Here is a 916,087-nt window from a genome sequence, read left to right as displayed (position 1 = left end):
ACACCTGGAATATTAAGGGAATTTCTTTTTATGTTAAAATTTGATTTGTTGGTCTTCAACGCATTTAGGGGAAGTCTGTTGGCAAAAAACCAATCATGAATATTATATTATTGCTATCACATATCATGTCTAACACAGGATCAGAAGCAAAGTACTGGATAACATTACTAGTATCATCTGTAAAAATGATAGGATTTAAATGTTGTGAACAATTGGAAGATCATTAATGTATGTTATTGTGGTACACCATGATTTATTTTTCTATTAATTGACACATTGTTCATAAAACCAACATATTGACTGCATTCCTGAAGGTATGACTCAATTAGTCTCACAGCATTAACATCATGATAGTATAGTTTTGATTTCTGGATAAGAATAACTCAAAAATAATTTGAAATAGTAAAGAACCCTGTACAAAAAATATTGGACACAGGTTACATATTTAAAAAATCCTTACAATTCCCAGGCAGTCTACTGTAAAAAATACTTATTTTTTATGTTAGTAAATCATTAAACTTATGCTGCAATATTTCCTCAAATAAATAAAAATACCTTAGATTTTAGGTGTACATTATTGAGAGTTGTATTCCTTAACGAGTACGAAATAAATAAAGATGGCAACGTTAGTATACGCTAATTTAGGTAATTCTCCATACAGTTTTCCTTGTAGCCTTGTCTACAACTTGTAATCTACATTTTCGTTGTATAATAATATAAATTGCATAAGAAATTATACTTTGGAAATACGTTTTTTATAAATTATATAGCAAGTAATAGTTGTTCAGTGTGTTTTTCCCAGAATAGCTTGGGATCAATATACAGATACCAGACTACCAGATATCTGAGAGTCCCAAGATTGAGTACATCTATAGGGTTTAGGGAAAATAAATTCTTTTCGTTTGGTGAATGTATGTTCCGCTACCCCTGAGAAAGGTGGAAACAGTTTGTGGGGTTCCACAGGGAAGTGTTCTTGGACCACTGTTGTTTGCCAATGACATAACATCACACTTGACACCTTGCCAAATACATCAATTTGCTAATGACACTGTCATCTTTTTTACCTCTAAGTCACATGAATTGTTAGCTTATTTATGGCTGTGTGGCCTGTGTGTCAAAAAATTTAAATTTAATTTGTTAAAATCAAAAGGCATGGTAATTGGAAAATTTAAAACAGACAAAGAAAACTTCACTAGAAATTTTAGTATAATGCAAATATTGAATTTTTTGACGGAATGACATACCTTGGATTTATATTGAATAGTCGGTTAAATTGAAATGATTATTTTGAGTATGTCATTATTAAGGTGGGCAAAAAAATGTTGTTTTTGTCTTGTTTAAGGTCTATCTATCTTTACAAACAATGAAGTTAAGTTCACTACTTTCTTAAAACATTGAAAGGCCTTTCAATGTTCTAAGACTACTTTATTTCGAAAACAAAACAGATATACATAAGTTACAAGTACTGCAGAACAGAGCTATGCCAACCATTTTAAATTATAATAAATATGAATCAAAAATAAATATGTTAAAATCTTTAAATTGGCTGGATATAGAACAATGTTTTAAATATCAACTTCTTTTATATAAACACTATAAGAATGTCTTTAACCGCTTTTGATCTGTTTGACAAGGGTCTGTTGTACAACATGCTGCCAAATGACGTAAAATTTGGATTGTTGAAAATACATATCAATTACAAAAAAAGGATTTATTGAATTTGCGATAGTCATTATTTCAGTTATAATACAGATCTGTGTGGCCTTTTGATTGTGGTATGATGATTAAGATGCTGTAGTTCTTGTGTGTAGGTTTTGTTGCATTAAGTTAATCTTTATTAAGAAAGATCATTAAGAAAATCTTTAAAATCCATACTGTATAACAATTTATCTAGACCTAGACAATATTACAGTACTAAAATTAAAATTGATTTGGGGTAGTAACCTTTAAATATTTTCTTGTAAATGATTTATAGGGTAAAATTTTACATTAATGGTATTTTTCCAAATAAACGATTACTACTACCTCGCGTTGATGCTGCTATGTGGCCCTAGTTAGTTGCTGAATCAGAATCATACATGTTTAGATCAGTCAAACCATACAGCATTTATCAAATTGAAATCTAGAAAATCTGGGATAACTAAAGTGTTAATACATTTAAAATATATAGTTCACACACCTTTTAATGTTTTTCTTCTTCTTCTTCTTCTACACACTTGTGGTAGGAAAACCGTAGTTGAACCCCAAGCTTAGTTTTATATAGTAGAAATATCTTTCACAGTCATATTTATCACTTAGATAGAGGAGATAGTTTAATGATGTATATTTTGTAAATCCTGAAAATTATAATAAAAAATCCATCGCATATTCTTTTTGTCAAGTGACTTACATTTATTACATCTCATGACTATTAGCAATATTTAACTGATTACCCAACTTTAATTAATTAACTAACTTAAATATCCTTTACAAAATTGCGCAGAAACAAATAGCCGCTTACCAAAAAGTTGTGTCTCACGTTTGGGACATAGTGAACAAAGCCAGAGAAGAATGGGAAGTTGAGGGCACCAACAGAGGTGGAGCACAACAAAACTCCAGCGTATCCGATACTCATATGCTAGTTGCTGCGGTGGGAATGGGAAAAGGACTAAAGGTACTTAGTCAATATCAAGTTTATATTTAATCAGGAATTTAACGCCGTTTAAATTCTATTGTTTCAATTTTCTTTTGAAGATGGGTCCTGGTAATGGTCAACCAAATCCCACTTCGGGAGGAATGATGGTAGCACCTCCTGGAAGGCCGGGAGGGCCTCCCGGTCAGGGTCAGTTGCCTCCCAGCACTCAGTCTATGAGCATGAATAAGGCGCCCTCTGCCATTAAGACTAATATTAAAAGTGCTGGACAGATGCATCCTTATGGACGATAAGTTTTTTTTTTAGTTGAATGTAAATAATGTGTTTAATTGTGTGAGGCAATTGGCTGGGATATATTTTAAGAGGCTGGTAATAGAAAATACTCGTATTTGGTATGTTTGTTTGTGTACAAGGAACAATATAGTTTAATAAAAATAAATTGTTGACTCTATATGTGCGGACTGTACGACCGAATGAGAAGCAAATTTGCAGTGGAACTAAACGCGCGTATATATCATAAAGCTGTAAAACCTCTTACCTTCCTTTTGTGCTTTACGGCTTTACTTTTCTAATTACTTACAATAAGGAACCAATAGCCTCTGATATGTCCAATTAATATACAGGATGTTTAGCACAGTATTAACGTTGTATTTTGATATATCAAACGAAATTTTAAAAAAAAATAGGAAAAACATGATTTTTTAAGTAATATTTTTTTGTAATTCGAAAATAAGCTGAAACATCATAGATTTTCTTGGAAATTAATATTATTAACCTACAACTATGCCGAAATACATGGTCATAACACGCGATCGAGAAATAATTTTTATATAGATACCTCTCAAGAACGTGCTCAAAATTCATTATTTTTTAATGGTCTAAACAAATACAATATGTCGCCAATAGACATCAAAACAATCGGAAGTGTAAATTTTTTTAAAAGGGCTTGTAAACATCATTTCATCATATATTTTGTATAAACCACTTTGTTATATCTAAAAAAATGTTCATGTTTTCTGGTTTGTGTCTCGTTTTTTGTTTGTATAATATACATATGTTTGTAGTTGTATAGTGTTTGTTAGTTATTTAATCCTTTTTTAAAAATAGTAATACGGTAATTATTAAGTAGCCTTATATAACTTGTATTAGTTTTTGACCAAATAAACGATATAAACAAACTACCCCCAGAATTCACCCCTCGATAATATTTATGCATCCATTTTCCCAAAGATGCTGGCCATACGTTTTTATAAAAGGGAAAAACACAAAATCTTCAGCATCACAGAATCATTTGATAAAACGACGAAGGTTACATGTTTCGCCCGACTATAGTATCATCAGACCTATAATAAATAAAATGATGTAACCCGAAGAAAGGAAATCAACACAAACTCACCATAACCATAAGATACACAAAACACCTAATATACAGGGTGTCCCAAAATTAGTGGACGAAACGCGAACCCTGTATTCTTTGGTCAAAAATAACCTCACTTTTTCCCATAAACATATATCGGCAAACGCCCCTCAAGGGAGCTACGCCCCTTTTAAAGGGGGCACCTGAAGATGGTTTTTTCCACTTATTTTCGAAACGGGTAAATATAAAAATTTTAAATTTTGGTATTCTCCCAATTTTGATATGCTGAATTTAGTTGTCATTTCATAATTTTCATTATTTAGTCAGGTGCGTATCATTTAGGGGGTGAGCCTAAAAAAATACCTAAAAAAAAATTGTGTGCAAAGTTTTTGTCTTTTTTTCTTTCAATTTTAATAATTTGAAGCTTTTTACGTAAAAAAGTATTTCTTGGTCAATAACTCTACGAGTTACCATTTTCGAGAAAAACGCATTTAAAAATAACGCTGCATAGTATTATTTTCACTACCAATTTTTATGAAAACTTAGTAGCAGGCTTTGGGAAAAATTGACACACTAAATAATGACATTAACATTTGTTGTAATTGATTAGTTGACATTTTGCATTCAAATTGTTAATATCGTTTTAACTATGGAAGACTTTTCGACCCGTGAAAAAGTAGATATTCATTTTATGTATGGGTTTTGCCATGGAAACGCACATGCCGCTGCACGAGAGTATCGGCGGATTTGTCCTGCAAGAAGGCTTCCACATTGGAAAGTTTTTGTTAGAATTCATAGAAATTTACTTGAATATGGATCCTTCGAACGTGCTCGAGGGCAAGGAAGACCAATTGCAAATGATGGTTATGGGGAAGTACTGAATTTAATTGAAGAAAACCCTCAAATATCATTGATAACCTTAGAAGAGATTACCAATATCCCAAAGTCAAATGTAAGTAAAATTAAATATGATAAATAAATAATTAAGTACCTATTTTGTTATCCAAAAAATTAAATTTAAAGTACTTATAACTAAAAATTGAGATTGGTATAAATAGTGTTGTTATTAATTATTATCGTCGGATCGCATTAAATTCATTTCAAAATACTCTAATTACTATTATTATTATTATTTACTTTATTTACTTGGATAAGTCTTATCACAAACATCAAACACCCCAAAACAAATCCTTTTGACGACTAACTGGAATGTTTAGTGGCTTACTAAGGTTTAGGCTTATTTCCTATGCAATTTAAAATATTTAAAAATAATTTCAGATTGGAAGAATGACTAAGATTTTAGGATACCATCCTTTCCATTATAAAAGGGTTCAGGAGTTAGAAGAAGAAGATATTCCAGCTCGAGTAGACTTTTGTCATTGAATTTTAAATCACCCAAATCTTCGTCAAAAAATTTTGTGGTCAGATAAGGCAACTTTTTCTAGTAAGGCCTTTAACAACCGTAATACTCATTTTTGGAGCATCGAGAATCCGAGAGTAGTTCGACGAACTAACTTTCAGCATAGATTTTCCTTTAACGTATGGACGGGTTTGATAGGAGATAAATTGATAGGCCCAATTATTTTGCCACACAGGTTAACTGGTCGTCATTATTTAAATTTTCTTCAAAACAATCTCAGAGATTTACTGGACGATGTTCCCATAGAAACTCGGCTGGAAATGATTTTTCAGCACGATGGGGCACCAGCTCACTACAGCCGACAGGTGAGAAACTGGCTGGATAATCATTTTACAGGCAGATGGATAGGCCGAGGTGGTCCAATAAACTGGCCTGCACGATCGCCCGACCTTAATCCTCTGGATTATGATCTTTGGGGTAATATGTGCAATATTATTTATGCCACCGAAATTGATACTCCAGAAGAGCTTCAGAGGCGAATTCTCGCAGCTGCAGGCCAAATAAGAGAAAACCGATTTGAAATTCTTAGATCGACCTAAAACATTCAAAAAAGATACAGGTTATGCATTCAGGAAATCGGAAACTTGTTTGAACATTTGCCTCAAATAAATTAGTATTTTTATTTGTTTGCAATTTTATTTGTCAATTTACTTTTGAAGCGTGCTATTGAGTTTTAATAAAAATTGTTATTAATAATACCGTTGATTGAATATTTGGGAAGATACGCAACCTTATGGGCTAAAACGTGACCGCAAATATGCGTGAAAAATAGATGGCGATTCTCTCCAGTATGCGCGAAAATAATTTCGTCCGTCGCTTCTCATTAGTAATCGGCCGATCATCCGAGTCGTGTGGGAGAGTTTTTGCACAGGTTCGTGTTTGCCGTATTGCAATTTGGTAGTTGTTAAAAATTTTTCTTGGATATCATAATCACAAATAGATAGATATATGTAAATGTGTTTAGTTTGTGAGACGATGGCTTCTTTAGGCAAAATTAATCAGTGTGCGTATATTAATTAAGACTTTGATTTATAACAACCTAATATGGGAATCTCAAAATCTTATTAGAAAATCTTTAAAAAAATCTAATTATAAACCTCACAGAAAATTATCTTAAATTATTTTATCTACAAAAATCAATCCGAACTCTTAAAAATACTGTCTCTTCATGTCTATGAGAGCCATTTTCTCTTTTTCTTTTTTTTACTTTAAGAAAATTTTAAATCAATATATTATGTTTATGGTCTTTAGTGTTTTAAGTATTTTCAATAATTGTTTTCATGATGAAATTCATTCATGAGAAAGATAAAAATAAAGCCTAAAAAGCCTTTAAAGTTATTGAGAAACTGGTTATAGTACGAATGGTAGCTTTCCTAATTAAAAAAAATAACATATTAAATGAATGTCGAGTAATGTTTTCATTCCTGGAGAGATTATATTTGAGCTTGAAGAAGGTCACTTTGCTGCAGCGGTATTCTGCGACTTCTCTAAACACTTTGACTGTGTCAACCATGGAATATTGCTCGGTAAGCTTTCTAGATATGGGTTTAGGGGAGTTGCTCTAGAATGGTTAAAATTTTGTTTTGTTAGACAGAAAAAAGTTTGTTTGGCCAAATGGCAGTTTGTCTGAACTTTGTGTAGTAAGCAGGGTTCGTTTCTCGGTCCTATTTTATTTCTATTGTATATAAATGACCTGGGGTCGCTCCAGATAAGAGGATTCTTCACTATTTTTGCAGATGACACCACTATCTTATGGACAATAATAAAAGCACATTAACCTAGAACAATTTCTAAAGATTTATTAATGATTAAACAGTGGTTTGATGCTAATTTGATGTCTTTAAACATAGATAAGACTAAATTGTTAAGTTTTTATGCTCAGAGCAGTTCATGATTCACAACAAAGAATTGGAAGTGAATAATTTTAACAGATTTCTTGGAATTGTTATCGATCATAAACCTAAGTTTTAATGAGATATGTCAGGAGGCAAAAACTGGCTAGACGATGTTATGCTGTTACAATGGTTTTAAATGAACTGAGATTGATATTTTTTTTGTCGAAAGTTGGAACTTACTCTTATACAAAAATACCTACAGTATGGAATAACATTTTGGAGTTGCATTAGTAAACGGCTTTTTGACTCGATGTTTGTTTTTAAAAAACAAGCCATTAAATATATGTGTCATTTATCTCCACAGGACATGCAGACCCCTATTTAAAGATACTTTCCTTGTGTTGCTTGTTTATTGTTGAGTCTGCTTGACTAATATACAAAAAATATAAATTGTATCTTCAAAATAATGGCTCCTTAAAACATTATAATATCAGAAAAAAATACAATATTCCAATGCCCATCCCGAAAAGTGAACTAAGAATTCTCTTATTTACTTGAGCATAAAAATTTTTAATCATTTTCCAAATGTCATAAAAGTCTCCTCGTTTTAAAAAGTCCTTAACGAAACTTCTTAAAAGCAAATATTTTTATAGCATTAGAATTTTTTGAAGATAGTTAGGAATAGGCCAATAGTATATAATTAGTTTTTAGTAAAGATGTAAAGGTTAGAATTTGTGATGTTACTCTAAAAAAATTTTAAGTCGTCTTGCTTTGAAATTGAAAATACATTTTGTGTTTATACTAGTATGTTGAACCCACTATTGTGTATTGTTTTTAAATTATGTGTTAGTAATATGTCGATTAATGTGCCTATTTTATATCATAAAAGTACCATGTCAACAAGTAGGTACCATGTATTTATGAATAAAGTATGTTTTGAATTTTTTGAAATTCTAAATTGTATTTAAAAGAGAGAGAGGTATATAATATTTAATAGGGATGATTCCAACTACTAGCTAGAAATTACCTCGTTGATAAAGTAATTAAAAGGGTTATTCAAAACTGCAAGTGGCCAACATGGCGTCGACAAGAAGAAACAAAGTTGATTATGACTCTCTAAAGAAGGAACGTCGTATTTAAAAGTTAAAGATGTTAACTTGTAAATGAGAGAAAGTGTTTACAACAATGTATAAATGATTTTATTTTATATTTTCAAATAACGCCAGAAAAAAATAAAAAAACCATTTTGCCAAATTTCACCTTTTTCCTGAATATTAGGAAGTATTTGGCATTTTTCCAATTTTTAGATTGCATTTATTCAATCATTGCATTTATATTGCGCAACTTTCGCCTAATTAAACCATTTACTGCTCATCCTTATTTTGGACATCCTGTATAATCGCGATGAGACCCTTCATACTGTTAAACAAAATATTTGTTTTTTTTTCTTATTAACTTTTTCTAGTTTTAAGAATTAGTAATTAAGTGTTTGCCTGTATTGCAAATTAAAATGTGGCCTATTTTCTATATTTTATAGTGTTGTTACACCCTTATTCAAAACCTTTTAAATTTTGCGATTTTATTTTTATATTAATTTCAGTTAAAGGTATCTATTTTTCAGTATTTTTGTCCAAAAAAAGTGTACTTCACAGATCTCACTACCCTACACAGTTTTTGAGATATTGGCTGGTTTCACAAACCCGTATTGTCAAAAATCACATTACGGGCTACTTTTTGCAATAAATTATTCACTCTAAAAAACTATAGTATCGTATATAGATATTAAATCTTTAATTATTTAATTTACTCTTTATATTTACGTGAAACCTACCTATATCATCACCTTTATTTAATATTTTTGTTAATTTTCTAATTAATAAATAAAAGCTTATTGAATTTTTCTTTTGTTTTTATTTATTTATTTTTGTCTCAAAAAAGGATTTTGGTAAGTAATTTATTATCTGTTAATAAAATTTAAGTTGTAAGAGATAGCACCTTCCAATACATTACTTAACCACCACATTTATCTAGTTATTTATGCGAGATCACAGCGCATTTAAATATCGGCAATAACAAAATAAATAAAAGCGCTGTTATCATCATCGCCCTTGTCTTAAAAAAATAACAAAACGGCCGGGCGCCCAAAGATTCCCGCGTCGTTAAACTGCAAATGGTCAATATAGCGCCGACAAAGAAAAACATAGTTGATGATGGCTCTTTAAAGACAGAACGTCGTATTTTAAATTTAAAGGTGTCATCGTATAGGCGAGAAAAAGTGGTCACAATAATTTATTCATTTAATAAATACTTTTGTCATATATTTTGAAATAACGCCAGAAAAAAAATAAAATGATTTTGCCAAATTTCAGTTTTTTGCAAAATTTAGGAAGTATTTAGATTTTATTATAAAAGGACACTATATTGCTCAACTTTCCTCTAATTGACCACCTCTATTGACGTCCTGTATAACCGTGATGCGGGATCTTTAAACAAAATGTTTTTTTTTGTTACTAGGTATCTTTTTATAGTTTTAAGTATAGTTCTAACAACTGGTAATTGAGAATTTTCCTGTGTCGCTTAAAACTTAAAATGTGGCCTATTTTCTATTTCTATTAACATCCTCACTCACAACCCCTTACTTTACAGATCTCACTAGGCTGCACAATTTTTCAGATATTGAATCACATGACAAAATGGGTTACTTTTTACAAAAAATTATTGATCAAGAAGTTATATTACCATCGGTATTAAGTCTTATGAATTATTTAAATTATTCTTTATAATATTTACGTGAAACCTACTTATATCTTAAAATTTGTTCCACATATTTTTTGTATATTAGTTTTTAGTTAATTAAGTGCAACGGGCTTTTTATTTAAAAACTTGACCCTCTTGAACACAAAATGAAGGAAACATAATGTTTGTTGGAATTATAACTTGTATTAAACTTTTTTGGTAATTTTGTAAAAATAGCTTTTTATATATATTTTTGTATTAATTTTTGTCTCAAAAACATATTTTGGTAAGTAATTATTTGTTTATAAAATTTAACTTTTAAGAAATTTCAATATGCCTCCACCCTTAAGTATATCACTTATCACTTGACCACTACATAAATGACACCGTGTTGTATGTTTAAAAAAAAATAATAAAAACATAGTTGGCAGCATCATCCCATATCTTAAAAAAATATCCAACACGGCCGCGTAACCGGAGATTCCATCGTCGTTGAAAACCTGACTCAAAGAAGCCAAAAAGCCAGGTCCACGCAGCTAAAATAAATCGTTCCTAGATTTGACGCTTTGCGGCAGCACCACACGGTGCACGAAACTGAACGGCAATCCGATAGTCGACCGGGTACACTTTTTAACACAGGATTGCGTATCTTCCCAAATATTCAATCAACGATAATACTATGCAGCGTTATTTTTAAATGCGTTTTTCTCGAAAATGGTAATTCCTAGCGTTATTGACCAAGAGGTACTTTTTTACGTAAAAAGCTTTATCTTTTTAAAATTTAAAGAAAAAAAAACAAAAACTTTGCAAACAATTTTTTTTAAAATATTTTTTTAGGCTCACCCCCTAAATGATACGCACCTGACTAAATAAAGAAAATTATGAAATGACAACTAAATTCAGCATATTAAAATTGGGAGAATACCAAAATTTAAAATTTTTATATTTACCCGTTTCGAAAATAAGTGGAAAAAACCATCTTCAGGTGCCCCCTTTAAAAGGGGCGTAGCTCCCTTGGGGAGCGTTTGCCGATATATGTTTATAGGAAAAAGTGAGGTTATTTTTGACCAAAGAATACAGGGTTCGCGTTTCGTCCACTAATTTTGGGACACCCTGTATAAATCGATATTCTTGCAAGGGATAGTGCGCTAACTTTTAAAAACTACTGCGCTAGATATAAGTTCTCTGCGCTAGCATTTTGAGAAAAAAAATCCAACTGGGAGGGGCGGATAGGTCCAACTTAATTGACCTCCGCTTCTGCGTGCATCTTGGTCAGAGATTTATGTAAATATTTGTATTTTTTAGTTTGGTTCTGCTGGTATAACAAGCTGATGTGTTTCCTCTTGCTTTTGTCGCAATATTAAACACCCTGTAGAGTAGTTTTGTTTAAGATAATTTTTTGCAAACCCTTGTTATTGAGAATATTTAACGAAATACTAGGAATATTCGTCAAAGAAAAAAATCTTACTCGGAGGCAGATTTGTCAACCAGGGTCCAGTAACTGCGAAAATAATGATAATAAACGGCTTTTTATTAAACTCAGCGAAGGGCAGCCAGGGCTGTTTGCTTAACCGAGCATATAGAAATCAGCAATACATAACATTATAAATTACATGGTATAAAGTCCTAATTAGTAACAATAATTATGATAATAAGAAATCTTGAGTTTAGTTGTGGGATGGGATCGAAGGAATAAAAACAAACGTCACTTTATGTACTGGCCAACGTTTCGCAATAATTTTATTGCTTCATCAGGGCCCTAAGGTAACAAAAAGACACAATAAAAAAGGATTATTATATATAAACAAAATTTAACTTTTTGGGGTTATGTTGATACCACCAAAAAAGAAAAAAACAGAAAAACAAAAAAAAAAAAACAACAAAATCTTAGATTTGAAATAAAAAAATTACACAACAAAAAAAAAATTATAAAATTGCTTACATAACAGTGTGATTTTGCTTGTCATAAAAAATCATGTTTACAGGACACACAGGTAACATAGATATAAAATATTGTTTTTTTAACAAAAACGGTTTAAATTGATGGGTTGTATCACAGACAGTTGCTTTAAAATTGATTCTACGGTGTACAATAATAATTTAGCATCTAGCCAGAAAAACCGGGTATGCGAGAACACAATAGACGCATTCTTTTTAGTGATAAGAACCAAAACAGTCACCAAAAGTTTACATTTTGATTTGATCTATTAGATTAAAATAAGAGGAACTTAGATTGTCTATATCCGTTCTTTTATTTACCGCATTATTATGTTTTTTTATGTTTATCATTTCGGCTAGAAGTCTCTTTTTAAAAAGCTGCTGTTGGCCCATAATTGTAGTCTTGCCAAAATTAAAATTGTGTCCTGTATTCATTTTGTGCTCAGCTAAAGCAGTAGGGTTTTTTTTAAGGGTTAAATTCCTACAATCATACTCATGTTCGTATAGGCGCTGCCTCAAATATCTACCCGTCTGACCAATGTAACACACATCACACCCAGAGCAAGGTATTTTATAAATAATGTTAGAATGTAAATCAAAGGCGTCTTTAGTTTTAAGCTTCGTAAAGAAATGTTTTCTTACCGAGTTTTCACTTCTTTCTGAGATTTTAATAACATCAGATTTTGATTGTATGGTCTTTTTAATTTTATGAGAAAGTGTGTTAATGTAAGGAATCTTGAAATAAGCCAATTGATTATTTTCATTGTTTCGTGTAATATTTTGAGTAATGTTCTCGGTGTCGTTAATTATTTTTTTAATAATTGATAGGGGGTAGTTGTTTTTCTTTAAAATTGTCTGAACATAATGAAGGTTTTTTTTATGATATTCTGGACTAGAAAGTCTCAAGCACCGATGTTTTAAGTTTTTTATTACATTTATTTTGTGTGTCATAGGAATTTAAAATGCGTTCTGAAAAAGTTGGTTTTTGATACCAATCTGTTTTTATGGTACCATCTGTGGATCTTATGACTTTAACATCCAAAAATGGAAGACTACAGTTAATTTCTTGTTCGATAGTGAATTGTAAACGTGGATGGAAACTATTGAAGACTGATAGAATTTCGTTTTATTTTTTATTTGGAATTGCCGTGATTATGTCATCAACGTACCTACAGAAAAAAGGTACATTAAAAGATAGTTCAGAAATACACTGATCTTGTAGTTGTGCCATTACAATGTCTGAGCATATTGGGGACATGCAGTTTCCCATTCCTAGGCCAAAAATTTGGGTATAGAAATTTTCACCATGTTGGAAATAATTATTCTCAATACAAAAATTAAAAAGAAAAACAACTGTTTCAAGGTCTAGCGATGTATTAGGCCGGATAAGATGCCACTTTTGGGTGATTATATCAGTTACTAGGTCCACCGGTATATTAGTAAATAAAGAAACAACATCCAACGATACAAGAATATAACCTTCAGGGACTGTTTGCTCTTTAATGTAATTAGCGAAATCAAAAGAATTTTTCACATATCGTTCATCTTTTATAAAAAAATGTTGTAAAATGTTGGACAAAAGTTTTGTTAAATTGTAAAGAGGGGAACCAGTAAAAGAGACTATGGGTCGTAGTGGTGTCCCCAATTTATGAATTTTTGGTAAAAAATAGATTTTGGGAGCGACACCATTATTAATTTTTAACCATTTTTGTTGTTCAATCGATATCATTTTTTATCAAAAAGTTGTGATATAATTTTGTTAGTTTTACTTTGAATGTTCATGGTAGGATTTTTATTTAATTTTTTATAAGTTTCAGTATCATTGAGAGCATTAACTTCCTTTGGTCAAAGTCATACTTGTTTCGTGATTACAAGCTCTTTATGGTTACGTATAAATTGTATAGTTTTACTTGTACTTTTGTTGAAATTATTGTTAGTATTTTTGCAAAATTTGTTTGACTTAATATGGTTTGTAATAATATTTATACACGTATTACGTAAGTCAATCCTAGTTGGTTCATCAAATTTTTCAAAAATGTATTCAATGTCTATGATCAGCTGTTCGATTGGCACTTTGTTAGTGGGGTAAGGAAGATTAAATTTATCTCCTAAACTTAATAGGTATTTTACATCATTCGGAATGTCTATATTTGTTAAATTGATAATCCATTTATCATTAACATTGTAACTGGACATGCAACTATCATTACGTTGTTTGCTAAGTAAAGATTTGAACTTTTTTATTTGATTATTTTTTAATTTATTGCAAGTGATATTAAAAAAACGATCTTGAAAATTGCAGAAAGTTTGGAACATTTCATTAGAAATATTACCATGCACTGTATTTTTTAAAGTATTAATTGATTGTTTAATTTTATTGCATTTCCAGTGCCTATTCACCTATCACTAAAAAGAATGCGTCTATTGTGTTCTCGCATACCCGGTTTTTCTGGCTAGATGCTAAATTATTATTGTACACCGTAGAATCAATTTTAAAGCAACTGTCTGTGATACAACCCATCAATTTAAACCGTTTTTGTTAAAAAAACAATATTTTATATATTCTATGTTACCTGTGTGTCCTGTAAACATGATTTTTTATGACAAGCAAAATCACACTGTTATGTAAGCAATTTTATCATTTTTTTTTTGTTGTGTAATTTTTTTATTTCAAATCTAAGATTTTGTTGTTTTTTTTTTTTGTTTTTCTGTTTTTTTCTTTTTTGGTGGTATCAACATAACCCCAAAAAGTTAAATTTTGTTTATATATAATAATCCTTTTTTATTGTGTCTTTTTGTTACCTTAGGGCCCTGATGAAGCAATAAAATTATTGCGAAACGTTGGCCAGTACATAAAGTGACGTTTGTTTTTATTCCTTCGATCCCATCCCACAACTAAACTCAAGATTTCAAACCTATAGGATCGCAACTAGAAATTATTGATGAGAAATATATATTTACCCAACATACACTCTTTTATGTTCTTCTTAAAACTTGACAAACAACAATTTTTAAAGTTGAAGAAGTAGTCCATACTTGCAGTGGAGTTAATATGAGGTAACTAAAAATGCTTCGGACATCGTCCACTAAATTTATTTAAAAATGATTAATCCTACATGTTTCGGACATATAACATGTCCATCATCAAGGATACAACTTGAGGGTTTTTGTCAATACATATTTAAGCTATAGTGCCTCCGGCAAGGTTAAAAACAACTAACAAAGAATAAAAATGGCATCTACAATAATGATAAAAAAGATTAAGATGCATGATAAAGGGACTAAAACTGGATCTACACAAACATTAAACATCACATGATTACAACACTACGATAATTGTAGTGTTGTAATCATGTGATTTTAATTGAAATTAGGGTATTTTGACGTGTTATACGATCGTGAGTGGAGAATCTAAAAGTTAAAAGTAGTTTAAGTTTGAGTACGTCAACGAACGGCAACGCTGCAACATGTTTGTTTACAAGTGTCGTAAATATTAGTGATTTTATAAGTGAAAAGTGATTAAAAAATTAATAAAAGAACAGTGACCAGAACAATAAGTCATCATATTGTGTTTACAACTAAAGGTGACGAGTTACGTTCAAATAAACTCCCATAATTACAGTCACAACAGCTGCCTGCTGCTGGAAGTAGTGTGCGGGCAAGCCGCGACGTTGCCGGCTTGGAGCGCATATTATTCTTGAGTAAGTAGAAAAGTCAGAGGAGATGGCGGAAGACTGCGGAATTTGTAAAAAATTAGTAGGGGATAGTGAACAAGCTCTTTGCTGTGATGCATGTGAAAAATGGAGTCACAGAACTTGTTTAAACATGTCAAAAACTACATATAAGCGATTTGAAAAAAATCCTGATACCGAGTGGATATGCGAAAATTGTAAAAAAAAAAGCAAAATACTACGAAAAAAGATGATTACACAATCAGTGATATTATGGCAAAACTAAACGAAATGGACCAAAAATACAATAAATTATTCAAAAAATATGAGGAACAGATAATGATAAACGAAAAGCTTCAAGAGGAGATTCAGGACATTAAAAAGCAACTTAATAATACTGAACAACGAGAATTAAATAACAATATTATAATTCAAGGTATTCCTTACAAAGAAAATGAAGATTTAGATGCAATAGTTGACAAGTTGGAAACGAAACTAAAAATTATAAAAATACCAAATACCATACATAAAATATACAGGTTGGGAGTTCGTAAGGATAACAAAATATTACCAATAAGAGTAAATTTTCGCACTGAAGAGGACAAAAAGAGATGGATGACGGCAAAAAAACAAAAAACACTTACAACTGATGATATTGGAGGATATGGAGATAAATGTGAAACTATATATGTAAACCATGACTTAACAAAATATAATCTGGATCTTTTTCAAAAGGCGAGGCAATACAAACAAGATAATAACTACAAGTACTTGTGGATAAATAATGGTAAAATTCTTTTACGTAAGGATGATAATAGCAAGGTTGTATTGTTGGAAAGTCTTAAGGATCTAAAAAACTAAATAAACCTCTAAATAGTCTTAAAATAATTTATTACAATGTTCAAAGTTTACGAAATAAGTTTGACGAGTTTCAAGCTCACATGAAGAGTGTTTCTAGTGATATAGTGGTTCTTGTGGAAACGTGGCTGTACCCTAATGAGACACAGTTCTTTGATGTGAATGGATACAATGCAGTGCACTCCTGTAGAGAAACCAGGGGTGGTGGTGCAAGTATTTATATAAAGGAAAATTTGCAGTTTAATAAAATCGACTGTAGTAATTTAAGTGACCCCTATAACTGGATTTGTATAGAGTTAGGTAAACTACTAAAAATAAGTGCAGTATATAGACCGCCGTGTCTTCCAGGTAATGAGTTCCTAAATAAGCTTGAATCTGTGATAACTAAACACAAAGTAAACCACATTATATTAGGCGATATGAATATTAATCTCTTAGAACAAGAATCTTTAAACACAAAAAATTATAAAAATTTGTTAGCGTTAAATAATTTTTGCATTGTCAATAAAATTAGTTTTGTGAATGCTACCCGAATATCACACACTAAAACTATAATAGATCATGTGATTTGCTCTACCAATAAAAAAAATGAATGTGATATTAAAGTTGAGGAAAATTCTCTATCCGATCATAGGTTAATTAGTTTAGAAGTAACAGAATCTATAACAAGGTTTAAACCAAAAATATATATTCAACATCCTATTCTAAATATACAGAAATATAAACAAAATATACAAAATAAAATTGCAAGTGTAAATATTGACTGTTTTCAAGACTTGATTAAGTTTATTTCAAATTGTAAACAAGAATCAACTACTATTAAAAATATTAAATGTCATAAAAGTAATGAATGGATTACACCAGACCTATTAATCCTATTAAAAGAAAAAGAAAGACTCTATAAAAAACACAAAAAATATCCAAAGGATGACTTATTTAAAATTGAATTTATAAGACAGAAAAATTTTGTAAATAATAAAATAAAAGTATTAAAAAATCTTTATTTTAAGAATAAATGGGCTCAGGCTGGAAAAAATCCAAAAAAACAATGGAATCTAATAAATAAATTTATAAATAAGTCAGGCGAAAATATAAATATTAATCAAATCGAAATAAATGGAGTACTGATAAGTGATAGTAAAGGTATCGCAAATAGCTTAAATAAATATTTTACAGAGATAGGTACGACTATAGTCAGGGATGTACAGAACCAAACGGGGCACTTAAATAATATTCAAGAATTTTATGAAGTTGAGTGTGGTCATAATGCATTTTTAGAACCTACAGATCATAACGAATTAAATGGCATAATACTAAACCTGAACAAAAATGCAGCACCAGGCCATGATAATATCGGAGTGCTTGATTTAATCAATATAAAAGATCATGTGATGTATATATTGGTAAAACTTGTAAATAGGGCTCTTGTTACTGGTGAATTTCCATCAGAACTAAAAATATCCAAAGTCTGTCCAATATATAAATCAGGATCTAAAACTCAACAAACTAACTATAGACCAATTTCCATAATTAGTGTATTTTCCAAAATTCTAGAAACAGTTATGAAAAAGCGAATAACATCATTTGTTGAAAAATATATCTCATATGATTGTTATCAGTATGGCTTTCTTAAAAATAGTAGTACTCTGAGTGCCACCGTTGATCTGCTCAACTATATCTCAACCAATCTGGACAATGGTAAAATTGTATTAGCAATTTTTGTAGATTTGAGAAAAGCCTTTGATGTAGTAAATCATACTATTTTATTAGATAAATTAGAAAAAATGGGGTTTAGGGGGGTTGTACTTGCCTTGATTAGGTCGTACCTATTAAACAGAAAGCAATATGTGCATCTAAACGAACAGAAAAGTGAAATTCTGACATGTAACTGTGGCGTACCCCAAGGATCTGTTCTGGGGCCATTGCTATATGCACTATTTGTCCTTAGTTTGAGGTTAGCAGGTTTGGTTGCCCAGTATTTTACATTTGCAGATGACACTGCTCATTTGTATTCAGACAATGACTTAGATGTTTTAGCTAATCAGGCAAATAACGATCTATTTAAATATAGTCAATGGCTGCTCCAAAATAACTTAAAAATTAATTTAGATAAAACGAAGTACATATTGTTTAAACAAAAAAATAAAAAAATAAATCAAATAAATATATCTCTAAATAATGTTACACTAGAACAAGTAAGTAGTATAAAGTACTTGGGTCTCATACTGGACGAAAAACTTGGCTGGAATCCTCATATTGAACATGTTTATGACAAACTTATACCTTTTATGGGAGCACTCTACCGCTGTAAGGATTTTCTCAGTATTTCAGCTAAGTATCAAATATATAATGCGTATATTTTGTCTGTACTAAGATATCTTATTCCGGTGTGGGGCACATGTCCAAATACTAACTTTCAAAAAATTAAAATCTTGCAAAATAAAATACTTAAAATCCTTTTCGATCTTGACTACTTTATGCACACGAATGATTTATATAAAAAGCTAAAAATATTGCCCATTGGAAAAATTTGCGAGTTGGAGCAGGCCAAATTAATTTTTAAGATTTTACATAGACTACAAAAGTCCAATCACACGATTGTATACTCAAATGACATACATTCATATGAATTAAGAAATAATAATGTTAGACTAAATAATGCGAGAACCAATATAGCTCTGAGAAATCCTATTGATGAAGCTTCACAGGTATTTAATTCTTTGCCTTCTGAAATTAAGCAAGAGACCTCTTACTACAGATTTATTAAGAAGCTCAAGATCATTGTTAGTCAATATGAGGATTGATTTTTGAATGTTTAGGTGTTATCAAAATTAATGTAATGGTTGTAAACAAAGCTACACGTGTTGCGGTTTAGTTATTAATGAAACTCTGGTACCAATGCTATAAATGCATTGTTTAAGATTTTATCATTTATATTAGCTTTTAAAATCTGTATTAATTTTTATATAAATTCGTGTATTAATTTTTAATTTTTATATAAAATTGTAATATCTTGTATGTAACTGATGGCTAATAAATGACGTTTTCAAAAAAAAAAAAAAAAACGCAAACGCTCTCTAAGATACTAAGGCGTTCCACTACAAAAGATTTCGTGAAAAAAGCATGCAAAGTGCCACTGTCTCTTGATCCTGCATAATTAACCACTTCAGTATAGGTAACTTGTATCTGACGTGATCACGGGCCCTTAAATTGTAAATAAAACTTATACATGAATTCTGCAAGCATTGTAATCTTTTTTTTTGATGTTACATCCAGAGCACAAAATTACAATATGCAGTATGAGAGAGAACCAAGGTTTCGCATTAAACCTTTCTAAACGGTAGTTCGAGTATATCTTTACTCTTGTACAGATTCCGCAATGACATATATGATCCTTGCCAACTGGCTGTGAAATCGTAACTTAGAATCAATAATAATGCCGAGATTCTTACATTTACTTACGATCGGAATTGGAATTTGGGATACATGAATAGCCAAATTATTCGTTGCTCACCCATGATCCGGATCAAAGTATATTACGACTGACTTCGACGGATTCTGTCGCAACCCACCATTTTTTAATCCAACCGAGTCCCTCATTAGTTCACATGTCATGTTGTGTATGACATTGACCTTCAAAAAGTCGGTGTGTGTGGTGCGGTATAGTGGAAGGAAGAGTTTTAGGACCTTACTTTTATGATGACACTCTCAATGGGACTTTCTTTAAAATGATCTTATCCCCGCTCTGATAACTTTGATCCGGATTTTGAAGAAACCGACATGCACCAACGTGATCTTTTTTTTTCAGCAAGATGGAGCCCCGCCACACTATGCTTTACCCGTTCGCAATTATCTAGGTGAAGCTTTTCCAAATCGTTGGATAGGTACACCAGGGTTCATTGTATGGCCGCATCCAAATCGCCAGATTTAACTCTCCTCGATTACTTTTTATGGGAATATTTAAAAAGTATGAAAAGTATAAAGTGTATGTCACTAAATCAGCGAGTTTAGAAGATTTAAAAGAACAAATACGCCAGGACATTAGAAATATTACTCCAGATGTCGCTGACAACGTTCAAAAAGAATTTTTAAATCGCCTTGGTTATTGTCACCGTTAACATAATTAACGGTGCTCAATTCGAACATTTAATTTAGATAGGTATTTCTTTAATTTTACATTTTATCATCATTTTTCTTCAGAATTAAAAAATGGTGGTTTCCATTTAAAAAAGATACTGATAACGTCATATCTTTTTTTGAATCACCCTGTATATTTAATTTCCACGTAGAAAAACCCTAAACCCAATATTAAAATCGACGGGTTCGGGCATTTTTTTCAGAAACGGTCCATTTCATTTTTATTCAATTTATCCGCTACTTTACGGATGTACTGTATATTTCGGTGTCATCCGCGTGTCGTTGAACCATACAATCGACAATAGAATCCATATCACAAGTGTAAACCCAATAAACACATATTCGTTTTTAAAACGTTTAAAATGACGAAACACCAAAATTTAAAAGCGTTAATAATAACGTACAATCAACCCAAAAATGTCGCGCATATAAACGTTGTACGAAACGTGTAAAGTGAAACGTTGAGAATAAGTGTACATTGATGATATATTGTAACTATCTTTTGGTTTAAATAAACGTAAAAAAGACGTTTATATTGGATTATAAATAACGTGTAAAATGATCAATAAGAACACGTTTTTCTAACGTAATTTCTATTTTGTAATTATTCCTAAAAAAAAACGTTTCAGCAACTTAATTGAAAAACCTCAGTTAGACGTTTTTAGCTATTGTTTGAAATACGTATGCATAATTGCTGCCAGACATAATTAGTTTTGGTCACCTGTTAAAAAAACTGCTTTCCACCTGACGAAAAGTAAATAGCAGGTAGGCACATAGTTGTAACTAGTAGAAAGCAGGTTTTTTGACAGGTTACCAAAACCAATAATGTCTGATGATGACTATACATATACATAATATATACACGACACGTAGATACTGATGGTAATACTTTTGATAAAAAAAACATATGACAGTAGTTAGTATAATATATAACTTATCAGAAATGGTAATGGTGGTCTTTTGAAGTATAGGTATACAAAAAGAATATAATGATTTAAACTTTAGACACCTACCCATAAATGAAAATAAAAATAATATAATTTTTACTTTATATTCTGTTAACTAGTGTATTTTATTGGATTTGAATTTTAGAAATTAATATAGTGTTAGTGTTAAAAAATCAACTTCTGAAATCTTAAGATTGGAGGGGTAGTGGTAAGATGAAATTAAAAACATTAGTTTTAATTTTATTAACAAAAACTTTATTTAAAAATCAAAAATATTAACATTCTTTAAATAAGTCGCAACTAAACCAATTTATACCAAAAGAAATGGTAAATATTTTAATGTATATCTACACAAACGTAAACATTAATCTAAGAATAAAAAAATATTAACATTACTCAAATTAAGTTCAACTGAAATAATGTTTAACAAAAAACTGTTAGAATAACGTATTTTATATTATAAAATATTTAATTTTTCTGGAAGGAAGCAAAATTTGGATGCCTATACCTATATAAAAAACATTGTTTACAACATAAAATCCAATAGAAATATTATACAGGGTATCCGATTTAAAATAATATATTTTGATATGCCTGCCGACCAGATGAGACCCTGTAAATTCAAAAATAAGATCAAGATCACTTTTGTGTATTTTTTAGTCTTAGAATTAAATCTACTTTCCGCTCCCAAAATTTAGATTAAGAGGTGTAAAATCTCTCTATTGACTAATTTTGGCATGCACTAATAATAACTTACCTTTATTGGCAAACGAAGAACTGCTAGTAGAAACACAATAATTGCACAAATAATACAAACTCCAGAAAATATAATATGAACAAAACACTCACCCTGTGTCGTTTCTTTGACGATTTGCTTACTTATAGTTATGATGCAATGCGTCAGCATCGTAAACATCCTCTTTACCCAAATTTTCTTAGACCAATCAAAGCGAAGGGTTTATGTTTGTAAAGCGTAGTGTTTTATATACGTGTAAAAGACGTTTAATGTTGTCGTTATTTAAACGCATTAAAAAAACGTTATTATAACAGTAATAATATAATACCCATGGTCATTTCGATACAATGCAAATAATTTCTACTAAAGTTTTGTTTTGTTTATATCTTTTTAGGCAAATATCTACTTTTAAATTTTTTTCGACAATTTGTTATGCAATGGATAGTAAAAATTTTCTTTATTCCAATTTTCTAGAGTATCTGTTTTTAAAGCGTAGTTTTTTTTATTCGTGTAAAAGACGTTTAATTTGGTTGTTATTTAAACTGATGAAATAAGGTTATTTTTTAGTGTCTTTTATACATGTAAAAGACATTTAAATTGGCTGTTATTTAAACCAATAAAATAACGTTATTTTAACAGTATATAATATCCATGGTTATTCAGATAGGTTACAATGCAAATAAATACTCTTTCATTCGTTTGTTTACAAATTTTTAAGCAAATAAAATAATTTTTAGATTTTTTTAATATTCATTTAAAACTTATACAATTATTGCACTTAAAGAATGTTCAGCTTTGCAGGCAGCTTAGAGTTTAAAGTAGAATTGATAGGTAATATATATGAGTTAGCATTATTAACATCTTTATTAACACATTTTTTTCGTCGAACTTTATCTACATATTATTTAAACGCAATTTATAGTCACCAAAAAAGAAGAAACATAAGTACCAAGATAATATAATGAATTTCCTATTTTACAATAATGTTTATAGAATAAAAAATATCTCAATTAATAAAATTCTTTAACGTTTAAAAAACATTTAAGATGATAGAAGAAATAAAGTTATAAAAATCTGTTATTAAAACGTTATAAAAATATTAAATTTTATTTTGGTGTGTATTCAACGCCCTTTTAACGTTAACTTATACCGTTTTATTTTACACCAAAATTCAATGGTTAAACTTTCAACCTAAAATGTCCTAACACCAATTATCAACGTATGACACGTTGAAAAAATGTTAAATAAACGTGTATGTGTTTACTGGGAATAACAAAGAGCAAGGATGCGAAAATTGATCCCTGTGGCACGCCTTTAGTCAAAGGCCTCAAAGATGAGTCCCCATCCTCAAAACCCACTGACTGAGTTCTACCTAATAGGTAGCTCCTAGAAAAACGAATGGACGAAAGGAAAAATTCCAAAGAACTCCACTTAGCGCACAGAAGCTTGTGATCTAGCGTGTCAAAACCCTTGCTGTAATCAAGCAGATGCAACATAAAGATAAATTAGCAAGGAAGAACTTCTTTAAATATTTTTAATAATAAACTTAATAACAAAGTCAAGGGAATCCTGAGGATGAATTTCAGTGTAAAAACGTGGTCGCACATTAAATATTTTTAGATACGTTAGCGATTTAATTCCGAACATTCCCCAAAAACTTGAATAAATGTGAATCAGTCAAGCATGTCATTGTCATTTTTTTTTTCCCATAAAAAACATTAATTTAATGTATTCAATTCCTATTAAGTTCTGATGCAATTTATTAACAATATAATGACCACTTATTTCTTAAGACCAACGCTAAACCGAGACCGGGACTCGAAAGAAATTGTAAAAAAACTCGATGATCAACAAAAATCGGTCAGCGGAGCCGGAGATTTCGACTGCAACGCGTGTTTAGAACCAGATGGATCCCCGATAGACTCGTCGAATGAACGAACTCTACGCAAACAAGAATTAAACAACAAGACACTTTTCAAATCGTTGGATGCTGAAATAGCCGAGTCCAAACAGGACATACGGTATCTGCAAGGTCACATTTACAGTGCGGAAGAGGTACTACCGCGACGCTGGGAAACTTGCGAAAAACTGAAGAATATTTGCAAAAAACAAACGGAAAAGATTGTATCGGAAATCACCAAATGCGAGAAGCGAAACGACTGGTTCGACAAGGAAATCGAAGCGTTGGACGCTCGGTTGAAATCGTGGCAGGAGGTGATCGATCGAGCCAAGGCGGTGCAGATTGTCGAAACCGATTTTGATGAATGACACGCGTATCTCGAGCTTTCTTTTAAAATTTCTTGTGACTATTGTTATATGAAAGAAATATAGTCTTAAATTACTTTTAACACCAATTTATTCACACAAAAAAAAAATCAAATTTATACAAGATAAAAATTAACTTATTACTACATAGGTACCGGGTGTCCCATTAATAGATACGTTTAACGTTAAGAACGTAATAACGTTTTCTAAAAATGACAAAAAGTTCATGTGAATTTTGCCAAATAAGGTTCAAAAAATATCCATTCATGGGACACCTGGTCTGTAAAAATCAAATAAACAATGACATGCATAAACTATCGGACATAAGTAGATAAACTTTTTAAAATTCCTTATATTGTAAAAACCTTCAGTATTTAAATTACTATTTCCTAAAAATATTGTCGCTCTAGTTAGATCGCCCAGTAGTACTTAGTCAGTGGCATTAATAGTATTATATATTATATTGTAGTATTGTATATTAATAGTCCTATGGTTGGAACCTTTGGCGTGACACTCAAATTACGAGACAGTTTTACCACTAACCAAAACTCTTTATTTTTACTCTCGAGACGTGTTTCGCTAACAATGTTTGCATCTTCGGGAGAAGATTAAAACTATAATATAAAACTAAGTTTTAATCTTCTCCTGAAAAAAACGCAACAGATAAAACAAAGTAATCTAATCTAAAACATTAGCAATTCTAAATTTATTAATAAAAATAATCAATGTAATATAAAAGATGGTATAAGAACTCGAAAGAAAAAAAACAAATTTTAAAATTATGTCAAGAATAATTATTAAAAGATAGAAGCGTTGTCCTTTGAGGAATTTCTCGCCAAATATCGGGACCTGTTGGATAAAAGTGCTTATAACTTAGGTTCTCTATAAGGTAGAGAAACGACGTTTACCTTTTTATAATCTGGAAATATGTTGTTACAATTTGATTATTTTCAAATTTTCAGTAGTGTTTTCTTTTTAGGACAAAAAAAACTTTAAAAGTTTTTTTCTTGTACGATTCTTGTAATGGGAACTTGATCAACGATTCTTTGGATGTCATGAAATATAATGGGTCGATTCGAGTTCAGGTGTGTTCAGGTTAAAATTAAAGAAACCTGTTGTATTCCAGGCTCCCTGATGGCTTAACGGTATCTTTGCGAATATAATGATCCAAAGAAAAATAAACCCTATTAAGGTTTTATTTAAAAAAAATTTTTTCTTTGGGAGAAAAATAAAAAACACCTTAAAAAAGCACTTTTTTAATTTTATCTGTGTAAAAACTCTAAGGTACAAAATTTAGAAAAATTCATTTGTATTAAATAAACCTGCATTCTTTCTACAGTTATGGTCATATAAATAGCACACTTTTCTAAATTGCGATAAAAAATATTAAATACCATTTTCTATTTTTTTTATAATATATTTAGCTTAGATGTTCTACAAAGAGTTGTATTTAATTAAAATTAAAAGAGTATTTTAAATATATAAGAAACATAACAAAAAAACTAAAAAAATTCTGGCCATTTAAATAGCACACTTAAAAAATATTTACTTTCACCAAAACCAATTTAATATTTTGTTGGGTATCCTTTATTTTTTATAACTTCACTTAATCGCTTGAGTATTGACTCCACCAATTTTGCACACACGCTTGCCGAAATACTGTTCCAAGCCTTTTGGAAGTTTTGCCATAGTTCATCCAGATTTGAGGGATTTAATACCTTAATTTTGGTTTTAACGTGATCCCACAAATTTTCCAGATGGTTCAGGTCTGGGCTTTGTGGCGGCCATTCCAAAACATCTACCACATTTTTAGTAAACCATCGTTTTATTAATTTTGCAGAATGTTTTGGATCATTATCGTGCATGAACTTACATGTAATTGGCATAAAATGCTCCATGTATGGTTCCATAACATTCTGCAAAATCTCCCTATACTTGTATTGGTCCATTATTCCCTCTATACGATGAATAGGTCCAACACCATGCCATGACATTGCTCCCCATATCATAATCGATCCTCCTCCATGCTTAACAGTTTTAATTGTGTACCTAGGGTTTAAGGCACGATTGGGAGGACGTCTAACATAGCATTTTCCATCATTTCCAAATCTATTAATCTTAGTTTCATCGCTCCATAATATGGTTTTCCAAAAATTAATGTCCTTATTTATATGTTGTTTAGCAAATGCCAATCTTTTTTTAATATTTCTTTTTGAAACAAGTGGTTTTCTCCTAGCTACACAACCTTTGAGATCTTTTTCACATAATCTTCTTCTTATTGTTCTTGCAGAAATATTGACGCCATATTGGTCTGCTATTTCACGTTTTATTTGGGCGGAACTTAAAAATGGATTACCCTTGCTTATTCTAATAATAATTTTATCCATGTTATACGTGGTTTTTCGAGGCCTTGTTAATCTTTTCTTGTTCATTGTGCTTTGAGTGGTCTCATAGAGAGCCAGAGCATTATAAACCATTTTCCTAGAGCAATTTAAATCTTTTGCTATAGCAGAAATAGAAAAGCCTTGATTTTTCTTTTCTATAATAAGAGCTCTCCTCTCTGGTCCACAATGTTTCTTTCTACCCACTAAAAACAAAACTACTCTTGACAATATTCAAAAATTTAAAAGTTAAAATAATACTTACTAATTAACACTCGATATATTTAATAAGAATGAAAGGTGTGCTATTTATGTGTCCAGCCTTAAAACGTTAATATTGGAATGAAATTCTGTATGTGCATATATTTTTAAAATAAACATAAAGTCTTGCATATTAGGAGGAGATTAACTGCTTAAATATTTTCTTATCAGTCAGGAATTTGTTTTTTGTAAGTAATATATGAAAAGGCTAAGTGTGCTATTTATGTGACCACAACTGTAAATAAAACAATGTATCAACCTTAACGCTATCATTTATACAGGGTGACTAATGTTCATTTAAAATTACCTATTTTTTTACCTTTTTTTAACTACTCTTAATAACTCTTTAGTGGTGCGACCTAGGACCAAAAGGCTTATGAATGATTTGAAGCCCATAATAAAGAAAATATTTTCCTATATTAACCGTTCTTGTAAGTATAACAATTTTTGAGCTATGAATTTTTAAACATTTTCTCATTTTGAAAATTAATTGTGTGCACCCTGCATGTAATAGACGAACCAAAACTGATTGAACAAATGCGTCATTTAATTTACTACAACATACAAAAGCCTTATTTTTTCAGCTTTTTTTTTCAAGCTCAATTTTTCAAATTTTGAAATAGAGTACCATGAATTTCATGCGTTGAAAGTTTATATTTTTATTCAAGTAATGCAATGTAAATCAAATTTTTTTTTATAAAAATGTACCTATATAGCTATTAGGCTCTATAAAAAAATTATATGTACTAGGTAGTAGTTAGAATTAATATGGAATTAAAAGACCCTATCTATCAAGCGTCAAAAATGCATAATACAATTTCCCCAAAATATAAGATGTACTCATAAATTAAAAAAGCTGCTTTGAATAAAGGTGTAATAAATTAAAAAAATTGTACTAAATTATAATTTTTTAAACTTATTTTGAATTTAATTTCTAATTTTACTGGACTAAGAAATGCGCACGAAAAGTGAAAGTAAACGCGCGCACGCCCCTGTCTACCCCCACGCTGTCTACTGACAGCGTGGAGTCTTTCTGGGGTGGGGGAAAGGGGTTCGCTGCACTTGGAAGGTACTTCATTCTACTACAGTCAGTCTTGTTCCGGCATCGGTAGAAGTAGGTTAGAAGAAAGTGGTTCGTCATTAGTTGTTGTTTTTTATGTGGTTCCTGCCAAGTTGGAGTTAAAGGTAAGTACTGACTTTTTTTTACAATTGCATGCAATTTATTTTGAATTATGGTTGCTAAATACAGAGGCAAAAACGTTTTATTAGTAGCAATTTAACATGTTTATTTACGATTGGATTTGCACGAAGAAATAAGACAAATTATGTGAATTTATTCGCTAAATTCACGTTTACTAAGGGGTTAGAATACAAATACGGAATTTAATAAAGTCTAATATTTTTTTCAAAATGTTCTTAAAAGCTAAGGAAATTTATTCGCTAAATTTCCACCTTTTAAAAATAGTCAAACATATTTTGATATTGTTTCTTGTGGATTTATTCGCTAAATTCACATTTAAATAAAATCAATAAGGGGTTAAATACAAATGCGGATTCTAATACACTCTAATTTTTTTTAAATTTTCTAAAAACTTAATAAGGAAATTTATTCGTTAAATTTCCATTTTTTAAAACAGTAAAACATTTTCCTGAAAACACTTTAATATTTTTTCTCAAAAACGTCTTGTGTGCATTTATTCGTTAAATTCATATTTAAATAAAATTAATTAGGGGGTTAACGTACAAACATTTGTGGTTCTTATGGTGGTACAGTGTCAGTGTTTTGTGAGTGTGTGTTTTTTATGTGGTTCCTGCAATGTTGGAGTAAACGGTAAGTACTGATTTTTTTTACAATTGCATGCAATTTATTTTGAATTATAGATGCTTTTGAATGAATTAATTAATATTAAATTTAATTATTGGCTAAATTCATATTTAAAGAACAAAACTGAAGTGAATTACTATTTTATTTTTATTAGTGCATATCCAATTCTGGGTAATTCTTGTTAGTGATGATTTTTTTAGCATGCTTATTTACGATTGGATATTGGATTCGCGTTAGTTTGCATGAAAAAATAAAACAAATTATGTGAATTTATTCGCTAAATTCACATTTACATGAAATCACTAAGGGGTTATAATCCAAATACGGAGTTTAATAAATTCTAATATTTTTGCTCAAAAGTGTCTTGTGAATTTATTCGCTAAATTCACATCCACACTAAATTACTAAGGGGTTATATACAAATAAGGATTTTAATACACTAATATTTTTTCAAAATTTTCTGAAAACTTAAGGAAATTTATTCGTTAAATTTCCACCTTTTAAAACAGTCAAACACTCTCTTTGAAACACTTTAATATTTTTTCTCAAAAATGTCTTGTGTGAATTTATTCGCTAAATTCACATCTACACTAAATCACTAAGGGGTTATATACAAATAAAGATTTTAATACACTCTAATATTTTTTCAAAATTTTCTGAAAACTTAAGGAAATTTATTCGTTAAATTTCCACCTTTTAAAACAGTCAAACACTCTCTTTGAAACACTTTAATATTTTTTCTCAAAAATGTCTTGTGTGAATTTATTCGCTAAATTCACATCTACACTAAATCACTAAGGGGTTATATACAAATAGGGATTTTAATACACACCAATATTTTTTCAAAATTTTCTGAAAACTTAAGGAAATTTATTCGTTAAATTTCCACCTTTTAAAACAGTCAAACACTCTCTTTGAAACACTTTAATATTTTTTCTCAAAAATGTCTTGTGTGAATTTATTCGCTAAATTCACATCTACACTAAATCACTAAGGGGTTACATACAAATAGGGATTTTAATACACTCTAATATTTTTTCAAAATTTTCTGAAAACTTAAGGAAATTTATTCGTTAAATTTCCACCTTTAAAACAGTGAAACATTTTCTTTGAAACACTTTAATATTTTTTCTCAAAAACGTCTTGTGTGAATTTATTCGCTAAATTCACATCTACACTAAATCACTAAGGGGTTATATACAAATAGGGATTTTAATACACACCAATATTTTTTCAAAATTTTCTGAAAACTTAAGGAAATTTATTCGTTAAATTTCCACCTTTAAAACAGTCAAACACTCTCTTTAAAACACTTTCATATTTTTTCTCAAAAATGTCTTGTGTGAATTTATTCGCTAAATTCACATCTACATTAAATCACTAAGGGGTTACATACAAATAGGGATTTTAATACACTCTAATATTTTTTCAAAATTTTCTGAAAACTTAAGGAAATTTATTAACTAAATCACTAAGGGGTTACATACAAATAGGGATTTTAATACACTCTAATATTTTTTCAAAATTTTCTGAAAACTTAAGGAAATTTATTCGTTAAATTTCCACCTTTAAAACAGTCAAACACTCTCTTTAAAACACTTTCATATTTTTTCTCAAAAATGTCTTGTGTGAATTTATTCGCTAAATTCACATCTACACTAAATCACTAAAGGGTTATATACAAATAAGGATTTTAATACACTAATATTTTTTCAAAATTTTCTGAAAACTTAAGGAAATTTATTCGTTAAATTTCCACCTTTAAAACAGTCAAACACTCTCTTTAAAACACTTTCATATTTTTTCTCAAAAATGTCTTGTGTGAATTTATTCGCTAAATTCACATCTACATTAAATCACTAAGGGGTTACATACAAATAGGGATTTTAATACACTCTAATATTTTTTCAAAATTTTCTGAAAACTTAAGGAAATTTATTCGTTAAATTTCCACCTTTAAAACAGTCAAACACTCTCTTTAAAACACTTTAATATTTTTTCTCAAAAATGTCATGTGTGAATTTATTCGCTAAATTCACATCTACACTAAATGACTAAGGGGTTATATACAAATAAAGATTTTAATACACTCTAATATTTTTTCAAAATTTTCTGAAAACTTAAGGAAATTTATTCGTTAAATTTCCACCTTTAAAACAGTCAAACACTCTCTTTAAAACACTTTAATATTTTGTCTCAAAAATGTCTTGTGTGAATTTATTCGCTAAATTCACTTCTACACTAAATCACTAAGGGGTTATATACAAATAGGGATTTTAATACACTCTAATATTTTTTCAAAATTTTCTGAAAACTTAAGGAAATTTATTCGTTAAATTTCCACCTTTAAAACAGTCAAACACTCTCTTTAAAACACTTTAATATTTTGTCTCAAAAACGTCTTGTGTGAATTTATTCGCTAAATTCACATCTACACTAAATCACTAAGGGGTTATATACAAATAAAGATTTTAATACACTCTAATATTTTTTCAAAAATTTCTGAAAACTTAAGGAAATTTATTCGTTAAATTTCCACCTTTAAAACAGTCAAACACTCTCTTTAAAACACTTTAATATTTTGTCTCAAAAATGTCTTGTGTGAATTTATTCGCTAAATTCACTTCTACACTAAATCACTAAGGGGTTATATACAAATAGGGATTTTAATACACTCTAATATTTTTTCAAAATTTTCTGAAAACTTAAGGAAATTTATTCGTTAAATTTCCACCTTTAAAACAGTCAAACACTCTCTTTAAAACACTTTAATATTTTGTCTCAAAAATGTCTTGTGTGAATTTATTCGCTAAATTCACATCTACACTAAATCACTAAGGGGTTATATACAAATAAGGATTTTAATACACTCTAATATTTTTTCAAAATTTTCTGAAAACTTAAGGAAATTTATTCGTTAAATTTCCACCTTTTAAGACAGTGAAACATTTTCTTTAAAACACTTTAATATTTTTTCTCAAAAATGTCTTGTGTGGATTTATTCGCTAAATTCACATCTACATTAAATCACTAAGGGGTTATATACAAATAGGGATTTTAATACACTCTAATATTTTTTCAAAATTTTCTGAAAACTTAAGGAAATTTATTCGTTAAATTTCCACCTTTAAAACAGTCAAACACTCTCTTTAAAACACTTTCATATTTTTTCTCAAAAATGTCTTGTGTGGATTTATTCGCTAAATTCACATCTACATTAAATCACTAAGGGGTTACATACAAATAGGGATTTTAATACACTCTAATATTTTTTCAAAATTTTCTGAAAACTTAAGGAAATTTATTCGTTAAATTTCCACCTTTAAAACAGTGAAACATTTTCTTTAAAACACTTTCATATTGTTTCTCAAAAATGTCTTGTGTGAATTTATTCGCTAAATTCACATCTACACTAAATCACTAAGGGGTTACATACAAATAGGGATTTTAATACACTCTAATATTTTTTCAAAATTTTCTGAAAACTTAAGGAAATTTATTCGTTAAATTTCCACCTTTAAAACAGTCAAACACTCTCTTTAAAACACTTTCATATTTTTTCTCAAAAATGTCTTGTGTGAATTTATTCGCTAAATTCACATCTACACTAAATCACTAAAGGGTTATATACAAATAAGGATTTTAATACACTAATATTTTTTCAAAATTTTCTGAAAACTTAAGGAAATTTATTCGTTAAATTTCCACCTTTAAAACAGTCAAACACTCTCTTTAAAACACTTTCATATTTTTTCTCAAAAATGTCTTGTGTGAATTTATTCGCTAAATTCACATCTACATTAAATCACTAAGGGGTTACATACAAATAGGGATTTTAATACACTCTAATATTTTTTCAAAATTTTCTGAAAACTTAAGGAAATTTATTCGTTAAATTTCCACCTTTAAAACAGTCAAACACTCTCTTTAAAACACTTTAATATTTTGTCTCAAAAATGTCTTGTGTGAATTTATTCGCTAAATTCACATCTACACTAAATGACTAAGGGGTTATATACAAATAAAGATTTTAATACACTCTAATATTTTTTCAAAATTTTCTGAAAACTTAAGGAAATTTATTCGTTAAATTTCCACCTTTAAAACAGTCAAACACTCTCTTTAAAACACTTTAATATTTTGTCTCAAAAATGTCTTGTGTGAATTTATTCGCTAAATTCACATCTACACTAAATCACTAAGGGGTTATATACAAATAAGGATTTTAATACACTCTAATATTTTTTCTCAAAAACGTCTTGTGTGAATTTATTCGCTAAATTCACATCTACACTAAATCACTAAGGGGTTATATACAAATAAGGATTTTAATACACTCTAATATTTTTTCAAAATTTTCTGAAAACTTAAGGAAATTTATTCGTTAAATTTCCACCTTTAAAACAGTCAAACACTCTCTTTAAAACACTTTCATATTTTTTCTCAAAAACGTCTTGTGTGAATTTATTCGCTAAATTCACATCTACACTAAATCACTAAGGGGTTATATACAAATAAGGATTTTAATACACTCTAATATTTTTTCAAAATTTTCTGAAAACTTAAGGAAATTTATTCGTTAAATTTCCACCTTTTAAGACAGTGAAACATTTTCTTTAAAACACTTTAATATTTTGTCTCAAAAATGTCTTGTGTGAATTTATTCGCTAAATTCACTTCTACACTAAATCACTAAGGGGTTATATACAAATAGGGATTTTAATACACTCTAATATTTTTTCAAAATTTTCTGAAAACTTAAGGAAATTTATTCGTTAAATTTCCACCTTTAAAACAGTCAAACACTCTCTTTAAAACACTTTAATATTTTGTCTCAAAAACGTCTTGTGTGAATTTATTCGCTAAATTCACATCTACACTAAATCACTAAGGGGTTATATACAAATAAAGATTTTAATACACTCTAATATTTTTTCAAAATTTTCTGAAAACTTAAGGAAATTTATTCGTTAAATTTCCACCTTTAAAACAGTCAAACACTCTCTTTAAAACACTTTAATATTTTGTCTCAAAAATGTCTTGTGTGAATTTATTCGCTAAATTCACTTCTACACTAAATCACTAAGGGGTTATATACAAATAGGGATTTTAATACACTCTAATATTTTTTCAAAATTTTCTGAAAACTTAAGGAAATTTATTCGTTAAATTTCCACCTTTAAAACAGTCAAACACTCTCTTTAAAACACTTTAATATTTTGTCTCAAAAATGTCTTGTGTGAATTTATTCGCTAAATTCACATCTACACTAAATCACTAAGGGGTTATATACAAATAAGGATTTTAATACACTCTAATATTTTTTCTCAAAAACGTCTTGTGTGAATTTATTCGCTAAATTCACATCTACACTAAATCACTAAGGGGTTATATACAAATAAGGATTTTAATACACTCTAATATTTTTTCAAAATTTTCTGAAAACTTAAGGAAATTTATTCGTTAAATTTCCACCTTTTAAGACAGTGAAACATTTTCTTTAAAACACTTTAATATTTTTTCTCAAAAATGTCTTGTGTGGATTTATTCGCTAAATTCACATCTACATTAAATCACTAAGGGGTTATATACAAATAGGGATTTTAATACACTCTAATATTTTTTCAAAATTTTCTGAAAACTTAAGGAAATTTATTCGTTAAATTTCCACCTTTAAAACAGTCAAACACTCTCTTTAAAACACTTTAATATTTTGTCTCAAAAACGTCTTGTGTGAATTTATTCGCTAAATTCACATCTACACTAAATCACTAAGGGGTTATATACAAATAAAGATTTTAATACACTCTAATATTTTTTCAAAATTTTCTGAAAACTTAAGGAAATTTATTCGTTAAATTTCCACCTTTAAAACAGTCAAACACTCTCTTTAAAACACTTTAATATTTTGTCTCAAAAATGTCTTGTGTGAATTTATTCGCTAAATTCACTTCTACACTAAATCACTAAGGGGTTATATACAAATAGGGATTTTAATACACTCTAATATTTTTTCAAAATTTTCTGAAAACTTAAGGAAATTTATTCGTTAAATTTCCACCTTTAAAACAGTCAAACACTCTCTTTAAAACACTTTAATATTTTGTCTCAAAAACGTCTTGTGTGAATTTATTCGCTAAATTCACATCTACACTAAATCACTAAGGGGTTATATACAAATAAAGATTTTAATACACTCTAATATTTTTTCAAAATTTTCTGAAAACTTAAGGAAATTTATTCGTTAAATTTCCACCTTTAAAACAGTCAAACACTCTCTTTAAAACACTTTAATATTTTGTCTCAAAAATGTCTTGTGTGAATTTATTCGCTAAATTCACTTCTACACTAAATCACTAAGGGGTTATATACAAATAGGGATTTTAATACACTCTAATATTTTTTCAAAATTTTCTGAAAACTTAAGGAAATTTATTCGTTAAATTTCCACCTTTAAAACAGTCAAACACTCTCTTTAAAACACTTTAATATTTTGTCTCAAAAATGTCTTGTGTGAATTTATTCGCTAAATTCACATCTACACTAAATCACTAAGGGGTTATATACAAATAAGGATTTTAATACACTCTAATATTTTTTCTCAAAAACGTCTTGTGTGAATTTATTCGCTAAATTCACATCTACACTAAATCACTAAGGGGTTATATACAAATAAGGATTTTAATACACTCTAATATTTTTTCAAAATTTTCTGAAAACTTAAGGAAATTTATTCGTTAAATTTCCACCTTTTAAGACAGTGAAACATTTTCTTTAAAACACTTTAATATTTTTTCTCAAAAATGTCTTGTGTGGATTTATTCGCTAAATTCACATCTACACTAAATCACTAAGGGGTTATATACAAATAAGGATTTTAATACACTCTAATATTTTTTCAAAATTTTCTGAAAACTTAAGGAAATTTATTCGTTAAATTTCCACCTTTTAAGACAGTGAAACATTTTCTTTAAAACACTTTAATATTTTGTCTCAAAAATGTCTTGTGTGAATTTATTCGCTAAATTCACTTCTACACTAAATCACTAAGGGGTTATATACAAATAGGGATTTTAATACACTCTAATATTTTTTCAAAATTTTCTGAAAACTTAAGGAAATTTATTCGTTAAATTTCCACCTTTAAAACAGTCAAACACTCTCTTTAAAACACTTTAATATTTTGTCTCAAAAACGTCTTGTGTGAATTTATTCGCTAAATTCACATCTACACTAAATCACTAAGGGGTTATATACAAATAAAGATTTTAATACACTCTAATATTTTTTCAAAATTTTCTGAAAACTTAAGGAAATTTATTCGTTAAATTTCCACCTTTAAAACAGTCAAACACTCTCTTTAAAACACTTTAATATTTTGTCTCAAAAATGTCTTGTGTGAATTTATTCGCTAAATTCACTTCTACACTAAATCACTAAGGGGTTATATACAAATAGGGATTTTAATACACTCTAATATTTTTTCAAAATTTTCTGAAAACTTAAGGAAATTTATTCGTTAAATTTCCACCTTTAAAACAGTCAAACACTCTCTTTAAAACACTTTAATATTTTGTCTCAAAAATGTCTTGTGTGAATTTATTCGCTAAATTCACATCTACACTAAATCACTAAGGGGTTATATACAAATAAGGATTTTAATACACTCTAATATTTTTTCTCAAAAACGTCTTGTGTGAATTTATTCGCTAAATTCACATCTACACTAAATCACTAAGGGGTTATATACAAATAAGGATTTTAATACACTCTAATATTTTTTCAAAATTTTCTGAAAACTTAAGGAAATTTATTCGTTAAATTTCCACCTTTTAAGACAGTGAAACATTTTCTTTAAAACACTTTAATATTTTTTCTCAAAAATGTCTTGTGTGGATTTATTCGCTAAATTCACATCTACATTAAATCACTAAGGGGTTATATACAAATAGGGATTTTAATACACTCTAATATTTTTTCAAAATTTTCTGAAAACTTAAGGAAATTTATTCGTTAAATTTCCACCTTTAAAACAGTCAAACACTCTCTTTAAAACACTTTAATATTTTGTCTCAAAAACGTCTTGTGTGAATTTATTCGCTAAATTCACATCTACACTAAATCACTAAGGGGTTATATACAAATAAAGATTTTAATACACTCTAATATTTTTTCAAAATTTTCTGAAAACTTAAGGAAATTTATTCGTTAAATTTCCACCTTTAAAACAGTCAAACACTCTCTTTAAAACACTTTAATATTTTGTCTCAAAAATGTCTTGTGTGAATTTATTCGCTAAATTCACTTCTACACTAAATCACTAAGGGGTTATATACAAATAGGGATTTTAATACACTCTAATATTTTTTCAAAATTTTCTGAAAACTTAAGGAAATTTATTCGTTAAATTTCCACCTTTAAAACAGTCAAACACTCTCTTTAAAACACTTTAATATTTTGTCTCAAAAACGTCTTGTGTGAATTTATTCGCTAAATTCACATCTACACTAAATCACTAAGGGGTTATATACAAATAAAGATTTTAATACACTCTAATATTTTTTCAAAATTTTCTGAAAACTTAAGGAAATTTATTCGTTAAATTTCCACCTTTAAAACAGTCAAACACTCTCTTTAAAACACTTTAATATTTTGTCTCAAAAATGTCTTGTGTGAATTTATTCGCTAAATTCACTTCTACACTAAATCACTAAGGGGTTATATACAAATAGGGATTTTAATACACTCTAATATTTTTTCAAAATTTTCTGAAAACTTAAGGAAATTTATTCGTTAAATTTCCACCTTTAAAACAGTCAAACACTCTCTTTAAAACACTTTAATATTTTGTCTCAAAAATGTCTTGTGTGAATTTATTCGCTAAATTCACATCTACACTAAATCACTAAGGGGTTATATACAAATAAGGATTTTAATACACTCTAATATTTTTTCTCAAAAACGTCTTGTGTGAATTTATTCGCTAAATTCACATCTACACTAAATCACTAAGGGGTTATATACAAATAAGGATTTTAATACACTCTAATATTTTTTCAAAATTTTCTGAAAACTTAAGGAAATTTATTCGTTAAATTTCCACCTTTTAAGACAGTGAAACATTTTCTTTAAAACACTTTAATATTTTTTCTCAAAAATGTCTTGTGTGGATTTATTCGCTAAATTCACATCTACATTAAATCACTAAGGGGTTATATACAAATAGGGATTTTAATACACTCTAATATTTTTTCAAAATTTTCTGAAAACTTAAGGAAATTTATTCGTTAAATTTCCACCTTTTAAGACAGTGAAACATTTTCTTTAAAACACTTTAATATTTTTTCTCAAGAATGTCTTGTGTGAATTTATTCGCTAAATTCACATCTACATTAAATCACTAAGGGGTTACATACAAATAGGGATTTTAATACACTCTAATATTTTTTCAAAATTTTCTGAAAACTTAAGGAAATTTATTCGTTAAATTTCCACCTTTAAAACACTTTCATATTTTTTCTCAAAAATGTCTTGTGTGAATTTATTCGCTAAATTCACTTCTACACTAAATCACTAAGGGGTTATATACAAATAAGGATTTTAATACACTCTAATATTTTTTCAAAATTTTCTGAAAAAGGGAAATTTATTCGCTAAATTTCCTCTTTATTAAAATTTACCTCACTTACTAGCCAAACTGACATAAAGATCATGATCAAAACATCAATCACATCAAAACATTATTATGAGGGGTTCTAAAAAACAACGAACAAAATATTTATTGGCAGATTTATTCGCTAAATTTGCACAAACTAATTTTATAAAAAAGGGATTTAGAATTTATTAAACTCTTGGAGGTTTTCTGTAAGGAATTTATTCGTTAAATTTCCTTATTAAAATTGCTTTCTTTTTATAATATAATTGAAATAAAAGTTTTTATAACTACAACTACATGGGATCTAAATAAACTAATATCCAATCGTAGATAAGCAGCATATGCATTTATAATGTATCAATTTTGTCTCAAACGTTCATTTTTGTAATTTTAAGTTTAATTAAAATTACAAAAATGAACAAAGTCCTGACTTGACTGTACTTAACTAATAATATTGACAAAGCATGTAACCAGTGTGCTATTTTTTCCCTTGAAAAAGTGACAACGCATATATCAGTGTGCTTCCCTGAATAAAATTGACAAATCATGTATCAGTGTGCTATTTTCCCTTGAAAAAGTGACAAAGCATATATCAGTGTGCTTCCCTGAAAAAATTGACAAATCATGTATCAGTGTGCTATTTTCCCTTGAAAAATTGACAAAACATGTATTAGTGTGCTTCCCTGAATAAAATTGACAAATCATGTATCAGTGTGCTAGTTTCCCTTGAAAAATTGACAAAACATGTATTAGTGTGCTTCCCTGAATAAAATTGACAAATCATGTATCAGTGTGCTATTTTCCCTTGAAAAATTGACAAAACATGTATTAGTGTGCTTCCCTGAATAAAATTGACAAATCATGTATCAGTGTGCTATTTTCCCTTGAAAAATTGACCAAGCATGTATCAGTGTGCTTCCCTGAATAAAATTGACAAATCATGTATCAGTGTGCTATTTTCCCTTGAAAAATTGACAAAACATGTATCAGTGTGCTTCCCTGAATAAAATTGACAAAACATGTATCAGTGTGCTATTTTCCCTTGAAAAAGTGACAAAGCATATATCAGTGTGCTTCCCTGAAAAAAATTGACAAATCATGTATCAGTGTGCTATTTTCCCTTGAAAAATTGACAAAACATGTATCAGTGTGCTATTTTCCCTTGAAAAAGTGACAAAGCATATATCAGTGTGCTTCCCTGAAAAAAATTGACAAATCATGTATCAGTGTGCTATTTTCCCTTGAAAAATTGACCAAGCATGTATCAGTGTGCTTCCCTGAAAAAAATTGACAAATCATGTATCAGTGTGCTATTTTCCCTTGAAAAAGTGACAAAGCATATATCAGTGTGCTTCCCTGAAAAAAATTGACAAATCATGTATCAGTGTGCTATTTTCCCTTGAAAAATTGACCAAGCATGTATCAGTGTGCTTCCCTGAATAAAATTGACAAATCATGTATCAGTGTGCTATTTTCCCTTGAAAAATTGACTAAGCATGTATCAGTGTGCTTCCCTGAATAAAATTGACAAATCATGTATCAGTGTGCTATTTTCCCTTGAAAAATTGACCAAGCATGTATCAGTGTGCCATTTTTCCCTTGAAAAATTGACCAAGCATGTATCAGTGTGCTATTTTCCCTTGAAAAATTGACTAAGCATGTATCAGTGTGCTTCCCTGAATAAAATTGACAAATCATGTATCAGTGTGCTATTTTCCCTTGAAAAATTGACCAAGCATGTATCAGTGTGCTTCCCTGAATAAAATTGACAAATCATGTATCAGTGTGCTATTTTCCCTTGAAAAATTGACTAAGCATGTATCAGTGTGCTTCCCTGAATAAAATTGACAAAACATGTATCAGTGTGCTATTTTCCCTTGAAAAAGTGACAAAGCATATATCAGTGTGCTTCCCTGAATAAAATTGACAAATCATGTATCAGTGTGCTTCCCTGAATAAAATTGACAAATCATGTATCAGTGTGCTATTTTCCCTTGAAAAAGTGACAAAGCATATATCAGTGTGCTTCCCTGAATAAAATTGACAAATCATGTATCAGTGTGCTATTTTCCCTTGAAAAAGTGACAAAGCATATATCAGTGTGCTTCCCTGAATAAAATTGACAAATCATGTATCAGTGTGCTTCCCTGAATAAAATTGACAAAACATGTATCAGTGTGCTATTTTCCCTTAAAAAATTGACCAAGCATGTATCAGTGTGCTTCCCTGAATAAAATTGACAAATCATGTATCAGTGTGCTATTTTCCCTTGAAAAAGTGACAAAGCATATATCAGTGTGCTTCCCTGAAAAAAATTGACAAATCATGTATCAGTGTGCTATTTTCCCTTGAAAAATTGACTAAGCATGTATCAGTGTGCTTCCCTGAATAAAATTGACAAATCATGTATCAGTGTGCTATTTTCCCTTGAAAAATTGACAAATCATGTATCAGTGTGCTATTTTCCCTTGAAAAATTGACCAAGCATGTATCAGTGTGCTTCCCTGAATAAAATTGACAAATCATGTATCAGTGTGCTATTTTCCCTTGAAAAATTGACTAAGCATGTATCAGTGTGCTTCCCTGAATAAAATTGACAAAACATGTATCAGTGTGCTATTTTCCCTTAAAAAATTGACCAAGCATGTATCAGTGTGCTTCCCTGAATAAAATTGACAAATCATGTATCAGTGTGCTATTTTCCCTTGAAAAAGTGACAAAGCATATATCAGTGTGCTTCCCTGAATAAAATTGACAAATCATGTATCAGTGTGCTTCCCTGAATAAAATTGACAAAACATGTATCAGTGTGCTATTTTCCCTTAAAAAATTGACCAAGCATGTATCAGTGTGCTTCCCTGAATAAAATTGACAAATCATGTATCAGTGTGCTATTTTCCCTTGAAAAAGTGACAAAGCATATATCAGTGTGCTTCCCTGAAAAAAATTGACAAATCATGTATCAGTGTGCTATTTTCCCTTGAAAAATTGACCAAGCATGTATCAGTGTGCTTCCCTGAATAAAATTGACAAATCATGTATCAGTGTGCTATTTTCCCTTGAAAAATTGACTAAGCATGTATCAGTGTGCTTCCCTGAATAAAATTGACAAATCATGTATCAGTGTGCTATTTTCCCTTGAAAAATTGACTAAGCATGTATCAGTGTGCTTCCCTGAATAAAATTGACAAATCATGTATCAGTGTGCTATTTTCCCTTGAAAAATTGACCAAGCATGTATCAGTGTGCCATTTTTCCCTTGAAAAATTGACCAAGCATGTATCAGTGTGCTATTTTCCCTTTAAAAATTGACTAAGCATGTATCAGTGTGCTTCCCTGAATAAAATTGACAAATCATGTATCAGTGTGCTATTTTCCCTTGAAAAATTGACAAATCATGTATCAGTGTGCTATTTTCCCTTGAAAAATTGACCAAGCATGTATCAGTGTGCTTCCCTGAATAAAATTGACAAATCATGTATCAGTGTGCTATTTTCCCTTGAAAAATTGACTAAGCATGTATCAGTGTGCTTCCCTGAATAAAATTGACAAAACATGTATCAGTGTGCTATTTTCCCTTAAAAAATTGACCAAGCATGTATCAGTGTGCTTCCCTGAATAAAATTGACAAATCATGTATCAGTGTGCTATTTTCCCTTGAAAAAGTGACAAAGCATATATCAGTGTGCTTCCCTGAATAAAATTGACAAATCATGTATCAGTGTGCTTCCCTGAATAAAATTGACAAAACATGTATCAGTGTGCTATTTTCCCTTAAAAAATTGACCAAGCATGTATCAGTGTGCTTCCCTGAATAAAATTGACAAATCATGTATCAGTGTGCTATTTTCCCTTGAAAAAGTGACAAAGCATATATCAGTGTGCTTCCCTGAAAAAAATTGACAAATCATGTATCAGTGTGCTATTTTCCCTTGAAAAATTGACCAAGCATGTATCAGTGTGCTTCCCTGAATAAAATTGACAAATCATGTATCAGTGTGCTATTTTCCCTTGAAAAATTGACTAAGCATGTATCAGTGTGCTTCCCTGAATAAAATTGACAAATCATGTATCAGTGTGCTATTTTCCCTTGAAAAATTGACCAAGCATGTATCAGTGTGCCATTTTTCCCTTGAAAAATTGACCAAGCATGTATCAGTGTGCTATTTTCCCTTGAAAAATTGACTAAGCATGTATCAGTGTGCTTCCCTGAATAAAATTGACAAATCATGTATCAGTGTGCTATTTTCCCTTGAAAAATTGACAAATCATGTATCAGTGTGCTATTTTCCCTTGAAAAATTGACCAAGCATGTATCAGTGTGCTTCCCTGAATAAAATTGACAAATCATGTATCAGTGTGCTATTTTCCCTTGAAAAATTGACTAAGCATGTATCAGTGTGCTTCCCTGAATAAAATTGACAAAACATGTATCAGTGTGCTATTTTCCCTTAAAAAATTGACCAAGCATGTATCAGTGTGCTTCCCTGAATAAAATTGACAAATCATGTATCAGTGTGCTATTTTCCCTTGAAAAAGTGACAAAGCATATATCAGTGTGCTTCCCTGAATAAAATTGACAAATCATGTATCAGTGTGCTTCCCTGAATAAAATTGACAAAACATGTATCAGTGTGCTATTTTCCCTTAAAAAATTGACCAAGCATGTATCAGTGTGCTTCCCTGAATAAAATTGACAAATCATGTATCAGTGTGCTATTTTCCCTTGAAAAAGTGACAAAGCATATATCAGTGTGCTTCCCTGAAAAAAATTGACAAATCATGTATCAGTGTGCTATTTTCCCTTGAAAAATTGACCAAGCATGTATCAGTGTGCTTCCCTGAATAAAATTGACAAATCATGTATCAGTGTGCTATTTTCCCTTGAAAAATTGATTAAGCATGTATCAGTGTGCTTCCCTGAATAAAATTGACAAATCATGTATCAGTGTGCTATTTTCCCTTGAAAAATTGACCAAGCATGTATCAGTGTACTTCCTTGAATAAAATTGACAAATCATGTATGAGTGTGCTATTTATTCCCTTGAAAATTTATTCCCTTGAAAAATTGACAAAGCGTGTAATCAGCGTGCTATTTATTCCCTTGAAAACTCATTCCCTTGAAAAATTTAACAAGCGTGTAACCAGCGTGCTATTTATTCCCTTGAAAGTTTATTCCCTTGAAAAATTGACAAAGCGTGTAATCAGCGTGCTATTTATTCCTTTGAAAACTTATTCCCTTAAAAAATTGACCAAACGTGTAACCAGCGTGCTATTTATTCCCTTGAAAAATTGACAAAGCGTGTAACCAGCGTGCTATTTATTCCCTTGAAAACTCATTCCCTTGAAAAATTTAACAAGCGTGTAACCAGCGTGCTATTTATTCCCTTGAAAGTTTATTCCCTTGAAAAATTGACAAAGCGTGTAATCAGCGTGCTATTTATTCCCTTGAAAACTCATTCCCTTGAAAAATTTAACAAGCGTGTAACCAGCGTGCTATTTATTCCCTTGAAAGTTTATTCCCTTGAAAAATTGACAAAGCGTGTAATCAGCGTGCTATTTATTCCCTTGAAAACTCATTCCCTTGAAAAATTTAACAAGCGTGTAACCAGCGTGCTATTTATTCCCTTGAAAGTTTATTCCCTTGAAAAATTGACAAAGCGTGTAATCAGCGTGCTATTTATTCCCTTGAAAACTCATTCCCTTGAAAAATTTAACAAGCGTGTAACCAGCGTGCTATTTATTCCCTTGAAAGTTTATTCCCTTGAAAAATTGACCAAGCGTGTAACCAGCGTGCTATTTATTCCTTTGAAAACTTATTCCCTTAAAAAATTGACCAAACGTGTAACCAGCGTGCTATTTATTCCCTTGAAAAATTGACAAAGCGTGTAACCAGCGTGCTATTTATTCCCTTGAAAAATTGACTTAGAGGAATGGTTTTTAGTGGGTCGGGGCTGAAAAAGGCCTTAACCCCACACTACCCCGGGCCGGCCCGGGGTGTCTGTTAGCAGATTTTTTTAACCTCTCTAAAAAATAAAAAAAAAAAAAAAACGATGGTAAGTATGTTTCAGGCAATTCCTAGACATAGAGGAATCTGCATTAGAAGATCATGAAGTTGAAAAAGACGATACCTGGCAAACTAGTTGGAGACATTTACAATTTAAACACTTTTGCTCGTTGCATTAGGAATTCTTCTTTCATGGGTCGTTGAGGAACCTTTAACTGCCTGGATTAGAACTACTTAGATAATTCCAAGCAATTAACGATTAGAATATAAAAAATACATAAGTTCTAAACAAAAAAAAAGTATTTAATGTGTAAATAATATTTATATAAAATTTTCGTTATTTTAATTGATAGTGTGTACTGTCACAGTTTTAATTGTGCTTATTTTCAGACATTGCTAAAGTTTAAACTTTACATTTTAAAAGTAATATATGTATTTTAAATTTTGAGCTAAAATTATGTTTTTTAATCTTTAAGGCATAATTGAAATGGATATGAATGACAATTTTTTATTTTTACATGATGTACGATTTCCAGATGAAAAACCATATGGGGATCGTTTGCTTTGATTCCACTAAATTCTATATTAATCCAGATACTAAAAAATATTATCATAAATAATCATATAGGGAACTCAAGAGGGGTTAGGAAAGCCTGCATGATTGGGCTATTAAGTAAGATGTATACCATAAACAGAGTATTTTAAAGTATAAACACTTACCATGTAAATTTGCCACTGCCTTTTTTTCAACTTTAATATTTGTTGTTTCATTAAGCATAAACAATTAATATTTTAAAAAAAATGTATCACCCTGTAACTTGAAAACTGTGCATTTCCGGACCCATGTTTAAAGAAACTTTTTCTCATATTTTTTTACAAGGAATCACCCATTGAAATATCTCCGTCTATTTTTCGAACACCCTGTATATATATCTATACATTCAATCCTAATTTTAACAAGCATTTTTGAAAGTCAATAATTACATTATAAAATTATATGGTAGCAATGAAAATTCATAGTACGTGTTGAAAAAATCAAAATACTGATACTTTATAAACTATATCTGTATATATCTCTAAGTATTTATTATTTTCAAAATGGCGTCCCGTCGCCATTTTACAAAATGAGCTAGGCACCAAAAAGTAGTACTAAGGTTGCTATATGTATATGTTCTTTCTATATGTTATATTTTAGGCATCTAAGTCCTATTTATGTACAGTAGTAGAAAAAAGTAGAGCAACATTTGAAAATACTTTATTTTTTCAAGCAGTGAATGTAAACCAGAAGTAAAATTAATTCCAGTAATTTATTATTACACAAGCAATTCAATATTAAGAAAAAAAAACATATTTCCTTGTCCTTAGTATTTTTGTATTAAAAAATTATTTTTTAGGTGGAAAAAAGTAAAGCAACATTTTTTAATATTCGTTTTTATTTCATTTCTAATAAAAAAAAAATATAAGGTAATATTTTGTAAAGCACCCGTTATTCTTAATTACATCTTCACAACGTTTTGGCATAGATCTTATTAGCTTAGAAATAATCCCTGGATCCATATTCACCCATGTTTTCTTCAATGCTTCAAACAATTCTTGCTGATTTTTATAAGATTTTCCTCTGATTTTGGAATCTAAAATGTCCCACAGATTCTCAATTGGATTGAGATCAGGGGAACTTTTACGAACCGAGAAGAATGCTTGGGATTGTTGTCCTGTTGAAATAAATGTCTTAAAGACATAGTATCATCAGCATATGGAATCATTTGGCTCTCTAATATGTCCTTATATTGAAACCGGTCCATTATACCTTCTATTTTATACAGGGGGCCCATACCCTAGCCCGAAAAGCATCTCTAAACCATTACTGCTCCACCACCATGTTTCACTGTTGGACAGGTATACTTGGGGTTGAGTCCAGTGGCGGCTGGTGACAGTTCAGGGAGGTAGGGCCAAACCTTGATCTAATTTTATCATGACCGAACGAGTGATCGAAATTATTACATTTTATTATCAAAATTGTAACGCAATTAGTTTCCTATTTTTTTTGTAGATAAAAATATACATTTTAAAAATTTTGAAATTTAAGGAAATGAACTTTTAAAAACTACGTGAAAATGTTAATACTTCAGGTCACAGGCAACATACAGTTTTCCATATTTACAGTAAGGTACACAAATAAGTAATTTTATTGTTTTTATTCACTGAAAAAAAAATTTCTATATTTAAATCGGGCAACGGTCGCCCTAACTCCTTTATTTCTACTTTTTGTTCCAATGATAAAGGGGAAAATGGATTTGCTTTTAAAAAACTAATTTTATTCATTGTTTTTAATATTCAATAAAAATAAAAAAACACCAACAAAGCCGAAAACGCCAGCCAAATTACCTTGTTATTGTTACAAATTATAATAATTACCTTGTTACCAAAAAATACAGATGAGATACCTGTACATACAAAATCCTATAGATATCCACAAGTTCATAAACAAGAAGTACAAGAACAAATTAATGAGATGCTAAAAAAAGGAATTATTTGTCCATCATCCAGCCCTTGGAGCTTTTCAATATGGATAATGCCTAAAAAACTATATGCTTTTAATCAACAAAAATGGAGATCAGTAATTGATTATAGAAAAATCAGTGAAACAACTATTGATTATAGATGGGCCCATTCCTAATATAACCGATATTTTGGACAAGCTAGGACTATACCAATATTTTACATTGGATCTTGCTAGCGGATTTCATCAAATTTAAATCACAGAAAAAGCAATACCAAAGTCAGCGTTTACAGTAGAAAACGGTCATTTTGAATATCTAATGCTTGAAGGGTTGCTATCACAAATTAATTTAAATTGCCAAAACTTAATTACTTTCCTTGATAATTTAGAAGAGGCCCTATTATTTGCCAAATGAAACTCGCTAAATAATTTGATTATTTCAGTATCTGAGCTAAATCAAACACTAAATTATTTAGAAACAATTTATGACGATAATACTATACCAAAATTTAAAAATATTCCATCTTACTATTAATTTATTGGAACTCAAGTGTCATTTTCAAATAATAGAATAATATTTTCAATTCAAATACATTTCTTTTTGAAACCTGAAAAATATTCCTTTTATCATATATATCCTACTCCTGAAAACCACACTTTTGTTATTTCTAAATACCCTTGTGTGGCACAAACCAAAAGCAATATGAAAGTCTCAAATATGGAAAGAATAGTTGTCCCGAAATTGAAAGATATTATTGTCAAGAAGCCTTCCACAAAGAAGATGATTGTACCACTCAGTTAGAAAATTTACGTGCAGCATCTTGCCAAATAAGCAAATTGCACCTTAAAGAATAATTGGTTAAGGAAGTGACTCAAGTAGAACTCCTAGTAATTCCAGAACAAGCAGTCCAAATCGCTATAAAATGTGATTTAGAAAGATATAGATCAATATACTCACCAACCCTTATATCAATTCCACATTTGTGTGCAATATCTATTGGATCAAGAAAATGTATCAACGATATTAGAATAAAACAAGGAAAACCACTGATTCTTCCAGAACTTCAAATAAACCATGCAGTCCTACCACTACATCAACCAACACTCAACATGAGTACTATAGAATTTAGTGCGGTCTATCGATTGAAATATCTTGTTAACCACTTAAATCTAGTAAATGAAGTTTACCACGATTATTCATGATTTTGCTTCGGTTTTTCAAATCCAAGATGCCATCCATATTAAAACTACGAAGTCATAAGAAGAAGATGACACCCATTGAAGCCACCCCTTCTGAAGTTGAACTTAAAGACTTCAAACAAACCAGCCACTCCATTATTTTTGCTTCTTAAGGAGAGAGGAGTTAGATGAGCACATATCGCCCAGTAGTACTTAGTCATAGCAACCTTCCGCTTTAAAGCATGGTGATGGAACCATTACATATTATTAAGATTATTGTGGATCTATTTGTGTATTTAGATAATGTATGTAATGCTACTATTTGCTGAGGATAATTTACTATTGACTTGGATATATCAGCAGCATAATATCATACCGATCCTAAACATAAATCAAAGGTAGTTCAAGAATAGTTTTTATAAAAAAAATTTTGGACTATGGACTTTCCTGCACAAAGTTCCGATCTTAGCTATATTGAAAACCTCTAGGAGGAACTAGACCTGCCTATAAAACAACATCGGATCAGCATTAAAAATGATCTAATTAAATTTCTTCAAGAATCCTGGAATTCTATTGGAGAAGGAACCATTTGAAACTTTTTGAATCCATGCCAAACCGATGTTGCGGGGTTATTGCCAAAAAGGGATATTCTACCCACTATTAATTTTATTAATAGTGGGTAGATAGAGAGAGAAATAACTATTATGTTGAAATATTTTGTAAGAAAATTGTTGGTTTCTCTACTTTTGTCCGATAGTGTAGATAAATATCGATGGACTAACTGCAATACCCCGTATTTGACAATTTTGAGATTTTTATTACATAAGGTTTGTTGGCACGTTGTGTCAAAACCCTGTATCGTACAAAATTAAGGAAGCCTTGGAAATTGCTTTTATTATTTATCGTCATTTTAATATCGTATCTCAAAATATACCTATATTGAAATATGAGGTGTACCGTGATTAGAAATCCATATTTTATCGATTTTAAAACCCAGTAGCTCCATTAATGAATAAAGAGCATGCGCTGCGCTAAATTTAAATTCCTCGTATATTACGAAAAATTGAGGGATCAAGGACGTTTAGATTGTTTGTTTTTATGTATTTTGACAAAAATTATTGTTAATAGTTAATTATTCGTAAGTAATCATGTTCTAAATAATATTGTGAGCGTTAAGAATACGCTGTTTTACAGGTTTTATAATTTTATGATTCGAAGAGAGAGAAGAGAGAAGAATTTTATTTTTTTATATCGTCTAAGAAATAGGGCAATAATTCTTATTTTATTTTGAAAGACTAGCTTATAAGAGAACGCTTATAAAGCTTTAAAAGCTTAAAAGAAAACGAAATTCAAAAGCTTTTATCACCTCAGAATTACACGATATTGTAAAAACGGCGAGATACCATAACCCATTTGAAGTCATAGATATGGATTCAGTCTGGCACTTTTTTGAAATTCAGCAAACAACTGATACACTTGTAAATACTAAAAATATGAACATTTTAAAATAAAGAATTAATATAGAAATAAAGTTTTTTAGTTTTGTTCACAATCCGTTGTTTAAAATACCCAATAATAATAACACGGTACTTAGGCCCTCCAATTTAAAACCTTCTCAGCACGTCAAAGCTAGGCGACCTAAGTACCACAAATTAAAACACGCTCTCCTGTAAAATTATGTTTTTGGCACTTAGGCTCTCTAGCTTTTCCACCCTTCAATTATTAAAAGATAGAAGCGTTGTCCTTTGAGGAATTTCTCGCCAAATATCGGGACCTGTTGGATAAAAGTGCTTATAACTTAGGTTCTATATAAGGTAGAGAAACGACGTTTACCTTTTTATAATCTGCTTATATAAATAATATAGTTTGCCAGGTATCGTCTTTTTGAACTTCATGATCTTCTAATGCAGATTCCTCTATGTCTAGGAATTGCCTGAAACATACTTACCATCGTTTTTTTTTTTTTTATTTTTTAGAGAGGTTAAAAAAATCTGCTAACAGACACCCCGGGCCGGCCCGGGGTAGTGTGGGGTTAAGGCCTTTTTCAGCCCCGACCCACTAAAAACCATTCCTCTAAGTCAATTTTTCAAGGGAATAAATAGCACGCTGGTTACACGCTTTGTCAATTTTTCAAGGGAATAAACTTTCAAGGGAATAAATAGCACGCTGGTTACACGTTTGGTCAATTTTTCAAGGGAATAAACTTTCAAGGGAATAAATAGCACGCTGGTTACACGCTTGTTAAATTTTTCAAGGGAATAAACTTTCAAGGGAATAAATAGCACGCTGGTTACACGCTTTGTCAATTTTTCAAGGGAATAAACTTTCAAGGGAATAAATAGCACGCTGGTTACACGTTTGGTCAATTTTTTAAGGGAATAAGTTTTCAAAGGAATAAATAGCACGCTGGTTACACGCTTGTTAAATTTTTCAAGGGAATAAACTTTCAAGGGAATAAATAGCACGCTGGTTACACGCTTGTTAAATTTTTCAAGGGAATAAACTTTCAAGGGAATAAATAGCACGCTGGTTACACGTTTGGTCAATTTTTTAAGGGAATAAGTTTTCAAAGGAATAAATAGCACGCTGGTTACACGCTTGTTAAATTTTTCAAGGGAATAAACTTTCAAGGGAATAAATAGCACGCTGGTTACACGCTTTGTCAATTTTTCAAGGGAATAAACTTTCAAGGGAATAAATAGCACGCTGGTTACACGCTTTGTCAATTTTTCAAGGGAATAAACTTTCAAGGGAATAAATAGCACGCTGGTTACACGTTTGGTCAATTTTTTAAGGGAATAAGTTTTCAAAGGAATAAATAGCACGCTGGTTACACGCTTGTTAAATTTTTCAAGGGAATAAACTTTCAAGGGAATAAATAGCACACTCATACATGATTTGTCAATTTTATTCAAGGAAATACACTGATACATGCTTGGTCAATTTTTCAAGGGAAAATAGCACACTGATACATGATTTGTCAATTTTATTCAGGGAAGCACACTAATACATGTTTTGTCAATTTTTCAAGGGAAAATAGCACACTGATACATGATTTGTCAATTTTATTTAGGGAAGCACACTGATACATGCTTGGTCAATTTTTCAAGGGAAAATAGCACACTGATACATGTTTTGTCAATTTTTTTCAGGGAAGCACACTGATATATGCTTTGTCACTTTTTCAAGGGAAAATAGCACACTGATACATGATTTGTCAATTTTATTCAGGGAAGCACACTGATACATGTTTTGTCAATTTTTCAAGGGAAAATAGCACACTGATACATGATTTGTCAATTTTATTTAGGGAAGCACACTGATACATGCTTGGTCAATTTTTCAAGGGAAAATAGCACACTGATACATGTTTTGTCAATTTTATTCAGGGAAGCACACTGATACATGTTTTGTCAATTTTTTTCAGGGAAGCACACTGATATATGCTTTGTCACTTTTTCAAGGGAAAATAGCACACTGATACATGATTTGTCAATTTTATTCAGGGAAGCACACTAATACATGTTTTGTCAATTTTTCAAGGGAAAATAGCACACTGATACATGATTTGTCAATTTTTTTCAGGGAAGCACACTGATACATGTTTTGTCAATTTTTCAAGGGAAAATAGCACACTGATACATGATTTGTCAATTTTATTCAGGGAAGCACACTGATACATGTTTTGTCAATTTTTCAAGGGAAAATAGCACACTGATACATGATTTGTCAATTTTATTTAGGGAAGCACACTGATACATGCTTGGTCAATTTTTCAAGGGAAAATAGCACACTGATACATGTTTTGTCAATTTTATTCAGGGAAGCACACTGATACATGTTTTGTCAATTTTTCAAGGGAAAATAGCACACTGATACATGATTTGTCAATTTTTTTCAGGGAAGCACACTGATACATGTTTTGTCAATTTTTCAAGGGAAAATAGCACACTGATACATGATTTGTCAATTTTATTCAGGGAAGCACACTGATACATGATTTGTCAATTTTATTTAGGGAAGCACACTGATACATGCTTGGTCAATTTTTCAAGGGAAAATAGCACACTGATACATGATTTGTCAATTTTATTCAGGGAAGCACACTGATACATGTTTTGTCAATTTTTCAAGGGAAAATAGCACACTGATACATGATTTGTCAATTTTTTTCAGGGAAGCACACTGATGCATGCTTGGTCAATTTTTCAAGGGAACATAGCACACTGATACATGATTTGTCAATTTTATTCAGGGAAGCACACTGATACATGCTTGGTCAATTTTTCAAGGGAAAAAATAGCACACTGGTTACATGCTTTGTCAATATTATTAGTTAAGTACAGTCAAGTCAGGTCTTTGTTCATTTTTGTAATTTTAATTAAACTTAAAATTACAAAAATGAACGTTTGAGACAAAATTGATACATTATAAATGCATATGCTGCTTATCTACGATTGGATATTAGTTTATTTAGATCCCATGTAGTTGTAGTTATAAAAACTTTTATTTCAATTATATTATAAAAAGAAAACAATTTTAATAAGGAAATTTAACGAATAAATTCCTTACAGAAAACCTCCAAGAGTTTAATAAATTCTAAATCCCTTTTTTATAAAATTAGTTTGTGCAAATTTAGCGAATAAATCTGCCAATAAATATTTTGTTCGTTGTTTTTTAGAACCCCTCATAACAATGTTTTGATGTGATTGATGTTTTGATCATGATCTTTATGTCAGTTTGGCTAGTAAGTGAGGTAAATTTTAATAAAGAGGAAATTTAGCGAATAAATTTCCCTTTTTCAGAAAATTTTGAAAAAATATTAGAGTGTATTAAAATCCTTATTTGTATATAACCCCTTACTGATTTAGTGTAGAAGTGAATTTAGCGAATAAACTCACACAAGACATTTTTGAGAAAAAATATTAAAGTGTTTTAAAGAGAGTGTTTGACTGTTTTAAAGGTGGAAATTTAACGAATAAATTTCCTTAAGGTTTCAGAAAATTTTGAAAAAATATTAGAGTGTATTAAAATCCCTATTTGTATATAACCCCTTAGTGATTTAGTGTAGAAGTGAATTTAGCGAATAAATTCACACAAGACATTTTTGAGAAAAAATATTAAAGTGTTTTAAAGAGAGTGTTTGACTGTTTTAAAGGTGGAAATTTAACGAATAAATTTCCTTAAGGTTTCAGAAAATTTTGAAAAAATATTAGAGTGTATTAAAATCCCTATTTGTATATAACCCCTTAGTGATTTAGTGTAGAAGTGAATTTAGCGAATAAATTCACACAAGACATTTTTGAGAAAAAATATTAAAGTGTTTTAAAGAGAGTGTTTGACTGTTTTAAAGGTGGAAATTTAACGAATAAATTTCCTTAAGTTTTCAGAAAATTTTGAAAAAATATTAGAGTGTATTAAAATCCCTATCTGTATGTAACCCCTTAGTGATTTAATGTAGATGTGAATTTAGCGAATAAATTCACACAAGACATTTTTGAGAAAAAATATGAAAGTGTTTTAAAGAAAATGTTTCACTGTTTTAAAGGTGGAAATTTAACGAATAAATTTCCTTAAGTTTTCAGAAAATTTTGAAAAAATATTAGAGTGTATTAAAATCCCTATCTGTATGTAACCCCTTAGTGATTTAATGTAGATGTGAATTTAGCGAATAAATTCACACAAGACATTTTTGAGAAAAAATATGAAAGTGGTTTAAAGAAAATGTTTCACTGTTTTAAAGGTGGAAATTTAACGAATAAATTTCCTTAAGTTTTCAGAAAATTTTGAAAAAATATTAGAGTGTATTAAAATCCCTATTTGTATGTAACCCCTTAGTGATTTAATGTAGATGTGAATTTAGCGAATAAATTCACACAAGACATTTTTGAGAAAAAATATGAAAGTGTTTTAAAGAAAATGTTTTACTGTTTTAAAGGTGGAAATTTAACGAATAAATTTCCTTAAGTTTTCAGAAAATTTTGAAAAAATATTAGAGTGTATTAAAATCCCTATTTGTATGTAACCCCTTAGTGATTTAATGTAGAAGTGAATTTAGCGAATAAATTCACACAAGACATTTTTGAGAAAAAGTATGAAAGTGTTTTAAAGAAAATGTTTCACTGTTTTAAAGGTGGAAATTTAACGAATAAATTTCCTTAAGTTTTCAGAAAATTTTGAAAAAATATTAGAGTGTATTAAAATCCCTATTTGTATATAACCCTTTAGTGATTTAGTGTAAAAGTGAATTTAGCGAATAAATTCACACAAGACATTTTTAAGAAAAAAACATTAAAGTGTTTTAAAGAGAGTGTTTCACTGTTTTACAAGGTAAAAATTTAACGAATAAATTTCCTTAAGTTTTCAGAAATTTTTGAAAAAATATTAGAGTGTATTAAAATCCTTATTTGTATGTAACCCCTTAGTGATTTAATGTAGATGTGAATTTAGCGAATAAATTCACGCAAGACATTCTTGAGAAAAAATATTAAAGTGTTTTAAAGAAAATGTTTCACTGTTTTAAAGGTGGAAATTTAACGAATAAATTTCCTTAAGTTTTCAAAAAATTTTGAAAAAATATTAGAGTGTATTAAAATCCTTATTTGTATATAACCCCTTAGTGATTTAATGTAGATGTGAATTTAGCGAATAAATTCACACAAGACATTTTTGAGAAAAAATATTAAAGTGTTTTAAAGAGAGTGTTTGACTGTTTTAAAGGTGGAAATTTAACGAATAAATTTCCTTAAGTTTTCAGAAAATTTTGAAAAAATATTAGAGTGTATTAAAATCCCTATTTGTATGTAACCCCTTAGTGATTTAATGTAGATGTGAATTTAGCGAATAAATTCACACAAGACATTTTTGAGAAAAAATATGAAAGTGTTTTAAAGAAAATGTTTTACTGTTTTAAAGGTGGAAATTTAACGAATAAATTTCCTTAAGTTTTCAGAAAATTTTGAAAAAATATTAGAGTGTATTAAAATCCCTATTTGTATGTAACCCCTTAGTGATTTAATGTAGAAGTGAATTTAGCGAATAAATTCACACAAGACATTTTTGAGAAAAAGTATGAATGTGTTTTAAAGAAAATGTTTCACTGTTTTAAAGGTGGAAATTTAACGAATAAATTTCCTTAAGTTTTCAGAAAATTTTGAAAAAATATTAGAGTGTATTAAAATCCCTATTTGTATATAACCCTTTAGTGATTTAGTGTAAAAGTGAATTTAGCGAATAAATTCACACAAGACATTTTTAAGAAAAAAACATTAAAGTGTTTTAAAGAGAGTGTTTCACTGTTTTACAAGGTAAAAATTTAACGAATAAATTTCCTTAAGTTTTCAGAAATTTTTGAAAAAATATTAGAGTGTATTAAAATCCTTATTTGTATGTAACCCCTTAGTGATTTAATGTAGATGTGAATTTAGCGAATAAATTCACGCAAGACATTCTTGAGAAAAAATATTAAAGTGTTTTAAAGAAAATGTTTCACTGTTTTAAAGGTGGAAATTTAACGAATAAATTTCCTTAAGTTTTCAAAAAATTTTGAAAAAATATTAGAGTGTATTAAAATCCTTATTTGTATATAACCCCTTAGTGATTTAATGTAGATGTGAATTTAGCGAATAAATTCACACAAGACATTTTTGAGAAAAAATATTAAAGTGTTTTAAAGAGAGTGTTTGACTGTTTTAAAGGTGGAAATTTAACGAATAAATTTCCTTAAGTTTTCAGAAAATTTTGAAAAAATATTAGAGTGTATTAAAATCCTTATTTGTATATAACCCCTTAGTGATTTTATGTAAATGTGAATTTAGCGAATAAATTCACATAATTTGTTTTATTTTTTCATGCAAACTAACGCGAATCCAATATCCAATCGTAAATAAGCATGCTAAAAAAATCATCACTAACAAGAATTACCCAGAATTGGATATGCACTAATAAAAATAAAATAGTAATTCACTTCAGTTTTGTTCTTTAAATATGAATTTAGCCAATAATTAAATTTAATATTAATTAATTCATTCAAATGCATCTATAATTCAAAATAAATTGCATGCAATTGTAAAAAAAATCAGTACTTACCGTTTACTCCAACATTGCAGGAACCACATAAAAAACACACACTCACAAAACACTGACACTGTACCACCATAAGAACCACAAATGTTTGTACGTTAACCCCCTAATTAATTTTATTTAAATATGAATTTAACGAATAAATGCACACAAGACGTTTTTGAGAAAAAATATTAAAGTGTTTTCAGGAAAATGTTTTACTGTTTTAAAAAATGGAAATTTAACGAATAAATTTCCTTATTAAGTTTTTAGAAAATTTAAAAAAAATTAGAGTGTATTAGAATCCGCATTTGTATTTAACCCCTTATTGATTTTATTTAAATGTGAATTTAGCGAATAAATCCACAAGAAACAATATCAAAATATGTTTGACTATTTTTAAAAGGTGGAAATTTAGCGAATAAATTTCCTTAGCTTTTAAGAAAATTTTGAAAAAAATATTAGACTTTATTAAATTCCGTATTTGTATTCTAACCCCTTAGTAAACGTGAATTTAGCGAATAAATTCACATAATTTGTCTTATTTCTTCGTGCAAATCCAATCGTAAATAAACATGTTAAATTGCTACTAATAAAACGTTTTTGCCTCTGTATTTAGCAACCATAATTCAAAATAAATTGCATGCAATTGTAAAAAAAAGTCAGTACTTACCTTTAACTCCAACTTGGCAGGAACCACATAAAAAACAACAACTACTAACGAACCACTTTCTTCTAACCTACTTCTACCGATGCCGGAACAAGACTGACTGTAGTAGAATGAAGTACCTTCCAAGTGCAGCGAACCCCTTCCCCCCACCCCAGAAAGACTCCACGCTGTCAGTAGACAGCGTGGGGGTAGACAGGGGCGTGCGCGCGTTTACTTTCACTTTTCGTGCGCATTTCTTAGTCCAGTAAAATTAGAAATTAAATTCAAAATAAGTTTAAAAAATTATAATTTAGTACAATTTTTTTAAATTATTACACCTTTATTCAAAGCAGCTTTTTTAATTTATGAGTACATCTTATATTTTGGGGAAATTGTATTATGCATTTTTGACGCTTGATAGATAGGGTCATTTAATTCCATATTAATTCTAACTACTACCTAGTACATATAATTTTTTTATAGAGCCTAATAGCTATATAGGTACATTTTTATTAAAAAAATTTTTATTTACATTGCATTACTTGAATAAAAATTTAAACTTTTCAACGCATGAAATTCATGGTACTCTATTTCAAAATTTGAAAAATTGAGCTTGAAAAAAAAAAGCTGAAAAAATAAGGCTTTAGTATGTTGTAGTAAATTAAATGACGCATTTGTTCAATCAGTTTTGGTTCGTCTATTACATGCAGGGTGCACACAATTAATTTTCAAAATGAGAAAATGTTTAAAAATTCATAGCTCAAAAATTGTTATACTTACAAGAACGGTTAATATAGGAAAATATTCTCTTTATTATGGGCTTCAAATCATTCATAAGCCTTTTGGTCCTAGGTCGCACCACTAAAGAGTTATTAAGAGTAGTTAAAAAAAGGTAAAAAAATAGGTAATTTTAAATGAACATTAGTCACCCTGTATAAATGATAGCGTTAAGGTTGATACATTGTTTTATTTACAGTTGTGGTCACATAAATAGCACACTTAGCCTTTTCATATATTACTTACAAAAAACAAATTCCTGACTGATAAGAAAATATTTAAGCAGTTAATCTCCTCCTAATATGCAAGACTTTATGTTTATTTTAAAAATATATGCACATACAGAATTTCATTCCAATATTAACGTTTTAAGGCTGGACACATAAATAGCACACCTTTCATTCTTATTAAATATATCGAGTGTTAATTAGTAAGTATTATTTTAACTTTTAAATTTTTGAATATTGTCAAGAGTAGTTTTGTTTTTAGTGGGTAGAAAGAAACATTGTGGACCAGAGAGGAGAGCTCTTATTATAGAAAAGAAAAATCAAGGCTTTTCTATTTCTGCTATAGCAAAAGATTTAAATTGCTCTAGGAAAATGGTTTATAATGCTCTGGCTCTCTATGAGACCACTCAAAGCACAATGAACAAGAAAAGATTAACAAGGCCTCGAAAAACCACGTATAACATGGATAAAATTATTATTAGAATAAGCAAGGGTAATCCATTTTTAAGTTCCGCCCAAATAAAACGTGAAATAGCAGACCAATATGGCGTCAATATTTCTGCAAGAACAATAAGAAGAAGATTATGTGAAAAAGATCTCAAAGGTTGTGTAGCTAGGAGAAAACCACTTGTTTCAAAAAGAAATATTAAAAAAAGATTGGCATTTGCTAAACAACATATAAATAAGGACATTAATTTTTGGAAAACCATATTATGGAGCGATGAAACCAAGATTAATAGATTTGGAAATGATGGAAAATGCTATGTTAGACGTCCTTCCAATCGTGCCTTAAACCCTAGGTACACAATTAAAACTGTTAAGCATGGAGGAGGATCAATTATGATATGGGGAGCAATGTCATGGCATGGTGTTGGACCTATTCATCGTATAGAGGGAATAATGGACCAATACAAGTATAGGGAGATTTTGCAGAATGTTATGGAACCATACATTGAGCATTTTATGCCAATTACATGTAAGTTCATGCACGATAATGATCCAAAACATTCTGCAAAATCAATAAAACGATGGTTTACTAAAAATGTGGTAGATGTTTTGGAATGGCCGCCACAAAGCCCAGACCTGAACCCTCTGGAAAATTTGTGGGATCACGTTAAAACCAAAATTAAGGTATTAAATCCCTCAAATCTGGATGAACTATGGCAAAACTTCCAAGAGGCTTGGAACAGTATTCCGGCAAGCGTGTGTGCAAAATTGGTGGAGTCAATACCCAAGCGATTAAGTGAAGTTATAAAAAATAAAGGATACCCAACAAAATATTAAATTGGTTTTGGTGAAAGTAAATATTTTTTAAGTGTGCTATTTAAATGGCCAGAATTTCTTTAGTTTTTTTGTTATGTTTCTTATATATTTAAAATACTCTTTTAATTTTAATTAAATACAACTCTTTGTAGAACATCTAAGCTAAATATATTATAAAAAAAATAGAAAATGGTATTTAATATTTTTTATCGCAATTTAGAAAAGTGTGCTATTTATATGACCATAACTGTAACTCGTCTCTACACAAAAAAAAACGCAAAATCCTGCAAAATTAATTTTTTATTTACTAAAAAATTAAATTATTCATTCTAAGGTCAAGTAAAAATCCACGTGTTCATTCATTTCTTTGTTTAAAATCGTATTTTATCTCTCTAAAGTTCAATTAATTTAGACACGGGATATTACAATTAGGCCATCGATATAGTATATTTATGAATAAAAAGCATAAGGAGAATGAGGCTTAAAAGAGTTAGTTTGGCATTACAAACGCAGATCAACGTTTTTATTTCGTTTATATGGACTTTTAAATAGCGCCTTTATTATGGACAATGAGCAATTCGAGGATTACTCATAAATAAGGCTTAACTATTTACGATTTTATAAATATGGAGATCGCTCTATAGCATTTTTAACCGCACTAAAGTATATTGGATATAAAATGCTATTTCTTATTGAAAAAAAGGTTTTCGTGAGATATAGTGTTATTTTCAAACTTATCCGCGTCCAAGATAATTTAAAAAGTGCATAAAAATTGTAAATTTATGTTTCTTTCTTGAAAAAGGGAATTTTGCCAAACAATTTCTAAAAAAGAGCGTAAATATATCCACCAACTTAATTATATATTGGAAAAAATCACGTTTTTCCCGAACTAGCGCTGTCTAATAAGAAGGTTTATACGTGTAATATAACGATTACTATGTCAATGAATCAATCACATTTTGAACAATTGTTCCTAACTTTAAGTACCACATTAATCAGTATTCTGCTTCTAAAATTATTCATAAACTTAATTAATAGAGTAGTTACTAAAATGAAGTACCATCTTCGAAATTGAATTAACTGTAATAAATGCCCTTTCAGATGGACGCATATGATAGGAGCGCATATCATACGGGTGAAGTCAAGTATTATAATTTAAATAAATTAATTTATTTAGTTTATCATGCCAAGACATCCAAAATATTACCAACAAATTACAGTCGTGGTAATTTCAAAAATGCACTTTTTGCAGAAGAGAATATGGCATTGCGGTGGATTTTTCAACGGTTTAATCAGCACAACGATCTAAAGTATTCTTTCAAGATAGTAAAAGATTCGTTTCATGAGAAAAGCATAATTGTACTTAAATGGCCATCTCAATCCCCAGACTTAAGTCCCGTTGAACATTTTTGAGACGACTTAGATCACCGGAGTCGGACTCATTTTGATACTAGAAATCAACAGCATATGTTTAATATCATAAAATTAGAATGGCCATAAATTTCTCTACAAAAATTGATTGACTTTATGCTTAGAAAATGCGAGGCAGTCCTAGATGCTAAAGGATAGCTACAAAATACTTAAAAAAAAAGGTCATTATGTTTACAACTTGTTTTTAATAAAATAATAAAAGTTTCCATATACGAGGGCGGGTCAATAAGTCCGTGACTTTTTGAATTTCCCGCCCTTTAATGGAAATGGCAACTCTGCTCCCGTCAACAGAGAACTGTCAGTTGACGCCTATCAAAATTTGAACAAGCTGCGTCATTTAGTTTGTGTTTGACAGCTGTTGATGGCAGAATTGTTTTGAGAAGAAAATGGAAAAAAAGTGAATTTCGTGTGCTCATTAAGCATTATTTTTTACGGAAAAAAACCATAACTCAAACCAAGACTAAGCTTAATAAATATTATGGGGACTCTGCACCATCCATTTCCATGGTAAAGAAGTGGTTTACTGAATTTCGATGTGGCCGTACAAGCACGGAAGATGCCGAACGTTCTGGACGCCCAGTCGAGGTCTCTACATCCAAAACAATCGAAAAAATTCACGATATGGTTTTAGCCGATCGGAGATTGAAAGTGAGAGAGATTGTGGAAGCCATAGGCATCTCACATGATTCAGTAGTTTCAATTTTGAATGAACATTTGGGTATGAGAAAGCGTTCCGCAAGATGGGTGCCGCGTTTGCTCACAATCGACCACAAACGCAACCGTGTGACAATTTCCCAGGAGTGTTTGGCGTTATTCAACCGCAATATTGTCAAACGAAGATAATTCATTAAAAAACATTTTAAATTTTATTTTATTAATATAAAAATCACTTAAAAATATTCGTTCGGTATACCAGGTCATTTACCGACAAATTGTGTAAGTAACAATTTCCTGATTGCATGATGAAATAACCAAGTCATTTCCATCGTAAAAAGATTGCAAAAGTACTTTGTCGACAGAACGATGGTTTGGAAAAAACCGGAAATTGTGCTGACAAAGAAAATAAACACCAGGGTACGACGAACGAAATTTGGCAGAGTTACGACTGGGTCTTGGGCAAGAAGAGGTAACCGAAAGCAGTGCGGAAAAGCTTTGTGAAATGTTTGCTCCAAGAATAATAATAATGTAAGTACAACATTTTATCATATCGAAGAAGATCACAATTATTGTCACTTTATTAAGTTACGTAACATTACTTTCACTTTAATTATAGAATTCGCTACATATTCCCATGTACTTAAATTATTAATCCTGTTATGTCGATCTTAGTTTATCTCTTGTCAAATTAGCTCTTTTATTTGGGTAACTCTACTTAAATCGTGTAATTATATTTTGCTGTCAATACAAGATATTTAGTAAACTATATTTTGTTTCAATGCTAAAGCGTACCTTAAGGTTCCAGTTACATACAATGTATGTAACCGTCACACGGCTTTATCCTAGACCGGGCCAACCCCCGGTGTGACAATATGGACGAATGTTTGCGTCGTTTCGTCACCGTAGACGAAACGTGGATCTACCACAACACGCCGGAGACCAAACAGCAGTCAAAACAGTGGATTTCTCGGAGTGAATCGTCGCCCAAGAAGGCAAAGGTGGGTTTGTCAGCCAATAAAGTCATGGCGGCCGTTTTTTGGTATGCACGCAGTATAATACACATTGACTATCTTCAAAAGGGGAAAACAATCAATGGAGAATATTATACCAACTTATTGGATAGATTCAATGAGGAACTGAAAGAAAAAAGACCACATTTGGCCAAAAAAAAAGTTCTTTTCCACCAGGACAATGCAAATCCACATATGTGCAGTTTCCATGGCAAAAATCCATGAATTAGGTTACGAACTACTTACAACCTCATCCGCCCTATTCTCCAGATTTAGCCCCCAATGACTATTTCCTATTCCCAAACCTAAAGAAATGGCTCGGCGGAAAGAGATTTGACTCGAACAACGAAATCATCTCTCAAACAAATGCCTCTTTTGATGACCTCGACAAATCATATTTTTCCGAAGGGATAAAAAAATTGGAGAAACGTTGGACTTAGTGTATAGAACTCAAAGGAGACTATGTTGAAAAATAAAATAACTTTTTATATAAAAACCTGTCTTTTATCCAAAAAGTCACGGACTTATTGACCCGCCCTCGTATCTTGAAAAAGGTAAAACTATCAACGGCGAATCGAATTATGCGAACTTATTGCAACGTTTAAGCAAAGAAATCAAGCAAAAACGGCCGCATTTGGTTAAGAAGAAAGTGTTGTTTCATCAAGACAATGCATCAGCTCACAAATCCGTTATTGCAATGGCCAAAATGAATGAATTAAAGTTTGAATTGCTACCTCATGCACCCTATTCGCCAGATTTAGCCCCCTGGGTCATTCTCATTTAACTTTGATATTTGATGTCTTCAAGACTTTTTTCTTCAGGTTTCGTTTGTTAGTGTCGATCAGATGTTTTAAAATAAAAACTAAACACGGATTAATCACATGTTTAGGAAATAATATATCTTGATTTTATCAATGTAATTTTATTTCATTTTAAAGTCACAAAATGTCAAGGTTCGTCACGGTCTCTTTCTTAGTTGCTTTCATACTATCATGATTTTTCGTTAAGGAATTGTTTTTTACTTAGGCTTTACTTAGATAACTAAAAAATATTGATTTAATTTTTAACTTTTCGCCTATAGGAAACACGTCTTTGCTTTTCGTATTTATTAAATTCTTTCAAAGTATTGTCTCTAAAAAATATGTCAGGTTCGTCACTACTATTAAGAAAGCGTAAAATTCTTATATGGACCAATTTACTATTTCCAGTTAACCACCTGCTTGCTAAATGAAACCATAGTGTCGCTACGCAGTGTAAAGAAAGTGTTTTTTTAGTTAAATACTGTGTTTAAAAAAGTGTTTTCTTGTGACTTTAAGGTGAGTATGTTTATTGCTTGTCAGTTACGTCACGCAAATAACTTTAAATTTCTTTATATTTTCTTAAAACTAATTATTGTATTTTGTTAACCAAAGCAAACTAAAAGTTAGGTAATGTTTACAATAAAATACCGGTCGCCGGTCATAGTCAAATAGTCTTATTTTTAATAAAATGTCAGGTTCGTCACGGTCAGCTACGTCACTATTCTTTCGTAACGCAGCTGACAAGTTCGTGACGAACCTGACGTTAAAAGTAGTAAAGTAGACATTATTTTCAGCAATGCCGTTAACACCGGCTGAACGTGCAAGGCGTTATAGAGAAAAACTAAAAGAAAACCCCGAAAAAAGACAAAAATATTTGGAAAAAAGCCGAAAGAGGGCAAAGAAGTCCAAAAAGTCTATAGAAGAACTTTCCGATAGGGAGCAGCGTTACCAAAGAAAAAAATGGAGATTGTACCAACAGAAAAGTCGGCAGATAAAAAAACATGAACGTGAACAGGACCAATTTCTTCAGCAAAATACTCCACCGGGAAGTCCGATACCCCTGCCCGATCATATTCCTATGGAAGATGTTGGAATAGTAAATGAACCTCCAAGAAATCAATCTTACTTAGAGGCTAACAGGTCTTCCGGAAGAAAGAGACTTCGCAAGGACAGAACTGCTGCATACAGGAAAATCAAGCGTTTGGAAAAGGACTTGGAAAAAACAAAGCAGTCTTTACGAAAGTATAAGAAACGTTGCCAGCGATACCAGAAAAAGAATGTTGTGGCAGGGAGTCAGAAAAGTGAAACAGCTAGTCCTTACAGTAAAGCCATCCAAGATACCAAAGGATATAATGTTCCTGAAACTGTAAAAAAAACTCTAGTTTTTCATAATGCACTAGTTGCACAAATAAAAGACAATTACTCAAAAACAAACAACGAAAAAGAAAAGCAAATTATTTCTAGAGCCACTAGTGGAACCATTGTCAAAAAATATAAATTTTTAACAAGAACTAAAAAGGTACTTCAATGTCATTCTTCAACCACAATGTCAAAAGGGAAAGGAAGATGTCGACTTACTTTACATCCACTTCATAAAAAAATACGAGACTTTTTTAATAGAGATGACATAACTACGTTAACACCGGAAAAAAAACAAACAGTAACACGAGGCAAGATCAAATATCAGAAAAGATTGCTAAAGGAAACCCTTAAAAATCTTTATGAAAAGTTTTGCAAAGAGTTTCCTTGTAGTAAAATTAGTTTTGCGACATTTTGCAGGCATAGACCTTGTTGGGTTGTGAAACCAAAACTTTCCGATAGAGATTCTTGCTTGTGCAAAAAACATTCCAATATACAGCATAAACTGGATACTTTAGTAAAAGAAAAAATATGCACAGAACGCAACATCGAAAACGTATGTAAGCTGGTTACGTGTGATGTAAAATCAAAAGATTGCATGAAAAATATCTGCCCAAAATGCCAAGATCAGGCCGCTATAATCCTCGCGGATATTAAAGATCCAAATAAATTAGTTAATTGGAACTTTTGGAAACTTGAAAAAGAGGAAAGGAGCAAATCAGGCAAAACATTTTTTGTTAATAAAACAAAGCTTATCCGTGAATCTGGAATGCTAAAGAACCTATGCACAAATTTTAATGCAGAACTAAAAACAATGTTCTGTTGGCATGTCTTTAAAAAAAATCATCAAGCCAGTCAAAGGCAAAAATGTATTTCTGAACTAACTTATGAAGAGGCTGCTGTACATATAGATTTTTCTGAAAATTACTCATGCAAAATGAGTTCAGAAATACAGGCAATGCATTTCGGTTCCTCACACAACCAGGCCAGTCTCCATACCGTTGTAGTTTACTATGACAATAAACCTCCTGAAAGTATATGTACCATTTCTTCCTGTACTCGGCATGACCCTCCTGCTATTTGGGCCCACTTACGTCCTGTTTTAGAAGAACTAAAACAAAATGGTGTGCAAACTGTTAACTTCTTTAGTGATGGCCCAACATCACAATACCGCAACAAGGACAATTTTTTTTATTTGAATACATATTTTAGAGATTATGGATTTTCAAATGCTTCATGGAACTTTTCAGAGGCTTCGCATGGTAAGGGTGCTCCGGATGGTGTTGGGGCTGCAGTCAAAAGAGTAGCTGATGGACTTGTCTGTAAAGGGAATGACATTCCAGATGCAGAAGCGTTATTTAGGATTCTTCAAGGAAAAGTAAATGTGAAACTTTATTGGATCGATTTAGAAGATGTCATTAACTTTGATTCCAAAAAAGAAATAAATAATCGTTACAAAATGACTAAAGGCATTATGAAAGTAGGTCAAATTATTTTGAAAGATTCTGAGTCCGATTTATATGGACGCGAATTATCGTGTTTTTGCAAGAAATTGCCTACAACATGTGATTTATTTTGTTATGTTTGGTTAAATTTAGAATTTACATTTTTGGTTAAACGTTTTTGTAATTGGAGCCATTTAATAAAAAAAAAACAATTATTATTTAAATGTGTTTGTTTTCTATCAATTTTTAGCATCATTGTCAGGTTTGTTACATCAGTGTCAGGTTCATCACTATTTAGAAAAACACATAAAATATGGTATTGCTTTTTATAGAAAAATAGAAACTAAAAAAAAATAAATTACCCATCGGCTTCTTGCAATAATTAATGTTTTAAAAAGAATTCTTAACCTGGGTCTAAGGCTAATTTTCTGACTTTTAAGAAATAGTGACGAACCTGACAAAGTTCAGTAAGCAGAATCACTCAAAAATGGGTAAAATAAAAAAAAAATTTGCACTGCTTTTGCCAAATTGTGTTATAAAACATGATTAGAAAATGATTTGTTTGTTTTTTTGCATAATATTAAATATTTTGTAATGAACGATTTTCACTATTGGTTTGACGACTTTAAATGAGAATGACCCCCTCAGATTATTTTCTCTTTCCAAACTTAAAAAACTGGCTCAGTGGTCAAAGATTTTCCAACGATGAAGAAGTGATGTATGTCTGCAGTTAATGGCCATTTCGAGGCGAGATAGTTCTTATTATAAAAAGGGTATCGAACTTATAAAAGATCGCTGGGAAAAGTGTATAGAGCTGAAAGGAGATTATGTTGAAAAATAAACAATTTTTTTTCCAAAATTTTCGTGTTTTCTTTTTTGGATCGGGTACTTCTCGTACAATGCCTCGCTAAAGGAAACACTTTAAAGAGTAATTCAGCTGCTAAGAACTAAGAAAATATATTTATTACGAGAATTTAAAATTTCTGCAGAAAGGTTTGGATCTAAGCGAGTAACTCTGTAAAAGTTTAAGGACTTAAATAAATTTAGAAAATCATGACATATGGAGCCAAATGAAGTTGAGAATGAAGGAATGTCCGAGAAGACGTGAAAGATGACCAACGGTCAGGACGCCCCTCCCCATCGACTTCTAAGGAAAACGTTGCACGAATTCGTGGTTGTGTCCTTAATGACCGTCGATTGACAGTTGACGATGGATGGATGATGGCTGAGGAACTGTCAATACCTAAAACAATCGTCCACGAAATCCTGACAGAATGAAAAAATTGTGTGCAAAAATCGTTTTGAAGATCTTGACTTCAGACAGATATTTTAAAGATACTTTTTTTTTTTAAGTGATAATATGTAGCAGTGGCAATAACGCTAGATATTTTCTCTTGCATGTTTGTTTCTCTACTGCCGTCACCGGCAATCATACGCGTGAACTTCATACGCATCCATCTGAAAGGCCACTTACTGTTTTACATGTTTTGCCACTCAAAATAATGGCAACACTAACTATGCCACATACGAGGGATGTCTTTTAAGTTTTGCATATAGAAACATAGAGGGCGTCACTAATCAAATGTCATTAGTCAAACTTAACTTCAAACTTTACTTTTCTTAAATTCAAAACGTCAGTGCGATACATATAGTTTTACAGCTACAGTGAATTTTTAAAGGTAGCAAATTGCGCATACCATGGAATTAAACAGAGAACATTTTCGGGCCATCATTTTTTACAATTTTCGAAGGCAATTATCTCAACAAGACTGCTGTGCTGAGTTGATTTCTGTTTTCGGTGATGAAGCACCACATCAGTCGACAGTTTCTCGTTGGTATGCAGAATTCAAGCGTGGACGGGTTAGTTTTAGCGACGATCCAAGGTCAGGTGCACCAAAAACGGCTGTCACCCAAGAAAACATTGATGCTGTGCGTATGCTTATCACGGAAGATCGACATGTGACATATCGTGAGATTGAGGCTTCATTGGCGATTTCAAAGACCTCAATTCAAAAAATTTTGCATGAAGAATTACGGGTAAGAAAATTAGTTTCCCGCTGGATACCGCATCTGTTAACTGAAGAACAGAAAGAAGCTAGGGTGATGTGGTGTCGAACAACTCTAGACCGCTTTGAGGCAGGAAACTCTAAAAATGTGTACAGCATTGTCAGTGGTGATGAATCATGGATTTACTCATATGAACCTGAAAATAAACGTCAGTCGTCTGTATGGGTATTTTAAGATGAAGAAAAGCCAACAAAAGTCATTCGTTCTCGAAGTGTATTTAAAAAGATGGTTGCAACATTTGTCTCAAAAGCAGGTCATGTTGCAACAATTCCTCTGGAAAATCAACGAACTGTTACTGCCGATTGGTACATTACCATTTGTTGCCGAAAGTCATCGCTGAGCTTCGAAAAGCGAACCCACAACGACGAATCATCCTCCACCAAGACAATGCAAGTTCGCACACAGCCCGGAAAACTATTGAATTTTTAACTTATCAAAACGTCGAATTATTGGATCATCCTCCGTACAGTCCCGACCTAAGTCCCAACGATTTCTATACTTTTCCAAAAATCAAGAATGAACTGCGTGGTCAGAGGTTTCAGACGCCAGAGGAAGCAGTTAACGCCTTTAAAAATGCAATTTTGACAGTACCCACAAACGAGTGGAATAACAGCTTTGACAACTGGTTTGAGCGCATGCAAAAGTGCATTAAATTTCGTGGAGAATACTTTGAAAAACAATAAAGTCGTTAAAAGTTATTTTTTGTTTTATTCCAGCTGCATATGCAAAACTTAAAAGTCAACCCTCTTACACAAAAATGGTTTACTACGAAACAACACTAATGCCCTGTTAAAGTTTGGACATTGCAATTAGGATACTCTGAATATCATAATTGATCAACTTTTAAAACACTTATCCCTTATTGCATAAATTAAGAATATCTGATGTAAATTCTCAAGTTTTCTAAAAACCGAGCTGAGAAAAAACATTAATATTCCTCGTCGTTCGGAATATCAAAATCGTACTCCGAATCTAACTCAGAAACGTCATAGTAATATTCGTCATCTCCAGCCGAACTGGAGTCCGAAAGGCCCAAATCCAAAAATTTCCTTGGTTTCCCTTCATCCACTTTAATTGCACCGGTATCGTAAGTTATCTTACGCATCTTTTCGCTCGTTCTCAACAGTCTCGGCCATTCGCCTTCCGTACGTTTTTTTAGCGTGACTCGAATTTGAGATCCGAGGATCGTGTGCTGACAGGTCGATTCTACAGAAGAATAAAGCAAAAGTTTCAGAGCATACTCCTTTTCTCCCTTTGACGCACTAGAAACAAAAATAATATTCTATTAGGGTTTAAAAAATAAAGAGAGAAATTAATAAATAAATATTTCATAGTATTTGCAAGAATAATGTATAAACAAAACATTGGAGCAAACACTTAATAAATGATACAGAAGTATACTTTTAAATAGCTGATAATATGTTTTTGGAACCTCTTAAATTTGGGGTTAATTTTGTTTATTTTTGGATTTTTTTTGATAATAACTTTGTTTTTTTTTTTTAGTTACACAAAAGCATGAAAGAAATATGTATCTGCTAAGAAGTGTAAATTATTATTGACTTTTGAGTTCAAACAATCTATATAAAATTTAGTTTTTTATAAGGAATCGTAATAAACATACCAGCTCTGCTGCCTTATGATTTAGTGTATGTGTACCAGGTATCTATTAGATAAATTCTTTTTTTTTGTTTTTGTTTAAACAACTGCCTACATATAGAAGAACTGTAACTCTATAATTTGTAGCACAAATAAATATTATTATTGTTATTATTATTAATATTATTATAAGAGCCTTAAATTTTTCAAAATGAACAGAAATTGATATGGTAAAATCTAATAAAACAAATAACACAAGTGGCATGAAAGTCATGTTTGAAAAACAGCCAATAAATAAATAAAATATTCATATCGACCTCAAAAATGCAACTTAAAAAGAATTCAAATTAGTATATACAGGATATCCCATAAATAATGGTAAATAATTTAACAAAGATTCATTTAAAAAAATAAATGACTTAAATTTTCCCAGTCTGAAAGTCAAAGACAACCAAGAAACTGGGTAATAAACTTAATGTATTTTTTTTTTAATTTTGGCTATAAATTTAGCATTTATTCTTAGTTTTTAACAAAATTTGGACAATACATTTTTTTATATGGCAAATCTTAAAATTAACCTTTTTTTTTAAATTTTGTCATAGAGTTGCCACCAACAACATTTTGATTTTTTTTAAACTCCCTAACTTTTTTAGGCTTGGCATAATTTAATTTGCTATTTAAAATATGCATTATGCAAACAGTTTTGCTTAAAAAAAGTAAATTTCAAAAATATCGCTACGATTGACCCTTTTCGACATATTTACATTTAAAGTTTTCAATGTGCTCAAAATAAAATTTTATTCTTCTACTTTAGGTTAAAATATTTTTTAAGTGCCTGACAAGATGAATTATTATATACGTCCAAATATGTGATTTATTGAAAATATAGTCATTTATGACCACAGTGTGCCATTACTTTTACAGAACACAGATTATGTCTATTCCTCCTGTTATGGTCATGTTTGTACTTCAAATTTGAGTTCTTGTGATTAGGCTTTACCCTAAGACTTACAAGTTTTTAAAATGTCAGTTAAATAGTGGAAGTATTTCAGTTAAGGCATGACAGAAAGCGCTAGAAAGGATCTTTTTTTGGTTCTTCTAATCTTGTGTAATTACAGCCAATGTCCTTCATTTTTGCTGAATTTAGCCTATATTGTGTGCTCCTTAGTAAATTTTTCAGTTACTTCGAATTTTCATACTAGGAATCATTTAAAATTAATTAATAAAAGCATTTACCAAGAAAACTAGGTTAACGTAGAATTTTAAAATTTTAAAATAATTAATTGCGAAGTATCCTAGCGATATTTATTAGTTCAAGTTTTCGCCAATGACCGCACAACTTTTTAAACACGTGCATCCTAGAGATACGACCCTCTAATATATCTAACTCACCATGTTAGCTTTATTCTCGCGATGTTAGCAGTATTGAGTTTATAAATAAAAGAGAGTTTATAAGTCAGAGCCTCTATTTTAAAAAATAAAACTAGTTTTTACTTGAATAAGGAAAATTTTGTTTTTTTTTTCAGATTATCAACTTATTCAGGATGATTTTTTGGTTTGAATATTCCCTTTTAAGACGTAAGCATTGACAGGTGTTTGCAACCAATTTTCGTCTAATATACAGGAGGTTTCTTATCCTTTACCATCAAGACCCACCTGAACAACAACAACGAAGTCCTTTGCAGCATTTTAAAATAACAACATTAACAAATCACATCACTACTTTTACCTTGAATCCCGTTGTTATTATAGTTTTTTATGTATTGCATTGCAACAAATTAACCTTTCTCGAATTGATAAAGGTCATATGTTATTTTTTAATATTTTGATGTGATTATTTCCAACATAAATTTAGCATTAGCATGTGGTGTGGAATGTTAGATGGTTATTTAATTGGCCCATTTATAATACGGGTATTATATTTATAAGACGGTAGATTTACAGGAAAAGTATTTAGACTTTCTTGAAAATCACTTGGGAAATTATTAGAAAATGTTCTTCTTAATGTAAGATAAAATATGTATTTGTAGCATGATGGAGCCCCTGCACACTACAGTTTACCTATAAGAGATTTTTTAAACCAAAACTTTCTAAATTGATGGATCGGTCGGGGTGGTCCGTATAATTGGCCACCTAGATCGCCAGACCTTAAACCGTTGGATTGCCTTTGCGGGTGGTTCAAATCACTGGTATATTCCACTAAAGGAAATACAGGAGAAGCATTACTGGATCGGATAACAAACATAGCACAAGCTTTAAGAAATTTGTCCGAAACTGACCATAGAACAACCCGAGCTATTCAGCACAAAGCTGACATGCGCTTAGAAGTAAATGGTGGAATTTTTGAAAATTGCTTATGTTTTTTTGAATATAATTGGACAATAATTTTATATAAAACTAAATCAACAATATGTATTTTCTAGAAAAATCTCAAAAACGGTTGCTCATATCAACTATTAACAGATTTTAACATCTTTTTGATGTAAAAATGGCAAAAGACTTATTTAATTTACTTAAAAATATAATACAGGGCAGTACCAAAAAGTTGTGATCGTCCACAATAGTAAACAGACGTGTAGATGGCGCTCTTTATAATTAACACCGATATTAAGATAAGATTCGAATTCGTGTTTCGATTTCATTTAAAAAATAGAAAAATTAAATAAAAACTTAACACCATGTATTTGGGAAGTTTGTATAGACTTTTATGTTTATTTTTGGGCTCTTAATACTTAACTGAAGTATTGACATTTTGCCCAAGAATCACCAATAATATATAGAGTTACGACTTACCTAAAGCAGAAGAGTCTCGACTTTTTGACGGTCATTTCGGGATGGTTTACTTCGGAAACTTGAATGTTTAGTTTTAGGTATTCGCCCGTTTGGGACCAAACAACTGCGGGAGTCAAGTAATTGACTTCGGGGGCGGCTTTTATCGCAGGTAAATCACGAGGTGCTTCGGTTTCGGTTCGATTATCTTTGGTTGATTTTGCTGCTTTGGTATCGATAAGGAATTGGCTGGGGTCGAATATCACGCAGTCGAAACCGTCAATGTCAAACTGTAATATATCTGGAAAACATTGATATATAATAATAATAGTTTATTAACGGTGATAAGATTATAACAACCATTGAAATGTAAAAATATTTAGCAAATATATAAAAAAGAGTCAACGCGAAGCACCCTTTAAGGTACAAAGAATCCAACAACTCCTAAAAGCTCTGGCGTATCAGTCAAGGAATTTATGATTTTATAGAGCAGAAGTAACTTCAGTGCTCAGTTAATAACTTCATGTGCTCATTTATAAAATTCAATGGAGAATCAAGCTTTAAAGCAACAGAAGAATAATTTAAAGAATACCAAAATTTGCAACCATTAAAATAACTTTAATTATTTTTGGTTTGTCCGTTTAAGAATAACAACCAAATATTTTTACGAAAATTTCTTTTTTTTATTGCCTCGTATTCACAGGTATGCCAGCCAAAATGTATTACCTTGACTGGTGATGAACGTCAAATAAGTTGTCCATGTTCACTGCATCATAATTTCTACATTAAAAAACTCAGCTATGAGTTACACTACTGAACAAAAAGTACTAATGGTTAAATGGTTTTACCAAAGGAATAGTTACCAAGACTTTTCAGACTTTTATTTCCAATATAATAATGAATTTTATTAACAAAACTTTGGTATGGCTGTGGGTTCTCTTCACCAATTTTAAGTAATATAAAAATTTTGAATCTAAAATTATTAATAAATTAGATCGAGAGCCTTTTAATATACAGTGAAAGCTCTCCTTGCGAACAGCACCTATAAGCGGACATCTCTTTTAACCGGACAAAGTTCCTGGAACCGAATTTCAGCATATCATTTTCAATGTTAAATGCATTCCGATAAGCGGACGCTCTTATAAACGGACGCGGACACTAGATTTTTCTGTATGTGATCAATAAATCTCCCATGAGCGGACGCGAAACTCTAATACCCGGACGATTCTTAGTTCCGCTTATTGCAATGCACATATCTACATAAAATTCGGTAATTCCCCGATTTCAGGCAAATTCGTACTTGATTGAGATATTTTATTATTGTAACTGTAAAATGGCACCAAAAAAAAGGATGCTCTCGTTAAAGGAAAAGATGGAAGTTGTTAACGTATTAGACAGAGAAAGTGTTTCAGTTCGTCATTTGGCAAAGAGGTTTAATATTGGGAAAACGCAAGCAGCTGAAATTGCCAAAAATAAGGAAGATATCAGGAGTAATCGGCAATCAGGAACTAATATAAATCAAAAGAAGGATTTTTTAAAAAAGGAAGGTTTTGCTATAGACAAAACATGTTTTGAGGGATTGTGAAAGCTAGAAGTCAGAACATTCCAATCTCAGGGCCGTTAGTGAAAATGAAAGCTAAAGAAATCGCCATTACTTTGGGCTATAATAATTTCAGTGCGTCCGACGGGTGGCTGCAAAAGTGGCGCAAAAGGAATAGTGTTAGTTTCAAATGCATATCTGGCGAAGCTGCTGCAGTAAATCAAGTTGATAAGTCACAATTTTTGAAGAAACTTCCGTCCATGTTGCTCGGCTACAAACCAGAAGACGTGTACAACGCAGATGAAAGTGGACTTTTTTTTTCGCGCATTGCCCGACAAAACTCTGTCCCTTAAAGGAGAAACATGTGTGGGTGGAAAGTTGTCTAAAGATAGACTAACCATTTTATTCTGTGCAAATATGGCCGGAGAAAAATGCGATTTGATTGTGATCGGGAAAGCGGCTCGTCCCCGTGCTTTAAAAAACGTTGCTATTAAGGATCTACCAGCGACTTGGAAATCCAACAATAAGGCATGGATAACCCGAGAAATCCTGTCTGAGTGGTTACTGGAATTCGACCGAAAAATGGGAATCCAAAAAAGGCAAGTTCTTTTATTTTTAAACAATGCTCTCATCCTCGTGATCTGAAAATGAAAAATGTGAAAGTTATATTTTTACCGCCAAACACAACTTCAGTTTGTCAGCCCTTGGATCAAGATATAATACAGAACTTTAATTTTTATTATCGGCATTTGATTTTAAAACATATTTTAACAAAAATTGACAATGTTCAAAGCTTATCTGAGCTTACAAAGTCTATTAATGTGTTAGAAGCTTTATATTTTATAAAAACATCATGGAATAAAGTAAATTCCTCTACAATTAAGAACTGTTTTGGCAAAGCTGGATTCAGAAGAAGTGGCTGTAGCTCAGAATTTGCTGAGCAAAATTATTGCGATGCTGAAGACGATCTGCCCTTAGCGACACTTGCTCAGTTACTGCGACATGCCAAACATTTAGGAGTAGCAGACCCCTAGAAAGTAGATGATTTCCTGGCTTTAAACAATAACATAACAACAGAAGAAAATGCCATTGACAACTTTTCGAATTTGGATGTAGAAAGCCCAGGCCAACTTGAATATGGTAGTCCAAACGACTCAGAAGAAGAAGTGGAACTGGTGGACTCACTAAGAGGTTCAAAAACTATAAATTCATATGAGGAAGCTCTAAATCATATTTCTATATTGAAAAAATTTGCTAAAGATGATTTCACTGCATTTCAACATTTAAAAAATTTAGAAAGTTATCACGAAAATTGTCTCCTTCAGCAAAAGATGGTGAAATTTCGTCAGACAAACATTTTAAACTTTTTTCAAAAAGCTAAAGAATAATGTTTTTTTTTTTTAATTCTCGTACCATGTATTGAAGCATTTATGTTTTTGTATGCGTATACATACATATAGATATATAGCATAAATACATATTTTAAAAATGTGGCGAGTTTCTGTTTTATTTTCCTCATGATTATGTATTACCTCATTCCTCATGATTATATACCCCGTTATTTATACTCTTCACATACTCTCTGTTAAACGGACACCTCCCATAAGCGGACAAAAGTTACGGAACCGTGAGTGTCCGCTTATGGGAGCTTTCACTGTAGTGGGGTTATATTGATGATGTTTTTTTGATGTGGACCTTGACAATTTTTTAAATTACAATTACTCTGAAGTAGGGATGGCTGATCCAACAAATTTTACGGATCAGTTCCGAACTGATCCAGTCCAAGCAAATACCTGTTCCACGGATCAGTTTCAAGTTTGTGTCCGAACTCCGAACGGAATCCAAATACATTGCGGCCTATGGAACTAAAATGACGCCGATTAATGTTTATAAAAAAAAGCCAACACTTAAAACCGAATCGAAAATCAAAAAAAAACGTATTAAGAAAAATTATTTAACTCTTTGTGATATTATTTAAATAAAAAAAGCGTAATAGCCATATAACTAAATGTTAACAAAAATAATATACAAATATGTACCATGTTCTGTTAGAATTATGCCATTCGTGTAAATAATGCCATTCATTTAAAATATCTGAATTGTTTTTAAAACATCGATTATTTGTCGGTATTGATATTATATTACCTTACTATTCTTGGAAGCACAGCAACTTGTCGTCCTCCGTCCGTCGGTCGTTAAAATTATAGAAAATTAGTTTTGTTTTGTACTTTTTGCAGTTCCTAAAATGTACATTTTGTTTCCTATGTAGGTATTATATTTTTTATAAGAACGTTTTATTTTTGTTTGCATTTTTTCGCAGTTTACTACTAGAATATGTTCTTTGTTATATTTCTTTGGTAAAAGAATTAAATATCATTTTTGTTTTGTATTTTTCTGCTGTTTACTACTAGAGTATGTTTTTTGTTATATTTTTTTGGTATAAGAAATAAATACCATTTTTGTTTTGTGTTTTTTTATTACAAGGAATACATTTTATTTTCAAAAGTCTTATCTGTGTTCTATGTTTAATACTTAAAAATAAATAGCTACCTACTGTGTTTATTATAACATAGTGTAAATCCCCATCAGTTGTAATTTAAAACCCAAACTAGAATAATAATAATAAGGTAAGAGTATTTTGACTATTTCGGAATATCAACAAAACAGTGCCAGTCCGTCCGCATCACACCAAACAAAATTAGTTCGGACTTGAACCATCAATACGACATAATTAAACACCGATCTAAGGGCGGTGGCGCTTCGCGCTACTTGTACGGTCTAAACGTAAACCAGTCCGGACTCGAACTTGGACTCGTAAAATTTCTAGTGGATCAGTTAGTCCACTGTTCCAACCGTAAGGATCAGTTCCGCGGGATCAGTTCCAGTATTAGGCAGCCATCCCTACTCTGAAGACTCTACTTAAAAATGTACTCTCGAAAAGGAGGTTGATGGTCAACTTCCTTTTCTTCGTATTTTAATAAAAAAAGATTACAAAATTTGGAACTAGGATTTACCGTAAACCAAATTCAAATTTTAATTCTAATTATCAGTAAAGAGAGGTGTGGGAAAAAGTTTATACGATCGTGCAAACATTATTTATAATAATAAAAATTTATCAGAATTTTTACAAAATTGCTTTAAGGAGTTTGCTTATCCACATATAAAATTAAATCAATCGCTATTTACAACAAATCTTATTTTACCATTTATTAACCAAAACTAAACCTTAATGACAATGAATTAAATAAAAATGGAATATATACAGGGTCCTGCAACAGTGCGTCGGTCTTCCATAAAGCCTAAAAAAATTAGGTTAAAATTTTCTTAAAAAAAAAATAGAAATTAAAAAAAAAAATTTAGGACCTGATAGCGCATATCTGGAAAATATTTTAAAGTATACAGGGTGCTTCAAAAAAGTAGGGCGATATAAGCAGCATTTTTTTAAAATGGAATGCCATTCTTTTTTTTTTTCTCTAAAAAATCTTGGAAAGAATAGTACATAGTCAACTAATGGATAACCTTTGTGAGACTACTATTCTGCTAGCTCAACAATCCGGATTTAGAAAAGAGCATAGCACTACTACTGCTCTTCTAAATATTACAGATAATATCATTACAGCCTTAGACAAAAAGTTGGCTGTGATTTTGGTGACACTGGATTATTCAAAGGCATTTGACTTGATTGATCATGACTTGCTCGTTGCCAAGTTGTCTTATTTTGGTTGTGATGACTCCATCCTATCGTTTTTTAAATCGTATTTATGGAGACGGTCGCAGCGAGTACGGGTACAAAATGAATATTCTGAATCAAAAGTAATAGTTTCCGGGATACAGCAGGGATCTATATTGGGGCCACTTTTGTTCCTAATCTATACCTCTGATCTACCTAACGTAGCCTTAAACTCGGACGTCTACCTGTATGCGGACGATACTCAGGTTCTTCACCTAATTAATCCACATAACGTTCAGCTTGCAGCAGACTCCATTAATTTTGATTTGGAGCAGATAATGAATTTCTCCAGTAAACATAATTTGCAGATTAACCCTATTAAAACTAAAGTTCTATTGTTTGCGGGTCGCAATCAACGGCATAACATAGAAAATACACTTAATATTACGCTTAATAATACTACTCTCACTTTTTCAAATCACGTAAAAATTTTGGGTCTCATTGTTAACACATCTCTCAAATTTAGGGATCACTGCAATATGTTGTTACAAAAATGTTATTTACACTTGCGAATGCTTTATGCAAATAAAAGTATTTTAAATTACAAAACAAGAAAAAAGCTTTCTGAATCCTTGGTTATGTCTATCATTAATTATTGTATAATTGTGTATTACCCATGTCTAGATAGAATAACGCAAAAGCGCTTGCAGCGTATTCAAAACACATGTTGTCGTTTTATTAATAATCTTAGGAAATACGACCATGTATCACAAGCTATACTACAACTTAAATGGCTGAAAATTGTGAATATATTTAAGTTGAATAAATACAACAAGTATGTAAGTAAATAATAATACAAGTATTTTTATATCGCCTATTTAAAACACGCACACCTGTGTCTTTGTGTGAAAAGATGATTTACAGAACTGAGGTTCATAGTCGTAATATAAGGTATATATAAGGTACTTTCAATGCCACGTCATACTACATCAATGTTTGAACGTTCTTTCACCCATCAAGCTGTCATTCTATTTAATCGTTTCAGGCCAAATTTTCATTTTATCATTTATTTTTATTGAAGATCCTATAAAGATCTATTCTTGGAACATCAATGATGGGTTGTTCTTGGTTAATTTATTTAATTGTTACTTAGCTCATGGAACAAATGTTTTACTTTAAAGTAGTATTAATTTTAGTTTATTTATTTATTTTTTTTAAAGTGGATAGGTTAAGAGATAAAGAGTAGCTTATAGCTAATCTTCGCCTGTTCAGGCAAATACTGTAATTTGCAGGGTTTGTTAAATAAAGACGATTTATTATTATTATTATTATAATAACTAATAAAAATGGGTCATACCAGGGTTGGGCGCGCTAGGGAACTCCTCGTCAACTTGTTCAACTTCTTCCATAAATTCAGGCTGATCTTCCTCGATGATATCGTCATCGACTTCCTCTTGGACTTCCGGCAAATCAAAGTCCATAATCTCTTCATCGGTCCGCATAGCAAAACCGCAGTCCAATAATAATTTATTTATCAGGACGCGCCTGTTTAGGCCCTCTTTTACCGTGACAGAGTAGCAAAATTGACCCCTCACTTGCGGATTGTCTTGTTTCGAGTTCACTTTTACATAAAGCAAACGTAGTTTAGTACAAAGATCTATGAAAAGAAAACATAACGTTTTATATAACTTTCTATGAGAAAAATGAACTTTGATGCATCGTATCCGTTTAAACAGAGACATTACTACAAATTTCATCTTTGCCTCAATCCTTACCATCTTCATATGCCATCTTATACAAAAGATCCACCGCCTCAAAACTCCACTCTTCGTCAATACTTTTAACGCCAATCAGCGAACATCTTACGGCTTGAAACGGCAATTTTAATATGACCTCGTTGGAAATATGTTTTAAATTAGCCGTTTGGTCCCAGCAGATGTCGCCGTAATCCACTGACATAATTTTAGCTTCGTTATTCTCGATTTCTAATACGAGTCCTCTGCCGTATTCTTTCGACACTTCGTCTTGGTAAAGGCAACACTGGCCCACTTTTACCTCTTTTAAGGTGGGATAAAATGGTTTGCGGATTTCTTGTTGGATTAAATGTTCAAGGTCTTCTAATCTAAAATGTTAATAACAATTAGAAAGTTGTACGATAATGTAAATTAATTTCAAGCGTAAACTGGATAGACTCACAAATTTACATTAAACTAAATCAAACACGTATTTTACCAATGGTAGAATATTTGTTTTGGTAGAAATGGTAGAAATTTAATATTAGACGAAAACATTTGATTTCAAGACATACATTGTGTTTATTATTTGTCGGACATTCTTTATTACATTAATCTTATTAAGTTGATATTAAAAAAATTTATTCAAGTCGATTTTTGCTGCCAATGTACCGAGAATTTGTTTTAATTGTGCATGCAACTTAATATGCAAAGGCCTACTGTCTAAGTTAAGAACAGCGAGCGAACTCTCTAACTCGAAAGAAGAAAAACCTTCGGAATAGAAATATAGAATAAGGTTGTTTGGTCTTGCTATTGCTTTCGTCTCTTTTTAGTACATTGAAAAAAAGATGTATTTATCTTTGTTGTGGGGATGTTTTTGTAGCAGATTTGAAAATCAACGAATTTTCATATTCTCGTATTAGATCATTAAGCCCCATTGTGCAAGGACCAACGTTTTTAAGAAGTGATAAAGGGAATAGGGTCGGCTTGAAAGTGATTCTAAATGAAACTTAATAATTAAATAAAGAATAGTATTTAATTAGAAAATGTTAAACCATAAAAGTCCACAAAAAAATAACTTACTTAAATCACTTGATTACAACAAATAATTAGGGTTTTATTACTCCTCACAAATTTTGAAAATACTATATATATATATAATCCTTTTATCCTTAATTCAATCGTTTGTTCTTTCTCTTCCATTTCTAAGGCAAAATTAATAATATTATTATCTTAAATCTATATTTTAAGACAAATATTAAAATATTAATTTAATAGTAAATATATTTAAATAAAAAAACAAAAATATTTATTAAGCTATTATAAATACACACTAGGAAAGAGATAAGATAAAATTAGAAGGATCCATCATAAAATTCGCCGTCTTATTGATACCTAAAATTACTTCAAAAATTGATAAGAAAACTTTTCCCTTATCGGCATCCCTTATGGATATAGGATGAAAACAGAAACAATAACAAAGCATACTTATTACTTAAAAGATCGATAATGTCGAATGACATTTCAATAATTGACATTGTGGGCTGTGAAAAATCCCATTAGCTATAAAAATAGGCTAATGTTTGTAGATTGGGTAGTATAAGAATGTCTAAAGCCGAACGATGCTGAGTGACATAGAGAAAATTTAGCGAGTGCTAATCGCGCATAGAAAGATATTTTCTTTCTATATTTTTTCTTGTCTATTTCTATGTTTATCGAGTTAGAGAGTACCGCTGCAGTTAAATGAACAAACTGTTAAAATATTGAATAATTTGAAGTAGTTACAAAAAAAGTAGCAGTTCTAAAATTTCATATATATATTATATATATAGCATATCTCAGGACCTAAGGAAATGCCACTATAATTATATTATTTATTATATTAAATTTTATTATTAGTTTTTAAACTTTCTTTATTAACGTAAAAAAAAGTTGATGATAGTTACTATTTGAGCTATGTAACAAAAATACTTGCAATGACAATGTAAATTTAATGGGCAAGTGAACATCTTAGATCCTAGTAGTCAAAATTGTGGTACTATTGGTTTAAAGACTACTCTAAAGACTTTTTGAAGAAATGATTAAAATCTAATCATTAAAAGTCAAGAAATTTGAACTTTTATCCAAAAAGTGTCTGTAAAAAACAAAATAATTTGTCTCTTAAAGGCACGTCAATGACGTGGACTCTAGGAGTCAACATTTTACAATTATTGATTTATGGATTACTCTGAAGACATATTCAGACTTTTTTTTTAAATTGGCATTTTTTATTTTAGGAGTGCCTATAAAAGATAAAATAATTTATATCTTATTGGCAAGTTTCTTAACTTCTTAGGCTTCTAGTAAACAAAATATTGCAATTATTAATTAACAGATACTCTGAAGATTCTCTTTTTTTTATCAGTAAAATTAAAGAAATTTAAATTATTTTATTTTAAAAGTGCCAGTAAGAAAAAATTAATTTGTCCCTTACTGGTAAGTGAATATCTTGAGGAACATTTAGTTTTAAGGAATATAACCAAATCAGTAAAAGTAAATAAATTGAAATTGTTATTCCAAAAGTGCATTGAAGGAAAAATTAATTTGTCTCTTATTGGCAAGTGAATATCTTGAGTCTATCAGGTGTAGAACTCCTAATGAACTAAATACAATAGGAGTAAACGGGAGTGAAGAACTGGAGAAAGTTTCAGTGAACCTTACACACGGAAGCAAGCACCGAATCTACATGGACTCCATCTGATGTGACTGTGGTGATGAATGGGTTTGTACCATTTTCTATTGCTAATGAAGTAGTAGACTTTATAACTCTGAAACCTGCAAGTATAGACCCCAATAGTACCAATGAACTGAATTCAATGAGAGCAAATAAAAGTGAAGAACAGTCCATACCTTCAGTGGATCTTACACAAGAACCAACCACCTAATCTGCATTGAATCAATCTAATTAGGCTACAGAATCATTTTCTCTTGCTAGTGAATCAAAAGAGATGACAACAGTGTCTTCTGTAGACTTTACAGTGAGACCTAGAGGTGTACACTCCAATAGCACCAACGAGTTTGACTCATTTGGGGCAAATCACCACTTCTAAAGCCTTGGTATAAGAATTAACCAACAAATATATATTCTTAAGCACCATCGAACTTGATGTGACTACAGAAGCAACCGGAGAGATGAAGACTTTTGTAGACTTTACTGAGGCAACACACCATACAGTCTACTGAACATAAGGTACTAACTGAAAACCGTAGTAGTAAAGTATTGACGAGGAAGTAACCACAGTAATTTAACAACTCATAGAAGAAGACTCTACTAATGCTTTAATATTTGTGACAACTGTGTCACCAAGTTAAGATATTGACGCTACAGAATCATCACTAATTCAATCTGATGAAATACTTACTACAATGAACTTCAGGGGAAAAGCCGTTAATTGAATCATCAACTGTAAAAAATGTTGACTTAGTTACAATTCCTGAAGATGTTCAATCGCCACTTGAAGAAACTGTGACAGAAACAGTTGAAGAATTTTCTGAAGAATAAACCATCCTAAAGCCTCTAACCAAAGTAGAACCTTCCGAGGTGGCTTCGTTGTTCAAAAAGGAATTAGAAGCGATTGCAAAAAGTGAAAAAATATTACAATTATTATATCCTAGAAAAGTCTAAAGGCTATTTTAGTCTTTTTTAAAGTAATAACTAAAATCCATTAACTAAAAGTCCGAAAATTGGAATTTTTCTCTAAGAGTGTCAGAAAAGAACAAAATAACTTGTCCATTATCGGCACGTCAATGACTTGGACTCTAGGAGTCAAAATTTAACAATTTTTGATTTATGGACTACTCTGAAGAGATATTCAGTCTTTTTTTGAAAAAAAATTGAATTTTTTATTCTAGGAGTGCCTATAAAAGATAAAATAATTTGGGTCTAATTGGCAAGTGAATAGCTTAGGTTCTAGTAGCCAAAACATTGCAATTATTGATTAATGACTGCTCTGAAGACTCCCTTTTAGTATTTTTTGAGCAAATAGCTACAATCAAAGCAATAAAAGTAAAGAAATTGAAATTTTTATTCCAAGAATGCCAGTAAGAAAAAATTAATTTGTCTTTTATTGGCAAGTGAATATCTTGGGTCTTGTAGCCAAAATAGTGCAATATGGAATGCTCTAAAGGATATTTTAGTTTTTATAAAAGAAACACTTAAAATTCAATCATAAACACAGTCAAGAAATTGCAATTTTATTCCGGATTGCCTGTAAGGAACAAAATAATTTGTGTCTAATTAACTAGTGAATATCTTCTGTTCTATTAGTCAGATTTGTGTAATTATTTATTTTATGGACTATTCTAAAGACTCTTTTAGTTTTTTTCCTTTAAGAAATAACTAAAATCCATTTATTAAAAATCCGGAAACTGGAAGTTTTCTCCAAGAATGTCAGTATAGAAGAAATTAATTTGTCTTGTGTGTAAAATTTATTTTGTGATATTGAGTCAATTAGTCTTAAAGGAAAAATGAATTTGTATTGGCAAGTAAACAAAATATCTAAGGTCCTTGTAGTCAAAATTGTGGTATTTTTGGTTTAAAGACTACTCTAAAGACATTTTTTGTTCTTTTTTTGAAAAAATGACTAAAATCCAATCATTAAGTCATGAAATTTGAATTTTTATTCCAAGAGTATCAGTAAGAGACAAAACAATGTGCATGCACGTCAATGACTTGGACTCTAGCAATTAAAATTTTACAATTATTGATTTATGGATTACTCTGGAAAAATTGGAATTTTTTATTCCAGGAGTTCCTATAAAAAATAAACATTTGTGTCTTATTAGCAAGTGAATAGCTTGGGTCTCGTCTTGTAGTCAAAATAGTTCAGTATAGAATAGTATAAAAGCTAATTAAGTCTTTTTTAAAGAATCGCCTAAAATTCATTTACCAGCAGCCAAGAAATTGCAATTTTTTATTCCAGGATTGCCTATAAGAAACAAAATAAGTTGTATCTTATTGGCAAGTGAATATCTTGTATCTAAGGCATGCAGGTCTAGACCCTAGTGAACTGAATACAATAGAGGGTAAAGAGTAGAAGAAAGCTTCAGTAAACCTTATACATGGAAGCAAGCACTGAATCTGCATGGACTCCAAGTGATGTGATTACAAAACCATTTTCTCCTGCTAAGGAAGTAGTAGCACCTTGTGTAGACTTGAACTGAATGAAGTGAATCCAATGAGAGCAAATGGAAGTAACGAACTCTCCACACCTTCAGCGGATCTTATACAAGAAGTAACCACCGAATCTACATTGAATCAATCTAATAGGCTACAGAAACATTTTCTCTTAGAAATGCTAGTGAATCAAAAAGAGATGACAACAGTATCTTTTGTAGACTTTACAGTGAAACCTACAGGTGTGCACTATAATAGCACCAACAAGTTTGACTCATTGGGGATAGATGGAAGTGAAGAGTTTACCGTCTTTTCTAAAGGCTTGCTACAAGAATTAACCAACAAATTTGTATTCTTAAGCACCATTGAACCTGATGTGACTACAGAAATAACTGGAAAAATGAGCACATTCTCTTCTGTAGCTTTACCAAGGCACAAACCATATTGTCTACTAAACTTAGGGTACTAACTGCACACCCAAGTATCCGCGAGGAAGAAACATTATTAATTCAAGAACTCATAGAAGGAGACTCTACTAATGCTTCAATATTTGTGACAACTGTGTCATCAAGTTTAGATATTGACGCTACAAAATCATCACTAATTCAATCTGATGAATTACTTACTACAGTGAACATCCAGAGAGAAAGCCTCTGGTTGATTGATCAAATATAAAAAAATGTTGACTTAGTTACAATTCCTGAACATGTTCAATCGCCACTTAAAGAAACTGTGACAGAAAAAGTTGAAGAATTTTCTAATGAATCAACCATCCTAAAACCTCTAAAGAAAGTAGAACCTGCCGAAGTGGCTTCGTTGTTAAAAAATCTAAAGGCTATTTTAGTCTTTTTTAAAGAAACGCCTAAAATTAATACACAAACAGTCAAGAAATTGCCATTTTTTATTTAAGGAGTGCCTGTAAGAAACAAAATGTTTTGTGTCTTATTGGAAAGTAAATATCTTGGGTTCTAATAGTCAGAATAGTTTAATTATTGATTTATAGACTACTCTAAAGACTCTTTTAGTCTTTTTTAAAGAAATAACTAACAGTCCGAAAATTGGAATTTTTCTCCAAGAGTGTCAAGAAGAAACAAAATAACTTATCCATTATCGCCACGTCAATGACTTGGACTCTAGGAGTCAAAATTTTAGAATTTATGGCCTACTCTGAATAATACAACCGCTAGCTAAGATCCTGTGTTTTTGAGAGCTCCCCGCAATATTACCATTGATAATGTTTTTGTAGTCCATTCTAAACATGTTTTGGTTTGTTACCTCTCAAGATTCTGGCACATCAAGTTTTTCCAAATTTTCAATGCATTTTATATGGACGTTTTTAATCTGATGCATTAAAATTGCATGTTATGTGCTTTAAATTTAATTGGGGCCGTAGTTTAAATTCTAAATAAGTTTGTAATTAGTGCCAGTAAGAAACGAAATAATTTGTCTATTGCACGTGAATGATTTGAACTCTAGTAGTCAAGATATTACAATTATTGATTTATGGATTACTCTGAAGACTCTTTTAGCCATTTTTGAGGAAACAACTACAATCAAATGAATAAAAGTAAAGAAATTTTATTTCAATAGTTCCTTTAAAAAAAAAAATTGTCTCTTAGGTATAATCAATATTTTGGGTCTAAAGCATGCAGGTATAGACCCCTAAGAACTGAATCCAAGGAGAGCAAATGAAAGTGAAAAACTGCCACACCTTTAGTGGATCTTATACAAGCAACCGCCGAATCTGCATTAAACAAATCTAATGTAGCTACAGAATCATTTTCTCTTGCTAGTGAATCAAAAGAGAAGACAACAGTGTCTTCTATAGACTTTACAGAGAAACCTACAAGTGTACACTGCAATAGCACCAACGAGTTTGACTATGAAGGTAAATGGAAGTGAAGAGTTTACCACCTCTTCTAAAGGCTTGCTACAATAATTAACCAAGAAATATAAAATCTTAAGCACAATTGAAGCTGAGGTGACTACAGAAGCAACTGGAGAGATGAGCACATTATCTTCTGTAGACTTTACTGAAGCACAAACCATACAGTCTACTGAACATAAGGTATTAACTGAAGACCCAAGTATTGAAGACGAAGTAACCGCACAACTCTACTAGACAACTGTATCATCAAATTTAGATATTGATTGCTGCAGAATTATCACTAATTCAATCTGATGAGTTACTTACTACACTGAACATTCAGGAATCCACTGAGAACAGTTCAGGTGAAGAGCCTTCGGTTGAATCAACAACTGTAAAACATGTTGACCTAGTTACAATTAAACAAAACAAAAGTAAAAAACTCCAAATCAGGGTCTCATATATTTTTAGCATATTTTATAAGCGTTCTTTTTGTACTAATTTTATTTATTTTTAGGCCTGATGATGCTCCGATAGGAACGAAACACATGTAGCTTTTTAAGAAATTATATATAAATATGTTTAATGAGCCCCTGACTTGGAATTTTGATTTATTTTTTTGTGTGGTCTCTTGGAAAAATAATGGATGATATGTTTCAAGTAGTTCCAATTCCTGAAGATGTTCAATCGCCACTTGAATAAACAGTAACAGACACAGTTGAAGAATCTTCTGAAGAATGAACCATATCAACCATCTTAAAGCTTTTAACGAAAGTAGAACCGTAGAAAATAATTTGTCTCTTAATGACACGTCACTGACTTGGACTCTAGTAGTCGAAATTTTACAATTATTGATTTATAAACTTACTCTTAAGACACTCTTAGTCTTGACATTTTTTATTCCAGGAATGCCTGTAGGAAACAAAATAGTTTGTGTCTTATTGGCAAGCCAATAACTTGGGTTCTAATAGTCAAAATTGTGTAATTATTTATTTATGGACTAATCTAGAGACTCTTTTAACAAATAACAGTCTTTTTTTTAACAAATAACTAAAATCCATATACTAAAAGTCCGTAAACTGGAAGTTTACTTCAGTAAATAAAAAATTAATTTGTCTATTATCGGCACGTCAATGAATTGGACTCTTGTAGTCAACATTTTAAAATAATTGATTATAGATTACTCTGAAGACACTTTTAGTCTTTTTTGAAAAAATAGATAAAGTCCAATTATAAAAAGTCAAGAAATTTAAATTTTTATTCTATCTATATTATTAATTATTAAGTGCCTGTAAGAAAAAAATTATTTCTGCCTATTATTAGCAACTGAACATATTGGATTCAAGTACATGGTCAAAATTGTGCACTAATTTATTTATAAATTATTCTGAAGACTTCTAAAAAAAATAAACCTAAATACTTACTGTCTGGTAAACTTATTTTGCCTAACATAAAAATTCTCTGGACTTTCTGCAAACGTAAAAGTAACCTCATGTAACTCCTCAATATTTAAAAAGGCCCAATTCGGTATCGCCTGTTTTTCCTCCATAACATTCCTCACTACTCGTTTAGACACTTTATATTCAGGCAAATCTATTCCACATTCTTTGCACAACTTATAAAGGTTCTTCAAAGGTTTAGGGCTTTTAACTGCCAACCCTTCTTTAACCTAAAATGGTACAAGAGCAGTTTAAAATTGAATTATTGATATTTCCTAGTAATTAACTTACGAGCTCTCTGCTGAGCTGAAATCCCATAGTTGGAAACGTTTTATCGTGCATCTCCCTTATTTCATAGACATCGTCCAGCCACAAGACGTTTCCTAATTGAAGTACAATTGTGCCGATCATAACGGAGTCGGGACAATTGCTATCTTTTAGAAATTGCGCTTTAATACCCGCTAGTCGTGAAAATGTGGCGTCCTCGAATGGGGGTATGAGATTGGCAAAATGGATTTCGAAACCTAAAAGAGAATTTCATTCAGTTTCATGAAACCCACTATAAATTAAACTATTTATAATAGGCTTGGGTCCTACACGGATCCTTGATATACAAAAGAAGTTATACTGACCACCAGCTGCTTCCTTTAAAAAAAAAATAAGATCTAAAGAAATTTAATAAATTCTCGTTCTCAAGATAAGCAGCATTTAAAATACATAATGTTTGTTTTTAATATATTAAGATATGGTTTATTTGAGTCACACCAGTACTTCATTGAATTTAAGTCAAGGTTAATAATCTCACTCGTTCGCTCACGAAAAACTACAAGTTTGGTCAAAGTATCGAACTTATATTACGATTAGAGATTACTTGGTTACACGTGTTAAGCCCCTAAATGCATCACCAGATCTAAATAAAAATAATGGTGACAATTTGAAAACGACCAGCACTTAATATTGCCTCTACCAATGATAGTATGAAAATTAGGCGAAACACGTCAATTTACATATCAAGGGGGACAATTTTTGAGGCATTTGTTGTCGTGTTACTTTCAACTCCCAGAGCACCTACCCCCAAAATTTTGAATGGCAACCCCTATTTCTTTTACCATTTTCTAGTGTTCATTATTTATTTCATGTTCTTTTAGAATCAGTGAAAAAAATCTGTGAAAGTTAACTTCCTAAATAATTTCAATAGTTTTCAATTATTAGTGTCGTTTCTTAAAATGGTTTTCACTATTGCTGAACGCCTAGAAATGATTTTCATTTATGGAGCATAAAATCGTTGCTTTGCAAGAACGGCGGCAATATTCAACGAAAGACCTCCTGAAAGAAATGTTGGTCACAAGTACATCCGTGAGTTAGTAGCTAAATTTGAAGAAACAGGATTTGTTAGCAATAAGAAAAGGAATGAGCCAAGACTGCTTAATGAGACCGCTCAGATTGAGGTGCTTGGTGAAGTTGCTATAACTCCCACTATGTCCCTTCGTAAAATTGCAGATCAAACTGGACTGAACAAATGCGACGAATTCATATGTATTCCGGTATATCACAAGTTGTAGTTCAATCATGTTTTACACCTTGTTTAAACAGTATTAAATATTTTCGATGCCTTAGAAGATAGTAGTCATAGAGTGTTTGAGGTTTGACATTAATTTATGAATTAGTTCACTATAAACTTTACATATTTCAATTTTTGTAAAAATGTTTTCGAATGAAGAAAAATTTGATATGCTCGCTTGTTACAATTTAAGTTATGGAAATTTTTATAACCCGGAGCAAATGTATTTGACTTAATATCCCGAAAGACGGCAATCTTAAGTAAGTTAGAACGCAATCTGAAAGATTTTCCTAACCAGATCAACTGGTCTGATGAGAACATGGTAATGAAAAATGGTATTTTTAATAGAATAAATCATCATTATTGACATTATTAAATCCTCGTTTGGTGAAACAAGTACGACACCAGGTGCATTTTGGTTTAAATATGTGGCTGGTATTGTGGGAAGAATTTTAGGCCCTCAATTACCACCATAATTTGAATTCTGAGCATTACCTGCAAAACGATTTAGAGGAAGCTTTAGATAATTTGTCCTTGTAGAAATTCGAAATCATTGGTTTCAACAAGATGGAGCACCTGCTCATTATGCCCTGGGTAGTTAGAGAATATCTATCAACTAGAAGACATATCAGCATATATTCCAGAATGCCATGGCCAGCACGTTCCCTCGACATTATTCCCTTAGATTTATTTGGGGGTATGTTGAAAATTACGTTTACAAAAACAATTTTGAAACCGAAGGACTTCGAAGATTGGTGTTCGAGGCTTTTGAGAGTATAATATAAATGATGCTCAATAATTTATTGGAATTCACGATAAGGAGTTGTATTTATGCTTAGAAAATGAAGGACATTTTTTTGAACATCTACTACCGACGTAGATACTTATATTTTGTACTTTTTTATTGTTACTGTTTATACTCATGCTATGTATTGTTATTGTTTGTTAACGTTGTTGAATTGATTTATTAGCCAGCATTAAATTAGTTGTATTGAGTAGGCCTTAGATTGATTTTTCTCAATAATATTATTATTCTAAATATTTTAGGCACAAAAACATGAAAAAGCAAGTCTCATGGAAAACCTACTTTCTTCTGAGACATCGAAGATAGATAAGATAAGATTTAATAATATTTAATAAAGATATTTAAACAAGGTCTAAAACATGAGTGAACTGCAACTTGATATACACCGCTGAATTCGGAATTAAAAGCACTTTTAATATCTGATATCAAAAAATCAGGTCCGTATTTGCAAAAAAAAAGTTGATGGTGGCCCGAAGACGACGCTAAATTCTTCCCATTTAACCAACTTTCTATCTCTCATTATTACGGAGATACGGTACTGGCCCTCCTTATCTTGGGCATGTTGTATATTTATTTTATGCAAAAAATGAACATTATTTTCAAATTTAGCGACTTAGAAACGTAAATAAAAGTTGATTTAGCAACAAAACACTACTTTTTTATGCAAGTCGCCTGCCATTTTGTTCCCATGGTGAATTTTTAAAAATACATCAAATTTTTGAGCTTGAATTTTTTCAGCGACTTCGAAAACTTAAAGGAAAGTTGATTCTAATTCTACACGCTATTTTTGTATACAAGTCAGTGGCCACTTTAAATTTTGAGAAATAATTATCATTCGATAATCAGAAACGATTATCATACGTTTAGGAGTTTTATCCGGAAATACGGAATATCTCACACCACTGTGCGCCGCTTAGAATTTTGTGGTATCACGATGCAAAAATGTGAAGAAAATCAATTTTTCATGTTTAGAAAAACATGTTTTTTTTTATGAGTCGATATTTATGCTGAATCGACATATGTGCAGATATTGGTCGTATGAAAATCCGAACTAGATGCGTGAAATACATACTCAGTATCCGAAAAAGGTAATATGATGAAACTATTTTTTATTGAGGATAATTTAAATGCTACTCGATATCTGCATTTGCTCAAAAAGCAAATAGTACCAGATATAAGAAGACATGCTAATGCTAATTTTCTTCAAATATTGTTTCAATAAGATGACGCCTCTCATTTTGGAGTTAATGTAAATCGTTGGATTGGGAGAAGAGGTGAAATTGAATAGCCAGCAAGAAGCCCTGATCTTACACCCCTAGATTACTTTCTCTGGGGGCATTTAAAAAATAAAGTTTATGCGACAAAGCCGGAAAATATTTACTTATTACAACACAGAATAAGAGAAGAATGTAAATTGAAAACTCCCGATGTTTAGAAAACTTAGCAAATGCTTTTTACTACAATTTGGCACAATGTCAAATCGTTCAAAGAGGCCATTTTCAATATTTAATTAAATAGATTTATTGTTTAAATACTTTTTTTGTATCGTTTCCTTTTTTTATGGTTATTTGCATGTTTTATTTATAATAAATTTTAAATAATAATTTTTTAAACCATCTTTTAATCTGTTGAAGTTAGGTATAGCACAGGTTACATAAAGTTGTGTTAAAATTTTGCGTAGAATCGAAAACTCATCGAAATGCATAACTCTTAACATAAAGATTGGCATTTCATTTGTGGAGAAAAGTCTTTTCAAAAAAGGCCCTTCCCAACCCGCTATATTATAGCCACTCCACTCCAAGAATGGACTTCTACTTACAAAAAAAAGTATATTTTTTTATGCATTTTTCGATTCTACGCAAAATTTTAACACAACTTTATATAACATATACTATAGACTATGCTATATATAACTGAGCCCTGAGGTACTTCAGTCTCTACAACCATTCGACTTGATACAGTCCCGTTGTAAGTTACAGACTGAACCCTGCTAGTCAAATAAGACTCAAACCAACTTAGTGCTTTGCCCCTAAATCCATAGATCTTCAACTTGCACGACAGTATCCTGTGACACACACAATCAGAAACTTTAGTTAAGTCACAGAATACCGCAGCTGCAATTAATCACAGAACTGCAGTTTTTAAAGATTTGCTAATAAGGTTTTGAGTTTCCCATTTTAGGTAATTAGAAATCAGAATTTTAAATCATAACTGTAAATCTTTAGTATATTTGTTTTTGTTTTATCTAATAATATTTTACAAATTATAAATACTTTTAGGGTATGATAAAGTTCATTAAACGCTTTTATTGTTTTGACCTAAATTTACAAAAAAGGTCTGATGGCTCTGGTTTTTACACTTTGGTTTCTCTATTAGGATTTTTCGCGAAATATCTAGAAACATTATATTGGACCACGTTTCCAAACTTATTAAACGGTTTTGTTTGAATTATTCGATATTTTTAGATCGGAAGAAGTGGAACTACTTATATTGGTTGATGCATTTTCGGAATAACAATAAGTTACATTTTTATAGGCTTTAATATCTGAAATTTAAACTTCACTGGTTTAACTATCACCTTATTGCAAAAAGTTTTGGAAATCTTCACAAATTAAAAAGCTATACATATTTCCACGGGTTTGAATCAACTCAAAAAGAATTTGATTTAGATCCTAGAATTTAAAGAGACTTACATTATTGTTTTTATTTATTATTATTATAGCGTCCCCTATAAACAAAAATTATTTTGATTTGTTGTCAGCATAACTGTGTATATTATGCAAGAGAAGCAGCGTTTAACTACGCTACTAAAGATAATAAATTAATGTTTATTTCCCAAAATGTCCAAAAAATTTAAATAACCTTTTGAAATACACTTGTTAAAACCATTAATAGATATTAACTCAAAGCGCCCCAGTTTTCAGGGCGAATGATGCAAAGCAGGCAAGACAGTAACTGTTGGCACACACCCTTAGGGCCAAATTATGGACCGGCTGGTAAAGTGTTTGGAAAAGTTATCCTGCAGGTAACATTAAATTAAATTATGAACTTGTTGTTTGTCTTACCAGCAGGATAATTCTTGCTTAGCAGTAGAATAAGTTAACAACAGGAAAAAACAGCGTATCCTCAAAATTTTCAAATCAAGTTGGAGCTTGCATAGTTTTGCAAGAAGTTTGTGTATAAAATTTTGTTCTCAATCTGTATGAGTATTTTGTGATTTTTCATCTAGTTTATTCTCTCTTTATTTAATATGATAATTCCCGACGTAAGGTTACACCCTTCCCTCACCTGCCCCTCTTTGCTGGCTATGCCACTGTTATATGACTGAGAAATGAAAAGAAAACATACATCTAAGAGATCCCATATAGGTGTCAAATTTGAGCCACTATATTCTGTCACTGACGATCATCATGATATCTTAAAGGCAGTCCCTACATTCAATGTTATTAAATTATAAATTATTTCCTCATAGGTGGTAAGAGGTGTTATGGTTGCACCACCGCTACCATTTGAAGACCACAGGGAAAAAAGAGGGAGTGTCACAATATATCAAAAACAGAGTTAGCGTCGCCATCTACTAGAGAAACGTCTATATTTTATTATAAACACATATACTGTAGAAGATCACGGCATAGTCCGTTAGTAGCCGCGTCTAAAATACCAGATACAGGGGAAAAACAAGAAATGTCCACTGGAAAAATGATAACAACAAGGAATGTCCACAGATCGCTACGATGCAGATTACCGGTTTTAATTTTAGTTATGTTTTGTTTTCTAAAAATATTCACTTGTAAACAAGTGAATATTTTTTATGCATATTTTTGCGGTTTACAGCATTAAGGTTATGTTTTAATGTACAAAATATAAAAGTAAAAAGTGAATCATGGAAGAAAATGAAAATAGTGAGCTGCAAGAGAAGCAGCAACACAGTGAAAAGTTTAAGAAAAGAAAGATACATGGACGGATTACGGATGCAAACAAGAAAATAAAGGAAGCAGTCATGAACTAGGAAATGACTGTAAGTGTAAAAGACTGAGATGTTTCGAGAAAACCAGTAGTGAAGAAAGGCAGACACTTTTGAAGAACTTTAATCTATTAGCATCAAACAATGAAAAAAATTTTCATTTATGTGGTTTGATGTAACATGTAAATCTATTAAAAGAAGACGTCCTCGAAAAGTTGAAAATGTAGCTCTATTACATGGTAATTCATATACATATAGTGTCAAAGTGGTAAGAGAAAATGCAATTTTAGAAGTCGATGTGTTCTACAAGGCATTTTTGGCAATACATGGGATTACAAAAACCAAATTAGAATATTTGCAAAAATCCCTAAAAACATCAAGTAAGGCCCCTGCTGATTTGAGAGGTAAGCATTTAAATCGACCTAGAAAAATTTCTGACCAGACGAATGAAAATGTGGTTATGGCCATTATGGCCTCAAAAAATCAGATCGTCTTTATTTAAGCGAAGATGTTAATATTGCAAAAATGTATAAACTTTATCAAAACAAATTTCCTAATCATCCTGTTTCATACGAGTTCTATAGAAATGTTTTTAATACAAAATTCAACATATCGTTCGGGTACCCTCGTAAAGACACCTGTAGTGTTTGTGATTAATATACTGCAACAAAAAAAGATTTAACATTAAAACTTGAAAATAATAAGAATATGCCAACTTTTACATCAGTTCTTGCCGAAATACAGAAATCTTTGCTAACACTGGAAAATGAAAATAAGCTCCACAAAATAAAGGCCCAAGTATTTTACGACCGAAAAAAATCTTCAAGAATCAGGTGCCAGAAAGATAAAGATCGTGAAGCTATCTGTCTCGATTTCCAAAAGAATGTACCCGTTCCAAACATCACAACGAATGATCTTTACTACCAGAGACAATTATCTGTGTACCTGTTCAACATTCACATCTTAGCAAGTGGTGAGTCCGTCTTTTACGTATATCCAGAAACAGTGGCTGCAAAAGGAAGTAACGAAGTTCTTTCAATGCTAAATCATTTTGTTGAAAATTACCTTGACTCCCAGATAAAACACCTTGAAGAATTTTGCGACTCGTGTGGGGGTCAAAATAAAAACTATAACATGATCAAATACATGCATTATATTATATTGTTCATATCAAAAAAACACTGGAGTCTTTCAAAATAACTTTTCCAATTAGGGGGCACTCTTACTTGGAGTGCGACCAAAACATGGCCCTTCTGAACCAAAAACACCCTGCTGAGCTGCCGAGCCACTGGCTCGAAGAAATAGAAAGGTCCAGAGTTAAGCCAGCACCATTTCATGTCGAAAACCTGGAAGAGGGCCACGATATAATAAGAAACTGGGATTTTGTTTTTGTGAAGCTGAATTATAAGATAAATTGTCCGTTCGCAATACGCCCTGTGAGGGAAAAGGAAGTCACAATTAGGCACCCCCGACTTGTTTCACATAGATGTTCCTATAATGGGTGTTGGGAACAAAACTCAGTACCACTACCTATACAGACAAAAATTTATCCCGTATTGCGAAATAATGAATTTTTATATCCTGACCGAAAGTATGAAGCTTTTTTTTTGTAAATATAATACATATTACTCATATAATACAAAATACTAATATAAAATATATATTACTCATAGAATACGATTTTCAGGTCTAATCCCAATAAGCCAGGAAAAATTTAAAGATTTGCAAGCTCTGAAAGCGTTCTGTTCTCAAGAAGCTCAAAACTATTATGATAAGTTACCTCATGCCGCTAAAAATAAAAGGAAAAAGCAGCAATAAAACTACGGAGGTAAGATATTTCCTTTGATTAGTTTATTGCTATTACTCATAGAAAATTATCTACTTTTACGTCTTAAATCAATATGGAACAAATACTATAACTATGATAGATGAAACCTCGAAATATTGGACCTTACCCCTTTTTACTTTGGAAATTGATTTTTTTTTGGACATTCCTCATTTTTGCTATGGAGAATTGCAAGTTTTTTAGTTTTTTGTATTGAAATGTGTTTTGAAATACAATGCTTTTGAATACGTGTAGCAGACAGTTAAATAAATAATATTTGACATATCTCAACCATTTCATTTTTAAGTCAAAGAATCTTACAAGTTCCAGACTTTAAAATCGATATATCTCAGTATTTTTATTTTGTGACATTCCCTCTTTTTCCCCTGTGGTCTTCATTTTATTATTATTTGTTCTTGGCTACTTTTTTTTCTTAGATCTCTTTTTATACCCTCATACTTTGTTTGAAGATTATTCAGGGTTCGAACCACCCCTGACACAGGGTTTTTTACATTAAATTCTGCTGTCAAATTTTTCCAGGCCTCATTTTTTTCTTTCCAAGATGTTGCATCAGTCTTTTTTAATTCAATTGTACCCGCATATTGACTTACTAAATTACAGAGCAAAATAATTTATTATTCTTTTTCAGAAAAGTTTACCGATCTCTTTTTTTTATCAGGTTGTTGAGACACCCTCCAAAAAAATAATATAAAAAATTGATTAAAACTCCAAATTTACTGCACAGTATACAGTTTCTAAAAAGCTGTGTACTGTGATTCACCGGCAAATGTCTGGTGGGATATTTACAAACAATTAGCGAAAATGCAAATACCTATTAATACTAGTACTAACAGAAAGATTATCGGATTTGGCACAAAACAAGTATGCAAGTACCTGTAACTATTATCACAAATTAAAAACCAAACACTTCCATTGTTTTTGTTTATTTCATTTGTTTTCTCGTGACCGGAGATTCATAGCCCTAATCTTTCTTTTTTTCTTAAGATTATTGTACCGACTAGAACAATTACTTTGTTGCCAAACTGTAAACCTTCTGTTACTTAATAACAGGTTAGAATTTGGTTCATAATTCCTCCTACTAGAATTTATCTGCCTGAACACACAGGAACTTTACCAGCTGGTCCGTAATTTGGCCCTTAGTTAAATTCTCAGGCTCATCGAGAGCGACGCGACGGTGTGGCCATCCCATTGTCGGGTACATTATACCTTCAATTTTCGTCCATAAGATTGCGCATCGTCCCAAATATTCAATCAACAATATTACTTTACATTTCTCGGTATTAAAAATTAATTTATTTTTATTGCACAACACCAATTAATTAATCCAGTCACAAATATCATTTTGCAGCAACTTACAATCCGAAGGTAACTTTATGATCCTAAACATTTTTATACATACCGCAGCTATCGATCATTTAGTCTGAGGTTAAGACTCTCCAGCAAATTAAAAATAGAAGAACAATAGTGGATTTATTATCAGCGGTAAATTAAAATTATTAATAATAAATAGGAATTCTGGGAGTCGAGAGTTTTTCTTTGAAAACTTTCACCCCTTAATGATCTTTTATTAAAATTTCTTAAATATTGATAGCTTACAAGATATCAGTGATAAACTTTATACCTTGTAATGTTCATGATTAATTGTTTATACTTTTTTCAATTTTTCATGAATTTATCCATTCTTATGGGACAATGTTCCAAACGCCATTCTGGATCCGGATATTTTCTGTATTGCAAAATAAATAATAAAACTATTTTAATTTTTTCTTACTTACACTGTGGTGGTATTTTCTTAAGCTCCTCCGGCATCTTAAATAGACTGTCCAAGCTGCCTTTCAGGTATATCCCTTTATCGATGCAAAACAGTAAAGGAAACCCGTCATTTTCCACCAGTTTGCTTCTATAAAACTCTCCGTTATGTTTGATTAAATACTGATGCGTCACGGTCGGTTTACTAACTGAGCGATAGTTACACTTCTTGCTTAATATAGCGGCGATTTCACTGTTTCGGTCATGATACTTCTGGACACTGTTACCATTTAGGTCAAAAGCTTCTAATATTTTAACGGAACAGCTACCGGAGTCGAGCATTTTGAGGATTTTGAAATGAATTGATCCGTTTTTGGGAACCAGATCTGATTGGTCCAGAGTTTTGTCCGCAAAATGTCGCTTTTTACAGTTCAGTTCCGCACATTGCCCGAATACCCTTAAAGTGTGACAAAGATCGGTTTTCTTCATGATTCGGGTTTTTTCATCTCGAATTTTAATTTGCTAAAAATTAGAATAATTAGTGTAAATGTAAAATTGAGTAATTAAAAGTACCTTAAAGAACGTCTTTACATTATCAGGTACGTCTTTTTCCAGACCGGCAATTTTAATGAAATTACTAAACCTCGACATTCGTTCCTCGCACTTTTCGTCGATTAATACGTGGCTGGATATTTGAATTTTTTTCTGAAAGTCAATAAAATTCAATCAATAACAAATACATAAACTGGTTAATATGTGCAACGTACTTGTGCGGAATCGGTTAATGGACTATGGATGTTTTCCAGGAAACAGCTGAATCTTCTGATGAACTGGGCCCAGGAGTACGGCAGAGAGAAGTGGACGAGAAGGTGAGCGCTAGTCAGGCTCATTGTGTTATAGATTTCGTCGGTACAAATTAAAACTAAAGAAAAAAATACAGTAATAAAAAATTAATAAGAGTAAAAAAAATGGATATGCGTTTAATTATTTTAATTTAGGAATTTTTAAGAGTTTAACTCTAGGTTTTTGACTTATGGACTTGGAACATTGAATACACTAGAAAAACATGGTTGTTTTGGATTGAGCGATCCATCTATATAGGGGATATTTTGTTGATAAATGTGCTTAGTATTCAATGTTGCTAGTGATTACTTAATTTTAACAAAAGAAAAAATATATTGAAATAAAATATTAACATAAATTGAAGCATTATTTATTATAAGGCAAGAGAAAGGGTAAAATGTTTTTATTTATTTATTTATTAGAAATTCAGGTTGCATACAGTACACAAGTACAAAAACGCATCCACTATACATATACAGTGATTGATGGTACCTTAGACGTATACGGAGAACGGAAAATTGATTTTTTTTTTGAAAATTTGGCATCATGGATTTTAGCTGGTGTTCTAACGATTAAAAATATTTTTAGTGATACAGCGTTGCCGCTTATACCAAAAAATAGTACCAACTTTGTTATTTTAAATGGAATACCCTGCATATTATTTTATTTTCTGAGCCGCTATCGCTTCATGATTGTTTTTGTATAAATTGTTTCTATACCTATCTTTAGTGGTTTTCGAGAAATTAATTATTTTCTTTATTTTATGACCAAAACATAGCTCCAAATAAATTTTTATTACTAGGGCACTGGAACGCGCAGAAAATTGAAATTATAAACGTAATTTACGGAAGTATTGTACATTAGTTTTCACTATAAAAATTTGTTCTACGTTACACAGGGTTGCTCAAAATTAGTGATTTTACCGCTAGATACAAAAATTGTGATACGTGCATTCTTTTGAATGGAACACACTGTATATTATAACAAATTCTTAAAGGAAATTGAAATTCCTTTCTAATGAGGTATCATGTTCCTTCCTATATGTAAGTTTTCCTATATTATGACATATTTGCTTTAGGTGTACAATAAATAAACTGTATAATAAACTATAGGTTTACTAAAAATTCTTTTGCAACTACATTTATAATATTATGTAAAGATTCTGAAAATGAAATGAAAGATACTAAAGAATATTGATTAGAACGTAATATAGAAAACTATGATATATAAATAACAATCATGAATAAAACGAAATTAACAGATTGATAAAAAAGAAAACAAGGGAAGATTTAAGCCAATACAACACAGAAATGATAACAACGACCATCGAAAACAACAAAAACATGAAAGTACTTAAAACACGTAACAATAATGGACGCAAGCGGAAACATCAAAGAGGACAGTAAAGATTTAATGGATATCGTGGAAAAGTTCTACAGCACACTGTACACAGGAGACAACCCAGAACAAGCAATCGGAGTTGATGAAACGGTTCTCAATGTAGGCTCCGAAGATCTTCCTGACATCACCAGAGAAGAAGTAGAACTAGCATTGTCTCAAATGAAAAACGGTAAAGCACCAGGGGAAGATGGAATTACAGCTGAAATGATAAAACTTGGGGGAAGAACTACTGTAGAAGCAATGACAATTCTTTTTCATAAATGTATGACAGAAGGTGTGAACCCCAAGCATGGCAAAAGGCCCAGGTGATTTTACAGTACAAAAAAGGAGATAGGTTGAGAATCGACAACTACTATCGACCTATTAGCTTACTCCCCCACCCGTACAAACTTCTGACAAAGATAGTAACAAATAAGCTTACATCTAAGCTAGATGCCTATCAGCCCCCTGAACAAGCTGGCTTCCGAAAAGGTCATAGCACAATAGAACACATACAATCCGTTCGCACTATAATTGAAAAATGCAACGAGTACAATGAACCACTACACCTCGCATTTGTTGACTATAACAAAGCTTTTGACTCCGTAGAGTTGTGGGATATTTTTAAGGCCATGAACAATGCAAGAATCGACTCTCGATACAAGCAGCTTCTCAAACACATATACGAAAATGCGACAATCACCGTTAAAATCTCGGAAGAGATAGAAACGAACAAAATTCAAATAAAAAGAGAAGTGAGACAAGGAGACACCATCTCCCCAAAGCTGTTTACACTGGCACTGGAAGACGTTTTTAAAACTCTGGACTGGAACGAGAGAGGCATCAAAATCGACGGCAAACATCTGAGCCATTTACGCTTTGCGGATGATATAGTACTCTTTAGCCAGAATATAATAGAATTACAGGAGATGTTGGCAGAACTTTAAAGAGAATCGAAAAGAATAGGTTTAACCATAAATTTAAATAAAACAAAAGGCATGTCACCTGACAATATAATATTATTATTATTAAGTACATATAGAAGACCGAATTATTGACAACGTCGAAGAATATGTATATTTGGGACATTGCATCAAATTGGGCAAAGAAAATCAAACTGCCGAAATAAACAGACGTGTTCGTTTGACATGGGCAGCCACGGGTAAACTGTCACGCGTCTTGAGAAATGAAACTATTCCAATTAATTTGAAAAGAAAGGTCTTCAATGCCTGCTTACTGCCGTGATGACTTACGGAATGGAAACCATGACACTCACTGTTAAATCAGCTAACAAGCTTAGGACCGCCCAAAAAACCATAGAGCGGATGATGCTAGGAATAAGCCTGAGAGACCATATCACAAATGAGAGTATTAGACAAAGAACTAAAGTTGAAGACGTCATAACACGCATAGCCCACCTGAAATGGAGCTGGGTAGGACACGTCGCCCGACAGGACGACTTGAGATGGTCAAGACACATCGTTCAATGGAGACCTCGCATACATAAACGCAGCGTTGGCAGACCACAGTTACGCTGGCTCGATGATGTCAAAAACAAAGTGGGCAACAGATAGCACCAACTGGCACAGAACAAAGAAACATGGAAGAATATAGGGGAGACCTATGTCCAGGACTGTGAAGGGTTGCTGAAAGAAGAAGAAGATATAAATAACTATGATACAATACAAGATTGGAGTTGCATAAACAATGATAAAATTATTAAATTTTTTTCAAAAAGTAGTGCTTTAATTGGCATTTATAAGATCCTATTGGCGCATAAAAAATATGTGATTTAAAAAAATTGTGAGGATACAAATTGGAGAGTTCTGTCCCATGTTGGTTCGATGGAAATTAGCTGCAAACAAGTCTTTGGCCCTTGCATTTTGTCTTGGTATCCGTATATATTGATATCAGATTGGAGAGAATGTGAATCGACATGAGTATTAATTATTTTATAGACTATAAAGAGATCGGTAACATTTCTTCTGTTTTTAATTAAGAGTTAAAAAGTTAAATTTAGATCGTATTGTGGAATAAATATGGTTATTTATTGATGTATTTGTTTTAAATCGCAGGTACTTTAGAAATCTATTTTGACCTGCTCTAGGTGCACAATATCAATCGCCACAATTTTCAATGTGTGATTTAAAAGTCCATTTTTCATCCACGATTACTCCCAAATCTCTGACTTCTACGACTCCTTTCAAATTACTGTTATTTGTAGAGTAGATCGATGTTATTTTATTAATATTCTTAGTAAAAAAAAGAACAAAAACACTTCTCGGAACTTAGAAAGAGTCCATTTTTCTGGCAGTAATGCTCCAAGCGCGAGAGGTCTTGTCGGATTTTAATGCAGTCATCCAGAGTCTCGATATTTAAGTATATTTTCAGAGCATCTACAAAAAGTAGTATTTTACAGTATTTAAAACATGTTTTTATAGTATTAATATCATAAATTATAATAAAGAATAATTGAACCCAGATGACTGCCTTGTGGCACATCTGTTGTTATGTCAAACCATTCAGATTTATGGTCATCAATTGTTACTCTTCCTTTTCTACCTGTATGATAGGAACAAGATAATCTGATCATAGAGATCCTGCTAACGATTTCTTCAAGCCTTTGAATTAATATTTCAGGATCAATTTTGTCGAATGCTTTACTAAAGTCTGTGTATATCGCATTCACCTGACCTTTATTATCTATTGTCTTAGAGACGAATTCTAAAAAACATAATAAATTTGTTTCAAGAGATCCTTTCGAGTAAAAACTATGTTGTTCTTGAATAATTTTGTGTTTAACACGCGGAAAAATAATATCGTACATAATTCTTTCCAATATTTTACCAAAAATGCATAATTTACTGTTGGGCCGATAGTTTGACACGTCATCTCTACCACCGTTTTTAAAAATTGCCGGGAGGTTATAGTTCGTTAAGTATTAGAATATTACCTAGTTTTAATGCCTATGAAATAGATTGTTTTTTCTCTTAGTGCCAACAAAGCCCCAAAATTTCTTTTTATTTTCCATGATATTAGACTCAATACTATTAATATATTCCTTATATGTTTAGATATTGATCTAAGCTTCCAGAATTGAACGGTATATTTTATATTTTTTGTGAAGATTGTTTTTTTTTGCTTTTAATCCAAAAATAGTTTCAAAACGAAAGTAGATTTTAAAATTGCCTTTAATTTTATGTACTGGAACAAATTTTTCTAGGGTATTTCAAAGTCGAGCAAAATAATTCCCAGAAATCGTCAGTATTAAAATTGACCCACGTCAACCCCAAGATTTTATTAACAAAAAAAAAAGATTTTTCCCAAAGTTACAAATAAAAGCCTAAATAAATATGATATTGCACCTTATACAACAGGATATGGATGAATTTGCGGGCCTTTTGTTTGATTTAGGCCTGAATAAATTTTTATATAACATGATTAATCTAATAATAACTTGTGATTTCTTGAATACGTGATTTCTGTTACATTTTCAATATTAGTTTAAGAAAATAGGTCCACCATAAATTAATTTAATAAAAATTAACGAAATTGCTGAAAATAATATGTAGGTATGCTTTGTATTTTTTTAAATGTGTGAACATATTTTCACGATAGATTCTTATCCTCGAGATGTAACATATTTTAAAGTTTGTTTGTATAATCGTGGTATAAGATATAGGCATTTGAAGTGTAATATATTCAAAATTTGGACAGTAGTTATTTTATTATATTTGACAGATTCATGAACCAACATTAATTTTTATTTTTATTGTAATGAAAGGGGATGTCATGATATGCGCATCTGAGTTGGTGCCGTGACTATACATCTGATTTCTATTTGGCTGTAATTACCTTATAAGTGTAGGGAATAAAACTAGATGAATTTAGACATACATCGGTGTATCATTTAATAAATAAAAACCAAAATTAAATAAAGGAAAAGCCGAAATAAGTAAATTGAAAATAAAAGAACGACTTTTACATCTAAATATATGGCAACCAGAGTTAGAATTCCTTTTGTTTTAAAGTTTTTATAAATTTAATTACTTTGTTTTCTTTTACCATAATAAACAACAATTTTTAAACTTTTATTCCTAAAATTACTTACTAAGGATCCACCCTCCTGTAGAAATCAAATTTTAAGTAAAACTTACCAGAATACTTTCCAGGATGTGCATTATTCCACACTTGCTCATTATAATAGATGTCTTCTTGCTGAGTAACGTTCAAGAACGATACGTAATCGATACCGTTTAACATTAAACCATTTTGAACGCCTTCGATCTCGTTCTCATTGCAAATCACTATCGATTTCATAAATTTGAATTTGTCTTGGAGGATACCTAAAAAAATGGGCGTTATAATGGCAAACATCTCGCCTCGCGAAATATCCAGTCATACCAAGCAAATATTCCTCTTTACACCTGGAATTCAAAAATTTCAACGAAAATTTCATTTTTCCATACAAGGCGGACTCCAAGTGATTCCCGATACAAACGGTGGGTATTTTATCCAATATCGTCAATAAGTTTTCCAGTTGGGGAGTCCAGTGTTGGGCGCACGCGATCAATTGCACCGCCTTTGGACAATTTCTGTTCCCCAGGACCGAATCGGCGTAATTCAGAAATTTTAGGATTAACTCGTTGTTTTGTTTGAGGAGAACGTCCGCATCCTCCAAAACCAAATGGCAGAGACGCTTAAAATTTGTAGCTCTTGAGGATATTAAAGTTTGTAGGACCGTCGGCATCGTAATGAGAATGTCAACGTTACTCTAAAAATAACATCAATTAGTCCTAAATATTTCGGTCGTGTTAAATTAAAATCGTTATGTGAGTTTTTAAGATGTTAAGGTTTTTGTAAAGCCTCTGACAATGTCAAGAATTTTTCCAATTTTCTAAAAAAATATTCAAAAACTCCAAAACTGTTGCATCTATATAGAAACTTGTAAGGACCTTTTTGGTAAAGAAACTCATCAGCTTTCATATGAAACTGAAATCAATAGATTCTTTATAGGAGTTAAAATATTTCAATTTTTTTAAGACCTTTCGCAATATCAAGATGTTTTTCAATTTTCTAAAAAACTACTCAACAATTCCAAAACTGTTGTATCTAAAAGAAAACTTGTAAGGACCTTTTTGGTAAGGAAACTCGTCAGCTTGTAAATAGAAGTAAAATCAATAAAATTGTTAAATAGTTTTTAAAATATTCAGAATTTTGTAAGACCTTTGCCAGTATCAAGATTATTTCCATCCTCTGAAAAACTACTCAATAACTCCAAAACTGTCGGTAAAGAAACTCATCAGCGTTCCTAGGAAACTAAAATCAATAAAATAGTTACTGGAGTTTTTAAAATATTTAGATTTGATTAATGCATTTGTTAGTATCAATATTATTTTAATCCATTGAAAATTACCAAACTCCAAAAGTTTTGACATTTGACATTGACAAGGAAGGTTTGTAAGTAAGTCTATTAAGTGTAAAAATCATCTTGTCTCTACATCTCTCAAAATCATTAAATGGCTCTTCATCATTAACTGGCTATTGCAATATGAACTCTTTATATAAAGTCGTGTTCAATCATATTTTTTTTGGACTCCAAGTGCCTCTCGCCTTTTTTCCAACTTAATTTGACCAAAAATTTTGTGTGCAAATAAATGCAAACATTTTAACAAAAAAATTAAAATTTTTCCAGAAAAAAATCCTTAAATGAGATCCTTCTTAAAGAAGAGTTTTGCAAATCTCAAATTACACAATGAATTTTTAAAAACTCCCTATCTGCATAATTCTCATTTTAATTGCTAAATGCTATAAAACATGTTAAAATAAGAAAATTTTAAAGAGATGCTTGATAAAAGTACTGTTTTAATAGAATAGAAGTGGTCATGTGACCTCCTCACTCCAGTTGATCATCCAATAAAGGCTCTTCAAAAAGGTGTCCGTTTTGATTTTAAACATTCAATTAGAATTTCTAAAAATCTGGCTGATTCTTATTAGCTCTTTATCATTTTAACGAATCCAACCTCAGCAGAAAACTTAAAGACATTTAGTTGAATGTCTTTAAGTCTACATGTTAGAATAAAAAAATATAGGACCTCCTATATTTTTTTATTCTAACAAAATAACTGAAATATAAATTTTTATGGAAAACATTTAAGGGCATCTGTGGTCCCAGTTTTTCCCAATTTACTCAAAAACTATGCGATTTCAGAAGAAAGCTCACAAGACATGTTTTGAAGAAAATTTAATTCCCTTTCATTTGAAATATATTACGACTCTATATGAGGCGTCCGGTTTCTAAACTCTCTAAATCCATTTTATACAAAAAATGAGGTAAGGGCCCTGCTGCCATCTATAATTACTTTTTTATCTTTCTCTAAATAATATCTGTACTAAAACTTCTTCAATCCAATAAAAATTATATGTAATATTCCGGCCACAGTAGCAGAACTCTCTCACTCCGTCGTAGATGCTATTTCAAAACTCTTTAGGTCCTTTATCAAACTTATCGTTATCAAAACTGCTTACATCCCATAATAAAATATTATATTATTGTCGTACAGTTTCAAAACTGTCTTAATTTTGCAAGTTGTTTTGATTTTGTTTGCCCGCGTTTAGTAAACATCCGACTGCAATACAGGGTGAGTTTTTCAAAGCGCGGAGTAGTATTATGCATTGATGATATTATTTATCGATGACGTGCTCCTGGACTATTATTTGGTTAAGCATTCTTCACATTTTAAAAATATTTTGGACTATACAGAGTGCTTCGAAAAAGCAGGGCACTACAAAAGTTAATTTTTTTAAATAGAACACCCTGTATTGCAAAACATTTTTGAATTCTTTGCGTAATTACCAATCTTTTTTGATAATGGTTTAATATGTCAAAAACTAATAGTTTAGGAGATAAATCAAATTTTGTTAAAAATTTAGAATTTGCACGCATCTCTTTAATATTAAAATTTAGCACCTAAATTTTGAATACAGACTTAATTTTTATCATCAGAAGTAAAATAAAGTTACTTTGATATGCGTGCTATGTAAAATTATTCATTTTGTTATACAGGGTGTTTTTTTTGAAAGGCCAAACTTGCCCAACTTTAAATATAAAAATCTCTCTTATTTTAAATGAAACACCCTGTATATTTTCATGTCATCTAATAGCTTACTTAAGAGCCTATAAATTTTATTAATAATGTCCTATCTCTATATCTAACAGTTTTTGAGATATCATGGATTTTTCTGTTTTTCTCCTGTAAAAACTGACAATGCCGACTTAGGTTTTGAAGCACCTCGTATTTTTTATGTATCCATCAAGGCGCCGTGGAAACAAATGAAAAAAATCTCAATAACAAAAAGACAGTTACATTAGTTAATTAGAGATTAATAGTTAGATTTGTTTTAAGGTGTTTTTTAGATATTTGTTTTCAATATTAAAAATGAATTATTCAAGAAATTAATTTATTGATATGATTTTTGTTTTGGGTGAAGCAAATAAAAATTATCTGCTAGCTCAAAGGCTATATAGAGAAAAATATCCTCAACGGCGCACACCCGAATCCCGCAGTTTTCGCGTTGTTATGGACCGATTTATGACGACTGGTAGCGTGGATCTGCCAAAACGTAATGTTTCTAATAGGGTGGCAAATGAAGGTAAAGAACTTGAAATTCTTTTGCAAATTGAGGAGGATCCCCACATTGGTAGCCGTAGGTTAGCCTTACTTTCTGATGTTTCGCAGACAACGGTAAACCGGACAACACGGAAATATAAATACCACCCATATCACATTAAGTTGCATCAAGAACTTCACAATCAAGATTTTCAGCTACGTGTAACTTTTTGTGAATGGTTACTTCGCAAAATTGAAATTAATCCAAATTTTGTTAACTATATTATGTATTCCGACGAGGCGACATTTAAAAGCAATGGTGCTGTCAATAGGCATAATATGCACTATTATGCAACAGAGAACCCTCATTGGGTACGTGAGGTTCAGCACCAGAATCATTGGTCCCTTAATGTATGGTGCGGCATCCATAATAACCGTATAATTGGACCATATTTTTTTAATGAACCTTTGAATGGGCATTCATATCGAGTATTTTTACAGCAGCAATTGCCTGAATTATTAGAAGAAGTCAATCTCCAGGAACGGCAAAGTATGTGGTTTCAACAAGATGGTGCGCCTCCCCATTTTCATCGTGCAGTAAGGGAATATTTGGATCAAGAATATCCTCAAAGATGGATTGGTCGCGGAGGATTTGTTGCATGGCCGCCAAGGTCTTGCGATCTTACGCCGCTAGATTTCTTTCTGTGGGGTTATCTCAAAGATAAAGTCTATGCAACAAAACCAACTACAAGGGAGGATATGATTATTAGAATTAGGGATGCCTGTCAAACCGTAACACCAGGAATGTTATACCATGTTCGACAAAATATAATTAAAAGAATTAATATTTGTATCGAACAAGGAGGACATATCTTTGAACATTTGTTGAACAGAAATTAACTTTTATTATATAAAAATAAGTGAATTTAATAAAAAGAAACGTCCATAAATTTGTTTCATTTTATAAGAAAAAAATAACACGAAATGAAGAAATATAAGTATATTTCAAAAACTATTAGAGATAGGGATAGAATATTATTAATAAAATTTATAGGCTCTTAAGTAAGCTATTAGATGACATGAAAATATACAGGGTGTTTCATTTAAAATAAGAGAGATTTTTATATTTAAAGTTGGGCAAGTTTGGCCTTTCAAAAAAAACACCCTGTATAACAAAATGAATAATTTTACATAGCACGCATATCAAAGTAACTTTATTTTACTTCTGATGATAAAAATTAAGTCTGTATTCAAAATTTAGGTGCTAAATTTTAATATTAAAGAGATGCGTGCAAATTCTAAATTTTTAACAAAATTTGATTTATCTCCTAAACTATTAGTTTTTGGCTTATTAAACCATTATCAAAAAAGATTGGTAATTACGCAAAGAATTCAAAAATTTTTTGTAATACAGGGTGTTCCATTTAAAAAAATTAACTTTTGTAGTGCCCTGCTTTTTCGGAGCACTCTGTATAGTCCAAAATATTTTTAAAATGTGAAGAATGCTTAAGCAAATAATAGTCCAGGAGCACGTCATCGATAAATAATATCATCAATGCATAATACTACTCCGCGCTTTGAAAAACTCACCCTGTACAATAACGATTTCATTTTCGTTTTGTTATTTTCCACGTTTTTTTTAATAACACAACTTATAACAATAATTATTAATTTACTGTGAGTAAAGCGTTATGAAGAATTATTCTATTATGGTTATAACACCAGACCTGATAAAGGTAGAAAAAAAATAGCAGATCCCTCGAAATGGACATCTACACAAGCAAAGAAAGCAAGGTCAGTACTCATGTATTTATGTAATTAGTTAGGTACATAAAAGTACGTTTTTTTTGTAGATACAGACCCAAATCACTTCCAAGTCTACCAAAATGCAGCCATAAGAAGACCTTTGGTTGTGCTGATCTGACTATGCAGGAAATTAGGAAATTTCATGCTTGCTTTTATCAAAATAAAACAAAGATTGAACAGGACAATTTTATTCTGAAGCATACTTCCCAAAATGTTCCGAAGAGACGCCGTCCAGTTAAAGGTACACGCAGCAATTCAATTTCTTTATCTTATTTTATTAAAACAAAAAAAGGAACACTGTCGGTTTACAGCAATGCATTTTTATCAATTCTTGGAATCTCAAGATTTAGAGTTCAGAATTTGAGCAAAAAATTCTTATCAGATGGTTGTCCTCCCAAAGAAAATCGGGGTGGTGACCGAAAAAGCAGGCATTATGTTCAAAAAAAGCAATGGGTCACAAATTTTATTAAAAGATTAAACTGTGTAGAGTCTCATTACACGAGAAATAAGTCCGAAAGTCGATATATGGCAAGTAATCTGAGTATTATAGGAAACTTTGGAAAATACATTGTAGTGAAAATAAAGATCTAATAGTGAAATATGATTACTTCAGGGACATTCTTGCAAAAGATTTTAATATAAGCTTTCAAACCCCAGCTACATATGCATGTTCTGAATTCATTAGCTTAAAATGTCAAATTACAGCTGCTTCGAATCCTGAACCCAAGGCAGAATTAATGTGCAAAACACGAGTTCACAAACTTAAGGCCAAAGCATTTTATGAGCTTCTTAAACAGCCAGAAGATAATACCATTAAACTTAGTTTTGATTGTCAAAAAAACTTGGTGCTGCCGCGCGTTCCAGACCAGTCAGCCTATTATTCAAGAGAATTTTATTGGTATAACTTTGCCATATGTGAAGGTCATTCTAAGGCAACACAAACAAAAGATACTGTAACTTCTTACAATTGGACCGAGAACATAGGAGGAAAGGGATCTAATGAAATAGTTCCAATGGTTAATCACAAATTGTCCACACTTAATCTGACAGAAACTAAGTGGATTAAGCTATTTTGCGATGGTTGTCCTGGGCAAAATAAAAACTCCATCATGATTGGCATGCTTATGCATTGGCTTTACTTTACAGAAACTTCAGTTCAAGAGATTCACGTAATATTTCCCATTGTAGGGCATTCGTTTTTGCCACCTGATAGAGTCTTTGGAAGAGCTGAAAAAAAAGTTAAAAAGAAGGAAGTTATCCTTCATCCACGAGAATATCGAGAAATATTATCTGATGGTGTGACCGTACTTGATCTTGAATAAGATTTTGATATCTTTGACTGGAAAAGAGCAATTGAGGTCTGTATTAAGCCACCTAATCAATGGCATTTCCAATTTTCAACTGCAAAGAGAATATCTATAAAGAAACAAAAACAACAAACAGGTAAAAGTATTGTTATTAAAGGAGAAGTAAACTTTAGATCGGATCTTGGTACCTATAAATCAGTGCTAAAAAAAGGGAAAGGCCTTACTTTAATAAAGCCTGAGCCGTTGCCAAAAGTTCATTCTATTAAAGAAGCTAAAATTAAAAATGTTGATGCTCTTTTGAAAAAACATTTTGGATTGGACTGGAGATATACACCAAACGAAGATTTGACTTTCTACAAGAATATTATTGACTATAATAGTGCGATAGAACAGGAAGACAATGCGAATACTGAAGATGTCATCTATAATATTGAAGAAGACGATGGGCTTTAAATTTTATTTTATTTTGTACATTAATGAATATATAACTTTGCAGGTTACACTTTCAAAATATTTTGCATTATTTCATAAACTAGACGGATCGTTTATCACTTTCGGGTTTTCATAACTCTGCCACTGTTTGTTAACAAAACTCGTTACATCCAAACTTTTTTATCAAATTGTTTTTCTAGTTACACCTAAAAATATGTTTTTTTGTCAAAAAACCTTATTAGAAGGGTCCTATTTTAACATATATAATAAATTTTATAAATATATTTTTAATAGTTTTGATACTACAGGTTTTTTACATTTTCTGTAAAACTGCTTATCTTGGATCTAGAGACTTTTGAAACCGGATGCCTCATATATTTTTTTATACTGGAGAAATGAGCCAAATAAAATTTTTATGGAAAACAACTAGGGGCATCTGTGGTCCCAGTTTTACATAATTTACACAAAAAGTATCCATTTTCTGAAGATAACTCAGAAGACAAATTTAGAAGGAAATTTAATTTCCTTCTCGTTTAAGATGAGGGTCGTAGGACCCTCTACATTTGTTATACTGAAGAAATTAGCCAAATAACATTTTTATGGAAAATAACTAGGGGATTTCTATGGTCCTGGGAATATATGTTATTAATTGAGAATCCATGGCTCAACTACCTGGAATTAACAATAAAAAATATGCTAATCAGACGAAATTTACGATTTAATTCCTATAAATTCCACAACAACATTATGGTTCAACTATCTGGAAAAAGGAAATTAAATTCATGATTTAACTGCCTGGGATCTAATGAAGAATAACCTGAGCCCAAGTAATCCAATTACTCTAAGTTAGATCATTTAAAAATTTTGTCTGCACCTGGATTGGAATATTTAGATTTCTGTAACCCCTTTGACAGTATCAGAATTTTTCATTCCATTGAAAAATAAACCCTGATAACTCAAGACTTTCGCAATGCTCATATTTCATATGAAACTAAAATCGGTAAAATCGTTACAGGAGTCTTTAAAATATTTAGACATTTGTAAACCCTTTGACAGTATCAAGAATTTTTCAATTCTTTGAAAAACTACTCAATAACTTCAAAACAGTTGTATCTATAAGGCAACTTGTAAAAATTTTTTTAGTAAAGAAACGCATTAGCTTTCATATGAAAGTAAAATCAATAAAATTGTTTCAGAAGTTTTTAAAATAATTAGATTTCTGTAAGGCCTTTGATAGTACCAAGATTTTTTCAAACCCTTGAAAACTTCTCAATAACTCCAAAACTGTTGTATATACAAGAAACTTTGTAAGGACTTTGTCGGTAAAGAAAGTCTTTAGCTTTCATGTGAAACTGAAATCAATAAAATCGTTACAAGAGATTTCAAGATATTAAGATTTTTATAATTATATCTAACAATTATTTCAGGTACTTTACATAAAACCTTAATGAGAATTCCAGAAATGGTTGGCTAATTTTTACATTGCAAATGTATTTAATATGCAAGTGCAATACATTAATAAAACGATTTTTTTAAAAGCCTTATGATCGCTAAAATGCCACTTTTAAATAACTCCAAGTCTTTAACTTTCTTTAACTGAGTATTGCAAAACAAACTATTTATAAGGAAAAAATCTATTATGTTACTCACAATGTTGCCATATCGAGGATAAGTAACCAAGTGGCACTTCTTATTCTGTCTGCTTAAGACCATGTTTGCCAAATCATAAACTTCCTCGCACTTGTTCGAATTACTGCACAATACGACGACTATGGGCCCTCCGCCCATTTTGAACAGTTGATTGTACCGTTCCTCCTTCTCCAGGATAAACGACAACACGATGGGCAAATAGGCCATCGTTTTGCCTGAATTTTTTTCGTTCACCATAAATACGTTCTGGTTCCTCGTGATGGCGGGAAACGCGTAATATTGGATCCTTTTCGATTCTATATAATTCATCCGGCTGAGGTTGGCGTGAATGTTTTTATGGAGCATCACTTGGGCCACACGTTTGATTGCCGTTGGAATGGATTCACTGAATTCAAAAAAAATCAAAGACAGTTTTATTACCATTAAGAAATAGCATACAAATACATCGTCAAAATTATTATTCAAATTCAAATTTATTTATTGTCTAACAGGAATCTAATCCTAATCAAATTCAAAATTCAAAAAACACTTATTTGCCAAAGAAAAAAAATACAAAATGTCAATTACTGAATTTGCAATTTTAATTTCCTAGCAAGAACCGATACAAAAAAACCTTTAAAAAAAAACTAATGCGATGCACCCTTAGATAATATATTTTAATTTGAACACAAATATTGACTTCTTCCAATTAAAAAAAAACGCAATGTGGATGCTAAAGGCAAGGGCATGCGACGAACAGAAGAGGAAGACGCAGGAAGAAGCGAAAAAAATTAAATTAAATTATCCACAACCATTGAAAAAACACAAAACACATAAAAAGAGTAATTTTTTGCGTATATGGGCTAAGAAGCTGTTATTAGCAATTAATCCTAAATTTTTGGCTTCATCCACTACTGGTATATTTGTATTTTGGGTTTTTTTGAGTATAGTTATTCCTGGCTACTTCAAGTTGAATTTTATTGGATCCTATAAAAAGAGCACATGATTTATTAGCATTCAGTTTTAGATTGTGATTTTCAGCAAATTTAGAAATGTTATCCAGATCATTATTAAATTGTGTTCGGGTAAGAATTAAGGATTTGTGACAAAACATCGTATACATTTGTGAATCATCAGCATACTGCTTAAGTCTCGTATAATTCAATTTTGTTTCGATATCAGGAAAATAATAAAGGTTCTAGAATAGAGCCTTGTGGTACTCCTGTTTTTAAATGTACATAGGTCGATTTTGAAATTGAGTGTTGATTGGGCAATTATAACACAATGGAATCTATCAGAAAGATAAGACTTTAATAAATTTAGTGAATTATCCGAAAAACCAAAATAGTGCAATTTTGCAAGTAACATCTTATGATTAAGCATATCAAGTGCTTTACTAAAGTCTAGGAGACACAGGCAAGTTGTTAGTTTCTTATCTTCATTATATCATTAATAAGCTTTAACAAGACAAGTAATTGTACTGAACTGTTTACGAAAACCGGACTGACAGCTTGGAATGATATTATGAGTCACAAAATTCTATTATCTGATTATAAATATGTCTTTCCAAGATTTTGGAAACAACTGGTAAAATACTAATAGGTCTTAAGTCTCTAAGCTCCGTAGGATCGGAAACTTTAGCTAGTGGTTTGATCATAGCTTTTTTACTAGACAATATGTGAAAATATAAGTATTAACAATGCATAGGTAATGAAAAATAATAATAATCATAGCTAAAAACATAATAAATATTATATATTAATTAATAATCATAAAATACGTAAAAAAAGTACAAGAGGTACATTAACTAAATAGGTTTATTCAGACGGATATTCCAGATTCGAATTGACAAAGTCAAGCCAATGGTCTGTATAAAGGCTCTTCCTTTGCCAAATTTGTGCTATATGTTTGTAAGTAAAAAATGTTTTGTCATCTAGTATTAATGTAAGACACAAAGTGTAGAGCTGCTAGTAGTTCCGGGCAGTTGACCATTACATAATTTGAAAAGAAAAAGCAAAGCAGCACAAATGGTTTCCTGATAAAGGGAAAGCATATATTTTTCATAAGATTTTATTAGGGAATTAAACAAGATGATTCTACTTGATTTATATTAGTGAAGTCTCTTATAATAAAGCCAAGAGATTTAAAAATGACTTTATGATGTTATCTCTATGATTGCAAAAATTAAGTCTCTTGTCAATAGTGACACCCAAATCACGAACATAATCACAGTTAGAAAGAATTATACCATCGAATGTATAGTCAAAGCTAATTTCCTTAGACTTTAGAGCATTAAAAGACTAGAATAACTTTGAGTTCAACATGTGCTCATTCTCTGTTGTCAAGCTGGGCACACATTTTCAAAAGAGGAAATTTCCAGCTAAAACAAAATTCGTAATCTATTACTAATCAAGTTGATCCTTAAGTGAGTTTAAGTTTAACTGATCAACTGTTACTTGCCTATCAAAATTTTGCAGTGGAATAGCCAACTTATAAGCACAGAATTTTAAAAACTGATTTTGGACCTTCTTAAGTTAAACAATATATTGATCATATAAAGGATATCATACACAGTCTTCACTACATCAATTGGATAGTCACTGCAATTTCTAAAAATAAACTCCACACTCAAATATCTTTAAACTTTGTATTTGATATTTTATATTTGAGACTTGTTACTTGACGTTTAATTTTTCCCAATTTATAATATAATCCCCTCGGTTGAATTTGGAAGATGTGAAATCAGTGCCAAGATCTTTAACTTGGTATTTATACAATTTAGTTTTATTCAAGGGTATCAAGGTCCCTCTACAGTAAAAGAATGTCATTCGAACTCTGCATACTTCTATACAATTGTAGGTCATCCGCAAAGAGCAAAACTTTAGATAAAAGTAAAAAATATGTAAGAAAACAGATTGTGTGTGCTTTTTATTGCTCTATCTACAGAAGCAACCAAAGTTACAGTCGATTTTGTAGAGGAAGTTTAAGTGGAAGTCAATAGTAGAGCAGAGAAGTCAAGCAGATTTGGAAATTTCTCAAAAACTGTTTTTATGCCAGAAAATATGGAAAAGAAACAAATAACAGCAACTCTCGTTTCCTAGCGAAGAACATTTAAATAAATGCCGTATCTACAGTAGCAACCAATTTAAAGTCGATTTTGTAGAAGGAATTGAAGTGTAAGTCAATAGTTGAGTAGAGAAGTCAGTTTTTTGGAAATTTTTCAAAAACTATTTGCTTTTTAGAAAATATGTAAGAAAACAAATGGTAGCAAGTCTTGTTTATTACATAAGACCTTTTAAATGAATGCTCACTCTATAGTAGCAACCAAGTTACAGCAAATTTTGTAAGGAGAGTCTAAATGCAAGTCGATAGTAAAGTAGAGGAGTCAGTTTTTTGGAAAATTCTTACTATTTGTTTGTCAAAAAATATGTAGGAAAACAAATGGTTGCAACTATTGTTTAATATATAAGACGTTTTAAATAAATGCTCTTTCTATAGAAGGAAACAAGTTACAGTACATTTTGAGGGAGAGTCTAAAGGCAAGTTGATATAGTGAAGTAGAGGACTCAGTTTTCTGAAAAAGACTTTTTCAAAGAGAAACTATTTGTCAGAAAAAATGTAAAAAAAACGAGTGGTAGCAACTCTCGTTTACTAGACAAAACTGTTTAAACGAACGCTCTGTCTATAGTAGCAACCAAGTTACAGTAAATTTGGAGGGGGGATTGTAAGTGCAAGTCTATAGTGAAGTAGAGGAGTCACTTTTTTGGAAAATTCTCACAAACTATTAGTTTGTCAGAAAATATGTAGGAAAACAAATGGTAGAAACTCTTATTGACTAGACAAGACTGTCATGAGTTAGTGATTCGGTCAGCAAGCCATGTGAATTTACCTTTTGTATCGTACGCTTGATACTCGATTATATGTAATGACAAGTGTCAATTATTATGGAAGGTTTGGTGGAATTGACATTTGTGTCGATTATCACGCATTATGTTAAAATGAGAAGTTTACAGCTATTAAACTGTCTTAGCTACTAATGTTTATTTACTTAAAGACTAAAACACGACATGACACAAGACCATTTAAACGAGTGCGCTATCTACAGTAGCAAACAATTTTAAGATGGATTTTTTTTTCATACAAAAAATGTATGAAAAACCAATAGAGAACAACTCTCTTTTATTGTGTATTTATATTAGAAACCAAAATACCACCGATTTAGAGGTGGAATTTCTCCTCTTCTCATTAAGTATTCAGTACTCCTAATATTTCGAAAAAACTAATTCGACCAACGCCTTTTTAGATAATTAAAAAGCTTTACTCTTTGCGCATGATTCTTTAAAAAACTTGACATCCACTACACAGCCTTCCCGGTAAATCCCAAAATGCTGAAGAGAAATATATCGAAGCTAACTCTGTCAAAGGCTTTGGAGAAATCAGTATAGATGGAATCCACTTGTTCTTTTCTTGTCAAAGCGTCGAGGAAATCCACTTTATAACAAATTATAGTAACTGCGAATCCGTGTTAGACAATAACCTTCCACACTGCATTTAAAACCTGAATTTTTAATATTGTTTTCAGTTTCGACTTGTACCTCATTACGTAGTGATATTTATGGGTTAAAAATCATGTTTTTGACAAAAAAACGTCGGTTCAAACATTGAAATTGTCAAATTCTTTTGTTTTTGTAACCCACCTATTTTTGGCTCCCAAAAACATTTTTTTGAAACTTAATGGAACTTAAGAAATGAGATACTTAGGAAACTTACCCATGAACCAAAACTTTTGACGTTAAATTTTTGTCCATCGAAGACATTTCCCCATAATTCACGGATAAAATCTCGGATTGCTTCGAAGGTTTTTTCTCCGAATTCACCTTTAACAACCTGGGAGCCTTTATAATAATACCTAAATTAAAAGTGTAGATTAATATATGACCTTATAAACATAAATAATAAGCTCGATTTATTACCTGGAACCTTGGCGTTGTCGTCTTTTTTTTCCGATTCAAACTGAATAGGGGAATCCCAATCGTCGTCCTCCAACGTAATTCGGCAGGTAACGCAAGTGCAGCCTTGCACCAACTGACAAAAATCCTGTTTGGTAAAAACTTTTTTCGGCACAGTTTCGGATTCAGAGGATTCCTCAGGTATCACATCAGATTTAACCTCCTGATTAGACTCCTGATCGGTATCCGGAACATTTGGATCCTGAATGATTGCAGGAGAGTCTTCTTCTGCTTCTGATTTTTGCACTTCCGGATTCTTATTATGCAGTGCTGCGATTTTTTTTCGCTGGGATTTTTGTGATGAACCTGATGTGGATATTGAGGATTTCGCGTGGCAGAAGTTTCTCTCCATTCCAGCAGGGAAAAATTTGCCTTTGAGCAGGGATTTTCTTTGGCAGATCATGGACTGAAAACTGACGTCTGGAATGAAAGCGGCACATTTAGAAATTCTTATTGAAATACATTAAATGTTTTTAATTTTCATAATTCATAATTTTCAAAATTATTTTGTAACTTTTTACAAACTTTGGCCGATCCATTTATAGGAGATCTGAATACATTTCATTACATTTTCTAAATGTTCTTGCTATTATTTGAACACATTATCCATGGAAAATAAATAACCTCATCAAAACCTCATTTCAGTAGTTAATCTTCTATTTTAGAGTTTTTAATTAAATTGACCATAAAACACAATGTTAATATTTTAACTCAATATGTCACTGTCATTTATTAAACCATTGTGACATCAAATTTCACGAAAATAAGTATTTATTTCTAAAACGCGGCTACTTAGGTATAGGAATATGTTATATTAAATTACAGGTATTATAACAGTCTATTAGAATAAAAAATAAAATACAGAGAATCCGTATAAAAAAAATGACTTTTTGCCATTTAAGTAAATGGAAGATAATAATTTAATTTTCGACATCCCTGTAAAATGCGGATTAACTCAGTATTATATTATGAAAAGTTAATGAAGATGGTCTCTTAAAATGATGGTTAAAATTTGAGCTCTTTAGGAACTTAAATGGCTAAGAAATAAACAAAGAGTTATCCCCTGGTCTTTAACAAAAAACACGCAAATTTTATTTTTCTCGAAAACCGCTAGAGATATGTATAAGGGAGTATAAATAAAAAAGACTCAAAACAAAACAGGGAATCGAAAAATCAATATGTACCCAAATTGGGTACCTTGGAAACTTATAGAGATAGAAAATTGGTCAAATGGGGAAAGTTGTAGGCAATTTAATTGCCAATCCAATGCCGCTTCGAGAATGATTTTATCTTTTTTGAAATATTTTGAAAACCACAAAGTTGCATTTTCGAAAAAAGTGCTGTATTTTTTTTATTTTAAAATATTTGTAAAATCCGTAAAAGTATTATTGGGACCACTTTTTAAAAGCAATGCATCCCTTCATTCCCTCCCCATGCATTCAGTTTTTATTTTTGACGTTTCCGTTGTGAGATACCTTCATCAACTTTGCCTAAATAAAAAGATTTTTTTTCCTTTTAAATGATCTATGACATTTCATAAAAATATTTTATTTTTATGTCAAAAAATGACCAAGTGCATTTTTCGCTAAGTTGACCATGACTATAGAAACCATGACTGAAGTCGAAATTATACCCATTTGTAATGACGTCATTTTTGTTTATCTTTGTTTAGCATATTTCAAACAGCGACGACAACAAACTTTTGAAAAAAATTGGTGTCTGATGATTATTCATCTTTTATATACTAGGTTATGTGAAATATCCGTCACTGTCAATCAAAAATATTGGTTTGTCAACTTGTTCTTGAAAGTTATTTCGAAAAGTGTTAGATAATGCCTAAAAAAAGATATAATAGGTATAATGAACAATCGCAGCTGATGATTTGAAATATATTGTATGTAATGTAACACCAATAATATAATTGAAGATATATGGGTCAGTGTCGTCTTAAATGGAGGTAATAAATTGTTAATTTGTACTGTCATGTCCCCCCTCACGCATCTTCGAATAACTATAAACATTTGATGTCAAAAGTAGAGTCTGTACTAAGTAACAAAATTAATGGGAAAGTTTTATTGCTAGGTGATTTTAACTTGCCTAATTTATCCTGGTCGCGTAATAACAAACTAAATTCTGATAACGCCACTGACCCATGTAACAAATGCTTTACTGATTTTTACTTCCTTAATGGTTTAAAACAATTTAATTATATTTTGAATTCAAGGAATAGAATTTTAGATTTAGTTGTAGGTACTAATTCTTTAATAACCGAGGTACTTAAATGTAATTACCCATTAGTGCCTGAGGACAGTCATCATATGTCGTTGGAGGTAAATATTAAGTTAAATTATGAAAAAAAAGTCGTGTGTAATTCTTATCAAAAGGTAAATTTCATTAGGGCAAATTATGCAGTTATTAATGAGAAAATTCGTTCTCTTCAGTGGAAGGATTTATTTTTATCTCGTGATGTAGATAACAACATCGAATGTTTTTACGCAGAACTGAGTAATATTGTGAATTCTGAAATATCAAAAATAAAAATTAAAAAGCGCCAATATCCTTTATGGTTTTCTAAGCACACTATTAATTTAATAAAGAATAAAGTGCAGGTGCACAGAGACTGGAAAAAATACAAGCTACAGTCTGACTACGATATTTTCTCAAATTTACGTAAAACTGTAAAACTAAATATTAGTAAAGACCATAAAGTTTACATTACTAAAACAGAGGAAAATATTAAGCATGACACAAAGTACTTTTGGTCGTTTATTAATAATAAAAGGAATACACAAAATTTGCCGTTAAAAATGACATTTAATGATCAATATGCTACGAATAACTCTGACATTTGTGAACTTTTCTCAAAGTTTTTTAGCAGTGTTTTTGAACCATCTAATACTCCATCATTAATTGATGTTGTCCAATCAAAAGAATGTTTTACTGTTGATCATGTTCGAGAAGACGATATTAGAGAAGCATTATGCTCTATGAATCCCAAAAAGGGTCCTGGGCCAGACGGATTTCCCTCAATATTTCTGAAATCATCAAACTCATAATCTTTGTGAGCCTCTATATTTATTGTATAATCAATGTATTTCAACTGGTAAATACCCTAAGCTTTGGAAAGTGGCCCAAATTGTGCCTATGTTTAAATCAGGAGATAAAAGCGCTATCAATAACTATAGACCGATTTCTCTCTCTGGAGCCATTTTGGGAAACTGTTTGAGTCTCTTATTTTGGATCAATTATTTTTTATTGTTAGGGGATCGATTGACTTAAACCAACACGGCTTTTTTAAAAAAAGATCGGCACTGACTAACCTTGTGCCTTACGTTCAACTCATATCTGAGAATATAGAGCGAGGTTCTGAGACATGTACAGTGTACACCGATTTCTCTAAAGCTTTCGATAAGGTCCACCACCCAACTCTTTTAATAAAGCTTGAGAATTTCGGGGTACATGGGGCTTTGTTTGAAATTTTTAAAAGTTACTTAAGTGAAAGATCTCAGTATGTTGTTGTAAATGGCGAAAAATCGAAGAGTACAGCTGTGACTTCAGGTGTGCCTCAGGGGTCACACTTGGGTACTCTGCTGTTTATCATTTTCCTATATGATATAGAGCAATGTTTTTCACATAGTAGCTATGCTTTATATGCAGATGATCTTAAAATCTCAAAAACTATTAATTCGGCTGCTGATTACTTTACTTTACAGTACGATTTATCTAATTTTATGAATTACTGTACTTTGAATAGACTTTTTGTCAATTTGGATAAATGTAATTGTATTTTGTTCTCTAAAAGGCCTGTTCCTCTGCAAGTTAAATGTGATCTTTACCTAAATAATGTTAAGCTTAAATATTTGGATTATATTAAGGATCTTGGGGTGACATTGGATCCTAGGCTTTTGTTTGAAAAGCATCTTGAAAATATTGTACAAAAGGCTCTTAAAAATCTTGGATTTGTTTTTCGAGCAACAAAAGGATTTAGCAACATAAATTCCTTAACAATTTTATTCAATAGTATAGTAAGACCTGTACTGGAATACGCAACAACAGTTTGGAATCCAATGTACGCCAATTATATTGGCCGACTAGAGAGTGTGCAGCGCAAATTTGTTAACACTTTAAATTATAGGTTTAACAGACGACGGCATTTCTTTAGTTATGATGATAATTTAAAATTTTATAATATGCAATCGTTGGAGGTCCGAAGAAGAAATTTTGATTTAATATTTATATACAAGGCCGTAAACAACTTTATTGATTCTTCATCTGTTTTAGAAAAACTCAATTTTAACATCAATTTTTCCAATTACTTATCGAATTCTCCAATTATTAGATGTACCCGTATGTATAATAGTTTGGAGTTAAACCATCCTAATATTGACTTATTTTTTTTGAGTTTTGATGCCTTTAAACGACACCTAAGACGGCTTCCTGATTAAACTACATAAGTAATTCTTTCTAGATTATGATGTAATTTTAAGAATTAATTCTCTGTAGTTGTAATTATTATTATATAGAAAAAAAAAAAAAAAACTTTTATTACCATTCAAAATTATTAAACATTATTACAGAATATACAAAACTAAATTCCATGAATATACAAATAATTCAAAATTACAACAATTTGTTTGGTAATCGGAGTGCAACGCGATTTTTATAAAAAAAAAACCGATACACATGCAAGTACATAGATTACTTGTACATGTGCTGTACAACCCGTGTTCCTAAATAAACTATTTTCTAAAAAACGTAATATTATGTATTTACAATAAGGTCCATACCAAAATCAAAAGGGACAATATATGCATTTTACAATGAACTAGCGAGTGGCTATGAAGCTGGGCAAAAAGAAAAACAAAAAAATAAATAAAAGAATCCAAAGACGAGCGAGAACGGTATAGGGGCGAGCACGAAGGGTAGATAACAGGCGAGTGAGAATTTAATTTTAATGTAAATATTTGCAATTAGCAAGATCAGGTGTGCAGAACATTAATTAAAACAAAAATACCATTTTATAAAATACGGTCACATTAGGTTACCATAATTTGCGTGTTTAAGAGATATTTTTTTAAGTTTATAATAAATTTTTTTTTAGGCAAACATTCCTTTATATAAATAGGTAGTTCATTCCACATCCGAATGCCCATATATAAAAAAGATTTTTTAAAGGTTGCTGTTCTATGTAAAGGAATTCTAAGCAAATGGGGATTTCTTGTATTATAAGGAATATCTTGATTAAAAAATAAATTTCTTAAATTTGCAGGCTGTCCGGTTTTCATTATTTTATAAATTAAATTAAACATATGGACTTTCCTTCTATTGCTCATATTCAGAATTAAATTAGAATTTAAATATGGAGTTATGCGGTTTCTAGAGGCAATATTAAATGAATATCTCATGCAACTATTCTGAAGTTTTTGTATTTTGTTCGATAAGTATTTAGTTAAAGAATCGCCGTATACAATATCCCCACAGTCAAGTAATGAAAGAACTAGTGTATCACACAGCCAATATTTTATTTTTGAAGGCAACATTTTCCTATACCGATAAAGGCCCTTTAATCTGATGTAGGCGGCTTGAAGTTTGACTTTAATATGGGAAGTAAAGTTAAGATTTGAATCAATAACTACACCTAAATTACGTTTTTCAGTTACAACTGGAAGAGACTCGCCTTTAACAACTGTTGAAATCTGTTTGAAACCTCTTGCAGCTGACTCTTGTTATGTGTTACAAACATTACACACGATTTTGATGCGTTAAGTTTTAAGTTATGATTCTCAGTCAAGCTCTGTAGATCAGTATTTATTTTATTTTGCGCCTCATGCAGACCTGGAGTATCAAAAGCAATATATACCTGGGAATCGTCAGCATACTGTTGGAGTTTTGAATTTTGAAGACACTTTTCCATATCAGCCACATAGAGAGAAAACAGCAACGGTCCTAATATGGATCCTTGTGGAACACCCATGGTAAGAGGCAAGAAGTTGGAGAACTCATAATTTGACTTTTTGATTACCCGAACGCAGTGAGACCGACCCTCAAGATAAGATTGGAAAAATATAATGGCATTTGTAGACAACCCAAAATAGTGTAATTTAGCTAGTAGTAATTTATGATCAATGATGTCGAATGCTTTACTAAAATCAAGTAGGGTTAAGCAAGTTATCTGTTTTTTGTCTTCTTTAATTCTAATATAATTAATAAGGCTTATGAGACTTGTTGTAGTACTAAAAGATTTTCGAAATCCCGACTGACAATCAGGAATTATTTTAAACTTATATAAATATTTAAAGAGTTCATTATAAATGTGACGTTCTAATATTTTTGATATAACTGGTAAAATGCTTATTGGTCTTATGTCTTTAAATTCTTCAGGGGAGGAAATTTTAGGTAAAGGAATAAGAATAGCTTGTTTCCATTCACTAGGATAAATTTTCTGCAAAATACAACTATTAATAATATTAACTAAAGCCTCTAAACAATAAGGAAGACATATATTTAAATCTTTAATACAAATTTCATCAACTCCCATTGCATTACTTCCAATGTTTTTTATAATATTCGCAGTTTTTTCCTCATCAATTAAATTGATATAAAACTCTTCCTGATTAACATTTAGTTTATTATTTTTGTAGAAGTCAATTTTTTCATTTGAGGTTGATTTTGTAAAAGCCACGGAGTTAGAAAAAAATGAGTTTAGGTCTACTGCATTATTTAGTGTTTCTGGTAAAGGATTGGTTTTAGTTTTTGTAAAAAAGTTTTTTAGCGGTATTCCAAAAATCTTTACCTTTTTTTAAGGAAAATTGTTTGAAATATGCCGCTTTCTCTCTACTTATGGCATGTTTAGTGAAATTTCGAAGCTGTCTGTAGTAATTTAAATTCCCAGGAGTTTTCTGTTTTAAATATTTGTGACGTGCCTTATCTCTAAGTTTCATTAAAAATTTTATATTGCTCGTGATCCAGGGAGTAAAAGGTTTTTCTTGTAATATTTTAGTTTTAAAAGGTGCATATTTATTAATTAAGTAAGTAATATTATTTTTTAGTATTGCAATTTTTTCACTAATATTATAAGTATAATATATATCATGCGACGGGAGTTGTTCTGCCTCATTTTTAAAAGCTATGGTATTAGTTTTTGCATAGTCACGATATTTTATAACTTTTTTGTATGCTTGATATTTAGGAATATTTAGCTCTATATATGTTAGGTTATGATCAGTTACACTCTCTGGCATGTATACAGATTTGGCATTCATGTATTCAAGGTTATCACTAACTTGTTTACTAATTTGTATTTGTGATATAACGTGCTTTCTTATTATTGGACAGCTGTGCCTGTCTGTTAGAAAGCCTTGACTGTAAATAAATAAATAAATAAATATTGGCTTTTTTTCAACTGGAAAAGGAACAAGTCCGAAACGGAATTGCACTTCAAATTGAGAATGTGATACAGCGAGCCGCAGATGCAACAAAATTGAGCACAACAACGATCGCAAGTATAAAGAAGAATGGGATAAAATTAGATCAGGATTACGCAGCCCGTATATCTTCCAAGCAAAAGACAGCAAAAACCAAAATTACAACATATTTGAAACATAGAATTCGGGACACAATTTATTCTATGTACGCCAGAAAAGAACATGTAATATTGGCAACAATAAGAGAAAAGTTCAGGGAAGAAATTGAATATTTTGAGTTTTCCATCGACTCCTTAAGAAGATGGATCAATAGTATAGGCTTCAAGTGGAAAAAATCAAATAACAGAAACTATTTGATGGACTTGCCAAATATTGTTCATAAAAGAATCAATTTTTTAAGGGAGTATATCAAAAATAGAAATGTAGGTCCGGAAGGTTTTACTCCAGTTTTCATTAACGAGACGTGGATTTTTAGCAAAGGGATCATTTCGTAGTAGCTGGCAAGATGACACCAAGCACACGGATTCAAGGAAAAACAATGAAGGTAAAAATTATCTGGTTATCTTTTTAGATTTTTTTTCGAATAAAAACTATTGCTCTTGTAAGGGCCCTCTAACTTCATAATTTCATCTGTTTCATATAATTTCTCTCTAAGACAATATGAGGGAATTTAACTCTATACACTACTCGTATGTGCATGGAACATTACTTATTAATTATATTAAATTTATGTTCTGGAAGAATGATTTCTAAAAGAAGAGAATTGAATTATCTTTTATTTTTAAGGTCGTCGTTATATCGTGGTCCACGCCGGAACCAAAGATGGCTTCATCAAGGGTGCAAATTTAATATTCAAGAGTGGATTAAAGACGGGAGATTATCATGACAATATGAACAGGAAAAACTTCGAAAACTGGTTTAAAACTCAGCTGGTTCCAAATCTTCCCCCAAAGTCATTTATAATCATGGACAATGCAAGTTACCATTCTGATTTATTAGAAGAAATCCCGAGAAAATCTTGGACAAAGCAGATACTGACCGAACGGTTGAAGAAAAAGAATATTGGCTTTCCAGAAAAAGCCATGAAAGATAAAATATTGAGTATTGCACACAGAAACTGCCCTAGTGAAAAAACGTACTTCCTTGATGAATATGTTAAACCTTTAGGACACAAAATTTTGCGACTGCCACCATATCATTGCCAGTTTAATGCAATTGAAATGAAATGGTATGGTCGGAATGTAAACGAAAATATGATTCCAATTTTAAGGGGTCACCTTCAGAAGTTTTGACTACATGGGAAATGGTAATAAACGAAATTTCTATAGATCATTGGCAAAAATATGTTTTTCATACAGAAAAGGTAATTGAAAAGGCTTGGGAGGCAATACAAGTGTGTGATGCCTATGACATTCTGCCACTTGTGATTACGACTGACGAAGACGACGATGACGAAGATAATATCTCTGATTTCAGTTCTGACTCTGACAATACTGACGAGATTGATTAAGCTTTTTTTGTTCTAGCAAATTTTATTTTATGATCGTCGTTTAAGTTATTTTTTGGAATGGTATTTTCATTTAAATGTGTTAACATATTCCTTCAAGCAGCATTTTTTTCATGAACAAGTAAATTAAATTGTCAGTATTTAAATTCTTCCCAGTGAGTTAAAATAATGGTAAAGTTCCTAACCTAATATTGATTGGCAAAAATATCTACGCCATACGTTTTTTCTCATCTGGATGACGTAACTACAAATGGGTATAATTTCGACTTTAGTTAGGGTTCTACTATGTTTATTATTTTCTTCTATAGTTTTTAGTAGTTCATCTTGTTTGAGGGTCCAAATTTATGTTAATTAGGTAACATAAATTATTTATCTTATTGTAAATCCCCGTAATCTAAGTTTTATAGAATTTGTCTACTTGTTTGCTTTGACTTTCAATGCAAAAACAAAGCGGAAAATTCTTAAGATTTCTTTATTAAATGGGTCTTTAAAATAGGATCGCCTTCCGTGACATTTTAATCAGTTTAATTAGTTTCGTTTTTCAGTTTTTTTTGACCTTAGAAGCAATTAAACGACAATGTTCTAGAATTCAGTTACAGTACATTACCTGATTCTGATGATTGTTCTTTGCTTTTATTAAATTTATTTCCTAAAAAAAAAATGTTAAATTAGCAATGCAATGCAGCAAACAATCCACTTTACAGATTAAACCATTGCAAGAATAAGATAATAGTCAAAAAAACGTTTTACCTTGAATTTCAATGATTGAATCATCATTTGAAACATTTTCTAACAAACTGCTAGAACTGCCCGAAATAACCAAGTCACCTGGAATTCAAAAAAAAATTAGTGGAAGGTTTGTTATATAAATAACATTATACTTATCTCCACTATTGATGAGTAACTTTACAGAGTAAATAAGACGTCTACTTATTAATAACTCAAAACAATTTTATTTTAAAATGAAAAAAATTACATTAAATCGAATATGTTATGTGTGTTTAACACTAAAAATAAGAAATATTTCCTGCATTTGTATACAAATATACACAACTAAATTAGGCAACCTATATTTAATAGTGTAATTTTTTTATACCTTCTGAACTTTCGGACATCCTCATACTTGTTTTTTGACACTCGACGGAATCTTTCGGCTCATATTTTTCTTTGTTAGATTCAATTTCCTGCTGCCTCTTTTTCAGGAGCATTCTTAGTTTGGCGTGTCTTTGAGGTGTCGGTTTCATCTTGGTATCGGGAGGGAAAATTCCATTTTCTTTATCACTTTCAGGTTTAGGCGTTACAAGTTTATTTTTGCGACGTCGTCCGTTCTCTAAGGGAGGCTATAAGAACAGAAGAGAAATTGTAATATGTCTTTTAAATGAATTAAACAAATATGAGGACGAATAATAATTAAATAATCTTAATTGGAATATGCATATGAACTCAATAATTAAAAACATAATTTCAATGGTGGGCGCAATCAAAAGGTGTATGGAAAGTTTAAATAAAAAGTCAAGACTTTTACTTTACAATAAGTTTATCCTGCACTATATTAGATCCATAATTCCATCATGGGGGAACCTTCCAGGATACCAATTAAATGAACTTCAAAGAACTCATGACAAAACTGTTAAGATCATATTTAAATTAGATTATTAGACACCAACTGAAGAAGTGTACAGTTTTGTTGTAAAATTTTGGCCCTAAGTAATCTATAAAATTAAGATTGAGTTTTTGGGATTAAATGGTGAAAGCAGGTGATGTACAATATTGCTGGGTCCCTGAGAATGAGAAAGAAAGAAAGAAAATGTGCTATATTACGTAAGACAAAACAAAATCTCGTGTACAAGCATCCTAAAAACTAAAAAATTCAAAATTCACTTTAAATTTCAAATTTGAAACAAACATAACGTTTAAATTTTAACAAACAGAATTTAGAGGAAGTAAATTAAAATATTTAATAGAAAACAAAACTAAATCACTAAAATGATGTCAGAGCACAGGTCAAAAGTTCTAAAATTTATCTGATACATAGAGGAACATGGTTGTAAATTTTTTTGCTAAGGTATATAAGTGAGTTCTTGGTGAGGGAGGATGTAGGGATTGGTAAGGGAAAATCCTTAACCTGGCGCGTCATATTACCAGTGTTAGAGGGAGGTTTAGAACATTTATGAATAAGAGTAGCTGTTTCTAAGATAAAAAGAGAAAAACGAGTTAGGATTTTTTGAGATATAAAGAGAGGTTTACAAGAATCTCTTAACCCAGCGGAACATAGGTATCTAACTGCCCTTTTTTGAATCACAAAAATTATGTTTAATAATCCCTTGTTGCTTAAACCCCAAAAAGGTAAGCCATAACGAAGATGGGACTCAATAAGAGAAAAGTACACGGAACGTGCAACTACCCCTCCCAGCTCATGCCCCGCCATTCTTACTGCAAAGCATTCAGAGGATAATTTTGATGCAAGATGTAGGATATAATCTTCGAAGCGAAGGCGACCATCAATGGTAATACCAAGGAACTTACACCTTTCTTTGTATTGCAAGGGGGAGTTTTCACTAAGCATAAAGCCCTGAACGTCACACTTAGCAAAGCAAAATAATATTCATCTCTTCACCTTTCCAGCACACACGAAGTAACTTAATTCAAGGAAAATAGGTAAAAATCAATTCATTCTACATAAATTCCCTTTGTAGACATAGATTAAAGTTCATTTGGAACAAACTATTCAGTGTGATGAGTTCTAATCTACTTCAGCAAAGCTAAAGTCAGAAAAACATGGTTCTTAGGCATTTTTTTGTATGGAGAGAACTATTCTGAACTTTAGATAAGCTAATTTTAGTTTAAGTATTGTAAAATGGACACAGCTAACGCCGATTTTATAGTGCATCTGGTTCATTAATCTAATTATGTTTTTTATAATTAAAAGTATAGGATAAGATGGCTTTTCTTTCTGTCATTCGTTACCTGCATATTTAACACCTGCTTCCATTTTTGTACTTAAGATATGTAATAATTTAAGATCGTATAATATTCTTTCTTCTATGTAAGGGATTATAAATTCCATCGTCGGCATCTTATTATCAACTACCCACCAGATTCTTCTTGTCTCTTCTTCAAGAGAACAACAAGAAAAGCAAGAAAAAAAAATCCGTGTGAATTTTGTCCACTCGAGCGCTCTGCCCTGCAGTTTTAATGAACCCAAATCATTTACATAGAGCAAAAATAATAGTGGTCCTAACACTGAACCCTGAGGTACTCCAGTTTTAAGGGATCTGGAATCGGATAAACATCCAGATACTGTAACTCGTTGAGTACGATTAGACAGATAGGTTCCAGTCATTGCAATGCCACACCTCTAAAGCCATAATTATTGAGCTTGACAGCAGTATTCCATGATCTACACAATCAAATGCCTTGGATAAATCGCAAAACACTGCCGCCGCGGACTCTCCAGAATTTAAGGACACATAGACACTCTCCAAAAAGCCGAAAACAGCGTCATGAGTCCCTTTTCCCTTTTGAAATCCAAACTGATTTGCAGATGCAATTATGTTGCAAAAAAAGACAAAATTCTGATTTTTGCAAGTTTTTCAACTATCTTGGAGAGGGTAGATAATATAGAAATTGAACGGAAATTACAAGGCTCACTCAAATCTCCACCCTTATAAAGAGGGATAACTACTGCCTCTTTCAAACATGCTGGAAAGATGCCAATATGAAAGGAATTGTTTATGGCAAAAGCTAAGGCACTCAATGCTGAGTCAGGCAAAAGGAGTAGTAATTTTGATGATATTCCATCAGCTCCAGCTGATTTATGGTTTTTTAAGCTTTTAATTGCATCTTTAACGTCAGTAAGGCTATCAGGATAAAAGAAAAAAGAATTTTGAACTGACACTTGTTGAATATAATGCAAAGCATCAATATTAGTATTCACATCCTTGAGCAATAAATGAGGAATATTACAGTTATAATCATTTAAAATATTTGGTCTTACTTCTGGTTTTGAAACTTTCTTGTGAGAATGCCTGAAGTCATTTATAATTGACCAACAATCCCTCTGCCTATTTGAGGACACATTCAAGCAGTCACTATAATATTTAACCTTTGCTGCTTTTATCGTCTTTCTGTATAGACTACGATATTTCTGATGATAAAGAATAATGTTTGCATTAGTTGTATACTTGCACAACTTGATCTTGTCACATAGCACATGAAATAACAAAGTAAACGGGTCAGGAGCCATTTCAACTGCATTCCAATTAACCAAAGCTGTAGTAGAAGAAAAAGCATTAAAATTTGCTCTGCTGAAAATTCTTCCTATGTAATGAGATGAAGGAAATACAGTGTTGCATGGAATCCTAGCGAGAATGGTTTCATGGTCAGAAATACCAGATAAGAGTACTCTAAATAACACATAATTTAAATTTGTACACAAATAATCAATAGTAGTTGCAGATGAGGATGTTATATGTGTGGGTTAAAGAACATGCATCTTTAAGTCATAAGATTCCAATATACTTAAAAGGGATGTAAAATATGATAGCAAGCTTACATCAGTGAAGTTAGTATTAAAGTCACCAGCCAATATAACTATTGAGTGTAGAGACAATTGGGATAATAGAGAACCAAGTTTGTCCAGGAACATACCAATATCTCCTGTGGGTAGTCTATAAACACAAAAAAAATATAAATTAAATCGCTTACAAAAACAAAGGGAGAATTCAAAAACCTTCTCCAACAGAAAGTTATCATACTTATTAATTTTACGGAAAAAAGCTTCAATTGTTTGTTTAACTAAAATAGCTGTTCCTCCATGTATGGAGTGTTGCCGACAAAACATTGATATAGGAATATAATCAGATATTAAGAAACATTCGTTAGGCTTTAACCACTGCTCAGTTAGTAATACAATATCAGGAAAATCACATGAATCAAGTAAAAGATGAAGCTCATCCATTTTATTTCTTAGAGACTGTAAATTTAAAATAAAACTAAAACTGAAACTTTTCGCATGCTTATTTTCAATGTTATTTATAGAATGTGAGTGAGCTTCATCTTCTGTGTAATTATCTATAAAAAAGAATCCCTATAACAGTCAGTATCTAGAAGTCCAGGTTGATTACTTGGTTTTATTATGGACACATTTTTTGATGAAATGCTACTTTTGAAATGTTTTAAAATATGGGTATACAGTAATGATGCCAAATCTGATCCAAAATTGCTGGCATGATTAGACTCTAAAATGCTATTTAGATTAATATTATTTGCGTGAAATATTCTATAGAGAGCCTTATTGCTATTATAAAGTACGTTATTATATTTTGGATACATGTAAGGGCTTGTCATCACTAAACTATTGCTATGTAAATGTATAAAATTTTTTTAAATATCTAATGATGAGCAAATACCATTTCCAGAGAAATTTATCTTTGAGATATGAGAGTTTTATATTAAAACGAGCAAACCTTTTTTATGTAAAGTCAATTTATATTACTCTACTATCACAGAATTATATAACCATTCCGTTGAGTATAGCTTCTTCTTTTTCTAAATTACTGTGAGAATATAATTTTGGACTACTTTCAAAGATTGAAGATTTGATTTGTATGTCCCACCCCATACTAAAATGCAATACGATTTTATCAAAGATTTATATATAAGTAAATTATATAATTTATTCAATATCTCTTAAGGCATATAAAATGTGTATAAAACAAACTACGAATTTTATAGCAAAGGTAATCAATACGATTACTCCGTTTTAAGTTTACTTAAGATACTTAAGAGTTTTATTAGGTTGTAGTCAGAAATTTCTTCCTTACTTAAATAGCTTAATAGGATTTTATTAAAGGGTGGTCTATTTTTATATATTGGTGAAACAGTTACAGTATTGCCCATAAAAGTTGGAACTTTTAAAGGAAAATTTAAAATTTTTCCAATGTTTTAAATTTATATATTTTTTTGTACAACCAATCAATAAACATATTTATAAGTAAACAAAAAAGCATACCAGAATTTCAACCTTATCTTGTTTCAGACAATAAGAAATACTTTAAATTTTTTTGCTGGACAAAATGCTTGGAACTTTTTATAAAAGATGTATTTTACAGGCAATCTTTGACACACCAGTGTGCAAGTGGGTTCTTTTTATTTATTTTATTTTGTGTTACCATGGCAAAAGGCAAGGCCTATTCCAGCGACATTCGCCAAAGAATTTTAAATTTTTACAATCAGGGTATTAAGCAGCATAATATTGCTCAAAGACTAAACGTTCCTAAGAACACCGTGTCACGGATAATTAAGAAATATCGTATATTTGGAAATGTAGTACCAGGTAAAAGCACTGGAAGACCTAAAGCCACCACTGCCCGTGTAGATAGGCGAATTTTAAATATTTCCCAGAATGGCCCATTTTTGTCATCCTCCAAAATTTTACAAACATTAAATGAAGGTGAGCCTTCCAATATCTCTGCAAGAACGGTAAGAAGGCGATTGTGTTCTGGTGGACTTAACAGCTACAGACCTGCTAAAAAATCTTTGCTGCGGAAGAAAAATGTCAAGTTACGCCTATAATTTGCAATGGATCATCTTAACTGGACTGTACAAGATTGGAAAAAAGTGCTATTCAGTGACGAATCTAAGTTCAATCTGTTTTCTAGTGATGGAATAGTTCATGTAAAACGACCGAAAGGTGAAAGACTCAAGAAAAAGTTTATCCGATCTACGGTTAAACATGGAGGTGGTAATGTGATAGTATGGGGATGCTTTTCTTGGTATGGTACTGGGCCAATACATAAAATTGTGGGGAAAATTCATCGATTTATGTATCGGGATATTTTGCGAAATATAATGGAGCCTTACACATTTGAGTCTATGCCAGTAAATGTTGTATTCCAGCATGATAACGATCCAAAACATTCGTCAAAATTGGTAAAAGAATGGTTGGACCAAGAAAAGATCACAGTTTTAAGTGGCCGGCCCAGAGTCCAGACTTAAACCCGATTGAAAATTTATGGGAACATCTGGATCGCAAAATTTGGGCATCTGGAACAGTCAAAAATGCTGATGAACTATTTCATAATTTGTTGAAGCCTGGACTCACGTTGACAGACAAATAATTGAAAATTTGATTGAATCAATGCCCAGAAGAATGCAGGCAGTAATTAATGCTAAGGGTTACCATACCAAATATTAATCATAATATTATGGTTTCAATAAGTTATGTTTTATGTCGTTTTTGAATAAAAATCATTTAGTTCCAAGTATTTTGTCCAGCTTTTATTAAATTTTTATTCCGAACTGCTACTGGTGCTGAATTTTTGTCAACATTTAAATTAATTAACACTAGTTTTTCGTGTACAACAACTTTATAAAAGAAAATAAAATGCTAATTAAAAGGCACACAAAATATAATAAATTTTCAACAGTTCCAACTATTATGGCCAATACTGTATATAGTTAGTTTTATCCATATTAGTTGTAAGTTTGTGGGAGCATATAGCCAATTTTTCAGTTGTCCAAAAGACAACAAACTTTTTACTTCCTCCCATGTATTTCCTCTGAATAATAGTCATATTGTCTGCAAAACTAATTATTTGTCTAGATATAACAAGGTTAAGCATTGAGTTAATATAAATAAGGAAAAGAATTGGACTTAATACTGTTCCTTGTGGTAAATTTTTTACCATTATTTAAGTTCTTAGTGATTTCATGTTAGTTAGTATACTACGTGTGTTGTGCTAAAACCCTCTGAGAAACCAAATCGATTCTGTGATAATAATACCCCAAGAAATTCTAAAATTATTGCAATTTCAATGGCTCGTGTTGGGATTTGATCTATGCCCGGTACGGATTTACTCTTTAAACTTGAAATATATTTAATGATTTCATTCTTGTTAACAAGAGTCAAAAATATTGAATTATTGGATGCATCCTTTATAATTTGGTAGAATTCCTTTATGTTTTTACTATTTTTTAAAATTTTGTCTTCATAATATTCACATTTCGTTTTTTTTATTAAGTCATTTACTTAATTTCCAAGTTGTTTATATTCACTATGTACTAAAATTTTGAATAAATTTTTTTCTCAGTTTGTCCCTTTGACCACTGGATATTCATTCTTTAATTCTTATTGTTTTGTTTTTATTCTATTTTTGACTTAACACCAGTTAATAAGTAGTAGTAGTAGTAGAAATTGTTTATTTGGAAAAAAGTTGTTCCTCAAACTCGAATATAAAAGTTTCTGGTCAACAATCCAACCAAAAATGCAACAAATGAAATTTATTTTTTCTATCAATAATATTAGCTGAAAAACGAATTCAAATACATGAATGAAGAACTACTTAGAAATAAATACTCACGGACTGTTACATCACAAAGACCTCCCTTATATAGTGATATTCAAAAATAAAATAGTGTAAGAAAGATAGTAATGGAAACATAAACAATGAAGCAAGTTTGTCATAATCTTAAAATCTATTTGCAAAATATAATCATTGTTATATCGATTTATGTACATAACTTATTATTATATATTTATATTAAAAAAATATATATATTTATAAAATTAAATTATTGCAATTGCCAGAGGCAGTATTACCAGTAAATATTACTGCTAATAGCTTTTAAAGATGTATAGCTCAAAAAAATTATTATTAGTATTATTATTATACACCAGATCTACAAGAGTACACACAAGGAAACTAGTTAAATTCATGTGAAACCACAAGTTTTATAATGAAACTAAATTTATTTAGTTATACACTTCATAATAATCCTTAAGTTTCTTAATACTAATGTGAATAATTTTTTTATATTAACTCTCTTGTTATCTCATTCTTATTTAAAAACTAATTATTTAAAATAGGCTTACCGTAGTTAAAACATCAATCTCCTCAATGTCATCCTGTATACTATAAATGACTTTACTTAATGAATCATTATTTTTAGAATTTTTATTACTAACAGAAGATGTTTCTACATTCCGGTAAATGGATCCAATGTGGGACATAAGAAATTCTCTTGTGCTACATTTTAACCCTAAAATATTTGTTGTTTTTTTTCAATAACACAATAAACTGATTAAATAAATGACATACCAGTGAACATCACCTCATTAATGGCAATTAGTTCTCTCTTGAGAAGTTCTTGGGTCAAAAACAGAGTCTTGCCTTCTTTGTAAATAATTAGTTCTCCAATTAAAGTATTTCCAAACTTTTCGGCTACTTTTATTTGCATTTTTTCACTGTTTGATAGCAAGTCTAAGGCACACTGAATGGTTCCGGCAGAAGGTAGTATACTAGGGATCAATTTTTTTGTGCCCATTACACCTAATTCAAGTTTCTGGAAAAAATATCATATTTATTTATAAATAATGTATACAAATAATGTGGTGGTAAACAAATCAGAGGATACCAAAAATTTTCACAAGCTGGTAACTGAAAATCCTTTATATTGTTATAAAGGGTTTTTATTGATTTTTTTTTAAATTCAATGTTCTGATTTGCAGATGATGTCATATTTTTTACTAAGTATTGAGTCTTTCAATGATGTTGCTTTTCTACAAGAGGATCTGCAATCATTTTTAATTGGTGATTTTAACAGCATGTCATTTAATTTAAATGCCATAAAATTACTTTTTCTAGACATCAATCTATAAATCATAAACAAAATCTATAAATGTTATTTACTCAATAAATAATCTTCTAATTGGTTCTAAAACAAAGATTCAAACTTGGGAATCTGGATGGATTTAAAATTATCTTTAAGGGTCACATCAATCATGTAGAGCACAAATAGGGCAAAGAAGGTGATTGGTTTCATTGGAGGTCAAGTGTTGACTCGTCTATATTTACTCTCAGAATGATTTATTGCTCCCTTGTTAGATCAATTTTGTAGTATGGGTCAGTTGTTAATTGTTAAATTAAGCTGTTTGAAAAAGCTTAGAATACATTTTTGAGAATTACCGCATTTAGAAGAGGATATCATAAGGGCCAATATAACTATCAATGGGGGAAAATAAGTGTCAAAAGGTGTGAAGGAATTCATTGTTTTCCTGTGTTTATATAAAAGTGACTTTTTTACTAGTGCAGATCTTGATAGAGGTAGAGGTGATGTTGCTGCGAATGACAGGACCCATGAGTGCAAAATTATTTTAAAAAATAAGGGTCTAATATGAATAAAGATGTAAGAGTTAAGATTTTTAGGTCAATAAAATGTGGTCTACAAGACTCTCTTTAATTTATTCCAGTAGTAACAGTCTTTTATTGGCCAACACCATCTCAGGTATTCCATTAATTCCAATACCTGAGGACAATACCTGAGGTGGAAACTGTGATTCTTATGACAAAAACATCATCTGAATGGTATATTATTAATTTTAGTTAAGGCTTATACACTACCACTCAAAAGTATTTGCCCACATATGACTGTTTTAAAGTTATAACTAAAAATAATAAACCCATCAGTTATTCTTATGAAACAGTTTATTTATAACAAAATGAATATAAACAATACATTTTTCAATTAATTAAATTTAAGAAAATAAAATTTTGGATTCATCTACATGTCCGCCTCGATTTTTAATAACAGCTTCACAGAGTTTCGGTAGTCTTCTAATTAATTTGTCCAAAGTTTCCTGAGGTATCTTGTGCCACTCTTCTTGGATGATCCTCCACAAGTCTTCTTTTGAGGTGGGGCATGATTGTCGCACTTGTCTATCCAGTTCATCCCACAGTAATTCGATAGGATTGAGGTTCGGTGATTGTGGGGGCCATACCATAACTTTCAGAAGATGTTGCCTTTGTAATTGACCTAAATATTGCTTGCACAATTTCCACGTGTGCTTGAGGTAATTGTCATGTTGAAAGATGAAGTTTTCCCCAATTATTCGAGTACCAGAAGGAAGTACATTGTCACTTAAAATTGTTTTGTAACCCTCTTTTCGAAGAATTCCCTCTATTCTAATTAGATCGCCCACTGCAGATCCTCCGAAACAACCCCACACCATCACCGAACCACCACCGTGTTTAACTGAGGCTACCGTACAGTTTTCGGCGACCCTTTCATTGGCATAATGGCGAACAAAAACTCGCCTCTTCGTTCCAACAACCTCGAATTTCGACTCGTCACTCCAGTGAACTTTCTTCCAGTCATCAATGGTCCATTCTTTGTGTGATTGGGCCCACTCAAGTCTTTTCTTCTTATTAACATCATTCAGTAGTGGTTTTGATACAGCTAAACGTCCTTTAAGACCAGCATTATAAAGTCGCCGTTTTACTGTCGAAACACTGACCGCTTTTTTTACGCTCCTTGTTGATTTTTACTGTGATTTCAGGGGCGGTAAGGCGTCTATTGCGTTTGCTTGTAATTATAATATTTAAATCCTCTTTTGAACTTGTTGCCTTTGGCCTTCCCGATCGAGGTTTGTTGCTAATAGTCCGTTCTCTGGTGAATTTCTTAACATTATAATCGACAGTCCTCCTTGGAATTCCCAAATCCGTCGAAATTTGACGGTTAGTCTTTCCAGCCTTATGAAGTCCAATGATAATACCTTTTGTTTCTACCGATAACTCTTTTGTTTTAGCCATTTTAAAAAATGTTGAAAAACCAGCAAAGAAAGCAAAAATATTTACCAATGTTACACAAAATCAATTCTTGAAGACTAAACACCTTTAAATGTTTCAAATTTCATCGGAAACGAGCTGTAAACAGATTAGTTTTTTAGAAGGAGTGCATATTATCACTACATTGTTTGTTATTTGCAAGACTATTTTTAAATACTCAGTGTTTTTCAATGAACCATAGTTGATAGGTATGCTGTTTAAGCATGCATGCAATTTACAAAAGATATACAATCTAAATATAGGTATAAAGACAAGATTTTTGTATCTAATATTTTATTTATTTTTTATTTATTTTCTTAAGGATACAAACAGGTAAACCCACTACAGTATCCACTCATAAATATAGAAGCAAATATAAACTTGCAAACACTAAAGTTAAATACACTTAACAATTGCTAAACCAGAAAAGACTATTAAATTTTAAATACTAATCCGTAAATACTAATTCCTACACAAAAGACAAAGTCTGGGACATGAATTATAGTAGCTCTCTCTTTAATACACCTCTCAGGTTTTTCTGGGTTTCAAAAAAGAGATCTATGTTATTATAAAGATTTGATAATCTCATCATTCTACACAGTGGAGATGACTGACAACTGTTAGTATTTCTGAAAGGTAAATTAAAAAGATCACTAAATCTTAACTGCCGTGATGGAACATTAAACCTCAACCCCTGCATCAAACATGGACAATCCACTTTATTATTCAACAGTTTATGCAAAAATAAAAGGTCTGAAATTTTTCTTCTGTTGTCAAGAGTAAGTATACCAAAATGTTTTCTTATATCACCTAAGTCATTGATAACAATATTTCAATTATCCCTATAATAAAGACACATTAAAAATTTGTTCTGCAAAGATTCCAATCTATCTTTATAAATTGAGTAAATCGGATTCCAAACAACACACCCAAAATTAAGCTTGCTATAAACAAATGCATAATACAAAAAAATATAGGATCTAGAGGATTTCAAAATTTTAGCCTGCCTATTTATAAACCCTAACCTTTTACAAGCACTAAGGTATTAATATGTTTATCAAAAAGTAGCTTCTTGTCAAAAATGATTCCCAAATCCTTCACATCTTAAGCCCTTTTAAGATCAACATTATTTATATTATAATTAAATTGGATTTTTAATTTATTTTTAGTTAATGAAATAAACTGACATTTTTCAATATTTAAAAAAAGGCAATTGATCCGACAGTATTCAACAAGGCTTTCTATATCCTCTTGCAGGAGCTGGCAGTCTTCGTGATTTTATAGGTCTATAGAATTTAAGATCATCTGCATAAAGCCAAAACTCCGAGTGTTTAAAACATTTAAATATATCATTTATAAATATTATGAAAAAAAGGGGGCCCAAATGAGATCCTTGGGGCACCCCCGACGTTACATTAACTATTTCGGAGTTTACGCCGTTTATGCAGACTGTGAACCTTCGATTTGAGAGGTAAGATTCAACCCATTTTAAAAGAAAACAACCACCCACCCCTACCAAAGCTAGCTTTTTTAGCAAAATTGAAATGCTAATTTTATCGAAGGCCTTGCTGAACTCCGTGTAGACACTATCAACCTGAATACATTTGTCCATATTTTTCTTTAAAAATTCAAGATAGGTGAGAAGATTGCTGTCTACAGAAAGGTTTGCAAGAAACCCATGTTGTTCAAAAATCAATTGTCCTTTCACCAACTTAAAAAAATATGTATATAAAAGTTTTTCAAATAATTTTGCAAATATACTGAGCTTACTTATTGGACGGTAGTTGTAGATAATATTTTTTTGTCTGTTCTTATAGATAGGAATTACATTGGAAACCTTCCACACATCCGGAAATTGACCTTGTAAAAGCGATTGATTATATAATTTATATAAAGGATATGAGAGCCCTCTAGAACAATTTTTGACAAATAATGAAGGTATGCCATCAGGGTCTGCACCCATTTTAGGATGCAGATCATTAATTCCTGCTACAACCTCATCCAGTTGAAATTGAATTAAACCTAGATTATCATGTGTCATGTTACTGTTATGGTGATTATTTGATACACTTGGTGCTACAAAAACTGATTTAAAATACTCTGAGAATAAATCTCTAATTTCTTTTGAGGTGAAGGCTTCAATATTATTATATTTCATAACTGAAGGTAAGCCAGAAATTCCCCTCTTAACAGATACAAGTTTCCAGAAAATTTTATTATTTGTTGATATTTTGTCCTCTAAAAAGGATATATAATTGTTGAAATCACATTTTATTAGCCCCTTAGATCGACTTCTTAAGAGTAATATAAAATATTAAAAAGAATACATGGTGGGCAAATACTTTTGAGTGGTAGTGTATGCGTATGAACAATGCTACTTTTTAAGCTATTTAATTTATTTCTAAGACAAAGAGTTTTCCCCATTTTTGGAGAAATTTTTTTACCCCTATTTTTAAAGCAGGTGACTAATATACTGTATCAAACTATTAAGTAGACTCCTGTCTACTCAATTTTATTCTACTACAACTTTTAATATTTATTGAAAATGTTCGTAACAAAAATAATTGGACACATAGCAAACCACTTTCTCTAAAGAAAACATTTTTGATTTTATACAGTTTATTTATTCTGGAAACTGCAATTCTTGTGTTTAAAAACCAGTTAGAATAATATAGCATCCATATCATACATATATACCTAACACATAAAATACCTCAGAATTAATCCCTTTAATTCAACACACTTTTTTAGTAAAACAATCTGTAATTTATGTAGGTAAGTATTAAAATATATAACCATTACTTCACTAAAAAGGGCAAATTGACAAGTTATTGATTATAATAGCTTAAATGAATTTTATGTTATCATTTTTAACCGGGTCTGTTCTATTTTATGCATGTAGAATAAAGTAAAATTTATTTGTAATTTTTTTATTTTTAGTTTTTTCTTATAGCTGTATACATTTTTTATTTTACTTTTATGGTTTGTCCACAAGGAATTATGTCTTTTGATAATAAATCTTTAATTGATTTATATCTGTTATTTTTAAACCAAAATATTTAAGCTTTTTGATGTATACCTACTAATTATTTTTTATGAAGAAGATTAAATTTATCATACTCAATCTAAGGCCTAATGATAATTGAAGTTCATTGTATGTTTCTACATAGATGTTCCCCTTTAAGTATTTTCTAATCATTGCACATATTTGTCGTATATTAGGTACCAAATTTTTTTCTTAAGATGTCTGTAGTAGCTTATTGAGGTTTGTAGTATTAAATAAATAAAACTTACCTCATGCAAATAACAAATATTATTCAAACTGGCTTGTTTACACCCAGGAGCAATATTTTGCAGCTCCTTTGAGATTTCAAAAATTTGATCAGTTTTTATTGTTAAAGCTTTATCCACTAGCCAACAATTAAAAAGTTTCCCCCCAGAGTCGTTTAAATTAATTTTCTCAAGAACAGTTGCTCTAAGAAACTTTCCTTCATGCTGAACCGCTATAATCTAAAAAATTATAAAACAAAATGATTTTTTTCGACAAATTATATTAAGCTATAATTACTTGATCAGCTGGTAAGGTGCTAGCATCAGCATTTGGCACTAAATTTGAGCTCTTAATACGATCAGAAATGTGCTTCAGCTGAGAAGCCCTATGCTGCTTATCCAAATCAGTTGTTACAAAGAAGATATGAGGATTAACGAATTTTAATATTTGAATATCCAAAATTTCAGAGGAGTTCATGGTGTATGTGTGCCTAAAACGGTTTGTTTTTATACTTTATGTTTCCACTGTTAAAAGAAAGTTGCTTACCTCAGCAGATTATCACAACACTAACAAAAAAAATTTAGTAATATTGAGAAGATAGATAAGAATTCACAGTGAAAAATCTTTTAAGTAACGGTCATATCTGCACGTTGTTTATTATGACTAAATGTAAATGAAAATTGAAAAGATGTTTGTGATGCTAGCGTCCTATGGATATCCAGCAATCAAAATCGAGAACGCAGCATATGTCGTTGACCTATTTATAGTCCGCGTCCGCTATTATTTAAATAATAATTAATAAATAAATTTGACTTTTATTTGACCAATTATTATCCCTCATATTATACCCCATATTTTAATAAAATTTGAAGAAAGAAGAAATATACAAGCTGTGCTATTTATATATTTTATTGTCAACAACCTTAAATATAAAAATTGTTTGCTGATTAATCACAATAACTTTAATATTCCTAAAGTGTATTTAAGACATTTAAACCAAAACTTAATCCTGGAAGCATTTCTCCTATTAACAGAATGATGGATAATTGTAATAGTATCTAAATAAAGTGTTTAGGGCACAGTTAAGGCTGTTACTGACTAAAAACTAGCAATTTAGGTTGTAAATAGTGATTTTTTTTGTTTCTTTTTGATCATTGATTTTCAATGATTATTTGTCTTTGTATTAATTTTATTGTTTCCTTTCTCCTTTACGTGTAATTACCAATCTAGTGTCTTTGGTGTTTGTAAAGCGTATCATTAAATAAATAAATAAACAAATGAAAATATCCTTGTATATCATCAGAAATACCGTAGTCTGTACAGAAAGACAATTAAAGCAGCAAAATCTAATTATTATAGGGATCGCTTAAATATGTCATCAAATAGGCAAAGAGAGTGTTGGTCGATTATTAATGATTTTAGACATTGCCATAGAAAAGTATCGGAACCGGAGTTAAGACCTGACATTTTAAACGACTAAGTATTATTGTGATATACCTAATATCTTGCTCAAGGGCATTCGTAGTAACATTGATCCCTTACACTATCTTCAACAAGTGTCGGTTGAGCATTCATTTTTCTTTCATCCTGTCGAACTTACCGAAGTAAAAAATGAAATCAAACGCCTAAAAAACCATAAATCATCTGGAGCTGATGGGATATCTTCGAGGTTGTTTGACTCTTTTTGCCTGATTCAGCCTTAAATGCTTTAGTTTCTGCCATAAACAATTCTTTACATAATGGCATTTTTCCTTCATGTTTAAAAGAGGCAGTGGTTCTCCCTCTTCATAAGGGTGGAGATTTGCATCAGCCTTGTAATTTCCGTCCCATTTCTATTTTGTCTACCCTCTCTAAGATAGTTGAAAAACTTGCAAAAAGCAGAATTTTGTCCTTTTTACATCATAATGGCATTTTGTCTGCAAATCAGTTTGGATTTCAAGCCGGTAAAGGGACTCATGATGCTGTTTTTAACTTTTTGGAGAGCGTTTATGTGTCCTTGAATTCTGGAGAGTCATCGGCGGCAGTGTTTTGTGATCTATCCAAAGCATTTGACTGTGGTGGATCATGGAATACTGTTATCTAAGCTCGATAAATATGGTTTTAGAGGCGTAGCGTTGCGATGGCTTGAGTCCTATCTATCAAATCGTACTCAGAAGGTTTCAGTGTCTGGGCGTTTGTCTGCTTCTAGATCCCTAAAATGCGGCGTTCCCCAGGGTTCAGTGTTGGGACCACTGTTATTTTTACTGTATGTGGATGACTTGAGTTCATTGAAACTGCAGGGCAAGGTGGTTCAGTTTGCTGATGATACCACCATACTATGGAGCCATAAAAATTCTGACTATATTAAGACTTGTATCCTTGAAGACCTTCAGATTTTATCAGGGTGGTGTGCTTCCAACAGGCTCGTGTTTAATGTAAGAAAGACGTCTATTATGGGGTTTAAGTGCGATGTTCAGGGTCTAATGTTTGACGAAAATTCCCTCTTGCAGAATAAAGAGTGCTGCAAGTTCCTAGGAATTACCATTGATGGTCGCCTTCGGTTTGAAGATCATATTTTACATTTAGCTGGGAAATTATCTTCTGGATGTTTCGCAGTAAGAATGGCAAAACAAGAGCTGGGAGGGGTGGTTGCACGTTCAGTGTACTTTTTACTTATTGAATCTCATATTTGGTATGGCTTGCCTTTTTGGGGTTTAACCAATACTTAACATTATCTTTGTTATTCAAAAAAAAGCAGTTAGATACCTGTGTTCTGCTAAGCTAAGAGATTCTTGCAAACCCCTCATCATTTCTGAAAAAATCCTAACTCTTTTTTCACTCTTTATCTTAGAAACAGCTGCTCTTATTAACAAAATTCCCAAACTACCCTCTGACACTGGCCATTTGACTCGTCGTGTAAATGATGTTCTCCTACCTATTCCTACGTCTTCCCTTACCAAAAACTCATTAATTTACATAAGTAAAAAAATTTACAATCATGTTCCTTTGTGTGTAAGACATATATCGGATGTTAAGAAATTTAAAAGAGAATTAAAGTCGCTTTTATTGGCTAAGGCATTTTATAACCTGGATGACTTTTTTAATGATAGGTTTTAACCTTGGACATGTTGGAAAGTTTTCTTTTTTTCCTTTTTTCTTCTCTAGTTTTGTCAACAAGTTTACCTTTATTTAGAAAATTGATTGTTTTATTTAGTTATCTTTAATTTAAGTATGTTCAAAAAGTTGTGTCTTCTTGTGTTTAATTTTGTTCATTGTTTTGTCAATTTTTGAAATTGTATTTGTGTTTTGTTTTTTTAGCTTGTAGGATGCTTGTACACAAGATTGTTCTTACGTAATATAGCCCATTTTCTTTCTTTCTTTCTTTCTAATATAATAGGTCCTCAAACTTGGAGCAATCTAGCTTTCAATAGCTGAATACACTGAATCCTAGCTATAAAAGCAAAGAAAAAAGAACTAAAAAAAACTAGGAGTAAGAAGTCTCAAATGAAAGCTCATTAAAAAAAAATTAAATTCCAAAGGATAACTAACTCTACCAGTCGTCACTGTTTTACAATTATAAAAAAAAGTTAAGCACAGAAAAAAAAGTAATTGTACTACTAACCAAAATCTAATTTGCTTAAGTAATAAATATTTTTTAAAAATAATCCTAAATTTAATTGCATCAAGGTTCAAGAGTTCCGAAGGGATCTTACTATAAACATATACAGCGATGTACGAAAAACTACGTTGGAATATGCTGGTGTGGTAGTTAATTTAGTTAGTGTCCTAATTGTAAAAAACACAGTTATTCAAAAAAACATGAGAAAAATCTGAAAGCAATGGTAACTTTCAACAGTGCCCATAGAAGCTGAGATATCGACCTCTAAAATTTGGGAGTTTTCATTTTTTGAGTATACGCCCCTGTATCGAATTTTTTCATCAAAAATATTTTTTTTTCGAAATTGAACTAACTATATCAGCGGCTTATTCCGATTATCTACATCACGAAAACACTGGGTTATAATAGGAACCAAGCAGAACTAAGGGAATAAGAGCATTTTGATAATTCATAAAATGGTAATTTTTCGACTTCGTTTTTCAGCCCAAAAAGAGCCTCTAAAAATGCAAGATCTTGGTTAATAAGAGAGCTACGACCTTGCGGATGGTCTATGAACTTGAGGAAGGACTATTTGCTTTATCTTTACCCGTTCCAAAATGGCGGCTTATTAAAAATGTGATTTTTTATGTTAGCATTTTTTATTTTAAAACGATTTTTTCATTATTTAAAATTGAGTGTTCAAAAATTACTGATGAAGTTAACCTGTCTTGACATGATTCGGGCTCCCGAAAGTTAGATTCTTCTTTGGCGATTTATGTGGTCCTATTTTTTACAGCAAAGCTTGAAAGTCTGTTAGTGACATTGGTGTAAAATTTTTACACTGTCCGGTGATCTGCTGAAACTTTAAATCTTGCATAAGGTCTAAGCCAGAACGTTCTTTATATAAATCAGTATGTACGCCACCATCGCCATCGGCGAGAATTTCGCTTTTTTTTTGTAATTACTACGCAATTACTACGCAATTTAGGCCGCCGGAATTTATATACCATATTTAAGCCGGCCCCAGACGATGTGTGTATGTGGCGAACGTTCGGCATTCGCGGTATTTCGCGGAGCGTGTGGGAGGTCAAGTGCGTGTATTATTCGACATTCGGCATTCGGCCGCTATCCGAACTGCTGTCGGTTTTAGGGCACGCATCAAAGGAGGTCGCGCTCATTCGCGTTAGCTCTCAAACGGTGTGCTTAGCTACGCACACTTATTTGCCTATTTTGTCTTCAGTTCAGTCAGAGTCGCGACAAGCTTAGCGGCGGGAGTTTTTGTATAATATTTTTGGTGAGTTGCTTTTTTAAGTTTTGAAAATTAAAATTAATATTATTTTTAATATTTATTGGTGTTACTTATTTAAATTATCATGGAATGGTCTAATGATCTGTCTATGTTTAGAACCCTGCTTAACAAAATTAAAGCAAGCAACAAATCTGGTGCTGGCACAAATGACATTTTTAAACCAAACTGGTTTGCATTTGAAAAAATGCAAAATTTTCTTCTACCAGTATACCAGATAGGAAGAACCCTAAACTCAGAGGTAAGTACAAATAATTTTGTTTTTAAAATTTGTAAAAAAAATATTTTTCCGTAATTTTTTTAGAAAATTTTTTATAAATATTTTTTTAACGTGTGTGTGTGTGTAGATTTGTGTATTATAGTGGTTTGAATTTTCGACATTTTGTAGAAAATTTTGGTTATTTTAGGAAGCAGCTCGCTAAAATAACCATATAGGCCACAACCGCAGCCGCTTGCTCATCGTCATTATTCACATTTTTATTAAAAAAAACCACTACTACTCGTCTCCGCTACTGTTCTATAACTGAGGCCCTGGCCCTGTGGCGAACGTTTGCCAACAAAGATGCGATGTGGAATATATCCCGAATGCCGCAGCGTGTGGGAGGGTAGCCGAAGCCGCAATACGAAGGTACATTCGCCGAATACACACATCGGGTGGGGCCGGCTTTATACCTAATGCGAACGTAATTCTCTTTGGTCTCTAGGGGCACAGACCTCTGAAGCAAAGGATAAAAAGGCAAGAAAACCGTTTTCAAGAACCACGAGGCTTGAAATATGTATAACGAGAACTCTATGTAACTGCTACAGATAATAAATATTTTGGGATAGTAACAAATGATCTTTTTGCATTTCATTATTTTATATCACAAAATCTTAACATTACCTACTTTGTGATAAATTAAAACTATTATAACTGTTATAAAGAATAAATGTACATGTTTCCTAAATAATATATTTTATGTATTTGTAATCTACCGAATATGTATTGATAGTTGCGGTGTAATAGTAGGTATTCTTTATCTCACCCCCCTGTGTTTTGTTACAACAACATAGGTGGTCACCTGGGTTGATTACCAATGATAAGAATAGCTGCTTTAATTGTCCATAATTACCAACGATATTATAAAAAAAATCAAAATAATAGCATTTACTCGAAATATTTTTTTGAAAAATGTACCCTAGTACTATGTAGTTTTTAGTGGTATTTAATTTTGTGTTATATTAGAAAATATTTTAAGTTTGGTTATTTTTTTCGTAATTAATTTACTGTTCTTGAATAAAACACTGAAAAAAAAACATTATTTACTTCTTTTTAAAAACTGGTACTTAATACATATATCAAGTTTATACGGGCTATTAAACCACTTTAACGACTAAGCCGGTTTAGAAATAATTTAGTTTGGCTAGTTTTTCTTTTTTTTTATGGTAAACACAAGCACAAGAGGAAAGTCCTATGTCACTCTTGGAGTGGTGCTTGCGCGAAGATATTTGTGGGCATTTATCTTGAATCGCTGTAGGTTGTATGCGTCGGGAAATACGTGAGGTGGAAGCCCTTTCCTCAAAGATGATGTTCTCCAGATGAATGAGTCCCGATACAGAGACGTCTTTGGGGTAGGCAGGTGGACTCGATGTTGATGAGCCGCACCTGCTAGACGCGTCCTTCTTGCCGGAACAGCCCTGGATGGAATCAGACCTGCCAGCTCAGAGGAGCACTTACCGTGATAATAACGGTAGAATAAACAGAGATCAGCCACCTTTCTCCTGTGCTCCAGACTATCCAGACTCTTTGTCAGTTCTGGTTTGTCGATAAGACGAATAGCCCTCTTCTGTATAGAATCCAGCAGGTTTAAACTATGCTTGGGTGCAGAGCTCCAGACATGCGAGCAATACTCGAGGGAAGGGCGTATTTGAGCCTTATAAAGAGTCAGCAGCTGTTCTGGTGTATACAGTTTTTTCGTTTTGAAAAGCACTCCGAGTTTTTTGGAAGCCTAGTGATTTAGCTTTATTTATAATATTATTTTACTTGATTATTTTTAGCCTTTTGGTGACCTCGACTCCTAGAAGATGTAAAGATGATTTCATTGGCAATGTTTTCCCTGTCATAACCAGCTCCGGGCCACCAAGGTTAGTCTTCATCGTAAATACTGCAGCCTGCGTTTTTTTAGCGTTAAAATTGACCAAATTGTTATCGCCCCACTCCAAGATTGTTCTAATATCGTTGTTGGTTGAAGCTACTTGTTGCTGCCTAAGATGCGGCCTGAGAACTTGCGGCTATCGTTGGTTTGGCGGACTTAAATGTGGAAATAAGTATGCTATCGTCCGCAAAGCTGTAGATTGGATTGACAGTGGTTCCTAGCAAATCGTTGATATATATCAAGAAAAGGATGGGGGATAGAATGCATCCTTGAGGGACTCCAGCGTTAATATTAAATTTGTCGGAGAGGTATCCATCCAGTGTTACATGAGAAGGAGTTCCACCTTAAGATTATACAGCTGTTTACCATTGACAACCTAGGATTTAAAAAAATTCTTAAGCTGCCTAAGTTTATTATTTGACTGGTTTAACAAGTGACAACAAAATGACTTGGCAAAAAATTAACATCTAACATTAAAATATCGGTTTATTTATTTTTCTAAAGCATTTGCACATTTGTGTTGGTAGCACTGGGAATTAAATTGTTTGAGTGGTGACAGGTGTTTACACGGTAGTTTAAAGCGATTTAAGACCGGATCATTCACTTATTTAAATCGATCTAAGCTAAATCGGTTTACGATCGCTAAAGCGTTTTACGGGTGTTTATACGTGCGATTTATGTTAAACCGATTTCCACTAAACCACTTTAAAGTGCTCGTATAAACTTCGTAATTGTCGGTTTAGTGGCACCGAATGCTGTGTGCACACCTGCATGAAATTAGAGAGGCGTTGCGTTGGCCACGTGAGCTGCCGTTACCATTAAAAAATATTATTATACAATTTTTTTTTAATAAACTGTGAATTGCTATACTGAGTTTTAGTTTGGTTAGGTTTGAATTTAGTAACTAGTTAGGTTAGGATTTGTACGTACATCAGCTGTTAACCGAAAGGCTTGTAAACAGCACGAGGCACACACACAATAAACAATTTGCGGCGCGCGTGATGCTGTCTGCACTTTCTTTTTATGGTAAAAAATTACGAATTTGACGCAAAGAAAAGACTGGGACAGGTGTTAGTACGGTAGTTTAAAACCGGATCATCCACTTATTTAAATCGATTAAAGCTAAACCTTAAACCAGTTTATGATCCCTAGGGCAGTTAACGGGTGTTTACGGGTGTACCCCAGGGTTCTGTTCTTGGACCAATATTGTTCCTGCTGTATGTCAATGATATCTCTGAAATTCCAATTAGGGACAAATTTACTATCTTTGCGGATGATACAACATTACTTTGGCATAACACTGACACCAAGAGGTTAAAGAATATCGTTGATGAAGATTTAATTCTTGTAAAGTCATGGTGTGAATCTAATAGATTAACTTTTAATATTTCTAAAACTAATATTTTAACTTTTAAATGTAACCTTGGAACTGTCACTTTGCAAAATGAAACAATAAGTCCTTCTGAAACATGCAAATTTTTGGGCCTGACGATTGATAAGCAATTAAAATTTGAAAATCATATCTCCTCTTTATTAGGGAAGTTATCATCCAACTGTTATGCTATTAGAGTAATAACACATTCTCTGGGACGTGATGTGGCCAAAATTGCCTACCATGCTCTTATAGAGTCTTATCTGAGATACGGTATTGTGTTTTGGGGTGTGTGCTCTCAGTATTTGTTCAGTTCTCTATTTATTTTGCAAAAAAGAGCCATACGCTATATGTGTGCAGCTCCCTTTCGTAGGCCATTGTTTTTAAAACACTCTGTCCTGACATTGCCATGCCTTTTTATTTTAGAGACTGTTTGTCTTATCCACAAAAAATATCGCCATCAACTTGGCCCCCCCTCCTCGGGTTACAATCACCGAACAACCTTCTCTTTACCTCTACCTATCCCAAAAAGTGAGCAGATTAAGTCCTCTTTTGTATATGGGGGCAGAAAGCTTTTTAACCACCTACCCCTTTATATAAGGCTAATAAATTGTGAAAAACGTTTTAGGAAAAATATAAAGAAACTCTTGCTTGCTAAAGCATTTTATTCTGTAGACGAGTTTTTAAATACAATCTTTTGACAGTGAAGAATTTTGCGCAGCGTAATGTGAATTCTTACTACCCTTTCTTTGGGTGTGTTCTATATTCTATGTATGTAAGAATTGTTAAAATTTTTATATTTTTGTAAAAGATTATGTTGTCAACTATCTTTAAGATTTTATATAATGCTTTGTTAACAACAGATGATGTTATGTAACAATAAAGCTATTTTTGACTTTGACTTTGACTATACATGCGAATTATGTTAAACCGATTTCCACTAAACCACTTTAAGGTGCTCGTATAAACTTGGTAATAGACTAGGTATACCCGGTAGGTAAAAATCTAAATCTAGTGATTTTTTTAATTCAGTCTAGTGACTTTTTACTAAAATTTCTAGGGACTTTTACATCTTAAACCTGGCAACATTGAGTTTGTCAACAAATAAATACAAACAAAATTCTAAACTGTTAAACATTTAATTAAATGGCCTTTCTGGATGTTACCCAGAAAGTGAATCGCGACGTACAAAAGAAATTGTTCAAGCTTAAGCCAATCAATTTTGAAGGGTAATATAACTTCTCAATTATTACCTTTTATCATAAATCCAAATTGATTGTTTCAGTTTGCTAGTGAATATCCGACAAACCTGTCCCAAAAAAAACCTCAGATTTACCCACATAGATTTCCAACCCAATGGAAGTCTTTTAGCCCTAGTAAACAATGACCACCATATATACATAATTGATTTTCCCAATGAAAAACTTTGGAAACTCCAAACTGTGGGCTTCTGTACTTATATTAAATTCTCAGAATATACCGAGACTCAACTTCTAGCTGGAAAAACCAATGGGGTGATCGAAATTTTAAATGTCGACACTGGGGAGGTTATTGCTAAACTTTTGGGGCACCTGCATCCCATTGTATCGGTGTCATTTTGTAAGAGCAGTGTGTGTTTATCGGCTTCTAGGTATGATGCAATTATCTGGGATTTGGAGAGTTTTAATAAGATGCAGGTGTTGTCTTTGGAGAAGGAATGTGCCTTAAAGTTTGTAAGTAGAACTCCTTAGATTAGATAGCAAATAATGTTTCTGAAATGCCTCATAATTTGTGATTTAAATTCATTGCACTATTTGATTACATATTATTCAGATGCAGATGATATTTAATTTGTGGCAAAACAGAAATAGATGTGCAAACAATACTAAAACATATTTTTTTATTTGAAAATGGGTTGTAAAGATTTTAATAATATAATTTAACTTGATACGGATACAAATGATAAGGTAAACTGCTTTAATAGTCAACTGAGTGACATTTTCGATAGGCATGCTCCTTTAAAAATATGCTCAATAAAACACAAATTTAAGCTCTATATCATAAGTATTATTACAGAGATAATTATATTAAAAATCAAAGCTTTAAACAAATATAACAAAACCTGAAATTGTGCTCATAAGCAATACTATTTAGACTTAAAGAATTGTGTTTCATTTGCAATTCAAAGTGACAAGAAGGCTTACATGGCATTTGAATTAAAGAAAGTAAATAAAGACACCAAAAGAACATGGTTATGTATAAGCAAGTGGACTATACATTTTAAAAGTCAACATGAAATTCCTGGGCATTTAAAACATTTGCAATAAAAATGTGCATCACTTTGCGAGTATCAATCACAGTTGACAATGAGGCAGTGGACTTTTATAGACCAAATAAATTGCATGACATTTGTAAAACATTTAAAATAAAATCATGTTGTACTGGTTTGGATAATCCTTTCTCTGTCACCAATTATTGCAAAAAATTTTGAAATTTTAATTTATGAGATGATCAGGGATTTCATTATTGATAAAAATATATTGCCATTAATATTTACCAACAAACTCTTCTGCTGTATGGGCAAAATTACAAATTACACTTTGCAGCATTTGTAGCTAGCATGTGCAACTCTTCAAACCTTTTGATATTTTTCTCAATTCTGATAATTTTCACTTAATCGATAGTAACTCTGTACTGGTCTTTAAGAGAAAATATAAATCCCTATTAGTTACTGGTGGCATGTAGGTTAAGAATCTTGATACTATTAACACACAGTTATAATATATTTTGATGTTTGATTTTGTATATATGTATACTAAGTTGTAGTATGCTGACCCTTTATGGAATCTGTAAAATATTGCACAATAAAAGTTTTTTTTTTAATTTTATTAATTTTTATAATGTGGAACCCAATGGTTATTAACAAATCATTTGATACTCTCTATCTTTGTTTCAATTTAAGCAGAACCCATGTTGTTGGTTTTCAGTATGATGTAGCAGCTTTACTTTTAGAAAATATTTATCTTTCTGATACCAACAACTTGCAAGGAATTGAAGTTACATTTTAAAAATCAAATAATAATAGTAAATTTTTTATTGACTCATATACAAAAGACAGTCCTTAAAACTAGATTTAAAATTTTTTGTATTGTGTCTGGGAATATTGATGTTATTTGTTTGTCTAATACTAACTTCATGTTGGTTTATAAGAAATTTAATAAAGTCAGCTAAATATTCATGCTTGTCATATCATACTAAGCAAAAAGCTTTCATCTAAATGTCAAGGCTATAAGGGAGAAATTACCACAACAACTAAACAGTCAGTGTATTTGTTCTTAAATCTTACCTAAGAGTAGCAAAATCAAGGACTCCTACAGACCACACTTTAAGATTCAGCAAATATTAACAGTTTTTCCATGTATATTTTGGAGGCATCTTGCCTTATATTTAAAACCTTAACATATCTTACACAGGAACTTAAAATATTGCTAATATTTTTGCTACCTACTTCGGTGATGTCTTTTCTAATCCTAAATATCTTGGTTTTGACTAGTTTTGTTATTTACAAATAAAGGGAAATAGGGCTATTGTTCCAGGATATATTCTAAAAGGCTGTGGTGACCTACTTAGCCATTCACCTTATGCTTAATTTCCATTTTTAAGGATAGTTCTAAACAGCAGGTGCTGATGAAGTATTTCTAAGATGCTCAACATTAATCTCTGATTTTCTCTCAGTAAATCTATAATTCACTAAACAAAGGATCCCAAGTTGGTGTGGTATTTACCAGTTTCAAAAATGCTTTTGATCATGTTAAATAAACTGTCATAATTAATGCCCTATTCAACAATAAATGTGGCACCTTCTCTTATTATGTAGTTGATGGCTTATACTTATCAGAAAGGTAAAATATGTCAAAAAATTGATGGACTTGGCAGCAAATTCAATTTCTTACAGGATGGTTTTAATAGAGTGGCGTGCGGGAAATAATTTTTCCCTTAATACACAGAAACATGCCTACATGACTTTTACATTGGAAAAAAATGTTCATAGACGTGTGTACAAGATCGATGATTTACCACTACCTGCTGCCTCTGGCCAGAAAGACTTCAACCAAAGTTAAAGAAACTTATAAGATTTTGGAGTATGGTATTAGAACCGCTAAGAATTCAAAAAGTTTATATTTTATGGTCTACATTATGCAATACTTGGATTAACTGTATCAAAAAAAAAGTTTCTTAAATACCATAAAGAAGCTTTGATAATTGGATGTTTCTTTATATTTTTGACTGTTTATCTATGGAAAACAGAAGGATAAAAACATCAATTTCCTTTTTAAAACTGTTAGAAATGAGGTGGATTGTTCCAGGATTTTTTATGAAATTAACTTTTAATGCCAAAAGTACTAGATCAAAAAACAGTGTGTACCTAGATTTCCCTTGTATTAATAGTTTTAAGGGTTCACCAATGCTATGTTGCAATGTTACTTTAGGACTGTGATTTAATGATTGTCATGTTGTTATCTTGTTGTGTTATTGACTTAGAAGCTTTTTAGGTGTATATTATTATTATATAATGCATGTATAATTTTGGTGTTTTTTTAATGTATTAAAATCATATCATATCATATCATATTTTAAGCTTGGTATCCGCAATTGGCATAATTGCTGTTGATCCTGTAATAAATAAATAAATAAAAACCGGCTTAGTCTCCCAGGGCCCATCTCTCATTGAGACTCAATAAACTCTCAATTTGCCTTTATTTATACCTTAATCTTCCTAGTTTAAAGACCACTGATTTATGAGGGTCGCAAAATGTTTCATCATTGATCATCTGGTTTAAAGTAGGTTGAATCTTTGAAGATCTTTCCCTTGATAGAATTGCTTTTGGAAATAACCTTCTATAGTCTAAATGAGTTCTATTAGGTTACTCTTGATGAGTACGTATCAGTTGTTATGCAGTTCCTTTATGTTTTTTAATTTGTACAAAAGTGTATTTAGCGAATTTCTCTATGTAATGAATATCTATTTTTTTATGGCTTTATATAAGTTTATATGTATGTGTCCAGTTTTTTTTGGTTGCTTATATTTGTCTAGTATAGTTTTTCTTTTATTGTATGTATGATAAATGATGAAATCTCTTCTTTTTAGGTAGTTTTTATACCGATTTCCAATAATATTTTAGTCTGTTATAATGATGATATAATCCAAATATGGCAGGCAGGCAGTTTTAAGCACTTAAAGCAATTTCATCCATCTAATTGGAAGAATTATTATGTGAGATCCATAAGTTTTTCAAGGTAGGTATTAATTGTTAATGATAGAACCCTGAGGGGATGTTCCTAGAATATTTCGTAAGTCAATGATTTTTTTAACATAATTTGTTTCGATTGTAAGGTAATTTTCTCAAGGGTCACTAAACGATAGATGAAAATTAAAATATTTTCATAGTTTTTTTATGACTAGAGTTTTAATTTGGATAATCAGGATTTCTTTTAAATTTTCACTTTTAATGATATTTTGATAAAAAGGTATATGTGAAAGTTAGTAAAATGTTTCTTGCCATAAAAACTTACTAAGTTAGAGTGAATTTTGTCAATCAGTGTTTATGATCCAGAAATTTGAGGCTTTGAAGCTTTTTTATTGGAGCAAGCATTTTTTTGTTCATTTACCTGATATATAACTTGGGACTAACTATATTTTAATATTTTCATATTATTTTTATATGAACATTAACGAATTCTGGAGTATAGATTTAGGGTATAACATGATTTTAGGTTAAGATTTTGCAGCATTATTTGAAACATGTTTGTTCCCTATTTTGTTTGCAACTTTCACCATTTTTAAGAATATTTCAATGAAATAATAGCAATGTTCTTATAAAGTTTTCAGTCAAAGGATAAGTAGGTCTTACTCAATAATTTCATATTAGAACATTCTCAAATAATATGCTACTGATATTCCAATTGCTAACACATATTGAATGTTATATGCACTAAGTGCTGACCACACCTACTTTTGTAATAAATACTTTTTTTTATGTTGTAGTAATGGAAAAATAATGGCCGTTAGTGGCTACCTGCCTGTCTTAGCAATTTTCCAGCTAAACATATGGAAACTTTTAAAAATAATTAGCTTACCAGAATATATAAACACGATAAAGCAAATGCAATTCATTCCTGAGAATTTCGATGGTGGATGCAATAAACTGTTGGCCATACTGTCAGGCAATGGCACCATATATTTTTATAACATACAAGACAATATTTTATTGTCAGAACTGAAGTCTAACTGTGAAATAAGCAGTTTTACTTTGCCATCCTATAACGTACAGTATATTGCCTGTTTGCTTTGTAGTGGTGAAGTGGAGGTCTATGATATTGCCTTTTTTACTTTAAGAAATGAAAACACTATTACTATTAAAGCTCAAGATGCCTCGGGGCATAAAAACAAGTTGAAGAACTATGCCAAGAAGATTGATTTGTGTACTAAAGTACAGGTATGTTTTACTTTTATATACTAATTTACAAAATAGGCTCTTAAGTAATATAATTCCTATATGTTATAAAAATATAACCTATATGTGATTGACTTCTTACTATTTTTAAAAGCACCTAAACGAACAAGAAATTTCCAAAGGTTAACTCAATTTTCGCATAAATTAAAGTTAGATAACGTTCTTGAAGTCGACAAACTGAAGTCAATCATTAAAGAGTACCAAGAGTTCCCTGAAGCATTTCGTGCAACAATCTGGGAGAAAATCTTAAAATTGCCCAACAATGTGAGGCAATATAACAGCATAGTTAATCATATGGGTGTAGCGGCTTTTGAGGACTTACAAAAAACCTTTCCGCTTGAAGATAAAGGCAGTATAAGGTGTGGCACATTAGGTGGGCAATATTTATGGTTTTTTCTTCATAATTGTTTTTTAGGTGCTTGAGGCAGATTTTAAGTAATCTGGCTGCGTGGTGTCCATTCTTTGCTCAAGTGGATTATTTGCCGTGTTTTCTGTATCCGTTTATCAAGGTTTTTCATAAAAAGCCTGTTGCATGCTTTGAACTCTGTTGTACTATTATTGGTAAGATCTTTGGAGTTTTTTTGTCACCTTTGGGGTCAATTATAATATATGGTAATTATATTAAAAAAAAGTCCAAAATTGAAATGTTGATATCTTTGATGTAAATTTAATTCTATCATACTCATTATGTTGGATGCCAAGAATTGAAGTTTATTATATTATCACAAAGTTGTGGGAAAATCAATTTAAACATACAAATACTAATTTTTATTTTTTTGAAAACCACTGATACATGAAAGCTACTTTTTTCATTAGGGCACATCTTAGTCTTTGAGTCATACCTCTATAATATTTAAGGAAAGAAATGAAAATGAAAATCAATTTTTTATTTTTCTCAAAAATTTGGGTTTTTTTATTGATATATAAAAGCTACTTTCTAGGTATGATCTGCATCAAATCGTAACAAAAAAAATGCAAAAAAAAAAATGTGCAATAGTTTAGGACTATTATAAATGTGTTGGTCGTACAAAATAGGCTAAAACGTTCCGTTGGTTAGCAAAAGAATCAAATCAAAATAAGAGTCATGTGTTCAATTTAGAATACTGGTTTCCTTTGGTTTTGAACCGCAAGTTCTCTAAATTGGACCACATCTATGTTTCTTTATTTGATGAAAGAAGGCTTATTAAACTTGTTTAAACACAGTATAAAACATAATATGTAATTCTGAGATTAATTTAGTAATAAATTTAATCAAATGAAATATATTACATAAAGTATTCAATATAAGGCTAATTATTAGTAGTCTTATATTGGCATTAAGCACCTAGGCAACCTAATACCTGTGTGTGTACTTTTAATTAAATTATATGAAATATTTTATTATATACAATCACAAGTCAAAAAAGCACTACTCAAATATGAATCTAGATTAACACCCGTGTAATTAAATAATAATAGTAATTACAAGTAAACAAATAAATATTTTTTAGAAAATGAAAGATATTTACCCATGAAATTATTTTCCTAAATCAGTTTAATATGCACGATTGGATTTTTTAAATATTTTTAAAGATATATTCTTTCGCCATTTTATTCATATATCTTTTGTTTTTATTATTTTAATTTCCTTACGCAACAAATTATAGAATTTGGGTTTCAAGCAGTGCATAAACTTTTTAAATTTATTCTTCTCTGACTAATTATGAATTGAGTCATTCTTTTAGATATTTCAGAGGTATGAACATACAGGCGTTCTACATTGCTTATATTTTTATTTATAAAACTTCAGTGCGATGCATTTAATTTTTTTATAAATGGCCTTTAAAAAACATAATTTTGCACTACATTTAAAGGCTGCAATGTAATTTTGTAGGTACCGCCCCATGCTATCATGAATCAGTATGTTATTGGAAATTCTACTAACGATTTATAATGAGAATACGAAGTTTGGTTCAAATGACAATGAAAATGAAATGAAATTGTAGATCAATTTTTTGAACAAGATAATTTATGTGTTTTGGCCATTTGAGGTGTTGATAAATTATGACTCCTAAATCTTTAGTTTTCCTTACTTCAAGTGTCTCTTCTTTATTAATATTATCCGATAAAATTTTGTTAAAAGATAAAAGATGGTCTATTTGAAGTGGTCAAAGGAAGAAAAGGCTATGTCATTAGTTTTTTCCATATTCAAAGTTTGAGTATACAATATATTTTTATATGGTTCTTGCAATGTTTCTGGAAGTTGAAAATCTTTTTGAGGGGCTTTAATTTTATCTTATTCTTCATTTGTATATCTATATTTATAAAATAATCATTGCAAAAATTGACCATATCTTTGTTTCAAAAATTCATCTTTATTGTTATTAATGTTAGCAGTAGACGCGCTCTTTTCCCCTTTGCTAGTAACCTCACTGATGATTTTTTTACATATTCCTATTATTTAAAACTTGAGTTTTATACTAGTCAAATTTACATTAATTCTTAATTAAATCGTTCACATAAGTTCTGTATTGTTTGTAGTTCTTGCTTATTGTTCTCTTTTTAATTTCGTTTCATTTTGCCCTTTTTCGTATTGCAGTGATTAATTTTATTGAAATCCGTTCTTTTATTTTATGGACTTCCTGGGGTTCCGCCTCTTAATTCTAGATGAATTCAAGTGTGTGAAATCATTCGTAATTCAATACTGTTTTCAAGAATAACAACCAATATTCGTATCTGACCGATTTTACGACCACCTCGTATAAAATTTATAAACCTTTCATAATTTTTGAGTTCAAAAAAGTAATATTTAAACATAAAATTTTTCTAATTGACTACAATATTAATATTTAAAAAAAAACTATAATATTCTAATTTTGAAACAGCTGATCAACATTCAAGTCTATTTACACCCTTCACAACACAGCACGGTTTTCTACAAACCAAAAATCAAAGCATTCAATAAAATAAAACTAATTCCCAAAATTTTATTTCCTGGTCTGGTTACCCGCAGTCTCTAGTAGCGCTACAGCCAAGGGTGGTCTTTTACGAAACTAAGCCGGAACTGGGTGATTAACCTGTGACAGGCAATTTCCACATCATTTGATTGTTATATAGGCGGCCAGTTGGTAATTTTCATTTTATTGAATAACTTTTCATAATCTATTATGTGATGTATTGTTAACGTGATTGCTTTTTTATTGTTTCACTAGTTCAAAATTTAGCATAATTGTATAGTGATCAGTTATTTGGGTGTCTAATAGCAACAATTTTATTGAAATATTATTATAATTTTTATAGATACTATTATAATTCACCCAACTGTTCTTGTGTATCTTCTGCAATCTTTTCCAGAACTTCTGCTTCGTTATTTGGCACCATTGTGGATTTGGATATACAGGGTGTTCGGAAAGTCAACGATAATACTGAAGGGGCTGATGGAGCAACTCGTAAGCACCCAGAAAACATAAAATGACCTTAGTAAAAAATCGATGGTTTTCGAGATATTGGCACTTTTGTGGAAGTCACCAAGATCCTACTCTTGGATCAGATTTTCGATTGTCACGCCTTAAAAATAGATATTTTTTAGAATCTCTTTTTAGCTATGCAACACTGAATAGCTATTTTACTGATCAAAGACAAACGTTAAACTAAACGGCCAAAAAATTTAATAAGAAATCTATTCTAAAATAAAGTATTACTTATTTTTATTTTTTTAACTTTGAATTTGACCGCTCATACTGGACCGAAAATAAAAGTTACTACTAGTTTTGTTTTATTTAATTTTGTATATATAAAGTTATAATAATATATGAGATTAATGAAAAAAAAGCAAAGAAAACAAGAATTAAGAACCAAATTTTGAAGAAATGCCGACTAAACTTGTTTCAGAAAGTGTCTTTTATTTTTTAACAAATCTAAAGCTGGAACAAAGAAAAAAAGCTTCCCCGAAAGCTTCGAACATACCTCGTAGTCCATAAAAAAATGAAATATTTCCAATGATCAATTATATTAAGCCTACCCTGAGATTATACATATACAAGGGTCAGGGGGGAAAAGCAGGTAAGTCAATTGTTCAGGAAACTGAGAAAAACACAATTTAATGTTAAAAACGGTACAAAATCAGTATGAGAGCTTATCAAAAGACTGTTTATAAAAAAAACTACAGTATTATGTTCTAAGAAAGTAAACAGCGAGTTTCCATGATGTCGGTTGCATCCACATTGATCCAGACCTGAAAAAAAAACCACATCAATGTAAGGTGATTGTAATAAATTATATTTTAACTTGCATTAAATTAGTCACGTGGGGTAGATTGAGAAAGAACTTGACAGCAGAGGGGCTACAAAACTTAAAACTTTAAACTTTGCAAATCGTTGAATTTGGCTCTGGATATTGGCAGGAGCCCCAAAAAATAAGATTTTGTTAAAACTAAGTAATATTTATTTATCTAGCTAGTTTAAAAAGTAATATTTTTCCACGCGATGCTTGTAAAAAAATACCTTTGGCAATGATTGACTAAGCCGCGGTGCTCTAATAATGCCTGTTAGCATTTCTCCAAAGTACGTCGTGCTATATTGTAACAAACGGCTATGGCTAGAAGAAGCTTGTATGACTTTGATAGGCTGCGTTTTAAAAGGGCATTTAGCGGCATACTTTGATAGCAGCATTGTCTTCCAATCCAATACAATTCTTTTAGTAACACTGACCACAGTAAAAGGGGATGGTTTCAATCGTGATAATTTCACCATTTCTTCGAAATCTTTTGGTATTTCCATTCATCACACTCCAAGTATGATTGTCCACGTATAGGAAATGTAATTTTAATGTCTGTGGGGCCATGGATGCAATTGTTCGTTAAGTAATGAATGAATCTAAATATCGTGTAGTTTTTGTTCTGCCCTCCTGCAGAATCACAGAAAATTTCCAATTCCTGAACTTCGTCATGTAAATAGTTCATAATAAAATTGTACGGCAACCCGGCTAATACCTTAAAAAGTTTGCTCATTTAATTTAATTTTAAAATTACCCAATATGTTTTAAAAAAAGCTTTACTATTACTTTACTGTAATCTACCTTATGAAAAAAATAAAACAAATTTATAATTATGTTATGTTCAAAAAATATTTTTATTTAACTTAAAAAAAAACTTAAAAATCAAATAATATGTTCGAACTGTCTACCACCAACGCGAATGCAGGCGTGGCATCTTTTAATAAATGACCGATTGATCCATCTTGTATTCCTGGCAGCGTTAAGATCTTGGGCTGCATCATTTATTCGCTGCCGTAATTCAGCAATATTATTTATTGGTCTTGCATAAACCTTTTCTTTTATGCAACCCCAGTAAAAAAATCGAGGGGGTTTAGGTCTGGAGACCTGGGTGGCCATAAAATTGGACCAAGTCGACCGATCCATCTGTTGGGGTATGTTTGGTTTAAATACCGACGAACTTCATGGGCATAATGTGCCGGACAACCATCATTTTGGAACCACATTATTCGGCGACTGGCCCAAGGAACATCTTCTAAAAGAATTGGTAGATTGTTTCGACAAAAATCTAAATAAGCCTGCCAGTTCAAATTTTCTGGTAATTCGAATGGTCCACAAGTTTACTTTACACGTCCGTTCAAGATACCGGTCCACAAGTTTACTTTAAATCGGTACTGTGACCTTTTCTCGAATAGAGTGGGGATTTTCCAACGCATAAGTGTGCAAATTGTGCATGTTCATAAAGCCATCCTTTTTGAATGTACTCTCATCCGACCACAGTATATTATTTAAAAAATTCGGATCCTCTTGATTTTTTTGCAACATTCTGCGGCAAAATTGTAGGCGTGGTTCGTAGTCTCGAGGCAGTAGGCCTTGCACTCGTTGAACATGATAAGGGTGATATTGAAATCTCCTAGTGATGTCGTTTACTACCGATTTCGGTATCCCTGTTCTTCTTTCGATTGCTCGTGCCGAAATAGTCGGATCGTTTTCAATTTCTTCTAATACTTGATCAACATAATCAATACGAGGTCTTCCCTCTCGAACAGGAGCATGAGGCATTCTGCCTTCGGAATATGAGCGGTGAACATTAATAAATACACGATAATCAGGATATCGGGCCAAATTCGGATATCTTTCTTGATAAAGATTAGATGCTGTTAGAGTATTTCCTCTGCATTCACCATAAATGAGATGCATGTTTGCATATTCTTGGGCGGTATACGACAAGAGCATAATAAATGATTAACCAATAAACAAACAGCTCAAAGAACACAGTCCACAGGAAAATGAACTCAAAAACAAATCCAAAGCAAAAGGTAACAGAAACGTTAGGATACAAGCAAAAAAGTAGTTAGTTCACGGAATACTGTAAACAAACTAAATTCCAAAAATGTTTGTTGTTTATTGCTATGGTGATAAGAATTACCTTCGCTCTTGATTTTTTTAATTTTTAACTTAAATAAAAACATTTTAAACATAACTTAAAAATTTGTTTAATTTTTTTTCAATGATATCATAAGGTGAATTAGGGTTATTTTTTACTATAACACAATAATAGTAAGCTGTTAAAAAAACATTTAGGTAATTTTAAAAAGTAGATTAAATGAGCAAAGTTTTTTAAGGTATTAACCAGGTTGCCGTACAATTTTTTTGGTCCAGTATGAGCGGTCAAATTCAAAGTTTAAAAAATAAAAATAAGTAATACTTTATTTTAGAATAGATTTCTTATTAAATTTTTTGGCCGTTTAGTTTAATGTTTGTCTTTGATCAGTAAAATGGCTATTCAGTGTTGCATAGCTAAAAAGAGATTCTAAAAAATATGTATTTTTAAGGCGTGACAATCGAAAATCTGATCCAAGAGTAGGATTTTGGTGACTTCAACTGAAGTGCCAATATCTCGAAAACCATCGATTATTTTATAAGGTCATCTTATGTTTTTCTGGGTGCTTATGAGTTGCTCCATCAGCCCCTTCACTATTATCGTTGACTTTCCGGACACCCTGTATATTTACGAGTATTAAATACTATTTTGGCTGTTATCAGTTTTTGAAGACTTGTGAAAAGTCAGTTTCTAATCATATCCGGACTGGTTGGCTTGTACTATATATATTTACATATATAAATTTTATATTGAAAATATATACAGAATAAAAATTCTACAGAATAAAATCGTTTGTATTTCTTAGCCCTTTTATAAATTATATTTACAGTTCTGTTTTATGGTCTGTAAATAGCTTTCTGAATCTTGAGTCCAGCATAGACTTTGCTTTTTGGTTTAGTTTTAAATTGTGTTTTAGTTGTGTTAAAAAGGATATTTATAAATTTAGATGTTATTATTTTCATACTTGATAGTTGGTTTATACATTTATGCTTGGCCGCAATGTTCATGTTTGTGTGAGTTCAGTAAATAAAAAACATTTATTATTATTATAATTGTTCTAATTTTTTTTAGTAAATTGGTGTCAACATTGGTTTGAATATTACCCCCTGCCACCAGTAAACGTGCTGGCCATAATAGACAATATGCTCATAGAACACGATTCCAGCCTTCTACAGCATTTCTCCCATTACAACATCAAACCAGTAATTTACTCTTGGTCTTTATTAGAATCCGCATTTTCAGAAGTGCTTACGACTAAAGAATGGTTAATGTTTTGGGACCATGTGTTTATAAACGAACCCGGTTTCCTCCTATGCGCCGTAGTCGCCTTCCTTATAGTCCAAAAGAAGTTCATCGTAATGCTAAACAAACTGGAAGACTTCCTTGACTTTTTCCATTGCCAAAGACCCTTAGAAATACGGAAGTTAATAGCGAAAACGTACTGGATCTTAAAACATACCAGCGATATGAATCATCCTAGTCAATATTTAAATGCTTTTACTTGCCTAAAGTGCGGAATATACCCTACTTTTCTGGAATATCCTAAAGATATTATCAACTTTCAAGTTGAACACCTGAAGATTTTAGAAGGACAATTGAAGGATATTGAATATATGAAAGAGAACATGCTGAAAGAGCAAAAGAGGCAACAGATCATAAACGAAGATGAGGTGAGGAACGAGGAAGATAGACGGAGGCTCGGTGAGTAACCAGTCTTTGTTGGATTATAAACATTTTTATTAGAAATTTATTAATAAAAGATCTAGGGGTCCTATTTGACTCGAAAATTACTTTTTCTTTACATACTAACAAGCTAGTTAATGATTATAAAAAAACAATCTGCACACTTTCAGAATTATAAAGCAATGACACTAATTTATTATACGTATGTTTTTAGTAAGCTAACATTTGCATCAGTTATATGGAACCTTAAATAAAAAAACAACTTTAACGGACTTGAGAAGAAATAAATAAGTTTTAAAATGTTTTAAAACTCGTTTCCGAATATGGCTACACATTAGCCCGATCTCATTTTAGCGTCTGACATTTTAGCATTATTTAAGATTATTAACACCTTGTCAAACTCTCCAAATATTCTGTCTAAAATTATGTTCAATGAATCAGTACGTAGACATGGAAATGATCATGATTTTGTATTTCATGCTGTAGAACGAATTATCAGAACTTCCCTTTGATAAGAATGGTAAAATGGTTGTTAATTTGCATGGTAATGATTTTAACCTTAATTTTTTTACGACAAATTTGTTACAATTTAAATATACAGGGTGTTTCAAAATTCACTAAATATATTTTAAGAGCGTATTCCTGAGGCCAAAATAAGACTTTTTTTCTATAAACATGGGTCCTAAAATGCACCCCCTTTAAGCTACAGCCATCGCAAGAAGTGTAAAAAAATCGATTTTTTAAAACTGTGTCATTTGTACAGTTTTGCATCAAATTTAACGAAATTTGGAATATCCCCGTTATTTTAGGCGGTCTATTTACTCTTTATCTTAGAAAAGGCGTAAAACTAATTTTAAGGGGTAAACTTAGAAGTGCACACTTTTGACGGCCAAAATTTTATGTGTACATAATTTTTTTTTTAAATTAAGCTACACCAAAAAATAGACCATACAAAAATCAAAATTTTTGGTCTCTTGCATTTTTTTCATACGACTATTAATTTTTGAGAAAATCGCCGGTGAATAAAAGGATAGCAATATCGTAAATTAAAAATCAAAGAAAAAATTTAGGAAGTGGCTGTGTTTCGCAATTGTTGACATTTTTATTTTTGAGGTTTTAGTAATAGGCTGTGAGTATTTGTTTTAGACATTTTTTAACTTGCTTGACATTTGGTGTAAAACAAATTTACTGTCATTGTTGACTTTGTTTAATTCCAGTAGTTTACTTCCCGTTTTAGATTTAAAGTGTAGTTTTTATTCCCATGTTTTATTTCTAAACGCTAACATTGCTAAAATAGAAAATGAACGTTATTCATTCGAACATCTTGCAGACATCCATTTTGTTTATGGTCTTGCTGATGGTAACGCGTATGAAGCTCAAAGATTGTATCAGTTAAGGTTTCCTAATCGCCGACTCCCGAATGTACGAACATTTTCAGAGTCACATAGGCATCTTAGGGAATACGGTAGTTTTCGGATCCCCAGGAACAATGCAGGCAGACCGCAACAAGCACGAAACCCAGTGACAGAGGAGCAAATTTTGAATGCCATCGACGACGATCCTGGCCTAAGCGCCCGACAAATAGCTCAGAATTTGGATGTTTCTCATGCAACTGTCTGGCGGGTTTTGCACGAAAATAGCTTGTATCCATACCATATTTAAAGAGTTCAAGCTTTGCTACCTCAAGATTTCCCAAGGCGAGAGATAATAATTTTTTATCAAGTATTCTATTCACAGACGAAGCTCATTTTTCGCGGGAAGGGGTGGTGAATTTTCACAATGTGCATGTTTCGGCAGCAGAGAATCCGCACGAAATTAGGCAATCTCACCACCAGGAGCACTTTAGCCTTAATGTATGGGCAGGTTTAGTGGGAGATGAGTTAATTGGTCCTTTCTTTTTTCCTAGAATGTTAGTTGGCGACACTTATTTAGACTTTCTACAGCACCATTTAAATGGTTTACTAGACAATGTACCTTTAAATGTGCGAGCGAACATGTGGTTTATGCGTGACGGTGCCCCCCCTCATTTCCGTATAACAGTGCGTGACTATTTGAACTTTGTGTTTCCTGAGAGATGGATTGGTAGAGCAGGCCCAATACCATGGCCTCCACGCTCCCCGGACTGCAATCCTCTGGATTTTTTTTTCTGGGGATATGTCTCGTCTATAATCGTGGTCAAGTGCCTTGGCTCGAGGTCCTAAGGCAAAGAATTATTGATGCCTTTGAAACAATAAGAAATACTCCCGGAATTTTAGAGCGAGTAAGACAATCTATGAGAAGACGAATGGAGGCTTGTATTGCAGCGGGGGGTGCGCATTTCGAGCACTTTTTATTAAAAAAAATATTTGTTTCTCAGAAGTTTATTGTTTATTTAAAAAATAATTAATTATTATGTTAGTAAATGTTAAATAATTTTTTAACCAATTTTTGTATTTTTATAAACCGTCATTCTTTAATGTAAATAATTGTTCATCAATTTATTGAAAAAACCTCAATAACAAAGTTTCAACAATAGCAAAACCAGTCTACCTATTTATTGTTAAATGTCGTGCCACTTAAAAAATGTCCTAAAACAAATAGTCATAGCCTACTACTTAATATTATCTGTTTAAATTTTAATTATTACGTTATTGGTAGCCTTTTATTAATCGGTGATTTTCTCAAAAACTATTCGTATTATCAAAAAAATGCAAGAGACATAAAATTTAGATTTTTGTATGTCCCATATTCTGGTGTAGCTTAATTTTTAAAAAAATGTATGCGTACATAAAATTTTGGCCCCCCTCAGTTTACCCCTTAAAATTAGTTTTACGCCTTTTCTAAGATAAAAAGTAAATAGACCGCCTAAAATAACGGGGGTATTCCAAATTTTGCTAAATTTGATGCAAAACTGTAGACACAGTTTTAAAAAATCGATTTTTTTTACACTTTTTGCGATGGCTGTAGCTTGAAGGGGGTGCATTTTAGGACCTATGTTTATAGGAAAAAAAGTCTTATTTTCACCTCAGGAATACGTTCTTAAAATATATGTAGTGAATTTTGAAACAGCCTGTAGAGTAAAACTTAAGTTCCTAGAACTAGATAAGTCAGGTAATTGTTTTACGATACGGTAACCTAATGCTATGTAAAATTAAATTTGATTACTTATTGGTTAATTTATAGTAGGTTTAAATTATTATTATATCATCCGTATACTATTTTTGGATTCTATCTAATTCCATCTATCTAAAGACTTAATAAATAAATATATAAATAAACATTATAATTTATACTAATGTTTTTCTCAGCGAGTTCCTCTAAAGTTATTTTTATTGGAAAAGCTTTTTTTTTGAACTAGAAAGAACTCAAAATGTTCGTTTCCCATATGATTTGATTGGAAATGAAACGCGTCAAAACATTCACGCACACTCTCACATTCACATACACATCATACAGCTCTGGCAAACTCAATTCTTGCCTACGGAAATCAATCCATTAATATGCAATAACAAATCTCCCCGTTTTTGTTGACACGAAATTTTGAGTGAATATTGCATTTCAGAGGTGGAAAAGGCCTGTATAGAAAAAATTAAATTATATCAGCAAAACTTGAAGGCTCAGCAGGATGAGTTAAGGAAACTCAGGGAGGATCTCTTGGACGAGGAAAGGGCCATTTTAATTTCTACACAACATAAATTAAGAAATCAACAAGCTTCCGCGGATTCTAATATAATGAAGTTGCTTGGTGAAGGGCTTGATATGAGTGGGAATTTTAACGAGGTAAGAAGGCAAAATATTTTATGAAAATTTAATGTTCACATAGAACTTAACAAACATTCTATGAATATTTTGAAATAATTGTAGAGAGTCTAGGAATGTTTTGGGAAATGATCTGTGTCACCTATTCCTAGAACATTCATTGCAACTTTTATCCTTACACTGTCGTCAGGAATCTCTGGTGAAACGATGACAATATTTTAAGTATATTTTAGGCCTGCCCAATTTATTCTTTTAATGAATAAACATGTTCATTTTACAATAAAAGTTTCAAGTTTGAAGGCTCTTTTGGTTTTTAATTGACAATATTTCCTCTAACGCAAAAGCTTTTCGGGGTACAAGAAACTTGCTTCTATAAAATAATTGAGAAAGACAAGCTGTTTCTTTACTTCCTAAAATTTAACTAAAAACATCCCAAAGTTCCATGAACATGACAAACCCTGATAGAACTGGCATGCTATCTATACCCGTTCTGGTGCTAAGAAACGCCCCTTGAAGCAACTTTTCAACATTTCAGATAGAGTTGAAAAACATGGAAGAGGCTTATGAGTTAGAAAAATTAGGATTGGCCAGAAAAGGGCGATTTCTAAATAGTATGAGCAGAAAAGCTGGTCCAAGCTCAGCATTAACTAGTCAGCTCGCCTCAGCTCATCGACATACTGTCAATTTAAAGCGAGAACTAAAAAAGGTAAACGGATCCCTCCTATTCATGTTTATGCATTACCAATTTATTGTTTATTCCCCTTACTTTTCGACAAATATGTGTACATTTAAATAAATACTTTTTAAGGCCAGGATGGAACTGGAGTCGCCGAAAAAAGCCGATATTGCTCTAACTCTGTCTGCCATGGACAGTTTAATTCGAAAGATTAAAGAAGAGTTGAACCAGGATGACCTCAGTCTTATGACTAAGAGTGATTTTGTCAAAGAAAATTTAAAAGTAAATGCAACGATTTGGCCTTTTGCCTTTTTTAATTTTAATTTTTAGATTTATGGCTTGGAAAAGGAAGTGAAGCACTTACAGAAAGAAACTTCCAAACTACTGGGCACTTTAAATGAAAATAACGGCAATTCCTCCTCGTGTTCTATTGGTTCCTGCAGGAATCCTCAACAGAGCTGCTCTAATAAGACTGTTAGATTTAGTACCAGTGACTATTAACTCTTTTTTTAGATTGTTTTTTGTTTCTTTTTTAATTTATTTTTACAAATTTATTATTTTTATTAAATATTTATAAAAAAAAATGAGTTTTTTTTTTAAATTTCCTTTATAATTTAAATTTCGAAGATGACCAAACGGTAGGTATAATCAAGCTTCTTTTAACTCATAAAAATGAGAAACGCACATTTAGTCGAAATATAAGACAACCTAGTATATTAAGATTTCGGGAGTGAAGTGAACTAATCCAAGTATCTGAAAATGAGTCAAATATAAACAAAATATAAAAACAGTAAAAATAATATCGAAATTCTTCAAATAATAAAGCAGACAGATGTTTAAAAAAAAATCGTGCAATTTATTGTATGATGAGGAGTTTGGAAAAATGAAAAATCAACTTAATAATGAAATTCAGACATTACAAATCAAAAAAACCAATGGAAATTAATCAACAATATTTTTAAAGGTAAACACAAAAATTATTAAAGAACAAAAAGAGATAATTGATAACTTAAATCTACATTTTTTACAGGTTGATGAGAAGACGGTCAATAAGTTAATCAATGAAATAAAAGTTATAAACGATGATGAAACTTCTGACTAAATTATTTGTAGGAACTCTCTGATGAATTTTGAATCAACCAACCCAAAGGAGGTCTGTGAAATTATATTAAACTTAAAACGTAACTTTTTCCCAAGTGGCAATGAAGAAAAAGTAATAGGTTTAATTAATTTAAAAGATTACAGGTATTATTTCAGATTTAATAAATAACACTTTTACTACTGGCAAGATTTCTAAGAGTTAGAAAAATTAATAACAAAAGTTATTCAAATTTTTAAATCTGGTGACAACATATACATTGAAGATTATGAATAAGATCTGGTAGAAACTATTTATAATTATTTAGGTTGATATTATAGACGGTTATAAATAAATACTTACTGAAAAAAACAAATTTTTGTTTTTTAAACAAAAAAAAACATGTAGGTAAAATAGATATTAAAATTAATAACTTTTATTTGGAAAAAGCCCCTATGTAGAATACCTTGAATTGGTAATAATTTTTTTTTGAAAAATCTTTTAATTTAACAAAATTTGATAAGTTGAAAATTTGTTGAAAAAACAAGAATATAAAGTTCTTTAAGATACTATGCATAACTCTAAAACTAGTAATTAATATTAATTGATTTTCATTTTCTAACAGAACCATTATATTTATTTATTTCTTTTATAGAATTTGGTAATTTATTAAACGTTTTAATTGCATCCGTAATTGGATTACTAAAAACCTATATTACTCCTAATACTGACTTGATTGATGTACTACAACGATTTGTTGGAATTATTAATTTATTGGTCATCTCTCGTTTGACAACCCACAACAAGAAGACATTGGTCCCCAAACACTCGATTTCCGCAAATTGCAGATGTAATGACCGTAAACCGCTTCGAAAGGCTAAAAAAAATATCCACTTTGCAGATAATTTGACAAGTGATAAAAGTATTGATAAAATTATGCCAGTTCTGGATGAAATAAAAATTGCCTGTAAAAAATTGCCTCTGGAAGAAAATTTGTCGTGCGACGAACAAATAATACCGTTCAAAGGAAGGATTAGTCTAAAAACCTATAACCCGAAGAAACCTCATAAATGGGGCTACATAATGTGGGTACTTTCTGGAGTTTCAGGAATTTCATATAACTTTGAGCTTTATGGAGATAAGGATGCAACGCAGATCATACAAGTAGAGCCAAATTTAGGAGCAGCAAGTAATGTTATTGTTCGATTATGCAGAGATGTTCCTCCAAACATAAATCATAAAATTTATTATGATAACTATTTTTGTTCACTACCTCTTATAGCTTACTTAGCGGATAAAAGTATCTAAAGTGTCGGCACTATTAGACAGAACCGCCTTAAAAATTTCAATCCCAAAACCGAAAAACAAAACGGAAGAGCGACAATAGAAGAAAAGTCAGTAACTTTGGGAAAATCTGAAATAAGAGTAGTTCAGTGGTATGACAATAAAATTGTTACCTTGGCTTCGTCCTATTGCGGTACGGAACCTGTTAGAAAAGTAAAAAGATTTTTCAAAACCGAGAATACTAAAAAGGAAATTGATTGTCCCGATATTGTTCGAGTTTATAATAAACACATGGGGGGAGTGGATCTCCAGGATTCGTTACTTGGCCTTTACCCTATAAAAATGAAGAGTCGCAAATGGTACCATAGAATATTTTATCATATGCTTGACGTGGTTGCCGTAAATGCCTGGATATTAGATAAAAAAATTAAAAAACAACTTGGACAAGAAAGCAATATTATATCACTTTTGACTTTCAAAACTGAACTTGCTATGCAGTTGTGCAATAGAGGCTTTCCAAATAGTCATAAAAGGGGACGACCAAGTAATGAAATTCTACCTATACCAAAAAGAAGATGCCAAGAAGCTGGACCATCCAGGACAATTCAATTAGATAGTGTTGGCCATTGGCCAAACTGGACAGTGGAAAGGGAGAGATGTAAATTTCCACAATGTAACGGCAAATCAAGAGTTAAATGTTTAAAATGTAAGGTTCATCTTTGTTGTAATTCAAAACAAAACTGTTTCGTTAAATTCCATACTTCCTAAAATATTATACTTACATAATCAATCAATCAATCAATCAATCAATCGGATATATTACATATAAGCTTTTACAAAGTATGTGTAATAAAATCCAATAATTATAATCTATCTCAGTACATTTTAAGGTGCACCTAGGTAACCAAATACCTGTATGTGCAAAAAAAATCAAAAACAATTTTATAAAAATAAATATTTAAACAAAATATGTCCCATCCACTAACTATTGCAAAGTTTCCATTTAACACCCAATAAATAATTAAACATTAGAAAACAAAAATCCTTCACGATCACGTATGAATGCCTAAAGCTATGAAATATGAAAATTAATTAACAGTAAGTAGTTTTTTAAATACATGTAAATGATCATAAATGTAATCCCCAGATATTTTACAAAATTTTTTGACAGCTTTTGTATGTCTAATATATGGTGGTAATAAGTTGTACAGTTTGGGTGCGTGGTAAAAAATTGATTTTAATTTCATAGTAGTGGCAACAGTTGGAATTGATAAGTGTCTATTTACATTTAATCTAGTCTGATACTGATGATTAACAAAGTTCTTAAATTTATTCGACTTGTGAATATATATACAGAGCGACCAACAGTATAATGTGCGTACATCAAAAATATTTCTGGAATAAAGTAATGCAGTAGAAAATCTTTTGTTTTTTTTGAAAATAACTTTTAAAATGTAGTTTTGGGTTACATTTAAAGAAGTCAATGTGTTTTGGTATATCCCACCCCAAAGAATTAGACCATACCTTAGTAGTGATTCCACAATTGCTTTATAAATCGAAATCAAAAGTTGTTTATTTAATATTTCCCTGAGCACATAAAACTTGTATATTAGTTTTCGAATATTTTTTGATAGTCTAAGGATGTGGTGGTCCCACTTTAAGTGTTTGTCAATATAGATTCCAAGATACTTTGTAGAGTGAACTTCATGAAGTTTATCCATAAGACTATCTATGTAAATACTATTAAATGATGGACGGTTTGCAGCTGTGAGGGAAAATGCTATATAAATAGTTTTAGTGATATTTAATGATAATTTAAATGAGTCTAGCCAGTGTTTTATTTTCTTTATACCGTTTATGGCATGTTCCTTCACCAAATCCCATGTTTCCCCATAGAAAGTTACTGCTGTGTCGTCAGCATAAGAGATAGTACTACCGTTTTGTATTGACATATTGGTTAAGGAATTTACATATGCCACAAATAAAATTGGACCCAGAACAGGAGGGATCCCAGGAAGGATGCCCAATTTAATTTGAAGGGGTTCACTTATAGTATTTTCAACTTTGACGGATTGCTCTCGATCCATCAAATAATCATCAAAAACGTCTAACACGGTTCTCCTTATCCCATAGGATTCTAGGACTTGGAGCAATTTGTTATGAGGGACCGTGTCAAATGCCTTGGCTAGGTCTAGGAAGACCGTAAGACACTTTCTTCTCACCATCCAAATGGTCTGTTATTTGCTCACAAAGCACACAAACTGTATCGGTTGTGCTGAGGCCACTCTGGAAACCAAATTGGTTCTTAGAAATTATATTGTTTTGATTAAAAAATTCCACCAGGCGGTCCTTAAGGCATTTCTCAAAGACTTTAGAAAAAATGTTCATTATACTTATGGGTCTATAATTATTTATATTTGATTTATCACCTGCCTTGTGAATAGGTTTTACTATGGCTTGTTTAAATTTTTTTGGGACCTTTGCAGTTTGAAAAATTAAATTTATAATGTGTGCGAGAGGGGAAGAAATATAGATATGAATATGTTTTATAATATCGGTTGTAATACCATCAATTCCGGGTGCAGAGTTCCATAATGTTCCCTTTCGGGAACATTTCTTTTTTTGGCTAAGAATAAAAAAATAAAACAAAAAAAATGTTTTTAATACGTATACGTCGAAAAATAAGATATACAGCATAAAAATATATTTTTTCCAGAAAAAAAATTTTTTTTTGGAAAATTCATGCAGTAGAGGGTTAAAAACGAATTTTTTCCTACAAATTACATAAAAATTGTTTCACTTAAAGTAAATAAATTCCTAATCAATAATGTTCTAATAACTTTGCACTTAAAAATTATTAAATTAATTTTTTAAACGTTTTTTTTTCCTCCTGTAAAATTCTGGTTTTTGCATATAGGAGGTATTGGTAGTAAGCAGTCTTAAGGATAACCGCGGTAATTACCAATAAATTGTGGTTATCCGCCTAAAATCTCAATCACAAAACTCCCGTGGTAAGGTCTGGCAACACCGCAAGCGTGCCGGCAGAATGTCAGCTGATTGTCAATTAAGATGTCAGGTCAGGATGTCATCAAATTTTTTGTTGTGTGGAATTCCACACTGATCAATTGACGATCTGTTATCTCAGGTTATACATGGGTAAAAACATTAATTGATGAAATAAAAACGTCCAGGTACCATTAAAGTGCCAGCGTGGAATCCAATTGAAAAAACGATATGTAAAAAGATAAGGCAATCACGAACATGTTTTCAAGGGTAAGAAGCCTTTTGAAATTAATATACATATTTGTTATTAACTATTATTACCCGTTTTTAGCATCGCTGCTTTCTTAATTAACGTAACATGCGTCTAAAACGCACTGTTTTTGTATTTATCAGTATTATAATAGCCTGGTTCACTGTGGTGTTCCTGTATTTCTCTCAAGGTTTCGGAGAGCAGCACAGAAAACTTCTGTTCAACCAAATATCCCACTTGGAAAATGGCATACAGGAACAGTTTAAGTCAAACAATGAAATTATTAAGGAAACCCGTAAGTTTCTTGAGCAAAAAAAGCAACTCAATAAAATAGAAGAAACTGGAGCCAATCTATTTACACAGCCCTTAGTCTCCTTGCTTCCGAAAGTGAATTTTGACTTTCAAGAGAATAAATTGCCTGTACTTGTGTTTGCTTGCAATAGGGTGAGCGTTAGTAGATGTTTGGATAAACTGTTGGAATACAGGCCTGATCCAGATAAATTTCCTATTATAGTTAGTCAGGTAAGTGAGCATGAACGATACTTTAAAAAAATTTTACTATTTATTTTTATTTCTAAATATTAATAAAATCCTGCATGCCTTTTATTAATTTCTGACTTAGCATTGGTAGTTTTGAGGGCAATAAGTTACAAGAGAACTATACAAAGTCCTAAAATTATAAGACAATTTAGATAGTGTGGCATCATAATTCAAAAGTTAAATAAATCACATGCCACAGCTTCCTACTAATTGATTCTCACAATATAACAGGAAATACATTTTTCCTTATTTACTTTATTATAACCAGGCATTACTACATAATTATATAAAGAGGCAATGAACCTAATTTATGTTGTGTAAATAATTTATTTATTTCAATGGCACAGCCAATTTACAAGAATATAATAAAACACATAATAACAATAAGTGGCAATTGTACGTGGATACGCTAAGTAAAACATTCTGCAATTACGAGAATTTAATCTGTTAATGGCAAAGGGAAGATGACGAAGAATGTCAGGCCAATCAATATTGTTTTTCAATATTTTATAAGTGGTTAACAAGAATATCTTAATTCTCCTCTTAATCAAAGAGGGCTTGTCAAACACCGACAATAAGTGTTCATTGTCGCAACCTCTAGAGGGATAAACACCAAATTTCCTGTAACACATACACTTTAGAAACCTCCTTTGCACCCCCTCAATCAGAGCCATCCAAATGTTATATAAGGGAGACCATAGAAAGAAAGAAAGAAAATGTGCTATATTACGTAAGAATAATCTTGTGTACAACCATCCTACAAGCTAAAAAAACAAAACACAAATACAATTTCAAAAATTGACAAAACAATGAACAAAATTAAACACAAGAAGACAAAACTTTTTGAACATACTTAAATTAAAGATAACTAAATAAAACAATCAATTACTAAATAAAGGTAAACTTGTTGACAAAACTAGAGAAGAAAAAAGGAAAAAAAAAAAGAAAACTTTCCAACATGTCCAAGATTAAAACCTATCATTAAAAAAGTCATCCAGGTTATAATATGCCTTAGCCAATAAAAGCGACTTTAACTCTCTTTTAAATTTTTTAACATCCGATATATGTCTAACACACAGAGGAACATGATTGTAAATTTTTTTACTTATGTAAATTAATGAGTTTTTGGTAAGGGAAGACATAGGAATAGGTAGGGGAACATCATTTACACGACGAGTCAAATGGCCAGTGTCAGAGGGTAGTTTGGGAATTTTGTGAATAAGAGCAGCTGTTTCTAAGATAAAGAGTGAAAAAAGAGTTAGGATTTGATATGATGGAGTTATACTCCAAGATTGGCAACACCAAGCTATCAAAAATGATGGAGGCTGACATCAGTGCTAAGCTCCTTGGTGGTTCTAACAATAAAGCCGGAAATCTTTTGGGCACTGCTAAACTTGGACAAAATGTGGGAAGAAAAAGATAAATTACTATCAAAAAGAACCCCTAAGGACTTGTTCGGTTACTCTTTCTAGTTCCACATCATTTACTACATAACTGAAAGCTATAGGTCTACTATTGAGAGTAAATGACATGCAAGCACACTTACTGACATTTAATTTAAAGCTATGAATGTTACACCAGTTAGGAACATTAGAGAAATCATTTTGTAAGTTGTGACAGTCTTCAATGCAGTCAATCTGTAAGAAACACTTGAAATCATCAGCAAGTAGAAGACCTTTTGCTTTTTTAATGTTGCATATTAAGCCGTTAATGGCCGCCAAAAATAAAAGAGAACCAAGATTGGAACCCTGAGGAATCCCAGCGGTGCTCATAAAGATAAATGACCTAGATTCCTTAAGCTCAACATATTGGAACCTCTTACGCAAGTATGACCTAATCAATTCGATATATTTTTTCATGGCTAATGCTATGTTTTTCGATGCAGAAAAATGTAAATTTATGAGATTTTGTCATCTAATAAGTAAGCGGGCAGTACAATATTCAATCATTGATGTTATTTTTGAAGAGGTTAATGTAATGACGGATTTGGGAGTTTATCTGGAGACTTCATTGACCTTCCATTCTCACTTTGATGAAATGATTAATAGGGCTAATCATATGTTAGGATTCATTAAGAGGACATGTAAGAATTTTAATAATGTGTTTGCACTTAAAACATTATATGTCGCCTTTGTTAGGCCTGTGCTGGAGTTTCGAAGTGTTATTTGGTGTCCTTACAACCAAATACATATTGAGAGAATTAATAAGATTGAAAATACATTTCTGAAATATATTCTATCGAAATCTGTATAAATCTTTCTAATGAGTCTTATCTTGGCTTAAATTCTTTAACTGACAAAAGGGAATATTATGAAGTGTGTTTTGCATACAAGACTTTGAATAACGATATTAGGAGTCCAGAATGCCACGCCACTTTTGAAATACCGGCTCGTCACACTCGAAATCAAATCTTCTTGCATGTTCCGCACTCTGGAACATCTTATTTAGTTCATTGCCCAGTCAACAGAATCTCGTCCACTATATGAAGTATGGTGCAGACCTTGATTTTTTTAATTTATGTCATTGAATTAGCAGCCAATAAAATTGTACTTTCCTAGACTTTAATTTATTAAATCTAAGCTTAACTCTGTACAATCTATCCTATGTTAATAAATAAAAGAATAATGCTAATTTTAATTCAAAGTTCATCTCTTTTAGGATTGTGACCATGAGGATACAGCGGATACAATCCGGAGCTACGGAAATCAGTTAACCCTTATCCAACAACCGGACCAATCAGACATACAAGTACCACCGAAAGAAAAGAAGTTCAAGGGATATTTTAAAATAGCCCGGCACTACGGTTGGGCTCTAAACCAAATGTTTTTTAACTTTAATTTTAGTACTGTAATTATCGTTGAAGGTACTGTTTTATAAACGATTTTAAACTCCCAGTTTCACACTTTATTTTATAGATGATCTGGAGATTTCTCCTGACTTTTACGAGTATTTCTTAGGAACTTATCCGGTGTTAAAGAGGGATCCGACGCTCTGGTGCGTTAGCGCTTGGAATGATAACGGAAAAGAAGGTTTGGTGAATAGTGAGCGGCCGGATTTACTTTATAGAACCGACTTTTTCCCTGGATTAGGCTGGATGTTGACTAGGAATTTGTGGTTGGAATTGTACACAAAATGGCCTAGATCGTAAGTGATTTATTTTATCTAACACGGTAAATAAAATTTTAATAATATTAGATCGTAGATTAACTATTATGGGTTCGTAGTATATGGACATAAAATTCTTGCTCCGGCATTAAACCTAAATAGCGCGAGTAAATTTAGTCTATTTTGCACCATTACATTGTTGGAAAAGATTGGGTCTATGATATAAACCCGGTTAAGTAATTAATTAAGATTTAGTTTTGTGTGTGTGTTGTGAAAAAAAAAAACATACCAACCGTTAAAACCAACAAATTCCAGTTCCTTGTGTTTAGAGAGGCCTAGCGTTTCATCTATCTGTAAGGAGATTTCGCATAACATAATAACCTTAGGGACCAAAAAAAAAATGACCGGGAAACCGATTATTTGTCCTTGTTGCGCTAAAAGCATACTCACAACGCATTACAGCATGTAATGTAGAATGTAGGAAATATTATCATAAAAATATATACTTAAGATAATGTTAAACATAACAAAGAGATTTTCCAAAGCAGAATTATTTAAAGAGGCTAAAGTGTTGCTTTTGAAATTACATCGAAGCAGTTGTGAGCTGATTTGTAAAAATCCAAGCTTTAAAGCAATAGGAACACTGCAAAAATATTAGGTTAGTTAAAAGTAGCTGTGCTTTAATACCAAATATTAACGAAACGGCCTATCAAAGAAATGTAATTCACTCTGCTAATATGCTTCCTACAAATTTAAAAAAAGTAAATTCGAAAACTTATTGTACAACTGAATTTTGCATTATAATATAACTTGGTATTTAAATTAGTGAAAACATAAAAGTAATTCATTGTTTATGATTTTGTTGCTTATTGATTGGGTTTCTTTTTTTTTTATTTTATTTATTTAGTACAAACTTAACAGTTAGGCCCCTTGTCCACGGAGCAACTGGTTTCTGACTGTTTCAATACTTTCGTCACTTGCCAGTTTCTTGTGCGTCCCTGCGTGTTGATTCAAATTGCATCTCGTACACGGACGTACCAGTCACGGATCGGTAGCGTACTTGCGAATGATTAGTCGTCAAGAGACTACACTGTCGGTCGCCGAGTGATAGTTTGTTTGGATATTTAACGCGAAAATATGAATGAACAAAGTTTGAACATAAAATTTGTCCAGGAAGTGGAAAAATTTCCTTGTTTGTACAATTATAAATTATCGCAATACTCCAGAAAAGACATAACAGAAGCGGCATGAAATAAAATAGGAAAAGAAATGAATATGACAGGTAAGTATATTATATTATATTAATTTACATCTTCTTTGTATTTTTATTATATCTGTAGTTGCCTATATACAAAGCCCGTCTTGAAAAAATAAAAAAAGAAACATTTAAGTAACAAGAAACTAAAGAATTTGGACATGTCAGGTTTTACGCTCGAATTTTGCTTTTGGTTGAGCAAAAAAACTCATGGTTAACGAAAATAAGTTTTATTTTTGTCAAAATAGGTAACAAATATCAAATATTAGGAAATTTTGATTTTTAAGTTATAAATTTCCATTGCCATGGAAGTTAGGCGCGCGGGGTCAAAAAGTAATTCGCTAAATAATCTCTTAAATTATATGCTGTTGAACGATTATCGATATCAAACAGTGCATTTTCTTGCTGCATTTGTTGAATTATGACAACATTTAGGTTATCTTGTTCCTCTTGCACATTCCATGCGTATGGAATATGCCTTCGAATAAAATTGTGGAGAATACATACACATTTTATTATATAAATGACTGTCTGTAGTTTGAGACACCGTATAGGAGTATCTAATACTTGACATTTTTGCGACGCCATGCAATAACACCTCTACAAAAGGACAAAGCGCTCCAAAAAATTTTGCTCGTGACGTCACACGTTTGGGCCATGCACTTCGGGTTGATTTTCGCGTGAATTCAGCTGTTGACGCTGCCGGTGTTCGTCCACGGAAGGCTGCCTGCAACGCTGCCAAACTTTGCAGATTGTCGTGAACGTTAGGATGATCTATTACTATCTTAAAATAATTAAATCTATATCTTTAACTGCTCTTACTTTACAATTTAGTTAAAAAAAAGAGTGCATCCTTACTTCTCTTTTTATAATTTAAACTTCCATTTTTTCAAATTTTATCATTTATCTAATACCTTGTTACTTGCCAATAGGAGTTCTTTCTATATAAATCTGACAATGGCGCATCTACTAGTTGTGCGACCTGATGAAACGAGAGGTTAGGTTGTTTATATTTATGTTCTGTGGTTGCCGGGATTTCTGACGAGATCCGCAGTAAATATTAGCCCATTTTTGTGTTTTTTTCTAAAATCGGAACTGTTTATTTCCGCGAAACGTGTATGTTATATTTATGTAAACTCTTCGCATACTTTTAAATCGCAAAATCGTAATTTCGGACTAGAAAGATCCTCGGAAAAACCGGTTCTCGGTCGCGGTTTTATTTGTTTATATCAGACTTTAATACTTAAGTTCGTGTTTAATTTCATGTTTTTCTCCTAGTTCGGCTTGTAGTTTATACCAGAGTGTAAATATGCCTCAAAAGTGTTGTGTTCCGGGCTGTAACGGAAACTATAAAAACGGATCTAAAGTGCATGTCTTCGGTTTTCCTAAGGATATACCTAAATCTAAGGGGAAAATGGGTAAAAGACTTTGAGCCCACAAAAAACACCAAAGTATGTGAAGCTCATTTTTCTGAAGGTAGTATAATAAAAAGTACTTTATTATACGTTTTATTATACATATTAAGTTCAAGATTCCAACACAGGTAAAATTTTTACAATAGAATTACATTACTAAAACCATGACTGAAACTTTTGAAACTTTTTTATATAGCGAGCCAGTTTGTGCAACATCAAAATTTAAAACTCCATATACTTCCCATAGTTTAGATGATTTATATGCAATACTTGAAGCAATAGACCTTACTATTATTACCCTGCCTTTGGAGGAAAATGTTACCAATAATGACAACCCCGACTGTGACTTAAATCTGCCACCTACAAATACTGCTACCGAGACTGCTACCAATACCCTTGGCAATACTATTCTCGATCATGCCAAACCATTAAAACACATAAATAAAATGAAACATGTGTTCGATTTTGTGTCAAACATACTAAAAAGTTTTAAAAACATTGAAGACAACAAAATAGTGCATTCTTTAGATTTTATTTGTGAACAATTAGCTTTGCTTACAATTGCAAAGGAAAGGTACAGATATTTAAGTAGTACAATAATTTTGACTTCTATAATCTATACTATTAGTCCTCATGCATACAAGTATTTAAGAGATTATGGATCCCTAATTTTACCACATCCTCAAACTATAATGGGTATTTGTAACAAACACATGACCGATCCCCACATAGATGAAAAAAAATGTTTTTAACTTATGCCCGAAATGTGTTTAGTTTACTAAAGGATCATGGGAGATTTGTGGCACTACTTTTTGATGAAATTCATATTGACCCTTACATGGACTATAAAGGCGGTAATATCACTGGAATATCAGTCAATAATAAGTCTCTAACTTCCTCATCATTTACTTTTATGATTACAAGTGTGTGTTCCAGCTTTAAGGAAGTAGTTCACATAGCTCCCATCTCCAAAATTACATCAGACATACTTTATAATTTTATTAAGACAATTATTGAAAATTTAGAGGAGATTGGGTACATAGTTTTTTAATAGTGTGATAATAATTCCATTAGTCATTTTTCAACTGCAGTCCAACTTAGCATTGTTTATCCTCATCCCATAGATAATCAGAGACCATTATTTTACCTATTTGACACAGTTCACTTACTTAAATGTGTATTTAATAATTGGCTTAACTCTAAACCCGACCAAAAATTTTATTTTTCTGATTTTGACACCTCGAAGAAAAAATGTGCTTCTTTTTCTGCAATTAAAAAATTACATGAACTGGAGTATACCTAAGCTTTTTAAGCTTTTAAAGTCAATATATGTATTTATGTGTATATAATAACATTTTTTACTACTTAATGGTATAAAAAAAATAAAAAAATACCTAAATATGTATGTTGAATTTTGGCGCAGATGTAGGGGAGTTGGGAGTCTGCATTTAATATTACACCATAATATTTAACCTGACATTCAACCAGAACTAAAACATACCTTTGAATGTTTCCTGAACTCTATTCTATTCCTAGCATTTTTTAAAATAAGCCAAATATTGAGATATTAGCATATGAAATCCCTTGGTTTTTAAAAATCGGTGGCCCACATCGATGACGTCACGCGCCAAGCACTACGGCCTTGTCTTTGAGTGGGTGTTGCGCCATGCCGAATGCACATTTAACGGTTTTCCTACCATGACTTAATCTATAATTAAAAATGCGTTTTTTGTTGTCTAAGGAACGTTGTGGGTCTCATTACATTTTTTAAAAGCGGAAATGCTTCGTCTGCAACGCGGTAAAAAGGAAAATAATTTTCCTGTGGATCGTGAGGTAAGCGTGAAGCTGGAGGAATGTTTCCATTCGTTTGTATCCATTGTTTCATTCGACCAGCTCTAAATATGCCGCCATCACTGTTTCTACCAGCAAATCCTGTTTCGATCATCGTAAAAAGTCCATCGGCGTCGCTACAAGCCATCAAAATTACAGAATAGTATTGTTTGTAATTATAATTAGTAGATCCGGAATTCGGAAATTTTTTAATTCTGATATTCAATATTATTATGATTATAATTCAGCAAATTTTTATTTAATTAATGAACTTCTTGGACAGGTTAATTGGAATTATGTACTTCAACAGGATTCCCTAGATATTATGTTAAATATTTTTTATGATATACTTTATTCAGTTATACATATTGCTGTACCTTTAAAACGGGTGTCTCGCGGGCACTTTCCAAAGTGGTTTTCTCCAGCTCTTAAAAATTTGGTAATTTCAAAGAAACAGGCACATAAAGTTTTCAAAGATTCGGGTTCCAGAGATGATTATATTACCTTCTCAAGCTTAAGATCAGAGTGTAAATTACTTGCAAAAGTCTGTTTTGAACAATATGTTTCCGAATCAGAAAGAAATTTAGTTGATCACAGTAACATAAAGAAGTTCTGGTCTTATGTAAACTCTAGAAGACTAGGAAATGATCTACCTTCAGAAATGTTCTATAATGATAAGCATTGCCTTCTTGGTCCTGCCCTACCTGATCTCTTTGCTGATTACTTCAAAACAGTTTATTCAACCAAAAACTACCCTGTACCTGAATCTTTATCCTTCAATAATATCAACATAAGCAATTTTCACATAAATATTTCTACAATATACAATGAAATTTGCAGCTTGAACACCAATAAGGGTCCAGGGCCAGATGGCATACCACCCTCCATCCTTAAATCATGCAGTTTTGTTCTGTCTCATCCACTTTTTATTTTATTCAATAAATCATTAGAATTGGGAGTCTTCCCTGATTTTTGGAAGACAAGCTACTTGACCCCTATACATAAAGCAGGAAACAAGGGCGACGTAAGCAACTATAGACCAGTGTGCAACTTAAACGCTATTCCAAAACTATTCGAGAAAATTGTAACACAACATCTTACATCATTTTTGGGTCCTACCATTATATCAGAGCAGTTTGGCTTTAAGACCAGGAGATCAACAGAGCTTAATCTATTGACTTATGCAGACTATCTGGCGAGCGTCTTGGATAGGGGTGGCGAGGTTCACACTATCTATACCGACTTTTCGAAGGCGTTCGACAGAGTCAATCATGAGATACTTTTGAGTAAGCTTGGAGCCGCGGGTGTAGGGGGAAATTTCTTGAGATGGTTTCGCAGCTACCTATCAGATAGGTCCCAAATTGTAAGGGTCAATGGCTTCATGTCCTATGAGCTAAGCGTTCCCTCAGGTGTTCCTCAAGGATCACATTTGGGGCCGCTTCTTTTTAATGTTTTTATGAACGACATCCACTCATGTTTTAAATATTCCAGATTCTTATGTTTTGCAGACGACCTGAAATGTTTTCTAGCTATCTCCTCTCTTAATGACTGTGTCAATCTACAGTCAGATCTTTCCAGACTGGAAGAGTGGTGTGTTCAGAACTGCATGGATTTGAATCCAGCCAAGTGCTATAGTATTTGCTTCTCCAAGCGTAGAAATACCACAACATTCGCATATTCCTTGTGCAATAGACCCTTGTCGAATGTGACAACAATTAGGGACCTTGGAGTCATATTCGACTCATCTCTTACATTTAGCTTTCATATATCTGAGATAGTAACAAAAGCCCTTAAAATAATAGGTTTTGTCAAGAGATGCACAAGAGATTTTACAAATACCCCTGCTATCCGCATGCTCTACTGTACATTGATCAGACCTTTGTTGGAGTATGCCTCCTCAGTCTGGAGTCCTCATTATGCCTGCTATATTCACAGGTTGGAACAGGTGCAACGGAGAATGCTGAAATACCTGGCATTTAAATCCAAAATTGATCCTGTTGACAACTACCATTATGATTACAGGGTTCTGTATGAGCTGTTTTGTCTTCCTCCTCTTGTTGTTCGTCGGGAACAACGGGATTTAAAAAATTTGTATAACCTTCTGACTGCTTCTGTAGATTCACCAGACCTGCTATATTCAATAGGTCTAGCAATACCTACGAGAAATACAAGGTCAAACAGCCTTTTCTACCAACCTTTCTGTAGAACAAACATCAAGTACAATAGCTTTATTGCTAGATCAGCCAGGCTTGCAAATAATAGTACATCTCTGAACATAGATTTCAATATAAGTCCAAGGCGCTTTGCTAAGTTCGTTGAGGATTTTCATGTGTGACTTTGTATATTGTTGTGGGGTTTTTGCTATTCTGTTTAATTGTGTGTACATACTATTCATACTTCATACTATTGTGTGCTGGTTTAAACCAATTTTGGAGGTGATAATTGGGTTCAAGGGAGTGAAAACTGAATTTAATTAATTTTATTGTGTTCTTTTGTTGTATATTTTTTAAGTTCTCCTGTTGCCATTATTTATTAATCCTGTTTTATTCTATGACTGTGATAGTGATGGGTTGTGAATATCAAATGATAATTATATAAAATAATACTAAGTATAAATTGTTTGAGGTTATAAATTATTGTTATTGTAAATTATGCTATTTCTGTAAAAATTGGTAATGCCCGTAAATAAATAAAATAAATAAAAAAAAATAAAATATGCTTCCCGTCGATTGCACCTAAACAGTTGGGAATATTCCATAATTCATAGAAGCGATCAGCAGTATTTTTCCAAGCTTGAATAGAAGGAATTGGCATATAGTCTTCTTTAAGGACCTCCCAAATGATAGAGGTTGTTTCTGCAACAATTTTTGAGATCGCGCAATCTCCTCTTGCTAAATTTAGGCCAAGTGTCACAAAACTGCACCCCGTTGCCAAGTATCTAAAAAAAAGAATTATCTAAAAATTCTTAATAAAATACTTATTAAATTTTTTATTATATTATTAAACATTAATAAGCCTTGCGTTCTTTTATTTTAGACAAGTTTATAGAAAAAAATTTTACATTGCTTCACGGATGGTTTTTCTTGTTTCAGGTGCTGCCTGTTAAGAGAAATGGAAGAATCTTAGGGCAGTGTTTGTAAGGCATATAAAATATGCTCCGAGTGGTTCTGGTGCAAAAAAAAAAATATTACTTAACATACCTTATGCAGTTTGTATTGCCATTTGTGAAAACCGGAAAATACCTTCACGAGCTATTAATTTACCAGAAAGAAATACAATTCTTTTGGAAGAAGAAACTGAAACTGTTGGTGAACCAACGTTACAAGTAGATACTGAAGTTGCATCAACTGAGGCATCAGATTACCAACCGAACAACCCCTTGTTCCACTCAGAGCGAACCAGTATCGAAGCAACAGAAACAAATCCAGTTTCAGCTGAGATACCCCAGCCAAAATGCAGTTCAACACCTCATACTAGAGCAAACAAGCGTAAAAGGCCTCTAAATGAGGTGGATAAAACTTTTGTGAATTTTCTTAAGGAAAGGCAAATGCAAGAAGGCAGGGCCGAAAATACACGAAAAATGTTCCTTCTAAGTTTATTAGATGAAGTGACCAGCATGTCAGATGAACAATGGAAATTATTTAAAAGAAGAACACTGAATGTAATAGACGAAATCATGACTCCAGCAAAAACGTATATAAATCAGTTTGAAGGAGATTTGCGGACATCCTGTGATCTTTCAAGAGAATCTATATTTACAATGACATCTCCATCTTATTCAAATAATTCTCAGCATTCCTTTCTTTCCAACACTATTCAAATTGATACATACTCCACAAGCACAGAAATCACTTCTGTTTCATCGTTCCAAAATACTTCTTGTACTGGGCAGAATGTATTTACCATGTCAATGTGAAAAAATGAATAAATAAATATTCCTTAGAACGAATAAATACATTTTTTTCACTTACCTTAAAGTAATCATTATCCTTTCTTCAGGACTTACGCATTCCCTCATATTTTCATTCCTCTTAACTATTTCAGGATGAACTTTATTCAGAAGGAGTCTATATGTTTCTTTAGTCATTCTGTAGAACATATGAAACTTTGCATCATCTAGTTGCAATTCTGAGGCGGCTACAAACAATCTACAGTTTAAATTTCTTTCTAAGTAGGGATAGACCCAGAATCGCCTTCTTCTATGTCTATATCTTCGATTGTAATAGTACAAAATAGCCATCTGATCCAAATCATCCATAATTTATGACAATACCCAGCCAAATACTTCGCCTTTCAATAAACTATCGGATACTGATATTTTTCTAATAACGTTTGTGTCGCTACCGTGTACGAGAAATGAGTATCCAACTGGTTTGTTACTACGGTATGAAAACAGTTTCATCAGAAACCAGTGGCTCCGTGGACAAGGGGCCTTATACATCCATTTACAGAGTAGGTGGAACTTAACTAACACTCAAAACTCTTGTATACTAACATACAATTTGGAAAGAAAAGAATACAATGCAAATCAATGATTTTTATATACCTGGTAATTTTAGATTTATAGATTCTTTTTATTAAATTCCATTTAGAGAGTATTGTCTTAAGCCTGGCTATTGACTCCATATTCCACAAATCACAATGACACCGAATTTGATTATATAATTTGCACATAACAATAAGTGGTGAATTTTTATAATAATTGGTACTAGCACTTGGTTCATATAAAAAGTCATAGGATTATGTGTGTGTATACATGTGCAGACCTAAGTGCATACAAGTTAATTTGGTATACTAAATCCGGAGCATTTATAAAATTATTTATTTTTTTTAATAGAACATTTTTGTAAATTGTACAAGATTTAGTGCAGAAAACATAAAGGAATATTCTCGTGAATATTATGCTGTTTGTTTCATGAGAATATCTTAATTAGTTTTCGAGATATTGCATCTTAAAGTGGGTAGTCACCTTGAAGGTTGGACTCTGATATTACTACTTAAAATACCCTATAGTTTAGAAATTTTCACTTTTACTGGTTTGAAGTCTTAACAATATTTTTAGGGAATATTTCCTTGAATATTATTATTTTTGTTTCAAGAGAATATTTGGACTTAAAGAGTGAGACCAGAAAATCCTAAAAGCTTTATTTGGTTTCCTCTTGAAATATTGTACAATTTTAATCAGACATTTGGACAAAATATATTGTATGGTTGCCATTATTAGTACAATTGTTTACAAGAACTAATACAAGTTTAGTTTAACTTTTAAAACTAATACAAAAACTACATTAATTTTTTCGTTAGTAATGGAGTATTGTATGTACATTTTTAAGGGAATATTTGTACAAAAACTTTTTGTTCAACAACATTTTATTAATATTACAAGGATTTACATAAAAATCGATTAGATAGTATCATTATTAATTCAATTGAAAGGCTTGTTAGGTTTTCTTTTCAAAAATTGTACAATTTATAATACAACGTTATGTTTTAAAATGTTATAGAATCAGTACAAAAACTCCGAATATCAACATGCTTGCAATCAAAGGTTTTAAAAGCTTTTCACGTATTTTTTAGAAGAAAAAAGTAAGAAAGAAAAGATAAAAACTGTTTAATGTACGCATAATTGAATGGAAACGTAAACAAATATTTTAAACCCAAACAGATTAACCACCCAAGTTTGATGTAATCCGGTTATAATTACTAGTATATTTTCAAATATTTATATTGATTGACTAGAAGAATAAATTAGTTTTAATATATAAAATTTAATTTAAGTTTTATACGCTTTCAAATTTATTGTTAAATTATTATTGTATTATGAAATAAAAACTAACTCGCTTATGACTTAGGGCACAAACACTAACTTTGTAACAATACTGTGCAATTTATTTGAATTTGAAAAATAATTTTTAAGGTATTGGGACGATTGGATCAGAGAACCGGCTCAGAGGAAGGAACGGTCCTGTATAAGGCCAGAAATATCGAGAACTAAGACTTTTGGTAAAATAGGGGTTTCGAAGTAAGTTCTTTTTATTTGAGACGATTAATTTTTATGGTAAAACTATGCTGATTTTAGCGGAATGTATTTCGAGAAACACTTGAAATACATCAAATTGAACGAAGAATTTGTGTCCTTCTCTAAAATGAACTTGACGTATTTGTTAAAGGTGCGTTGGAAGTTTGAACCTTTTAAGTTTAATAGAAGTGTTTTCTTTTTTATTTTTTAGGAGAACTACGACCGAGACTTCGTAGGTGCAGTCTATAAAACGCCAGTAGTAAAATTAGAAGATCTCAAGAATAATAATATAAGTGTTGACGGACCAGTACGCCTGATGTATAGAAAACTAAATGAATACAAATTTATTACCAAAAAGTTGGGACTCATGGATGATTTTAGGGTAAGTTCCAAGCCAGATAAAAGATTTTCTTGTGTGTTTCAATAGTAGTTGTGTTGTTAATGTTGACACACAAATTGCTGCTAATTGTTTTTTTAATAATTTGAAACTTGAAAGGAAAGACGCGTATAATATATGTTTCCTCGCCGTGTATTTTATTAATTGAATAGTTTTAGAATAAGAAATGTAACTTTTCATGGATGGATATCCTCAAAAATCTCATTTAATCATTTTGGACCTTGTGAAAATTTTGTAGAGAAAAGTTGCCTTAATTCATTACTGTTTATGTTAGTGTTTCCAATTCATGTTAAAATTTTCCAAGAAATTTCAGTTTTTATGGAACCAGGAGCTTTAAGCTGAGAAGAAACTTAACAATTACAAAATAAAAATAAAGCACTCAAGTAGCATAATATAACAACAAAAATTTAAGATTAATATGCCTGAGAGAACTTTTAAATGTACAGTATGAAACATGTAGGTCCTATCCATACAAATCAAAAGAATGGTGCATTCTGATAACTGGTCCATACTGGCCCTCAGTATTTCTTTAAAAATGAACATAAAAAAGATGTTAAAGTCTTGTCCCTTTATTTGCACGAAATTTAAGCCTACTCAATAAATAATTACAATCAATAGTTCCGTTCAGTAATTTAAGAGGCCATTGCTTGCATTCGATGCGGGCAGCGTTTTTTGGGGGGGTCGGGCGGTATACAAATTCAATCTATTAGTGGGCGGTGGCCCTAACTAGTGTCACGTGTTTTCAATGCCAATCGGAAGATGATTTCGCTTCGTCGACGCTTGACCTTGATGTTGCCGGACTCAGGAATATTTTGTGGCCCTGTGATTATTTAAAATAGGTTTGAGCAATATTCAGTTTATGCATTCGGGGTGATTTAGATTTTAGTCAATGTTTGTAGGATTGCCGCGTGTCGGTTATACCTAGTTCTTATATTTTTGTTTTTCGGCTTTAGCATAATATTTTTAATTTTAATAATAAATTAGTAATTGGCGTACCAAGGTTTTAAGGTTAGGTATTACGTATTTAATATTACATGGGTTGTTAAAACATCCAAGAGTTGCTATGAGTTGTGGTAGATGTTAATTTAGAACAATTTTTTTTAAGGTTTTAGGTGCTGTAAAGTGCAATGTACATTGCAATATTTTAAGATTCTTTTTCTAGATTTGCTAGATTTTTTTACGGAATAATATTTAGATTATAGCAAGCTAGAGTTTCCGTATACAGGCCGCGGTTCTTACGTCTTAAATTAATTATACAAGAAAAATTAATAAAGATTAAACTGAAAAAGGTGAGCAGCATTAAATATTAATTATTAGTACTTTTTAAAACGTATTACTTTTTGATTGAGATAATAAAAATATCGAAATCGAATATGCCTTAATTAAAGGTAAAATAAACAATATACAGTATGAGCATTAAAAAAAGTTAAAAGTTTAAAAAAAATATGAAAAAAGGTTTAGTTTGTTACCGTTTTGTTTTCATCAATTTGCTTTTTATGTTATAAATCCTTTATAACGAAATAGTACGGAGTGTTTTTTATTAAAAAAATACATATACCTACCCATTTCTAATCATTTATTTGAAACAATTAAAAAAAAAACAAAAGCCTATATGTTGTTAATATTATAGTGATGAAAATAGGCAAAAAAGTTTTTACTAATATGTGTCTTAAACGTCTTAGATTTTGAACTACAGGGTGGTAAAGCTGTAGGAAAAAGACTTTTTTTAGTAAGTTTGATATTCATTTACTCCTAAAAATGTTAAATTAAAAAGAATAATTTTTTCACTAAAATAAAAAATAGAATGATAACTATATTAATACATTACATAGTAGAAATAGGGCAATGCAGACAAAATAATTTAGTTTACCGCGTACCGTTTTCTTTTCCAAAAATAGTCAGTTAAAAGCTCAGAAGGAAAAACTTTCAGTAAAGAAATACAAGGAATATGTCACGGAATTCTGTCGCAATATTAAAAAACCACGCAGTATTAAAAATGATAAAAACCAATTTTTTTTACTTATAGAATATATAATATATTATTAACAAATATATTAAAAAAGATATAAATATATATAGTTTTTTTTTTCTACTTTTAACACAGCTCTGCGTTTTTTTTCTATATCTTAAATTAGATAAAAATTATATCCTAATTAATAAAATATTATGCTATAATAATAAAAATAATATCAATATTTACAACCATTTTTTACCAGTAGGGCGTTATATCAAATAAGTTTTAAAATAATGAAAAAGTTCCGGATAAATAACTAATTTTTTTAGAAAGAGTTATAGTTTGGTCTCACGACGACAGTACCTTTTTGACCTAATGTCTGGCGTTTGACCTGACGAGTTGCGTAAATAATTTTTAAATTTCTTCAGTTGGAACTGGAATGATGAAAAATGAAAGTAAACAAATTGTTATATCTTCTAAAAAGTTACTTTCTATATATTATTTTTGAATGATATTAATAAATTCTGTAATGGATATAGATTCAGGAACATTTTTCCATATAGTGTTTATAGCATTTACAAATTGTAATAAATAATGCTTGTCCATTCATTGGAACTTGCCTCAATATCATTGTGATATAAAAAAACTTTTAGGTTGTAAATAATAAAATAGTTTTGGGGGCTCTTGTCATGTCAAAAGTCAATAACTTAAGTATAAGATCGATTTTTTGAAATTTTTAAATTAACTTTTGAATTCTTTAATTCAGTCAAAATCCGAAATGTAAGTGCGTCATGGTGGGCCCCTAGCGCGGGATACGGATCTGCATAGGTTTTATGAAATTTTACGAAATAATTTATTCAATCTGAAAAATGTTGTCTTAGATTAATAAAACAAAAAAAGCGAAAATATGACTTTTTAGAGTTAATGGTTAATAATAATTTTTTATTTGCCAAAAGAAAATGCTGAATATGTAACGTAGAAAATTATTTATTTTTAAGATCTTTTTTTTGTGTTTCCAATTTCTTACAATTCAAATTCTTTAACTATATAGTCTGGATCCTTAATTTTTAATTCTCTGGTATGCCTAGGATCAATAATTTCTGGTAGCAAACAATTTAAATAGAATTTTTCCAGATGAGGCAACGTTTTATTTAAAAAAAAAACCATTTTAAATTTTTACCTCTATACATATAACTTCTTTTAAAGTCCAGACCGCAAAGTAACATATTTCCTTTTTTGCTATATTCAGTTGACCTTAAACCTGATAAAAATAATTATGATTTTCTTTTAAACTGTATATTCCACCTTCGATTTTTATATAAGTTATTAAGTTTTTTTCTATTGTGTCATTAATAAAAAAGTTCCGAGCAGAGTAGGGACATTTAATCTCTAGTAGAAAACCAGTTTTTTTTTCAAATCCATCTGGTGAAGCACCAAGATAAATGGAAAATCGCTATTAATTATAAGCCCACAATTTGCAATTTGAAAATTAAACTTTGCTTCTAACTCTTGTTTTGCACGTTATTCATTATTCTTGCCCCAAGAAGTTGCTTTAGAACATATCTCTTTGTATAAAATACCTTTAACTGTGCACGAACAACTTGTGGAAAGTCGCATTTTGCATATTTTTCCGAAGTTAGAGGCTGTTAACAGTCTTCTCCTTTGTTGCTGCCACTCTACAGAATCTGACTGAAGTCTAGTGCGCTGTTCTATTTTTTGAAAGTCTGACTCAGATTTGCTTAAAGAAAGCAGGAATTCTTTTTTTAAATCGTGGAATAACTTGTCATATAAATCAGGCTTCTGACAAGATTCTCCGTAGTGAGGATCGGGCTGAGTTAGTTCACGAACTGTAAAGTCTAGCAGTCTTTTTGGTGTGATTTTTTTTCCCGCTTATTTTTCCTCTGCTTCTCTATCTCAAGTCTTTTAATATTTTGTCCAGGGCTGTAACCTCCACTTAAATGCTTGTGTATGCAATATAAGGGTCTTTTTAAATTTGTCGAAACAACCGCGGAATAACACCGGTCCTGGTAAATTTGCCTCATGGTGTAATTGATTCTTTTACCCCGAAGTCTTTGAGCAATGATTGAGTTAAATTGCTCCACGATGTTGGTGGGTACATTTTCCAGTAAACTTCTGGAATGTCGTACAAGATATCTGGCTGCCTCCATTAATTTTTCATCGATACCCAATAGATGAAAATCAGCCATATAATTATTGACATCACTTTCAGTTTTTGTGCAAAAATACTTAATTTTTGAGCAATATTTATGTTCACCAAATATATGACTTGCACTATTACAAATATCATCCCTAAGGTTTTTAATTTTGTCTTCAGCAGAAATATTATTTTCGTTTCGTCTATATTGTACAGCCTTAACAATAGCCATTCTGCAACGTAGTATATTGTTGCTGAAAACAATTTTCAAGCTTCCAGGAATACCTCTTGATTTAGAAATATCCTTTAGTTTGTTACAATAGTGCCGGAGCAAATGATTTGTACATTCTATTTTCTGTACAGTACATGTTTCATAAGATCTACTATCCAGAATTTTTTTATAGTAGCTACTATCGCCATCTGCAATCATTTTATTATATATAAGGTTATATATTTTAATGCTGGCACAAAATCCTTCAGCAATAACGCTTGCTTCCATCGCAGTTGACGTAGAACTCCAGTTTTTATAACAAGTATTTCAATTATAAACAATATTATTTATGTATTTCAATTTATAACAAGCAGTTCGCGACCTAATAGCATATTAGGCAAATGGGGATACAGCTATTTTTTCCAGTTCAGCGCCGCATGCTTTGAGGCTTACAATAAAATATAAATTCATTGATATTAAAATTAGATATACGCGACAGTAAACAAAAAACTTCCACAAAAAAACACTTACCAAATAAATACTAATAACTAAATGAAAATAGTATACCAAATTATATAAAATACATAATATAAAGAAGAAAATACAGCCAGATCGAAAGCCGGCTCTGGTCGCCCCACCATAAGGCAAGGAGGCGGGCGCCGAGAAAATGCACGTGGATCGGCGACACTAAATTCCAAATATATTCGAATTAAATAATTTCAGGAAGGGCTCAGTAGTTCCGTAATTTCATTGTCTAAATTTCATAAAAATAGGTAATGTTTGGTACCAATGTAAAGATAAAACATAAAGCTATGTCTCTATTGAAGCCGTTTTTGGATTTAGGCCTTCAACATTACAGAATTAATTTTTGAAAATAGGGTTCAAATTTAATTATTTTACCAGCCGATTTCTCAAATTCAAAAACAAAAATCAAAATTCTGATTCAACAGAGACATGACAAATATGTCTTTTTATTGAATAGTTTTTAAATTATACTTTTAGCTTAAACCGTGCAGAAAATATGCCGGATATTCAAAGCATTATAAAGCCCATATATATTTTGGCGAGTGGTGGCCTCTTAAAAATAAAACATAAATCAGCTTTTAGTCGCCTTCACTCGAGCGTGTCCATCGATAACATAGTTTAAATTGATTTAATCAGTATTTCCATTAATTTTAGGAGATTTAAGTTTAAAGGAACAAGTGGTAATATAAATAAAAAAATATAACTAAGTTATATTTTTTTCTTAATCTTTCTTTTATACTAAATTATTATTATGCACATTAATTTATAACTTCATTCATATAATTATTAAATAATTACTGCTTATGACATATATGTTAACTGTAGTGGGTTTTAGCCGTTTGTATCCTTAATATTAATAAATAAATATTATAGGGCGGTGTACCACGGATGGCTTACAGAGGCATAGTGACTTTCTTTTACAACGGCCGCACGGTTCATCTTGCCCCAAGTGCAAACTGGCAGGGATACGAACTCAGTTGGAGTTAACACGCATCTTAGACCATTCCTTTTTTCATAGAGGACTGACTTAGGCCGGTATTAGACTATAAAAGATATTTGACAAAGATCTTTTATAAAACATTTTGTTTGATTCTAGTTCTTTTAAGAAAAGTTTTTGAGCAGTATTACACTATCAAAGAACTTTGTAAAATTTAAAGAGAATCGCGACGTTATTTTTATTTAAAAATGGATGAAAGACGTGCATTAGCTTGCGCTGTTGCTATGAGTGCTGCTGTTGTTACAATGTGTTATGTGTTTAGTGTAAAAAGAAAAAAAGAAAAAAACCGTCGACTTTGGGAAAGACCCTGGGTAGCGAGGCGTAATTTAAGAGGAATCCATCATAATCTGCTAAGAGAGTTACTATCTGAAGATAGTAGGAGTTATGAAAACTATTTAAGAATGGATCACGAAACATTTACGTTTATTGCTTCAAAAATAGCACCAATTATATCCCGACAAAATACACACTTAAGGAATCCTATCAGCGTTGAGGAACGCCTTATGGTGACCCTTCGATTTCTGGCAACTGAAGAGAGTTATTCCAGTCTTCAATACAGCAGTCGTATACCTCAATGTACCCTATCAGGCATAATCCCGGAAACGTCCAAGGCCATATATCAGGCATTGAAAAATGAATATCTGAAGGTATGTAGTAAAATTACTTTGTAAAAAATAATAAAAATGATTCTTTATTTCTATTTATAACAAAACTAGAACTTAAATAGGAACAAAAAAAATGAAATAATACAAATCAATATTTCTTCAAATATTTTCTTGCTGAAAATCTGTGCTTGTCACGTTAGCCATTCTAAGTGCATCGCTAATCAAATTATCGGAATTGGTTAGCCCATTCTCTTCATTGAAATTATTATTAAAATTATACTCCAACGGAGTATAACTATGATGGGGTGGCTGTGGTAATGACCTTCATGATTCTTGGGATGAGGCTGGACTTAATAGCCTGGTCGGTTGATCAAGAGTATCCCAAGTATCCATTAATATTAGTTGAATTTTGCGTTTTGTTTGCCTTAGTACAAACTCATTACTGGCTCCCTGTATCCCACGTAATTCAGATACTACAAATTTCCCGAAAGTATCTAGGGCATCATCCTGTGTTTGATTATGCACTGAAGTTTGTTTCACAATTTTACCCATTTCTGACATGGTTGCAGAAGCTTTAACTAGTAGGTCATCGTAAGGAATAGATTTTCTTTTTTTATTTATGGAAACCGCTGGTTTTATGCCATCTGTAGCAGATTTGGAAGCTAAAGTTGTAGTTTCTGCCTTTTCACTGGTGTCATCCTGTAAATAAAAAAATGTGTTAGATAAACTTTTAAAATATTTATTTTTCTTACAGACACCAACAACTAGAGAGGAATGGGAAAATATTGCCAAGGAGTTTGAAAACAAATGGAATGTGGTCAATACAATTGGAGCAATGGATGGAAAACACATTCGAATTAATTGTCCGGAAATGGGCGGCTCTCATTTCTTTAACTATAAGTCTTATCATAGTATCATATTATTTGCTCTCACTGACGCCGACTATAAATTTGTGTATGTAGATGTTGGAACGAATGGCAGAATCGGTGACAGTGGGGTGTTCGCTAAAAGCCAACTAAGAAGATGCTTACTAGACAGAACAATATTAAACATTCCCGACTGCAAAAATCTTCCGAACACAAATATTACCATGCCCTATGTTGTTCTAGCTGATGACGCGTTTCCTCTGAGCTACAATGTTATGAAACCGTATTCTTTAAAAAATATAACTAAGGAAGAAAAAATATTTAATTACAGACTATCTCGTGGAAGACGAATGGTCGAAAGTAGCTTCGGAATATTAGCAACCCGATTCAGAGTTTTTTTAACTGCAATTAATTTAGCACTTGAAAAAGTTACATGCATCACACTTGCTGCTTGCACATTACATAATCTGTTAACTGAAAGACGAAAACATCTATATACACGCCATGACGTTTTTACTCGAACTGAAAATGGTTTTCAATACCAAGACGTTCATATCGATGAAGATCTTCAGGAAATGCAAGTTCTTACAAGACAGGTTCATATTGGAGGGAACCGCCATGGTCGAGAAATAAGAGATGCATTTAAATCATATTATAACGGTTCTGGAAAAGTTCCATGGCAAGAAAATTATATACAGGGTGATTCATTAATATTGCACGAAAATGAAATGCCGGTTTTTTTGGGTTAAATTATGACGAAAAGTTCCTATAAACATATGTCCGAAAGTGCTTCGTTTTCGAGATACAGGGTGTTCAAATTTTCTTAAAAAATCGATTTTTTATTAATATCTAAGAAATGCCTTTGCTGTTTGCAATGTCATTCACACCATTTCTGGATATCTTAATGATGTATCTTTTTGACATATGACAGTTGATTTGTTATTCCAGGGACGTGCCCACGGGGTAAGCGGGTTAGGTTTTTTGTACAAAAAATAGCACCTAGTAGATTTTTTGAACCTCCTGTACATTTTTTGGATGACGCAACTAAAGATGGAATTGTTTCAACTCTTGGGTGTTTTTCGTATCTCCCTCCGTTTTCGATAAAAAAATTAGTTTAATGCAAACGTTTGAAAAAAGAATATTTGAACACCCTGTATCTCGGAAACGAAGCACTTTCGGACATATGTTTATAGGAACTTTTCGTCATAATTTAACCCAAAAAAACCGGCATTTCATTTTCGTGCAATATTAATGAATCACCCTGTATAATCATATAACTTACATTATTTTGATTTATGGCATTATAAATGTCACTTCCCGCTTGGGATTGTTCAGACTGGATTTCTAAATTGGATTCTGATGTATCAGCTTCTGTTGACTTGTCCAAAAATTTTAATAAAGGAAACCAATACACCTTAGGCTTATAAACATCATGCTCTTCGGCTCCACTTTTTTTGGACTGAATTACCTGGAGCATTAAATAAAATAATAAATAATTAACTTTTAATTGTATTATATGTCAATAAACCAAAAAGTAAAATGTTATAAAAAAATAAAATATTTACCTTCATTTTCTCTGATAAATATTGGCTTCTTAACCCATTTAGTTTTTTTTTAATATCCTCCACCTTGCAACCTTTGCTTACTGTATTTATTATTTCAGCACTTCGTTTATATGTATCTAGTCTTTTATTTCGATTTTTGTAATCCGGATGTTGATGATTATATAACATTTCGTAACTCTCATATTCGGAAATTAATAATTTGGTCGCCGCAACGCACCAAACAAACTTATTATCCGCCATATTGCTTTGAAATGGTCAAATATTTTATCAAATGTAATCATATGTTATTAAATGCTATAAAAGATAGTTTATAAAACATATTTTTTTTTAAAAGAAGTAACATTACACTGTAAAATATTTTATAAAATTTCTTTTATAGAAGATCTTTGTCAAATATCTTTTATAGTCTAATACCGGCCTTAGCTAGGAAAAATCCAAGGCCAAAAAAAAACTGTAAATTAAGCATTTAGTGTGAAATTAATCTCTTAAGTTATTTCAACGATGGTATTATAAATGGCAACTGTTGTGTGGTTGTGTGACAGTTAAATGTACTTAAATGTTTGTTGTTGTTATCGTATTTTTAATAGTAATTTTGTACCCTATCGAAACAATTTAACTCAGTAAAACATGCAATTTTATTGGCACACACTGGTGTGCATATAAGTTAAACGTGTTGCCAATAATGTTTAGAAGCCTTGTTATAAATATGTTGTGCCAAGGTGCACCCGAGATCATTGTCAAAATTGTAAGACTTAAGGTTTGTTCTCACTGCAAATTTCTTACAAGTTTGAAACTGTTTTCAAACCATTTTTGATGCGCATGCGTAAAATATTACAACTTCTGATCGATTTGAAACCGTCTGTGCGAACATCAAATACGGGTTGAGTTGAGAAGAAAAATAACCTCACTTTTTTATGCCAGTGGGAAAAGGGCAATAAAATAAAACATAAACAAACAAAAAATTACAGTACAACCTTAAAATAGCTGTATATTATTATTAGAGTTTAAGATTGTGTGATTATTTGCTACTTCAGGGCTTACTCTAAAATGGTCGAGAAATTCTATTCTATTAAATTGGGACACAGTTTCATCAAAATAGTTTTGATTTTCGGGCCTTATCCGTTCTTTAAGTAAATCTTCTTTAAAAGTCTGTGTCGGAATCAACATAACTCAGATTCAAGAAAATTCTGATCAGATTCTTCCGACGATTCAAAATCACTTATTTCCTTAATGTGTATTTTTAGACTAATCCAACAATTTAAAATACAATTTTTCAAAACGAATATCAGGGACTATACAAAACGACAAAATACAAACAACAATTTAGAGGTTATGTTCATATTCCGAAGATCGGCGTTGACTGGCTACACGAATTCTCTGACACTTTACTTGAAATAAATCCGAAAACAAGTCTGACTATCAGATGACAATCAGAAATTTGTGTAAGAACATCAAACTTTTGATTTGAAATCGATCAGAAGTTTCTGTGCGAACGCATTTTACTCTATTGCGCATGTGTATTTGTCGAAAACTTGTTTCTTACTGCTGTGAGAACAAACCTTTAATCTAATGTAAATATTGTAAGAATATATTATATAAAACATTGTAAATATACACTATTTATTTTACAAGTTTTATTTGTTATTATTATGCAATTAAATTATTTATGCAGTAAAGGCGGTGTAAAAAATGTCACCACAGTTCTTTAACAGAAGAAAAATCCTAAATAAACAGGGTGACAACCATAGAGAAAGTAAACAGAGAGACGTCAAATGATAGCACAATTCGTATACCTTGTTTTTTGACACTTGAGAGTTAGTAGTTCCAATGGCTAGGAAAGGCGACGCCACCGACACTGGAACTCGATGTTGACATTGTCGTATTTGACAGTCAATGTTGTCACTCTTTTGCTCGAACTTTTTTCATGATTTAGCAGTTTACATTTCAGAGACAACCAAAGTCTTGTTCAGAAGAAAGTGAGTACTGTGATTATAAAATGTGTAAAAAAATAATATATTTTTTTATTTAGATAATATCCTTCAGAAGAATGAAAATTATAATTCTGGACGATGAAGATATGGCCAATGAGCAAGAAGCCGATTACCCATATACCGAATTCAGTGTGAGATCTAAGAAACAATTACACGATGATTGTTGTAAAAAAGGCTGTTCCATATATTTTATTAGAAAATATTATTGTCTTAACTAATCAGGAGCTTTAGCCTAACATTAAAATGAAACGATATACCCCTAACATGTAAATAAATTAACTTAATAATAAATATTTGTTTTTTTAATAAGACAACTATGGAAAGAAAAACTTACTAAACAATCCTCGTAAAATAACTTAAAATCCTCAAGTTACCCCCCAAATCAATGTTTTTTGTAAATGCCTTATTGACCCATCAAATGAGTTAATTATTGACCTTTGCTAAATTATTATCTAAATATCAGGCATTTGAAAGGCAATTTAGAATGAAGAAAGGGCTACAATATAATACAGAATGTAATGTCTTCATAAATATTTTGAATATTAGTCAAGTCTATGCAGTTTAAGCTTGTTTATTTTAAATGTAAGCCTGATGTTTTTTTTACACAATTATTAATTTTTAGTACATTTTCTCCACTTCCATAAATTTTGCTCTCTAGTTTTAAGTTCTTTTGTTCTTTAAAAATTTAATAAACTGTAATTTAATCAGTCTTATATAACGAATTACTTGTTAAGTTGTATTAATAACTTTTATTATATTTAACTAGTATTAGTAGTTTTAGTAACTTATTTAATCAAAAATGTAGTAATTTCTTTTCCGTGGAAAACTGGAGAAAATCTTCAAGAAAAATCTACAGGTAATAGTCCGGGAGCCAGCGGACTTTTTGACCTCATCATTTCATGCCGGCTGCTTTTAATACTGGAAGCAGATGTCATCTAGGAAATGACGAAAGTGAACGTCAGCTGGTCCAGGATGCTGCGAAACGTGTAAGAAATTTTTGGTTACAAAACCATTTTATGCCGAATGAAATTTATATCGAGTATTATGGGCATTTATAAGGATAAGAAAAAAATAGTCAGCTGCGCGGTAGAGAGGAGAAAATACGTCAGCTGAACGGATAAAGTTGTTAAAAAAATAAAGAAATCAAATTAATTTATAATTTTACATATACCTATGGCAATGTAGTAATAATAATAACAAGCTTTATTTCCAACAGGTTACAAATACCCAGTTACAGGAAAATCAATTAAATATATAAATGTACAAGTACAAATGCATGAACTATATTAGATCCATGCAAGTAAACTATAAAAGAATTGCTATATAATCGAAAAAGTAGTGAGTTTGAGAAAATAAATATTAAAAAATCAACACTAAATTAGGATAAGAATCACGAATTAATTTAAATCAAATATATGAAATATATTTGATTTATATGAATGATGAAATGATGATATGAAAGCAAATCCTTTGCAAAAGGGATGGACAGTCAATTTTATGGTTAAGTAAATTAAACAAGAATTTCACCGAATGTATTTCTCTCCTCTTCGCAAGTGACCGTTCAGTATATCTAGAGAGCAGCAGGTTATGGTCAAAACCCCTTGGAGGATAGACTTCATCATCCTTAAATGCCAAACATTTAAGGAATCGCCGTTGAACTGATTTTAATAGGTGAATGTGCTGGTTGTAAATGGGAGACCAAATGAGGGAGCTGTAGTCCATCCTGGATCTGACAAATGCATAGTAGAGAGTTTTCGCAGTATTCGAAAAAAGTTTCCAACTTCTAATAATAAAGCCCAGCATCCGAGTAGCTCTAGATACAGTATCTTCGATATGAGGGATAAAAGAAAATTTTTGGTCAAATGTGACTCCAAGATCCTTAAAACAGGTAGACCTTGCCAGAGAGTCTCCATTGACTGAGTAATTAAAGGCAACTGGAATTTTGATTCGAAAGTACCTGGCCACATTAAACTTGGAAACATTAAGGTTAAGCCTGTTCAAAGTCCACCAATGGTAAGGTAAAGTATTAAAGTAATGATAATCAGCTGCATTTATAGTGGTGGGAAGGCGGCCAACCGAAGCATAAATGATAAATGCGTATATAAATATAATATCATTGGCGCGTTTACAAATCTCGGTGACGCGTGGAATTCTCAGTGGTCCGACTAACGACTTTTCCCCCAACGGATAATCAGCTGACTAATATTTTTTCCTTTTGATTCATTAATATTATAAGACCTGTAAATTTCAAACGCTCTTTCATCAATTTACCAGAGATATCGTGAAGTAAAGCGGTAAAATTATAACATATTTTATATTAATATAGAAAATTAGAATTTATTGTCAAAAGAGTCATATGTATTTATTATTAATCAATTTATTTTATTTATTGATAAATTTAATTAATTTATTTATTATTAACATAACACAGAAGAAAATACAGGTGAACATTTTCGTTAGTCTTTATAATCATGGTTTGTATAATTTGTAGACGCCATCCTCCTTACTTTCGTTGTCGTCTGTAAAAATAGAAATCAATTAAGCAAATCATGTAGTCCAAAGTTATTTGTGATATTTGTCAAAAATGAAAAACAATAAATTTGTTCTTACCCTCAGGGCTCGTATCGATCTTTGGATTTTTATTGTAGGGTTGCATTTCAAACGCTATCCCATTAAATGTTCGACGTCTTGTTCTCGCACTTGTTGACGGTACTGTCTCATCTACATTCTCGATAGGTCTTGAGATATTCGGTGGACAGTCGACGATATTTTGAAACATTAATATTCCCACGGTGTCATTTAATATACCATCTTTTCCTGTTGAAGTGTCCACAAACCGATCAAAATTAATAAATGCTAAGCCTGTGCATAAATTATTCGATGTAATTATATCTTTGGGGCAAAGGTCAGATCGACAAGCAGCAGCAAATTACTGCAAAGTACTGTAGCTACAGCAATGTCCATAATTATTGAGAATATTAAGAATTTTTTTATTGTTTATCAGACTTTTCATAGCCAGTCCGAGAGTTATGTGCTTCAACGTTTTAATATTACCACTCGTGATAGCGTAAATTAAATCTTCCGAAAATGATTTAGCGGTTCTCGCAACATTTTTCCTTAATAGTATGTTAATACTATTAAGGAAAAAAAGTTGTACTTCGAATTATTGCACCTTTAGTAGAGGGCCGAAATCTTTTCGCGTTAACACGGCAATCCGCACTTCTCTATACATATTTGTATATATATTTGTGTATATTTATACAGGGTGTCCCGAAATTACATCGCAATATTTTACCAGCCGCATCTTTGTCTAAAAATAAGACAAAAAGTTCATATACAGTATGGTTCAAAAGTGCATTGTTTTTAAGTTACAGGGTGTTTTATGAATAATGTTAAAGATGGTTTTTTGGTAATATACCCGGAACGCCTAGTTGTAATCTTTTGAAATTTTCAACATTTACTATTGGTTTTATTAAAAACTGATTTTGCAACCATTTTTGCCAAAATGTATACAGGGTCGTGTAAAATAAGTGGTCGGTAAAGTTTAAATTGTTAAAACTTTTTTTCTAGCAACTCCGTAATAATTTTGGTATTAGAATTGAAAAGAACAAACATTTTTACATAAAAAAGGTGCTCTTGTCTAATTTCGATAGGACCTTCCGTTTTCGAAAAAATCAATTATTAATAAATCATGAATTGGTATTTCAAAAAGTAACTACAAATAACATTTTGTAAAATAATAGTTTGCTGTGTTTGTTGACAATTAGTTTATTTGTTAAATTTTGTTTAACGTTTTGTTGACATTTCACATTTTTTAAATTTGCTTTGGCAAAGTAAATTAGTTCTTTTTTGTGATTCATTTTTCAAAAATTATGGATAGATTTACAAATCAAGAGTTAGCTGACATGCATTTTGTTTATGGTTTGTGTAATGGCAGTTCTTTAGCGGCTGTCCGTGAGTATCGCCGAAGATTTCCCCTAAGACATGTTCCAGATCGTCAAGTTTTTATAAACACTCACCGAAATTTATGCAATAACGGAAGTTTTCAAAGAGCTCGTGGACAAGGCAGACCACAAAAAGATTATAATTTAGAAAATGTTTTAAATGTTTTTGAAGAAAATCCGGGGGCAAGTATAAGAAATGTGTCGAGCCACACATATCCCTCGCTCTATAGTAAGTAATTAAAAAAATTACTTATTGCTACGATAGTAATTTAATTTTTATTAGATTGGAAGATCCCAAGAGTTACATCCGTTTCATTACCAGCGGGTCCAAGATTTAGAGCTAGACGATTTTCCGTTGAGGATCCAATTTTGTCAATGGGTAATTAATATTCCAAACTTAATTCCTTCCATTTTATGGACGGACGAAGCCACTTTCACACGAAATGGTTCATTTAACATGCATAATATGCATTTTTGGGCAGATCAAAATCCAAGAGCCATAAGGCGTAGTAATTTTCAAAGAAGGTTTTCGGTAAATTTGTGGGCGGGATTAATCGGGGACCAACTTATTGGCCAGACAGAATTACCCAATCGGCTAACTTCGGAGAATTATCTTCATATGCTGGAAAATAATCTTGTGCAGCTTCTGAAAGAAGTTCCTCTTATCTTACGCCAAAACATGATTTTTCAACAAGACTGCTCATTTTGGTCGCAATGTGCGTGAGTGGATGAATAACCATTTTTCTGAACGTTGGATTGGTCGAGGTGGTCCTATAAATTGGCCTCCTCGATCTCCAGATCTAACTTCGTTAGATTATTATCTATGGGGACATTTAAATGAGTTGGTATATGCCGTGGAGATAAATACCCGTGAACAACTGATGCAAAGGATTAATTGGGCTGTTAATGAAATAAAGAGAAATCCATTTTTTGTTTTAAGGGCTACTCGCGCAATAACGCGTAGGGCAAGATTGTGTCTTCAGCAAAATGGAAACCACTTTGAACATTTGTTGTAATTTGTGCTTTTTTGTTTGGTGTTTTTATGTTTTTTTTTTTACGTAATAAATTAATTGTTCCTTTTTTTTACCTATTCAATTACATTAAAAAAAAAACAATTTTTGATCTTAAATAAAGTATTTGTGATAGTCTTAGGTCATGTTTATCCCCAACGGATTTTTAAGATGCTTTTTAATTTTATTAACTGTTACCAAAATAACTTACGCCTTCTCTTTGCAAAACATTTATATCTAATTTTTTCGAAAACGAAAGCTCCTATCGAAATTAGACAAGAGCACCTTTTTTATGTAAAAATGTTTGTTCTTTTCAATTCTAATACCAAAATGATCACGGAGTTGCTAGAAAACAAGTTTTAACAATTTAAACTTTACCGACCACTTATTTTACACGACCCTGTATACATTTTGGCAAAAATGGTTGCAATATCAGTTTTTAATAAAACCAATAGTAAATGTTGAAAATTTCAAAAGATTACAACTAGGCGTTCCGGATATATTAACAAAAAAACATCTTTAACATGATTCATAAAACACCGTGTAACTTAAAAACGATGCACTTTTGAACCATACTGTATATGGACTTTTTGTCTTATTTTTAGACAAAGATGCGGCTGGTAAAATATTGCGATGTAATTTCGGGACACCCTGTATACACAATATATATTATATATTTATATACTCTGTATATATTTGTGTTCTGTGCTTCATACCCATGGCACAGCGTAGAGAAACGTTTCTTTATGCTGTGCCCATGGCTTCCTACAGCCATGATACTAATACTCGAGAAGATAAACCCACGCGCATGAGATGAGCCCATATATGTATAAATTACCTAATTATTAATTAAATTATTAGGTATTTATACATATATCATGAATATAAATACCTATGAATTAGCAATGGTACGATATTTCTAAGAAAGAATAACACATCGAAAGTCATACTTGTTCACTCCGAAAAGGAATTGGAAAACTAATAAGGCCTCAAACGAAAATAAAGGTAGTGTATATGAATATTCAAAGCATTCGAAATAAAATCGATGAAATTAAATGTGACCTGATCAACAATCCCTGTGATATTCTAGCTTTCTCAGAAACTTGGATAAATGAAAATGAGACATTTTTTTTATGATTTAAACAACTACACCGCTATACATTCATGCAGAGATGGCAGAGGGGGCGGAGCAACAGTGTATATAAAAAACACATTCAAGTGTCGTGAAGTGGAAAAGTCAAAACCGAATGAAAGTGTTAACTGGGTTTGTGTATGTGTTGGCGAGTCTAATTTAAAGGTTAGTGTAATATATAAGCCACCCTCTTATAATAACTTAGAGTTCCTAAAAGATTTAGAGAAAATTTTAATAAAGTATCCCAAAAAGCATGTTATTGTTGGTGATATTAATATTGACTTGTTAAAAAGTTCTGCATTGGTCACTAATTATAAAAATTTGTTAATTGAAAATAATTTTAAAATAAATAATGAAATTATGTATGAAAACGCTACAAGAGTCGCAGAGCGAAGTCATACTATTATAGATCATGTTTTGTCAGAGGGCAGCTCGAATTTAATCGAAAACCTAAATGTTAGTTCTTGTTCTTTTTCTGATCATAAGAAATTGTTATTTTATATAAATTATGCCACCAAAGAATATAAACCAAAGATAAAATATATGATTAGCAGCATTGATTATAAAAAATGTGTGTATAAATTTAAACAAAATATTCAAAATGTAAGCATATCATCATTTCAGGAACTGACCGATTTGATCCAGAAATCAAAAAATGAAGCTCAACGCATTAAATCACTTAGGATAAGAGAAAATAATACATGGATCAATGAGGAGGTGCTAGAAATGATGAAAAAACGCGACTTTATATACAAACGAAAAATAAAAAACCCTGGTAGTGCGTTATATGATCAAGAATTTCGTACAATTAAAAACAAAATAACAAATAAAATAAAAGCATTAAAAAATCAGTATTTTCGCAAAGAATGGGAACATGCAGGCGGCAGTCAAAAAAAACAGTGGCAATTTATAAACAAGTTTTTTAAAAATAAATCAAACACTACTCAAATAAATTCTCTTACCTTAAATGGAACAATTATAAAAGAAAAAAAGATATTGTTAATTGTTTAAACAAACATTTTTCCCAAGTCGGAGAGAGTATTGTTAATAAACTTGTAAACCAGACTCAACATATTGATGACGAAAATATATTTGATGAAGTTAACTGTGATAGTATGTTGAATGTTTCACCAACAAATTGTGATGAGGTTTGTGAAATCATCATGGGATTAAGGCGGAATTGTTCTCCAGGCGAGGATGGCATAACAGTGTTGGACATAATTAATTTAAAAGATTATGTTATAAATATATTAGCGAAATTAATAAATAATGTCTTTAACACTGGTGTGTATCCCAATGAATTAAAAAAAAATAAAATTACTCCCATATTTAAATCTGGCGATAAGGATCAAATGAATAACTATAGACCCATTACTGTTGTTAATACTTTATCAAAAATAATAGAAAAAATTATTAAAAAAAGAGTAATGTCTTTTGTACATAAAAATACATTGCTGGATAGTCATCAGTATGGTTTTATTTAAAATAGCAGTACTCTTTCGGCAACATTTGACTTTATTAGTTGTATTTCAAAGTCCCTAGATAGCAAAAAAATTGTAGTTGTGGTATTCATTGATTTACAGAAAGCCTTTGATGTAGTAAGTTTTGATATTTTATTAAAAAAGCTTAGGCTCATGGGATTTGGAAAACTCTTTTTGAAACTGATTCAAACCTACTTACAAGATAGAAGTCAATATGTTTACTGGGAGGGAGTAGCTAGTGAATTGTTTTCGAATAAATATGGAGTGCCTTAAGGCTCTGTATTGGGACCCTTATTATATCTTTTATACGTATTAAGTCTAAAATTTGCCAGGTTACGTGCTCGATATTTTACTTTTGCAGATGATACGGCCCTTGTATATGAAGGTGAAAATGAAGAGGAGTTAGCGCAATTTATCAATGCTGATCTGAGCTTGTACTTTAAATGGCTAGTTTACAACAGGTTAAAAATAAATGTCGACAAAACCAAATATATGCTGTTTAAACAAAAAAACAAACAAGTAAATAATATTCAACTAAACATAAATGGAATTAGCCTAGAGAAAGTTGCCTCCATTAAATATCTTGGTTTAAATATTGATCAAGCATTGACTTGGCAAACTCACATAAACAAAATTACATCCAAAATAAATTCTATGATACCCTGTATATATAAAAGCCGAAGCTACCTAACAAATAATACAAAAATGAATATCTATAATGCTTTCTTTTTGTCCCACTTTAGATATTTGATGCCTATATGGGGAACATGTTCTAAAACAAAATTTGACAATATCCAAATTTTACAAAATAAGGTCCTTAAAATATTGTTTCAATATAATATACTTACAAATACAGATTTTCTATATAGGGAGCTTAAAGTTTTTAAATTGAATCAGTTAATGGAGTTCGAAAAATGTAAACTCATATATAAAATTATAAACAAAAAAATTAAATGCAATATAAATTTTACATTCTCAAACGACGTTCATAGACGCAATACCAGAGGTCAATTAAATTTATATATTAGTTACAATAGAACAATGATTGGAATGAATAGCCCAATGTATTCTGCATCTAAAGCATTTAATAGGCTACCTAAGGATTTAAGAAATATTCAAATATTTAAAACATTTGTTACAAAACTCAACGAATATTTTTCTATTTAATCAGTCAAGTTGTAAAATTAGTATAAATTAGTTATGTAATGAGATACCTTATTTATAATTTACTTTACATTATAATTAATTAATATAACTTACCTATGATTATTGTGTACACTAGTTTCATATGTGAATTTTTGTATTAATCTCGAGGCCAGAGCTACAAGCACTGTTTAGAGACTTATTATAAATAGAATAATATGTATATTATTGAGTAATATAAAATTGTTTTCAAAAAAAAAAAAATGGATGAGCCTATCTCTCTCGCACGCCTGACGTCAGTCGATGACAAATTTCCCCAGGAACAGCTTTTAATACACGAACAGAGTTTTAATACATTTTAATATGACGTTTCGTTTTTGCTTTAGATGTTCGATGGATTTAGGGTTAGGGCATGGTTTATTTGTTTTGTGTGTATTTTGTGTTTGTTTTTAGTGACAAATGTGGCAGAGTTTATTAAATTATAATAATTAAACATTTTTTATCATGGTGTACTGTGCAGTGGTGGGTTGTTCAAGCAACAACAACAAAAAAAGTAAAGTAGTTTCAGATTGCCGATTCTTTAGTTTTCCAAAGGACAAACAAGTTTGCCGACAATGGATTACAAAACCATTTTAATAACACGTCTACCCATAAGCAATTTAAAAAAATATAGATTATAGATACTTAAGAAAGTGAAATTAATTGATTGTATGTCATCAATGGCATCATGCGTTTTCTTTTGGCATTTACTGGTAACACTATTATTACCAACAACCAATGGGTACTCATATGTATACTTAGCGCACACAATTTTATGAAAGTTAATTGTCACAATAGGCTGTATATCAATCCTCTATTTTTGTTTTATTTTTTTTACAACATAATAAAATATGTACATATTATATCGCTGATATTTTTCTGCAGAGGCATTCGTTTAAAGTAAAAAAGGTAAATAAAAACCATAAATCCTTTTGGCTATAAAGTATTATTAATTTATTATTAATTAACAAGCCTTCAGACGTTTCATATTGTGTATATTTATTTTCAAATTAAAATACCTTAAATAATAAAAATCGTTTTTTAAGCCTTATCCAAAACCAAAATAGGCATTTATATTATATAAGGCTTTACTATCCTTGCACGGATCCACGAATCCTACATACTATTAAGGAAGTATTTTACATACTATTATAATAATCATAGCATATTTCATATAACAAAATATAATAATACTTAATAAGTAATGTTAAATAAAAAAGGCTTTAAAATACTGCTTTTCCAACCGACAAACAGAATTTTTGTCATCGAGTGACGTCATGCGCAAAGTCACACGAAATTGCATCGCCAAGTGGGTTTATCTTTCCAGTAATAGTATCATGTCCTACACCCACGAACTTAAAAATATAGGTATATTTATAAGTTCGTGCCTACACCCCACTAACCGTTGAATGTCCTGAGATTCTAGGGCTTATGGTTGTAAACATTAGGATATTTGCGGCGTTGCCAAGTGATTGTAGAAGGGAGTAGCTCCGGTGCTATTTTAAGTTAGGTTTTTAGTTTTCGACTAACAATATTAGTATAAAGGTCAAAACTATTTTACAGGCTTTTAAGTAGGCGAGCAAAAAATTGCAAATTTTGTTAACGAAACTCCTACACATCCCAAATTTCGAAATAAATGCACCCGGGGTTCAATGTGCTGCTTTTAAGCAAACCTGGGCGATTTGCCGATCTGGCAACTACGCCAAAATTTAACCTAAAAAAATTTAAATAAAAACCATAACAAACGAACCGTTATAACTATAAAACTTGATATCCTGGTACAGGAAAAAATGGAACAAAGCATTTACACTCTGAATATACCAAAAACGAAATTAACTAGATTACATTCATTGGGAACGTACTATGTAAATGATATGACGAAACCCATTATAGAAACTTTGCAGCAAAATATCGCGGAGGTGTCCCAATCGAAAACAGCATTGGATCTTCTTGAAGAAGAACTGACTAATCAGTATATTTTAAGCTTCAATATTGAACTTGACAAGATTTTAACAGGTGAAATTACACCTCATAGGATTGTCGAGCTTGCTGGACCCCCTGGTAGTGGAAAAACACAAATTTGGTATGACTTATTTGAATTCAATAACCACTCATAACACCCTTAGATTATACCCACATAATTATCTTCTCTAGTTGATCCTCTTCATCTAATCTAAGTCAAGATTAACCCAAACCATCAATAATTGTTTTTTTTTAACAAAACTACTTCATTATAAGATTCCTAATTTCATGATTTTCCTGATGATTCCTGAACATTTAAACGTACCCCTCAAGAAAATTGTGTTTTTTCCCATACAGTTTTCAGCTAAGTGTGACCACTCAGCTCCCAATAAGCTTAGGAGGTCTTAACGGTCAAGTGGCATATTTATGCACCAATAAAAACTTCTCACCCACAAGGGTTCAAGAACTTTCCCAAAAACTTTTAAACCAGTTTAATAAAGTGAACATCAAAACCGGACTGACTTGTAAAGATTTTTTAAGGAATATTTTTGTTTTTAATCTGAATAATCCTGCTGATCTTTCTACTGCTGTAAAATACTTGGACTATTTTTTAAGAGACAAGAAGGTATTTTTGGTGTATTTTCTATTATTGTGAATGCAATTGCAACTATTTCAGATTAAATTGGTAATAATTGATAACATCTCGAACCCTTTAAGAAAATTAAAGGGAGTGGAGAGGACTGCTTATGCATATACTTTGCTAAATGAATTACAAATGTTAAGTAGAACTTTTGGGTTTGCAGTAAGTAAGCATTTTTATGGATGATAATTAGTTTTTAAAACACCTCATTTGTAGATACTTATCACCAATGACTTTACTACTAAGATTAAAGATAATGAAGTAATTTCTGCCCCATCATTTGGTGACAGTTTCTTAGACAGAGTTAATACCAGAATATGTTTATATAAACAGCCTGAATGCGAAGTTTATACAGCGGAATTGCTTAAAAGTTCATGTAAATCTATGAGGAATCATTTAGGAAACAGTTTTTGTATGTTTTGAGGTGAGTCCTAATTAAGTTACACTAAGGGATTTAGGTCAATAAATCTTTTTGATTTATTTTTAAGCTAAAACCTGCCTTCAAGACACTATTTATGTTTGCTAATAAATAAAAATGTTGATTGATGTTGCAATATGGTTTTAAAGATTTCCAATTTGTTAGTATTGGACCTTGGTTGAAGTACAAACAATTTTCATAAGAAACCTGCTGAAAAAATGCCTCAACCAAAATTATATAATAATGTAAAAGAATTTTGAAAATATTTTAAGTGACATCAAAGTTATAGCCAAAAATGTCTGTTAATAAATACAAATATTGATGTTTTTTTTTTGACAAAACTTTGATTTACAAAATCGGCGCTTTTTGAATCGTATACTTTTTGAGTTACAAGAAACGTTCTTATAGGTCTTTATTCGGTAAGAAATTCTGTTTCTTTGACTAAAATTCGTTTAAGAATATTCCAACTATTTATGAAAATAGCCTAAGGGCGTTTGTCCACCACCGCCGTCACCGAAAACGGGATGACGGGCCGAACTAGCGATACATGCATTTACTATGGCCACCTGTCCCATGCATTCTAGCGCCGTCATCCCGGCCGTCGAAATTTCGAGTAGTTCGGCGCGACCGCTAAAACGGGTACCGAGATTTTGGCGGGCCGATGTGCCAGCAATACAAACTGGCGTCTAGCCCCGGGTATGCAACTATTGATCCTGACGCTAATTTTATTGTTGACGGACGGTGGACAGTCATTTTTTTATGTTTTTACGTAAAAAATAGTTAAACTTATTTGTTTTTCTTAGTTATGCTTATTTATAAAAATAATTAAAAAAAATTTAATTAAAAAAAAATAATTAAATAAATAGATCAAAGTTGAAAATATATCATTTATTGATAAAAAAACATAACAAAAAAAAGTTGGGCATCAAGATTTTCACCCTTCATGTCCTTGACAAGAAAATCTGCAAATAAATTAAATTTCAATGCATTAAGCAAAAAACAATTTTTGGTAATTTTGTTTGTTATAGCGTATTTCGCCAATTTTAGAGTGTTTACACTCGAGTTTATAGAATACTTTTGTAAAGGATTTTTTTTTAATATCTCTAATATTGGAAAAAACCCGTACAAAAAAAACTATTACAGATTTTTATTTTAAAAAATCTTACCTGCTTATTAAAGGCAAATTAAGTGTAGTGCTGTTTCATTTGAAGCTGTCTCAAGTCTCACTTTTCTATTTTTGGGCTTATGCTTTTTTCGTGTCGAGAAAAATCGTTGCTTCCTGATATTTTTGTTGTGTGGTTCCTGTGGTTTTTTGTTTTTAGCTCTTGGAATGCATTTGCTGTTTTTCAGGGCTCTTAACGTGTGCTTGATTGGAACTAGTGCTTTTTCTATAGCATCAAGCTCTTCATTTTCATCTGATATAGTAAAAGAAACAACGTGTTGCAGTTTTGCCAATAAACTTGCTACCCTTCGTTTTTTAGATTCAAAGGATGTAGTTTTTAACTTTGTGCTTATTGACAGTTGGCGTTTTTGTGATGTTGACAATGCGCTTTTGCTTCTAATGTATGCAGTTCCTCTTCCACTATGATTAGATTACTCTCGCCGACATCTTTATCTACTGATACATTAAAACAAGGTCAAACTAAATTTATTCTTGCATTTATAGCGAAAAAACTGTGCCCTTAGTCAAAATAATAATAGGTATATCCCAACTACCTAATTCAATAGAAACCCAATTAAAATAATACAAACATTACTTTCACCATTAATATTAAGCCACACACATTTAAAGACCATTACCTATGTTTTTTTATTTAAAATGTATACATATTTTTTTCCTAATTCTCGTCATTTAAGGATATGAAGCATAATGCTATACAAAAAAAAATCATGTTTATGTCGCATAAAATATTATTAATAAATTGATGGAAAATAATCATAAAAATTACTTACCAAGTTCTTGAGGATGCTCCAGTGAGTCAGTTACATATTGAGAAATATATCTGATCAGAAGATGAATATGTTTGCACATGTTGTATTTAACTGACGAGTCAAGACAAGAACAGCAAAACTGATGGATGCAAGTTTTACATTCATTGCACAGTAGTTGGCATTTACAATCTCGTTGAACCTTCTGGATAACATATAATTCTGCTGTTGTTTCTGAGGCAATGTTCCATCCATTTTTACACTCGTATACTAAATCTTCCCTCAATTTTAAACATTGTTTGTGCCTGGACCGAATTATTTGCAGCTTACTGGACAGCTTCCCCTTGTTAAGAACTATTAACCTGTCAATGCATTTGTCTCTTACAAATTGCATTATTGCGTTGATTGCCTTGTCCAATCGCTTGACTTTCTTCCCTTTTAAATAAGTATATTTTCGTGTTTTGTGCATACGTTCTAAGTGCATGTTTGTATTTAAACCCGCACCAAGTCGGTGGAAGTGTGCCCAACATTCTACACAGCACATGTAATACTTATTAAAATAGTTGGCAAATTCCATTGTATCAGGGTCTTCAAGTAACATAGTATATAACTTGTTAATTAAAATATTAAAAGTTGTGACATCCCTTTCTTCTAAGACAGCTCTTAAATTCTTATAAATAAAAACCTAGAAATTAAAACAATGTTAATAATGTTATGATTTTTTAAGTTTGGCAAAACATACTTGCTTTTCTTTGGTGTTTGATTTTTGATAAATTCTTACGCCACACCTGGTCAACGTGCCATGAACATTATAATCTAAAATTATTGGTACTATTAAAAACTGACCCAACTCGTGACACAATTATAATAAATTTTTGGCTTACCTGAATTTTGGTGGAGACATTATTTCAATCCATGCATTGAAGAAAGCTTCTGCCATATCTGACATAAAGACATTTGGGCAAAGTGCAGTACCAAGGCGAGATTTTACAATGTGAAAAAATATTTTTAAAACTTATTTATCAGACCTATTTGACATAAGAAAACTGCAAGGAAATCCCTGACGAATATCATCAGCAACAAGGAGAGTTATAAGTTCGAAGTCATAGTTATTCATCCCATGAGTTCCATCTATACAGATGAAATCGGTCTCATAAATTTTAAGCATTTCACATTGTGCAGCAGTCATGATAATCAAAACAAAATCCTCAATTTTTAGCATTGGCCATTCTTCACTTTCAGAACCTTAGGGCTTATAAAACAGAACTGCATCTCCATTACTTTGCATATCATTGATCCAGGACTTTACACTTATGATGTCGTTTTTATATCTAACTGATGAGGAGCACAAATTGAAACAGGCTTCTATGCTATATAGATCTTTCTTTGTGAGCAGATGCAGATGTTTTAGTTCTGAGTCAGTGATTGAATCTCTAATTTCGTCTAAAATATCTTCAAATGGGACTTTAGAAGAAATTTTTAATGCTAAATTATTTCTTTCTATTTTAGACAAATTCAAGTGGCCGATGTCATTCTGATGTCCCACATGTTTGTCCATAATGGTCACTTTTCAAGTGCTATTATTAAGCTTTTTTATTTTTATGCTTGCTGGGCAGAGTGCATTTTTTTTCTTACTTCCTAGTATCTTTAAGTGCCGAATATTTCTGCCTTCTGGAACATATCTTCCTAAACGATGGCATATAAAACTTGCAGCTACATGTGATTCAAAACATTTCTGATAGTTAACCACGTATTTACAGTTTGTGTCATTTTCAAAGGTAAGCTTCCAAGTAATAAATTCTTCCTCACTTTAAAACGTCAATTTTTTATGTTCAATAGGAATGTTATGAAAGTCTCTATAATGTTCTATAACGGTCTTCCTATCAGCATAAAAGTCACTGCACAAAGCACACTGATTTGCATTGGTAGTGGTCGAGGTATTGGGGTGTGTAATATCTGGAGCTAAAGTGTTATTTGAGCTTCTATGTGTTCTGATGCGGAATTTTAAATTCTGAAATCTGAAATGCGTAAAACGTTTTTTACACTGGTCACAAGCAAAATTATAATGTTTATTTTGTCGTATTTGCAGGTAAGCTAGATAATCATCATTACTGATGATGAAACTTGATGACATGCTTTCTTAGATTGCTAATGTTACTGTATTTTTTGCTGCACTGCACACACGTATTTGCCCTGTCATGCCCCTTCATTTTTTTATTGTCTTAAATGCACTTCCATATAATAGCAAATAAATTAACAAAAGGTGGATTTATACAGACAAATAAAAGTAAAAATAAACATAAAAGTTAAAATTTGACCAACTTGAAAGGTATTACCGGTATTTCTTATTTTATATTATCTATTACATTTAACTTTTAGTTTTATTTAATTTAGTTGTATAATTTCACCCAAAATTAATAAAGTTTTACAATACTAATGAAAAAACGACACTTTAAAACAACACACAACTTGCCGAACAGTGTTCCAACCCAACTAACTTATGACTAACTTCACCAAGGGCATGTCAAAAAAGAAGGATCAATAGTTGCATACCCGGGGCTAGACGCCAGTGCAATACAAATCATGTGTGATGACATCATTGTCCATATACTTCAGTCATACCGTGCCGTTCGACCGGGTATTGTTTTATTTGTCGTTTAGCCTAGCATACCATAAAACAATCGATTAAAAATGGCCGAAAAATTTAAATACGACATTTATTCTTTAATAGAAGTTGTAGAAAGTAAAGAATGCTTGTGGGATATATCCAAGGATGTGTCCAAAGATAAAATTATGCGAATGCATGGCACGATGTGTGCGTTTTTTTAGAGCCGAACTTTGAAAGTATGGATCCGAAAACCAAAGACGAAATTAGTAAGTACAAGTTAGTTTTATTATTTATGCTACAAGTTTAGATCTTATTCATCTGCCAAGGCAAAGAGCTTTCTGGGCTAACAAAATATTCAGAAAAGGTATTTCTTATGTCATTTGCGATACGCCCACCGTGCTGTATATTTCCTGCCCTAGGTAATTCACGAACAATATTATGTAACACGATGCATGCCTTAACTATGGATTTGCAAAGTTTTTTTCCCACATTTAAAGAACGATGAAATATTCGCCATTTGTTGGCCATCATGCCGAATGCACATTCCACGTATCTTCGTGCACGACAATGTCGATAGTTATATATCCGTTTTTTTACGTGTAGATGGTTACCGCCAAAAGGACATAATAAATGTTCGGTGAGCTAAAAAGCTTCATCACCTACTGAAACATGTGGCATTCTTCAATTCTGAGACGGGTGCAGTAAAACAGGTGGAGGTATATTCAAGCTGCCTACAGTGAGTAGTTGATAAAAATGTGTGCGCTGAAAAATTGCGGAGTCACAGTCTTTACCATAGGAACCGATATCAACATACACGAATCTGTAATCGGAATCAACTACTGCTAGAAGTACAATTGAAAAATATCCTTTATAAATAAAGTTCATTATGCATTGTGCAGATTTAGGGAAATTTTCAATTCGAATAGGCTTTCCATCGACAGAACCGATGCAGTTTGGGAAATTAGCCTTTTGTTTAAATCCTTCTGCTATTAATAACCACCGCTCAATAGTGGGAGTTGCTAAGTATTCACCACTTAAAATAATCCACATTTGGTCACATTCTTGAGTCACTATTCTGCTTATTGTCTTTATACCTAGTTGGTAGGTGTAGGCCATATCGGTGAATGTATTTCCACTAGCCAGGTACCTGTAATGAAAATTGATTGTTAAATTTTGTTTCAGCAAGTGCTGTGATGAGCAAATGGAGTAACATTCATAAAATCGCTGAAAACTAAGGCAGGACAAGCCGCCAAAAAGAATACATTTACAGTGATAACCTACAATTTCTACTCAACACCCGACGAAACTGAATCAAGTATACCAAATCAAAATGATCCCGAAAGCCAACAGTCACTCACGAGTAACCTAGACCAATACCTTCATCATCCAGTACATTTACATCCACAAATCGAAGGGGAACAAAAAGACTAAATACGGTCGATGAAGAAATACTGAAAGCTATACAGGCAAAATCCGTGGAGTCCGAATTAATTGACGACGACCGTGCATTCATTCCTTGCCAACCGTGAAACAATTGAACGAAGATGATAAGTTTGAATTTAGAATTGAAGTTATGCAACTACTTCGCAAATGTAAAAACCGTAGGCTTTCGTCTTCGTCAAATACTATCGCTTCTACAGATATTGATGACCTCCAAGCTTTTTCACCTCAGAAAGATACTCAGCAGTTTTCACCCCCGCAATTCATCCAACTCACTTCACCCCAGCAAGAAACCTCGAAGTTTTTATTCCAGCAAGTAGCCCCACAGTGTTCATCCCAGGAAGATGGTAACGTTGTTGTGCAATCTTTCACCGAATTACTTTCGCAAGATTTTTCTACCACATAACGAGATAATCACTTTCAATTAATATTTATAGATGACTTAACTGCCCTCCATAAGCTAATGGGCGTATCTGCAAAAACAGTGTTTTGAGATAATGAAGGTTTTGTATTTTTTAACGTGCCACCTATTAAACTTCACTAAAATGAAAGATATGGAGTTTATAGTAATTTTTTCTTAAAAAATCAGTGGCATTAATAAAAATTGCAACTTGTTTTTAGATTTTGAGTTATGGCAGATACGCCTATTTTCCTTAGTATCGTTTTACCATTTGCTGATTAAATTAAAAGATGTCTGAACTATGAAATTTAATACATATAGAATAATGTTTGAATATTTTTATCAACTTATAAAAAGTGATTAAGTAATAAAAATACATTCGTTAAAATACAGTTTTATTGCCTCAAATTCAAAAAAATCCTACAAGATTCTAAATGATTCAACAAAAAAAACTCATATGTCTTCTTCGTTTTCTTCTACCATTTCAGATTCTTCAGAAAGAACCGGTAACTTTTCCCAAAACGCAAGCCTATTTCTCTGGAAATCTTTTTTTTTTCACTTTGGCGTTTAGAAAATTTAACTCGACATATAATCGTCACAAAAGCTATATTTGTAAGTCAAAGTAAACTCCCCTCGTGAAAACTGGATGTGCACCATGTTATTTAGGTATGGTCGACTTGGTTTAATAATTTTATTTTTATATTGAGAGCTGTGGTCTAACCAATTGTAGAAATTATTATGTTGCATATTTATTACCAAAACTTTACCACTGTTTGCATTTTGTACACAGTCTTCAAAATCAGGAAAATCATAAACTTTTCCTTTTTTTTTTTTAAGGGACATCTCAACCTGGTGGTGGAATGAATCCGCCGACATGAAAGTGTGGCCGCGCTCAAAATATTTAATTTCCAGTTTTTCAAGGCTAATTTCATCTGAATTTATTATGCTGACGAAAAATGATAAAAGTGCCCAATTTTTATTTCGTACTGAGCAATTATCAAGCCACAGAATTATTATGTTTGTCATCCCTATGTCGTAAAAAAAATGAATAAAATGTGCTAATGATATCACTTTTTGAGCGTCCGGCTCCACCTTCATGCCAAATAACTGCTATGGGCTTCCTGTTCTGTTGTTTAGTCCCCACTGGTACAAAAGATTCATTGAATGCTATGATTCTCCCCGTAAATATTACTTCCTTCAAGGATTCATATCTTGGAAGAACCAACTCAATTAACGCCACCAAAATGATTTGACTGTGACAGACGTATACAAGAGCCTTACTGACAGCCGTTAATAGTAACACATTTAATACTTTATAGTATCAGAGGCGGAGCATTTATGCCACATTTAAAGTATTTGCATTTTCGTAACTACAAAAGGCTTGCTAAATGCTACGCTAAAAGGGCGAATGTGACAAAATGCACGTAGATATGCCCTTTTAGCGTAAAAATTGTTGGATACGACCATTTGGCATAGTAGTATGTGTATGTATTGCAGATAGCTAATATTTTATTAAGATTTTTAAGTTAAGATGGACAGCAGATACGCCTTTTAGCATTACAAATAAGGTGATATATATTATGGGCTATCCAACAAGCCTTTAACCCAATTTTCGATAAAATGTCAGATACGCCCTTTACGTTAAGTAGTCTACCTGTCTTACTACATAGGTACACTAATATTAAAGCAAGTATATGAAAATACACAAAGCCTTTGCTTACTAACTATACCACCGCAACTAGAAGGCATATTTTAGATTTGACGTTTCGCAATTTGGCGTTTCTTCAGCCAATCATTATACCAAGCTTTACTATATAGAGTGATTTAAAAGTAAGCGGTATCCTTTCGGGGACATTATTCTTGCATAAAAATAAGACACAAAGTTCCTTTTACCATGGGTCCGTAAATGCTTCGTTTCTGAGATTGTTGTCTGTAGGGTGTTGAGTGAAAAATTCCATATTTCAATTGGACTAAAAAAAAATTAGCCAATAATTTTTTCCAAAATAAAAATTATTTCCGTAATCTCCAGTTTAGTTCTAATAAAAATGATCTCGTGACTTTTTTCTGTCCGACAAACGGTTTTTGAGTAAAAAATTATAACGAATTTATCTGAATTTCCTTAAGTTCTAAAGAAAATAGATCCAAAAAAAGAGAGAACAGAACTCTTAATATTTTACTAAGTGTAGAAAAATAAAATAAAATACAATAACTTTTTTTAAAAAAATAAAGAATTATATAAAAACATCAATTAATCAAATGTTCAAACAACCCCCCATTAACAGCTAAATAATATCCTAATCGATCATAAAATTCATTTGTAACGTTACTAAGTTGATATTGGGAAATTTTATTACATTCTAACGAAATAGCGTTTTGTAAGACTCTCAAATTTCTTTAATTAATTATTTTAATTAATCTCAAATTTTACACTTTTATAAATGACACTTTTTAAATGACCCCACAAAAAGAAGTCATTCGGTGAAAGATCAGGTAACCTACAAAAAATTTTGTATTATGTACTAACCTACCTCAACGTTACAGCCAGCAGCCAGCATTTCAGTTGATGGTATGCATGCCCTATAGTTTGTGTTTTGGAGTGTGATGCTATCTTTCATATGATACAGGATATAATCAAACGTAGTCGTAGACATTCTATAGTAGTTAAAGAATTTCTCATCATGCTGCCGCAATTACCGTTCACGAATAAGCGGATGAATCAAAAATGCTTTGCATCGCCTACGCCTTCTAACGTACAAAAGCAAAAGAAGTTGTCGTCGGTTCAATCTAGCCATTCTCCTAGCTGGTTTGTTTTATTATTTAAAAACCGCAACGTCCACGCACGACAGCTACAGTGCTGAAACTGAACTAGGGATGGCTGCCTAATACTGGAACTGATCCCGCGGAACTGATCCTTAGAGTTGGAACAGTGGACTAACTGATCCACTAGAAATTTTACGAGTCCAAGTTCGAGTCCGGACTGATTTACATTTAAACGATAATGCCAAGTACAAGTAGCGCCAAAGTTTACTGAATAAAATACTATTAAATTAAATAAAATAGTATTTGATTCAGTAAACTTTTGATTCAGTAACCCTCGGATCGGTGTTTGTTTATGTCGTATTGATGGTTCGAGTCCGAACTAATTTTGTTTGGTGCGATGCGGACGGACTGGCACTGTTTTGGGCAAAAATGATATTTAATTCTTTTACCAAAGAAATATAACAAAAAACATATTCTAGTAGTAAACTGCGAAAAAATGCAAACAAAAATAAAACGTTCTTATAAAAAATATAATACCTACATAGGAAACAAAAAGTACATTTTAGGAACTGCAAAAAGTACAAAACAAAACTAATTTTCTATAATTTTAACGACAGACGGACGGACGGAAGACGACAAGTTGCTGTGCTTCCAAGAATAGTAAGGTAATATAATGTCAATACCGACAAATAATCGATGTTTTAAAAACAATTCAGATATTTTAAACGAATGGCATAATTCTAACAGAACAAGGTACATCTTTGTATATTATTTTTGTTAACATTTAGTTATTTGGTTATTTTGCTTTTTTTGTTTAAATAATATCGCAAAGAGTTAATTCATTTGTCTTAATACATTTTTTTTTCAATTTTCGATTCGTTTTTAAGTTTTGGCTTTTTTTTATAAACATTAATCGGCGTCATTTTAGTTCCATAGGCCGCAATGTACTTGGATTCCGTTCGGAGTTCGGACTCGAACTGGAAACTGATCCGTGGAACAGGTATTTGCTTGGACTGGATCAGTTCGGAACTGATCCGTAAAATTTGTTGGGTTAGCCATCCCTAAACTGAACCCGCGAGATTGGTTGCGGTGGCCAGACGTTAGCCGTCACGTTAATTTAAAATCGGCCCGAAATTATGTCGTTCTCGTTGACGGCGGTGGTGGACAAAGGCCCCTAAGAGTAGTGATAATTCATTAACAAAGGTGTAGGAAAAAGAAAGCCTCCATCAAAACTGCCCTAAACCCTTAACATTTTTACCCTGAAATACATCCTCTATTTAGGTATGCCTATTAATGAATAAAAATCTTGATGTTAATAATCCGCATAATACAGAAACTTTTTGAGGTGCCAGAATTTTTTTTATAGAAAATTATTGAATGAGAAGTACTCCTACTCTTGCTGAAGATGATTTTATTAATCATTTTAAGAATACTGCAATTATTTAAAGAAAATATTCTCTAGTATAAGAAACATTTCATGGGAAAACAAAAAAAATCACCAATCCAGAATCCATCCTCAGGATATCTTCTATATTTCTGCTAATATAACTCTTATTTCAAAACACAATCCTTCATGTAAGAAAGGTAGAGTACGAATCAATCTAGTTTGGTACACCTACGTCAGCGCTGCAGCGAGACGTATTTCGCATATCAAGCGGTAAAAGAGAGAGAACGGGTTTTATTCGGGCTGTTCCAGTGGTATAGTTGATTTTATAAATATGGATTTTATAAAATGTTGAGATTTAATTGTTATATTTTTATAATAGTCAGGCAGATTCTAATAATTTCTTAAATGTTGCATTTGTATTTACAATTTACAAAGTAGGTAGATAAGTACAAAAAAGTTTAGTGAAATATGAGGTGAAATATTTACAAAAATAAACAAGTTTACAAAGTATCTACATAAGTAGGAAAAATTATAGTGAAATATTTATTAAAATATTACATATTTACACCAAATCGTCATTCTGTTCAGAGCTGTCCGATTCAAGGATTGAACACCCTAGTTCATCCTCTGATGCCGTCTCATCGTCATCCCAACCCTCTTCACTCTCCTCAGATGAGCCTGTATTAACAGAGTGAACACTAAATTTTCCACTGCTTCATCTAAAACTTGTTCTTTTTCTATGAGTTCATTCTCAAACTTTCTTACATGCTGGCAAATATTGAAACACTCTTGTTCTGTCACCTCCTCAAATTTTTGTCTTGCCAGCGCCTCAGTATCAGGCAATCTAAACGTGGTATTCCGCGCTGCAACCCAATTCTTTACCAAAGCCCATATTTTTTCAATGGGATTTAGTTCGGGATGGTACGGAGGTAAACGGAGCACACAATAACCATCTTTTTCTAAAAGCTCATCTAACCTATATTTTATGGAAAAACGAAATTTATTTTCAGAAATTATTTTGTATAACTCTGGCCTGTTTAATTTTGAACGAAGAAAAAATTTTAACCATCTACCTTTACTTTCGGTAGAAAAGTTAATAATAATAATTACTTAGATTTGGGACACCCTGTACGTATCATGTAAATAAAAGAATTCTACGTCGTATAATTCTTCTAAAAAATTGTTTTCTAAGTAATTCGTACCTATGAAGATAATTTAATAGATACAATAATTTTGTTTTATTTAAAGTGGGTTTCTGCTCTAAATAACATACCTATACCTAATATTAAATAAAATAAGAAATATAATATGAAAGTTCAGTGTGTGTTCTCCTTATGGTATAATTTATGCACCAAATTAAAATAGGAAATAAAACAAAAGTTGGTTGAAAAGACTTTTAACTTTTTGACTTATTTTATGTGAAAATCGATTTGAGAATCAATTTAATCAATTTCAGCCTATAACCCTTCTCTTTTTTTAAACAGGTTTTTGTTTTCTTCTTTTTCTTGAAAATTTTCAAAATACTGGAATTGTGTGTTCTTATTGATTTACCGTAGATACCTGTAATTTGTTAAAGGAGTGGTAATCCCTTCTTCAGCCTCCCTTTTCATGAACTGAATAATATTGTTCACAATTTCACAGCTTTGGCTGTGTAAAACACGACCCCGTCCAAGTTTTTTAGGTGCCATATCAATATTATCAATATAAACACACACACACACAATAATATCTTAAATGAATAGTCACAAATAATTTCAAATTAATACCAAAAAATAAACAGATAAAACGCCGGCGATCTTTCGTGAACAAAACAACTGGCAACGCTTAAAATAACGGAAGCAATATCCTTATGGATGTTGACCGAACGATTTCTCACGCAGTTCTCCGGAGAGCGTTGAATATTATGATATTTGAGCCTCGGCGTTGTCAGCTCCATTCGACCTTTATTTGCGTGACAATATTAATACAAAACAGCAGTGCACGCCTGTGGAGCTATTTCGCATCCAGCTTAGCACAACTAAACAAACATCGCGCTATATTTTCTCTTTGTTGCGTGTGACGTAGATGTACCAAACTAGGATGGTTTTTACTCTACACTGAAACAACAATTAGGTCCTCAAACAGTGCTTTATTATTCATTTTATTATCGTTATATTTCACATATATAAAATGATTATTAATATAATAAATCTTAACATATTAGGCCCTACAGTATATAGAAGAAGGTAAAAATCGATCAATAAGAAGTAAAAAATGTAACAAATCCATCAAAACACTTAATAATTACAATAATTTCAAAATAATATTGTGAAAACTGGAAGGCAATAGGTGCAGTCTTGGATAATAACATGATTATCTGTACTAGTAGGTTCTACTGAATATTTGATTTTGTTAAGCGCATAGAAGTACAAAGGAGCCAGAATTAAAATATATTTTTTATTATACATTAGAAATAGTTAAAGGCATGTTTCTTAGCAGAGATGCTGAAACTTTGGTTAATTTACGTCATAGAAGTCATCATATTCTTCTTTTTTGTTTGGTTTTAAATGATCAACTATCAAACTACTAAATTCTTCTAATATCACATGTTGTTTGTGACCATAGTTGAAATTTTTAACAATCTTATAGTCATGAAGTATTCGATATTTTAACTGGAAAATGGTAATTTAACCTTTAACCGCTACCTAGCGGTATCTCATACCGTCACTGTTGAATTTGTCCCCCTCGTCGCGTCGATGGGTATATCACTCTGGAAACATTGGATCCGGACGATCCAATGTTTGAGGAATAATGCTTGAATCAACTAAAGAAGGACGAAGAATTAGAGTGGTGAGTGTAACTGGATTGCGAGGTCCTGCAAAAATGTTGGGAGAAAAAAACAAACCTTCATTTGGCGAAGACATGCTGGCTGAAGTTAGGCGTTGAACAAATCGTATCGAGTTTTTTTTGAGGGTTTTTTTGCAACTGAGAGCACTGGAAGGGAGGTATTCAGGTGTACAATGTCAAGAAGAACATTTGAAAATTAGCAGTAAGATTCGATAATGAGATAGATGGAGCGCAGAGAGAATGAAACAATAGAGCTGCAGCTATTTCTGGTAATTTTATAATTCGGCTCATTGGAAATTTTATTGATAATTTTTAGAAAAACTTTTGTTTGCAAAGGTGAGAGCCTAGTGGGTTTTAAAGGTAGATGCGGATTCGTAATGTATATGCCGAAACAGGCTGCAAAATATGGTGAAACAGATCTGTGCCTCACAGATGCAAGGAATAATTATTTGTATAATTGCTTACCGTAAAGTCGGGGGACTTTGACTCACGGGGGTGACTTTGTCTCAAAACAAGGAAAAAGAATAAAATTGTGTTTTTTTTTTGTAAAAATAAATATAACAAAATTAACTCAAAAAATTCTTAAATGTATACATAAACCTACATATATGACGAAGTAACACATTCTTCTTCCATTTCACACATATTTAAAAAAAAAATTTCTATGACGAGCGAAATATTAAAATTTTTGAAGGTCATATAATTTGTCCTGCAGCGTAAGTTCATAAATGTATTTCGAGTTGCCTATAGACCAAGTCTACTCTTGGCTCTATTTTTATGATCGAAAAGCATCAAAAAAAGCATTTGAATAACACGCGGGTTTTAGCGTACCGTTTAGTACAATTTTCGGGTGACTTTGGCTCAATTTAAAGAATACCTGTTTATTGTGTTTAATAACAAATAGGTGAGTTTCTAATATTTTAAACTAAGTTAGTCGTAGGTAAAGCCTATCTAGAGCTTAAATTTTCTTTAAATACCTACCTATCTGATAACAATATTAATTTTACGTTTTCTTTCTAATGTTTTAATCAACGGTTTTGAAAATGGCTTTTTTTCAGTAAATTATGCCTTCGACCTACAAACGCACAGCCAGTGCTAGGAGTTATGTTAACTACACCCAAGAGACTTTAAATAGAGCCGTAGAAGCAGTAAAAAACCGAGAACTCTCTCAGAGAAAGACTGCCCTACAATTTAAAGTTCCAGTTGGGACAATAAAAAACAAAATTAAAAATAGACACACAAAATCAATAGGTGGTCAGCCGGTTTTTACAAAAATTGAAGAAGATGCATTTACTTCACGTATTTGCACTTTTTCTCATTATGAGTTCGCCATCGACCAAACCGACCTTAAATATTTAGTTAAAAACTACTTAGACCGCAAGGGCAGAACGGTGAAGCAGTTTCCAGAAAACTTCCCTGGAAAAGATTGGATTAAGTCTTTTCTTCTAAGAAACCCAACACTAACGCAACGGTTTGCGAGTAACATAAAAAGATCACGGGCCGATATAAATGAAGAAACCATAACTGAATATTTTAATAATTTGGAGGAAGAACTTAAGGACGTTCCGTCAAATTGTATTTGGAACTATGACGAAACGAATCTAAGTGACGATCCGGATCGTAAAAGAGTTCTGACCAAACGCAGGACCAAATATATAGAGAGGGTCTTAAATACTAGCAAATCTGCGGTGTCCATTATGTTTTGCGGTAACGCTGCTGGCGACGTGCTTCCTCCCTACGTTGTATATAAATCAGACAAGGTATGGTCAACCTGGATAGAGAATGGTCCAGATAATTCGCGATATAACAGATCCAAGAGCGGTTGGTTTGATTCGTTGTGTTTTGAAGACTGGTTTATTTCTCTGGTTCTGCCCAAATTAAAAAAGATTTCTGGAAAAAAAGTGATTATAGGCGACAACTTATCCTCCCATATTTCACCCACAGTTATTCAGAATTGCGAACGAGAAAATATCTCATTTTAGTGTCTTCCTGCCAAGTCCACCCATTTAACGCGACCCCTAGACGTAGCCTATTTTCATCCCATGAAGGTAGCTTGGCGGAAAATTCTACTCGATTTCAAGACCCACGACATCAATACTGGCTCCATCCCCAAAATCATTTTTCGTCAACTCCTTAAAAAGCTAGTGGAGGCTGTAAGTAAACAGGGTGGAAAAAATCTTGAAAACGGCTTCCGAAAATGCGGAATTTTCCCACTCGACAAACAAATATTAGAAAGAATTCCAAGTTACAACAGAAATCAGTAGAATCCCGTCGAAATAGCAGCGAGGGTAAGTGATGTGGTTATTAATTTTTTGGAAAAAAATAGAGGAATAAACTCTGAACCAAAACAAAAACGCAGACGGAAAATCGATGTAACTGCTGGAAAAAGTATCAGCTCGGATGATCTTCAAAATCGCAAGATAGCAGAAAGCCTTAATAAAACTGAAAAAACTAAAAAAAAAATGGTCACTAAGAAAACACAATCCAAGAAAGCAGAAACAAATGAAAATAAAAATAAAAAAAAGGAAAAAAACAAACACAAATAACAATAAGAAAAATAACATACAGACACTGAATTCTAGGGAAAATATAGATGAGATGACCTTGGAGGCTGCTGAAGAAGAAATTGATAATTTTCTTCCAGAAATAGATAATATGCCTGAACCGATTGAAGTTGTAAATGCTAATGAGCCTGGAACCAGCGGCTTATCGAAAATCTAAAAAAAGAAGAAAACAAAATATGAATCGGATTCAGACACAAATATTTCTAGTTCCAGTTTAGTTTACATTTACATTTATCGGTGACTACGTAATTGTTACCGAACCCAATTCTCTAGATTCTTTTCCTGGCAAATTTGATGGGTATGCCAAGGACATTCGGTTTGGCTGGGTTTTAGAAATGGTCCATGTTAAAAAAAATATTTGAAAGTGGCCTGAACAGCCCTTACGAAATTCCTACCATGTGGCATATTTTGATGTCTGTGGAGATCCATCTATCATAGACAGGGATAAATTCGTTCGTTTAAAACTTCGTTTAAATATAGAAATTTGTTGGCTCTCATATTTTTTTATTTTTTTGCCATAATTATGTTTTACCAAACATACCTTCTCTGAAAATCTAAAAAAATCAAATTGTATTTTTTAAATGAGTCAAATATATACATCCGAATGGGTGTCTTTGTCCCAGTCTTTAAAATAAACCTAAATAAGCACAAAATATTGTATGGAACAAAGTCACCCGATCCTTGAGGGTGACATTGCACACCCACTTTTTTTTTGAAATAGTTACATACTGTTAGGTAGGTAGTTAAATTCATTAAGACTCAAAACTAATAAAAATTTTGCATTTTTTGTGATATTATATATAAAAAAATTTAGACAAACTTTAAAACTGGGTCAAAGTCACCCGACTTTACGGTACATTTACTGTGGAAAAAAAACTGCAGGTTTCTACTCAGTCTGTGGTGAGGTTAGTAAAACCCATAGAAAGGAACAATGGAAACGTGAAAGAATTAAGTTCATATTTCTCCTAAATACGTGAATAAGTCCATTTTCTTCTTTTCAATAGTTGAGCATGTGAGATAGTAATTTCTAAATTGATTTTTACTATAACAGTGACGTAATACCCAACAAATTAAGTAAGTCATTATGAATTCGTCACAACAATACCGATTTTACTTAAAGCATAGATGAAATGCAATGAAGCTGTTGGGACTAAAAATATCAGAAAGTATATGTTTATCTAGTGTAGAGGGAAAAGCTGCAAGATCGTCGTTTCCTAGAAATAAAAATCGCACAAAAATGATTGGCGAGCTGGTGTGTACATAGCGACATATCGTCGACAATATTCTCAAACCTCGTAAGTCAATTTTGGTTCAAATTCGTTTTTTTACAGCAAACCAATCCTCATATGTTTCTACGTTATATTACCGAACCTCACATAAAAATAAAAATATTTTAACCTTCATAATACAAACAAACCAAACCTCGTAAATTTTATTGTCCAAAAATAACAATCCAAACCTCATAATATATGGACATTCGCGTGCTAGAGGCGGTTTTCGCGCGCTTTAAAACGATATTCTTAGACCTCGTATGTCCGTTTGTTTACATTTAAAAAATACGTTTATAATTGCGTTGTTCTTAGTAGTCTCAGTTTTTACGTGCTAAACTTTAAAATAAATTGTGGTAACATGTCTGGAAGAGGATTAAGAATGTTAGCACTCTTTCGAAATAATCAACAAAGTGAAATTCCTAAAGTGGACAGGGTATTACCTCCAGAACATTCAATGCCTGAATCTAACCTTCAAACAGGTATGGATTTTATATAAATAGTATTGTATTTTTTTTAATATTATTATTTTGAAAATTACTTACTTTCGTTAGAAATAATCTGAAGAAATCACGTCACCCCTACTTGTCCTAACAGAATGTACACCCAATACCTGTAAGTTTAACTATTTGATATTATAATTTTTTTTGATAGAATTAGATGATTGTGTGTTTGTTTATTGGGTTTCAACTCGGTATTTTAGTAATGCTTGGGAACATTTTTTTGAAAATAACTGTATTATGTTTTTAGTACTGGATATAACTGACTCTCAGATAAGTGCAACAAAAACTGATAATATAATAATTAAATGTCCTGAAGATATTGCTCATGAGCTTGGCATCTCAGTCGATGATGGCGAACCAAAATCAAACCAAGCAGAGCCTTCCACCTCAACTGCGAAAAGTACTCAGCATTTCGACAATATCCTTAAAGATTCTGATAGTTTTTGTGTTCAAAATCAGCATGCAAATAATAATTCTGATGATGAAAATTCTTCACACTCGAATGAGAGTTATGAATCTGACATGCCTTATGAGCCATCCAGTGATAAAAATGGCTCAAGCACTGACGACGAAGTTTTCATAAATGACGAAAACAAACAAGAAGCTGCAAATCTTGCAATTCCCAAAAAAAAAGCGAAAGCGAAAGCGTTCTTTAAAGGGTCAAAGTGACTGCTCCTTACGGCAAAAAAATATAAATATTGCTAAAAGAAGAAAAGGAGAAGAGTACCAAGGTAGGCAGTTAAGTGAAGGGAAAATGATTCCAGTATTAAAGAAAAAAAGACAGCTTGGTGAAGCCTTGTTCTCGCGCGTCGTGTTTCAAGACTCAAAATAGAAACTGTAATCAGTTTACTCACGAGGATCGTTTAAAAATATTTAATAACTTTTGGGACAACATGGATTGGGGCCAAAAAAAAGTATTTGTTTCAGGACTAATAGATGTTTGTCCACCAAAATCAAGAAAAAGTGATCAGCAAAAAAAATCTGTTACTTTAGTTTATCACTTAAAAAAAAGATAACCAAAGGTTAAACGTATGCAAACAGATGTTTTTAAATGCATTGGGCATCGGAGAATGGACTGCTGAAGAATGGTCTTTAAAAGGACACCATAAGTCTTCTCTTAACATAGAAAAATCGAAAGTTCAGCTAAAACCCAAACAAAATCAACATTTGGAATCATTTCTAAGCTGAAGCCAAAGTAAACCATTATCCCTTACTCAAAAAAAAATTGCATAAATGAACATTGGGTTATTTCAACCTAAAAAAGATCAATGCGATCTGTGTTGCATGCACGAAGTAAATAACCTAAGTGAGGAAAAATGGCTGGAACACCAACAAAGGAAGGAATATGCAAGAAGACACTAATAAAGCTAAATTAGATCAAAGCACACTGGTGATCACAATGGACTTACAGGCGGTTCTTTTCTGTCCACTTTTGAAAGCATCAGCCATATACTACAAAAAAAACTAATATTTCACAACTTTATGTTGTTTAATAATGTTACACACGCAGTTACCTGTTACGTCTGGCATGAGGGCGAGGGAAATGTTACAGCTAATGAGTTTTCCTCGTGCATTGTAGACTATATTGAGGAAAATCATAATGAACAATTAAAAGAAATAATTCTATGGAGTGATGGTTGCACATATCAAAATAGGAACTCTATTTTATCAAATGCACTTCTGCAATGTTCAGCACTAAAAAATGTGAGTATTATACAAAAGATTTTAGAGAAAGGCCATACACAAATGAGTTGCGATAGAACGCAAAATTAAGAATAGAATTATCAGTGTTCCTGCTGATTACGTGAATATAATTGAAACGGCACGAAAACATCCTATGCCTTATAATGTGATTTATTTAGAACACACATTTTTTAAAGCATATTCTAATTTAAAATATTATAGTTCTATTCGTCCCGGAAAAAAGGCAGGTGATCCAGTTGTTACAGACATAAGAGCCTTGAAGTATAATGGATCAAACCTTACTATTGAATACAAATTGAAAATGACAGATATTTGGCTGTGTATACCTCAAAGACCAGGGAAATTTTTAACTAGAAAGCCTGCGGATTTTTATACCACTGCTCCTGGAATTCAAAAGGACAAGTATGACCACTTGCAAGAGCTAACCAAAGTTCTTAAAGCAGACTACCATCTGTTTTACAAAAATTTAAATTATTATTAATTTATAAATATTATAAGTTTTTGTTAAATATTTCACAAAGTTTGTAAGTTTCAAAATAAAATGCCCTGATTACTTGTTTTCTTTTTTTTAGTTCCCTCACAAACCTCGTAAGTCATATTTTTTTATATAATTCGGTAATATTATTCCAAAAACAAAAAATGTATACCATGTCATTTTTATAAACAAAATAAATACAGTATACAATCAGTATATTTTTGTTTAAAAAAAAAAAAAAAAAAAAAAAAAAAAAAAAAAAATACTTTTATTACCATTCAAAATTATTAAACATTATTACAGAATATACGAAACTAAATTCCATGAATATACAAATTATTCAAAATTACAACAATTTGTTTGGTAATCGGAGTGCAACGCGATTTTTATAAAAAAAAACCGATACACATGCAAGTACATAGATTACTTGTACATGTGCTGTACACCCCGTGTTCCTAAATAAACTATTTTCTAAAAAACGTAATATTATGTATTTACAATAAGGTCCATACCAAAATCAAAAGGGACAATATATGCATTTTACAATGAACTAGCGAGTGGCTATGAAGCTGGGCAAAAAGAAAAACAAAAAAAAAAAAATAAAAGAATCCAAAGACGAGCGAGAACGGTATAGGGGCGAGCACGAAGGGTAGATAACAGGCAAGTGAGAATTTAATTTTAATGTAAATATTTGCAATTAGCAAGATCAGGTGTGCAGAACATTAATTAAAACAAAAATACCATTTTATAAAATACGGTCACATTAGGTTACCATAATTTGCGTGTTTAAAAGAGATTTTTTTAAGTTTATAATAAATTTTTTAGGCGAACATTCCTTTATATAAATAGGTAGTTCATTCCACATCCGAATGCCCATATATAAAAAAGATTTTTTAAAGGTTGCTGTTCTATGTAAAGGAATTCTAAGCAAATGGGGATTTCTTGTATTATAAGGAATATCTTGATTAAAAAATAAATTTCTTAAATTTGCAGGCTGTCCGGTTTTTATTATTTTATAAATTAAATTAAACATATGGACTTTCCTTCTATTGCTCATATTCAGAATTAAATTAGAATTAAATAATACACATTGTAAATAATACCGTTTTTGAGATCTCCTGAAAAGTTCCTGTTTCATACTTACGAGGTTTGAGAATATTGTCGACGATATGCGGTCCTATAACACCAACTAATTTTGATGAGGGAAAATGTTGGTCATAGATGATTTCTCATATTTCCTAGTTAAATATTACATACTAAAAATGAACCAGAAGAAAATTTAAAGGAATATGTTAAGTACACCTTGCAAGACAGTTTATTAATAAAGTTCAGAGATTTACGCTAGATAATGGAGGAGAGTTTTCATCTAACAAGAATACTGTAGGCAAGAAGAAAATATAGAATATACTGTACCCTAACGCCCTCAATCAAACTAAAACTGTGAAAAAATAAATAAGACATTACTTATCCTTATTGTTGGCGTTTCGTTATCTCTGACTGTGCATCTACAGAGAATTCATGAATTTATTTTCTTTAAGATTTTTGTCTTAATTTTTTGTATTATTTTTACAATTATTAATACAGAAAGAACCGAACAAACGAGAGACATTTTATTTTCCGAAAGAAAAAATTATATTACATATTATAATCGCGGTACTGACAATGCAAGATTTTTTCATAGTAACGGTTAAAGGTTAAATTCGATAAGATAAAGTCGTTTAATGAAAATGGGACATAAACGTTGGAAATTAAGGCGAAATACTTATTCATATATTAGGCCAATAATAACGTTCTGATTGAAAAAAGCATAAAGCCCCTTAAAATTGAAATATTTGATTAAATTTCTTTTGTAATATGTAGGTACGTATAATTCTTTAACACCACAAGCCAAAAGTACTAAAAAAATAGATGCTTTGAGCCCTGTGGTATGGTATATATGTATATCTTCAAACGACCCTATTTCTAACATTATACTTACAACAATAAATATCTTTGGACAAGATACAACAATAGAGAAAGTGTGTTATGTGCGTTAGAAATACTGAAATATTCGATTTTAAATCGGCGTTAGAGTCCAGCTTACCATCACTAACGCAATTTTATGGCGAATTCAACAAGATTTTTCTCATTTTATTGAAATTACGTGGCTGGTTTGTAGAATCTCTGAACGAATTGCGTTAAATTAAGGACTTGCCCGGGTCCTTTATCGTGGTCCATTTGGATATAGTCTTCTAAATTATGTTCGGAGTCTATGTAAAAAGAAACTTTTAAAAATACGTACAATAAAAAACAATAATAATTCTTACTTGCACTGCTAATAGCCGGATATGTTGGTGGTGGTTTAATCCATGTCCCATCGGGTCGTTTCATATGACGTCTATCGGAAGCGAATTCTTTAAGGAACTCGTTTGCCGGAACCACTCGAAAATACCTTAAAATATCAACATGAACATATCAGTCAATATTCGAAATTCCTTAAGTAATTTTAGCTTTAATTTCTTACCTGAAATAGTCAGGTTTCAATATATGATCGGTCCTAAAAGTTTCAGTGACATATTTGTGTACGTATGTAGGAAACGGTAATTCGGAATCCAAGTCGTAAACCAAGCACTTGTCGGGTTCTGGGTGGTACAAAAAAATCCCATGGTAGTCCTAAAAGGTCATTAACTAAAGTATTTCACCTGACGAGTAAAAGGATATTACTACCCAAATGATTAGTTTATCCTCATCTTTACCAGCTCTTTGTTTCCACAACGGAACTGTTCTGCTTTGGTTGGATATGATCACTACAAAACACTTGCTGAGTTCATTTGGGTATTTTTTAGCCACATCTTCTGCTAGTTTATATACATTTTCTTCACTAAAAACGACGTAAGATTAGTTTTAAGGCCTTTGAAGCACATTGGTTTTTCTGGTGCCCCACTTTATTGTTACCTGAATTCCTTAATCTAGTGTATTTAAAACATTAATTAAAAAAAATCAATCTGACACGCACGTAATTTATACAAAATTGCATGTGTGTATGTGCTGTATTTAAAAAAAACGATAATTAGGGGGTAGCCACAAAGGATTATTTTGTCGCGTGAACATTTTTTAGTATATGGTTGCAAGTTTTTATGTTTTCTTTGATCAGGGTTCAAGGACGGTTTTTGTGTACTTTTTTTTTCTAAAATTGTACATAAACCAAACGTCACCACCAAGAGGTTTTGGAGTTTTTTATATTCTCCACTATCATTCAGTCTTAAACTAACACCAAATAACAGGTTTTATACAGACTTTAAATCAGATAACAATAACATAGGTTATGATTTATTCTTGAAATGTGAATATGATTTGATAATCATTTCCTAAGAAGTATTGTATTAATGCATACATTTTTTGTATGAACTTAATACCTGAATTGTAAAGAAAAAACTATGGCGGAGAGTGGACTGTATTTATTTTATGGTTTTTAATTACGGACTCGATAATGCGTAATATGATTTATTTGGTAACATAAACTTATTATTATACAGACAAAAGAAAATGTGTGCGACCGGTCTCCCTTTTTTTTCTTGACAGACCTTCACAGAGACGTTCGAAACTCCCAGTAGAGCTGGGCCGAACGAGCGGCAAGTAGGAATGTGCCCGCTTGGTCTGTTATTTCTCCATACTCCCCCGCGTTGAACTAGTAAGTTCAACTTTAGCCTGGTCCGGAACTTCATCAGGAACTGGCAAGGGACAAATCTTTGTTATTGCCCGCTTCACATCTCCTTTGCTGGTTCGAATAGTCACCACTCGAACAACGTCATCGGAACCTGGATGGGTGGCTGTAACTCGTCCCAGCAACCACTTGCATGGGGGCAGATGGTCGTCCTTGAGTAGAACAAGCGCATCCTTCTTGATGTTGGCAAACGTCTGTTTCCATTTGCCCTTTTCTTGCAGCTGGTTCAAGTAACATTTGGACCAGCGCTTCCAAAAGTCCTGGTTGATTTTCTGCAGCAGCTGATATCTTGACAAGCTGCTAACTTTGACATCTTCCAAACTAGGGTCTGGAGCGGCAATGATCGGCCTCCCAATTAAAAAATGAGAAGGGGTAAGGGATTCGAAATCAGAGGGATCAGATGATAAGGGATATAAAGGACGAGAGTTGAGAATTGACTCTATCTGAACTAGAATCGTCGTAAACTCTTCATATGTTAAAATGGTGTTTTGAATAACCCTCTTTAAGTGGTATTTAACTCCTTTAATATTTGATTCCCATAATCCACCAAACGTGGGCGATCGTGGCGGAATAAAATGCCATTCTGTACGATAATCACTCAGACTAACTGAAATCTCGTTACTAGTATTCGCCAGAAATTCATACAGATTTGACAATTCCCTGTTTGCCCCGATAAAATTTGACCCATTATCGGAATATAAATGTGCTGGTTTGCCGCGTCTGGCGGCAAATCGCCGAAAAGTGGCAATAAATGCCTCAGTGCTCAGATCGGTGACAAGCTCGAGGTGTACTGCTTTAGTACTAAAACAAATAAACAAACAAATGTAAGCCTTAAATTGCTTAGCACCTCGACCTTTCCGATCTTTTAACATAAAAGGACCGGCGTAATCCACACCGGTCACGGTAAATGGAGCTGACACCGTCACTCGTGCACTGGGTAAGTTTGACATAATAGTACTGCAGTCTTGAGGTTTAGCTTTAAAACATGTAACACATTTGTGTACAACACCCTTTGCAACATTCATGCCGTTAGTAGCCCAATACTTTTCCCTAACAGAAAACAATAATAATTGTGGCCCTGCATGTTTCAGTTGAACATGCTCGTGTTCAAAGATTAACTTGCTGAAATAATGCTTTCCATCTAACAAGAATGGATGTTTCTTATTATAACTCACTGGTGCATGTTTTAAGCGACCCCCAACCCTTAAAAGCCCCTCTTTATCTATAAAAGGAGTAAGTGCTAAAAGTGTATGTTTTGGTTTTAAATTCTCACCCTTAGTCAGAATTTTTATTTCAGCGCTGAATGATTCAGCCTGTGCTAACTTTATTAAAACAGTCATAGCTTGTTCAAGCTCTTTAGGTGACAAAGGACCAAATAATCGTTTTTCCTTTTCAATACCTTTTAATTTGCTATTGAATATGAAACGACAGCAATATGCTTGAACTCTTAATAGTTTATTTAAGGTTGAAAAACGATTAAAAGGTAAACAATTTTCGATTTCATTTATCTTTAAAACACATACATTTTTTACTAAATCTGGTAAATCAAGTTTTTCCGAAAATATCATCTTTTCTGGCCATTTTTTTTCGTTCCTCAAGAAATCAGGACCTTGCCACCAACATTTTGAATGCACCAATTCATTAGGAGATATGCCACGAGTCGCAAGGTCTGCAGGATTATCTTTGGTATTAACATACCTCCAGGAATCTAACTCAGTTGAATTTCTAATTTCTGAAACTCGATTACGAACAAAAACTTGCAATTTATCCAAAGGGGTATGTAACCAATGCAACACGATTTGTGAGTCACACCACAAAAAACATTTATACTCCTTGAATTGTAAAGCCTCATTTACAACCTTTATTAAACGGGTTAACAGCAACGCACCACACAATTCGAGCCTAGGCACTGTAATTGACTTTAACGGCGCAACCTTAGTTTTCGAACATAACAAAGAAAGCTGCGGTTTTCCTTGCTCATCAAACCAGCTCATATAAATTACCGCGCAATACGCTTTCTGTGACGCATCACTAAACCCATGTATCACAACATTAGAATTCTCTGACGAACCTAAGACATATCTAGGAATCCTAAGGGAATTAAACACCTCTAAATTCGTACGAAACTGATTCCAAGAAATTTCCAAATCATCTGGGATCTTGTCATCCCAATCTAACTTAAGAGACCATAGCTCTTGAATTAGAATCTTCACCACGACTATAGCTGGACCTAACAGTCCCAAAGGGTCAAAAATCTTTGCTATGCTTGATAGCACATTTCTCTTTGTAGCAGGAAGTGCGGTATCTAAATTCTCTATACGAAAAGTCAAAAAATCAGAAGAACTGATCCACTGAACTCCCAAAGTTTTAATGTGTTGGTCATCTCCAAAATTTAAAACACTTAAAGGCTCCGAAGAATCTTTCAATGCAGCTAATACCTCCGGTATGTTTGAGGACCATTTTCGCAGAGGGAAACACCCTGATGCCAAAATGCTAGAAACTTCAGAACAAGTTTCAATAGCCTCAGATACACTGTCAAAACTTGAAATATAATCATCCACGTAAAAATCATTTAGAATGACATTTGAAGCTTTAGAAAACTTGTCTTTACTCTCAAATGCAAGCTGCTTAATACATCTTATCGCTAAATAAGGAGAACTAACCATCCCATACGTTACGGTATTTAAAATGAAGGTAGACAAAGGTTTGTCTGGATCATCCCTCCAAACTATCTTTTGCAGACATCGATCCGCAGGATCCACTAAAATTTGTCTGTACATTTTTGTGATGTCTGCAGTCACTACAACCTTTCGTACCCTAAATCTCAGTAAAATGTGAAAAATATTGTTCTGAATGGGAGGACCTTTATATTGAATTTGATTCAAGGATTTGCCACTGCTTGGAACTGCCGAACCGTCAAACACTACTCTCAATTTCGTACTCACACTTTCCTCACGCATAACACCATGGTGAGGTAGAAAACATGAAACATCTAACGTACGATGTTCATTCAGATCCTCCAGTTCCATATGACCTAACCTCTTATACTCCTCCATGAAATCCTTGTACATAATTTTGAACTTTTCATTAAGAGCAAATTTGCGCTCTAAATTCACAAATCGTTTGACAGCTAGAGTTTTTGTTGCTCCCACTTCAGTAGGTTTACACTTTAGAGGAATTCTAACAACGAATCTACCATCAGCATCCCTATAATGCTCCTTAACAAATTGAATTTCACAAATCTCATCATCCTCTAATGCATCACTCCTGTCATTTACTTCTTCCACTGCCCAAAATTTCATCATATCCTCATGAATTTTCTCGTTGGTTACCAACAACGAATTAACTCTCTCAGTCTGATCAAAGGACTCTAAAGAATCATGCTGACATAGCAATCCCAATTGCTTTGAAGGCAGGCAAACTGTTCCTGAAATAATGTATCCAAACTCGCTGTTTTGTAAAATAGGCAAATTGTTACCTAATGATATTTTACCCTCCTTTAGAATACTCCAAAAATGCTTAGCCCCAATTAAAAGATCAACTTTGCTAGAAACAAAATACCTTGGGTCGGCAAGAACAATATTACCTGGAATATTCCAAGACGAAACATCGATATTAAATATGGGCAAGTTTTCAGTAATCTTTGGCAACACTAAACAAGACATCTCAAAACCAAATTCACTTTGCTTGGACCTTAAGGAAATATTACATCTTTTATTTAAACCCAAAATTTCACTGTTGATACCCACAACAGACACATTTGCACTACAAACTGGCAAATCCATTTCCTTATAGAACGCTTCTGAAATAAAACAAGATTGGCTACCGCAATCCAAAACTGCACGAGCAGTACAAAACCTGCCATGCTTATTCTTAACTAAAACTTCAGCAGTTGACAGTAAAACATGTTCCTTCCTGGAACTCCGACTGGATAGGGCAACAGCAATCTCTGAATTCTTAACCTCCTGAGTCACCACCAATGTCTGTTCAACCTCAGACACCTCTTGGTGTTTACTTGACACACCACCTAGCACCTCTGACTTTTCCGAGCTAGGTCTCGACTGAAAATTCGTGTGCAACAAAGTATGATGCCTAAACTTACACTTCTTGCAAGGGTAAAACCTACATGTCTTGGAAAAGTGTCCCTTACATAAACAATTCGAACACAACTTCAAATCTTTAACCTTGTCCCATCTTTCAGAGACTGAAAACCCAAGAAAAATTTTACAATTATAAATTGCATGACTCTGATCACACAAAAAACACTTTACTTTCTCATTTTCCTTGGTAAAAAACGAATAACTCTGAGACTTACTACCCTTACTTTCAAATTTAACAGTATGTTTAACTTCCAGTGATTCGAGGAAATCAGCACGGTTGCTCAAAAAATTTAAAAAATCTTGAAACGAAGGCAAATTTTTATCATTCTCCTGCTCCCAACTACGAGCAGTACTCTTATCTAACTTTATGGAAATAAAATAAACAAGCCAAGCATCCCAATGCTCGATAGGTAATCCCAAACTTTTAAGTGCCCGTAAATGCTTGTTAAGGGAGTCAATCAAGTTCCTTAAACCCAACACTGATTCTTTCAAAAGAGGTTCTAAGTCAAAAATGGCCTTAAGATGGTTATTTACCAATAAACGAGAATTGTCAAACCTCTTACATATCAAATCCCAAGCTTCAGTGTAATTGTTAGAGGAAAACTCTAAACTTTGAATCACTTTAATTGCCCCCTCTCCTAAAGACGCTCTCAAATAATGAAACTTTTGAATTTCTCTCAAAGAACTGTTATGGTGAATAAGTGATTCAAAAGTTTCTCGATATTCAAGCCACTTACTATGTTCCCCATTAAAATTTGGCAATTTAATTGGAGGTAAATTCATATTAGAAATAGTAGGCACTATATTCTGCGACATAAACTGGGGTGGAATTACCGGAGCAGGCATTTGAACAGGAATTTCATCTTTTTTAGTTAACTTATCTAAAGCCAATTGTGCCGTTACCAATGTGTCAGTATGAATTGCAGTAAAGCTTTCTCTGTCTGCGTAATGCTCTTCTACCCTTGCAATTGCACAATTTAACTCGATAGTAGACTGAACTTCTTCATACTCATTAAAAACTGCAACTAACTTTTCTATTCGAATTTGCAACTCACGGATTGTTTTTTCACCCACATTTAATTCCTGTTCAATCGCTGCCTTTATAGGAGCAAAAAAATTAATAAACCCTGTTAATTTTTGTTTGATATTACCCCTTTTTCTTAAAAACACCTTTAAATCGATATTGTCAACATTATCACCTTCTGTTTCGTTGGGCATCTTGTTACAATTTTAAACCTAAACCCCAAGAAATAATTAAATTTCAAAATACCAAAAAAAAATTATTATTTTTTTATTGGTATGAAAATCAATACTTACCAGAACCAGGTCAAATCTTATCAAACAAATAAATGTTTATCAACATCTAATAGTAAAAAAAAATGTTTCACATCAAATTCTACTTAAAATTCTAAAATAAAACGCAAAAACCTATTTCTTTGTAAAACCTTGTCAAAACTTAGCATCTGACGAATACTCTCTAAGTAATTACCGTACGCTACACAAATATAACGTTAGCGGCGAGAGCCACCTAAACTTCAAACAACACGTCGGGCTTGTACCACAGTTTTGTACGGGACCCTAAAATCCTAAAATCTGGAAGTCCGCTGTGTCGAAAATCATAAATTTTAAAAATCCCTTCCCTTTGCTCTCTGCTCTACTACAAAACGTGCGAGACCTCGTGTTCTCGTTGAAAAAATGTTAAAACTACCGGTTCCCAATGCAATAAAAACACCAATAAAAAACCAAACCCCTTGAAAAGAATGTCTCAAAACACCATTATTTTCTCAAAATATAAAAATTACAAGACTTAGTTTCTTGTTAAAATATTGACAAATCTCTTTTCTCGGGTAAATATATGGGAACAAATTACAAGGTTGGAAGGAAATAAAAGGACTCACTCAGATTGCTCGGCCGGCCGCCATGACCATCTTCACTTTGCACGACAACACCAACACCAAATATTTCTTAATTTATCGGGCTCGTGGGACCAAAATGGCGGAGAGTGGACTGTATTTATTTTATGGTTTTTAATTACGGACTCGATAATGCGTAATATGATTTATTTGGTAACATAAACTTATTATTATACAGACAAAAGAAAATGTGTGCGACCGGTCTCCCTTTTTTTTCTTGACAGACCTTCACAGAGACGTTCGAAACTCCCAGTAGAGCTGGGCCGAACGAGCGGCAAGTAGGAATGTGCCCGCTTGGTCTGTTATTTCTCCAAACTACATAAGGAACATAATTATATCTTTAGATATTTTATGAAAGATATAAATGTTCAATCATTTTTCTTTTTTTTTACCTAACTAACGTTTATGAAATTAAGGAAAAGACAAAGTTAAACAAAAACAAAAAGCCTGTATAGCATGGTTTTGCTTAAACTTCCTGATATGGCTCATACATTTATCTTTTGAAACTGGTATTTTCTCAGATAGTTTAAAGTTGTTCCTCTCTATAAGGATTGCGATCAGGATAGCTCTACCATCTACAGGCTCTGTTGCTAGTGCTATCCAAGATTATAAGAAAGATTGGTTGATAAACAGATCATTATTTATGCAGAGAGTAATAGAATACTCAATTCACCACAATATGGCTTCTGAATCCAGATCTACAAATGATAGCTGAAGAGCTGGATTTAAACATTGTTGAACAAGAAACTTCAGCAGCTGTGTTTTGTGAGTTGGTAAAAGCTTTTTCTGTAAAGGAAGACTGAGGTGTAAGGCCCTCAAGGGGCAAAGTTACATTGCTTCAGTTTACCGAGATATCATTATTTATCAGTAAATTTCTGGAAGTCTGTCCAATCCTAATGAATATTCTTATAAGGGTCCTCTGGAGGAAAAATGGTTGGTCTATTTGCTGAATACCTTTCAGAAATGTATAGCAATGAATATTGGCATATACCCAATAAAATGATCTTTAATAATTCAAATCTGAATAGCTTCACTTATCTGACATATACAATAAACTGTCTTGGATAGACAAAAGTACTAAACTAATTTAAGATAAGTTATATGAAACAGTAGATAACTCTCAGATGATCAATTAAAGACTTAATAGAATTTTAAGTACCTCTCCTTTTAATGCCACAATGCTTTTAAGATCTAAAAGCATTGTGGGTAATTCTCTGACTTCAAACTCTACTGATTGATGAGTAGTTTGGTTTATTTCACAGAACTAAATGTTCTGACAAGCACAGAATTTTTTTGGTGGAGGAGTCTCAAGTGTACAGTGACTTTTTTAAAGGCCATCGATAGAGTCAATCATCAGTGGCTAATCTGTGGATTGAGAATAGCCAGGGGTTGACGGGCCTTTATTTTATGTCTTCACTATTGTGGTATTTTTTAAAAAGGTTGAATATTTACATTTTAGGATTGTATTGCAGCCCATCTGGAAATTATGAGACCTTCTTGGAGTCTTTTGAGGGCTTTTTAGGTAGTCTGGATAATCAGTGATGGTTGCAGGCGACTTTAATGTTCGCTTTGAACATTTTCTAACCAGCATGAAATGACGAATATTTAAACGATATCCTTGTGAGTGCTGTCATAGATGTATGTTGTGTGGGTGTTGCTAGCATAATTGTATATGATCATAAATCACAAATAATAGATTGTATGATCCCAATGGCTGTTGGTGGTTTTAATAAGTCTTGAAAGCTATTTAGACCAAAACAGAGGCTTAATAAATTTTATAAAATTGAAATGATGCCAGTTAAAGCTTTCAATATTTAATATCACTGCTTAGCAATCAACATTTCCAGAAAAATCCTATATAGTTTATTCTGACCACTCATATATCCATTAAACACATACACAAGCTTAAATCCAATGTGCATAGTTTGTAAGGTCAGTAAAGTTATCATTGCTAAATTATCAATGCTAAGAAACTCTTAGACACAAGATATTTTTTTAACACTACCTACTTTAAACTTATTGAGAGGCAATATACTCATTTGTAGTGGCAACTCATTATGAAATATGGAGCCATAAAAAGATATCTGTATAATATATATAAAAAGATCCTCTGTTTTTATGAGTGATGAATTCTATGAATGTCTGTATATTAGTGTTGTTTCTAGTGAAATGTAAATGTACATCTTCAAAAGTACAAGTGTATATATACAAACAAGGCAGAGTTAAAACATTCAGTCTCGGGAATTGCATTCTATACTCTTCCCTATAGTCCAAGTTTTCAAGGATCCTGATGGTCTTTCTCTGAAGGGAGAAAATATGGAAAAGATTCGCATAAGAGATTCTTGATACGCGCAAAATAAGCAGACAGTGCAACTTTAGGACACACATCATGCTGCATAAAGCTCCAAAGTGCAAAAACTTCAGATGCAATTCCATGGGCATAATATTTAGTTGGTTAAGCCAATCTGTAATCTTCTATTGTGTCTGTAAACTCATGATGCACATCAACAAGTGCCTATGCGTTTTATTAAGATTATATATCAGTAAAGAGAATAAGATTAGCACTAGGACCACTGCTCTTAAGATCATTTATCTATATTAAAAAAGCAGAGGTCCCAGCACTGATTCTTGGGAGACACAAAATTTTAATTCTGTAAAATCAGATTGTGAGCCATTCAAATTAATCGCTTAAGATCTGCTAGAGTTAGGATTCTATTAATTTTATGCTACAGCTCAAAAATCATAAAATTTTAATTTCATTGCAAGAGTTCTAAAGAATATACAAAAGATCACAAAATGTGGTTCCAATGAATTCCTCTTTTTTTAAAACAATCATTTACTATTTCTATAAAGTGATGAATTGCCACGGTTGTTGATTTAGCACTTCTGAAACTAAACTGCTTATCACTAAAAAACTATTAGAGATTCCAAGAAAATGTAATTCTAGATTTTAGGGCTTTTTTATAGATTTTTGGGAAAATAGGGACTATTGATACAAATTTATAGTTCGTCAGGTCATTGCCAGGGTCTTTTTTATAAATAGGTGCAAGTCTAGAGATTTTAAGGACAGTGGGAAAAACAGAGGCCCTTATACATAAATTAATAAACTTTCCAATGAATATATAATGATATTCACCATGCATATGCTTAATCCACTTCTTCAGTATTCATTCTATAATAATCACAACTGTTTTTGTTTTTTAATAATTTGATTAGGTCACCACGCACCTCAATGATAGATATTTTGGTAAATGTGAATTTATTATGTGGGAAGTGAAGATAAGCTGGTATTTTTTAACATAATCTTCTGGAGTGTCCTGAGAAGGTGGTGAGTACACCACCTTATCATAAATAGTAATTTATGATATTGGGTTGCACTTTTTAGTATTTAGGCAAGTTTCATATGCTTCAGATTTAGCATTCTTTAAAGTTTAAGTTATTGTGATCAGTATGCTTTGAGTTTTTTTTTAAGTCGCCAATAAAATTGCAAACTCTTTGTTTAGCTAACTAAGACATGAGATTTAAAGGCTTTCTTTATTCCCTTAAATTATTTTTAAACCAATTAAGGTTTAACCATCGTTTTTTTTTGTTTTTACATTTAATAATAAGAACAGCCTTTAATGTTATTCTAGAGTTTATGAAATCCCAGTTCATACTACTTACAAGGTTAAAAATCTAAAATTATTATAATTTAAATTAAAAATAAAAATATGCCTCTTATATATGGTTGTATGTTATCATCACAAGGGTTCTTTTTTAATAAAGTAAAATGATATTCAAATAGTAAAGCCAGGTGATCTGAAATATTGTAATCATAGTTAAATGCTGAAGAAGGTATATTCACAAAAATGTTGTCCATGAGTTGGAGAAAAGACCTTTTGAGAAAAAATGCAACTAAATCAGCAGTATCTGTTTTTTTAACAAAAAATTAATATTATAATCATCATCTAGTATAAGATTATAAGCGTGTCCAAAATCTGTAATGCATTTTCTAGTGTATTCATAAATTGGTCAAAGTACTGGGGTATATATTTTGCGACATTATACACCTACCAGAGCAATGGTGAGGTTTAACTTATGGTTACTCCTTCACTTAGAACATTGAAAAGCCTTTCAATGTTCTAAGCTCCTTTACCTAACCACTGCCTGTATTACTTCATTAATTAGTATTAAAATAATTGGGAAACATAATATTTTTTTCAAAAACTTTATGATTCCACAATAACAATAAATTTAACTTAGACAATATAGAGCCCATTCTATTAGGATGACAAGAATTGGTTTTTCAGTCTGCTGTGCATAGAACCAATGTCAGATCTTTTTAAATTTTGGTGTAAGGAATTATAAGTAACTTACTACATTATAAGTAAAACTTCTTTGAGAAAGGATAAGTCTGTAATTAAGCATAGTCAAAAGATCTCTGTCTTACATTAAGATTGTGTATTGTCTTACAAAAGACTAGTTTCTTTCTTAAACAAACTGATGTGGATGCCCTAATAATTTTGATAAATATTAAAGTATATAACTTTACTGTACATATTACTAATAATTTAAAACTAATACTTGGTGTAGTACCCTGTCTAACCTAATAACTTCTGCATACCTTCGTGGCATAGAGTCAATTAATTTCTGAATATAAGCCATATCTATATTTTCCCAGGTGTTCTGAGAAAAGTTCGTTGAAGTTGGAGTAGGTTTTATGCCTTATTTTATGATCCACATAATCCCAGAGGTTCTCAATGGGATTTAAATCTGGCGACTGCGAAGGCTATGGCACATTTTATTATCCCTTAACTATTCAGTGATAAGTTTGGATTTATGTTTTGGGTTGATTTGGATTATTTATATTTCTTAAGTAGGTATTACTTCATCAGGAATGTTCTGTTCTTGTCGTCACCTCAATTTCACTTTATTGATTAGTTTAATACTTAGTTTGATTTAGTTTAGTTCTATAAGTTATATTCTTAAGTGCATTCAAAGTATCGCTTCTTGCTGCTAATATTTTGTTGTTTTACATAATGAATGTTGAGATTTGCCTTATTTCCTCGCCTCTCCCTATAATATTTCCTTACTTGCTATTCTTTACTTTTACTACAAACCTGGTACATACCCAAATAATACGTCACACGCAAGTACCGAAAAGACTGACGCGGGGAATCGAGGTGAAAAACACTCGGTACTAGATCGTCTTACTGTTAATAACCATTTTTTACGACCAGTGCTCGCGCGGCCTTCCGCAAAATCCTCCTGTGTTATCCTGATCCTGACTGACCCCTAGGTAAGTCTTTTTACTTTTAATTTAAATCAATCACTTTTATATTTTTCGTGCTAAGTCAGCAGGCTGTGGTGTAAAACCGTCCAAAGGTACATGAACCATCGCAACCTATAAATTTTACAGTCTATAGGGTCTCAATTGATTAGAATCCTTTGCTAATCAATGGCACCCTATTAAACATGGTTGGTAGATCTCAATATGTTGAATATGAGGGCTTTAAATCGAAACTTTAAACGTAACGTCGGGTGTGCCACAGGGCTCGAACTTGGGTCCGCTCCTGTTTAGTTTTTTTACAAATGACTTGATTGAGTCACTTACTTGTCATAGGCTGGCTTTTGCCGATGATTTGAAGCTATATTTAAATGTATATGGTTTGGAGGATTGTGTTTTTCTTCAGAACTGTCTAAATACATTGGAGGTACGGTGCGCTGTTAACAGGTTAGGCTTGAATGTGGCTAAATGTAGTGTGGTCAGTTACTCTAGATCAAAAACACCCTTAAATTTTAATTACTTTATTAATGATACTATTAGTTGAGTAGATTAGAGCAAATTACTGATCTTGGTATAACTTTTGACTCTGAATTTACATTCGTTCCACACTTCAACAACATAGTCAAGTCAGCCCTGAGAAGGCTTGGGTTCATAATTAGAAGTTCTCAGAGTTTTACTTTGGAATCTACATTAGGACTGCTTTTCTGTTGCTTTGTGAGACAAAACTGGAGTTTGGCTGCATTATATGGAACCCGCTCTATCAGAATCATGTTGGTCTCCTTGAATCTGTTCAGAGTAGATTTGCTAAGTTTTTGGCCTTCAGGCAGAATGGAGTATATCCGGTAAGAGGGTTTGATCATCGGCAACTATTGGAACACTTCAATCTACATCCATTACATCTCAGAAGAATGATCTTCTCTGTAAAATTCCTGCATGGGTTACTGAATCGATTCATTGATAGTCCTGTACTTCTTTCTGGTGTGCCTAGGCTTAATGCTAGACATCCCCTAACATTCTTTCTGCCAAGGCCTCATACTAACATTCTGTTGAAATCGCCACTATATACAATATGCGCTATATTTAATCAGATCTGTCACATGTGCAATATAAATTTCTCTCTGGTTCATGAGATTGTCGATATCTTGGTGGATCATTACTCTTGGGCTTGGGATTAAAGACCCATGTGTTTAAGTTATAGTTAGTAGGTATATTGCAGTTAATTTAATTTAATTTTGTTGAATATGTGATTATCTTGTTAAACTTTTATAACTAGGTTTTTATATCATATTAATCAATCAATCAATCAATCAATCAATCGGATATATTACATATAAGCTTTTACAAAGTATGTGTAATAAAATCCAATAATTATAATCTATCTCAGTACATTTTAAGGTGCACCTAGGTAACCAAATACCTGTATGTGCAAAAAAATCAAAAACAATTTTATAAAAATAAATATTTAAACAAAATATGTCCCATCCACTAACTATTGTAAAGTTTCCATTTAACACCCAATAAATAATTAAACATTAGAAAACAAAAATCCTTCACGATCACGTATGAATGCCTAAAGCTATGAAATATGAAAATTAATTAACAGTAAGTAGTTTTTTAAATACATGTAAATGATCATAAATGTAATCCCCAGATATTTTACAAAATTTTTTGACAGCTTTTGTATGTCTAATATATGGTGGTAATAAGTTGTACAGTTTGGGTGCGTGGTAAAAAATTGATTTTAATATCATAGTGGTGGCAACAGTTGGAATTGATAAGTGTCTATTTACATTTAATCTAGTCTGATACTGATGATTAACAAAGTTCTTAAATTTATTCGACTTGTGAATATATATATAGAGCGACCAACAGTATAATGTGCGTACATCAAAGATATTTCTGGAATAAAGTAATGCAATAGAAAATCTTTTGTTTTTTTTGAAAATAACTTTTAAAATGTAGTTTTGGGTTACATTTAAAGAAGTCAATGTGTTTTGGTATATCCCACCCCAAAGAATTAGACCATACCTTAGTAGTGATTCCACAATTGCTTTATAAATCGAAATCAAAAGTTGTTTATTTAATATTTCCCTGAGCACATAAAACTTGTATATTAGTTTTCGAATATTTTTTGATAGTCTAAGGATGTGGTGGTCCCACTTTAAGTGTTTGTCAATATAGATTCCAAGATATTTTGTAGAGTGAACTTTATGAAGTTTATCCATAAGACTATCTATGTAAATACTATTAAATGATGGACGGTTTGCAGCTGTGAGGGAAAATGCTATATAAATAGTTTTAGTGATATTTAATGATAATTTAAATGAGTCTAGCCAGTGTTTTATTTTCTTTATACCGTTTATAGCATGTTCCTTCACCAAATCCCATGTTTCCCCATAGAAAGTTACTGCTGTGTCGTCAGCATAAGAGATAGTACTACCGTTTTGTATTGACATATTGGTTAAGGAATTTACATATGCTACAAATAAAATTGGACCCAGAACAGTCCCCTGAGGGATGCCCATTTTAATTTGAAGGGGTTCACTTATAGTATTTTCAACTTTGACGGATTGCTCTCGATCCATCAAATAATCAGCAAAAACGTCTAACACGGTTCCCCTTATCCCATAGGATTCTAGGACTTGGAGCAATTTGTTATGAGGGACCGTGTCAAATGCCTTGGCTAGGTCTAGGAAGACCGTAAGACACTTTCTTCTCACCATCCAAATGGTCTGTTATTTGCTCACAAAGCACACAAACTGTATCGGTTGTGCTGAGGCCACTCTGGAAACCAAATTGGTTCTTAGAAATTATGTTGTTTTGATTAAAAAATTCCACCAGGCGGTCCTTAAGGCATTTCTCAAAGACTTTAGAAAAAATGTTCATTATACTTATGGGTCTATAATTATTTATATTTGATTTATCACCTGCCTTGTGAATAGGTTTTACTATGGCTTGTTTAAATTTTTTTGGGACCTTTGCAGTTTGAAAAATTAAATTTATAATGTGTGCGAGAGGGGAAGAAATATAGATATGAATATGTTTTATAATATCGGTTGTAATACCATCAATTCCGGGTGCAGAGGAATTTTTTAAAGAAGCAATTTGTTTGATAATTTCATTCTTATTAGTAGGTCTTAGAAACATTGAAACCTGTGTGGATGGTTTTATTTGCAGGGAATCTGGAGGATTTTTAATTTTATTATACATATTGTAACCGACATCAACAAAATATTTGTTGCAAAAATTTGCCATATCCAACTTATTATTAAAACTAGAATTATTGTTGGTTACGTTAAACTTAAAATCTTGGTTACTGTTTGAATCTGTTACTTCATTTATTATCTTATATATTTTTTTTAGGTCAGTACCACTAGACTCGATTTTGGCTTTGTAATAATCCTGTTTACATTTCTTGATTAACGTGCACAAGGTATTACGGTAACTATTAAAGGCAGTTTTGTTTTCTAAATTGTTATGAATTAGTAGTGTTTTTTTCATTTTGTCCCTCTTTTTGATACTATTAATTATACCATTAATAGTTATTTGTTCTAATTTTTTGGATAATTTTTGAGAATGTGACTTTACTTTACTTTTTTTCTTTTCTTTTCATTCTTTTAGGTTTGTTTGTGTGTGTTTTTTTTAAACTATATTTTTCATTGTTTTGCAACTGTTTCCTGTTATTGGGCAAGTTGCCTGTTGGAAATAAAGGCTTATTATTATATGGGACCAATTTGCAAAAAATGCCGCCCTAGGCACTGTGAAAAATGCCGCTCTTTTTTTTTTAGGTGATTTTAGCTTGCGAAGTTAGGGTAGGTGAAATTGTATGCTGAGGTTTGTTATTTGTTGTTGGTCAACTGATTTATTTTGTACATTTACATTAATATCACAGATGTACATATTATTGTGTTTTCTGCAAAAAAGGAATAGCAAAATAAACAGTAAAAGGCGACAATATTATATTTGTGGCCTGTGAACTGTGCCTTATCAATAACAATCTAGAAGTAGCAAATTCTATTCAAGTTTCTACAGATAAAAATACTTGTATGTAAATAAACTTATATTTTATCGTATTTTATCGTCTTGCTTCATATGATCTGTAATAAGCTAGATGAATAATTTTTTTATTCCAACTTTTTTTTGTAACTGTTAAGAGGGTGGTGTGTAATTTGCTGACCAAGAATAAAAACGTGCTACCAAAGCTATTTACAAACAGAAACTGTTCAAACTTAATATTTAATAGCAGTATATGTATGACAGCCTGCTACCAAAAAACAATTTGAAGTATCACCCCTCTAAGGGGTAGTTTATTCTTGACAATTTCTGATAAAAACGTGCTACCAAAACTATTTACCGTCGAAAACTATTCAAAATCGATAACTGATGTTACTATACATATAAGTGCTTGCTACCAAAAAATAATTGAAATAGCAACTATTAAAGCATACTCAAATATAGGAAACTACTGCCTGAATGACAACTTTAATCATCTATATCGAGATCCAAAAGATATAGTTTTTCCGAAGCAACATTTACCTACCTACCATAGATAAAATACCATATATTTTTCAAAATAAAGATTTCATACCAAAACCATCTTTGGAAGACAATAGTGAATTTCTCAATACTAAATATACAGCTGCCAAAATGATAATTCTACAAGGCAGCGTAACTCTCGTACCCGAAGAGCAAGTTTTTGTAATTTCCACAATAAACAATAAGAAACATATAGTGACTTTGTTTCCCCAAGAAACTTGTACCTGTAAGGGAAAGAGAAACTGCCACCACATTGAGGCAGCCCGTCTGTTGGTAACATAACTAATTCTCAGAAAAATGTAAAATTATCTACAATCATCAGGAGGAACAGAGGACACAAGTACGTACCTATAATAAGAAATTATCTCTTAACACTTAACTTTGTTTATTGTTCCAGGTCAGGAAGAAAAAGAGCTCCCCAAAAGGTGACAGTGGTTGAAGCTGCTAAAGATGCTGACATAAACTATGCAAATTCAGACAGTACTCTTGACACTACCATCCTCATTCCAACGGTAACACTAACGGGTGTTTCTAAAAAACGTTTTCTGGCTCCTTTCTCGTCGACTCCTTCAAAATTTGTAAAACGTTTTGATGAGAACAAAATGAATATATTTAGAGAAGCTTCTTCCATCAGTCCCATCCCAGAAGAACGATCGATGGAGAGGCAAACATCTTTTCTCAGCGACGGTGACGAGTCAGATTTTGAGGAAATGGCTTCAGATTTGAATGTTACAAAAACATTTAAATTTGAGAATTATAAACAGTGCATCATCTATGGTAGACAGAGATATCCTAAGGATTGTCTTGTGAAAGATGAAGGAGGTGTAAACTTCAAAGACCTTTATTTATCAGATGTGATAATTGATGTTTATTTAGTTTTCTAGTAAACGAAAAAAAGATAAAAGCATCGGTTGATATCTTTCCAGTGGAAGGATATTAAGTTAATTTCTTAGAATCAGATAATAATAGTTTCAAGACTGCTGCAAATTATTTTCTAAAATTTGGACTTTACGAGAAGGATATTTTATTAATTCCGAATTGTAAAAATGAACATTTCCGTACCTTTGCTTATGATAAAAATATAGTAGAGAAAGGTACAGCAGGCTTTAAAGGAAACATTATCATAAAGGAAAACAACCAACTACCTCACCTAAGCAGAAAATCTCTGACGACATCATTACAATTTCTACAGTGTGTATCAGTTAATTATTGGGATGAGGATACGGCCGGTTTCTGTCATATTGGTGCAGCCAAGTGTTCCAATATTTTTGAAGAGATGATCTTGTGTATGAAATGCTATAATTGGTACCACCACAACTGCATAGGTCTTCAACAAAAGCCCAAACAACTTATCTGTTCAACATGCCAGGATTCATAAATATAATTAGTTAGTTTTAATACTCGCATAACGAATAAAATACATGTTATACCAGGAAATGTTAATACATTATAAATTATGTACCAGAAAGTTTATATTGCATTTATTTTATTTCTTCAAATTATTTAATGCCCAACAACAACAACAAAAATTAAAAATCATGATTAAATAGCCCCTTAGGGTAAATAGGAAGCAAGTTTATAGTTTTTTTTTTTTTTTTTTTTTTTTTTTTTTTTTGGGTCGGTGGAGAAATTCTTTATGAACACTGGTTACGCGGCGCCGCCCCCAGTAGTGTGGGACTCAGTGTCGAGTCTGTCTCGTCCTATACCCACTAAAACTCCACCGCTGGGTGGTGCCTTGTGGCTCCCTACACTGCGGTCTGCTAAGAAGCAGTCCTATTGTGTCCCAAGTTTATAGTTTAGGTAGCTAATGAAAATTATCAAAGATAAACCATTCCCTGGTGGCATGCAACTCCTATTATGATGATATTCCGGTAGAGAGCATTTATACATATTATAACAGATACCCAGTTTGAATAGTTTCCGACTGTAGGTTACTTTAGTACCACGTTTTTAGTAATAACTGTCAAGAACAAACTACCCCTTAGAGAGGTGCTACTTCAATTATTTTTTGGTACCAGGCTGTCATACATATACTGATTTCAGATATTAAGTTTGAACAGTTTCTGTCGGTAAATAGCTTTGGTAGCATGTTTTTATTAGAAACTGACAAATACAAACTACCCCTTAGAGGGGTGCTATTTCGATTATTTTTTGGTAGCAAGCACTAATATGTATAGTAACATCAGTTATCAATTTTGAATAGTTTCCGGCGGTAAATAGCTTTGGTAGCACATTTTTATTAGAAATTGACAAATACAAACTACCCCTTAGAGGGTGCTATCTTGATTATTTTCTGGTAGCAAGCACTAATATGTATAGTAACATCATTTATCGATTTCGCATAGTTTTTGATGATAAATAGCTTTGGTAGCACATTTTGATTTTTGGTCAGCAAATTATTTTTACCCTGTTAAGAGTCAAATGTTCCTTTTTTAACCTAAGTTAATTTTGAGAAAAAACTAACATAACTTTTGAAGAACTTGAAAGAAGCCTTCGATTTACTTCATTAAAGCAAATTTTACTCTTAATATTTTACATATAAACATTCCACATGGTAATTTATAAGTATAACCTTTGAAAGTATTTTCTTTTCTTTCTTGAGATTTGCCGCCCTGGGCACTTGCCCCGACTGCCCCTAGTGTAAATCCAGAAGTGCCAATTTGTCAAAACCAAGTTGGACCATGGTGTTATAATTGAAAAAATGATATACATTGAATACCAATTGTGTATTCAATTCTAAGAGTTTAAGATATTTAGTGTTTCAAATGTTGCCATTTACAGTGGAAAATGTCTATTATTTTGCCTGTTTACTTGATGCTCTCGATTGTGTCATAAATGTAGTTTACCACCCAAAAAAATTTTAATATATTTTCAAAACAATAAGTAAGGTTAGGCTAAATATATGGGTAGGTAAGTACAAAAGCTTTAAAGCAACAAATTATTATTAAATGTAAAAAAACTTCACTTATATTCTTAATTTTTTTTAAACAATTTCCCTTAAAAAACCCATAAAATTTCAATAAACTTACCAATAACAGGAAACATAGGAACATTCTCCCTGTTTCGGAAACAAGTTCGTAACTGATTTTTTCCCATTATTATCGCCGCCGTTCCCACGAATGATTTTCCCGTTAGATTCGCTCGCCATGATACACCAGGCAACAATTCGAAAAACGACCTAAATTCCTACGGTCTCTCCTGCAGATTTTCGCTCTTTTGTCTCCTGTAAACAGAATGAATCACACACACACAGACACACACTTAGAGCAGCCGCAGCTGAACCAAAGCAACAGTCGATTTTTCAAGAAAATAAAAAACAACTTTAATGCAGTCGGTCGTCTGGCCGGGGGGGGCTTTCACGGTCCCAGGGTCTGGCTGGGGAAATCGGATCTCCGCAATTTCTTTAGACGACGGCGACGTCCTTGGAAGGCTGCGGATATTTCGACCGTTCAATAACCCGAATATTTTCAGCGGTTCCGAGAACACGTTCCGTCTCTGTCAGGCGAATGCGAAATAAAAAAAGTGGGAGATATGAACCGGCTGGAATTTAATGCGGGCCCCACTTTTTTGACCAATAAATTGGTGCAACGTTGCCGTTGTGCTCTATGGGTATTTAAGAGGCAAATTTTATTGTCGGATGTTTACCAAAATCATTCAAATTGGAAAGTTGGTTTTTAACTAGCGAGATCTGACACATAAACCGATTCCAAGCGATCTATCGGTTAAGCCCTTGGTTGACCTTGAACAATCCCTTTATAACATAACCAATCGTGTCCGCTTGGATGTGTTTGGTTGAAGAAACTTCGTAATTTGTCAGCTGTCGCTGTCATCATTTTGTTTGTTTGTAAATAATACCCCAGACGCCAGTAATGTTATATGTAATTAGTTCTTAAACATAAATATCAAAAAAGAAAACTTATTAGCCATAATAAATTTTCTGATCTTTAAAAAGGAAATCATTTGTTGTTTGTTTTTATTTTTTCCCGCACTTATTTCAATATCTTTGACATTTGACGTTTAGAAAACAGCTTCGGACGTGGGTAATTACTGTTCCAAATTGATGACGTATAAAGGGCTAATTGGTGACGTCACGTATCTCAAGCGGTTTTAACTATAACCGCTTGGACGTGTTTGGTTAATACCATTTAGGAACGGTAATTACCGATAGACCGCTTAGAATCGGTTATATAGCCTGTCCAAGCGTTAGTCTGGTAAGAACCAACTGTCAAATGACGTCACGGTTAAGGCTATCGCCGTTGATTGAATATTTGGGAAGATACGCAATCCTGGGTTAAAAAATGTACCCGGTCGACTGTCGATTACCGTTCAGTACATATTCTCAATCAACGCTATCGCTTAGATGGGGCGCTTTTCAGAGTTCACCGGTGGATACACCGGGTTGCACCAGCAGTAACCGAGGCATTTCAGAATTAACCCGGTACAAAAAACCCTACGTTTCAAAATTAACCGGTGAAATCAGCTGATTGCGACCGACGAGGCATTGGATTAACCGGAATTTTAAGATGGAATCTCGGTCAAATAGATTCTTCTTAACCTGATTTCGAATTTTTTGCGCTTTAGTTTTTGTAAATTTGTCGTTGCTCATTTTTCATTTTGATTTGTTGTAGATATTTTAATTTGGTAATTGTATTTTGATGGTCTAGTGAGAATAGTAACAGCATAAGACTTTAATACAATTTTTTTTAAAAAAATTTAAATTTTTGTTTATGACAAACTGATTGCAATAAAAACTGAGACCTTTACAATGGAACCGAGTTGCTTTTGTTTCATTTTTAGTTTCTTAAACATCAAAACAGTGACAACCTTTCTAGCATTTTCCACAATTTGTTTGATTTGCTTTGAAAAATTAAAAATATAAACATAAACATCATAAAAATAACAAAGAAACATAAACATAGCAAATCTATTAAACTGCTAACTGTCAAAAAAATTGTAAGAAAGTCAATCCAAGCGTTTCTTAATGTTTTAAGTAACCGAGCGACAACCTGAGATTTACCGAAAAGTTTTTGATTAACCGGTTAATTCAACCGGTGAATTAATGGTGAATTTTGAAAAGTGCCCGTGGGATGTTTTAATATCGCGGTAAATCGGTTCGCTGTATTGTGGAGATGGACGTTGTTAAAACTTCATTATTCTTTTGGATGGAAATTGAACAAAACCCACTTGTGGTTTTACAGTTCTTAAAAAATATTGGGCATATTACATTTTTGTATATTTTGACAAATATATATATTATTATAAATATATATATATATATTTTGACGGCCGGTCCATTTATATAATCGGTTTTCGATTTTTTTTGTCAGCTGCCAACCTCTATAACTTTCCTCCTAAGCAGGGTTACTGGCGGTTAAACCGATGACTGACAGTATCTGATATTGTCAGTATTTCATCAATATTTTGAAATTCACATCACAATATCAATATTTTTATCAGTAACCTATACAATATTTAGTTTTGTTGTGATCGTTCTTTCTCGTATTCCTCTTCTTCAAAAAAATGGGCAATAAACAAAAAGCTTGTGTTGCCATTATATTGTACTATACAAGTTTTAAACGCAAGAAGCAAAAGAGACGTTGGATGAAAGAATAGATAGGTCAGCGTCAAAAATACACTTATTTAAATTTGTTAAATTTTATAAATAACACGGATCCAGATGATTATCGAAACTATTTCCGAATGAATAGTGATGTGTACAATGAACTTCTCAATCTCCTAAGGTCTTCTATTACCAAACAGGACACAAACATGAGGCAAGCAATATCAGCAAACGAAAGGCTAGCGTTGACGCTACGATTTTTAGCTACTGGGAGATCGTGTCACACACTATCATTTCTCCTACAACCATAAGTGAAATTGTGAGCTTTGCAACGCCATAATTGCATTATTAGCAGACTACATCAAAGTAAGTAAACATTATTTTTACAGATAACAAATATGTTTTTTTATTATTTTATTTTACATTAGAAGCTATTACAATTTATTTAAATGAACTTAAATATGTCTGTATAGTAGGAAGGTCTGTTGGTGATTGTGGTGTGTGTTCTGTTTGAAGGGCTTGTTGATGATTTTGGGATACATTTTGAAGCTCTAAATATTGTCGATTATGACTAACATTGTCTGCTTCATCCAATGGCATTGGTGGAGAGAACATGGGCGTTGAAGTGTAACTATAGTTGCAACTTGCGGATGATAAACTTTGAACTGATGGTGCTCTTGACTATACATCAACAAAATTTGCTTCGTCACAATTTATTTTGACGGAGCTTTTGGTTAAGGTGCCCTGTTCGCCTCGAAAAGAATATCATTTATATATTTCTCCGCCAACCTTCGTTGTTGTGGGTCAATAAGACTTTTCAACTTTGCTTCCCAAATTTTTCCAATGGGATATTCATCGTCTTTAGTTAGATATTCACGCGCCATGGATAATAGCTGCTGACGATCTTGGTTATCCTGGTTTCCAGTAGCTTTTCTTTTTGTTGCTTTCTCAGTTCTATCAGTGCCTTCTTTTTGTTGCATGTCTTCAGAACGCTGAAACAATAGGAAACAGATCAATAAATTAAATGCTCTGTTTTTTTTAGATACCATTAACCGGACACGAATGGGAGAAAATAGGAAATGACTTTGGGGCAAAGTGGCAATTTTGGAACTGCCTTGGGGCAATAGACGTTCACATTATTAAACCAGCGAATTCCGGATCAAGGTACTATAATTACAAGGGCACTCACAGCATCGTTTTGATGGCGATTGTAGATGCTAATTATAATTTTATAACGGTTGATGTTGGCACTAACGGACGGGTATCGGATGGAGGAGTTCTTTACAATACCGATTTTTGGGAAATGTTCCAAAACAATCGGTTGAATATTCCTGATGCCTCAAAACTGCCAAATACCGACGAAAAATTTCCTTACGTTTTTATAGGGGATGATGCCTTTGCGCTGAGCGAACATTTATTGAAGCCATTTAGCCAAGAGGATTTTTCAGTGACAAACCGAATTTTTAATTACCGATTGTCACGGGCTCGCCGAGTAGTTGAAAACGCATTTGGCATACTTGTTACTCGATTTGGTGTATTTCAAAAAGCTATAAATTTATCACCTGAAAAGGCCACCGTTGTTGTTTTAGCCTGCTGTGTTCTACACAATTTTTTAATGAAAACAGCAAATACAAATAATTATTATAATAACATATTAAATGTAGAAAACAAGGAAACAGGGGACGTCGTTATTGGCACAGACAGATCCGAACATACATTGAATGGGCTTCATTTAGGATCATATCGAAATGCATCAAAAAACGGTAAGCAAGTTAGGAAACGCCTTAGGAACTACTTAAGTAAAGAGGGGCAAGTGGATTGGCAAAGAAAAATATTGAATTTAACTTAATCAAAATAGGTATTTTGGTTTGTTTAAATAATGTAAAATGTAACTTTCCTGTTCCAATAAAACACTATTTACTTACCTCATTTTGTTTTATTGAGCTTCTTCCTTTCTCCGGAATTTGAACATCTGCTAAAAACTGAAGTTCATAAAATATCCACAAACTGGGTTCATACACACTTTCAGCACTACTACCAGTGCGCTTAGAGTCTTTTATTTTCTTCAATTGCTTCCTGTAATTACTACGTAGTGTATTAATTTGCTTTTTTATATATTCAATAGTGGCTTGTGCCTTTAAACGTACATAAATTTGAAGCAAAGCTTCGTATCCGCGTCTTTTTTTGTCTCGATCGGAATACTGTCTCAATGTGATATTCCACAACTCTGGCATTGACTTATAAGCTGCAATAAACCTCTTTAATATTGATTTTCTTGTTTCTTCTTCTTCAGAAGATATGCTGGATGAAGGTGACCCTACTGGAGACTGCATCGATTCCATGATGCTGAAAGTATACTAAAAGTCCATCCGTATTTGCCCTCACACGATCAGAACTATTGTCAGTATTTCGAAATACTGTCAGTAATACTGATCGTGTGAGGGCCACTTTAAAGCAAAATAATAGTTGTGAAAGGTCCTGTTTACTTCACAATCTTTATTTCAAAAATCCCGACGCGTTTCGGTTGTTAAAACATTGTCAAGTGAAAACTAAGTAAGTAAAAATATAAAAGGGTGTAATTAAACTAAAAAAAAAACAAAGTATTAAAAACATAGTAAATTTAGCATTAAAAACACTTATGAACTTAAAACAATTTCTTTGCCAGACAATTATCTTCTTGTCTCCTTTGACATAGTAATTTAGATTTCTTTAGGTTTAATGATAGATATTATAGAATGTTGGATGTTCAAATTAAGAATTAAAGAACATTTGAACTCTCAGAAGTCGCCTAATGATAAAAGATCCGCCTTTGGAATGCACTTATAAGAGAAACAGGTCATTCATTTAATACAGACGACAATTTCAAAGTTTTACATAACCTAAATAAAAGCAAAAAATTAAATATGTTGGAAAATCTAGAAATAGCAAAACTAGAAATAAATACACAAGTTAATAATTGTGTGAACGAACCTATTAACGCCCACTACCGAGAAGCGGCCAAGATTGAAAATGTATTTTAATAGTTACACCAGTACCACATTCCTGCAAGTTTATCGTTATTTAAAATGTTCTCTTAGTCGCTGTTATTCTATTCTGTTATCCTAGAAGTCTCTATTCATACTCGTATACGTACTACATTCTACATTATACACAGGTTAATATCTGTGTATAATGTAGTACCCATATGGAATTTAAAAAAACCGAAATCCGTTATTGTTTGTAAATATACGGTGTGATGAGATTTTTTTTTAGATTAATGTATTGTAGTATGTGTGTGCCGTTGTTCTTAACCTTTTTATGGACAATTTCTGATAATATCATGTAAGTTTTACTACGTTTTTAATATTTTTTTTTAGTTTAATAACACCCTTTTATATTTTTACTTTCATAGTTTTCCCTTGACAATAATTTAACAACCAACACCTATTATTTTGCTTTGCATAATGGTACTTTACCCTGGAGAAATCTATGGTACCGTAAAATGGGGTGAATAGAAACAGTTTCGGACCTTTCCTACTCTGTTGCTAACATGGTAGTCACCTTTTTGACAACAAAAAATAAGGAATCTACAGGTCTCGACTTGTAGATCAAAAAGCGTATAATAGATTTTTTTAAAATAGAGGTTTTTCTACAAAAAAAAAATAAAAACGCTCTTTTTCTATTCACCCTTAATGTGGGGTGAATAGAAACACCCATTTAAATTGGTCAAATTTGCTATTCTACCCACATGAGGGCGATTAGGAACACCTGAAAAAAAATTTAAATTGATAAAAAAATATAAATACACAAAAAAACTGACAAAAACACCAATTTTACAAAAAAAAAACATTTATTTCTATAGAAATGTAACAAGTTTAAACATATTATTTAAATTAAACAACTTTGATGCAAATTAATTTTAAAATGTCTATTCTTGACGTAGATGCTTCTCAGAGATCATATCTCGTCATGAACTGGGAAAACTTCTCCAACGACCTGGCTAAAATGAAAGGTGGAAACATCCGGAACTTCTGGAAATCCATAAATATATCCTGACGAGTGTTTGGTGGGGCGACTTCTTAAGAAAGTGGCTTCAATGCCATGTTCTGTAATATTAGAGGCTTGTCCGATAAAATATTTATTTCTTTGTCTATTTCGATATTTTGTTGGAAAACACACCAGAAGCCAAGTTCCTTTATCTATTAAATCAAGCGAAATAGGAGAAACACATCGGAACAATTTACCCTCAATGCAGACTGATGCTGATGAATTATTTGTATCCAACTTATTCTCGGACTTATCGGTGAAACTTGGTAGTGAAGTGTCCATTTCTGAGTCTGCATCTGAATAATGATCTTGATCTTTTTCCATTTCAGAGTCTTCACTTGAAGAATGATCTTGAGCTTTTGCCATTATTGGCATGAAATTACTAACAGGCAAATTCATTTCCGGGTCTGAATCTTCATCTAAGGTTTCTATACGTCTTTCCAAATCATTATCCTCTTGATCGTCTTTATCCAACGTGCTTTCAAATTTTGTTCTTAGAAGGTTTACCAAAGAGTTATTAAGTCCTTCTTCAATGTTCTGATTCTCATCATTTGTCTCGTCAAGATTTTGCTGCGCAAGGTGTCCCAAGACTTGATTCCTATAATAGCCTTTGACAAGTCATTTAGCAAGAAAGGGAATTTGTCCTATGGAACCGTGCAATGCTTTGAACCATGCCCCCCATTTTCCATTTTTCAAGGATCTGTCGCCAAGCTGTTTTAAGAGGCCGGAAAAATGCCACGTCCAGAGGCTGGGTCAGATGAGTTAGCCGGGAGGAAGATAAATGAAATATTATTTTCTTCGCAAAGAGATACCGTACTTGCAGAAAAATGTGAACTCAGATTGTCGCCAATTAAGTACTTCTTTCCCGGTATATCTTTTACTCCAGGTATGACAGTTCTCTCTACCCAATCTGAGAAGGAAATCGCATCAAACCAACCTGATGGACTTCTATTAAATCTGACGTCCTTTGGTCGTCCAACTGTCCAAGATGTATACAAATTTTTAGTTTTGTAAACCACGTATGGTGGTAACAATTTTCCATTAGCTGAAGCAGCGTACATAATATAGAAACGACAACGGCTGACTTCGACGTATTGCAAATACGTTCTGGATAGCGATAGCCCCTTTCTTTCTACCTGGATCTTCAGTTAAATTTGTTTCGTCCTAATTTATTATGTTTGATGGCGGTACATTTTTCAACTCCGTGGCTAAATTGTTAAAATAAGCATTGATAGTATTGGGAGAAACAGCAGCTCTTGAGCGCTTAATGTTTTGGCAGATTCTAGATCTTAATTCATTTTTGTGACGTTTTAAAAAAGAATAGACAAAGTCTCTGCCAGGGATATTATCTTTAAATCTTGTTATTGTTTTACCTCTACTGTCTAGGTAATTTTTTATCATCATCCTGACGTCCAAATGGTCAAGTGGATACCCCCAATCGGGACAAACTATTAGTTGATGGACTAAAATATCTTCTTCTTGTTTGGTTAGGGCTGTTTGTCCTCCATGACGCTTCAGATTTCGGTTTTTGTGGTGCCGATAAAGCACAGAATAATGAATGTTGTATGTTTCGTGAGCCACTCTATAATTCATCCCGTTGTCAATTGAAGCAAGGGCTATTTTTAGAGTTTTTTCATCAATTTTCTTATATGTTTTACCTCGAGGGTCTGGTTTATAAACGCGAAGCATTTTCCTGCAAAAGAAAAAACAATTATGGGGTGGATATAAACAGCGGGTGAATGGAAACAGCGTGTTTCTATTAACCCCAAAATTACTTAAAAGTGACGTTATGTATTATATTACATCATAGCAAAAAAAAAGCAAGACAGGCAATTTCTGAAATAGACAATGTAAACCAGACACCTTACAGCTACTTTAACCAAAAACTCAATATCTTACTTGTTTTTAGCTAACCACTGTGAATAGTTTTGCTAGTGATGAAAAAAGCACATGTGTTCACTCCGACGGGTGGTTGGTTTGAGAACAAATTTGAAGCGTTGGGAGGTTTAGTTCCGATGTTGATTTTTTTTTTAAAGAAGTTTCCCGTTTTTGTTGCTATTCACCCAGCAGTTTCTATTCAACCCATTTCACGGTATATAAGAAATGCGCCATTTACTTAAGACCCCCTAAAATCAAAAAGAACACAAAAAAGCTTCTTACAAGCAACTATTATTATCAATAATACAAGAGCAGAACATTCTCCTAAAAAAATCGAAAAGCGACAACACGGCAAACCCACCTCCGATCCAACCAATAACATCGCTAGAAAATCGGGTGAATGAAATTTGAAGGTGTGATTCACATGTTAAGATATTTAATCCCAGGGCTCTCCCCCCTTTTGTTTTATTAATTTGATATTTCCCAACTATTTTAAATTGTCAGTTGTGTTTCAACCGTTTAGTGTATCGCTCGTTATCGCTGCCGCAATAGTTCGCGTTCAGGGAAATTCCAAAATATTTTCGAAACCGGTAAACAGTTAGATAGTTACGGCCACTTGTTGAGACTTGTTGTTGTTCCCTTGATTATTTAGTGATAATTTGAAATATGGGGAGAGAAGTGCTGCGAATGGTGGACGCACAATTAAAAAGCGATCATAAACTAGTGCAAGAAGTTAAAAATCATAGAAATATTTTTGATAAGAATCATAAACATTTCTTTGATAGGGAAGTTCAATTGGATACATGGAAAGTGATCGCACTGAAGCTAGGCAGATCAGGTATACCTTAAAATAAATTTTCTCAATCATCAGTGGTTCACATAAGTGTTTTTTCTCTTATCTTTTCACTAAACTTAGGCGACGTGCAGTCTAGCCATTTTGTTGTGAAAGATAACACAAAAATAATATTATTATCACTTGATTTTATCTTAATATTTCTTGGTATTGCGTCAGGGTATAATAAAAATCAACCTGGTTTTTCTGCAGACTATAGACAAACAGATTATTATTTATATATGCATGACTCATCAATAATTTAGGTTAAACTAACTCTTATTTTTCCTTGTTTGCAGAAATGGAGTGCGAAAAGCGATGGATTTATATAATTAATCGGTTCTATGATGAGCTGCTGTGGATGATGAAATATGAAAGTCAATCGCCTTGGTTGCTCTATCCACAACTTCATTTTCTTTGTGAATACATCGATTGGGATGATATACAAGCAATTTGTCAGGTAAGTATTAATAGTAGCATCTTCTTTCTATTTAAATTTTTAGTTCAGTAGAGGTCATTTGGGTCAAGGGGTTGTTGACCATCAGAGTTTAGTCACTAGAACCAGTTTAGATATTTATTTATTTAATTAACAAATTGCTCAATATTAAAAAAAAATACTGAATAATATTATAATGTAGATATGAAATTTAGAAAATATTCAAATTCAAATTTATTGCTTACATTCCTCACAATAATAATAATAATAATAATACCGTAAACCGGGGTAACTTTGGTACAGTTTTTCATGTTTTTATTAAATTATACCATATTTTACGAAATTAACACCCTTATACTTGTTAATTATAAAATTTCAAAGCATTTACCAACTATAACTTACAAAAAACGACTTCTGTTTATTGTTTAGGCTGAGATATTGGACTTAGACAGTGGCGGCTCGTGGGTCAATCTTCAGAGGGGTCATTTTGGTTTGAAAACTTATAGTTTACTCTAATAGAAAAAAAAACAAATCAAACTATTGATTTTTTAAAGTATTTGAAAGATCTTTTAGCATTTATATTTTAGATTAAAAAATACAGACTTAGATAAAACTCAATAATATTTACCGAGATATTTATCCTATTAAGCGGGTAAAAATAACTTTAAATGCTTAAATCGTTTTCCGAATATTAACTTTGCCTTTTTATTAGAGTAAATATTTTAAATAAAAATATAGGAAAAAGGGTATAAACAGGTTATCGAAACCACTCTATCCAGAACCATCGTACGTTTTGGAGATCGGCCGAAAAAGGACGAAAAAGCGTGTAAATTTGCAAAAAATATTTTTATCGGTTTATGTTGACTCGCCGCTTTTTGCAGGATAAGATTAAGTTGATGGGCATAGCAGTAAATAAAGTGTGCATTTGGGTATATTTCTTTAATTTTTGTTTGTACTCCTCCCAGTTTACCGCTCATGACTGATGCAACATCGTAACTTTGGGCAATTAATTTTTCAGGTGCTTCATTAATTTTTGATAATTGAAGTTCTTCCAATATTACATTAGTTAAGTGTTGTGCTGTGGCACCTGGAGGGTTAACAAATTTCCAAAATCTTTCATGTACAATATCAGTTAATACATATCACAATATGACAATCATCTGCGTTTTATTGGAGCTGTCTGTGGTCTCATCTACTTGAATTGCCACAAAATTTGTCTGGCCAATCTCCTTAATTATATGAGTATGTACAATGGCTAACATTGATTCTAAAATATCGTTCTGAATTGTTTTTCATGTGCCTTTAAATACTGTACTTTTTTCAATATGTTCTTTAAACATTAAATCCAGTTCAGAAACAAAATCGATAAGGCCCAGAAAAATTCCAGGATTATTGGAGCCGATACTTTCGTCATGACCGCGCAATGCAATTTCGAAAACTCCGCAAAATTTTACACAGTCGATTAGTTTGTTTAAAATATACCTATTTTTAGAAACTGATTCATTAAAGTCATGTACAGATTTACGATATACACTATCAAGTTGCTGTCTTATGTTAACACGTCCTAAACTTGCGTAACTCATTGATGAATTTATATGAGTAGTGGAAGAAGCATGCTTTGTAATTTTCACTTTTAAATGCTTAATGTCAGTTACTCCATTTTTCGCCCATACAGCGTCATTCGAAAACAATAAATACGGGTAGCAAAAAAATACATTTCTCACACTGCAGCCACAAATCCAATCACACAAATTGTACATTAATTCTTTAAAATATCTTTGAATATCTTTACCCCTATCCTTTGTTGTTTGTTTTAAATTCATATTTGGTTTTGGTCGACCACTTTCCTTTTTCTCAAGCCGCCGTTCATAATTTAATGATCCAGCAGATTTTAAGGCAATTATTTCGTGCGGGCGGCAAACAGTAACTAACTAAAACAAAACAATAAAACATTCATCCAGTCGGGCCGTCGACTACGTTAGCGATATAGGACTGAAAGGTGACTCTCACTCCCGCTCACGAAATGCTAATCTGCCTTCTTTGTTTTATTTTACATGCATTTCTCCATAAGCCATAAGAACTGTATAGGGACAATTTAAAATACGGCCCAGCCGAGGGGCTTGTGATGCGCGCGAGGCGCGATAATATATTTATTTGTTTTGCCAATGCAGACTGCTTAGAGAATTTTATAATTCACAATGAAGTTTTAGATAAAAGATATTTATAATAAAATTGGTATTTTTATGAGATTATTTAAGGGGGGTCATTGACCAATTGACCCTAAGAAGGAGCCGCCACTGGACTTAGAGGGTGTTTTAAAGTTACCCGGATTTTGGGGTAACTTTGGTACACAAATATTTTCTTTGATTATTTTGCCTGCTAAAAGCTACGTCCTAAAGATAGACGTTGCACTGATTTTACAATTTATTAAAAAAAAGGAAATACGTAGTTTATTAAATATTTGATGTATGCAAAAGATGTAAAAGGAGAAAAAAAAACAAAAAAATTTTAAAAATGAGGCCTATTTTATAATTTATTGTTTCAAAACATTGATTACACAAGATAAGTAAATATATCGCTCGTGCGCGGGTAAAGGGGTATAAGTCAGAATATTTATAAAATGAGGTTAACGCAAAATTCGACACCACTTTTCAAGATCTTGAATTGTGTAAAAGGGTATAACTCTAGCCGCGTTTAAAATCCGTATTTTCAATTGTGTAAAACAGGTTTAAAATATGTATATATAGGGAGTATGGATATATATCATTATATATCCGTTTTCACAAGAAGCTGGTTTGGCGTAAAGCGATTTAACATGACTTATACCTCTTTACCCTAATCACAGAACAACCCACGTTATTTTGTGCCGTACGAATATGTCACTATTATTTTTGTTTACATATTTTTAATGACGCATGGCGTGTTGAATGCTTAGCAAAATAATCGACATAATTTGGTTGCTTAAATAAGTTCTAGAACCCTGCCAGAACAGGCAAAGAAGACTATAGAACGTCCTGTTTGGGTTAAAGTGCATAGTTTTGTCATTAGTTTAAGTGAGGTTATGGCTTCAAAAAGAACAAAATTAATGATTGATATGTGCAAAGAAAATGGATTTGATAATCTTTGTGCCGTTGAGGATGGTAAGTTCAGCTCAAATATTAAATTATGCTTTTATGTTTAATACGCAATTATTGTTCTTTCACTAATAATACTGTACCGTTTCTGGGATTTGGGACTTGTACTTCTTTACCCGCGCACAGATCTAAAATTTAAAATTGCTTTAAATTAATACTATTATTTCAGTATATTGTTGTCGATTATAAAAGATGTTAAATTATTTTAAATTTTTTACTAGGTTTAGTCTGTATTTTTTTAGCTACATACCTACTATTTTTTTATCCATATACTAAAAGTCAAATACAGCGTGCCAAGTCACTAAAATTTAAGGTACTGTATTTTATATCGAATTAATTTCTGTTATTAATATTTTTATAGGTAAGCAGACTTGGCAAGAGATTTGTTGTACAAGCACCAATGTCATAGACCAGATACCATCTACTTCACAGGATGTTTTAACAGAGATGTCAGAGCAATCTAATAAGAAGGAATTCGTTACTTTGCATAATGTTCCTTTATCTACAACACCGTATTTTGAGGATGATGTGTCATCTATACACGGTAAATATGATTAAATTTGCTTTCAATTTATAGATATTCTTTGGTGTCAAATAGAATTTGAAATTATTTCAGGAATTTGAGACGAGTTAGGTAAATGTTTGATACAGCATTTTGAACTGTGGAAACTATTTTACGTATCAAAAAATAAAATGTTACTTCCCCATTCTACTTTTTTGAATGATGTTTTGTTCAAGCCGGTTAGTTTATACCATTTACTAGCTATTTGAAAACTAGAATAAAGAAGTAAAATTCATGATAATATGGCAATAAAAAAATTAATTGTAGGTCATTGTTTAATTTCAGAGGTTCTGCCATCACCAGGTAACGAACAATTAGGTGATGATCCTGGCGATTGTGACGACAGCGATAAGGATAAAGACTACGCCCCAGAGTCAGAAAGTTCAGATTCTGATATGGTTAATCTACAGCAACTTGCAGATAAAATAAAAAAGAAAAACAACAATTCGGCGGGTCAAGTGGAAAATGTTATTAAAGAAAATAGGCGAGGTCGGAAAACAGTAAAGGAAGAAACCAGGGAGAAAAGAAAGTTAAGAAAAACAAACAGAAATTTGGGTAGGGAATATACTACCAGCAAGGGGAAACTTATCAGAAAAAGAGAGAGAACACCTTTATGCTCTTGTAGGAATGGATGTTGTAGTAAAGTAGATGATGTTCAGTTGGACATGCTTTTTGATTATTTCTGGTCAATTGGCGACTTTGACGAGAGGGTTGCCTATACCGCAAGTCTTATTACGAAACAAAGAAAGAAAACAGCAATAACGTCAGAAAGGAAGAAAAAGCGAGACTGTGTTAACGTTTTTCATTTGAAAGTTAATGGCGAGTTGATTCAAGTTTGTAAAGGGTGCTTTGAAAAAACCTTCGATATTTCTAATAAATTTATAACGACTGTATTATTAAAAATGAACTCAACAGGAATATGTGAAAAAGATAAAAGAGGTCGTAAAGAGCCTCCAAACAAAATAAGTGAAAACAGTTTGCAGCTAGTAAAAGATCACATAGCTTTCATTCCAACCTACGAAAGCCATTATTGTAGGAGGAATTCCGAAAAACGATTTTTACCTTCATTTTACACGTTGATACGTCTTTATGAAGAATATAAAATTTGGGTCCCGCCAAATAATAAGCCCGTAAGTCGTAAGATTTATGAACATGTTTTTCACGAAATGGGCATTAAAATAAAAAAGTTCCAGAAAGACACATGCGCTACGTGTGAAAAATTGAACATTTTGATTCGCAATGAGAAAAACAGTGAAACCTTGAGTAGGTTAAAAACTGAACTGCAGTCACATCTAGATGAAGCTCAGGCGGCTTTTGATTCGAAAAGACAAGACAAAGACCTTGCAAAACAGGATGAGACTAAACTTGTATACGTGTTTGATCTTCAACAGTGCCTACCAACCCCAGATCTAACTGCCTCTGTTGCCTTTTATAAAAGAAAACTGTGGACCTACAACCTGACCATGCACGAATGTAAAAAAAAACAAGCGATCTGTTGCATGTGGTACGAGACCATTTCTGGACGGGGTGCAAATCAGGTAGCGTCTTGCGTATTTCGAGAACTTTTATCTTTGCCTCCTGAAATAAAGCATGTTACACTTTATTCTGACACTTGCGGAGGTCAGAATAAAAATTCCCATGTTGTAGCAATGTTTCTAGTTCTTATGCAGCTGACTCATCTGGAAAGTGTGGATCATAAATTTTTGGTTCCCGGTCACACTCATATGGAGTGTGACTCCGATCATTCTGTCATTGAGAGAAAGAAAAAGAAGTATGAATATCCAATAAATCATCCGCGTGATTGGTTTCAACTAGTGCGGTTATGTGGACAGGCAAATAATAAGTTCCAAGTTATTGAGATGAACAGGGAACATTTCTATAGTTTCTCAGACCTGCTCAAGAAAGTATTTCAAGTAAAGAAAAAGGATGAGGAAGGAAACCATTTTGTTTGGAAAAATGTGAAATGGCTAAGATTTGAAAAAAAGAAATGGACATTTTATTATAAAACTTCTTTGAGTTACATAGCTCCCTTTCATGAAATGGACTTTTCAAGACGTGGACAAACTAAGGAGATACCAGTCTCAGCAATCCCTAAGTGTCAATTTCCAAACCCCATTACAGAGGAGAAAAAGAAAAACCTTATAGATCTATTGCCCTATATAGACAACGTGTTCCACGAATTCTACAAAGGCCTTCCCACCCAGAAGGATCTTCATGAAATTTTGCCTGATATAGAAGAAATTGACGAAGATAATATAGAGTAAAGAGAAACATCTTATGTTTTTTTGTGTAAAGAGGTATAATTAGTTTTTTTTTTCTGCGAAATGGATATTTTTTTCTTTGTAATATTATCCGAACATTAACCCTATTAAAATAAATAGCTCTGGAAAAAAAATCATTTTTGTATTATTTATTTTAAGGAAGTTATCCCAAAAATTGAACCGGACAATACTTACCAAGCTAATTTTCTCAAAACTAATACTTTTGACATTATACCCCTTTACCCGCGCACGAGCGATATAAGCTTAGGTTTTACTAAAAAAAAACTTTAACATTTTTATAGAAGATCCTTTATTTCAGGAACATCAAAAACTTCTCGATTTCCTCTGCGTATCGGTTTATCTATGGACTTTAGTATCTCGTCATTACGATAATAGATTTCATCTTTACGACTTGGCCATTTCCACTGCTTTCCATATGATTCCATTACATTTATGATGGCCCCATTTTTAAGAACCTTTGTAATTTGCCCAGGGTAGTATTTGCCATCAAAAATAACCAACACGTAATTCCCGACCATTTTATTAATTTCAGAACAGGCAGTTTCTTTGCCCGTTTCTTCCTCTGCCTTAGAATCCTCTGAGAGTTCAGATCAATGGCAAATTATCGGAGTCTGAACTATCAGAAGCTATTTCTGGAATATTAATACTATTGGGAGCTTTGGAGGTGGAGGGTTGAGGCTGAGAATAGTTAATAGGTACGGGAGAGACCGAGTTTTGTATGTCGGAGACTGTTATACCTTTCCCAGGAGGTACTTGGGAGTTTCTTCTTTCTTCCAATCCGTGATGTCGTTGCTTGTTCACGCTTTTCATTGAGATGATCAAGAAAACTTTGTCCCACAACCGTTTTAATTAAAGGATCGTCTGCAGCGCCGTAGCAACAACATAATGGGCCTGGGTTCGAGACTATATCCGTGGGCCCCTAAAGAGATACTAACCTTCGTCTCTCCCTAAATCGACGGCTTAAGGAAAGAAAAAATTAAAAGGCATTTATTACATGTTAACTAAACTTTTATGAAATTAATATTAAGACACAAATACTAATAACAGTAGTTACGGAAAAATATTAAAAACATATGTACATAATTATAAAAAACATTTACAAAAGGATACAAATACAAAGTTAATATAGAAGAAATACACCCATTAAAAAGTTACTTTTTGAGATTTAGCAGTCGCAAATGATTTAATAATTTGCTTTAAATCTATAGAGCGAGCAACTTTATTTTCAATGGACAGCATTGCCAAAGAAGATAATCGATTTTGATTCATCGAATTCCTTAAATTTTTGATTAATTTTAATTTTGAGAACGATCGTTCTGCCGATGCAACCGTTACAGGAATTGTCAGATATAAGAAGCATAATGTTATTATTTCAGTAAAGCTACTACTAGACGAATAATTGTTAACCAGGATAAATTTAAGCAAATCTTTAACTGACCTAATATTTTTAAGTTTTTCAGAAAAACATGTTCGAAATGCTAATAATTGATTAGAAAGTATATCTGATATATCATCTTGATATATTTCACGAATATTTTCAGCCATTTGGTATATTACTGTGTCACTAGAATTTAATAGAACTTCTGTATCCAAAATATTGAAGTTAGTAGATATTTGTTGTAAACTAACTGTTCTACATTGTAACTGACAGATTTAAATAACGCTAGCGTTTTTTAAATCTGTCATTTTTTAGTCTGTGCTAAAGGCTAGAAAAGATTTGCTTCGGCTGCGGATAGGCACATCGATGTAAAAATTAATAGCTGAGTCTTGGATTTTTATGTGGTTTGTTAGATTATATAAGTTCACAATATATTATTGACTTTTAGTTTAAATTTACATCCTCTGTTTATTTATTTATTATTATGTTTATTAGCTGGCTACGGGCCCTTAAGAGTGGCGGGCCTGGTTCCACCGAACTCGTGGAACCATTGTAGCTACGGCGCTGATCGTCTGCAACAACATTACCGCACAACCTACTTAACACAACTTCCCTATTTAAAGGGTAAATGCCGCATTTTTTAAATCCTTCTTTGAGACTCTCAACACCGCGTTCTTCTAATAAGTGTCTTTAATAGTCCAGGAAACGTGTCCTTCGGTATTCCATTAAAGCGGCTTCCTTCTGCCGTATTTTTCCAGGCATTAAGAATTTGCCGCCAGTTACTTTTCATTGGGCGAAAATAGGCAACATCCAAAGGCTGAAGGAGATGAGTGCTATTAGGAGGCAATGCAATGAACCTAATATTATTCAATTCGCACAATCTGATGACTTCCTGATTAAGGTGGAGTTAAGGTTGTCCCGTAATCAATATTTTACGACCCTCCTGTCGTTTTATTAAGTTTACAAACCAATCTTCAAATATTTGGAAATCAAACCACCCACTGCTAGTACTATTGTAACGAGTATTTAAGGGGCCACCTTCTGTCCAAGTTGACCAAAGCCTTTGGGCCTTGTAGTTGACATACACGGGAGCAACCTGTCCAGCAGCATTTCCACAAATCATAAGGGAAGTACAGGCTTTTGAAGAATTTCGAATTCTTTCCGGGTATTTGGTCCCTTTCCTGGTAATTACTTTTGATCGGCCTGGATCGTCAACGAGATTTGTCTCGTCATAATTGTAAATATTAGCTGGGGGTACTCCTTCCAGCTCAGTTTGTAGATTATCAAAATATTCATTGATAATTGCGTCACTAATAGCCGCTCGAGCGCGACTAATATTTTGAGAAAACCGTTGACTGAGTTCAGGCCTACGTTTTAAAAATAAGCTTATCCAATCGGGTCCTGGATAGTTATCCTTAAAACATTGCACTTTTCTGCCTCGCTTTTCTAAATAAGACTTGACAATGGTTTTTAAGTCCTCACGTGTCACAGGAAACCCAAAATTTGATAAAGCAATTAGGTGTCCAGAAAATGACTCTTCTTCCTGGTCTGTAAAAACCCTTGGTTTGCCAGGCATTCGCGAATGTTTTCCGTGAAGCTTATTCCATAACGTATTTTTGGAAATTTGGTTTTTTTTTGCTGCATTTCGAAGAGAAATTGACTTATTTTTAATCTCTTCAAGAGCTTGCTAAAGTTTCTCTTGGCTATAATTTTTGTAATTGCGTGCACCGAGGATACGCTGCTGCTGTCGAGGCATGACTTATCTGAAAAAAGAAATAAAAAACATAGAAACATACACTGCATCAACGGTGTAACTTTGGTACACTATATTTTTTAAATTTGTCCCCTACTTAGACATTTGCCTTCTAACTTTGGGACATGTACCAAAGTAACCTCCATATGTTATGGTTTTTAGAACAAATTCAAATATTTCTTTTTTAATAAAAATTACAATTTTATATATGTTGTTAAAACTATCCTAGAATATGACTAGCTAACATGTACTTACCAGAAATTAAGTAGTTATGCTAGATTTGGATACACAATAGTAAGTTTACAGAAAATAATTTAAAAAAACAGCTGTTGTCCCAAAGTTACAAGCCAAGTCACAAAGTAACCCCGGTTTACGGTAATAATAATAATAATAATATTCTTTATATGAAAATGCACAATAATTGTTTTTAATTTTTGGGTCTTAAACATTAACTTTTGCACACAGTGGATTTTGAAGAAAATTTAAATACCGCTCTGAAGTTAATGTACCTTTGTATAAGTACGGTCCAATAAAATGTCTATTAAATACACCGACCTACACGTTTTATGCCAATTAGTTTGAAAACACGTTTCCATTATCCATCGGGGCTTGTTTTCAGACCAATAATGTGCATTATGTCTATTAACTATCCCATTATTACGGAATCTACTTTCATCAGTCCAACAGATTTGTGACAAAATTTCGGGATTGTCATGAAAGGTCACGTGGAAGAGTTGTCATCCAAATTCTGTACCTTGGTAGAAAAAGGGCCAATGTCCAAATTTCCCATATTTGAGTTATAGGCATAGCAAGTTAGTTTATTAATGACTTAATATTATTGAAAAGGCCAAAGTCCAAAATACTTGTGTTTTAGCGAAATAAACAAAATACACAAAGGCCTATGTCCAATTCTAGTTAATAGAAAAAAGGCCAATCTCTGGACTTAGGCCTTTTCAATATATTAGAGGAATAAATTAAATGGCCAAAGTCCATAATATGGACATTGGCCCTTTTGTATTATTTTATTTAGGAGATTGGCCTTAAGATTTTAATGCGTACCTAGTTTTTATAACCTCAAATTTTTAGTGTAATTTATTATATTATTAGTAAACTGTGTTCTGTGTTTGAATAACGTTAAATTATCAAAATGAGCAAAGGGATCCTGGAAATTTTGCAAAGATGACTGAGAAAAAACTAAAAAACGTGTAAGGAATGAAAAAAGTTGGATGGAAAATGAAAGAAAGGATCGCAAAGAAAAAGGAAAAGAATATAAGACAAAAAAAGGAATCCTACAAAGGGCAAAAGAGCTAAAGGAGCCATGCGAATGTAAACTAAAATATTGGCAAAAAATTTGAAGATGTCCAAGGCATGGTCAAGATCAGTTTATAGCGGAAACTGTTAAGGAATGTGCAAAATTTAGAGAACGACAAAAAAAATCAGCTGATAAGCAAATTAAACCTATGAAGATCACAAGAATTTGGAGGTTTGTCAGAAAATCTACCTAAATACTTTTGATTTGACCCTTAAAAAAGTCAGAGTAATTGTCGGAAAAAAAAGATTAAATGATTCAAATATTTGCTCTTCAGACGGTCGGGGAAAACATTAAAATCATTAAAAAGTTACCGAGGAAAAAAGAGATTTTAATAAAATCACATATTAATAGTTTTCCTACATACAGCAGTCATTACTCTAGAGAGAGGACATCAACAAAATATTTAAGTCCCGATCTTTCAATTGCCCAAATGTATCGACTTGACATTCAGTATTGCGAGGAACAAAACATAAGCCCCGAAAAAGAGTCACTTTACAGACAGATTTTTAATGAAGAATTCAACTTTTCATTTCATGCCCCTGCGAACGACACTTGCTCTAAATGTGACAGTTTAAATGTAAAATTAAAGACATTTGATGGTAAAAATCTTAGAGAAGAAGAAGAAAAAACTAAAATTGAAGTTTTGGAACAAAGAAACGCTCACTTAAACCTCTCTGAAATGGCTTACAAACTTAAGTTACTAGATAAAGAAAACAGCAAGAAAGACATCAAATTTGTTGTTGCATCATTCGACCTACAAAAGTGCTTACCTACACCATATTTGCGTAATGGCGTTTCTTTTTATAAAAGACAACTCTAGACTTATAATTTAACTGTTCATCAGACTTCAACTGCCGGCAATTTGGGAATTTGCTTTTTATGGGATGAGACAATTACTGCTCGTGGAGGTCAAGAAATTGCTTCATGTGTCCGAAAATACATCTTGTCATTACCAAAGGCAACGGAAGTTTTAAATCTTTATAGGGATTCATGTTCGGGGCAAAACGGAAATTCGGATGAGCTATGTCTTGAAAAAATGTCAAGATCTAGGACATAATTTGCAAGAAATCAACCACAAATTTATGGAGCCTGGTCATACTCATATGAAGGCCGACAAAATCCATGCAGCAATCGAAATATTGCTGAAGTTGTTCCGTGGATTAAATGGATGAAGTTCTGTACGAAACCGGCCTGCGATTCTGGATATTGATGTGCCTAAACCTATAAATCAAGAACCTTTACCATTGGCAGATCTTAAAATCAAAGATTTGTTAGATTTGCTGCCTTAGCGATTATAACAAACCATTTTATGAGAACTTATAAAGATCTTCCGACTTAAATGTTGAAGATATACAAGACCCTGAGCATGAAGAAAATAACTAACTTTCTCTGTTATATCTTAGTGTAGGTATCATAAGCAGTAAAGATTTATGGCCACAGAAAATTAATTTTCTAATGCTAAAAAATACGAATTTCGTGTATAAATAAAGATTATTTTCGTAATTGGGATTGTTTTATTGTAGCAAAAAGGCCCATGTCCATTAGCTCTTTAATACCGCCTTGGCCAATATCTTAGCTTAGGGGCCAATGTCCGTACTGCTTTTCGATTCTTGGGGCCAATGTTCATTTTTTTGCAATTTAGAAGACTAACAATACATTTTCAAAAATAATTCCTTAATATTTAAAATCCCAAAAATAAGTAAAGTAGGAAAAAAGGGTCACAATTTATAAAAATATAAAGTCAAACCATCTCATTAACCCTGTTTTTCTCAAAACAGCTGAAATGGATATTGGCCTTTATTCTACCAAAGTACAGAATTATCAAGATGTATATTCCTTTTCCGTAATTTATCGGGCTCTGTCTCAATGGACACACTCATCAGGATTACTTATTTTAGTTATTTTCATTCTATAATGACATATTGTCTTATCAGTTGGAGGCACATGTCTAAGATATTTGCATTGCAAAGAAGATGTGTGAAAGTGATTGCTCGTTTGGGCTACAGAGAGTGTTGTAAATCCCACTTCAAAAAATTTAAAATTCTCACTCTACCCTGTGCATTTATTCTGGTGTGCCTATTATATATTAGGCAGAATGTGACGGAATATGCAACATATGCCGGCACTTTACCAGAAATAATGACTCCTTAATTTCACTTTTCCATCAGACTCTCCAGATCAAGAACTGGGGTTTCTCCACTTTGTATTTTCAAAAATAAAGTTTTAATTAAGTTAATTTCTTAATTACAAACCCTTTTTACTCATTTGAGGAATTTCTTCACTCCACTGTGACTTTGTTTTTTTGTTAAAGATGCTATTTGTATTTGTTAGTTTTACTTAATGATTATCGCTTAATCCTTGACGTATTTTTCCTTTAATTGTGGATTATCTTATCATATTATATAGTTACTGCTTGGGTTTTATTATTGCAATTTTAATTGTAATTTTTCTTTTATATATTTTGACTTGTGTAAGAGTTTGTACTTTTTGGCATGAATAAATTAAAAAAAAAAAAAAAACGAAAGGAGGCAATAACAAGCATAAAACCAATAAAACCTTCGTTGGTAATCAGTAGGGCAAAGTCCTTGTACTAAGTGGATTTTAAAAGGGCGATGTTAGTGTTGTCGAGGAATTCGCTGAATGGTACTCCTTGCAATACTACATTCTCCTGCGATAGTGGAAACATCTAGATTTACTGCAACATAAGCCAACACAGATATAATATTTTCCTCGTTGCTGCCATTTGATGATGGGAATGTTTTAAATATGGAAATAATCCGGTGCGCATTTAGTCCTTCACTCTTGAAAACGACTTATGTGGGGGTGTAGGGCGATCAGAAAAACGTTCTCGATAAACCATTTCTGCTTCAGGACAATTTTTTCTATATACTCTCCGTAAATAAGAAGCATATCGACATATTAATTTGGAGTAAAAAGTTGAGGCATTAAGCAAGATTATAGCAAAAGTAAATAGCCGAATCTATGGAATTAAAATGCATATGACCTATACAAAAAGGCAACAAAACTGAATATTAAAAATAACAGAATACCAAAACGGATATTGCCAATTTAAAGAATGCATGTATTTGGCCACAAATTTTTTTTTTTATAGAATTTAAAAATACCTTTTACCTAAATATTTTATATTGAAGACCAAGTTAAATTATTTGTTTACAGATTCAAAAATACGCTACGCCGCTGACAATTTTTAACTAGTTAGTGTCAATAGTGTTTGGAGCGTTATTGGCAAATACTGTTGTTCTTTTTAACTTGCTTGAATGGCTTAAATAAAATACTAATAAGTTTCAATAATAAAATCGGTCAATAAAAAATATTCGGTGCCTTACGTTGATGTGATTTTTTTTATGAAATGGAATTAATAATTTTACAAGCATTTCAAACAGAAGAAATAATGGTGGTGCCATTCGAAAAAAAAATGTTGGGTGGTTATTTGGGGGTAGGTTTTAAGTGATTTTGGGTAGTGGTCCTATAACTATTAAAAATACATTTTCTCAAAAATTTTTATATTTAAAAATAAAAAAGTTATAGCCTGTGACGTTAATTGTGGGACATCCTGTATTTAGAATTTTTTTGATCATACCATTCTTTGATTAAAGATAGATCATGGTTATTGATGCCTGCCAGATCTCGTTCAGAATCAAGTAGCATCCTTGGCAAACAGTATTATTTTTCCGGCAATATCACTTCATCAACACAATGCAAGAAATCACTGAAAAATTAGATCAACTAAAAGGGCCCGGGAATGGATGGAACTTCTGTTGTTTAAAATTTGAAGAAACGTTCACATATATACTAGCCGGACCTCGTAAAATATTCCATTTAATGATGGGACTTTCCTGGGGCATGGAAGGAATCGGTAATTTTTCCTGTATATCTATGTCGTGCAACAGAGTCGTGGAATTTCTCTGATCTCTGCCATTCCTAATGTCTTTGAATTGATACTGACTTTTTAAAACATTTAGCAGTTATAACGCAGAACAATGGCCACAGCTTCTTCAAAGAACCACATCCAACATCCAGTGTTCCATAATTTTAATTCAAAATATGGAGGATAGCGTACAAGTGGATGTGATACAAGTGCATTTGATAAAGTGCCTGATAAACGTTATCTAAAAGCTCAAGCGTATCGGACTTGAAAGAAAGGAGGACTTGAAACTCGTGAGAATATACCTTCTTGAATTGACATAGAAAAATGTAAATTTATGACTTTTCATAAGAAAAAAATCTCAATTTATTTATTTACCAAACATTTTCTAACAGGAAATTCAACATTCCGAAATCCTAGGCTTACAACTTCAAAGTACATTACAGGCAAAAGAAAATTAAGTAAAGGGTTTATATAGAAAGAGAGATTAGATGGTTACAACTTCATCATCATTGAAGTAGTTTTGTTTTTAAATGTAGCTTTAGTGCCATAAAACAGATCAATATCATTGATGCTTTGTAAAATATTAAACCATGAGCCAGTTCAATATGAAGGTGTATTTCTTGTTATGTTAGAACGTCTATTTTCTAAATAATAGAAAATGTATTTTCTAGTATGGATGAGGAAAGAAACAAATTTAAGTTTCTTAAAAGATGAGGTGCATCAATTTTATAATTGCAATTGTTCAAACAAAGAAAAACTGACTTAGAAATGCACAATGCCTTAGAGGTAAAAAATGAAATCTTTGTAAAAGTAACTCATGACCATACCCCCTCACAAGGTATATTTCATCAGTTTTGAAACACAGATATTTCAAAAACCTGTGCTGCACATATTCGAGTCTATCTACATATATGGACATTATAGTTAAGTGACCATAATCATTGCTAGTCAAAGTCAAAATATACTTTATTTGCTAACTTTACAAACTTGTGCTAAACGCTTCCTAATCCTAGAATTTATAATAGAAGTATTTATTTGGTTATACAGGATAAAAACAGAATACAGAATCAATTTTGATTGTACATAGAAGCATATTTTATATAAAGAAAGAAAAAACCAAAAAAGAAGAAAAGAAAAGGCGAGAACCAACATAAAACAAGAATAATAAAAAAATAAATCTGATCAACAGATCTATAAATAATTTTAAATATTAAAATGAATCGTTAAAATACTCTTCAATGCTGTAGTAAACTTTTGGTAAGATTAATTTCTTTGGTTCTCTGCTAAACTTTTTAAGGTCTGTAACAGTCCTAATCGAAAAAGGAACATGATTAAATATTTTACAACTAATAAATATAAGAGAGTTTCTCGTAAGTAAGGAGGTGGGGGTTAGAAGAGATAAGTTGCCCACTTGACGAGTATTATGACTGGTGCAGGATGGTGGACTTACGGACTTATGTATGAGTGTTGCAGTCTCCAATATAAAGAGTGAGAAAACTGTTAAAATTCTTTCAGCTACAAAAAGAGGTTTACAAGAGACTCTCAGACCAACACCACACAGATACCTTAATGCTTTTTTCTGAATAGTAAAAATTATGTTAAGGAGTCCCTTGGAGCACAAACCCCAAAAATGGCAATCCATAACGGATATGAGAGTGTATTAAGGCGAAATAAACGGAACGAACAAACAACCCCCCCAACTCATGCCTGGCAACCCTGACTGCAAAACAACCAGAAGAAAGTTTAGCAGCGAGGCCCAAAACGTGGTTGTCAAACCTTAAACTCTCATCAATGAAGAGGCCGAGAAATCGACAATAATCCCTACCATGTAGTGGGCTCTGCTCATCAAACAAAAAACCCTCTACATTACACTTAAAGCCCAGAAGAAAAGTCTTATCAACATTGAATACAAGCTGATTGCAGATGCACCACTCTTTAATTTTGTGAAGGTCCTCTACTATGAGAAATCTGACTACTTTTTGATTTTTGTTATGCCACAGAATTGTAGTATCATCGGCAAACTGAACCACTAGTCCATGCAGTGATAGAGAGCTCAAGTCATTAACGTATAATAAAAATAAAATAGGACCCAACACTGACCCTTGAGGTACACCACATTTAAGATGTGCTATCCCTGACGAAAATCTAGATGCAACCAGTGAATAAAGTAATTTATCTACGTAAAGTATCATTTGAGTAAACATTTAATGATTTGTGGTCTGACTTTCAAATTTCACTTGGAAAACATAGCCATAAGAGGCTACAGATTGTTGGGTTTTTTTGGAAAGGACTTGTTCATATATTAGTGATACTAAAGAGATAAAATGTCTACAAAAGTTTAATCGGTAGCATCTTAGAGTATAAATCTATTGTATGATCTATTTTCTCATGATAGTTTAATTATTTTTAAGATTAAAACTTATTGATTATTGACCTTTCAATTTGCTCTTGAGTGCTTTTTAAGTTGGAAATGTTTGGCATTTTATTTCTGTAGGGTACTTTATACAATAATATTAAAAAATATATATTTACATAATTTCAATGTTAATTCAAATCAAATTTATCCATTGTCTCTGGAATTTCCAGTTCTCCCTTTAAATAAAATTTAGTAATTACATTATTATCTAAAATACACAAAAGCTTATTATCCAGTAAATAACACAAATACATTAATTATTTTTTATTAAGATTCAGATTACGGATCCGTATAATCTGGTGTAGATTACTCATCTATTTTAATTTTACTTATATTGCAATTATTTTTGTGACACTTAAAGGTTTGCACTTACATTTTTGATACAGAGATTGGCTTACCATGTCGACATCTTGAGATAAACCATTCTGACTATTGCATATCTACCAGATTCCCTTTTCCAGAATGTAGATTCCTTTTTTAATTTTACTTTTATATTATTAGTTCAGAATTTTTCTCCAATACAATTGAATATACACATATCTTTTATGTTAGTCAATATAATCTCAAAGTACTGAACTAAAACAGCTCATCTCCATTGTGATGATTCATTAGTATATTTTTAGTTGAAATTCTTTGTAGTCTAAAGTAGATTTTATTAATTTCCCTTTTCTAATCTTCATATGTTTTTTTGCAGGAATTTATAGAGCAGTTAGAAACAGATCTGGCATTTGAACAAACATGACAATGAGTATGGTGGAATTAATGCAATTTGCATACATTTTTGTATGCCAAGTACCTGTGATACAAATGCAGCAATGCTGTTAAAGACTATTTATTTGTATACATATAAGTTATGTAAACGTGATTTAGACTATAAGAAGTTAATTTTGCAGGTTAACTGAACCTATTTTAGAATGTAGACATATCAACTTTGTTTCTTTCGTAGTCTTAATTTGTGTACCTACTAAACCAAAATGTTATACATAAGCAATTTATATGTTACTAAACAAATTGTCCATTTAGTCATTGACTGTTCCTATTGCAGTTTCATGTATGTACTTTAGTTTTTGTAATTAATATTATTTGTTAGGTTTAATACATAACTTTTTTACCTTTGTAATTGATAAACCGTAAATAAAAGACTTTTTTTTGTAAAATAGAATACTGGTTTTATTGCACAGGCCTATGGCCAGATTCAACCAACAACGATTTTAACACAAAATTAACCTTATCAGTGATATTGAGTTGGTGTGTCCAGTAGGCGGCAAGGAACATGACATCATTGGTAGTTCTTGTATAGGCAATATTCTCTAAAATATATTGTTTGGCCTAAAAATACATGACTCATTTTTAATGTGTTCTTTGTAAACTAAATTAATTTTTAATAGTATTTATATATTGTAATCAGTACAACATTAAATGATAATCAGCTATCAGCAAGGTTAGCACTAAGGATTAACAATGACCCATTTATAATTGTTAATGATAAATAAGACGGTTGCAAACTTTTATTTTGTTAAACCTATGGCTAAAATTCTGTTAGTCCTATGATCCTTATACTTCAGCTTAGTACAGGAGCAAAGATGTTTAATGTTAGCACAGATATCACTAGCTAACGCAGTTGCGTTAGCTAGTTATATCTGTGATGTTAGTCTTAAAATTGGCAAAGTAAAAGTAAGTAGCAAGCTATTCACTTGAGCCAATATGAGGAATTGCAACCGATAGTTGCTTTCTAGGAGGACCAGTGCACATCAAATCTTTTCTTTCTTGTCTGCTATTTACGTTTAAATAGGTTTGATTAGGAGGATTGATTGATATATCTTCACCTTAACCAGGGCCAATAATTGGGGGGCAGTCAATGATAGCATTGGCAACCAGATGCAAGAAACATGTCAATCAGGGTTCTCCTTTCTTCCGAAGAATGTAAATTTAGACTTGATCTAACCCCCTCATATTCATATTCCTCTCTCTGATAGTAACAGCTCTTAAAAATGTATTCTGCACTCTTTCTATTTGATGGACATAACAGTGATATAAAGGAGACCATACAACTGAACAGTATTCCAAAATGGAATGTACAAGAGAACAGCATAACCTGGTAAATGTAAATATTGATGAATCAGTCAAAAAATCTCAATACCTTCATTGCCCTTAAAGCAATTTGGTTTATGTGACCAGAAAAAATAATCTTAGAATGCATCAGGACTCCAAGATCAGAGGTCTCCATTCTAACATTTAGTAAAGTATCATCCACAGAGTACACAAAATTGATTGGATTTCTTTGTCTTGAAAATGTGATTTTGTGACACTTTCCAACATTTAAAGTCATATTTTACTTTCCACACACCATTCAAAAAATACTTTAAGGTCTTCCTTGAGGCCAATCGCATCATTGAGGGACCTAACCTCGAAGGCTTGAAAATGTTCAGAGCAAGTTCATCAGGTTTCCCAGATATGATCTTATGAAGTCAGGTGTGTCAATTTATGTTTGCTTTGCATTTTAATTTCTGAATACTATTGTTAGAAGTCCAGAATGGCTGTACCTTTTTTCTTTACATGTATCCTCTTATACAACATGAAGTTTAGCAATCTACATATTCCCTTTTGTAGAATTAACATAACAGCTTCTATAGTGAAAAATATAGTAAACTTTCAAGAGATTTTTTAAAGTCTTTAGCTAGGAATGTTTAGGCAGCTATTTGGAAAGATTACTTTCAATTAGTAATATGTACTTCCAATATTAAATACATTGATAAATAAATAAATAAAAACAACCATCATTAAGTTAAGCCAAGAATTATTCTTTAACAGACTGAAATTAATATTTGCCAAAATGCATTATATGCTACAACAACTATATAAACATCCAAATTTTAATGCATGTTTAACTAAACTGCGAAATATTACACAAAAAACATTAATATTACCTGAAATTCTTTCTTGTAAGCTTCACAGACTTCAACACACCTCTCGGCAATATTCGATGCACTTAATGAAAAAAATACTGTATCATCAATATTTGGTAGCCTACCAAATGCATACACTTGAGTAACGAGTTTGCTAAACACATCATTGTTGATTTTCAAACCTTCAACCACAGCATATAAAGAGGTGATACATTCTTCTAATCTAGTCGAGTAAGTTTTTGGGGTATCAGCTTTTACTGATGCTATCTCCTTAACTATACTGCAGCCTTTTATATGTAAAGAATTCCATCTCTGGATATTATTGTATAGATCAGCTATAATGTCTCGGATCACCCGAGGGGGTCCTGTGAGGTTTTTTTGGGGAGATTGTGCGGCAGGGCTCTTGTGTACTAAAACGATTGTGCCATAAACATTATAATTTAATTATTGAGGTGGTTAAGGGGGAATTACATGTTACTGATGAAAAGCCTGTATTAAGGTTTAAGTCTAGTGAAGGTCTTTTTGGTGTTTTTTTACTCATTTAGTTTTTTTTTTTAATGGATTATTTACAAATTAGTGTGTGAGGTTATGTTGGACTCAAATTATTTTGACATTTGTGACAGTACTCTGACGTTTGGAGCAACGTTGCCACATTTAGGAGTTTCTTCCTAGAACTGGGAAACACGAGTTATTTTAAAAAAACATTCAACAAAATTTGGGGAATTTATGCTAGCTTAGATCCTGATATTTAAATGAATAAACAAAATGTTAAAGTCTGGGGAATTATAATCACCACTTGGCAACTTCTGAAATTAATTTTGGGAAAAAACAAATTCTAGGCCTGGCAACGTGGTAATACTTGCGACATCAATTTTGAGGTTAGAATTTTCTGTCAGTCATCCTGTTCTCTGTATTTGTTGTTCAATTTCATCAACTACTTTTTTTCCGAAAATTTACTAGATTAATTATTTCTATAAGAATACATAAACTTCAATTTAATAATTCTAATAATGGGTTCGGTTAAAGCGATAACAGACGAGCCCCATTTCCAAGGGGAATTATCTAATGCCGGTACCAAACTCGTAGTCGTCGATTTTACTGCCACTTGGTATGTCTTTGTTTTAGATAAAAATATACAATTTTTTTGTAATTTGAGGCTTATTTAGGTGCGGGCCTTGCCAGAGAATGGCCCCAGTCTTCGAACAATATGCTGCCAAATATCCCAGAGCGGTTTTCTTAAAAGTTGATGTGGACCAATGTCAGGATACCGCAGCTGCTCAGGGGGTCTCTGCAATGCCTACATTCATATTTTATAGAAACAAGGTGAGAAATTAAAATAATTAGAAAAAAATAGCATCATTATTAATAGTGTTTTTGTTAAATGGGGTATTGTTTTTTTTTTACTTAAAAAAATAGTCCTTCTCAAACGGACTGGCTTAAATTAGTACTTATTAGAAATCATCAGATCTTCTGTAAGAAAGAAACAGGAATACATATTAATGAATATACATATTAATTAAACATAATTCACACTAAAATTATAAATGAATAACTTCATGCTATGTGTAGTCACTAATAAAATTGAAAAAAGCAAAGAAACAACACTACATGATACAAATCAAGGGTGGAAATTAAAAGTAAACATTGATAAAATGTTCATGTGTTAATATGTGGTAACTAGTCTCCGTCCTATTTTATTAATTTTACCTTTTAATTTCTACTCTTGGCTTGTATCATGTAGCTTTGCTTCTTTGCTTTTTTTCTTTTTTTTTAGTGAATGCTCTTTAGAATTTTAGTGTAAATGAGATTTAATGAGTGTTCATAAAGCTTATTATTCCTGTTTCTTTCTTACAGAAGATCTGATGATACCTGGTTCAGGCGAAACACTTCGCCTTATATTCCAATATATTTGATACCTGTCACTTGCAGTTTATTTTATTACTATTCATTTTTTTGTAGACAAAAGTTGACAGGCTTCAAGGTGCCGATCCGGTGGCTCTTGAGAGTAAAATTCAGCAATATTATGGAGGAGAAGAGGGTGATGATTGCGAAGGCACTTCAGGGCATGTAAGTGCTATTCATGAAAGGAATGACATTTATTAAAGTAGTCATATATAATGTATTCATCACTAATTTTTTAAATTGTTTCTTTCAAGTTTGTTGCATGTGTTGGTAGTTTGATACAACCTCTTCAAACTACAATTTTGCTTGAATTCTAAAACTTACCTTTTTCCCCAGATGGATCTTTCACCATTTATTATGAAAGCTCAATGTGAGTGCCTAAATGAGAGCGACGAACACCCCTTCGTCCACGCTTTGACCTCTGCAGGAGGATTTTTGCAATCAGATTGTGACGAACAGCTGATTATCTCTATTACATTCAATCAATCTGTGAAAATTCACAGCATAAAGGTGAAAGGACCCCAAGACAAAGGCCCAAAACACATTAGGATATTCATTAATCAGCCTAGAACTATTGATTTCGATTTGGCAGATAGTTATACTAGTGTACAAGACTTGGAATTGACTCCGGACGATCTGGAAGGGAATCCGGTCAATTTAAGATATGTGAAGTTCCAGAATGTGCAAAATATTCAATTGTTTATTAAGGATAATCAATCCGGAGGGGAAGTTACACAGATTGATCATTTAGCGATCATCGGATCCCCAATTAGTACTACCAACATGGGAGACTTTAAAAGAGTCGCCGGAAAGAAAGGAGAAAGTCACTAGAACTGTTGTTGCATGGCAGGATGTTGATATTTTTTCTTTTTAATACACTAGGGCATTTATATTTTTATTGTTTATACATTCATTAATAATAAATGTTTTCTAGCTCTTACCATTTAATAAACAAAATGATTATTTAAATTTTAGTTTTACTCTAAAATTGCTTTGAATTCCTAGAGCATTCTTTAGTCAACATTCACAACATTAATTTACAAAGAATCCTAATGTTCTGAAAGCCTTTACAAGAGTCTAAGTAGTCTGAAAATTTCTGTAATGATTTTCATTTCCTACGAAAACTGAAGAGTTTACCAAAAAAGTCCGTACAAGTTTCCTTGTAGATCCAACAATTTTAACCAACAACAGTCTTGAGTCCATACATTTATACATTAACTTTCAATAACAACAAGTCGAGTTACAAGAGAACGATAGCGTGTCTACAGTTCAATGTTCGCACGTTTTTTATTTAAAAGGGGCATTTTCTATCCAAACTTAGGTAAATCTCCAAATTTAAGCTGTCTTTATCTCTTAACATCTTAGCATAACTAACAAATTTTCCAGATAAGCAGCATCAATTTTTATCTGGGAGAGATAATCTTTATATCCAGAAGAGTATGAAGAACATTCTTTCTCAGTGTTTCGCAAAAAATATACCTGCTGATGTGATTAATAGCCAAAGATCTAGACCAACTAATTCTGACATTTAGCTACTCGATCGCACTTTATAATTTTCTCTACTATTACTTGCATTGACAATTTAGGTTTATTCGAGGTTTATCCACTGTATATTTCTTTCCAAACTTTGCCTCAATCTGGGCTTTAAGTTTCTCAGCAATACTACCCAACTATAGAGAAAGGCAATAACTACTAATCACCAAATTTGCTGGAAATAGGCTTCAACTTTGATGGCGTTCGCCAAGGGTTCTCTAAGAGAGATTACTCATAAAACCTAGCTTTGACATTGGGAAAAAGCTTTGAATTTAGTTTCAATGTCCAAAAAAAGAAAAAGTTTGCAAACGAATTATTAAATACACATACTGCTTTTTTGTGTTCATTCGGGTACTTTTTTATTGATACCTAAAAACAGTAAGTAGCATATGCTGCTTTATTCTGTTTGTTTTAGATTAACTGCTTTTTTCCATTGCAGGATTTTATATTTATAGATAGAAATAAAACGCAGTAGGAAACTAACATTTTATTTAGATTTCTTTCTATTATAAGTTTTTGTAACAATCTGAGTGTTCATAGTAACTGACAAGTTTAACCAAAAGTCCTTTCTGTTTTCTTCCATGAGTCCCAATACATTTTTTATTATACCGTCTTTTTTTTCTTGAGAGATCCCACATGGAAAACTGTGGCAGGCTGGATCTGGAATGTCCTTCATCTTACATATGTTCCCTCGTAAAAAAATCAGTGTCTTGAATACACTAGAATTAAGGTCTGGCATAATTTCCAAATGAAAAGAACCTCGAGAGACCTTAACTTGGTTAATATTGCACAAAAGTATTTTTTCCTTCTTGATAGTGTTTTTTTTTGTGGAAAATCTTAAAAATCATAGAAATCTTCCATATGCATATTTTTTGTTGTTCGACTTTAGTATTGCTTGAACAAAGTCATTAAAACCTTGAGTCTTTTTTTTTGACGTTTCAACGATAATTCTATTTGGTGATGTAGGGAATTAGCCGACATAAACGTATGTCCAGGCTCGAAATAGTTCACTAAGAGTATCTCAGCAGCTACCTTCGATGAATTGACAATATAAACGAGAAACTTTATTTTGTTGTCCAGCGAAAATATAAAATACTCGGCGTCACGATTATGAAGCATGAACTGGGAAAAGGTGCTGATCAGTTCCTCTTTTCCTTGACCACGAATGGCTTCGTGCCAAACAACTGCAACCGTTAGAATCTTTTTATTTTTTGTTCCAAGGGGTACAAATGTTTCGTTGTACAAAACAAGTCGTTGTAAAAAAAACTTTTTTGAAGTTCTCCATTCTGGGCAGCATTATTATTTTTTCCAAATCTGCTGAAACGCAGATAGATTTTGAATCATACTCAAAAGCTGCATCTTTCTGATATAAATGTCGCGCTGTTTTTGTACGGTTTATGTATGACCATTTTTTTACATGTGTCTCATTCTGGATCTTCACGCTTATGGGGATGTAAGTCCATTATTTAACAGTGCTCGCACTCTTCGTTTCCAAGTTTAGTGAACCTGATATTTTCACTAAATAGTATTTTCCGATAAGCTTCGTACCCGCATTTATATTGCGGACATTTTTCCAAAAAATCATTATGCATAATAGTTACTATAATAGTTAATTATGCATGTTCTCGACAGTAGTGTAATATTGATGGATTAAATGAATGAACATGCGCTAATATCACTTGTCTATCAAGTTTGTTCGGAGGTGAATTTTTACCCCGTTGGCCTTTGTTTGGAAGTTAAATTTTAAATCAGCTGGCGCAACACAAAAAGGCAGCATCCAACAGTCTGCATGACAAAATACTCCTTTCTTGCATTGTATATTACACTTGCAAAGGCAGTAAAAGTTTTCTCGAATTTTTAGACAAAGTTAAATAGTTTGCTGCTTTTTTGTGTTGAATTTGGGTACAAGACAACAAATCAATCATTGGTGCTCAAAAACGAATTTCGAATTTTTTGCTACTGCCTTTCTCCATAGTTGGGCAGAATACTTTGTTTCAATAACAACATCATTAACTGCCCTCAGGGCCGGATTTACACAAAGGCTGAGTACGCTAAAGCCTAGGGCGGCAAAATTATCGGAAATTAATTTAAAAAATCCGGCTGAACTCATCATCACCGCCGTCGGTTTACATTTTTCACATTCGTTAAATAAGTACCGCAGATATATCCGTGAGAGCCGCTGACTCTTCACTATAGACTTTTTCAATGGCGTAGTGAATCAGTTAATCAAGTGATCATCGTGAGAACTGCTCAATCTCCACAACGTCGTTGGCTACATCAACATATTTTTACTATATAAACCCTTAGTTTCAAGATGATATAAGATTATTGTGAGATATTATTGTAGGAGTACCGTAGATATTATACAATATTATTAACCTGTTGCTTCATGTCACTTTGTCAGTTGTACTTTTTAAAAAGCCATAGTGTTGCATAACCTTCGTAATTCCGGTGTTTTTTCTAATGAACTTGTAGTATTTTTAACAGTTTGGTTTGCGGATTTTACTTACTCGATGTTTACAAGTTAGAAGTTAGGGTTAGGTAGACTAGATAGAGCAGACTAAAGCTGAATTGTAAACAATAAAAAATTAGGTTTCTTTTTTTTTAATTCTTTGTTTTCAAGTTTAAGAAGAATTTTAAATTCATATCATATTGTCAATAAATAGAACATAGGGTGAATTAAGGGACTGAGCGCTAATCAATTTATTTTAAATAAATGTTTTTAAATTGTTTTTTGTGCATATTTTTATTAAGAGGTATAGCGATTTAGGTAAATTTTGACAAGTTTGTTTAAATACAAAGTGGCGCATTGAAATCGAAACAGAAGCAATTTTAGGCAATACATTAGTTTTTCTTAGAGTCTTTGACTCTATTTTATAAGTGAGTTAAAAAAAGGTCATTTAGCATTTTTGACATGTGGTAAAACCAAACATTTTAGTTAGGAAAGAAATGTTTGTACCTTTCTATTTCAAATTAGTTATACACAAATTGTATTTTTTTAAAACTTAGATATATCAGGATTGGTGCCACCTCCTCTTAGGAGATTGTAAATAAAATCGACGGGTTTCAGAGTCTTAAAAAAAGCTAATGGCGGGAAATTGCCTCTGTTTTATTGCAGATATGCTTTGGCTTAATAATTTTAAATTAAATTGAATGGTTTTAAAGTCCTAGTGACAAATAGGTATAAAACAGCTTCATATTTTATTAGGTCAGATAAACAGCAAAAATGAATAATGGACGTAAACGAATGTTTGAAAACCAATACAAATATTTAAGAGAGGCAAAAAAAAGGAAACGGAAGAAGTTCTTAAAAAGACCTCTAAATTAAAAGATATGTTGAAGAAACTAACCAACTCGGATACACAGAGGCAGGACTACCCGTCCATCCTAAGTCCATCTGGAACCACCGACTACATTTTCATGTCATGGTCCATATTCACACAAAAAAGATACTCAGAGCAAACCTTCTGTCAACATATCAGAAGATCCTAGTAATTGGACAATAGCCAATCAGAATTTCAAAGAGAATATCAAAAAATTGAAACATGTCTATTCAGATCAGACACGATACTGCCCGATATTAGTATTCCGAAGAAAATGACCCAATAGTGAAGAAACTAGCCGATACTGAACTGTTTATTCAGAAAAAATTAGGTCAAGTGTGTTGTACTGCTACCTTGCTTTTAAAAAATATTCATTCTCAGTTTGGCTTGGGTGGCTTTTATGGCTGAAAAAATGTGGTTAAATTCAACCAGCCATAAAATATGTGCTTACAATTTCTTATTCCGGCAAAATAAAACTTGAAAGTATTGATTTGTTACTTGGTAAAGAGGCACAAAGTGAAATTCCCTATTGGAGAAGTGCCCTGGAGCGAGTACTAGTAGTTGTAAAGACTTTATATTCACGAGGTTTATGTTTAAGAGGCAAAGAGGAAAAGCTTGGAACGATTAATAATGGAAATTTCCTTATGTGCAAAGAATTTTTGCCCAGTTCGACCCCTTTTTACCTGACCACATTGCTCGTTATGGTGGAAAAGGTTCGTGTACCACACACAAACTACCTCTCAAAAACAACGCATGAGTAGTTTATTGAAATCATTGCGAAGAGGGTGCAAGATATTATAGTAGAAAACTCAAAACAGACTAAAGATTTTTCTATCGTTGTAGATTCCACCACAGATATAGCCTATACAAACCCATACAACTTGCATTCATTGTTAGATATGTATGCCAAGACGGTGTTCCAGTGGAAAATTTCTTTCAAATGTTGGACATATGTATACTTTCATAAAAAATTTTAAAAACCTAAATTATCAAATAGTCGACTGTCTTATGACAATGCCGCAACCATGTCAGGAATATAAAAGGGCCTACAAGCGATAATTAAGGATGTATGTTCAGAAGCTTATTATGTTTCTTGTTCTGCACACTCCCTCAATTTAGTTGGAAATGTAGCGGCTGCATGTTGCTTAGAAACAATTTTTTTTTCAGTTTTACAAGAATTGTATAATTTATTGGTGCATCGACTATGAGATGGAGTCACTTACAATCAAAGTGCAACAAGACTTTAAAAAGCTTATCCACAACTAGATAGTCTGCTAGAGATGACGCCTGTAAAACTTTAAACATGTGTCTAAAAGATATCTATGAATAAGGTTGGTTTGAGGAAGATACTGCACAAAAACCAAGTAACTCGTAATGATGCAGAGTCGCTTCGACAAAAACTTGAGTGCTTTGAAACCACATTTATGATAGTATTTTGGGGATTTTTTTAGAAAGGATAAATGTGGTAAATACATCATTACAAAAAGTAGAGACAATTATAATTCAAACCATTACATTATATGATTCTATAATTTGTATTGTTCAAATCAGCTCGAGACTAATTTGACGTACTATATGAAAACGATGCGAAGAAAATTTGTGTACTAAGTGAAATAACGTACCAAAAAGGCCACAAGAGAAAGAGAATAGCTAAACTACGTCCAGGTGAAACTAGAGATAACGAGGTACTTTTGACTGGAAGAGATGAATTTAGAGTTTCAACGTTTTTACCTGTAATTGATTTTCTTTCCTAGATATTACTCAACTGAGGAATATGAGTAATGGTGAATTAAAAAGAACTGTTGTGTTCCTACAGGAGAGCTATCCCAGCCACCTGGAAATCAACTTTGTGATGATAGAGCATCAGATTTTCTGGAGCATGTGTTACATTCTAATAAAGATACCCAGTGTTAGAATTATATAAGTGGTTTAACACAATGAACTTAAAAAATATATATCCGAATATTGACATTGTATTTAAATTGTGTATTTGTTTACCAGCCTCAAATTGTTCTGAAAGAAGATTGTCTTGTTTGAAACGCATTAAAACTTACTAAGATCCAGACTTTTGTTAAATTTTGTATTTTACTTTTGATTATTAAATATTTATAAGCAGTTCTAGTGCAGTTTACATAAATAATATAATGCCAGATTTCTGGGTCCGATATAAATATCGGTTTTAAAATATTAAATTAGGGCGGCAAAAAGTTAAATCCCGCCCTGACTGCCTTTTACTTTTTTCTGGTTGTAAATGTCACTTTCGTAAATTAATTTTTAATTTGGTCCCTGGATAGTGTAGGTCAAACTGAAATTAAACTTTATCCATGTTCCCTTCGGGGTAATCCCAAAAACCCATCAGTCATTAACGCTTCCAGAAAATTCTGTATACCAAATTGTCTGGAAAAGCCCTTAAGAATTATCTTATTTATTTGCTCCTTTATCACCTTTTCCAAGAGAATATTATTTTATTTAATCACATCACATTATAAATAAAATAAATTAATAAAATCATCATAATATCAAAAACATTCGAAGATTTTTGTTGATTGAACAAGGATCCTCTTTTAAGACTTCCTATAAGCATTTGTGTGACAAATTATCTGTTCTCTCAGGTTCATTATTCCTGCAAGGTATTTATTATTCATTATAACCCAAGTAAACAAGTACATTGATACAGTTTCCAGTTTCATTATTAAACTTATTTTGCAGTTATTATGCATTATAATGGCACTATTTGGTAATTAGTAAATCCACTAGAACCACTGATTGTTCAGCATTATAATAGTATAGTATTAAAAATGACTGTTTGCAGGAAAATCTCAAAAATTGTAAAGCGACACCTACCCAGATGGCACCCAATATCCGTGAAATATGCCACCTATATCTCATTTGATAAAAATAATGCAATATGCCTGGAATATCCCACGGATATGCCAAATATCGTATATACAAAAGCAATATTCTTGGCATATAATTAACAGATATGCAGAGATTCTAGCGACACACGTGATTCCTATTTTTTAATAACGTATATCTTTAATTTTTAAAATTTGTGAAGGGTAGTACCTGTATTTAATATGTAGTTCATTTTTGCAGTTAAAATACCATTTTAAAAATTATTATTGTTATATCTATAGTTGTTATCATCTCGTTTATTTCTTTAAAAAATTTAAATAACCATTCTATCAACAGGCTTTATATTGTGTAAACAAATCCTGTAGTGGTACTACTAATGCGACTATATATTATGATAATCGTTAAGCTAAAATTACTTTTAGATCTATCATTAATCAGGAGGTGATGGCACCATGTTTTCATACGGTATGCTGTAACACTTAATGTGTAACAAAAGTCGGGTTAACACACAAAACAGAAATTAAAAAAAAAACAACACAAATTAAACAAAAATATAATATAATAAACGCATAAATTGTTTAAATAATAATAATGGATTACACGTGATTCATATGCCTAGGCCTAGCAAACTAAAAAAATAATCTCAAAAAATAAATTTCTGGAACTTAAACCTTTCAATAAACGTGGTTTCTGCTACTTAATTAAAGAAGTAATTAAACCGCTTATTTATTTTCCATCATAATGCTTCAGCAGCACCTAATTTAAAATATATTCAAAAAAATATATTAAAAAGGTACTTTCCTATCACAGAGTAACTTAGTAAAAAAGGTAAATTAGTTAGTAGGTACATAAAAAATAATACGTTTTTTTGCACTTAAAAAATTAAATTATAAAAAAGGTGAAAAAACTTTGGAACATATGGGGTAACTCGAATGTATAAAGAATGTAACACCGGCCGTCTTCACTCATCCCCTCACAAATGGGTCTAAAAATAAACATAATATGGTTAAAATTTCAGTTCTACCAACTAACGAAATAAGGGTGGTGCAAAGAAATTACAAGAAAAGAACATTGAATCAAAACGTTTATATTTCCAAAGCTATGAAGCGGAGCAATATAGTTTTTATTTTAAAAATTTGCCTAATATCCATCATATATATACATAACAATTGCCTTACGTAATATAAAAAAGAAACCATATGGTTGTTTAAGCGACGCATACTGTGAGAGGAAAATCCACATTTTTACAATTTTTTTGAAGAATTTCAGTCTCACTACGTCAATAGGCATTTACAATAATAATTTATTCCTACCAACTACAAAAAACATTTACAACTTTTTAACAATAGGTTATTTATGAACAAATATACAGGAGAGAAGGTGGGAGGCGGTTGATTTTTTTCAAGTTATATGATGTGTTCCTTCCTCCCTCCCCGTATATCGCAATTTTTACATTTAGAAATTGGAAAACATTTTTCATATCCTATCTAAGGGCCCAAAATTTTTTTTTTGGGGAAATGCATGAATTATCCGGTAAATATTTAGGAGATACAGGATGTTTTATTGTTATTATTCAGTTATTTATAGTTAGTTTGAAATGTACAGGGGGATTAAAATAAGAAAGTTAGCTGACCAGTATAAAAAATAATTATTCAAAAAATAGGTATTAAATTTGGCAACATGGTTGATACTAATATCGCATCATTATAGGGCGCAAAAATGCTCTTTTTTTATCAAATTTGCTGTGCCTCTTATAGACTTAGGTAAAATATTTTTTACATAAAACTGACAGTTTCAAAAGGGCGGATGGGCGACATCTTAGGTCCAAATAATGAAGCAATATTCGAGAAATGTAAACAACAGTAATGATATGACGAATGGTAGTAGGTAAAGTAAACTGCTTACGTAAGAAATAAATAGAGGATAAAGATAGCAATAAGCGACTTATGAGGATTTTAAAACGACTAAGCGTTAAATGAAATATATTTAGATTCTTGTAATTTTCAACGTAATTCCTGCTTTTCTTTATTTTTTGGTATCATAGGGCAATGGGCATAGGGCATGTGGTAGGCAAAACAGGGTAGTAGGCACCTAAAACGGGAATTTTGACCGACAGACAGTCTACATACATACTCTTGCAACGCGTGGTTGTTGCTATTTGGCATATCATGATGTAATTTATAGCGTTCAAAATAATTCAATGCAAGTACGTTAATGCATTATTATTAGTACAAATATTTGACATGAGTAGACCTCTTTCTAATATTTTTTTTAATGTTTCTATTACGAAAAAACTTGGATTGTGAAAGTAAACAACATAACTTGAAATATTACCAGTAAAATGGGGTAGGTACCTACTTGTTGCACCTCGTTTTGTTCTACCTTAGGTTTTATTATTCTTTAGTAATAAAATAATATTTTTGTTATATAGAGATGGTGTTTAAGTACAAAAGAAAAGCCAATAGGCAAAGCTGTAGTTCGGAAACTATAGAATTGGTAGTCAATGGTGAGATGGGGTGTTTACGAACAACAAGAAGTTTTGGTGTCCCTCGAACCACTTTAGAGCGACGTAAAAAACGAAGTAAGGTAAACTAAACCAGAAAAAAAAATCTTATATAGATTATTTTTTTTACCCAAGAAAAATTTAAAAGCAATATTTGAAATTCCCGCCTAATTAAATAATCATTAAATCCTGTAGTCAAACGTACACACGCATTCTCATTGATGTTTATTAACAAAATAGCCGATTTCATCGTGACAACGCAAGCAAAAAAAAGTGCAATTTTTGTTAAACCAAACAATTAGAAGCTGAAAACGTAAGTAGTAAATACTGAATCTTCATGTGTTTATATTTGTTAATATATGAATACCTTTTTTGCGAATACACTGTAGAATCATGTAAAAATACATAAAAGATAACCTTGAATAGTTTTTGGGCTTTGATTTGGTTTGTCAAATACTGGGATTGGAATGTTCTCTTATTTAAAAAAAAAGAGATTTTTTTCTGTATGATAGATTCCGCTATATCGACTTATATATCCTTTATGCAGGGATCGTATGGGAATTATTTTTTTTATACACCAGTAATGGCTAAAGATATTGTGTGTCTCTTAGAACATTGAAAGGCTAGAATTAGTAAACAACAACTTTGTTTGAATTCAACATGTGCACAGGGGCAAGGAGGGTGGTTTGTTTACAAACATATTCATTGATTCTCTGTTGTCAAGTTTACACACATTTTCAAAAAGGAAAATTTCAGCTATATATTGATGTTACATTTCTTATTAAAAATAAAAAGTAGAAATAGGTATATGTTATTCTAGGCGCAATAATAACACCTTCAAAGCAAAAAAAATTATTAACAATGCATATATATTGCAAAATGTCATCTTGACAAACGGCTTTGTGTTTAAATTCGGCATTTCTGATGTTCAGAGATTTTTTTTTTAGTTTTTGGTTAAAAAAGAAAAAAGTTGAGTCATTTCAGTGTTTTTGTGAATGGTTCCGTTTGTGCTGCACCATGGGAAAAATGCGATTTAGGCCGATCTTTTCACAAGTGAAAACCGATATTAACATAACATCATATCAAAGGACAACCGTTGACATAAACGTAGAATAAAAACGGCAAATATAGAGCAATAATTGTACCAACGCTATTATATGGCTGCGAATCATGATTCCCATACAGACGACATATAAAGGCTCTTGAACAATTTCAGCAACGGCAACTGCGACAAATGATGAGAATCAGATGGTTTCATAAAGTTTCTAATAATGAGGTTTTGCAAAGATCAAACTGTATAAATATTGACACTATGGTACGAAGGGCAAGAATGAGATGGCTGGGTCTTGTATACAGAATGGACGAACGGCGCTTACCAAAATCTCTTTTGTATGGAGAACTAACAGAAGGTGCAATACAAACGCTTCAAAGATGTCGTCCACGATGATTTAAAGCTATTGGGAATTGAAAACAACTGGGAAGAGATAGTCAACAATCGTGCCCAATGGAGAAGAGCAACGTCCGTTGCTCCTCAACCGACTAGAAGAACCCAAAGACCGGCTCTGCAGGAATTTCCGTGTGATGTTTGTGGCCGGATTTGCAAATCTCGCATAGGATTGTTTAGCCATGGTAAAACTCACCAAAGACTAGCTTTATCTTTAGTTTAGATTTATCTTTTATAATGTAATTATTTTTTACTCGGTGTAAAATATTTTTTGACGACGTCACTGGTAAATATTACTTCTGTCGGTGGAATCAACAATGCGATCAGCATTGCGATGTTTTTGCCTTTTTCTCTAATATAGGGATGTTATCTACATTCATTTAATCTTGAATGTTGGCTTCTTTATAGAGTATCTTATCATATGTTATGAAAAAAATGCTTCATATTTTATTAAAGAGGAATAGTATTATTTTGCGCCTGTTCAAATAAGTGACAAATTTTTATGATATTATAAAGTGTGTTTTTTTTGCCATTTCTACATAAGCATTTGGCATCATTTCATCAGAGATATTACAAGCAAACAAACTGCTCATAGTTCCACGGTAATGCTAATACTAGCCTTTCAATGTTCTAAGGTGGATGTTTTAAGAGAAATTATAAATAGGGACTCTGCAGGTTGGGATGACATTTCAATTAGAGTTTTAGCTAATTTTTCTCAACCAGCTTTATCTGCCCTGACACATTGCATAAACACATCAGTTTTAAGAGGTGAATTTCCAGACCTGTCAAAACGAGCAGTAGTGATTCCAATTTTTAGACAAGGGGATCAAATTGCAGCTGATTATAGACTAATATGCAAAGTGCACAGAAAAAATTTAAAAATACCTAAAAAATGCAAAGCAAAAAAAACCTGTATTCGATGTAATGTAATCTCCTAATAATAAGTATTTATACAGTATTTTAGATGGAGCAAGGCGTGAGAAGATGAAACTTATTCTAAAAGAGATCATAAAAGTAATTATAGAAAGAATTTTACCTGCGCGGTAAATATTAAAAACCAAATTAAAAAAATGATGCTGGTCATTTGGAATCCCAGAGCCATTCCAGAAAGAAAAAAAATAGACCAATATCTTTGCTACCATTACCTAAAGTTACAGAAATACTACTTAAGAAAAGGATAATTGATTTTCTGCCGTGTAATAATATAATAAATAGGTGTCAGTTATGTTTTCAATTTTCAAAAAATACTGATGATACTCTTTTTCATATGCTTAAGCCTTAACAATGGTGACCGAGCGGTAGTGGTGTTTTGTGATCTGGCAAAAGCCATTGATTGCGTCTCACACAGAAAAATACTGCGAAAACTTGAATTTTATAACTTCAGGGGCCCCAATATTAAAATGGTTGGGCTCATTTTTATCAGGTAGATGTCAGAGGGTTCGTTTTGCTCATTGTGAGTTAGAGGAATTGAGTGTTGCAGCAGGAGTGCCTCACGGCTCGGTAATTTTATTTTTTATGTAAATGACTATATTTACATAAGAAATATGATAATATAATGCCTTCGGTGTTGAAACTTAGCCAGTGTACATCTTTTGCTGATGACACTGTTCTTCTGTGGAGTGGCACTGATTCCCACTATCTTGGCAAAATAATTAACCATGATTTGGCCAGGGTTAAAACATGGTGTGACGGTAACTCTTTATCAGTTAATGGTTTAAAGACCCATATTTTAAATTTAAAATGTGATATAAATAATGTCTGCATGGGTATAACAGAATATTACAGTGACCGTTTTTAATAAATTTTCAGGCTTGGTTATTGACAAAAGGTTAAGGTTTAATAAATAAATTGAACATCTATGCTATATGTTGGCATGTAATCAGAACAGTTCGGAGTAATTGAAATATGACAGTAGCCAAAGAGGCTTGTTATGAACTTATTGACTCTTTTTGGGGCAATGCTCCTGCTTACTTGCTTGACTCGTTGTTCGTTTTGCAGAAGCGAGCGCTAAGACATTTGTGTTGACTTAACTTTAGGGAGTGCAGGACTATAACCATATTTTATTAAAGAAAAAATTCTTACTCTTCCGACAATTTTCTTTGTCGGAACTGTTATATTCGCACAGTTCTTAACATATATTTGTTACGTCATGCGACCACCAGCGAAGCCGAATCACAGTTCTGATAATCGTTATCTCGCGGTCTTAAAATTGTTATATGCTGCAGTTTTGGTATATTTATAAATTAAGCTTAATATAGTTTATAGAATTGATTGTACCGCCGCAGAGTAAAGTCATTCGTTTTGTTTTTTAACTTTGATTTTTTTTTAATAAAATTTAGAAATACATTTTTTTTTAAATGTATTTGTGATGCTGTAGATGTCGTGTTTTTACCTTTTATAAAAGTGTATGACCAGCATCTTTGGGATAATGGATGAATTTTTCGAGTTTCCATTTTTTGTTACATCGAAACTTATTTACTAATACCCTCACCACCTTAACCCAAAATTCTATTATTTATAATGGTAAAAAAATATTTAACCACCTTCCACAGTCACTTTGGAAGATTGCTCTTATAAATTATTTAGAAAGGTGAAGATAATGTTGCAAACTAGAGCATATTATAGTGTGGAGGAGTATTTTGCAGACGTTTAAGAAATTTGTTGCCTTGACTCTTTAACTTGTATGTTTCATTGTTTCTCTTTTATTTCATCTACAATGATCTTGTTTTGTATGTAAATGTAAAATTGGGAAAAAGTGCTCCGCCATTGGTAACACCAACTACACATTTCCATAATAAAATTAACGAACAGATTAATTTAAAAGAGTTCATAAAAAACTTACAGGCGCGTATTTCTAAGGAAACTATGGAAATGTTTGAAGTTTGCTTTTAAAAAAAGGGCCAACATTGGAGTCAAAACACCTCATTTGAGATAACATTTGGAAAGGTTTGAAGATAGAACTGTCTGAGAAGAATAAAGAAAACAATAAATCAGAAATTAACGAAAGGACTGCTACAAAATAAAAACCCTCTATTTCAAATTATGAGTCTCAAAGGGAAAATGAGCAGACGTCAATTAAGGAAAATATAAAAGAGCATCAGGAAAACCATCAGCAAAAACTCAGACGGCATGAGTAAAAAATATGCTTTAAAAAAATTGCCCACTCCTTTTAAAAAAGTCATTTTTTGGCCAGAGGCATCCACATCAACTAAGAAGAAGAAGTGTAAGGAAAAAATACCATCTGTTATTACCCACAAGCATGGAAATATTACAGCTGGAAAAAGGAAAGTGAAAAAAGAAAAAAAGAGGAAGAAAAAGAACAGAGAAAATTAAAAAGAGACCAAATGCAGAAAATTAATACAAACAAAAAAACGAGTAAACCAGAAACATTATCAGAGGACGAGGAAGGAAGTGGTAGTAGTTCTGCTGATGTTGACCTTTTTGGAAAAAATGAGTTTTGTGATCTAGAAAGTTTTGAAAATCCATCAATTGGGGATCATGTTTTGTTAAAATTTTATAGGAGGAAAAAGGAATGTAACTTCGTTTTGATATGTATGCATAATACAAGCAATATTTTGAAAACAATGCAGCTATTAGTCTAAATAAAAATATACTATAGTATATTTTTTTAACTTCTTGTTAACCTATTTTTTTCTCGTTATTGGTTTTGTAGTGTGATTTGGAAAAATGTGTGCTTTGCAGAGCAGGAAATTGAAAATTACATGAATTTTCTTAAGAATTGGTACGAATAAAACTGAACGCTTCAGCAGAAGAAAACAAAGAAAAGTTCTTCAATATACAGTATAAAAAAGAGAAAGAGGCTTATGGTATTGATTTCTGTAATTCTAATAAAAAAAATAATACTAAGTATTGATATTTACACTTGTCGTATATAAAAACCATATATGGAAATGACAATAAATCCTCCCCATTTTAAAAAAAAAACCTTATCGTCGGGTTAAGGGATTTGAAATATGCTCGGCGCATTCGCCAATTTATAAATTGAAAAAAGAAAGTGAGTTTTCTATGGAAGTTTGTTTTTCAAATAAGTCATTCCACTCTTGAATTTTCTATCGGATGAACCACAAATAGAGGGGTCACATGTAAAAAATCACTAACTCCTGTCAAACTCGAACTGATAAGAGTGCTTTTAATGCAGTTCAGAGTCTTATGCTATGTTGCCATATTTATTTTTTTTTAATAAAATCTTTTGTAAAAAAATAAAATTGAGCTTTTAATGATTTACTGGACACTAAGGTAAATTTAATAATATTTTATATCAAGAGTCTAAAAAATGCTTAGTTTATTATTATAACTTTTAAAAATCTATAGTATTTACTAGTGTTTTACCACAATTATTCAAATTACTAAAAACCACAAAAAAAATAACATTTTAAAACATCCTGTCATAGCATTAATAACAAAACTCTCAACCGTTAAAAAACTTTAGTTTAAAAAAAATAAATAAATACACCTTATTGACTAAGATCGAATAACCGTCACTTAAATTCTACAAGTTATTGCCACATCCTTGACATATTTTTCTAATCGTAATAATTCTTAAGTTACTGCATAACAAAAATCTGGTAAACATCCCCTTTAGGGCAGGAGTGTCTCGAGGAGAACCTCGAAACACACCCCCAAAATCAGTAGGAATAACGCTAAAGCGGTACGCGCGGCAACGTCGCGCACGCTCGATCCGCCCTGTCCTCTTCTCGCTTCTCGGATATTCGCCACTTTTTTGTTACACAGTAGACGAACGTCACATTTCTGTGAAACGAAGGAGATTTTTTGGTTGTCATTCGTATATATATACGCCATTCGGTGGTTAGAATGTGCCAATTGGTGGGGAATGGTATATTATAGATCTGATTTTTTCTTTTTTAGAAAAATTCATATATACCGGGTGTTTCTTCTTTTTTTTTAAGTAGATTTGGCAACCGTATATGCTAGGTTAAAAGTAATTAATAAAAGGCGAGTATAATTGGTTTTTTTTTGGGAACTACCTGTATATTCTTACTTATTTCGATGGAAAATAACGTTTTGAATGCATCGTATCTGTCAACTGTTGATATTTTTTGCTGTATTTTAAATATAAATCTAACGTGCCATGACTATATATTAATTAAGGCTCGGAATCAAACTCGGTTTATTTGAATATTGAGTTTTTGCATAAAAATTTATGCATTTCAACAAATATTCGAATATTTGAATACTCGAATATTCGCATATTCGATAATTTGAATATTCAAGAATTCAAATATTTGAGTATTTAAATACTTGAATATTTAAATATTGCAGGCCCGATCTTTTCTTCTCTTTGCATACAAGCTACGGGCGGTTATCGTTCTTGGGAACATTTAATATTTCCTCTTTCCAGATTTCCACGTGGCACGGCACGGCGAGGTTGTACTAGTTGTATTTGACTCTGGTTGTGTATAAAAGCGAACGATTAAGTACTGTAAAAGGGTTAATTTTAAATTAATTGACTTAATTAACAGTAAGTCTAGTAGTAAGTCAATATGAGTTCGAAAAGCAAAATTTGGCAATATTTTAATAGAACGGATGATCGCGATGAATACAAATTTTGTTTGTATACTGTCAAGAACAAGACAGGAACAAGCAATTTATGGAATCACTTAAGAAATAAGCATCATTCACAAATCATTATGTAAGTATCTCTTGCTCGATTTGAGGGGTTTGACCACTAAAATGTATTAGTAATTAGTATTACTGTAATTAGTATATTAAAAAAGCTGGACGGAAGGCGACTGAAAAAAATCCATTCGCACCGCACTAAAAAGTTTCAATGTCTCTATTTTTTCTATAAGTTTACACAAAAGCTTGGAATTAATCGTATTTTTATCAATACACATTAGACAAAACAAAATTAACTTTGAAACTCCGATACTAATTGTAACTTGCGCTCTATTACCGTTTAAGTGTGAAATTTTGGTATTTCTTGAGAAAAATGCAAAAATTCCCATAAAAAATTTATAAACAAATTTCGACCTACACATATTTAGCTTAAAATGTTTGAAATTAAGTCAGCTATCACCCTCTTAAAGGATTGCATCTAGCTTCCGGACACCCTGTATAATTCTCCCCATACTAAAATTCTGTATCTTTGAATTGACTGAATTAATATATGATGTCACTTTTATCTAAAATTTATAAAATAGACATTAAGTATGTATATGCGAATTAAAATTTCGCCAAGGTATATCCCAAGATATTTTGTATGAGAGGTTTCCTTTATTCAAATATATCTATTAATTACTCAAGTATTCAAATATTTGAATATTCAAACATATTCGAATATTTGTATGATTATTCGAATAGTGAATAATTAAAATATACAAAAAAAAACGAAGTGAGTATTCGAATACATAATTTTCCAAAATCCGAGGCCTAATATTAATAAACTAAAAATTTAAAGTCAAGGAAAAATTTACAGTAATGACTAAGTTAAAACAGTCAAGGAGAAAGCCTTGAAAAATAGAGAGTAATAGCATGACATATTTAAATTTTAATCTAGCATGCCATGATTTAATTTGAAGTAGCCAAGGAGGCCTGGATCACGAACTCAATAAATATTGTTAAATAGACCGGACTATAATATTTAAGATTTGGCCTATTTTTAAACCGAAAACGTTTACGTTGCGTCTCGCCGCTTCCTGGTAATGTTTTTGTTCCGTATCTTTATTTTCTTGCATGTTAGTTCTTTTAAGTCGGTCCAACTGTAAACTTGCCGCTAATAAATATTTTCTTTTACTGATCATCGGGTTTTTATTGAACAGGTTCTGGGCCCAGGCACGTTTTAATTTTTGACTTCAAGGGCAACCTATTGATCGGTAGGTTTTCGGGTCGCGTTTGAGTCGTGGCTTATGTTACAGTTTTTATTGTTTTTACGTTCGAGTCGTATATAAACAAACAATAAAAATACAGTGATGGCGGTAAAATTAGATTGTGGAAATATTCCGAAATTTGACGGGTCAAATTTCCAACTGTGGAAGTTTAGCATTCGGATTGTGTTGAAAGCTGAGAATATACTCTCCATTGTCGATGGTTCGACACCTGAGCCGTCTGAGACGACGACTGCAGAGTGGAAAACCTGGGATAAAGGTAATTCGAAGGCCCAAGTTATTTTATTGTCCACAATAGCACAAGATCAGATCCAGCATTTGATAAACTGCGAAAATGCAGCACAAATGTGGACAAGGTTAATGTCCATTCATGAGCAGAAAACCGAAATTTCAAGAGAACTCCTATGGCAGAAGTTTTATGAATATAGGATGTCTGACCATGCAAAAATTGCCGATCACATTTCTTCGATTGAATTGCTTGTACGACAGCTTAAGAATGTAAAAGAAGAAATTAGTTCCAGTGCAATATGCTCCAAGGTAATCAATAGTTTACCCTCAAAGTATAATGCATTCCGTACTGCATGGGATTTAGTTAGCAGTGATCAGCAAACTTTTGAAAATCTAGCTGCCAGGTTGCTGAAAGAAGAGACCAGAATGTCAAGTGAGGATTCAGAAGTGTCCCGCCTTGCTTGTCAGGTAGAGGCTCTACAAGCTAAACTAGAAGCTAACAAAAATAAGGTCAAGCCGAGTATTCAAGAGCTAAAGAAGAATACTAGCTGCAAGTATTGTAAACGCAAAGGTCACTGGGTTAGAGAATGTAGAAAGAGAATACAGGACTTGAAAAATGAGCAAGGTAAGGTCTCAGGATCAGAAAGTGCTTCTACATCCAGTTCGGCCTATATATGTGATATAACATCTATGTATCTGTCAAGCTCCAATGTCAAGAAAACCGAATGGATATGTGACTCTGGTGCGAGTCTACACATGACTGGAGAGAAAGGTTGGTTTGCAAAGTTAGAAGCATTGAACGAACCTATGTTTGTTCGAATAGCAAACAATAAGTTAATTTCTGCAGAAGGTAAAGGTGTTATACAAGTTCAGGCATGTGTTCAAGGTCAGTGGTATGATCGCACAATAAATAATGTCCTCTACATTCCAGAACTCAGCAACAGCTTATTTTCAGTGGGAGCTATGACTGATAAGAATTTTACTTACCGCTCTCATAAAAATAGATGTGAGTTTCTCGATCCAAATGGAAGTGTGTCATGTGTGGGTATACGTAGAGACAATTTATGGATTATGCAGTTTCGAGTAAAGCCAATCCCAGAGTGTAATTTGGCTCACAAGACTTCGCTGAAGTTATGGCATGACCGCTTAGGACATATCAACCCTACTACTATAAAGAAAACAGCACCTTTGGTCAATCATTTAACCATAGCTGATAATCAAGAACAATTCTTCTGTGAAGCATGTCAGTTTGGTAAGCAGTCCAGAAAGTCTCATAGAAGTTTGGAGAAACGGAGATCAGAGAAACCGGGAGAGATGATTCACACTGATGTTTGTGGTCCTATAAACATTATGTCTCCGAGTGGATCAAAATATTTCGTCTTGTTTAAGGATGATTTTAGTGGATATTCTATTGTTTATTTTCTTAAACATAAATCCGATGTCTTAAGCAAATTTAAAGAATTTAAATTGCTTGTAGAAAACCAGACTTGTAACAAGATTAAAATCTTAAGAAGTGACCAAGGTAAAGGTGAATATGTTAACAGTGGTTTTCAAGAATTTCTCAAAAATAATGGAATAATACACGAGTGCTCAGCCCCATACACCCCTCAACAAAATGGCCGAAGTGAGAGGCAGCTAAGGACCATTGTGGAAAGTGCCAGAAGTATGCTTATTAGCAAGAATGTGCCACAGGAATTATGGAGTGAGGCAGTGAATACAGCTGTGTATGTACTTAACAGAACAGCTTCAACTCAGGTACAAAACATGACTCCATATGAACAATGGTTTAGACGAAAGCCGGATTTAAAGCATATCAAAGTTTTTGGCAGTGTAGCTTACATGTTAATACCATCACAGTTTCGTAAAAAGTTTGACCCGAAATCGAGAAAGTTATTATTTGTGGGTTATGATGGATATTCTTCGAACTACAGGCTTTGGGATGCGGAGAAGAGACGAATTGAGGTAAGCTGCAATGTAAATTTTAATGAAATGGAGGGGGTAGAAAAGAAAGAGGAAACTTTTTCATTAAAATTTGATACCCTAGAAACTGAGGAAGATGTAGGCCTAGAAGATCTTCAAGAAAGTGACAGTGATGAAAGCTTAGACATGTCACAAACCAGCACTTACCAAACATTGGATTCTGATGATGAAGTTTTTGAGTTGAATATTCCAGAGTCAGCAGATGATGAAAATGCTGATAGAAGGCAGCTACGTGACAGGAATACACTATCTAAGCCGGACTATTATGGTGTAGCAAATTATTGTGAGATTTTAGAACCTACAAACTATGAGAATGCCATTAAGTGTCAAGATTCAAGTAAGTGGCAGCGAGCCATGGAGGAGGAGATGGATGCACTTAAGGACAATAACACATGGGACTTGGTAAAGTTACCTGATGGTGCAAAAGTGATAGACAATAAGTGGGTTTATCGTGTTAAGTTTGACTCTGATGGTAATCCATTTCGTTATAAGGCTCGTCTTGTCGCGCGCGGATTTATGCAAATTAAAGGCATAGACTATGAAGACACTTTCGCGCCGGTTGTGCGGTATGACTCTGTGCGAATTTTGCTAGCCTTAGCAGCCGAAAAAGACTTGAAAATTGCAAACTTCGATGTACAGACTGCCTTTTTGTACGGTGAGTTGCCAGATTGTGTTTATATGAAACAGCCTATTGGCTTTGAAAATAGAAAGGCGCCGAACTTGGTTTGCAAACTTAATAAGAGTTTGTATGGATTGAAGCAATCACCAAGATGTTGGAACCGTAAGTTTGTTGATTTTCTTAATAAATTTGACTTTAGACAATTGAAAAGTGATCAATGTGTTTTTTCTTGGTTCTATTGCAAACGCAGAAATATATTTAGCAATTTATGTTGACGACGGATTGCTAATGTCAAAATCTGAAAGTGCCATTAATCAACTTATAGAGACTTTGCAGCAAATGTTTAAAATTACTGTACATTTAAACAATAATAAATTAAATTTTGTTGGTCTTGAAATCGAACAAGATCTTGCTGCGGGTACTATTGCTATTCATCAAAAGCTTTACATTAATAAATTGCTAACAAAATTTAATATGACTAATGCCAAGCCTCTAAGAATTCCCGCAGAACCTAGTGCGCCTTTGTCCAAGGGCAATAATTTAAATTGTAATACGTCATTGCCGTATCGTGAGGCTGTTGGATCATTAATTTTCTTAGCCACAACCAGTCGCCCAGATATAACCTATGCGGTAAATCAGGTGAGCAGATTCTTTAATCACTGGAGTGATGAACATTGGCGGGCAGTGAAACGAATTTTTAGATATTTGAACCTTACTGTTCACTATAAAATCGTTTACAATAAGACGTCACAAATTGAGGCTATAGGTTACACTGATGCCGATTACGCTGGATGTTTGGACACAAGAAAATCGACCAGTGGTTATGTTTTTATTCTTGGTAATGCACCAATCACTTGGAAAAGCCAGAAGCAGAATGTGGTAGCTCAATCAACCACCGAAGCAGAGTATTTGGCTTTGTCTCTTGGAGTTAGAGAAAGCTTCTCTCTTATGGTTGAAACATTTTCTAAAAGAACTTGGCATTAACGTCTCGACTATAAAACTTCATGTTGATAACCAATCAGCTATTAAACTTACACAAGCTCAGCAACTTCATAGTAGAACGAAACATATAGACATTAAGGTACATTTTGTTCGAGATGAGTGTGAAAAGAAAAATATATCGGTCAGTTATGTGAACTCAAGTAACCAATTGGCAGATCTATTTACAAAAGCTCTTTCTAAAACTGTTTTTAACAATTTACTGGAAAAGTTGAATTTGTCAATGTGAATTATGATTAGCTTAGAAACAGTCGGTATTAGTTGTATTTTTAATGCTTTGTTTATGTTTATTTTGATTAGGTGTAAGTTGTTTTTTTTTAAATCACTCTGATGTTGTTAAATCTTAAATAAGTGGGAGTGTTAAATAGACCGGACTATACTATTTAAGATTTGGCCTATTTTTAAACCGAAAACGTTTACGTTGCGTCTCGCCGCTTCCTGGTAATGTTTTTGTTCCGTATCTTTATTTTCTTGCATGTTAGTTCTTTTAAGTCGGTCCAACTGTAAACTTGCCGCTAATAAATATTTTCTTTTACTGATCATCGGGTTTTTATTGAACAAATATATTTGGACTGTCAATTCAATAAAAAGTAAATGACCACTACTAGGGGGCCGCCATTTTGCGTGATTGTGTTCTTTCGATGTTGGTCACTCTGAAAAATTTCAGTTGTGCCAATTGTAGGGCAACAAAACAATTAAATGGGTAACTAACAATGCTTCGGTAATCCTCGACTAAATTTATTTAAAAATTACTAATCCTACATGTTTCGGACATATAAAATGTCCATCATCAGGGATACAAATTGAGGGTTTTCGTCAATACATATAACAGCTATAGTGCCTATGGCAAGGTCAAAAGGTTAAAACAACTAACAATGAATAAAAATGGGATATTAAGATGCCTGAGAAAGGCACTAAAACTGGATCTACACAAACATTAAAATCACATGATTACAAGACATATATATGTATTGACGAAAACCTTCAATTTGTATCTCTGATGATGGACATGTTATATGTCCGAAACATGTAGGATTAATAATTTTAAATCAATTTAGTTAAGGATGACCGACGCATTTTTAGTTAACCATTGACATATTAACTCCACTGCAAGTATGGACTACTTCTTCAAAACAGTTAAAGTTTTTGGTAGGTTATGTTTACGTAAACAAAATAGAAAGTTAAATTCAGTTAATATAAATTTTAATCTATATACAGGGTGCCTCTGATTAAGTCGGCACTATTGGTATCTTTGTTAATATTTAAGATACAGGGTCGGTTAAAATAGCAAACTGGTAGGATTTTTTCTGTTGATTAAAATGGTGAAAACAGAAAAAAAATGAACATCGCGTTTTCGAGAAAATGTGAAAAATGTACTTTTGTTAAATGGAATCCCCTGTATATTTTTACATAAATCAAAAGATAATAATTTTCTTAATAAAAAAGTTTATTTACACTAATAGCCTAAATCTAAAAATAACAAAGTTATAGTGGTATTAACAATTTTGTCAAATGTAGGCAAGTTGGCCTTGAACTTTTTGAGAGCAAAACAAATAAATCATTGTTTGAATAATAAAATGACAGTAGCCGTAGAGATTTTATTAAATAAAGAAATACTGACAGTTACATGTTAGCAAGGTTTGTGATTTTTGTAAAATCTAAATTATAAAAATGCCTTTTACGCATATTGAAAAATGTGATATGTTAGAATCTTACCTTGTATGTCGAAAAAAATAGTGACAGAGCGCTAGAAAAGTACCGCCAGAGATTCCAGACTCGTAACTTGCCAAACCGTAGATACTTTTTAATTTTCTACAGAAAATTTAGAAGTAACGAAAACGTGTTTAAAAGAACTAGAAGAAGGAACCAATTTATAGTAAGCGAGGATGTTGAAATTTCTATTTTGGAATATTTTGAAGCTCATATGGAAAACTCAACTAGAGATTTAGCAAGAACTTACGGTATGAGTTTAGTAACAATTAGGCGGGTCTTAAAGAAACACAAATTTGTGCCATATGAGTATCGACCAGTACAAACATTGTTGCCTGGCGATAACGAAAGAAGACTTGCTTTTTGCAACTGGTTACGTAATGCATATGAAGCTAATGATAATATTTTAAACCGTAAAATTTGGAGCGATGAAGCTAATTTTTTAACAACACAAGTACACTATTGTTCCTAAGAAAATATTTTTCCGAAAATCGATAAGAAATAATAACATTTTTGACAACATATTTGAAAGAAAAAGTCAATATTTCCTCCAACTTGATTGTTGCCTGGCAACCGAAAATAACAGTAAGGAAATATTCATTTCTGTACACTGTGTCCCATTTTGGATGAGACTGCAGGGTATCTCTGTCATTTTTTAAGATAGAGCTTTGCGGTTTTCGCGACCCTGTATCACTTTTTTGTAAAACTTTTAAAGCCACAAACAGAAATATTCTAACTACTTTTGTTCCTGAAATACAGGGCGAAAACGAAAATGTTCACTTTTGGAGATGTTATTATTTCTCAGGCCCTGTATAAGATAGAATAAAAATGAAAACTGCTTATAATAGATATTTTTACATAAAAGTCAGTGGCGTATTTAATTTTTTTTCCCAATGCACTGTTTTTAAGATTGGGCACAAACTTGGTATTTTTTAAATGAAACACCCTGTATATTTTAACGTCAAATTTTTGCATTTTTTTTTCTGAATACATTGATGTATCACAACCTAATCTTTGATAAATTTTAGCTCAAAGAATTAGAAAAATCCATATTTATGTTTATTTTTTTAATAGTAGGCCATTAAATTCTTTGACACATGCATAAAAAAATGTTTTGTTTATTGCATTCATGGAAACTAAGTCACAAACAGACTCAATACATATTAATAATGATGGCTGACGGTGAAAATATGGAATTCCAAAATTTTGAAAAGTATGATATTATAAAATGTTTAAACCTTTCTAACGAAAATGTCGAAGCGGCGCAGCAATTATATTTAAATAGGTAAAGCTCTAGCTTATTTTATTTTGTTACAAAATTCAAAAAATAAAAAAGATCTTATTAGGTTTCCAGAAAGACGTCAGCCATCTCGGGCTACGGTATTCCGGTTAAAATCTAATCTTTTAAATTATGGCTGCTATTCAAAACCTAGGCAACCCCATGTTGATAGAAATGAAGCTGGCGAAATTAATGTTTTAGCGTGTGTGGAAGCAAGACCCCAAATTTCCTGTAGAAAGATAGAGGAAGAGATAGGAGTTTCCAAAACAAAAGTGCAAACAATTTTAAAAAAGCATAAATTTAAACCGTATAAGATAAATATTATTCAAGAATTGCATCCTGACGATCCGTTTAAACGACTGGAATTTTCTAATTGGTTTTTAACCAAAACTAATGAAGATCCGGATTTTGTAAAAAAGGTAATATGGTCTGACGAATCCCATATAAGCAGTAGTGGCATATTTAATAGGCAAAACCAGACATTGGTATCAAGAAAACCAACATATTACTTTTGAACGACAGCAACAAGGCCGATTTGGTTTTAGTGTTTCCTGTTTTGTATTGGGCACTAAAATTGTATATACAATTTTTAAGGGTAGCTTAACTGCCCAACGATATCTAAATATATTGCAAAATAATTTGCCAGAGTTGCTGGAGGACATACCTTTAGCCCAGCGACTTCAAATATATTTCCAGCAAGATGGAGCGCCCGCTCATAATTCAAGGGTAGTTAGAGAATATTTAAGTGCCCACTTTGATAGACGTTGGATTGGCACACACGGGCCAATCAGATGGCCCCCGAGGTCACCGGACTTAAGTGTTTTGGACTTTTTTGTATGGTCGTACTTAAAAAATAAAATTTATGCAAATCGGCATAATAATATAAATGAACTCCGAGCGACAACTGAAGAAGCATTCATAAACTTACAAAGGCAACCCTTTATAATTTTAAATGCCTTAAGACGAATACAGACTGTATGTGGTTTTTGTATAAGACAAAATGGACAACAGTTTTATTAAATTTATATTTGTTGTTTTTTTTTGGTTTTTGTAATTACTAATTAGTTTTTAATGTTAAACCTGGTCCGATATATTTTTTTTGTTTTTAACATTTTTATGTTTATATTAATATTTTAAGTTAATGTTTAAAATATAGTTAAATAAACAGGTTTAAATCACATGGCGTTTTAAAAAAGTAATAATTAAATGCATGTGTATAAGAATTCATGGCCTACTATTAAAAACAAAAATAAATATGGATTTTTCTGATTTTTGAAGCTAAAATTTACTAAAGAATAGGTTGTGATACATCAATGTATTCAGAAAAAAAAATGCAAAAATTTGACGTTAAAATATACAGGGTGTTCCATCTAAAAAATACCAAGTTTGTGCCCAATCTTAAAAACAGTGCATTGGGAAAAAAAATTAAATACGCCACTGACTTTTATGTAAAAATATCTATTATAAGCAGTTTTCATTTTTATTCTATCTTATACAGGGCCTGAGAAATAATAACATCTCCAAAAGTGAACATTTTCGTTTTTACCCTGTATTTCAGGAACAAAAGTAGTTAGAATATTTCTGTTTGTGGCTTTAAAAGTTTTACAAAAAAGTGATACAGGGTCGCGAAAACCGCAAAGCTCTATCTTAAAAAATGACAGAGATACCCTGCAGTCTCATCCAAAATGGGACACAGTGTACTGTAAGGAAATGTTATTTCCATACAGTAAACTTTAGAACATAAATGCGAACAGGCTTTTTCCTAAACAATTTTATTTTTAAAACTTTCAGCACAAACAAGGTTAACATTATATTTTAAAATTATTACTTATTATTTATTATATTTACTGTTATTTGACAATTAGTACAAGTATTGAAAACTGGAAGAACTTGGGAACTAATAGCATTATTTTGTTGAATATTTTCCAAACTAATAATTTTATTTGTATGACAATAACTATTACTATAAATGATCTTGATGTATTGGTTTTTGAATCCGGTATGGTAACTAAAAGTTTAGATAGTAGGTCTTGTATATCTTGTACAGTCATTTTAACCAGCTCGTCCATTCTGCAAGCTCCGGAAATTCCAAATATTACAGCTACCTACAACAATAAATAAGCATGTAAAGAATCCAAATATAATTTGAAGTTTTGTAAGTTACCTTAATCATTAAATATTCCTTGTCTGGAGCTTCCTGAATAAATTTGTTTATTTCTTCTTTAGTTAAAATCTTGGATTTTTTTGGCTTATAGGCATGTGCTTGTTGTTTCAGGAATGCCCGAAGTTTTGAATATTCAGATATATCCACATCATCTCTAATTGCAAGGGTTGCCTTCAGCATTGAATAATTGGCCCATAAAGTTGAAGAATTCATCTTGGAACCAAGTTCCAAGAAGTATGCCATTACAACATTTTCCGAGAAAGAAGTTACATTTTTATTCGTACGGTAGTCCATGAAGCGGTTGTATGCATAGTTATACTTATTTCTAGATTTTATTGGTAACAATTCCAATGATGCAGCATTCATTGCCTCCGTAAGTTCTGGGAGGGTTTCAGAAATGGAACAGTCATTATCACTCATCATTTTACACGTTACTTTGGCTTTTTAAAACGTTTAAAAATCAACACTTTGGAAAGACGCCACAAATAAACTTTTCACTCGTCAAGTTTGACAATTTAAAATTATGTACTTCGTTTCCGTAGTTACAAAACAATGTTTCATGGCTTCTTTTATTTAAGGGAAAAATAATAATGTTGATTTAAAATTTTTAACATGATTAGTAATAATTTACCGTAATTTTAATGATTCCCGATTTTCGGAAAAATAGTATGTAGACCTCGTAGGAAAAGCCACATTCCCGGTTTCCGTATTGCCAGTCTCAGCTTGCGCCTCGACTGGCAATTTTTACGATCGCCCGGGAATGTTAAGCTTTTCCTACTAGGTATACAATATACTATTCCTTACTGATCCCAGAAATCCTCAAAATCAATTTAGTATAAACGTTTGGTGCGGCTTAATAGGAAGCCAATTAATAGGACCTATGTTGATCTCATATTATCTGGAGCGCTGGAAAATTATTTGGATAATGTTAACTTGGAGAGACGGCAACAAATCTATTTTCAACAGGATGGAGCACCTCCCCATCAACTAAATGATGTAAGATTATTACTTAATAGACTGTTTGACGATAAATGGATTGCAACACGTGGCCCGATTCGATGGCCACCTAGGTCACCAGACCTAACCCCTCTAGATTTTTATTTTTGGGGTTACATAAAAAATTAAGTGTATAAAAAAATACAGAACCGTTGATGAACTTCAAACACATATTAGGCAAATAATTGGATCAATAGATCGAATATCAATCTTAAAAGCTACAAGACGTGTGCTTAAGTGTGCTCAGAAATTTATTGAACGAGATGGCGATGTTTTTGCTCATTTATTGTAAATTAGCAGTTTTACTTGATGTTATTTATTTCAAAGCCAACTTGCCTAAATTTGACAAAATTATTAGTATCGCTATAACTTTGTTATTTTTAGGTTTAGGCTATTAGTGTAAATAAGCTTTTTTATTAAGAAAATTATTATATTTAGATTTATGTAAAAATATACAGGGGATTCCATTTAACAAAAGAAAACGCGATGTTCAATTTTTTTTCTGTTCTCACCATTTTAATCAACAGAAAAAATCCTACTAGTTTGCTAATTTAACCGACCCTGTATCTTAAATATTAACAAAGATACCAATAGTGCCGACTTAATCGGAGGCACCCTGTATAGTTATAGCTTGCCTTGACTAAGTTAAAACAGTTAATGAGGCCTCGGAAAATAAACGGTACTAATATTAAAATGTGAATCTAGCGTGCCCAGACTATATTAAAATAATCAAGGAGGCTTGGAAATATTGAAAGTAATGGCTTGACGTATTTAAGTGCCAATCTAATGTGCCACGGCTAGAGTAAATTTTCTAATTTTTAATCAAGGACACTTAGAACTATGATGATAGTCATGCCGCATTCAAATTTAAATATTTTAAAATAACAAATGTCAAAAGTCGTCACGTGAGCTTTTATTCCATTCAGAATGTGAATTTCCATCGAAATATGTAAAAATTTATCGGAGACATATTGAATGTGTTGCCAAATATGTTTTTTTTTAAATAAAAAAACATCCGGTATAAACGAGGACCCTGACCTAATACATAGGAACTTCATCAGGTTTTGTGATAAAATTTGTGACAGTAAGTGCCTTAAAAATTCCCCCTTCCCAACTGTAGATTCGTTGTTTTTTTTTTTCAATGGGCGTGGCTAAGGCAAGAGTTTGCAACTGGACGCCATCTTTTGGCATACATGTCATAGTTGCCAAATTCAAAATGCCGGACGGTAAAAAAAGAACCGGTAAAATAGAATAATTTAGAACATGCCTGTTGTTCACTTTACTTATGCAATTTCCAAGGAGACTACATACATGTAAAGAGACTGACCGGTATGCAAAGCGTGCAACTAAAACTAGTTTCAGAAAGTAGGCACATTGGCGCTGTTACCCAGAAGTGTCCAACTCTGACAAAAAACCTCACTCTGAATGGCTCAACCCACCTTTTGACCGTTGATAGTGTTGTTGTTATATAAAACAGTAATACGGCCTCATACAGAGTAGCCAATCAGAGCAAGGTACACTTCTGACCAACAGCGCCGAGGTGGCTACTTTGCGAACCCAGTTATCATTCAATTACGCGCATTTGGGTTTCTCTAATTGTCCTTTCTACGTTAAAAGCCACGACCAAAACTAAAAAAAAAAACACGTCAACATATAGGATTTTAGGTCAAGTTCTGATTCTATTAAAATGATTTCCTAATGCCAAAATAATAATATAACATTTTTTTACAATAAAACATAAACGTTAGTAATAATTACTATGGCTTACATATGGAATGTCAAATAATAGTTAGAATTATACATATTTTTTTCAGTTAACAGGGCAGTTTTAATTAGCTCATCTCGTACAAAACAATGAAAATTAGTAGTTTACCCTTTACCGAAATACTGTACAATCACGGAAAACTTGGTTTCAAAACTTCCTTAAGATCACAACGGATCGTTTCTCGTACTAAAAAAAAAAATAAAAAAAATATTTAATATTGACTTCAAAAAAAAAAAAAACAAAAAACACACAAAACAAACGTGCAACAAAACCAAGTTTCTTGTGTAATTATTTCCGAACAGGAAAGTTTACAAAAATATATCGTTTTTATGTTTACAAGAGATTCTATACATAGAGACTTATTGAACCTTTCCTGTTATAACCAATTTTGAAAAGCATAGATATGGAGTATTGTTGTATTGTTATCATTTTTAAATTGTAAACAGGGAATTGTAGCAGATACAGAGTTGCAAGCTTTACCTATACTGTTTATTAATTTATATAAAATGAAGAAGAAATATTGTGAAAATAAACAAAAAAAAAGTTTTTGATTGTTTTCTTAAAATAATCGTTAAAGCAAACCCTGATTCTTTGACAATCTCTTAATAAGTGTCCAACTAAAACAACTAAAAATCTGTATACACATTTTCAAAAAACTGCGTAATTTGTATTGAGAGTTACAGTTATTTTGTATAAAATAAATATTTTGAAATATTAAAAAAAATCACAATTCGTCAAAATTTAGAAAAATTTCAAAATAGGGGTTTCATCAAATCCATTACGAAATCTATGTGCAACCTTTAAAACATGTAATCTGCGTTATGACTTATGGCTTAGTCTGATTCTGTCTTTCTATTTTTTTTGCTGTTAATATTTGTTAATAAAGATTATGATTATTAATTTTTAACAACATTTCATGAAAAAATTAATTTATTAACAATTTTTGAAAGTTTATCAATATTTTAAAAAATAGTGAAACAGCTGTCGAATCGAATGAAGTAAAGAATATGTACAGAAATTTTTGTTAAACCGTGTCCCTTTAATCTCGGGTTACGGACACCTTTTGAAATTAATAAAAAAATTTCATATTTTTTCAATTTCAATTTTTTATAATTCATAGCAAAAATTCTGACAATTGTGGCAATTTATGGGAAAAAAACATGATAATTTTTCGTGAATTGTCAAATGCCGAACGCATCAAAATGCACCCATTAATTAAATAATTTGAATAGAACGAATGAAATCGAATAAAAGAACGAATTTGAAAAGAAAGAGAAACTTGTATCAAAATTTTGTGTGAATTAAATTTTTTAACAATTATTCAGATATTTGTCATTTTGAAAAATATCCTCGACTTAGTACGTTTTGTGACAATTTTTTGAACAAAAAAACTACTAAAAAACGTAATTTTTAACAACCATTTAGTAATTTCCAAAAAAATGCTAAAATAGGCGTCTAATCGTTTAACAATTTTCCAAAATTTGTTAATCCTAAAAATTAATTTGTACACACATTTTAAAAACTTTTAGCTCTCAACTTTTTGAATTATTGCATTTTAAAAAGTTTTGGGATAAAAAATTCTCATAAAAAATTAATTTTTTTTAACAATTTTCCAGATATTTTCAAAAATACTAAAACAGATGTCCAATCAAATCACTTGAAAAATCTGCATGCCATTTTTCAACTGTTTGTTTTAGCTTGATTGAGTTATGAACACTATGATAATTAATCGGAAAAAATATATTGATTCACAAATTGTCAATATTTTGTAAAATGCTGAAATAGGCTTCAAATTAAATCAAGTAAAAAACCTGTGTGCAAATTTTCAAAGTTTTCTGTCATTTATTTTCTGAGATATGAGCATTTTGTAAAACTCTTAAGGAAAAAAATTGTTAGAAAAATTTAATTTTTTAACAATTTCTTGGTATTTGTAATATTTTCTGGAAACCCTGAAATAGGTGTTGAATTAAATCAATTGAAGAATATATAAATTCTCAAACGTTTGTGTCATCTGTTTTTTGAATTATGGACATTTTGTGGGAAAAAACATCTTCAATTCTATATTCTACCCACTTCCTTGCGGCATATTATTAAAACTCGATAAAAAATAATTTTTTTCCTTGTTTCCTGATTCTTTACAACCACAATAATTCCTTACAAAAAAGTAACAACCTCATATCTGCCGCAATATCCGATTTTGTACTACTTGATCATTTAATAACAATTCTACCATCTATGCTTTTGCAATATAAACGACTATCCTAAAACGTACACAATTCTCCTTATTATTAAAACAATAATTATTTAACACTGTGTTGGGTGTGAGAGATGATGCAAGCGATCAGTTTGCTATTACATCGTCTTTGAAACGTATCTGTCATTTCACAGATACTTCTGTCATTGTCAATCGTAATCCTGCTCAACGCGATGCTTCAACTGTTCCTGATTGGTTTAAAACATATTTGAATGTTAACTAGAATTTATTGCTTAAATGGGTCGGTGTACACAGATTAAATGATATAATTACAGTTTTGGAAGATTAGATTAGGGGATAGGGTTGAAATTTAAAATTAGAACTTAATTAAGTTAATGTGGGTTGTAGATTTTTTAAGATTTTTTTGTTGGGAAACAGTTTTATGATCTGAATGTGGTTTAAGGGCTTTCTAAATGAGTTAGTTAAATTCAGATTATTAAAAGGGTTTAACAAATAACTAAAGAAAATTTACATTTTTTTAGATGGTCTAATGTTGAATGCCGATTTACTGAGTTTTAATTAAAATTAATACAATTGACATATTGACAAATTAATTAATCAAAAAATGTGTATGCAAGTTTATACGTCTGGTTCTTCTGGTTTTACATTTTGAAAATATTTTTAACAATTTTTCAGAAATTGTAAATGTTTTTTTGAAAAATCATGAAACATGTAATTCTTTAACAATTTTCCAGAATTTGTAACTTTTTTGGAAAATTCTGAAATAGGTGTCCAATCAATTCAATTAAAGAGCCCATATACAAATTTTTAATAGGTGTCTAATTAAAGAATTCGTATACAAATTGTTAAACGTCTGTGTCAGCTAGTTTTTGAGTTAAAGATTTTTTGAGAAAACATTCTGGTAATATGCTAAATTAATCGATATTTGGTGAGCTTTGGGGAGTAAAAAATGTTTTCATAAATTTTAAGCTTTTGTGTGCATATATTTTAAAATTGTGAATATATAGAATAAAATTACCATACTGGGCGAGCAATACTAAACTATTCCTAAGAAGATACGACCCAAAAGTCTTATTTTCTTTAATAACTCTTTGCTGTATGTTTTATATTTTAGGTAATAAATTCTTTAATAGGCTGATTTAATATACAGACAATAACCTTTTCATTACACAGGTTCGAAATAAATGCCAGTTATTTAATTGGCAAGTAATGATGTAAGGCACTAAAGAAGGACATACCGATAGCCAAGAATTATTTTTAATTTTTAATAGTAATAGTGGACTCTCGTGAATATTTTGAAAAATACTGAAATAGGTGTCTAAATGAATTGATTAAAGATTTTGTATAGAAATTTTCAAAATTCAATGTTCTGTCGCTTTTGAGTTATATAAATTTTGTGAGTTTTTGGGCAATAAAAAAATCATTTTTTTAAATAAATCTTAAGCATTTTTTATTAATATATTTTGAAATTGTAGATATATCCAATTAAATTACTTTCAAAAAACTATAAATTTTGAAATATCTGGGTCATTTGGTGTTTTGAGTTATGAACATTTTGTGAAATAAAAAAAAAATAATTTGTAGCCTCAAAATTTCACAAAATGTCAATAATTAAATGACTAAAAACTAAATGACACAGACGTCTTAAAATTGGTATATAGATCCTTTAATTGATTTAATTGGACACCTACAGTATCGGACAAAAATTAAGCGACGCTATAATATTCCTAACAAACTTTGTGACTGTATACCTCGTATAATTAGGAACAATTTTGTAGTATCAGTACATACCTTTGTTAATCGTATTTAAACATTTTTTGCCTCTTGTGATGAATAGCAAGAGATTAGTAAATTGTTGTATGTTTTTATGCATTTTTTCATGGACAAAAATAAAGCGACTTGATCGATATTGTTCATACCATTAGTACATAAAGATGGGTTTTGGTCGATATCAAATCTATATTTTGTTTAAAAATGCCTCGTGGTAAAAGTTTTTCTATTGATCTTAAAGAAAGAATTATTGCATGGTATAAGGTGGGAGCACCACAATACGTAATAAAATAAGAACTAAGGGTTTCAAAATCTGTTGTGTCGAGGACCATTCAAAACTATCGAATTAGAGGAAAAGTAGTTAACCGAAAACAGACGGGTAGACCGAGAAAAACTTCAAAGAAACTGGATAGAAAAATTAAAAGGATCTCCCAGGCAAATCCTTTTCTGTTAGCAAAGCAAATTCTGGCTGAAGCTGGGGGCTCTAATGTTCTCTCTCGAACGATACAGCGCAGACTAGTTGAAGCAAGCTTAAAAGCATGCAAACCTGCCAAAAAACCGCTTCTTAGTAAGAAGAGTATTAAAGCACGTCTTCTGTATGCAGAACAACATGCTCACTGGACACCAGAGCAATGGAAAAAAGTACTTTTTAGTGATGAGTCAAAGTTTAATTTGTATAAAAGTGATGGTGTTCAATATGTTCGTTGTATTGTAGGTAAAAGACTTGACCCAAAGATGTCCAAGGTACTGTAAAACATAGAGGTGGCAACGTGTTAGTGTGGGGTTGTTTCTCTGGCTATGAAATGGGACCAATTTACCAAATTGAGGGCATTATGGATAGGTTTAAGTATAAATATATCCTTGAAAATGTTATGCTACCTTATGCGGAATGGAATATGCCACTACGTTTTGTTTTCCAACACGACAATGATCCAAAACATACAGCAAAATGTATAAAAGAATGGTAGCCATTCTTAAATGACCAGCCCAATCGCCCGATCGAAAACCTGTTCGAAATTGTGGATAGGCAGAAGTAAAACCTATAAAACAAAGAGTACATTTGTGAAGAAATTAAAAATATATGGAAAAATATTGATCAAGATATAATGGATAATTTAATTTCTTCCATGCCTCAAAGGTGCCGCCAGGTAATCGCAAATAAAGGCTTGTGGACTAAATATTAAGGGCGCAATCTGATAATGTTTTCTTTTATTTTTATTGTAAGCGTCGCTTAATTTTTGTCGTATAGAAATATTTAACTTTTCTTTTTATGATCTTGTTTATACGGAAGAATTTTGGTATGTTATGTAATAAATATATGTTTATTAATGAGTGAATTTGTTTTATTAAGAGTTTTAATTCTTCTTGCATTTTTGCTTTTTTAATAAAAGAAAAAAACTGTATCGTCGCTCTATTTTTGTCCGATACTGTATTTCAGGATTTTTTTTTTTTAAAGTACAAATTCTGAAAAATTGTTAAAAAGTTAAATTTTTCAACGGAATTTTATTTTATTACAAAAATTTTGCAATGTCCATAACTCAAAAACCCGATAATACAGACGTTTGACAATATGTATAGTGATTCTTCAATTAATTTAATTAAACTCGTAATTTAGTTTTTGAAAAAAAAATGGAAATTTTAAAAATCGTTAAACAAAATAATTTTTTATGAATTTCTATTTCCAAAAGTGTAATATAATGTTCATAATTTAAAAATCAGATCAGACGCAGACGTTTGAAAATCCGTCTAAAAATTATTAAACTGATTTGGTTGGACACCTGTTTCAGCATTTTCCAAAACATTCTAAGAAATTGTTAAAAAAGTTCAAAAAATGTCCATAAATCAAATAGGAGACGACACACAACTTTAAAATTTGTATAAAAATTCCTTACTTGTTGAAATTTTTTCTAAAAATATCCGTGTAAACTTAAACGCGTAAGATCGTAGAACTTTGAAAATTCGCATACAAATTCTTCAATTGGACACCAATTTCAGCGTTTCCCTAAATATTTACAAATTATGAAAAAAATAAAAAAAAAAGTTTCTTTTATCAGAAATTTTTTAATTCCCAAAGTTAATATACCCAAAAACAAAATACCCATAACTTAAAAATCAGATGACACAGACGTTTGCGAATTCGTATACTATTCTTTAATTGGACAAGTATTTTATTTTTTCGAAAAAAAATGCAAATAGTATAAAATTGGTAAAAAATTAAATTTCCCATCATCAAGTGTCCAGAACCCAAAAACGAGGGGATATAGAACTCTAAAAATCCGTATATAAACCGTACTTAATTCGATTGAACACCTGTTTTAGCATTTTTTTTAAATATTTTAAAAATCAGAATTGTGAAAATAATTTTTCTTTATCGCAAAAATTTCACAAAACTCAAAAAACCAAATGACCCAGATCTTTCAAAATTTTTAATTTCTGAACAATAATTTGATTGGATATTTTCACAATTTCAAGATATATTTACCAAAAATGTATTAAAAAAAAAATTGTATTCCATAAAAACTCAAAAATGTGAATAACTCAAAAGCTACAGAACACAGAACTTAAAAAGTTCGTATACAAATTCTTTAATTAATTTCATTCGACACCTGTTTGGGCATTTTTGAAAGTAGTTATAGACTCCGAAAAATTGTTAATAAATTAAATTTTTTATTCAACAAAAATTTACAAAATGTGGACTCAATTTCAAAAGTCAGAGGTGATAGAACTTTGAAACTTCATGTACAAATTCTTTAATTAATTCGACCAGACACCTATTTCAGCATTTTCCAAAATACTTGTAAATTTTGAAGATAAAAAATTAAGTTTCTTATCAGAATTTTTTTTACTTAAAAATTGTACAAAAAATTTGCAAAAAAAAACTCGAAAACTAGATGACAAAGACATTTAAAAATTCCTATTAAAGAATCCGTCTTTAATTGATAAAAGAAAATATATTTTTTTAGCAATTTTTCAGAATTTGATAAATCCTGAACATCAAATTAACTCTCTACGTTTCAAATACGAATTTTCAAAAGTTGTCTATTCTGTCGCTTTTAAGGCATCGACATATTGTGAGTTTTTGGGGAATAACAAATTTAAATTTTTAATAATTTTGTATGTTTTATAAATATTTTGAAAAATGCTGAAACAGGAATCAAATCATATTTCTTAAAGAAACTGTATATAAATGGTCAATGATTTCGGTCCTATGCTACTAACATTTTGTGAAAACTTTTGGAAAAATATAAATGTTTTTCAAAATCTGCTATTTTTTTTGAAAATCGTGAAATAGGTGTCCAATCAAATCATTTAAAGAATTCGTACATAAATTATCAAACGTCTGTGTCAGATAGTGTTTGAGAAAACATTCTGGTAACATGCTAAATTGATGGATATTTGGTGAGCTTTGGGGAGACATTTTTTTTAATAAATTTTAAGCTTTTTTGTGAGTATATTTTGAAATTGTGAATACCTATATAGAATAAAATTACCATACTGAACTATTCCCAAGAAGATACCACCCAAAAGTCTTATTTTCTTTAATAATTCTTTGCTGTATGTTTTATATTTTCAGGTATTAAATTCTTTAATAGGCTGATTATTTACTTATTATTCATTATGCAGTTTTAATATACGAACAATAACTTCTTCATTATACAGGGTCCTGCAACAGTGCGTTGGTCTTCCATAAAGCCTAAAAAAATTAGGTTAAAATTTTCTAACCTCTTAAAAAATTTTTGGGACCTGCTAGCGCATATCTGGAAAATATTTTGAAGTATACAGGGCGCTTCAAAAAAGTAGGGCGATATAAGCAGCATTTTTTGAAAATGGAATGCCATTCTTTTTATTTTATTTTTAAGACCGCCTTAGTATACGCGCTAAATATGGCTGCATTGTCATGCGCAGTTTGACTGCAATAATTTTTTTTATAAAAAAAATCTAAAAATCAATGTCAATATTAGACTTAATTGGGATTCTAGAAGAATGGAGAATTACTTTGACTTAAATTGTTTCCTTCTGCCATATACAGGGTGTTCGTAGTTAGCAATTTCTCGCTTTTTTTAAATGGAACACCCTGTATATTTTTTATCCATTTAATGAAGATTTAATACATGAAAATTTTTTATTATGTTAACATATTAGCTAACTTTAGTCGTTTTTAAAATATTCACGATAATTATCCGTAGATAATAAAATGTTTAAACAAGAACCAGGAAATCTGCATTCTTAACAAAATAGGTATTTTAATACCTTTTTTGTTGCCAAGCAAAATATTTCACCTGTTTCTCTAAATAAATGTTTGACATTTTGGTGAGAATATCATTTTTGTATGTGTATTATCAGCTTAAGTATTCAGTTATTTGAATTATCGTAACTTTGTTTGTAAAAGAAATTTGGAGTTTTGTTTCAGAAATCTAATCTGAACGAAAATTGCATACTTATAAAATGCATTTTAGCAAAGACGAACTTGTTGACATGATATTTGTGTTGGGGGAATCTGAAAAGAATTGACTCTTAGCCTCTCGAATGTATGGGGCGCGCTATCCTGATAGAAGATGTCCAGAAGAAAAATCTTTTAGAAGGTTACTAGCAAGATTTGTGGAGACAGGGAGTGTTTATTACCCCAAGCAAGATAGAATGAGGCCTGTTACTAATCAGGAGCAAGAATTAGATGTGTTATTAACGGTAACCGAAGATCCTCACCTAAGTCAGTCAAATATCGGAGCAGCAGTTGGAATAAGTGAAAGATCAGTGCAACGAATTTTAAAAAGAAATCATTTTCATCCATACCACATCCATGAACATCAAGCACTTTTTGATAGGGATATACAAAACCGACTTGAATTTTGTACTTGGAGCAGAAATAAATTACGAAACGACCCCACGTTTTTTAATAATGTCCTATTTACGGATGAGGCAACATTTCATAAAAACGGATCAGTAAAAAGACATAACTTTCATTATTATTCATCCAAAAACCCCCATTTTATGCGGCAGATCGACTACCAGCATAGGTGGTCATTAAATGTGTGGGGTGGAATTATTGGAAGCACCATTATAGGTCCCTATTTTTTTAATGGTCATCTCAATGGAGAAATGTACCTTCAATTTTTACAAAATGAACTGCCTAGATTACTTGCAAATGTTCCATTAATTACTAGAAACCGAATGTGGTTTCAACAGGACGGAGCTCCTCCACATTTTTCTCGAAATGTCACTGAATATTTAAATGTAACCTTTGAAGAAAAATGGATTGGAAGGAATGGACCTATTAATTGGCCAGCCAGATCACCTGACCTAACAAAACTAGATTTTTTTATGGGGTTTTGTAAAAGAAGTTGTTTATAGTAGAAATCCACCTACAACGGCAGTAGATATGGAGCAGAGAATACGGGATGCGTTTGCTCAAGTAACTCCACAAATGCTACCTGAAGTAGAAAGAAGTTTTCAGGAACGTATTAATTTATGTTTTGAACAAAACGGAGGACATATTGAACACTTAATGTAATAATAATAAATATTTTTAATATGCTTGTTTAATTATTATCGTGAATATTTAAAAAACGACTAAAGATAGCTAATATGTTTACATAATAAAAAATGTTGCATGTATTAAATCTTCATTAAATGGATAAAAAATATACAGGGTGTTCCATTTAAAAAAAGCGAGAAATGGAGCTTTGAAATTCGTAAAATATGATGGCTAACTACGAACACCCTGTATATGACAGAAGGAAACAATTCAAGTCAAAGTAATTCTCCATTCTTCTAGAATTTCAATTAAGTCCAATATTGACATTGAATTAACATTTCTAGTATCAAGATGAAATTAAATGATGTAATGATTTTTAGATTTTTTTAATAAAAAAAATTATTGCAGTCAAACTGCGCATGACAAAGCAGCCATATTTAGCGCATATACTAGGTAGCCTAAGGCGGTCTTAAAAATAACATAAAAAGAATGGCATTCCATTTAAAAAAAATGCTGCTTATATCACCCTACTTTTTTGAAGCACCCTGTATACTTCAAAATATTTTCCAGATATGCGCTATCAGGTCCCAACATTTTTTTAAGAGGTTAGAAATTTTTAACCTTATTTTTTTTAGGCTTTATGGAAGACCGACGCACTGTTGCAGGACCCTGTATAGGTTCGAAATAAGTGTCAGTTATTTATTTGGCAAGTAATGATGTGAGACACTAAAGAAGGAAGTAGCGATAGCCAAGAATAATTTTTATTTTTAATAGTAATATTTGAGATACAAAAATTTAGAAAAAAAAAACAATTTTTTAACAATTTTTCAGAATTTGTAAATATTTTGGAAATGCTGAAATAGGTGTCTAAATGAATTGATTAAAAACATTCTATAGGCAATTTTGGGTAATATAAATTTAATTTATTAACAATTTTTTAAAATTTGTAAAGATCAATCAAATTTTAACATTTTTCTAAAAAACAAATACATGAGTCGAATTAAATCAATTAAAGAATCTGTATATAAATTTTGAAACGTCAGTGTCTTCTGGTTTTTGAGTTATGGACAATTTGTATAATTTTTGAGAAAAAGAATTTCTGATCAATGAGACTAATTTTTTTTTTAATTTTCAGAATTTGTAGATTTTTGGGAAAATGCTAAAATAGAGGTCTAACCGAATTAATTAATTAAGAATTTGTATACGAATTTTGTAAGATCTGCGTCGTCTTGATTGGACTTTTTAAGAAATTTAAATAAAAATTAAATTTTATAATCGAAATAGAGTAAACCCAACCAATTCAGACCAATTTTCCAACATAAAAGGGCACTCAATATTAAAAAATCTACAATTAAAGGATAAATCAAAACTAAACTCTGAAAGGAAATTCATGCACAGTATCAATTTAATCAAGAGTTAAATTAGGAAAACTAAACGCTTTTTTTAAACTAAAGCTACAAATAAAATAATAACTCTTAGTCTACAAGTGATATAAGGGCGTTAGCAAATTTCTATAAAAAACTAAACGAAATGCTCCATAAAAAAGACTTTTTGAAACACTTTTTTTAATTCAATTTTCAAAAAGCTTTTTTTTTCAAATTTGGAAATACAAAACTAAAAAAGAAAAGCATGCGAAGCAAAAAATAAATTATTGTATACTGTGTACACGGACTGTGAACTATTCTTCATGTTTCAGGTGATTACTCCAAACATGCAACAATATTTTTTTAAAATTAAAGCTCTGCCTATTAATTTTGTTTAATTTACGACTAGCAAACGTGTAATAACAACTGATAAGTCCAGAAAACAAAACACGTGAGTTGTGCTGTGTGAAGTGTATATTAAGATGATAAATTTGACTTAGTCAAGCCATTTTCCAACATTTTAATTTGAAAGGGGAATTTTGTAAGACGTTTTGATTGTCTTAGTCATCTTCAGGACACCAAAAATAAAAGAAACCATTTGATAATGTTGGCCTCTACCATAAGGAGAAAAATGTGCTGCAATTATTGTGCTAAAGGTTAGCATCTTGATGATGACCAAACTTGAAGGATAAGGAGAATTAAAACTTCTAAATTGGTAAATGGCTTGGATAAATCGGGATTACAACTCGTAGCATTGTTGTAAGTCAAATTTTCACAAAATTAAACCTAGCGTTTGTTGGAACTTACCATTTCTGTTGTAAGGCAATTGATGGCGTGCTCCACAGTTTTCTTATGGTGTTTGCTGGACGATCCAGTGCCTTGCCTTAGAGGCGTCGTGGGACAGCCTGGATCATAAAGAAATTTTATACTTTTACTGTAAATTATTGTTGTAATTTTTTTAAGTTGAATTCCCTGTATTTTTATGTAAATATGACAAAAGCAGAAGCATTAAAGCGAGAAAGCTGCGTACATTTACTGTCTAACTTTGTTGCCACATGAGCTATTTTCTGGAAAACTCAGCAATGGGCAAGATTATATAACGTCAAGAGAACCATAACAATATACTTATTTCTCAATTAATTTTGTTATTCGCCACCTAATCCAGAATAAATTAATTTGTTGTCAACAAATTAGCCACTTTCGCGAAATGCTGGCAGATGATCTTTTGGAAATTGATGAATGAAAATGAACTACCAATACGTAAATACTACCAAAAAATACGTAGAAAATGTGCAAGGTGTTACTCAAAATATCAACTGGAAAAAGGTTGTGAAGAGGCTAAGAAACATTTTAAAATAGTTTCTACTTATTGCGACGAATGCGCAACTAAACCACAGTTGTGTTTGGACTGTTTTACCATTTAGATACTATCTTGATTTTTAGAAACAACACTGCTTAGATTATATTAAAAAAAAAGCTTAAATATATTACACTCACATAAATTTGTTCGTTTTTAGTCAAAATTCGATAACTCTGGTCCCTGTTTGAATTTGGCTAGGCCACATAAATTTTTAAATTCCCTACAGGCCACAGTATAAAACCCCAATGCAAATCTCCGTTAATGTCACTCACAAGTAAACGAGGTGACCCATCATATAAAATCACTGTCGCTCATACATTACATACTACCATAGTACACACCACTTAATCGAAAGAACTGGCCCTATTTTGTATGACGTGGCGTAGGTACCGCAGGGATTTATGTTCGGACCTTTGCTCTTTCTTATTTATACATGTGATAATATGGATTCTATTATCGATGATTGTATGGTTTAATGACACCCAAATCTATACCAGTTGTTCTTCGATTGACCGAGTGTTAAGTCCAAGTCAGTTGTATAATATATTTTGGTCCTTATCCTAAGTGAGTATCGAATAATTTGGCTATAGAGCTAGCCCCTCTGAATCCTTCCCTAAAATTGGGGGTACACCATTTTTGGGACTGAAGAAAATGTCAAGAGGATCTAAAACAATGCGGACATGCAAATTTTCAAAAGATTTGATGCATAACTGTATTCAGTGTTCCAAATAATCGGTTTTGCACGGGCTGTAGCCATCATGGGGTGCTCTTTAGGATACATGGTTATAGGAAAAAAAGACTTATTTTACCTCCAACAATACACTTTTAAAATATTTGCACCGAATTTTGTAACACACTGTAGTAGAAAAATCAAGGTAATTTAAAAAGTCACTGTCTCTTACATTGCAGCTTACAATTTATTTGATATTTTTGATAATTACTACAATTCATTTATGCTATAAAAACTTTTTTTTATCCGGTAGATTTTACATTTTTTTAAACACAATAGTGGTAGTACTCTTATTCCGAGGGGTAACTTGTTGAAAAATACTGGTGCATAGTGAAGAGTTGCCCTCCATGACTGTCTCAGTCGAAGAAACCTAACTCTAAAGTCAATTCGAGCCTTTGTTTCTTGCTCATGGATCGGCCATATATCTGCGCATTTTTATGAGCATACAAGAGGCACTCAAGAATATACTGAGAAGGCAAGGTAAGTATACAGAGCTCTGCGTAGCACTCCCTGACATCATCCCCGATATCTAAGACCAGAGAGAACTCTAACAGCTCTGCAACACGAAGACTCCATACTGAGTGACCCCATACAAGGCAATATATACAGACTGAATGGTTAAGAGAGTGGTATGCACACAGACCTGCTTATCAACAATTTTGATTAGATTTCTCAAAACAAATATTCCAGTTGTATTTTTTTTAGGGATAGAGTTCACATGTTGTTCGAAAGTCATGAAAATTTCCCAGGAACTTAATTTTTTCTGGATTTCTAGTGCTCTGAGACTTTCTCAGGGAGAAGTTTAGTTTTTGCCACATTCAAATTCAACATATTAGCTCTCAGCCAGTAATTCATTACTATGGAGTCTTCTTGCTCGGTGTTCAAGGTCAAAGTCCCTCTTGTCATTTGACCCTCCAGATTTTTAAATTGAATGAGCCATTTTAAAGCAGCACGGTCAGCTTGCAGCCGAAACTTCCTGTCATAGAATAAGCGCTCCATCCTGATTGACGCAATATTAGCGTTCTGGCTTGGGCAGTCTTACTAAAATAGCCCATGATTTTCTATTGAGATAGAAGTGCTCCTATGTCCACATTGCTAGCGTCGGTCTCCAGTACAAATTTTATTCCAGGTAGGGGATAGCAATAGATATACAATTTTATTCGAGGTAGGTGCGCTTGCTAGGGCCTCTTTAAGGTTATCGACAGCTTTCTGACAGTCTTGGGACCACTGGTATTTTTATTTTCCTTCTGTCAGACTGGTCAATGGTTTTGCGATGTGGGGAAATCCCTTTAAATAACGTCAGTAATAAGTTCATAGCCCAAAGAAGCTGCGTAGCTCAAGCTTGTGTTTAAGAACTGGCCAATTTTTTACAGTCTAGAACTTTGCCAATAGCAACTCTCTGACTGGAAACGACGTGATCCAGATACGGTACTGCCCTTTAAAAAAAATTACATTCCTTTGGGTTCAAAGGCTTAATCCAAAATCTCAGAACATATGTAAACATCACTTGAATGTCATCGAGGTAAACCAGACATGTCTTCCACGACAGTCGTCTTAAAATCGTTTGGATCAAAAGTGACAGAGCAATTCATTTTCCATACCTTGCAACATTTGATCGATGTCTAATAACAGTTTCGTTAATAATGATTATATTGATAATAAATTTCCAAAAGTTCTTGATTCGTTTAAATGTTACCAGTACTGCAAATATTGAAAAAATTATTTCTAAAATGAAAAAGCGCAGACCTAGAATTATATCTAACATATTACATAAAGTTAATAGTCAATGCCAATACCATTAAGTTACTGAAAATCCCAAACTATTGAAAGTTGAGCTGATGTTATTCCTATACCAAAAATAAAAAAATCCTAGAGAATTGATGGATATTCTCCCATCATTATCCAATGTTATTAAGAGACTTATATCTGATCCGATAACGCTTTATGTTGAGCAAGTAAAATTATTCCCAACCTACCCAGTTAGGATCCCAAACTGACCATAGCACCACCACTGCTCTTCTGCATGAATGTGATAATATTTTGAGGGTCATGGGTGACCGTCGTCTAACAGTATTACTGCTGGTAGATTACAGTAAGGCTTTCGATACTTTGGGCTATTCTTTGCAAGAAGATGAAATATTTTGGTTTTGATGTGAAACAAAGGGTTTGTATGCGATCAAAGATTTCTAATTATTTAAGCGTTAACTTTGGTGTACCCCAAGGGTCAATTTTGGGTCCACTTTTATTATCTCTGTACACGTGCAGTTTTATAGCCATTTAGAAAAAATGTCGTTCCCATCAATATACGGATGATACCCAAAAGACGAGTATTAAACATTATTCTCTGATTTAAAATTTAAAAAAAAAGCAGCTAAGCAAGATTGAATGTTCAAAGCAGCACGACTGGCGCTAGGGATATATATATCACACCAGGACATCAACACAAAACATTTACAACAAGCAACATCAACAAGAAGGAGAGACGACATTCGGCACTGCGCAGGCTGCAGGTCTCACTCACCCATATCCCCGCTACTTGACGATTCGGTAAATGATGGTGTACCTTCGGTCCAGGTGGGCGTCGATCCCTCGACGGAGGTGGGCGGGGTCCAGGCGAGACCCGTGCGCGATGAGGAAGAGTGACCGGCGCCGCTCGAACTTCCTCCCGACGACTCCACGCTCAACGAGGACTTCGTCTCCGCCCGGGACTCCATCAACTTTATGTCCGTTATACTGAAAAAGGGAGGCGGTGAGGGTCACATTTCAATCGATCTACTCACTCTCGTGAATCAATCGTGCAACGTAGTACTTGAACCTGATAAGGAATCTGTTCTGACAGCTAACATGTCACACAATGTTTCAGTAGAGAATTTCGTTTCAAATGACCATCCTGGTCTCTATTATAAGCATAATAAAACACTACAGTTCAACCTTCTAGAAACTGGGACAATACCATCCAAACTCCAAACCATCCTCTTTTAAAATGATCAATCAAATCTTTACAATATAGAGAACTTAGCTATTGTACCCTATTTATTTAGGACACCTAAATGATTACGTAAATTAAAAACTATTAGAATGTACAGCGTGTCCCAAATCAATTCTTCTTCCTATTACTAAATTTAAACAGAACAATGTGTGAAGTCAATGGCGCTCACATCACTTCCACATCAGACTACAACTATTGCCGTTGAAACCATATGTCCAATCATCCAATTAAGACCAAGAGAAGTAGTTGGTAGTCATCGACCTATAGCGCTTGCCTGGCCAACGACATCCTTAAAGAAATATATACCGTTGATGTCACCAGCCCAAAATCTACAGCAAAATCAACGGTGATTTTTTTTGGGATGCATTAGACACTATTGGATTGTTTTAAAGTGGTTTGGTATTGTCCCATAATCAACAATTTTGTTTCCTAAGTTATTGAGGAGTTCCTAATACTGTCAATGGCTTTACAAAAGTCTAAACATTTTGAAAACTCTTAAAACGATTTTAGTGATTTTTGTATCATTTGAAAGCTGACGAGTTTCTTTACAAAACCAGCCTTTACAAATTTCCTTGTATATACAATAGTTTTGGAGTTGTTGAAAAGTTTTTCAATGGATTGAAAAAATCCTGATACTATCAAAGGCTTTACAAAATTCTAAATATTTTGGAAACTCCTGTAACGATTTTTTAAATTTTAGCTTTATATGAAACAAAAAGGTTCTTACAAGTTTCCTTGTAGACGCAACAGTTTTGGAGTTATTGAGTAGTTTTTTAGTATTGAAAATAACGTTCATATTGTCAAAGACTTTAAAAAAGTCTAAATATTTTTTGAACTCCTGTAACGATTTTAGTGATTTTCGTTTAATTTGAAAGCTGATGAGTTTCTTTACCAAAAGGGCATTTAAAAATTTCCTCGTATATCCAACAGTTTTGGAGTTATTGAACAGTTTTTCAAAAAATTGAAAAAATCTTGATCCTGTCAAAGGCTTTACAAAAGTATAAATATTTTGAAAACTCCTGTAACGATTTTATGATTATCATTTGATTTGAAACGCTATAGGTTTCTTTACTAAAAAGGTGTTTATAAAATTCCTTGTAGATGCAACAGTTTTGGAGTTATTGAGTAGTTTTTCAAAATATTAAAAGAATCTTGATATTGTCAAACGCTTTACAAGAGTCCAAATATTTTGAAAACTTTTGTGAATATTTTTTTGATTTTAGTTTCATATGAAAGCTGATGAGTTTCTCCACCAAAAAGATAGGATATAAGTTTCATTGCTTTAGAAGTATTAGGAGTTTAGCAGTTTTGGAATTATTAAGATTAAGATTTTTTCAATGGATTGAAGAAATCCTGATAATATCAAAAGTTTCACAAAAATCTAAATATTTTGCAAATTTTATTAACGATTTTAAGTTCACGAAAAATGGCCGGGTTTCTCTAAATTTTAAAAATGTCATTTTAATACGCAAATTCCATCTAACTCTTCGTATCTTTTTACGTTTTTAAGAATCCAATGACCACCTCTGAATTTGAATCTCTTGTAAAGGGTCTTTCCCCATATATTGACTCTCCCTTTGAGTGAAAAGAAAAAAAATATTCAAAACATTTAGGGTTTGATTCTGAATTCGATGTCAATTTTTTTTTCTTCTAGAAATGTCAAATTTTGACAGTTTTTTTCTTATAGAACACCATATATATGATCTCATAGTTTAGCTACTTTTAATTAAACTGTTTTGAAAATATCGGGCTCCAAACTTTAAAAAAATAACATATTGGAGATCTTGGTAGGCTGTCCATCGTTAGTGTTTGACATTTATTAGAAAACAAAATGATTCAGAATACATTATCATTTTGCCGTTTTGTGAGATAAAAATGAATTAAGTAGAAACAATAAAACCTTCAGATTTAATATTTATTAAGCGATATTTACTGTTTTTTTGATAAAAATACATCATTTTAATAATTGTTTTACTTTAAATTAAATCCAAATAATTCTAGATGCTTTATATGACCACTACTATTATTAATAGAATTTATATAATACTGTACAATTTTTTGTGTCGTATTAATTATAAATTGTCTATGATTTTGGTTAAAATAATTTATAATAGAATTATTTGTTCCCTAGTAAATGCCAAACAATAACAATGCACCGCCTACCAAGATCTTCAATATTTAATTAAAAATAGTTAAACCATATAACATGTATATTTGAAATCAGAAAATTCGTCTCTCTATGAAGTCATACACTGGCTACTATGAGCTTATATACCATAAGAAAAACTATCCATGTGCCAAAATTTGACATTTCTAAAGGAGACAAAAAAATTGACATTGAGGTAGAAGTTCTTAAGTAAAACTTCAGAAAGCCAGTCCTATGGTTGGAACCTATGGTATGACACTCAAATTACGAGACAGTTTTACCACTAACTAAAACTCTTCATTTTATTCTCAATGCGTGTTTCGCTAATGATGTTAGCATCTTCGGTTGGAGATTAACTCGTCAGTTTTAGTCGTTAATCTTCTCCCGAAGATGCTAACATCGTTAGCGAAACACGCGTCGAAAGTAAAAATAAAGAGTTTTGGTTGGTGGTAAAACTGTCTCGTCATTTGAAAACTCGCAGATGTTTTTTTATAACTTTTCACCTAACTCCTTTAAAAAGGAGTCAATATACGGATACGGGAAAAGATCCTGTACACCTTAGATTAACATCATTAACCCATTCGGGACGCACGTCGAAATCAATAGTTACTTCCTCTGTTACAGAAACGGAAATGAATCGGATTTTTCTAAGGAATTTGGCATTTTACGTGCAAGGTTTGTAATGTTGCTCTTTGTTTTTATATATGCTTCAAAAATTTTCACATAAACAAAAAATACGATAGCAAACTGGAAAATGCTAAACGTGCCTGTACGGCGCACATCCTGAATGGGTTAATTATAAATTCCTTCATTACATTAAGGCAATTTCACTATCAGGTTCAAGTGCTACCAGTTCCGAATAAAACCAGAAAAATACAAATCAAGAACCTCCCGTACCTGACAGAATCATCTTTATAATTCTTCATGACCACATGATGGTGGTGGTGATGGTGTCCATGATGATGTCTGGACCCTCTGGCGGAAGAAGCGTGTCCGGAAACGGAACCCGAAGTAGAACCCGCCTCGCTTCTATCCAGACCCTCGTACATGGGCGGCGGGGTACTGCAGCAGCTCGGCACTACACCTAAACAGGAAGCGGGCGAGCTACAGTCACTAGCAAAACTAATGGTGGATTGGTTGGTTGGTTATGAAGGACTCGTGTGCAAAATTAGACAAAGAGATGATGAGGATGATGATGAATGTTGATGATAACACATATAGCTTAGAAACAAGGGAAAAGCTGGTGGTGTTTTTAGTTTAATCATCAGCAATTTGTGATGTAACGGTAACGTTATTAGTCGTTCGATGGGGTTGGGGCGAATGGTTTAAGCTACCATCAGAATAACTAGACTAGTCTAAGCTATTATGCAAGCTAGGTGGGAAAGTCTTTTTTGGGGGTAAGCTCTATTCGTGAGGAGCCCTATGAACAAAAAAGAGAAAAGAAAAATAGCTTCTACAAAAGTAAAATGTGCCAAAAAGCGTCAGATGTTATATTTTTGATCTAGAGACACGTACACTAAAAAAATCATTGTTTAGAATATACAGGGTTGTTTAATGTAGATTGATAACTTATCTTAGGTGCGAGTATTGAGGAGGATCTTAATAAAATGAGGATTTTTGTAAGTAATGGACTCTATTGACCTGAATTGACCAGGTTAAAATACAGAAATGAAATGCATGAAAGTGGTGAAAATGAGAAACTGATAAGATGTTTCGAGGCATTTAACCAACTCAGAATTGGGCAATCGTTTTTTTTTAATAAAAAATATTCACAAAAAATCCCTTACGGTCGCTTCTTGTGTGGCGTTAAAAAATGCTCCATGATGCATAAAACACATTTATAAATTTAAAAAAAAATATCTTCATTGGTAGTAACGTTATTTGAAAAAAAACTTTTTTAAATTAAAGCTATGGAGAAAGTATAGTTCAGTTCAGAGATCTATTAGAATCTTTGATGTGCCGCGAATAGTCCGTGTGCCGGTGTTGCTTGTATTGTCACATGACATGCATGTTTAAATCGCAAAATTTTATGTGGAAAGAGTCATAAATTAATATTCTAAGCGATATTTAATAATTTTATTAAATAAATAAATGTTTTAAGCAATTTTTTAAGAATTTATACATTTGATTCGTAAAATTTGACTACATGCGCCCACGTACTATTTTGTTAGAAGTCTGACCTGAGTCACAGGCACTCAAGCGTGAAAAGTTGCACAGGTCCGGCCTTCAAATTTATTATTCGGGATTCTTGGGATTAGTTTTATTAAGTTAGAAATTCAGGATAGTTGAAAGGTAGATAATATTTAATTTAAATATAAGTAAGATTTAATTACGTAAAATGAGTTTAACCAAAAATTTTAATTTAATAAGTTTAGTTTTTAGCACCATCAGTGGGGTGTTTATAACAAGTGATGAAAGAATAGGTGGTACGAATTACTTAGGCCCATTTATTCTGTGTATTAAGGCATTAAATATTTACTGTTTGACACAAAAGGGTAAAATGTTTTGGTTTGTCTTCAAATTTTATATATTCCCTTTTTTTGGGTATTGAGATTTATTTTTACTTGGTGGTGATTATTAATGGGGATTTTGGCTGCCATATTCAATGTCACTACATTTTAAGTATACTGAATCCTTAAACTACAGCGAGGATACTAAATACTTTTATAAATTTAACCAGTCTTTTGAATCTGGCCCAAAGAGTTAATACAATTTTCTAAATTCTGTTTTTTTGCCTTTGTTGCTGCTATGGATTTCAACTTCATCTCGCACATCAGCATATGGATATTAAAGCATTACATTATAATTATATTCTTTATTGTGTCGCTTAAGGACAAACAGGGGCAGTAAGCTGAAAAAAACAAAACTTTAAACTTGTTTAATTAATAAAAATAGGGTTTTCTTACTATAGCAAAAAAAGGGCCTTTTTTCCAGAGAATGAAGGAAGAAGCAGTCTTTATTGTGTCGCTGAAGGGCATATATTGCTGCATGTTGTCAATGAGCCAAAAGATAAGATTGGAACGAAATTCGTGATAGGGACTAATTTTTGATCAGTTGACTGTCGTTTTCTATAAACCTATTCAATTTTTTTACCCATAAACACTCTATTATCTAAATGTTATTTATGAAAAAACGTTTGAATATTAAAATGTATCAATATCTTTTTGACACATAAGTTTATCTCTATCTAGCTCATAAAGGAATGAGATAAGTATATTTTTATCTCATATAAATGTTGACAAATTATTATGTTTTTACGGGCACTCCTGAAATAAAAATTCTAATTACTTGACTTTTATGAAATGGATTTTAGTAAGTTCTTTAACAAAAACTAAAAAAGCCTTCAGATTAGTCATAACTCATTCATTTCAAAATTAAATCAATAGAACCCTAAGAAACTAGGGTACTAACCAGAAGCAAATTATTTTGTCTTTTACAGCCACCCCTGGAATAAAAATGCAATTTTCTTGGCTCTTAATAAATCGATTCTAGTCATTTCTTCAAAAAAGAATAAAAAAACCTTTAAAGTAGTTCATAAATCAATAACGGGAAAATTTTGACTGTTAGAACTCAAGGTATAAGGAAGATAAGAGCCAATAAGAGACAAATTTTTTCCTTCTGGAATAAAATGTCCATTTTCTTCCGACTTTTAGTTATTAAATTTTAGTTATTTTTATAGAAAAGACTAGGAAAGTCTTCAAAGTAGTCAATAAATCAATAATAACGAAATTTTTACTACTAGAATTCAAGATATTGGCGGGCCGATAAGAAAGTAAATTATTTTTTTTCTTACAGGCACTCCTGGAACAAAAAATCCAATTTTTTGACTTTTAGTAAATGAATTTCAAGCGTTTCTTCAGAAAAGACTAAAAAAGCCTTCAGAGTAGTCCATAAATGAATAATTTCAAAATCTTGACTACTAGAACTCAAGATATTATTGTGTCAATAAGGGACAAATTATCTTATTTTTTACAGGCACTCGTGGAATGAGAAATTCAATTGTCTTGACATTTAATGAATAAATTCCAACCATTTCTTCAGAAAAGAGATGGCCATAAACCAATAATTGAAAAAATGTTGATTTTAAAAAATTTAAAATATTGGGGTGCCAATAAGGGACAAATGTTTTTTTCCGCACAGGCATTCCTGGGATGAAATTTCAATGTTCTGGGCTTTTAGCTAGTGGATTTTAGTCATTTCTTTAAAAAAGACTAAAAAAATCTTCAGAATAATCCATAAATCAATAATTGCAAAATTTTGACATTTTTCTTCTTGAAAAAATTACAGTGGTTATTATTAAGTAAGAAAAAAATGTGACTTTTGTTGTAAATTTCTTCGTCAAAAAAATTTCTAGACAAACACGAAATTTGATCCTCAACTGCGACAACAGAGGGAGTAAGGAGTAAGCTGTAAAAAACAAAATTTTAGACTAATTTTCTTAATAAAAACAGTGTTTTTCTTACTATAGCAAAAAAGGGTTTTTCCCAGAGAATGGTGAAAGAAGTAGTCTTTATTGTGTCATTGAAGGGCAAACAGGGGCAGTTATAATACTAAGACAAATCCACAAACACAAATAAAAAACACACTTCCTCACAGTAAAAACTGCAAAAAATTTAGACGAATACAGGCCAAATTCTAAATTCACCAATTTCATAAAAGGGGAAAAAGGAAAACCAGCAAAACCCATCAAATAATAATGACCTCACCTGACCTCCCTCCCAACTATTAAAGGTGATAGACCCCTTAAAGATTTTTTTTAAAAATACGTCAAAAGTAATACAAAAATAGCCCATAAATTTATTTGGGTACGGCCCCGTAATTCTCAAAATCAGTGGGATAGAGAGAGATACACAATCACTTGCACAGCCTAAAGTAGGAATCGTCAGAACGCAGATGTTTTATCTTTGTTTAATAGACTGGCTAAAAAGAGGTGACAAGTCTGTGAGTGCTGGGAGTGTTTAAAATATTTTGTAAGATGCTTGGATTTTAGTCCGCGGTCAATTTTTTGATATTATTTTCTTGTGATATTATTTTCTTTCTAAAAATGGACATTTTCGAAAGAAAAATAAAAAATAGTATAAAACATGCGGTTTTACGTATATTTAAAATGATTTCATAGATAAACTATATAAAATCTTACCATTTAAACATGTATATCATGCGACAATAAATACGACATAGGCGCACGGACTAGTTAGTGCGGCATCTGCGACACATCAAAGATTCTAATAGATCTCTGAATTAGACTTTAACACGTTTAGTACATATAAATGTTTTTTCCTATTTATCACCCTGTAAAGTTTGTCGATAGAGTTCCTGGGCATCTGGTATAATATACCACAATGTAAGCTTAAATAGAAACCTTTATTATAATTTCCAAATCAACAATTATTTAACGGTTTTATACTGGTGTCCTATAAATAAAAATTCAACGTTTTGTTGCTGGTAAGTATGTTCGTTTAGAAGCTCATTCTATTAAACGCATTTTGTAAAGGTCTTTAAATACTATACAATATACCATACTTATAAACGTTTAACTTTTACGACATAATAATTATGTATTCTTGACATGTATTAAACCTTCTTGTTAAACGTGAATAACATAAATATAATATTAATTTCCTCAACGTGTATCACGCGGACATTTTATCCGATATTCATCGTTAAATTTTAACTAAAAATGCACACCTGGTATAAACCAGGTTAAAATACAGAAATGAAATGCAAGTGGTGAAAATGAGAAACTGATAAGATGTTTCGAGGCATTTAACCATCTCAGAATTGGGCGATCGTAATGAAATCGCGATGATCTTCGTATGTAATGAACCTCATTACGTAAGAAAATTAAATTTGTAGGTTGGTTCACACCGTAATGGAGATACGAAATGAGGTAGAAATAAAATAAAAATCTGAGAGATAAGAAATGTGGTAGAAATAAAATAAAAATGTGAAAAATTTATAGGCATATAAAACCAACTTAGACCTAGTGAAGTAATTTCCAGTTGATTCAAGTCAATATAGAGAAATGAAAGGGAGGCAGAAATAAAGTAATTGACAACAGTTCAATAAGTAAAATCTATATTGTTGTGACGAATTCATAACTATTTGCTTATTTTATTGGGTATTACGTGACTGTTTCAGTAAAAGTCAATTTAAAAATTACTATCTCATACGCCGAACTATTCAAAAGAAGAAGACACGTATTTAGAGGAAGAATGAACTTTAATTTTTAACAGTATCTTTTGTTACATTTAATCCAATCTATGTCCAATAATTTACTTGAGGTATAATAGATTTTTAAAAATTTTTATATACCTAGGAGCTGAGGGTTTATCTATCAATCTCTGAGCTGGTTTCCTTTTTTTAATATCCTACCTAACTTTATTTTTTTAATTGAAATTGAAGAGAACGAAAAACCTGTTTATTGAATAAAAAAAGACCGAATTTTAACCTTTTCGGTAGTTACATTTACTACCGTTATCAAGCTAAATAAAATAAGTTAAAAATATATACAGTAGTGGCCAAAAGCAGATAGACAAAGTATTATTTTCATATAATTGGGAACAATTGTTTAAGTGTTTGGGTGTCAACGAAGCCTGTGACCATTTATATAACTCTCTTAACGTTATGTTTCAGAACACTGTACCTTTGAGGAAGGATCGAAGGCGTCGGTATCCTCCCTGGTTTACCTCAGAGATCATACAGTTAATTAAAAGTAAAGAATCAGCCCACAAGAATTATAAAAGATATAATACAATCTACCATTATGATAAATTTAAAAACATACGAACTACTCTCAAAATAGTAAAAACAAACGCATATAATAACTATTTACGTAATATAGAAACGAATATTTGCAGGGATAGTTCTGAGTTTTGGAGGTACATTCAAATGAGGAAGGGCGATTCTAGAATACCGGGTATTATAAGGGATGGTGCCGATGAGTTTTCGAATCCACAATCGATAGTTGATGCTTTCGCCAATTTTTTTCAGAGTGTTTACATTGAGTCTGACGCTAACAACTTTACTTCATCTACACTAAAACATTGTCAAAGTGATGTAACTTTAAATTATTTAAATGAGTCTGATATTATTGAAGCCTCCAAAAAACTTAAAAACAAGTCAACTTGCGGTACAGACTTTATTCCGAGCTTCATAGTGAAAAACTGTATTGCGGCATTGGCGAAACCATTGACTTACATTTTTAACCTCTGCATACGCACAGGTATATTTCCTTCTTGCTGGAAGATAGCGCGAGTCATACCAATCTTTAAAAAGGGCGATAAGTCGGAGCTTCGAAATTATAGACCTATATCTATTTTATGCAATTTTTCCAAGCTCTTTGAAATTTGTATTCATAAACAACTGTACAATCAAGTTAAATCTTTCATCTCTATCGATCAGCACGGGTTTGTGGAGCAGAGATCATGTGTCACAAACCTGAGCTGTCTTTCTGAATATGTGTGTCAGGCGCTTAATGCTAGAGGTCAGGTAGATGTCCTTTACATGGACTTTCAGAAGGCGTTTGATCAGGTAGATCTCAGAATTTTATTAAAAAAACTGGATTATCTGGGCTGTTCCACAGGTCTGTTAAGTTTTCTTTCCTCGTATCTCAATGGGCGTAGGCAGTTTGTCGAGATCGACGGCTTTCGTTCTTCTCAATATATAGTGAAATCTGGAGTTCCCCAGGGAGCAAATTTGGGTCCTTTGTTGTTTATATTGTTTATTAACGATCTCGCATCAATCATCTCTTGTTATAAATTGCTTTTTGCCGACGATCTGAAAATTTACACTAAAATTAACTGTTTAGCCGACTGCCAAGATCTTCAAGAAGTATTAAATAGTATTATTAGCTGGTGTCAGAATAACAGACTTTTTCTTAATGTATCAAAATGTTTTCTTGTTTCCTATTGTAGAAATAAAACTTCTATACAATATGATTACCATATACAGAATCTTCCTTTAACAAGATGCCATGAAATCAAGGATTTGGGTGTAACGTTTGATGAAAATTTTGACTTTAAAAGCCACATTCAGAATATTGTACTATCATCATCCAGGTCTTTGGGGTTTATTATTAGAAATTGTCGTAATTTTAACGATACCAGCGTGGTACTATTATTATATCAATCTTTTGTACGCTCAAGACTCGAGTATGCGTCACTTATATGGCATCCAATATATGAAACTGAAATCAAAAACGTTGAATATATACAACGCAGGTTTATAAAGTATTTGCACTATAGGGAAGATGGCGTTTATCCAGCCAGAGGCACTTGCCAAAATGTCATGCTTGGACGGTTCAATATGAAAACCTTACTCGATCGTCGTGTGATAACGGCTATAACTTTCTTATATAAGCTAGTAAACAACAAAATAGACTGCATTTCACTCTTAAATCAGATTCGGTACATTGTCCCAAGGATAAACTCCAGAAATTCTCGCACTTTTTATTGCAACAGAGCATTAAATAATATTTTCAAGAGAGCTCCGATTTTTTACATATGTAATTTGTTTAATACGCTTTGTAACTACAACATAGATCTATTTGTTGATACGCTATCTTCTGTGCTGAGGCTACTCAATCAATAACCTAGTATTACAACCTGTACCTGTCTAATGCTGTTTGTTATTTAGAAGTGTGGCATAAAGGTTTGTTGAGTTCTTTTTTTTATTTTTCTTTTCTTTTTGTTTATTCTTTAAATTAGTTTTAACTGTTTTACTTTACTACTTTGTTTTTTTGCATTTAATTTTTATTCTGTTATTATTGTTTTGATTTGTATTTTTTTTTCTGCATTTCCTGTAAGTGGGTGACCGTTGGAAATAAAGACTTATTTATTTATATTTATTTATAATTGTTTAAAGATTTACCCACAGGTCCCCTAGATTTTAAATTATTGTTATTTGCAAGGCGGTCTATAAAAAGATACCAATAAATTTCAGTTAAATATTTTGCTTGCTATCATATAGCTGGTCAAAAGTAGATAGACAAAAACAATTTTGGAATATTTTTTTTTGTCTAGATATTTATAAAATAAAATTAGTATAGTGTTGCTTCTCTTTAACTCAAGGTGCAACATGCCACGCAGAATTAGATTCTCTCTTGATTTAAGACAACGCATTATTAATGCATATCGCGCGGGTAAGCGTCAAATTGATATTGCTCGTAGATTTGATGTTAAAAGAAAAGCTGTTTGGGCAATTATCAAAAGATATGAACGGACAGGATCATAAGAGCCAAAAAATAAATCTGGTCGACCAAAAAAAAATGGACGTTAGAGCTGTACGCAAATTAAAACCAATTAGCCAGAATAACCCTTTCATGACTTCTCGTCAAATTCTGATAGAATTACAGGCTCTAGGGATTTGCAGTGTCCTCAAGGACTGTAAGACGAAGGTTGGTAGAAGAGAATCTATTTGCACGTAGGCCAGCAAAAAAACCATTGCTTTCAAAAAAGAATCGCTTAGCCCGATTGGAATTTGCCCGTCAGCATATACACTGGACAAAGCATGAATGGAAACGTGTTTGCTGGAGCGACCAATCGAAGTTTAATTTGTTTAATTCCGATGGAATTCAATATGTTAGACGTCCTTCTGGCCAGCGTTTGAATCCCAAGTACACAAAACCCACAGTTAAGCATGGAGGTGGATCAGTGATGGCCCGTTACATCTCATAGATGGCATAATGGACAGGTTTATGTACAGGGATATTCTCAGAGATGTTATGTTGCCCTATGTCGAAGACAATTTACCATTGAGATTCCAATTTCAGCAAGATAATGACCCAAAGCATTCCTCCAAAATTATGAAGCAATTTTTCGAAGAAGAAAAAATACCAGTTTTAAAATGGCCATCCCAGTCACCCGATCTTAATCTCATCGAAAATATATGGAAAGTTGTAGATCGTGATATTAGGAATACAAACTATTCAAATAAAGGTGAATTATTCGAACGGTTGCAACAAAAATGGAAAAATATTGGTTTTAAACTCATAGACAATCTTATTGAATCAATGCCACGTAGATCTCAGGCTGTAATAGACAATCAGGGGTATTTTACAAAATACTAATATTGTAGATGGTTTAGTTTGTAATTAAAAAAAAATACTTTTGAGAAAAAGAGTATTGGTTATTTTTTAAATTTGTCTATCTACTTTTGTCCAGCGTATATTTAGTTATTTCTTCTTATTAACCAAATTAGGTGATTGTTTCTAAAGAATGTTTTATTATTTTTATACATTTATGTTGCCCATAATATACTTTAATATCTTTATTATAGAATTTTTATTTCCTTTGATTTTTTTAAAAAACCATTTGTCTATCTACTTTTGGCCATTACTGTATATAAAATTACTTACCTTTTTTGTTCTTTGCTACCTTTTATCACAGTTTATAAACTACTTTTTTATTTAAATTTGACGTTTGACTTTGATAAACTGTTTCAAAAAGTACATTTTCAGAAAAATACAAAGCTTACTTTTTTAAAAGTTAAAGGGTGTGAAATATAATTTAATAAACAAATACATGAATAAAATATGTTTCCAATTATCAATTAATTTTAAGAATGTCCTGTTCCACCTCTCTATTTAGCAAAAGGATACATGTATTATTAAAATCAACCCAACAAGTAGCTATGCATTTATCTTTATTTAACATTAGAAATGCACTTTCTTTTAATTTGCGTAATTTTGAAATTGGTTCCTTTTTTAAAATTAAATAAGCAGTCCAGCTTATTCTATGGTTATTGTCGAATTCATGTTATGTAATTTTTGATTTTTGAAAATTAGTGTTTTATAAGATTTATGTTTATTAATTCTTTTTGATAATGATGTACAGGTTTCATCTATGTAAAATTTATCACAAGTACAAGGAATTTTATTTACCAAATTTCCATTAAGTGGTTTAATTTTTGTTAATAGATGCCGTAATGTATTCTGTGATTTAAAAATAGTTCTGGTAATAAATGGTAAAATAAGATTTGTTGTTGATTTATTTTTATGCGTTTTTATTTTTTATTTTCTAAAAATTTTTTTGGATAATTGTTTTAAAGTGTTGTTAATAAAATCTATTGCAGTTGTTAAAAAACTGTCCAGGTCTACCTCGTTATTTTCTATTTCCCAACTTTTGTTGATAAAATTCATTATTATATTGGAAATGAGTAGTTTTTATACAACTAAACTTGTACAAACATCTAGTGTTGTGCGTTCTACCAAATTATTATCATTCTCTAATTTATTTTTAACAATATTTAAAGTTTTGTCAACTGGGGCATTAGTAAAAAAACTTACAACGTTAAAACTTACCAAAAGATCAGGTGAGTTAAAAGAACTTGTAGAATTTTTTTTTCTAAAAACTGTAGTTTTTATTGTATAAGTCAGAATTATTAGCGGAGATAAATATTTAAGAGATATTTTGCAAGAGGGTGAATTAATGCTACTAACTATAGGTCTTACGGGAACATTAATTTTATGTATTTTTGGTAAACTACCTTGATAAAGGTTAATTAGATCTTTTTCTTCAATTAATGAATTTTTCGTTCTTTTCAATTTCAGTAAAAAAGAAGTTAGGTAGGAAGTTGAAAAAAAGAAACGAGCTCAGAGGTCGATAGGTAAAACCTCAGCTCCTGGGTATACAGCGTGTCCATTCAGTCTACTCCCTTCCTCGATTGTACTCATATAAAATTTCTTCCTCCATATAGCTGTATTTTTGAAGAAAAAAACTAATTTTTGTTATATAGAGGGAATGAAATAAGCTACATTTTAAAATTGTTTTGACATATAGCTACAGGGTGTTCACAAAAGGCGTGGCAGAAGAATTTTATAATTTTTTAAATGGAACATCCTATATAATATTTGATTTTGTGATTGTGCCAAAATTTCAACTTATGTTTAATAATTTTGTACTTTAAAAAAGTAGTTTTTGAATTAGAGACAAATTGAAAATCGCCTTTTTTCAGCTTTAAGAGGCTATAGATATCCATAACAATTTGTTATAGGAAAAATTGATTTTCACACTTCTATCTTAGCTTTTTAAGACACATTTTTAGCTATGTTGTAACGCGTAACTTGGTTCAAACCAATTTATTTCCAACCCGTGTGAGTCATACCTACTATCCAACCACAAAAAAAATTACTAAGTCCAGACAAGCAAATGTTGTTTTAAAAAATTCAGAGAATTGGTGGCCGCCAGCTTTTAGACAGTGGAGAAGGTAGTGGGAGAAATTTTAATAAGAGCGCTACTTGATTTAAATATTTTACACCAAACTTTGATATATTATGATGGTAATATAAGCCCCCCTTAATCAAGAAAATGATGACCTATATTTATGCTTGTACCTAGATCCTAAAAGCTGAAAATAATTTGGAAAAAACTCAAATAACAATCCATAGGTCCACCAGATTGATATAATCATCCAAGAATTTACATAGTCACTTCCATTTATATAAAAAAAATAAATTCCACTGAGATATTTAAATTTAGATAATTATTCAAAATGTAATACTGTAGTAATTTTAAGTAAATAAAAAAAAATTGATAAAAGAATTAAGAGTTACTTGAGGTATGCTTAAGGCGAGGAATTAGTAAAAAAAAACAAATCCGCATTGAACTACTGTTCAAGGGGAAAATCCAAAACGTGATCACGTGTTGTTTACAAGAAGTATATGTTTGGAGCCTAATTCACAATACCTCACTGGCCCTAAATACCTTTTACAAACTCTAGTCAAGTCACATTAATCTAAAGAAAACTTCTAAATAGTAAGGTTCGAATTTAAAAGCCTATTAATGGTATGTTGGTGCAATAAAACCTATTAACCAACAACCAACACTATGACTAAATACGTTATTTGTAGCAAATAGCCAATCCCTTACAAGGTGATCCAGGCTCAATGTCAAAATCAATTATGTCGATGCTAGACTCAAATGAGAACCCTTAGGTTAATATTAATAGACTTAGCAAGAACCCCTTAACGTTTTTGTTTTACATAAAAGAAAATAAACCCATAAAATTCAAATTAATAAATCAACCCCCAACCCTAAATCAAACCGTTCAATAAAAGGAAAATAAAATAAAATGTGCAAAAACTTGCGTGTCCTCTAATCTCTTGTGTATTTTGGCTAAGGTAGCTTAACTCGACAGCTCTGGAACCAGTCAGCTACAACCACATGGGCAAGTCGATTTCAGGCAAGTTCCAATCCAAAATCGCATAGCCACAGTACAATGCTCAGTCCAGGCTGTGTTGAGGCTCACTTCAGCCGGTTACCAACAGTGTTGGGATGACCAGAAGAAACCAGAGAATAGGAAGAGACCAATAGAGGAGAGAATGAGAAAAAGGAGAGGCCTCTAAAATAGAGGACAAAAAAAATCAGTAAAATAAACACACAATCAATTCTATGGCAATTACCAACATGTTGCTACATACGTAAGGTGGTGAGCGAGGCCTAGAGTCTCGTTTTGTGGTTAGAAAATTTTAAAATCCCATAAATGGTGTGGGAGCAGCCGACCGAATCCAAAAATATCAGGTCAATCCGAAATCCTCTCGGCTACAACTTTCCACTAGACGTTCATCAAATTAAACCCCAAAACTTGGGAGGAATATTTTTCCATTCAACCGAATTCCCGGCAAGATGAACTTAAATTTTCCTTAAAACCACAAAATGTCGACTGTTCTTTCTGATAACGGGACGGCTACCGGCTGGACAAGGAACTGACAACTGTGACAGGTGACACTGGCAGTGAACTTGTCACTCTCTCTCTTCGACACGATCTGACCCTGCCTCTTGGTGCAAACTACGCGGAGCCTCACTCTATCAAAATAGAAACTCCGCAATACCACAGCAAAATGATACTGCTCGGATACTAAAACATGGAAAACTAACAAAATTCTCCCAACGGGGCTACGAAATTACAATTTTCCTCTTACGTCGCTCTGCCTGATTTATGACGCTCCGTCATCCGCCAAATGGAAACCAAACTTTAATGGGAAACAGCAACGCTGCCAAACCTCCACAACAACAAGTGTGTCAATAGTCATTACACGTTTATTTAACTAAAACCTAACTTGAAGAATTGAAGGGAAATATAGCAAGCAAAACTGGGGAGGCCAATTTCAAATCAATTAGGATACCTTGCCCAACATGATTCCGCTATAGAAGAAAGTATTTGTAAGTTTTCCTACACTAACGGATCACCATCTAAAAGATCTTATTTACTCATAGCGCAATCTGTGGCACAACAGCACCCTCTAGAAGTCCCTCCATACCCCAGACATATACCGGCCTCATAGAAACTCTTGACAACCAAATCAAAGGTCAGAAAGTTCCCAACACCAGGCACATGAATAGGGACTAAGGAAACATAATACGACTAACTCCACAGAGGTGTGCTGACAGGATAGGGTAGGTAAATACATTCCTAAAAATAATCAAACCCCAAAAGCCTTAAAAAAAAAATAAATTGCATTTCTATCAAACCCCAAATTCCATTTATAAAACTGTAAATCACACAACCCTTTCAAGCCGATACCAAAACCTATAAACTTTTGCCCCGAATTTATATGAAATCCTGTTAAAAAATGTTACATGTTTAGGGCAAAATCTGCATGTAACAATGTTAACCATGAAATTTTTTTGACATTTTAAGGAAAAACGAAGGCACGTGACAGTGGATTTTTTTTATTAAACACATCTTAAAAAGTTAAGATAGGAAAGAAAAAATCATTTTATCCTATATGCCAAGTAGTTATGGCTCTGTACATGTTCTCGCTATTAGATCCCATTATCCATGGAAAATAAATAGCCTCATCAAAAACTCATATGATAGTTAATGTTTTCCATTTTGGATTTTTAATTAAGTTATATGAAATAAAATATAGGTGCTATTAATGACGACAAGTTCATTTAAAAAAATGGACATTGCGCCATTTAAATTAATATTAATGAATATTAATTTAATTTTCGATGACCTTGTATAATGCTGATTAAATTAGGCTATGGGAAGTTAATCAAGAGGGTCTCTTAAAGTGATGTTGAAAATTTGAGCTTTTTAGGAACTTACTAAATAAACAATTAGTTATCCCTGGGTTATTAACAAAAAACACGCAAATTTTTTTTTCTCGAAAACTGCTAGTGATAGGGATAGGGAAGTATGATTAAAAAAGACTCAAAATGAAGAAAGGAATCAAAATATCTAACAATATATAGGGTGTTACATTTAAAAAATCAAAGATGTTGCCATTTTTCTATATAAGGGGTCGTCAATCACCCTGTAGATTTAAGTTCATACATCTTCTAAATACGTGAACAAATCTATTTTCTTCTTTTAAATAATTGAGCCTATGAGGTATAGAGTAATTTTTAAATTGATTTTTACTGAAATAGTGATATAATATCAATAAAATAAATAACAAGTCAACATTTTCATACCTTATTAGCACCATAGTTTGAAATAATGCCTGAAATTGGCAAAGTTTTGATTGCCTACGCCCCTGTCCATTTCAGTTGCACGCTATCACATTATTTCGCACCCTGTATATTCTAAATGGAGACAAAAATAACTTTTATTGACGCTATTGTCTCCGAATCACTCCAGCACCTAAAACTACTCTTGGGGAAAGCAAAAACCCCCAAAAAAAAAATAAAACACACACACTTCAAACGAACTTCTCAAACTTGCTTTTAACTGCACCAAAACTATTTTAAGTCCCTATATTTCAACAGCCTGGGCGAACTGTCAATCTCCACTGTCATACTGGTGCCCCTAGGTGACAAACATACCGTACTCTTGGCATTTCTGTCTACAGTGGAACTTTTATTATTAAACTTCGCCACCAATCTGGTGACGTAACCCTTATAGGGAGCCTTAGGGCTCGTTCTGATATAAGCGAAACCCTTAACAGTTGCATCAAAACTACCCTTAGAGCCATGCAAACTATCAAAGCTACTTTTAGGGATCGCGGTGACACTCTTATCGCCTTTCGAGGAGCTACAAGGTGAAGCATGCGACCAAACTCTACCGCGGTTCTTCAGCTGTTGCTGCTGCTGCACACCTTTTCCATTAAGATCGACCCGTTGCTTATTTTTGGGGGTTCCCCGGGGTGGGACGGGCGGCGGGACCTTCTGCTTCGGCCCCACCAACACCGCGGGGAAAATCGCAGGCGGGGATGTCAGAGGGGCGGAAGAATTTGGCGGGGACGTGGCGGTTATTACCGTACCGGGGGTGGTGGAGGCGGTGATCGTCTGGGGCGGTTGATGGTGGTGGTGGTGGTGATGGGTGGAAGAGGGCGGGGCCGATTTTGTGGTTGTGGTGGTGACTTCAGTTGGACTGACTGGTAAAGGATGGGTCATGGGAGGGGGAATTCGGTGGGGGTAGTCCGAGAAGAGCGGCGTGAAAAGAAGAGAAAAGAATGTGAGCTTATGTTTTTTTTTGCTTAAGTATGTTCAAAAGTAATGTGAGGTTTGTTTGTAATGATTGCTGTGTTCTGTGTTAAGAGTGATGGGTAATAGAATAATTACATTATTTTTAGTTCCAAGTAGTTGATCCTCTTTAATTTAAATGATTTTTTATGCCTGTACTTGCCGAACAAACTGAAAATATCTTAAAAAGGGTCTATACTAGAAAAGTGGGCAATGGCAAAATTGCTTTGAAAGAGATATTTGGAAAGATATGCCATAATTTATTTTTTTAGAAAACCAGTTATTATAATGAAATATATAGTAAGTCCAATAGAAGGATATCTGTCGTGGGGATCGCGGAAAAAAAAAGAGATGCGAAGATGGTAAAATGAGAGAACAGTTGCGAATTTTCAAGCCTAACAAAATGCCGTTTATCCATTGTTAATATCTAGACAAAAAAATATTAAAACTCCTTTAGAATTCCAGGAGATACGGATTATATTGATTAAATAACAGTGGGCCCGGACTATAAATATATTGCTGGCAAACGAAAAATGCTTAATTTTGGTATCCAATACTCAATAGATACTTTACAAATATGCGGTCTTTCATAATATTATAACCTAGAAGGATGGCACCATTGACACCTAACTCGCCTGTGAAAGGAACGATTTGAATTTCCTTTTTCCCAATATATTGAACCCACTTCAAACTTCTTTATCATTTTTCAGTAAAAAGGGAGTTTTTAGTTTTAATATTAATTAAAAAAACCCACTGAAACCACTCAAAATATTCTTTTAATACTAATAATATTTTACGACAGGTGTACCATGCAAAAGTAAACAACGAGCGCAGTTGCCAAATACCTTTATCGCGATAATATTTCTGAGCGAAATTCACAGCGTTGCCGTTCTGTGTGGAAATTTGGCGATTTAAAGAATCCAATTAAAAAATACGATTAGTGTAAATATAGTACAAAATAATTTTGGTTATTAAACGAATTTCACTCTTTCTTTTGCTTTATAACAAGATTGCAAATCAGTTTCTGCTAATTATAATAATTTATTAATTATATCACTTGTATACAGGGTTACTGGTAATTCGATACATTCCTTTGGAGATGTGATAGGGGAGGGGGTAAGAAGTAAATTGAACCCTAATATGTATTATGCAAAAGTTGATAGTTTTCGACATATTTAATTTTTTCTGTTTTTCTTCAAAATGTAGACCTTAGTGGTTTAAAAGGCAGTTTCCAGAAAATTCGCTGTATATTTTTTTAACTTTTTAGGCAAAATACATGCTCAACACAATAGTGTTACGTTTGTAATGGCAAAAGTCCCGCAAATAGTTGTAACCATAGGTAAATTCTCGATGCAAAGTGTAATTTTTTTTTTCTTAAATAAAATACTACACTTTCTAGTGGATATTTTTTGAAAAAAAATTATGCTACATTCTTCATAATTTCCTTAAAACTTCCTTATTACCTAAGCTAGCTCACAGGATACGAATGCTTAAAAGTTAGGTGACATGGTTTTGTATTTTTATTATAAATTGTAAAGTAACGCATTTATCAGTATTTACCTTCACAAATCTTGTTCAAAATGAGAGCCTCTATTGCGAATACAGGCTCGGCAGCGCCTTCTCATTTCAGTCTTTGTTGTTCTAGTTGTTATGGTATTCCTGATCTGCTGGGCAGCGTTGGTTATTCTTTGGATAAGATCTTCCCGGGTAATTATTGGGGTTGCATAAACCAGTGCTTTCATTTGACCCCATATGCTATAATCAAGCGGGGTTAAGTCAGGGCTTCGTGCTGGCCAAGCTATTGGACCTGACCTACCAATCCAACGATTCGGGAAACGTTCATCCAGGAACTGCCGAACTGACCGCCGAAAATGAGCTGGACTGCCGTCATGTTGAAATATCATTCGTCCTCTAACGGCGAGAGGAATATCGTCAAAAAGATCTTGTAGGTCATATCGTACAAAATTTTCATAAATATCCAAATCCAGGAAAAAATGTGGTCTTATTACATCCCGGCCAATAAGTCCCATCCACACATTTACAGAAAACTTTCTTTGAAAACTGGTTTCTCTTTTTAAACGGGGATTTTCTTCGGCCCAAAAATGAAGGTTATGAAAATTTGTAATGCCCTCATGACTAAACTTTGACTCGTCCGTCCACAAAATGTCGGTTAAAAAAGTTCTATTGTCTGCTTCAGAATTTATAATAAATCTGCAGAATTCTACCCTTCTTCCAATCCTTGGACAGGCGTATAATGTAAGGATGGCTTCCCATTTGCCGAATCGTGGACCAAACTTTCATTTGCGATGATCCTGTTTGCTGCGCTACGGCATTAGTGGATGTGGTTGGATCGTCTTCAAAATGTCTTAATATTTCCTCCTCATCTTCTACTCGATATACGCGAGGAGCGCCAGCGTCACCTCTTCTTGGTTTTACGGATCCAGTTTCGATACCGACCAGTTTCGATATCGACTTCGACGAAGTCGAAGCGAAAACACGGACATTTGGAATGCGGCGGTTCGGAAAGCGACGTTGGTATTCTCGGCGAGACTCCGCGGCATTACCATTGCAAAACCCATAAACAAACATAATATCTGCATATTCAGCGTTAGTAAACGTGACCATAGCGCAGAAACCAATAGAATACCTTCTTTGAAAACACGAGAAAAATAAACTCGAAACTCGTAATTTAACTACTTTCCACAACAATTATTGCTGTCAGACTATCTACACATCAAATGTTTAACAATAAAATTAAAAAAACAAATTGTTGCTATAGTACTTAAATACCATAGAAGTAAATACCACTTGGCATTTTTCAAGTGCGTTCTTACTATTAATAATAAAAATACAAAATTCTGTTAAAATTTTTGGTAGCATTTATAGCCTATGAGTTAGCTTAGATAATAAGAAAGTTTTACGTAAATTTTGAAGAATGTAGCATATTTTTTTTTCAAAAAATATCCACTAGAAAGTGTAGTATTTTATTTAAGAAAAAAAAAATTACACTTTGCATCGAGAATTTACCTATGGTTACAACTATTTGCGGGACTTTTGCCATTACAAACGTAACACTATTGTGTTGAGCATGTATTTTGCCTAAAAAGTTAAAAAAATATACAGCGGATATTCTGGAAACTGCCTTTTAAACCACTAAGGTCTACATTTTGAAGAAAAACAGAAAAATTTAAATATGTCGAAAACTATCAACTTTTACATAATACATATTAGGGTTCAATTTACTTCTTACCCCCTCCCCTATCACATCTCTAAAGGAATGTATCGAATTACCAGTAACCCTGTATATTCCAAATGTTTTGGGGTAGTAGGCGGTGAAAAGATGGCGCTGTGTATGATGTAGTAGGCTATTACTACTCGTGTTTCGAAACATTCAATTAAAATCACTTTATTAACGATTTAAAAACTTTATTCATATATGTAGGTAAGTCACGTCATATGTTAATTAACTAAACAAATTAGTTAAAAAGTACTTACTAGAAACCCAAAAAAAAACTAATTTAGATTATAGATAATGTTCAAACAAATTACCATAGATAAAACCTTTTAATTGTCGAATTTAAAACACTGTAATGCTGTCGAACATTTGAAGAACTATTCTACTCAGCTGATCCTTAGCTTCAAAAACACGGCGGTAAACAGAATTTTAGCCTTATTCCCCGAGAAAAAATCAAACGGAGTTAGGTCCGCCAGATGAGGAGGCCACGGAACTGTTGAATGTGTACCTATCTATTTTCCCGGAAATATGTTCGATAGATACTCGCACACGATAGGGCATTATGTGCGGGCAAACCATCCTGCTGAAACCAATAGCAACTACAGTTATGTGTCCCTAGTCAAATATGAATAACAAATAGATATCTGTATGGTCTAACAATTAACGTCCATGCAAGGGTATCTTAATGGTTTTGCTCATGACTGGCAGCAGGCCACTTAGTCTGAATGCTCAGGTCAGCGAGATGCCAGGCTTTAAAACATCTAAGAGGATAATTGAAGCAGTAGATAGCATCCAGTTGTGGCACTATCGAAGGAGAGGAATGCAGATTCTGGCAGCTAGATGTTTCAAGGGTTGAGTTGATGATAAGGTGGAAGATGGTGGTGAAAAGAAGCAGAAAAAGCCAGTCCAAAACTGGAGAGAATTTTTTTATCTTATTGTTATTGTTCTATATTCTGTATTATTTAGATACCAAAGATAGTTTCCTTACAGAGAAGTATTTATATATCATATAGTTTAGTACATATTAAACATCATATTAGTGATTACTCCACATACAAAATTGTACAATTTTCATTTTACGAGAAATAGAGAACATATATATACAAATTTTTATAGGATACACAAGGTTAAGTGTTGGGTTTCCTTCTATGTTCCCAAACTCTATAATGCTCTCCCTGCTACCATTAAACTGTTACCTACCAAGTGTTTCTAAACTTTGTAAGCGGCAAATTCTCCAAGAATTCATCCAAATCGTCTTCCAATAAGTTTTGATAATGCTCTGAGGTAACTCACATATTAAAACCAAAACGCTGCAAATGTAGCTATTCGGTATACTCGAAGATTAATGATAATAAAATTTTCTCATCGCACGCACTCGCATTTCACCTCCTACTACACCAAACAATTTTTTTAAACACCGTCCTTGCCACAGGTACCCCAAACCACTTGTAGCAATATCTGTGAATCTTTTATTATGAACTTCTCCAAAAAAAATATACCGCTTTAAGCTAGGCACACCTGGTCAATATCAAAAATAAGAATAAAAGCAATATTAGAGTAATGCGATGCCACCCTATAACCCAATCCGCCTAGTGAGCGGACTTTCGACACTCACTCGTTTGAAGATTAGTACTACCTGAAAATCATATGAATTTGTTAATAGCGGCGAGTGGCTACTCCTAGGACTTGTTGATCCATGTATGTATTTCGTTATCGTAGACTCTTAGACGAAAATTACACTCATCCATCCAACCCCTCCATCTATCGAAAAGCAACATGGAAAACCACCCGTCAAGTTTTCATTGTTGATTGACAGAAACAATACAAATTCTTGACGTTTAAAAAATATATCTGATTTGCCAGTAGTAACTCCTAACAACACCCTTTATTTAAATATTATGTCAGTTTCACAATCTTATTATGTCAAATATTTTTTTAAGAAAGAAATATGTCGCGCTTTAGAACAGAATCCATAAAATTAATAATAATTACTATAATTTTTTTGTTTATATAAGAAATTTGTTAATATAAATTTTTTTTAATCGTTATTTCAATAATTTTCTCCCTAAATTACACTCATGCCTAAAAATGTTAAAATAATTTTGCATTCAAGCGCCTCCTCCTTCGGAGTCGGACTATTTCGCTAAAATATGAAAATGAACTCATATTGTTTTCAAAAAATATGCTTTCAATCAAAATTATCGAAAATTTTTAAAGACTTGTGTAATTACTTCCGAAAAGAACATGCAAAAATGTCCCACTTTCCTAGTGTAAGAATTTCTTAAGATATTTCTACTTTTGTACAGAAAAAAATCTCAATTTTCGAATTTCTTTTAAGATACGTAACACATAATAAGAAAAGCAATTAAAGATGTTGAGTGAGTTCTTAAATGTTGTATGTATGTATACATGTGCGGTCAATAAAACAACACTCCAAATAAAAACAAACACTATGATATAATTTTGCAAAATTTTACCCCAATAAACTCACCAGCTTTCGCTCCATTTTGTTGATGAACAGCTTGAGCTTGTGAGTTTGCTAAACGATCCAAAAACCAAATTGATTTTAGCAAAGAGACAGTGAAAAGCGGGAGTTTTTGGTGATTTTTTTTTCTTAAAACGAATTTATGGTAAAATGTTCACGCATACTCACTATTTTCTAAAAGTTCCTCGTGCCTGAGCGGCTTCGATAACGATTTTCGTTTCGACGGTGAATGTTTTAGAGCTGCAACAAAATATAAAATTTTTATTTACGTTAAGTCGAAACTGATACAGGTAGGAAAATATTGGAACCCATTGTGGCACCAATATTTTAGTACCACAAGCTAAAAATCATAAAACTGCACTATAAGTAAGAAATGTTGTCGCATTGAAAAACAATAGAAGCGCAAATTAAATAGTTTTACATAGGGGGGGAGGGCCAACACATTTAGCTAAACAGTAAACACAAATCAAGAAAATTACCTTGGCCGTTGTCATTGAACAGTTCGTATAAGCAATTAACAACAATAAAAGAATCTGAAGCGTTTTGGAGGGGGAAGGGGATAAAAGCCTTGAATACATTCGGTTGAGTTAATTGTGTAAATATACGACAAGGTTATGTTTTTGTTTCATTGAGCACAACACGGATTAAAAACAGTTGCTCTATTATTAGAGGCTAATTGATTAATCCTGATAAACCAGCCTCTCCATCAATTATATGAAAATATTTAGCACATATTATAATAAAATGAACTTTTATGTATAAACTTCTCAAAAAAGGACGACTCAAAATAAAAATAAAGTAAGAAAAACTAAACAAATTTAAATTATCTTGAGTGGATCTCATAAAAACTATGAGGGTAAGAAAGAAAGGTATATAATCAACTATAATATATGCACAAAAAAAAAACGTTTGAATGAAAAAAAAACGTGTTTAAACTTTATATACAGTGTGACCCATTTGTTTTCGGGTCACCCCGATAAAAAGTTTATTTTTGGTGCGATTTTGCTCGGGTTTTTTTTAAATGTTAGGTCCAGAACAAATAAAAATTCTGCCATGCAAATTCCAAGGCCTACTAATGTCAGTTTTTAAGGGCCAAATTTTAAGAAACCATGCTAGGCATTTTTTTAGCAAAAAATTGTGCACACCACTGGATTCGGCATCCCCCAAAACGGCCTTATACCAAATTTCACCAAAAAATATTAAATAATAACAATTTTATGATAAAAAAAAAAGAAATGCGCTTTACTTCTAAATTGTCTCTAAAAATGATTGAAATATTGAACTCTATTGTGTCTAAAAATGATTGAAATATTGAATTGTCACATTTGACATCTAAATGTCAAATGTGGTAATAGAACGTGTTTAGATAGTATTAGTAATCATGGAACATTTAAATTTAAGTGAAAAAATTGAAATTGTTCGTCTTGTTGGTGGTAACACGCGTTCGATGAGAGAAGCTGCCAGAGAATTTAATATTAGGCATCCTGATAGACCAGTAAGTCTAAGTACTGTGCAACGTGTTAATAACATTTTCAATGAAACAGGATCTGTTTCGAAAAATCTACTTAAAAATAGGGTAATTCTGCAGTTTAGCGGCTTTTGTCAAAACTAACGAAAAATGGTCGGGTTTTTTGCAAGTGGGTAGATTTTGATATATATTTTTCACAAAGAGTGGCGGAAAGCCAAATTTTATCACGAAGAGGGTGTTATCACTAGGCTTGAGCTAAGTCGTGAATTTGAATTCACTGGTATAACTGTTAACGCGATTTTCTATTCACTGTGAATATAACCTGTGAACGTGAATTCACGATTGAGCGCCGGTTGGCGAGTTTGCTTATCGTTTAGTTTAATACCATGGCAGTGAATTCGCATAATAATAAGAGAAGTATTACTATTCTGTGTTTATTGTGTTAAGGATAGTTCCTACCCAGATACAAATATTAAGGGTATATTTAGGGTACAAATATTAAAAGTAAATAAAAATTAAAGAAAATATCATTGACAATAACAACAATGATTCATTGTTGTCGTATTTGGAAAAATATATATTTTCATAGACATTTTTAAAGCTAATATCACGATGTCCTAATAAAAAATAATTGTCTTTAAAAGTTTAAAATAATGATAAAAACAAACATCTTTAATACTCGACCTTCCTCAGAAATACATTAATTAAGATATTCTATCATAATAAAAATGCAGTAAAAAAAACTAAATAAGCATGTACAATAAAAATAATTTATAAAAAATAATTCTTCTCTCGTTTTACCCCACAAACGAGAGAGACGGATAGACGATGGCAGTGAGATAGTCTGTTTAACGACGGCCAATCACTGATAAATGAATTACTTCTTTCGGCTAATTTCAACGCGCATTCGTTTATCTTTATGTGAACGCGCCTTTCTCATTCACATTTTGACATTTCACAGTTTATTTGCAAGTTGTCATTAAGTCGTGAATGTGATTTTTTATTCACAGTGAATGATTCACAGGTAGTGAAATTTTGCTCAACCCTAGTTATCACGCACTAAATCACTCACATATAGGACGCGATTAATCATTAGAATAACCTTGTATACCATTAGTTTTGTCAACAAATAGGTGACAACTGAGTTTAGGTTAGGTGTGGTGTTGCCAGTTTTGTTGCGTTTTGTCACTCTGCAGCTGAAGACTTGTCTCCAGTCTGGCTTTCTCTAAAGTGGAGAATTCACTCTGTATTTTTTTAGTCATTCATTATCATAACATATAAAACATGATGAATGAAACTAGTGTATAATCATAAAATTATAAACTAGTTTAATAACACATCACTTAAAATGTCAATTACATGTAATAAACACAAATTTGTTTGAATTGAAAATTTATTTTTAGAAGTACATCATTTTTAAAATTTCTTTTTTTTAAGTTCTATCAAAATTCACATACTTGCGGCGAATTATATCGTATCATTCCGCCACTTTTAATTTTTTTTGGGTAAAATTAGGCCATTTAAAAAAAATTGTAAAAATACGCAAAATTTGATGAGCGGTGCTTGAGCAATTTAAGAACCAACACCCAACGGGGAGCGTAAGCTCCCCGTTTGGTGTTGATGAACTCTTGGGTGTTAATGAACCTCCCAAGGTTGGTTTGGTTTGGATTGGGTTGGATTGAGTTGGGTTGGGTTGGTTTTAAAAATTAGGCTATTTAAAAAAGAAAACCGGTGAAAATATCCCAAATTTGACAAAAGCCGCTAAACTGCGAAATCATATTATTTTTAATTCGGACCAAAATCTAGTCTTCGGTATGTTTGTTGCACGAAAATAACAGATTTAGTTACAAGAAAAGGTAAAAACAGTTTTTGTGAATTTATTTTACGCATAATACCTATCACCCTCACGTGACTAAAAAATATAGAGTGAATTCTCCACTTTAGAGAAGGCACTCATGAGTCAGCCACACTGGGGACAAGGCTGAACCTGCAGAGTGACAAAACGCAGTAGACGACAGAACTGGCAACACCACACCTAACCTCACCTTAGTTGTAACCTATTTGTTGTCAAAACTAATCGAATACAGGGTTATTCTAATGACGTTATTCTATTCATGTCCCATAGTGAGCTAAACTGCAGAATTATCAAAAATAGACATAATGGACGGCGTGGGCTCAGAAGAAATGAAAATTACATTTTGGATTATTTTAACGGCAATCCTCGAAGTAGTGTCAGAACGGCTAGTTTGATCCTTAACATCCCCAGAGAAAATATAAGAAGATGTTTGCAAAAAAATAACATAAAAGCATTTAAGCCAAAATTTTTGCACACCTTAGAGGATGGTGACCAGGCAAGAAGATTAGAATTTTGCTATTGGCTTCAGGGAGAATATTTAAACAACAGAACCTTTCTAGATGAAATCCTTTTTAGCGATGAAGCCACTTTTACCACAAATGGCTTACTTAGTCTCCAGTCAAAATTGCCGCCACTGGTCCGCGCAGAATCCAGAATTTATAATAAATGCAAGGAGACAGTATTCGCAAAAAATGAACGTTTGGTGTGGAGTACTAAGCGACAAAATTATTGGCCCTTTTTTCTTTAATGGTAATTTGAATACAATTGAATTTTTGAATCTTCTTGAGAATGAATTTTCGAACGCATTAGAAGATTTACCCTTAAGATATCACCTTAATCTGAAGTTTCAATTAGATGGTTGTCCTGTCCATAATGCTCGTTTAGTAAGAGAGTGGTTAAATCAATATTTTGAAAACTGTTGGATAGGACGAAACAGTCCTTTCGTTGAGTGGCCACCGAGATCCCCTGACTTAACGCCACTCGATTTTTTTCTCTGGGGCTTACTTAAAGAAAAAGTGTACAAATCAAGACCTCAAAATTTAGAAGATCTACAAGTCAGAATAATCCAGGTTTGTTCAGAAATTACTCCAGAGCAAGTCCGTAAAGTTATTTTAAATGTAGGCAAAAGGAATGTAAAATGCATAGAAAACAATGGTGGATTAGTAGAAATTTCAAAAATTTTGTAGCGGTTAATTTTTAATTTTTTTGTTTGTTGTTTTTATTTTATTTGTATTTAGTTTGGAATTGTTATTTGCTTGTATTATCTTTGTTCAATTTGTTTTTTTCATGGCTATCTACACATTTTTAAATGTAAATAAATGCATAATTTCCCTTTTTATTTTTTGTTATAAAATTGTTATTACTTAATATTTTTTGGTGAAATTTGGTATAAGGCCGTTTTGGGGGATGCCGAATCCAGTGGTGTGCACAATTTTTTGCTAAAAAAATGCCTAGCATGGTTTCTTAAAATTGGGCCCGTAAAAACTGACATTAGTAGGCCTTGGAATTTGCATGGCACAATTTTTTTTTGTTATAATGATGCAGTTTTTATGGACCTAACATTTAAAAAAAACTCGAGCAAAATCGCACCAAAAATAAACTTTTTATCAAGGTGACCCGAAAACAAATGGGTCACACTGTATATAGGTACTACTCAATATAAAAATGAAGTAAATAAAAAGGTATTAAGTTTAGGAAAAATTTTGATTAGCTTTTTATAGAGTATTAAATTGTGTACTTGTATTAATAAGAACTTTATAAGTAGCAAGAGAGAAAGGCATATAATAAACAATAATAATAAAATATTAGATACATTTATTATAAGAAAACAATTATGTCTTCACGAGAAAATGTTGATGGCGACTAACCAAAACCTGAAATTTTTCATTGGGGTAAAAATTGCGTCATTTATTTTGAAACGGTTTGTACTTTTTTAAAATGTATATTCGTATTAGAACTACTCAATATATGTTTTGCAGCCCAATTAATTATTAAAATAATTGGATTTTTGTTAGTGATGCATAGTCCTAGAAACGTATAAGTTGATTTCAGTACAATTTTATTAAAGATTTGTACAAATATTTATTTACAAAAATTGTACCAAAAGGTCTTCCCTTATGCGTGGTTAAAAAACTCCTTAGTAAACCACACATAAGGAACATTTTTGTACCTTCTTTTAATAAATATTTGCACAAACTTTTATAAGATAGTACTGGACTGAAGTTATGCGTGGCCAGAAACAACGCATCCCTAAGAATTTTTTTATCATTAACACTTTTTTACTATAACTCTTATATTCAAACATGGACACTAAAGAAGTTTTTAGTTTCCTCTGACCACGTATAAGGGACATTTTTGTACAATTTTTTAAATAAACTTTTATAGAATGTACTGGGATCAACTTATGCGTGACAAGAGGCTATGCATCGCTAAAAATTTTTAATTATTCAACTCTTATATTCCTTCAGATAATTTCTTAGTAATGCGTATTTTCTGACCACGCATATAAGATATTTTTGAATAATTTTTTAAAATAAATATTTGTATAAAATTTTGTAAAAGATTGTACTAGAATCACTCGAAAAATTCACCCATTTTCCCAAAAATGCTGATAACCTAATATATAAATTTTTTTATATATGTGTATGTTATGGTCTGATGATGCTCTAGTCGGGCGAAACATGTAACCGAGTAATCCGAAAAAATATATTGAGCAGTTTTATGCTCAATATATTTTTTATATTTTATTTAAGTATGAATAAAAAAAAATACTAATTTCATAGCCTCTGTACAATGGAAAATTTCAAATCCGAAGTTTCGTTTTTTTTTAAATTCATCATCATCGACTACTTCTTTATTGTGCACTTCTGGCCACGCATAATAAGTTGATTCCAGCACAATTTTATAAGAAATTGGTACAAATATTTAATTTTAAAAAATCGGTGACCACGCCTAATTATAGTATAAAGTGACGAAATGCTTGTACAATTATTTATTTAAAAAAAAAATGAAGACCAAACAAACATATTTTAATCATTTGTGAGCCCATTTTATAGCGCTGCTAAATTTCGCTTGATTATTCCCATAAAATGTCAAGCTAAAGCAGGTTTCTATGTTGACTGCAATCAAAAATTGCAGCTGTAATTTATTATACAAATAAATCCTTGTATAATTTTTTTCTCAAAAACATACCCTTGTCGTGCCTGCGCCAATACCTTATTTGCACTCCTTAAAACCAAAATAAAAATAACAAAAACAATAAAAAAAAAAAAAAGAAGCAAATGAATAAACAGGAACGTGTGTGATCAACTTTACCTATGTAGCTCGTAACCAGTGTGCGGAATTTGCGATGGTTGCCCTTAATTTCAGGCATGTCCACTACAACGAAGCATTGAGAAAACACACACATTGATAAATTAACTACCCATGTAGCACATCATAATATTTATATATAAACTACTAGTTTTACATAAAAAACATTTAAAGAAGGGCATAGGTAGGGAGGAAGAGGCTTATTACTCTTTTTGAACAGAATGCGATGTGAAAAAAGTATCCGTACCTTCGCAGGGTGTCCAAAGTTAAATGTAAATATGGTTTGTACAGAGAAAGTATTTTCACTAACATATTTTTTAATTAAGGTACCACCACGCACCAAAGTTATGGAATTAAATAGTCCGAGAACGGTTACATGTTTTCCTCAAAAAGTTGAGCATTATCGGACCTGAGCATCAGGTCCGATGATGCTCAACTCTTTAAAGGAAACATGTAACCGTTTTGTATTTTGAAACACAGCATGTACCGTAGTTTTATTATATGACTCTTGAGACCGAGACTTTGATTTTCGCCTATTTAAAATAAATATTTTAATTAAAACTGATATTATTTTAAGGTTTTCTATCTGCCATTTAGGTTTTCGCTTTCGAAACTTGACCACTCTGTATACTAAAAGAAGATAGGTTTTATTTAAGGAAAAAGTGCGTCCTATAACCAATGGGTGGTCAAATGTAAATAGGGATTTCGTGGTGATGAAGATTCAGGATGATCAGCCCAAGTAACAATTTAGGTTCTAAAAAGGTTATAAATAACTCCTAGAACCTGTTTAAGAAAAATGATTGATTATGCCATTAAGCACAAACAACGTTATTTATTAGCCCGCATAACCTCCTGTAGTAAAAAAAGGCCCAGCCCTAAAGAGGTTGTCGTTGCCAATAGGCCCTGGCCAATTTGAAACCAGATCGCATATCACAGAACCTATGTTATTAATAATAGAAATAACCTTTATCAAACCCGAAGATGCCTAAAAGTAACCTGTGTAGAACCTGAAAGCTTTTACGCCTACCTGTTTACAACCCTTTAGCAAAGTCCTTTTAGACTTTTAGGTGGTTATATAGTTTGGCCTGTTCGCCGGCTTTTGGCATTTCAGATACATATTAAAGTATTAAAATTTTGCCATTTAGTTTTAAATATGATATTTCAGAGGTACCAAAGTATAAAAATCTGACCTTTTAGTTTTAAATATGATACAGCCAGGGTAAAAATAAGACAACGCCAAAATAAAAAGCAATGGCGACATTTTCAGTAAGTATGACTTTATTTTAGAAAAAAATATATTTCACTGGAATAGATGACCGATTTTCATTGCGCACACCAGTTTCTTGAAAAAGTTGGGTGTAATTTAACTGTAAAACACGCGCGCCTTTGATATCTTGCAAATTAAACATTATTCAGTGCCAATAAAAAAAAAACAAAAAATTATATATTTTTATTTCTGAGATGCTTTAGTGATAATATGTACTTAAATGCTCCAGTGTCTTTATATATTATCTAAATTGTTTACATATTACATTATTTTTGCCTGTATTTGAATAGCTTATAAAAATGGAAGAATTACATTTTTTCTTCAAAATGGACGCCTAGCAGGGTATGCTTTTAAGCTGCTATAATAACTTAAGTAAGTATCAAAAGCTATGTCGTAGGACAAAAGGCTTAAAAAAATGCCAGTGGGTTTTAAAAAAAAGCTAAAACAGGGCTAACTAGCATCTTTCAAGACTTATAGGCCACTTTTAATAACCAATTAGCTGGCAAAGTCTGGGCGAATTTCAATAAATTGCTTTTAGGCATTTAGTGGGATCTATTAGCATTATTTATTACTACGCGGGATTTCTTGAGTCTTCTTTATTGCAATTCAGTTTGCGTTTGGTTTTGGTGGTTCCAGTTACTGTGAAAATAAAAGTGTGTTTTTTAATCGTTCAAATTGCATACAGGGCTGTATTTAGGTACATAAAAAGGTAAGTTCATTTTAGTTCATATAATAAAGATAGGCAAAGCGATTTTGATAAAGATAAATACAGATTGTTGCAAGTTTAGAGGTTATGAGTACCAAATCATTTTTCTCGTAACACACCCATGCAATATTTCAATTCAAAGTATATTAGCACCACGAAAAAATTGAAGAAATATAATGATTGTAAGATTATATGTATTTCCAATAAATTAATAAGATGTGAATCCCCGAAAATCAACACTGTCAGATGTTATTTGCTGCCAACAATCAACGACAACCAACCTAATGCGAGGCGATCCGGTGTTGCCATGTCTTGTTGCTAAACCTCCCCCGTATTTTTATTTAAAATTTTTAAAAGATCTTTAATGGCAACGTGTCTAAGTTATATTTCAGTGCCCAATCTTTTAAATCTTGACTAAAATCAAATTTCTTAAAGTCATCAATTTCATCATCTTCATTCCAATCCATTGATGAACTTGGTTGTTCTGAAGCCAGTTTTTCTGTTAAGCCACTGGTACTGGCATCGTGAATATCTGATTCTAGAGGATCAGGTTCAATGCCAAGACCGCCATCAGTTAAATTACGAGAATTATCTTCTTCCGGTATATCTATTGCAAACTAATTTTTTTTTACGTTATAATCTACCAAAATTGTCAATATTTTATTTGTCATATTTACCTGACCAGTTGTAATTCGTTGGAAATTTCGCTTCACTTTTCTTTTAAAGTTACCACTTCTTACAATTTTGTGTCAAGACATCCCTGTATTCTAAGAATAAATGACGTAGGATTTAATAGTCGCGACCGTCCCCAAACTGTGTTTTATTGTGACTAGTTGGTTAAACCTTATCCCAAAAAAGTTATCTTATTATCCATATGACTTTTAGCAAGTCCTTTAGGTGTTAAAAAATGCTATATTTTCCGGAATAGGCCGTATAAAGTGCCAAATAGTTAGGCAATTGATTCAAGACCATATGGTTCTGAATAGGTAATTTTAATGCTAAAATCGTTCTATATTGGAATTTTGATTGCCAAATTAATGCTGAAATATAACCTCTCCAAAACCTTATTATCTCAAAACCATCAAGCCCTCGTTTATGGCCATAACAACGTTATTGTTGACACTTGACTAGAACTAATTAGATTTTTAATTTGCCTAAGGTTCCTAGTTCCTATTAGCACAAAATTTAACCTAAATAGTTCCATCAAGCAAGCCAATGACTATTGCAGAACCTTGGTGCGGCTAAAAGGCAACTTTAAAAACCAACTGCTTGAGAAAATGTTACTTGGGCAGAGGATGTTTTGCAGATGCCATCTACATTTTAAAATATATATGCACACATCAAAATGGTCTAAGGAATACTTAGAAAAATGGTTTTTTTCGCCTTATAAATTTTTATATATTTATATTTTCATACGGAATAGATACTACCTTTAATATTAAGATACCAACGAAGTAAAATAAATATTTACAAAAAATCATGCCAGAACAGCGTTTGTTACTTGCACATTTTGTCGAAATAACGCAGATTATAATTTTTAAATTCTAACGCAATATCGCATTTTCTGTGGTTCCAACCGAACAATTGTGATTTAGTTTTTATTCAATAAAAATGGAAAGACGACATTTAACTCGAGAGGAAATGCTAAGAGCAGTCGGAATGCTTGAGGCAGGAACAAGTCAAAGAGACGTTGCAAGAGCTTTGGATACATCTCCCAGTGTAATTAACCGTTTGTGGACAAGATATAGAGAGACAAATGATGTTAGAGAACGACATCAAGGCCCGTCGCGAGTTACCACACCTGCCCAAGACCGTTTTATAACTTTGCAAGCTCAAAGAAAACCCACGGTAACAGCCTCTGTTTTGGTTCAGCAGCTCTCACGAGTGCATAACGTCGAGGTTTCAGGTCAAACTATTAGAAACCGTTTGCATGAGAGAGGACTTCATGCCAGAAGACCCCTAAGGGTTCCTCGGTTAACTTTAGGAAATCGAGGTGCAAGATTAACGTGGTGCCAAGAACATGTTAATTGGAATCAAGAAAGATGGGCCACAGTTCTTTTTACGGATGAGTCTCGATTTTCATTTTATCCTGATTCTGGTAGAATTCGTGTCTGGAGAGACGAAGGAAATGAAAGTCGTTTGCGTCATGCCCGGGAAGTAGTAAGGCAACGTGGTGGATCACTAATGTTTTGGGGTGGCATTAGACTTGACGGAAAAATGAACCTCATTTTTGTGGAAAATACAATGACTGGAATAAGTTATAGGGATAATATACTACTGCCTGTAATTGTTCCATTTTTACGCGAAATGGGCCCAAATTCGTTGTTGGAATGATATGTTGGAAAAAGACACTTTATCGCTATTCTTTCCCATTCTTATAACCCATCCCTATTAGCGGTGTGGAACTGTCAGCGGCCGCGTCGAAAGTCATCGAGTGACAGTGTATCATCGCGGTCGGTGCTTCCCTGATGTATTGGTTTTTTTGTTGACCGATCCGCGTTTATGTTATTGTAAAATACAGTCCATTTTTTATTGGTTGTCAAAATTTATACGTAGTAAAGGATATGTTATAATTTATTGGTGGTTTAATTTGCCTTTACTAAAACTAAAAACTTACGTAATCAGGAATCTCCTGTACATTCGTTGTTGCAACAAGATAATGCCCCACCACATCGAGCACGGCTTGTACGAATCGCTATTGAGGAAAATCAAATTAATCTTCTACCCTGGCCCTCTACCTCACCGGACCTTAATCCAATTGAGCATGTTTAAGATTGGTTAAAAAGGCAACTGCTTCAACGATTTGACTTTTTTCAAAGCCCTCTGGAGCTTCGTCTTGCTGTGACACATGTTTGGGAGGATTCGCCCCAAGAATTAATTAATAATTTAATTTTAAGTATGCCTAGGCAATGCCAAAGTGTTATTAATAATAGAGGTGGACCATCTGGCTACTAGTTTAATTTGTATTTGGTAAATTTTTATTTTTATAATTTTTTTTAATAAACGGTAATAAATGGGATTTTGTTATTTATTTTTATTTGGGCCCTAAATTATAATCTACAAAAAAAAGTTAATAATTATATTGTTATTTTATTCGAATCATTTAAAAAAATTGCAATAATTAACTTTTTTCTTCAATCTTCTCAAAAATATTAACATATTTGTATGTGTTCCCTAGACCATTTTGATGTGTATATGTATGTATCTACAGAATGATCACAATTATTTCAAGGGGAAGATTTACAACACATTTTTTATGAGCTTCAAAAAGTTACAATATAGTAATGGAACGCCACCGATAGAATGAATATCAGGATATTTTACTCAAAATATATCACAAAAATAAAAAAAAACTTATTTTTGAGTATTGAACTAAATTATAGTTTATGTTAATAATATAAATATGCAATTACAAAATTCTTTTGCAAATTTATTTGCCGACGAAACCTTCTAGCTGGGAACATTTTTCGGGATGTGATACAATGAGACTAGAACTAAATATAATTTATGATTGGCTTGGTAAAAACTTAAATAAAACAAAGAGTATGATTTTAGGTTCAACCACAAATGGTAAATGATTTGCTGAATCAAATTGTGAATAAACGGAACTAAAATTTAAAGTGAAAATATTTTTGGCCGCAGATTTTGTAATTGGATTGATCATAATGTATGCTTTTAATGTATTTTCGTTATAGAGTCCGTTTAATAAATTGAAATTAAAAAAATATTGCACAATATACATCCTGCTAAAAATCTCTCATATTTGGAAAAATAAACGAAAATAATTCAAAAATATTTCAAGGGGCACCCTGTATATAGCTACTTTTTTCACCGTATTAATGACAAATAGCTTACATATTAATATAAAAAAAAGACTAGCAAGGAGCCACGTATCTTTAGGAGGACGGAGTAATAACATTTTAAAATATAAAACATCGAAGAACAACTTTTCCATCTACTTGAATACTGAATTTAAAGTAGTGACAAGAAAAGTAAAAAAAACTCTCTTGGCATCACTTTAAAAAAAAAAGGAGGGGGACAATAATAAGACATGGTTCTCTTAAAATCGCGACTTAATAAAAAATGATTTAATACTTACGAGAGGGAATCTTCTTAAACACCTTTTCGGCCATGAATTTTTGAAAACGATGAGCATAAAAACTTGGTCTGTGAACCGAAACGGTGTCCTAAAAACGACCATATGAACAAATCTATTCCCCATAAAGTGGCCAACTTACCCCATCGTGGATCATAGACTTCCAAGTATGCTCCAACTTTTTCTTTAGCCGGTAACTTTGTAAAATATCGATAATACCTATAAATAAAAGCAGTCTCTCTCCTTTATCGTTTCTTGCTGGTATTCCTCCCGGTCTATAAAGAGTAAAATATAGTGAAATCCAGATTCTACTTTTATTAATTATGTTTATATCGTAACCAAGGATGGACTCAACATGTTGGCTTAATGGAAAAGCATACACACATATAAACTATCCACACATTTATTCACACCCAAAATAAATAAAATACAACAATTATAAGTTGTAGAGGAAATTTAAATAAAAATTTATATTTGTCAGACATTGAATATGTCTATATTCGCTGTAAGTATTCCTCGCTGTTTTGATGTTTCTGACGAGCCTCTTTGTACCGCCCAATCAATCGTTCGTTAAGCTCAGAAGATTTTTAACCACGAAACAAAAAAGCCTCCAAGTGGGCCTAGAAGCAACCCCAACGTGTTCGCTTATAACAGCTTTTATTTCCAAGACAATCCTCCAACCCAACCCAGTTACATGAAAATTACAAAAAAATTGGACTATCTACGGGAAAATCATCAAAACAAACAAGAACAAAAACTGTTGCCAAATATTCCAAAACAGACTGTTGTTATTATGGACAACGCTCCCTATCACTCTGTATTAGCAAGTAAAGTTCCCACAAAATCCCCGACAAAAGGTGCAATAGTAAATTGACTTGAAGACAACAAAATTAAATTTAACGAATCAAAAAGAAAATTTGAGCTTTACGATTTATTATGAGGCACATAAGCCTAATACAACAAATAAAAATGATAAAATAGACAACTTATTGAACATGGACATGTTCCACTAAATTCCACCATCCTTCATGTGCGAGTTAAACCCTATAGAATTATCTAAATAGATCTAGAATTATATTAATTATTAAGCGATATATAAGAATTCATATTACTGGTGATTTAACAGCTACCAAATTATTAGATTTACTATATAAGAGTATCGAATCTGTCAGTTCCAATTGGAAGAATTCCAAGTCACACATGTTACAGATATAGAGAATAAGTGATGGGGCACGAGTCTACTACTGTCTAGTTTCTTGTCTTTCCCAATGTCTTTCGCTCCAATATATCTTTTGCAAAAGAACTCGCCTTTTCTCACTTTCCCAACAGTCTCTCCTACTCACTTATTCATTATCACGATTTTCAAGTCTCTTAAAAGTTACTTCTTTTCAATCCAAATCACCATTTTCTCAAGAATCTTTCGGCACTTCTTTAAGCAGGTGTACATTCAATCTTTGTCTACCTTCTTCAATTTCATGTATCCCCTGCTAAAGAACTGAAGTCTTTTTAAGCTCCTAAGAGCCTCTCCTTCTCAATTATTTATTGCCATAAGTCTTCTGATCTCTGAAGAGTCACTTATTCTCAAAAATGTGTATATTCTTTTATAGAAACCATCCTTGAAACAGCTAAGCTTCTCTTCATTTTCCCATCTCTCATGTTTTTTCATTGCTATCAATGGGAACAAATAATAAGTTTTTCCATTCTCACAGAAGTCCTTGCTAAAGAAGATATTCTGTGTAAAACTTCTGGAATGCATTTATCTCTGCCTGTAGATTCTTTTGTTATTCTTCAGACCGGAACATCATATACTCAAGAAACAACATTATCATCCATTCAATTAAAGGCATCATTTGAAGCATTCAATTTATATATGTTATCATTGTTTTTTCATTTTAACTTCTCGTACCCTTCTTTATTGTCATTTGTGTTTTAAGAGTTGCTTCTTCCCAATACCATCTTCTCATTTCTTTTGCTCCAACATATCCTTTGAAAAATAAACTGGCTTCTTCTCTTTATATCTAGCAAGAATCTCTGATAAATAGTATTCAATTTATTTTTATTTAAGATAGGAAACCCTAATACAAAAGAAACAAATTAAATTCATTACATTTAAAAACGTAATTTTAGCAAAATTATTTTAAATAATGCTTCAAGCATTAAAGTTTATATTACAATAAAATAATAATAAATAAAAAAGAAAACAAGACCAAAATCAGAACAAAAAATCACACAATAAACTACATATCGATACAAGAATTTGAAGTGTTTTGTTAGGTTTCATATTTATACAACAGTCTAATTCATTTAGTATTGTTTAAAGTTTGCAAAGACTTTTAATGTTATTAGGCAATTCATTTACGTGTAAGCTTTTAAAAAATAATGTTTTCATAGTAGATGCTTACCTCGTTCTAACTATATGATCATTATTTTTAATTCTTGTAAAGTAATTATGAATCTCATTTCGAAGGGTGACGAATTCATTAAAATATTCAGGAAACAAGAAAAAATTGAATTCTAATTGAAATTCTACATGCATATATAATACTTGTATTACGTAATACTTGAATTTTTGTAATTTCTATGCATAGGTATTGTCAGAGGGTAAATATTTCTAGTATTATATGAAACTTCCCAAGTAAAACATGTCTTAGAATGGCGGGTGGTCCAGTTTTGATAACCTTATAATTATATTATTAAAATATACATACCAACTTTTCTTCTATTGCTCATATTTAAAATTGAGTATTTCTAAAGGGTATGTTAGATGAATACCTCATTCAGTTATTTTGTACTAAAAAAATAAAAATACACACCTATTGAAGCAATAATCTAGCTAGCAAGTATCTTGCCATTTTGAAATCTATATTAGATACGCCAACAGTTGTGTTTGAATTTAGTTTTGTAATTTATCGAAATGTTATTTAGGGTTACATAAAAAAAATTGTTAAGAAATTCGAAACTTTTTAAAAGTACTCAACATAGATTTCTTTAGATTTTTTTTTGAATCCCTGAGCACCTGGTCTATTGCCCTTTATCGGCTTATCGTTGACTGTTGGGACACCCTGTATACATCTTACCATGCCAGTTGCTGAGGTTTATTTTTAAATGCTAAGATATCAGTATTGTCTTAATGGGGATATTTTATAGTTTTAATATATGGCTTGCATTTAAGCATATTTAGATATCTTAAATTATGATCAGTGACGCAAAAGAGTCGCCATATTTGAACAGCTCTTATTTATTGATGACGTTCGAAAGTTTTCAAAAAGCTTTTAAGTTTTTGACTTCAACTTAGTTGTCTTAAAAGATCTATGTTTATAAATTTTAAATATATCGTCCCTACAATGTCCAACTATCGAATGTGAAAAAAGGGTTTTTTAAATTCGATACATTGCTGTTATACTAGACGTAATACGTCTTGTGGCAAATTATTGAATCCGTAGCTCCTTTAGAACGCGTTTTAGAAGTAGCGAATATATATGTATTTCTATATTTTACAGAATCAAAGTATCGAATATTCACATTCGTTTTTTTGTACCGAGATTACATAAAACTTGTTATATTTGTAAATCTACACACTATCGAATATGACACATTTGTTAGTTAGACAGTGCATATATCAAAAAATCTTCAAAATCTTGAATATCATAGTATTGAATGTGCCATATTCGATAGTTGAATATGGGAAAAATCATGTAGGGTTTGCAATTAATACAAAGCATAATATCGAATGTGGCACATTCTATAGTTACGCTTTGGAGAAAATGCAAATTCTTTGAAATTAACGGATGTCATTTTATACAATATTTCATATTCGATAGTTGGAGTTCGTAAGTATTAGCAGAGTATACGAAAGTGGCTTCATTAATTTATCGAATGTGCCACATTTCTTATTTTGAAATTGTTTATATTTTCTGAGTTGGCGCTGAATCCGCAGCTAGTTTAGTTGGCACTGGTCCAGGGAACCACGAGTGGCTATACTTAGATTTTCTTTAGCACGTGTTGTTTGCCGCCTTTATTGCAGAAAAAATGTCAAAACACTAAGAACTAAGAAAAAAAAGCTAAGAAAAAGCAAAAAAATGAAATGAAATGGAACCAGTTATTGACGATCATTTTACTTTCATTGATATTGTATGGTTTCAATATAAAAGAATGAAAACAAACACATTTTAATGAAACAAAACTATAACGAGGACTTTTTAAAATTAGTGGCTACAAAAAAAAGAGGATATTTTCAAACAACTCCTTCTACTCCTTATAATAATAGACTTCCCATAACCGATGTAAAAAAAATAGATCTTTTGTCAATATGCTCACAAAATTAGATCCCAAAACCCTACCACCAATACTACTACTCCCTACCAACATCAACCGAAGTAAGGGACTGTCTACCAGAGCCAGATGCTAATGAAGATTAAGATGAGCCCGAAGAGATTTAAAAAATATTTCTAATTGTAATTTAATGTCATGTTTAAATTTCCCTGAGAATGATGATTCTTCTATCATTTAATTCCACTTAACCATATTTTTATTTTGTTCTTGGTTTTGTTTTCTAATGTGTTTTAGTGCTTATAATAAATAATTTATATGTCAATTTTTGTTTTATTACTTGACTTTTATTAAAAACAAAAAAATTAAATTTTTATAACACAAACAATCGAATATGTCACATTCGATTCTTTGAAGTAAAATTTTTGACAAAGCCGTAAATTGGTACAAATTTTTAATAAGATGCAAAGTGACGAAAATAGATTTTTAGCCTATAATAAGAAAAAAAAACTATAGGTGTTATCTCTATCACAAAAAGAATGAAAAACTGCATAGCAGTAATATAAAAAAAACAAGTTGGCATATGCGATAATTTTTAAATGACAATTAAATATGTTTTTTAGCTCTCCTGAAAAGTAGGCATTTCCACATTCGACATTTGGTCATTGTAGGGACGATATAAGATATTAAAATTTTTAAACATTAAACACAAAAAATATTACACTGTCATAAAATAGTACTGACATACTTAATATAACCTCCAAAAAAATCAAGAAAGCTAGATGTATTAGTTGTAAGAGGTTTATATAAGTTTGTAACAAGTATCTAAATTAAATTTAAAACTAAAATATTCAAAGTCTTCTGTGGCGTTTGTCAAATATCACTAATGTATATTTTTTTATATAAATACCAAGGCATGAAAAAACACACCTGTTTCGATTTCTTCTTATAAATTAATATCCAGGAATATTAAAAAGCAAGGTATCATCCTGTGAAGTGACCCCAAGTATTTCAAAAAATACATCCAGTATTCTCAAAGAGACTTTAATAATATGTAACAAAGAGAAAAATAAACTCAAAGTCTCACAAATGTAGCGTCTATTAACGCGTTAATAAACATAGAAAAAGAAACGCGTAATCTAACTAATAGACGCTACATTTGTGAGATTTTGACTTTGGGTTTGTTTTCCTCTTTGCTACAACCCCAAGCATGTCAAAATTAAAATCAGATACCTAATTTATGAATTCGTCAATATAAAATCCCGTTTTAATAACGCATTTGATGATTGAACATTCTCTTGAACTTGACTAACACACGCCCAAACTGCCTGCGTCTGCTAAAGAACCAATGATCGAATACTTCAGTACAATAATAACAGAATTAAAATCACGTGATTTTTTTGTGACTGGACCTCGACTCAAAAGGAACATGAAAAAGTAAATTCAAAAAAAAATTCGTTATGTCTGTCTTGTGACAGTGACAAGATATAAAAATCAATGAACTTTCCTGGCTTACAGCCATGTTGCTCAGGCAGGACAAATCAAATTCCAATCACATATTACTAGTGATGTAACCAAAAAAAAACAGAACGTTTTTTTTTTTAAAAAAAAAACGTTTTTTATTGTAAAAAAAACGAAGCCTTCGGTTTTTTTTGTTTTAATTGTTTTTTTTTAAATCTGGGTTTTTATGTCGGAACTGTTTACTTATTGCCAAAAATATTATAAAAGGTAGGTATAATATCTAGTTTCTTTGTTTCTTAAATAATTTATTTAAACAAACAACCTATTATTAATTAAAAACATTTATTTTTATTCAAAGCCTTTAAATGAATCATCACTGGATTCGCTATCCATATCTTCAAGCTCTGAAGGTTCACCCTCTTCATTATTTATTTCTGAATCCGACTCTGCCTCAGAACTGGATATGATCATTGCTTCTGGTTCAGAAACTACTGCAGGATTGATTGTTAAGCTAGAGCCAGCAGTAGGCTCTGAACTGGATGATTCCTCAAGTTGACTCATTAATTTTAGGTTATGCGCTACATATACGATTTTTGAGGCTCTGTTGTTGGTGAGCCTATTTCAATGCAATTCAGGACACCCTGTATATTTTCTTTATTATAATTTATATTCTTTCTTGAGTTTTCAGAGTTTTAATACTAACTAAGTAACTAATACATACCTTTTGCCTCGATTTTTTCTTGTATTGTTTGTAATGGTCCAATTTTTTGCTGCTTTCCGTCAGTCAGCCCATATTTTAATTTAATTTCTTCTGGGCATTTTTGGCACTTTTTAATGTGCCCTACCATACGTGTCCCATTTTTAGACAATTGAAGAGCACAAAACATGCACTCTACTTGAGGAGTTTTGCTCTGAGTTTTTATCATTTTAAAGAGGGAATACACTTTACAATTTTTCCTTCCCCGGGAATCACACGAACTCGAAGACATTGTAAATATTTAATGTTTGTCAATATACAGCAGGTATCAAATAATTAAATAACATAAGACGCAGGAAAAATGCGTTTGATTGTAAACCTATTTACTAAATCAGACTTACTTAAATAAGCACGAAACGCAAACAATTTTGCAGTAAGACTGGTAAATCACAAAATAAAACCAGAACACCTGCAAAAGTAGATCGGTAATTCCCCCGGTTTTTAATTTTCAACGAAGACGAACGACGAATGACGAGCGAAATTTCGGTGATTTCCCGAAGGCAAGGCAATGATGCTAACGTTAAAGAAATAATTGGTAAGTAGGGATGTCATTTTTTGGTGAAACACCGGTTTTTTAGTAACCGGTTATTTTATTATGAAATAAAACTATCCGGTTATAACTGACATAAAACACCGGTTATTGCAAATATCCGGTTCTTAAAAAAAATATTATTTTCTCTAAGGTTTACTTGGTAATATATATGGTGATTTTTCTTTTTTTTCTCTTCTGCTCTTTTTTGTTGTGGATTAATATCCATTTCCATCAGGCACATTGTATAGTTAAGTTAAGTGTGACTTAAGCTAAGCCGAGCTTAAAGATAGAAAATTTACATTGCATTCGATACTTAACTTTTAAGTAAACTTAAAATCTGTTTGGTGAAAATGGCGAAAGGTTACGTTCAGACAGAGGCGAATGCGATTTTTTTTAGCAATTTTTTTTTAATTGGTCGGATTTGAATGGATTATAATGGAAATAGTGATATCTCGGGTCTATAACCGTATACCCGGTTATAAACAAAGTGAAAAAATAACCGGTTATAATCGGAGTTAAAAAATAATCGGTTTTAACCTTTATTATTTATTTTATTGACATCCCTTTTGGTAAGGCAGTAAAAGTTTTATTTTTAAATTTTTGCTAAAAACTACGTAAAACTGCTAGTTTTTTAATATTTTGTCAAAATAATATTGGAATGGGCGTTTTTAACCATAAACAATTTCAAAATATTAATCCTCTGCATATCACTAACGGAAGCTAATAAAAAACAATAAAAAACAAAAAAAACGCGTTTTTAATTGGTTTTTTTTAACGTTTTTTTTTTATTTAAAAAAAACGTGTTTTTTTACATCACTACATATTACTGAAAATTAAATGTGTGAATGAGTAGTTTGGTCTATCCTTGGTTATATATAAACGTAATGGTTTCTAAAAGCTTATTGTGTAAATCACTTACGGTGTATCGTCGTCCTCGTCGATCGGTTCAGACTCGGCCTGTATACTCTCCATGGCGGTAGAGTGAGCCACTAAACGCTGCCGATTAATCGATCTGCTCCTATTTAAAGCTGCCGCTCCTATCCTGTCCTCCCTCTCCCTCTCTCTCTCCTCTTGGAGGAGGAGCGAGCTCGGACCCACGTCACCGTCCTGCGGCACGTGCTCGAGGTTCGTCTGAGATTTCTTCTGCAAATTACAATTTTTAGGGAACGACGCAAGAAATGTACGTTATAATTTATACTTTTTCACTTAAAAATCGTGATTTTGCATGAATTTATATAGTTAAATAAATATAGCTTTTACTTCATAAGACCAATACAGTAAGTGATATGGAAAACGTAAGAAGAAGAGAGAAAAAATAATGAAACATACTTCGTCCCTATCAAGTCGAATCTCAAAATACTTAGTTCTGAGGAAAGTGAGTTTTAAAAAAATTATAAGTTTTAAAATTGTAGTAAAAATTAAAGATGCGTATTAATATCTTATACTCCCTACATAAAGTAGAATATGTGCTTACAAAATTTTTATTATAAGTTACAGACCTTTAACCTTTATATGTTAGGATTAAATCATCCCTTAAAAGAGATACGCATATTAGTCGTATGCTAAAATTTTGTATCTTAATGAAAATACATATTTACGCCCTATAAAAAATACAAATAATTTGCTTTAAACAACTTAAACTTTACTTATAACAAAAGGGAAAAATAATTTCAATTAAAACATATAAATGGAATACTCATTTTTAGATATAACCAATAACATAAACACTCAAGAACAAAAACTAAATTCAACTTTGTTTATGAAAATCGTATTAGGTTGACATTTAAAATTGAGTGAACTTATATTTCATGAAAAAGAAATAAATATATTACATAAAAAACTTTAATTAAACTTATTTTGCACTACCCAACTTAAACTTTATTCTTAAAAAAAAAGAAAAGTCAATGAATTTATACTCAAGAAAACGGTGGTTTTTAAAAGCTACTAAAACTTTAAAACAGACCTAAACCAAAGAAAACGTTAGGTATAGTAAGAAGTTGCTATATGGCTAATATGGTAAATTTTTAAATAAATCAGAATGTTCTTTGAGTTTTATTATTGGCGTAGAGCCACTACATAACAGCCATCAAATCTTTATATTTGTCAGATGATATTTTTGGGCCAATAGCATGGTTTAACATATTTTGTAAAGTCGAGATTTTAAGGGCTGTTCGTTTTAAAGTAATAAACCTATAATCTTCTTGCATGTGGCAAGGGGCTTCTTCGGTGCTATCTTTTTTTACCACTACTTCACGTATATTTTTCCAGTCAATATTGTTTCATACATGATCCTTTCTTACCAAAAGGAACATAAGATCATTTGTTTAAAATACCTAAAATCGTCAGATTTTAACATATGGATAATGAATGGATTCTCTTTCTAGCAAGTTTTACAATTGGAGCCAACTGGGATGGTAAAAATAAATCGCCCAATCTTTTAACACAATTATCAATTGCACTATGAGCAGAATTACCTTAATTTTGACCGTGATATGTAAAAAAATAATAGAAATAGTGTCTATATTTTTAGCCAAACTTACCACATGCAAGAACATTGATATTACTATTGAATTTTTATTTTGACCACCACAGCCCTCTGAAAATAAGTTATGTAATATTTGTAATGGCGTTGTCATCAAGAAATTTAGGTATTTAAATAAGCAAGTGGCAATTTCATTGGAACCTCGCTTACTTAAACCTTCATGCCACAAAAAACAATGGCACTCTTTAGTTTTAATGTTATATACAGTCAAGTTATAATTTGCTAATCTGCGTCGATAAAATAACTTACTCTCATTAGTGGTTGGTAAAAAAATTACTTATGCTGAAGGTCGAACACAGCGCAAACTTCTAAATGATTAGGATCACTTTTTTTGAGTTGTTTTTTTTCGCTGTTTTTTTTCTGCTGGTAGGTTTCTTAGAGTGCCAGCTTTTTGGTAGGATCACCTTTTCGATATGTGAAACACAATCCGCATTAATAATTTTTTCGATGATGGAAAAATTAACGGAGTAATTACTTAGGGTAGAGTGCATAACTAACTTGCTCAATATTGTCAATAGATAAATCACGCCATGGTTCAGTAAAGTAATTGTCATCGGGTATAACTTAACATTATTTAATTTATAAGTCTAAGGGACGTAAGTCGAAATACGCCTGTTCGTCGTATTTCAAACTTCAATATTTTCGTTTGCAGTATAAGACGTAAGTCGACTTACGCCAGTTCATAAAATCTTCAAATTTATTATTAGGAGTTACGCCCAGATCTATTTTGTTTATGTGAACACCAAGAGATACGCCAGTATGTCGTAATAAAATATATAAAAAATAGAATGTTAGAGAGGCTTATCTTAAAATTTTTATTTTTTGAGATAGCCCCTTTGACTTAATAGGGACGATTTATCAGCATTATACATATGACTTTTCAATTTAAAGCTTTTAAAATAATCAATACCATGCAAGTGGGAAAAAATACATACATAATGCTTCAAACGCAAATATTAAAGACAAATGATCAGGTCCAATCCATTCTTAGGAATTCCTGGAAGTTATATGGCGCCAAAGATAACAGAGACCCAAAATATTATTTTTAAACAAAGAAAAATTCATCTTCGTTATGTGAATAGATAATTTATTGAACAGTCTTACGCCCAGTCAACGAGGTTTCTTTTCAAACAGTGCTAGATTGTCATCAGGCATATGCAATTTGATATTAAATCTTGTGTTATATTAGTGAATGTCTCCCAAACATGAATCAATATTTCTAGTATCTAGAGGGCGAGAAGAGTGAGAATATTATATTTCTCAAATAAGTTTCTACAAGAAAGCCCAATACCTACGCCAGCAACATTTCTCAAGGATTCCTTTTGCATTTGTGAGTTTGATTGGAAGTGTTCCTTAAAAAATATTGAATAAGTTGATATTCAGTTTGGGTAAATATCATGATTATACCATTAAGCAAGTGATAAAGATTAAATATGTATTTTATAGTTTTAGGTTTAATAATAATAATATTTTTATTTCAAATCACATAACAATTACAAACACTGTACATGAAATGAAGTAATGTCAACAAAAACATGCATTAGGATTAGGTACAATAGTCTCTTGAAGAGTAGGGAAATCCTTAATTGCAGCCTTAAACCTTTCAACTGACACAATTCTTTTTATGTGTTCTGGTAGGAAGTTAATTAGTTTTATACATGCATAATGTGGAGATTTTTCTGTTAGTGAAAGTTTATGAACTGGATACATAAAGTTTAATGTCCCTCTGTTATATTTATGCTCCGTTTTTGATTGGAAAAGATGTTTGTTTTTGAAAAGAAACATCAAACATTCAAATATATTAAGGTGAAATGAAAATCCTTCAGTCTCCCTCCCTTATTTATTAAACACTTATTTAACTTAAAATTCCCTACATGTTTCCGACACAATGGTGTCCATCATCAGGGGGTACTAAAAGGAAATAGTTCCGAACAAAAGACAGACACAGAAAAAACTTAAAAAATTAATATAAGGTACACTTACAAAGGTTTAAAATTAGTATCAATTTTTTAAGTTTTTTCTGTGTCTGTTTGTCTTTTGTTCGGAACTATTTCCTTTTAGTACCCCCTGATGATGGACACCACTGTGTCCGAAACATGTAGGGAATTTTAAGTTAACTAAATGTTTAATAAATAAGTGGAGGGAGACTGAAGGATTTTCATTTCACCTTAACCTACGACTCTACTGCAAGTATGGACTATTTCTTCACTATTCAAATAAATGTAAGACATATACCGTCATAATACCCAAATATCTAAAAACTGACCTACAACTTTGAAGAAAACCCATTTTTTTTATAATTTTTATCAATCTTTGTTGAACAATAAAAACATTTTGTAACACGCTATCTTTTCCCCAAAAAATTATTCTATATTTAACAATAGATTCAAAGTTAGCAAATTAAGCGAAAAGAATGTTTCATTCATGCATTTTCCAACTATTCTAATACCATAACAAACAGAATTTAAATTTTTTATTAGCTGGTTTATACGGTATGACCAGGTGTTCATTGATATATAAACCTAACATATTGGCATTTTTGTTTACATTTAAATCATTATTGCCAAATTCCATTTGCAAAGGCTTTTGTATTTGTATTAAACCAGTATGTGATCATGTCAAAGAATTCTTCTGTTTGATTTAATAAATCTTTTAATGATTTAACAGTAATAATAATGTTAGTGTCATCAGCATATTTAACAATCTTCTGGCTAGGTGAATTTATTAGATCACGATCATTAATAAATATTATGAACAATACCGAACCAAGTATGCTGCCTTGTGCAATTCCTATATCAATAAATACACATTTAGAATAACCTGTTTTCCCAACCTTTGATATTTTTACTATTTGTTTTCTGTTATTAATATTGGACCTAAACCACTCTATTACATTTCCCCTTATGCCATATTTCTCTAAAGGGTCTCTCTCAACAGGTCCCTATTCAAACAATCGTATGCTTTGGTTAGATCTAAAATCATTCAAGAGCAACTTCACATTTTCCAAATGTTCTACAATGTTTTTAATGAATGCAAATATAGCAGTTTGTGTTGATTTGCCTTTTAAGAAACCGTGTTGATTTTCACTAAACAGGTTATTGGAAGTAAAGAAATTAATCAATCTTTTGCTCGCAGCTGCTTCGAAAATTTTTGAAAACCCCGGTAATAGACTTATGGACCTATAATTATTAAAATTATCAGAATCCCCTTTTTTTAAAGCATTGATTTATTTGGGCAATTTTCCGGAAATATTCCATATTTAAAAGAGTTGTTAATGACATAGCACAGGACATTATTGATTTCAGGAATTGCTATTTTAAAAATACTTGTAGGAATTTCCTCTATTCCACTGCTGTTTTTATTTTTTAACCTATGCGCTATGTCACTAATTTCCTCTGGTGTAACGGGACTTAAAAACATTGACCTAGAATTTTTTTCAATTAAAGAATTAAATGGAATTTTAGTTAGGGAACTTAATAGATCTGGAATAACAGAAATTAAAAATGTATTATACATATTTGCAATTTTTTCTGGTTCACTCTCTAATTTGACAATATTGTCTCCCACACTGTTATTAATTTTCTTGCAAATAGACCACATACATTTTGATTTGTTGTCCGAGTTCCTAATTCGGGTTTCATATTGCTTGGCACGTGCGTTAACTAATAAGCTGTCATATTTAAGTTTTTCGACTCTATACGCCTAATCCTTAAAAATATCATTCTGGTTTTTTAACACTAATAAAATATCTACATCTTTATATATATCTTTTTTCTTTTGACCACCTAGTTGCCTAAGAGGAAAACTTTGGTTAAACAGGCTCTTAAAATTATTCATAAATGTGTTCCATTGAATATTTACATCTTGCACATTACAACTCATGTGTGCCCAATCCTGCTCCTTTAAACTACTCAAAAAATCAGCCTTGTTTTCTTGTGAAAAGATACGTTTATATTGTAAAGGGTTTTTACTTAAACAATCTATTTCAAAGCTTATTTTCTGAGCTGTATGATCCGACACAAAATTTTCCAATACCAATGTTTCAATATATTCTGCATTGGTGAAAATATTGTCTATACAACTTGTTTGTGTATTTTTGTATATGGTTTGAACTAAATTGAATACTTTAACAATGACAATAAATTCCCTCCATTTTCATTATCAATTAATAATTCAATGTTAAAATCTCCTAGAATTTGTTTAATAAATTTCATTAAATATTTTCACCAGCAAACCTTGAAATTGTAGTGTAAAAACATTAAAATTGCCTGATGGTGGCCTATATAAAGAAATTATAATTAATTTGTTTTTTGAAAAAATACATTCCACTGCAGCACATTCAAATATTCCATTGACTGATAAATTATTCATTTTAATTCTAGGCTTACACTTATTATTTTCTTTTGCAAAATATGGTTTGAATGCTCTCTAATATTATTAATGTAGGTATGTTGTATGTCTGATTCAAATTTGTAATTTAAATCCCGTAAATAAATAAATAATGTTAATATACTTCTAAGAAATCAGTTTTAACAAAATTTCCTACCATTTTTTCTTTTTGTGCTTGATCTAAATTGTGTATGGCCAACAGTAAGCTGTAATCCATAATTTTAAAACTTTCCAACACCCTACAGTCTCGTTGTATCGTTTTCATTAAGGCATTATACGTGTCCGATTCCATGAAAATGCCCTCCTTATGATGTTCCATAAAGTCCAAGTCTTTATAAGTCGGCGACCTCTTCTGTCTCTCGGCTTTAGATGCCTGAGAACAATAAAGAAATATAGACACAAGTCAAAAGTATTACGGGGATTGTTGTTACCTTTCTTTTATAGGTGCTGCCTTTCAAATCGTACTTTTGGTGCATCGCAACGTTGCTAGGAAGCAAATTGTTCATGATGACCAAACGGACATTTTTGCTGTTGCACTGGTAGCAATACAAACCGAAGAACTTTGGTAATAGGGTCCTAGGATTTTGGTTTAAGTTCATATAGTAACCTTAAAAAGAACAGCAGAAGTTATATGGATCAGAGTTGTTTTATTAGACGAATTACCTGGTAACAATTTTTGAAGAAACTCCCCCTCCTTATGCTGTACAGTCTTAATAATAAATTCATCATCTTCAGTCAAATAAAATATGGACCCGCTGGCTCCAGGGTTCGATAATTCTCTTAAAGGAGAATCGCACATTGACATCTAAAAAAGTACATATAAAATAAATCAGGAAAAAACTTATGGGGGAAGCGAACTGCCTACCAGAAAATCGTCTGGTTGTATACCAAATAGATCCCTAAAGTACCTAAATGCTATCGGGGCATAGTTTTTATATTTAAAATCGGAAAAATGGTGGGCCGGAGTGTGATTTGACCCCTCGTTCGGAAAGTTCGTCGTCTCGACGGTCATAAAATCTTGCATGAGCAGATCTCTTTCGGGTTTGGAGGCCAGACCGCCCACTGCATGTTGAATCCCTGAAATTTTAAAGAAATTAGTCAATTTTAACCAAATATGAGATTTTTTAGTATTACTTAAAAGTAGTGATGTAAAATATATGTATACCGGGTGGTGAATCGCCTATTGGCTCCCCTGTATGTTCTACATAAAATCTGTATTGTACTTTTTTAAAAGTGCGAGTAAGATAAGCCACCATAGCAAAATTCATACATACTAAATAAGCGATTTAGAATTTATTTAAAAAGCTAAAAAGTAAAATATGAAACCACTAGCTAAATTATCAAAATGTTATGTCAAAGTGTTGTCATCTATTTATTTAGTGGTCAGTATGAATATTAATTACACTCTCCGAAACGTTCTCAGTGAATTTCCCTGAAAGGCATTTTCCAAGTAAAACAACAGTGCAAAAAATTGTTAATAACTTTGAGACTAAGGGTACAGTAATTAGTAAATGCAAATGCTTAGAGCAAAACAATAATGATGGCAGAACTAGAGAAAATAATTCAGATTTCGAAATGTTACTTAATGGTGAAGAAAATAAAGGAATTAGCAGCAGAATTTTTGAAGAAGTTGTAGGAAAAATCATAGTACAGTATTGTGCACACTAAAAAAATACAAATACCATTCCTTTACATATGAAAAACATCATGAAGTGAGGAAAAGTGATGAAATTTGAAGAACAGATTTCTATTTTGAAGTTAAAATACAGTGCTACAACTGAAAGAACCCTCGCGGAAAGAATGCGGCAAAAAAATATTTTCGTTTTTGCAACGTTGCCACTTCTTCTCATAATTTATTATACTAATATGTCTTATATATTTATTATTACTTTTTTCTCACTTAAAATTACATATTTTATAACACTTCACCAAAACACGCAGTCTGTATTAAAAATTATACTTAATACACATACGTAATCTGCATGATTTATGTAGCCAAGGCGAAAATCACCAACATCATAATTCTTTCATTACCCGAAAAAGTGTCTTAGCTGGCAACAGACCGCACAGATGATCTTGCAGGTGCTCAGTGGAGGCGGGCCCCGAGCGGCGACGTTTCGTATCTGTCTCCTGATTCGTCCAGCCATACACGTGACCTACAATGGTTGTTTGGCACGCGATACATTTCTATATTTTAGGTTTATTTCTCCTTGTCTGGTTATCTTGCCATAGGCGCGCGTAGAGATTTTGGACGATTTTGCAATTTCGGCGTTTATTAATTTGCGAATAGCGTTATTTGTTGTTGTTGCTCTTGTTATTGTTCTTGTTATTTGCGATTTTTTTTTCTATTATTGGTTATTGTGGGTTGTTTTTTTTTTTGTTAAAGACATTAGATATTTTATTTTCCTTGATTACGAATTTAGCGGAAAATAAAGTAAGTATAGATTAAGCTACCAAATACGATTTTTATAAGTAAAATGGTATATTTATTTCTAGAGTTTTGAAGTAATTTTTATTTTACTTTCAATTATTCATTATGGAAAGAAACCAATTCTTACATAGACAGGCATTAAGCGGTCAATCTAGGGAGATAATAGCAAATGTTTATAGGGTTTGCGATGAAGAAGCTCTAGCCAACGCATTTAAATTGCCTCTTAAAAGAAAGATTGATCGAGTTGCTCTGTATACTGGAGTCTCTAAAGATAGAGTAAGTCAAATTCATAAAGAAGATATGAAACGACAGGCAGAACATCCAGATCAGATGCTTTCTTCCCCACCTAATAAAAAATCTCGAATCTGTCTCTTTAGGGATTTTGACGACTTTTCAATTATAAGACGCACAATCAACAATTTTTATTTAGAGCTTAATATGGTTCCCACTGTTAATAAATTACTTATTAAGTTACGAGAAATTATGAATTTCCCGTATAGCAGAGAAACCTTGAGAAAGCTTTTGAAGGCTAACGGATTTTACTTTAGAAAGTGTCAAAATAAAAGAAAAATCTTGGTGGAGCGACCTGCTATTCTTCATTGGCGCTATAAATATATAAGAGCAATTAGAAAATATAGGGAAGAAGGAAGAAATATTGTGTACCTTGACGAAACATGGGTGGATAATGACTTAACTTTCGGAAAATGTTGGCAAAGCAATGAAGTTTTTGGGGTTGTTAGCAACATTAGAGCAAATGGTAAGCATATTTGTGTGCTCATTTTGAAAATTGTACTGAAACGTATTCAGAATACTGTTAATTTTTTTTTATTTCTACATAATTTTCAAAGTAACATAAAATTTTTAAAAAGAATATTTTTTAATTCTCCCTATTTACTACTTCTTATCACAACTTACGATATAAAGTTAAATTTGAATAAATATGAATCAGCGGCAAATAATTTTATTTAAAAGTTAGATGTTTTTCTCCTTCTTACTTCTATTTTCAGGTCGATTAGTAATTGTTCACGCCGGATCTCAAAGTGGCTTTATACACAACGCTGGTCTTGTTTTTAAAGCGGGTCAAGCTAGTGGCGACTATCATGGCCAAATGAATAAAGCCAATTTTACTAAGTGGTTAGAAGAAAAATTGTTGCCGAATATTCCTCAAAATTCGGTAATTATACTGGACAACGCACCCTACCACTCAGTTCAAGAAAACAAAGTACCAACCAAATCATCTATTAAAAAGGACATGACAGAATGGCTCACCAAGAATGGTAATTTTTAAATTCCACAAATATTATATTTTTTTATAAGTGCTGAAATTATATACGACTTTTTTTGTAAATTAATTATTATTCATTTAAGGAATTTTATTTTAAGGAATTCAACACGACCCAGCTGCACGAAAATGGGAATTATTTGAAATAATTCAACGAAACAAGCCCCTCAGTGATGAAAAAAACTATGTTGTGGACCGAATAATTCGGACCCATGGGCATGTTGCTCTTCGCACACCTCCATACATGTGCGAATTAAATCCGATCGAATTGGTTTGGGCGCAACTAAAAAATTATATTCGATCTCACAATACAACAGGTAATTTGGCAATGAAAAATTTGGCACAGTTAGTCCAGGACGGAATTGAGTCTATAACTCCTTTACACTGGGCAAACTGTTGCAAACATGTCATGGAGATTGAAAATAAATTCTGGGAGACCGATCAAATAATGGAGGAAGTCGAACAACTTATTATTACGAATGCTGGTGGTAACGATGATAGTGATAACGAATCTGCTGACAGCGACGAAGAAAGCGACAAAGAAAATTATATACAAGCCTTAGGTATTTATTTGCATTATTATTTATTTAATTTTTGTTTAATATATGATTTTATTTAATTTTTTAGAAAACGTCGACCAAGAACCGGGTTAAAACCTATTGCTAATACATATGGGATGTGTGGTGGACAGAGTTAATCTTTATTAATCTGGCACACACATGTCAGGGTTCTAGATTGACTTGGCAAAACTAGAAAACTAGTCAAGAGTGACAAAAATAGGACAGCTAATTTTTACTTTAAAAAATAAAATCCATAGGGAAAAAATGGCTAGTTCTTTTTTATATTACGGTCTGGTAATTTGTTTATTTAAAATGTTAATTGTTACAAGTCAGTGAATAGGCCAAATACTGCCTTAAATATTCTCTTTTTATGACTGAAAATGGTAAAGGAAACACAGTGAAATTTTACTTAAATTATTTAATTCGGATAGAAATTCAAATTTAAATTTATCAGCAAAAATTATTAATCCGAAACCAAATTCGTCACAAATTTACAAATATTAAATATTTTCAGGAGGTATGTTTTATTTAATTGACGTTATCGCGATTGGACTGTATTTTTTACCGCTCTTTCGAATGGAATCAGTCATTTTTACCTAAAACCACACAGGAAAAAGTTTTTTTCGAAGCCTTTCTTCAAATCTGCCAAAAAGACACTATAAAACTTTATGGAATAAATCGACAAAATACGTCAACTGAGTAATTAATTGAAGTTTCCAAATGCACTATTAGTTCTTTGGTAATGGATGAACTATTAATTTTGTTTGCAATTTTAGGGTGTTGCTCTACTTATGGGCGATAGTGTACAATTGTATATGATATATCCTTTAATATAAATATAATTTTACTAGATACAATTTTTGACTCCTAATATGCGATTTAAACTTTATAAATATCTAATTTTAAAACGAACTTCTTGTATAACCTTATTATAAGTTTCATATTATTTTTACTTAATCATTGTGTAAATTATTAGTCCATTTTTAACTGTTTTACATGAATTTATCATATTTATTCTAATTAAAAAAATAATATTATTAAATTAAAAATAAAATCGCCCGCCACTGAGGCAGCCGAATTTCTTACACAATTCGCCTCTGTCCCCTCAGCCGTTGTTACGGTTCTCTCGGTTGTAGGACTGTAGAAATCTGTTCCGAAGGGCGAATAACCACAGGATTTTTTTCGAAATGTTTGTTTTATAGACAAATGCATCTTTACCTTAAATAATGAGCCAAATGTGCAAAATTTTCGATACCGGAGTAAAGAAAACGAACACTGACATGTCCTTACAAGGACCCAGTACCCTCAAAAGGTAAAGCTTTGGGCCGGTATTTTTGATCATAAAATTATTGGATCTTTTTTTTTCGGAAAAAATACACTGGCCCGCAAAATTAACCGGACAGCAAAAATTTGGTTCAAATTCAATCCTTAATAACTTTTTCAGTATTGCATCGATTTTGATAATTTTTTTGCGGAGTTTTAGACCATTTTCTTGTCATAATTTTTTTTATATTAAAGCTAAAATTTGACTGTAGCTTGATACTATTTTGTTATTTCAATTTCTATTCTATTCTAAACTTTTAAATACCCCGTGGAAAAAATTCACAACAGAATAGTGATTCTTTTGAAACAACCTGTTTTTTTATTCATTCGGATATATGTATTCTCAAAGACAAAGCACTGACTTAAAGAAAACAATGCAATAACGCTTTAGTAGCAAGAGTTTCTTTTTAAAAATATTGCAACACCACGGTGTCATGGCATGTCAAAAGGATTGTTATCAACGAATTCCAGATTTCATTTTGCTGTACATTTTTGAGTTATTGAAGCGTTTTTTAAGTTATTTTTGAAAGTGTGTTTTGGAGCTGTTGCGTAAGCGATACGTTGAGCGATGAGCCTAGAAGAAGTGGCAGAAGCCGTTGCTCTACGAAACGATAGTCGTCCGATTAGGTATATTGCGGAAAGGCTTGGCTTATTCATTCGCTTACGGCTCAAGCGACAAGTTTCCCATTCATCAAAAAAGGCTCTTTTTACGCACTAGTGCATAAGGGAGGAGTTAATTCTATTCTGTGCCAACTGAATGTCTTGACATTTTAAAAGAAGTATAAATTTGTGAATCGTTAGCAAATTGATGTAACTTGGATTTTGTATGCACTGATTAATGTCATAAGCAACATACAGAGAGAAAAGTACGGGAGTCCAGTATAGAACCCTGGGGTACCCCTACTTTAAATGGTAAAAACTTATACAATTCAAATTCGCCGTAATGTACAGTTCGAATACATATTTGAAGTGTCTTTAAGTACTCAGAAACATTTTCCAGGCATTTGGAGCTAATTTAACTTAGTTTAGAACTTTATTCTTTAATTGTAGGCCATCTAAAGTAATTTCGGGATTTTATTCCCGGCTTTTGAATTGGGTTACGTGCCTCGAATAATCCTTAAAGTACTCAAAATCATCTTCCAGGCATTTAAAAGCAATCTGATTGAGTTTCACACTTTGTTTTTGAATTCTAGACAATGTAAAGTAATTTTAGGGTCCTATTTCAGGCATTTCAGTTGCTTTAAGTGCCTAGAATGATCCTTGTACTAAGTACTCAAGAGCTTCTTCCGGGCATTTAAAAGGAATCTTATTGACTTGAAGATTTCGTTTTTGAATTCTGGACAATCTAAAGTAATTTCAGGATCTTATTCAGACATTCGAATGACTCAGATGCCTGGAATAATCCTCTAAGTACTTAAAACTTCCAGGCGTTTTGAGTTCAGCACTGTATTTTTAGATGCTAGACAATTTAAATTAATTTCAGGATTTTATTCCAGTCATTTGAATGACTTAGGTGTCTGGGATAATTTTTGAAGTACCGAAAAGTCGTTTTCTTCTGGCCTACCAATCACATGCAGAGACATATATTACGCCTCAGCATTCAAGCTGGTGATCTGAAACTAGAATGAAGGCTGAAACTTACAGTCAGAGCCTTTGTATCATTTTGTTTATTTTATTATTCGTACAATACAGGGTGTCCGGAAAAGGATGCCAATCCGTCCGCCACATATAGGGTGCACCAAAATAATGCGACTTTCTCTATGTCATTTTTTAATTGGGCGCTCGGTATTCAATATGCAGGGCGTCGCAATGAGAAATATAAAATCTTTTTTTGAAGTAAGTCGAGTGTTTCATAAGATATTGGTTTTTTACGACGAGAAATTGAAATCCGTTCACGGATTCGCTATACCTTGCAGAGGGCGTCACCCTCAGTATATTGCATGTGTTAAAAATACCAAAACTTTTTTGTACCCCTGCATATTAAAGTTCTAGTAAAAAATTCTAATTATCCAATCTTTTCTTGAAAAAAAAGTATTCTTAGTAAATGTCGGCCTGAGAATTCGTTTATTAGATATCTTAATTTTAAAATCTAGATATTTCTTTCTAAACAAAATGCTGACCTCGGGATCCCATAACTTGTTACGTGCTGTCAAACTGATGCTCTTAACAAGCTTCTCAATTAGTCCTAAAATAAATATGCATTTTTTTAATTACATATTTGAGGCTATGAGTGCAAAAACGGACTAACCCTAATACAGGGTGTCCATTTATAAACTGACACATTTTAACTGCTTATAAGTCGAGAACGAAAAATGACAACAATGTGCGGTTTTCACAGAACTTCATCAATATTTTTAAAGTTTTTTTTGACAGTATTGCCAAGTTTCAAAATTTACCTGAAATAGGAGGAAAAAAAATTATGATTTTCAAAGACCGATTTCTCAAAAATTTTAAATGTAACACCCTGTACTTTTTATTTTCACATTAAAGCCTGTTAAATCCCCTTTCCGAAAATGTATAAATTGTCTTAAATTCATTATTTTTTTTTATAATTAAGTTTAAACCCTACAAAATTCAAACTTTCCAAAAAATAGAAAATCGCGCCCTTGAAAAAAGATGTTTAATGTGCAAAACACTACTAGATCTTTTTAGAAATTAGCCGGATACCAATTTAATAATGTCTGATGAGGCAACATTTCAGTGGTCGAGTAAATAAGCATAACTGCCGAATTTGGGGAAATGAAAATCCTCGAGTGTATAACAAATTTGAAAGAGATTCTCCTAAGCTGAACGTTTGGTGTGCAGTATCGAAATTTAAAATTTATTCAGACATAATTAAAGTGAGACAAGTTTCGAAAACAAAAAATCCAAAATATGTGTTGCCGTTTAATATTCAATATTGGAAAATATGATAGCATATCTTATAAAATTAATGAAACTAAATGGTTAAATATGACAAATCGAAGGCTATTACATCTTGGAATCTTTTTTCATGAACTTATAAATAAACGCAAATATATTTCAACGTGCTTCATAGAAAAAATCAAGACCAATGACAGTGTACACTCTAGAAATACTAGAAATAAAACAAAGTTCGTGATTCCTAAACATAAAACAGCATTTTTTCAAAAAAGTTCTTTGTATACCTCTGTTCATCTTTATAATTCTTTGCCCGATTATATGAAAGTATTTACAACAAAAAAATTTTATCTGTGTTAAAGTCTATAATAATGAGTAAGCAAGTACAGGACTATAATTTGACCCACCGCTAGTCTGTCGCCTGCTGCCCGAAGCGTAAAATTTTCTCAGTAAAGTGACCATTTCTTTTTGATGTTTTTGTTTATTTATTTATTTTTTGTTGGGTGTATTACGGAAACATTTTCAGGTTCCTTTATATTTGCTTTTTTGTGCATTTTTTTTTCTTTAATTACTGTTAACTATAAGTTAAGACTACATTATTTAAAGTGCGTTTCAAGTGCATAATTATTTGGCACATGTGTGTTATTTATTGAAATCTGTTAGAGGGTTGAGTTTGAATAGCCCTAGGCTAGACTTCGCCAACTGATAGGTTAAGAAACATATTATAATACAAATATTATGTAATGAATTTTTGCAAATAAAAGTCTTTAATATTATTATTAACTTCAGCAGGATGGAATTTTAGACACGGTCTACTTCCAGCAAGACGGTGCACCACCACACTTCTCCAGGGTCGCAAGGGATTCCTTAGATATTACTTTTGGAAACAGATGGATAGGGCGAGCAGGTCCAATCGAGTGGGCACCTTATTCTCCCGATCTAACCATTCCAGATTCTTGTATATGGGGATATGTAAAAGACGTTGCTACAATCGAACCTCAAGAAATTTGGATGAACTGCGCAACAACATAGTAAACGTTTTTAACCAAATTACACCGCGAATGCTACAAAACGCCTTCGGCAACTTATTTCTCCGTCTACATTTGTATTCCGAGCAAAATGGGGGTCATATTCAGCAGCTAATTTATTAGTTATAAATTAAAATTAATTTCTTTAAAATTAATTTCTTCAATTGTTTGTTGTTAAAATTGTTATAAATAGTTGTAATTTAATACATAGAATAAATACTTTTATAGACATGGCAATAGCGCAAATTATTTAATTATGATCATGCTAAAGCGATACATAGGCAATTACCAGAAAATGTTCGCCAATCGACAATCACCGAATATGTATTTTAGGAAAATTTTCAAAAAGGTGTCATTTACTAAAATTAGCTCTGTAAAAAAAAATAATAAATTTAAGACAATTTATATATTTTCGGAAAGGGGATTTAACAGGCTTTCATGTGAAATTAAAAAGTACAGGGTGTTACATTTAAAATTTTTGAGAAATCGGCCTTTGAAAATCTTCAATTTTTTCCTCGTATCTCAGGTAAATTTTGAAACTTGGCAACACTGTCAAAAAAAACTTTAAAAATATTGATGAAGTTCTGTGAAAACCGCACATTGTTGTCATTTTTCGTTCTCGACTTATAAGCAGTTAAAATGTGTCAGTTTATAAATGGACACCCTGTATTATTAAGTGCTAAATAATAGGCTTAAAAAAATACGAAAATGTAAGTGCGCAAAACCCTTTTAAAAGGACATTTTTGTAGTTCGAATTAATTCAATGTTCTTAAGAGTGTTACTTAAATTTGCGGAATTTGTTTTAAATTTTTGGATATGGCTAATATTCGATTTTTCTATGTGGGTTAGTCCACTTTGCATTTAAAATAGATTGGGTTTTTTAATGGGTTACTATAACTTAAGCTATAATAAGTTTTACGTCAAAAATTAGTAGGTAGTTATTAAATAAGTAAAGTTTCTTCTTCCTCAATTGGGCCAATTACTTCACCTCCAGTTGCTTGAGCGGATGACCTCAGATTTTTATAAAAATCTCGGTATATAGGAGGGATGAATTCCATTAACTCAAGGAGATATTTCTTTTTACCTTCATTAATGGCATTACTATTTGGGTATGAAAAAGGCAGATCCTTAATTTCCTTGGAAACAGATTTCCTTTTATTAAGATCTACTGTGTTAAAATAAACCTCTTCATTATTTGAGTACTTATACTGAATAGTATTGGGAAAATCTTTTCTAAACCTTAACCATTGGATTTTGAGCCACTCCACCTTTGTTTTTGTTTAAGATACTTTTCTGTTTGTTATGTTACTTTCAAGTTACTTAGTAGAAAAAATCTTGACTTTCTAGCATGTCTTATGACTGTATGCCAGTCTTAAGGTATAAATATATGTGGATGGAATTCCTTTTCTTTTTCTAAGATTCCAAAATCTTGGTCGCATGGTAAATAGGAATGACATAAATAATGGAGACGCAGCAATATAGTTACATATCAATGACATTTTTGTATTACCATTCTGACCACCACATTGGTCAGAATACATAATAAGTCCCTTCGATGTAACAAAGTTTTTTATGTAATATAACAAGATCCCACCTCTTGCAGCTCCCTGGAAGTAATACTTTCATCCCATACAAACATGAACGAATTATTGGTTGCCATTTCATGTATATTAAAGCAGTAAGTCCATAACTTGAAATGCCTGTGGTAAGTACAGATGTAGGAAGAGTCTTCATTAGATTAAAACATAATATGTCTGCTGCGTTTCCACTTTATGCCAGTTCAGTGTCTTTTCTTAGGGTGTCTCTAGAACATTGAGCCTTCCTTTGGTGAAGTTCCTTCTCAACTTCTTAGTGCTGCCTCTATCTCGTAAGGAAAAGAAATAAGTCGTTTGGTCCACTGTGCAGTAAATAGATTTCAACTTGACGGATAATATTCTACAATAAAGCCGATTTTGAATTTTTGTGGGTTAGTCCGATATTGCACTCATAGCCTCATTTGTAATTGATGTGTTTTCTTACAACTTATAAAACTATAATGGCTCATAGACCAAGAAATGTACCCTTTACCGAAATGGCGGATATGTTTTTGATGTTTGGCAAGTTTTAAATATTATTGTAAACAGTAAATACCTGTCAATTCTCAACTAGAAAAATGTGATTCCAATGCTAGTTTAGCCGCTAGACGCTATACCCAGACATTCCCAAACCGATTTCATCCCAAAAGAAAATATTTTTTTAATTTGATTAACTGCCTAAGGGAGACTGGAAGTTTCAGCGAAATACGGAAGGGTAATTGCGGCCGACCTCGTGCGGTTCAACCAGAACAAGAGACAGAAGTTTTAAGAATTGTCGAAGAATCATCAAACATTAGTACTAGGGTTTTGGCTGAAACTGGGTGAGAATTGAGAAAACCGAGACACATAATATTTTACGGAGTCATCAACTTTACCCATTTCATCTTCAAAAAGTACAGGGTCTTTTACCCGACGATCCCGAGGCAAGATTTGCTTTTTGTAGATGGTTATGTGAAATGAATAATAGAAATGTGGATTTTATAAGGGCGATTCTGTTTACTGACGAAGCCACGTTCACGAGAAACGGCATGACAAATATCCATAACCCACACTCATAGGGTGAAGAGAAGTCCTAGATTTTAAAGTCAATGTGGGGGCAGGTGTTGTGGATAACTTTCTTTTAGGACCTGTCATTTTACCAGGTAATTTGACTGGTGATTCATTTCTGTTGTTTCTACAGGAAATACTGCCCGATTTGCTTGATGATTTGCCTCTAAATTTAAGACAAAATCTTTGGTTTAAACTCGACGGTGCTCCAGCTCATTTTGCTATAAATGTTAGGAACTATTTACACCAAGTATTTCCTAATCGCTGGATTGGTAGGGGTCGAGATGCTCCTGGTCCGTGGCCACCCCGTTTGCCCGACCTTTGCATTTTTCAGTCTGGGGATGTATGAAAGACTATGTACATATAAGGGTTCCGATTTTAAACGAGGATCATTTAAGGGAAAGAATCATTGCAGCTAGAGAGCATTTCAGGTTGAAACAAAATATTTTTCAAAGCCTTAGATTTTCTTTAATAAAGAGGGCTTGTATGTGTATACAAATGAATGGAGGTCACATAGAACAAATAATTTAGGGTCATTAGTCTATGATTTTTATTATAATAAGTAAATTGGCATTAATTTAGAAAAAATAATTTACGTTTATTTTGTAAACTTGCTAAAATGTATCTAGATTTTAAAATTAAGATATCTAATAAACGAATTCTCAGGCCGACATTTACTAAGAATACTTTTTTTACAAGAAAAGATTGGATAATTAGATTTTTTTACTACAACTTTATTATACAGGGGTACAAAAAAGTTTTGGCATTTTTAACACATCCCTGAACGGATTTCAATTTCTCGTTTCAAAAAATCCCCTCACACCAAATTTTAATTTAATATCTTATGAAACTATTTTTTAAATTATATTTCTCATTTTGACGCCCTGTATATTAAATACCGCGCGCCCAATTAAAAAATGGCATAACGAAAGTCGCATTATTTTGGTTTACCCTATATGCGGCCGGCGGATTGGCCTCCCTTTTCCGGACACCCTGAATAACTCGTGAACGGTTGTTTTAAGTACCACTATATCAATAGTAGAGAACAGTTATTGGCCGCAGTTTTTTAAGTTTATGTAAGTTATATATTGGGATTATATATTGGGGTTAAGAGCAAATTTAACAATTAAACTGATTAGAAGCAAAAGAACTTTAGACCAGGAAGTCGATTTTTTTCATTCACTATTGTCGTAGGAATAAAAAAAAAACAAAAAGCCTATTTTGGCACTTTTTGCAAAAGTGTTTATTTATAATTTGTTTTAAAAATCCGTTGCATAAAATGCTCATATCTTTAAAAATAAAAAAGTTACAAATTTAAAATTTCAACCACAGGTTCTTCTCATAAAATCATAGGACATCTAATTCAGCATTTTCTTCAAAAATGTTTAAAAATAAAGTAATTAGCCTTGAAAGTTGACAAAATTGAAAAAACAATCAGAAGAAGAAAATACTCACATATCTGAAAATAGAAAAGTCGAAGATCTGAAAATTGCAACAGATTGCACAGATTGTTCCAATAACATCATTAATTAGTAATAACATTTCAATTCTCAAGATATTGTAACTTTTTTAAGTAAAATCATGCAAATCAAAAATCTAAATCCTTTCATTAAGAATCCATAAGAGAAAATTATTTAGATTGCATCGCATCGACAGAGAAAGCGTAGAGCGAATCTTACATAAAGTTTCAAGGCATAACCACAGCATAAAGAAACCAGCAGTCTCACTCCGCTCGAAAATGTAAGCGAACTAATAGCATCCTTAGCCATGCCGCAGCCATGTTCTCCGGATGCCGAGCTCACTGTTTATCGAACTGTGTTCATAGGTGTATCGCCTAGTTCAGCGCCGTACTTAGTGACTATTTTAATAGCATTTTTACAAAGCATAGCGTTTTTTTATAAAAACTTTTGTATTAAAAGAGGGGTATATCAAAAATTATTAATGAAGCAAAATAATTGACTTTGCCAAAGTTTTTAATAGCTGCAAATTTGGCTGTATGGCTTAAATAACATAATTAAGCATCAATTAAAGTTGCAGCAATGTAATTTTTTTTTTTTGATTTTTAAGGACATAATTTATATTTCTGCCATTTTAACAGTGTTGCCATATTTAAAAGAGTTGCAAAATTGTATACTTTTACTTTAGTTGGTACTTAATAATATAACAAAAATTCGCAGTTGTTAGAATTGTTTTGAATTGTTGCCAACTATTTGTCTTTATTTATTGGCCTAAGAGTTTCTATTTGAAATATTACTTTATTTGTATAATTAGTTATCCTTAAACTACTATGTAGTCAGATGTTAATCTAAAAGCGTTACTATACAGGGTGTTAATTAAGTATGTACCATAAATTATTTAACAGGCGATCGTTTGAGTAATTTTAAGACAAAAAGTTCATATGAACATAGGTCCGCAAGTTCTCTGGCGGTGTTATTTATAACATTAAGGAGCTAATTTACCCCTAATATGATTAAATTTATTAGGTTCAGTGTAATCTCGAACGAGACCTGAAGAAATATTTGTGGCAAAAAAATTAGGGCACCTGAATTTTGTGCCATTTTTAATATGTTATTTGATTTACTCAAATACAAATACAACTTTTTCGTATCTCGCTTATTTTTCGAGAAAAAAAAGTCCACTTAATTGCATATCCCTGGATCACACAAGGAATTTGGGGAAAAGTTTCATTTGAAATTTATTATTAACTAAGCAAGATACGAAAAAAATTCAAGAGACAGAAAAGTTTTATTTGTATAATCCACAGAACATAATAAAAATTGCACAAAAGTCAGTGGCATATATTTTAGTTGTTGTTAAATTTTAACACCCTGTATATTGAGAACGAAGAATTTCTGGACATATGTTTATATGAACCTTTTGTTTTAAAATTACTCAAAGAATGGTCTCTTAAAGTTATGGTTCATACCTAATTAACTTCCTGCACGTATTCTTCTATATCGTCGTTGTTAGATGTAGAAATGCGATGTTTATTTTTGTTTAAATATTTTGTTAATGTATGAACTTTATTTATATTAAAAAATCAATATTTGTACTATGTAGGTATTTTTATTTTACAAGATAATAAAATCTAAAAAAATGTTTAAGTCCGGCTCTAGCCAAGGCAAAAGCCGCGTGGACCGTAGCGAGTGTCAGCGGCATCCCTACTATAAGCAAAAATGCCTCGCATGCGTTAGTACACATGCACCGAACTCGCTTATTCAAGCCAATGTATTTTTATTGAAGTGCGACTGCTGGTTTCTTTATGCTGTGGCATAACCGAAGATCACCGCGCCACTTAAATATAACGAGGCCGGTTGAACATAATTCAAAAACCGTTTTGAGAATTTCTATCCGATTTTAACAGAAATTTGAGACATTTCATTTCAAACATTTTCATATTTATGAACGAATTCTATGGCTCAAACAGTTCTTGAGTTAGAGTTGAAAATACACCCTGAGATTATAAAATCCAGTGGATTTGGGTAATTTTAATTTAAAATATGAGAACTGTTTGGGCACCATTTTAAGAATGTCAATGTGATTTTTACAGAAAGCTAAGGCATCTCTAAGGCCCATTATTATTTTTTATATATACTTCAGATTTACCCAGTCTATAGTTGAAGATTCTGAAATACATCAGTATGCTGATGACACTCAATACATACATTATTTTGACTTTGCTAATTTTGATAACGTGGCTGGTACTATTAAGGCTGATCTGAACGTAATAAATCAATTTTCAAAAGAGCATAACCTTATCATTAATCCTAATAAAACAAAAATTGTTTTGTTTTCAAACCGAGGATCACATAAAAATATAATGGAAACTGTTCACATTAAATTGGATAACGAAACTATTTTGTTCTCTGATACTGTGAAGGTTCTGAGACTTACAATAGACAATTCTTTAAGGTTTAAGGAACATGTTAATACTCTTCTGCAGAGGTGTTATTTACGCATGCGTATGCTTTATACCAATAAACACATTTTAAATTTTAAAACTAGGAAAAAACTCGTAGTGGCTCTTGTTTTATCTATTTTAAATTACTGCCTTATAGTTTATTATCCTTGCTTAGACCAAATAAATCGTTGCAACGCGTGCAGAATACTTGCTGTAGATTTATTTTTAACCTCGGAAAGTTTGATCATGTATCAGACTCTATATTTCAGTTGAGGTGGTTAACGCTACCTTACCTATTCAAATTCTTCACTTCTACTTTTCTTTATCGATTATATGTTAGTCAAAGACCTGAATATCTTTTTGAAAAGTTAATACCAAGAAACCAGGTTCACACTCGAAATATTAGATACAATATCTTGACCATGCCGCACCATTCAACGGCTCTGTTCGAGCGATCTTTTACTTATAATGCCGTTAAGTTCTTTAATACTTATAAACCAATATTTAATACTTCGTTAAATGTGTATAGGAAATATTATAAACTTTTGTTTTTAAATCAATCCAAAATATAGTCTAGCGTTCTAGAAGATAAATACTTTATATATACTTGTTTCTTTCTTTGTTTTTTTTTTCTCGTTTTCTCCATTTAAACTGTGAATGTTAGGAATGTTAGGAAGGTTAAGAGTTAAAGAGTAGCTTTAAGCTAATCTTCGCCTTCTTTGGCAATATAGTATTAAGTAATATTGTAAGATTAATATTGCTTTTTTTTTAATAAAGACATATTATTATTATTATCTCTTTCCAAATATTTTCATATATGAACGTATTTTGTGGCTCAAGTAGTTTTGGACTTACAGTTGAAAACTAACATGGGAGTAATATATTACTTTATTATGAAATGGAAAGGTTAAGCACGATTCAAAAACAATCAGGAATTTCAATCTGATATTTACAGAAAGTTGAGGCATTTCTTTTATAGGTCAACTAGCTTTAGTGTTACAGTTGAATAATTTCAGTATAAAAATAATTGTCTAATCTTTGTCATAATATTACACTATTCTGTATCTATCTTACCCCTTTGTATCTTTTTACTCAAATGACTTTGCTGCTTAACAAAACTTATGCAAGACAAACTCCCTTTAAAATAATCTATTTCCGAATGCATCGTATCCACACGCCACGATTTCTAAAATACACTACTCTCCACTAATGCAAGTATTTGTTAATGAGCACTTGATGTTATGATGACTAAACCTCATTAAAAGATTATGAACCAACTGAACAATTTTTACAATACGTGATTACCGAATATTAACCGAATTTCAGACGAGAACTATACAAGGCTCCACTTAAAGTGCTAAATGTTAGAACAAATAAAACTCTATGCGTGATCGTAAATGCCAATAGCATTATTTTAATCTTATATCTTACCAGCACAATCTCGAAAAAAATTATGAAGATAAGAACGGTAGTATTCAGCGGGGAGAAATTAGTAATTGTACACACACCATAGGGAACCTAATTAATTTATTATCAGTTTTTTTTTTGGGTGAAAATTAATAAATAATTTTGATGTCAATGTCATGACGTCAACGTTCAAACCAAATTAAATATACAATCGTATGGCGTTTGTTGTGAAACTTAGGGTCAAAAGGGTAAGTGAGAATGTCAAAATTATAATTATACTGAACTCCTTTACAGGCATGTTTCTCTTATAACAACCACCTATAGGGCCTTATATACTATTAATTAGAGCATCAATCAGTCCATGCATTTATTATTTATATTCTTAACTATAATAGATAACGGTGTGATAAAAAACCCACACAAAATTATCATTAAAAATGATGGTGTAAGAGAACATGTGTGTTTCTATTATCATTTTATGTAGTTTCCTCAAAACACTGATAAATATTCAGAAGTTAAGCATTTTTATTACTATTTCTTATCTTTCGCAGACTACTAGCACTAGTGATTAAATTAAATCTGGTTTAAATGAAATTATTTGCATATTTTAAATAAATCTTACCCAGTTGAATGGATCCCATGATCTGGGTGGTCTGGATCTTCTTGTAAGTAATCTCGCCACCCACTCCAACCCTTCGATGTCCGATCTTTCTCTCCCTGTCCTTTTCCTTTTCGGCTTTTGATCTTGCCGCATTTGAAAGAGTTTTGTCACCAGCCTATTCGAGATTTTAAATATTAGCTTGGATATTTCGATAAATTAATGGAAAGTGGATACATTCTTACATAATTTCTTAGTTATATTTTAAATAAAATGAATTCTTAATTTAAAGATATACACTACTGCAATTGTGATTGATAACTTTTTTATAAACTTTGATATAGATTTAAGTACAAAAATTTACAATGCGGGATTACCAGATCATGAATGTATTGATTTGACCCTTTTTGTTATTGGACATTGTGAGAATAGCGATAGAAAAGGGAGAGGAAGAGGGAATTCAGATATTTTTTACCAGGAAATGCGGAATATTTCTACTCCTTACTAACTAAAGAATCCTGCAATGACATTCTTAGCTATACCAGCACAAATGACATTTTTACATCATTTTTTGATACCTTTATCAATTATTTTAACTTCCTATCCTAAATAATAAGAAAATTTTGTAAGACTCTCAAATCAAAAACTCACATACATAAAACCTCACACATAAACGTAAGTGGCCAACAAATCATTGACGCCGGTGACCTATGTGAGTTGTTTAATGGGCACTTTTGTGACCTTCCTACACCAGAAAAAATTAAGAACCCTGTACAAACTCCTTTCACTAAAAACAAACCAAATTTTATCATAGAACCAGTAGATGTGTATGAAGTTTATAATATAATTAATAAGACTTGTTCCAAGGAATCAGCAGGATTTGATGAGATACCATGCAACATTTTAAAGAAGTTGCTTCTGCAATTTGTCTACCAATCTGTATATTAATTAATCAGTCTTTTCAAGAAGGAATATTTCCACCTATACTAAAAAAAAAACTGGGGTTGTGCTAATATATAAAAATGGAAATAGAAATAATATGAGTAATTATAGAACACCAGCTGTTCCAGTGGTATTTTCCAAAATCTTTTAAAGAGCATTCTACAAAGAGACAATATTTAAATAAACTCTCTTTTTTTTAATTAAATGCAAAATAGCATCCTAAATAATAGGTCGATTGAAACTGCACTGTTTAAGTCATATAAATGCGCTGACTGAGGCCTTGGATGCAGGTCTGACAACCGTGGGAATATATTTTGACTTATTTGAATAAACTAGTGCTTAATTCAACTAAAACAAAATGTATTCATTTCCGAAACAAAAGGCAGGTTTTGAAAGTAATTGATAATGATAGGTTCCTAAACATAGATGGAATCATTGTATATGAATCGGAAAAAACTAAGTTTTTGGGTCTAACCTTACAGAAAAATTTAGATTGGCAAAGCCATGGTAATGAAATATGTAATATGATAACGTCGGCAAACTTCGCTATTTACAACTTATAAAACATTGTCAGTAGGTATCAATAATCAGTTTTATTATGCATATGTACATTCACACATAATGTTGTGGGGCTCTCATGCAGAGACAATAAAAAGAATATTTGTTATTCAAAAAAGAATCGTACGAACAGAGTGTGGATCCGCTTTTTGAGAGAATTGTGCTCATTTGCTTAAAAAATTAAAAATTATGTCTATATACTCTCTTTACTTGTACAAAGTATGCTGTCTATCTATCTCTTTCAAAAAAATTGTGATGTAAATATTAATAGTAATAAGAGAAGACATAGATTCGATTTTACTGTGCCTAGACATAAGACAACCATGTATGAAATAAGTTCCTATTATATGTGTGTTAAAATATACAATGCATTACCCGATTAAATTAAGCATATAGAGGGGTACAGGTTGTTCAAGCCAATATCAAAAAGGTTTTTTGTTCAGTACCCTTTTTATTCAGTGGGTGAATACATAACTCACTCAGGTAAGATAAATCTGTTTGGCTTTAACTGTACATATTGCTAGCAAACTATTTTTTATATATTATTTAAAAAAGGAGAAATTGATGATCCTGAGAAATATAGGCCAGTTTCATTGTTCCCAAGTATCTCTAAAATAGTAGAAAAGGCCATGGCTTTGCAAATTACAAATTTCTTTGGAAGTAACAACTATTTCTCTGGATCACAGTTTGGTTTGAGAAAGAACAGGACCTTGACAACTGTTGGCATTCTTGACCCGGTGTCCCGCATTTTGGAATCCTTTCATGGTATGCAATTCAGCACTGTTATGTTTTGTGACATGAGTAAGGCGTTTGATTGTGTGGACCATGGGATACTCCTGAAAAAACTACAAAGGTACAACTTCTGTCCACATACTGTCAAGTTGATCCAGTCATACCTCAGGAACAGGCTACAATCTGTGAGGGTGTCTGGGGTTTTGTCGGGGGAGAGTGTTGTTAATATTGGTGTTCCTCAGGGCTCGCTCTGTCCTTGGACCCATACTATTTCTAATTTATATTAACGACCTTGCAAGTATTGAATTAAATGCAATATACACACTCTTCGCCGATGACACCACAGTCTCCTTTGCAGCTGACACACTTGCAGACTCTCTTCGGGGTTCCAGGTCTGCACAGTCGACCACCAAAGAGTGGTCCTGTGCCAACAGGCTCCTGCTCAACGAGACAAAGACTGGCAGGACTGTTTTTGCTCTTAGAGACACCCAGGCTGAAAACGCGGATGTTACTAGTGTGAATTTTCTAGGGGTACACCTGGACCCCAAGTTCCAGTGGGGTCAACATATTGACTATCTGAGTAAAAACCTGTCAAAAAGCCTACATGTGCTCAGAAACCTAGCATCAAGCGTTTAACACGACATCTTGAGAACAGCCTATTATGCCATTCTTTACTCTCGTCTGACATATGCAATCTTGGTCTGGGGGCATTCGGCAGGAATGTCAAGAGTATTTGTGTGCAACATAAGGCTGTGAGAGTTCTTGCAGGCCTTAGGTTTAGGGACGACTGTAGATTCGCCTATGGGACTCTGGGAATTCTTACTGTACCCTCATTGTATATCCTTGAGAACCTTATGTTTGTTAAGAGGCATGGGGAGCACTTTGAGACCCATAGAGGTGTGCCCAGTCATAACACTAAACACAGGTGTGATCTTGTTCCGGCCTATTGGAGGCTAAGGAGGTATCAGACTGGACCAGGGTATTGCGCAATTAAATTTTACAATAAATTGCCATGTAACATAAAAGATCTTCCCACAACTCAATTTAAAAGTAAAGTTAAGGAAATTTTAGTAAGAAATGTATTTTATAGTAGTGAAGAATATCTGAAATCTCAACAAGAACTATTGTTCATCTCTTATCTTTGACGTGTGTTAGGCTATTGGCAAGTTTATATCAATAAATGAATTTGAGTAAATGAGTTTGATAACTCTGTTGGTAAAGTTAGTGTTAAGTGGTGTCTTACTTTTTATCTTTATTTTATTTAGTTCTAACTTTTTTAATTTTAAACTTTTTAACTATCTTAATTTTAGTGCTATTCTTAAATCGACGACCTACTTTATGTAATCAAAAGAGCAATAAATGAATTCGAATATAAAATATTGGAATCAGAATATGGACCCAATAATAATTCAATACTTGAATCCAAAGTTTCTACTATATTTGTTAAGGAATTCAAGGTTTATGCTCCCTATTTACTTTCAGAGGTTTAAATTCCAATTTTTTAGGACAAGTGATTTGTTAATATTCTTTTACCAATACATGAAGACATTCTTGACAGTGAAAAAGATTGTGCTGCCTTAAAAACTCTATTAATGGAAGAGATTTTTTAAACTTAAAGAATATAGGACCTCAAAAACAAGGACTGAAGAGGAGCAATCATCCACCAAAATAAGAGACAAGTCATGACTGTACAAGATATGCTCGATAATCTGCCTTGCAATATGCATGCATCACCAAGCACTGGAAGACTAGAGAATGCATTTTACACTATAACTTATGAGGCTTCAAAGTCGCTTCATCTTATTGCAGAGAAAATGGTAATGGGAGAACAGTCATCTATGTCAAGGATGAAGTTGAATTCAAGGTAAGGGAGGATATCAACTGTTATACATGTACTGCTATAGAAATAAGGCTGTGGAAGAGGAAATTATTAGTAGTAACTATTCTTTATCAAGCACAAGTTGTTATGTTTAATATTTTTTTAAATAAATTAAAATCTGTTTTAAATATAAATTTTAATGAATAATGTATGTGTTTTATAGCAGGAGATTTTAATATTAACATTTTAAACAAGCAGGATAATTCTGTACATCATCTTTTAAGTCTAGTAAATTTTTTAGTTAATTTAATTTTATCCCTTCAATTTTGAAGAAAAACTTGAGTAGGATACACCAGCTAGAGTTGTATTGACAAGCAGTATATGTGATTCCTGAACACCAGGTACATACCCAGTGAAACACATTTCCTAACACTGTCCACCACAGTTTAAAAAAAAAAATTTCAAACAAAATTCCAAAGCCTAGTAGAAAATCTTCCAGAGCTATTAGGCCTACTCCACATCTTACTTTGTGTAAAAATGAGATATGAGATATAATATAAACAGATATCTGAGGTATACAAAGGAAAAAAAGGAAATATTAAAAACAACCTCTTAAAAGGGACACATGGAAATCAGTATACCTGTAGAATAAATAATAGTGAACTATTATTTCAATATCAACAAATCTAAGTGTGCCTGACAAATTGTAAAAGAGATTAAGGATTTAGATTATGCACAGAAAAAAATGTAGAAATAGGTACCAGGTGATCCAACTGAAGTATCCAATATTATTAATGAATACATAATAAACACAACTCCTAATTTAATAAAAAAATTGTCCCAAGTTCCTTTCTCTTGCAATATACCAATACACAATAAGTCATTCTTTCTATCCCCAGTACCACCATTTGAAGTTGCTAGGATTATTTCTAGACTAAAAAATAAGAAAAGTTCAGGTTTTGATGAAATATCAGCATTATATGGGCACAGCAGTTTTCAAAAAAGGAGACAATGCTTAAGTAGAAAACTATAGACCTATTAGCTCACTGTCAACCTTTTCTAAAATCTTTGAGATATCAATGTTAAGTGCCTTATACATTTTTTTTATACAAAAAAGCTTAACACAACATGGTTACCTTAAAGGAAGGTCAGTAAAGACTTTGATTGGGTGGGAAAAAAATTCAAAATCAGCCTGGTTGGAGGGAACTTTTCTTTGGGCATATTTTTAGACATATCAAAGACCTTTGATCGACAGGATCATTTTGATAAAAAAGAGCTAGAAGTGTTATGATATATGAGGACCAGGCTTAGAGTGGATAAATTCATATCTATTGAAAAGAATACAAAGGGTAGTAGTTGATACTAATAAACAGCGACATTTATTTGATAAATGGGAACTTCCTCTAGGGATACCAAATGTCATAGGTCTTCTACTTTTTATTTTTTATATAAATAACATAGCACATAGAATTCTAAATAACAACTCCTTCCTTTACAATTTTGCAGATGACACTAATTTGCTTATAGCTGGATCAGCACTATCAGACCTTCTTGACATCTCCTGTGAGCGACTGAAGGTAACACAATACTGATTCACAAAAAACAAACTCAAAATTTTCTCTGGTTCAGAATCAAACAAAGAAACAGGGATATTCCAGAGAATCTCCCTCTCAATAGATCAACACAAACTCTGTCAGAATTTACAAAATGTGCAAGAACTTATATAAATAAAAATCTAGACTGGACACAACAAGTTTTAATTTTTTGCAGCAGAGCAAATGCTGATGATTGTTACACTTTAAGAATTGTTTCAAAATACTCAAACCTGAACAACCTGCATGGTACACAGTTAAAACCGTGCTATGCAAACATAATATACTCAATTTTAAAATATGGAATCATGTTTTGGGGAGGAAGTGTGACAGAGCTTTCATAGCAGAAAAAAGAGCAGTCTGAATGTAAAGATGGATCCATGTACATGCCATTTTAGAAAGCTGGAGAGAAACACTTTAAGGGCTTTATATTTATGAAGTCTTTTGTTCATGTTTAAGAACAGGAAAAAGGTTGGTGAGTACGAGTCCTACAGTCAGTTTTCTCCAAAAGATTTGTTGGTTTAACTATCCCAACATAGACTCAGTGCTACTGAAAAAGATTCTGCCTAATCATCTATTAAATTTTTCAATAATATTCCAAAAAATATCAAACAGCAACAAACTCTTCCTGTCTTTAAAAGGTTAACAAACAAATTGCTTGTAGAAATTGAACCATATTCTGTACAGGAATTTCTTAATTATAGTCCTGCTAATTCCTAATATGTATTTTGATTAGATACCTGCTTGTAAATATTTTTACATTTAATATTGTTTGTTTGTTTTAGCATTTTAATCCATAACCATTTATTATTAGCTTTGTATTTTAACTATTTTAAGGATTTTAACATAAGTTTTTTTAAAAGTCAAGACATTTCATTAAAAACATTTTCATACATGAAAATTTTGGAGTTAATGTTAAACATGCATGTGAAAGACCAAGGAGATTTAGATGATTTCAATATAAAATAAGAATTCTTATCATATGAATACACTTGAGTATAATTTGACAACTAAGAATTATTTCAACCAAGACTAGGCAAGATGTATTTCATGTAGCTTTATTTAAAGTTTATATAAAAAATCATTGTTATCCAACCTTGTTTCTATTTGACACTTGTTTCAAATTTACCACCTGAAATTGTGTATTTTGATGAAGACAATTTTCCTCCCCGGTGACTCTGTTTTATAGGTACCTAACTAAAAAACAGATTCAACTGCCTAGACTTTATCTTTTGGAAAAATCGGTAATTTAATATTTATAATAAGTCATAAGAATGGAGTTCTGTATTATCTTTTATCCTGTTAATAGGTGGTCATTCTCTGTCCTTTGCTTTAAAGCCCATTCCCTCTCCTAGCCAATGCTTAGATGAACCAACACCTGCCAGTAAGGCAGGTCATGGTCATGGGTGAAGAATATTTTAAGGAAACCTATCTTAGTATACATATAATAGAGAAAATGGTACAGAGATTGGTTCAAATAGACCATAACCACCCACCTTCCTGAGGGAACTCAGGAAAAGAGATTGAATAAGAATGTAAATAAATAAAAATGTATGATCCCATAAAATATATCTAAAAAATGAATATAGCTTTTCATTTAAAATGCCTCACAAGTTGCAAAACCATTGTAATTGACAAAACTGGTTCTAATTGCGATTACACTTGCTAACAAGTCTCGGTTAAAGGTTATAATAAAATTATGTAATTATACCATCTCCCCACTAACCAAGCCTTACAGGACAAGTAACATTAAAATGCTATAAAATGATGAGTAGTAGCAATAAATTGAATGCAATTATAACTCATTTTAATTAAAATTGCCTGGTAATGACTGTTTAAACAAGCATTCACATCAATTCTTAACAGTAAAACAATGAATTTATTTAAATAAAAGCACACATAATCACTATGTTAATACTTACATCTTGAAGGCTTTTGTTGAGCACAGATATATTATCCTTGTCTGAAAAAATACATTGTTATTAAAGGCAAGGTGTCTTATTCATAAGTTATATATATTTAAGATGGGTTTTCCTGTGAGACTGCTGTAAATAAACTACTTTTACGTCGAATCAAAAAGTGAAACTGCAAAATTCGACGATTTTTCTGATGAAACAGGAAATAAGAAATCAATTTTCTACAGCAGCTTCAAGGTGCCAAATATGACCTCAAATGGGATTGCAAAAAAATGGGTGTTGGTTGAGGCCAAATGTTTTATAGGGAAATTTAAAAGGATGAACTTACCGTCTGCCTCGCCCGCCCCCCCGGACTCATAAATACCGGAGGCTTCTTTTGTGTTATTCATATCCAAGGCCTGATTGGAGCTTAGGACTTGGATGGTCTCTAATTCTAAGGTATCGCCAGAGGCCATTTTTGACGCTTTAGCTGAACATAGGCGCTCCCAAATGTTACTCGGCTCTAGTCCAACAGCTTTTATGCGATTTTAATACCATATTCACCTGGGAAAACAGGAAATTATGTACGAATACTGAGGCAAACCATAAAACCCTCCCAACAAACTACAGTCTACACTTTTGACATAAACATTCCTGGTTCCTGTTCATTGACATATTTATCCCCACTCCTTAACCGATTTCATTGACACTTTTGGTCACGTGATCGTGGTGGTTGTTATCACCGTTAGATGGCAACATGGTCATATGTCTAAAGTAATATTGGATCACTTGTTATCCTTGTCTGTTGCATTATGGTAAAAAGAGACAGTCCTGACCGCGACATTTACCTAAAAACAAACTAATATTAGTATAAAAAACTGACACCCAACCTAACCTCAAAGTAGTGTGTTTTTAAATGTTTTTTTTAGGATTTTATATTTTACATTTTCCATGTATTTAAACACTTATTATAAGTAATATTAGCATTCAAATATAAACATTTTAATGATAAATCACTTTTTAAGCAATGGTGTCATTTTGTAGATATGGAATGAACTTAATAAAGTTGGGCCAAAATGCCCATTGCCCCTCTATAAGAAGAAGTTCCAATGCCTTAAAGACACTAAGGCCTTATTGCTCTCAAGGTAATTTTCTACTAAATTTTACATTTAAGAAAAAATTAATATTTTACTTTATTAGTAGAGAATGACCAAGAAACATTCATACCATTTATGGATATGATAAGACTGAAACGAGAGCAAGCCTCTAGAAGTGTTTTAGTTCAAGTTCAATCTGCCCAGTCACATAAACAACTTTTTACTTATTGCAACTCATTGGGGAAGGTGGATAATATGTTTCATTATTCTGAAGGCCCAGAACCTTTGGTAAGTACAGCCATACTTAATATACCTATTTTATATCCAATTTGGTTTAGTACAAATTGTATTTGTTCCTCGAGGTATCTTTTAATCATTCCTGATAGTGAAGTTTACTCTTATGGTAGGTAATAAAATTATTTTTATATTCGCTACACATTCAAGTGCTTTGAGTGGTAATTAAAATTTATTCTCTTGATAAAAAAATATCTTGCTGGGCTGATGTAACACAAATTGCTCTACTTTCAATATTAAGCACTGTGCAATGTCTTACTGTGAATAGGAATAGTATAGACTGTTTACTATCAATACCTCCTATATGCAAAAACCAGAATTGAAGATAGAAGGTATTGGTAGTAGACAGTCGGTATACCAAATATATATATAGCATTAATGGTTGTGAATTCAGACAAAGATGACTTGTTTTTGCTAATGGACTGTAAATGATGAATTTATAAAAAATCTAGTAAGGTATGTAGAAGCTTATCAATAAAAACAACAGAAAAATATACCCAAATTCAAAACTTGATGAAAATATTTTTAATAACCATTTTTGTTCCACCACTGGAGATATGATGAATAAACTTGAAAATTCTCACCACACATTTACAGACTACTTAAATTCTAATTCAATAAAATGCATACCATCTTTTAAGTTTCATTCTTTTACCTTTAGTGACGTTGTTATAGCTATCTCAGAGATAAAAAATAACAGCAGCAAAGATCCAGATGGTATTAACACAAGGATCATCAAAGCAATAAAAAATATAATAGTTCAACCTCTAACTGTATTTATAAATCAGTCTATAGCTTGCAATACTATATATAAAATATTAATAAATCTGTTTAATTTCTTAAAGCTTTCAACTCTGCAAAGGTGGTACATCTGTTCAAGAATAAAGGCTCAATTGATGATTGCAACAATTATCATCCCATATCTCTATTGCCAATATTGTCTAAAGTTTAATAATAATAATAGTTCTTTATTTGCTCATATACATCCAGCAGCTTAGCATCATCAAAAAGTATAGACTGTCAAATGCCAATAATACAGTGCATAAAGGGAGACATTAATGTATCAGAGTTTTACCTACATAACATAGCAAATAAAAAACTTACATTTTGTTCACAATATAAAACAAAATACAATTTTGATTCACATCAGAAATACTCACTAAGTATATATGAAACATTTGTTATACAGGTATGAAAGTATAATATTCGATAAATTTTGATAGACTAGGTTAAAGACTATTGTAGAATTTGTCCAATGAGTATGGACAGATCTACAAAATCAGGTTTTTCGCTACTTGGTTAAATCTATTTAAATGTAGTTGTTTTGTGGTTTCGGGCATTGCATTAAAAAGTTTTATGGCATTAGTCATATAGCCCTTATGGGTCAGACTAAGCCTGTGTTGTGGAAGTAAGAGATTTCCCCCATGTCTGGTGTCATATAGGTGCCTACTATTTACTGTGCTAAATCTAAAAAAGTGTGTTTTAGCAAACATCAGACATTGGTGGATGTATAGGCCAGGCATTGTCATGATTTTTAAATTTTTAAATAAAGGTCTACAACTATCTGTTGGTTTTTTGTTTTCTGTTTTCTAGAATTCTGAGTGCCGATTTTTGCAACTTCAATGCTCTCTGCCAGTCAGCCGAGTTACCCCAAAATAACAGTCCATATGACACTTTGAGTGCAACAAACTGTTTGCCATAAATCAATTAGGATTCCACAAAAACAAGTCAACAACATTGACCACTTTACTAGTAATATCTTGGAAGGTTTTAAAAAATATCTTGATGCTCTTACATCATTTTTAGACCTCACAAAGGCATTTGATTGCATCACGAATACCATCCTCTTACAAAATCTATCTTTTTACAATTTTCAAGATGATGCCATACAGCTCCTTAAATCCTATCTCACTGATCAAGATCAATATGTTCATTTCAACCAATGCATTCCAAAAAACAGTCTCTGAAGTTTGGGGTACCACAAGAATCAGTGTTTGGCCTTACATTGTTTCTCATTTTTATAAAGGACCTAACTTACTCTCAGGGTGAAGAGGTCAACACCATATTATTTACTGATGACACCTCTCAGAAATTGATAATCTAAATTACAAAACTTCAGAACAAATCTGTTTCAATGGTTTTTAGTAAATCACTTATCTTTAAACAATTCAAAATTTGTGAAGTATTAACTTAGGAACAACACTGAAATTGTACATCGTTCCTTGCCTGAATGTGGAATAAAAGCTAAATTTCTGGGCGTTCATTTGGATGCAGGATTAACCTAGGAGTAACACCTTGTAAGTCTCCTTATTAGGACATCTGGTCCAAGTGACTTCAAGAGATAGAAGTGAATTAAATTGTTTGAACTATTACTATTTTAAATTGTGCTATTCTTGTCTGGGGTCATTTTTGTCATATTGAGAAGACATTTGGGCAACAAAGAAAATGCATCCATATAATCTCTGGTCTTGACTATAGAGAGGACTGTTGTAATTTCCCACCAGAAACTTGTACCTGTACTGTTACTTGTAGTAATCTTGTACCTGACATTGGTTGTCTGGGAAGATCCAGAAGTGGTTCAAGATATTTAGCATTAAAATTGTTTAATTGAGTACCACCAAAGCAATTAAAGCTCTTAACTTTAATCAGTTCAAAGAAGTTCTTCCTAGAATGAATATGTATAAGAATTCACCACTTTATAAAATGTGTAAACATTTTAATACTTTTGCTAATTTTAATAGTTTGTTTAAAATTTTATTAGTATGTAACTTTGTTTTTATTATTATCATAGTTTAATCTATTTTGTTCTTATGTTTAGTTAATTGTATTAAAGATGTAATTGGCCTCTGGCTGTTGATACTGGTAAATAAATAAATAAATAAATAAAAATTGGACATTAAAGATCTTGCTTCTTTTCAGCATTTCATCTTAGTAGAATTTGCTACTGAGGAAGATGTTCAAAATGTCCTTGCTTCCAGCACACACTTACAAGAATCCCAATTGATCCCTACGAGTTCACACTTTTTATGGTTTAGGGCAGCAAGTAAAAAGCTGAATAAACTGAAAACGACCAAAACTGCGAATTTAATGGTCGAAGATGGAACACGGATCTTAAGCAATGAAGATGTAGAAAAAGAATTAAGGAAATGTGGAACAGTAAGCATACAGGGAATGTTATTTTAGTAGTCAGTTAAGGAATGTAAACTTATTATGACAGTTATGATATTGTGGTTTAACTGTTAGTGTCGCCAGTATTTTTTTACAATGTTGAGAAAAACTTAACCAGAATATTTCTTATGAAAAATACAAGTTTCTTTAAATAATATTAATACTCAACTTTATGTAGATTTCAGAACAAATTACACAACTTTATAAATTGACTAGACTAAATGATATCAGCCAAAGATTACGCTTTTTGACAGCAAAACAAGTGGAAAGCACCTTATCAGGGATGTTTCCAAATGTTTGTGCTTATCCATTTGGTTCTTCAGTCAACGGATATGGGAAAATGGGCTGTGATTTGGATATAGTACTCAGATTATCAGACCAACAGGTAAAAGTTTATGAAGCAAAAATGCCTGAAACGGCAAGAAAATGTGTTTTTCATCAGAAGTATTTAATTTTTTTTTAGGAAAATTTAAATAGTAGACTAATTTATCATTGTAAAGCCCCAACAGGATCAGAAAGATCGACGAGTCAAAGAAATATGGAAACCATAGGAGACCTAATAAATTTATTTCTGCCTGGCTGTTCACAAGTAAGAAGAATACTTCAAGCCAGAGTACCGATCATTAAATACCATCAGCAGCTCACTAATGTGGAGTGCGACTTGTCTATGGCTAATATGTGGGGCGCATTAATTTTTAATGTTAACATTAAATTGAATTGACATTTTTGTAGGAGCGGCGTTTACATGTCTGATTTCCTCTATCTGATGGGAGAAATCGATCCTAGAGTCCGCCCGTTAATATTTACCATAAGGAAATGGGCTAAAGATGTGTTATTAACGAACGTCTCGCCGGGACGATGGATTACCAATTTCTCGCTCACTTTATTGGCGTTGGCCTTTTTGCAACGACCGCTACGCTCTCCCCCAGTATTACCGACGCTCAATCAACTGATCAAATTCGCTGGTAAGGTTTTAAATTTACCCTTGAAATTTCTTTAATAGCAATTTTTAACTCATACCAAAGATAATTATACTAACGAATAGATAACCCACGTAAATGGAAAGCTGTGAACCGACAAGGAGACATCAATGCTTCCTTAAATAAGAATATTTTATGCGCTAACCGTGTAAGAATCGAAGCGACGTTGCCATTACTGATAACATCTTACACCTACCATATTATTGCATTGAAAAAATTTGTAAAAATCGCGAAAAATTGTTGAGTTATCATTTTGGTTTTGTTCGCATTAAAATTTCTCCATTATTATTTCAAACGCTAAAATTTAAAAAAAAATGCACGTGCCTAGACAAATAAAATGATTCCAAATCTATAAAGACTTAATTTTTGGCATTTTTTGCATTGATTTGTCTTTGTACCGCATCGCAAAATTATTATTGATAAGGCCTTAATCTTTAAAGTTGACATTTGAAGTTAATTAGGAACAAAGTGGAGGAACATGTTTTAATATGTTTTAATAGAAAATAATTCTCACAAACATTTTAAATAATAAAATCAAAGAAACATTACTAGTACCTATATTATTTTTATGAAAAAGCTTAAAATTATGGTTTAAAGCTAATTAAACAGGACAAAATGCCGGGTTGAATTTTGGTGCATAATTGCCTATATTTTATAACAAAGAAGATTATTCTAATACTTATACTTATATGTACATCACATACATATAATCTATATAATTTAATATACCTGTACACCCTGTATATATAATCTAATACAATAGAAATACGAATTATTTTATTTTACAGCTATATAATTGATACAGTTAAGTGTTCAAACTCAAATTGTAGGATTTTTCATAAATATGAGAATACAGGGTGTCTCAGATTAAAAAAAACATAAATTTTGATGCAATTAATGGGTATTGGTTTTTTAATTTTCTCCCTAAAAAATCCACAAACTAGTTAAAAAAATAAGCGGTTGATAAAAAAATTGCAAATAAAATATGCACATTTTTAATACAGCGTGTCCCTGGATGAAGGTAGTCGAAAACCATTAACAAAAGAATTGTTTTCGAAAACAAGAAATTATAAAATCTCGCAATTTGATAGGGTTGATAGGGATAGGGAGGCATACGACTTAAATATTTTTATGCTGGTGGCACTTCCGGTTATACAGGAAGTTAATGCTCATTAGCTTATATTAAATTATGTCTATACAGTGTGTCCCACTTAAAGGTTAGCCACCCCTCTAAAATTTTTGTTTCTTGACCAATTTTCAAAAGCTTTTTTTTGTTGGATAGGGAGGTCAAATGGTCAAAAATGGCAAGTTTGACATTTAGAGAAAGCAGGTGATGGCCTACTGTATTCAAGTTTGAAGTGCGAAAAATCGAGAAGTAGTATTAGCGATATTCATTTTTGAAAAATGCTACTGGATTATTGTTCAGGACCACTTAAAACATAAGTGTACCAAATTTGGTACAGGGTGTTGAAATAAATTGGAGTCAAATTTTTAACAGGCGCAATAACATTCTTAATCAAATACGAATATTTTTTAAATATTTTGGCTAATTGGCATGCGTCTTGAGAACACAAAGTTTGGAAATATCCTTCAATAGTAAAAAACATTCATTCATGAATGTTTTTCGTAGATCAAATTTAACGTAGAATCAAAAAATTAAATGAAGTGTAGAGCGTGCCTTTTAAAATAAGGCAGTTAGCAACAACTTATGGTATAACCGGAAATGCCATCATCATGAACATATTTTAGTCATATGTCTCCATTAGCCTTATCATGTTACCAACTGAAAAAATTGTTTTCGATATATCGATCGCGTCAGTTCGTGGGACACCCTGTATAATGAAGAAAGCTTGATAATAACAAATAGTACGAAAAACTACTTATTTTTTAAATTTTTTAGTTTTTGTTTTTGTTCTTTTTTTAAAGGCTCGTCCCATTTGCAAAATTTAAATATATTAGTGATAACCAAATGATGCACTAAAAAAAAATTGTGTGAGTAACAAGAATCGTCCTTACTTCCTAGCCAAGTAGAAATCTCTTTTTGAGCAATAATTTTGTTCTTTATATTTTACTAACTACCAACTCTATTTACTACCAATACAGTAGTCATGTATAAAATGACAAACTTATTTAACGGTCCACTAGTCAAGATAAAAAAATGTTGGTTGTTACATTGCAATAAAAAAAGATATTTTTTTAATTTTTATATAGATTTTTGGCTATAAAGCTTAATATAAGCTCACAGAATCGGCGTGAATTGATATATATGTCAAAGGTATTTTGACTATCAAAGTAACAAGTGGTAGAGATTTAAGCTATTTAAATAAGTAAAAAATATTTGTGCGTGACGTGCTATTTTATAGGCTGTAGATTTTAGTGCTCTTTAATAAATTGTAATACTTTTTTCTCTAAGTTAAAGAGGAAAGCCAATCCCTATAAAAAATAACATAGGATTTCCTGTGTCCCACTTAGCAATGGCACACTAAGTATACAAAACTGCATGAGCACAAAAAAACGATGGCGCGCAAAAGAGAAATTCTATCAAAAATATTTATAACGATCCCATCCTCAAACTTCCCCAAAATCGGTATCATATAAATACCTACCTATTTAAAAAGAAAAGCGTAACTTATATTTTTTGTCAACCTGATGATCTAAATTCGACGATTCGCTAATTTTTGAGTTTATATACTTTAAAGTTGGTCAAGATTAGAAGATTCAGTATAATAAAATAAAATAATATATTTTTCGCCTTCACTCAAAAAGTTCACTTTATTGACTTTTACAGATGAGGCAGTAAAATGATTATTAGGGAGTAAAATGATGAAGTTTACTACACGAGCTTTAGCGAAGGCAGTAATTTTAAAACCCCTATTTTACTCTAATAAATAACTATTATTATTTGTTATGGTACTATTTTTAAGGTTTTATCTCAAAGTAATTATTGTTTAGTAATTTGACTATTTAAATCGGTATTATATATTTTTATTCTTTAAATTTAATTTTCAGTATTCAAAAATTAACTTTGTACATCACCTCATAGTTTTACCGATACGACATTTTTCATTTACCTAAAAGTCAGAAAATTATAGTTTTTGGTTAACTGTAATTTTCATTGCCGAATAGTTCCCAATTAAAAGTTGAGATAGATATAGATTGTAGGTGATGTTCATTTCATAGGTATTCAGCTGTAACTTTGCGTAAAAATACACGTATTTATACCTGGCTCTTCTAGGAGCCACAGTTAAAGACCCATGAAACTAACTTTAGGTACAAGGTGTTCCATTTAAGAGGAAAAATGGCATATTTTTTACTTTTTCCGTATATTTACAAAATTGAAGATATCCAAACGACGTATTTTAACTCGGAGAATTTAAAAATCTTAATAAGAAAACAATGTCGTCAGTCTTTTTTGTTTTTTATGAAATTGTTTTCTTATTACGATTTTCAAATTCTTCGAGTTAAAATACGTCGATTGGCTATCTTCAATTTTTTTAAATATACCGGGAAAGTCAAAAAATATGCCGTTTTTCCTCTTAAATGGAACACCCTGTACTTACTTACTAAGGCACTGTTAAGGTTGAATATGTTTATAGAACTCTAGGACTTACCGCAATTTAAAATCCAACGTTCGCAAATACTTGGATTTTTATAAGGAAATTTAAACATCTTTAACGTAGGATTCTCTCTTCTAGTTCGCCTACAGTCATAATATTGGCATACATTGCCCGACATTATGTATTACAGAACCAATGACAAAATTTAAAAAAAATAACAGAATTACGTCCGTCACAAGAGCGAATAACAAAAATAATATTGTGTTGCTCAGCCGAGTCGCAGCCGCCAAATTAAATTTTGCAACACAGCCAAGTGATCGGCCAGATTTCAACGCGTAATTTCACCGATGGATCCTCGCTCGAAAAGCGGGGATCCTTTTAGGTGGTCAAAAAATTTACACGGGATGGATTTTCTATAGTTTACTATTATTTTCTTTGCTCATACTCATACTCATATATTACCAAAATTAAATTATTACATTATGTATGTGTTTATATTGTACAAAAACTTTTATGTTTACTTTTGTAATTATATTAGGTACCTAGAAAACCTAATTTCTGTATGTATCATAATAACTATAATACTAAGAGTTTAACAATAAAAACTAACTGGATAAATATTAAAATAAGATATAGTTGTGCACCATTTGCTCAAACTCATAACAAAACTTAGCTTGATAATTATTGAATTAAAAAAAAAATGACATGTGATACATTTCTTATTAAAAGCTTTTCTGTTCCCTGTCATCCTTACTGTTATCGGCAAAATATTTTATATTTTTACTTTAAGAGCGCGCTCCACCCGGTGATCAAATCAGTTTTGCAGCCCTGTCGTATTTTTGTGTCGCTTTAGCTCGAAGTCGCAATGTCGCCGGCGCATCGTTTCAAGCATACATTAAAATACAAATATGCCTAGCCAATGAGAGCGCTTCGGCATCCGCGAGGGCGTGGTATGCGAACCGCCAAATTCAAAATAGGAAATTTTCAATGTATGTAGAGTTTTTCTATTCATATTTATATTTAATTAGGTTTTTATGATGCGTATATTATTTTAGATAAAAAAAAGTGCAATATGCATTAAAAACATTTAATAAGAAGATATTTTAGCTATTATTAGTAAATGGATTATTGATTTTTTTTAATATTTACAGCGTGTGATCAATTATTATTTTAAAAATATTTTATAAATACTTGGCAAATTTGGTTTTTATAGCAAATTATCTCGTTTATTGACGAAATTTGTTAATCATTTGGTATAGCGGTACGTGTAAGCGCGATGTATGAATTATTTAATTATTATTGTTAGTTAAATATTAAAAATGGGGTCATACGGATTGAATTGGTGTGTAAAACTGATAAATTAATTGGTTAATAGGTGGATGAGTGGATAAATAAAAATTACAAAATAAAAATAAATGGCAATTAAATTTTTTAACAATATATGGTGAACATTTTAAAGTTCGCATTTTTACATACCTCTGTGTCATAATTCTAATATGCACCTTAGTAATATAATAATTGTCAATAGTTATTTGAAAGTATAATATTATTTTAATTATTTTAAATTGTCCACTACCACTATACATATTCTATACATTATACTTTAGTGGTTGATATAAAGTATATATATGGTTGGAAAAGCTGGATAAAGGGTAAATATAACTAAAAAGTCAAAGTATAAGAACAGAAAACAAAAAAAAAACGTAGAAATTATATTTTAACTTTGTTTATTTCAAATAAAAAATATAAATTTATTTATTTAAATATAATAATTTATGGTATTTTTAATATCAACAACCTCAAAATTAAATGCAAAGAGGCTAAATGTATTAATCTGGTATATAGTATGTAGTATGTAGACTCGCACTTCTTTAGCTTATTTGTCATCTCTGCTGGTCATGTATATACAGCCCAAACCATTCAAATTTCCATACAATAGTAACATGGAAGAAAATTACTGCTCTGTAAACATTTTAATTAATAAATATATACTCACAGAGGATCTTCCCCCTCGTTCAATGTCAATTTCAAGTTAGCTTTTCTGCACCCTAAAAAATATTAAAAACATAGCAAACAAAATGTAATAGAAAATGATTAGTTGAATATTAACATACAAAATAAGCTAACATTTTAGTCTTAAAATAAAAGATATAAAAATAGTTATACAGAAACCAACACCTATGACGTCTTAAAATTTTGTTTTTACAATTTGAAACCTACACCAAATTAAGCCTTACAAAAACTATACCTAGTTATGTATGTGACCTCTTACATAAAATTTGTATTTACAATTTGAAACCTGCACCAAAACCTTACAAAAAATATACTTAGTTATATTATACTGATGAACACAAAATACCGTATAAAATACCACATCCTATTTTTGTTAACTTCACAGCTATACAAACATAAAAAAATAGCTACAATTCAAATATTATCTAGCCATTAAATACACAAAGAAATCTAGCTTATTTTTTATTTGGATAGTACATTTGTTTTTCAATTTTTCTTTTCTTTTCAATGCCCTGAGAATTTTCTTCCTCCGCTTCTTTTTTAAAAAAGTGAAATTTTTTTATTTCTTCCAGGCATTTGGGATAAAAATTTTGCTTATTTTTCAGACGTTTTGTGTAACAGTTAAAAAATTATTAATTTTTTTTTGAGAATTTAGATAGTTCATTTCATTTTTTTTTTTTAATTTTCCAGGTATTCATATAAAAATACTGAAAAAACATTTTTTTTCAGGCTCAATATTCATGGAAGAATTTTAAAAATAATTAAATTTCCATTAATGCTAATTTTTCAATTACTATACTTAAAAAGATTTAAAAATTTTCAGACATTTGGGATGAAACTTCATTCAAATAATATCTAAAAATCAAAAATTAAAAAAAATATATTTAGGCATTTAAATATTTTCCACCTTAGTCATTTGTCTGAGTTACCAAAATATCCAATTTTTGTCGCCTCTGTATAATAAAACTTCCATTACTCTCTATTACTTCCTTTACATAAGACTTACTCGTAGTACAGTGCCTTTCGCATACAATAATTCCTGATTATTGTATCTTCCTTTTGTAACAAAATTTGTATTAGCTGTACGTAAATAAAAAAAAGAAAACTTTGTTATTTAGTTTTAAATTTGTTGATTACAGCCATAAATCTGGCAAATGCATTTTTATCTAAACTTCTACCATAGCTACAAATTTCTTGCAATGCAATCTTAAAATAAGTATAATCAATGTAACTTATATTTTACTCAAACTACTTCTCGATTTTCTTCAAAGTCCATTGCAGAACTATTGGCTTTCATTTTTGAACTCTCCTGAATAAAATGGTTTACATCCTCCTGATAATTGATTTGGCTAGTTGTGGGTTGATCAACAAATAAAACATTATCCTCTTCCTCTTCACTCACAGTTGGGGAACCTACAACAAACTTGCTCCTCTGGCTTCTATTACAATTTTATGCTGATAGCTATTTGAGTTTGGTCTTGTTGACATGTTCCTTGAATGCGAACGCTTTCCCCAGACCTCTCACTTTGCACGCGTTTATTAAATCCTAAAAGTAAACACAACAAAACATACTTATGTATGTTTGATAATGATAACTAAGACGTTTTACAACCTCTGATTTCGCTCCTGTTGCAATTGTAAAATATGTGTTCTTCCCCATTTTTAAACTTGTTTCGGGTCTGACAAGCATAATCTACTTCCCTATTATCTTGTGCCCTCCAAGATGTGAATTCTTCAAAATTCTTAAAATTTAAAATTGATTCTTTGACAGTTATATGGTGAATATCAAGCAAATGTTTGTTTAAACAGTTAAAATATGAAAATGTCTGGATATCATTAGTACACATTGGACATATAATGTGTTTTATTTGTTCCTTCCCAACAAATTCAGGGTGAAACTTTTTCCAATGCCTGTTTCTGGTAGATGTGCTTGAAAATTCCTTCTCACAAACTTTACAAATTGCATTTTGTTGACTGCAAAATAAATAATTATTCAAATTAGAACTAAAAAAAGTATATGTATCTTACCTTAGTGATGCCATAATTGTCTAACAGACAGCAACAGATAAGTGCAAATATTGGTTTAAGTGGAAGGAAATTATGCACTAAGAAACACTGGCAAGTTTATTGATAGGTAATGAAACTCGTACACTAAATTGTTTGTTTTTGAGCCCAAAACCAGCACAGATATGGATTGTATAGATAATGGAGTAAAGACTCAACACTCTACACTATGAATTTTCACTCAAATAGTCGCAAAGTTGATATAATTGTTGATAATTAAATCAATTATTAGGAAGCAAGCAAAGCAAATAAAATCTGCGATATAGGTTAAGTTAAACAAAACCAATGCCTTGATGGAAAACAGGCAAATAACACAATGGACATTCGACACACTCCCGAAGCTTCCCCCGAAGCGACTCCGCGAGCGCCCGAACAGGGTGACCTCGACACATAACACACCGCTCGGAAATACTCGATTATGTTGAGATGAGAGAGACAACAAATCGGAAATCACTTACCAGAATACGTACCGAAAAAACCTTTCGAGACACTGAATTATCGAGGTTGGCAGCGCCACCGTCTATAGATTACAAGTTGTAATCTATAGACGGTGGCAGCGCTATTATTTTACAGATAATAGACTATTTTTTTAGGTGATCGAATAGTGATACCATTCGATAAATCGTTAAAAAAAATAATTAAAAAACAAAACTAATTTCAATAGCTGTCTTATTACTCTTTTTAGTATATGTTTCCTATTTAATGGTTGGGTTGAGTTGTATTGGGCTGGGTTGGGTTGGTTGGAGCTGAGTTGGGTTGGTAGTGATTTTTTTTATATAAAAGGCGCTGGGTGCAAAAAGGACCTGTTGGGTGAATATTAATTTTTCATAAGAAAAACTGATTGCGCAAAAAAAAACGAACAGGGGTAAAATTATAATATTTTTTATTTTCTTTTTTCAAATGATTGAGTCTCCGACAACGAATTTATAATAAATACGACATACATTAACTTTTGTAACTGTTTAATTTTTTAAATTCGTACAAAAAAACGGCGTTCGATAGGATAGTAAACTGTTACCGTAATTTGTATACATTCCAGCCCTGACAAAACTCAACAATATGAATGAAAACTTGGCTCAATCTAAATAAGGCTGTAATATATGATATTCTCTAAGAACCTGTTTCTTCTCCTACATATAAATATTATTTTAAATTTAATTTTTATTAAATACACTTTTTTACAACACCAATTCAGAAATAATGTTAGTCACAAATTACTTGATAGCAATAAGTGTGTGTATAAGTAAATTAAAAACTGTATAGTGTATTACAGTCCTTTTGGTTATTCAGTATGTTATATTTAAGCTGACACACTATAGTTTATAATCCAAATATCCTCGGAGGCATAGGACTTCATCAAAATCATCCAGTTTCTCCAGCATATTATCCTAAATTGCACTTTTTCAAGTTTATTAATCAAAAGTACCTAGTAAATATAAACACTATCACCACACCTTGGCAAGTCAAATGGAACTTTGTTTGCCACAATTTTACACAAAAAAAACTTGCACTTTCCCAAGTAATGGTATGTTTTTTTGGCGTCAAATTCCTCTTCACTTCGCAATAAGTATAATGCAGGTATTTAATGTTCTAAGAAGAAGAATCACAGGATAGGAGGCCAAGTAGTAAATTACACAAAGTTAGTTATAGTGTTTCTTAATCAGTATCAGGAAGTTCATCCCAGGTCCTTTGTAGTTATATCTTAAAGCTTCAAATATACTGAAAAACTCACAACTCACAAATTAATAACTTTTGGCAAACTATCGATAAATATAAATTAATTATTGTAAGCACGACTCGAATGTAAACAAAATAATATACCTATACCTAACCTTATTTTATGTTAGATGACAACACTACAGCTATTCGAATAAAAATTGGCTGACGTGTAAAAGACCCAACCGATCATACTCGAACGTTTAAAATATTTCGCGGGTATTGTGTCGAATGTCCATTATGTCGAATGACGATTGTGTCGAATGCACCCGTCTCTTTTTTATATTTTACCTGTGATTTTACGTGTTTACTTGTAACTATTAGCATAATAAGTTCATTTTTTTTATGTTATGCGAGTCATACTATAAAGCGTTTAGAAAAAAATCAAACATTGTTTTACATTTAACAAACAACTTTTAATTTCATTAAATGAATGAAAATGAAGAAAATGAATTGATGGGATAAACAACTAAAATTTTAAGTATACAGGGTGTTTCAGATTTGACCATTGGGACCTGAGTAACAACAACTTGCAAAATTTTTTAAGCCTTTCAGCCTTTCCATAGCTTTCAAAACGACTTACTCGCTGTGTTTAAAAAAAAAATGCATGCAAAACAAGCATTTTTTTTTTTTTTTTAAAAGTTCATGCAAAAAACTGTGCATTCTAAAATTAATTAAAATTACTAGTAGAAGTTAACGTAAATATTAGCTAAATTCAAATAAGTCAGTATATTGTGATGGTCGATTGGTTAGAAGCGATACGTAGAGATGTCTGGTTTCAGGTTAGGTGCATGTTGCTAAACTACATCAAAGATCAAACAAAAACATATAAAAGTAAAATAAATCTAAATTTCGATATATTTATGATATAATTTCTTTGTTTATTCTAAATCGTGTGTCCTCGATAGAGAAAGGTAACCCTTTCTTCCCTTATCTGACGTCTCTCCCAATTTGCTGCTCTTAAGTCCGCCAACCGCTCCTCTTCTTCAGCAGCTAATATGGTATCTACATTTATGGGCAACAAATCGCCAAAGTCACAAAAACTGGAAGAAAAATACAATATAAAAATAAGCACTGCATATAATATACAAGCAAGGTTCTCTCTCTATACAAGCAAAAACAAATGAACGAAATAATAAAATATAGTCATAAGGTTTACCTACCTAAGTTTAATTAATTTTTAAAGAAAACAGATAGAAATAAACCCCGGAACTCAAAACATCTATGAATATAAACACGAAGATAAATAAAAATACTTTTTAATTTTTTGGTGTTGCTATGATATCTAGTGAAATTACCAAAATAAAAGTGAAATTGCCCTAGAAATCACCAATTCTTAGTCGAATATCTGAATACATCCGATTCCCTGTCGATCCGATTCCCGATGCTCTTTTGTCTCTTGCATCACGGGCATATTTGGAAAGCTTTTGATTCTCCATGGTCAAATCTTCGTTCAGGTAAAAAGGACTCTGTCCTGTAGCCCACAGGATTATGCGGTAATCTTAACAGTATCTTTGTGTTTTTTAAATAACAAGGTTTTTTTCCCGTTTAGTGCTTAGTTTAATCAAAATAGGAGAGTTCATATTTTGATTTAGTGCATTGCACTGCTTTATTTATAGAGATTCCAAATTCATACTCTTGAAAAAAGCCTTAACATCAGGCACATTTGCCGAGTTTTGGAATTTGATACGAGAGATAATTACATTGTTCTGTTTTTATTTTTGTTCAGAGTGTCCTATTTTGTTTTCTGGTGCCTTAATTTTTTGCTTTAATGCCCTATTTTCTGTGCTGTAAGTTTCAACAAGTCTGTAAATGCTGCCAGATTCTTTTTTTGGTCCTCAAACCACTGGGAGATAAACTCTAAAGATTTTTTTATATCAGATATCTGTTTATTAATTGTATTGGTTGTGCTAAGCAGTTCTAGTGCACTCTAGGTGCCTCGTCCACCTTGTACACAAGTTTCACCACATTCTGTTAAATAATTTTGATGTCCTTTTCCAGGTTGCCATACTTTTACTGAAGGTCCTTGGAATCTTTTCGTAAACTGCCCATTTGCTTTATATTGTACAAGCAGTCCTCAGAGAGGAACATTACTATACGAGTGTGTGTCAACAGTGCTCGTATATCGCTGGAGGTTAGTTTGAGCACTTCCTACAAACCATATTTTTGCAGAGGTCGCATGGTCTACCAAAAAGGTCTTTGATAATCCTGTCTTTATAGTGACGTCTACATAAATGCAATTTTTCCTGCACTTAAACACGCACTCATATATGAAGGTAAACTTGGTTGGTCTGTCCAACAGCACCAAAAAAATATGATATTCCAATTGTTCTATGACCTCTCCAATCAACAATTATGCAAGAATCGCGACTTGTGTATTTGTTTAATTCAAAATATCTTTAAAAAAATAATTTGAAAAACAAAACAAGTGTTGTGATATACAGTGTGTCCCAGGATGAGCGAATTTATACGTAAAAATTACAAAAAAGTTTTGGGTTGAAATTTGACCGTTTGGCATCCAGCCCTGCTTGATTAAAAAATAAAATTTAGCATATTTTTATTTTTTTTAAATCAAGCATGCATTGATGCGAGCATTTTTTAAATTTTATAAGTAGGTAAAGTAGTATTTCTAGGCAAGACATAAGAAAAAGTTGTTTAGAATGCAAAATTATGCCCGAATACCGAATTTCATAACCATAGGCCTACACTCTAAATGTGTCCGTCAATCTTACAGCAGTATTAACTGTTATAATTAAAGCAAATTTACCATGTCAGAATGTGAATTTACTATATTTATTAAATTAACCTAAATGATACTAGATTTAGGAAAATCACAGCTTTTTTACTGTCGATATAGTCATTTTGCATAAAAATTAATCCATATGGTTAAAAAACGTCACGAAAATTACAGAGCCCGTAAAACTGATTGAAATACGGTTAAAATTTCCTGCTTACATTATTATAACATCACAGGTGCTTGCATCTTAGTAAGCCAAATGCAAGATCGAAATTGGTATATGAATAGAGGTACCAAGAGAATAGGTTATTTTATTAGACCAAACGTTTCTGCAAAAAAAATTCACAAAAAGAAACTTATTAATAGAAATGCTGGGTGCTCTGCATTAACGTAGAAACCACTAATAAAAAATGATGCTAGTAATTCGAAAGTAATTATTAATAGTATTGGACCACACCAAGCTTAAAGATTTGTTAGAAGAAACAAACAAAGACATTTCTTAACAAATACTAATCCGCCTATAATTGGGAGTATTAAAAAAATGGCCTGTGCTTTTTACTAAAAAAGCTATATTTTGGCATTTTTCAAAGCTGACCCAAAAAGCTAAGTATAAGAAGTTTACAATTTTTGACGAAGATCAGGACGAAATCGTGCTGCAGTCACTGAGGATACTGGCACATTGCTTTAAAGAAGATTTGTCGACCTTTTGTTATCAATTTGACGTAAGTGCAGGCTGTAAATATATAATTTTTTAATAGCTTACGGTTTTTTCTTTTTTTAAGAACATCAAACCTGAAAGTCAAGAAATATGAAATCCCATAAGTTTTGGAATTATATTAAAATTTTTATTAATATGGATGTTAACATTGTTTTGTTTACATTCGTTTAGTATATGTACCATTAAAAATAAACTTAGTGAAATTAAGCTTTTAAGCATTACTTTAACAAAACATGTAGTTCAAAAAGCAAACAAAATAAGGGGCCCATATTGTTTTTCCTGCATGTAAGCATGTTAAATGTTTATAGCTTAATAAGTCCTAATTTTTTAAGGTTAATTGCATTAAGTTTATCTTTTATCCTTTGTTTCACTACAAAATAAATTTGTTATGTTAAGATATGTTTAAATAAATGTATAAGGAAATATATTTTTATTTTTTCGTAAAGCTTTTAGTTTTGGATAATCCCACAATTTTTAAACAAATCTTATTTAAGAAATATTACAGCAAAAATATATTATATCTAAATATAAAACAAAAACACAGAAAACATACCAGCATTTTTTAACCAAAAATATTATAGTAAATTTACAGGGTTTCTGAAAAATGCTTAACCTTTTTTACAGGATTTTTACCTATATAATCATTGAATTTGCATTAAAACCATTGTAAAAGTACAAGACTACAGTAAATCTTTAGTAATATTGCTTAAAAATTACTATAATTATTGCTTACATTTTACAGAAGACCGCAGTAAAATTACAAAAAAAAACAGACAATTCACATTTTTACAGATATTTTAAATTTACAGTACTAAAAAAAGTTTACCACTTCTTTTGCAGGCAACATAATATGACCTACTAAATTTGCTGTAAAATTACCACATTTTGATTTTCAGTGTACTTTGATTTTTACGTTTAAATTATTTATTATTTATTTAATTATTTATTCTCACTTTTTTAAAAGTTTGAACAAAAACTAAATAATCCATTAATAAATAGAAAGAAAGAAAGAAAGAAAATGTGCTATATTACGTAAGACAACAAAATCTTGTGTACAAGCATCCTAAAAACTAAAAAATTCCAAATTCACTTTAAATTTCAAACAAACATAACATCTAAAACACTTTACCATAACATTTACACACATTACCAAAATTAATCATAACAAAACAGATTGAGAAAAAAAAAAGCATCTTTTTGATAAATTTCATTAAAAAATAAGTAAAGCTGTCAATAAAATAGAATTTAGAAGAAGTAAATTAAATTATTTAACAGGAAACAAAACTAAAACACTAAAATGATGTCAGAGCACAGGTTAAAAGGTATCATTAAAAAAATCGTCAAGGCTATAATATGCCCTGGATAATAAAAGGGATTTTAATTCCTTTTTGAATCTCTTAACTTCTAAAATTTCTCTGATACATAGAGGAACATGGTTGTAAATTTTTTTGCTAAGGTATATAAGTGAGTTCTTGGTGAGGGAGGATGTAGGGATTGGTACGGGAAAATAGTAAAAATTATTTTAAAAATTATTGCCCTTGGACTAATTCTTTTTACGATCGGTAGAAATTTTTTGCTCGTGGAATGCTTGCCGCTTATTATATTGGGTTTTTTTTTGCTGCATTTACGAGTTTTTGTCGAACTTTTTCAAATGTAAACATTTTCAATTAAATGTGGCAGCTACTATAAAACAGTCACCGTCAAAGTTATGTACAAAAAACGTACTTATGTCATTATCTTATTGTAAAGTTATTAACAATCATTAAATTTTGGAAAGAGTTTTTGAAGAATACTTAGAATCTTTACCAGTTGATCAAAGATTAAATCTTTAATATTAACACGACGGCTGTCCAGCGCACTCCACTATTCGAGTAGCAGAATGGTTGAATAGAACTTTTCCGAATCAATGGATTGGAAGACGCGGCCTAATTGAGTGGCTGCCAAGGTCACCTGATTTAACTATTTATTCCTATTTATGGGACCGGCTCAAGCAGATTGTTTATTCCGAGCCATTACCAAATGACAGGGAATTACTAAAACAAAGAATTAGAAATGCTTGTAATTCAATTTCCATTGCAGAAATTAGAAATTCTTTTAAAATGTTTAGGCAAGTAATTGAAAAATGTTTCGATAATGAAGGTAGCTATATTGAATAAATTTAAAATAAGTAAATAAAATAAATTTTCTTGTTAATCTATGTACATTTTATTACATTTACAAACATATTTTGAGGATGGTTTCTAACTCTTAGATCAGTGATTTAACAACTGTTAGAAAATATATTAGTTAATTTTTCTCTAATAATTAAATATTAATAAAAAAATTAATTAATAATATTTTACCATAATGTTGCATTTTAAACAACTTTTTCTTATAAATTTTGTTTGTATCTTGCCTAGAAATACTACTGTACCTACTCATAAAATTTTAAAATGCTCGTATTAACGCATGCTTGATCTAAAAAAATATATAAATATGCTAAATTTTATTTTTTAATCAAGCAGGGCTGGATGTTCAAAGTTCACACATGGACGGTCAAATTTCAACTATAAAATTTTTTGTCATTTTTACGTATAAATTTGTTCATTCTGGGACACACTGTATATATGTATATACACATGTATATAGCCTTACTTTTTATGTTACTGTCTTAACTTAATTAATTTTACTGTCTTATTTCAGGGCCAACAGACAATTATGTGACAGAAGACGGAATACATGGCACTTTTCTACGGGACATAACGAAACTGAACTTTAAAACTGAAAACGAGTGCTCGCTCGAGTCTCTGCTGTTAGAGTTCTTCGAATTTTATTCTCAGTTTGATTTCGTCAATAAGGCGGTGTGTCTTAACGAAGCTGTAGCACTGACAAAACCTGAACACAGTCCCCTGTACATAATAAACCCGTTAGAAAGGGGATTGAACGTTAGCAAAAACGTCAGTATAGAAGAATTGGAACGGATGAAGATCGAACTGAGAAACGCCGCCTGGATATTGGAGTCCAGAGAAAGTTCACTTGAAAATCCCGGTCTTTTGGCGATGTTCGATAGCAGGAAAGACATGAAACAAAAAATTAATTTCACTTTTGCCCAAAAGAATCATAGACTGATGGAAGTGAGTACGTTATTTCAAGAGGGGGAGAATGTGTCGTTTAAGAACGCTGAGGTCCAGAGGGAAGTAGAAAATATCAAAAAAGAAACGGCACAAAACATATTAAGGCACACGAGACAAAAGTCGCGTAGGTAGCAAATGGTGTATTTAGGAAAAGCGAGTTATTATTGTGATTGGACATAAATGAATTTTTACTATTAAATATTTAGTTTTGTTTTAACATCATGAAGTTTCAATTTTTAGAGTTTTGTAAAGCTTTTGACTGTATCAGAGTTTTTTTTAATCCACAACTCCTAGACTATTAGATCTTGTAAGCATTTTCGGTGTAGAAACTCATTAGCTTTCATATTAAACTAACGTCAATAAAATCTTATGTAAAAAATTTATGCAGAATCTGGAGTATTAAATAAACCTAAAAATATGAAAATCTGTTTTTCAAAAAAAAACAATAGTAAGTCAAAGACAAAAAGTATTCAAGGGTATTGAGGGCAGTTTTCAATTATAGAAATTATAAAATCTGAAGTGAGTTTGAATAAGAGTGGAAACATCATTGTGAGTTAAGAGTTTTGCGAGAAATCTTTATGACTTTTTCACCTCCAATAATATTATTCCACATAAGCAATCTGGGTTTAGAAAACAACATAACACATCTGTCTTACTAAACTTTTACCTATACCTATCTGAAATGATTTTGCTTACCTTTGTTAAAATAGGTTAAATAGATTAGTTTTTGGCTAGACTTTCGCCTATACACTAGAAAAGTACAAATAAAGTCATTATTTAATTATTATTTATAAAAAACAAAAAAATTTGAAAACTTTAACATTTAGGATAGATAAAGCCTAGTAAAATGTACCTTTGTTTACGATGTAGAATCCAAAAATCAAATAATATATATGGTATTCCATTTAAAAAAGCATAAATTTATTATTGATTATTGGAAAACATCGACGAACCTTGTTGCTGAAAAGTTCGTTCAGTCGAGCCAAAATGTGCGACAAAGACGATTTTTACTCGCATGGTGCACGTTTTTATTAATGAAAATTAAAAAATCGCGTAACTGCAGAAAGCAGAAGAAGTTTTTACCAGAACTAAGAATGGAAGACCAAATACTGTTCAAAAACTTTACTCGAGTTAATGCAACCGCATTTGAAAGTCTCATCGTTATGGTTGGACCTAAAATTGCAAAAAAAAATACAAACTTTCGGGAAGCCATGTGCGTGAAAACAAGATTAATGATAACTTTAAGGTTTTTAGCCACTGGAGATTCATATGTCAGTCTAATGTATCTATTTCAAATTTCTAAACAGCTAATTGGTACTATAGTTCCTGAAACTTGCGAAGCCCTTATAGATTCATTGGCAGATCATATTCAGGTAAGAAAAGAAATCAAATTCTTTTTTCTTTATTTAATCAAATAAAAACATATAAGAACGTAATAGTTTTTATGAAATGTCCGTAGAGTTATCCGCTTGGGATCCAATTAGGGCGTCAATAAAGCTATGTTGATTTGGACTATCTTGATCAGAAGGATGTTGAATCTTGTTGATGTATGATAAGGAGATGGAGCTGGTGCGTAAGAGAGCGAACTTGAGACAGGTGATACAGTTGGCAGTGGCAAATTCGTTGTTCTTGGAGTAAACTGCCAGTGTGAATGATAAAGTATTCACATATCAGCATCATGGAGAACGCAATTAATTTTATGTTCTACATCAGCTCGAACAAATGCATCATATGTTCTTAATTTATTTGCCACGTATTCCCTTAAAAGCTATCCCTTACTCTTCGATTTTCTGTAAGTGTTTTTATTGATTTAAAAGCTTCATCCATTGATGATCAGACAAATTTGGGCGCTTTCCCGAGGTTTTTTTTCCTACTGGAACCAACTGCCTTACGGTGTCTCGTTGTGACGGTTCTGATTCTATTCCAATATTATGAGGATCCGAAGGGTTTAACTGCTTTCCAGAACTGTTCTTTCTTATTGTTGCCAACTGCTTCACTGTGTCATGAGAATGAAGAATGCTTGAGGAACCTTCAGTAAGGATGGTTTCTGATGAATCCTCGTATTGCGTGTTTTCCAAGTCCTGAAACAAAATATACATGCCTATAGTATGGGTATAATAATAATATGCAGAGTACATATTTAGATGTTGGGAGGTCATAGGGCACTTAATGAACAATTGCGGCCTTAGTTGGATATCCTTTTTTTAAATAATGTTTTTTTTTCAGTTACCAGATTCACCTGAAGAGTGGCTCAAAATTTCCGATGACTATGAAAACTTATGGAATTTTCCTCAATGCTTAGGAGCCATTTACGGTAAACACGTCGTACTACAATGCCACTTTAGAAGTGGAAGCGAATGTTATAATTACAAGGGCACTTTCAGTATTGCCCTTATGGCAGTAGTAGATGCAAAGTATCGATTTTTATACGTAAACGTGGGATGTCGAGGACGAATTTCAGATGGTGATGTTTTTAAAAATACACTTTTCGCGAGAAAACTAAATGATGGGACTTTAAATTTACCAGCTGAAAAACTCCTGCCAGGACAACAGGACGGAACAACACCTTTTGTATTTGTTTGCGACGATGCGTTTTCTCTACAGGAGAACCTGATGAAACCATTTCCCGGCGAACATTTGACGGGGACGTTCCAACGCTCATTTAATTACAGATTATCGCGAGCAAGACGAGTAGTGGAAAATGCTTTTGGCGTTATGTCGTCTGTATTTCAAGTTTTGCGAAAGCCCTTGCTTTTGCAATCTACTACTGCTGAAATAAATGTTCTTACATGTTGCTACTTACATAATTTTTTACAAAATACTAAAACAATCATGGGCTGTTATGCTCCCCCTGGAACCTATGACAATGAAGATGTTTCATCGGGCATTTTGGTTCATGGATCTTGGCGAAACGAACCAGAACCTTGATCTACATTTATGAAGTTAAATAGAATTGGTAGAAAATCAACCAGAGTAGCACAGGAAGTTCGAGAACAATTTGCACATTATTTTTCAGGCCATTGAAGAGTGCCTTGGCAAGACAGAATGGAATAAAATAATATGTTTCATTATAAAGAAATAAAAAAGATTACTTACTTGTTCTTGAGTATCTCTTGTATGTTTTGGTGTATTCTTGTCTTTTAAAAACATATACAGACACGTATAATTCATTTGTTCCTTGGCCAGATTTTGTGACGCTTTTTGCACATTCCCGTCCAAACTGGGTTTGCAGCACTTTCCATTTCCTCTCAATTTCTTCTCGGGATAGTTCTAGAACGGTCGCTATAATATTGAATGCGTCAGTTCGTTTATTTTTGTTTTTATAAGCTTCATTTTCGGGATTCCATATATTTGAATGTTCCCTTATAAGCTCTATCAAATTTAGAACTTGGTCTTCTGACCAATCGTGCGACATTTTCAAATGAATTGAACGTTACTCTGCCGATGTACCGCTCTCGAATGCCTGAATTAAACTAAACGCATATTGACAAGCTTGCACACGTATACACCGGCGAAACTGTTGACGCACTGTTGGTCAACATTTCCTTTGATGTACCGCCTCGGGAGCGAACATCATGCAACAGTTTGTCAACACTTGAGCAACACGTATAAATTGAGCCAACTCACGAGTTGATTAACTGTGCTCAACAATGTTTGCTTAGTCTGTTTCCGCCTTTAGGTTGCCGTTCGGTTACTTAAACATACGGAAATGCTTTGGTTATTTTCTTAGAATTTGTTCGACAGTTGGCAGCTTTGATAATATAATAATAATAATTGACAGTTTATATTTCCTCATAAGATATTAGATAACACCGCCCAAGAGCATGTATGTTGCATGGAATATTTTTATGATTCTAGGCTTATTTTTAATGCTGATATTAAATAATGTCATCAGTTTATATGTGTCAGCTCTAGTTTTTGAGTTAAAAGGAGGGAGTATTTTTTGGGAATTAAAAATACACTCAACGTACAAACATTTTTAATTACAAGAACTATACACTCAGGAATTTTCTTTTATATGATTTTCTACTAGTTTTGAATGAACTGCTACTCTGAATACTCCAGCAAAAATCGGCCAACATATGTGCATCCCAGCGACCCTGAAATCGTTCCTCCAAGGTTCGAAGATCTTGGTAGAATCGTTCACCCTGTTCTTCACTCATGTCACCGAGATTTTCAGGAAAATGGTGTAAATGGCTGTGTAGGAAGTGCACTTTGATGCTCATGTTACATCCAAGTCGCTGGAAGTGTGACAACATCTCTTCGACGTGCGCAATGTAATCATCACCCTTCCTATTACCTAAGAAATTTTGGATAACCCAAACAAAGGAATCCCATGCATTCTTCTCAATTTCTGACATTGAGCTTGTGAAATTAGGATCGTTTACCAACTTGCGAATTTGTGGACCATCAAATATACCTGCCTTGAGTTTTTCTGAACTTAGACTTGGAAATTTCCTTGAAATATATTTGAAACATTCACCATCTTTATTTAATGCCTTAACATATTGCTTCATTAAACCTAGTTTAATGTGCAGGGGTGGCAATATGATACGATCTCATGGCACTAGAGGTTCATTTATAACATTAAGACTACCTGGAAGTAGTGCTTTCCTAGAGGGCCATTCTTTTTTTGACCAATGTTCTGATTTTGCTCTACTATCCCATAAACACATAAAACAAGGATATTTAGTGTAGCCTCCTTGTTGTCCTAAAAGGAAGTTCACCATCTTAAGATCAACGCAAATCACCCATTTATGATTGTTATATTTGATTTTGTTCATGACCAGTGCTATTGTGGGGTATTCTTCCTTAACTTTAGTTGAATGTGCTATTGGTATGGAGCCTAGTTTATTTCCGTTGTGCAATAGTACACACTTCAAACTCCGTTTTGACGAGTCAATAAATAAACGCCAATCGATTGGTTCATATTTCTGCAAGCCCATGGCAGTCATTAAACCAGAAATATTAGTACAAAATACAAAATTATCCTCCTCAGCGAAAAAGGGAAGTAAGTCTTTTTCTCGAGTGCGGTAATAAGAAACTTTAGTTTCTTTAGTTAAAAGATTTCTCTCTTTTAATCTGGAGGCCAATAATTCAGACGAAGTTTTGGATAGTCCAAGGTCTCTAATTAAATTATCAAGTGCACTTTGATCGAATGGTTTTGGTTCAAAGAGATTTTCTGGAACAAACTCGTCATCGCTCATGCTACTCAGTTCATTCAATTCATCAGAACTTTCTGTAGATGTAGATGGTAATGGTAAAGATGTATCTTTTGAGCTTCTTACAGGCCTCACAGCTGATGTTGATGTGAGGTAAATCCATTTGGAGCGGTTCGTCTTGTTGATTCCTTTTATATTAACAACGTAAAAATAGCAGTCATCGTGATGATTTAAAGGTTCACGCTAAATCATTGGGGATTGGAATTTAAAAGAGAGTCTCTTCTTAGTGGCCCATAAACGTAATTCTTCAACACAATATTGGGCACCCAGCACTTGTTATCTGTTTCCAAAGGAAAACCAAAACACTCTAAATACGCTCGTTTCACAAAGTCTGACATATTCAATCGAAATTTTTGAAAAACATATTCACCACATATATAACAAAAACAATTCGGATCGTTAATGAAGACCCTTCTTAGCGAAGTCATGATGAAAATTACAATAAATTATCTAAAACGCGACTATAATAGATAAAAAACCAAAAATAAAGATAGAAAATATAAACTATATGAATAGCATGCCATAACTTATATCCATAACTAACCGAAAAGAAAAAAATCTAAATTATCCTAGTTTAGTAAATAATAAATTGGAGGCAGGAGAGAAGGAACGATATCAGTTTATGTTTATATTTTTTAATTTTTCAAAGCAAGCAAACCAAACTATGGAAAATGCTAGAAAAGGTTGCCACTGTTTTGATGTTTACTTAACAATCTAAAAACGACCCGGATCCATTGTAAGGGTCTCAGTTTTTGTTGCAATCAGTTTGTCATACGTGGTGTAGTCGGTACCTAAAAACAAACAAAATTTTAAAAAATTGTATTCAGAATTAACCCGGTACAAAAAAACCCTACGTTTCAAAATTAAGCGCCGAAATCAGCTGGTTGCGACCAACGAGACATCGGATTAACCGGGATTTAAAGGTGGAGGATTTAAATGAGCAGCAGTAAATTTACAAAAACTAAACCGCAAAAAATACAAAATTAGGCTAGGAATCTTAGGAAACATCTATTTGACCGAGATTCCACTTTTAAATCCCGGTTAATCGTTAATCAGATGTCTCGTCGCACACAGGCGAATTCTAGGAAAATCCTGGCCAAAATACAAAAATACCAAGTTGGGTTTTTCTTGGAAATTTTGTCACTAATCAACTTTTAAGGAATGTCAAAAGTCCTAATACCCATTTTAGTGCAGGTAGTTTTGACAAATACCTGGGAAAATTAGTTTGAATTTAACGTTTGTTGGGAGCAGTTGGTATTTTTATAAAGTGCTATTTAAAATTCCAGTATCTTTGTGCCCTATTTACAGACAATTGAAGTGTTAAATTTTTTTAGTGAAATATGGAGGCAACTACTAGTGGTAAGTAGATAATTTTATTCTTGTAAACATGGTTATAAATCATTAGAGAAATTAGATATACGTTAATATACCAGGTGCACCCCAAAAAACTACTAAATAAATATAAATATTTATTTCACTAAGAGAAAAAGTAGGACGGAATGTCTTCGCACCTAAAAACAATGGTAGATTATTATAGATCAAAGTGTGTAGATTCTTGCCCAGTTAACAAACATTTGCCACTTTTTGCCCCTTTGTGAAAAAATAATTTTTTTATATTTTATGACACTTAAAAATTAATAAAACCACATATTGTCGGGTGTGCTATTTTTTACACTATTCTTTTGTTAATAAATATTTCTAATTTTTGTGTAAGATAGAGGACAAGGACACTTACAAAAACAATTGGGAATAATTAGGGATTTGTTAGGAATAATTTTTTCAGGTATATTCTATACAGTGTCACAAAAAAATGAAAAAATAATTTTAAAACATTGCAAAAGCAATGAAACATGGCAAAAGCAAATAGAATAAATAAAAAAACAATATTTTTTTACTTATCAATTTTTTTTCGTTGCAGGGTCTCAGACAAAAGTTAAATCTTTAACAAGGAGGCAACTGGTTGACTTCATTCAAAGTGGTCCCTCGCGCGATATTAAGATAAGATATGACTCTTTACGTCAGCAAGTGAAAATGGTAATTGGATGCGAGTCATTATCAGCAGAGGATGTAGACACGATAGATAATTTTATCAAAGTCTATAAAGTAAAATAGGAAAAGTGCGCATTTTCCTTCGATATATGTCCAGATTTGAGAAACAAAATGAAAACTGGCTAACAGGAAGCATCAATTTTTCTTCCAAGGCAGAAATATCGACAGCAGCGACACCTAGTACTAGTGGAAGAAAAAACGTTGACTTTGCAGCCTCAAGTGACCGCTCAAAAAGAAGAAAGACCGAAACTTTACGAAGCACCTTTACGGCACAAGAGTTGAGTTTTGCTGCTCCAATGCAACATCGAGCAAAAGGATAATTGGATGTCTCAAACGTCATTAAAGAAGTGGTTTTTTAAACACCGGCTCGTGCTAAAAAATATAAGAAAGAAAGCCTATTATTCTAAAGAAAAACCTATTCCGCTTTCTTCTGACGAGGCATTGTCACTTGTGGTTGAAGCAAAATTAACTAGGTTTCAGTATAATACAATTAGAAACTCGTCAAAAGAGCATAGTGCTAATATCTACCCAAATTATGAAGCAGTAACCCAAGCAATAAAGCGGTGTTATCCTTCGGATTTAAATATTACTGAAAGTTTGGCTGAAGTTCCGTTGCAGAATTTGCTTGACCACAAAATCATTCGTTTGAGTGAAAAGAAGTGTTGCAAGCATGCAACCATTTAGATAATCTTTGTTTCATTTCAAAATGGGGTTGTGATGGAAGCTCAGGTCTAAGTGAATACAAGCAAAGATTTACCGATCCTTCGGTATCCGATGCAAGTATTTTTCTTTCATGGTTGGTGCCCATTCAGCTAATATCAGGAGATCCAGACAGTGATGATAAAGTAGTTATAATAATATAATAATTCAGTAAGTGAAAATTCTTCCTCGCAAAAATGTTATTTATGTTGGTTTATCCTCTAAGAATTTTAATAACATTGATCTCGCTTCAACTAAAGATATTCACAAATCTAAATTGCGTTTCGGATTGTCGTCACTTCATGCCTGGATAAGGTTTTTTAAAAGTCGAAAACATGGAAGACGTTTTCCATAATTTACTAATTTTATCTGATCCGTACATTAGCAGTTTTAGAAAAAACGAAACAAAGAAACTCACGATGTTTCCCCAGGAGGTAATTATATTTTTTTAAGAGCCCCACTTGCCGATTAAGGTAGTAGAAGAAGAAAGAAATGAAGAAAAAACAGATTCAGAAAGTGACAGTGACTGAATGTATTCTTGAGTGTACTTTTGAGACTTTTATTGTATTATAAGTATGTATATATTGTTTTTGTATTAAACCCTGTATATTAAAAAAAAAGGTGAAATTACAAGAAATACTAGAACCCAAATATTTGTATAATTTTTCCTTAAATTAAAAAAATCAATAATTTTTTAATTTATTTTTAATTTTTAGAGACACTCTGTATAATATTGTAAAATTTTGGGTATTTAAATAAGATACCAAAATCTCTGGAATTAGTTATAATTACTTAAAATTAATGTTTTTTGCGTTTATAGTTTTATGGTTATTAAGCGAACAGTTTTTTGGTACACCCTGTATATTTTAACAAAATTCATCTGTTTAATAAATTTTTTATTTTTTGTCGAGGTTATAAACATTTTAAAGCTATTTTCGCCCCAAAAAATCTCATAATACATTTTGGCCAGGAATTTGCTGAAATTCGCCTGTGTGCGTCGGTCGCAACTAGCTGATTTCGGCGCTTAATTTTGAAACGTAGGGTTTTTTTGTACCGGGTTAATTCTGAAACGCCTCGGGTACTGCCGGTGTAACCTGGTGTATCTACCGGTGAATTCTGAAAAGCACCCATATGTTCCTGCACTTTGAAACACCCTGTATATCAGTAAAAATAATTTTTGACTTCTGGAACGTTTCTGAAATTTCCAATTTTTTAAATCTTTTCTTACCCCGTAGTTTAGTCAAAAGATTTCGTGTCGTATGTCGTGAATAACCCTGGATAAACGACGCATAATTTATCATCAAAATCGAAACAATATAAAATGATTGCACAATGGAATTTGAGACACCTACACTACTATACTGATTTGCATTTTATTTTATTTTCAAATCCGCGCCGTACCAAAAGTTATGGCAAAACTCCCACGCGAGGCACTATTGCCACAAAAATTCCTTTTTCTTTCATATAATCATTCGAATTTTATTTATACTGAGGACGATTCCCTCAAGTTATTTTAGGTCGTCTAAGTGTTGTCTTTTTGACGTCTTTGATACCTACTTGTATAATCTTTTTTCAAATTTTTAAGACATTTTTGAGAGATCTCATTGAATACTTTAGTTGACTTAAGGAATTTGATCGGGTATGACAACAATGTCCCGCCTTCAAGAACCCGATGGTCGCGCAGCTCTTGCTTTCAACCTTCCTGGGGCCCCATAATCGACCCCAACACCAGCGAGCAGACAGTCGAAGTAAAAACGAACGAAAAGCGAGTCGACTGTGGCGTAGTGCGGCGGCGTTGCCTTTCGATTTTTTTCCATTTTTTTTTCTAATAATAATTAATCGGGATTAACTTTTGTCAATATTATTGACGTCACGGGAATAATGAGACAAAAGTCTTATAGTTCGTGCGTTTCGGGGTAAATACGCGTGTTCAATCGGTGAGTGCGAATTAGTGCGTCTACTTTTGCTGTGATATAATTTGGTTTTAATTGTGCGTTTGGCACTTTTAAGGGAATATATTTTTTTAAGGATTATTTATTTAACTATGAAGGTAAGGGCGAGAGAAACCATGCTTCTATTGCACCCTATTTTTTAAAATTTCACTGCCCAGTAAAATAAACCTGATTTTTTTATGCAAGGTCGTCAGTTGATCGGACGTGATATTTGTAATTTTTTTATAAACCGGACTTTACTTTGAAGGTTTTTAGCTTACATCCCAGGCAGCCTTCCAATACGTTATTTGTTGTCCTTTTTTGGTTTAATATAATAAATTCTAGTGACGTCGCGAAGACCTTAAAGTGACATACAAATTCACATCCAAATCAAGGGCGTCGCCAGAGAGGGGCAAGGGGGGGCAGCTGCCCTCCCCTAGAGGCCTAGAGGTTAACGCTAAACCAGTCATCCGGCTAATTGAAACTTTACTTTTGAAAACGTATATTTCGTAACTTATCACTTATTAATTTCTAATTTCACTTAATAATTAGGCTATTAGGTAACTTCAATCTAAGATAAGGCTTTACTATACCTATACATATTTACATTTCGGGGGCTCGAAGCACTCGCATGTGAAAAGCGAAAAGCGAATCCTGGTTAGCATACTCCCGCCAACAAAAAGGAGCCTTCTGTAAATTCTGTACAATATTTCCACCCAATCTGAGCTCCGTTAGAGGTGTTTTAGGTTCGTTCATTATAAGGCCGTTTTGTAAGTTCAAAGATGTTCATGAATACTGCAGAAAACACGCAGATACTCACTTTCATAAGACGGCATTGGAAGCAGCTAAATCTTTTCTTGATAATGTGCCAGTAGATGTGCAAATTAACAAATACTCTCAGGAAAGTCTTGAAAAATACAGGAAAATTATAAGATCGATTATTTCCTGCATTGCGTTTTGCGGATCCCACGACCTAGCATTAAGGGGGGCAAGCTATGGTGATGGAATTCTGGAAGGGCTGTATAAGACGCGAATTGACGCAGGAGACACTATTTTAAAAAACCATCTTGAGCATGGAAAGAAAAATGCAAGTTATCGATCGGTTGACATCCAGAATGAGATTATCAGTATTTGTGGAGATGTTATTAAGGCCGATTGCATCAAAAATGTGAAGATATCGCAAGCATTTTAGCAGACGAAACAGCGGATATCTCTGGAAAGGAACAACTCTCAGTTGGCATAAGATATTTTGATGAGGAAACCAGCAACACTGAAGAAGTATTTCTCGGATTTACTGAGCTTACAGTCTTGGATGCTAAATCGATTGCCACGGCAATAAACGAATTCCTGACGAAAGAGGATCTCGATCCAGATAAATGCGTTGGTTTGGGATTCGATGGTTGTTCCACGATGTCTGGAAAAGAAGGTGGCGTTCAGGCTATTTTGCGTAAAAAATACAAGAAAGCACTATTTTTTCATTGCTCGTCACATAAACTCAACCTGGTAATCAATGATCTGAATGCTCTGCCGGAGATCCGAAATACAGTTGGGGCCATCAAAGATATAATTACATTTTTTCGTGAATCGGTTCTAAGAAGAAAATTAATACCCAATATTCCCAAGCTGTGCGAAACAAGGTGGAGCGAGAAATACAAGAGCATCAGAGTTTTTAAAGAGAACTTTTGTGATATAATGGAGGCACTAGAAACCCTGTCTCGAGATGGCAATATTACGACAAGGAAACATGCATATCAGTTCCATGCTGCAGCTTCCAAAGTTTCGTTTATTTTTAGCCTTGGATTGATAACCAAACAATCCGCTCTTTTAGAACCAACAGTAAACGTGCTCCAATCAGTCTCCTTGGATGCAGTTCAGGCATCACAGCATATTGGTCGTATTTTAAAACTGATCAAAAACCACCGTGAAAATCCCGAAAAAATAACAGAAGAAATATTCAAAGATGCTTGTTATTGCGGAAAAAAATGGATTGGATATGAAATCAATACCGCGTACTGCTGAAAGACAACGCGTACAACACCGTAGCAACCACCCATCAAAAAGCCCCTCAGAATTTTGGCACAGGTCCATACCAATTCCTTATTTGGACTCAATTATAAATTCCCTAGAAATAAGGTTTTCTGAAGAAAATAGACCATCATTTACTTTGTCAAAACTACATCCTGCGCAAATGAAAAACATTTCTTTGGAAGAACTTGAAGAGGCTTGCGAGGAATTTAAAAATTTTTACGGTGTTACAAATATCCAAAATGAGATCGAGCTTTGGAAAAAAATATGGGAGGAAAAACCAGAATCGGTCAAAATGAGTGTTGTGGACATCCTCAAGGAAACTGATGATGATTTCTTTCCTGAAATTAAAAAGGCTTTACAGATCCTTGTTGCATTACCTTGTACGACTTGTACAGTTAAAAGGTCATTTAGTAGCCTTAGGAGAATCAAAACCTGGTCGAGGAGCACCATGTCTGAAACTCGACTCAATGGCCTCGCTATGATGAGTGTACACGGGCAACACATTTTTAAAAACTTGGACGATTTCGTTAACAATGTGACTAACGAATTCGCTAAGAACCCTATACTCTATTTCAGAAGTGTATAGAGCAATAAACTGGGGAATTCCGTTCTGTTTGGCTACATTTCGTGGTAGTTCATAGGCGCAGGTACTTATAATATTTATGAATTTAATTTTCACGGATTAAATGCCTTTATTTTGAAAGAGATTAAATACTAAATAAATACTTTTAATCCTTTTGTATAGGTACCTATCTTTTAACGCTTTGTAACATGTAAAAATGGGGTCAGGTAATATATACAGACTATAAATACTTTTAAATCATATTTTAAACGTTAGTAGTCACTGCTACGCTGTAGTGTAATCACAATATTATTATCCCAATATTTAAAAAATGGAGGTATTCAGTCCAACGAAAAGATGTACTAAAAATTCTCCACTATCGCTGAGTGAAAAAGTTATTATTTTAAATGTACATGATTGCATAAAACACGATTACCCTAGTTTTACTGTGCAAGAAATTGTTGAAAAATGTTCTCGAATGAGTGGAATTGGAAAGTCCACCATTTTCAAATTGTTGCGGGAAAGAAAAGTAGCAGGTCAAGTGGAATCTCCCAAGCAAAAGCCAGGACGACCTACAAAAGTCCTTGATGAAAATGCTAAATGTATAATTCGAAGAAAAGTTCACTCTTTTTATTTTAAAAAGGAAATACCCACCCTAGACAAAATTTTAATGGAGCTTGGCCGAGATGACAGTATTCCGTTGATAAGTAGAAAACTTTTATGGAAAACTTTAAAAAATATGGATTTTGCCTGGGAAAAGCATAACCGCAAAGCACTTTTACTGGAAAGCGACGAAATTGTTTGTTGGAGACGACAATACTTGAGAAGTATCAAGCAGTACCGCAGGGAGCAAAAGAAAGTTTTTTATCTTGATGAGACGTGGATTAACGAAGGTTATATAGTTTAAAAAATGTGGCAAGACAAAAATATAACCAGTGCTCGCCAAGCTTTCATAGAAGGCCTGTCTACGGGTATTAAAGTACCTTCGGGAAAAGGAAAAAGACTTAATAATCACACATATTGGAAGCGAAGAGGGATTTTTAAAAGAAGGTCTGCTAACCTTTGAGTCGACTCGCACAGGAGATTACCATGAAGACATGAACTCAGACGTTTTCGAGGACTATTTTGGTGAAATGATAAAATTTCTTCCGGCTAATTCGGTGGTGGTTATGGATAACGCAAGCTATCATTCACGGCGAATAGAGAAGACGCCAACTTCAAGTTGGAGAAAGCAAGAAATTATCGATTGGCTGATTGCAAAAGGTATTGCGTTTGAAGCAAATTTGATAAAAAAAGAACTGCTGGCAATAGCAAACTTACACAAAACTCGTTTCATGAAATACGCCGTGGAAGATAGCCGAAAAATATAATATAACTGTACTGCGCTTACCGCCATATCATTGCGAACTAAATCCTATAGAACTGATATGGGCGCAGGTAAAAGGATTTGTAGCAAGACAAAACACGACTTTTAAAATGAAAGATGTTAAGCTACTGTTTGATCAAGCCATTACGGAAGCGACACCAGAGAATTGGCGAAAAGCAGTCCAGCATGTAATTAAGCAAGAGGATAAAATGTAGGATCTTGACAACCTCATCGATCAGACAGTCGATCCTTTAATTATAATGTCAAGAGGTGATGACAGTTCGTCAGATGACGAAGAAGACTACAATCTATTATAATTTAAAATTGTTATACACTGTTCAAAAAGTGCCAGATCCAAAAGTGACATTTTCAACTGTTTTACTCTACATATTATATTCAATAAATTTGTGAAAAAAATATATTATTCCATTTAAACAAAAGTAACTTTCTAAAATAAAATAGCATTTAAGTACATTAATTATAAGGTAAAAAACAAGTCCCAGTTGCACGCCTTTGGCGAACCGTTTTCAATGTTTATCAGTGGGTAACAATGGGCAAAACTCATAAATTGACCCAAAACCGGGTGGCACTACCTGCAATCAACGAAAAGAAAGAATTTTACATTGAAACTAATACCCAACTAAGGTAGTGGCATAAAATATTGGTGGATCACCAGGTACCACTTTTGCATACCTAATGAGGTTTTATTGCTCTACACACTTCTGAAAATTATGTTTCAATTGATTTTCATGTAAATATTTTGTTCGGTTTTTATTTTTTTTTTGTTTTTTTGTCTTTAGTTCTTTCATGCTGCCCCTCCCTAGCTTACCGGCTGGCGACGCCCTTGATCCAATTTGATGTTTTAATAGGAATATACATAAAGACGCCTTAACTTAAAAGAAGTTGATAAAAAGTCCATATAATAGGAACTGTCAAAACATGAACTACTTTTTTATCAAGTTACTGCACGAATCGGATGTTGATATCTTGACTATATTATATGTAGTCAAATCTCAGAAACAACATCAACATGCAAATATTCCGGTAACCTCACGCGAACTTTAAATTTTAATTTACCAAATTGCATAAGACTTTTAACCCAAAAAGAAATATGCGATTACTCAACGAAAAACAAAAGAACATCAACAGTATCGCAAAAACAAAAGAAGAACGTTTTGATATTTCAATTGTTTTGTCATCTACTGAAGCAACCATCATTAAGTATATGCTACTCTTGATAAAGGATTTCAAAATTTACTATTGGTATTCTTATGACGCTTATTAAGCAAAGTTACGGTTTCTCGGATATTATTAAAGGGCAGCAAATTTTGAAAACTCAAACAAACCATAAGTCTCAAGTACAAAATTATGATGCTTCTTATTTCAGGGTACTGTAAGACTGACTCAATTCCTTCCTAACATAGATGTAATGGCACCGCTGCAATTAAGTTTAGCCTTAATATTATTGGTAAGTCCTAACTTATTAAGTAATTATTACAATATGGAAAGTACATAAATCTCTTCCTCGTAAAACCACACGCAATAAGTAAAAATTGAAAAAAACAACTCAAGTTTTAAGCTCTCGTAGGCGTGTCCTAAAAGTCTTGTATGGATCACTTATATAGCGAGCGCCTACTAAGAGTTATTATAATCGGTGACTTAACCTCAAGGTAACCCAGGGTTACGTCACGAACCAACCGTCTGCAGAATAATATTATTATATGGGCATACTGAAGGCTGCCTCCATATGGGGTTTCGCCCGATTAAATTGTACAGAAAAGGTTTAAAAATAAATAGGTATTTATTTATTTAATTTGTTTAATTGATTCGTAATTATTGTTTATTTGGGCACTGACTCAGTTTTCAACTCTCTCGTAACCTTGAAGCTTGGTCTAATTTTATTATTATGCTCCAAAAAGTTTGCTAGCTCTGTGTCGCTTTTGTCCCAAATAATCAATATGTTATCGATATACAGTGCTTTTCTTTGAAGTCCCCCCCCCCATTTATTTTTTGAACGGGTCAAAAAAAATTTTTGAAACTTGGCATAAGTAAATTGGTCTATAGATACTATTTTTCACTGTAAACTAGGTAGTCGTAAATTCCAATATGGCGGCTGGGCGACATCTTGAGGAAAAATTTTAAATAGAAAGGGGGGTCGTGTGGTACCTCATTTTAAAGGTCTCAATGAGTACTTTATAACCCTGAAATATTAGACCTATATCTTAACTCGTTTCAAAATGGTGGCCTAATAAAAAAGTATTTTTTTTTATTTTAACGTTTTACATTTTTATGATTTTTGAATAGGTAAAAATCAGTGTACGAAAATAAATGCGTCACCTTTTTATTTTGACATAAAAACGACAGTTCTAAATGTCAAAATAACACATAAGCGCCATCTTGAATAAATGCATTAAATAGAAATCTTGTGTTACCTCATTTAAAAGGTTTTATTGAGTACTTTTAATATTTATTACATGGACAATTTTTAAATCCAAAATTCAAAAATTATAAATTATTTGTACATTATTATTAAAAACGTTAAAAAATTTGCAACAGTGTATTTTTTTGGCTGTTACTTTTAGACAGGTCAAAACGGAGTCCACTGAGTCCATGTAATAAATATTAAAAGTACTCAATAAAACCTTTTAAATGAGGTAACACAAGATTTCTATTTAATGCATTTATTCAAGATGGCGCTTATGTTCGCGATTATTTTGACATTTAGAACTGTCGTTTTTATGTCAAAATAAAATAGTGACGCATTTATTTTCGTACACTGATTTCTACCTATTCAAAAATCATAAAAATGTAAAACGTGAAAATAAAAAAAAATACTTTTTTATTAGGCCGCCATTTTGAAACGAGTTAAGATATGGGTCTAATATTTCAGAGTTATAAAGTACTCATTGAGACCTTTAAAATGAGGTACCACACGACTCCTCTTTTTATTTAAAATTTTTCCTCAAGATGTCGCCCAGCCGCCATCTTGGAATTTACAACTACCTAGTTTACAGTGAAAAATAGTATCTATAGACCAATTTACTTATGCCAAGTTTCAAAAATTTTTTTTGACCCGTTCAAAAAATAAATGGGGGGGGGGGACTTCAAAGAAAAGCCCTGTATAGAGGCCACACCTTGAGGTTGGATTGAGATAATCTTATAGCATGCTTCTTGAACCACTCGATGTATATGTCGGCCACCACTGGAGATAACAGCGAAACCATTGGGAGTCCTGTCTATGTCTTTTTCTGATTATGTTAAGAGATTCTCTGATGGGCACATTTAAGTATAAAAACTCTCAACGTCAAAGCTTACTGGCTTATAGATGAGTCTAATGTACGAACTTAATAAATATACCTGGACTACTAATGCAAATGGCCACCATGAACAAGAATAACCTCTGCCTGCTGGCCGTAATTTTTATAGTGGTTGTATCCTTTTGATGTTGGTCACTCTGAACATTTTCAGTGTTGCCAACAAAAGATATATTAAATAAAGATAATGACGGCACCGATAAGGCGCTTTAAGCATTTCTTAGCGGTCTAATAAATTCCATATGTCTGAAGGGAAGCTATACAAACATTAATAAATAATCAATTGATTTCAAATTTTTAGAAGCATTACATTTTTTTAGTATTAGTTTATTTAGTTTCAAAGTAAACACAAGGAAAAATTTTAATTAAGACCATCATTTTCATGGTATTAGGATTCGTAGGATTGAAGTTTATGACAAGAGTAAAACAAGTTACAAGTAAAACAAATAAGTTACTATCAGATTACAGTTTTTCTTATTTTTTCCATCAGGATCTCAAATGCCTGGATGAGATTATTGATTTTCCTTTTAAAGGCAATTTATGACTTTTATTCCATATTTGTTCTTATTTTTCTTCTCCTTCTTTAAGTACCTGAAAAAAATATTACCTATGAGAATTATTAAGAATTATTGATTCTTTTACAGGCAGCTTATTAATTTCATCCTGAATTTCTTCTTATTCTTGTGGTTCTTATTCTTTAAGTACATGAAAGATATTAACGAATTTTCTATAGGCAGTTGAATTAATATAGACTTCAGCTTTTCTTGTCTTTCAGAAGAAATTATTAATTTTTCTTTTACAGGTAGATCATTTATGTCCAATATCCCACTTTTTGTTTTTCTTTCTTTTGTTTAAGTTCTTAAAAAAAATTCACGAATTTCTTATAGGCAGTTAAGATACTACAGGCCTCAGTTTTTCTTGTCTTTCTCCTTCATAACCCCAACTGCCTCAAAGAAATAATTGACGTTTCTTTTACAGACAGTTCAATAATTTATTCCTGCATGTCTTCTTATTCTTCTTTATATTGAAGTGCCTGGAAGAAATTAACGAATTTTGTACATGCAGTTGAGTTATTATAGATCTCAGTTCTTCTTATCTTTTTCCTTCAGAACCTTAACTGCATTGAAGAAATTATTGATTTTTTTGTTACAGGCAGATTAATAATTTAATCCTGCATGACTTGTTCTTTCTCTTGTTCTTCTTCTTTAAGTGCATGGAAAAAATTAATTAATTTTTACATTCAGTTAAATTATTTTAGTCCGCAGTTCTTCTTGCCTTTCTCCTTCATAACCTCAACTGCCTGGAAGAAATGATTGACGTTTCCTTTATAGATAGTTCATTAATTTTTTCCTGCATGTCTTCTTCATTTTGAAGTGGCTGGAAGAAATTAACGAATTTTGTACATGCAGTTGAGTTAATATAGATCTCAGTTCTTCTTATCTTTTTCCTTCAGAACCTTAACTGCATTGAAGAAATTATTGACGTTTCCTTTATAGATATTTCATTAATTTTTTCCTGCATGTCTTCTTCATTTTGAAGTGGCTGGAAGAAATTAACGAATTTTGTACATGCAGTTGAGTTAATATAGATCTCAGTTCTTCTTATCTTTTTCCTTCAGAACCTTAACTGCATTGAAGAAATTATTGATTTTTTGTTACAGGCAGATCAATAATTTAATCCTGCATGACTTGTTCTTTCTCTTGTTCTTCTTCTTTAAGTGCATGGAAAAAATTAATTAATTTTTACATTCAGTTAAATTATTTTAGTCCACAGTTCTTGCCTTTCTCCTTCATAACCTCAACTGCCTGGAAGAAATGATTGACGTTTCCTTTATAGATAGTTCATTAATTTTTTCCTGCATGTCTTCTTCATTTTGAAGTGCCTGGAAGAAATTAACGAATTTTTTGCATGCAGTTGAGTTATTATAGATCTCAGTTCTTCTTATCTTTTTCCTTCAGAACCTTAACTGCATTGAAGAAATTATTGATTTGTTTGTTACAGGCAGATCAATAATTTAATCCTGCATGACTTGTTCTTCTTCTTTAAGTGCATGGAAAAAATTAATTAATTTTTACATTCAGTTAAATTATTTTAGTCCACAGTCCTTCTTGCCTTTCTCCTTCATAACCTCAACTGCCTGGAAGAAATGATTGACGTTTCCTTTATAGATAGTTCATTAATTTTTTCCTGCATGTTTTCTTCATTTTGAAGTGGCTGGAAGAAATTAACGAATTTTTTGCATGCAGTTGAGTTATTATAGATCTCAGTTCTTCTTATCTTTTTCCTTCAGAACCTTAACTGCATTAAAGAAATTATTGATTTTTTTGTATCGGCTTCTTCTTCTTACTCTTGTTCGTCTTCTTTAAGTGCGTGGAAGAAATTAAAGAATTTTTACATGCAGCTAAATTATTTCATTCCACAGTTTTTCTTGCCTTTCTGATTTATAACCTCAACTGCCTGGAAGAAATTTTTGGTTTTTCTTTTACAGACAGTTCATTAATTTTTTCCTGCATGTCTTCTTCTTCTTATTTTAAGTGTCTAGAAGAAATTAACGAAGTTTTTATAGGTATCACTTCAAATACTACAGACACAGAGAGTTCTTCTTGTCTTTCTCCTTCAAGACCTCATCTACCTGGACGAAACTAATTTTTTTTCTTTTATACGCAGTTCATTTATTTTGTCCGTCTTATGTTCTTCTTTTTTAATTTTTCTAACGGTCTGGAAGAAATTAATCTTTCTATTAATAAAACACAAATTAATCTAACTCACCTTATCTACTTAACAAAAATCAAATCAAAAGCAATAACAACCTAATCAATCCCCCATTCCATTCTGGAGTTTCCCAGCCATTTTTAGTTTCCAAGCTAGAGGACGCCTTATAATGGGATGGGAGGGATAATGTTATTTAATAAACCGCTAAATTATGAAGTTATGTCGCTACAAAATCCGTTGTCCGCTAAAATAAGTTTTAACCCGCTAAGTTACAAATTCTTCCGCTAAATCTGCTGTATTGGCAACACTGAACATAACCTTCCAAAAACTTTAATTGTCTTGTTTCCCTACAATTGGCACCACTGAAATTTATCAGGGTGATCAACATCGGAAGGACACAATCACACAAGATGGCGGCCACTTCATAGTGGTCATTTATTTTTCCATAAATTGGCGGGTTAGGTATATTAATTAAGTTCGCGATCTAACGTTAGTGGCCTGAAGGAGTTCGACGAAATGAGCCGAGCTTCGTACAAGGGAGTACGAATTGCCTTATACGAAACTCGGAACGAAACAAGGGAACACGGTCTGGTAGTGATTGGATAATGCTCATCATAAATTTGGCAAGTTCCGATGTTGCTGAGCTGATGATAGATCGCAACGGCACCTCTTCTTTGTCTATTTAAGAAACCCCGAATTTGATGGCTTAGATGGAAGAAGGGAGCTAATATTATGAATGACTTCAGGGCTATGGTCTGGCTCTACTACCATTTCTTCGCTTTTTGTCCCTCTCTTTGCTGTGGAATATCTGGGAATATTGATGGTTGACTTAAAACCGTTGGTATTTCTTAGCTGTCTCTTGTTGTGATTAATGAACGTTGGATTTCAGGTAGTGCTGGGAAGTTAGTGTTGCACTTTACTTGGTAAAACGTCATTGCCTTTAGCCTAAGCCTTCTAATCAAAGGTTTTGGAGGCCTTATAGAATGAGCACCACTGTTTTGACATCATTTCCATAATTTTTTTCTATTCTTCAGAGTTCTTCTTATGCGATCCTAAAGGGTGTAAGTTACAATTGCAGCATTGGAACATCTTACAGTCTAGTCACTAGGTCATGTTCACCTCCAACTTTGGGACATCTTGCTCTCCCTCTACATTGTACTTTGACATGCCCAAAACAGTACCAAATAAAGTAATCAGTGATGGGCATGTGGGATGTGATCCTAAACAAATAAACGTCATTAGGTATAATTGAGGCTATGAGTGCAAAAACGGACTAACCCTAATATTATTAAGTGCTAAATAATAGGCTTAAAAAAATACGAAAATGTAAGTGCGCAAAACCCTTTTAAAAGAACATTTTTGTAGTTCGAATTAATTCAATGTTCTTAAGAGTGTTACTTAAATTTGCGGAATTTGTTTTAAATTTTTGGATATGGCTAATATTCGATTTTTCTATGTGGGTTAGTCCACTTTGCATTTAAAATAGATTGGGTTTTTTAATGGGTTACTATAACTTAAGTTATAATAAGTTTTACGTCAAAAATTAGTAGGTAGTTATTAAATAAGTAAAGTTTCTTCTTCCTCAATTGGGCCAATTACTTCACCTCCAGTTGCTTGAGCGGATGACCTCAGATTTTTATAAAAATCTCGGTATATAGGAGGGATGAATTCCATTAACTCAAGGAGATATTTCTTTTTACCTTCATTAATGGCATTACTATTTGGGTATGAAAGGGGCAGATCCTTAATTTCCTTGGAAACAGATTTCCTTTTATTAAGATCTACTGTGTTAAAATAAACCTCTTCATTATTTGAGTACTTATACTGAATAGTATTGGGAAAATCTTTTCTAAACCTTAACCATTGGATTTTGAGCCACTCCACCTTTGTTTTTGTTTAAGATACTTTTCTGTTTGCTATGTTTCTTTCAAGTTACTTAGTAGAAAAAATCTTGACTTTCTAGCATGTCTTATGACTGTATGCCAGTCTTAAGGTATAAATATATGTGGATGGAATTCCTTTTCTTTTTCTAAGATTCCGAAATCTTGGTCGCATGGTAAATAGGAATGACATAAATAATGGAGATGCAGTAATATAGTTATATATCAATGACATTTTTGTATTACCATTCTGATTACCACATTGGTCAGAATACATAATAAGTCCCTTCGATGTAACAAAGTTTTTTATGTAATATAACAAGATCCCACCTCTTGCAGCTCCCTGGAAGTAATACTTTCATCCCATACAAACATGAACGAATTATTGGTTGCCATTTCATGTATATTAAAGCAGTAAGTCCATAACTTGAAATGCCTGTGGTAAGTACAGATGTAGGAAGAGTCTTCATTAGATTAAAACATAATATGACTGCTGCGTTTCCACTTTATGCCAGTTCAGTGTCTTTTCTTAGGGTGTCTCTAGAACATTGAGCCTTCCTTTAGTGAAGTTCCTTCTCAACTTCTTAGTGCTGCCTCTATCTCGTAAGCAAAAGGAATAAGTCGTTTGGTTCACTGTGCAGTAAATAGATTTCAACTTGACGGATAATATTCTACAATAAAGCCGATTTTGAATTTTTGTGGGTTAGTCCGATATTGCACTCATAGCCTCAATTTTCCCTTAAAGCTTAACAGCATAGTAAATGTGAACTCTAACATAGTTATGTGGTCTTTACTCCTCCTTGTAAGGCTCTGGGCATTCAGAATATGCACCTTTCTTTGGCCGCTCATTGAACATAAAAGAGGTTCACCAAATTAAATAATGTCCTATGGAAAATTCCTCAACCCTATGTCCCTAATAACAGCGAAACACATTAACATACTTTAAGGTATATATGCTATAAGATTTTGGTCTGAATTTTAAACTCAGTGGTTAGGATTTCATTGGCTTGCTTGTACATATATTCTCCTTTTGCGTTCAACTTTTCTGATCCCTTTTACTCTTGAATAGCCACTTTGCAAGATTTAAAAGGATGTAAACCTCCCATATTCCCTTCCTGGCCTTTCAGTACTTAGAAGGCCAGACAAACTTTGTATATTTTAGTTTTGTAGCTTAATTTGGAGCTTCTAATGCTTTACATCTTAGTTTGGAGCTTATGGATTTCTGTGGTAACTTCTGAAACTTCTTGGAATATTTTTAACAGTTCTCGAAGTTCAATTTCTAGGTTTATTATTTTTTTCCTTGGTCAAATATGGAGACTTGATAGAGGTTTTCCTCAAGGAATATCGAACCATTAGATGACATGAGAATAAAAGCCTTTTTATTTACATAGTTGTGGTCATGTTGTCCCTCAAATTAAAGTTAGATTATGTCAAATCGAATCAAATCGAGAAAAAAAATAGCACATAAATTTATGTAAAGTGCTCATTTGTTATCCATACAATATTTATTGCATGACAGCCAAAAGTTGCATGCAGATTTATAAGTTCTACGGATCTCGATTTCTATACTTTGCCACCCAAACCATCCGAAGCTACCTGGAGAAAAAAAAATATAACGGTTCTTCTTCTGCTCTTCTTTCTTATTTTTCATGAAATGAGATGTTGCAACTAGCATAACCAATAATTCAAGCATTCTCTTATATTCACTTGCGTTGCAATTTTTTTCCCTAATTGTGTATTTCGTATTATGGAACCATGGTTTTTTTAGGGGTTTTGGTTCAAGTCTTGCATAGTCCAGTTTGTTCCTATTTCTTCCATATGGCTGCTTTTCCATCATTCAGTTGGGTTGACCAATTTGTTCCAACTGTCTTCCTGTTTGTGCCAATTCATCTGCTTTGTCATTTCTTCTAATTCCGGTGTGGCTTGTGGTCCACAGAAGTCTGATGCCCATTTCCCCATTGTTGAGAATTTCTTGCTTTGTTGAGAGTGTTATGAAGTATCTTTGTTTATTCCTAGTGTTGTAATTAATTGAAGTTCACTGAGGGAATCCGAGCAAATGAGCAGTACAAACAAATAATTTGTCCACTTAAACTTCTTAGAGCTTCTCTGATTGCTAAAGTTTATGCTGCGCTTATTGGAGTATAGTCACTTAGTCTTCTTTTAATTTACATAAGCAGTAAATTCCTATTCCACATATTTTGCTCATAGGTTTTACAGATGCTATTGTGAATTCTCGGAATTGCGACACAAGTAGAAGGAATTTTGATTTGTTAAGTCTCTTTTCTTAAATTGAATTTATTGGAGTTAACAGTTTTGGTTTGCTGGCAATACGGAAATTTAGAGCATAGGAGTAATCTTGACTTTTGTATTTTTGGGATAAATTGAAGCATCATGTTTAGACTTTCAATAATGGCTAGTGTTTGGTATTTTCTCCAACACGGTGATCTCATGTTGGCACTCGCTTGAATATTAAATAGATTCTTGAAGTGGTGTTGATTGTATGAAGCCTAAAGCCACTCCAATGCTTGTAATGTGTTCTATTTAAATTGTTCCAATTGTCCTTGGAGGTTTTAAACATGCATTAGGCATGCATTTTATAATCTAAATCAGTTCCTACTATTCCTTACAATATATTGTTATTAGGATTTTAGATTCACTGCCCCACCAAACCCTTGCTAAACTTTTCATTATGTGTATTCCCTTTATAACTTTTTCTGTTTGGTTTTCTATGTGTTTTATCCAGGTTATAAGTGGTTGTCAAAAGTTACTCCTTTAATATGGACACCCATTAAATTTTTTTTATTGATTATTAGGTTAGGTATTTATTCCACTTGTTATAGGTCCTGAAGAAAATATGCCTTGGGTTTTGTTGTGCAATATTCACTCCATGATTTCGCAGCCATATGTTGACTCTGTTTAGGTGGTTTTTAATTATTACTCTATCTCTATTTATATTCTTGGTTCTTGTTATTAATAAATACTAAGTCGTCTGCAAATTGAAAGATTTTTACTTTATCTGTGTTAAAATCGTTTAGTGTAGCCATGTATACCAGTGGTTTTTCCTGTTGTTGGTGATCTTAACACAATTTGCCTGTTTAGTAGAAGACTTTCTGTTAGTTGGATTAATTTTTTGGTAACTCGAAGCTAATCCAGAGAGTTGAGTAAACTATTTATGGAAACATTGTCGAATGCCGCCGATACGTCTAAGAAAACTGCAATTACTTCTATTATTGAAAGCTTGGTATATCTTGGTTGCTAGGTATAAACAACTGTCCAAGGTTCTTTTCCCTTCCTGAAACCATTTTCTAATGCGCCAAATGTGTTGCTTTTTTTCAGTTTATAATCCAGCCTGGCTTGTATTATGGATTCCATTGCTTTTGATATACAGGAGCTTAATGTTATCGGTTTATAGCTGTTGAATTCCTTTGGGTCCTTTCCCTCTTTTAGAAGTGGCATGACTTGATTGATGATTGTTTTTTTCAGTTTGTTGGAACGGTCTTGTCTCCCTCTACTATTCTGTTAAGTATAAAGGTCCATTTTGTTTCCAGATCTGGTCTTAGCCTGGAGCTGTGTCTTTGATCTTTTTTCCTTGTATTATTTTGAGTTCATTTTAGTACTATGTTCTGGACTAACGGTTGCTTACTTTCTTAGAATGTTGACAGTTGACACATAACCTTAAAGTGACGTACTTTTTATAATTCGACAAACGACATCAAATTTATGACAACGAAAACAGTAGAGACGTATGGCGTACTATGTATGGTCTTAGGCAATGAAAGGTGGGACTTGAATCATAACCAGGTAGACAAGGTTATAGTCCTGTTTGTTGTCTCTTTTCTTGGCAAGGTGAATCAAACTTGTGTGACAAGGACAAATACTTTGTCCTAGTAAAGTGTTAATTTTTTCTCAATTTCATTTTATTTCCATGATGGTGCCCTTTACTTCTTAACTGTTTGACGGTTGACAAACAACAAACCACTGAACTTTTTCACTATAACACTAGCTACACACGTTCTGATAAAGTTTCTTTTTTTTTTCAGGTTTCCTCAGTACATTCTGCCAATCTACCCACCCAATATGGTAAGTAAATATTATCTCATTCCCACAGCATATCTCCAAAATCGGTAACTTGTTATGCTATAACGGGCGTCATACAAAAAGAAAGTGAACCATCAGGGTCATCACACTACACTAGAATCTTCAAGCAGTTAAACACGAACGAAATAAACATGTATAATATTATGGCTAATTGTTACTTAAAACGTGTTTGATGCGGTAATTTCACTTTTTATTCGCTTAAGCATTCGTGATCTTTGTAGATCACGCCGATTATCTACTTTTACAGATCAGTTTGTTTAATATGTAGAAACCCTAGCCACGTTAAAAGACGAATAAAACCGGTCATAAATAAAAAATCGGGTGTTGAAGGTGTTGAAGTATAATAATTTACACGCGTCAGTCTGTGCCATGAACTATCCAAAAAACCGTGAACTAGTGCGAAAAACCGCGATCTAACCTAAAATTCGAGCGAAAATCGTTATTTAGAATATGGGTCAATTACCATGATATAAATGTGACACAGGCTGTCGTCACAAGGATGTTACTTAAAATGACGCAATTAAAGACCTCTTTGGTTGTCCTTACGATTTCTACAGAAACTGCTTCATTGATTATGATCCAATCTAGAATAAACATATTCGCTTACCCCGAATGCGCTATTTTGGTCAAAAGAGACATACCCACCTTAAAAAACCAAGTGGACCAAACAAAACAAGAAGTGATCAAAATCAAGGGGCAATTAAATACCAGTGAAACGACTAGGCGAACCTATGCGAATATGGTGGCTGAGACACAAACGCTAAAAGAACAGGTCATCAAAGTAAAAGAAAAGTTGAGAGCAAACCCCTTGAACCACGTCTACAGGTAACCAATAAAACAAAGGAGACTGATCTTATTGAATCGACTTTGCAGGAGCTCAAAGAAACGGAGAGAAAGGCTTATAATGTTTTGGTTTTTTTGGTTCGAGGAACACCAGAGGCCAAAACTAAAGAAGATGAAAGAGTAAGCCGAATTTGTATGCAGAAACTATTAAAACCTTCAGGCTAAAACACCAAGATAGAAACAAAAGTAGACCAATCAGAGTGGTGTTTCGCAACAATATTGGAGCCAGTGAAATTACTTTATGTTATGAACCAATAAGAGATAAAAATGTGTACATTAAATATGAACAAAGCGAAGAGCAGAGAGCCTATATCTTAAAACCGTAATAAAGAAACTTGAAAGGCGTAAAAACGATGGTGAGAGTGACCTGAAAATAAAATACATTTAAAGTAAGCCACTATTATGTAACTATTACTAAAGCAGTCAAAAACAGCCAAAAACACTCAGGCAACCGCTCACAGAGCTAAGCCTAATGTACTGTGACGATATTGGAAACACCGAGAAACCAGCTGATTCTCCGTCATTCCGAAATGACACAAGTGGTACTCTGCACGACATCTTGAAGGTTAAGCGGGAATCTTCCGGGACAGCGTTCTGCCTAGTACCACAGATTTAACTAGCTACGCTCCAGATAAACACTCGCATAGGCAGAAACGTCACCCGAAATGTCGCCCGACTTTTCAAGCCGGTTGACCAACAGCACGTTTTGTTGCGCTCTGTTGCCAAACGTAATAAGACCCGGGCGCCCATACCGATCACCTCGGGCGACCATAAATTTATTACGGCGTACGGCGGTAGGGGTTAAGGATTTAAAGGGGTAGCGGTGAGCCTCTTGTATCGCAGATTTAATTTGAATCATTAATTTAATTTAATTTAATCATTATTGATTAATTTAATCCAGTAATACTTCATTTAAATTGATTTTCACTATTATTTTGTAAATTGCAGTGTTACTTTTTGTTTTGTGGCTTTACTTACGGGTATAGATGAAAATATTAAATTTTTTTATAAAACAAAAATGTGCTGTTATGACCCAAAACGAAAAAAAATGCCTAGTGGCATTTGATGAAATGAGTTTGAAGGAAAACTTAGAGTTTAACAAAAAGTTAGATTTTATAGAGGGTTTTGAGGATTTAGGTCCTTTAGGGAGGAGCAAAAAAATAGCAAACCATGCTCTTGTGTTTTGCATTAAGGGTATTTATTCCAATTGGAAGTTTCCTCTGGCCTATTTTTTTCTCAAAATTTGGTTGTAAAAGATAATTTGAAAGAATTACTTATATATGTAATAACCAGATTAAATGCCATGGGATTTTTTCCTCTTGCCTCAGTTTGTGACCAGGGCAGTAACAACAGAGGATATGTGTAACAAAACGTTTGATTAATGATGAAATGGGTACTAATACTACAGATTTTATTGAAAACATGAACAATTTATTTGATTCTTTGAATAGTAAACGACTCTATTCTAAAAATCCCTTTAACTGCGGTATTAGTACTCAAAACATGCAGGTTTTAAGTACATTGCAAAGGGGCAAATATCTTTTTGAAGCGTTAGAAAAATTGAGTATAGTGAAAAAGAAAAAACAAAGTTAATGATGGTCGACCAAAGTCATATTGAAAATCTAAAAATACCACCATGTAGCACGGAAAAAAGGGGCAATGCAAAACTGTAAATTATTTTAAAATCGAATAAAAATAGGCTCAAAAAAAAGTAAAATAGATTTTTCAAAGATTCGGTTTTTTTCGATTATCCTCACAATCGTTCGAATTAAAAAAAAAATTTTAATGGCATGTTATTGAGCTAAAAATTGCGCAACTTTTTCCCCGATTTTGTCTTTCTCTCTGTCTCTTTTTCCCTCCGTTTAGAAAGTTCTCCGTTGGTGAATGGTGAGCAATTGTCCAATGGTGAGCATGTCTGATGCGCTACACTCAATTTACTTTCTAACGTATCAAAAATGTAATGCAAAATTTTTCTATAGCAAAAATCATATAACTTTTGATGTACATTATCAATAACACCGTGCACATTTTAATGGTATTTGCTGGTAACAGTGTTATTTCGTACAACAAAAGTTTTATTGTTTCCTATACAGCGTGTCTCACGACAACGTTAACAGCGTAGAACTTGGACATTTTTGAAGAAAAAAACCCAAAATGCGGTTTTTATGGGAGACAATGCTATTTCTAAAAATTTATTCAAAACTACCCCTGCGTATTTTACCCCCGAGAAACTACCACAATTTTTTATTTCAAATGGCACCCTCAATTTTTTTTTAATATTTTGACAGCATTTTTCTTTCGAGTATAATGAAAAAAAATCATTACAAAAATGAAGGAAAAAGCATATTTTCATTATATTTTTGAATTAAATTTTTATTTATTTGGGCACTTATTTGATAATAATTAAAAATAACTTATTAAAAAAAAATTGTCAAAAAATTTTGAAGAAAATCTTGAACAAAAAGTCGCTATTTTGATTTTTTTGAGAAATACCTACTGGGGGCAGGAGGAATCAAATAATACAATTTTTCCTCTTCGTTGAAAGATCTTGTATAATGATAATAGTAGTTGTAAAATTAAATTTTATTATAGCTATATATTTGTGTTGGAACAGTTTTATAAGAATTTTCAATTTTATATTATTATCGACCACAAATTTATTATTTAGGATTAGGTATGTACATATACGATATTCTAAAAATTTTTACTTATTTTATAATAGGTGTACGAAGCCATCAATTATTATAATGTAACTGCTTGCAAAAATATAATTATATAAGCTTTAAGTTACATTTTGGTACGGTGTTTTAATTTGTATTTTAACAATGAAATTAAGATAAAAAATAACATAAAAAATTACCATCATCCTTTAGTTTCAGCCATTGCCATCCTCTCCTAAATTTGCTACATAAGGTAAAAACTTAAAAATACCATTGACTTGTTTTGCCGTTTTTTAAAATAGCGAATACTTTTTGAAATAAAAACTAATTACGAAAATTAAATAATTGAGGCGTTTATTTTAAAAACAACTAAGTCCAAAATTTTCGAAAACGCGATTATGGCCTTATCATATAAAAGACACTGAACTCTATCACCCCAAATATTCATTCCTCCTAAAAACATTACTATTATATGTGTCCCAATATTTAGTACTAAAATATTTTTTTCCCGAGAGCATTTTTTTCGTTTTCTATAAAAACAACATTTTGGACTTTATTTTAAGTATATAGTTTAAAGATTATCTTACCTCAGACTAATAATTTATTTTATTAACTATTAAAAAAAAAGTACTACTATCTATATAGGTATATAATGTATCAATCTATATATCTTATCAACCTATAGATTAAAAACAAAAACGAAAAAAAAGTTTTTTTTATTTTCGAATTTATCGTTTAAAAAATGTTAATTATCTTTAATATACCATAAAACTTAAATTATTATAGTTTAAATATTTCGGATATATCCTTTATTGTTTACATAAAAAAATGTCTTATATAAAAAAAATCTTTTTATTAATTATACAGTAAAGAAGCAAAAAAATAAACGAACAGCTTTTTCGCTCGTTTTTATACTTTTCATTTAATTTTTTTTATATTTGTTGCAAAATATAAAACTATCGAATAAAAAAATCGCAAAAAAATTTTCAAGTAAAACAAACCTCTTTAAAAATTCGTCAATTATTATTGTCACAGTACCACAGATTTAAAATGTAAGATCTGTGACAGTACCTACTTAGTCAATAAAATTAATCCCGTCGCGTCGGCGTCGCATCGAGGAAAAAAAAGTGCGTCAGTGGCCGACGAAAGCGATGCTACGATGCGATGATTGAAGCGAAGACCCGGAAGCATACCTACCGACAAAAATTAAAATTTGCAACGCAGGGCCACAATCGGAGCGAAATATCCGTTTTCGGCTGAATCGCGAGCAAGCGGCTGCTTTCTCAGTGGGGACAAATGAAATACATTGGAGTGGTTATCTGGAGCGTAGCTACTTAAATCTGTGCTAGTACCTATATAAGGAGCCCCATCGCCGATAGTAGTCAGTTGTCAGTTCAGTGAAGATTAGTAAAGTTCGGAATATTCGTGCGAAATTTATATAGTTTTAAATAAATACAGTTAAAATAAATATCTCTAGTAGTCGTGAGTGATCGTGTTTTCGTAGTGAATTGTGGAAATAAATTAGTTGACCAATTTCGATTGTTTTAATTTAAACCTAACGAATGAGAAAAACCCTACAGTATGCAAATGCAGGTTCCCTCATGAACAAATCACATGAATTACAGGCCTCTGTGTACCCAAGAATGCTATCTTTTATTTTTGTCACTGAAACTTGGTTACGTAGCAAAATTTCTGATTTAATAGTACTACCACATGACTATATTCTCTCTACAGAGATGTGCATGCACAATACATACACAATGACCTGCATATTTATTAAAAATCACATTAATATTGAAAATGTAAGTGTTTATGCAATTGCGAAAGTGAATATACCAACAACTGTATGCCACAGTTTTAAAATTAAGAATAAGTTGCCAGATATTTACTCTATGGTGCATATTTAAGCCGAAAATAACTTACCAGGAAAACTTAAAACTGATAATTGTGCTAGGTGATATTTTTAATAACAGCAACAACTGCGTAATATTTGGTGACTTTAATTATCCAGAGATACTACAAGTCTTTCTATAGCAAAAACATGCCGAGTAGCAGAGGAATCCCTTGACACATATAAAGGATGGAATTGCAAACAACTACTTACTAACTTACTACCTACCATTCGGTACAGGGGCACACAGGTTTCGCTTCTTGACTTACTTTTCGGCGCAGTTAAAAAACTTATCAGCGAAATCATGTTTGAACCCACCATTCATAAAGTTATCGTGCAGTAATTATGGCAACGATACAGATACAGACATTAAGACTTTGCAAAGTAAAGAGCAATTCTTTAAAGCAACCTATGAGACTATCAAACGCCATATTACATCACACTTCTCAGGGATAGACACAAAATTAATAACAGTGGAAAATGTAGAAGAAGCACTTACAAAAGTCATAGAAAATTGCATATCTTTGGGAGAAATAAACTAAAATCACAAATGAATAAATCACGCAGTCGGTATGAAGATGGCTTGCTGAAAAGAGAGGAGAAAAACTGCTATAAATACATTAACAGAACTTTAATAAGTCACTTGTCTAATATTCATCTAAAAGAATCTTGTCACAGATATTAGTATGGTACCTGAACTCCTCGCAAACCAATACACTACTGAAATTCTACAAAACTTTCCAATGAATTTAGAAGCATTACCAGAATTTAACTCTATGCATATTACTGAAGAATTAGTAGACAAGGCAGTGAATGACATGAAAATTGGCTGACTGCACATGTAACACCAATATACAAGAAAGGCAACAAATTTGAACCACTAAATTATAGGCCAATAAACCTAACATGCTCGCTTAGCGAAATCCTAGAAAAAATCATTACAAACGCTTTAACGTCTTTTGTTCTAGAAAAGCAAATCATCATTGAGAACCAAGTTGTCGTCCTCATTGCTCAACAACAACAAACTTATACTTGCCTGAATGACTGGATACAAGCAATAGGCAAATGACACCCAATAGATATGCTTTATTTAGACCACAGATGTAAATAGCTCCGCACTTTACCGTGCTCCGTGCGTGTGAATGTCATTATTTTCACTTTTATTCCAGCAAAATGGTTCAACTTTTAAAAGAGGTGGTCATGAGGTATCTTGTCAAAAGCTTTTTCGTAGTCTAATTCACAGATGTAAATAGCTCCGCACGGAGCACGGTAAAGTGCGTTTTGAAGAAAAATTGCTTTGCTGGAATAAAAGTGAAAATAATGACATTCACACACATCTAGAACCCTCAGAGTGAAGCTGATTGGATAGCTTTCAGCAGTACTCAGTGGCATTGTTCAGGTTTTAGTACCTTGGACGCGTGCTATTCACATGCTAATGCGGATCTAGATAAAAACTTGAAAACTAATAGCCCAAGTCTTTGCAGATGACATAAAAGTTTACTACAATCCATTGACTGATTTTGACAAATTCGTAGCCGACTTACGAACCGTAGAATCCTGGATGCAAGACTGGCTTATGAAACTCAACACCGACAAATACACTATTCTGCATTTAGGAAAAGGCAATCCACAAATTATTTATAACATTAACAATACGGACATATCAGTTGAAAATTGTGCAAAGAGACTTGGCGGTTGGTGACGGGAAACACATATAGCTTAAATGATGAAAAAAGCTAATTCTCTAATCTACCTTACGTGAAGAGCATTTTGCAATAAATTTGTGGCTTTCATAAGAAAAATGTATGTAATATTTATCAGACCAAAACTTGAATACCTACTGCTATATAATTTGAAATCCTTACTTTGTCAAAGACATAGAGCTCTTGGAAAGAATCCAAAGAAGAGCGACCAGAATTCCTGCTGAGACCAGAAAGATGCCATGAGGATAGATTGAAGCTATTCAATTTAACAACTGTGAAAGAAAGAAAGAAAGAAGACAAAGAGGGGACTTCATAGAAACTTATAAAATCATCCTGGCAGCTATGATGAAACTCTAAAAGTGACATTTAACTTACTAAGCACAGACAGGAACAAAGGGTACTCCACAAAACTCTAAACAGAAAAATGTGCAATCCTGCAAACAAAACACTTCAGAATTTTCAATATAATACTGGTTTAAGATTATTTAAGATTATTTATTTATGGTTTAAGTTATTTTTCTAGTAAAAGCTATAGCAGAACTTTTTGGTTTAATGCCATTTTACTATTATCAAATCATGTCTTATACCTGTCCAAATCCTACTATACTCGAACACAATCTTCTTGTGTTTTGACAAACTCTACACTAAGTTTAAAATAAGCTGCAAAAAGAAGCCCAGCAGAGTTAGAGAGGCAATCTGGCAGGGAGTCAAGGAAGTGCAAAAACAGCAGAGGATCCCATATAACCTCCTTGAAATCTGTCTTATCTTGAAAAGACGAATTCTAAGTTGCTGGACTCTGTCTGTCATATAGGACTTCAAAACACAGTAAGCATGCTCTGCTATTCCAAAAATGATCAGCTTTACGAGCAGCAGTTCATGGTTGACTTTATCAAGTGCTTCTCACAGTTGGTATAAACTACGTCCAATTGATGTTTATTGGAAATAGCTTCAGATCTACCCTTTAGGAATCCATGCCGAAAATTTGCAATTTTGGGCATTAAGAATTCAGTCGGTTCACTACAAAGTAAGGTTTCAAAAATTTGTGCTTATACTTAGGCTTATGGGTCTATAACTTTTAATTTAATTTTTACTTTCATTCTTAAAGACAAGATATCTGGAATTTCTAAAGTTTTAGGAAATTGTCAATGTTTAATATTTAAATTAAATATTTGCCTTATGGGAGCAGTTATAGCAGCAACAGCGCTTAAGTATATATAAGCTATAATGTTATCAGGTCCAGTTGATTTTTTTAATAGTTTTAATGATTTAAGGCTCAGTTGGTAATGAAAAATTAAATGTGCACCACCTAAATCAGAACTTTGTTTGTTTTCAAAAGTAGGAATCTGAACTCCGATTGAAAAAACTTTGAGAAAGCATTTGCTACGTTTACTGGACGTGAGAAGGTACATGTTTCATTCTTCATTTCCCTCGATATTCCATTATTCTTAGATTTCAAATGTATAAATTGCCAAAATGAGATAGGATCAGAGTTTAAATTATTTTCAATATTTTGATTGCTTTGATATTGCTTGATGAAGTTATTTTTTTGCTTTATTTTGTAAATAAGATCAGTAGAATACCAAACAAAAGTCTTGTCAAAAAAAGGATAAATCTGGTCATAAAAACAGTGTAGACTATCATTTACCTCTATTCTTGAGCAGACTTCAAACCAATCACAATCCCTCCCAAGCTGATACAACAGAAGGAAATCACCCTTGGCAAAGTCATATACATAACTTTTTGATATGTATGACTTATGTTTTTCTTTGACTAGTAGCTCAAACGTTAACGCTGTATGATATTGATCCTTCTTTACTAATTGGTCAAGTTATTTACGAATGATTTCCTATTATTCTAAGATGGCGTCTGGCTGCAATTTTGAAAGTTCAAATGCCACGCTCAAACAAACATTGAATCAAGCTAGGAGCGAAAGGAAGGAGACAAAAGAAGAGGACGTTGGATTTCTTATTATTACACATTAGAATATCTTGATGGGAAAACTGCATTTTCCTTTCATAATTTTTGGCTTGTATAACTCTAATTTTTTATCTTTTTTCAGTGGAAGATGACGGTTCTGCGGCAAACGAAATTTTGGACGCGGACGTCCGGGTCGACTGTAACAGTGACGAAATCGTCGTGAATGTCGGCACGAAAACGGGAAGATTTAACGGGATGATTTATCCCAGAGGACTGAGCAAAAACACCCATTGTCTTAGCGAATGGGTGCAACGGAAAGCCCCGATTACATATACCTTACCATTGAGGGGGTGTAATACCATGAGTACTGAACTGGTAAGTTTTTTTATATTTAACAACCTGTATCTCAAATGTTTTACTCTAAAGTTTACACTCTTAGATAGAAACACCATGTATATTATGTGGAGGATAAAATGTTTATTATTCCATGATCAAGTTTGTGATGGTACTATAATATAATTCATAATTATGATGATAATTATAAATAACTGAAAATAACTCGTTAAAAATATATGGGACTTAGTATAACTGAACAGAAAACAAGAAACGCCTGGAGTAGCACGTTGGCTGGAAGCATTGCCAAATTATTAGTGAATTAATTCCGGGGTTGCCAGATTTTTAGTAACATATAGGTGGAGTATCCAATAATGGCAATATCTCAGTTCAATGTGATTCTAAGGTTCGAGATCTCCAGCTCTCATTGCTTATGCATCAACACCTCCTTAAAAACTATTGACTCAATAAGGTCTCTTTTTTACCTTTTTGATAATATTCACTTACTTAAGGGTATTTTTAATAACTGGCCTAATTTAAAACCTGGACAAACATTTTCTTATGCCGACTTTTTGAGACAGGTGAAACAAAATATGCTTGCTCGAGAGTAATTGAAAAAACTTGATAAACTGGAAAAAGATAAACTATTAAAACATGACTACTCTCTTAGTTTAAAAGCCTTATATCCATCTTACAAAACAAACATCAATCATTTTATCAAGACTAAATATTAAACTGGCTGCTCTTAAGAACTTAAATCCCTTTTTTATAAAAGCTCTAAAAGGTTTTGTTAACAATCTGTCATTCTCACAAGACACTGCTGAATTTATTAATATAATATGGACTTGTTGGTAAATTGTTAATGTAAAAAGTTTTCTTAAGGCCAAACACTTACTAGATAAATATCAAGAGCCTTTTACCAAAGAGGTATTAACATCCTTTAATAATGATTCTAAGTTTATTTCCTACATAAAATATTAAATTGGTTAGATACTGGATTTTCTTATAGGTGTCCAAAAAGGGTATCAGCAATGTGGTGTTTGCATAAACCAAATACACCATATTTCTATGATCATCTATTTATGGCAAATTTATGTACAGTCAATGGAAATTTATGAACCAAAAACAATGTTGTCTAAATGGTGTCCGTTGCGCTGTATGCACTCTTCAATCAAATCGAGAACGAAGATTATTGATAACCCGTCCACACATTTCCCTTGATATTAATCTTATTTGCTCCTGGATATTTTGTTTAAATTGATTTGTATCAGCTGGATTATTCTCGTACACCTTACTTTTGAGGTAACCCCATAAGAAATAATCAAGTGGCGACAGGTCCGGGCTCCTAGGAGGCCAGTTAATATTGCCTCTTCTTGAAATGACTTTATTGGGGAATAATTGTTGAACAGCTGCAATTGCCCGATTTGACGTATGGCATGTCGCACCATCCTGCTGAAACCAGGTTTCTAAGTTAAAACCTTGAAACTGTCGGAGAGATAGTGCAAGAAAATCTTGTAACATTGCACAATACCGCTCGGTATTAACGGTAAGTGCCCGTTCATTTTCAAAAAAAAAAACGGCCCAATTATGCCATCAGCAGACCACTACGACCACTTTGAGGTTATGCCGTGGACGTTCGTGTTTTCTGCGAGGATTAACGTTAGACCTGTACCTGCAATTTTGCTTATTTACGTGGCCATTTACATGAAAATTAGCCTCATCACTGAATAAAATGTTATTGAAATCGACGAATCGTTCCATCATTTCATTGACAAATTCTAACCGTGTATTGTAATCCCTCGGTTTTAATTCTTGCACTAACTGTATCTCATATGCATGCAGATGCAAGTCTTTGGTCAAAATGTTATGTAAAGATGATCTTTTGAGAGTAGTCGTCTGACTTCGCTTCGGTACAGATAAGGTTGGATTCTCTCTGACTGATTGACGTACTTAATCGATGTTTTCTGCACTTCTTACGATTAGTGGGCGGCTTGGATTATGAATTTTCACTGTGGATCCAGTAGCTTCAAACATTCTGATCCATTTTCTAATAACATCAGGGCTAGGTGATAATTGAATATCATGTAATTCCAATGATTAATTCTAAATGTAATTCCATGTAATCACAAACCACCAAACGGTGGTTTGTTTTTCTCTGTTTTGACTCCCACCGTAAGTGGCGGCGTTGCCACGTCTGAGATTAAATGCACAAATAAAGTGCTGATACCCTATTTGGACACCTTGTACATACACTGAGTCACAATTAGCTGATTAGCATTACCATATGTCAGTACGCCAGATCTATGAATCAGAAAAAAGGCTAAGGATTCAATTAAATTCTGTCTCTAAGATCTCAATATTATGGGGACATTAATATAAATAGATTCTTTAAATTTTCTGAACATGAACCACAGTCACAAGCTTAGAACAAATTAATCATGTATTGAACAAAATATTAATAGAAGAGTATGATGCTAAAGCTACTACATGAGAATCTCCAGTAGTAACATATTTGACAGGATATTGTTGCTATAAACATCTAAATCCCGATACAAGTATGAACGAATTTGTACAAGTCTTAAATAGGCATATTCAAATGTCTATGAAAGTAAGAACTCACAACAGGACAAAGAAAAGAACCCCTTGGATAACAGATGCAATAATAAAATCAATTGAAACGCGGGACAAATTTTACAAACTTTCCAAAGAACACCCCCAATGGTAAAAACGTTAAACAGCGGTACAGGAGATATAGGAACATAATTCACATATTATTACAAAAATCAAAAAATAAAAAGAACAGCTATTGGAAAATAAAAACAACCCTCGTACATTTTGGAAAACGATAAGAAATGCACTAAATATAGAAAAGAATGAAAATCAAATAGGAGAAATAAAAAATAGCAATGGGAATACTCATAATAAATAATCAAGACAAATCTGAATATTTTAATGAGTTTTTTGTCAACTTGGTAAAAACTCTGGTTGAAAAAATAAAAATTCCAGAACAGAAAACATACTTTTAAAATTTTAATGTAAAATATAGAATACAAAATTCTGCTTTTCTAAAACCCATAGATAAAACTGAATTAAAAAGCAATATACTTAGCTTAAATACTAATAAAGCCCTAGTATTTGACAAGATAACCCCTTTATTAATAATAAAACATTGTTGATTTTCTTCTGAGTCCGTTATTACATATTATTAACCTCTGTTTTACAACCGGTTTATGCCCAATTTATTTTAAAGTTTGTAATGTTAAACCAATTTTTTAAAGCGGAGATAAAAGTAGTTGTACAAACTATCGCCCAATTTCCTTAATTTCACTATTTTCTAAAATGTTTGAAAAACTTCTTCTTAAGTCAAAAATGGTAAACTTTATAAATAAAAACAAAATTTTACTTGAAAATCAATTCGGATTTCGGCAAAATCTAGGAATTGAAGAGGCACTCACCTATGACACAACAACAATTTACTCAAATTTAAACGCATCAAAACCATCTACAGGCATTTTTCTCGATCTGCGAAAAGCCTTTGATACCGTCCATCAGAATTTATTACTCTTTAAAATGAAAGTGTACGGTTTTCGAGGAGTAGTATTACAGTTGCTAAAGAGTTTAACAGTCTAACAGAAACCAAGAAATCGATATACTTTGCCTTAAAGGTCGTATCCAAAGAGTTACTATTGGTACTAGTGAAAGCTCACAAAGAATTGTGGAATATGGAGTCCCCCAAGGAACTGTTTTAGGTCCGGTGCTGTTCATTCTGTACTTAAAAAATTTTCTGGATCATCAGAAGAATTTTGAAATTGTCTCTTTTGCAGACGATAGTGTGTGTCTCATAAATGGTAACACTTGGGAAGAAATAAAGATTAAATGCTTAAAATGGGTTAAAAATTGGCTACACCTAAATGTCTTAAGTTTTAACTGAGAAAAAACAAAAGTCCTATTCTACATAGATTCTCGATCAAAACCACAGTTGGGAAACTTAATAATAGTACACGAAGATGATTGTACAAAAACGCTACCATGCAAATGCGTTAATAACGTTGAAATGGTCCAGAAAATAAAATATCTTGGTATAATTTTGGATGGCCAAATGCCTTTCAAATATCACGCAGAAAATATTATAAGGTCTTATATGAATAAAAGTAATTTAAAGACTATATACTATAGCTTATTTGAGTCTATTCTTCAACATGGCATAATAGCATGGGGAAGCAGTTATGAAACTGCATTAAGTAGCATAGAAAAAGCACAGAAATGGTGTATAAAAACCATTTTATATAAAAACCGCATGTACCCAACAGATTTATTATTTCAAGAGTTTAGTGTTCTTAGGGTAATGCAACCAGACTCTTATTCTATTATGTTTCAAAGTACCCTAAAAAAATAAAATTGCTTAACAAAGAGAATACCAAAAAAATCTAATAGGGTCTCTCAAAAGTGCATTTCTTATATGGCACCTAAAATATTTGATGTAAAGAAAATAATGCACTTCAAAGCAAAGTTTAAAAAAGCCGTAAAAGCCTTTATTTTGAACTTTGATTATAGAAAATTGAAATCGAGTTTTGCATAGAAACCTGTTTTGCCTGTATCCATACCAAATATTTTAGTCGCGTTATGTATTTGTGTCATATTATCTTAGTCGTTTTATGTTCATCAAGATTTTATGTTGCTCTTTAATAAGTACCACCTTAATGGTGTACATATGTTCTTTTTGTAGTTATTTTATTTATACTTGTTATAGTTTAGTTTTTGTTGATTTTAAATTTTTTATTTTTAAAATTATTATTATAGGTTAATTAATAGAATTACTTAAGATAAAAGTTACATAGCACTAATTATTAGAGCAAGAGCGAAGGACGAAGAAACGCTACGCGTTGGCGCACTAGTTGTGTTAGTAGATGTCTTCTTTTCCATAGTTAAGCAATGTCGCAAAACTGTGAACTGTTTATTCATTAAATAATTTGTTTTTTTACTTAGTTGTATTTTCAGCAATTATTGAATGTACTTAAAAAAAATGGATTATGCCTGTAAAAAAAAATAACTTTGGATAAACCTCGTATTGTAGAGGATACTTATAATTTAATAGAATCCTTAAATCGTGGTTCTCTTTTATATCCCTATGAAATAGTAGTAAATGTAGTTCCAACAGCTTACATTACATTTAAGAAACTTATTGACAAACATGAAGATACCTTTCTGGATATATACAATAAAAAATCGTTTTTTTGTGAGTTGTTTTTGAGATACTTCATTAAAAACAAATATTCAGCTTCATTTAAAAATTATCAGACACATTTAAAACATTATATTTTTCTCAACAATTATTGTTCGAAAAGTAATCATAAGTAACCTAGAAAAACTAAGAAAAGGAAACTGCAAACTTTTAATACTTAAGGAAGTTTTTTGAGAGATGAGTAAAAAGAGCATGAGGGCACTAAACACTACATTTAAAGATAATGCATAATCCTCCACTGAGTCTTGCAACACAAAAATTTAAAAAAATATCACGTTAATTTAATTTTTTACACACTTTATAATATCATAAAAATTTGTCACTTATTTTGACAGGCGCAAAACAATACTATTCCTCTTTAATAAAATATGAAGCATTTTTTTCTCATAAAATATGATAAGATACCCTATAAAGAAGTCAACATTTAAAGTTAAATAAATGTAGATAACGTAGGATATTAGAGAAAAAGGCAACAACATCGCAACGCCGCTTCTGGCAAGGTCAAAGGATAAAATTACTAACAATAAATAAAAAGGGCATATTAAGATGCACGAGAAAGTGACTAAACAGGGTCTACACAAACATTAAAATCACATTGCCAGAAGCACTGTGGCTTTTTATGTGTTGTGATGAAAACCCTCTTTGTATATCCCTGATGATGGACATCTTATATGTTCGAAACATGTAGGATAACTGGTTTTTCAAATAAATTTAGTGGAGGATGACCGAAACTATTTTAGTTACCCTTTAAACAAGTTGATTTTTTTAACAATATCCTAAATAAACTTTTAAATTATAAAGTCACAGTTCTCAAAAATGTTTAAAAAAGACAAATTTGGTGTACTATTTAATTTGACAAAAATATATCCTAAATTTTTGTATAAATATGATCGTTTCAACATAAAAATATTATTCTTTAGAAAAGTTGATTTTTTGGTTTGAAATTTCGTTTTCCTGGGAAAAAATTGAACGGGGCGCGACTAAGGGTTCAGTTCATATCTGGCAGCCCTGTTTATACCAGAAACCCTTTATACCTATTAAATATCCCATATCAAACTTCTTTTATTATAAATATTATCATAGTCCTCATATATGGGATATACTGGATATTTTTGAGTCTTATGGTCTGCAACAGCTTATAAATGAGCCTACTAGAGTGACGGAGACCTCAAGCACTCTTATTGATCCTATATTTATCAATAATTTTGACATAGTAAAACAATGTGGAACGATATCTTCAAATGGAATTTCTGACCATAATTTAGTATATGTTAATATGTCTCTTAATATTAAAAAAGCACCTCCTAGAATATTCTCTTTTAGATCATTTAGAAATTTTAATCAACTAAATTTTGAAAATGATCTTTTAAATATGTCGTGGCATCAAATTTTATGGGAAGAGAATTTAGAAAGTAAACTAGAACTTTTCAACCATTTCATTATAGAACTTTTTGATAAACATGCTCCCATAATAGAGGTCCGAGCAACAAAACCAAAAGCTCCCTGGTTAAATGATGACATTCGTCACCTAAAAGTATTGAGAGATAAAAGTTGGCAAAAGTATAGAAAGACTAGATCGGACGCTGACCATTTACTCTATAAAAATATTCGTAACCAGACATTATCTGCCACTAGAGCTGCAAAAAAGAGATATATTATAAATACTTCTCAATTAAATAATACAGCTAAACTCTGGAAAACTCTTCAAGCTTTAAATGTTCGCTCACAAAAAAAACACATTATACCAAGTAACCTCTCAAATCCTAATGAAATTAATAGTTATTTTACATCCTTTTTGCAATCCATATCAAATCCTTCAAATAATCAAATTTTATATTATAACACCCATATATTCAACCCAGAAATAAACTTCAAATTTTCTTTAGCTACAATAGATGAAATACACTCCGCTCTACATAACATCCGAACTAACGCTGTTGGTACAGATCAAATTAATGCAAAAATGCTAAAAATATGTAGCCCTTTAATAGATCATATAATTTTACACATTATTAACACGGCCATAGAGAAGAAACAAGTCCCAACAATCTGGAAAACTGCTCTGGGAATCCCACTACCAAAGACTAGTCAACCCTCCCATTTTTCTGAGTTAAGGATCATAAGTATTCTTCCCACCCTGTCAAAAATTTTTGAGCGAATCCTTTATAACCAAATATTCACTTATTTCACTGTTAATAAAATCCTGCCTGATAATCAATGTGGATTTCGAGAGAATTTTAGTACAGTATCTGCTTTAGCATCTGTGCTTGATGATATATTCAGGGCCTGCGATGAATGCTACATAAATATTTTGGTACTTCTAGACTTCTCCAAGACCTTTGATACTCTGGATCACCGTCTCCTATTAGCTAAGCTAAAATATTATGGGTTCGACGCGGACTCTGTTCAATTAATTAATTCATTTCTAAGCAAACGGTCGCAAAAGGTGGTCTATAACAATATTACGTCGAATGCATTGGATATTCTGTCGGGTGTGCCACAAGGAGCTATTTTATCACCCCTTCTATTTATTATTTACGCTATTGATATACTTCTCGCACCTAAATACTGTAAAACACAAGCATACGCGGATGACACACAAATCTATGTCTCTTTTGATTATAACAAATCGCAAGAAATGGTCGATAAAATAAACGCTGATCTTCAGGTAATTAAAGAATTATCTGCCGAACATAACCTAAATTTAAATTCTGACAAAACTAAACTATTATGTATTGGCAGCAAAATCAAAAGAAACTCTATTAAAAATAACTTAAAATTAAAAATAAATGATACTACATTAAAATTTGTATCCAGCGCAAAAAATCTTGGCTTAATTATCGACGAAGATCTCAGATTTAGTGCACACGTTCAGAATATAACAAGAAAAAGCTTCTGTGCGCTGAAATTATTATATAATAATCGGCACATTCTTAACTACTCGTTGAAAAAAAGTTTATGCGACACATTAGTACTCTCACATTTCAACTATGGTGACTTTATATACGGTCCATGTCTTACTGCTCTCGATAAACAAAAGATACAAAGGGTACAGAACGCATGCTGTCGATTGATATACGGAATTAGGAAGCATGACCATATTACTCATAAAATTGTAGAATCTAACTGGCTAAATATGGAAAGCCGTAGAAAACTACATCTTTCAAATTTTGTGCATAAGCTTCTCAATACCACTAACACCTCGAATACTCTTAAAAATAAATTTCTGCCAAGGACAAGCATGCATGGACAAAATATTAGAAACAAAAACAAATTCTCCATCCCGTTACATAAAACATCTATGTATAAAAGATCCTTTTCATATAATGCAATCACCTTATATAATTCCATACCTGATAATTTAAAATATTTAATATTAACAAATTTAAATACAAAATGCGTTTGTTATTATTTAATCAACAAACTCACCATGAATAAGAAAGGATTTTTTTTTCTTTCTTACTAAAGACAAAAAGACACCTAAAATGAGCATGTTGAGGCAATATTTAATAAAAAAAATAAAGGGGTAAATTAGAAAAAATGGGAGAATAACCAGGAAAAGTGTATCAGACTTGTGTAATAAACCAACCTTATAATATATTTGAAGAATTTATAAACAGGTATTGGCATTGTATGCTGAACTGGACTAGGCTTTGAAATTATTTCAAAATATAACTATCTACTTTTTAAAGAAAATCTCTACCTGCTACTGGATAAAGCTATATTACGGTCTTTTGTATCGCACAGTTTGTCGTTGTGTATAATAATTCTTTAAGTAACTTTTCTTTTCTTTCTACAATATGTGCGTACATTTAAAGAGCTATTCGCTAATAAGTTGCATGATATTGTTTTATTTTCACTTCAAAGGGATTAGGTAGGTTAAGTAAGAGTAGCCACATGGCTAGACTTCGCCTCTCTTATATCTCTATAGAAATGTATGTATAATAATCACAACTGTAAACTATTTGTTTGTTAAATAAAAGACGTTTATTATTATTATATAATGCTTAATAATACCAGCCTACATTGAATGACGTCACGCGCAAGCCCTTTGTTCTTTAAAAGGTGTTGGCTGTACACCCCTTCATTGTTTTATTTGTCGTCTTTTTTATGTCGAGTAATCGAAGGAAGAAAGTCTGTCATTATGAAGATATCTAGTTGTAAATTATAGGGAAATACTAATTTATTGCCATAGTAACAGTATGTAATTAACTGATGAGGGGGTGTCTGGGTAACGACCAACGAGATCTAGATTCTGAGGCTTCCGAGTTTATGCTATATCTGTTTGTGATCGTTCTTTGATAACAGAAGTCATATATCAATAAAAAAACAGTTGTTTACTGCAGTATGGACGCTATTTAAAAAAAAAAGAAAAAATTAAAAGGTAGGTCTTGCGACATATTCTTAAGAGAGTTATTAAGTGTACAAACAAATTTGTACCGATCCTAAGTAAACTTTAAACCTAAAGAGTGAACCTCCCGGCCCACCGATGGTGGTTCATGGGACAATTCGAGCGTGGTGATTGCGGCCTCGGCGCGGCGTTGTTAAACGGGAGAGGAATTTCAAAAAATGTTAAAACTCGTCTGCCTGAAACCGGTCCGAAGTTCAGTGCATTGTGCTTCGAATGCACCGAAGCGCATAGCACAAGAGCTTTTCAGTGTTTTCTTTTTAGTTTGTTTTTTTTTAGTTTAACTTTTAAGGTATCCGTGCGTGGAAACAATTCTCGACGTGGCGTTGTGGTTCTGCCCTATTCAATTTGTTTTTTTCTTTTAAACAATAAGAGGTTTTGAAACGAACGAATGGAAACGTGAAGCAAACCGCACTTAGGGCACAGAAGTTCTGTGACTGATATTTGCAGAATAGTTTGATTTGTACCGGGTGGCCAACTAAGAATGGACGTCGACGATATCTCAGGCCCTAATAATCGGAACGCATTGAAAAAAAAACTGGCCCAAAAAAAAAGCTGGAAATTAATTTGAAAAAATCCTATTCTATATTTAAAACTAAAGTCACTCTTGAAAAAATTATCTTGAAATAACTGTAATTATTTTTATTTAAATCTAATGTAACAACATTGAGATATGAACACCTTAATCTTATTTTCAAATGTATGCTTGTCTTAAAATTTAAAGTAAATCTTATTTTAAATCAAAATAAATTTGTAATGGTTCAAGAACAAGCTATATTTAACATTAGGGAAAATATTGCAGTTAAATCAACTGTAAGTTCCTGTTATTATAATTACATATATTGTTCTCACAAATGTATTTTCAGTGCCTTCACACAAATATTTATTTTTCTTAAATCAAGAATTAAATTTTTTCAAGCGGGAATAATTTACCTTTCTTGAAATGCACAACAGATTAATTAAATTATATCTTCATTATCTGCAAGATGCCAAATTATTTCACCCGATATTTGCTATACTTGGATCCAGTTAAAGGATTATTAGAAACATCACGTGGTAGCACTTGCTTCGAACTTCGACCAAAGGCAGAAGCGAGTAAATTTCATTTAGGCTCGATTCGATAGCTTCTCATTTTTTTCTTCAAATTGTTTTTTTTTAATGATATGCCTTAAACGTAGTTTGTGATTTCCACGAGTGTTATTATTTTGATCCCATCAATGCAATTTCTCCGTTTACATTATTCTGGTTCTCTGTTCAAAGTGCTTAGTGATCCATACATCGGTGTCGGGTACACGTTGCATGGCTGCGATTGCTATCAATTAAAATGGAGGATATTTTAATTGTGTTTTATATACAGGGTGTCCCGAAATTACATGGCAATATTTTACCAGCCGCATCTTTGCCTAAAAATAAGACAAAAACTTTATATACAGGAAGCTTGAAAAGTGAATCGTTTTCATAGTACAGGGTGTTTTATACTTCCTATTGAAGATGGTTTTTTGTTAATATTTTCGAAACGCCTGGTCGTTATTTTTCTAAATTTTTATCGTATACTACTGTTACTGTTACTAACTGATTTTATACCATTTTATGCTAAAATGTATACAGGGTCGATTAAAATTGATGGTCACCAAAGATAAAAATGTCATAACTTTTTTTCTAGTTACTTTGTAATTAATTGGATAGTAAAATTAAAAAGAACCGACATTTTTACATAAAAAAGGTGCTCTTGTCCTATTTCGATAGGAAAAGTAACGACCAGGCGTTTCGAAAATATTAATAAAAAACCATCTTCAATAGGAAATATAAAACACCCTGTAACATGAAAACAATTCACTTTTCAATATTCCTGTATATAAAGTTGTTGTCTTATTTTTAGGCAAAGATGCAGCTAGTAAAATATTGCGATATAATTTCGGGACACCCTGTATGTAAGTCCATTATTTAATAGCAAGTATGTAGGTACTATTATTTTGATAAAATCAGTTTGTTGGAAAAATACTGGGTGTTCTGGAATTTTAAATATTTTTTGTTTTGGAATTTAAATTCTTTCTTAATTGAGTGTCACCAATTAATAAATTGCTGGTATAGTCTGCATTGGTTCGGATCAAAAAATTGAAGATGTAAAAGCTAGCAAGTTGTGTACATGAAACAATAAAAGACAGAACAGTAAAAGACACTATATATGTATAATGTTCAACTAGTTGTTATACAACAATATTATATGAGTAATATAGTACTAATATAATAATAAATTGCCCATTAACAACATGATATAGAGTTGGCTTGTTTTCAGTGTACGCATGTCCAACTTATTAACCCTCGTGAAATGTTGGTAACCAACATTTGGTTCAGTGATGAATGTACCTTTTTCCTAAATGGCCATGTCAATAAACAGAATTGCCAATACTGGAGTGACGACAATGGCTACAAAAAATGAATGTTTCTACCGGTATTCTCGGAAATACTGTTATAGGACCGTTGTTTATTAAAGAAAACGTATTTGGAGAACTCTACTTACACCTACTTGAAGATGTAATGAATCCTTTAATAATAACTGAAGTAGAAAATCGAGTTGGTGGTAACATTTTGCAAGAAAACTAACCACACTTTCAGCAAGATGGAGCTCCGCCGCATTTTTGGCCAGTGCAAGAGTGGTTGAATAACAGATTCCCTAATTAATGGATTGGTAAAAGGGAACCGATAGAATGGCCTGCTAGGTCACCAGACTTAATGCCATTAATTTTTTTTATGGGGGTATATAAAAACGGTTGTTTACAAAACTCAGCCTGATAATATCGACGATTTAAACAGAAGAAATATAGGGGCATGTAGGGCTCTTTCAGAAGTGGTATTTCAAAATGTTTGGGAAGAATTTGAGAACACTTTGAACACCTCATCAACTACACGTGTTAATAAAATAAATTTTAAGCGTGCTTTCGTAAAGACCATTAATAAAACATTTTATTCAGCCATAATTATAACGACTATGCAAAAGTTTAATAAAAATAATATTAATAATATAGTAAGTAGTAATAAATAATAAAAAGACATGTTTGGGTAAATAGTTTTACCTTTAACCTAATTAAAACACATACAGAAATAAAGTCTTATAATAAGTAATTTACAATGTTTAAATAACCCTAACCTGGCAATACAAAAATAAGATGCCAAAATGTAGAGAATAAAAAGTTCATTTAAATCACTCAAGCCCTATTGCTATTTAAGATAAACGAGAGGGAGATTCTGGAGGTTAGGGGAATAAAAGAGCCAATAATAATAAAATTGACGAGTCCTAGTGATTTTATAAAAACCCAACCCGTTTCTAGATAATAGGGATGGGAAGTTTTCAAATTGATTCCCTGTATATTATGAAGGACAGCACAACTAATAAAATATAGATGCAACTCTGTCTAATTTTACCCTAACCATATATTGCAAAATTGGAAACCTTCCCTTTAGAGTTCTTTCGTAAAGAGTGTGTTAAACGCAGTTGCTCCACGAGTTTTGGGATTTCTGTAGGAGTTATTAGCCAACGTCTTATTCTATAACCAGAATGACCTAATAACACCATATTATTATGCCACACATTATTCGTTTGGATATAAATTGCAGAATTCTTTTGTATGCGACTGTCGTGTACTGACCCAGGCTAGTGAGCGCCTATGGAAGTGAATTCTTCTTTTGCATTACATGCTACCTATACATTTACGCTAAAGTAACCTTTTCTATTATAGTAATCGTCTTCATACTCAGATGGCTTTGGAATTTTTATGTGTACAATTAATAGCACCAAATGGACAAGGAAACTGATACTTACTACCTGATACGAGCACTGTTGTTTAAAGGAAAATGTAGCCAAATAGGTGATTTTTTAATTATTTTAGTCAAAACAAATTTCACAGTTTTACTCACTGTTCGAAATACGTTCAAATCCAAAATCACTTAAAAATTAAAGATATATCTGCATTTTTTATCTGGATTTGAATGCTTCTACCCTTGTTTCTCCAATGCCTTCAAGGAAATTTTCTGCCACTACACATTAATTCTAGAAAATGGATTTAAATTATGATAGTCCTCATCCCGACACTCAGTTCGTTGAAAATAATATTTTCGACGTTTGATGTTCATAAATTGAACCATTTTCGAAAGTGTTCGATTGGTGATAAGACTATTTTTTAAGCTGCACAAGTGCACATTAGCTGGCATAAAAAATTTAAAGTTATTACTTAAAAATTGCAGTGAATGCTGTATTTTATTCACATCCAAATCAGATTCTACTACAAAAAAGCCGAACATACTATAATTTTATTGACACTTGATTGATCACTATCTCCTTTATTGTGCAACTCCTTCTGAAGAGTCCTACAAATGACTCTGAATTTTGAAAACACCCTGTATATTACATAGGGCGTTTTAGGTTATCGGCGTTTGAGCCTTGATTGACTACCAATGATCTCATAAATTTTCTATGGGATTAAGATTCGGTAACTGTAAGGCCATTTAAGGTTGTTTGTCTTGTTCAAACAATAACACCTCAACATCAATTTCTCTTCAAAATCAGGCAACATGGCATCAATTCCTTCTATAGGAAACCATCCATTATTAATTAATTTTTAAAGGGAGAAACGACCTTGCATCACCATCACATTCCAACCAACACGTTTTACGTGGGTATCTGATTTTTTTGGTCTCCAAACATAACGATTGAGATAAGAGCGATTTCTTCACAGCAGTTCTTCCCAAATAAAATCCACATTTGATTTCACTTTTTTTTTTAATATGTGATCATCGGATCAATCTTCTCATTGCCTTGTGACGGGAAATTCTTGCTTCACTATTTCATCTCCCTGTGTTAATACTAATATCTGAATGTGGTGTGGGTCGATTCTATTAAAAAAAATCACACACTTCCATTAAAAAAGGAAACTTGATTTTAATTATGTAAAAACTCAACATGCGAAAAAAACCATCTAACGTGGGCTATGGCTTTTTAACATTATGAATCAACCGAGCGAACTTTCCAACGATATGTTTCTCGAGGTCATATTTAAGGTTAAACGTATTAAAATACAATGATCGTTTCCTTGTTTAAGAACTCCCAAATCTTCTTTAATCCGAAATAAAAAAAAATACATTTAATTGCCTTGAGGTATAAGGTTGTTCGAGCATCATGCGATGATATCATCAAGGATGTATACCAAAGTAAACAACATAAATATAAATGGGCAAATTACGTTTACAACGGTGTAGCATCATCTTGGTATATCAAGCGTGTATAATTTTTTTTCATAGCACGCCCATTGAACGTTTTTAGTCATATGGGCGAAAATGACGAATTTTTACCCGGATGATAAATAAAAGTCAGTTGTAGCTTTATTTAATACAGGTTTTTTTTAATTTGAGGCTTTTAGGAACTCAACTATGTACTCTAAATAATTTTTGTATGTTTATTTGAATACATTTATATCCAATTAAATGACTTTCCATATAAGCCACTGCCGTTCTCTTTAGGATGACATTTTCAAAATCCGACGTTTCGTCTCCCGGAAGTCATTATCAACGTTTCAGTACAGTCCTGTGATTTTCCTCCAACTATTTATAATATATCAATCATAAAGAACAAAATATTAGTTTGTCTATGAAAAATAACACGTTTTAAATTAAAAGTATACCTTTCTCTGCCTTGAATATTATTTTCAGCGTTAATGTATCTTTGTCTAACTCATTATAATGATTGTTATTCATTGATTATGTATTCAAAAAAATATAAAAAAAAGTCACAGAATTAAAGAAAATATTAATTGATTAGGAGTTTCGAATTGAAATTTAATTTTACCCGTTTTTTTTAAGCACAATGAGCGTAACAGAGATGGGTAGATGATTATATTTTAAATAAAGATTTAACTATATCTGTCTTACATATCACTTTAGCCATAAGAAAAAGTAACAGAACTAAAGGCACAAAATTAATGTTTGTTAATTCGTTATGAGTTTCTAATTGAAACTTAATTTTACCCCATTTTTTTAAGCACAATGAGCGTGACAGAGATGGGTAGATGATTATGTTTTAAATAAGATTTAACAATCTCTGTCTTACATATCACTTTTCCCATAAGTTTGCCTTTGTCTGTTGATTATGTATTAAAAATGTTAACAAAAAATTACATGATTAATAGACTAGTATTTAGCACTAGTTTTTTTTTAATTTAAAATGAACGTCAAATTAAATAAAATTGTATTTTACCTAATTTTTTCAGGAGAATAAGTTTGACAGAAATAAACTTATGGCAATAATCTCGTGCCAGCCAGAGATGGATACACAATTATATTTTAAATACAGAAACGACTGCCATAAGTTTATCTTTGCTTGCCAAAATTAAAGTCTTACTTTGGGGTTTTAATTCAAAATAAACTTCGAATTAAAATTCCATTTTAGTTCATATAATTTTAGCACAATAAGTTTGACAGTAACAGACTTATGTCGAAATACATATATTAGACAAAAATGGATATGTACCTAGATAAAACATATACAGAGTGTTCATTTGAAAACTTCCCACCATGGATTTATCGAAAACCACTGTTTGTAGAAAAAAGTCTAACGGCGTTATATCAGGAGATCTAGCAGGCCATTTTATAGGCCCCCTTCGCCTTATCCATTTATCTGGAAACTCGTCGTCTGAAATATATTTCCAGCAAGACGGCGCTCCTCCTCACTATGTTCTTCCCGTTCGGCAATGGCTAGACGCCGTTAGACTTTTTTCTATGGGGTCATTTGAAATCTATTGTGTTTACTCCCCAACCTGAAAGTTTGGATGCACTTCGTCAACGCATCATCGACAGCTGCCATGATTCCCACAACATGTTTTTGAAAATGTCCGTCAGGAATTTGAACATCGCCTATATCATTTTTTGACCAAAAATGGGCAACATTTTGAACACTTATTGAAATAAAAACTGATATTTTCATGTTTTTGTTTTCTATCTGAACAAATTAAGATAAACAAACATTTTTCTAATTTTCTCGAAAACGAATCGACCGATTTAAAAAAATCAAACACCAAAATAAAAGACTTCGAAAGACCTTTTAAAAAAGCTATTACTCGATACCCCTTGCCATTTAAAATTTTTAACGGGATGACCCTGGGGGGCATAGGGTGAAAGGGGCTGAAGTAATTTTAGCTTAGATAGTTGTCCCCCTTGACAAACCTTTTGCCGTATTTCGGCGTTTTTTTTTAAACAGTGGTTTTCGATAAATCCGTGGTGGGAAGTTTTCAAATGAACACCCTGTATATTTAGATATGTTAGTACACAAATGAAAAATCCGTAGTCTTAAAATGTCAAACTGTATCATTTCTCATGGTTGTGCTGTTAAAAGTGCGTCATTTTAATCATTTATTGTTTAGAGTTTTGCTTCTAAGCTGAAAATAATAAATGCTATAGCCTTCAATTTAGTTTAATGAGAATACCATAATAAGTATATAATATAATGACGAAATCTAATCGTAACTAATTGTAATTATTATACAATTCAATAGGCTAGTTTTTGTATCAGAATATAATATAAACAGGCTTATTTATTTAAAACAGTTTTTTTTTTAATATCAACATTTATATAACAATTTTCCATTTGTAACTACCGCAGCATAATTATTTTATGCAATAAGAGGATGACCTCCTTATACATAATATAACAACCATATGTTCGGTAATCTTTAAATTAGTAAATTAAATTTAGAGTGGGTTAAATAATTTATATATAGCGGTTGATATTATAAAATAGTCCCTCGTTTTTCATACGTTAGTATAATTTTATTTGCTACCGTGCAAATGCCTAATAAAATAATTGTTATTCTTCTTGACAATTAGGTGCAAAAGAACCATTTTGTAAAGTTAGAAATTTAGTGTATTATGTGTCTGTTAATGATTATGTAAATTATGTTAACGGTTTGACATAACTCCTTTAAGTAATAAGTGTTTTGGTGCCCATTTAATTGTAGTATTCTCATTCGTCCAGATTATTTTTACTGTTATTATACTCAAATCAGTTACATAAGATCTGTTTAATTAATATTGACTTTCTTGATTTGTCTAATAAATTTAAATCTAGAGTTACTAACCTAATTTACGTAAACTCTGATTTAATCGGTTATCCGAACGCCTCTGATACGACTCTCTTTTTTTCTCAAAATTCGGTAATTGGTTGTTTACATTATACTAGTATAAACATAAATTTTTTATATAGTTTTGGATTTCCTTTATTAGATATCCATGAAGTAAACTGCTAAAAAAACGGACGTTTCTTTATTTACATATACCCACAAGAATTACATCTCAATCACAGGTACTAAAAATTATTTTTGCGTAAATTTTAACTCAGAACAGGTTTGCGATATACTTCTAAAGCGGAGAACATACATAAGCGATCGCGACTACGATGGCGATGGCGATGCAAATCGTGATCGCTGGTGTAAGTGAACAGACATATTGCGATTGCGATCCAGTTTATACTAAAAGTGAAAAATGTGTAGTTTAGAGGAAGAGGCACTCATTCTTGCTATATTATTAGAGGAAGAAAATTGTACTAATGAAACAAGAAAGTAAGTAAATAACCTTATCTTTTATTTGTTTTTTTTTTGAAGTAGTGCATATTTTATAACCGTTTAAAATAGACATCACACGCTAAATAATATAATTTAAATTATAGAAGAAAGAGAAGGGATGTTTGGGTACATGATATAAATAAAAAGCGGAACGAAGAAGGAGAATTTCATAACCTATATCCTGAACTCCGTAAGGATGAAAATCGGTTCTATACCTATTTCAGGATGAATTTTAATAGTTTTGATAAAATACTAGATTTTATTAGAAAAGATATTACTAAAATCAAACTACATTTAGGGAACCTATTGGACCAACAGAACGGCTAGCAGTTACATTAAGGTAATTGAATGAACATTTATATTTTGTTCTTATTTTTTATTAAAGTGTTTTACAACAGCTAGATTATATAGTAATAAAAAAATACTTAATAATTAATTAGTCAATATTGTTCGTACAGAATTCCTCATTCCAGGTTGTTGTAGAACTTTTTTCAGAGACTTCCTAAGCAGTTTGTCAAATATGAACGCTGTGGGGGGAGTTTGGCATGTTTGATACTTCCATAGAATTAAAAGAGCAACTATTGCTTGGTTGGTTTTGTCTTATTATTCCATCCATTATTATTTTGGCAATTTTGTATTTGACCATTATCTGTCCTTCCGTCGACAACTTTTTTACACTTGCTGCGTACCCTTGAAATGTTATATCAATTTCATCTGTAATGTTAGTTTTCTGATTTGCAAGGTGTCTCTCGTCTAGGAATTTGATAACTTTATCAACAGATGAAGCTTGTGGGTTGGATGTCGAGTCTTCCATTGATTTTCTCTTTTTTTCTTGATTTCGTTTAAATGAATTTTTGGATATTTTTCGATGATTAGCTTCACTTCCTAGTATACTTTCACTTTGTAAATCTTCGTTTGTATCACTACGTTCTTCGCATTCTTCGCTTGCAAACTCATGAATTTCTGTTTCGTCAGTTACATTAGTATCAGTCTGAGCAAATTGTAAAAAAGGTCTGAAAACTTCCATCTTTTGCGCCCAAGGCCAGGTTTTATAGCGGCAGATAGATTTAGCAGCTTATCCAGTTTTTGTCTTTTCGGTGCGGAGATATTTTGAGTAACAATCTGTTAGGTATTTCCACCGTTTTTTTAGATCGTTACCTAAATAAAAAAATATGTTTTAATAATACCTACAGAAAAAAAAGTTGCAGAAAACGGTGAACAGTTTATGATTACTGCGAAATCGTTGATGGTAATATGTGACCTTTTGTGGACCTCAATGTCCATTTTCAGGAGGAAAATCCAACAGAATTACATTTGTTTTCTACTAGCTACATTTATTTCTGAGCAAAAGAAACTTTATAACTTTGAATAGAACATGTTATTTTTTATATTCATTATTTTAAAATATTTTAATTTTAGATTTTTGGCGACAGGCGATTCATATAAAACAATTGGTCATAGTTTTCGGATGGGATTCTCAACAGTTGCTTCAATTGTTAAAGAAGTTTGTGAAGCAATTTGGAAGAGAGTGCAACCAATTTATATGCCAGAGCCTATAGCAGAAATATGGAAAAAATCAAATTTGGGTTATAAAAATTTATGGCAATTTCCTAATTGTTTGGGTAGTATAGACGGGAAGCATATAACTATTAATTAAGTATCCACAAAACAGTGAATCAAATTACTTTTCTTATTTGAAAAAGAAAATCAATTGTTCTAGAATCTTCAGAATTTCAATTGTTCTAATGGCGACTGTTGATTCTGAATACAAATTTATTACCATAGATGTAGGTGGATATGGTAAAAACAGTGACGGAGGTATATTTCAAGTATCGGCTATGGGTAGAAAATTTGCAAATGGCACTTTTAATGTACCACCGAATAGATCTATATCAGATGAAGATCATGATGAAATTCCGTGTGTTTTAATAGGCGATGAAGCTTTTACATTAAGTACTTATTTAATGAGAACATTTCCATACAGACAATCCCGATTTGATCGAAATAAAGAAACATTTAATTATCGCTTGTGTAGAGCACATCGGGTTGTCGAAAATGCATTTGGCATATTGGCACACAAATGGAGACTGTTTTTTAGGCCATTAGAAGTTAAAGTAGATACAGCTAAAAAACTGGTCAAAGTAGCTTGCGTATTGCACAACCTTCTATGAGTAAAAAATGTTGATCAACAGTTTGTATACTTACAAGAGAATATTGATAGACCCCTAGTTTTATCTAACAACTTGCCGGTTGATGGAAGAAGAGCAGTAAATTTCGCTTTTGACATACGTGAGAAATTTGTCACTTATTTTAGTACTTTATAATAATTTGATTAAACTTTTCATTACTTAACTAATTATATAATAAACAAAATGCTTACCTGTGTGTTTTAATCCCATATTCTTTGCGATTTCGTCCCATATTTTGTTCCTTATACGCACATTTTTGTAATCTGGATGGGATAAATCAAATAAAACATGATACGTTTTTACGTTTTCAATCAATAATTCCGTAAAATAAGTCATTTTATCTAACCTCAACTCAGTGCGACCTGCGATTAACGTAACTTGTTGCGTCTGATCGCGAATGTTCTTGTATCGCGTTGGACACTGCGATCGGTCGCTGCACAAACGCGAACAGGTCGCAGCATGTATGTGCTGATGTATTGGTTTACGTTTGCTAAATCGGATCGCTATCGCTATCGCGATCGTGGTCGCGATCGCGTATGTGTGTTCTCCGCTTTATTCCCCCTGGGTTATTTGATGACGTGGCAGTTTTAACTAGGATCAATCTTCCCAAAATCAGTTTTAACTAGGCAGTTTTAACTAGGATCAATCCCTATTTGAAAGAGTTCGTGTATTACTATAGAGCAGTAAATACTCGCGAAGAACCTTCGAGTTCGAGTTAATCGAACGAGTGGGGACAATTTTAAACAATTTTTAAGACTATTTAATTTAATAAACTTTTTTCAATAATGTGAAGTAACTCTCTTATTATGCAACTTTTTTATATAGGTGATTTTTGGTATATTAAGTACTTTTGACGAGTTCTATACAAGGTGTTAAAATAAATGATTCAAAAACCTTTGAAAACACTATGTATAATAACGGACCATTATAAAAATCCTCTTTTTGCATAAGGAAACAATGTTAAAACTTTACTTTTACCTGTGCAATCTAATTACGAAAAGTACCTTTTACTTTCTTACAATAATATTCTTAAATAAATGCCGTAGTAATTGTTCTACTCTAAGTACTCGTGCCTATTGAAATTTATTACTATTTGACAGTTACTCGGATAGCAAACAGAAAAAAAGCAAAAATAATAATAAACATATAAAATATAACGAGTATAACTTAGCGGGTTACGTAACCACGGTTGACCTTATAGGAAAGTGAAATTGGCTCTTTATCGCCTTATTATTTTATGTATTTTGTCTGCATTAAAGTAGGTTAAAGTCTTTTTTCAGTGCATGACATTTTTAAACGCAATTTATGGCAAAAAGTGATTTTAGCAGTATTTTAAGGAGAGTATTTAGTGAGACAGGTGACATAAACTAGCAGTTTATTAAATTTCCCAGGCATACAGAGAAAAAAATAAAAAAGAGTTAACGTCAATAGGAATCGAACCGAGACCTGTTGGGCCATCAAATATCTGACTTAAGATCAACAAAACTTTTTTCCAAAGTCAAAAGTGCTTTATTAGTCGAAAAATTGAAAATTTTGTTGACAAAGCAAGACTGGTATACAAGTAAAGAGAAACCATTAAACACAAAACCACAAAAATTAAATAAAACTAATCTTAATATAATGAATACAAAAATAGATACATATTGATATCAGGCATAATCTTACATTAATAGAAAAATATTACAATAAAAGCAAAATAAAGTGCATCTTGCTGTAGATTTCTTTCGTACTATAATACGCCCTACCCAATAGTAAAATATTAAGTAATTATCGAAACGTCGTCTATAAGGAATTCAATGTTATCAAATTTGTTGGTAAATGATTAATCACTTTCCTACTTTTATATACCAGCGACTTTTTTACCAGTGCAGATCTTGGAAACAGTAGAGCCAGAAGGTGATTTTGCCGTGTATTATGATGAGTGACAGTTCCCAAGAGTGCAAAACGATTTGTAAAACCTCCACCGCCTTATCTTGCCATAATATCGATGTAACGTCCGCAAACAGGGTGAGTTCTCCAAAGATATTGTAACGAAATTCAGGAATATCCTCCTTCCTGGATTACACTTACTCCAGGAGAACACACACTTATAATATTCTACATTATTTTTGCCGATGGAGACCAATAATTTAAAAGAAAATACTGATAGTCAATGCAAGCAAGTATACAACTTCTAGAAAATTTAAAATACAGGGATTTATAATAATATAACCTAAATTGGAGCTCAAATGGGATCCTCAAACGAGATGAACTTTTTAAAAACTAGACACTTAAAAATTAAACTTGACGTAAGTAGAACCCTAAATAAACTTAACTAATCCGCTTAAACTACAAAATACGGGCAAAACAGTACAAAAACTATGAGAATAATTAACGTATTTATATTTTCATAACAATTATAAATACGTAGTCACACTCCGGGTCAGCAACTGAGTGATCCTCGTACTGACTTTTTTCTTGAATTGTTTATTGTACTTGTTTTCCAGGCATACACATAGGCTACAATCCTCGGAAATCCATGATTAGTGTTCCAGTCTATCAACACTCGATAAAAGCAGCTGAAAGTATTAATGCTGGGATCAAACCCTTGAAAGAAATCGCCAGTAATCTGGGCAATCCGTCATCGAATTATAATAGAAGTTGCATTAATAATGACTACAATTTTTAATTTCAATCAATATTTTTATGAAAACGTAGGGTTGGTAATTTACTGACATGTTGTAAGTTGGGAGTATATAAAAGATGTCGACTCACCGAGCTTACGTGGGAAAGTCAAATTTATTCCTTGACCTGTGTTACTAAAATTGTCTTTTAAATCGACAGTTCTTAGTTCTAAAGCTTAATCTACATTATTTTGCTAGGTTGCGATGTGTTTTGGTCATATAAACTTTACAAGTCTTGTAACATATCTATAGTACTGCTCTACTTTATTGTACAACTTATCACAATTTGCTGAATGGAGCAATAAGGCTGATCTTAAATCGTAATCGTTACACTCCTGCTTTATCCAAGTTTCGTGTCCTACGTATGATGTGTGTACGCTCAAAAATTAATATAATGTCCATTTTTTTAATTTTTAAATTGAATTAAATCATCAAATGCTGCAGGAATATATGCAGTGCTTTCATTCCAAAACGGGCCACCCTTAATAACTTAAAAAAAAAGGTCAATTTAGATATACAAGTGGACGTTTAATTTTATATTTGACAAAGTTCTGTCATTACCTCCTCATCTCCGGCTAACCTCACTTCTATATGTTAAATGGGGATCTTCATCGAGCGACACAGCATTGTAAGCAGCATTAAAATGCCTATTCAACAATGCTAAAAAAAACGAAATCGGCTGACGCACCAGCGAATAGTGACCAAAAATGTCTGGGAATAATGGATATTTAATCGAACTCAAACTTTTGTAATTCAAATGACTACTATACGTGTTATACATCATTTTAAAGGGCATTCAATCTACCACCCAAATTTATAAACTTATAAACAGTAAGGGTGTTAAAATTACACAATTTAATCAATTCACGGAATTTATTTTATTAAGTGCTCAAAATATGCTCCGTTATTCGCGAGACAATAATAAAGTCTGTTTCGAAATTCCTCACGAACACTGGCAATCTCTCTTCATTCGGAATTCGGAAGACTATATTATGAACGTCACGTAGACCTCGCGCGACCGCGTTTTTTGGGATAAAAAAATTCATAACTTTGGCTGTATAACTAGTGAAACGATCAAATTTGGCATGTGGCCTCTCAATACATTGGGAATGATGAATCCGTAAACAATTTTTTTTTTCCGACACCCGCGACGGAAACGGTTGCGAGTTGAAGTCAAAAAATGGTAAAAAATCGGATCAAAATCGAGTCAGACGCGATAACTCAAATTTAAAGCCTTTAATCGACCTGAAATTTTTAGGACATAAGGGGTCTTTGGTGGTTCATATCTGTATACTTTTTGAGCCAGATCCGTATACAGGGTGATTTATTATAAGCGATCAAAGTTGAGTAAAAAAAAAGTTCAAAATGATCCAGAGGCTAAAAGAAAATTTTTATGAAATAAGTTTTTTGGCGAAAAGACTTAGTTTTATGATAGAAATAACATATTTAGAGCTTTTTTTTCAAAAAATTTTTTTTAACGAGTTCTGGCATTTTTAGTTTTTTTGAATTTACTACCAAACGAAACTTATTTCCGAAAAAAAAAAAATTTCAAAAAATAGGTTCATCTTTTATCTTTCAAATGCCATATAAACAAAATTTTTGTGAACCATACAGGGCGAGCAATAATAAATTTTCTCCATGAAGGTCCGAAAAATTGACAAAAAAAAATCACATTTTATTTAATAACTTTTTAAGGGTGGCACTTGGAAATTTCAAACTTTCAACATTTATAATACTTTTTAAGGGCTTTTTTCTAATGTAATCTACAGTCATCTACGTAGAGTAGTTTTTGCTCTACACCTTTTTTTAACTTTGACGCTTAATACTGGCATACCTATGTAACGTACGAAGACCATTTTTGCCTTTAGACACGCGGAATTTATCTGGCTATAATCCACTAAATACCGTTTTGTTTCAAATATCACCATTTTTTGAGAAAAGGCAATTTTCCATAAAAAGTCCAAATAATCGGTCAGCTGAATATTGGTACCCCCCGGGCGTGGCTCACAAGGTACAATAATTCGGGTGGTCTAGCACCCAACAAGCACGTCACCCAGGCAATGAAACCTGCGCTGTTCGCTTGTGTCCGCTTAAAATAAGACCCTTTTTATAATCGAAATTTAACTACTAAAACCAATTGGAATCGGTCCAGAATTGATGTTAAACTGTTCCTAAGGCTTTATACTATTTTTCCATGTACAAATCATAAGGTAAAAACCTTTTTTTATATCCTAAAACATCGTCTGAAAATGGTCGATTTTGACGTTTACGGGCGATTTTAATGCAGACATTAATATTTTCAGGTGGTGTTTTATAAATTTTGCTTTTTAAATACCCCTAAAGGAAAAAATCTAGTGATGTTAAATCTGGCGGCCATGCGGGCCATTGAATTGCACCACGCCTGCCGATCCACATTCTGGAAACTGGTCATTAAGCCATTCTTCAAAAAATGGTCCAATGATTTCATTACCATAAATTTTGTTTGAATAAAATTTGTTGATACTTTTTGTTTTGCTATATATTTTTTGCTATTTAAAATAATATGTGACACTATAAGGCAACCATTGAACCTACCAAAGTTTAAGTTGATAAAATATCTTTTATTACCACACATTTTTGATTACTATTCGCTTATACTTCAACTGATTTTGCTTTTTTCGATTATATGCCCTTTAAAATGATGTATCACACTTAGGGTAGCCATTTATAATATAAAAGTTTAAGGTCAATTAAATATCCCAGATATTTTTGGTCATTATTCGCTGGTACGTCAACCGATTTAGTTTTTTTAGCACCGTTGAATAGACATTTTTATAATAATAATAATAATAATAATAAAAACGTTTATTAGTCACTCAAAAAGCAAAAAGTACAAACAGAGGTACACAGACAGTGAACAACACTATGTTATTTCAATGTAAATAAAAAAAATAAAAATATTATTCGTTACCCTTAACAATATAATTTTGTACACACAAAGGGTGATTCAAATTGAGTTTCCATATTACAATTTTTTTTTTTTTTGAAACGCTACTGAATTTGTCAACGGCAACGTGACATTTCTAACGTCAAAATATAAACAAAACAGTCATGGAGCAATATACGACCGAACAACGTGTTAAAATTATCCAAGCCTATTATGAAAACGGCCGATCAAGGAAAAATACATTTCGTGCTTTACGTGAATTTTTTGGCGCACAAAATCGGCCTTGTGAGAAGACAATTTGGAATTTGGTACAAAAATTTGAGCAGACTGGATCCGTCGCTAACATCAAAACTCCTAGGCATGCTCGTAGAGGTCGGTCGGAACACAATATTGCTATTGTTGCCGAAAGTGTGAACGAAAATCCAAGAACATCGATTCGTCATCGATCGCAGCAACTGGACCTTACATATTCCACTACACAGCGGATTTTAACAAAAGATTTGCAGTTACACCCATACAGAGTCCAAATAACGCAGGAATTGAAGCCTAGGGACCATCAACAGCGCCGTGTATTTGCTGAATGGATAAGAGAACAAGGGGCAAATTTTCCAATGAAAATAATCTTTAGCGATGAGGCACATTTTCACCTTGGGGGCTTCGTAAATACTCACAATTGCCGTATTTGGGGATTAGAAAATCCAAGACAGATTGTTGAAGTGAAAATGCATCCTCAAAAGGTGACTGTTTGGTGTGCCTTTTGGTCCGGAGGCATAATTGGTCCATTTTTCTTCGAGGATCATGCGGAGAACGCTGTTACGGTTAATGGCGTTCGCTATCGGAACATCATAACAGAATTTTTCTGGGAACAGTTGGAAGATATGGACATCGAAGATCTCTGGTTTCAACAGGACGGTGCCACCTGTCACACATCAGGAGAAACGATCCAAGTACTGCGCGGCAAGTTTCCAGGTCGCGTTATTTCACGTAACGGTGATATCAATTGGCCGCCGCGATCCTGTGATTTAACTCCCTTAGATTAATTTCTATGGGGGTATCTTAAGAGCAAAGTCTACAAGAATAACGCGAACACCATTGCGGAGCTGAAACAAGAGATTAGACGCGAAATTACCAACATAGGTCCTGATTTGTGCCACAGAGTAGTCGAAAATTTCTCCAAACGGATTACGTCATGCCACATGAGCCGCGGCGGTCATTTACATGATGTCATCTTTCATACATAATTGTAATTAACTACCTTCAAGGGGAAAATAAATATTTTTCTATAATTTTCAATTTCTTCTTTTTTTTTTAATATTTTTAATGTGGAAGCTCAATTTGAATCACCCTTTAGTAATAATTTATACCTACATACAATTATGATTAAAAATCGTATACAAAAAAAATAAACAGGAACATATACCTTAAAAAGGAATGGGATAGAAAGAGGAGAGGGGAAGGTTAAACTACACACAACCGCAATGTCTAGGGATAATTTAGAATTTTCTTAATTTTTTTTTTAATTTGTTAAAATTTTATTTACTTGCTATAAATATAAAAATATCTAGACTTTATCCTTATTTTAGACTGCTTAAACCACACTGTACATTTTTCTACTTAATTTATTTATCTCAAATAAATAAACAAATACACATATCGTTATTTATTGTCTTGAATTCTTTTACCAAAAAAAAGTGTTTGCGTTTTTTTGGAAAAAAGTTTGTTCATAGAGCTCAGTATAGTTCTTGCTAACCATGCAGCGCAGACATTTAACGAGAGAAGAAATGATACGAGCGGTGGGCCTTTTAGATGGTGGTATGACGCAAGCACAGGTTGCAGTGAACATGGGCACTACTCAAAGCGTAATTTCACGCTTATATGCACGGTATCGAGAAGAAGGCGATGTGGCGGAAAGGCATAGAGGTCGCTTACGTATTACAACCCCTCTACAGGACCGCTTTTTACACTTAAATGCTCGAAGACGCCCCACTGTAACAGCACCAGAATTGCAAATCATGCTACAGCAAGTGCATAACGTTGAGGTTTCAGCCGATACTGTACGCCGACGTTTGCATGAAAACAACCTACGTAGTCGTCGGCCTTTAAGGGTGCAACCGTTGTCCTGGGGTAATCGAGGAGTACGACTTTTGTGGGCGGAAGAACATTTGTTGTGGCAAAATGAAAGTTGGGCAAATGTGCTGTTCACTGATGAGTCTCGGTTTGGAATTTACCCCGACTCAAGAAGAGTTCGCATGTGGAGAGAGCCTGGAAACGCAAACCGCCTGTGCAATGTCCAGGAAGTGCATTCTTTTCGTGGCGGAACCATCATGGTTTGGGGAGGCATTAGTATTGGAGGAAGAACAGACCTCATTTTATTAGAAAACTTTTTAACTGGCAGATTATACGTGGATCAGATACTGGCACCTGTTGTTATTCCGTATGCAGCAGCAATTGGTCAAACCTTTGTTTACATGCACGACAATGCCAGACCACACACTTCAAGGGTTGCTAGAGAGTTTCTAGAAATGAATAATATCGATGTCTTACCATGGCCACCTCAATCCCCGGACCTAAACCCCATTGAACACATGTGGGATATGCTTCAAAGAAGAGTTCTTCGTATGGAAAGACCAAGAGACAATAGAAGAACTTTGTTTCTGACACTTCAAGAAGCCTGGAATGAGATACCCCAAGATGATATTGATCATTTAATTCTAAGCATGCCCAGACGATGTCAAGCAGTTGTGAACAGTCGTGGAGGTCATACAAGTTATTGAATATTGTTTTTGTTTATTTTTTGTTAATTTAAAATTAAGAATTAAATTTTTGTAAAACCTAGTTTCTCAACAACTTTAATTTTTTTGCATTTTTTTAGAAAAAATATAAATTATTTAAAATTTTTTGGGTTTTTTTATTACCTTATAAACTACTCTTAAACTTGCAAATAAATTTAAAAAAAAAGATCATATTAAAAAATATATATACAAATTTATTCAAAATATCCCTAGACATTGCGGTTGTGTGTATAATATCTATATATATACATATATTTTTTTTAAGTTAGTTTAGAAAGAGAAAATGTATGCGTTGAACAAATGCCGCTTAAATTTGGCTTTAAATGCGTTTTCGGACATCGAAAAGTTTAATATTTTAAATTTATTTACAAGGTGCACTATTACATACGAAAATGACTTTTTCAAAATTTCTTTATTGTGAGAGGGAACAGTTAATAAATTTTTTCTTCTTATAATTAAATTGTGTACATCTGTTTGATAGGTCACCCTTTTAACTAGATATGGTGGAGTTTCCCATTTAAGCACCTTATGAAAAAAAAACAAACAGAATGCAGCAATCGTCGATTTTTCATATTTAGCCATGCTGCGTCCTTCAGCTTATGATATGTATGCTCTCTTCTTGTTATGCCAAATATAAGCCTAAGCAAGAATTTTGCATTTAAAACGTGCCTTTGGAAAAAAATAGATCTTAAAGCAGAATATCCAGTTTTCAATTTGAGCGTAATATGCTCTTTAAATGATAATTTATGATTACCAGACCACGATTCTTGGCACTGTTTTTAAAAATAATTTCATCGTTATTAAGTTCAATTTTTAAATTTCTCAAAAGGGCAGCTCTATGGCTATCGCTACAGAAAAGAATAGCTGTTGATTTAGCAGAGTTATTTTTTAAATGTAGCTTTTGAATTTACGCTAAAATATTTATGCTAAGATCAGCATTCATTTTTTGATTGGCTTGAGCAACATCAATGTGTTTAAACGAAAAATAAATTTGAGTGTCACCAGCGTAGTTATGGTGTTTACAATATTTTATTATTTTTGCTATCTATGATATATAAAGTGTATAGAGCAATGGGCTAAGAATACTACCTTGGGGAACGCCAATAATCACATCCAGGGCTTTCGAAATTTCGCCATTTAATGTTACCTTTTGATTCCGGCCAGACAGATAAGAATATATTAAAGAAACGGCCGACTCGCAAAAGCCGAAATAATATAGTAATGCTAAAAGAATTTTTTGATTTACCAAATATCGTCAGTTACTTGAGTTAGTTCAGTAGTACAGCTGTAACCTTTACGAAAACCAGACTGATATTCTGGTATTAGCTTATGAACATTCAAGTAATTCAGAATTTGTTGTTCCATAACTTTTGAAAGAACAGGAAGAATACTTACAGAACGAAGATTATTAAATTCAGTGGGGTTTTTTATTTTAGGCAAAGGAATGACATTAGCCCGCTTCCATAATTTAGGAAAAATATTTTTTTCCAGGCAGACATTTATAATGTGGGTAAGCGGATTAATTATCTAGGTACAACAGAGCAAAACAATAGATATATTCAAATTATCCACACCAAATGCTTTGCTTTTTTATATTTTGTAGAACTTTAGCAACCACGTCCTGAGTAATCAAATTAAATTCAAATTCATTAGGAGAAATTCTGTGTTGTTAAAATAAATTGACAAATTCATCATCAGTTTTATTATTCCCACTATTTATGCTGGTAAAAAAGGAAAAAAAATTTCGACGTCTTGTAAGTGCAAAGGGAGGTGAGCATTCGATTTTTTAGAAAGATCAATATTTTTTAATTCACACCAAAGTTCTTTATTATTACAATTTGCAAATTTGAAATTTAAATATACATCTTTTTCAGCTCTTATTGCACTTAAAGTAACATTTCTAATTTGTTACTACACAAATTGATTCTGTACCATTTCCAGAATCAAATTGTTTGTAAAATCTATACAATTGTTGAATTTTTATTCACCTATTTTTAAGAGTGCTCCATCAAAGTCAAACGCTTGCTAACGTTATACTGAAAAATAACAAATGCGTGCATGCGCGTTGTCTATTATCTTTAAACACCTCTCTATGCGTAATGATCGATTCCCCAACCTGTATACTTATGAAATGCAGATGGTAATAAAAACTGAATATGGTCTAAAAATTGTATTTTGCTTGTATAATTTATGTAGTTGCAATGAAAAAATACAATTTTAAGATACCTTAGACTTAATGCATAAAAAAACCTATAATTTTCAAGCTCGCTAACTGAAAAAATTTTAATTGAACATAATATTTTAGCAAACGTTTTCGCTTTATTTGTTTATTTATTTATTTATTAACGGAGCCTTATTGTAAATTAAGGCCCGAAAAAGTGTAAATAAATGATACACTCGCACAAATAATTTATTTAAATCGCCGAAACAAAACTAATTGATTAAACCGGAAATGTTTGCCCGTGCGTATTAATAATGCAAAATGTATTTACTAGTTTTGAGTAGTCGCCCACAGACAGAACACAGAAACGATTTAATTTTCTAAAGTTCTAGAAAGTTTATAAGTTTGATATGGAGAAAGTAATAAATATTAACTGGAAAAGTTTCCGGAAGGGACTTAATTAAGTATTAGGGACTCGGGGTATAAATAGTATGACAGGATGCGATGATAATTACGAAACGTCCGTATAATAATTAAAATTTATTATAAGAATCCGATCTAAAAGCACTTCAATATCGAGTTTTTCAACTTTTCAGCATCTCGACCGAATTTCGTGACTTAAGTTCTAGACGGAAAGCTCGTGACTAAAAAAACCTTCATACTTCAGATCGATTGGGAATTTTTCTGAGTTTAGTTTCATATTAATTAAATGAGTCTGGCTGAGCAACAACGTTTTGTTTTATGCAATATATTTTTTAAATTAGCAAAAAAATCAGTGCTAGTCATCATACTTCAGATCACTTTTTTGTAAAAAGTAAACTTTAAAGACTTTATTGTAAAAAATTAATACAAATAAATGTATTGTATAAGAAATTTTTACAAACGGCGAAGTTGAGGGAGGCTTGCCTATCTTAATATACAGATTGGCGAATGGATCACTGCACATCACCGCCGGAACGGTACACTGGTTTTCTAGGTTCGAGCTCGATTATTTTAAATTTTATTTTAGTAAGCGTCTGACGTCGGTGGGAGCTGCACACATGTATGAAGCTTTTATGGGAAAATCGGAATCGTATATCGGCCATCTTGCTTGGCAAAATTGACAGAAATGACGTTGTTGACATTGACTGATTGAATATCATTTATCATATTATTTGAGTTTGTTTTTCATTTTAATATATGCTAGAAGATATGCTTTTATATTGTCAATTTTACGCGTCCTGCTTACGATGATGTATGGTGGGGGGTTCCCATTTGACATATCTGGGTGAGGTTAGCTGGAGGTGAGGAGGTGATTGACTAATAACTTATGTTATGTAAATAATAACTTTATTAAATATAAAATTCAGTTTCCCTGTATACCTAAATTAACGTGTTTTTTTTTTTTGTTAAGAAGTTATTGAGGGTGGTTCGTTTATGCATGTAAGAGTTTTCTTGGATGTACATGATTATTATACAAGAAATCATGTAAAATTTATCCCGGCCAACACTGTTAACAGATGTAATGCGACCCAAATCCTCGATTCAATTCTTAACAGAAGCTTCATAGAATTCAACAATTTGCCACACGACCCTACCATGCGATGTCCTCAGTAGTACAAAGAAATTTGGCACATCTGCATATTTTTTTTTTAAATTTTTAAGAATCATGTTGACCACGAAGTGTCAAATAAAGCGTTGCATAGTTAATTTGAATGCCATTCGTAGTCAAGTAGGTCCCAAAAACAGGATTCATGACTGAATTTTCGCTTCGCTTGCAGTATATAAAACCAGATAATATACCCATAGTTCATAATTAGATAGGAAAGTGAATGGCGTTGTTCGACTTGACAAAGTAACCGGACAGGGGCTGGTGTACCACTTTAAATAAGAAACGGTGTTAGTTCTTAATAAGTTTGTTATGTAATAATAATAATAATAATTTAGATATTGGATAACGCCTGTGTTGCTCTTGAGTTTAAAAGTAGGGTGTGGTCTAAAATTTATGAATTTTATCTGCATATATAAAACACCGATTTCATCACACCAACTGGATCAAAAAACGTTGACAAGTTTGACAGAACTTAACATTGTTTATTAATTTATAGTATTGTTGTTAATTACTAAGTTTATAGTATAATAGGTGGGAAATTCAAATTTCAATTATTTAAGCTTTATTTTGTAAGCCACACTTTATATCCTAAGTTAAGTTTCACCTGGTTCTCCTTTTCTTGCATTCATTTCTCTATCCTCTTTAATTCTAGGAAGTAAATAAATACCTGATTAAAATAAATACTTGTTGCTAGGAATGTTGGGCTAGAATTTTGGGAATATTACTACAGGTATTAAAAATCGAATTTGTTGGAAAAAAAGTAGTCATGTCATGTCAATGGGTTTATTCTAACTTTTACCAAAAAATTGCGATTTTGGGAAAACCGCTACTAGGTATCAAAAAACAAATTTAACCATTAGATTAGTGGGAAAAAGGGAGTCAAAAATAAAATTTTTTAGATTGGTATTAATATTTTGATTTGCAGATTATTAGCGTTAAAGTGAAAATAAAGACGATTATCGTCGGCGTATACAAATGATAATACAAAATTTTAAGTCTTTAAATCGGCAAGTATAAATTGCATAAAGAAGTGGTCCTAATATACCTCCTTAAGGGACACCTACAAATAGAAGTACCCTAAATAGAAATGGAACTTTCTAAAACTCTTTGCTGTCGATGATTACTCAAAAAGGAACTAAAAAACTTAGGTACTCAGGATTGTTGATGCTTATTTGACCGCCGTGTTAATATACTGTTTCAATCATTTGTAAGGGTACAACAGGCCATCGAGAAAAAAAATAATTTTACAATTGTAAGTATAATTGCGATGTTTGGTACGTAAAAAAGCAAGAAAAATAAGCTTTTAGGACATAATAAGAAGTTCAATGTAAACAATTTGAAAAAATATTGTAAAAAATATTAAAAAGTATTATGAAAATGTAAATACGTTAATTATTCTCCTGGTTTTTGTACTATTTCATTCGTATTTTGTAGTTAGGGTCGATTAGTAAGGTTTATTTAGTATTCTACTTACGTTGAGTTTAATATTTGCATCTATAGTGTCTAGTTTTAAGACTTTATTTTCACAACTTAAGTTAGATTTACAAATAATTATATCCTAAACATAATTGTACTATTGTGAAAAGAGGCGAATTCCAGCTGTAGAAAACCTATATAAATAGGTTTATTTACCCTCCTCTACCTAACCTTAGATATCCATAGTACGTTAATTCAAGAGAGAAATCTTACAAAACATAACTATTATATATTATCAATTATCAATAGGGCATACATTTTAAAATAGCAAATAGAAAGGAGACAGATTTAAAAAGTTTGAAGAAAAAAGTGCTTGAAGTTGTATTATAGGCATATTTTTTTTACTCAACTGTCCTGCTGGAAATAATTAAAGATTTTATATGTTTAAAGACTCGTGGTTCCAAAATCCTGAAACAATCGGGAATAGGGTTGTGAAGCTTTGAAATAGGAAAAACTCATAAATAGATGTTCGATGTAGAGGAGGTGTTATCAAACCTTTAAATCTAACATTTATATTATGTACAAGCGATCTATAGATAATTTTATTGTAAAGATATATAGGTGTCTTATAAAATAATAACCTGTTATAAAAAATATGCACAATGCACTGTACGCCTGGTTTCCATTTTAAGCCAGTTTGTTTCAGAGAGTTTATAAGAAATTCTTTCACATTTACGGACTCCATAGATCCATAGCAAATAGGAATTTTGCACTCCTTGTATACGTTTTTTTTTTGAATTTGTGTCAAGCAGTTTCCATAAACGACATCACCATAGTCAAACATATATAGAACGAAAGCGTTACATAAAATTGTTTTTAATCTTTGTGATGGAATGTGTCGATTGCTGTATAATAATTTAAGTCTAAGATAAGCTTTTTGGATACAATGAGATACGTGCTGGTCAAATCGCATTTGACCAAGTCTTTAAAAGGGACGCGTTTCGTGACATTTTATTTAGTTTTCATTGTTTGACGTTGCCAATTGGAATGTTGCTGCTTATTCGACCGCCCTCTGCTACTATTATTTAAGAGTGTAATTTTGCTTACCCGATAAAACTATCGCTTGTTGTAAAAAAAATAATTTTAAGTGTATAAGAAAATAAGTAGTGGAGCACTCAGTATTGTTGTTGTTTATTCGACCGCCGTTTTCATGTACCTTTTAAACCATTTGTAGCTGTAATTTAATCGGAAAAAAATTATTTCTACAAATATAATTATAATTGATGATATCGGTTTTCTCAAAATCGCAAATTTTCTTTAAAAATTAAAATAAACCCATCGACATGGTACTCGCCTTTGACTACTTTCTTTTAGTAAATGCAATGGTAAAATTCGATTTTTGATACCTATAGCGATATTAGCAAAATAGCATTTTTTGGTAAAAATTTGAATAAACCTATCGACCTGATACTCGTCTTCAACTACTTTTTTACCATTGAATTTGTGGGTAAAAAGTAATCGAAAATGAATACCATGTCTATCTGTTTCCAATTTTCCAATTCCAATTTTTATCAAAAAATGCTATTTTGGGAATATTACTACAGATATCAAAAATCGAATTTTACCAATAAATTTATTTGCAAAAAGTAGTCGAAGACTATAAGTACCATATCTATCGATTCATTTTATTCTCTAAGCAAAGGAATACTCCAGGAACTCAGTTAAAAACAATAGGGTTAAATTACAAACTAAATTCGAATATCAGCAATATAGAGCAAAGCATGCACGTTGATCGTGAAAGTTTCTGGATCTTTTTTAGGACCAAGACTATGTGTGGCATATCAAAAGTTATGCAAGGCAAGCCGCAAGGTAAGGAATGCGGTGATTAAAATAACATTGCAAATTAGTTTGTGTCTCTACTGAAGAACTCAGTGCATATTGAGAATAATTATCAGAATGTCAACTATAATCGACTTGACTCTGATTAGTGAGAACCAAAATAGTGGTCAAAAAAGGTATCAAAAACTTAAAACCAAAAAATTTACGGGTTTTATCAAGCCTTTTTTATATATAAGGGGTGCATGGACCTCCCAGCCTTGAATTTGGCCATCCAGCATTCCACTTTTCCAGAAAATCTAAAAAGGCATAATTGTCCCTGTTTTTAAAAATTGTTCTTAAAAAGATTTTAGAAATTATAGATCAATAATACAAAAAATAGTTAATTCTTTGATTAAAAGATTTGAAAATATTTTTCATGAAGATCTTTTAAAAAATATCAATGATACAATTTCTGATGAAGCAAGCTTCAGCTTATGATGCCGTAAATAATCAAACACAACTTGACACGATATATACAGACTGTGCTAAAGCATTTGACCTGGTTGTATGTTTTTTGTCACATACTTTTCATTTCAGATCATACACATCAAGTTAAAATTGGTAAATCATTATCAAAACCATACATTGCAACCTCTGGAGTTCCTCAGGAAAGTAATGTTGGTCCCTTACTCTTCATTATCTTTATTAATACGATAGTAAAATTCATAAAAAATTTTTCTTGTTTAGTTTTTGCGGATAATTTTAAGCTTTTCAAAAAATTGTATCTTTATCCGATTGTTTGGTGTGGCCAATTGGTTTTTGCAAAACAAAATGTGCCTTCAGCTGGTAAATAAACTTTGACTACTCCATCTACAAAATAAAGTGATACATGCAGAGTAACTTAAAATTTACATCTTATTATGAATTTGTTATCAATAACGGATATAAAAAATTTGCTTTTATTATTCGTAATTCTAAAAAATGTAAGGACTGTTGTAAAACTTTACAATTCTATTGTTAAGCCTCACCTAGAATATGTGGCAATAATATTGAATGTGTACAGAAAAAATATTGAGATTTTTATGCCTAAAAGATGATAATGCATATCCTTACCTTGTTTCTTATAAAAGCATGTTACAAAGCTATAGGGTTCAAAACTCTATGATTGCAGGAAACAACATTCTGTGATTTTTATTTATTATATATGTATTATTAAACAACATAAAATATCAAAGATGCACCCTTATTAACTCAATAAATGTTCCTAAGGTCAGTCTTAGATGTAGGCATGACGGGCTGTTTAGTATTAGATCCTCATCTGGCAGTCCTTTAAACGAAATTTTAGAACATTGTAATAGTGTGTGTAACTGTAATAATATTCACTTTTTTAACACATCTGTAAGTGAAATGAGAAATTTAATAATATATTAATGTAACTTTTTAATTTGCCATGAACTATTACTTTTAATTATTTAAATATTTGTGTCTACTTCAAATTATTGGCATGCAATTATCTCTGCGATAGGTTTTAGTATATAACCATTTTTTTTTGTTTTATGTTCGTTATTCTTTAAGTATGTTGTTATAGTGTAATTACCAATAAAATAAAAAATAATCAAAGTTTTATTATTTCACAACAAGACAAGGTTAATGGGCGCTATACTACTAAGATATTTAAATAGTTTTGACATTTTCTCTCATACCGAAATTGACAGAACAAAACCTTCTTTTTATATAAAGTTACCGTGCTAATCGGATGTTGATGTCTATCAAAGTTTGCTTCGTAGCCGACTGTTGATATTCTTAAATTAATAAATTAAGAGCGTTTTTTCTAAGTTGTTCTTAGTTTTATCAACAAAATTACATACTTTGCTGATATGTAGCATTCATAATTTAAAAAAAATAAATTTTGAGTTGAATTCTGGTTCTCTGGAAAGGGGTTATCCTAAGACAGTTGTTCTAAATATCTTAAGTATATATTCCTCGAATATCTTACAATCGTCCTTGTAATATGGTCATCCTAAGGAACATCTCACTTAAACTGAATACAAAGTTCGTTACACCCAATAAACCGTTATATACCTTAACTGCCTTTAAATTATTTGCATCATACTCATACATGCTGTAAGTACATATATGCATAATTTATATTACATTCTTCTTATGCGGTATTCCAGTAATATTGGGCTATTAATATTGGTATACTACGTATGCACGTTATTGATCGAATATATACATACATGCATATGGAGGGGTTACTTCTATATTTCCAGCTTGTCATAATTATTTTTTTTTACTTTTATATCTTTATAAATGTATCTAAATGCGGTATGCTAAATAAATAAATATTTTTTTGCTTTTAAATTAAATTAGTTTTATTGTTTGATAAAAAATATAACGAAAACAGTGATTTGCTTATCACGAACTTACAAACAGATTATAGGAATGCTAATGCATTATATTCAATATATGATGAATGCAGGTAGAATTGCTATTCGAATTTAACTGTACCAAGAAACTAATTAGTGATAGTTAAATTCTATACTTATGTGGGAACCTCGCTATTTGCTTCTTATTTATAGACGATACCGGTTTTGGTTCATAAATCCATCATATTATGGGAAATATTGGACAGTTTTTTTTTTAAACTCTTGGGAATATTTCCTTGAAACAGAAAGCAGAGTATTTAGGAGATTGTTCTCTAGAAATGCTCTTCAAAAAATTGTTACTGAGGAGGATTTGGATGCACTTTTAAAAAATTTTGACTATGAGATAGATAAACAGGAAACATATAATAACGAAAAGAACCTAAATAATGTTCCCCAAGTACTAGAGTAATTTTAGAAATAACAAGTGAAGCATCACAAAATCTTCTACAGCAAGCACATTAAATGCTTAAGACATCCAATTCAAAATATTTGCCATGTTTAGTAGGTACTAATGTAACTATTCCTATTCCGGATGTCGACCGTGCTCGTGGATCTTTCCGCAATATAATTGCTGTTGTGATGGAAGTAGATGAAGGTAATGGAAATTATATACTTGGAACAAAGGATGGGATATTACAGCATTTATATGTGCGTTCTCTTAACCTTACTTAAATTCGGACTTCCTTTATATAGCCCTAATCACTACTAGTTATATTTTCTGAAATATCAGTTTTATTTTGCCAAAGGCACATGACTGGTCTTCAAGGTGACCACTAACTTCTGAGTCAAACTATACCATTTCCATTTGGAATATTTTAATGAAACAAAAATCATAGTATTTAGAATAGTATGCTCTACAAATATTGTTTAGGGTCAAAATCAGGCTAACTTATATATATTTTCAGATTTATAAAATACATACAATGTTTTTTTTTTCTTACATAAGGACGACGGCGGAATTGAATACTTCAATACCATAGTAGTCCAGCCCCACCTAAAATTAGTAACGAACCAAGGCAAAGGTTTCCACATCAGATGCCGCTACACGACCCGAAACAACACCGCATTCAATGAGGCCCTCAAAATGGAGTAAGTCCCAGCAATCATCTCTTAACCAAATGAACCAAATGTTTTTCATTCAATTATACAAAAATTTAGTCCAACCCTTACACCTGACGATCCAGTAACCGCGATGGCGGCCATGCCCGGGTGCAGCATGAAAATCTACTCCGGAGAACCGTCCAACCATTTGGTAGCTGAAAATGTTAAAATTGGTGACCCCCTGAGCCTGGTAGTCTCCATAGATAATCAGGATTTGTATGGGATTAGAGTGACGGACTGTGTTGTAAAAGGTAAGGACTTTATATTTTGCCCTGGTATGTTACTTTCGGCGGTCATCTTGGATAATTGCGTCACATTGTGGGAGGAGTCATTCGTATAGACAGAATTGTCACATGATCATTAAGTTATTCGTAAGTAATGGATCACGTGGCCGTGTGTCAAGTGATAAGGGGTGTGGCTTTGGCTTGTTTGATGCCAGTGGAAGTCGACAAGTAGTTTTCTTAAAAGTCATTATTGTGTTATTTTTTCAATGTGTCTGGAAGAAAATTAAATATATAACATAAGAAATTACAAGATTTAAAAAAAAATCTTAATAGAGTTTTTGATCCTATATTTTTCTGACGTGAACACTTTTAACGAATTCTTTATAAAATCATGTAAAAGCAACTTTGTTCCTAGTGATGACTATTAAATAATTATAAAAGTAAAACAAGAGATGGAATAAAAGTGAAATTGACTTTTTCGATTGTTACTGAATATGAAGTTATTGACATTTTACAAAAGCTTAAAACTAGGTCAACGGGGTCTGACCCGATTAATATTTACACTATTATCTTGTTCTGTCTTAAAATTATTCCTTAACAAACACACTATAAATTCTTGGGTTTTAAACTCGTGCATTCCAGCAGCTTGGAAACAGAGTTTTATGCCGATACTTAAAATGTCTTCACCTTTTTTGTATGCAGACCTAAGGTCGATAAGTCCACTCTTTCTAAGGTTTTAGAGAAGGTGATGGAATCTCAAGTGCAACTACAAAGGTTTAACATATTTCCTACAAATCAGTCAGGTTTTCGATCGGGTTTTTTATGTTCAGCAGCAATGGCAGCGGTACTTGACGATTTACTAGTCATTGGACCAGAGTAAAGTCTCAATACTTGTGCTACTTGATTACACAAAAGCATTTGATCTTATAAATCATAAAATCCTAATTTCAATACTTACAATTTCATTTTTTTGGGTTTTCAAAAATGTCATGTGCTTTTGTGTCTTCTCACCTCTCTGGCAGAACACAGCAGGCTGGATGGTGTAACTGCTTTTCATGCCAACTTCCAGTTGAATGGGATATATCTTTCACAGAATAATATTCTGACACCTGTCTTCTTCCTGTATATTCTTCATACTTCCGGATTTTATTCTTGCATAGCTTTGGAAACATAATTTTTATGCCGACGATATGCCGCTTTATTATTTATTTAATGGATCTGATTACAATACAACAGATAATATAAATTTTGATTTGAATAATATTTTCCTATATATTTTCCTAATATTTTCTAGATACAAAATCAAGGCTTCAAAATCGGTTTTTATGATATTCGGCATAGAGTATCTTCCTCATAATAATCCTAATATTATCATTGGGTATCATTTGATTCCAGCAAAGAGAACTTGCAAATGCATAGGTGTGTTTTTAAATGAAAAGTTGCGTTTTAAGGAACATATAATATCATTATATTAAGAAAAGCTTACTTAAAATAATTTATACACGTCGAGAATCTACGTCCTAATCTTGAAAGGAAACTAAAGCCAATGTTATGTGGATCGCTAGTGCTGTCTCATTATTATACATGATATAGTTAGTACACTGTATAATATATTTATTCTGCCTATGTTCCTACTGTAAACTTAGATGAAAATATGTGATGATGGGGTGTCTCATATATGGGTGAGTACCCTATGTTTAAGAGACCCCAACATGTATCTCAATGTTGACTTAAACAAGGCAATAAATATAAAAAGAAATCTAATTCTACACTAGGTAAAGTACATAACATAATAATTTACTGAAGCTGAAAAACCGAGAGAGATAGATAGAGAGAGACCCCAGATAAAAAGCACAAAGAAGAAAAAAAAAGTAGGAAAAGAACGTTCCAGTAGGGAGAAGTAAAGATGATCTATATAAAATTAACCTAGTAAAAGAACTATGACAGCACAGAGTGAAAATCTTGATAATTTGTATAAATATATTGTTTAATAAAAGAAAGGATATTATCGAACTTGAAACGGTGCAAAAAAGCATATATTTGTTTGAAGATGAGATTTTTTGAATAAAGGAATTCTAGCATTTTCATTTGTAACAGATCTTGTTTTGTGATAGTTATTCTTACCGTTAAGCGGTGTTTGTTTAATTTTTGTAAAATGAGCTATAAATATATAGGCTACAATTCTTGGGAATTTTTATCTCTTTATAAAGTAAATCAGTAGTGTATCTGAATGCTTTTTTATACGTAGCCTTATTTTGACATATTTAAACGATTGAAATGACATTATTGTCCAAATTTTTTGTTGAATATATTTCTCAGTTGATAAAACTTATGATACATTTTCGAATCTTTTTAGCACCTTCCGTAATGTGTTCTATCCAGCTTAAAGATTGATCTAATATTAAACCTAAATATTTCAATGAACTGACCTTTTAAATATGTCATGAACAGAGGCAATTTGGGCATACGTCTTCACATTTTATATCATTTATTTTGATTAAGTTTTCTGATGGTTGATCAGCAGAAGTTAATGAGAAAGTAATACATTTTGTTTTATCAATATTAATTTTAGTAATTTAACTTAATAAACTTTAATTTAGCCATTTTGGAATAATACGAAGAACAGTTTCTGCCTCATTATACACAATTGTTTACTAAAAAATATGATTAACCTATCGTTCGCGTAGGATATAACTATTTAATTATTGAAAGGTATTGATATCTTTAATGTTAATCAAGAAAACGAGAGGGCCTAATACGGTTCCCTGAGGGATATCTGTCTCTACAGTTTTACTGGAACTAATTCTGAGTTCTGTTATTTAGGTATGATTGAAATAGTTCTAAAGCTACTCCTCTTATGCCTATATTATACAGGGTGTTCAAAAAATAGACGGAGATATTTCAATGGGTGATTTCTTGTAAAAAAATATGAGAAAAAGTTTTTATAACCATGGTTTGGGAAATGCACAGTTTTCAAGATACAGGGTGATAATTTTTTTTTAAATATTAATTTTTTATCCCGGATTTTATAAGATATCCCGGGGGACATCTTAGCAAATATTATTGGCAGGAAAATGTACGCCACTACCATTTTTCCAACTTTAATATTTGTTGTTTGATTAAGCATTTAAAAATACAACTTTTTCGCCTCTTGTATTTTTTTCATATCTCACTTCGTTTTCGACAAAAAAAATAAATACCGTTTTATTGCATGCCACTGGACAAAATTGGTTTATTAATTTTTTGTAAAAAAATCACAGGTGCCTTGGAAAATAAAAAATCAAAAAAATTTCTAGGAGCTTTTTATTGCAACAACAACTACAAGAAATGTTGGAAATGTCCACCATCCATTTCTGTACACCTTCTCACTTGACGAATCATTAAACGATGCACTGGAGCTAAAATTCGAGGTCTATTTCTCACTTCTTCGCAAGCATTTACAATTTTATTTCTTAACCCTTCTATTGTTTGTATGGGACTAGTCTAAACCAGACTTTTAAAGTGTCCTCATAAATAAAAATCTATTGGATTTAAGTCAGGGGAGCGAGGTGGCCATTGAATTGGTCCACCTCTTCCAACCCAATTTTCCCCAAAGCTATACAAAAATGAGGAGGAGCTTCATCCTGCATAAAAGTTATTTGATTACGTACATTTAGAGGAACTTCTTCCAGCAGTACGGGCAATTCTTGTTGAAGTAAGATTCGCCGTTTAATCTTAAGGGTAAAAAGAAAGGCCCAATTAAATTGTCACCAACACCCATCCACACATTTAAGCAAAGAAAACTGGTTGCTTCCTTGGCAAAACTGCCAACATGGCAGAAAATCTCTTGGCAGTAATGCCTGCATACGTTGAACATGATACGGATACAAAAGTTGCCACACAATACTGTTGGAATGATTATCCCCTAATCGAGCTGCTATAGTCCTGGTACTTATACCAGGATTTTCTTCCACGGCACGTAAAACTGCCTCCTCAAGCGCAGGCGTTCTTACGGACCTCGGCCGGCCTCTATCATTGGTGGGAATGGCAAAACTTCCTAAGTAATTTTATTGTCAAAAACATCACGAAAAATAAATAAGAAAATTTACCTCTTTCCCGCAATCTACGGTCTACGCTTTCAAAGGTTTTACTATCTGGAAGTTGCCGTTATGAATACGCATCTGCGTACAGGCATCTCTCTGCATAACAATTACTCTAAGCATGTGCATACATTACATGCATGTCTGTCATTTCCCCAAAACTGTATTTTTCCATCACAAAAACCGAGATAAAAACTTTTTAGAGAAATTTCACCAAGAAAATTAGGTAAATATGATTTTCTAGGAGAACTGACGCTTGTCAATGTCAAACCTCTATGCAGGAATGATTTTTTACTTTCCAAGGCACCTGTAATTTTTTTTACCAAAAAATTAATAAACCAATTTTGTCCAGTGGCATGCAATAAAACGGTATTTATTTTTTTTGTCGAAAACGAAGTGAGATACGAAAAAAATACAAGAGGCAATAAAGTTGTATTTTTAAATGGTTAATCAAACAGAAAATATTAAAGCTGGAAAAAAGGCAGAGGCGTACATTTTTTTGCCAACAATATTTGCTAAGGTGTCCCCCGGGACGCCACTGGACCTTATAATTTTACTCTAATTAGGGCTAAATTAGCCTCGTAACAACAAGTAATACTGTCAAATTTCAAAAGAATCGAGTAAATATTTTTTTAAAAATGTATCACCCTGTATCTTGAAAACTGTGCATTTCCGGACCCATGTTTATAGAAACTTTTTCTCATATTTTTTTACAAGGAATCACCCATTGAAATATCTCCGTCTATTTTTCGAACACCCTGTATAACTTTTTTGGAACAATTTTATGAGAAACCTTATCGAACGCTTTAGCAACATCCATAAATACACAACCGCTCTTCTTGTTATGGTTCATTGAATTTAAAATTGCACTGTTAGTTCAAACGTAGCATCCTCTGTATTTTTATTTTGTAGAAAGTGGAATTGATAGTTACTGAAAGAACATTATTAGACTCGAAAAAAGACAGACATTAACTTTTAGATATTTCTCCTATATTTTTGAGATATTGCTAATCAGCGATATAGGTCAATAATTATTAACATCTATTCGATCACCTTTTTTGAACAAAAACTTAACCTAAACTTAAATGGTATGAATGAATATACAAAATAGATTTTTATTAGAAAAAAGTTGTTTTTCTACTACCGTACCTAAAGTACTCGTAATCACTTTAACACGTTTCCCAGGATTTATAAAGTTTCACTTTTTACGCACTTGTGCCTAAAAAAGTCCTTTCATGTATTAGTGCATAAAAAGGAATTTGACGTTTACTCGACATTTAATTTATGATTTGCCAAAAAAATTTTTTACGTTTTTTTTTTCACTAATGCGTAAAGTAATTTTTTTTTAATTTTCTTCGGTATCTAGTAAAAAAAATTTGTATGTTACACGTGTGTAAAATCGCCTTTTTTTAGTCATGGGAATTGAACCTTAGGCGAATGCAAACATTTTCCATTCATAAAAAAAGGATCATTTTACACGCTTGGTACATAAATAGCTATTTCATTTCCAAAAAAAATACCAGAATATCTTAAAAATAGGCTTTTTTTCACGACGTCCGTAACTTAAACTGAAGGCGGCAAAAGAACAAAATTTTCAAATGGTCTTCTACTTATAATGCGACCACGGCTATGAATGAAGTGGACTTTGATATATTTTTAATACTCTCTATCTGAATCAAAGTCGGCAGGTGTGATCAACGTACTTGGTAAGCTTGTTATTTGCGGATGAAAAACACCATTTGATGATATAGGTATACTTCTTGTTTTTATCTGATCGCTAAATTACTTTTTAGGTGTTATTGCACTCTTGGCTTGTCTTTTTATACTCTTCATTTAGCAATCTATTTCACAATATAATACGCGATACTAAAAACTATAAACTGCAAATATTTACCTTGAAATGATAGACTTTTTGTGTAGTTAATTTTTAGTTTATAATGTATTTTTTATATCTGTTTTTTTTTATATGTATATTTACTCTTTTAAGGATGTTTAACAGATAATTTGCAAGAATATTTAGATTAGATTCATATTTCGTAATTTTGGTAAATAAAAATTCTTTATTATTGTTATATTTTAGATGGTCTGGGCTGGGGAGAACAAAAACTAATCGACTCAGAGGGGTGTCCCACCGATCAAGAAATAATGGGGATGTTCCAGTATTCCGAGGACGCCAGTAGAGCGGAAGTCCATTTTAAGGCCCATAAGTTCCCTTATATCGCTTCGGTTTATTACCAGTGCAACGTCAAGTTGTGTCTGAAGGCCAACAATGGTTGTGACCTTACGGTAAGCTATAATACTTAAGTAATTTGTCCCTCCATTAATGACCAGGCTAATGGAAAAATTATCTTTAATTACCACTCTGTGTAAGAGTCGAATAATAGACTTATGATCTCTATGGGGGTCATAACGCGACGTCCGAGACCGTCGTTAACACATGAAAAACCCGTTAATGGGAGATCAGAGGTTAATCGAAATATTTATGAGTCCAAGTGACTTTCAAGGAGTGCTTATGACGTTGTAAATTGTAAATTAAACTTTCCGCGGTAGATTAGCGATATAAAAAGGGTTTGGGAGGAGTGTCGAGGGGGAAAATGGGGCTTGTCTGATGTATCGGCAAATTATATTAAAACTAAACAAAATGCCGGTGCTCATTTTTTATTGATTGATTTTTAGTTAAAATGACTTAAGTGACAAGCCAACACTTTTTTGATTCATACAATCTAGATGATTGTGACAGTTTGACATTTTTTCTAAGTGACATATCATTTATATAGGGTGTTTCAAAGTCATCCCTCAGTGTTCGATCGATTTTATTATTTTTTTAAACTTATTTCTTATGCTATTTGTAATACGACGTTTCAATAATTATTTATATTTATTGAAATATTATTATACTTTTTCAGTAATATTTATTATTTTTAAACACTCGAATTTTTGGAAAGAACTAAATATGCCGTAGTAGGCTGTGATACTGACAAGACAATATGAAAATAGAATGGATAAAGAAGCTAAAGAAAACTTATGTAATAAGGTATGAATTAGCGATTTTTGTACTTCTTCTACATCAGGGTGTTTTTTTAAGAGGTTTGGATTTTAAGTTGTCATAACTGTTTCTGGTGATCGTCAATTTGACAGTTGGTGGTGTATTCGTGGTCAGTACAGTTTGTCATTTCACAATGAATAGACTTACTCCAGAACAACGCTTTCAAATTGTGCAAATATATTTTGAAAATCATAGTTCAATTCGCGAAACTTACCGTGCGCTGCGTCCATTTTACGGTCGACATAATCGGCCATCCGAGCAAGTTATTCGAAAAACCATGGATCGTTTTCGTACCACGCATACTCTAGTTGATAATACGCATCCACAAAGACACCATACAGTGCGCACAGAAAAAGTTATTGCTGCTGTGGAGCATAGTGTTGAAGAGGACCCGAATGAGTCGATTCGCCATCGTGCACAACAATTGGTGCTGTGCCCATCCACTTTGCGGAAGATTTTGCAGCAACTTGTGCAAGAACTGAAACCGCGTGACCATTATGCGCGCCGTACGTTCGGTGAATGGGCGGAAAACAGTATTCAGCTTGACCCATTTTTTCAATCCAAAATTTTGTTCAGCGAACCGCTTCGTCAATAAGCAAAATTGCCGAATTTGGAGTGGAGAAAATCCAGAAGCTTTTGTTGAGACGCCCTTACATCCATTAAAAGTCACAGTTTGGTGCGCTTTATGGTCAGGAGGAATCATTGGCCCATATTTTTTTAAACATGATAACGACATTGACTGTAACAGAATGATAACAACATTCTGTTACAGTCAATGGATAACGTTCTAGAGCCATGATTGCCGACTTTTTTGTTCCTCAGTTGAACCGACTTGATGTGGCAGAGCTTTGGTTTCAACAAGATGGTGCAACATGCCACACAGCGCGTGATACTATCAATTTATTGCGGGAAACATTCCATGATCGCATAATTTCACGCAATGGACCTGTGAACTGGCCTCCACGATCGTGTGATCGCACACCCCTGGATTACTTTCTTTGGGGATAAGTCACATGTCTTCAAAGATAAACCACAGACGTTGGATCACTTGGAAGCAAACATTCGCCGCGTTATTGCCGAGATACGGTCCCAGATGCTTGAAAAAGTGGTCGAAAATTGGACTTCCCGATTACGCTACATTCGAACCAGCCGTGGCGCTCATATGCCCGAAATCATTTTTAAGCACAATTGGCATAACAATATCTTTTAAATAAAACCAATACCATGTCAATAATTTTTTTTTATAGTTTTATTTCACTTCAAATTTGTATACCTCTCAAAAAAACACCCTTTACTAAAAAAATTCTAGTAGATAAATACAATGTCGGTACAGTAACTTGTAATAAATTCAGTAGTTCATATAATTTTTTTCTCAAAAAAATTCTCGGACCCGTTGATCAGTATTTTTAGTTGCGCTCTTTTTTGTTGAAAGCAAAGTTATACAGTGTGTCCCAAAAATAAGATATGACAATTTTTTTAAATAGCAACCTTAATTTTTTTATTGCGTATTTTTAAAGACCGTATCAATTTGTACATAGCTGCAAAATTTCAAGTTTATGTGATTAACCGTTTTTAAGATAATTAACATAATTTTTTTTATTTAATATAAATTATAAAATCTGAATTAATTTCATTAATCATTTAATATTATCATAAATAATCTTGAAAATCGTTTTGAACATTTTTAACGATTTATGTAGAAATTAATATACAGTGTATCCCAAAATTGAAATAGATAATATAATGTTATCAATGATTTTTTTTCAAATCGCTTTATTTAAAAACGCTTTTATTGCTTATTTCTAAAGGGCATATTCAAAATTTGCAAAATTTCAGAATTTTTATGATTTACATCTACCAAGATAATCGAAAACACTTTGTTTTCAAGAAAAACCAAAATTTACTAATTTTTTTCCTTTTATAAGTGTTTAAAATGTACCCCATTTACTGTTTGTCAATGCCCAAAACGTACTTGAAATTCGCTTTGAACGTTTCTTATAACTTCTGGAGAAATTAATCTACACTCATGCCTTATTCTGTTTTTCAACTCATCAATGTTTGCGGGCTTGTAGACATAAACTTTGGATTTCAAATATCCCCATAGAAAAAAATCTTAAGAAGTTAGATCGGGAATCTTGATGGCCATTCAAAAGGTTCTCTTCTACCAATCCATCTGCCTGGAGTCTGGAGATATAGTATCCATGAAGTTTCAAACAGGATGTGCAAAATGGGGAGTTGTACCATCTTGTTGAAACCAGATGTTTCTTTTTGGTATATAAGCTTCTTTTTGATCACGAAACAGATCAGCTAGATTTGGAATTAATCCTTCTTGTCAAAATTATACATATCTCCATTGAGATTTTCTTCAAAGAAAATTGGGCCTATAAGCCTATTGGCCTGCCCCAAACATTAATTTTCTGTGGATGTTGAGTATAACCTTGCCTCATCCTTGTTCTCCATAAAGGCAATTTTGTCGATTTACTTCTCCGTTCGGTATAAAAAGTTGACTCATCAGCAAATACAATATTTTCTGCTTTAACAGTATTATTCTGCAGTAGTTCCATAAATTGTTTGCAAAATTCGATTCTTCTATCTGCATTTTCTTCATGGAGCTCCTGAATAATTGTTAGTTTAAAGGAATGAAATTTCTGTGCCTTCAGAACCCTTACTACTAAGGACTGGCTCAGTTCCAGTTCGCGCACTACTTGTCTAGCAGAAATGTTAGGATTTTCTTGAACGGATAATAACACATGAATTTTTGGGATTTTCATTGAGCGTAGATTCATGAGAAATAGTTGTTCTTCTAACGTTGCCATTTTTCCGAAATTGATTTTCAATTTTGCTTACAGTATCTTGCGATATACATATGGTATATCCGGATATGTATAATATGTATATGGTAAATCCGGATACATGTTTCTGAATAAAACCATAACCTTCTTTTCGGTTCCTGTTCTATCTCCATATCCAATCATCATTAAGACTTCAATCTTGTGGCTTTCAGTTAAATAGAGCATTGCGTTTAAATTAAAAAGAAGTACTTAAATTAGATTATTCGATTTATGATCAATAAAAAAAGACTGCACTCAAGACAAGTCTCTTAACAATAATAAAATTTACTACTTTTACTGATGAACGAATATAGAATGCCATATTTTTTCCAAATTTTTGAAATTCCTTACGGGACAAAAAAATTACAAAAAAGCAACACACGTAAAATTTAGGTAGTTCTAAAACCTATTCACAATAACCTATTTTACAGTATTATTTCGTGAAACCAAGTGGTTTAAGAATTTTAGATAAAAAGTAATAAATTACATATCTTGGAAACTACAGGTCACAAAAAATTGAAATCTTGCAGTATTGTATAAATCGATATGATCTTTAGAAATAAGCAATAAAAGCCATTAATAAAAAAATCATCGGTAACATTATAGCAGTTAAAAACGATTTTCAAATTATTTTTGATAATATTAAATGAACTACATTTTAAATATTTGTTAAAAAACTTTTTGAATAAAACAGATTTTATAATTTATATTAAATTTAAAAAAATTAATTAATTATCTTGAAAAATCAAATAAACTTGAAATTTTGCCGCTATGTATAATTTTATACGCTCTTTAAAAAAAACGCAATAAAAAATTGGGGTTGCTACTTAAAAAAATCATGTCTTATTTTTGGGACACACTGTATAACTTAATTTTCTACAAAAAAGAAAAGTTAAAAGAACTAAAAATACTGATATGACCGAGGTTCGGGGCTTTTTTTAGAAAAAAAAAAGTGTATGAGCTACTGAATTTATTCCAACTTACAGACTCACCCTGTATGACCCCAAAGAACTCTAAAATATGATTGCCTCTGATATAAGTGTTTGAAGACAACTTTAAAAAGTGGATTCAAGTCATCTAAAATTTTAGCTCAAAAACTGCATTCCGGTGATGCTGAAAGTGATGCTGAAAGAAAGGTATTTTTTTGTAACTGGCTAGAGCAAGGACTTATTGATTACCCCAATTTGTTAAGTGTGATATGGACCAATGAAAATAAATTTATAAACTGTGCCATTTTTAACAGAAATAATAAATTTGGATCCAAAATAATCCACGACAATTTCGGGAACTTTATAAAAATCAAATTTTCGGTTCTTATTTTATTAATGTAACTCTTTTATTAACGGAGATTCTTATTACTAGTTTCTAAGATCGGATTTTGAAGACTATTTGGATAACATAAATACTAATACAGTTTGTTTTCATCAAGACCGTGCTTCCCACGTAATACATGATAAGTTTCAAATTATCTTACAGAAAGGTTTGGTGACAGGTGGATGGGAAATAATGGTTTTGTAAGATGGCTGGCAAGGTCATATATTGAATATTTTAGATATATTTTTATGGGGAACACTAGAAAATTGAGTTTATGTGAAGGGGGAATTTTAAAATATTGAGAAGATAGGGTTAACTATTATTGGGGAGCTTAACAGATTTAGAAGAAGAGAAATAAACTGCGCGGTGCTCAATATTTGTAAGAGAGCGCAATTATGTCTTGGTCACAGGGACGACCATTTGAGTATTTTTTTGTTGTTAATTCATTGTTTATTTTTTTACCAATGCGTATTAAACCGAATATAAAATTCAATTATTAATAGAGTTTCCCTAGTTTTCTTTTTAAGTAAATAGATTAATTTAGCCCCTTTTGAAATATTTACAGGTGTTTCGAAATTAATAAGGGTGTAACCGTGAAATAATGTGTGGGCACTATTTCGGTATTGCAGCGTTGATTGAAAGAGTTCAGTTCTCAAACTCTTTCAGTCAACGATTGCAGTGCTAATATGTCTGTTTGTACCTTGTATTTATAACACGTAATATTTATTGACAGGCTAAATATTGTCTTGTCAGTTTATGCATAATTAATTGCGCCAAATTCGTTTTTCCAAAAATTCAGATTTTTAAAAATAAAAAATATTACTTGTGATACATCGTTAGGGAAAAAAGTAATTTCGCAAAAATTTTAAAAATGCAAAAATCCAATATGACACCTATAAGAAACAACAAAGTTGATGATAGTTCGCAAAAAACGAAACGTCGTATTAAAAATTTAAAAACACCATTATGTAGCACGAAAAAATTGGCAATGCAAAAATGCAAATTATTTTAAAATCGGAGAAGTAAGTTCAGAAAAAAATAAATCCGATTTCGTTTTTTTTCGAATATCTTCGGAACCATTCGGAATTTTTATTTTTTTTAAACGGCATATTATTAAGCTATTAAAAAGTCTCAACTGTGCTCCAATTTAACCATCTTCGTATCTCTTATAGATTCCGAAATCCCCATGTTGAGGTTCGAATTTAAAACACCCTGTATATGGCCAGGATAGCTGTAACATTATATTTAATAGTTGCTTATGGAATGTAACGACATTCTGGTTAATATAGTCAATAGTCCCTAAGTTTCCATTTTGTATTTAATTGGTCTAAAAGTTATTTGTCAATTGACTTTTGCCTGTTACTTGTCAAGAAACTATGGTGGCTATCTAGATAAAAATGGATTTTACCTGTCTCCCGTTAAGTAAAATCCTTACAATATAAATGTTTTGTTTCTTAGTCGTACAAATGTGGTAAAGGAAAGAGGCCCAGGAGACAAGCGATCGCGGGGGCGGAGGGCAACGACTCCGAGGGTACTCCGGCGACCATCGAGGTCTACAGCGGCCTCTACGTTAACGAGGCGAACGACCTCGCCAAATCCGGCCAAGATGACGGCTCGGTTTTCAGTGAAAAGGTGGGTTTTACTTTCCTTTTTTATTATTATTTCTGTTTGATACGTTATATTTGACGTTTTTTCCTTAAATATTAGTTCTTACTAAAATCTTTTAACCTGAATGTCAATTCCTCAGATTACGATTGTACAGGGTGGTCAACTAAGAATGTGAGGTACTGTCTCTCGGAACGTACTCATCGCAGAGGCTTACGGTAAAAAATATTATCACTAAAACGGTCAAGAGAAAAACCTGAAAAATATGTTTTTAAAGTTTCCAAAATGACCGCTAGGGGATGTAACTGCAATCTTGAATCTAAAAAAGTAAAGTTTTTGTGAATTTCGATGTATTAAACTAACAAAAAAATCTTTAAAGTAGAGAACAATCTGAAACTTTTTTGTTCGACAATTTTTAGTGTATCTCTATTCAAGGATTTCCGTAAAAAAACACCCTGTATCCTAGAAATGGCTTAGTCAACTTTAACACAATTGTGTTCTTCAAATGAGCCATTCTTGGGCTTTTTAACTGTTTTAATATTCGAAGTTTTGTTACTGTCACATGTCGCCGCCAGAAGGCTTTTGTAAACATTCTGACACAAATGGTAAATTTTCTCAAAAAAATTAAATGCATTGGTATGATTATTTTTTTATGAAAAAGTAGCTAAATAATGCCCAAACCGACTCGCAAAAACGGCATCTCAATATCTTGTTCCTAACCTAAAATTTAGGCCAAAAAAATTTTATACGAATGTTAAAATTAAGTTTTCTCGATTTTTTTATATTTATTTGTGGCCCTGAAAAAGACTGATTTAAAAGAAAGAGGTTTTTAGCGCCTCCGCAGATGTACAAAATGTTAACCATTATGCTCTATGTATACATTATTTAAGCCTCTTATGGGTAGACAGAAGTGCATTGTGAATTCAGTTTTTCATATCTTCTCTGGTCGTATATTGACTCCGACGAAACACGATGTCCTTTATTTGATCCCCTAAATAAAAATCAAGACAAATTAAATCTGGTGAAAGAGACTTCTTTTTCCAATCCACCGCTGTTGAAAAACTGCATTTCGCACAGCATATGGAAAAATGTGCGGGGCAACCATCTAACTACAAAAACATGTTTTGTCGCCGTTTTCCGTTTGTTCATCTTCCAGCAACAACGGCAATTAATCTGCAGTTTAGTGGCTTTTTTCAAAACTAACGAAAACTGGTCGGGTTTTTTTTTGCAAAATGGGTAGATTTGGATATATATTTGTCACTCAGACTGGCGGAAAGTCAAATTTTATCACGACCAGAGTGTTATGACACACTAAGGGACATGATTACTCATTAGAGTAACCCTGTATTCGATTATAATATAGTTAATATTGCGGAGGGTTGTTGGGTGGGGTCAGAAATAAAACAGAAACCTGTTTACCTAAATGTCGACGTTTCGACTTATATTAAGTCATCCTCAGGACACTGAAATGGATTCAAGTAATTACAGAGATAAAACAAAGTAATTTCAAGGACATAAAAAACACTATTAAAATAAATGTTCTTTAAGTTACAAAAATTAAAACAACAAAAAACAAAAACCACGACACAGTTAAAATTACATTGAGGTACAATCCGTTAAAAGAAATTAAAAAAAAAACAGTATAAAATTATTTTTTTTTTTTTTCCACTTTTCTTTTTTTTTTTTTATATATATTACACCTCTTACCTAAGTCTAGGTTTCTTAAGTTATAATTAAAATAGGAGCGTAGAGTTATTTTTAACATGAGTTAAATTGTAGGTGTTACTGTGGGCAAACTAGAATCAACAATAAGCCAAGAAACAAATGTTTTTATTCTTCCGAGCGTTTATTCATTTAATTTTTATGATTCAATGTTATGTTGATAAGTTAAGGATTAGTAGATAAGGAAGATGTATGTATCTATACGTTCAAAACCAGAAACTTAATTTGTTAATACACTGTGTGATCTAAATTTGGGACATACACTCTTTGACAAAAATAAATTTTATGTTTTAGTTTTATCTTTTTGGTAGTAAATTAATTAAATTATAGTAACTTGCATTTAGATCATCCGTGTCTTGTTTTTTATTTATGCTTTCTTTATCCTTTTTTATATTAACCATTTCAAGTAAAATTCTTTTTTTATAATTTGATTCTCTGCCAATGATCCGAGTGCTGTTAAAATCAAATTGGTGTTGTTGATTAAAGGAGTGTTCTGCTAGAGCAGTCTTCCCAGATGCTGCGTAGTTCGTTGGTTTTACGCTTCTTTCGTGTTCGCTAATTCTGGTTTTTAAGTACCTGCCCGTTAGACCCACATACAGACCTTGACAATCAGAACAGGGTATTTTATAAACCACGCCACTTTGTAACTCATTTGCTGTTTTATCTTTTAGTTTTGAGAAGTATTTGTTGATGGTATTTTCATTTTTAAACGCTATTCTGACTTCATCATCAGAAACAACTCCTGATAGCCTTTCAGACAAACCTTTGATATAAGGAATTTTTGCAAATTTATGATTTTAGTTTTCTTTGACTTTAATAGGTGTAGTTTATGAGGAAAATTGTTTTTTAGTAAAATATCTTTAATTTTGTTAACATTTTTTTAATGAAAACTGGAGTGAGATAAGGCTATTGCGCGGGATTTTAGGTTGCTAATTATGTTTAATTTTTGTTTAAATGAGTGATTTGATTGGTAGTTAAGAAATCTCTCAGAGAAAGTGGGTTTGTGATACCAATCAGTGATGATTGTATTATCTTCTCCTACAATTTAACTCATGTTAAAAATAACTCTACGCTCCTATTTTAATTATAACTTAAGAAACCTAGACTTAGGTAAGAGGTGTAATATATATAAAAAAAAAAGAAAAGTGGAAAAAAAAAAAAAATTAATTTTATACTGTTTTTTTTTTTTTTTTAAATTTCTTTTAACGGATTGTACCTGAATGTAATTTTAACTGTGTCGTGGTTTTTGTTTTTTGTTGTTTTAATTTTTGTAACTTAAAGAACATTTATTTTAATAGTGTTTTTTATGTCCTTGAAATTATTTTGTTTTATCTCTGTAATTACTTGAATCCATTTCAGTGTCCTGAGGATGACTTAATATAAGTCGAAACGTCGACATTTAGGTAAACAGGTTTCTGTTTTATTTCTGACCCCACCCAACAACCCTCCGCAATATTGAAGATATTGGGTCACAAACACGAAATTGAATATAATATAGTTATTTTATTTAATTGGGGTTGGTTCTATTGGATTGGGTTAGATTGAGTTGAGTTAAGCACACGAAGAGTGCAAGCCCCTCGTGTACTTAACATTTACGAGGGGTTGGGATAGGTTGGGTTGGAATAAATTGTTTTGAGTTTGAACATCATTTACCAGCCCTCCATATACTTTTTCATACGAACAGAGTGTGAAAATTTTAGAAAATGTCAAAAGTCCGAACCTCTGCATAAAAGAGTCTGCACATGGGAAGCTTACGCTTCCCCATGGGCTCAACGTCCTAAGTCAAAACAATTTATCCCAACCCAATCTAACCCCATCTCACCAAGCCAACCCAACCCAACAAAACCCAACTCTATTTTTTTAAGAGGTCTTGGAAATAATAATAATAATAATAACGTTTATTATTTACCATGAAAATTACATAGAATATAAACTTACAGGTGTATTCAATATTTGAGGTAAATAAAAGCCAATGTATCAGACTCCTGCATTGAAAATGCAGGTTCTGTTCTACCTACATAGCTACAACATAAAAAACTTTTTAAACTAAACTACTTTTTGAATAAAACTAACGAATTAAACTAACTACTAGATATAATGTACATACATTACATCTAGGTAGTTGATGATTTGGTACAGATTACAACAATACAACAATTAAATACGGAAGAATATATCTAATACTAGCCATTCAATTACAATTTATAAACAAGAAAAATTAAAAATAAATCTTATAGCTCTAATATGCATGTTACTGATTATCCAATAAGATTTGCCTTACTTTTGTTTTGAATCTATAAATGGAATTCGAAATATCAGTTATATCAGGTGGTAGCGCATTAATGATATGAGAAATATTATAAGAGAATGATTTTTTGAAAAATTGATTTTTGTGTTTAGGAATAGTTAATAATTTACTTCTTAAATTTAAGTGGTGAATGTCTGTCCGAAATGTAATTTTGTTGTATAGGTAGGGAGGACTGCGGTATTTAATAATTTTATAAAATAGCACACTGGAATGTAGCTTACGTCTATTAAACATATTAAGCCACTTAAGATCATTAAGCTTATGTGATACATGACCTCGCCTATTAATGCCATAAATAAAACGAATACAAGAGTTTTGCATTTTTTGAACTCTATAGGAGTCTTGACCATCTAGACAAGGTCCATAAACCACATCACAATGATTAAAATTTGACAACACAAGAGAGTCGCATAGCTCACGTTTAATATTCAGATCTAAGTAATGTCGATGAGGGTACATGGTTTTTAAAGCACAATACGACTTTTTAAGATTATTTGATATGTGTCCACTAAACTTTAGCTGTGAATCGAGTGTTAAACCCAAGCTCTTCGTGCTCTCACCTACTTGAAGTTTTTGATGTCCAACAAACAAAGAAAATTCTTCATAAATAGTCCTTATTTGAACGTTACTTCCAAAGAGAATAACTACACATTTTTTAGGGTTTAATTTTAACATATGCTTACTAGAGACTTTAACAAGTGCATCAAGATCAGCATTTATATGGTTCAAAGCAGTTAAATAATCAGAAGGTGCAAAGAAGTGATACAACTGCGTACACACAGAAAAATCCCGATGGATTTTTTACATTTTGTTGTGTAAAAAAAAATGTTTAATTTTAATACACAATTGTTAGATAATATCTCACAGTCCTGTATAAAAATTCTCAGGCATTTTGTATATGTTTTAATGTGTATAATTTATACAATTATTGCATATTAAATTAATACACCATAAGTGGATATTAATTATTAAGATGATGTGTATAAATATTCCACATTTTTTTTTTATCCAATGTAGTTTGGTAAAAAATCTAATAACCAAGTATATTTTTACTACAATTTTTAATTAATTTTTTATTCTGGCTTGTGTTGATTTTATTTACAATTGTGTAGAATAAAAAAGATTCTTGCTAATAGCCCTTCACAATTATTGAATTTTAAAACATGTATTGTGTAGTTATAATACACAATTGTGTAAAAAGGGGGACGCGCCCGACGCCCTTGCCTTTGCCGCTAGAACTTCGTTGTTAGCGTCAATGTTGCCAGATTCAATATTAAACAGTTGTAAAGGTATGCATCAAAATTTGCAGTCGATTTAAAGTTGTTTGAAAATTTGAAAATGATTTAATAGGATATTTAAAAATAAGCCCAATTAGCATAAGTTCTAATTTTATTTATTTAAATAATATCGTGATAATAACACGCGCAAGGAAAAAGGAAACGTAACTTTTTTAATTGGCGGTGTAATCTTTAAAATACATTTGATTTGGCAGCATTGCTATAATTCCCAGTGTCACAGGTGTTCAACTGTTCATTCTTCAGTCCTTCAATCAACCGGCCGGCCAGTGGCGGATTTGCCGGTGAGGCAAGGGAGGCGACGCCTCACCTTGCATAAATATTTAAAAAAATACGATATTATATAGTAGCATTCGTTTAAAAAATGAAAATCAATTAATATTTAAAACCTTTTAAAATTAATTTCGGTAAAATAGTAGTATATAAATCCGGTAAAACCTATTGGTCAGCGGTACCTTCCCGTCGCCTCAACATTTAACTTTATGAACGTGCTCTTTGAGCTATACCCGCCCGCGCAATCACAAAATATCGCCACCGAATGGTCCGATTGAGGCGATCTTCGCTGTCGCCGCATGAAAAACCGCAAGATACCCGGTACGGAACGATTTCAAATTTGGAAAAGCCCGCTGGCAGTCAAGTGGCGGGCGGAGAACAGCACGTTATTAGCAGCCTAGAAAATAGAAAATCTCTATGTTTTGTTATTGAATATTGTTGTTTTTTTTTTGAATAAACATGAATTATTTATTTTTGTAGTGTTAAGTGTTTGTGATTTAGACTTTACAAAACATTTTTAATTAATTATAAAAAGTCATGGCTGTGTTTGGCCCTAAATATGACCCATTACTTTGTTTGCTGGAAATTCCGTTTTTCAGAAGAACGGAAAATGAAAAAAGAAAGATTCTTACTATTGGTAGACCTCAGCCATCTTTATGCAATTTAAAAGAAGATAAAAGATCAGGTAAAGAAAGGGCGATGATAATAATTTGGAAAGGAGTAGTTTAAATTTCATGTATGGCAATATATTTTTTTACATTTCATCTTTGAAATATTAGTATGTAGTAAACTTCTACTAATAATGTAATATAAAAAATAATCATAATATATAATATTTATGTTATTATTATTTTTTATTTAATAATACTAATTATTTTTAAGAATAAAATAATATATTGTTATAAAATCTAATCTATTTTAATATTTATACATATACAATTTTATTCTTGTTTCCTGCCATACATGATGTTCCAAACCACATATACTCAACCGATTTAAAGTAAACCTACTTATGCCAAATAATGTTTTTTTATAATTTTTTTAAATGACTAAATATATAGAATTGGGCTGACTATACCTTTCTTCATTATTCATCCTCTTTTAAATGTTGATCGATCTAAATATTAGAAAATAATGATTATATTATATTTATTTATTTCAAATTTTCCTTAAATCATTTTTTTTAAAATATTAAACATTGTAAAAATATAGGTCGATCAACCACAAGTACTAATTACGTTTCAGGCTCAAAGTATTTTCGTTCCTTTCAATCATCTTGGTACAATACCTATCCTTGGTTGTGTGGGAGTATACATGCTCAAAAATTATATTTTGTTGGCCATGTGTTCTTCTTTCACATGTAAAGTCTGTCTGGGTCAAAGAAGGATACTATGACCTTAAAAATTTGCAACGGTCAGCAAAAAAGCATGCGGAATCAGGCAATCATTTAACATCATTTATGAATTTAAAAAGACTAGAAAAAAACATGTCAACAATAAAAGATTTACTACAGGAAAATGTCTCACATTGTAAAATCATATACAATGAGAAAGTTAGAAAAAACAGAATGTTATTTAGTAACTTAATTGATACCACTATACTCCTAGCAAAACAAGAACTGTCATTTCGTGGTCATCGAGGAAGAGGTTCGAAAAATAGGGGAAACTTTATTGATTTTTTTAATCCCAAAATAAAATATAATGAAAAACTACGAAATCATATTGAAAAGCTTGGAAAATCATTTTGTTCCAAAAACCATTCAAAATTATTTAATTTTTTGCATAAGTGAAGTAATTAAAGAAGAGATTAATCAGCAACTTAAAGACAAGGATTTTTTTGCCGTAATTGTAGATGATACCACCAACATTACTGAAAAATCTCAGTGTGCAGTGTCACTAAGATATGTCGAGAAAAAATCTCTGAATATTTATGAACGATTTTTGGGTTTTTACGATGTGAGTGATGACCGAACTTCAGAAGCCTTATACACATTAGTTGCCAGCGTTTTATCTCCATTTAATTACAAAGAAAAGCTGGTGGCACAGATGGGCATCCAGATCCAAGATTGTTTTGCTACTAACAAATGAATACATCAACGTTATCTCCGTGTTTGAAAATATTATGAATGATCGATCTTCAGGTGCGGTCTCTATTAATAGTGCTAAAGGATTTCTAAAATCTTTTTTAGAATTTGAATTTCTATTTCTTTTAAATGTGTTCAGCGAAATTTTCTTAAAAACAGATTTTCATTATGACAATTTAAAAAAAAAAACATTTGATGTTGTCCTATGCAAAAAATATGTTGATACATGTATTGCGCAACTAGGCGAATTAAGGACAGATGATATTTTGTATAATTTAAAAACAAAATCAGCTAATTTAGTTAATAATGCCAAACAAACCATCAGTTTTTCATATAATCTTAAAGATAAGTCTGACGAAAATATGAAAGGTCTTTATTTTGAAATTCTTGATACAATAGTTGTACAATTAACAGAAAGATTTAAGAACTTTACAGACATACAATTTTTAGCGCTAATTGAATGCAATAACTTGCGTTAAAAACTGAACTGAAAAATAATATTTGGCGATGAACAGTTTTCAGGCTGTAGTCCACAACAAATATTTAATATTCTCACAAACGACCTAAAAGATGTTTTTCCGTATACAACTAAACTTATTATGATGTATGTATACAACTAAACTTAATATCATATTAACTTTACCTATTGCAAGTGCAAGTGTGGAAAGACATTTTTCTTGCCTTAAGACTATGAATCAAGACCGGTTATATGACCTTGCACTCTTGCCAATCGAAAAGTCGCTTATTAATGATATGACTAGTTCCAAAACAGACGAAGAGGACTTTTATGAAAAAATTATAAAAACTTTTTTAGTAACTAAAAATCGAGCCCTTGATTAGTTTATAAAGTTTAATTTGTTAGCTTATTTTTCTTTTAAAATTTGTTATTTAGGTCTGGTATAGAGGTTAATTTTTTGTTCGTTTTCGCATGTATTAAATACATTACAATAAGTAGTACAACTTTATTTTTTTCAAAAAACTAACAAATTTATAATGCAAGTTTTGTTGGAAATAAATTATCTGAAAAATCGCGGTTTCTTATAGCCTTATTCTGCAAAAACGAGTTATAAATATTTAAATAATTTAAATGTGGGTGTATTAAATTTTTGATCGTCTTATAATACCTGTTACAGTCCATTGTTTTTAAATTATATAACTTGAAAATATATTATAATTAATTTTTGGGGTTCGCCTCACCTACCAAAACTTTCCAGATCCGCCACTGCGGCCGGCATTAATTTGTTTTAAAGTTTTTTCGTTTTATAAGTGTTAAAAGTGTTAAAATTGCATAAGAAAAAAATGGATATATTCGTTGAAGATAAACTTAAGGAGTGGGGTTTATTGGACCAACTCCAGGAGCATATTATTATGTACCTATAAATAAAACCCTTAGCTTAAAACTGTATGTTGTTAATATGTAGGTATGTACCTACATAAGAATTTTCGTTGTATTTCGTTGAAAAAAGGTCTTTAGATCTAGCAGAAAATATATAGGGCGTTTTATTTAATAAAATCAACTTATTGCTATTGTTTTATTAACTTTGCAATAAGCTTTTGTTTTTTTTTCAAATCTAAAAGATAATACGGAAAAAAGTATGCAACTTTTGTATAAAAAGTTTTTCTCTATCACTTACAGTACCCCTGTTTATGGGCACACAAATATAAAAAATGGCCCTGTACATCAATGTATGTGTTTATTAGCCTTATTTAAAATCCTGTTTTTACAACTAAGAATTTCCATTTTAAGTTCCTATTTGCGTTCCTAATGTGTATTTGTAATACTACTACTAAAGTTTTTGTGTTTTGTTGTGCAGGTTATGTGTACTTTTTTAAAAGGTATTTAAATAAAAAAATGTTTTTCTAAAACAATTGAATTTTTTTACCCTACCTATGCAACTAAAATTTTTATAAAACATAAATGTTAGAGTGCTTGGGAAAAATAGTCAATATGGAAAAAAGTCATAATTTGCTTAAAATTAAATAAGTAAATTAAGTAACACGATGGGAAAAACTGGGGGCTTAACGTTTGATAAAAAGAAAATAAGTCAAATTAGGAAAATACATATTCAATCTGTATTTTTCTAATATGACTACTTTTTTTACCAAACGTTGGGCCTCACTTATTTCCCATTTTTTACAAGACTTATTTTATTTTAATCAAATTATGACCTATCTATTACACAGATTTATGACGAAATTCTCTAAAACGTATTTTAAATTTTTAAATAATTTGTTTTTTTTTTATACAAATATATTGATTATTTTAAAATTTTTATGAATATAAATACAAAATATTGTAATAAAAAACTCCAGTTCTTATGTTAATTTGATATACAAACCTAAAATAAGTAACCTATACTATATTTAAATTTATAAAACAATATATAGTATTATTATACACAATTTGTAATCAAATTTATTAGTTGAAATGAAAGAAAATAAAATATATTGTTAAAACAACCTACACTAACGTGTGTATTTAAAATGCACAAATTGTGTTTTTTTCCTGTACATACGATGTTAAAAAAACACTAAGAGTTTGCTTTTTTACTGAACAATTATATTAAATAAATATAAAATATTGTCGAATTTAAGTCCACAAATAGTGTACTATATATACAATAAAATAAATCAAATTGATACACAATTTGTTGATTATAGAACCACAGTTGTTTAAACACAATAGCATTGAGAATTTCTACACAAATTGATTCTGTACCATTTCCAGAATCAAATTGTATGTAAAATCTATACAATTGTTGAATTTTTATTCACCTATTTTTAAGAGTGTATCATCTGCATAGAAGTGATACTTACAGTATTCAAAATATTGAGGAAAGCATGTTGTATAAATACTAAATAGTAGTGGCCCCAATATACTACCTTGAGGCACCCCATTAAGAACAGAAAGACGACTTGAAAAACGCTTATCTATGCAAGGCCATGGCCATTGGTCGAAGTCGGGCGATCATGGGCAGTGTCGAACTTCGCCACAGTTTTTCTCTTTTGTTTCCATCCACATTTTGGCACGGTTCCTGCAGGAATATACTTTAAAATTGTGGGGGCTGCGTTTCATATGAGCTGTTCTTCTTTTACTTTTACAATTTTAGTTAGCATTCCTGCTGCTATTTCCAAGTATCTTTTCGCATTAGGCCTATTAAATTACTTTCGGTTATGACTTCTCCTATGGTAGCATTTGTCTCGTTCCTTATGGACGTGAATTTAACACAGTCAAAGATCGTGTGGCTGACAGTGTCATCTTCTGCGTCACCGTACGGGCATTTTGGGCTTAATTTTCTTTTTAATATATACAAGTTGGATCCAAAACACCCATGACCTGACAGGCACTGTCAGACAAGTAATGTCGCCAAATTTTCTAGTAAGCCATGACCTTATATCTGGTATAATTTTTCTGGTCCACTATTGTAAGGCCACTGGCGTGCCATTCCTGCTGCCGTGATTCAATAGTTCTTTCGCGTTCGTTTTTTATTATTTGTTTTATTGTTGTGTGTTTATCTTGATTTCTGACGCATTCGTAAATTCTTGTTCGTTCATCAATCATTTTAGTAATAGGAATTGGTCCTGCAATTAGCATAGTATAGGCTTCTGTTGATACCGTATGATAGGATCTCATACATCGTATCGCAATTTTCCGTTGGCAGCTTAACAATCTTTTATTGTTTGTTTCTAGTTTAAACGCATCGCACCATACTGGGGCCGTGTATAGAATAATGGATTGCACGGCCGTTGCAAGCACCTTTCTTTTAGCACTTCGAGGACCTACTGTATTTGGCAGGACGGCTTGTAGCACCCCAAAGACTTTATTTGTTTTACTAATTAAATTTTTGACATGATCAGTGAAGGATAGATTGTATTCAAGGCTCTTCGCTGGCTCTATTTTGTGTGCTCCTATAGTGAAAGAGAATTCTCATAACATAACCCAATTCAACCCAACCCATCCATCTCATCCCATCCCAACCTCTTGGTAAATGTTACGCATTTACAGTTGTCACCTGCTTGTTGACAAAACTAATCGAATACACGGGTATTCCAATGATTAATCACGTCCAATAGTGAGTGACTTAGTGCGTGATAACACCCTCGTCTCGGGTAAAATGTGGGTTCCCGACACCCTTAGTGAAATATATTGATCCAAAACTACCCAATTTGCAAAAAACCCGACCATTTTTCGTTCGTTTTGACAAAAGCTGCTAAACTATAGAATTACCATTTTTACACATCAATTTTGCCTCCCAGTACCACCCACACCACACATTTAAACTGCAACGATCTTGGTGTTAAACTTGACATGCGGATTTTCTGCAGACCAGTAATGCGTATTGTGCAGATTGACTCTACCGTCGCTATTAAAGGTGGCTCCATCGGTCCAAAAAATTTTAAATAAAAATTCTCTATTTTCCCGAATCATACCAAACATCCAATGATAGTAGTCCAACCTTCGATCGAAGTCTTCCTCTTTGAAGCCGGATGCAAAACGACATGATATAGGTGCATTTTAAAATTAATTAAAATTACTAGTAAAAATTAAAAAAAATATTTGATAAATCAAATAAGTCAGTATATTGTGACGGTCATTTAAACATACCTATGGTCTTTCAAAATATTTTGAACCATTGTTCGCGATATGCCAAATGCAAGGCGTTGTGCTAACATAAGAATTTCCTTAAGTGTACCCCAGTATGTAGTTAATATTTCCTTGGGTTTTTCTAATTCGTTGCCGTTGAAATTTAGGCTGAAAACTACCACTGGCTCGTAAGTTAAGAGACACTAATCTGGGAAAAACTCTCACATCGCAAGGACACCGATTTAGATATCGAGCCGCGTACACTCTTTTTCCTACTGCGGCATTCTGAAGACATTCAAAATAAACTGCAAGCAAATCCACAGCTGCATTCTTCGTAAAACGCATTATTACGACAAAAATTATAGAAAAGTAAGAGAAACTATTGACTATTCGAGGGATATTTATTTATGTTTTTTGCCTGCTAATAATTGCCAAAAAAAATTAAGTATAGGATTTTCGTATAAAATTTTCTTTCGCCTAAATTTTAAGTTAGAAATAAGTTATCGAGATGCGGTTTTCGCGAGCCTGTTTGAGCATCATTTAGCTACTTTTTCATGAAAAAAAATCATACAAATGCATTTAATTTCTTTCAGAAAATTTACGATTTCTGTCGGAATGTTCAAAAAAGCCTTCTGACGGCGACATGTGAAACTAACAAAACTTCGAATACTAAAACAGTTAAAGCCCAAAAATGCTCTTTTTGAAAACACAAGTGTGTTAAACTCGACCAAGCCATTTCTAAGATACAGGATGTTTTTTATGGAAAACTTTACATACCCCCTCCACCACTTTATTTTCAGAGATATAGCAAAAACTGTCGAACAAAAAAGTTTCAGATTGTCCTCTACTTTAAAGATTAAGTAATTTTTTGTTAGTTATAATATACAAAAAATGTACTTTTTTAGGTTCAAGATTGCAGATACGACCACTAGCGGTAATTTTACAAACTTTCAAATATTTTCCAGGTTTTTCTCTCGGTCGTCTTAGTAATATTTTTTACTGCAAGTCTCTGCGATAAATACGTTCCGAGACACAGTACCTCGCATTCTTAGTAGGCCATCCTGTACAAATACTCCGATATTTCATTAAAAAAAAACAAAAGATAATCAGACAGACGCATCACTTCTTTATGATGAAAAAGAGATTAATTAGCCATAAACCGTTATAAAGAACTGCCGGTCTAACACAAAAAAATGACCACGGGATATCGGTTACGTAACCAACAAAGTACTAAGAGAAAAGAATCTCTTCAAGGAACAAAAAAAAGTTAACCGTAAATCGGATTTTTGGTAGTCGGTGACTAACCCAGATTTGGTTAACGAACCGTTAAGCCTGCCAATCTAATGGAGTACCTTTTATATATACGCAAGTCATCCGGGTGTTACATATTAAATTTATGCGATAAACAAATTAAGCATATTAGGACCTGTGCTTATACAAACTCCACGCTATAGCCAATCAAAAATTAATAAAACGGATGTAGTAAAAATATTACAATAATATTTGTATGCAACGTACTCCCTACACTCCTGTTTTTTTATTCTTATACAACGGTATAGTAAAGTAAATTTGGTATTCCATAGACGGGTCCATAAATACTTGTGTGTGACTTCCTTTTGTTGATTCACTCAATAGCAATAGGAAGTTCTTGACTCTTCTTAGAAGGATGGAATAAAATATATAAATTTGAATATTCCTGGAATGTTATTATAATTTTTGCTAGTTGATTTTTTTATATTCTTAAAAGCATTTCAAAATAATCATCCATTATTCTCAAAGAGACTTAGATATATGACCAAAGGAGGAGAAAGTATACTCAAAGTCTCACAAACCAAGCGTCTATTAAAAGTTTCGCCGTATTATCAGACCTCATCTAAATACAAAAATTACACACTAACTCTCACTAACATAAATAAAAATATAAAATATAATATTTTTATTTGTGTCTACAACATCGTGTACCGTTATTAACTAGAGTTAATAACCTCCTTTGGTTTTAAAAAGCATGTTAGTCAAAGAATGCGAATTTCTGATCCAATAATTTTATTTGTGAATTTTTGAAAGTAAGTACTGGCTAAATACTAATTGAACGAGTTTTTTAAAATTAGTTATAGAGCACAAAAAGACAATGAAAAATATTTCGATTTCTCATAGGAAAGTCAGAAAATATTAAAAAGTCTCTTTAGTACTTTGCATTTATCCTTTATACTCGACGTAGCTAATTTTTATCTTGGATGTGTCTTTTTCGTATAGTTTCATAGCATTTTATAATATTAATTAATAATAATAATAATAATAATAGGCCTTTACTTTTAACTCGGCGAAGTTCAGCATATCTGTTATTAACCGAGCATACGTACAAAATACATAAGAATAAATTTACATATTGGCAACTTAAGGTACTAACTAGGCAACGATACTTTTGTAATTATAAAGGTATACAGAAGGTAACACAAGCGTAGGAATAACATTGTATCACTAACGATTTTTGACATTCTATGGCGTAAGTATATTGCTTTTACCAACTAACAATTTAAGCTTGGCTAAGTAAATGTTGCTTATATTTTTTCTTAAATGCAAAAATGGTAGGTCATACAGTTTGCGAAAAATATCAGTGTTGGCTAACTTAGGGCGAAAACACAGTGAAAGCCGGTTTCCTGCTTACCGGAAACCAGCGCCGATCCGTTCCGAATTTCGGCACTTAGTGCGGACACAGTGCCGACGAGAAAAAAGCAAATAAAAACCAGCCTTTTGTCAGTTCCAGGTTAACCTTCGCGTCAACATGGCATCTAGCTCATCTGACGATGAATTTATTGCGTTAGATAGCCTTGTAACTAAAATAATTACTAGAAAAAAAGTTGGTGTTCACTCTATAAATCGTGAGAGGGTACTTTATGGTGAATATCATCATTTGTTCAAGAAGTTGACAGATGACCCTGACCGCTTTTTTCAGTACACCAGAATGAACCATGAAACCTTCAAATATATTCTAGAAAAAGTTAAACATCTTCTAACTAAAAACTGGTGTAACCTTCACAGTCAGCCCATTTTACCAGAAGAAAGATTAGTCATTACCTTGAGGTAAGTATCTTTATAATATTTACGAGTATATATTTTAAGTAGGTTACTAACAAACAAATCATTTACTATTAACAAAACGTCTAGCAAATAATTACATATGTTGGTTTTGTTTCAACAAAAATAAGACTTAAAATGGTTGATTAAATTTTTATTTCAAAAAGAAGGACAGTGGTGGGGGACATTCGGAAGTACCAGAAACCGTTTCAGGTTGTTCCATGTTTGATAAAATGAGACTTGTACATTCTTCTTCTGCAGTGAAACGATTTCTATCGATGTAATTCAGTGATTGATTGGAAATAGATGAGTTGGAAGTTGAAGGACCAAGGATCGTAGATGGAACAGATTCGAACCTATTTAGCGGGTATGAAAATTGTTCAACTAGCTCTTGAACCCGGCATCGAAAAGCTAATACGCGTGACTCAGGAATTTTTTTCACATGAGGCAGAAGACTTTTAAAAAACAAGAGGTGTTCATCTTCTTTCTCATTTGCTCGCTTAGATTTTGACTCTAGGTATGCTACTTTTTGTTTCTCAATTTCTAATAATGAGTCGTTAAATATTTCTGTTGGGCCTCGTTTCTTTTTAGATGAAAATTGTGGTGTCGAAGATACATCAGTATTCCTTTTTGTTCTCGAAGGTGTTTCAATATTTTCTTGCCTTGTATTTTCTACGATATCATCGCCAGCATTTCGTTGAGGAGGTACAACATCTTCAGTGGAACAAAAGCTGGTCTCGTCTAATTCCATCGATGACTGAATCGACTCTTCTGCTTCAGTTTGACTTTCTGCAAAGCTTTCAGTACGACCACTTACTTGTGGCAAATTTCCTTTCAACTTTCTAGGCATTACCGTATCTTTCAAAAATAAGAGCAGTTTGAAGTATGGCCACATGGATGTCGGAGTATCATTTGCGGCATCACCTGAACGTGGAGGAGGAAATTTTCATAATTCTACGGAAAATTGATCCCTGATATACTTCCATTTTTTCCTCAGTTTATTTTCTGAAACAAAATTACATAGTAAAAAATTGCACCGACGCGACGCCGAAATTCAAAATGCACTAAAAAGTATGAAATAAAAATAATTAGTATCAAAAATTTGTAAATATCTTGATTATTCAAAATTCAATAATTTTTTCAAATTTATTGTTTGCTTTCATTATCTTATGATTTTACCATCTCTAAAAATATACTTTCAGGATAATTTTAATTTACACCCCTCACTGACCATTCATTTACGTCAAAACCACGTTCTAATAAAATATGTTTTTTGCAGGTATCTTGCTACAGGCTCATCTTTCAGAATGCTGTCATTTTCATTCAGGGTTGGAGCTTCTACTGTGGGAAAAATTGTAACAGAAATAGTTGCTGCATTGTGGAAAGTACTGCAACCAGTCCATATGCCTGTGCCCACGAAAGATGATTTTCAAAAGATATCTGAAGATTTTAACAATATTTGGAATTTTCCACATTGCATCGGCAGTATTGATGGAAAACATGTACGCATTCTTTGCCCTAGAAATTCAGGGTCAATGTTTTTTAATTATAAAAAATATTTTTCTGTGGTCCTACAAGGAGTAGCAGATGCAAATTATAAATTTATAGTTATAGATGTCGGTGGATACGGCAAACAAAGTGATGGTGGTACATTTCAATCTTCGGAACTGTATAAGTTGCTATCGAATAAACAACTGGATATTTCAGAACCAGCGTATCTGCCTCAAACTACCTTAAAAGCACCGTTTGTACTAATAGGTGACGAAGCATACCCCTTGCTTCCTTATCTTTTGAAACCATTTGGTGGAAGAGATTTAAATTTTGAGAAAGAGTGCTTTAATAAACGTTTATCTCGTGCAAGAAAAACTATTGAATGTGCCTTTGGTATCGTGAGTGCTAAATGGAGACTACTTTTAAAGTGCATTGAAACTGACATAGCTACTGCAGATCATATAATTAAATGTATATGTATTCTTCACAACACTATAATAGACAGAGAAGGATTTGAACGACATTTGACAGATGTAAGGTTAAATATTCCTGATCACAATAGATGGCAAGTAACAGGACGACCATTAAATGAAGCCAAAACGATTAGAGATATATTTGTAACATATTTTTCCAACATCACTCTGTCATACGATAAATAATAATCTATTTATTCATATTTTTAGAGAAATAAAAACAATAATATTATAATAAACGAAATAATAGATATATATTTTCATACGTACCATCCTCTTTCATTTCTTCAGCAATTTCTTTCCAACATTTGTCAACAACATTTCTATTGCTGTGTAATTTACTTTTCTTATCCCATATTGGGCATTTCTTATACACTGATGCTATTAAAATCTCTATATCCATAGCTGTATCTGTCTGCCTGTACGAACAACCGGCTAGAAAGAACTAAATAATCATTCCGGTAAAACCGGTGACGCCGACTACCAGCGCCAACAAGCCTGAGCCTGTCTCTATTGTGTTATTGCTAACTTGAAAGCATTATTTATTATAGAAGCTTATAGGCGCCGATCGGCGCTGGCTGCCGGTAAGCAGGAAATCGGCGTCCACTGTGTTTTTACACTTAGGTAACAAATCAGAAAACGAACGTTGGAAAAGTTCTGTTCTATGCCTAGGAACATCAAATAAATCATTAAAGCGCGTGTCTCTGTTATGAAGAGTATTTCTTTTATTAAGCTTATCAAACAGATAGCCTGGACAGGAACTATCAAGTAACCGTTTTCCTAGGCAACTCAGATGAAGCCTCTGACGATCGCATATTTTCAACCAACCAAGTTCCCAATATTTTGGAGTGATATGCTCTCTCACACTCACCCCAAAAATGAACCGTACACAAGCATTTTGTATTTTTTGAAGCCGGTATTTTGAATTTCTATTAAGAAAAGGCCAATAAACTGTGTCACCATAATTATTGCAGTGTGATAAAACAGGGGATTCCGTTAACTTTATTTTCAGGTTTGTGTTAATAATTTCCCTACTCTTGTACAAATGTTTCAATGCACAGAAAGATGTTTGGACCACCGTCACAACCTGACTTTCAAACTTTAGGCTGTCACCAACCTAAATTTTTGTGTATTTTTCTACATTTGGCAATGCTATATTTTTTAAAGTTATTATAACATTATCCTTAACCCAGTCCTTGTTAGGCCCAAAAAACATAATTGCCGATTTACTAGGATTTAATTTTAGTCAATTGTTAGCTGAATAAGAATATATGGAAATGGTTATTAAGTTTTCCTATAGATGCAGTTAGTTCTTCTTTGTCAAAACTGGTATACAATTGAGTATGGTCAGCATATTATATTAATATTATTATTATTGATAGTAACTGATTAGAGTTTTTGGTTCCTTTAAAAATTTTTATAGCTTTATTTCGTAATATTGTAAAAGTTTTTTCAGCTTGAAATACTTTCGAATTTAAGAAGTCTAAACAAACGTTCAGTGTTTTCAATCTCGTTATTTACCTTCAACTCATACATTAGTTATTAATTTTCTTTTTGACTTTATGTACGAGATCTAAGTTAAAGAGGCATTTAATTGTAAATTTTTGCATTATAATAAAGAAACGTTTGACTTTACAATACTGCTAGTATTTATTTTATCTTTACCACTCAACAAATTATAATAATTAACATAAATTATAAGGATTTGGATTTGAATGCCGATAAATTTCAAAGAGATAATCTTAATGCTCTCGTATTGTATCGCAAAACATGGATAAACTCACAATTTGTACCTTTATAGATAAAAACAAAAATAATCCAGATAAAGAATGTATTAAACATTATAATAAAAATAGAATCGCGTTAAATGAATTTATATTTAAACTATTCACACAAGACACGATAATGAACATATTATAAAATATAAGAAGCCACTTTGCTATCCGGCCATAATAGATCTTTTAAGTTAGCTTGGAAAAAGACTATTTTCCGGATCAGTGGAGAAAAGCGATTATTATTCCTATACCTAAAACTGAAAGAAAGCGCGACAAAATTTTACCATATTCGATCTATATCCATACTTCCTATGCTTTCACAAATTTTGATGCTGATTATGGAGAATCAAATGATGAAAATCCCGAATATCAATCAGGTATTTAGGTATTATCAGTAATTTCATAAGAGTTATAATTGTCAAACCGCATTGTCTCAGGTAATAGATGATTAAAGGTTCTGACAATAACAATGCTTCGGTATTCCTTTGGATTTTACCAAGGTTCGGTCCTTTTGGATTTCAGCAAGGCTTTTGATATGGTACCTAAACAATAAGTTACTCTTGGCAATATATGGATTTAAGTGATTCTGCTATAATTTTGGCGTCGTGCTCTTTAACCAATCGGAAGCGAAAAGTAGTGCTGAATGGAAATACGTCAAAGATTCTTGAAGTGACTCCTAATGTACCGCAAAGTAGTATTCTAAACTTTGTTTTATACTTTATATATTTTCTATTATTTGTTTTATATTTTACATAATTAATAAAAAAATTTTCACTGCAAAAACCATTGCGGTCCAGATGATACTCGGTTGTATTTTTCATTTAAAAACACTGATGTGATTCAAGCTAATCAATGAGGATCTTCATAGGTCAAAGTCGTGTTCAATAGCAACTTTCTTATTTTAGTATGTGATTACATTTTTGGATTCTATACAAAATTATAACCATTTTGATGTATCACATGCCATACTTTTATTCAACTGTTTCTAAGATACGCGGTTTTGAAAATTGCTGTTTTTATGAATTTAAAAGCTTCTAAAACTTATTCTATTAAAAATAGTAAAAAACGAATTTCATTTTTCTATTCTTACTTTTTGATTCCTGATTCCCTAATCTGTTTGAACAAACGTGTTCTTTCGTCATAGATGTGTTGTTTTATAAATATTATTGTGCTGCATATAACTTGCTTCTGAGATAGAGTTCTCTTATTTTTAAAATTCTATTTTCAGCAAATAAATTAGTAGAAGAGTATTTTTTTGGATCTGTTCATAATTTTTTAAATATATTTTTGAGTAATAAATAAATTTATACGGCGGTGGTGCACTCCTCAGATTCGTATTCCCTTTAAAGCAGATTCCACCATAGCTTGATAAATAATTGCCAAAACTTCAAGAGAATATTTTTTCTATGTATTTTTAATTCTGAAGGTTCGTCTTGGTTTACGTTGTACATAGAGAAATAATTAAAGTCTGTTTTGCTATTATTTAGGGTTAGAAGATGCTGGTCCAACCACAGCGTAACCCTTAGAACATTGAAAGGCTAGAATTAGCATTGCCGTGGAACTACGGGCAGTTTGTTTGCTTGCAACATCTCGGATGCAATGCTTATGTAAAAATGGAAAAAAATTACTTTATATCATAAAAAATTGTCATTTATTTTGACAGGCGCAAAAAAATACTACTGTTCCTCTTTAATAAAATATGACGCATTTTTTTTAAAATAAAATATAATAAGATACTTCATAAAACAGTCAATATTCAATGTTAAATGAATGCAGATAACGTATATGAGAGAAAAAATATTACCGTTTGCGAACTCTTTATGCATTTTTTTAACGTACTTCATTCGAGTAAGGTACTTGAGGGGAATAAGGCCTACCTAAGAAAAAAATTGAATAAAGTGAAAGACTGTAATGTTAATATTTAGTTTAATACACCAAAGTGATTATAAGGTTATATTAATTTTAATAAACTTATATCTTTATTCAATTTGGCACGACTTTTGTTCTCCTCGGGAAAAATGATCTCTAGTGACTGGAATTCATTTGTAGTTTAGAGCTTTTTTTCGATTTTTTTTTAGGTTTTTCATTAGTTTTTACTGGTGTGGGCAAAAGCTCATTAAAAGAAGTGACTTTTGTTGTTCGTCTCTTTAATTCAGCAAGAGGGATATGGTCATCAGTCGAATCCGAGTCAGAAGAGTAAACATTGGAATAGGAAAATTTGCCAGACTTGTTGGATGCCATTCCAGACGGACCAGGTTGAGGAGATTCAGGTGGACGCCTATTTTCTTTGTTGGTATCATACGGTGCCGGTACGTCTGAGAGAATTGAAGGAGCAAATGCTGTTTCTGGAATCGCCTCGAGATTTAATGGAAACAGACCAGTAGCCTTAAAACCGTTTATAATGTTACTATGTGTCATGCATTTAGACTAAATATTTGAAAGTAGGATGGTAAAACGTGATCTGGTCAGCTTTTTGTTAGGATTCTGATCCAAGAATAATAATACCTCATTATCCCAATGATGCTCAAATGAACGATATACAGATTTGTCGAGGGGTTGAAGCTCATGTGTTGTATTCGATGGCAAACAGTAGAGATCTATATCAAGTGAGCCTCCAACATCAACAATTGACAAATCAAGATGACAAGCTGCACCATCAAAAACTAAGAGGCACCTTCCTGGACTTTTGTATCGGGCTAAGTGCTTGAGGAATTCTTTAAAAAGTTCGTTAGTCATGTAGCCTTTACTTGATTTTTCCACTAGTTTCCTGGTGGAAAATTATCATGTAATTCTGGCTTTAGCCTCTTTCCTTCAAAAATAATCATAGGAGGTATTGGTATTCCAAGGGCATTGACACATTCTGCAATTGTCACACTCTCTGCATGTTGATTGAAAGTGAACACGTTTTACCCCTTTCTTAGCTAAAACGGTTGGCTGGTGGTGAATAGTCAAGCGGCATCCTTTTTCATCCATATTATAAAGTCTTTCAGGGTGATTAATTATATCAAGATCATCATACATTTTCCCTATTTTTGAAAAATGATCATCAACTATAAATTTATTAAGTTTTTGAGTCCACGCTGGATTCATAAACTGTGCTTTTCTTTTAGAAATTACAGGATTTCTTTTCATAAAAGCCTTTAGCCAGTCTTTATCAGCAAGTTTTGAAGTTGTATTAAATTGATGAGCAATTTTATTATCTTCGCAGAATCTGAATACCAATCGACGAAGGATCCGTGATGTCACAGGTAGACCTATTTCACTAAATCTTATTATTCTTTTAAAGAGATCAGCTTCTTGTTCTTCTTTTAAAATAGATTTACGACTTAGTCTTTTTATTAGGATTCCATTCTGAACATGATTTCTAATGATTCTTCTGGGAATATTAAACCTTGCCGCAGCCCCATATGTACTCAGAGTACCGCGTTGAACAGATCGAACTGCTGATATTAAATCCTCCTCGCACCAAGGTGCCCTTTTAGGGGGCATGATATTAAAAATCACTGAAAATAAAACGAGAATAGTTTAGAAGTTTAATAATATGTTAATAAAAACAATAATTTGTCATGGGGATAATAAGGCCTACATGGAGGGTATTAAGGCCTATAGCTTATTTTTATAAGCCTTATTACCCATCCATGACGAAATATTATGTAAATTTATTTAAGTTATGTCGGCTAAATTTAATCTAATAAACTATTGAAATCACAAAATATAAAGTCTAACCAAAATATCTGCAGTTATAAATTAAAAATACAATTATAAATACTAAAAATACTTACGTTTTTGTTCGTTGTATCCTTATTATATCACACACGGCGACCCGTCGACACAAATTGTTGGAACTTACCACAAAATATTAACCCAGGGGAAATCTCCGTAGGTTAATATTTTGTGGAACTTACTAACGCCCGAAAGCGAGGAACGCGGGTAGTCCGTTCGAATGTCGTTTGTAAATGGACCAGTAGGACCAATAGGAAAACTTTGCTATTATATATTTCTTAATAAATTTTTATTTAGGCTTATTTCATTAATCCCGTATTCTACGTTTATGATGACGGATCTCCCTTTGTTGATTGAGAGAATCGGTTGAATATGTTTGTAAACAAAACACCCTTCTTGCCCTGAGCACATGTTGAACTCAAACAAAGTTATTATTTACTAATTCTAGTCTTTTAATGTACTAAAATTTAAGCAATATAATATATTTTTCAGCTAATATATGAACTTCAATCCATGTTTTCGATTTAACTAAAATAACAGTCACCATCAGCGTACGTCATGCAGTAATGGCCTATATCGACTTTCTTATTTTGAATGCGATACCCTGTATATTACTTAATTTTTAGATTCTTCGGAATATTCTCGACATATTTCATGTCCAATGTATAACATTTCATGTATAACCCCAATCTTCAACTAAGATATTAAGTGTTTTTCGATCGATTCGGCAGTACCTCAATCGAATATTTCCAAATCGGTGGATAGGGAGACGAAGATGGATGGAATGGTCACCACGATCCCCTGATATGTCATCATTAGACTTCTTTTTATGGGGATACGTCAAAAATATTATCTAGAAAACTAAATCCCTCAACTTAGCTGACCTAAAAAGACGAGTAACGATTGCGATTATAGTTCGGTTAATCCTGAGATGTTGAGTAACGTTAGAAGAAATTTCAAATTTGATTAATTAGGAAGTTGGAAGTCCTCCGACTACTATCAGAAATAATAGTAGTCCGAGGACTGTACCTTGTGGCACACCACATTTTACGTTTCCTTTTTCGGCAATTAAATCATTTACTTTGACTTGTGGTGTTCTATCAGTAAGATAAGATCGGAGAGCGCTAACTCAGTTCCTCTTGTACCAATTTCATTTAATATTTGTAACACAATATGGTGTGCCAAAATGTCAAATGCCCGCGCTAAATCGATAAAAATACCTATGGTTTTGTCACCTTCATTAAATGATTTATTATTTTTTTAGTTAACAGTTGTATAGCATTTTTAATATGGACTTAACTAATTTAGACTCAAACTTTTTTCGTGACGGAATCCTTTTAAAAAACTAAATTTTTAACGGAACCCTAAACTCTAAACTAAAAGCAAAATCAGTTATATATGAATTGTTTATTAATAATCATACAAAAAAGATAGATACAGGTCCACTTTAATACATGCATTCATTTATTATGACTGCTGGCGGAGCCCAACCGGAGGTTTCGCGGAACACACTTTGAGTAACGCTGAACTTAATATATGTGGTTTCATTGTTTTGTTTTTTCTGCTTTGCCAAACAGACACCCGTGTATATCCTTAGATGATAAATCTTCCGTTTACTTGTACCATTGAGAAAAAATTATAATTGTTACAATTCTTTTCTAGTATCCGGACGATGCCATTTGTATATCGCAGCGCAGCTTCGCGATCGGGATCTGCGTCGCCGGTCTGATCCTGATGCTCTGCGCGGTGGCGGCCATTTTATGTCTACTGGCGCGCAGAAGGAAGAAATCCGTCTCGAATCCCGGCAGTTCGATTTACAGCGGCCCATACACCAACACCGCATACAGTCACAGCAGCTGAGAAAAAACCCAAAACGTTTACTTTTTCCGGCTTTCATATTTAATAATACGTTCACTTTATTTATCTCTTGCCATTTTGCGATGCCGCCGGCACACTAATCCCGAAATTTGGCATTATTTATTAAAAATACCAGGATTGGTGAGGCCTTAAAACTATGGCAAGTATAATGTTCTCTTAAACGTGCCATTTTAAGGCTTTTTTTGTAGTCGTTCTTGCTCACACATTTTTTGTTTTCAAATCTAGTTTCTGTTCTCCATTCAATAAATATATTCGAATAACAAGTACAGGGTTAAAAGGTGGTGGTTAATTATTAATATGAGGTAAGCATACACTGAAAAGTTAATTATAATAAACTACCCTAGTAGCACACGCGAATCGTTTAGGGAACACACCACCAAATGTTCCTGGGAACATTTTGAGAATAACTCAGGAGTGTTTTCATAATTTTTTTACACTGACATAGAAAAGTTCCTGAGGATAGATTTTGTTGGCAGAAACGTTCTCTTAGGCTAAGGATTTTGGTAGTCAAGGTAATTTTGCTTAGAGCATTTTTTTGCAAACATCATTCACCAATATGTGATATCATGATGATACTTGATTTTTAATCCCAAGAGAGTTCCTCTCCAGAGAGGAACTCTCCACTTGGTTCGGAGATTACCATTTCAGCTGTAGACAGAAGATCTGGAAAGAAAGAACCTCTACTCTCTTTCTAATTCAATAATGAGTTAGAGACGATTTTGTCAACCACCAAATTGCAGCATTAAGATTTTTAATAATTACCGAACATTTTGGGCCTTAGCTTAGCTAACTCACTAAAATATTTTTATATATTTTTTATAGTTATATAGAGCAGTTCCTGAGGATGGATTTAAGGTTAAAAACGTGATTTTGGGTTAAAGATCTCATTTAAACTGGTTGGGTCCTCAATTGCCTGGAATAGAAAAAAAGTTTTCTTCCAGGCAGTGTAGGAAAAATGCAATTTTCGATCAGGCAGTTAAGCTAATTTAGTCCTCAACTGCCTGGAATAACCAAAAATAATGTTTTCTCCCAGGCAGTTGAAGGAAAGTCAAAAAAAACAACTCTCTGCAACTGCCCGGAATAGATCAATAATTAATTTTTTCCAGACCGTTGAAAAAAATCCAAGAAAATTATTTTTTTTCTTAGGCAGTTAAGTTGCTTTGGTCCTCAACTGGTTGGAATAGGTAGAATATTGATTTTTTTCAAGCACTTGAAGAAGCATTTTAATGATGTTCTCTATCGATTTTGTCAGATATACAGAGATAAGCGCCGAAAGATTTGCAGTCGACACTACCTTAAGCTAAAAAACCACACCAGACAATTCCGTAGCATCAATCGAAACTCTACTTCAAATCAGGTTAAAGGAATCAAACCTAAGAAAATAGTTCGCAAACTGGCAACGTTATGATACTTATAGTTTGTGTCTCCCGTTGTATGTCAACAATTTCACAGTCAATTCTAAACTTATGTTTAAGTTAGGTTTTAACAATCTTGGTGTTCCCATCGCGGATTGGTTAGCTTCTTTTTGGCAGGAAAAGGCGTGGAAACCCCTGGAAAACGAATTCCACTAGCCAGAAAATCTTAAGACTATTCGTAAAACCAGTAGCAGTCTGGAGAAGTAGCTTCAGTACAACTTTCCCCCGAAACAGGATACATAGCGAGGGTGATGATGCATGTTGTAAAGAAATAGAAAGTCTTCAGGAAAGATCTCCACGTGGCGATTTGGAAAGGAGCAGACAAAGAAAAGGAGTTTTAAAACAAAAGAAATAATTGGATTGATAGCCATAGTTGCTTATTCCGAATCTGCTATCTCTGGACTTAATATCCAGAACCCAGAGGGGCACGAAAACAAGAAGTAATAAATTCCCAAAAGCGCTTTTTTTATTCAACATTCTGATAACGATTGCCTCTATAGTAGGAGACATAGACGCAAATGACCTAAATATCCAGTCCAAAGGCTACCGAGTAAGATGGACATAAAAAGGAAATTCCATTAAACCTTGACTTAGCATTTCAGATTGAGATGTTCCTCAAACTCCATCATGTCCTGTTCTGATCATGTAACGCATCCGTCAATAAGTACGTAAGGTCTTTTTTTTCTAAAATTCGACTTTCAAGAGTAACACAACCATTATAACGCTTTTCCAGCTTTTCTCTACCAGCAGTGTCAAACAAGGGCCCTGATGAAGCAATAAAATTATTGCGAAACGTTGGCCAGTACATAAAGTGACGTTTGTTTTTATTCCTTCGATCCCATCCCACAACTAAACTCAAGATTTCAATACTTCTAATGTTATTGCAGTCCTTGAAAGTGTTTTTTTTTTCCATCAAGTAACAATAATATAAGCTGATGAAAAAAAAAACTAACGAAATCAGACCACCATGAAAATTCGAAAAAATTCCAGATAAAGGGCGGTAAATTTTCATGAAGTGCCTTGAAGACATTTTCGACTAAATACAAATATTACATTGTCAAACATCAAGAAGAATCCCAACAATTAATGTCATTATTATAACAGATCTCAAGGAAACCAACAAGATACTGGATGTTTCATAAATTGGTGTCGCAATAAAACTCTACGTTCCTATATCAACCAAGTTAGAGCAGTTTTTGGTGGCAAATTCTCGTGACCAAAAAATTGCACTGAGACGTGGCATTTTGAGGTAAATTGGTCAAGCGCTAAAGAAACTATTCGTCTATTGCCACCGTTTCTAATTATGTTTAATTCATCTTCAGGGCTCCACAGCTGACATTCAAAAGAACATAATTTTTAAGTTTAAGATTCATATTCATGCCGTATTCACATTTGTAGATCTGAACATTGAGCAAGCAACTCAGTTGACATTCAGTGAATATTAATTGTGCTATTAGGGTACGTCCTTTAATGCTCTTTTACTTATAGACATTAAAGAGAAACTAGATACACTGTTGAATTTAACTTTTTGGTGTTAATAATACACACTGTAGACGGGCCTCAGGGAACAATTGAACGAATCCAAGCCATAACAGGTGGCCAATAGAAAGTTTCCCCGCAAGGCTCCGGTCCGGTCCTGAATCACAATCGCATTTTATCGAAATCCGAGCACTAATTTTGTAAATAGTCACGAAAATGCGGATCTGGTTCTCGACCATTATTAGATGGTGGTATATTTTAAGGTGAAAAACATTCAAAAAAATAAATTCATAAAAAATATATATGAATCATTTAACGGTGCTTTTATCAATTAAAATTTGTAATACTGTAACAACGAATAAATAAATGTATTTAAAAATTGATTATTTTGTTTTATTTAGTACACTGCCCCACTGGGAAACCCGAGAAATTATATAGCTTTTTTAGAGATTCGACGCTTCGAGCGGTCTGGCATCTTTCTTGAAGTAATCCCTCTCTATCTTCTCCACCAGGTTGATTAGTGAGGGATAATTCCTCACAATTTTTGCCAAGTCGTTTCTCGGCAGTGGAGTCGTCAAAATGGTGAAAAAATGACCGAAAACGAGGGCGTCCAGCTCAGTTGGCCTGCAAAATAAAATTTATTTATTTCAATATAACCCGGACTAACAAGAGCAGCATAATAATAGAAATTAATTAACATATCCTAATTTAAATTCAATTCAAATTCGAAAATACTTTATTAATTTACAATTTTTTAACGACAAAGCATGGAGTATAGCAACTTGCACAACGAAAAATAAAATACAAGTACCTAGCTTAAATGTTGAAATACGTTAAATCAAATTAATCCTAAATTGAAAAATTAAACAAAGAGGACAAAAGAGATATTATAAAGTCAAATGCAATAACAGCGAAAAAACTTAGGAGTACCTCATAGGGTGTCCCGGCAGCATTTTTACCGACCCTAGCCACGTTCAGCGCGTCAACGTGCCGAAGATGCCCGAGTGTCCAATAGAGGCGCGCGGCCTACCGATCATAAGCGGAATTAGAGCGCGATGCTAAATATTGATCAGTATAGATTTTTTTGCGGACCACATAGCGAGTCGGTGGGTTCAAAATGAGTGAAATTAATACGTTTTTTGCATTTGATACAAGTTGCAAAATAGAAACAAAGGATTTTAAATCAAGTGAATGTTTTACAGTCGATATCCACACAAAATTCGATTCAGAAGACTACTCAAACCAAGTCAAGAAATGGATATCAAACTTTTCTATGGTCACCAAGACAAACTGGATTGTATTTAGATCATTTCCCGATAATAAAAGACACCTCTTTAGAAAAACATATAAGTGCCAACACAACTGCAAAAATAAAGGTGATAAAAGTGTAAAAAACCGACAAAGGAATCTAAACTGTAAGGCATTTGTTAAGGTGCTAATAAAGAAAGTCAACAAGAACACAATAAAAAATGACCCTTTTCTAAAAGAAAATCTTAATGTTCTCATAAAGGTAAGTATCATTAAATCTTAATTATTTATATCATTACTAATATTGAAATGATAAAAGTTACGGGTTAGATCACAAAGTATGGTTTGCATAAGCATTAATTTAGCACAAACGCACAGGGCATTTAATAATGAATTAAAATAAGTTTTATTTTAGATTTCATTTTTCATTTTTTTTATTCCTTTTATAAATAACGTAATTCGATTTCACGGTTTAGCGTGTTTCATTTTTGTGGTAATATTAATAAGGCAATATTTTGTTTTTAGATACATTTTGAACATAGCCACGTGATTGATGTTGCCGAAGCATATGGTTTTCTAAGAATTTTGGAAGGTACAAGGCAATCCTATATAGAATATTTTAATATGGGTATGACACCAGCAGCTGCTCACAGTTTTCATGAACTTAAAATATTGGGCGATAATGAAGAAAATTTTTCTCGTGTTAAAATTTTGGCAAATGCTCAAGTCAATCCAAGAAAAAGACAGATATACACATTATTCAATAATTGGAGGTAAGTAACATTCAGAAAATGGTCTAAGGACTGTCGTATATTTAATAGGTATGAAGAAATCAATAAAACTTTGGTGGCACGTCATCAATGACACCACGCGCTTTCTTATGGCATTTGCTGGTTTAAAGTTTAAAGTTGGCAGAATTGAGGCCTATGAATTTATGGCAGTCACAACTATGGCAGGCATGTGGGTAAGGGGATATATGGAAAACTCGAATCCGTCAATAACTCAAAAACAATTGAAGATAAGGCCTATGGTACTTTTATCAAAAAATACTTACTTAGTGTCCATAATTTTCAAAAATAAAATAATATATAGGGTATTTCATTAAAAAAATTTGTATAGTCAAAAATAATTTAAATAAAAACTTTACTGCTAGCTCTGAAACTTTTGCTTTTAAAGTTATTTTCTATCTAGCGGATAAGAGGGTGACGAATTATAATGTTTCAGTATGAAGGTATTGATTCAATTTGTAGAGTTTTTTTTTTCGTAAAATTAATTAAAAGTTACAAATAATTTACATGTTATAAATTGAATAAATTTGAATCCTCCAAATAGGACTCCTTAATACCCAAGTGTACTTTGGCCTCCTTGTAGACCTAAGGTGGACTGTATATTTTTTAACCGTTACCAAACACCGTGAAATAAAACACTCCCGGTGAATGGTTTAACACAGTTTATTAACCCTTAAAACTCGTATTAAACAATCACAACTGCGAACAGAAACTTATGAAACTAGAAATTTAACAAAAAACATTTAGAATTAGCCACATGCAATTTTTATTGGCGAGTCAACAGACAGACTGACTATTTTTTAATAATACATCTTTTATTTTGGCGGTCTGCGGGCGGGGTGGCGCACGGATGAAGATGAGATACGGATCGGCAAGCTTCAAACGACGCGGCTTTTTTAATACGAACTACGCAGTGAGTAAACATGCCAACTTTGTTGATTCCAAGAACACTCAATTCAAAAAAATGAAATAGGTAAAATTAATTGGCGCTCTAACATAAATAATTTTACAAGGATCTCAAAATATCGACAAAACTTATGCATTTTTAATTACATTCTTTTACAAATGTATTTTTAAGAAAATAGTAACCGCTAAGATTTTCTTCTTTGTTTTAGAACTAATAGTTTCGGCAGTCGAGATCCACTCAATGCACTTAAAATTTTGAAGGAAAAAAAGGAATCATTTTTGAAAATAGGAGTTGAGTTATTAGTAGATGAAGAAAATTTAAATGTTGCTATTATCACACCCATCATGAGGAGGGCCCATTCCATGGCGTTTTCAGAGGAGATAGTATTTGTCGATTCGAGCGGGTCATGTGATCAAGCCAACACTGTTGTAACATTTCTGTTTGGCTCTTCAAAAATTGGAGAGATTCCACTAGGTTGTGTTATGCATAGAAAGCAAACAGAAGAAGATTATACTAAAGCTCTGGAAAATTTAAAAACGCTTCTTGGTTCTGCAGGATTCAACGGAAAAAATTATCCCCAAATATTTATGACCGATGACAGCGCAGCAGAAAGAAATGCATTACGAAAAATATTTCCCGAAAGTAAATTACTTCTATGCATATTTCATATTACCCAAGCAGTATGGAGATGGCTATGGAGCAGCTATCATAAAATAGAAAAAAATGATCGGCAACACCTCATGAAACTATTTCAAAAAGTTCTGTATTCTTCCACAGATATTAAATGTGATTTAGCCATGAATGCTCTTCTAAATGACGCTGTTACAAAAAAATATAATAATTTCATGACCTACGTAGAGCAGCTATGGAAAAGAAAAAAAAATGGTGTTTATGTAGTAGGGCTACTTTAACTACGAGGGGGCATAATACTAATAATACTGTTGAAGCATCGATAAGAATATTTAAAGATATAGTGTTAGAGAGATGTAAAGCTTTTAACATATATGCTTTAGTGGATTTTGTTTCTACTATATTGGAGAACTATCACATGAGAAGATTACTTAATTTTGCTAATGGAAGAGAAACCAAAAATGATATTGCATATGGAAAATTTGTTAAAAAAGCTAGTACCTTGATTGTACCTTGAGTAGTTCAAACTGGAGAGAATAATTTTAAAGTATGTTCTTCTCAAGATGAACAAAAAGAGGCGTATAAAGTGATGTCAGATTTACAAATGTGCGAATGTTTTGCAGGTCAAGGAGGAAAATTCTGTAAGCACTTATGTGCCGTCCAAGAGATTTATAAAAATATTTCTATCTGTGCTCAACTAAATACCAGTGATAAAACTTTGTTGGCTAAAATGGCATTGGGCGACTCCGCTGAAAATAATGCTAATTTTTTCTTTCCTATGCAACAGTCAGTGGATGCATACGAAATTAATGCATCTTTCTCTGGTAATAAAAATACTTCGAATAATGAATATGTACACCATGATCTATCAGACCTACATGAAGAAAGTTTTAATCAAGAAACAGCATACGAAGAGGAAATAAGTCGCTTTGCAACAAACTTAACTTTTTTAATTCACTTAACAAAACAAAACGATTATTCCTTGCTGCCTCTTTTGAAGAAAGTCAACAGAAAACTGGAAGGTGTAAAGTCCACTACACAATTGGGGTCCTTTTTGTCAAATATTGTGTCAAAAGTGAGATCAAGGAAAACAATTCCAGTTCAGCCAACGTCCATTTCCCGAAGGAAGCGATCATTACTTTCAAAAGGTGCTCGAAGTATTCAAGCCGGTCGCCCTTCAAATTTGGAATTAAATCGCAATGGAAGAATTGCAAAAAATCAAAAAGAAAACACCAACTGAGTGCAATTATAGCAGCTAATGTATCCAATGCAAAGGGTCATTAATATTATGTTCTTTGTTAGTTATGTGTCCTAATAATATGTTTTTTATTGTATATTTTGTGTTACAAGAATGTTTAGAGTTTGCTAATAAATCGTTGTGTTGTGTAGCAACCCTTTACATAAAATAAATACGCACTTAGTTTCTTTTTATTATATTATTTTTCTGGCATATCTTTTTTAGTGCTTTTTATTAATATTTCTTATAAACAGCGGCAGGCTATAGAAAGTGTTTTTTTATATGCCAAAATGAAAATGGTTTATGTGGGAGAAAAATCAAATAAAATTAAGCAAAAATCATCTGCAAAAAAGTATATGCAGAAGCATATTATTGTCGAATGCGTGAGAGATTTGGTTACTAACCCTATACATATTCAGCGCGAACTGCTGAAATCAGCTAGGATCGGTAAAAAGATTCATCGCATATCTTCGAAAAACTGAGCGTGCTGAATATGTATAGGGACGGTAAAAATGCGTCCCGGCAGAAGTCTTAAAGTTGTAGTTTGCTTTACTGAAAAGTAATTTTCTGAGTCTAACGTTTCTAAGAAATTTATCAATTGCAGGCTATTCGGCAGGTGAATATACATTTTACGACCCTCGTATATGAGAGATTTCTCAACCTAGGTGGTCTTAGGGATAGATAGAGATAAATTGAAAGCTTTTTTATTTGTCCTTAAAATACAGAGTTATAGTTACGACACAATAATAATAGAAACAATATGACAAGAACACCGATAATTAACTAAAAATAAAGTAATGAAATGTAAATTTAAATTGTAAGAGAAAATTTATGAAATGCATAAGAAAGACGAACTTTAACAACAAAAAATAGAAACATATTACATAATAATTTAAATACGTTTACAGGATTAGATATCTCAGGTAATAGTATAATATTTGCGTGGTTCCATATATCCACATATACGTTTTTTAAGATACAAGTATTAATTATATTTAAAAGAGACTTTGTGCAAAATGGAAAACAGAGTTTAATTGACGCATAGAAATTCCATCTTTACCGACTGCATTTGTTTTTATAGAATTTACAATTTTGTACAGGGTGGGCCAATTTAGACGTTTTCTTATGGGAAGTCATGTCCCTGTTAGAGATAAAAAAATTTTGACCTCCATTCTCCGGGCTCAAATTTTAAAAGAAGTTTATTGAAGCAAATGAAATTTTGCTATGGCAAACAGTTTGGCCGCTAGAGGGCGTTTCTGAAATTTGGTCATTTTCGTTTTTCGGCTATGGCTGCTGTGTTTTTAAAGATAAAAGACTTTCTTATAGCACTTTTAAGCGCTTAACATGCTCATGATATTTAAATTTATACAGGGTGCTTCATTATTAAAAAATATATATTTTTTTTTTTAATGGAATGCACATTATTTTTTTGCATTTTCTTGTAGCCCTTAAAATTCCCTTTTCAAATATATATAACACTAATAATCTAAATTTAATAGTTTACGATATATAAATAAATTTCTTAAATATTAAAAACACGTAGGTAATGACCCGCCATTTTAATCGCGTAAACGGAAGAGTAGGCGTGTTTTAAACTGCTATAAGTGAAGCTTTATATTTACATAAACAAACTTGTTTTTATAATCTATGTTTTCCTTTGTATTTATATTTTGATATTAGAATCCAAAAACGTATCAATTTTTCAAAAAATTCCATATCATTAGATGTTTTATCAAATATAATGAGAATTTAAGGACCTGCGATATCAACGTCCTTATTAAAAATAAGTGCAGTTATTTAAGACACTCAAAGATTAAAAAAGGACGTTATAGGTTCTGTATTTTTTATTTGTGATACTTCAGTAAGCGCTTTTAAAAATCAAAAGTAAATTAAAAAGAAAAAAGAAAAGAAAAGTATCTGAACCGGAGTTAAGACTTGACATTTTAAACGACTATTATTGTGATATACCTAATATCTTGCTCAAGGGCATTCGTAGTAACATTGATCCCTTACACTATCTTCAACAAGTGTCGGTTGAGCATTCATTTTTCTTTCATCCTGTCGATCTTACCGAAGTAAAAAATGAAATCAAACGCCTAAAAAACCATAAATCATCTGGAACTGATAGGATATCTTCGAGGTTATTACTCTTTTTGCCTGATTCAGCCTTAAATGCTTTAGTTTCTGCCATAAACAATTCTTTACATATTGGCATTTTTCCTTCATGTTTAAAAGAGGCAGTGGTTATCCCTCTTCATAAGGGTGGAGATTTGGATCAGCCTTGTAATTTCCATCCCATTTCTATTTTGTCTACCCTCTCTAAGATAGTTAAAAAACTGGCAAAAAGCAAAATTTTGTCCTTTTTACATCATAATGGCATTTTGTCTGCAAATCAGTTTGGATTTCAAGCCGGTAAAGGGACTCATGATGCTGTTTTTAGCTTTTTGGAGAGCGTCTATGTGTCCTTGAATTCTGGAGAGTCATCGGCGGCAGTGTTTTGTGATCTATCCAAAGCATTTGACTGTGTGGATCAGGGAATACTGTTATCTAAGCTCGATAAATATGGTTTTAGGGGCGTAGCGTTGCGGTGGCTTGAGTCCTATCTATCAAATCGTACTCAGAAGGTTACAGTGTCTGGGCGTTTGTCTGCTTCTAGATCCCTAAAATGCGGCGTTCCCCAGGGTTCAGTGTTGGGACCACTGTTATTTTTACTGTATGTGGATGACTTGAGTTCATTGAAACTGCTGGGCAAGGTGGTTCAGTTTGCTGATGATACCACCATACTATGGAGCCATAAAAATTCTGATTATATTAAGACTTGTATCCTTGCAGACCTTCAGATTTTATCAGGGTGGTGTGCTTCCACCAGGCTTGTGTTTAATGTAAGAAAGACGTCTATTATGGGGTTTAAGTGCGATGTTCAGGGTCTGATGTTTGACGAAAATTCCCTCTTGCAAAATAAAGAGTGCTGCAAGTTCCTAGAAATTACCATTGATGGTCGCCTTCGGTTTGAAGATCATATTTTACATTTAGCTGGGAAATTATCTTCTGGATGTTTCGCAGTAAGAATGGCAAAACAAGAGCTGGGAGGGGTGGTTGCACGTTCAGTGTACTTTTCACTTATTGAATCTCATATTCGGTATGGCTTGCCTTTTTGGGATTTAACCAATAAGGGGCTACTTAACATTGTCTTTGTTATTCAAAAAAAGCAGTTAGATACCTGTGTTCTGCTAAGTTAAGAGATTCTTGCAAACCCCTCTTCATTTCTGAAAAAATCCTAACTCTTTTTTCACTCTTTATCTTAGAAACAGCTGCTCTTATTCACAAAATTCGCAAACTACCCTCTGACACTGGCCATTTGACTCGTCGTGTAAATGATGTTCCCCTACCTATTCCTACGTCTTCCCTTACCAAAAACTCATTAATTTACATAAGTAAAAAAATTTACAATCATGTTCCTCTAGAGTGGGCAATCTAACTTTTCGTAGTTATCTTGTCACTTCTAAGTAAGGGTTCTAATCTGTCTCTACAGAAATAGAAAATTGATTTAACGCGTGGTAAATCTAATTGTAAAACCTTAAGGCAACCGGATCAAACTTAACCTTGCTCTTGGATTTTTATGACAGTTGTGTCAGTTTGTTTACCTTCAATTATAAAAAGTTGACTGAAACTAGCAAATAAACACTTCAAATACTGGGTTATAATTTATTACAACTAATATGTAAATAGGTTACACTTGTCACCGTAAATAAACATTAACTTGTGTAATAACACATAATCAAAACTAAAAGAGAGCTTTGCAATAACCTTATAAGTAAATGTACTTAATTCTAATTCATCCACACACCATTTAAACCAATAATGTTAATTACAAAATGATTAAAGCAATATATAGTTAAAAACAATTATTATTGTTTGGTTTAGTCCTTAAATTTAACAAAAGAGAACTTTTAATTAAAAGAAATGCACTGGATTTATTTTTATTAGTTAATCTAAAACTTGTTAATTTTTCTTAATTGACATATTCATGTTACTTGACATAAACCAAATTTGGGTTTAAATTAACATAAAGTTGACACCAAAATATCTTGAAGAAAAACAAGTTATTTGTTATTTTATACAAGTTTTAACTAATGGAGCACTTTTATCATTTGGTATTCACTAAATAACAATTACCAAGGTATTTTTGTTAGACACAGTCATCCCATGAATATACTTTACAGAGTTACCTTGAGTTCTTCAATTAAATATTGGGAATTGGAACAATACCATAAACTAGCTGCCACCAACAATTTAACTTAGACTTGAGCTTTCATTTGTTGTCACTGGGCCACAGCATACAAAACCAACAGGTTTTGTTTTCCACCAATACACACATAAATAGGATATTTATATGGGTAAACGTTAGTTTGGGACAACTAAACGTTTCTGGTCACAATCGTGAAATTATATGTTTTTATAACGTAGAGCTTCATACAAATTAATCTTATAGTAGAGAGTAATTGAGAGAGAGAGAGAGTTGCGTTGTTACCTTTTTGAGCGAGAGAGCGACATGACACCTAGCAGAGCTAACTTGTGACTATTACAATAAGTATATAGTTCAGTTCAGAGATCTATTAGAATCTTTGATGTGCCGCGAATAGTCCGTGTGCCGGTGTTGCTTGTATTGTCACATGGCATGCATGTTTTAATCGCATTTTATGTGGAAAGGGTCATAAAGTAATATTCTAAGCGATATTTAATCATTTTATTAAATAAATAAATGTTTTAAGCATTTTTTTAAGAATTTATACATTTGATATTTGATTTTATCGTAAAATTTGACTACATGCGCCCACGTACTATTTTGTTAGACGTCTGACCTGAGTCACAGGCACTCAAGCGTGAAAAATTGCACAGGTCCGGCCTTAAAATTTATTATTCGGGATTCTTGGGATTAGTTTTATTAAGTTAGAAATTCAGGATAGTTGAAAGGTAGATAATATTTAATTTAAATATAAGTAAGATTTAATTACGTAAAATGAGTTTAACCAAAAATTTTAATTTAATAAGTTTAGTTTTTAGCACCATCAGTGGGGTGTTTATAACAAGTGATGAGAGGTGGTACGAATTACTTAGGCCCATTTATTCTGTGTATTAAGGCATTAAATATTTACTGTTTGACACAAAAGGGTAAAATGTTTTGGTTTGTCTTCAAATTTTATATATTTCCTTTTTTTGGGTATTGAGATTTATTTTTACTTGGTGGTGATTATTAATGGGGATTTTGACTGCCATATTCAATGTCACTACATTTTAAGTATACTGAATCCTTAAACTACAGTGAGGGTACTAAATACTTTTATAAATTTAACCAGTCTTTTGAATCTGGCCCAAAGAGTTAATACAATTTTCTAAATTCTGTTTTTTTGCCTTTGTTGCTGCTATGGATTTCAACTTCATCTCGCACATCAGCATATGGATATTAAAGCATTACATTATAATTATATTCTTTATTGTGTCGCTTAAGGACAAACAGGGGCAGTAAGCTGAAAAAAACAAAACTTTAAACTTGTTTAATTAATAAAAATAGGGTTTTCTTACTATAGCAAAAAAGGGACTTTTTTCCAGATAATGAAGGAAGAAGCAGTCTTTATTGTGTCGCTGAAGGGCATATATTGCTGCATGTTGTCAATGAGCCAAAAGATAAGATTGGAACGAAATTCGTGATAGGGACTTACTAATTTTTGATCAGTTGACTGTCGTTTTCTATAAACCTATTCAATTTTTTTACCCATAAACACTCTATTATTTAAATGTTATTTATAAAAAAACGTTTGAATATTAAAATGTATCAATATCTTGTTGACACATAAGTTTATCTCTATCTAGCTCATAAAGGAATGAGATAAGTATACTTTTATCTCATATAAATGTTGACAAATTATTATGTTTTTACAGGCACTCCTGAAATAAAAATTCTAATTACTTGACTTTTATGAAATGGATTTTAGTAAGTTCTTTAACAAAAATTAAAAAAGCCTTCAGAGTAGTCATAACTCATTCATTTCAAAATTAAATCAATAAAACCCTAAGAAACTAGGGTACTAACCAGAAGCAAATTATTTTGTCTTTTACAGCCACCCCTGGAATAAAAATGCAATTTTCTTGGCTCTTAATAAATGGATTCTAGTCATTTCTTCAAAAAATTTCTTCAAAAATTCTAGTCATTTCTTCAAAAAGGAATAAAAAAACCTTTAAAGTAGTTCATAAATCAATAACGGGAAAATTTTGACTGTTAGAACTCAAGGTATAAGTAAGATGCCAATAAGAGACAAATTTTTTCCTTCTGGAATAAAATGTCCATTTTCTTCCGACTTTTAGTTATTAAATTTTAGTTATTTTTATAGAAAAGACTAGGAAAGTCTTCAAAGTAGTCAATAAATCAATAATAACGAAATTTTTACTACTATAATACTTATAGAATTCAAGATATTGGCGGGCCAATAAGAGACAAATTATTTTTTTTCTTACAGGCACTCCTGGAACAAAAAATCCAATTTTTTGACTTTTAGTAAAAAGTCTTTTCTTCAGAAAAGACTAAAAAAGCCTTCAGAGTAGTCCATAAATCAATAATTTCAAAATCTTGACTACTAGAACTCAAGATATTATTGTGTCAATAAGGGACAAATTATTTTATTTTTTACAGGCACTCGTGGAATGAGAAATTCAATTGTCTTGACATTTAATGAATAAATTCCAATCATTTCTTCAGAAAAGAGATGGCCATAAACCAATAATTGAAAAAATGTTGATTTTAAAAAATTTAAAATATTGGGGTGCCAATAAGGGACAAATGTTTTTTTTCGCACAGGCATTCCTGGGATGAAATTTCAATGTTCTGGGCTTTTAGCTAGTGGATTTAAGTCATTTCTTTAAAAAAGACTAAAAAAATCTTCAGAATAATCCATAAATCAATAAATGCAAAATTTTGACATTTTTCTTCTTGAAAAAATTACAGTGGTTATTATTAAGTAAGAAAAAAATGTGACTTTTGTTGTAAATTTCTTCGTCAAAAAAATTCCTAGACAAACACGAAATTTGATCCTCAACTGCGACAACAGAGGGAAGTAAGCTGTAAAAAACAAAATTTTAGAGTAATTTTCTTAATAAAAACAGTGTTTTTCTTACTATAGCAAAAAAGGGTTTTTCCCAGAGAATGGTGAAAGAAGTAGTCTTTATTGTGTCATTGAAGGGCAAACAGGGCAGTTATAATACTAAAACAAATCCACAAACACAAATAAAAAAACACACTTCCTTGAGATTCTTGCAAACCCCTCTTCATTTCTGAAAAAATCCTAACTCTTTTTTCACTCTTTATCTTAGAAACAGCTGCTCTTATTCACAAAATTGCAAAAATACCCTCTGACACTGGCCATTCGACTCGTCGTGTAAACATCATTTACACCTACCTATTCCTACGTCCTCCCTTACCAAAAACTCATTAATTTACATAAGTAAAAAAATTTACAATCATGTTCCTCTATGTGTTAGACATATATCGGATGTTAAGAAATTTAAGAGAATTAAAAACGCTTTTATTGGCTAAGGCATATTATAACCTGGATGACTTTTTTAAAGATAGGTTTTAACCTTAGACATGCTGGAGAGTTTTTTTTCCTTTTTTCTTCTCTAGTTTTGTCAACAAGTTTACCTTTATTTAGTAATTGATTGTTTTATTTAGTTATCTTTAATTCAAGTATGTTCAAAAAGTTTTGTCTTCTTGTGTTTAATTTTGTTCATTGTTTTGTCAATTTTTGAAATTGTATTTTTGTTTTGTTTTTTTTTAGCTTGTAGGTTGCTCGTACACAAGATTATTCTTACATAATATAGCACATTTTCTTTCTTTCTTTCTTTCTTTTGATCCACACAATCAAAAGCCTTGGACAGAAAACCGCCACACATGTGCCACCCTAGTTCAACCCAATTAACTTATTTATAATAATAACATAATTATTAATACTATTTATTACAAATAATTTAAAAAAATATTTCTGGTCTATCAGGCAAAGCCTAAAATTATTCCTAAATAGACTGTATTGGGCACATTCCTAGACAATATTCATTCAAATTTTAAGTTCTTTAGGAAAGTTGCAAATTAGAATTTTAATTCCAAAACAATCCCAGAATCTTCCTGCAAAATCCAGTTGCATCTGGGAATATTAATAGACCTCTCATATATAGTATATAACAATAATCATTTTAATTAATATGTTGACTTACCCTACAGAAAAGAAAAATTGATTATTGTCCAATCTAACGCTAAGGGCATCACAACAACTCTCAAATTCACAATGGACCTCCTCAAGGGTTTTATTATACCAATCCAGAACCTTCAATTTTTTAAAAACCTGATTTCTTTTCTCTCTGTTCTTTATGTGATTCAATGGCCAAGGATACACAGAACCATTTCTGACACTAGTCACTTCATTGTAAGTCTCTTTGTCCACCCAGCAAATGTAAAGCTACAAAGAAACTGCTAAAACTACAACTTACAATCGAGCACCTTAATATTACCTCAGCAATCTCGACAACATTCCTTATAAGTGTCATATAAGCCCTCAGATCAGCCTTCTGGTCACTGTCAAGCTTATCTGTAAGGGAAATCCCTTTTCCATTAACGAATTGAACAATGGCTTCTAATTCGGCCGTAATAAACCTTCCGGCTTTAATAAAGGGAACTTTTCCTGTGGGTGACATCGCCTCAGCATTGGCTCTAGGCTCCACTTCAAACTCTAACTGGCACATCTTCAAAAAAGCCTGAACTGCTAAACAGTTTGCGTTATCGGGCAGAAGAATCTGTTCTACTTCGTAGGGCTGGAATAGTTTTACACCTTTGGGCCAAGGTTCTTGAGCTACAGAAGTTTATTTTTTAGGTATCACGTAAATTTAAGGGGGTTAAGCATGCTTACCTCCCAGCTCCATAGATATTTTTTCGATTAACGGTGAAGGCATCTTTTCGTTTTCCCGAATAAAATTGGTAATTTTTAGTATGATTTTAAGTGAAAGAATTTGACGCTAGTAATTCGGTTGTGTTTACATAATAATAAGAGGAGTGACTAAGAGTACACGACGTTGCCAGCTTTATATGTTGTTTAAATTTTGGTTTTATTTCTTCTTACCTTAACTAATTATTTCTACATTTATCTACGTATAATAAAATGAAGAACTTAACTGCAAATTTATTGAAAGTTATAATGATTGTGTTATGTGGCAAAGTTAAGCAAGTTTGGATGTATGTTAAAAAACCTCGGGTGAAGTTTCTTAATCGCCAAATCCTTTGTTTTAATTTCCCAATTTCAATTCTTTGCCAAATGGATTATTGCAATATGCAACATTTGCCTAGAACTATTAGTAGTAATTAAGACAGTATTTATTTATTTATTTATTTATTTATTTATTTATTTATTTATTTATTTAAGTACAAGGCTCTCCTACAGATAGACTAAGCAATCCAATAACAGGAAAGCACAAAGTATCTTATGAATTTAAATGCGAGTAAGCGCTTTGCCAAACATTACATTTTCACCAAACCTAACAAATACACCAAGCAATATAAACCAAACTAACTTATTTAATAGTAACTCTTATAAACAATAAAGAAGCATATATACATATGAATAATGACAATAGGGAAAAAAAGGACAATATTTATCGTTATTTACGAAATTAGGTAGAATTTTTTAAGTATCGCTTAAATGAAGCCATACTGGAGAAAAATATATCATCATTCAAATTAGTTTCTTGAAAATTATTAAAACTACGGGCGCATCTGAACAATGGAGAGTTAGACAAATAGTTTGAAGAATATCTTGAGATGCTAAAGGTCGATCTATTACGCAAAATATAAGGATTAACGTTGATATGTAAATTTTCCAGACAGAAAGGGCAGTCTATTAAATTATTAATAATTTTATAAATCAATATTAAATCAAAATTGTTTCTACGACTCTCTAAGGGCTTCATACCATAAAATTTTAAGTTATCATAGTAAGTAAAAAAATGTCTCTGTCTATTAAAGCGAAAATTTACTATATTTACAAACTTTCGTTGAACTCTTTCAATTTGGTCAATATATTTGTGATACATCGGATTCCAAGCCACTGTCGCATATTCTATAGTAGGTTTAACGAACGCATTATATAATAATATTAATGGTGATTGATTACTAAAACCCTTTGTAATTCGAGTTATAAAACCTAGATTTTTTAGAGCTTTCTGAACAATGTTTTCTATATGAACGTCGAAGAGCAGTCTGGAATCCAACGTCACACCTAAATCCTTAATAAACTCCACATACTTCAGGATAGTGCCCCCGAGATAGACATCACATTTGTTTTGTGTCTGAGATAGTTTTCTGCTAAAAAGTATAGAATGACATTTTTCTGGATTAATAAATAATTTATTTAAGGTACAGTACCTTTCAAAATTTGCAAGATCAGATTGCAGGGCACGAAAATCTGATACCTTCTTGATTGTTGTAAAGATTTTTAGGTCATCTGCATATGCAAGATATCTACAGGTAGAGAAACATTGACCAATGTCATTTAAAAAAATTGAGAACAAAATCGGTCCCAAATGAGAACCTTGCGGTACTCCTGAAGTTACGGTTGTACAAGAAGACTTTACTCCATTTACGACAACGTACTGAGAGCGATTTGTTAGATAACTTTTAATGAGTTTGAGCAGGGCCCCGTGCACACCGAAATTCTCCAACTTCACGAAAAGTGTAGGATGATGTACCTTATCAAAAGCCTTAGAAAAGTCAGTGTACACGGCACAAGTTTCCAGACCACTATCCATACTTTCGTTTATACTCTGAATAAATGGTATTAAGTTGGTTATTACCGATCTTTTTTGGAAAAAGCCATGTTGGTTAACATCAATAGCTTCTTTGACCTTAAAGAATAATTGTTTTAACAACAAAGATTCAAAAAGTTTACCAAAGTGACTAAGTAGGGAAATAGGCCTGTAATTCCGTACATAAGTTTTTTCTCCAGATTTAAATACTGGCACAATTTGAGCTGTTTTCCAAATATTAGGAAAAATGCCGCTGGATAAAGATTGATTATACAAAATATGCAAAGGCTCGCACAAGCTAGGACAAGACTTCAAAAAAAATGAAGGAAAACCGTCTGGACCAGGTCCCTTTTTAGGATCCATAGATATAAGTGCGGATTTAATGTCATTTATATCAATATTGTTAACTACAAAACATTCTTGACATTGACTAGGCTCAATTAAAGTTGGTGTATCAGAAGGTTCAAATACTCCACTAAAATACTTAGAAAAGAGTTCACTAATGTCAACACAATTCGAAGCTTCCTGATCATTAAATTTCATTTTTATTGGTAAGCTTTTAGTGTTTTTTTTGTTGTGAAAAAATGACCAGAAATATTTAACGTCTTTGACAATGTTTATTTCTGTTTTATAAATATAATCTTTGTAATCATTGCGTATATTAATCTTTACTGTTTTGCGTAAATTTGAAAAGTTGTCGTAATCAGATTGTCTTCGGTACAGTTTCCACATTTTATGTGCCTTTTGTTTATTTTTAATTAGATAGATTGTGTGTTTGGAAAACCATAGAGGGTATTGTCCCTTATTGATCTTAATTCTAGGGATGTGGTTAATAACAATGTTATCTTAAACAGTATAAAAACATGCAATGTTAATATTTACATCTTTAGATAAAAATAATTTGTCCCAATGAGTAGAATTAATAATTTCATTGATAGTGTCGTAATTGGCATTATTAAATTTTAACTTGGTATATGAATTACTAATAATGTTTTTCTCCGATATTAAATTAACATTTATATCCAAAGACATGTGATGGCTATCTTCAGGCACAAATGGATCCATACTTTTATTTACAATAACTTTTGTAGAATTAGAAATAATAAGATCCAGAATTTTATCACGAGCATTGAAGACGTGATTAAATTGCTTTAGATTATTAAAGTAAAAAGCATCAGAAAATGCTTTGCTGCAAGGATCAGTGGCGTTGATAGGCAATAAATCCTTAACATTCGGTTTTTGTGACCATATTAAATTAGGTAGATTAAAGTCACCCATTATTAAAAAATAACTATTAATATTAGTGCTTATAATATTTTCTAGTTTAGACAAAAAGTTTAGATAGTTATTTACTGCCGCATGAGTTGGAATATAAACAGTGCATAAAAATAATTTTCTGCCCCCCTCTATAGTAACGCTCACCCATATGTCTTCGATTATTGTGTTATAATTACACCACTTAGAGACAAGTTCCGTGTGGTATACGTCACGAATCGCCAATAAGACACCGCCACCATCACTTTTGCCACTAATGTTAGCGTTCCTATCAAGTCTAAAAACAGTATAGTTGTCAGGAAACAGCTCCGAGTCCAGAACGTTGGGATTTAACCAAGACTCGGTTATTGAGATACAGTCGTATAGACAGGTGCAGGCAGACTGATAAAAGTCTACTGTCTTTGTCCTAAGGCCTCTGGTGTTTTGGTAGTAAATAAAAAATTGCTGAGACGAAGTCATTAAAAAAAAGAAAAGTTGTAAGTTGGCACAAGAAATTACAAAAGTACTAATTAGAAGATATGGTTTATAGTGATGCTAGCAAGGAAGACAGAGTGTGCTCATTAATAATATTAATGGCTTTGCTATTCTCGTCCCTCTTTATGAAAACTTTCATTTCTTTCACCCAACAAAATTTGAAGTTAGAATTTTTACAAAAATCCCTAGCTTTCTTGTGAAGTTGCTTATAGTAGGGTGAAAGGTGTTCGTTAACAAATATTTTTGAGCCATGTTCAAATCCTAAGTCTGTTGCCTTTAACCCGTGATTTCTTTTCAATTTAGCGGCATTAATAAATTCGTTTCTTTTAGCTGCGGATGAGAATTTGACCACTATGTTTTTGGGTTGGGTTGAACTATTTGTACCCTTAGCATATCTGGCAACCCTATGACATGATACGATATTGTCATCTTGAATGTTACTCCCAATGAAAGAACCTAACTCCTTTACGAGAGTGAGGACGTTTTCCTGTTTCTTCTCGGGGATGCCACATAATTCAGCATTATATTTACGACTATCTTGCTGCATTAATTCAATTTGGGACCTCAAAGACATACACTCCTTACGCACTTCGATCAATTCGTGCTGCATGTTCCCCACAGTCTTAGATAGAGTATTTACTTTCTCCATTTGGACTGAGAAATCGTCTATCTTCCCACTAAAAAAGTTTAGCGAGTCCGTAAATCCCGACTGAGCTGATTTTAAAGCTGCTACATCAGACATAATAAAGTTGACCTTTTTAAGGAGCTCCTGGAGAACCTTTTCATTGACCCCCGTAGAAGCGCCAACGACCTTGGTGTTAGTAGCAGAGCAGTCCCTGCAAAACCATTTAATTCCTGACTCCGGTGATAAATCATTGATGGTCGCCGGAAGCCTGACGCACTTGAGATGAAACAGGCGGCCGCACTGACCTCGACAATCGATGCCCGGATTTGTTCGACTGATAACAGTAGAACAACCGGAACACGAGCCGCTAGGCATGGCCACCGAACATAAACTAGAATCTTGTTCTTTATACTGTGGCATGGCGTGTTGAAATAGATGATTTTAATAAGAAATATCGATTTAAATAACTTCAGTTATTGCTCACGCCCTCGCCGGAACTATTTTTTTTTTTTACAGAACTCAAACCACTGATACGATACACTGTTACGATTCGAATGATTAATTAAACAAATAAAGTTGGGAAAACTCTTCGTATTTAAGGAGCGCGTGTTTTCTACGTCCGCTCGCCTCACATCGAGTCGCGTGAACATTTAATTGAATTATTTTTGTTAACGTATTCAATGAAGAACTAAACCATAAGGGTTATGACTTTTAGAGAAATCTGGCAACTATACCCCTATTCATCAAATGTCAAATCTGTTATGTGTACGTTTCTAATAATAGCTTTTTTATTTTTTTTTGTACCTTTTACTGTTTGTTCAATATTTATTATTATTTTTAAGATAATTCAACCGCATATTAACAAGCAGTTTGTCTGGAAAGTTTAGGTCATTTTTAGGTTAACTCTATGGGATGTACACACGAACTTATAACTATACATGGACTGCCAATTCAATGAAAAGTAAATGACCACTACTAGGGGGCAGCCATTGTGCGTGATTGTGTCCTTTCGATGTTGGTCACTCTGACAAATTTTAATTGTGCCAACTGTAGGGAAACAAAACATCTAAAGTTTTTGAGAGGTTATGTTTACAAAAATACAAAATAGAAAGTTACATATCAGTGCCATATATATTTGTGTTCTGTGATCAGTGCTGTGAATACCATAGAGAAAACAAGAATAAGGAATTTCTCTTCTTATTTTCTCTATGGTGAATACTGTGGTAGTAGCAGCAACCACCGGTATGAAGGTTGAATGTGGCGGGGCGGAATAGTCTGCCACCCAATATGGCCGATTGAATCTGATTGTCTAATTTTTGACGTACATCAAATATGAAAATAGTGACATTTTAACTGTCGTATTTGACGATTGTCTTTTTTAAGTTTTTTTTGGGTGGAAAACAAGCCAAGCCTCATGATTTTCTTCCAATTTAAAGTTTTTAAGTAATTTTATAGCTTTTTGTAGTTTTTTTGAGTTCTGGGTTGATACATTATTTTACAAACGTGCCAACATCGAATCATTGTGCAACTACATAGAGCAGGAGAAATGGTAAATTTCAATTATGACATACCTAAGTGTTTTCTAATAATGTTTAGGTGTATCTTGGATGTATTATCATTTTCCAGGATATAATTATAGATTTAATCCTATTTTGGGAATATCTATGTCACTGTTCTCAATTTAACTTTTTTTTTACAATTCAGTTTTAATTCTTGAACCTTCACTGGGAAAATATGAAGTATTTCCTTTTCCTTGTCTTCATCTAGATTAAGATATTCATGCAAATATCCTTTATTCACTAGTTTATATATGAGGAATTGCCCAGACAGTCACAGAAATCATAAATTTTTTTAATTGCCATTGAATCCATCCTTACAAAAATCTTGTCTGTAAGTCCGACTAAAAATGTTTGCTCCAAACACTTTTCTGGTTCTTAAGTAGAAATGATATTCACATGGAGTATAAACACAATACCTATTTGTTCAATTTAACGAAAACAGATTGAGATATACTTCTCAAAAACTGATTTCCCTAATCGACTTAATCCACCTTAAGTTATACACATTTATGGATGGATAGCCTTGGTCATTTAGTCAATTTAGAGAAAAAGTTTTGGTTGGTTTATAAATATTTAAAGTATAAAATCAAAAGCCAACTTCAAAACCACAACAACAATCTTTAAGTATTGGTCATTCTAAAAAACAGAAAAATATTTGACAATAGGGGTGGTAAGATCAGATTTTTTCCTTTATGGGATCAGGTGCACCTGCTCCAGTTCCGGCTGTGAACCTAGCTCCGTTAATCAGGTGCACCGGGCTGAACCAAGATTCGAACTATGCTTTTTATTTTTATGACCCTCTCCTATTTACTGTTCCCACCTTTTAGTGTTATAGTTAAAATTAATAAAAATAAAAGATTTTTAAATAATATTCACATGAGTTAGGTATTATTATTATTATTAACAAAAATTTTACATTCTATGTTCAATTATAATTAATCATCCTGTTAGGTAGGTATATGTATGAATTTATGAAAGCAAATAGCGAAATGGCGAACTAGGTTCAAAAGAGCAGGTGCAGGTCTTTTATACCATCACTATTTGACAATCTAAAATGCCTTTAAAAAAACAAAAATCTTGAATATCCTCATTTAAAACTCATGATTCTACACCTACACAATCAGAATAATTTTGTTTTTTAACTTTTTAGCTAAGATTTTAGTATGTAATATCTTATTTTTTAAAATACCTAAATTACCTGAGACATTTTGATAGTAAATGCTATGCTTTTTACAGTCCAATTTTATTTTTACTGACCCATAATTAAATGCATATTATTAGCTTAAAGTAAAATTATGGACTAATATCAAATCCTTTACGGTATTATTTAGAACCTTAATTGTAATCATAACTAATGTGATAATCAATACTTACTAATAATGAAAACTTATGTATTTTGGATCATTAGGATGAAATACTTTTAGGAGATTTAATTTTAATCCGATAGAATATATAATATTGTATACACAATACACTGTCTTAATCTGTTTTCTTATGTTTCATGTTACATACTTACTGGAGACAACCCCACTGACTTGTTTCATCTTTACCTTGTGATTGTGACTAATCAAAAGTCATATTTTGTTTTTATTTGCTTATACTAAAAAAATAAAATGGAACAAACATGCATATTAACTCATACATATGTATTTGTGTTATATCTAGTCATTATTAATTAACTTATTTACAATGAAAAGCCATATTTATTTCAAGAGATTTGAAGGTTCAGTTTCTGTCTTTATAAGAGCTTATATTTTGTTTTCCATAATTTGTGGATATATATTATTTTATTGCAATTGTATAGATGGTTAAAAAATATATGTTTAATTTTTTATTTAGGTATGTTTGTTACATATTTCTTATCATGTTTTATACACTTATGGAAACAAAAAATAGCAGGTAATTTTTTTCTGAAACTCCAGAAATTAGGATTTTCAGTTAAAATATGTTTTATACCTGCAACAATTCTATTTTTTACATAAAAGGTGTTATTAATACCATACTTACAGTTTGCAGTATTTCATTTAGAATATATTGTAACTTTTTTATGCATTTTAAAATCCTTTGTTAAATTTATTTTAATTCATCTTAAAATAAAACATTTAAAAAAAAATTTAGCTTTGTTTTTTTTTTATTTAAAATTTAGTCCCATATCTATCGGGCCAATTTATAATTCTTGGTAAGTATCTACAGCTAAACATCTTAAATAAGCATTGTCTTAAGAACCAAATTTAAATTAAATAATATTTTAGTTGATGTGTTAATTCTTGATTAAAGTGATGAGGGATGTCTGAGATGCAATATTTTTATTTTTTCTCAACATTTAAAATTAACGATTTTAATTAAATGTGGGTATTTCTAAAATGATAAGCATATTGTTTTTTTTTAAATAAAATAAAATTCAATTTAAATATATCTCATCACTCGTGAGTTAACGCATCAACTTTGTAATGCAACTGCAAATTACTTGAAATTTAAATATCAGGCAATAGATCAAGCTTAAATTTCCCGCCACATGCCACCCAAGATGGATGCCCCCGTCTTTGTCAACAACGTCAATAAAGCTGTCAACAGAATTTCTGTCTGTTCATTAGGCAACACACATTTCTCTATATTTGTGTTCTGTGGCAGCAACGTGAATTCTTGCCTTATCTGAGATAAGCTTTCGCGACCTAAGAAAAGTCTTTTCCTCACGACTAACTTGGGTGGTGCTTGTTTATAAAAGGGTAAGTTGAGCATAACTGATTTATAGCTTGATTTTTCTTTATATGCTTTCGTTTTGACTTTTTTGAGATATTTTTTGGCTTCTAATTGGGTAATTAATAAAATACATTAATTTACATCCTTTTACACAATGAGTGACACAGGGGGGGACGGATCCCCCCCATCTAAACAACCAGTATCCAAATCAAATGTAAAATCTTTGGGAAATATTCCTTGTAACTTTGTTATTAATGATACTAGTAAATGTGAGTTAAACGTGAACCAAATAGATCCAAGGTCGTCAGAGTCACATTCCTCAATAAATAACACAGTCTTTTACTCAAAAACAGATTCCGGTCCCTTTGTTGTTTACTTGGAATCTACAGAACAGGTTGGCTTCAATATAGGAAAATTCAATAATATTAAAATAGCAAGAGACATATTTAATTTAAATTTAACAGACATTAAAAAAATTAATAATAAAGGACTAAATAGAATATCCATTGAATTTACTAATTTTCGGTCAGCCAACGATTTTATTAAAAATAAAGTTCTTATAAATAAGGGTTACAAAATATTTATCCCATTTAACTTTGTTACATGCAAAGGAATTGTACGACAAATAGATACTGACATATCAGAGGATGAAATTATAAAAAGATGCAGTGCAAATGGAGATATTGAAATTCTTAATGTTAAAAGGTTAAATAGAAAAGTAATTAAGGATAAAACAACATCTTATGAACCCACAGGTTCCGTTTTGTTCACCTTTAAAGGTATCCTTCTCCCAAGATCTATTAATTTATATAGACTAGAAAGACCTGTCACAATATATGTTTCTCCAGTGACCCAATGCTATAGATGTCTACGTTTTGGACACACAAAAACAAACTGCAAAGGCCGGGAAAGATGTTTTAACTGTGGACTGGAGGAAAATCATTTGGATGATGAAAATGGATATTCATGTACCACACAATGTTTCTTTTGTAAAGAAAACCAAAAATCAATTTCAAAAAAATGTCCAGAATATGTAAGACAAAAAAATATTAAGGAACTGATGGCTTTTGAAAATTTAACTTTCCATGATGCAAATGAAGCATGCAAAAAATCTTATATCACCAAAGGAGAATTTGTTTACAATCCAAGTGACTTTCCCAACACAATATTAAGAGACAAATCTCAGTACCCCCAAAATTCAACACCTATTACACCCTCCCAAAGAAGAACCCAAAACATGAACAATAGCACTATTAAAAGGGCATACTCTCAAGTTGCTACAGTTAATAACAATAAAAAAAGAATAGTCCAAAAAGGATACGACAGAAAACTCCATGAAGAAAGCTTATTTTTTCCTAACTCTAGACCTAAAAAATCTGATCCTGACCACACTTCTCAAATTCAAATCAATTCACAGTCTTTCTCGTGCTCAAATTCTTCAAGTCCTTCTCAAGTAACTTCTCAAAAGCCTATTAGTGCACAGCATAATTTCAATTTACCTTGTAACATGGAAACATGTATACAATTTGTTATGAATACAACAAATGATGATTATCTTGACACCCTAAAAAAACTCATATTATCCCGTCAAAACCCAGATCTAGAAATGGATCTGGAATTGTCAGACTATTAAATAAATACAATTAACACACAACATTTAATATCTCCCACACAGATATTTAAAATTAAAAAATTATACATCAAATTCAATCTTAAAATTATACAGTGGAATATTCGTAGCATTAATTCCAATAGGGATAATTTGATATCATTAATTCATAGGGAATCACCAGATATTTTATTCCTAAATGAGACTTGGCTCAAATCACATTATAATTTTACTCTGCCAACATATAATATAATCAGGGAAGATCGACCAGATGGTTATGGTGGGATTGCAACCTGTATTAAAAAGAATATCATTTATAACAAATTAAAAACCTTCAACTCTGACTCGACCCAATATATTACCATTCAACTAGGTAAACTTTACCTTATAAATATATATGTCAATACTGATAAAAATATTACTACCAACTTATTGGAAGACCTAATACAGGGTGTAAACATAGAACAAACCATTATAATGGGTGATCTTAACTCACACCACCCTTTATGGGATGATTCTCCTGTCAACAAAGGGGGAAAACTAATTGCAGATTTTATCTCAGATAATAATTTGGTGGTAATCAATGATGGCTCATGTACATTGGTACAAAGTCCAAACTCATATACTAGTGCTCTTGATTTAACTATGGTAAGTGGTATATTGGCAGTAAACAGTTGCTGGAAAGTCATACATGACTGTGCTAACAGCAATCACTACCCGACCTGTTTAGAACTAAACCTATCGCTAAAATTCAACGCAAGGAAAATTTTTACGGCACCTTTTATGGCCAGAAACCTTAATAAAGCGAACTGGCAACTTTATCAAGATAATATAATACTAGAAATAGACGTAGAAGACCTTAATATGACCTATAATGAATTAATGGACATCATGGATAGAGCGGCTGATATTGCTATTCCTACTAAAAAGTGTGGTGTTTCTAAGAACATTGGCAATTCGTGGTGGGACAAAGAATGTTCTACCTGGATCAAAGAAAGGAAAAATGCAATAAATAACTTTAATAATACCCCTACATTAGAAAATTACCTTACTGCAAAAAAATGCATAGCAACTACAAAGAAGAGACTTAAAATTAAGAAAAAAGAAAAATTTAAGCTTTTTTGTCAAACACTCAACAGAGAGTCAAATATTAGATATGTGTGGAATAAAATTAAAAATTTTTTAAATAATATAAATAATACTTCAAGCAACTATAATATTTCAGATGATATTAAAAAAGAAATTCTCCAAAATATGTCTAGTGTGAATCTGGTCCCAATTTTGTTGTCTTGCAACAGTAAAAACAGTGTTACTCCATTTTCTTTAAATGAATTTAACAACGCATTAAGCAACATAGTTTTAATAAATATCTTAACCAGAATTCAAGTGAAACTGAACTGAGAGTGTTCCTCAAAGCATAAAAGGCATGAATGGATAATAACACATTTTTTACTCCTTGTCTAAATTTACAAAAAAAATCAAGGTTTTTCATACTTAGAGGTAGGTGTTGTAGATTTTCTTCCCTATATACCAATAAGAATTTCTTGTTAGCTTGGATCATGGGAGAGGTAAATATTACCCAAACTTGTATACTGTGTGGATTTGAAGTGGACAATAACGAATGTTTATATTTATAAGTTAAGCACAGAAAGTGTAAAATTATGAATGAAGACAGTTAATATCATGAGAAATATATAATGGCTTATAGTGTTTCCTTAGCCTCACTCTAGCCAAATACGTCACTGCCCTCTTTTTCAAAGATGTGAAAAAAATATTGGGCATAAAAACCCCAGAAAATTACCAAGCAAAGCAAAACAAGCTGAAACAATTTTCTTGGTAAGATTAGCTATGTGCGTGTTAAACTTTAGGTTATTAACAATGTGTACTTCCAAAAATCCGCGACTACTTTGCTTCTTTATCTGAGTACTGTCTAACCAGATATTATTCAGGGTGCAATGAAGCTCCAACACATTAGTCTTTGTAATATTCAACACCAAACTTTTTACATAAGACACTTACCAGAATGGTATATAAAATTGGCCAACTAGAAAAAGAAAATTTGATCCTTAATCTCGAACAAATATGTATCTATGAAGAAAACATATGCCCCTTTTGTGTCTTACAATCCTGACACATTTTTCAGAGACATTTTGCAAAAAAACCTTGGACTACTCCTCTAACAAATAATAAAATTTAGACTTTTGTAAAGTAATAGGCTCTGGAAAAGATAGGGCAACCTCAGAAGTTATAACTACTGATTTAGGTATACCCCAAGGAAGTAATCTTTAACCTATAAATGTAAATCAATGACATAGAATTGTACACATTGTATTGTAAAATAACAAATTATGCAGATGATAGTAATTTATTAATGACTGCTGGTAGTATAGACGAACTCTTAAAATACACAAATACAACAATGACAAAAGTGCATGAATGGTTTACAAAAAATATATTAATTCCTAATAGCCTTAAGACAAACGTGTTGTTTAAAACTAATCACTATAGATTAGAAACCCCCTGAATCTGTATACTACTCTTGTTTTGAATCTCACATTAGATATGGAATAATTGTTTAAGGGGGTTGCAGGGATATTGAGTAAATATTTGTATCTCAAAAAAGAGCATCAAGAATAATGCTACAAGTAAGAAAATCTTGTAGGGAAAAATTTAGAGAAAACAATTTGCTTACTGTTTCTGCCATTTATTTACCAGAGTGTGTGCTTTTTTTCAGAAAGAACAATAACCTCTTTAGAGATAATATACCATAAAACGTCTATGCTACCAGAAATCTTAATTATAGCTACCCAAACCACAGATTACTACTCATGCATCAAATTTTACAATAATCTTCCCTCTAACATAAAACGTGTGGAAGAACTGAATTCATTTAAAAAATTAGTGTTTAATTTTCTCTTAGGGATTGAACCATATAGCGTTAGTGAGTACTCGAATAAAAGTGTGTAAAATAGTTAAAATGAGTTTGTTGTCTTTATGACTCTATTAGTTTTTATGTTATGTAACATAATTCTGTAATAAAGAATATTTATTATTACTACTATTATCATTATAAAATATTCAAACCCAGATTGCATTGCTTCAGTGTTTTTTTTTAATGTACGTTTCTGTATGCAAAATTGTTGTATTGATTTTGAAATGAACCTTATTATTATTATGGGAAGGGGATTCTGTGCTTTCTTTAAATATAATTTATCTGTGCTTTTCAGGAGAGGATACAGAATCATATGAAGACCTAATAATCTTAAATCTAGCTCACACATATAACCAAACTTAAATTATAAAACTCAGGATGAATAAAGAAGTAGCAAGGAATTTAAACAACTTTAATGAAGGCAAGAATTATTTTACTCATAAAATCATTTTTTGCAGCTTAAACTATGTCTTAATTACATTATCATTTATTTAGATAACTTAGAGCTAGCCAGCGTATCAAGTCTAAAAGCCAAATTACCTCCGGACAATTCAGTAGTGTTTTATTATTGCACTCTAGAAGATGCCTTAAACTCCATAACCAGGGCTACTTTAGATGAAGTAAGGTGTTATAGTTATAAAATAATTCATAAACAATCATTATTTTTAGAAAAAGATTTTGTTGTTTTATCTTCACAATTCAGAGAAGCCCTTCTCGCAGATGTTTTTGCAGCACTTGAATAAAAAAGAGAAGTTGTCTAAGGTTTTGCGCGAAAATTACATAGTTGTCGGCTGGGATCTGGACAATTCTTCGTTTCATGACCATTTGGTGAACGTTTTAAACCGCCATCCTGTATTGTCAGCAATATCAGAATTTGTAAAGAAACAGGTAATATTAGAAGTGAAGGAAAATGAAGAGTTTTCTTTACATCCAGAAATGTTTTAGGTCGCTGCGGCATTTTGCATTCTATCGTACGAAAATACAATTAAATTAGCATCGTGTGTGAAAGACGCGAAAATAGCACGTGTGGTCGAAAATTTGGAGGAAGTGCAGAAAATGTATAAGGAGCATTTGAAAGCTGAGAAAGAGGAGAAAGATTTAGAAGCCGAAACCGGTAACGATAACGACATATCTCCAGAAAGGATGCAAAATATTTGGGCCCAGATGCTTGGTAATATGGGTATTATAATAATAACCGCTGGGTAAGTTCACTAAACTGATTCATTTTAGGTGATAGGGATTATGATCGGTTTGAGTATGATGAGCATGAAGCTCTTAAAGATAAAATTGCTTTTGCGTTAAAAGGTCCTCCGGAAGCTGAGAGCGGTTATGATAAAAAACAATTAAAGGAAATTGAGAAAATTTATGAGAAAATTAAGGCAGAATCTAGTAAGTAATGTTTTACCAAATATATTTAACTTTGCCAATATTTCAATATAATGCAGTGGTATAAGTAATTAAAATAAAACCAAATTAGTATAATTACCTTTATTATTATATACACGCAATAAAACTTATATGGAATCACCCAGTAATTTCGAGAAATAGAATTTTATTTGAAAAAAAAATCAGGAGTAAAGAGCAGTTTTTCCAAACCTCGTTAATTAAAAAAGAAATAACAATTATTATATTTTTCTTTTAATAATATAACAAATAACAAAATATAGATAGTTCTATAAAAATATTTTTTCTGAAAATGTCAATTTAACAAAAAATTATGCTATTTGAATAATTTTAATAATCACTATTGTCGCTTCTAGCATAAATGCAAGCACGAATTCGACGAGGCATGCTATCTATCAAGTTGTCAATTTCTTTTTGGGGAACATTTGCCCATTCCTCTTAAACCACCGGTATAAGTTGTTCTGTGTTACCAGGGTTATTTTGACGAGCTTTAATCTTCCTTTTGATCTTATTTAGTGATGTATAAAGATAATATTCTCAGCCAAAAAAATTATCGCTATTAGCTAATTTTTTATTCTATTATTTCGCATTCACAGAAAGTGAAATAAACATAAAAATTCAAATTTATTTATTCAGGAATCTAATCCTAATCACTAAGACAATATATAAAAATAAAACTAATAGGTAATGATAAAATATGTTCAAGAAGAAAAAAAATATATAAGAGGTATATTAACTATATAGGTTTACGATATTATTTGACAATCATTTTTTTAAATGACGAGAAGACATATTAAAGATATGCTGATTGAAAAACCCAAAAAAGCTCAAGATACAGAAACGTCATACAGACCCATATGTCTTCTGGACTCGTGTGGAAAACTCCTAGAACTGCTTATCAGGGGAAGGCTACAGAAAGAAATGAAAATAAAAGGCCTGATCCACGAAAACCAACACGGCTTCATAAAGGGTAGATCTACACTGGACGCGCTCAAGAAAGCGCAGGAAATTAAAGACCAAATCTGTGCAAAAGCATCCCAAGATAGAGGTTTCGGTGTAATGGTCCTATTTGATATAGAAAACGCATTTAATTCTGCCAGATGGGAAGAGATTGTAAAGTCTCTTAAGGACGCAAAAATCAGCAGATATCTGGTGGATCTAATCAAGTCCTACTTGTCAAACCGGGAAATCATTATAAACGGAATCTCCTTTGACATGACGTGTGGGGTCCCCCAAGGTTCCATTTTGGGGCCAATTTTATGGATCGCTTTATATGATAAGGTTTTGAACCTGGAAATGGAGCAGGGAGTCTCACTGATCGCATACGCGGACGATCTGGCAATCATTGTAACGGGGAAAACCAAGTCACAGCTGGAAGATAAAGCACAACATGCCGCACGAAAAGTAATTGAGACTTTGAAAAAAATGAAATTAAAGGTCTCTGCCAAGAAAACAGAAATGTTAGTATTGAGCGGTAGACGAAGGTTATTAAGCGCAGAAATCCAACTAAGAGTAGACAACTAAGAGTAGTAGGTAGATAGACATATTGTAGAAATAGTAAAAAAAGCAAACACTATGACAAACATCCTGCTGAAACTTATGCCCAATGCGATGGGCCCAAACTTTAACAAAAGGAAACTTCTTAGTAACACCGCCATACCCGCAATTTTATATGCTTCGTCATTATGGAGCAGAGCTCTGAAGTATGAAAAGTATCGGAAAATGCTAGAAGGAGTAAATAGAAGATTGGCAATAGGTGCCACGTCTGCATATAGAACCGTGTCCGCGGAGGCGGTTCTTGCAGCTGCTGGAATGCCGCCAATTGACCTACTGGTACAAGAAAGGACAGAACTACACGCAAACGGCCCAGAATTCAAAACGGAAGCAATACACCAACTTATGAGCACTTAGCAATCTAGATGGTCTTCTTATGAGGGATGGGCGAATAATTTCATCGAGGATGTTCGTAAATGGTCCTTAAGGACATGGAGCAACGTAGATTACCACCTTATGCAGGCAATAACAGGCCATGGTACCTTCGGGACCCTCTTGAAGAGGATTCGTAAGCAGGAAACTGACAGATGGTGGTATTGTGCGGAGCAAGACACGGCGGAGCATACGCTTTTCCAGTGCAAAAACTTCGAACCTCAAAGAGAAGTTGCTAATCAAATCTGCAATGTTGCAGTTTCAAAACTAAATGTAGCGGAATTGTTGCTGCGCAGCGAGAAAGATTGGGACAGCATTAGCAACATGTGTAGAAACATACTAAATATCAAAATAAAAGAAGAGATGCGAAGAGAGGCAAGAAAGAGGGAATAAGCACAATTACTGACGTAAAAAGGAGAAAACTCTAAAGTAATGCTCACGAGCGGTTCCAGGGTCACAGAGGAAAGGGTTTTAGTGGGTCGGAGTTCGCTCCATCCCCACACTCAAATCGATCGACCAAACTCAAATGGACCAAGTTAAACCAAGAGCATGCTCTGTATAAAGGCTCTTTCTTTGCTAAATTTGTGCTATATGTTTGTAAGTGAAAAATGTTTTGTCTTCTAGTATTATTGTAAGGCACAACAAAGTGTAGAGCTGCTAGCAATTCCGGGCAATTAATACGACCATTACATAATTTAAAAAGAAAAAGTAAACCTGCACAAATGGTTTCAGAAATTTACGTTGAACAAATTCAAGGCTAATAATGTGAATAGTATAGTTAGGATACCAGAGTGGAGTCGCATAAAGTAATCGCGATTTTATTAGGGAATTAAGTAAGATGATTCTACTTGATAATATATTAGTGAAGGCTAATGTAGCTCTTATAATAAAACTAAGAGATTTTAAAGATGATTTTATGATGTTATCGATATGATTGCAAAAATTAAGCTTCTTGTCAATAGTCACAGCCAAATCACGAACATAATTACAGTTAGAAATAATTGTACCATTTAATGTATAGTCGAAGCTAATTTCATTTTTTACCAAAGAAATGGACATCTTTTTACACTTTTCAATATTGAAAGGAACCTATTAATTTTGCAATAGTTGTAGATTAAATAAATATAATTTTGGAGAAGCAAACAGTCATCCCAATTAGTTACAATGCGAAATATCTTTAGGTCGTCAGCAAACAGAAGACTATTGCTTAAAATGTTAAAAGATATGTCATTGATAAAAATGGAAAACAAAAAAGGAGCAAGATTCCTACCCTGAGGAGCACCGCTATATGCTTTATAAACCATATATTATATGACCTATACCCATTATACTCTACAAACTGGTATCTATCCGCCAGATAGGAAGCAAAAAATTGTACAAGATTAGAATGAAAACCAAGCTTGATAAGTTTCATGGTGCATCTTATCAAAGGCTTTGGCGAATAGATGGAAGAGAAAATTAGAAAAGAAAGAAAGTATATGGGACAAATTATTAATTACTCTTTAAGCCAAAGATCTATTTTGTCTCTCATGAAATGCCTTTTCCGCTTATTTAGATGAAATTTGCGAATTCTAATGAATGAACGTCGAATTTCGAAGTAGCAGACTCCCGCGAGCTACTAGGGTACTTACAGTCTTTAGTATTAATTGTTTTTGTGCTATATTTGTAAGAATAAGGCGTGGAAATTAACGCAGTCATAAAAACATTTAGAAAATGAACGCGCAATTTAACGAAGTAAAGCAAAATTTGCTACAAAACCTAATAATCATTAGACCAATCTCTGACTTAGAATGAAAGACAAAACTCTTTATCAGAACATTGAACCTAGATATAATAGAAATAGATTCTTTTCTTTTGTTATAAAAGCCTCGGAATAAAATTATTATTTTTAAGTATTTGTACATGGTGTATTACAGAGAGATGACTCTTTTCAAAGACCTTAAGGTATTTTTTACAAAAATAGGTAATAGTGATCCACAAAAAGTTTTATAATACCTTAAGTATTTTCTTCTATAAGATTTGTGTTCTCATGATAACAAGCATAGAAATGACTTGAACGTAAAATATTATTATGTACCTAGAATTCGATTTCGATCTCTTCGTTGGCCCTATAAAAAATAAAATTTTATTTTCTTATCCATTAATAATAAGGTTATTTTCATATATTTAATAGTATAAGATTTATAATAGAGTTTTGTTTTGAAAATATTAATGTTATTAAATTTTCTGATCCTAAACTTGGTATTTAATTAAACATTTGAATTAATCTTAAAATCGATTTTTGACATTAACCTAAAATTTAAATATAATAATAGTAATCTTATGAATAAGTAAATGCAGCAAGAGCTAAGTATAAATTAATTTTAAATATTTTTTTTAAACTAAAAGCTATTTTGCTTTATTTTACCTTTAAAAAATTAATTATAATCTTTACCTATATACAGAGAATAATTCATTGGACTTATATATTATCATCACGTAACTTCTTACAACTTTTAAAAAATAGCAATTTTCCGGTAGGTATAACGCCAAAAAGGTTTAAATCTGAATTTTAGTGGTTTGTTCTTTCATCCCCTATTTAAAAAGCAAATAATTAGGCATTTAATAAGTTTTTTTTATTTAACTGCCTTTTTATATTTCACTGTTACCGAGTTCCATATGCTGAGTGTTGTTATCACATTATTATGTAAATTTTATTAAATATTTAAAAAATGGGTGTATTAACGAAGTTATTATTAATTAAGTGTATGTAATATTAGGTAGGTAGTTTCTTGGTCAGTTAAGAAAAGAGCATGAAAGGAACGTAAAGCTAAGATTTAATTGTGTACATTCTAATAAACTTAATTTTAAAGCTATCTACCAAGTGTTTTTCTTACAGTTATTTGTTCGAAAGAGATACTTAATAATATTTTTTCAATTTCATTTTAGCAATAATACAAAGTGCCTTTAATTTCAAAAAATTCCATATATTACACGCTGCCCGCCGCGATGTACGAAAATATTCCTTATTAAAAATGTTTCAAACACCCCCCGTATCGTAAAGGATTGCCGTCGAAACTAAATAATGATTTACGACCGCGTAAAAAAAGTCGGCACTGTTTAGAAGTCCCTACTTCAAACGGCCGCAAGAGAGTGAACCTACTGTCTTGTTCTTTACACTGTGATTTAGGTGACTGCTTCAAAATCTTAGGGAACACGGTGCTTTCAAAAAACCTGAAATAAGGCAATAAATGAAGAAAAAGAAATAACAATAGTCCAGTCAGTTGTTGAAGATCCTACAACATCAACAAGGAAAATAGAAAAAAATACAGGCGTGCCAAAATCAACGGCTTATTTTGTTTTAAAAAAGAACAAATACAAGCCTTTTAAGCATCGAGTTTGTCAAGGTCTTAGACCCGGAAATGATACTCAATGGCTAACATTTTGTGAATGGTACCCCAGAAAAAGTCAAGAAGACGTTAATTTTCCCTCCAAGGTAATATGGTCAAATGAAAGTATGGTTACAAATAATGGAATTTTTAATCGTCTTAATTCACATTATTGGTCACAAGAAAACCCACGAGAAAAAAAAGAATCCAGGTACCAACATCATTAGGGCCATTTATTTATCACGGTTCGCTGACGTCTAATCGTTACCTAAATTTTCTTCAAAATGATTTAGAAGAGCGACTAGACAGCCTTCCATTTTGAATAATTAGAGATTGTTGGTTTCAACAAGATGGGCGCTCATAATTTCAGAGAAGTATGACAATCAACAGTTAAATAGTTAAATCATGGTAGATGTGCAGTGGAGTCCACAATCGCCAGATTTAATGCCTTTGGATTTTTTTGTGTAGGGATATCTACAAAATTATGTCTATGGGCGAAATTTTGAAAGTGAAGAGGAATTTCAAGTATTAGTGATCGAAGCTATTAATAGCATAACCCCTGATATACTTATAAATATACTAAACCTCAACTGTTTGACGAGCTTATCTATGCATGGCAAAATAGTGGACAAATATTTGAGCATATGTTATCAATGTTTCTTTTGTAATTTAATTAATTAAAAACTAACGCTATTTCAAAAAAACTTTCGAAGACGAACCTTTAATGAAGTAAAAGCTGAGAGCAAATGTCAAAATGCTTTAGTTAGTAATCCTCGCTCTTTTTTTAATATGGGTAAGCGCTAATTGTTTTTTGAATGCTCCTTCGTGGCCTGCTATGACACAAACAAACATTTTCATAAAAAGTGACTTTTTCACCATAAAATTTTAAAAAATACTTTGTGTGATACATCCTTTTAATTGTCATTAAATAGGCTTTTATACAGAGGGTGAAGTTTTTTTCGATCCGTATAAAAAATAAAGTTGATGATAACTAAACTATGTATACATCAAATAGTAAAGCACAAAAAGTGGCGTTGAAAAAATGCTTTCGGTTTTTTGGTATCTATTAAAATAGAGCTGGTAAAAAATAAAAACCATTTTTGCTAAATTTCGTTTTTTTTTCGGATATCTCCGGACGTATTTGGAGTTTTAAAAACTGTATTTAATTAAGGTTCGAATTGCGCAACTTTTCTCTAATTTAACCGACCTCGTATCTCCTACCGTTTTCGAGATCCCCATACAGTTCATCCTTATCTTGGACACCCTGTATATTGTAAGACAATTAGAAATAAGACTATTATTAATTATTTTCTTTATCTATCTCTATTTTTTCATCGCTTGTAACAAAAGAAACTCCCACGAATATTTCGTATTAATTCTGGGTGATTCCATATAAGCTTGGTTGGGTAATTAGTGACAATTCATATTGTGCAAAAAATCATTACAAAACACTCTACATACTGCTTACTGTATACTGGCATCTTTGCCTTCAATATCCCAAATCTATTATCATAATATCTGGTACAGATGGGCTCACTCTCAAAATGTTTTCCAATCTGCCAAATTGCACCTTAATCCATCTAACAAACTTAATTAACAAGTCATTCCAAAATGGAGTCTTTCCTCCCTGCCTTAAGACTGCAATAATTATTCCTTTGCATAAGGGAGGAGATAAACAACAAGCTTCAAACTATCGCCCAACCGCACTCCTTCCCACTTTATCAAAGATCATTGAACGATTGGTTAAAAAAGGCTCTTATCGTTTCTGTTTAAATATAAAATTCTTACTCCTCACCAATTTGGATTCTTGAGCAGTGGCGAAGCGTGAATTTTTTTTTCGGGTAGACAAACAATAAAAATCGTTAATTAAAAACAATGTGTATTCAATATTATTCACTTTAATGAAATACAGAATGAAAGCGCATGAAATATTAACTCAAAGAGAAAAATTATGTAGTGATATAAAAAAGAAATAAATAATTACTACTAGCATAAAAAGATAGATAGATAAAAATCAATACTACTTACAAAAAAACACAACTAAAATACAATTGCCAATATCGAACAGTCGTTCATAAATAACCACTAAAAAAACCTTTTCTATACACTCAAAACAGACTTTCTAGATGCATTTTGTCCATTTTTTGTAATTTTGGCAAATAAGCAAAAACTGCTACGTGTCTGGCAAGAAATTTATCAAAAATATGATATACCCGAAAAATTGATCAAAAATTATGCAAATGATGTACTTATATGCGGACAATCTGGTATTGATTATATCCTAAAAAACTTTGAAAAACTGTAGGACATACTGCATTTAGTTTCTCAACCTTGGACAAATTGCATTTTGTTTGTCTATACAAAGCGGCATGAATAAGTATAGCAAGGATATGAAAAAAACGTAAGTAGGTTTATAAGATCAGTATTTTATTTTTGATATACAAAATATTTTTAAATATCATAGAAGTCCCCGTTGTCATCATTATTGCAATCACTTAGCATGTTACCTTCTTCGCTAGCATTATCACCCTCAGTTTCATCTTGGTTCACTTGATTCTCATTTTGTTCATGGTTATTAGAGAGAATAGGTTGCAACCATGTTAACTCAGGATCATTAAGCCAATTTGCCCCTGATAGTTCCACCAAAAGTTTTGAGAGGCCCTGGAGTTTTTTTGTTTTAAGATCATTTTGAAGCATTACAACAGGTAGCTGTAAAGTCGAAAGCTTTTTTCCGCGTTTTAATAACGTTTGAAATTGCTTGGATGGATCGTCATTTCTGTAGAACAACTCGGTCTTAAGCAAAATATTGCTGCTGTTTTGTGATCTCTTAATAATAATCCATTTGGCCGCACTGATCCCTTCAATTTTCTTTAAACAGGTTAACGCAGTTTTTATATCGTAAACAACCCAGTCCTTACCAAGTTGTCTAACGTCTCCCTTCTTGGAGTATATCTCATGATATTTTGTAGGTGTTTTTATTGTACTGTAGGATCGTGTAACTTTTTCTATTTGCCCGAAAACACGATCCGCTGGCAAATACGAATGGCCGCGTACCGGAAAGGTAAGAATTACCTGACATTACTTTTACGCTCTTTAGACGTAAGATTTTTTCCTTTTTCTACTACCACCAGTGGCGAAGCGTACGAGTAGACAAGGTAGACACTGTCTACCCAAAATTATCCTGTTATAATTTATCACCTAATTATTTCATGTAATTGTTGAATTTAAATTTGAAAAAAAATTAACACAGAACGTATCTATACATGATTAATTCGAAGGCCGCACCGATTAAAATAAAAATGCAGGGCTGACACCGAGCCCCAGGAAGACACATTGATATTTGTCTTAGCATCTAATCGAACCAAATACGCATCAAGCAGGCGACAGAGGTCCGGCCGCATCGCATTCAGCCTATTACGTCTGCGAAATTTACTCGCGGGAAAGACATTCGAGCTTTTGTCTATGGAAGTCGACCAGCTATTTTATTATGCTGTTGAGGGGTTATTGTTTATGGACAAACTTGATCTGGTCGGCCGCAATACATCTTCAGTTTTGTTTTGTTTTGATAAATCTGCATTTGGCATTTGGTGCGGGTGCGTGCTCTAGTAATTTAATATTTAGTAGTATTTTTATTTTTGGGTGTATAAAAAACGTTTTTTTAGTGGATATTTTAATTTTAGTAGTTATTAATGAATGACTGTTTGATATTGGTAATTGTATTTGAGTTTTATTTGTCTTATTTAATTTTAAAATTATGGATATTGAAGATCCAATTACATACATTAAAGAACGAAACTTTTCTTCTTTATCATTAGAAGAAAAACTTAATTTAAAAAATTCTCAAAAACGACCTGATCTTAATATTTCACAAAAAGACGGCAAAACTATCCGGAAATTCCAAAAAACCTGGTACGAGTCGTTCAGCTGGTTGACGGGAAGCGTCAATTTGAATGCTTTGTACTGCTTTCCCTGTGTTTTATTTGGCGGAGAAGAAGCTTGGGCAAAAGATGGGATCAATGTAATCAAAAATTTTGTTCAGAAAGCGAACAAACATGCTACCTCGAAAAAACACATTTCATGTAATGAATTTTTTTGCATGTTGGGAAAAGTCCGCATTGATCACACTCTTATTGAGGCGCGAAAAATTAATGCTTTCAGACACAATGAGAAAGTGAAAAAAAATAGACAGATAGTAGGCCGATTAATTGACGTTGTATGTTTTTTGGCGAAGCAAGAACTTGCATTTAGAGGCCATGATGAGACTGGAGAGTCAAGAAATAAAGGTAGGTCATTGTAACTTAATTGCTAAAATGTTAGCATTGAATATAAATATTTTAGGAAATTATTTGGAGATATTGCAGCTACTAGCCATGGAGGAACCTGCCATTAAGGATCACTTAGAAAGCAGTTCGGTTTTTAGAGGGACATCGAGTGACATCCAGAATGATCTTGTTGAATCTATCACATGTGTAGTTCAGGAAATAATTTTAGAAGAATTAAAAAACACCGAATTTGTTTCTGTTCAAGCTGACGAAACTACAGACATTTCGTGTTGTGCGCAATTTAGTGTTATTTTGAGGTATGTCTGTAAAAATGAGATAGTAGAAAGATTTCTTGGATTTTATGATGTATCTGGTGATAAGACGGCCGTTGGTCTTAGTAGTAAAATATTGGAAGTGTTAAAATTATGCCAAGTCGAAAAAAAACTTGTATCCCAAACTTATGACGGGGCTAGTGTCATGTCAGGAACGAAGGGTGGCGTACAAACTATAATAAAAAATCTGCCCACAAGCACTATTTATACACTGTTATGCTCACCAACTAAATTTAGTTCTTTTACATTGTTCCAAGCGAATTACTAATGTTAAACTGTTTATTTGTAATTTAAGTAGTTTTAAAACTTTTTTTGCAAGATCTCCTTTACGAGCAGATGAATTAAGAAAATCAGGTTTTAGTATTCCAAGTGGGTCTGACACAAGATGGAATTTCCATTCTCGGTCAGTATTCTCTATTTTTCGAAACTATCATACTCTATTAAAAATTATGAAATTCATAGAAGATTCTGATAAATTCGATCCAGAAAGTACTAATTTGGCTATAGGTTTAATTAAAATATTAAAACAACCTAAATTTGTTCTAATGTTATGTCTTTTTTATAAAATTTTCGTGTTTTCAACTCATTTATACTCAATTTTGCAATCAAAAATACTGTCAAATCCTGCAATTTGTTTCAAAGAAGTAGAACAAACAATTAAAAATATATCTGAATATAAATATATTCAGATATATTTTTTAAAAATATATATTATAATTATATTTTCTAAAAATATTGCTTCTTGTGTAGACCAATGTGACGAATTTTTAGGTGACGCGATTTCTCAGAATATTAAGATGAATTTTAAAAGAGTTGCATTTGAGGTAATTGATACAATTATTGTTCAATTGCAGGAACGATTTAGCGATATTCACAAATTATCATTTATAAATCTTTTTGATAGGGAAAAATATCCCGATTATTTAAAACAATCCCCAAAATACCTTTACCAAAAATTGGATAGTACCTATCCAAAAATTTTTAATTTATTAAAATTAGAAAATGAACTATCAGTTATATATGCTTGTGATATTAAACAATATTTAGAACCATTACAATTATTTAATTATATTTATGATAATGATTTAAATGATGTTTTTTCTGAAAGTATAAAATTATTGAGGCTAATTTTTACTATACCAGTGACCAGTGCCTCCTCAGAAAGATCTATGAGTACCTTAAAACGAATAAAAACATATTTGAGAAACTCGATGAAGAACGAACGGTTGTTAGCGTTATCCACGCTATCTATAGAAAAAAATATCGTTGGAGATTACAATCGACACCCACAATTTAAAGAAAAAGTCATTGACCATTTTGCTATGAGCAAATCGCGTCGTATTGAACTTCTCTATAAAGCAATATGAATATTTATGTAAAGTATATACATGTAATATTTATAATATATGTTGTGTTTTTTTGTAAGTAGTATTTATTTTTATGCTATCTATTATTATTTTTTTCTTTTTTATATCACTGCATAATTTTTCTCTTTGAGTTAATCTTTCATGCGCTTTTATTCCCTATTTCACTAAAGTGAATAATATGGAATACACATTTTTTTCTAATTAGCGACTTTTATTGTTTGTCTACCCGAAAAAAAAGTTCACGCTTCGCCACTGACTACCACGATCCGTATCACCAACTATATGATCCCCTGTCACAGGGAAATCCATTATTTTAAATTTATTCCGTAAAAAAACAAAGAACTTGAAAGTACTCAAAATAAACACTTCTAACCGCAACAAGTGTAACGACAAACAAATGGCAATAAGTCCACGGTGCAAGGACAAACTTCTGTTAGTTTGTCTACTGTTAATGGACATATACCATATAGAAAGTCCAAGGTATTTTCATTATTTAATTTGCATGGGACAAAGTGCATTTGGAACGTCTTTTGTCGCATAATACTGTAGCAAAGTGTATATAGTTTGCAACGCCATCTTTGGTTGAAAATTTGAAAAAAAGGACAAAAGGCATATGGAAAGTCTGCTCCACAATAATTAAATTACTATAGCACGCGCCCCCACCAAATGCAGACAAAACTGAAGATGTATTGCGGCTGACCAGATCAAGCGTGTCCATAAACAATAACCCTCAACAGCATAATAAAATAGCTGGTCGACTTCGATAGACAAAAGCTCGAATGTCTTCCCCGCGAGTTAATTTTGCATACGTAATAGCGTTGATTGAATATTTGGGTATTCAATCCCAAATATTCAATCAACGGTAATAGGCTGAATGCGGCCGGACCTCTGTAGCACATAACACATTCTTATGTGTTATGTGCTCTGTAGCCTGCTTGATGCGTATTTGGTTCGATAAGCTCCAAATTTCGGAAGACAAATATCAATGTGTCTTCTTGGGGCTCGTATACATTAATTGGGTGTCAGCCTTCGGATTAATCATGTTTAGATACTATATAATAATAGTAAGGATAGCGACTACGTTCTGTGTTATTTTTTTAAAATTTTAATTCAACAATTACATGAAATAATTACGTAATAAATTAATGACAAATAACTGGATAATTTTGGGTAGACAGTGTCTACCTTGTCTACTCGTACGCTTCGCCACTGTTCTTGAGTAACAAGTGCACAAATGATGCTATGTTTTCTCTCTTTAATAGTGTTTACACCAGAATAAATAATAATCATTCAACAGCAACAATTTTTTGTGATTTCTCCAAGGCTTTTGATTGTGTAAACGATAACATCTTAATTGACAAATTGAAGCACTATGGGTTCAGAGGAACGCCCCTTGAGTTATTTAAATCGTATCTCAGTTACAAAAATCAGCTTGTAAAGGTTGATACGACGAAGTCTTCTTGCAAACCAATAGAATGTGGGTTACCTCAAGGTTCAGTCCTGCGCCCTATTTTGCTTCTGATCTTTATAAATGACATGGCCAATCTTAACATCAGTGGCAAAATCTGTCTTTTTGCTGACGATACTAGCTTTACATGGAGCAATCCGGATGCTAGGGCACTACATGCTACTGTTTCTAATGACTTAATTACCATTAAATCGTGGTGCGATTCTAATTTTCTGTGCCTAAATGTCTCAAAAACTAAAGTCTTATCATATAAAACTACTATTCAACCCTTTGTACTTAACAACACCAGTTTGGGCGTCGTTGAATCTGTGAAGTTCTGGGAACAGTTTATTATGCCTTTTTTGAGTCAGATCTACGTTACGCCCTTCCATTCTGGGGCACATGCAGTGTGACTCAATTTGAGCGCATCTTTAAACTCTAAAAGAGAGCAGTTCGGTATCTGCTTGGACTTAATAGCAGAGCTCACTGTCAAGAAATCTTTAAAAAATATAAGATACTTACTCTTCTCTCTTTATTCATATTGGAATCTATTTGCTTAGTACGCAAACATAAGTCAGAAATGCCAAGTAGGCCGTTTCACAATTATTCACTTCGCAACGCAGTGCATGATCTTTATCTGCAAACCCCTCGGTCCGAATTAGTAAAAAGCTCTATTCTATACAGAGCTAAAAAGATGCATAATCATTTGCCTTTGGACATTAAATCAATTACTTCTTTTCCTCGATTTCATAATGCTTTGAAGGCGTACTTTCTGGAAAAAGCCTTGTACGCAGTGGAGGATTTTTTTCTAGGATAACTTTTTGGGTATCACACACACACACTGGCTCTTTTAATATCTTAAAATAGAGAATATATTAGTTTTTTTTTAGTAAATAAATTGCACTTTGATTCTGTTATTTAATTAATTTACTGTTATTGACTATTGTGTTTATTTTCATTGACATTTCATACGTCATGATGTATATTGACCAGGTACTTTGTTTTTGTACAGTTTTGCATGTATTTATTTTGTTTTTATATGTTTTTTTTATTAGCTTTGTCTACAAAATTCTGTAATTTTTTGACAATAAAGCATATGATTGATTGATATTTATCCTTTAGGTAAAATTGCAGAAGTGAAAGACCGAGTCGAAATAGCGGTGTTCTACGTCTGTCTAGTGCCCCTAGCGGAAGAGAAAATGAAAAAAAGAAAAAAAGATCCGAATTATAAACCGGTTACCGATTGGTGTCCCTTGCCAGTATTTCGCTTAAGAAAATGCCGAAAAAGTCGTCATTCGGTCATACGATTCCCTTGCTCTGTATTAATTGACCATACTGGCAGGGTGTATCAAACTTGGACTTCTTACTTGACCAACAATAAATATCCTAAGGGGCATATAATTGTACCAAAAGCCGGAAGGTGAGTTAAACTTGTATCATAAGCGCTTTATTGATTAATAACCTAGTAACTTTAGACTTAGAAGACCAAATGTTATTAAATTTCTAATTATCTGATTCAATTAAGGACATTAAACCTTGTTCTCGATTTTGCTTAAATCCGTTATTACATATAATAATGACTTAAAATATCCAAATTTATGGAAAAAAGCAATAATCAAACATACTGCAAAAAATTCAGTACCTAAAGAATACAAAGATTTAAGACCAATCAGTATATGGCCTGCAGTTTCCAAAGTGTTTGAAAAACATATTTATAACCAGATTTCTAATTTTGTTGAAGCTTATAATTTAATTCCCGATTGCTAGTCAGGATTTAGAAACAATTTTAGCACGTCAACATGCTTAGTTCAAATATTAAATGACTAAAGAGTGAACGAAGAGCAAAATCAAGCGACATGTGTGGCCCTGCTCGACTTTAGTAAAGCTTTCGACACACTTAACCACGAAATGTTGTTGGCTAAACCACAGAATAAACGATCTCACAGAAGCGAAGGCTAGCCCTTTTTACCGAACCGGTTTTTCGTTCAGGCTCCTCCCAATTACCCCCATTCTAACGGGTACAACTGTCGTCGCCCACGTGGGGTATTGGGTCATAATTAGTGTATTAGTACGAGCGTTAGTGTGTATATTTGCGATATTTTGTAATTTGCCGTTTTTTATTTTATTTTTGTTAAGTAGGTATTACACATTACCTTGTTTTGGAGTTTAACTCTGTGCTCTGTGACTTTGTCTTTTCTTTCATTTGTGTTGTGCTAAAAACTTAAAAAAAAACACTAAAATACCAACTTTTTGTGCGTATATGGGTTGTTTTGCCAAAAGCGTCGCTGCAAAAAGTTTATTTTCGTTTCCTAGGGATATTAGAAGATGAGCAATAACAATAATAAAAGAAAGTAGGTATTGAAAAGTTACATTATTATGTATTATTCATTATTATTATGGTTGTTTAAAAGCTTTGAAAAGTTCAGAATATTCCCTAATTAATTTGTCGTGCCATGCAAATAAATACAGAATAAACATTATTTAATTTAATAAACATATATTTATATACCTAAACCATATGTATCTATGTATGTGTACATACGTGCAGGTACATAACATTGTACATAGATAAAAATATTAAGGTTGATTTAGGTATACAGTATTTTTATGTGATAAAGAATAATGACTTTAATTTTCAATTATCTGTCTTTTTATGGACTGGTTTACCCATGCAAGTGCATAATATAGTAGTAGTAAAACCCTTAAAAATCTTATATTTTGTTCCAGACATCATAATGGACGGCGACTATACAACGTATAATACCTTTATAAAATATGGACGTATGTGTGGTACCTACATATGTATATAATAATACATACATATATCTTTTTATATATAAATATATAAAAGCGGATTATACCTACTCTTAAATGTGTTGTGTTTAAAACATACGAGAAAACAGACCTGCGTATAAACCTTCCAGCTAAAATTTAATTTAAAAATACCTACCTATGTACATATGTATATGTATATTGTTAACATATTAACACAAATAGCAGACTTTTTCTCAGCTAGTGCTTTACTAAAGGCAAATATTATTTACCATTATCATAAAACAACTAACACAAAAATTCCATTCCAAAACAAATTAAAAATATACTAACCTACACCTCTATCGTGTATCAAAACTGTCAAATAACAATTTTTATAAAAATAATAATTATTATAATTATTCTAAAAAGCAAGGACTGAAAATGTAACTAAATTTTGTAGTTTGCTCCCGTATTATAATAGACTATAGAATATAACCATTCTGATTTTAAAAATAAAAGCACTTTGTTCAGTGTATGCGTTTACTGCAACTTTACGAGATCTCTCAGTGTATTTGCGCCGGGTGCATTTGTCAGTTCGGCTTATAAAAAACTGGTTCACGGATATCAAAGGAGCCGACGCAAGCCTTCGCTTCTGTGAGATCGTTTATTCTGTGGCTAAACTAAGATATTTTGGAATCTCTGAATATGGTATAAACTTCTTTAAAGAATATCTATACAGTGCGAACGTAAAGGTTGGAATAAATTCATTTAAAATTCAGGGGTATGTTCAAAAAAAAAACGCTCGGACATGTCGATTTTTATTTTTAACTGCGGGTTTTCAGCAATTTTTTTTTGGGCCACTTTTATACTAATTTTTTTTTTCAACGCTCTACGATTATTGGGGCCTGAGATACAGCCGAGGAACATTCTTAATGGGACACCCTGTACAACTTACCTCAGACTGTGTCACATGTTTCTAGTTTTTCTGATACTTGCGGAGGGCAAAATCGGAATCAATTTGCTACTGCAGCGATGTTTAAGTAAAGTTCATGGAATCCGGAATTCCTATCTAGAGGCAGATTCAATATACGCCACTATTGAAGGAGCACGTAAACATCGAAAAATTTTCTCAACCGAAGAATGGGGGTTGTTAATAGAAATGGCAAGAAAAAAACCCATGTCCGTATCAGGTCTATAACGTTGCTTTTCCAGATTTTTATGACTTACAGGAACTGGCGTCACTTGTAATGCAAAATACCAAAGTAAATACTTCTAAGGAACAAATATAATGGCTTCACATTAAATGGCTAAGATTTGATAAATCTAAACCATTCATCATTCAATATAAATATTCATTGGCTGATAATGAATTCTTAGAATTTGATGTTTTGCAAGGAAGAAAAAAGAAAACTGTATCATGGGAAACTTTGGACTTAGCACAAAAATATAAACAAAGATTTCCAATTTCAGAAGCCAAAAAAAAAGACTTACCTACTTTATTTGCTTGGTAAGCAAATTATTCCCATGGCATACAAAAGTTATTTTGAAAGTTTACCGAGTTCAAAGAAAGCCAAAGATCTTGTTCCATATAAAACAAATCCTAACGTCGACGATGAAGAGGATTAAAATGCCGATAATACGATAAGCTTTGTTCTACTTTTAATTTGTCACCGAATGTGTTTTTCTCAATAAAATCTTGAAATTGTAATAATAAATAAATTGTTTTTTTTATTATAACATCAGATACAAATTAGAGTAAAAATCTAACAAAAACAAAATCTATAAAAAAAAACAATATTATTTGCCATTAGTTGAAAACTGTCATTATGCCTTATGGACATCGACATTTTGCATTTTTGCTTTTTTTAGAGTCTTAAATATTGGGCGTTACCATCCTTGGTTCTTGGTTCTTTTTATCCGTTACCGCATCTGCCGCTCTCCCGTTCTGGATTAATTTTCTTTATTATTATTATTATTATTTGTTTCCTTTTGATTTATTTGATATAAATTAATTATTTTTAAGGGTTATTTCGTCTGTACCAACAGATTAACGGTTTTTATAATCGGGAATTGATCCTTTTTACCAAAATTTTAATTAGATTTATAACTGTATTTATAACTTTATACAGGGTGTCATTGAAATGGTGTAAAAAAATTCGGGGGGTGATAGTACTCCTAAAAATTTTAAAAAAAGTTCCTATAACTATAGGGTGGAAAATGCATATTAAGGGAGTTAGGGGCACTGAAAGGGTAATCAAAGAAATATCACCTGGTCTTAATCCATTAGATTTCTACTTCTGGGGCCACTTGAAAACTTTGGTTTACTCAGTGCCGATTAATACTGAAGAGCAACTACGTCAACGCATTATCGACTGTTCCAATCAAATTCGTACAACCCCAGGGATATTCCACAGGGTACGCAGATCATGGAGAAGAAGAGCAGATGTCTGCATTGAAATGAATGGTGGTCACTTTGAACATTTACTATGAATGAATTAAGAAATGCATTATTTTAATAAGGAATTTTGGTAATTGGTTTATTTCGTTTTTTAAAGCAATAAGATGTTTTAAAAATCATAAAATTTAGATTTTTCAATTAATTATTTAATAACTACTTGTTTACTTTTGAAACCCCATAACTTTCATAAGTTTATGTTGTTTAACCAGTTAGCAGCCCATCAGAGCAAACTTTTTGCCTTCAATTTTCTCGAAAACCATCGTTCTGGGCGATGTGCAACAAGAGTACCTTTTTTGTAGGAAAAAGTATGTAGTTTTTAAAAAATGAACCCACGTTGCGAAGAAAATAACCTAAAAAAAGTTATTCACGAATTAACCCCCTACCCTTGCAAAAACTACCCTTTCCGATTTTCCAAATTATTTTTCAGTATCACCATTTGATTTTGGGTCAAAATTTATGGCAGAGGATTTTTTTTCGAAATTTTATCTCGTTTTTTAAGCCTACAATTTCAAAAAACCGTTTTTTAAATTTACCCTTTCAGTGCCCCTAACTTCCTTAATATGCATTTTCCGCCCTATAGTTATAGGAACTTTTTTAAAAATTTTTAGGAGTACTATCACCCCCCGAATTTTTTTACACCATTTCAATGACACCCTGTATATATGGGCAAATAAAGCATTTGAATTTGGTTTATGAAGGTCAAATATCTATTTACCCCAGATATCAATGGAACACAGACGTTTTGCCAGTAGAGGACCATCTGTCGCCCGCGTGTCACATCACAAAAAAGCTACTCGTGGTAGGAGACGTGACGAGTATCGTGGCCTCTGTAGGCTCGGCGGCGATCGGAGTAGGCGCCGCAATACCCGCTTTGGCCGCCCTGCCGGTTCTCGCCCCGCCCGTTCTTTTCGGAGCCGCCATCACGGGCGGCGCGGGCGTCTTATGGACTTTGGGCAGAAGTATCCACCATCTAGTGGACAGGTCAATGCACAATGAGGTAGAAAACTTATGTGGCAATTTGACAAATTCATTTAATTCAAAATAATTATCCATTATTCTCAAAGAGACTTGGTTATATGACCAAAGGAGGAGAAAGTATACTCAAAGTCAAAGTCTCTCAAATAAAGCGTCTATTAAAAGGTTACGCGTTTCGCCGCATTAGGGCATCATTAGACCTAAATAAAATTATCAAAATTAAATAATAAGGAACAAAACACTAATTAACATAATAGACACACCTCATCTAAATACAAAAACTACACACTGACTCTCACTAAAATAAATAAAAATATAAAATATAATATGTCTACAACATCGTGTACCGTGTGAAAAGTTTTTCAAAAAATTTAATAGGGATCGAACCAGAGACCATTGGATCCGAAGTATATACCTTGTCGCCAAACAGCGGTAATGATGTAGTATACGAGTATTTACATTATATGAGACAAGATTAAAATTTATTGGAGATTATTGAAAATGAGATTAGGTTCGAAATTAAATACACACAACCAAACTTATATGGAATCACCTTGTATTAATACGAAATATTTTAGTAAGATATTTTTTGTTGCAAGCAATAAAAAAGTACAAGTATTTACTCTCAAGGACAGGCAGATTAATAATAAATAATAATGTTTTACCTAGCAGTCAGGGCCCTGCCTAGGGGGTGGCTGGTTCGTGCCCCGCACGAAGGCGCCATGCGACAGAGGCGCCAAAATGAAGAATCAAAAATAAAAATGTATAAAAAAAAACGACACAAGCAACATAACATTTGTGAATACATATAATATCCAAAATCCAAGCAAATCATTCGCAGAACAATTATTCCAATATTGGTAACTATAAATTAAGTTTAAATTTATTTTAAATATTATTTTGCTTTTACAGTTTTAGAAAAAAATGACTAAGCATGGTTAATTTGTAATTGCTATTGGAATTATAACGTATGCCATGTGTTTTGCTGACAATGACTTTTCCTATTTGGGCGCTAGCGTTCCGACAAGACGGCAGTGAGCGATCCTTGCTGTCTATTGTCTTTGGTATTTTCGTTAATTGATAACGGATTAGCCAAAATAGCGCGCGGCGCACCTTCTCCCTCCTGATTACTGTCCGGTACGGTATGCTGCAGAAGTTAGAAGTTACTAAGTTAGAGATGGGTCAAACCCGCTATTTTTGTATAGCAGTTGCTATTGCTACTGCTCAACTGAAATAGCAGTTAAATATAGCTGCTATTTAAATAGCAGTTATTACATCAGCTTTATCTGACACGTTACGTATGTGTATGTATGTATGTATGTATGTATATTTATTAATATACGTAATTTTAATTAAATAAAGTTGATTGTTCTTTTTAAGAATGTTTTTTGTCCCCATTGGTTACACAAGTTAATTTTTTAACTTAAATTTTATTTAAAAATTGGATTAATCTACGATAAATACGATACTGGATTCAGGATTTTTCCAACGAATTTTAATTCGCACTTACAAACTTATTATACATACAACTGTTAAAAGAGAATATAATTCGAACTTTTTTAAAATTAAATTTTCGGTTTACACGATTATTATATTATATTCGTTTAAAACGGGCTTTAGAACTCGAGAAATAAATTACGGGGACCTAACTGAAAATCTCGACGATATATTATAAAATATATTTTATTATTATTATACATATATGTAATATGAACGTCCTCCTGGCTCTGCGATATTAAATATTTAGATATTCCTTGTCACCCAATAACCACCTGTTCCATACCATCATTAATTTCAAAATTTACTCCATTTCGCGTGGAATATGTACCATTTTTCTCCCATTATCTGGGCGCGATGTGCAAGGTCGAAGCACGTGAAAACAAGTAAATTTTTGGTTTCGATACTAAGTAAATTGTTACAATCGTTCAAACAATTTAATTAATTTTCGGTTTAAAAACCATTGTGTGATAGTGGTGAGCATTTTGTTTTTTAAAAACAGACCATATAAAATAATGTGACCCGAATTCCTGTTCCGGTAAATTCCGGTCATAAACCCTGCTCTCTCCACCTTACTTGCTAAAAATGCAAAATATCCGTAAATAGTCGAAAATCGCCGAATCGCGTTTTGCCGTTCAGTCGCAGTTGCAGTTCGCGCATCGCAGTTTTGCTAATCTGACCAAAATCGGCTCGCGTGCTCATTATTATTTTGCTATTACAGCTGCTACAAAAATAGCAGCTATTTTTTGGGCTCATAGCAGTTACAATTATTTCAAACAAGATAGCAGTTATAAAATAGCAGGTTGCTATTTAGCAACCCACCTCTATAGTAAGTTAGTTAGTTACTTAGTTCTAGTTGGCGTTTTGGCGTATTCCGGCTCGCCTGTTTTCTGTTTGTTTTGATTTTTGCTGTCTAGTGTTTTATCCCGACTTGGTTGGCAATTGGGTCGATCCAGGCTATGACTTCATTATCATTTATTAATACTCGGTAGTTTGTTACTTACTGTTTGTTAATTTGGTTTATTTGTTTGTTACAAAACTGTTAAATAAGTCAATAAAAACGCCTCTCCTCCTAGTCTGATCTGATATAAGGTATGTTTATTTTTATTTATTTTAGTTATAAGTAAAATGTATTTTACCGGATATTGCATTTTGCATTGCATAGCTAGGCAAGACTCATCAATTTTTTTGATATAGACGTCTTTAATTATTTTTAAATTAAATTAAATACTATTTAATTACAGTGTTAATTACTTAAATATTTAAATAAATAAAGAGCACTAAAATATACGTCAAACAAAATAAAAATTTTTAAATATTACCCTGTATACCTAAACTAAACGTGCATATCTCCTATTGTTACTACTTTTTTGTAATTATTAACTTTTTTTTTTAGTAATTTACAATGTTCCCAAAGAGAAAAAAACCATCCGGAGGTGAATTTAAAAAGAGCAAGCAGATGCCATACAAAAATTTTTAAAACCCAAAGAAATTGGCAAAAATTAATCCAGTACGTCTAAAGTTAATTTTTCTAATCTCGATAGTACCAGTGCTAGTGATGAAGTCAGCTTTCCTTCGTGTAGTTCAAACAAGAACCAGGTAGACAATTCTTTATACAATAGTTCAAGTGATATAAGTACGGAAAAAGAATATCTCCATGAATCCAATTCATCCGATGAAGAGATTGAACTTGGTTGCAACGCTACAACAGCACAACAATGTGTGAGCGATGATTTGAGTGATCCAGCAAATTGGCCTTCACCCCTTACCGTAAAATACATAGATTTTTTAATTGCTCAATATAAAACCCATGACTTAACTTTGTGTTTAAATTTTGTGTTTCCTAAAAATTCAAACGGCAGAAGTTTTTCGTTGGCCTATTTTAAAAGGAAATTAAAGAACGGGGAGGAAATTTTAAGAGAATAGCTAATATATTCAATAAAGTTAAATAGTGTTTTCTGCTTTTGTTGCAAAGTTTTTGGTCAGTCTTTACAAAACATGTCGTCATGAATAAATGATAGCGGCTTCTCTGATTGGCGACACATAAGTGACAAGTTGTTCAATCAAAAATCTGCAACCCATTTAAACAATTTTAAAACTTCGCAATTAAAACAATTTTAAAAGAAGTCGACCGAAATGTCAATAAAAAATAAAACCGCCATTGATGGCACTCATCAGACTCTCTTCGAAATGGAAAAGAAACATTGGTATGCAGTAATTGAAAGGCTAATTGCTATTATTCAGTATTTGGCAAGTTGTTCCTTGCCATTTCGCGGAGATTCTAATGAGCTATGTGTAAATAATAATGGCAACTTTTTAAAGGCAGTGGAAATGGTGGCAAAATTTGATGCTGTCATGGCTGAGCACTTAAGAAGGATACAATTGTCAAAAAACCAAAAAACTTACCATACTGCTCATTATCTAAGTAACAAATTTCAAAATGAAATAATTTCTTTAATGGCACAAAAAATTATTAAAACCATTATCGATCAAGCAAAGATTTCCAAATATTTCTCTATAATTGTTGATAGCACTCCAGATTCCAGTCATACAGAACAAATAACTATTGTTTTTTTCTGTTTTCGTGTTGGTTTCTAAGTGAAGTAGAAAATGCATTCGTAATAGAAGAAAACTTTGAGTTTTTTTTTAAATTCTAGACACTATTGGCCAAGGATTTAAACTGGGATTAGATTTACGAGATTTACGTGGCCAAAGTTATGATAATGGCGCATATATGAAAGGAAAGCACATCGGTCTCCAAAAAAGAATTTTAGAAATATCTAAACCTATCTACCCTAAAGCTTTTTGTGTGCCCTGCGCCGCACATACATTAAATTTGGTTATCAACGATGCGGCAAAAATTAATCATGAAACTATTAATTATTTTGGCTTAATTCAGGAGTTGTTTGTTTTTTTTTCAAGCTCTACTTATAGATGGGATGTTTTGAAAAATTATGTCAAAAATTTAGTTCTGAAATCTGTTAGCGAAACAGGATGGTAGAGCCGAATTAATGCAATAAAACCCCTAAGGTTTAATTTAAACGAAATATTAGAGTCCCTCTCTTTTCTAAAAAATGATAACTCAAGAGATTTAAGCACAAAACATCAAGCTGCTGCTTTACTTGGTAAAATTCAAACTTTCCATTTTATTATTTCTACTGTCATCTGGTATGAAATTCTTTCTAAAGTCAATGTTGTAAGTAAAGTCTTACAAACTTCAAATGTGGACTTAAATCCGGGTATTGACGCTTTAGAGAAGTTGCTTAGTTTTTTAAAAGACTTACGCGACGAAGAAAATTTTAATAGGTTTTATAGCATTGCGGCCAACTTATCAAACAACCTAAGCATTAATATAGCATTTCCCCAAGTTCGTCAAGGAAAAGTAAAAAAAAACAGTTCTTGTATGAACATAATGATGAAGCAATTATCGACCATAAGGAACAGTTTAAGATGAATTTTTATTACTCTGTACTAGATGTTTGTATAAATTCTGTAGATGAGCGATTTGTAAGTTTGAGAGAACAGTACAGCAACTTTCATTTTTTTTTTAATATACAATCACTAGATGAGAATATTCTGCAAGCCTATGTAAATGATCTATATGCATTATACGTTAATGCGACAGATCAATCTTGTGATTTTAATGGTGTTGAATTATATAACAAAATTATAGCTTTAAAACCATTTTTGACAGAAAAATTAAAACCATTACAAATTTTGAATTATATATGCAAGAATAATCTTGTTTCATTATTTCCCAATATTGCAATTGTTATAAGATTATTTCTGACTTTACCTTTAACTGTGGCATCAGGTGAGCGTAGCTTTTCAAGGTTAAAATTAATAAAATACTATTTGCGCTCAACTATGTCACAGGAAAGATTAAGTGGTCTTGCAACAATCGCAATTGAACAAGACATAGGCGAAAAAATTAGCTATTGTGAATTAATATCGGATTTTGCATGGAAAAAGGCAAGAAAGGCAACATTTTAATTCAGTATTTTTTAATATTTTTTAAAACCTATATATGTCTGCATATGTTTCCTTATTTTCTTTTATGTTATAGGGACTTGTTATTTTTTTTACTGCATTTATTATTAATAAGTATTGTTAATAATTTTTTTTTATTTAGTTTTGTAATATTTTATGCTAATGTATTATGACTGAATGTTATTTTTTTGTTTATGCTATGTTAATGTGCGCTTATTAAAATGAACGCTATATATGCTGTGTGCAATAAACTGTTATACGAAAAAAAATTTTGTCATTTTAGTGGTGGCGAGGGGCGCCAATAATTATCTTGCACGAAGGCGCCCTCACCCCTAGGAACGGCCCTGCTAGCAGTGCCGATTTTACTGTTTCACTTGCAAGTCGCATCAAATTTATAATTTATTTATTTTTGAAAACTAAACAAGAATGCCATACATTGGGCTATCGGAAGTTCAGAGGGGAAGAATTATTGCTCTGGCAGAACAAGGCATGTCACAAAGGCAGATAGCTGGAACGGTGGGGTTACAAGGTGTTGTTTCAAAAACATATTCAAGATTTCTGGAATTGGGAACCTTAAAAAACAGACCAAGGAGAAGTCGTGAAAGAGCAACTACTGAAGGGCAGGATCGCTTTTTAGCTCAAATAGCAAGAAGAAATCCCACAACATCTCATCCAGAGCTTCAAAGGCAACTTTTACAAGCTACGGGTGTGAGTGTTTCTGTCGAAACTATTAGAAGAAGACTTCGCGCTCGGGAATTATTTAGCAGAAGACAGTTAAGGGTTCCAGAACTTTCAAGGCAACATAAAATTGACCGTGTAAATTGATGTTTGGAGCATGAAAATTGGGATATTGAAAATTGGAAAAATGTCTTATGTTCGGATGAAACCAGAATAGGACTACGATCCGATGACCGGCGGATTCGCATTTTAAGAGGTAGAGGGAGACAAGCTAGACTTCGTGCTGCCAAACCTATCCCGAAATACAAAGGAGGTACTGTAATGTTTTGGGGTGGAATTATGATTGGTGAAAGAACTCCTTTACTTCCAATTCGACGAACCCTAACAGGTCAAAGGTATGTAGATTTGGTATTGCAACCTGTAGTTAGGCTCTGGCGAGGTGGTTTTGGCAATTTTTTTTTATTTATGCAAGATAATGCCCCTCCACATACCAGCAGAGTTGCAAAATGTTTCTTAGAAACGGAAGGTATTGCCGTTTTAGAGTGGCCTTCTTGCTTACCGGATCTTAATCCTATAGAGCACTTATGGGATAAGATAAAAAGAAAGATTAGAGCTCGCCAGAATGCTCCTGGTAACACTGAGCAACTTATTCAAGCGGTTTTAGAGGAATGGACAAATGTTCCCCAAGAAGACATTGACAATTTGATAAATAGCATGCCTCGTCGAATTCGTGCTTGCATCGATGCTAGAGGTGGCAATACTGATTATTAACATTTAATTTTAAATTAACTTTCTTGTTAAATTGTCATATTCAGAAAAATCATTTTTATAGAAATCTACACTTTTTGTTTTTTGTTCTATTATTGTGAAAATTGTAATCAGTTTTATTATTTTTTTTAATAAACTTGGTTTTGAAAAAGTGCCCTTTAATCCTCAATGACTATTTTTTTAAATAAATTCCATTTTGCGAAATTACGGTGATTCCATAAGTTTGGTTGTGTGTATATCATTGACACAATTTAATATTGGGCTTCTCTTAGCTCTTGTAATATTCAGCTTTTCGAGAAGATCTAGTTTTTTACCTTTTCCACACTCATGTAATATAGTTACATCATCCGACACCGAAAAGTTGTGACCAGTCGATAAAAGATGATTTGCAAAGGCTGACTTTGTTTCTTTAATATCGGTGTTCTTACAATTGTTGAAAAGACTTATATGTTCTTTCACCCTAGTGGAAATCCTTCTACCAGACTGACCAACATACACAGCGGAACACTCACCACAATTCAAAGAATACACCCCAGATTTTAAAGTTTGCTCTATTTTATCCTTTGTGTTTATCAAGTAGGTACTTTTTCAAAGTATTTGCAGTTTTGACAGATTAAGATTATTTAAAAAGAGTTTTGCAAGTTGGAGAGATATTGAACCAAAAAATGTTAAAGATCTGAATTTGTTAAGATTTAAAGAATTGGAGTGTAAGATATGGTAGGAGAATTTATATTTATTCATGTACAAAAGGTTTATTTATGGTAGAAATTGGAAAACCGTTATTAACTGCAAGCTGCTTTATTATGTTAAGTTCTTTATAAAAAGATTCCTTGGATAGAGGAATGGTGAACATCCTATATAAACAGTATAAGAGTTAAACGAAGCAAATTTGTGGGTATGTGGTGAGTCAGAAGTGAATTGTATGATGTTGTCAGTTGTGGACAGTTTCCTATATATATAAAATTCGATTTTATTATTATTCTTAGTTAACAAAAGGTCTAAGAAAGTAAACTTTTGTTGTGCTCCTTTTCTAAGGTAAATGAAATTCTATTATGTAGACTGTTTGTAGAAGGTGGACAATTGATCGTTATTGCTTCCCCAAACAATACAAATGTCATCAACATATCGTTTATACACTATTATATGTTTGGCGAAAGAACTATTCATAATTTTGTACTCCAAGTTGTTCATAAAAACTTCACTTAAGAAAGGGGAAAAGCATGGCTAAACCAGCCTTCTGTGTTTACATTTTGCCATTGAATTAAAAAAAAATGATCTAAAACAGTTTTTAGTAGGCAAATTAAGTCTCAAGAAATCAGCCTGGGTAGTTTAGAATTTGCTAGTAATGATTGGCAAAAAGATTTTTCACATCTAAGGAAATTAACATTGCATTGTCTGGTATATATATGCCTTTTAAAAAATTAGCAAATTCGACGGAATTCTTAGTGGAAAAACGACTTCGGAAACCTGTTACCTCTCTTAAAACCCCATTCAACCACGAAGAAAATTTATAGCGAGGAGAATCCACAAAACATACCACTGGTCTAATTGGCTGTCCTTCTTTATGAACTTTATGTAGCCCGTAAAGAAGAGGAGTTCTAGGGTTCATAGGATAAAGAGCCCCCTTGCTAATATTAAAAAACTCCAAGGGTTAATAAAGATCTTTTTTTTTTTTTTTTGTAAAATCTCACTTAAAGGCTGAGATTCTTAACCTTAATATAGGTACTGATATAGATGGTTTTGAAAATATGTGGCTAAAAATTAATATAAACAGGGTCTCTATTACTGCTGGGGTCATATATCGTACTATGAATAATATTGGGGCTTGTGCAAATGCACTCGACAATATTCTACCAGAAATAATATCAACCTCCGACTATGTAACGGTTCTAGGGGATTTAAATATTATTTTTTTTAACAGCAATAATCCAATATCCGACATATTTGATGTTTTTGGTTTCACTCAGACCATTGATGAGGCTACAAGGGTCACTGATAGAGTATCAACATTACTAGATCCTATATTTTTTAGTGATGCAGATGCTGTTATGGATGTTGGCACCATCTCTGCTATCGGGATAAGTGACCATAAGTTGGCATTTTGTAATATATGCTTACCAAATCTTAAAAGAGTCCAGAAAATAATATCATTCCGCAGTTACAAACATTTTAATGAAAACCTTTTTAATACAGAGCTTTTACAAATACCATAGGATAACATAAGTCATTAGCTGATTTTGAAGCTTATAAGCGGGCTCGAAACTTTGCACTTGCTTCTATTCGAAGGGAAAAAAAGGGCTATTTAAGTTTTTTGGAACAACAAAAAAATAGTAAGTTACTCTGGAAAAATCTTAAAAATATGAATGTAAATGTAAGCTCAAAAACTTCTAATAGTGAATTTCCACTTGACTCTGTTAATCCTGATAGTGCAAATGACTACTTTTTGAGTGTATTTAAAAAATCAAATAAATGTGACCAAAAAATACATTTCTATAACACAAATAAACTTAAGAACAACTTGCACTTTCAATTTAATATGATAGATTCCAGTTCAGTGAAAAAAAAAATTATTCCATTAAGTCCAATGCTTCTGGTCATGACAATTTGACACTTTTTATGATAAAGCTTAGCCTTCCTGCTATCCTACCTCATTTGACACATATTGTTAATTCTTGCCTAGAAGCTGGGTATTTTCCAGAGGACTGGAAAAAGTCCATAATTCTTCCTGTTCCTAAGACCAGAAAAGTAACTGCTGTTTATGAACTTCGTCCCATAAGCCTGTTGCCTGTCCTATCTAAAATTCTTGAAAGAACTGTTCACACACAAGTATTAAATTACCTAAATCTTAATAATTTGCTCCCAGTTCATCAGTCAGGCTTTAGGTCTGGACATAGTACTACTACTGCTCTTCTGAACTTAAATGACAACATAATAAGGGCATTAGACAAAAATATTGCGGTTGTCCTAGTCTCCCTGGACTACTCTAAAGCTTTTGATCTGATAGACCATGATTTACTGTGTGCTAAACTAAAATATCTGGGCTTTGACGAATGCTCTGTCTCCTTTTTCAGGTGCTACCTGACAGATAGACAACAGCGCGTACAAATTGGTAACAAGTTTTCTTCTGCTGAGACTGTGATATCTGGTGTACCACAAGGATCTATAATTGGACCACTTTTGTTTCTAATATACATTTTTGACATTTTCCAGGTAATCAAAAATTCAGATTCACAGTCATATGCAGATGATAAACAGGTTTTGCATTATTTTGACCCCAATAAACCAGCAGAAGCTGAAGCATCTCTCAATGACGATCTAAAATCCATCAATGATTACTCAAGAGAACATAACTTAAAGATAAATCCTGAAAAAACAGAGGTACTTCTCTTTTGTTCAGAAAAGCGAAGAAAACTGCTAGAAGGTAGGTTGCACCTGAAACTGGGCGACACAACTGTGGGATTTTCTAAAAATGCGAAGAACTTAGGGCTTATCATTGATACTGATTTAAGGTTCAGAGATCATGTGAATAAGTTACTTCAAAAAAGTTATGTAAAAATGAAAGTTCTCTATGCCAACAGATTTATCTTAGACTTTAATATTAGGAAAAAACTCTGTGAATCTCTGGTTTTGCCAATTTTTTATTATTGTAATATAGTGTACTACCCCTGTTTAGATTTAGTGACAAAAAATAGATTGCAAGTTGTGCAAAATAACTGTTGTCGCCTCATATTTGGTCTGAGGAGATATAATCATGTCTCAGCAGAATTTAAACAATTAAATTGGTTAAATATGTCGGGTGTGGTAAAGCATCATTTTGCTACTTTTCTAATGAGGTTGTTAATATCAAATATTCCTGTATATTTGAGGGAAAAGTTAGTATTTCGAACATTTATTCATAACCGTGAACTTCGTTATGGAAATCACTTTACTATGCCACAACATCATTCAGCACTCTTTCAAAGAGGTTTTGCCTATAATGCAGTATCTTTATACAACTCCTTAGATCCCTATTTAAGAGATATTAGTTTAAACGGCTTTAGGTCTCAGTTTAAAACTTATTTGTTAAATTTACAAAATACTTAGTGTCATTATGAATTATGTTTACTTTTCACTTCTTTTTTGATTTAGAATAGGGATGGTTAAGTGTAAGAGTAGCCTAAGGCTAAACTTCGCCATTTGTATTCTTTAACCTTAATCTTATATGTATATACCTATAAAACATTTAAATCTGTGTAATGTATATGCATGATTAATAAAAGACGATTTATTATTATTATTATTATTATCTATCGAGTACACCTCGGAACACCACCTACGATGTTGTAGACATATTATATTTTATATTTTTATTGATGTCGTGAGAGTCAGTGTGTAGTTTTTGTATTTAGGCACCGAACATAAACTAGAACTTGTTCTTTATACTGTGATTTAGGTGAGGTATGTCTTTTCTGTTAATTAGCGTTTTGTTCCTTATTATTTAATTTTGATAATTTTATTTAGATATGACGATGCCCTAATGCGGCGAAACGCGTAACCTTTTAATAGACGCTTGATTTGTGATACTTTGACTTTGAGTATACTTTCTCCTCCTTTGGTCAATTTCATTTAATCTGCGATTGTTTTTGTTTTGTTTAGGAAATCGGCTGGGCAAACTCGGAGGCGCGAGGTGCATATTTGAACATTGTCGCTTCCAGTTTGGGATTCGTGGGCGCGGGCGCTAACGTTGTTTTATCGCAATTGGTGAGGCGTGGAGTTAATGTCGGACAGGTGAGATTCTTTTTTATTGCTTGAAAGAGTATTAATAGCGTTTTACTGACAAATAATCCGATGAGTGGTAATTTAAAGTTAGTGACAGTTTTAAATAAAGCCATTACCAGTGGCGGCTCGCGTCCTGGTTAGGCTAATCTAAGGTAGGCGACATATTATTATAACAGTGCGCACACCGAGTAGCCCGAGCTCCCCCTTCCCCCGCTTTTTCGGGATTTAAAAAAAAATTGTGGTGCCACGGCCACTTTTCATTAATAATTTACTAAGATTAAGAAAAAATAACGTTTTCGAAATCTTTAAATAAAAATTACCTAAAAATAATATTTTTTTAAAATTTAGATTTCAATCAACAAAAAAAAATGCGGAAACAAAAAAAACAAAATGAAACACACCTTTACAAAGTTGTATGAATTTAAATTATGATCGTAATTTTTGTGTTATATCCATATTTCATTTAATTTCACTAAATCCTTAGATATATACACTACCTACTGTTATTGACAGATACCTACTATAAGATGCAAAGATGCAGTAAATATTCTTCTATATTATAAAAAAATACAAATAAATTAATTTTTATTAACGATTTTATTTTTGTACAAATAAATTATCTTTTTTACTTACTTACCAAAAATGCATTTATTTAAATTATTATTTAATTATGCACCTTTGAGCTTATGTAGTTTTCTTCTTTTTAATACTATTTCTAAAAAAGATTAAAGTTGAATACTACTTAACTAAAAGATATCATAATATTCTTATACTTAACATAGATTTTGTTTTTAGTTTTTGATTTTTTTAATTTTTTTTTTGTTTTTTTTTTTAGTTGTAAAACAACTAATTTTTATAAATAAGGTTTATTCTTCTGTCCCTTAAAAGTGCAAACCTACTTATTATTAAATCTGTAAAATCATCAGATCCCTGTAAAATGCAAAAGAGTTCCTTTTCGATGGAAATTAAAGCAAGTGATGATAAGCGCTCATTACCTATTTTATTTCGGGAATATGTTTTTATGCGTTTAAGGCATGAAAAATGTCTTCCAACTGATGTACTTGTAATTGGTATTGTAGCAATAAGCGTAAAAGCTTGGAGAAATATTTCTTTAAGACCATTATCTATAAAATGTTTTAAAACCGACTCTACATTTAATGTTGTTAGTTCTTCATCGTGAAAAATTACACTTAACTCATTAATTAGTTGCTGTTTGTCAAAAATATTTTTATAAAGGTTGGTGACACTTGTAACTAAAGAAGTTGGAAAATTTTTCTTATATTCTTGGAGCTTAGAAGAATCAACCAATGCAAAATAAGTTAACTGCGATAGATCTGCAAACCAAACATCTATTTGCGTCGAAATATTATCAATAATCTCATAAAATAAAATTCGCAAAGAAGACTTTTCATCCCCTTTGATAGTGTTTAATAATTTTATTCTTTTTGATGGTGTAGGATTATCCAAGCTATCTATCATATCGCCTGAAATTCTAATTTTTGCCCCTTCAAAAAATTGTTCGAAGGTTAATTCATTCCGCAAGGACTGTAGACCCTCTTTTGTTAAAAATGCCTGTTTTTGACAATAAGCTATATCTAAAGACTTTTTTTGCAAAATACTAAATAGTGGATCCGTAATATCAAATACATTTTTGTAAGCCGCGGTTAAAAAAGAAAATTCTAAACCTTTCATAAATCTAAGATATCCCTTTGACTCGTTAATTGCCTCGGATGATTGATCGTCAATAATTGTTTGAAAAACTTTTTTTAAGTCATTCCATTTTAAATCTAACGATTTTTGAACGTGAAGCCCATCTGGTATCTACAGCAGTCGGTATCCTTTTTCCAACTATAGAGTCCAAAATAAATGTTTACTTTGCAGATTGATGGAAGAAGCCGGGAATTGAAGTTACGATCGCAAAAAAAATTAGGCAATTTTTAATAGTTTTTGCTCCATTCTGTAGAACTAAGTTTAATCGGTGCGCACTGCAATGTGTAAATAAAGCTAATAGAGCATCGTCTTTAATTTTTTTTTGCAAACCATTTAACGAACCAGCCATTACGCTAGCGCCATCATAACATTGACCAACTAAATTTTTCTTAATCGAAAGGACTTAAAACAGAAGCAATTAATTCGTACATCGCGTCTGCAGTTCTATCTTGACTTACATCAAAAAATCCCAAAAATCTCTCTTTAATGTCACCAGATTGGTGACAGTTTACATATCTGACCGAAATAGCGCATTGTGATTTTTCTAAAATGTCAGTAGTGTCATCAACTTGTACAAAAAAAAATATTTCTTAATGTATTGTCTCCAAAAGGTGTTCAGAGATACAACCTATTATATCGTTTTGGATAGTCTTAGACAAACCAGAAAAATTATTGCCTATTTTTTTTAAATGGTTTTGCATTTCGATGTCACGTTTAATTAACAAGTTAAATGTTTCACGAAAATTGCCAGTGTTAAAAGAATCGGATTTTTCATTGTGGCCTCTAAAAGATAATTCTTGTTTTGCAAGATGACAAGTGACATCAATCAAATAGCTCAATAAATTTCTATTTTTTCTTACATCCTCGTTATAGGATTTTAAAAACAAAGAAGCCTGTATTTTTAATGCATCCTGTATAGTGCTACTATTTTTTTGCAAGCGCTTTAGACTAAGGTAGCTACTCATATGCTCTTTTGACGATTTATGTTTTTTTTATGCTAGCTGACAGATTTTTTAAATCGCAAAAACCCTGAGACATCCAAACATTATTTCTATTACCTCCTAAAAGTATACAAGGCCAACAAAACAAACTTTGTTTAAAATAACTACCACATAACCATTGATGGGTTTCGAACCACTGGGTCTTAAAAAATGGGGTTTCTTGTAAAGAACAAATTACATCATGCACAGGGGTTTCGGCGAGATTATTGGCCATTCTAAAAAAAAATAGTAAAAGGATCAAACAACTAGGGTAGGTATGCACCTCTACTTCTACAAAAATTACCTACTTTCTACTCTATATTATAATATTCTCAAAAATATACAACCCCTTAATAGGTACCTCTACTACCTCTACAAACTGTAATAGCACAATTATTATTCTAATATACTTATACTTATCTAATATAAACCAAATTCAAAATTCAATGGAGAAGCAACCATACGACGTGCGACAGCAGAAAAATCGTTCAAAGCTGAAAGAAACGGAAGAAACCAGCCACAAACCGTTAATGAATAAAAACAAAACCCCCCCCAAGAAAAATCTGGAATTATTTTCCTCCTATCATATTATTAGTATTAGTACCATCACCTTATCATTATTGCTCCTATGTAGTTTTAAATAAGTGCAACAAAGTCGCCACAGCACAAAATCCCGCCCCACCATTGATTTTCCATTGAACGAGGGCTCATCTCATCCGTGCTTTAATTATCATACTGAAACTCACCCAATTGTACTAAAAATTAAATACGTTATAAAAATCGTAGTCATTGCTTGAACATTTACAACAAAAAACCTAGACTGCCATGAAAAATGTACATTTTTAATATTTTTTACATTTAAGTAAGAAAACAGAATTTGCATTGCGTGCTAAATTTTTTTCCACTTGTGCTAGATTTAGTACAATCGTACTCTAAAATCACCAGCCCTTTCCCCTTTATCGATCGACGGGAAAACAGGCAAATAACACAATGGACATTCGACACACTCCCGAAGCTTCCCCCGAAGCGACTCGGCGAGCGCCCGAACAGGGTGACCTCGACACATAACACACCGCTCGAAAATACTCGATTATGTTGAGACGAGAGAGACAACAAATCGGAAATCACTTATCAGAATACGTACCGAAAAAACCTTTTAAGACACTGACTTATCGGGGTTACCAGCGCTATTATTTTACAGGTAATATACTATTTTTTTAGGTGATCGAATATTTTTTTAGTGATACCATTCGATAAATCGTTAAAAAAAATAATTAAAAAAACAAAACTAATTTCAATAGCTGTCTTATTATTCTTTTTAGTATATGTTTCCTATTTAAATTGCAGTTTTCAATTGGCGCTAAGACCGATGCTTCTAAGTCTTGGCTCTTGACATGGTTGGCTTGGTATGGTTGGGTTGAGTTGTATTGGGCTGGGTTGGGTTGGTTGGGGCTGAGCTGGGTGGGTATTGATTTTTTTTTATATAAAAAGGCGCTGGGTGCAAAAAGGACCTGTTGGGTGAATAATCATTTTTCATAAGAAAAACTGATTGCGCAAAAAAAAACGAACAGGGGTAAAATTTTAATATTTTTTATTTTCTTTTTTCAAGTGATTGAAAAATGATTGAGTCTCCGACAACGAATTTATAATAAATACGACATACATTAACTTTTGTAGCTGTTTAATTTTTTAAATTCGTACAAAAAAACGGCGTTCGTTAGGATAGTAAACTGTTACGCCAGGGGTAATTATTTAATATAGTCACTTTTTTTTAAACGATTAAAAAAAAATAAAATTGAAAAAATTGAAATTTTTGGTCTCCGACAATGAAATTATGATGAATCACTATCTATCACTGTGTCATTCACTATCCTATGTACCTGTCTTTTTTTTATTCTTGAAAATGGGGAGTCGATAAGATAGTATAATATAATAATAAACTGTTACCGTAATTTGTATACATTCCAGCCCTGACAAAACTCAACACTATGAGTGAAAACTTGGCTCAATCTAAATAAGGCTGTAATATATGATATTCTCTAAGAACCTGTTTCTTTTCCTACTTATAAATATTATTAATTATAATAACTCATTGCACTTTTTTACGACACCAATTCAGAAATAATGTTAGTCACAAATTACTTGAAAGCAATAAGTGTGTGTATAAGTAAATTAAAAACTGTATAGTCTATTACAGTCCTTTTGGTTATTCAGTATGTTATATTTAAGCTGACACACTATAGTTTATATTCCAAATATCCTCGGAGGCATATGACTTCATCAAAATCATCCAGTTTCTCCAGCATATTATCCTAAATTGCACTTTTTCAAGTTTATTAGTCAAAAGTAGTAAATGTAAACACTATCACCACACCTATGCAAGTCAAATGGAACTTTGTTTTTGCCACAATTTTTAATGAAAAACATGCTTCCACAAGATAAAAACTTGCTCTTTCCCAAGTGATGGTACATTTTTTTGGCGGCAAATTCCTCTTCACTTCGCAATAAGTATAATGCCGGTATTTAATGTTCTAAGAAGAAGAATCACAGGATAGGAGGCCAAGTAGTAAATTACACAAAGTTAGTTATAGTGTTTCTTAATCAGTATCAGGAAGTATCATCCCAGGTTCTTTGTAGTTATATCTTAAAGCTTCAAATATACTGAAGAACTCATAACTCACAAATTAATAACTTTTGGCAAACTATCTATAAATATAAACTAATTATTGTAAGCACGACTCGAATGTAAACAAAATAATATACCTATACCTTACCCTATTTTGTGTTAGATGACAACACTACAGCTATTTCGAATAAAAATTGGCTGACGTGTAAAAGACCCAACCGATCATACTCGAACGTTTAAAATATTTCGCGGGTATTGTGTCGAATGTCCATTATGTCGAATGACGATTGTGTCGAATGCACCCGTCTCGATCGACGAACGAGCGCTTCGAGCGAATTGACGAAGACGGTCGAAGGCGCCCGAATTGTCCGCCTAACAGTGTACTTTTTGTCGCATAGAATAATTTTGTTTCACGTCGGCCGCTGTAAGTTTTGTATGGGAGATTGCCGCCGTAGAGACCATTAAATACAGGCGGTTGGAAATATCGCCTTCCCATATCGCTACCTTCCAGAAAGACCGTCACAAGTCCGAAAAATCGATTTTTCGGTTTTCCACGAAAATCGATTTAGCAGAAGTTGCTTCTATTACAAAAAATATCGCATCAAGCTAATTTTGACGAATAGCCGCTTGGCGGCGCATGTGGTCAGTGTACTAAGTGAGAACCTTTCCTGTTTTAACACGCAAGAGCGTATCAATTCAGTTGTGCCTGGTCAGTTGCAGTCGTCACCTGTGTTTATTCAGCGTCACAACATAAAAGTGACAAGTGTTTTTTAAAATATTTGTGTGAAAGACCGTCCTATATAAGTTTAGGTCGATTTTCTGTGAAAAGGTAAGTTCTTTTTTTGTATATTTTTCGAGAAATATCGTCACATTTTATGTTGGTGCATTTTTTATGGAAAATGTGGTAAATAAAATATAGTTTTTTTCGGAAAAAAAACGTCATACTTAGAATTAGTGCGCTCTTCCTTGTAAAAATAAATAATTTTTTTACTTTGTGTTGAAATTTGTTTATTTAGGACGTTTTTTTATGAAAATTTCTGTACTTTTAAAGACCTGAACACGTTTCATCTTGAGTTATGACGTTCTTTCTTGAATAAAAATTCGTTTTTGTTTGTATTAAATGTTAAGGCGTAAGTATAACAGTTTTATTTATAAAACAAGTTAAATAAAATTTGCCAAAAGTTGTCTGTTGCTTTTTACTTTTTTTGACATTTTTTTCACACTTTCAGTACTAATTAATTTTAATAAATTTTTCATTATCTATTTTGTAGTTCTAAGATGTCCCGAAGAACTTATATGATATTGAAGCTTGCCAAAAAAAAAATTACAAGTTCATAACATCGAGCAACCATCCTGGGAAATTCAAAATTGCTTAATTGAAACAGAAAATGAAGGAAGTAGCAAAGATACCAACCCAACCCAACCCAACCCAGAAGAACAGGTCGTGGTAGCAGAATTATGTGTAGAAGCAGCTAAAGGAGGAAGATAAAAATGAAATTCAACCTGAAATTCAATTCTGAAACCAAAAAAAAGGGAATTATGCAGTTACTAGAGAAAAAAATAGGCGACTTTTATCATGATTTCTACCAAAATTTATTTAAGTAGATTATAGATTTTGACTGTTTTGTTAGATGTTTTTACTTGAAAGTTAAGAAGAAAATAACTAGGTATAAGAGTTAAGTTTTTTTTTAATACGTTTTAAAACTACGCTTCTTTTTCTTTAATACGTTTGTACTGATGTAAGTGTAATCTAGTATTATAAAAGTTTAATATTATAATTTTTTAAAATATGTTACCAAAAATTTGATTTAGGTTTATTTTTCATAAGGTTTGTTCCAATCCAACGCGTTAGAAAACCGTCATCAAACGATCACGCTCATGCGCAGTAATTGAAATTCGACGGATTTTAATTACTGCGCATGACCGTAATCGTTCGGTGACGGTTTTGAACGCGTTGGAATACACTATAGTAGATAATAAACAAGTTTCGTTTACATGAATTCAGCTTAATACTTTTATTAACTCAAATTGAAATAAAAAAACGTCATTTTTTTTCAGCAAAGACTGTCACATTTAACTCTATTTTTTGTTTGATGACACAGACTAAAAAAATTATCATCAAAAAATATTCTCCACAAGGGTCTTTAATAATACCAAAAAAAAAATTTAAACATATTTTTCAAAAAGCAGCGTAGCCCTATGAAATAAATATTGGATATTTTTAAACGCCTGTACTGAAAAATAGCAATTTTCGAGTTGTGACGGTCTTCTTGGAAGGTAGCGATATATAATATCGTATTCATTTGATTTTATGAGGCGAGTCGCTTTAGACTAGGAGGTTTATCAGATATTTTAATATTACATTAAAAAAAATGATTATATTATATAAATTATAATGGTAATTTTTTTTCAAATTTACAAGTGAATTTTATAAGGTAGGCGGCGCCTACCTTGCCTACCCTGACGAGCCGCCGCTGGCCATTACTAGTTTTTCATAGTATATATAGGGTGTTCGATACAAAACAGTCCACTCTGAAAAACTTACATAAAAAATACATTGTTTATAACTGGCTTAAAATGGACAATCGTAGAATTCTTAATTTTTCCACTTTTTTGATAAAAATCATTAGCAGCCCAAAGGCACCTGCGACTATAAGGAATAGATTGTTGTTTAGAGCAAATGTACACGGGATAAATGTTAGAGCTAGAAATAAGTTAACCATGCCGGTCCATAGGAGTGCTATGTTTCAGAGATCGTTTTCTTACAATGCTGTTCAGTGCTACAATAAAATACCTGCAGAATTTGTTGACCTTCGTGCAGATAAATTTAGGAGGAAATATAAAATTGTTCTTATGAATATTCAAAACAATTCTCTTACTATTTAATATGTATCAAATTTGCTGTTTTTTATAGAAGAAGAAAACTTTTTTTGTGTTATATTATAATTGGGAATATTTCTTTACATATAACATGTTGTTATAATGTTACTTCAAATACACCCTGACCTGGTTCAGTGGAGTAGCTATATAAAGCTAGACTGCGCCACGTTCAGGTACTTTGTTTTTTTTTTTTGTATCAAGTTTGTAATGAATTTGAATAATAAAAGACATTTATTATTATTATTATTATTATTATACGTATGATTATACCCATTTGATCAATCAATATATTAATTACATTTAGTGTTCAATGTCATACATATTTTATAAAATTAGTTTTAAAAAATTAATAATAATTAACTCGGTAGGGTGCCGCTTTCGCTTTTAATTCAATAAGCGTATTAAACTTGAGCGCGAGCGGAGTGTCACTCGCGAACTCCACTTACGACGTACTGGATCGACTGATAAACGAGAACGAGTTGCCCTCGACGCTCACGCTGATGCAACTGAGCGCCTCGGTGCTTTTCTTTGCTCACGCCGCCTACAGCTTTAAAAGCGCTCAAACTATAATTGACGAAACGCAAGCGGCCACTTTACGAAACTTCCAGGATTTATTAAGCAGCAATAGACTCAGGTACGTTGTTACTCTTATTTTTGAAATATTAACTTCTTCACTACCATAAAATAATCCCTGACACTTCAACCATTTTCTCCTCCTCAAGTCACCATAATGTTTATTTATTTATTAAGGAGAATCCTGTCCATATTCTGGAAGTTCTTTAGGGCACAAGAAGGGGTCAAAAAAAGTCTTAATTATCCAGAAAATTCCTATTTATTGGCTACCAGTTTCGTGACTTCCACATGTCACATCATCAGGCCAAGGACTAAAGTAAAAAGAAGAAGACATTACAACTTTAAAATATAATAGAAAATACACAACGTTTTTCTGGCGATACAAATTATGTTAGGTACTTACAATTATAGAACGAGATTTGTCAACATCATAAAATTAAAACACATAGAAACACAATGGACATTTATATTAGTGTACGTGGACAACACAAATATAATAAAAACTTTTTTAAAAAAATTACGTCCACATTAATATAAACAAATAAAAAACCCAAGATCAACACTGTACTATACGTGTATCTAGGTGTATATAATTTTCAATGTTAAAATCGTAATAAAACTATATATCTCATAGATATAAATTGCCTAGACGCGCTGTAGATCGTTTATAAAAAATTATTAGTCAAATAAAGTTTTAATTAGGTTATTTATGTGAACTTGTATATTTAAGGAATTGTGATGGTTTTTCTTAAGTGATCTTTGAATTTCTAAGAACTCTAAGTTGTTCAAAAGGCGATTATCCTGTAAACGATGAATTATTTTAAAATTACTATTAAAATCTGTACAATGTCCAGTTTCAATTATATGTTTAGCAAAAAGAGATTCCGAATTGTGTTGTCTGATACATCTATTATGCTCTGCAAATCTCCTCTTAAAATTTCGTTTTGGTCTTCCGATGTAATAATGTCCACACTCACAGGAAAGTTGGCAGGAAAGGGGGATAGCATGTGCCCGTTTCCACGCAACCGGAAAATAGGAGTTTAATATGCATTTATTTATGATATGTGTAATAAAAGGAATAAATCGAGCTCATAAAAAATGGAAAAGATCAAACTCTGAAATTCATTATCACGTATTTAGTGAGTTACGCCGGCAAAGTAAAACAATGATACATTTGGATTGTGTTAAATATGTTAAATCTGTTGATAATGATATTTCAAAGAATAAAAAGAAATTATGGCAATTGATCTCTGTTAACAATAAAAGCAGTGGAATACCCAATTCTATATACCTTGATCAGAAAGCTACTCGGGCACCTCAGGTCAGCCAACTATTCTCAGATTTTTTTAGGGGAGTTTTTCAACCCTATGTATACACAGTAAATCATAATAATTCACCCATATTTGATGGAATTATTCCTAATGCATTCTTTTTAGATTCAGAGGAAGTATGGAGAGCTCTGTCGGACTTGGACGAGAGTAAGGGTGGCTTTTTTTTGTAATAAAATATGCACATTCGCTATACAGTGCTTTCATTTCAAAACGATCCACCATTAATAACTTTCTTTTAAAAAAAAAAAAAAAAAAAAAACACGTCAAATTAGATATACAGGGGGACGTTTAATTATGCATTTACTGAAGTTCTGTCAATCACCTCCTCACCTCCAGCTAACCTCACTTTAATATGTCAAATGGGAACCCTCGTCGTGTGATACATCATAGTAAGCAGCGTAAAAATTCTCTATTCAACGGTACCAAAAAAAAATGAAATTGATAAATGTGTAAGCGAGTAGTTAGCGAAAATGTCTAGAAATAATAAATATTTTATTTACGCCAAACTTTGGTATTTTAAATGAATACTTTTAGTGTGGTACCTACATCATTTTAAAATTCTTACATTTTTTATAATAGATCAAAAAAAAAATACAAGCAATTTAGAAGTTAAAATGTGTGGTAACAAACAGTACATTTAGTTCAAGCAAATTATTTATTTTTTTAAGTAAAGAATGTGTACCGTTATTTGCGAGAAAAAAGAGTGTCTTCAAATTTTTTGCAAAAATCTTTGCAGTCTTATAACTTTGTCTATGTATTTATTTCACTTATATTTTTTGCGAAACCTACCTAATAGCACAGATTTAACTAGCTAACGCAACAGATACCTATTCGAATAGCGAAGTTTGGACCTCATAAAAATCGGCCGCCGCAACAGCAGTGATACCAAAGCTGTAATATATTGTTCGAAATGCGGCGCCCTGTTGCCAATATGTAAAACTAGAACCGTAACTAAAATAAAAAGACTTCGTCTTTTAAATTATGAAAATATGTATGTATATTAATTTGTATAAAGTATGTACAATATTTACAGTTAATTACAATATGACATAGTATGTACTTACAGTATGCATAATATTTATATTACAAAATAATAATTAATAAAATACAGGACATCTTTTCAAACGCATCAGGATTAATATGCTTATCAGTTATTTTTGGAAGAATTCTGGCCGATTGAGATGCCTTGTCAATTTCATAAATTTTTGCTATTATATCAAAACAAATATTTTTATTAAATAATTCAAATCTTATTCCTGATTGCCAATTATTCCTGATGCTTTTGAAAAGTGAGGAACATCATACAATGCAATTATCTTTTTGCCGTTTACATAAAAGTATGGTTTATCTGTATTGAAACCTAACAATTTCATTGCACCCGTATTATTCGTCCCTTGGTCACAAACTACAGCAACAGGTAAAAATCCAATTGTGTCTAGAACATTAAGAACATATACAATTATTTTTTGTAAGTTTTCTTTACGAATTGAATTCTGGGAAAAAAAGTAAGCTAATGGAGTCCTACCTAAAGGTCCTAGGTCTTCAAATCCCTCTACTAGATCTAACTTTTTATTAAATTCTAAATTTTCCTTGATGCTTATTTCATCAAAAGCTATGAGACATTTTTTTTCATTACCATAGCTTTTTGTTTTAAAAAAACTTGAATATCTTCGTCAATGCCCGTTTTAAAATCATTTTGTGAAATCCAGTTTTGAATAGTTGACAGAGCGGGTAATACGATGCCTTTTTTTTCTCAAGAAAAGGTAAGCCGATGGAGATTTATAATAAAATGATAAACAAAATTCTTTTTCTTTTTGATTCCAAATCACACGTTTTTTACCTCTTAACTGCATTCCTACAAAAGTCTTTGCCACTGGTGATAAAAAAGTTAACAGCGGTAGCGGTGATGAATAGATTAATTTTGATTTTCCTATTTTATTTTGTAATCTGAAAATAGTTTTCTTATAATTTTTATTCTTTTTTGCAATAAATTTTTTTCTTAATTTTAATTTTGTTGGAGTCTCAACATGATCTGGTAATGAAGTTATTTCACTGACAAACTTATTTTTCAATTCGTTATCATATTTTACTTTTTTCCTGGAAGAAACCTCCGAGCAAGCCTCCGAGCTAAGGTCAAGCAATGAACTTTTCATTTCTGCATACGTTTTCTTTGGAATTGATACCTGCAGATTTTCTGCGCAGTCGCTGGTAAACGGACTGCTGGTGTAAGCTGCATAGTTTTTCGGAACAGCGTCTTTCTTCAGGTAAAATTGTTTAGCTGTCCGAATGTCCTCGCTTTTAAAGTGGTTTTGACATAAATATTTAGCACGTAAGGTTTCATCGCCAATACCAGCCAATTTAGCATTTCCTTAAATATAAAAAAAAAATTATTTAGCATTTGCGAAATTAAAATTAAAAAAATTATTTTTTTTTACAGTTTTTTGTCTCATATTACGTTTTTTGTTGATAATGAGGACCGTAATTAACAAAAATTGTTTTATTTAATTCCCGACTTATTTACCTGCATTCCTTAGACCACAGATTTAACTAGCTAAGTAAAATCTAACTTAGCTAGTTAAATCTGTGCTTAGACTGATCATTTAAAATATTTGCATGTATTTCCAAAGTCCCAGAATACAAGTGTCCAACCAGTATATTTGTTACATTTAATTTAGTGGTAATACGGTATTAAAATGTCAATATTAAATATTTATATCGTCAAAATCGCTTTAAAATAATGTTAAAAAGACAAATCTTAACATTTTGTTAACAAAAAAAAATATAAAAAATGGCATCCGGTTTTAGAACACAAAAAAAAGAGAAATGAAGGAAAACAAATTTCGAAACTTCTATATTAATAAATTTAAATTTTATAATTTATGAACGTTACTATCCTTCTTTTTTTCTAAATCCGTATAAAGTTTCGAACAATAATTGAATTTTAATAAACAATAATTTATTTCATCAATTATTAAGAATTCATGACCTGTGCAATTTCTTCAAAGGCATTAAAAAATTAACTTCTGAGGGAACTTAACGTTAACGTTTAAAAATTTTAATAATTTTATTAAAAAGCTGGTAGTCAGTTAGGTAAATATGTATGAATAGTTAATTTTGTAGAGATTTTAAAATAAATAACAAACAAAGGAAAAAATTTAAATTTTAATATTTTTGCTATACCTATCTGCCTAACAGATTTTTAATTTATTTTAAAATTCCTAAAAGTCATTAAAACACTAAAGGCTTATTAGAAATGGTTTTCTAATTTATTCGATCTCTAACCATTTATGATATTTTAATTTTAAGCAACTAAACACTGACCAACCGGCATAATTATTAAATGCCTAACATTGAATTTTTTTCACAAAATATCTTGTCGCTTCGTAGGTTGGTGGCAAGAGGAAGAGGTGAAGCACCCCTTGGGCCCCATGCACCTCAACCCTAAAATCTTAAATGGAACCACCCTTTTTGTGGTACCTCAAATTAAAGTTCTCTTTGTGTAGTATTCACCTGCATAAGATTTTTTCAAAATTTTATACAGGGTCGCATTAAAAGTTTTCAAATTGCCACCCTGTATATAATTACCCTGTACTAGTTAAATCGGTGATACTATTATAATAAGACCACCATACCATAAGCATGAATAGCATATTTTCACATAAAAAATAATGCACCCTCCTTATTATTATTTTAAATTATAACCAAGAAAAAGAAGCTTAATTCTTAAAATCTAAAAAATACTTACCACAATTTATTATCCATTGGTCACAAATATCCTTAGTTTTAACTGAAAACCTAAACATTCGAGTTGTAGAGTTTCTTCGTGAATTTCCACAATTAAAATATTCACATTTACCACCAACCGGGCGCGGACAGGTTTTTTTTGGAATAATTAAACTCACTAGCTAGTTAAATCTGTGCTAATAGGTATAAAAAAACACTGCAATACCTTACATTTTTAAGGCGTTTAAAAAGCAGGCGATTTATTATTGTTAAAACTGTCAATTTGACGCGTGCAATTTTCCAATTTTAGTTAAAACAGTGAGTTAATAAAATGGTGTATACGCTAGCCGAAAGAATAGAAATACTTTTCCTTTATGGAGCTCAAGATCGGTGTGCTCGCAGAATCGCGAGAGCATTTAATGAAAGGTATCAAGACAAAAACGTGAGCCATAAATACGTATTAGAATTGATACGAAAATTTGAAGAGACGGGATCGATTTGCAATAAGAAAAAATATGAAAATAGTTGTCGATGAAGCATGCCAAGTTGAAGTACTAGGACAATTTGCTATGGATCCAAAGGCCGCAAAACTAACAAATATTTCCACTGGTTGCGTACATAAAGTTTAAAAAAAAAATAAAGTTTAAAAAAAACTTTCCTTATAAAATTCATATTCTTCATGAACCCGGAGAGGATGATTTGAGATGATAGGAGAATTCAATTTTGTGAAGTGATGTGCCAGCGAATTGACGACGATCCCCATTTATAGAAGAACATTTACTTTAGTGACGAATCGACCTTTTTCTTAAATGGCCTGGTGAACAGACATAACTGTAGATACTGGGATAATGAAAATCCGCATGTTTTTCGGGAAGGCCATACCCAATATCCCCAAAAAATTAATGTTTGGGCAGGAATTTATGGGAATGAAATAATCGGGCCATTTTTTTTGGAAGAAAATTTGACTGGCGAAATTTATTTAAACCTTTTAGAAAATGCAATATACCCTTCCATTATCCAATCTATGGAAAATCAAGTAGATCAACATGGTGCTATATTATTGAATGAAAATAAAATACATTTTCAGCAGGATGGAGCTCCCGCGCACTACACTTTGGTAGTTCGAGAGTGGCTTGATGAAAATTTTCGAGAAAAGTGGATTGGCAGACGTGGTGCAATCGAATGGCCTGCGCGGTCTCCGGACCTAACCCCACTAGACTTTTTTCTTTGGGGCTACTTAAAAAGCAAAGTTTATGAAACCCCACCTGAGAGTATTGTGAAATTTAAAAAATAGAATATTTCAAGAATGCAGAGAAATTAGCGGGCAGACCCTTGCCAATGTTCGTAAGGAATTTGAAAATAGGCTTTTTTATTGTCTTGTTAATAACGGCGCGCATTTTGAACATTTAATAAAATAAATTTGTTAAACTAATTAAATTTGTTTTTCTACCCTACCGATTTACACTTTAATTGCTTCTTGGTCAATCAATTTTTTTTTTTTTACAACCATTGATAGCATAATGAATGTCCTTTAAAATAATGTATCACACCAAAGGGTAACCATTTAACATACCAAAGTTTGGCGTAAATAAAATATTCATTATTTCTAGACATTTTCGCTAACTATTTGCTTACACATTTACCGATTTCATTTTTTTTGGTACCGTTGAATAGAGAATTTTACGCTGCTTACTATGATGTATCACACGATGGGGGTTCCCATTTGACATATTAAAGTGAGGTTAGCTGGAGGTGAGGAGGTGATTGACAGAACTTCAGTAAATGCATAATTAAACGTCCCCCTGTGCATCTAATTTGACGTGTTTTTTTTTTTTTTTTTTTTAAGAAAGTTATTAAGGGTGGATTGTTTTGAAATGAAAGCACTGTAAAAGCCAATGTCTATTATTTATAACTTATCTCTTAAGCAATGTGTGTTCCCTTGCAAGTGGAAGATGGCTAATGTGGTGCCAATTTATAAAAGTTGTGACAAATCTAGTGTGAAAAATTATAAACCATTAAGTACTTATTAACTTGATATCTTCGGTAAAATTTTTGAATTACTAATTCATAATAAATCGATACATTTTCTAAAACCTATAATTATCGATGAGCGGCACGGTTTTTTTCCCAAACGATCAATCCAACATAGTTGTTTATTCGGAATATATACTCTCAGACTTGTCAGACGCAGGTAGACTCTGTGTACACCGACTTCAGCAAAGCATTTGACAAAATTGATCATAACACTTTATTACAGAAACTTGCTGCATGGAGATCTCCTGCGGTGGTTAGCATCGTACATTTTTAATAGATCCCAGGTATTGTACTATACATGGCCACCAGTCCTCCACGTATCCAGTTACCTCAGGCGTACCTCAAGGCTCCCACTTGGGGCCCGTACTATTTATAATCTATTTAAATGATGTTATAAAATGTTTTACTTTCTCCAAAATATTACTTTATGCAGACGATATTAAGATTTTTGTTTCCATCAATAAACTCAGTGATTGCTTTCTCTTACAAAATGATTTGGACAGATTTTTTGAGTATTGTCAGGGAAATAAACTTTACCTTAATTATGATAAATGCGCATTTATTAGTTTCATACGTAATACCAGAGACAACCAAAGAGACGCGCAACTATGCGCTAATAAAATATCCGATTATTTTCCATCTTTGTCTCTCTTCGTGAAAGGTAAACGTAGATGGCGCAGATAGCGTTTGCCGCCATAATTCAAACCTCGGCTATTAAGCATTTAATTATTTATTTTAATTAAAATCAGCCGTTATGTCTCAGAAGTCAAAACATCATAATTATGTTCTGTCTCAGAACTTGCTGATTTTAATTAAAACAAATAAAAAGTTATTGATATGTTTTTAATTCCTCAGAACAATGGCAGACTTTAATTAAAACAATGCAATCAATTTAAATTGGGGAACTAAATAAACTAAATATAATTCTGAAACATTTTGTATTGTATTTTCAGTATATGATATAACTATAATATGTGCATGCATTTTCTTAATTATTTTCATAATTTATAATTTAAGATGGTAACAGTAACATGCATATACATAAATGCAATTAAAATATAAGAACATTTTAATTATCACAGTACTATAATAATATTCCAAAAAATATATCCTTTGGCGTAACACTTTTATAATAAAAAAAAGTTTAATATTTTGCTGAAGACGCTAATATCGTTAGCGAAACGGGTATCCAGAAAAAATGAAATTGATTTGGTAAAGTGGTAAAACTGTTTTTCTACTAATTAGTAAAGAATAGATAAGTCTGTTCTATTCTATAATAATGAATATACTGTTCAATTTGTATGTGTATGAAATACATATACACATGTTTCCTTATTTATGATGCAGTATTTTTTTAAACAATAAAAATTAATTATAAGAATAAAACAGAAAGACTACAGCTAAATTTAAAATAGCAGCAAATAGTCAGCACAGATAGTCTGAACAAATGTTATTCTTGTATTTATTTTAAGTTATATTATAAAAATTAAATTCATGTGACTATTTATGTTAGTTTTTTATTTGCAAATCTCTTAATTTTTCCTTTTGAACCTCCATGGAATACCTATTTTAACTACAGCCTTAACAATTACCTTAATGAATATATTTCTGTTCCTAAGTCAAAACACTAAATTCTGTATCCTACAAAAAACTACAACTACTAACTACTGTAACCAAGTTCACCTAAATCCAGTAGGTAATAAAATACGTAAAATTTAAGCACTCGTCCAAAATCTCAACTAATGATGTAAAACATAACAAAATCAATCAGCAACAACAACTATTCAGCCATATTGAAATTCACGTGTTCATGTTGAGCAAGGATTGCACTGTTGCCGTACTTAATTATAATTTTAGAAATACTAGAGAATTGGACACAAGCTAACCCGTATTTTTGCATTCATTTAGATGGAGATGGAAAAATGTTTTCTCTTGACTGCTCTGATAATTAAATACATTTAGCATTGCGAAAGATTAGTATTGTGGCGCAACCTTAGCTCACCTTTTATAAGGTAAGAGAGAGACAACGAAATACAATATATACAGATTAGAGAGAGCAACAACAATAGGATAAAAATTTCTATCTAGTTGCACGTCTCTTTGGTTGTCTCTGGTAATACTAACTTGTCATATATGATCAATAGCTAACTTTTGCAGAACATATTAATTACTTAAGCATCAAGTGTAATCGAATGCTGGGATTTGTAAGAAATAGTAGGCTACTAACCTCTAAAAGCTCTCTAAAAGCATTATATTTTGCCTATATTTATAGTCGTTTGGGTGCATGCTTACAGATCGGAAACAATACAAAATAAATTTTGAAGATTTTTGGACTCTAAAAATACTGGAATATTTAACTTACATGCTAATTTAATAGAACTTAGAGTTAAATATCAATTATATTCTCTTGAAACACGACGCTCTCACATAGACATGTTCTTTCTTTATAAAATAATTAACTCAGCTATCAGATTGACTCGAGTTATCTAATATCCCAAATACCTTTCCATATACCTCAGCGAAATTTTTAAAATTCTTATTTGTTTCAAGTCTGTTTGTGTAGAACCAAAGTAGCAAGGAATTCGCCGTTAAGTCGTATGCTTTCCTCATATAATTCCAATTTTTTTTCTGTAGATTTACTTTACCGCTCTCTTTTTATGTTTAAGAAGAGAATCAGAGATCCTTATTCTAATAAAAAAGAAAACAATATTAGAAACTTAGCACTTTATTGTATTTCTGCTCTTGTATTATGAAACACTTTCTAATTTGTGGATGTTCCTTTGGGTTTCGGCCTGTTAACATCCTATTTGTTTTTGATAAATAAAAAAAATAAATAAATGGACAGCAAAGCTAGATCATATTTATATTAAGGGAATCTGCACCAGTAGCTTTGGATTTTATTTGTAGCAATATTTGCGATATTTCATCTTCATGTTTACATTTTGTATAATATTATTATCATAAAAATTAAAAATTTCAGGCGATAAAGCGTTGTTATTTTTTAAAGATTGCAATTGTTAATCTATAACTTTTTAAAAATATAGTTTTTTTTTAGGAAAATGTTTAACAAACTCCTTAAGGAATCCATCCGGGTTCACGGTAACGAAAATAAAGGTGCGGCCGAGGTTATCCTGTCCATGCGAAAAATTCCCAGTAAAACTGAAGTGTTCGCCGCTCTGACAAGAAACAACAAACTGTTGAACGAGAAGGGTGTGAAGTTCTCAGCACAAAATGGCGATATTTACTTTAACGGAATGAAAGTCGATCTGAACCAGTTTATGGGACTTAGTGGAAAGCGAACCGAAAAATTTTTAGGTAAAGTTTCTGCTTTGATTACGCGTATTTGTTTTATTGCTTAACATTCCCTTTCCCATTGACATTGCCCCAATATAATTGAATAATTTATTTGAGATACCCGATAAATCCACCATTTGATATTTTGCGATAAATCGTTTCTATGTAGATAGGCGCATCTGTTGGCTTTATAAAAAATACAGATCCATGCACATCCGGTGGATTAACAGGCATTGAATATTATGTTTACTTTTTTAAACCAGTGGTAGAGTTTGTCGAGTTCACTGTAAACTTTTCTTGATTTAATTAAATAATGCGAAGTTTGTTTATGATGAAAAAATCAAAATAAACGTAAAAAAGGTGTTAACAGTGTAATATGGCAGTGTGAAAGAATTGAAAAGAGGACAGTATCATTAAGTCTGGTGGCCCAGATATTATAAACAAAATTGCTTAAAAGTACAAATCCGGTAAAGAGTGAAAAAATTCCATTTAACATATCCAATTCAGAGATTAGAGGGACACAAAGTCAATGGTCTCAAAAGATGTTTATTTAAAAAAATGATTACACGTGTTTCGCCCTAAGGCATTGTCAGATCTAAAAGAAAACAGAAAGCAACCCTAGTACAAAAACAACAATGCATAGACACAAATTACAATATAGAGATTTGACTTACCGGTAAAGCTATAGGATTGACACCACAAACATTCAAGTTAAAACAAAAATAAATACATACAAAATAAAAATAATGTTGACGTTCACATTAATTTCGGTGTCAAAACTAATTAAATAAAAGTAAACGAAACAAGCAGAGTGAGGTTAAGTTGAACGGGAGAACGGAAAAAAGGCAAAAAATAAAATAAAAAATAAAAAGTGAAATATGACTTGGTCGAGAAATGAACCAGCGACCATCGGGTTCGTAGGCAAGCGCTTAACTTACGTGCTATCCAGGTCGTGATAAATATTGTTGAAAATTAAATGCGGTTCGAAGGTAAAAACATCATTCACACAAGACAGTACAGGACTCCTTTTTGCCCTTGTGATTTCCATCTTCTCTAATAGGTCAAGCTTCTTTCCCTTGGGGCACTCATGAAGGATTTTTACAGGCGATGGGCTCTTGTCTGTCCCCGTTTTTAAGTGAGATTTTTATGCATAACCTGGAGAGTAGGATAATGCGCAGTATCTTTGCCAAGGACATTGTTTTTTACAAACGGTATGTGGATGATGTCTGTTTGGCCTGGAGTTGGGATGAACTCGGACTGGATAATTTTTTGTATTTTTTAAACTCTCTACATCCTAACATAACTTTTACCTTAGAAAAAGAAAAAGAGGGTAAGCTTCCTTTTTTAGACCTTTTGCTGACTAGAGATAACAACAAAATCACCTTTGATATTTATAGAAAACCTTCCTCGACGGACAACATTATCCAGTTTGATTCTAATTCTAATTTGCTGCATTCAACTCCTTTTTCTACCGGTTATTCAAAATACTATTATCAGCAAGCGCCTTTCAAAAAGAGTTAGCTACAATTAAACAGATTGCAGTAAATAATGGGTTTCCATTAAGTATAATTAATAGAATCTATTTCAAATTTTATAATAAATACAAGCTCTCCTATAATTGAATCCATAACACCAGCATTAAAAATTCTAGATTTCATTGCCTCACTTACTTTGGTAGTATCTCCTCCCGATTTGCTAAATTTTTTAAAGACTATAATTTACAGATATCATTCAAAACTTCCAACACATTATTTAAAAAGCTCGTAAACATTAAAGATAAAAGAGAACCCTTAACCCAATCGGGAGTTTACTCACTTAACTGCGGGGAATGTAATGCCGTTTACATTGGTCAGTCTGGAAGGAAAATAAAAACGAGAGTGCAGGAACACTTAAGAGAATATAATAAACACAAAGATACCGAAATCACCGAGACTAAATCGGCTTTTGCAAGTCATTTATTGTCCTCAAAACATTTTCCTTCCATCCCGGAAAATGTAAAAATCCTTCATAAGTGCCCCAAGGGAAAGTAGCTTGACCTATTAGAGAAGATGGAAATCACAAGGGCAAAAAGGAGTCCTGTACTGTCTTGTGTGAATAATGTTTTTAACTTCGAACCGCATTTAATTTTCAACAATATTTATCACGACCTGGATAGCACGTAAGTTAAGCGCTTGCCTACGAACCCGATGGTCGCTGGTTCATTTCTCGACCAAGTCATATTTCACTTTTTATTTTTTATTTTATTTTTTGCCTTTTTTCCGTTCTCCCGTTCAACTTAACCTCACTCTGCTTGTTTCGTTTACTTTTATTTAATTAGTTTTGACACCGAAATTAATGTGAACGTCAACATTATTTTTATTTTGTATGTATTTATTTTTGTTTTAACTTGAATGTTTGTGGTGTTAATCCTATAGCTTTACCGGTAAGTCAAATCTCTATATTGTAATTTGTGTCTATGCATTGCTGTTTTTGTACTAGGGTTGCTTTCTGTTTTCTTTTAGATCTGACGATGCCTTAGGGCGAAACACGTGTAATCATTTTTTAAAATAAACATCTTTTGAGACCATTGACTTTGTGTCCCTCTAATCTCTGAATTTTTATTATCAAGAGATCTCTTTGAGAAAAATGGACTACTTTTTTGAATTTAACATATCCAAGTTTATGCAGTTCTCTTACAACAGAAACTTAAAAGAAACAGTTATAACATATGCCTTCATAGACTGATTAAAAAGGTATTTGTTTCTAATTTGCATCAGACAAATTGCATCCTAGGCCCGGTGGACTTTACAGAACCAGGCAGCCCTAATGTTAAAATACCTATTAAGAATTTAAATAATAGTTTATTAGGTGAAAAATTTAAGGGCTACTTACCTGATAGATATCAAAATAAAAAGTTTTTATGAAGAACATTTTTGTTGCCTTAGATTAGAATTGAATTTCGTCAGTTTTACGCAGTAATTGACTATCGAGAAAGTCAAATAAAATAAAAATACGCATTCAGCGTAAGAAATATATTGACATCTGCCTAGCGCTTCTGGCCGTAGACCAGCATCTGGAATTCTAATTTATGACTTAAATTAGAATGCCAGATTATTTTTTTACAGAATATATAGGGATCGGAAGTAAGTCCCGATTAGTGCGATCAATTTAATTCATCATTATTATCACATGTAGTTTTTTTTATTTTACCTTTTTTTCTTGCTATTTTTTTTTTCGGTACTGTAGTAACCCCTGTTTTGTCTAAATTAAAAATTTGGCTTGCCTCATAGTTATGCCGGCTGTAAACAGTTTTGAGCTTGCCAAAGAATTCCCCAACAACTGTTTTGTTAAACGCCGTCATACGAGCAAGAGATGTTGCTTCCGGTTTTCGAATTGAGAGTTCTGGATTTCTGCTCAAAAAACCGGCAAACCACTCCTCGCCAGCCATTGCTTGTGTTGCCCAAGAATCCGGGATTAAAAGCTTATTTCGGGACGCAAACTGAAATGCTATATAGTTCTCTATTTTTTTGTTTGGAGTTAATCCATAGAACATAGATGAACATTTGAGTAAATATTCAGCTAATGCTTGTTCCATTTCTGGAGAAAAAATTTGACGATGTTTAAAATGTGGTTTTAAAGATATATTTTCTATCCCCTGTTCTCTAGCCCTTTTCACATAAATAGCTAAACGAGACTTAGTAACATTATACCTCTCCGAAACTTTTCGCAAGCTACCAATATTATTTAAGACATCCTCTACTGCTCTTCTTAGATCTCCTTCAGGGAATTCCCTGTCGGTTTTCTTTTTATACTCTCTCACCATCTGAAATAAAAAAATAAAAACATTCTGGGGATACAATGGACAATAGGGGATACTATGGACATCCGTCCATTGTATCCCCCATTGAGCCTATAGTAAAATTATTCTTTTTCCTAGAAAACTAAACAAGCAATTTCAATTATTTGTTCACCACTAAAATAATTAGATATTAAAAAGTGTTGCATAAATAATAATAAATGGTTACATTACTTACCGTAAAAGTTACAAACAGACTGGCTGAAACAGGAAAATATCGATAAAAATAACCACACTCAATGCTTGCTACCTTGCGAATGCCAAACGATTGTTCGGTAGTTATTGCATTAATTTACCATATGAGGGCGCTTCAAATACATATTAAGCGGGAGTTTTAAACATGTCCATTCTATCCTGGTGTCCATTGTATCCTCGGTCTCCCCTATTATTAACATACAAAGATTAAACAATATGAATATTTTAAGATAAACTTAATAATTTTTAAATGCAACTGCTTGAGATATATTTTTCTAAATATTAGTTCTTTTTTTAGATACTTATCCATATTGATAAACAAGAAGATTTTCGTTACTTTTATTATAGGTGACTTTCATCAAATTTTAAATTATTGCTTTTTTTTTAATTATTTTATTTTTATTAGATAACTGTATTATATTACTATAATGATATTACCATCGAGCAACAAACAAATGTTATGATCTCCATAACACTTCTTCTCAGACAATCTTAGTTAGGGTGAATTTAATTTTAAAACGTTACTTGTAAATTTCATTTATTTATAAGAAATTTGGTTTATTTAGGATAAAAATAGAAAGCAGGGATAAGCTATATTTAGGAAAAAATTAAAAATGAAAGTGGTAAAGATCAGTAAGAAAAAATACAAATAAAACACCTTAAAAGTAGATAGTTCTTAAAAGTTTATTAAAGTGTGATAATGATTATAAAAATAAAAAGATCAGAGTATATACATACAAGGTACCTTACAAAAAAAAAACAATACAACTTGCAACTGAGAAATGCGTTTACATGACGCGCCAATAGATACTCTACTTAAATAAACACATCAAACAACAAGCAGATCGACAAGTTTTAATGCATCCTGAACAATTAAGTTTATTGTATGTGCTAAACAACCTAAATGTTTCCATTTCAATTCATCACTTATTGCCTTTTTAATATTAGCAGCGTTATCCGATATGACTAGTAAAATTTTACTTTCAATTTCCCATTCATTAGCGATCCGTTTGAGGTCCGTCGCGAGATTTTTGCTGGCATTGTACGGCTCTCACTACAAGGCCCAACCTCTAATAATACTGACTTTACTTCAAAATTTGCATCAATAAAATGTGATGTTACGGCTATAAAGCCATCATTATTAGAGGACGTCCAACAATCGGTGTTAATTGTTACTGCCTGGGCTGTTTTAAGTTTTTCTTGTGCCTTAATTAACACTTCTTCGAACTTCGCTGGAAGTAATGTATTCAATAGAGTTTTTCTACTGGGAAGACAATACGATGGGTTTAGGGCATTACAAAACTCTTTGAAACCTGCATTTTCAACTATCGAAAAAGGTTAAAAGTCCTTGATTATTAATTTTAGAAGTATATCATCAATGCTTTTTTTTTGCGAAAAACCTATCTTTTTTGGGTCGGAAAGCACAGATTATCTAAACTTTTTTGTATGCTTTTCATTTACATTAGTGTTGACTGATGATGCAACAGATGAAATAGATGAGGCAGATGAATCAGGGCGTGTTGAAGTAGTTGATGCGGTGGGTGAATGAACGGGTGCTGACGACGTGGATGGAATAGAGGCAAAAGCGGTAGATACCGTTGATTGTAAATTACTACTGGATGAATATGAAGGAGAATTATTTGAAGTTTTGAAGTTGTTGTAGAACCATTTTCCACTAACTTAACTATTGACGGATGTTTTCTTTGAAGATGTTGCCTCAAATTACTTATAGATGATTTGTAAGATAACACTTGACGACAATAGTTACATGCCTCACTTGACCTGAAAGACAAAAAACCTAATTTTGAATTTTGTCTACAAAAATAAATGAACTAGTTTCTAGAATTCTTGCAATCATTGCAAATCATTTTCCTACAGCCCACAGAATCGTTAATAAATAGCGGAAAAAAAATTGCTCTTCTATGTTCTATATTCCATGTTCGAATTCAAGAGCAGGGAAATTAAAAAGTCTTTTAAAAATTTGTTTTTAATTTCTCTGGTACAGGCGTTAATTATTAGAAAACATAAATTTTCTTATACTATCTCTTACCTTTCCATTTATTACAGGTGAGATATCTAATTGTTCTTAAATTGGACAAGTTTCTAATAATTGGTTCAAACAAATCATTTACTACACTCACACTAACACTCAAAAAATTTACTATTACGAAATTTAACTAGTTTTTAGCTTTAAATCTCACAGCCCATATACACAATTCGTGTTTTGTTTTGACTAGTTTGGCGTTTGCCGGGGAATTACCGCGGTGGGACCCATTGATGAGGTTATGTGCGAAAACAATGATTTTAGATTTTATTGCTAAATAACGCTATTAAAATGGAGGTTTTTATTGAAAACCAGAACTTTTAAACTTTGTAAGTTCTAAATGTAATTTTCTTAACTAAAAGAGGTATTAAAACAAAATTATGGGGCATTATATTCAAAAAGTATAGTATACATAATAAGTAAATATCAAAATAACAATAATAACAGAAACCTGTTATTTTAAACTGTTGTGAAAAAATAACAATAACAGTTGCAACTGTTATCAAAAAATAACAGTTTTGCCCATCTCTAATACATTTACATCTTAATGCTCAGTCGGTGATGTACGCTCTGTTTATTGTATAAGTTTAAAAAAATTTCTTGTCTTAATACTCTTCGGTTTTCCTGTATGTTCGTTTAAGTAAAGTCATCTTTTAACGACTAAGTAACTTGTAATTTTGTTTAGTTTTGTAATTCTTACATTTGTGGAACCCTATATAGTCTGTAAAGAAATAATCTGGAATTCTAATTTTAATGATTTTAAGCTGTGCACGTATACTTATTTTTATTCCATTTGACTTTCTCGATGTTCCTTAGAAGTTTGTTCTTGTGAAAGTTTTTTTTTGAGTAAGTCGATATGTCCATTCTTCGAGATTCAGCTTTCTGTTAACTTCACCATTAAATTTTATCGCCGTTTAGGAATAAAGTATTTAATTTCCTCATCCTAAACATACATTAAATACCCGAACCTTTAAAAAATGTCAACTGATGTAGCGCTTTTTTTAGTTTCCTCAGAACTATGTTAAAAGGATTTATCTGGTTTCTCAAATAAGTGATTCAATTGGAAATTTTTTTTCACTTTTGAAATAGTCAAGAACATTACAAGGGCAAAGGCTTTTATATGGCGGTATTAAGAGTTACAATAGCTTACAAAATTACAGTAGTGGAAGCAAGAACAATAAAAAAAACTTTGTCGTAACTCAAACATTTATTATAAGTTGCAGGACATTCTTTAATTTCGTTTTATAATTTAATTTATGTTTTTTTTTTCTATTAATCTTAATTCTGTCGAATCTAGGCTCTGGTACCAGCGATATTCACTGTTTTAGAGTAATTTATTAATAAATAACTTTGACCAGCTCAAATTTTCCAAAGCTCTCAAATTCAAAGGTTAGAGATTAGGTTTGTTTTTGTTTTGTTATTATTTTTCATTTTACGACAACAGATTATTCGATTTTCCAAGAAAAAGATTTACTTTCAAGCTTAGCTATATACAGGGTGTCAATTTAAAAACTTCCCACCCCTATTATCTCGAAATGGGTGAGGTTTTTATAAAATCGCTAGGACACGTCGATTTTATTATCGAGGGGGAACAATTTTTATGCAGAAATCACTTCGCCTCTTTCAACCCCCTACCCCCCAGAACCTCCCTCTCAAAAATCTTAAATGGCAATAGGGGTTGAGTGATACCTCATTTGAAAGAACTTTTTATTCTCTACATTTTGGCACCTTATTTTTTAAATTTGAGTGCTGCGTTGCCAAGTTAGGGTTATTTAAACATTGTTAAATTACTTATTATTAAACATTATTCCTGTAAGTGTTTTAAATACGTTGAAGCTATGATTTCTATTGGAACGTGTTTGACCATAAAGCGAACCGGTGCATTTCTCACTGAAAGTGTTTATCAATCCGACAAATTCTTTTGGTCATGAAAGATAAACATTTAATTTTTTTTCTTTTTTGTTTATTTTCGTTTGCAATGGAATTCGTCTCAATACAGTTCGATGATATGATCCGAAATTTAAAATAGTATTTAGTGAACTTTCCTACCAGTCAATGTCACTAGGTATTTAAATCAGTTAAAATTTATTTCGATAATTTGTGTGTTATTGTTAGTTACTATGGTATACACGCTTAAGCAAAGAATTGAAATGATTTTTATTTATGGCGAGCAAGGAAGATGCGCAAGAAGAACGGCAGAAGTTTTTAATAATAGAAATCCTAATTGTAATGTAAGTCACAGATACATTTTGGACGTAGTAGCTAAATTTAATGAAACGGGTTCAGTTGGAAACAAAAAAAGGGCAAGTCGGTGTGTTTTAAACGAAGATGCTCAAGTAGAGATTTTGGGAACATTCGTTGCAGAACCCACCAATTCTCTCCGTACAGTAGCACGTCTAACTGGAATGTCACATGAAACTGTACGACGAGCATTACAGTTACATAAATATCATCCGTACAAGATGCAAATTTTACAGGAACTTCATGAGGACGATTTTGATAGGAGAATAGAGTTTTGCGAAATTATGTCCAACTTAATAAACACTCGTGCAATTGTGGTAAGCAACATTTGCTTCAGTGATGAATGTACCTTTTTCCTAAACGGCCATGTCAATAGACAGAATTGTCGATACTGGAGTGAGGACAATCCCCACATTTTCAGAGAGGGTGCTACACAGCGGCCACAAAAAATTAATGTTTGGGCTGGTATTCTTGGAAATGCTGTTATAGGACCGTTGTTTATTGAACAAAACTTAACTGGAGAGCTCTACTTACACCTACTTGAAGATGTAATTGATCCTTTGATAACAACTGAACTGGAAAATCAAGTTGGTAACATTTTGCAAGAAAACGAACTACACTTTCAGCAAGATGGAGCTACGCCGCATTATTTTCGGCCAGTGCGGGAGTGGTTGAATAACAGATTCCCTAACCAATGGATTGGTAGAAGGGGACCGATAGAATGGCCTGCTAGGTCACCAGACTTAACGCCGTTAGATTTTTTTTTATGGGGGCACATAAAATCGGTTGTTTACAAAACTCAGCCTGATGATATCGAAGATTTAAAAAGAAGAATTACAGAGGCAAGTAGGGCTATTCCAGAAGAGGTATTTCAGAATGTTCGGGAAGAATTTGAGAATAGACTTTATTTTTGTTTGGAGAACAATGGAGAACACTTTGAACACCTCTTAAAGTAGATGTGTTAATAAAAAAAATTTTAGGCGTGCTTTTGTAAAGACCATAATTGTAACGGCTATGCAAATGTTTAGTAAAAATAATATTAACCTAAATAACATGTTTCAATGCAAATCATAGCTTTAACGTAATTAGAACACTTACAGGAATAATGTTTAATAATAAGTAATTTAACAATGTTTAAATAACCCTAACTTGGCAACGCAGCACTCAAATTTAAAAAATAAGGCGCCAAAATGTAGAGAATAAAAAGTTCTTTCAAATGAGGTATCACTCAACCCCTATTGCCATTTAAGATTTTTGAGAGGGATGTTCTGGGGGGTAGGGGGTTGAAAGAGGCGAAGTGATTTCTGCATAAAAATTATTCCCCCTCGATAATAAAATCGACGTGTCCTAGCGATTTTATAAAAACCTCACCCGTTTCGAGATAATAGGGGTGGGAAGTTTTCAAATTGACACCCTGTATTTAAAAATCAGTAAAATAAAAAAAAACTGGACAGGGTTACTTCCCATTTCATATTGGAAGAAACTCATGACATAAAACACTTTTCATTTCAGTAAACCTCGGAAAAGAACCGATCCCAGTGCAGAACAGTAGCTCGTCCTCATCAAGTACCGTCGCCTTAAAGTCAGCGATAGCGAACGTCATTTCCGACTTTAAAATTAAACTTTCCAACATGGACTTGCTCCAAGTTGTCCAACTGACCAAGAAAATTGTACCGTTCCTAAGCAAAGACGTCCTAGCTAAGGTAGTAAATGCAGTACTCAATTCACTTGAAACTTATTTATTAGAGCGGGGCAAGGAAGTGTTTGAAGAACTCGACAAAATTTTACCCAAGGACGTGTGGTACATGAAATTCATAAATATGGCGATTTCTTACTTTCGCGAACAAGCGGAAGAACTGGAAAGACGCTATCAGCTGTACCAAATAACTGGCGACCCGCAGTACTACAGCACGATATTCGATAAAGTTAATCTTGATTACTTCAAACGTATCGTAACGTTTTTCGAGTGGGTGGTCAACAATTCGTATTCGGACGAAAAACTCGCGACGAGCGCTTTGAGGAAAATGGTTGATTACGTACACAGCTGGATCGCCGGGATTATATTCGAAAAACGTCAGAGGGACGCCAAGGAAAAGCAGGTAGAAAAACATTCGAAAGAATATGAAGTTCGTAAAGTGTGTTGTGAGTTATGTGAGGGACATTATTTTCAACCGGTTTAGTATATTTAATAGACGCTTCGTTACGGGGGTCGTTCAATAAGTCCTTACAAAAACAGCTATTGCGTTCTTTTCAATTAAATGAATATAAGGGTCATTCTCATTTAAAGTCGTCAAACCAATAGTGAAAATCGTTCATTACAAAATATTTAATATTATGCAAAAAAACAAACAAATCATTTTCTAATCATGTTTTATAACACAATTTGGCAAAAGCAGTGCAAATTTTTTTTTTATTTTACCCATTTTTGAGTGATTCTGCTTACTGAACTTTGTCAGGTTCGTCACTATTTCTTAAAAGTCAGAAAATTAGCCTTAGACCCAGGTTAAGAATTCTTTTTAAAACATTAATTATTGCAAGAAGCCGATGGGTAATTTATTTTTTTTTAGTTTCTATTTTTCTATAAAAAGCAATACCATATTTTATGTGTTTTTCTAAATAGTGACGAACCTGACACTGATGTAACAAACCTGACAATGATGCTAAAAATTGATAGAAAACAAACACATTTAAATAATAATTGTTTTTTTTTATTAAATGGCTCCAATTACAAAAACGTTTAACCAAAAATGTAAATTCTAAATTTAACCAAACATAACAAAATAAACTCTAAATTTTAAGTAACTCATAACAAATAATAAAATACTTAGGTTAAATTAGTTGATGCCTTCCCCATTTTCAAGCCAAAACGGCGTTTTAAACTGTAAAATTCGTTTAGTTGCATTAGTAGGTGCTTCAATAGAACCCACTATATCTTCAAATTTATACCAGATCTTGTCTTCCTTGATTGGCCAAATGTATTTATTGACTCCTACAGAATGCAGAACTTTAACTTCACAGGATTCATCGTTATTTGTATCAGTAACAACGCCCGGATATATCACATTGTTATATTTAACAAGCAGCCATTGATCAATTTTTACATTTTCAAAGGTCACAGGTAAAAATTGTTGTTGTTGAAGCTGTTGTTGAGGAGTGGTATCTTCTGGGTTATCGTCTAAATCTACAGTTTCACAGTCTTGATAATACATCCGTTGCAATGAATGACAATCACATGTTGTAGGCAATTTCTTGCAAAAACACGATAATTCGCGTCCATATAAATCGGACTCAGAATCTTTCAAAATAATTTGACCTACTTTCATAATGCCTTTAGTCATTTTGTAACGATTATTTATTTCTTTTTTGGAATCAAAGTTAATGACATCTTCTAAATCGATCCAATAAAGTTTCACATTTACTTTTCCTTGAAGAATCCTAAATAACGCTTCTGCATCTGGAATGTCATTCCCTTTACAGACAAGTCCATCAGCTACTCTTTTGACTGCAGCCCCAACACCATCCGGAGCACCCTTACCATGCGAAGCCTCTGAAAAGTTCCATGAAGCATTTGAAAATCCATAATCTCTAAAATATGTATTCAAATAAAAAAAAATTGTCCTTGTTGCGGTATTGTGATGTTGGGCCATCACTAAAGAAGTTAACAGTTTGCACACCATTTTGTTTTAGTTCTTCTAAAACAGGACGTAAGTGGGCCCAAATAGCAGGAGGGTCATGCCGAGTACAGGAAGAAATGGTACATATACTTTCAGGAGGTTTATTGTCATAGTAAACTACAACGGTATGGAGACTGGCCTGGTTGTGTGAGGAACCGAAATGCATTGCCTGTATTTCTGAACTCATTTTGCATGAGTAATTTTCAGAAAAATCTATATGTACAGCAGCCTCTTCATAAGTTAGTTCAGAAATACATTTTTGCCTTTGACTGGCTTGATGATTTTTTTTGAAGACATGCCAACAGAACATTGTTTTTAGTTCTGCATTAAAATTTGTGCATAGGTTCTTTAGCATTCCAGATTCACGGATAAGCTTTGTTTTATTAACAAAAAATGTTTTGCCTGATTTGCTCCTTTCCTCTTTTTCAAGTTTCCAAAAGTTCCAATTAACTAATTTATTTGGATCTTTAATATCCGCGAGGATTATAGCGGCCTGATCTTGGCATTTTGGGCAGATATTTTTCATGCAATCTTTTGATTTTACATCACACGTAACCAGCTTACCTACGTTTTCGATGTTGCGTTCTGTGCATATTTTTTCTTTTACTAAAGTATCCAGTTTATGCTGTATATTGGAATGTTTTTTGCACAAGCAAGAATCTCTATCGGAAAGTTTTGGTTTCACAACCCAACAAGGTCTATGCCTGCAAAATGTCGCAAAACTAATTTTACTACAAGGAAACTCTTTGCAAAACTTTTCATAAAGATTTTTAAGGGTTTCCTTTAGCAATCTTTTCTGATATTTGATCTTGCCTCGTGTTACTGTTTGTTTTTTTTCCCGGTGTTAACGTAGTTATGCCATCTCTATTAAAAAAGTCTCGTATTTTTTTATGAAGTGGATGTAAAGTAAGTCGACATCTTCCTTTCCCTTTTGACATTGTAGTTGAAGAATGACATTGGAGTACCTTTTTAGTTCTTGTTAAAAATTTATATTTTTTGACAATGGTTCCACTAGTGGCTCTAGAAATAATTTGCTTTTCTTTTTCGTTGTTTGTTTTTGAGTAATTGTCTTTTATTTGTGCAACTAGTGCAGTTTTTCATAATGAAAAACTAGAGTTTTTTTTACAGTTTCAGGAACATTATATCCTTTGGTATCTTGGATGGCTTTACTGTAAGGACTAGCTGTTTCACTTTTCTGACTCCCTGCCACAACATTCTTTTTCTGGTATCGCTGGCAACGTTTCTTATACTTCCGTAAAGACTGCTTTGTTTTTTCCAAGTCCTTTTCCAAACGCTTGATTTTCCTGTATGCAGCAGTTCTATCCTTGCGAAGTCTCTTTCTTCCGGAAGACCTGTTAGCCTCTAAGTAAGATTGATTTCTTGGAGGTTCATTTACTATTCCAACATCTTCCATAGGAATATGATCGGGCAGGGGTATCGGACTTCCCGGTAGAGTATTTTGCTGAAGAAATTGGTCCTGTTCACGTTCATGTTTTTTTATCTGCCGACTTTTCTGTTGGTACAATCTCCATTTTTTTCTTTGGTAACGCTTCTCCCTATCGGAAAGTTCTTCTATAGACTTTTTGGACTTCTTTGCCCTCTTTCGGCTTTTTTCCAAATATTCTTGTCTTTTTTCGGGGTTTTCTTTCAGTTTTTCTCTATAACGCCTTGCACGTTCAGCCGGTGTTAACGGCATTGCTGAAAATAATGTCTACTTTACTACTTTTAACGTCAGGTTCGTCACGAACTTGTCAGCTGCGTTACGAAAGAATAGTAACGCAGCTGACCGTGACGAACCTGACATTTTATTAAAAATAAGACTATTTGACTATGACCGGCGACCGGTATTTTATTGTAAACATAACCTAACTTTTAGTTTGCTTTGGTTAACAAAATACAATAATTAGTTTTAAGAAAATATAAAGAAATTTAAAGTTATTTGCGTGACGTAACTGACAAGCAATAAACATACTCACCTTAAAGTCACAAGAAAACACTTTTTTAAACACAGTATTTAACTAAAAAAACACTTTCTTTACACTGCGTAGCGACACTATGGTTTCATTTAGCAAGCAGGTGGTTAACTGGAAATAGTAAATTGGTCCATATAAGAATTTTACGCTTTCTTAATAGTAGTGACGAACCTGACATATTTTTTAGAGACAATACTTTGAAAGAATTTAATAAATACGAAAAGCAAAGACGTGTTTCCTATAGGCGAAAAGTTAAAAATTAAATCAATATTTTTTAGTTATCTAAGTAAAGCCTAAATAAAAAACAATTCCTTAACGAAAAATCATGATAGTATGAAAGCAACTAAGAAAGAGACCGTGACGAACCTTGACATTTTGTGACTTTAAAAGATAAAATCAAGATATATTATTTCCTAAACATGTGATTAATCCGTGTTTAGTTTTTATTTTAAAACATCTAATCGACACTTACAAACAAAACCTGAAGAAAAAAGTCTTGAAGACATCAAATATCAAAGTTAAATGAGAATGACCCATAAGTGGAAAACACTCCCACTCATTTTTATTCCATACATCCGTCGGAAAATTCACTTAAGCGTTGCACATTTTTTCCTGAATTTTATGGTTTCAATTTCGCCGCCCTGGAAGCAATTATTGAATCACGTATTTCAGAAACCCCATAAATCCGTTTTTACAAAATGTTCAGATATTAGAAAAAAACCTGTTGTTCTTTTGTAATAGGATTAATGTTGTTGAATCAGTTTGCATAAAAAAGTACTGAATTTTAGCTTCATATATGTTTTATTTTTTTTACTTTGATGGATTTTTGGGGTATCTGAAACACACAAACTTTTCAAGGATTAAAAATTTAAAAAAAAAAGTTTTATATAAACATTTATTCAAAAATATGGGCTTACATAATAATATATAAGTAGTCATCACTCCTCAGGTTGTATTGTTTCATTTGAATCTCCCTGGCATGTAGGAAAATTAAAAATTTCACTGTTAAAGTCTTTGACTTCTTCATTATCTGGTAGACTTACTTATACCTTTCGAGTTTTCTCAAGTCTTGCATCTTCTTAATATTGATAGGAATATGTCCTTCAGGATATGCTTTTGTTGTTGCTATTTCGTAGCCGAAAAGAATGATTTTGCAACCCGTCTATGTACTGTTTTGCAACAATAATTCCATCGTGTTTACTCGAATGAATGAAGTGTCGAAAGTTGGATATTTTAAAAGCAATCTTTTGATCTCTTCGATTGTTTCTGCCCAAAGATGCATTAGAAAGCATTATCTTTTTAAAGTAAGTGAGCCACCAGCTTTTAAAGTTCAATATGTCATCAGAATTCGGCAAAACTACAGTAAATAGGTTCAACCCTATGTTAGATGATAAGCTCAACATCCTTTTAACACGTAAATCCTGTCTGATTTTTTAATTTTCGTTTTAAGAACGAAAAAATCCCGGTCACATGGTAGAAATGAATGTCCTCGTATCGGATAATATTGTTCAATTTTGTTGAATCTATTGGTTGAAACTAAGACAGAAAAAAGTCTAACTATTGTATGATTCTCTTTCTGGACAGCACATGCATCAGAAAAAAAGTGAAAATGTTCAATATTTTTCAATTCTGGATTATTGTCAGGAAAATGTAATAAAAACGATACAACTTCATTAGGCCCGTTAGTTCCTGTTACCTCGTGATACACATACGAAGTTACCCTATCTTTTAGATTATGAATGCATAAAACATTAACCCTGGAGTGCTACACTTATTTTTACAGCGTAATATGCTACAATGGGGTACAGTTGTACCCAAAATAAAAAAGGGCCTAAAGGAAAATATCTGTGCATATATGTAAGTTAAACAAAAACAACGTTAAAAAAGCATTCAAAACATTTACTTATTTTTACAAAAATTTGTTTTATTTTTATTTTTTCTGGTTTTGTTGGTGCTTCCAGTACATCTTTTTTTTTTAGTACATTGCAAATAGTTTGCCGGAGTTTGCGCCTCAAAGTTGCAGTTTCCGAACGACGTTCCATTTGAGCTTTTATTAGATCAAGTGCTAGTTTTTTCAAGAAAGCTCTTCGAAAGTGATTAATAAACTTGGTTTATTAATCACAGAACCATCCCAATGCCCATTGTACGTAAGTCTGTGTTTCAACATGCGTGGATGCTCCTTTTCAGCAGAATAGACTGAAATGGACATTTCTTCAAGTAGTGTTGGTCTAAGAACTGAGTCCATCCACGAACAAAATTACTTTCAACTTCAGTTATACGAAAAGGCAATGGCTTTGAGCGAGTACCTTCAAATTCTTCAACCCATTCTTTAGGTAACTCAACCCATTTATTTTGGTTAATGTTAGCCATATTACGATCGCACTCCAGGTATGAGTGTCCTCTTATTGGAAAGTGCATTTTAATCTTTTCTAATCGTTTGGCATGGTAAACCAAATAATGAACAATCCGAAAAATTCTCCAATTTTTATTCTGGCCCCAGCAGGAGTCGCAAAAAATATCCAGTTCTTTAACGGCGGGATCCAGTTGCACCATTACAAAATAAAAAAGAAAAGAAGAAACTTCATTTGCTCCTTTGCAAGCAACCGTTTCGTCATAGGCATAAAAGTACGACTCGCCATTGGAAAGGACATGGATGTTAAACATACAAAACGTCAATTGCCTTTTGTAATATACGTCGTTTGTGGTAATATTCGGCACAGGTAAGTTCTTTTGGAAGTCCATTGCAATAGATTCTCGACTAATTGACTTCTGACTGTCTAACCGTGACTAGCGTTTTCGAGCATAGAACGTCTTGGCCTTTATCAGGTGTAGTTTGTTTTCTGTTGATAGCTTTCTTAATTTTCCCTCAGCTTCCAGTTTCTCCTTGCTACCATCGGGATAACTTTTGTGTCCATTTTCAATCGTACGAACTTCTGCAGCAAATTGGTCACAAGTGCTGCACGTATCTTATCTAGGATACCCAAAACTTATATTAAAGTTTTCAGTAAAAATTTTGCTGTATTTTTCGTACGACACTTTCTTATCCGGGTACTTTATTTTGTACATATTGTACATTTTTGTGACATTCAACTCAGGTGGCAAATAGGTCCTCTTTGAGTCTTTAAGACTGTAATGACTCATTCGACCTTTAAAAGACCCAATGTGGGCGCAAACTGCGTCAAAGGTGTCTTTAGTTATACGATTTCTCCGGTTTTGATGTTGACCACGACCGTCTTTAGGCTGGACACCTCTTTTAATGTATCGTTGAATAACTTCAATTTTTTTCTTTGAAATTCCATGTAAAGGACGGAACGCCTTACCGGAACTCTATTTACTCGCACACGATATGAATATGAACAGTCATGTAACAGAGCATTTTCTTCAGCTTGTCTAGGCTTATGTTGAAAAACCGTACTCACTTGTATAAGCCCACTTAAATAACTGTTCTGTTCATTTACCGTCATTTTATTAAATTTTGTTATTATATCAATCCTAGCTCTTTCTGTTACAATTTGGAAACATTGTAATCGTCCACCTCACTATTCATATCTGTTTCTTCCATTATTTCAATAATTAAATCACGAAAACTCAGAAATAAATGCCGTAGTAACACCAAGGTTAAAAACAAACATGTACTGACGAAACAAAACGTTTTACGCTGCATAGTATCGTACAGATTCCAATCATAAATTTCAATGTTGCCAATTGACACACCCCCTTCTTTTGCTGTTTCGGTTTGACATTCCCCCTTTTTCACGTGTATCCTATATATTTTTTAAACCGCGATAAAATCTTGACCATCCTCGTTATTGCAGTGCAATTTAGGCTGTAAAAAAGATCATATTGAAAGGTGCATCCAGCGATGCAAAACTGAAAAATGGAGAAAATTGACATTCCCCCTTTTTCTCGTGTAGGGGAACATGGGGTAAAATGAAACACAAATTTAATTTTAATTGTTTCTCTTTTTCGATATAAGTCTATTAGGTTTAAATGTGTTTTAAAAAATGTCCTTCGGTACTAGGAGTACATGTATAGAAGTATCAAGAGCCTTATAACTACCTATTTTGTCCAACAGACTATTGAAATTTAGGAAAAAAATGTTTCATTGTGCCCCACCACTGGGGCACAATGGAACAAATATAGGGGCACAATGCAACATACCTAGATTACTATATAACAATTAAATCGCTTTAGAAGTATTCCCAATAAAAGACCTAAATATTTTTAGAATTTTAAGTACAGCCAAAGAGCGAAATAATTAAAACGTTGAATATAATCATTAGCCAATATTGGTAAAGTCGATTCCGAAAGAAATATATTGTTTTTGGCGTTGGGTTGATCCTGCAAAAACTGGGTTCCCTAAAACCATCTTAATGCTATTTTCAGCGACTAGTGATACGTCTGGAACTGATGGCTCTACAAATTTGTTATATCCTTTTTTTTTAAAAAAATTTATCTCGTAATCTCCATTTGTATCTTTTCCTTTTGTAACAATTCCAACGTAGAACTTGTTATTGTGTCGGTTTAATTTAAATTCCACCAGTACATAATCATTTGGCAGAGGTGACCTATCCAGATTTACGAAATGATCTTCAGTCACGATGAAAAGGCCTTCATCGTCGTCTAAGTCGTCATCAGTCTCAGTGTAGACTACATCTTCTTCTTCAGATGATGAGTGCTCCTCTTCGATTTTTTTAAATTTCTTTCTAGCATCTTTGTCAAAATCCGTTATTTTTCTTTTGGCAGTTTCTTTCTTTGATGCTGATACCGCAATTTCAATTTTATTGCCAAGTGCGGTCATTTCCGGGGTACTGGTTGCAATCATACTTTTTCCTTTTGCTCGAGCCTTTCTGTTGTTTTTTCTATTGCCTGCCTTGGGAAATCCCCTAAAATCTTCAGATCCACATAAAGTATCTCCGTTATTACTGTTGCAAGTAGAAGTACTGGGGTTTTCAAAGTCGTTATTGAAGCTTGAGGTATTATTGGCAGATGCTTCGATTTCCATTGCTGAGTTGTTTGTTTTTTTAACAGGAGTATTACTTGGCGAAGAATAATGCTCTTTTTCTTGACTAGAAGTAGTTGGTAATTCGACCATTGGTCGGTCGGTAACATAATTACATAAATAATCGGCATCGGTAAAAACATGTCTATCGTATGGGTAAATTCCTGTTTTCTTAAAGGCCGCGGTGATGTTTGATGCAGTCATTCCTCTCTCGTGAGCAATTTTTACAAAGCCAGCAACATTGTAGATAGTTGCTGTTTGGCCAGGATGCTGCATCATCCAAGTATCTATTGCAGCATTGTAATACGTTTTAAATGGCTTAAACACACCCACGTCTAACGGTTGCAATTTATTGGTGGAATGTGGGGGAAAAGTTAACATAGTCACTCCATTTTGTTTGCACAAATTAAGTGCCTCTAACGACAAATGACTCTCGTGATTGTCGCATAAAATTAGAGTGGGCGATTGCATGCTACTTTTTGTATGGTGTATAAAATGGTTTATAACTTCAACAAATAATACTGAAGTCATCCAGCCGGACGGATTTGCCAAACCAAGAGTACCAGTAGGGGCTTCCTGCACCATGTGAGGCTTAAAGTGTACGCGAGGAAATATCATAACGGGGGGAATAAAGTTTCCACTTGCTGAGATGAAACAACAGGTTGTGACGTTAGTACCTTTTTCAGCACTAGTGCACTTACTAACTTGCTTGGATCCTTTTTCGGCAATTATTTTTTGGGGTTTTTGAACTGTGCATGTACCTGTTTCATCCAGATTAAATACTCGTGTTCCATCTGCAAAGTGAGGATTTGCGTAAACCTTTAGCAAATTATCAAAAAGTGCATCTACATTTGCTTTTGTGAAAGATGTAGCCCGGGACAAGCTACATCCCTCAGGCGTTCGTTGACTAAGCGATGGATTTCTTTTTAAAAACCCATAAAACCAATCTTGTCCTGCTGATTTGTTAACGTCCCATGATTTTGGATGTTTTATTTTATTTATCACAGCCATTTCATAAGCCACCTTCTTGCATTCAGTTACTGGGAGACCATAAAACATTTTGGAACACATTAGCAAATATTCCTTTAGTTTATTTTCTTGTTCCACATTAAACACTTGTCTAACATTGTAGTTCGGAACAAACTTTAAATTTCTATCACTCTCATTGTTTTTTTTCTTTTTCACATACCTGGATAATGTTACGAAGTTAACGTTTTTTAGTTCTGCTGCCCGTCTGATGGAGTGACCTTGACAAACTAGCTCGACTGCAGCTTTCATGTCATTCTCAAGAAACGAACCTTTATTGGTTTTTCTTTGACTGGAATAAAATAGAAAAATATTCGTAGAAAAAGAAAAATAATTACACGATTTAAATGTTATGGGGCACCTCGAAACGTTTCAAAGAGCCCCGTCGAGTAATGTTTCATTGAACCCCAAACGTCCATATTGTTTATTTTATGCCAAAATAAAAAAATACAAAAGGATTAGAAAAAGGAAGCGGTTTTAAGGAAATAAAGATGACGAGAGCTGGTAGCGATCGAAGCGCCACTGACAGTAACAGATTCTCTTTTAGCCGCAAAAATTTAAAATGAGAACAATGTTTCAAGGTGCCTTGTGTTTCAACGTGCCCCGTGTTCCCCTACCCTTCATTTGATAGTATCAAAATTATTCTAAGGAACGTAGTATATACAAGACTATACAGAACACTAAATAGGACGAACAGTATTTAAAAAGGGGTGCGCGTTAGTGTCATTCATGTTTTGTTTACATTTTATTGTATTATCCTTTAAGCAACACAGCCACTTCCCTCTTCCAAAAACTAGTGTGTTCAAAAATTATATTTCAGAAACACCAAAATCCCTGGAGTTTTTGTTTTTCTGCAAAACATGAAAATTTCAACTGGTATTAAATGTTTGTAAATATAAAGAGTTTTGGGGTTTTTGTTTAACTTTAAGGGTATATACTATGAAAAATTACAGAAAACTGCAATATCATAAATTTGTGACTTTTATGGTTTCTGAAATACGTAATTCAATTAGTGTGAATACCTTATTGCTCATAAAACCAATAGATCCTATTTCCATTAGTAATTAATCTGGTTTCTAAAAGTACGTGCCTTAATTAAAAACCTATAAAATATACAGGGTAGAAAAATCACTTCAATTGTTAAGAAACTCCCTGTATGTATAATGCTTGTAATTTTTGTATTGTTTTGTTATTTTTAATCAAGTTTTGTTATTATTCTTTACTTAAAAACAATGTTCTTTCTTTTTTTCAAACAAATTTATCAGTATTTGCCTATTTAAACAAAAAATATATATATTCATTTAACGATTTTTATTAGGATATGGTTAGAATTAGTAATTGTTATATGGCGCTTTATTAACTTAAGAAATGCGCTAATTTTTATATGGCACCTTTATGTAATTAATAAAATATTAAATTAAAAATTGTCTTATGTGTTTATTTCTCTGATCACAAATTACTTTAAACCGGATGCCGACAAAACGGAAAAACGATTCCTGTGACTTCGAGAAAGTGGTTTCAGAAAACCGCATGGATGTTGATTGAATAAGTATCACTTCTATTTAAAGTGAATCAGTATGACCTATTTCGAAACTCTTGGATAAGCTCATATACAGTCAACTGAATTGGCAGTGTGGAGGGTTATTATAAATATTAAAATGGCATTCATTAAATCATGATAAATCATACAGTGACGTAATTACACTAACTGTTCTGTCCATAATCAGGAATTTAATGTAAACAGAATAATATTTAGAAAAGACCGAGATCGAATATTTACAGGTAAAAAACAAGGTGGAAGTGTTTTATATTGGCATGCAAAATGAAATAGGGATGAAAAAGTAGTATTAGGTTGGTGTATGTAGGTGGTAGTAATGATGTGTGCCAAATTTCAAATTTTTATACAGGGTGTCCCGAAATTACATCGCAATATTTGACCAGCCGCATCTTTGTCTAAAAATAAGACAAAAGTCCATATACAGTATGGTTCAAAAGTGCATCGTTTTTAAGTTACAGGGTGTTTTATGAATCATGTTAAAGATCGTTTTTTGTTAATATATCCGGAACGCCTAGTTGTAATCTTTTGAAATTTTCAACATTTACTATTGGTTTTATTAAAAACTGATATTGCAACCATTTTTGCCAAAATGTATACAGGGTCGTGTAAAATAAGTGGTCGGTAAAGTTTAAATTGTTAAAACTTTTTTCTAGCAACTCCGTTATAATTTTGGTATTAGAATTGAAAAGAACAAACATTTTTACATAAAAAAGGTGCTCTTGCCTAATTTCGATAGGAGCTTCCGTTTTCGAAAAAATTAGATGTAAATGTTTTGCAAAGAAAAAGCATATAATCAAGATCATCCCAATGAATATCATGCAAATCATTAATAAATTGAACCTCGTCATTTAATTAGGTAGGTTTACTAAGAACAGGAAAAGAGACAGAAACAACTTTTCTCTGAAATATTAACGCACACAAGTGTCTTATGTACACCTAGGCACATATCTATTTTTTTTTGTGAAAAATACTTTCTGTTAATTTATGATTTTAATATAAGTGGTAGGGAGCCAGGGTGTACTGATCCCTCCAAGGAATAAGTTTTTGCTCCTGATTATCAAAAATTGCTTGAACCTGCTACTATAATTCTCCTCAGCTGTATTGAAGTAGAGTCCATAAAATGAGAGAATATGCCGGTGACGTCAGACTTCGCGCATCTAAGCTGGCTATCGTTAAGCGTAGAAGAAGAAGCGTAGAATTCTAGCAGATGTGAAAGAGAGAGATGCATGTATTCACGGTCAAGTAAACCTAATCAGGGAAATATGGGGCCTCCCCTTTATTGATTTTTTGGTTTAAATTTAAGTTTGTGCGCATTTTACGTCACCGGCATATTCTCTCATTTTATGGACTCTAGTTCTCTGAATGAACAACCAGGTCATAAAGTTAAAAAAAAGATTTATAAACCCTTTTGAATGAACCACAAGTAGTTTATAATTGCCATTTAAATTTGTGGGCTAGAACAGACCAACAGCAAATAAACATGTCCACCATCTTCATGGGTAAGTCAAGACCACTGGAACTTGTACTCAGCAAGGTTTGCAAAAGAATTTAAATCAATATCTTAAGCTTGAAATGACAAATGGTGAAAAAGAAACCACTGCAAAAGTTGTGAGAGGACAACATTTATTCGCCCTCAAAATTTTAACTTTTTTTACACCTTACAAGAGAAAAAAATAACATTATGCGATGCTGCTCGCATTCGAAGCTATCCTGGGCCAGAGATCGGCGCATTCCTTCGCCACCGGACCTGTGATGGCGGATCCCTTCATTTCTCCCTTGTTGTTCACTATGACCCCCGCGTTATCTTCGAAATAGATGAACACGCCATCCTTCCTGCGGAACGGTTTCCTCTGCCTGATCACTACTGCCGGCATGACTTTCTTACGGAGTTCCGGTTTTCCCTTCTTTACTGTGGCGACGATCATGTCTCCAGATGCAGCAGCTGGCAGACGGTTCAACCGTCCGCCGATACCTTGGACTGCGATTACATACAGGTTCTTTGCCCCTGAAAGTAGTGAAATTATGTTAATGAGAGAAACGCCACACATTTCGAGTGTAAAAGTGTTTAGGTCCTTTTGCACAAAAGTTATTACACAATCCATCTTTCCGAATTTATTGAGGTCCAAAAAACACGTTATTTGAGAGTGAACTATTTTTTTTTTAAATTATACTTATTTACATGTTTAGTTTTACAAACACCAGAAAACAGTAATTACTTGTAAAGAAACAGGAACAATAATTAGGAATTTAGTTAATCTAATAAATCTGCTCAAATTTCTTATAATAATAAATCCACATCTGGAACTGAAAATATTGCAAACATGTTTGCAAAGTATTTTAGTTCTGAGTTTGTTTCTTATTTGTCAATTAACCAGGTAAAGTCTCCACTTAAAAACTACTTTTGCAATAAATTATTTGATGAAAAGGAAATCTTAGATACCATTAAAAAACTTAAGAGAAAGAAATCTATATGATGGATTGCCTGGCTATGTTATTAAGAGCTGCAATGGTATATTGGAAAAACCTCTTATTCATATTTTTAATCTTAGTCTACAATCTTCAGTATATCCAAAAGTTTGGTGTAGAATGCTAACTTGACAGACACACCTAATACAAGTGTTAATGATAGGGTATTTTTGCCTGGTTCAGTGGGTTGTGGTGGCAATAAAAAAGCAACCCCAAATTATGAAATGGACATAAATACATAACCTGAACATCAGATTAATCCTTTTTATTCTACCATGTGTCCAGATCAAATTACTTAAGTTGCAACCAGTCAAGTATAGTAATGACAACCAAAGATTTTAGAACTAATGGCACAATCACCAATATCAACTTGTTGGTTCTCAATATCCAATTAGTTAGAAATAAGAATGACGAACTGTATTTTTTCCTTACTAGTATAGCTTTGCAGATATTTTAATAATAAGTGGACATTGGCTAAAGTGTTTTGTCTTGAATATTATGTCTCTAGATGTAACAGATCAAATTTGGTCCATGGCAGAACTTTAATTATTGTGAAGGAATGGACATTTGAATGAATTAGATTTTTTAAATGTTGATAGGTTTAATTACTTGCTAGAAGAGAAATACTTAATTTTCTATTATATTTTGTAAAAAAATATGTATATCATTGGTATTTATAGAGCTCCAGCTACAAGCTTTCGAGTATTTTTAATTAAGATGGAGGTAATTTTGTCCAGCATCTTGATGAATGTGAAAGTTGTACTGTCAGGCGAGTTTAATATAAATTTCCTTGAACCCTCCAGAAATGATTTAAACGCTTTACAGAATTTATTTATCTCATTATTAAAACTTAATATATTTTCTGATTATATTGATATAACAAATAAACCTAATTTACTTCATAATGCCTTATTATTAGTGGCCTTGGCAAAAAACATGTATTGAAGTAAGAGACTGATTCAATCCCTCCTTAATTTATGCCGTAAAAGTTTCTTGATCCCCTCTCATCCATTCTTAGTGAAATTATGCAATAATCCAGTCCTATCATTAAATAAGAATCAAGTTCATAGAGCTTATAAAGGAAACATTAAATTGAGGTATCCTTTGCTTTGACAGATGAATATTCAAAAATTCTTATTCTCTTTAAAACAACGCCATCTAAATCTACATCAGATTGCATAAAAGGATCAATAATTCCTTTTAAGGCAGAAATATATTTGCAATGACAATTCATTTAATACATCATTTCACTGCATAATGATAATATCTTTTAAAATATCTTATCCTATCTTGTTCATGCTTAATTTTTAATTTCCTTGACATCTGTCCTCCAAAATACTTGTTGGGATCAAAGAAAAAAGACCACACTGCAAGCAATGAGGTTGGTATGGCACTGGGTCTCTTGTTGTATGGCCCCTATTCAATTCCGTGTTCATCTTACAAAAAAGAGGCAGTGCAACATATCCTGCCGCCCATTCTTTATAAAGGGTAAAATTCTTACATTACCATGTATTTTGATAATGGCTTACTTCATAGAAAGGACATATACTCTTAAGTCTGTGGTTTATGATAATATAAAAGAGTTCAATCATCTAGCCATTGAAATTAGGCAAATTAAAATACTATAAAAAATTTAGGGCTAATGTGAACAATATGCTAATTATGTATGGATTTTGGGTATATGGATCATGCTGATTTAAATTTATTCGATTTATTTTTTTAAAAAGCTTTATGATAATTTTAATGAGACTTTCTTTGTCTGGCTACTTTTTTGTAAATAGTCCACTTTTTGTACTCAGTTTTGCTTCAAATTTATTGACTATATGAGTATGAACATATTGGTTTTGTATGGAAATATTATTAGTTTACATTAAATTGCATGTTTTCCGATAATATTGGAATTGTGTGTATGGATCATCACTTGTGATTGAACAGGAAGTAAACATATCTTTTCTTGTTTATTTGATTTTTAGCTTTGTCAAAAATATTTATTGTTATGATAATAAAGCATATTTTTGACTTATTAGTTCAGAAGCAATGTTACAGTATGGAGTTTTGTGTGGATGCATGTAAATTGGAATCTGTATATAAAATACTACTGATTAAAGGCAAGTATGCTGCAGTAATTCTGAATCTTGAAAAGATGAGATTTGATCTTGGTCATCAGCAAAAGTTATGAACTGCCTAAATCAGATTGGAAAAATATTGTGCAACACCCCATATAGGACTTAAATATGTGAGACTTATCTCCTTAATATCTCCATGTCGATGGCTTAAACTGTAAACCGGCTAACTCCACTTTTAACGATTTTGAGATTTTGGCGCCAACCTGTAAAGGACATCTTACTACATCATATATTAAAGCAGCTAACTCCCAAAAATTATTACTTTCTTGTAAATCGCGCCGCACGTATACCAGCTATCTCCATTATAGCAAATATCAACATTGCAAAGCGTCTAACTCCCGGCTTAACGGTCATAGTCCATGTTATTTTACTATGACTATGCACGTGGCTTGATCGCTCTCGTTTTAGCTCGTATGTATGTTAAAAATTGCAAGTTATTATAAATTAAAAGTAATTTAATTACTTTGTGTTTGCCGGGTAAGTGTTTTGTTATCATTTTAGTAAATTTTCTCTCCGATCCTAGCTTCTATTGAAGGTTTTTTTTTAGATTACATGGAGTTAGCTGTTTTGTATAATATAAAACCTTTGCTCCAAGTAATTTACATTGGATATAGCCGTTTTTCTAGTTATTACTTTTTTAAAATTTTAATTAAGTAAGGGTCGATTTTACAATTGTCAATATTATTTTATACAAAGCGTGTCAATTGGATCTTAAAATTAATTTATAAAATAATATTTTCAAAAATTGCTATTTTTAAGCTCTTTTTATTAACGCTCATTATTATCCTTAATATTTTTAAGTATTTTAACGTCAAATAGATACAGTTTAATATAAAATTACAAAAAACGACCTTCAGCGGAAGGCCAACCTTTTTCTTGCTGATCAAAACACGTTATTATAGTAACCGTCAACGATAATATTCTATTTTGGTCACCTGTCAAAAGAAATAACTTTTCATCTGTCAAACAATATAAATAGCAAATGGATGGCATTATTTGACAGATGGAAAGCTGGTATTTTGGCAGGTAACCGAAATAAATTATCGGTGACGGCTACTGTACTTTAAATGTTTTTTTTAGATTTTTTATTCTAAAAATGAGCTCCCGCACAAAGAAAATCATGGCCCTAGCTAAACAAGACACTCAAAATAAGCAGGTGACGTTGATTGACCGTTTGGAAAATGAGCCAGATTTTATAAACTCGCTACCAATTGAATTCATTGATGACCAAAATATGACCCAAAATGATATAATATTCCCTTCTTTTGAGTTCGAATCAGAAGAGTCATCTATTGGAGAAAGATCGGGGTTAACTTTAGGGCAAACATACTATGTCTTAGACAAACTTGAAAATAATTCTACAATGATTATCGATGATCAATCTTCTACATTTTCAATGGCTGAGATGGACAATTTTCAACCTGATGATTTTCCTAACATTAATTTTAGTAAACATACCCCAGAGGGTCAACCTATAGAGCATAAAGATAATGACGTAGAAAAGCAGCCTCAATTCAGTTTGTCCAATACTGACACGACAACCAATGATAAGTTAGGTAGCAAAATTGACGACAGCGAAGCTTCTTTCGAAGATAATATTAGTGATGAAAGTGTTTACGCACCGCGTTTAGTAGATTATTCTGAAAGCTCCAATACCTCCGATTTTGAAACTGAGATTGAGGTTTCCAAAAGAAAACGAAGAAAGAGGTGTCAGGTAGACAAGAAAACATGGGTTTATGAGAAGAACCGAAAAAATAGAGAAAAAGGTTTAAAATATTTTGGTAGAAAGCAGCACAATGATACTTGGGATAATAGGGTTCCAAAACCTCCCAGAATCCTTAAGGAGAGGTGCATGTGCAAGTCACAAACAGGAAAAATATTAAGATGTTTTCTTATAACAGAACAGGACCGACGAAATATATTTAAGAAATTTTGGGAAATGAATTGGGGCGAAAAAAAAATTTTTGTTGACAGCTTGATACAGATTATACCCACCAAAAGGCCTAGAGATAGAAAACATGAATTAATCTCAAGAAGAAATTCTTCTGTAATTTACAACATGAGAAAGGAGGAAGAATTGGTCAGGGTATGTAAAACCCTATTTCTAAACACATTATGCATAGGGAAATGGTGTGTTTTAAATTGGAAAGAGTCAGCAAAAATTAAGACAACAGGGATTCAAAACCAAAAAGAAAATATAAACAGTATAGCAACTACTTCTGCATTATCTAAAAATAAATCATTTAAAAAGGAAAATGAAGCTATGTGTGAATTCCTAAACTCTTTACCGACAATGGAGTCACACTATTGTAGGAAATCAACAGAAAAAAAAATATCTTTGGACTGACTGGTCATCTAAAAAATCGGTCTATGATGCTTATGTAAAATGGTGTATTGAACATAATGTAAAAGCCCTATCTGTGTGTACATTTAACAATGCTTTTGATGTTAAAAATTTTGGGTTATACCAACCAAAAAAGGATCAATGTTCGATCTGGTTTTCACATAAACTAGGACAGGTCGACGATGAGCAGAAGTACAATTTACATATTAAAATGAAAGAAGAAGCCAGGAAAGAAAAAGAGTTGGATAAAGAAATAAATTTTGTTTTTACTATGGACCTACAGGCTGTACTTTTATCACCTCGTTCTAATGTCTCCTCATTGTATTACAGAACAAAATTGTGTGTTCATAATTTTTGTTTGTTTAACCTAAAAAGCAAACAGGGAGCATGCTTTTTATGAAACGAAACAGAAGGCGGCTTAAATGCAGAAGAGTTTGCTTCAATTGTTTTTAAATTCTTGCTAGATAAGGTCATCCCTCAAGTAAAAGAAAATAAAAAAATTATTTTGTATAGTGATGGATGTACGTATCAAAATAGAAACATAACAATGAGTAATGCATTACTTGATTTGGCTATGACCAACAACGTCATAATAGAACAAAAGTTTTTGGAAGTTGGTCATACCCAAATGGAGGTAGACAGCATGCATGCTTTGATGGAGAGACAAAAATAAAATCATAAATGTCCCAGCGGAATATATTCCCATTTGCAAAAGAGCAAGAAAAGTGCCAGAGCCATATGACGTCAAGTATCTAACCCACACTTTTTTTAAGAATTTTTGAGACATTAAGTTCCTAAAAGCTATAAGACCCAGAAATATGAAAGGAGATCCAAAGGTAGCTCTGTTATTACTGTATTTGAAATATTTATTTATATTAAAGTAATATTTTTTTAAGGTTACGGATATAAGAGCCCTGCAATATAATCCTAATGGGGAAGTATTTTTTAAATTGAGGTTTGGAGATTAGTGGGATGTCATTCCACAGCGCTGTTCACAACTTGCTACGAAAACCTGGAATGAAATGCCTGGTTTGTACACTGCTCGAAGAAAAATAAAAAAGAGAAAATATGATGATTTACAAGCTCTAAAAATAGTTATTCCTTCAGATTACCACAGTTTTTATGATATATTATTTGAAAATTAATGACTGCTTATTTCACTTTTGCTCTAATAAAAAAATCTATAAATGCATAAATGCCTCGTTTATTTATTTTTATTCTAGACTCTTAAAATTTGTTTTATGATCCTCCTGTAAAATTTAGTTTTTCCGAGTTAGCCGGGTTGCAGTCTAAGCTGTCGATGTGTCATCAGGAAGTCCACCAACCAACCAAGCTCTTTTGCCAAAAGGATTGACTTGTTTAATAAACACATAATGGTTAACCCTATCAGACTATAGAAGTAGAAATATACTAAGTGAAAACCTTTTTTTATGATGTTGTTTTGGGCAATATATTTACAGGTACACATTTTGGTACCTTGTATCATATGCTGAAGTGCCTACAGGAACACTGCATTTGTAATAGGAATGAAAAGGAAGCCTCTAGTAGTAAGAAATATTCATAAGGAAAATTTAAAAAGTATTATAGGTTTTATTAAGAATAGCATCGGTTTATTAAATGTTATGCCTAATATCAACACCTTTCATAGTGATAAAACTGGCTTAGATCGTTAAGTTTAGAAGTTGAAAGCTCTTTTAGTTGGTTTTTTAAGCAGGATTAAAATTAATTGGGTATATTACTGAAACTTTTTATATACTTGATCTTAAGTATATAACTGTTGCAGATCTTTGGAGATTCGTATAGGAGCCAAAAACTAAGTATGTTTTATATTAAAGAAAAAAACTACTTACCGGTATTGTCAGCGCAGTTCATAACTGCCCCGACGGGCAAACCCAAGGAAATCCTGAATTTCGCTCCCGCGGAACCACCACGTCCTGAAAAACCAAACACAACATCAAAACATTGAAATTACAAACTGTTGGAGGATCCATTTTTCAAAAATATGGCGATGTAATTTTAGTTTGGGCTATCGTTTGTCCAGTTTGATAATTAAAAACTTGATTTTCTATGCGGATTAACTTAATTTTTTCGGATTTTTTTCACATTTTCCTAAAACCTTACCTCTCTTGGACATTTTGAACGGATAAAGAAATCTGACAGATTATTCGATTGACAACATCAACTATGACAGCTGTCAACGTTTAGTGACACTAATGACGTTTTGTGACAATTGACTGTAAAAAGCTTTGGGGACATTTTCGGAGCACAAACTAAGGTTGAATTTGAATTAAAGAAATCTGACTCATAACGCAACAATCATAGCAGTGGATTCGCATAATAAAAATATTTTTATTACAATTTTTTATATGGATGGTGGGTGGTCCATACCGAGATTATTAACGAGGATAAAAGTAACCAAAAATGGGAGACACTTATGTAATTTATTTATTTATTGATTATAAATAAATAAATTGGGGAAAACCCCAATAAATATTACAAACTTACAAGATTCTAAACACAGTATATGGTTAATAGTAGTGGTCATATAATATAAAGTACTAAGTTCAAAATAAGAGAGCATAAACAATAAGAAAATATATAAAATCATAATATAACAACACAACTATCAAGCTAAAAACTTATCACAAAGCAAGAGGTCTTTTCTCTTGATTGATAGTGAAATTATAAATGTGAATACCAGGATGCTTATTTAGAAAACTCATATAATGACCGATAGGGCTATGAATTCCATAGAATTAGAATATTCTCTTTCTAGGAACATTGAAAGTGGCGTGATGTCTAAGCCCCTGATATGGAACATTATCACCATGTACAAGGTGTAAAGGGAAGTGATTCTCAATAAAACTGTAGTCATGGTAAACCATGGCAATATGAGACCTATAAGCATAATGTTTCAAAAATATATGTTGAACCCTTTCAAGAGTGTAAAAAATGAGTTTGGTAATTAAGGAACCATACCACAGAACAGTATTAGAAGACTGATCTGACCAGGGAACAATGAACGAGTCTGGTTGCCTCAACTGAGAGAATTCCGAGTCCTCACGGCCACATTGTAAGTATACTCCACAAAAACCAACCCTTCATCAAAGGTGACACGTAGGTCCTTTATAGACGAGACATATAGGATGATTATTAATTGTATACTTGGTGATATTTAGACCAATGCTATATTTATGCTGCACCAAGCGGAAAGGCTATCCAAATCATTTTGCAAAAGCTTCTGATTACTAATACTTTTCAAAATTTTAAGTCGTCAGCAAAAGACAAACATTTGTTATTTTTAGAGCAAGTCGAAATGTCATTTACAAAAATATTGAAAAGCAAAGGATATGGATGTCCACCCTAAGGAACACCTGATGTGACTATAATTAGGTCAGCAAAGCAGCTGCTTATATTGACTCTCTGAACACGCCCCTCAAATTAACTTTTAAACCAATTGAGTATGAAAACCCACAGACAATAATTTCTGACACAAAACTTTATGATCAATGGCATCTACCTGCTTACGTTCTTCCATTAGGAGCAAGAGATCAGATTGATAAGAAAACAAAATTAACAATTTCGTTCTTTTGGGCATTTTTAAATATCGGGACAATAATACTTTGTTTCCATAGTGATAAAAAACTACTCTGGAGCGAGCTATAAAATAATATGAAGAGGGGCAGTACAATGGGACACACGGATTTCTTTAAGAAATAATTAGGAATACTATCAGACCCTGTGGCAAGTTTATTAGGCAATTAAACTATATAGTTATAAAGATCAATGACAAATTAGAAACATTAAAATTAAAACCAGCAGAAGCATTGGTATAACATGGTACATACATATTCAATGTTAAAGGAAGACCCATTGTTATTATCATCACTATCAGTAAAAACAGATTGAAAATACTGCTTAAACAAATTTGCTGTGTCTTGACCAAAGAAAGCAGATTGGTCTCCGTAATAAAAAGAGTTGGGCAAACTATGGCTGAAATATTTGTCATTTATATACTTCCAAATGGATTTTGAATTTTTACTGCATCATCAATGCTTTTGAAAACATCTTGTCGGACTTGCATTGTCTTATTTATTTAATGTAACACGACGTTTCGGTTGGTAAGTATCTCCAACCGTTATCAAGTGTAAACTGATACTTGAGAGTTTACACTTGATAACGGTTGGAGATACTTACCAACCGAAACGTCGTGTTACATTAAATAAATAAGACAATGCAAGTCCGACAAGATGTTTTCACTGTACCATTGTCTACCATCTTCAAAAATCAATGATTTTAATATATTTATTATAACAAAATTGTGAAAGATATTTATATTTAGCTCTAAGACGACGGAAATGTATGAAGTTTTCAGAAACACCAAGCATAAGCCATGATGTACATGGTTGTGTAATTAATGGATTTCCCCTGATTTGTAAAGATTTAAAAAGATCAACATAGGCTTGTGAGAGCGGATGCAGTATACATAAAGCATGCCAACCTAGAACAGAGGATCTCAATATGATCTTCAAACTTAAATCTACTGTTAATGAAGTAAACCTAAGAATTTAATAAAATTATTACGACTAGCGATTTGCGAACCCAAGGAAATATCTAAAAGGTTGATCCCTTTGACACATGCCTGACAAAAATGATTTTAACTATTTCAAATTCAAACCTCTGAAGTTATACATCTCTAATTTTTGCTGTAGTATTTTTTGTGAGACACAGTCGAAGCCTTTTGCGAGATTTCAAAACGCTACTGCAGCTGCATGCCCAACACTTGTGTTCTTGGCACACTGAAAAACCAACTTGAACCTTATTTAAGAGATATTTTTTTTCTCAAAATACATTTACCCTATTTTTAAGCAGCTTTTTCGCAATTTAGAGAGTGAAGAAAGTAGAGATATAGGTCTGAAATTAGTAGGAGGTTCCTCTCCTTGCTTACAAATTGGAATAACTATAGCTTGCTTTGATAGAGCCGGAAAGTCACTAGCCAAAAGAGACGTTCATTTTAATGCATTCAGCCAATGATAACAGTGCTGGTGAAGGCTAATTTGCTAGAACTTTAATTGGAATGTCATCCCAACGTGAAGCACCATTATTTTTACTTCTTTTAATGTGTCCACGATGAGTAGTAAAATGAATCTATCTTATTGGCATTTAACTTAAAAGAGTCTTGCATTTTAGTTTTTTTGTAGAAAAAGACATGACTAAATGAACCATATCTCCTTTGACCGCAATTTTTATGTTTTTGCGATAGATTTGCTTGTAGAATTTAAAATAAGGCATAAAAACTTACGTACCTAGTGTGTGCAAACATCTCATATTTTTGGAAGACACTTTTAATCCCTTTATAATCCAAGATTCTTTAGTTTTAGGTTTAATATGCACTTTAGGGAATTTATTTAGACTTCAACAAGCTTAAGAGAAAAGAATGCGAAAGGTTGATTATTCACACAGTTTTCCCAATTGATTTTTAAGCATCCCTAAGAGAACGCCTTTTTTTTTAAGAATAGGACCACGTCTCTTAGCGGTTATATCTGCTTTTCTGGTCAAATTGACAATAAACTGTTTCATTAAACCTCAATAAACTGCTAACAAACCAGGGTTTAATACAGAACAGGATACAACACTATTAAAACTTAAATATACAGAATCTAAAATAGACGTTGAATTTTGTTGACACTGGTAAAATCATTGACATGCATCCTCAAACTATGTGAACCTAACAACTATTTAAGTAGCTTATTCGCTAATCTTTAGCTTTCATCTGCGTAATTAATATTAAAATCACCTCCTACAGTTACAGTTGAACGAGGTGGCAAGTCACTTTTTTAATTAAAAAGAAATGTATGCCGACAAGAATTTGGAGAACGATATATACCTACAAATAAATTTAATAACTCATAAGCTATTACAGAATATTCTGCAATTAATCAACAAGTTAATTATCATTGAAATAAAACCATGTCTATGCTTATTTAACTATTTATCTGCCAGCGATTTTATTTCCTACTAATTATTATTTATCAAGTTAAGACCAGCTTTCGGCTTGACAACTAAACTAAACTACGTTTAAGCATCATTATTATCCATTATTAGTCTGTTATCAATGAATAAATCATACGATATCTCTTTGGCGCCTCGATTGGATCGCATCGCAGCATCCAAATCGTTAATTTTAAAACGCATTTCGGTGCCTCCGTCTACGAAGTCGCGTTCAACTTCAACCGGGAGCCCGTTGAGCCAGATTTCCAGAGTTTGACGCTCTAAAAGTAAAACGGCATTGATTAAAAGTGATTGTCATTTGAATACTGCTTACCGAGAGCGACAAAATATCTTTTGCCCTCCAAAACCACGCTCCAGGACCTAATGGATTCCGATTGTTTGTCCAGAAACTTTTGCAGAGGTTTCCCATCAACCCAGAGAGCGTACGTAAAGTAAAACGGCGGTATCGGGTCCACTCTTAATTCACAGTTAGCTTCTTGTTTTCCGAGTTTAAATCTTATGTCGCCAACGAGTTTGAACATCCAATCTTTCCGTAGAACTTCCTTTGATGGGATTATTGATACAATTTTTTTAAAATATTTTATTGTTCTTACCTTTCCATCTATTCTTAATACTCGTTTACCGGTGGTAGTGCCATGTTCAAATTCAACCAAATGAGCACCATCTAACAGGGGCACACTCCAATAAGCCACCACGTCCGATCTGTCTTGAGAATTAGATTTTTTTAATGTTGCTGAAGTTTGACTCATTTTAAATTTCCTTCTTTACATTAATATTCACAAGTTAAAATTTAAAACAAAGATTTTTTTTTTCTTAGCCAGATTTAAATGAATTACTACAATCAAAACTACTAATAATTAACTTAATAAATTTATGAATATATTGTGCCAGTGAAACGTTTACATTGTGAAGTATCCATGACAACTTATAGAAATACTCAGAATACATAATCGATTTTAAGTAAGAAGGGAATGTTTCAGTAATTCGGATAATGAAACTGCACATTGGTTGGTTATATTGGCAGTATGTAATGTTTATGGTAACGAAGGTGTCCCAAGTAAATAATTTTAGTAGAAAATTAAAATATATCTAATAATTTTTATAAAAAAAAGGAGAAGAACAAATTAAAATATTTTGAAAAGTTATAAAAACCAAATCGCATATGATGCAAAATAGGGTTTCTAAAATATCTACGACGTCCATGAAAAGTCAACAAAAAAATGTACTGAATTGATCTTTAATATCTACGTTATGGAATGTATAAAATTTCTTATAGATAACCCAGATTTATTTAAAAAATTAAACAAATAATGACTCTCATAATATTATAGGTATAAAGAAAACGCCACTACGGCCATAAGACGCGTTTAAATTTTAAAAAAAAATGAATTACCTAAATAGGATCTGATGCATTTATTTTTACCTTTTGTATATGATACCATCACAACAATTGTTCAAAATGTCTTCCTCCAACCTCAATACACCGATTTAAACACGCCTCACATGATTTCGGCGAACTACACTAAAAATTTGATCCTCGTTTTGAATGATTTCAAATGCTGCTGTTATTCGTCCAATTAAGTCTAGCTCTGATTCTACTGTAGTTTCGTAGACTAAAGACTTTACATGTCCCCACAAGAAAAAATCGAGAGACGTTAAATCGGGTGACCTAGGAGGCCAAGAAATTGCTCCACCTCTGGCAATCCAACGGTGCCCAAACCGCTGAGCCAAATACTCGCGTACTTGTACAGCAAAGTGAGCCGGCGCTCCATCATGCTGAAACCACATTTGCTGTCTAACGTTTAGTGGAACATTTTCAAGGAGTTCTGGGAGAACTTCCTCCAAGAAACGCAGATAAATAGGTCCTGTTTAGAAGGTATGGCCCAATTAAATAATCATCAACAATCATGTCCATACGTTGACAGACCAACGATTCTGATGTTTTTTTGGAAAAATTGCATAAGGATTTTCTTCGTCCCAAACATGGCTATTCCTACTATTAAAAATACCGTATCTTGTGAAAGAGGCTTCTTCGGTCCACAAAACATATCGTAAAAAATTTGGTTGTGCAATGATGAATCCAGAAGCCATTGACAAAATTGAACTCTAGGATGATAATCGGCTGCAGTCATACCTTGAACTTTCTGGAGTATCCAGGATGCTGTCGTTCGGAATAACGTTTATGAACCGCGATGCTGCTCGTGCATTGCAATTGTTGCTCCGTATGCCAAATGCATATCCGCCAATTCTTGATTGGTAAAGTTTTCCATTAGCAATAAATGTTTAAAAATTGTAAGCTATAAAATTTTTAAACATGACATTGAGAATTGACATTGATAAGCGTTGATTTTAAACAGTTGTTGTTATGGTATCATGTACAAAAGGTAAAAATAAATGCAGTAGATCCTATTTAGGTAATTAATGTTTGTTTATAAATTTTAACGCGTCTTAGGGCCGTAGTGGCGTAGTGACGCATTTCAGGACATGGGTTCCTATACTCAAATGGATTCTTCTGTTGCAGTGAACAACCCCCAGAAGTTTGATCCCATACTTCTGAAATACCCTGTATATGTTTTTGTAACTGTATATTTTTGCTTGATCAAATGAGGAATAAAGCAAAAAGTTAAGTATTGTAGCCCTTTTAATGTTCGTTTAGGTGTGAATTAAAACATTCGATGTACAAAAATTGTCAATTGATATATTACACACGTTTACTATACATATCCTTTTCTTTTCAAGAATATTCAGTTCAAAGCCCGCAAGAACGTCAATGGCGAATATAAAAATTGAAATTGTTTCATGGGAAAAACGCTATGGATGCTTAGAACCTGTGTATCAAATTTGTCTAAAAACGTAAGTTTTTGTTCTTTCAACTTCAACACTCTGTAGCGTAAAATCTGTAGGACATATGTTCATAGGAAGTTTTTTTACTAGATTTCGTTTAAGGAACACCCTCCTGAATCTTGTCGCAATATTAAAAAAACACCCTGTATATGACTCCTCTGTGCTGCTTCTTTTGTTATTCTGATAGAAAAGTGATCATCGTTAACTGACTTTTTATTTTTTAGACTCATTATAAGTTTCTTTTCTTGACTGGAGTTATATACATATATCGAGTTATTTGGGCGAAGAATTGGAAAACCGTCATTAAAGTAAAAATATTTATTGTAGTTTGATAATGTTAGTGGCACTTCAAATATCTTGAACACTATCTGCACATTAATTTTGTTTTAAAAAAAACGTAAATTTTAGTTAAAAACTAATCTCTCTTGCTGGTAAGAGCTGTCCAGTACAAACTCCAAATCCCACATTATAACCTTCACCCTCGCAAAACGCCTTCATGGTTACAGTGTCGCCATCTTGAAGGAATTTTCTTTGAGTACCATCGTGAAGCTTGATGGGTTTGGTGCCCTTCCACGACAGCTCTAGTAACGATCCAAACGAATCGGAGGTCTAAAACCATTTTTTTTTTTGTATAATTTTACACTGTAAATTCAAAACAGTGCACTTACTTCTCCACTTATCGTGCCACTAGCCATTAAATCTCCCGGGTTAACATTACATCCGGTGACAGTATGGTGGGCCAATTGTTGCTTTACTGTCCAATAAAGATGTTTGAAGTTCGATCGACACACGGTTGTGGAAACGTTCGAATCCTTTGCTGAAAAAACAAACATTAACCATTAGTTTGAAGTTATATTAAGTTGAAGACTTACGCGTTATGTCCACTTCCAAACTGATATCAAAGTTAAACTTATCGTTATGCTTTAAATACGGAAACGGCTCCGGTTCCTGTGGGTAATTGTCGACGATAAATGGCTCCAGTGCCAACGTGGTGACCACCCAAGGAGATAAAGACGTGCCCAAATTTTTTGCGGTGAAAGGCCCTAAAGGCACGTATTCCCATTTTTGAATATCCCTAGCTAAAATGAGAAATAACGTTCATTTGAGTTTCTTAAAAAAAATATATATCCATACCGCTCCAATCATTCATAATAACAAAACCGAAAATGTGTTCGTGCGCTTTCTGGACACTGATAGGTTCGCCCAACTTGTTCGATCCACCGACAAAAAATGCCATTTCCAGTTCAAAGTCCATTAGTTTACATGGGCCGAAAACGGGAGCAGCACCTAAGTATTTTTGTTTAAATATGAAAATGGTTTGTTCGAACATTCGGTCATAGAGAAAGTAAAATAAGAAGAGGAGTTAATAACATGTACCGGGTTGTCTTTTATATTTAGACAAAGCCTAGCTCGGTTATTATACAAGGTGGAAAAAAAAGTTTTATATAAAAGTTGTAGGGTTTACCTTAAATCGCCAGGAAATGTTATAAAATATAATACAGGGGTATCGCAAAGTTAATAAAAAATACACAGTTCATTTTTTTTAAATGGAACCCCTTGTATATTTTTACATTACATAAAAGACATTTTTTTTCTGATTTCAAAAATATATAATATGTTAATATTTGGTTTAGCCGTTTTCCCAATATTTATCTTAAAATTAAAAAATAAAACAACTGTTTACCCGAATCCCCGTTGCTATGGTGTTTATCGGTAACAATAAAATAAATAATGTTATTTGTTGGGCTGTCACTGTCAATGTTTCTGCTATTTCTTTTGAATATGGGTTATACCGAAGAAGAAAAGTTTGAAATTATGAGGTTGTTTTACAAAAACAACAATAATGTTGCTCGAGCGCAAGCTGAATATCACCGTATTCATCCCGAAATGAGAGTTCCTGCTAGGTCCACTTTTTATTACACTGAAAGGAGTATGAGAAACCACAAAAATCTACAAAGAAAAAAACGAACAGTTTTAGCTAACGCGGATGAAGAACTACAAATTTTATTATATTTTCAAGGTAAAAAGTTATTTTATATTTAAGAGCCTTATAAGAATTATAATTTATGCTTTGATTTTTGTAGAAAAACCATATTTATCAACCGTAGATGCTAGTAGACACTTTCAATGCTCTAGATCTAAGATTCAAAGAGTTCTTCAGAAATATGGATATCATCCTTACAAATTGATGCCAGTACAAAAATTAACAAATAATCATGAAATAAGAAGGCTAACATACTGTAATCAGATGTTAGATATAAAAAACGTAGATAACGATATCTTTAATAAAATCTTGTGGACGGATGAAGCTGTATTTACAACAGCAGGGATGTATAATAGAAAAAATACTCACATGTGGGCACCAGCAAATCCTCACGCATACGTCGAAATAAAAAAAAAGGGCAGAATGCATGGGCGGAGTTAGGAGGGGGCTTGGGGAGGCTTAGCCCCCTTTAAAATGAAATTAGCCCCCCCAAAAAAATTGTTCAAAACGTAAAAAAACAGAAAGTATAAGACTTAAAGAATATGTGGTTGAAGCTTCCACTTCCGCAGTACACGAAGAAACGTTCTTAAATTCACCTTTGATAAAAAATGAGGCACAAAAGGTTTGGCTAATTTCAATTTATTATAGGTCTCTCGACAATATAATAAATCATCTAAAAATAAGATTTTTTTCCGAAAGTCAGAAATTAGCTAAATCTGTCTTCATTTTTTTGCAGATGGATTTTGATGGTAGTTTGGAATTCATTAAATTGTATGGAGGTACCTTTTTAATCGATAAGGAGCTATTAAAAGCTGAAATGACTAAATAAAATAAGGAATTGCATAAATAAAAGCCAGAGCCACAACATTACCATTTCTGATATTAAAGATGTATTAAGAAAAGAGACTTTTCCAAATGCATATACCCTTATGCAAATAGCATTAGTTTTGCCAATTTCTTCAGCGTTCTGCGAACGCTCTTTCTCAACAATGAGAAAAATTAAAAATTGGTTTAGGTCAACGATGGGTCAGGATCGATTTACTTCATTAGCACTAACCACTCTTAGTATTGAAAGTGGTCTAACAAGTCATTGTCGCCAGATGAAATTTTAAAAGAGTTTTTAAAAAAAGGAAATCGAAAACTTTTATTAGAGATTGTAGTTATAAGATATTTTTATTGGATTTCATTTTATTTAAGGACATTTTAAATAAATTTTGCTTTTACTATTTTTGAAGAATTATTGCGTTTTATTAAAATATTGGTTTTAAAGGTGGCAGACAATGGAGAAGTAATATCTAATTGTCGGATTTGCAATGTCTTAATTAATTTAAACAAAGTTTCAACCGTTACCAAGTGTAAACTGCTAGTTTACACTTAATATAACATTTTAATATAATAATGGTTGGAGATACTTACCAACCGAAACGTCGTGTTTAACTTTGTCTAAATTAATTAAGTCCGACAATTAGATATTAAAATGATATTATTTTGAACTTTGAAATTTTTCTTGAAAGTTAAATTTTTTTTTTAAAACTACCTAGCGACTTTTGACTTTTGGTGTGTATGCAATATACTCCAATACATATACAGGATGGTGCATACATTATGGATATTGCAATAAAATTCAGAAACGTGTTCCTTGGATGAAACCTAATATGAAAATAAAAGTAAAACACATTCATGATATTATATGTATATAGTACAGCAAATTAGAATAGAAGCTGTTTAAGACTATTCTTTTTTTTTTTTAATAATTTTAACGGCTTATAAGTGAAAATGAAGGTGCCCACCAAAAAATTTGTTACCTCCGGCGGACTTTTCTTTGATGGCCACCCTCTCACCTCTTCGTGTAACTCTGCCCCTGGATGGGGGCTTTAGCCCCCCCATTTTTGAGGCTCTAACTTCGCCCATGGCAGAATGTCATTAAATGTGTGGTGTGGTATCCTTAGAAACCAAATAATTGGACCCATTATATTTCAAGGATCTTTGACTGGAAATAGGTATTTGCGGTTTCTAGAAAATGAGATTGAAGCTTTATTAGAAGAAATACCTTTAAGAGAATATACCAATATTATATGGCATCAAGATGGCGCCCCGCCTCATAACTTTAGGCCAGTAAGGATTTTTTTAAATAATCGTTTTATTCAGTGGTTTGGAACCCATGGTACCATTAACTGGCCACCAAACAGCCCTGATTTGACTCCTCTAGATAGTTTTTTATGGGGGTATCTTAAAAATGAAGTTTATAAGGAAAGAAGTGAAAATTTGGAGGAATTAAGGGAAAAAAAGGATAAACTCCTTAAATGAAGAACACCCTGAAGATATTTCAAATGCTCTGTTAAAACTGGACAAAGATTATAGAAACTGCGTTGAAAATAATGGCGGCCATATACAACATTTGTAAATATTTAAAGAAACAAGGCTCAAAGGTTTTTTTTTTTTCAAAAAACCAAATTTTTTTAAAAATGATGAATTAAATATTAACATTTTATATATTTTTGAAATCAGAAAAAAAATGTCTTTTATGTAATGTAAAAATATACAAGGGGTTCCATTTAAAAAAAATGAACTATGTATTTTTTATTAACTTTGCGATACCCCTGTATTATATTTTATAACATTTCCTGGCGATTTAAGGTAAACCCTACAACTTTTATATAAAACTTTTTTTTCCACCTTATATAATAACCGAGCTAGGCTTTGTCTAAATATAAAAGACAACCCTGTACACCAGATGGCATCACGTTTACGACGCGACTACAGCGTACCCTTTGCAACTATTTGAAATATGAATTTGAATATGAAAAAACGATATATGAAAAATAAATAAAAATATAAGATATATAAAAACGATATCGATGAATAATCGATATTGCAGGTAGTTACAATACCGACTCAATCATGTCAATAAAGACGCGGGATATTCGAATTCAGTATAAGGCAGGAGATTTGATTTAAGGCGTGCAGGTATTAAACATTTATGACCAATATATCTCGCAAATTATTAGAGATAAGAAAAAAGTTATATTTGGAGAAAACATGTGCACATTAGAGGAAAACGAGTTTTCAACTCTTTCTAAGCGCAACAATAAGAAATACAATTTCTCTCATCTTTATTTATGCTTTATTTTCATATTTCTTACAGTTTTATGATCTGACATTTTGTCCTACAAGAATGTGAATACAGGGTGTCCCAGAAAATGTGGGAAATCTCTGGGATTCAGGTAGAAAATAAAAAAATAATATGGAAAAAATTTCCAATAGGCCCTCTCTACGAAGATACGGCTCTTTAAAGACACCGCTGGAAATCCATTTTTCTTGAATAACTTTCGAAGTACTTGGTCTAATTTAATAAAAATTTTACGTGATCAACCTCTTAAAACGAAGCCCTTAAAACACATTTCACCTTGTTTATTTCACCAGGCGCGGACTTGGTTGTACATTATAATGGTTACATTTCTAACACCCTGTATGATAGACTCTGAAATAATAAATATTGAATTTATTTATTAACTATATAGCTTGAACCTTAAACTAAAGAAAAGGCACTCTTGTTCATTATCGAAAAAAAAAACAAGGAAAAATAGGCTCTAAAGTAAGGTGACTGCTAGCAAAGAGCCGACAGGAGATCAAAGACTTGGTGGGACTAATTCCTAACTATATTATGTTATGCATAACTGCCTAAACAGGCATCTATAATACCTTTTTGGTATTAAAGAAAGTCCGCTCTGAATTGCGGTACAGGGGAGGTAACTTCATATCACATATTAGGAATTCGCGATAAGTGGAGTTGCCTGAGAAGAAAGTTTTTTGGAGCAACGACAACGGGAAGATCTTTGTACTGGGACAGCATACAAGCCTTTATTAAGACGAGCCAACTCAGTGAAGAACGTACATTGGGAGTGAAGGTGTAGGAGTGGGTCATTCTGGGGTCGACCAAAAGGGACTTTTCCGAGCTCTTGCTCCTCAACCCTTACTACTACTACTCGCATCAGGGTATAGCATGATGTCAACGCAATATTTATTTAGAGTGGGAAAAAACACTATTTCAACGATAATAGCTGAAATATGTAAAGCTATTTTTAATCTAAATAAAGGATTTGGTAGTTATAAAACCTACTCCTAAAAACTAAAAACAAATTGATGGGAGATTAGAAAAGAAGAACTAGTCTTCTCTTTCAAGGAATTAAAGATTCCTTCCCAAGGCATCTGATGCCACTGGAATGACTGGACTGGTCTTCGAAGTACCCTCAATCCTCTTCCAGGCAATTCAAAAAGAGCTGAACTAGTCAAAGACTTCTTATCTTAAGACTTTTAGAGATGTATCTGAGGCAGTTGAAATTCTTTATTCTTATTCTTATAATACAATTGCATATACGAAATAAGCATTTAAGTAACTTAATATTTGTGCATGCTTATGTTCGAATTACAATATCAGAAAAACCAAATTATACTCTTACAAAAAATGCTTGGATTCCAACTCTCTCCTTAACAATCAAAATAAACTTATTAACAGAATAATATACATATTTTACACAAAAATAAACTAGTAAGAAATATAACAGAATACATGTTTTAAATCAATTCAATATCAATAATCAAAAACAAAATTGAACCTAAATGAAAATAACGTAATTTCAGATAAATCTGTTACATTTAAAAATATACACTATTTACATTAAAACCACGAAAAGAAAAGATCAAACATAATACGCTGTTGAACCAGTAAATTCAATTAATCATTGGTCTAAATTTGTTAAAATTAATATATATGTAGTTTTTTATTTCTCTACTGAATATTCTATGGTTTTTTATATTTTTAATATCAGGAGGAAGTAAGTTATAAAATTTTGGCCCTAAATAATCTATAAAATGAAGGTTTATTTGCTTATGATTTTGTGGTAAATTCAAATTGTTGTACATATTACTTCTGGTACATTGGGAATGCGTGATTTGTCTCTTTGCTATATCAGTTTTATGCACAAAAGAGCATACGTTTTGTACATACAGATGACTTATATCACTAATATTTTCATTATAAAGTAACTCGGTAGAGCAGAGCTTATTTTTCCTATGAATGACCCTAAGAATGTCGTTTTGTACTACTTTTAAAGGTTGAAGAATAGTTTTATAAGTACCGCCCCATGCAATTATGCAATACGAGAGGAGAGACTCAGCTAATGATTTATAAACAAGCAAACATAATTTATTGCCCATTATTTCCCGAAGAACATAAAATTTATGTATTAAAGTTCTGACTTTATCACAGAGATAACCAATATGTTGATTCCATTTTAAGTGTTGGTCAATGATAATGCCAAGATATTTAGTTTTATAAGTTTCAGTGATTACTTCGTTAGTTTTATGGTTGACAGTTATATAGTTAAATGGTGGTCTATTTTTATTACATATAAAAAAAGCTATATAATTTGTCTTGGGTACATAACCAATCCCTGACCTGCCCAAAACCCACACACAAAGTCTTTTTCGCTTCATTCCATGTGTTGCCCTTGAAAATTAATGTCATGTCACCGGCGAAACTTAGTATATGTCCTGGTATTTTTAATTTCAGCAGTTCGTTTATATAGGCCACAAAGAGGATGGAAATACCTATACTAGTCTTCTAAAGTATTCTCAATTCACTACCAAGGAATTGATTATTTTAGTCATCTAAGGTAACTAGAACGTTTGGTCTTCTAAATACTCCTAATCCTCTTCAGGTACTATTTTAAGAGGAATTTGTACAGTTCAAATTCCTAGAAAATAACATTTCAAAAACAGCGATGGTAAAAATGTTGTAATGCAATTAAGAAATTAACAAATATGCGGTTATTTCTAGATTAGATACTTTAGGCAGTTTCGGCTAAAAGTTCTACAAATCCGAACATTGAACGGAATGGAAGTGCACCGAAGAATTTCACACCTGGGGATTTAACTTAACTTAGGTGACAACTGACAAGAGATTCCGATAATTTTCTGTCAATAAATATAAATCAATATAATTTTGTTCTGTGATAATTGTAAGAAATCATGAATAAATATACCTGGGTGCCAATTCAATGAAAAGTAAATGACTACTATTAGAAATATGAAGTTTTACAGAGAAATTATCCAATCATGATGGCCCTAGGTGCTTAACAGATTAAAGTAAAAAGAACATGTAGGACCAAAATAATAAGACTCTTCTACAATCAAATGCCTTGCTTACCTTCTACAGGTAGAGTTTGGCCATAGGGCCTGTGTATCGGGGTTCCTGAAATAACCACCGAGCTGGCCCTACCATGATAACCCACTGGCAGATGTCTCCTGAAACACAAATTTAAAATTGTTGTTTGTTTTCTTTTTGCAAACAATTAGTACAATACCAGTTTGGCAATAGGGCATTGTTTTTATCACGAAACATGATTCCTACATTAGTGGCATGATGTATGGATGAATAGAAGTCGGTGTAGTCCCCTATATGGGCAGGCAGGTGCATTTTGGCTTCACTTTGTAGTATAAATGCTCTAAAAAAAAAAACAAGTTAGTTTTTTGTAAGACATTTTGTTTTTGGTACCTTTCTCTTAGTTCTGTGTTGTCCCTTAAAGTGGCTACATCTTCAGAGAGTAACTCTTGCAGCCTGTTACGAGCCTCTTTCCATTCAGATAAGCCGAGGGACATAAAACTGTTTAGGGTAGTCTATAATTCAGTCAAAGTCATTTTATTTAATAATTATATAGTAAATTTAATATTACCTGTTTAAAAACATGATGTTTGTCTTTTAATAGTGGCCCATTGAATAAGTGAGCAACTTCATATAGGTTTAGAATGTACTCTCCAATGGCTACTCCTATCTTAGGTGTTCCCTATAAGATTAGGTTTAGTAATGTAAAGTTTATTCATGCTTACAATTGTCAATAAAATGATACAGTCTAAAATCTTATTAACAAAAGCATCTTGACAAGTATAAAATACACATACAAGTAAAAAGTGGGTTTAAAAGAAATTATATTCTTGGGAGACTTTAATACTTTTAAAATTATATTATATCATAATAATAGGTACATAAGCAAGTTCTTTTGGCAGTTTATTGAAAGAGCTTGAGGCATAATATGAGATATGGGATTTATTGAGTTGCCGGAATTAAATCTCTAAAATTGGTATGTGTTATATATATGTACAATCATGCTCTGAAGCTAAATGCTGATAAAACCGGGCTAGTGACATTCTCCAAAACTTTACCTCAAAATTCCCTACTTGTAAAGTTTGAAAAAAAGTCTCTTCAAGAGGTAGCTTCCTTAAAATTCCTTGGTATACAAATTGACTCCTGTCTCACATGGGTCCCACACATAGACACTCTTGGCAAAAAACTAAATAGTTTCTGCGCGTTAATAAGGCGTCTACAAGAAGAGCTTTCCCTAAATTGTCTGAAGCAAATTTACTATGCATCGGTCCAATCTCTAATCACTTATAGTGTGATGTTTTGGGGATCTTCAACTGACGCCGTGTCAGTCTTTATAGCACAAAAACGGATCATAAGATGCATGCTCAGACTCACACCACAAACGTCTTGTAGGACTTATTTTACTAAGCTTGGTCTACTCACTGTTCCAGCTCTGTACATTCTTATGTTAGCTATTTTTGCAAAGAAACACCTGCATCTTTTTCAAACTAATGAAGATCATTATGCTGAGGGTATGTCTATTGTGACAAGGGGGAGAGCTGAACTGAGTGTCCCAACTCATCACTCTGCCTTTTTTCAAAGATCTCCTGCCTTTGCTGCTATTAAAACATATAATAGATTACCTCTCGCCCTAAGGCAAGAGAAAAATATCATGAAGTTTAGGAAAGACACTGCAAGGTATCTGTTGGGCAAGTGTATCTATAGTTTCGATTTACAATTTTAAATGTGTATTATGATTAATATTAAGGGTTTGTTTATTAATTTATTTATTTTCATAATGTATCATACTTGAGATATATGTGGTAAGGTAATGCACCCAATATTATGTCCAACATTATCTTTTCATTCTTACTATTTTTATTAGCAGTATGTCCTGTGTAGATGTTATCAAATTTTAATTTTGTTCGTTTTGTGACGTTGCTATTGTCTATTTAAATTAGATCTTGAAAGCAATAAAGAAATTATTATTATTATTATTATTATTGTTATGATTATGAACTTCTGACCTTTAATTATATTTATTTAGATAATTTTTTGCATATATTAGACATTCAAAGATATAACATGACAACAGTGTAAGGAGATTGAGATTTTTAAAAGAATCTCTGATGTCATTCCTGAAACTCACAACCCTCAGAGCCCTTCTTTGCAATTTAAAAAACCTTCTACACTGGATTAAAGGATGGTAAACTATTGACAAAAAAACATTAAGTTTTTGTGGAGATAAATATGCTTTGCCAATCTACTTGCAACAGTTCTCATGCTTATCAAAGATCAGATTAGGATGCAAGATCTGAACCCTCCACATTGCATCTGTTTCTGTTTTCCAAGAAATAGTCATTCTTTTCTCAAATTTAAAATTTGAGACCTGTGATTTGTTTGTTTTATTACTATTTAATGTTTCTGTTTTGTTGATGTTCAGGCTAAGTTTATTTGCACTAAACCATTGTATTTTTTTATGTTATTGTTTATTTGCTTATAAATTGAACAGCTTCAGCTCTAACTCCTGCAAAATTTTATACAGTTAACCGACCTATCTATATCATTGACATAAATATTAAATAGGAGTGATGCTAAAATGCAGCCCTGCGGCACTTCATGATATAAAAAATAAAAATAAAAATAAAATAAACTTTATTGTATGACATAAAATAAGAATACCATACAAAGGTGGAAAGTACCGCTACGCGTATTTTAATAACCACCGTGCTTAAATATCTAAACCTAAAACTAAGACTGCTAATATTCCTACCTATTTATTCATACATACATATATATTCAGTAAAATAATTATGTTTCACAATAAATTATTTAATATATTGCTCTCCCTTATATAGTCCTTAGCTTTATGCTTAAAAGTAGTGTGACTTACTTCCTTAAAACTCACAGGCAAGATATTATAAGTATAGATCCCTGTGTAGGCAAAACAAGATTTAAAAAATTTAATGCGATGCTGAGGAATAGAAAAAATATTTTTATGGCGAATATCTACTGAATGGGCATCTCCACGGCCCATCAAAAACTCCTACAATTAAGCAGGCTCTTTGAGATTTTTTACTTTATATACTAGACTGCTAAGATTTGCAAATCTTCTCTCTGCCATATTTAAAGTATACATTTCTGAAATATGCTGACTAACATGATCCCTGCGTGAAAGATCTTTAGTAAACTGCACACATGAATTTTGTATTTTTTGAATTTTATATTTGTTAATTTCAGTTAGGAATGGACCGTATACAATATTAAGGTAGGCAGGTATACTAAGTACTAGGCTTTCAGTAAAAATTTTTTATTACTAATTAGGTGTAAGACATTTTTGAATTCATACAGAATTTGGAGTTTGTGATATGATTTTTGACAAACATGAGCATCAAATTGCAACCTGCAATCCATGTGCAAACCAAGGTTTTTTACTTGATTAGTCCAATTAATTTCAAAATCGTTAATTTTAAGTTTTACAGCTGTGGCAGTTTCTAAGTTTATCTCATTTTTAGAAAACAATATAGCCTGTGTTTTTTTAGAATTAATAAATAAGGAGTTTTGACTAGCCCAAAGAGAGTTATGCTCCAAGTCATCATTAATGAAGGTTAAAGCAGTGGACAACTCATTAGCCGGGGTTGAACTATAGATTTGTAAATCGTCTGCATACATATGGTATTTACAGTGTTTGATGTGTTGAATCAAATCTGATGTAAAAAGTGTAAATAAAAGTGGCCCCAGGATAGAGCCCTGAGGCACACCCCTGCCCACAACCCTCCAGCTTGAGATGCTCACTGCTCCCTCAGCATCTGTAATTCTTACTGCCTGTTCCCTATTTCCCAGATAGCTGCCAAACCATCCATTAGCCTTTAGGTTATAATGATTTAATTTAGCTACTAAAAGATCAGTGTTTAAAGTATCAAAAGCTTTGGTCATGTCAATGAGCACTGTTGGGCAACAGTGACCATTATCAAAGGACCTTGCGATATCACTAGTTATTTTCAACAAGGCCGTGGCACAACTGTGGTTAGCCCTAAATCCCGACTGATATTTAGGTATTATACATTTAGGAAGAAGATAATCTAGTATTGGGTTTTTACAATTTTTTCCATAAGTATACTAATAATAAGGCAGTATACAAATTGGCCGTAATTCACCTACAGAAGTTGGGCTGGATACTTTAGGAACAGGCATTATGAGAGCCTTTTTCCAGATATCAGGAACAACGCCAGCCATGAAAGACGAGTTTATAATATTAACAAGAGGGCCTAGACACGTCGAGATACAAGATTTTAACATGCGTATAGAAACTCCGTCTATCCCAACCGCACCGCTCCCAACACTGTTTAAGGCCCTAAGCACCTCAAGTTCTGTTACAAGTCTAAATGTAAATGGATCAGAATTTATAGATGAGCTGAGAAAATCATTTAAAAGAACAGGATCAACCTGTGCAGCAGGTGTACTATCTATAAAATAATTATTTATTATATTTGGTTCTTTAATGCTACTTGGAATGGTAGTAAATTCATTATTAATAATTCTCCAATTAGCAACTTTTTTCCAAAAATCTGTACTAGAACCTTTACATTTATTTATTTCATTGGAAAAATATGCCTTCTTTTCTAATTTTATAGCCTTATTGACATAATTTTTTAGATCAATATAATAAATTCTACTAGAAGCAGTTTTTACTGAGATATATTTTTTAAAGGCTTTATGTTTCATTTCAATAATTTTTTTTAGATTATGGGTTAGCCATGGTGGACTGGTACTTCCAGATTTTCTCAGCTTTAATGGACAAAACATATCAAACAAATCTAACAGTTTAGAATTAAGTATTTCTACTTTAGTATTAACATCGTCAGTCTTATATAACTCACGCCAATCTAGATGCTCTAAATAATATTTAAATTCTTCAGAGTTAGTCAGTGTAAAATCTCTTTTATATATCATAGTCTTAATCGGCTTCAGTTTATCACATTTTATAGTACAGAATACAGCCTTATGATCTGTCTGTATTGGATCACAAGGTATCACACCATGATCCTTGACTAGGTTAATATTATTTACAAAGATGAGGTCGATTAGAGATTCAATATTTAGTGTTATTCTAGTAGGCTTATCAAAAATTTGAGTCAAATTAAAAGTCGTAAAAATATTATATAAAAATTTACATTCTACAGTGGTGCTATTTAAAATATTAATATTAAAATCTCCTGTACATATGAAGACGTCACAGGTACAAATCACTTCTGGAATTAAGTCATGCAAGTATTTTAATTCAGAGTATGCCACTGCTGGTGGCCTATTTGGCATCCTTCAGGTAAAATTCCAGACAAACAAGTTTTTTGCATTCTCCCTACAAGGCAGGTTTCGAGAAGTGACAGACTATAATAGTATTTGAGGTTGCTAAGAAGGATGTGATATGCACTCAAGGGCCTTTGAAAGGTGACAACCTATTACTTCAATGTGGAATCCCATTTTAAAGCCCTCAACCACATACTCCATAAAGTCGAACATTGACTTTGTAGTAGTTTTATTCCAAATCCAAATTGAAAGCTATTAAAGATTTTATTTTGTTCAAAGTATGTATATATATAAAGTTGCTTTTTTAGCAGTAGTTCAATCACTTTTAATAAGGTTGGAATTAAGGATATTGGATGGTAGTTATTTAAATCATTTCTACTTCCCTTTTTAAAAATTGATATCAACTTTTGATTTTTTTTTGCTTTAAATTACTCTTAATTTTATGTATGTGATCTCTTTAAAAGAAAAATTTCCTTTGAGACAGACTTGGCAAGTCACCTTATCTATACCCGCGAAAAAATTGTTAAACAGATACAGTGAAACCCATTGGATCCTCGCCTTTCACGACTTTCCTTTGTTGTTTTACAATTTGCCCTTATTCTGTTATTGGTTTCCTGTATATTTTAATGAAGACCTTAAAACAATGAAGGACCACTTCCAGTTTTTGGAAGAGCAATACTGAAACTGAACAAGAACTTAAAAATTACAGAAAACTTTATAAATAAGCTATAAAAAAAGCTAAAACAAGATCAAGTAATAACCTTATCTTCTCCTCTTAAAGTCCTCCTATGCCGTAAATTAAAACAGCGACTTAAAATATAAGCGACTAAAAATTTATTAGATCATCAAAATATCTTAATTGCACCAAATGACTTTAAAATAATTTTTTCTCTAGTATAGCTCAGAGTACAGTGTGCAGGTTGAGATATCCCAATCTCAAATAATAATCCATCTGATTTTCTCATACCAAGAGCATAACTTCCATTTTCTTTTTCTGAGAAACTTTTTAATGAAGTAAGGATAGTAATGAAATCAAGCCGTTATATATATATGGATTAAAAACTAAACTAATAAAGACTATTTAAAACTGCTTAATAATTCTATTGACTAAGCTAATAATTCTTTGTTTTAAACAGAATACTTTTCCTGAAGTTCTTTAACTGGGCCATTGTGGTATTGATTTTGAAAAAGTCACCCTTTTTACCACAAGATTATCACTTTTGCCTATAATATCTAAAATAGAGAGGTGCATGGTCATTACAATTGTTGAACTCTTTGAAACAAATAGTCTTTTTTCCCAGTGTCAGTTTGAGTTTTGCGATCATAGGAATACTATCGAGGTCAGCCTATACAACTTATGTCAGATATAATAGAAGATATAGAATTTCATAAATTTCAGTACAATTATTCAGTCATGCTGTGTTATCTGAGCAAGGCTTTCGACTGTGTCGATCATGGTCAATTAGAACAGCGTAAAACTAAGTATAAAGGTAGCAGCAAAGAAGGTTTTGGAGTCTCACCAGGATTCAAGTCATGGGTCTATCCTTATTCATATAATCATATGTTATGTATCATATTTTTGTTAAAGGATATAAACTGTATGTAAAAGCATGAATAAATTATTGAGTATTGAAAAGACCTTCCTTGATCAATTACTACTAATACATTATTCTTTGAAAGGAAATGGTGTATGCTCCGGAATATAATGAATTCGTTAAACATGTTTTTGGTTGTAACTGTCATGCATATTTATTTAATAAAATAGGTACTTACATCGTTAGCCGTAGAAAACACTCCATAAGGTAAATTTTCAATAGGAAAATCACAATATTTGGAATATTTAATAAAACTTCGCATTTTCCTTGATTAAAATACACTTTAACCGGTTGTTAGTTGTTTACAAACTGAACAATCTAACAACGCGCGGTCGCAGCAGTATGCTTGCTTGATATCAGGAATTTCGAAATGTTGTTTTACTCGTTTGAAACCGATTTAAATATTTGATTATGTTATTTTTCATGAATAATAAGGTGTTATTGTATTTAATTTAAATAATTTACTGATTATCAAGTAAAATGCGGATCTTAATATGTTAGCATTAAAAGATATGTGTATGCTGTTTATTTGATTCTAGAGGGAAGTAGACAAAAGCACTTTTTAGTTCCTAATTTTTTATATTTATTGTTTTGTGAATAGAAATTTAGACTTGGAATTTGAAGAAAACTTACTTGAAAATAATTTAAAATCTTTAGTTTTACTGATTCCAATTTCTGAATAAGTAGAGCTAACGATTTAGAAATTAGTACTCAAGTTGTTTTCTATAGACTATTTCACGTCATTTTTTAATCCGGCATTCGCTGACTATACTGTTTTTCATCAAGTTTCTCTGATCCTGCAGCAGCACTAACTAAACTAAATTTTCCATAAAATATAATAGTACAAAAAAGACGCCAAAATTATATCATATTTTTGGAGATGTTAAACAACTGATTGGAACCTCTCTGATGAGGTCGATACTGAGTTTTCTAGGTTTACTAAGTCATTATCTAGCTTTACTTTTGAAGCCTTTGAAAAATTTATCAAAGAACTCTAAGAAAGGCCGAGGATATTTATTATAATAACCCAGATAGCACCCTTTAAGTCATTGGATATTCAATAGATGTCCCCTTTTGGAGTGACCAGCTATAGGATAGCTGCTAGTCGGAGATATCCAATAAATATTCAATGGAGAGTCAAACGACACACTTTTAGACATCCATTATTGGTCGTATAATGTACACTTAAGGCGCTCAATTCCAAAACTCTTTAGATCCGTGCTAGGCAATTTTACAGGAGACGAGAAAAACTTCGGATTTCTTGTAAGAACAAATTTTTGTGGTTTAAAATGAAAATACACATTTATGACAACTGTTTATTTAAATATTTGTTACTAAGTAGTAAATTTTTGTTTAAAAGAAGTAGTTATAGATAAAAATAATAGGGATATAACAAGTTTTGCTACCCATGGAACTAAAAAGTTTTGTTTCAGTATCTGTAGGATTCAGGGAGTTTTAAATAAGTAAAAGTTTATAATTTAAAAACAAATATTTTCTTTTAAATAAAACTTAAAAATTAAATTCTTAGTCCATCGTCTTCTTCCATGGGTTCCATTCCTTCTTCTTCTTCTTCAACTTCTGTATTATGAAGTGATTCAATGGCGTTGTCAATTACTTTTTTATAAAATGTCCAATCGACCTCTTCAATGTTTCTCCACTCTAAACCAAAATATTTTTTTAATAAAGCATCCACATCCTTAAGCTTGGCTGGTTTTACTGCACATTCCTTATGAAGAGCCTCCAAAACTAACGTAGCCAATGTTTTTCCTTTTTTCAAAACGGACTTGTATATCTCGAAATCGCTTTTGTAATTTACTTCCCCCTTTACCAACACTGCTTGAGTTCCTTTTGAGTTCCATTTCTTTAAAATTGAAATTCTTTTACATGGAGCAAACTTAAAATGCTACTGCCCAGGTGGCTTAATAACCGATTCTATAGCTTTTTTCCAGTTAAAAATTTGACAATCTTTTTCGATATCAAGTACAGTTAAAAAAATTGGAAAAAAAATTCCTATATTCATCAGGATGAACTATAACTTCCTTTTTTTAACTCTTTTTTCAATTCGTCCGAAAACACGATCCGCATACCCATCATTGTTACGTTCTTGTTCTGGCCAGGACACCCATCGCAAAAAAGTTTGATTGAGGTAACATCAGTCGAGTCTACCATAGAAAGTTTATGATTAACTAGTGAAGATATTTCATTTGAGCCCTTAGCGCACACATTCTCGGTCCAAGTGTATGAAGTGATACTTTCCTTAGTCTGTTTGTCATTGGAATTTCCTTCACATACTGTGAAATTGTATAGATAGATCTGCCTGGAATAGTAAGCTGATTGATCTGGGACTCGGGGCAACACCATATTTTTTTGACAGTCGAAGGATAATTTTAAAGTATTTTCCTCAGGTTTTTTAAGTGCTTCATAAAATGCCTTTGCTTTTAGATTATGAACACGTAGCATGCATATTAGCTTTGCCTTATTATCCCTGCTGGTTTCGGCAGTTATTAAGCTTTTCTTAGTCTTATACATTCCGAGCAAGCATCGGTGGCAGGACTCTTGAAGCTAATATTAAAATCCCTTGTAAATACTTCCCGGAAATAGTCATATTTTACAGCCAATCTGCTGTTTTCATCACAGTATATTTTCCACAACTGCCTTATGGATAGATCACTTGGCATATACTGTCGTTGAGATTTATTCCTAGTGTAGTGAGACTGAACACATTTTAACTTTAAAATAAATGCTTTTACATTTTCTCTTCTTTCGGCATATTTTGTACTTATCCTATCCCTTCCTCTATTTTCTTTGGGTGGTATAGTGTCAATCAAATAATTTTTAGCTATATTTTGCACCCATGGGCGGAGTTAGGGGGGGGCTTGGGGGGCTTAGCCCCCTTTAAAATGAAATTAGCCCCCCCAAAAAAATTGTTCAAAACGTAAAAAAACAGAAAGTATAAGACTTAAAGAATATGTGGTTGAAGCTTCCACTTCCGCAGTACACGAAGAAACGTTCTTAAATTCACCTTTGATAAAAAATGAGGCACAAAAGGTTTGGCTAATTTCAATTTATTATAGGTCTCTCGACAATATAATAAATTATCTAAAAATAAGATTTTTTTCCGAAAGTCAGAAATTAGCTAAATCTGTCTTCAATTTTTTGCAGATGGATTTTGATGGTAGTTTGGAATTCATTAAATTGTATGGAGGTACCTTTTTAATCGATAAGGAGCTATTAAAAGCTGAAATGACTAAATAAAATAAGGAATTGCATAAATAAAAGCCAGAGCCACAACATTACCATTTCTGATATTAAAGATGTATTAAGAAAAGAGACTTTTCCAAATGCATATACCCTTATGCAAATAGCATTAGTTTTGCCAATTTCTTCAGCGTTCTGCGAACGCTCTTTCTCAACAATGAGAAAAATTAAAAATTGGCTTAGGTCAACGATGGGTCAGGATCGATTTAGTTCTTTAGCACTAACCACTCTTAGTATTGAAAGTGGTCTAACAAGTCATTGTCGCCAGATGAAATTTTAAAAGAGTTTTTAAAAAAAGGAAATCGAAAACTTTTATTAGAGATTGTAGTTATAAGATATTTTTATTGGATTTCATTTTATTTAAGGACATTTTAAATAAATTTTGCTTTTACTATTTTTGAAGAATTATTGCGTTTTATTAAAATGATATTGGTTTTAAAGGTGGCAGACAATGGAGAAGTAATATCTAATTGTCGGATTTGCAATGTCTTAATTAATTTAAACAAAGTTAAACACGACGTTTTGGTTGGTAAGTATCTCCAACCGTTACCAAGTGTAAACTGCTAGTTTACACTTAATATAACATTTTAATATAAAAATGGTTGGAGATACTTACCAACCGAAACGTCGTGTTTAACTTTGTCTAAATTAATTAAGTCCGACAATTAGATATTAAAATGATATTATTTTGAACTTTGAAATTTTTCTTGAAAGTTAAAATTTTTTTTTAAAACTACCTATCGACTTTTGACTTTTGGTGTGTATGCAATATACTCCAATACATATACAGGATGGTTCATACATTATGGATATTGCAATAAAATTCAGAAACGTGTTCCTTGGATGAAACCTAATATGAAAATAAAAGTAAAACACATTCATGATATTATATGTATATAGTACAGCAAATTAGAATAGAAGCTGTTTACCTATTCTTTTTTTTTTAAATAATTTTAACGGCTTATAAGTGAAAATGAAGGTGCCCACCAAAAAATTTGTTACCTCCGGCGGACTTTTCTTTGATGGCCACCCCCTCACCTCTTCGTGTAACTCTGCCCCTGGATGGGGGCTTTAGCCCCCCCATTTTTGAGGCTCTAACTTCGCCCATGTTTGCACCCGAAACCTTGAAATGTCCAAAATAGATAAAAAGGATTTACTGCAAATCTGGAAAGTGCAATCTTTAGTTTTAATAAAATATTTTAACGAAACGGAATTATTTCGAGTTCCTTTTATTGGACGGCGCCTTTTTGGAACATTTGGTTCTGTATGTTTAAGAATAAAGTTATCTTGCGCAATTTTCGTAGTATTTTCATAGAATTTTTCATGAAATCATCGAATATCTTGCATAGACAAGTTTTCACAGGCAAAGGTACTTTTTTTATGATAGAGTTTTAGGCTTATACCTAAAAAAAATAATTTAAGTACCTACCTACCTAACTATTAAAAATTTATTTAAAATATTACCTTTGAACTTTATCTTTTGCTTTCTTCCAGTTTGATGTCAGGTGTAGCAAGACAAAATGAGTCTTCCATATCACAATGTGTGTAAGACTCTTTATATTAACAATTTTTTAACAAAAACAGGACAAATTAACTTTCAAGCACTGCACAAACCAAATCAACGTACCTACCTATTTATACCGCAGTCAAAACAAAACTAAACCATAAAAATATTATTTGTGGAACACATGCCTGTAAGATCTCGCGGAACAAAACAGTTTTGATTCCGCGTATTATTACTGTGGTATAAGTGTAAATGGAAGAAAAGAGTTTTGAAAACGTGGCAGATTAATGGATCAAAACACTTTTGAAACATTATTTACATAGGATTAAAAAAGTTTTGCTACCGTTACTACTTTTTCGAAGGCAATTTCTTTGGGATTTTTCAAGTTTTGTGAGTTAAAGAAGACACATAATATGTCATTTTTGAATAAAAATGGATTTAAGCAGTTTTGCAACTGAACGCCTCACTTAGTTGTACCAATTTTGGACACTGCGAATTTCCTTAAAATTTAAAAAAGAAAAACATTTAAATTAGATGAATACAATTTATTCCTTATTACATTTTATCTCTGTCTCTGTCGGTTTCTTATCAGCTCTAAATTGAAATTTAGAAGCAGCTAAAAAAAGATGTAGATAAGATGAGACTTAAACCGTATAAGTCCATTAAGTGAGAAGCTATATGTAGCAAAATATTTTTTCTAAAAGAAGTAGACTTCTTTTAATATCTAAATTATTGTTATTTTTTTCTAGTCTAATTTAAAGATATATTTTAAAAATAATTGACCCTGTTCCACGGCCACTTTTTCATTTTTAAAACACTTTGACATAATTCTTCGAATTTAATTCATATAAAGAAAATTAATTTTAGAAAAATTAATCTTTCTTTTCAATCCTCGAGACACTTCTCATATCTAACCTACTAATAGTACCGCTGGAACCATGTGATACAAATGAAAAAATGATTAAAATATATACACTAAAAATCAAGATATTCACATCTTTCTCATTGGAGTGCCTGGAAGAAATAAAATAATTTATAACTTACTGACAAGTGAATATCTTAAATTCTTGTGGTTAAAATTTTATAATTATTCATATTGAATATAAAATATAAATAAAATATAAATATTGATTTCTGGGTCAATTTTTTTTAAATATTTACAAATAATTAATTAGGCTTTAAAAAAACTGGAATATCAAGAAAAAATATGCTCATATTTCAGAAAATATAATAGCTAGAGATGTTTAAATTGAAACTTAGATTCGTGTAATTAAATTCTTAGATACATGCTAAGGCGTAGAGAATATCCCTAAATTGTAGCTTAGAAGCAGTTGAAAAAAGGTGCAGATGAGACTTATACAATATACCTTACAAGTCCATTAGGTGAGAAGCTGTGTAACAAATTTTTTTTTTTCTTAAAAGAAGAAAGTTTCACAAATCGGTAATTTACAACAAAAATTGGAAGAAAGTAGAGTTTGTCTAAATTATTTATTATGCTTTTTTAGTCTTGTTTAAAAAGATAATTTAAAATAATTGACGGAGTTTTACGGCCACTTTTTCATTTCTACAAGACTTTGACAAGTTTTTCGAATTTAATGTCTTTCATTGCCTATCAATATTGAACGATAATAAGAATACAAATGGATATCCTAAACCGGTAATCCATGTCCAAAATTAGCTGTTTAATGAATATTTATTCCTTATACTTGGACAATAATTGGACTAATTTTGGATGTCCGTTGGATAAACGGTGCTATCTATAGAAGAGCAGGTTGGCCACAGCAGGTATAAAAATAAGAGCAGCAATAATGAATATAACAGCAGGTACATTATAGGCCTACCGCACACTGGCAACTTTAGATAGGCAACTTATTAATCATAAAAATAGAACACAATAATATTTATGATCTGCCGCACACAGGTGATTATTTAGTTGCGGCAACTAAAAAATTCCAACCTGTTGGATTCTTTGAGAGACGAAACAGTTGCTGATAAAATAGAACAAGCTTGTTTTAAACGGGATCGCGCTCACTGGTGATTTGCTTTGAAATAAGTTGCTTTGTAGTTAATATTTGTCGATAAGCCGGCAAATTACAACAAAAATGGCTGCTATAGATGTTGAATTGTTTATTACTGAAGTCGAAAAACGACCAGCATTGTACAATACGAAACAAAAAGAATATTCAGATAAAAATCTAAAGAAAAAATTATGGACTGAATTATGTGAAAAATTCATTGAGAATTGGAATGAACTTGGGGATAAGGAAAAGAATGAAAAAGGTAAGTTTTACCAAATTATTTTATGTTTATCAAGTCACAGATTCAACATACCTACAGAATTATTCATACATATACAGGGTGTTTTTAAATTTGGGGTTTACATTTTAACACTATATAGAATGTAAGAAAATAAAAACTTTTATAAGAATAAAATTTTGTCCAAAAAGGTCTTGATTCTGAGATACAGGGTGTAAAAACTTTTCATTTTGCTAGGAGACTAAGCAATTTAGGTCATCTGTTTATAGGAACTTTTGTTCTTATTTTGACCTACAAAATGTCGTTTTTAAAGCACAAATTATAAAAGTTTTTTTTTAACAATCGATTTCTCGGTTATGAATGAAAAAACATGTTAAATAAAAATGGCCTAAAAAATTACAAATTTTTGTTCTGCCAAATAATAAAAATATTCATTGCATTTAAATAAAAAATAAAGTTTTTTATAATCAAATTTTTTATCATCGAAATTGCTTTCCTCCAAAATACAGTGTGTTTAAGTTAGCAAAATGTAAAACGTGAAGACCCTGTATCTCAGAAACAAGACAATTTAAGACAAAATTTTATTCTTATAAAAGTTCTTATTTTCTTGCGTTCTATATACTTAGTGTTAAAAGAAAAACCTCAACTTAAAAAACACCCTGTATATTCACAAAAGACCAGAACATAAATTTTTAAATCTTATCATATTGCCAAGGAACAGACCCTTGAGGAGAAATAAAGTAATTTGCAATATAATCTCTAACTGTATACCCTTCATTGTTGCTCCTTAGTGCAAGAGCAGGAATATCTTCCAATGGACATTCATAAAAGGTGTCTTCAAAATTTAGTCCATCAAGTTTTCTCACATAATTGTGTAAAATACAGCATGCTTTTGTAATGGAGTCGCTAAATTCAACTTGGGTATCTAGAGGCCTGTGGAGTATACGCCACTTGTTGGCTAAAATTCCAAATGTACATTCTATCATTCTACGTGCCCTCGAAAGTCTATAATTAAAGATTCGTTGTTTTACGGTTAAATTTCTGCTTGGATATGGCCTCAAAACGAATTTTGAGAGAGCAAAAGCTTCATCTCCCACGAGCACAAACGACATAGCTTTTCCATTTTCATCATTAGGAAGATTTTTTTAATTCGGAATATTTAATTCCTTCTTGTCAAGCAAATGCGAAAATGCCGATTGTTTAAATATGTTGGAATCACTTGTCGATCCATAAGATCCTACTTCAACATATATAAAATTATAATTGGAATCTGCAATGCCTAGAAGAACAGTAGAAAAGAAAGATTTATAGTTAAAAAATTCGGTACCAGATTTATCAGGTCTTTTTATTCTAATATGTTTCCCGTCTACTGCTCCGATGCAATTGGGAAATTGTGTTTTCTCATTAAACTCATTGGAAACTCTTATCCAGTCATCATGATCCGGTTTTGGCATATAGAGTGGCACCAAACATTCCCAAAGTTTCTCACATGTGTCTTTTACAATTTTTCGTATCGTTGTAATTCCAAGTAAATATTCATAATGTAGTGATGAAAAGCTATTTCCCGTTGCTAACTACCTAAAAAAAAATTGTCTAATATACATCATGTTTTATACATCATATCATATACATAATGTTTTTTTAGGTAACGAGTTACAAAAAAGATGGAAAAATCTTAGGACATGTTTTAAAAGAGAGTACGACGCTCAAAAGAATATTGCCTCTGGTTCTGGGGCTAAAAAGAGAAGGAAATATCTTTACTTTGAGCAGCTTTTATTTCTGCGGGATTCTATAGAAAGCAGAATTAGTTACAACAGTCTCGAACAAGGTACTGATGATGTGGAAGATAACACAGAAACCAGATAGGAAGAATCAGAAGCTAGCGAAGCTACGCAACTTCGTACTGGTGCCAAGACTGACCATTCTAGAAAGAAAATTTACCAAAAGAAAACTCATCAGAAAACATATGAGGAATCTCTCCTTCAGATTTTGAGGGAAAAAAAGGATACAGAGAATGAAATTGACGAAGATAAATATTTTCTTTTGTCTCTACTCCCTTCATTAAAAAAATTTAATGAAGACCAAAAATTGATTGCACGAACGGAAATCCTGAATGTGATAAGACGCGTTCGTATGTCGGGAAGCGGCCAAAATCAAATTCCCCATGAAGCAAATGCTTTGCACCACCAAAATACTGCCAAAAGTCTTGCTGTAAATATTCCTTCAACTAGTGCAGAAGGATCACATTATGGAGATGATAGAAATAGTTCTTTGCACTCGCCAACATATTCCTACCACCAAGAAGGTTATAACAATGTTATACAAAGCAGCAATCGCAATTCAAGCTATACTGCAGCACAATACAGGGTGTCCCAAAATTAGTGGACGAAACGCGAACCCTGTATTCTTTGGTCAAAAATAACCTCACTTTTTCCTATAAACATATATCGGCAAACGCCCCCCAAGGGAGCTACGCCCCTTTTAAAGGGGGCACCTGAAGATGGTTTTTTCCACTTATTTTCGAAACGGGTAAATATAAAAATTTTAAATTTTGTTATTCTTCCAATTTTGATATGCTGAATTTAGTTGTCATTTTATAATTTTCATTATTTAGTCAGGTGCGTATCATTTAGGGGGTGAGCCTAAAACAATACCTAAAAAAAAATTGTATGCAAAGTTTTTGTTTTTTTTCCTTTAAATTTTAAAAATTTGAAGACTTTTACGTAAAAAAGTACCTCTTGGTCAATAACTCTACGAGTTACCATTTTCGAGAAAAACGCATTTAAAAATAAAGCTGCATAGTATTATTTTCACTACCAATTTTTATGAAAACTTAGTAGCAGGCTTTAGAAAAAATTGACACACTGCATAATGACATTAACATTTGTTGTAATTGATTAGTTGTCATTTTGCATTCAAATTGTTAATATCTTTTTAACTATAGACTTTTCGACCCGTGAAAAAGTAGATATTCATTTTATGTATGGGTCTTGCAATGGAAACGCACATGCCGCTGCACGAAAGTATCGGCGGAGGTTTCCTGCAAGAAGGCTTCCACATTGGAAAGTTTTTGTTAGAATTCATAGAAATTTACTTGAATATGGATCCTTCGAACGTGCTCGAGGGCAAGGAAGACCAATTGCAAATGATGGTTATGGGGAAGTACTGAATTTAATTGAAGAAAACCCTCAAATATCATTGAGAACCTTAGAAGAGATTACCAATATCCCAAAGTCAAATGTAAGTAAAATTAAATATGATAAATAAATAAAGTACCTAATTTGTTATCCAAAAAATTAAATTTAAAGTACTTATAACTGAAAATTGAGATTGGTATAAATAGTGTTGTTATTAATTATTATCGTCGGATCGCATTAAATTCATTTCAAAATACTCTAGTTACTATTATTATTATTATTTACTTTATTTACATGGATAAGTCTTATCACAAACATCAAACACCCCAAAACAAATCCTTTTGACGACTAACTGGAATGTTTGGTGGCTTACTAAGGTTTAGGCTTATTTCCTATGCAATTTAAAATATTTAAAAGTAATTTCAGATTGGAAGAATGACTAAGATGTAAGAATACCATCCTTTCCATTATAAAAGGGTTCAGGAGTTAGAAGAAGAATATTTTCCAGCTCGAGTAGACTTTTGTCATTGGATTTTAAATCACCCAAACCTTCGTCAAAAAAATTTTGTGGTCAGATGAGGCAACTTTTTCTAGGAGTAAGGGCTTTAACAGCCGTAATACTCATTTTTGGAGCATCGAGAATCCGAGAGCAGTTCGACGAACTAACTTTCAGCATAGATTTTCCTTTAACGTATGGGCGGGTTTGATAGGAGATAAATTGATAGGCCCAATTATTTTACCACACAGGTTAACTGGTCGTCATTATTTAAATTTTCTTCCAAACAATCTCAGAGATTTACTGGACGATGTTCCCATAGAAACTCGGCTGGAAATGATTTTTCAGCACGATGGGGCACCAGCTCACTACAGCCGAAAGGTGAGAAACTGGCTGGACAATAATTTTACAAGCAGATGGATAGGCCGAGGTGGTCCAATAAACTGGCCTGCACGATCGCCAGACCTTAATCCTCTGGATTATTATCTTTGGGGTAATATGTGCAATATTATTTATGCCACCGAAATTGATACTCCAGAAGAGCTTCAGAGGCGAATTCTCGCAGCTGCAGGCCAAATTAGAGAAAACCGATTTGAAATTCTTAGATCGACCCAAAAAATTCAAAAAAGACCCAGGTTATGCATTCAGGAAAACGGAAACTTGTTTGAACATTTGCCTCAAATAAATTTTTAGTATTTTTATCTGTTTGAAATTTTATTTGTCAATTTACTTTTGAAGCGTGCTATTGAGTTTTTATTAATAATACTTGTAGCGTTATTTTTAAATGCGTTTTTCTCAAAAATGGTAATTCCTAGCGTTATTGACCAAGAGGTACTTTTTTACGTAAAAAGCTTTAGATTTTTAAAATTTAAAGAAAAAAAAAAACAAAAACTTTGCAAACAATTTTTTTTAAGTATTTTTTTAGGATCACCCCCTAAATGATACGCACCTGACTAAATTATAAAAATTACGAAATGACAACTAAATTCAGCATATCAAAATTGGGAGAATACCAAAATTTAAAATTTTTATATTTACCCGTTTCGAAAATAAGTGGAAAAAACCATCTTCAGGTGCCCCCTTTAAAAGGGGCGTAGCTCCCTTGGGGGGCGTTTGCCGATATATGTTTATAGGAAAAAGTGAGGTTATTTTTGACCAAAGAATACAGGGTTCGCCTTTCGTCCACTAATTTTGGGAGACCCTGTATATTTCAGACTTTTCCGCAGGACAGGTACAGGTTTATGCAAATACGTCCCAACAGCAAATTGATGATGAGTCAGAAATGTCGTCTCTGCTTGAATTACATTAAATGCTTATAATACTAATATATTTCTTCGTAATAAATATTTTTCGATAAAATGAGTTTTTTTCTTAGAGTTACGGTCAATCTTTCCTGTGGCGGCACAGCCATTCGTAATTGTGTATTCTGGTATGAAATATGAGGACCTATCAACACCAGAAGCTCATCAAAGCTTCGTATACTCATACGGAAATAATTAAAAAATTTATTTGGATGTTCCCTCAAAGTGCTGAACAATTTATAAAATTGCCCATCTAGAAGTCTTTTACTTATCAGAGGATGGACCCAAAATTTTCGCTTTCCTTTTTAACGACGTTTTTTTAAAATCAAAGCACAAACGCACGCTGTTTCTAGGAAATCCATTTCGACTGAGGTTGCGAAGCAACTATTCAGTCATCATTTGGCGTTGTAAATAAATTTGCAATAATTTTTAGTGACTAAACTATTTATTCGCCGAGATTAAAAAGTTGCCAGTGTGCGGTAGGCCATAGTGTGTTTTATGAGACATGGTCTAGGCGGTATTCCGTCTTTTGTAAATAAATTAAGAAATAAGGCTTCTACGACTCAATCCCTACTTCACCTGAACTCTCTTAACAATTATTTTGTAAATATTTTTGCAAAAAACGTAATGAGTACCATATAATTTCAAAACGATGCTTTTCCAAGCTACCTGAAGATGGCAACAGTCTAAATCTATCGAAAGATAAAGATCAAGTTTCGAATTAACGTTCAATTACGGTCCTTCCTACGTTATGCAAGATTATTTAAAAAAAAGCTTCTTTCTTTTCTGTTTAAATATAAAATACCAATTAATTTGGATTCTTGAGTAACAAATGCGCCATTTATAGTAGATTTAACCTACTCCTGTCTAAACGAGGATCACTCGACACTCGACAGCAATAATTTTCTGCGATTTCACTAAAACTTTTGACTGTGTTAATTATAATATGATGTTGATAAATAAGATGCAGCACTACGGGTTCACTTCTCGAATGGTTTAAATAATATCTTAATAACAGAAGTGATTGTAAGGGTTGATATGATAACGTTTCTTGTAAAGCTATGCAATGTGGGGTACCTCAAGATTTAGTTTTACATATATAGAACATAGAAATTATACAAAAATTTAAATGAAGATCAACATTACGCAAAATGGCGGCCACCTGATCATTTACTTTTCATTGAAGTGTGAATATTGGCGCATCTTTTAAATAGAAATAAATAGTAAATATAGTGTAAACAAATGTTTCTAGTACTTCATCGAATGTTTTAAATTCACACCTAGCGAACAGTAGAAATGCTACATTATTATATTTTGGAAATATTGGACTGAAATTGAATTAAATATAAGGGAAGTTTTTATAGTTCCTATTCATATTGGATATATTAACTTTGTTCACTGCATCATAGTTTTTAATAACGAGATTCATCTTCTACTCCCACTTCATTTTCCTTTTACTTTTTTATGCAAGATAGGCTGTGAATAAGTGAAATCTGTTTAAATTTCTTATTACGTATCCGAATTATTGAAGCTTCCGTTTCTTCGCAGTATTAACCACATCCTTTTCCTTGCCCATACTGCTGAGAACTAATGAAATTTAAAAAAACTGTTTGGTATACCCAATGTGTTTTTAGATGATGTTTCGTGATTTTTTAAAAAAGCTCAATAATTTTAATAAAATTTGTTGAGATATTATCACGTATACCCAATGGTAATATCATCCAGACCCCCAGTAGTATGTATACACAGATTCAAAGTAGTCTTTAAATAATGCGACAATTATCTACCACTACTATGGCTTCTTCATAAAAGTTAGTCATGTAAATCATGTTTTGAGGAAGAGATTTATAAGATTTTATATCTCATATTTCCCAAGATATTTAGGATTATTTTTAAATTCATGATCAATTATATTAAATATAGCGAACATACGTCCTTAATCTGTTTACACTCTCTATACGCCACCTAGAAAATTATCACTAAATCTATTAAATGATTTTCTTGACGAATTATTCTCTTGACAATTAAGCATTTGAAGCTCACCAGAAAGCTACTTCGAATAATTCCTGTTCCTTTATTTAGAACCTCATGGAAAAACCTCCAAGGATAAATGTATGTCCTGGATAAACTCTGTGCCCAAACTATCCTTGTTAAACAATTATTAAAACGTAAGTAAGAGTCATTTAAACACTCCTCGGGAGAAAATGCTCATATCTCCGAAATCTTGAAAGTTCGAAGTTTGTTGTCTAAAAGTTTGAGCCTGATAAAATCATAAACTTGTTTTTCTGATCTCAAATTATTTCCATATGAAATAAAACCACCTAAAACTCAATTGCTAATTATTTTTATTGTTTCTAACATTTTTACATTTATTTTTTCAAATTTTACAATGATTTTCGATGCCTATTACAAGCCACATTTTAAAGAGCCAATATTTTTACAGTAACACTTTAACAGCAACACAGGATACAACATTTACAACAGCTTGTATCATAATTATTTATAATAACCTGATATGAAATAAACACAAATTAGGTATGTTTAATGGAAGACTACTGATTTTGTTGCGCCTAAATATGACAAGTTGTGCAATATAAGGTGCAATTTTGTGTTATAATACATGTAGAGTGCAATAATGTTTGCCTATTCTAGTATATAAGCTTTTGAGCATCTCGACGCCCCAGAGTGTATATACATTTCGGCAAATAAATGTTCAAATAAGCAATAACAAGGATAAATATATAAATTTTATAACAGCAGTAAAGTTATAAATAAAGAAGTTTATATAATACAATATTATTGCGTCAGCTACACATATATAGTCTCGAATACACACATATTTGGACATAAATAATTTGGAAGAAAATGGCAGATTTCACCAAATTTTCATTAATATACTTAACAACTATACATTGATATGTTTTTATATATGATACTATTGGTTGCTGCATGATATATAAGACTTATATCCTATTTTTAATAAATTTTCAATTGACTATACTCGAATTTTCTAGTATATTGACATTACAATATTGACATAAAATTAATCCTAAACTTTTTTCTTTTTTTTTTGAGAATATTTGGTGAAACATTTAATTTATCAACAATATAATATAATAAAATCAACATTAAAATAAAGCATTATATAAAGGATAACAATTTGTTAGAAAATCGACTCTATTCTACTCACGTACATAATAATATGTTCTGCATTAACAACACACTTATTTTTTTTTTGAAAATCACAACAGTTATTAATTTAGGAAGATTTTCTGTTATATACAGGGTGATTCAAAACTACTACACGCTCACTTTTGAATCACCTTGTACATAGCTTGTCTCGAAGAAGTTTTAGGTACACCCCATATGTTATATTAATACATATAAGGAATGAATACTCTTCATTGGCTTGAACATTTTTTTTTTCTTAATATTAAATATGAATGATTTAAAGATCGTGCCCGAGTCGGTCCATCTCGTTTAATAGAAAATCGACGTCTTTTTCGGTAACGGCAGCCGATGAAATGATATTTCTGAAGAAATTCGGACGTCTGTCGTCAGGCTGGTATCCCACCATTAAAGTACCGGCTTGCATCATGCGTCCTTTCAATATGGGACACATCTAAATAGAAAATTCAAGGGGTATTAAAGACCGATTCGTTCTGATTGATTAATAATAATCTTTATCGATTTTCAGTTATTATAGACATATTATAGATATACAGGGTGTCAATTTGAAAACTTCCCACCCCTATTATCTCGAAACGGGTTAGGTTTTTATAAAATCGCTAGGACACGTCGATTTTATTATCGAGGGGGAACATTTTTTATGCAGAAATCACTTCGCCTCTTTCAACCCCCTACCCCCCAGAACCTCCCTCTCAAAAATCTTAAATGGCAATAGGGGTTGAGTGATACCTCATTTGAAAGAACTTTTTATTCTCTACATTTTGGCACCTTATTTTTTAAATTTGTGTGCTGCGTTGCCAAGTTAGGGTTATTTAAACATTGTTAAATTACTTATTATTAAACATTATTCCTGTAAGTGTTTTAAATACGTTGAAGCTATGATTTCTATTGGAACGTGTTTGACCATAAAACGAACCGGTGCATTTCTCACTGAAAGTGTTTATCAATCCGACAAATTCTTTTGGTCATGAAAGATAAACATTTAATTTTTTTTCTTTTTTGTTTATTTTCGTTTGCAATGGAATTCGTCTCAATACAGTTCGATGATATGATCCGAAATTTAAAATAGTATTTAGTGAACTTTCCTACCAGTCAATGTCACTAGGTATTTAAATCAGTTAAAATTTATTTCGATAATTTGTGTGTTATTGTTAGTTACTATGGTATACACGCTTAGGCAAAGAATTGAAATGATTTTTATTTATGGCGAGCAAGGAAGATGCGCAAGAAGAACGGCAGAAGTTTTTAATAATAGAAAACCTAATTGTAATGTAAATCACCAGATACATTTTGGACGTAGTAGCTAAATTTAATGAAACGGGTTCAGTTGGAAACAAAAAAAGGGCAACTCGGCGTGTTTTAAACGAAGATGCTCAAGTAGAGATTTTGGGAACATTCGTTGCAGAACCCACCAATTCTCTCCGTACAGTAGCACGTCTAACTGGAATGTCACATGAAACTGTACGACGAGCATTACAGTTACATAAATATCATCCGTACAAGATGCAAATTTTACAGGAACTTCATGAGGACGATTTTGATAGGAGAATAGAGTTTTGCGAAATTATGTCCAACTTAATAAACACTCGTGCAATTGTGGTAAGCAACATTTGCTTCAGTGATGAATGTACCTTTTTCCTAAACGGCCATGTCAATAGACAGAATTGTCGATACTGGAGTGAGGACAATCCCCACATTTTCAGAGAGGGTGCTACACAGCGGCCACAAAAAATTAATGTTTGGGCCGGTATTCTTGGAAATGCTGTTAAAGGACCGTTGTTTATTGAACAAAACTTAACTGGAGAGCTCTACTTACACCTACTTGAAGATGTAATTGATCCTTTGATAACAACTGAACTGGAAAATCAAGTTGATAACATTTTGCAAGAAAACGAACTACACTTTCAGCAAGATGGAGCTACGCCGCATTATTTTCGGCCAGTGCGGGAGTGGTTGAATAACAGATTCCCTAACCAATAGATTGGTAGAAGGGGACCGATAGAATGGCCTGCTAGGTCACCAGACTTAACGCCGTTAGATTTTTTTTTATGGGGGCACATAAAATCGGTTGTTTACAAAACTCAGCCTGATGATATCGAAGATTTAAAAAGAAGAATTACAGAGGCAAGTAGTTTGCAGTTCAAGTTCAGAATGTTCGGGAAGAATTTGAGAATAGACTTTATTTTTGTTTGGAGAACAATGGAGAACACTTTGAACACCTCTTAAAGTAGATGTGTTAATAAAATAAATTTTAGGCGTGCTTTTGTAAAGACCATAATTGTAACGGCTATGCAAATGTTTAGTAAAAATAATATTAACCTAAATAACATGTTTCAATGCAAATCATAGCTTTAACGTAATTAAAACACTTACAGGAATAATGTTTAATAATAAGTAATTTAACAATGTTTAAATAACCCTAACTTGGCAACGTAGCACTCAAATTTAAAAAATAAGGTGCCAAAATGTAGAGAATAAAAAGTTCTTTCAAATGGTATCACTCAACCCCTATTGCCATTTAAGATTTTTGAGAGGGAGGTTCTGGGGGGTAGGGGGTTGAAAGAGGCGAAGTGATTTTTGCATAAAAATTGTTCCCCCTCGATAATAAAATCGACGTGTCCTAGCGATTTTATAAAAACCTAACCCGTTTCGAGATAATAGGGGTGGGAAGTTTTCAAATTGACACCCTGTATATTCTGTGCCAGAAAAAAATCAAAACATTTTACACAAGTCCAGAATTGTATTGAATTTGTATATTAATATAATACAATATTATTATACAAACTAACTATAAAATATAATAAGTAAAAATAGGTGTGGGATTATTAACAAAAGAAAAAAACAAAAAAAAATCCTGACAACGGAAAATTTAAATGTGTATGCAAAATACTCCACACATGAATAAAATGATTTTTGTTGTAAAATTTCCTGGATTTTGCATTTAAACTGTTTTAGATTGAGTGACCTAACTTCAGCAGGACAGCAGGTATAGCCTGTTGTAAAGTCTTGGACAATAATAACTGAGAGAAAACCCGCTCAAAGAAAATCAACATTCGTTTGTTTAAGGAGGCATCATTATATAGGACGTTTATTAAACTAATGTAAAATACAATTTTAATTCAATATTAATACATATTTTACCATAAATTTACCGTAATAAACGTTCATAAGTATTGTCGAAAAAGCAAAAATCATTTTGCTTTTTGTGTGACACTTTCTTACACTTTTTCACTTCAATATAAGTCTTTGGGTATATAATTTAATATTTGTTTTCTTTTTGGTTCACAAAACTGTTTAAATCCTCTCGCGATAGTACCCTCAGTAACCAGTCTGACACTTTTCTTTTAAAACTAATAAAACTTTCACAACATTTAATATCATCAGGGATTTTATTATATAGTCTTGGAGTTAGGTATAGCCAGCTTCTCTGTCCGCACATTTTTTTGCATTTTGGAATAATAACTTTATTTGAAGACCTTAAATTATAGTTTATTTCGTTAGAAACTAAACTTTCTTGAGGTTTCTTAAACGATCTTAGGAGCATTCTATAACAGAAAAGCTGTCTAATATCCATGACACCATTTATGCCATATAATGTATCCGATGGAAAAAACCTACTTTTGTTAAATACAATTTTAAGTGCCCATTTTTGAGTTATTTCTAAACCTGTAACATGTGAGTTTAGCACTCCTCCCCAACCAATTATTCCATAGATCAAATGTGACTGCACTAATGAAAAATATAGAGTTTTTAATTGATTCGTTGACAGGAACTCTTTCAAATAGTTTAATTTTGGCATGACACATCTAATCTTTTGAACAACTTATTTGATGTGATGGTCCCATCGAAGGTTGTTGTCTATAATAATTCCCAAATATTTTATAGCCTTTGTCGCAGGTATTGCTTGATTATCCACTATTATGCCTTGACAGTTTATTGTTTTATCATTGGGAGAGAATAATATGCATTTGGTTTTTTCAAGATTTACAGTTAATAAGTTAAAATCAAGCCATTTTTTAACTAGCGAAAAATCCCTTTCTGCTTGAATTTTTAATTCCTGCCATGTTTCTCCCTTAAACAAAATAGCAGTATCATCAGCAAATGATATAGTTTTACCATTAATGTTCAGTTTAAGTAAGCCATTTATATACAAAACAAACAGTAGTGGTCCCATAACAATCCCCTGAGGAACGCCACAGGTTATCGACCCAGCCTCACTCAATACTCCACCGATTTTTGTATATTGTATTCTATCACATAAGTCGCTCTTTATGATATCAATTAGTAGAAAATTTGTGAATTAGTCGTCATAATATCGAAAATGTAAACACTTATAGTCGAGATATAGATTACCAATCTAACAATAAACCCTTGCTTGGTGGCCGTGGAAACAGAGTCTAGGTTAAGATCTGACAAGTTTTTCTCTGATAACTTCTTATGTAGTTGATAGATATATTTTCATTAGTCCTTCTGTAATACCCATAAACTTTATTTTGCAAAGTGTAATTATCCAGGTTCTCCTTCAGACTTAATAGGCATCTATGAAAACACACGTGGCTATAGCACCTATGTGTGGTAAATGTCCCTATGCGCGAACAGAATAATATTCTACTCTGAATGAAGCATCGATAAGCCATCAAAAGCACTTTCTGGTCCCCGATGCCAAATAGACCGCGAAGAGCAAATACTGTGTTTCTAAGTTTCCCAATATAATTCTAGTATGTTCTTTCCATGTTAATAGTGTCTCAATACTTACGATACGAAATCCACATCATTTTGACATTCTCTCATAGAAAATCGAAACTTATTTTTTTTTTGAGTATTAATAGCCAGTTGATTAGCCAGAAACCAGTCAAAGATCCCCGAGTGCGTTTCCTTAATTTTATTCATAGCATGTATCAAGTTTTGTCTGTTACAACAATGGTTGTATAATCGAAAGATCAGCCCTATGCCAAGCACCTACTCAGAAATGTCGTTATCATAAATAGGAACGAGTACCAGAAAGATTATTATTATAAACTACAGCATGTTTTCGATGTGTCATGTAAGACTCTATAAGTTTGATACTAGATTGAATAAATCCATAATGACTGAGTTTAGATAGTAACATATTATGGGAGATGCAATCGAAGGCCTCCGACAACTCACGAAAGAGATACCTCACAAATAAGCTTCCTTACAACCCTGATAGAGAGCTTCAATTCCGTTCTGATTGCATTATCTATACATCTGCTTTTCGTATACCCAAAATCGCTGACTATGAAGAGATCATTATGCTCGAAATATGAATTTATTTGAATTTTTTCAAATATTTTTCCAATTAAGGGAGCTATAGAAACGGGTCAGTAATTTTCAACTTTATTAAGATCCTCATCTTTGTGCAATGGTATAACTTTACGAAGAAAATGTGTTGAAATCAATAGGGCTTAAGTTTGATGAGGATTTATCCGGAGATTGGCTGTTTACTATATCTCGCATGGCTTTAGATTGATTAGATTGGCCTTCCCAATAAACATTTTTGGTTTTATAATATTTGTCGCAACTGTTATATCACCTTCCTTATATACCCTACAGCTATATAAATAGTAACCGAAATATTTCCGTTACTCCTATAAACCTGTTAAAGAGCTTAAATGGGGAGTTTATAAGGGTATCGGCAACCCATACTTGGTAACATTATAAACGTTTAAGTTGTGAGTCAACAGTAACCAAGCTATTTCCGTAACCGTTATAAAACTTACCAGAAGAACCTTTAAAAAACTTAAGCGATATAAGCTAGTGTTAAAAATTTTGTGGTTACTCTTACATACCTTGCCTATAAGAGTGTTCAAGATAGTTCTATCACTATTTTGTGTCACGTCTTGTCAGTTGTTTCTAAATATAAATATGTTTTTTTCTCTGTTATACACATTGGCATACCGTTGTGGTTCTTTTTTGCCTCTCAAAAACTTGTCACTTTGGTGACATGAGAATCATAAGATACTAGGTATAACAAATTAAAAATGGAGGAGACAGAAAATAATTTATTACCTTGAGATAATGGAATTAAGAGTAATTTGTATCTAAAAATTTATGTGCGAATGATTTTTTACTGTAAATGTAACTAATTCACTTCGAAAAAATATAGGGGCCATCAAAATACCTAGTATTTTTTATATTGCATTTAGATATTAATGAAATCATAACCTTTAATTTTCTTAATATTACACAATTTATTGTCGGGTGCCTTTGTTTCGTGAAATAGTTGAACCATAAATAGTAAAATCGTGATGAATTTCTACAAAATAAGTGAAATATATTGATTTTTCGGTACTTATTTTTTTATGTTTATGTTTATTTTTCAAAACAATCATGGCGGAAGTCTAAGTAACGTTATATACCATTTCGAAAGCATTATGTCACTCAAAGAGCTGTTAAATAACTATTAGTGATGATATATAACTTAACGACCTATAAGACACCTTTATATAACCCTATGACTACAGGCACGCAAGACGTGCCGCGAATAGAAAAATTAAAGACACTCACTTTACTTCAAATAATTAAGTTTTGACCAAATTTGATTTTTTCCTAATAAATACGAGACCTCAGCTAACTAAAGTAATGTTTAACATAATTAAGTATATTTTCTCTTCTCAAATATGTTCTCTTCCAAAATATGATTTATTTCCTCAACAAAAGGCATCAAAAACCTTTCAACATCGGGTGGTTTGCTTTTTTCACTATAAAGACCAATTGCCATTGGCTTTAATTGAGGTACTTCAAAAATATTAAACAGTATTGGCCAGAATTCGTCCTTAAAGCTTTTATATATTGGCAACCCGTCTATGTTAATATTCAAAGAAATACTTGATATATTCTGAAGGCTCTCTTGACATTGATTTAAACAAAATCCAAGGCCTTGATGCCAATAGTATCCATTTTCTCCCATTTGTTGAATTGAAATTATTGTAGGAGTTCCTAACAATGTTCTTGGATCTGTTGGTAATATATTTGGTAAGCGTTTGTCAATAATTATCATTACTTCTTTTAACGCTCTATGTGTAATATTAAAATTACATGCCTATTTTTGAAGATTATGCTTAAACTGTTCATTTTTTTCGCGTTCCAATACCTCCTGCTCTTCATGGTCTGAAACATCGTCATCGCCAAGTTCAACTAACCATTTATCAATATTCTTGTTGTTACTAGCTCTTTCTGCACAATCTTCCAAAGATTCATCATAAGGTACTGTTGGAGATTTTGGAACTTCTATTGTAGGCCCTTGTGGATGCTTCGCTAAACTAATAGAGTTTACATATTCTTTCTCGGATAAAAACTTTTTTTCATCACCAGTCAGAATTTTGCTAAAATTTTTTGCAACTTTGCGAGGAAAAGAAGTGCTAAACTTAATTTTTTTCCAATTATAACTCATATTTAATAGCAACAACTATAAACTAATTTTTGCTTGTTAAGTAGGTACCTAGTTACCTTATTATTATTTACATCATAATAAAGTAAAAAAATAAATTGGTTATTTGATTTTTGTAAGGTTATGTCATTAAGGGTATATAAGGGTAAAATGTGTTACCAAAGCTTATTAAGTTTTATAATGGGGACAACCATCACTAAGAGTGATATAATTTAATTTGAACTTTTATAAGAGTAAACACTCCTATATAACTAAGGTAACCAAGTTATATAAATAGGGTTACGGCAAACCTTATATAAACTCTTTAAAATTACCATAAGTAACGGTTACTAAAAGTTTTATAAATTAGTGATGGAAAACGCTATATATATCTGTAGGTTACAGTAACACTATAAACATAAAATATTACTAGAGTTATTTTATAAAACCCCAAAACTTGCTTATATATCTTTGTTACCTTTATACAACCCTTATATATCTTGTATGTTACTATAAGTTGCGGCAAATGTTTATTCGGTTGTATTTATTTATTATAGCATATATTTATGATCCCCATCTCTAAGCTTCTGATGCCTTCAATATAATAAAATCTACTTAAAACGCAGTTATATGATCAATGTCCATGATCTCTCTAAGATTTCTTGTATTTTTCCTTCATTTTCTTCCAGATGTATAAAAACCTGCAAGTCTCTATCATTTTCTTAGTTTTCTTGCCTTTGATGATTGGTTCGTTTATTATTTGCCTCGCATTTGTAATCATTTACTACAGTGCTCTTTTGTTCAAATTTTTGTATCAGTTCTATTAACTGTTGATTTTCCTGGTATCGGCCTGTTTGGCAAAAAAGCTGCAAACAAGTCTGAAATTTCTCTGTAATTATTACCTTGGTAAAACCATTTAACCATTAGTACTTTTTCTTCAGTATAGTGATGTATTCACCAGTCAAGGTAATAAATTTTGGCTGGCATACCTGTGAATACGAGGCAATAAAAAAAGACAAATTCTCGTAAATATTTTTGGCTGCTACTCCTAAACGGAGAAACCAAAAATAATTAAAGTTATTTTGTTGGTTGCAGATTTTGGTGGTTTTTAAATTATTCTAATACATTTTTTCTCTAAAATAATTAAGAGAGCCAATATTTGACCCTATTAGAAATTACATGGAATTTCCTGTCCCGCCTGGCGGTGCAACAGCCTGTATATTATTATGGCTGTACATACCTTTCCCAATTCTTGTTCTCTATGTTTGTTATGCGGCATATTTCGCAATCTGGTCGGGATGTACCAAAAGCTGACGTTGACCATTTCCGGTTCCATTATCAAGTAGAATTTATCAGGCTGCTCTTTGATCCTTCGCACCAAATACTCCGAGAGTTCCATCAGGCGATCCATGTGCTTTTCGAATCCGTCATCTCCCTTTAAAAAATATGAAATTTAAGTATAAAAATTAAAAAAAAAACATTGAAAATCAGAAATAACTGAAAAAAATTGTCAAGTTCTTATTAATTTCATCCTTACCAGTAATTCTTTTTTAAAAGTAAACAAATATTTCCCGTTGATTTTCTATAAATTTTATTAACCTAAGACCCAACAATTGAAATTCCATCGAAGAAAAAATAAAAAAAGTAATTCCCCAGGTGAGGCTCGAACTCACAACCCCGGCATCGCTCACGACTACTGTCTTATAAGTACCGTGCGCTAACCAATTGCGCCACTGGGGACTTAGCCTACAATTTCGTTTGGCGCTAAATCAAACAACGTGCGGGTCATTAAAAATTGATTTTTGCGGTTAGCGACGATAATAAATATAAACAGTCGAATCTTTCAATAAGTTACACGTAATAATCAAGTCTTGTCAAATAGAACATATTTTAGATATTAAATTAGCGGTGAAGTGTTACCCTGGGGTTGAAATAATAAAATGGTGAATGCACTGGTTTACGAGGGTTATTCAAGAGTATGTCCTTAAATCACAGATACTTAGGATTGATCCTGGATAATTATAAAGAAATGTGGTCTAGAATTGAAAAGCTTAGTATCATTTTCAATTTCATTGATATATATTGAAGGGGTACCTACAAATAATGTTTTAAAATTAGGAAGTATAGCGTCACCAAACAGTTTTTAAAAAAGAGGCGATTTGAACGCATTTGTAATGCAGCTATTTCACGTCAAAAAAAAACAATTAAAATACATTAAAATCAAATTAAATAACTATATTAAAGCTAAGAGGCGTTATGGTTAAAATTAAAAAATTAAAAAGGAACATTTTGATGTTTCTGTTGTAAGTATATTTAAATGTTCCCACTTAATTTTTTAATTTTAACCATAACTCCTTTTAGTTTTAATATACCTTTTTAATTTGTTTTTAATGTATTTTAATTGTTGATAATTTTTTTTACCACTGTATAATATACCGTTTTGTCTTGTCTATAAGTGTTTTTACTATGTTTTTTTTAAATTTTGTACTGCCCTGAAGAAAGCCTAATATAGGCCAAAACGTTGGCAATTAAAGAAAAAATTTGAAAAGCTTGGATTTTTTGTTGACCATTTATCCAGCTAAACCTTTAAAAATTTAAAAAAATTGGACTGGGCCACTAAAACAATACACAAAATAAAGAAAATAATTTGAAGCTTTTGTAGAAGATATAATTCGCTTAACTGAATACCGATTATTCAAGAAGAGCTCAGAGGAGCTTCAAGAACAAGTCTTTATTTTATTAGATTATAAATGAGGGTTTTTTTTAGTCATGTAATTACGAGGGCGGGTCAATAAGTCCGTGACTTTTTGAATTTCCCGCCCTTTAATGGAAATGGCAACTCTGCTCTTGTCAACAAAGAACTGTCAGTTGACGCCTGTCAAAATTTGAACAAGCTGCGTCATTTAGTTTGTGTTTGACAGCTGTTGATTGCAGACTACCACTCGTTTTAAGAAGAAAATGGAAAAAAGTGAATTTCGTGTGCTCATTAAGCATTATTTTTTACGGAAAAAAACCATCACTCAAACCAAGGCTAAGCTTGATAAATATTATGGGGACTCTGCACCATCCATTTCCATGGTAAAGAAGTGGTTTACTGAATTTCGATGTGGCCGTAAGCATGGAAGATGCCGAACGTTCTGGACGCCCAGTCGAGGTCTCTACATCCAAAACAATCGGAAAAATTCACGATATGGTTTTAGCCGATCGGAGATTGAAAGTGAGAGAGATTGTGGAAGCCATAGGCATCTCACATGGTTCAGTAGTTTCAATTTTGAATGATCATTTGGGTATGAGAAAGCTTTCCGCAAGATGGGTGCCGTCACAATCGACCACAAACGCAACCGTGTGACAATTTCCCAGGAGTGTTTGGCGTTATTCAACCGCAATATGGACCGGAATATTTGCGTCGTTTTGTCACCGTGGACGAAACGTGGATCCACCACAACACGCCGAAGACCAAACAGCAGTCAAAACAGTGGATTTCTCGGGGTGAATCGACGCCCAAGAAGGCAAAGGTGGGTTTTTCAGCCAATAAAGTCATGGCGACCGTTTTTTGGGATGCACGCGGTATAATCCACATTAACTAACTGGAAAAGGGAAAAACAATCAATGGAGAATATTATACCAACTTATTGGATAGATTCAATGAGGAACTGAAAGAAAAAAGACCACATTTGGTCAAAAAAAAGTTCTTTTTCACCAGGACAATGCAAGGGTCAACACATGTACAGTTTCCATGGCAAAAATCCATGAATTAGGTTACAAATTACTTCCTCATCCGCCCTATTCTCCAGATTTAGCCCCCAGTGACTATTTCCCAGTGACCTCGACAAATCATATTTTTCCGAAGGGATAAAAAAATTGGAGAAACGTTGGACTAAGTGTATAGAACTCAAGGAGACTATGTTGAAAAATAAAATAACTTTTTATATAAAAACCTGTCTTTTATCCAAAAAGTCACGGACTTATTGACCCGCCCTCGTACCATTGTTGGTGGCACTGCAACATTTGTAAAGTCCTCACTTAAATGTAACATTTTAAAATTTGCTGATGTATGTAGTGTCAATAAATATACTGATATTTATAGTATGTTTAATGGTGTAATGTCTTAAGTGTTTATAGGCTTACATCAGAAACCTTTGTCTCGTTTCTCGATTCAATGGCTGGTATTGTGGCAGGTGATTTTAATGTTAAGATGGGTGGAAAAGTTTTGGAAAACCATATTCTCCCCAGCTGGTGGTAATGCCCCTCCTAATAATATATACGTTACTGTTTATGTTACTATTTATTTGAGTTTTTTTTAACCATAAAGTGCAACTATCTTTTTAACAAGAAAAATGTTTCCTTTCATCATACAGGCTGAAAAGCTTTTTTTAATACAGTCTAAAAAATGAATTGGAGTTTTTTTAAGCTGACAAATATTCGCGTGAATGAGAGATTTAATAAATCTGTGTTGTTGCTGAACGATGCCTTTTTGAAAAATCCCATCAAGTTCGATCCGACCAGGGTAATAATATCTGCAGGTTAAATAATGATTTGAAAAGGATTAGAGAACAGTTTTATTTTTGAGCAGACCTTTATAGGCAGCACGTAACTAATTAATCGAATCAGAGCAAATACAAAATCAACTATAAATTAAAACCGTGTTGTTTCTCCACATAGGTTTTAACAATTTTGTCTTGAATATAGCTCATGATTTGGCAGCATTGGTTTCACCTACTTCCATAAACCCAGTTGATCTGATGCCGATTGTTTAGCCTCCTTGGCTTTAGAGGTTTTTCTTTTCAGAGAGATATCTTTTAATGAGGTAAGAGAAATTACTGACTGTGTTAAAAACAAAAACACTAAAGACATCTTTGGACTCAATAGCTGTAATAAAATCGGTTAAAAAATTGTCTCTCCTATATAACCAAGCTAATAAATGCTTGTATCAATAATTCAATGTTTCCTAATATCCTTAAAGATGCATTCGTATCTTTAAAAAAGGTAATCTTCATTCGAGAATTACAGACCAATTTCTCTGTTACCAATTTTCTCAAAGATTTTTGAAAAATGTATTGTCACTCAAATTTTTCATTATTTTAACAAGAATAAATACTTTCCACCTATGGTAATAGCTGATTTAATACCATACATACATACATTTTATTACCTTCATTTAATGAAGGATCTTTGTTTTGTCCGTTCACTGTTCTGTGACTTAAGCAAGGTTTTTGCTAATCTCTCTGATATCTTAATAAATGAATTATTTGCATATGATTTTCATGACAACAGCATCAAACTGCTAACCTCCTATGTGGTGAATAGAAGATCTTTATTTTTTTTTAAAGATTTGCCACACATTGGGTGCAGTGTAAAATTTACACTTTTTGTCGATGACACTACCATCTCAGTCTCTGCACGTTCTGCAGTGGAAGACTGTGGCTGTCAAGCTTTGCGGCAAATGGTCTTCACTTAGACAAAAACAATAAAACAGAATGGTATTAACAGTTAGAGATTTAAATAATATAAACCAACATAAGAGAAAAATGTTTGTAAATTTTTAGGATTTTACCTGGTTCCAGGTAAAACTGTTATGGCAGGCTCAGATTTATAAATTAGTCGCTAGTCTAAGAAGCCACATTTTTGTGCTTAGAGAACTATTAAATTGTGTCTTAAATGGGGTATTAAGATCCGCCTACTTTGCTGTTTATTAAGCTATTTTGACATGGAGACACACTCATGCCATCTTGATTGATTTTCGAGTTTTTATATTACCATTTATCTACACCTTGAAAATTTATTTATGTTGCTGTGATACCCACTCCCATGATCGTTCAAATCAAACTTGCTCTTAAAATTCACTCGGTAATGTTTTTACTAGGCAACGCATTTTATAATTATACGTTATAAACGTTTTCTTCTGGCACATATATATTGTTAAAGTGTGCCTGTGAAATATTATTTAATAGTTCTTTTTTAACTAAATGTATTATTTATTTATTATTAATTAATATTTTAAGTATATACGTATGTTTTGTATTTTATGACTTGTGAAAACTAACTATTTATTGTCACCAATAAAATAAACTTGAATTAGAATTTGGACATTTTCTGGATAGTTTTAGCAGCAAATTTTCAAGTTTTTTGAGAATATTTTCATGACATAATGAGAATATTCTTAAAATAATTTTGGACAAAGAAATGCATTTTTTTGTCAATAATTTCATAGGAGAACGATTAATGTACCTTAAACACTTTCTAAGTTAAAAGCAATTTTGTGAACCACGGTCCAATGTCAACCAAATTGGAATATGCAGAATGTATCAGGAATTTTAGAACTGCTCTTAAAGAACATCATCATATAATGTTAATGGATTTTTTACCTTAGCTCTCCACTGCAACCATAACTTGAAAATATCGTTGTGTCGTCCGCATTGAATCACTTTGTCACCGGTATCGTATTTAATGTCGTAGAGCTTATCCTGCATGAATAAGTAATCTGCGGACATTTGATTGCAGCTCATCAATAAACCCTAAAATTAAAAAATAATTTATACTATGACATAATTTCATTTTCACTCTTTTTTTTTTTAAATTTGGGCATGGCCAACTTTTTCCGTTCCTTTAATAATCAACAGTCATATTAAAAAAAAATAAGTACGTCAAATGTATAAACTGCATGCAGTGTAAACTGGGATGGGTTACTTACATTTTCTTTAAAGTGAATGGTACTACATTGCAAGAGGGCTCCCATGAGCTTATGCGGGTTCCAGGTAACAGATTGAGCCCTAAAAAACCATAAATTTAAGATAATAAGGTTACTTATTCCCAATATTTTTTTACGTGTCCTCTCTTTCTATCCTACCCACCGCAAATGTATTTATAGCCGCCAACATTGCGACTATAAATAAGCAGATTGAAAATGCAAATTGATGCCCACTTTACGGCTTATCGGCAGTGGATTAGGGCTCCGCAAAAGAGGGCTCTCACTCGTATCTCTCTATCGGAATATTGATTTTGACATATCGCCCTCCCGTCCCTAACTCCCATTTTTGCGGCCGCTTAGGCCTCTTTTTTTAAACAGATAAAACGCGGTGATTGAAGGGTTTTCCATCTTTTGAGGACGTGAAAGATTTTTTTTATAGTCCATTTTTTTAGCATAATATAATAAGTCAAAACGAGGCCAAAAGAAAGAACGTCCCTTATAATAACAGAGAAGATTCCCTTGAGATGTGCGACAATTTTCGAATAAGGTTATAAATTACGAGACAGTTTTACCACTAACCAAAAAAGATTAAAACTAGTTTTAATCTTCTCCCGAAGATGCTAACATCGTTCGCGAAACACGTGTCGAGATTAAAAATAAAGAGTTTTTGTTAGTGGTAAAACTGTCTCGTATTGATTTTTTTCAATAATGAGCACTTTTTGTAAGATAAGATGCTATGAAAATACCATAAGGATTTCTATAAGTTTCTCTTTAACACTTATGGAAAGTAAATAATAAATTACTGTTACTTGACCCATGCCGTTACACTGATAAGCAGTTTATTTATTTTAATACTTTTCATAAAGTAATGTATTAGAAAAAGACAAACTTGACAAAGTATGACAAAGAAGGGTATAACAAAAATATTTTTTTAGGGAAACTTTAATTGATGCTAGTCCCAAGAAAATTAAATAAAAAATACAAGGCCGTTATAAAGTTAATAGTATCCACTTAAAGGCCGCAACGTCGGCTTTAAATTTAACAATTTCAAATTGCGTTTAACAAAATGTGTCACGGAAAATAATTATTCTAAAATATCATCTAACCAACGAAACAAGAATAAATTTCTGGTTATATATATATACATATACATAGTGAGTTTAATACAAATGTGAACTAATGGTTAAGTAGAAAAGTAAGTAAAAAAGATTTTTAAGGACCGCTCTGCTCTGTACGAACTCTAAAAACAGATAAAAACGCATTTAAAACTTGAAACGTTTGACAGCTTAATCCGGACTCCCATTAGACGGTCCAGATGTTAAGTTCCCATGTAGTCAGGGATTACTCTTTCACCCCAATTCCAAACACGCTTTTGCTCTTTAACTGGATATGTATTATTTGTTAGGAACCCGTGTTCTTCTTTTTTAAGCTTTTTTTTCCTGTAGAGACGAAGGGTAATTACTTCTAATAATACGAGACATTCCAGGGATATCTTTTTTTTAGTATATTCCAGAAATGTTCATTTTAAAACCGCGGATAGGTTTTTCTTAATGTAATTTTTAGGGCATTTCTGGAAAGTTTAAAGAGCTTACAGTATATTCTTAAAATGCCTGAATTTTTTCCAAAATTTTCAGATGGTACATTTGTGAGTTAATAGAGTATCAGAAGTTAACCTTCAACTGAGTGAAAAATGTAAAATCGTTAGGTAAGAAAAGGAAAGAGGAAGAAGTGCGGTTGTTCTTTTATGATAGTCCAGGAATATTCATTTTAAAATAATTAAGTTACTTATCTAGTTGTGATAAATACTTAACAATGAGTTATTGAATTCAAGAAAGGATAGAAATAGCAAAGCTGTATTACCAAAATGGGAGCATGACAAAAGATACTGCCCGGTTATTTAATACGTTACATCCAGACAAAAATGCTAACGATAAGTTAATAAAAAAATTTGAAGAAACTGGATATGTATATAATATGCATCGTACTCTCCCACTGAGAAAAACATTTGGGAAACATAGCACTTGACAACACGGAAACATCCAAGGCACTCGTGGTCTGGCTATTTCTTCAGGATTTATACGGTCAATAGTTCAAAGAACTTCGAAAGGCAATAAATTTCACCCGTTTTGATAAAAGATTGGAGTTTTGCGAACTAATGTCGCACAAAGATATTTGTAAGTAGTTTTAGTATAGTTTTAATATCTTCTTCCGAAGATGCTAACATCGTTAGCGAAACGCCTATCGAGATTAAAAATAAAGAGTTGTGGTTAGTGATCTCGTAATTTAATTTATATATTTTCAGACACATCTAATAATGTAAAAATTTAACTTATTGGTGATAGATTTTGGATTAAAAATAAAAAAGTAGAAATAGATATATTTTATTCTAAGCGCAAAAATAACATATTCAAAGCAAAAAAAAAATTAACAATTATTCCTAAAAAATTCCTTTCCACCGCTTCTGAAAAAATTCAAATGGAAACAACGCAAGCAGCTAATGTCATCTTGTCAAATGACTACTTTCGGCATTTGTGAACTGTTACGATGGTAAAAACTCGTACCGTTTGTTAACACCATGGGAAAAAGGCAATTCAAACCGAACTTTTCACAAGTGATACTGTCATATTATCATATCAACGGAAAACCGTCATCATAAAAGTAGAATAATAAACACTTTTACGAAATCTATAATAATTATAAATTATTTAATTTCCATAAAAATGCTTTTTATTAGATGGGTCCCTTTACTTTAAAGTCCATTAAAAAAACGCATAAAGAGTTCATAAACGGTAATATTATTTATAATTAGTTAAATAATATATTATTAATAAATATTTATCATGTAAATACTTTTTGACGACGTCACTGGTAAAGATTCCTTATGTCGGTGGAATCTACAATGCGATCGAGCAGCATTGCGATGTTGTTGCTTTTTTCTCAAATATACGTTATCTGCATTCATTTAACTTTGAATATTGACTTCTTTATAGTCTCTTATCATATTTAAAAAAAAATACTTCATATTTTATTAAAGAGGAACAGGTATTATTTTGTGCCTGTCAATATAAGTGACAAATTTTTATGATATTATAAAGTGGTTTTTTTTCCATTTCTACATGAGCATTTACCACCATTGATTGTATCAGAGATGGTGCAAGCAAACAAACTGCCCATAGTTACGGCAACGCTAATTCTATAATATTATATCCTTTATTATTATTATTATTATTATTATTATTATTATTATTATTATTATTATTATTATATTATTATTATTTATATTCTTTCAATGTTATAACATCATATCTATTTAAAGTATAAGTTTAAAGAAGTAAGGAAACGGACAGATTAGTTAAATGGTCTTGCTTATTCTAAATATATATCCAGTTAGAAAATAAAGTAAATAGAATATATAGCTTTCTGTATAAATGTTGACTTTTATTATTTTTTTGACTTAATAAGTCCAACATATTTAATTTGCCCTGAGGATGCAAATATATTTTGTGAAACGCCGGCAAATTTAAATAGGTTTGGACTTTTATTTAATTGATCCTCAAACCCAAAAATATTCCAAACGATATAAAGGTGTTACTGCAAAGCTCTACGAAACTGAGTGGTTGACCATGAAGGAAAAGATAACGCTTTGAAGGTTGGTTTTCTTTAATAAAATTATTCTTAAAAAATGTCTTCCTATCCAATTATTTGTACCAAAAAATTTAGATTAAGATATAAATTTACAATACTTTCAGCATACATTAATTTTTTACTATTACTTTTATGTATGTACGTGTAAACTCTTAAGATGTTTTTCATTTTTTTTAAATATTCGGAGATTTGTTTAATTTTAAAGTGAAGTCTTGTTACTGTGTTACAGTATTGATTATTATTTTTAGACGATAATCCCTTATCAAATTTTTAGAATTTTATTATAAAATCCATTAGCTCGAACAACGATTGAAGATGCGATCTTTTCGATTGGCCACCCTGTACGTAGTGGTGAACTGTGTCATATTTACGTACACTTTAATATCTCAGGTAGATATTTCTTAGTATTTTCCTGGAATATCTCGGGAATTTACAGAAGTGCTCAGTATCTATTTCTGAAATGCTTGAATAGTTTCATCCGTTTGTATCCTCGAAATATTTTCGTTATATAGGCAAAAAATTTGATAATTCTGATTAAAATAACGCTAAAATTAATTTTGTTCCACTTTTAATTAATAAGAAATTAAATGTATAAAAAAATCGTTATTTAAAAAAATCAAATAAATATCACAAATATTTTGATAACCGCATTTATAAAATTTAAAATAAGAAGAAAAACGATAAGTAAGGTCCGTATTACAAAATTATGCCTGTTTCCATATTAGTTCAACTTAATATTTATTCTAAATGAACATAATGTTATAAGAATGCGTATCCAATTTAATAACACATGCAGGATACCCCTTCAATATCCTCGACTTTAAAAAAAGAAAAATTTTAACCCTTATTATTGAAAAGTTAAAGCTTGACTCTACTCTTTGACTTATTCACTGACTTTTCCCGCTCCAGTTTCTCCTTGAATAATGCCCAAAACTAATTAATCAAAACACTTCCAAAATCTCATTGTCCCGCAACAACGAAATTAGGGGACCCCACACTTACAGATTTTACAACGTGAGTGAAAAACGAGGCCCTAGGATTAGGACGGTAAGCCTCAATCCACTGAAATTTGTATAATAGTGAGGCTTAAAAGTCGCGCGATAAATTTCGCCCACGTTAAAACCGCAATTATGACCCTGACAGGGCGGTATTAATTGCCATTTTCATTAATCATTTCGGCGGTTGTTCAAGAAGGGTGGGTTTTCAATGACTAAAAAAGGCCAACAATTAATTTAGGCGTGTCGTAAGCATTAGGATTTTATTATTTAAACGTTAGTTAGTTACCTTTCAATTCCGCTGAGTCTTGGATGTCTGTATTTCTTGGAAAGTAGCAGGCTTCCTCCCCAAGCAGCCTGAAAGTTTGAAATTTTAGTTGTTTATTTAAAAAACCAGTAGCCTAGTAGTAAAGAGATAATAGGGCTGGTACAACATTTCATGAATAAATAAAGAATAATATTTAATCTAAAGTACCGCGAGAGTGTATAAGTTACATAACTAAATTGTATAGCACATAATGACAAAGAAACAGTATACATATTTATAATAAATCTTTAACTGTTACAATGAATCTTGAGTAAGGCCAACTCAGTCAATTTGGTTGACAACTGGTTATTGAGTACTGATCAGACTCCATACACTGGTAACGCTCAAATTAAGTCAGTACGATCTTGTGAGCTAGGTAGACAAAACTGTACCTAGCAGATATTTTTGAGACATTAAAATTAATTCTGCTCAACAAGGAGGTACACAGTAACATCACCAGTGAAGTTGAGTGTAATTGGCTGCGCTTGAGTGACTTTGAAAGTGAAATCCTTGTACTAGTTCTTCAATGTCTGACCCTCGTGACCAAATAACAGGGTTAAACTCTATTCTACTCCTAACTAAAGAGTTAAATAGTTTTGTTGACCATCAATGTTTCATATCACTTAAGGACTCTTTTAAAACACGCATTCGTTGAAAAAGTAACGGCTAATTGATGTCTCCAGATGATTTTTCAATATCTATAAATTGTGAAATAGCATTGAAAGGTAATACTTTATTCTTCCTTTTGAACAACAAATCCTGGAAGTTCATTTCAAAGATTTTAGTCATTATAGCTTTTCCCCACATTAAAAACCTCATGGCAGTTGATGTGATACCAGTCGAAATTGACTTTAAATCACAACGTTCTAAAAATGGTTCATCAGACGCGAGCCACTGATCCAGCTTTTCAATGCCTTTGGACCACCTTATAACTCATGAATCTCTATGATCTACGTATTGATATGAAGTTTCTAGAGTAACATCAAAAAAATTCTCGAACTGCTCACAAATGTCCTGCATGCATATCATCTCCAATGTCCAGGAATCTAGAGTACTATAAGACATGCCACTGTTTTAGTCCTTCAGATGTCTTCATCGCTCGGATTAACGTTTGTTCAATGGTTTGATCAGACATTAGTCCACTCTAATATTTATTTATCTTCCTAATAGTAAATCGGCCACAAGTCCTAGATGATCGAAATTCTTGAATTAAACCAGAACATAAATCTAAAATTGGACATTCTTAAAAATGTACAATTAATTGCGTTTTGTTTAGCACTTGGTCTTAATTACGAAATCTTAATTTCAGAAATTTGTAACGTTTAATATAACAAATATAACAGCTATTCTTCGGCATTCGAGAATCTAAAGTTGAACTGTCATTTATCTATTTCAGAGTCATTTGGATTACATCGTTTGCAATCAAGGAGTTGCGTTTGACCATGCAAAGACAAAAATTGGTCAGTACCCAAAGACAAGGATGAGCTACGCAGCTTCTTGGAATTAAAGTCCAGTTCAGAGATCTATTAGAATCTTTGATGTGTCGCAGATGCCGCACTAACTAGTCCGTGCGCCTATGTCATATTTATTGTCGCATGATATACATGTTTAAATGGCAAAATTTTATATTGTTTATCTATGACATCATTTTAAATATACGTAAAACCGCATGTTTTATACAATTTTTTATTTTTCTTTCGAAAATGTCAATTTTTAGAAAGAAAATAATATCACAAGAAAATAATATCAAAAAATTGACCGCGGACTAAAATCCAAGCATCTTACAAAATATTTTAAAGACTTCCAGCACTCACAGACTTGTCACCTCTTTTTAGCCAGTCTATTAAACAAAGATAAAACACCTGCGTTCTGGCGATTCCTACTTTAGGCTGTGCAAGTGATTGTGTATCTCTCTCGATCCCACTGATTTTGAGAATTACGGGGCCGTACCGCATTTTCATATTTAACGTAGCGTATCGCAATTCGAGTTAAGCCGAATAAAATTTTATAAATGACGTCCGTGGTCGCAGTACATTTGCGATATCGCACGCGGAATATTTTGTAAATAAAAAGATCAAAATCCTGCATAATTTGTGTAGATAGGATTATTACAGTCAGGTTTTTTAAATTAAATAATAGGTAAAAAAAAATTATGTAATATGTTATTATTTAATCGACACCGTGTTTATTATTACTATTTAATAAAACTATTAAGGGTAAATATTTAAAATGTGATCTAGACTGTAAATAGAAATCAATTATTATTTTTTTTAGACTTAGAATCTTTTTAACCTTAAAATAATGTTTTTCATAAAATGTAAAATTAGTAGTAAACTTTTAATTTATTAAACATAGGTGCGTACTTTCAAAAAATCCTTTTATTCACAAAAAATTATTTTTCACATTTGTTGTCCCCCATACTTATGTTTTTTTCCACGCATTCTGATAATGAATGCAAAGCTTTTTGTTTTTTCTTAACTAAGCTTGTTGTATGTCGACCTGCTTGTACTTTTGTTCGTCCAGTTATGAGAGTTTTTCGCCTTGCAATTGATGCTGGCTGAACTCCTATCTTTTTACCTTTCCATATTGTTTTTGTAAAGCTTCGTTTAGTGGTGCGACATTCAGAATCATTTGATTTAAATAAGGTATAAAGGCTACTTATCAAACTGGAACTAGAATTTATGTTTTTTTGGAAGGACGATATACAAGTCTGAATTGCTGGTGAAAACCCAAGCGGATCATCTCTTAATCCTGTAACCACTTTCTCATTAAGATTTCTCATAAAATCTTCCCATAAGGTTTCTGTTGCTGAGATGTCGTTAGAAATATTGGAAGCTCCGCGAATGGTAGTACAATCCAAAACTTCATCGTTAGTGTTTTTCGAAGTGGATGCTTGATTGTTACATAAATCCTTTGTAGGGTGAATTATAGACTTTCCTTGATTCACTGTTTCAATAACTATCTTTAATGGCATTAAAAGTTCTTCTGAAGGTTCCAATCCAGTGGCGATTTTGAAAAATAAAGTTCTATTTTTGTTTGTTAAAGTGTTAAAAATGTTGTTTAGTTTCCCATTATTTAAAATAATACATGATTGATGTTTGCAAACTTTTCCGGAGGTTCCTATAGGGTAACTACAAACACCAATACTTAAATCCACAAAATATTTATCTTTCATTTTACTATCAAGAACACAGTACTCCATGTCTTTAATATGCTTAATTTGGCTAAACGAATCATCGTTCTCATTTGGACACAGTCGGTTAACAGTATTTTTTGTAACTTTATTAAAACATACATCTAAAATTCTTTGTTTGTAGTAACTTTCGAAGTCAGATGTAACAAAATCAGCTAGCTGGGATAGATTATATGCTTTTGTTCGTTCTAAATAAACGAAACATTACTTCTACAGTATTGTTTGTATCGCAACCTCTGGTTAAAAGATTTTTTCTATAATACAAAGCCCATGACTGTATGTTCTTAATTTTTTGATCTAAATATTTATTATAATTCTCGAATTTATTTTGCAAAGCTTCAATATTTAAGTCAAGTTCTTCCTTAGTTTGAGCATATAGGACATTTTTGAATAGCTTATAATGATATGGTCTTTCGTCTTTTGGTATATTATTACGCGCAATGTTAAGCCACTTCCAAACGGCTTTTAAGACGTGAAAAGTACAGAGAAGCATTTTGGATTCGGGCCAGTACTTTTGAAGAACCTTTCTCTCAGTCATGTCATCATCTGTAAGAATAATTTTTTGTGAGACATTCTGTAAATGAACATCTAATAAGTTCCTAACTGCCAAGTCGAACAATTCCTCCTTTTGACTTGTTGAAATTATACACCCCAATGGAATGCCACCAATAGCAGATTGTGTTGCGAAAATATATTCAAATTCAAATTCAAATATATTACGTAAAGTTATATACAAAAGTGTTATTGTTACATAGGTAAATAGGTACAAATAAAAATAGATAACAACCCTATTTCATGAGAGAAGAAAAATAACTTTAAATACTTACACACCTAATGTAAAAATTCAAGAAGAGGAATCGGCCTAAGGCCATCTAATGACGTACCTTGTGTGCAGATTTCCTCTTCCAAACATGGCACAGATATTAAGAGGTTAAGAACGGCAACAGCCCGGCCGCTATGCAGGCGGAAAACAGGCGAGAGAACAAAAAGGTAGTAAAAATTACGACTAACATGCACTAAAATAACCCAATATCCACAAACTCAGAACAACGTTTCAAAAAATGTTTGATTTTTCAATAAAAATTGTTTGGTTTTGGCTTTGAAAATTTTTGGATAATTATAATATTTTTTCAATTCAGCAGGCAGTGTGTTAAAAAGGACTGGTCCATAATAGGTTACAAATCTTTGGGTCACATTTGTACGTTTAAATGGAATAAACATATTTATCTCTTTTGTTGCTCTTGTGAGATAGTTGATAGAATCACTATTAATTGGTGATAATGTAGTATGGACATAGTTTAAAGTGGAATGGATATAAATATTTCTGACACTTAGTAAATTTAGATTATTATATAGTTCACCAGTTGAAAATCTATATGGTCTTTTAAATATTATTTTTAGTGCAGAATTCTGAGTGATTAACAACTTCTTTATAGTATTGTTATACGCGCAACCCCATATAATAATACAGTACCTTAAATTGGATTCTATTAGTGCGTTATATAAAGTTTTTAACATTTTTACATTTAGGATTTCACGTACCTAATACAATTTATAGAAAATATTTCTAATTTTTTTATTAACGAATGCAATATGTTCCTCCCATTTAAGATACTGATCCAGTATAACCCCCAGATATTTGATTTTTTCAACTTTTTTTATTTTGATACAATTACATGCATCATTATGCGATAAGCAGTCATTATTATGAATAACAATCTCTGTGGGCGGTGGTTGATCTACTGACGTTGCGGAAAAACTCATATAATAAGTTTTATTAAAGTTTAAACTTAAAAGACTATTGTTGAGCCACTCATACATTTTACTAAGGCCAATTTCGGCTTTTTTAAAGACTCTCTTCCAAGAATTATCAGAAAACAATAATGCAGTATCATCTGCGTACGAAATAACTTCGCAGTCATCCAATAAGCTTCCTATACTATTAATATACACAAGGAAGAGTACTGGTCCCAGCACTGTCCCTTGTGGAACTCCGGTTTTAATGTATTTAGGAGAGCTCATTGTGTTATTAATCTTAACAAATTGTTTTCTATCTGATAAATAATTTTTTAATAAGTTAAGAGGCCCGTTTCGAATACCAATTTTTTCTAAACGGTTAAAGAGAATTTCATGTGAAACGGTATCGAAGGCTTTCGAAAGATCCATAAAAACTGCTAAACTTTTTTTTCTGTTTTGTAGATTAATGTTAATATTATTAACTAAATCAAATACGGCTTTCTCCGTATTTTTTTTATCTCGAAAACCATATTGCTTTTGATATAAAAGATTATTCTTTTCCAGGAAATTCATTATTCTTGACTTTAAACATTTTTCAAATATCTTAGCAAAGTTATTTATGAGAGAAATGGGTCTATAATTAGTAGTTTCATCACGATTATCTGATTTAAATATAGGAGATACCAGAGAGACTTTCCAATCAGAGGGTAAGTTAAACGTTGAAAATGACAAATTTATTAAGTAAGCTAAAGGTTTTAAAATATGAACATGTATTCTTTTAATTAAATTAGTTGAAATTTTATCTTCCCCTGGTGCTGAGTTATTTTTTAATGTTTTAATGTGCATTATAAGTTCATTTGTATTAACTGGAAAAAGAAACATGGAGTTAGGATTAATTTTAATTTTTTCTTTAAAACTCGATGAATTTTTATTGATATTTTTTTGAATTTTTGAACCTACATTTGTAAAAAACTCATTAAAGGTATTACTAATTGTTACTTCATCTGTTATTATGTCATTATTTACTTTTATTTTAAAATTATTTTGAGGCGCTTTTTTTTGATGGTTGGTAATCTCATTAATAAATTTCCATGTTTTTTTGTAGTCATTTTTGGATTCATCTATTTTTAGCTTATAATAATTATTTTTTGCCAATTTCATTACCTTAGTTAAATTATTCCTAAATTTTTTATATTTTATTTCATCGGCAATATTATGGTTCATGTTTAAAGATTTTTTCATGCTATCTCTCTGTTTTATAGAATTAATAATACCCTGGGTTACCCAAGGCTTACGTTTTCTTGTTTTGCTATTTAGTGTTATAATATACGTGTGTTTCCTTAGAAAATATAAAATTTTATTTTTAAAACAGGTATATGACTCTTCTATATTGTTGTTTGTAAACACTTCTTCCCATATTTCTTTAGCCAGATCATTTTCTAAATTTGTGTAATTTATATTTGCTTTCCGTTGCATGCTATTAAACTGGGCAATATTTTTTGTTACATTTTTAATAGATAGCCCAATAGGATAATGGTCAGTTAGATTAGTTTTAAAGATTAATGGTATGATAGAGTTTTTTCTTAAATCAAACTGATCTATTTTTAAAAATATATGATCGAGTGCTGTTTTAGAATTGTGGGTTTCTCTTGTTGCTTGATTTATGCACGACATATAACCATTTTGCGACATAACACTTAAATACTTAGTTACATTCATATCAGTTTCCTCCAAAATATTAATGTTAATATCCCCAATAAATATATTGCACATATTTTGCTTTCCTATAAATCCTTGTGTTTCCAGATCGTTTAAAAATAAGTTTAAATTTGTAGAAGGTGGTCTGTATACACCGGTAATACCCAAAGAAATATCGTTTATTTTCATAGTACAATGCAAGAGATTAGTTTCAGTTAGTTTTATTATTTGAGATATTGCATGCAAATTATTTTTTATATACATTACAACACCGTCATTTTTATTAAAGAAAGAGTTATTATAAAAAATATCAAAACCAGCAAGCCTGAATGTGTCAACATTGCTAATTGTAAATGTTTCTGACAACACTACAATATCGATTTTTGTGATATCCAATTCATTCAAATAAATTATCAATTCATCAAAATTCTTTTGTAAGCTTCTGATATTAAAATGTATAATATTAAGCCCACCACTATCACCAAAAACTTCGCCAGCCCGTCCCATGTCATCCGCCAACACTACATCCAACCTGCTACCCTCCTCAACCTCATCACTAAATTCCAAAAAATTTGTCATCTTTAAGAAAAAAAAATTAAATCTTAAATATCAAAACAAAAATATACCTAATATATAAGTTACAGAAAAAAGAAAGCAACAAAACACGTATTTTTTTTAAGCAGCCAAACATAATAAACCTCTATTATTTATTTAACTGCCCCAAAGAATTGAAATAAACATTAATTAATCGTTAATTGTTTTTATATAAAGGCTAGTTTAAACTAAAGAATCACTATATGAAAATTATGAATAAATATCTATATAAGGTGATAAAGTCTCTAGGAGAAACCAATCATTACGAGTTAATTACTGGATTCTTGAAGTAAAAGTACAAAGAAACTCGTGATTAAATAGCCATGTACACACAATAAAAACTCAATAAAAAGAAAAACAAATTTGAGCAAAAGCATATCCTACTCATTGTAAAAAAAAAAGGAAAAGAAAAACCATACTTCAATAATTAAAGGTCCAAAAATAAACTCATATTGTTAGTTAAAAATTTGGAATTATACCTACATTATACATATTACCCTAGAAAAGTACCTATATTAAAGAGATATAAATATAATCTATAAACTGTTGAATTTAAATTGTAATTGTAATTATAACTGTAAATTTAAAGTTAATAGTGAAATTATTAGCAGGTAATATAAGATGTTCGTGTTATTATTATGTGTAAATGTCCAAAATAAAATATGTACATATTCATAAATAAAACAGAGCTCATCCCATTCCCATAGGGGAATGTTTGGATTCTGAAATGTGTGCTTTTAAATACCATATAAATATAACAAAGAATTATACATACTTCTAAGCCTTAAGAGTATTAATATCCTCTAAATTCTGAATTCGATGCACAATATTATTTATTTTTACATACACAGCACCTTTAAAACACCACACCATTTTACTCGAGAATTTTTTGATAGCCGCGGTTAGAAGGCCAACGCGATACTGCGTTAGGTCCTCTTTGATTTGTATGTTTGTTGATTTTAAGTGTTTTCGGTTTTTTAAAACTGCACTCCGCACGGCATCGTCTGAGAATTTGAGAAGTACAGCCGGTGGGTTGTTACTAGGATTTTTGGAGGCAACACGACGACATGCTATAATTTGATTGTCTTTCAAATCATTGATGTACATTTTTTTGAGGACATCCACAATTTTGCCACGAAGATTTTCATTTTCGGTTTGTGGAATACCAAAAACCCTAACATTAAGAGACCTTGATACCTGCTCCTGATTGTCTAAGGCTTCAAAGAATTTAGAATTTTTACTCTTTAAGTCGGCTACTTCCCTTTTTAAATCTCGGATGGCTTCCTCTTGTCTTTTAAGTCTTTCCTCGAATTTCGCCATGATTTTCTGGGAGACTTTGTCTGCAATTTCTTGTAGGAAGTTCTCTGTAAAAATTCCTTTGATATTTTCAAGATCAGCTCTTGACAGTACCATTCTAACCTCAAATTTTCTTCAATCGGTATTGGTCGAATTACTGTGAAATTATTACAGTATTTCAAGATTCCTCACAACAGGCACGTCTTGATGTTAAAACTGTACTTTAGTAATGTTTCGGTATATAAAAAATGTTATTTGCAGTTAAAAAACTTAAATTTCTTAGCAGCTACTTAAAACGCGTTCGTTTACTTGTAAAGCGCCATCTTCTTCTTGTGATTCATATATCTTGTGATTTTGAATATCACAATTGCTTGTTGCATCTACAAAAAGAATTTCCGATGCGTGAATTAATAAAGTTGCAGCCCGTTTCATTATAGAATTGCATAAAGATATCGCATAATGATCGTCGATGTGACATATTTTGTATGACACTTTATTGTTTGTTAGATTTTCTTGTAATTTTTTATAATAACGATCGGACGATAGCGTATTGTATTCATCTTCCCATTCCTCCATTTTTTTTAAACAACAACTATGGTATGCAGAAGACACTGAGTGGCCCCTTTCAAAATATTGCAATATTTCTTGTTTAGTGCTTTCACCTATACGACGTCGGATGAGTGCAGCAGCGCTAAGAATAGTGTGATTAGATAATAGAAAACTGTATTATACAGGGCCAATCTTTTGCCAAAACATCTGGGGATTTGGATCTTGTTTTATTTTTGGGTATGTAAGCCAAAATAATTGTCAATTTGGCAGGATAAGATGTATTTCTGGAAACATATTTCTTCTTTTAAGGATCAGCCGAAGAGCGATAGTTAGTATTAAAGTGACGGTGGTATAATCGTTTGAAAGTATGCTTTTTGGCTTTTTCATGTGGTGTTCTTATGGTTCTGGTTATTGACCATATGACCTTGGATACCCCGATAAGTTCGGTAACCCATTTCTGAAATAAATTAAAACAAATCCACAACCTAAGAATAATAAAATATACGATAATTTAAAACATTTACAACACCTAATGGAAGTAATTAAATTATTTAGTTAAGTAAATGGAAATCTTTTTAAAGTATTTAATTTATTATGCTAAAAATGTATGCCATAAGATTGACGCTTAAAAATTATGATGGGAAAAAATTACTATACTAACTTCGAATAGGTTGAACGCCACGCGCCACACACGTTTAAGTAAATTTGCACAAATGTAAATTTGAGGTCTCGGAATCGCAAATTGAAAGTTTCTGGAGTCTTGTACAAGTCTAGTCACTTGCGCAAACATTTTACAACACTTGTAAGTATATCCTTACGTGTATGACTGGCAACGAAAGCGTAAAACTTAAGAAAGGAGTCACTCTTAGATATATGTAAGTAGGTATAAAATATACAGGTTGTCCTGTAAATAGTGGTCCAAGCGAAAACTGCAGATAGATTAGACAATACCCCATCGGAATAACCTTATATAGGGCTAACAAAAGTGCAACGGTTTTCGAGATATTCGCATTTTTGGTAATTTTTGAAAGGTAAAAAAAGCCAGAAAATATTAAATTATTTGGTTGATTTTATTTTTAGTTGGATTTTTCATGGGATGTATACCAGAATTTCTTCGTAAACCATTTATATAAGAAAAAATTCGCAAAATCTGCAGAATATTGCTTCTTATAGAAGTATAGCGTATGTATAGCGGTCGTAGGCTTATTTTGTAATATCATTGGTATTATTATACGCCTAGGCATATTGTAATTTCAGGTATATTAAAAAAAATGTTTTATTTTGCTTTGGATTGGGTTGTTAAGGGCAAGTAAGGGTGAATTAAGGCTACAGATCAATCCAAACTACTCCAACCCCCCCTCTTACAAGGTACTATAAGCTATAAGGCTTAGACTAGGTTTGATTAGAATTGGCTTATTACAGTAAGTGTTCAGATTACGCCACGTATTATGATATAATACGACTGATATTACAATGGGCTACGACATAGTCACGAAATTACCTACCTAACCTTTTTTGAGGTTATGTAGGTAAATATCCATGTTTTATGCAAACTATGAGAAAGAACTCGAAGAAACCTGCCTCAACTTCACTTTCTATCCTAAATTTCAGTCTTAGTTGCTTATCATCGATTTTTAAATATTCAGCACCAATTTTTTCGACAAAATCCATTTTTGTAAACAAATACTGAATGAACGTACTGAAACGATTCTTTTGCTAGAAATTCTTAAATCACGTTTGATATTGCAGTACGCGATGCGATTTCGCGCGTGATTTATTAGGCGGCGTCGTGCAAGTTCGGACTGCAATACGCTACGTTAAATATGAAAATGCGGCCGTACCCAAATAAATTTTTGGTCTATTTTTATATTACTTTCATCGTGTTTTTAAAGAGATCTTTAAGGATGGGTCTATCGTCTTTAAAATAGTTGTTGGATGGGCCTGTCACCTTTAATATTTGGGAGAGAGGATCATGTGAGGTTATTATTTGATGTGTTTTGCCGGTTATGCTTTTTACACGTTTATGAAAGTAAAGAATTTAGAATTTTTCCTGTATTCGTCTAAATTTTTTGCAGTTTTTACTGTAAGGAAGTGTGTTTTTTTTATTTGTGTTTGTGGATTTGTTTTGGTATTATACCTAAAGACCTTAAAATGTTTCGACCCTGGGGAAATGGGCAGGAAAATTTGGTAAATGAAGAGGAAAGTGTTTGTGCGGGCTTATGGAGACCGTGATTGCACAAGAAAGACAATAACATTTGTGATAAAAACAATAAGAATGATCTGGACAGTAATTTAGACTTACATAGTTCTGATAGCTCATTTTCTAGTGTTCAGGAAGCAAAAAGAAGCATGGGAATTAGAAGGGGAAAATCAAGCAGTTTTAAAATGAAATTGTCTACTAACAATCTAAGGAATGATCCTCAATTCACAAATGATTGTAGTACTTTGCAAAAAACAGCGTTTTTAACAGGGGTTCCCTATAGTACAATATGCCTGTAAAAAAAGAGATTAAAGACAGAATAAAAAGGAAAGATGGAGGACAATCAAGGGGACTTGACACGGATATTGTCAAAATGCTAAGGAAAGGTGTGTATTCTAAATACAAAAACAATGAGGTTCTGACCATAGAGACACCTTATCGGCAAGGGACAAATATTTCTCAGTCTCAACCGGAGATACTTGATAAAACTTGGATTTAAGCTTAAGATGGTGAACAAAAGAGCTGCTGTAATGGAATTATCTGGTGGTGTATAGAATATTTGAGGAAAATTTAAAAATTTTGGGAGGAAGAAAGATCCATATATTATTTAACCGAAACATGGTATGATAAATTTATGATTGATGCATGATTTCCATTCTCTGGGAAAAAGTCCCTTTTTTTATTAACTAACCATATTTTTTATTAACTAAACAAGTTTAAAGTTTTGTTTTTTTCAGCTTACTGCCCCTGTTTGTCCTTCAGCGACACAATAAAGTATATATAATGTAATGCTTTAGTATCCATATGCTGATGTGCGAGATGAAGTTGGAATCCATAGCGGCAACAGAGAAACTGTTTCCTTCCTTAATAGAAGAAACTGCTAAAGAACAATGGCAAAAAAACAGAATTTAGAAAATTGTATTAACTTTTTGGGCCAGATTCAAAAGAGTGGTTAAATTTATAAAAGTATTTAGTATCCTCACTGTAATTTTAGGATCCACTATACTTAAAATATGGTGTTTTGTATAAGATTTTTAGTTTTTAGTATAAGCATTTATTTTTGTTAATTTTTATCTAATCTCTCCTAATATACATAATAACGAAATACTAGGCAAACAAATTAATAAGTATTACATTCAGGATGTAAAGTGTGTTTTTTTTTATAAGTAACACTTGTGCCTTTTAAACGCATAAAATATAGACAGCTAGAAGATTTTTAATGTAAAAGTTTATTTAAAAAAATATACTTCCACTTTTTATCAAAAGAAGTTGGTACTAAATATAGAGATAGGGGATTTCATGAGTATATTATTATAATAATATATCATAATATGTATTAATTTAAAAAAAACAATAATAAAAGACATTGAATATGACAGCCAAAATCCCCATTAATTATCACCACCAAGTAAAAGTAAATCTCAATACCCAAAAAAAGGAAATATATAAAGTTTGAGGACAAACCAAAACATTTTACATTTTTGTGTCAAAAAGTAAATATTTAATGCCTTAATCCATAGAATAAATGGGCCTAAGTAATTCGTACCACCAATTCTCTCATCACTTATTACAAACACCCCACTGATGGCGCTAAAAACTAAACTTATTAAATTACAATTTTTGGTTAAACTCATTTTACGTATTTAAATCTTATATTTAAATTAAATATTATCTTGCTATTAACTATCCTGAATTTCTAACTTAATAAAAGTAAACCCAAAAATCCCGAATAATAAAGTTTTAAATACAAATCAATTTTAAGGCCGGACCTGTGCAACTTTTCACGCTTGAGTGGCTGTGACTGAGGTCAGGCGTCTAACTAGTACGTGGGCGCATGTAGTTAAATTATACGAATCAAATGTATAAATTCTTAAAAAAATGCTTAAAACATTTATTTATTTCATGAAATGATTAAATATCGCTTAGAATATTACTTTATGACTCTTTCCACATAAAATTTTGCGATTTAAACATGCATGTCATGTGACAATACAAGCAACACCGGCACACGGACTATTCGCGGCACGTCAAAGATTCTAATAGATCTCTAAACTGAACTATATGCACTTAGTATCGACGTTATGTGGAAGGATTTGCCAACATCGCAAAAGTATTAAAAGTAACCAATACGTTAAAACGTTGGGTAATGCTTTTTTGACGGAAGATATAAATTTAGAGGCTTCCAAATACCGCGTGGTAATAATTATCGACAGAATTTTAATAATAATTGATCTTCAATAAGATTCGCTAGCGCTGAACTTCGAGCCCTTAACCGGTTTGATTGGAGAAAATGCAAAATAAAACATATTTCAACTAGATCAATTTCAAATTGCGTATTACTTGATGTAGATATGGCCAAATCTAAAAAAGTATCATTTGGCTCGGAGATTAGGACCTTCATCATAAGTTTAAATTTTAAAGTTGATTTTTCTATTTCACAGGATGGCATATTAGGACGCGATTTTGAAGTTAAATATCAAATTGTTATCAACTGTTTAAATAAATCTTTAAGTCTGGCAGGTAATGAACGAGATTTCATCTATTTGCGACCCTTTCTTGGCTCTTAGAGCCATTCACGTAAACCTTTAAACAATCGCCATCAAGACTTGCATGGAGATACAAATATTTAAGTTTTTTAGAATGGTAATGAGTGATTTTCCGTTCTTTAAAAGAGGAGTTGCTTGCCAAAGACCTGATGAGAAGCCTGGCAATTCCCAAGCTGGCTTATGAATCCGATAACTAACACTGGAAACTGATTAGCATCATGTTAGGCGTACTCTGCAGATTTTCAGGTGTGCTGTTATGTGTCGTTTCCAAGAACCTGGATCGTTACTTCTACAAGAGCTCCTACCTTCTGTCGATATCGACAACTATCATCTTTGGAATCATGTCGGGATGAAATTTAAAACGGGAGCAGTAAAACTCTAAGATCGTGAATATACTAGCTATCTGCCGACATTCGAGAATCATCTCGTCCGTCGTCTAGACCCGAAGCAAGACAACGATAGAGCGAGCGGTATACCTCGTGACATCTCTGGACACACGTAGAAAGTTTAAATTTGAATATCGCCGCCAGCTTCCAGTAGTTAAGTCACTATGTTGGTGAACTTGTGTAATAATTGTGTTACTCAGTTGACTATTTTTATGCATTGAGTGCATTAATATACACCAAAATCGGTAATTACTTAGATTACTTACTTAATATCTTATTGCAAGATATTGGCAGTGAACTAAAATATGTATAATGAATGAGTCCAACTTACTTCCAAAGTACTTTTATAATGAGTTGAACAAGAACAGTTATATGTATTAGACCAATTGTGTAATATCAAAATTATGCTACTGAGAGCTGTTATAGTAATGCTAATGGACTGTTTCTAAAACAAGCACTTTTAAAGAAAACAATAATTTTAATGATTTTCTTATCGAAACATCAGTCCTTTTCGTTTACTTTATAATTTATTTAGTAAAATTCACTTACGTCAACGTGGAGCCACATGCCATATTTCTCACAAATATCAGCGGTTTCATTAATAGGATCGAAAGCACCTAGAACTGTTGTACCCGAGGTGACGCTAACAAAAAATGGAATATGACCTAAAAAGCATAAAAAATTTAAAACCTCAAGATCTTTATCACTGTTTCCAGAATACCTTTGTTCTTCCGTTCAATGACCAGTCTTTCTAACTCCCTGGTGATCATTCTTCCATGTTCGTCCGAAGGCACCATGACGCAATTATCGGTGCCAAGTCCGCAAATCGAGGCACAGGATTTTACACTGTAGTGACTCTAAAAGTGCGCGAAATAATTTTTAAATTCCGTCAAGAACGAAATAGAACTCCTCACCTGATCCGAGGTAAACATCACCAATTGTCCCTGAATGGTTGCTATCCCCTTTTCCTTATAGTTCGGGTACATTTTATGCCGTGCAGCCAAAAAGGCATAAAGATTCGAAATCGACCCGCCTGCAACAAATAAGTACTACATCTTCTAAAAAGAAAACCAAATAAGAGAAAATCGGGTGTTACCTGGGGCTAAAATGGAGTCTCCATCCCGCCAACCGTTGCCGATGATCTCGCGCATGTGGGTCATCACCACGTTCTCCATGAGGATGAACACGGGGGCGATCTCGTAAGTGAACATGTTGGTGTTGGCAGTGGCTGTCAGCCATTCGCCTGCCAAAGACACCAGGTCTAAGCCGCAGGACAGTTGGTTGAAGAATCTCGGGTGACCTGGAATTATTTATTGGGACCAGTTAGGATTGTCTGAAAAAATATACCGGGGTGGCTTGCGACGTTTTAATTAGGATATGTAAAAAAAAATGGTTGAAACGAAAATTTACTATGATTTTATCCTACGCAGGTGTAAAGATGCAATAGAACCGTACTTAAAAAAGTTTTACTAAAAAATTTCTTTCTTACTTTAATTGGAGGAAAAAAAACATTACAAATCTTAGTTATCAACAAAGTTAATCCATACTGCTGGAGGCTTAGGCTTAAAAATAGCATAAATGGAGTGTTGGATTTGTTAAAAGTGGACTGAATAATGGTTTGCTCTTACACTGCAAACGCTAACTAATCAAAAGAAATACGTTAAAATTCCTAGTTTATATTAATAAGCCTTCTCATTATTAGCTCCAATACATTATAAAATAAACGTATACTTTTTGTTTTATGAGATACAAAAAAAATGGCAGCTTAAATGGCAGCCTAACAACACCATGATTTATGTCAGCCGCATGAAATTTGACTCGGACGGCGGCCATCTTAGGGTGACTTGACATTAGGAAAATTTGACACTAATAATGTTAGTGACACTCTTGACAATTGCCTCGTGAGTCAAGAAAAGTTTGTTAAAATTAATGACTTTTTATTTACCGTAATGTAGTTTCAAGTTTTATTTTTTGTAGAATTATGGCGTAAAAAGGCATAGAATTTGGAATGGGGTAAGTTTTCTAGACAAAGGATTCTAGAGAAGACTAGGACAAAAGTGTCATGTAAATATTATGTAAGAATATCTATGTTATTAATTGTCTAGGGACTCATGAAAAACATGTTTTTTTTTCACATTTCCTATGTTAAAGAAATCATGGATGTAGGTATGTCAGGTCAGTTCATTATTTGCTTGCAATAACTTTAAAGTTTGTTTCAAGCATTTTGCTGCCTCAAATTATAATAATCCTGATGTTCCCTCTGCGTCAAGACTTAAGGTTTTGATGCAATTTCATGGTCTCCGCTAAAACACAGGTTCTCAGTTAAAACATAGTTGTACTTCATTTTTCTCAAAACTAAGAAAATCATTTTCAGATGACCAACTTGTTCATAATAAAATTAAAGTTGCAAGTTCAGAGTAGGCACTAGTAGCATGTCGAGACAAGGTTTCAGTTCATAAAAGAGAATCTTAATGAAGTAACTAACGAATCATTAATTCTCAATTGTTAAATGCAAATTGTCCACCTTCTGGTCGCAGGTGGCAGTAAAAGACAAAGCCTTTGCCCTCTCAATTCTTGCTCTCAAAAATGCGACAAGGATCGAGCGAACGGCGGATACACCTCGGGACACACTTAGAAAATTGGCGAATGATCCGGTACAGTGGTCTACCTAATAAAAATTTTGCCATAAATCACCGATAACAGGAATTTGCTCGTAAAGTACTAAATTAGAACATTTTCATTCGTACAAAATATAAATACTTCAGGAATTATACATATGAAGACGACGAAGATCGAAGATTTCAATTTTGCGAGGGAATAATAGAAAAGTTGAAGATGACTCCTGAGTTGCTTAAAAATATTTGTTTTACCGAAGAATGTATTTTTTTTTAATGGTTTTGTAAATAAACATATATGTAAACCATTACCCTATATATTTTTAGATATTTTGATTCCCTGCTTTATTTTGAGCCTTTTTTCATCCTACTTCCCTATACCTATCTCTAGCGGTTTTCGAGAAATAAATAATTTCGCGTGTTTTTTGTTAAAAAACCAAGGGATAACTAATTGTTTATTGCTGAGCTCTTTAATGCATAGCTAACACCCCTCAATTTTTTCTCTGGGGTCACTCGTAAACTGCGTTTAAAATTAGATTCTCTTGATGATCTTCGGCAACGAATTACAACATAATCTATTCCAAAAACAGTAATATTTTTCAGATGAATACTACTTAAAAAGAGCCTTTAATTTAAGTTAGGTAGCAAGGAACCCAAGGAGTTGAGTGGGGTCCATGACTTAAATATAGTAACAATATTCTTCTTCCCCTACCTATAAAACGTTTCTACTAAATTTGGTTTTTCTAACTTTTTTAATTAGGAGCTCTCGCCGCTAGAAGGCCAGATCAAGTCTGAATATTGGCGCGACTTTTAAATCTAAATAAATAAGTGTTTCTAATAGTTTTAAGTGATTGTGTTATCACATGTGTATTTTCGTTTTAATTTACACCTAAACGAACACTAAAACGCTACAACAATATTGATTGCTGTTACCTAAAATTTCACAGAACCAAGTTACCCTCGTACCCTAAAAACTATTACGCCCTCGTTCTCCCTTTTCAATATCCGGCGGAATTTTTCTGTTCGGAATCTATAAAATACGCATTCCCGAGCTTTATAGGTTATGGAACGCCGAGGGTGAGTTTTTAATCCGGCTCGAGGGGATCGGAGCCCCCATAAGGGAGAGACTGAGTGCCCTTAATTACACCACTTTGGAGTGACGTGCGTGTGCGAGTTTTTTTTAGGGTCGGTGAGAAAATCCCGTTAATTTTTAAAGGGCAGATTTTTAATTCTTTAACTAAATAAAAAATACGGTTAAATTTTTATTTTTATTTGTTTTTAACCTGTATAAAGTAAATCAACACCATTATACTGTGAGTACAAAAAAAAAAGATTTGATGCAACATTAGTCGAATTAGATGTAATTGAAGGCCAAAATGGAATTTTTGAAGAGCAATGGTTTTTTCAATAAAATTGGGATTGGGCCTCATTTATCACCATCCTCGTTTTATTGAAAAAACCGTTATGTGATCACTGCTTTGTGCCAACTGGATTCATCCATAGCTAATTAGATTCCTTTGACTCATGAGCTGATTATTATGGGGGATATTAATATTAATCTATTACGACATAGTAACATAATCAACCGATTTAATAACTTGCTTGATACTTTTAACTTCGGCCATGTTGCCCACCAACCCAACCCAACCCAACCCAACTAGGTACTCTCGAGATAAGGCCATACTTTAATAAAATTGATGTCATTATTCTTTTCAAAGATCATCTCTTAAATAGAAATGTCCATCATTAGGATTTGCATTAGCATTCCTATCAGCAGCTCACCCACTGTATAATAAATATTAAAAGATCTGCCGTTAGACCTAGAGTAGATTTAATGAGACCAAGATTTTATAAACTTTCCTTAGCTTATTAACGCCCAATGTAAGATTTATCATACACAAAACATAAATCGGCTTTGAGCGTGGGTATGAAGTTTGAATATGGCGGGGCGGAATAGTCTGCCACCCAGGATTGTCGACTGATTCTTATTGGCTAATTTTTGATGTACATCAAATATGACAATAATGACGTTAATGATGTTTTAACTATCGTATTTGACACCTCGACTGTCTTGGGGTTGTTTGTTGTATGTTCCCTTTGGGTAGTTTTCTACCCAAAGGGAACAAGCCAAGTCTCATGATTTTCTTCTAATTTAGAGTTTTTAAATAATTTTATATCTTTTTGTAGTTTTTTTGTGATTTGTGTTGAGGTGCATTTTGGATGTATTATCATTTTCCAAGGAATAATTTCTAATTCTTAGACCTGCACCCATCCAAATGTTGGAAATTTTAATTTCCTTGTGTTAATCTAAGTTAAGATATGCAATTATCCTTTATGCGCTAGTTTGTATATTACTAATTGCCCAGACAGTCACATAAATCATAGGTTTTTTTAAATTTCCATCGAATCCAGTCTTTCAAAAATCTTGGAGGGAGATCTGTCATGAACATCCTAGTAAAAATATCTCCAAATATCGAATTTGATCCAACAATAGAGCGTAATTACTCAAAGATCCCTAATGCAAAAACAGTCCTATTTGAAACCCAGTCCCAAAGCGTGTCTCGAGATGTATTCATTGATGTTGCTTAAATTGAGAGAGAACATCTTTATTTAGTTAATAAAGAAGATCTAAGTTCATTTTAAGAACAAACTGGAAATTAACTTAAAAGAACGGTTGGTTTGGTTAAAATCACCATTGCAAATCTTACAAGTTCTAATTCACCAAACATCTCTCCAAGTTGCTGTATAATGGTAGGTTCCAGTTCATCGAGAAAAACGTTGATGAGTCCTCCTAAGGTTGTAGAGGGTCTAGTAAGGATAAAGATTTTTCCCTCTTCATTTTTAAATGTAGTCTCAGACTGTACAAGTATTTAAGAATTTTTTTCCCAATTACCATCACCTTGCACACTTCCATCCTTACTTTCCAATTTGATGAAATTTCTTCGATTTCTGGGCTTTTTTATGAAAAATTGAAGCAAAGAATCTTTGATTTTGACGATTTCAATGCGGCAAATCTTGCTTTGGTTTTCATAGTAAGGGGCCTAGGAAAACCTTACAAGATTTCTGTTTTTTATTTTTTGAGGAAAACTGAGGCTTAAAAAACTTATATATTATATTGTATAAAAGATTTACAATCCATTAGTATGAAAGTCTGCACAACCATCTGTGATCAGGGTACCACATTTAAAAAAAAAATATTAATATGGTTTTTATATCATTGTTATATTATGTTAAATTTCTTAATAGTATTTATATTTTATTTTTATTTGCGTACATTAAAAAAAATAAAAACTATATGTAATTGTGTTATATCTAGTCATTACTAATTAATTTATTCACAATGAGAAGACAGATTTATTTTAAGAAATAGGTACAATTTCTGTTTTTATTATAATAGTTTATATTTTAATTAAAATTTAAAAGTCCGAAGTAGGTCCTATAAGTACAGATTTCAATATCTTAAATAAGCAATTTCTTGAGAACTAAATTTAAATGAAATAATATTTTAGTTGATGTGTTAATTCTTGAAGAAAGTGAACTGGTCCTCACGATTGGAAATGAGCGATCCATTCATAAGTTCAATAATGTCAAGAGACAGGTTTTTATGAATGTTAGCCAACCTGCACCTAAACGACAACTCCTTACAGCCTGGCCGTGATCACCAAAACTTTGATAAGCTTTACAAATTACGGCCTTTGTTAGATGTATTATCTGATACATATAAAAATGCATTGAAACCAAGTCAACATCAAGCTATTGATGAGTCGATGATCCGATTCAAAGGACGAAGCTCCCTAAAACAGTATATGCCAAAGAAACCAGTAAAACGTGGCTATAAAGTTTGGATTCGTTCCGAAAATTCAGGATCCGTATATCAATTTCAGATTTACACTGGTAAAATAGGTCAAATGACCGAAAAGTCTCTTGGTGGTAGAGTTGTTAGAGACCTTACGAGAGACTTAGTTGGAAAAGGGTACGAAATATATTTTGACAATTATTTTAATTCGGTCGAGCTGCAAAAACAACTGCAAACTGAGTTGATTTACGCTTGCGGTATCGTCAGGAAAGATCGAAAGAATCTACCAACAGATCTACTAGATGACAAGCAGTTAACAAGGGGTGAATTCGATTGGAGAGTTAGCACTGATGGGTTGACATTTTTGAAATAGATGGATAATAGGCCAGTCCATTTTTTAACTAATTATCTGGATCCATGCAAAAATCAATGGGTTTTCCGCAAAAAAAAAGATGTTACTTGTCCTGAACTAGTAAAGAAATATAATACGCATATGGGATACGTGGATAAGACGGACATGCTAAAAACTCTTTATGAGGTTGGCCGAAAGTCGAAAAAGTGGTGGCATAGAATTTTTTTCTATTTTATAGATTTATCCCTAGTAAATGCATTCATATTGTATTAAAAAAGAACGGATTCCAATGCGCAACTTTCGCTAAAACTTTTTCGACTTTCAGTGGGCCTAGGACTTGTAGGAGCTGAACAAGGTTTACCGAAAAGGGGTCGGCCATCAGCGACGGTGAATCATTTCAAACGTAAGGTACCATACGAAATTCGGTACGACTCTTGTTCCCACATGCCTCTATATGGCAAACCTGGAAGATGTGCTTTTTGTAGTACCAAGGCGGAACCTTAGCTGTTGATATTACATTGATAAATAAATAAACATAGTTAATTGTTGTTATTTTTTTAGGTGTGATGTTGCCCTGTGCCTTTCAGATAAGAAAAACTAATTCCGTCAATATCATACCAAATAAATTTTTTATAATCAATGTATTTTTCTAGCAATAAAAAATTAGTTTTTGCCAATTTTTTTTTGTTTATTTGCCTAGTGTCCTTACAGTGAGCACACCTCATTGTAACTAACTCATATGAAAAAAAAAAAGATTTAGTATTAAAAACATATTTAATAATCTTTAATTAATTGAGCAAAACAAACATTTTCACCAAAAGTTTAAAAAAAAAATCCGACCTCAAAGGGTTAAAACTGGTTTAATTAACTGGTTTTAATTTTTAAAACCAAGGGTTCCTGTACTCGCTGGTCCAAAAAGGAGCGGTCAAAAGTATCTATTGAGCAACCCTCTGTAGTAAGTTACTAAAATACAATAAAGGAAGGTGGTGTAGGATGCTTTGATCAAATGCGTGGCCTTTATTGATCGAAAATTAGCTCGAAAAAATCGTGATGGCCTTTCGTTCGCTTTTATCTGAACGGAGCCATTGTCAACATGTAGTAATAAAACTTGTCAATATTTTGTTTTTTTTTTATTTCCGAGACTATAATGAAAAATAAAGTGCATATGTTATGTAGCTGTATTATATTTAAACATGTAAAATAAATAAGTTTTTCTAGTAAACTGTTTCATATCAAAAATCGCAATTTTTTTTATAACTGTAGTCAGTGTTTCAAATAATCGATTTTCTTCAAGCAAATTGCGTGAGCTGTAACTCTGGCGGGGTGCATCTTAGGACAGATGTTTGCAGGCAACAAAAGTCTTATTTTAACTCTAACAATACGCTCTTAAAATATTTGCACCGAATTTTGTAACAACACCCTGTATAATAAAAAAATAATTCTGAGTGTTAATTGGTTAGTGGCAGGTTGTTGACTGCGATAATGTTGACCAAAAAAGTGCAACCCTTTCATTCTCATGCGTCCATATGTGAAAAAAAGTTACCTGGCACCTTTTCCATAGGGTACGAATGTATTGCGTATGATGAAAAATTACCGCAGATATCTTTTGTACGGGAACTGTACAGGGTGGCCAAATAAGAATGCGAGGTACTGTATTTGGGAAACTATTCATCGTAGAAGCTTGCGATAAAAAAATTTATTAATAAAATGGCCAAGAGAATGACCCGGAAAATATTTTCAAGTTTCTAAAATGGCCGCTAGGGGGCGCAACTGCAATCTTGAATCTAGAAAACTGATGTTTCTGTAAATTTTGCTGAATTAACCTAACAAAAAAATAGCTGATTATTAAAGTAGAGACTAATCCGAACCTTTTTTATTTGAATAGTTTTGCTGTATCTCTAAAAATAAAGTGATGGGGGGTGTTCAAAAGTTGGCCTAAAACACACCCTGTATACTAAAAACGCCTTAGCCGATTTTATCAAACTTGGGCTAGTTGAAAAGAGCTATTATTAAGCTACGAATATTATTATAATTCATGTTTTTTTAGTTTTACATCTCGCCGCTAGAGGGCTTTTTTCGGCTTTCTGACACAAATGACTAGTTTTCTCAAAAAACTTAAATGCAATGGTATACATTTTTTTATACAAAAAAATAGCTTAATGACGCCTAAATATGCTTGCGAAAACCGCATCTTAATATCTTCATCCTAACCTAAAATTTAGGCCAAAGAAAATTTTATATGGAAATCCCTTAATATTTATAAAAACTACAAAATAATTTATTTCGAATTTCTAATATAATGTAAGTTGTGGCCCTATAAAGGACCGATTTTAAAAAGAAAGGGTTTTAATGCCCCCGTAAATGCTCGAAAGGCTGACCATCTCGCTTTATGCATTGCTGAAGCCTCTCATGGGTAGATAGAACTGCAGCTTGAATTTCGGCTCTCGCTATGGTATGTATTGCATTACGAATGCAGTTTTTCATATCTTCTCTAGTCGTAGGCTGAGTCTGAAATACAATGTCCTTTAACCGCCCCTATAAATAGAAATCAAGACAGGTTAAGTCTGGGGATCGCGGAGGCCATGGAAACCAGTGGCGAAGCGTGAACTTTTTTTTCGGGTAGACAAACAATAAAAATCGTTAATTAGAAAAAAATGTGTCTTCAATATTATTCACTTTAATGAAATACAGAATGAAAGCACATGAAATATTAACTCAAAGAGAAAAATTATGTAGTGATATAAAAAAGAAATAAATAATTACTACTAGCATAAAAATAAAGATAGATAAAAATAAATAGTACTTACAAAAAAAACACAAATAAATTACAATTGCCGATATCGAACAGTCGTTCATAAATAATCACTAAAATATCCACTAAAAAAACCTTTCCTATACACCCAAAAATAAAAATACTAATTATTAAATTACTATAGCACGCGCCCCCACCAAATGCAGACAAAAATTAAGATGTATTGCGGCCGACCGGATCAAGCGTGTTCATAAACAATAACCCTCAACAGCATAATAAAACAGCTGGTCGACTTCGATAGACAAAAGCTCGAATGTCTTCCCCGCGAATAATTTTTGCATACGTAATAGGCTGAATGCGGCCGAACCTCTGTAGCCTGCTTGATGCGTATTTGGTTCGATATGCTCCAAATTTCGGAAGACAAATATCAATGTGTCTTCCTGGGGCTCGTATACATTAATTGGGTGTCAGCCCTGTATTTTTATCCTAATCGGTGCGGCAGGCGGGGCACGCCTTCGGATTAATCATGTTTAGATACTATATAATAATAGTAAGGATAGCGACCACGTTCTGTGTTAATTTTTTCAAAATTTTAATTCAACAATTACATGAAATAATTACGTGATAAATTAATGACAAATAACTGGATAATTTTGGGTAGACAGTGTCTACCTTGTCTACTCGTACGCTTCGCCACTGATGGAAACAGGCTTCCTCTTCCAATCCACCGCTGTTGAAAAATGTTATTAATATGCTCTCGCACATTCCTAGCAAAATGTGCTGGACAACCATCCAACTGCAAAAACAAATTTTGCCGAGTGGCACATCTTCCAGCAACAACGGTAATTGATTTACCAAAAAGTCGAAAAAAACATTGCCATTTAGAGATTGCTCAAAAAAATATGGTCCAATAATGTTGCCTCCAAGTATACCACACCACACATTTAAACTCCAGCGCCCTTGGTGCTGAACTTCACGCAACCAATGCGGATTTTCTGCAGACCAATAATGCATGTTATGCAGGTTGACTCTACCGTCACTATTAAATGTGGCTTCATAGGTTCAAAGAATTTTAAATAAAAAATCTCTGTCCTCGCGTATCATGCCTAATATCCAATGGCAATAGCCCAACCTACGGTCAAAGTCTGCTTCTTCCAATGCCTGATGTAAATTAACATGATATGGGTGCATTCTATAAATATATTAAAAAAAAAGCTGAACTTAAATAAATCCATATATGGCGATGGCTATTAGAATTTACCTATTGTCCTTCAAAATATTTTGAATCGTTGTTCTTGATACGCCTAATTCAAGGGATAAATTTCCTTCAATATATCCCAGTACGCTGTTAATATTGTCCACATTTCTTCTAATTCTTGGCCGTTGAAACCTAGGCCGAAAACTACCCTTGGCTCGTAAGTTCGCCACTAATCGGGGAAAAAATCTAACATCGCAAGGACTTCGATTTGGATATCGAGCAGCATAAACTCTTTTTGCTACTGCAGCATTTTGAAGACATTCAAAAAAAACCGCAAGCATATCAACAGCTTCATCGTTCGTAAAACGCATTTTGCAAAAACAAAAAATGCTCAAGTAACGTAAAACTTTTGACAACTTACTATTGACAATTTGTGGAATGTTTATAATTTGAGTAGACATTTGTTTTGTTGCATTCCATGGCCTGCTTTCTAATAATTATTTTTTTCGTATTATATCCATAGTGAATATATAACATAAAATAGGTCTGATTTTTGATATAAGCATTATTAATACTTACCTTTTAGTGATATTAGGTAATATTTTCAAAAATGGTAAATTTTGTTTTCAAAAGTAGTGAATTTTAAAAAATTCCAAAATAATTAGTATAAAAAAATTAAAATTTAAGGGTATAAAATATTCTTTGGCCTATATTTTAGGTTAGGAACAAGATATCGAGTTGCGGTTTTCGCAAGATTATTCAGACATCATTTAGCTATTTTTCTATGAAAAAAAAATCATATCAACGCATTTAAGTTTTTTGAGAAAATTGATCATTTGTGTCAGAAAGCCGAAAAAAGCCCTCTAGCGGCGAGATGTAAAACTAAAAAAACATGAAATATAATAATATTCGTAGCTTAATAAGAGCTCTTTTCAACTAGTCCAAGTTTGATAAAATCGGCTAAGGCGTTTTTAGTATACAGGGTGTGTTTTAAGCCAAGTTTTGAACACCCCCCACCACTTTATTTTTAGAGATACAGCAAAACTATTTGAATAAAAAAGGTTCGGATTAGTCTCTACTTTAATAATCAGCTATTTTTTTGTTAGGTTAATTCAGCAAAATTTACAGAAACATCAGTTTTCTAGATTCAAGATTGCAGTTGCGCCCCCTAGCGGCCATTTTAGAAACTTGAAAATATTTTCCAGGTCATTCTCTTGGCCATTTTAGTAATAAATTTTTTTATCGCAAGCTTCTACGATGAATAATTTCCCAGATACAGTACCTCGCATTCTTATTTGGCCACTCTGTACATTAAAAATGTACGGAACTGAGAATCCAACGGAGAAATGAGGAATAGTCAGTAAACCTGTCCTGGCTATTTCTATTCTTCTTTATTATAATGGTGACAGTAGTTACAATTTAGTGACAGCGGAAACGCTTCAATTTACTCTATATTATAACTAAAAATACAATACAATGTAGATTAATTTGAAGATATGTATCCTAATGTCTAATATATTTTGATTTAGTTAATTAAGTCGATTACAAGGGACTAACAATAATGATGACAGGGTAGCTCAAATTCAAGTATTGAGATTTTTTATATGGATGGGTCTGTTAAATTCAAGGAATGTAAATAACTCCGATGATCCCCGGAGAAAACCGAAATTTAATATACGAAACAACAAAGAGGCGATACTTTAGAAACTATCAAGTTCAATCAATGAAATATCAAAAAAATGGCAGGGGTACCTTTAGAAACGACGTTAAAATAGGACGACCAATAGTTCTTTATAAAAATGTTAATTATGAAACCTGATGAATACCCTTTATGTCGAAACCCCCGAGGGAGGAAAACTCGGGTGTAATCAGTGGCCTTTTATGTCGCCACCCAAAATAATCAAATGTTATGTTTTTCGAGGCGAGAGTCGACACGTGCCGATGGGAATCACACTTATTTGCAGTCACGTCCTACGGGAACGGATCTTTTCCACCAACTTAATTTTCCAAGGGACGTGAAACTTTTTAATAATTTAGGAAAAAACTTCAGTAGAAATGTGAAAATGCTCGTATCATCATTTTTTCGTTTCCAAATTGATGTATGCAATTCGGAACCACTCACGTCATAGCGAACACTCACGCATATTTTTGGCTTTTTCCAGACATTAAAAGAAGAATGATTGTGCCTGTCACAATGTTGTTTTCTATTAAAACTCATTTTTGGGTCACTTCCTCCGTTTTAGAATCCTTGAACTTAGGAAAAACTCCGAGTGCATCGAAGAACATAATTTTTTTTGCCAAAAAAACTGGTTTTCCACTAATTTTGAGATTTTTCCAGTCATTCATTAGAAAATAATGATAGTTCATTTAGAGCCAGAATCCATGATTATTTTTCAATTTCATAATTTTTTACTTCTTCCCGACACATCAAGCCAAATTATGAGTGCCTGGAAGAAGCAGTTCTTGCCCGAAATAATCCATTCATAATTCATACAAATGAACAAAAATAGAGTTTACCTACATACTGAACTGTTGAAAGTAAAATAACTTGATAAGACTACCACAGTATATCAATAATTTTAGATTCGAAATTAGTGTTTACCACTGGTGCAATAAGTGCTTCCGAGCACCCCCAAAGTCATCTCTACCTACAACCCCTCGGAAGCGATGTTTGCTTTGAAATCTCGCGAGCGGCTTGTAATTCAATGATAATATGTTATCTACCCCCTAACAGATTGCGGCTGGAATATTAAATCCATCCACAATCTGTGGGGGCAAGAGGGGTGCATCTTTTTACCCATAAATTTACCAGATTATTATTTACCCCATTTTCCGGTCGGTATAAGATCACATCGCACCTAATCTGAATTTTAATTTGAAAATTAGCTAGGCCCAATCTATATTTGAACAGCTTTACGGGTATCTTTTTTTACAGTATAGATCAGAGGTTTTTTAGTTGTCTACACAGAACACAAATATAGAGAAATGCGTGTTACCTAATATCAGACATAAATTCCATTGAGGTTAATGAAACACCACAGGATGTGGTTGTCTACCACATCCTGTGACAAAATAAGTTCTTGACAGTTCATTGGCAGATGGCAGATTTAAAGTGTGCCTAGCTACCAGATCTACGACATCTAACTCGCTTTCATGATTGGTGACTTTCGGAAAGTGGTGTGACGGGAATAGAATAAAAAATAATTTGACCAATTTTCAACACATATAAGGAGGTTATTAGAACAAAGATAGACATAGATAGAAAGCGATAGAGTTTACAGTTCACTGGTCCCAAATTCGTGTAAATATTACAATATGTATAATAAAATTATTATATAGACTTATATAGGGCGTGCTACAAATAAACGGGTTTATTTAGTTGTCAACCATATGAGGTATAGAAAATGTTTTTCATGGAAGTCAATATTGTTTCACGGTAGGATTACTTTTCAAAGGTCTGTTTTCTGTCTGCTGTTCCGAAACGTATGTTTTGAAATCTATTCGTCCTTGTTACCGTGCGGTGGTATGTAAATAGGGCTTAATTCGGTATTAAATATATATATAGAACCCCACAAATTTGTTTAGTAGTGTAACCTCAAAATCACATGTATGAAGCTTGCATCATTGATTGAATATTGTTTAATTTAGTTAATTATGGACCCAGATATTCAATCAACGCTTGTATGGTGAAAATCGGAATCGTATGTCGGCCATCTTGCTTGGCAAAATTGACAGGGAGCTGACAAAAATGACGTTCTTGACATTGACTGATAAATATCATTTGTTATTGTCATACCATTTGAGTGTTTCATTTCAATGAAAGCTGGAAGCGTGGGTTGACTTTGCGATTTGCTTTCAGGATGTTATTTTAAATTCATGACTTTTTTTTCTAAAAAGTTCTTCTTCAATATTGGGAGTAATGTTTTAATCAAATCAATTTCAGGATTTTGGTAACAAGATGTGATTTTATTTATTATTATTAAGTTTTTGTATTGTCAATCTTTAGTCTTTAATAAAATCAAATTCAGTTGGTTTCAGTTAAGAAGTTTCACTTTTCAAATATTTAATTTTTAACTAAATTGTCTAGCCTCTCATTTTCTTTTCCACAATTAAAAAATTGATTAAAATTTCCTGTAAATCCTGTAAATATCCTTCATGTAAGTATGTATATTGTAAATGGTTCTGATAAACAAAGTAATAAAAGATTTTTTCAAGTTCCTTCAGTCCCCATTAGAAGAAAAACATGGAGAGAGATATGCAATGGAAATTTTATTAAGATTTTGAGCTATAGAATTTGTTCTGATCAGTTCTCTCCAACTAATTTTAATAACGCTGATACTGCTGGCTTTACACTACGATATATATTTATTTAAACATTTATTTTGTTTTTTTTTTACATAACTCATTTAGTGAATTTATTCATAAGGTTTGCACTGGTTATTTATTATTTTATTTCATGCTCGTATCATACCACTTCCTGTGTTCACTGAGATAGGTATAGGGACTAAGAGAGCTGAGCTCCCAGAATGGATCAGAATGAATGTTTTTGTTTTAACTTGTGTTTTTTGACCTTATATGAGTTCCAATACCTCCCTATTATTAATAGGGATAAAATATATAGATATAGTTCAGTTCAGAGATCTATTAGAATCTTTGATGTGCCGCGAATAGTCCGTGTGCCGGTGTTGCTTGTATTGTCACATGACATGCATGTTTAAATCGCAAAATTTTATGTGGAAAGAGTCATAAAGTAATATTCTAAGCGATATTTAATAATTTTATTAAATAAATAAATGTTTTAAGCATTTTTTTAAGAATTTATACATTTGATTCGTAAAATTTGACTACATGCGCCCACGTACTATTTTGTTAGAAGTCTGACCTGAGTCAGAGGCACTCAAGCGTGAAAAGTTGCACAGGTCCGGCCTTCAAATTTATTATTCGGGATTCTTGGGATTAGTGTTATTAAGTTAGAAATTCGGGATAGTTGAAAGGTAGATAATATTTAATTTAAATATAAGTAAGATTTAATTACGTAAAATGAGTTTAACCAAAAATTTTAATTTAATAAGTTTAGTTTTTAGCACCATCAGTGGGGTGTTTATAACAAGTGATGAGAGAATAGGTGGTACGAATTACTTAGGCCCATTTATTCTGTGTATTAAGGCATTAAATATTTACTGTTTGACACAAAAGGGTAAAATGTTTTGGTTTGTCTTCAAATTTTATATATTTCCTTTTTTTGGGTATTGAGATTTATTTTTACTTGGTGGTGATTATTAATGGGGATTTTGGCTGCCATATTCAATATCACTACATTTTAAGTATACTGAATCCTTAAACTACAGTGAGGATACTAAATGCTTTTATAAATTTAACCAGTCTTTTGAATCTGGCACAAAGAGTTAATACAATTTTCTAAATTCTGTTTTTTTGCCTTTGTTCTTTAGCAGTTTCTTGCATTAAGGAAGGAAACAGTTTCTCTGTTGCTGCTATGGATTTCAACTTCATCTCGCACATCAGCATATGGATACTAAAGCATTACATTATAATTATATTCTTTATTGTGTCGCTTAAGGACAAACAGGGGTAGTAAGCTGAAAAAAACAAAACTTTAAACTTGTTTAATTAATAAAAATAGGGTTTTCTTACTATAGCAAAAAAGGGACTTTTTTCCAGATAATGAAGGAAGAAGCAGTCTTTATTGTGTCGCTGAAGGGCATATATTGCTGCATGTTGTCAATGAGCCAAAAGATAAGATTGGAACGAAATTCGTGATAGGGACTTACTAATTTTTGATCAGTTGACTGTCATTTTCTATAAACCTATTCAATTTTTTTACCCATAAACACTCTATTATTTAAATGTTATTTATGAAAAAACGTTTAAATATTAAAATGTATCAATATCTTTTTGACACATAAGTTTATCTCTATCTAGCTCATAAAGGAATGAGATAAGTATACTTTTATCTCATATAAATATTGACAAATTATTATGTTTTTACAGGCACTCCTGAAATAAAAATTCTAATTACTTGACTTTTATGAAATGGATTTTAGTAAGTTCTTTAACAAAAATTAAAAAAGCCTTCAGAGTAGTCATAACTCATTCATTTCAAAATTAAATCAATAGAACCCTAAGAAACTAGGGTACTAACCAGAAGCAAATTATTTTGTCTTTTACAGCCACCCCTGGAATAAAAATGCAATTTTCTTGGCTCTTAATAAATCGATTCTAGTCATTTCTTCAAAAAAGAATAAAAAAACCTTTAAAGTAGTTCATAAATCAATAACGGGAAAATTTTGACTGTTAGAACTCAAGGTATAAGTAAGATGCCAATAAGAGACAAATTTTTTCCTTCTGGCATAAAATGTCCATTTTCTTCCGACTTTTAGTTATTAAATTTTAGTTATTTTTATAGAAAAGACTAGGAAAGTCTTCAAAGTAGTCAATAAATCAATAATAACGAAATTTTTACTACTAGAATTCAAGATATTGGCGGGCCGATAAGAGAGTAAATTATTTTTTTTCTTACAGGCACTCCTGGAACAAAAAATCCAATTTTTTGACTTTTAGTAAATGAATTTCAAGCGTTTCTTCAGAAAAGACTAAAAAAGCCTTCAGAGTAGTCCATAAATGAATAATTTCAAAATCTTGACTACTAGAACTCAAGATATTATTGTGTCAATAAGGGACAAATTATATTTATTTTTTACAGGCACTCGTGGAATGAGAAATTCAATTGTCTTGACATTTAATGAATAAATTCCAATCATTTCTTCAGAAACGAGATGGCCATAAACCAATAATTGAAAAAATGTTGATATTAAAAAATTTAAAATATTGGGGTGCCAATAAGGGACAAATGTTTTTTTCGCACAGGCATTCCTGGGATGAAATTTCAATGTTCTGGGCTTTTAGCTAGTGGATTTTAGTCATTTCTTTAAAAAAGACTAAAAAAATCTTCAGAATAATCCATAAATCAATAATTACAAAATTTTGACATTTTTCTTCTTGAAAAAATTACAGTGGTTATTATTAAGTAAGAAAAAAATGTGACTTTTGTTGTAAATTTCTTCGTCAAAAAAATTCCTAGACAAACACGAAATTTGATCCTTAACTGCGACAACAGAGGGAAGTAAGCTGTAAAAAACAAAATTTTAGACTAATTTTCTTAATAAAAACAATGTTTTTCTTACTATAGCAAAAAAGAGTTTTTCCCAGAGAATGGTGAAAGAAGTAGTCTTTATTGTGTCATTGAAGGGCAAACAGGGGCAGTTATAATACTAAAACAAATCCACAAACACAAATAAAAAAACACACTTCCTCACAGTAAAAACTGCAAAAAATTTAGACGAATACAGGCCAAATTCTAAATTCACCAATTTCATAAAAGGGGAAAAAGGAAAACCAGCGAAACCCATCAAATAATAATGACCTCACCTGACCTCCCTCCCAACTATTAAAGGTGATAGACCCCTTAAAGATTTTTTTTAAAAATACGTCAAAAGTAATACAAAAATAGCCCATAAATTTATTTGGGTACGGCCCCGTAATTCTCAAAAATCAGTGGGATAGAGAGAGATACACAATTACTTGCACAGCCTAAAGTAAGAATCGCCAGAACGCAGATGTTTTATCTTTGTTTAATAGACTGGCTAAAAAGAGGTGACAAGTCTGTGAGTGCTGGGAGTGTTTAAAATATTTTGTAAGATGCTTGGATTTTAGTCCGCGGTCAATTTTTTGATATTATTTTCTTTCTAAAAATGGACATTTTCGAAAGAAAAATAAAAAATAGTATAAAACATGCGGTTTTACGTATATTTAAAATGATTTCATAGATAAACTATATAAAATCTTACCATTTAAACATGTATATCATGCGACAATAAATACGACATAGGCGCACGGACTAGTTAGTGCGGCATCTGCGACACATCAAAGATTCTAATAGATCTCTGAATTGGACTTTATAATCCCTATATATTTAATCACGCAATCTTAAACGTCCAAGATCCATCAATTCATAGACAAAGCCTTCTTAATGACATTGTTGATAGTTGCGAAATTATTGACGGATGACAGATGTAATATTACCAACTAATCAATGACGGATGGCGGTGTGAATCTAAGGTAACTTAATGGTAAACAGTAAGCATTTTAATAAATACGTACATATATTCCTACACATTCTCATCGGCTTTTCATCCCCTCCTCATTCAAGTACACCATATAAAAGACGGCACAAGAAAAAAAATGAAAAATACTCGAAGGCATAACAGGGATTATGACAAAGGGCATCAAAACGATGCCATTTCACGGGTCCGTTGTCAAATAAAAAGCCGAGATAGCGTACACGTCAGAAGCATCTGTTTGTACGAGTTTAGAGATGAAGTATTAGTTCTCGGTGGAGTTTTCCCAATGGTCTGGATTTGTCTGATAATTTATGCGTCCCACTACTCTGTAGATTAGATAGAAGATTCGATGTCTCTTATTATAACGAGTTTAACAGTTGACATTTACTTGACAAGTGACAGCGAAATCACATTTATTTACCCGAATTTTGAGGTACGACCACTGACAGCTGTCACAAGCAATTGATCGATAGTAAGCTGTCAATTGGCACTTTTTATTGTCGCTGGGTGTTTTCAGACCAGTGTTGCCAGACCTGGAATTTGTTTTTCCTCAAAATTAATTTGCATTTTTAAGTGTGCAGAGAACTTTACCAATCCTCATTAACTCTCGTAGACAAATTATAATGGATATAACACAATGTATCCCACTTATATGAAACTCAATCGTTAACTGGTATGTGCCTGAAGAAGTTTCCATGTCAGACCATGGCTGGATAACTTTCACCTTAAACTGTAAGGTCATAATCTTTGGAACTGTATCGAGACCCTAGAAAAACAGACAAGTTTCTTTACCGTAATGCTCTGGAGAAGGCACTACGAACGGTAATAGTTAAAACATGTAATGATGAGCAGGAATTGGAACACTACGATGCTAGCATCCAAACCTCAATCATAAAGTTATAATACAAAAAGTCATTTCCATTGAGGCGTTTCCAGAACTCTGGTAAAAACTTTGGTGGTGCCAAGAACTGGAAGACCTCAGGGCAGAATCAAGAAAAACTCACAATAAAGCAAAAAAATGAGAGTTTATGGTGGAGAACTGGCACCTTTATCGGTAATAAGTAAATATAAGTTGTAAGACAAAAGCAGAAAGAAGCATAAAAAACGTTCTAATCCTAACCAACACGCATACACTCCAGGAAAATCAACAGAAACACTCCAGAAGCAACAAGAAGAGCTACTCAGGTACTCGGACAAACTGGAGGCAATCCGCGAATTGTCTCTAACTAAAGAGAAATTACGTCTTATAATAGGCATCTTAACTGGTCACTGTCAACTAAATGATTACCTTTCTAAAATGAAACTAAGCAGAAATCCACTATGCAGGGCATGCAGCCCTGAAGACGAGGCAATGCAGCACATACTTGAGTTGTCGCTTTCGTTGATTAGCTAGGATGGATGACGAGCTGAGGAAGAAGTCCCGTACTCCTTCAACAAAGGTGCACAATAGGCATAGTGAGGCCTAAATGCACTGGTGCTGGCACCACCCTCTGTAATTACATATGCAGGAGTTTACAGATTGTAATTAAAATTTCCCATTTTAACATTGTATTGTACCGGCATAAATTTCCTAAGAATTTGCTTGTTTCATACGGTTTCCTCTGTTCCCAAACAGTATGCATTTTCTCCAGTTTTGGCTAAAAACTGCCAGGCCCAGACAACAGTGTTTTGGACGTCTTATGTATATTATTTACTTGACAAGTGAGTGTCTCACTTGTGAAATATAGTGTGTATATATGTACAAATACTTGTAAATTCTAGTTATGTTACGGGAAATAAATTAACCTGGCACACCGCAAAGTCAAGTTTTCCTTACCTCTAGTCACTCAGAGGTCAACAGCCTGATCTGTACGTCAGCGCTGTTGGCCAGAAGTGTACTTCACTTTGATTGGCTTGATCCACCTTTTGACAGGTAATAATATTATTGTATAAGAATAGCATATTACCACTTTAGAGAGTAGCCAATCAGAGCAAGGTACATTTCTGACCAACAGCGCCTGGTGCTATGTGTGGGGACTTTGCGAACCCAGTTATCATTCAATTTTGCGTACGAGTTGGAAAGCGCGGTGATCATTCTCCTTACCTTTAGTGTCTTTGAGCGAAATTGAGAAGATTTGGTGGTATGACAGATGTCAAGTTTGTTTGATCATTTGCGGACGACAGATTGCTTGTTGGGTGTTATTAAGGGCTATTCCTATCAAACCCTTTTCATTTGATGGCCAATAAAGGCAGTCAACAAAAGTCATAAAAGCATGTCAACAGTAAAAGCCTAAATAGTGATTCAAGCTAAGCAAAATCAGAGCCAAGGAATATCTGCTACACAGCAGTGCGAGCCTTGACCGAGCAGAGGCAATATAAAATAATGGACAAGGCAATCCTCCGACGCAATCTAATTCGCTGTCCCAAAAGACCTTAATACGAGATTGGTTAAGTCCATATAAAGCAAGGCCAAAAGCCAATAAAGAGAGAAAGGTAGAGAGAGAGAGAGAGAGCTGCCAAATCTGCCTTCAGGTCAGGCAGGTCACAAGGAATAGAGTTAAAGCGAAGGATGTATTGAGTCCCATAACGAAGCCCTAAGCAGCCATTGACTGGAACTGATGCAATAATAACTAATTTTTATTTCATGTTCCTTATCCCTAGAAGTTATCTCACTTGTATAATTTCTTTATGATAATAATTACTAATAGACTGGGACCTAAGTTAGGTTTTCTCCAGCTACTGAAGCAAGCCCAATTTACAAATGCCTTTGAAACGAATGACCACTTACAAGTAATAAAGTCCCTGATAGTGAAAGTTATGGAATACAACAAGCTATCGATATTTGTAGACTTTCAGAACGCATTGAGAGTGCTTACAGAATGAAATACTAATCATAAATGCACGATCCTTCTTCAGAATATATATAATAACGCATCATCTTCCGTCAGAATGTATTATATCGACACAAAGAAAATTACTCTGGAAACAGGTATTAGACAACGAAACAATATCACCCCAAAACTATTCACTATTATTAATAAAACTGAAACTATTATTAAGACTAGAATACAAAAACAGATAGACCTCATTTCATTAGATAGATAGATTCATAGATCATAACATAGATAGATTCTCAGTTTTTGACTCTATTCTATGTTAAGGGACCAAACAGCTCTATCTTGAAAGCAGATAATACAACTGGTGCATCAGATTCCATTATTACAATAACAGAGATAATTAATATATACGGTATAAAACCCAAAATTGCCAGAACACAGACGCCATAACTCTCCTAAGATTATAACAAACATTCCTATATCTGTCCTATTTAATTTGACGTGATATTTATGAGAAAGGAATTGCTAATGCATCAATAACTTAAAATGAGGTTGGATTAAGTAACTCAGTTTGTTGCTCTTCAAATTGCGTTCCATCCCTACGGACAGGTATTGAAAATGGAGCTTAAGGAAATTTTTTTTTTTGACATATTGTCAATCTATATATGATCCATGTCAATCCATATTGACACTTGAACTCTAAACTTGCCGTGTACGGTGGTCTTTATATTTCGGTCCATATTAATTATTACCACTAATTAAGGTTATTTAACTAAACGTAGTGAAAGGTGCAGCATCTTCAGAACATTTGAACAAAGAAGAGGCTATAGCCAGTCACAGTTCATTATTTACCGTTCTGCTGCACATCACCATAAAAAACAACAGTTGAGGAAATATTGAAGTCAACAAAAATGGGCAGAATCTGAACAACTTAAGGTTCGCAGATGATATAGTTCTTACTGCAGACCGGATAGATCATGCGAGTCAACTTCTTCAGGCCGTTCAGAGATCTTGTGCATGAGTTGGCCTAAAAATTAACTTCTTTAAAACACAAAACATCAGCAAGCCCGTTTTTTGCCAAAAAATATGGGGTTGAACTACTGAAACAAAATTAAGAGAAAAAGGATGAAATGTCTGAACATAGACCTATAGGATATCATGAATGGATATATGCTATTTTCCTGCACACACACATATACCGTATGAAACGTATCTGTAGTTTTTTTCATTTGATTGCTGTGGCTGTAGCAAGTTGGTGACCAGACACTCACAGCATATTCAAGATGCAGTCTTACAAGAGTGGTGTAAAGTTGTATAGTCAAATAGAATCCCAAATGTTTAACTCATCACATCTTTAAAGTTCCAAACTGTTAACATAATAATGCCTACCAATTACACTGACCTTTCGAGAAAAATAAACGATACAATACCTCCCATCATTAAAAACCATTTTATTGTTCTTGAACCAGCTCAGGGCCAAATTCAAGTCATTCTTAAGCAAAGTCACATCACTAATAGGTCTAAACAATTTAGTCATCTGCAAACATTAACCTAGTAGAGTGTCTCAGACTCCCAGGCAAATCATTAATAAAAATCAAGAAAATGAAGAGGTACTCTCGATATACATGTCAGACAAGGCATTATTAACTTTTACTCTTATGTTGCCAGAGTCAGAGATGCAAGATGGACAAAGAAAATCCTAGAATGGAGATATAAGGGATATCAAAACTGAGGACGTCTTGCAACGAGGTGGTCGGACGACATCAAGAGAATCCAGCAAATTGCTCATAGCCGGAAGCAATGGAGTGATTTACGGGAAGCTTATGTCCAGCTTGTCTATTAATCATGATGATGATCTCCAGAAATTAAGTCGAGGAGTTAAAAAGGCGACATTTTTTGACAATTGACAAGTAAAATTTATTTTAATGCATATCATTTAGATGGCGTTAACAGCCATACAGCGGATTCTAATTATATTGTAATTCACATGAGAGCTGTCAAATTTGTTGATGATATATCAACTTCCTGGATTATGTTGGAGGTGGTAACGCTTATAAAATGATCCTCACTAACCGATAATAAATGTTCCGTGTGGAAAAGTAGAAATTCAAAAACTCTCTCTCCAAAGCAGACCACGAGGGAGAGTCCTTCGACAGACTGCGCGGCTCTTCATCCATCCGGGAACGAAAATCCGGGACTCAAATCCGGGATTACAGACGCCCGTCTGCATTCTCTTGCCGGCGGCTATTAGCCGCTCGCTCCCTTGCTGTGCAATTATTTTCGACTCTTTGCCCTGATCTGTACTGACGTTTATGACCTAAATGCACAACTGGGATTCTCCCGATGAGTTATTGTTTTTTCGGAGAGCTAATGGGAGTCAGATTACGCTAAAGCCTGCGACTCGTCCTGATATCGAGTAGTTTCGGAAATGTTTGTAGCTAGCATTCGGCAGTAACTGGTGCACAGAAAAAAGTGGGCCCCTTCAACCAAGAACTTTGTTGAACTTGATAGATATTCTTTTCTAACCAGTGTAATTTACTTGAACTAGAATCATTGAGCTTGCAAAAAGAAAATCGTTGATACAAGATCAATGATTTCATTAGTCGACCATTCTCTTCATCTATTTAAACTTTGGTGAAAGATCGAGTTTCTTAAGAATAGCCTCCAAATATAAGAGAAGAGCATTAAAACTAAATACAAGATCTGCGTTCTTGCATAAAAAATCAGCCGAAAATTTTGAAGTCCTCGGGTCTTGAAGTAAGACCTTTGTTTCTCAACAAACTTAATTCTCAGCGGACCAATGAGATCCATCATTAGCGCGTGGGGTGCATCCACCTGATCCTCCGCCGGCCGGTGTCGCCATCAGCCATTAGTTTAGTTTAGTATTAGTGGGTAGTATCAAAGAAAATAATAGTAAACTATAGAAAACCCATCCCGTGTAAATTTTTTGACCACCTAAAAGGATCCCCGCTTTTCGAGCGAGGATCCATCGGTGAAATTAGGCGTTGAAAGGTTTGTTCTCACTGCAAATTTCTTACAAGTTTGAAACTGTTTCCAAACCATTCTTGATGAGCATGCGTAAAATATTACAACTTCTGATCGATTTGAAACCGTCTGTGCGAACATCAAATACGGGTTGAGTGGAGAAGAAAAATAACCTCACTTTTTAATGCCAGTGGGAAATGGGAAAATAAATCAAACATAAACAAAAAAAAATTATACTACAACCTTGAAATAGCTGTATATTATTAATATAGTTTAAGGTTGTGTGATTATTTGCTACTTCAAGACTTACTCTAAAATAGTCCAGAAATTCTATTCTATTAAATTGGGACACGGTTTCATCAAAATAGTTTTGATTTTTGGGCTTTATCCGTTCTTCAATTAAATCTTCTTTAAAAGTCTGTGTCGGAATCAACATAACTCGGAATCAACAAAATTCTGATCAGATTCTTCCGACGATTCAAAATCACTTATTTCCTTAATGTTTATTTTTAGACTAATCCAACAATTTAAAATACAATTTTCAAAACGAATATCAAGGAGTATACAAAACGACAAAATACAAACAATAATTTAGAGGTTATGTTCATATTCCGAAGATCGGCGTTGACTGGCTACACGAATTCTCTGACACTTTGCTTGAAATAAATCCGAAAACAAGTCTGACTATCAGATGACGATCAGAAATTTGTGTAAGAACATCAAACTTTTGATTTGAAACCGATCAGAAGTTCCTGTGCGAACGCATTTTACTCTATTGCGCATGTTTATTTGTCGAAAACTTGTTTCTTACTGCTGTGAGAACAAACCTGAAATCTGGCCGATCGCTTGGCTGTGTTGCAAAATTTAATTTGGCGGCTGCGACTCGGCTGAGCATCACAATATTATTTTTGTTATTCGCTCTTGTGACGGACGTATCGATGGGTGTTCCATTTAAGAGGAAAAACGGCATATTGTTTGACTTTCCCGGTATATTTAAAAAAATTGATGATAGCCTATCGACGTATTTTAACTCGGAGAATTTGAAAATCGTAATAAGAAAATAATTCCATAAAAAAACAAAAAAGACTGACGACATTGTTTTCTTATTACGATTTTCAGATTCTCCGAGTTAAAATACGTCGATTGGCTATCTTCAATTTTGTAAAGATACGGAAAAAGTAAAAAATATGCCGTTTTTCCTCTTAAATGGAACACCTTGTACCTAAAGTTCATTTCATGGGTCTTTAACTGTGGGTCCTAGAAGAGCCAGGTATAAATACGTGTATTTTTACGCAAAGTTACAGCTGAATACCTGTGAAATGAACATCACCTTCAATCTATATCTATCTCAAGTTTTAATTGGGAACTATTCGGCAATGAAAATTACAGTTAACCAAAAACTATAATTTTCTGACTTTTAGGTAAATGAAAAATGTGTAAGGTGGTAAAACTATGAGGTGATGTACAAAGTTAATTTTTGAATACTGAAAATTAAATTTAAAGAATAAAAATATATAATACCGGTTTAAATAGTCAAATTCCAAAACAATAATTACTTTGAGATAAAACCTTAAAAATAGTACTATAACAAATAATAAAAGTTATTTGTTAGAGTAAAATAGGCGTTTTAAAATTACTGCCTTCGCTAAAGCTCGTGTAGTAAACTTCATCATTTTACTCCCTATTAATCATTTTACTGCCTCATCCGTAAAAGTCAATAAAGTGAACTTTTTGAGTGAAGGCGAAAAATTTATTATTTTATTTTATTATACTGAATCTTCTGATCTTGACCAACTTTAAACGTCGTCTTTAAGAATCGTCAAATTTAGATCATCAGGTTGACAAAAAATATAAGTTACGCTTTTCTTTTTAAATAGGTAGGTATTATATGATACCGATTTTGGGGAAGTTTGAGGATGGGATCGTTGATATAAATATTTTTGATAGAATTTCTCTTTTGCGCGCCATCGGTTTTTTGTGCTCATGCAGTTTTGTATACTTAGTGTTGCCATTGCTAAGTGGGACACAGGAAATCCCATGTTATTTTTTATAGGGATTGGCTTTCCTCTTTAACTTAGAGAAAAAAGTATTAAAAATTATTAAAGAGCACTAAAATCTACAGCCAATAAAACAGCACGTCACGCACAGACATTTTTTACTTATTTAAATAGCTTAACTCTCTACCACTTGTTACTTTGATAGTCAAAATACCTTTGACATATATATCAATTCATGCCGATTCTGTGAGCTTTATTAAGCTTTATAGCCAAAAATCTATATAAAAAATTATCTTTTTTTATTGCAATGTATTTACAGACATTTTTTTATCTTGACTAGTGGACCGTGAAATAAGTTTGTCATTTTATACATGACTACTGTATTGGTAGTAAATACAGTAGTCATTTGGCTTTCTACTTTGAGCAGTACCTGTAAGTACAGCGTGACAAAAAACTCATCAAGATATTTGGACATAACCTCTAAACAAACCAATTAAAAAAAATAGTAGTTATTTTGTTGCTAGAAGATTTTATTATTCTTTAATTAACTTAAATATTTTTTCTCTCTACAAGGAGAGTCAATATTTTCCTAGGTCCCTCTTGGCGAACACCCGAAATAAAAATTAATCATCAAACGGTATTTTTATTATTTACCGATTTCAGGAAACGCAACGTTACTTGGTATGGATCTGGAAATCCTGAACAATAAACACTTGTATGAGAGGCATCTTGCGGACAGCGCTTTTCGGACGGAAAAACGGCGTTATTTAAAAATAAATGCAATACCTTACGTATTGTACGTACGTACCAACAGATGAACATTTAAAAGTACTATCACCAGAAAGGACCTATTCGGGAAAAAACGGGCTTTACCTGCAGACAGTTCGACAACCAACGAAAATATAACGAAAAAATTACATTTAAACGAAGGCGATCATAATACAAAAAAACTAGAGGAAATAATTAAACTTCCAAATCATACAATGACGCCAAGAAAATTAATGTTAAAAAAACAAAATAAAAATTCTCGGAAGTAAATTAAAAAAAAAAAAATTCTGTATGCGACTTTTACAGTTAAAACAAAAAAATTATAAAACTTTAATTTCAAAAGTAATGCCGTTGTTAATATTTCTATCAGTAGTAACAAAAACATTTATTTTGATGCAATTAAATGGACAGTCTAGAAAAAAATGGAACAACAGGGAAAAAGAAGTGTCTGTGTCAATTTTTTATAAATCTCCTGCGGCATATATGTTTTTGAGGCGTAAAGGTTTTATTTTACCGTCCGTTTCAACAATACGAAGATGGATGAGCGAAAATTTATTTAAAACAGATATTGACAACGGTTTAAAGTATCATCTTAAAAAAAATGTGAGGGTATGAACAAAAATTTAAAAAAATGTGTGTTAGTCTTTGACGAGGTTAGCATTAAAAAACTAATTGAATACAACAAAAAAACTCGATCTCATTGAAGGATTTGAAGATTCAGGTGTCTTAGGGCGTTCCTCAAAAAAAGCAACACATGCTCTCGTATTTTCGATTTAAAGGCCTATATAAGAATTGGAAACTTCCGATATCCTATTACTTTTTAAACCATAACTTTAAGTTTTTTCATAAAAATAATATAGGTACTAGTAATGTTTCTTTGATTTTGTTATTTAAAATGTTTGTGAGAATTATTTTCTATTAAAACATATTCCTTCACTTTGTTCCTAATTAAGTTCAAATGTCATTTTTAAAGATTAAGGCCTTATCAATAATAATTCTGCGATGCGGTACAAAGACAAATCAATGCAAAAATGCCAAAAATTAAGTCTTATAGATTTGGAATCGTTTTATTTTTCTAGGCACGTGCATTTTTTTTTTAATTTTAGCGTTTGAAATAATAATAGAGAAATTTTAATTTTAATGCGAACAAAACCAAAATGATGACTCAACAATTTTTCGCGTTTTTTACAAATTTTTTCAATGAAATAATATGGTAGGTGTAATATTTTATGTAGTTTTATAGAGGCAAATAATGCAGGCGACAAAACCTCACTATATATTAAGGCCTAAGTAATTTTATCTCAGTGTATCTAAATAAATAAGGCAAAAAACATAGTCACAAGTTTCTAATAATAAGTTAAATGAATATGTTAAGAATAAACTAAAAATTAATTAAAACATCCATTTTCCCAAAACTTAATTTTTGCGAATACCTCGTTCTGTCTTTATACAGCGCGGCGCGAGAGAATTAGATAAAATTTAAAATGTTATCAGTAATGGCAACGTCGCTTCGATTCTTACAAGGTTAGCGCATAAAATATTCTTATTTAAGGAAGCATTGATGTCTCCTTGTCGGTTCACAGCTTGCCATTTACGTGGGTTATCTATTCGTTAGTATAATTATCTTTGGTAGTATGTGAATATTGTGAATTTGAAATTGTTATTTTGAAATTGAATAATGTGTGCTAAATGTGAATTTGCTCAAATTAAAAATATAATATTAACTGAAAATAAGCAAATATTTTTTATGCTAGAAAAACTAAATACTGTGGGGTTTTCTCATCATGTACAAGCTTGGGAGGTTAGTAAAATTATAGGGAACCATCTTTTTATCAAACACTCACTCCTGTCAAGATAAAAATATTTATAATACTCATAGTTTTGGGAACGGTGGTATTTTCATTTCCACGATTAAGTAAAAGTATGGTTGGCTTTTTTTTATTACACAGAAAATATGTTTTTTTAAGTAGGTACAACGTCCTAAAATGTATATTTAATAGGTATATTAAAATAAATCCTCTATTAATTAAGAACTCTATAATTTTCAGAAAAGAACAAAAAATTATAATAAAAATTAATGTACCTGAATATGTTTGCTTAAAAATATGATGTACTTAAAATTATGACTGATCTCCCTTAGAATACAAAATAATATTTAATAACATAATAATATTATGTTGTAACCCTGTATAATATTAATACTTAATGTTGTTTTATGTTATATGTCATTTGTGTAATAATAAGTGCAACATTATTTACTGTTTATTGAGGCTGTGGACATGAAAAGCAAAGTAAAATTATTAAGTTGTTTATTAAGTTTTTGTTTTGTTTGAAATATCATTAAATAAATTACGTGTACAATAAAACATTTATATATATTTTATTTATGAATTTATTTAACATATAATATCTAATATGCTATGCTCTCTAGAGGTAATGGATAAATTTAATATTAATTAAATGAAACTCTTGCTCATTTTGTTTTTTTGTTGAAGGTTTTTCTATTGACATTTTCATACAGAGAGGACAAAGAAGAGGTATTTCAGAACCACCTTATTTTTTTTCAACATTCTGTATGTTGCTATCTTTTTAAATTTTACACAAAATTATCTTTAGGAATTTGCAATCCAAAAATGTAACACATACATGGTGTTTTATTAACAAAAAATAATTTAATTCTGATATAGCTATCTTCGGAGCACCTTGTATACAAAATTTTATGTGAGAACTTTAAATTAAAACAAAATCGATGGGTGTAAGAATTTAAAAAATAAGCTTTTTTCAATGGAATATACTCATGACCTAAAATAATTACGCTCTTTAACCAAAAACCTTATTTAACTCAAGTAAGATCACAAGTGCGTCGCCCAATTCCACATGAACTTGATACAAAAAAATTAACCAGACTGCTTAAGAACCTCCTGGCTTTAGGCCAAAAGCACTATTCTTACCCCAAGAAAAAAAGTTCTTGAATGAAGAGACAATATAAATCAGTTTAAGAATCTTTTATCTTGACGTAAAAGTATCGGTTCTTTAGATAAATGAAGAACAGGAATTTAGGCCTTGCTACTAGTACGTTGGTCTTAATTTAAGAATTTGCCAGTCAATTTTTTAAGAGAATATTTTTATATAAAGGTATTATTTCTTTCATCTAAGGTAATCTTGAGTTCGTTTGTGAAGAAAATACCGACATTTTTTTAAGAGAATATTCACTTGGACCTATCCAAAGCCGCGAAGTTCTTAATAGAAGTTCATATTCAATTCAAATAAAGTATCTATTTTTTTCAGTGTGTGAGGCGAAGCTTGAGTAAGTTTGCAAAGTATCGTTTTTCGGCATCCAATGTTCTTAAAAAAAACAAAAACCTAGATTATTTCAATAAATATATAATTAAGGGGCTCTCCCTAACTCTTCTTAGATACAGATCGGCCGCCCGTACAAATAGCGGATTAACCCTAATCCAATAGGTCACGTGTCTCTTTCAAAAGTAAGGGAGGGTGGTGTGCAGACATCCGCGAGTAACGTCTTTGTTTCAAGTCCACCGGCATTCAATTATTCTGGGCAATAGACCATGATAACGGCAGATTGATGGCCCGGATCTTGCGGCAGACGTACGACGTTTGATCCGAACAGTTCGAGCACGAAAATGCTTCCGGAATCAGTTTTTTGATCGAAAAATATAGAAAACTAACAGACGTCTTTAAAGGATCTTTTGGTTTATATCTGTATTGAAAACTTGTACAGGAGCCAATCAGTTACGGTTATATTTGACAATGAAGGCAAATAAAATCATTTGACGTGTAAGACAATATGTCCTCTCCTCACTTCTGTTTAACATTTTCCAAGAAGTTCTCAAAGGACAACAATTAGGCATCAAATAAATGCCATCATGGCACATGGATCAACAAATCAAATGACACAATATTGATAGCAGATAACATAAATGACCTCCTTTCTGGATCTAGCTGGACATAGTTGAAATGCACGGTCGACTTATGGGAGTGGAACATAAATAGAAAAAAGACAATATTCTAGTAATTACCCGCAAATTAGATGAGTTTCAGAATGTGAAACTCTTATATGACAGTGAAGACATAGAATGAGTCTTCAGACGCGGAGCTCATCAAAACGTCCTTACGAATTCTTCAATCTCAGAATAATTCACAAAATGTTTTATATGGTCCGTATTGTTTTATAGTATGAAAGATTGGAAATTAAAAGTTAGCACAATCAATAGGCTAGAAGCATTTGAAATGTGGATTTATCGATGGACCAAGAGCATGAAAAATCAACAAGGAAATTTTGAGGACGATAGCAAAAAAACGCGAAATGCTGAAGAAAGGTACCATTAAAGGAAAAATAGAGGAAAGACAAGATTTAGGCGAATAGAGGATGCCATAGGTCCGAAATATTAAATATTGGATAGAAAAAGGAACCACAGAATTAGATCACACCATCAGAGATAGGTTTATATATCCTAGAAATATCGAAATGTGAGAAAAATATTCCGGAAATATGCTCAAGCATATTATTAAAGAATAAAAGATTAGACTAATCATTAGAATAAAGAATAAAAGATTAGATAAAAGAATATAATATAATTTTATATGAGGTTGCCTTGCTGGAGGCCTTCGAGAATGGTTATCAAGTGGATTCAATTTATACTGACTTCTCGAAGGCCTTCGACAGGGTCAATCATGAGTTATTACTAGCAAAACTTAGTTCCCTTGGCTTTAGTGAAAGATCCCTAAGGTGGTTTAGAAGCATGCTGCTGGGTAGTGAGCAGCGTGTTAGGATTGGAGATTCTGAATCTGGAAGTATCTTGGTGACTTCTGGAGTTCCTCAAGGGGGACACTGTTCCCCATTGCTTTTTGATTTATTTCTGATTGACCTTGTGACGTGTTTAACTGACTGTGATTACTTAGCCTATGCAGATGATTTGAAACTTTTCCGTGTTATTAAGTCACAACGGGACTGATATCTTACAACAAAATCTTACTTTTTTTGTAAAGTGGGCTAATATGAATGATCTCTCTTTAAATATAAATAAGTGCTACTCAATTGGATTCTCTAGACTTAAAAATAAAATGAATAATATATACACTATTGATGACATAGTACTTAGTTCTGTTGACTCAATAAAGGATTTAGGAGTAGTCTTTGATACTCAGCTCACATTTGGGGAACACTGTGATCTTGTGGAGGGGAAGGCCTCTCAGATGTTAGGTTTTGTTTTACGAACTTGTCGTGACATGTCTATATCTACTTTGAAGATACTTTATTGTTCATTAGTTAGAAGTCATTTAGAGTATGCCTCGATCATTTGGTCTCCTTTTTATAATTGTCACAAAATGCAACTTGAAAGAATCCAAAAGAGATTTACCCGGTACTGTTCCTACAAGTTGAATATGCAGGATAACCTACTTGACATGGAGGCAATATTGGGACTTCAATCGTTGGAATCTAGAAGGATTCAAAGAGACCTCAGCTTTATGTATAAGGTTATTCATGGGCTTATTGATTGCCCTGCTCTCATCAACAGCTTTAATTGAAAGGTCCATGCACGCACCCTAAGGAGACATGAACTGTTTGCTTTACCAATCTATCACTCCAACTATTCTTTACATTCTCCAATCTGTCGTAGTCTTGCCTATTTAAACTCTCAGCCTGAACTTGATCCATTTGCAAGCTCACTCTCTGGATTTATTGGTCAACTAGGTCAAATATTTTAATTTATTGTTCTCTTATTGTGTTTATTTCTTGTGTATATGTTTTGAAGACTAATTATGTTAGTGATAGTACTTTCATTATGTTAATTATACATCTTTTACTTTATTTAATATTGTAACCAAATCTTTTGTAAAATGGGGTTTCCCGTATATTGATTGAATAAATATAAAGAAAGAATAATCTCTGGAAATCATGACAGTTTGTCAACTGATAGACAAAGGCTATTTGTACGTTATAAGGTTAAAATCATTATAATATTTTTTCTACGCATTGAGTTTATCCTATCTATTGATCTTATATTATCCTCGTTATCTATGAGGCTAATCAGTATAGTAAGGAAAAAGAATGTAAGATCAGTCCTCTGGACTTTGGACATTGTCAAAAAGACATTTAATTCAAAAATGATAGGTAAAATCAAATTTAATGCATGAAGATGGCCATGAGATAGCCTTGAGTAATTGATGTTTCAATGCGTAGATGACAGCTGTCAGACAGTGATGCCAACCTAGGCATGCTTTACTCTCATCTCTAGTTCTTGCAATTTTTTTGTTCCTTTTGTTTTCTGTTTTCTTCGTCTTGCTCCTTTTTAAGATCATCTTTTAAATTCAGTAAGTCTTCTTTCATGGTCTTGTCTTCTGTCTCCATTTTCATTCTCTTTCTGCCATCTTTCATAGTCTTAATCAGGTCCTCAATGTCTTTTTTTAGGTCGGATTTAATTATAATAAATTCCTGTTTCTTGTCTCGTTCTTCTTACTCGTTCCTCTGTTTACGGCCTCCTTCCTCTTGCTCCTCTTTATTTTTGTTAGTTGTTAGGTAGCAAAGAGCATTAACTGAATATTTAGAGACAACTTAATATAACCAACTCTATTAAATGTCAAAGTCTGATAAGCATTAAAAATTCGCTACAGTTGGCTAGTAGGGATGGGGTATAAATTGAACCATAAGCCAAATAGGCCACGTCATCTTACTTTTATATTGACTATGATAATACGGTGATGACTCCCAGGAGGCCAAGAACGTACTTGCTTTATTGTCTGACATCTGACGTTAATGGCAACATGTTGCGAACAATTCAGGTAAAATACTAGATTTGATTTTGTCTACCGAATCGAGTCGAGCACCATTGGGATACAAAGCGATGATGCATTGGTTCCTGCGGATGGGTACTATCTACCGTTTACTATCCAGATGCAGAACTCGGCCAATCACAGTAATTCGGAGGATCCTTAGAATGATATTACGATGTTAAGTCAGCTGATTTATATTTGTTAAATGACTTCTTGGATCCCATAAGTTGGGATGAGATACTATTACTCCATTCGTTTAATGACATGGTAAATATATTTTCGCATGAAAGTTCACAATTATTTGAACATAATAAAATTTTCATAAGGAAATCAGGAATTTCGACAAATAACATTCGATGCATGAAGTTTTGTTCTTTCTCGTCCACTTCCATTATGTCTAGTGGGTCACCCTCCTTAAGTATCTTTCCAGATATCTGACACTAAGGCTGATATCAGTAACTATAGGCCCATTTGTAATGTCAGCTTTATCCCAAAATGATTTGAAAAGATTGTCGCTTCATATTTAAGGTCCATACTTGGTATAGCAGTAATTGATGAGTAGTTTGGTTTCCTTTCAAAAAAATCTATAGAGTTTTCCAAGGCGTTCGATAGGGTGAGTGATAAGGTTTTTTATATAGTAAGCTCAAAGCTGCTGGAAATAACTAGCAAGTTATCTCTTAAACCGCTTTCAGGTTGTGAAAATAATTATAGATCTAAACATATGCCTTCTGGAGTCCCTTTTGGTCCTTATTATTAGTTATATTCATTAATCCAACTGTTTCCAATTCTCTAAATTTCTATATTTAGCTGATGAACTAAAATACTAGATCAGTATCGTGAAGAGAATACTCTGAAAGAAACAAAATAGAACCTTTTTGATTATGCTTGGAAGGAATCATATTTGTCTCAGGTTTCATTAGTATTGGATCTGACAGTGATCCTAGAGTCTACACTATCATTTTTCAATCACATTGAAACAATTGTTTCCTGGGCACTCAGTACGCTTAGGATGTACATCTGATCTTACGAGTATTTCTGCTATTACATTAATTGTACTTTGGTAAGACCATTGTTTGAATACTGTTCATCAGCCGTCACCATGCTAATCATATACACAGACTGGAACGGGTGCGAGGGCGATTTCTCAGATATTTAGCCTACAAGTGCAATATTTCGCCAGTCGATGAATGTACTTTTGATTTCCAACATTTATAATGTATTTTTAATTTCAAAAGTAAAGTCAGGAGAGATTAGACAGATCTTTAATTTTTTTGCAAACTAATTAATTACATATTTGGCTGCCCTACCTTCATTTATTTAATGCTTAACAACAAGTTCTCTTATTTTGGAGGTTTTGTCATACAAAATATAGATGAATCTAGTTACGCCCTAGCCTAATATTATATAATAAATCCATTTCTCTTTCAAAATACGGCTATATACAGACGTCTGCAGGAAATGTATCCATGTCCCTGCTTATCTCCTGCTGTGCTCAATAGGCTCTTAATAGCGGCCCTCTGATATCTGACATATTCAATTACAAACTCTATTTATTTTGTCACCACCGACAACCCTCCGATTGCATTAAGATACAGGTCCCTCGGCGGACTAAAAAAGACTCCCGTGAGAGCACAGAAAATGATATATATATATATATATAGATACGAAATTTTTATGAAGTTAAAGTCTGTTTTTTTTTTATAACGTTCTCTAGTATACTGAATGTTGGAACTGTCATTTTTACTGTACTCAAAAGTTCCCAAGGGTATGTTGTATTTACTGACTGCATATTAGAGTCAATTATTTTACATACATTGTCACTTACCGGTTTTAACTTGATACTTCAGAGTGGTGGCGCAATCATTAATCAGTTGTTGCAGAGACACTCCGTGGTCGGGGACCCGCAGGTCCAAGAGCTTCTGCATTTCCTCCGGATGGTGGAAATCCAGGATTTTCTCGTTACGATCGTTGGTGGCCTTGACAAAATCCAGCAGGATTTCGACCACCTTTTGCAGAAATTCCCGCGTTTGAGCCTCATTTTCGGTCTTGTAAGGTAGGAGGTCTATATTTGAAAAGACACTTTCAGTTAGTTTTTGTTAATATTTAGGGTGCTACGAATTCGTGGTAAAGTGTAAAAGAAAAAAAAAATCTTTGAAGCCATGAATTTTTAACACCCTATTTAAATAACTTTAAATCTACTGTCTTTATTGTTGAAAAAGGTCTGTTTGCTTTAATCATTGATTTATTTAAGGATTTTTAAGAATTTTCTGACCACAAGACTAACCATTTTCAACAATAAATAGTGCTAAAATTCACCTAATAATGGGAACAGTATGAAAAATCCTTGCCAAATTTATAAATTTTGTTGTCAAATGGGCAGCCTTTTATGTGATTTTCAATTTTTTCCAACAATAAAGACCCAAAGGTCAGAAAGATGATAAATCAGACATTTTTCAGATCTTTCTAACCCTTTTTGTATAAAACACTAGGCAGGGTCTACGTAAATTAGAAGGCTCTACTTTATGTATTTCTAATTGCCATAAACCCCTTTTTTTATTAAAAAAAAATTACTTGTAGGCACTTTGTCTTTAAAAAAATTTGGCAAGCCACTGACTGCCTTGTGTAGCAGTTCCCTGGCCAGTGGCGGATCCTCAGAATTATATGGAAGGATGTCTGAAAAAAGGTTGCGTCTATGTAAAATGTTTTCACGGTTATTTGAAGCCATGCTATACTAAGAAAATACACGCATGCAAATATAAATGAGGGTTTTTTTTGTGGTTTATTTATAATTATTTTTCGAATGTAACGATAACATCGCAATAAGTTGTCAAATTTTTTAATTTTTTTATCGGGCTTGTCACTTGCGTCTGTCACAACTGTCACCCATAACGCCATCTGTAGTTGCAAATCCCATTAACGACCTGTCAATTTTTTGTCAGTATCTATTAACTGGATGGAATATAAAAGCCCAATAACTGCTAGATCCATACCAAATGGACTTTCGAAAAGGCAGAAGGACTGACTTATAACTGCTTATGCTCAAATCGAGAAGATAAAGGCTGATAAAATGTATTCAATCCTTATTCTTCTGGACATTAGTGCTGCATATGACCATGTCAACCTCTCCATAATATATTTTAAGCTACAAGAATTTCAAATTCCTCAGGACGTTACAGAGCTAATCTTCAACCTTATGACCAATCGATAAATGTACCTGAAGGATCCGGTAACAATAGAACAAACAATGAGAGATTTCCTTCGACACTTCCATGCAGCTAAAGATCTTTATTTCCTACTTTTCCAGGCAGTTGAAGATATTTTGCTATTTTTCGAAAGCAGGACTCAACTGTCTGGAAAAGTTTAACAAATCCTAGAATTTGAGGCGATGTTTAACCTCGTTTGAAAAATAATTGCCTGGAAGACTAAAGAAAGGTATTTGTCAAAGTTCGAAGAGCATTTAACATCTGAATAACCTTTGAATAGTTCCAAAAAGTTGATCTTATAACTTATTTATTTTCTGGTGACATTTTTAGCCCTTAACTGCCTGGAAAAATAAGAAATATAATATTTTTGCTAGGTAGTTGACAATATTTTTTAATACCCAACTGCCTGGAAGAGTAATATGAATTTTTCAAGCAGTTAAAGTAATTTTTCTTTTGGAGTTTGATCTTTATCATTTTAGACTTAAAACACATTGAGTTCCAGATGTCAGTACGTAAGTTTTTGTCCCTCAACTCCCTAGAAAAATAACAAAAATATTATTTTTGCTACTCAGGTAACGGCTTCCTTTGACACTTCTAGATAGCTACAGCTTTTTTTTTCCAGACAGTTGAAGCCATTTCGTTACTTTTCGAAAGCAGAACTCAACTGCCTGGAAAAGCTTAAGAAATACTGGAATTTGAGGCGATTTTTACTCGATAAACCTTTAATATGGAAAAATAGAGTACATATGCATCATGCAAGCAAAGGGCATACATATTATGGAATGCCTGGCCGAACGCTGGTAGGGAGGAGACCCAAGAGCCATGCTACAAGGCTTATACAAAGCTGTAGTAAGAAACCATATGGAAAAAACTGGATCATATCCAGGTCCAGGCTCTAAGGATAGTAATACATGTCATGAAATCCAACCCCACAAACATCCTCTTCAGAAAGAAAGCAGAAATACCTCAAAAGAAAAAAGACTCAGAAAAATATGGGTTTCATCGAGGATAGTAAGCGAAGTCCTCTCGTGCGAAAAACCAATGGCCACAACAATGGTTGTTTGGTTGTTGGTTGTTTCAATCAATAATCAATTTATACTGGAAGTTCCCTCCCATAATTGAAGCCTTCGACTTGGTAAGCCAATTCACAAATCAAGCAATCAGATCATGTACCATACGTGATAATGAATCTGAAAAAGAATGAAAACAAGAACAAGTTGTTCACCAATTAAGCTACAGAGAAATGGTGCACAGAAGCAGCGTATTGCAAAGAATACCAAAATACCATTTAATTTGCTCAGCAGAAATATAAGCTAGAAACAGAGCAATAGACCCAATACTAAGATGTAAGGTAGGACTGGCTTTAATCTTCTCTGACTCAAGAAGTGCCCTTCAGAAAATCTTAAGAAATGATAGCGAGGATTTGACCCTGAGGACCAGAAATAGATTGGTAGACAATCCTCAAGTGAAATTAGCCTGAATCCTCAGTCATACCGGGATATATGGAAACGAGCAGGTACACTGAAAAAAATATTTTGTGAATTTACAATAAATCTACTGCTTTTAGTGTGACCATTATATTTGTTGTAAAATCGCAAAATATTTGTAATCAATTCACAAAATATTTATAATTTAGATTTCCCTTTTAATTGTGAATTTACTTAATCTTTGTGACTAAGAAATACATATTTTTTGTGAAATTACAATTTAATTTTTCAAATTTTTAGTAATTTTTATATGTGAAATAACATTTTTTTTGTAATACCACGTTGTAAATGTAAAAAATGCTCTGGTAAAATTACATTGGAATAATTGTATTTTTTACTAGCTACAGTTTTTTGTTTAGTATTTTAGATAAATTAAATAAAAGACTAAAGTGGCAATTTAAAAAAATACAAAGGATTTATTTTTTCAAAACTCAATGGAAATTCAATAAACTCAGTAGGAACATAAAAAAACTACATGGTAAGTTTTCAAAAAAAAAAAAAGGAAAATAACAAGAATATTTGAAACTTAAACTCTTCAATATACAAACAAAAACATAAACTCTTAAAACTCTTGAAGTAGCCAAGAACTTTGACATAGTCTATATACATTTTGGGGCCCCATATAATATCAAATATGTTAATATAGGTACCTACTTATAAGCTAAATCTCACAAAAAAAAAACCCTTTAAGATTGGAAAAAATTCATTTAACATATGGACTCAAAAAAAGAAACGCACGGACACGTCGATTTTTATTTTTTGCTAGGCTTTTTTTTTCAATTAAAACTTCTTATACAGGGTGTGTCATGTTACCGTGGCCAATACCAACTTTCTTATTTTAATTGGAACACCCTGTATGTGATTACATTTTGGGATATATTCCAAGAATTTTGCTGTATCACATGCGCTATACTTTCATTATATTTTTAAGTTACAAGGTGTCAAACATCAGGCAGGCATTTAATATTTTTTGTATACTGTACAGCGGTAATGTCATTAATAATAGAAAAAAACAGAATTTTCCTATTTTGACTTTTGAATATTTATTTTCTCATATTTGTAAAAAATATTTCTCAAAAATTTTGACAGCTGCTATATTTTATTTCACATTATAAGTCGAAAAATAGATATTAAAATTTAAATTTTAAATAGGAAAGTAAGGTAAGGGAAATGCCTGAGGAGTAACAACACATTAGTGGATTTCGCTATAGAATTTGATTCGGTACTTACATCGTTTGCTCTGACAATATTATGAAAGTAAATTACCACCATTTTTCATTGGTCAGCTTCAAATGTTGGTAAAAAATTACACATTTTGGTTCTTCAAATCATATACCGTGTTCCGGACCACGGTGTATTTTTTTACAGACCAAATGTCATTATGTACCAAAAATTTACCAAACCCCTTTTTCCTGGCCAATGGTAGTTGCTTACTTCCATAGTATTGACGAATCAACCTATATACCAAACTAAATTCTGGAGAAATCTCCTCTTGTAACTTAAAAATAGTTGAATGATCGTCTATGATGATGATGTAATGACATAATTGGTCTTTTATGTACATTTTCTTTTAATTGTATTTCAATTAAAATAAGTTGGTATAGGATACGGTTATATGACAAACCCCGTATAGAAAGTGTACATTGGCAAAAAAGCGCTACTAAAAATAAAAATAAATGGGTCCGAGCGTTGTTTTTTTAAACCTTTCAATTTTAAAACGAATTTGTTCCAAACTTTACTTTCTCGTTATATTAATACATTAAGTTATTAATTAATATAAGAAATCAGTTTTAAACCAAAGTTATTTGAGATTCACATAAATAAAATAATAATTTATTATTTTATCTTGGCTAACTTCGTTAAATATGAAATAACTTTCCTTTTCGAAAGATTTTGTTTTTTCGATTTGGTTCCTGCTTCGGGGTGTATTTTTGAAATATATCTTTGAAGGAAATCCAAAATGCAGGATGCTTCTTTGGGATATTCCAAATTGAAGACAAAATAAAGAGCAATTAAGCAATGCAATGCTCCTCCAAATAAGTCACATTTTTCCGCAACAGGTTCTTGTTCTAGGTATATTTTTATAGCATTGTTAGAGCCTACAAATTAAAAAAAAATACTTTTAATCTTTTTTCAAAAAAAAAAAATTTTTACTTGCCACCACATAATACAATGCGTGGTTCCATACCAAGCTCAACAAAAGATTCATCGGTCCTGGAATAAAATAAGTACATATAATATTTAACCTTATGACAAAAGTTTATTTATATTATTTAGTTTATTTTTTGTTATTAAAATTATAGTTATTTTGCTCCAAATGGCATTAAAAATAGCTTTTTAACGCCGGTTAAGAGGCATATAATATATAAAATGAATATTGGTAAATATAAATATATATCAGTAGCATTATTAGTTTATATAAACTATTACAAGTTTATATAACCTTTACTTGCTGAAAATCTATACTAAATGCATACTAATAGGTAATAAGACATTTTCATAAAAGACCACGCACAAATTATATGGAAATTGGCAACCTGACCAGTCAGGCAAGTAATCATTGTTAACAGGTATTAATGTAAATATTTAACTTACCTGATACTTATAGGCACGAAGAAACAGTAAAGATAAACAGAAGGACTAGCACAAAATTCTTTATTACCTGTCGTAAGTCGAAAATAATAACTGAGTCGTCATTTACGTTGAAAATTTCGGAATCGCTTGGGGACGCGTAAACACGCACTCTCATTGGCCGCGGTTTACACAGCCATGGTAAATTTAAGAATTAAGGTATACATTTACAAAAAACTTGTAATTTTACATTATAATAGTAAAAATAATTACAAATATTATGTGATGTTATAATATGAATGTGATTTTGCAACTTTCTTCGGTAATTTTACAAATCTAATGTAATATTGCTTATAAGTTTCACAAAGTGATTTAAATTTACACAAGTTTTTTAGGAATTTTAGTAAATACTTGGTTTATTACAAAATATTTTAATCTTACTGAATAATTGTTGTGAAATTTTTGTAAACTTAAAAAGTAAATTTACAATGATTTTTTTCAGTGTAGATCACCTAGTCAATGGAAGCAAGAGGTACAAGCATTCAAGTCATAAATCCTTGCATTGAGTTGAGACATGTTCTACTCAAAATATTTGATACCATATGGGGAGACAATTTCCGGCTAAAAGGAAATTCGATGGTTTTTAAGAAACCACACAGAAAAAAACGATTACTCCTAACAAGTAAATAAATTTTCTCATTTTTTCAAGAATAATACATTCTTAATTGAAGTAAATAGGCTTAAATTGCGAAAATAGAGTTCTTTATAAATAGGAAACAAAATATTTAAAATACAGATTTAAAAAGAGAATACTTTTGTAATCAAAATATTTCATAGATTTAGTTGTATTAAATGTATTCTCAAATAAAAACAATGAAATGTCCTATTTAAATAATAAAGGTATCAATTCAAGTCATTATAATCTTGAATTTAGTAAATGTTATGTTCAATTTAAGCTTTTCAAGTTAATTAATTTAAATAAATCAGTTTATTGTTTAGAAAGATATATATTATTGCTTTAAAGCCCATATATATAGTTTAAAATTCTCTATTAATCAAGTGAAAACTATACCCGGTTCGTTTGAAGAAAATAAATTGTTGCTTTAAATATTTATTTTCTTACAATAAAATCAATGTATTCAATTGAATTTATATATTCTCAAATGAAATTTTTGTTCATCTCAAAAATGCAAAAACGTATAATTAAGTAAATTTATGATTTTATGTGATTCGCACGTTTGACCTAACCTACCGGCGACGTATAGTAAACGTTTTCCTCTTCCTTCCTCTTTCCTAGATTTTTTTTTGGCTACAAAGTCACAAGGTAGAAAAAATACTGTATGATACTCGTTTATAAGTCATTTTGTGACACACACTCCCTTTAAGGCACTCCTCGCTGGTTTATTTTCCGTTTTTCTTTTTAGTTACGTTTAGTCTTTATTGAAACCTGCCATTGTAAAGACAATAAAAAGCTTCCGCCTATGTTACGAGTAACTTTTTATATTTATTTTTAAATCTGTATATACGTTTGATAAAGTTTTAAACAGATTATATGACTTTTTTTGCTCGATACTATCGAAAGAACATTCAAACAAAGACTTCTAAAATTTTTATTTAAAAATCATTTTTATTACTATTTCGTTATTTTTAAGATTTGGAAAGGGGCTTGCTTTTTTCATAACTTTTTATATCAATTTTATCAAAAAACTTGCCTTTGTTGATACATTTTAACAACTGTGTCGTAGATGCTTCTTAATATTCTTCTTGATATACTCTCGACTCTTTATATAAATCCCTTTAGAATATAACACCATTATTTTCCAGTATTATCCACTTTTGATTATAGCATTTTCTTTATTTTTATCGCATAATTGCATTTAACTTTGCAATGCAGACATCACAAAACAAACAATCTAATAAACACATTTGTACATTATTATCGCATTATTTTTCTCAATGTCGACCATTCAATTTACACAATTAAATAAATAAACTTTTAGTTTTCTTTTCTGTTTAACATTTTCTGTTTTTTAGTTTTCTTCCTCACTGTTAGTGTCACAAAATGTCTTTTAAACAGCTTATATTTTTTCTAGCAAATCAAATTAATGAGGATCAATTAATAAATCTTAATGAAGAGGTTTTGAAGGAATTAGTGCCTCTTGTGGCGCCCAGACTTAAAATTCTTGATAAAATTAAAGAAATGGTAATTATTTTATTTTAAATAAAAATCAACTATTTAAAACGATATACATTTTTAGAATGTTATAACAGAAGATTGTGCAGTTTCTTGTTGTAGTATGTAGTGGTTTTTTTAATCATAATTCAAAAGAAGATTCTTTTAAAGTTTTATTTTTTGAAATATGTACTACATAATAATATTATTACCATATTTTTTGTAAGTATTTAGTAGGATTGTTTAAAATTTTTTTGGAAATAAACTTGTTCACATTTTTATTTTCTATGAGTCCCTACTTTGTACTTTGTGATAAATATGTACCTATATTTAAAAAACATACACAAAATGTGTGTTTCTTTTGGTTTACTGTTGTTGTTGCAATGTAAAATGATATTTTTGTTCCTGTATAATGTATGTATAAGTTTTTGTTTTTGGATAATATTTGTTCACAGGTTCATTTTGTATGAGTACTTTATGACAAAATTGTACCTATATTTAAAAAACATACACAGAATGTGTTTTTTTTTGTTTACTGTTTTTGTTACAATTATTTAAAGTAATATTTGTTCCTATATAATGTATGTAGGTTTTTGTTTTTGGATAATAAACATATGTTTGCGTAGAACCTGTTCTATTAATTTATTAGCAGAATTTAACCGAAAAATAATTAGGTAAATACATAGTAATTTATTACAATACCTAAATCATAAAATATAAAACGGTTGAATGTTTTATACGTTATAGCAATTTTCACACTTAGTTGAAATAATAATTGACAGTTTTATGTTATTTAGTGTTGTGGTAATTTATAGAGTTCTTTTGCTATCAAAATAAAACTACCAGAAATTGTGTGCCTTTTGGTATTTTTATTTTAATTCAAAAAGAACCCAATAAATACTACAGCACTAAATACTATAAAACTATTAATTTATTTCAACTGAGTGTAAATATTACTCATTTCAAATATTTAACCTATTTAAATCGAATAAAAAAATATTACTAACAAGCCATAAACATTTTAATTTAATACTATTTAATATTCAATTTAATTTGCCAGGCGGTTTAAAGCAATTCTTCACATCTTTAAGTTGAATTTATAACTCATTGTAGCTAGTCTTAAATATTTTTGGTCTGATGAAGCAATTCGTCAAAACGATATGTTCATAGATTTATTGTTAACAGTAGAACTACTTAAATTAAGAATATGATAATTTCAAATGAAATTTCAATATATTCTCACAATAAGTTATTTGTCGACTTAAACCAATTCTATAAACATCTTGAAATTGAAAATATAATATTCTTAAATTACTTTTATCTTCTTTTATCTTCTTGCGGATATATAATCCTTAGATTTTCTCAAATAAAATGTCTAATTCTCATTTTAAGTATCCTTTTTTTTTCTGTGCATGGTTTAAAAGAGCACAGGTTAAGAGGAAAAAGATAACAACTATGAAAGGATGATATTAAACCACTACTCCATACTATCATATCTAAATAGAGAATCAGAGTAAAGGACAACAACCTGCGGGCAGGTGGGAGCAATACAGCACATCTTCTGTGAATGCGAAAATCATATAATTCGAATAATTAACCTGCTTGATAGCCTGAACACAGGGTACAATATCCATGCATGACATAAAATTCAATCATGGAGCCTAAATGTAAATGAAATCCAACTGTAAGTCCCGCACCACACATTCATAATACATCATTCCATATGTTAACTCTCTGAGGGTTCCAGGAGAAGATTCCAAAGGAGAAGCAATCCATAAAGAGAAACCTTAAACAACTTAGAGCGTTAAAAGACTAGAATCAGTAAACAACAATTTTGTTTGAGTTCAACATGTGTTCAGGGGCAGGGGGGTGTTTTGTTTTGCACAAATTGTGCCGTTTGTGCCTTACCATGGAAAAATCTGATCACAAGTAAATACCGATACTGTCATAACATCTTATCAAGGGAGAACCGTCATCATAAACGTAGAATATGGGATCATAGGAATAAACCTAAATAAAAACCTGAATATGAGGTAAGTCAGTGGCGAAGCGTGAACTTTTCTTTCGGGTAGACAAACAATAAAAATTGTTAATTAGAAAAAAAATGTATATTCAATATTATTGACTTTAATGAAATAGAGAATGAAAGCACATGAAATATTAACTCAAAGAGAAAAAATATGTAGTGATATAAAAAAAAAAAAAAATAATTACTACTAGCATAAAAAGATAGATAGATAAAAATAAATACTACGTACAAAAAAAACACAACATAGGTATAACCATAACTTATAAATCCATAATATCCATTACTTTAAAATTAATTAAAGACAAATAAAAACACAAAACACAACTAAAATACAATTGCCAATATTAAAAACTAATATAATACAGAAAACTAATATATAACAAAACTGAAGATGTATTGCGGCCGACCAGATCAAGCGTGTCCATAAACAATAACCCTCAAGAGCATAATAAAATAGCTGGTCGACTTCGATAGACAAAAGCTCAAATGTCTTTCCCGCGAGTAAATTTTGCATACGTAATAGGCTGAATACTGATGCGGCTGGACCTCTGTCACCTGCTTGATGCGTATAAATGGTTCGATTAGATGCTCCAAATTTCGAAAGACAAATATCAATGTGTCTTCCTGGGACTCGTATACATTAATTGGGTGTCAGCCCTGCATTTTTATTTTAATTGGTGCGTCAGGCGGGGCGGGGCGCGCCTTAGATATTATAGATAGATAGATATTATAGCCGTTTAGATACTATATAATAATAGTAAGGAGAGCGACTACATGAAATAATTACGTAATAAATTAATGAGAAATAACTGGATAATTTTGGGTAGACAGTGTCTACCTTGTCTACTCGTACGCTTCGCCACTGAGGTAAGTGTATTTAAAATACGAGAATCTTTAAATTTTTAAACTCAAATATTTCTTTAAAATACTAATCTATTAATAGGCTATAAAGAATAAAAAACGCAAAACTGCGCAGCTAGTATAATCTGTGCTATTATTAATAAATATTTATCATGAAAATAGTTTTTGCCGCTGTCACTGGTGAAGATTTCTTGTGACCATCAATAATACGATCGAGCGGCGTTGCGATGTTGCTGCCTTTTTCTCTAATATACGTTATCTAGAATCAATTAACTTTGAATATTGACTTCTTTATAGAGTATCTTATCATATTTTATTAAAAAAATGCTTCATATTTTATTAAAGGGCAACAGTAGTATTATTTTGTGCCTGTCAAAATAAGTGACAAAATTTTATGATATTATAAAGTGTTTTTTTGACATTTCAACATAAGCATTTGGCATCATGGCATCAGAAATGTTGCATGCAAACAAACTACCCATAGTTACACGGCAATGCTTATTCTAGTCTTTCAATATTCTAAGTTAAAAAAACAAATCATAAGGAGAAGAACTTCAACGTAAGTTAGACAAAGAGAACTAAAAAGCCAAGAATCAAAAAAAGAAATAAAACCTCCCCTCCAGTACCGAATACAGCGAGAGGTACTGTAACCAAAGTGTAACTAGCTGTGATTAAAGTTAAATTGACATGTACACACGAACCACATAGTAAATTTTAAGTAGTTATTTGCAATTATATTTTAGTCTTTGTTTCTCTCATGGTTCGGTTAAATTACCAATTACGAATCTTCTGATCACGGTGTTCTTTTCTCAGCAAAGTTGTGATTTTTCGAACTTAATAACAATGATAAACACCATTTCATTAAAATCCTTTATGATACTTCATACTGAGATCAGAATAAATAGGAATGAAAAGTAAAAATGGATTATTACTTCATTTCTAAATTGCTTCTGGAAACGGAGTTCTTCTATAGCAAAGTTCATTCAATTAAAATAAAAAAACCATGATTTCATCATCATCGTTTATGACACCTCAGACTAAGTCCACCAATTTTACGCTAGGAGATTTTACATGCTGTCAAACAGGCAAGGGGAGGAAGGGCTAGTGGTCCTGATATACTGCCAGTTGAACTTCTTAAACTTATAGACGATGACGCCATCAAGGTATTGGTTAACTTTTTTAATGTCATATATGCAGTGTCATATTTGTAACGATCTCTAAAAAACCCAACGCAAAAGAGTGCTTTGACCATCGAACGATTGCACTCATGAGACACTTTCTTAATTTTTTTTAAGCGTAATATACAATAGAATATTAGCTAAAGTGGATTCCGAAATAAGTGACAATCAGGTGGGTTTTAGAAAAGGTATGGGAACCAGAGAGGCTCTATTTGGTATAAATGGTTTGGCACAGAGATGTTTAGACATGAATCAAGATCTGTATGGGTGCTTTATTGATTTTGAAAAAGCTCTCGATAAGGTTCAACATCATAAGCTTATCAAAATACTTACAGATCTAAACATTGATAGCCGGGACATCAGAATTATTATCAATCAAAGAATAGACAACAGACTCTCGAAAGAAATAAAAATTTTGCGGGAAGTTCATTAAGGATGTGTGCTTTCTCCATTGTTGTTGTTTAATTTGTACAGCGAGGCAATTTTCCGTGAGTCTTTAAGTAACAGGCAAGAATGCGTTACCATTAACGGTAAAGTTTTGAACAATATGCGATTCGCTGATGATACTATGCTAAAGGTAGATTATCTTAGAGATCTCCAAACACTTTCACAAAGACTAGATGATGCATGTAATTCCTACGGTCTAAAAATGAAGCTGAAAAAAATAAGTTTATGGTCATAGCCAAATGAGAAAATATCCAAGGAAATCTTATGATAGACAATACACCTATAGAGAGATTAAGGAAATATAAATATCTGGGTAGCAGAAACGTTGGATCAGTCAATTGATATAAAATCCCGAATAGAGATAGCAAGAGTAACATTCGTCAAATTGCAAAGATTTCTATGTAGCAAGAATATCAATTTAAAACTTAGAATACGAATGTTAAGGTGCTACGTATTTTCGACCCTACGGTATCAAGTTGAAGCTTGGATTCTTAAAAGGCCGAAATGGATAAATTTGATGCCTTTGAAAGGTAGTCACGAACATGGAACTGCGTTTAAGAATTCAAAAGGAGAGAAGGAAGTAGTTAAAACGCTAAAAAGCAGAAAACTTGAATGCTTCGGACATGTTATAAGGGAACTTAAGAGATTGGTTTGGACTAACATCAAATGAACTATCCTGATGATATCCAACCTCCAACGAAGACATGGAACTTAAAGAGAGAAAGACTGGGATGAGGATAAAACAATGAAAATTGAAATTTTATCCTATTTTTCTAAATGACAGCTTCGTTTCTAAATTACTATCGGGATCTTCTGAAAACTGAATTTTTCTAGCAAATTTCAAACAATATGATAGAGACATCGTCATTTTATTACCATTGTAAGACTGAGATGGCAATACAGGAACTTTTACTACTTTTTTTCTATGTCAATGAAAAAAACAATGAATTGATATCTTGGAAAGCCAGAAAATCGCAAGGATTTCCCGGCGGCCCGAAAAACCGGCAGGTCCATTTTTCAAACGGTAATCCTCCTTTCTCGGTTTATGTTCCGCAGTATATCCGGGAATTATCCTTGTCCTTCCCATGAAAAACGCAAATATGCCCTTGGAGAGAAGAGATTTGGGACTATTAATAACGTTTATAAATCGACCGTCGCGTCAGGTTGAATATTAGAACAGTGATACGTATATAGTTTAAAATTGAAATTCCATCGACCCCTTTTACTCTCTCTCTCTCCCCCCTAGAAGACAAATAAATCAAAAAGTACAATAAGGAAAAACGGACAGAGGAGAGGTATTTCAATTACGGGCCGCGGCAGTGAATAATTTTCAATTCCAGGCATTCTTGAGGGGGGTTCGGGATAACAGCTGCTGCCGCCTGCTCCTCTCCTGTTGTAGCGGGGCACAGCTTGTCCTGGACCGATTTTACGTCGGGGGAGGCCTTATTGCCTCCATAGGCAGCCTGGGTGCTGCTCACGTACAGTGACGTAGAAGGACAAGTAAATTAATTTATTGGAATTAAAAATAAGAAACAAATCAAAGAATTAATTCGTTATTACGAAATGATGCTCTTAGTTTTAAGTGAGCATAACACATGGAAGTTAGCAACGTTTTTACAGTCGCCCAGATAAGTTCTGTCCGCAATAAAAGTTTTTTTATATTTAAGGATTAAATCTGTTTTAAACTTCTAAAATATCTTAGTTGAGAAAGGTACAGGGAAAGCTATAATTACTTATAACAAAAAGAGTGTAGATTTGATTTTTTTGCAAATATAAAACATAAATATCCCTAAAATAATAAATAATCTAAAAAATCACAATAATTGATAAACATTTTGTTACACTTTTAAAGTTGGTATATGGATAAAAGAATATGAAATACACCATATGAGACTCATACCATAGAGACACACATTATTTATATCATATATAACTATTCCCAAATAGTTTAAAAAATCGTAGTAGTTGTTTAAAATTTTATTATCGCGTTTTGTAAAAAGGCTAAATATTTTACTTAATAACAAAAAATTAACTATTTATGAGACATAATGTGTTTATTTAATTTTCTTGGAATATAGATTTTTATAAATTAATAAATATTTTATCTAATATATAGGGAACAGGATACTCAAATTCCTGATCAGTTATTTCATTAAGCTCTTTATATTTATCAATAATACTTACTAGGGTATTTTCATGTAATCCATATTATTTGTTAATGACTTTTAAAAAAAAATCTTCCTAAATTTTTTTTTATTTACGTGTTACTTATTTGCCTCCAAATGTTTTGAATTATTGTTGTTGGGAGCTTTTAATTTGCTATTTAAAGTAAAATAAGGGCTGTATAAATTGTGATCTGTTACAAAATGTTATAAATCTTCATAAACATGTTCAATATGACTCACTCTTTAATCACATACAGAGAAGGTTAGATTTAATACTCTCTGACATAGAAATCAATCATTTAATTAAATGCAATAGCCCACTTGTAAATGAAGACATATAATCCTTCTCTTAAATTTTCATTGACATGCAACTTTTAATAAAACCGAGAACAGCATTCAAATTTCATTTATGTATGACTATGCAAATGATAATTTCTACTCGGATAAAGTCCGTCAGCTACCTAGTAATGGTCATTTATTTTTCAATAAATTGTCAGTCCAGATATATATATTAAGTTCATGACCACTATACATCAGAGTCCAATAGACACTCACCTGAGTGATGAGAGGCTGGTGAAAGTCGTCCGAAGAGACGACTTGAGAGCTGAGAAATTTTTGGCCTCTGTATTTTGGATGCTCATAGAATCGTATTAGTAGACTATTTTGAAAAAGGTAAAACAATCAATAGCGATTATTACATAGCATTATTGGAGCGTTTGAAGGAAAAAAAGGCCAAGACAATGCGCCATTTCACCAATCAATAAGTACGATGACCAAATTTTTTGACGAATTGCTCACGCACCAACCGTATTCACCTGACCTGGCCTCCAGCAACTACTGGCTATCAAAGACCTAAGAGAAGTGCTCCAAGGGAAGAAATTTGGCTCCAATGAAGAAGTCATTGCCCAAACTGAAACACCTTGCGGACTTATTGATCTAAGTGTTAGCTATGTGAGAAGAATAACAATTCAAGCTCATTTAGAACTTTACCAGAAAGTGAAATGTGGTTGAAATTCTTAATATCAACTTTCAAGCCACTTTTTCAGAACAAATGCAACTCAGTTGCAAGAATCTCCTACGATCGCATTGAAATAATGCTCCTTGTCTATGGATGAAAGAAAGAAAGAAAGAAAGAAAGAAAATGTGCTATATTACGTAAGAATAATCTTGTGTACAAGCATCCTACAAGCTAAAAAAAACAAAACACAAATACAATTTCAAAAATTGACAAAACAATGAACAAAATTAAACACAAGAAGACAAAACTTTTTGAACATACTTAAATTAAAGATAACTAAATAAAACAATCAATTACTAAATAAAGGTAAACTTGTTGACAAAACTAGAGAAGAAAAAAGGAAAAAAAGAAAACTTTTCAACATGTCCAAGGTTAAAACCTATCATTAAAAAAGTCATCCAGGTTATAATATGTCTTAGCCAATAAAAGCGACTTTAATTCTCTTTTAAATTTCTTAACATCCGATATATGTCTAACACATAGAGGAACATGATTGTAAATTTTTTTACTTATGTAAATTAATGAGTTTTTGGTAAGGGAAGACGTAGGAATAGGTAGGGGAACATCATTTACACGACGAGTTAAATGGCCAGTGTCAGAGGGTAGTTTGGGAATTTTGTGAATAAGAGCAGCTGTTTCTAAGATAAAGAGTGAAAAAAGAGTTAGGATTTTTTCAGAAATGAAGAGGGGCTTGCAAGAATCTCTTAACTTAGCAGAACACAGGTATCTAACTGCTTTTTTTTGAATAACAAAGATAATGTTAAGTAGCCCCTTATTGGTTAAACCCCAAAAAGGCAAGCCATACCGAATATGAGATTCAATAAGTGAAAAGTACACTGAACGTGCAACCACCCCTCCCAGCTCTTGTTTTGCCATTCTTACTGCGAAACATCCAGAAGATAATTTCCCAGCTAAATGTAAAATATGATCTTCAAACCGAAGGCGACCATCAATGGTAATTCCTAGGAACTTGCAGCACTCTTTATTCTGCAAGAGGGAATTTTCGTCAAACATCAGACCCTGAACATCGCACTAAAACCCCATAATAGACGTCTTTCTTACATTAAACACGAGCCTGTTGGAAGCACACCACCCTGATAAAATCTGAAGGTCTTTAAGGATACAAGTCTTAATATAGTCAGAATTTTTATGGCTCCATAGTATGGTGGTATCATCAGCAAACTGAACCACCTTGCCCTGCAGTTTCAATGAACTCAAGTCATCCACATACAGTAAAAATAGAGATGAAATGACTACGTGCGAAAAATTATGTTTCAAGCTCATTCAGAACGTTACTGAAACATTAAATGCGGTAGAAACTCAGAATTTTGACATCTAACGAATCTTCTCTGGATCTTATTTTACTTACTGCTGAAAATCTGTTTTCTCCAACATTATTTGTATTTTGACTTAACTCCAAGATTTATAAACATCAAAATGAAAACCATTTCAAATTCCCCAATAACAGCACAAGAACGAGCGAGGACCATTTGGATCAAGGAGTAAAATTAAACAACATTACAAAATATAGCGGGTTGGAAAGGGCGGGAAGACTTTTCGCCACAAATGAAAATGCCAATCTTTTGTCAAGAGTTATGCATTTCGATGAGTTCACTCATCATCATCAAACTCTAAGACTACATAGCTATGTTTTTGGCAAAAAAAATCAACACAGCTTTGTAGTATTAGAGTCTGATGATGATGAATGAAATCGAAATGCATAACTCTTGACAAAAGACTGACATTTTCATTTGTGGAGAAAAGTCTTCCTGTCCTTCCAAACCCGCTATATTATAGCCACTCCACTTCAAGAATGGACTTCCACTTACAAACATTACAAAACTTTAAATTCAATCAATTTAAGATTAAAATATCTATTTCTTAATTTTACTATGTTAAGTTTGTCAATTTTTAAACAATTGTCAAGTATCTTCTACGATCGCATTAAATTGATGCACATCGTCTGTAGATTGGATGATTATATAAGAAAAACAACATTTCGAGTTAATTCAAAACATTACCACAGATGTCCGCACGTAGTGCGTTAGTGGGACGCGAAAAGCGATAAAGACTAAAAATATGGATTTTCTATATTAAGGCTAACTTTCTTTTTATTTATTCGGCGCCACTGGACGTTTATCGGTTGAAAATGTGCCGCAAGGGGAACAGCGATGTTTAATTAAAAGTCCCGGGAGCCCGTTTAAAATGTTTTCCTTGACGCGTAATTCATTGGGGCACCCTCTGCACACTTGTTTCTACGGAATTTCACCCATAATTCCTAAACTACTAACCGTCCTAGATTCTAATAATTTTTGAAAAAAAATACTTTACTGAATTGTCAGTAAATTAATACAGGGTGATTCATTAATATTGCACGAAAATGAAATGCCGGTTTTTTTGGGTTAAATTATGACGAAAAGTTCCTATAAACATATGTCCGAAAGTGCTTCGTTTCCGAGATACAGGGTGTTCAAATTTTCTTAAAAAATCGATTTTTTATTAATATCTAAGAAATGCCTTTGCTGTTTGCAATGTCATTCACACCATTTCTGGATATCTTAATGATGTATCTTTTTGACATATGACAGTTGATTTGTTATTCCAGGGACGTGCCCACGGGGTAAGCGGGTTAGGTGTTTTGTACAAAAAATAGCACCTAGTAGATTTTTTGAACCTCCTGTACATTTTTTGGATGACGCAACTAAAGATGGAATTGTTTCAACTCTTGGGTGTTTTTCGTATCTCCCTCCGTTTTCGATAAAAAAATTAGTTTAATGCAAACGTTTGAAAAAACTTGAATAAACATAATAAAATGCCTACTTATCGATTTACAGGGTGAAGAATAGTAAATACGGTAATTTGGAATTTTGACATGACATTAACTGTACTACCTGTTGAAAAATAGTTTTAATTAAACTTAGGTACATTAATTAAATTCTTAGAATAAACATTAGTAAATTGATGAAGGTAATGAAAAGCTATGGACTAAGAAACGTACGCTATAAGAGTTGTTCAAAATGAGTTCCTCCAACTGCAATGCATGCGTCTGTCCTGCGACGCATTGACTGGCGAACACGTTCAAAGATCCCTGGCGTGTTTCGAATAATATCGCAATTTGCAATAATACGATTTCTTAATTCTTCAACATTTTCGATGGGGGTGGTATAAACTAATTGCTTGAGGTGGCCCCAGAGGAAAAAGTCTATTGGATTCAGATCGGGAGATCGCGCAGGCCAGGGTTGTATACCTCCACGCCCTATCCAACGATTGGGATATACTCTATCTAAATACTGTCGAGCAATTAAGCTGAAATGCGCCGGAGCGCCATCATGCATGAAAAACATTTGGTACCTTAAGTCAAGCGGGACGTTTTCTAATAGTGTTGGCAACTCCTCTTGAAGAAAACGCCGATACACTTCTCCACTTAACCTTTGTTGCAAAAAGAAAGGACCAATTAAGTGGTCTTCAATGATTCCAACCCAAACATTCAGTGAAAATTGGTGTTGATGGCGACTTTCACTTATTCCATGTAGATTTTCATCTGCCCAAATGTGATTATTATGGAAATTCATTATCGAATTCCTGGAGAAATTAGCTTCGTCCGTGAAAAGTATTTTTGATAAAAAAGGAGGATTTTCTACAATGTTTTGTTGTAACCATCGACAGAAAGCCACTCTATGAGGATAGTCGTCTGGCAAAAGTGCTTGTACCCGCTGGATGTGATACGGGTACAAAAGCTGATTTTTCAGTATTCTAAACACTGTTGGCTGACTAATGTTTAAAGTGGCAGCAATCTGTCTTGTACTCGTTGAAGGATTATCCTCGATTTCGTGGAGCACTGCTTCTTCAGCTTCTGCGGTTGCAACTGTGCGGGGTCGTCCATTGTCGACTGTAAGTTTTTTAAAACTTCCACTTTCTCTGAGACGTTGATGGAGGCGAGTAAACATTTGACTATGAGGAAGTACTCGGTTAGGGTATTTGTCCGCGTAAATACGCCTCGCTGCTTGTGAATTACCATTAGCAAGACCATACACAAAGTGCATATCGCACATTTCACTATAAGTGTACTCCATTTTAGACAAAAATGAGGAAATTGTCTACTTGACAGGAAAAAAACAACACCTTATCACTGAGCCACACCTAGTAATGTTAAATGAACTGGTATTTTATTTATTGCATTTTCAAAGCAACGAAAAGAATGCGACAAAAACTAAAACGAAAATAGTATTTACTAAATTTTGTTTAATACGTATTTACAATTTCAACATTCCGCAGTATTTTTTAGATCAGCAGTTGTTAATGCTGTACTTGATATTCGACACTATGAATAGGTAAGTATTACATTTTAGGAAGAAAATTATTTCTTTGCTTTCGCGTGATTTAAAAGCATTTACTTGTATTTTTACAGAGGGATGCAAAAAAGCAATTCTTAATTTTTTTATCGAAAACGGAGGGAGATACGAAAAACACCCAAGAGTTGAAACAATTCCATCTTTAGTTGCGTCATCCAAAAAATGTACAGGAGGTTCAAAAAATCTACTAGGTGCTATTTTTTGTACAAAAAACCTAACCCGCTTACCCCGTGGGCACGTCCCTGGAATAACAAATCAACTGTCATATGTCAAAAAGATACATCATTAAGATATCCAGAAATGGTGTGAATGACATTGCAAACAGCAAAGGCATTTCTTAGATATTAATAAAAAATCGATTTTTTAAGAAAATTTGAACACCCTGTATCTCGGAAACGAAGCACTTTCGGACATATGTTTATAGGAACTTTTCGTCATAATTTAACCCAAAAAAAACGGCATTTCATTTTCGTGCAATATTAATGAATCACCCTGTATAAAACAACTAGTTTCAGGCTAATTGTTTTTTTATATATATATAGAAGAAGCGTTGAAAGTAAGCGAATGCAGAACCACGAAAATCTTTTAAAATAACAGGAATATAGAGCCCCAATGCGAAAACGCGAGTCCTTAATCCCCAATCCGGCGGGAGTGAATGGAGTTTGGTTTCCCTAAAGACACTTCTGCGGATTTCGGGGAGGGAGGCCTTCTTAAGCCCCAAATAGGCCATCAGTCAAACGCTTCATCCGCGACCTAATCTCTTCGCTATTTTATGTAGTTTGATCGAAGGCGGTTCTTGGTTATCGATTTATATGACGTGAAGGATATAGATGGATTAAGTAACGATAATTTACGTATAGGTAAAATCATCCCCTTCCTTTATCTTGAATCTTGAAACAAAAAAATTAAAGAGCACTTGATATCATGATAATAGTGGCATCTCAGAATGAGATATCTTATGGAATGATAATAAAATGATGTTGTCTCGCTCACATTTGCTAAACTATGCCGGAAAGAAAACAAATTCCAGGAGATCTAGACTGTAATTTACAGCAAAACAAAAGAAAAGATAAGAGAGAACAAAATATAAACCTTCCAAGAGGATTTTTACATCGCAATCTCAGACTAAAATTAAATATCATATTGACCTGCTTATACTAAACATATAACACAATTCCAATTAATATTATGCAATTTTGGTTATACATAAAGTCTTTTAAGAATGCTGGTATTCCTGCCGTAATTTACCATAATAACATTCGATTCTTAGTCCATCGTTAATGATCTTGCATTTTCAAGTATGCTACTTGGACCATTCTGCAAGTGCTATGCATAAGATCTTCAACACACCTTATACCAAAAGTTTATTCACTCATCACTTTGCAGACTAATTTAATGTAAGTAAGTGTGCTGGACCTGACAAAATTCCACCTGTATTTTTAAGGGGCTACCAGACTTCATTTTCTTTCCCACTATGTATATATGATATTTTAGGAAACATTTCCTTCTTCTTGTAAAAAATTTACACTTTTTCCAGTTTTTAAATCGGGTAACAGGTCTGATGTAGTGAACTACAGAGGAATTTCTCTTCTTTCCTTTATACTAAGACTAATGGAATTAATACTTACAGAAGCATTGTTTAATACATACAAACATCCCATCGCCCTAAATCATCATGGTTTTTAGAAAAGATGTTTAAGTACTTCTAACTATCAAAACTTTCTTTTTGATTTATTAGACAAGGGCCGTCAGGTAGACTCCCTCTACACAAACCTATCAAAGGCTTTCGATAGTGTCAACCACATTCTCCTCTTGAGAAAGCTGTCAACAATTGACGGCGGTTTTTACGGCTGGATAGAGTCTTTGTTTCTATTGCAGGAGCGGTTTCTACTATGGTAAAAGTCCCCGCACATTGGTCCTGTACTCTTTTCACTATTCTTCAATTATGCTGTTGCCTGTTTTGAGGACAGTTCTAGCTTTCTGTATGCGGATGACCTGAAATCCTTTAGGGCAGTTTTAAAAACCAAGCTTGCAGGGACACCTAAAACCGAATGTCTCCAAATGTAAGCACATAAGATTTTTCAAGTGTAATGATCCCTAAGTCACACTTAGTTTATAAAAACGCACCTATAAGATAGGTGGATCAAATCAATGAATTGGAAGTCCTCTTTGACGAAGATTTTAACTTTAACCTGCAGTTGAAGCATCTGGATGTTGGCATTCATAAAAAGAAGTTCAAGTCTAATAACTGATACGAGAGCTGTATAATGTCTTAGTAAGAAGCATTCTCAAATATTTTAGCGTTATAAGATCCTGCAATATAGGAGGGTTTGAGAGAGTGCAAAGAAAAATTTACTAAATATCTGCTTTTCAAATATTCTTTCCCAATCCAGGATATTTCATATGGGACAAGACTATTATTATGTGGATTGTAGTCTTTGGAATATCATTTGAGTTCCTATGCTACTTGTCTTTACAAACTGGTCACTAAACCTAACATCTTGCAACTACCTTAATAACCTCCGACTTGGGGTCCTGCTGAGGAGAACTAGAGTATTTAAATATTTCAACCAGAGGGTCGTCGGACAAATTATGGTTAAACTGCATTTATGCAAAGAATTATGCCAGTATATATGGAGCACTTCAGTAATCTGGACATTGGCCACATTGGACTGAACAATCTTAAAAGACTAAGAATTGCTGTTTGTCAATGTTCGTCTTTTATATACAGTGACCGCCTAAAGTTCCGCATAAATTCGATAAAAATTAGAGACATGATTTTTTGAGAAAACGCTCGGATCCGTCGATTTTTATTTTAAGTTCCGCATTATTTCACATAAATTTTTGTATATAGGGTGAAACAAAAAAAAGATATAACGTCATCGGTAATTTTTTTAAATGGAATGCTATATTTTTTTGTAAAATAGATGAAATATAGGCGAAATTCCAAGCAAGTTTCGTATAACACACTTTAGCTCAAAGCTCGTGAAATAATGCGCAACTTAAAATAAAAATCGACGGGTCCGAGCGTTTTCTCAAAAAATCATGTGGAACTTTAGGCGGTCACTGTATGTACCACTGTGCTTCAGTCCATACGTCATACTGTAACAATATGGGAAACGCCAAGAATACCAGCTGATTCTCCGTCTCGACGGTAAGCGAATTTTCTGGATTCATGGTCAGCCGAATATATAAGGAGCCGTGGCGCCGCTGGAAGTCAATTGTCAGTTCAGTGCAGTTCGAAATATTGGCGCGATATTTAAATCAGTCATAAGGAGTAGTAAATAAATACTGTGAAAAAATGTATTTCTAGTAGTAATTGATGGTGTTTAGTACTGGAACTATTAAAATAAATCAGTTGACTATTTTTGTGTTTTGATTATTTTAATTCGCATCTAACCACCGGTAAAAACGCTACAATACAGATTGTTTTATTTAGACTCTATCTAACTTTTATATATATTGAAAAAACGAACAACTCTAGCTATTTTTTAGAAACCTTTAGTTTTTTTCATGATAAACTTTTTTATTTTCACCACTATGTTATCGCGAACTTTAACAGCTACTTTCTCCCATTATACCTATTAAATTTGGGTATTATCAATATATGATGACCAGCTAGTTATTTTTTTAAAGACTCCCAGTTTGTTTAATGATACTTCTTCCTCCAACTACTAAAATAACCCTGTATTATTTTTTTTAGAAACTCCTAGCTTTTTTATGATGAACTTTTTTATGCATTTTAATAATTTGTCTTATGTGAATTGTATACCGGACCATATTTTTTATTATTGTATACATCAGTGCATTTAAGTAATTTTTAACGCCTTGGAACACATAAGTTGGGTTAAGTTGGTTCGAGTTCTGTTGGATTTGGTTTGGTATGGCTAGAAACTTCTTATTATTATTGTAGATCATTGGTTTAATCATAGACTTTTATATACAGGGTGTTTCAAAAGTCATGGTCCAAACTGAAATGGGGGGTAGGGGAGGCTATTTGGAATCACAATAACCCCCTATGTTGTTATCCGATTTTTGATGGTTTATTAGTTATAGCTGTTTTTCAGTTTTTTTCTATGTCTGGGGCTTTATTTTTTAATATATATTTTTTTGTTTTTATTCCAACAAATGTCGAGTCCTTTTAATAAAAGTGTTGTTTAATTTGTTTTTGGATTCCTCAAAAATGAATTCTAACAATTTAATGAAGCACTACACAGTACACAAAGACCTACAGGAATTTAAACCAATGTTTAAAAACTTCCTACTATTTCTAGTCTTTCAATAAAAACATTTACATTATAGTGTTTATTATTTGATCAATGTATGTTAAGAAAATTTTTAGAAAAATGAAACGTAAAAGAAATAAAATCATAGCACATTTTTTGCTTGCATACCACAAATTTGGTACTATTTAAGTGCGCTTGACCTTCAAATTGGAATTCAGAATGCTATCAAGAGCCACAAACAAAAATGGTATTCTCACATGGACCATTTTAAATAGCCAAACCGATCCTCAGGACACTGAAATGGATTCAAGTAATTACAGAGATAAAACAAAGTAATTTCAAGTACATAAAAAACACTATTAAAATAAATGTTCTTTAAGTGTACAAAAATTAAACCAACAAAAAACCCAACCCAACCCAACCCTCCGCAATATTGTTGGTATTTTCTGTATTGTTTTCTGTTTGTCTTTAGCTAACGTGTTAATCGATTTTTTTTCTGTTTTCTGACCTATTATACCATTAAAGTAATAATTAATCTGCATCGAGATGCCGGATCGGTATACCCCACGGGAATATGCTGAAATGCATTACATTTACATTACATTTATGGATTGTGCGGTGGGAACGCTTGCCTTGCTGCAAGAGAGTATCGTGATTGTTATCCGGATCGTGAACGCTTTCCCGATCACAGAGTGTTCATACGAGTACATAACTCATATTTGCGGGGAGAAATACCTGGTGATGTACAACAAATAGGCAGATCGCGGTTGGATGATGAAGAGGTGCTTGCTTTGATAGAGGCGGACCCTTCTACAAGTATTCGTAGAATTTCTAGAGCTACTGGATTAGCTATAGCTACGATACATCGCATGTTGCGGAGGAACAACCAGCATCCATACCACGTGCAACGTGTTCAAGCCTTCTTACCCCGTGACTACGCGCCTAGAGTAGCATTTTGCAGAGAAATGCTTCGACACTGTCTGCAAGACCCGGACTTTTTTGACTGCATTTTGAGTCTTCATTTCAAAGACTTGGTATATTTAATATTCACAATCTTCACTATTGCGCTGTAGAAAATCCGAGAATAATAAGGCAAGATCGCTTCCAGTACCAATTTGGTGTAAATTTGTGGGCAGGAATTCTCTGTGGTAGGCTGATTGGCCCTTTCGAGTTACCGGTCAGATTAAATGGAGAGAGCTATCTAGATTTTTTAGAGCACCAACTTTATGACCTTTTGGAAGATGTGCCTCTGGAATTACGGGCAAGAATGTGGCTGCAACACGACGGAGCGCCAGCGCATAGTGCATAAATAGTCAGAGACTATCTAAATGGTGCTTACCCAGATCATTGGATAGGCAGAGGAGGAGTGGTATTGTGGCCGCCGCGCTCACCTGACCTTAATCCTCTTCACTATTTTTTATGGGGATACTTTAAAGAACTTGTATACCAAACGGAAAATAATACTGAAAATCAGCTTCGACAAAAACTGCGAGATGCAGCAACAAGTTTACGAAACAATGCTCGAGCATTTAGAAACTTAAAAAGAAATTTTATAAGACGATGTCGTTTGTGTATAAGAGCCGGCGGCGGCCATTTTGAACATCTTTTTTAAATAAATGCCAATGAAATATTCGAAGTTTTATTTTAGCTTTTATTTCTTTTACGTTCCATTTTTCTAAAAATTTACTTAACTTATATTAAATAGATAAAGACCTTTAAGTTAAACGTTTCTATTGAAAGGCTATAAGTTGTAAGAATTTTTAAAACATTGGTTTAAATTCTTGCAGCGCCTTTCTGTACTGTGGTGCCTCATTAAAACGGTAAAATTTGTTTTTAAAGAAACTACAAAAAAATTAAACATGATTTTCTGCAGCGATAATACAAATTTTTTTTATGATATACTTTTATTAAAAAGACTTGACATTTTTTAAATAAAATACTAAAAAAATATATTTAAAATATAAATCCCCAATTTTTTAAGCCAGAAGTAAATTATAGCAAAAAAGTGAAATACAGCTATAACTTCTAAACCATCAAAAATCGGATAACAACATAGGGGGTTATTGTGATTCCAAATAGCCTCCCCTACACCCCCTTTCAATTTGGACCATGACTTTTGAAACACCCTGTATATTGAAAATACGACAAACCTTTAGTTATATCTGTAGAAGCCCCTAGTTTGTTCCCTCATACACTGAGTTATGAACTACCTTCTAGTTATTTTTTTAGAAACCTATAGTTTTTTTATGTTAAACTTTTTAAAGTTCTATGTATGTGAAAGTTTTTAATTTACCCAAATTATCTTAAATCAGAAAAAGTGCAAATAATTATTTTAATTACTTGAATCTATCACCGTCACCATCTATTAAAAAGGGTCAAAACAAAAACTACCTGCTATATTGATTTTTCTATATAAAATAATATTATACAATCGATTTGTAAAAGGTACATATCTACGTAGTAGACTTTTTCAATATTTATTTTAAAAAGTTTATTTGGTTTATTTAGGCACTTTTTCACTTTTACATATATTGAATAAACGAACAAAAATTTATGATGACCCTCTAGTAAATTTGTTAAAAACTACTGGTTTTTTCATGATGAACTTTTTTATGTATTTTAATAATTTGTCTTATGTGAACTGTATACTGGACCACATTTTTTATTATTGTATGAATCGAGGTACTGTAAGTTTGCGTTGGGCTGGGTTGGTTGTATTGGCAGATTGTTTTCTTTTTTTTATGTGCCATTTGATTTAACTATAGTGTATAAATAAATAAATAAATGTTATTATTTCACTATCGTTGAGAAGTGAAGGTCTAATAAGCAAATTACCTAATAAAAATGTACTCATTAGACAAAAATTCCTGTATATTCCTGCTAGTGTGTTTCATAGTAATTTGGTGTTAAACTACCCTTAAAACTAAATTATTCAAAACCAAAATCCCTCTAAACTAAATTACGTAATCTCCGAATCCTCGGTTGGACTATTTTAAAAGGGACCCAGGTGCGAAATTCCGGCAGTATTCTACCGCAAATTAGCATTTAATCCCGGACACTAAAGCGTTCTGTCAATATTTAGCAGCTACAAAGTGTTTCTGGTGCAAATTGTAATTCATTAAATGTTTTTTACGTGAGATACATAAAATTAGTTAAATTTAAAAAAGTGAACAAATAAAAAGGGTAAAAATTTAAATGCTAAAGCTTTGCCTCAGCTTGAGCAAACAAAGAGCTTTTATGATTATCAAAGTTCTGAAAGGATGTTCAACCTTTTGCACGTTAAATGCACGGTTGACGTGCTCCTTTGTTTGTCTTTTTTGGATTTTAATTTCTACTACAAAGGCCTTAGATCCAGAAAGTAATTTAGAAATGAAACAGTGATATAGAAAAAAATGGAGAAAAGTTTAATTTTCATCCTTATATCATCATCATAGTTATAAAGGGTTACAATGAAATATTGATTTTTCATTGTAACATTTTATAAGAAAACGAATGTGAAAAAAATCATAAAATATCAGAAATTTATTTTCTGAAGTTTTTATTATTTGAGGCATCATTTTTGCGTAAATTAATAAAACCCATTTTTAGAACGATTAAATTTATAATATTTACTCAACAATTATTAAAATTGTTCTTCTTAAGTTTAAAATGAATGAACTTTATCTTTTTGGAAAATCAATGCAATTTTTCAGCATTTTATACGATAACTGAGCCGCAAGTGATTTTTAAGTTTAAATGCCTAGTAAACTAAAAGTTTTTGGGATCTAGATTTTAGTGTTTAAATAATTTTATTTATCATAAACTTTAAACTAAATGGAAAATCATTTTTTATTAAAAAAAAAACAATAACAATAGCAAAATAAAACAAAACAAAATATTTACATTAAGTGTTTTACATGACGGGCATCAGTTGATTTAATACATAATCTTGCTCTTTTTGTTAAGGAACAGCGAATTATTTGAACAATCCTCATTTATTTCGGAATATATTGCATACCTGGCCAATTTATTGCGAATGTTCTATGGTTTCCAGTTTCTATGGGTACTGCATAAACTTACGATTTTAAATACCTACAAAATGCAAAAATCACAGTGATTTAAATCAGGGTATCTAAAAAGTTAAACAATCGGACCACCCCTTCCTATCCATTTATTTTTGTACGTCCGATTTAAATACTGCCGAACGTTTACCCCAAAGTGTGAGGGACAGCCATCATTCAGGAACCAATAATTTAGACGGATTTTTAAAGGCACCTCATCTAGCAGTTGTAGTAATATGTTTTGTAGAAAATTTAAATATTCATTATCGGTTAAGCGATCAGGCATTTCGACGGGCCCTAATAAAATATTACAAACTATTTTTTGAAAATGAAATAGATAGAGGTTGTCGTTATTTAAAATACTCCACACAGGTGATTTTGACAAATAATTAACGGCAGCAACGCTTCTTACACTAATTTCAGGATTTTCTTCAACGGTCGCTAAAATAATATATTCGTCATCAATGTTAATAATGGCGTGTCTTCCTGTTTCATGATTTTTTGGAATCACTGGTCCCGTCTCTCTCAGCTGCTGATGAAGTGCAGTAAACGCGTGAGTGCAATGGATGTCTTCTGATAGGAAATTGTTTAACATACGAGGTTTGTCCGGAAAATACGTATAAAAGTGCAATAATATTTTTATTTTACAATGATTCAGAAATTTCAATATGGTCTCCTTCAAAGTACTCCCCCTAAGACAAGATGCACTTTTGCCAACGCCGTTTCCACTGTTGGTATGATCGCTGGAAGTCTTCAGGTGTTAGGCTCTTCAATTGCCGTGTCGTTTCGGACTTGATAGCTTCCACATCACCCAAATGCCGCCCCCGAAGCACCATTTTTCATTTGGGGAACAGAAAAAAGTCACAAGGGGCTAAATCGGGTGAATAAGGCGGGTGTTACAACGATTCAGCTCCTAGCCAAAAACTCACGCACAACGAGAGATGTGTGTGCAGACGCGTTGTCGTGATGAAGGATCCACTTGCCTGATCCTGTCAGGATTTCGTAGACGATTGTTTTAGGTATTGACAGTTTCTCAGCTATCATCCTAACTGTCAATCGACGGTCATTAAGGACACAACCACGAATTCGTTCAACGTTTTCCTCAGAAGTCGATGTAGAGGGGCGTACTGACCGTTGGTCATCTTTCACGTCTTCTCGGCCTTTCCGAAACCTTTTCAACCACTTGTTGACAGTTGGTTCCTTTAGAGAATTGTCTCCGTAAATTTGTTTCAAACACTCGAAAATTTCACGACCATTCTTGCCTAGCTTTGCAAGAAACTTGATGTTAATTCGCTGTTCTTTAATCAGAGAGAGCTCCATGCCGACGGCAGGTAGAAAAAGGGTTACTTTAAACGTGTAAACGTAAATTCCCTATAACTCGCAGAGCGCTCTGGCTCAAACTGAGCGTTCAGTGGATGGTATAGAGAGAGAAAACCGTTGGCCCGCCCGTCCCCTACGCGTAGATACGACGCCACGAATATTTTATACGTACTTTCCGGACAAACCTCGTACAATTTTCAGAAGATCCAGACAGCAATTTATAAATGCTATAACATCAATTCTATGAAATAATGTTTTTTTCATTATACCTCATTCATTGTAACTGTTTGTACAACAAAATTACATTTTTTTGAAAGGCTATTAAATCGGTATACAATACGGTCGGATTGAGCTAGTCTAGTATTACACTGCGATTTGTCATAAACTAAATGCATATCAGCATATTCTTCGTTATCAAAATAAGCCTGTGTTAAAGTTAAAATTTTATTACCTTTTTAATGTCAAAAAATATTTACACATTAATATTTCCAGTTAAATTACTATAACAACTACATCAAACTTATTTTTATTTTATTTTTAGCTTACTAACAAATGAAAAGAAATTTTTAATAAAAGTGTTGCTATGTGCTTTTTTATTGAAATGAGCATTTTCAAAAAAAGGTTTTTATTTATTTACGTAAAAACAGTGCATCAAATAAGATACACTCCAGAATACAAATTTGCTTAGAACTAAACAAGGATTAAAAAAATAAAATTTATTTTAGAAAAATACAGTAACGTACTATTTTTTTATTGAGAAATTCCTTACGGTTAGGTTTGTTGTGAGTGGGGCACCTTGTGTTTCTCAACAGCGGAGTCCTTACGGACGCCACTGGTAATTTTTTTTTCTTTTACATCAAAAACGCCCCCTAATGCATTAAACACATTTGCAAATTTAAAAAAAATATCTACATTGGTAGTAAAGTAATTAAAAAAAAAAACCTTTCTTACATTTTTAATAACCTGTAGATCCAAGAGTAAGACGTTTAGGACATACATTCATATAAAATTTTGTTCTTATGTTTATCTTGGAATCATACTGTAAAGTTTGTCGGTAGATTTTCGGGACACGTATATTACCATCTCAGTCTAAAAAATCACAAAGGAGGAAAATGAAATGATGATTTTTCATTGCAATTGCATACGCCAGAAAAACATAATTTTCAAAAGAGCTAAACAGTAATTTAGAAAGATTTGTGATGATACAAAGAAAAGCAGAAAAGTATAATTTTCACTCTTATATTCCCCCTCCAGTCTGCAGAATCATAAAGAATGGAAATGAAACGATGATTTCTTAGTATAATTGAATCAGCAAAAAAACCCAATTTTCAGAAGATGTTTGAACTTGAGCCCTGATTTTATTAGATTTAATATGAAATGCAATCAACAACTAAGTATTGATTAAGCATAGAGGAAATAACGAAATTAATTGCGTGCGCACGTACCGCCATTTTGATTCGGATCGACCGCCATATTGTCCTTCAAACCCACGGCCGCCCACGCGAAAATAGGTCAATCAATAACATTCGGTTATATAATTTATGGTCAATGTTGTAAATATTGATCAATATTTTACATATATTTAACTGAAAAAAAAATTACATGGAAGAGCAGAATTTGAGAAAATGTTGTTTCTAAGATTTTAAAAAATTGACTTTTTGCTGATTGATGTAAAGTGATCAAATAATTGTTTAAAAATCATGCTTTGCTGTTGGAAAACTACATGCTACTCTCTCTAAAAATTAATATTCTTTCCATAAAAAAAATCTCCATCTACAGCAAAATGGCTGGTGCTCTACAGCAGCACCTTTAGCTTCTACAATAAGAACTTAAAGTAAACTTACCATTATAATGTAGATTGGCAGTGGAGGCACCGAGTTTATAGTTGGAAGTGTTGGAGGCCATGGCGGAGTTCAGCTCTTGGACGCCGTCTGGACTCACTGGAAGTCTGGATTCCAGCTACGGAGGTGACATTGAGCTGACCCAGATTCGAGACGCTGGCGCGCGACGCCGCCCGTTTGCGTCACGACGCGGGGGCGGAGCGAGGGCGGCCGCCCACTTCTTCTCTTTATGGTTTTGCTCTTTTCGTGTGGGGTGGTAAAACGCGTGTCGGATTTGGCAGTTATCAAATGGATTTTTTGTACTAATGTTCCTGAAAAATATTACTTATAGTTGATTTATGTTGGATGGGATTTTTTGGTGAAAGTTTAAAAAAAAAATCATAGAATTCTCATGTAACTCGAGAACCAAAAAAGATTTCGCAGTTGATTGGACAGAGGGGCGGCGCGTGAGGTCTCTATATAAGAATATTTATTAAGAAGCTGGTTGTAATTAAAAATGTATTAAAAATATATATTAGGGGTGGGAAGTTTTCAAATTGACACCCTGTATATACAGTGTGAGTCTGTAACTTAAATTATTTCAGTATTTCATTTAATTAAAACAAAATCCTCGGACCCGTTGATTAGTTTTTTTAGTTGCGCCCTTTTTTGTTGAAAACCAAATTATACAGTGTGATATAAATGAGATATGACGTCATCGGCGATTTTTAAAAAATAGTAAACATAATTTTTTATTACGTATTTTTAAAGAGCGCATCAAATTATACATAGCTGCAAAATTTCAAATTTATGTGATTAACCGTTTTCAAGCTAATTAAAATAAAAAATAATCAGTTTTACTCAAAAAGTATTTTTAACAAAATATATAAATTTAGTTCATTTACTATTTAATATTATCCTAAACGTACTTAAAAATCGTTTTGATCATTTTTAACGATTTATGCGGAAATTACTATACAGTGTGTCCCGAAATTGAAATTCACATTATAATGTTGTCGATGATTTTTTTTTAAATTGGCTTTTATAGCTTATTTAAAAAAATATCATCTTATACAAAACTGGAAAATCTCAATTTTTTGTGTCAAAAATCTCAACACTTTTCACACTTCACACTTCTCTTCACACTTGCTCGCTTGAAGGATAAAATAAAAAGTGTTTTACATATTTTTCGTAAAAACGGACGGGGAAGTTTATTTATTGAATTTTTTTCAAGCTTTTGACATTTTTAAAAAGATACTTTAAATTTGGCAATTAATGAACCTTAATAGTTTTTTTATGAAAAATCGATAAATTTGAAAGAAAAATAGGGAAATTTGTAATCTATTTGCCATACAGTGGGGGAAAATCCAGAAAAATGATTAATCTAAAAAAAGTGATTTTTCTCTAATTGTATGGGAAATTTTACATTTTTTTATGTTTGTAATGTATGCTTCCTTTAACTACGAAATGGAAAGTATTCCACACATTTTTTCCAAAACCGAACGAGAAAAGAGTTATTGGTTTTTCATTTTAATTTTCGAAATTCTTAAAAAATTTCTTTAATGTACAGTTAAGAAAATAATAAAATTTTGTATGAAAGATCTATGGGTTTTAAAGAAAAATAGTTTATATGAAAGGTGTTTGCAATAACAAAAACTGGTATACCAAGAAAAGGATTTTTGTAACTTATGTTCTACATATATAGTGGAAGATAATGCACCAAAATCCCTTATTTAAAAAAGCAATTTTCTCGAGATGTATGGAAAAATTTACTTTTTTTATTTTTGTAATAGATGCTTCCTTTAGGTACAAACTGAAAAGTATTAAATCAATTTTCTCAAAAACTAACCAGAAAGGAGTTATTGTAATTTATTTTAATATTCGAAATTCTTAAAAAATTACTTTCATATAGGCAATTAAAGAATCTCAATAATTTTTTACGAAAAATCTATATTTTTGAGAGAAAAATGGTTCATATAAAAGTTGTTCGCAATAATAAGAGCTATTTCAAGAAAAAAAATGTATAATCTATTTTTCATGCAGTGGAAGAAAATCCAGTTAAATCCAATACCAAAAAGCTTTATTTTTCGAACTATATGGGAAAATTTACATTTTTTCTCATAAACCTATATTTTGTGACCTATAGTTTCCAAGATATGTAATTTATAATTTTTTATTTAAAAATGTTAAACCACTTGGTTTTTCTGAATAATTCTGTAAAATACATTATTATGAATAGGTTTTAAAATCACATAGCAATAAAATCCATTTTTAAAGAATCATCGATAACATTATAATATGTATTGCAATTTTGGGACACACTGCATATTAATTTCTACATAAATCATTAAAAATGTTCAAAACGATTTTCAAGTACGTTTAGGTAGTAAATGTATTAGCAATAGTAAATGTGTTAAATTTAAACATTTTGTTAAAAGACTTTTTGAGTAAAACACATTTTATAATTTATATTAAATAAAAAAAAATTATTTTAATTTTCTTGAAAACTCTTTAAAAACATGCAATAAAAAATTAGGGTTACACTTGAAAAAAGTCGTCGATGACGTCATATCTTATTTAGATATCACACTGTATAACTTTGCTTTTAACAAAAAAGAGCGCAACTAAAAATACTAATCGACGAGTGCGAGAATTTTTTTCAGAAAAAAAAGTATTTGAACTACTGAATATTTTCCAGGTTACAGACTCACACTATATATACACAGTATGTCTAAAAAATAATGGTAAAAATAACAGCAAATTCCTTTTAATAAAAAAATTAGTCAATTTTCCTAGTTCGAAAGTCAAAGACAACCAAGATACACGGTGATTTACAAACTTGATGTAATTTTTTTGAATTTTGGTCATAAATTTAGGATTTATTCTTCGTTTTTAACAAAATGAAGTTTCTCAGAAAATGTATATTCTCATATACAAAAATTTAATGGCAATCAGATAGACTGTCGACGGTCCCGATCAGGCACAGCCTACTTACTAAATATTTTAACTTAAAGTAGGAAAATAAAATTTTATCTTAAAAGCCCATTGAAAACTTTAAATGTAAATATCGCGAAAATGGCGAATCGTAGCGAGATTTTTGAAGTGCACCTTTTCCAGACAAAACTGTTTGCACATTGCATATTTTACATGAAAAATTAAATTATCTCAAGCCTAAAGAAGTTACGGAGTTCAAAAAAATCAAAATGTTGCTATGACATAATTTTAAAAAGACTTTTTAAGACTACATAAATAAACCATTATCGAAGTTTTATTAATAAATAAAGGAAAAATAAACTTTTATGCTTATGTAGCCAACTCCCCAACTTATGCTTTTTATATTAAGCTTTGTGCATTAAAAAGTCGTCCTGTATATTAAAGTTGTATTTTTTTTTTAAATTGGTATTGAGAAATTACAAAACTGGCGCAGTCGATAGTAGAATTTATCTGAGAAAGTGGCTAACCTTTTTCAAGAAGAAGCCACGAATACTGTTTTCTGGAAATCAAAACCTATAGCACCCTAGACGTAAGCTACATTAGGAAGCAACCTCAGAAAATGCAAATCGTCATGATAATGTGAGTAATATTGTGTATTTTTCCATTTGAATTATTTCTTTTAGTGATTTATATTTGTATTTTTTTGGATATTGATATACTAAGAATTTTTAAACATTTATTGGAAGATATATTTTGATTTTTAAATAATGCTCCAGCAGCCGCTGTTGAACAAGACAATTATCAATTATTTAAATTATATCTTGTAATTACGAAAGCTTAATTCAAAATTTTGCCCCTAAAAATGATGATCAATTCAATAATTTCATTCTCAGAGCAATCTTAGGAAAACTTACTGGAAGAGCTTTAATGATGATAGTTCTAGAGCAGAAATTAGAGATTGCCAACAAGTAAAAGAATCATTAAATCTTTGTTTTGGAGACCACCGCGATATTGATTGCCTAGTCCAAGATTTTATCGCTTTAAAACCTTAACTAAAAAATGTATAAAATGCTAAGATTGATCTGGCTAAGGCCTTTGATATGGTACCACATACTACCAAGTTCTAGAGCAGTATGGATTAAGGGGAAGCATAATGACACTTGTGAAAAATTATTTACAAAATAGACGACAATTTGTTAAGGTCAATAATTTATTAAGCAATAGCGAAATTATAAAAATAGACGTGCCACAAGGTACTATAATTGGTCCAATTCTGTTTATTACTTACCTAAATTGTATTATTGATATTAAACTAACAAATTAAACCATTATTTTATATGCAGATGATACTGTCTTACTTTTTAATGGTTCAAGTTGGGATCAAACAAAACAGATCAAACAAAAAACTGGTTGGAAACTTATAAATTAGCCTTGAATGTAGCAAAAGCAAATTACATTGGTTTTTTTTTCACTGGGGTAAACAGACTTGGAATATTTATTTTTTATCAGTACATTTTTTGACACCGAGTGAATTTTGAGATATGGTACTTTGGTATGGAGAGACTTATACAAAAATGCATTGCATAAATTAAATATTGTACATAAGTATATTTTAAAAACTATATACAACAAGCCAAAACTTTATCCAACAGAATATTTATTTACTGAACAAACCACCAACATAAGAACTTTCTATAAGTATAACATCAATTTGTTTACGCATTCACAACCAGGATATTACCAAAACCAAAAAAATCACGACCATAATACAAGAGCAAGAGCTAAAGGTAACCTGATCATACTAAATAATTTCAAAAGTATTAACATAAAATTGTTAGTTTATCTTGCGCCAAAAATGTATAATGTTCTATCATTTGAGTTTGAGAAAAATAGCAAATAATGTATGTGCACAACAGATGTATAATATTTTTCGCCTCATTTTTCTAGGAATTTAAGTAGGTATTATAATATAGTCCTTTTTCATAAATTGTTAAGTGTTAATAGATTAGGTATTGTACTACTTATTTAAGGTCATTAAATTTATCTGTTTCTTTAATATTAACAATCATAAGTGATAACTAACGTACACAGGTGTATATTTCAGACCTAGGCGTTACAATATTATGTCTTATTTGACATGCCTTTGTATTTGGTAGGTCCACGACGCGACGTCTGCTGTTTTGGCATTTTTGTCGGGGGTAATTGAGGCTCGTGAGGCGGGTGAGCGCCCTGTTAGGATATTTTGTGATCTCTGCAGAGCGTTTGACTGCGTAGATCACACTTTGCTCTTCGATAGAATGGAATCCTATGGTGTAAGGGGAGTAGTGTTAAGCTGGTTTGCATCATTTTTGGCGGATCGCTCACAATATGTAGCAGTGAGGGATAGCTCCGGATCTAGTATGCGGTCTGAAAACCTTAAAGTGGACATTGGGGTCCCACAAGGTTCCGTATTGGGCCCGGTGTTGTTTCTTTTATTTATTAATCCCTTGCCTCTGGCAATAACACATAGTGTCATCACCATGTATGCTGATGATGCATCTGCACTGGTCCGAAGACAGAACATGGAAACAATTAATGTATCTGCTGGAAAAGCCTTAGAGGAACTTAGCAATTGGTTTATTTTAAATCAACTTTACTTGAACAATAAAAAGACTAATTACATGGTTTTTCATGCATGTCATGGTCAGATAAATGGTGGTATTGGTTTATGTGTAACCAACGATAACGATTGTTTGAAACGCCAAAAATCAGTTAGGTTTCTTGGCTTAACATTGGATGATTCACTTTCTTGGAAATCTCATTGTGCTGAGTTGTCGATGAAGCTCGGTAGCTTATGTTATGCCATTAGGAAATTAATCAACTAATTTGTCTATACCACGCTATTATGCACTCACGAATTTTGTACGGGATTCAGCTTTGGGGCTGTACGTCGCATGCACGTCGAGTGTTTATTAGCCAAAAACAGATTCTTAGGTGTATTGCCGGAGTATCACCGATGACTTCCTGTAGACCTCTTTTTAAGGAATATAGAATTTTGACGGTCCCGTGTGTGTATATATTTGAAGTTTGCTTATATGTTTTTAAGAATTTTAATGCCTTTACTGTTAATGGTAGTTTTCATAATTACCCAACTCGCTCTAGAAATGACTTGTCCATGCCTCATAGCGGCTACTTATTTCTAAAAAATTTGTATTAAGAATAGGTCCAAAACTATACAACAAATTACCGAATGATATAAAGATTAGCAAAACCATTTCGATATTTAAAAGAAAGTTAAAGGAATTCCTAGCCAATAAATGTTTTTATGATGTAGATAGCTATCTAGCTGATTAGGCAGTGTATAGAGTATTATAACTTTTTTAACGATGTAGGGTCACTTTACTTTTGACTATTTTAACTTTTTTTGTTATATATAGTATAGGTGGATATTTTTGAATTTTAGTTATCTAGGTAGTTAGTAATATTTTTTTTGAGCCAAGATTATAACATGTAAAACTGTGACGAAATCCATAGACTTTGTGTCTATTTTTTTTGGATAATAAAAGTTTTGATTTTAATTGATTTGATTTTTGAATACCTAACTTAAATTTGTAATAGTGATCAGCCAAAATATTCGCAGTTTCTAATAAATTAGTTATAAATTAATAAATGTGGTAGGGTGTCAGGGTTTACTGATCCCTCCAAATAAATAAATAAATAAATATAAGTTAATACCTACATGACTAATTTGTTGCAATATTTTTATTATACATTCAGATAACTTCCAGTTTATTTATTGATTTATTTTTTGTTTAAGGATTTTATTGTTTTGTAGCTCATTTTAATTTAAGATTTTCTTTATACAATAAACTTTATATTATATTTATTATTTATTTCGTTACGACAAACGCAGGTCTATATCCGAAATACAGGACCGCACTAAGAAGTTTTTTGTTGCTACAGCATTAATAAATGCTGTAGCAAATATTTCATATACTTTTTTTTTCTAAATATTTAATAAAAACTTACTTTCTCTGGCGAATTATAACAGTATTCGACCCACTCACTAAAACTGAAATTAATAAACTTAATCCGACTATATATATATCATATACTAAAAAACTAATAGAGAGATATAATAAAACTTAAAAAATATCGGTTAACTGCTGTAAAATTCTCGCACTAACTAGCACGCTAGCGTAATTTTGACGTCACTTTACAAAATTACGTTTAATGGAGCGAATGTTTTTAAAATGCCACATTCATACTTCATTAATTTTCTAGGCGTCATCTAGCCTAGCTTTTTAGACTTTAGATTTTAACAGTTAAAAGTGGATTAACTTGATAAGAAGTTACGTCACTTTTTCTCAATTTACAAATATTCATTTTCAATCTGGGCATGGCCCATTAAATAAAAAGAACCATTTATAATACACAAATCACATGTACTGCAGATTCAAAGCATAAGTCTAAACTAGCATATTTGACAAAACTTAACAGTAGATATACATTAAAGGTAATACAGACCTATGCCCCTACATCAATGCAGGCTGAAGAATTCTGCGACGATATCAATAGAGCTCTGCAACAGTCCCCTTCTCACTACACCTTAATTATAGCAGATTTTAATGCAAAACTGAGGCAAAAGAAAGGGAATTGTAAAATCTCGCTAAGAGATCATGGGTTTGGACACTGGTTAAATTCATGTAACAAAATGCGAACTTATATGCGATGAACAGATTCTTTAAAAAGCCTCCACAGAAAAAAATGATCTAAAAATTTCAAACATGCTAAACATAGTACAAGACATCAGAGTTCTTAATAATTTCACTTTAAGTAGTGATCATAGAGCAGTAAGAAAAAATCTTATTAAATATAAGAAAGGACGTCATTGACAATGCAAGATGCAGGTCAATAAGTATAACTGCTGTAAATCATGCCTTACAGCAGCAATGACGGGTGCAGAAATTAAATGAAAATTGAATAGAACTGAGAAAAGGGAAAAATTGAGCAGTGATACTAGAAATCTGATGAAAAAAAAAGAATTTGAGAAGAAAAGCACTCAGGGAGTGCTACACATAAAAGAGAAATTAACAAAGAGATATCTAAAGAAATTCGAAGGGATGTAAGGCTACATAACACTGAAGAAACAAAGACCAAGTTAATAGAGAAGAACAAGGGAATGGAAGTACTCAGGAGGAAATTATCCTAAGGCAAAAGACAAATATGCAATACTACAGATAGTAAAAAATTATAAGAGAATTCCATGTGGATCTCTCAAGAAAATAACAGTATCGGAGGGCAATAAAAGCATCCCCAAAGTACAAAATCAAGGGTTGGATATCCCAGATATCACATTAGACGAAATTAATAATAGCTTAAAGGACATTAAGAAATTACCAGGAGACGACGGAATTAGCACTGAAAATATCTAAATGGAAGGAACAGCCCTTCTAAGAATACTGTGCAAATTATACAATGCTTGCCACAACAATGGAATAAGACCATCATAATATTGCTGCATAAAAAAGGTGATATAGCCCAAATACAAAACTATAGGCCAACCAGCTTACTTTCGTAAGTTTATAAGCTCTTTATGAAAATCACTACCAAAAGGTCAATAACGAAATTTGACATCTACCAACCAAACGAATAGTCAGGATTTTGTATACAAGTGATTTACCAACTTCACCAAATATCAAGACAGCCCTCTTTGCAGATGACACTGCTATCTTGGCCAAGAGTCGCAACTTAGCGGTTGTTGGCAGAGCGCTACAGGGCAACTTGAACCAAATTGCCAAGTGGTGCTCTGACAACAAAATCAAGATCAACCCTGCCAAAACTTAAGCGATCATTTTCCAAAAGAGACGCATCCCATATCAAGGCAACTTGACACTTAAAGACACCGAATTAGAATGGCAGGACAATGTGAAATACCTCGGAATAAACCTCCACAAGAGGTTGAACTGGGGAGCAGTGGCGTATCCAGGGGGGGGGCAAAGGGGGCAATTGCCCCCCCCAGAAAAGCTAGGGAGAAAAAACATAAAAAACATATATTGAGTTCTGCTAATAACGCAACATATTTAAGTAGTACAATACAAAACGAAATAATAAATGCATGTAACACAAATATTTTACGAAAAATAATAGCAGAAGTAAAATCTGCAAAATATTATGCAATCTTGGCTGATGAGACAACTGATATTGCCAAAATAGAGCAGTTTGTTCTTTGCTTTTGGTACGTATGCGATAATTTATCTATTAAAGAGTCATTTCTTCAATTTATTCCGGTAACTTCAACGACTGGGCATAATTTAGCAAAAACAATTATCGAAAATTTAACAAACGGGTTTAGATTTAAATAATCTTAAAGGCCAGGGTTACGATGGGGCAGCGGCAATGAGTGGTCAGTTTTCTGGGGTACAGGCTATTATAAGCAACGAATATCCTACAGCTTTATATGTTCATTGCGTCTCACACTCCCTTAACCTTGCTATATCCGATGCATGTTCTGTCCAGGCTGTACGAAATTGCATGGGTGTTATTGAAAATGCTTACAATTTTTTTAATACTCCCAAACGTCAAAATATTTTAACTAAAAAAGTAAATGAAATGCCGGATAATGAGAGATCAAGACGAGACAGATTAAAACAACTTTGTGCTACTAGATGGGTTCAAAGACAAGATTCAGTAAGCGTATTGAGAGAGCTTTTAAATTCTGTGGTATTGGCTTTAGAAGAAATAGCTGAGTGGCCAGACAAAGAAACGTCTACTTGTAGCAAGTTGTTACTAAACACCTTAAGTACATCAGAATTCCTCATTACTCTTTATGTAATTGAACATGTTTTTGCATTTACCACTCCGTTATCAAAGTTGCTGCAATCAGTTAATATTGATTTAGGCAAAGCAATATTACTGGCTAAAGATTGCTTAAAAGAGCTTAAAGATTTACGTCATAAAGCAGATAATAGTTTTGCAACTATTTTTGCAGAGGCAAAAAAAATATAAACAAATTATTTGGTTTAGAAATAACAAAACCACGCATAACTAGCAGACAAAAAATAGGGCAAATTTTGAAACTAACACAACTGAAGAATATTTCAGAATATCAATATTTATTCCGTTTTTAGATTGCGTCTTATTACAATTAGAAGAGAGATTTGTTAAACATAAAGATATATTACAATCATTTAACTGTCTGAGAATCCATCAGTAAATAAGAAACTTGATAATCAACTTCAAAGTCTTAAGTATTTGGTAAATTTTTATAAAAATTATTTAGAAAATTGTTCATTTACTATGGTTTCTGCTGAACTCAAACTTTGGTATAGAAAATTTGAAGCCTGTGCACCAGAAAAGTATCCGCTCTCGATGCCCTAGTAATGTGTGATCTGGATATATTCCAATATATTTATACTGTTAAAGATTTTTTGTACTTTACCTGTAAGCACAGCAACCCCTGAAAGAAAATTTTCTACACTTAAATTGTTAAAGACTTATTTACGAAATACAATAAGTGAAGACAGATTAAATGGTTTTACTCTTTTGTATGTATATCCAGAAATCTCAGTTAGTGCCGAGGAAGTACTTAACGAAATGCAGCTTAAATCGAGGAAACTTGATATTGTTATTTAGTTTTATTTGGTGTTTTATATAGATACCTAATTGAGTTTTGATCTTGTTTAGTTTTTTTAGGAGTCAATTTGTTTTTGTTACTTTAGAATAATTTTTTGTTTGCCTTGTGCCTGTTTTACTATCCATATATTATATTAGTATCTTTTATTTTTCTTTATTTTTGTAGCTTTTAAATTAATAAAAGCATTTCAAAAACATGGTAATTATTTCTCCCTTCCTGATGAATAAATACCATATCTCCGATGATAGGCCAAAAAAATTAACTAACATACACATACATACATATGTAAGTATATTGTATAATAAATGGTGATAAACCATATTGCCCCCCCCAGGAATGAATCCTGGATACGCCACTGCTGGGGAGATCACATTGCTGCCAACATAGCAAAGTGCAAGAAAGCAATGACACAACTCTATCCTATCCTAGGAAGGAAGAGCGATATGGGACAAGAAACCAAGCTGCTTATAATAAAAGCAGTTATGAGAGCCCAGCTGATGTATGCCTCAACGGTGTGGGGGTGTGCGTCCAAAACCAACATCAAGAGACTTTCATCCGCAGAAAACCAGTGCATTAGGACCACCCTAAATGCACCTTGGTTCATTAGGAACATCGACATACATCGAGACATAAATTGGACTTCGATCCCCCAATTTATACTTAACAAGGCCCAAAAATTCTATGAAAAACTAAGAAATCATCCATGCCAAGATCTGCAACACCTAACAAACTACGATCCAGCAGTAGAAAGACAAAGACGGGTCTATTATAAAAGACCCAGGGATTTGCTTACAAGCATCCCAGAAATGATTGAAGAACTACGAGCCCTGCCGTAGAAATACGGAGATACGGGGAAGAGACAGCACTCTGAAAAGAGGCGCTCTTCTAGAAAAGAGCAAGAGGCAACCGAACATGGAGGTTCCGGTTAAGCAGGTTTGCCGACCCGTAACCGGGCAGTGGAGGTGAGAGGTCAAACCTTGCTTGGTGAGTGGTTTAGTGGTTTAGTGGGTATGGGTAAAAGAGCATTCCCTCACCTTACCAAAAAAAAAAAAAGCAGGATTTCATAAGAGCTATGATGCCAATAATCGCATCCAATCAGTGAATATTCTTATTGAAAAATGCATAGAATACAATAAGCCTTTGGTGCTTGTTTGCGTGGACTACGAAAGAGCTTTCGATACAGCAGATCATCGTACTATGCTCCAATCCCTCGTGGGCTGTAGAATCGACCATCGTTACACAAAACTCTTCTGACTTCAGAATGAAGCGGAAAGGGCATGTCATCTCTCCCAAAATTTGGAGTATATGTTTAAGCGTTCTAAGATCGAAAACTTTGGTAATAACATCAATGCGTATTAAATCGTAACATCAAAGCTGAGCCATCTTCACTTCGCCTGAATTGACCTCGTATTAATTGCAGACAAATTTGATAAAGCAAAAGAGATGCTAAAGGAACTGGAACTAGCATCCAAAGAAGTTGAGTTGAATATCGACATCAGCAGGACCAAATTTGTGATAAATCTAGTCACCAGTGAAACTCTAAAAGTGCTTGAATATCGAACAAATATGATCCTATAATTACCTGAGCCACGAAATTCGATTGAGGAGAGATAATCAGATTTGTTTTATCAGCAGAAGAATAGGTTTCACCTGGGCAGCCCTTGAAAAACTGAGCTATATCTTAAGATCTAATATTCCCATATGTCAAAAGAGAAGGGTCTATAACCAGAGTGCTCTGTCTATATAGAGCCGAAACATTGACTCTAACAAAGCAAATAGCAAATCAAACAAAATAAAAGTGACACAGAGAAGCAAAGAAGGAACTATGTTCAGTCTTTTTCTGTAATCAAATATCGATTCTTAAATAGAACTGCAATTTTAACACGAACTGGATGAATGCAGCTCGGGATAGAGAGAGATGGAAATATTTATGGGAGGCTTATGTCCAGCAGTTTGACATAAAAAACTAATGACTTTTTTATGTCAGAATGACAGATTTAAAGTTGACAATGGCGGAAGTGCGCTATTTTCCAGAGCATTACCTTTACTAATTGGAAAAGTTTTCGATTAGTATCTATCAAATTGGCGCCATTTAAAAAAACACTGTTACTTTTACAATAAAAATTTACTCACCTAACCACGCTGGAAGGAAGAGGCTAGAGAGGGAAAATATGTACTTGATACCGTGTAATTATCAGGTACCTTATAATGCTGCCCAACATCTCTCTAATTTCATGAAATTTGCAATAATTAAAACTATTATATATATAAACCGGTGACTCAATAATTAAAACAAATAGACTTAATGAAAATAATAATTAATATATCCGTTTACATAAAACAACTCGATCTATCGATGCAGATACTAAAATAGAAGGCCTGGCAATTGATAAAACGTCGGACATCTTGTTTAAGATTGTCGTAATTTTTCGACATTTTATAATTTAAACCTGTCATCCTATTTACGTCAAAAGAAGCTGTGAATTGAAACTTGAAGAGTATAGGGGAGGGAGGAGAGGAAATTTTTGTGGATTAATTTTAATAATATGTATTAATGATAGCAACCATGCAACAGATTCTAAATATTAATTTTTTTTCAATTTTGAATAAATTTTTCTCTCTTCCTGTGTAACCGGAAGTAACTGTACCTAAACTTCTCATTTTTTTATGCCTGAGGAAGAGCACGTTTCCGGATGTGTGTGGATCGCGTTAATTCCTATTTTTAGGAAGAGTGATTCTGACAGGCCCGAGAACTGTCTCTTTCCTGCCGATAATCTCGAAAATCTTTGAAAAATAAAAATTAGTAAAATTTTTTGAAAAAAAATTATTTTTTTACATTCTGTCAGTTTGTATTTAAAAAGGGTAGAAATACTGTTATGGCCATTTTATACCTATTTCATTAAAATTTATTGACTTGACTAAATTCCTTCAACAACTTACACTTTGGTAATGTCTTTTTCCGTGATCTGAGTAAGGCATTCGATTGCGTTCCCTATGATATACTCTTGGGAAAACTCTTTAAGTATGGGTTAAGCTCTAATCGCATCAATCTTATGACTGCCTACTCGGCCAATAGACATCAGTTAGAGAGTGTGCATGGAGTGTCATCAGCACAAACCATGATAACTATAGGGATTTCCCAGGAATTTATACTCTTTTTGATTTCTGGCCATTAATAAAACCTCACCGTTTTTGCTGATGACACCACAGTTACATATATATATACCAAAAATTCTCTTGAGAGAATGGGAGAAAAAATGAGTACTTTGTAGGGTGGACTTCAGCAATGGTAGAAAAGACAAATAAAGTTATCTTTACAGATATACACAATTATGGATCTAGAAGTGTAAACAGGCCGGTTCCAATGTATCAGCGGGCCGGGGTATTAAATTATACAATAAACTCCCTCTCTTAAAAAAGTTATTTGGATTTAGAGTTTTAGGCATAAAATTTAAAAAATCTTAATTTCAAATTCCATTTATTTACACGAAGGACATTTTACTTCTCTGTTTCTCTGTAATACTAGTACCTATATATTGTATTTTATTTTACTAATAATTATTGTATAAAACTTCTTATTTTAATATATTGTTTATAGTGTGTTAATTCATGGTTAATGTTTATATTACTATGTTACTCTTATGTGTTTAACTTAGATAAGTACATACATATATGCAATTGACAAATCGTAAATTTTATTTTTCTATGAATACTTGACGCGTATGCCAACATAAATATATGAATTTGCATTTGAACATGTATATTCAATATTCAAAATTTTTCAACAAAAAAAAATACTGCTGCTGTACATTAAATTACGCAATAAACAAGTGAAAATATTAACATTGCCGATTGTGTTTACAAATCTGAAAGCTTTGATATAGTACCCAGACCACCGATAGCATCAATAAAAAAACTCATTTGTTTGAAGTTCATTTATTAGATAGTGGAAAAAGAAGAGAATTTGCACACGACTTCAGGTATTTCAGTATTGCGTAAATAATTCAATAAACAAATATTTTTTAAATTAAAAAAAATGAATCGATAGTAGATGAGCAAAAAAGAATTTTTCAAAAAAAAATATTTGCTTTCCCTATAAGTTAAAGCTCATGCGTTTTCATAAATATTTTTGCAAAAACTCCCTCTATGTGCTGGCACCAGGATAATTCCCGATTAATCATCTAATCTGGATGAAAAGAGCATATGTTCTAATATGTCCCTTTAGATAACTAAATTATCTGTTAAAGTTAATAAAACATAAGGTTATATAAAGGGTTAACCAGTAAGTTTATTTGGTTTCGGCAAGTTTTTGTGGTCTGGTTTTAAGAGCCTACCAATTGTGTTTTAGTTCTATTTTGTACGGGAAAATGTATAGGTAAGCACTCATTTTCTATCTACGTTTGAATATTCTAAACCTTGAGGATATATTTCTTTAGTAGTGTTTGATATTTATATTCTTTGAACAAACCAGGAATGTCCTATTCCTCCAAATGGACTTATTTTGTACATACTATACATATATACAGGATGCATTTTTTCTTGTTATTATAAACAGAATGGGAACATTTTTAGTCATAACTTAGAAGCTACTAACTTTTTTAGATTAATATAGAAGAATTCCCGAAGATGGATTAGAGGATAAATTTGGTTGTTGGTATATCTGGATTAAAAATCCAGATATACCGTTGACTCCTACTACCAAAAATTAATTAGACCATTAAGCCCCATTGTGTATGGTCCAACGTTTTTAAGAAGTGATAAAACGAGATGAAACTTACTAATTAAATAAAGAATATTATTTTATTTGAATAGGTTAATAAATACAAAAAATACAGAAATTTATATATTAGTTTTTTAATAATATTACTTATTTTCTTCTCCATGGTAAAGCAAAACTAGTGAAACGAGATAGTTAAATTACATTTATTAAAGTATGTAAGGGTAAATAAAATTAATAATAAGATAGGAAAATAGGAGCATAATATGGAATACAAAATACAACTATTTCTTATAAATTCACACACTGTTTAAAATTTAACTTATTCTAGCTTACTCTAAATTTAATTTTATTTCACTGTCACTATCATTGTCTTAACTTATTATTAAGGTTGTTGTTGTATGGAGTTTTTCCAACTATCGTTGGTAATATTATTTACTACACTTTTTATTAATTCCACTAAAGTGAAGTTTTCTTCGAATATTCGATTTTACTTCATGCCATATAAGTTCAATGGGATTAAAAACACAATAATATGAAGGTAGACGCAACACTATGCCCATTTTCCATTGCGAGTTTATCACACACATACTCTTTATTTATTTTAAAAGCTGTTAGTACTCATAAAAATTCTCGTTTTTTGTTCGTCTCCTCAATATACAGGGTGTCCCGTAAATAGTGGTCCAAATGAAAACTCCTAATAGATTGGACTATTTCCAATCAGAATAATCCAACATAGCTCTAACGAAAGTGTTACGGTTTTCGAGATATTTTGATTTTTGCGAAATTTTAAGAAATACCTGCCTGTAATCAGTTTTTTTATGGTGTGTCACTAAATGAAGAAAAAATCACAATTTCTTCGGTTGGATATTATTTGCCGATAGATGCGCTTTATGATGCGTATTAAAATTTTTCAGTTATGCAAATATTTTTCACAGGAAAAATTTTTGAAATTGCAATATCGGATTTTTTTTTTTTGAAGGCAATTGGAAAATCCACATATTAATAGAGAAGATAAATCGCAATACCAATTTAAAATCAATTTGTGGACAGGGATTATTAATGGTGAAATTATAGGATCGTTTGAGTTGCCGCAAAATCTCAATGCTGAATATTATCTCCATTTTTTGCAAAATATTCTCCCCATCCTTTTGGAAAATGTTCCTTTAGTCATTCGCAGAAATATGTGGCTGCAACACGACGGATATCTTGCGCACTACGGTGTGCAAGTTAGAAATTTTTTAAATGAATCCTACCCCAACCGATGGATCGGATGTCTAGGACCTATACTGTGGTCCCAACGGTTACCTGACCTAAATCCTCTTAATTTTTTTTACTGGGGATGCCTCAAAGAAATTGTATACAGGAGACTCATACAAAACATTGAAAATCTGCGCGAGCGCATCCAAACCGCTGTTCAAGAGATAAATAGAGCTGGCCACGCTCAACGGATTAAGCGATCCTTTATAAGAAGGTGTAGGGCGTGTATAGCAGCAGGTGGTGGCCATTTTGAACACCTTTGTAAAATTGCAAAACACAAATAAACCGAATTAATTTACATCGAAAAAAACAACCATTTTTTTTTTGAGGTTAACAAAAAATTCAAAAAGTTTTTCAATCAAGTTTTTGTCTTTAATACGGCATGGGATAAATAAGTTTTTACGCTAATGGGCACCAATATTCTATTATTATTTTATTGCGTCATAGGACTTTTTAAAAGAAAAAAAATTCGATATTGCAATTTCAAAAATTTTTCCTGTGAAAAATATTTGCATAACTGAAAAATTTTAATACGCATCATAAAGCGCATCTATCGGCAAATAATATCCAACTGAAGAAATTTCGCAAAAATCAAAATATCTCGAAAACCGTAACACTTTCGTTAGAGCTATGTTGGATTATTCTGATTGGAAATAGTCCAATCTATTAGGAGTTTTCATTTGCACCACTATTTACGGGACACCCTGTATATGTTATTGTCTACCATAAAATTTAGAATTTCTGCTTTAATACTATTAGAACAAAGTAACTTGACTACTTGACGACTATGGTAGTTATCCATAACAATAACACTATTTTTTGGAATATTTTTAAGAAGCCGATATTGAAACCAATTTTCAAAAAGTTGTGAGTCAGGTCAAGTTGTGTCTTGGTCGTAATCTACCTATACAGACTACCCTTACAGACCTAACGTCATAAGTTTTAATTCGGACTAATCTTTCGGACTATCATTTAGATGTTATTACAGTTTCATACGAGAACGTTTTTTGTACCTCAAAAACTTTCTAAGTTAGAGGCAATTTTATCAACCAAGGTCTGAGGGTGAGCAAATTTGAAGTTTTTAAAACACATATTGCAACAAGAAGATTTTTATATTTTTTTTACATTAATATAGGAAAGGTCCTGAGTATGTATTTGAGAATGAAAACATGAATCTGGATTGAGCATTTGGGTACTTCTTGCGGTAGTTTGTACAACAATTTTTTTAAAATTCTGTTCCTTAGTTTACTTTTTTTACCCAGTTTGACGCAATGAGGGCAAAACATTTATGTTCGAATAAAATATCCTACCGCTGCACCCACTATTATCTACTACCGTTGATTGAATATTTGGGAAGATACGCAATCCTGTGTTAAAAAGTGTACCCAGTCGACTATCGGATTGCCGTTCAGTTTCGTGCACCGTGTGGTGCTGCCGCGAAGCGTCAAATCTAGGAATGATTTATTTTAGCTGCGTGGACCTGGCTTTTGGCTTCTTTGAGTCAGGTTTCCAACGACGCTGAAATCTCCGGTTACGCGGCCGTGTTGGATATTTTTTTAAGATATGGGATGATGCTGCCAACTATGTTTTTATTATTTTTTTTTTGAACATACAGCACGGTGTCATTTATGTGGTGGTCAAGTGATAAGTGATATACTTAAGGGTGGAGGCATATTGAAATTTCTTAAAACTTAAATTTTAAAAACAAATAATTACTTACCAAAATATGTTTTTAAGACAAAAATGAATACAAAAATATATATAAAAAGCTATTTTTACAAAATTACCAACAAAGTTTAATACAAGTTATAATTCCAACAAACATTATGTTTCCTCCATTTTGTGTTCAAGAGGGTCAAGTTTTTAAATAAAAAACCCGTTGCACTTAATTAACTAAAAACTAATATACAAAAAATATATGGAACAAAGTTTAAGATATAAGCAGGTTTCGTGTAAATATTATAAAGAATAATTGAAATAATTCATAAGACTTAATATCTAAGGTAATATAACTTCTTGATCAATAATTTTTTGTAAAAAGTAACCCATTTTGACATGTGATTCAATATCTGAAAAATTGTGCAGCGTAGTGAGATCTGTAAAGTAAGGGGTTGTGAGTGAGGATGTTAATAGAAATAAAAAATAGGCCACATTTTAAGTTTTAAGCGACACAGGAAAATTCTCAATTACCAGTTGTTACAACTATACTTAAAACTATAAAAAGATACCTAGTAACAAAAAAAAAAACATTTTGTTTAAAGACCCCGCATCACGGTTATACAGGACGTCAATAGAGGTGGTATAATTAGAGAAAAGTTAAGCAATATAGTGTCCTTTTATAATAAAATCTAAATACAAAATTTTGCAAAAAACTGAAATTTGGCAAAATCATTTTATTTTTTTTTTCTGGCGTTATTTCAAAATATATGACAAAAGTATTTATTAAATGAATAAATTATTGTGACCACTTTTTCTCGCCTATACGATGACACCTTTGAATTTAAAATACGACGTTCTGTCTTAAAGAGCCATCATCAACTTGTTTTGTTTTTCTTTGTCGGCGCTATATTGACCATTTGCAGTTTAACGACGCGGGAATCTTTGGGCGTCCGGCCGTTTTGTTATTTCTTTAAGACAAGGGCGATGATGATAATAGCGCTTTTATTTATTTTGTTATTGCCGATATTTAAATGCGCTGTGATCTCGCATAAATAACTAGATAAATGTGGTGGTCAAGTAATGTATTGGAAGGTGCTATCTCTTACAACTTAAATTTTATTAACAAATAATAAATTACTTACCAAAATCCTTTTTTGAGACAAAAATAAATAAATAAAAACAAAACAAAAATTCAATAAGCTTTTATTTATTAATTAGAAAATTAACAAAAATATTAAATAAAGGTGATGATATAGGTAGGTTTCACGCAAATATAAAGAGTAAATTCAATAATTAAAGATTTAATATCTATATACGGTACTATAGTTGTTTAGAGTCAATAATTTTTTGCAAAAAGTAGCCCACATTACGGGCTACTTTTTGCAAAAAATTTTTGATTTTTGACAATACGGGTTTGTGAAACCAGCCAATATCTCAAAAACTGTGTAGGGTAGTGAGATCTGTGAAATATACCTTTTTTGGACAAAAATATTGAAAAATGGATACCTTTAACTGAAATTAATATGAAAATAAAACCGCAAATTTTAAAAGGTTTTGAATTAGGGTGTAACAACACTATAAAATATAGAAAATAGGCCACATTTTAATTTGCAATACAGGCAAACACTTAATTACTAATTCTTAAAACTAGAAAAAGTTAATAAGAAAAAAAACAAATATTTTGTTTAACAGTATGAAGGGTCTCATCGCGATTATACAGGATGTCCAAAGTAAGGATGAGCAGTAAATGGTTTAATTAGGCGAAAGTTGCGCAATATAAATGCAATGATTGAATAAATGCAATCTAAAAATTGGGAAAATGCCAAATACTTCCTAATATTCAGGAAAAAGGTGAAATTTGGCAAAATGGTTTTTTATTTTTTTCTGGCGTTATTTGAAAATATAAAATAAAATCATTTATACATTGTTGTAAACACTTTCTCTCATTTACAAGTTAACATCTCTAACTTTTAAATACGACGTTCCTTCTTTAGAGAGTCATAATCAACTTTTTTTCTTCTTGTCGACGCCATGTTGGCCACTTGCAGTTTTGAGTAACTCTTTTAATTACTTTTTTAACAAGGTAATTTCTAGTGAGTAGTTGGATCATCCCTATTAAATATTATATATCTCTCTCTCTTTTAAATACAATTTCGAATTTCAAAAAATTCAGAACATACTTTATTCATAAATACATGGTACCTACTTGTTGACATGGTACTTCTATTATATAAAATAGGCACATTAATCGACATATTACTAACACATAATTTAAAAACAATACACAATAGTGGGTTCAACATACTAGTATAAACACAAAATGTATTTTCAATTTCAAAGCAAGACGACTTAAAAATTTTTTAGAGTAACATCACAAATTCTAACCTTTACATCTTTACTAAAAACTAATTATATACTATTGGCCTATTCCTAACTATCTTCAAAAAATTCTAATGCTATAAAAATACTTGCTTTTAAGAAGTTTTGTTAAGGACTTTTTAAAGCGAGGAGAACTTCTAGAGACTTTTATGACATTTGGAAAATGATTAAAAATTTTTATGCTCAAATAAATAAGAGAATTCTTAGTTCACTTTTCAGGATGGGCATTGGAATATTGTATTCTTTTCTGATATTATAATGTTTTAAGGAGCCATTATGCTATTCCATATGGTTTGTTATTCCATACTGTAGGTATTTTTGTATGAAAGTAAGTTCCAACTTTCAACAAAAAAAAAAGTAGACCGTTTTTGCCGATATCAATCTCAGTTCATTTAAAACCACTCTAACAGCATAACATCGTCTAGCCAGTTTTTGCCTCCTGACATATCTCCATAAAACTTAGGTTTATGATCGATAACAATTCCAAGAATCTGTTAAAATTATTCACTTCCAATTCTTTGTTGTGAATCATAAACTGCTCTGAACATAAAAACTTAACAATTTAGTCTTATCTATGTTTAAAGACAACACATTAGCATCAAACCACTATTTAATCATTGAATAATAAAAATAAATCTTTAGAAATTGTTCTTGTTAATGTGCTTTTATTATTGTCTGCCCATAAGATAGTGGTGTCATCTGCAAAAATAGTGAAGAAACCTCTTATCTGGAGAGACGCCAGGTCATTTATATACAATAGAAATAAAATAGGACCGAGAAACGAACCCTGCTTACTACACAAAGTTCAGACAAACTGCCATTTGGCCAAACAAACTTTTTTCTGTCTAACAAAACAAAATTTTAACCATTCTAGAGCAACTCCCCTAAACCCATATCTAGAAAGCTTACCGAGCAGTATTCCATGGTTGACACAGTCAAAGTCTTTAGAGAAGTCGCAGAATACCGCTGCAGCAAAGTGACCTTCTTCAAGCTCAAATATAATATCTCCAGGAATGAAAACATTACTCGACATCGACGTTATTTATTTTAATTAGGAAAGTTACCATTCGTACTATAACCAGTTTCTCAATAACTTTAAAGGCTTTTTAGGCTTTATTTCTATCTTTTTCATGAATGAATTTCATCATGAAAACAATTATTGAAAATACTTAAAACACTAAAGATTATAAACATAATATATTCATTTAAAATTTTCTTAAAGTAAAAAAAAGAAAAAGAGAAAATGGCTCTCATAGACATGAAGAGACAATATCTTTAAGAGTTCGGATTGATTTTTGTAGATAAAATAGATAATTTTCTGTGAGGTTTATAATTAGATTTTTTTAAAGATTTTCTAATAAGATTTTGAGATTCCCATTTTAGGTTGTTATAAATCAAAGTCTTAATTAATAAATGCAAAAATTTATCAATATGCTGTGGACATAGTTTTGGTTTATTTATATTTATTTTATCTAGTAATATTTTATTAATTGACTTGCATATATTATTATTTACTTTTAGAGTATGATAAAGTTCATTAAAGGATTTTATCGTATTTTGACACAAATTAGAAAAATTCTCTGATGGGTTTATTAGAGAAGATACATTATTTGATTTAGCAAAGCTTTTATTAATTAAAAATATTTCTATCTTAAAAAACTGAGAATATTGTTTTTACATTTTCTTACATTATTGCACCCACGATACGCACACTGATTAATTTTGCCTAAAGGAGCCATTGTCTCACAAATTAAACACATTTACATATATCTATCTATTTGTGATTATGATATCCAAGAAAATTTTTTAACAACTACCAAATTTTAATACGGCAAACACGAACCTGTGCAAAAACTCTCCCAGACGACTCAGGGATGATCGGCCGATTACTAATGAGAAGCGACGGATGAAATTATTTTCGCGCATACTGGAGAGAATCGCCATCTATTTTTCACGCATTTTTGCGGTCACGCTTTAGCCCATAAGGTTGCGTATCTTCCCAAATATTCAATCAACGCTACTACTATCAAAACCCATTTTTAACATAAGTGTCATCAACATACCGCTTTCATCGAATTTATCAGGACACCCTTGGAAACGATCATAAATCCGAGTCAGACGCAGCATTTGGACGCACACACCCTTCGAGTCGCGTAAACAATCGAGCATCGGACGTCAACGGCAGCGGATTCACCCCCGTCCACCCTCCCGCACGCCATTTTCCGCTCCGCGGAGCGGGTAAACGTTGATTTTTGCACTCGCAGCAATCGGATTAACTTTTCGGGGGGGATGGAGGATTTAAATTTCCTCGTGTATACATTGGACTTTGGGGATGATTATGCGGGTGTTGCTATTCTGCAGAAAAAGTGTCTTCGTTTAAGTACATTATCTACCCAATTTTGGGATATGGTAGATGTACCCCATAAAAATTCCTTCGAACCAGTCACGTTAGTGAAATATGATTGTCCGAAATGTCAACCGGACAGTCGATTAACCTGACTCACATTTTGTGTATGCTTTCATTCCATAATCTCTTCTTATGTCTTCCAACATTTTTATTGTATGAAAAGTCCTCTGCCAGTTTCACTCACATTGTCAATTAACTATTTTCCTCTTCTTTATTCTAGAAGGCGTTTTAATATGTAGTATAACAAACCCAGGTTCGTCCATAAAGAATGGATGAGATAAGTTTTTTTTTTTAATAAATAAGAAAAGATCGAACGAGAAAAAAATAAATAAATAAGAAACCAATACCCTCCCTACGTTGTGTTTTGTAATAGAATCACTCTCTCTTTTACTTACCTCGGATGCGCTTGACAAGACAAAATTAGGGAAACTTGAATTATTAGGATGGTATTAAAGAAAATGCAGTCTTGATAATACACCTACTTAGTTTATTTATGAAAAAAAAATAATGCCGTACTCAGCCTGGAATTCACGAGGGGAAAGAGCACGGCAGAGAAACCCTCGATCTCAATTCCCTAAAAATCGAATCATGCTGAGTAATAAGTTCTTTCTTCGGTTACAACAAAAAAAATAAAGATAATTTATTTACTGTTCCTTTCTAATTCCTCATACATACTATCCATTTAAAACTGAACAGAGTTGGGTTAGTTATCCAGCCATCACTAGAAGGTACTGAGGTCCCATACGGGAGGCTACCCAGCTATGAGTTGAATAGTTGAGTCAATATTCTAGGTATTATCACAGATAAATGGACAAATTCGCGAAACCTATATTTATTTATCTGTGGTATAATTTACGTCTGAATATTCACCCAGTCAGGGTCGAAATGTTAGTTAGATTCAACAAGGCTCTAGCTTACTTTTGAAACACACAAATAATTAAAAAAAAAAAACTAATTTCGAAAATATACCTAAAATTCAGTAAATAAATTATCTCAGGTGATCACTTTAAATATTAATTTTCTCTTCAGCATGAAACAATTTTAGATAAATACATGCATAAGTTATTTCCTCCTATTCACGCAAAATATTAAATTTATAAACATTAATAAAAACATATTTACACATTGCCAATAAAAAAAAAAAACAAACAAACTAATAAGTTGTAAATTTACTAACCTGTAGAAAATCTCAAAAAAAAAAAAAAACCACTTCAACACAAATTAAATATGATTCAATGATTTTTTAAAGTAGTACCCTCGATGGCTAAGTTTTACTTTATGCCTTTCCCTAGTCGCGCGACCGAAACATCTCCAAAAGGCACCGCCCAGAAATACTAACACAAACAACCCTCGGCGCATGAATAGGGCTGTCGTTATACAATAAAAAAAATTAAAAAGATTTTCGACAAAAAACGACTCGACATGCTGAATCCCAAATCTAAACGAATATAACATACTACGCATATAATTTAAAAATAGGTGGTTTTCTTCAAATACCATAAAGAGATTTGGAATAAGTTTTTCTTCGCAAGTATTTAAGAAAAAATCAGTTAATTTCACTTGTCAAATGCAAGAGGACTGGTATTTTCTAGCTTTCTTGGGCAACTGAATAAAATGCATAAGCATTAATGATAATGAACCACAACCATAAGCATGACCCTGAGAAATGAGCATTATTGTGGAAATAGAAAAATCGAGCAGCCTCCGAAGGCAATCATGGAAACGAATGCCATACGGACACTTAATTGAAATGTTTCATAATTTTGAAATACTCTAGAGTTTTATTGTTTCGACAGCTCTTCGTAGTCCACTGTTGGACTCCCCTGGTACTTGTCTAACCTAAGCCCTAAGACTTAGTCCTAACATTCGTTCGATAGCCCTTTGCGTTGTTAGTGTATTTATTAGCTGATTTGATGCTAAGCGTAGTTGTTTCCAGTAGAACTAAGCGTTCTGCGATGTTTCTGGAATATTACATCTCAGTCAGGCATTTCTTAAAGAAGATTTTGATAGTGTCATTCTTCGGACTTCCGCCAAGCTTCATCATTTTACTTGTAACACCTTCGTCTCTTGGTGCTCTCTTGTTTTTTGTTTGGGGTATGATGATGATGATGGGCAATTTCTCGCATTTAAGATTAAGAATTTTTCTCAGATCTGTTATCGGAATCATTTCTTGATATAATGTACTGTATAAATTCTCGGTAATATTCATTAGCTCACTTTTTTCTTCTATGGTGTTCCCGTCTTCAGAACTTTCATATTTATTTATTTTTTTTAATAACCGTTTTCACTAGTTCTGTGTTGTAATGTCTCAGATCACCTCTGATTTTCTTTTCTATAATTTTATTTAGTTCCTTATGTTCAGGGGTAATCATTTTTCTTTTTTTGTGCATAAGGTCTTTCGTTTCTTTACTAATTTTTGTTTGTCTGAGTTTTTTAAATCTGGATCCTGTCATGTCATCTGGTTTAATAATTCTTCACTAGACAACTTACTTTACTTACTCTAGAGATATGTGATAATAATTATTTCGTATTGATTTTCGATTGAAAATTAATATTTATTTCAGACTGCTCCTTAGTACGATCCTGATTCTAATATCACTTATCAAAACATCAACTGACAGATGACGTTTAAGTCGTTATTTATCTGTCAATGTCAGATTTGTACAGGGTACTGACGTAAGAATAAGGTCTGTATTAAGGACAAATTAGGCTTTAGAAATTTTATAATTGTTTATGATTTAAAGATGATAAATTGAAAAATTTGATTTTTGAGGTTATGTGACAATGTTTCTGATAATCGTAAGAATAAAGTGCGTATTAGGAATTATTTGGCCATTTTTTTAAATAATTTTAACATATTAATTAATTCACCCATTTAGCTGAATTTTTTTATTTGGCACTCATCTTAAACGCAATAACTCAATGAGCACACATCCTTCAATGCCCTGCATTGATCCAAACTAGGTCAAAATGTCCATGGAATAATTATGTATCGTGATAATTTTGTAATAGCCAATGGATTTTAAATTATCTTTATCCAATGGAATTTCATCCTGTTAAAAGATGTTTTGAAAAGTATAGTTTGTTTACCTGACTATCAATTGGAGTGGAGAGATATTTTTGAAAAAAGAGGAACCCTTGGACCAATACTAATAAATAAAGAAAAATAAGCTGAATCATATTTTATAGATCCATCAGTCCTTCATATTTTCTTATTCTCTATTTCTCTCCAAATGTATAAGCCATACTATGGATTTAGGTAAATTTCAAGCCCTTTCCAAATTGAAAAGCCATTGGACTCCTATTTTTCTAGATTCATTAAACATCCATTTCTTGTCGAAAACATATTTCATTTTATTGAAATATATTCATTCATGGATGTCTTATGATTTACGAAATTTTTAATCTTATGGTTTGAATAAAATGAGAAGTCATTGATCAAACAATTATAAAAAAGTCTTTGAACATTGGACGTGTTTAAAATAAAAACCAAGGTAAACTTCTAATGGTCCAATTTCGTAACTGATGGACGTCCAAAGGACTTTTTTCACCGAAATTTATGTCATTGGACCTATATTAATTTTTTTTGTTTCATAGTTATTTGGATACATTATGGAGGAGAAAAAGTCACTATCCATTGAACTTTCTATTTTACATATCCCTTTGCATTAACAAACTATTTGTCCAATAGAAGTTTTTATTTAATGGTCCTAGGGCTGGCAAAGTTCGTGACACTTGTATAATCCTATAGACATTCATTAGTTTTTTCAGAAATTAAACATGTATCCACTGAACATTCATATTTCAAAAAAGAGAGAACATTTGGATGTCTATTTCATAGATTTGTGCTATCTGTAAAATACATTTAAATTCGTTTCACTGTTCCTTAGTACGGTCCATATTCCAATGTCACTTATCTGACTGTTGACGTTTAAGTCATCGTTTATCTGTCAGTGTCACTTTGTCAACTGTTTTAGACATAAGAGTGAGGCCGATACTAAGAACTATTTAGGATTTTTACCCAAATTTATCAAAATTTATAATTTATTTAAGGATTTTTATATAATTCTAGTATATTCCTATTTTTCACAATAATGCAATTCACGTGAAAAGTTATTATTTTTGAGCTTATATCGAATTTTTATACTCCCCACCCTAACGTCACTTGTCGGAAAAAACAAATAACACTGGACCTTTAGGTTATTGTTTAATGTCAGGTTGCTTCATATTGTTGATGTAAGCATAATGTCTGTATTAAATATAAATTATGATTTTCTCGAATTTAATTTAAACGTTACTCTGAAATAAAAACATAATTCTCATGTAGTCCGGGATTATATTAGAATAATTATTTTGACAAAGATGATTATACTTGGAAAATCTTCGCTTAAGACTGCTCCTCAGTACGATCCTGATTCTATTGTCACTTGTCAAAATACCAATTGACTTTTGACGTTTAAGTTGTTATTTATCTGTCAATGTCAGATTGCTACAGAGTGGTGACGTAAGAATAAGGCTCGTAGTAAGGACGAATTATGATTTTCTATCCAATTTAATTTGAAATTTTGTATTTATTTATGAGTAATAAGATTTCAAGTAATTGTATTTTTGAAGTTATACTAAAAATGTTTATTTGGCCCTAAATTTAAAAGAAATAATTAAATTAAAATATTTTACTGCTTTTACCTTTTATTTTCCAAAAAAAGAGACACAAGTTCGGCTAAAATACTATCTATGATGGATTAATAAATAAATACAGATTATTCCTAACAATTCGAACCTTAAACCGATTTACATATATAAAATAGTTATCTATGTAACAAGTGTGTAAAATGATAATTTTTTTTATTAATAAAAAATTTGGATATAAATTAGAATGAATTTTTTCTACTACCGAAGAAAACCTTAAAAAAGTCATAAATATTAAGTTACTAAAAAGACTTTTTTAGGCACTAATGCGTAAAAAGTGAAACTTTATAACACATGGAAAGTGTGTAAAGTGAGTACTTTACGCACGGTAGTGGAAAAAAATAATTTCTATTGTTGTTTTTTTAATAATAAGGTCACGTCACTACGTTCTAACCTATCCTTGATCCTATCCTATAAACTCTAATGGTGATGTGTGACATCACACACCATAACCATAATCAACTCATTAACACACGAGAATGGATCGTCTTTCTAATCTTCACCATTCCTGTATTAAATTTTTTTATTTGACAGGTACTTTAATCTATTTCTCTCTACTTCTATTGCACTATTTTGCCCATAAAAATGCCTTTTTTCAACACATTGTCCAATGCAAACTTTACAAGAAATGTCATCAATTTATGTAAATGAAATGATACTGATTTGTAGTTGTAGTAAACTTTTAATCATTATCCAGAAAATATTTAAAAAATTGTATTGAACTGTTTGATAAAACCAGAGTGGAGAAGAGTATCAGATACGACGAAAATTTGGATGAAAGCACTTAATATTCGTATATTGATCGTAAATATATTACGTACTTTCTGGATGCGTTCCTCAGATAAAGTTTTCCAATAACACCAAGCGGTATAGAAGTTTTCCCAAACAAAACTTTTTTAATAAAAGTTTTTCAATATGGCGGTCCTGGTTGCTCTGCTATGAGATTAATTTAGCTTTTCTATAAAAACTTTTATACCAAAGAACAAACATTTGACTATAATTTAAACCCTATTTACCTGAGTTTCCCTATACGGAGACTTTTCCCACTTTTACCATAGCTAGTGAGATCCGGGATGTTATCAGGCGGGACCTGAATCCCCGGGAATTATTGATGTTTCCAACGGCGGATATTCAAAATGGCCGTCTTTATGTTTGAAGAGTTGGCAGTGAGCCAGAAACAAAGTTTCACTGAAAGGTTTTTTCAGATTGGCAACATTGTTTGCATTTATTTAGAAAAACTTAGTTTTTGTCTGTAGGTATGTTTTGTATGCTCATCAATATCATCGAGTTCATGAGTGTTTCAGGGGCAAAATTTTTTTTTTTATAATTTAAAAACAAAAAATTAAAAACTCTGAAATAATTGTTCAATGAAATCAATTCTTTCTGTTTTGTTTTTAATTATAGACATTTTTGTGAAATTTTTCGTTTTTTTTTCTTTTTATTATACACATGCATATTCAAGCGTTTCTGCCTTTCAATGTTTTATTTATGGGCATTTTGTAAAATTAAAAAATAGTTATTTATGTAACAAGTGTGTAAAATGATCCTTTCTTATGAATAGGAAATTTGACAATTTCTATGAATAAAAAATAAAATTTACACACGTGTAACATACAAATTTTTTTTTACTACCGAAGAAAACATTTAAAAAAATCAAAAATAATAAATTACTATACGCACTTGTACGTAAAAAGAACTTCAAAAAAATGTTTGATAAATTAAATGACAAAAATACAAAAAGAGGTATTAAAAACAAAAGAGACTAAAGTAAAAAACAAATAAGAAGAGATAATACTGACACATTAGAAAAACTGTCTAGAATTATCCAAAGCACAAAAACAGGTACAATAACAAAAAATCGTTCGGATAAATGGAGAATATGTACAAAAATTATAGCAAGGGACAAATTATAGTAACATGAAAAAAGGATAAAAACAGACATGCCGAAAGGAAATTTAACGAAGCAAAAGAAGGGTTTAATAAACTAAGAATAAAATTACATAAGCAGTATGCAGAAAAAAAATTTCAGGAAACCCAAGGTGGCTGTAGAACAACATGGAAAACAGAAAACGAGATTTGAGAAAAACAACAAAAAAACACATAAAATGATTGGGGCGGATGATAAAATATATGATATTGCAGAGCAAATGAATCAACATTTTTCAAGTATTGGAAATAAATTAACAAACAAAATACAATAAAAAATAGGAATAAATTTTGCAGAGGAAGGAGAAGAAAGTATTGGCCCAAGAAAAACTGAAGCCAATCTCTAGAAGAATTACAGTTGTCAAAAATAGTAATAACACAAAGTAAACAACAATGGACCAATTTCTTTGAAGTAAAATCCTGGAAAAGGCAATAAAAGCTAGAATGATCGAGTCCATAGATAACACCATCAAATTTGACAAAAATCAGCACTGGGAGCAACAGTAGAGACAGATAACCACAGGTACATATTGTCTGTATATGTTGACCTGCAAAAAGCATTTGATACAATTTTAAAGGTGAGTTGATGTGGCTGTAGGAGTTACTAAACTAGAAGTTAAAAAAAAGTATTATGATTAGCTGTGTTATAATTGACTAAGCTTAACAGCAGGGGAGGTTACCCTGAACTTTTGCAGTCGACAAATTAAGGATATTTCATTACACGATTAGAGCAACTTACCAGAAAAATCGGTAATTAAATAGGAAATCAGCTATTTTGGGAATTCTCAAGCAATAAATGTTTATGAATAAGAAGTGAAAATTCATTGTTTAAAACTTTATTATATAAGTCATCATTTCTGAAGATTGGACGAAACATGTTTAGTTAGGCAAAGCCGCAATTGTCATAAGCAATGTACATTATCGTGAATTTGACACAAGAAAATTACTAAACATATTTAGTTGTGCAATTATGTCTTGTTCAAATCAGTAGTTGAGTTTATTCAGACTAGCTTAGGAATCGAGGATACATGCTCTGCAATATCAAGTGCAAGGAACTTTATAATTTGCTTGTACTTAGAAACTGAATATAACATTGATTTTCCAGTGTTCGTCGCAATATGGCTTCATATTTGTCGTTTAACTTCGATGATATTTCAATATATTCCGATAATAGTTCATCCTGTAATATTTGAACTTGAAACATTATTTTGCTAGTCCTATGGTAGGCACTTTTAGTGTGACACTCAAATCACGAGACAGTTTTACCACTAATAAAAACTCTTTATTTTACTCCCGACAAATGTTTCGCTAACGATATTAGCATCTTCGGGAGAAGATTAAAACTGAGAGAATAGCAAAATTAAATAATCAGTAGCTTCTGCTACTGACCTGCTTAAAAAGATTTTAAATTTAGACTTTGTAGGTGCCTTATATTTCTGTAAAAATGTTATGTTTAAAGTAAAAAATGTAATGGCAAGCTAAAAAATCGAAAGTCATCGATCGATGGTGCTTTTTGTTCAGCTCAGTTTTATTAACCGAAAAATTAGAGATCAGTCCACAGTATCAGAGAATGCACCGTGTACCAAGAACATAATATACTGAAAATACAGTTTCCAACTTTGTTGCAAGTTTATATTGGTTGCACCAAAAACAATCTCAAAAATACTTTTTGGATGTTGGTTCCTATTTAGAAAATGGTTCAATTCCTTGTAGACAAAAGCAATGTCACAATAGAAACGACTGAATCAATTAGAGCTTATATTTTTCAAAGAAGAATTAGAATGCTTGCTAGTTGAGTTATAAATTCTTCTCGAATCATGTGATCAATGTACAACTGTTGGAGATATTTCTGAAGTTAAAAGCGTACAAACTTATATGTTATATCATTACTGCTCCGGTGACGTCGGCTTCCTGCAAATACCCTTTCAACAAACTGAAATTAGTTGTAAATGATTTGTGGACAATAATGGGGGATGATCGCTTAAATTGGTTAATGCTAAAGTAGATGACATTTACCAGCATGCAATCGTTGAAAAATGGCCGGTTTTGAAACATCTCAAGGTAAGAATCTGAGGCAGATTGTTTTATTGATGAAACCCATCTCGAATGATTATCTAATAATTAATTCTTTCTTTTATACTCCTGTTCACAAATAATTGTATATTATTTGCGGTGATCATTGATTTAAACACACACATATGTTGTGCGTTTAATCATTGTTCAATGTTCAAATAACATTGTTTTATAAAGCATGAGCACACGAATATCTTTATTCTACCACGTATTACCCGGAAAGCCGGCAAATTATCAGGTCAGTTGGTATTTTCATTCAAATTAACCTCGCTACGCCCACTCTATACTGTATATTATTAAGAGTAGTCTACTCATGAACAAAATAAGGATTGTCATCGGTATAACATAATAAAAAATAAAAGACTTAGAGGTAACTACTATGCACGTACAAAAGATGGACCGTACTCTATTATAATGTATCGTATTCTGCTTGGTAAATTGTACAAAAAAGGAATTAGGGGCACTTCCAATAGACTGTTTGAGTCTAAGCAGAACCCAAAGAGTAAAACTTAATAATACATTCAGTTATCATTAAGTTTTACTCTTGTCCATGCTATTCCTCTTATACCTAAATGACTTGCAAATTTGTCGAATAAGGAGAATTAATTTGCTTCGCAGATGACACGACCATACTTATTAAAATAATTGGGAGAGTATACGACAGAAAACAGAAATTACCCTAAGAATAAGACTTGGTTTGATTTTAATGAAGTCAGGAGTAAGGTAGTAACTATAATAAAACAACTATGGAGCCTTTGATTATTACTCAAAAGTATGGCTTGAAAATTATTTTAAGAAAACCTAAGTTTTACTCTTCTCAAGCATTTTTTTTCTAAAGCCAATATACTAATGGACTACTAGCGGACGACACCCAGATCTATTTCTCTTTTAAAGATACTGATGTTTGGCAGGCTAATATAAAAATTAATGAAGACCTTAACAATTTATTTATAGAAACGCAAAAGTTACTTTTAAAAGTTAATCCCAATAAGTCCACAGCCATTCTTTTTTGTAGTGATAATAAACGAACAAATATTTTAAATAACTTGCAACTTTACATTAATAATGATACCATAACTTTTAAAAATTCTGCTAAGAATCTTGGACTTTTAATGGATTACAAACTAAGATTTAAGGATCATGTTACTCTTAAAATGAAAAGTGGGTACTCCGCACTGAAAATGATTTATTCGCAAAGGGATTACCTGAATTTGCCTATAAGAAAAATGCTTTGTAAAACATTGGTACTATCTCAATTAAATTTTTGTGACACCATCTATGGCCCTTGTCTTGATTCTTCTGACTCATATAGAATACAAAAACTTCAGAATTCCTGTCTTAGGTTTGTATATGGCATAAGAAGGAGAGAACATATTTCACATAAGCTAAAGGTTGCGGGGTGGTTAAATATGTACAATCGTAGAGTGTTGCATCTTATTTGCTTCTTTTTCAAAATTCTTAAGTCAAGGATTCCTTCATATTTACATCGAAAAGTTAGATATCGGACTGACGTGCACAACTTGAATATTAGAAGAGAACAATTATTAACTATTCCTTCAAACAATAAAGAATTTTTTAAGAGATCGTTTTCTTACTTAATAGCACACTATACTAACAAATATTGTATAAATGATTTTACCATGTCAGAAAAAACTTTTAAGATGAAAACTAAATTAATTCTAATAAATCAATAACAAATTACTCACTTAGAATAATAAAAAATTGTTTTTTATTTTTATTTTTAAATTATAAAATCGAATTATTTATATGTGCCAACCTTTTCCTTGTCCAATTCCAGTTCCTTTTCCTATTCTCTCCTTATCCCATCAGTATGCTTTTTATTCGTGTTGTATTAACTTTCTCCTTTTTTTCTTTAACTGGGAAAATGCTTTTGTTTATTATTTATAAGTGTCATTTATAATTTATAATTATTAAATATATATAAGGCCTCAACAGAATTCAGGGAATCTCGCAGGTGTTGTTCCCTGGAAGTCTGAAAACATGGCCTATTAGTCACCTTCTGGAATTTTATTTGTATTTGTATAAAATTTAAGTTATATAGATATTTTTTAATTGTTTCAATACACATTAAATGTGCTCTTTGTAAAGAACGAACTATTCAAGATGTGATATGCATTTGGTTTATAACAGAATTGTAATTTTGTATTTTTCTGGTGATTAATAAAAGTCTTATTATTATTATTATTATTATTATTAATGATTAACCAAATATGTATTAAATCAGTAGTATGTCAAAAAATATATGTCTTTTTCTGGTGTCGGTATATTAGGGCATTCTTGCCGAAACCTATTTAAAAAATATATTATTCTCACGCTACCCGCCCGCGCCCCCTATATACTAGAAATACTGAACATTTTTGCGGCCATGGGACACATTTACGAAATACAACATTTAACACCAATTTGCACGTGCCCGATCACAATTTAGCACTGTTTGAAAAGAATCTTTGTTATATGGGTGTAAAACTGTTCAATAAATTGCCTATTCATATAAAGAAGATGGATTTTTCTATGTTTAAAAATAATATTTCAGAGTCTCTGCTTAGCTTCGGTACCATACAACTTAGAGGAATTCTTAATAATGGATTTGGGCTCACCACTTGTCTTTAATATTTGCATGTGAAGCATTTTATATATTCAAAGTGTCTCATTAATAATGGTAAATATTTTAACAGCAGATTCCTTTTGAAAAAAAATTAAATTAAATTAACAACCAAGATACAGAATAATAAACTTAATGTATTTTTTGTGTATTTTGGTCATAAATTTAGCATTTATTTTTCGTTTTTACCAAATTTGGACACTGTTTTTTGTTTTATATGGCAAATCTTAAAATTAACCTTTTATGTCATAGAGGGTGCCACCAGCAATGTTTTGATTCTTTTGTAGGTTCCGTAACTTTTTTAGACATGGCATAATTAAATTTTTTATTTAAAATATGCGTTGTGCAAGCATTTCTGCTTAAAAAAGGTATACTTCAAAAATCTCGCTACGATTCAGCCTTTTCGAGATATTTACATTTAAAGTTTTCAATGCACTCAACAAAACAGCATAAACTACTTAAATTGCTTTACTACATGACTGTTTATAAATGACTCCTCCAAAACAGGTATATTTGCTGTAACTTGAATTTCACAATAAATAAATAAAGCTTTTATTTCATAAGACCAATACAGTAAATGGCATGGAAAACGTCAGAAGAGAGAAAAAAAAATGAAACATACTTACCAGCATTATACATAAGGCTTTCAATTCTTTAAAAACTTTTAGAATAGACAGTACTATGCAAGTAAGAAAAAAATATATATTCAGGATGAATAAATAAATATATCCCTGTCTATATGAGAGTTGGGTGTCCCATTAATAATGGTAATTTTTTTAACAGAAGAGTCTTTTTGAAAAAAATTAAGTTAAGTTAAATTTTACTAGTCCGAAAGTCAAAGAGTGTGTATCGGATAATCAAAATATCATGCAGGATTTGGTAGGTAATTTTATGGGAAACCTATCGGTGGGTCACTTAAATATTAGGTCAATGAATACAGGATTTGACGAATTTTCTTGGTATATGTCGCAGTATCCTTTTGATTTTTTTGCCCTTACGGAAACCTGGCTAGATAAAAACTGTGACACCCAATGTTTCAATTTGCCAGGATATAAGTTAATAAGACAAGACAGAGAGGGCCGTGGTGGAGGAATTGCACTATATATAAAAAATTCTGTAACATTTAACAACTTAAATTTGGCTTTTAATAATTTGGAAGTATTGGGCATATCATTTTTAATTAAAAAACGACCTTTCGCCCTTATTACGATCTATCGTGCACCTGCCAATAGCATACCAGCTTTGTTAGATAACTTGGAGGATCTTTTTAGGTTAACTTTAAGTTTCGATTACGTAATTATAACAGGCGACTTCAATATTGATTTTTTAAAACAAAATACATATTCAAATAGATTAAAATTTATTTTAGAATATTTCAATGTTTCAGAGCGTATTACAGAACCAACAAGAATTAACATGAACACTGGTGATGGTACCCTTATTGATTATATAATTTGCAGTAATGATTTGGTGTCATTAAACTCAGAGTCGCTTGCCATAGCAGAAACAATCACGGATCATAATCTGATTTATTCAATATTTCAATATGATAACATAAAGGTTAAAAAAAAATCCATGACTTTCAGAGTTTGTAACAACATAAATATGGAAAATTTTATAAACGATGGTTTGCTTATAAATTGGGATCAGATGTACCGCCTTATAGATATTAATGACAAAGTGAAGTTTTTTAATGAACATATTTTACAGCTTTTAAATACACATGCTCCGACTAAAAATAAAATTATTAAAGAGAAAATATACTGTCCATGGATAACCGAAAATATAAAAACTCTTATCAAATTACGTGATCGTGCTCATAAAAAATATCTGAAAAGTAAATCTCGGCCTCATTTTGAATATTATAAACAGCTAAGAAACTACACAAAACATGCTACAATACGAGAAAAAATAACATTTTTTAATCAATTATCAAACAAAAAAGGACAAGAATTTTGGAGAATAGCAGATAAACTATTCTTAACCAAAGGAAAAAGATATCAAAACGAGCTACCTACTAACATATCAAATCCAACAGATATTGGCAATTTTTTTAATACTGTTTCCACCCTACCTGATACTACAAGTAAAGAATGTATTGAATTTTATCAAAATAATACCATAAATAATATAAAACTTAATTTCCAGCTTTTGGACCAAGACAATATGATTAAAATAATCTCGACTATTAAATCAAATGCAACGGGAATCGATGGTATTTCTATAAAAGATATAAAATTGTGTTTGCCTTTTTGCTTAAGTCCTTTATTGCATATTATTAACGAATGTATTCTTCAACAAAAGTCTCCAAATGTGTGGAAAAGGGCAATTATTAAACCCATTCCAAAAAATTCAAATCCAAAAGAGCATAAAGATCTCAGACCAATTAGTATTCTACCAGCATCATCCAAAATTCTGGAAAAACATATTTTTAATCAAATTTCAAATTTTGTTGATAAACATAAAATAATCCCCGATTGTCAATCCGGTTTCAGAAAAAACTTTAGCACGTCTACAAGTTTGGTGGGTATTTTAAATGATATTAGGGTAAATGAGGAGAATGGTCAGCCAACATGTATGGCCTTAATGGACTTTAGTAGAGCTTTTGACACGATTAACCATGATATGTTATTGGCAAAATTAAAATATATTGGTATTTCAGAGAGCGGTGTAAATTTTTTCAAGGATTATTTGCGTAATAGAGACAGTTGTGTTATGGTGGTTCGGCAGTCTGAAAAGCATTACTCAGAATTTACACCTTTTAACCAGGGAGTACCTCAAGGCTCTATAGTATCGCCGTTACTTTTCTCTATTTACGTGGCTGATATGTACAAAGTAATAAAACACGCCACTTTGCAACAATATGCCGATGATTCCCAAGTTTATATTCCAATTCACCTTAATAATATAAATCTATTCTATCAAAATTTTAATAGTGATTTAATAAGTCTACATAAATACGCAGAAAATCATAATCTTAAGCTTAATGCCACAAAATCTAAAATTCTTATTATGTGCTCCAACTTTAATATAAGGCAAAGGCTCGAACACAACTTATCCTTAAATCCTATATCTATTGATAATACTTCAATTCCTGTTGTTTCCGAGGCAAAAAATTTAGGCGTTATATTTGACAGCTCTCTCTCTTTTGAATTACACATAAAAAATAAAACGAAAACTGCTTATTTACGTTTAAAAAAACTTTTTAAGTTTAAGCGAAATTTATCGGCAAAACAAAAGTACTTATTGTGCGATAGTCTTATTTTGTCATTGTTTGATTATGGTGACTTAGTCTATGGAAATTCTTTATCTTCACAAAATAAAAAAATTATACAAAAAGTCCAAAATTCCTGTATGAGATTCTCTTATAGTATCCCCTACAGAAACCATATATCGCCTTATCTCAATAATAATAAAATATTAAATATGAACAATAGAAGAAAGCTACATATGTATAATTTTGTATATCGCATAGTAAATAATAATCAACCATTTAATTTAAGAAGTCAGTTTCAAGAATTCGAACATGCGCATGCCACACGAAATAACGTTTTTATCGTACCATTGCATAGAAGCGCAGCATTTCAACGTTCTTTTAAGTATGTAGCTGTTCAAATGTGGAATGGCTTAAACAATGACATAAAGCAAATGCCCTTGGGAGCTTTCTCTGCTCAAATAAAATCTAAACTACTTATGGAACAAATAATTGGCAATTAATTCAAGTAGGGTGATATATAAAATATATAAAATGGGATAATGCGTATAATAACATAATACAAGAAATAGTAACATGTAACAGAAGATATACATGTGTATATAATATGCTAATTTTCAGTGGAATGTTCGGAGATTATATTTTAAAATCCCGCTTTTAGTTTTATTTTTTCTTTTTCCGTAACATACATACGTATATTTTTTAATAGCCTAGGCCGATGCACGCATCTTGGGGTTATTTTTTGGGGTCTTTTTTCGCCTCGTCTGTCCTCTCTCCTTGCGCTCGTCCGTTGTCGCACTGCCGCTGCCTGTCTTAAAATCTTAGGTTAATTAATTCTATATCTTACTTTGCATTCCTATATAAAAACGTTATTTTTATTTTTGTAAAATTGTTTCTGTAAATTGTAAAGGGCTTTTTCATCCCTTCTTTGCTTGTGCTAACTAGGGAAAACGGTTTTATAATCGAGAGAATAGTCCTATTTGTCAATGTAATTTTTTTTTCTCTTTGTAATTTTTATTGGCCTATAAAACTGTACATTTTGACAAATAAACCATTTTTGATTTGATTTGATTTGATTTGAAAGACAACCAAGATACAGAGTGATAAACTTAACGTATTTTTTTTTACATTTTCGACATAAATTTCGCATTTATTGTTCGTTCTTTTTTTCGAACAAAAATTTGGAATATGGTTTTTTTTATACGGCAAATATTAAAATTAACCTTTAAAATATGTCATTAACAGTTTTGCCTAAAAATGGTATACTTCAAGAATCTTGCTATGATTAAACCTTTTCGAGATATTTACACTTAAAGTTTTGAATGCACTCAAAAAAACAACATTTATAAACTATTTAAATTACTTTATCAAACTTCGAATAAATGATAAAATGCAAAATATAAATAAAAACGGGGAAAATAAAATAATCATTTCGAAATGAGCAATTATTTCTTAAGATTCGGCAGTCTTTCAGTAAAAGAATTTTAAAATGTATTGAAAGAAATGAAGATCATAACGAATATTTACTGGCAAATCTGGGAAACGTAATTTTTAAAATTTGCCATGTAAAAAGAAAAGGAACAAACAATAAAGACGAAATTTATAGGGAAAATTCAAAAAAATACATTGAGTTTATCACCCTGTATCTTGGTCGTCTTTGACTTGCGAACTAGTAAAATTTAACTTAACCGCATTTTTTTTCAAAAGGAATCTTCTGTTAAAATATTTACCATTATTTATGGGACACCCTGTATATATTTTTTCTTACATTTGTATTGTTTTGTCTATTCTAATAGATTTAAATTGAAGGCTGGTGAGTACGTTTCATTTTTTCCTCTTCTTCTGACATTTTCCATGCCATTTACTGTATTGGTCTTATGAAATAAAAGCTTTATTTATTTATTGTAAAATTCAGGTACTGTTACCAGTAAATATACCTGTTTTGGAGGAGTCATGTATAAACTAAATAAATAAATAAATAAAAATGAAAAGGTTGTGTATCGTAACCTAAAGATTTCCTGGAAATGCAAAGACAGCTAAACAAAAGAAAAACAAATTATTAAAGCTTTTGTTATTATAATTTAAAAATTGGCACCTCTATAATATTTAAATCGTCTAAGACCTCGGTACCGAATTAATTTGAATCTGATTTAAGGTAATAACAAAAAACTGTCTTCACCTTTAGGTTTTCGAGTTATAAGCAATTTGTGACTACTTAAAAAAAATACATTTCCTCTCCCCAGTCACCGAATCAACTACAATTTTAAACGCCGAACTTTATCAAAAAAAAAGCCCCAATTTAGCAACTATTCACCGACCCTCTCCCCCAATTACCCCCCGATAAAACAACACATTAACCCTACCGGCGCCCCTGACAAACCCTAAAACAATTTTTTTCTTCGCATCGCAGCCTCGCGTCAATATTCCCGGGAGTCCTGCTGCTCCTGAACTCCGCCCTCGCAGCGAGTTACTCCCGTTTCGTGACGTACGACGAGGGCGATTCCGTCCTGCAGCCAATCCTCTCGCAGAGTCGCAGGACGCGGATTTGCAGCGAACTGTGCATGTCCGGGTTGGGCGGGACGCCCTGCGGGGATTCCTGCTTCGATCTCATCCCCACGAATTTGCCCCTGGTGGGGCAAAGTAGTCAGGGTTCAGCCGGCAACGGGAGCAGTAGCGGTGCGAGTGGCGGTGCTAGTAAGTATAACGCCACCACGCGTGACGGTGCCTGTAGCGTGTTGTGCAAGAACCAGTTGGGGTACCCGTTGTGCGGCTGTACCTACGATACGACCAAAGTCTACGCACCGGATTTTGTGGAGATTTGTTCCACGTATTGTGTGGATTATGGATATCAGGTAAAGATGTTCAAACAAAAAAATTCTTGGATGAGCCATTTTTGTAATAAAAAAAAAAAATTATCTATGTTGTACATATTAAATTTGTTAGTGTGCGTGTCCATATTGAGATTTTTTAATAAAAATTCACGTTCCGTTCGCTTCGTGACAACAAGACTGATTTACCATAGATTAATACTTCGTAAATAGGAATTTCCTTAGAAATATGATAAAGGTAAAATGAGCATAGACCACTGCGCATTTAATTTTAGGCAAATACATAGGGCTCTTTCTGTTACGGCTGATCAGTTGTTTTTGGCAATAAATTTTGTTATAAATTTGATCAGGTTATTCATTTTATTCATTATATTCTATATTGTTATTCAATATGTTATTCATTTTATTCTTTCTGCTTACAAATCGAAATTTCAATATTTGTTTTGTATTTAGAATATGTTAGCTTTTTTTAGATTTATATGTGACACGATTCATACCACATGTGAGATTTCATATATATTCTCATGTAAACTATTATGGATTTAACTCTTCAAACTAGTATGGCTTTAATAAACAACAGTTCCTACATTCTTTACGTTTTTAATAAAAAACTGTTGTGTCTAAATTTTAAAAAACTAGAAGAGAGTGACAGATGTCTTTATTTGATTTACGAGATTTCAATTAACCCGATAGAAAAAATTCTTAATAATTGCTGTAATCACCAAAAAAAGACAAATTATATGTATAGTATGTGCACTTTTTATTCATATGTGATAATTTTATATGCTTTTAAATTAATCCACCTAACAATAATAACTTAACAAATAATAATAATTTTTGAATAGGTTAATAATGATTAGTCGATCTTTCCCATCAATAACGTTACCTCTACTCATTTTTACAGATTACACAAACGTTAATAATGCTCCAAACATGCATCTGTCAAAAAACTTCTGCTGTGCTATAAATCTAATGATTTTACAGAACCCGGGCCTACTTTATTGTTAGTGAACTTGAGGCTGTATATGCGTAAAGAATTTTATTATCAACGAAACTTTGCCGCAATATTGAATATCATCGAAGTGTTTAGTAACACTGAAAATCTATTTTAGAGGTAACAATTTCGATGAATGAATGAACCATCAATTTGTTTTATCATGTAAACATTACAGCTATATAGTGTAAAAGTCCTATGATAAGACAAAAAGATTGGCATTTTCATTTGTGGAGAAAAGTCTTTCCGCCCTTCCGCGGGTTAGGAATAGCCACTCCACTTCAAGAATGGACTTCTACTTATAAATATTAACCCATTAGACTCTGAAACTATATTTTTCCGAATTTGTATATTTTTTCCTTAAAAACGGTCAATAGAAGGACCCATAAGTTAAGAAAAAATCATGTTTTTTTTTTTTCAATTTCCAGTTTTGGAAAAAACGGCGGTCCTTTTAAAAAGACGGTAGGATAAAGGGCTACTATTAGAAAAATAAGTAAAGACTTGCTTAAGTAATGCTTAGCAAAATACTTAAAACTTAAACTTAAAAACTAATTTGTATGATAGTCCACAAAACAGTTTTTTGGGTGAAGACCAACTTCACATTTTTGGCACGCAAAATTTGCTTTTTTGTGGCACACAGCACATTTCTTCCGCTGACTCTCGTGATATGTAACTAAATGATCTAGTCTATCGTAACGTGAGAATTGGAATGCAGTTTTTGGCAATTCGAAGGTCCTCTCTAAATTGTTTTCCTGTACGTTTCGAGCAGCTGTGTTCCTAGGTCCCTTCTAAACTGAAGTTAGTCAAGAGTACCACCATTATTCCTATGGAGTTGCCACGAGTTTTGTGAGGCCATGTCTACACAGTGGGAAAATAACGGAAAATACCACTTTTTACCTCGTACTGAAACTCTATATTGGCTTATGTTTTGGTCACTACGGTCTACCCACATTTTCGTTGTATGCCTTGATCAATTGAGGCTGATCTATATAAACATGCTTTTTTTCAGCCTGTGAAAATCGTTTGACCTTATTTACTGGCAAAACTGAACATGCATTGGTGGCTAAAGTAACAACGCTGTTGTCATTCCATTTGCATAATGCGATTTCATTATCGGCAACACCCCATTCAAATGTACCTCGTGTCTTTTTCTTCAGAACTGCCGCATTGCTAAATGGAGATTGTGGGATCCGGTTTTCACGTATAGTACCAGTTGCCTTGATGTTCCTCAATTTTAGCTCCTTTAGAAGTGACAAAGATGTGAAAAAATTGTCAAAAAATATGTGAAAGGGCTGTAAGGCATTTTCTGTAAAACATCTGCATATTCTAGAACAACTGACGCTCACAAACCCAGGTGTTTATATTTGTCCGGAATTGTTGTCGACGCACCTTGGTAGGGATCAAAACATAGAGAAATGAATATTAATAATAATATTAATAGATATTTGCTAGCAAACATCCCCCCTCTTAGCTGAAACATTTATGAATCACTTCGAAAGTAATAATATTTTGAATAACAACCCCTACCTATCTAATATACTGTAGTATTATAGATATGTAGATGACTGCATTTTATTATGGAATGGCAATAAACAAAATCTTAGTGATTTTCTATCATTCATTAATAACATTCATCCAAAAATAAAATTTACATTAGAAGTGGAAATCAATAAAACCATAACCTTTTTAGACTTACTTATTAAAAACGTAAATAATAAACATGATTTTGAGATATATGAAAACCTAGCCACACTGGAACAATCATACACAATGAGTCATTCCATCCTTTTTCACATAAAGTAGCAGCTTTAAATAGTTATGTAAATAGAGCACTACAGATTCCTCAAACAACTGAAAGCAGGGATAGAGAGTTGAATATTATCAAACAAATTGCCCAAACTCATAATTTTTCTCCCAATTTAGTAGACAAAATAAAAAATAAATTTCTATTACGTAATGCGTTCCAAAATGTCTACATACCACATCAAACAATATTAAGTAATCAGCCAGTAAATAAGTTCATTTCACTTACATACAATGGAGCAGTTTTTTATAAAATCCAACGAGTTCTAACTTCTTTAAATGTTAAGGTTGCCTTTAAATCGAGCAATTTATTAGGTAACTTATTGATTAATAATAAAGACAAAACGGATCCGTTATCTTGTAAAGGAATTTATAAGCTATATTGTGAGTGTGGTTATTTTTATGTAGGTAGAACGAAGCGTAGTTTTAAAGCTCGGTTTAGCGAACATGACCGATGCATTAGACAAAACAATCCTGAGTCATTATTTGCTAAGCATATTATGGAGACCGGTCACCCATCGAATCTACTAGATAATTACAAGATCTTACATAGAGTTCAGGACAACATAAATCTAAATAATCTTGAATTACTCGAGATTAAAAGATCTCTCAAAAAAGAATATGATAAATCTCTTAATATTCAGATTAACATTCCTGAAACTAATTTAATTAATATTTTATTTGAATAACTCTTCCCTCCCTTTCCGGTTAATTTATTTTAATAAAAACCCCGTTGTTTTCTTAATATAAACTGGTAGAGACATCTGTTTAACAGTTTTAAAATATTTTAAAGTTACTGTGGGTACCGCTATCTAGTACCCATTCGGTTATAGGATATAAAATATAGATTTCTTTGTAACGTTCTTTCTTAATTATGAAAACTAGATATAGATGACTCTGTTGGTCAGATTAGTTTGAATGGCGGTTATCATAGTTTTTAGATCGTTTTGTCTATTGTGTTGTAACGGTGCTTTTTAGATGTTATTGTTTTAAACCTAAGTGTATTATTTGTTATCTTACGATAAGATTTACTTGCTTAATTTTAGCTGTACCGTTCTATATGTGCTTTTGTTTTGTTTTGACAAATCTCGTTTTTAACAATGTAAGTACGCTTTAAAATTCGATTTTATTTAGCATTTTACCAATTTTTGATAAGCGTAGTATCTATGTAAATTGTGTCTTTTACTTTTAGTCCTCGACCTGATGATGCGATGATATTGTAATCGCGAAACCGGTCGTCATAATAAAAGGAATTTCTGGTGAAATAAGACCTTTAATTTCTACTGTGTTTGCTAGCAAATACCTATAAAAATACATCCCAGAACATGGACACCATTCTCCAAACTATAATATTAATACTTTTAATTACTCTATGGATCAAAATAAACAATGTATCCAAGGCGTAGGATACCTACCCCGACCTTATAGACTTGCCTCGAATAAATTGCTTACCGCTATCTCTCCCAAAATACGGTACCATGGCCTCATCAAGGCTGTGATTCTCTTCAACTGGGGCATAATCAAAAAATTTTTTATTTAGGCTCTTGAAAAGAGGACGCAGTTTAGAGTACTTGTCTTTTTTATCAAGGGAAGTATTATCACTGCAATGAATATTACTCATTATGAATTGAAATCTATCTCTGGAAATAGCGGCTACTATAAGTTTATTCTGGGTATCGTTGCAATTTTGCCAATACATATGTCGCCTTGGAACAGTTGTATATCCACTGACAAGTAACACCCCTATGAAGCAGTACATCTCGTCTGCAGTAACGTTACCGGGGCGGTTTTTTTGCTGTGGATAAATATTGGTAAAATTGACAATTTCTCCTACCAAGTTCTCATCAAAGAACAGCTTGAAAATATGTCCAGGGGAACGATTGCTTTGTGCAGTTTGAACTGATTGCCATTGCATAAACATAGACTCTAAATCTTTATTGAGAGTATAGTCAAACGTGTTTAGGTCGCCTTTCAACAAAAGTGGACAGTGGTAGATCGTCATCACTGTCCCAGTCGTCTTCACCTTCTACGTCAAATTCAATTTCCGCCGGGGCTCTTAGTTGCACTCCTTTATCGAGATCTTTATCGATATCGCAGTTTTCGTTGGTATTTTCGGGTGGAAAAATTGTAATGCCTGTAGGAATGTCCGACGTAGAGTCATTCTCCAATTCCTAAGATTTCTGCCATGGTTAGTGGCTTTTTCCAATACCTGTAAAAAACCACATAGTAAAGGGTGATTCAAATTGAGTTTCCACATTACAATTTTTTTTTTTTGAAACGCTCCTGAATTTGTCAACGGCAACGTGACATTTCTAACGTCAAAATATAAACAAAACAGTCATGGAGCAATATACGACCGAACAACGTGTTAAAATTATCCAAGCCTATTATGAAAACGGCCGATCAAGGAAAAATACATTTCGTGGTTTACGTGAATTTTTTGGCGCACAAAATCGGCCTTGTGAGAAGACAATTTGGAATTTGGTACAAAAATTCGAGCAAACTGGATCCGTCGCTAACATCAAAACTCCTAGGCATGCTCGTAGAGGTCGGTCGGAACACAATATTGCTATTGTTGCCGAAAGTGTGAACGAAAATCCAAGAACATCGATTCGTCATCGATCGCAGCAACTGGACCTTACATATTCCACTACACAGCGGATTTTAACAAAAGATTTGCAGTTACACCCATACAGAGTCCAAATAACGCAGGAATTGAAGCCTAGGGACCATCAACAGCGCCGTGTATTTGCCGAATGGATAAGAGAACAAGGGGCAAATTTTCCAATGAAAATAATCTTTAGCGATGAGGCACATTTTCATCTTGGGGGCTTCGTAAATACTCACAATTGCCGTATTTGGGGATTAGAAAATCCAAGACAGATTGTTGAAGTGAAAATGCATCCTCAAAAGGTGACTGTTTGGTGTGCCTTTTGGTCCGGAGGCGTAATTGGTCCATTTTTCTTCGAGGATCATGCGGAGAACGCTGTTACGGTTAATGGCGTTCGCTATCGGAACATCATAACAGAATTTTCCTGGGAACAGTTGGAAGATATGGACATCGAAGATCTCTGGTTTTAACAGGACGGTGCCACCTGTCACACATCAGGAGAAACGATCCAAGTACTGCGCGGCAAATTTCCAGGTCGCGTTATTTCACGTAACGGTGATATCAATTGGCCGCCGCGATCCTGTGATTTAACTCCCTTAGATTATTTTCTATGGGGGTATCTTAAGAGCAAAGTCTACAAGAATAACCCGAACACCATTGCGGAGCTGAAACAAGAGATTAGACGCGAAATTACCAACATAGGTCCTGATTTGTGCCACAGAGTAGTCGAAAATTTCTCCAAACGGATTACGTCATGCCACATGAGCCGCGGCGGTCATTTACATGATGTCATCTTTCATACATAATTGTAATTAACTACCTTCAAGGGGAAAATAAATATTTTTCTATAATTTTCAATTTCTTCTTTTTTTTTTAATATTTTTAATGTGGAAGCTCAATTGGAATCACCCTTTAGTATATAATCCTACCGTCCTTTTAAAAGGACTCGTTTAATTGAACGCTCCTGGATTGATCAAGAAGTGTGAAACATAACCACAAATATATAAAAAGGTCAGTATGTTATGTTATTTGTTAAAAACAATCAAAACAAGAACGGAAAAATAAACGGGTTTTAACATATCTTACCTTGAGTCACTCATTGCAAAATCACTAGAAACACAGCGTGTTTTATTCGTCACTATCGATCCAAAAATTATCAAAATCCTAACGATCGCGATTGACCTTGTTTAAGATGTTAACTAAATAAAATGTGACACTGGCCACATCTTCAAACCGTCAGCTGAATCAGAAAAATACAGGTTTCTTTTTGAAATCCTTTTAAAAGGACGGTAGGCGGAAATGGGTTTATACAACACCCACTCAAAGACAAGGCCTTAGTGCTTGGCGCGTGACGTCATCGATGTGGGCCACCGATTTTTTAAAAACCAAGGGATTTCATATGCTAATATCTCAATATTTGGCTTATTTTAAAAAATGTTAGGAATAGAATAGAGTTCAGGAAACATTCAAAGGTATGTTTTAGTTCTGGTTGAATGTCAGGTTAAATATTATGGTGTAATATTAAATGCAGACTCCTAACTCCCCTACATCTGCGCCAAAATTCAACATATGTATTTAGGTATTTATAATAATTTTTTTATACCATCAAGTAGTAAAAAATGTTATTATATATACACATAAATACATATATTGACTTTAAAAGCTTAAAAAGCTTATCATATAGTTAATGTAATTTTTTAATTGCAGAAAAAGAAGCAAATTTTTTCTTCGAAGTGTCAAAATCAGGAAAATAAAATGTTTGGTCTGGTTTAGAGTTAAGCCAATTATTAAATACACATTTAAGTAAGTGAACTGTGTCAAAAAGGTAAAATAATGGTCTCTGATTATAAACAATGCTAAGTTGGTCTGCAGAAAGAAAAATGACTCACGGCTTTCCCGTTAATGGCATTATTATCACTTATAAAAAAAACTAAGTACCCAATCTCCTCTAAATTTCAATAATTGTCTTAATAAAATTATGAAGTATGTCTGATGTAATTTTGGAGATGGAAGCTATGTGAACTACTTCCTTAAAGCTAGAACACACACTTGTAATCATAAAAGTAAATGCTGAGGAAGCTAGAGACTTATTATTGACTGATGTTCCAGTGATATTACCGCCTTTATAGTCCATGTAAGGGTCAATATGAATTTCATCAAAAAGTAATGTCACAAATCTCCCATGATCCTTTAGTAAACTAAACACATTTCGGGCATAAGTTAAAAACATTTTTTTTCATCTATGTGGGGATCGATCATGTGTTTGTTACAAATACCCATTATAGTTTGAGGATGTGGTAAAATTAGGGATCCATAATCTCTTAAATACTTGTACGCATGAGGACTAATCACGAACTTAAAAATATATGGTAAGGTATATTTCTAAGTTCGTGGGACTAATAGTATAGATTATAGAAGTCAAAATTATTGTACTACTTGAATATATGTACCTTTTCTTTGCAGTTGTAAGCAAAGCTAATTATTCACAAATAAAATCTAAAGCATGCACTATTTTGTTGTCTTCAATGTTTTTAACACTTTTTAGTATGTTTGACACAAAATTGAACACACGTTTTATTTTATTTATGTCATTTGATGGTTTGACATGATCGAGAATAGTATTGCCAAGGGTATTGGTAGCAGTCTCTGTAGCAGTATTTGGATATTAAGTCACAGTCAGGGTTGTCATTATTGGTAACATTTTCCTCCAAAGGCAGGATAATAATAGTAAGGTCTATTGCTTCAAGTATTGCATATAAATCATCTAGGCTCAAAGTCATCTCTGTGTATGGCTTTTACCCATTTTCGCCTTAGATTTATATGCTTAGGAAAACCGAAGGCATGCACTTTAGGTTCGTTTTTATAGTTTCCGTTACAACCCGGAACACAACACTTTTGAGGCATATTTACACTCTGGTATTAACTACAAGCCGAGAGAGTTTGTAGAGGTGTTATTGGTTTATATGAGTTACTTTATGGTACTGTGAACTAAATTATTTTTTTACTAATTGGGCTAAGTATAATGGGATGGATTTGATAAAACTTTCTATTTACGACATCCCTATCTATTTGAGAGTTTCTAAAGACCATATTCTCAGCATATTTAAGATGAGCTTTAACTATTACATCATGATATAGTAGTTAAGGTATTAAAATATAGGTAGTAGGTAATTAATATAGTGATTTAAAAATGGTTGCCATTTCTAGAAAACTGAGAGAACCCAATGGTTTAATTGCCTTTTAGTTATGCTTAAAAAAGCCTAGGTATTAAACTCCCTATTTGTTTAAAACATAATTCCCAGCTTTTTAAGCTGGTTCTGTTATTTCATTTACTGTGGGGAAACTAATGTAATCCTAAACCAGGATCAAATTCAAAGACTTACTGAAATATAGTAAATTATTATCAAGGGATAGTTTTGATTCTAGTTTTTATGGAAGACTGATGGAAGGAACAAAAAATAAAAAAAACAACAATGTACATTTTTTCTCAAAACCAAAAGATCTGGTCTAAATACATTTGCAGCTGTGACTAATCATTCACTCCTATAATACATAAAATAATAATTAGGTAATAATACCACAACACAGACTGTCAGCCATCTCTATTTATAAAAACTTGAACAAAGAAACTACTAAAAAGGTTAAACTTATTTCAAAAATTAAATTACATAAAAAATATTGCAAAATAGAAAATTTTAAAAATATCGTGAGTGGGAAAATTTTTACTAAAAGAATTTTTGCAATTTATTAAGCTCCAATATTAAAAATTAAAACAGAAAAAATGCTAGGCAATTCTAAAATTAATGAGTATGTAACTTTAAAATTCACTTTATATATAATTTTCTAAGATACTCATGAGTCATATAATATGTTCTTATTACTCTTATTTTATCCATTTTTCTTTACAAGGCTTTAACAAATTTTGTACGATTTTACGAAAGAAAACACCACAAAAAAAAGCAAAAAAGGAAAACAGATGGGTTCTTCTTATAAAAGAAGAAGAAGACCATACAAATGGCGACCATGGTCATTAGACAATCGGCGCAGGTATTGGCTCCTTCTACCCTTTCTCTATATCTATGGGAGACTCCCATAAGAGCCAATAGAACACTGCACGTAGATTGATTGTTGCGCCCTCTAAATATCGAGGAGTACTACTACTAACCGGAAGTTAAAATGGGTTTGTAACGTCATAAAAACGGGTAATTTAAAATTTGATTCTGGCGCCAAACTTGAATTTCGCCCTACTATACCGTGCGCTTAAAATTAGTGGGAAATGTGTGGTTTATTCACACATTTCCCACTAATTTTTCTATTTGCGTACTATAATTTTTGAAAGACCCATACATTTCGTATTAATTACATAGATAACTTAATCTAAATTGATTTTCTTGATGGCCAATACCAATAGCACTCAATGTTTTTTTTAAATTAAATAAGTGGGTGTAGGTGTCAAAATTGCCTTTTTTAACTTAGGAACGTTGACGTTTATTATTAACTTTCAAATTATTGACATAATCTATTCAAGAGAATTAAACTCGTAGTAAAGTTTGAACTAAATATTTTAAACTTCGTAGATAACTAAAACGTTGTCTACGAAGAATTCTTTGTTTTAAAATGTGCTATAGACCGCACCTTTTCTACTAAACAAAAAAAATGCGGAAAATCAATGGGTCTTAAATTGCTCAATCATCATCAGGCTCTGGAATATCTTCTAAAAGGATTTGTTTTTTTAAATGTTGTTTGATTGGTTATAAGCGATCATAAAGATAAGGGTGAACTGTTTGCGAGGATGTAACCTAATTTTGCTTCCATCAAAAACAACGTTTCATCTTTAAGAAAGCAGCATCACTCTCTTTCACTAAGCCTTTAAATCTGTTATCATTTAATAATTGATTTAATAATCTGTCATTTAATGTTATTTCATTAACTGTAGTCAATAATGATCAAACATTTTCATTAAATAATATAATCAAGACGGTCAATACTAAAAATTGACAGCGGTCCAAACTGTCAAAAAATTGTTGACAATTGCCTAAATTAACAGAACTTGACTGCTTGTTTGTTAGACAAATTTTAACATTTCAACAAAAAATTCTATTGATTCGTAAAAAAAACAATGAAACGTATTAAGGATTCGACGTTTCCTTTCTAAAAATGCATCATCAATTTGAGTTTTCAATGCCTCACTGAGCCTTTGATTATTCGCATCCTTAGAACATTGAAAGGCCTTTCAATGTTCTAAGTTCGCATCATTAATTTAAGTTAAGTATTTTTTTATAGGGGTGTCTATTTAGGAAATTTGACAGCTGTCAAAATTTTAAAAAGAAATTTCGACGTCAGATTTCACCTGTCAACAGTGCTGACAGTTAAAATTAAAATTTTTTTTTAGTGGCTTTTAAGCTATTGTTAATAATTTATTTCTGTTAAAATCTTCCTCACTTGTCAAGAGTTTTAACAATTGTCAACATTTTATTGATAGTTTTGATATCTATCAATCTTTTGTTAGCAATATGTGAAGTGTGACGTCCAATTTTTTTTGACAATTTTTACAAGTGTCAAATTTCTTATGCACTCTTATTAAAAAAGTTATTTCATTAATTAATATAACTTTTATTAATAAAAATTTTCCCCGTTTCTTTTATTAATAATTCATATGATTAAAGTTAAGTAACTTTTTTTGATAGAAGTATCTATTTTTTTTTTGATAGAAAGTGTCAAAAAGGTCACAAAAAAATCGACGTAATACTTGACCTGTCAAAACTGTCAAAAAAATTTTGACAAATGATAAAGATGTTAACAGAAATTTGAAAAATAATATGATATAATTATTAAGCGAACGTGAACCACAAAAAATTTTTGAAAAAATTTTGACTGTCAGAATTTGACAGCTTCAGACAGATTTTGATATTATAAATTTCTATTAATTCATAGCTTCAAAAAATTCTATTGATTAAAGGTCTTTGAAGCACAATGAAATTTATTAAGATTCGACGTTTCGATTTTGAAAAAACATTATCAATTTAATTTTTCAACGTCTCACTGAGCTTTTAATTAATTATTCATATTTTTAACGACAGTTAAGTAACTTTTTTAACAGGAGTGTTTATTTTTGAAATTTGACAACTGTCAAAATTCACTTCTTATGTCAAAACTGCCAACAAAAATTGACAGCTGTCTAATCTGTCAGAAAAATGTTCACAAATAAAAACGATTTTAACAGATATATTGGAATAGATATGAATCATTAACCATAAGCTAAAAGTCACTAAAAAAATTAAAATTTTGACTGTCAGAACTTGACAGATGTCAGACAAATTTTGACATCACAAATTTCCTAAAATCCTGTTCATTCATTGTATCACTGAGCCCTTAATTATTTATTTTCATGTTTAAACTAAATTAAGTTAAATAGCTTTTTTATAGGAGTGATTATTTAAAAAATTTGACGACTATCAAAATTGTAGAAAAAAAATCGTTGTCACATTTCATCTGTCAACACTGTCAAAAACTGTTGATTTTTTTAATCCAATTACAATATTTTCTAGGAGTAAATAACCCGTTTTTCTTCGTGCGTCTTCAAACATTAAGCAGGTCATTTGTTACTTTGATAGCTATCAGCTCTGACAACTGAAAAAGCTAATTTTTTACATCACAAATTTTCAACAACCGTCATATAATTTATTTGGCAACGTTGCTTAATTTATATTCAAAAAATTTCTGTATAGGTTTTTTAATTTTATTTAATTTTTGCTCACTAATATACAATATTATATTTAATTTTTACACACGCTTTTTCTCAAGTTTCCTGTTGAGATTGAGAAATTGAGGCTGTCAAAACTAAACCGAAAAATGTTAAAACTTTGACAGCTGAAAGTAATTTTAAGTCACAAATTTTAAAAAATTTATTTTTTTTTAATTTAAAATCATTTTAACGATTTACAGTTTCTAACTGCGTATCATATGGCAACAATGCTTCGATGGTAAGCGACGAGTCATTACGAGTCCATCCGATTTATACCCTGCTGCACGCTAGTGTTGCCAACTACACAAAATTATCTTTTTTTTTCGAACATTTTTGTCAGTAATATAAAAAGTACTAGCCGTACTCTGCAACCACATAATATCATAGATTCAAATGTAATTGCATTAAATAATATCAAATGCATTTTATTCATTCATTCATGCAAATGAATTTATTCCGAAAAACGGTTGGCAACAGTGCTGCACTCTCGAATAATCTTGACGCGCGTTATTTAAAATACCTCATGCAAACCAAGCGGTTATGCCATGTGATGAACTCAATCTATCTCTATAGTTTATATTTACTTAAACAAAATCTATATTGTTAGCTCTATGGATGCCAAAATTGCACGATCTACCTACAGTACCTTCAAGCGTCGAGTGGTTCGAGTTCGAGCAGCGCATTTAACACCGCCAGTATGAGTATCGGCACCTCGTTGGGAGTTGACTATAGCTTATGGTGTAAGGAGGAATGCTCCGACGGCAATGGAGGAGCTGCATGCCAGTGCGATCTACTCCCTTAATTGGAGGTAAGGCAAAAACATGATTGTATGTAGGCGCTAGTTCCATCTAGTATGTTAAACAGCTGTCAATTGCGGACCACGCCTTACTTCTCTAAAAATCTCTTTAAAACTTCTAAGCTCCAGGAGTCAAAAGATTTTCTTAGAAAGTGACAAGTGACAGTTGCAAATTGACAACTGACAATACAAACGTGACGTCACAATTCTGACGCATATTGCGGTATATTGCTACACATGAATTTTATTGTTTTTGTTTCAGGTCCGATTGGCGTCCAAGCTTCTCCTCTGACGCCTCATCAGTTCTTTAAAGTTAACCCCATGATTTTTTTTTGTATTCTTATTCCGTTGATCCTAAGTAAGCTAAAACTGCTTTGCAGTGACATGCAATAGAAGATGGTTGTACAATGTATTTTAATTAAAATAGGTCAATTTAAACGAATAATTTACTGTAATTATACTAATTAAGGGATTTTATGAACGGCAACAATGTGTCAACTTACATGGTAGTTTTTAAAATTGCTATAATTTCTCTTTAGGACCCTTTATACGTACTGCTGACTATACTTGCTAATTATAAACTGTATAGTAGAATGTAAATAAAATGACAAAGTCACAAGTCTTCCAATGTTGTAAATACTATTGTAAACGCTGGACATGTCTCATGTAACAGACCAGTAGTTAATACGTAGAAGTCTTAATAAAAAATAAATAAATATTTCTGGCACTATTACGTTATTATACCAATGATTCGCTATACTTAATAATGTTCCTTAATCAAGTTTCATGAAGGCCAGTATAAAAGAAGAAGAAAAAAACCTTTTGATGTCAGAGTTTCTGACGTTTACTACTAGACACTTGGGAATCCCGCAGTCATACCAATTGTATGTAAAGCCACCACCGCTAGATGGCGCATTAATTATCTTCAAGTTTGTAGTGCCAGTAATAAAGAAATAACTAATATTTCTTACAGTTATTATGATTTTAGTTTCTTAGAAAATTCTAGTTATAGAATAATCATATCAGATTTTTAAAATGTAAATATGGCGATTAAATTCTTTCTCCTACTTATGGTCAATACTGCTTTCGGTTCTGTTGATTTTGCTGAATGTTATAAGGGCTTATTTCACCTTTTGTCATTTATTACATATAAATATGTTTTCCTTCTATCTATCGCTATCCCTATCCATATAGTTCTAAGATAAGATTAATTGTTTCGGTTCTCTTATTGTACTTTTAAAATTAATAAAAAAAAATAAACTGTTGTGTAACGACAATAATTAAATTTAAGGATAATACATAATAAAATTGTAAAACTATTGCTAATAAATAGCAACTGTATTTTGGTGTAAAATGTGTAAGAAACAAAGGGCTTAAGGATCAATGTGCAATAATTTGATAAGAAGCATGGAAAATTGTTATTTTTGTTGCTAAATAAAGCCTAAAATGTGATGCTTCACTAGAATTTTATATATGGTTTGTTACATTTTTCCGCTGTAGTATATTTAAATATTTAGAATAAAAAGCGATTATTTTAATAAATTGCTGTTTTATTCACTCATTCTCGTTGATATAAGGCAAAATGTCAAGGTAACTTGTTCTATAATAAGCAACTCGGACTGCAAATGATCCCGACAGCCACCCTTTTAAAGGTTATGTTAAGATATTTTCCATGTACAGCAAATTTAGGAAACAGTTTATTAGAGGATCAGGCTAGAACGCCTGACTCACAATTAAATTGGTCCATGCATAAAAAGTCCTTATCGTTAATTGGCCAAAGCTTAAATCCATATCACACATGCGCCTTGACAAGTTTTGTCATTGTGAGTTAGACTGATTCGAATTTTGTAGTAAGTTTCTCTTTGTCTGCTTCCAATTTGACTTACACTCTCCATATAATCTAAAAGTGAACATGATCAGAAGTATTTATTAATTATATGTCGGCGCTTCGTTCTCCAATCACTAAATTAGAGAACTATATAGTAAGGCTTTCGTACGCTAGAGGTCACAAGTTTTGAAAGATGAAAAACATTTTTCTGATAGAGTCTATCCGCTGGTCTATCTACATTCTGTCACTTGTCAACTTCATTAGGTTTTTTGTGCTTGCACACTTTGTGTTCTGTGCTTAGACAAGTCACATGGTCTTTAGTTCTTTCCCTTAATTCATTTTTTCTAGGATATTTTCAGCATATTTTCTATATATTTGTCTTCTGTGATTTTCAGTTTAATGTGGGTAGGAATTCTAGACGTAGGAACTTCCGATCAAGATCAAAATCGGAGTCCTCCTTATGTGATACGGTACGCAGTACAAGAAACTCGACCCCAGATTTTTGGCAGAGTTGGCTCTGTCCTTCCAGGGCTAGGCACTACGATATAAGACACCGAGAGTGTCTCACCAAATATCTTAGATGTCATTATTATTCAAAATGATGAAGAGGCATTGAGTGCAGACATCTTGGCTTGCCTTGAAGAAGATTCTCCAGAAAAACTACATTTGGATCAAAAATACCCAGTGCTCTGGCACAGCGTTGGGACCATTTATGCCAAAAAAAAACTCGCTTTCAGAAAACATCCCAAATCTAAAATCTTCAATTCTTAACTGTGAAATCCAACCAATAATGCCCCCTATAACCTAAAAAAAAGATAAGTTCTTTTCACAAGACCAAAACCAGCTTAGTGCTGGAATGTCAGCTTTAGGAATGGCTTTTACCCCAATGTTATTAGAGAAGGGGGGAGGGGGAAAGAGAGATCAAAAATATTGACTACTAACTAGACAACTATATTCAAGTGGTTTCAGAGAAAAAAGTTGAATGAGATCTCGCAGCCCTTCTATTGAATCTCTTTATCTAATCCACTGATTTACAAAAGCGTCGTTAAGAAATTGACAGGCAGGCAGAACGTGGTGGCACGGCTCTTGTTAAAAATGTATTAAATTTTCATCTAGATTCCTGTTGCCATTAATATACAGAGTGTTTCAGAAATATGGGATCAAAGTTCTAGGGGTTGTTCTGTACAACAGTAGAATCCATTTGAGTATAGGAACCCATGTCCGGAAATGTGTCACTACGCCACTACGGCCCTAAGACGCGTTTACATTTAGAAAAAATATTAATTACCTAAATAGGATCTCATGCATTTATTTTTACCTTTTGTAAATGATACCATCACAAAAATTGTTCAAAATGTCTTCCTCCAACCTCAATACACCGATTTAAACGCCGCACATGATTTCGGCGAAAAATTTGATCCTCGTTTTGAATGATTTCAAATGCTGCTGTTATTCGTCCAATTAAGACTAGCTCTGATTCTACTGGAGTTTCGTAGACTAAAGACTTTACATGTCCCCACAAGAAAAAATCGAGCAACGTTAAATCGGGTGACGTAGGAGGCCAAGAAACTGCTCAACAACAAAATTGTTTTGTACAACAAAATAGAGAAACTCACAGCAAAAGTTTCAGTGTTAAGGCAAAAAAATAAAATGCTTTTAAAGATACTTCAAAAAAAAAGTCAAAGAGGGAAGTGGATGAAAACATCTTTAATGAAAATTTTTTCTCCAGGACAAATTAAAAAACTGGAACATCCTGAAAAGAAAACTGTTCATTGGAGCCCGGAGGACATTGCATCGGCCATATCTTTACGCAGTGTCAGCCCCAAAGCTTATAGATATTTACGAGCTAATGGCTATCCTCTACCAGGGCTCTCAACTCTTAGAACCTGGGCAGCCACTTTTGATTTAACACCTGGTATATTACATAGTGTTATCAAAATGTTAAAGGGTATAACATTGAATATGAAGCCCATTGATAAACTTTGTATTTTATCCTTTGATGAAGTGTATGTGTCCAACAGAATAGACATCGAAAAAAAATATGAACAAAAAATTGGACCTCATAAGAGTTGCCAAACTGTAATGATACGAGGATTATTAAAAAATTGGAAACAGCCCATTTTTTTTCAATTTGATCAACCAATGACGGCTGACATTATAAAAAGTATAATTATAGAATTGTATAATGTGGGGTTAACTGTGGTGGCAATAGTCGGCGACATGGGTCCTATAAACATGGGTTTATGGTCGCAGCTGAATATTGGACATACGAAAAATTGCCATTTCATTCATCCGTCAGATGAAAGTTTAAAAATTTTTGTGCTTGCAGATGTCCCTCATTTAACTAAGCTGGTTCGTAATCACCTTCTTGACCAAGGATTTACTGTAAACGGGGAAAAAATCGACAAGTATGTTTCCAAACACTTCTAGATTGTTCAATATCTGAATTAACAATTGTGCACAAGATAACCGAATACCATTTAAATGTTACTGGAGCAGAGCGACAAAAAGTTAGGCCAGCGGTGCAGCTATTGTCAAATTCAAATGCAAAAGCGATTAGATACCTTGGGGAAAATGGATATATGCCAGATAACGTATCATGGAAAAGTGTAGCAGATATTTGTCAATTATTTAATGATTGGTTCGATTTATTAAATTCAAGAAATACATTTTCAGGGTGCATGGAAAAAAATGCCTTTGGTACAGAACTGAGAGCCCAACAAGACTTACTAAATCAAGTCTCAAATGTAGTTCTGGGTATGACCGTTGGCACCCATAAATATTTGCTTCCTTTTCAAAAAGGTATAATTTTAACCAACAGGTCTATGATAGGTTTATCTGAGTACGGGCAAAAGAGATTTGGTATTGAATACATTTTAACATCAAGGCTGAACCAAGATGTGCTTGAAAATTTTTTTTCATATATTAGAGGAATGGGTGGGTCAAATGATCATCCCAGCCCCCTAGATTTTGTGTATCGCCTGAGATGGTACATACTCGGGAAAAATTCCTCTGCAATTTTCACAGAAAATACTAATACTCAAGAAACTATAGAGCCGCGCTTGCTTAAGCCTTTACAAGTAACATTAGAACCCCACCCCAAAAATGAAGTTTGTTTAACGCAAACAGTTCTTTTTAGCCTGACAAAAAATCCAAATATCGATACGGACAAATCTCTTGTCCTGGAAGAGGTATTGTTAGAAAGTTACGACGTTTCTGAGCCGGCATACACAGAAATACATATTTCTGAGGCAGAAGGTAACGCTGAAAGTAACGAAATTCTGAAAACTTTCGAGTTAAAAGATAGAATTAACGAGGATGCCTTAAGGTACATAGCAGGATATGTGGCCTACAGATTCAAGGACAAATTTAACCTAGGTGATGAAACAAAAAAAATTACAATTGACCAGAGTGTCACAGAATTGGCTTACAATTATTTCCAGAGGAAACCTTTTATATCCAAATGAGGAGTTATTAAATGCTACTAGGATTTTAGAGGTTGAATTCCAAAACATGCATGGAGAATCATTGCTGAGCGAAAAATATTTATTTAAAAAGTTGGCAAATCAAACAATGGCCAAACTTAACAACTAAAATCCCATATGAAGTTCTTTTGTGTTTATCTAGAACTCGTACATACATCAGATTACGAGATTTGAATCGTAAAATTAGTTTTTTAAACATTAAGAAACGATTAGAACGCAAAATGTCAAAGTTTACTAATGTTAAGAAAAAATAATACTTAATTATGGAAAAAAATATATAAATTTGTCCTTTTATTACTTTTATCATGTTTTCAATAAAAGCAGTTTTTATTTTTAAACAAAATGTACCTACTCAAAATGTATTTCTGTTTTATTTGAAAATTATTAGTCATAATAATTAAAGTGTATACATATTAAAATAAAGAAAAAATTAAAAAACATGTATTAACTACTTCAAGTTGTGTTTTATTTATTCTTTAATTTAATTACTCATAGGTTTACTTATTCATAAATTTTATTAACAAAAAATTTTTTTTTTAAATTTGTTCCACTAATAAATCTCGAATAGATTTTTTCGATTCTTTACACTGTCCTACGAATTTCAAGTCAACCCAACTCCATAATCCTCTAAATACGTAATACATTTTATTAATAATTATAACATTTTGGTTGTATTTTACAGTTATTAGACTTTTCCTGTATATTCTATAAAATAAAACAAATAATACTAAATAAAATTTTGCCCCCCTTAAACTATTAATTCAGCAAATGAATAAATTTTATCCGTTTCTATCCCGCGTCTAGTGGTATGGGATGTTACACACGTGACGTCACACCAACCGGGAAATGCGTTATGTGTGCGCGCTGACATACCGTGTTTTGGTTATATCGTGGTTCGACTTTCTTTGGCAGCAAGGATCATTTATGAGCTACGCTCCGCAACCGCAAGTTCGACAACTACGTCATCTGTCAAAAACAATATAAGACAATAGTTAGGTTAGGTTTCTGTATATAAACAAAAGCAACAAAATTTAAATAAAATATTGAATAAATAATAATATAATGAAAAAACACACGACTTTATTAATTTTAATTTGTTTATTTAATCGAGGATTCAGTGAGGAAGAATACTGTAGTGCTGATAGCTGCCAAGAATTGTCTGTAAATAAAAAAAGGTAAAACTTAAAATTTTTTTATCAAATAAATTTTTTTTTTATTGAACTCTAAACTCCACAACTAAACAGGAAATTTTTAAAATGATTATTTATTTTTTCAATAACTTACAAACCTAAAGATACTTACCTGTAAAGGACAGCAACTAACTAAAATAATATGTGCTTTAATAAATGACTGTTTAGAACCAAAAATACCCAAACCATGTTGCAATGTTAAAGTATTACATGTTTTTAACATTAAAGTAAGGGCAGAACAACTGCACAAGTTAACACAAAAATCTCCCTGCAGTCTTAACCTTAGATTGATATTAGGAACTAATAAATATTTATGAAACCTATCAAATAACAATATATCTATTAATGATGTAGTAAATAAATAATGCACCCTGATTTAGTCTTTTTTGAACAAATGTTTGCAATTTAACACTAGTTGCATTATAAGTAGGACTTTATTTTTTTCTCAAATATAAATACCATAAAAACTTCTCAATATAATCTATATGGCAATTTGCTTAAGGCAGCCAAATTATAGAAGCATACTCAAGATGTGGTTCTACTAAAGACGGTTTTAGTTATAACAGATTTTATAAAGAGTTTGAGTTCCTCATAATAAAGCTCAATATGTTATATGCCTTGTTAACAATATGGGTAAAGTGTACATTAAACTTGAATTAGATTGCAGATATATTCCAAGATTCTTGACGCTGTCATAACAAACATTACACAGCATTTGTCAACATTTAGTGGTCACAACCTACAGGCCCTGTTGCAATTTTATACAATCACCTTTTTCAGTGATGGCCTTAAATATCTTGGATTTATCTGCAAAAAGAAGGCTTTTTGAATGGTTAATGACATTAGGCATTAATAAAAAGAGTAAACAAGATCAGGGGTCAATTTACTTTCCCAATATAGCAAAAATAGAATACAGATCTCTAATTTGGTACCCAATTTATAGCTGATAGATGATATTGAGCGCATTCAGCGCAAGTTTATGAAGTATCTCTGGTTTAGAGAGGAAGGTGTCTTTCCAGCCAGAGGTTTGGATAGTCAATTATACTTAAATACATTTAATATTATACCCTTAGCAAAAAGAAGAGAAATTCTTTCCATAAAATTCTTATATAACCTTATTCATAACAAGATTGACTGTTCCACCCTTTTGGCTGGATTAAATTTTAGGGTACCAGGAATAAACTCTAGGCATTTGAGATTATTTTATGTAAATCCCGCTAGGACTAATATTTTGTTTAAAATCCCCTATTAATATAATGTGTCAGAATTATATTAATATTAATTTACATGAATGGTTCGATATTTTTGTTGACAGTTTAATGTCCATTATAGAAGGTATTAAGTAAATAGGTGATGCAGAGTCTTTTTAGTATGTATATAGATATTCTGTTTAAGTACATAGAATGTTAAGCATTTTGATTTTTCATTTTTATACTTATTTTGGTAAATATTTTTTTCCTTTTATTCTTTCCTGTAATTGGGTAACAAACCTGTTGGAAATAAATGCCTCTTTTTTTTTTTTTTTCCCACAGAACATTGGACATTGCTATAAATTGTTTTGAATAGCAGCCTTTAATTTTAACTACTTGCATCTTATTGAAGCTTAATCTTTATTGTTTATTGCTTGTGAAATTTCATCTTTAAAGACCTATATATTGTTAACTGTTGACCTATTACTAACAAAACATTGTTGCTCCTTACATAATGTAATATGGTTTTTTGTGACAAATCATTTGGAGCATTGACACATTTCAAAGATTTTAGCAAATGAACCAACACTTATGGACTTATAATTTTTACATTTTTAATATTACATTATTAATAGAGCCAGACTTAAGAATTCAAAGTTAATCACAGCATTTTTAACCCATTTGGAAAAATATTATTTTGTACAGCCACATATAATATGTGAGCTAAGGGTTTCACAAGAAAATCTAGACAGCCTTTATAGATATAGCAAGGAATATTGTCGGTGTCAACACTTTTTTTTGGTTTAAATTGCTTAATTGCTACTCTTACTTGGTCCTCAGTGATTGTACCAGACTCAAAAACACCCTGAATCCCACCCTCTTATTGTATCCTTAGAAGAGGGCTCATAAACAGAAATCAGCAAATGCTTCTGAAATTAATTTCTCCAGGAATACCATTACTCTTCAATTTCATGTGACTCCAAAATTTATTAAAATTATTGTTAATGTCAAGTTCAATTTCTTTTTGAAAGGTGAAGTCTCCATTGTCAATTTGATGTTTCACTTCATTTCTTAGACTTGAAAACTTAATTTGCTGAAATGTCTTAGCTCTGCTATGCCTATGTTCCTGCTTTAATTAGTTTATGAAGTTTATTTTTTAGTTTAATCTTATTTACAATATCTTTTAAAAGATTTTTATTTATAAGACAATTTATCAAGATTTTGATCATGAATGGTATGAAGATAGAGGAAGGAGAAAGTGACTGGGTTGTTTTTCAGTGAAAACTTAAAAGCCTTTGACATCATACATAATCATGAGATTAATGGTTATCCATAAATTACTTAGCCTTTACTGATGACTTAAAAATTTACTGTTTAATTAAAATGCTGCAAGACTGTGTAAATCTCTAGGTAAACCTAGGTAGATTGGCTGGTGTGAAAGGAATATGCTTACAAAAATAACAAAAATTAAAAGAATCCTTAATAGGCCAAACAGAGTCTGCAATATTTAACCTTAAGTTTTCTTTTATTCAAGTGCTTATGGCTTTATGAAGTAGTAAACACAGAATTTTCATGACTTGAAACATTAAAAAGACTCTATTAGTAAATGGGGAAAAGTGCTAGTCTGAGACGATTGACATAATCCAGGGTGTGCCTTAGGCTAGTAAATACATACACTTTCATAGCTGAACAGATAGAAAGATAATAGATAATTAGAGATATCTTAAATGAAATTAGGAAAAAACTGGTCTATTAGCTTTGAGCAAAATATTTGTTCACTTTTATCCACTTTAAATGGCAAAGCATAAACCTGAAATTGGTAATGTAATTGGTAAAATTTATTGGCATCACCTAGATAGATAATATGATAAGATCACCTAGATAATTCATATATAATATACTACATCCGCAATTAATAATTTATTTGGGCTTATAAAAGACTATACGATCAAGTATATCTTGAAACAATAAAATTTTTATTTTGCAAATAGTCGTTTCTTCTTGTTGATGGAATGCAGTTTTGGGACTCTAATAAAAAAAAAGAATTTTCCGTGTTTTTGGGGTGCATTCTTCTTCACCAAAGTAGTAGTGCTAATGGTATCTTCCTTATACTTCCTATCTTTTTATGTAAAGAAAAATCCCTTAAATATTTCAAACAAATGCTGTTTTGTTGGCAATAAATACATTATTATTATTGTTGTTATATACTTTTTAATCTTGAGCCTTAACAGCTATTAATAATAAATGCATCCCCCGTCTTTCAGATACATTCTTTATGATGTAAACCCTCAAGAAGGCTTCAACCTTCGCAAAGATGTATATGTAAGACTCGCCGTAATGGCCCAGCAGTTCAAAAAGTCCAAAGATCCCGACTTAAATAACACAATCCTTGTTTTGCCGCCGTTTTCCCATTTAAGACATTGGGAGTATAGTGAAGAACCTGAACACCTTCCTTGGTCCACTTTCTTCGACGTTAAGAGCTTACAGGAGTTCGCCCCCGTTATTGAAATGTTTGACTTATTTGAGGTACTTGGCTTTATTTAGTTATTAATATTTATAAACGAAAATTTCAGTTATTTAAGGACAAGGGTTATAGTAAATTAGTCATTAACCAAGTATATGTGCTTCAACATTATGAAGAGATGTTTAAAACAGGAAAGTTCCTAGACAAGTGGAGCATAGAGAAATGCACCAAACCGCCAAGACTGAATTATTTTTATTATGAAAACGTTACGTCACATAAGGTGCAATGTTTATCTTTTTGTGGGCATGCAACACAACTTCAAGGAATTTTAAAACAAGATAAGTCAAGGTAAAAGAATACAAATTATGTTCGTTAAATTCCCACTGTTTTGGTTACCCCTTTGTTTGATCCTGCCCTATTATCTATTAGGGTTATAATGTTTGATCATGCAGAAATCCCTTTACATGATTCCTATGGTAAAAAAGAATTCTGGCAGGCCCTGCGAAGCATGAGATTCAGCAAAAAGTTAAAACAATTTGCTGACAAATACAGGCAATCGATTTTACAATCAAATGATGCCACTGACAATACAGAACTACCTGAAAATTGGAGGAATGAAAAGGTAAGTGTGAAATGCTAACTTTTTATTGCAACAATTCCATAACATCTAGGAGAGATGGCGGCATCAAACAAATATACAACAAAAGATTTTTCAAAACCTTGTTCAACAAGAAATAGAAGTCTGTCTAAGAGTATTAAGGTTTCTACAACGGGTGCCACTAAAGCCCTTAACAAGTAAAACAAGTCCATTTCATCCATCCTATGTTGATACTTTATATAAAATGCATTAATTTGCTCATCAGTCATTCCTAAATCAAGGTTTATCCTTGCAGAGGCTTTTCTCACATATTCAACAAAGTTTTCACAAGGTTTTCTGAACCTCCCCACTTCCCTATTTTTGCAATTTTTAGCCTTCTGGTCAATTAGAACTTCCAGTGTCCTGATTTGAAGTGATTTGAGTACTTTTATTCGAAAAATTAAACATTTATTAAGTTTCAAATTAACCTAGTACTTCAAAGAAATGAAAAGTGGAAATCCTGGCCTGGCCTTAAAAAAAATTCTTATCGCAAAATAATAAACGTAGGTTCCTTAACGCCCTTAACACTATCAGCTTTATAAGAATAAGTAAACATTTTTGTTAATGTTTTAACTTAAAAAATATATCATAATAAACCAAAAGTAAAAAACTCTAACAAAAAAACTAAACTGTTTATAACATAAAACGATAAAAATAGGGACTTATTTATGTGAAAGAGGTCTGTAAAATGACACATGCTCCTGAGATCGAATTACAGGAGTTTCTCCACTGCACAAAGAAATTAGGTCCTGCTATTTTAGACATGTTATCTTTGGTCGTTCATTGTTAAGTTCTCCGAGGGAAAAATTATCTATGTTTGTTCTCTTCAATGTGAGGCTTCTGTAATGTTCATCACAGTGAGACACTTTAAAAAAAATTTATCTGGAATTTCCTTTTCAACTTTAATTTCAAAGATTTCTGTCCAGTTGATTTGGTTTCTGTCATCATCTTGGAGTATGCTTAAAACTTTTAAATCTTTCGACAAGCCTTTAAAATCTATGAAATCGGAATAATTCATTGGAATTACATTATAGGGATTTTTTAACCTTAGCTAGTCTAAAAATCGGAATCAATTGAGATGGAACAAATATGTTTCCTGAACGCGAAATGGCAGTACTTATGGCACTATGGATTGAGTCCCCTTCACTTTGACCATGAAAGGGCTCAAAAAATCGAAGACGAATTTGCCTAATGTTCTTGCTGCTTCTTACAAAATATAGTTACATTATAGCGTACCTAAGATACGCCTTTTTGTCTGCTGTTTTAAAATGACTTGATGAGATACGCCTAAACAGTTTGCGTGCATAACCCAGGCAATAAATTATATTGAGTTACGCCCTTTTGAGAGCAGCTAGAAAACACCAAATTTGTCAACCTCTGGGCGAAATCCAAAAAAATTCAAATTATGAATTACGCCCCTTTGTATGCAAGGCGACGAAATGTGCATCATATGCAGCAAATACAAACAATTGATGCCAGTGACAATATAGAACTGCCTGAAAATTGTGGGAATGAAAAGATAAGTGTGAAATGCTAACTTTTTATTGCAACAATTCCATAACATCTAGGAGAAATAGCGGCATCAAACAAATATACAACAAAAGATTTTTCAAAACCTTGTTCAACAAGAAATAGAAGTCTGTCTAAGAGTATTAAGGTTTCTACAACGGGTGCCACTAAAGCCCTTAACAAGTAAAACAAGTCCATTTCATCCATCCTATGTTGATACTTTATATAAAATGCATTAATTTGCTCATCAGTCATTCCTAAATCAAGGTTTATCCTTGCAGAGGCTTTTCTCACATATTCAACAAAGTTTTCACAAGGTTTTCTGAACCTCCCCACTTCCCTATTTTTGCAATTTTTGGCCTTCTGGTTAATTAGAACTTCCAGCAATGATCTGTAGAAAATTGTTTTACTAGGTCTCTCTTTTTTGCTTAAAATTCTCTCTACTGACTGCGCTGCTATCATTCTAGCTCCCCTTCCAATATGACACTGTTTATTTGTCAAAAATTGACTTAAAGGAAACCCAATGTTCAAATCTTGACCAGAATTTCTGTTTTTAGGGTACTCGGTTAAATGATGATAGCAACAACCCACATTACAAATTGTTTTAATGTCACTTTTTTGGGAAAAAAGTTTGAGACAAGTGGGTGCTAAGTTACCGCAAGTGTGGAGTCCCACTAAACCCAAACTTATTGGTCCCAAAGGTTTTTCTAAAAATATATTGGATACCAGCTGAGACAAGTTAACATCTAGATCCACATACTTGGTGATTTGCTTGTACAAATCTATACTGGTTTCCCTTGATTTTGTATTGGTAACAACCCCATTCCAAACCTTTGAGAGCTTGTTAGCCCTGTTGACAGCCCCATCGGTATTCACTTGAGAAGCATCTATTCCTAAAATGGGAATTTTATAGTTTAGAGCAAGCATTGAACTCAAATAACCTTTTCCATCCCCAATATCTATGAGGTGTGTGGTTTTAGAGACATTTTGAATTGCTGCAGCTACTCCACTTAAAATTTCAACCTCATGAGACTTCTTGGAGCTCATAAATATATCCAGTTTAATATTTGAGATGTCATCAGACCCGAGGAGCTTAAGTTTGTCAGTAAATTCATTTAAAGACAAACATAGCAAGGTATTTTTTAATGTCAATGCTCTGCTTTTCGAAATAAATTGATGTAAGTGCTGCATGTGGTTGGTTTTTTGCTCAAATATTGTGTTTATGGTATTTTTAATGCCATTACTTAAGCATTCTTGTCTGATGTCTTCTGAAATGTAGGTGCTATCCAAAAACACATTTTTATTAAAATAATCCACCATATGCACATTTGCCAGAGGTAGGACGCCCTCTAAAAATGCTAAAGTATGTTCAATTTGTTGAATTAAATTAGCTTTGTTTGCCATATTAAAAACTTAATCCTTCTTTATGGAAACTGGTACTGACCTTCAACAGGATACACACTCTTTTATAACATGATCTAACTGTTTCTAGAAGTTCAAATATGTCAAACTGTTCAGAGTTAGTGTGGGGAAACTCATCACAAACTTTTTTAAGTTTTTCTAAGAGTTTCACCACTTTTTCCGAAGCACTTTTGGTGATGTCCAGATGATGATCAACAAAAGCTTGATAATAACCAATTTCCGATCCAATTTCTGCCCCCCTATGGTAACCTAAGTGGTATCCTTCTGGGTTATCTTCGGTCCGTCCTATGGAATACCCCTGCTGGTATCCTTTTTCTATCACCTTTTCTTCACTAAACAGAATTTCTTCAAACACATCATTTATGTCTGGTTGCTGGACTTTAGCTGAAATAAAGGGAGTTGGTTAGACTTACCTTTATTTAGAAAAATTATCTTTTTTTCTAGCAAGAAAAGTGAGGTTATAATTTGTGTTGATGTGTTAGATTTTACGTTAAAGGGCTTTCTTACTTGATAAATCGTTCGGCATTATATGGGTGAAATATTTTTCATCATCGCATTATTGAATTTTGCAATAAAAAGTTTATTCCGTTTTTTTTTTTGTTAATAAAATGTTTGTAAGTTCAATTAAGTGAGGTTATAAAACCACAACATCCAGTGAACAATTGTTTTGACACGTCACGTCAAACGTCGAATCAAAAACTTAAGCCATATTTTAGCGGTAAGCGCCTATAAGCGTTTTATGTCATTCGAGCGATCAAGTTATGACGTCACCGTAAAAGGCGCTTAAAGCCTTTGTTAGCATTCTTGGGAGACCGCTAACAAACTCGATATGTCAAATCAAAGGGATAATAAACAATAAATATTGATGTAAATTATTTGATATTTTTCTAGAGTTGAGAAGAATAATAATTTGTAATATTAGTTTTAATTTATTTAATATGAGACAGTTAAGAAATCCAAATCAAACGAAAATGCAGAAATGAATAAATTATTAAAAAAGCTAATAGATTTGCAAAAATACACGTGAAGAACGTAAAGGTGAGGTTGCACCGATATTTTTTAAAATTGATTTTTGATTAGTTTATTTCTCTGAAAAAAAAAGTGAGCTTCTGTTTACGCCAGTAACTTTTCTTCTTTTTTGCATATTTTCTCTTGCACAAATGTATGAAGCCGGATTTAGACTCTGAAAGACGTTTTGAAAACTGACACGAATGGGTGTTTTCATGGTTTAGGTCAGTCTTCAAAACCAATTTAATACTCATGAAAACGTAGCTAATCAGGGGCGTTCCTGAGGTCCAAGGCGCCCGTGTGCCAATTGTCATAGGCGGCGCCCCTTGAGACGATTTTTTTTGGGGTGCCACGCCCAGCTTTATGTAAAACTCATGAAACTTATTTATTTTTATTTTGCAATTTAAGTCTGCAATTTTTTAAAAGTAAGTTGAAAAAAGTTGCGCGTGCTCCATTTTATGGTATATCAAAATGTAAATAAATAAAGCGTGTATTTCATAAAAAAATTATATTTAAACTAACAATAACAAAATAAATAAAGGCGCTAACACTGAAATAAAAACACTTGAAACACAGACATTATTTAAAGTAAAATTATGATCTAAATAAAATATAAAATTAAAAAAAAACATTTTATAATAACAGATAACACTCTTAAACATTAATTTTCCTAGGTAAATTGGACCTTACGTGCTTTTTTAAGGGCAAAGTCACTAATAATATCAGTTATATCAATTTTGTTAGCAATTTCGTTTTCAATGCTAATTAAAGAGAGGTCGCTTAGTCTTTGTTGTCCCACTGTAGACCTTAAATGAATTTTAATAATTTTTAATTTAGAAAAATTTCTTTCACCCTCTGCTACTTAACGATATTATTAAGTTCGGAAAAAGACTTGGTAGATTATTTAAATGAAGATATTGAAGAATATCTATTGGGTTTTTACTAGAAGGCAACAAATGAATCACATTATCTAGTTCTTCATGTAAATCTTTTGCATTAATGTCATACTCATTTTTATTTGGATCAAATAGAATCATTTCTAAATTTTCGTATTTTTTCTTTATTTTCCAAATTTGCAAATTCTTCTATATTAGTATTTAAAAACGAACATTTTTCAAAATTGTTTTTAAGTAGTTGAAACCGTTCTTCTAATTGTATGATCGCCGTGTCTAAGATGACGAAAAAAAAGTTAATCTTGTATAACTCACTGGGGGTTTTTGTTGAAACTTCATCTCTTGATTCATGATCAAATAACCTTTTTTTAAGACGTGGTCTGATAGGATTATATTCAGGAAATGTTGGATCACAATCAATATCTGTGGCGATAAGCTTAGCTTCATCGAGGATGTCAGAATACCCTTTTTCATTTCTAAGGTCTTCCAAATAGGATTTAGTATTTTCTAACAAAGAAACTATGACAGGCAACGTACTAGTCGAACTTTGCATTACCTTTCTCACTACATTAATTTTACTTAATATTTTATACCATACAGAGATGGAGCATATGAATTTGAATGATTTTATTTTCAAAAGCAAGGAATTTGCAAGATTGCGAGGTTAAATCGCAACACTTTAACCGCATCTATTCTGCTTTCCCATCTGGTATCTGACACACAGGCTTTAACAATAAGCTCGGTAACTCATCTTTAAGTATTTGCCATCTTTTGGTTGAAAAAGAAAAAATGTATATTTCTTGAATAATCGGAACAAAATTGGTGATATCTAAGGATGCCTTTGCAGCGTCATTGACGACCAAATTCAAACTGTGAGCAGCACAAGGTATGAAAAAAGCACGAGGATTTACATCAATAATTTTTTTCTGCAAACCATTATTTTTACCTTTCATGTTTGCCCCATTATCATATCCTTGGCCTCGCAGGTCCATAATATCGAGATTATGACTGCTTAGAAAATTAAGTAATGTATTGGCAAGTCCCTGTCCAGTAGAATCTGTTATTGGTACAAATCCAAGAAAACTCTCTTTAATATTAACAGTTTTTATTTAATTATTTAGGTGTACATATCGTACGACGACTGTAAGCTGATCTTGATGACTGACATCTGGCGTAGAATCGAGAATAATTGAAAAGTATTTATTTTCTTTTAATTCGCCGATTATAGAGGTACGAATTTTTTGTGCGAGTAAAGAAATCAGTTTATTTTGAATATGTACACCTAAATAATTGCCACTATTTCAATAAGTTTTAAAAAGTTACCATTATTACTCTCAAACAGTGTATTTGTTTTACTCCTAAATGCTAAATTTTGCCCTGCTAAAAATCTAATACACGCAATTATGATTTTTAAAACATTGCACCACCGTTCTTTTTCTAAATTAATAATTCGTTCATTAAAAGAATCGGTCGTGGTTTTGTTACGAAGAGATTTTTTAAAATCGACCCTTATATCCTTCAGTAAAAGGAGAAGAAACGGCATTGAAGAGCTTACACGGGAAGCAAAATACTTTATTTCTTAACAGAGAATATGTTAACCAAACTCTAGAAATAATTTCTCCATTGCTAAGCAGCCTTTTGTAATATTTTGGAGAAAAACTTCTTTGATAACTGTCTAACGGAAAAATTAAGTCTTTTTCAGTAGGCTGACTAGGTCCTAACTCTACTAAAGTCAATTTTAACTTGTCTGACAACAATGTGGGCCAGTCACTTACATCTTTAAGGTTCCTTATTGCTTCTTCGCTATTATTTACGGTTTCCAAGTCTACCTGATCAACTTGACTTGGCTCAGCTTCGTGATACTCGGACGGCGCCGGCGGATCTAATGTTGCGGCTTTGGAAGTGGAAGGGCTGACTATTCTTTCACTTTCAGTAGAACACTTGGACGTAGTGGCGATTTCGTTGTTTGAAGTTTTTGATTTGGAATTTATACTTGTTGACGGCACCAAAAACATTCGCATTGAGACACTTGCTTTTTTAGCTTCCTCTTCCTTTTCCAGCTTTCTCTTTCTATTTTGTGCTCCAGAGAGTTTCTTCCTATCAGCCATGACTATAATAAATATTAAAGTAAAAAATTAAAGCTATTTTAATTTCAATTTATACATATAAAGTGCGATAAAACTATAAAAAGTAGGTACTTATTTTGACTCAAGTTGAACTTAGTATCACATTATCTATCAAAATATTTTTATATAAATAAAAATATCTATACAAGGCGTTCCGTTGATAATAAATATTTTACGAACTTCTAGGGTAGATAGACAAAAGAAAAAGAAAAGTTCATATGAACATGGCTCCGGAAACGTTTTTTATATACCTACCCTAGAAGTTTGTAACATAATAAACACCCTGAATAAACACACCGAAAGTGTCGTTAAGGACTCTACTCTTATGTCATTTCCAGGAAAACCGGAAGTGATAAAAAACAACAACGTATGTTTTGTTAGGAATCGGTAGGTCAGACCCAAGGAAATTTTATGTAAGGTACGCTAATAAGGATCCTTGGGAGTTGGGGAAATCAATAAGCCATTTGTTTTAAATGGCGGCTACTTTGCTGACATCAGCAAGGAAGCCGCCTTGTCCATTGTCCATATAAAACAATAGGCATGATGGTTTTCTTGACTACCAAGGATCCTTACTAGCGTACCCTACATAAAATTTCCTTGGGTCAGACCTACCTACGATCGAAAAATAAAACAATATTTTAACACAAGTATCTTTAAGCTTATCCTAAATTTTTAGACTTATCAACTTATTTTCTAAATATCCGGGCGTGAACCATATTTATGAGTTGCGGGTCCTCGACGGTGACTGGGGTATCACGTTACAAAGTACTGCGACTGGCCAACAAAGAAACCTTTCACAGAAAAATTATTTAAAAAAAATATTTAAGAATGGAAAAAAATTAAAAACTGCTTTCACTTGTTTTTTAATCGCGAATGATCTTTTAATTACTTCAAATGTTAAACAAACAAAAATTTTTTGGAGGTGGCGGCGTGGCGCCCCCTCTACCCTGCGCCCGTGTGCACCGCACACACTGCACACGTAGATAAAACGCCCCTGTAGCTAATGTTTAGACTCTGACAGATGTTTTAATCTGCTTTATTCTGTTTATAAGCAAGAAGTCTGAAATACAGGATATCAAATCCAAAAACACACTAACGCACATACTAATCTTTTACAAGCAACTAGCACTAACATCAAAACAACATCTTTCTATTGGCTTAAAATAATTTCAAAAATTATTGGTGCTATTTTCAGCCTAGAAGGAACGCAAAAGGTGGTCCTTATTTAGCTGTACATGTTAGGAGAGGAGATTTCGCTTATAGGATCGAAACAGATCCTGCGTTACACGTAAAGAATATGGCTAAGCAAATAAGTGAAAAACTAAATAATTTAAATTTAACAGATGTTTTTGTGGCCACTGATGGTTCTGCAGAAGGTGTGAATGTCCTTTAAGAATCTTCAATGACTTTATTAAAGTCCTTTTTGTAGATTTCGAAGTGTTAAAAAAAGAAATTGGTGCAAAATATCGTGTTCACCAATACAAACCGAAGGAAAAGCTTCATGATGGTGAAGTTGCTATCATAGATCAGATTATTTGTGCACACGCGAGATGGTTTATTGGTACCTTTCCCAAGATTGTTTACTTCTTGTTGACTTTTAGTGTTTTTTTACAGGTACCCATCAGAGTACGTTTACACTAAGGATATATGAAATAAGAGAAATTTTAGGCTATCCACCTGACACTACTTTTAATGGTTGGTGTGTAGAAGGAGAGAAATGTGAAAAGCCAACAAGATGGTTAATAGAATACTAAAACTTTTTAATGTATATTTGATATTTTTTCACTTCCCTTTTACATTTTCAGGGCGATTTTAAATTATAGTAAGATTTTATTACTCGTGTAGACAATTTCGTTTGTTCATTTATCGATAGTAATGCTTGTCCCTAATGAACAACTGGTCTTGTTAAAAGGGCGCTTTTATTCAAACAAGTTCTAGATTATGAAGAAAGTAAAAATCGAAGACCAATTGAATTATCATGATTTATACTTATATTAAAACTTTTTTAATGAGTGAATACAATTTTCATGTGTTCTAATTAGTTTTAGTGAAAATTGTTAAGATTATTTAGTATCGCTTTCCTATTTATCGATAATAACATTCATTCCTAGGAAGAACCAGTTCCTGTAATAGCTGCGCTTTTTTTTGGTATGTAGGTATTCAATATTGTTTGTTTACTTATCGATAGTAAAACCCATTCCGAGCAAATAAATGTTCATATTGAAATGCGTTTTTTAATAGTCAAGTTCAAGATTTTGAAACGCTTAAATGTTAGATTATTTTAATTGACTTGATTTTTATTTTGATGATGAAAAATTACATTATAATTTGATTATTTCAGCCATACTGTAATTTAATTTTTCTATCTTTATTCTATATTTCTATCTTTATTATTTCTATCCCTTAAATAGTAAATGAAAAAGCGTATTTAATTAACTAATTTTGACGCATTGTTTGATCTCTTATCAATATTAACTTTCATCCCTATCAAACAACTGTTCATGTAAAATAAGCGCTTTTGTTAAAGCAAGTTTTAAAATGCCTAAAGCGTGAATGTCGAATATCATGTAAATTATCAATTTCTAGTCAAAACTTATTTAACAATTTTTATTTTTTAATATAAATTTTAATTACAGTACAAGCTCGGTAACATGAACACAAAAAAACCAACCGTAGTTCATACTACCGATTGTTCACATTATGGGATGAGAATGATTATTATGTTTTTTTTTTGTAAAGAGACTAAATTATAAGTTTCAAGCCTTTGTTTATTTACTTAGTATGTATTATTTATAATACCTATGTATTAAAAAATACCTTAAGTAATTTTTAATTGCTTCGTTTTAGATATTACAGTTATAATTACAGCTTTTTCATAAAGTTTTTTAAGGCATATAATGTCGTCACTATTAACAAAGTTTTCTTGTGCCCATTGCATGCATAGCTTTAATGCTTCAATGGCTTCAGGTTCAGAATATCTTATTTTAGGCTTTAGATCTTCAATGACCTGACAGTCGTCTTCTTCTTCCGAAACAGCATTATCATTTGGATCATCATTAAGGTTAATGCCAGCATCATCCTTATTCCATTCAGTGATATCGTTTGTCGTATATTCAGCCTATAACAAAATTGTATTTATAGTAAAGAATACAGTAGCCTCTTGTAAAAAAAATACCTCGTGAACCTCCCTTAGTAAACTCAGAGTCTCCGAAACAACTTGATCAGCCTCTTCGTCTTTCCAAATTTTTTAAAGTTCGCTTAATGGTATGGAATCTTCATCTGTATATTCTGTATTTTTTAACAGTACAGGATACCAACATTTAGATAAGGTTCTCGGTGTAATTTCTTGCCAAGCACTATGCAAATGCAACATGGCGTCTTTTAGTGTAAGTTTTTTTAATGAATCGATTACATGTTCATCAGTTGCCACAATTGAAGTTAGCAAACTCTGCCTGTAATATAGTTTTGTGAGTCTCAGAGCGTTTTGATCCATCGGCTGGATTAGCGGGGTCACATTAGGAGGCATAAACATAGCAAATGTGTTTCCGTCATCTGTTTTTAATGTGTCTGCTCGAGGATGGGAAGGAGCGTTATCTAAGAGCAGAATAGCTTTCAGTGGAAGATGTTATTCTTTTAGATACTGCTTCACCTAAAATCATTCAAAAATGGATTTAATGGTTATGATCAAAATTACTTACTTCTGGAACAAAGTGGTAAAAAAAGCAATCCTTAAATATCTCTGTAGTCATCCATGCGTTTTTGGAATTTTTATAAATGACCGGATTTCTAAAGTGCTTAAAACAGCGGGGATTTTTTGATTTTCCAAGCACCAGCGGTTTTAATTTGAAACAACCTGTAGCATTTGCACATTCTAAGAAGGTCACCCGTTGTTTTGCAATTTTCATTCTTGGAGCCGTTTTTTCAGCAATCGAAACATATGTTTTATCTGGGAGAAGTTTCCAATACAACCCCGTTTCATTGGCATTAAAAAGTTGATTTTCCGTTATTCCAAGCTCATCAATAACTTTTTTTAATTGTTCTTTAAACGGCCCAACCAGTTCCGGCTGAGATGATAATTTCTCACCGGATATTTTTAGAAATCGTATTCCATGACGGACTTTAAAACGTTGCAGCCATCCATCACTTGCACTAAACTTCATTGTCGCAGGATATACATTTCCAAAAATTCTGATTGCTGTTTGTTTTAATATATCGCTGCTTATTGAAAGATTTTTTTCTCTTTGAGTAAGGAACCATTTGTACAACTGTTTTTCCATTTCTGGGTACTCACAAGATTTTAACGTACACTTTTTGTTTGGTCCTAATGAGTTGGTTACCCTTTCAAGATCTTCGCCCTTTTCTTCTTGATCGAACAAATTGTTGATTTAGCAACTCCGTATTTTCTAGCCAGTATAGTAACTGACACACCTTTTCGATGTTCTTGAATAATATTTGCTTTTTGTTGTAGAGTAAGGGCCTTGTTTTTGACAGTTTTGCCCATTTTGAGAATCGTGCAAAGAAAGGTTGTTACCGAATTTATTACTCAGGCGTTTAAAGTCAACTGAAAACTGAAGAATAAAAGCTATATAAACGCCGTGAACCATGCAAACATGCTACGACAAGTCAAAAACCAGCGAGACAGTCAAAATATTACTGGCATATTGGCTCAAAAATCGTTTAAAAACGTATTGTTTAATTGTTCACATTATCGAGCAGACTTTTGTTCACACTATAGAGTACCTAATACAAAAAATATTTTATTCACAAAACCGAGTTGTTCGTATATACGAGTGTTTACGCCATCGAGCTTATACTGTATTTCTTTTGTATTCTTTTCTATTTAAAAAAATACTTGCCTTTGGTTTGCGTTATTGTAGCTTGCGTTAAGTTATTGAGTATAGCCGGTTAACTTATGGATAACTTCCATCCCTAGCAAGCAACTGTTCATTTATAAAAACGATTTTGTTTAATCAAGTTAAAGATTGCGAAAGACATAAATGTCGAAAATAATTTTAAATGGGGCGATTACTACTTTTAATTTAGTTTAAATTGCATAATTTTAATCACCATTCTGTGTAATTTTTCACTTGAATCCTAATATAATATAATTTTTCTCTTTTTGTTCAAAAGAGAAGTTATTAAATATCGTTTTGTGTCTTGTACTAACTCCTATCCCTATCTAACAATTGTTCACGCATAATTAAGTAATTGCACTTTCTTTCTTGCAACTTCAAGAATACAAAAAGTCCAAATACACGATGACGGGGTGAGCGGGCTACGCCTATCAAATTACATCCATCACGAACCAGTAAGTATTTGTGTAACTTACATTACTCTCCTGGATAATTTTTTAATTAAATTATATTACAATTTAATTGTTTAGCTTAATACTACATTAAACAGCATTTTTTAATTTATAAATAACTCATATCTTGACCCTTTTTTTTAATAACTGTCTTTAGAATACTTGTCTTTAGAATACTAATGAGAAATTATTAAATATTAACTCGCATTAAAACATAGAGGCGATATTTTTCATTTAAGTTTAACATTTAAAAATGTATATGTCATATCATGTATAGTAATTTTTACTTATAATGATTCTTATCTACAACAAATATTCATATGAAAATGACGCTTTTTTTCAATCAAGTTCAAGTTCGAAATTATTTGTTCTTTCTCTAAACTTCTTAAAAAAATATAAAGTATTCAATTCTTCTAATTCAATCTCCTCTAATTCATTTTATATTTTAAATACGTTCAGTCGAAATTGTTGGAAAGTTATTCAATATCGTTAGTTCTTTTATCCATAATATCACCCATCTCTAGCAAAGCTTGCTATTCCGATATATGTGCATTAAAGGAACAGCAAAACTTATCTAAATTTGTTAATATAAATTCTCCAACACAGTTGCCATGTAGGCCAAATTCACCCGTTGATAATCGACCTAAGCTTCTTTTTGTAGGTGAAAAATGCGTCTGAAGTTTGAAGCTAACTACAAAGTCAAGTGTTTCCTGAAGCCAGGAAGTACAAACAATGAACTGATTTATACTGCATCATCTATGGTTAAGAAATTAACAGAAAATGATATGTTGATTTAATTGTTAAATGGTATTTGCTCATCATTCGATATTTAAAAAAAATTTATACATTTACACAGCAATAGTTTAGTGATGACAAGCCCTTACATGTATCCAAAATATAATAACGTACTTTATAATAGCAATAAGGCTCTCTATAGAATATTTCACGCAAATAATATTAATCTAAATAGAATTTTAGAGTCTAATCATGCCAGCAACTTTGGATCAGATTTAGCATCATTACTGTATACCCATATTTTAAAACATTTCAAAAGTAGCATTTCATCAAAAAATGTGTCCACAATAAAACCAAGTAATCAACCTGGACTTCTAGATACTGACTGTGATAGTGATTCTTTTTTATAGATAAATACCCAGAAGATGAAGCTCACTCACATTCTATAAATAACATTGAAAATAAGCATGCGAAAAGTTTCAGTAGTTTTATTTTAAATATACAGTTTGTAAGAAATAAAATGGACGACCTTCATCTTTTACTTGATTCATGTGATTTTCCTGATATTGTATTACTACTTGACCACTGGTTAAAGCCTAACGAATGTTTCTTAATATCTGATTATATTCCTATATCAATTTTTTGTCGGCAACACTCCATACATGGAGAAACAGCTATTTTAGTTAAACAAACAATTGAAGCTTTTTTCTGTAAAATTAATAAGTATGATAGCTTTCTGTTGGAGAAGGTTTTTGAATTCTCTCTTTGTTTTTGTAAGCGATTTAATTTATATGTTCTTTGTGTTTATAGACCACCCACAGGAGATATTGGTATGTTCCTGGACAAACTTGATTCTCTATTATCCCAATTGTCTCTACACTCCATAGTTATATTGGCTGGTGACTTTAATATTAACATCACTGATTTAAGCTTGCCATCATATCATACATCCCTTTTAAGTATATTGGAATCTTATGACTTGAAGATGCATGCTCTTTCACCCACACGTATAACATCCTCATCTGCAACTACTATTGATTATTTGTGTACAAATTTAAATGATGTGTCATGTAGAGTACTTTCATCTGGTATTTCTGACCATGAAGCCATTCTCGCTAGGATTCCATATTCCATGCAACACTGTATTTCCTTCATCTCATTATATAGGAAGAATTTTCAGCAGAGCAAATTTTAATACTTTTTCTTCTACTACAGCTTTGGTTAATTGGAATGCAGTTGAAATGGCTCCTGACCCGTTTACTTTATTTCATGTGCTATGTGACAAGATCAATCAGTGTTTTCCTAAAAAGAGGCTTAAAATGAAAAATAGAAAACCATGGGTCACAGCAGGCCTCAGAACTTCAGTTAAAAACCTTCGTTTTTTGGCTAAGTTGTGCAAGTTTACAACTAATGCAAACATTATTCTTTATCATCAGACATATCGTAGTCTATACAGAAAGACGATAAAAGCAGCAAAGGTTAAATATTATAGTGACCGCTTGAATGTGTCCTCAAATAGGCAGAGAGAATGTTGGTCAAATGACTTCAGGCATTCTCACAAGAAAGTTTCAGAACCAGAAGTAAGACCAAATAGTTTAAATGATTATTACTGTAATATTCCTCATTTATTGCTCAAGGATGTGAATATTAATATTGATCCTTTGCATTATATTCAACAAGTGTTAGTTCAAAATTCTTTTTTCTTTTATCCTGTTAGCCTTACTGACGTTAGAGATGCAATTAAAAGCTTAAAAAACCATAAATCAGCTGAAGCTGATGGAATATCATCAAAATTACTACTCCTTTTGCCTGACTCAGCATTGAATGCCTTAGCTTCTGCCATAAACAATTCCTTTCATAATGGCATCTTTTCAGCATGTTTGAAGGAGGCAGTGGTTATCCCTCTTTATAAGGGTGGAGATTTGAGTGAGCATTGTAATTTGCCTCAAATTTCTATATTATCTACCTTCTCCAAGATAGTTGAAAAACTTGCAAAAATCAGAATTTTATCTTTTTTGCAACATAATTGCATTTTATCTGCAAATCAGTTTGGATTTCAAACGGGAAAAGGAACTCATGACGCTGTTTTCGGCTTTTTGGAGAGTGTCTATGTGTCCTTAAATTCTGAAGAGTCCGCGGCGGCAGTGTTTTGCGATTTATCCAAGGCATTTGTTTGTGTAGATCATGGAATACTGCTGTCTAAGCTCAATAATTATGGCTTTAGAGGTGTGGCATTGCAATGGCTGGAATCCTATCTGTCTAATCATACCCAAAGACTTACAATACCTGGATGTTTATCCGATTCCAGATCCCTTAAAACTGGAGTACCTCAGGGTTCAGTGTTAGGACCACTATTATTTTTGCTCTATGTAAATGATTTGGGTTCATTAAAACTGCAGGGCAAAGTGGTTCAGTTTGCTGATGATACCACCATTTTATGGAATCATAGAGATTCTGATAATGTTAGAGCCCAGGTTTTTAAGATTTTATCGGAGTGGTGTGCTGCAAACAGGCTTGTATTTAATGTGGGCAAAACCTTTATTATGGGATTTAAGTGTGACGTTCAGGGCCTTATGTTTAGTGAAAACTCCCCCTTGCGAAACAAAGAAAGCTGTAAGTTCCTTGGTATTACCATTGATGGTCGCCTTCGCTTCGAAGATCATATCCTACATCTTGCATCAAAATTATCCTCTGAATGCTTTGCAGTAAGAATGGCGGGGCATGAGCTGGGCGGGGTAGTTGCACGTTCAGTGTACTTTTCTCTTATTGTGTCCCATCTTCGTTATGGCTTGCCTTTTTGGGGTTTAAGCAACAAGGGATTATTAAACATAATTTTTGTGATTCAAAAAAGGGCAGTTAGATACCTATGTTCCGCTGGGTTAAGAGATTCTTGTAAACCTCTCTTTATATCTCCAAAAATCCTAACTTTTTTTTCTCTTTTTATCTTAGAAACAGCTACTCTTATTCATAAATGTCCTAAACTTCCCTCTAACGCTGGTCATATGACTCGCCAGGTTAACGATTTTCCCTTACCAATCCCTACATCCTTCCTCACCAAGAACTCACTTATATACCTTAGCAAAAAAATTTACAACCAGTTCCTCTATGTATCAGACAAATTTTAGAAGTTAAGAAATTCAAAAAGGAATTAAAATTACTTTTATTATCCAGGGCATATTATATCCTTGACGATTTTTTTAATGATACCTTTTAACCTATGCTCTGACCTCTGACATCGCATTCTTTACATCACATTCTTTCTTTCTTTCTTTCTTTCTTTCTTTCTTTCTTTCTTTCTTTCTTTCTTTCAAACAACTGTTCACGTAAAAAATGCGCTTTTGTTTAATTAAGTTTTTCGGGATTTCAAAGAGCGTTAACATAACTTTAAATATAACGCTCCAAATTTCTTCAAATCAGATTTCTTGATCGAGTTACACACTAATTTATTTATTTTTTAACGCCAAATCCAATTGCTCTTCTTAACTCACGAATCCTAAGAACAGGAAATACAATTAGTCGAAAAATTAATCTCAAGGGGCGTACTTGTCATTGACGTCACCCCATTTTGACATAATTGATATTAATGACAGTTCTTTATTCAATAAAAATAAATAATTATCGAACATAGGAAAAAAAGGGAGTTTATTTAAACTAAAATGGTAAGACAAATACCAAATAGTAATAGTCAGCAATTGTACAGCGAAAAAATGGGTTCGCCCAGCGTCCCAGACTATTGGAAAACCGAGTTTGCATCGTTTTTCACTAGTTTTATGGTAAAAAAAAACACAACCACTGCCTACATCCTAAAATTCTTTATATCAAATTTTTGATCATTATTATTGTTAACATTTTTAGCCTGCCACACCACCGCATATATCTCCCGTAGAAGAACAAGAGAAACTACTGCATGATGCTCTCGGAATAGTAAAGGCCCAAGCCTTTCACATGAAAAGGGCTTTGGACAAAAACAAATTGATGGATGCCTTGAAAAATGCCAGTGCCATGCTGGCAGAGCTCAGAACTTCTTTATTATCTCCTAAAAGTTACTATGAATTATGTATGATCATTATTATAGTATTAGTCTCTTATCCTAATAAGTAAGTTCTTATTTAGATATGGCCATAACAGATGAGCTAAGACATTTGGAAATTTATTTGGTCGATGAATTCCAGAAAGGCAGAAAAGTCCCAGACCTTTACGAGCTAGTACAGTATGCCGGAAATATTGTACCGAGGCTCTATTTATTGATCACTGTTGGCTTAGTTTATATAAAAACCAATAGTGCTCTAAGGAGGGACCTTTTAAAGGATTTAGTGGAAATGTGTAGAGGTGAGTGACTAGGTTTGATTTGGTGCACTAATATTGAATTATAATTAATTTTATTTTAGGAGTTCAACATCCCTTGAGAGGTTTGTTCTTGAGGAATTACTTGTTACAATGTACAAGGAATGTGTTGCCAGATGTTCCTGAAAGTGATGTGGATTCACCTGAGGGTACTGTAAAGGATTCCATAGATTTTGTTCTTATGAATTTTGCTGAAATGAATAAGCTTTGGGTAAGTTTTAAAACAGATCAATTTTTCCCTATTGTCAACAATTGAAACATTTCTTCAAACCTGTACAAAACAAAAAAATGTGCTTAAACTTGTTTATGTAAATATTTATTTATTTATTTATTTATTAATGGAATCCATTTACAAAAGTAGTACATAGCATACCCATACAAACATATATATTCAGAAACATTATATACAAAACTATCTATAAATCAGTGTAAGGTGTAGATGAGTTAATTAATTAAATCCCTATTCCTAATCCCTATTCGGATCATACAAGAAAAATTTTGAAGAATTCCTAACTCTTCATAAGGTTTTTGATTTGAGGGACTTGAACATAATTGATATAGGAGATATGGATAACATTTCAAATCTTAAATACTATTCTTGGATTTTAAACAATTTATTTATTTATTTATTTTACGGGATCAACCCCATTACAACAGTAAATTAAATACAAAATCAATTGAACCTAACCATACTTAACAGTAAAATACTAACTATTAAGCAGTAATAAAGCCTACTTATAAATGTAAAATACCGAAAATAGTTTTATAACTTAAACCAATATAACAGAATTCTAAAAATATTAAAAACATACCCTACTAAAGTATAATATTCAGTATTGCACTAAAAAGGAAAGGTGTTGGGATGGACCGGGCTTTTGGGGAATAAAATTATTTAATGCTCTTCCCTCTGAAATAAAATACTTACCTCTAAACAGTTTTAAAACAAAAATCAAAAAAGTTTTATTAGTGAATGCTTTTTATTCATTAGAGGAGTTTTTTAACCACATATTTTAAGGTGATTTTACTGTGTTTTTATAACATCATTTATTGTTTTAGTTATAGTCGAATTATAATTTAATGTTCTTAGTGTTAGTACTGTTAAGTAGTCTGTTTTGACTTTACCTATGTATTTTTTGACTTGTGTAAAATATATATTACTGGCATCAATAAAAATTATGATTATGATTATGAAAAAAAAAAAAATTAAACAATTTCTCTTATTTGACTCTTAAATCTAGATAAGGAAATGCCCAAAATTTCAACCTCCCTAGTATTGACAATTCTTAGAGTTCTTTCAATAGGAGCATGTAATGCATAATTGGCGCTATGAAATGGTAATGAAAAGCCACGATACTGCCTTAAATTCCTAGATGGAATATTAAATTGTATTGTCATCAGAAGTTCTCGACAAATTATCTGACCATTCAATAATTTATACAAAAAAATTAAATCTGCATATATCCGTCTTTGTCTCAATGTCTTCATATCAAGCATTTCTAAAACAATATCATAAACATGATCATCCGGAATTCTTATTCGAAGTTTATAGAGACAAAACCTAATAAATTTGTTCTGAACTCTTTCCAAGGACAAGCAATTATTCATGTAAAAGGGCGACCATATCACTGAGCCATATTCCAGCAATGAAACAACCAATGACATGTATAACCTCTTACAGGTCTCTATAGAAAATTCTTTACAGTTCCTTAGTACAAAACCCAGATTCTTAAAGGATTTAAGAACAATATTGTTTATGTGTGCATTAAAGTTTAAATGAACATCAAACAAGATACCAAGATCTTTAACTATGCTGCAATACTGAAGTGTACTTCCTTGAATGTTATATGAAGTGACAACCTTTTTAGTATGCTTGAGAAAACTTATATAATTGCATTTGCTTACATTCAAAAACAAATTGTTGTTAACACACGCCACTCATTCAATCTATCCAAATCACTTTGCAACAAAATCTGATCAAGTATTGATAAAATCTCTCTAAAAAACTTCAAATCATCAGCAAATAAAAGGAAGTCACTGTTCTCAAAACAGGCACCAATATCATTCACAAAAATATTAAAGAGCAAAGGTGAACAGTGCCCACCTTGTGGAACACCTGAAGTGACATTAATATAGCTTGATCTTGCATTACCTATTCGTGCCTGCTGGGTCCTCCCTGACAGGGAATTTACAAACCAATTCACCATAAGATTAGAAAATCCAAAAATATCCAATTTTTTTGCCAAAATACTATGGTCAACTCTGTCGAACGCCTTGGAGAAGTCGGTGTAGATTACATCCATCTGACATCCCCTCTCCAAGGCATTCAACAGATTCTGCTGAAACACTAACAAATTAGTCACAGCAGACTTTCCAGAAATAAATCCATGTTGTTCGCTAAGTAACAACTCTTTACAATAAAAATATAATTGATCATAGATAAGACTGTCCAGGAGCTTCGGAATGGCTGATTGTATACAAACACTTCTGTATTTCTCGATTTTGCTATTGTCGCCAGATTTAAAAATTGGCATTACAAAACTATGTTTCCACAAGGTTGGAAAAATTGCAGAATCTAAAGATCTTTTAAAAATTATAAAAAGAGGGTATGAAATAGTACATACATACTTTATTAGAAAATAATTCGGAATGCCATCGGGTCCTGAACTAACTTTGGGTGGCAACTTGGTAATTTTATCAAAAATCAACCCAACGGAAAGGGTGGGATTAGGAATGGTCATATTTAACTTTGCTTGCTGATTGATAAAAGCACCATTATTGTTTATATTATTAATAGGACTATAGGCTGTTGAAAAAAACTGGGCAAAACCTTCAGCTATCTGTTCACAGCCAACGAACTCATTATCATTATAATACATTAAATTAGGAAGTTTATTAATTGATCTTTTATTGTTTATGTTATACCAAAAACTTTTAGGGTTAGTGTAGAGTAGTTGGTCTAAGTTTGAAATATAATTATCATAACAAATATCAGTCAAAGTTTTACATTTAGCCCTAATGTTTGAAAAAGTAATATAATCTGCCACATTATGACTGACCCTGTAGCATTTGTGTGCAATTTTCTTTTGCCTAACTAAATATCTTAATTCAGCTGAAAACCAACTAGGAAACTTTGAAGTTTTGTATCTCTTTAGGGGAACAAAAAGTGCTATAGCCATATCCAGTATATGATAAAAATGTGAGACTGCTATATTAATGTCTGCTGAGCTTAAAACCAAGTCCCTATTAATTCCACATAAGTAATTATTAATACCAATATAATCACCCATATAACTATATAATAATAGTATGAATAAACAAATGATGAGTTTTCCTTTTTTATTAACAAGCCCATAGATTACTGCATTTTGCATTGTATTTTAGTAAAATATGCACATGTTGTTACTACTGTTGATTTACACAGAACAATGATGAATTTCTCTATTATGGGGTGTTATTGTGGTTGTTGAAGTTTGTGGTAGTAATAGAACTAATGACTTCAGATAGTGAAAAGGTTCTAAGTAAAGATCAGAGTAATTAGAAGTATATTGTTCAACTTGCAAAACTCATGCAAAAAAGTAAAGTAACCTATATATTAGAAGAGGGAATGACTTGAGTTACACTTACTGACATCCAACCACCATCAAAATAATAATAGTAATGTTCTAAAGTAATAGTCAGGATGTGTTGATTGTTACATTCTAGCATCAAGTGATTATTTATTTTTAACTGATATTAAAGCATATTTCTCAAAACTAACTAAAAATAATAATATAAATTTTTTCTTGGAGACATCCATTTTAATATACTCAATCCATCAAATGCTTCAACACATATTGTTTTCTGTATGTTTTGAGTCCAATATACCATATAGTATAGTGCATACGATCTTCATCCGAATGGTGGCAAAATTGGGGAACAGTCAATATTCCGCATCTATAGGTATTAAAATAAGAAGCGAAATATATGTGATTAGTCCTCATATATTTCGAAGGCGACGAACGCCGGGATTTTTAGACACCGGCCCGTTCCGTTCAACAAGAAAACTTTGTCAGAGAGAGATGTGTGAATGTCGTGTAATAGAGGAAGAGGGCAAGTGGCGAGTAGAGAGAGGTTTTGAATTGTGAACGGACTGGAAGTAAACGCCAGTGTCTTGCTTAAAGGCGATTTTTACTTTTTTATTTATATTTCATATTCCTCTGTATAGCAGGTGTTTTGAAGTGTGCTGGTCGCGTGCCGTTGAATTCTAGTATTATGTATTCTATTATGTATTTGTTTCTCTTTTCATTTAGCGTTTTTTTGTTATTAATTTGTTGCTGCTGTTGTTGTTGTTTTTGTTATTGTTGGTGTTGTTAATACCTAAAATTAACAAGATGGCGTTGTGGAGACCTTTTGATGTGTCTAATGATGAAATGGAAAATTTGGATGCCAATATAAACCAAGATCAATCCGAATTTAAAAATAAAGACTTGCATGTTCAAGCCCAAAGACTATATTAAATATTTTTAATTGTTTAAAAAGTGAAATGAGCGAGGCCTCACAAAATGACATTCTAAAAAGGATTTGTGAGCTCACTAAACTGACTCGTACCACCGTCTACACTATAATAAAAGCAGGGATTGTGATCGATCATTCGGTAAAACGAAAAAAAAACAATAACAAACAAACAACTGAAGCAAATTGATAATACTGACAGAGATGTTATACGCTGAACTGTTTATCAATTTTATTCTAAAAACACCGCTCCAACGTTAGAAGCAATTCAAAATAAATTAAATATGGATTATCCTGATTATAAGTATAAATCTCTTGATACTTTACGTAGCGTCTTAATAGATTGTGGCTTTAAATATAAAAAACTAGATAAAAGAATGATTATTATGGAATCTCCTCGAATTGTAGCCTGGCGGCAGGAATATTTAAGTAAAATAAAGGAATATCGTCAATCAAAAAGGGAATTTGTTTACCTTGATAATACCAAAATGTGCACACTAAGTGGACCTTGTTCTCGCGGCAAACGTGTCTCTATTTTACATGCCGGTGGTATTAACGGCTTTGTTCCCAATGCCTATTATTATCGGTGAAAAATATTAACAACTCCTCTGCTGACTACCATGAAGACATGACAGCCAGTCTGTTTCAAAAATGGTTTACTGAGCAATTGTTGCCAAATTTATAGCCAAATTCTGTTGTTGTGATGGATAATGCATCATATTCCACATTCCCGGTTGCATAATAAAATTCCCAATAATTCCACAAAAAAAGAAGAAATTGCGAAATTTATGGAAATTAAAAACTTGCAGATTTCTAAAAAGGCGACAAAAAAGGCGTTATTGGAAATAATAAAAAAAGAATATGTCCTTGACAAAATCTGCGGGGCAAATGGTTATACAATTTTACGTCTTCCTCCGTATTACTGCGTTTTTAATCCTATTGAAATGATTTGGACTACTCTGAAGGACAAAATACGGAAGTATAATCATTCCCCAACTGACAGTGCTTTCGTCTTAGAAACCATAAGAGCAGTTGTTGAAGAAATAAAAAAAACTGATATATGGAAGAATTGTGTCCGAAATGTTGAAAAAAAAGAAGATGAATATGGCATTTTACCTGCTGTTGACCCTATTGTTATAACTCCAAATTTGGACGCAAGTTCAGAAAATTCTGATAATAATGAATTTTAAGTCGTAGTATATTTTATATTTTTAAAGAAATGCAAAAAAACCACATTCTAAGTAAAACTAATGAAAAATTATGTAGCTGTATAATTGCATATTTGAAAACATTTACTGTTTTATACCAAATTTTTATTAAATTGGTATGTGATGTAAATTGATTATGTCATCGCCATCTATGTTTAGATTAAGAAGGTTTTGTGATATTTGACCAGTATTTCATCTCCTTTACATACATTTTGTAAAATTTTAATTTATTCGATACATAAATATAACTCTATTTTAATTGTGAATGTATTGTTCATCTCACCCTCGACATGCGAACCAAATGAAATTTAACCCTGATGATGGACATCTCCCATTTTGGTTTTTTGAGAATTAAATTAGTTGAGAGTGATTGATGGTTTTATTTCTAATTCAACTTCTAACTCCATTGCAAGAAGGGACTACACTTCTTTAATACAATTTTTTTATGTAAGTTCTTATTTTTACCCATTTTATAAGTAATAATATTTACAAAAATTGTACTACACATTATCATGATGAAAATAATAAAAAAATTCAAAGTAGTATTAAAAAAACTGTAATTTCGAATTAGCGAGTCTGGGATAATTTTAAAGTAAAAATTTACTATACCTATTAACTTGTTATAAATTAATATACTAATATTTAATGTAAATTTATTTAAATAATAATTTGCCGTTGCACGCCTATGACTCATAAAGAAGATGCCGCTTATGCCCACAGTTTTGTTTTTTTTTTTGCTGTTCAGATTGATATCATATGAACTATACCTAAGACAACAAACATTTTTTTTTTTAAGTGCATTGTAATGGAAACTGACTTAATAGACCAATTTTTCTTATAAGGGTTGACACAAAAGACATCATACCTTCATCCAAACTTCAGCTATATTCTAAAATGCTATTATGATGATCAATTCGGTTTTTAGGGGATACATTTGTCAGGGGTAGCCTTTCTAAGTAATTTTGGATAGTGGTCCTATAACTATTAAAAATACATTTTCTTCAAAATTTTTATTTTAAAAAATAAAAAAGTTACAGCCTGTGACGTTGATTGTGGAATACCCTGTATAGTGCTCCAAAATGTTGTATTGTTTTAGAAATAATTTTTTATATATATCTTGGGAAATATACTACGGCAAATGTTAGTAACATGGTATTTGTCCCATTTGGGAGATTCAAGATATACAATACCTCATAGCATGAAAAATCAGTATTAAATCTAGTAATAAAACCTAAAAAAGTTTTAATAGGTATATTGCAGACTTCTACGCGCATGAAAATATCATTTAGAATCCACCTATTTCCCGATCGTTCCTTTTGTTATACATATTTTTTTATATATACCTACAAAAATAAAACTCTTTCGTTTCCAATAATCCAGGTCAGAATGCAGCATCAAGGCCACTCCAGGGAACGACAACACAGAGAGAGAGAACGCGAAGAACTAAGAATCTTAGTGGGCACAAACTTAGTCCGACTAAGCCAGCTAGAATCCGTCACTTTAGAAAAATACCAAAGAAACGTCTTGCCTGGCATATTAGAACAGGTTAAAGAACCCCTTCACAAGTGAAATTACAACAAACTCTCACGATCAATTTTAGGTGGTGAGCTGCCGGGACGCCATAGCCCAAGAATACCTTATGGAGTGCATCATCCAAGTGTTCCCGGACGAATTCCACATCCAGACCCTCACGCCCTTTTTAAGATCCTGTGCCGAACTGGAACAAGGCGTAAACGTCAAGAATATCGTCATAAGTCTGATGGAGAGATTGGCGGCTTTCAGTCAGCGTTCGGATAGTTCGGGTCACGAGGGCGGGGCCTGCAACATCCTGCAAGACGTGCAACTTTTTGAAGTTTTTTCGGAGCAGGTTTCGTCTATCATTGGGAATCGTCAGTATTTGCCTCCCGAGGATATGGTTGCCCTACAAGTTGCCCTGATCAATCTTGCCTTGAAATGTTACCCTGATAGGATTGACTATATCGATAAGGTTATGTTATCTAGTGTAGAGGTGAGTTTTATTTATATTTTATTAAAAAAGAAAATATCTTAAGAAAAAAAGTTTTGCTCAAAAAAATCAATAATTTGGTTGATTCTTCGATAAAATGGAGAGTTTAGAAGATTGCTTGTATTTCTTCAAAATGCACTTATCTTGCGCTATTTTTGTAATGTTTTCCTTCTATTTTGTAGTTCGATAATTAAGTTAATTTAAGGTTCTACTTACAACCAAATTTTAGAGTCACAATTTGGGTTGCCTAAAATGCCTTTTTAATAAACCAAAACTATCAGCGATAAGAACTGCCTTTAAAAAGTTTAGTTTATTTAAACAAATAAAAAACAAAATTCTACAGGAAATGAAGAAAAAAATATCCTCACTGACAAACTTGTTTTTGGAATTGCCTGGAAGAGATTAAATCCAAATTCTGGATTAAATAGAAAAGTAACTCGACAGGCTGTAAAAAATTCACTAATGGGCTATTTTCCAAATATTCTGACATTTGGATACCGAAATTATTAAAAAAAACAATTTTGTCCAAGGTTTTGTTTATGCAACCTAAATGATAATGTTAAACCCCACCTCAAATCATGGTTGAGCTTAATCTTTATTATTTTGCGTATGTTAAAATTAGTGAGGATAAATTGATGAAAGTGAGATTTTGTTTTTGTTAAACCTTTTATTAATGAAAAAACTGAACAAACTTTATGTAACTAAAGTAAATACTAACTAAATGTAACTAATTCTAATCTAATAATAAAACTTAAAATTGAACATTTTATTCTTTGTCATATTTTGGCAAGTTGGGGAATACATACTGTTGCCTGTTATTCAAAAAAGGCACAGAAAGCATGCAAATAACGTCACTTGGTTCGGCGCATGCAATATCATATTTTTTATATTATCTTTTTTGCTTTGTTATTTTTTTAAAAGTTATTGTTTCTTTTTTTGCCAGCACAAATTCTACTAATATCATCTCTTTCAGAATATTTCTCAACAGTTTTTTTTTATTTCATAAAGTTATTTTTTTCACTATTTCTTTTATTCTCACTAAAATTTGTTTTTATTTGATGTTTTATTACTTCTCCAAACAACAAATTTCTTTTGACTTCTGGAGTCACCTGCATATGTTTCGTCATCTTTAGAACCTTTTTATTTGGAGTTTCTGGTGAGCTCTTAATTTGTTTTTTCAACCTACTCATTCTTTTCTTATACATACCTATCTTTTTTTATATTACATAACTTAAGCTACTCTTGATTTCGGTTCTGGAGAATAATTTGGTTTCTTCTTGCAGCGCGTTTTCCGATTAGATATTGTCTAGATGGTCCCGCTTCAAAATTTCCTTCAAATCCTGCTGGAGTTGGAGTTGGTGGCGGAGTAATTTCTTGTTGTTGTCGCTCTAACTCCATTTTTTTCTGAGCTTTTTTGGCATCATGTGATTTTTTACTTCTTTTTCTCCATTGTTTGCGCACAAGTTTTTTTTCCTCTTTCACTCATATCCGATATTAAGTGAGCTTTTCCTGCTTCTTTTTTGGCCGTGTATCGTTCTCTTGCCTTTCTTTTTATCTTATTTTTTTATTCTCTCTCGTAATTTTCTCATATGCTCTTTTGACTTTTTATTTTGACATCTTTTTTGTTGCCTAAAAAGTAATTTAAAATTGATTTTTTTCCATTTTCAGTGTGAAAATATGTACTTAAATTTTAAGGATATTTTAATATTTTCAGGCACCATGAAAAAAACTATTTTTTTTGTAATAATTGCAAAAAACATTTTTTTAAATATTTTTTAGTCTTGTGTGAAAAAAAATTACTTTCTTAATATTGGCTTAAATTTTTACTACACTTAATTTGCAAAATATTCTATACGAAAAAAATGCCTTTCCCGCTTTTATTAATTTTTCCTCACGTTAATAAGTTTAATAACATAAGCGAGATTAACAAAAGTAAGAATTAAATTTAAATTTCCCGCGCAACCAATCTGCAGACCAAAATAGCCCCCTTTCTTTATGCTCAATAAAATTAACACTTTCTAGGAAAACAATAAATTTATTATTTTTTTTAATAAACACGTAACCTATTTTTTAAGTTAACAATTATGAGATGATTCTTGACACACTGACTTTTTACTTACTTAAATTAAGAAAACCGCAAAACAAAAAGTTCTGCATTCTGCCTTTCATCATGACAACAAAGAAACTGATCATGACTTGTCGAGTTGTCGGTCCATGTAAAACCAGTTGTCTAAAACAGGAAGATTGCGCGCCCTCTGTAAGAAATATATTAAAGTTTTGATGTTAGATGATATTTTCATACGTAGGTACCTTGCATCTTAACGGGATTTTAGATATTTTCGATATGTAATAGTTTTTGCACGTCATCTTCACTCTCTACTATCAGGGCTGCCTCGGAAGCATAGCACATATTTTAATCTCCTTATCGCCCATTTTGTAGCCTTTCAGTTTGTGAATCCTTTTGATAATTTTGTTTATAACAATATTATAAAGAAGTGGACTTCACCAGCCTCACTATCTAATGCCTTGAGAAAGTTGTCTATCATAAAGAAGATGTATGATATCTCTTATTTGGAAGTAATCAAATGCCTTTTCAAGGTCTATGAATTATAATTATATCAGTTTATTATATTGGATCGAATTTTCCATTATCTGTCTTATGACAAAAAAAGGATCATGCTGTACTAAATCCCTGTTGGTCATGCAAGAGAGTAATTAAGATATTAATTTTGTTTATTATTAGTTTTTAGGTGGTGTTCGATAGATTTATGCTTCTGTAATTCGATGGCATTTTCTCATTAGCCATTCATCCGAGATTTTATTAAAAAAATCTTGTGAAACTAAAAAACAGAATCTGTTTCTGTTTTCTAGTTTTTTATAGGCAAATTCTTGATGAACCTGATTTTTGATGGACCGCCACATTTCTTTCCGTCGATCGTAGAAATCATTTTTCATTCATTTTGAGAATTTCTTTTCCCTACAATTATTTTTTCACTTTTGAGAACTATGGGGTCATGGGGTCTAATTTGGTTTTTTGGAATAATTGTATTTAGTTTAAGTACTTAAACTTAATACAACTAAAGATTACATCTTCCCAATCTTGTATGGGATTTATGTCGATTTTATTCTAGGTCTTTTTTTTATAGATCTTTTGTGCTTTAGTTGTGTTTCTGTTCCTTTTTAAAACTAGTGCAAATTTGATTTTTTCTGAAGAGTAAATTATGGTTAATTCCTGCGTTTGCTGAATTTAAAGTTCTAAGATCCAATATTTATTTAGGATAAGCATGTAATCATTTATTAATGTTTGACCTCTGGTGTTTAAGAGTGTGTATTTTTATTAGTTTTTATGCCCTAAGAAAGTCTTGTTGACACGATTAAGTGAAAAAACATAGAGAAATTAGCCAAATCATTTATTCGGGTATCTAATTTATATCATTACCTTAGGTAAAAAGGAGTATTTTAAATACATTTACCAAATATTCTATAGAATGAAAAAAGTGCAATATCTACTTTAAGAAATTTGCTAAAAAAGTCCTTTCAATTGAATTGATAGACGAACTAATCATTGAAATTTATATGATCATGGGAACTAGAGTAACAAACAAAATAGAAAAATTTTTAAAGATAAACAACAGATGAAATAAATGTATTTTTTAAATCACCAACCAATATAAAATTTTTGAGCTTAAGGAAGATCAGTCACATATTAATCATAAATAAATATCTGGGTAAGAAAGCATTAATAAGACTCCATATTGAAATAAGCCGATGAATCAAAAACTTTGCAAATAAGGACCTGTAGTTTGGAAACTATAATATGCAGATAAAAAACATATGCTGGATCTCATTCTAAGCTATCTGATGTGAATAGACCCTACTCGCATAAATCTAATGTCATAAAAACCATATTAACGAAAGTGAGACTTTTACCGGGAGACATTAATATAAACTGTCTGGTAGAAATCGAAGAGGAACTCAACTGTATAGAATAAGGCAAACAATTGATTTGATGTTGCTTTATTTACATTTCTCTGTTAAACGAATTCATAAAAGTTAACCATAGCTTATTATTTTTTGTTGTGTGTAATAATGTGCACGTTTTAAATTTCTTCCCCGGTTGTGTTAGTGGTTGTTTTAGAGGTTTTAAATGGTAACTCTTGTTTTTATACTCGACTAAACGTTAAATGAAAACGGTTTAAACTGTTATTTTTATTTAGGTCTGAGGATTTCTTCGTGTAAGGCGGCAAAACACGTGTCACCTTGTTGAATATATTTTGGATGCGAGACTTATGAATGAAACTTTTTTTATATTTCAGTTAAGTTTCTTTGAGAACTATGGACGATTTTTCAATAATTCAACTGTCCAAAACCAATAACGAAAAGTAATTCAAACTTTTTTAACTGCCTAAACGAAATTAAAGAAGAATTCACTTTCCTGGGGTAATTGAAGAATATAAATTCTTTTAACGCTTTAGAAGAAATTGAAGAATTCAACTTTCTGGAAGAAACTGAGAAAGAAGTCAATTGCTTCAACGGTCCGAAGAAAATTAAAGCAGAATTTAATTGCCTGGAAGAAGTGGAAGATGAATTGAAATTATGAAGAAATGGAGAAAGAATTGAAGAAGAATTTAGCCTTTTTCATTGGTTGGAAAAAATCAACTAACTAGATGATATTGAAATAGAAACTGCCTGGAAGAAACCCAAGAAATCATATTTTTAAAAGTATATTTAGAAAAAATCGACTGATCACTGTGTTCATCAAAAATCACTGTAAAAAGAAACAGAAACAATAAGCTTTATAAAAACTTACCAACTGAACCTAATTTACACTAAAATTATAAGCTAAAGCTTCCTACCTTGTGTATTCACTAATAAAAAGAACGAAAAAAAAGCAAAGAACAACACTACATGATACAAGTCAAGGGTAGAAATTAAGTTAAAATTGGTAAAATCGGAGACTAGTTACTACATTATTATTAAAATTATATAAGCAAACAAATGGGGTTAGGTTTAAAAGCAAATATCAAAAAATTAAGAACAAATAAAAAAGATTTGCCGAGTTTAGGAATCGAACCGAGTATCTTAGCGTTGGACTATTTCTTCGAATTTAATTTTTAAGTTGGTCAATATACAATGCACATTCACTATTTTGTTACTTTTAAGTTGCATATAAAATATAGAGGGTAAACATGGACATGTTAAGATTTAATCAAGTAACACAAAAAACATTCGAACTGCCAAAAAAATTATCATGCATTCATTCCATAATGTTTTTCGAAATTTCTTCGCACAGTGATGTTTTCTTAATGAGAGGGGGAAATGTTTAAATAGCTTTTTGGCGTTATAAATATGAAGTTTTTCACTCGATCAGACCTTGGTATACGTAAAGGTGGCAAAAAGTGTGTACAAGGCACACAGTCTCCAAAATTAAAATTCAGTACAATGTTAGGACAAAGTGATTAAGGAATAGTGGTCTACACGCCTATCGCATTTTAGCACAACACATCGAACGCAGTGCCCGGTTTTGTAATAAGAATACTAAGTGAAACAAGTATTCTGAACAGGCCCCCAGAATGGCAAATGTTTCAATTAGAGAGAAATGTGTCATACTGCCAATTCTAGGTTGAATGATATAATATGAAGAGCATAGCAACCAGAAGAGAGTTTGTTCAACTAATTATGTGGCTTTCAAATTTCAAGAAATCACCAATGTGCAGGGCCCAGGACTTTGCAGTACATGAATGGAACAATGTTTCATTGTTCAAAGATATGTCATCTAAGTCGCAATTAAACTTCGGAATATTGGTTTTGGAAATATTGAGTACCAGACTATTGGAATTACATCATTCCTCCAGATACTGCATATCGCGAACAATTGCACACTTCAACCTTTGAGGATCCCTGGCATGCCAAAGTGTCGTATCATCTGCAAAAACTGTTAAGTGTCCACTAATGTTCAATAACATTTGTTACTTAAAAAACCGCCATTACGTGGTGCGCGATGTACGGGTTGCTGCGAACAGACGACTTTCTCGAGCAAAAAATGGGTTTGTAAAAAGATGTCTTGTTGTCTCTAAATATAAGTTTGATTTTTAGCTTAAATAATGTATTTTAATAACAACAAATAACTGAAGTTTAGGAAATCCTCCTAACAAATTCAATTGCTTGACAGAAATTAAAGAAGATTTCAATCATCTGGAAGAAATTGAAAAATAATTTCAATTCTTTCAACTGCCTGGAGATAATTAAATAATTCACAATATTTTTAACTGAAAGAACTTAACTGCCTGGAAAAAACCAAAAAAGAATCAATTTCCCTGAAGACGCATTTAAACGTTTTCAATTCACTCGAACAACTCCAATGCCTGGAAAAAAATTAAGAAAAACTAAATATTCTGGAAAAAAATTAGAAAAGAAATTCAGCTATTTTTTAACTTAGTTTTTTTCCAATTTCTTCTAGACAACTTAATTATGTTTTTAATTTATCGCAGACAGTGAAAATAAATAGGATTTCTTCCACAGTTCAGCTCTTCCTCCGTTTGCTTAATTTTTTTTTAAATTTCTCCAAGACAGTAAAAAGAATGTGTTTTTTTTCAATTTCTTCCAAGCAATTGAAAAAATGTGAATTTTCCTTTAATTTCTTCCTAACATAGTTCTATGATTGGAATCTTTGGTGTAACACTTAAATCACAAAACAGTTTTACCACTAACCCAAACGCTTTATTTTACTCTCGACGCGTGTTTCGGTAACGATATTAGCATTTTCGGGAGAAGATTAGCATTAAATTAAAACTACTTACAATATAGTGAAGATTGTATCTAATAGAGCGAAAAATGCAATGAAGCATGGCCGAACAAATCTAAAACTATACAATTGACTATAAGGAATTGGACCTTTATTTCTGTTAAGAATGGTTTTTTGATTTTGGAATATTGCTAAACTTTCGTATGCATCTAATTTTCTATTGTTTAAATAATTTTAAGTTGTCTATCTCTACAAATTGACCAGTATTTAAAACATGTGCAGCCAAACAAAACAAGTTCTGGCATTAATTGATCTTCTTGTTTGTCCTATGTACTTCTTATCACAATCGTTACAATCAATCTCATAGATTCCGGACTTTTCATTTGTCTTGATTTTATCTTTTGGATTTCCTAAAAGATTTCGTAACTTGGCAGAACTTTGATAGACCACTCTTAGACTAAGTCTTTAAAAACTCTATTGAAGCCTCTCTAGGATTATATGATATTGTAACAGAAGTTTGCTTATTTTCATCGTTTTGAAATGTGGTAAGGTTTTTAAGATTATATATGAAGAGGTTTAATATCTCACTCTCAAAAGCAAGAGTTGGTTAAACAAATTACAAAAATATTATATAAAAGAAGATATAATTGAACCATCAATTTCGGAATATTCTTCATTACTATTGATAATTCCAAAAAAATCTTATTCCAACGCTGAGAAAAAATATAGGGTAGGGATCAATTATTAATTAGGCAAATTTAAGATGAAAAATTTCCTCCACCTTTAAATTAATATTCTTTTTATATCTGTTGAAGTGACTTTTTAATTTAAAAAAAAACAATTTTTCATTAAAAATAAATCTCTACAGTAGGCCTTTAATTAAAACTATATTATTTAAATTGTTAGACCCACGTAACTCTGGTGTAAAATTCCTCATTTTTTTCAAGATGTTTCAAAGATTGGGCTTGGAACACTTGGAGTATCACTCTTCAGTAGCAAAAGAACTTCAAAAACTATTAAAAATACCTTTGGATACGTACAACAACATCTTGGTAGTGCTAAAATTAAAACACTACGCAGGTAAGCAGCTTTTTCTTATTAATTAATTTAAACATAAAACTCCAAATCTTTCAAGGTTTGATGCAACATTTAGACTACAACGGGCGCAAATCTTTAAGCATATACATTCTCACCAACGCCCTGGAGAATGAAACGGTTATTCCTTCACCGGACGAAACCGAACAAGCCTTAACTCTGCTCAGCACGTTGGTTTCCGAAAAAAATGAAACCTCCGAGATCGATTTGGAGGAACTCGCCGAGGAGCAATGTCTTTTGGCAAGGTTTATTCATCAATTAAAGAGTAATGTTGCCGATGAGCAATATTTGATTCTGACTGTAGCCAGAAAGGTAAGTAGTAATCTTTCTAAAGTTGTAAAGTCATATATATGGTGTCCAAAACTTCAATCAAACTGTATTTTTTGGTCAAAAATTACCTCGCTTTTTCCTATAAACATATATCGCCAAACGTTCCCCAAGGGATCTACGCCCTTTTAAAAGGCGTTTTTAAATTTTTTTTTCTACTTATTTTCGAAACAGTTTAAAATAAAATGTTGAAACTGAGATCATCCTAATTTGCACATTTGTGTTGGTAGCACTGGTAGTTTAATCGGTCGAGTAGTGACAGGTGTTTACACAGTAGTTTCAAGCGGTTTAAAACCGGATTATCCACTTATTTAAGTCGATTTAAGCTAAACTGGTTTACGCTCGCTAAAATATTTTGATTTGCTAAGTTTTGGTTTTTTTCTTTAAATTTTAGGAATTTGAGCCTGTCCGAGTAGAAGAGTACTCCTTGGTTGGTATCGCTAAAAGCAACCATTTTCGAGAAAAACGCATTTAAAAATTACACTACATCGTATTGTTTACAATAACAATTCTTATAAAAACTTTGTAGCAGGCCTTGAAACAACATTGACAAATATAGATACTATTTGGTCCAGTGGGTAAAAATGACATACACTTGAGTTTTGATCTCTGCTGCAAAACACGAATTTGACATAGTGGTATTACCTGGTGAAAAACCATGTTCTGAACAGAATATTGTTATAAAACACTTTTTTTGAATATTTTATAGCTCAACATTACTAGCAATACTAAATTTAAATATAGGTGTTATAACTTTATGCTTTAAGTTACGTTATTTAAGAGACAAGTTCAAAAATTAGTGTGAGAGTCAGAGAAAGAGCCTCTGCACATCCTTTAAAACTGTATGCTGTCATATTTTTCTTACCTGAGGCTTTTTTCGGTTTTAGTTTTTTAATGCATTGGAGAACTTTCTCAATTGTTATTTTTGAATAATAAAAATACCCTTGATTCAGTGTACATTTAAAACTTTTTGATCTTTGAGAAACAGAGCCAAAGTATTCTTAGAAAACATCCTGACAGCATCTAATCATGACGACATCTCAACGACATCTCAGGACCAATTTGTATATTATTCTCAATATTTTCATTTTGACACCTATTTGCCACCCTACTAAGTTGTTCACTTCTCTTCTTAGTGATTTATATTTAGGTGAAACCAAAGCATTTGTAGATTTATTTACCTGCCTATGAAGAATTAAATATTTTTTTTATTACATTAACAAAATTGTATGTACATGACTGTTCAGTAACTCCCTCATGAAAATAAGGGCATTAAAAAATTTTGACTTACCTTTGGTATACTGATGAAGATCTCCATGAAGCACACAACTATTCATGCTCTTTTTCACATGTACCAGTTTCTTTAAAACAAACATACTTAACACAATTAACATCCACAAGTTCATATATGCATTCACACAGTCTTCCCTGTAGCCTAGTCCAGAGCCTTTCTCTAAAAATCAACTGCTTTTCTCTGAAGCCTGAATGTCCCCATGCAAGAATAGCACATAAAAGTCTACAGTGAAACATGCCAAAGTAAGCTGCTCTTATGTGCTCAGAGACACACCACTGAGTCAATGTGTAGATCCTAAAACAGCCTAGAATCAAGATGAACTCCTAGAAACTTGATAAACACATTTGTAATCTATTGACTGCAAACCATTACTTAGCCCTCTCCTGTAACCTCCATAGCATCCTCTGCCGTTTCCACAGTAAATAAGATGGTTGTGTTATCAGCAAAAAGTCTGAACTTTGCTGCTGGTTCTAAAGCTCTAATGTATAACAGGTCAGGAAAATTGTTTTCGTTTAATTACAGATATTAATTAATTTAGTCAGTCAATGGTATAATAATAAGATCCTTTACACTTATTTTGATATTGATATTGATATTACTTTGATATTGAGACCTCCCTAAATAAAAGCAAATGTGTTTGCTCTTTTTTATGTTATTTATGAAATCTGTAGGATACTTCTGGCAGACTGGAATTTTACTTGTTACATTATGTGTAAAATTCTTAAAAAAATATGCCATGACAGTACTGGATTTGCTCTCTTTTCTGGCTGTGTCCCTTAGCATTTATGATGCCCCACATGGTCTTAGATGGATTATTAGAGTTTCTCATTAGGGTATATATCTATACAGTGTGTCGGATGAGCGAATTTATAAGTAAAAATTTTGGGGTTGAAACTTGACCATTTGGCATCCAGCCCTGCTTAATTAAAAAATAAAATTTTGCATATTTTTATTTTTTAAAAATCAAGCATTACTTAATACAAGCATTTTTTAATTTTTATGACTAGGTTAAGTAGTATTTCTAGGCAAGATATACAAAAAGTTGTTTAGAAGGCAAAATTATGCCCAAATACCGAATTTGATAACCATTGGTCTACTTTGATTTTTATGTTTAAATTATTTATTATTATTAAAATATTTGAACTGAAAAATATTTGAATTGAAAATTATCTGTGGTAATAATAAATGTTTAAACAAGTTTCTATTGTCTTGAATGCACAACAATAATTTGTCTAAGAATTTCAAATTGTTTTTTTTTTTAATTTGATCTGAAGCTGCGACAAGTCACCTATGAAGCTCTTTTCGGGTATCAATTTCTGTGACATAAATAATATTACACATATTACCCCAAAGATAATAATCCAAAGGATCTGCCTGTAAAAATATTCTAAACAGTTTTTCATTAGTCGTCTGGTGCCCCATCGTGCTGAAAAATCATCTCTAGTCGAGTGCCGATGGGAAACATCTTCCAGTAAACCTTTAAGATTATTTTGCAGAAAACGTAAATAATAGCGACCGGTTGGTTAATCTATGTGATAAAATAATTGGGCCTATTAATTTATTTCCTACCATATCCACCCATTAGTTAAAAGAAAACTTATGTTGGTTCGTCGAACGACTCTCTGTGCAAGGAACTTGAGCAGTTAATTCCGGCATTATTCCTTTTTTTTTGTATTTCTTATACCAATCCATCTTTCCAAAAATAATTGTTTTTCTTTTTTATTATTCTTCTTTATACGTTAGCAGGATGATTCAATATGTAAAATTATATTTATGTATATGCTATTTATTTTTAATGGTTAAGTAAGAGTAACCCTAGGGCTAGACTTTGCCATTATTGTATTATGAACTATGTGTGTACGTATTTGTTTTTTTTTATTCAAATAAAAAGACCTTTTATCATTATTATTTCCTTTCAAAACCCTGCACATAGAACCACACAGAACCAACTACGCCCTTGGGCTTTTTGCCAGTTGAATAAATAAATAAATTTACCAAATTTAATTATACTTACATTTCACTTGGGGATATTTCTATGGTTGGAACCTTTAGTGTGACACTGTATCTCAATGATATATCAGGTATCATCTCAATTATATTCAGTGATTCAAAAAGTTTTCCATAATTGAAAAAATATCAAGAATTTGAAATCAAAGTGACTATCACAACAAATGTTAATGTCATTAGCAAGTATATCAATTTTTTTTCAAGGCCTGCTACTAAGTTTTCATGAAAATTGTAAATAGTACTATGCAGCGTAATTTTTAAATGCGTTTTTTTCAAAAATGGTGGCTCCTAGCGTTACCGACCAACTCTATTACGCAATAAACCTCAAATTCTTAAAATTTGAAGAAACAACCAAATTCAAACTTAGCATGTAAAAATATTTTAGGTATTTTTTTATGCCCTAAGCGTTTGCCGATATACAGGGTGTTTCGGGAGAAAAGGGAAATATTTTGGGAACATATTCAGAAGGTCAAAATAAGGTAAATTAACCCATATGTCTTAATCCGATTCTTAACCGTTTCTGAAATAATAGGCTCTAAAGTTTTTTTGTATATTTTTGGAATAATTATTACATTCTCTGTATTTCTAACTCAGGTTGCAGGTATTTCATCATTGTTTGTTAATGCCTATTTTAATTCACTGGTAGTTTTGACAAGCATGATTGTGAGTTTGATTGATTGTTTCCATTACGTAATGCCTCATGCATTGTAATGGTAGCGCATTACATGCTGTTGATGAATACCGACGTCATTTCCAAATCGAAGAATTCTTAGTCGAACATTGTTTCAAACAGTTTTGGCAAATACTCAGGAAACAGGAATGTTTGCATAATAATTAATTCTGAACGAGAGGCGGGACTAAATGAAGAAAATGTTCTGGATATGGTTGAAGAGAACTTCGATTAGCATCACATGTTGACGTTTGGAAGACACTTAGGAAAAAAGGTTTTAAGCCTTTCCATATTCAACCGGTTCAACATCTTCAAGAGAGTGATTATCGCTTAAGGGTTCAAATTTGCGAATGGATCCAACAGAATCGAGGCCGACATAAATACATTATATTTAGCAATGAAGCTTATTTTACCCTCAATGGAATTAAGAACCGACACAATGACCATATCGGTAGTCAGATTAAAATCCTCATGCCACGTTTGAACGAGACTTTCAACATCGATTCAGTGTTAACGTGTGGTGTGGAATGCTGAACGATTAGTTGTTTGGTCCTTTTGTATTAGAAGAGCGTCATACTGGAGAAGGATATTTACGCTTTTCGTAAGACCATTTAATAAAGGGTGTTTTCTTTAGAGGCGGAGAACTTTCATTTGGCAATACTGTTTTTTTATGACAGCCTACCTGACAGTTCTGGGTATTTTTAGATTAGTTTGGTTTGACAATTCATCATGAACAGACTCGCGCCGGAGCAACGTTTCCAAATTGTTCAAATTTATTTTGAAAGACATGGTTCTATTCAAGAAACACATCGGGCATTACGTGAGTTTTATGGTGCTCATAATCGTCCTTCAGAGAGATCAATTCGAGATACTGCAGTACTGGAAAGAGTGTGTGAAAATTGAACCTCTAGATTACGCCACGTACGCGCTAGCCGCGGGGGTCACATGCCAGAAATCATTTTTAAATATTATGCCAAAAAAAATTCTTTAATATAAAAGCAAATTTGTTCATATCAATACAATATTTATATAGTTATTATAGTGTTTAGTTTCAATTTAAAGTTCTCGGCCTCTAAAAAAAACACCCTATACATATGATGGATAATATTCTGCTACTTGTTCGACACCGAATGTATTGTCAACACGATGGAGCCCCGCCTTATTTTAGTCGCCGAGTGCGTAATTTCTTAGACAATCGTTTTCCTGATCGTTGGATTGGCAGAGGAGAATATCAAGTTTGGCCACCGAGGTCACCAGACTTAAATCCGCTGGATTATTGCCTCTGGGCGTGGATGAAAGCTCTAATGTACGAAACACCACTAGAAACTTACTCTTGTCTTTGGTTTTTCTTCTCTTTGTCTTTTTAACAATAAAGATGCACACATTCGCTTTTTGATCTAAAATACATACAAGTAAATATTATTAAAATTGTCTGGACTGTCCATTAACCGTCTCCCGCCATTCGTCGTTTCCTCCGTCTCTCTGTAGCTTCAGGCTTATAATTAATTAATATAGAAAAGTTATATTATAAATAAAAATATATTAAAATATTAATTACTTATATTAATTCTTAGCACACAAATTTGTTGTTATTCTTTCTGTAATAATTTATTTAGTTTGATGTTTTTTTTTTGGTGTTTTTTTTAATTAGTTTCCTTATTAATTAACTTTAAGGTGACGAGTTTGTCCCACTCTTGGCTTCTTTTGTCAGTAGCTAAAGAGTATCGGTTGTTGAAAATCACGGGACAGACCTTTTTATTAATAATTTTATTAATAAATATATTATCTTTATTTTGTTTATAGGAATGTATTGACTCTTTATGGCAAATAAATTACTTTTGATTTGATTTGAAACCGTACAAGGACTCCACAATCAAATTTTGAATGCTTTAAATATTATTAAAAACAATCCCCAAGCAATTAAACGTGCAACACGAGCGCTTAACGAACGTGCTGCAGCTTGCCTTGAAGTTGGTAGGAGCATTTTCGAAAACATTTTAAATTAGTGGAATTTTGTTTTTTTACTAGTATTTATTTCTATTGCTTTTAAAATAAAAAATCTTCCAAAAATCGTCAGAACCGATTATTTCAGAAACGGTTGAAAATCATATTAAAACATATGGGTTAATTTATCTTATTTTGACAGTCTGAACATGTTTCCAAAATATTTCCCTTTCCTTCCGAAACACCCTGTATGTTTATAAGAAAAACTGAGGTTATTTTTGACCAATAAATACGGGGTTGATGCTTCGTCTACTAATTCTGGAACACCGTGTATATTTAGGTGAATTAAATTAAAATTCTTCATAATATTATTAAAATACGTGCTACCAGTTACTTGATCAAATGTAACACATCATTCGTCCTTTAGAAATGATGTGCAAAAATAATAGATGACACCTTTAATATAAAGAATAATAACAAAAATTGCTATTTCTTTAATTCTGGCCTTTCTTTTTCAGATTTTAGGCACGGGAGGCCCTCTCCGAATCAAGTACACCCTCCCGCCGATAGTTTTCCAAGCCTACCAACTCGCTTACAAGTACAGAAATCTGAAAGAAGAAAAATGGGACAAAAAATGCACGAAAATATTCCAGTTTTGCCATCAGACCATCACCGCTTTAGTTAAAGCCGAACTGGCCGAGTTACCATTAAGGTTGTTTTTACAAGGGGCACTTGCCATCGATCAAATAGGTAATTTCGCCTATTTCTGAAAAAGAAACAAACAGTCAAAGTCTCATTTTAATTATTTATGTATGTCTTCGCATGTGATCCGCTCACTTTAGAGCATCATCAGGCTAAAAAAATGTATAAAATTATGTTACAAAGTGTTTGAAACTATGGTATGCTTTCTTATGGAAAGGAAGGAAAATCAGGATGCTTCCAACTTTCTTGATCGTTAATCATTTGTAGGTTTTGAAAACCACGAAACGGTCGGCTACGAGTTCATGTCTCAAGCCTTTTCGCTCTACGAGGACGAAATATCCGACTCTAAGGCCCAATTGGCCGCCATAACTCTGATCGTCGGCACCCTGGAACAAATGAGCTGCTTCTCCGAAGAGAATTCCGATCCGCTTCGGACGCAATGCGCTTTGGCGGCCAGTAAATTGCTTAAAAAACCGGATCAGTGTAGAGGGGTGGCCACTTGTAGCCACCTGTTTTGGAGCGGCAAAAGTTTGGCGAGCAATAGGGAGGAGACGCACGATGGAAAAAGGTCAGTCTAATATAAACTTAACGTGTCCTAATTGCAGTGTCTAGACCATAACGGCGCATTTTGTGTTGAAAATAAGCATTAAAGTTCTATCCAGGTTAAAATAAGAAATAAAAACTTTACATCTACAGTATCAGTTAATCCGGTACTTACGGTGACATGTCAAGACGAACTTAAATTTAAAAAAGAACACTTAACACAGTATTAAGTATAACACAATATTAACATTTAATGACCAGCAAAAAACTAACAGTTGTTAAAATACAGGGTGGCCCATCGAAAACAGTCAAGGTTTGGGCCCCTTTTCTTTAAAATTAAAAAAAATTAACTACTAAAGAATGAAATACAGTAATGGCCAAAAGTAGATAGACAAACGGTTTTTTAAAAAAATCAAAGGAAATAAAAATTCTATAATAAAGACATTTAAGTATATTATGAGCAACATAAACATGCATAAAAATAATAAAACATTCTTTAGAAATAATCACCTAATTTGGTAAATAATATGAAATAACTAAATATATGCTGGACAAAAGTAGATAGACAAATTTAAAAAATAACCAATACTCTATTTTTTTTATTACAAACTAAACTATCTACAATATTAGTATTTTGTAAAATACCCATTATTGTCTATTACAGCCTGACATCTACGTGGCATTGATTCAATAAGATTGTCTATGAGTTTAAAACCAGTATTTTTCCATTTCTGTTGCAACCGTTCGAATAATTCACCTTTATTTGAATAGTTTGTTTCCCTAATATCACGATCTACAATTTCCCATAAATTTTCGATGGGATTAAGATCGGGTGACTGGGATGGCCATTTTAAAACTGGCAATTTTTCTTCTTCAAAAAATTGCTTCATAATTTTGGAGGAATCCTTCGGCTCATTATCTTGCTGGAATTGAAATCTCTATGGTAAATTGTCTTCGACATAGGGCAACATAACATCTCTGAGAATATCCCTGTACATAAACCTGTCCATTATGCCCTCTATGCGATGTAACGGGCCCATTCCATAACCTGAGAAGCAACCCCAAAGCATCACTGATCCATTTCCAGGCTTAACTGTGGGTTTTGTGTACTTGGGATTCAAACGCTGGCCAGAAGGACGTCTAACATATTGAATTCCATCGGAATTAAACAAATTAAACTTTGATTCGGCGCTCCAGCAAACACGTTTCCATTCATGCTTTGTCCAGTGCATATGCTGATGGGCAAATTCCAATCGGGCTAAATTCTTTTTTGAAAGCAATGGTTTTTTTGCTGGCCTACGTGCAAATAGATTCTCTTCTACCAACCTTCGTCTTACAGTCCTTGAGGACACATTACAAATCCCTAGAGCCTGTAATTCTATCTGAATTTGACGAGAAATCATGAAAGGGTTATTTTGGCTAATTTGTTTTAATTTGCGTACAGCTCTAATGTCCATTTTTTTTGGTCGACCAGATTTATTTTTTTGGCTCTAATGATCCGGTCCTTTCATATCTTTTGATAATTGCCCAAACAGCTTTTCTTTTAACATCAAATCTACGAGCAATATCAATTTGGCGATCACCCGCGCGATATGCATTAATAATGCGTAGTCTTAAATCAAGAGAGAATCTAATTCCGCGTGGCATGTTGCACCTTGAGTTAAAGAGAAGCAACACTATACTAATTTTATTTTATAAATATCTAGACAAAAAAATAATTCCAAAATCCAAAATTGTTTTTGTCTATCTACTTTTGACCAGCTATATTTATATTATTGCTTTATCTGATAGCAAGCAAAATATTTAACTGAAATTTGTTAGTATCTTTTTATAGACCGCCTTACAAATAACAATAATTTAAAATCTAGGGGACCTGTGAATAAATCTTTAAATAATTATATGAAAATAATACTTTGTCTATCTACTTTTGGCCACTACTGTACCTGTACTTTGTCTTGAGTTCTAAGGAATGTCTACGATAAACTCCCTTATTTTTGATCTGCTAGTCCCCAGTGTAAGTTAAATAATTGCTGTCCCGATACTTCATCAATTTTGTTTGAACAATTTATACATTTAGCTCCACAAGGGGACAAAGTTTTATTTCTGCTTGAACTTACTTTTGCGATTTTGATAAAGACTGACAGGATTTGTCAGAAGAGGATTTTTCAGTAATATGTCAATTTCGCTTTTCAGGTCTTTGTTTATCTTAATATCTTCTTTCTTATATTTTAATAAATTTTTTTCTTTAAATGATAGCACCCTGGACGAAGCGTTTCTTCATATATGTTAATTAAGAAAATTAAGGTTTTTTCTGTAATCAGAATGCACTGTTACATTTTCCAATCTAATCTCCTATATATTTGAAGTAAAACCAAAAAATAAAGAAAATTTTAATTCAATAACAGCAAGTGATTTTAATAACGTTTTTACATATTCGCCATTGGACATAACAAAAAACATAATTTTTGATAAAAAGAAAGCTGTAGAAATGGCTTCGCAAAAAATTAAATGTTGTTCCTTTATCTGTCTTGCCCACAAAGAGATGGTTTGGTATCTTCAGTAATCATCCTTATTAATTATTGCTTTCTCGGAAATGACTTTCCCTCTAAACTTATACAAAGACTTGTCCAATATTTCAAAAAGGAGACAAAAATTAAAAATTTTATTATCGACCAATATCAGTTTTTCCGGTTCTATCCAAAATTATTAAAACTTTCCTTAAAAGAATAATAGAGTGCATCCGTAAAGTAGCGGATAAATTCAATAAAAATGAAATGGACTGTTTCTGAAAAAAATGCCCAAACCCGTCGATTTTTAATATAGGGTTTAGGGTTTTTCTACGTGAAAATGAAATATACAGGGTGACTCAAAAAAATATATGACGTAATCAATGTTTTTTAAATGGAAACCACCATTTTTTAACACCGTTAACAACCAGACAATAACTAAGGCGATTTCAAAATTCTTTTTGAACGTTGTCAATGACATCTAGAGTAATATTTTTAATTTCCTGGCGTATTTGTTCTTTTAAATCTTCTAAACTCGCTGGCTTAGTGACATACACATTTTAAGTATCCCCATAAAAAGTAGTCGAGGGGAGTTAAATCTGGCGATCTGGGTGGCCATTCAATGAATTCTCGTCTACCTATCCAACGATTTGGAAAAACTTCATCTAGATAATTGCGAACGGGTAACGCATAGTCAGGAGCTCTATCTTGCTGAAAAACACTTTTAACCTTTACTTGTTGTCGTCCCAAGGATTGTGGGAAATGAACTTTAACATGCTTAAATTTAAAGCAACAGAAATAGAAACATAATATTATAAAATAATCGACAAATTATTATTTCAGGGTGGTGGAATGCTTAAAAAAAGGCCTTAGAATAGCGAAACAATGCATGGACGTCAGCGTACAAGTTCAACTGTTTGTCGAACTACTAAATCACTACGTTTACTTCTTCGAAAAGGGTAATGATCAAGTGAATATTGAGATTTTAAACCAGGTAAGCAACAAAGGCAATTTTTTCGAAAAATTACTAAATCAATAAAAAAAAACTTTTCAGGTGATTAAAAAAATCAAAGAAGAGCTCCCGAACTTGGAGAGTTCAGACGAGACGGAGCAAATATCCAAACATTTTAATAACACCTTGGACCACATAAGGATCCGTTTAGAATCTCCCGAAGACGGGCTTATTTATAAGGGCATTGAGATTTAAAATACTTTAAAAAAAAAATCAATATAGAATAAGGGTAATTCATTCTAGAACTTATAGGATCTAAATAGTTGCATTTATACATAAATTTTAAACAATTCTGGTGTCTATTTTTATTGTGATCGGTTATTGGCTTGTTATTTTAGAGTTTTTTGTTTGTTAATAAATTTGATCAACCAGCACATGTGTTTTAGTAAGTGAGGTCATGTACTTTTTTAAACGTAAACGGAAGAGATGTGTGGCAAAATATATGATTTTTCGTTCCACGTATCTGTATAACACCCTAAATATTACTCTTCATTTACTTTTCATTCCGAATGCACAGACCGCGATAATTGGAAAAAAAATTACATCACTTTTACTTAAGCTTGCACGGAAGCTTGATTTCATATAAAGTTCTTAAACCCATGTCTTATCGTTTATTAAAATCTACGTCTAAGGTCTATGTGTTCACCGACACTAGTCGAGTGGAAACACGTTTAATCCCAAACAATCGTTAAAATGATAAGAACTGTACGTATGTTTATTCTTCCCTAAGAAGAAGCCTAAAATGCCTGGAATGATGTGATAAATGGTGCCAAATATTTCCGAAATTATTTTAAAATATCCAAAAAACGAGAACGTTAAGTTAATTAAATAATTAAATATATAATTAATTAATTAAATAATATAATTAATTAATAATATAATTAATTAAATATTTTTGATAAATAAAAGACACCGTAGGCAGGCATTGCAATGCCGAAGGGTTTTCTGGATCTCAAGATTAAGGGATCGAATCCCGGAATTAATCTCGAAATATTTTAATAAAATAAAATTCAATTTTTTTAAGAAAAATCAAAAATAAAAATGTTTAAGCCCTAGATCTCGAAATTTCAAACAGAAAAAAAAAACGTGAAAATCGGTTTAGTGGAAGCTTCAAAACGATGTTTTTTTAAATTAGTTTTATGAGAAAACGTCCAAGAAAAATAAAAAAATTAAATTTGTTCCAAAAACCTCAATCTGATATTGACTGAGCTTTGGACCTTGCGGGGCAAAACTTGTCTTAGCTCAGGAAATATTGGATCCACAAACATGCCTCATATATGAAATTATTCGTTAGAAAAGACCCTTTCTTTAAGTGAAAACTCCATTTAAATACCTCAAAAAGTTTCCAAGTTTTCTCAAAAAAACCAAAAAATTTACTAAATAAATTTGCTTAAAACCAAAAGTATTTCATTTGGGTCAATTTTGACCTAGCATCACACTTTTCTGATAGAATTACAAAATGGTGAAAGGATTACAACAATATCTTAAATAGTTTGGAAGTTATATGCAAAAACGTCCAGGAAAAATAAAAATTAATAAAATGTTACATTTTCTTCCAAAATCTCAATCTGGGGAAGCTTAGGTCTTGATAGGTAAAACTGGTTCTGGCAAAGGAAGTATTTGGTGCGCAAAAATGCTTTATAATATACAGATCGTGTTTTCGTTCGTTACTTATAGGAAACCGCATAGAGCCGAAATTTTGCAACGTCGCGCGTGTACCAGTGCCTACGACAGAGCGCCGGCCCGAGGACGGGATTAGTAAACACCTCACTTTCGTAGGAGCTGCGTCGTTTGGCGACAAAATGTCCCAAAATATTACGCGAAAATCCAGGCATTTTTAAAATATTTATTCTAATGCGGGTTTTACAGACATGACAATGTGTAAAACCCGCATAGAGTTGTAATCTTAAAATGTTTAATATACTATGTTTTGCATAATGAAAATTAAAGCGTTATTCTAATAAAAAAATAAAATATCACCTCTGATAAAAATATAATAAAAAATCAGAAATAAAACTTTAATAAACAAACTTAAAAAAACTTAAAAGCAACACAAGGAAAGTATCTTTAAATAGGGGTCTGCATGTCCTGTGGAGATTTATGACACATATATTTAATGGCTCGTTTTTTAAAAACAAACATCGAGTCAAAAAGCCGTTTACTAATGCAACTCCAAAATGTTATTCTATACTGTAGGTATTTTTGTATGAAAGTAAGTTCCAACTTTCGACCAAAAAAAAATAGACCGTTTTTGCAGATATCAATCTCAGTTCATTTAAAACCACTCTAACAGCATAACATCGTCTAGCCAGTTTTTGCCCCCTGACATATCTCCATAAAACTTACGTTTATGATCGATAACAATTCGAAGAAATCTGTTAAAATTATTCACTTCCAATTCTTTCTTGTGAATCATGAACTGCTCTGAACATAAAAACTGAACAATTTAGTCTTATCTATGTTTAAAGACAACAAATTAGCATCAAATCACTGTTTAATCATTAATAAATCTTTAGAAATTGTTTTTGTTAATGTGCTTTTATTATTGTCTGCCCATAAGATAGTGGTGTCATCTGCAAAAATGGTGAAGAATCCTCTTATCTGGAGAAACGCCAGGTCATTTATATACAATAGAAATAAAATAGGACCGAGAAACGAACCCTGCTTACTACACAAAGTTCAGACAAACTGCCATTTGGCCAAACAAACTTTTTTCTGTCTAACAAAACAAAATTTTAACCATTCTAGAGCAACTCCCCTAAACCCATATCTAGAAAGCTTATCGAGCAATTTCCATGGTTGACACAGTCAAAGTCTTTAGAGAAGTCGCAGAATACCGCTGCAGCAAAGTGACCTTCTTCAAGCTCAAATATAATCTCTCCAGGAATGAAAACATTACTCGACATTCATTTAATATGTTATTTTTTTTAATTAGGAAAGCTACCATTCGTACTATAACCAGTTTCTCAATAACTTTAAAGGCTTTTTAGGCTTTATTTTTATCTTTTTCATGAATGAATTTCATCATGAAAACAATTATTGAAAATACTTAAAACACTAAAGACCATAAACATAATATATTGATTTAAAATTTTCTTAAAGTAAAAAAAAGAAAAAGAGAAAATGGCTCTCATAGACATGAAGAGACAGTATTTTTAAGAGTTCGGATTGATTTTTGTAGATAAAATAGATAATTTTCTGTGAGGTTTATAACTAGATTTTTTTAAAGATTTTCTAATAAGATTTTGAGATTCCCATATTAGGTTGTTATAAATCAAAGTCTTAATTAATATACGCACACTGATTAATTTTGCCTAAAGGAGCCATCGTCTCACAAACTAAACACATTTACATATATCTATCTATTTGTGATTATGATATCCAAGAAAAATTTTTAACAACTACCAAATTGCAATACGGCAAACACGAACCTGTGTAAAAACTCTCCCACACGACTCGGATGATGAATTTTCACAACAAAACCTTAGTTTGTAGAGGTTTGAGACCATCGTAGGTCGATTAAGGTATTCATTGTTAATATCTGGACAAAAAATTATTAAAATCTTTTGAGAATTTCAGGAGATACGGGCATTATATTGATTAAATAACAGGGAGCGCGGACTATAAATTAGTTGATGGCAACCGACATATCGATGGCCTAGGTGCAATACCTTGTATGTACTATCACAGATTTAACTAGCTACGCTCGTTTTGCCTCCACGATTCAAATATCTCGTTTTATAAAAATTCCTTCTTATAGCAAAATTAATTTGCTACAAAAAAGGTCCTATAGACTTTTTAGCTAAAACAATTAGGGAAGCAGGAATTTCTATTTCTTTATTTTTGCATTGTAATTCCTATGGTGCGTAATGAGATGCAGCACCCGGTATAGATATACATATTTATTATTTTATTAAATATAATAGTAATTACCTAATTTTAATTTGTTTTTTTTTTGTAATCAGAAACAAATGTGTTTAAATACTCATATACTTTATTTTAAAAAAATATGGGAATAAAATAAATGGGAATTCTACAAAATAACTTTTTTCATAAAAATAATGACAACAAAAATATTACATATTTCTAAATTAAATATTCTAACATATTTAACAAAAAAAAACATCCTATATATAAAGCAAAATCAATCAATATCAATCAATTTCAATTCAAAACACAAACCACAAACAATAATGTTGCCGCCATGTCAACTGTCACGGTTTGACGGTTGACGAGCAAAGTTGTCATAAGCATCTGTAGTGCTAAAGTCCAGTTTATGCTCACGCTCATGCAAAGGCGAATGGCAGACGATCCCTTTTGGTAGTTGGATTTGTTTATGAAATTAATAGTATTAAGAACCAACCAAACCAAAAACTTCTTTTGACTAGTTTACAATCAAGGTGCACGATACAAAATACAAAAGCGCCACTTTAGGCGCCCGACGCATGTACCAACATTTTACACGTCATTTGAAATTTCAACCCTGATTGGAAGCCTAACTACAAATTCATTGGCATGAACACAAACGTCAACCTGTCAACGTCATAATTAGTAGAGCTGTTTACTATTTACATTGCTGACTCTAGTATTTCAAATCACATCCCTACTCCTGCTTACATCTCTTTATCAGTATTCGCACCTGCGCATTACCTTAAATTATTAAATGTTTGTGTTCGTGGTGTGATATAAAAATATTCCCTATCGTTATTTTCCTCATACGGTCGGATCTAAATGCCGCAAAATGGATAGAAAACAACCCGGTCATACTCAGCCCCTGTGGGACCGAACGAGTAAAACCCAAGACCGTCTGCGAGAGCCGAAATCCGCGAATGTTTCGGGTGGTGTCGCCGTCACCAACAACCACAACCACCAGGACGGCCGCGGCGGCTCCCACAGTCAAAACAACCCGAATCCGAATAATACGACGAGCGGGTTAAACGTGAACGCGCCCGAATTCGTGCCCACTTGGCTCAAATCCCCCGTGATGGATTTGCAACAGCAGTTCCAAAATGTCCAAATTGCCGTGGGCGAGGTGCCACCGCCGTCCAGGACCAGTGCACAGGACAGGCTACATAAGTACAAGACATCTGGACATAGTAATGAGGTAAAATCCCTATGCAACCTATGAGGTTGCTCTATGATGTCTATTGACTCAATTAGTGGAGTTTCTGGACCTATTGGCCATTCATTCTTGACCTGCTTAAGAGATTTTAATGAGAATTTTTTGGGAAAGGTCTAGGTCTAAAGCCACTTTTCTGAAAATCACACTTAAAATCATGGGAAAAATGTGAAAATATGTGTTATTTCAACTTAACCCAACTATAAAAGCATCAAAAAACTTTTTGAGAATTTATATTATTGTAAAAAATTTACTTCTGATTATAAAATTATATTATAGGAACATTTCCTCACATCTTAGTTCCACAACTAGACCCTATTTTCATATAATCTTAGGTGGGATTTTCAGAAATTTTGCTAAACTAGACATGTTGATATTTTGTTAATTCTGTTGACAACAATTCCATGACCTCACTTTACAAGGTTTACTGAGGTCATCTCACAATCGTCTTGTTAGAGATTAAAATGTAAATAATACACAAATTTTTATTGTCCATGACATTTTTTTAGATTGTTGACCTTAGGTTCGGTCTGAATGTCTTAGTGTGTTTCAAATCAAATCAAAAAAAGATACAAAGTGTGAAAATATAATAATACAGTTAAGAAAAAAAAGTTTTAAGCTGATTTTCACTGTGGAATGGTTCTTAGTTGGTATTTACCAATGCGTTTCTGCAATTCTGGTTTTAACCAAAATAGGGGAAAATGTTGTGCGGTTTTGGACTTGGGTTAAACTTTCAGTTATACAGTCCAGAAGAAGGCTATGCTTATATTGTAAAAAATTGATTGAGAATTACGACATGATGTGCACCCTTTATATATTAAGAAAAATAAACAACTATTAGTCTTAAATTATCAAGAAGAACAAGTAGTAATACTCTATGCATTTTTATTCGAGAGAAAAGAGGAGCTAAGGTTTGGAAAATCAAAAAATTTGAAGTTTTTAATCAAACAGAAAAGAAAAAGAAAAAACAAAAACATAAACTCTTTAATTCCTAATAACCAATTCATTTCCACGACTGTTTCTTTAAATCAGAATTTTTAAGTGGTGCGGGAACAATATGTCACACTTACCTGTCAAAGTTGTCAACCAAAAGGGTAACTGCCGATCATACCAATTAAAAGCTGAAAATCGGCTTTAGTACAAAGTAACAATATGTCAACAAGAAAAAATGCCTTAATAATGACATTAATTTATAAAGACATTTTTCTAGAAAATTTAAACTGCAGGTAGTTTGAAAGATTTTATAAAATTTAAATAATATGCTTTTTTAATTGTTAAACTTGTCACAGAACAACTTAACTGTTTGCTACTACTCATGACTTTGCATTCCAGGGGCATGATTTTATACATTTTAATATAATAATATTAATAATAATAATAAGTTTATTTCAAAAAAATATAAATACAAATTTTGGATTAGATGCACAATTAATTGTACTAATAATTTGTGTGTGCATCTATGCAATAATAATATATATACATTAACACTTCTACATTACTAATGCCTATAGAAAAATACTATAAGAAACAACATATTAAGAACGAAACTAAATTTTTCAAAATATCCTCGTTAAGTTCTAACAACCAGTTGTCTACACTTTTGGGTAACTTTTGTTTTTAAGATGTTGTGATAGGTCATTATATATTTTGAGCGCAGTAAATAACAGACTTCTTTGTACTGAAGAAAATCCAGATATACTCACATATAATTGAGTATTTTGTGTGGGGCTCATTAATACTCTTGTATTTTTATAAGCCATATCCCCAAAATTGAATCCCTTGAATATCTTAAGTGGGACTCTACTAGGGCAAAGTACCCACTTCTAGCCACCTTCATACCAACCTCAATGCGAACAACTTTAAAAGCATAATAAGCAGAGGTAATTTTTAATTTTGAGTCAATAGAAACTTTTAAAAATTTGCAGTCTTTTCTATTTTCATTATAGGCTCTCCATTCAATAAATGATTTGTATTAATTGCTATAATGCTCATCACAATTTTCATTTTGGTAATATTAAAAGAAAGCTCGTTTACATCACACCAACTTTTAATAAGTTTAATATGTTATTATTGTTTCTTCCAATGTAGTGTTATTTGTTCCTATCTACAGGATAGTACTGCCATCAGCAAATAGTAAATGATTTATTAATACTGATAGATGCTAGGTCATTGATGTAAATGAGATACAATAAAGGGCCAAGAACCTTGGGGAATCTCACAGTCAATATTCTGCACAGATGAAGTACTGTGTTGGTCCTTAACCACCTGGTTTCTACTTGCTAGATATAAACTCAAACCCACATCAAAGCATAGCCTCTAAATCCATACCAAGCTCACTTTTACACACCCACAAAAACCTTGGAAAAATCACAATATACTGCCACAGCCATCTCTCCCCTGTTTAAACCCAAATAAAGTTTCTTCAAAAGATTAAAAACTGCATCTCCAGTAAATACTCTTTCTATTGAGATCTAAATGAGTACTAAACTGGTTTTTATTTAATAAATTATGCCTTTCAAGAAATGAAGTAATTCTAATTTTGACAATTTTTTGCTTTTGTTAGAGTTGCAAGCATTCTGACAGGTTCAGGGATCATTAGTGTCACCTCTCTTAAAAAGGAATTTCACCATGCACAACTATCAGTGTAAATTCCTTTGTCAAATATTTATGATTGCACATAACTCTACAAGTACAGAATCTGGAAGATTCATAAAAAAATTGATTGACATGCCAGTAATACTTGCCAAGTGTTAATTGATATTAATATTTTTTTAAATTTTGTTTATGTCAGTGTGAAACAAACAAAATGAATCTTATACAGACACATTCCTTAAGAATGCCAAAGGATCAGAATCAGAATATTTTTTTTTCCTAATTTCCCAGCAATTGTGTTATAAAAATAATTAAATTTATCTGGATCCATGTCACTCTGATAATTATCCTTGATGTTGAGTGATTTCAATTGCCCCCAAAATTATTGACTATGCACCAAATTTTTTCTCTTCTATTTTTTGCAGCCCAAATTTTACTATAATAATCTTTTTAAGCATTTACCTTACTTTTAGCAACTTTGCAGTACATGGCTTTATATTTATTAGAAAAATTACTACAAATTCTAAGGAGTTATATTTCCTAGGTATATGCAAAAATCTCATATTCCTTGAAGAAACTTTGATTCTGTTTGTCATCCATGTCCATGAAAATGTTATTTAATTGAACTGACTAGTTTAAGATTAAATTGTTCCTATGTCAATTTTCTTGTTGTCATCACCCCATACATGGAGAAACTGTTATTTTAGTTAAGCAAACTCTTTAAACTTTTCTGTAAAATTGATAAGTTTGATATTTTTATTTTTTGTTTTAATAAATTTTGCATCAAGATTATGGATATGTCTCTGGATATGTTGCATTAAGAATAGCGAGATATGAGCTGGTAGGAATGGTTGCACATGTAGTGTACTTTTCTCTTATTGAATTTCATCTTTGTTATAGCATGCCTTTTTGGAGTTTAAGCAACAAAGTGTTAGTGAACATCATTTTTGTGATTCAAAAAAAAGCAGTTAGATATTTATGTTCTGCTGGGTTAAGAGATTGTTATAAATCTCTCTTCATATCTCAAAAAATCCTAATTCTATTTTTGCATTTGATCTTGAAAACAGCTAATATTCATAGATGTCCTGCAACTTCCTCTAATACTGGTCATATGACTCCTCAGGTAGATGATTTTCCTACATCGTCCCTTACCCTTTTTTTCTTATTCCTCTCTTGTCTCAATAGAATATTGCAAAAATTCTTTTTTTTTCTTAAAAAATTATGGGAAATTTACCGAATTTCGAAAATGAGCCAAATTTTTTTAGTAAGAAATCATGTTGACATTTTATTAGTTCTGTTGACAATTTCATGACCTCACTTTGCAAGGTTTACCAGGGTCATCTTACAATCACCTTATAGAGACTAAAATATAAATAATACACACATTTTTATTGTCAATGACATTTTTCAAAATTATTGACCTTAGGTTCCTTAAGAGTCTCTTAGTATAGTTTGCATCAGCATTTCTACCTCAAAATTCAATTTTTTTTTAAGCCAATAGCATTTACAATGTTTACTCTATAACTATGTATGTACATAAATATCATTGATCCAACTTAGTAAAATGAATAAAAAAAACAGTAATTAGATATAGAATAACATAACTTTTAACATGGACAAGAGGCACACATAAAGCTTATTAAAATCCATCTACAAGTAAGTTAAATCAGAGAGTTAAAGGAAATGCAAAACAAACACCAAGTTTAGTATAACAAACATTCACTATAAAACTTGGGTGCAATTTGACACTCAACTCAATAAAGTCTGTTAATTGAATCATAAAGCAGGTTCATTATTTTTAATTATAGAATTTGCCAAATTAGTTATTCTAGAAATTGGAGCATTAAATCCATAGTTAGTTCTGTGAAAATTAACATTAAAAAATAATTTATTTCTAGAACTAAGAGGCAAGCACATCATGGGTATTGGACATATTATTATAAAAAGTTACATCTATATATAGCCTCCAAAGAATTTATATCAATCATAAGGCATATTAAACTTAACACCCATTCTTCTCGAAAATTAAAAAAAAAATTTTGTATAAAACGGCTGCCAGATGCAGGATGCATATTCTAAAATTGATCTGACTAGAGCACAGTAAACATCCTTCAATACAAAAATATTCTTAAACACCTGTAAGGTTTGAAAAATGAAACCTAATAATCACATTACTCCATTAGATATGTAATCACCAAATTCCCAAATCCATAACAAGACAGTGACTTTGAAGCTGAAAATCATCCCATTGGAAATTTGATTCTTCTTACTACTGAAAGATATTACTTTATATTTATAAGTATTTTATAGGTATTCAAAATTAATTTATTGCATCACAGCAAAAAGCCATTAAGATTCTTGAATATGTTGGTGTATATCAAATTTGAATATAATAATAAAAACAATATTACTTTTATACATACCCTCATAAAAAATACAAACAATGTTGTCAAGTCACTACATTAATCTTGTTGATACAGAGAACAATACTTCTACTTAACAGGATAAAAACAGGAAACATACAGGTTATATTTTGGTATTTGTTCATTATTTTATTCCTTATTGGTTCCTAAAAATTGCAAAAATAAAATAATAAATATTGTAAATAAAAGCTAATAATGAATGCTCATCAGAAGAGTATTTTAAAACCGGATAAGTAAAAAATTAAACCAAAACCGACAATAAACAAGATTACACTAGGGCCTCTTTCACTTAAGAATCTTGGTTTGATCTATTAATGATAGGCTTAAGGTTTTTAAAGAATTTAATGAATAATGCCAAAATATATAGTACAAGATAACCACAAATACATCCTCAACATTCTCCAGTTTGCATCAGCTAACTAATAGTATTAATAGATCTATAATATCTCTATAATATGATAGTAGTTTTAATAGATTTATCACATATGAACACAATGTAGCCATCAGGACCAATATTTTTTTCTGATAATTTCATCTGACAAAATATTACTATCAAGAAATGATATTGACAAGATTACATCATAACTTTCAGTTCAGGATATTACACATTAAATCTTCAGTTTTGGTTCTAAAACCCGTGACAGTCTGAGAATTTTGTAGAGTATTAGAGTCAAATGATCTTAGTCCTGTAAAGTGATTATTCATGAATAGCCTATAGGTTACATTAATACCAGCCAAAATTTATTTTCATTTAATATGTCATACAAAGATTCACAAATACCAACTTTAAAACATTTAGAGTAAGCTTTAGTGGGCAAATTTTTAACAATTAGTAGATTATCATTACATACATTTACTTTTGATTTAATATAGTCAGAAACTGTCTGAAATGAAGTAGATTACGATGCTAATAGCTTAAAAGAAAGAAGAGAAAAATCAATTCTATAATCTGGTGAGGTAAGGTTGTTTCGTATCTATCTGGATGTCCAAGCAATGGAGGCTGTGTTGTCTTATAAGAAAATTGTGTGATATTCAATTTATGTATCTTGTACGTTTGTACAAGTGTATTGGAAGTATTCGGCCCTCAGAAAAGAATTATGCATATGCTGTCTTCAATTGAGGGACAACTTATATTATGCCCATTTTCAATTTAATTTAAAACACGCAACGTTATTAGAAGATTAAATAAATCTCATTGACAAAGCTGCAATTAAACTTAACATTTTTTTATTGTTGAGTAAGATGCACTACAACCAAATATACACTATCAAGAATAAGCAAACAAGGCTGTGTCTGTTGTACAGAAATCAATTTTGTTTTTTTTTTTATAATATGAAAGATTTACATAGAAATTTAAATAATAAGAGATTTAAATAGATAGCCACTGCGCCTGACCCAACATCTGAGCTTACTTTTAATTAAAGTAAAATATACCATTCTTACTTTAATCCAAGTCCCTAGAAATAGCTTTAGAACAACCAGAATATATTCTTCTTAACAACGAATCAATGTGATTCTCAAAGTTGTAGCATCAGTAAATTACATCTAAAAGTAACAATGTTGGTTTTTGTTACATTAAATATGAGTAAGTTGTTGTTAAAGCAAATCTTTACAATATTTATATTATTCTGCAATTCTTGAATGATGCCACAAGGTACTTGTATCATCTGCAAGGAGTGTCAACTTGATTTTTACTAAACTAATCAAGTCAAATATTTATTAATACATTACATGGTCTGCGTTTGGACAGTGTAAGTCAAAATGTAAGTCTCATGGCTAGAAATATCTATAAACAAAGTAAAAAAATTTATTATAATATATTAAAATCTAAGCACAATTCACACAAAATATAACAAACAAGACACCTAAAAAAACAAACCTTCATACAAAATCATCAGTCAAAGGAAATTAGAACTACTCGCCAAGTATTCATCAAAAGAATAAACAGCACCATTTACCAAATACAATTATATTTCCTTAAAAAATATCTTGTCTTCAAGATTTCGTATATGGCGTGAAATAACATTAAAGAACTGGATACAATAGTAGTCAGAGCCTTGTCTGATTGCAGATGGAAAGTTTTAAACTGGAAGATGTTATTAACAATGTAAATTAAATATTAATGGATGTAGGCATAAGGAAAGTATATGAAGGTTTCTGAAGGACACATCTCCATTGAAGCTTAGAGATTTCTGGTGCATGGCTAGAATGGCCCCAGTTCAGAATTGCACAGCACATATTTGCAGAAAAGTAACCATGGTAGGCAGACAAAATAGTGGACAAGGATGTAATAGCCCTCGAGCATCTTATCATGAAAAATATTTTACTCAGTTTGCCTGACAGGTCATTTACATGTCCCTTCCATGTTAATTTAGCACTTAGATAATATTACATGGCAAAATAATGCCAAAAATGAGTGCGACAAAATTCTACCTAAATACCCAAAGTTGTATCCAATTTCTTGCTGAAAATTGCCGAAATTTTGTGCAGTTATTTAAAGAACTAATGACAATTTCTCTTTTTTACTGGTTTCACAATAATTTTTCTTTTTAGCACGCCGCCCGGTGTTATAATGACACCAATCCCATAATGAACGGATGCGGAGACGAAGACGACTCGACAGACCTTATGAGATTAAAAAACATCATTAAGTCCCTAAAAATATATCCCGGACAATTCGATGACCTATTGGAAGTGTTCATGGAAAGCATTTTCCCTTATTTTAATGATGTGTTTACCATGGCGAAAATTGCACAGCTTTTAATTGGACAGGTATGGATTTTTTAAATTAATTTTTGGCTTGTACCAGGTCATTATTAAATAATACTCTAATATTAATGTAAAACGCTTTGTACATTATTATTATTGTAACTTTAGGCCGTTAATTGTCCAAATTTCCATTATACTGGTGTACGTTTATGCTGGTATGTAGAGCAGCAATGTCCAGAATTCCGTGCGGAATTACACCTGAGATGTCAAAAGGAAATGCAAGAAAATCCCAACCAGCAAAATGTGGCACTCTTTATTGCTGAATTATATACCCAGCTACCCCATGACAATCTCTATGGGTCGCTTTTAATCGAGTCACTAACGGGGTTGTTGAATATTGGCGGAAATGATAATGTTAAGTGTGTTTGTCAAGCACTGAAGGTAACGTAATTGTTTTGATTATTATAATTTATTAAACAAGAAATTTTTCAGTTGACAGGTTTCTCACTGGAACAAAACAACAAACAGGCACTGGACGATTTATTCGCGAAATTAAAAAGCATGAAAAATTCAGTTTCGGGATCCGCGTTACATTTACTGGAATCGGTGGTGAACTTGAGGGAGGCGAACTGGGGTAGGGCCACCGAATCAAATTCTGAGTAAGTTTTTCTCGTTTCGAAGGGTTATTTTAATTTATAAATGACTTATGGTTTTAGGTCGTCCGACTATTATGACCAGAATTGTGAGGAAATCGTTAACGAGATTCTGTATGAGAGTGACGGCTTGATCTTTACTACTGAAGAGCAAGAGTTTTTAGTGACGCATGCTAGTAATCACGATGATTACATGATGTAAGTTATAACACCTATTTGTTATTTATATTTCTAACAGGTTTGTTACCCAATTACAGAAAAGATTTGATTTGAAAAAATAAAACAACAATGCATAGGTAAGAGTTTTTTTCCACGAAAAGGTAGGTAAATGATGCCTAAACAGGCTCGCGAAACCGCATCTCGATATCTTATTCCGAACCTAAAATTTAGGCCAAAGAAAATTTTATAGAAAAATCCTATACTTAATTTTTTTTTGGCAATGCAAGCAGGGCATGGAAGGACGCCATGAAAACAAAAAAAAAACAATATTTAATCAAAACATAAATATACCTTAAATTGTCAATAGCTTCGCTTACTTTCGTATAATTTTTGTCGTAATAATGCGTTTACGAACGATGAATCTTCGACGAAATGACTTCGATCGAAGATTGGACTATTGTCCTTGGATGTTGGTTATAATTCGGGAAAATAGAGAATTTTTATTAAACATTCTTCGGACCGATGAAGCGACCTTTAATAGCGACGGAGTGAATCTGCACAACTGGTCTGCATGTGCAACATGCATTACTGGTCTGCAGAAAATCTGCATTAGTGGCGAGTTCAGCACCAAGGTCGTTGGAGCTTAAATGTGAGATGTGGTATACTGAGAAGCAGAATTATTGGGACATACTTTTTCGAACAATCCTTAAATGGCAACGTCTGTCTTAACTTTTTGACCAATCAATTGCCGTTGTTGCTGGAATTGCGGAAAAAACATATTTTTGCACTAAGATGATTGTCCCGCAGTTTTTCAACAGCGGTGGATTGGAAGAGGAAGTCCATGGCTCCACAATCTTAATTTTTATTTATGGGGTCGAATAAAGGACATCGTGTTTCAGAGTCAACCTACGACCATAGAAGATATGAAAAACCGGATTCGCAATGCAATTAGGAATATACCCAGAGCCGAAATTGAGGCTGCAGTTCTGCCTACCCATTACTTACTACGGAGGCATTAAAAACCTCTTTCTTTTAAATCGGTCCTTTTCAGGGCCACAAATTAATATTAGAAAAAATTAAACATTCATATGAAATTTTCTTTGGCTTAAATTTTAGTTTTGGAATAAGATATCGAGATGCGGTTTTCGCGAGCCTATTTCGGCATCATTTAGTTACTTTTTCATAAAAAAGTAACTAAATGATGCCCAATTTTGATGGAAAAAAATCATACCAATGCATTTCATTATATTTACATTCCCCCTGTTCATTTAGCGTAAGTACAGTTAGGTCCTATTGTTGAGACTTTTGCCTCTTTAAATTTACATTATCCGAGGACATTTGATTGAAACACGAAGTTTTTATTGTCTTATTTATCAAGAAAATATATTTTGTGATAGCCAGTCATAGGAAGGGAGTCTTCGAACAATAATTCTAAGCTACCGTCTGAAATCTCTTGACGAAAATTATACCTACCTATAGTTAAAGCCACCACCTGTGTACCCAAAAAATTAGGTTTTACATTATTGTAAAACCCAACCTTTAAGAAAAAAGTACACCTTTAACGTCTCCGTCTTTTTCCTTGTGCATGCATATATTTGCAGTTGAACAAACTTCTGTAAATGTGACCATGCCTTCTTATCTGTTTTTTTTTTGTTTAAAGTGGTTTTCTGTATATTTACTCAGTTTACAAGCTCATAAATTTTTTTTGTTGATGTTACACGTATATAAAATCCCCTTTTTGTTCCTGGAAATTGGCGCAAACAGCCATCATTTTACACACTTGCTACATAAATAGCTTGTATATTTTTTTATTTACAAAAATGCCTTATTCCTTGATTTTTTTAGTGATAACGATGATCCCGACGCTCTATACGATCCTGAACCGGAAATGACCGAGGAAATGCAAGCAGACTTCAAAGAGTTCGTTAAACTAAGCAAGGGCTGAGTGAGAGTGACTTTTTTTAATTAATTAATTAGTAGTCTGTACCGATGATGTATATTTATTTCGAGTTTTAACGGTGATTTTGATATAGTTTTGTATTGAATAACGTAGTCTTAACCTCACGAGCTTACGTTCCTTCCGTTTTAAACAACCAAATTTTTCGTGTAGACTTTGTGTTATTTCCCCGCTTAGTTTAGATTTAAATGCCGCCCCAATTAAGTATATTAGTGACGAAAAAAGATCTCTTGATTCATTGTTAAAAGTTATTTGCGAAATTTTCGTATGTTAGGGCGTCCTCTCGAAGAAGCAACAACAGTAGGTTCCCGAATCTTTAGGTTTGTCGTATCGAAACGAAATTTGTGTAGTTGTGATTTTTGTTTATTTAATGTTTTTAGACTGTATTGTAAAAAAAAAGTGCGGCATAATGATAAGGTAATCATTTAATAAAGTAATTATAGTATCATAAATGGTGTTTTATTGTCATGTATAGAATATTGGTCAATGCAGTAGAAAAGCAAAATTGGAGAAGTTCCTAATGATTGATGAAAATTTTATTTATTTTTTTGATATACTGCAGAGAGAAATATTCAATAAAAAACAGAGGTACACTATATAAAATGGAAAAACCAACTTACAATACAAAACAATCAGAAATAGAGCTACTGCATAAAAAAAACCTAAGAGAAACATACAACAAAGAATCTTTTACAGAAAAATAAGCATATTACACAGAAACATTTTGTAAAATAGTGTTTTCCAGGAAATAATATCACATATGAAAAATTCTTGTAGCACAGAAACTCCGAGTTATGAGACGTGGACTAAGCCCAAAAAATTATTATTATTTTAAATGGGTCCTAAAATGCAGTTCTGAGTGCCATTGGAGGATTTTTTGAGAAATATACAGTGCCGGCCAAAAGTGGAGAAACTTTTAATATTTTTATTTTTTTCTTATTAAAACTAATTCGAAGTAATTGTAAATAATGTTTATGGTTATATCTAGTAGTGACGAAAATAATTAGAAAAAAAAATTGAAAACAAATAATTTATTACAAAATATGCAAACAAAATTTATTTTCTTAAGAACAAAAATGGAGAAACTTTTTATTTTTATGACATAATTATGTTATAATACAAAATGTGGATAAAAGCACACTAATACTTTGTGGCATAACCGTTATTCTTCACTACACCGTCTTCGCATAGATTCAAGAAGATTGTGTATAATATCTCCGGAAATTTCACTCCATGCTTCTTTTAGGAATAATTCGTCTTTATTTCGGAAGTTATTCGGATTTTTTTGTCGAACTTTTTTGTCTAGGTGCTCCCACAAGTTCTCGATGGGATTTAAATCTGGACTTTGAGCTGGCCACTTCAGAACTTGAATTTGTTGAGAGGTTAGGAAATTTTTAACAATTTTAGAAGTGTGCTTGGGGTCGTTATCATGCTGGAATTTCCAAATTAACGGCAAATTATCCTCGGCGTAGGGAAGCATATTATTCCTTAAGATGTTTAGATAATATTGGCTATTCATGATCCCATCTATTCTCACCAGTGGACCAACGCCATGCCCAAAAAAACTTCCCCACACCAACACATAACCGCCTCCATGTTTGATTGTCTAACCCATCTCATACCATCTGACCCAAATAAATTGAACTTACTTTTATCTGACCATAAAACGTTTTTCCATTGATTATAGGTCCAATGTAAGTATTCTTTTGCGAATTTTAAAAAATTTGACTATTTTTCGTTGAAATGAAAGGTTTTTTTACCGGTCTCCTGGCTTTTAAGTTGGCGTCACATAAACGTCTTCGAATAGATCGAACTGAAAGGGAAATGCTGGGATATGCCTTTTTTATATCTTCGGCGGAGAAAAATGGATTTCTTATAGAACATCGTCTAATTAGCTTGTCAGTTGCAGATGTTGTTTTTTTGGGTCTACCTGGCTTAGAGATGCTGGCAGTAGTGCCTCTAGTTTGCCACAATTTGATTTGTTTACAAATGCC

At 32.1% G+C, this 916,087-nt stretch overlaps 29 protein-coding genes, 2 long non-coding RNA genes and 1 other non-coding gene across 66 annotated transcripts in view; 17 read left to right on the top strand and 15 right to left on the bottom strand.

Annotated features, from left to right (window-relative positions):
- Window positions 1–9,144, top strand: part of LOC126739526 (mediator of RNA polymerase II transcription subunit 8) — a 14,866-nt gene extending 5,722 nt beyond the window's left edge. The window contains exons 3-4 of the mRNA XM_050445272.1: window positions 2,483–2,653; window positions 2,734–9,144. Of these exons, the coding sequence (XP_050301229.1) occupies window positions 2,483–2,653; window positions 2,734–2,925 (363 nt within the window). The 3' untranslated portion in view covers window positions 2,926–9,144. The remainder of the gene's footprint in view (window positions 1–2,482; window positions 2,654–2,733) is intronic.
- Window positions 9,145–59,599: 50,455 nt separating this feature from the next.
- On the bottom strand, window positions 59,600–142,333 carry LOC126739498 (putative ATP-dependent RNA helicase TDRD12). The gene is made up of 22 exons (XM_050445205.1): window positions 142,151–142,333; window positions 141,902–142,094; window positions 141,628–141,843; window positions 135,829–136,072; window positions 135,603–135,769; window positions 127,824–128,067; window positions 127,478–127,555; window positions 127,335–127,376; window positions 117,761–118,216; window positions 117,558–117,696; window positions 112,809–113,193; window positions 104,408–104,777; window positions 104,161–104,349; window positions 98,548–98,702; window positions 98,354–98,485; window positions 97,807–98,302; window positions 88,147–88,379; window positions 87,841–88,085; window positions 79,437–79,783; window positions 79,019–79,318; window positions 72,476–72,752; window positions 59,600–69,348 (listed from the first exon to the last, which is right to left on the bottom strand). Exons 2-22 carry the CDS (start codon window positions 142,079–142,081, stop codon window positions 69,015–69,017), a joined length of 5,229 nt encoding a protein of 1,742 aa, XP_050301162.1. The 5' UTR covers window positions 142,082–142,094; window positions 142,151–142,333; the 3' UTR covers window positions 59,600–69,014.
- A 3,983-nt stretch (window positions 142,334–146,316) lies between these two features.
- LOC126739541 (uncharacterized) lies at window positions 146,317–147,584 on the top strand. Its single transcript, XR_007661645.1, has 3 exons — window positions 146,317–146,475; window positions 146,587–146,728; window positions 146,895–147,584. It is a non-coding gene; the product is annotated as an uncharacterized LOC126739541 (long non-coding RNA).
- A 3,473-nt stretch (window positions 147,585–151,057) lies between these two features.
- On the top strand, window positions 151,058–169,524 carry LOC126739501 (TBC1 domain family member 31). Of its 2 annotated transcripts, none has more exons than XR_007661642.1 (11): window positions 151,058–151,223; window positions 151,280–151,706; window positions 155,123–155,271; window positions 156,020–156,470; window positions 156,639–156,847; window positions 156,904–157,049; window positions 163,915–164,544; window positions 168,068–168,285; window positions 168,800–168,970; window positions 169,078–169,222; window positions 169,271–169,419. XR_007661642.1 is itself a non-coding variant. In XM_050445214.1 (11 exons), the coding sequence occupies exons 1-11, from the start codon at window positions 151,141–151,143 to the stop codon at window positions 169,439–169,441; spliced, it is 2,805 nt and encodes a 934-aa protein (XP_050301171.1). In that variant the 5' UTR covers window positions 151,058–151,140; the 3' UTR covers window positions 169,442–169,524. The 2 variants fall into 2 exon arrangements, 1 of the variants encoding a protein (XP_050301171.1); XM_050445214.1 differs by having other exon boundaries at window positions 169,073–169,222; window positions 169,271–169,524.
- Window positions 169,525–174,385: 4,861 nt separating this feature from the next.
- Window positions 174,386–199,625, top strand: LOC126739511 (alpha-1,3-mannosyl-glycoprotein 2-beta-N-acetylglucosaminyltransferase). The gene is made up of 8 exons (XM_050445248.1): window positions 174,386–174,575; window positions 174,637–175,077; window positions 177,754–177,958; window positions 178,011–178,239; window positions 188,618–188,722; window positions 188,780–188,870; window positions 188,931–189,101; window positions 194,835–199,625. The coding sequence occupies exons 2-8, from the start codon at window positions 174,664–174,666 to the stop codon at window positions 194,946–194,948; spliced, it is 1,329 nt and encodes a 442-aa protein (XP_050301205.1). The 5' UTR covers window positions 174,386–174,575; window positions 174,637–174,663; the 3' UTR covers window positions 194,949–199,625.
- On the bottom strand, window positions 179,670–216,019 carry LOC126739542 (uncharacterized). Of its 4 annotated transcripts, none has more exons than XR_007661649.1 (5): window positions 214,568–216,019; window positions 214,426–214,499; window positions 213,708–214,368; window positions 182,633–182,837; window positions 179,670–182,578 (listed from the first exon to the last, which is right to left on the bottom strand). It is a non-coding gene; the product is annotated as an uncharacterized LOC126739542 (long non-coding RNA). The 4 variants fall into 4 exon arrangements; XR_007661648.1 differs by lacking the exons at window positions 179,670–182,578; window positions 182,633–182,837 and adding exons at window positions 212,675–212,716; window positions 212,921–213,372; XR_007661647.1 differs by having other exon boundaries at window positions 179,670–182,837.
- Window positions 210,228–281,756, top strand: LOC126739520 (DNA repair protein RAD51 homolog 3-like). Of its 4 annotated transcripts, XR_007661643.1 has the most exons (6): window positions 210,229–210,817; window positions 211,054–211,321; window positions 211,373–211,498; window positions 211,553–211,760; window positions 263,732–263,892; window positions 281,289–281,756. XR_007661643.1 is itself a non-coding variant. In XM_050445263.1 (5 exons), exons 1-4 carry the CDS (start codon window positions 210,525–210,527, stop codon window positions 211,757–211,759), a joined length of 894 nt encoding a protein of 297 aa, XP_050301220.1. In that variant the 5' UTR covers window positions 210,228–210,524; the 3' UTR covers window position 211,760; window positions 249,964–250,086. The 4 variants fall into 4 exon arrangements, 3 of the variants coding, with proteins under 3 accessions (XP_050301220.1, XP_050301219.1, XP_050301218.1); XM_050445263.1 differs by lacking the exons at window positions 263,732–263,892; window positions 281,289–281,756 and adding an exon at window positions 249,964–250,086 and having other exon boundaries at window positions 210,228–210,817; XM_050445262.1 differs by lacking the exons at window positions 263,732–263,892; window positions 281,289–281,756 and adding an exon at window positions 211,825–212,081.
- On the bottom strand, window positions 216,555–254,798 carry LOC126739528 (protein N-terminal glutamine amidohydrolase). 3 transcript variants are annotated; one of them, XR_007661644.1, is made up of 5 exons: window positions 254,166–254,798; window positions 234,325–234,478; window positions 234,122–234,270; window positions 233,702–234,049; window positions 216,555–217,438 (listed from the first exon to the last, which is right to left on the bottom strand). XR_007661644.1 is itself a non-coding variant. In XM_050445275.1 (5 exons), exons 1-5 carry the CDS (start codon window positions 254,282–254,284, stop codon window positions 233,758–233,760), a joined length of 657 nt encoding a protein of 218 aa, XP_050301232.1. In that variant the 5' UTR covers window positions 254,285–254,781; the 3' UTR covers window positions 224,387–233,757. The 3 variants fall into 3 exon arrangements, 2 of the variants coding, with proteins under 2 accessions (XP_050301232.1, XP_050301231.1); XM_050445275.1 differs by lacking the exon at window positions 216,555–217,438 and having other exon boundaries at window positions 224,387–233,867; window positions 233,925–234,049; window positions 254,166–254,781; XM_050445274.1 differs by lacking the exon at window positions 216,555–217,438 and having other exon boundaries at window positions 224,387–234,049; window positions 254,166–254,796.
- LOC126739530 (uncharacterized) lies at window positions 257,165–259,032 on the bottom strand. Its single transcript, XM_050445277.1, has 2 exons — window positions 258,622–259,032; window positions 257,165–257,688 (listed from the first exon to the last, which is right to left on the bottom strand). The coding sequence occupies exons 1-2, from the start codon at window positions 259,027–259,029 to the stop codon at window positions 257,431–257,433; spliced, it is 666 nt and encodes a 221-aa protein (XP_050301234.1). The 5' UTR covers window positions 259,030–259,032; the 3' UTR covers window positions 257,165–257,430.
- On the top strand, window positions 266,827–270,827 carry LOC126739505 (uncharacterized). 2 transcript variants are annotated; one of them, XM_050445235.1, is made up of 3 exons: window positions 266,827–267,008; window positions 267,364–267,546; window positions 267,850–270,827. In XM_050445235.1, exons 1-3 carry the CDS (start codon window positions 266,930–266,932, stop codon window positions 269,826–269,828), a joined length of 2,241 nt encoding a protein of 746 aa, XP_050301192.1. In that variant the 5' UTR covers window positions 266,827–266,929; the 3' UTR covers window positions 269,829–270,827. The 2 variants fall into 2 exon arrangements, with proteins under 2 accessions (XP_050301192.1, XP_050301193.1); XM_050445236.1 differs by having other exon boundaries at window positions 266,827–267,743; window positions 267,850–270,826.
- On the bottom strand, window positions 281,738–284,129 carry LOC126739534 (cyclin-dependent kinase 2-interacting protein-like). The gene is made up of 3 exons (XM_050445280.1): window positions 283,972–284,129; window positions 283,522–283,910; window positions 281,738–281,923 (listed from the first exon to the last, which is right to left on the bottom strand). Exons 1-3 carry the CDS (start codon window positions 284,039–284,041, stop codon window positions 281,765–281,767), a joined length of 618 nt encoding a protein of 205 aa, XP_050301237.1. The 5' UTR covers window positions 284,042–284,129; the 3' UTR covers window positions 281,738–281,764.
- Window positions 284,130–284,383: 254 nt separating this feature from the next.
- On the top strand, window positions 284,384–286,371 carry LOC126739524 (thioredoxin-like protein 1). Its single transcript, XM_050445269.1, has 4 exons — window positions 284,384–284,608; window positions 284,667–284,823; window positions 285,460–285,567; window positions 285,739–286,371. The coding sequence occupies exons 1-4, from the start codon at window positions 284,511–284,513 to the stop codon at window positions 286,231–286,233; spliced, it is 858 nt and encodes a 285-aa protein (XP_050301226.1). The 5' UTR covers window positions 284,384–284,510; the 3' UTR covers window positions 286,234–286,371.
- A 7,284-nt stretch (window positions 286,372–293,655) lies between these two features.
- Window positions 293,656–408,724, bottom strand: LOC126739503 (phosphatidylinositol 4-phosphate 5-kinase type-1 alpha). 16 transcript variants are annotated; one of them, XM_050445222.1, is made up of 18 exons: window positions 408,398–408,724; window positions 408,076–408,116; window positions 400,535–400,688; window positions 383,366–383,577; window positions 383,164–383,305; window positions 382,932–383,107; window positions 382,657–382,873; window positions 376,489–376,714; window positions 368,693–368,825; window positions 368,554–368,641; window positions 362,485–362,547; window positions 356,015–356,086; window positions 355,853–355,900; window positions 349,760–350,038; window positions 334,612–334,798; window positions 331,101–331,312; window positions 327,297–327,394; window positions 293,656–294,099 (listed from the first exon to the last, which is right to left on the bottom strand). In XM_050445222.1, the coding sequence occupies exons 1-18, from the start codon at window positions 408,522–408,524 to the stop codon at window positions 294,088–294,090; spliced, it is 2,487 nt and encodes an 828-aa protein (XP_050301179.1). In that variant the 5' UTR covers window positions 408,525–408,724; the 3' UTR covers window positions 293,656–294,087. The 16 variants fall into 16 exon arrangements, with proteins under 16 accessions (XP_050301179.1, XP_050301180.1, XP_050301181.1 ...); XM_050445223.1 differs by having other exon boundaries at window positions 293,656–301,831; window positions 349,925–350,038; XM_050445224.1 differs by having other exon boundaries at window positions 293,656–301,831; window positions 331,143–331,312; window positions 349,925–350,038.
- Window positions 312,354–314,259, bottom strand: LOC126739529 (uncharacterized). Its single transcript, XM_050445276.1, has 2 exons — window positions 312,907–314,259; window positions 312,354–312,847 (listed from the first exon to the last, which is right to left on the bottom strand). Exons 1-2 carry the CDS (start codon window positions 313,327–313,329, stop codon window positions 312,593–312,595), a joined length of 678 nt encoding a protein of 225 aa, XP_050301233.1. The 5' UTR covers window positions 313,330–314,259; the 3' UTR covers window positions 312,354–312,592.
- LOC126739507 (poly(A) RNA polymerase, mitochondrial) lies at window positions 404,273–429,724 on the top strand. Of its 5 annotated transcripts, none has more exons than XM_050445238.1 (8): window positions 404,273–404,606; window positions 409,093–409,193; window positions 409,249–409,433; window positions 412,359–412,595; window positions 412,786–412,992; window positions 413,071–413,285; window positions 413,340–413,572; window positions 429,075–429,724. In XM_050445238.1, exons 1-8 carry the CDS (start codon window positions 404,425–404,427, stop codon window positions 429,635–429,637), a joined length of 1,923 nt encoding a protein of 640 aa, XP_050301195.1. In that variant the 5' UTR covers window positions 404,273–404,424; the 3' UTR covers window positions 429,638–429,724. The 5 variants fall into 5 exon arrangements, with proteins under 5 accessions (XP_050301195.1, XP_050301196.1, XP_050301200.1 ...); XM_050445239.1 differs by having other exon boundaries at window positions 404,281–404,606; window positions 409,252–409,433; XM_050445242.1 differs by lacking the exon at window positions 404,273–404,606 and adding an exon at window positions 408,985–409,022 and having other exon boundaries at window positions 409,252–409,433.
- Window positions 429,725–439,191: 9,467 nt separating this feature from the next.
- LOC126739513 (cuticlin-4) lies at window positions 439,192–545,112 on the top strand. The gene is made up of 9 exons (XM_050445252.1): window positions 439,192–439,525; window positions 444,750–444,830; window positions 455,309–455,348; window positions 464,523–464,755; window positions 503,901–504,043; window positions 504,113–504,306; window positions 510,439–510,644; window positions 517,008–517,181; window positions 541,620–545,112. The coding sequence occupies exons 1-9, from the start codon at window positions 439,520–439,522 to the stop codon at window positions 541,815–541,817; spliced, it is 1,275 nt and encodes a 424-aa protein (XP_050301209.1). The 5' UTR covers window positions 439,192–439,519; the 3' UTR covers window positions 541,818–545,112.
- On the bottom strand, window positions 545,013–558,654 carry LOC126739525 (metaxin-2). The gene is made up of 4 exons (XM_050445271.1): window positions 558,491–558,654; window positions 558,096–558,433; window positions 557,802–558,043; window positions 545,013–545,353 (listed from the first exon to the last, which is right to left on the bottom strand). The coding sequence occupies exons 1-4, from the start codon at window positions 558,531–558,533 to the stop codon at window positions 545,173–545,175; spliced, it is 804 nt and encodes a 267-aa protein (XP_050301228.1). The 5' UTR covers window positions 558,534–558,654; the 3' UTR covers window positions 545,013–545,172.
- Window positions 558,655–566,899: 8,245 nt separating this feature from the next.
- On the top strand, window positions 566,900–644,104 carry LOC126739502 (uncharacterized). The gene is made up of 12 exons (XM_050445215.1): window positions 566,900–567,037; window positions 571,848–571,973; window positions 572,048–572,172; window positions 572,222–572,440; window positions 572,498–572,723; window positions 572,783–572,941; window positions 586,781–587,078; window positions 591,591–591,867; window positions 603,414–603,545; window positions 612,101–612,366; window positions 622,449–622,708; window positions 632,515–644,104. Exons 2-12 carry the CDS (start codon window positions 571,931–571,933, stop codon window positions 633,180–633,182), a joined length of 2,673 nt encoding a protein of 890 aa, XP_050301172.1. The 5' UTR covers window positions 566,900–567,037; window positions 571,848–571,930; the 3' UTR covers window positions 633,183–644,104.
- LOC126739518 (zinc finger MYM-type protein 1-like) lies at window positions 577,451–583,423 on the top strand. Its single transcript, XM_050445259.1, has 2 exons — window positions 577,451–582,533; window positions 582,589–583,423. Exons 1-2 carry the CDS (start codon window positions 582,005–582,007, stop codon window positions 583,110–583,112), a joined length of 1,053 nt encoding a protein of 350 aa, XP_050301216.1. The 5' UTR covers window positions 577,451–582,004; the 3' UTR covers window positions 583,113–583,423.
- A 1,737-nt stretch (window positions 644,105–645,841) lies between the features above and the next one.
- Window positions 645,842–653,372, bottom strand: LOC126739537 (60S ribosomal protein L23). Its single transcript, XM_050445284.1, has 3 exons — window positions 653,293–653,372; window positions 653,022–653,105; window positions 645,842–646,240 (listed from the first exon to the last, which is right to left on the bottom strand). The coding sequence occupies exons 1-3, from the start codon at window positions 653,303–653,305 to the stop codon at window positions 645,915–645,917; spliced, it is 423 nt and encodes a 140-aa protein (XP_050301241.1). The 5' UTR covers window positions 653,306–653,372; the 3' UTR covers window positions 645,842–645,914.
- A 3,778-nt stretch (window positions 653,373–657,150) lies between these two features.
- LOC126739535 (fas apoptotic inhibitory molecule 1) lies at window positions 657,151–660,178 on the bottom strand. Its single transcript, XM_050445282.1, has 3 exons — window positions 657,777–660,178; window positions 657,497–657,725; window positions 657,151–657,443 (listed from the first exon to the last, which is right to left on the bottom strand). The coding sequence occupies exons 1-3, from the start codon at window positions 657,930–657,932 to the stop codon at window positions 657,250–657,252; spliced, it is 579 nt and encodes a 192-aa protein (XP_050301239.1). The 5' UTR covers window positions 657,933–660,178; the 3' UTR covers window positions 657,151–657,249.
- A 152-nt stretch (window positions 660,179–660,330) lies between these two features.
- LOC126739514 (fumarylacetoacetase) lies at window positions 660,331–679,931 on the bottom strand. Of its 2 annotated transcripts, none has more exons than XM_050445254.1 (9): window positions 679,778–679,931; window positions 668,746–668,856; window positions 668,568–668,689; window positions 668,377–668,517; window positions 668,220–668,317; window positions 661,162–661,314; window positions 660,900–661,106; window positions 660,696–660,844; window positions 660,331–660,636 (listed from the first exon to the last, which is right to left on the bottom strand). In XM_050445254.1, the coding sequence occupies exons 3-9, from the start codon at window positions 668,669–668,671 to the stop codon at window positions 660,436–660,438; spliced, it is 1,053 nt and encodes a 350-aa protein (XP_050301211.1). In that variant the 5' UTR covers window positions 668,672–668,689; window positions 668,746–668,856; window positions 679,778–679,931; the 3' UTR covers window positions 660,331–660,435. The 2 variants fall into 2 exon arrangements, with proteins under 2 accessions (XP_050301211.1, XP_050301210.1); XM_050445253.1 differs by lacking the exon at window positions 679,778–679,931 and adding an exon at window positions 675,234–675,401.
- LOC126739533 (uncharacterized) lies at window positions 661,521–663,139 on the top strand. Its single transcript, XM_050445279.1, has 2 exons — window positions 661,521–662,047; window positions 662,112–663,139. The coding sequence occupies exons 1-2, from the start codon at window positions 661,759–661,761 to the stop codon at window positions 662,450–662,452; spliced, it is 630 nt and encodes a 209-aa protein (XP_050301236.1). The 5' UTR covers window positions 661,521–661,758; the 3' UTR covers window positions 662,453–663,139.
- A 1,733-nt stretch (window positions 679,932–681,664) lies between the features above and the next one.
- Window positions 681,665–684,015, top strand: LOC126739539 (uncharacterized). The gene is made up of 2 exons (XM_050445286.1): window positions 681,665–682,097; window positions 683,719–684,015. Exons 1-2 carry the CDS (start codon window positions 681,920–681,922, stop codon window positions 683,937–683,939), a joined length of 399 nt encoding a protein of 132 aa, XP_050301243.1. The 5' UTR covers window positions 681,665–681,919; the 3' UTR covers window positions 683,940–684,015.
- A 5,320-nt stretch (window positions 684,016–689,335) lies between these two features.
- LOC126739508 (glutamate decarboxylase) lies at window positions 689,336–797,514 on the bottom strand. 2 transcript variants are annotated; one of them, XM_050445244.1, is made up of 13 exons: window positions 797,465–797,514; window positions 790,547–790,854; window positions 760,204–760,305; window positions 759,458–759,694; window positions 724,517–724,720; window positions 724,335–724,453; window positions 724,142–724,277; window positions 723,970–724,085; window positions 709,204–709,271; window positions 704,278–704,356; window positions 703,952–704,101; window positions 698,827–699,021; window positions 689,336–690,629 (listed from the first exon to the last, which is right to left on the bottom strand). In XM_050445244.1, the coding sequence occupies exons 2-13, from the start codon at window positions 790,605–790,607 to the stop codon at window positions 690,456–690,458; spliced, it is 1,641 nt and encodes a 546-aa protein (XP_050301201.1). In that variant the 5' UTR covers window positions 790,608–790,854; window positions 797,465–797,514; the 3' UTR covers window positions 689,336–690,455. The 2 variants fall into 2 exon arrangements, with proteins under 2 accessions (XP_050301201.1, XP_050301202.1); XM_050445245.1 differs by lacking the exon at window positions 760,204–760,305.
- On the bottom strand, window positions 699,235–699,326 carry Trnai-uau (transfer RNA isoleucine (anticodon UAU)). Its single transcript is given in 2 exon segments — window positions 699,235–699,270; window positions 699,289–699,326. It is a non-coding gene; the product is annotated as a tRNA-Ile (tRNA).
- Window positions 797,515–805,307: 7,793 nt separating the features above from the next.
- LOC126739532 (uncharacterized) lies at window positions 805,308–845,337 on the top strand. Its single transcript, XM_050445278.1, has 4 exons — window positions 805,308–805,446; window positions 830,429–830,870; window positions 843,607–843,807; window positions 844,058–845,337. Exons 1-3 carry the CDS (start codon window positions 805,439–805,441, stop codon window positions 843,799–843,801), a joined length of 645 nt encoding a protein of 214 aa, XP_050301235.1. The 5' UTR covers window positions 805,308–805,438; the 3' UTR covers window positions 843,802–843,807; window positions 844,058–845,337.
- On the top strand, window positions 833,571–837,112 carry LOC126739527 (uncharacterized). Its single transcript, XM_050445273.1, has 2 exons — window positions 833,571–834,745; window positions 834,836–837,112. The coding sequence occupies exon 2, from the start codon at window positions 835,984–835,986 to the stop codon at window positions 836,722–836,724; it is 741 nt and encodes a 246-aa protein (XP_050301230.1). The 5' UTR covers window positions 833,571–834,745; window positions 834,836–835,983; the 3' UTR covers window positions 836,725–837,112.
- A 4,782-nt stretch (window positions 845,338–850,119) lies between the features above and the next one.
- Window positions 850,120–898,853, top strand: LOC126739499 (vacuolar protein sorting-associated protein 35). Of its 4 annotated transcripts, none has more exons than XM_050445207.1 (15): window positions 850,120–850,283; window positions 853,753–854,014; window positions 854,071–854,300; window positions 854,382–854,574; window positions 871,443–871,644; window positions 871,701–871,916; window positions 871,976–872,142; window positions 879,011–879,175; window positions 879,231–879,638; window positions 887,328–887,460; window positions 887,516–887,787; window positions 894,236–894,467; window positions 894,687–894,987; window positions 898,313–898,463; window positions 898,524–898,853. In XM_050445207.1, exons 1-15 carry the CDS (start codon window positions 850,171–850,173, stop codon window positions 898,674–898,676), a joined length of 3,198 nt encoding a protein of 1,065 aa, XP_050301164.1. In that variant the 5' UTR covers window positions 850,120–850,170; the 3' UTR covers window positions 898,677–898,853. The 4 variants fall into 4 exon arrangements, with proteins under 4 accessions (XP_050301164.1, XP_050301163.1, XP_050301166.1 ...); XM_050445206.1 differs by having other exon boundaries at window positions 854,062–854,300; XM_050445209.1 differs by lacking the exons at window positions 850,120–850,283; window positions 853,753–854,014; window positions 854,071–854,300; window positions 854,382–854,574 and adding an exon at window positions 871,083–871,246.
- On the bottom strand, window positions 856,116–857,502 carry LOC126739510 (probable methyltransferase-like protein 25). The gene has a single exon (XM_050445247.1). It carries the CDS (start codon window positions 857,500–857,502, stop codon window positions 856,123–856,125), a length of 1,380 nt encoding a protein of 459 aa, XP_050301204.1. The 3' UTR covers window positions 856,116–856,122.
- LOC126739538 (protein LTO1 homolog) lies at window positions 857,504–858,174 on the bottom strand. Its single transcript, XM_050445285.1, has 2 exons — window positions 858,028–858,174; window positions 857,504–857,904 (listed from the first exon to the last, which is right to left on the bottom strand). The coding sequence occupies exons 1-2, from the start codon at window positions 858,044–858,046 to the stop codon at window positions 857,504–857,506; spliced, it is 420 nt and encodes a 139-aa protein (XP_050301242.1). The 5' UTR covers window positions 858,047–858,174.
- Window positions 898,854–903,103: 4,250 nt separating the features above from the next.
- LOC126739515 (polyadenylate-binding protein-interacting protein 1) lies at window positions 903,104–914,545 on the top strand. The gene is made up of 6 exons (XM_050445255.1): window positions 903,104–903,585; window positions 911,169–911,387; window positions 911,493–911,765; window positions 911,817–911,983; window positions 912,041–912,175; window positions 913,982–914,545. The coding sequence occupies exons 1-6, from the start codon at window positions 903,223–903,225 to the stop codon at window positions 914,079–914,081; spliced, it is 1,257 nt and encodes a 418-aa protein (XP_050301212.1). The 5' UTR covers window positions 903,104–903,222; the 3' UTR covers window positions 914,082–914,545.
- The last annotated feature ends 1,542 nt before the right edge of the window (window positions 914,546–916,087 follow it).

This window comes from Anthonomus grandis, chromosome 8 (assembly GCF_022605725.1).
Source record: "Anthonomus grandis grandis chromosome 8, icAntGran1.3, whole genome shotgun sequence".
In the NCBI taxonomy this organism is placed as follows: domain Eukaryota; kingdom Metazoa; phylum Arthropoda; class Insecta; order Coleoptera; family Curculionidae; genus Anthonomus; species Anthonomus grandis.
This window is presented reverse-complemented; position numbering and strand designations above follow the sequence as displayed.

Bases quoted from the DNA above. Each gene is read 5' to 3' on its own strand.
- LOC126739511 (XM_050445248.1), top strand. From the start codon at position 174,664: ATGCGTCTAAAACGCACTGTTTTTGTATTTATCAGTATTATAATAGCC. The intron at 178,240-188,617 runs GTAAGTGATTTA...ATAATTTTTAAG, and splicing joins TACACAAAATGGCCTAGATC to GTATTGGGACGATTGGATCA. The intron at 188,871-188,930 runs GTGCGTTGGAAG...TTTATTTTTTAG, and splicing joins ACTTGACGTATTTGTTAAAG to GAGAACTACGACCGAGACTT.
- LOC126739539 (XM_050445286.1), top strand. From the start codon at position 681,920: ATGGCTGCTATAGATGTTGAATTGTTTATTACTGAAGTCGAAAAACGA. The intron at 682,098-683,718 runs GTAAGTTTTACC...ATGTTTTTTTAG, and splicing joins TAAGGAAAAGAATGAAAAAG to GTAACGAGTTACAAAAAAGA.
- LOC126739532 (XM_050445278.1), top strand. The intron at 830,871-843,606 runs GTAAAGATGTTC...CTATATTGTTAG, and splicing joins GTGTGGATTATGGATATCAG to CTCTATGGATGCCAAAATTG.
- LOC126739498 (XM_050445205.1), bottom strand. From the start codon at position 142,081: ATGAACTCCTCTGAAATTTTGGATATTCAAATATTAAAATTCGTTAAT. The intron at 117,697-117,760 runs GTAATAAATCGA...CTTTTAATTTAG, and splicing joins CGACAACGCCAAGGTTCCAG to GTATTATTATAAAGGCTCCC. The intron at 88,380-97,806 runs GTAAGTAAGAAA...ATTCTCTTTTAG, and splicing joins TAAGAAAATACCACCACAGT to GTTTCGAAATCCATTTTGCC.
- LOC126739527 (XM_050445273.1), top strand. From the start codon at position 835,984: ATGGAGCAATATACGACCGAACAACGTGTTAAAATTATCCAAGCCTAT.
- LOC126739533 (XM_050445279.1), top strand. From the start codon at position 661,759: ATGTTATTTGTTGGGCTGTCACTGTCAATGTTTCTGCTATTTCTTTTG. The intron at 662,048-662,111 runs GTAAAAAGTTAT...TGATTTTTGTAG, and splicing joins AATTTTATTATATTTTCAAG to AAAAACCATATTTATCAACC.
- LOC126739503 (XM_050445216.1), bottom strand. From the start codon at position 408,524: ATGGCCTCTGGCGATACCTTAGAATTAGAGACCATCCAAGTCCTAAGC. The intron at 383,306-383,365 runs GTAGGCAGTTCG...GTACTTTTTTAG, and splicing joins TACAACCAGACGATTTTCTG to ATGTCAATGTGCGATTCTCC. The intron at 355,901-356,014 runs GTGAGTATGCGT...TGGATCGTTTAG, and splicing joins CGAGGAACTTTTAGAAAATA to CAAACTCACAAGCTCAAGCT.
- LOC126739524 (XM_050445269.1), top strand. From the start codon at position 284,511: ATGGGTTCGGTTAAAGCGATAACAGACGAGCCCCATTTCCAAGGGGAA. The intron at 284,609-284,666 runs GTATGTCTTTGT...AGGCTTATTTAG, and splicing joins GTCGATTTTACTGCCACTTG to GTGCGGGCCTTGCCAGAGAA. The intron at 285,568-285,738 runs GTAAGTGCTATT...CTTTTTCCCCAG, and splicing joins GCGAAGGCACTTCAGGGCAT to ATGGATCTTTCACCATTTAT.
- LOC126739518 (XM_050445259.1), top strand. From the start codon at position 582,005: ATGGATATTGAAGATCCAATTACATACATTAAAGAACGAAACTTTTCT. The intron at 582,534-582,588 runs GTAGGTCATTGT...TAAATATTTTAG, and splicing joins TGGAGAGTCAAGAAATAAAG to GAAATTATTTGGAGATATTG.
- LOC126739505 (XM_050445235.1), top strand. From the start codon at position 266,930: ATGGCTTCAAAAAGAACAAAATTAATGATTGATATGTGCAAAGAAAAT. The intron at 267,009-267,363 runs GTAAGTTCAGCT...ATATTTTTATAG, and splicing joins TCTTTGTGCCGTTGAGGATG to GTAAGCAGACTTGGCAAGAG. The intron at 267,547-267,849 runs GTAAATATGATT...GTTTAATTTCAG, and splicing joins TGATGTGTCATCTATACACG to AGGTTCTGCCATCACCAGGT.
- LOC126739537 (XM_050445284.1), bottom strand. The intron at 646,241-653,021 runs GTAAGTAGTTTT...CACTACTTTCAG, and splicing joins GAACTGCGCTGACAATACCG to GGGCAAAGAACCTGTATGTA.
- LOC126739502 (XM_050445215.1), top strand. From the start codon at position 571,931: ATGAATAAAGAAGTAGCAAGGAATTTAAACAACTTTAATGAAG. The intron at 572,441-572,497 runs GTAATATTAGAA...GAAATGTTTTAG, and splicing joins CAGAATTTGTAAAGAAACAG to GTCGCTGCGGCATTTTGCAT. The intron at 587,079-591,590 runs GTGAGTTAAACT...TATTTACCCCAG, and splicing joins ATTGTACCAAAAGCCGGAAG to ATATCAATGGAACACAGACG.
- LOC126739535 (XM_050445282.1), bottom strand. From the start codon at position 657,932: ATGAGTCAAACTTCAGCAACATTAAAAAAATCTAATTCTCAAGACAGA. The intron at 657,726-657,776 runs GTAAGAACAATA...ATCCCATCAAAG, and splicing joins TATTAAGAATAGATGGAAAG to GAAGTTCTACGGAAAGATTG. The intron at 657,444-657,496 runs GTAAGCAGTATT...TTTTACTTTTAG, and splicing joins AAGATATTTTGTCGCTCTCG to AGCGTCAAACTCTGGAAATC.
- LOC126739528 (XM_050445274.1), bottom strand. From the start codon at position 254,284: ATGGCGAGCGAATCTAACGGGAAAATCATTCGTGGGAACGGCGGCGAT. The intron at 234,271-234,324 runs GTAGTAATATCC...ATGACCTTTTAG, and splicing joins AGGATAAACTAATCATTTGG to GACTACCATGGGATTTTTTT. The intron at 234,050-234,121 runs GTAAGAAATTAA...TGATATTTTAAG, and splicing joins TTGAAACCTGACTATTTCAG to GTATTTTCGAGTGGTTCCGG.
- LOC126739508 (XM_050445244.1), bottom strand. From the start codon at position 790,607: ATGGCCTCCAACACTTCCAACTATAAACTCGGTGCCTCCACTGCCAAT. The intron at 760,306-790,546 runs GTAAGTTTACTT...ACCTTTTTTCAG, and splicing joins TGCCAATCTACATTATAATG to ACATCCTTCCATATAATTCT. The intron at 690,630-698,826 runs GTATGTACAGCC...TTTTCTATTTAG, and splicing joins GAGAACAAGAATTGGGAAAG to ATGTGTCCCATATTGAAAGG.
- LOC126739534 (XM_050445280.1), bottom strand. From the start codon at position 284,041: ATGAGTAAAAAAACACCAAAAAGACCTTCACTAGACTTAAACCTTAAT. The intron at 283,911-283,971 runs GTAATTCCCCCT...CAATCGTTTTAG, and splicing joins AGGCTTTTCATCAGTAACAT to TACACAAGAGCCCTGCCGCA. The intron at 281,924-283,521 runs GTAATATTAATG...ATGTATTTTTAG, and splicing joins CTTACAAGAAAGAATTTCAG to GCCAAACAATATATTTTAGA.
- LOC126739529 (XM_050445276.1), bottom strand. From the start codon at position 313,329: ATGATGAGTGATAATGACTGTTCCATTTCTGAAACCCTCCCAGAACTT. The intron at 312,848-312,906 runs GTAACTTACAAA...TTATTGTTGTAG, and splicing joins AGGAATATTTAATGATTAAG to GTAGCTGTAATATTTGGAAT.
- LOC126739499 (XM_050445206.1), top strand. From the start codon at position 850,171: ATGAAAAAACACACGACTTTATTAATTTTAATTTGTTTATTTAATCGA. The intron at 854,575-871,442 runs GTAAGTGTGAAA...TAACATTTTTAG, and splicing joins AAAATTGGAGGAATGAAAAG to CCTGCCACACCACCGCATAT. The intron at 887,788-894,235 runs GTAAGTAGTAAT...TTTCTTTTTCAG, and splicing joins TTCTGACTGTAGCCAGAAAG to ATTTTAGGCACGGGAGGCCC.
- LOC126739530 (XM_050445277.1), bottom strand. From the start codon at position 259,029: ATGCAGTCTCCAGTAGGGTCACCTTCATCCAGCATATCTTCTGAAGAA. The intron at 257,689-258,621 runs GTAAGTAAATAG...CTATTGTTTCAG, and splicing joins GCTCAATAAAACAAAATGAG to CGTTCTGAAGACATGCAACA.
- LOC126739510 (XM_050445247.1), bottom strand. From the start codon at position 857,502: ATGGCAAACAAAGCTAATTTAATTCAACAAATTGAACATACTTTAGCA.
- LOC126739520 (XM_050445263.1), top strand. From the start codon at position 210,525: ATGGAACAAAGCATTTACACTCTGAATATACCAAAAACGAAATTAACT. The intron at 210,818-211,053 runs GTATGACTTATT...TTTCCCATACAG, and splicing joins AGTGGAAAAACACAAATTTG to TTTTCAGCTAAGTGTGACCA. The intron at 211,499-211,552 runs GTAAGTAAGCAT...CCTCATTTGTAG, and splicing joins GTAGAACTTTTGGGTTTGCA to ATACTTATCACCAATGACTT.
- LOC126739501 (XM_050445214.1), top strand. From the start codon at position 151,141: ATGGCCTTTCTGGATGTTACCCAGAAAGTGAATCGCGACGTACAAAAG. The intron at 164,545-168,067 runs GTGAGTAACCAG...ATTGCATTTCAG, and splicing joins GGAAGATAGACGGAGGCTCG to AGGTGGAAAAGGCCTGTATA. The intron at 169,223-169,270 runs GTAAATGCAACG...TTTAATTTTTAG, and splicing joins TTGTCAAAGAAAATTTAAAA to ATTTATGGCTTGGAAAAGGA.
- LOC126739513 (XM_050445252.1), top strand. The intron at 464,756-503,900 runs GTAAGTTTTTTT...TTCTTACATAAG, and splicing joins ATACCATGAGTACTGAACTG to GACGACGGCGGAATTGAATA. The intron at 517,182-541,619 runs GTGGGTTTTACT...ATTCTTTTCTAG, and splicing joins GCTCGGTTTTCAGTGAAAAG to TATCCGGACGATGCCATTTG.
- LOC126739507 (XM_050445238.1), top strand. From the start codon at position 404,425: ATGACTGTACAAGATATGCTCGATAATCTGCCTTGCAATATGCATGCA. The intron at 409,434-412,358 runs GTAAGTACAGCC...GCTTCTTTTCAG, and splicing joins CTGAAGGCCCAGAACCTTTG to CATTTCATCTTAGTAGAATT. The intron at 413,286-413,339 runs GTGGGGCGCATT...ACATTTTTGTAG, and splicing joins GACTTGTCTATGGCTAATAT to GAGCGGCGTTTACATGTCTG.
- LOC126739515 (XM_050445255.1), top strand. From the start codon at position 903,223: ATGGATAGAAAACAACCCGGTCATACTCAGCCCCTGTGGGACCGAACG. The intron at 911,984-912,040 runs GTAAGTTTTTCT...TTATGGTTTTAG, and splicing joins GCCACCGAATCAAATTCTGA to GTCGTCCGACTATTATGACC. The intron at 912,176-913,981 runs GTAAGTTATAAC...TGATTTTTTTAG, and splicing joins AATCACGATGATTACATGAT to TGATAACGATGATCCCGACG.
- LOC126739525 (XM_050445271.1), bottom strand. From the start codon at position 558,533: ATGCCTTCACCGTTAATCGAAAAAATATCTATGGAGCTGGGAG. The intron at 558,434-558,490 runs GTAAGCATGCTT...AAACTTCTGTAG, and splicing joins AATATCTATGGAGCTGGGAG to CTCAAGAACCTTGGCCCAAA. The intron at 558,044-558,095 runs GTAATATTAAGG...GTTTCTTTGTAG, and splicing joins ATGTTGTCGAGATTGCTGAG to CTTTACATTTGCTGGGTGGA.
- LOC126739514 (XM_050445253.1), bottom strand. From the start codon at position 675,317: ATGCGAAGTTTTATTAAATATTCCAAATATTGTGATTTTCCTATTGAA. The intron at 668,857-675,233 runs GTAAGTACCTAT...CTAATCTTATAG, and splicing joins TGTTTTCTACGGCTAACGAT to GGAACACCTAAGATAGGAGT. The intron at 661,107-661,161 runs GTATGGATATAT...TTCTCATTTTAG, and splicing joins TATTATGAATGATTGGAGCG to CTAGGGATATTCAAAAATGG.